General features: G+C 42.2%; 3 protein-coding genes across 5 annotated transcripts; 2 read left to right on the top strand and 1 right to left on the bottom strand.

The window, feature by feature from the left end:
* The first annotated feature begins 523,904 nt into the window (after positions 1-523,904).
* On the top strand, positions 523,905-1,009,084 carry LOC126162967 (coiled-coil domain-containing protein 39). 3 transcript variants are annotated; one of them, XM_049919811.1, is made up of 16 exons: positions 624,954-625,185; positions 625,311-625,430; positions 661,801-661,947; positions 702,871-703,029; positions 703,279-703,500; positions 714,317-714,508; positions 802,638-802,853; positions 826,530-826,745; positions 831,183-831,347; positions 889,391-889,645; positions 921,053-921,268; positions 932,224-932,383; positions 973,360-973,466; positions 978,501-978,695; positions 984,741-985,029; positions 1,008,641-1,009,084. In XM_049919811.1, the coding sequence occupies exons 1-16, from the start codon at positions 625,087-625,089 to the stop codon at positions 1,008,706-1,008,708; spliced, it is 2,826 nt and encodes a 941-aa protein (XP_049775768.1). In that variant the 5' UTR covers positions 624,954-625,086; the 3' UTR covers positions 1,008,709-1,009,084. The 3 variants fall into 3 exon arrangements, 2 of the variants coding, with proteins under 2 accessions (XP_049775769.1, XP_049775768.1); XM_049919812.1 differs by lacking the exons at positions 624,954-625,185; positions 625,311-625,430 and adding an exon at positions 523,905-524,018; XR_007535141.1 differs by lacking the exons at positions 984,741-985,029; positions 1,008,641-1,009,084 and adding an exon at positions 973,790-973,946 and having other exon boundaries at positions 978,501-978,628.
* LOC126162968 (isocitrate dehydrogenase [NADP] cytoplasmic) lies at positions 622,403-624,076 on the bottom strand. Its single transcript, XM_049919813.1, has one exon. The coding sequence runs from the start codon at positions 623,938-623,940 to the stop codon at positions 622,705-622,707; it is 1,236 nt and encodes a 411-aa protein (XP_049775770.1). The 5' UTR covers positions 623,941-624,076; the 3' UTR covers positions 622,403-622,704.
* A 66,029-nt stretch (positions 1,009,085-1,075,113) lies between the features above and the next one.
* LOC126160376 (ankyrin repeat domain-containing protein 50-like) lies at positions 1,075,114-1,076,193 on the top strand. The gene has a single exon (XM_049916903.1). It carries the CDS (start codon positions 1,075,114-1,075,116, stop codon positions 1,076,191-1,076,193), a length of 1,080 nt encoding a protein of 359 aa, XP_049772860.1.
* The last annotated feature ends 77,240 nt before the right edge of the window (positions 1,076,194-1,153,433 follow it).

The raw sequence follows: 1,153,433 nt of genomic DNA, 5'->3' as shown, positions 1-1,153,433 counted from the left end.
GTGAATGACCTCCCACTTAACGTTCAGCAAGTGGAACTAGTACTTTTTGCAGATGACATGAGTGTTATAATAAATCCCATTCCAGAAAAAGCAGCTGAAGATATTGTTAAGGATGTCTTTCAAAGAAATATTAAGTGGTTCTCAGAAGGACTCTCACTTAATTTTGAAAAAACTCACTATATCCAGTTCTGTACACCGAATAGAGTCATACTGCAAACTGATGTAGCATATGAATAGGGCTCAGTTAACAGGGTAGGTTTCTCCAAATTTTTGGGTGTTCACATTGATGACAACTTGAACTGGAAGAAGCATATTACTGAGCTTCTCAAACAACTACGTTCAGCTTCTTTCACTCTTCGTATAATCGCTAGTCTTGGTAATAAACAAATCAGCCTCCTAAAGTATTTTGCATATTTCCACTCAATAATGTCTTATGGAATAGTTTTCTGGGGTAACTCGTCACTTAGACATAAAGTATTGATTGCACAAAAGAGAGCAGTGAGAATAATTAGTGATGTTCACCCAAGGACGTCATGTAGGCACCTTTTCAAGGAGTTAGGTACTTTAACTGCACCATCAGATTACATATATTCGCTAATGAAATTCGTGACAAATAATCCATCTAAATTTGCGAAGAACAACGCTAGAGGGAAAAGTGACCTTTCCTATCTGTTATTGAAGCTGTCAGTTGCTCAAAAAGGAGTACATTATTCAGCAACAAAAATCTTTGATCATTTGCCCAACAACGTAAAGTGTCTGGCAGGTAGCAGATCAAGTTTTAAATCTATCTTAAAATCATTTCTTTTTGACAACTCCTTCTATCCAATGGACGAGTTTCTGTTTCAGAACTGGTAAAAAAATAAAATAAAAAAAATTGTACCTCTAAATGCAGTTGCATGTGTAGAACTAAAAATTTCAGTAAGCACTATTCAGTAAGCACTATTCATATATATATATATATATATATATATATATATATATATATATATATATATATATCTTTTAATCTGACTTGTTCCACATCATATCGATAAAACAATCAGGAAAATGATCTATGGAACATGACATAACAAAAAAATTAACTAATATGATTGATCAATTGCCCAACTGTGCCCCTTTTTTGTGGCTACACGATCTAATATAAATAACGCGAGATATCTGACATCATCTACATATCGAAAATTAGAAGACACTATTTTTCAAAGATGATCTACAGTGGTGTGCAACCTCAATGGAAATAAAAGTTACGTGATCACAGCTGTTTAGCTTTATAGTCCTAATAAGCAATTAACAATATCACCGTATGTAGTGCGTCCTGTGCGTCGGAGTGATGGTTCTCGTACATGTCTGCAACAAGGGAAGAACTCCAGGCACAAAATATAAAAGTTTGCAACAGTGCAGTGCCTAACTGTTCTAACTATAAAATCTCCTGAGAGGAAAGACAGCCAGTCAGTCTGCACCATCAAAAGCTGATACTAAGCGACTGTCAAACACAGGCGCTCAAAACGGAAGACCTCCTTCTCTCCATCGCTGGCTTCCCAGCAAAGCTCGGCTCCCCTCCCTCATAATTGCAGAAGGTGAATCATATTCTCGAAACCATGGAATATTCACCCTCTCCATAGATTCTTCCAAACGCTGACCAACCATATTTTACTCTTTTGTCGTCCAGCATGGAAAGTTTGCTAGGAAGAACCTATCCTCCTTAATTAGGAATACATACAATGGTACGCTTCTCAGAGTAAAGATCCTCGGAAATAACTCAGTCTGCATGATTTCCGAGGTAACGCTTCCTCATTCCTCTCTGCTGCGTCCAAGATTTTCAGAGTTTCTGAAGTATTATCCGGTTATCCTTCCCGCCCCGCTACAGGACCGGCCAACCACTGCTGTATTGCGCTTCACCACTCAGGTGCCCCGACCGTCTGTCTTCCTATTTCCTGTGTTAAGCAGGACCAACACACCTGTGCGGGCTTTTCCACCCAGGTCTTGAGTACACTCGCCGTTTCATTTCCACTGACGTTCCAACCTCTACTAGTACAGGCAGTATTCATTATGCCATTTTGATAATAAAGACACTCCATCACCTTTCATGCAAAAAGCATTAACAACTATTTACAAGGTGTACATGACAATGTCAAAAAAGGAAATGGTTCAAATGGCTCTGAGCACTATGGACTTAACATCTGAGGTCATCAGTCCCCTAGACTTAGAACTACTTAAACCTAACTAACCTAAGGACATTACACACATCCATGCCTGAGGCAGGATTCCAACCTGCGATCGTAGCAGCAGCAGTGAAAATGTCAGTCTTCTTTAAATTTTCCTATATACGATGTACAACCTATCAAATGATACCCAATTTCGTTTGTAAATCACGGCAAAGTATGTAGATGAGTGCTTGTAAGGTGCGAAATTATAGCCGCCTTACAAAGCTTTTAGTCTTGAATAGATCAACAAGTTGTGTGTGTGTGTGTGTGTGTGTGTGTGTGTGTGTGTGTGTGTGTGTGTGTTTGCACATGTGTGTGCATACGCTGTTTCAGTCCGGTACTCAATTCCACCACTCGCATGAAAACTGTGTATTGAGAAGGAAGCGTATTGAGACTGCTAGATAGACAACTCTCGGTATTCTAGCCGCTGAAACAATTCACAGATCGCCTCTATCCTCTACTTCAACTTTTGCATACTCCACCCTTTTTTCCACGTCTTGCGTTTTCCGTGTAAACAGATTGATGCTGAACATGAAGTATGAGCGGTATATCGGCATGAAGAAACAGGTTATTTTTTTTAATTTGCAGGTATATGTTTACAGTTCTGGTACAAAATGAAATCTCCGCCCCACACTACCGTAGAACACGACTAGAGGAAAGAAAACGAAGCTGCGCAGCCCATTGTTAAAGTGGCGTACCTTCTTGTAATTCGATTTCGACAGCAATGATGGTGGTGTTGATGGTGGTATATAAAGACGTCTCAACAGCGAATAATCGGCGCCCGTACTCAACTAACGGAAGACAGATATGGTTTTGCTTTGCGAAAAGTATGCAACAGATGGTAAAATACAGTGTGTCCCTCACAAAAACAGTACGCCTCTTGTACCGTTAATCATCTCTTGTTGGATTTCATGTAAAGTGAAAACACTATATCAAAGGTTGATGTAACTCGTACATCATATCACGTACTAAAAGATATGAAATTAAAAGCCTATCGTGTAAGTGTGGTGCAAGAGTTGGGCCGGCCGGTGTGGCCGAGCGGTTCTAGGCGCTTCAGTCTGGAACCGCGCGACCTCTATGGTCACAGGTTCGAATCCTGCCTCGGGCGTGGATGTGTGTGATGTCCTTAGGTTAGTTAGGTTTACATAGTTCTAAGTTCTAGGGGACTGATGACCTCAGGAGTTAAGTCCCATAGTACTCAGAGCCATTTGCAAGAGTTGGAATTTGAGGGTCAGGAAAAGAACAGTTCATTATTGTAACTGGCTGTTAAGACCAACTGATAACGGTTATTTGGACCCCAAGCTTTACTTTATGTCAAATAAGACCTGGTTTCATTTGTCAGTTTATGTAAACTCCAGAATTGGAGATACTGGTCGCAGGAGAACCCACATATTGCTCATGAAGAACCTCTCCACTCACATGTGCATTGTCCGGCATGCGCATTATTGACTGCATATTTTTCAATCACCCTTAAACAGTGCCAGATATCTACAGATCTTTGACTCTTTCTATGCACAATTAACAAATGCAGAGAACCTCTGCGTTCTGTGAAGACAGACTTGTCAGTAGAGGCCTCTGGTCCTGAGGTCCCCAGACTTTACATTGTGTGATTTTTATTTATGGGGCACACTATAAAGCAAAGTGTACGCTCACAATTCTCACACAATAAACGATCTTAAACAAAATATTACTAGATAAATTAACGACATCAGGCCTGCAGAATTACAGCGCGTTGCTACTAACGTCATCACACGAAGTCAGCAATGCCTGGATGTCCATGGCCACCACTTTCAGCATCTCTTATAAACAAGTAACTACATGTCTTTTATCGATACTATTATTTATTACTTTTTAGTTAGTTCGTTGTTCCATGAATCTCGCGTGTGAGGCGTGCTGGTTTTATGAGGGACCTCAGCCGCTCCGAGACGCTCTCTCTCTCACACACAGCAACAGTAACATCGCAACAGCTGCTACAATCCCACTGCTGCCGAAAACGATTTGCCACCAGTCACGGAACTTTGTCAGTGAGCTGCACGGTTTCGTTTAGGTTCCTCCAGCGGCGATCTGCTATGCTGTCGGCCGGGCATTTCAGTGTGTGCCAGTACTTCAGACAAGTACCCGCATACATACGATAAATTAATTATGTAATTATATTTTTATAGGCGATAATTATAACTTTCTGATTACCACTCGCAATAATATCCGACATTCATCAGGATAAGTCTGAAGATTCACTTAAGAAGGCGTACATAAATTCGTAGTATTTTGTTTTACTTTGAGGAAGAAGTAGTGGTAACACTGGAAGTGCTAAATTTCATGTCATAACTTGCTGATCATCGGGCCTTGACCATTTACTTGTTCAGCTCAGTCTTATATTAAACAGCAAAAGGAATGGAATAAGTTTATATGGTAACAAAAAACTTAGTTTGCTTACATCAGTTTCGAAGTACACGCTCAGAATACAAATAATAAAGCAAATGCTTTTAAGATGTAGTTAGCCGCTTGGTCAATATTACTCCAAGTGTTGCAAGGTTATACTTTACAAGTCACCTACTCCATCCACACTCGTAGCCACCAAATGTTATCAGGACTGGTATTTCTTTTTGTAAGTACTTTCGCGCTGTGCCCATTCAGTCATCTCAACAGTGAAATGCCAATTATGACGATACGAACGTAAGAACGACGCAACACCCAGTCCCCAAGCGGAGAAATCCTCCGACCCGGCCGGGGATCGAACACAAGCCCTTTTGTTTATTAATCCGCCATTCTAACCGCGCAGCTACCGGGCCGGGGTGGACTTCTATGAATCAGCCTAGCGACTTCTTTGACTGTCAGTTTGAACCCAAGATTTATTGTGGATAAGCGAGCTCATCTTCAGAATTTTAAAGAGGAACACCGGACAAGTCTCTGTTGTTGAAAAAAGGTCTCAAAATGATGTAATATTTCTCTAAAAAGATCTTTTTTTTGCCATTTCGGTGAACAGGAAAATCGTTCTTGAAAAAATAACTCTTTTTGTTGATCCTCTGGTATGCTGATACAGCCAGCTGAGACTTACAGCGCTGCCATTTCCACAGATTGCTACTTTATTTAAAACGCAAAGGTCATACATATTAACAATAACAATAAAACAAGCGTAATGTCCAAAAAGTCTCAATATTTTACGTTAACAGACACACAAACGCTTACACGTACACACAAACACACACATACACACACACACACACACACACACACACACACACACGTACGCACATACGCAAACTCGAAACGTTCTTGTTTCATTTCTACGAGCTCTGTAAGTAGCCTCTCCGATTGCTTTCAGTGTCTAGGGCAACCAAAGTATGTTTGGTCGCAATGTTTTGATGGTACGACATGAATTCTGTAGAGGTGTCGTCGATGGCGGCCGTGTTTGAATTTCAATCTGGCAGTTGCCATTACGTTCGCTTTGCCATTGAAGTTAAGTTTCATTTCCTACTTTACATAGCGCCGTTCTACCTCCGGTGTATGTGGATGGATTTCTCTGTGCCAGTTGCCCTTGTAAAGATCTTGGTGACATTCGTTACCCGTCTCCGTAGCCGATCTCGCCCAGTATGCCTTCGGCAGAGCAGCGAATCAGACGTCATTTTCACGTTCCTGTCGCGTCAGCGTGCTCGCGGTGTTGTGGTTTACAGACGTCTCCTTGCCGCTTCCTTCCTTGGGCACATCAAGAGATTTTCACTACGAAAGTCGACACTGAAGTTCAGTTTTACGACATTGTATGGGCGACGAAGATCATTGGAAACTGTACAATTTTTATGGGGTGATACTCACATAGATTATCACAAACAAATAGGGATTCAGCTGTCCATCGTGAGCAGCAGGGTCTACGTGAAACTGGTGAACGACGCGGCTTGTGAAGGGATTCTCAAAAAGATGAACGACCTTTAATTCAGACATCTGGATAGACACATGGGCCCTGTGAAAGAGGAACATGCAGGTGTCGGCCAGAGAATGGTCTGTGTGTTCGAGTTGCCGTTTGAGGCCTTCAATCTGTTCCAGCTGATCGTCGACTGTGGACAGAAGCGTTGCCTTCAGCCAACACTGAGAAGCTTCTGATGCAGCAGTAGGGCTCTACAGATGGACATTCTGCATTGCCAGAGTAGCCCCTGGCCTCGGTCTTGCCCTGCAGTAGAGGCTGGCCACAGCAGGTTTGGTGGTGATAACTGACGCTTTTGTCGTTAATGGCAACGATCCCCAGTCGTTGTCAGATACCGATACTCATATCCGAAAACAACGCGCTCCAAAGCAATAGAGGGAACGTCGACCGGCTCCATCTACTACCTGCAGGACGATGTCAACAGAAGACAAAGATTTCGATGGTGACGACCATCCCCAACAGGAAGATACGATCGTCGGTTCCCTTGCAGGATTGGATCAGCAACGGATTCGAAGGAGACCTCTCACAGTGCCATGCATCTTTATTAAGGGCAGTTGATGGATTGAATATCTGACCCTGTCGCAGACATGAGCCACCCCATTAATTTCGAGAGATGATCGCAGCACAAGTCTGACTGCGGCGTCTGGCGGCGTCGAGGAAGTCATAGCTGCTGCAGTAGTTAAACCGGTTCGCAGTTGCTTCACATCACAACAGTTAAATACCAGTGGACATGGGAGGGGACCCGTTGTTGACAGTGGGGCATTCTTTGGGTGTCACACTTTCACCTCTCCTAACAGGCGCCAACAGTACCACCTCCCCATTCCAGGCCTACCGCACTGGTACCATCACCCTCAATAACATCAGTTCTGAGCTCAAGCTACGAATGTTTCCTGACTTGTTGCAGGCATCAGATCTCGACGGCGCACTCCTCTGGGAAGCTACCCTCGACCAGTTCCTGTCTATTTATGGATACGACGTCTATAAAGTGCTGTGCACAGATAACGGCAGTGGTACGGCTATTCTTGTGACGGAAGGCATTGCGATCAAAGATGTGACCTAGCTACCATCAGTTCAAAGACTTGCTATCACATACCAGGCCGTCAGGATTGTGAATGTCTATGCCACCTCCAGTTCAGACAAGAGAAGGGATTGCTCAAGATTTTGTACAGAGGAGATCGCGCTCTTATTTGAAGGACACAACGATCATATCGTTTAGGAGGCGACTTCAATTGTGTCTCGTCACCACAAGATCAAATAGCACACTTTAACTCATGCAGGAAGCTGCAACACATGGTGCAAGACCTTCACTTCCTCGATACACGGAATAGTATTCATGGAAATAGACAGGGATGCACATACGTTACCAGACATTCGGCGAGTCGACTTGATCTGTTCTATGTCTCCCAGGGACTTATCGCAGAGACGCTTGAAGCTGAGATATGGTCAGTGCCTTTAGTGATCATGGTGCCTACATCTGCACCATTTTCCTCTCATGACAGATAGTATGACAGAGCAGGAGCACATGGAAAATAAATGTAAAGCTTTCTGAGGATCCAGAACGTCGGCAGAGGACAGTGGAGACCTAAAGGAACTGTGAGAGGCGGCACCCGACGTTCCCTTCCACAATCCAGTAGTGGCTCAAACCTGCGCTGCGGCGTGTGATGAACTGCGGTCCAGAGGCTGTGTGTTGGAAACGGCACATGGAATATCATTTTATGCTACTGCAGGAGATATCCGTCTACCGCCGTAGCCAGGACGTCAGGCTGAGGTCCGGTGATTGGAAGCAAAGATCACAACGCTTACACGACATTGTCTCGAGGGCACTCCTGTGCGCATCCTGGATATGCCGGACAGCCAGCACCTCACCGTCCAACAGGATATTACCAACGCCTTCTTAGATCATTACCGGCGTTCTACACCATGGAAGACCAGGATGCTACGACGATGGATGAAGTCCTCAGCTTGCTGCCTCGGACCCTCGATGGAGAGACAGTGGCTATCCTCATAGACGCCATAATGGCGGAGGACGTCGTCGACGCCCTCAGCAAAGGGGTGACCGAAAAATCCCCAGGCGTAGATGATCTCCACATAGAGTTTCATCATACGTTCGATGGCGTTTTAATGCCCCAGTGGGTTGCGATGTACCAAGAACTGATGAATCATGCAGTGCAGATGCCACCTGCCTTTGTCGATGGCATCCTTATATCCATCCCCAAACCAACTTCCTGAAGAGGAATTGACCATTACCAGTCTCTTACACTGCTCAACGGCGATTTCAAGATATTTACGAGAATTCTGGCTGCCCGCATTCGGAGTGTCCAGCACCAAGTCGTCTCTAAAGACCAGACGTGTCTCAGTGGTAACAGCAACATACAGACGCCACTCAGTGCTTACTGTGATGTGATAACACTAGTGGAGGCATGTCGCATGTGCAGAGCGTTAGTGTCATTGGACTTTGACCATGCTTTAATGGGGTATGCCACAGCTCTCTTGAGAAGACACTGTGGCAGCTGGATTTCCCGCCATCACACATGACCACCATCATACGCCTTCTGCATGGCGTGACTTAGAAGGTTATGATCAATGGACGTTTAGCAAGCAAGATCACTATCATCCACTCTATGAGGCAAGGTTGCCCCCTGTAGGCAGATGTCCAAAAATCTGTGGACTTGATTGCCCAGTACGGTACCATAACTAGAAGCCACTTGAAACTGGAGAAGACTGGAGCGATGGTCATGGGAAGACGCCTACCAGAAGGGAGCTTGGCCCCATACATACTCTGGGATAAGATTAAATGTTTAGGGATTATCTTTACACATGACAGTCGACAGACGGCACACCTTGCCTATACTTGTCTCCTACAAGGCGTATGTATGAGTGTCCATAGCAGGCAAAATGGTTCAAATGGCTCTGAGCACTATGGGACTCAACTGCTGTGGTCATAAGTCCCCTAGAACTTAGAACTACTTAAACCTAACTAACCTAAGGACATCACACACATCCATGCCCGAGGCAGGATTCGAACCTGCGACCGTAGCGGTCGTGCGGTTCCAGACTGTAGCGCCTTTAACCGCTCGGCCACTCCGGCCGGCCCATAGCAGGCAGTTGTGATCATTGAACACAGTCCAGCATGTGGCTTAGGTCTACATCTCTAAGGCATCCAGGACATCCTATCCGGCCAAGTTCATCGTCAGCAAGGTTGCAGTACATAGTTAAATGTACTAGATACTGCTCCCGCACGATGCGCCTCTGAAGCGTTTTCGAGAATTCGAGGTTTCATACGTCTGCCAGAATTCCAACAGCGTAGTCAGAGTGACAGCCAAGGCGGCACACCGGAAGGCTGTCCATGTTGCGTTCGAGTCTCGTCATTTTCTCCTGTCACGAAACACTTATCTTCACAACGAATGATTTTTCCTCGGAAAGGAACAATAATAATAGCAACAAGAAGACGAAGAAACTTATAGACTAGTCAACATCAAGAGAGCCATTTTCGAGAGGGACTAGTTGTTCCCACTGCTGTTCATCACTGCCTTGATTCCACTGTCAAGCCGGCCGCGATGGCCGAGCGCTTCTAGGCGCTTCAGTCCGGAACCGCGCGGCTGCTACGGTCGCAAGTTAGAATCCTGCCTCGGGCATGGATGTGTGTGATGTCCTTAGGTTAGTTAGGTTTAAGTAGTTTTAAGTCTAGGGGACTGATGACCTCAGATGTTAAGTCCAATAGTGCTTAGATCCATTTGAACCATTTTTCCACTGTCAACCACATTGCAGAAAACAATTTGGACGATCAAACAGCAGGATATTCTCGGATAATATCCCACCTGCTACGCATAGATGATCTGAACTCTACGGAAAAACTGAAATGTAAGTCCAATCTCTGACTATAAAGTCAGAATACTCAGCAATGATATCAGCACGGAATTCGGTTTCGACAAGTGCACCACAATAGCAGTAAAGAAGAGCAAAATTTCATAAAGTGAAGGCATCGAAATTTCAACTGGACAAACTATCAAGCGCCACCAACCAGAAGCCTGTAAACGCCTAGGTATTTTGCATTTGGTCAACATCAAGTATGAGCGTGTAAACAATGTGGTCAGCAGAGTACATCCAAAGGGTCGGCAAAATTTTGGAAAGCGAACTGAATGGCGGCAGTACCGTCAATGTATTCATACCTGGGCCGTACCCGTCATCAGATACATTGCAGTGGCTGTGAACTGGACACTAGTAGAACTGGATAATTTCGACAGGAAAACAAGAAAAGTCATAACAGTTCGCCATGCACTCCACCATCTCAGTGAGGTCGACAAGTTGTACTTACGCAGAAAAGCAGGCAGTAGAGGATTTTTGCAAGTGAGGCAGGCACTGAAAAAAACGAAATCTGTACTGGCAGGCTGTGTCGAGGATAGTAGGATAGTAAGGAATCAGCTCTGGTTTAAGTCGACAACAGGAAGCTTCTCAGTGTACAGCGGACCAAGAATCAATACCGCAAAGCCGTACTCCAACGCTGGACTGACAGCATGCGCAGCACAGTATTTCATGGGCAGCTGACGGAGACCACTGAAGGCAAAACAGATAAAGGAACGACCTGGTCTTTGTTATGGTGCACGAAGGGTATGCTCTGTCACTTTGCAAACTCTCCTCAGTGGTCAACACTCTCCGTATTGGTATATAAGAATAAGAGTAAGTCCTGAAATCGTACTGTTATGCGCAAAACAAGAAATATGAAGTAAGTCAGTTAACGCTTTATCAGTCTGCAAAGTACATCTCTTCATCCCAATACCGCTTAACGTTAAACGATCATATAAACACTCTAGTAACAACGCTTATGCAGAAGTTTCCAGCTCTGTGAATTCAGTACTAAGATTTCAAAAAAATGTTAGTACTATATAAATACAATGTTACCTTTTCCTTATACTGCTGTTGGTATTCTCATGTATTTCATTTAAGTTAATCGTGCAAATACACTCCTGGAAATAGAAAAAAGAACACATTGACACCGGTGTGTCAGACCCACCATACTTGCTCCGGACACTGCGAGAGGGCTGTACAAGCAATGATCACACGCACGGCACAGCGGACACACCAGGAACCGCGGTGTTGGCCGTCGAATGGCGCTAGCTGCGCAGCATTTGTGCACCGCCGCCGTCAGTGTCAGCCAGTTTGCCGTGGCATACGGAGCTCCATCGCAGTCTTTAACACTGGTAGCATGCCGCGACAGCGTGGACGTGAACCGTATGTGCAGTTGACGGACTTTGAGCGAGGGCGTATAGTGGGCATGCGGGAGGCCAGGTGGACGTACCGCCGAATTGCTCAACACGTGGGGCGTGAGGTCTCCACAGTACATCGATGTCGTCGCCAGTGGTCGGCGGAAGGTGCACGTGCCCGTCGACCTGGGACCGGACCGCAGCGACGCACGGATGCACGCCAAGACCGTAGGATCCTACGCAGTGCCGTAGGGGACCGCACCCCCACTTCCCAGCAAATTAGGGACACTGTTGCTCCTGGGGTATCGGCGAGGACCATTCGCAACCGTCTCCATGAAGCTGGGCTACGGCCCCGCACACCGTTAGGCCGTCTTCCGCTCACGCCCCAACATCGTGCAGCCCGCCTCCAGTGGTGTCGCGACAGGCGTGAATGGAGGGACGAATGGAGACGTGTCGTCTTCAGCGATGAGAGTCGCTTCTGCCTTGGTGCCAATGATGGTCGTATGCGTGTTTGGCGCCGTGCAGGTGAGCGCCACAATCAGGACTGCATACGACCGAGGCACACAGGGCCAACACCCGGCATCATGGTGTGCGGAGCGATCTCCTAGACTGGCCGTACACCACTGGTGATCGTCGAGGGGACACTGAATAGTGCACGGTACATCCAAACCGTCATCGAACCCATCGTTCTACCATTCCTAGACCGGCAAGGGAACTTGCTGTTCCAACAGGACAATGCACGTCCGCATGTATCCCGTGCCACCCAACGTGCTCTAGAAGGTGTAAGTCAGCTACCCTGGCCAGCAAGATCTCCGGATCTGTCCCCCATTGAGCATGTTTGGGACTGGATGAAGCGTCGCCTCACGCGGTCTGCACGTCCAGCACGAACGCTGGTCCAACTGAGGCGCCAGGTGGAAATGGCATGGCAAGCCGTTCCACAGGACTACATCCAGCATCTCTACGATCGTCTCCATGGGAGAATAGCAGCCTGCATTGCTGCGAAAGGTGGATATACACTGTACTAGTGCCGAAATTGTGCATGCTCTGTTGCCTGTGTCTATGTGCCTGTGGTTCTGTCAGTGTGATCATGTGATGTATCTGACCCCAGGAATGTGTCAATAAAGTTTCCCCTTTCTGGGACAATGAATTCACGGTGTTCTTATTTCAATTTCCAGGAGTGTATTATATTGCTCCGATAGGTACCTAGTATCTCAGGTATACTTATTTATCGCACTTAAAATTGCGTTTGTACCATCCTAAGGATTCCTTTTCGTTAAAATGATTAGAATTTTCTTACGCAAAAGAAAAGCAATTACTCAACTTCCTCTGCAGTACAGCCTTCCCGAACTATATTCATTAGTGATATCAGTACTAAGCCTTTCTTATTAAGTACTGTTGAGACTATTCCTCATATACTTTTATTATATTTCTTTTACTTTCTTTTTAATAACATCCTTCCACTACTTGCGTGTATATTAAAAATAGATAGTGAGATTAACTTAAATCTTTTCTTTCAATACTCTTTTTTGAGAAAATGAAGTCGATAATCTTTGATTTTCTTTTTATAAATAACACGTTTCTCATTTCTTTAAGTGCCAGTACAATCGATCGCCGACTTGCACGAGAGTCCGTGTGCCCTGAAATGACTACTCGGACTCTAGAGAACCACAAAAAGTCGCCAACCCCACTTTGGCCCTACATTTAACAACCGTAAGCAAAAATCTCAGCCTCTTCAGGCGTTGGCTGCTAACGTTCTCTCCATTTACCGTTATACGCTTCGGACATTCGCCATTGATTTTTCCTTTTAAGTTGCTAATAGCACTCTTCGTGGTTAGTCTAATGATGCCCTGACGGTACAAAAATACGCATTGAAATCAGGTGAGAATCTGTACACAATTTTTGGTTCAGTTATGCTGTACTGTAATTCAACAGCTCCGCAGTCGTAAAGAATAGTGCAATACTCTGTTATAAAACGCCAGTGAGTCGTCACTACGCACTCAATGCAATCTCCATTCAACCAGCTCCCACAATACAATCAGATACCACTCTTCAGCATGGGAGGGTTCGGGATCAGACCATTATTCCAAAATATCGGAACGCTGATTGTACTCACATTGATTAAATATTTCCACCGATCGAAAATCACAAAAAGACGATTAATTCGTCTTATATGCAGCCAATTCACGACGCAATCCCTGTGGATTCAATTAAATATCTGAGTCCTACTAATGACCAATGAGTTGTGCAAAATCTCTCCTTTGATTCAATACCAAGAAAAAACCGTAACTATGCGATACAATTTTACATTCGGAACCCGCGCTAAGCCTTGAGAAATTAACACCCAACCTCTCTACGACGTTCCATTAACATTCAGCACACTCGCTGACTTACCCTATGAACTTCGAGTTCCTGCGACGTAGACCTATGAGCAACTTGATCCAAGCCGTTCCCTTTCAAAACTGTGCTGCCCATTCAAACTATCAAAACCATTGAGGAACCAATGACAACGAATTATGGAACAGCGTTATTAGCAGTTTTAACAATTTCCAGTTGCGTAGTGAACCGGCGCGACTTCATATAGTAGCCACTGCGGCTTCTAATATCATCTTTGCCGTAGAGACTGATGCTTGGCTGGAAATCAAGGGCGCCTTTCCACCGCTCGTTCTTTGCTGCAACAACATGAACACAAGAGCACAAATATAGCCAAACAAACTGCAATGAAAACCTTCCTTTAGTATTAAATCGGCCTGTAAATGACACTGAAGAACCAAAGAAACTGTTACACCTGCCTAATATCGTGTAGGGCCGCCGGGAGCACACAGAAGTGTCGCAAGACGACGAGGCTTGGACTCGACTAATGTCTGAAGCAGTGCTGGAGGGAAATGTCACCGTGAATCCTGCAGGGCTGTCCGTAAATTCGTAAGAGTACGAGTGGGTGGAGATCTCTTCTGAACAGCACGTTGCAAGGCATCCCAAATATGCTCAATAATGTTCATGTCTGGGGACTATTGTGGCCAGCAAAAGTATTTAAACTCATAATCCTGGAATCACTCTGTAGCAATTCTGGATGCGATGGGTGTCTCATTGTCCTGCTGGAATTGTCCGAGTCCGTCGGAATGCACAATGTACGTGAATGGATGCAGGTGATCAGACAGGATGCCTACGTACATGTCATCTATCAGAGTCGTATCTAGACGTATTAGGGGTCCCATATCACTCCCACTGCAGACGCCCCACATCATTACAGAGCCTCCACCAGCTTGAACAGTCCCCTGCTGAGATGTAGGGTCCGTGGATTCATGAGGTTGTCTCGATACCCGTACATGTCCATCCACTCGATACAATTTGGAACGAGACTGGTCAGACCAGGCAACAGGTTTCCACTCTTCAACAGTTCAATGTCGGTGTTGACGGGCCCAGGTGAGGCGTAAAGCTTTGTGTCGTGCAGTCATCAAGGGTACACGAGTGGACCCGTGGCTCCGAAAGCCCATATCAATGATGTTTCGTTGAATGGTTCGCACGCTGACACTTATTGATGGATCCGCACTGAAATCAGCAGCAGTTTGCGGAAGGGTTGCACTTCTGTCACGTTGAACGATCCTCTTCAGTCGTCGATGGTCTTGTTGTTGGAGGATCTTTTTCAGACCACACCGATGTTGGAGATTTTATGTTTACGGGATTCCTGATATTCACGTTACACTCGTGAAATGGTCGTACGAGAAAACCCCACTCCATCGCTATCTCGGAGATGCTGTGTCCCATCGCTCGTACAGCGACTATAATACCAAGTTTAAACTCAACTGAAGTCTTGATAACTAGCCACGGTGGCAGCAGTAACCGATCTAACAACAGCGCCAGATACTTGTCTTATGTAGCGCCGTATTCTGCCTGTTTACGTATCTCTATATTTGAATACGCGTGCCTATACTGGCTTCTTTGGCGTTATATATATTTCCGAAAGTAGTTGAGGCGTCACGTTTGCCCGTAATGTCTACTACAGAATTAAGGCACGTGACATCTTGGCAGACCGACAGAACCCTAAAAAAAAAAAAAAAAAAAAAAATCCACTGGAAATTATTTCAGAATTACGATCTGTCGGTGGCAAGGAACTGAGACGCCCACAAGCTATCGAAAATGAACATGCCAAGTCATCACTGTGGGATTTCCGACGTCGTACAGATGGAATACTGATAGATTGTCCTCTGGCAACTAGAAAAAGTGACTGTACTGGGCTCTGCACGAATTATCTGTCGACATATCACGCAGTGCTATTCGCTTGGGAAGTGTTCAGCTAGTGATAAAAGGTGAAATGCAGCTCAGTGAACTCAAAAAAATGTTCAAATATGTGTGAAATCTTATGGGACTTGACTGCTTAGGTCATCAGTCCCTAAGCTTACACACTACTTAACCTAAATTATCCTAAGGACAAACACACACATCCATGCCCGAGGGAGAACTCGAACCTCCGCCGGGATCAGCCGCACAGTCCATGACTGCAATGGCTGAGACCGCTCAGCTAACCCCGCGCGGCTCAGTGAACTCATTTGTTATGTTTACTGACATAAACAATATGTATAATAATTACTAATATTATGATATCGCTGCATTCTTGTCGAGATGTGATGAGATACCGCGATGAAATTACGAGGGCAGTTCAATAAGTAATGCAACACATTTTTTTTCTCGGCCAATTTTGGTTGAAAAAACCGGAAATTTCTTGTGGAATATTTTCAAACATTCCCGCTTCGTCTCGTATAGTTTAATTGACTTCCGACAGGTGGCAGCGCTGTACGGAGCTGTTAAAATGGCGTCTGTAACGGATGTGCGTTGCAAACAACGGGCAGTGATCGAGTTTCTTTTGGCGGAAAACCAGGGCATCTCAGATATTCATAGGCGCTTGCAGAATGTCTACGGTGATCTGGCAGTGGACAAAAGCACGGTGAGTCGTTGGGCAAAGCGTGTGTCATCATCGCCGCAAGGTCAAGCAAGACTGTCTGATCTCCCGCGTGCGGGCCGGCCGTGCACAGCTGTGACTCCTGCAATGGCGGAGCGTGCGAACACACTCGTTCGAGATGATCGACGGATCACCATCAAACAACTCAGTGCTCAACTTGACATTTCTGTTGGTAGTGCTGTCACAATTGTTCACCAGTTGGGATATTCAAAGGTTTGTTCCCGCTGGGTCCCTCGTTGTCTAACCGAACACCATAAAGAGCAAAGGAGAACCATCTGTGCGGAATTGCTTGCTCGTCATGTGGCTGAGGGTGACAATTTCTTGTCAAAGATTGTTACAGGCGATGAAACATGGGTTCATCACTTCGAACCTGAAACAAAACGGCAATCAATGGAGTGGCGCCACACCCACTCCCCTACCAAGAAAAAGTTTAAAGTCATACCCTCAGCCGGTAAAGTCATGGTTACAGTCTTCTGGGACGCTGAAGGGGTTATTCTGTTCGATGTCCTTCCCCATGGTCAAACGATCAACTCTGAAGTGTATTGTGCTACTCTTCAGAAATTGAAGAAACGACTTCAGCGTGTTCGTAGGCACAAAAATCTGAACGAACTTCTACTTCTTCATGACAACGCAAGACCTCACACAAGTCTTCGCACCCGAGAGGAGCTCACAAAACTTCAGTGGACTGTTCTTCCTCATGCACCCTACAGCCCCGATCTCGCACCGTCGGATTTCCATATGTTTGGCCCAATGAAGGACGCAATCCGTGGGAGGCACTACGCGGATGATGAAGAAGTTATTGATGCAGTACGACGTTGGCTCCGACATCGACCAGTGGAATGGTACCGTGCAGGCATACAGGCCCTCATTTCAAGGTGGCGTAAGGCCGTAGCATTGAATGGAGATTACGTTGAAAAATGGTGTTGTGTAGCTAAAAGGTTGGGGAATAACCTGGTGTATTTCAATGCTGAATAAAACAACCCCTGTTTCAGAAAAAAAATGGGTTTGAATTACTTATTGAACTGCCCTCGTATTTATTTATCGTACATTCAGGCGAGTATTAAAAATTAGGGCGGTAAAGTTATTGCAGTTACAATTCTCCGTTGTCATTGGTAGGCCATATTCTGGGTTGGATGCATTATAAAAGTGCGAAAAACATGAAACAGATTTGCACCACGCATATTTGATGAATGTTATTGTCAGACATACGTAATTGATTGTTAATAGTGCTAGTAAAAAACATATCTCATTATCATTTTAAAAGAATGGCCGTTCAGACGTTTCTTACGCAAACACTTCGTACTTGAACACAGGCGCAAAGGTTGCAGCTGCCAACTGATTCAGTACTAGAAGGTGAGGAGAAAAAACTCTTCAGCAGATGATATTCCTCTCTGGCCTTGTATCAATGTAGATTTACTCGTAGAAGATGGCTTGTATATAAGCCGAAGCTGGTCAATAAAGAAATAATAATGCGATCTCGCCTGTTCATTTTAACGTAAATAGAACATTAGGTCGCGCTGCTCTCCATAGACTATTTCGTCAAAATTTATTAATTTTCAACCTCTTGGGGAAATTTTTCACTTGGCTATAAAAGTGTACATCGCAATCCCAAAATATATGATTCAGCAACACAAGATTTCGGTGGAAGATTAAATACAATGACGAGACCCGAAGGTAGTACGGGCAGACTGCTGGTTTTTCTCCTTAGACGGTTCCTCTAAAGCCGCTGCCGTCACGCGTGCCATTCAAAAGACTCGCTTAACTTTTGTAAGTAGTCTGCTTAGGTTTTTATGTTGGTAACGCCACGTAGCGCTGAGTATAAAAATCACTGAGTGTGCTGTGTGCAGTCTGTGGCTGGTTGGACTCATTGTTTGAATATTCGCGTGTGTACTGTTGGACTGTTGGATGTGAACAGCGCGTAGCGTTGTGCAGTTGGAGGTGAGCGACCAGCAGTGGTGGATGTGGGGAGAGAGATGCCAGAGTTTTGAGAGTGGACGATCTGGACGTGTATCTGTCAAAAAAAGGAAATCTGGAAGACTGGATGTCATGAACTGATATATATATTACGACTTTTGAACACTATTAAGGTAAATACATTGTTTGTCTTCTATCAAAATCTTTCATTTGCTAACTATGCCTATCAGTAGTTAGTGCCTTCAGTAGTTAGAATCTTTTATTTAACTGGCAGTATTGGCAGTAGTTCGAGTAACGAAGATTTTTGTGAGGTAAATGATTCATGAAAGGTAAAGGTTATTGTTCGTCAGGGCCATTCTTTTGTAGGGATTATTGAGAGTCAGATTGCGTTGCGCTAAAACACTGTGTGTCAGTTTAGTGATGATCAGAATAAGTAAAGAGAAAACTGTTTGAGTACGTTGAGTTTTGCTCAGCTGTCTGAAAATCATTCGTAATTTTTCTAAGGGGATGTTTCATACTTTGAACCACGAATTATCGAAAACTGTTGACAGTCGCGACTTACTACAGCAATGTTTGTTATGTCTACGAGTAGGTATGTACTTCACTCGTGAGAAAAATAAGCAAAGTCAGTGACATCTTGAACATATGTTGCCCTTGTTAGATGTTATGGGTAGATAGATGAAACGTACATACTCCTCATTGTATTCATTTAGGCCTAGACCAATAACGCGAAAGATGCCAATCGTTACTGATATTACTTCTAAAATGTTACAAAGGACTGGATAGCCAGTAACTAGTTTCCATTTCGGTTCGTACAAGCAGTCGTTTCTCCAACTGAAGGAAGCGCACTGGGCGAGCAGATGTGGTCGGGCCTCTTGTTTTTGAAAGCGGTAGGCGTCGTTGCGTGCGCGGCTTCCCCCGCCGCTACCCCCCCGTGCACCGGGCAGCACAACAAAACACGCGCTGCGTTCTTGACAGGGGAATGGAATGAAAACCAGGAACGTAGCGTAGGGGAAACCTTATACAAGGGCTGATTTGCTAAGAAGCCCTCCACGTCGCCTAAATACCGACAGGCCGCGTGCAACCCTAGAGGTTCTAACCCTCCCCTCCGCGGCTCGCGGGCGCGCCGTCAGCCAGCTCGGTAAACACCTCAGTGCAGACCGTAACCCGCGCGCAAGTTATGGCGCTCTCGTACAAAAATAACACAGCGTTTTACAGTTTCCACTTTTACATATACACCCACACTCCGGAATCAACTCACATTCCATCGCTGGATGCGTTACGCAAAAACTGTATTTTTATACTCAAAAAGATACATTGTAACTGCTCACGAATTTATTTATTTAACTTAGCTGTTTTCCCTAAACTTGAAACAGGTTTTTTTTTCTCGAGATACGATCTTTTACAACTGCCTGCAGCATAAAATAAAATCGGTTCAGCCCACTAACTTCTACCTTTGACCCCCGAAGAGTAAACACTGTTCCCGGGAAATAAATTTTTTAGTATTAACTATTTTTTGTAAAGCCATAAAGAGTGAAAAAAGCCAAAAATCGGACTCGAAGTTCGAGTTAGCACCATAGCGTTAAATTTAAGGTCATTTCATTGTGGTTAGGTATAAGCTTCCATAAATTTAATGTTGTATCGACTGATGTTATCCATTTTCTACTTCAGGTAACTCCTGATGGGCTGCACTCCACGCAGTCTGCGTACTTCAAACTCGCAGGCCCTTCATCACACCATAAATACGTGCACCATTTTTCTTTTTTTCTTTTTTTGTATTGAAAATCTGAAATAAAGTGAAAACATTATCAATTATATACCCCAACCATTCTATGTCTTTTCATTGTCTCATAAATAATTTCCAGACTTTGCCTGTTTTTTGTTCATTTGAATGAGAACGAATGTTGCAGGTGTAACGCACACAAGCATTTCACGGTTACCTCTAACCGTCCAGTGTTTTCGCTGCTCATTCCATGTTGAATTATATCACAATAGTAGAGATTCGGTAGAACGGGTGATTGCACGAGTTTGCGTTTCACATCGTGTGGAAATACGTTCCCATAGAGCCAACCGAAAGTCTTCCGGCATATGGCAGCAGGATTCGCTACCCAATTTGAATGCTCGTCCAAAATTACACCCAAGTTCTTTACTGCTTTTTGATATGGTATTGCGATGCTGTCAAGTCGAATGGGAGGCAACTGAAATTCTGGACACGTTAATTTCTGATGGGACACTAAGCCTGCTTGCGACTTCTTACATTTTTTAACCCCAGGTTCTTCGCGTATATGACCATTGAAGACAGATCATAATTCATCTGGGCAATCGCAATATTTGTACCTTCAGCTCCTTCTATCGCTCATGGGGAAAATCTTCTTCTGCGAGTAATACATTTGTTTCAAATAATTTGTGCTGCCATTTAACCACACCGAAGCCGTATAAATTCTACCAGTTGGTCGCAATAAAGTTTTCTTTTTTTTTCCTTTCGTGACTGACTACAAAAATGAATTTTAGAAAATTCTGTTATAGAATTCCCGTTTTAAAGGAACGAACTCCACGAAAAAGAAGAAGAAAAAGGTGCTGCTGACGATGATAAATAATGGAGGAAAGTTGAAAATTTTGTATATGTAGTACCTTACAGGAAAGAGCAGCGGTTACGGATTTAGTTAGCACAATTTGTACCGCACTGACGTGGATGAAAGCAAGACACATGAATTAAAGTAAACGTATCGTACGAAGAAGTTTCTTCTGGCCTGTTCCGCTTATGTTGCGCTTATTAGTTACTTTCTCCTTTTCTCCTAAAACAAAATGAATGAAAAACATTATTCTAAAACCTGATCGCTATTGCGTTTTACTTGTGCTTCTCATTCCACAGATTTATGAAGGCAGCAGAATCTCTCACTCTTTCGTGAACACTGCCAATTTTTGTTCGATAACTATGAAGTATCTCTCCCACGACTGTCAACAACTAGTCACTGGACATTTACGCGTCGTTCTCGCAATAGTTAAATGACATGGATAGGAAACGTATTAACAAAATTATTAATAAGTCCCTGAATTCATTAGTCATACTTTTGAAATTCAGTGCGCAGTAACCGTAAACAGTACAACAGCGTTCAAGGATGGGTAGCATGAGAGTATAGCCTCCTCCGTAGATTCGTTCCACCTTCCTAGATTTTTTTTTCCTTTTTTAATGGAAAACTTCCAAACTTAACCTACTGCCTGTAATCGTTACTTGCGTTTATCTGTGTTAAGAATAAGTTGGAACTGAGTCGAAATCGATAGAACTGTGTCCTACTTTGTCTCAACAGTTTTAAGGGACTTTCTATAAAATATCGTCAGTGAACAGTGAGGGAATACAGTTGAGGCTCTGCGATGAATCTTGCGAATTCATTGAGAACCAGACCGGTCATCTTGTCAGATATTTTGAAGCACGACTTACACTAAGGTGACAAAAGGCATCGGATAGCGATATGCACCTGTACACATTACGGTAGTATCGCGCACACTAGGTATACAATGGCAGCGCATTGGCTGAATTGTCATTTTAATCAGGCGATTCGTGTAAAAAAGTTTCCGACGCGATTTGCCCGCAAAACGGGAATTAACAGACTCTGGACGCGGGTATGGTAGTCGGAGTAAGGCAGATGGGACATTCCATTTCATAAATCGCTACGGAATTCAATAACACAAGATCCACAGTGTCAATAGTGTGCCGAGAATACAAAATTTCGGGTATTACCTCTCACCACGGACAACGCAGTGGCCGACGACCTTCACTTAACGACTGAAATTAGCGGTGTTGCCGTACAGTTGTCAGTGGTCACAGACAAGCAACACTTCATGAAATAATTGCAGAAATCAGTTTGGTACGTTGGACGAACGTAGCCGTTAGGAGAGTGTGGCAAAATTTGACGTTAATGTGCTATGGCAGCAGACGGCCGACGCGAGTGCCTTAGCTGACAGCACGACATCGCTTGCAGCGCCTCTCCTGGGCTCGTGACCATATCGGTTGAACCCTAGACGACTGGAAAACCGTGGCCTGGTCAGATGTGTCCCGATTTCAGTTGTAACAGCCGATGGTAGGGTTCGAGCGCGGTACAGACCCCACGAAGCCATGGAACTGTGCGAGCTGGCGGGTGCTCCGCAATAATGTGGGCTGTTGGTTGGTTGGTTGGTTTGGGGAAGGAGACCAGACAGCGTGGTCATCGGTCTCATCGGATTAGGGAAGGATTGGGGAGGAAGTCGGCCGTGCCCTTTCAGAGGAACCATCCCGGCATTTGCCTGGAGTGATTTAGGGAAATCACGGAAAATCTAAATCAGGATAGCCGGACGCGGGATTGAACCGTCGTCCTCCCGAATGCGAGTCCAGTGTCTAACCACTGCGCCACCCCGCTCGGTAATGTGGGCTGTCTTTACATGCAATAGGCTGGGTCCTTGGTCCAACCGAACCGATCATTGACTGGAAATGATTATGTTCGTCTTATTGGAGACCATTTTTAGTTCCCAAAAAACGATGCAATTTTTATGGATGACAATGCGCTATGTCACCGGACCACAAGTGGTCGCGATCGACTTGAACATTCTGCACATTTCGAGCGAATGATTTGACCACCCATATTACCCGACATTAATCCCATCGAACAGTTATTGTACATACTCGAACTGTCAGTCCGTGCACAGCATCCTAAAAATGGTTCAAATGGCTCTGAGCACTATGGGACTTAACATCTATGGTCATCAGTCCCCTAGAACTTACAACTACTTAAACCTAACTAACCTAAGGACATCACACGACACCCAGTCATCACGAGGCAGAGAAAATCCCTGACCCCACCGGGAATCGAACCCAGGAACCCGCGCGCGGGAAGCGAGAAGGCTACCGCACGACCACGAGCTGCGGACTCAGCATGTTACAACGGCAACAATTTCACAGTGAGGCGTAGCGCCGTATACCGATCCTGCCTTAGAGGCGGTTAAGTGGGAAATGTGTCTCAGAGCTGGATAGTGACAGATGGTGACGCGAGATTGGACGCGCACATAGTTTATGTATCAGCCGATAGAGGACAGTATTGGATAGGGAACTGTGATTTTAGTTTCGATTGTGTCCACTAGAGTGCACTAAAGTGATAAAATGTTTTTCTTAAACTGTTCTAGTACACTCCTGGAAATGGAAAAAAGAACACATTGACACCGGTGTGTCAGACCCACCATACTTGCTCCGGACACTGCGAGAGGGCTGTACAAGCAATGATCACACGCACGGCACAGCGGACACACCAGGAACCGCGGTGTTGGCCGTCGAATGGCGCTAGCTGCGCGGCATTTGTGCACCGCCGCCGTCAGTGTCAGCCAGTTTGCCGTGGCATACGGAGCTCCATCGCAGTCTTTAACACTGGTAGCATGCCGCGACAGCGTGGACGTGAACCGCATGTGCAGTTGACGGACTTTGAGCGAGGGCGTATAGTGGGCATGTGGGAGGCCGGGTGGACGTACCGCCGAATTGCTCAACACGTGGGGCGTGAGGTCTCCACAGTACATCGATGTTGTCGCCAGTGGTCGGCGGAAGGTGCACGTGCCCGTCGACCTGGGACCGGACCGCAGCGACGCACGGATGCACGCCAAGACCGTAGGATCCTACGCATTGCCGTAGGGGACCGCACCGCCACTTCCCAGCAAATTACGGACACTGTTGCTCCTGGGGTATCGGCGAGGACCATTCGCAACCGTCTCCATGAAGCTAGGCTACGGTCCCGCACACCGTTAGGCCGTCTTCCGCTCACGCCCCAACATCGTGCAGCCCGCCTCCAGTGGTGTCGCGACAGGCGTGAATGGAGGGACGAATGGAGACGTGTCGTCTTCAGCGATGAGAGTCGCTTCTGCCTTGGTGCCAATGATGGTCGTATGCGTGTTTGGCGCCGTGCAGGTGAGCGCCACAATCAGTACTGCATACGACCGAGGCACACAGGGCCAACACCCGGCATCATGGTGTGGGGAGGGATCTCCTACACTGGCCGTACACCACTGGTGATCGTCGAGAGGACACTGAATAGTGCACGGTACATCCAAACCGTCATCGAACCCATCGTTCTACCATTCCTAGACCGGCAAGGGAACTTGCTGTTCCAACAGGACAATGCACGTCCGTATGTATCCCGTGCCACCCAACGTGCTCTAGAAGGTGTAAGTCAACTACCCTGGCCAGCAAGATCTCCGGATCTGTCCCCCATTGAGCATGTTTGGGGCTGGATGAAGCGTCGTCTCACGCGGTCTGCACGTCCAGCACGAACGCTGGTCCAACTGAGACGCCAGGTGGAAATGGCATGGCAAGCCGTTCCACAGGACTACATCCAGCATCTCTACGATCGTCTCCATGGGAGAATAGCAGCCTGCATTGCTGCGAAAGGTGGATATACACTGTACTAGTGCCGACATTGTGCATGCTCTGTTGCCTGTGTCTATGTGCCTGCGGTTCTGTCAGTGTGATCATGTGATGTATCTGACCCCAGGAATGTGTCAATAAAGTTTCCCCTTCCTGGGACAATGAATTCACGGTGTTCTTATTTCAATTTCCAGGAGTGTATTTTCATAAAGTGTTATTATGTCTTTTTGTGTATGTAAAATGTTATAAATGTGTTTTAGCAGTATGAATGATGCGTGAGTGTGGTTTAAGGTTAATATGAAGATAATTGTTTAACGAGTTATGTAGCGGGATTTAGTGTGGGAACATTTCGAAGAAGTATGGATGTGGACAAAGGGGATTTTTGTAGAATAGATTTGTAAAGTAAGTTTATGGTAAATGGAAAATTAATTCAGGTATAAATAACAATAGTAAATAACTTTATGCATAAACAAAACTTCAGCATATTAGATAATTAAATTGGTAAAAAGAGCAGTCGTTATGTTTACTATTTTGCGATTGGTTATTGATGAAAAGCGCGGACTGACGCGGAAGAATGTTGTTTTGCTATTGGCTGTTGAGTAAACTGACCAATGGTAAAGCAATATTCTTCACGCGCCTTTCTCTGCTGGTAGAGAAGAGCTAGATTATTCTAGAGAGTAGTCGGAGCCTAGCCATGAAACAGTTCGGACGTGTGTAGTAGTAGTTCCGATGGAAATGATAAGTTGCCTGATCTAGCAGTGTTTCATACATCAAAAGTGTTGTAAAGTGACGGCATAATTATTCCGATGGGTGTGTAGAATTTTCGGAATTTTTAAGTGAATTTTGTGACGAGAAAAGACATAAATTCCGAGTGGTGTATTGAGCAGGTCGGTGGCTAAAAACTGTGACTGCATTAGGTACCGACAGACTTAATATTTGTCGAGCATTCTCAATCAAAAACAATCCATATTTTTGTAGCTATTACGTTTTCGGGACACGCAACACCATAAAGTTGCTAACGTGAGTGAAAGGGATTGTTTGTGACTGTGTTAAGACTAGCACAGGCTTGGCAGTGACACTTGTTCACCTAAGATTCAGAATATGTTAATTAACCGCGGTGCTCTAGCGGTTCTAGGCGCTCAGTCCGGAACCGCGCGACTGCTACGGTCGCAGGTTCGAATCCTGCCTCGGGCATGAATGTGTGTGATGTCCTTAGGTTAGTTAGGTTTAAGTAGTTCTAAGTTCTAGGGGACTGATGACCACAAATGTTAAGTCCCATAGTGCTCAGAGCCATTTTTATATTAATGAAGGACAAAATTTCCAACCTTTCATTTCGTGTGAAAACTTTCTCCCGAAACGTAGATTAGTGACTTTAATTGCAGCCTGGTTCACGTCGAAGTACAGTAGGTTTCGCTCGGCTTTCCTACTGATGATCTGCTGAGGCAATGTTCACAGGTAGGTGCAGTTTCATGTTAAAGGGACGGAAAGAACCGCCCCGCCGCAGCAGTTATGGACGGCCGCAAAAGCAGCATGGGTCAATATTTCTGCAGTGCACTGCCAACGACTTGTTGAGCCCATGCCAAGTCAAGCTGCTGCACCACGCCGCGCAAAACGAAGTCCGACACGATATTAGGAGGTACTCCGTAACTTTTAACACCTTCGTGAATAACACACGACGTAACGCTTCTAAAGACTCGCCGCCAACAAAACGCTGACCAGTTCTCCTACTAGGAATACCATTTCTTGACGAGTCAGTTTAACTACGACTGGTCTGCAGAATGCCAAAGCTAATTATCGTGCAGCGCTGTTCGTCATCACTGGTTGTGTAGCATTCTCGTGTAGTACTAAAGAAGAACTGTGAACATTGTTCATGTGTTAGTTTTTCATGCAGTTAGCTCAGAATGTTGGCGTTTTAACTTATCAAGGTTAAAAGGTAAGACAGTGCACCAATAAGAAGGCGTTATCGTGTCACTAATATTGTAAGTCTTCAGTTCTGCATGCATCGAAAGTGAGTAAAAAAATGGGGTTCCATCTCTGTTGTTGCAGAGTGAGTGTAGTAAAATGTCTGGAATAGTTAGGATGTGTCGTCTTCGTAATTTACCCAGGAGAGCTGCTGTTGAGTTCGGATTGTAGGAGCGAGGAACTGGCTGTACCAAAGCTGCGAAAGCAGTTGGTAAGTGGGCCAGTGACTGCCCGCGGAAACCAAAGGTCTCAACCAGGTGCGTCACACAACTTTAATCCACCAGGAAGTTTCAACTAAACCAAACTTTAATATTTTGTACTCCCTTTGCAATCTCCAATAATTAAGCAGAATAAAAACATTCTCATTATCTCTAATAACAGAGAAAGAGAGGGGGGGGGGGGGGGCGTTTTTGTACACACAAGTAACCACCGATCCCGGTCCGCTAATGAAAATCATGGTTCGTGCACTTTGGACCAATATTTGAAATGCTGCCCTCCTGAGTATGTCCCCAGTGTTCGATAAAAGTGTACAAAGTATCTCGCTTCTATCCAAATTCCACGACGAGGTTACTATGATAAAATAAATCACAGTGCTGAGACATTCGTGCAGTTACAGCCACCTGACACTGTGTGCCTCATACAATGGCTACGTAGTCTCGAATAACGAATGAGGTATGCAGCTGGGGACACACATTTTTGCGCTTCCCAAACCCGCCGTGGAAGACAGAAAACACTGCATTATTATGCAGGCTTGCCTGGGACATGTAAACACATTCGACGTAATGGGACTGTGAAAACCGGTTTCGGATAACCGACTCAGAAGAGAGCTCCCGCTGTAATGCTAGCGTAATTCGTTTTCCTCGGCCGCGACTTACTGCTAAAATGGTTACCGCTGACGTGTGATGTCACGAGGTTGCGTGGGAATGAAAGAAATGGAGGAAGAGCGCATGCCGCAATTTACTCACAGCGATATTTGTAGACATCAAACCTATTCTTTGATTTTTAGATCTGAATAAAAGGAAATAAAATACAGAGGAAGCGTAGCTGTAGAAAAGATTAACCCTCAATGCATGATTTTTTATTTCAAGCTGTAAAAATTACCACGTTTGGTTTATAGTGCCTACATTACGAAAAAAAATGAATTTTTTTTTATTAAGTTAACAAAGCATTATTGTTGACAATAGCTACAAACACAAAAACAGACCTAATTTCAAATCTGTCGTAAAGACACTCGAATTAACTGCCTCGCCATATGTACTTACGTTTTCAAAATAAAAAAAATATTTTCAAACCCACAAATCAGTGCACAAACACCAAAAAATCTTCTCTACTTTCCACCGAAACACACGCGCTGCAGTACATCCACACAGCTGCCTGTGGAACTGGTTCAGTTCATACTGCCATATACCATCGGTATGAAGAACTACTAGCAGCTGCAGTAGAGTGTATACATTTAACTACATAACGAATTTGTTACAAAATGTTGCCCAGTATAGGATACATCGAACAACTGAAGTCTGCAGCTGATCAGCTACACTATGCATTACAGGGTCTCAGAAAGACAAGAATACTTACGTAGCTTATGTTGACCGTGGAAAAGCTTTTCAAAGTGTCCATTGGATGTAACTTTTTAGAGTAACGAGAATTGAGAATATATTTTATAAGCATAGTAGAACTGTTAAGTGTCTCTATAAACAAGAAATTGCAGTGCTCAGATATGGACAACATCAACGGCACGCTGAAATTAGAATAGGAATGGTTGAAGGATATTCACTATTATCTGTGCTTTGAACTGTGTAGTTAAACTAAGATTAGACGAAGCAAGGACATGTTTGTTGGAAGCAGGTGTTAGTTACATGGTCAAGAAAAAGATAGGAGGGGCGTTCAATAAGAAATATAACACATTTTTCCTCGGCCAATTTCGGTTGAAAAAATGCAGAATTTGCTGTGGGACATTGTGGAATATTTTCGCTTCAGCCCCCGTCGTTTCATGAAGATAATGGTGTGTGAAACGGAGGTGCTTTTAAAGCGGAGAGCTGTCACTGAGTTCGTTTTGGTGGAAAACCAAAGCACCGCAGATATTCATACGCGCTTGCACGATGTCTACGGAGACCTGGCAGCGAACGAAAGCACGGTCCGTCGCTGGACGAGACGCGTGCCTCAGCGCAACAACGTGGCGCAAACCTGCCCGATCCCCAACGTGCCTGCCGGCCTCACACAGCTGCGACTCCTGCTGGTCATTAAAACTGCTACACCACGAAGATGACGTGCTACAGACGCGAAATTTAACCGACAGGAAGAAGATGCTGTGATATGCAAATGATTAGCTATTCAGAGCATTCACACAAGGTTGACGCCGGTGACGACACCTACAACGTGCTGACACGAGGAAAGTTTCCAACCGATTTCTCGTACACAAACAGCAGTTGACCGGCGTTGCCTGGTGATACGTTGTTGTGATGCCTCGTGTAAGGAGGAAATGCGTACTATCACGTTTACGACTTTGATAAAGGTCGGATTGTAGCCTATCGCGATTGCGGTTTATCGTATCGGGACATTGCTGCTCGCGTTGGTCGAGATCCAATGACTGTTAGCAGAATATGGAATCGGTGGGTTCAAGAGGGTAATGCGGGACGCCGTGCTGGATCCCAACGGCCTCGTATCACTAGCAATCGAGATGACAGGCTTCTTATCCACATGGCTGTAAAGGGTCGTGGAGCCACGTCTCGATCCCTGAGTCAACAGATGGGGACGTTTGCAAGACAACAACCATCTGCACCAACAGTTCGACGACGTTTGCAGCAGCATGGACTATCAGCTCGGTGACCGTGGCTGCGGTTAGCCTTGACGCTGCATCACAGACTGGAGCGCCTGCGATAGTGTACTCAACGACGAACCTGGGTGCACGAATGGCAAAACGTCATCTTTTCGGATGAATTCAGATTCTGTTTACAGCATCATGATTGTCGCATCCGGTGAACGCACATTGGAAGCCTGTATTCGTCATGCGGTATAGGGTGCCATTGGTTACACGTCTCGGTCACCTCTTGTTCGCATTGACGGCACTTTGAACAGTAGACGTTACATTTCAGATATGTTACGACCCGTGGCTCTACCCTTCATTCGCTCCCTGCGAAACCCTACATTTCAACAGGATAATGCACGACCGCATGTTGCAGGTCCTGTACGGGCCTTTCTGGATACAGAAAATGTTCGACTGCTGCCCTGGCCAGCACATTCTCCAGATCTCTCACCAATTGAAAACGTCTGGTCAATGGTGGCTGATCAACTGGCTCGTCAAAATACGCCAGTCACTACTCTTGATGAATTGTGTATCGTGTTGAAGTTGCATGGGCAGCTGTACCAGCACACTGCATCCAAGCTCTTTTTGACTCAATGCCCAGGCGTATCAAGGTCGTTATTACGGCCAGAGGTGGTTGTTCTGGGTACTGATTTCTCAGGATCTCTCCACCCAAATTGCGTGAAAATGTAATCACATGTCAGTTCTAGTATAATATATTTGTCCAATGAATACCTGCTTATCATCTGCATTTCTTCTTGGTGTAGCAATTGTAATGGCCAGTAGTGTATCTACTTCAATTTCGCGACAAGTTAAACTACTTCTGACAGCAACAAACACGCCACCGCCAACCGTGTTTAGCCTATCCTTTGGAAACACCGTTAGGTTCTTCGCAAAAATTTCGGCTGAGCTTACATCCGGCTTTAACCAGCTTTCAGTGCCTATAACGATTTGAGCACCAGTGCTATCTATTAGCGCTTGGAGCTCTGGTACTTTCCCAATACGCCTACGACAATTTACAGCTGTTGCACCAATGGTTCCTGTATGTACGTTCTTCCTGTGTTCGGCCTGCACGCTTTGTGACTGAAGCCCTTCTTGTGTTTTCCCGAGACCCTCTAACCTAAAAAAAAAAACCGCCCAGTCCACGCCACACAGCCCCTGCTACCGGTGTAGCCGCCTCCTGCGTGAACCTATTCAGCGGAACCTGAAACCCAACCACCCTTTGGCGCAAGTCGAGGAATCTGCAGCCTACACGGTCGCAGAACCGTCTGAGCCTCTGATTCAGACCCTCTAATCGGCTTTGCACCAGAGGTCCGCAATCGGTCCTGTCGACTATGCTGCAAATGGTCAACTCTGCTTTCATCTTGCAAGCAAGAATGGCAGCCTTTACCACTTCTGTTAGCCGCTCGAAACCAGAGAGAATCTCTTCTGATCCAAAGTGACATACATCAGAAATTACAACCACTGAGAATATTTTACGACTAAACTAAGGCTTTTGTTTCTATGGGCCACACTATTCTACTACGGAAGATGAATATTATGGAGTAGTAGGCACAGCAGGGTTATAGCTTTTATCTTATGTCAATGACAGAATCCAATGTATTACAATTCCATATAACTCACATGACGACAGGCACCCAGAATTTGAAGCAATTAGGTATCGCGTACAATCAGATTCGGTTTTGGATCGGCTGTTCTCCCGCTTGCAGTTTCAGAGGATGAAAACTTTGTACTTTTTGAAGATGATGCAAGTATAAGAATAAAAAAATAATAGGAGTCCCTTTACTTAAAAGGCAGGTAATAAAATATTTCAAAACATCAACAGATGGTTCAAGGCATATTAATTATCAATTAATTCCGACAAGACTCAATACAACCGATCCTGTAGTTCTCACAGATCTCCAAAAGCTATAAAAAATTAGTTTCTCAAATAATGAAATACAAGAAAGAGGAAGACTTAAGTTTTTGGGAGTACATACAGATCATGGTCTCAAATTTTTGCAGTACACATCGTTACTGCTATAAGAGATTTAAAAATGATTAGGCACATTTGCATTCACTAATATTTTATAGAACCGTGCTCTGGGGAAATTCAGGTTGTTGCTGTTTTTTTTTTTTTGGGGGGGGGGGGGAGGAGACCAGACAGCGATGTCATCGGTCTCATCAGATTAGGGAAGAACGGGGAAGGAAGTCGGCCGTTCCCTTTCAAAGGATTCATCCTCAGGTTGTAGTAATAATATTTTCAGAATACCGCTGTTAATTCAAAAACATCCAGCAGAGATCTCCCTAAAAAGGTGGGCATGTTGACAACCACCTCACAATTCACAATCCGAAACAACCTCTAAGAAGACTTTAAGGGATTAACATTAATAGACAAAAGGCGTCAGACATTTGGATATTCAACAAACTATCAGAACATTTTAAATGACACGTAGATATTATGGCAGGGCCTGACGCTGAATTAAAGATCTTTCTGTTGGGCAAACCTCCACATAAACTCTTACATTTAATGTTTTAGGTTCACTTACAGATAGAATTACCACTGCAATGAAGTACTGTTATGTTGTTTGACGTAAATTAAATTAAATGTTCATACGTGACTTCTTTCCACATCCCGCAGACTACAATCCGTGGAATCCATGGAATACGACTAATGTAATGTGAATCTAATGTAGCTAATAACGGAGCTCTGAAAAGTTACCATGTGCGTGTTTTGTTGCCAAAACGTGTAAGTTGCTAATACCTTGAAAAACTAAATATTCACTTACAACCATTTGTTCCTTGTCTCAAAGAACAGTAAACCGTTTAGGATCCTATATTATCGGTATAATTTTGACCAAAATATGTTAGGCAACCTGTATGTTTAAGAATATATGATTAACATAAGGCAGCAATAGGCTTTAAGCCTGGGACTTGAATTTTGATAAATAACTAGTTCACGTAAAAGTGGAGTTAGACTACAACTTTACAAGATCAAAAGCTTTTAGATGCGCCCAAATTTGCAAAGGGTCCTGTTATACACTCATTCATTCATTTCCGCGTCCGGTCAGCATTTCCAGAAGATTGCAACTCCGATGGCCTTGTTGGTTCCCTCGATCAGGTCCTGTGTTGTACAGGGTTGGTCAAGTGACAAATATCGTGGGATACCTCCTAACCAGTGTGCGATTTGCAGGGGGGGATGGGGGGGGGATTTCCCCCCCTCCGCATCAGACCATCCCGTCCTCTGGTTTTAGTTTATGCATCCCAACCTGGGATGTTTATTTCCCACGCACTGGAGTAAAACTTTATAAATAATTTAAATTTGTGGAGCCGAACACTGAAAATTTTTAATAAGTCTTACTATTAATATGTTTCAGTTTTCTATCATCAGAATAAGTACAATTTTTCACAAATGTGCCTCTACTTTTTGAATTCCCCTCGTATATCTGTACCCGTATGTAGATGATTTTGAAAATAAGATTTACCTATAATGTACTTTTAAAGATATAACATGGGAGGGCTTTTCTGATACTGCATACGCGTCAATGGTGAGTTTCGGCATTAACATCTATTTATAAATAGCTGTTTAACCATGCGTAACGCCACGGTCCAAGCTAGTAACATATATAATTCTACTAACCCCCTAAGACATCCCCCCCCCCCCCCCCCACTGGTAAAAGCACAAATCGCACCCTGCTCCTAACATGGTGTAGAACTTTGTTTTGCCTGGCGAAGTGCAGCAACTCGACGTCAGATGGATCCAACAAAACGTTGGAAGCATCCTGCAGAAATATTAAGCCGAGTTGCCCATATAGCAGTCCATAATTGCGAAAGTGTTGCCGGTGCAATATCTTGTGCACGAACTGACCTCAAGATTATTTCCCATAAATGTTCGCTTGGATTCACGTCGGGTGACCTGGAGGCCAAAACATTCGCTCCAACTGCCCAGAATCTTCTTCAAACCATTCGCGAACAATTGTGTCCCAGTGACATGGCGCGGTGTCATCCATAAAAACTCCGTTGCTGTTTGGGAACATGAAGTCAATGAATCACTGAAAATGGCCTTAAAGTAGGCGAACATAGCTGTTTCAAGTCAATGATCGGTCCAGCTGGATCAGAAGACTTACTCCATTCCATGTAAACACAGTCCACACCACTATGGAGCCACCACCAGCTTGCATAGTGCCTTGTTGACAATTTGGCTCCATGGCTTCGCAAGGTCTGCGCCACACTCGAATCCTACCGTGAGCTGTCACAACTGAAATCGGGACTCGTGTGACCAGACCGCGGTTTTCCAGTCGTCTGGCGTCAAACCGATATGGCCACGAACCCAGGACAGGGGCTGCAGGTGATGCCATGCTATTAGCAAAGGCACTCGCGTCGCTCGTCTGCTGCCATTACTCATTAACACCAAATTTCGCCGCACTGTCCTAACGGATACTTTCATCGTACGCCCCACATAGATTTCTGCGGTTATTTAACGCAGTGGTGCTTGTCTATCAGCACTGACAGCTCTACAAAAACGCCGCTGCTCTCGGTCGTTAAATGAAGGCCGTCAACCACTGCGTTGTCTGAGGTGAGAGGTAACGCCTGAAATTTGACATTTTTTGGCTGACGTTTGACACTGGGGATCTCGTTATTCTCTGACGATTTCTGAAATAGAATGTCCCATGCTCCTATCTCCAACTACCATCCCGCTTTCAAAGTCCTTTAATTCCCACTGTGCGGCCATAATCAAGTCGGAAACCCTTTCAAATGAATCACCTGAGTACAAATGACAGGTCAGCCAATGCACTGCGCTGTTATACCAAAATAAAGTGTGCACGATATTACCGCCATGTGTACAGGGTTATTACAAATGATTGAAGCGATTTCACAGCTCTACAATAACTTTATTATTTGAGATATTTTCACAATGCTTTGCACACACATACAAAAACTCAAAAAGTTTTTTTAGGCATTCACAAATGTTCGATATGTGCCCCTTTAGTGATTCGGCAGACATCAAGCCGATAATCAAGTTCCTCCCACACTCGGCGCAGCATGTCCCCATCAATGAGTTCGTTTCTTGGTAGAGGAGGTTTAAACACTGAATCTTTCACATAACCCCACAGAAAGAAATCGCATGGGGTTAAGTCGGGAGAGCGTGGAGGCCATGACATGAATTGCTGATCATGATCTCCACCGCGACCGATCCATCGGTTTTCCAATCTCCTGTTTAAGAAATGCCGAACATCATGATGGAAGTGCGGTGGAGCACCATCCTGTTGAAAGATGAAGCCGGCGCTGTCGGTCTCCAGTTGTGGCATGAGCCAATTTTCCAGCATGTCCAGATACACGTGTCCTGTAACGTTTTCTTCGCAGAAGAAAAAGGGGCCGTAAACTTTAAACCGTGAGATTGCACAAAACACGTTAACTTTTGGTGAATTGCGAATTTGCTGCACGAATGCGTGAGGATTCTCTACTGCCCAGATTCGCACATTGTGTCTGTTCACTTCACCATTAAGAAAAAATGTTGTTTCATCACTGAAAACAAGTTTCGCACTGAACGCATCCTCTTCCATGAGCTGTTGCAACCGCGCCGAAAATTCAAAGCGTTTGACTTTGTCATCGGGTGTCAGGGCTTGTAGCAATTGTAAACGGTAAGGCTTCTGCTTTAGACTTTTCCGTAAGATTTTCCAAACCGTCGGCTGTGGTACGTTTAGCTCCCTGCTTGCTTTATTCGTCGACTTCCGCGGGCTACGCGTGAAACTTGTCCGCACGCTTTCAACCGTTTCTTCGCTCACTGCAGGCCGACCCGTTGACTTCCCTTTACAGCAGCTCCTGTCGCTATTTTGTCTCACTGCGCTCTCGAGCGCTCTGGCGGCAGAAACCTGAAGTGCGGCTTCAGCCGAACAAAACTTTATGAGTTTTTCTACGTATCTGTAGTGTGTCGTGACCATATGTCAATGAATGGAGCTACAGTGAATTTATGAAATCGCTTCAATCATTTGTAGTAGCCCTGTATATGTGCATATCGCTATCCCACGATTTTTGTCGCCTCACGGTAGTTTACAGATAGTATCACTCAGATTATAATAAATGAAGTGTTTTGTGTTGACGACAGTGGCCAGTGATACCTCAAACCTCTAATTAACGCTCTGCCAGCAGCGCACAGAATATCTGAGGATGCTCGCGCTTGATGAGCGACGTTGGTTAAATAAAGTAAATAATACGCTAAGTGTAATGGCTTACCTCTACATTAATTGCAGTGGTCGCAAGTCCGTTGGGGGTGATTTGCTACGTAGGAATACCGGCACAGTATAAAAATTTTTATTTTCTTTAATTGAGTCTTTTCTCATCCATGCAGAAGTAGGAACCAGTGCATAGGCAGTAAGTGGTGCGTGGCACGCACAGGCCGTTATATGGTATCGTCAGCAAAACGCGCAGTGTTAGTTTTGTAGAAGAAACAGCTGGAAGCAGAAGCAGTTTGTGCTCGGTACTGTCTCCTGATCTGACGAAAGGACTAGATACGAGACTCACGCGACCATTTTTCTACGTGTAGTGTAGGACTGCGGAATGCGACATATAGCTAATTTCATGTGCTTTATAACGGACATGAATTTAATCATTTGAAATAATCAAACTAGGTTCGCCCAAAAAAAAATAGAAAAAATAAATTTTTAAAACAGTGCGGCATTTTGCCTCACCATCATGCATGTGCTTTTTGCCGACGAACCACAGCGTTCCACAGCTTTACCTTCAAGTTAATGGTTCAAATGGTTCAAATGGCTCTGAGTACTATGGGACTTAACATCTGAGGTCATCAGTCGCCTAGAACTTAGAACTACTTAAACCTAACTAACCTAAGGACATCACACACATCGATGCCCGAGGTAGAATTTGAACCTGCGACCGTAGTGGTCGCATGGTTCCAGACTGAAGCGCCTAGAACCGCTTGGCCACAACGGCCGGCTTCAAGTTAAGGCAAACGTAAGACACTATAGCGTAATCATGGGAACAACATTACCATTTGGTCGAAGGGAGATAATGAAACTATGATGTCGAAATAGTCTATAAAGGCGGAAACTTGCGCTGCCGGATTTAGACCAAAAGTTAAGCGTTAGACTTTACCAGATTTTATACTTTCTTTTTTCCAAGGAGAATGGTCTATCGCTGATACTCTCCCTGCAAAAAATATTCAAACCTTTGCAAAGTTTGGCGCTCATGCATGACGTTGCGCTTTAACCCGACAACGCAAGTTTTTGTCAAGATGGTGTTAACTGTCTAACGGCGCGCTATTCAAATGGCCTCACCAACAGCTCAAACATCCATGTATTTTTATCTGCAAAAAAGTCGTATCATTGAATTTGTCTAGTGCACATCTGCTGTTCTGGTATAAAAAGACCACAGTTCCCTTCAACACATTTTTGATGCCTGTCTCGCAGATTTATGAAGTACAGAAAACGCGTTGGTCTTTATGTCATGAGCTCCTGGTCACTTTGCATCTAGGTGAACGATTACAAGTATCGTTAACGAATGAAAAGTTATTTTAGGTGAAAAGTTGTCTATCTCACTATGTACATAATTGTCGCCACTTTATTTACTTAGTATACAACGAGGTGGCGCAATAGTAAGGCTCTTGTCTTCTCGTAAATACAGCGGTTCAAATCCCGACCCGACCACCCACGTTTAGGTTTTTCGTAATCTCCCTACATTGCTTAAGGCTAACGTGGGGATGGTTTGTTCTTGAATTGGAGTTAGAGCTGCGTCTCTAATAATTGTTTTCTATGGAACTTTAACCCCAAAATTCCTTTCTTCCTTAACGTATTCAACGCTTTCATGTTTCGAGAAACGTACGTTAGATTTAGGTTGAGTTTTGTCTTTCGGTGGGTAAGAATTTTAAATAAATACCTACAACTCTCTCTCTCTCTCTCTCTCACACACACACACACACACACACACACACACACAAACGCAATGCCAAAGACAATGCAGCCAGACAAAATACCGAGAGCTGCTCAGTGGAAGTACGTCAGAGAGTGAGCCCTACGCACCACTGGGGCGATACGGTATCTCTGGCCGATAGTGGGCGGATCCAATAGGATCTTAGTACACTCGAGAGGCAATAGATGGTGCTGTCATCTCGACTTGAGACCGCTGTTTCTCTCTCAACAAACAAGAAGACGTGACTCCAAAGTCCGGAGAGAAAGAGACAAACACCGCAGATAGGAAACGTGTTGCGTCACCGGCTGACACAACTCCATACTCTCGCCACATGTTCAGGGACAGAAACATCCACTTGCTTGAAACCCACGTCGGTTTTTATTATTTTTGTTATTAAATTCTTTCAGTGATTAACTTTTCTGTGTATCTACATCTGTCAAGTTAATTAAAAGCAAGTGGTCTTCAGCGAGATGTTGTCCCCATTCCTCACCAATACACTGAGCTGCAACATTAAGCGTTGACAAACAATCGATACTTGAAATACGACACTTTCTATAATAATTGTCTGTGATAATCTTGAGACAAAGCTGCAGAGACGCAACAAAAGCCAAACAATAGAAATAACCTCTGTTAGGAAATGTCTGGAAGGCTTAAGTATACGTGGGAGTGAAAACCACTCCCGAACAACCATTACGACAGTATACAGCCCTGCTACTGTTGTCGCCGATATGCACCGAAACGGCTCATTTCTCATCTTAACATTTCCCCTAAATTTCAATATCCTTGTGAAACACAAATTCTCGTTCTCTTATGAGTCTCTTGTTTTCCGTTTTTCCCCATAGCTCGCGATTCAGTTCCGTACAGTACTGTACTTCAGACGCACGTCTTCAAAAAATTTTCTCGAATCAAAAGTCTGTGTTTGATACAAGTATTCTTTTTTTTGGCGAGCTGTACTCTTTTTGCCAGTGTTCCTTCTTACGTACCTCATCCGTCGTATGCAATTTTGTTTTGAATTCCTTCACTTCGTCTACACTATATGCCCTTAATATTGATTCTTAAGTTTTTCACTAATCTCATTGTTGCTGCCCTTTAGTACTTCTGTTTTTCTTTAGTATATTCTCAGCCCATATTCTGTGCTCTGTAGATTGTTCATTCCATTAGTAAGATCCTATAACGTTTCCTCATAAAATCATCTTAAGGAAATCCTATGATTGATATCCTTTCACCCTGAATTCCAGTCCCAATCCTGAGCCTTCCTTTATTTCCAACATTCCTTCTTTAATGTGCAGATTGAACAATGAGAGGGAAAGACTGCATCCCTGCTTAGGCCTTCTTTACTCCGAACACATCTCTCATAATCTTTTATCCTTATTGTCCCAGAATGGTTCTTGTACACACTGCATTTTCTCATAGTTCCGTAGAGCTACATCTTTTTTCCTAGAGTTTTCAAACAAGTTAGTGATTACAATCAGAATTTTGTACGGAACATATTCAGAGATCACGATAGTTCATGTTGAGTGCGCTCCACGAGTATTTGGCCACTTGAGCTTATGAACTGGCAACTACCTTATAGTATTTATATGAATGTGTGATATCTGTGCTTTCGAACATGTCAGAAAGAACAGACTCCACACATTAATATAATTGATTCGCCTCAATGGGAACGAATCCACCTCTTCCAGTCCGGATGCACAGTTTCGTCTGACCTCCCGCGGGGATCAAGTAGCGAGCATGGAGGACATGGATTGCAGGTAGGTGGCGCTCGCTGTGAATGTGTGTCGGCCAAGAGACGTGCCGAGGTAGTCGGCGAAGTTGCGCAAACCACTGTGTTTGAGTGGCGCAGCGGTTAACGCAAGTGCCTACCAAGCAGGAGGTCCTGGGTTCGAATCCCGGACGAGCACACATGTTTACCTGTCGCCGTTGATTCCGCAGCTGATATCAATAGTCCCTTTCGTTTGTCCTCCCTGCACCTTCAATTTACATATAACCTTACAGTGTGTAAGTGAGGATCAATTGTGGCACCACCACCAGTTGCTCCTACATCTGTTTCACCCGCGAGTGGTGCCTGAGAGAAACAGTTGGCGGTAGCGCTCCAAACGAGCCCTGATTTTCTCGCTGCTGTCGTTTCGCGACGCTGTCGGAGAAAGTAAAATGTTACCTGACTGTTCTTGGAACGAGCACTCTCTGGATTTTAACAGCAAACCTCTCGGTGAAGCACAGCGCATCTCGTAGTATCCGCCATTGGAATGTGATGAGCATCTCAGCGACTCCTTAGTGCTTTCCGAGCGAAATCATTACGAAATGCTCTTCCTTTGATCATCTTCACTTTCGATATTAATCCTACACACCTGGAAACTCAAGCAGTATTTAATAATCGGTCGAACAATTGTTGTGAAGCCCATTTTCTTCATGGATGATATTCTTTTCCTTAGTATTGTTCCGACGAATCTCAGCCTGCCAACTATGTTTCCTAGAATTTGTTTTACGTCGTCGTTTCTCTCGTAGCCGTATTCGGAAGGTAAGGTTCGATCGGTCTCGAAATGAAAGCCACAGTGAAAATCAAAAATTTGTCATTCACGACAGTTAGCCACACCTTCCAGCTACCTCTCTAAATAGTTGCCACTCCGACTTAGACATTTGTCGTGGCATTGTACAAACTTTCCAGTACCCTCGTCACAGCCGGCCGGAGTGGCCGAGCGGTTATAGGCGCTACAGTCTGGAGCCGCGCGACCGCTGCGGTCGCAGATTCGAATCCTGCCTCGGGCATGGATGTGCGTGATGTTCTTAGGTTAGTTAGGTTTAAGTAGTTCTAAGTTCTAGGGGACTGATGACCACAGAAGTTAAGTCCCATGGTGCTCAGAGCCATTTGAAGCCTCGTCACAGAAATCAGCCGCCTATGCTTTCTGCCAATTCTCTACGCTAGTCTGCCTTTTGTTGTTTGTGCCAAAATGTTGTCTTCGTAGCCAGCGGTTTCTTGTGAGCAGAGATGAACAACGGAGGGAGGCAATTAAGGGCTGTATTGTGGGTGATCAAACACGTCCCATCGAAAACACTGCATGAGCGTCTTTATTGGCCCTGCAGAATACTGCTGAAAATTGTCTTGAAGAAAGAAACGCATGACATTTATGTTATGTGGGCTGCATAGCTTCAGGCGAAATCTCCAGATCCGCATACTTGGCGGGAGTCACTGCTGTTTTAGGCGTTTTTACGTGATCACTTTGGGCTCTGAACTGAAAAGAGCGACTTGAAACGATCGACAGGCACACTAAAGATACCGCCCAACACATCTGTGCAAAGTTCCATCGGGTTTTCACAGTGGTTTCCATTTCGCGCCTTATCGGATCTTACTTTCCGAATAAGCCTCGCATTTTACGTATGCCACTGTGTCTAGTAATTCATCGGCATACTAATTCGACTGTCTTGGATGTAAAATATCGTATTAATGCGAAGATGATATACAGATTAAGCTGAATAGATTTCGAAGTATATGCACAACAATTAATAAAACATTGAAGCATGGAACACGGAAAGAGATACGACTAGAACGTTACTAAGCAGTTGCATTGCTAACCCATTAAACTATGGGAATTAAAAGTTAACAAACGGAAAACCAAAGTAATAGTAGTATGAATAAATATGGGAGAGATTAAAACAAAGATAAAAATTGATATCAGAATTGATCATGAATCAGTTTTGTTATAATCACAGAGAACAATAAATTCTTAATCGAAGTGAAGGTTTGCATTACCAAAACAGGCATTTATGTCTAAGAAAACCATTTTAACCAGCAAACTCATGAATGCAGATGTCAGAAAATCCTTCGCGAAATCATTTGTATGGAGTACATTGCTTTATGCAAAGAAAGTTTGACTCTAGGTGGGCTGGAAAGGAAACGACTTGACCTGCTGAAATGTGTATATGGCCGAAAGTGACAAGAATGAGCTGTATGGAAAGAAAAACCAACCTGCAAGTCTTAAGAGAAGTAAACGAAGAGAGAAGATTATTAAATGAAATGGAAAAGAAAAATAAAATTTGTTGGACACGTTATCAAGCTCAACTCCTACATATTTAGTATTATTGAAGGGAAAGTGTTGGTAAAGAAAGGAAAAGCACAACCTAGGAAGAAGTTTTTGGGAGACATCGAGGAGAAAACAGGATGTGGCAATTACATGATGCTGGGACGAACAGACAATGACAGAAGAAAGAAGTTATATCGACAAAGCATTAACCGTTAGAATATGTGTGTATGTACTCTTAACGCTGCTAGGGCCTATATGGAAGTGGATTTTGGGTATTGAACAAAAGACAAGAAAAACAAATACAAGGAATAGAAATAATACTTTTTAGAGCGGTGAATCGGTAGATTGACTGCCGCGAATAATGAGTATAGTGGGAAGGGGTACTACAAATGTAGTGTGTGAACAGTCATTAGGAAATGTGGGTCTCACGGGGAGCATGCCAGAGATAAGTCCCTGCAGTCGCACTATCCTCTGTGTCCTCGATGGCTCAGTCAGGTATAGCGTCTGCCATGTAAGTAGGAGATCCCGGGTTTCAGTCCCGGTCGGGGCACACATTTTCAGCTGTCCCCGTTGATATTTATCAATACCCGTAAACAGCTAATGTTCTGGATTTGATTGTAATTTCATCCTCCGAGAGCTACAAGATCACCACTGGTATCTGTTCTTTCGGGCATACAAAAGAAAGTAGTTATATCGACAATGCATTACCCGTTTGAATATGTATGTATGTGCTCTTAACGTTGCTAGGGCCTATATGGAAGGGTATTTTGGATATGGAACAAAAGACAAGAGAAACAAATACAAGGAACAGAAATAATATTTCTTACAGCGGTGAAGCGATGTAACACTACACATATCAAAAAAAGTTTTGTATCACCTCGGTTCCGAGAATTTCGGAACCTGTACAGAAAATTGGAATAGAGATCAACATAAACATCATTTCCGACCTTTTTATTGCTCATGAAAACCACACATTGCATGTTGTGTCACCATACAGCAATACTTCCAGAGGCGGTGGTCCACATTGCGGTACACACTGGTACCTCTAATACACAGTAGCAAATCCTCTCGCATTGATGCATGCCTGTATTCATCATGGCATACTATCCACAAGTTCATCAAGGCACTGTTGGTCCAGATTGTCCCGCTCCTCAACGCCGATTTGACGTAGATCCCTCAGAGTGATTGGTGGGGCACGTCGTCCTTTTCAATTTATCCCAGGCATGTTCGACAGGTTTCATGTCTGGAGAGCATGCTGGCCACTCTAGTCGAGCGATGTCGTTATCCTGAAGGAAGTCATTCACAAGATTTGCACGTTGGGGGCGCGAATTGTCGTCCACGAAGACGAATGCCTCGCTAATATGAAGCCGATATGGTGGCACTATCGGTCGGAGGATGGGATTCACGTTTCGTACAGCCGTTACGGCGCCTTCCATGACAACCAGAGCCGTACGTCGACCCCACATAATGCCACACCAAAACAGCAGGGAACCTCCATCTTTCTGCACTCGCTGGACAGGGTGTCCAAGGCGTTCAGCCTGACCGGGTCGCCTCCAAACACGACGATTTTCTGGATGAAGGCATATGCGACACTTATCGGTGAAGAGAACGTGATGCCAATTCTGAGTGGTCCATTCGGCATGTTGTTGGGCCCGTCTGTACCGCGCTGCATGGTGTCGTGGTTGCGAAGATGAACCTTGCCATGGACGTCGCGAGTGAAGTTGCGCATCATGCAGCCTTCGAACAGTTTGAGTCGTAACACGACGTCCTGTGGCTGCACGAAAAGAATTATTCAACATTGTGGCGTTGCTGTAAGGGTTCCTTCGAGCCATAATCTGTAGGTAGCGGTCGTCCACTGCAGTAGTAGCCCTTGGGCGGCCTGGGCGAGGCATGTCAGCGACAGTTCCTGTCTCTGTGTATCCCTCCGTGTCCGAGCAACATCGCTTTGGTTCACTCTGAGACGCCTGGATACTTCTTTTGTAGAGAGCCCTTCCTGGCACAAAGTAACTATGCGGATGCGATCTAACCGCGGTATTAACCGTGTAGGCACGGTTGACCTACAGACAAGACGAGCCGTGTACCTCCTTCCTGGTGAAATGACTGGAACAGATCGCCTGTCGGACCCCCTCCGTCCAATAGGCGCTGCTCATGCGTGTTTGTTTACATCTTTCGGAGAGTTTAGTGAGATCTCTGAACAAAGGGACTGTGTCTGTGATACAATATCCACAGACAATGTCTATCTTCAGGAGTTCTCGGAACAGGGGTGATGCAAAACTTTTTTTGATTTGTGTGATGTGAAATTAAGATATTCGAAAGGAGACGAAAATCTGAGGTGTGGAAGAAAAGAGGATGAAAACAAAAAACAATGGAATAAATGGCTATGAAGGAAGGATCAAGAGAGACTACCACGTCAGATAAAGAAATTTAAACCAAATGGGAAAAGAGATCCTGGCAGACAGAGAAAAAGATGGGTACCATAACAGCCCTAACTGACCTAACACGTTAAGTGCAGTAGAAGGAGAAGAAGAGTAATCAGAGAGTAATGGGTCTCCGTATATTTCTGCGTGATAAGTTACATTTATTTACGTGAGGGGCAGCGCCAGTCCTTGCACCAACACCGATCTTCCTGCATTTTGCTAAAGTTTCCTAGAAGTCTAAACTTTCCTATATACGAGTACAACAGCATTATCTTCGTGCAGTCTCACGGAGCTTCCAACGTTGTGGATCACCTCATGATACACATGGTGGGCAGTAACGGCCCTACAGCAGTCCCTCGAGATACTACCGAAGTTATCGCAGTAGGTGGAACGGCGGCGTTGACACTAAACTCACAATTTATTATCCTTTATCGAGGTTTACTGTAAATTAGACAGTTGCGGGCAGAACGCTTCATAAAAAGAGGAAAAAGAGCGAGACGAGCTTCTAACGGAGCAGAAAGTAGCGGGCACTGTTCGGAGTGTCTGGGCGGTTTCTTAGGTAAGAGGGTATCGAGAAACCACAGAAGGGTGTCAGTCTAAAAGGGTGCCGGGCAAACAGATAACAAGAGTAGACCTAGCAACAATCGGTATTATACTAGTTGTACATTGTCGCAGCTGTCTAGGGAATAAAACCAGAGCCCCAAGCGCTAATAGAAAGCACTGGCGCTCAAACTATAGGTACTGAAAATTGTCTAACACCGGAGATAAGTTCAGCCGAAATTTTTACAAAGGACCTAACCGTGTTGAGAAAGGGTAGGTTCAATGCAGTTTGCGGTGGAGTGTTTATTGCATGTCAGAAATAGTTTACCGTGCAGAGAAATAGAAGTAGGTAGTTCCCACGAATTAGCGCGGCTAGAGGTTATACTTGACACCGGAATAAATTAATAATTGGTTCCTTTCACCTCCCCCCTCCCCCTGCCCCTTTGGCTGGTGTCCACCCGCTTAGCTGGAGGTTACGTGCTCGCCTCCCATACAAGCTGGCCCGGGTTCGATTCCCGGCCTGGTTGAAAATTTTCTCCGCTCGTGGGCTGGGTGTTGTGTTCTCGTCATCATCATTTCATCCTCATCACCGGCCCGCAAGTAGCCCAGTGTGGCGTCAACTGAAGTAAGATTTGCACTTGGCGGCCGAACTTCCCCGAGTAGGGGCCTCCCGGCAATGACGCCATACGCTAATTTCGTCTCATTTCATATCTGGTGGTGACTTAAATTTACCCTCGATATATCGGCGAAAATACATGTTTAAAGTCGGTGGTAGGCATAAGTGTCCTCGAAATCGTACTGAATGCTTTCTCCGATGATTATTTTGTGTAGTTAGTTCAGGTGCTCACTCAAAGTGTAAATGATCGTGAAAACATACTTGACCCCTCACCAACAAAACATTCTGAGCAAATTGGAAGCATCATGGCGGATACAGGAATCAGTGACCAGAAGGTCGTTGTAGCAAGACTCCGCACTGTAACATCCAAATCTACCATACATAAGCGCAAAATATATATTTTTAAAAAAGCAGATAAAAACTCACATGACGTCTTCCTCAGAGACAGTCTCTGCTCCTTCCAATCTCACTATGTAAGCGTAGACCAGATATGGCTTGAATTCGAAGAAGTAATGTCGACGGCATTTGACTGATACATAGACGCCATAATAAGATATGCTACACAAAACAGGTCACAACATTCGAAATAACACAATTTCAGACACTTTACTCTTCTCCTAAGTATATAATTTTATGTACGTAGACTGAAGTAGTAAGCGAAAATTTGTACCAAAACCGGGAACCGAATCCGCATCTCCTGTTTGCTCGGCAGGTGTGCTAGCCACTAAGCCACCTCGTCACATCACTTCACACAACTGCACGGATTGCCGTGGCACGCCTCCCTCTCGATCACTGCCACTCCAGTTTACTTTAAATTCCCCCTTACACACGAACAGAACTGTCGACGCTCTCCATATTCTGGAATAGCACCTCACCATCCAACCTAAATGGAGGATCCAGCCTGCAAACCCAGCTAGAGGTACTTATACAAGTGAAATGACACAATTTCAGAGACTTTACTGGAGTCATAGAGGCATGATTTTATGTATTGTGGAACAACCAGCGAAATAAGCACGCCAAATTTAAAAGAATGCAAAATCTTCAAGACTGGCAAAGTTTAACATAAGCTCGAAATTTAGCACGAACTTCAATTCGAGATGCTTTTAACAGTTTCCACAACGAAACTCTGTCTTGAAATCTGGCAAAAACTCGGTTATCCGAAATTCCTTCTCCGAAGAAGACGAAGCAAATATTCCAGAATCTGAATCAGGAACAACTGCCAATATGACTGACTTAAACGTAGATAAATCTCGATATAGCAAAGCAGCTTAAATCACTTAACAAAGACAAGGTCTTCAGTCCAGATTATATACCAATTAGGTTCCCTTCAGAACATGCTGATACAATGGCTCCCTACTTAGCAATCAGACACAACCGTCGCTCGTCAAAATACCCGCACCTAAAGACTGGAAAGTTACACAGGTTCCACGAGAACTCAAGAAAGGAAACAAGAGTCTTCCACTGAATTACGGACCCGCATCACTAAAGTCGTCATGGAGCAGGGTTTTGGAATGTATGGTGTGATGGAACATTGTGAATAACATCGAAGCAAACGATTTAGTGACAAACAGGGTACACGGATTCAGACAATATCGTTCTTGTGGAGCACAGCTAACTCTTTATTCTCACACGTAATAAGTGCTATCGACAGGGGATGTCAAATTGATTCCATATTTTTAGATTTCGAGAAGGCTTTTGAGACAGTTCCTCACAAGCAACTTCTAATCAAATTACATACCTATGGAGTATCGCCTCAGTTGTGCGACTGGATGAATAATTTCCTGTCGGAAAGGTCACAGTTCATACTAACTGACGGAATGTCATCGAATAAATCTGAAGTAATATCCAGCGTTCCCCAAGGAAGTGTTATAGGGCCACTACATACAGGTTGTCTGTATGCTGCAAAAAATGTCAGTTGACTCTAAATGAGGAAGAGTGTGAAGTCACCCACATGAGTACTAAAAATATCTACTAAATTTCGGTTACACGATATATCACTCAAATCTAAAGGCTGTGAATTCAACTAAATACGAGGGGATTAAAGTTACGAATAACTTAGCTTGGAACAATAACATGGATAATGTTGTGGCTAAAGAGATGTGTGATCCTGCGAACCATGGATAAAGAGCAGCAGTTGGACTCCATATTCCGAGATTTCCATAAAGCATTTGACACGATGCTATAATGCCGACTGTTAACGAAAATACTAGCATACAGAATAGGTTACCAGATATGTGAGTGGCTCGAACACTTCCTAAGTAACAGAACCAAGTATGTTGTCCTCGCCAGCGGGTGTTCATCAGAGACAAGAGTATCGTCGGGAGAGCCCTAGGGAAGTGTGACAGGACCGCTGTTATTTTCTACATACACTCCTGGAAATTGAAATAAGAACACCGTGAATTCATTGTCCCAGGAAGGGGAAACTTTATTGACACATTCCTGGGGTCAGATACATCACATGATCACACTGACAGAACCACAGGCACATAGACACAGGCAACAGAGCATGCACAATGTCGGCACTAGTACAGTGTATATCCACCTTTCGCAGCAATGCAGGCTGCTATTCTCCCATGGAGACGATCGTAGAGATGCTGGATGTAGTCCTGTGGAACGGCTTGCCATGCCATTTCCACCTGGCGCCTCAGTTGGACCAGCGTTCGTGCTGGACGTGCAGACCGCGTGAGACGACGCTTCATCCAGTCCCAAACATGCTCAATGAGGGACAGATCCGGAGATCTTGCTGGCCAGGGTAGTTGACTTACACCTTCTAGAGCACGTTGGGTGGCACGGGATACATGCGGACGTGCATTGTCCTGTTGGAACAGCAAGTTCCCTTGCCGGTCTAGGAATGGTAGAACGATGGGTTCGATGACGGTTTGGATGTACCGTGCACTATTCAGTGTCCCCTCGACGATCACCAGTGGTGTACGGCCAGTGTAGGAGATCGCTCCCCACACCATGATGCCGGGTGTTGGCCCTGTGTGCCTCAGTCGTATGCAGTCCTGATTGTGGCGCTCACCTACACGGCGCCAAACACGCATACGACCATCATTAGCACCAAGGCAGAAGCGACTCTCATCGCTGAAGACGACACGTCTCCATTCGTCCCTCCATTCACGCCTGTCGCGACACCACTGGAGGCGGGCTGCACGATGTTGGGGCGTGAGCGGAAGACGGCCTAACGGTGTGCGGGACCGTAGCCCAGCTTCATGGAGACGGTTGCGAATGGTCCTCGCCGATACCCCAGGAGCAACAGTGTCCTAATTTGCTGGGAAGTGGCGGTGCGGTCCCCTACGGCACTGCGTAGGATCCTACGGTCTTGGCGTGCATCCGTGCGTCGCTGCGGTCCGGTCCCAGGTCGACGGGCACGTGCACCTTCCGCCGACCACTGGCGACAATATCGATGTACTGTGGAGACCTCACGCCCCACGTGTTGAGCAATTCGGCGGTACGTCCACCCGGCCTCCCGCATGCCCACTATACGCCCTCGCTCAAAGTCCGTCAACTGCACATACGGTTCACGTCCACGCTGTCGCGGCATGCTACCAGTGTTAAAGACTGCGATGGAGCTCCGTATGCCACGGCAAACTGGCTGACACTGACGGCGGCGGTGCACAAATGCTGCGCAGCTAGCGCCATTCGACGGCCAACACCGCGGTTCCTGGTGTGTCCGCTGTGCCGTGCGTGTGATCATTGCTTGTACAGCCCTCCCGCAGTGTCCGGAGCAAGTATGGTGGGTCTGACACACCGGTGTCAATGTGTTCTTTTTTCCATTTCCAGGAGTGTACATAAGCGATCTGGTGGGCTGCGAAAGGAGTAGTCTGAGCCTGTTTGCCGATGACGCTGCGGTATATGGGAATGTGTCGCCGTTGACTGGCTGTAGAAGGGTGCAGAGATGCCTTAGATAAAATTTATAGTGGCTGTAATGAACGGCAGCCAGCTCTAAATGTAGAAAAATGTAAGGTAATGTATGGGAAAAATGAAAATGAAGTCCCATGACAGATAGTAGGGGAACGATGCGGGAGACTCGCACTGCCGTACAAAGCAAGGTCCTAATGGAGGTTTGCCGTTGCTTTTCTCCGACCGTAATGCAGATGAATGATGATAATGAAGACGACACAACAACACCCAGTCATCTCGGGGCAGGTCAAAATCCCTGACACTACTGGGAATCGAACCCGGGACCCCGCGCTCGGGAAGCGAGAACGCTATGGCGAGACCACGAGCTGAGGACAAGGTATGGGTGATAAAGATTGATTAGTCATGTAGACGTAATGTTGCAACGCAATATGAAATGGAATGACATGGAAGAATGGAAGTTCGTAAGGCGAATGGTGGACTTCATAAAGGAGACCATCTGTAGGACACTAGTGCAGGCCATTGTCGAGTACTGTTCAAGTGTTTGGGACCCGCAGTAGGTCGGATTAAAGGAAGACATCGAAGCAGTTCGGAGGCAGACTGCAATATTTGTTACCGGTGGGTTCCAACAACAGGCATGTATTACGGAGATCCTTCGGCATCTCAAATGGGGATCTCGGGAAGGAAGGCGACGTTCTTTTCGAGGAACGTTATTGAGAAAATTTAGAGAACAGGCAACGTATATTTCGCGTAAGGACCATGAAGAGCCGGCCGCTGTGGTCGAGAGGTTCTAGGCGCTTCAGTCCGGAACCGCGCTGCTGCTACGGTCGCAGGTTCGAATCCTGCCTCGGGCATGGATGTGTGTGATGTCCTTGGATTAGTTAGGTTTAAGTAGTTCTAAGTTCTAAGGGACTGATGACCTCAGATGTTAAGTCCCACAGTGCTTAGAGCCATTTGAACCAGTTTTGACCATGAAGGCAAGACCAGAGAGATTAAGTCTCGTACGGAGGTATATAGATAGTCGTTTTTCCCTCGCTGTATTAGTGAGTGGAACAGGAAAGGGCATGGCTAGTTGTGGCACAGGATACGTTCCACCTCGCAACGTACGGTGGCTTGCGGAGTACGTGTGAAGATGTAGATGTAGATCTACTCGTGAGATTTCTGTCACCAACTGTCTGCTTCGAATGCGAAGATATTTTGTAGGCGCCCACTTAGATAGGCAGAAACGATCATCATAATAAAATAAGAGAAATCGGAGGTCGCACGAAAAGATTTTTGTTCGTTTCTCCCGCGCGCTGTTGCAGAGTGGAAAGGTAGAGAAATATCTTGAAATTAATTCGACGAACTCTCTGCTACACGATTAATTTTCATCTACATACTGTCAGAAAAATACACTGCTTGACAAAACAAAAGCGAAGCATCCAGAAGGCAGGGTCGCATGTCAATGTAACTTCGTACAAGTAAACGATACAGTTCTCTCTCTGGCGGGGAGAAGAGCCACCAGAACACACTGGTGTTGTTCGAATTTAGTGTGGTTACCAGGCTCGGTCAGCAATCTTGAACTATTCCAAGACTGCTGACTACCATTGTAACGGTTTTGCGGACACAGGGTCATGTTGTAGTAGGTCTGTATTTCCTCTCAATTCACTTTTCTTCCTTGCCTTGTCTTCCACTTTTGACTGTTGTTATAGCTGTAGAATTGAGTTGTGGATTTTAATATTATATATATTCAAAGTCAAATCGAAATTATAGAATATAACGACCCGCATTCTAATCTCAAAACATCAATTAATAAATAAATTTCACCGGGCCTTTTAAAGTTTATAAAGATCGTGAACAACATCAGGTGTCGGGCGGTTTTCTGTGAAAGACACGGAGATACCGCGTTCTCTTGTGAGGCAGCATTATCAACACCTGACGGGGTCTGAAAGAGGCCGCACTGTGGGTGTCCATTTGGCCGGCTCGTCGAGTCGTGCAGTACCCACGTGTGTGGGGCGTTGGGGTCTGGCAGTCACCCTAAGCTAGGTTGCAGGGGTAGTTGAGGGCAGGCGTACTCATTATCAAGACTCCAATCCACCACGCCTGGCTACCACAAGGTAAGATCGCCATATTGTGCACCAAGCACATGGTAACCCCTTCACATCTGCGCCCGGTATTCGAGAAGAAGTAATAGACTCCCTGAAATATTCTGTGTCATCCCGCACCGTTGATCTGCCAGAATATGAGACTGCCGTCTCATGCTAGGGCAGTGGTAACACAACAGAAACGGCTGGGTTTGGAGAGGTGCCGTCACCGGGAAGCACAGATTGTGGATGAATAGTGTCGTATTTTCAGCGATGGATTGAAGTTCTGCAGTTGGGTGGATGAGCATCGACTGCGCTTCTACATCTACATCTGCATATACACTCCTGGAAATTGAAATACGAACGCCATGAATTCATTGTCTCAGGAAGGGGAAACTTTATTGACACATTCCTGGGGTCAGATACATCACATGATCACACTGACAGAACCACAGGCACATAGACACAGGCAACAGAGCATGCACAATGTCGGCACTAGTACAGTGTATATCCACCTTTCGCAGCAATGCAGGCTGCTATTCTCCCATGGAGACGATCGTAGAGATACTGGATGTAGTCCTGTGGAACGGCTTGCCATGCCATTTCCACCTGGCGCCTCAGTTGGACCAGCGTTCGTGCTGGACTTGCAGACCGCGTGAGACGACGCTTCATCCAGTCCCAAACATGCTCAATGGGGGACAGATCCGGAGATCTTGCTGGCCAGGGTAGTTGACTCACACCTTCTAGAGCACGTTCGGTGGCACGGGATACATGCGGACGTGCATTGTCCTGTTGGAACAGCAAGTTCCCTTGCCGGTCTAGGAATGGTAGAACGATGGGTTCGATGACGGTTTGGATGTACCGTGCACTATTCAGTGTCCCCTCGACGATCACCAGTGGTGTACGGCCAGTGTAGGAGATCGCTCCCCACACCATGATGCCGGGTGTTGGCCCTGTGTGCCTCGGTCGTATGCAGTCCTGATTGTGGCGCTCACCTACACGGCGCCAAACACGCATACGACCATCATTGGCACCAAGGCAGAAGCGACTCTCATCACTGAAGACGACACTTCTCCATTCGTCCCTCCATTCACGCCTGTCGCGACACCACTGGAGGCGGGCTGCACGATGTTGGGGCGTGAGCGGAAGACGGCCTAACGGTGTGCGGGACCGTAGCCCAGCTTCATGGAGACGGTTGCGAATGGTCCTCGCCGATACCCCAGGAGCAACAGTGTCCCTAATTTGCTGGGAAGTGGCGGTGCGGTCACCTACGGCACTGCGTAGGATCCTACGGTCTTGGCGTGCATCCGTGCGTCGCTGCGGTCCGGTCCCAGGTCGACGGGCACGTGCACCTTCCGCCGACCACTGGCGACAACATCGATATACTGTGGAGACCTCACGCCCCACGTGTTGAGCAATTCGGCGGTACGTCCACCCGGCCTCCCGCATGCCCACTATACGCCCTCGCTCAAAGTCCGTCAACTGCACATACGGTTCACGTCCACGCTGTCGCGGCATGCTACCAGTGTTAAAGACTGCGATGGAGCTCAGTATGCCACGGCAAACTGGCTGACACTGACGGCGGCGGTGCACAAATGCTGCGCAGCTAGCGCCATTCGACGGCCAACACCGCGGTTCCTGGTGTGTCCGCTGTGCCGTGCGTGTGATCATTGCTTGTACAGCCCTCTCGCAGTGTCCGGATCAAGTATGGTGGGTCTGACACACCGGTGTCAATGTGTTCTTTTTTCCATTTCCAGGAGTGTATACTCCGCTAGCCACCACGCGGTGTGTGGTGGAGGACCCAATTCGCGCCACAGTCATATTTCCCCTCCTCTTTTCCACACGCTGATCGTGCGAGGGAAAAACGACTGTCTGAACGCCTCAGAACGAGCTGTAATTTCCCTTATCTCTGAATGGTGATCACTGAGTGATTTCAAAGTTTGTGGTAATAATATATGCTCTACACCCTCGGCGAAGATCGGATTTCGGAATTTAGTGAACAGCCCGTTCCGTTTAGAACGCCGTCTATCTGCAAGTGTGTCCCACTTCAAACTTTCTATAACATTTGTAACGCTCTCGCCGATCCTCTTTGGACCTTCTCAATCTCTTGAATCAGTCCCAACTGGTAAGGGTCCGCACAGACGAACAATACTCTAAGACTGGACGAACAAACGTATTGTAAGCTATTTCCTTTGTTGAAGGACTGCATCGCTTCAGGGTTCTACCAATAAACCGCAATCTAGAGTTCGCCTTGCCCGTTATTTGTGTAATCTGATCATTAAAAAAAAATGTTCAAATGTGTGTGAAATCTTATGGGACTTAACTGCTATGGTCAGCAGTCCCTCAGCTTACACACTACTTAACCTAAATTATCCTAAGGACAAACACACACACCCATGCCCGAGGGAGGACTCGAACATCCGCCGGGACCAGCCGCACAGTCTGATCATTCCATTTGAGATCATTTCGAATAGTCACACCCAGATACTTGACGGATGTTACCGCTTCCAAAGACTGGGCATTTATTTCGTACTCGTACATTAATGGGGTGTTTCGCCTTGTTATACGCAGTAGGTTACACTTACTAATATTGAGGGATAACTGCCAGTCTTACACCACGCATTTATTTTCTGCAAATCCTCATCGATTTCTTCACAACTTTCGTGTGACACTACTTTCCTGTACATTACAGCATCATCGGCAAACAGTCCGATGCCGCTGTCAATACCATCAACCAAATCGTTTATGTAAATCGTAAAAAGCAGCGGACCTATTACGGTGCCCTGAGGCACACCTGAAGTTACGCTTGTTTTTGTTGAAGTCACCCCGTTCAGAACGACATACTGCTCCATGTCTGTTAGAAAACTTTCTATCCAACCGCATATGTCATCGGATAGAACGTAAGCGCGCACTTTTTGGAGCAAGCCACAGTGCGGAACTGAGTCGAACGCCATTCGAAAGTCGAGAAATATGGCATCAACCTGGGAGCCGACGGTATCTAGAGCCTGTTGTACATCATGCACAAAGGGGGCCAGCTGTGTCTCGCATGACCGCTGTTTCCTAAAACCGTGCTGGTTTCTGTAGATGAGCTTCTCAGTCTAGAAAGGTCATTATGTCTGAACACAAAATATGTTCCATGATTCTACAACAAATTGAGGTCAGTGAAATTGGCCGGTAATTATGTGCATGCGATTTTCTACGCTTTTTATAGATTACTATGACCTGGACCTTCTTCCAGTCCGGTGGAACTTTCAGCTGTTCCAATGATCTCTGACAGATGCTGGATGAGAATGGTGCTATATTTGTAGCACAGTCAACATATAATCTTACGGGGATACTGTCTGGGCCAGATGACTTCCTGGCGTCTAAGGATCTTAACTGCTTTACAATCCCAGATACACTAAACACTATGTCACTTGCGTTTGTTCTCTACCGTCAACGAGACCTGGGGAGAGGTCCCCTTCTCGCAATGTTTTGGAGATACACAGCGTGTCACCACCGGCATCATGGTGGTGGCAGACATCGAGTTTCACTTCAGTTCACGGCTCTTAATTATTGAGGGAACTATGCGGCAGAACGGTGCGCCACGACATCCTGTGTCCTCATATTTTACCTCTCATATGAAAGGATCGCGGTCTCTTTTTTCTACAGGACAATGTCTGTCCCCATACGGTATGCTTCTCTACGAGCTATCTGAGTAATGTTGAGCTACTCCCGTCGCAAGTAAGGTCACAAAATATTTCCCCATAAAACATATATGTGGAATGTGTCGGATGTCAGTTGCGTTCCAGTACAAAGCAGGATTTCAAGTACCATCTACGACAGTTGTGGACCAGCTTGCTCAGGGTAGGGTACAACGGCTGCATGACATATTTTCAACCGAATCACTGCATGCATCCAGGCCTGAGGGCGTGCAACGTCGCACTGATAACTGGGCTCATACTGCCAAGTCGTTGGTAAATATGACTGGACTTTGTAATCATTGAAATAACATAACATACCGTCTCAATCCGTGAAGTTTCATTTCCTGTCCTCCTCCCCTTCTGGATACCTAACTTCTTCTCTCAGGCAGTATATTTAAGCACCCCTACCACCCACAGACTCACTGACGTCGTTCACAGGGATGAGTTTAATCGATGATTGTTGTAGTCAATTGTGAGCAAACCTCCATTTCATGCCCTTAAATTTTTCATTGATTCCACCTGTTACCCTGGAGATTAGACAATCAATAGTCAATATGATTAGTTAGAAACATGTAAGCACCAGTTCCACAGATGTACAAGACGCCCAGTTAGGATTTGTTGTGAACATAGTATTGTGAGTGATCATTATTTGATAGTTGTGATTCTTATTCCACCCAGTATAAATATATTGCTGAAGTGCTACGACTTGATGCTTTTGATTGATACATCTGAGCTTCACACAATGGGTACCCAGCTCGCTTTGTATACGATATTCATGTCTGTATTAGGCGGCATTACCCTGATAGCTGATCAGAAATATACTCTCCTGTTTCTTTTCGCCAGGGCCTTAGCACGATAGGAGCTCGATTGTATACGAGATACCTGAAGGTGTACACCTGCCGTCGATAACAGTTGCTGCCTATGATCGTGTCCAAATCTCGGGATTGTCAGATAAGAACAAGATAACAGAAATATTGTGAAAACAGAAAGTTACTTTCCAAGTTGTCATCGCAAACACATGAAGAGGAGGTTAATGGTTCAGGAAAACAGGTAAATGATTTAGGAAAACAGCAAACGACCGATCAGTGCTAACAACGGGACTAAAATGACTGTAACTACAGAGAGTGAATCTGAAATTGTTCATTTACTTTGTTACTCGTATCTTCAAATCGCGTTCAGAGAAAATAATATCTCCATCGAAGACTGGAGAACGTAATATCATTAAGCATTGCAGAAGTAATATGTGCTTACTTGTGGAAGAAAAAAAAATGTTCAAATGTGTGTGAAATCCTAGGGGACTTAATTGCTAAGGTCATCAGTCCCTAAGCTTACACATACCTAACCGAAATTATCCTAAGGACAAACAAACACACCCATGCCCAAGGGAGGACTCGAACCTCCGCCGGAACCAACCGCACAGACATGTGGAAGAAACGAAAGATTCTGGTGACATTCAAACCTTTTGCATCTTGCCTAGTGTGCGACACAACCTTGCGAAATCGGTAAGGCTTCGATCATTCAGATCCGTTTTCTAATGGCTAAAAGAATGTATCCTGATCGATAGCATAACTACCGACCTCCCGTGTTGCTATTTATTGCTTGATGTTTCTTCGTACCATAGGAATGATGCTACTCATTAAAGAAGTAAGTATCAGACACACACACACACACACAAGAAACGGTACAAGAGCTGATTCTCCAATAGTCACCTACAGAGCATGATATGTCTGTAAAAATATAGTATTTTCTGTTTCAGTTTTTATCCTGTTTCATAACATGCAGCAATAAGGAAGTTGAGAGATCAGTAGTGTAGGCACTTGTGTATTTCTTTGTCATCCACGACAAAGAGCAAAGGCCACGTCTTATCCTCATCCACGAGGAAAGTGTCCGTTTTACATCGTTACTGGGCTGACTTATCCTGAGCCATCTAAAATAAAATACGTGCAATCCTGAAATAACGCATAAAACCACATCGAGTGAGAGTAATTCATGTGTTCTTTCCTGGATTTGCACGAAGTAAACCACTTTTCTGTATTAATCATGAGAAAGGAGAGCGCCAGGTATCAGATTTATTACATTTTTAATTTTCAGACGATGGTACGGGAACTGTATTATGAACTATCAGACTAATTTTAGTTGATGTTATTTGTTATTTGGCGAGGAAAATAACTTGCAATGACCGAGTTAGAGAGAATGAAAAATGCAGACTTGCAATAGTAAGAAAAGTGTTCCTGAGCATGAGAAATCTGGTACCATCGGATACAATTTAAGTATTAGGAAGTCTTTTCTTTGAACGAAAGTGAAACGTGGACGTCAGAAAGTTTAGACAATAGCAAAAGGGAACCTTTCGAAATGTTGTGCTAGAGAAGAAAGCTGATGATGCTGATTAGCTGATAGATCGGATAATTAATGAAGAGGTACTATATCCAAATGAGGAGAATGCCAAGGAACTGGCAGTATGGTTACAGAGGGAAGTGTGTGGGGTAAAAAATGGTAGATGCGGACTAAGGTTCGGCTACTGTTGAAATGGATGTAGGTTGCAGTGGTTTTGCACACATGAAGAGGCCTACACAGGATAGACTAGCGTCGAGAACTGCAGCAAACCAGTATCTGGACTGAAGACCACAACATTATCAACAGTTTTCCTTTTTCCGCTTCCAAAACCTTAATGGGTATCGAGCGAGGCGACGCTGAGCTTACAGAAATGGAAACGCATTCCGGAGGGCCGAAATACCTGCCTAACAATCCATACTTAGGTATTAGGTGATATTGGTAAATTGCTCAAAGAAACTGGGAAACGGAAGATTGAAAGAAACGTTTCTTTTGAATGTTGGTGAAAAGAGATATCTTGCATCGCTTGTTCCGTGCTTGTTTGGCTATCTGTAATGAATTCGACACAAATATACCACGCAGGGCGGGTTCAGTTCCCGGCAGGGGACTGGGTGTTGTGCGTCCGTCATCATCATTTTCATGATCATTCAATCGCAAGTCGCCGATGTGGCGTCACCTAAAAAGGACTTGCAATAAGGCGGCCGTACTCCACCGAAAGGGGCCTCCCGGCCAACAATGCCATACGATTATTTCATTTGATTCTTCATATTCGAAATGTTCTTGTAGTTCTCAAACTATCATAACGAAACTTGACATAACCTTCGAGAATTTCATCAGAACAAAATATTTTGCTAATATCGTATTTAACCATAGCTTTCACAACATTAGTTAACACGGTGACTTATTGTAGAAAACAGCAAAAGTTCAAGTCTCTTACACAAACTATGAAAGCACTGAACATAGTTTCAACTCATATACAGCATCCAAATCCAATCGGTAGCTTAGTGCATATCGCAATTTTGATACAAAAGAAATCAAAATATGTAGTTCATAAGAGTTGGTAATGTTTCAACCCAGTTAGATAGTGAATATGCGTGCATGACTACATGTGACGCTGACAGCAAATTGCGAAACGAGTCTGCTTTGAAACATTACCTCACTGTTGTTTTGTCTTCTACATCTACATCTACATCTACATCCATACTCCGCAAGCCACCTGACGGTGTGTGGCGGAGGGTACCTTCAGTACCTCTATCGGTTCTCCCTTCTATTCCAGTCTCGTATTGTTTGTGGAAAGAAGGATTGTCGGTATGCCTCTGTGTGGGCTCTAATCTCTCTGATTTTATCCTCATGGTCTCTTCGCGAGATATACGTAGGAGGGAGCAATATACTGCTTGACTCTTCGGTGAAGGTATGTTCTCGAAATTTTGACAAAAGCCCGTACCGAGCTACTGAGCGTCTCTCCTGCAGGGTCTTCCACTGGAGTTTATCTATCATCTCCGTAACGCTTTCGCGATTACTAAATGATCCTGTAACGAAGCGCGCTGCTCTCCGTTGGATCTTCTCTATGTTTTGTATCAACCCTGTTTGGTACGGATCCCACACTGCTGAGCAGTATTCAAGCAGTGGGCGAACAAGCGTACTGTAACCTACTTCCTTTGTTTTCGGATTGCATTTCCTTAGGATTCTTCCAATGAATCTCAGTCTGGCATCTGCTTTACCGACGATCAACATTATATGATCATTCCATTTTAAATCACTCCTAATGCGTACTCCCAGATAATTTATGGTATTAACTGCTTCCAGTTGCTGACCTGCTATTTTGTAGCTAAATGATAAAGGATCTATCTTTCTGTGTATTCGCAGCACATTACACTTGTCTACATTGAGATTCAATTGCCATTCCCTGCACCATGCGTCAATTCGCTGCAGATCCTCCTGCATTTCAGTACAATTTTCCATTGTTACAACCTCTCGATACACCACAGCATCATCTGCAAAAAGCCTCAGTGAACTTCCGATGTCATCCACCAGGTCATTTATGTATATTGTGAATAGCAACGGTCCTATGCCACTCCCCTGCGGCACACCTGAAATCACTCTTACTTCGGAAGACTTCTCTCCATTGAGAATAACATGCTGCGTCCTGTTATCTAGGAACTCCTCAATCCAATCACACAATTGGTCTGATAGTCCATATGCTCTTACTTTGTTCATTAAACGACTGTGGGGAACTGTATCGAACGCCTTTCGGAAGTCAAGAAACACGGCATCTACCTGTGAACCCGTGTCTATGGCCCTCTGAGTCTCGTGGACGAATAGCGCGAGCTGGGTTTCACATGACCGTCTTTTTCGAAACCCATGCTGATTCCTACAGAGTAGATTTCTAGTCTCCAGAAAAGTCATTATACTCGAACACAATACGTGTTCCAAAATTCTACAACTGATCGACGTTAGAGATATAGGTCTATAGTTCTGCACATCTGTTCGACGTCTCTTCTTGAAAACAGGGATGACCTGTGCCCTTTTCCAATCCTTTGGAACGCTACGCTCTTCTAGAGACCTACGGTACACCGCTGCAAGAAGGGGGGCAAGTTCCTTCGCGTACTCTGTGTAAAATTGATCTGGTATCCCATCAGGTCCAGAGGCCTTTCCTCTTTTGAGCGATTTTAATTGTTTCTCTATCCCTCTGTCGTCTATTTCGATATCTACCATTTTGTCATCCGTGCGACAATCTAGAGAAGGAACTACAGTGCAATCTTCCTCTGTGAAACAACTTTGGAAAAAGACATTTAGTATTTCGGCCTTTAGTCTGTCATCCTCTGTTTCAGTACCATTTTGGTCACAGAGTGTCTGGACATTTTGTTTTGATCCACCTACCGCTTTGACATAAGATCAAAATTTCTTAGGATTTTCTGCCAAGTCAGTACATAGAACTTTACTTTCGAATTCATTGAACGCCTCTCGCATAGCCCTCCTCACACTACATTTCGCTTCGCGTAATTTTTGTTTGTCTGCAAGGCTTTGGCTATGCTTATGTTTGCTGTGAAGTTCCCTTTGCTTCCGCAGCAATTTTCTAAGTCGGTTGTTGTACCACGGTGGCTCTTTTCCATCTCTTACGATCTTGCTTGGCACATACTCATCTAACGCATTATGTACGACGGTTTTGAACTTTGTCCACTGATCCTCAACACTATCTGTACTTGAGACAAAACTTTTGTGTTGAGCCAACAGGTACTCTGAAATCTGCTTTTTGTCACTTTTTCTAAACAGAAAAATCTTCCTACCCTTTTTAATATTCCTATTTACGGCTGAAATCATCGATGCCGTAACCGCTTTATGATCGCTGATTCCCTGTTCTGCGTTAACTTTTTCAAATAGTTCGGGTCTGTTTGTCACCAGAAGGTCTAATATGTTATCGCCACGAGTCGGTTCTCTGTTTAACTGCTCAAGGTAGTTTTCAGATAAAGCACTTAAAAAAATGTCACTGGATTCTTTGTCCCTGCCACCCGTTATGAACGTCTGAGTCTCCCAGTCTATATCCGGCAAATTAAAATCTCCACCCAGAACTATAACATGGTGGGGAAATCTACTCGAAATATTTTCCAAATTATCCTTCAGGTGCTCAGCCACAACAGCTGCTGAGCCAGGGGGCCTATAGAGACATCCAATTACCATGTCTGAGCCTGCTTTAACCGTGACCTTCACCCAAATCATTTCACATTTCGGATCTCCGTCAATTTCCTTCGATACTATTGCACTTCTTATCGCTATAAACACGCCTCCCCCTTCACTGTTCAGCCTGTCTCTGCGGTATACATTCCAATCTGAGTTTAGGATTTCATTACTGTTTACGTCTGATTTCAGCCAACTTTCTGTCCCTAGTACTATATGGGCGTTGTGACCGTTTATTAATGAGAGCAGTTCTGGGACCTTTCTATAGACGCTCCTGCAGTTTACTATTAGCACATTAATATTGTTATTCCCTGTTGCATTTTGCCTACTCCTACCTTGCCGCGTCTCAGGAGGCGTCTTGTCGGGCCTAGGGAGGGGATTCTCTAACCTAAAAAACCTCCATGTGCACTCCACACGTACTCCGCTACCCTTGTAGCCGCTTCCGGCGTGTAGTGCACGCCTGACCTATTCAGGGGGACCCTACATTTCTCCACCCGATAGCGGAGGTCGTGAAACACTGACGTTATCATCACATCTCTTATCGAAGATTCATTCCTTGGAGCGTGTTTTGCCTTGTATTTGATGGCGAACACTTTTCGAACGAATGGTATTTCATTTCCTTAATTATGAAATTTTTGAGATGTTTACGTATGAGAAGTTAACTTCCGCAATTCACAATGTATCTACTCTCTAGCACAAAACTTCAACCGGTACTTTGTTTTCTGTTATTCTTCAGTTTATCTCCTTACCTTTTTTTCCTTGTACTCCCGCTGTAATCTTTGTAACACATTTCATTGTTCGTGTAATTTATTAGTCTGTGTTTTTATGTAACTGTATTTGAATTTACGTTTTTTCGACAAGACATTTCGTTGCCCAACAGTAAAAAGAGAAAACAAATAATTAAAATACCTAGATCACGTGATTAGTGGACATCGATACTGTCTACTTCAGTAGATTATTCAGGAGTACATGAAACGCAAGTGAATTATAGGACAAAGAATGCGACATGCACACAGTACTTTATAGTTGAAACCCACTTGATGACATCCTACTTCGAAAGTACAAGGTGGAGAAAAAGATGATGCCGATTTTAACCCGTCGGATATTACGTGCTTACCACGAAATATTTTCCATATTAACATGTTGCATTTATATATCACTTTTTTTCTCATCTATCTTCTTACTTTCTAGTATTAGAGTCTCCCTATGTCAATATGTAAACTATCTAATCCTTCTAGGGACCGATGACCTCAGCAGTTTGGTCCCTTATGAGTTCCCACACATCTGAACATCTAATCCTTCGACTTCTCATCCTATATTTCCCAATAGAATTTCAATAACTACGTTCTGTTAATTATGTGCTGCTTCCTTGTCTTTGGGGACAGCTATATTTGTTTTATATTTCCACAGCACTGTTAGAAAAAAATATTTTTTTCTGACCATGAGACAATATCAACGGAAAACAAGCGAAAACTATCAGCGTTGTAATTTGTCAATGTGCTAAGAAACATTATCCAAAGTCAACGTATAGTAAAAGCATTAGCGATAGTAGTAATCAATTATAGTGCGACTGCTTTAGTATTCAAATGCAGTAACAGTCACGAGGAAATAATAAAATCTTAGGTAGAAATATATTTGTTAAGTTTTACTAGTATTGAGCACCCAGTTGCAGTTATTAATGCGATCTCTTGCTGTCAACACTGCACCCCGCCGTCAAGCTTACTTTTAATACAGCTAGTATTTATATGAACTACAACGTTACTATTGTTCTTCGATGTACTGTACACATGTGTTGAATGAGAGTATTGATACCGAATGTATGAAATATATTCAGCATTCCTGTCTACTGCCATGTCGTGTTATTCCTAACAGCATCAGATAAACTCTTCGTTTCCCTCGTGTGGAAATCGTACTTCAATTAGTAATTATTTTAACATCAGTTTACTTCTGGAGTGCATAACAGAACGAAACTTTCATCTAGGTTTAATTTCATAGGTTAAACATATCTATATTTAATACACAAACTAATGTAAGCCAGAAAATTAAGGACCAGATTTAATTTCATATTGTATCAAAAATGGACACAGCCACGAAACTACTTCAACCAAAGCTTTATTATTTGTAAAGCGTTCAATTGTCACCGGCGTTTCTAGAACACTATTTCAGATCTGAAAGTGGTGTTCTGCCAAAGATGATAATAATACATGTGTGTCAGAGAGATCGAGAACCGACTTTACAGAGGCACATTAAAGAACCCACAGCGTTGTCCTGTCTGTACGAGTGTGTCGCTGCTAATCTCAGGCACTAAAGTAGGGATTTGGATACGGTTGACACTAACAGACTCATTCACGAGGCAGGTTTGTGTGTATTACTGCACATTACAAAACAATTCGATCGGCCGTAGATACCCAACGCTACCATTGGGAAGCCGGCGCGTGTCGCTAGAGAACATATACATGTCCTGAGCCGTGAGTGGGCCGTCTTATGCACACAAAGAAATGCTGAAATGTGTTTAAATTTCGAGTTACTAGTATATGACTTCTTTCACCTCTTTTTATTTTCAACTTTTCTTGTTCCTTTTTACAATTGTTCTGCGTCTGTTTCATAATGTACTTGTACAGTGTATGTCAGGATGAAAAGTATATGATTTTAGGAGTGATATCGTTGGTGACCCCACCCTGAAATACCTTGGCCTCACCCTCGACCGACACCTCACCTGGACCCCTCATCTCCAGACTGTCCAGCAGAAAGCCCATTCCCGCCTCCGCCTTCTGAAACTCCTGTCTGGCCGGACATGGGGATTGCATCCTTCTACCATCCTCCACACCTACAAATCCCTCATCCGTCCTATCCTCTGTTATGCCAGCGTTGCCTGGATCTCCGCCCCGACCCGCTTTTACAAGGCCCTCCAAATCCTTGAACGCCATGCACTCCGCCTTGCCTTCCGTATCCGCCTTCCTTCCCCCACACAGCTCCTGTATGAATTGATCCCCTTCCCCCACCTCCTCCTGTTCCTCCAACATCTCCGCATCCTTTACATTGTCCGCAGGCTTGATCCCCCCCACCCGTTGGTTTCCTCCTTCCTCTCCACCCCACGCCCGTTGCCGCGCCTCTATCGCTGTATCCCTACCTCTCTTCACCTCCACACCCTCCATCTCCTTCATCAGGGCAATTTCCAACGCCTCCCCCTCCCGGATGACGAACTTCGCCGTGACATCTACCCTTCCTTCCAACTATAACCTCGCCTTGTTCCCCTCCCCCCTCCCCAGGGCCCCCTTTTTCCTCTTCCTTCCTTCTCCCAGAGCGGATTTTCCTCCATCCCCCCTCCCGTGAGACCCTGCACCCCATACTTGCCTCTTTCCTTCCCACATCCCTCCCTACCTGGCCCTCTTCAGCGCGCCCCCCGCTCATCTCCCCCATCTCTTCCCCTCCCTCCCTTCTTCAGGTCTCCCTCATCTCCTAGCACCTGGCAGATCCTCTGTATTGATCGTCATCAGTGTGCCACATCAGTGTTGTGTTTAGTGCTGTTTCTCCTGTGCGTCAAGAGGTGTGATTTTAATTGTGTACTGCCTGAGGTTCGCCGTCAGTGTTACGTTATGTGCTATGCCATCCATCGATACCTTTATGCTCCAGTCATACTGTGCCTTGTGTTATTTTAATCGTCGCAGTGTGTGGCTTTTTGTGTGTGCTACTTTTTACTTTTAAACAGTTTTTTTATCTCCTTTTCACAGTCACCCAGTTTTTTTGTCTATTGCCTTCCATGATGTTCCTCCTTTTTTATATCTATGTTCACCTTATTCTCTCCTTTGCTATCTTTAAATGTCTTCTACTGTTTTGTTCTATGTCTTTTGGCTGAAGAGCAGCGCATATGCTGCTGCCAGCCCGCCCCGATGGGGAATTGAAATACAATAAAGAAAAAAAAAATCGTTGGTGATTCTCAACAAAAAACTTCGTATAGCCTTATTCCCTACCCTGAATGATCTCCGAGATAGAATCCGTACTCAAGAGGTAGTGGTCTTGATTAGTAATCAAAACGAGTTCGGTCCCAGGTTCGAACCCCGTCATCCCTTAAATTCTGAACAAAAATCATCAGCAATAGCGGCCAAGCATAAGAAGTCACCCTCATTGTGCCAACGAGGACGGAGGAGCGGGTACAGATTTAGGACATTGTTTGCCCCTAGGGACGGAAACGGAAACTGCTCCTAAAGGCCGAAGAATCAGAAATGATCAACGGTATGAGGATGCAGAAGTCAATGGAACCACTGCATTAAAGACACATAATGTACAGTCACGGGGCAGGTGGCCTGTAATTTAAAAGTGTCATTATGATCTTTCTATTGGCAAAAGGTTCTGGAATAGTCCCCATTCGGATCTCCGGGAGGGGACTGCCAAGAGGGAGATGACCATGAGAAACAGACTGAATAACCATCGAAAGGATAACGTCCTACGTGTCGGGGCGAGTACTGTCAGAAGTATGGACGTAGTAGGGAGCTAGAAAATCTGAAAAGGGAATGCTAAGGTCTAAGGTCTAGATATCGTGGACATCAGTGAAGTGGAATGGAAGGAAGGCAAGGATTTCTGGTCAGATTAGTACAGGGTAATATCAACCGCAGCAGAAAATGTTATAATGGGAGGAGAATTCCTTGTGAATTCGAAGATAGGGCAGAGAGTGAGTTACTGTGAAAAGTTCATTGATAGTGATATTCTCATCAGAGTCGACAGCAAACCAACACCGACAACGATATTTCAAATGTCGCAAGCTGAAGATGAAGAGATAGATAAAGCTTATGAGGATATTCAACGGCTAGTTCGGTACGTAAAGGGGAGATGAAAATGTAATGGTCGTGGGCAATGGAATGCGGTTGTAGGGGAAGAGTAGAATAAGGACTTGGTAGCAGAATCAGATAGGAGAAAGAGTAACTGAGTTCTGTAATAAATTTCAGTAAATAATACCGAATAATCTGGCAAGAATCACAAGAGGAGGACGTATACTTGGAAAAGGCCGGGAGATACGGAAAGATTTCAGTTAGATTACATCATGGACAAAGGTTCCGAAATCAGATGCTGGATTGTAAGGCGTACCCAGGAGCAAACATAGATTGAGATCACAATTTAGTAGTGTTGAAGAGTAGGCTGCAGCTTAAGAGACTAGACTGGATGAATCAATACGCAAAGAAGTAGAATACGGAGTTAGTAAGAAATGAAGAGGTACGGTCGAAGCTCTCTAAGGCTATAGATACTGCGATAAGGAATAGCTCAGTAGGCAGTTCAGTTGAAGAGCAATGGACATTCCTAAAAAGGGCAATCACACAAGTTGGAATGAAAAAAAAGTACAAAGAAGGCACCTACCAAGACACCATGGGCAACAGATGAAATACTTCATTTGGTCGACGGAAGAAGAAAGTACAAAAATGTCCTGGGTAATTCAGGAGTACAGAAATACAAGTCACTTAGAAATGAAATAAATCGAATTTTTGGGGAAGCTAAGGTGAGGTGGGTGCGTGAAAAGTGTGAAGAAATCGGAAAAGTGATGATTGTCGGAAGGACTGAGTCGGCATAAGTCAAAACAACCTTCGATGAAATTAAAAGCAACAATGGTAACATTAAGAGTGCAGTAGGAATTCTACTTTTAAATAAGAGGAGAGAGAGGATAGGTGGAAAGAGTCTGTTAAAGGCCTCAATGGGGGGGGGGGGGGGGGACTAATCTGATGACGTGGTAGAACAAGAAACCGGAGTTGACAGCGAAGAGATAGAGGATTCAGCATTAGAATTAGAATTCAGAAGGGCTTTCCATCGGAATTTCTAAAATTGTTGGGAAAAGTGACAGCAAAACGATCCACATGACTGTGTAGAATGTATGAAATTGACGATATACCATCAGACTTCCGGAAAAACATCATCCTCATAGTTCCGAAGATATCAAGAGCCGACAAGTGCGACAACTAACGTATATTCAGCTTAACAGCTCACGCATCTAAGTGTCTTTCAACAGTTATGTACAGAAGAATGGAAAAGAAAACTGAGGATGTGTTACATGACAAACAGTTTGCCGTTAGGAACGTTAAGAGAGCTAGGGAGGCAGTTATTGCATTGCGATTGATAATGGAGTAAGACTGAAGAAAAGTCAAGTCGGTCCAGACGATTTATGGACCCGGAAAAAGCGTTCGACATTGTAAAATGATGCAAGCTGTTCGAAATTCTGATGATAATAGGGGAAAGCTATGGAGAGAGACGGGTAATATACAACATTTATAAGAGCCGAGGGAGAATAACAAGAGTGGAAGACCAAGAACGAAGTGCTCTAATTAAAAGGCGTGTAAGTCAAGGATGCAGTCATTCTTCCCCTATTGTTCAATTTATACTTCGTAGAAGCAATGATGGAAATAAAAGCAAGGTTCAGGAGTGGAATTAAAATTTAGTGTGAAAGGATATCAATGATGAGATTCGATTATGTCATTGCTATCGTCAGTGAATGTGAAGAAGAATTACACGATATGCTGAATGAAATGAACAGTCTAATGAATACAGAATATGGATTGAGAATAAATCGAAAAAGACGACAATAATGAGAAGTAATAGAAATGAGAACAGCGAGAAATTTAACATCAGTATTAATGGTCTCGAAGTAGATGAACTTAAGGGATTCGATTATCTAGGCAGCAAAACAACACATGACGGATGGAGCAAGGGGAACATCAAAAAAAGAAAAAACACTGGGAAAAAGGGAATTTCTGGCCAATAAAAGTCTGCCAGTATCAAACATAGGTCTTAATTTGAGGAAGAAACTTCTGAGAATGTACGTTTGGGGGGCAGCATAATATGGGAGTGAAACATGGACCTGGGAAAAACGAACCAAAAGAGAATCGAAGCATTTGAGTTGTTGTGTTACAGACGAATGTTGAAAATTGGGTGGACTGATAACGTAAGGAACCAGGAGGTTCTGGGCAGAATCGTAGAGGAAAACAGTAGGTGGAAAACGCTGACAAGAAGAGACACGATGATAGGACATCTGTTAAGACATGAGGGAAGGCAACGGCCTTGTCGCAGTGGATACAGTGAGATCACCGACGTTAAGCGCTGTCGGGCGTGGTCGGCACTTGGATGGGTGACCATCCAGGCCGCAATTCGCTGTTGCCATTTTTCGGGGTGCACTCAGCCTCGTGATGCCAATTGAAGAGCTACTCCACCGAATAGTAGCGACTTCGGTCAAGAATACCATCTTACGACCGGGAGAGCGGTGTGCTGACCCCACGTCCCTCCTATCCGCATCCTCCACCGGGGATGGTCCCGATAGGCCTGACGACGGAGTGCTTTTTTTTAGACATCAGGGAATATCTTCCATGGCACTAGAGGGAGCTGTAGAGAGTAAAAGGTGTAGAAGAAGACAGATACTGGGATGCATCCAGCAAGTAACTGAGGACGGATATTGAAGTGTTACTCTGAAATGAAAAGGTTGGCACAGGAGAGGAGTTCATGGCGGGTCGCATCAAACCTGTCAGAAGACCTATGAAAAAGAAATCACTTTTGTATATTTTTCTTGATTAACTCGAAAACTGTACCTCCAGCGAAATCATGTCCTAGCGCAAAAGTAACCTACACTAAATTTCCTACAAAAGAGGTACAATTTTTTTTTTCTCGAGGACTAAACACGAGAGCGCGAGAATATTACGAATCTCGCGCGACGCGCATCTGTTGTAGCTTAGGTAGTTTCTGTAAGCCAATGTGAGGTAGTTTCCCGACTTGATAGACCACGAGCGTCCTGAATCATTCCACCATTTGCCTCAGCTTCCTCTCCATTTCTGTGACACATATAAACTATGACAAGTGTTTGAATCATACAGCAAATAAAAAGCAATGTATATTACATGTGTTCTATCGCGGAAACCGTTCGGATAGGGCAAGTGTCCGTGAGAAGCTTTTTGTGCATAATACCTAACACTGTCACCTTTCCTCCTGACTTATCCTGTATTTACGTACATACAGCTCTGAACTCTGACATGAACGAATTAATAGTTTACTCGTAAAACCTGTCTGTGTGTGCGGCGGGAAGGGGGGTGACAACGGGTTCATTTTGGCCTCTTATCGGCAATCGAATGCCGATATCTCAAATGTGTAGTGCGCAGCTTCTGGCGCACACTCGAATTGATATCGTCTCAGTCCTAGCAGTAACAAGGGAATGATAATAACATGCAACACAATGTAAGTTTGTTTGCGTCAAAGGACGTGTGTGTGTGTGTGTGTGCCGGTGTGTGTGTGTGTGTGTGTGTGTGTGTGTGTGTGTGTGTGTGAATCGTAACTTGCGATTTGGAGTGTTCGCAAGAATATATAACATTCTTCGGTTCATTCTCTCATAGTTAGAGATCGCTAACCCTAAAACAGTAAAGGGGGAAAATGTTACGTTATTGGTAAATCATCATAAGTTTTTGCTGCCCCAAAAGAAGTCATAATTTATAGTTTATGGCCTAGTTAATTGAAATTACAATGGTACATCACATATAAAAAAGTACGAAATGTCTTTTTTTATGCCCTATACTGTCGATACCCGATAGCCGAGAGCCGCGAGTTGGTACCAACTGCAATCGTAATTTCACTATGGTTTAGAAATGTAGGGTTAAGGAAGATAGTGTCTAGGCACTGGATTCGTACGCTAATCGTTCTGATGATAAATGCAGGCTTGAAAACAAGTCATCTTCGGATGTTGTACCGGCAATACGCAAGATGACCAGAGCACGTTAGAAAAATGTGTCAGTAGTTAATTACAGGAACAAAATAAAGAATTAGCAAAATACAATTGTTGGGCTGACTTGCCGTTGTTTAGAACCGCCCGAAATACAAAGAAGAGTAACAGGAAGGACCGAAACCCTCGTTTTCAAGATATCCATATGCAGAACAGGTTGCTTGAAAAACTCTATGCTCTCCCAAGTAAAATCAGTTGCCGCTCACATTCTCTTGCGCTGACCTTCTCATAATACATCCACACTAATGCGACGAGGGTAAGCATCGCTGTCTAGCAGATCGCAGAATTTTGAGTTGTTGGCTTAACGGACGACGTAGCAGGCCGCGTGCGGCTCTCTATTAGCAAAAGTTGCAACTACCGGCCCTTGAATCGATATCAGCGCCCGAATCGATAACTTTTGGCTCGACTCCACTGCAGATAGCCGGTTCGCGCAGCAGCAGCAGCAGCTGCGAACGAGGCTGCCACCGCGGGAAACTTGAGTTATCGTCTGCACGGCGCGGAATGTTGTAGGAATTACATTCGCCGTCCGCTCTCTCCCAAGACGTCGCGTGTAGCTTCACAATATATTGGTTTCTCCAGTGCGTAGTCAACAGTCAACAGGGATGATACTTTCCCTGATTTCTCTGCGTTGTAGAAAACCACTGGAACTGTAAGAACCGAAAATGTCTGATTCAGTTCTCCCTCTTCATCCAAGCGATCCAGAAGGCAGAAGACGATGGCGCTCAAGTTTGTGACTAGTTCTCTGAGTTCTAGAAGATATTCGGTACAGCTTTGTACTATTGCCTAGTGAAGAAAATAGAATCTTACTGAATATCAGATTATTTTTGGGGCTGGGGGGGGATGTGAGCTTCCTAGCAAATAGAACACAACATTTCTCTTGTAAAGGGGAGACATTACCAGATGTAAACATACCTTCTGGCATTCTCCCACGGAGTATAGTATGGCCGTCATTGCCCACAATATACAGAATGAATTAGAACAATACTGACAAAAATTTGGGAGGTTGTTAAGGAACATTTTGGTGCAAGGGACTCGTGGTCTCCGATGTTTCATAGCAGAGTAATAATGTAATTATGATTTATTCGTTTTGTTGCCTTCGTTTCTGTGAAATTAACTTTACATCAGGGTGAAGACGTCTGTAATATACAATCACGAAAACTTACAAATGCACCAAGTACTATGATGTGGTTGGCGTCGTTAAGGGAACAGCTCAGCAGAACAATTTGTGACGCTTTTCCGTAACATTCGCTGCAACCATACACGAGGTGCGTCTCGTCTCTGACCAGTAAACCTGTAGCCCTGTGTACAACTAACACAATCTAAAGAACAAATCCGAGGCTTGAACAGGCACTACTGAATGCAAGCTTTAGAGCGAAGAGTACAGTAGGCTTTACTGTTTTAAACAACAAACATGGCTGAGTGAATGAAAACAAGTTTGTTTCCAAACAAGGCGTACAGCGTATATCGTCGACGTTTGCACTGTTCTCATCTACATCTACATGACTACTCTGCAATTCACATTTAAGTGACTGGCATAGGATTCTTCGAACCACCTTCAGACTATTTCATTACCGTTCCATTCTCTAACGGCGCGTGGAAAAAATCAACACTTAAATCTTATTGTACAATCTCTGATTTCTCTTATTTCATTATGATGATCATTTCTCCCTATGTAGTTGGAAACAATAAAATATTTTCACGTTTAGGGGAGAAAATTGGTGATCGACATTTCGTGAAAAGATCTCAGCGCAAGGAAAAACGTATTTGTTTTAATGAATGGCATCCAAACTCGTTTATCATAACGGTGACTCTCTCTCCCCTATTTAGCGATAATACAAAATGAGCTGCCCTTCTTTGAAATTTGTCGATGTCCTCCGTCAATTCTATCTGGTAAGAATCCCATGCAGCACAACAATACTCTAGCAAAGGACGAACAAGTGTAGTGTAGCCAGTCTCTCAAGAAGTCCTGCTGCATTTTCTAAGTGTTTTGCCAGTAGAACTTAGTTTTTGGTTTGCCTTCCCCACAACACTACAGTACCAAGTTAAGTTGCTCCTAATTGTAATTCCTTGGTATTTAGTCGAATTGATAGCCTTTAGATTTGTGTGATCTACCACCGTGTTACCGAAATTTAACGGATTTCTTTTTACACTCATGTGGATGACGTCACGGTTTTCCTTACTGAAAGAAATTTCCACTTTTCACACCATACAGATTTCGTATCTAAGTCATTTTGAAATTTGTTTTGATCTTCTAGTGACTCTACTATTCAGAAAACAACATCATCATCTGCAAACAACTTAAAGAGAGCTGTCATATTGTCTTCGAAATATTTTATGTCAATTAGGAACAGCTAAGGACCTACAACGCTTTCTTGAGGAATGCTGGATATTATTTCTGTTTTAAGCAACGATTTTACATCGATTACTACGTACTGTAACTTTTCTGAGAGGAAATCACAGATCCAGTCGCACAACTGTACAGGTATTTTCAGGGTAATACAGAAAGAAGAATTAAAACGAAATGCAATTACTGTGTAATGAGTCACTGGAAACTATAGGAACCTTGTACTAAAAGACGCAGTAAATATCCATGAACTACCTCCAAAATGTTTACTGTGGAGGTCGGGTTCACCATGTGTAAAAATCGCTGGGAACACCGAGAAGGTGTTCACTGATGATGCTGTTGTATAGGGAAAAGTTGCAAAGCTGTGATCTCTTGCAAAGGTTTGAAACTTTGTGCACAGACTGGCAGTTGACCATAGACATAAGCAGAAGTATAGGATGGCGCAAAAATTGATCGAAAGATCCGTTATTGTGCGGGAAACCAATTGGAGACGGAACACAAGAAAAATTAGGAATCGTAAAATACACTCGGAACAAAAAAAAAAAAAATACACACCACAAAGAAATTATCCGAATGGGGTGGGAATCGGTAGATGTACGAACAGGTACAGAGAAACAAGTGAATTCAATTTCAGAAAAATTGGGTGATTTGTTCAAGAGAAAGAGCTTCACAAAATGAGCCACTCAGTAATGCGTAGGTCCACCTCTGGTCTTTATGCAAGCAGTTATCTGACCTGGCATGTTACTGAATGTTTTCCTGAGGCATAACGTGCCAAATTCCGTCACATTGGCGTGTTAGATCGTCAAAACCCCTAGCTGTTTGAAGGGCCCTGCCATAATGCTCCAGACGTTTTCAATTGCGGAGAGATCCGGTTAGAAAAAAAAGTAGCTCTGAGCACTATGTGACTTAACATCTGAGGTCATCAGTCCCCTGGAACTTAGAATTACCTAAACCTAACTAACCTAACGACATCACACACATCCATGCCCGAGGCAGGATTCTAACCTGGGACCATAGCGGTCGCGTGGTTCCCGACTGAAGCACCTAGAACCGCTCGGCCACTCCAGCCAGGTGATCCAGTTAGCTTGCTGGTCAAAGAAGCAGCCATGAAGACAAGCAGTAGAAACACGCACCTTGTACTAGTGACCGTTATCTTACTAATCATCTAAGCTCAGGATGCTTTGCCGTAAAGGGGCAAAAAACGGTGCTTAGTGTATCATCAACATACCACTATGCTGTAATGAAGCCACAGATGACAACCAACAAGGTCCTGCTATGAAAAGAAATGGCAACCCAGACCATCACTCCTGTTGTTAGTATCCATCTGCTCATACCAAGGGAAAGGAGTGACTAACAGTGGTATTGCATACCCTCCATTATGCACTGCACAGTAACTTACAGAAAATGTAAGCAGATGTTGGTGTAGATTCCAGACATGTGCAGCGCATTTCATCACCTATTCATTTAATACATGCAAAAGCATTGCGACGATCTTCCTCCAAATCGAGTATGTGACTTTACAACAATATCGTCCTACATAACGAACAGATTAACTATAAAAATTCCCAGAGTGTGCTTACAACAAGAATAAGGCAACATATTACTCATGCCACCTATATCTCGCGAGATGAGCATGGCTAGAAAATATGAGATTGGGTTACTTAACACTAGATTTCATTTACCGTTCCTGACGAAATTTCCAAAAAAAATAAATCTAATATTCGTTGTTTTTTCATCATAAACAACGGTAATTTCTAGATACAAACAATCATTTAGATATTAAATATTTAACCAAAGAAAATATTTACTTAGAAATTCATTATTTAATGGGAAAATATCCAGTAAAAAATTCATTATTTACCAAAGACATATTAAGTTAAAAATTAGATATTTAGCAAAAAAATTATTCAGTGCAAAACTAAATAGTTAACTGAAGAAATATTCAATTACAAATTAAATATTCCATTGAACACATTTATACAGTTAAAAACTATTTATGAAACCAAATTTTTAAAACAATTAATTTCTACAGTTAAAATTCAAAATTTTACCAAATATATTTATTCAGTTAAAAATTATTTAACAGACCAAATTTTTTTAAAAAATTTATTCAGTTAAAAATTAGATAGTTGACAAGATATTAATTTGGTTTAAATTTTAAAAACATATAAAAACTTTCAAAATCAATCTCAAGAACGGAATAATCATTAATTTCATTTTTACCATGACATTTAAAGTTATAATTAATCATTTGTTTTAACTTTTTTTTCCAAAAAATTTCAGTATAATGTTTGAGAATAACGACTTTATATTTATTGTTTAAAACTAATAAAACCTTTTTACCAACTTTAGTTCAGCTTGTGAAATACAATATGATTTGCTTATGTTTAATTCTGATAATTTAATATATGTAACTGCACATCCTTTACTATAACTTTTAAGCTCATTAAACAGATCATTATTATTAATATGCATGATTGCTTTCTCACTTTTATTTGCATAAAATATCTAGTTTTTATTTTTTGTCAAAGTTTACATTTGAAATGTGTTTTGAGCTTTTTCAGCTTTGATTTATATGAAAAAATAGATTTTTTATTTTTTGAAAAAATGCTTTCAAGTACATGTAAGGAAGAAAACTGACTTACATTTTAACTGTAAATGTTTTAAAAAACAAAAATTTAAATTTTTTGTATGTAAATGAAAGTGAAAAAACTCAAAATACTTTTCAAATGCAAAAGTTTTCAAAAATAAAAATCTAAATTATTATATAAATAAAATGAAGAGACATTTAGGTATATTTTAACCATAAATGTTTCAGAAAATAGAAGTCTAACATTTTTACATATAAATAAAACTGAAAAAAATGAACAAACCAACAGACACTGTTTGATTACAAGACTTGCACAATTGTTGTACAGCTAATAACCAGAAAGGTTATTCAGAATTAAATTTGACTCGACTCAGAACGTTTATTAATAATTATAACCATAAAGATTCAGAGCATAAAACTATACAACAACTTCTAGAAATGTGTGAAGCAAAAAATCACAGAATTATTCTAAACTTAATAAACAACAATTAATCGATCTTACTGAACATGTTAAGACACAATATTGACAATGAATTTTAAATTAAACGGTAAAACAACTTCAAGAAATTTGTAACGCAAAAAATTTAGAGATTTATTCTAAACCTAATAAACAAAAGTTAGGGAATCCCATTGAAAATCCAAATGTTGATATTAATTACAATGATAACAAACTGAAAAATAAAAATTAAAACAAATTCATGAAGTTCATAGAACAAGAAATTTAAACAACATTTCTGTAATGGCTGTGACTGAGTGACCACAGTCTTTTAGATGTATTACAAAAACCAACAAATACCACACTCTGTGAACAAAGGAAAGAAAATGAATCTGCTTGTAGACTTAGAAATTTATATCCACAACTCTAACTCACCAGATCTTATCCTCAACGAACAAGTGGAGCTTGCAAACAAATCCTATCTTCACATATTTCATGAAATATTCAAAAACAGACACTAATTATCCTTTGATATAATAACAAAGTAATATTCTATGGAAATTCGATATAGCAGTCATACAACAGTCCAAGACTCATTATCATAATTTGTAACAGTCATATTGTAAACACAAGCTGTAACTGTAATTGTATAACATGTAATAGCTTTCAAAATTTCATGTATGTAACATTATTGTAACTCCTAGATCTGAGGTTTGTGACAACAGTGTAGCTCAAAACAGCTCTAGCTGTCATTTTTTAATTTGTAATAGCTTTTAGTAATTTCATATATATAACATTTCATAATGTGCATCAAAAACTTCGCAGTCTATAATAGCTTTTTAAGTTTTTATATATGCAACACTCTTGCACTTTCTATAGCTGAGTTGTTTTACCATAACCAACATGTTTCTGTATGAGCAACATCTTTACATCTCCTACGTCTAAGTTCTTTGACCACAGCCCACATGTTTGTATTTAAACATAGTGTATTTCATGAGTGCACAGCGTAATAGTGAAATATGAAGCTATACTTGATAAAACTGAAATATGGACGTGAAAATGATAAAATAAGCATGTAACTAAGTGGCAAACCTGTCAACACAGTGTAACTGTAATAATGGTGCTTCATCTTTATGTAAGTACAGATATATTTTCGTCAAATACTGCCTTGCCACTTACAATTGTCCCGCTTGTATCTGTTTAGTGACCAGCAAATAATTTTTTTTTGTATTTATACCGTGATCTCCAACAGTATAAACCTGTATATGAATGTATAAATACCTGAGCATGGGCGCAAGCCGGAAACTGGTCGTGTGACAAATAAATAACTTTTTATTGTGACTAATTGTGGATATTTTTCTACACCCTATAAAGAAAGTTATGTTTTATAATACAGAAATCTTCAACTGCATTTTAAATTTGCATTAAAATTAACTACAATTCACAGGGACGTGTCATTTGACAAACAGATTGGTTCGAAAAGTTCATTGATTTTTATACAGAAATGAGAAAAAAATGCAGCTAAAGCTGAGTTTTAAAAAGGTTTTTATAATCTAAAGTACAGTACAGTTTTTAGTAAAGCGAAGAAAAATATTAGTAAAAGACAAAATATTAAAATAATAACGACCAAAAGACATAGGAAACAAGTTTCAAAACGGAATTATGACCATACTATTGTATTTTCAGAATATGTAGCTGCAGTTCACATGAAGAAAAAATAAATTTCAATAAACCAAGTTGTGTTGGATTGAGTTTATTAGATATTTCGAAAGCAAAGTTGATTTCCATTATAATGTATTGGAGCAAAAATATGGTAAAAATATTGATTTATGTTATATCAATACAGATTCGTTTATTTATGATAAAAGAATTGATGGTTTTTATAAATATTTGAAATCTATGATAAACCAATTTGACACATGCTATTATCATAAATATAATATTTATGAAATTCCACAATTAAACAAAAAAGTTTAAGGAAAAGTGGAAATGAAAATATTGGCAAAATTATGATGGAACATATCAGTTTACAATCGAAAATATATGCTTATGAAGTAGTAGGTCCAAATGGGCATATAAAGAATATAAAAGCGTTAAAAAAACTGTTGTAGAAAATGAAACTGCTTTTGATGATTATAAAAAATGTTAGATTACAAAATAAAACAATATAGAAAAACGAATTTAATTAGACCATTTAAACATGAATTGTATACAGTTGAATGTAATAAAACTGTTTTAAGCTCTCATGATGCTAAATGATTTATATTACAAGATGGAGCAAATACTATTCCATATGGTCATTATAAATTAAACTCAAATTAAATGAGCATGGATCATGATGACGATGATGATGATGATGATGATATTGATTATGATGACGATTTCCTACAAGAATTAAACAATTCTGGTAAAGTTTTTTAAAACAATAATACATAATGATAAAGATGATGATTTATTAAAACTACCGATTGAGGTGGCACAATGGCTAGCACACTGGACTCGCATTTTGGAAGGTGACGATTCAATTCTGTGTCTGGCCACCCTGATTTAGGTTTTCTGTGATTTCCCTAAATCGCTCCAGAGATATGGTTCCTTTGAAAGGGAATGGCCGACTCCCTTCCCCATCCTTCCCTAATCTCATGAGACAGATGACTTTGCTGTCTGTTCTCCTTCCCCAAACTACCCAACCCATTTATTAAAACAGTTGTAGTAAAGACAGTAAAAAGTAAAATTGGTAATGTTGGTGATGAAAAGATGATGATTTATTACAAGATTTAAAAGATACAGATAACATTAAGAAATTATAAATTTAAAATTAATTAAACATCTATATTTGAGTCTCCCAATTGTTTTGGTGCATTACCTCCAAATGTATCAAAAACAAATTCTCTATTTCTTGAAGTAAAATAATAAATCCAGTGAGTTACAGCATGAGCATATGTATCTAAATTAACTATTTCACATTCAATTTTTTTAATATTTAGTAGGCAATTCGCTAATCATGAAACCACCACACAGATATTTAATTTTTAATAGTTTAACTATTTTATGTCAAAATTTGATAATGGATTATTATACTTTTCATAATTACTTTTTTCAGTCCCATACCAGCTTTTTTTCCATTGCTAGATAGGGTCTTTTTTGTTATTCTAATACTTTATCATTTTTTTAAATAATGAATTGATTTTGTGACTGCTTCTGCACTACTGAATAAAGAACCAACTGCATCCAATTTTATAAGTATAAATGGTAAAAATCCACCTTCATGTTTTGTTCCCTTCTTTTTTATTAAATATTCAGCAATTTGATCTATATCAGGAGTACCTAATGTAATAATTAAATTTCAACCAGTCTTTATCGGTTCGACACACTTTCATATTTGTGCAGAAGTTTAAAATTATCAATACTATTCAATTATTTAATGTACATTTAATTGAGTTTTGTTCTATTTTAGTATTTGGAAGATTAGTATAATCAATACTAAAACTGTTAATTTATGTTGATTAAAAATTAATGAAGAATTTCTTATAAGCCACAGTCCTTAACACCCAGTCCTAATTTTCGTTTTCCATACATTATTCCTCTAACTGCTGAAATTCCTAATTTTGGGCCTAATGAAGCATCATTAGAACACATTCTTTTGTTTCCCAAATAAATGAAGTTCCGTAGCCACTTCTTGTCATTTTTTCCAAATTTTTATTAAAACTATATGCAGTATCACATTTTTCACAAGCTTCATCAAATGGATTAACTCCTTAGTGTCCTGTAGCTAATCTTCCTCCTAATTTTGTTTCGGGGCTACAACAATTCTTTTCCATATTTTTCACTTTTCGAAAACATTATATTATTCAAAACCTAATTAAATAAGGAATTCCTTTTGATTATTAATAATCACAAAACTAAATTTATTTGTTATATTTCTATTCCAACTTTTTCATAATGGAATTTTTATTTGCAGCTATATCTTCTGCACAAATAACTCAAATTACTGCTCATCTATCAATTAAATCTCTAGTACCACTCATTCAATTATATCTCACTGTTTTTTGTGTATTTCTTAATTAAACCTTAACCAACTTGCCGAAATTATTTATTTAGATTTCTTTCTGAAAAAATAATCTTCAACAATTGTTTTCATCAAACTATTATATTTATTTTCTTTATTTGTTTTTATTTAATTTGGATTACTCTCATTATATAAAGCATTTGAGTTGAATAAATTGTAGCATAATTTTGTAAATCAAGAGAATCAAATTTTTCACATAACTCATATATAGTAGTTTGTTTTTTAGTTAAAAAATTTATTAATCCATCTGTACCTTCATATTCTGTTACACCAATTCTTATTTTATTAGCACTGAATTCCACTGGATATTTACCACTACATTTAAAACTACAAACCAGTCTTAATCCAAAAATTGTATTTTCAGGATGATCAAGGAATTCTTGCATTCTTTCATTCATATTTAGTTTTTAGGTTCTTTGCTTTTTAATTTTTTCTTTCACTTTTGTAATTCTTCAACAAATTATATATTTCTAATTCACTTGACATATAATCACATTCTGAAATTTCTTGTTGTTTGGTGGAATATAATTTGATTATTCTAAGTAATTTTGATTATAAGGAATCATCTGTTTTTCAACTTCTCTATTTTCTTCAATCACTTGTAACACATTAACATCTAATCCTTCGATTCACTGTTTTGCTTGCTTGATAGCGTCGATAACTGGTTCATCTTCTTTTTTATTTTTTCATATTGCATTCTTGGTTGCCTTTTCTATTTTTAAATTCTTCTCTCAAATTTTCTTTAATTTTTTTATTTTGCTGGCTGTTTTAGCAACCTCTGTGTTCTATTTTCTAAACACTTATTAAGAACAAAGACCAATAATCAAATACGTTTTTAACATTCAACATTTATGTTCAAAAAGAAGAGAGCTTCTGTAAAGTTTGGAAGGTAGGAGACGAGGTACTGGCAGAAGTAAAGCTGTGAGTACCGGGCGTGAGTCGTGCTTCGGTAGCTCAGTTGGTAGAGCACTTGCCCGCGAAAGGCAAGGGTCCCGAGTTCGAGTCTCGGTCGGGCGCACAGTTTTAATCTGCCAGGAAGTTTCATATCAGCGCACACTCCGCTGCAGAGTGAAAATCTCATTCTGGATTTATGTTCAACTTTTAAAAGGTTCTTAATCTTTTCTCTATGTTTACCACTTTTAATTTCTCTTGTCTTAACTATTGTAATAAAACCGAATTCATCTTTATTCCAATATTTACTACAGATTTCTCTTAAATCGTCAAAATTTTAAGTCACAGCCAACAAATTCGTGATAAATATGATTTAGATTTTTTCATTTTATCTGAAAATATTTTTAAAAAATGAAGTTTATCTCCAGCTAATTGTTTTGGTATTTCTAAATATATTTGAGTTAAATACAATCTATTCCTTTGTTTCTACCTCTAGTAAAATAATCTTGAACTACAGTATATCTTGAATTTCAAGAATGAATTTATCAAAATCTACTAGTGAATTATTTTCAGACTTATCTAACAGAATAACTACATAATTATTTTCAATAAAAGTAGTAATTTTCTAATTAATTGTACCTTCAATTATTTCACATCTTTTAATAATTCTAGATATTTTGGTTGACCTAAACTTTTAGAATAAATGTATAAATAATTACTTTCATTCTATTTAACTACCCCAGAGCAAGAATACAATTATCAAACAACAACATTCTTTTTCCCCAACTATTTGGGCCAATTGCTGAACATCAAATATAGTGTGGTAAATGTTTACCATTTTTATTTTTTTATTTTTTCTGTAATTCTTATTTTGGATCCCAATCATTCATTTACAAACATAAATTTTATTAATAATAAATGACTCACTTATCTATAGATCATCTGTTCTTTAAAAAAAGGTTAACTGTTCCAATAAGAAAAACTTGTAAAAATGGTATACCTATTAGTTGATTTTTATGCAACTTTTTTATTTCCAAATATTACATCAAACAATAAGAAATTGTGTTGTGTGTCAGAAAGAACAGAAATTTGTTGACAGTCAGTTTAGTTTAAAAAATTCAGGAAAAATTTATTCATTCAAGAGAACCCAGTATACACATTAAAGAAGATAAAATTTTAAACAGGTTTACTATTGAAACTGATTATAATTATATATGAATAAGGAAAACAAAATTTGGTCAAATTTTGGAATTTAATAATCAAATTATTGAAAATTGTAAAAAATTATTGCTAATGAAGTTCACAAAATTTTTCAATTTGAATTAATTATTATTAATTTTAATTTGGCTGATGGAATGTTTGTTAAATATTCTGATCATTTTCATACTGCAAATATTCTGATTTTTGATACTATTCAAAATTTAATAATTACTGTAACCGATTAAAATGACTTCAATTGTTCTTGTGTAGCAGTAATTTTAAAAATGACTAAATGAAAATTTTTCTTAAGAAATGATGGAAAAAATCTAGAGTAATCAGTTTTACCTATTTCCTATTAATGAGAAAACTTCATCCAGTCCCAAACATGCTCAATGGGGGACAGATCCGGAGATCTTGCTGGCCAGGGTAGTTGACTTACACCTTCTAGAGCACGTTGGGTGGCACGGGATACATGCGGACGTGCATTGTCCTGTTGGAACAGCAAGTTCCCTTGCCGGTCTAGGAATGGTAGAACGATGGGTTCGATGACGGTTTGGATGTACCGTGCACTATTCAGTGTCCCCTTGACGATCACCAGTGGTGTACGGCCAGTGTAGGAGATCGCTCCCCACACCATGATGCCGGGTGTTGGCCCTGTGTGCCTCGGTCGTATGCAGTCCTGATTGTGGCGCTCACCTGCACGGCGCCAAACATGCATACGACCATCATTGGCACCAAGGCAGAAGCGACTCTCATCGCTGAAGACGACACGTCTCCATTCGTCCCTCCATTCACGCCTGTCGCGACACCACTGGAGGCGGGCTGCACGATGTTGGGGCGTGAGCGGAAGACGGCCTAACGGTGTGCGGGACCGTAGCCTAACTTCATGGAGACGGTTGCGAATGGTCCTCGCCGATACCCCAGGAGCAACAGTGTCCCTAATTTGCTGGGAAGTGGCGGTGCGGTCCCCTACGGCACTGCGTAGGATCCTACGGTCTTGGCGTGCATCCGTGCGTCGCTGCGGTCCGGTCCCAGGTCGACGGGCACGTGCACCTTCCGCCGACCACTGGCGACAACATCGATGTACTGTGGAGACCTCACGCCCCACGTGTTGAGCGATTCGGCGGTACGTCCACCCGGCCTCCCGCATGCCCACTATATGCCCTCGCTCAAAGTCCGTCAACTGCACATACGGTTCACGTCCACGCTGTCGCGGCATGCTACCAGTGTTAAAGACTGCGATGGAGCTCCGTATGCCACGGCAAACTGGCTGACACTGACGGCGGCGGTGCACAAATGCTGCGCAGCTAGCGCCATTCGACGGCCAACACCGCGGTTCCTGGTGTGTCCGCTGTGCCGTTCGTGTGATCATTGCTTGTACAGCCCTCTCGCAGTGTCCGGAGCAAGTATGGTGGGTCTGACACACCGGTGTCAATGTGTTCTTTTTTCCATTTCCAGGAGTGTATAATGCTAAATTAAAATTTTCAACTAATTGATAATTACATGTTAAAATTGACTGATGTAATCACAATTAAGAAAGGAAACTATATTTTGACTGGCATAGAACCTCCCTTTATTTCTTCATCAGTTCTTATTTGATTAACTTTGTCTGTATCATGTGTGGTCATATTCTTAACATTGGTAAAATTAAAAACAAGCAAAGCGAAGTACTTTATCCTAGAGAATTACATGATGGATTTTTCATAGATTACAAAGAACTAATGTGGGAAGGAGTTTTGAGTGTAATTTTCACTTGGGTTCAAGTGCTGAAGATTCTGTTCTTAGATGATTTAGTAAAAATAATAATGGTGGTGATATTCCAGAATCATATCCAAAAGAAAGCAAATATGTTGTAACAAGTATGGAAATTTGTGTTCCAGTCATTAAATATGAATAAGAATAGTCACTTGCACTAGAAAAAGGAAGACTGAAAAATTGAAAAGTCCAATTTCGTTCTTTGAACTACAAATCACTTATTGCTGGATTAAATGGAAAAAGAAATTTGAACTATATATACTAATTATTATAATTCTGTTGAATTTGATAAGCCTTTATTTACTTTCGCTATTTTTCAGACTAAACTAAAAATTATCAGTTAATTGATTCTTCTTTATTTGATCATGTTGAATTACAAAATGAACTTTTTTCTCAAGAATTATGGCATCTTTATCCACTGAATAATTTTTTAAAAGCTTGTAATGCTTTTAGTGATCTTAAAATAACAAAACAAATAATGACATAAACGCAGGTCTATTCCATTTTATTCAAAATTATGATAATAAATATGTATAGAAGAATTACATTTATGCACAAAAAACAATAATAAAATTGTATACCTTTTTAAATGAAAACATACCAAATGATACACTTGCAAATATAATTAGGTATTGTAGGAAGAATGCCGGCGACTGTTGGCTGAGCGGTTCTAGGTGCTTCAGTTTAGAACCGTGCGACCGCTACGGTTGCAGGTTCGAATCCTGCCTCAGGCATGGATGTGTGTGATGTCCTTAGGTTGGTTAGGTTTAAGTAGTTCTAAGTTCTAGGGGACTTATGACCTCAGATGTTAAGTCCCATAGTGCTCGGAGCCATTTGAACAATTTTACTTGCAGGAAGAATTTAACATATGATTCACAACATATAATACTAACTGAAAAGTTTTAAACTTGGAAATTTAGTATCTAACATGTTAAATGATTTTATTCAAGGGGAAACTGCACTAGTGATGGCTCACAGACAAATCGTCTTTTAGCAGTAGTGTGGCTGTCATTCCACAATGTTACAATTGTAACCAGTCATCAGACCTTCATCACTCTAGGAGCTTACTTCATTATGGGATATTTGATCTCATTATAAAACATCACTGTAGACAAAAGATTTGTGAGTCTTTACTGTCATCCCTAACGCTGGTCAGCATTTTTTTTATCTGTGGGGCTGCATGGGGGTGGTCAGCCTCTTGAGAACCATGGCTATCTTATATCCTTGAGCTGCGATGCTGGTTTATGGAAGCCAACATTAGCAGCCATGGTAGCGACTGCACAGGCAGAAAGCCATTTCCGCAGGGTGATACAGCAGTTGAACGTTCGCGTCTCTCCATGAGGCATGATCGCAGCATTATTGTTTTATTTCAAGTGTGCAGTTCTTTATTTCATAATAATATGATGATTAGTTGAGTGCTGAAAATAAAGGCTGAACAGCTTGTGATAATGGTACTTAGTATGTCTCTGGAATTCAGAAACACTTAGTTGTCTCTGTGAAACCTGATTCCCAACAGAAATCTCTGCCACTGGCAAAGCTTAATCGTATTTAATTTGCATTTAAATGCAAATTATGGAATGTAACAGAATATAATTACAAGGAAAATCAAATACCTGCGCTACTGACGATTGGGTGATCGAAATCAGTGACAGTCACATCAGTCCAAAGCAATTAACTGACTAAGTTTGTACACAGATCTAACTTTCAGTTCTCTGACAGAACTGCATCATCAACAAACGTTAAAGGTTTTAGTTCTTTTCTTTGAATTTCAATTATTTCCCGATTTCTGCATAGTTCCTTATAATAATTACTATATAGAAAGATTTAAAACACTCTATTCTCAGTTAGTGCCTGTCCTTTATGTCCTCAGCCTCTTATAACTGCAGTATCGTTTGTGTACTAGTTGCAAATAATCTTTCGCTTCCTCTATTTTATCACACATAACTTCAGACCTCCAAACAGTGTATTTAGTCAACATTGTCAAAAGCTGCTGTACGTTGTTCTACAGTATAAGATCGTCAAAAAAATACACCAATATCCTCTACAAGGAAGTACATACATTTTGGGCTCACCAGGGTTGCCAGGGCATATGTACATTTATGTGGATCCCAGGGCTTTTACTTAAAGGAGGGCTCCGTCCTCTTCCTATATTTCTACTCCCAGGTCAACAAAACATCGCTCACAAATCGTCTCTCTCAGCCAGCCACCCCTTCTCTCCCCTAAAACACACACATGCACACACACACACACACACACACACACACACACACACACACACACACACACACTACATTCTACCATTCTGTGGTCATTCTATTCCCAGTTGAGTCAAGAAGTAAAGTAGGACTGACTTAAAAAGACAGTTTTATTTTATTTTAAATACTTTACGAAGCGAAATGTAATTTTAACTATTTTACCCTGACCTAATCATACTGGAAACAGCAATTCGTCCCAGCATCATTTCAAATAACGAATGTGACAGACTGCTCAAATTACTTGTTAATTAAATACAAAACCAAACTTTTTTATGAGAACCTGTATTTAACTAGTAGGACATGCAGAGAATAGACAGTTGGTGCAGGGAAAGACCGTTGACCCTGAACGTTAATAAGTGGAATGTATTTTGCATAAATAGGCGAGGAGCTCTATATCCACATATATTCTCTGCAAGCCAGCCTACAGTGCATGCCAGAAGGTATCCTGTACCACTAATAGTCATTTCCTTTCCTGTTCCACTCGCAAATAGAGTGAGGCAAAAACGACTATCTATATATCTCCATTTGACCCCTAATTTCTCGTTTCTTGTCTTCGTAGTCCTTACGTGAGGTGTATGTTGGCGGCAGTAGAACCATTCTGCAGTCAGCTTCAGATAAGGATTCTCTAAATAATAAGAATCCTCGTGAAGAACTTCGCCTCTTCTCCAGAGATTCCCATTTGAGTTCACTAAATATCTCCATAACACTTGCGTGCTGATCGCACCTTCCGGTAATAAATCTAGCAACACGCCTGTGAACTGCTTCGATGTGTTCGTTCAGTCTGACCTGGTGGAAATCCCGCACACTCAAACAGTACTCAAGAACAGGTCGCACTAGTGTTCTATATGCTGTCTCCAATACAGATGAGCTACACTTTCCTAATAAAACAAAGTCGACCATTGCTTGCTGCATTTCATATCGCCTTGCAAATATTTCATCGACATGATTGTGTCAAGCAGCACACTATTAATGTCGTATTCGAACATCACAGGTTTGTTTTTCCTACTCATCTGCATTAAGTTGCATTTTTCTACATTCAAAGCTAGCTGCCATTCACCATACTAACTGCAAATTTTGTCTAAGTCATCTTGTATCCCCCTGCAGTCACTCGACGACGATACCTACCCATACACCACAGCATCATAAGCAAAGAGCCGCAGACTGTTGCTCCCCTTGTCCGTCTAAACATTTATGTATAAAGAGATTAAGAGTAGACCCATCACACTTCCCTGTGGCACTCCTGATGATACCCTTGTCTCTGATAAACACCCGCCGTCGACGACAACGTACTGGGTTCTATTATTTAAGAAGTCTTCGAGCCAGTAACATATCTTTAATCCTTATCCGTATGCTCGGTCCTTCGTTACCAGTCTGCAATATGGCATGGTGCCATACACTTTCCGGAAATCTAGAGCTATGATATTTCCCGTTGCCCTTCATCCAAGGTTCGCAGGACGTCATCCAATAAAACGGCAAGCTGAATTTCACATTAGCGATGCTTTCTAAATCAGTGCTGCTTTGTGGACAGACGCTTTTCTGTCCCAAGGAAATTTATTATATTCTGGTTCAAAATATGTTGAAGAACTCTGCAGCAAACTGATGTTAAGGATATTGGTCTATAATTATGCGGGTCCGTTCTTTTACCATTCTTTTATGCGTGAGCCAACTGCGCTTTTCTCCAGTCGCTTGCGACTTTGCGCTGAACGAGGGATTCAAGATAAATGAAAGCTAAGCAGTGGGCTAATACTTCAGTGTTCCCTCTGAAAAACCCAATGGGTATCCCACCCAGACCTGGAGACTAACTTGTTTCCAACTCTTTCAGTTGATTCTCTGTGCCAGTGGTACCTATTGGTATTTCCTCCATACAGAAGTCTGTGCGACTGTTGTACTGTGGCGGCGTGTAAACATGAGTCCTATTTACGCTTAAGATGCTGCAATACAGCGAGCCATTGTACAATAAGTCTCACTGTATTCAACTCGCTTCCTGTTGCGATACTACTCAGGTATACCTGCCGTCCGGCACACCAGAAATCATACAGTGATTGTAATAGAAGATATTGTTAATCTTTACGCCTGACTTTTGAAGTTAGATTCCAGGGTTGTTGAGAGTGCTGACAATTTCCAAATAAAAGTTCTAAAGTAAGGATAACCATAAGACGCGATCCTACTCTCTTATAATGAATACATGTATATTGTTACTTTAAAGGAAGGGATATCTAGGCCCGAAATATATATATATATATATATATATATATATATATATATATATATATATATACAAATACGCTGTACTTTACAATATGCAGCAGCAACACAGGCTTCTACGACTTACGTCAACAACTTAACTATCACAAGTCCTACTCGAGACAAATGAACAGTTAACAAATCGGCTCAACTCAGACTAACATCAATAGGTACCACCTTCATAGCAGAACATTTACTTACGCACAAATCTTTGGAAAAACTCTTCCTAATGAAATGTGTAAAAATTGCTCTCTGTTGTTTACTGCAATAAATTCAATTGTGGCAAACAATGTGTAACTGAAGCGGTACGTGGGCACCAGCCCAGTATTCACCTAGCAGGATGTGGAAAACCGCCTAAAAACTACATCTAGGCTGCGCGGCACACCGGCTCTCGTCGTCAATCTGCTGGGCGGATTCGATCTGGGGCCGGCGCGCCTACCCGAGTCCAGGAAGCAGTGCGTTAGCGCTCTCGGGTACCCTGGCGGGTACGTGTGTAGCGGTCGCTAAACTGAGAATTCGTTAGTTGGGCTGACGTATCACAGTGATAGTACAACCACTGATTATCTGCGATCACTTTCAGTAACTACGGAAAAGAACCACTTAACAAATGTTCGCTTTCTTAACAAAACTCAAATCCCAATTATTAAAGTTCTTTTAACTATTTGTCTTTTTTATTTAGTTGTTAAGTACATAATTATCATTTTTTCTCTCCTTTAAGTACGACGACAGTAAATATATGACTAACTGACTTTTAACAGACCAAAACTATGAATAGTCTTTACTTGGCATTAACCAGTTCTAGTCAGTTACCTTTCCTATGGGGTTTCTCCACCGTTAAAGAAATTAACACATCAATAATGATGACTTAAGCTTTCCTAAGCAAAGGACAGTGTGGTGTCACCGCCAGACACCACACTTGCTAGGTGGTATCCTTTAAATCGGCCGCGGTCCGTTAGTATACGTCGGACCCGCGTGTCGCCACTATCAATGATTGCAGACCGAGCGCCGCCACACGGCAGGTCTAGAGAGACTTCCTAGCACTCGTCCCAGTTGTACAACCGACTTTGCTAGCGATGGTTCACTGACAAAATACGCTCTCATTTGCCGAGACGACAGTTTAGCATAGCCTTCAGCTACGTCATTTGCTACGACCTAGCAAGGCGCCATGTTCAGTTACTATTGATATTGTGAATAATGTACAGTCAAGAGTGACGTTCACTGTTTATGGATTAAAGTTAAGTATTCCACCAGCTACGTCCGTTTTTTCTAAAGGCTAATTTCCTTGTCCTCTTCCAGACCTCACGCCAGCCTGCGTGAGCTAAAACGCGTGCCTTTCGGCTTCCTCTAGTAACCCGGTGTTGGCTCTCCTGCCAACCCACAACAGACAGATTTGTATATGCCTTCTTCTTATAGTAAAATTAAGTTTACCTTATACGTAGTATCAAAATATTTCGATCAGTCACCAGAAATGTTACTATCTATTGAAATGAACAATACACACAAAGTGTTTATATTTGAACTTTAGATATTTCAATATAGTTAAACGTAGCTTGTGTGTGATTGATAGTAGCAGAACTAGTTATTTCCCCGAGAACAGTAAGGAAACACAAAAACAAATAAACAAAAATCCTATTTCCCGCCCCCTCTTTGGTCCCTGAAAATTTTTCAATTCAACGAAGCTACGCCTCTTCAGGCGTTGGCGATTCGCGAGCCACTACAGTTCCTGAAACGAAATTTGACCACTCATCTTTCATAGTCAATCTAGTATCAGTTTTGCTACATGCTGTTCGTTCGATGGTTCTTCTTTACTGGGTTTTACTTTAAAAACGGCCAGGGATAGGATCAACTCCAATTATTGTGGACAAAGTCAATATTAACAGGCCAAGTAATTCCAATCGCAATCTGCTAGTGCCTATACGCTCTCGAGTCAGTCAGGCACAACAAGACCACCCAGTTCTCACCGAAATAAGAGCAACTACACAGTTTCTCTTCTGTGAGCGCATTAAGATAACCAGCTGGACGATACGGGCAAAATTCGGATCATTTACTATACAATTACACTAATGACTACCACCAAAACGAAGTCTTGCCTACTACAGTCCCTTTCACGTTACACGTAAACGATTAATCGTTATTTCTTCCCACAAAATACTGTTAATTAATAAAGATCTCCCTTGCTAGCACTAAACAATTCGTAGGAGCGAATACTACCAGCGCAACCCATTCGAACAAAGTCAACCGCAAACCGAGGTTGGAAGAAAAAATGACGCAGCCACGCCAGTTAACGGTAGTCTCTTCAGAATTTTTTACTTATCGAACCCGTAAGTCTGGCCCCACCAGAGCGGTCGTCTTTTGACGAACTGACTGCTAAGAAGCTCGTATGTTGACTACCTGATCTTCTGAAGTAAAAGTCATTTGGAACGATCACTGCGAACAAACACTTAACGTCGTTTTCGCCAATGATTTCATTATCATCGTTGGCCTTCGACGAGCACGAGCGGTGGTCAGTGGCTGCCTCTCTACTTCGTGCATTAATCTCTTTTTGACTTCCAATGAACCTTGTGTCTAGAACATTGTTACAACAACACGTACACAATATACGATATAATACACATATTTTTACATAAACATACCTTCTTTCCAGACCCATATGCACTTGGACGTCGAACAAGAGTAAAGGCGAACTCAACACCGTGCCGACGACACAGCACACTGTCAAAAGACGGTATGTTTGTACCCGCCTCCTGCGTGAAGTATGTCTGAGGCGCGAAATTTAAAACTTCAGTTTTCCTTTTGGTGTCTGATATTGACACGCCAGGCTGATCGACCTGTGACTGGACAGCAGCCTTCGACCTGCTTAGTGATTTTACATGGGACCAGAGTTTTCTCGGGTTCTCGGCAATATCTTTCGCTAATGTATGATGGTAAATGGAAATGAGCGTTTGGTGTCATTGGCCGGGAGGCCCCTTGTGGGGCAGGTCCGGCCGCGTTGGTTCAGGTCTTATTACATTCGACGCCACATTTGGTGACCTGCGCGCCGGATGGGGATGAAATGATGATAAAGACAACGCCACACAAGGTCCCCGAGCGCAGAAAATCCCCGACCCAGCCGGGAATCGAACCCGGGCCCCTAGGACGGCAATCTGTCACGTTGACCACTCAGCTGTCGGGGCGGACATGTGGAATGGTGAGAGCTGTACGCTTAGCGCATCGATCTTCTAACAGACGAACGAATTTCTGCTCACTATTTTTGTCGTCATTTGCGCTTTCTTTTTTAAACTGGGACTGCACCAATATCTTCTTCTTCAGCATTTTCCCAATTTTATTATTAAACCATGGTGGAAGCTCCCTGTCCTTAATCAATTTACTCGGCACAAATTTATCCACAGCGGGATTTACAATCAGATAACTTGCCGATAAGTTCTCTACGTTCATCATCTTGGAACTAGATGTCAATCAAATAATCAACTGTCTAAGTGTGATACTAACAACTGCTGATCTGCATTTCTAGCATAAATATTCTCCTAGCGTTGTTGATGGATTTTTAACTTTAGTGACCATCGTCACTGTGGTGATGTAATGACCACTAATCTATATCTACATCTACATCCATACTCCGCAAGCCACCTGACGGTGTGTGGCGGAGGGTACCTTGAGTACCTCTATCGGTTCTCCCTTCTATTCCAGCCTCGTATTGTTCGTGGAAAAAAAAAGATTGTCGGTATGCCTCTGTGTGGGCTCTGATTTTATTCAGATGGTCTCTTCACGAGATATACGTAGGAGGGAGCAATATACTGCTTGACTCCTCGGTGAAGGTATGTTCTCGAAACTTCAACAAAAGCCGGTACCGAGCTACTGAGCGTCTCTCTTGCAGAGTCTTCCACTGGAGTTTATCTATCATCTCCGTAACGCTTTCGCGATGACTAAATGATCCTGCAACGAAGCGCGCTGCTATCCGTTGGATCTTCTCTATCTCTTCTATCAACCCTATCTGTTACGTATCCCACACCAGTGAGCAGTATTCAAGCAGTGGGCGAACAAGTGTACTTTAACCTACTTCCTTTGTTTTCGGATTGAATTTCCTTAGGATTCTTCTAATGAATATCAGTCTGGCATCTGCTTTACCGACATTAACTTTATATGGTCATTCCATTTTAAATCACTCCTAATGCCTACTCCCAGATAATTTATGGAATTAAGTGCTTCCAGTTGTTGACCTGATATATTGTAGCTAAATGATAAAGGATCTTTCTTTCTATGTATTCGCAGCACATTACACTTGTCTACACTCAGATTCAATTGACATTCCCTGCACCATGCATCAATTCGTTGCAGATCCTCCTCCAGTTCAGTACAATTTTCCATTGTTACAACTTCTCGATATACCACAGCATCATCCGCAAAAAGCCTCAGTGAACTTCCGATGTTATCCACAAGGTCATTTATATATATTGTGAATAGCAATCCCCTGCGGCACACCTGAAATCACCCTTACTTCGGAAGACTTCTCTCCATTGAGGATGACATGCTGCGTTCTGTTATCTACGAACTCTTCAATCCCTGACGTCGTATATAGTGCCAGGCCTGTTTGCAGTTACAAAGACTAAAATATTTCCATTGTGTATGGGTTGTCTGACTAGCTTTTCAAGACAGTTTTCTGGAAACTCTTTCAAAAATTCTTCACAAAACTATCTGTCCATACCCCCTGCAATGATTCCATAGGCGTCCACACTCGCTAGATTAAAGTCGCGACCAACTAATATTACATTAAACGGTTATTTCTGCGCTACTAAGTGTGGACTTTCTTTGAATGATTTACAGCTGCTACGGCGAAATCGGGAGCCGGCAGAAAGTGCGATAATTAACTTAACTTCACCTAGGCCTGCCACTCGCGTCCAGATAACTTCACAGTCAAATTCAATTTCGACCTCGATAGAGACAATATTTTGGTGACAGCAATGAACATTCGAGGCATTCACAGTCATTGTTTGCGTCCTTATTGATTTTCGTTTCATGTGCATTATATCGTGGTCCAAAAGATGTTTCTTATTCTGCGAATGCTGGAGATATCATCAGAAACTATAAGGACGCAGTAGCTTCAAAGTTAAACAAGCTCAGCAAACCGACTTGTTTGTAAGTATTCATGCAACGCTAAGGCCGTGACGTCGTCAGAACGCAGAGTCCCGCCTACGTTTGCTACGGAGTGTATAATGGGGAAGAACTGGTGCTGTTTGTTTTATTTAGTACTAAAATGGTTCAAATGGCTCTGAGCACTATGCGACTTAACTTCTGAGGTCATTAGTCGCCTAGAACTTAGAACTAATTAAACCTAACTAACCTAAGGACATCACACACATCCATATCCGAGGCAGGATTCGAACCTGCGACCGTAGCAGTCCCGCAGTTCCGGACTGCGCGCCTAGAACCACTAGACCACCGCGGCCGGCTTTAGTACTAAGGTCCACCACTTGTCTCATTTCGTTCCTTCCCATTTTCGTTAAAGTCATTTTTGTACTTTTGATAGATTCCCTTTTGTTAAATGATTTTTGTGCAGCTGAGGGATTAAAGTTAGGCAAGTTGTGGACCTCAGTACTAAATAAAGTAACAGCGCTAACTATTCCGTACTGTAATCTATAAAATAGCTCATCTTGCTAAGTTTGTTTAACTTTGAAACTGTTAGGTAAGTTTTATACCCTCTGATGATGTCTCCAGCACTACGAGATGAAACGTTAGTCACAGAAACATGCTTCTAATCCCCATAAAACAAAAATTATTTAAACGAACTTTTTCCTGTACTAGTATATGCAAAACGGTCCATTGTTTTATAAATATATTTCGTGATCTTTAGTTTACTACGTAACTTTCTTCTGCGTATCACTATAAATCTCGTGGGAGAGGGCACCTTTTACTGAACCATAAGTTGAGCTCTGCTCCTGTTCCATTTGCGGATGGAGCGTATGAAGAGTAAATGCTTCTATGATTCTGTGTGAACTTCATTTCGACTGTGCGATCTGTACGGGACAATTTGGTAGGTACGATATTGCAGTGCCCGTGTTATTTCGAATTACGATGCATGCATGCATGGCCGAAGGAACACTGCATCGTAATTCGGAATAATACAGGCACTGCAATATCGTATTTATCTGTCGACACCGGGCAAGCGACTTTCAAATAAACCATCTCCCCTGTACGGGAACACGCATAATGGATGTACGAGTACAGGTTGTAGACAAATGGTTGACGACATATGAAAGTTTGGGTGTGGCCGTGCGTCCTGCGCGGATAGCCAAATGGTAAGGCGGCTCGCGATAAGCGGGAAAACCGGGTTCGAGTCTGGCACATATTTTCACTGTCGTCATTCCATCATACAGATGATGGTTGTCCATATTTGCAAATGCGAATACATTCCTTGTAATTACGTAGGTGGTTGAACATTCGTGGTTTCTGGACAACATGGTTGTGAAGATGAAGCAGCGATTAGTATTATTAATCAATTATTCAAAAACAGTCTTAATCGCATTTATTATTATTATACCGCCAACCGGTTTCAACCCGACGTAGTGGTCATCTTCTCGGCGTTTACACCATTGTTCAAAAAATAGTTCAAATGGCTCTGAGCACTATGGGACTCAACTGCTGAGGTCATAAGTCCCCTAGAACTTAGAACTACTTAAACCTAACTAACCTAAGGACATCACACACATCCATGCCTGGGGCAGGATTCGAACCTGCGACCGTAGCGGTCGCGCGGTTCCAGACTGCAGCGCCTAGAACCGCTCGGCCACTCAAGCCGGCACACCATTGTTGGTGGTGTCACTCCTGTCTACATAACGGCACGAAACTAGTTTCCTGCCGTTATGTAGACAGGAGTGACACCACCAGCAGTCGACCAATGGTGTAAACGCCCAGAAGATGACCCCTACGTCGGGTTGAAACCGGTTGGCGGTATAATAATAATAAATGCGATTAAGACTGTTTTTGAATAATTGATTCGTGGTTTCGATATTGAAATATGGGTCTTGGAGTTTTCCAAGAATGCTCTTGAGAATTGTACTGCGCTTTGCTTAGAGGTCTGCCAGTTAATACTTTTCAACCTTTCTGTTAGAATGTCTCGCTGATCAAACGAGTCTATGATCATTCGCGCCACCCTTCTCCTATTGACAGTAGTGCTAAGTCGGATACCCATGTGTGACTTATTTTGGGATGTAAGTACTTTTTTTAAATATATGTTTAGCTTGGAAAACGAAAGCTCAGTTTTTCCAACAGCTGTAACTGTTGTTAGATACATTAGGACAGCTGTGAATACGTCAGGATAACTCGACACTTTTTTTTCTTTTTTGCGTTTGTTCTTTCATTAAAGTTATGATCTTCATTAGCTGTGCATGGAACAGAAGAGACATGTCACGAGAAAATGTCATGTGCAAGATCTTCGTCACTGGCGGTAGATACACTTTTACAAGTGTGTATCCCTGCTATGTATGTATCTATGACACATATCATTCCTGGAAACCAGATATTTAGTTTTGAGTAAATATCGTCAGTCGCTGCGTAAAAAAGTGTTACTTAAGTCCAGGTGCGAGCTCTGTTAGCCTCTCTCCTCGCTAAGATCATCGAAATGCTTCTCTACTGCATTAATTCGTTTGTTAGACAATTTACGCTCAGTAGCCCATTGTTTCACAGATGTTGAAAGTTCCGCCAAGTAGCCTGACGATTGCTATTTCTGGTAGCAACCGAGTGGTATGTCGCAGTGATGAGACATTCAAATCCCCATCCACCCAGCTATATGTGTTCTACGATTTCCAGCCGAATTCTTTGCCCATCCTTGCCCTCCCAGAGTCTGTGTTTCGTGTAATCCTCTTGTAATGACCTCGATGTGGACGGGATGGTAAACCCAAATCTTACGTCATTATTTCTGACAGCTCAGTTCCCAAGACGTCATATGCAGCTGGAACGTCCCTGGTCTTAAGTGCTGTATCAGTTCTTTCAAGTGGTTTATACTGAATCTGAAAAGGATAAGACCATGATTTTAAGACCAACACTCCTTTTGTTACGTTCCTTACTCTTACAGATTACATTTTTCATAGTCTTAAGAAATGTAGAGACTATGGTTTCTTATCTGCCATACCTAATGACTTACATTTGGTGTCTTTTGTGTTGCCTTGAAAGGACTCACTGAACAAATTTTTGATCTGTACCACCGCAGCAGGCTGTGACCAAAAAACTGTAGATATTATCAACTATTTTGAAATACGGGGCTGTTTCTTGATTAAGCTGTTAGTCTCTACGGTGCCTTTAAGGACTAAATTTATGTTGTAGTTTTATTCTTTTTGCACAGCATTGTAGACGCCATTCATGACAGATGCTCCGTCACAGACTTGACAGAAACAGTTGCTCACGTCCAGTCTCTTTCGTTCTACATATTCAGTGAACTAATGTACGTATCCCAATGCAAATTGATCTTCGACTGGGTAAAGGAGCTAAACGATATGGATATCTTTATATCAGAAAGATTTACAAAACAGTCTTCTATTATTTTAACATACACTACTGGAAATTGAAATAAGAACACCGTGAATTCATTGTCCCAGGAAGGGGAAACTTTATTGACACATTCCTGAGGTCAGATACATCACATGATCACACTGACAGAACCACAGGCACATAGACACAGGCAACAGAGCATGCACAATGTCGGCACTAGTAAAGTGTATATCCACCTTTCGCAGCAATGCAGGCTGCTATTCTCCCATGGAGACGATCGTAGAGATGCTGGAGGTAGTCCTGTGGAACGGCTTGCCATGCCATTTCCACCTGGCGCCTCAGTTGGACCAGCGTTCGTGCTGGACGTGCAGACCGCGTGAGACGACGCTTCATCCAGTCCCAAACATGCTCAATGGGGGACAGATCCGGAGATCTTGCTGGCCAGGGTAGTTGACTTACACCTTCTAGAGCACGTTGGGTGGCACGGGATACATGCGGACGTGCATTGTCCTGTTGGAACAGCAAGTTCCCTAGCCGGTCTAGGAATGGTAGAACGATGGGTTCGATGACGGTTTGGATGTACCGTGCACTATTCAGTGTTCCCTCGACGATCACCAGTGGTGTACGGCCAGTGTAGGAGATCGCTCCCCACACCATGATGCCGGGTGTTGGCCCTGTGTGCCTCGGTCGTATGCAGTCCTGATTGTGGCGCTCACCTGCACGGCGCCAAACACGCATACGACCATCATTGGCACCAAGGCAGAAGCGACTCTCATCCCTGAAGACGACACGTCTCCATTCGTCCCTCCATTCACGCCTGTCGCGACACCACTGGAGGCGGGCTGCGCGATGTTGGGGCGTGAGCGGAAGACGGCCTAACGGTGTGCGGGACCGTAGCCCAGCTTCATGGAGACGGTTGCGAATGGTCCTCGCCGATACCCCAGGAGCAACAGTGTCCCTAATTTGCTGGGAAGTGGCGGTGCGGTCCCCTACGGCACTGCGTAGGATCCTACGGTCTTGGCGTGCATCCGTGCGTCGCTGCGGTCCGGTCCCAGGTCGACGGGCACGTGCACCTTCCACCGACCACTGGCGACAACATCGATGTACTGTGGAGTCCTCACGCCCCACGTGTTGAGCAATTCGGCGGTACGTCCACCCGGCCTCCCGCATGCCCACTATACGCCCTCGCTCAAAGTCCGTCAACTGCACATACGGTTCACGTCCACGCTGTCGCGGCATGCTACCAGTGTTAAAGACTGCGATGGAGCTCCGTATGCCACGGCAAACTGGCTGACACTGACGGCGGCGGTGCACAAATGCTGCGCAGCTAGCGCCATTCGACGGCCAACACCGCGGTTCCTGGTGTGTCCGCTGTGCCGTGCGTGTGATCATTGCTTGTACAGCCCTCTTGCAATGTCCGGAGCAAGTATGGTGGGTCTGACACACCGGTGTCAATGTGTTCTTTTTTCCATTTCCGGGAGTGTAGTTAAAGAATTCTCTTAACTAATCTGGTTTTACTAGTTTTTCGCTGCTCCTTCCTATTTTAATTTTTCCTCATTTATTCCTATGTTCTACGTTCCAGAGACACATCATCGCCGGGAGCATTACCCCGACCAATTCATCCTAGTTAGTCGCCTGCTATTACCGCTGAGTAGTGGCCTTAAATGGGTAGATATTATTTTCTGCATATGCCTCTTAGGATAAAAAGCGTATCGCGACTTGACGCAGATCCAACAATACTGGGGCCAACGCCGTTGCTTAGCATCAGTCTGAGGCGAGGCTACTGGCGAGCTACATGGATGTGTCCGTCCACAGTCAGCAAAATCTTACGAAAAACGCGAAACGCAGTAAAAACACGGGCTAACGATAGCAGTCAGGAGGTAAGCCACCAACAAACGTTTGAGTTCAACCAACCCGCGGCGTCCAAAAAACCGCACCTTTCTGTGTAAACATAATGAAAGGGTCCTGTAGCCACCTTTCATTAGTCCGGTAGCCCATTTTCATTACCATTTCTGTTTCCTTCCTTGTTTCTCTTTTCCCATAATTATCATTGTGGTGTGATTGAATGAATGTGGTTGTGTGTGACGTTGCTATACGGTGGCGTAGTCTGCTGCAGAAAGTCTGCGATAGTCGTACAGATTCAGCAGCAGTGGTACAGAATAGCCAACTCTCGTAGTGGTCAAGTCGGCAAAGAGGTTTTCGCTACTTGTGAGAAATCCACCTGCGTTAGGTTGGTGTCGGAAATGGCATCTTTGGGTTTTCCGAGCCACGCGGAGAGTGGAAGACGCTGGAGAAGCGGGAAGCAGTCTGCCGCCGGTACGGGAAGCGTCCACAGCTGTGCTCCAGTCGAAGAAGGGTGAGTTAGACTGACCGCGTGGCGCGCTGTTACTTGGCGAGGGGAGAGCTGTTAGCTTTTGGTCTCGCTTTTCAAATCTGGAAGATTGCTTTGCCTTGTCGCAGCAAGGAATGCAAAACTTTGGCAGATTTTTCTTTTAGCAAATTTCTGTAGCAGACTTGGATCCACCGGAAGAGCGCCATACAAAGGTGTCGATAAGAAGTGAGCATTCGCTTCTGTATGAATGTCTGTTTGCCTTCAGCTGTGCCTGCATAAGCTTTCACCTTTCTAAATATTTAGAGCTTTGCCTTCTCGTAAATTTTCCTTGCTTTATGTGTCTTTCGTCCGTGGGGAGCCAACCACGTGGTAGAACATTATAGTTGTTGGGCTACCGGCATCACTAACTGTCCGATCGCATGTTTGTTTTCGATAATGTTAACATGATTGTGTGATGTGATATTGTTGGAATTTGGCACTATACCTAGAAATTGTGTCTCCACAAACCACGTGTTATCAGGAATCGTGTACATGCCTCACACCCTTATCTTAGGAATAAATGATTTTATCTACAATTTTCTCTTGTTTTCCGAGATTACGTTTTTGCACCTAAGCCACTCACCTCGTAGCTTTCCCGTTAGCACATCCAATGCATTTCCTTATGCACAGGTCCAGTGATTAGTCTCCCCTTGTATTTTATAACAAATGCTTTAGATTAAGTCTTATTTTCAGGTGTGTTGCTGGGAGCTGATCTTCTGCACAGTGTTCTTGCATGTGCTATTTTATTTTAAATGTTTGATTGTCGTAACGGTGCACGGGGAACACTATTAATTACATCATATCCCCTATGAGCGACTCACAACGTATGCATTTTTTTGAGTTTTGGTCTGTGATCAAATTAATTTATTTTCCGACTCGACCAAATCTTTGATTAGTTGTACGGTTAGAGTCGGTGGCGACCCTACTCTTCTCACGTTAATTTCATAAGCAATAAGTATTTCCATTCCCAATAATAAGGAATAACCCGTAGTAACAGGTTTGTTACAATAACACATTCTCACGCTTTAATGAACATGACGATCGGATAATTTGATTTTTCAAATCATTCATCTGGACTGTTTATCAAGGTTTGTCTGAGGCAGTTTGTGTTGGGAGAGCATTAGTTGTATGTTGTTGTTGTTGTTGTCTTCAGTCCGGAGACTGATTTGATACAGCTCTCCATGCTACTCTATCCTGTGCAAGCCTCTTCACCTCCGAATAACTACTGTAACCTACCTCCCTCTGAATCTCCTAACTGTATTCATCTCTCCGTCTCCCTCTACGACTTTTACTCCTCTGGCTTCCTTTCAGTGCTAAATTTGTGATCCGTTGATGCTGTAACGTTGCAAGTTATTACGAGATGACATTCGTTGCAGTAAGGCACTCAGCTGTTTGGTACGGTGGATGCAGGATGGCTACGTTTTTTTTTCCCCTTTATTCAGAGCGCAGCTGACGCTGCCTGCAGTAAGAACTGCGTAGCGTAACGGTCAGTCAATGCGAGGATTCATACCCTCCACGAATCTAAATAACCCATATTAGTTATTGTCCGATTTTGTTCAAATTTGGTACACAGCCTTTTGTTATTAATGGAATGATGCTGTCAAAATTTCAGATTTTTATTTATAATAGTTCCGGAGATGGAGAAAATTACCTAAAAAGTTCTAAAACCGAAGCTTGTTTTTTAAAACCACGTCAGGAATAAATACAGATTGACTTTCATTATCATTTGAAGCCATTACAAAGTCACCAGTGCATAAAAATCAATTAATTAGAATTTTCTTTTTTAACACTTTAGTCACTATGCATTAAATATAAAAATCGGTCAAAATTATTATTTGGTTATATTTTGTTCTGTGAGTGCGTCAGAATGACTGAGAGTGAGTATGTGGGACATACGTCAAAACTTAATATGTCATTTTTCATAAGACCTTGTACAAATAGACCGTCGGAAAGTTATAGTGCAACGATGATTCAGGTGACGTATGTCATTGTGTGCTTGCTTTTCTATAACAGCAGTCAGAATCAAAGTTAGAGACGGAATAAGTTTATTTATCAATTTGGAGAATAAGTCGTACTTCGCTTATTTAGATTAAACAGTATACTAGAAATTGAAGTTTTAATGACGTTAATTACTATCAGCTTATTGATTGTATACGGCAAGTTTTGCCACGAGAATGATCTGGAAGGAAAATTCTGATTAGTCGTTTAGATCAACAGCCAATCAGAATTAAGCTGTTCCTGCGCAAACATAATGGAGTGGGCAGTGAGTAGAATAGTTCGAGATAGTCGCTTGCTAACCGGCCTAAGGATAACACCATGTTAGATAGCTCCGTAAAAATACTCTGAAAAATGAAGAAATAGTGAGTTAACTGCTGTTCGAATACCTCGTGACTGTAGCGACTGGAGTTACGAACATTTTCATGAAAGTTTGGCCTTTCTAAATTAAATAGTTTGAAAGTTATGAGCGTGTGAACTGTCTGGTCGTAGTAACAATTCCGCGTGGCATGTTTCATGCTCTTTACGGAATACTTTGGCGAGCACTTCTTTCCAAGAAGACCACTGAAACGACCGAATGTTTAACTCGCGAATAGTTTTTGGTTGGTACCTGGTAGAACGTGAAAATTAGTTGGGTCGGACTTGCAAAAATTCTGGCTGCTTTTCGAGTGAAACTATGTCGTAAAGACAGTGAACTTTGAATGATAGAGCATTACCGTATTAATTACGGACTTGATAGCCATTTCATGTATTTCCATATGAATAAAAAGCAGATTCAATCTAATATTAAATGCATTCTGCAAGTAGACTGCATCCTCTGAACGCTCGATTTCTTAAATATGAACTTTCAGGAACTGACTTTTAACTGGAGTTACGCGGCCTCTGTGTGGTAAGTATTAAGTGGTGGTTTCATCAACGCTGCTTTACACTGCCTAGCACGTATCTGCTCCTACAGCGTGAAGGGACGTCGGAAAGAAGCATATGGAGGTAAGCGGACAATCGACAAGTGGAAGAGAGAATGCACACGACCGACCCCACCCCGCCGCAATGCCTCAAAATGTGTCCTATCAACCGATCCCTTCTTTCGTCACGATGCACCACAAATTTCTCTTCTTCCCAGTTCTATTCAGTACCTCATTAGTTACGTGATCTACCCATCTCAGCTTCAACATTCTTTAGAAGCACCACATTTCGAAAGCTTCTATTCTCTTCTCGTCTGAACTGTTTATCGTCCATGTTTCACTTCCATACATGGCTAAACTCCATACAAATGCTTTCAGAAACGACTTCCTCATACTTAAATCTATACTCGATGTTAACAAATTACTTTTCTTCACAAACGCTTTTCTTGCCATTGCCAGTCTAAATATTATTGCCTCCCTACTTCGACTATCGTCAGTTATTTTTCTTCCCAAATAGCAAAACTCATTTACTGCTTTAAGTGTCTCATTTCCTAATCTAATTCCCTCAGCATTACCTGATTTAATTCGACTACATTCCATTATCCTCGTTTTGCTTTTGTTGATGTTCGCCCGCATCTCGTGGTCGTGCGGTAGCGTTCTCGCTTCCCACGTCCGGGTTCCCGGGTTCGATTCCCGGCGGGGTCAGGGATTTTCTCTGCCTCGTGATGGCTGGGTGTTGTGTGCTGTCCTTAGGTTAGTTAGGTTTAAGTAGTTCAAAGTTCTAGGGGACTGATGACCATAGATGTTAAGTCCCATAGTGCTCAGAGCCATTTGCACCATTTGTTGATGTTCATCTTATATCCTCCTTTGAAGATACTAAGATACTGTCCAGTCCGAACAACTGCTCTTCAAGTCCTTTGCTGTCTAACAAAATTGCAATGCCATCAGTATATCTGAACTTTAATTCCTATCCTCTGTCTTACCATTATAGAATCGTGCCTTCAGGCCTCTTCCACATATACAACCTTCTTTCATGATTCAACTTTGATTAAGTTATTCTCTGTGCAAAATTCTAGCAGCCGGCTTCCTCTTTCATTTCTTACCCCCATTCCATATTCACCTACTACTTTTCCTTCTCTTCCTTTTCCTACTATCGTATTCCAGTCACCCATGACTATTAAATTTTCGTCTCCCTTCACTATCTGAATAATTTCCTTTATCTGATCATACATTTGTTCAATCTCTTTGTCATCTGCGGAGATAGTACTTGTACTATTGAGGTAGGCGTGGGCTTCGTATCTATCTTGGCCACAATAATGCGTTCACTATGCTGTTCGTAGTAGCTTACCCGAACTCCTATTCTTTTTATTCGTTATTAAACCTACGCCTGCATTACCCCTATTTGATTTTGTATTTATAACCCTGTATTCCCCCCCCCCCCCCCCCACAAGAACCATTGACTTTGCCGTTGGTGGGGAGGCTTGCGTGCCTCAGCAACACAGATAGCCGTACCGTAGGTGCAACCACAACGGAGGGGTATCTGTTGAGAGGCCAGACAAACGTGTGGTTCCTGAAGAGGGGCACCAGGCTTTTCAGTAGTTGCAGGGGCAACAGTCTGGATGATTGACTGATCTGGCCTTGTAACACTAACCAAAACGACCTTGCTGTGCTGGTACTGCGAACGGCTGAAAGCAAGGGGAAACTACGGCTGTAATTTTTCCCGAGAGCATGCAGCTTTACTGTATGGTTAAATGATGATGGCATCCTCTTGGGTAAAACATTCCGGAGGTAAAATAGTCCCCCATTTGGATCTCCGGGCGGGGACTACTCGAGAGGATGTCGTTATCAGGAGAAAGAAAACTGGCGTTCTACGGATCGGAGTGTGGAATGTCAGATCCCTTAATCGGGCAGGTAGGTTAGAAAATTTAAAAAGGGAAATGGATAGGTTAAAGTTAGATATAGTGGGAATTAGTGAAGTTCGGTGGCAGGAGGAACACGACTTTTGGTCAGGTGACTACAGGGTTAGAAATACAAAATCAAATAGGGGTAATGCAGGAGTCGGTTTCTTAATGAATAGAAAAATAGGAGTGCGGGTAAGCTACTACAAACAGCATAGTAAACGCATTATTGTGGCCAAGATAGACACGAAGCCCACACCTACTACAGTAGTACAAGTTTATATGCCAACTAGCTCTGCAGATGATGAAGAAGTTGAAGAAATGTATGATGAAATATAAGAAATTATTCAGATAGAGAAAGGAGACGAAAATTTAATAGTCATGGGTGACTGGAATTCGGTAGTAGGAAAAGGGAGAGAAATGGTTCAAATGGCTCTGAACACTATGCGACTTAACTTCTGAGGTCATCAGTCGCCTAGAACTTAGAACTAATTAAACCTAACTAACCTAAGGACATCACACACATCCATGGCCCGAGGCAGGATTCGAACCTGCGACCGTAGCGTTCACGCGGTTCCAGACTGAAGCGCCTTTAACCGCACGGCCACACCGGCCGGCAAAAAGGGAGAGAAGGAAACGTAGTAGGTGAATATGGATTGGGGGTAAGAAATGAAAGAGGAAGCCGCCTGATAGAATTCTGCACAGAGCACAATTTAATCATAGCTAACACTTGGATCAAGAATCATAAAAGAAGGTTGTATACATGGAAGGAGACTGGAGATACTGACACGTTTCAGATAGATTATATAATGGTAAGACGGAGATTTAGGAACCAGGTTTTAAATTGTAAGACATTTCCAGGGGCAGATGTGGACTCTGACCACAATCTATTGGTTATGAACTGTAGATTAAAACTGAAGAAACTGCAAAAAGTGGGAATTTAAGGAGATGGGACCTGGATAAACTGACTAAACCAGAGGTTTTACAGAGTTTCAGGGAGAGCATAAGGCAACAATTGACAGGAATGGGGGAAAGAAATACAGTAGAAGAAGAATGGGTAGCTTTGAGAGATGAAGTAGTGAAGGCAGCAGAAGATCTAGTAGGTAAAAAGACGAGGGCTAGTAGAAATCCTTGGGTAACAGAAGAAATATTGAATTTAATTGATGAAAGGAGAAAATATAAAAATGCAGTAAATGAAGCAGGCAAAAAGGAAAATAAACGTCTCGAAATTGAGATCGACAAAAAAGTGCAAAATGGCTAAGCAGGATTGGCTAGAGGACAAATGTAAGAATGTGGAGACTTTTCTCACTAGTGGTAAGATAGATACTGCCTACAGGAAAATTAAAGAGACCTTTGGAGAAAAAAGAACCACTTGTATGAATATCAAGAGCTCAGATGGAAACCCAGTTCTAAGCAACGAAGGGAAAGCAGAAAGGTGGAAGGAGTATATAGAGGGTCTATACAAGGGCGATGTACTTGAACACAGTGTTATGGAAATGGAAGAGGATGTAGATGAAGATGAAATGGGAGATACGATAGTGCGTGAAGAGTTTGACAGAGCACTGAGAGACCTGAGCCGAAACAAGGCCCCGGGAGTAGACAACATTACATTAGAACTACTGACAGCCTTGGGAGAGCCAGTCCTGACAAAACTCTGCCATCTGGTGAGTAAGGTGTATGAGACAGGCGAAATACCCTCAGACTTCAAGAAGAATATAATAATTCCAATCCCAAAGAAAGCAGGTGCTGACATATGTGAAAATGACCGAACTGTTAGTTTAATAAGTCACGGATGCAAAATACTAATTCTCTACAAGCGAATGGAAAAACTGGTAGAAGCCGACCTCGGGGAAGATCAGTTTGGGTTCCGTAGAAATATTGGAACACGTGAGGCAATACTGACTCTACGACTTATCTTAGAAGCTAGATTAAGGAAAGGCAAACCTGCATTTCTAGCATTTGTAGTCATAGAGAAAGCTTTTGGCAATGTTGACTGGAATATTCTTTTTCAAATTCTGAAGGTGGCAGGGGTAAAATACAGGGAGCGAAAGGCTATGTGCAATTTGTACAGAAACCAGATGGCAGTTATAAGAGTCGAGGGGCATGAAAGGGAAGCAGTGGTTGGGAAGGGAGTGAGACAGGGTTGTAGCCTATCCCCGATGTTGTTCAATCTGTATATTGAGCAAGCAGTAAAGGAAACAAAAGAAAAACTTGGAGTAGGTATTAAAATGCACGGAGAAGATATAAAAACTTTAAGGTTCGCCGATGACATTGTAATTCTGTCGGAGACAGCAAAGGACTTGGAAAAGCAGTTGAACGGAATGGATAGTGTCTTGAATGGAGGATTTAAGATGAACATCAACAAAAGCAAAACGAGGATAATGGAATGTAGTCGAATTAAGTCGGGTGATGCTGAGGGAATTAGATTATGAAATGAGACACTTAAAGTAGTAAAGGAGTTTTGCTATTTGGGGAGCAAAATAACTGATGATGGTCGATGTAGAGAGGATATCAAATCTAGACTGGCAATGGCAAGGAAAGCGTTTCTGAAGAAGAGACGTCTGTTAACATCGAGTATAGATTTAAGTGTGAGGAAGTCGTTTCTGAAAGTATTTGTATGGAGCGTAGCCATGTATGGAAGTGAAACATGGACGATAACTAGTTTGTACAAGAAGAGAATAGAAGCTTTCGAAATGTGGTGCTACAGAAGAATGCTGAACATTAGAAGGGTAGATCACATAACTAATGAGGAGGTATTGAATAGTATTGGGGAGAAGAGAAGTTTGTGGCACAGCTTGACTAGAAGAAGGGATCGATTGGTAGGACATGTTCTGAGACATCAAGGGATCACCAATTTAATATTGTAGGGCAGCGTGGAGGGTAAAAAAATGGTTCAAATGGCTCTGAGCACTATCGGACTTAACATCTGTGGTCATCAGTCCCCTAGAACTTAGAACTACTTAAACCTAACTAACCTAAGGACATCACACACATCCATGCCCGAGGCAGGATTCGAACCTGCGACCGTAGCAGTCGCGCGGTTCCGGACTGAGCGCCTAGAACCGTTAGACCACCGCCGCCGGCGGAGGGTAAAAATCGTAGAGGGAGACCAAGAGATGAACACACGAAACAGATTCAGAAGAATGTAGGTTGCAGTAGGTACTGGGAGATGAAGAAGCTTGCACAGGATAGAGTAGCATGGAGAGCTGCATCAAACCAGTCTTAGGACTGAAGACCACAACAACAAGAACCCTGTATTCACCAGACCAGAAGTCTTGCACCTCCTGCCCACCGAACTTCACTAATTCCCACTATATCTAACTTTAACCTATCCATTTCTGTTTAAATTTTCTAACCGACCTACCCGGTTAAGGGATCTGACATTCCACGCTCCGATCCGTAGAACGCCAGTTTTCTTTCTCCTGGTAACGATGTCCTCCTGAGTATTTCCCGCCCGGAGATCCGAATTGGGGATAATTTTACCTCCAGAATATTTTATCCAAGAGCATTCCATCATCATTTAACCAGACAGTAGAACTGCATGCCCTCTGGAAAAATTGCGGCTGTAGTTTCCCCTTGCTTTCAGCCGTTCGCAGTACCAGCACAGCATGGCCATTTTGGTTGACCCAGACTATTGCCCCTGTAACTACTGAAAAGGCTGCTGCCCCCCTTGAGGAACCACACGTCTGTCTAGCCTCTCAACATATACCCCTCCGTCGTTGTTGCACCTACGATACGGCTATCTGTATCGCTCAGGCACACCGACGACAAGGTCCATGGTTAATGGAAGCGATCAATTTATAAATAAAATTATAAATATTCTAATTACCGGAAAATCGGAGTACTACGATATATTCTTCTACGAAGTTTCCGTGTCTAGGTATCACTCTATTCGGTTGTACACACAGTGCTCGAGAAGTCGAGTGTGTCGCCGTGGTGTCTTGGAATACGTGTTTTCCTTTCGCATATCATAAGAAACAGTACAGTTTTATATCCACTGACAGTTATAGACAAATTTCTAACACTCAGCTATGTTTTATCAGAAAATTAATTTACCTTTTACATAATAGGTATCTTATAAATAGAATGAAAAACGATTTGAAATGAAATTGTAGGTCAGCTTGCGTCTTTGTGTCAGTGCAGTCGTATACTCAGTCTTAATTCATTGCGTCCAGATTCTCTTAGCTTCTCGCCTCCCTAGAACTGAATAGGTAGAGGTCGCTCGAATTCGAGTTGCTAATATATTGATTCTTCTCGCAGCCAAATTTGGCGATCAAATGACACTGGGCCGAATAGGCCTGGCAGTATGGTCATCACTGAAATCCGTGTTTAATTTATGTGATACGCAGTTTGCAGCAGTGTCATTTGCACATGACCTCTTGCGCCATTGTGTACCGAACCCCTTAATATGGCACAAGTATTGATCGTTCGCTATGAGAGGACTCAAGGGAGCTGTGGCTGATGGGTGTAGCTGTTCCGATAGTCTCGTTTATGGTCTCTATTCCGCGTAATTCTCAGTACTGTGCGCGAAGATTATCTTCATCGAATGTGTCAGTAAGTTTAAACCAATTGAAATTTAGTTACGTATAACAATTGCGACGTTCTCTGACTCGGCGTGTTACGTCTCATTTCGTTTACGAGTACATAGACGCACTGAAAACAGCATTGTCTGCTAGCTAAATTAGACTGAATGATTGTCATATACTTACTTCTAGATGACTTCCCAAACCTGATTTGATCGTGTTAATATAGGGAATGACTTCAGTTGACTGACTGGTTACTGTTTCTTCCGTTTTAATTTTTCCTTTTTTTTTGTTCTTTCTTCAGGGCGCCGGGGGGCCCTCCTCATGCACGGGGTTTCGGGGCTGCGCTCCAGTGCCGACAGCCTAGGTAGGCACCTGCTGGACTGTGGCGTGTTACAGCCGTCACTGTCGTCTTTCGCATCATTAACGGTCTGTTTCCAATATACGGACGAGTGCAATGCGAAACCGAGCACTGCATCTTAGCTTATAGTCGCCTAAGAAATACGAGAGGAGGAAAAAAGATAGGACATAACATCAAATGGCTCTGAGCACTATGGGACTTAACTTCTAAGGTCATTAGTCCCCTAGAACTTAGAACTACGTAAACCTAACTAACGTAAGGACATCACACACATCTATGCCCGAGGCAGGATTCGAACCTGCGAACATAGCGGTCGCCGGTTCCACTGACGCGCCTAGAACCGTTCGGCCACCCGGCCGGATGACATAACATCCTGTCGACAACGAGCCAGAGTCCAGGAACGTGTTGCGAAAGGATGTAGTCGTCAGTATCCTTTTCAAACGAACCATCTCAATATTCCCCTGAAGTGATTTCAGCAAATCACGGAAACCTAAATCTGGATCGCCAGATGCGGTATTAAATACTGCGTCTCCGTTTCATCTAGGCGTCATCAGCCATCATTTGTGTGAAACTCCTACCCAGTCCGAATCTACACCCAGTCTCTAATAACATCGCCACCGACGGAACGTCAAAGGCCTTAGGACCGTCCTCGAGACAGTCGTCATTTTAAAACCTCATAGTTTCAGTTCATGTGAATACCACTAAACAATAGAAACTATCATTCACTGTTTTTTTCATTACTAGTTCCTGAACCAGAGAACTCACAGTAATCTCACTGCATTACTTGACATCTGGTAAAGGTAGTTACGCAAGACCTGACATATACTGAGGTGAAAAAAGTCATGGGATACCAGTGGCGTAGCGTTGTAAAGGTTGGGGAGACTACATTTGTTATAGGTAGACAAAATAGTACAATAAACAATAATTTAAACAAATGAAACAAAATGCATCATATAAAACAACAACTACTACTACTACTACTACCACCACTACCGCCGCCACAAATAATAATAATAATAATAATAATCATAACTAACTTGTACAAGAAATTATGACAAATTTGTAGAACTCCGGCAGCAAGAGAAGAAGCACTTATATTTTCTTGTATACAAGTGCAATGCGCCTTTCTTTTCTTTCCACGAATGAGTCTATAACTCGGTCTACAAAGATCTGATCACTGGATAGCTCTCCAAGTAGTGCCTTTTCTATTGCTAACGTGCTCAAACATGACAACCGCGAGTTGCACATTCAATTCTTTAAATAATTATTCACTCGTTTAACAGTAATCATGCTACGTTCATTGCCTGCTGTAGTTGCAGGTAGGGTCAAAACCAAACGCAGGAACTTCGTTGTTTCTTCATAAATCATTGTTTGCAATGTACTTTAAGAGTATTCTTGGAGATAAATGTTTTTTCACATCAGCGAATATGTTACACAGTGCATTTTCAAGTTGTTCTTGTTTGAAAAATGGGTACTGTTCTAATAATACAGTAGAAGCAGTTTCAACATTGGAAATTCTTTTTAATAGTTCGGGAAACACTTTTCGTTCAAAAGTTCACAAAATGAATTTGGGGAAACTCTTGAAACCTTCTTTCCATCTGAACAATTTGCAAATCCAGTATCTCGTAAGTTAGTGCCCTGAGAGATGTCTTTTGACTGTCACAGAATGATAAGTTGCCATTCAAACACAAACTGCATTTAATGCATTCATCAACGAATGTTTCCGTTCTTAATTGCCGTAAGTTTCTGAAAACAGTTCTTATTTCGTCGTGGCAAGCAGTTATACTGACAGATTTTGACTGAAGAACATAAAAGAATTGAACAACATAAACAAAGCAGCCTCGGTAGAAACAAAACAAGTAGACAAACGTAGGATCATCCATCCGTCGTTTCATTCTCACAGCACAGCTCAAAGATTCTGGGTCCCACTGAGAGTCTATATCATCAATTGTATAATTAAAAACACTATATAGCTCTGAGAAATGACTAGATATTGCTCAAACTGCCCTGGAATAAAAGTTCCAGTGAGTGTTTCTTGCATGTGGCAGTTTAAATCCTTTCTCTTAGCAATACAGTTTATTTTGATGATTTGCTGAAAAACGAATGGAATGCAGTAAAATCACATACAAACATGCGTACTTGTCGTATGATTTTGGAGGCATGTAACAGTACCAAAATCAGTTGGTGCGCGTAACAATGAATAAACAGCGCATAGGGACAGAACTGCTTCACCAATTGTTGTAATCCTCTTTTTCTCTGCCCGCCATTACGGAAGCGCCATCATATGTTTGACTAACCACTTGTCTTTCCACATTCCATTCTTTCAATACTGCATGAATAATGTTTGACAAACCTTCAGCAGTTTTATCTCCAGAAACATCGTAATATCCAACGAATCTTTCGTCAATTTTGTCTGCAATACAGTATCTGAATATTATACTCATTGGACTCTTGCATGACGATGACACGCCTAATATTTCATCAGCTTGAATCGAAATGAGATTGCAGTTCTGAATTTCAGATCTTATTTTCTCATTAAGTACCAGAGTTATCATTTCTATTACATCATTCTGTATGTCTGGAGATGTTCCTTTAAAGGTTGAAGATGATAACAGATGGTCTTTGATTAACTGCTCTCCTTGAACTAGTAAATCCAGCAATTCCAGATAGTTATCTTTGTAGCTGGAGGATTCATCCTCTCAATGCCCGCAAAAGGCTAGTTCTTGTTTACAAAGAATTACAATTGCCTGAATAATACAAGCCAATACTCTCCTGTTGTATGCAACTTGTTCGTTGTATTTTATTGCTGTCAGACGAGCGGCTTCAGAAAGGGCGTGCTCATTTCTACTTTTGCCCAATAACTGAAATAATTCTCTGTTCTGCATGTGACGTTTTGATATCTGATGCTTTGGTGCTTTCCGGTCAAAGTTCTTTATTGTACAAATGCCCTCATTGCACCATTCCTTTTCACCACCAAACAGAAAACATATATAACAATATAATCTGTTATTAACTGCATTCGCAGTCAGCCAAGTATACTTTTCGTACCAGGCGGTCTGAAAAGCGAGTTTTTGTTTGGCTTCACTTAAAACTACAGTGAGTATAGGAGTAGGTCGTTTGTCCTTCAATTCGCACTTTTTTTCGTACTGTATGTTAATGTAGAAAAGGGCGTTTTTAATAAAAAATTCTATAAGGTGTTCAGTTCCTCGCTCACTCATGTTGGCGGCACTAAAATCTCACAAGAATGACTATGAACACAAACCGCGAGACTGTTCACTTCCATGGTAAAAGCCAGCACAGAAGCGGCAGAGACTTATCTCGACACCTGCTAGCAAGTGCAGCGCACCGGCCTTCGTGGAAGAGGGGAAGTGGAGGGGGCGCAAGCGCACGCAGCATGGTAAGGGAAGGGAGGCAGAGACTGAGAGCAGTCGAGTCTCAAACTCTCTAAGCCACATGTCTGTTGAACAAAGTTAGATATTAACAAGCTCAGCTCTACAATTATACTACTGGCCATTAAAATTGCTACACCAAAAAGAAATGCAGATGATAAACGCGTATTCATTGGACAAATATGTTATACTAGAACTGACATGTGATTACATTTTCACTCAATTTGGGTGCATAGATCCTGAGAAATCAGTATCCAGAACAACCACCTCTGGCCGTAATGACGGCCTTGATACGCCTGGGCATTGAGTCAAACAGAGATGGGATGGCGTGTACAGGTACAGCTGCCCACGCAGAGTAGAGACTGGCGTATTGTGACGAGCCAGTTGCTCGGCCACCATTGACCAGACGTTTTGAATTGGTGAGAGATCTGTAGAATGTGCTGGCCAGGGCAGCAGTCCAACATTTTGTTTATCCAGAAAGGCCCGTACACGGCCTGCAACATACGGTCGTGCGTTATCCTGCTAAAACTTAGGGTTTCGCAGGGCTCGAATGAAGGGTACAGCCACGGGTCGTAACACATCTTAAATGTAACGTCCACTGTTCAACCCCATACCATCATGCCGGGTGATGGCGATGACGAATACACGCTTCCAATGTGCGTTCTCCGCGATGTCGCCCAACAAGGATGCGACCATCATGATGCTGTAAACAGAACCTGGATTCACCCGAAAAAATGACGTTTTGCCATTCGTGCACCCAGGTTCGTCGTTGAGTACACCATCGCAGGCGTTCCTGTCTGTGATGCAGCGTCAGGGGTAATTGCAGCCATGGTCTCCGAGCTGATAGTCCATGCTGCTGCAAATGTCGTCGAACTGTTCGTGCAGATGTTTGTTGTCTTGCAAAAGTCCCCATCTATTGACTCGGGAATCGAGATGTGGCTGCACGATCCGTTACAGCCATGCGGATAAGATGCCTGTCATCTCGAATGCTAGTGATACGAGGCCGTTGGGATTCGGCACAGCGTTCCGTATTCCCCTCCTGAACCCACCGATTCCATATTCTGCTAACAGTCATTGGAATTCGACCAACGCGAGCAGCAATGTCGCGATACGATAAACGGCAATCGCGGTAGGCTACAATCCGCCCTTTATCAAAGTCGGAAACATGATGGTACGCATCACAACAACGTTTCACCAGGCAACGCCGGTCAACTGCTGTTTGTGTATGAGAAATCGGTTGGAAACTTTCCTCATGCCAGCACGTTGCAGGTGTCGCCACCGGCGCCAACCTTCAGTGAATGCTCTGAAAAGCTAATCATTTGCATATCACAGCATCTTCTTCCTGTCGGTTAAATTTCGCGTCTGTAGCACGTCATCGTCGTGGTGTAGCAGTTTTAATGGCCAGTAGTCTAAGAAGCTGAAGTGTTTATCTCTGAGACTGGAGTAACGTTTACTATGAGTGATGGCACATCAGACACTTCTTCCTCCCTTCCACACAACTGTTACCTCTGGCTGACACCCTGGTTACTGTGCTGGCGTCCTTGTAAGCCAGGAATAAATTCAATCTCGAAACGTTTTGCGCCGGCAGTGTACATATACATAGTCCACAACCCACTGTAAATTGTACCCTTGGAGCCTTTCGCTGTGGCATGCTACAATAAAACCTCAATTTAAAAGCCACGTCATTCCGAATAAAACACTCGAGTTTTTCGATAGCTGTCCTCGCTGTCATCATCAGGAGTTCAGATCGCTCACTGCCGGGACTGGCAGGTGTTTCCGCTTACATAGATGTAATAGCAGCGTCTGGAACCTTCCAGTGTTTGGCGGAGCGTAGCTCGTACCAATATTAGCTATTTTCTGTCCAATTATAATCGCTTGCTGAGCAGTATAAAATAAATACGCCTCGGTATGTGATCTCTCATCTTATTCCAATGACCTCTAAGCGAGATTTGCGAAGATAGAAGCGAAATTGTCTTTTTCAAATACAGGTTCTCTAAATTTAACAACCAAAGTTTAACGAGAGCAACGTGTTCTTTCTTCCCGTGATTCCCATGTAAGTCCAACGAATAGCTCTGTTAGACTTTCGTACGGGCTACAACGACATGTTTACGAACCTACTAGCGTCGCTGCTTTTAATTCGTTCGATCTTTGCTATCGTTGAGAACTCCAACCGCTGGAGCAGTACTCTAGAATTCAACGCACTATCGTCTTGTTTGATATTACTTTGCGGAGGCGCCCTCTTAAGTACAATCCTTCCAACAAAATTAAGTCTTTCATTTACCTTCCTTACTACTGGTTTCACGTATTCATTCCTTAGTATTACCATCCTCCCCCCCTCCCCCTCTCTAATCTACCCCGCCCACCAAACATCTGTACGCTGTGACGTGTTCCAGAAGTTCACCACTAATCCTGCAATCGGACACAGCCGATTCCTTTCTCTTTGTTGTAAGCAGCATCTTATATTTGCCAATATGTAGCTCCAAATTAAGGAGAAAATATAAAAATGCAGCAAATGAAGCAAACAAAAATAGAATACAGACGTCTGAAAATGAGAGTTAGGGAGTCCAAAATGGCGAGGCAGGAATGGTTAGATGACAAATGCAAGACTGTAGAGGCATGTATAACTAAGGGAAAGCTAAATATCTATATTATGTACATCAAGAGGTCCGATGGCAAGTCAGTAAAGAAGGGCAATGAACTTGAAGACAGTATTAAGGAAAGAACAGAGGAATAAGATGAAGATGAAGTGGCAGATAACTTCGAGAAGAATTTCAGAGAATCGAAACAAGACGACTGGGACGGACGATGTTCCTTCAGAGTTATCGAGGCACCTGATCTGCAAGACAGACGAGACAGACGAAATACTATCAGACATCAAGCAGAATACGGCAGTTCCAATTTCAACGAAACCAGTGGATGACAAGTGTGGATATTATCGAACTATCAGTTTAATAAGTGACGAATGCAAAATACTGGCACGAATTATTTACAGAAGAGGGGAAGAACTAATAGAAGGCGACTTCGGGGAAGATCCGTTTGGGTTCCGAAGAAATACAGAAACACACGAGGCAATACTGACCATGACTTACCTTATAAGGTAGGTTAAAGAAAGTTTAATCTACACTTACAGAATTTGTAAAATTGGAGAAAGCTTTTAATTTTGACTGGAATACGCTATTTGAAATTCTGAAGGTAGCAGGGGTAAAATATAGGGAGCAAAAGGCTTAATTTCGTTCATCATGTTAGATGTTTCAGGAAAGTCTGCAGTTGAGTCATTCATGATTTAAATAATGAAAACTGCACCAGTTACTCATGTTTTAATGCCTAGCACAACGCGTTTCGAGAATTAATTCTCAATTTCAAGTGCATTTGTGCATTTGTTTACATGAATATGTTTGGTGATGTTCGCACATATGATTTTCTGCCTCTCTTGCGTCGTTTTGCGGTTAGACTGCAACCGCAAAAAGACGCAAGTGAGGCAGAAAAATATTCAAGTAAACAAATGCACAAATGCACTTGAAAATGAGAAAAATTCTCGAAACGCGTTGTGCTAAGCATCAAAACATATGTAATTGGTGCAGTTTTCCTAGTTTAAATCATGAGCGAAAGGCTATTTATAACTTGTACAGAAACAAGACGCCAGTTATAAGAGTCAACAGACATGAAAAAAAGCAGTGATTGAGTAGGGAGTGAGACAGGGTTTTATCCTATTCCCGATGTTATTCAACCTGTACATTGAGCAAGCAGCAGTAAAAGAAACAAAGGAAAAAGTTGGAGAAGGAATTAAAGCTCAGGGAGAAGAAATAAAAACTTTTTGAGACTTGCCGATGACACTGTAATTCGGTCAAAGACAGCAAAGGACTTGGAAGAGCAGTTGAATGGATTGGACAGTATCTTGAAAGACTAATATAAGACGAACATCAACAACAACAAAAAACAAATATAATGGAATCTAGTCGAATTACGTCAGATGATGGTGAGGGAATCAGATTAGGAAACGAGGCACATAAAGTAGCAGAGAAGTTTTGCTGTTTGGGCAGTAAAATAACTGATGATAGCCGAAATAGAGGGGATACAAAATGTAGACTGGCAATGGCAAGAAAAGCATTTCTGAAGAAAAGAAATTTGTTAACGTCGAATGTAGATTTAAGTGTTACGAAGTTTTCTCTGAAAGTATTTGTACGGAGTGTAGCCATCGTATGGAAGTGAAACATGGTCGATAAACAGTTTAGATAAGAAGATAATAGAAGCTTTTGCAATGTGTTGCTATAGAAGAATGCTGAAGATTAGATGAGAAGGTACTGAATAAAATCGGCGAGAAAAGAAATTTGTGGCACAACCTAGATATAAGAAGGCATCGATTGGTAGGACACATTCTGAGACATCACGAATCACCAGTTTAGTATTGGAGGGAAGTGTGGGGGATAAAAATCGTAGAGGGAGACCAAGAGATGAATACAGTAAGCAGTTCCAGAAGGAGTTATTCGGAGATGTACAGACTTGCACATGATACACGCATTGATAGCTGCACCAAACTAGTCTCCGGACAGCAGACAAGAACAAGAACAACAGGAAAGGAAAGATATTGTCAGGAAACAGACTGCACTGGAAGAGAGAGAGTGTTCTCTGCTGAATTTCAAGAGATAGAAAGCCGAGGTGAGAACGTAATGGAAGGTGGGTAGACGACGGAAGTAGACACGTGGGAGCAACGTGGCCCCTTTTACCAGAATACCATAAGAGTTGGAAAAGTGTGTAGGAGACAAAGATCAAGTCTCAAATGGCTGAGAGTGTGGCAATGACCCCTGCGTCATGAGAACGCTGAAGATCACTGAATGCAATCTTTGCAAAATTAACCATCATCTCTAGCGATAACACGCAAGATGTTTGATGGGGCCCGCCACGAATTCCTCTACTGTGCCAACCTTTCATCTCAGAGTGGCACTTGCAACGTACATCCGCAATTATTTGCTGGATGTATTCCAATCTCTGTCTTCCTCTACAGTTTTCACGCTCTGCATCTCCCTCTAGTAGCATGTAAGTAATTCGCTGATGTCTTCACAGATGTCTTCTCTTCCTGTCCCTTCTCCTTACCAGTGTTTTCACATTTTCCTTTCCTCTCCGATTCTGCGCAGAACTTCCTCATTCCTTACCTTATCAGTCCACCTAATTTTCAACATTCGCCTGCAGCACAACATTTCAAATGCTTCGATTATCTTCTGTTCCAGATTGCCCACAGTCCGTGTTTCACTATCATACAATGCTCTGCTACATAGGTACATTCTCAGAAATTTCTTCCTCAAATTAAGTCACTTGTTTCATACTAGTAGACTTATCTTGACCAGGAATCAACTTTTTGCTATTGCTAGTGTGCTTTTGATGTCCTCCTTGCTCCATCCGTCACTGGTTATTTTGCTGCCTAGGTAGCAGAATTCCTTAACTTCATCTACTTCGTAACCATCAATCCTGATGTTAAGGTTCTCACTGTTCTCATTTCTGCCACTTCTAGTTACTTTCGTTTTCTTTTCGATTTACTCTCAATCCATATTCTGTACTGATTAGATTGTTCATTCCATTCAGCATATCATGTAATTGCCGGCCTTGGTGGCCGAGCGGTTCTAGGCGCTTCAGTTCGGAACCGCAAGACTGCTATGGTCGCAGGTTCGAATCCTGCCTCGGGCATGGATGCGTGTGGTGTCTTTAGGTTAGTTAGGTTTAAGTCTAGGGAACTGATGACCTCAGATGTTAAGTCCCATTGTGCTCACAGCCATTTGAACCATTTATCATGTAATTCTTCTTCACTTTCACTCAGAATAGCAATGTCATCAGGGAATCGCATCATTGATATCCTTTCACCTTGAATTTTAATTTCACTCCTGGACCTTTCTTTTATTTCCATCATTGCTTCTTCGATGTACATACTGAACAGTAGGGGGGAAAGACTATATCCCTGACTTACACCCTTTTTAATTCGGGCGCCTCGTTCTTGAACGTCCACTCTTATTTTTCCATCTTGGTTCTTGTACATACTGTATATTATCCGTCTCTCCCTGTAGCCTACCTCTATTTTTCTCAGAATTTCGAACCTCTTGCTCCATTTTACATTGTAGAACGCTTTTTCCAGGTCGACAAATCCTAAAACGCGTCTTGATTTTTCTTTAGTCTTACTTCCATTATCAAATGCAACGTCAGAATTGCCTTTCTGGTGCCTTTACCTTTTCTAAAGGCAAACTGATCGTCATCTAGCACGTTCTCAATTTTCTTCTCCATTCTTCTGTACATTATTCAAGTCAACAACTTGGATGTATAAGCTGTTAACCTGATTGCGCGATAATTCCCATACTTGTCAGCTCTTGCAGTCTTCAGAATTGTGTGGTGTAAGATGGCAAGAACTATGCCCCTTACATGAAGTCATTAAAGATCACCTAACTCACGTTGAGCGAACAGCAGGGCTGAACAAAAAATGACTGACAAGGCACAATGCATCTTGTAGAGGGTATAGTATGGACGTATTGGAATAATTAATGTCGGGTGATGGTTTTAAAGTAATTCACACGACATGAAAACTTTGTGGAAACGAGTCGATTTACTGGACGCTGGTTTACCCCAGGGAAGCATTTAGAGTGACCGTGGCCAGCTGGGGAACGGCGAAGGGAAGCGACAATAGGCAGCTTAGGGCGGCTCAAGCTCTGAGAAAGCGGTAACGCGGCGCGGCCTCCAGCCACCTTAAGATGAGTGACAGTGAGTGGGTGGTTGACCCTGATTCCATGCTGGTGTACCGAGAAACAGATGGAGAACTTGTACACCTGTTGATAAATGTCCATCGTCCTGTTTTCTGTGAAACATGTGACAAAGCCGCACAAAGCTACGGTGGAGCGGTCAACAGAGGTCAAAATATATGTGTTCATGACTACAGCAACTTCACGCTGAATTCATGGTCCACAGAGCCTGAAGTAAATCAGGTGAAGAGCAACAGCGTGAAATACGCCGGCCTCCGATGGGAACATAGGACCAAGGAATTTGAAGTACTCTCCTGGGAGTCAGAATTCCGGAAAACTTGGTGTTTGTGCAGACGCTAACTTTGATGGGTGGCCTGGGGGGAGCTAAATAGAAGAAGCTGAGAGGAAGGGGAAATTTTGTGTGAATTTGTTCACTTCCCAGAGCAGGCATTGGTCGGCCCTGGGAAGCAACGCATAATTAACATGACTTGCGCTGCAATTGGCGTAAGTGATTTTGCTGGAGGGGAAACCGAGGCGAAGAGCGGACTGGCAGAAGTCTCAGTAGAGGTCTTCCATTCCTAGCTTGCCTAGAGTGCGGACGTGGCATTCTTGACTGAGCTTTCCTGAGAAAGAGTGAGCATCTCTGCAGTTTAAGACTTAGCAAAGGGAACGATTGAGCTTGGAGATAGGAAGTTTTGGTTCAGCAATGTACTGAGCAAGATAGCTAGGAGTGAATAGACGAGCGCAGTCTTGCAGCACCATGAAGTCGGCCGACGGCCACACAACGACGCCGCTCTGCCACGCTGTATTCGGTGATATTGCGCCCGCTCTGGCCACTGATTAATTTGTTGGATCACGTCGGCAAAGTTACCACGAGCGTTTCATGGGCTGTGTATTGTAGAATTCATCTTGCACTTCTCATTACGCCTGGGTCAGTCGATAGGAATTACTTTTGAGTATCGCGCTTTACTCCACGCAAACGCAATTTATTACCACTGCCTGATAGGAGAGTCTTGTAATGTCATGATTGAAGGTCGTGAGTTAAAATAAATGTGTGCTAATCGACTGCATCTGTTTTCAATCAAGTAGTTGAAATCCCAAGTCACTTTCTTAATTAATTTTATGTTCCACATTTGCATCTGGTGTTCAATAGCTGAATAAAACATCAATGTACACCCCTTTTTAATTAAAAGTGATCCATTCTTAATAAATTAATGTCAACACTGCCTGCCACTGCAGTTCAATCAGGAGTCTCTGGGCCATATTACTTTTTTGCGTTATCCGATATTGCGGCAGTTTGCACTCTCTGTTGATCTGTTACTCAATTAGTTGGGGTGAACACACGCCAAAACCAGCTAAGTGACGGGTGGGGTGTTACAGTCGATGATGTTTTTCCGAAAGTCAGATGGTATGTCGCCAGATTCATACATTCTACACACCAACATGAATAATAGTTTCGTTGCCACTTCTCCCAATGACTTTAAAAATTCTGATGAAATGTTATGCATCCCTTGCATCTTATTTGACCTTAAGTCCTCCAGAGACCTCCTGAAACGTCCCCTTAGAAAAATTATACGTGACTGTGCTTAAACTGACACACGATATTTTTAGCGCAACGCAATCTGACTTTCAAAAATCCCTACAAAAGAATGGCCCTGACTAACATTAACCTATACCTTTCACAAATCACTTACCTCACAAAAATCTTCATTACTCGAACTACTGCAATACCGATGTGTAAAGTTGTATAAGCAAATAGCATATTAGCTAGAGCTCCTTGTGCTTGCCAAACACATGGTACACAAAGTAAGCATGTACCCCCCTGAGGATTAATGTAATTATACCCTCAGGTGTTACAGATTACAACAATGGAATGAAATGTATTACGGGAAACCTATGTATCATTGTACTTCAAACATCTTTAAAAATAAATGATTTAAGTACAAAATTAATCACTCAAATACGTGTACTGTAGCACTAAACTGTGCGTCTTGTTGTAAGATAATCTCTGTGGAAGTGTCGTAGTTATCGTCCTCCGAAAGCTAAGTTCTGCAGAAGCCAATGTACTTACCTCATGATAAACAAAAGTGAAATGCTTTGCATATAGATATCTTAGTTATTATGCTTATTGCCGTGATGAAGAAAGTACTGTGCTGTAACGTATTGTTGTGCTACGGAAAAGGCTGTCTCATTGTAGCTATACCACAAAAGTTACTACTAAAACATGTTTTACTTTCCAGAATAATTCAGAAAAACTGTGCGGATATAAAACAGAAACACCGCAAAAGCAACATTGTAAATTGTCACTCATTAGTAGTGTCGTGATAAAATCGTGTAGCTGTCACATAAACTAACCACTGTGTCATCTGGTATCTCACAGAAACTACTTTAAATCCAGAATGTATTTTCAAGTAAACCAAAATGTTGCATTAAAATCTCATTAGCAGTACTGGTAAATGTTCTAAGTCTGTGAAACTTATAGTCGTTATGTAATCGTGCAACTAACAAGCAAGAATGTACACACACAATTACACTGTGTTGTCTGTTCGCAATAACAATGCATCTGTAATTTCTGTTTAAATAAGTTCTCTTGGTTATTGACTGGATATTTAACTTCAAACATTGTTGCATGTTAACAGATTCTAAGTCTGACAAAGCATTCAAGAAATGTGAAGTGTGGTGCAATCCTTTACTCTTCCTAGTACGCAGAGTTTCAACTTCAAAGCAATTATCATGTTGTATACGTCGGTAAGGAATGCTAAAATTTGCTCAAGGTTAGTGTCTATGTTATTTTTCTCTGACCCAGCCGGCGCACATGGCTGCCTGCAGTGCGAGTCATTGTCTGTTTCTTTGTTGGCGCGCGTCGTTATTGGGATTAGGAGACCTAACTTCTACAAATTCACCTTGCCCAGAGGGCCCAGCCCTGTTTAAATCCCGCCAGTTCTGATGAAATTCAGGTCTGTCGTTATGATTATATCGTCTGTCGTCATGTCGGTAGTTCCTGTAGTTTCTTTCTTGTCGCTTAAGTGGTGGAGAATTTCTCCCTGAATTATCACTGCACGGTGGACCGTTGCATCTGAAGTTATTCTGTCTCCCGTGATAATAATAGTTCTGGTTGCCAAATTGTCTGTTTCTATGATTGTCTCTGTCATATTCATTACTACGGAAATGTGATCTTTCTCTGTAACTATTACTCTGCCAGTGGTTGTCATACGGGTGGTGTCTGTTTTGGTCACGATTTGTGTTGTGAGAATAGTCTTGCCGTGTCCAGTTATTATTTATTTCATCGCGGAATTGCGATGGATGTGACCTGTAATTGTTGTGTTCCTGTTTTCACGTTCCGTGATTGTGAGTGTCAATTTCTAATTCTTGTAAGAGCCCCTGAAAAGCTTCAATGTCGTCTTTGCATCGTCCTGCCAAAATAATATGTCGTAAATGTTCAGGCAATTTCATTAAACAAATGCGGATGAGTTCTGAAGGGCTGTATGGGTTTGAAAGATATTGATTCTTTTGCAACATGTCTTCAAAATATTTGACAAGACTGGAAAATTCAGATTGTTCAAAGTGTTTCATCATCATGATGCTATGTTTTACTCGGTCTTGTGTAGCTTGAGACCAATATGCTGAGAGGAAGGCATGATAAAAATCACCTTCACTGTGACAATCGTGAATGACCGATCGCATTATTACAGCTGGTTCATTCTCTAAATAGCCACACATAAATTCTAATCTGTGCTCTAATGACCAGTTGGGAGGAAAACAATGAGAGAATTGATGGAGCCACGCTTGTGGATGAATGTCGTTGCCAGAATTCTTAAATGTTTTAAATTTACATGTAGTAATGAACAGCTTATAGTCAAAATCATCATGACAGCGAGTCGCATATTGGTCACTGTTACGTCGTCTCGGCGGTTCCATTTCAGAATTCGGTGCACCTTGCCAATTTCTTTCATAATTTCCGAAATGCCCTGTGTTATTATTTTGTGGCTTTTCCGTATTTCTATGTCCCTCTTCCCATATTGGGGCGCGAGTGTCCTCTGAAATACGTAATTCTTGTATTACCTGTGTCAGCTGATCTTGTACTTCCCGGATTTCTCTTTGGTGTTGCGTATTTATTTGATTCTGATTTTGTTTGAATTTCCTAATTTGTTCGCACTCTTCTGTGTCATTAAAGACTACCGGTTTTGTGTCATTCAGATTATCATCTACCTTCGTAGATAAATTATTTAGCTGATCCGAAAGTTCAACTAATTTCTCTGATAATGAACTAATTTCCTCCATGTGTCTTTCTGAACCAATTTTCAGAGTATCTACTGTGTCCTTTAAGTTTTCCTGAGTTTTTGCAAGTTGCGTAACCAAATCGGTACATGCAACTGAGTCAATTTTAGTTTGCAAGGTCTCATGATTTTCATGAACAATAGTTTGCAGTTCTTTTATGGCTGCTTCGTGATTCTGTAATGCATTTTCATGACGCGAAAAAATAGGTTGGGAATGCTCACAAATTTGTGTTTTTACGTCATTACAGACTTTTTGACATTTCGATTCAATGTTATGTAACTCAGCAGTTAAATCTTCACGTGTTTGTTCGAGAGTTTGTTCCAATGAGTCTAACTTTTGAAGCTTTTGCTGTGTTTGTCTCTGATTTTGTTCCATTGTGTCTAACTGTTGCTGTGTTTGTCTCTGATTTTGTTCCATTGTGTCTAACTTTTGAAGCCTTTGCTGTGTTTGTCTCTCATTTTGTTCCATTTGTTGCATTAATTGCAATAATAATGTATTAGTGTCTGGAATCTGTTTCTCTATGCTTTTTGGCAGTGCATTTTCATTGGCAACATTCACATTTTGACAAGCAGAAAATGTGTCTTGACTCATTTGAGAAAACGGTGAGGACCCAAAACCTAAGTCTACAGTATTTGCAATATTGTGTTCTGTCATTTCGGATTCCTGAGGCGAGCTGTTGCCGACCGATCGATCGATAATGCTTCCTTGTTCACTACCTGTTTCACTGTCTACACCATTATTTGCCGCCCGCTCCATTTCCCTATGCACAATTACCAAATTACTACTTCGAATGTCTGTTAATTCACTACACAGTGGTGCTGACAAGCTACGCTCGTCGTCACTATTATTTCTCAGTTTACTTGGAAGCCTAGTGTTACGTTTTTCACACGCCATTATTGTCACAATATTTCACACGATAACACAGAAAAGCACAATTTGAAGAGCAAAAATAAGAGATCACATTAACATAGCACTGAAAATAATATCTCGTTAATTGCAAGCGCAGCTGCGAAATACTTGGTGCAAATCTACATGCATGCCACAACTGTTTTACTGTACAACAATGAAAGACTGCAACTACAAAGGAGATTCTCTCTAGAATTACGCGCAAGCAATAAACAATAGTTACACTAATTACGTAAACTACAAGAAAAAAATCAGAAGATTCCAGTGAGGTATCCTTGGCTAAGGGTCGACATATGAAACGTTCCCTTTGTACAATTATGCAGGATTGTGCTTAAACTGACACACAATATTTTTAGCGCAACGCAATCTGACTTTCAAAAATCCCTACAAAAGAATGGCCCTGACTAATATTAACCTATACCTTTCACAAATCACTTACCTCACAAAAATCTTCATTACTCGAACTACTGCAATACAGCGAGCGCCACTACTGCCAGCTAAATAAAAGAGTCAAACTACGGAAGGCACTAACTACTGATAGGCATAGTTAGCAATTGAAAGATTTTAATATAGAACAAACAATGTATTTACCTTAATAGTGTTCAAAAGTCATAATGTATATAGCAGTTCATGATATCCAGTATTACAAATTTCAAAACTCCGCCATTTCTCTCCTCACATCTACCACTGCTGGCAGCTCACCTCCAACTGCGCAACGCTACGCGCTGTTCACATCCAGCTGCCCAACACTACAATGGCAGACAACAATGCAAACTAGCCACAGCACAGCCAGTGATTTTCATACAGAGCGCTACGTGGCGTTACCAATAAGAAAACCTAAACAGCCTACTTAAACTCCTAAATTCTGATTCTAATACTGGATACCTTATCTCTTCTAAATCGACTCCTGTTTCAGCTTCTATCACATCAGAAAAATCTTCCACCTCATAGAGGCCTACAATCTACTGTTTCCACCTGCCCGCTCTCTCCTTTGTATTTAACAGTGGAATTCACACAGCACACTGAATGTTACCACCATTGCTTTTAATGTCATCGAAGTTTGTTTTGACTTTCCTGAGCGCTGAGTCAGTCCTTCCGACAATGATCTCTTTTTCTATTTCTTCGCATTTTTCATGCATCAATTTCGTCTTAGCTTCCCTGCATTTCCTATTTACTACGTTCCTCAGCGATTTGTATTTCTGTATTCCTGAATTTCCCTGAACATTTTTCTACTTCGTTCTTTCATCAATCAACTGAAGTATTTCTTCTGTTATCCATGGTTTCTTGGCAGTTACCTTCTTTGTACCGTTTTTTTTCCTTTCCAACTTCTGTGACTGCCGTTTTTAGAAATGTCCATTGCTCTTCAACTGAACTGCCTAATGAGCTATTCCTTACTGCTGTATCTATAGTCTTAGAGAACTTCAAGCGTATGTTGTCATCCCTTAGTACTTCTGTATCCCGTTACTTTTTGTATTGATTCTTCCTGACTAATCTCCTAAACTTAAGCCTACTACCCCATTGTGATATGAGTCTATATCTGCTCCTGGGTACGCCTTAAAATCCAGTATCTGATTTCTGAATCTCTGTCTGACCATGATGTAATCTAACTTCCCGTATCACCCGGTCTTTTCCAATTATACCTCTTCCTCTTGTGATTCTTGAACAGAGTATTCTCTGTTACTAGCTGAAATTTATTACAGGAGTCAATTGGTCTTTCTCCTCTCTCTTTACTTGTCCAAAGCCCATATTATCCTGTAACCTTTTCTTCTACCCGTTCCCATACAACTGCATTCCAGTCCCCTATAACTAGTAGATTTTCATCTCGCTTTATGTACTGTATTACCCTTTCAATATCCTCCTATAATTTATCTACCTCTTCATCTTCAGCTTGCGACGTCGGCATTTATACCAGAACTATCGTTGTCGGTGTTGGTTTGCTGTCGATTCTGACAAGAACAACCCTATCACTGAACAGTTCACTGTAACACACGCTTTGTCCTACCTTTTTGTTCATAACAAATCCTACTCCCGTTATACCATTTTCTGCTGCTTTTGATATTACCTTATATTCATCTGACAAGAAACTCTTTTCTTCTTTCCATTTCATTCTACTGGCCCCTACTACATGTAGATTGGACATTTGCAATTCCCTTTTCAGATTTTCTAGCTTCTGTACCACATTCAAACTTCTGACATTCCACGCCCCAGCTCGTAGAACGTTATCATTTATTTGATTATTGGATCTTTTTCTCGTGGTCACCTCCCTCTTGGCAGTTCCCTTCCGGAGATCCGGATGGGGGACTAATCCGAAGTCTTTTGCCAATGGTGATCACCATGACACTTTTCCGGTTATAAGCCCCATGTCCTGTGGAGACATGTTATGTGTGTTTAATGCATTAGTCTCCATTGCCTTCTGCAGCCTCGTGCCGTTGACCACTTCGGGTTCTTTCGGCTTTAGAAGCAGTTTGCCACCTCAAGGACAAGGGAGTGCCCTGAACCTCTGTCCGCTTCTCCGCCCTCCTTGACAAAACCGTTGGCAGAATAAGGGTGACTTCTGATGCCGAAAGTCTTCGGCCTCCAATGCAGATCATTAATCAAAATTCAAGCGGTGGCGGGTTTGAACCAGGGTCCAAAGACGTTTTGAGTACTAATTAAAGACGTAACCCCTATACCACGGGTTGCAATGACATAATTAGCGCGTCTTCCCTTTCTTCAGTGATCATGGTGCGCGACGAATTTAATGAAGGACGAGGAGAGTCAGAAATGTAAGTGATGTAGATTTGCAATCTGTACGTTCCCGGTCAATTCCGTGTAGTTTTAAATTACTTTTATCTACAAGCGCCTGAGAGTTTAGCGCTTCAGAATTTCCATAGGAATTATTTTAGATCAATTATCTACATCTACATCTACATCTACATTTATATTCCGCAAGCCACCCAACGGTGTGTGGCGGAGGGCACTTTACGTGCCACTGTCATTACCTCCCTTTCCTGTTCCAGTCGCGTATGGTTCGCGGGAAGAACGACTGTCTGAAAGCCTCTGTGCGCTCTCTAATCTCTCTGATTTTACATTCGTGATCTCTTCGGGAGGTATAAGTAGGGGGAAGCAATATATTCGATACCTCATCCAGAAACGCACCCTCTCGAAACCAGGACAGCAAGCTACACCGCGATGCAGAGCGCCTCTCTTGCAGAGTCTGCCACTTGAGTTTGCTATACATCTCCGTAACGCTATCACGATTACCAAATAACCCTGTGACGAAACGCGCCGCTCTTCTTTGGATCTTCTCTATCTCCTCCGTCAACCCGATCTGGTACGGATCTCACACTGATGAGCAATACTCAAGTATAGGTCGAACGAGTGTTTTGTAAGCCACCTCCTTTGTTGATGGACTACATTTTCTGAGGACTCTCCCAATGAATCTCAACCTGGTACCCGCCTTACCAACGATTAATTTTACATGATCATTCCACTTCAAATCGTTCCGCACGCATTACTCCCAGATATTTTACAGAAGTAACTGCTACCAGTGTTTGTTCCGCTATCATATAATCATGCAATAAAGGATCCTTCTTTCTACGCATTCGCAATACATTACATTTGCCTATGTTAAGGGTCAGTTGCCACTCCCTGCACCAAGTGCCTATCTGCTGCAGATCTTCCTGCATTTCGCTACAATTTTCTAATGCTGCAACTTCTCTGTATACTACAGCATCATCGGCGAAGAGCCGCATGGAACTTCCGACACTATCTACTAGGTCATTTATATATATTGTGAAAATCAATGGTCCCATAACACTCCCCTGTGGCACGCCAGAGGTTACTTTAACGTCTGTAGACGTCTCTCCATTGATAACAATATGCTGTGTTCTGTTTGCTAAAAACTCTTCAATCCAGCCACACAGCTGGTCTGATATTCCGTAGGCTCTTACTTTGTTTATCAGGCGACAGTGCGGAACTGTATCGAACGCCTTCCGGAATTCAAGGAAAATGGCATCTACCTGGGAGCCTGTATCTAATATTTTCTGGGTCTCATGAACAAATAAAGCGAGTTGGGTCTCACAAGATCGCTGGTTCCGGAATCCATGTTGATTTCTACAGAGTAGATTCTGGGTTTTCAAAACGACATGATACGGGAGCAAAAAACATGTTCTAAAATTCTACAACAGATCGACGTCAGAGATATAGGTTTATAGTTTTGCGCATCTACTCGACGACCCTTCTTGAAGACTGGGACTGTCTGTGCTCTTTTCCAATCATTTGGAACCTTCCGTTCCTCTAGAGACTTGCGGTTCACGGCTGTTAGAAGGGGGGCAAGTTCTTTCGCGTACTCTGTGTAGAATCGAATTGGTATCCCGTCAGGTCCAGTGGACATTCCTCTGTTGAGTGATTCCAGTTGCTGACGTCCTTAGATACCACGGAGATCAATTCTTCAGGTTTCAGTTCACGCTGTTGATCGACAGTTGTCCTCCAGACGTGCAAAGCCCCATAGATCTAGCTGAAGGTCGACACGGCGGTCTGGGGACACAACGCGCATAATGTACGCAAGCGGACAGCAGTCATTCCAATTGTACTGTGAGTGCCTCCTGCAGTTCTGTATTTTGCTGTTTTTGTCAGAAATACATTTATGTCTTGTTTGTGGGTCATTGGAGTTCATACTTCTTAGAGCTAAGCTGTGAAATTTCTTAGAATATGCGTACATTTACCATAAAGTAATTTGTTTTTAATCTTTTGCATCATTTTACTGATGATGAGGTTGAGCAATTTCAGATGCAGAGAACGGGAGTGAACAATTCACTAAAATATCGTCCTCAGGCTTATTGACAAATCAGTGACATACCCGTCTCCCCTTCCGACAACTTTGTCTGAACTGCGCACTTGCAGCGGCAGTGAATGCATCAACTCCAGACAGTTCGCAAGAATGTGGGACGACTTTTGACTATTGACTGTATGTTTGTCACGCGAACGGCATAAGCCACATTGAATACTTGTGCGAGGTAAATGAAAACTTCCGTAGTAAACGTAATTGTAAAAATCGGATGGTTCTTTAGGGATTAAAAACTTTGTAGTACTATGTGTAAATTACAATTAACGCCCAGTTTCTACCGCCATTCATGTAGAATATACGTGAGGAACCGCCAGGATCCATAGATATGACAGGAACGCTTATATGAAGCAACACATTTAATGTAGAATGAGATTTTCCCTCTGCAGCGGAGTATGCGCTGATATGAAACTTCCTGGCAGATTAAAACTGTGTGCCCGACCGAGACTCGAGCTCGGGAACTTTGCCTTTCGCGGGCAAGTGCTCTACCATCGGGGTACCGAAGCACGACTCACGCCCGGTACTCACAGCTTTACTTCTGCCAGTACCTCGTCTCCTACCTTCCAAACTTTACAGAAGCTCTCCTGCGAACCATGCAGAACTAGCACTCCTGAAAGAAAGGATATTGCGGAGACACGGCTTAGCCACAGCCTGGGGGATGTTTCCAGAATGAGATTTTACTCTGCAGCGGTGTGTGCGCTGATATGAAACTTCCTGGCAGATTAAAACTGTGTGCCCGACCGAGACTCGAACTCGGGACCTTTGCATTTCGCGGGCAAGTGCTCTACCATCTGAACTACCGAAGCACGACTCACGCCCGGTACTCACAGCTTTACTTCTGCTAGTATCTCGTCTCCTACCTTCCAAAGGTCCCGAGTTCGAGTCTCGGTCGGGCACACAGTTTTAATCTGCCAGGAAGTTTCACATTTAATGCACATTTGTTTTAGGGTACCGCATGAATGTCTCCTACCCACCCATCCTCTTTGATGTTTCCAGCCGATACTACCTCGTTGCTTTGAACTCCTTTATCCAGGATGTCTTTCTGCTATTCAACTAGCTAGTAGAACTCGCAGTTGTCCAACGTATCATGTGAGTGAATTAGTGCGCGTGATTGAGAGTGTATCAGACAGAAGCATCAGTTAACTGTGATTGTACACGCGGTGGATAAAATGCCACACACCTGCACTAATGAAACATATACAGATGTGGTGTATGTTTACGGCTCTTGCGATCCAATTGCTCCTCTTGCATCGGCGCTTTCGCACACGTCAAATTCCCGCTCGTAGAGTGGTTACCAGACCTTTCAGCATACTGTGCGAATCAGGTATTCTTCCAAGTTCCCATTTTTCTTCTGAACTTGTAATTCAACTAGCTGTGCGGGAACAGCAACACTTCGCTGAAGTAGTGCAGCGCAGACCTACAACGAGGACACGGCTACTTCCTCCTTGTATCAGAGTGCCGCGAACACGTATGCGTCGAAAATTACTTCGGGAACACTTGTACCCATTTCGCATACAGCGTGTCCGCGATCTTCACATTGACGACATTGCTACACAACTTGAATTTGGTCACTGGTTAAAGGACGATCGTCATTTGCTTCCATCAATACTATCCACTGCTGAAGCCGAGTAGAGTACAATATTTGAGAAGGGAGTGAGACAGTGTTGTACACTATCCCTGAAGAAGTTCCGTCCGTACACTGAGAGGGCATTATAGGAAAGCAAAGGAAAATTCTGCGAAGGAACTAAATTTCAGTAAGAATAAAAACTTTTGAGGACATTGTAATGCTTGAAAGAACATTTGAAAGGAATGGATAGTATTTTGAAAAAATATTGTGATATTAGAACCTAAAAGTCGTAGATAAGTTTTGCTATTTGGACAGCAACATAATTAATGGTGGCAGAATTAGGGAATGTAAAATACAGACGCTGACATTTAAATATAAAACACATAGTTTCTATTGTACCACAAAATTACCAGACTGACGTAGAAGGCTGAAACTAGCGTTGAACAAATAAAATTAATACAGCAAAAGTGGAAGATGACACTGTTAGTAATTAAATTCATTGCTGGAAGGAAAGTGTGGACGATAAGCAGTTCAGACAAGAAGAGAATAGAAGACTTTTAAATGTGATGCTATTCAAGAATGGTGAAGATTAGATGGGTTTATCGCGTAACTAATGAGGAGGTACTGAATAGCAGTTGGACATTTATGGCGCAGCTTGTCTAAAAGGAGGATTCGGTTGATAGAAGACGTTCTGAGGCATCAAGGAATTGTCCATTTCGTATTAGAGGGCAGTACGGGGGATAAATACTGTAGATGGATACATGGCATGAATACAGTAAGCAGATTCAAATGGAAATAGATTGAAGTAGTTATTCGGAGATGAAGAAGCTTGTACACTATGAACTAGCATATAGAGCTAAATCAAACTAGTCTTCGAACTGAATACCAAAACAATAACAACATCCTCCAATAGGATTACGCTAAGACATTACTGTGGCGTTCAGACTAACGTTCGGGTTGTGAGCTGTTATATTTTACCTCAGCCTCATGACCGTATTTTTGCAGATTAAAATACTAAATGTCAAGTACTTCGCTGAGAATCAGTTCTTATGAGTTGAAAAAATGTTGTGGAGCATCCATAACATTTATCTGATCTCGTAGAAAAGTATAGTTCGTTTTTTCACGCGTTGCATCAACTGGAACACTTCAGTCATCTTTAAGTATAGATTATATTAACTGTATATGTTGCAATGTTTCCGTCATAAATGTACTGAAATTTAAGTTACGTTTTCAGAACTCGTAAAGCAACAGCAAGGACAAGAAAACATAGACTAGTTATAATTTGAATATAATTTTAATTCCTCTACAATTATGACTCGAAAGACACATTGTAACAAGTTTTAAATTTGAAATGCTAGATTGGGGGGATTTCTTTTCCAATAAAAGTAATCGTGAGTTAGCAAGACGTATATCATTACAATCCTCTTTTTCATAGTGACAAACGCTGGAAATAGTACGTCGTTACAGTTAACAGAAAAAACCAAATATGTTTCGCCTTGCACTTTAATAATAACGTCACAAATGTTAACGGAAGGTACCACTTTTTGTGAATAACGGCCTTTTAAGTCTTTAGTCATTCATAGTTACGAGGTTTTTAACAACGCAGACATCCATTTCACGGTCCTTTCACCTATTGCATTTTGGACTAAATGGCATCACACAATATCTATCGCGCCAGAATTGACATCCCCCTTATGAATGTAAATGAAGTTAAACTCATCTTTTCTTCGACTACTCGAAAATTAGTAATAATCGTTCAACAGCACTTTCAAGTAAGCCAACTGCTGACAGAAACCACTTCTCTTTTTGTATCTTTATGTCTCCAGCAGTACTGTGTGTATTTCCCGTGGTCTGTAACCATTAATATTTTACGTTGTTGTCGTCTCTAAATACTGTATCAACATTCTTCAGTTACAGGCCCAGACGCTTATGTTGAAGGACCTGTCAGCAAAGAGAGGTGCGTCATCTTGTTCTTGGATTGCCCGCTTTTCTTACGTGACCTCAAACGAGTGCTCACAAGTTTCCTTGAACTGTGCTAAAAACCTAGTGTTTATTGTTTTGTTCTTTTGTGAGTATGCTGTCGACAGAAGTTAATTATTAACAGAAACAACAGGTCTTTCATAAAATGTTTGGGGAGGTGCACGGTCTGATGAGACCTGCACCACGCAGTGAGAGTTAACAACCGTGAGCCAACAAGCCGCGAGCCCATTGACGGATGTGATGTGATGTGTGGACGGTGTGTGTTGCAACAGGAAACATATGGCGCGGCGTCTGGCAGTATTTAAGGCACGCAGCGATATGCCACACGCTGCGCCGGAAGCGGCTTCCACGCCACACGCAAACACTCGCTCTCTTCCACGAGAGGCAATGTTTTATTACCTCTGCACGCTGAGCGGTGGTCTAAAGTGTGGACGCCAGTTAAAATCGCTATTATACACCCAGGGCCGGTTTAACACTAGAACCGCCGGAACTAGTACTATACTTAGAACCGCCTATGTGGTCAAAGTGACCACTTTCTTTATAAGTACATGCTGTGCTGTTTAATGTAAATATGAATGACCTTGATAACAATTTATCACTTGAATTACGTTTAATAACAGTATCATTGTATTTTAGAACAACAATGGGAACATAATATTACTAATATTAAAGAACATAGTTCACAGTATTTATCTGCAACCATACTAATTGTATTGCAGTAGTTTTAAAATTAATAGAAATTAATCTTACTGGAGAAACTAAGCACCCATGAATATGTTAAGAGAAAGACCAATCATAAAATATGACCATGTATAGTACCTAATCCTACTTACAAGCATTACAAACTACTGTCTTTATTACTTTATACGTAAACGGCCCACAAACATATCTCTTGCATTTACTGCACACTTCATTTGTCTTGTTTCTGCATTTCCTCGTTTGGCATAGTTTTCTTACTTTCTCAGGAATTTCCGCTTCTTCTCTTTCTTCATCACCAGCGTCCTTTTCTTCCTTTTCTTTTCCATCCCTTGGCATCCTTTCCTGATTTCTACGTAATTCTTCTGCTAGATTTAGGATGAAATTCCTCATACTTATTTTGATCCATGTCACTAGCTTGAAAATGATCCATGCGTTGATGGCTGCTAAATCAAGGATATTGTAAAATACGTGAGCAGGCCCTCGACGAGTACCAGAGCGGACAGAATATTTCCTCGTCATCTGGTCCAAGACATCTACAGCAAATTTTTTGCTATTGTGGAAGCTCACTGTTTCGGGAAGGTGTTTCGAATTATTTTGTATTTCAACATCTGTGTGCATGGTGCTATACAGAAGAACATATTTGTTCTTTCTCCCTTGGTAAACAGTCAGAGTACCACCTTCCCTTTTCAAGAGAACAGACGTATAAGGAGGAGTTTTCATTTTTTTTATAGTGTTCGGAATTTCTTTTCTTGCACGGTTGATAGTGCCGACAAGACTAGTTTTCTCTTTCTCCAGTCTCTCCCCAAGTGTGACCGTAGTGAAAAAATTATCAGTAGTCACATTTCGCCCCTTATTGCGATATGGAGCTACTAACTTCATTACCTCTTGTTCTGGAAGTTTCCCATTAGGTGCCCTCTGTTCGTTCTTTGCTACATAAGGAAACCCATTACAAAGATATTTTGTTTCTACATCCGCTAGAAGCCAGAATTTGATTCCGAATTTATCAGGCTTATTCGGCATATATTGCAAATACGGACACCTGGTTCTATTGGGGAAAAGTTGTTCGTCCACTGTGACATTTGATCCAGGTATGTAATTCAACTGACAGTATTCTATAAAATGGTTCAAAGTAGTTGATATAAGTGCAAGTTTGTCACTTTTCAAACGTTTTCATCAAAACGCAGATATTTCAAAATTTCTCGAAACCTGTTTCTGTTCATTGTCTCAGTGAAAAATGGGGCTCCCCACTTTTTCGACCACAACTCATCTACTTCAATACATCTGGCACCTAGTGCACCACGAACATATAATAAAGCAACAAATTCATCTAATTCTTCTAAATGCAAACTCCAGGAATCATTTCCAAGAAGCCGTTGTGCCTCTGCTTCTGTGCATTTCTTTATGTGTTTCAACATTGATTGATCAACTAAAAGGCGCCAGGCACTCGAAACATCATTTGAGACGTGCCGCTTTGCGTGTGGAGTATGTTCCCGTGTTTCTTTCAGTATATTCTGTTGACCTATCCTACCTGGAGTAGTAACACCGAAGTCTGCTTCAGTCCACTCCGTGATCCCGTCCTTCCCCAGGAGTTTTGAGCCAGGTTCTGGCAGTGAAGCCTCACTTCGTTCTCCTCTTCTACGTCGATTCTGTATTGGTTCACTTACAGGAGGTGCATTTCTTTTTTTACCCAGGGTAGGTCCTTCTGTAGCTTTGTTTATATTACTGCTTGGTCCTGGTTCAGCAACTGCGTGAGGAAAGAGACAATTAGAAAGCTACAACCCATCATAAAGATAATATACCACACAATAAAATAGCAGTAACAGAAGTAGCAGTAGAAATGTCAGCTCTATTATAATAGTGATCATTATTCATATAGTAACAATAATAATAATAACAATAATAATAATATAAGTGAATGTAAATTGCCTTCATCTTCAGTCTCGGAGCTGTCACTCTCCACATTAGCGACAGGTTGGTAATCTTCATCTGTAGAATCTTCCACAATGTCCTCAACTTCTGTATCTTTTCAGCATCCGATTTCTTCATCTGAAAGTGGCCGTGGCCGTGGTTTGTATCGATGTGACATCTGAGCCCTGTCTACTGCTCTGAAACCAGTACTCAAATAATCAGTCTTGCTTATGCGAAACCCAATAGCAAACAATAAATGACATATTGAATTGTTGAGCTTTTAAATTCAAACAATGCGAATAAACTTCAGTAACCGACATATTTAGTACATTGTTGACGAGTGCTAAGAATAAATCCGGGGAGTGACGCACAACAATCTTTAAATAATCTGTTATCAAATATACATGTAATGTGGTCAAAGCGACCACTCGGTGGCTTGAAGTATAAGTGGTCCTTCAAAGAAAACTAATGAAGATAAAATAAATATTGGACTATTTATATCATCGACATAAAGATTTAGGAAAAGTCGTTAACTCGCAACAGCATAGATTAGAAATATACCAAATAATAACATGTTAAAATGTTCAAATTAACCACTCGGCGGTCCTAGTGTTAAGGCCCAAACGACGCGAGCTGCCGCTTGTAGCGAAAAGATGAGAGGAGTTCCAGAGGCGGCCAAGTGCAACATTTGTATACCATGGTAGCGAAGACTCACAAAAATATACGATAATAGAAACGAAGTAAACGTGGATTCGCAAATGTAAAACGCCGTTTGCGAAATATTTGCCAATCTGTGGTTGTGAACCGTCACCGAATTCAGTACGATGTATTGTCTTTGATTATATAAATATACTTGAAATACAAGCTTTTCGATCGAGTGTCCTAACTGGATTCAAATTTCACCCAAGGTCTAACTTAAAAGAGAACTGCAACACTGCCTCAACACGTTAACATGTTACAATTTGCTGTACACTGAAGTCATGGGTTAGAGGAGTGCACATATAGAGATGGCGGTAGTATCGGGTACACAAGGTATAAAGGGCATTGTAGTGGCTGAGCTGTCATTTTGTACTCAATAGATTTATGTGAAAAGTCTTCCGACCTGATTAGGGCCGCACGAGGGAAATAGCAGACTTTGAACAAGGAATGGTAGTTGGAGCTAGACGCATGGCACAGTCCGTCTCGGAAATCGTTATGGAATTCAATATTTCGAAATCCGCAGTGTCAAGAGTGTTCGGAGAATACCAAATTTCAGACATCATCTCTAGCTATGGACAACGAAGTGGCATGACGGCGTTCTCTTAACGACGAAGAGCAGCGGCGCTTGTGTAGTGCTAGTAGACAAACGACACTGAGTGAAATAACCGCAGAAATCAATGTGGGACGAACGTGTCCGTTACGACAGTATGGTGAAATTTAGAGTTAATAGGCTATGACAGCAGCGAGAGCCCTTGCTAAAAGCATAACATCGCCTGCAGTGCTTCTCTTAGGTTCGCGACCATGTCGGTTGGATCCTAGACGAAAGGAAAACCATGACCCGGTCAGATGAGTTCCGATTTCAGTTGGTAAGAGCTGATGGTAGGGATCGAGTGGGACTCAAAGCCATGGAGCCATGCTGTCAACAAGGCACTGTGCAAGGTAGTGGTGGCTCCATAATGGTGTGGGCTGCGTCCTCTGGTCCAATTGAACCGATCATTGACTGGAAATTGTTACGTTCGGCTACTCGGAGACCATTTGCAGCCATTCATGGACTTCATGTTCCCAAACAATGGCGTCATGTCACATGGCGATAACTGTTCGCGATTGGTTGATAGAACGTTCTGCACAATGATTTGGACACGCAGATCGCCCGGCATGAAGCCCATCGAACGTTTATGGGACATAATCTAGAGAACATATCGTGAGCAACATGCTGCAAATACAGTACTTTCGCAACTGTGGACGGTTATGTATGGAAATGAGCGTTCAGCGTCAATGGCCGGGAGGCCCGTTGCGGGGCAGGTCCGGCCACCTTGGTGCAGGTCTTACTACATTCGACGCCACATTGGGCGACCTGCACGCCGGATGGGGATGAAATGATGACCAAGACAGCACGACACCTGCCCCTGAGCGGAGAAAATCCCCGACCCAGCCGGGAATCGAACCAGGCAATGCGTCACGTTCACCACTCAGCTATCGGAGCGGACGACGGTTACATAGGCAGCATGGCTCTGTATCTCCGCAGGGGACTTGCAACGACTTGTTGAGTCCATACCACGTGTAGGTGCTGCACTATGTAGGGCAAAAGAAGGTCTGACACGATACTAGGAGGTATCGCAAGACTTCTGCCACCTCAGTGTACATTCGTACCCGTTAAATGAGGTGACCCACGTGTCGTCCACGTATTTGGATCTGGTACTCCACTAGTATGTGCAGTGAGGTACGACTTTTTTAAACATCCCTCAATCATATGTAGAATCTTGACTAGACCGTACGACACGCTGCTACTGTTCCCCAAACGTATGAAGAGGAGTTTGATACCTTTCACTTTCAGGACGACTGCAGACGGAAAAATTTAGAGTATTTAGATCACGTGACCTTGGAGGCCACTCCTCAGGTCCTATTCGATCTATTCATCTTACATCATACTGGCGCGTTAGAGGTCTTCTTACGTCAGCATAAGAGTGTGCCTGCTTGTATCACATTCCACAAGGTTGCGAAAGGTATGACTGCCTTAGGCGAAATTTGAGACGAATTTGAAGGGGATTAAATCGAGAAGTGCACAAATCATGTATATTTATAGTAACCAGGACAATATTACGTAATGAAGTCAGTGGCAGCTCGCAACCAAACATCCGCTATTATCTCGCAAAAGGTTCGTTCGCGGGCCCTTGTGTACTGCGTTGTTTTCGTTTCTGCTATCACATATTTTCACACGTGTCAGTTTCCCCTATTAATTGTGATCCACCTCGTAAATAACAAACATTTGATTATAATGTTTATACTTCAGTAAATAACAAACCTCGTATGAGTCACATCTTGATACAATTGTTTCCATCTGAAGCCATGTCATTGACGGACGTTTGAGTTTAAACTGGTGCTGTCCCTAGTAATCGGAACCCAGCTCCACATGAAAATCGTGTACGCCATCTTTCAGCTACGGAGGAGGCAAGCATATTCATGACATTAGTAAAATGAGTAGGGCATGCATACACCTAGCTTCAATTTTAATCTGAGTTATTATTTCATTTAGTTATTTACACTGACGGAGATGGAAAGTACTACATTATGAGCCACCAGTTTGATATTTATTAAACTTTGTAAAGTTCTTCATCAGATAACGAGTATTAAGTGATTAAACTTTCATTGCATTCCGAAGTGAAGTTTATTATCAACGTCCGAATGAGTTTATACCCCCACAGACACGAATACACTCTTACATTCGTTGCAGCACGAAACTAAACGACTACCGAATGACATCCTGAGAAATTACTTGCCAAGTATGAAACACCTGTATCGTATCGTTTAGTTTGCTTGCCGGTATAGAGGTATACGTTTATACCAGTGCGTCTCAAAACACTTCATGGGTGACAAAAATTAAGAGCTCAGACATGCTCGTCTGTAATCCGTATGTTCCTCATTGACTGCGTCGTTCACCAACTTGTCACTAATGGCCGCAGAGTTCACAAGATCCACCTTGAATAAAATAAAATTCCTCAAGGCATTTATGATGTAAACTGCATTTGTTTGGCATTATCCTGCTGGAATATGTCACTTGGTGCCCTAGTCATGACAATAGAGTTTACCATTCTGGTACATACTGGCGAGTATTTAGCCCCCCATCGCTAATTACCAAATGAGTACTGTTGTGATATCGAATAGCTCTCAGTACCATCATCCCAGGAAGTGAAGACGTGTGGATCTCGAGAATCGCTGCTTGCTGTGGCTTCTCACTTGTCGTCTACAAACACGTTGATGTCGATCTGAGCACCATAGGCCACTAACAGAAGCGATGCTGGTCGCTGGGCATCACTCAGTGTCCCAGCTGACACTAGCCTTACATTATGCTAGTCTCTATTGCATCAGCGGTAGACGACGCAGCTCTGTAGCAAGAACAGCTGCTAACGTAAGTAACTTAGCAGCTTAAAACACTTAAGGAAGGCAAGGCTTCCGGTCCAGATTGTATATCAGTCAGGTTCCTTTCAGAGTATGCCGATACAATAGCTCCATATAGCAATCATATGCAACCGCTTGCGCGTAGAAAGATCCATACACAAAGACTGGAAAGCTACATAAGGTTTAAGTAGTTCTAAGTTCTAGGGGACTGATGACCTCAGAAGTTAAGTTCCATAGTGCTCAGAGCCATTTGAACCATTTTCTTTTATTTATCTACATTTTTTCACGTTTACATTTAGGAAACATGTACAAATGATAATTCTAGAAACTGAATGTTACAACAACAAAGGTGGCATTCAAATAGTAAACAAAAAAAATAAAAAATGTAAATCACTAATGCAATTCCAGCTAAAGAAAGTTCTTCGGTAAACGTAACTAGTTCCATTTCGTACTTCGCCATCATTATCTGATATCTCCAACAGCGCCTTTGAAGGGTATCTGCAACGCAGGTATTCTGCTTCACTAGTGCCTCAAGGAGAAAGCAATCCTTGAAGTAGCCTGTCTCTTCCTTCTCTCATCGCTGACAAGGCAGGACGGTCAGCCGTAAGTGTGATGCAGCACAGAACATTAATCGCAGCTTCGCTCTCCCCAACTGAGTGTGGTATTAACGAAAACACTGCGTAAATAATTTGAGAAGAGCGTACGGTATCTCGGCGTGCGTTCGAGGGCATTGTGAGCATTTTGTAGGAAGCCATCTGAGCTACCCAAGCACGACTCACGAGCCGTCCTCACAGCCTCAATTCCGCCAGTACCTAGTCCCCTAACTTCCAAACTTCACGAAAGCTCTCCTGCATACCTTGCAGAATTAGCACTCCTGGAAGAAAGGAGACGAGGTACTGGCGGAGTTGAAGCTGTGAGGACGGGTCGTGAGTCGTGCTTAGGTAGCTCAGATGGTAGAGCATTGCCCGCGAAAGGCAAAGGTCCCGAGTTCGATTCTCGGTCCGGGACGCGAAAAAACTTGCTCCCCTTCTAACAGCCGTGTACCGCAAGTCTCTAGAGGAACCGAAGGTTCCAAATGATTGGAAAAAGGCACAGGTAGCTCCAGCTTTCAAGAAGGGTCATCGAGCAGATGCGCAAAACCATAGGCCTATATCTCTGACATCGATCTTGTGTAGTATTTTAGAACATGGTTTTTGCTCGCGTATCATGTCATTTCTGGAAACCCAGAATCTACTCTGTAGGAATCAACATGGATTCCGGAAACAGCGATCGTGTGAGACCCAACTCGCTTTGTTTGCTCATGAGACCCAGAAAATGTTTGATACAGGCTCCCAGATAGATGCCACTTTCCTTGACTTCCGGAAGGCGTTCGATACAGTTCCGCACTATCCCCTGATAAAAAACAGTAAGAGCCTACGGAATATCAGACCAGCTGTATGGCTGGATTAAAAAGTTGTTAGCAAACAGAACACAGCATGTTGTTCTCAATGGAGAGACGTCTACAGACGTTAAAGTAACCTCTGACGTGCCACAGGGGAGTGTTATGGGACCATTGCTTTTCACAATATATATAAATGACCTAGTAGATGGTGTCGGAAGTTCCATGCGGCTCTTCGCGGATGATGCTGTAGTATACTGAGAAGTTGCAGCATTAGAAAATTGCAGTGAAATGCAGTATGATCTGCAGCGGATAGGCACTTGGTACAGGGAGTGGCAACTGACCCTTAACATAGACAAATGTAATGTATTGCGAATACATAGAAAGAAGGATCCTTTATTGTTTGATATATGATAGCGGAACAAACATTGGTAGCAGTTACTTCTGTAAAATATCTGGGAGTATGAGTACAGAGCGATTTGAAGCGGAATGATCATATGAAATTAACTGTTGGTAAGGCGGGTGCCAGGTTGAGATTCATTGGAAGAGTCCTCAGAAAATGTAGTCCATCAACAAAGAAGGTGGCTTACAAAACACTCGTTCGACCTACACTTGAGTATTGCTCGTCAGTGTGGGATCCGTACCAGGTCGGGTTGACAGAGGAGATAGAGAAGATCCAAAGAAGAGCGGCGCGTTTCGTCACAGGGTTATTTGGTAAGCGTGATAGCGTTACGGAGATGTTTAGCAAACTCAAGTGGCAGACTCTGCAAGAGAGGCGCTCCGCATCGCGGTGTAGCTTGCTGTCCTGGTTTCGAGAGGGTGCGCTTCTGGATGAGGTATCGAATATATTGCTTCCCCTACTTATACCTCCCGAGGAGATCACGAATGTAGAATTAGACAGATTCGAGCGGGCACGGAGGCTTTCCGGCAGTCGTTCTTCCCGCGAACCATACGCGACTGGAACAGGAAAGGGAGGTAATGACAGTTGCACGTAAAGTGCCCTCCGCCACACATCGTTGGGCGGCTTGCGGAGTATATATGTAGATGTAGATGTAGATGTAGACACAGCTTAAAGGTGAGTCGATGAGCCCTCTGCCAGGCACTTAATTGTGAACTGCAGAGTAATCATATTGTAGTAGATGTAGATATAGCGGCAGGTGAAGATGTAGAGCTTCCAGTAATCCTGCGACGAAGCTTCGAGATGACATTTTGATTGTAGCCTCTGCACGTATTTCAACAGTTTACATCCTTCTATCCGTCAGAGTCAATGGAACAATCGTCTGGTACTCATTGTCCCTAATAATGTTCTCCTCTTTTACTGTTATGCTCTATTAGCTAAGTTGAATACCTTAAGCATTCCCCACGCCCGTGCCTAAGCATTGTTATAATGACAGCTAACTGTATATAATGTACTCCAAATCATTTATGTAGTCAACAGAACATTATTGCAAGACATGAAAATGAAAATGATGTGTCTAACATTCTTTGTTGTTGTTGTTGTTGTGGTCTTCAGTCCTGAGACTGGTTTGATGCAGCTCTCCATGCTACTCTATCCTGTGCAAACTTCTTCGTCTCCCAGTACTTACTGCAACCTACATCCTTCTGGATGTGCTTAATGTATTCATCTCTTGGTCTCCCTCTACGATTTTTACCCTCCACGCTTCCTTCCAATGCTAATTTTGTGATCCCTTGATGCCTCAGAACATGTCCTACCAACCGGTCCCTTCTTCTGGTCAAATTGTGCCACAAACTCCTCTTCTCCCCAATTCTGTTCAATACCCCCTCATTAGTATGTGATCTAACCATCTTATCTTTAGCATTCTTCTGTAACACCACATTTCGAAAGCTTCTATTCTCTTCTTCCCAAACTATACTCGATGTTAACAAATTTCTCTTCTTCAGAAACGCTTTCCTTGCCATTGCCAGTCTACATTTTATATCCTCTCTACTTCGACCATCATCAGTTATATTGCTCCCCAAATAGCAAAACTCCTTTACTACTTTAAGTGTCTCATTTCCTAATCTAATTCCCTCAGCATCACCCGATTTAATTCGACTACATTCCTTTTTCTTCGTTTTGCTTTTGTTGATGTACAGTCGTGCTCAAAAGTATCCGAACGATCTGAATTGCATTTCTCCTGATTCGCATGCAACCCACATAACGCAGCTGTCTAGCAGGTCCTCTAATCGCTCCTTGGTACAGTCGTTTGACTATTGAAAATGGCTCCAACAAGTCAACCCTAGAAAACTCGGCTCTGTAACTCAATAACTCAAAATGTAAAGTAATACCACGATACTACAAATATCAGGGAACACCTTATCACAGATATGACTGTCCTTAAGGCTTGTAAGCTCACATTTATTGCAATAAATGACATACCTTAAATGTTACAACTCTCATTATTACGTCAGATAGGTAATGCACGTAGTAAGTTGGTCGTATTCATGATTTCTTCTTCAAAGTAACATACCGTACTTGTCATTTAACACAAAATGACATTAAAAACCGGCCGCGGTGGCCGTGCGGTTCTAGGCGCTACAGTCCGGAACCGCGGGACTACTACGGTCGCAGGTTCGAATCCTGCCTCGTGCATGGATGTGTGTGATGTCCTTAGGTTAGTTAGGTTTAAGTAGTTCTAAGTTCTAGGGGACTGATGACCTAAGATCTTAAGTCCCATAATGCTCAGAGCCATTTGGACCATTTTGACATTAAAAATATAAGTTATTCACGAGAAGCTAGTTGAGAATATGTATGAACTTCAAATGACACGACGAACCGTCTCGTTCTGCATATGGATTCAAACCCAGGTCATGCAGACTAATATTTCGTGACTGACGGAATCTAACAGTCATTCCTCACTAGGCATACAGAGAGTGATATACCTCGATTTTAGACAGTATCAGTTAGCAAATATCAACTTTAAATTACATAACGTAAACATTTTTAACGGACGCGAATTCCTACCCAGCATCTATTGTCCCTGTTAACGAACAACGAGAGATGTTAAATATTGCTTCTTTACAGGTAACTTACTTGAAATGCCGTGAGGTAAAGCTTTGTGTTGGAAAGGGATTCTAACCCTGAACCTAATCGGATTGTTATCGAAGCACAATCAAGTATGACATATCGGATTTTCTCGGCAGTAGCTAGATGTTTTAACTGAAATGACGAGACGAAACATTAATTTTTTGCTTCCCAGGACTCCTGGCTGTTATATTCTAGAGGGAACGAACGTTAAATATGGGTTTGTTACATCAGCAGCGACATGTGAGCATGTTTGAACTAGAAATAATATGACGAAGAGTTCAGTGCTGACTGGGAATCGAACCCCACACATACCGTTGTTGACTACACACAAAGAGACGTCAGCTACCGACTTTTTCTCCACCAGCAGCTCGGAAAAACATCCTTGAACTTACAGTGATCTTTCAAATAGTCCTTTGTCTCACTGGGAGTCAAAACCGTCAGATATCGTTAGTGTTGACAACGAATGAAAATGCATTAAAAATCAAAATTATTATCCACAAGCAGACAGGTGTTCTCATGCTAGAGCTTGATAATACATAATGAAAACTTTAATGCCAGGCCAGCATTCGAACCCATTCACGCGCAATATGTGGAGATGTTGAGCAATCTGAAGTTTTGAACAAAGAACAAATTGTAGTCGAGCTGTATTGTCACGAAGGGATCAAATTCCGCGTTAAGGGCGGTCTCAATTGCATTCCAAGTTCAGAACCAATTTTATCGACATACAGAAGCTCAAATAAAAGATGGAATAAGGGTCCTGTGACCCTACATACCGTTTGTTGCGTCACTAGAAATAAATAACTAGTATAAGAAAGGTTAATGGTGATAGAGTTCCCACATTTCGCCACTCCTGCCTTTATTGTATTTCAACCTTACGTCTACTTGGTAGAGAAGGAATATCATGTTTAATGTGAATTTCAGACCACAATGCCATTATACCTTCTTCACTTGGCGTATCCAGAAGAGATTAGAGTCTGTCTCTCCCTATTAAAAGTCATCGACAGAAGTTGGAATAGAACCCAGACCATCATCATAGGAACCTATCACCAATCCAACAGACCACCAACGCCTCTTCTGTATGACTCATTTTCTATCATAACACCGTTGCGCCACACTCGATAAGAATTCTGACACACAGGCTCCCTGTTGTGGTTTGTAGCATGTTCAGTACATTCACTTACTTGGTTGACCGAATCGCCATAAACTAGCTGCCTCGGCTACCCAGTGCATACATTCGACTCTATTTTGTAATCACCGAAATAAAATCACGTAACTGCCACCTACACAGAACTTCCAACAGTGTAGGATGCAGAAATTTAAATAGGAAGTGTTCCTTTCCAGTTAAGTTACTCTATTGCGCTATCTGTTTGTTGAAAACGTCATGTAGGGCAAAAGAAAAGCTGTAATGCGAAAGTTCTGGAGGAACTGTTGTCGACATCTGGAGACGCTTTAGCTAGACGACAGCTAGTAGCGTCACGGTAAGTACCGCGCACTGTTGATAAACGGTGAGAGTTCTATAACTTTCGCAGCAACATTTTTTAAAACGCAATTCTGCTGTCTGCTGAAGTTACCAATTTAATGGAACTTTGTACATAATTCCCTTCACTTCTCAACCCAAAATAGTCGCATGTGGAAAAAGGGCTAACTTCTGCGACATTTTGTTCTTTTCAGGTTTAATAGACGGCCTGGCAGCAGATGCATCTCGAAGCTTTTGTATTATGTATGGGGAGAGCGCATCGTGCCAAAATACTCAGAAACGTATTTTCTACATTAGCTGTCGTGTGGCAGTGGCATTTTATTCTTCATCAAACCTTGTTTGACAGCTTTAACTCAGAACAAGTTTTCTACATGCATGTAATCAATAAACTGCATCTGCATTGTCAGACTGTCAAAGATAGCATCAGGGAATTCCCATATATCGTTGATGATTAGTTTCTCTCTCATGTTTAGTATTGCTTTAACAACACTAAAAGAAATCTTACGAAAATTGTGCACTGCATTATAAGAAATGAAATAAAACTACCCACGATAACCTTACATAACCTTACGACGGAAGTCTCTCTGATAAAACTGAGCATCTGTACACAAGCGTGCATGTATCAGCACGAATTAGTAAAATACTACTCACTTAGATTTCGATTGGGTCTGTGTTTAATTGGTATGCTGTGTCATACTCGACAGGTATACAAATGTGGCATTTCAGAAATAAAGTTATGTATTCCTAGGGACCCAAACTTTGCTTGTCAGCAGCAGAACGAGGCGTTACCTGTTGTGCAGCATTGTAAGTTTTTCACCATTGCACTATGAGCTGCAAGTATTTTCTTGCGTTTTCCTTATCGATGTTTGATCTGACTGCTTGTCGCTCTTTCACTGAATGGATAAAAATGTTATATTCAGTGAGAATGGAACCAAGAACCATAACAGACGCTTTATCAGAGGTCAGCACGTCACCACAGAGCTAGCAAAGAGGTATATGTCGTGCGTTCCTCTTACGAGGCCAATAGTGGCTAAAACTCGTAAATCGCTATTTAAAGGACGAGTTTAGTTGCGATTTCCCCATGCAACGACTTTTCTGGGCTGAAAACCGTAAATTTACAATCTTTTGTTACAGCTCAAGCGATAATAACTCAGATTATTCAATGAAAATGACAGGAAAAATCAAGTGAACTTTGAGGCTTAATTCCGTGCACACCAGGAAGTAACTCGTCGATCACAGAGTTGCCAAATACACTTTGCCTTGTTGCCAAATTACAGTTACAGAACTAGCAGGAAGAAGACGAACAAATGTGATCCAACAGCGGGCTGGGAAGATGCAGCTGGGATGTCGGTGATGCAGGTAATAACATCTATCTATTTCTGTCGATTTAATACCATGACGACAGACAAATTGGCGTCTCACTGTATATTGATTGTAATTCGTTAGCCTTCTTGCGACCTCGTTTTAATACCTCGTGGGAGCAGGCATAATATTTTGGTTTTTGAACATCGAACAATAACACACAAAGATAGTAAATGGAAGGATACAAAGAAACAATGAGACTCATGGGTGTGGATCCACTTCATCACTAGAAGACTAAACAAATGGGAAACATTAAGAAAGCAACGAATACCCTGGTAAGTGTACATTATTTGTTTAGATCTGGAGATGAAAAACCGCAGATCTGCACAGTACCCGAATCTGCATTTTAGTTTCTGTCTTAAAGGGCATAATTTTTAGTTTTTTCTCTTCTGAATTTTCAAATGTATTGATTATTACGTGGTACAGAATAATTAGTTAACTGTGTTTCTTACAGCTTCCATTCGCACCAACATTTTTCTCCATTCTCGTGCAATTCATGAAATTCTACTTATATGATCACAAGACTGCACATAGATGCAATCGATTTCGAAGTGCAAAGTGTTTGTTATCTTACTTTTCGTGACAGATGGGCAAAGTTGATTTCCAAAGACTTTTTATTGTACTGAAATAATCTTTTGTCACAAAGTAACAAGGTAAGTGTTTTATTCGTATATATTTTTTGGGCAACTGTAATCGTGATGGAAGACTGCACATCTGAATGTAGGAGGTTCAAAATGGTTCAAATGGCTCTGAGCACTATGGGACTCAACATCTTAGGTCATAAGTCCCCTAGAACTTAGAACTACTTAAACCTAACTAACCTAAGGACATCACACACACCCATGCCCGAGGCAGGATTCGAACCTGCGACCGTAGCTGTCCCGTGGTTCCTAACTGCAGCGCCAGAACCGCTAGACCACCGCGGCCGGCCTAATGTAGGAGGAAACGCTGCATATTAACCAAACCCCGCGCCTCCTCTCCGTATCCTCCTATGACACGTGCACGGGATTCTCCTCCTATAACGCTACAGAGCTGTTCCTAGCACAGCTGAGAATTGGTAACTTCGTCACAAAATTTGGCAACACTGTGACATTGCAATCACTTCCGTGTATGGTAATGAATTGACTCGCTAAATTTACTTGATATTCCCTTTCCATTTGAATGACTCGTGCTATATAATCCTCATGTAATATAAGACACTAGACAGAAAATCCCATTTTTTGGCTAAATAAATGCTATTCTTCACATAAGTTACAACTTTTATCATCTTACACGATGCATTACGAGGCTGAGTGACCAACACCATGATAAGAGTGGCGTGCTGGCAGCAGTGTGTCTGTAGCCCCTTGCTACCGCCCATGTCTCGTGTCGCAACGGCTCAATGAGTCGTCAGTTCTAACCGTGGTCGGGGCCAGCGTGTGTGAGTTTTTTTTCTGATTTATTTTATGGGGCTGCGAATTTGCAGAAAAATTCTGTAACGAAATCAGGAGAAAACCTTTACATATCAAATCCTCTTGGTAGCTCGGCACAGTAAGTTGTATTACAGCATATTGATAATTTTTACTTATGGACCGTCTGACAGCAACTGAATAAAACACAATTTTAGTGCCATACGCGTTTCGCCTTTATTTTCTGCAGGGCATCATCAGTGGCCTGGAATGTGTACATATATTTGCTATTTAGTTTACATTTTTGTCACTGTACCTTTAGGTTATAAACAGTCCTGGTGGTTGGTATTTCCTATTAAGTAATAATGTTTTGAACTGCACTTACAGGTTGCGTGGACAATTTCTCACATATTACGCTCCTGTTGCATTTTTGGTGTTGTTCTTCTTCTTATGAATGCCAATTTGCGTTTTTTCCCCACATTCCACAGCACTATGAACTGAACGCTTGTTTCAATGCAATGCTTTGGTTTCTGTTGCCGACTGTCAAATGTTTTTGCCAAAGATCGAATGATATTGCCAAACTTTCGAGTGTGAAGTATCTGTGATCTGTTGTGTATGCATTTGTGTGTGTGTGTGTGTTTAGGTGTGATATAACTTTTTGTGCTGTGTGTGTGTGTGTGTGTGTATGTGTGCGTGTGTGTGTGTGTGTGTGTGTGTGTGTGTGTATGTTTTGGTGTGGTATATATATAATTTTTTGTGGGCTCTGTTTATGTTTATGTGTATGTGTATGTGTGTGTGTGTGTTTTGGTGTGATACAATTTTTTTTTGGCTGTGTGTGTGTGTGTGTGTGTGTGTGTGTGTGTGTGTGTGTGTGTGTACAGAAGGTGTGTGTCCAGAAGGTGAAGGGGGAAGAGTTTTTTTGTTTTATCTTATCATTTCCTTTATTAAGTGTAGTAGGGAGCCTGTGCTGATGTGTGTTTGTTCATTTATCACACGTTTGTTTTCTGCTATGGCTTTCTGGATGTGGAAGTTTTCTTGTATTTGTATAAGATGTTTGTCATGGTTGCTTATTCTCATTATTTTCATTTCTTGTTCCATGTTTGTAGGGTAAAGGTTATGGTGGTTAAAATGTTCTGCAAATGTGGAATGGTTTGTTTCATACTTCCAACATCTGATATTTTCTCTGTATCAGACGGTCCATAAGTAAAAATTATCAATATGCCGTAATATTACACACAACAGAGGAAAACAGGACTACAAAAGTTGAAGATGACAGTAAGTTGTGTTAATGATCATAGATCTCGCCTTTCTGACTGCCCCTTTGCTTCACAATACAAGCGTCTCTGAAGAAATTCGAATCGACTGTCAACGATTAGAAATTCAATATTGTTCTTCACTTAAGACTCACATGACAGGGCGATAAGTACGAAGGAAATGAACCTCTTGATTACTATGGGGCCTCTATGCTAAATTTCCACAGTAGAAATTAGGAACCCTCTGCAGACATTTGCTAACAGGCGGCTCTAGCAACTTACTTTTTCTCTGGGAAGCTTCAAATATGGGCAATTTTGTCGTCCTAAATCCAATTGAATATTTTAAATATCACTTTTGAACATCGTTCACTTCTCCATTATTTAATGTATGGACCTCAAAACAAGCAATTTGCCTTATTAGCTATAGAGCAGGTTCTGAAAGGTATTGACACAATGTTTCGCATCCATTTACCATAGGGAATCAAAGAAAGAAACCAAACACATTACATTACACTTACTCTCTGTGCCTTGACTAACACATATGAATCAATGGCAAAAATAAATTATTTGAAGAATCTCCTGTGAAAGATAAAAGAACAGGATGTGACGCTTTAATTATAGTGCATAGTATCAGACACAATGAAAATAATTCCATGCCACATTGATGTATTGCATACTAGTGTAATAAAATATTCATCAAATAAAAACGGTTTTGTGCCTCCAATGCTATCGAGTGTGAAACACAAATCGTAGACAAATTTTATGGGTCACCACTCAACAAACATTAAAACATTTTACCCCATCGAGAGTGAGGAGTGGAACAGATGTTGTCAGCAGAAGGCTAGCCAGTGCAGTGTCTCAGCCCCCGCCGGTAGGCAGCAAACGGGTCCCAGAGAACTCAGACGCATGCGGTGTTCAGAGGCAGATGGTTGGCCAAGAAATCTCTCGCTAAAATATTGCTGAACCAAACTGTTATTACCAATGTGACAGAAAGCGAAATATATTGTAGATTCGCTTGAATTTTACTCATAGCTTCAGCATTGAGAGAAAGGGGCGATAAAAATTTTGTCAACGTGTGCTTTTGGTTACCAGACGTCGTATTAGCTAGTCTCGCGTTTTACTTCAAGACTACAGTCGTAGACAAGAGTGATGAACTCTGACTGCAGTCAAGAGTTCCTTCGGGAAGTGTAGCAGTCTACAATGTTGCCAGGTCGAGAATATTGCAGAACATAGATTTCAGAGGGGAGAACGACTGTATTGTCCACCTTACGTGAACGACTCGGTTGTCAATTTTTTTGTCTAAGACTGTATCTACAACACATATTGCACGTATAAGAACCATAAGAATTGAAAAACAAAATTAGTTTATGAGAGCAACGTTAACGATAGCCTTCGAAGTATTCATTGTATTGTATACGTGTGAGTCAACACCTTCCAATGCCCACTCAGGGAAGACAAGGATACACAGTCTAGCTTCAATATTATAAATACGCCTCAGTGTGTGAATGAACTCAGTCTTAGGTTGACAATCATTTTGAATATTTAGCAGTGCTGTACTCACTGGTATTAAACTCGTTTTCAACCAATGATTCCCACAGCTACAGGAACACTACTTGTGATACCTCTTAGACAAAATACTTATGCAGTGCTATCAGATGAAAAGATCAACCTGATTCATTTGTTTTACAACCTTCGTACCTGGATAAAGAGCTTTTCCTATTTGAGATATCTGTGAACGTTGCTGCATAAGGCGATTTAAAAAGAAACTAAATTCCTTCAGCTACACCAATGTTTAAAGAAATCGTCTTAACGGCGCTAAATCGTGGTTTGTGAATCGATTACCGGCCGTAGTCTGCCGCATTTCACTGGTTGGAAGGAAAAAGGCTTATTGGCAAATTTCACACGAGGAAAAGGGGGACGAAATGTCTCCCACTGGAAGGTCATGTTGTTTCATTTAAATGATTACAAAGTCGGGTAAAACGAACAGTGAGGTTGTCAGTATAAGCACATTCCTCTTGTCAGTATGATGTTCCACCGCCCAGAGCCTATAATGATAAAGGGCCCGTTTAGGTCAAGCATGTTGTATACAGAACTGGAAGAGAGAGCACCAGTGAATTCTACAATCCATATGCATTGCATACACATGAAATTACTGTTACAGTATACTAATGGAGCCCAATGAGTGAATTGCGTATTTCCCGGTGAGAAAGAGCACTGGGAAACAGTTTTCGCTACATTAGGTTACTTAAACTGGTGTCACTCTGGGCTAGAATTTATGGTCAGCGACTAAGTGTAAGGACAATGAGTCGGATGTGGGTTTTCCAATTGTGAAATAATTTCCTATATTGTTGTTGTTGTTATGGTCTTCAGTCCTGAGACTGGTTTGATGCAGCTCTCCATGCTACTCTATCCTGTGCAAGATTCTTCATCTCCCAGTACCTACTGCAACCTACATCCTTCTGAATCTGCTTAGTGTATTCATCTCTAGGTCTCCCCCTACGATTTTTACCCTCCACACTGCCCTCCAATACTAAATTGGTGATCCCTTGATGCCTCAGAACATGTCCTACCAACCGATCTCTTCTTCTGGTCAAGTTGTCCCACAAACTTCTCTTCTCCCCAATCCTATTCAATACTTCCTCATTAGCTATGTGATCTACCCATCTAATCTTCAGCATTCTTCTGTAGCACCACATTTCGAAAGCTTCTATTCTCTTCTTATCCAAACTACTTACCGTCCATGTTTCACTTCCATACACGGCTACACTCCATACAAATACTTTCAGAAATGACTTCCTGACACTTAAATCTATACTCGATGTTAACAAATTTCTCTTCTTCAGAAACGCTTTCCTTGCCATTGCCAGTCTACATTTTATATCCTCTCTACTTCGACCATCATCAGTTATTTTGCTCCCCAAATAGCAAAACTCCTTTACTACTTTAAGTGTCTCATTTCCTAATCTAATACCCTCAACATCACCCGACTTAATTCGACTACATTCCATTATCCTCGTTTTGTTTTTGTTGATGTTCATCTTATATCCTCCCTTCAAGACACCATCCATTCCGTTCAACTGCTCTTCCAAGTCCTTTGCTGACTCTGACAGAATTACAATGTCATCGGCGAACCTCAACGTTTTTATTTCTTCTCCATGGATTTTAATACCTACTCCGAATTTTTCTTTTGTTTCCTTTACTGCTTGCTCAATATACAGATTGAATAACATCGGGGAGAGGCTACAAACCTGTCTTACTCCCTTCTTAACCACTGCTTCCCTTTCATGTCCCTCGACTCTTATAACTGCCATCTGGTTTCTGTACAAATTGTAAATAGCCTTTCGCTCCCTGTATTTTACCCCTGCCACCTTTAGAATTTGAAAGAGAGTATTCCAGTCAACATTGTCAAAAGCTTTCTCTAAGTCTACAAATGCTAGAAACGTAGGTTTGCCTTTCCTTAATCTTTCTTCTAAGATAAGTCGTAAGGTCAGTATTGCCTCACGTGTTCCAGTATTTCTACGGAATCCAAACTGATCTTCCCCGAGGTCGGCTTCTACTAGTTTTTCCATTCGTCTGTAAAGAATTCGTGTTAGTATTTTGCAGCTGTGGCTTATTAAACTGATTGTTCGGTAATTCTCACATCTGTCAACACCTGCTTTCTTTGGGATTGGAATTATTATATTCTTCTTGAAGTTTGAGGGTATTTCGGCTGTTTCATACATCTTGCTCACCAGATGGTAGAGTTTTGTCAGGACTGGGTCTCCCAAGGCCGCCAGTAGTTCCAATGGAATGTTGTCTACTCCGGGGGCCTTGTTTCGACTCAGGTCTTTCAGTGCTCTGTCAAACTCTTCACGCAGTATCGCATCTCCCATTTCATCTTCCTCTACATCCTCTTCCATTTCCATAATATTGTCCTCAAGTACATCGCCCTTGTATAGACCCTCTATATACTCCTTCCACCTTTCTGCTTTCCCTTCTTTGCTTAGAACTGGGTTTCCATCTGAGCTCTTGATGTTCATGCAAGTGGTTCTCTTTTCTCCAAAGGTGTCTTTAATTTTCCTGTAGGCGGTATCTATCTTACCCCTAGTGAGATAAGCCTCTACATCCTTACATTTGTCCTCTAGCCATCCCTGCTTAGCCATTTTGCACTTCCTGTAGATCTCATTCTTGAGACGTTTGTATTCCTTTTTGCCTGCTTCACTTACTGCATTTTTATATTTTCTCCTTTCATCAATTAAATTCAATATTTCTTCTGTTACCCAAGGATTTCTACTAGCCCTCGTCTTTTTACCTACTTGATCCTCTGCTGCCTTCACTACTTCATCCCTCAAAGCTACCCATTCTTCTTCTACTGTATTTCTTTCCCCCATTCCTGTCAATTGTTCCCTTATGCTCTCCCTGAGACTCTGTACAACCTCTGGTTGTTTCAGTTTATCCAGGTCCCATCTCCTTAAATTCCCACCTTTTTGCAGTTTCTTCAGTTTTAATCTACAGGTCATAACCAATAGATTGTGGTCAGAGTCCACATCTGCCCCTGGAAATGTCTTACAATTTAAAACCTGGTTCCTAAATCTCTGTCTTACCATTATATAATCTATCTGATACCTTTTAGTATCTCCAGGGTTCTTCCATGTATACTGCCTTCTTTTATGATTCTTGAACCAAGTGTTAGCTATGACGAAGTTGTGCTCTGTGCAAAATTCTACCAGGCGGCTCCCTCTTTCATTTCTTAGCCCCAATCCATATTCACCTACTACGTTTCCTTCTCTCCCTTTTCCTACACTCGAATTCCAGTCACCCATGACTATTAAATTTTCGTCTCTCTTCACTATCTGAATAATTTCTTTTATTTCATCATACATTTCTTCAATTTCTTCGTCATCTGCAGAGCTAGTTGGCATATAAACTTGTACTACTGTAGTAGGTGTGGGCTTCGTATCTATCTTGGCCACAATAATACGTTCACTATGCTGTTTGTAGTAGCTTACCCGCACTCCTATTTTTTTATTCATTATTAAACCCACTCCTGCATTACTCCTATTTGACTTTGTGTTTATAACCCTGTAGTCACCTGACCAGAAGTCTTGTTCCTCCTGCCACCGAACTTCACTAATTCCCACTGTATCTAACTTTAACCTATCCATTTCCCTTTTTAAATTTTCTAACCTACCTGCCCGATTAAGGGATCTGACATTCCACGCTCCGATCCGTAGAACGCCAGTTTTCTTTCTCCTGATAACGACATCCTCTTGAGTAGTCCCCGCCCGGAGATCCGAATGGGGGACTATTTTACCTCCGGAATATTTTACCCAAGAGGACGCCATCATCATTTAATCATACAGTAAAGCTGCATGCCCTCGGGAAAAATTACGGCCGTAGTTTCCCCTTGCTTTCAGCCGTTCGCAGTACCAGCACAGCAAGGCTGTTTTGGTTATTGTTACAAGGCCAGATCAGTCAATCATCCAGACTGTTGCCCTTGTAACTACTGAAAAGGCTGCTGCCCCTCTTCAGGAACCACACGTTTGTCTGGCCTCTCAACAGATACCCCTCCGTTGTGGTTGTACCTACGGTACAGCTGTCTGTATCGCTGAGGCACGCAAGTCTCCCCACCAACGGCAAGGTCCATGGTCCATGGGGGGGGGGGATTCTATATTATAGAAGCGAATATTAAATTTGAACTATAATGCGAAAATTTTGAACTTGGATAGCTTAGAATGAAAATCTTTCTGTTTATTGCAAAGGAAAACAATTGATTTTCTAAAACATACTCTGCCATACACAACTTTAAACAGGTCACGTCGACCAAATCATATGGAAGAACTGACAGCGACGTATATCGGAAGGCAGTAAAATCCCTTGGCTTTTGGTATGGCAGTATTCGACTGCGATTTCTAGGCGCAAGTAAATGAAGAAAGGCTTAGCGTTTTTGTTATCAAGTAACGTCTTCATCAATTATTTCAGTTTTAATGTAATCTACGAGTAATTGCTGATGTTTGATATTAACATGAAAAGGATTCAGTAGACAGGGAAAGAACCTGTTCTTGGGCAATTACCTCTATAATGACCAAAAGGCCTTAAATGATATTCAAGCACATGTGTTCCAGCAACGGAATGAAGAAAATCATAATAATAATGACGGTAATAATCGATTTATCCGGTAACTTCACACTTCACAGTGGATTTTCTCGAACTAAGAAATTTCCTGAAGTAGTGAAAATTTCCAAATGGCTTCACATCCAGGTTATGAGGCCTAGAAGAGTCTTTACATCCTGCTGGCATGAGAATAGCATAATCTCCACGTCAGAAGCTTGCTTCTACTTAACCATTTAATAGAGTCGCGTTTTTTTCCACCGTGACTAGTTTTGTAAGCTTAGAACATCATCCGTTGCAGCACACTCCTTGGGCTGGGAAATGTGGCCACAATGGTCTGGTGGAACGAACTATCACAAGTGCAATGCGTGGGTTCAGGCATTTACTTTTAAGAGGCACAAACAGGTTTACTATACCTCTGGTAACCTCGAGAAAGACGTTATAATCCAGAATCCGCATTAAACATCACGTTCCTTCATTCCCAACTGGACAGAGCCAGTTTGCTATAGGAAATGACATAAGCGGAGGTCATTGTAAACAGAAATACTGTCGCCAGTAAACTTACTTACATTACAAATTCTTATTTTATTTGATGAACCGATAGCCATTTAAAGGAACAGGGCTCTTATTTTACTGGTACTTGATTGAACTAGAAACGTTGAAAAATTTGGTACTGGACTGAGATTCGAATTCGTATCTCCCCCTTCGAGGATCTGATTCTCTCGGAACAGTATAGTTCAATCATTTCGTTCCTTTTTCCAAGACCGCAACCAACTCTTGGTCTCCTCCAAAGGTAAGTATGTAGTTCCGATTCCTGATCCAGTACAAAAATATTCATAATTTCATTTCAAGCCCTATCACGTGCACACCTGCCTGCTAGTGAAAATTAACGTGTATTTTTAATGTCTGTTCATGTGTTGCCAACAATTTCTGGTCAAACACGCACACACCTTACTGTTGGTGAGTAAGCAATGGATACTTAAGCTATATTCGTGGACGATAAAGAAGGAGTGCGGTTCGATTGTCGCTCAGGCACAAAAATTTGTATCCTCATTTTAGATTCAAACACCTAGCAGCTGGTAAGAAAAACCGATGCTTAACAATGGATTTTCTTAGTTAACGATCCGATAACGTGTTGGGTTCGTACCTCCGTCACAGAACTTCACATCATGCACTTCATCTTTACATGCATACACACTTTGTTACTTCTGAATGGAGCTATATCAGATATCTTTCGTGGTTAGTAAACAGGGATGAAAGGGTCTTGATAGGAGTCCCGGGTTATTACAAAAACTGTCGTCTTTTATTTTCAAGTTTAGATTTGGTTACTGATATTGGCGAAAATTTCGGCAATTCATTCAGCAATATGATATGATTAGATTAGATGAGATTAATAATTGTTCCATAGATCATGAATACGACATTTCGTAATGATGTGGATTGTGTTACTTTAACGAAAGATTTCTTTCCATACTGGTATTCAATTTCTTTACAAAATTATTTTACTGTCACTCTCATTTTTTTTTATCTTTATTTCTGTCTGTCCCTTTCCCTCTCTCTCTCTCTCTCTCTCTCTCTCTCTCTCTCTCTCTCTCACACACACACACACACACACACACACACACACACACACACATACTTCTTTTTTTATTTATTTGGTGTGCTCGACTATCGGCGAGGAACGAAAACGTCCGTGAATGTGTTTCTTAGTTTTGAGTACAGTTACGAAAGAAATATAAAAACAACTATGAGAGTTATTTATGACGCTTAGTTTGCAGTCAGTTCTGAGTATTATTAGCAACTACGCTCCAGTCCCTAAACCTGGCTACAGAAATGCGAATCAGACCCATTATGTATTCCAGGCTGTAGCAGCCGCGTGTTTGAGAGGCCAGCTATGGTCACTTCCCAGCCCACTATAGGATCACGTCGGTTCGTCTTCTTCCTGCTAGTACTGTAACTGAGATTTGGCAACAAGGCAAGGTATATCTGGCAACTTTGTGATCGACGAGTTACTTCCTGGTGTGCACGGAATTAAGTCTCAAAGTTCACTTGATATTTCCTGTCATTTCCATTGAATAGTCTGAGTTATTATCACTTGAGGTGCAACAAAAGATTGTAAATTTACGGTTTTCAGCCCAGGAAAGTCGTCGCATGTGGAATTCGGAACTAAACTCGTCCTTTAAATAGCGATTTACGAGTTTTAGCCACTATTGGCATCGTAAGAGGAACGCACAACATATACCTCTTAGCTAGCTACATGTAATGTTTTTATCCCTTCTGTGAAAGAGCTACAAGCAGTCAGATCAAACATCGATAAGGAAATCGCAAGAAAATACTTTCAGCTCATAGTGCAATGGTGAAAAACTTACAAGCTGCACAGCAGGTAACGCCTCGTTCTGCTGCTGACAAGCAAAGTTTGGGTCCCTAGGAATACATAACTTTATTTCTGAAATGCCACATTTGCATACCTGTTGAGTATGACACAGCATACCAATTAAACACAGGCCCAATCGAAATCTAAGTGAGTAGTATTTTACTAATTCGTGCTGATACATGCACGCTTGTGTACAGATGCTCAGTTTTATCAAAGAGACTTCCGTCGTAAGGTTATGTAAGGTTATCGTGGGTAGATTTATTTCATTTCCTATAATGCAGTGCACAATTTTCGTAAGATTTCTTTTAGTGTTGTTAAAACAATACTAAACATGAGAGAGAAACTAATCATCAACGATATATGCGAATTCCCTGATGTTATCTTTGACAGTCTGACAATGCAGATGCAGTTTATTGAGTACATGCATGTAGAAAACATGTTCTGAGTTAAAGCTGTCAAACAAGGTTTGATGAAGAATAAAATGCCACTGCCACACGACAGCTAATGTAGAAAATACTTTTCTGAGTATTTTGGCACGATGCGCTCTCCCCATACATAATACAAAAGCTTCGAGATGCATCTGCTGCCTGGCCGTCTATTAAACCTGAAAAGAACAAAATGTCGCAGAAGTTAGCCCTTTTTCCACATGCGACTATTTTGGGTTGAGAAGTGAAGGGAATTATGTACAAAGTTCCGTTAAATTGGTAACTTCAGCAGACAGCAGAATTGCGTTTTAAAAAATGTAGCTGCGAAAGCAATAGAACTATCACCGTTTCATCTACAGTGCGCGGTACTTACCGCGACGCTACTAGCTGTCGTCTAGCTAAAGCGTCTCCAGAAGTCGACAACAATTCCTCCAGAACTTCCGCATTACAGCTTTTCTTTTGCCCTACATGACGTTTTCAACAAACAGATAGCGCAATAGAGTAGCTCAACTGGAAAGGAACACTTCCTATTTAAATTTCTGCATCCTACACTGTTGGAAGTTCTGTGTAGGTGGCACTTACGTGATTTTATTTCGGTGATTACAAAATAGAGTCGAATGTATGCACTGGGTAGCCGAGGCAGCTAGTTCATGGCGATTCGGTCAACCAAGTAAGTGAATGTACTGAACATGCTGCAAACCACTACAGGGAGCCTGTGTGTCAGAATTCTTATCGAGTGTGGCGCAACGGTGTTATGATAGAAAATGAGTCATACAGAAGAGGCGTTGGTGGTCTGTTGGATTGGTGATAGGTTCCTATGATGATGGTCTGGGTTCTATTCCAATTTCTGTCGATGACTTTTAATAGGGAGAGACAGACCCCTATTTCTTCTGGCTACGACAAGTGAAGAAGGTATAATGGCATTGTGGTCTGAAATTCACATTAAACATGATATTCCTTCTCTACCAAGTAGACGTAAGGTTGAAACACAATAAAGTCAGGAGTGGCGAAATGTGGGAACTCTATCACCATTAACCTTTCTTATACTAGTTATTTATTGCTAGTGACGCAACAAACGGTATGTAGGGTCACAGGACCCTTATTCCATCTTTTATTTGAGCTTCTGTATGTCGATAAAATTGGTTCTGAACTTGGAATGCAACTGAGACCGCCCTTAACGCGGAATTTGATCCCTTCGTGACAATACAGCTCGACTACAATTTGTTCTTTGTTCAAAACTGTAGATTCCTCAACATCTCCACATATTGCGCGTGAATGGGTTCGAATGCTGGCCTGGCACTAATGTTTTCATTATGTATTATCAAGCTCTAGCATGAGAACACCTGTCTGCTGGTGGATAATAATTTTGATTTTTAATGCATTTTCATTCGTTGTCAACACTAACGATATCTGACGGTTTTGACTCCCAGTGAGACACAGGACTATTTGAAAGATCACTGTAAGTTCAAGGATGTTTTTCCGAGCTGCTGGTGGAGAAAAAGTCGGTAGCTGACGTCTCTTTGTGTGTAGTCAACAACGGTATGTGTGGGGTTCGATTCCCAGTCAGCACTGAACTCTTCGTCATATTATTTCTAGTTCAAACATGCTCACATGTCGCTGCAGATGTAACAAACCCATATTTAACGTTCGTTTCCTCTAGAATATAACAGCCAGGAGTCCTGGGAAGCAAAAAATTAATGTTTCGTCTCGTCATTTCAGTTAAAACATCTAGCTACTGCCGAGAAAATCCGATATGTCATGCTTGATTGTGCTTCGATAACAATCCGATTAGGTTCAGGGTTAGAATCCCTTTCCAGCACAAAGCTTTACCTCACGGCATTTCAAGTAAGTTACCTGTAAAGAAGCAATATTTAACATCTCTCGTAGTTCGTTAACAGGGACAATAGATGCTGGGTAGGAATTCGCGTCCGTTAAAAATGTTTACGTTATGTAATTTAAAGTTGATATTTGCTAACTGATACTGTCTAAAACCGAGGTATATCACTCTCTGTATGCCTAGTCAGGAATGACTGTTAGATTCCGTCAGTCACGAAATATTAGTCTGCATGACCTGGGTTTGAATCCATATGCAGAACGAGACGGTTCGTCGTGTCATTTGAAGTTCATACGTATTCTCAACTAGCTGCTCGTGAATAACTTATATTTTTAATGTCAAAATAACGCAACGTAACGTATGTTACGTTGAAGAAGAAATCATGAATACGACCAACTTACTAGGTGCATTACCTATCTGACGTAATAATGAGAGTGGTAACACTTAAAGTATGTCATTTATTGCAATAAATGTGAGCTTACAAGCCTTAAGGACAGTTATATCTGTGATAAGGTGTTCCCTGATATTTGTAGTATCGTGGTATCAGTTTACATTTTGAGCTATTGAGTTACAGAGCCGAGTTTTCTAGGGTTGACTTGTTGGAACCATCTTCAATAGTCAAACGACTGTACCAAGGAGCGATTAGAGGACCTGCTAGACAGCTGCGTTATGTGGGTTGCATGCGAATCAGGCGAAATGCAATTCAGATCGTTCGGATACTTTTGAACACGACTGTAAATCTTATATCCTCCTTTCAAGACACTATCCATTCCGTTCAACTGCTCTTCCAAGTCCTTTGCTGTCTCTGACAGAATTACAATGTCATTGGCGAACCTCAAAATTTTTATTTCTTCTCCATGGATTTTTAAAACCTACTCGGAATTTTTCTTTTGTTTCCTTCACTGCTTGCTCAATATACAGATTGAATAAGATCGGGAGAGACTACAACCCTGTCTCACTCCCTTCCAAAGCACTGCTTTACTTTCATGCCCCTCGACTCTTATAACTGCCGTCTGGTTTCTGTACAAATTGTAAATAGCCTTTCGCTCCCTGTATTTTACCCCTGCCACCTTCAGAATTTGAAAGAGAGTATTCCAGCCAACATTGTCGAAAGCTTTCTCTAAGCCTACAAATGCTAGAAACGTAGGTCTGCCTTTCCTTAATCTAGCTTCTAAGATAAGCCGTAAGGTCAGTATTGCCTCACGTGTTCCGATATTTCTACGGAATCCAAATTGATCTTCCCCGGACCCGGCTTCTAGTAGTTTTTCCATTCGTCTGTAAAGAATTCGCGTTTATATTTTGCAGCCGTGGCTTATTACACTGATAGCTCGGTAATTTTCACATCTGTCAACACCAGCTGTCTTTGGGATTGGAACATTGTTATTGATCTTCAATTTTATGGCTTACTGTGTTTCCCCCTCGATACAGAATATTTCCAGATGGGAGAAACTTCAAACCGTCCGAATCAGTTTTTCTTTGGAGTACAAATCCAGGCGCCAACCGGACGCGTGGTGGCCGCGACAGGTGGTGACATTGCGCCGCTGTTATCTGGCAGGGGGCGGCTGCCAGATAAGCCCGACACAGCAGGCCACCGCCGCTGCGGGCATTTTTCCGCCGGCGGATCGAGGCCGCCGAAAGTGCAAAGGGTAGTGAGCGTCAAAGCCGCCAAGGCCCGATTACGTAGTGGCCAAGCTTCTGCTGTACGGGCACGGTCAACGAGAATGGCGGGCACGATATTTACTCCAGTATTAAGTCCGGAACATTTTGCTCCTTTCAGACACACTAAAAAGGAGCATAAGAAAAATACCCTCTCTTACCATGGTTCAAATGTGTGTGAAATCTTATGGGACTTAACTGCTAAGGTCATCAGTCCCTAAGCTTACACACTACTTAACCTAAATTATCCTAAGGAAAAACACACACACCCATGCCCGAGGAAGGACTTGAACCTCCGCCGGGACCAGCCGCACAGTCCATGACTGCAGCACCTTAGACCGCTCGGCTAATCCCGCGCGGTTTACCATGGTTACATGAATCACTTGTGATTAGCACTCTTGGATGAAACGACCTCGTCTGTAGGCCAGTCTGACGTCGACTTTGACCCTGTGCAGGAATTTTTGTACGCCAGAGTTGTACCCAATGGATTTTGATCGATTTAACTGTACAGATTGTCAAAGGAGCACCGACTAGCATTGCACCGACAAACATTATTTCCTAGCTGATCACTCACCTTCGGATCTTCTGTTCCAGGCATTGGACTTCGTTCTTTACAGCAGGTGTTTCACCGCCTAATAAGAAATTTATTTGCCGCGCGGCATTAGCCGAGCGGTTTCAGGCGCTTCAGTCATGGACTGTGTGGCTGGTCCCGGCGGAGGTTCGAGTCCTCCCTCGGGCATGGGTGTGTGTGTTACTCCTTAGGATAATTTAGGTAAGTATTGTGTAAGCTTAGGGACTGATGACCTTATCAGTTAAGTCCCATAAGATTTCACACACATTTTTTGAACAAATAATTTATTTACATAAGGAGCAGTAGGGAAGCTATAGGCAGTGAAAGTGGGGATAAGCTGCAGAACCATGTACCCAAAAATGAACACACAAATGAGAGGTAACCCTGTTACAAATTTCAATAAATTATCCCCCACAGAGCGCAATAGGCTTGTTGTTTTAAAGCCAACTTGAAAGTACACAAGTTCACACAACAAAACCTTCGTCAAAATACAGACAAGTCCCCAGCGAGAGAACCGAAATGAAATGACAGATATCACTATAACAGAGGAAACTAACCATGAGTACGCTCACGATACCAGTAACAGGGGTCGGCCAAAACAGCTTACCACGCTACATGTCGATCTTCAGCGCCAGTATGTTACGGCGCAGATGTAGCGCTAGTACAGTCGCAACTACTGTAATTGCGATGTGCTTAGTAACTGCACTAGCTGCTTAATGGAGGTAACTGCCATAGGCTGAACCTCGCAATGTTGACACCTCTAGAAACGCCGGCCGGTGTGGCCGAGCGGTTCTAGGCGCTTCAGTCGGGAACCGCGCGACCGCTCCGGTCGCAGGTTCGAATCCTGCCTCGGGCATTGATGTGTGTGCTGTCCTTAGGTTAGTTAGGGTTAAGTAGTTCTAAGTGCTAGGGGACTGATGACCTTAGATGTTAAGTCCCATAGTGCTCAGAGCCATTTGAACCATTTTTGAACCTCTAGAAACAGCAACGGAATGCGGCGGAGGGCTGTTCCCCAGGTTCTTTAACGTCTCGGTCGATGAGCTATGGTGCCCCTTGGCACTGCTCAAGAAGCTCCTTGTAATCAACCTAACAGGGGTGAGAGCTGGGACCGTTCCTGCTGTCCCGGCCGCCTGGAGTGGCCGAGTACCGGCCCTCATGTTGGATGACCTGAACTGGTGCGAATTCTCAGAGCGCGGGAGAACTGTGGGTGCCTCCGGCACCGCGTGGCTTCAACGAAGATTCGAAATAACGGCCAGAAAAACAAGCTAGATTTCGCCATCCTGGGAGTTTTCTATGTAAATTAAACGTAGATTCTCAAATTTGTCCTGCCCCTTCCAGCCGACGGTCCTCTATGTAGACAATACCTCGGTAGCGTCTGGGGACTTGGGAAAATTAATTTAGTTGTATCAATTCAGCAATTAAGTTTGATGAATTGTTAATTAATTAATGAATCGACTGTTCTGAGTTAAGTATCAATTTACACGGAATTTTATTTGGAGTTCAAATCTGTGACTAAAATTAAAGGATTAATTTTATTACTACCTCTTCCTTTGGGGCGAGGACTGGTGTGGACAGATGCTATGGCCTTGCCACGTGCGTTTTGTGTTTCTCAAAGGCACTGCGTTACAGAATGTATACGGTACCTTCCTGAGCAAGATAGTGCATTGTTTTATGCATTCAACTTGGGGTTAGTGCCCAGATCTTTCTCTGGTTTTTATTACTTTTCTCAGAACATTTCAGATGAATGCTAATACAGTCCCTTTAAAGAGACCATAGTCACTTTCCTGCTCCATGCCTTCTCCAGTCTCTAATGACTTGAAACTGATCTAACGTTACAAAGATGATCTTTCTCCCTTGCTTCGGGTAGTCTTTCAAGGGCTGTTCTCTACCATTTAAGTCAGCCGACCACGTCTCATGTACAGACCTATGAACGCTACAAATAATTCAGTTACCTTCTCTTGCTGACAGTACGGGTAATGTAACTGCAACACCATTCCCCCTTTCATTTATCGAACAAACGCAAGGATGGCTGACATACTGTTTAGTGTCTCTGGGATTGTAAGACAGTTAAGATCCTTAGACGCCAGGAAGACATCTGGCCCAGACGGTATCCCCGTAAGATTATATGTTGACTATGCTACAAATATAGCACCATTCTTATCCATCATCTATCAGAGACCATTGGAACAACGGAAAGTTCCACGGGACTGGAAGAAGGTCCACGTTATAACAATCTATAAAAAGGGTAGTAAATCGGATGCACATAATTACCGGCCAATTTCACTGACACCGATTTGTTGTAGAATAATGAAACATATTTTGTGTTCAGACATAATGACCTTTCTAGACTCTGAGAAGCTCATCTGCAGAAACCAGCACGGTTTTAGGACTCAGCGGTCATGTGAGACACAGCTGGCCCTCTTTGTGCATGATATATAATAGGCTCTAGATACCGGCTCCCAGGTTGACGCCATATTTCTCGACTTTCTAAAAGCGTTCGACTCAGTTCCGCACTGTCGCTTGCTCCAAAAAGTGGACGCTTCCGGTCTATCCGATGACATATGCGGTTGGATAGAAAGTTTTCTAACAGACAGAGAGCAGTATGTCGTCCTGAATGGCACGACTTCAACAGAAACAAGCATAACTTCAGGTGTGCCCCAGGGCAGCGTAAAACGTCCGCTGCTTTTTACGATTTACATACGCGATCAGGTTGATGATATTGACAGCGGCATTAGACTGTTTGCCGATGATGCGTAAATCCCCATTAATGTACGAGTATAAAATAAATGCCCAGTCTTTGAAAGCGGTAACATCCTTAAGTATCTGGGTGTGACTATTCGAAATGATCTAAAATGGAATGATCACATTACACAAGTAACGGGCAAGGCGAACTCTAGATTGCGGTTTATTGGTAGAATCTAGAGGCGATGCAGTCCTTCAACAAAGGACATTGCTTACAATAAGTTAGTTCTTCCAGTCTTAGAGTATTGTTCGTCTGCATGGGACCCTTACCAGTTGGGTCTGATTCAAGAGATTGAGAAGGTCCAAAGGAGAGCGGCCAGATTCGTGACTGGTACACTTAGCCACGACTAGAGCGTTACAGATTTCATAGAAAGTATGAAGTGGGACACACTTGCAGGTAGACGGCGCTCTAAACGGAAGGGGCTGCTCACTAAATTCCGAAATTCGATCTTCACCGAGGATGTAGAGCATATATTATTACCACAAACTTTCCAATCGCGCAATGATCACCATTCAAAGATAAGGGAAATTAGAGCTCGTACTGAGGCGTTCAGACAGTCGTTTTTCTCTCGCGCGATCCGCGAGTGGAACAGAGGGTGGGAAATATGACTTTGGCGCGAATTGTGCTTAGTGGCTAGCGGAGTATATACGTAGATGTAGACCTTACGACGAACCTTTGTGAGCTTGGAAATCTCTAGAAAATTATTCCATTCTTTTCTGATTAGTGATAAACTTCTTCAATTATGAATTCCAGTTTTCCTAATATCCTCTATTACACCTTCCTCCCACTTTAGCTTTGATGTTTGAAACTTACTGGTTCTTTCAGGCGGAGCGTTTAATATCTTCCTGATAATACTGGCATCAGCGCTTACTAAATTTCCTGCCCATTCCAGCCTTTTATCTTACTGCAGCTGACTATTTCTGGATCTTTATATCATTCATATTGGAATCTCTTCCTCCAAATGCCATTTTCTTCCACTGGCCCAAGAATTTGTTTCAACAGCTTTCTTTCAGATAAACTAAGTTCCTTTTCATCGAATTTCGGCACTGTTCAGGTTTCAACAAAGTATGTCAACACCGGTGTCGCCAAAACTTTGTACATCATAGCCTTACGTTTCCTGAACAGTATCTTAGATTTCAAATGTATTCTGAGGCTATAGTTGCGCTTGTTCGCGCTCAGTGTCAGGACTGGTGTTGTTCTCGTTCAGCAGTTCGTTAAAGTTTGAGCCCATCTTTCACATAAGGCTTCATCACTGTTCACAACTGAGACGTATGTGTTTCTACACGAAGTCGTCCCAGGCTGAAAGGCGTTCCGGCTCTTATTAAACTGTTGACAAAAAGCTTTCACCTCTTTCTCCCTTTTAGCCGTTCCATTTCTTCACGTAGCTACTGATGTCTTCAGATTACCCACTGATTTCTCTCCATCTCTTGTCAACTCCACAGGTAATCTCCCACGATTCTGTGGGACTAGCAAGGCTGGAGTAACGCAGTTGACACTGCGCCACAGCTTTGACAATACAACAGTGAACTCTGTCAAGAGTGTAATACTCGCTCCACCATGAATGTCACAACAGATAACCTTTGCACCCAGATATCCGAAAGCCAGTACACGGTGCGTTTAAGAAGGTACTTTGGGACTGATGTTAACTGTTTTCGTTCCTATTCCGTTTTGGTTTGCTGTAAAAGAAATTGTGTTTGCCTCTGTACGCACTCCAGCCACGATAATCTGAAACTCGCATTTCCGAATCATCATAAACTATGGATACAGCAGAATGTTGAATATGGCCGCTCCTCCAGCATTTCTCATTCAACTTCTCTGAGCTCATGCGTTATAGTTTTTTACGCGTTATACCATATCTTACGATCGCTGCAAAGCGTCTCTGGATTCCTATGAATTGTGCTGTCAAACCATCTTGGTAAAGGCCTCTACTGTCGCAGTAATCTAGCACATGTCACCGTATCGCTTGTATGTGATTTCATCAGCGCATGCTCTTTCCTAGAATTTTCAAAAATGCCTCCCATTTGCCATCCATAGGCCTACACTCAATTTCATATTTTCGTTCCATTACATACATATTTGTACCATTACTCATCGTTCTTTAAAGGATGAGACTTGTCCAACTGTTCAGCACTGATTTCTAAGTAAAAGCTATCAGGGTCCATTTTTATGTTTACAGACATTTTTTTGTCTCTCTCCACATCGAAATAAGGCTCCCAGCCAGTTCACGAAGTAGATACCGCCCAAATCATTTTCTGTTTCTTCAGAATTATTCTTGTAAAGCACAACATCGTCAGCAAACAATCCAAATGTGCAGTTGATGTTAATTTCACTTAAATATTCACTATCCAATACCACCTACTTCGATCCGCCAGTCAAAAATTCATCAACCGAATCATAATAAATCTGAGGAATTAGTCGATACGATTGTATCTTGGTTATCCCTCGATACTGCAGTCTTCTTTTTTTTCCTTTGTTTGCGCCTTTCTCTAACATCAGTGCGCAGTCGGCATGGTTGTTAACGAGCTTGGGCGTGGTTAGTTTGAGGATGCCCGGATGCACTTCCTGTCGCCACCCTTTTACCTCCAGGACGGAAAATGTACATCCCAACTGTCAGCTATAATGTTATTCATGTGAAAGTGGGCAAACGTTTTCTAAATGTTTGCGAACCGTGTAACTAGGCGCGATCTGGATTGCAGCCCGGTATTCACCTTGCGGGGGAAAAAATCCAGGTTGGCCAGCACACCGACCTTCGTCGTTTATCCGCCGAACGGATTCGATCCGAGGCCAGCCTACCTCTTCGTCCCGAAAGCGGAGCTTTTAACACGCACTACTAATCGGGCGGGTATCGCTGAATATTGTAGGAAATGAAAAATGCCTTTTGAAAAGCTAGTTAGCCGGAATGAACATCGTCACCTGTGACTAATATCAGCATAACGTCGGAAGTGAAACATGTGCAGTGTTACGTGGCTTTATGCTTAATTACAGACTTACTATTTTATCAGTTGTTTTGTTTTCACCACTCAACGCCCGCTGTTTACGTCCTTCTTCGTTGCTGACCGATGTATCACTTTTCGTTCTAACGCCGCAACTCTTCCTTTCCTATATCTTTATTACTTTTTATCTATATAAATAATGAACTTTTGGTTTTGCCGTTTAACAACTTTTTAATAACTGTGGAAGTGTTCCAGGCATCGGGTCCCACCTAATGTGACACCCACCTATACGTTTTACATGAACCTTTCAAGACTCGATCGATCTGTTTACGAAGAGAAAGCAGAATATCTCTTCCTTTGACGTCGTCCAACAACGACCTAGGAAGCTCGACGCCCTCGCGGCCCGGGCTCTTCCATGGCTCGCGGTAGTTTGCAGCATTCGTTTTATTCCTTGCCCACTTGCCGCTACGTCGAGCTTTCGTGGTGATCGTTGGGCAATGTCTTCCACGTTATCTGCAGCATAAATAAACTTTCTTCCCACAGTGCCGGCCGCGGTGGTCTAGCGGTTCTGGCGCTGCAGTCCGGAACCGCGGGACTGCTACGGTCGCAGGTTCGAATCCTGCCTCGGGCATGGGTGTGTGTGATGTCCTTAGGTTAGTTAGGTTTAAGTAGTTCTATGTTCTAGGGGACTTATGACCTAAGATGTTGAGTCCCATAGTGCTCAGAGCCATTTGAACCATTTTGAACTTCCCACAGTATTTCTGAAAACCCAAAAACAAACTTAAAGAACATAATAATAATAACTGTTCTTACAGTTGCCGGCCGCGGTGGTCTAGCGGTTCTAGGCGCGCAGTCCGTAACCGCGCAACTGCTACGGTCGCAGGTTCGAATCCTGCCTCGGGCATGGATGTGTGTGATGTCCTTAGGTTAGTTAGGTTTAAGTAGTTCTAAGTTCTAGGAACTGATGACCACAGATGTTAAGTCCCATAGTGCTCAGAGCTATTTGAACCATTTTATTTTGTTCTTACAGTTATTCGTATAAGTCTTGGTCGATTTAATGAGGGGTGGGACAGGCCTAAGCCTTGTGACATCACACATGCGAACTATATTTCACACTGTTTTGCTCGAGGAATGGTATGTGCGGACTTAGAATATGTCCTCTTATAAAAAAACTGCTCGTTAGACGAGAGACCCTCGATTGTTGTTGTTGTTGTTGTTGTGGTCGTCTTCAGTCCGAAGACTGCTTTGGTGCAGCTCTCCATGTTACTCTGTCCTGTGCAAGCCTCTACATCTCTGAATATCTACTGCAGCCTACATTCTGCTGAATCTGCTTGCTGTGTTCATCTCTTGGTCTCCCTCCATATTTTTACCCCCCCCCCCCCCACACACTTCCCTCCAGTACTAAACTGGTGATCCCTTGATGTCTCAGAATGTGTTCTATCAACCAGTTCCTTCTTTTGGTCAACTTCTGCCACAAATCTCTTGTTTCATCAGTTCTATTCAGTACCCCCTCATTACTTATGTGATCTATCCATATAATCTTCAACATTCTTCTGTAGCACCACGTTTCGAAAGCTTCTGTTCCCTTCATCTCTGAACAGTTTATCGTTCATGCCTCACTTCATTACAGTCCGCCCCCAGTAGCTGAGTGAACTACCCTCTGTAATAGAAAACTGAGTGAACGGATCAACAAAGAACCTGAACAGCTGTTATCGGACGTCCGCCACGAATAAATTCATCGACCAATATAGAGCAAAATGAGATTAAAAAAAAAAGTGGTCAGCGCGATAGAATGTCAATCCTAACGGCGCGGATTCGATTCCCGGCTGGGTCGGAGATGTTTCTTCGCTGAGGGACTGGGTGTTGTGTTGGCCTAATCATCATCATTTCATCCCCATCGACGCGCAAGTCGCCGAAGTGGCGTCAAATCGAAAAACTTGCACCCATCGAACGGTCTACCCGACGGGAGGCCATAGTCACATGACATTTTTTACTTCCATTACATAGCTTAACTCCAGACAAATACTACCAGAAAATACTTCCTAAAATTTAAATCTATATTCGATGTTAATAAACTTCTCTTCTTCAGAAATACTTTTCTTGCCATTGCCAGTCTACATTTTATATCATCTCTACTTCGGCCACTTATTTTGCTGCCGAAATAGCAAAACCCATCTACTACTTTAAGTGCCTCGTTTCCTAATCTAGTCCTCTTAGCTTCCCCTGATTTAATTCGACTACATTCCATTATCCTCGTTTTGCTTCTGTTGATGTTCACCTTATGTCTTCCTTTCAAGACACTGTCCATTCCATTCAAGTGCCCTTCCAAGTCCTTAGCTGTCTCTGATAGAATTACAATGTCATCCGCAAACCTTGCAGTTTTTATTTCTAATCCCGGAACTTTAACTCACTTTTTTCTTTGGTTTCCTTTAGTGCTTGTTCAATGTAAAGATTGAATAACATTGAGGATAGACTACAGCCCTGTCTCACTCCCTTCTCAACCACTGCTTCCTTTCATGCCACTCGACTGTCATTAGTACCAATGACGTTTCAGTACAGGGTTTGTATATTTCCATATTACTGATCCATGTGTTCGTGTAGCAGCCAAACGGTAGTACGCCGGTAGTAATCCCTTACTCGAATGCCTTTTTTCCTGTCTCTTGGTTTGTATTTTCACACCGGACTGGTTTACGAGAAACTGGTTGGAAGGTTTTAATCCTATCACGTTTGTCATACTGAGCTAGTGGCTCAATTTGATGTCGTCGAAGTCGACGAGATATCAGTCACAGCTAAAACCAATAATGTGTCAAAATAGTGTTTTTGGTTTTAGTCACGAAACCACGACTTTTCATTCAAACTGAGTCGTGGAAGCCTATGCACATACAAAGAAGCGTTCATTCCTTTCCAGTAACGATCGCACGTGGACGAAAATATTCCTTAAACGAGATGTTCTTCCACGTTCATTTTGTATACAGGGTGTTACAAAAAGGTACGGCCAAAATTTCAGGAAACATTCCTCACACACAAATAAAGAAAATATGTTATATGGACATGTGTCCGGAAACGCTTAATTTCCATGTTAGAGCTCATTTTAGTTTCGTCAGTATGTACTGTACTTCGTCGATTCACCGCCAGTTGGCCCAATTGAAGGAAGGTAATGTTGACTGTGGTGCTTGTGTTGACATGCGATTCATTGCTCTACAGTACTAGCATCAAGCACATCAGTACGTAGCATCAACAGGTTAGTGTTCATCACGAACGTGGTTTTGCAGTCAGTGCAATGTTTACAAATGCGGAGTTGGCAGATGCCCATTTGATGTACAGTATGGATTAGCACGGGGCAATAGCCGTGGCGCGGTACGTTTGTATGGAGACAGACTTCCAGAACGAAGGTGTCCCGACAGGAGGACGTTCGAAGCAATTGATCGGCGCCTTAGGGAGCACGGAACATTCCAGCCTATGACTCGCGACTGGGGAAGACCTAGAACGACGAGGACACCTGCAATGGACGAGGAAATTTTTCGTGCAGTTGACGATAACCCTAATGTCAGCGTCAGAGAAGTTGCTGCTGTACAAGGTAACGTTGACCACGTCACTGTATGGAGAGTACTACGGGAGAACCAGTTGTTTCCGTACCATGTACAGCGTGTGCAGGCACTATCTGCAGCTGATTGGCCTCCACGGGTACACTTCTGCGGATGGTTCGTCCAACAATGTGTCAATCCTCATTTCAGTGCAAATGTTCTCTTTACGGATGAGGCTTCATTCCAACGTGATCAAATTGTAAATTTTCACAATCAACATGTGTGGGCTGACGAGAATCCGCACGCAATTGTGCAATCACGTCATCAACACAGATTTTCCGTGAACGTTTGGGCAGGCATTGTTGGTAATGTCTTTATTGGGCCCCATGTTCTTCCACCTACGCTCACTGGAGCACGTTATCAAGATTTCATACGGGATACTCTACCTGTGCTGCTAGAACATGTGCCTTTACAAGTACGACACAACATGTGGTTCATGCACGATGGAGCTCCTGCATATTTCAGTGTTCGTACGCTTCTCAAAAACAGATTCGGTGACCGATGGGTTGGTAGAGGCGGACCAATTCCATGGCCTCCACGATCTCCTGACCTCAACCCTCTTGACTTTCATTTATGGGGGCATTTGAAAGCTCTTGTCTACGCAACCCCGGTACCAAATGTAGAGACTCTTCGTGCTCGTATTGTGGACGGCTATGATACAATACGCCATTCTCCAGGGCTGCATCAGCGCATCAGGGATTCCATGCGACGGAGGGTGGATGCTTGTATCCTCGCTAACGGAGGACATTTTGAACATTTCCTGTAACAAAGTGTTTGAAGTCACGCTGATACGTTCTGTTGCTGTGTGTTTCCATTCCATGATTAATGTGATTTGAAGAGAAGTAATAAAATGAGCTCTAACACGGAAAGTAAGCGTTTCCGGACACATGTCCACATAACATATTTTCTTTCTTTGTGTGTGAGGAATGTTTCCTGAAAGTTTGGCCGTGCCTTTTTGTAACACCCTGTATAGTTGCGCGATAGACATATTCATAAAACCACAATAAAATGTAACGATTGATGTTTGCCAGTCTGACTGTTCGAACATATAAGTGAGCGTCTCGCGAACATGTGATGTGCTATACACTAAAGGCACTGTTCTTATCCTTTGCGTTTACACTATGTAATATCCCAGAGAGCTACAGAGTAGCACATAAAGAAAACTCTCATCTATATCTCTCTAAGCACGTGTACATATGGCGCTCAATAATCTGTAAGACTCACTGACAGGATACAACAAAACAAACATAAAAGTCCACACGCCTCACGTATCATTATTCGTGCCCTCGGAGCTATCTCACTACGAGAATGATTCAAAAATTACGCAAAGAGGTGGTCTCAGGGTTCACATTCTTACTGCAGGCTGCTCAGTCGATCACTGTGGTACAGAATGCCACTGGTACACGTTACTCGCAGTGACGTCATACAGCGCAGTCTCCATCCATGTCCAAACGGTTGTTACATTGACATCAGTGTCTGCATAAGAGAAATTTGCGACAAGCGTTTGCGTCTACGTAAAATGTTACGTCATACTGCAGCTGAACAATGTATCGGTTGTGAATTGCGTACGACTTAAGTGTGTCTTACGGGCTCCGAGGGCTTTTTATCTTTGCCTGATACATCATCACCAGTCAGTACCACCAGGAGCCGGTCATATCCCACGTAATGCATGAGATATCTTGTATTTCAGGAGCAACAAAATGAGTTTCAGGTACGTGACAAATTGACGTGAAACTTGTTGTTCTTTAGATATCCTATTCAATGTGCACAGTTGCAGCACAGTAACAGGTGCACATCTCTGAGTAATTAGAATAACATTTTATTTTATTAAAAAGACCGTAGCTTCTTAGAGACGACCTAGAATAAGTCTGATGTTAGTAAGTGTAACGCCTTCCGATACTGTAAGTCACACGTGACAAGGAATGCAGTGACTTATGTGATTCCGAAATCAAACTGCCATTCTGATTTAGGTTTTGTGTGAATTCCAGACTTCCTGCACGCAGACGCCGAAGTGGTTGCTCCATCAAGGCCACAGTCGATTCCCCTCGCAATTAATGTGTAATTTGAGCATGCGCTCCGTATCTAATGAACTCGTTGACCTTTAGCGCCAAAGAAAGAGGCCAACTAGGCGGTAAAATCCGAGATTAAAAAAAGAATAAGCTAGCATTCAAAACAGTCGTTTGTTCTGCTCTGTGCCGATCTATTGAAAAGCTATTATCAGTTTAGGAGTGGCTGTTGCTCTGATAGACGCATCTGTGCTTGGGTGGACTGCGCCAGGTCCACTCTGCAGATAGCCGGCCGGAGTGGCCGAGCGGTTAAAGGCGCTACAGTCTGGAACCGCACGACCGCTACGGTCCAGGTTCGAACCCTGCCTCGGGCATGGATGTGTGTGATGTCCTTAGGTTAGTTAGGTTTAAGTAGTTCTAAGTTCTAGGGGACTTATGACCACAGCAGTTGAGTCCCATAGTGCTCAGAGCCAACCAACCAACCACTCTGCAGATACGTATGTACTGCGAGCGACAACTGTTTGCATGGAAGGTACGATAAGGGTTAACACTGCCTGTTCCAGACAGTGATAACATTTGCGCGCCACACTTAACAGCTATTGTGTGTTCATGTAACGAGGACACGTGGACGGCAGAATGCCGCTGACGATAACTCGCTGGAGTGGTGCCTTCTATGTAGTATGAGGGTTTGTCTAGGTTTCTGAACATACTTAGTTTGTTTCCAGTAAAATCATTAAAACCGCAAAAACACAAGGCAACAGAACATTATGATATTGTGCGCAAAGGATTTTTCATTACGTCACTGAAGTTTAGCTACATAATGTAAGGCGTATTTAAATGTTTTAGAATATTATATCAGTATCTAGCACGTTATCGAAAGATTGGTTAGTAAAGTTGGCAGAGGAATTAAATAAAATCATATGAGATACAATAAGGTTATCAGAAGAGTGCTGAAAAAACCTAGACCAATCAGAATTAAAATTAAGATATACCTCTTTTTTAGCAGAGTAAAAGAGCAGGCAGGAAACCCAAATGCAATGAAAACATGTAACAGGGATTGAAGGTATCTCAGACAAAAGAGCAAGGCTTTTTTTCCACGCCAGTCTGTCGAGGGCGAGTCTTTTCATCTCCGAATAACTACCGTAACTTACGACACTTCGAACTTCCTACTGTATTCATCCTTGGTCTCTCTCTACAATTTTTATTCTTTACATTCCCCCCCCCCCCACCCATTACTAAAATGATGATTCCTTGAAGCCTTATGGTTTGCCCCTTCAATCGATCTCATCTTTTTGTAATGTAGTGCCATAAATTTCTTTCTTTTTTTTTCCCTATTGCGATTTAGTACGTCCTCACTTGTTACTCGATCTACCAGTCTCATCTCCACATTCTTCTGTAATATCGCATTTGAAAAGCTTTTATTTTCTTGTTGTATGAACTGCTTTCGTTGTCCATATTTCACTTCCACACAAGGCTACATTCCAGATAAATGCCTTCACGAAAAACTTTCTAGCACTTACATTTATTTCAGATGTTAACAAACTCCACTTTTTCAGAAATGCCTTCTTTGCAATAGCCTGTTTTCATTTTATTTCCTCTCTGCTTCGGCCACCATCAGTTTTTTGCTACCCAAATAGCAAAATTCAGCTAGTAATTTTAGTATCTGACAATCCCTAAAAGGTGAAAATAGGTGATTTTAATGCTAAACTGGGGCGAAAGCTAAATAATGATTTTTCATTGGGAAATTTAGAAAATGACAAATGGCAGAAGTCATACATTAGTAGAAATTACCGAGAAGGACATGCTTGTCCTTAATGCTTTCTTCCTGAAGAAGATAAATAGAAAATGTATCTGCAAGTTCCAAGTAGAACTAAAAATGAAACTGACTATGCGATCGTAGACACGTAAGATGCTGAGTAAGAATGGATACAAAGGTAGAAGGAATCAAACTCATTACGCCAGATGTCAGAAATGCAGACACGACAAACTTATTTAAGATTTGGGTGGAACGTGAAATTCAGTTCAGCAACAAGGAATAGCATGTTAGAAAATAAACTTACACAAAACAGCAAACGTTTTTGTAGGTACAAAGAAAGTAAAAAACAAAAAAAACTGAAATTGAACAAGGTTAGTTTTACACACAAGGTGACAGTTTCAAGCAATCATCCACAGGTACATGAAGAAAACACTGGAATTGAACTAAACTGTTCGAAAATTTACTCGGCATTATGTGAGAATATCCACACGAACCTTCAGAAAGATGAACACTCGTAGTCGAGCATTTACATTTTGTTGTACTTGCAAGGCTCTCTGTGTATGCAAAACTGGGAGAGACTTCCAGAAAATACCTTGTACCACAAGTAGTCATACCCTTTCCTATTCCACTCGCAAATCGAGCGAGAGAAAACAACGGTCTGTATGCCTCCGTATGAGTCTTAGTATCTCTCATCTTGTCTTTGCAGTCCTTACACGAAATGTGCGTTTGCAGCAATAGGGTCGATCGGCAGTCATCTGCAGATGCAGATTCTCTAAATTTTCTAAACAGTGTTTCGCAAAAGGAACATCTTCCCTCTAGAGATTCTCATTTCATTTCTCCTTAGTACAAATTTAGCAACGCGCCATTGATTTGCTTCAGTGCCTTCCTTCACTCCGACTTGGGGGATCCCAGACAAGTCGAGTGGCTCCCTAGTATGGGTCGCATTAGTGTTTTATACGCGATCTCCTTTATAGACGAGCTACACTGCCCTAAAATTCTCCCCATAAAGAGAAGTCTACCATTGAGCTTCCCCACTAACGGCCTCACGTGCCCATTCCATTTCATATCGCTGTGCGTCGTTATACTCAGATATTTAATCGTCAAGCAGCACATCACTAACACTGTATTCGAACTGTAAGGGTTCTTTCCTTGTTTTTTCTTAATCACCCGCTTTAACTTTCTTTATTTACATTTAGAGCAAGCTGCCATTCGTTATACCAAGTAGAAATCCTGTATAAGTCATCTTGTGTCCTACACTCACCCAACGACGACACTTCCCGAACACTATTGCAACATCAACAAACAACCATAGAGCTCTACTCACTCTATACGTTACGCTAATTACGTACAAAGATCTCTGATCTAGGAGCGGCGTGTTTGATTAGTAACCAAAACGTTCTCGATCCCGGTTTCAAATCATGTCACCGCTTAAATTTGTAAGTAGGCTGTTTAGGTTTTTTTTTATTGGCAACGCCACGTAGCGCTCTGTATGAAAATCACTGGCTGTGCTGTGTGCAGTCTATGGCTGGTTTGCATTGTTGTTGGCTATTGTGGTGTTGGGCAGCTGGATGTTAACAGCGCGTAGCGATGCGTAGTTGGAGGTGAGCCCCCAGAAGTTGTGGATGTGGGGAGTGAGATGGCGGAGTTTTGGACAGAGATAGTAAATTTGTAAGAATGGATGTCATGAACTGCTATATATATTATGACTATTAAGGTAAATACATTGTTTGTTCTCTATTAAAATCTTTCATTTGCTAACTATGCCTATCAGTAGTTAGTGCCTTCCGTAGTTTGAATATTTTATTTAGCTGGCAGTATTGGCGCTCGCTGTATTGCAGTAGTTCGAATAACGAAGATTTTTGTGAGGTAAGTGATTTGTGAAAGGTATAGGTTAATGTTAGTCAGGGCCATTCTTTTGTAGGGATTATTGAAAGTCAGATTGCGTTGCGCTAAAAAAATATTTTGTGTCAGTTTAGACACAGTCATGTACAATTTTTCTAAGGGGACGTTTCAAATTTTGAACAAAAATCATCAGCCATGGCGCTCGAAGACTTCCGGCATAAGCAGTCACCCTCATTTTGCCAATGGCACTCTCGAAGGGGGTTGAGGAGTGGACAGAGGTTCAGGGCACTTTCTTGCCCTTGAGGTGGGAAACTGCCCCTAAAGGCAAAAGAATCAGCGATGATAAACGATGTGAGGAAGCAGAAGACAATGGAAACCACTACATCAAAGACACGCAACGTGTATCCACAGCATATGTGTCCTGTAACTGAAAAGTGTCATGACGATCTCTCCATTGGCAAAAGATTCTGGAAGTCGTCCATTTGCATCTCAGTGAGGGGACTGCCAAAGGGGAGGCGATCGTGAGAAACGGACTGTAGAGTCAAAGAAAGGATAATGTTCTACGAGTCGGGGCGTCGAATGTTAGATTTCTGAGTGTGATAGCGAAGCTAGAAAATTTGGAAAGGGAAATGCTAAGGCTCAATTTAGATATAGAGGAGGTCGATTAAGTGATATGGAAAGAAGACAAGGATTTCTGTTCAGACAAGTAGAGAGTAATATCTACAGCAGCAGCAATTGGTGTAACGCGAGTAGTATTCATTACGAACAGGAAAATAGGGCAGAAAGTGAGTTCAGTTATAGCGTTGTTCTCATCAGAATCGACAGCTAACCCACACCGACAATAACAGTTTAACTACGCCGACTTCTCAAGTTGAAGAGGAAGAGTTAGGGACGTGTTAGAGGATAAAGAGCGGATAATTCTGTACGTAAAGTGAGAGGAAAATCTAATAGTCATAGGGAATTGGAAAGTGACTGTAGGGGAAGGAGTAGAAGAAAGGGTCGCAAGAGAACATGGGCTTCTTGGTAAAAATGGGAGAGGAGAAATACTTACTGAGTTCTGCAATAAATTTCAACTAGTAATATAAAATATTGTCGAAGGATAGCAAGAGGGGGAGGTATACTTGGAAAAGGTCAGGCGATACGGGAAGATTTCAGTTAAATTACATCATAGTCAGGTAGAGAATCCGAAATCGGTTATTGGAGTGTAAGGCCACCAAAGAGCAGCTATAGATTCAGATCACAATTTAGTAATGATGACGAGTAGGCTGAAGCGTGAGAGACTAGTCAGGAAGAATCAGTGAACGAAGATGTGGGATACAGAAGTAGTAAGGAATGAAGAGATAAGCTTGAAGTTGTCTGAGGCTATATATACTTGACAAGGAACAGCTCAGTAGTCAATTCAGTTGAAGAGAGATAGATATCTCTAAAAAGGGCAATCGCAAAGGTTGGAGAGAAAAACACAAGTACAAGAAAAGTAACGGCGAAGAAACCATGGATAATAGAAGAAATACTTCAGTTGATTGACGAAAGAAGGAAGTGCTAAAATCTTCAGGGAAACTCAGGAATATAGATACGCAAGTCACTTAGGAATTAAATAAATAGGTAGTGCAGGGAAGCTAAGATGAAATGGCTGCACGAAAAATGTTAACAAATCGAAAAAGAAGAGTAAAAACAACCATCGGTGAAATTAAAGCAAGGGCGTCAACATTAAGAGTGCAATGGGAACTCAACTGTTAAATGTAGAACAGGCAGCGGATAGGTGGAAAGAAAACGATGAAGGGCTCTATGAGGAAGAAGAGCTCTGGAAGACTTAAGATCAAGTACGACAGAAAGGATAGGTAACATACCGTCGGAATTTCTAAAGTCATTGGGGGAAGTTGCATCAAAATGACTATTCGCTTTGGTGGATAAAAAGTATGAGTCTGGCGATATACCTTCTGACTTTCGGACAAATATCATCCACGCAATTCCGAAGACTGCAAGAGCTGACAAGTGCGAGAATTATCGCACAATCAACTTAACAGCTCATGCATCGAAGCTGCTGACAAGAATAATATACAGGAGAATGGAAAAAATTGAAGATGTGTTAGTTGACAACCAGTTTGGCTTTAGGAAAGGTATAAGCAGCAGAGAGGCAGTTCTCACGTTGCGCCTAAATATGTAAGCAAGTCTAAAGAAAAATCAAGGCACTTTTGTAGGATTTGTCGACCTGGAAAAAGAGTTGGACAGTATAAAATGGTGCATATACGCTCATATTGTCTAAAAATCGAAGACACTTTGAGTGTCTGAAAAACTGACAATTGTCTGTCGACCACTGGAATCTTAGCGTTTTTATGCTAACACTAATTGTATATATCTTAGCAATGTTCCGAAGTATTTTTCCTACTTTTAATAGAAACAGAAAAGCCTGCAACTAAAATTCATTGACAATAATAAAATTTGAAGCGTGAAGACTTTTTTCACGATTTTTCGTTTGTTTTTAGGATATTTTGTCGAACAGGTTTTATGTCAGCAACATGTGAGATGACTTGAGGACTATTCAGAAATAAAAATCAAAGTACAAGGATAGAATATTCATTATAGGAAATTATTTAGTCTTCCACTTACAGTTACCAAGTGGGCCAGTAGTTCTTACGTTTCTTTTTCGTTTGAACACGAAGCAGCAAAATTTTAGTCTTTTCTTCATAGTTTCTTCGAGTCGTATCTTTGATGAAACCCTGACTGGATCTCTAATTGTTTATCAGTTAACCTGTGGCTGCATGAACTTTTCATGCAGCACTTTGGCGTCGTAAGCTGTCATCTTTAAACACTATATTTACATTGCCTGTTATTAAAAATTTCCGTTTTTGCCAATTCATGTTTCACTAATTAAGCGTATCCGTTATGGATGCGAAATAAACCCGTGATTGTAGATTAAATGAAATGTAAATACATATAGCTGCGATTGATCACTTACGATATAATTTTTTTGTCATTATCAACCAGTTTTCGAGCCTTTTAGGCTCATCTTCCGAAGTTTAGATATTCAAGTGTTTAGCACATGCATTGTGCGATGAAGCGACCTCCAATACACATGATCGTGATAAAGAAAAAAAAAACATGAGTATCTAATGTTACTATGAAGATCAGACTGAAAAGGCTCAAAAAATAATTCTTGTAAATAAACAAATTCTGTATTTGCATGTCTTGTTTCATTGTGTAGTAAGGGAAAACATGAGTGTGCAAGTTTGAAATCCGGTCAAACAAAAACACGCGCCCCAGACAACACTCGAACCAGCGACCTACGCTTTACAACGCGGCAGCGCTGCCGCGAGATGACGTAGTTCGGCTCATTAGAGACTCCAGTCTGTGAGCGCCAAGTGGCGATTTCCCTGTTACTCTGAGGCTCTTCCAGTAGCTCCTACGTCTGATCGAGTAACTGACGGAACGGACTAATGCTACCATCTACCGGCGCCCTGCGTAACTTGCTAGCTGCCACAGCCATTGTCGGCACCGGATGGGGCGGTACAGCGGAAAGGGGTTGTACTCCGTGTACGGCAGTAGTCTTTGTCTGAAGAAACGGAAGAATGCAGGGAAAACAACGAACCATACGCGTCTTGTTCGCGCTCTTGTGGTCAACGGACAGAGCTATTTAGAGCTCACAAGTCTACCACAAATATCACCCGGCTCAGAATGCAAGATCTCACTAATGAAAAACATAAAATGCCCTAATTTCTTTTGCAACGTTGGTACGATAATCGGTTACCACTCCCTTACCAGACTCCTATTAAAACTTCTCGACAGTTTTCTTCAGGATCGCAGATTATACGTTCGCATTGATGACAAGAATTCAACAACACGGCCTGTCTTTGAAGGACCGCCGGCCGCGGTGGTCTAGCGGTTCTAGGCGCTCAGTCCGGAACCGCGCGACTGCTACGGTCGCAGGTTCGAATCCTGCCTCGGGCATGGATGTGTGTGATGTCCTTAGGTTAGTTAGGTTTAAGTAGTCCTAAGTTCTAGGGGACTGATGACCACAGATGTTAAGTCCCATAGTGCTCAGAGCCATTTTTGAACCTTGAAGGACTTCCACAAGGATCGGTCATATCTCCACTGCTGTTTAATTTATAAATTAACGACCTCCCGAAGGTGCCATATGTTACTGCTAGTTTCTATGCCGACGACACAGCGCTCCTGACTGCAGGCACCAGAATGGACCACCTCAAAAAAATGGTTCAAATGGCTCTGAACACTATGGGACTTAATATCTTAGGTCATCAGTCCCCTAGTAGAACTTCGAACTACTTAAACCTAACTAACCTAAGGACATCACACGCGTCCATGTCCGAGGCAGGATTCGAACCTGCGACCGTAGCAGTCCCGCGGTTCCGGACTGTAGCGCCTAAAACTGCACGGCCACCATGGCCACTTCATCACACGGATGCAGCGCCAACTACATTTAGTGGACCACAGGACCCACAGGAACAAAATAACGGTCAATGCAGAGAAAACCAAAGTTATTGTCTTCACACGTCGGAGACCCATCGTCAATGAACGCCTACGGATATCAGACTAGCCACTCCCCTGGGCAACAACTGTAAAATACCTCGGAGTGCATCTGGACGCCAAACTGGTGTATAGTCATCACATTATGGAGAAGAAGACGTCTGGCCTCAAAATGCTGGGAGCTCTCCTCCCATTTTCGAAGAGCTCGTACCGCATCCAACGCACGAAACTCCAGTTGTACCACGCCACAGTCGAACCATCTATTTTGTATGGATCGACCTCTTGGGGTACTACGTGTGCCACTAACTACAAGAAGTTACAGGTTGTACAAAGCAGATGCCTACGATGGATCACTGGAGCCCAGTGGTGGAACCGGAATCATGATATTCATCGAGCCTTAAGCGAATCTTACCTCTCAGACAAGGTCAAGGAGTAGGCACGAACCTTATTTCGGAAGTTGGACACGATACGCGACAGTACACCACAAGTCACCACAGTAGGTACGGCAGAACCCTTACGCAACCACTAATATAAAATACCGAAGGCGATAGTATGTGAGCCTCCGTAAATGTTATCGCTACGTAATTCTCCATAATTTAAGGACATAAAGTCCTTTAGCACTTCTACACACATGTTTTCAAACGCACACCAAAAGCAGTGAGTTAAAGGACCCTTCTGTGTGCCCAAACTAAAGCTGGAAGGAGAAGAAATAAATAAAGCGAAAATTTTTACCGTTTCCATTCCCTACAGAAGTAGAAATCAATGAAGTTGATCGGACTTCAGCACCACCACCACAAAAAAAAAAGAAAAAAAAGATAATCGGAAGCCCAGAATGTTTTCGGGGGCTGAAACGGTATGATTGGCGTAGCGGTATACCGTAGTTCTCTAGAAGAGCGTAGCGTTCCAAAGGATTGGAAAAGGGCACAGGTCATCCCCGTTTTCAAGAAGGGACGTCGAACAGATGTGCAGAACTATAGACCTATATCTCTAACGTCGATCAGCTGTAAAATTTTGGAACACGTATTATGTTCGAGTATAATGACTTTTCTGGAGACTAGAAATCTACTCTTTAGGAATTAGCACGGGTTTCCAAAAAGACGGTCGTGTGAAACCCAGCTCGCGCTATTCGTCCACGAGACTCAGAGGGCCATAGACACGGGTTCACAGGTAGATGCCGTGTTTCTTGACTTCCGCAAGGCGCTCGATACAGTTCCCCACTGTCGTTTAATGAACAAAGTAAGAGCATATGGACTATTAGACCAACTGTGTGATTGGATTGAAGAGTTCCTAGATAACAGAACGCAGCATGTCATTCTCAATGGAGAGAAGTCTTCCGAAGTAAGAGTGATTTCAGGTGTGCCGCAGGGGAGTGTCGTAGGACCGTTGCTATTCACAATATACATAAATGACCTTGTGGATGACATCGGAAGTTCACTGAGGCTTTTTGGGGGTGATGCTGTGGTATATCGAGAGGTTGTAACAATGGAAAATTGTACTGAAATGCAGGAGGATCTACAGCGAGTTGACGCATGGTGCAGGGAATGGCAATTGAATCTCAATGTAGACAAGTGTAATGTGCTGCGAATACATAGAAAGATACATCCCTTATCATTTAGCTACAATATAGTAGTTCAGGAACTGGGAGCAGTTAATGCCGTAAATGATCTCGGAATACGCATTAGGAGTGATTTAAAATGGAATGATCTTATAAAGTTGATCGTCGGTAAAGCAGATGCCAGACTGAGATTCATTGGAAGAATCCTAAGGAAATGCAGTCCGAAAACAAAGGAAGTAGGTTACAGTACGCTTGTTCGCCCGCTGCTTGAATACTGCTCAGCAGTGTGGGATCCGTACCAGATAGGGTTGATAGAAGAGATAGAGAAGATCCAACGGAGAGCAGCGCGCTTCGTTACAGGAACATTTAGTAATCGCGAAAGCGTTACGGAGTTGATAGATAAACTCCAGTGGAAGACTCTGCAGGAGAGACGCTCAGTAGCTCGGTACGGGCTTTTGTTGAAGTTTCGAGAACATACCTTCACCGAAGAGTTAAGCAGCATATTGGTCCGTCCTACGTATATCTCGCGAAGAGACCGTGAGGATAAAATCAGAGAGATTAGAACCCACACAGAGGCATACCGACAATCCTTCTTTCCACGAACAATACGAGACTGGAACAGAAGGGAGAACTGATAGACGTACTCAAGGTACCCTCCGCCACACACCGCCAGGTGGCTTGCGGAGTATGGATGTAGGTGTAGATGTAGAACTGATCGAGTGATCACAATAAGCGCTCCAGAATTTCGGAAAGAGTTTGTTACCCTCTTGCTGCACTTTGAGGCCGTGGAGGAGATTAACAGGAATGTTGTGAGACGTTTCACGTTCGAAGGGATCGCTGCTCTTACTAAAAGTGTGGAAGTGGTGCGGCGAGGGCGGCGCGGCGGCTCGGTCGCGGTGGCGGCGCGGCAGCAGCGCACCCCAGCGCGTGCCTCCGGCTCTGCTCGGAGGGCGGCCGGGCAGGGCGTTGACCCGGCAGGGGTTAGGGGGCGGTCAAGGACAGGGAGGCGGTGGCTGGCCACGCACAGCGGCCCACCAAACGCTGGACGGCGGGCGCGTCGCGCGCTACTGCACGGCCGCCGGCAGGCGCTCCGTACTCGCGGGAGGAGCGCCGTGGTCCTGTGGTTTTCGTGAGCAACTGGGGAACTAGAGGTCCTTGGTTCAAGTCTTCCCTCGACTGAAAAGTTTAATTTTTTATTTTCAGGCAATTATTATCCGTCCGTCCGTCCGTCCGATGCGATCACTTTTTTGGGAGTGATTGTCACATCCACAAGAAAACCTAAATCGGGCAAGGTAGAAGAATTTTTTTACCCATTCGCCAAGTGTACAAGTTCGGTGGGTCGACAACATATTCCTGTCATGTGACGCACATGCCGTCACCAGTGTCGTATAGAATACATCAGTCGTGTTTTCCTGTGGAGGAATCTGTTGACCTATGACCCTGCGATGAAATGTTTTCGGCTCCCATTGGAGAGCCACGCCATTTCGTCTACTAATCGCACGGTTTTGCGGTGCGGTCGCAAAACACAGACACTAAACTTATTACAGTGAACAGAGACGTCAATGAACGAACGCACACATCATAACTTTGCGAAAATAAAGAAAGAAAGATTTTTCACTGAGGGGAAGACTTGAACCAAGGACTTCTCGTATTGCAGTTGCTCACGCTATCCACGGGACCACGGCGCTTCTAAGCTCACACCTTCCTGTGATGTTACATATCTTGCAGATGGACTACTCAGCTTGTATATTTTGCTTATTTTTTTCATAGTTCCACACAACTTCTTCCTGTTTTCTCGATTGATCTGTGTTCAGTTTTTCAAGGCCTATCCACTGTGCCAACTTATAACTAAATCTGAGGGGGGTGCGAGGGGAGGTTCCCTTGTCAGTGTCAGACTGGCACCAAGCTATCCGCGTCACCTTAAAGCCTCTTTTGCTCGGTCTGACTACTCGAGACAAGTGAGTCTACTTGCAGCAGCCCTGGTGTTTTATTCCTTTATTGAGTCTGTTACAGAGGAATGCAATGAAGCTGGCCCTGAAGATGAACATTAAATGTGAGTACTTGGCGGTTAGAATGGGAAAAGTAAATAATGTGGCGACAGATGGTGTGGAAAAGGCAAAAATCTTCGGGTATTATGTAATAAACACGGCACAGACAATGACGAAATCACTAGTAGAATTAGTAAAGGACGAGCTGTAACAAGAGCAACGACCACTGTTCTGTGGAATAAAAAGGTGACAAGAACGACGAAGACGATAATTTATAAGACTATACAGGGTGATCCATTGATAGTGACAGGGCCAAATATCTCACGAAATAAGCATCAAACGAAAAAACTACAAAGAACGAAACTCGTCTAGCTTCAACGGGAAAACCAGATGGCGCTATGGTTGGCCCGCTAGATGGTGCTGCCATAGATCAAACGGATATCAACTGCGTTTTTTTTTAATAGGATCCCCCATCTTTTATTACATATTCGTGTAGCACGTAAAGAAATATTAGCTGGACCACTTTTTTTTCTTTGTGATAGATGGCGCTGTAATAGTCACAAACGTATAAGTACGTGGTATCACGTAACATTCCGCCAGTGCGGACGGTATTTGCATCGTGATACATTACCCGTGTTAAAATGGACCGTTTACCTATTGCGGAAAAGGTCGATATCGTGTTGACGTATAGCTATTGTGATGAGAATGCCCAACGGGCGTGTGCTATGTATGCTGCTCGATATCCTAGACGACATCATCCAAGTGTCCGGACCGTTCACCGGATAGTTACGTTATTTAAGGAAACAGGAAGTGTTCAGCCACATGTGAAATGTCAGCCACGACCTGCAATAAATGATGATGCCCAAGTAGGTGTTTTAGCTGCTGTCGCGGCTAATCTGCACATCAGTAGCAGACAAATTGCGCGAGAATCGGGAATCTCAAAAATGTCGGTGTTGAGAATGCTACATCGACATCGATTCCACCCGTACCGTATTTCCATGCACCAGGAATTGCATGGCGACGACTTTCAACGTCGTGTACAGTTCTGCCACTGGGCACAAGAGAAATTACTGGACGATGACAGATTTTTTGCACGCGTTGTATTTAGCGACTAAGCGTCATTCACCAACAGAGGTAACGTAAACCGGCATAATATGCACTATTGGACAACGGAATATCCACGATGGCTGCGACAAGTTGAACATCAGCGACCTTGGCGGGTTAATGTTTGGTGCGGCATTATGGGAGGAAGGATAATTGGCCTCCATTTTATCAATGGTAATCTAAATAGTGCAGTGTATGCTGATTTCCTGCGTAATGTTCTACCGATGTTACTACAAGACGTTTCACTGCATGACAGAATGGCGATGTACTTCCAACATGATGGAGTCCGGCACATAGTTCGCGTGCGGTTGAAGCGGTATTGATTAGCATATTTCATGACAGGTGGATTGGTCGTCGAAGCACCATACCGTGGCCCGCACGTTCACCGGATCTGAGGTCACCGGATTTCTTTCTGTGGGGAAAGTTGAAGGATATTTGCTATCGTGATCCACCAACAACGCCTGACAACATGCGTCAGCTCATTGTCATGCATGTGCGAACATTACGGAAGGCGAACTACTCGCTGTTGAAAGGAATGTCGTTACACGTATTCGCAAATGCATTTTGGTTGAAGGACATCATTTTGAGCATTTATTGCATTAATGTGGTATTTACAGGTAATCACGCTGTAACAGTATGCGTTCTCAGAAATGATAAGTTCACAAAGGTACATGTATCACATTGGAACAACCGAAATAAAATGTTCAAACGTACCTACGTTCTGTATTTTAATTTAAAAAACCTAGCTGTTGCCAACTGTTCGTCTAAAATTGTGAGCCATATGTTTGTGACTATTACAGAGCCATCTATAACAAAGCGAAAAAAGTGTTCCAGCTAAAACATTCATATTTATTTACGTACTACACGAATATGTAATAAAAAATTGGGGGTTCCTATTTTAAAAAACGCAGTTGATATCCGTTTGACCTATGGTAGCGCCATCTAGCGGGCCAACCATAGCGCCATCTGGTTTCCCCTTCAGGCTAGACAAGTTTCGTTCTTTGTAGTTTTATCGTTTGACGCTTATTTCGTGAGATATTTCACCCGGTCTCGATCAATGGACCACCCTGTATAGTCCAGAGTGCAGTTCTGTACGAAGCACAAGCTTCGGACCTTAGTAAAAAGAAAAAAAAGATACTGCTTGCCACTGAGATGGATTAAATAAGACGAAGCTCAAGCTGTACTAAGACGGATACCATAAGAGATGAGGTAATCCGACAAAGGATGAAAATGGATAGGGATATCTCTTTATCTCTGACGATATCCAACAAAAACAGCTGATGTAGTTTGGCCATATGAGTAGGATGAATGGAGACTGGATACGAAATAGGATACTACGATAATACCATCCCAGCGGAAGAAAATGTGTAGCGCATGATGCGACTGGCAAAATGATATGGAGGAAGTAATGCCATCAAGGAATATGAATGTTAAGGAAGTTAAGTCAGAAGAAGATTGCGACTAGCGGCGGAGAAGAGGTGCCAGCCGTAGACAACGCGCAAGAAAAGAAAAGGAAAAAAAAAACTGAGTCCTATCTGTTTCGAGTGGTCATTTTAGTTTTCACGTCAGCGCCAAAATTGCGTTTGTTGTGAGAGCTGTCTGCTCTGCAGTTTGGCATCTGAAAGTCCAGAGTGAGGTTATGAGAAAGTATCCTTTTTACAAAAAAGAAAAAAGTCGAAATATACCAGGTGGTTATAACTGAAGAGCAGTTATTCACGGAGCTCGATTGTGGGCTCTAATCATTGTCGGACAGCGGAATTTGGTAGATTTTCTATTGCACTAATGTGCAACGGATTTACTCTGGAAAAAAATTAATTCCAGTTTTGGCCACCAGGTGCAAATCTGACCCTGTTCACCACTGTATCGGCGTCTCCGACGCTCATATTGAACAAATTATGAAAGCGGCAGCTGTTAATAAAATCAACATCACACCTTTCTCACTTGTCTGATACTTCTGACACATGCATCCCATTCCTAATCCATTACATATGGAAATATTGCTATACGTATTTCTAGCATTCACAGTGCCAGATTTGCACCTAGTAGCCAAAACTGGAACTAAATTTTTTCAACGTAAATCGGTCGTGCATTAACGCATTAGAATGTGTACTAAATTTCGCTACCATACGATAATTACAGCTCTGAGAGTAGGTGCACTTTAAATGCAAACACCTGGTAGTAACAAAATGTAGGAACAACTAGTGATAACAGAGTTTACTAATAACCAAAGCAGAATTCACGGTAGAAGTTCTTGTTAAAGCTCGTGTGATAAATTCACCACACTCCTGAGAATTGAAAGAATAGGAAAAGTGTCATTCAAACATGTCGGAGCATGTACATTAATTTGCTCGAGAAAACATGTAGCGGTATTTGCAAATACGTCACACAATGTCTAGAACGCAAGAAACATCGCCTTTGTGCTATATCCCTTGAATCTTGTTTTCTTGCTGAATCCCAAGTAACAATGCAGATTATTTTTCTCGTCAAATAATTCTGACTTTTGCCAGTCGTTGGACCACTTTGATATCTTATCAGGATCTGAATATTAGAGTAGTTTTTTTTTTCAGACATTACTTGACATATAGACAACAGTATCATTTGAATAAGTCTAAGGTTAGTGTTAATATTGTCTGCGAGGTTACTAATGTTCGATGTGAACTTCAACAGGTCTGGAGTCCCTCTTCAGGGAGTCAAAATTATTAGATCGAGTAGGATACAGGAGCACTGAAGGCCCTTATTGACAAAAGAAGCAATAATGTTTTCATACATTATGTATCTTTGTGCCTCCTTCATGTTAAGGAAGACGTGGATTCCTTCAGCAAGAGGCATGAGATACACGATCACAACACCCACAACAAAGAGAAAATAAACGTACTAACCATCTGACTGTCCAAGACAAGAGACAGCTTTCCGACGATTGTCCTGATAATTTTCACATCACAGCCATGGAACTATAGGTCCTGCCACTATAGAGGGGAACATAGAAAAAAAAATTCAAGATACTTACAACTACGTTAGTTATACTCTTTCCAGAAATTTTGTTACAGTGAGGAAAGTTTCATTGCTTGGTTGAGGGGAGGGAGGGAACCAAACAGTGAAGTCATCGGTAAGGATGGGGAAGGAAATCGGCCGTGCACTTTCAAAGGAACCATCTTGGCATTTGCCTGAAGCGATTTAGGCAAATCACGGAAAACCTAAATCAGCATGACCGAACACGTGTTTGAACCATCGTCCTCCCGAATGCAAGTCCAGTGTGCTAACCACTGCGCCTCCTGTCTCGGTGAGGAAAGTTTACTGAATATCTTCAAAACTAGTAAATCTGTCAGAGAACTAAACTGCTTAAGCTGTTCTAATTTTTAGTAATATTACGTATAATTTATGTTGTAATATAGCATGTTTTTTTCATTTTTGATGCAGTGTATCCAGCCATGACCGCTGAGTGACACATACTTGGTAATAAAAGGTAATGCGCTTCCCTGGGGCATGCCTAGAGTTTCTTCTACTACAGTCGATGACGCTCCATCCAAGATGACATACTGCGTCCTTCTTACCCGGAACTCCTTAAAACCAGTCACAAACGTCTTATATTACCCCATATTTGCGTGCTTTCGTTAATACGCATTGTTGTTGTACTGAATTAAATGCTGTTGGGAAGAGACGAATGCTACATCAACCTGACTGCCTCGCTCCATGGATTTCAGCATGTGAGAAAAGCGCGAATTGGACTTCACACGACGGATGTCCTCGAGATCCATTCCACTTGTCATGTCACAGAGCAGAAAGTAATAGCTTAGCGGGTGAGAGTGGGTGCTTTTGTTTCAGTTCCATTGGGATTCCAGAATTTCGAAAAATGTTCAAAATTGCTTTAATAAATTCACGATTTGCGAAGACACGCGACTTGTACACAGTACATACGTGACATGTTGTAATCCAGAGGTTATGTAATATGTGCCGCAAAATAATGTCCTGGTTTTATTTGTGTTTATGCCTGTACATGTCGACGGACCTATAAGATTATCGTGTATGTAATACGAGGGGCGTTTGAAAAGTCCGTGCAAAGTCCGAAGAGGGCACCACCGGCGCGTATCGAGGTCATGTTTAGTTAGTAGCATCTTTGGAAAGAACGCACACCAAGTTTCAGCCATATTGGTCCATTTCTTTGTGTTTAGCATTCGTGTGAATCAAGGAGATCGAGTGATTGTCAAAAAGTGGACGAAAAAGAATTTCGTGTGGTGATTAAACATTACTTTATGAAAATCAAAACGCCTCAGGAGACTAAAGAGAAGCTTGATAAACATTACGGTGACCCTGCACCTCCGTTTAGAACAGTTTATAAGCGGTTTCAAAATTTTCGGAGTGGCCATATGGGCATAAGTGATGCTGAACGTTCTGGACGCCCTGTGGAGGTTCCGACTCTAGAAATCATTGATAAAATCCATGATATGGTGATGGATGGCAGAAGAGTTAAGGTGCATGAGATTGCTAGTGCTGTGGGCATCTCGAATGAATGGGCACATAATATTTTCCATAAAAATTTGGACATGAGGAGGCTATCCGCAAGATGGGTTCTGCGATTGCTCGCGCTTGATCAAAACCGGAATCGTGTGAAGTGTTGCAAGGATGGTTTGCAGCTGTTCAGGAAGAATCCGCAGGACTTTAAGCGTCGTTTCGTCACTGTGGATGAAACATGGAAACATTACTATACTCCTGAGACCAAACAACAATCTAAACAATGGGTTACCATGGGATAATCTGCACCAAAGAAGGCGAAGACCAGTCCTTCGGCCGGAAAGGTTACGGCGACTGTCTTTTGGGATTCGCAAGGGATAATCCTCATCGACTATTTGGAAAAGGGTAAAACTATTACAGGTGCATATTATTCATCGTTACTGGACCGTTTCAAAACCGAGCTAGAAGAAAACCGCCGGTGATTGGACCGCAAAAAAATCCTTTTCCATCACGACAATACACCAGCACACGCCTCAACAGTTGTAGTCGCAAAATTAATGGAAACAGTATTCCAAGTCGTTTCACATTTCCCCTGTTCTCCAGACTTGGACTACTATTTGTTCCCCAATTGAAAGAAATGGCTGGCGGGACAAAGATTTTATTCAAATGAGGTGGTGATTGCAGCATCTAATAGCTATTTTACAGACTTGGACAATTTCTATTATTCGGAAGGGATCAACAAATTAGAACAGCGTTGGACGAAGTGTATAAGTCTAAAAGGAGACTGTGTCGAAAAATAAAAAAGGTTTACCCCAAACACGTAAGTAGTTTTTATTTTTGCACGGACTTTTCAAACGCCCCTCGTAGGTTGTTTAACTCTTTCTAACTGCTGATGCTCTCCGTGGCCGAGGTCGTTAACGAAATCTGATGCGGTGCTGCTCGACCTGGCGGTGAGCCGGTTCGAGTGCTGGTACTGGAAAAAATTTTCACTTTCAGTATTTGGCCGGCAAGGGGAGGAGAGGTGGCGGCGTAAAGTTCCTGATCGCCAGATTTTGCTCCTTGTCCTGGTTTAAATACCAGACCTCTCCGCAGTGTCTGATGAAGTGAGGGCATGTGACGCTGTTGATCGTGATTCGTGCGTACAACGGTGACGTTAAGCTTGACAGCCCCATTTGTGCGATTCGCCGGGAGTAGGCTATGTGAGGGCACCGGGTTTCACCCTCTTTCTGTCACATCATCATCAGCAGCAGCATTATACAACACAAATTTTACATTATACAACACAAACCTTACACTACACTCCACACACAACATGCTCACACACACACATAATAAATACATGTAATATCACAAACACAATACGTATTGTAATGGAGCATGTTGCAAATAGATTAAAAAGCTGTTACGCTAGACAATGGAGTCTGTAAATTTCCTTCCCAGACGTGACCTGTCTGAGATTCTGCTTCATCTCTAGGACCTCGTCGTCGACAGGATAGCTAACCCCTGTCATTCTTGCTTCAGTACGCAGGTAACGGTGATTTACGAGAGGTGGATAAACGTACCAGACGTCTGCCTAATGGAAAACGGAAGAGAGAAAGATACATTAGCCATGCAATGTCGGGCAACCATCAATGGCTTTGTTGTAAGAACTGAGTTAACGCTAGCCAAAGTGATTTAGAAAAGTTGAATTCAGTGATTCGTTAAATAACTGAGTTCGCCTGATTTCGTAATATTTCTGGGGCTGTCGTTTTTCCATATCGCCCGCATCTCGTGGTCGTGCGGTAGCGTTCTCGCTTCCCACGCTCGGGTTCCCGGGTTCGATTCCCGGCGGGGTCAGGGATTTTCTCTGCCTCGTGATGGCTGGGTGTTGTGTGCTGTCCTTAGGTTAGTTAGGTTTAAGTAGTTCTAAGTTCTAGGGGACTTATGACCACAGCAGTTGAGTCCCATAGTGCTCAGAGCCATTTTTCCATATCGTACTTCTGTTTCATGTTGCTGAATATTCGATAATATATAGCGAGCGATATTAATTTCTTCAGCTACACTCCGCAAGTAGAGTGTAATTCTTATACTAGTATCTTTTCGACTCTTCTCTGTTTGATTCACGAAAGATACGTGGGAAAACAACTGTCGATAAACCTCCATATGAGTTCTAATTTCTCTGATTTTTCTCGCCGTGGTAATCTCAAGAGACATATGGTAGGAGGAAGTAATACATTGCACGAAACATCCTGGAACTTGAGCTGCAAACCTCCCTGTGATGTACAACATCTCTCTTGCAGTGTCTATACCAGCAGATTTTTGAGCACTTCTGTAACATTCTCGCGCCGAGAAAGGCGCGGCTCTTCGTTGGGTCTCTGCTACCTCTTCTACTAATTATACATGGAAAAAGTCGCAGACACATGAACAATACTCGAGATCCTGTAATTCCATCTTGTGTAAATGGAGTGGGACTGCGGCTGGTCGAAGACTTGAAGAAAGCTGCTACCAACAGATGTAATTTTGTTTAGTAATCTAATAATTTTATTTAGCGACCATGTTCGGTGCCTTATTAGCACCATCTTCAGGCCCCTATTCACGTAGCTTAGGTAAGTCATCCAAACCCTGTTTTTAGTTTCTTTTTATTTTATTGCCAACATTGGTCCACTTTATTCAGTATTATTAATAAGGTTCTTCTGTTTTTTGTTGGCGCAATATTTTTTCATTCTTTCAGATCGTGCCCTTCTCGCCTCATCAGAAATCTCCCTTCCCATTCTCTGTTTGTTAATTTTTATTGGCAGTGTAATTTGTTCGTCCTGAAGTATCTTGAGCGGGTCTGTCTTGCTTTTCAAAGCGTCCTTCATAATCTGTAATTTCATCATGTCCTCCTTGATCTCTTCGAGCCAACTTATGCCGCTCTTATTATTCCATGATTGTCAATTATTATTCTGAAAATTTTATTTTCTGTTGTCCTCAACGAATGTCCTAGGAAAGAGACCCGTATCTTTCTCATTGTACTTGTCACTGGTTCTACTTCTTAATAAATTGTTTCATTTGAAGCTATTCTACAAACTCCATCTTTTTGGTGTTTTTTATTTATGCATGTTCTGACTATCCTTCTTTCTATTTTGAGTAATCTGTCTATTGCTACAGTGTTGGTTATTTTAAACATAGTTTCGCTAGGTTATGTTATTTGCGGTTGTGTAACTATTTTGTGGTCTTTTAATTTTGTGGCTATTGAGAGGCATTTTTGTTATTCTTGTTCATGGTAACATAATGTGTTTTAATCAGTTCGCTTATTCTACTATGCCATAATGGCTTCTCATTCAGATTGTGTATTATTATTTCTCCAAAGTATTTACACTTTTCAAGAATTTTTATGTCGTGTTCTCCAATTCTAATTTTGTTTTCCAGTGACTGTTCTCTCTCTCTCTCTCTCTCTCTCTATTCGTTTAGTCGGTTCCGACTCTTCGTGACCCCATGAACCAAATCACGCCACTTTTTCCCGTCTTGCACTTTCTCCCGTAGACCTTCTAGGTTGGAACACATTGCTTCTGTGATGCCATCGATCCATCTCATCCTCTGACGTCCTCTTCTTCTAGTTCCTTCAATCTTCCCCAGCATTAATGTTTTTTTCCAGCGAGGCATGCCTTCGCATTGTGTGTCCAAAGTAGGTCAGCTTTTGTTTTAACATTAGACCTTCCAGGGAGAAATCTGGTTTAATTTGCTCCAATATTGATCTGTTGGTTCTCTTTGCAGTCCATGGAACTTTAGGAAGTTTCCTCCAACACAACAATTCGAAGGAGTCAATTCTTCGCCGTTCAGCCTTTCTAATGGTCCAGATCTCACAACCATACATCACAACTGGAAAGACCATAGCCCTCACAATACGGATCTTTGTTGTTAGTGTTGTATCTCTGGACCTTATAACCTTGTCAAGGTTTGACATCGCCTGTCTACCGAGCAACAGGCGTCTCCGGATTTCATGGCTGCAGTCGCCGTCAGCAGAGATCTGGGAACCGAGATAACTGAATGTGGTCACTACCTCCATGATTTCTCCTGCTATATCCCACGAATTGGTAGGTGTAGTTGCCATAATTTTCGTTTTCTTCACATTAAGCATAAGACCGGCCTTTTCACTTTCGTCTTTCACCTTCAGTAAGGGTGTTCTCAATTCTTCTTCACTTTCTGCCAACAGGATCGTATCATCCGCGTACCTGAGGTTGTTTACATTTAATCCAGCTATTTTAATTCCTGTTTCTCCTTCATCTAGCCTCGCATTCCTCATAACATGTTCTGCATACAGATTGAATAAGTACGGTAACAGTATGCAGCCTTGCCGGACCCCTTTCTGACTCATTATCCATTTCGTTGTTCCATACATAGTTCTCACCGTGGCTTCTTGGTCAAGGTATAAACTCCGTATCAGATGAATGAGGTGATCTGGTACACCCATGTTTTTCAGTACGTTCCATAATTTGCTGTGATCGACGCAGTCAAAGGCTTTGGCGTAGTCAAAAAAGCAGAGGTACACATCTTTCTGGAATTGTCTCGCTTTTTCCATAATCCACCGAATGTTAGCAATTTGATCTCTAGTTCCTCTTCCTTTCCTAAATCCAGCTTGTTCTTCTGGTAGCTCTCGATCTAGATATTGGCGAAGTCTATTTTGTAAGATTTTCAACATAACTTTGCTAGCATGTGAAATAAGTGCGATTGTTCGGTAATCTGAGCATTATTTAGAACTTTTCTTCTTTAGAATGGGGATGAATACTGATCTTTTCCAGTCTTCTGGCCACTGCTGCGTGATCCATATTTTTTGACATATTGAGTGCAGCACTTTCACTGCATCCTTTCCAGTGACTTTAAACAATTCTGCTGGTATTTCATCATGTCCACTAGTTTTGTTATCAGCCATATTTTCAAGGGCCCACTGGATTTCGCTCTCCAAAATATCTGGCTCTAGTTCTAAATTAACATTAACATCAGCAGTAGGAGCCCTGTCATGATGCAGATCGTTCTTGTATAGGTCTTCTACATATTCTGCCCATCTTTCCTTAACATCCTCTGCTTCACTCAGATCTTTCCCGTTTCTATCTTTTATCATTCCAATTTTTGCCTGGAATTTTCCTTTAATTTCTCTAATTTTCTTATAAAGATTTCTTGTCTTCCCCATTCCGTTACTATCTTCAACTTCCTTGCACTGTTCATTAAAGAATATATTTTTATCTCTTCTAGCTAATTTCTGAAAATCTTTATTTAATTCAAACATAGCTGATCTATCTCCCTTGATTTTGCTTTCCTTCGTTCTTCTGCAACTTGCAGTGCCTCAACTGATAGCCATCTAGCCTTCTTATTGTTCCTTTTCTTGGGAATGTGTTTCACTGCGGCCTCCTTGACAGTATTAGCTACTTCTGTCCACATCTCTTGCGAGCTTTTGTCCTCCAGCTGTAATACATTAAATCTGTTTTGTACCTCTACAGCATAGTCGGAGGGTATAGAGTTAAGGTCGTATCTGCAAGTTGGGATACTTTTTGCTACATTCTGAAGTTTCAGCCGAAATTTTGCAATCAGGAGCTCATGATCTGATCCGCAGTCAGCCCCAGGTCTTGTTGTAGCTAACTGAACCGCGCTCTTCCACCTCTGATTACAAAGTATGTAATCAATTTGGTTCCGGTGTTGGCAATCTGGCGAAGTCCAAGTATATAGGCGTCGTTTTGGTAGTTGAAACAGTGTATTAGTAATTATCAATGAATTTTCTTGGCAGAATTCTAGGAGTCTCTGTCTAGCTTCATTTGTTGTACCAAGAACATATTTCCCTGTTATACCTTCTACAGCTTTATTTCCCACTTTTACATTCCAATCTCCAACTATGAAGACGATATCCTTTTTTGGTGTTGACAGTAGTAATTCTTGTAAATCTCCATAGAACTGGTCAATAATTTCCTTTTCAGCATCGGTTGTTGGTGCATAAACTTGAATTACTGTGATGTTGAGGGGCTGACCTTGAAGTCTGATGGACATCATTCTATCATTTTTATATTTGCATCCCATTACAGCTTTTCTCACTTTATCACTAACTATGAAGGCTACTCCATTACTTCTGTTGTTATCGTGCCCAGAATAATACACCATATGGCCATCCGAAGCAAATTCTCCCATGCCAGTCCACCTCATTTCACTTATTCCCAATATGTCGATGTTAATTTTCTCCATTTCTCTTTTCACTATGTCTAGTTTTCCTTGATACATGGATCTTACATTCCATGTTTCTATGCAGTGCTTCTCTTTGCACCATCTTACTCTTCGTGAAGCTCCACTCAACCTGGTTCCCCCCGGAGATCCGATCGGGGAACTTGAAACTCCGGAACATTTTGAGCTGAGCGAAGCCATGGGGTTTTCTTGGGATAGTTCAGTGGTGGTTTCCCGTTGCCTTCCACTGTCCTCCAACTCCTATCCGCTCACCGACTCAGTTTCCCGCTGAGGTTGGTTACCCAACCTTCCGCTGAGTTGCTCGGCTTAACAGGGGCACCACGTGTAGGTAAGAAGTTGGAGAATTGAGGTGACAGAGGGTGTGAGAACTCTCTTGCTGAGTTCTTGTAATCGCGTATCACCCCCATTTTATGCCAGAGTCTCATGATGTCTGCAGAGACACCCCCCCCCCCCCCCAGGTCATTTCCTGGGCCCAGTGACTGTTACGTTAGCATTATTCCTGTTTTTTCAAAAGATATTTCAAGCCTCTGAGATCGACTGTATTTGTTGTTTGGTTCCTTGAACGTTGTTCGCGAGAAGATCAAGGTCATCAGCAAATCCTAAACAGTTCAACTTTATGTCATCTTTTTCTGTTCCAACCTTAATGTTCTTTGGATTGTCCTTGTACCATACCCTCATTATGTATTGAAGAGCGTAATTAAAAAGAAATGGTGACAGGCCGTCTCCCTGCCATAAACCAGTTTTTACCAAGAACGATTCAGAAAGTTCCCCACTGAACTTAATTTTCGAATTTGAATTTGTTAAGTTCTATCAGTTTAATTAATTTTCGGTGGAGTCCGAAGTGTCTCAAAATTTTTAACAGTGTGGATCTATGGATAAAATCATATGCTTTCTTAAAATCTATAAATGCAACTAAGAGAGACTTGTTTCGTTTGCAGTAACAAGCCATGGTTAATTGCAGAGCAATTATAAGTTCATCACAGTTTCTCCAACGTCTCACGCCTCCTGGTATTTCCCCAGTTCCTTATCCAGTTGTTCCTTGATCCTATTGTGTAAAATCTTGGAAAAACTCTTGTATGTACAGTGCAAGAGCGAGATTCCTCTGTAATTGTCTGGATCACTTTTGTCTCCGTTCTTATGAAGTGTGTTAATTATGGCTGTGAGCCATTCTTCTGTGAATTTTTCTGTTGCCTAAATTTTTGTTAAATAATGTGAGTTGTTTTACCAGCATACTTACACATTTCCGGAAACGCTTGATTTTTGCCACAAGCTTTGTAATTTCTTATTTCTTTAAGTGCAATTTCTACTTCTTGCACTGTAGGTGGCTTATATTTTCTGGGTTGTTTTTTACAGGGGTGCTTATGTCTATTGTTAACAGCTTTTCAGGTTCATCACTGTTCAAGAGCTTGTTGAATGCTTCTGCCATGATTTTTGCGTTTTCCATGTTATTTTGGGCTATTCTTACATCTCTATTTCTCATCAATAGCGTGAAAGCGTTGTAATTACGTACTTGTTTATCAAAGGCTTTTAAATAATCTCTGGAATTGGTTTTATAGTAGTTTACTTCAATGGAACTAAGCAGAGCGTTTTGACATTCCCGCTTTGTTTTTCTGATAATTTGAGAGAATTTTTCTCTGATGTTTTTGAGCTTAGTTTCATTTTTTCTGTTTTGTGAGTTTCAAATTTTTTTCCAAGCTTGATATATTTCATCATGTATTTCATCACATTCCGTAGTCCACCATGCATGTTTTTTACGTCAATTTACTGGGCACTATTCTTCAGCATGTTGTTCTAAAATTGGTATTAGTTCCCCAAATTATCCGTTACTATCGTATTTTGTGTGTTTTTCTGATACTTGTCATTATTTATTATTTTATGTGGGTCATAACTTTCTTTTATATCCGATTGCTCTTTGTCTATTTTTCCTCAATGGGAGGAATTTGATTTTGATTTTGACCAAATAATGATGTGAGACTGTGTCTCTTCCGCTCAGTACTTTAACATTTCGAGTTTCTTTATAAACGAACTTGTCCATGCAGACATGGTCCAGCTGCCACTCTCCTGTTGTCCAATCAGGATCTTTCCATGTCATAAATTTGCTTGGTTTTCTTTTAAAATACGTAGATTTAGAGAGGAGCCCATGTGTTCTGCAAATTTCAACGAGTCTTTGTCAGTTTCTATTAGTTTGTGTGGAGCCCGTTTCCGAATTACATCTCTGTACTTCTTTTCCTGTCCCATTTGGGCATTACATCCCCTATTAAGATCTTTTGTATTTATATTGACATTATTTATTGTCTGATCTATTAAAAGATACCAGAATTTTTCTATTTCTACCACAGGTCTTGTTAGGCAATTTTTCTCATTGGTAGGGGGCAGGGCGTTTATGATAGTATAGATCTTGTTTGTGGTTTTCAGAGATAAATTTGCGATTCGTGGAGAAATAGCTTTAAAATCAGTTATCATTTCCAGATTTAGTATAAATTCTGATCCAAATTGTGGGCACTGTTTCATAACTCTTTGTCCCGGTTTTAGATTCTAAATTGTATAACCGTGAGAGTCAAATGGATCTTCTGTTGTGTTTCTCATTTGTTGGAGCCCTACTATTATGATGTTTTGTCTGTCCTATTCAACTGTGAAGTTTTTGAGCTTTCCAGAATTCAGTAAAGAGTTTATGTTATGTGTTGCAATGTAGTTAACGTGTGTATGTTTTATTTTGGCACTATGCGCTTGATGAGAGTTGAGTGATTTTACATGCTCCGATTCATTTGAGTCTTCCAGTTGGCTACCCAATGAATCCGATGTAGCATTTTCCTCCCCTACTGTATTGGACGGCGGAAATTTTTCTCTAGAAGATTTTTTTCATGTTTAACTGTTGGAGGCTATCAGCATCGAGTAGAGCCAGCTCCGTGTTACAACTGTGGTTGTTAACCACAGAGGATATTAATCAGTCGCTACTAACACGTGGAACAGACACTATTCGGGTACTGCCACTGACGTTTGGAACCGTCGTGCCCTTGGTACTAGTTTTGGTCCACCTCATGTATTTTATTTCCCCGGTACCCATCATATCTGGTGAGCATCCCCCTATCGGCCACCTGTGGAGGCGCTCGGTAGGATACTAGCAACTCCCCCGAGCATCTAAACGTTTGTGCTATTATAGTCGTCGTTAGAGTTGTGAAGGGTCCATGTCTACCGAGAAAAAGTATACGGAAACCAGTTATATATAATGGGTCCTATAATAGCACAAACATTTGGATGACTTATCTCAGAACCTGAAGATGGTGCCAATAAGGCACAGAAACTAGTCGCTAAATAAAATTATTAAATAAAGTTTCGGCTGTTGGTATGCACTTTCTTCAAATGCATTTGATATCAGTGGAACAAGCGTCTTGCAGGCCACCTCTACCGTGGATGAATTACAGGCTGGTTTGTATGCTCGAAAGCCCTTTAAATGCTTCCCCCTTCAACCAGGCCATCGTCGAGAGAGAGTTCGTTGGCGTAGGCAGAGGGTTGGTTGGAGTCAGCAACAGTGGTTCAGAGTAATGCTCACCGACCAATCCCGCTTCACTGAGCCAAGTGATTCCGGCCACCAGTTGGTGTGGGAGGAGAGGATAAGACGTTACACACCACAGAATGCTCATAAACGTCGTCGCTAAGGCCTAAGCGGTATGGTGTGAGCAGGCATTGTGCACAGTAGCTGAACACCGCTGCATATTTTTGCGCGAGGTACCGTTACAGCACAGCTATATCGCAGGAAGATTATTCTGGATCATATCCGTCTGTTCAGGAACACCCGCATAGGACCGCTGAGGCGTCATACACACTGGAAAGTGAAGAAATTCGACGTATGGAATGGCTTACATACACCACTGGACCTAAGCCTGTAGATTATGCCAGGGGTGCTCTTGGCAGTAGTGTTTCTCAACGAAAACCCCCTCCCAGACTGTGCAATAACATAAAACCGCCTGGAGAGAGGAATCTCCAACGAGTACTCAACAGTTTGGTAGCCAGCATGAATAACAGGTGCAAAATGTTTCTCAATGCCCGAGGAGGGCATATTAGTTACTGAGAGTCCGATATCGACCTTTACGTTGGAAGACTGACCTGCGTCAAACGTGAACGTTATAATCCTATTTTCCCATGTGGTGAAATTTGTACTACTTTTCGTTGTAAATATACCACTCCACCTTTTTACGCATGTACTGTGTTTCACGTCATCTATCATTCCCTGCGATTATTCTTGTCCAACAATATCTGTGTTCCTCAGCAACTGACAAGCAGTGTATTTGCTGTATGAGATTAGCATACTTGTAACGCAGCCAAAACCATGCAGATTTCCTTCTGCTCACTGCAGGAGTAGACATCAACCCAGGTCGATTGCTGAACATTTTAGTGAACAAAACACTAGCATCAGATCTGTAACTCGATTCAGGACCTCCTTGCAGACAGAAATCGCCGGCCGGTGTGGCCGTGCGGTTCTAGCCACTTCAGTCTGGAACCGCGTGACCGCTACGGTCGCAGGTTCGAATCCTGCCTCGGGCATGGATGTGTGTGATGTCCTTAGGTTATTTAGATTTAAGTAGTTCTAAGTTCTAGGGGACTGATGACCACAGATGTTAAGTCACATAGTGCTCAGAGCCATTTGAACCAGACAGAACCCTTAACGGAACAAAATCGACAGATGTGAATTTCAGGAGTAACCCAAGGGAATGTTATCAACCTACACTGAATTTATGTGAATCATCTAGTGCTTAACGTCGGAGACTCAGTGCGGTTGTTTAAGGACGAAGCTGTGGCGTTTAGGAAGGTAACACCAGGCTGCAGCGAAAGATAAGAAGACGAGCAGTGGATGCATCGTTCGTGCAGGGACTGGTGGTTGAAGCAGAACATAAATAAATGTAAAGCATTCCGCATAAATGGGTGACGAGATCCACTACTGCAAGATTGCACTGTTGGCGATAAATCACGCGACGAAGTAAAATGCCCGGGAGCATTCATTCGGAGCGACCTACAGCGGAATGATCACATAAAACCTCATGCAGAATGATCGCCGTGAAATGGTTGTGCCAGAGACACGTGTAACGGCCGAGCTTGCAAGATCTGTAGCGATCTTCTTAGGAGTGAGATATCTGTTCTTTTTCGCCACTAGGGGTACGTATCGATCCTCTTGCAGTGCGGTGGTCCATCTACAGCCACCGACATGCTTTCGCACAGCATTTCCACCTTCAGCGGTCTTTTTTTATCGCGAGATGACACTTTTTGACACACCCGTTACTGTGGCCACGTTAGTGACACATTGATCGGCTTCGAGGCGCCCATCTGCTAGACCACGATCGTAAGCACTCAAATGATGTCTTGCAGACATGTTGCCGTACCACACGGAATTTTGCGCTAATCGGTTCCACAACAGCCTGCGTCAGATATCATGCTGCATGACCTGTGGAATGCATGCAGGCTTTACTGCAGTTAATACGTCCCGCCCTCTACATTTCCTTTTACTACCGCCGGTAGGTTGTTCCGCAGCAAATGTCAGTTGCTCTTTAACAAGTGTCAGTCGTTCCTCGGCAATTGTCAGGCAGTGTGTTTAATGGTCGGTGGGAACGGCAGATGGCAGTGCTATAGCGTACGTCCCCGGCAGGCGCCAGCGTCTGCCTCTGCGGCTGGGAGCGGCGGCAGGCGGCTGGCGGAGGCGTTGACCCTGGGGACGCCATAAAAACGCGCCACCCGTGCCGGGGTGGAGCGGCGTGCGTCGACCCCACGCACCCAGCCGCCACTGCGCGCTTCCTATAGCGCCTCGCCGGCTCTGCGCTTCGAAGCCAGGTGCTCGGGAAGACACTGCTGCCGGTGACAAGCCTCTAATGCGAACAGGCAGACGGAAGCGACTCGGTGAAAAAAAAAGTTTCAGCTTACAATGTGGCCAAAGGTCAAATTTAACCCGCCTCGAATGTACTGGATATGTGAGCGGGCGTTCCACTGGCAACAAATGAATCACATCACCCCCATTAGAGGTGTTCATTTTATGACAGAGCATCCAATACCGGCACAGAAATGAAAAAGGTCCGCAGCTCGTGGTCTAGTGACTAGCGTTGCTGCCTCTGGATCACGGGCTCCCAGGTTCGATTCCCGGCCGGGTTGGCGATTTTCTCCGCCCGGGGACTGGGTGTTAGGATTGTCCTCACCATTTCATCATCATTCACGAAAGTGGCGAGATTGGACCGAGTAAAGTTTGGGAATTTGAACTGGCGCTGATAACCGCGCAGTAAACCAAACATCATCATCATCAGAAATGAAAAAAAAAATCACCATTGTGTGACCGTGCCGCTTTACTATCCCCGAAACATGTGGTGTTCACATTTACTCTTGAAGTGGAAGCTAGATGACACGAAACCCCTCGTGCTGAAAAGCTGCGAGACAGTTATATTTACGTTACTGATCCTTGTATCAAACAACATACCTGGGAACAACTGAGGATGATCTACACAAGTTACAAGCAGCCAACTGGATACGTATCATAATTAGCGGCTGCACCCACCAAGGGGTTTTCGTGCTTAAGTGTTCCGCTATTCCCACGTTCCTAATCTATTGGCGGCATGATCGGTGAGAAAACCAGGGAAGGCGCTGGGCATCGTTAGCAATGACTATCCTCACAAAGATCTAGAGATTCCAGAAGACAGAAAATGTATTTACAGCTGTGCTAAAAGTTTCTTTTAATTCTGATGAGAAACTCATAAGCAGCACTGTAACTTAACCGCCTGTCTGCCTCTATCTGAGTGAATTTTCCTAAAACTGTCCACCAAAGCTTCTCAAAAACGATTACCAAATAAGCTATTTCCTAAGTTGAACTTGTGTACTGTGCAAAGCTCTGACTATATTGAATTATACAATGACTTAATATGATTTGCTCAACGCTGTCTACAAACTGAAGCTATCTCTTTCTGTAAAAATGCAGCGCTATCCTGAATGTAACATGACTTCTGAAATAAATGCGCAACTGAACTTACAAAGAAATTCCTGGACCTAAACTGTATTTTGACTTACCTCGTGTCTTGACGAACATTTTTTTGCATATTTGTCGGAACAGCGCACAGCATACGGCACCAAACCAACATTAAAAACTACGGCTGAAAACTCCGTACCAAAAAGTGCAATGTGCACACGAAAATAATAAATTGAATGAGGGGAATTTTAAGTGGTAAGAAACGACCTCTGACGCTTTAAAAATCAGTTGAATGTTCAGAAAAGTATTTACATAACATGCGTTTAAGAAATAGCTTTAAGAAAGGGAAAACTCATCTTCCTGTCACAGCAATCTACATAACAACCCCCAACAATCTGAATTTCGTTCCTACCCTCTTAATAACATAAACCAATCCTACTCATTAACAATCTCCTTAGCTTCTCTCGTCATAATTGCATCAAACATATTCACACTCCAGTTTCATCAAACTCATACCACACTTATAAAGAAAATTTCCTTGGCGTTCTTCAAAACACATCTGCTACTCAACAATGTTCAACTTATAATGCGTGTAAGTTTGTTAGCGCTCTCAGGCACAGGCGGTGTAGCAATAATATTCAAAGATTACTCAGCTACATGGTTTTGCTCTGTGTGAGCTACACATATCTATATTTACGTAAGAAACAAAATTTACACAGTGACCAAAATAACATTTAACTGACGTCTGTGAAGTTAAAGGCAGTATACATCTCTTACTCATACAATCAGAAGTTACATTCGAGATACATTGTCCATTCTGGTACTTGCTGAACATTGCGTATACCATGTAAATACTGGATAATTCGCGCAAGAACGGCGGTTACATATGATGAAATTTCAGTTAGGGAGACTCTACAATGAAATTTGAAGCTTAAATACCTTTAACTGTACGAACAGCAATAAAACTTTTGCCTCTGCCCGTCGATGTGAACGGTGTAACATACCTTGAACAAACGCCAGAAAACATTTCTGTAATTTTATTATCTACGAAGTAAATTATGTACTTGTTATTGGAGAAATTCATGTTACCACCATAAACTGCTTTCAGTGTCAAGCTCCTTTATTGACGACTAGTTTCATTACGAAATATCATTTTCATGTCTACCATAAAAATACATTACAATAAAAACTGTTGGTAGAATAACATAACACGTAAAACCTGATATCCAAGTTGATAGTTGTCTTGCTCAAGAAAGTTTACGATAAAACTTTTCTGAACTTTTGATACGTTTGAGCTTCTTCCTGTGACATGCAAGTGTAGTACGTTGTGCCTGGCTTGGCTAAGTCCAAAAGATGTTTTTGTAAAACGTATTCCACATCTCTATCAGATTTGAAGCAATTTGTGGCACTACCCTAATTTCTTCAGACATACAAGTTTCATACACAATGTTTTGAACTTTGCTGTACTTACATACCAGAGAAAAATGCTGACACTCATCGAATGTACAGGAAGCGTCAGGTTTCATTGTAAATTTTCTCGAGCAGAGAACTGTTAACTTGAACATGACTTTTTACTTATTAACCTGACCTACCAAGTACTTGTTATTGACTTCTATCCAACTTGAGATAATATAGTTGGTTTCCCTCTAGGGAATGTCTTGAGGCCTGTGACGGAATTAATAAGCCACGGTACGTTCTAGAGTGATGGCCACTAGTATCTCGCTTCAGAGCATTAAAAATATATATTACACTCATGTTCAGAAAAAAAACAGAACACCTTGAAGGAATAGAGATAGAATGTTCGTATTCACAGGACATGTACATTAGTTTGTTCTGCAGAATGATTAGCATTTCTGTCATCTCAGTTCAGCATGTGTCCTGTTGCCTAGAAGGCACAGGGTCCGCAATGGGCCCTGATGACTTGTTCCGTGGGTGATGACATCGACGCGTATAAGGCGCGAATGGCGTCCTGTGGTATAGTCATCCATGCTGCATTCACCTGGTTCCAAACTTCATCTGTGGTGGATGGTACTGGGTCACAGCGCTGCACCCGTCGTTTCACCATATCCCACACATTTTCGAGTGGCGACAAGTCTGATGATCAGGCGGGTCACGAGCCAGGGTCTTCGTAGAGCAACATGTAGTCGTGCATTGTCTTGCTGAAATATGGCGTCTGGGGTGATGTTCAGAAAGGGTGCGGCTACGGGTCGCAGGATATCATTCACGTAGGTCACACTGGTCACAGTGCACTGGACACGCACCAGCTGTGATTTGTGGTTGTACCCAATAGCACCTCACACTATAAGGCCTTGAGTTGACGCTGCACGTCTTGTGCAAATGCAGTCACCGTGATGCCGCTCCCCCTGTCTGAAGAACAAAAATGTAGCCATCATTTTCAAACAAAGAGAACCTAGATTCTTCCGAAAGCACTATCTGAAACCATTCCTGTCCCTAGTGACTTCGTTCCGTACACCGTTGCCGTCCAGCATGTTTTTGCATATTCGTCAAAGCTAGGCGAAAAAGCGGACGACGCGCACATAATCCATGCCGTAATAAACGGCGATGTACTGTCGCCTCTGATAGTGTACGGTGTGTTAAACTGTTCCACTGTTGCGCCTTAACCGAGGAGGACGCAGATCTGTCCTCCAATGTCATTCGGATAAGGTGTCGAACTTCTCGGGGGGTGGTCTGGGCAGCGCGACCGACCCGTGTCACCATGTTCTACGGCCTTCCGTGAACCATTCTGCACACACTCGATGCACTACCGACATACTTCGTCCCACACGGGCAGCAATTTCCCGGATGGAAATTATTCAAGAGAATAATGCGCCCTCTTTCAAACCACTGATTTGACGGTGCCGTCCACTCATAAGTCTGCGAGGTATCCACCACGTCACACTGATCCGTTACCTCCGGTTTATAACGACAACGTCAGCCGCACACGCATTTTACCGGTAGGTGGTTTCGAGCCGCAATATCGATGTTGACCTTTAACCCGAGGGCCGACATGGTTAAAATGTTAATCATTTCTGCGAACATACTAATGTACATATCCTGTGAATATGAAAGTCCTATCTCTAGTTGTTCAAGCTCTTTTTTTCCGACCATGAGGGCACATGTGCACGTTCCTGGACTGTTGTTTCATAGCAAAATCTGCGGAGTCTATCGTACTTCCGTTCCACAGTCTTCCATGTCGATATGATTTTTAACGCGTCTCTCCGCTACGAAAGAAAGATCACATTGACTTCCTCGGCAGTTATGTGTGCTATCTTGCTTGCTTCCGGAAAGGAATTATCATTCTGCAACTTTGTAGGCGCCATGTGCATTCGCGGAAAAAAAAGACAGAAAACTACGTTCGAAAGGATACTAAGCAAAATTTGTGCACTGTTCATGATAGTGAATACGACTTGAAATAGAAACTCATTGGCTTGCCATCCAGGCCCGAATAAGTCACCTCGTTCGACTGCCCTACATAATTAGTGACGTCGGAATGGGTCTCAAAAATAAAAAAAAGCTGGTATATATATTGCTCAGCGTTAAATGGCGAGGAAATATCGCGTAAGACCAACTCAGATGCCGTTTAAAAAAAAACTGTCCAGATGCAAGTAGGACTGGCGCACTGAGATATCCGTAAATACTTATTTATGCACGTAGACAGTTCAATTCCGGGAATCGAGAATCTCGGAGATTTTGACCTGTTACCGACATTGATACTGGCAACATATCGGTCTCAGGGATTCCAGAACTTGTAAGATTTCTTTAATTCCAAGTCTGAAGTTGTAAAAGTAATAGTTTTTTGTGTGATATAATTACAAATTAACAATTTTCAGATTTTTTTTCCTTTGCTTGACCGTAAAACCCTACTTCTTGCCAAACTTCATGATTACACGTCTACGAGAAGTAACCCATAGGTTTTAATGAGTGAGTTTGCGAGTATCAAAATATGTGACATAAATGGGCGTACCGTTCGAGTGTATTGACCCAGAAGCTAACGTTTATTATACCGCCAAGGGACCATAGACCTTAGTATGTGACATAACATTTCAACTTGTTGCGTTTACCCGCTCCTGCGGTAAAGGAGACTTAACAGGCAACGGTGCAGACAGACAGTCAGGCAACAAATGACAAAAAGTTTTTCGTGTGGTGTAATAACACATGCACATTTTCGAATTTGTTCCGTTACTTTTACAGTAAAATCTTGCTGCTTGCCAAATTTTATGACTCTAGATCAACGACAAGTACTCTACAGGTTTTGATGAGTGAATTTGGGAGTTCAAAATGTGTGTCACAGTGGTCGTATCTTTTGATTACAATGACATAGAAACCTCAATGTTTACACCGCCACGGTATTGTAGACCGTAGCATGTGGCATAAATTTCAACCTGATACGTCTACTTGTTCCTGAGGAAAAAAGTTTTTAACAGTGAGACAGACAGACGGCAATAAAGTGATTTTATGGGGGTTTCGTTTTTACTGACAGAAGCACAGAACACTAAAAATTATGAAAATTTAAGTCATTAACTTCTAATCATAGATGAACTGTGCATACATCACATCCGCAGCCCCAAAAATTCTCTTCGTTTTCTTGGTGAACTGCTTTTGTCTAGGTAATGATTAAAACCCCACTCCAGCAGAACGAGATGAAGTAGCTACAGATAATGTGACTGTCGGTGCTCTCATATTGCACTGTACGTTTCCACAAGCTGACGTCAGTGTGCATCGTGAAGCAGCAGTACGCGCCTCAGCTTCCCAGGCCACAAGTAACGTCTTTAGTCGAGCCTGGATAGCCGACTGTTATTTCACTGATGAATAAGCAGATCAGTAGTTCTGCTTCAGATGATCTGCCACAGTCTCTGCTCCTTTAAATTATGCAAACCAGTAAAAAGTGGAAAGATCTTTGCTGCTGTTGAGCCACAAGATTAACACTTACTGGATGGCAGTGATACCGTAGTGAAGAAGAGAAAAAGAAGAGCGGCACGGTTCACCTCGGGATCGTACAAAAAGTGTGAGAGTCTTACGAAGATGTTCTGGGAACTAATTACATGTGGGGTCCCACAAGGTTCCATGTTGGGACCCTTACTTTTTCTTGTGTACATCAATGATCTTTCATCAGTAACATTACAAGATGCCAAGTTCGTTTTGTTTGCCGATGATACAAACATTACAATAAATAGCAAATCAAGTGTAGTCTTAGAAAGATCGGCTAGTAAAATATTTTTGGACATTAATCACTGGTTCCTAGCCAATTCTTTGTCACTAAACTTTGAAAAAACACACTACATGTAGTTCAGAATTTGTAAAGGGTGTCCTACGAGTATATGCCTAACATACGATGACAAGCAGATAGAAGAAGTGGACAGTGTTAAATTCTTGGGATTACAGCTTGATAAATTCAACTAGGAGGAGCACACCACAGAACTGCTGAAGAGTCTTAACAAATCTCTATTTGCAATGCGAATTGTGTCAGACATAGGGGATATAAAAATGAAAAAGCTGGTATACTATGCTTACTTTCATTCCATAATGTCATATGGGATTATTTTTTGGAGTAATTCATCAAGCCAAGCTAAAATTTTCCGGGCACAAAAACGTGCAGTAAGAGTTATATGTGGTGTGAACTCACGAACATCCTGCAGAAGTCTGTTTAGGGAACTAGGAATACTAACTACTGCTTCCCAATATATTTATTCATTAATGAAATTTGTCATTAAAAACATATCACTTTTTCAAACCAACAGCTCAATTCATGGAATCAATACTAGAAATAACAATAATCTTCACAAGGATTTAAAGTCACTTAGTCTTGTACAAAAAGGTGTACATTATTCAGGAACACACATTTTCAATAACTTGCCAGCAGCCATAAAAAACTCAACAACCAAAGAAATTCAGTTTAAGAGAATTTTAAAGGATTTATTGGTGGCCAACTCCTTCTACTCCATTGATGAACTTCTCAGTAAGTACAATATAACTTCTGCATAATTTCAGTGCAGTAATGTGTTCATTATATATATATATATATATATATATATATATATATATATGTGTGTGTGTGTGTGTGTGTGTGTGTGTGTAAGTATAATCTAACTTCTGCACTATCTCAGTACAGTAATGTGTACATTGTAAATAAGTATTATAGAAGTTGTATTACCTTATAAATAAATAAAAAACTTTTTTATTTCAAATTCAGTGCATTAGTATTTGTAAAATGACTCTTTCATATAGTGTTCATTAAAAAATGACGATCATTCCACTTGGGACCTGTGGAATGGTACATTAGCTTATTTGTTTTAGTTGTTAATATTTGTCATGTATTGTTGTTTTTCTGACATGTTCTACATCCTGGAGGACCTCCTCATAAGGGATCAATTGGAATGAAACTAAATCTAATCTATTCTAATCAAGAAACTCCAGTGGCACACGTTACAAGAGAGTGTTTGGAACATGGATTACTGTGATAATGAGAGTGTACATTCTCACAGGTCAAGCAACACGTTAATTCTCACGTATGGAGACAATTGTTATTTCTACGCATCACTCACATATGGAACGGTGAGGGAAGGGGAGAGGGGGAGGAATAATAGTGGTACCAGTAGTACCCTAAGGTGGCTTACGGAGATAAATGCAGGTGTAGAGGAAATGTAGCGTCCTCGCCCCCTAGCTGCCGCTGCACGAGGCGAGTTACAGCCACAGTTCCGCCCAGTCCCTGGGGTCCAGCAACGTTGTTTTGTGTCGCACACACACACACACAGACGCTTGCTGTTGCACATCATCACGTGGATCGCGCGTGCTGGTGAGCCTGGCCGGAAAGGGAGGGGGTGCGGCGTAGCAGGGGAGGGTGCTGGCGGGGTGGTGGGGGCAGCAGGCCATCCACCAATTAACAGCTGACACTCGCTCATAGAGGGCTCGCGTTGCAGGAAACGGCCGACTGGCGCAGCTCCAACCGCTCGCGCTGTGCCGCACTGTGGAACGGCTTTACGGTGGACCACCTACAACGCCGAAGCACATTTATCTCTTGTTATTTTGTCCAACATTTTACTTTAGAGACAGGGATTCCACAACTGTCTGCAATACTTTTAATGAAGCTCAGCGCCAGTTGCACTAAAATTTTACAATTGGACAAAATGCTCCTGTGTCAGTTGGAGTACACCACGCACAATTTCTTCCACACTATCAGCACGAATAGAATAATTTCCTCTCGCCAGCCTCACTTTCACAACTTGCTAAGCGCGAAGGGCCAGCGATCTAATTCACGAGACGTTCCCCGGCAGCACTCACTCCCGTTGTTGCATAGTCATGGCCGTAGTTAGCTACTACTTCCCACGCAAAAAGTCTCCAGAGTGCAAATACTGGTAACTAGTTGTACATTTACAGATACATGAATTAAGAGTGTATTAGTCTTTTACACTACTGGCCATTAAAATTGCTACACCAAGAAGAAATGCAGATGATAAACGGGTATTCCATGGATAAATATATTATACTAGAACTGATATGTGATTACATTTTCACGCAATTTGGGTGCATAGATCCTAAGAAATCAGTACCCAGAACAACCACCTCTGGCCGTAATAATGGCCTTGATATGCCTGGGCATTGAGTTAAACAGAGCTTGGATGGCGTGTACAGGTACAGCTGCCCATGCAGCTTCAACACGATACCACAGTTCATCAAGAGTAGTGACTGGCATCTTGTGACGAGCCAGTTGCTCGGCCACCATTGACCAGACGTTTTGAATTGGTGAGAGATCTGGAGAATGTACTGGCCAGGGCAGCAGTCGAACATTTTCTGTATCCAGAAAGGCCCGTACAGGACCAACAACATGCGGTCGTGTATTATCCTGCTGAAATGTAGGGTTTCGCAGGGATCGAATGTAGGGTAGAGCTACGGGTCGTAACACATCTGAAATGCAACGTTCACTGTTCAAAGTGCCGCCAATGCGAACAAGAGGTGACCGAGACGTGTAACCAATGGCACCCCATACCATCACGCCGGGTGATACGCCGGTATGACGATTACGAATACACACTTCCAATGTGCGTTCACAGCGATGTCGCTAAACACGGATGCGACCATCGTGATGCTGTAAACAGAACCTGGATTCATCCGAAAAAATGACGTTTTGCCATTTGTGCTCCCAGGTTCGTCGTTGAGTACACCATCGCAGGCGCTCCTGTCTGTGATTCAGCGTCAAGGGTAACCGCAGCCATGGTCTCCGAGCTGACAGTCCTTGCTGCTGCAAATGTCGTCGAACTGTTCGTGCAGATGGTTGTTGTCTTGCAAACGTCCCGATCTCTTGACTCAGGGATCGAGACGTGGCTGCACGATCCGTTACAGCCATGCGGATAAGATGGCTATCATCTCGACTGCTAGTGATACGAGGCCGTTGGGATCCAGCACGGCGTTCCGTATTACCCTCCTGAACCCACCGATTCCGTATTCTGCTAACAGTCATTGGATCTCGACAGACGAGAGCAGCAATGTCGCGATACGATAAACCGCAATCGCGATAGGCTACAATCCGACCTTTATCAAAGTCGGAAACGTGATGGTACGCATTTCTCCTCCTCTTACGAGGCATCACAGCAACGTTTCACCATGCAACGCCGGTCAACTGCTGTTTGTGTATGAGAAATTGGTTGGAAACTTTCCTCATGTCAGCACGTTGTAGGTGTCGCCACCGGCGCCAGCTTTGTGTGAATGCTTTGAAAAGCTAATCATTTGCATATCACAGCATCTTCTTCCTATAGGTTAAATTTCGCGTCTGTAGTACGTCGTCTTCGTGGTGTAGCAATTTTAATGGCCAGTAGTGTAACTTACGCTACTGATGAATCTTGAGTCAGTAATGACACACAGGTGAATGACAATGGCAATCGACATCTACTTATGTGTTGAGATCAAACAGAACGATGACATGCGTCCACTTGTAGGCAAATAAATGACAGTTAATCTATTTTTATAAGAAATTTCTTAATCTACACTGATGGCCATTAAAACTGCACCACCTTGAAGATCTACATCTACATCCATACAATAGAAACCAATGTGAAACGTATGGCAGACAGTACGCCCCATTGCACCAGTTAGTACGGTTTCTTCCCGTTCTATATGGAGCATAGGAAGAATTAATGTTTAAAGGCCTCTGTGCTCTCTGTAATTTGTCCAATGTATTCCTCGTGACCCCTACGGGAGGGATTTGTAGGGAGTTGTGTGGTCCTAGATTCGCCATTTAAAGCTGGTTCCTAAGACGTCGTACGCAGGATTTCTAGGATTCGTTTGCCTGTATCTTTAAGCGTTAACCAGTTCTTTTTCTTCAGCATCTCCGTGACGCTCTCCCACGGACCAAATAAACCTGTGACCATTCTTGCTGTCCTTCTCTGTACACGTTGAATATCCCCAGTTTGGTACGGATCCCACACACTTGAGCAGTATTCTAGAGTGGATGGTACGAGTGATTTCTAAGCAATCTTCTTTGCAAACTGATTGTATTTCCCCCGTATTCTGCCAATAAACTGAAGTCTATCATTTGGTTTACCCATGACTGAGCCTCTGTGATCATTCCATACGTACAAAGTGTTGCACCAAGGTATTTGTATGAGTTGGCCGATTCTAACTGTGATTCATTGGTATTGTAGTCACCGGACACTAGGTTTTTTCGTTTTGTGAAGTACCCAATTTTAGACTTCTGGACATTTAAAGCAAAAAAATGGTTCAAATGGCTCTGAGCACTATGGGACTTAACATCTATGGTCATCAGTCCCCTAGAACTTAGACCTGCTTAAACCTAACTTACCTAAGGACATCACACAACACCCAGTCATCACGAGGCAGAGAAAATCCCTGACCCGCCGGGAATCGAACGCGGGAACCCCGGCGTGGGGAGCGAGAACGCTACCGCATGACCACGAGCTGCGGACCCATTTAAAGCAAATTGCCACTCTTTGCACCACTTTGAAATCTTGGTAAGATCTGACTGAATATTATGCAGCTTCTTTCACACATAACTTCGTTATAGGTAACAGCATCATCAGCAAACAGTCTAAGCTTACTGTCAATATTGCTTGCCAGATCATAAATGTACAACATGAACACAAAGGTCCCATTACATTCCTCTGGGGCACACCAGAAATTAGTTCTACAGCCATCGATGAGTCTCCACATAAGAAAAATGCTGCGTTCTCCACGCCAAGACACTCTCAATCCAGTCACATTTTTCCTTTGATACGCCATACCACCGTTCTTTCGATAATAAGCGCACTCTGTTCGAGACACGTTAATGACGTCTGAGCTCAGAATATTTTCTAAGATTCTACAACAAATAGATGTTGAGGGTATTGGACAGTAGTTTCGTGGATCACTTCTGCTATCCTTCTTGTGGACGGCTGTGACCTGCACTTTCTTTCAACTACTGGACACGATTTTTTTCGAGGGATATATGGTAGGTTATGATTAAAACAGGGTCTGACTCATCCGCAAATGTATAAAGTGTATGATCAACTATTCTTGTAAACCTGAGCCACAGTTCTTCTACATCCTCCTTTTCAGAGCTCAAAGTTTCGCTACACTTAAGGAAATGCGGCACTGTTGTCTGTTCATCTATTTTACTGCACACATAAATCCTTCTACTTCTTTTAGTCGCTCTTTGTACGTTGGAAATCATTGTTGTTACACGTGGATCATGGTCACTGATACCAGTTTCATTGTGAATATCCTCAAAGAAAAAGGAATGAAGATTAGGGTTCAACATCCCGTCAACATAAAGACCATTAGAGACGCAGCAAAAACTCGGAATGTTTGAAAGATGAGGAAGGGAATCGTTCGTGTCCTTTCAAACGGGGTGGCCGAGAAGTTCTAGGCGTTACAGTCTGGAACCGCGCGACTGTTACACTCGCAGGTTCGAATCCTGCCTCGGGCCTGGATGTGTGTGATGTCCTTAGGTTAGTTAGGTTTAAGTAGTTCTAAGTTCTAGGGGACTGATGACCTCAGAAGTTAAGTCCCATAGTCCTCAGAGCCATTTGAACGTTTCAAACAAACCGTCACAGCATTTGCCCCGAGTGATTTAGGAAAATCTCGGAAAACCTAAACCTGGTTGATTGGACAGGGATTTTAACAGTCGTCCTGTGAGACGCGACTCCAATGTGTTGAACACTGCGTCACCTCGCTCGGTATCCTCAAAGAGATCAAGTTTGTTTGTTGCTATTAGATCCAATACTTTTGCATCATGAGTGGGTTTCTGCACTATCTATTCTGGATAGTTCTCAGAGAAGGCATTTGGCAACGTTTCGCAGGACGCCTTATCACGCTCACCACATACAAAAATGATGCAATTTTTCGAATTGATTGTTGGATGATTAAAATCTTCTCTGATGATGCCAGTTTGAAGGGAGAAGTTACGTACTAAAGAGCTTATACAGTATTTCCTCTAATGTTTTTACTTACATCTGGAGGTGAATCGGGTGGTTGACAGGTTATACGTTTATGCCCGTTTTTGGTACTGAGTCTTGCTCTAATAATCTGGCATCCAGCTTTAATTTCTGTCTCAGTGGATCTGAATTTGTTGTGCAACGAGATCAAAATAGCTCTTAGTGTAGTACATACAGGGTCGTACCGAGGGAGCAGGCACAGGTGTGGGTCAAAACTGACTGGGGAATGAAAACCATGAAAGGAAGACCGTTTAAGAATCAACCGGGGAAAGTATGTTGGTTCTCTAAGCCGTCGTGTTCCTGTTCTGCCATTGGGAAGTCTTTTCCTCGGCCCACGACAATAAACCCACGTTGTTGTCACAGTGCTATTTCTAGCGTCATTTCTTCCAAGTGGCGTATTAAAGCAGGACTGCTGCCGAATGGGTGTCTAACGCTAACGTGGTTTTGTGACAACACTGCTGCCTACACATTTTGCTCGGCTTCAACAATTGAGTTTCTACTGCTCCGCGGCGCCATTGTAGGACCTCGAAGGTCAACGAGGTTGTGATGAAGAAACTGTGCTAGTTTGCTTCGCTCAAAGAAAGGAAATTCCAGTAGTATTATAATAAAAAATTTCGTCTTTGTTACAGTACCTTTTCTTTTATTTCTAATGAATACTTTATGGACTACTAGCGAACCTGGCAGTGCTTCGCAACTGCTAAATATGTCTGGGAACTGGATGTGCGTCCTGATCTCTGCCCCCCCCCCCCCTTGTCAGTTTCTCTGTACATCTCCTGCTCCCTCCTCTCTTGTCCATCTCCTCCTCCTCCCCCCTGCATCTGTCCACAGCCTCCCCCTCCCCCTCTCCGCCAATCTATTCCTCCACCCTCTCTCTGTCCATCTCCTCCCCCCCCTTTTCTACCTTCACTTCCTCCCTTCTCTCTGTCCAACTCCTGCTTCCCTCCTCTCTCTGAAACTGAGAATTGTTTATTGGCGCTGCAAACGAAACCTTGACTTGGAACTGAAGTCGCTTAAAATGAATGGGTAAATCGGCTGGGATCATCGGTATACACTGAGTGAGAGAGACGTCTCCTGCTTCTGGGTCTGTGAGGACAGTAGCTTCAGCGACAGTATCTTGCATGTAAGAGTGGAAAGTCTCGAGGAGGCAGCACTGATTAAAAAATTCTCGGGTTTCCAGTGCGTTAAGTGATTAAAATTACACGAACTTTCGACCAAGCCCTCCTTGGGCACTTTCACGTGGTACAAGGCGCGTACCACCAGCTTACTGGCGGTCGTACCGCTTGAAAATGACCAAAGAGTGCGTGGCCGAAAAGTCGTATAATTTTAATCACTCGACGCGGCTGGAAGCCCGAGAATTTATTCAGTATTTTGCATTGTTTTATTCTGAGAACGGATAGGATTACGAAGTTTCGGACGATTCAGATTCCGTAGTAGTACTCTACTCACACGCCGATAAGAAACAAATACAACAATTTTCTGTTAAAACCGACTGCGAGGAATAAAACGAAAGAGCACATTGTTGTACACGCAAATTCTATTTAAAATTATATATAAGGAGAAAGAATATACAGGGCTATTACAAATGATTGAAGCGATTTCATAAATTCACTGTAGCTCCATTCATTGACATATGGTCACGACACACTACAGATACGTAGAAAAACTCAAAGTTTTGTTCGGCTGAAGCCGCACTTCAGGTTTCTGCCGCCAGAGCGCTCGAGAGCGCAGTGAGACAAAATAGCGACAGGAGCCGAGAAAGCGTATGTCGTGCTTGAAATGCACTCACATCAGTCAGTCATAACAGTGCAACGACACTTCAGGACGAACTTCAATAAAGATCCACCAACTGCTAACTCCATTCGGCGATGGTATGCACAGTTTAAAGCTTCTGGATGCCTCTGTAAGGGGAAATCAACGGGTCGGCCTGCAGTGAGCGAAAAAACGGTTGAACGCCTGCGGGCAAGTTTCACGCGTAGCCCGCGGAAAATTGGCTCATGTCACAACTGGAGACCTACAGCGCCGACTTCATCTTTCAACAGGATGGTGCTCCACTGCACTTCCATCATGATGTTCGGCATTTCTTAAACAGGAGATTGGAAAACCGATGGATCGGTCGTGGTGGAGATCATGATCAGCAATTCATGTCATGGCCTCCACGCTCTCCCGACTTAATCCCATGCGATTTCTTTCTGTGGGGTTATGTGAAAGATTCAGTGTTTAAACCTCCTCTACCAAGAAACGTGCCAGAACTGCGAGCTCGCATCAACGATGCTTTCGAACTCATTGATGGGGACATGCTGCGCCGAGTGTGGGAGGAACTTGATTATCGGCTTGATGTCTGCCGAATCACTAAAGGGGCACATATCGAACATTTGTGAACGCCTAAAAAAACTTTTTGAGTTTTTGTATGTGTGTGCACAGCATTGTGAAAATATCTCAAATAATAAAGTTATTGTAGAGCTGTGAAATCGCTTCAATCATTTGTAATAACCCTGTATACAGGGGAAACAATCTGACTAATGCCCTATGTCATGGTTAAAATTGACTGAGAGGAAGAAAACTGTACCACATATTCTCATAGCACAGCATTTTTTTTTTTTTTTGCAGTCGGTTTTAAAAGAAAACCTGCACAATGTTGTTTAAAAATATGTAGCCTGTGCCCTGCTGAATGTTTATTAGAGTATTGTGCAAAAATTTGAAGTAAATCTATCAAGAAGTTTTCGAGATATTTGCCAACAACATTTCACAATTGCACTGTATATACTATACATATTTCAAAAATATATAGCCTATGGCTGTCCAAATTTTATTAGAGCAGCATGTGAAAATTTGAAGTAAATAAGTAAAGAACTTTTCGAGACTTTTGCTAACAACTTTCCTTAGCTTCTTTCCGTCTGTACGTTCGGTAAAGTGCCATGTAAATATCTGAAGTTAATCGACAACGAACTTTTCGAGATTCTTTTTGTAACAAACATGCCTTATCTTCATATAGTAGTATAGATAAATATTAATTGCAGAACTGTGTAAAAATTTGAAGTTAACTGGTCAAGAACTTCACTAAAATGTTTCCCAGTTATATAACATATACAGCAGATATATTTAACTTGTACATAAAACTGTAGTCTACATCTGTCCAAATATTCATTAGAGTGTTACTTAAAAATTTGAAGTAATTTAGTCAAGAACTTTCTGAGATTTTTGAGAACAACGTCTCTCTTTTGTGTAGCATACAGATCACCGCAGCGTTTATTCTAATATCATGTAAAAATATGAAGTAAACCGGTCAAGAATCTTTCGTGATTTTTGGTAACAACATTAAACTACAACTTATCGTTCACTTAATCATATATATATATATATATATATATATATATATATATATATACTCCTGGAAATTGAAATAAGAACACCGTGAATTCATTGTCCCAGGAAGGGGAAACTTTATTGACACATTCCTGGGGTCAGATACATCACATGATCACACTGACAGAACCACAGGCACATAGACACAGGCAACAGAGCATGCACAATGTCGGCACTAGTACAGTGTATATCCACCTTTCGCAGCAATGCAGGCTGCTATTCTCCCATGGAGACGATCGTAGAGATGCTGGATGTAGTCCTGTGGAACGGCTTGCCATGCCATTTCCACCTGGCGCCTCAGTTGGACCAGCGTTCGTGCTGGACGTGCAGACCGCGTGAGACGACGCTTCATCCAGTCCCAAACATGCTCAATGGGGGACAGATCCGGAGATCTTGCTGGCCAGGGTAGTTGACTTACACCTTCTAGAGCACGTTGGGTGGCACGGGATACATGCGGACGTGCATTGTCCTGTTGGAACAGCAAGTTCCCTTGCCGGTCTAGGAATGGTAGAACGATGGGTTCGATGACGGTTTGGATGTACCGTGCACTATTCAGTGTCCCCTCGACGATCACCAGTGGTGTACGGCCAGTGTGGGAGATCGCTCCCCACACCATGATGCCGGGTGTTGGCCCTGTGTGCCTCGGTCGTATGCAGTCCTGATTGTGGCGCTCACCTGCACGGCGCCAAACACGCATACGACCATCATTGGCACCAAGGCAGAAGCCACTCTCATCGCTGAAGACGACACGTCTCCATTCGTCCCTCCATTCACGCCTGTCGCGACACCACTGGAGGCGGGCTGCACGATGTTGAGGCGTGAGCGGAAGACGGCCTAACGGTGTGCGGGACCGTAGCCCAGCTTCATGGAGACGGTTGCGAATGGTCCTCGCCGATACCCCAGGAGCAACAGTGTCCCTAATTTGCTGGGAAGTGGCGGTGCGGTCCCCTACGGCACTGCGTAGGATCCTACGGTCTTGGCGTGCATCCGTGCGTCGCTGCGGTCCGGTCCCAGGTCGACGGGCACGTGCACCTTCCACCGACCACTGGCGACAACATCGATGTACTGTGGAGACCTCACGCGCCACGTGTTGAGCAATTCGGCGGTACGTCCACCCGGCCTCCCGCATGCCCACTATACGCCCTCGCTCAAAGTCCGTCAACTGCACATACGGTTCACGTCCACGCTGTCGCGGCATGCTACCAGTGTTAAAGACTGCGATGGAGCTCCGTATGCCACGGCAAACTGGCTGACACTGACGGCGGCGGTGCACAAATGCTGCGCAGCTAGCGCCATTCGACGGCCAACACCGCGGTTCCTGGTGTGTCCGCTGTGCCGTGCGTGTGATCATTGCTTGTACAGCCCTCTCGCAGTGTCCGGAGCAAGTATGGTGGGTCTGACACACCGGTGTCAATGTGTTCTTTTTTCCATTTCCAGGAGTATATATATATATATATATGACGCAACAGTGAGCTGATTACCGTGAGAACATGCATTGAAAAAACCGAAAATCCCAAAAACGTGGTTTCCGGTTTTTTCAACGTATATTCTCGTGGTAAACGGCTCCTTGTTGTCTCAAAGCGGCGTATTTCTGTCTTTTATCCTTGCGAGAATAAGGTGCTGCGTATCTCCTAGTTGCGAGGTTAGTTTAGAGACAGAAAGAAGACGTTCTTCTGTCTCGAGTGACTGATCTCAATTTTCGGATCAGCAAAACGTTTCGGCTCTTACGGTTCTTCTGACTGATCACTTCATGAAGTAAATTTGCAAATACGTTTTAACCCACAGGGACCATTAACTGCTTATTTTGAATAATATAATTTTGCTGTATTTGTGCGCTGCTTTCCTGTGCGCTGAAAGAGAAGTATGTGTTGTCTAGCAGCTAATAACAAAGCTTGCGGCGGTAAGTGGAAACATCGTATCACGTCTCATTCCTGAATCATTCGTCTGTTCATCAATTCTAAAAATACTGTATGTGCGAGGTTTCAGGCTATTGCACTTCCCTTGCAAGAATCAGTTAGTGAAGAAACGCTAAATAGTGCGTGCCCTTTGTAAGCACTGTCAACGCAGACACATTGCTTTCATTGTCAAGCCACATTTTGTTTAGTTCGTAACACATGTACTCTGAAGAGGTTACTGTTAGTGCGCGATCTCTATTAAATAAAAAGTGACTTCAGGAGGAAGGAGCACGCTTGAGCCAGCGATACAAAATTAGGCTAATGAAATGAATTCAACATCCAATGAACGTAAGACGAATTGCATTTATTTTATCTACGAGATTGTCATCCAAGGAGTGCAGATCGCTAGTTTGATTTACTTGGTTCCCGTTCATCGTTTGTATGTTTTAGAAATTACAGGAGCAGAAGAAAAGAATGGTGAAATCTCGTCTGTAACACAAAACAGTTTCTATAGGGGTTTTCCTTAGCACTTTTAATGAATCAGAAACATTTGTGCGGTACATACAGAAGAAAAGAGACAGCAGCAACATGATTCTGAATGCTGATAAGAAGAGTCGTCAATATCCAGGTATAAGGAGATCCGACGAGGCAAGCGAGAGAATAAGGAATCATATAAAATCATTTCCTACTGTTCCATGGCATTACTGCCGATAGAGCACTGTGCGACAACTCTTACCAGATCTGAAGATAGGAATAATGCACCAAATATATCAGAAACGTTGCGAAGAGGACCAAGTTACTGGTGAAAAATATTGGCTCTACAGAGAAATATTCACTACAGAGTCGGTTAGACTGTCAGTGAGAGAGCACCTCGAGTTTCTGCAGCTAATAAGCCGAGTACACCATTCGTTTGTTACATATTTTTATGAGCTTCAAACAGGAGCGACTTCAGTAATGGATAGGAACTGTGATTGCTGTGTACAGATGCGAGCTGAGTTGTGGACCCTTCACTCACAGCTCCAGGCGGTGTTGGCTTCAGTCACACAGCTTGAGGCTGCTGCCAGGAGGCATCACTGTGGGAGGTCGGGTGCAGGGATGTGAGGGACATCGAGCATGTCCCACATACCCACCGATCCGTCCACTCTTGTGGCCGCCCCAGGTACTGTCTGCACTGAGGTTGACCCCTCACCTGTGGTCGAGTGGCAGATCATTCCAAACTCTGGCAAGCAGTGAAAGACTTTCCGAGGGGCCGATCGTAGGGCCTCCCTGTTCGCTTGACGAAAAGGTATCGGGCATTATCTGTGGCTGACGAAGTCTCTAAGCTGGATGCAGTCATCCACCCTGTTCTAGAGGAAGCTTCTCGGCCCCCAAGGTCTGGTTATTGATAGAGGGTGGGTTTACTGGTAACTGCGAGCTCCAACGTTAGGCGCATAATAGAGCCTCATAGGAATGTGGCTGCCAGGGAGGGGAAGGAAGCCAGTGTGCACTCCATGTGCATACCAGGAGGAATCATCCCGCATGTGGAAAGGGTGCTTCCGGATGCCATGAAGAGTACAGGGTGCAGTCAACTGCAGGTGGTGGCTCATATCGTTACCAATGACTTGTGTCGCTTTGGATCAGAGGAGATTCTCTCTGATTTCGGGCGGCTAGCGGAAATAGTAAAATCTGCCAGTCTTGCTTGCGATTAATCTCGGCGGAGCTCACCATCTGCAGCATCGTCGATATAAGCGACTGTGGTTCTTTGGTGCAGAGCCGAGTGGAGGGTCCGAACCAGAGGCTCAGGCGGTTCTGTGACCGTGTAGGCTGCAGATTCCTTCACTTGCGTCATCGGGTGATGGGTTTCCGGGTTCCGCGTAATATACAACACACAGGAAGTGGCTACACGGGTAGTGGGGGCTGTGTGGAAGGTACTGGGCGGTTTTTTAGTTTAGAGGGTCTCAGGAAACTACAGAAAGGGCGTCCGTCTAAGACGGGGCAGGTAAAACACAGTAAGGTAGTTGTAGCAAAAATCGGCGTTGTAGTGTAAATTGTTGTAGCTGTACTGGGAAAGAATCAGAGCTCCAAGCCCTAATAGAATGCACTGAAGCTCAAATAGTTACAGGTACGAAAAGTTGGCTAAGGCCGGAAATAAGTTCAGCCGAAATTTTTTCAGATGGTCTAACAGTGTTCAGAAAGAATAGATTAAATGCAGTTGGTGGTGGAGTATTTTTTGCAGTCAGTAGTAGTTTACCTCGTAGTGATACTGAAGTAGATAGTTCCTACGAAATAGTAGGGGTAGAGGTTATCCTTGACAATCGGACTAAACTATTAATTGGATCGTTTTATCGCCCCCCCCCCCCCCCCGACTTAGAAGATATAGTTGCTGAACAGTTCGAAGAAAATTTATGTCTCATTTCAAGTAGGTACCCCACTCATACAATTGCAGCCGGTGATGACTTCAATCTACCCTCAAATGCTGGAAAAATTATACGTTTAAAGCCGGCGGCAGGCATAAAATGTCATCCGAAATTGTACTGAATGCTTTCTCAGAAAATTATTTTGAACAATTAGTTCATGAGCTCAATCGAAGCGTAAATGGTTGCGAAAGCATACCTGACCTGTTAGCAACAAATAATCCTGGAAAAATAGGAAGTATCATGATGGATACAGGATTAACGACCACAAGACAGTTGCTGCTAGGCTGAATACCGTAACACCCATAACCATCAAAAAGAAACGCAAAGTATATCAATTTAAAAAGCTGATAAAAATGCTTTTAAAACCTTTTTAAGAGACAGTCTCCTCTCCTTCCGATCTGATAATGTAAGCGTAGAAAAGATGTGGAATGATTTCAGAGAGAGAGTATCGACGGCAGTTGAAGGATATATACCACATAAATTAATAAGTAATGGTACTGATCCCCCATGGTACACAAAACGGGTCAGATCGCTGTTGCAGAAACAACGAGAAAAGCATGCAAAAATTAAAAGAACGCAAAATCCCCAAGATTGGCAAAGTTTTGCAGATGTTTTTAAAATTAAAAGAACGCAAAATCCCCAAGATTGGCAAAGTTTTGCAGATGTTTTTAATAGCTTCCACAACGAAACTCTGTCTCGGAATCTGGCAGAAAACCCAAAGAGATTCTGGTCTTACATAAAGCACACCAGTGGCAAGACACAATCAATACCTTCACTGCGCGAAGTCACTTTGCAGTGAAGTCACAGATGACAGAGCCACTAAAGCAGAGTTATTAAACACGGTATTCCGGAACTCCTTCACCAAAGAAGAGGAAGTAAATATTCGTGAATTCCAATCAAGAACAACTGCCAACAAGAGGAACCTATAAGTAGATATCCTCGGTGTAGCAAAGGAGCTTAAATCACTTGATAAAGGCAAGGCCTCGGGTCCAGACTGTATACCGGTCAGGTTCCTTTCAGAGTATTAGTAAATAAATTACAAATTGTATAAACTTAAAAAAGAAATTAAAGTAAACAAATTATTTGTCTTACTGTTTATGGCAGTCGTTGTACACTGAACAAATTTTATTTTCTTCTCGTAAATCGCTAATGTATGCTACTATACAATGACAAGTCTTAGATTCGATATTTTTGGTAATAACGTTACACAATTTGTAATTTATTTACTACAAAGATATATTTAATTTTATGTGTGTAACATTTATCATTAGCATAGTTGATTTAAGCAAGGTTTTTCGACAAGAGCCCCCGTATCTGGGGCCAAGGGGAGGGGGACGTGGCACATCCCCTCCGCCCCTAGCTCCTGGGGAACCGGAAAGACAGCGCAGTCTGGTGTTTTGTTCTGGTTTTTTTTTTATTTTTTCAAGAAATTGATCTAAAAATCGTTAATTACAAATCGCCATTCCTCTTCATGAATATGAAAAATATTCCATACCCTCAGGTCTTATTTCCCCATCCCCCGTAGAAACCATCGTATGGGCGCCCTTGTTTTTCGATAATGATTCACTCTTACTAATTACAAAATTCTTATATTTGCTAATTCTGCGTAGAAAAAAACTACAGAAAAGTGGTTTTACTGGGCGCAGGAAGGGGGTGCAGCATCGCCGTTTCAGTTTTGGGCGCAGATTCGCCTCGGTACAGTTCTGACTACAAAATTCGATATGCTTTCTGCGCAGCCGCATGAAGCAGGTAGGAGTAAGGGCAACTGCTTTCTGAATGAAAGGCAAGTTACGCAGCGGGCTCCTCATTCAGAAATGGCATTCGAATGTTGATTGTTTGCGAGAAGATTCCGCGATGCTTCTTGCAAGAAGGAGAACAGGCCACTAGCACGTGTCGGAATTCGACTGCGTCAGGATCGCGGCCTAGCGAGACTGCGGCTTGTCGTTTCATAGTAGTATTGTTCGCGCTGGTCCGGATCCCACGACCATCTTGCACACATGGAATCGATGGGTTTAGAAGGGACACACTCACCACCGCCTGAGAGGATAACAGTATTGTTCGCTCGGCAGTAGAAGATTGTACCCCTATATCACATACCTTGAGTGGGCTTGTTTGTGATAAGGCAAGTAACGACACGGCATGTCAGTACGGTGATTACTATGACGGATTCCGTGACACTGTAGCAAAGGAACAGGCGCTGGCAGTAGTGTGACAGCAGTGGATACAGAGAGGCACCACGCCGTCTTTCCAGATAAGTTCCAGTTCTTCCTGCAGCGTCAAGATGGAAGTACTCGTATGCAGAGGTTGCGAGAAGAAAGAAAATTGTCAGACAACATTCTTCATTGGCCTATGGGGCCAGCACTTGGCATGATGATGTCGTGCGCCAGTAGGTACAAAAACTGTCACATCTGGTATGTGTTGTCGGTAATTTGGACTGCAGCCGTTACATTTTTATTTTTGAGGTCTCTGTGATGTTATATTTCAACAGGATAACGCAAGACCGTACGTTCCCGTGCTGTCCTGATCGATCTCTATCCGGAGCGTGTTCAACTGTTGCCCTGCCCAGCATTTTCCCTACCCATCCAGAACATCTGGTCATGGATTGCCGAGAGACTTAGATGTTACCACTCCATAGCCACTATCATAGATTAACTCTGCCACGAAGTTGATACAGCCGAATTGACATCCCCGCATCTGTCTTCCATGTCCATCTCGATGCCCAACTGGATCAGAGGTTTTGTTGCTGTCAGAGCTGGTAGTTCTGTGTACTGAATCTTGTACTCTGTACACTCCCAGATCACCTAGATATTTAGGCACGTGGTTTTTGTATTACGCTGTAGACGCTAAAATGAATAAGAACGCTGTATTTGCTATCCTTCCTGGTGTGTCAGTTTTAAAGGTCAGCATTGTGTACTGCCTAAATCAGATCGGATTAAAAGGAGACATGGGGCATGGATAATCATAAGTTCGACATTTCAAAGAATGGAACAGAAACATAGAAAACTCAGATCCTCTGTAACATAACGAGCCAGCAGATAGGAGTGTTCGCAAGAGCGGGAAACCGATTTAATTTTTAAATGGACAGTGATGGAAATTGAGTCCACGTCTGATTCGATAAGCAGTCACGCCAAAGCGACATAATTTTTACTATTAGCGATGCAACGCCCGGCATCTGGCGCAGTTTCCGCAAGCTTCATTCGGCGACTGGACTTACAGTCGCTAGATTTTTTGACAGATCATTTATTTCTGGAGTTTGGTTTTGTAAACTGGCCCCAATATCATTGTTTAATAGGTTTAATATTGTTAAAGAGCTATTATTGAATGAAACGAGCTCATTTATTGTGCTGCATTATTCCTGTGACAGCTGATTGTTGATGACAAACTGTCAGTTCAGAACAACACGAGCTAACGTGTTTGAAGAGTGAGTGGATTATCAACTTGTCCATTAACCATGGACCTTGTCGTTGGTGGGGAGGCTTCCGTGCCTCGGCAATACAGATAGCCGTACCACAGGTGCAACCACAACGGAGGGGTATCTGTTGAGAGGCCAGACAAACGTGTGGTTCCTGAAGAGGGACACCAGCCTTTTCAGTAGTTGCAGGGGCAACAGTCTGGATGATTGACTGATCTGGCCTTGTAACACTAACCAAAACGGCCTTGCTGTGCTGGTACTGCGAACGGCTGAAAGCAATGGGAAACCACAACCGTAATTTTTCCCGAGGGCATGCAGCTGTACTGTATGGTTAAATGATGGCTTCCTCTTGGATAAAATATTCCGGAGGTAAAATATTTCTCCATTTGGATCTCCGGGCGGGGACTACTCAGGAGGACGTCGTTATCGGGAGAAAGAAAACTGGCAATCTACTGATCGGAGCGTGGAATATCAGATCCCTTAATCGGGCAGGTAGGTTAGAAAATTTAAAAAGGGAAATGAATAGGTTATAGTTAGATGTAGGGGAATTAGTGCAGTTCGGTAGCAGGAGTAACAAGACATCTCGTCAGGTGAATACAGTGTTATAAATACAAAATCAAATATGGGTAATGCAGGAGTAGGTTTAGGAAAGAATAAAAAAAATAGGAGCGCGGGCAAGCTACTACGAACAGCATAGTGAAAGCATTATTATAGCCAACATGGACACGAAGCCCACCCCTACCACAGTAGTACAAGCTTATATGCCAACTAGCTCCACAGACGACGAAGAGATTGAAGAAATGTATGACGAGATAAAAGAAATTATTCAGATGAGAAGGGAGACGAAAGTTTAATAGTCATGGGGAACTGGAATTCGATAGTAGGAAAAGGAAGAGAAGGAAATGTTGTAGGTGAATATGGATTGGGGGTAAGAAATGAAAGAGGAAAGCGTCTGGTAGAAGTTTGCACAGAGCATAACTTAATCATAGCTAACACTTGGTTCAAGAATCATGAAATAACACAAACGTGGAAGAGGCCTGGAGACAACAGAAGGTTTTAGATAGACTATTTAATGGTAAGACAGAGATTTAGGAATCAGGTTTTAAATTGTAAGACATTTCCGGGGGCAGATGTGGACTCTGACCACAGTTAATTGGTTATGAGGTGTAGATTAAAACTGAAGAAACTGCAAAAAGGTAGGAATTTAAGGGCATGTGACCTGGATTAGCTGAAAGAATTAGAGGTTGTACAGTGTTTCAGAGAGAGCATTAGGGAACGATTGACAAGAACAGGGAAGAAATACAGTAGAAGAAGAATGGGTAGATTTGAGAGATAAAATACCGAAAGCAGCAGAGGATCAAGAAGGTAAAAAAACGTGGGCTAGCAGAAATCCATGGGTAACAGAAGAGATACTTAATTTAATTGATGAAAGGAGAAACTGTAAAAATGCAGTTAATAAAGCAGGAGAAAATGAGTACAAACGTCTCAAAAATGAGATCGACAGGAAGTGCAAAATGGCTAAGCAGGGATGGCTAGAGAAAAATATAAGGATGTAGAGGCATATATCACTAGGGATAAGACAGATACTGCCCACAGGAAAATTAAAGACCTTTCGAGAAAAGAGAACCACCTGTATGAATATCAAGAGCTCAGGTGGAAAAACAATCGAAACAATGAAAGCAGAAAGGTGGATGGAGTATATAGAGGGTCTATACAAGGGTGATGTACTTGAAGGCAATATTATGGAAATGAAAGGGTGCGTAAGTGAAGATGAGATGGGAGGTATAATACTGCATGAAGAATCTGACAGAGCACTGAAAGACCTAAGTCGGAAAAGGGCACCGGACGTAGACAACATTCCATTGGAACTACTGATAGGAGAGCCAGCCGTGACAAAACTCTACCATCTCGTGAGCAAGATATATGAGACAGGAGAAATACTCTCAGATATCAAGAAGAATGTAGTAATTCCAATACCAAAGAAATCAGGTGTTGATAGGTGTGAAAATCATCGAACTATCAGTTTAACAAGACATGGTTGCAAAATACTAACACGAATTCTTTACAGACGAATTGAAAAACAGGTAGTAGTCGACCTCGGAGCAGATCAGTTCGGATTCCGTAGAAATGTTGGAACACGCGAGGCAATACTGATCCTACGACTTATTTTAGAAGATAGATTAAGGAAAGGCAAACCTATGTTTCTAGTATTTGTAGACTTAGAGAAAGCTTTTGAGAATGTTGACTGGAACACTCTCTTTCAAATTTTGAAAGTGGCAGGGGTAAAATACAGGGAGCGAAAGGCTATCTACAATTTGTACAGAAACCAGATGACAGCTGTAAGAATCGAGGGGCATTAAACGGAAGCTGTATTTGAGAAGGGAATGAGACAGGGTTGTCGCCAATCCCTGATGTTATTCAATCTGTATATTGAGCAAACAGGGAAGGAAACAAAAGAAAAATTTGGAGTAGGAATTAACATCCATGAAGAAGAAATAAAAACTTTAAGGTTTGCTGACGATTGTAATTCTGTGAGAGGACAAAGGACCTGGAAGAGCAGTTGAACAGAATGGACAGTGTCTTGAAAGGAGGATATAAGATGAACATCGACAAAAGCAAAACGAGGATAATGGAATGTAGTCGAATTAAATCAGGTGATACTGAGGCAGTTAGATTAGGAAATGAGACACTTAAAGTAATAAATGAGTTTTGCTATTTGTGGAGGAAAATAACTGATGATGGTCGAAATAGAGAGGATATAAAACGTAGACTGGCTATGGCAAGGAAACCGTCTGTGAACAGTTGTATGGAGTGTAGCCATGTATGGGAGTGAAATATGGACGATAAATAGTTTAGACAAGAAGAGAATAGAAGGTTTCCAAATGTTGTGCTACAGAAGAATGCTGAAGATTCGTTGGGTAGATCACGTTACTAATGAGGAGGTACTGAATAGAATTGGGGAGAAGAGGATTTTGTGGCACAACTTGGCTAGAAGAAGGGATCGGTTGGCAGAACGCATACTGAGGCATCAAGGGATCACCAATATAGTATAGGAGGGAAGTGTGGAGGGTAAAAATCGTAGAGAGACCAAGAGATGAATACACTAAGCAGGTTCAGAAGGATGTAGGTTGCAGTAGGTACTCGGAGAGGAAGAAGCTGGCACAGGATAGAGTAGTGTCTTTGTTACCTTGGCCAGTACATTCGCCCGCATCAATCCAATTGAAAATATTTGGGAGCTGGTTAAAAGGAAAGTGGCAAAGGAACCAATCACCATAAAAATTCGTTTTATTGAAAAGATTATAAAAGTCTGGTATCATTAGCAGCAGATGCAGGACATTGTGCAATCCTGTATTAACAATATGGCAATGCGAATTGAAGCATTAATAGCTGCTAAAGGTGGCGTGACAAAGTTTTAAGAATTTAGGCATAGTTCTGCCTATTGGGCACTTTTTAAAAGCAACAAAAATTAATATTATACCAGTTATTAATAATCTGTATAGTTTAAAGATACTAAATGACTTCATTTACACTGTTCAATGTAATATTTGCCACTTTTGAACGTCCTAAACTCTTATTATGTTTAAAACTGAAGAATGTTCGTCTACTAATGTGAGCAGGGACTCTAATTGGTTGGTTTTCCCAAATCTGCCTAAATCAGCTGTAGGGGAGATTCACAGTACTTACTAAATATTAGTTTCCCAGTTTGTTAGGCTGGCGTTAGAGCTAGAATATTCCCGAAGTCATCAAGTACTACTTCTGTTTCAAATGGCATTTTTTAAAGAGCTCTCTCAGCTATTAATCACCCGTTAGGGGTTCAGGTATCTCCGTTGCACCATTGGCCTCCAAGGGTGCCTAATGTGAATGAATGTGTGTTTTTTTGTGGGTGATTGTGTAAGTCTTCATGCATGAACTTTTCTTTCCAACGAATCTGTGTGAACTGCAATGGCGGATAGCAAAAGCAGTGAGCGCAGTATCCCTAAATAATATCGCAAAACTGTGGGACGACTTTGACTAATATCTGCGTGCTTGTCGTGCGACTGGTGCACGCCACATCAAACACAGGTGACAGGTAAATGAAAACTTCGCTCCTAAATATAGTTGTAAAAAATATCCCGAGATTGGATGTGGATGCATTTGAAAATAAGTTAAAAAGTTAAAATATATATATGGGTGTGTGTGTGTGTGTCTGTACTCTGTATTTAGTCATGAATAAGGATGTGGAATGTCCTTAGGACACAGCACTGCTCATTGAAGTGCTATCAACGGGAGAAAAGGATCACAACGAGAAGGCCTGAATTCGTCTCCTCTCTCCACTGTCCTATAGGTGTAGGAGGCAAGTAGTGAATGCTCTGAGGAAGACGTGCTGTTTTACGAGGTGCATTCAAGTTCTAAGGCCTCCGATTTTTTTTCAAATTAACTACTCGCCCGAAATCGATGAAACTGGCGTTACTTCTCCACGTAATCGCCCTGCAGACGTACACATTTTTCACAACGCTGACGCCATGATTCCATGGCAGCGGCGAAGGCTTCTTTAGGAGTCTGTTTTGATCACTAGAAAATCTCTAAGGCAATAGCAGCACGGCTGGTGAATGTGCGGCCACGGAGAGTGTCTTTCATTGTTGGAAAAAGCCAAAAGTCACTAGGAGCCAGGTCAGGTGAGTAGGGAGCATGAGGAATCACTTCAAAGTTGTTATCACGAAGAAACTGTTGCGTAACGTTAGCTCGATGTGCGGGTGCGTTGTCTTGGTGAAACAGCACACGCGCAGCTCTTCCCGGACGTTTTTGTTGCAGTGGAGGAAGGAATTTGTTCTTCAAAACATTTTCGTAGGATGCACCTGTTACCGTAGTGCCCTTTGGAACGCAATGGGTAAGGATTACGCCCTCGCTGTCCCAGAACATGGACACCATCATTTTTTCAGCACTGGTGGTTACCCGAAATTTTTTTGGTGGCGGTGAATCTGTGTGCTTCCATTGAGCTGACTGGCGCTTTGTTTCTGGATTGAAAAATGGCATCCACGTCTCATCCATTGTCACAACCGACGAAAAGAAAGTCCCATTCATGCTGTCGTTGCGCATCAACATTGCTTGCCAACATGCCACACGGGCAGCCGTGTGGTCGTCCATCAGCATTCGTGGCACCCACCTGGATGACACTTTTCGCATTTTCAGGTCGTCATGCAGGATTGTGTGCACAGAACCCACAGAAATGCCAACTCTGGAGGCGATCTGTTCAACAGTCATTCGGCGATCCCCCAAAACAATTCTCTCCACTTTCTCGATCGTGTCGTCAGACCGCCTTGTGCGAGCCCGAGGTTGTTTCGGTTTGTTGTCACACGATGTTCTGCCTTCATTAAACTGTCGCACCCACGAACGCACTTTCGACACATCCATAACTCCGTCACCACATGTCTCCTTCAACTGTCAATGAATTTCAATTGGTTTCACACCACGCAAATTCAGAAAACGAATTATTGCACGCTGTTCAAGTAAGGAAAACGTCGCCATTTTAAGTATTTAAAAGAGTTCTCATTCTCGCCGCTGGCGGTAAAATTCCATCTGCCGTACGGTGCTGTCATCTCTGGGACGTATTGACAATGAACGCGGCCTCGTTTTAAAACAATGCGCATGTTTCTATCTCTTTTCAGTCCAGAGAAAAAAAATCGGAGGCCTTAGAAATTGAATGCACCTCGCACAGCGTTACTCATTTCTGAAGTCGGGAGTTAGCCATCCATATTGATCGATAAAGTTAATGCATTCCTTTCTGCAAGCATGGATTTGCAATAACTTTTCCAGTTTTTTGTAGGCTGGAGTTGTATCTCAGGCAGGGCTAAGGTGTCTGGTAAGCCAGTGCCTCCTATTAGACTGCAGAACTACTGCATAGCTGGAGGTGACTTTTCCAAGAGATACGAAGCTTAACTAAAGTTAATAAACCGCATCCGCATCGGTGGATACTAGAAGTGCCTTAGTGTGCGTCCTGACCTTCGTTACTTTGATCTATTGCCTTTTTTTCTTTTTTTTGTGAAGATTTTTGCGAAAGTTGAAAGGAGCTAGTTCGAGAGGACATACTGACTTTCAGCGCTGTGTGTAACCACTCTAGTGGTCAGATGTCGGGATCTTGCTGAATGCTGTACATTTCTGCGTGGTGGATTTAACTGATATAGAACCGATGAGTATTTTATCCTTACCTCAGGATCAAAGTGAGGGTGGAGATCTTTATTACTACTGTTTGAGAATTGTAGTAGTGTCGATATTAGCTTCGAGTCCGCTGACGAACGTTTTCCTTGCTAATCAGTGGTGCACCACGTCGCATAAGTCAGCACACTCATACCATATACCAAGCAGCACTAGGATTGCTCAACAGATGTGTGTGAAACTTCGTACCATGGCACAGATTTGTGCAGGGCCAAGTCACGGAGAGCTTGAATGTGAAGAAAAAAGGTCTAATATTTCGAGTATATCTGCATATAAATTTCTGAGAAGTGGTTTTCATGTTTCATCTAGTTATCGCCACTTATATCGAAGAAAAAGTAGAAGAAACGAAAATAAATTTCAGAAGACAAATTAATACACGGTGAACACATACTAATGGTCTATTGTTCGCAGACAACGAAAACCCTTGACGCCAAAAGTAAGGTAAAAGAGCTGTTGAAAGGTGCGATCCGTATGATTAGCACAGAATATTCCCAGAATGAGATTTTCACTCTATAGCAGAGTGTGCGCTGATATGAAACTTTCTGGCAGATTGAAACTGTGTGCCGGACCAAGATTCGAACTCGAGACCTTTGCCTTTCGCGGGCAAGTGCTCTACCAACTGAGCTACCCAAGCACGACTCACGTCCCGTCCTCACAGCTTTACTTCTGCCAGTACCTCGTCTCCTACCTCCCAAACTTTACAGAAGCTCTCCTGCGAGCCTTGCAGAACTAGCACTCCTCAAAGAAAGGATATTGCGGAGACATGGCTTAGCCACAGCTTGGGGGATGTTTCCAGAATGAGATTTTCACTCTGCAACCATGTCTTCCAGGAGTACTGGTTCTGCAAGGTTCGCAGGAGAGCTTCTGTGAAGTTTGGAAGGTAGGAGACGAGGTACTGACAGAATTGAAGCTGTGAGGACGGGGGGTGAGTCATGCTTGGGTAGCTTGCCGACGAAAGGCAAAGGTCCCGAGTTCGAGTCTCGGTCCGGCACAAAGTTTTAATCTGCCAGGAAGTCTGAGCACAGAATATTGATTACAGGACGAACAAAGTCAATACTTAAGTAATGAATGATTGTAGAAACGGGAAAAGTAAATTGGGAACCACGCAGACAACAGAACAAGTGAACGAATGCCTATATCTGGGAAGCAACATTTCACAGGATGGGCAAAGCAGAGAAGATATCAGAGCAAATTAGTGCAGTCGAAGAACAACCTCTTCACAAAAGAGTTCTAGTGACATTAAATACTGAAGAAGAATTAAGTAAGACATCTTTTGTAGTGTACATCTAGAGCTCATTACGGTGTGGTGATGAAACTTGGGGCGTTGTAATTCCATACAAAACTAAAATATGCTAAAAACTCTTAAAATGGAAGCATTTAAAAGAAGGTACAATAAAGAACAGCAAAACTCAAATGTGTAGATCGGTTGCGGAAAGAATAAGTACTAAAAGCAAAGGGCGCTAAAAGAAGTCTGTGGGAAACGCGTAACAGAAGGAAAGGGAGTCTACTGGGCTACTTGCTGCGGAGCGGAGTAGCTAAAAATGGCTCTGAGCACTATGGGACTTAACAGCTGGGGCATCAGTCCCCTAGACTTAGAACTACTTAAACCTAACTAACCTAAGGACTTCACACACATCCATGTCCGAGGCGGGATTCGAACCTGCGACCGTAGCAGCAGCGCGGTTCCGGACTGAAGCGTCTAGAACCGCTCGGCCACAGCGGCTAGCAGCGGAGTAGCGATACAACGTCACAGAGCCAGGAAAATACTGAAGTACACAAAACAGTCTATGAACATGGAGGTTGTATTAGATTTGCAGGACTGAAGTGGTTAGCAGAAGATGGGAAGATGTGGATGAAACCGATGGAAAGACATTTTTGTTTTTTATTTGTATTGCTCACCACCAATTCTAATTGGCACCTCTTCGAGTGATTGCGTGTGTCAGGCGGTGACAGTTATAATGTATCAGTTATAACTCTGATAAGTGTTGACGATGGTGATTAGAGAACGCTGAGGGTGAAACCCATTGTTGGCATAAATAGCGTTCTCCACTCGATTAGGACTTACATCAATCGCTTTACGGGATCACACTTCTGAAATCTCTCAATCAACAAAGGTTGGTCAACAAGAACTTTATGTCAGCATCTCTCCTCCTTTTGTCACCTAAGCATAACAGTGAAAAAGTATTCAGACCAACTTCTTCTTAGTGCAACACCTTGTAATGGTACTTGAATTACGTAACCATTACGGCACCTCACCTCAACCTCTCGATACCAGCAATATTCTACTGTGTTTCTGTAAAGTAGTTAACATATTTCTGAGACAACATTCAGATTTGATTTCATTAATGTAGAGGTACTTTGATACGTCGATATGTTGATATTACAATGATATTATTCTTATGTGTATTCTTTCTTTTGTCACTATGATCTTTGTCGTACTTGTAACTCTGATTTTTGGGCGCGTAAGCGGTTATTAGAGAGTCAAGTCTTGGTCGTCATGTTGAAACGACGCAAATTGTAGTCAGTTTATGAAGTGTGAACTTTAACAGTGAGGAAGATATTTTCAAGTATGTTTTATATTGTGAAGTGAGGTTTTGTGAGTTACGTAATATTGCAACAAAAGTGATGAAAAAGAAGTGTAACTTAAATTTGGAGTGTTGAGTACTTTTTTGCATCACCATTGTGCTAACTTGCAAAAGTTTAATCTTCAAGAATGGTTTATGAAACACATCTATAAAACTTTTGAATATCGCAGAATAACACCTAGGCCTCTTTGCATCCGAGCTTGGAATCATCACTACCTAGATTTTCGACGATTGAGCCATGATTTCACAACGTGACTAGCGTGGGAAACACGAAAAGATGAGTGCCTAGTTTATCCATTATTTCATGAAATGACTTCATTAACTGTGCTCTGATGACACCTGCCACATAATATAACTTGGCTGTTGCCCGAAAATGCAATATTTAGCAGCGTGAGCAACACTACAAATCATAATTAATTTTTGACCGTTGTTGTGGTAGGGTTGCTAGAACCTCTACACGTTCGTTCGAAGCGACCGCTGCCACGAAAGAGTCAATAAATCGCCTACAGCTAAAACCCGGAGTAAGTTATGACAGCAATAACTGATTCGCTAAAAAAACCTTTTTTTTTTGTACACGATGAACACTAACAAAACCGCCAAACAATAGCAACGGCTTCTTAACTGTAACATGTGTAAATGAACATGTGTCCAGAAACGCATCGTTGCTACGATAGACGGCGGTGACGTGCCTGTGTTTCTTCCGTGCTGCAGGCTGTGTAACTGAAGCAGAATGGTCCGGTATTCATGTCGGGAACAAGCTGAGATGGTGTCTGTGTCTGGTCAAGCAGATGGAAACGGTCGAGGGACAGCACGGCTAAACCAAAACAAGAACCCTCACAGACACCAACAACATCACATAACATTTCAAACCTTTTTACGGCTTTTGTGTGACCATTGGTCCTTTGAGACAGACAAACTTACAGGGAGGCGGTGGGATGTGCTTACACCAGATCTGCCGGCCGGAGTGGCCGAGCAGCTCTAGGCGCATCAGTCTGGAAGCGTGCGACCGCTAAGGTCGCAAGTTCGAATCCTGCCTCGGGCATGGATGTGTGTGGTGTCCTTAGGTTAGTTAGTTTTTAGCAGTTCTAAGTTCTACGGGACTGATGACCTCAGATGTTTACTCCCATAGTGCTCAGAGCCATTTGAACCATACACCAGATCTGGAGGACCGGGTTCTACAGGATACCACTACACGCAACAAGCGGCTACACGGGTAGCAGGGGTTGTGTGGCGTGGGCTGGGCGGTTTTTTAGGTTAGATGGCCTTGGGCAAGTACAGAAAGGGCAACAGCCTCAACGGGTGCGGGGCAAAGTCAGGACATGCAGGGACCAAGCAGCAATCGGTATTGTAATTGTAAACTGTCGAAGCTGCGTTGGTAAAGTACTGGAACTTCAAGCGCTGATAGAAAGCACCGAAGCTGAAATCGTTATAGGTACAGAAAGCTGGCTGAAGCCAGAGATAAATTCTGCCGAAATTTTTACAAAGGTACAGACGGTGTTTAGAAAGGATAGATTGCATGCAACCGGTGGTGGAGTATTCGTCGCTGTTAGTAGTGGTTTATCCTGTAGTGAAGTAGAAGTGGATAGTTCCTGTGAATTATTATGGGTGGAGGTTACACTCAACAACCGAGCTAGGTTAATAATTGGCTCCTTTTACCGACCTCCCGACTCAGCAGCTTTAGTGGCAGAACAACTGAGAGAAAATTTGGAATACATTTCACATAAATTTTCTCAGCATGTTATAGTCTTAGGTGGAGATTTCAATTTACCAGATGTAGACTGGGACACTCAGATGTTTAGGACGGGTGGTAGGGACAGAGCATCGAGTGACATTATACTGAGTGCACTATCCGAAAATTACCTCGAGCAATTAAACAGAGAACCGACTCGTGGAGATAACATCTTGGACCTACTGATAACAAACAGACCCGAACTTTTCGACTCTGTAAGCGCAGAACAGGGAATCAGTGATCATAAGGCCGTTGCAGCATCCCTGAATATGGAAGTAAATAGGAATATAAAAAAAGGGAGGAAGGTTTATCTGTTTAGCAAGAGTAATAGAAGGCAGATTTCAGACTACCTAACAGATCAAAACGAACATTTCTGTTCCGACACACAATGTTGAGTGTTTATGGAAAAAGTTCAAGGCAATCGTAAAACGCGTTTTAGACAGGTACGTGCCGAATAAAACTGTGAGGGACGAGAAAAACCCACCGTGGTACAACAACAAAGTTAGGAAACTACTACGAAAGCAAAGAGAGCTTTACTGCAAGTTTAAACGCAGCCAAAACCTCTCAGACAAACAGAAGCTAAACGATGTCAAAGTTACCGTAAGGAGGGCTATGCGTGAAGCGTTCAGTGAATTCGAAAGTAAAATTCTATGTACCGACTTGACAGAAAATCCTAGGAAGTTCTGGTCTTACGTTAAATCAGTAAGTGGATCGAAACAGCATATCCAGACACTCCGGGATGATGAAGGTATTGAAACAGAGGATGACACGCGTAAAGCTGAAATACTAAACACCTTTTTCCAAAGCTGTTTCACAGAGGAAGACCGCACTGCAGTTCCTTCTCTAAATCCTCGCACAAACGAAAAAATGGCTGACATCGAAATAAGTGTCCAAGGAATAGAAAAGCAACTGGAATCACTCAACAGAGGAAAGTCCACAGGGCCTGACGGGATACCAATTCGATTCTACACAGAGTACGCGAAAGAACTTGCCCCCCTTCTAACAGCCGTGTACCGCAAGTCTCTAGAGGAACGGAAGATTCCAAATGATTGGAAAAGAGCACAGGTAGTCCCAGTCTTCAAGAAGGGTCGTCGAGCAGATGCGCAAAACTATAGACCTATATCTCTGACGTCGATCTGTTGTAGAATTGTTTTTTGCTCGAGTATCATGTCGTTTTTGAAAACCCAGAATCTACTATGTAGGAATCAACATGGATTCCGGAAACAGCGATCCTGTGAGACCCAACTCGCTTTATTTGCTCATGAGACCCAGAAAATATTAGATACAGGCTCCCAGATAGATGCTATTTTCCTTGACTTCCGGAAGGCGTTCGATACAGTTCCGCACTGTCGCCTGATAAACAAAGTAAGAGCCTACGGAATATCAGACCAGCTGTGTGGCTGGATTGAAGAGTTTTTAGCAAACAGAACACAGCATGTTGTTATCAATGGAGAGACGTCTACAGACGTTAAGGTAACCTCTGGCGTGCCACAGGGGAGTGTTATGGGACCATTGCTTTTCACAATATATATAAATGACCTAGTAGATAGTGTCGGAAGTTCCATGCGGCTTTTCGCGGATGATGCTGTAATATACAGAGAAGTTGCAGCATTAGAAAATTGTAGCGAAATGCAGGAAGATCTGCAGCGGATAGGCACTTGGTGCAGGGAGTGGCAACTGACCCTTAACATAGACAAATGTAATGTATTGCGAATACATAGAAAGAAGGATCCTTTATTGTATGATTATATGATAGCAGAACAAACGCTGGTAGCAGTTACTTCTGTAAAATATCTGGGAGTATGCGTGCGGAACGATATGAAGTGGAATGATCATATAAAATTAATTGTTGGTAAGGCGGGTACCAGGTTGAGATTCATTGGGAGAGTCCTTAGAAAATGTAGTCCATCAACAAAGGAGGTGGCTTACAAAACACTCGTTCGACCTATACTTGAGTATTGCGCATCAGTGTGGGATCCGTACCAGATCGGGTTGACGGAGGAGATAGAGAAGATCCAAAGAAGAGCGGCGAGTTTCGTCACAGGGTTACTTGGTAACCGTGATAGCGTTACGGAGATGTTTAACAAACTCAAGTGGCAGACTCTGCAAGAGAGGCGCTGTGCATCGCGGTGTAGCTTGCTCGCCAGGTTTCGAGAGGGTGCGTTTCTGGATGAGGTATCGAATATATTGCTTCCCCCTACTTATACCTCCCGAGGAGATCACGAATGTAAAATTAGAGAGATTAGAGCGCGCACGGAGGCTTTCAGACAGTCGTTCTTCCCGCGAACCATACGCGACTGGAACAGGAAAGGGAGGTAATGACAATGGCACGTAAAGTGCCTTCCGCCACACACCGTTGGGTGGCTTGCAGAGTATAAATGTAGATGTAGATGTAGATACTGAAACGAACCCTAGTACAGCCTCTAGGCAAGTGGTCTGCCAACATGGTATAAGACAAAGTACGGTTACTTGTATTCTGCGTGAAAACCACTACTACCCTTATCATCTGCTATCCCGTCTGTTGTGACGTGAATGCGATGCAGCTCTGAACTGCGTTCCGGGACGATTTGTTGTCGTTGCACGTACCGTCCATTTCCGGACACATGTTCATAGAAACTTTTTTTCATCAATTTCCAGTCAGGAATCCGTCCCTGAAGTTTGTCGGTTTTATTAATGTTCACTCTGTTTAGGGTGTCCAATATCTTAAGGGCAAAATTATACAGTAGTTGGTACAGAATGCTAAACTCAGTATTTTGGGATAAGAACTTATGGTTGGAAATTAATATCTGCATTTGTATCGACATAAACATCATTGCATCTTTTCAGAGTGACTGTGGCCCTCGAATGAACGTGAAGAGATCTTTGTTCAGGATGCCGGATCTGTACTGGAACGGCGCAAAAATTAATCACGGCCGATCAGTTAGGAAGCAGAGTGTCGAGCGCTTAGGAAAGAATGTTACGATCGTGAAACGCAGAAATCGTGTAAACATGTTTTGAGTCACATTGACGTCATGGGCGGCGGCAGCTCTCGCTCGCGAGACACCCAAACAAGAAACAACTTTCATCGAAGGGTTTACTGACATTCACGGACAAACTCGGTTTACGTAACGAGACGTATTCGAATAGTCAGCGCTCTGTTGTCGGTACTTCATGTTAGCTGTTGAGAACAATGCTTCTCGTAGGCAGCGCCTCCTGGTGAGTCTCTACGAAGCCACAGATGTCAACGTTTCGATTCAGAAGTTGTTTGCCCCCGCCAGTTTCGAAATGCGTGCTATAATTCGATTTCCCGCTTCCAAAAGAATCTAAGCTGCTCAGATTCGCCAGGAGTTATGTCTAATATTGGCCTACAGTAATGACTCAAGGAAAGGTCAGACAATGGTGTCGATACTTTAAAAATACCTATACAGATGTGCATGATAAACGCGCAGTGGCAAACCCAATGTCTAGATCGATGAAGTCGTGCAAGTGGAGCAAAAATTGCGATCTGATGAATAATGACGATTGGTGATTTGGCTGACCAATTTTCAGTTTTTGGACGCATCGCTGTTTTACACGATGGGCACAGAAAAACTCGAGCATCGCAGTGCAAAGAATGTTAAGCGAACGAACGTTTTTGGAAAGCCATCGAAATGATTTGTTTCCCCACATTTTACGGAAAATATTATCATCTATAGCATTGAAGACGTTAACCAAGTTACAGTACACTGTTATCACGATAAATTTTTTTAGCCCCATTAGAAGTGTATTTGTGAGATTATATGTATCCGAGTGCGAATGTTGAAGTCGTAAAACGAGTTGAAAAACGTGCTAATGTTACCGTCTGTAGAGTTCAAAAATTCTTCGGGTATGTTTCTCTTGAAACACCTTTCAGTTGTGCATTTTCTGAACCCATTAGAATGTACGTATTTTTTTCAGATTAATACTTATTATGTGAAGCAATATAACTTTTAAATATAATCACCATATCAGTTTCCACCAAAAATGGTTCAAATGGCTTTAAGCACTATGGGACTTAACAAGGGAGGTCATTAGTCCCCTAGACTTAGAACTACTTAAACCTAACTATCCTAAGGACATAACACATATTCATGCCCGAGGCAGGATTCGAACCTGCGACCGTAGCAGCAGAGCGGTTCCAAACTGAAGGGCCTAGAACCGCTCGGTCACAGCGGCCGGCGTTTCCACCATCTACCATCAGATTACTTGCTGTTACAGAGCAAGTGAAAAACGACTGTCTGCATGCCTTGGTTCAAAAAATGGTTCAAATGACTCTGAGCACCATGCGACTTAACTGCTGAGGTCATCAGTCGCCTAGAACTTAGAACTAATTAAACCTAACTAACCTAAGGACATCACACACATCCATGCCCGAGGCAGGATTCGAACCTGCGACCGTAGCGGTCGCTCGGCTCCAGACTGTAGCGCCTAGAACCGCACGGCCACTCCGGCCGCATGCCTTGATACAAGCCCTAATTTCTCGGATCTTAACTACGTATCCCTTACACGAAAAGGACGTCTGAGGCAGCAGAATCGTTCTGCAGTCACCTTCAAATGATAATTCTTGATTTTCTCAGTAGTGTTCCTCGGAAAGAATATCACCTTCTTTCCTGGGATTCCATTTTGAGTTCCCATAGTATCTCATCTGTATGTTGTTCGAACCTGCTGGGGTGCCGGCCGTTGTGACCTTGCGGCTCTAGGCGCTTCAGTCTGGAACTGCGCGACCGCTACCGTCGCACGTTCGAATCCTACCTCGGGCAAGGATGTGTGTGATGGCCTTAGGTTAGTTAGTTTTAAGTAGTTCTAAGTTCTAGGGGGCTGATGACCTCGGATGTTAAGTCTAATAGTGCTCAGAGCCATTTGAACCATTTTTGCGAACCTACTGGTAACAAACCTAGCATGCCCATCTCTGAATTGCTTCGATGTCTTCCTTTAATCCGATCTGGTGGGCAACCCAAGTACTCGAGCAGTACTCAGTAATGTATCGCACTAGTATTTTACAAGTGGTCTCCTTTACAGATGAACCACACAATGTTCGACCATTCGCCTAACCCTACCAGAATCTTTACATACTCGTTCCATTTCATATCGCTTTACAACATTTACCTTAGATATTTAATCGACGTCACTGTGATATAATCGAAGATTTAGGGTTTTTTTCGCACTCAGCCGCATCAATTTACATTTTTCTACATTGAAGAAAATTCTACTGCCATTCTTCACACCAACTACAAATTTTGTCTATCTCATCTTGTATCCTCCTACAGTAACTCAACGACGACACTTCCCCGTAGACTGCATGATCATCAGGAAACAGCCGCAGATTTCTGTTCGCCTTGTCTGCCAGATCACTTACGTATATGGAAAATAACAGCGGTCCTATTTCACTTCCCTGGGGCACTCCTGACGATGTCCTTCACTCGGACGAAGACTTGCCGTCGAGGACACGTACTGGGTTCTGTTGCTTAAGCAATCTTCGAGCCGCTCAAATATCTGGGAACCTATTCCGTACGCTCATTCCCTCATTAACAGTTTACTGTGGGGCGCCGTGACAGCCGCTTTTCGGAAATCCAGTAATATGGAATCTGCCTATTGCCCTTCGTCTATAGTTCGCAGAATATCTTGTGAGAAAAGGCAAAGTTAATTTTCACAAGGGTGATGTTTTCTAAAACCACGCTCATTCGTGGACAGAAGCTTTCCTGCAGAACGTATGATCTAAAGAACCACTGAAAAATACAGTACGATACAAGATGGACGACGAGACTCGTATTTCTTAGTATCAAAACACCAGTCAATATAGTGACGCCATTCAACTTCGCCAAAATTTAAAAAAAAATCGCAAGTAATCTCCTTACTCAAAAGTCGAAAAATGACGTTACCGTTTTCTGGGACTTGTTCATTTGCTTGATTTCATGAAATGCAGGTAACAGTTACTGTTAAGATGTGTACTGAAAAACCAGATTGAAACGTACAGCCCAAAAGAGACGGGGCGGGTATTTGTCGTCCGGGAAAGTTTTACTGCACCACCCTTTACATACCACTAACTCGTAGGAGATATACTGTACGAACAGGCTCTAACAGCACTGAAATACGTAGGTGAAAAGTAACGTCGGACAATGTAGCTCACTCTCGTAATACCACAATAAATTGTACTGACAAGACCTTGGCTACCATCAACGTCGTAATCCGTGTGACTTAAACAATTTTCTGTACCAACACAACGAAGTCACGTAAGATTTTATATTCACCTTCTGACGCTATAAATCACACTACTGCTCGCTACGACGTTACTATGTACGAAAGGAGGACCCAATAACACTTTTCGTCGTATAATGGGGTCAGTGGTAGCTATCTGAATATTAATTACAACAACGCACCTGACTATCACGGTTCACTAAGTTCGAACGATAAACTGCCACCAAAGCTAGTATTAATCATCAGAAAAATACTAAATGCGAGAGTCTACAGGGAGCAGGAATGATGCATTTACTTTTCCAATAACAGCAACCTACAGCGAAGCTTACTCTGACTACACAACTGAACACTTTCTCAACAACGTAGGTACCAGAAATGACGGCTTTCGTACATAACTAATGAATACGTCATATAGATCCGTTGCCTCTTTTAGTTTCCCCTCTTTTAAAGCTTCAAAGAATAATCGCATATACAAGAAAGTAGTGTGAACGTTATAAATTTTTACATGAATTAGAGAATACGTTCAAAGGCAAAGATATTATTTAATATTGTTTATCTTTCGTGGCCAATCAAGGATAACCTCTGTAAGTAACGCCTTGCTGCAACAATATCTTTGACTCTATTGAAATTTTATCATATTAAACTGTTTCGTCAGTTTCAACCTTTCAGAATTAAATGGAATAACTTTTAATTTATAGTCAACCACTTTTCAATAAAATGTAAACTTGCTTTGCCTGTATAAATAATGATTAATTATATTTCTTTTCGTTGCAAGTTATTAAGTGAAAAATATTATTCCTTCCCTTTAGGGTTTTAATTTATTTGAATGTTGCTTTTACCAGTATGCTAATCTTTTACTTTATTGGCCTTTGGATTTACTTTGATACGAAAAGATATATTCGAGATATTAGTATTGTAATAGTTTAGGGATAAGTGACAAGTCGGGTACCGACTTTTTTAGTTTAAACAGTTAATTCCTTATTTCTGCCAGTAATTCGTTTACCGGTACAAGTCAGGATTTTACTATTCAAAGCCCCACTAAGTGGAAATGTAATAAAAAATATATAAAACATGAGTGTCACTGCCACTTTTCAACTATACATATGAACTTTAAATACTCAAACAAAGCTCAACCACTTCAGGTATTGACTTCCACGACCAACTAATATTTTAAACTCAAAATACAGCACTCGATGATCTCTTTTAGAGAGAATTATCGTACTCTCTTAAAAATTGTTCTTGATATGTCGTTTAGGAACAAGGAGAAAAGCTGTCAAATTTGTCAAATTCTCAATAAACTTCCCATTGCTTCCCAGTAAATATCTATTACGTAGGACGACGGATCTTTTTAATATAGTGCATCCAACGAGATTTCCGGAATTTACTGTATTACGACGTTCACGCCGGAGTCACACAATAAATCCTAACCAAATATCGCTAAGTCACTATTCCTCAGTGCTTGCGTACGCCTGCGGAACCACATTAATGCAATGCAACGCTACTATTCCTTAGTGCGTGCTTTAATCCTCAATCACAAATAACTACACGACTTCGAGTGAACATATCTGTACACATACACCATCCAACGGAAAATCTCCCAAAAATGTTGAAACACGGTTCGCCTACAAACTTTTGGCTATTAAGAAAAACAACGCACCATTAATCACAAGTAGGGGAAACTAATGTCACACTTCAATAAATCGGAGCTTTTCCAATTCCTGACGTGTCTACACTCTGCCAACAAAAATGGTTCAAATGGCTCTGAGCACTATGGGACTTAACTTCTAAGGTCATCTGTCCCCTAGTAGAACTTAGAACTACTTAAACCTAACTAACCTAAGGACATCACACACATCCATGCCCGAGGCAGGATTCGAACCTGCGACCGTAGCGGTCACGCGGTTCCAGACTGTACTCTGCCAACATTGGCGGAATAATCGCTTTCTTCACAAGCCGATGATCTCTTCAAAATATTTTTCTAAACGGCTTAGAACTGCCTTGAATACACTGGAGTTATATCCCCGTTGCAGACTAATTCACGTATCGTACGTGTGAGGCGATCTCATCACACTCTTGAGATAATCTCTCTCGAGGCACTGGAATACTAAACTGTACTTTTAAAAAGACAGTCCAAGAACCATTCTCTGCGAACAATCGTATCACGCTAGTTCTCTCTTTAACAATAAGCGTTTCTTCTTAGCAGTAGCCAGGAAACATTCGCAGTGGCCAGTTACACCGAAGTTATCTTCGCGCACGCCGCGATTTAGCATTAGGCTGGGCGTAGCAAACTCGCTGACTTGACAGGGCACAGCTTTTATCGAACATTGTGTGTCACATATGTATAACATTTTAACACAAAACATAAGAAAACTTTACAAACCTCTTAAGAGGCTGTTCATTCACTCAAAACATTAAAGTCGATAATAAGTGAAGCGCTCTTTGGAGCTGATGGGGTTTGGTGCATTGCAGTTCTCCTCCATCATTGCGCGCTGCCCAGATCCTGGATAAGATACAATATTTCCGTTCTGATGTTTTCAACCACAGTCCCGCCATTGCAGTCATTGACCGTGGATCTCCTTGCACGTGAAACAATGGCTCGGTAGATAACGATTTGGAGATGATGAGGAATTGAAGACCGGCGTTAACTAGTGCAGTTCCCAGACGGTGAGATCCTAAAACGGAAGGATTAAATAAGTTAGTACAGCGTTACAGAAAATCTTGGAAGTGAACGGCGGTTGCGTGGAAAAGTGAAGTAAGCTTGTAACAAACCAAAACTGCCAATAAAGGCTTCTTCCAAAGAATATTTTTTTATGACCGAAAAGCCCTTACTTTTTGAATACGCCTCAGTTCGAAGGTGGGTAGACGGCAAGGACCTACCAGACCTACAGTACGACCATTCTAGACCAGCACTGCGAAACGCAAACAAACTTTCCGGTTGAGCACACTTTACCTTACCGTAAAATGGAAAATTGTCCAGCATAAATTTCATTGCTGCCAAATCACGATCTGCATAAAAGGGCAAACCAATAAGTAGAGGAAGAAAGGGAAGGAGGAGTGTACGTAGCATGCCTCCGGTAGAGGCTACTGCCTTTCCCTACGCGGTGATACCCAGCACAAAATGTATCTTAACGTACAACTTGTCAAGGTCCAGTATTCAAGTAATATTCTTAAAGAAAGATAATGAATATTAAACGGTTGCTGGGTGATGGGGAAAGGGCGACAAGTGGTGGAGGGACATTTATTGTTTTGTACGAGGCTCATTCAGTAAATACACAGCTCATAGGATAGCGATATGCATATTTACGGACGACGGTACTATCTCGTGCACAAGATATAAAAGCACAGTGCATAGGCGGAGCTGTCATTTGTACCCAGTTGATTCATGTGAAAAAAAATTCCTGACTTTATTATAACGGCACGATGGGAAGTAACAGACAACGATGTGATGTTTGATTTGTGGGGCGCTCGACTGCGCGGTCATCAGCGCCCATACAAAGTCCCAATTGTTAAACAGTCCAGTTTTTTTTCAGTACAATCTAGCTACTGTCACAAGTGATGATGAAGATGATGGTGAAATGATGAGGACAACACAGACACAAGTAACAGACAATGAACCGAGAATGCTAGGTGAAGCTAGACTCAGGGGACATTTCATTTCGGGAATCGTCAGGGAATTCAGTATTCCGAGATCCACAGTGTCAAGAGTGTGCCGAGAATAGCGACTTTCAGGCATTACCTCTCACCACAGAGAACGCAGTGGCCGACGGCCTTCGCTTCACGATGACAGCAGCGCCGTTTGCGTAGAGTTGTCAGTGCTAACAGACAAGTACGTGCGAAAAACGTATCCACTAGAACAGTGGGGCGAAATTTGGCATTAATGTGCTGTGGCAGCAGGCGACCGATGCGACTGTCTTTGCTAACTGCAGGACATCGCCTGCAGCGCCTCTTCTGGTCTTGAGTAACTCCATGGTGCCGGCACGATAGCTCAAGCCGGCACGGTAGCTCAGCGTGTTCGGCCAGAGAGCCGGTTGGCCTCTGTAATAAAAAACTGAGTGGAAGGATCAACCACCGAACTTGAACAGGATGTCTTGCGACGTCCGCAACGACCAAACACAACGATCTTAAAAAAAAAAAAAAAAAGTATTCAAGGGGGCGATGGTTCGCACCTCAACACTCCAAAAATAAGAAAAACAATCGGTTGCTGAGCGCCGAGTGGTATGAGGCGTCTGTAGAAATTACTGTTTGTGTAGTGTGTATAAACCACTTTATTGTTATTATCCAACCCATCAAAAGGTTTAGGTGACTAAAATGTCATACCAGCTTTATAGGAATACAACATTAGGGAATACGTTGCAAGAAAGTCTGGACGAACTGATACAGTATGGACAAATATCTCCACAGTTTGCCGTTAAGGTGATGCTTCAGTTCGACAAATCAATCAACAATGCGTTAGCAACAAGAGTGAAATCAAGGCTAACTTTCAAGGCTGGGAAATTAAATACATATCGTTTTTGTGACAATGTATGGACGTTTATGCTGAACGATGTGGAATTTCGTGAGGTGCAAGATCTTGCAAAAGCTGACAAAGTGAAAATTGTGGCTTGTGATGGTAAAAATCGCAGTAATGACTAGCATCAGAAATCTCCAGAAGAATCATGATCTTTGTCTACATTGCTCTGGTTTTGTTTTGTGTAATTTTTGCTTAATAAGACTGTTTTGTTACGGCTCTAAAACTGTGACACTTCCTTTCATGAAAAACTTTTAAGTGATAGTAATTTTGTTTGTAATGAACATATACAGAGTTCCAAACAAATACAATTTGTTGAAGCACAATCCAACATTACCAGTAGAATGTGTTTCCCACCTGTAACCCATGTTTGTTTGTATCTTGGAGTTTGTAAATGTTGTGTAATGTTAAAAAATAAAAATAAACTAATCTCTGTTACAGTATTGTATATTTTGTTTACGTTTTGTCAGTAACTGAAAATTACAAGATTTAAATATATTTATATAATTATGTAAAAAAAAAAAAAAAAGCGTGTTCGGTCAGAGAGCCGGTTGCCTCTGTAATAGAAAATTGAGTGGAAGGATCAACCACCGAACCTGAACAGGATGTCTTGCGACGTCCGCAACGACCAAACACAACGATCAATAACGAACAAAATACAAAAAAGAAAGAAAAAAAAATGATGTGGTGGTTATGATACTAAACTGTTCAGTCAAGGGTCGTGAGTTCAAATCTGACCTAGACTGTAAAATTTTAATTTCTATTTTCGGTTAGAGTACATTCTGGAAGTATCCAAAAATATCAAGAATCATTGTACTGGAATGTTCTGTAGCTGTATATATACTGTATGTGGTCTGGCCGGGAGCAGTTCGCTCCGCGCTCTTGTATGTGCAATGTGAATGTATGTGAATAAACCTTCGTTAAGTGAAGTTAGTGCTCGTCATTCATCCAATTACACCTTCTTCTACGCGGCAATATAGGTTCGACTCTAGGCCATTAGGAAACAGTGGTCTGGCCAGGTTAAGTCCAAATTTCCGTTGTTAAGAATTGATTCGAGTGTGGCGCGGACCCGATGAAGCCATTGATCTAAGTCGTCAACAAGACACTGTACAAGCTGGTGGTGACTCCATAATGATGTGGGCTGTGTTTAGGTGGAATGGGCTGTGCCCTATAGTCCAACTAAACCGATCATTGACTGAAAAAGTTTACGTTCGGCTACTTGAAGGTCATTTGCAGCCATTTCTGTATCGGTATTCGTATTTCTTCCTACTATAGCAATGTCATCAGCGTATGCACATATCTGGCTAGTTTTCATAAATACGGTGCCTCTTTTGTTGATTTTATTTACTACGCTATGCAGGGCTATATTGAATAAGACAGTGGAGAGACTATCCCCTTGCTTCACACCTTTATTAAAGTCAAAGCTTTCACTTGTTCTGCTAAGGACCTTTACTTTTGCTCGTGTCTCCAACTACCGTACCACGTTCAATATCTGTTAATTCCCATTGTGCGGCCATAATCACTCCCGAAGCCTTTTCACATGGATCACCTGAGTACAAATGAAGCTCCGCTGATGCACGGCCCTTTTACACCTTGTGCACGCGGTACTACCACCACCCACATGTGCATATCGCTAGTCCATAACTTTTGTCACTTCGGTGTATTCGTACAGACTGGTGCATCACAACTCGGCAACTGGCTCTACAGCTATCGGAGAACATTGAAAGTGCTTGTGAAGCGACTGTGACTCTTGGATTTTCCAACGGATGTTCAGGATCGGATCCGTGAAAGCTCACAACAGACCACCAGATTCAAATAAAAGCCATTCCTTCTGAACTGTTAGAGCAGATTGATACCGACGAGAGGCCTTTTCTGTCTCGAATCAAATGGTTCAAATGGCTCTGAGCACTACGGGACTTAACATCTGAGGTCATCAGTCCCCTAGAACTTAGAACTACCTAAACCTAACAAACCTAAGGACATCACACACATCCTTGTCCGAGGCAGGATTCGAACCTGCGACCGTAGCGGTCGCGCGGTTCCAGACTGTAGCGCCTAGAACCGCTCGGACACTCCGGCCGGCTGTCTCGAATCATTACGGGTGAAGAGATCTTGTTGCGCATCACTCAGTGCCAGTAAGAGAATGACAGTCTATAGAGTAGCGTCCAGAGCAATCACATAAATAAGCAATTCAATTGCAGCTGTCTCTGCTGGCAAATTCGTGGTGATAGTTTTTTGGGTTAGTGAAAGTGTAATTCTTGTGCACGTGTTGCCAAAAGAGTCAACCTTTAATTTAGAGGCGTCTGTGAAGACAACGACCGTTTACAACTTGTTCAACCTGACAAGAATCCAAACTCAGTCGTGCTCCAGCACGACACTGCACGTTCTCAGAGTTTGGGAACACATCGCAAAACGGGCTTGGACATTATTTGCTTATCCACACTATAGTCCAGACATGGCGCCCTTGGATTTCCATCTGTTTGGGCCACTTCAGTATTCTCTACTTGGGGCACAATGTGAAGATACTGAGATATTAATTCCTGTAGCGGAAACGTAGCTGCGAGCAGAGGAGAGTTTTTATCCATCAGCGAGTGAGTCCTCTTACGCGACGCTGGCGTAAGGCCATGGAACGTGCTGGAGACTACACAGAGAAATAGTACACGTAAAACAAATGCTGACTGACGTCGTTGTTGTGTTTCATTCCAAAGACTGGTTTGATGTAGCTCTCCACGTAGTTCATCCTGTGCAAGCCTCTTCATCTGCGAATAAAGATTGCAACTTACATCCTTCTGAATCTGCTTACTTATACATCTATTGGTTTCCCTCTCTGATTTTTACTCCACACACTTCCCTCCAGTACTAAACTGGTGATACTTTATGTCTCAGAATGTGTCCTATCAACCAATCCCTTCTTATAGTCAAGTTGTGTCTCAAATTGTTTTCTCCCTTATTTTATTCAGTACATCCTCATTAATTACATGATCTACTCATCTAATCTTCAGCATTCTTCTGTAGCACCACATTTCAAAAGCTTCTTTTCTCTTCTTGTCTGAACTGTTTATTGTCCACGTTTCACTTCCATACAAGCCTACACTCCCGACAAATATTTTTAGGAGAGATTTATTAACATTAAAATTTGTGTTCTCTTCTTCCGAAACCTGTCGTGTTCCATTGCCAGTCTACATTTTATATCCTCTTTACTTCGACCGTCATCAGTTATTTTACTACCCAAGTAGCAAAACGCATCTGCTACTTTTAGTATCTTCTTTCCCTAGGCTGGCTTCTACTAGTTTTTCGGTTCTTCTGTAAACAAATCGTATTGGTATTTTGCAACCACGACTTATTAAACTGACTGTTTGGTAATGGTCACACCTTTAGCACCTGGTTTCCTTGGAACCTGAATTATTGCATTCTTCTTCAAGTGCGAGGATATTTTGCCAGTCTCATACATCTTGCGCAACAGATGGAATAGTTTTGTCACGGCTGACTTTCCCAAGGATATCAGTAGTTATGACGAAATGTCGTCAACACAGGGACTTGGTTTCGACTTAAACACAGGGACTTGGTTTCGACTTAGGTCTCTCGATGCACTATCAAATTCCTCTAGCAGTATATCTCCTGTCACATCTTCATCTACGTCCTCTTCCCTTCCGGTTATACTGCCCTCAATTTCATTTCCTCCCTGTTTTCTCTTCTTTGTTAATACTGGTTTTCCATCTGAGCCCTTGATATTAATTAAGCTGTTCCTATTTTCTCCAGAGGCATCTTTAATTTTCCTATAAGCGGAATCTCTCTATCTCTCTTTCAGTTAGTTATATTTGTATATCTTTACATGTGTACTCCAGTCATTCGTACTTAACCATTTTGCACTTGCTATAAATCTCATTTTTCAGATATTGGTTTCCCCTTTCGTCTGTTTCATTTGTTACATTACTATATTTTCTTCTACCAGCAATTAAATTCAATATCTCCTGTGATATCCAAGGATCTGTACGACACCTTGTGTTTTTACCTATTTGATCCTCTGCTGCACTCACTATTTCATCTCTCAAAGTTACCCATTTGTCTTGTGTTGCATTCTTTTCCCCCGTTTCACTCAATCATTGCCTAATGCTCGCTCTGGAACTCTCAACAATTTCAAATTCTTACGATCTTTCCAGGTCCCATCTCCTTAATTTCGTATCTTTTGCAGTTCCTTCATTTTTAATCTACAGTTCACAACCAATAATTTGTGGTCAGAGTCTATATCTGCGCATGTATATGTCTTACAATTTAAAACCTGGTTCCGACATCCCTGTCTTACCATTATATAATCAGTCTGAAACCTTCCGGTGTCTACAGGTCTCTTCCACGTATAACATTTCTTTCATGATTCATAAGCCAAGTTTTAGCGATTAATAAATTGTTTCCTGTGCAAAATTCTACCAGGCTCTTTCTCTTTCATTTGCTTCCCACAATCCATATTCACTTAGGGTTTTGCTTCTCTTCCTTCTCCCTACTATCGAATTCCAGTCGCCCATCCTCAATCAAATTTTCATCTCTCTTAACTACATGAATAATTTGTTTTTATCTCATACATTTCTTCAGTTCAGTTTCTTCATCATCTGCGGAGCTAACTGGCATAGGGTGTGGGCTTGGTGTCCATCTTAACTATGCTATTCATAACAGGTTACACGCATTCCTGTTTTCTTGTCGACTATTAAGCCAACTCCTGCATTACACCTATTTCATTTTGTATTTATAGCCCCGTATTCACCTGACCATAAGTCCTGTTCCTCCTGCCACCGAACTTCGCTAATTTCTACTATATCTAAATTCAGCTTTCCATTTCCCCTTTTAAAATTTTCAACTTATCTGACAGAGTAAGGGATCTAATATTCCACTCTCCGACCAGTAAAATGTCAGTTTTTTCCCTTTAACGACATCCTTCTGAGTAGTTCTCGCCCAGAATCCAGAGATCCGAATGGGGGATTATTTACCTCCGGAACATACACTGACGGGTAAAAAAATTATGACCACTGCCCACAGCCGCCCGGTGGCGTTCTGGGCACGTGGTAACAAAAGTATGTAAGCGGAGAGACACGGGCGGGGGATCACCTTAGAGAAGATATGGTCTGCATATGGGGAAATCCATTGAGATAAGCGTCTTTGACAAAGGGCAGATTATTATTATGCAGAGCATGTGAACGAGTATCTCGAAAACAGCGAAGCCGGTCGAATGTTCACGTGCTACTGTCGTGAGCATCTACAGAAAGAGGTAGAAGGACAGTGAAAATACAACTAGGCTCTAAATGGTTGGACGTCCACGACTCTTTACAGAACGTGGTCTTCGGAGGTTTGTCTGCTCTGTAAAGTCGGATAGACAGTGATCTGCGGCATCTCTGCCGAAAGAGCACAATGCTGGTGCACATACTAATGTTTCAGAGCACACGGTCCATCGGACGTTGTTGAGCATGGAGCTCCGTAGTAGACCACCGCTACGTGTTCACATGTCGACCAGCGACATCGACGGTTACGATTGCAGTGGACACGAGACCATTGGGATTCGACCGCCGATCAATCGAAACGTGTTGGGTCTTCGGGTCAATCACGTTTTTGCTACACCAGGTCGCTGGTCGTCTCCACAAACGCCGTTATCGAGGTTAATTGTGGTTCGAAAGGTGCTGTGCTCCACGGACACAGGCTGGTAGAGCAGTATTATGCTGTGGAAGACATTCTCCTGCGCTCGTATGAAACCTGTGGTAGTAATTGAAGACAAACTGACAGCTGCGAACCAACTGCATCCCTTCATGCTTGATTGTCTTCCCCGACGGTGAGGACATCTTTCAGCAGCATAATTGCTCATGTCTCAGAGCCAGAACGATATTACAGACATTTGAGGAGCTTAATAATGAACTCAGGCTGATGTTTCGGTGACCAAAGTCGCTTGATGTAAATCCTATGGACTCCATCTGGCTCACTTCAGGTGCCATCACTTCGTAGGCAAATCAGCGGCCCGTCATTTACGCGAAGTGCATGACCTGTGCGTAGACACGTAATGCCACATACCTCTACAAACCTACTAACAAACTGTCGGATTCCTGATACACAGAATCAGTGATGCATTTCGTCCCAAAGACGGACAAACAAGCTGTTACGCAGGTGGTCATAATGTACTGGATCATCAGTGTTGCCAGATTCTAACTCTTAAGAATAAATGTGTTTTGAGTATCAGAATTGTGGGAATTATTTGTTGACCTACCCTCGCAAAATTCTGTTGCATGTCTGCCGCAAAGGAAGTCCGAGCCGCCATTCAGCTTCGGTTTCCGGGAAGCCGAGTACCTGACAGGCTGGTGTGAATGCGGTGAAGCCCGAAACAATGGTCTAAAAACAAGAGGCACATCATCCACAGCCAACACTGTTTTCTCAAAATAAATACGACATTGTAACGTAGACAGGCACTGCATTATATTCCTTTTGGACTGAAATCTTTGTCGGTGAACGAGGCCAGGGTTATTGCAGTCCTCTACATCAACATCTACATCTACATAAATACTAGGTAAGCCAGTGTTTGGTGCGTGGTAGAGGATACCTTATCAGTGATTTTTTTAACAGCTATTAGGAGTTTAATACTAGACGCAGTTCTTGTAATTCTATTGGGAGAATACATTGTGTTTTTACTGAGTGATCAATTATTTACATTATAAAATAAACTGATGTGAAAGTGTAGTCAATTTATACCGCAATAAGTTTGCTGAGTTTGCAGAATTTAAATCGTGCACTGAGTTACAATCATTTATTCCTTGGAGTAATTTATTGTTCAACTGCTTCAACTGCTTCGTTATCGGCGCCATTAGCGGGAGAACCTTTTACTGCAGTCAGATTCTAAATCTAGGGACGAGTTATGACTTTTATACCGGTAACTTAAATCTCCTAGGGGATTTTTATTTAGGCCGCCCATTGCGGTGGTTAACCCGAGAAAAATTATAAAACGAACATACTTTTAGGTTGAACTGGGGTTCGCAGTGTTGGAGTCGGTCTAATAACTTTTAAATAAATTCCTCTTTCTTTTAAGAAACTCGACAAACATCACGTATTTCTGTCTTCATGAATTCGCTACACTATGAATTCATCATTTTACAATATAATCACGTTTTAGATTTTAGTATAAAGGAATGACTTCTTTCACTTTACATTTGGTTGATACGTTGAAGATATGATAATATTTCTTAAGTTAAAGTAATCACAGGGGGTTTAGAAAATGATGACCTGTGTATTTTGTACCCAAAATATCGACTTTATTTCTACAAATGGCACTATGCTGTTTTCTCGTTTTATCGTTGCTCCTCTTGATGAAACAGATTCAGGAATGCAATTATTTAGTAAGTCTTGTAAGAAATTAGCGAGTAAAAATTTACTTACAATATTTCTGTTTTTCTTGTAGCGTGTTGAGTAGCTATTCAGTTTGATGTGGATGGCAGAACTCTGTGTCGAGATGGGACATATGTGACCACTTCTACTTTGCCCTTCAGTGGCTTTCACCGAAATGAGTGGATACACTGACCACATAAATAAGTTTTGTTGCTTATTTACAGCACGTTGGTTTTGCACAATACCCAAGTGTTACACATTCGTAAACTACGAATTAAACCTAAAACCATCTAAATGTCCACCATAGGTTGTCAGAATTATTTTTATAGATAAGCTTTACTGCGTCTTGTGAAGAAGACAGATATCGATTTTACACGCCTGCCTGTGGGAACAGGTATCAGTTCGTATGGAGCACTAAACTATTTTTAAGTGAGACACTTATTTCAACAATGCAACTGCAATTTAAAATGACAAAGGCCGAAACTCTCCAATAATGTAATACGTGACGCAATGAAGTTTATAAATATGAAAGAAATTTGTGACACCCTATTGTGGAGGTTTAAAATGGTTTTAGCATTCTGAAATTGCGTCGATGTTGTGGACCCACAAATGAATCTGACAGTAAATTACTTCTCGCTCTGCACTGATGAATCATTGATTGGCATGGTTGGCATGGTATTAACGTATGGATTATAGCACTAAAAGGTATCAAGAGCTGCAGAATGGAATGCAGGCGGTTTCCATAAAAACTGTGCAACTCGTCCTGCCTCTGTAAAAACTTTGGAAAGGCTTCGTGGATTTGAAACTTTCGCCTTCACAAGAAGTATTATTAGTGGAAATGCTACCAATGAAGCATCAGTAGCAGTTCTGGAAAATCCCAGGAGAAACTGGAAGCATTTGAAATGAGCTGCTATCGAACAGTTCGGAGATTGAAGTAGCCAGACAAAATACGAAATGAAAGAGTATTTTAACAAATGAATGTGAATAGAAATCTGTGGAATATACTTATCGCAGGAAGGTGCTTGTTATTGGGACGTGTGCTACAGCGCTGGGTAAAACTTAACTTGGCGTTGCACGGCGAGGCAGAGAGGAAAGCAGCAGAGGCAAACCAAGAATAGAATACGCTAAGGTACCTAAAGCGAGTGTTGGATGCAACGGCTATATAGAGACGTAAAGATCAGCACAAAACAGGAAACGGTGGACGAAAGCGTCAAATCACTCAACAGACTGATGACTTTGTTGTTGTTGTGGTCTTCAGTCCTGAGACTGGTTTGATGCAGCTCTCCATGCTACTCTGTCCTGTGCAAGCTTCTTCATCTCCCAGTACCTACTGCAACCTACATCCTTCTGAATCTGCTTAGTATATTAATCTCTAGGTCTCCCTCTACGGTTTTTACCCTCCACACTGCCCTCCAGTACTAAATTGGTGATCCCTTGATGCCTCAGAACATGTCCTACCAACCGATCCCTTCCTCTGGTCAAGTTGTGCCACAAATTTCTTTTCTCCCCAATTCTATTCAATACCTCATCATTAGTTATGTGATCTATACATCTAATCTTCAGCATTCTTCTGTAGCACCACATTTAGAAAGCTCCTATTCTCTTCTTGTCCAAACTATTTATCGTCCATGATTCACTTCCATACATGGCTACACTCCACACAAATACTTTCAGAATCGACTTCCTGACCCTTAAATCTATACTCGATGTTAACAAATTTCTCTTCTTCAAAAATGCTTTCCTTGCCATTGCCAGTCTACATTTTATATCCTCTGTAATTCGACCATCATCACTTATTTTGCTCCCCAAATGAAGTGTCTCATTTCCTAATCTAATTCCCTCAGCATCACCCGAATTAATTCGACTACATTCCATCATCCTCGTTTTGCTTTAGTTGATGTTCATCTTATATCCTCCTTTCAAGAGACTGTCCATTCCGTTTAACTGCTCTTCCAAGTCATTTGCTGTCTCTGACAGAATTAAAATATCATCAGCGAACCTCAAAGTTTTTATTTCTTCTCCATGGATTTTAATACCTACTCCGAATTTTTCTTTTCTTTCCTTTACTGCTTGCTCAATATACAGGTTGAATAACATCTGGGATAGGCTACAACCCTGTCTCACTCCCTTCCCAACCACTGCTTCCCTTCCATGCCCCTCGACTCTTATAGCAGCCATCTGGTTTCTGCACAAATTGTAAATAGCCTTTCGCTCCCTGTATTATACCTATACCCCTTTATTATACCTATACTCCTGCCACCTTTCTGTAAGTCTACAAATGCTAGAAATGTTGGTTTGCCTTTCACCTATCTTCTAAGATAAGTCGTAGGGTCGGTATTGCCTCAAGTGTTCCAACATTTCTACGGAATCCAAACTGATCTTCCCCGAGCTCAGCTTCTACCAGCTTTTCCATTCGCCTGTAAAGAATTCCCGTTAGTATTTTGCAGCCGTGACTTATTAAACTGATAGTTCGGTATTTTTCACATCTGTTAGCACCTGCTTTCTTTGGGATTGGATTTATCATATTCTTCTTGAAGTCTGAGGGTATTTCGGCTGTCTCATACATCTTGCTCACCGGATGTTGGAGTTTTGCCAGGGCTGGCTATCCAAAGGCTGTCAGTAGTTCTCCCGGGGCCTTGTTTCGACTTAGGTCTTTTAGTGCTCTGTCAAACTCCTCACGCAGTATCATATCTCCCATTTCAACTTCCATTTCCATAATATTGTCCTCAAGTACATCGCCTTTGTATATACCCTCTACATACTCCTTCCACCTTTCTGACTTCCCTTCTTTGCTTAGAACTGGGTTTCCATCTGACCTCTTGATATCCATACAAGTGGTTCTCTTTTCTCCAAAGGTCTCATTAATTTTTCTGTTGGCAGTATCTATCTTACCCCTAGTGAGATATGCTCTACATCCTTACATTTGTACTCTAGCCATCCATGCTTAGCCATTTTGCACTTCCTGTCGATCTCATTTTTGAGACGTTTGTATTCATTTTTGCCAGCTTCATTTACTGCATTTTTGTATTTTCTCCTTTCATCAATTAAATTCAACATTCCTTCTGTTACCCAAGGATTTCTACTAGCCCTCGTCTTTTTACATACTTGATCCTCTGCTGCCTTCACTATTTCATCCCTCAAAGCTACCCATTCTTCTGCTCTCCCTGAATCTCTCTACAACCTCTGGATCTGTCAGTTTATCCAGGTCCAATCTCCTTAAATTCCTACCTTTTTGCAGTTTCTTCATTTTTAATCTACAGTTCATAACCAATAGATTGTGGTCAGAGTTCACATCTGCCCCTGGAAATGTCTATCAATTTAAAACCTGGTTCCTAAATCTCTGTCTTACCATTATATAATCTATCTGAAACCTTCCAGTATCTCCAGGACTCTTCCATGTATACAACCATCTTTCATGATTCTTGAACCTAGTATTAGCTATGATTGAGTTATGCTCTGTGCAAAATTCTACAAGGCGGTTTCCTCTTTCATTTCTTACCCCCATTCCATATTCACCTACTACGTTTCCTTCTCTTCCTTTTCCTACTACCTAATTCCAATCACCCATGACTATTAAATTTTCGTCTCCCTTCACTATCTGAACAATTTCTTTTAACCCATCATACATTTCATCAATCTCTTCATCATCTGCGGAGCTAGTTGGTATATAAACTTGTACTACTGTGATAGGAGTGGTCTTAGTGTCTATCTTGGTGACAGTAATGTGTTCACTATGCTGTTTGTAGTAGCTTACCCGCACTCCTGTTTTTTATTGATTATGAAACCTACTCCTGCATTACCCCTATTTGATTTTGTATTTATAACCCTGTAATCACCTGACCAGAAGTCTTGTTCCTCCTGCCACCGAACTTCACTAATTCCCACTATATCTAACTTTAACCTATCCATTTCCCTTTTTAAATTTTCTAACCTACTTACCCGATTAAGTGATCTGAAAGTCCACGCTCCGATCCATAGAATGCCAGTGCTCTTTTCCCTGATAACGACGTTCTCCTGAGTAGTCTCCGCCCGGAGATCCAAATGGCGGACTATTTCACCTCCAGAATATTTTACCCAAAAGGACGCCATCATCGTTTAACCATACAGGAAAGCTGCATGCCCTCGGGAAAAATTACGGCTGTAGTTTCCCCTTGCTTTCAGCCGTTCACAGTACCAGCATGGCAAGGCCGGCTTGGTTAGTGTTACAGGGCCAGATCAGTCAATCATCCAGACTGTTGCCCCTGCAACTACTGAAAAGGCTGCTGCCCCTCTTCAGGAACCCCAAGTTTGTCTGGCCTCTCAACAGGTACCCCTCCGTTGTGGTTGCACCTACGGTACGGCCATCTGTATCGCTGAGGCACGCAAGCCTCCCCACCAACGGCAATGTCCATTGTTTATAGGGGGTGGGGTGGGGGGGGGGCTTTAAATAAAAGAAAAACAGAAAAAGGAAGGTGGCAAGTAACAGTAATGACGAATTGCTGACACTACCCATAGAAATCCTGTAAAGGGAAATAAAGTTGCCATCCATATTTTGTACTGGGAAAGTAATTATAAAACTCGTTGCGTATCATAGTAGAAATCGCATTTTGTTCACGGAAGACGCAGGTTGATAACTAACTTACTTTCCGTTGTTGTTGTTTCGGTTGGCCGTCATATTTACATCTACATCTATACTCTATGAACGACTGTGAAGTGCATGACAGATGTCCTGTACCAGTTACTAGGACTTTTTCCCACTCCAAGGGAAAAAGCTCTAATAACCGATGCAGAGGAATGTACCCTCTGTCATGCACATCACAGTGATTCGCAGAATGTAGTTGTAGATGTACATGTAGATACACTGTGTGTAACACCCCACCCGTCACTTATCTGGTTTTGGCGTGTGTTCACCCTAGCTAATTGACTAACAGATCAACAGAGAGTGCAAAACTGCCGCAATATCGGATAACGCAAAGAAAGTAATAAGTCCCTGTGACTCCTGATTGAACTGCGGTGGCAGTGTTGACATTAATTGATTCAGAATTGATCACTTTTAATTAAAAAGGGGTGCACATTGATGTTATATGCAGCTATTGAACACCAGATGCAAATGTAGAACATAAAATTAATTAAGAAAGTGACTTGGGATTTCAACTACTTGATTGAAAACAGATGCAGTCGATTATCACAAATTTATTTTAACTCACGACCTTCAATCATCACATTACATTACTCTCCTACCAGGTAATGGTAATAAATTGCGTTTGCGTGGAGTAAAGCTCGATAACTCAAAAGTAATTCCTATCGACTGACCCAGGCTTAATGCGAAGTGCGAGAAGAATTCTACAGTACACAGCCCATGAAACCCTCGTAGAAACTTTGCCGATGTGATCCAACAAATTAATCAGTGGCCAGAGCGGGCGCAATATCACCGAATATAGCGTGGCGGACTGGCGTCGTTGTGTGGACGTCTGCCGACCTCGTGGTGCTGCAAGGCTGTGCTCGTCTATTCACTCCTAGCTATCTTGCTCAGTACATAGCTGAACCAAAACTTTCTATCTCCAAGCTCAATCGTTCCATTTGCTAAGTCCTAAACTGCAGAGATGCTCACTCTTTCTCAGGCAAGCTGAGCAAAGAACGCCACGTCCGCACTCTAGGCAAGCTGGAAACGGAAGGCGTCTACGGAGACTTCTACCAGTCCGCTCTCACCTCGGTTTCCCCTCCAGCAAAATCACTTACGCCAATTGCAGCGCAAGTCGCGTTAATTATGCGTCGCTTCCCAGGGCCGACCAATGCCTGCTCTGGGAAGTGAACAAATTCCCACAAAATTTCCCTTCCTCTCAACTTCTTCTATTTTAGCTCCCCCCAGGCCACCCATCAAGGTTAGCGTCTGCACAAACACCAAGTTTTCCGGAATTCTGACTCCCAGGAGCATACTTCAAATTCCTTGGTCCTACGTTCCCATCGGAGGCCGGCATATTTCATGCTGTCGCTCTTCAACTGATTTGCTTCAGACTCAGCGGACCGTGAATTAAGCATGAAGTTGCTATAGTCACGAACACACATATTTTGACCTCTGTTGACCGCTCCACCGTAGCTTGCGCGGCTTTGTCGCATGTTTCACAGAAAATGGGACAATGGACATTTATCAAGAGGCGTAGAAGTTCTCCGTCTGTTTCTCGGAACACCAGCATGGAGTCAGGCTCAACCACCCCCTCACTGTCACTCATCTTAAGGCAGCTGGAGGCCACGCACCGTTACCGCTTTCTCAAGAGTTTGAGCCATCATAAGCTGCCTATTGTCGCTTCCCTTCGCCACTCCCCCGCCAGCCACGGTGGTCAACTCGAATACTTCCCTGGGGTAAACTAGCCTCCAGTAAATCGACACGTTTCCACAAAGTTTTCATGTCGTGTGAATTACTTTAAAACCATCACCCGACATTAATTATTCCACTACATCCATACTATACCCTCTACAAGATGCATTGTGCCTCGTCAGTCACTTTGTTCAGCCCTACTGTTCGCTCAACGTGAGTTAGGTGATCTTTAATGACTTCATGTAAGGGGCATAGTTCTTGCCATCTTACATGTGTGATCAAAAGTATCTGGACACCGTCAAAAACATACGTTTTCAATATTAGCTGCATTGTGCTGCCACCTACTGCCAGGTACTCCATATCAGTGACCTCAGTAGTCATTAGACATCGTGAGGGGGCAGAATCGGGCGGTTCGCGGAACTCACGGACTTCGAATGTGGTCAAGTGATTGAGTGTCACTTGTGTCATACGTCTGTACGTGAGATTTTCACACTCCTAAACATCCCTATGTGCACTGTTTCCGATGTGATAGTGAAGTGGAAACGTGAAGGGACATGTACAGCACAAAACTGTACAGGCCACGTAATGTGCAATAGGCAGACATCTATCCAGACCACCACACAGGAATTGCAAACTGCATCAGGATCCACTGCATGTACTATGACAGGCAGGAGGTGAGAAAACTTGGATTTCATGGCCGTGCGGCTGCTCATAAGCCACACATCACGCCGATTAATGCCAAACGACGTCTCACTTGGTGTAAGGAGCATAAACATTGGACGATTGAACAGTGGGGAAAAAATTGTGTAGAGTGACGAATAACGGTACACAATGTGGCGATCTGATGGCAGGGTGTAGGTATGTCGAATGCCCAGTGAACGTCATCTGCCAGCATGTGTAGTGCCAACAGCGGTGGTGTTATGGTGTAGTCGTGTTTTTCATGGAGGGGGCTTCCGCCCCTTGTTGCTTTAAGTGCCGTATCACAGCACAGGCCTACATTGATGTTTAAGCACCTTCTTGCTTCCAACTGTTCAAGAGCAATTCGGGGATGGCGACTGCATCTTTCAACACGATCGAGCACCTGTTCATAATGCACGCCTGTGGCGGAGTGGTTACACGACAATAACATCCCTGTAATGGACTAGCCTGCACAGAATACTGACGAGAATCCTATAGAACACCTTCAGGATGGTTTGGAACGCCTACTTCGTTCTAGGTCTCACCGACCGACATTAATACGCCCCCTCAGTGCAGCACTCCATGAAGAAAGGGCTGCCTTTCCCCAAGAAATCTTCGAGCACCTGATTGAAGAGAGTGGAAACTGTCATCAAGGCTAAGGTTTGGCCAACACCATACTGAATTGCAGCATTATAGATGGAAGGCGCCACCAACCTTAAGTCATTTTCAGCCATGTGTCCAGATACTTTTGATCACATAGTGTATGACTTGCAACTGAAACAACAACAACCGGAAGTAAGTTAGTTATCTACGTGCATCCTGCGTGGGTCATAACTGTGATCTTGACTATCATATGGAACGTGTTTTACAATTTCACTGAAGTGACAGAAGCCGTGGGGTAGCCATATGCTTGTATACAGAGGGCGGTAGTGTCGTGTACACAAGGTATGAAAGGGCAGTGCATTGGCGGAACTGTCATTTGTACTCAGGTGATTCACGTGAAAGGTTTCCGACATGATTGTGGCCGCACGACGGGAATTAACAGACTTTGATCGCGGAATGGTAGTTGGAGCTGGAAGCATGGGACATTCTATTCCGGAAATCATTAGGGACTTCAATATCCTGAGGTCCACAGTGTTAAGACAGTGCCAAGAATACCAAATTTGAGGCACTACGTTTCACTGTCGACAACGCGCTGACGGACGGCCTTCACTTAACGACCGAGAACAGTGGCGTCTGCGTAGAGTTGTCAGTGCTAGTAGACAAGCAACACTTCGTGAAACAACCACAGAAATCAACGTGGGACGTACGATGAATGTATCGGTTAGGACAGTGCGGCGAAATTTGGCGTTAATGAGCTGTGAGAGCAGAAAACCGCGGCGAATGCCTTTGCCAAAGCACGAAATCGCCTGGACCTCCTCTACTGGGCTCTGGCCATTTCGGTTGGACTCTAGACGTTTGGAAAGCCGTGGCCTGGTCAGATGAGTCCCAATTTCAGTTGATAAGGGCTGATGGTAGGGTTCGGGCGTGGCGCAGACCTCACGTAGGCACGACCCATGTTGTCAACAAGGAACTGTGCAAGCTGGCGGTGGCTCCATAACGGTGTGAGCTGTGTTTTACAAGGAATGGACTGGCCCTCTGGTCCAATTGAACCTATCATTGACTGAAAATGGTTATGTTCGGCTCCTTAGAGATCATTTGCAACCTTTTGTGGACGTCACGTTCCCAAAGAACGATAGAACTTTTATACACTCCTGGAAATTGAAATAAGAACACCGTGAATTCATTGTCCCAGGAAGGGGAAACTTTATTGACACATTCCTGGGGTCAGATACATCACATGATCACACTGACAGAACCACAGGCACATAGACACAGGCAACAGAGCATGCACAATGTCGGCACTAGTACAGTGTATATCCACCTTTCGCAGCAATGCAGGCTGCTATTCTCCCATGGAGACGATCGTAGAGATGCTGGATGTAGTCCTGTGGAACGGCTTGCCATGCCATTTCCACCTGGCGCCTCAGTTGGACCAGCGATCGTGCTGGACGTGCAGACCGCGTGAGACGACGCTTCATCCAGTCCCAAACATGCTCAATGGGGGACAGATCCGGAGATCTTGCTGGCCAGGGTAGTTGACTTACACCTTCTAGAGCACGTTGGGTGGCACGGGATACATGCGGACGTGCATTGTCCTGTTGGAACAGCAAGTTCCCTTGCCGGTCTAGGAATGGTAGAACGATGGGTTCGATGACGGTTTGGATATACCGTGCACTATTCAGTGTCCCCTCGACGATCACCAGTGGTGTACGGCCAGTGTAGGAGCTCGCTCCCCACACCATGATGCCGGGTGTTGGCCCTGTGTGCCTCAGTCGTATGCAGTCCTGATTGTGGCGCTCACCTGCACGGCGCCAAACACGCATACGACCATCATTGGCACCAAGGCAGAAGCGACTCTCATCGCTGAAGACGACACGTCTCCATTCGTCCCTCCATTCACGCCTGTCGCGACACCACTGGAGGCGGGCTGCACAATGTTGGGGCGTGAGCGGAAGACGGCCTAACGGTGTGCGGGACCGTAGCCCAGCTTCATGGAGACGGTTGCGAATGGTCCTCGCCGATACCCCAGGAGCAACAGTGTCCCTAATTTGCTGGGAAGTGGCGGTGCGGTCCCCTACGGCACTGCGCAGGATCCTACGGTCTTGGCGTGCATCCGTGCGTCGCTGCGGTCCGGTCCCAGGTCGACGGGCACGTGCACCTTCCGCCGACCACTGGCGACAACATCGATGTACTGTGGAGACCTCACGCCCCACGTGTTGAGCAATTCGGCGGTACGTCCACCCGGCCTCCCGCATGCCCACTATACGCCCTCGCTCAAAGTCCGTCAACTGCACATACGGTTCACGTCCACGCTGTCGCGGCATGCTACCAGTGTTAAAGACTGCGATGGAGCTCCGTATGCCACGGCAAACTGGCTGACACTGACGGCGGCGGTGCACAAATGCTGCGCAGCTAGCCCCATTCGACGGCCAACACCGCGGTTCCTGGTGTGTCCGCTGTGCCGTGCGTGTGATCATTGCTTGTACAGCCCTCTCGCAGTGTCCGGAGCAAGTATGGTGGGTCTGACACACCGGTGTCAATGTGTTCTTTTTTCCATTTCCAGGAGTGTAGATGAAATGTGCCATGTCAGCAGGCCACAATTGTTCGCTATTGGTCTGAAGAACACTCTGGACAGTTCGAGCGAATGATTTGGCCACCCAAATCGCCCAACACGAATCCCAACGAAACTTTATAGGAAAAAATCGAGAGGTCATTTCGCGCACAAAATCCTGCAGCGGAATGGCTCAATATTTCTGCAAGGACTTGTTGAGTCAATGCCACGCCGAGTTGCTACACAAAGCCTGGGAGGAGGGGGCCCGACACGATTTTAGGACTTTTGTCATCTCAGTGTATTCTCTCAGCAGAAAATATGGATGGAAATATTATTACCATTTACAGGATTTCTTAGGTTTTTTCCATGCATATAAAAAACACACAAACACATACATACACACCCACGCACATCAATCATTCCACACAATGAGAAATTCTTGTATGGAGTAAAAAAAAGTGTGAAGCACACATGTTTTCACTTTCTGTTTCAAGTTAATTTTATTTCCCACCAAAATTATTTTAATCAGTGAGTGGGTGGTGAAAACTGTTTGTGACTTAATACTTTACTCCTTTTCGTGACATACAAAGATTGAGTTATGGGTGATGTAAATCGTTTCTCGTTCTAGTATTGTATTTATGAGTCTCACTGTCGTTTTCACACTGTGATTGACTGTTGAGAAGAAACTGCATAAATGATTGAAGGACTGTGAGGCTGTTGTTTTGTACGTCCTACTGTCTACAAAAGGTTCTAAAGTCGACACTTCACAATATCCTCATCGTTGTTGTTGTTGTGGTCTTCAGTCCTGAGACTGGTTAGATGCAGCTCTCCATGCTACTCTATCCTGTGCAAGTTCCTTCATCTCCCAGTACCTACTGCACCCTACATCCTTCTGAATCTGCTTAGTGTATTCATCTCTTGGTCTCCCTCTACGATTTTTACCCTCCACGCTGCCCTCCAATACTAAATTGGTGATCCCTTGATGCCTCAGAGCATGTCCTACCAACCGATCCCTTCTTCTGGTCAAGTTGTGCCACAAACTTCTCTTCTCCCCAATCCTATTCAATACTTCCTCATTAGTTATGTGATCTACCCATCTAATCTTCAGCATTCTTCTGTAGCACCACATTTCGAAAGCTTATATTCTCTTCTTGTCCAAACTACACTTCTGGAAATGGAAAAAAGAACACATTGACACCGGTGTGTCAGACCCACCATACTTGCTCCGGACACTGCGAGAGGGCTGTACAAGCAATGATCACACGCACGGCACAGCGGACACACCAGGAACCGCGGTGTTGGCCGTCGAATGGCGCTAGCTGCGCAGCATTTGTGCACCGCCGCCGTCAGTGTCAGCCAGTTTGCCGTGGCATACGGAGCTCCATCGCAGTCTTTAACACTGGTAGCATGCCGCGACAGCGTGGACGTGAACCGTATGTGCAGTTGACGAACTTTGAGCGAGGGCGTATAGTGGGCATGCGGGAGGCCCGGTGGACGTACCGCCAAATTGCTCAACACGTGGGGCGTGAGGTCTCCACAGTACATCGATGTTGTCGCCAGTGGTCGGCGGAAGGTGCACGTGCCCGTCGACCTGGGACCGGACCGCAGCGACGCACGGATGCACGCCAAGACCGTAGGATCCTACGCAGTGCCGTAGGGGACCGCACCGCCACTTCCCAGCAAATTAGGGACACTGTTGCTCCTGGGGTATCGGCGAGGACCATTCGCAACCGTCTCCATGAAGCTGGGCTACGGTCCCGCACACCGTTAGGCCGTCTTCCGCTCACGCCCCAACATCGTGCAGCCCGCCTCCAGTGGTGTCGCGACAGGCGTGAATGGAGGGACGAATGGAGACGTGTCGTCTTCAGCGATGAGAGTCGCTTCTACCTTGGTGCCAATGATGGTCGTATGCGTGTTTGGCGCCGTGCAGGTGAGCGCCACAATCAGGACTGCATACGACCAAGGCACACAGGGCCAACACCCGGCATCATGGTGTGGGGAGCGATCTCCTACACTGGCCGTACACCACTGGTGATCTTCGAGGGGACACTGAATAGTGCACGGTACATCCAAACCGTCATCGAACCCATCGTTCTACCATTCCTAGACCGGCAAGGGAACTTGCTGTTCCAACAGGACAATGCACGTCCGCATGTATCCCGTGCCACCCAACGTGCTCTAGAAGGTGTAAGTCAACTACCCTGGCCAGCAAGATCTCCGGATCTGTCCCCCATTGAGCATGTTTGGGACTGGATGAAGCGTCGTCTCACGCGGTCTGCACGTCCAGCACGAACGCTGGTCCAACTGAGGCGCCAGGTGGAAATGGCATGGCAAGCCGTTCCACAGGACTACATCCAGCATCTCTACGATCGTCCCCATGGGAGAATAGCAGCCTGCATTGCTGCGAAAGGTGGATATACACTGTACTAGTGCCGACATTGTGCATGCTCTGTTGCCTGTGTCTATGTGCCTGTGGTTCTGTCAGTGTGATCATGTGATGTATCTGACCCCAGGAATGTGTCAATAAAGTTTCCCCTTCCTGGGACAATGAATTCACGGTGTTCTTATTTCAATTTCCAGGAGTGTAGTTATCGTCCATGTTTCACTTCCATACATGGTTACACTCCATACAAATACTTTCAGAAATGACTTCCTGACACTTAAATCTATACCTGATGTTAACAAATTTCTCTTCTTCAGAAACGCTTTCCTTGCCATTGCCAGTCTACATTTTATATCCTCTCTACTTGGACCATCGTCAGTTATTTTGCTCCCCAAATAGCAAAACTCCTTTACTACTTTAAGTGTCTCATTTCCCAATCTAATTCCCTCAGCATCACCCGACTTAATTCGCCTACATTCCATTATCCTCGTTTTGCCTTTGTTGATGTTCATCTTATATCCTCCTTTCAAGACACTGTCCATTACATTCAACTGCTTTTCCAAGTCCTTTGCTGTCTCTGACAGTATTACAATGTCATCGGCGAACCTCAACGTTTTTATTTCTTCTCCATGGATTTTAATACCTACTCCAAATTTTTCTTTTGTTTCCTTTACTGCTTGCTCAATATAGAGATTGAATAACATCGGGGAGAGGCTACAACCCTGTCTCACTCCCTTCCCAACCACTGCTTCCCTTTCATGTACCTCAACTCTTATAACTGCCGTCTGGTTTCTGTGCAAATTGTAAATAGCCTTTCTCTCCCTGTATTTTACCCCTGCCTCCTTTAGAATTTGAAAGTGAGTATTCCACTCAACATTGTCAAAAGCTTTCTCTAAGTCTACAAATGCTAGAAACGTAGGTTTGCCTTTCCTTAATCTTTCTTCTAAGATAAGTCGTAAGGTCAGCATTGCCTCACGTGTTCCAGTGTTTCTACGGAATCCAAACTGATCTTCCCCGAGGTCGGCTTCTACTAGTTTTTCCATTCGTCTGTAAAGAATTCGTGTTAGTATTTTGCAGCTGTGGCTTATTAAACTGATTGTTCGGTTATTTTCACATCTGTCAACACCTGCTTTCTTTGGGATTGGAATTATTATATTCTTCTTGAAGTCTGAGGGTATTTCGCCTGTTTCATACATCTTGCTCACCAGATGGTAGAGTTTTGACAGGAGTGGCTCTCCCAAGGCCGTCAGTAGTTCCAATGGAATGTTGTCTACTCCGGGGGCCTTGTTTCGGCTCAGGTCTTTCAGTGCTCTGTCAAACTCTTCACGCAGTATCATATCTCCCATTTCATCTTCATCTACATCCTCCCCCATTTCCATAATATTGTCCTCAAGTACATCGCCCTTGTATAAACCCTCTATATACTCCTTCCTCCTTTCTGCTTTCCCTTCTTTGCTTAGAACTGGGTTTCCATCTGGGCTCTTGATGTTCATACAAGTGGTTCTCTTATCTCCAAAGGTCTCTTTAATTTTCCTGTAGGCAGTATCTATCTTACCCCTAGTGACATATTGTCTCTACATCCTTACATTTGTCCTCTAGCCATCCCTGCTTAGCCATTTTGCACTTCCTGTCGATCTCATTTTTGAGACGTTTGTATTCCTTTTTGCCTGCTTCATTTACTGCATTTTTATATTTTCTCCTTTCATCAATTAAATTCAATATTTCTTCTGTTACCCAAGGATTTCTACTAGCCCTCGTCTTTTTACCTACTTGATCCTCTGCTGCCTTCACTACTTCATCCCTCAAACCTACCCATTCTTCTTCTACTGTATTTCTTTCCCCCATTCCTGTCAATTGTTCCCTTATGCTCTCCCGGAAACTCTGTACAACCTCTGGTTCTTTCAGTTTATCCAGGTCCCATCTCCTTAAATACCCACCTTTTTGCAGTTTCTTCAGTTTTAATCTACAGGTCATAACCAATACATTGTGGTCAGAGTTCACATCTGCCCCTGGAAATGTCTTACAATTTAAAACCTGGTTCCTAAATCTCTGTCTTACCATTATATAATCTATCTGATACCTTTTAGTATCTCCAGGGTTCTTCCATGTATACAACCTTCGTTCATGATTCTTAAACCAAGTGTTAGCTATGATTATGTTACGCTCTGTGCAAAATTCTACCAGGCGGCTTCCTATTTTCCTATTCATTATTAAACCTACTCCTGCATTACCCCTATTTGATTTTGTATTTATAACCCTGTAATCACCTGACCAGAAGTCTTGTTCCTCCTGCCACCGAACTTCACTAATTCCCACTATATCTAACTTTAACCTATCCATTTCCCTTTTTAAATATTCTAACCAACCTGCCCGATTAAGGGATCTGACATTCCACGCTCCGATCCGTAAAACGCCAGTTTTCTTTCTCCTGATAACGACATCCTCTTGAGTAGTCCCCGCCCGGAGATCCGAATGGGGGACTATTTTACCTCCGGAATATTTTACCCAAGAGGACGCCATCATCATTTAATCATACAGTAAAGCTGCATGCCCTCGGGAAAAATTACGGCTGTAGTTTCCCCTTGCTTTCAGCCGTTCGGAGTACCAGCACAGCAAGGCCGTTTTGGTTATTGTTACAAGGCCAAATCAGTCAATCATCCAGACTGTTGCCCCTGCAACTACTGAAAAGGCTGCTGCCCCTCTTCAGGAACCACACGTTTGTCTGGCCTCTCAACAGATACCTCTCCGTTGAGGTTATACCTACGGTACGGCTATCTGTATCGCTGAGGCACGCAAGCCTCCCCACCAACGGCAAGGTCCATGGTTCCTCATTATAGTTTTTTTTTTCAATCGCTATATATCATGCCATAACACATTAGCGAATAAAAATAGGAAAAATAAGTCGACTTTTTGACAGTTTCATTTCCGAAGTCTGATACTATCCAGAACACAGAAGTCGCGGAACTGAGACGTTGAAGAGGATCTCTGATGTGTGACGTCCAGGCGGGTTCGATTCCCGACTGGGTTAGAGATTTTCTCTGCTCTGGGACTGGGTGTTTGTGTCGTCTTCATCCTCATCATTTCATCCTCATCGACACGCAAAACGATGAAGTGGCGTTACCTCAAAGGACTTGCATCAGCCGATCGCGTCTACCCGCCGGGAGGCCCTAGCTACACGTCATTTCATTTCATTTCACCTTCTTCCAAACGCGGATTCACTTACGTGTTTAATGTTATTGTGCTATTTGTACGTACAAATGGTGTATTACATTTACATTTTCACTCTTCTACCACTTGTTAACCTACTACTACTCGACACGTGAAATGATGGATATGATGTTCTTCTGTGGCTTAGCAAATGGACGTAGCCTGCAAGCCCGTGCCCCCTACGCTGAAAAATATAAAAATGTTCAAACGTGTGTGAAATCTTATGGGACTTAACTGCTAAGGTCATCAGTCCCTAAGCTTACACACTACTTAACCTAAATTATCCTATGGACGCACACACACACCCATGCCCGAGGGAGGACTCGGACCTCCGCCGGGACCAGACGCACAGTCCATGACTGCAGCCCCTAGACCGCTCGGCTAGTCCCGAGAGGCTGAAAAATATCCACAGCGCAGAGTGCCCTCTGAAAAGCTATTCGGCAGACTTTTGTGGTGTCTAAGGAACACAGGAACGTTGCACCTCGGAAGACTGACAGTGGAAGGCCACGCACAGTCCGCACGCTTGACACGGAGGAGCATGTGTTACGTTCGGTGGACGAAACCCTTGGAGCCGGCGTGCCGCGATGAGCACCAGCAGAAGGCGTGCCTCAGTCTTTCATCTAATGGGTACTTCATGAACAATTGCTGTACCCACATCAACCACACCGCGTTCAGGCCCTAAGGCCACAGGATCATCGTGGCAGACGGTGGTTCTGTCAATGGCTGTTGCAGAAGAGTGCCGCAGATCCACTGGTCACACGCAAGATTTTATTTACCGATGAGGCAGGGTTCAAAAGAGATGGTGCTGTGAAATTCCATAATCAGCACGTATGGGCAGATGTAAATCCCCAAGCCATTCAGAAAAGAGGTCATCAACAACGATTCTCAATCAACGTATGGGCAGGCGATTAATAGGGTCACACGTCCTACCACGATTGTTAACTAGGGCACATTATCAGGACTTTCTCATTAACGTATTGCCTATCTTGCTGAGGGCTGTGCCACTGCAGCAACGAATGCAAATGTGGTTGATGCATTGTGGCGTACCGCTACACTTCCGCCACAATGTGCGCGAACACCTGACGCAGACATTTCAGGGTCGCTGGGTTGGTCGGGAGGGCCCCACGCTTTCACCTGCACGTTACCCAGACCTCAACGCCCTAGACTTACAGTTTTGGGGGCACATGAAGAAATTGGTCTGCACCACGGCAATGAACGATGTGCGGGCACCAAACAGGCTCTCGTCTTCAGTACCTGCCAGGAGATACAACAACAACCGAGTGTAGTTCAAAAGATGTCACTCCTTGCGCCGGAGGGCAGAGGGTGCATTGTCATGAATGGATGCCTCATTGAACACCTCTTGTAAACACGTGTTTATTGCAGAAAATAAGCATTTCCGGACTCATGTTTGTTGAACTTATCTCAGAAAGTATACATTTCCGGACCCATGCTTGTTGGACTTATTTTTCATGTCTCAATGAATACTACCAACTCTCATAGTATTTGACACTTTTTTTTGAGCACTCTGTATATATGGGAACGGCGGACACAATATCGATCCTTGTGCCACATTTATAGAGACAATTCCCCATTTTGAAGATGCTGTTTCACTGTGTACACTCCCTGAGATTCTTCATGCAGTACTCTGCATCATTTTTGTTAGACAGTGTGAAAAGCAACTACCAGAAAGTTCTCGCATACCATGATATTTGAGCTTCTCTCGAAGAATGCTGTGAACTGCACTGTGAAATGTCATAGAAAATACAAGTTCTGCTTCTACATTTACTTACATACTAAGCAAGACATCGTACGGCGTGTGGCGGGGGATTCCTTGTGCCTCTACTAGTTATTTCCTTTCCTGTGAAACCTTCCCGTCTCCTCTATATCTCTTTTGTTACGCAACCTTCCCTTCTACAATAATCTACACTCCTGGAAATTGAAATAAGAACACCGTGAATTCATTGTCCCAGGAAGGGGAAACTTTATTGACACATTCCTGGGGTCAGATACATCACATGATCACATTGACAGAACCACAGGCACATAGACACAGGCAACAGAGCATGCACAATGTCGGCACTAGTACAGTGTATATCCACCTTTCGCAGCAATGCAGGCTGCTATTCTCCCATGGAGACGATCGTAGAGATGCTGGATGTAGTTCTGTGGAACGGCTTGCCATGCCATTTCCACCTGGCGCCTCAGTTGGACCAGCGTTCGTGCTGGACGTGCAGACCGCGTGAGACGACGCTTCATACAGTCCCAAACATGCTCAATGGGGGACAGATCCGGAGATCTTGCTGGCCAGGGTAGTTGACTTACACCTTCTAGAGCACGTTGGGTGGCACGGGATACATGCGGACGTGCATTGTCCTGTTGGAACAGCAAGTTCCCTTGCCGGTCTAGGAATGGTAGAACGATGGGTTCGATGACGGTTTAGATGTACCGTGCACTATTCAGTGTCCCCTCGACGATCACCAGTCGTGTACGGCCAGTGTAGGAGATCGCTCCCCACACCATGATGCCGGGTGTTGGCCCTGTGTGCCTCGGTCGTATGCAGTCCTGATTGTGGCGCTCACCTGCACGGCGCCAAACACGCATACAACCATCATTGGCACCAAGGCAGAAGCGACTCTCATCGCTGAAGACGACACGTCTCCATTCGTCCCTCCATTCACGCCTGTCGCGACACCACTGGAGGCGGGCTGCACGATGTTGGGGCGTGAGCGGAAGACGGCCTAACGGTGTGCGGGACCGTAGCCCAGCTTCATGGAGACGGTTGCGAATGGTCCTCGCCGATACCCCAGGAGCAACAGTGTCCCTAATTTGCTGGGAAGTGGCGGTGCGGTCCCCTACGGCACTGCGTAGGATCCTACGGTCTTGGCGTGCATCCGTGCGTCGCTGCGGTCCGGTCCCAGGTCGACGGGCACGTGCACCTTCCGCCGACCACTGGCGACAACATCGATGTACTGTGGAGACCTCACGCCCCACGTGTTGAGCAATTCGGCGGTACGTCCACCCGGCCTCCCGCTTGCCCACTATACGCCCTCGCTCAAAGTCCGTCAACTGCACATACGGTTCACGTCCACGCTGTCGCGGCATGCTACCAGTGTTAAAGACTGCGATGGAGCTCCGTATGCCACGGCAAACTGGCTTACACTGACGGCGGCGGTGCACAAATGCTGCGCAGCTAGCGCCATTCGACGGCCAACACCGCGGTTCCTGGTGTGTCCGCTGTGCCGTGCGTGTGATCATTGCTTGTACAGCCCTCTCGCAGTGTCCGGAGCAAGTATGGTGGGTCTGACACACCTGTGTCAATGTGTTCTTTTTTCCATTTCCAGGAGTGTATGAAACCTTCCCTTAGGATTTCTATCTCTTCCTTCATAATAACAAATGAAATCTTCTCTTTGAAATTAACTCTCTTTCTCAGTAATAATAAGTGCAATCTTCGCATACATATTTAAATGCTGCTTATTAAAAGTGATTTGCTGATCATTTCGACGAAACATAGAATGTGTCGTCGTCGTGGCCCTCAGTCGTTACCTGCAATAGCCCAAAACTGTTCCTTACCTTTTTTACTGTTACTGGATCGCCAACTGACTGGTACATCGAACTGCGACATGAATATACTTACTCTGTTTTACTATAGTCTATTAGCTGCTGTTGGGCTGTCATAATAAGTGGCTGTATTTATTACCAAAGCTGACGTTATTCTTTAATTAATTTGACTGAAGTTACGTAATTCATAGTTAAACTTTTTCTTGGCAACAATAAAATTTTGCAAAGTTTTACGCTGATGGTTTTTGGGATGAATTATAATCAGTAATGCATTATTGCTGGCAAAAATTAATTATATTCTGAGTGAAATGATTTTACAAACGTTCAAATGGGACTGACTTTTTACAATAATCTTACAACTAGCATTGCGCAAACATACCTTCAGTAGTCTTGAGTTTCTCAAAAAAAAAAAAAATTCAATAATATTAGTTCCTCTTGTGATAATAGTTAGCTGATGTCTCTGTACATCCGTTTATAATCTCTTGTAAATCATAGCTGGTGGCTGGCAGGCACACCGCTCCTCTCAACCTCTCGCTTCAGACCTGCTACCGACTCACTTCACATCTCGCTCACTACTGACTTCCTACGAACGCTAAAGTGCGGTCTCTCCCGCCAACAATACTTTCTGGTGCAGACAATCCGTGCTACTATTAAAAAATGTATGAATGCGCGGTCTTTCCCGCTCTTTTCTTAAAATGTATCCATACGCGGTCTCTCCCGCCCTTTTTAAAATTATATCAATGTGCGGTCTCTCCTGCCAACAATACTTTGGTGCAGACATTCTCTACTACCACAATTATTTCCAAAATGACAAATATTAATTATTCCTACTTAATCCTATTAATAAAATATAAACATCTTTCATAAATTGTGATTTGACAATAGACAATAGAAACACGTCTTATAACTGTTCCATTCGCAAATAGAGCGAGGAAAAAACAGTTGTCTATGTGTCTCCGTACGAGCCCTAATTTCTCTCATTTCGTGGTTCTTACGCGAAATGTGCGTTGGTGGCAGTATGCTCATGCTGCAGTCAGGATCAAATGTCGGTTGTCTAAATTTTCTCAGTAGTGTTGCGCGAAAAGAACGTCGCCTGCCCTCCAGGGATTCCCACTTCAATTCACGAAGCATCTCCGTAATACTGGCGTGCTGACTGAGCGTAACGGTAACAAATGTGGGAGCCCGTGTGTGAATTGGTTAGATGTCTTCATTTAATGCGACCTGGTGGAGATCCAAGTTGGCAGTATTTTGTCATTTACATTTTGTATAATCTGATTTGTGAAGTGAAAAATGGCGTGATCTATGGACAGACCCCTTTGAAACAAAAATTGAGGTTGACTAAGCGCTTTATTTTGAGACAGGTGTATTACGATTCTTGTACACATAATTTTTTTCCAGTACCTTCGACAAGGAGGTAAGTACTGAGACTGATGGTAATTATTACTCGTAATACCTGTCTCACTCTCTTTTTGTAGAGTGGCTCGACAATCGCATATTTGAGTCTGTCTGCAAATATTCTCTTTGATAGGGATACGTTGCATGTGTGACAGAATACGGTACACTGCTTATGTGTGAAGACGGCAGCTGTCGGTGCCAGACACGTGTCCGCACTTAGAGAATGTAAGCGCGGAGCTGAGTAGCCGTGGGGCAGCTCGGGCGGGTTTCCGCCGCGTGACGGATCGCCGTGGCGGGCGCGCGGGGTTATTTCGGTGAGCCAAACCCCCGCGGGATGCTTTGGGAGCGAGCCAGCCGCCGGCCGATGGTCGGCGCAGCCCTCCGCCGCCACCCAGGGCCTTCCTATACGTACGTCGCTGGGCCGCGTACCGCCGCCTGTCGCGAACTGGAAGACGAAGTGAGCTTCACGTACATCGCGTCTGCTTACATCACTATAGTTCAATTCATAATCATCTTGTGGTGCAGTTCTTCTTGTTGTCTCCGTGCTTGCTAAGAAAATGGGATGAGAAGTTCCGCCTTATGCAATACACCTTATTTCTTTTGTTTCACCCATACATGTTTCAGCACTTTTGTGCTATCATCAGTGGGTTCTATTTATTTTTAACTGTAAATTTGTTGTTAACATATTAATATTTTCGTCGTTTACAACATTATGTAAAAGTTGCATTTATAACTTAATTGGCGAAAAGTAACATACCTTACATTATATTATTGTCCTCTTGTTTTGGTAGCTGTTATGCTACACAATATACAACATGTCATCTGCAAAGAGCAAAACGTAATTTATTTTCTATTTGTTATGTATTTACGAACGGAAATAAGACTGTATCACGTTTTCTTTCTGTAACTTACAGTTTTGAAGTTGTGGTAGGTTTTCCTGTTTTGTTGGCGAAGTAAATGGGCTTACTTCTTTGCCTGTGTTCGTGTGGCAATGCAGTTTATCGATTATTCAAAACATAGGCGGAGTTTTCGCTGCCATTACGTGTTGTTGTGGTTGTGTGGCGTTCATTTGTTTCGTAGCGCGTTCTGTTGGCTGAGGCGCGCGAGTTTGAGTTGTATTTGGTGTCAGTTGTGTGTGGTTTATGTGGGTTTGTCTGTGTGTGATGAGTACTGGGGCAGAGAGGGAGTGTGCGTGTGTGTGTGTGTGTGAGAGAGAGAGAGAGAAAGAGAGAGAGAGAGAGAGAGAGAGAGAGAAGGAGAGAGAAAGAAAGAAAGAAAGAAAGAAAGAAAAGAGAGAGGATTTATGTGTGTGTGTGTGTGTGTGTGTGTGTTTTACTTGTACAGTTCTTCTATTGTGGTGAAGAGAGTTTTGTTGCACAGTGATGTGTATTCATTGAGTACTTTCTTTCCTTGGGCTATTGATTTTTGGATATGGTAGTTTTCTTCTATAGTTAATTTTTGGTATAGGCTGCTGCTGGTTTTTAGGATGTGAAGGTCAGTTTCAATGTTTGTTGGGTGGTGGTTGTGTGCTACCAGGTGGTCTGCAAATGTTGAGTGTGTGCTATTGCTTTTCAGTGCTCTGAGGTGTTCATTATATCTGGTTCTGAAGGTCCTGCATGTTTGGCCCCCATATACAGATTGACAGCAGTTGCAAGTAAGTTGGTAGATGCCAGACTGGCTGTATTTGTCAGTGTTGGTGGTAATTCTTCCAAATCTGCTCTGTATTGTGTTGTTGGTTCTGTATGCTATGTTGAGTCCTTGTTTCTTTAGTATATTAGCCACCCTGTGTGTGACTTTGTTGTTGTAAGTCATTATGTGCCATTTGTTGCTTACTGTCTGCCGATTTGTTGTGTGATGAGTTGTGTTTGTATGTATGTGTGTTTCATGGTTATGTGCTGTTTGTTTTTGTATTTTGTGGTTTATTTTGTCTATTCTCTTTGCATCATATCCATTCTCCTGTGCAATTTGTTTTATTGTGTTCAGTTCTTGTGTGTAGTCATGCTTATTCATGGGTATTTTGTTCAGCCTGTGAAGTAAATATCTGAAGCTGGCTTCTTTGTGGGTTATGGGGTGATTGGATTGGTTATGAATAATGGTGCTGGTGAGTGTGGGTTTTCTGTAGATTGTGAATTCATGTTTGTTGTTTCTCTTGTGTATAGTGAGATCTAAGAAGTTAAGTTTTTCATCTGTTTGTGTTTCTATGGTGAATTGTATTTGTGGGTGGATGGAGTTTATGTTATCATGAAGTTCTTTTATGCGGGACAGTGGTTCGTCTATTAAGCAAATTATGTCATCTACGTATCTGTACCAATATATTATTTTGTACTGTTTTGGTATTACTATTTTGTCAAAGATTTGTTTTTCTATTTGGTTGAGGAAAATGTCAGCTAGGAGGCCACTGATTGGGGATCCCATGGGTAGTCCATCTTGTTGAGAGTAAAATCTGTTGTTGAATGTGAAGTAGTTCTGTTCTGTGATGAGCCTGAGTATGGCTAATATTTCTTGTATGTTTGTTGTGGGTATGTTTCCTTGCAGTTGGAGGTTTCTTTCTATTATGTTGATGGTTTCTTCTGTTGAGATGTGTGTGTACATTGAAATTATATCAAATGAAACCAATGTTGCTGTGTTTGGTATGTTTTCATTTTTTATTTTTTCTATTAAGTCACTTGAGTTCTTTAGACTTCTGTTGTCAGTGTATTTGTATATTGTCTGTAGCAGAGTGTGTGTGTGTTTGGCTAAGTGGTATGTTGGTGCTTTGGTGAAGTTAATTAATGGACGTATGGGTATTCCGGGTTTGTGAACTTTAGGCAATGATTTTAGGGTGGGGGCCTTGGGATTTTTCTGTATAATTTTTTTAATCTGTGTTTCTGTGAAAATTGTTTCTATGTTTCTCAGGGTTTTCTGTAACTTGCTTTGGTATCGGTTTGTTGGGTCACTTGTTAATTCTGTGATGTTGTTGCTTTGGATGAATTCTAATGTTTTGTGAATGTATTCCTGTTTGTTTACGACTACTATTGAATTACCTTTGTCAGATTTTGTGATGATGGCATTTTCTTGTGTTATTTTATTCTGTAGTTTTCTGTAGGTTTTTTCTTCAGGAGTCGTGTTTTCTTTTATGGTGGTTTTGTTCTCTTTGATTATATTTCTTATTTCCTCAGCAACTAGTTCTCTTGTTAGGTTTGCATTAAATTCAGGTGTGTTTAGTGTTTCTTGTTGCTTTATGATGTTTTCAGTTTCTGTTATGATATTTTCTACTGTCCTATGTGACACCAATGTGTTAATGTTATGTTTGGGACCCTTTTCAAGTAGGCTGCTTTCTTGTTCAGATAATTTTATGTCTGTTAGATTAATCACTCTTTTGTGAAAGGTGTGTTGGTTGTATTGGTGGTGGGATTGGTGGGTGTTTGTGTGATTTAACATTTTTGTGAGTTTCTTTTGTTGGATTGTCTGTTTTCTCCCTATTATGGTCTCAGTGTATGTTCTAACCCTGTATATTAGTTCGTCAAAAAATGGTGGGTATGTTATGTGGTTGGCTAATTCTAAAGGCAATCTGTATAATTCAATATTCAGAGTCTGTTTTTTGGAATACAAAGACCGGATTTCTTGCTTTATCCACATGATTTCTGCCTTACGTTTTGTCTGCTGAGCTGCTAGTGACATGTTGTTTACAGTTATTGTTACATAGTTAGGTACAATTTTATATGCCAAACATAGTTTATTGAACTTAATGTTGAGTATGGTTTTATGAAGTCTGATGGTTGTGTTCTGATATTTGTTGAAGAGCTGCGATGGAAATACATGGCTTGGTGTAGAAAGATGATTATTTCTACACCAAGCCAGGTATTTCCATCGCAGCTCTTCAACAAATATCAGAACACAACCATCAGACTTCATAAAACCATACTCAACATTAAGTTCAATAAACTATGTTTGGCATATAAAATTGTACCTAACTATGTAACAATAACTGTAAACAACATGTCACTAGCAGCTCAGCAGACAAAACGTAAGGCAGAAATCATGTGGATAAAGCAAGAAATCCGGTCTTTGTATTCCAAAAAACAGACTCTGAATATTGAATTATACAGATTGCATTTAGAATTAGCCAACCACATAACATACCCACCATTTTTTGACGAACTAATATACAGGGTTAGAACATACACTGAGACCATAATAGGGAGAAAACAGACAATCCAACAAAAGAAACTCACAAAAATGTTAAATCACACAAACACCCACCAATCCCACCACCAATACAACCAACACACCTTTCACAAAAGAGTGATTAATCTAACAGACATAAAATTATCTGAACAAGAAAGCAGCCTACTTGAAAAGGGTCCCAAACATAACATTAACACATTGGTGTCACATAGGACAGTAGAAAATATCATAACAGAAACTGAAAACATCATAAAGCAACAAGAAACACTAAACACACCTGAATTTAATGCAAACCTAACAAGAGAACTAGTTGCTGAGGAAATAAGAAATATAATCAAAGAGAACAAAACCACCATAAAAGAAAACACTAGGACTCCTGAAGAAAAAACCTACAGAAAACTACAGAATAAAATAACACAAGAAAATGCCATCATCACAAAATCTGACAAAGGTAATTCAATAGTAGTCATAAACAAACAGGAATACATTCACAAAACATTAGAATTCATCCAAAGCAACAACATCACAGAATTAACAAGTGACCCAACAAACCGATACCAAAGCAAGTTACAGAAAACCCTGAGAAACATAGAAACAATTTTCACAGAAACACAGATTAAAAAAATTATACAGAAAAATCCCAAGGCCCCCAACCTAAAATCATTGCCTAAAGTTCACAAACCCGGAATACCCATACGTCCATTAATTAACTTCACCAAAGCACCAACATACCACTTAGCCAAACACACACACACTCTGCTACAGACAATATACAAATACACTGACAACAGAAGTCTAAAGAACTCAAGTGACTTAATAGAAAAAATAAAAAATGAAAACATACCAAACACAGCAACATTGGTTTCATTTGATATAATTTCAATGTACACACACATCCCAACAGAAGAAACCATCAACATAATAGAAAGAAACCTCCAACTGCAAGGAAACATACCCACAACAAACATACAAGAAATATTAGCCATACTCAGGCTCATCACAGAACAGAACTACTTCACATTCAACAACAGATTTTACTCTCAACAAGATGGACTACCCATGGGATCCCCAATCAGTGGCCTCCTAGCTGACATTTTCCTCAACCAAATAGAAAAACAAATCTTTGACAAAATAGTAATACCAAAACAGTACAAAATAATATATTGGTACAGATACGTAGATGACATAATTTGCTTAATAGACGAACCACTGTCCCGCATAAAAGAACTTCATGATAACATAAACTCCATCCACCCACAAATACAATTCACCATAGAAACACAAACAGATGAAAAACTTAACTTCTTAGATCTCACTATACACAAGAGAAACAACAAACATGAATTCACAATCTACAGAAAACCCACACTCACCAGCACCATTATTCATAACCAATCCAATCACCCCATAACCCACAAAGAAGCCAGCTTCAGATATTTACTTCACAGGCTGAACAAAATACCCATGAATAAGCATGACTACACACAAGAACTGAACACAATAAAACAAATTGCACAGGAGAATGGATATGATGCAAAGAGAATAGACAAAATAAACCACAAAATACAAAAACAAACAGCACATAACCATGAAACACACATACATACAAACACAACTTATCACACAACAAATCGGCAGACAGTAAGCAACAAATGGCACATAATGACTTACAACAACAAAGTCACACACAGGGTGGCTAATATACTAAAGAAACAAGGACTCAACATAGCATACAGAACCAACAACACAATACAGAGCAGATTTGGAAGAATTACCACCAACACTGACAAATACAGCCAGTCTGGCATCTACCAACTTACTTGCAACTGCTGTCAATCTGTATATGGGGGCCAAACATGCAGGACCTTCAGAACCAGATATAATGAACACCTCAGAGCACTGAAAAGCAATAGCACACACTCAACATTTGCAGACCACCTGGTAGCACACAACCACCACCCAACAAACATTGAAACTGACCTTCACATCCTAAAAACCAGCAGCAGCCTATACCAAAAATTAACTATAGAAGAAAACTACCACATCCAAAAATCAATAGCCCAAGGAAAGAAAGTACTCAATGAATACACATCACTGTGCAACAAAACTCTCTTCACCACAATAGAAGAACTGTACAAGTAAAACACACACATACACACACACACACACACACACACACACACACACACATAAATCCTCTCTCTTTTCTTTCTTTCTTTCTTTCTCTCTCCTTCTCTCTCTCTCTCTCTCTCTCTCTCTCTCTCTCTCTCTCTCTCTCTCTCACACACACACACACACACACGCACACTCCCTCTCTGCCCCAGTACTCATCACACACAGACAAACCCACATAAACCACACACAACTGACACCAAATACAACTCAAACTCGCGCGCCTCAGCCAACAGAACATGCTACGAAACAAATGAACGCCACACAACCACAACAACACGTAATGGCAGCGAAAACTCCGCCTATGTTTTGAATAATCGATAAACTGCATTGCCACACGAACACAGGCAAAGAAGTAAGCACATTTACTTCGCCAACAAAACAGGAAAACCTACCACAACTTCAAAACTGTAAGTTACAGAAAGAAAACGTGATACAGTCTTATTTCCGTTCGTAAATACATAACAAATAGAAAATAAATTACGTTTTGCTCTTTGCAGATGACATGTTGTATATTGTGTAGCATAACAGCTACCAAAACAAGAGGACAATAATATAATGTAAGGTATGTTACTTTTCGCCAATTAAGTTATAAATGCAACTTTTACATAATGTTGTAAACGACGAAAATATTAATATGTTAACAACAAATTTACAGTTAAAAATAAATAAAACCCACTGATGATAGCACAAAAGTGCTGAAACATGTATAAGGCGGAACTTGCATAAGGCGGAACTTCTCATCCCATAGTTCAATTCTTTTATCTTGGCGGCTCGAGCATGCCCGCCCAGACGCGAGAGATTGCTGCGTTGCCAGTTGCACGCGCCAAGAGAAGCAGCGGCATAGTATAGTGTTGTTGTTGTTGTGGTCTTCAGTCCTGAGACTGGTTTCATGCAGCTCTTCATGCTACTCTATCCTGTGCAAGCTTCTTCATCTCCCAGTACGTACTGCAGCCTACATCCCTCTGACTCTGCTTAGTGTATTCATCTCTTGGTCTCCCTCTACGATTTTTACCCTCCACGCTGCCCTCCAATACTAAACTGGTGATCCCTTGATGCCTCAGAACATGTCCTACCAACCGATCCCTTCTTCTAGTCAAGTTGTACCACAAACTCCTCTTCTCCCCAATCCTATTCAGTACCTCCTCATTAGTTATGTGATCTACCCATCTAATCTTCAGCATTCTTCTGTAGCACCACATTTCGAAAGCTTCTATCCTCTTCTTGACCAAACTAGTTGTCCTCCATGTTTCACTTCCATACATGGCCACACTCCATACAAATACTTTCAGAAACGACTTCCTGACACTTAAATCTATACTCGATGTTAACAAATTTATCTTCTTCAGAAATCCTTTCCTTGCCATTGCCAGTCGACATTTTATATCCTGCTCTTCCAAGTCCTTTGCTGTATCTGACAGAATTACAATGTCATCTACATCTACATTCTACATTTATACTCCGCAAGCCACCCAACGGTGTGTGGCGGAGGGCACTTTACGTGCCACTGTCATTATCTCCCTTTCCTGTTCCAGTCGCGTATAGTTCGCGGGAAGAACGACTGTCTGAAAGCCTCTGTGCGCGCTCTGATCTCTCTAATTTTACATTCGTGATCTCCTCGGGAGGTATAAGTAGGGGGAAGCAATATATTCGATACCTCATCCAGAATCGCACCCTCTGGAAACCTGGCGAGCAAGCTACACCGCGATGCAGAGCGCCTCTCTTGCAGCGTCTGCCACTTGAGTTTGTTAAACATCTCCGTAATGCTATCACGGTTACCAAATATCCCTGTGACGAAACGCGCCGCTCTTCTTTGGATCTTCTCTATCTCCTCCGTCAACCCGATCTGGTACGGATCCCACACTGATGAGCAATACGCAAGTATAGGTCGAACGAGTGTTTTGTAAGCCACTTCCTTTGTTGATGGACTACATTTTCTAAGGACTCTCCCAATGAATCTCAACCTGGTACCCGCCTTACCAACAATTAATTTTATATGATCATTCCACTTCAAATCGTTCCGCACGCATACTCCCAGATATTTTACAGAAGTAACTGCTACCAGTGTTTGTTCCGCTATCATATAATCATGCAATAAAGGATCCTTCTTTCTATGTATTCGCAATACATTACATTTGTCTATGTTAAGGGTCAGTTGCCACTCCCTGCACCAAGTGCCTATCCGCTGCAGATCTTCCTGCATTTCGCTACAATTTTCTAATGCTGCAACTTCTCTGTATACTACAGCATCATCCGCGAAAAGCCGCATGGAACTTCCGACACTATCTACTAGGTCATCGGCGAACCTCAAAGTTTTTATTTCTTCTCCATGGATTTTAATTCCTACTCCAAATTTTTATTTTGTTTCCTTTACCGCTTGCTCAATATACAGATTGAATAACGTCGGGGAGAGGCTCCCAACCACTGCTTCCCTTTCATGCCCCTCGTCTCTTGTAACTGCCATCTGGTTTCTGTACAAATTATAAATAGCCTTTCACTCCCTGTATTTTACCCCTGCCACCTTCAGAATTTGAAAGAGAGTATTCCAGTCAACATTGTCAAAAGCTTACTCTAAGTCTACAAATGCTAGAAACGTAGGTTTGCCTTTCCTTAATCTATTTTCTAAGATACGTAGGAGGGTCAGTATTGCCTCACGTGTTCTACAGTAGTTCTATAGGAAAGTAGTATCACACGAAAATTGTGAACAAATCAATGAGGATTTGCAGAAAATAAATGGGTGGTGCAATGACTGCCAATTATCTCTCAATATTAGTAAGTGTAACCTACTGCGCATAACAAGGCGAAAATCCCCATGAATGGACGAGTACAAAATAAATACCCAGTCTTTGGAAGCGGTAACGTCCGTCAAGTATCTGGGTGTGACTATTCGAAATGATCTCAAATGGAATGATCAGATTACACAAGTAACGGGTAAGGCGAACTTTATATTGCGGTTTATTGGTAGAATTCTGAAGCGATGCCGTCCTTCAACAAAGGAAATAGCTTACAATACGTTAGAGTTCGTCCAGTTTTGGAGTATTGTTCGTCTGTATGGGACCCTTACCAGTTGGGTCTGATTTAAGAGAGTGATGTGGTCCAAAGAAGAGCGGCAAGATTCGTGACTGATACATTTAGCCATCGCGAGAGCGTTACAAATCTCATAGAAAGTTTGAAGTGGGAGACTTGCAGGTAGACGACGCACTAAACGGAAGGGGCTGCTCACTAACTTCCGAAATCCGATCTTCACCGAGATTGTAGAGCATATATTATTACCACCAACTTTCAAATCGCGCAATGATCACCATTCAAAGATAAGGGAAATAAGAGCTCGTACTGAGACGTTCAGACAGCCGTTTTTCTCCTCGCGCGATCCGCGAGTGGAACAGAAGGGGGGAAATGTGCCCTCCGCCACACACCGCTTGATGGCTAGCGGAGTATGTATGTAGATGTAGATGTAGATGCAGAAGATCGCACCGAGAATACCCAATTTCAGTCATTACCTAGCCTGGTCACATGAGTCTCGATTTCCGTTGGTAAGAGCTGATAGTAGGGTTCGAGTGTTGTGAAGTCGCCATGAAGGCTTGGACTCAGGTTGTTAACAAGGCACTGCGCAAACTGATAGTGGCTGCATAATGGTGTGGGCTGTGTTTACATGGAATGTACTGCGTTCTCAGGTCCAACTGAACCGATCACTGACTGGAAATGGTTATGATAGGCTACTTGGAGACCATTTCCGGCCGTTCAAGCTGAAACTTTTATTGATGACAACGCGCCATGTCACCGAACCACTAATTTTCGCGACTAGTTTGAAGAACATTCTGAACAGTTTGAGCGAATGGTTTGGCCACCCAGATCGCCCGATATGAGTCGCATCGAACGCTTATGGGACGTAATCTGGAGGTCAGTTCGTGCACAAAATCTTGCACCGGCAACATTTTCGCAATTATGGACAGCAATAGAGACAGTATTTTTGTAGGGAATTTGCAACGACTTCTTGAGTCCATGGCACTCCAAGGCGCTCGACTCTGCAGGTAAATAGAGGTCCGACATGATATTAGCAGGTAAACGATGACTTTCGTCACCTCACTATATAGACTCCGTAAACAACCTGAACTGCATGTCCTTAGATACTTTCGACATAGCATTCGCGAATGAAGTGCGGGAAGAATGGCTGCTCAGACCTGATTAGTCTTATATTGTCTTCGCAATCGCTCCGGGAATGATACGTAACGAGCTGCAATACATTACTCACTTTTAGCTGGTTCTTTAAAACCTTGTAACTAGGCATTCAATAGCTTGCTTTCGTCTTCAAACGTTTCGTAAGTAACATGAGGGGACCAATTTGTTCTCAGTTATAAGATTTAAGCCGTCGGCATGCGAACCGTGTTTTAGAACGTAAACATTGAGCTTATCTGGCTTGTAGATAACACTGTTTACGAAATAGACGGGCGTAAAATTCCTACGTTATCTCCATTAAAACACGCATTTTCCCCCTTGTCCATATGCTAGCCATGTTGTTGTTCTGTAGTATACGTAAATAGAATATTCAACATCCATGAGCGTGTTTTAAGGCAAAAAGGGAAGTATCATAGCCAGTCAACAAGGACATCGGCTTCATTACAAGTATTTCTCCGTATAAGACAAAAATTATTTCATCATTTCCACTTTTGAGTTGTAAGTAGGCTGTTTAGGTTTTTATGTTGGTAACGGAGCGTAGCGCTCTGTATGAAAATAACTGGCTATGCTGTGTGCAGTCTGTGGCTCGTTTGCATTGTTGGAATATTCACTATTGTAGTGTTGGGCAGTTGGATGTGAACAACACGTAGCGTTGCGCAGTTGGAGGTGAGCCCCCAGCAGTGGTGGATGTGGGGAGAGAGATGGCAGAGTTTTGAGAGCGGACGATCTGGACGTGTGACCATCAGAAAAAGGAAATTTGTAGGACTGGATGTCATGAACTGATATATTACAAATGATTGAAGCGATTTCACAGCTCTACAATAACTTTATTATTTGAGATATTTTCACAATGCTTTTTTGCACACACATACAAAAACTCAAAAAGTTTTTTTAGGCATTCACAAATGTTCGATATGTGCCCCTTTAGTGATTCGGCAGACATCAAGCCGATAATCACGTTCCTCCCACACTCGGCGCAGCATGTCCCCATCAGTGAGTTCAAAAGCTTCGTTGATGCGAGCTCGCAGTTCAGGCACGTTTCTTGGTAGAGGAGGTTTAAACGCTGAATCTTTCACATAACCCCACAGAAAGAAATCGCATGGGGTTAAGTTGGGAGAGCGTGGAGGCCATGACATGAATTGCTGATCATGATCTCCACCACGACCGATCCATCGGTTTTCCAATCTCCTGTTTAAGAAATGCCGAACAACATGATGGAAGTGCGGTGGAGCACCATCCTGTTGAAAGATGAAGTCGGCGCTGTCGGTCTCCAGTTGTGGCATGAGCCAATTTTCCAGCATGTCCAGATACACGTGTCCTGTAACGTTTTTTTTCGCAGAAGAAAAAGGGGCCGTAAACTTTAAACCGTGAGATTGCACAAAACACGTTAACTTTTGGTGAATTGCGAATTTGCTGCACGAATGCGTGAGGATTCTCTATCGCCCAGATTCACAAATTGTGTCTGTTCACTTCACCATTAAGAAAACATGTTGCTTCATCACTGAAAACAAGTTTCGCACTGAACGCATCCTCTTCCATGAGCTGTTGCAACCGCGCCGAAAATTAAAAGCGTTTGACTTTGTCATCGGGTGTCAGGGCTTGTAGCAATTGTAAACGGTAAGGCTTCTGCTTTAGCCTTTTCCGTAAGATTTTCCAAACCGTCAGCTGTGGTACGTTTAGCTCCCTGCTTGCTTTATTCGTCGACTTCCGCGGGCTACGCGTGAAACTTGCCCGCACGCGTTCAACCGTTTCTTCGCTCAGTGCTGGCCGACCCGTTGATTTCCCCTTACAGAGGCATCCAGAAGCTTTAAACTGCGCATACCATCGCCGAATGGAGTTAGCAGTTGGTGGATCTTTGTTGAACTTCGTCCTGAAGTGTCGTTGCACTGTTATGACTGACTGATGTGAGTGCATTTCAAGCACGACATACGCTTTCTCAGCTCCTGTCGCCATTTAGTCTCACTGCGCTCTCGAGCGCTCTGGCGGCAGAAACCTGAAGTGCGGCTTCAGCCGAACAAAACTTGCTATATATATATATATATATATATATATATATATATATATATATATATATATATATATATATGACTTTTGAACACTATTAAGGTAAATACATTGTTTGTTCTCCATCAAAATCTTTCATTTGCTAACTATATGCCTATCAGTAGTTAGTGCCTTCAGTAGTTAGAATCTTTTATTTAGCTGTCAGTATTGGCGCTCGTTGTATTGCAGTAGTTCGAGTAGCGAAGATATTTGTGAGGTAAGTGATTCACGAAAGGTATAGGTTATTGTTAGTCAGGGCCATTCTTTTGTAGGGATTATTGAAAGTCAGATTGCGTTGCGCTAAAAATATTGTGCGTCAGTTTAGTGTTGATCAGAATAAGTAAAGAGAGAAATGTCTGAGTACGTTCAGTTTTCCTCAGCTGTTTGAAAATCAAATAACGTAAGATGTTTACCAGCACAGTCATTCATAATTTTTCTAAGCGGACGTCTCACAGTATAACCACAAGGTCATCATTTCTTGATCACTGTTTCCTTTCAATAGCAGAAACTTTACAAAATGTGAATGCAAAACTTCAAACAAGAAAGTGCATAATATCTTACGGCAGGAAGTGCAAGCTGTCTTCTATACAAAGCCAGTCGAATAAACTCAGACCTCTGAGAGAATGCATTTATATTTACATCACATCGAATATTATAGAACTTACGTCTATTAAACCAATAAGAAAGTTTCAGAATCTATAAAAAAAAAACCGAAGGTTAGTAAAGAAATATTGGGATTCAGGCAAACACGAACCAGCATCAAATCACTTGAGAACTTACAATTCTACGACTCTTGTCATTGCACAACACCCACGGTGAATACTCTCCATCTTATCACCGTCTGAGAGCTTTAATCGTAGATATGTGCTTTTGATGGATCCTCAATGAGCCGTTGACTTGAAATAGCATACTTTCACAACACGCAAGTTACAATAATACTTTAACCACCAATACGACATTTCCCTTCATTTTGCCGGCCGGGGTGACCGAGCGGTTCTAGGCGCTACAGTCTGGATCCGTGTGACCGCTACGGTCGGATGTTCGAATCCTGCCACGGGCATGGATGTGTGTGATGTCCTTAGGTTAGTTAGGTTTAAGTAGTTCTAAGTTCTGGGGGAGTGATGACCTCAGAAGTTAACTCCCATAGTGCTCAGAGCCATTTGAACCATTTTAACAATTCATTTTATTGCAATAAATCATACAATTAACGTCCTATTTTCGAGTGATCCTCGATTTGCTGGTGCTTAGAAACGGCAAATCTTTATATACGTGTTGTTGTTGTTGTGGTCTTCAGTCCTGAGACTGGTTTGATGCAGCTCTCCATGCTACTCTACCCTGTGAAAGCTTCTTCATCTCCCAGTACCTACTGCGACCTACATCCTTCTGAATCTGCTTAGTGCATTCATCTCTTGGTCTCCCTCTACGATTTTTACCTTCCACGCAGCCCTCCAATACTAAATTGGTGATCCCTTGATACCTCAGAACATGTCCTACCAACCAATCCCTTCTTCTAGTCAAGTTGTGCCACAAACTCCTCTTCTCCCCAATCCTATTCAATACCTCCTCATTAGTTATGTGATCTACCCATCTAATCTTCAGCATTCTTCTGTAGCACCACATTTCGAAAGCTTCTATTCTCTTCTTGTCCAAACTATTTATCGTCCACGATTCACTTCCATACATGGATACACTCCATACAAATACTTTCAGAAACGACTTCCTGACACTTAAATCTATACTTGATGTTAAAAAATTTCTCTTCTTCAGAAACACTTTCCTTGCCATTGCAAGTCTACATTTTATATCCTCTCTACTTCGACCATCATCAGTTATTTTGCTCCCGAATTAGCAAAACTCCTTTACTACTTTAAGTGCCTCATTTCCTAATCTAACTCCCTCAGCATCACACGACGTAATTCGACTACATTCCATTATCCTCGTTTTGCTTTTGTTGATGTTCATCTTATACCCTCCATTCAAGGCACTGTCCATTCCGTCCAACTGCTCTTCCAAGTCCTTTCCTGTCTCTGACAGAATTACTATCTCATCGGCGAACCTCAAAGTTTTTATTTCTTCTCCATGGATTTTAATACCTACACCGAATTTTTCTTTTGTTTCCTTTACTGCTTGCTCAATATACAGATTGAATAACATTGGGGAGAGGCTACAACCCTGTCTCACTCCCTTCCCAACCACTGCTTCCCTTTCATGTCCCTCGACACTTATAACTGCCGTCTGGTTTCTGTACAAATTGTAAATAGCCTTTCGCTCCTTGTATTTTACCCCTGCCACCTTCAGAATTTGAAATAGAATATTCCAGTCAACATTATCAAAAGCTTTCTCTAAGTCTACAAATGCTAGAAACGTAGGTTTGCCTTTTCTTAATCTAGCTTCTAAGGTACGTTATAGGGTCAGTATTGCCTCACGTGTTCCAATATTTCTACGGAATCCAAACTGATCTTCCCCGAGGTTCGCTTCCACCAGTTTTTCCATTCGTCTGTAAAGAATTCACGTTATATACGTATAGGCCTAAAGTGAAAGCGAATATGGTGTCTCGCGCCTTTTTACCGTAGATGGCGTCATGAGACTTAGGTGGAGTTTATCGATCTAGTTGGTCTACGCTCAAACGCACGTTCAGATTATTTGATATGCTAGAAATTGCTCTGCACTTTCGGAAAGATCCCCCCCCCCCTCTCCTATTTGCTTTTTCAACCTTACGTCAAAAACTCGGCACACTCATCGCTCAACGTTCGCATGCAAAGTCCGTGTGCATTAGCAGGCTAGCGCCTAGTGGAACGGGGAGTCGGCCCGCAGACGGTGCTCTGCAGTCTGCACTGCTCCCTGTTCTCTCTGGTTCAGTCGGTCGGTCGGCGCGCCGTGACCGCGGCCCGCGTGACGTCACGCGCGGCCACTGGGTGAGCTGCGGCACGCCGCGCCGCGCCGCCACACACTGCGCATGCGCCGCGCTGCTCCATTCAGGACCGCTGGAGGTCGCAGACGGCCACTTGCACTTCAGAGAAAGTGTTCCGTGCCTCGCCGCGCTGCCCAGACACCACTTTCTCGTCCCGCCTGCTATTAAGCTAAATGTCTGGCGGAGTGACTCTTGCACCGAAACACGTACGGGAACCATTTTCGCTTCAGCGGCGAATATAATGGGTGATCAAAAAGTCAGTATAAATTTGAAAACTGAATAAATCACGGAATAATGTAGATATAGAGGTACAAATTGACACATATGCTTGGAATGACATGGGGTTTTATTAGAACCAAAAAAAATTCAAATGTTCAAAAAGTGTCCGACATATGGCGCTTCATCTGATCAGAATAGCAATAATTAGCATAACAAAGTAAGACAAAGCAAATATGATGTTCTTTACGGGAAATGCTCAATATGTCCACCATCATTCCTCAAAAATAGCTGTAGTCGAGCAATAATGTTGTAAACAGCACTGTAAAGCATGTCCGGAGTTATGGTGAGGCATTGGCGTCAGATGTTGTCTTTCAGCATCCATAGAGATGTCGGTCGATCACGATACACTTGCGATTTCAGGTAACCCCAAAAGCCAATAATCACACGGACTGAGGGATGGGGACCTGGGAGACCAAGCATGACGGATGTGGGGGCTGAGCACACGATCATCACCAAACGACGCGCGCAAGAGATCTTTCACGCGTCTAGCAATATGGGCTGGAGCGCCATCCTACATAAACATCGTACGTTCCAGCAGGTGTTTATCAGCCAGGCTGGGGATGATGTGATTCTGTAACATATCACCGTACCTCTCACCCGTCACAGTAGCAGTTACAAAACCAGAATCACGGATTTCCTCGAAGGAAAAAGGCCCAATAACGGTAGATGTGGTAAATCCAGACTATACTGAGACTTTCTCGTCGTGCAGTGGAGTTTCCACGACAGTTCTAGGGTTTTCGGTAGCCCACATTCTGCAGTTGTGGGCGTTGACAGACCCTCGGAGCGTGAAATGAGCTTCGTCGGTCCACAACACATTACTCAACCAATCGTCATCTTCCGCCATCTTTTGAAACGCCCACACCGCAAATGCCATCCGCTTCACTAAATCGCCTGGTAACAGTTCATGATGCCGATGGATTTTGTACGGATAGCATCGGAGGGTACGCCTAAGTGCCAACCAAACAGTAGTGTATGGAATGCCAGTGCGACGTGCGACTGCACGAGCGCTGACTTCCCCGTGCATAGACGAACCCGCTACAGTCTCCATTTCTTCCTGAACTGTCTCGGCAGCATTACGCCTTGTGCTCGGTCGGCCACTACGGGGTCTATCGTCTAAACAACCCGTGGCTTCGAACTTCGAAAATATTCTCGCCACAGCTGCATTTGTCAACGGACCTTTACCCGTTCGAATCCCCTTCCTATGGCGATAGGATCGTAACGCTGAACTAGCACATTCCCCATTCTGGTGATACAGCTTCACTAAAAGCGCCTTTTTCAGGTAACGTCAACATGCTGCGACTGCTGGCGCATCTGATTCTCTCTCTCATTACAGCTCCTTTTATACACGATTGTCATGCGCAGTCGCTGACGTTTTGCTGTCCAGCGCCATCTGTCGGACAATTTGTGAACTTTGTTTTTTTCGCTCTAATAAAACCCCATGTCATTCAAGCATGTGTGTCAATTTTTACCTCTCTATCTACATTATTCCGTGGTTTATTAAGTTTTCAAATTTATACTGACTTTTTGATCACCCGCTATATTCAATTCCGCCAAAAAGATTCTCCATATTCGTCAGTCACCAGAATCCAAATCTCACTACCTGTTCCCACATTCCAAACATACGCGTTCAGCCAGTCTGCCATTTCTACGGTCGAGGCACGGCGTTTCTTCCAACAGGAACAATTTTAGAAAGCTTTTATAATTTAGGTATATTTTTGTCTGACCCACAAATATTTTACTGAAATTTGTCCTTGTTATAGGTATATTATTTGAGGGCTACAACTGTAGTGTAAGATTTTTATGAAATAATGTATACTGCAACAGTCACTTGTTACTAATATTTATTAGCACGACGCGTTTCGGCAGTATGATGCTATCATCAGGCGCCTTTACAGTTACTTTTACATTGTAATTTATTTGAAGTGAGGTTAGTTTCCTCTGTTGTGTGTGCCAGTCGGGGTTACGTGTCGCAAAAGACGCCTTGTCAGGAAGATAAATATATTACAGTACGTAAATTACGATCTAGTCAAGCTCACCACAAAATGTACACATTATAACATATTTATCTTCCTGAACACGCGTATTTTTCGTCACATAACCTCATTGGCACACACAGCAAAGGAAACTAACCTCACATCATATAAACTACAATGCGAAAGTAACTGTAAATGTTCCTGATGCCGGCCGAGGTGGCCGAGCGGTTCTAGGCGCTTCGGTCCGGAGCCGCGCGACTGCTACGGTCGCAGGTTCGAATCCTGCCTCGGGCATGGATGCATGTGATGTCCTTAGATTAGTTAGGTTTAAGTAGTTCTAAGTTCTAGGGGAGTGATGACCTCAGATGTTAAGTACCATAGTGCTCAGAGCCATTTGAACCATGTTCCTGATGACGGTAGCGTGCAGTCAAGACGCGTCGTGCTAATAAAATGTTAGTAACAAGTGCCTGTTGCATTATACATTATTTTATAAAAATATTTTGCTCACTTCAGAACTACTTGAAGTACAGTGATGCAAAATATCTCGTCAGTGTTGACGGCTCAAACAGATTAACGCAAAGTATCTCGTCAATGTTAATTTACCGACAGTATTGACGAGATATTCTGCATCAATTTCAAGTTCTCTGAAGATAACGGCCGAAATAAGTCAGGACATTTATAAAAATTTTACGTCCAGATAAAAGTATGATTTAATTATATAAGTGCAACGATGTCAGCTGCATATAATTTGCTGGTCATTCAATATAGTTCCAACTTTGGTAAGTAGTGTGTCCAATACTCCTGCAAAATTATCTGTTGTACTGTACCACCAGCTCACCTACATTCTTTAGAGAAGTCACACTGTTTAAATAAATTAGAATACATTAATTCAGCTTTGAGAATTGTCCTTGCAGTTGACGTCGTCAAAGTTTGAGTGCGATTAAAATTACAGTAATAATGTACGTTTACAGACAACGTCCGCGGCTCGTGGTCTTGCGGTAGCGTTCTCTCTTCCCGCGCACGGGGTCCCGGGTTCGATTCCCGGCGGGGCCAGGGATTTTCTCTGCCACGAGATGACTGGGTGCTGTGTGTCTTTCATCATCATTTCACCCGTAGTGGCGTTAAAGAACTTGTGGAGCGGCGGCCGAACCGCGCAGCGAGGGGTCTCCCGGTCACCAAAATTTATCTGAAGGGCACTCAGTGAATAAAAGTGTTGTAACTCGACCAAAAGACTACTAAAAGAACAATCAGAACAGAAAACGAGAAAATGAATATCACCGTACAAATCAAGCACACCATTTCATGTAAAGATCTGTAATTGTTAAAAATTGTAAATAAAAGTTTATATACGTTACAAAAAATGCCATACGCTCATTATTATTATTTACATACAACGTTATCTGCCTAATACCAACATCATATTTCTAGTAAGTTGTAACCCGCTAGTTCAAGTACCCCATGACCATGTTTTCAGCAGCCTATTAACTGAGGCACTACTTGATGTGTAGTGGTACATTGCTCCATTTATGTCATTTAATACCAGACACGTGATATGTGGTGTCACCGCCAGACACCACACTTGCTAGGTGGTAGCCTTTAAATCGGCCGCGGTCCGTTAGTATACGTCGGACCCGTGTGTCGCCACTATCTGCGATTGAAGACCGAGCGCCCCCACACGGCAGGTCTAGAGAGACTTCCTAGCACTCGCCCCAGTGGTACAGCCGACTTTGCTAGCGATGGTTCACTGACAAAATACGCTCTCATTTGCCGAGACGACAGTTTAGCATAGCCTTCAGCTACGTCATTTGCTACGACCTAGCAAGGCGCCATTACCAGTTACTATTGATGCTGTAAAACATACCTCACGCCAGCCTGCGTGAGCTAAAATGCGTGCCTTTCGGCTTCCTCTAGTATACCGGGTTGGCTCTCTTGCCAACCCACAACATGGTACATTAACATTTTTGATACTATAAAAAAAGTCCGTCCGAACTGGCCTCGGAATGCCCGGCAGTACTGACCGGCCGCCGTGTCATCCTCAGCCGATGTGTGTCATTAGATGCGCATATGGAGGGGCATGTGGTCAACACACCGCTCTCCCGGCCGTTATCGGTTTTCGTAACCGAAGCCGCCACTTGTTAATCAAGTAACTCCTCAAGGGCTGAATACACGCCGCTTACAGACAGCGCACGGCAGACCCAGATGGTCATCTTCCAAGTGCTACCAAAACTGGTAGCGCTTAATTTCGATTATCGGACAGAAACCGGTGTTACCACTGCGGCATGGCCCTCGGCATATTTGACAGTATGTATAGTATAATACAAAAACATATTATTTTAAATAACTGTTTCAAGAAGTATGTCCTCCTTTACACTGTCTTGGAATTCTTCCACTTTATGGTATATTTCAGTTTTAATGGAGTTCTCTAGCTTACTTTTGAATGTATTCAAAGACGCTGTATGACCCGTCTGTGGATTAGTCAGGTATATAGCACACAATTCTACGCGTATTTCTTGAGATAGACGGATTTCCCAAGGTTAAAATGATTTAGATAAGATTCAATACAGGCCAAGCAGTTATGAACGTAATTATATACTAGATATCGACATAGCATTAAGTTCCTTAAAGTAATTCCTACAAGATTCTTGTGTGCAAGCCCCCAAATACACGTAATCGCCTTTTTTGTCATTAGAACATCTTTTATGCACCACTGGAATTCCTGCGTACTAGTATTCCACAATTCAGATAACACTGTAAGAAGGTAAAGTGTATTTAGAGGTAATGCTAATGTATTAAATGGGACTGAATCGTAAAATTAAGATTAGGAAAAATTGTTTTCAAGCAGGCTCGATTCCAGACATCGCACAAACGCAGAGACGAGTAGAAAGACCGCAACAGGTTTATATACCAGGTATTTATAATTATACTTTCCCTATTTTACACATTATAACACGGAAACTAATTACGATACGAGTACCAAACTTGGTAGCATTAACGTCCAGAGTATCGGGTGCCACCATCCACTTCCTACTACGGCCACCGGGCGCCGTGATCAGCCACTGTGATTCTTAGTCTCACACACGTGACCAGTCGCAGTGACTTGTTGATGTGTCAACATGAGCTTGGACAAAAGGAGCAGGGCATTATTAATGAAGCTCTTTTATCTAAACAACAGTAATGCTGCAATGCACTTCGAGAATATTGTCAGCTGAAAGGATTATGGAAGGGTGCTCTTTCTCCACCTGCTATGTGCGGCATGAGGAAGAAGTTCGAATCAACTGGAGAACTGGGCTTCGCTCCGTGAAGAGGCCGACAACCGGTTGCACCACAGGTGGTTGATGGAATTGCTGTTGCTATGGCAGACCACGCTGCGCGCAATTCCCGATCGTCAGGCAGTGCGCGTGCTGTGTCACGACAGTTGAAAATCCCCGTGGTGCACCGTACGGAAGCTGCGTCGAACCATTCTCAAATGGTATCCGTACAAGATCCGTATCGTACAGCAGCTTGCACCACTGGACGCACAACGACGTGTTGACTTCTCTCTCCAGTTTCTCGCAAAGACTCAAGTTGGCGAGGGCCGGCCCAGGACCATCCTATGGTCAGACGAAGCTCAATTTTCTATGACGGGTGAGGTTGAAACATCTTTATTTAAATGAGTGTGTCCGTACTTAAATTGTAGAATGACTGAGAAGATGAAACTTCTACATTATCTGATTCCGAAACAGCCGAGTAAAACTGAACGTACGGAGGCTACTTTCTCTTTACCTTTTCTTATCTTGTCAACACTTACCTACAATATTCTAGCACAACGCAATCTGACTGCTCAAAAAAATTACAACCTGACTTCAAATAATTAATTCAAAATAATGGCCCTGACTAAAAACAAATCTTAACATTAACCTATACATTTCATTAATCATTTACCTCACAAAAATCTTCATTGCGTTTCGTTACGTGTGTGAAATCTTATGGGACTGAACTGCTAAGGTCATCAGTCCCTAAGCTTACACACTACTTAACCTAAATTATCCTCAGGACAAACACACACACGTATGCCCGAGGGAGGACTCGAACCTCCGCCGGGACTAGCCGCACAGTCCATGACTGCAGCGCCTAAGACCGCTCGGCTGATCCCGCGCGGCTCTTCATTACGCGAACTACTGCAATACAGCCTGCGTCAATACTGCCAGCTATATAAAAGATTCTAACTACTAAAGCCACTAACTACTAATAAGCATGTGGTTAGCAAACGAAAGATTTTGTTGCAAACCAAATAATCCTTAATAATGGGAGATTCATTTCAAACACGAATATAAATAGTCATTGACATCTAGTACAAAGGTATATAATCAGGAATAATATTCAATCTCCAAGTCGAACATGTACTGATCGATAGCCTACGCTAACACTTCAGACCTCTACCTTCCATTAATGCTAACTTCTCACATCTAACATCCATCACTGCTGGCTATTCACCTCCAACTGCCCAACAGTACTTCCATCACTGCTGACGACTAACTTCCAAATGCCAAACACTACTGGCGATTAACTTCGAGCAACGAGACCAACCAGCCACGGAGCCTCTTTCAAAGAAAGCGCAGAGATCCAATGCAAAGCGCTACACAGCGCCACCAACACAGAAGCAGCCCACTTAGATGATGAATACACATAATTGCCGATTCTGGGTATCTCCACCTCCAGACACTGTGCATCAAGGCTACGTTCATCATTGGCCCATTCTTTTTTGAACAGGTTGGCGCTCAAGGACCAAAGCCGTGCAGTGTGACTGGCCAGAGTTACTGCGATATGCTTCGCCAGTATGTCAGGAGAGAGACGCACTGAATTCAACAGTTGTCATGCAAGATGGGACCCGACTGCTCATCGCTCGGGAAGTTCACCTCCTTCTCCGAAAGATATTTGAAACGATCGACTTATCAGCCGATCGTTTCCAAATGTTTGGCCGGCACCATCACCTGATCTCATTCCCTGTGATTTCTGGTTGTGGGGCAACCCGAAGGACACGGTTTACCATGGGAACATTTTATACATGTGCTGATCTGAAGGGCAGCCTATCAACAGAGGTAGACGATATACCTAAGGATATGCTTCGTTCTGCTGTGCAGAATGCAGTCTCTTCTGGACTCTCATGCGCGCCTTTAGTAGCAGTAATGGTACCGGTATGTAATGGTATGATGTACCGTAGCAGCACATTAAAAGTGTTTCAATGGGACTGATTCTGCTTTATTTACCTTCCGCATGTCCTTGACATTAATGGTAGCAAATTTGGTCCTTGTATGGTAATTAGTGTTATAATGTGTTACATAGGGAAAGTTTAATTATAACCACACGGTAGCTTAGACAAAGGAGCGGCGGACGTGTACGGGAAACTCAAATGGATTCTCTGGAACAAAGGCACGTGGTTCTCACGATAGCCTCTTGATAACCTATATTCGAAGAAGACTATGCGGCTATACTGCCGTCACCATCGTATCTCGCGTGGAATTAAGACAATAAACATTAGATCGCGGTCAGGGGCATGTAGAGACACATTTTTCCTAGCTCTGTTTGAGAATGGAACCGGACAGAATATCGCGAAGGCCCCTCCACCACACAGTTCAAGTGGCTTGCGCAGTGTGAGTTATGTGTGGATGTATTTCAGCCCATCGTCATCAGTCAATTTTCTAGTCACTCCCGGCATTTAAGTCAGATATCACGTTACGTGTCCGACAGAACGCAGCTGGTCAATGTGACCGTCGCCAGTGCTCTGAAATTAAACGAAACACTTTCGTTCATGATAAAAAGATATTGATACTCTGCAAAACACATCGTGATAATGATACTTTCTATTCAAACATTGATCTTTGGGCGTAAAGTCATAAAAACAAACATGAGTATTTTAGTGTTGGAAACTACAGTGATTTTAACAGAACAAGGTGAAGTCATTCACACAAAGAGTCCGAAAGACCTTGAGAGGTGGCATGAGCCCCCTCTCATATTTCTATCTTACGATTCTCCTCTCTAATTGCATGCGGTGGAAAGTTGCTATTCCTTCACACGCGGACTTCCCACGCAGCGTCTCTCGTCACCCGGGTGGTCCAGTGACAGGCGAGCTCTGACTTTGAAAGGGTAAGCCGACAGGTGTGAGGGAGTCGAGTGAATGCTTTCCAGACGCCGACACTGTCAAGAGGCACGCCCACAGGGCCTGAAGTAGCGGCTGGACTAGAGGTTCCGTTACTTCGCAGAAACTTAGCGAAAACACTTTCTGGCGGGCTACCAGCGAGGCGTGGGAATGACTTGTGTACCCAGGCAGCTGTGGCGGGAAAATTCCAGCGCTTTTTGCAAAATAGTAACTGTGATTGGCTTGCTCAGGGCATAGCTCCGTGACGTAGCAAGATCGGCGCAGAAATTGGCGCCAAGAATCTCCATTGGTGGAATGGTAGTGTTCCGGTAATGGAGTGGAATTTTCCGCCGGTTTTCGAGTTGCTGATTGGAACGTTTAACCACGGCCACTGTCGTGGGGGCGGGAATGTTCTGTGTTCGGTTTTGTACGGGTGCTCTTGTGAGTAGTCGGGTCTCGCCTTTCGGTCGAGGATGTCGAAGCAACCAGCCAACGGCTGCGGTACGCCAGATCGTGTCCTGGCAGTCAAGAAGACAGTTTGGTAATGTATGTCCGCAGCACCGGCAGATAGGGATTTTCCTAGGTGATAATCAGAGCTCAGCAGAGTGCGCCTGTTTGTCTTTTTTCTAACTTTGTTCTGTCTTGGGTAGCAGCAATTAATGTTGGGTTGGCTATGTGTTTTCTCTAAGATTTGAGTTGCAAGGAATTGGCTGCACATACCACTTCGTCATAATCCTCACAATCTAGTTTAGGGACAACTTCACATTCACAGCGTTTGTTTGAGTATCCAATTTGAGCCAATTTGATGTATTGTAAATGTTTCATGTGTTTTTGTTTATTATTTTGTATTTAGTCTTAATAAATCATATTGTTATTTTGGACAGAACTTTCATTCTGTTAATCGGTAGAGCAACCCCATCATTCCTCACTATGTTAATGAAACCTTCGTTTATTTAACTTATTTATCAAATTAAATTATTGCAGGTGCCAAACTCTCTTCTACTCCACTGGCAGGGTTGATTAGAGTCAGTTCGCGTATTTTTTTTATCCTTGTGCAACAGCAAAAGTTGGAGTTAGAATGGGGGGGCTTAGAGCATCATGTACATATGTAGATTCTAGAAGAATTGAGTGTTAAATACACTGCTAGCCCCGGCACCTCGCATAAAATGGCGACCCTTAGCCTCGGATCTTTCCTGGAATCTTCTGATAAGCAGGTATTATTAGTGGTAGGGACACTCAGAATTTTTTTGCTTAATTTTTTTATTGATTAATACCCAAGTTTTTTTCTGGTAGTTCCGCGTTTAGTTTTAAGTAGTGGCACATGATTACAGTTTTTGTTTTCAGTGTATATATTCTTTTGTTCATTGTTTTTGTGTTCCTTTGATGGTGTGTCCGTATCACATCACACTTTGTCGGGTTTGTGTGCGGTTTCTGTACCACAACAAATCGTGCGTATAATTACAGCTTTGGAGCGGCGTTGTTGAAACTTTATGTCTATGTATAAAAATATATGGAGTAGATTAATTTTATTGTGCATTTTAGATAAATTTGTTTTTCATGAATGATAACGAGAAGTAAGGCACGACTATTATCGAGCGACGCTAAAATAAAAGAGGATAGCATAATGGATAAGGGGCAGTTTACCGACGGGAATAGGTTTGGAGATGAGATGGGCACATTTTTAGCAGGACAGGACGCCAGGGTCATTGATCAGGAAGGTGATTTGGACGCGATCTTAGAGCAGCGTTGCGGCCGTGATTATGATAGTGAGGTAGAGGATGAAACAGAGACAGGCACACAGGTCGAGACGGTAGCAGAAGTTTATAATCAAACGAACGAGAGCAGACAGGGGCCAGCTCGGCCACGTCAGAGCTCTAGCGCCCAGGAGTCCAGAGTTACATCACCCATGTGTGACGAGGATCAAAATGATGACATTAACCCAATACTGAGCTTCCTACGATCAATGAAAGAAGAAGCTGACGAACAATGTAAGAAGGAGAAGGAAGAAGATGAGAAACAACGTAAGAGGGAGAAGGAAGAAGAGGAGAAACAACGTAAGAAAGAGAAGGAAGAAGCTGATGAACGGCGTAAGAAGGAGAAGGAAGAAGAAGAGAAACAACGTAAGAGGGAGAAGGAAGAAGAGGAAAAACACCGTAAGAAGGAGAAGGAAGAAGCTGACGAACAGCGTAAGAAGGACACTGAGGCAATAATTTCGCGTATAGGGGAAATTCGTGGGGAATTACAAACAATAAAGAAAGAATGTGGAGAAGCAAAACAAATGTCAATGGTAGCACAAAAAGTAGCAGGCCTAGCCAAAACGGCAGCAACAGGGGCAATGAAAATCGCAAAAGTAACTTCTCAACTCGCAGGGCGCTTGCGACGTGCGACACAAGCACACTCAAAATCCCTCAAGGTAATATTGTGGTTACGAACATCACGAAACGAATGAAAGAAGTAGAGAGTCGGATAGCAAAACTAGAGCGAAACGGGCACACGAGCACTGCGCGTTCGGATACCAATGATGGAGTTCACGGAATTGTGTCTCCGAGGAAAAGCCCGCCGTGCTCTAGCCCAGTGACAGAGTGCGGAACTAACAATGCACACGCAGAAACAGAGAGTAATAGCTCCAATAATTGCAGCCCACTTAGAAGAGTGAATGCTGAATGCCACGTCCACTGTGATACAGAGGTAGCAAATCACAGTTATCAGCAAGACAGATCAGGACACTCAGCAGACGTGCAAGTATCGGAAACGAGTGACAACAGAAGTGCGAGGATCGGACAGGATTTTGATCACAATCACTTCCTGTCGATACTAAAATTCCAGAAGTTCAAAGATAATGGAGGGTCGATGCATCCGAAAAGCTGGGTGATGCAGTTTACAAATTCATTACCGTCGTCATGGCCAACTCAGGCAAAATTAGAATTCATGTGTGGACACATCGAAGGCCAAGCTGCGGAAAAGATGCGGGGCGTGGCAGCGACGTGTCGGACTTATCAGGAATTTGTTGGTGCATTCCTGCGGACCTACTGGTCAAAGGAAACGCAAGACAGGATTAAAGAGGAAATAATATTTTGTCCTGAACTGGAAGTGTCCGGGCATAGAAGGGCAACCAAATTTTTTGATGATTTACTCAAGAAGAATCAGTTTTTAGATAGTCCATATAGCAACGGAGAAATCATTAAATTTTGCTTTTCCAAATTGCCAGTTAGGTATCAACAGACACTTGTCGGGAAGTGTGGATCTGACATAGATGCATTCAAGAGTCTAATGCGCGAACTCGAAGTAGTCTTCGATAAACAAGACGCAAAGGACAGGAAGAAGGCGCAAAATAACAAATACCATGGGCCAGCAAGGGAAGACGACAACAGATCGCATAATCGCACTGGTCAGTTAGGAAACCAGGGTTACGGAAGTCAAGGTTACGCTATTCAAGGTTAAGGATACCAGAGACACGGAAACCAGAACGTCAGGAAACAGGGTCAATCTAGACAAGCAATCTGGGACAGGAGGAATGACGAACGGCAGAGCGACCGTAATTGGAGAGAGCGAAATCAAGGACAACAGGAGAACCAGGAGATTGAAATTAGACCTGCAAATCCTAATGCACGTCAGAGGAGAGGGAGTCTAACAAGGGATTGGCGCTAGTCCATAGGATTCCACCACATCTCTCACACAAAGAAGTTCGTGGAATAATAGTAGTTTAAGTGGTGTACATAGTAGAATAGGCAAATATATGAACCTTTCTTCGGGGAACAATAATCGTTGCATTAATAGATTAAGATTGTTAAAATATTAACACGCTGCGTTTTCTCGCATAAGAATTTACTGCTGTTAATTTTTTTGTCTATGTTCGGGATCTCCTCTGTCATTGCGATAAGAGGCACTACCTTTCCATGAGCAATGTTTGTGTCCTTTCCTATCTGGTGTCCCTGTTAAGGGGTAAAGATGAGTGACGAGATGTCGCACAAACGGGCGCATACAAGAACGTGCTCTTAGAAGCGTTCTGAGAAGTGATACGCTCCATAGCGGCCTCAACCAGTTCGTGAGACGTTCATACCAATGCTAGCAGACACGCGTCAGTGCACTGCAAGATTGTGGTATATTGCGTGATTTCGAAGATGAATATGGGCAGTATAGTTTCTGCAGAGCTGCGCCAGCATCGTTGTCTTGCAAGTCGGGGTGAACCTGTGAGCGTTTGACTCCAATGGTGCCCTAGACGATAGAAATGCGGGCATAAAGCCTACCATGCCAATGTGCTGGTTGGGGATTTAGCGTGCTGCTCATGACTGTCACAGATGAATAACCAAGGAATTATACTTGGAGATTCGTGACATACTCTGTAGCTGGCGTGTGTTGGGCGACGGAATCCTCAACAGGAACCAGTCCTGGCTTGGTCATATTACATTGCCTCTGGAAAGGTGTGCTTTGATCTCGAAAACCGCATCACATAGAGAAGGAAGTTGCAACTATAAATTTATTGTCATGTATGGCCATGGCTAACCCAGTCTCTGGAGTTTCAGTGAGGTGTAGTGAGAACTCGGAGGCCATGTCGTACGGCGCGCACATCACTGTCGTCAATAGCGGCGTGCAGCGAGACATCTCAGTGGAACAGGAATTATGTAAGAGTGTTGTATAAGGTAAAAAAGAAAAAAAAAGTAGTAATAATAGAGAGAGTACCATATACTAGGATAAATTAAACTTTAGGATTTTACAATAACTAGATCCTTAATAGTGTGGCGGTTTTCTACCACTAGTGTTTAGCAGAGCGCGCCTGTTGAGATGCTATTTTTCAGGTCACCAAACCACAGACCCGAGATGGAGGGACGACCGGTGAGCGAAAGTAGCATAGTTGCATGTTCTTTATAGCACAGTAAAACTTAGACCTGCTTAACAACATAATTTAATTAAAAGACATAGAATGTAGATCGTTGGCAAATGGTAGTTAATTCTTGAGCATGTCTACTGTCAATCTATATAATTAATAGTAATATTAGTGCGGGCCCGCACATTTAGCTGTTCATCCAGTATAGCGTCACACACCGTGTACAGTAGTGAGACCGGTCTCTATTTTGTTATAATGATAGCCATAGATTAATAACTATAAAAGTAAAATAAGAGTGTCTGAAATGACAGACCATCAATGTGTCATTATGTAAATTTATTATAACATAGAAGGTCATGGGAAAAAGTTAGGCATAAGATTTTTGTCAGAACTGTGCAGATGACGGGTATCGTGGCAATGCAGAGGCCAGCCAGTGCAAAAACAAGAGGTCTTCGGCCACCTGACGCGAAGGGCGCGAGAGCATCCGGTTCTACAAGCTGACAGTCACCGGGCCGTATACCTGAGGGATTAGGCGGCAGACAGCCCTCGCCGGGCCACAAGCGAAAGTGAGGCTGGCCGTTGACACTGACATGCGACCCACACGCGACAGCCAGCTAGCTCTCCAGACGCGGCAGCCGTTTGGAGGGATTCCCTGCGGCAGACCACGTTGTCGTGAGTACAGAAGAAGATCACATATGGTGTCATAACCGGCGTCTCATGTGCCTCAGGACAGAAAGGGACGCTATATACTCACCTGTTTGGGTTTTTACAACTCACTAGCATTGGACGATCTGCATACACAAAGCAGTATCGTGCCACACTAACAAATGTATGGTCCCATTTCTAACTTCTCCTCTCTATTAGAGAGCAGTTTTAGCAATCGTCGCTCCTAGTTCAATCCTGTATGGATGACCTCACACACTTGTGGAGTCACTCCACGTGCCATCATCCCTCGTCGAACTGCAATATTGGGAAAATTAAAGTACTGTCCAGCGAGAGAAGAGACCTAGACTAGTGATGTATCCCAACAAGTAGACCTCAGAGACAATTAATCGACGTGAGGAGAGCCTATCACTGTGTCTTCCTACCGTACTGCCATGATCATATGCGTAGGTCTTGGTGCAATCTCAGCAGAGTACTGCAGATGCTCCAGCACACCCTATTGCCATTGCAACAACGTAGCAACAACACCCGACGTTTAGCCCTATGTGATGTCAGTACTGTGGAATTTGTGAAGTGCTTCGAATATTTCTAACAATGTGATTTAGTGCCTCATTCTCAGCACAGTCGTGAACTTTGTGCAATATGCACGCACAACTTGATGCCCCATGAACCTTGTTTTTTTTTTCTTAAATTTCTTTCTTTAGTGTTGTTTTTGTAATGTATGTTATACCTTGTATGTGTTTGTGTTTTACACTGTAATTCTTATTACAAATTACTGTATTGTTCTCCACACCATGATTTTTTTTTGTATTTTGAATTTATTGTTGTGTGTATGCAAACAGTGTGCCTGAAGTCCCCATAACCCGAAGCAGATACCACCACTGTCATTGTGAATGGACCATCAGTTCAGGGAACATTTTGTAAAGGTTATTCTTGCTGCAGGGAGACAGAATGAATCGGAGGTTGTAATTAGATTCTGAAAGCTCACAAAGAGATTGTTAACTTAAATAGTATCATGTGTGAGTGAGTTCAGGTTAGTTTAATGATTAAAATTCTTGTAACATATTAGGCATTTAATTGTGGAGCACTCCAACTCTGATTGTAAAGAATAAATTGCTCCATATTTGGCTCACATGCCCGGGCCATATTTAGAGAGTGAATGTCTGTGTGAATCGTTGTTTGGAAGGGGCTCCCTGGGTATGGATGTGTGATGTGAGTGTTAGTGTTCCATATTAAGACGGTGAAGTTGGCTACATCATAAATAATCCTCCCTCTATGAGCTGCATTTTTCAGTTGCAGTGATTTTCTTTATAAAGTGCGGCATGTGCAGCCAGTTTGCGAGATTGTTCTTGGGCGATTGACTCACTACCTTGCTCCTAAGTGAGCCAACCGCTCACCAATTACAATCTAAAATAGCGTAGGGGCTATGAGAGGTGGCATGAACCCCCTCTCATATTTCTATCTTACGATTCTCCTCGCTAATTGCATGCAGTGGAAAGTTGCTATTCCTTCACACGCGGACTTCCCACGCAGCGTCTCTCGTCACCCGGGTGGTCCAGTGACTTTGAAAGGGTAAGCCGACAGGTGTGAGGGAGTCGAGTGAATGCTTTCCAGACGCCGACATTGTCAAGAGGCACGCCCGCAGGGCCTGAAGTAGCGGCTGGACTAGAGGTTCCGTTACTTCGCAGAAACTTAGCGAAAACACTTTCTGGCGGGCTACCAGCGAGGCGTGGGAATGACTTGTGTACCCAGGCAGCTGTGGCGGGAAAATTCCCGCGCTTTCTGCAAAATAGTAACTGTGATTGGCTTGCTCAGGGCATAGCTCCGTGACGTAGCAAGATCGGCGCAGAAATTGGCGCCAAGAATCTCCATTGGTGGAATGGTAGTGTTCCGGTAATGGAGTGGAATTTTCCGCCGGTTTTCGAGTTGCTGATTGGAACGTTTAACCACGGCCACTGTCGTGGGGGCGGGAATGTTCTGTGTTCGGTTTTGTACGGGTGCTCTTGTGAGTAGTCGGGTCTCGCCTTTCGGTCGAGGACGTCGAAGCAACCAGCCAACGGCTGCGGTACGCCAGATCGTGTCCTGGCAGTCAAGAAGACAGTTTGGTAATGTATGTCCGCAGCACCGGCAGATAGGGATTTTCCTAGGTGATAATCAGAGCTCAGCAGAGTGCGCCTGTTTGTCTTTTTTCTAACTTTGTTCTGTCTTGGGTAGCAGCAATTAATGTTGGGTTGGCTATGTGTTTTCTCTAAGATTTGAGTTGCAAGGAATTGGCTGCACATACCACTTCGTCATAATCCTCACAATCTAGTTTAGGGACAACTTCACATTCACAGCGTTTGTTTGAGTATTCAATTTGAGCCAATTTGATGTATTGTAAATGTTTCATGTGTTTTTGTTTATTATTTTGTGTTTAGTCTTAATAAATCATATTGTTATTTTGGACAGAACTTTCATTCTGTTAATCGGTAGAGCAACCCCATCATTCCTCACTATGTTAATGAAACCTTCGTTTATTTAACTTATTTATCAAATTAAATTATTGCAGGTGCCAAACTCTCTTCTACTCCACTGGCAGGGTTGATTAGAGTCAGTTCGCGTATTTTTTTTATCCTTGTGCAACAGCAAAAGTTGGAGTTAGAATAGGGGAGGCTTAGAGCATCATGCACATATGTAGATTCTAGAAGAATTGAGTGTTAAATACACTGCTAGCCCCGGCACCTCGCAACCTGTCAAGTATGTCTAACCATTAACAGTTGCTTGTTACCCACCTTGTTCCATTATGGTCTGGAGCGAGGTGAAAAATGACATCCAGCTAGAGCCCATACACATCTCAGCATTGTGTATCGGTGTAGGTCTCATGCAAAATGTAAGATGCAGGCAGTAGAACGGTTTTTTGGTTGACTCTAAAACACTGATTTCCAAAAAACAACAGCATACCACAAAAAGGACATCTCCTCTCTTCCTAGTTAAATTCTCTGCAAATTTTCACTACACTTTCCAGTTCTATATGCTAAGAGCCCTTACAACTTCCGCAATACGTCCCTTTGTTTATTCTAAGTACCCATTCAGAGTTCCCATGTTTCCAAAAGACAAGGGCAATCGTATCACTCGCCCAAAACGCTCGAGAGATGTCGTGCTAAAGTGAGTCCATGCGTCCGACTGCAGCGTATCTTCGCTCCGTAGTGACAAGACTGCTCAACACATGCCGTGGATGTGGTGCAAATGTTTACTGCAAAACGCATTGAATTCGGATACGAGGAAACAATTTAGATACATGGTCTAGCGCAGTGAACACGCCACGACAAACTGGTTTCAAATAATCATACGTCATGGTTCCTAAACAAAGGACACAGCCCATTAACATGTGTTGATTACATATGACAATCTGGTGAATTTTCCGCCTTATCTTTAAGAAAAAATACGGTTATTTGATTCAAAGCTAAGTTGGAAAAGAAAGCTATGAGATGTGGCGTTATCACTCCGACGGCCATACCTGACAAGCTAGGGGAATACAAGGAACACACTAAAATTTATTTTCAGTTAATTTTTATGCAAAGCTCTATACGTTTTTCGTTTTGTAAGTCTTCTGTCGAGCAGTTATTTGTAACTGTTTATTCGAGCAGCTATAATCCGAAAATATATTATATACACTCCTGGAAATTGAAATAAGAACACCGTGAATTCATTGTCCCAGGAAGGGGAAACTTTATTGACACATTCCTGGGGTCAGATACATCACATGATCTCACTGACAGAACCACAGGCACATAGACACAGGCAACAGAGCATGCACAATGTCGGCACTAGTACAGTGTATATCCACCTTTCGCAGCAATGCAGGCTGCTATTCTCCCATGGAGACGATCGTAGAGATGCTGGATGTAGTCCTGTGGAACGGCTTGCCATGCCATTTCCACCTGGCGCCTCAGTTGGACCAGCGTTCGTGCTGGACGTGCAGACCGCGTGAGACGACGCTTCATCCAGTCCCAAACATGCTCAATGGGGGACAGATCCGGAGATCTTGCTGGCCAGGGTAGTTGACTTACACCTTCTAGAGCACGTTGGGTGGCACGGGATACATGCGGACGTGCATTGTCCTGTTGGAACAGCAAGTTCCCTTGCCGGTCTAGGAATGGTAGAACGATGGGTTCGATGACGGTTTGGATGTACCGTGCACTATTCAGTGTCCCCTCGACGATCACCAGTGGTGTACGGCCAGTGTAGGAGATCGCTCCCCACACCATGATGCCGGGTGTTGGCCCTGTGTGCCTCGGTCGTATACAGTCCTGATTGTGGCGCTCACCTGCACGGCGCCAAACGCGCATACGACCATCATTGGCACCAAGGCAGAAGCGACTCTCATCGCTGAAGACGACACGTCTCCATTCGTCCCTCCATTCACGCCTGTCGCGACACCACTGGAGGCGGGCTGCACGATGTTGGGGCGTGAGCGGAAGACGGCCTAACGGTGTGCGGGACCGTAGCCCAGCTTCATGGAGACGGTTGCGAATGGTCCTCGCCGATACCCCAGGGGCAACAGTGTCCCTAATTTGCTGGGAAGTGGCGGTGCGGTCCCCTACGGCACTGCGTAGGATCCTACGGTCTTGGCGTGCATCCGTGCGTCGCTGCGGTCCGGTCCCAGGTCGACGGGCACGTGCACCTTCCGCCGACCACTGGCGACAACATCGATGTACTGTGGAGACCTCACGCCCCACGTGTTGAGCAATTCGGCGGTACGTCCACCCGGCCTCCCGCATGCCCACTATACGCCCTCGCTCAAAGTCCGTCAACTGCACATACGGTTCACGTCCACGCTGTCGCGGCATGCTACCAGTGTTAAAGACTGCGATGGAGCTCCGTATGCCACGGCAAACTGGCTGACACTGACGGCGGCGGTGCACAAATGCTGCGCAGCTAGCGCCATTCGACGGCCAACACCGCGGTTCCTGGTGTGTCCGCTGTGCCGTGCGTGTGATCATTGCTTGTACAGCCCTCTCGCAGTGTCCGGAGCAAGTATGGTGGGTCCGACACACCGGTGTCAATGTGTTCTTTTTTCCATTTCCAGGAGTGTATATTAACTAGAAAGTAGGTGAGACGCTGCTATACAATTTGTACGCCTTTCTTCTTCTGTCTCTTTTCAATACCTTTTTACACTCGTCTGTGATTTGTAATGAGAAGCTCCCTTGTTGTTGTTACTGTTGTGCTCTTCAGTCCATAGACTGGTTTGATGCAGCTCTCCATGCTACTCTATCCTGTGCAAGCTTCTTCATCTCCCAGTACCTATTGCAACCTACAACCTTCTGAATCTGCTTAGTGTATTCATCTCTCGGTCTCCCTCTACGATTTTTACCCTCCATACTGCCCTCCAATACTAAATTGGTGAAAACTTGAAGCCTCAGAATATGTCCTACCAACCGATCCCTTCTTCTAGTCAAGTTGTACCACATCCAAATCTATTCAATACCTCCTCATTAGTTATGTGATCTACCCATCTAATTTTCACCATTCTTCTGTAGCACCACATTTCGATAGCTTCTATTCTCTTCTTGTCCAAACTATTTATCGTCCATGTCACACTTCCATACATGGCTACACTCCATACAAATACTTTCAGAAACGACGCCCTGACTCTTAAATCTGTACTCGATGTTAACAAATTTCTCTTCTTCAGAAACGCTTTCCTTGTCATTGCCAGTCTACAGTCTCTACTTCGACCATCATCAGTTATTTTGCTCCCCAAATGGCAAAACTCACCTACTACTTTAAGTGTCTCATTTCCTAATTTAATTCCCTCAGCATCAACCGACTTAATTCGAGTACATTCCATTATCGTCGTTTTGCTTTTGTTGATGTTCATCTTGTATCCTCCTTTCAAGACACCGTTCATTCCGTTCAACTCCTCTTCCAGGTCCTTTGCTGTCTCTGACAGAATTACAACGTCATCGGCGAACCTCAAATTTCTTATTTCTTCTCCATAGATTTTAATTCCTACTCCGAATTTTTCTTTCATTTCCTTTATTACTTGCTCAATATACAGATTGAATAACATCGGGGATAAGCTACAATCCTATCTCACTCCCTTCCCAACCAGTGCTTCCCTTTCATGCTCCTCGACTCTTTATAACTGCCATCTGTTTTCTGTTCAAATTGTAAATAGCCTTTCGCTCCCTCTATTTTACCCCTGCCACCTTCAGAATTTGAAAGAGTGTATTTCAGTCAACATTGTGAAAAGCTTTCTCTAAGTCTACAAATGCTAGAAATGTAGGTTTGCCTTTCCTTAATCTGTCTTCTAAGATAAGCCGTAGGTCGGCTTCTACCAGTTTTTCGATTCGTCTATAAAGAATTCGCGTCAGTATTTTGCAGCTGTGACTTATTAAGCTGATATTTCGGTGATTTTCACGTCTTTCAGCACCTGCTTTCTTTTTGGATTGGAATTATTATATTCTTCTTGACGTCTGAGGGTATTTCGCTTGTTTCATACATCTTTCTCACCAGATGGTTGAATTTTCTCAGGGCTGGCTCTCCCAAGGCTATCAGTAGTTCTAATGGAATGTTGTCTACTCCCGGGGCCTTGTTTCGACTTAGGTCTTTCAGTGCTCTGTCAAACTCTTCACACAGTATCATATATCCCATTTCATCTTAATCTACGTCCTCTTCCATTTCCATAATATTGTCCTCGAGTACATCACCCTTGTACAGACCCTCTACATAGTCCTTCCACCTTTCTGCTTTCTCTTCTTTGCTTAGATCTGGGTTTCCATCTGAGCTCCTTATATTCATACAAGTGGTTCTCTTTTCTCCATAAGTCTCTTTAATTTTTCTGTAGGCAGTATCTATCTTACCCCTAGCGATATATTGTCTCTACATCCTTACATTTGTCCTCTAGCCATCCCTGCTTAGCCGTTTTGCACTTCCTATCGATCTCATTTTTGACACATTTGTATTTCTTTTCCCTGCTTCATTTACTGCATTTTTATATTTTCTCCTTTCATCAATTAAATTCAATATTTCTTCTGTTACCCAAGGATTTCTACTAACCCTTGTCTTTTTACATACTTGATCCTCTGTTGCCTTCACTACTTCATCCCTCAAAGCTACCCATTCTTCTTCTACAGTATTTCTTTCCCCCATTCCTGTCAATCGCTCCCTAAAATGCTCTCCCTGAAGCTCTCTACAACCACCGGTTCTTTCAGTTTATCCAGGTCCCATCTCCTTAAATTCCCACCTTTTTCCAGTTTTTTCAGTTTTAATCTACAGTTCATAACCAATACATTGTTGTCAGAGTCCACATCTGCCCCTGGAAATGTCTTACAATTTAAAATTGGTTCCTAAATCTCTATCTTACCATTATATAATCTATCTGAAACCTGTCAGTATCTCCAGGCTTCTTCCTTGTATACAACCTTCTTTTATGATTCTTGAACCAAGTGTTAGCTATGATTAAATTGTGCTCTGTGCAAAATTCTACCAGGCGGCTTCCTCTTTCATTTCTTACCCCCAACCCATATTCACCTACGACGTTTCCTTCTCTCCCTTTTGCTACTGCCGAATTCCAGTCACCCATGACTATTAAATTTTCGTCTCCCTTCACTATCTGAATAATTTCTTTTATTTTATCATACATTTCTTCAATTTCTTCGTCATCTGCAGAGCTAGTTGGCATATAAACTTGTACTACTGTAGTCGGCGTGGGCTTCGTGTCTATCTTGGTCGCAATAATGCGTTCACTATGCTGTTTGTAGTAACTTACCCGCACTCCTATTTTTTTATTCATTAGTAAATCTACTCCTGCATTACCCCTATTTGATTTTGTATTTATAACCCTGTATTCGCCTGACCAAAAGTCTTGTTCCTCCTGCCACCGAACTTCACTAATTCCCACTATATCTAACTTTAACCTATCCATTTCCCTTTTAAAATTTTCTAACCTACCTGCCCGATTAAGGGATCTGACATTCCACGCTCCGATCCGCAGAACGCCAGTTTTCTTTCTCCTGTTAACGAAATCCTCTTGAGTAGTCCCCGCCCGGAGATCCGAATGGGGGACTATCTTACATCCGGAATATTTTACGCAAGAGGACAGCAGTTTTTTGGAGAACATATATCCCGCAAAAGGTAATGTCTGTTACTGCGTGAAAATAGCGTATACCTTCCCTCCCAATAAAAAGACGACCAAATAAAGTACATGTGAATGTTTTCTCAACCAGTTCATGCAATGTGCCAGCCACGTCTCAGGGAACACATTCTTTTCTTTGTGCATCAGCAGACGGGAAGATAAAGTACGCATCCCAGAATGTAGAAGGTACATTTTCAGGCTGACGCGGTGGCTAGCTAGAGAAGATTTTACTCCAACTTAACAATGTTTCATATCAGTAAGCACGTAGAAATTCTGCAGGGTAATGAACAGAAGGATAACAGAATGTTTCAACTCAAACAACATAAACACGAAGCGTCTCAGTCTACCAGTTATGTGTTTTCAATTACGGAATGGAGTCGTTACAAAATCGAACAGAGTGCCTTTTGTTGTTTTCTGGTTAACATGGCCCAGCTATAACTGTCACATTGCATCAAAGCCAACTTTCAGGAATTTCCTTGGCTGGTACGCCGTTGTGGGGCTTAACTATATAAGCGTGATTTTTAGATCCGAGTTATCATCAGCTTTAATCATGAAACCTTTGCCTTAGGGATAGTTTCGTAATAAGAAATCAGTAAAGTTAACATTAAACCAACAATGAATTTTCTGGAAATTGATATTATTCGGCGGATAGCTCAATTTCGGTAACTTTTAAGCACATTAAAACTGCAGCTAAATATATAAATCCATAGAAATCTAACGAAACTGCACATTAGTGTCGATTGTTAGTCTGTCTAACATGGCCGTAAAATTATAATTATGCTTCAGTTTTTGCCTAGCGTGACTACGAAAACCTGAGAAAACCAGAAAACATGAGAAATATAATTATTTGTCGATTAAGCAAAACTGAAAAATTTGTTTTTCTTGCATCAAAGACGCTAACAAAAATTGAGTTGGGAAAATTCAATGCAAAATGGAAGACACGAACTCATATTTTTTAAAATATTTATGTTGTGATAATAACTAGAGACCATTTTTTGCTTGAAACGATCATTCCTCAGCAACTCCGTTACGAGATTGTGGGATTTACAGTAGAGGGAAGGTTATAAAATAACGGAAAGGTAGTTAAAGACTAAATACAAGCTCCGAAAGAATAAGGATGGGGAATAAAACTGTTCTTGCAGTCTTCAAATGAATCTTCCAGCATTTTCCTTAAGCGATTTATGTAAACCACGGAAAAACCTAAATATGAATGCCAAGACGAAGATTTGAAACGCGCCTCTGTCATATGGAAGTCGATTCTTTTACCCGCTATATCATTTCTCTCTGTATTTACAGCAGAACATTCGATTACAGTGTAAACGATATATAGCTCATCGCTGTAGTGACTCTAATGAAAGAAGATTTAACCTCTATAATAGCGAACATGTAAAAAGTATCGCGTTGATTGCCGTTTCTTTTACAGTAATATATGCCATACAGACAGAGGCGGCCCTCAGATGTCTGAAAAGGGGTGCATGTATTACTTTGGGGCCGCCAGCTAATGTTCAGGTTTGGTTGATTAGCTAATCCAGCCCTAGTATTCAAAAATTTATTGATCTGTTGATTTCGGTTCAGGTTTCACATAGAAACACATTTTGTAGAATCTTCATTTTATATCTCTAGTACAACAGAAAGCCATGTCAGTCAGTTTTAAAATTAACGAATATATGTACAGAAGATCTACTTTCCGTGTTTTTGGTATTGGCAAAATCCTTGGTAGTTTCAATTCAATTTATAGGAGAGCCCAATTAAACATGTAACTCACAAGTGTTTGGAAGCCTGTCCGTCAAGCAACTAATCTTTATCTGCAAGTCTGTTTGTGTACCCATCACATAATAATTACTGAATCGATTTTAATGGTGTTTTTTTATGTTGCATCTTATGGATGTTTAGGCAACAACTATGCTTTGTTTAATCGCAATATATTAACGCGAATACAAGATAGGCTTATTTGAATTTTATGCATTGTCTAGCACATCGTTTACTACTGAAACACAACAGATGGCTCTGAGTGTTATCTTCGAGTCACTGGTGGCTGCTATATCGCCAGTATTGACGCTTCAAAATATGTTAGTTCATTCTGCAGGTCAAGAGATGGTGCTGCATGTTTCTAAACACATAAGCGAATGAGATAATTGAAAATACTGACGAAACAATGCGTTTCAATTTTGACACTAAAAATGTTTCCTTTCCCGTCATCCAAATAACAAACTAAACAAGCTCAGAAATACTGACTGCATTTACAAGTGATCTGTTTTGGGATACGAATATTTGCTGCTGAGAAGTTTTGGTTGTTCACATATTTCATTAACTTGGAGATAGGATTTTAATTGGTTGTATTTGATCATTTTGGGTACTGAAATCCGAATATACGTAAACTTTTCTTTGAGACTGGGCAGTTTGTCTTAGAGATTTTTTTTTTTTTTAACAATGTCTTCAAAGACGGGACCCTGTCTTCCTAGCCAAGTGAGTAATTCTCATATAAGCAGCGAGATTCGAACTGAAGAGTCGGTGAGACTGGCCGAAACCCTCCAACAGGGCATTCTCGCTCAGCAGTGTAAAGCATTTTACTGCATTTGCGATGGTACCAACAGCTTACACTGTAAATATATAGGACTGATTAGAACTCAATCGTTTGGAGAATATTGTGGCAATTTGTACCATATACTTTGATGCATTTGTTTAACAACCTCCACACTTCCATCCTGCCAAGAAAACTGAAATCTGTTAGTCGATTTTTGCTAAATATGAGTTCAAAGGCGAGTTTATGGTTTCACAACGGAACATGAGACGGATTCATTGTGTCATGTTTTCATACCGCGAAATCTATTCATTTCAACAACATCTGTATTAGAAACATATGGTTTTCAGTAATCATTGAACTTGTTATTATTATTATTATTATTAATCTGATATTTCATAAACCGCATGAACGAACACTGTTTTTTATTACCTGAACTTAGGTGTTAGGAAATCAATTCCATGTTCCATTCCCACATTTCAGTTGTGTGATTGCGTAACTTCATCCCTAAAGATATTATCACAAATACCTAAAAAAAAATTGTAATAACATTCATTATTGCTTCGCGCAGTTTTACTTTCGTATTCCATAGTAAATGAAATATGTTTACAGCTGCACAGTCTAAAGAAATTCGTATAAAGTTCCTTCTGAAGTTTTTAATTTCCTCACATATAGAGAGTCTCAATATTTTACGAGTGCGCATTCGTTGCTGAGTGCTCATGTGATTACGAAGTGGAAAATTTGAAGTTCGCTCCGAGGGTGGTCACGGCTTTCCCTTTTCTGGTTTGTAATGAGTTTCATCTCTACTTTAAGTGTACGAAAAATCAAGCTGACATATACAGGGCTGCTATAAATAATTCACCTGCTTTCAAAGCTCTGTATTTTCAAACGCACGGCATTTAGAAATATGATTGTTGCATGAATAGAACCCTTAACTCGCGAGTTTGCATTGTGCCCACGTGTTGGCGTTACGAGTGCCCTGCCTTGACAAAATGGCGACAAAGCAGAAAAGGAGTTTTCTGTGTGTTGGAATATGCGAAATGTTTATCTGTTAGAACAGTGCAGTGTGCATTCAGAAGGAATGTGGGAAAAACAGCAATGTAAACAGAGCCTTGTCTGTTGGTACCCACAGTTAAGGGAGTGAGGGGGGGGGGGGCGCACTTTTGTCTGTATAAACAGACAAGTACCGGTCGACCAAATGTGCCAGATGCAAATCGTTAATCGGGTGAGAATAAGTTTCGTACACGGCCCTAAGAAATCACGGTCTGTGCAAGCTACGAACTTCGAATACCGCAGCAAACTGGGTGGAAGATTTTGCGGTGGCGCTCACATTTCAGACCGTACCGTGTACGGAAACCGAGGGGGGTAGGTCAGTGGTTAGCACACTGGACTCGCATTCGGTAGGACGATGGTTCGGACCCGCGTCCGGCCATCCTGATTTAGGTCTTCGTTGATTTCCCTAAACCGGTTGAGGCAAATGCCGGCATGGTTCCTTCGAAAAGGGCATGGTTCGCTTTTTTCTCCATCCTTTCCTAATCCGAGCTTGTGCTCCCTCTCTAATGACATCATTGCCGACGGGACGTTAAACACTAATCTCCTCGTCCTCCGTCCGTAGCTCAGGCAACAATTAGAACTGGTGAACTGTGACTGACGCTTTCACTTTTGCATCACAATGCAGGAAGCACTTCAAGATGAAAATTTCGCCTCCAAGCTGATAATGAAGGGCGAAGCAACCTTCCATCTATCTGGAAAGGTTCAAAATGGTTCAAATGGCTCTAAGCACTATGGGACTTCGTCTGAGGTCATCAGTCCCCTAGAACTACTTAAACCTAACTAACCTAAGGACATCACACACATCCATGCCCGAGGCAGGACTTGAACTTGCGACCGTAGCAGCAGCGCGGTTCCGGACTGAAGCGCCTAGAACCGCTCGGCCACAACGGCCGGCTTCTGGAAAGGTTAATCGCGACAATGTGAGAGTGTGGGGCACTGAAAATCATTATTAAATTGTAGCGCACGAGAGACATTCGCCGAAAGTTAAGGTTTTCTATTCAGTGTTACAAACGAAGCTGTATGTGGCCGGTTTTCTTCTGTGAGGTGACATTTGTAGACAGCAAAATGCGTACTTGGTGAGTTTAAGGTTTTATTCATGTATGAATCATTTTTGTACATCTAATAGTTTGGAAAATAATGGAGCTTCGAAAACGAATGAACCATTTATGGTAGCTCTGTATTTTAGTTTCCATGCTTAACTTTAAGTAATCCTCTAACTAACCTAGTAAGCCAGTTGTCAGTTCGTAGAAATCTAAGACAATATCTCTTTCAATGAAAGTAGGCTAAATGTATCACTGCAGTGTTTACACCAGCTTTTGGATTGGAGATAACGTTTGGTTCAAATGGTTCAAATGGCTCTGAGCACTATGGGACTCAACATCTTAGGTCATAAGTCCCCTAGAACTTAGAACTACTTAAACCTAACCAACCTAAGGACATCACACACACCCATGCCCGAGGCAGGATTCGAACCTGCGACCGTAGCAGTCCCGCGGTTCCGGACTGCAGCGCCAGAACCGCTAGACCACCGCAGCCGGCGGAGATAACGTTTGTATAATGCGTACCTTCAAAACATAAAATTTAAAGAAAGAGGTTTGAGACTCATTCACCTGCTTTGTGACACGGGATGAAGTGCAAAGTTTAGTGATGTTCAAAAATAAAACAGAAGAATATTCAGATCTTCGCGGAGTAATTTGTAACGATAACGGACAGAAAACAAGGAGCGCCAACGTGTTACAGGTAGTGCAGAGGATCGATACATTTGATCCGTGATGGAAGTAAAAAAAAGAAAAAAGAAACAGTCGAGCAAGTGCAGAATTATGTACTGTCATAATTTTATGTTTGCGATAGTGAGAAACAATTAACTGTATGTCGTTTTCAACAGATAAGACACAAGAAAAATATCACATGGAAAAGCAAACAGAGGCGTCTTCGTCAAATAGAACTTTTAATCTTGCCCTCGAGAGTAAGAAAGATTAACCTGATGAATCCGTTATTTACCAGTGTTCCGACACTTGAGAGAACTGATAGCATGAACACTCACTTAGGAAAACAGAATGACTGTTATTTTCGTCGTTGCTAGTTATCAGGAAAGAACTTTGCTCTGTTCTTGCTCATCGTCTTGCTCATAAGTGCCAAAGATTAATGCAGTGTACTCGATGGACTTGGTTCAGCGTAACAGATAAGGACTGGGAGACGGCAGCAATTCAGTAGGAACATTGTCCTTTCTTGACGCCGAAACCTACACTTCAGTCGAAAGAAGATCGACGCTCGTAAGAGTTGAATTGTGAAGCAGTCACTCCGTCAGATCACAGTCCATATCGCGACACATATGTAACGTCGCGATACGCGCGATGTCCTTTACGCCGCTGCCATATAAACGACCTGTTTCGTAACAATAGGCGAAACAACGTGCATAAACTTGGACGGGATGCATGATGCCCTATAGCTCCCATATTTTCCAAGGTTTCCGGCTCTGAGCACTAAGGAACTTTACATCTGAGGTCATCAGTCCCCTAGAACTCAGAACTACTTAATCCTAACTAACCTAAGGACATCACACACATCCATGCCCGAGGCAGGATTCGAACCTGCGGTCGCCGCGGTTCCAGACTGAAGCGCCTAGAACCGCTCGGCTACAAAGGCTGGCCCCAAGGTTTCCCTTCCACACACACATCATTTTTGCCTGCAGTAATATACACCATTTATCATTCTAATTTGCAAGTCTAATTATAGATAGTCAGGTACAGCATTCTACCTCAGATGCAAACACGGCGTGCGCGGGTAGTTGTTCCACCATTTCTACGATCAAGAACTTCCTTCCTTATGTTCATTCTACGTCCTACGTCGTCTACAGACCTTCGCTCCATGTGTCGTCGCGAATTACGTACGTATGAGACGTCAAACGTTATTAGTGCTTAACTTGAACAGGAAGAAATCGTCGACAAATGTTATCTTAGACTTCGTAACCCAACTTTTTAAATAACTGAACTACCAAGGAGCTGGAGATGGAGAATCAGAACTTGGTACAAATCAGATGTGGAAAAGATGCAGTACAGGAAATGAAGAAATGTAGGGCTGCTGTCTTCAATAGTTTGCACATAAGATATTGTGCTCCTTGAAACATTGAATAGCTTCGAAATTTCGAAAACATCGCTTTAATTAAGCTGCTATAGCAACCTGACCCCACATCACATCTCGTGAAATCATGGCGTAGAATCCGGGCATGGCCTAGTGCAAATGAACATTTGAAATACTGCTCGTGGAGCAACGTATTTGATGGCTTGAAAGCAAAAGCGAGTGACAGAAACAGGTGGACTGGCCCGCTGCAGTGGCGTGACATGGGTATCGAGCAATGTATGAGGAGATTATCTGCTTTGTTTACGTAGCACTTGACCACACACACACATAACGTAACTGCTGATAACGCCTTCATAACATGGAGCTCGGATTACATCCTACTGGATAGTGTGGGGGAACCCAGACCACCGCACTACCACAACGTTCAAAATTTAGTTTCCAGCGGTTAGTACAGGAAAGTTTTCAGCAAAAAAATACGTAAATAATGTGTTCCTATGTAGCGTTCGAATTTTCAAAAGTTACTATGTCTCAACTAAAATTTAATTTCATCAATTAACTCTTTGATTTAAATTTTTATTCTGCTAGTCAGCAATGAGTTTTCACGTTCTTATGGTAATACCAGAAGTTACGAGTCATAAATAAAAATGAGCAGGAATATCTCTGCGAAGTTAGGACAGCAAGAGCACCTCTAGTAGGACAGCTATAAAGTCTCGCTGTTCAATCGAATGACTGCATTATCTTTCAGTCAGTTCCCTAAAGGCTATAGCTTATCGAAACAGTCTTTCGACTATGCCATTCGTTACTCTTTTTTACCTCCTCCTCCCACAACTTATACATCTTAATCTGCTCACGATGCCCTCCTGTATGTGCAACAATCACTCTGTAAATATGAAGTTGTGCGCTACTACGTATGGCCCCTTTGGAGGTAGCATGCCCTTGCTTTTTCCTCCAGCCTGTATCTACAGCATATCACATGCAATTCGTCTTCAGTGCCGAATTCGATTCCTTTCATTTTTTCTTTCATTGTTTGTATGTCCTGTCAAATGTATTTATTGAACAGGCAAAGTATAATCCTGTCTTCCATTTTTCCGATTTCAGCCTTCTTTCCTATACCGTTTATGTTCATTCCTGTGCACTGATTTTGTCCATTTCTAGTCTTCTTTCCAGAAGCTGACATAAGCCTGAAAGTCTTTCTCTTAGTTTTTTGCTGTTGTAAACCCAAACTAATATGCTCTTCGAATTTTCGTTAGCTTGGTTTTTTTGCTGTATTGCGGAGTACGTTGAAGGCATGGGATGAAATAGTGTCCCGTAACTTCTGCAGTTAGCTGCCTTCACTATTTTTGTTGTAGCTGTTGGGCTGCTTTTTATGAAGCCGTTTGGTAAGCTTCATTTCTCGTAGTATTCATTAATAACGTAGACCAGTTTTCCGGCATTTCGTTTCCTACATTTCTCACAAACTGTGCAGTGGTGTCAACAGTATCTACAACTTTTCAGTACTTAAATGTGTCAAATTAACGTTTCATCGTTGGAGAATCGCACTCTTCTTACACATTTTCACTCTTATACCTTACAAATTACTTCTTGTTCTTTTATATTTGGCGACTACTAGACTCCTCTATGTATTTTTTCCACCAAGGTGCCATTTCATCGTTATTCGCCAACTGCCTTTATAATTATGACACACGGTGTCGTCAGTTTGTATTGAAGAGCTCAAATTTTCTTGTAGGTTGTGTCTCGACTTCCTGTTTCCTAATCTTTATACGCCCCAACGACAGTTTATCTTCCATTTCTTGCATGTAATTAGTTGTCGTTTTATTTTTAATTCTTTTGTACCTTTCAATATTTTGTCTTATCTGAAAACTATTTCTTCAAATATTATAAGCTCACATTACGAGGAAAAAGATAAATTTCCTCGATCATCTGCCACCTGAGATTTTTCAGTATTTCTGTCCAGCAACCTGTGTTCACTCACGCTGCCATTTCAACTATAAGCTCGCTGTCTCATCTAAATTAAATCTTACACTAATCTACATCTATATATACAGGGTGTTACAAAAAGGTACGGCCAAACTTTCAGGAAACATTCCTCACGCACAAATAAAGAAAAGATGTTATGTGGACATGTGTCCGGAAACGCTTTATTTCCATGTTATAGCTCAATTTAGTTTCGTCAGTATGTACTGTACTTCCTCGATTCTCCGCCAGTTGGCCCAATTGAAGGAAGGTAATGTTGACTTCGGTGCTTGTGTTAACATGCGACTCATTGCTCTACAGTACTGGCATCAAGCACATCAGTACGTGGCATACTGGCCTGATACGATATTTGGGAAAGCATTCCATGCAGAGCGTAACATTAAACTTCTCACAATACGTTCTCGGCTTTCCTTTGAAGTTCTCATACTGTCATTGTCTTCGCTTTGCACGCTTCTGGATGACGTGCAGTTTCTGGTCGTACAGTATATCTGGTACATTACTCCTGGAAGGGGTGATGATTTTTGACGAAATAAATATCGGCTGAACAGCCTGGTATGAGAGTGCATAGGACACAGTATTTCGGCAATCGACCACGTTGCCATCATCAGGTGCGCTGATGTACTGACCGGCGGTGTTTTTTTTTTTTTTTTTTCACTTTTCATTCTCTGCCCTGAGGGGACAGAGCGGGCTGTTTTAGGGCTTGCTATTTGCCCTTTTCAGCCATAGGTTTTAACACTTTATTTTTAAACAATTATTACATTTCTCTTGCTACATAGTGCAAGTTTTCTTTACGTCAATAACAATTACAATGATATTTTTAGGTAATATTACAATACAGCTTTTTTTCTTCAATTAATCTTACAATGCAATTCGTTCTTTACCATTTATAGTTCATAATTATAGATATTTTATAATGCAGGTAATTTCTTATGTTACTATAAATATACATATATTTTACAGTACTTTTTTTAATTTTTTAATTAACATTGGAAGCTATGTGGAGAGCATAACATGGGGAACTGATGTCATCAATAGCAATAGTAATAACAATGATAGTAATAAGAGTACTTTTTTCCCATTTTGTTAATTAGAGGGCAGAGCGAGGGAGGGGGAGTAGAGGGAGTCGGGATTTAATTTGGTATGTTTTGGTGGATCTTTTGTGGGCCATGTTCTTGTGTGCATAGTAGTGTTTGTGTTTTATTCTTGTGTTCTTTCGTCTAGGTGTGGGAGGATGGTGGTATTTTTGTTGTTAGTGGTGATAGGGTGGGGGCGAGATCGGGGTATGTCCTTGCTGTGTTCTGTGCGATTGTGTGGGAGGGTGTTGTGTAATTGAATTTAGGTTGCCTGTCTTTGGTTGACTGTGATAATGTCCTCCATGTCCGGTCTTTTGTTTAGGATGTGATTTCCGTGTGTGGCTCTCATTTTGGCTAATCTGGTTTGTAGTGGCTCCATTCTGGTTGCCTCATAGACTTCGTTGCTGGGTGTTATATGGGGTAGCCTTGCGATGCTTCGTAGGAGTCTGCGTTCCGTGCTAAACAGTCTTTTCGCGATCGGTGCATGTATACCTCCCAGGGGGGTTGGTGCATACTCTAAAACTGGACGAATGAAGGTTTTGTATGTATGTATTGCGGTTTGAGTGTTGCAGCCATGGAAGCGTCCCTGCACCTGTCGCCTTAGGTTTTGTATAAGTCGGATTTTGTTAAGGAGGTGGGTCTTCCAGTTGAGATGTTTGTCTAAGTACATTCCAAGGTATGTGGCTGTGTCGTTTAGTTGTAGGGGGCTATTCCAGAGTGTTAGTCGGATGTCATGTTTGTTCTGTTGTTTCTTTTTTGTTCAGTGTCTGTGTCTGAAGAGGACTGTCTGTGTCTTGGTTGGGTTAGGTCGTATCCTTCATTTTGCCATCCAGGTTTCTAGACGGTGGAGGTATGTGAACGTTTTTCGTTGCAGTGTCGTTGTACGTAATTCCGTGCACCAGTAAACCGTATCGTCTGCATATAGTCCAATTTCTTCGTGGGGAGTCGTTACGGTAGGTATGTCAGCAGTGTAAAGTGAATACAGTAGTGGGGACAAGATGCCACCTTGGGGGACACCAGCTTGTGGGCTAAAGGCTTCTGACACTTGACTGGCGACGTGCACCCTGCAGGTCCGGTTGGTGATATATGTTTTGATTAGCCTTACTACACTACTTTGGTTGGGATGCCCATGCTGATTAGTGTGAACAGCAGGCCCTGGTGCCATAGTTTGTCGAAGGCCCGTTCTATGTCCAGGAACACTGCGAGTGTGCAGTGTCCCTGGTGGAACCCTTTGGTGATAATGTCTGTCAGTTTGAGGAGGGGGTCGTTAGTCGAGTGGTTGTGTCTGAATCCTGCTTGTGAGGGGAAGTAGGTTTTTCGTCTCGACGTAAGTCCTTATGCGGTCAGTCATTATTCGTTCGTATGTTTTTCCTATCACGTCCAGTAGGGATACGGGTCTGTATGATTTTGGGTCTGTCCTAGGTTTGTCTGGTTTAGGGATCATGATAGTCTTGCTTGTCTTCCAGTTTGTTGGTATTGTCTCATTGTGTAGGCAATAGTTAAAGATAAGGGATAGGATGGGGATTATGATGTGGAGGGGGGCTTTTTGTAGGTGAATGCGTCTGATTTCATTCTGTCCTGGGGCGGAGTTGCGTCCTGAGAAGATTGCGTCTTCTATTTCAACGTCTGTGAGCCTTTGGTGAGGGCCTGCTGTTCTTCGGTTTCAATTGTAGGGGAGCTTATCAGGGTTTCTAGTTGCATGTCTACGTGTTGCCTGAATGTGTCGACGAATCTGTTGTTATTTGGGAATCAGCATACAGCTTGTAATGTTTCTTTGAAGGCTGTCGTTTGCTCAAGGGGGTCTGTTGAAGGTACATTGTTTACTATTAGGGTGTTGGCGTGTGTCTGGCGTTGCCCTGTGAGTGTTTTGAATCTGTTCCAGAACTTGCCCCCATTCCTGTAGTCCAGTTTGCTGCATGTGTCGTCCCACTGTCGTTGTCTGTGTTGAGATATTAGTCTTTTGATTCTAGCATTTATTCTGTTCCATTGTCTCTTTAAGTCTGGATTGTCATCTCGTCTCATCTGTCGCTGTAGTCGTTTCTACTGTCGTATTAGTTCTAGTGCTGCTTCTGGGATGGTGGGTTTCCCGTTTTCTACCACTTTGTTGGGGACTGCTACCTGTACTGCTTTGGTGACAGCTGTTTCAAGTTTGTTGGTGACAAATGAAGGTCGTCTTCGTCAGTAATTGTTACGGGAATGGATAGTTCGTGGTTGAGTGTATCCTGATATCTTTCCCAATCTGCTCTGTTGTATCGGGATATTATTCTTCTGTGTGGGTGGGGCGGAGGGGGGAGGTTGGCGGATGTGGAAAAGAGGATGGGTAGGTGGTCGCTGGTAATGGAGTCTCCGATTCGAGGTAGGTGGAGTGAATTGTGTAAGTCGGGGTTGGGTAGGATGTGGTCTGGGGCTAAGGTACCTTGATGTCCTATGAAAGTAGGTTCATTTAATGGGAGTCGGAGGATCGGGTCTGTGGTCAGGAGGTCAAATATTCTGCGTCCGTTTCCGTTGTCTACTCTGGCGCCAAGCCTATGGTGTCTGGCATTAAAATCTCCTACTAGGATCGGTCGGGGAAATGAGGTGAAGTACTGAATGAATTGGTCCTGCAGCGCTGTCCCTGGGGGGTTATACAAGCACGCTATTTTGAGAGTTCGTGTGTTGCTGTCTTTTATTTCGACCGCGATGGCTTCTGTGTTGACAAAGGCAGCGGGAAGGGTGACCTCTCTCGCAGCAATTGTGTTGCTGACGTAGATAGCCACCCCTACTCTGCCGTCCTGCCTGTCTTTCCTGTATGTATTGTATTTGGGGAGGTCGCATTTGGCTCCGTCTTTGAGCCATGTTTCGGCGAAAGCAGCGACGTGTATTTTTTCTTGGTAGAGCATGTGCATCAGTAGGGGGCGCTTGGTTTTTATTCCTTTCGCGTTTGCGAAAGGAGGTTCAGGTAATTTGTTTCTCTGGCTTCGTCCGTGTTAGGGGGGGGAGAGGGGTGGGTGTGTGGGTGGGGTGTACTTTCCTACTTACGTGTGTGTGTTTGTGTTTCGCGTTGGGTGTGGTGTCGTGGGTCTTGTGGTGGGGTGGTAGAGGGGGAGCGGGTTCGTGGTGTGTGATCGCGTTGTGAGTGCCATTGTGTTTGTATTTCTGGGTCCTAACGGTCTATTACTGTGACATGGAGTGAATTTGTCACTAGTGTGGCGAACATGCCCTTTTGGAGGAATCGTCTGGATGCTCTGTCAATTGATTTCTTTACGTCCTCACGGCGGTCTTGAAATAAATCTATCAAGAGCGTTATGAGGAGGACAGTCCCCCTCCCTCTCCTCCTCCCCCAGGTGCTTCCTATGAGTCGGTGCGGTCCGCGCCCCTCGCGCGGTCCAGGTACAGCGTCCATTCTCCCGCCGTCTGGGCGCTGCGTCCTAGTTCTTCTCGTTCAGGGAGGTCTGCCGGCACCGCTCTCGTTATTCTTCCGACTCTGGGAAATATCCATTTTCTACTTAACCTGGGTGATCGCGGGTTCCCACGCCTTGCTAAGGATGTAACAGCTGTCACGATTTAGTTGTGGCTCCCTTACTCTAATCTCTATGGCTTCTTTGATGACACAGTCCCAGTATTTGGAAGTCTGTGTCAGGACTTCGGTTTGGTAGCAATCCATGCTGTGGAGTTCCGACGGGCAATGTTCAGCGATTGCCGACTTACTGGGCTATTGCAGTCTAGTGTGCCGTTAATGTTCTCGGCATCGGTCCTCAATGGTACAAATGGTCTGACCTATGTATACACTCCCCTGATTTACGTAGACCAAGGTTGTCCTTGACACTACCAAGAAGGCTCTTGGTTTTGCTTGGAGGATGGAAGATGGTTTTCACTTGGTGTTTACGTAAAATGCGTCCAATTTTTCCGGATAAGGCCCCACAAAACGGAATAATAGCCAAGGCTGCCTCCTCCTGAGGTTCATCCTCAGTTTCCGCCGGTGCTGCAGGTGTGGGATGTAGAGCCTTCCGAATTTGCCCTTCCTTGTAACCGTTCCTCCGAAATACGGTCTTCAAATGGTCCAATTCTTGTTGGAGACTGTCCCTGTCGGAGATGGTGTTGTAAGTAGGCTGTTTATGTTTTCTTTATGTAAGTTTGATGTTTATGTTTTCTTATTGGCAACGTTACGTAGCGCTCTCTGTATGAAAATCACTGGCTGTGCTGTGTGCAGTATGTGGCTAGTTTGCATTGTTGCCTGCCATTGTTGTCATGAACTGCTATAGCTGGATGTGAACAGCAGATTGCGTTGGGCAGTTGGAGGTGAGCCGCCAGCAGTGGTGGACGTGGGGAGAGACATGGCGGAGTTTTGATAATCTGTAAGAATGAATGTCAATTATGAATATTAAGGTAAATACATTGTTTGTTCTCTATTAATATCTTTCATTTGCTAACTATCCCTATCAGTAGTTAGTACCTTCAGTGGTTTGAATCTTTTATTTAGCTGGCAGTAGTGGCGCTCGCTGTTTTGCAGTAGCTTGAGTAGCGAAGATTTTTGTGAGGTAAGTGATTTGTAAAAGGTATAGGTTAAAGTTAGTCAGGGCCATTCTTTTGCAGGGATTTTTGATAGTCAGATTGCGTTGCGCTAAAAATTATTGTGTGCCAGGTTAAGCACAGTCATATGTACAATTGTTCTAAGTGGACATTTCATATGTACAATTGTTCTAAGGGGACGTTTCATATCAAATCATTATTGGCCACTGGCCAAAAACATTTGTAAAATTTTTTGTGGGGAGCATGGGGGCTATGTAAGTAGGCTGTTTATGTTTTCTTTATGTAAGTTTGATGTTTATGTTTTCTTATTGGCAACGTTACGTAGCGCTCTCTGTATGAAAATCACTGGCTGTGCTGTGTGCAGTATGTGGCTAGTTTGCATTGTTGCCTGCCATTGTTGTCATGAACTGCTATAGCTGGATGTGAACAGCAGATTGCGTTGGGCAGTTGGAGGTGAGCCGCCAGCAGTGGTGGACGTGGGGAGAGACATGGCGGAGTTTTGATAATCTGTAAGAATGAATGTCAATTATGAATATTAAGGTAAATACATTGTTTGTTCTCTATTAATATCTTTCATTTGCTAACTATCCCTATCAGTAGTTAGTACCTTCAGTGGTTTGAATCTTTTATTTAGCTGGCAGTAGTGGCGCTCGCTGTTTTGCAGTAGCTTGAGTAGCGAAGATTTTTGTGAGGTAAGTGATTTGTAAAAGGTATAGGTTAAAGTTAGTCAGGGCCATTCTTTTGCAGGGATTTTTGATAGTCAGATTGCGTTGCGCTAAAAATTATTGTGTGCCAGGTTAAGCACAGTCATATGTACAATTGTTCTAAGTGGACATTTCATATGTACAATTGTTCTAAGGGGACGTTTCAGTGTGAGCTCTGTGTACAAGAGTTTTGAGCACGCCATTCTTCTGTGCCAGGTGGTGGCAGCTATCCGCATGTAGGTACAAAACAGTGTGCGTCTTCTTCCTATATACGCTGTGGCCCAAACTGCCGTCAGCTCGTCTTCTATTCAAAACATCTAGGAAAGGGAGCATCCCATCTGTTTTGATCTCCATGGTGAACTTAATATTCTCGTGTCTGCAGTTGAGATGTGTGAGGAAGTCTGCCAGTTTATCTCTTCCATGTGGCCAGATGACGAAAGCATCATCCACATATCTAAAGAAACAGATGGATTTTAGATGTGCTGATTCAAGGGCTTCCTCCTCGAAATGCTCCATGTATATATTTACGACAACGGGTGAGAGTGGACTCCCCATGGCTACTCCTTCTGTCTGCTCGTAGTATTCACCGTCAAAGAAGAAGAAAGTAGATGTCAGAACATATCTGAAAAGGATGGTGGTCTCTTCGTCAAATTTCTGGCTGATGAGTTCCAAGGATTCTTGTAACGGAACTCTATTCAGAGATGCCACGTCGAAGCTCACCAGTATGTCAGATTCCTTAAGCGTAAGGTTGTTGATGCGTCCCAGGAAATCCACGGAGTTACGGATGTGGTGTGTACATCTCCCAACGTAAGGGCTAAGTAGTTGTTTGAGGTGCTTGGCGAGAAGGTACGTTGGGGTACCAATATTGCTGACAGTGGGACGTAACGGAATCGATTCCTTGTGCACCTTCGGCAGTCCGTAAAGTCTAGGAGGAACAGCAGCCCTCGGGTGTATCTTCTTGGTAATCTCTTCAGAGAAGCCAGAATCCTTGAGAAGCGCCAGAATCTTCCTCTCGACCCTCTTGGTAGGATCGGTGTCAATCTTGCGGTATGCGCTGTCACCAAGTAGGCCTAGCATCTTCTCAGCATAATCCTGTCGGGATAGGATCACTGTTGCGTTGCCCTTGCCTGTAGGTAATATTACTATGTCTGGATCTTCCCTTAGTTCCCGTATGGTGACAGCGCATACAAGGTCGCGCAAATCAGTCCGGTCTCTCGCGAGCGGCTGGCGCACGCAGGTGTAACTCCTGCAAAGTTGGACCGTTCGGACACTCTTGCCGTTCGAGGTGATCGACGGAACACAATCAAACACCTCGCCGCACATTTCGACGTCTCTCTTGGTAGTGCCGACACACTCGTCCAGCAGTTGGGGTACTAGACGTTTACCAGCTGTGTTCCTTGAAGCCTAACACAAGACCATTAAGAGCAGCGGAGGACTATCGATACTGAATTGATCGTGACGATTTTTTGTCGAATATCACCACAGGCGATGAAACGTGGTTTCACCATCTCGAACCGGAAACAGAGCTGCAATCCATGAAGTGGCGTCGCACAACCTCCCCTCCGAAAAAAAAAGGTCAACGCCGCTCCCTCAGACAGTAAAGCCGTGGCGACGTTTTCATGGGACTCTGCAGGGGTTATTCTTTTTGATATCCCCCGTCATGGTGCAACGCACAACTCGGAAATGTATTGTGCTGCACTCATGAAACTGAAGAAACGATTTCAGAGTGCTCGTCGCCACAAAAATGGAAACGAACTTCTCTTTCTTCATGACGATGCAAGGCCCCAAACAAGTCTGTGCACCCGAGAGGAACTCACGAAACTCCATTGGACTGTTCTTCCTCATCCGTCCTACAGCCCGGATCTCACACCTTCCAACTTCATGTGTTTGGCCCAATGAAATATGTACTCAACGAAAAACAGTACGTGGGAGATGGGAAAGTTATTGACGCAGCGAGACGTTGGTTCCGAGGTGGACCATGGGGCAGCACCATGAGAGTACAAAGGCCCTCCCAGTCAAGTGGCGTAGGGCCGTCGCATTGAACGAAGATTATGTTCAAAAATAGGATTTTGTAGCCAGAAGAGTGGAGAATAATACGGTGTACTGGAATCCTGAATTAAAGCAAGATTTCAGAAAAAATGTGGTGCATTAGTTGCTGAATGCTACTCGTACAATTTTCCAAGTACTCCTCTTGATTATGGCTAAACGGCCGAAAATTCGATAGTGGATTGCATCAATAAATCATTTTTACAGCGATCATATTGGCTTTTTAAAACAAAATTTATCTTATTTTGACGACACTGCCTCTAATCTTTCGCAGCAAAAGACAGTGGCTTAAGATTGCGTCCATCTTTTTATGGGACTGTATAACGTCCCCATTGAAATAATACGAAAAGACTTAAAAACAGTATTTATAAAGAAGAGACATTGAAAAATTGAATAATATACATTTTTATCATGTACCCGTATTATAATAATTTCTCTGTGTAAGTTTCGAGGGCAAAGAAATATAACAAAATGATCTAAGGAGACGACAAGATACGCTCTTTTGTTAATTTTTTAGTCGTCTTCACTTCTTCTCTTGTCTTGGTTGCGTGTAGACGGACATCTTGCGAGTTTTGGCAAATGTAAGCATATTTGTACCAATTAAGCAGATAATATATTGATTTAATATTATTGTTCACTTTTAATTTGTAAGGTGATCCCGATTTCATGTCCGCCTTCCTAAATTAACCTGCATTCGAGTAATTTACAGTATAACAATCTCAGCGGCCGATGCAGCCAACGACGCCATTACGTGGCGATATTAACTTATAAAAAATTAGCGGAAGCGAAAAACTCGCCCGCTATTAACATAATATACATTTTTCTCCACAGCCGCCCGCCGTTGCAGAAAATACGTAGCTTTAAGATTCTTATTTTCAGTACAACAGCCGAGAGCCAGAGGCAGGACTCCGACTACAATGCAATGGTTAACGGAGGTAAGAAGAAATACTCTCTCGCGTGTGTGGGCCGCAATTGTAATTGATAACTAAAGATTTTTTGCTTTAAAGTGAACTGACTAGCCGAGGAAATTAATACGAATAGTTTATGTAGTGGACTGACAAGACAGCCAGTCCACAGTGACAGGTAACCGAAAGGCACGCGTTTACACACGCCGGCTGGCGTTAGGTCTGTAATGAATGCTATAAAGAAAAGTACGTAGCTGCTGGAATACTTAACTTTAATCCATCATTTGTATACAGCATTCTGGATGATACAAGTGAGACTCTCTCTAGAAATGGTTAATGGCGCCTTGCTAGGTCGTAGCCATGGACTTAGCTGAAGGCTATTCTAACTATCTCTCGGCAAATGAGAGAAAGGCTTCGTCAGTGTAGTCGCTAGCAAAGTCGTCCGTACAACTGGGGCGAGTGCTAGTACGTCTCTCTAGACCTGCAGTGTGGTGGCGCTCGGTCTGCAATTACTGACAGTGGCGACACGCGAGTCCGACATGTACTAATGGACCGCGGCCGATTTAAAGGCTACCACCTAGCAAGTGTGGTGTCTGGCGGTGACACCACAGTTTATTCCATTGTTCAACTTATATGCTCACGTTTTAAGATTCAGCGAGTCTTTCATTAACGTAACAAATAATTAGAGATTAATATTGTTAAGAAGCAGAACTTCACAAAAGCATTTAATTGTAAATCAAAATTGAATGAAATATTTTTATTAAGGCCCGCCACCTAAGTCGGCAACAATAAACATTACCAATAAATAATAAATTAAATTACGACGGCCGACGGAAGCGAGAACTGCTTCATTAGTTGCTGCGATATGGAACAGCAAGCGTGAACAGAATACCAAATATCTTGTCTTGCAAGGAAACACTTTACCCATTTCCAATATTTAAAATCCACTACTGCGACAAAGAAACAGTAGTTTACTGCTCATACAGGTATTAAGTAAACCTATTTCACGGACCTGAAGTCAAGGCACCGTAGTGAGACACCTTTTGTTTCGGGAAGTGCAACGATGCATTCCAACAGACAGGTTTCAGACAGACACTTGAGGATGGAGAAAGCATCCCGTCCCGCGTGAGCGCGGACACGCGGCACTCCCCGAGCTCCTGACGCGACACTGCCTGCTGATGGCCTTTGGGTGCCGAGCCAACCCAGGCGGGGCAGTGCTGCAGCCCCTGCGTGCATCAGGCTGTACTGCCTGCTGTCGGGAACAATTTACTTCTGATAGATTTAAAAAATGTCTGGATAAGGCCGGAGTGAAACATCTGAAAATATCTGCGTATTCCCCCCAAGTAAATATGAGTGAACGTATTATGAGAGAATTGAATAGGCTTTGCAGGACTTACTGTGCTCGGAAACACTCAAGTTGGGCAGAGCACATGAAGTATTTTGAGAATGTAATTAACAACTTAAGGCATCATGCAACTGGTTTTGCGCCTTGCGAATTGATGTTTGGCCAAGAACCGCACAATGTGATTGCAGATATGGTAGAATTCCCTATTCTAACGCAAATATCCACAGACGAAAAGAAGTTAAGGGCTAGGGAAAATATAAGGAAAAGAACATTAGAAAGAAAGAAGCGTCATGACGCAAAAGCTGTACCCACCAGTTTTGAAATAGGTCAGTTAGTCCTTGTCAAAACCAAGGAAAAATCAAAGAAAATAAATGCAGAAACAAAGAAATTCATGTTCGTATACCAAGGACCTTTCAGGATCATACGAAAACCACATGCCAATGCATATAGGCTAGAGTACCCTAAGAGTAAAAAGCTATTCGGTCTCAGGAACGTGATCGACCTAAAGAAGTTCATAGGTAGTGAATGAATTCTGTAGGGAGGAGGTTGTTCTGTAACCTCTACACAGTGTGGCAGCTGTGCAGTCCCAGCTGTGTGAGATCTTCTTTCCTTTTCAGGTCTCACTCATTCTTCATCTTTCTTATATACCAAAGTTTCGACGCCTTCTTTGCAATACTAAAATTTTCTGTCATGGCTATGAAGCCATCAGTTCTGTAACCATTCTATCCACCGATTAGTGAAGAAAATACCTAATGTGACAAACCTAACAGTGACATAAACAATAGAGAAGTATGACGTAATTAAGATACAAATGAATTTGAGTAACAAGTATATATAGAACCCTGGTAATATTGTAAGTACAAAGTGTTGTTTTATTGGAAATGGTCCCACAATAATATTTTAAAAAAGATATACAAGTTCTTTTATAAGCAGGATCTGAAGTGGCAATGAGACCTAGTGTATGCATTAGAGCTAACTAATGAATAGTAAGAGAAAGTGCTTAGTGTTATGAAAAATAGACAGATAAGTTGTAAAAATGAACTCACCTTGTGTAGCAAGGAATGGCAGTGTAATAGAATTGAGTAGTGTTTGTGGTTGAGACGTGAAGGACACGTCCCTGAAGTATTTATAAGGTTGGAGCTGGGCATTATTTTGGTGTTGGGTGTGCGGTGACACCTACATGTATTGAGGTTATGAGTTGGAGGCGTGAATGCGACCATAGGTACCCTTATGTTAGATGAGACAGAGCAGCTCATGGTGTCCTATGGGTTTAAGGAATTTAGCATTACGCTCGTCCATAATTACTTAATGCCCTTTAGTGGTAGGTCGAGAGAGACTACCTGTGGTTTCAGCGTCCGATGGAGTAGAAATGGATTGCCACGTGAGCAAACTGATCAGCTGCAATACACTATAGATATGAAATAAATGTGCTATCCTATGCTTTAAATTTTAATGGAGTGAGTATTACTTAAGTTCATACACTAGCAAAGTAAGTAAGTACATAATTGCAGATGTGGAACTGACACAGCAGCAGAAGACCAATAAGTGGATTTTGTAGTCAACTAAACGTAGTGTGTTTTGAACACTTACCACAAGTTACTCACATGTACAAAGAGGCTGAGAAGACAACTGCTAATCAAATATACTCATACTATCTCTAAGAATAAGGTAATCGAAGATGAGTCAGTTAAGTAAATAAAATACAGCTTTGTCAGGAATGTACCGAGCATTGGTTCAGAGTTCCGGCCCAGAAATAATAAATTGCGATTAAATAGGATTTATGAGTGTATGCCTTGAGCATAAATTTTCTCTAGTACGTGACTAACGGCGTTTTGAGCCATTTGTTTACCGATTTTATGACAGTTAGGTAACTGCGAGAGTAAAATTGAAAAAGTTCTGTTAACTTTGTTCCAGTAACATATTGTAAGATAAAATGTATATATTTCCCCATTTCATTGTGACCCACCCTTAGATTTTAAATGAACAGAGTCTGAGGCACTCTTTTTGTTTGTTCTACAGGACAAACCAGATAATGGTAGCCTGATAGTTGCGTGAAAGCGTGGAGTGACTTGGACACCACTCATAGTGACCCCTCCCCTTTCCCCATGTAAGTTAGAGTGGACGTGAAGGACGCACACCATAGCAACTTCCCCTCCTCTACCCTTGTGAATGGAAGTGTAGAACGCCAGCCAAAGCGGCTACAACCAAGTGTGTAAAAATGAAATTGTCATGATTTGTGAAATTTTCTTTCGGGTTTAGAAAAGACTGCTAAGATATAATTATCTGTTTATGCATCACGAATAACTCTGTTATTTTCTTTGAATTTGTGTATGTAAAAATATTTACAGACAATTTAATGAATTTAAGATTTTCATAATTTTACACATTTTTATGTGTTTGTCTGTCTAAGGCAATAGGTATGCCAAAGTGTTTCATTGATTTTGCTTAAATTTTGAGTGATAATGTTTTGCTTAAGAGGCAGTGAACATGCCAGCATTTTAAATAATTGAAGTAGGTAATAAGTTTTCTTTTAATATTTCTATATGTTTACATTTCAATTTTAATTTTCATACAGAGTTAAGCTGTACCCTTGCATCCCTTTTTGTAATTAATTTTATTTCATTTACATTCAAAAAAATTAAGTAGAGGGTGATGTAGGGAAGCAGCATACTCACGCCTTATAAAATTCACATCAGTCTTTCCATTGTGTGCCAGCCTAGTCCGCTGTAACTAGCTCTGACGTCATAAATGTTGCGCAATACTTTAAAATGAAGTAAATAACCTGAAACGTTTCTAGCATGTCAGGAGTAATACAAAATCAATATGTGTTGGATATCAGTTCAATAACTTTAACCATTTTCGAAATTTGGATGTTTTTCTGTAAAAATCATTGGCGCAACAGAAAAGAGCTAGAAACTTAAAAATGTGTATTTAGATTCCCTTTGCATAATAATTTAGTAGAAACGTATTCTAGATCTCACAAATTAAAATTTTAGTTGAAATTCATGATTTTCTGGTTTTTGTCTTAGAAATTAAGGAAGCAAGATAGATTAAGTAGGCGAATAAATAAAGCTAGGATGTTTAAATTTAAGTAGAAGGGAGATCCGCTATAATCATAAAAATGTGAGAAGTTTCAACAGAATAACTATAAAATTATAGCTGTAGCGTATCTCCAAAGAGCAAGTTCAGAGCTCGTCTACTGCGTGTAGTGTAATTAAATTAATTATCTCGCCCAAAATATTTGACTTAGCCACGTCAGACTTTTATTATGATTACTTACTTGTGTGCTGATTGCACAATTAAATTGAAAGCTTTATCGGCCATCAGCAAAGGAAGCAATGATTTATTCGATAACTTAAAGTGGTGCATTACTAGCTCAGCAGCTAGTCGGGAGAGCAGATTTGATCAGGCGTTCCCTTAGCCGTCCGCACCGTGGCTTTATATGTAAGAACGCTGCGCGAGAAGAAGGAAGGAAGGCCCCAGTTCTCTCCAGACGCTGATTTAGCGCACCATCTGTGCTTGAAGTTGCGTCGCGTCGGTATCGTTGATATAAACAGCCTCGGATGCAGTAATAAGTTACTCGGGATACGTGTAACCATGAAATCGCTTTCGAGTGAAGTGTTAATTTTGGGATGACGTTAATGATCTATCTTTAGTATGCGTATGTCGTATTTTCACGTGCCGCCGCAGGACAGACATTCTACCATTATTAGCGTGGCGTTTGATGAACATTATCATCAAATTATGGCGAGCATTCACTTAAAGACTTAATTTGAACAGTTACAGTGGCATCAGCGCATTAGACTCTGAACTGCTCTGGTAGTTGGATTGTGTGGATGCTTTTTGGTCTGTGACTTTCAGAATATAGGGAACATTTTAGAGAGAATGGTTTTTGATTATGAATCCCGGACAATCTCCTAATTCGTCAGAGCTATAAGCTGTAGCTATAAATGTATTTCTCAGATGAAGTGGGCACTAGGAATTCTAATTACAGGCTTCACGTTTTGCTAATCACTTTCTGGTTGCCAATATTGTAGTTAGAGAGCCAGTGTTGAGAACGGCAAACAACAGCATTAAATAAATAAAAGGAACATTAACAATTATGCAACCCGCCGCCCCACAGTGTCAGAAAGGGATGTTGTCTTCCGCCTCTATTGTTCAATCAATAAATCGAAGAAGCAGTGATGGAAATAAAAGAAAGGTGCAAGAGCGGAATTAAAATTCAAAGTGAAAAAATAGCAATGATTAGATTCGCTGATGGCATTGTCATTCTCAGTGGAAGTGAAGAATAATTACAGGATCTGATGACGGGAATGAACAGTCTTATGTGTACAGAATATGGGTTGAGAGTGAACCGAAGAAGGACGAAAGTAATGAGGAGTATCAGAAATGAGAAAAGCGAGAAACTTAACATCAGGATTGATAATAAGGAAGCAGACGAAGTTAAGGAATTCTGATACGTTGGAAGCAACGTAACCTTTGACGGACGGCAATGACCACATAAAAAGCAGGCTAGCATTGCCAAAAAGGGCATTCCTCGCCAACAAAAATCTTCTAGTATCAAACATAGGCCCTAATTTCAGGAAGAAATTTCTGAGAATGTACGTTTGGAGCACAGCATTTAATGGTAGTGAAATATGGACTGTGGGGAAACCAGAAAAAAAGAGGATCGAAGCATTTGAGACGTGATGCAACAGAAGAACGTTGAAAATTAGATGGACTGAGCATGTAAGGAATGAGCAGGTTCTGCGTAGAATCGGGGAGGAATGGAATATATCGAAAACACTGCCAAGAAGAAGGGTGATAGACATATCTTAAGACACATGGGAATAAATTCTGTGGTACTAGAGGGAGCTGTAGAGGGTGAAAACTATAGAGGAAGACAGAGATTGGAATATATGCAGCAAATAACTGGGATCGTAGGTTGCAAGTGCTACACTGCGATGAAGAGGTTGGGACAGGAGAGGAATTCGAGGCGGCCGCCTCAAGCTACTCAGAGGACTGATGATTCAAAAAAATTGTAGGGAGAGGAGGCTATAGAAGAAGAACCGTATATTTCCTCCATAATAAATAGCTCTTTGGTTTTACGATAGACAGTTTACGACGTATATAAAGTTGTGGTGGTCTTCAGTCCAGAGACTGGTTTGATGCAGCTCTCCATGCTACTCTATCCTGTGCAAGATTCTTCATCTCCCAGTACCTACTGCAACCTACATCCTTCTGAATCTGTGTAGTGTATTCATCTCTTGGTCTCCCTCTACGATTTTTACCCTCCACGCTGCCCTCCAATACTAAATTGGTGATCCCTTGATGCCTCGGAATATTCCCTACCAAACGATCCCTTCTTCTAGTCAAGTTGTGCCACAAATTTCTCTTCTCTCCAATTCTATTCAGTACCTCATCATTAGTTATGTGATCTACCCATCTAATCTTCAGCATTCTTCTGTAGCACCATATTTCGAAAGCTTCTATTCTCTTCTTGTCTAAACTATTTATCGTCCACATTTCACTTCCATACATGGCTACACTTCACACAAATACTTTCGGAAACGACTTCCTGACACTTAAATCTATACTCGATGTTAACAAATTTATCTTCTTCAGAAATCCTTTCCTTGCCATTGCCAGTCGACATTTTATATCCTGCTCTTCCAAGTCCTTTGCTGTATCTGACAGAATTACAATGTCATCGGCGAACCTCAAAGTTTTTATTTCTTCTCCTTGGATTTTAATTCTTACTCCAAATTTTTATTTTGTTTCCTTTACTGGTTGCTCAATACACAGATTGAATAACGTCGGGGAGAGGCTCCCAACCACTGCTTCCCTTTCATGCCCCTCGTCTCTTATAACTGCCATCTGGTTTCTGTACAAATTATAAATAGCCTTTCACTCCCTGTATTTTACCCCTGCCACCTTCAGAATTTGAAAGAGAGTATTCCAGTCAACATTGTCAAAAGCTTACTCTAAGTCTACAAATGCTAGAAACGTAGGTTTGCCTTTCCTTAATCCATTTTCTAAGATACGTAGTAGGGTCAGTATTGCCTCACGTGTTCCAACATTTCTACCGAATCCAAACTGATCTTCCCCGAGGTCGGCTTCGACCAGTTTTTCCATTCGTATGTAAAGAATACGTGTTATTATTTTGCAGCAGTGGCTTATTAAACTGATAGTTCGGTAATTTTCACATATGTCAACACCTGCTTCCTTTGTGATTGGAATTACACTCCTGGAAATGGAAAAAAGAACACATTGACACCGGTGTGTCAGACCCACCATACTTGCTCCGGACACTGCGAGAGGGCTGTACAAGCAATGATCACACGCACGGCACAGCGGACACACCAGGAACCGTGGTGTTGGCCGTCGAATGGCGCTAGCTGCGCAGCATTTGTGCACCGCCGCCGTCAGTGTCAGCCAGTTTGCCGTGGCATACGGAGCTCCATCGCAGTCTTTAACACTGGTAGCATGCCGTGACAGCGTGGACGTGAACCGTATGTGCAGTTGACGGACTTTGAGCGAGGGCGTATAGTGGGCATGCGGGAGGCCGGGTGGACGTACCGCCGAATTGCTCAACACGTGGGGCGTGAGGTCTCCACAGTACATCGATGTTGTCGCCAGTGGTCGGCGGAAGGTGCACGTGCCCGTCGACCTGGGACCGGACCGCAGCGACGCACGGATGCACGCCAAGACCGTAGGATCATACGCAGTGCCGTAGGAGACCGCACCGCCACTTCCCAGCAAATTAGGGACACTGTTGCTACTGGGGTATCGGCGAGGACCATTCGCAACCGTCTCCATGAAGCTGGGCTACGGTCCCGCACACCGTTAGGCCGTCTACCGCTCACTCTCCAACATCGTGCAGCCCGCCTCCAGTGGTGTCGCGACAGGCGTGAATGGAGGGACGAATGGAGACGTGTCGTCTTCAGCGATGAAAGTCGCTTCTGCCTTGGTGCCAATGATGGTCGTATGCGTGTTTGGCGCCGTGCAGGTGAGCGCCACAATCAGGACTGCATACGACCGAGGCACACAGGGCCAACACCTGGCATCATGGTGTGGGGAGCGATCTCCTACACTGGCCGTACACCACTGGTGATCGTCGAGGGGACACTGAATAGTGCACGGTACATCCAAACCGTCATCGAACCCATCGTTCTACCATTCCTAGACCGGCAAGGGAACTTGCTGTTCCAACAGGACAATGCACGTCCGCATGTATCCCGTGCCACCCAACGTGCTCTAGAAGGTGTAAGTCAACTACCCTGGCCAGCAAGATCTCCGGATCTGTCCCCCATTGAGCATGTTTGGGACTGGATGAAGCGTCGTCTCACGCGGTCTGCACGTCCAGCACGAACGCTGGTCCAACTGAGGCGCCAGGTGGAAATGGCATGGCAAGCCGTTCCACAGGACTACATCCAGCATCTCTACGATCGTCTCCATGGGAGAATAGCAGCCTGCATTGCTGCGAAAGGTGGATATACACTGTACTAGTGCCGACATTGTGCATGCTCTGTTGCCTGTGTCTATGTGCCTGTGGTTCTGTAAGTGTGATCATGTGATGTATCTGACCCCAGGAATGTGTCAATAGTTTCCCCTTCCTGGGACAATGAATTCACGGTGTTCTTATTTCAATTTCCAGGAGTGTATTTTATTGTTGTCTAAAGATTTGAGGAGCGTTCACGTTGAACCGAAACTGGTCATTTCAAAAACAAAATTAATGCAGTCTAGACATAATAAACCTGTTTTGAAACCAGCGATTGCCGATTTTATCACCATGGACATTATGTCAATTTTTGCACCAGTTGCTCTTTATTTTTCTTTTAAATGCCACGACCAGTTTCGCCGCCCAAGGCTAGTCTCCAGTAGCCAAATAAACAATATTGGCAAATATGGTACAGCGGAATAAGCTGTGTGACAAGGAAAGAACAACAAACACTGTCAAAGAACAAACCTAGAAAATAAATAATGTCCATAAACGTCATAAAAACAGCATAATGAAACGCATAGCGTTACTTATTAAATTACACTGTTTTGACTATGTGAAATAGGTAAACAGCATAATGAAATACATAACGTTACTTATTTAACTGTACTGTTTTGACTATGTGAAATAAATAATGCAGTATAACAATAAACAATATTACTTATTTAACTACGTTGTTTATAGACGAGCTGTCGATACAACATTATTTTCTAATTTTTGTTCTTTGACTTGGTTGTTGTTAGTATCTTTGGCATACAATTTATTCCATTGCTTTTTGTCTGCGAATTTTGTTTGGTTAGTCATCGCAAAAATGGGTTCAGGAGATGAAACTGGACGTGACATTTAAAAGAAAAAAAGTATGATGCTACTAGTGCATTTACTCGATTACAAAATTTGTTAAAGTCCTTGTAGGAAGCTGGCCCAGAGAAGTGCTATAAGTGGACGCAGTAGAAGGCAAATGAAAATGCGAGGAATCTGTTCTTGTTTCTGGTTGGCAAGGAGGGAAAATGATAAATAATTTCGTGGAACGGTTTGGAGCTCGTGAAATCGGGGGTTGGCCGGCAGTCCACGTGTGATGTGCATCTACATCTGCATCTACATCTGCATTCCGCAAGCCACTTGACAGTGTGTGTGTGTGGGGGGGGGGGGGGTACTTCCAGTACCACTAACTGCTCACCCCCCGATCCCCCCCCTCCACCCTTTCTTGTTCCATTCGCGAATGCCGCTCGGAAAGAATGATTGTCGGTGAGCCCCCGTATAGGTCTAATTTATCGAAGCAGAAGTCGTGCGCCCTCTAGGGTGCGGGATGTGTTTCGTAGCGTATTGCGGAAGTCAGGACCAACTAAGTTACCTCGTGCCTTACGAAAAATCGGGTGATTCCGAAAGCGTGTTTCCGTGTGGGGGTGTGGATTTCGGGTCGGACCACTCTGGTTTTCAAGCCGATGCCGTTTGTGAGTCTGCAGACGCTCAGTAGTTACAGAATCCAAATTAGGCTGTAGAACCAAGTACCTAGCTGGATAGATCATATTCGTTCCCGTAGAAATTTGAGTGTGGTGTATCTGTGTGACTTTTTCCATATTGTCTTTGAACTGTAATTCCGTTTTGTTGTTGTGGAGATTATCGGTGGAAGCTGCTAGGGTCCATATGGAGGCGATATGTGAACTGTTAGCAGTGTATATCTCAGTGGTCAGAACTCAGAATCCCTCTGAAAGTGGCTGGATGCTGCAGGGCTTTTAATGAGTGACTTTGGAGTCGAGAGTTTACACTGCCTCGCGCGGATCTGGCGAGCCTTACTTACACTGACTGGCTAGTGTGGCAGCGCAGAAAATTAGCCCGTGTCCGCCGATAAACGTTTTAGATCTAATCTGCTGAGCAGCTCGTCGTGTAATTTGTCTCGCGTGCCGCACATTGCGTGACTTAAGGCCGCAACCGTGAATGGGAATTCCGGCGACGCAACGGAAGCTCAGACATAGGAACGAAAGGAACGTTTCAAGGAGATCTGCACTGGATAATTAACAGAAAATATGGAAAGATGGGAAAGGCGTTAACGAACAATAGACAGCGTGTTAAGAAGAAGAAGGGGGGGGGGGCGAGCACAGGGCCACAGGAATTATCATTCCAGTACCGTGACCTCATTCGATAAACGTTGGACTACGACAGCGTTCTTTATTGCAAGACAAGAAATGTATCATTGACGAAATCGGTATCTTATGATACCTGGCTATTCAAATAATTCTCCAAAGTCTACTAGTGCAGCAGTTCACACTCTGCAAAGCAACAGTATCACCACATCCTCTACTACAGCGACTTCGCTCGTTCTGTGACCGTAACGGCTCCACGGAAGTACCACGATGCAGAAAAACTAACTTAAGTTGCTAGATCCAAAAGTTTCAGTCTACCATCCCACTCAATGCGATCTTCATTTATACAGATGGCTCTAAGACCAGTGACGGTGTCTGGTGTTCTTTTATTGTCGTGGCACACAGTTTCAAATACCGGCTCCATGGCCATTGTTTGGTCTTCACAGCTGAGCTATTTGCCCTCTATCAGGCTGTTCTTTACATCCGCCGCCACCGACATTCTGCTTATGTCATCTGCTCTGATTCCCTGCGCGCCATCCAGAGCCTCAGTGATCCGTATCTGGTTCACCCTTTCGTGCACCGGATCCAACGCTCTCTTCAGCAGCTGGCGGACGACGGTTCTCCGGTTACCTTTATGTGGGTTCCTGGCCATGTCGGTAACCTGGGAACGAAGCTGCAGATGCCGCGGCCAAGGCTGCGGTCCTCCAGCATCGGACAGCTTCTTGTTGTGTGCCTTCATCTGATTTTAGCAGGGTCATTTGTCAACGCATTTTATCGCTGTGGCATGCCGATTGGTCTACACTTACTGCAAACAAGCATCGGGCCTCGAAACCTCTCCCCACGGCTTGGACGACCTCTTCACGCCCTTCTCGGCGGGAGGAGGTCATTTTGGCCCGGTTACGGATTGGACACTGCCGGTTCAGCCACCGCCATCTGCTGACGGCTGCGCCGGCGCCGTTCTGCCCGTGAGGGCAGTTGCTGATGGTACGCCACATTTTAACGTCCTGTCCAAATTTTAATACGCTGCGCGTTGATCTTGGCCTGCCATGTACTCTGGATGCCATTTTAGCGGATGACCCAGGAGCAGCTGCTCGCGTTCTTCTTTTTATCCGCTTCACAAACCTGTCTAAGGACATTCGATTATGCTGTTTTCTTCTAATCCCTTGCCTGTTAATGTGCCTTTTATAGTGTTGCCCTTTTTAGTTGCTGTTTTAACATTGTGCCTCGCAGTGCATTCATAATTTAGTCTGGGCGCTAATGACCACTGTAGTTGTGCGCCCTAAAACCACAAAAAAAAAAATCATACTGAATAACTAAGTAACTCCAATGTTTCAACTGGGCTATGCTACTCTTGTTGACAAACCAGGTGCTCAATATCAGAAACGTTACCGCTCTCTTCTCTCATGGAGAAATTAAACGTTATCCGGTGCATACTTAAATAGCAGTCAGTCCCAACACACTAGGAACGATCAATAAGTAATGTGACACTTTTTTTTCTCGGCCAATTTCGATTGAAATTTGCTGTGGAACATCGTGCAATATTCCCGTTCCAGCTCGTACAGTTTCATGGGATTCCGATAGGACGTCTAAATGGAGGTGCGTTCCAAGCAGACAGCTGTCACTGAGTTTCTTTTGGTGTAAAACCGGAGCATCGCAGGTGTTCACAAGTACTTGCAGAATGTCTACGGAAATTTGACAGGGAACAAAAGCACGGTGAGTCGTTGAGTGAGCCGTCTGTCATCATCGCAATAAGGTTGCGCGAACCTGTCCGATCTCGTGCCTGCCGGACGCACACACCCTCAGGAAATCGAAGAAACGACTGCAGCGTGTTCATCGCCACAAAAATGCAAACGGATTCCTCCTTCTCCAAGACAACGCAAGACACCCCCACAACTCTGTGCACCCGAGAAGAGCTCACAGAATTTCATTGGACTGTTCTTCCTCATCCACGCTACAGCCGGGATCTCGCACCTTCCGACTTCCTCCGTGGGAAGCAGTAGATGGATGGCGAGGACGTTGTTAATGCAGCAAGATGTTGTCTCTGACTTCGATCAGTAGAGTTGTGCTATGCGGGCATACAGGTTCTCCCAGTAAGGTGGCGTAGGGCCGTCGCATTGAACGGAGATTATGTTTAAAAATAGGATTTCGCAGCCAAACGAGTGAGAATAATATAGTGTATTGGAATCCTGATTAAAACTACCTGCTTTCAGAAAAGAAATGCGCTGCATTACTTACTGAACGCCCCTCGTAGAAGCACGGGTCGAAATCGGAACGTCAAGGACTGGCATACTAATCCCGCAGGATCGTTTTCGGAGCCATATGCAAGCTCCTCCCAAAGGTGATCCCCTAGCTATCGGTCAAGCTGAGAAGTGTGTCTTGCGTAAGTGATAAATTGATCATAAAGAGTCGTGAATGATACTAGAAAAACTCGAACATAAAAATGGCTGCAACGAGAAATCAGTACCTATCTGATATAAAGGACGGGAAAAATAAGACTGGCGCAGGAAATGTTTAAAAGACTCGCCCGAAATTGATCTTTGTTAATGAATATCACAGAAGATGCTGGAAAATCCCATCGTATCGCGCCATTTTGCCAAAAGATCTGCGTTGCAGACTTTGCTGGATGTTTTGTCAAAACAGTTCCAAATCAAATGTTCAAATGTGTGTGAAATCTTATGGGACTTAACTGCTAAGGTCATCAGTCCCTAAGCTTAAACAGTACTTAACCTAAATTATCCTCAGAACAAACACACACACGCATGTCCGAGGGAGGAATCGAACCTCCGCCGGGATCAGCCGCACAGTCCATGACTGAAACAGTTACAGTTCCACGCATGTTTTACAAGAATTTTGCTCCACATAATACTGTTTCAACGTGAGCACCATTTTGTGTTGCATTCAACTGGTCACTAAACACGTCTGCACTTCTCTTTCTCTCAAGCATAATGGCAAACCGAACTACTCGGAAGAGAAAATGCGGCAGATGTGCATGCGCAGACACGTAACAGCAACCCATTGGAGCACGGAATTCACGGTTTCCAGCACTTTCCGTTACGGGCAGTTCCGTTCGTTAACGAAGGTCCATTCCTCGTTACTGTATAAATATCTCCCGCGCCAGTTTTATTCTGATCATCCTGGACAAGAGTGCTACCGTCGATCAAAATACATTGTGGGATTATTCACAATGACGTAGTGATCGAATCAGCAAAGATCACCGTCGTGGAAGGTAGCCTTTTGTGTTAGCAGAAGAGCCAACACCGTGTTACGAGTGGAGGCCGAAATGCACGCGTTTTAGCTCACGCAGGCTGGCGTGAGGAGGGAAGAACTATACTGACGTGAGGTCTGGAAATTGACAAGGAATGAGAATTCAGAAAGTGGACGTAATTAGTTTGATACTTAACTTTAATTCATTAATGATGAACGTCACTCTTGACGGTACGTGATTCACAATATTATCTGTTCAGAATACATTCTTGAAGATAGTAATTGTAGTAACTGAATATGGCCCCTTGCTAGGTCGTAGCAAATGACGTAGCTGAAGGCTATGCTAAACTGTCGTCTCTGCAAATGATAGCGTATGTAGACAGTGAACCATCGCTAGCAAAGTCGGCTGTATAACTGGGGCGAGTGCTAGAGAGTCTCTCTAGACTAGACCTGCCGTGTGGCGGCGCTCGGTCTGCAATCACTGATAGTGGCGACACGCGGGTGCGACGTATACTAACGGACCGCGGCCGATTTAAAGGCTACCACCTAGCAAGTGTGGTGTCTGGCAGTGACACCACATAGCCTCTATCTAATCCGACTTGAACACATAAGTTTCGAAGCCTTAGGTAACAAAATGGGCGTTTGACTAACGGCCTTGAAGAGGAAACCAGAAGTGGAGACAACACTTTGCTAGAATGCAGCCATACAGTCCGACTGGAGCCTGGTTTTCATACAGTTAACTTTTCCGCGACCATACAACATCAACACTCAGCATGAGAAATGGCCACAGTTGCCACGCCCAAACAGCACATCTCTACATCCTATTCGGCTGTTACCGTTACGCCAAGCCACAGAATAATACACTCCTGGAAATTGAAATAAGAACACCATGAATTCATTGTCCCAGGAAGGGGAAACTTTATTGACACATTCCTGGGGTCAGATACATCACATGATCACACTGACAGAACCACAGGCACATAGACACAGGCAACAGAGCATGCACAATGTCGGCACTAGTACAGTGTATATCCACCTTTCGCAGCAATGCAGGCTGCTATTCTCCCATGGAGACGATCGTAGAGATGCTGGATGTAGTCCTGTGGAACGGCTTGCCATGCCATTTCCACCTGGCGCCTCAGTTGGACCAGCGTTCATGCTGGACGTGCAGACCGCGTGAGACGACGCTGCATCCAGTCCCAAACATGCTCAATGGGGGACAGATCCGGAGATCTTGCTGGCCAGGGTAGTTGACGTACACCTTCTACAGCATGTTGGGTGGCACGGGATACATGCGGACGTGCATTGTCCTGTTGGAACAGCAAGTTCCCTTGCCGGTCTAGGAATGGTAGAACGATGGGTTCGATGACGGTTTGGATGTACCGTGCACTATTCAGTGTCCCCTCGACGATCACCAGTGGTGTACGGCCAGTGTAGGAGATCGCTCCCCACACCATGATGCCGGGTGTTGGCCCTGTGTGCCTCGGTCATATGCAGTCCTGATTGTGGCGCTCACCTGCACGGCGCCGAACACGCATACGACCATCATTGGCACCAAGGCAGAAGCGACTCTCATCGCTGAAGACGACACGTCTCCATTCGTCCCTCCATTCACGCCTGTCGCGACACCACTGGAGGCGGGCTGCACGATGTTGGGGCATGAGCGGAAGACGGCCTAACGGTGTGCGGGACCGTAGCCCAGCTTCATGGAGACGGTTGCGAATGGTCCTCGCCGATACCCCAGGAGCAACAGTGTCCCTAATTTGCTGGGAAGTGGCGGTGCGGTCCCCTACGGCACTGCGTAGGATCCTACGGTCTCGGCGTGCATCCGTGCATTGCTGCGGTCCGGTCCCAGGTCGACGGGCACGTGCACCTTCCGCCGACCACTGGCGACAACATCGATGTACTGTGGAGACCTCACGCCCCACGTGTTGAGCAATTCGGCGGTACGTCCACCCAGCCTCCCGCATGCCCACTATACGCCCTCGCTCAAAGTCCGTCAACTGCACATACGGTTCACGTCCACGCTGTCGCGGCATGCTACCAGTGTTAAAGACTGCGATGGAGCTCCGTATACCACGGCAAACTGGCTGACACTGACGGCGGCGGTGCACAAATGCTGCGCAGCTAGCGCCATTCGACGGCCAACACCGCGGTTCCTGGTGTGTCCGCTGTGCCGTGCATGTGATCATTGCTTGTACAGCCCTCTCGCAGTGTCCGGAGCAAGTATGGTGGGTCTGACACACCGGTGTCAATGTGTTCTTTTTTCCGTTTCCAGGAGTGTATTTAAAATGTAACCATCACAGACGTCATACCGCCACCCACGAGCGTTACAGACCTTGTACGCCGTCCTAGAATGTATACATCATAGCATACTTCCAATAAGCAGATATCCGCATATAGTCCTTAAGACGGGGGACACCTCTCCAAGAAGGCCAGAAGCAAGTCTCCTGGGTAGGGGATATGGGAAAAAGGCTGCCACAAGAACCTACCGCTAGCAGAGGCTACGGGAGAAGACATTTTTGTGTTTTGCATCGGAATAAAAGTTCAGCCTGTTCTAATGTTTAGTATTGCCATCCTGTTTCTTCATGACATACTAAACGTAGTTACAACGAAATGTCTGTTCTAACAGGGAACCCTTCGTGTAATCAATAGGGTCAAGTTGTAAATACTTGGTCAGACGAAGGTTCAAATGGTTCAAATGGCTCTGAGCACTAAGGAACTTAACATCTGAGGTCATCAGTCCCCTATAACTTAGAACTACTTAAACCTAACTAACCTAAGGACATCACAAACATTCATGCTCGAGGCAGGATTCGAACCTGCGACCGTAGCGGTGACGTGGTTCCGGACTGAAGGGCCTAGAACCGCTCGGTCACACCGGCCGGCTCAGACGAAGATCTCAAATAAAATAAAGAACACTTCTTCATGGTAATTGAACGCAAGCTTAGTGCTTCGAGCCTTTTATGCACGTGGATAGCGCAATCATCCATTGCTGTGTGTATTAATTCACTCGCTCACTGTGATACCGAGGAGTTTCCGAACTCACCAGGAAAGGTGAAATAATGCAGAGTGCTACTAGCAGACTTCTATCTATAGCAAGTGTGCGCATTTCCCGGAATGTCAGCAGCAGGGAGAACGAATGCAGAGTTATTACCGACGCCGGCGTCGAAAGCACGGCAGTGATCGCTTCTTACCCTGCTAGCGGGCATTCCTGTGATTCGTCCATTACTCAGGCGAGCGTGCGCGGAATCCAGTAACGAGGAGACTGAGTCACGCTGATCTTACTGCGCCAGCGGAGAATCTTAACGAGGCCACGGGAGCGGCCGCAGACGTCATCCATTCACCGCGACCTGTTCACGGCTGCCTGACGTACATAGCCTGGCGCCCAAGGTTCCCTTTCTCGGTAGCTCTTCCAAGTGAGACGCGTGGAACGAATTAGCTAACGTGTAGGTCACCCGTCCAACTTCGGAAACTTATAACGCACGCAATAACTTTCCTGTTTTCGGGTATCACAGTCATGTGGCATTATATAAAAGATAGATCTATCGCCATACGTTCTTTTACTTCAATTTAGACTTTACTGGAGTTGCGGCTCTGTAGACATTTTAAAGTGTTTCGTCACTATCCTACGGTAATTATTAACATGGCACATACCGAGAACATCGCATACAGCGAGACCTGAGTTTCTTCTGGCGTATACAACTTTCAAATAACTTCCGGGAATTCAGCCAGGTAACACTCTCAGCGACCGCCGATACTTCGGCGGGAGAACACCCCGCCATTTTCAAGGTAAACTGCAACGGATGGGCGAAGTACATGCATCGAAATGAAGCAGGAAAGATAACACACACACTGAACACTAGTGCCACCAAAGATGACCAAAGTCAGAGATATCGATAGTGAGACTACGAACTCGCAGGTGAGGTAGCATTGACTCTGTCCCTCTATTTTTTGACAAGGGATAGAGCCGGATTCCAAACAGAGTTTAAACAAAAACCTCCATCCCTATTAACGAGGTTGCTCGGTAATTTAATCTCAACTGCCTCCTTAATAACACTATCCCAATAGCTCGGCGCTATTATACGGGGTGGTCCATTGATAGTGACCGGGCCAAATACCTCACGAAATAAGCATCAAACGAAAAAACTACAAAGAACGAAACTCGTCAAGCTTGAAGGGGGAAATCAGATGGCGCTATGATTGGCCCGCTAGATGGCGCTGCCATAGGTCAAACGGCTATACACTGCGTTTTTTTAAAAATAGGAACCCCATTTTTTATTACATATTCGTGCAGCACGTAAAGAAATACGGATGTTTTAGTTGGACCGCTTTTTTCGCTTTGTGATAGATTGCGATGTAATAGTCACAAACGTATAAGTACGTGGTATCACGTAACATTCCGTCAGTGCGGACGGTATATGCTTCGTGATACATTACCCGTGTTAAAATAGACCGTTTACCAATTGCGGAAAAGGTCGATATCGTGTTGATGTATGGCTATTGTGATCAAAATGCCCAACGGGCGTGAGCTATTTATGCTGCTCGGTATCCTGGACGACATCATCCAAGTATCCGGACCGTTCGCCGGATAGTTACGTTATTTAAAAAAACAGGAAGTGTTCAGCCACATGTGAAACGCCAACCACGACCTGCAACAAATGATGATGTCCAAGTAGGTGTTTTAGCTGCTGTCGCGGCTAATCCGCACATCAGTAGAAGAAAAATTGCGCGAGAATCGGGAATCTCAAAAACGTCGGTGTTGAGAATGCTACATCAACATCGATTGCACTCGTACCATATTTCTATGGGCCAGGAATTGCATGGCGATGACTTTGAACGTCGTACACAGTTCTGCCGCTGGGCACAAGAGAAATTACGGGACGATGACAGATTTTTTTGCTCGCGTTCTATTTAGCGACTAAGCGTCTTTCACCAACAGCGGTAACGTAAACCGGCATAATATGCACCATTGGGTAACGGAAAATCCACGATGGCTGCGACAAGTGGAACAACAGCGACCTTGGCGGGTTAATGTATGGTGCGGCATTATGGGAGGAAGGATAATTGGCCCCCATTTTAACGATGGCAATCCAAATGGTGCAATGTATGCTGATTTCCTACGTAATGTCTACCGATGTTACTACAAGATGTTTCACTGCATGACAGAATGGCAATGTACTTCCAACATGATGGATGTCCGGCACATAGCTCGAGTGCGGTTGAAGCGGTATTGAATAGCATATTTTATGACACATGGATTGGTCGTCGAAGCACCTTCACCGGATCTGACGTACCCGGATTTCTTTCTGTGGGGAAAGATGAAGGATATCTGCTATCGTGATCCGCCGACAATGCCTGACAACATGCGTCAGCGCATTGTCAATGCATGTGCAGACATTACGGAAGGCGAACTACTTGCTGTTGAGAGGAATGTCGTTACACGTATTGCCAAATGCATTGAGGTTGACGGACATCATTTTGAGCATTTATTGCATTAATGTGGTATTTACAGGTAATCACGCTGTAACAGCATGCGTTCTCAGAAATGATAAGTTCACAATGGTACATGTATCACATTGGAACAACCGAAATAAAATGTTCAAACGTATTTACGTTCTGTATTTTACTGTAAAAAACCTACCTGTTACCAACTGTTCGACTAAAATTGTGAGCCATATGTTTGTGACTATTACAGTACAGTGCCATCTATCACAAAGCGAAAAAAGTGGTCCAACGAAAACTTTATATTTCTTTACGTACTACTCCAATATGTAATAAAAAATGGGGGTTCCTTTTTTAAAAGAAAAAACGCAGTTGATGTCAGTTTGACCTATGGCAGCGCCATCTAGCGGGCGAACCATAGCGCCATCTGGTTTCCCCCTTCAAGCTGGACGAGTTTCGTTCTTTGTAGTTTTTTCGTTTGACGTGAGATATTTGGCCCGGTCACGATCAATGGACCACCCTGTATAACATGGGGTGACCAGTATCAAAGCAATGTTCGGCAATAGCAGATCTACTTGGCTGCTTTAATCGTGTGTGTCGTTTATTCTTTTTAGATATGTTACGATACCTTTGTTGTTTGGCCTCATGGTAGGGAGAATTTGAATGCCTTTCTAGAACATCTGAACTCGATCCACCGAACATTGGTTTTACGACGGAGGTGGAAGAGGATGGTTGCCTTCCCTTTCTTGACGTGTTGGTTAGGAGGAAGGATGATGGATCATTGGGACATGCAGTCTACAGGAAACGTGATCACACCGACTTGTACTTACGGGCTAAAAGTTGTCACCATCCGGCTCAGGGCACATATCGTTTCCTACGCTGAGACTTTGCCAACTGAGCTGTCCCATTTTGAAGTCCCGTTTCGTCAAAATGGTTATAGTGATAGACCGATTGAACGTGTGCTGCGCCATCGATCGGGTGACAGATGATAATTCTGAGTCGACACATAAGTCTATTGCCTTTTTGCCTCACGTAGAAAACACTTCCAACAACATCGTACGTATTTTACGGAAATACGATGTGAAATGTGTTTTCCGACCTCCATCTAAAATTAGAGTGCTTTTGAGTTCCGTTAAGGATGATCTTGGTCTGCGTAAGGCGAGTGTATATCACATTCCTTCTAGCTGCGGCATGGTATATATTGGTCAAACTGTCAGGACCGTGGAGGACCGATGTACTGAGCATAAACGGCACACACGATTACAGCAGCCAAGTAGATCTGCTATTGCCGAACATTGCTTGGATACTGGTCACCCATGTCATATAATAACACCGAGATATTGGCATGCACGTCCAGCTATTGGGACAGTGTTATTAAGGAGGCAGTTGAGATAAAATTAGCGAGCAACCTCGTTAACAGGGATGGAGGTTTTTGTTTAAACTCTGTTTGGAATCCGGCTCTCTCCCTTGTCAAAAAACAGAGGGACAGAGTCAATGCTATGTCACCTGCGAGTTCGTAGTCTCACTATCGATATCTCTGACTTTGCATCTTTGGTGGCACTAGTGTTCAGAGTGTGTGTTACCTTTTCTGCATCATTCCGAGAACCGAGGCTTTAAATCTGCATGTACATCGCCTGCCCGTTGCAGTTTGCTTTGAAAATGGCGGGGTGTTCTCCCGCCGAAATATCGGCGGTCGCTGAAAGTGTTACGTGACTGAATTCCCGGAAGTTATTTGATCGCATACAGCATCTGAACATATTGCGAGCACCATGTCAGTGCCGCATACATGCATACATGGGATGTGAAAGCAGCATCCGCTCCCAGTTCAAAGCCAGTCCAACGCACAGCTTAACGCCTGGCACCTGGTATCGCTACGGACATACAAGGCCTGACAAAAAAGGAAAAGCACCCAGACAGGAAGAAAGAAACGAAATGAAACTTCACAGGTTGAGAGGTTATGTGATTTTATTCAGTGTTTATAAAATGGAGCCATATTGACAGAGAACTTGGTAGGGTGAAGCCACTTATTAGTATGACGTTGGGCCCCCTCTGTCCATGATCCATGCACTGATTCGACTGGATAGGGTGTGATAAAACGGTCGTGTCCTCTTCTCAGGCAATCTGGCCCACAACTGTTATAACTGATCCTTGATATCTGGATAGTGACACTGGGACAGAGTTAACGTTCGAGCTGGTCCCACACATCTTTGCTGGCTACAGGAGTACCTTGAGCCTTGTCCTGTTGAAAAATGACACCATGATACTTTGGCGCGTGAGGCAACACGTAAGAACACAGAATGTCCGTAGCGTGGCATCGTCCCATCAGAGTTCTCTCAGTCACTGCCAGCCGTGACATCATGCCGCCAGGAGTACCACCGCTGTGGCTCTCCAAAACATTGAAAGAATTGGAAACCTCCCTAGGTCGTCACTACAGGCGCCATTGACGGTCATCCCGGGGAGTGCAGAACCTCGATTCATCGCTGAACACAATGCGACGGTATTCATCACTAGCCCATGATTTCTGGTGGCGGCACCACCCCAGATGTGGCCGTTTGTGTGATAGTGTTAAAGGCAGCCTGCATACGGGACGGTAATTCCCTAGTCTGGCTGCTGTTAGTCTCCGACTAACGGCACGGTATGAAAAAGAATGCCGAAGAGAGTCCATTACTTGTCCTCAGATGGCAGGTGCAAATGTGGAGGGCTTAAATGTGCTTGGTGCACAATACGGCAATCCTTCCTTTTGGTGGTCAGAGGTTGTCGACCAGTACCTTAACGAGTAGGACTGCCCTCACATTCCAATGCAGTCCATCATCAAGCCAAAGTCACACGTGAATACCCACAAATGTGGAAGCTGCACGTCCTTGGCATTCTGCACCATTCAGGCCGCACACGAAGGACAGGCCATACATTGTTCGCTCGGTTTAGCCCGAGACAAAAACATAACCTCTGCCCAGAATGCCAGTTCCCAGGACATCGTGCAGCACAGTGAATTCTAAACGTTAAAAGACATTGGGTGTGTGATGGCTACTACCTGTGGGCCTATTTCTCTGTTGTCGTGTTCTGGAGACTGGCCCCCGGCCCTGAGCCTTTAATGTTTTCTGAGGCTGAATATCCATGCTGCCTAAAAGTGGACCTATTTATACACCTATGGTTTTCATTATAAGATTAACTACTTTATTTCTACCCCTTCCTTGATAACTCGTTCAGTTTTATTATTGTGTTTTCTAACCTTACAGTATGTTTTTTTCGTTTTTTACGTTTGAAATGAGATGGATAACAATTTATGTTGTCCTTCTATGAATTTTAATAGTTTATTTGTATTTGACCAACTAGAGTACCATATATCTTTTCTCACATGATAGAGAGAGCCATGATCTGATACTTCTATTAACTGATTCTCCTCTATAGGATCCGCTAAATATTTGGGTCTTGTCAAGTACCACTCAATATACTTGTTACAGCTACTACACATTCTGTTACATTACCTACTTCTAGTAATTCAAGTGCTGAATTTCTTTGAGCACTTGACAAGCAATACTTCTTTTTAAATTTATTTTGAAAATCATTCCAAGAACATTTTCTTCCAAATGGGCTGCTCCCCACACTACATCATCCCTTATAAATAACTGAAGACAAATTCAGTTTTGATTAACTTCTCATGGTTGGGAATCACAGTCATATAATATTTCTTAAAAGACATCATAGTCGCCGTTGACTGTATAAAATATTTATTGTTACTATTGCAATCTCGGAATAAGGCCATTTTCAAGTAACGAAAATGGCCACAAGGCCGAAATTGCAATAGTAACAATAAATATTTTATACAGTCAACGGCGACTATAATGTCTTTTAAGAAATATTCAGTTTTCTTGACGTCACCTCAATTCCTAGGCAATGATTTGTAAAACGCCATTAAGAAATAAGCAGAATGAACACCCCTTGCAGTTTAAATGTAGAGAACAGCATACATAAATTTATCTCACTTTCTCAATGCAACTCCTTCATTAATTCAAATTGTAACCCACAATTATTATTATGTCAATTCTTATTAACCTGATAGTTCATTTTAGCTAATTCATCCCAGATTTTTTATAATTCTGCCGCCGTTCCATATGTCTCAGCTAATGAATAAGGTGTAATGACGTATGATCCAAGTTTTCTCTGTTCCTTTTGTTCAAGTGGTTCAAATGACTCTGAGCACTATGGGACATCTGTGGTCATCAGTCCCCTTGACTTAGAACTACTTAAACCTAACTAACCTAAGGACATCACACACATTCATGCCCGAGGCAGATTTCGAACCTGCGACTGTAGCAGCAGCGCGGCTCCGGACTGAAGCGCCTAGAACCGATCGGTCACAAGGGCCGGCCTCCTTTTCTTCAATAAAATCACTAAGTACTCCAAAGTTGCAACAGTAGAAGCTGATATTGAGGTTATATCTGAATCTTTATTCTACTGTAATAGGTTTAATCTGATTGTAGTGTCTAACATCTGCTGTTATGCACTCACTAATTCCTGTTCAACAAAATCTTTGACTGCGTTCAAATCTTTGTTTGCGTCACTAAATTGTTCATCAACCTCATTCCACACAAAGTCACATGTCAGAATGTAACTTCTTTCTTGAAGTAGGCTTTATAGCTTGTAACTGAGATATTCTATTATTTACTTCTAACTTTTCATTGTGAGACTCTGTGATAGTACGAGGTGCATTCAAGTTCTAAGGCCTCTGATTTTTTTTCTCCGGACTGGAAAGAGATAGAAACATGCGCATTGTTTTAAAATGAGGCCGCGTTCATTGTCAATACGTCCCAGAGATGGCAGCACCGTACGGCAGATTTTACTGACAGCGGCGAGAATGAGAACTGTTTTAAATACTTAAAATGGCGACGTTTTCCTTACTTGAACACCGTGCAATCATTCGTTTTCTGAATTTGCATGGTGTGAAACCAACTGAAATTCATCGACAGTTGAAGGAGACATGTGGTGATGGAGTTATGGATGTGTCGAAAGTGCGTTCGTGGGTGCGACAGTTTAATGAAGGCATAACATCGTGTGACAACAAACCAAAACAACCTCGGGCTCTCACAAGCCGGTCTGACGACATGATCGAGAAAGTGGAGAGAATTGTTTTGGGGGATCGCCGAATGACTGTTGAACAGATCACCTCCAGAGTTGGCATTTCTGTGGGTTCTGTGCACACAATCCTGCATGACGACCTGAAAATGCGAAAAGTGTCATCCAGGTGGGTGCCACGAATGCTGACGGACGACCACATGGCTGCCCGTGTAGCATGTTGCCAAGCAATGTTGACGCGCAACGACAGCATGAATGGGACTTTCTTTTCGTCGGTTGTGACAATGGATGAGATGTGGATGCCATTTTTAAATCCAGAAAAAAAGCGCCAGTCAGCTCAATGGAAGCACACAGATTCACCGCCACCAAAAAAATTTCGGGTAACCGCCAGTGCTGAAAAAATGATGGTGTCCATGTTCTGGGACAGCGAGGGCGTAATCCTTACCCATTGCGTTCCAAAGGGCACTACGGTAACAGGTGCATCCTACGAAAATGTTTTGAAGAACAAATTCCGTCCTGCACTGCAACAAAAACGTCCGGGAAGGGCTGCGCGTGTGCTGTTTCACCAAGACAACGCACCCGCACATCGAGCTAACGTTACGCAACAGATTCTTCGTGATAACAACTTTGAAGTGATTCCTCACGCTCCCTACTCACCTGACCTGGCCTAGTGACTTTTGGCTTTTTCCAACAATGAAAGACACTCTCCGTGCTGCTATTGCCTCAGCGATTTTTCAGTGGTCAAAACAGACTCCTAAAGAAGCCTTCACCGCTGCCATGGACTCATGGCGTCAGCGTTGTGAAAAATGTGTACGTTTGCGGGGCGATTACGTGGAGAAGTAACGCCAGTTTCATCGATTTCGGGTAGAGTAGTTAATTAGAAAAAAAATCGGAGGCCTTAGAACTTGAATGCACCTCGTAGTGTGTAAGTCTAGAGACCGATGACCTCAGCAGTTTGGTCCCTTATGAATTCACACACACACAAAACTGCTTATCTATTTTCTGCTTTAATCGGCACAAGTGATCTCTACTCTACCATTAACATTAGTGATCGTCTGTTCATTTGTCTCCGCAAAAACCTTTCCGAATGTAATACGTTGAGCGTCTGTGTCACTCCCAAATCAATATTTAACTTTCCTGTTTTAGCGTTTATCTCAGTTATGGCTTTAACCATTTCCTTCAACTTTTGGGTCAGTACAGGCAGTTCAGTTAAGTAATATTCGGTTTAAAATTATTTGATATTCTCTTACCAACGACTGTCATAGTGGAAAGGTAACTTCTTTGAAAATCTTCTAAATATTAATGCTCTTTTAACACTTCAAAACACACTACTTTACAAAAGAAACTAAATTTAATTTTGTAGCAAGGGCCCGCCGAGCTTAATGTCCACGTTGGATGTGCCGATTACCAACAGCAGTGGCACATGCCCTCACTTCATGAGGCACTGCGGAGGGGTTTGGAATTCAGCCCAGGACATTTGAAGCAAAGGCTGGTGATGAGGAACTTTACGCCACCACCTCTTCTCCTGACGCCTGCCTCATACTGGCAATGAAAGTTTTCCATCGCCAGGACTCAACCGGTTTACTTCCGAGTCGAGCGTCACAGCACAGGCGTGCGTCAGCGATCTCGGCTACGGAGCCTCCTTTGATATCCACATATTTTATTTAAAAAATGGATAAAAATGGATGTACGTGCATATGTATGGGACACATATCAAACACTGCTGGGAGATCACCACTGTAAGGGTAAGATCCACCTACCGTACAAAGGAGCAGGGGTGGGGCGAAAAAGCAGTGTAGTCGACGACGCACGAATATCCATACTTCAGTCATCCAATTTATTGGAGAATGAGACTTTGCATCAGACTCAACACGTAATTTCAAACCTTTACGAAACTTTTTCTTGCTGACACCCATCACAAAATGATAAAAGGAAAATCGCTTATCGCTTACTACATCTTCGTTGTTCGTGCTGTGAAACTGCCGTATGAAGCGCGAAATTTTGATTTATTTCTTCTTTACCACTGGCTGTATTCGCAACAAATTTTGCAACCTGTATTCACTTATACCACCGAATAAACCAGCAACATTATATTTTCAAATGGTTCAAATGGCTCTGAGCACTATGCGACTTAACTTCTGAGGTCATCAGTCGCCTAGAACTTAGAACTAATTAAACCTAACTAACCTAAGGACATCACACACAACCATGCCCGAGGCAGGATTCGAACCTGCGACCGTAGCGGTCGCTCGGTTCCAGACTGCAGCGCCTAGAACCACACGGCCACTCCGGCCGGCATTATATTTTCGTACGACACATAGTTCAGAAGATATGGTGCCAAAGACTGCGAAGCTAGAAAAACTGCCGCACCGTATATGACGTTCTAATTTATTACTTCTTTGCTGCTAACTCTATTCACTATATATTTCACAGGCAGTAACTACATATAACACTCGATGTACCTGCAAAATTGTAAGACATCAAGTTCAAGAGATACGTCATGAACATTGAGGTGTGTGAAAATGAAACTGCAGGGCGAATTTCGCTAGAGATACAGGTGAAATATGTCTACAAATACCTGTGAAGTATGGCAAAAATTCGTATGCGAGCAAAGGGTCAGCTAAAAAACTCATCCTAAACCTCTGCAACGATTTCAACCTAATAGCCACATAGCTGTGGTGTCGTCCGGAAAACGAGGTACCGTGGCAAGGTTGGTATCTGGCGACGAAATCACAAGCAGGCATAGTCGCTGTCAGACGTAACGACGAATAAGCGGAGTCCGTGTAGACATGCCCAGAAGAGTTTTTACTTGCTTACTCGCTTACGTCTGAGCGCACTGCCACTCAGCCCAGTCTGCAATAATCCCTGGAGACGACAGCGCCATCTCTGTACCGAGAAAGCAAGCTGTGCGACAGTTGTATTGGACAGACCTCCGCATAAGTGTTGATCGTCAGTTATACTCTGAGAGAAGAGACTAGTATCTTCTTCAGCATCAAGTCATACGCTTGTGTTCGGTGACAGTAATAAATAAGAGGGTGGTTTGGTAAGTCCGGTAAGAAAAGCAAGAAAAAAATGTTTGTTTCACAAACAGTTACCATTACCTCTCGACATAGTCTCGTTTGAGGGATATACATTTGGTCTATCGATCCTCCAGATTTTTCATCCCATCTGAAAAATAGCTTCTGTCAAACTCTGCAAAATACTCGTTGACTGCAACTGCCACTTCCTCATTTGATGAAAGTTTCTTCCCAGCAAGCCAAAGTTTCAAGTTAGGGAACAGAGAGAAGTCACTTAGGGCTAAGTCTGGTCAGTAGGGGGGCTGGGGAAACAATTGAAGCCCAGTTCATGCACTTTCGCCATTGTTATCGCTGATGCGTAGAAAGTGCATTATCCTGGAGAGAGAGCACTTATTTTGCATGTCACACTTGGTCTTTTTACAGCAGACGCAAGTTTCAAAAGATCCAACAACAAAGCATAGTAGGGTCCAGTTATGGTTCCGCCTTTTTCCAAGTAATCCATCAGGATTATTCCTTGGGAATCACATGAAACAGTGGCCATCACCATACCAGCTGGCGAAACAGTCTTTGACTTCTTCAGTGCATTCTCATCAGCCTTTGTTCATTGTTTTGACTGACGCTTTAATTCTGGCGCGTAATGATGGATCTTGGTTTCATTAACAGCCACAAATCGGCGGAAAAACTCTTGTGGATTGCGAAGAACATCGCCAGACATTGAGAGCAGGCGCGGGACCTATCTCACAGCTTCTTACTTGTTGCAGTATCAGCTTGGCTTCCTTCAGGAGTAAAGCTAAGAATCACCCACTGTACTAACTAGCGTTACTTCGTCCGCTACAACAAATACTGTGGGGGTAAGAAGCACCAGCCTCCTCTTGGGGGGGGGGGGGGATGATAATGTGGAGAGAGAAGGGGAAGGAGGAGATAGACAGAGGGGGGAGGAGGAGATGGAGAAAGAGAGGAACGAGGAGGAGATGAGATAGGGGAGAGGAGCAGATAGAGGGGAAAGGGGGAAGAAGCAGAGGAACAAAATGGTAGGAGGAGATGGTCAAAGAGAGGGGCAGGAGGAGATGCAGAGGAAGAGTATAAGGACAGAAGGAGGGGAAGGAGGAGATGGACTAATAAAATGAAACAGCATGGTTCCAGAGAATGTTTGAAGTCTCAAACATCTATACTGTACATACGCAGACTGAAGCGACGAAACAGAATTAGTACCAAGGGAGGGATTCGAACGTGGGTCTCCTGTTCAGTAGGCAAATGCGCTAACAACTACGCCACCTTGACACAGTGGCTTTGCAGAACTGCACAGACTGCCCTAACATGCCTCCCTCCTCGGCAATGCTGTTCAATGCTGTTCAAGTGGGCCGAGGCATGAATGGAAATTTATCTCGAGGAGAAGGCGTGCTAGGGCCACACAACTGTGGAAAGCCACTGTGCCAGGGTGATGTAGTTGTTATGCATATGCCTAATGACAAGGAGACCCGGGTTCGAATCCCAGCATCGGTACAAATATTCATATGTCGCTTCAGTCTGCTTACTATTCGCGCTAACAAAGTTGAGACACGGCGCGGTGGTTCATGGGAGCGACCGTAAAGGCATTTACAGTCGCTCCCATCAGCCACCGCACGGGGTGTCAACTTTGTTTGCGCGAATATTATATACACCACGAACTAGTAGAAGATTGGAATAAATACACAGGGTGGTCCATTGATAGTGACCGGGCGAAATATCTCACGAAATAAGCGTCAAACGAAAAAACTACAAAGAACGAAAGTTGTCTTGTTTGAAGGGGGGAAACCAGATGGCGCTATGGTTGGCCCGCTAGATGGCGCTGCCACGGGTCAAACGGATGTCAACTGCGCTTTGTTAAATAGGAACCTCCATTTTTATTACATATTCGTGTAGTACGTAAAGAAATATGAATGTTCTACTTGGACCACTTTTTTCGCATTGTGATAGATGGTGCTGTAATAGTCACAAAGGTATACGTACGTCGTATCACGTAACATTCTGCCAGTGCGGACGGCATTTGTTTCGTGATACATCACCTCTGTTAAAATGGACCGTTTACCAATTGCGGAGAAGGCCGATATCGTGTTGATGTATGGCTATTGTGATCAAAATGCCCAACGTGCGTGTGCTGTGTATGTATGTATTCTGCTCGGTATCCTGGAAGACATCATCCAAGTGTCCGGACCGTTCGCCTGATAGTTAGGTTGTTTAAGGAAACAGGAAGTGTTCAGCCACATGTGAAACGTCAACCACGACTTGCAACAAATGATGATGCCCAAGTAGCTGCTGTCGCGGCTAATCCGCACATCAGTAGCAGACAAATTGCGCGAGAATCGGGAATCTCAAAAACGTCGGTGTTGAGAATGCTACATCGACATCGATTGCACCCGTATCGTATTTCTATGCAACAGGAATTCCATGGCGACGACTTTGAACGTCGTGTACAGTTCTGCCACTGGGCACAAGAGAAATTACGGGACGATGACAGATTTATTGCACGCGTTCTATTTAGCGACGAAGTGTTATTCACCAACAGCCGTAACGCAAACCGGCATAAGATGCTCTGCTGGGCAACGGAAAATCCACGATGGCTGCGACAAGTGGAACATCAGCGACCTTGACGGGTTAATGTATGATGCGGCATTATGGGAGGAAGGATAATTGGTCCCCATTTTATCGATGGCAATCTAAATGGTGCAATGTATGCTGATTTCCTACGTAATGTCTACCGATGTTACTACAAGATGTTTCACTGCATGACAGAATGGCAATGTACTTCCAATATGATGGATGACGGCACATAGCTCGTGTACGGTTGAAGCAGTATTGAATAGCATATTTCACGACAGGTGGATTGGTCGTCGAAGCACCATACCATGGCCCACACATTCACCGGACCTGACGTACCCGGATTTCTTTCTGTGGGGAAAGTTGGAGGATATTTGCTATCGTGATCCACCGACAACGCCTGACAACATGCGTCAGCGCATTGACAGTGCATGTGCGAACATTACGGAAGGCGAACTACTCGCTGTTGAGAGGAATGTCATTACACGTATTGCCAAATGCATTGAGGTTGACGGACATCATTTTGAACATTTATTGCATTAATGTGGTATTTACAGGTAATCACGCTGTAACAGCATGCGTTCGCAAAGGTACATGTATCACACTGGAACAATCGAAGTTAAATGTTCAAACGTACGTACGTTCTGTATTTTAATTTAAAAACCCTACCTGTTACCAACTGTTCGTCTAAAAATTGTGAGCCATATGTTTATGACTATTACAGCGCCGTCTATCACAAAGCGAAAAACGCACTACACGAATATGTAATAAAAATGGGGGTTCCTATTTTTAAAAAACTCAGTTGATATCCTTTTGACCTATGGCAGCGCCAGCTAGCGGGCCAACCATAGCGCCATCTGGTTTCCCACTTCAAGTAAGACAAGTTTCGTTCTTTGTAGATTTTTCGTTTGACGCTTATTTCGTGAGATATTTGGCCCGGTGACGATCAATGGACCACCCTGTATACTCGGGTAATACTGAGGACTCAGCTAGTACTGTAATGTAATAAGTATGACTGTGTATCTGTTTTCAGATGTTTCCATTAGATTAACTAAATTACTTGAGCGAGCTGCTGCTTTCGAACTTCAGGGGGAGAACATGTGGTAACCGTGAGAGCAAAGCAACGGCGACGCGGCAGCAGAAAAAGAGCATCGCTGGGCTGGGCTGTTACGTGCGGCGCGGCCGGCCGGCTTATGTCAATAGGCGGACGAGCAGGCAGAGCCGGTGGGCAGCACTTCCTAGGCGGCGGCGGCGGCGGCGGTCAAGGTCGGCTCTCGCACGCGCCGAGCGACTGAGAGGCTGTCCCGGCGCCGTCCACGCAGCCGTTATCGCGACGTGTGAGCCAAGAACAGCACAACACGTGTCCCATTTCTCAACCTGCCAAACTCTTCAGGTACCTTTGCACCATCCCCAAACCAACATTAAACCGACGGCACTCGGATCACACATTAGAACACTGACAAGGGAACCTCCCCATCGCACCCCCCTCAGATTTAGTTATAAGTTGGCACAGTGGATAGGCCTTGAAAAACTGAACACAGATCAATTGAGAAAACAGGAAGAAGCTGTGTGGAACTGTGAAAAAATAAGCAAAATATACAAACTGAATAGTCAATGGGCAACATAGGCAACACCATGGATAGTGTGAGCTCAGGAGCGCCGTGGTCCCGTGGTAGCGTGAGCAGCTGCAGAACGAGAGGTATTTGGTTCAAGTCTTCCCTCGAGTGAAAAGTTTACTTTCTTTATTTTTGCATAGTTATTATCTGTCCGTTCGTTCATTGACGTCTCTGTTCACTGTAATAAGTTTAGTGTCTGTGTTTTGCAACCGCATCGCAAAACCTTGCGATTAGTAGACGAAAGGACGTGCCTCTCCAATGGGAACCGAAAACATTTGATCGCAAGGTCATAGGTCAACCGATTCCTCCACAGGAAAATACATCTGATATATTCTATACGACACTGGTGACGGCATGTGCGTCACATGACAGGAACATGTTGTCGACCCACCTAACTTGTACACTTGGCGAATGGGTAAAAAGATTCTTCTCCCTTGCCCGATTTAGATTTTCTTGTGGACGTGATAATAACTCCCAAAAAAGTGATGAAAACATAAGAGTTTGTCACATAAACTGAAAAAAAATCTTAAACTTTTCACTCGACTCACGTTACCACGGGACCACGGCGCTCCTGAGCTCACAGTGTCCTTGATGTTGCTTATGTTGCCCATGGACTACTCAGTTTGTATATTTTGCTTATTTTTTCACAGTTCCACACAACTTCTTCTTGTTTTCTCAATTCATCTGTGTTCAGTTTTTCAAGGCCTATCCACTGTGCCAACTTATAACTAAATCTGAGGGGGGTGCGATGGGGAGGTTCCCTTGTGAGCGTTGAGCGTGCCGAGTTTCTGACGTCATAGCGTGGAAAAAGCACTTTGGCGAGTCTTCCCGAACGTGCGGAGTAATATCTGGCGTGCAGGATATTCTGAACATGCGTTTGAACGTGGAGCAATGAGATAGGAGAACGCTACCTACGTCATACGTCGCCATCTCTCTTCGGTACATGGTCATATTGGCTTTCAGTTGAAGCTCATATGTACCGGGTGATCAAAAAGTCAGTATAAATTTGAAAACTTAATAAACCACGGAATAATGTAGACAGAGAGGTAAAAATTGACACACATGCTTGGAATAATATGGAGTTTTATTAGAACCAAAAAAAAAACAAAGTTCACAAAATGTCCGACAGGTGGCGCTGGACAGCAAAACGTCAGTGACAGCGCATGACAATCGTGTATAAAAGGAGCTGTAATGAGAGAGAGAATCAGATGCGCCAGCAGTCGCAGCATGTCGACGTTACCTGAAAAAGGCGCTTTTAGTGAAGCTGTATTACCAGAATGGGGAATGTGCTAGTTCAGCGTTACGATCCTATCGCCATAGGAAGGGGATTCGAACGGGTAAAGGTCCGTTGACAAATGCAGCTGTGGCGAGAATGATTTCGAAGTTCGAAGCCACGGGTTGTTTAGACGATAGACCCCGTAGTGGCCGACCGAGCACAAGGCGTAATGCTGCTGAGACAGTTCAGGAGGAAATGGAGACTGTAGCGGGTTCGTCTATGCACGGGGAAGTCAGCGCTCGTGCAGTCGCACGTCGCACCGGCATTCCATACACTACTGTTTGGTTGGCATTTAGGCGTACCCTCCGATGCTATCCGTACAAAATCCATCGGCATCATGAAATGTTACCTGGCGATTTAGTGAAGCGAAGGGCATTTGCGGTCTGGGAGTTTCAAAAGATGGCGGAAGATGACGATTGGTTGAGTAAAGTGTTGTGGACCGACGAAGCTCATTTCACGCTCCGAGGGTCTGTCAACGCCCACAACTGCAGAATTTGGACTACCGAAAATCCTAGAACTGTCGTGGAAACTCCACTACACGACGAGAAAGTCACAGTATGGTTTGGATTTACCACATCTACCGTTATCGGGCCTTTTTTCTTCGAGGAAATGCGTGTTTCTGGTTTTGTAACTGCTACCGTGACGGGTGAGAGGTACGGTGATATGTTACAGAATCGCATCATCCCCAGCCTGGCTGATAAACACCTGCTGGAACGTACGACGTTTATGCAGGATGGTGCTCCAGCCCATATTGCTAGACGCGTGGTAGATCTCTTGCGCGCGTCGTTTGGTGATGATCGTGTGCTCAGCCGCCACTTTTGTCATGCTTGGCCTCCCAGATCCCCAGACCTCAGTCCGTGCGATTATTGGCTTTGGGGTTACCTGAAGTCGCAAGTGTATCGTGATCGACCGACATCTCTAGGGATGCTGAAAGACAACAACCGACACCAATACCTCACCATAACTCCGGACATGCTTTACAGTGCTGTTCACAACATTATTCTTCGACTACAGCTATTGTTGAGGAATGATGGTGGGCATATTGAGCATTTCCTGTAAAGAACATCATCTTTGCTTTGTCTTACTTTGTTATGCTAATTATTGCTATTCTGATCAGATGAAGCCCCATCTGTCGGGCATTTTTTGAATGTTTGTATTTTTTTGGTTCTAATAAAACCCCGTGTCATTCCAAGCATGTGTGTCAATTTGTACCTCTCTATCTACATTACTCCGTGATTTATTCAGTTTTCAAATTTATACTGACTTTTTGATCACCTGGTATACAGATCTATGCTGTGTCTAAGCACCAGCACATTGAGGATCTCTCGTAAATCTCTCGTTAATTGTACGATTTGTTGTAATAAAATGACGGGAAACGTCATATTGGTGGTTAAAGAATTATTGTAACTCGTGTATTATGAAAGTATGCCGTTTCAACGCAACGGCACATTGAGGATAGATAAAAAATAACCGTTATAATAAATTAAATGACAGTTAATAACGTATCTACAAGTGAAGCTTTCAGGAGATGGTAATATGGAAAGTATGGCTAGAACTTATTCATACTCGGTGTGGCGTAACGACTTCCTGTAAAGAACATCATCTTTGCTTTGTCTTACTTTGTTACGCTAATTATTGCTATTCTGATCAGATGAAGCGCCATCTGTCGGACATTTTTTGAACGTTTGTATTTTTTGGTTCTAATAAAACCCCATGTCATTCCAAGCATGTGTGTCAATTTGTACCTCTCTATCTACATTATTCCGTGATTTATTCTGTTTTCAAATTTATACTGACTTTTTGATCACCCGGTATACAGATCTATGCTGTGTCTAAGCACCAGCAAATTGAGGATCTCTCGAAAATCTCTCATTAATTGTACGATTTGTTGTAATAAAATGACGGGAAACGTCATATTGGTGGTTAAAGAATTATTGTAACTCGTGTATTATGAAAGTATGCCGTATCAAGGCAACGGCACATTGAGGATATATCAGAAACAACCGTTATAATTAATTAAATGACAGTCAATAACGTATCTACAAGTGAAGCTTTCAGGAGATGGTAATATGTAAAGTATGGTCACAGCTTATTCTTGCTCGGTGTAGCGTAGCGAGTGAATACGCAGAATTGGAAATAAACAGCGGTTGTCTTGCTGGTTCGAGTCTCACTTTTTTCCCTAACCTTCGAGTTTACTTATAGATTCTGATACTTTATTATTAGTTCAGAACAGGGCAAAGCGCATAAGCGATGATATAAGATACACGTTCACATGCCATCCCCATTGTAACAGTTCTTGATATACAGGACATAAAATCCCGTCTGAGGCCTGCGATCATTTTTAGGTCACTAATTCGCTACCAATGCTGTATAATCGCAATGAAGTCATGAGATGTTCAATTGACTCTTTTATTAGAACATGTTGCGCGTTTCGGGATTACATCCATCTTCAGATATCACAAACTTCAACTCCTTCCTAATCAACCAGGCGTACAGCCTCTGTACGCATGGTTGGTTAAGAAGGAGTTGAAGTTGGTAATGTCTGAAGATGGGTGTAAAATGTTCAAATGTGTGAAATCTCATGGGAATTAACTGCTAAGGTCATCAGTCCCTAAACTTAACATACATTATCCTAAGGACAGCCGGCCGTAGTGGCCGAGCGGTTCTAGGCGCTACAGTCTGGAAACGCGTGACCGCTGCGGTCGCAGGTTCGAATCCTGCCTCGGGCATGAATGTGTTGGATGTCCGTGGGTTAATTAGGTTTAAGTAGTTCTAAGTTCTAGGGGACTGATGACCTGAGAAGTTAAGTCCCATAGTGCTCAGAGCCATTTGAACCATTTATCCTAAGGACAAACACACACACCCATGCCCGAGGGAGGACTCGAACCTCCGCCGGGACCAGCCGCACGCTCCATGACTGCAGCGCCTAGACCGCTCGGCTAATTCCGTGCGGCAATATGGGTGTAATCCCGAAACGCGTAACATGTACTAAAAAAAGAGTCAATTGAACATCTCATGACTTTATTGAGATTGTACAGCATTGGTGGCCAATTATTTTTTTAACAGATTTTTTAACAGTAGTTTCAGACTACTGTCAGTTAGGTAATTTCAGTCATATTTCAAATGTACATATTTCACTTATTTCAAACGTACATATTTCATCCTTGACGACGAGTAGGCGTGGTCCTACGTTCCCACGCAATCCAACATTAGGCCATTCTCAAATCCGATTGCCCCAAAATGGTTCAAATGGATCTGAGCACTATGCGACTTAACTTCTGAGTTCATCAGTCGCCTAGAACTTAGAACTAATTAAACCTAACCAACCTAAGGACATCACACACATCCATGCCCGAGGCAGGATTAGAACCTGCGACCGCAGCGGTCGCGCGTTTCCAGACTGTAGCGCCTAGAACCGCTCGGCCACTCCGGCTGGCGATTGCCCCACAAAGCTAGATATTGCACGAATGGACCAGCAACTCACATGGAGACTCACCGTCAGGCCCATTTCAAGTTCTGTCAGGTACTGCTAAAACTGTCTCAGACGAGTATGTGGCATCTCTGTTTCCTTTACAGTGATCACTCACCATCTGACGCTGTTCACACTCATTATATACCCTACCAGGCCTGTTCAAACGCTAAACATAATGGACTCTGGTGGCCGTTCTGCCTGTTGCACACAACTCCACCTAAGTCATTTACATACCCGTCGATGATGTGTTCGTGTACGAAGTTACATTGACTTTCGACCATGTCTTCTAAATGGAGGAAAGAAAGGAAGATTAGGTATAGCGTCCCGTCGACATACAGGTCATCAGAGACGGGGCATAAACTCGGATTGTGTCAAGGATGGGGAAGGAAATCGGCCGTACCCTTTCAAAGGAGCCATCCCGGCATTTGCATAGAGCGATATCTGGAAATCATAGAAAACCTAAATCTGGACGACCAGACGAGGGTTTGAATCGCCGTCCTCCAGTCCACGGCGCCACCTCACCCAGTGACCATGTCTTATGGCTGCTTGACATTCTTTTTCAGGCAGTATATGTTCAAAACGATGTGCAACATGTCTACACTCCGCGTACAAGAGCTGACTTGAATTTCGAAGTGTTAATATTGTACGATGTTTACTTATAACAAAATTGTGCCATGTAGACTTCACACATCTTATGCATTATATACATCTACATGATTACTCTTCAATTCATACTCTAATTAATGTTTAGCACAAGGCCAATAGATCCATTTCCAGACTATTTACCCACCGGCTCAAACAACATGTGGGAAAAATGAACACGTAAATGTTTCTGTGCTCGTCCTGTTTTTTCTTATTACTACGATCATTTCTTTTATAAAGTACCTTTCGTAACTTACACCAAACGCTACCCTGTTCTCAGTTGGCTGGGTGCTCTTATCTCGCTCCCATGTCTGCCAGTATAATTAGAAGCTTTATAAAAACACGTCTTACATGAAATAAAGATGTGGGTGCACCCTGATATACGGTTTCCTTCGCTTTCTTTTATGAGGCCTGGGAATACAGCCGCAAAGCCTACCTCTCCGTCGCGCCCCCACTGCCATCCTTCATGCCACCCGCGAGATTCTTTTGCCTTCTGCCGGACTTCGTTGTCGGCCTCCGCACTAAAGGCTCACACGCTCCGTTCGTAACTCCCTTCCCATTAAGCGCCACAATGGATCAAATGAAAACGTGAAGAACCTAAAGAGCGCTCCCTGGAAGTGCATTCCTTACACTCTCTTGCGTGGCTTCATGTTGACGTTTTCCTCAGAGTTCTCTAGACGCATTGTCATTTTTTATTCAACTTAATATTTTCTGTTACAACCTACTGAAGAAGGAACGCATAAATATTACGCTTCGGCGCCTCCACTGTCCCATAGTAATTTCAGACAAATTGTAACAATAATTACAACTACGGCCTTATACTGAACTTGAAATGGTTTTCAGAGACTTTCGATATAACTCCAGCCATCCTCTCGTTTACAGTATTAAACTGCCGACATGTACACGGCAGATACAACTTCCACCAAGAAAAGATGCGAATATTATCGACGACTAGCTGTTGTCTGGTTTTATGTAAGAGACTCATTGTTGCCGATGATTCGAAAATAATTAAATGAGTTTATTCAACACGTGATGAAGAGTGATATTTGACTTCACAAATTAAAAATATGTCAGTGAACAATTTACTACGTTCTTACAGTTATAGCGTAGAGGATCGGATAACCATAACTTACAAGATCTAAATTAGCCTTTGACATTAGGAATGTACAACTGCAAAATTTGTAGTAATAGTATGCCATTTCTGTTATAGTGCACATATCGACCACTGTAGTCTGTCGAGACAGACTATAGCGATGCATTTCGTTATATGGCGTGCATTTGCAACAGCTGTGATAAGGCTATGTTTATTTGAATGTTGCCTGGATACTCGTAAATGTCACATGATGCCAGAAGAATCTGCATCATATCTGGTGATCGAATTGATTACAGAATAGTGTCCGGATAAAAGGTGTAGTTAGATATTTCAATCTACCTCCACGCATATCTGCAGAAGTAACGGAGAAGTAAAGATGAAATCTCAATACTTATATTTCCGAGTTATGCCATAATATTGTAGTTAGAAGAGATTTTAACCAGATTGTAATACACGAGGAAATTTACTATTTCATTAGTGGTGGACGAGACGAGACTCCATACGAAACTATCCTAAAGGCTTTTTGTACAAGTTACCTAAACTATGTAATTCGTAATCGTGAAATACATTGAGCTTGTTGTCAATTTACAAATCAGACTTTTTCGAGGACGTTTAGATAGTGACTGCGATGAGTGGTCATGATGAAACTGTAGCAACAATGGTCACGAAGATACAAAGGAGTACAAGAAAGGCAGAAAACTCTATATGTTCAGTAAAGTGGATAAGTGGGAAATTGCATGCTTCCTCTGACAGAAGACAGATGCTGAGAGAAAATCTGTCTCTAGAGAAACATGCACCTGGCACAATAATTATAGATAACCGAACCGCCTAGGTACACAATGGGAGGAAGCTGTATATAAGTCAGCGCCTGCTGAACGAACGCTACAAAGCAAAGCGTAAAACCAGACATCGGCCGTCGTTAATTGAAAAGCGTTGAGCGCTGCGTGAAGGGAAGACGCAGTCTCACCCAAAACTCGAACAATTTTTGACAGTGTTAAGATTTTTAGTGGCAAAAAGGTTAGTATTTAGACAACTGTTGTTTCAACAGAAACCAAAATAGATAATAGCAAAACAAAATGTTAATATTGAACATGGACTTCAAATATTCCTTCACAAAAGGAAATCCAGTACTGCAACCACCGTTCAATTGGCGTAGATGGCCTCTGCAAAGATTACAGGTTTGGTAATCGGTACCAACAGTATTGCAAAACAAATTAAATTCTAATTCTTAAAGAGGTCTCTAGGCTTCACGAACTCTCATACTTTACACAGAATTCGCAAGTAAATTAGCTCCTGTTTTGGCCAAAATTTGTCATATATCCCTTCACGAGAGAACTGTTCGCAATATGAAAACTGCTCAATTTAAGTGTGTTCTTCTAAAAAGTAGTGTAATACTGATCCCAATATCACTGACCTTTATACTGATTCTGAAATATATTGTGAGTTCAAACAATGATCTACGTGGAACAAAATAAAACTTTCCATGCAAAACAACATTGCTTTCGAAAGCCGTACATAATCCAGCTAGCGCTATTCACTCTCAAATTGCTCGTATGAAGTATCTAGCCATATCTGAAACTGGGTTGGAAGGTCAAGAAAGGTAAAAGCAAAACATCGTTCTGAATGGTGGGTCATCGACCTACACAAATGTAATAAATGTGTTTCCTACACCAGACAAGTGTAAAAAGGCAGTTACTGTTTATGTTACACATTAAGGACATAGGTAACCTGCAAGTTCAATCTTCTCGCCAGAGAATGACTTATCTATGATTGTTATTGAATAAAATATTTCAGTACCCATTTTTTAACAAAAATGAGCTTGGAGCAAAGTCTGGCAGTAAGTTCGTGATGTGGAGAAAAATATAGCTATTAATTTCCAAACGTACCAATGCAGATAGCTATTAACTTCCAAACGTACCAATGCAGCCTTTCACTAAACATGCGAGAGTGGGTGAGTCATTTAAATAACCGAGTGTTAAAAAGTGAGGAGATGTGAAGAGGAACGTTCACAAGACCTCGCTTATGGCTGAGGTGAATGACAGGCTATGATTTGTTGGTATGGAACTGGGAAGCGAAATCCGTTTGTTAAAAAGATTGCTCACGTAACATTTGGCGAAAGGAAGGAAGATTAGACTTTAACGCCACATTGGCAACAAGGTCATTGGAGACAGAACATAAGCTCGGACGAGCATGGAAATCGTGCCCTTTCAAAGGTACCATCCCGGAATCTTCCTAAGGCGATTTAGGGAAATCACGGAAAATGCAAATCTGGATGGCAAGATGAAGATTCTAACCGTTGTCCTCCCAAAAGCGAGTCTGTTGTGCTACCTGCGTCATCTCCCTCGGTCATGTATACGCGTCACACGGAAATGCTGTTAAGGTGCGGTCTATATTAGGTCGGATTAATGTGCAAAAAAGAACGTATACGAAGAAAGATAGCGTGGATTTGCATTTGTTTATTTGACTAACGAGACGCTATAGCAAGAGAAAGCAGTTATTGAAATATATGAAATAAAATGGTCATAACTTGTGAACGGTTTGCGTTAGGACGTTAAAACTTCACGGTTGGCAGCGAGGCATGATGAAAATTGGTGTGGTCAGTATGGTTTGGTATACCGACGAGCCTACTTTCATTTAGGTGGGCTCTTCAATAAGCAAAACTAGCGCATTTGGGGACTGAGAATCCGCATTTCGCAGCCGAGAAGTCTCTTCACCCTCAACGGTTGAGCCATGTCCAGTCACTGAATAATCGATGCGATGTTCCTTGACGGCACGGTGACTACCGAATGGTACGTGAAGGTTTTGGAAGATGATTTCAACCCCATTATTCAAAGTGACGCTGATTTCGACAAGATGTGGTTCATGCAAGACGGAGCTCGACCCCATCGAAGCAGGAGAGTGTTTGATGTCCTGGATGAGCACTTTCGGGACCGCATTCTGGCTCTGTGGTATCCTGAGGCCACTGGCATGGGCCTCGATTGGCCGCTATACTCTCGGGACGTGAACACATGCGACTCCTTTTTGTGCGGCTATATTAAAGACGAGGTGTACAGCAATAACCCCAAAACCACTGCTGACCTTAAAACAGTCATTCATGAGGTCATCGACAGCGTTGTTTACCATCTTAACTGTATTTGCGGAATGTCTAAACTTTTTGGAGCGTGATGGGCAAAAGCTAGTTTCATAACTCTAATCGGCACTCCTGTTTATATTAGAGTGACAAGCTGATAAAAGATTATAAATTATGCTTTGTTGTAGTAATGATGGAGGTACATACACGTATATACGAGAACACACAAGTTTCCTTCATTTGGTTACTACTTTCGAAAAAAAAAGAAATTTAAAAAAATCATCGTTTCACTTTCAGTTTTGTCAAACAAATTATTTTTTTCAAATATTAAGGTCCTCATATAAAACTGATTATTATTTAAACTGATGATTTGAAATTGTATCTATGTGACTGACAGTTTTTCTTGTGTTGCAGTTGCTTAATAGAAAAATTTTACGGACATTCTCTGCTTGGTGGAGTTAATAGATACGTTTTTTTAGTAAATTTTACTGCTTTCTAAGAAATTTTGCCTAGTCAATTGAATATTTTAAATTTTACAGTGGAAATGTTTTGACGCAGTGATAGTATAAAAGTAATAATGAAAGAGATAATAAAATAATTATCCGAATTAGAAAGTCACAAAAAGGAAGCAAGTATTTCGATTTCACTCATGAGATATCTTTCAAGTTCCACACTGGTGATGCTTGTCCATTAATGGCATTCGCAGGCGCTGCGTCATTGTGGTTGGGTTGTAACGTTCTTTTAAAAATGAAATAACTTTATGATTAAGTCGAATGAATGTCTGAACCGTGGAATGGGTAACATAACTCGAATAACCGTGTAGCGTGTGGGAACTGCAAGTGGTGTGCTTACTGTGTGTTATTGTTGGCAAAACTTTATACGAATCGATTGGCCAGTGCAACTCCCAATACCAGTAAAGAAATACAGTCACTGCAAAATACATTCAACACCTTAGGGACTGAATCCTGTGGCCCTGTTCAAAACTAATAAAATTGGTCCCGGTCCACATAACAATTAAATTAAATTGTCTTACCTCTAAAGCAACGGAGTAACGCAGTATATTCTGATCTCTCATGAAAAACAAAAATATACTAGCTGCAGGCTCTGCACTGTGCAGTGCTGACCATAATACTTGAAATGCACATGAAATTCTTTTGGCTGATAAACGAGAACATTTAAGAAAATCCAACTACCTTAAGAAATATATGACTTGGACAGGAAGGCGGTACTGATTATGGTGAATTACTAACACTGAGTTTCTTTAGCAAAATTATACTGCAAGTTAAGTTTGTCTTTTCGAAAACATCTGACGGTTGAAGTTACATTACTCACAACTGATTCTCAAACAATGAGACTGAAACAGCAACTATTATCTAACCTCACAAATCCAACATAAATGCAAATCATCAAATACACATAGCTTTGTTAACAAATCTTAATAACAGTACCAAAATATCTAACTAACCTTCTTATCAAAACGGTTTACGTACGTTCTGGGGCTACTCAACAATAACAAATTATCAGGCAACTCATCTATACTAACGCGCTGGCAAAAACAAAAATCATAATTATTTAACATCTTTACCTTGCTTGGATGAAGACTTCTGCTTCTGTGTTCCACAATACTGACATACCTAAATTAATCTAACATTCGGTGGCTCCACACAGTATACCACACAGTATACCACAAGAACTGCCTACTCCATCGTCTTTCCCTCACAGACTGCTACCTACAGCGTGCGCCAAGCGGTCTCTTACTCCAACACTATAATAATCTCAGACCAGAAGCAGTATCTCTGGGTATGCGGTCTTACACAGTCAGCGATATGAAGCCTGTCGAAGAGATACATCATTTATACAATCATATTCGGGTGCCACATACAAATGTTCCCCAGGAGACTGCTTGAGTAGACTCCTTTCAGGGTTTTCCTGCGAAGCCGACTCCTTGTAGAGGGATAACTCGATAAATAATTTTTCGGTTGTGCTCGGCACTTTGATAATATTTTACCACCAACGGAGAGCTCATATCAGAATGACTAACTGGCAAGAACGTTAAGACTTGTACTGGGAGAACAATGGACTCACAGGTGACCTAGTTCCATGTAAAATGCGTTAATAGCCACAGAGAGCAGAATACGCATTTCGAAACTTAAGTAATTAGAGCATTTACCCGTGCTGTAAAGTTCTAGCCAAACTGAAGACAGGAAATGTACCATCTTTTCCAAAATTTGTCAGCATACAGAATGAAGAAAATTAATACAGAAACACCAAAGCCAGTCAAATGGAACACAATTTCCCTTGCAGTACTCCGATCAAATTACTCGTGTTGCCTTAAGCTGTGTTACAATAGTTCGTAACATAGAACTTTTAACACAGGAAGTACTCTCCACGATATCTCAGTAAAGTTCCTTATCTTAGATGGTAAATGTTAAGAAATGTATAATTACGAAACTGAGAATGTTCTTTGCTAAGTTTTCTTCAGCCGAGTCCGGCACTTAACACTCTAAGCGCCAAGCCCGTAAAATTTACGGGCCTGGGATCGCGCGAAAATCACCAAGCCCGTAAAATTTACGGGCCGCTACATTTAATTTCATTCAAAACACTGCAACGTTATTTCTACGGGTTTGGCCAGCGCTATACGTTTTTCAGATGTTTATTAACAAAATGCGTCCATAGATGTCACGGCAGCGCTGTAATTCATGTTAAAACTTATCTTTGCGTTCTCAGTCTGTATATCATTCAGTTGTTTGTCATCATGTTTCGGCGCGGTTTATCAGACGCAGAAATTGCGGATTTGATCAATCATAGCGACACTCTGGATAATGTAGAGAGTGATTCAGACGATTCTGAATGCAATGGTGTGTTTGAAGGTACGTATTTCCGAATTTTCCACGTAATTGTGCAGTACGCACATATCTGTTGAACATGTGTAAACGATGTATGTAGTTACACATAATGTGATATTCTTTTTAGAAGACGAGATTGATGACAGTTTGTCTTCAGATGAAGACGAGAATGATGTTGAAGGTGTTGCTTCAAATCCAGCAGCTGTGCCGTATCCGAAAGACAGTGAGTGGACTGCAGTTGACACCTACCGACCTCTGCCTGTCAACACGACACCCAGGCAGATACTAGTGGATATTGATGAGTCGAGTTCTGTACTGGATTGCAGTAAAGTGTTCCTTACTGACAGTGACGTAAATGAACTCAAGAGACAGACAAATTTGTATGCATCACAGACAATACAGAAGAAAAGAAGAGGAAATAATCTGAAGCCCCATTCAGTTTTGAGTTCGTGGAAGCCAGTGACTATAAGTGAGATGAGGCGTTTCTTGGGTATTATTTTCCACATGTGTGTTTCGAAAAAGCCCAAAATTGCGGACCATTGGAGCACTAATCCTGTTCTTAGTTGTAACTTTTGTCCCCATGTCATGAGCCGTTTGCGTTTCACTCAGATACTGTCATGCTTGCATCTTGTTGACAATTCAAATCAGAAAAAACCAGGCGAAGATGGATTTCATCCACTTTACAAAGTTTTGCCATATTATAATAATTTGAAGGAGCGATGTATCCAGGCATATCGTCCCTCAGAAAAAGTGACAATTGATGAAGGAATTTGCCCATTTCGAGGTCGTGTGAGTTTCCGTGTTTACATGCAAAATAAGCCTCATAAGTATGGACTGAAAGTATATGCTGTTGCTGAAGCCAGTAGTGGCTATGTTGTAAATTTTGAAGTTTATGCTGGTAAGCATATTGTTGACAATTCTTCGTCTGCGGTTATTTTGCGATTGTTGTCTGACAGCAGCTTGCTGAACAAAGGCCACACTGTGTATTTAGATCGATTTTATTCCAGTCCAGAGCTATTTCAGCAACTGGCAGAGAAAGGCACTGGAGCTGTTGGTACTGTGAACAAATCCAGGAAAGGATTGCCTAAAGATTTAGTATCTGCTAAGCTGAAAAAGGGCGAAATGTCTTTTCGGCGTAAAGATAATGTATTGGCAATGAAGTGGAAAGATAAGAGAGATGTGTATACATTGTCTACAAGGCATCAAGCAACATTTGGTACGCATACTAAGAGAAATGGGTCTGTAGTATTGAAACCACTTCAGGTACTTGATTACAACCTCAATAAAATTGGAGTGGATATTGGAGACCAACGCCTGCAGTACAATCCGTTCCAGCACAGAACTGTGAAATGGTGGCGAAAATTATATTTCCATTTGCTGCTTATGGGAGTATCAAATGCATTTTGGCTGTACAATGCAGTGCACAGGAAGAAAATTACAATAACAGACTTTATAACAGTGCTTGCAGTTCAGCTTGTTGAAGACGACACACTTGAATTCATTCCAAGAAATGAAGGAACTGTAGGTCGGCTAACAAAGAGACATTTTTTGCAGCACATACCTGCAACTACTAAGAAGTATGCTGCTCGTGTGTGTCACGTGTGCAGTTCCAGGAGCAAGAAACAGAGTGGCAAGGCTTCTCGCAAAGAGACACGATACGAATGTGAACAGTGTGGCGTTGCACTCTGCCTGGAACCTTGCTTTAAAATTTTCCACACTAAAAAACAATATGATTCTGTGTGAAATTTATATGTAATACTGTATACTATCAGAAACATGTAATGTAGTGCCACAATTTTGGTTAAAAATAAATCACAATTGTATTCCCTTATTCGTATGACTTTTTCTAAATTCTTAAAACATCTAAGTGATTTCTATAACTGTACCTTAAAGCTGTGCATTGTAAAGTAGTTTCTTTCACTCAGAATTAAAGTAGAAATGTGCAGCTTCAAGATGGTACCAAATTTGCCACAATCCAAACAGTAGATTTGATGCAGTAATTTTTTTAATATTGGTAAAATTGCCCGGTTTCTAGGGACGGGTGCATAAAATAGGCCTGGTACAGAGAGTGTTAAATGACAGCTAAACTGAACAGTTTCATGCTTTAGGCTTAAATGTATAATGACTTAAGAAAGTAAGCTGCAGATGTAGTCCCAAGCTAAGACCAGTATGCATAAGAGTGGCGCATTGTCAGAAGAGACTACAGTGTTTTGGGTGTCCTGCACACACAGTTCTGCTGCGATACGAATAACAGGTGCATAACAGTGTGGCAGTGAAATGGCGCAGGTTCAGGGAACCTACTATATAACTGAAGTACACTGGACAGTATGATTCTTGTGCATAAAAGTTTCAAATTTTATACGCATCCGCCGTACAATTCTGGCCGTATATGGGCCAAAGACAATATTGCGTCCAGCCATACTGAAATGGTGCCAGCAATTTCATCACGGCCGCACACATGTCCAGATCTTTGAGCATGCATTTTCCACCCTTTCGGCAAGCTAAAAGAACATCGAGCGCAAAAAGATTTCCCCGCTGTTCACATAGCGGTTCTCCAATAGTTCCACGACTAAGGATCAGATTTGTGTCGTCCAGGAGCTGAATGGCTGGTAGAACGTCGCGACCGTCGTTTCCAGAGACTTCGTGACTATGCTGAAAAACAGCTTCACTTTGAAGTGAGGTGCAGCATTCGGTAAAAGTTAACTGGCCTGCCACGATAATGTGTAACTTAGTTTTTGAAGTCCCCTCGTACGACACAATTCTGTTAAGAACCCTGTCAGACCAGGCCTAGGGAGGCCCAGCGGAACCGACCAAACACCGTGTCATCCTCAGCCGATATGCGGATGCGGGGTACGGAGGGGCACGTGGTCAGCACAGCACTCTCACGGCGGTTGTCAGTTTTCGTGACCGGAGCCGCTACTTGTCAACCAAGTACACTACTGGCCATTAAAATTGCTACACCAAGAAGAAATGCAGGTGATAAACGGGTATTCATTGGACAAATATATTATACTAGAACTGACATGTGATTACATTTTCACGCAATTTGGGTGCATAGATCCTGAGAAATCAGTACCCAGAACAACCACATCTGGCCGTAATAACGGCCTTGATACGCCTGGGCATTGAGTCAAACAGAGCTTGGATGGCGTGTACAGGTACAGCTGCCCATGCAACTTCAACACGATACCACAGTTCATCAAGAGTAGTGACTGGCGTATTGTGACGAGCCAGTTTCTCAGCCACCATTGACCAGACGTTTTCAATTGGTGAGAGATCTGGAGAATGTGCTGGCCAGGGCAGCAGTCGAACATTTTCTGTATCCAGAAAGGCCCGTATAGGACCTGCAACATGCGGTCGTGCATTATCCTGCTGAAATGTAGGGTTTCACAGGGATCGAATGAAGGGTAGATCCACGGGTCGTAACATACCTGAAATGTAACGTTCACTCTTCAAAGTGCCGATAATGCGAACTAGAGGTGACCGAGACGTGTAACCGATGGCACCCCATACCATCACGCCGGATGATACGCCAGTATCGCGATGACGAATACACGCATCTAACGTGTGTTCATCGCGATGTCGCAAACACGGATGCGACCATCACGATGCTGTAAACAGAACCTGGATTCATCCGAAAAAATGACGTTTTGCCATTCGTGCACCCAGGTTCGTCGTTGAGTACACCATCGCAGGCGCTCCTGTCTGTGATGCAGCGTCAAGGGTAGCAGCAGCCATGGTCTCCGAGCTGATAGTCCATGCTGCTGCTAACGTCGTCCAACTGTTCGTGCAGATGGTTGTTGTCTTGCAAACGTCCCCATCTGTTGACTCAGGGATCGAGACGTGGCTGCACGATCCGTTACAGCCATGCAGATAAGATGTCTGTCATCTCGACTGCTAGTGATACGAGGCCGTTGGGATCCAGCACGGCGTTCCGTATTACCCTCCTGAACCCACCGATTCCATATTCTGCTAACAGTCATTGGATCTCGACCAACGCGAGTAGCAATGTCGCGATACGATAAACCGCAAACACGATAGGCTACAATCTGTCCTTTATCAAAGTCGGAAACGTGATGGTACGCATTTCTCCTTCTTACACGAGGCATCACAACAACGTTTCCCAGGCAACGCCGGTCAGCTGCTGTTTGTGTATGAGAAATCGGTTGGAAACTTTCCTCATCTCAGCACGTTGTATGTGTCGCGACCGGCGCCAACCTTGTGTGAATGCTCTGAAAAGCTAATCATTTGCATATCACAGTATCTTCTTCCTGTTGGTTAAATTTCGCGTCTGTAGCACGTCATCTTCGTGGTGTAGCAATTTTAATGGCCAGTAGTGTCACTCCGCTCCTCAACTGGCCTCACAAGGGCAAAACGAGGTTGGCGACCGTCGTTTGCACTGACTTTATTAGCTTAGTAGCGCAAAGGATTCATCAGTGTCCGCCAATAAACGTTTCCGCGTAATGTGTCTCCGAACTAGTGCGTCACGTAATTTGTCTTGCACGCCACGCTTCGCTAACAGAGGATGTAAATTCTGCCAATGACCACAAATACGACTATGCACGACGCCACAGAAGCTCCGGGGATGAGACGACATTACCCAATCTTATCCAGCAACACTAGAGTCGTCTGAATTTGTTAAATATTTCTCTTTTTTTATGTGCTTGGAACACACATTGCTACTCACAGTCATCCTCTGCCGACTATTGCTGCATAGTCATAAACTTCGCGAGAACAATGGGTCTCTCTTCCAACTGAGTTCCTAAGAGCCAATGTATCTGCTGAACTGCTGCTCGGGATTGTCAAGTACCTAGTACAACACCAAAGTATCAGATCTATTTTGTACCTTTCAGCAAGTTTTATCTTCTTTTCCTTCGTCTTTTCCCATTCATGTGGGATCGTTGTTCTTGGCAAGTCTTCTTCATTTCCCTCGGTTCCACACAATCCTTTCCGTAGATATTTCACCCTAAAGACCTCGCTTGCACATACTATTCATCTTCTTGGTATTCCTCTTGTTATGCAACCGTTTTTAACAAACTGTTCTGTAACTTACGTAAAAAAGAGCGAAATCAAATCGGGATAAGTTAAAGCCCACAGTATAATGAAATGTGAATCAGCGTCAGTGATTGACAATACTGAAATACACTCCTGGAAATGGAAAAAAGAACACATTGACACCGGTGTGTCAGACCCACCATACTTGCTCCGGACACTGCGAGAGGGCTGTACAAGCAATGATCACACGCACGGCACAGCGGACACACCAGGAACCGCGGTGTTGGCCGTCGAATGGCGCTAGCTGCGCAGCATTTGTGCACCGCCGCCGTCAGTGTCAGCCAGTTTGCCGTGGCATACGGAGCTCCATCGCAGTCTTTAACACTGGTAGCATGCCGCGACAGCGTGCACGTGAACCATATGTGCAGTTGACCGACTTTGAGCGAGGGCGTATAGTGGGCATGCGGGAGGCCGGGTGGACGTACCGCCGAATTGCTCAACACGTGGGGCGTAAGGTCTCCACAGTACATCGATGTTGTCGCCAGTGGTCGGCGGAAGGTGCACGTGCCCGTCGACCTGGGACCGGACCGCAGCGACGCACGGATGCACGCCAAGACCGTAGGATCCTACGCAGTGCCGTAGGGGACCGCACCGCCACTTCCCAGCAAATTAGGGACACTGTTGCTCCTGGGGTATCCGAGGACCATTCGCAACCGTCTCCATGAAGCTGGGCTATGGTCCCGCACACCGTTAGGCCGTCTTCCGCTCACGCCCCAACATCGTGCAGCCCGCCTCCAGTGGTGTCGCGACAGGCGTGAATGGAGGGACGAATGGAGACGTGTCGTCTTCAGCGATGAGAGTCGCTTCTGCCTTGGTGCCAATGATGGTCGTATGCGTGTTTGGCGCCGTGCAGGTGAGCGCCACAATCAGGACTGCATACGACCGAGGCACACAGGGCCAACACCCGGCATCATGGTGTGGGGAGCGATCTCCTACACTGGCCGTACACCACTGGTGATCGTCGAGGGGGCACTGAATAGTGCACGGTACATCCAAACCGTCATCGAACCCATCGTTCTACCATTCCTAGACCGGCAAGGGAACTTGCTGTTCCAACAGGACAATGCACGTCCGCATGTATCCCGTGCCACCCAACGTGCTCTAGAAGGTGTAAGTCAACTACCCTGGCCAGCAAGATCTCCGGATTTGTCCCCCATTGAGCATGTTTGGGACTGGATGAAGCGTCGTCTCACGCGGTCTGCACGTCCAGCACGAACGCTGGTCCAACTGAGGCGCCAGTTGGAAATGGCATGGCAAGCCGTTCCACAGGACTACATCCAGCATCTCTACGATCGTCTCCATGGGAGAATAGCAGCCTGCATTGCTGCGAAAGGTGGATATACACTGTACTAGTGCCGACATTGTGCATGCTCTGTTGCCTGTGTCTATGTGCCTGTGGTTCTGTCAGTGTGATCATGTGATGTATCTGACCCCAGGAATGTGTCAATAAAGTTTCCCCTTCCTGGGACAATGAATTCACGGTGTTCTTATTTCAATTTCCAGGAGTTTAGTTAGATTACACTTTTCCTACGTTAAACTGCATGCATAGCTAAATGACAAGCGACTGTGAAAGCATGTTGAACTGTTTAGAGAACAGGAGGGGGTCAGCTCCCATCCCTACTTGTAGAATCGCCAATTGCCCCCATGCAACAGGAAAAGCTAGGTAGGTATAGTGTTGCGTTGGGCAGTGTTCTCTAAGAAAGCCGCTTCCATGCCAAGAGTCTGAAGCCGTACAATGTAGATTACATCTCCAGGCCGTGCAGAGTCTGTTTTTCGTGAATTGTGTGGTCACGGGATGTGTGTCGTTGAGCACCAGAGTAAGGAGCGCGATTGTGCTTACAGAGACTCAACCGTACTGGCCAGCGCACGAGAGTAGGCAGAGAGAGGGAATAAATCAGACATATTTTGGAGCACGAAGGCTAACAAGTTTTTTAGTGGTTATTCACTTGAAATGCAAGGAAGAAAGGGAGGCTATCGTCTCGTAAGATAAATTCTTACTGGTTGGCACTCACAAGAATTAGTATTCAACCAATCAAGAATTACGCGACGCCCCAAAACACAGAGTCTTGCTTGTCGGAAGCACTCTGCAGACAGTTACTTCTCAGGCTTGCTCTTCACAGGCAGACTTTACTTTCAGGCTTCTTCACGGGCAGATTTCACATCTAGACGACATTTCAATGCTTGTCTGGGACGAGAGCCTTTCATCCGGCTGAGGTGAACTTGGACGAAGACAGAGAGGAATTTTTGATATAGAGCCAATGACTGATTTTGCAGCCGCTTCAGCCACCACCTGCAGATTACGAATATGACGTGATCCAGCCGTAGCATCCTAATTCTGAAGACTTATTTGCAGTTAGAAGTTCAACATGATTTTAACTCTGGCAATGGATGCATACACACGTCCTGTAGTATTTTCTATCTCTATGCACTAATCTTCGGCAATTGCAGTAAAAATCCCACTAATTTAAGTTTTTTATCCATATGCACATTCACTTGAAGTATATTTCCAAATCTCCTATCCAGGTCTGCCAAGGCTTTAGTTAAAGTCATTGTTCAACCATTTCTTATGAACTGAATTATGTACGTATAATAAACTGAGTTCATTGAGATCTTTGTCTAATTTCGTAGTCAGATGAATCCCTTTATCACTGTTTTGATACGTGACGATTAACTTATGTCAATATACAGAGCGAAATTAATATATTTAAGTTAAGATGACACTATCAACATTTTTATTAATTCACAATTATTGTCATTATTATTATTATTATTCTTTCTTTCTTTTCTGAGACGTTATGTCTGGTCAAAAATGGAAAGTGACGCGGACCTTGATCAAGCGTGACTTCCTTTTAACTGTACGGCATATGTTATATTGCATTTAGGAACTTTCGGGTGATTGAACATGTATCAATAATCACGGATTTCTGTAGTTGTATATATAAGTTCGGATGTAGCTGTATTGCGTTGATGTACTGGTGAATATTGTGAGATATGACTCCTGTAGTTGATAGTATAATTGGGATAATGTCGACTTTATCCTGATGCCACATGTCCTTGACTTCCTCAGCCAGTTGGATGTATTTTTCAATTTTTTCTCCTGTTTTCTTCTGTATATTTGTTGTGTTGGGTATGGATATTTCAATTAGTTGTGTTAATTTCTTCTTTTTATTGGTGAGTATGATGTCAGGTTTGTTATGTGGTGTTGTTTTATCTGTTATAATCGTTCTGTTCCAGTATAATTTGTATTCATCATTCTCCAGTACATTTTGTGGTGTGTACTTGTATGTGGGAACGTGTTGTTTTATTAGTTTATGTTTTATGGCAAGTTGTTGATGTATTATTTTTGCTACATTGTCATGTCTTCTGGGGTATTCTGTATTTGCTAATATTGTACATCCGCTTGTGATGTGATCTACTGTTTCTATTTGTTGTTTGCAAAGTCTGCATTTATCTGTTGTGGTATTGGGATCTTTAATAATATGCTTGCTGTAATATCTGGTGTTTATTGTTTGATCCTGTATTGCGATCATGAATCCTTCCGTCTCACTGTATATATTGCCGTTTCTTAGCCATGTGTTGGATGCGTCTTGATCTATGTGTGGCTGTGTTAGATGATACGGGTGTTTGCCATGTAGTGTTTTCTTTTTCCAATTTACTTTCTTCGTATCTGTTGACGTTATGTGATCTAAAGGGTTGTAGAAGTGGTTATGAAATTGCAGTGGTGTAGCCGATGTATTTATATGAGTGATTGCTTTGTGTATTTTGCTAGTTTCTGCTCGTTCTATAAAGAATTTTCTTAAATTTTCTACCTGTCCATAATGTAGGTTTTTATGTCGATAAATCTCCTTCCTCCTTCCTTTCTGCTTAATGTGAATCTTTCTGTTGCTGAATGTATGTGATGTATTCTATATTTGTGGCATTGTGAACGTGTAAGTGTATTGAGTGCTTCTAGGTCTGTGTTACTCCATTTCACTACTCCAAATGAGTAGGTTAATATTGGTATAGCATAAGTATTTATAGCTTTTGTCTTGTTTCTTGCTGTCATTTCTGTTTCCAGTATTTTTGTTAGTCATTATCTATATTTTTCTTTTAGTTCTTCTTTAATATTTGTATTATCTATTCCTATTTTTTGTCTGTATCCTAGATATTTATAGGCATCTGTTTTTTCCATCGCTTCTATGCAGTCGCTGTAGTTATCCAATATATAATCTTCTTGTTTAGTGTGTTTTCCCTTGACTATGCTATTTTTCGTACAATTGTCTGTTCCAAAAGCCATATTTATATCATTGCTGAATACTTCTGTTATCTTTAGTAATTGGTTGACTTGTTGATTGGTTGCTGCCAGTAGTTTTAGATCATCCATGTATAGCAAATGTGTGATTTTGTGTGGGTATGTTCCAGTAATATTGTATCCATAATTTGTATTACTTAGCATGTTGGATAGTGGGTTCAGAGCAAGGCAGAACCAGAAAGGACTTAATGAGTCTCTTTGGTATATTCCACGCTTAATCTGTATTGGCTGTGATGTGATATTACTTGAATTTGTGTGGATATTAAGTGTGGTTCTCCAATTTTTCATTACTATGTTTAGGAACTGTATCAATTTAGGATCTACTTTGTATATTTCCAATATTTGCAGTAACCATGAGTAGGGTACACTATCAAAAGCTTTTTGGTAATTAATGTATGTGTAGTGTAGCGACCTTTGTTTAGTTTTAGCTTGATATGTCACCTCTGCATCTATTATCAAGTGCTCTTTACATTCTCATGCTCCTTTGCAACAGCCTTTTTGTTCTTCATTTATAATTTTGTTCTGTGTTGTATGTCTCATTAATTTCTGTGTAATGACTGAAGTTAATATTTTGTATATTGTTGGTAGGCATGTTATGGGGCGATATTTAGCTGGGTTTGCTGTGTCTGGTTGATCTTTAGGTTTCAGATAAGTTATTCCATGTGTAAGTGTATCAAGGAATGTGTATGGGTCTGCAATGTAACTGTTAAATAATTTAGTTAGATGTGAATGTGTTGAGGTGAACTTCTTTAGCCAGAAATTCGCTATTTTATCTTTTCCAGGGGCTTTCCAATTGTGAGTAGAATTAATTGCTTGGGTGACTTCATGTTGCAAAATTATCACTTCAGGCATTTGTGGTATCATCTTGTATCTGTCTGTTTCTGCTTGTATCCACCGTGCATGCCTGTTACGTTGTACCGGGTTTGACCATATGTTGTTCCAGAAGTGTTCCATGTTTGTTATGTTTGGTGGATTGTCTATTTTAACGTGTGTGTTATCTATTGTCTGGTAAAATTTCTTTTGGTTTGTGTTGAATGTTTGGTTTTGTTGTGCTTCTTTTCATCTAATTGTTCTATCGCTTCTTGTGAGATTTTACCTAACCTTTTTCGTTTTTATTGTATCTTCTCTGCCTAGTGTGTATATTTAGTGTAGTGAGTGCTCCTACATAAACCAGTAGTTGTAACTCTTCCATAGTTGTATTTTCATTTATTTTGTTGTGTATGATTGTGTTGATAGTTGTTATTGTTGTTTCGACTTGTGAGTTATTTGGTGGTCTATGCAAGAATGGTCTAATGTCTGTATTTGTGTCTTTGTATTCTATATATGTCAGCTGAAATTTTTCTTCTATATCTAACATGTGTGTCACTTCGTGTTCTATTTGTGCTTGTTTTGGTGGCTGTCTTAAGATTTCGTTTTCCTCTGATTGTTTAATTGACGCGTTTTGTTCTTTGTTTGTTTTCTCTGGGATGTTTGAACCCATTACTGTATTTTCTTCTTCTTCTAATAGCACATTATTTTGTTCCAGTATTTGTTGTACTTGTTGTTTGCTGTTTTCTAATTCTGACTGGGGTATCCTGTTATTTTTTATTATTACACGGATCTGATCAGCTACTCGTTGTTCTGTTAAAAATTTTAATTCCGGGTATCTGGTAATAAATGATGTGTATACTTGTGATATGTATCCAGTTGTGTTGGTTCCTAGGTTTGTTGCTTGGTAATAACAGAAAATGAGGTGTCGATTAACTTCATCTGACCATCTCATCCTCTGTCTTTGTTTCCCTTCTAGGGTGGTTGCAGGAAGCACATCCTGCAAAACACCTCTATTTGGATTCAAATCATTTTCCAGTTGGCTAGCAGTGTCGTTACCATTGTGGGCGGGCATAGGGTTCAAGCGTCGTCCCCGACCATGACGGCGCTTGTCCGAGACTTCTTTAGTTCTGTCCTGAACCAAGTAGTTCACAGTCAGTATAATTTACTCATTCCACTTCAGACACTAAAATCACTTTAATACAGGTTGTCATATTAGAACTGTTAATTCTTAGGTAACTATGATGTGGTCGATATTATACATGTGAAACTCTGGTCCGATGTAAGAGAGGGTCTGGTAGCCGTAATCAGATCAGATTGAACAAATAAATAAATAAATAAAAATAAATAAATAAAGGTACTCCAAATATTCGTAAGGCAATGTAAACTTACACTCTGTCATCTTCCGCTGCCATTTCTACCGTTCTATTGCCAACATAGTTGTCATCCCTTCTATTGACGTCTCCCCACCACCGCAGTCTTCTCTTCTGAACTTTTTTACTTTAACGTTGCTTCTTATTCTCTCGGTTTCTGATGCAATCTGTTCTGGTGAGTCACAAATCCTTATCTAATGAGAATTTCACCAACACCCATTACTTATAATGTGCCTTAGTCGGTGCCCATTATTCTGCTCCGTACAGCATCGTGGGGAACCCACTACAGACTTATACACCATTCATTTAGTATTGAGATTTATTCTTCTGTAGTACAATGCACGTGACGAAATTTTCCAATTCATCCAACGCATTTGCACTCTATGTGCTACTGTCATATCCGAATTTTCAGAACTAGACACTCTTGCCCCAAAGTAGTTACAGCTATCGACTTTCTTCAAGTTTTGTCCATTCAGTTGGCTAGTTTCTTCCCCTTTCCCTCCTCTGCTCAGTTACTCTATACTCTTCTATTGATTTTTCATCCCTCTGTCTTCAAAAGTTTTTTCTCCGACTTTCTAATCTCATTTACAGCTCATCCTAGTTGGCGCTACATGACACTATGTCATCTGTAAACATGGTACATCACGGAATTTGCTCTGCAACACCTTCTGATAATACAGCGATGACCAGACTGAGCCGGCCGCTGTGGTTGAGCTGTTCTAGGCGCTTTAGCCCGGAACCGCGGGACTGCTACGGTCGCAGGTTCGAATCCTGCCTCGGGCATGGATGTGTGTGATGGCCTTAGGTTAGTTAGGTTTAAGTAGTTCTAAGTCTATGGGACTGATGACCTCAGAAGTTAAGTCCCATAGTGCTTAGAGCCATTTGAACCATTTGAACCAGACTGAAATCGTATGGGCTCAAAGTATATCCGTGATATAACCCAAATTTAGCCGGTATCCAGTCTTGTGGACCCAGTCTTTTGCCAAGTAGCTCTTCTGCTACTTTCCAAATGGCACCACAATTTGTTTCCTTCATCTTTTGTCCTGCTCTCATTGACAACACCTCTTGCAGAACTTTCATTTTGATCATGCTTCTTAACCCCGTGTCATTCAACCGGCATCACTTGATTTTTGGTACTGTTCATTTTGATCTTGTTCTATTTTTGCAGCTGTACTCCCAGTCTAGTACTAACAGTCTACGTTATGTGGTTATATTTTCTCACATTATAACTTCGCAGTTGTGAATAATACAGCTGAGAATAAAGACGTAGAATGTTAATAACGTTTGGTTTATTTCAAAAGCTTCAAGAGTTTTCACATTCTAGGCATTACTTTCCTGCGCGCTCTAGTAGATACCAAGATAGATGGGAAAAAATATACGAACGTAATTTATCTTTAATTGATGCTTTGTGCACGTTGGGAAATCACTCACTCACACTTTCTGTAGCACCTTGTGCCTCTCACTTTTCTCGAAAAAGATGATGCACATCGTTAAGTCAAATGCCGAAGCAAAATTCACTAGTCTCTTCCCTTCTCCATTTCCTCCACTGTGACCGCAATTACCATACAATCTCCTCAACAAACCTTCTGCTTTACCGATACGATCATTCAGGTTACTTCTTAGAAACATTCTTTCCCAGCCTGGTAAACTGACGAATTCCTGCTCAAGGTCGACCCAAAAAGAATTCTTCTATTCATCGGCAAATACTATTTGGGAAGCTTAGAAAGTTATGATGCTTACAATTTCATCCAGACATAGTTTGCCATTCATTATCCGGTCATTTCTATTACTTATACTTACTAGACTCAACTACAGCTTATTCTACGGAGTAATATCCACGATGTTTCTGCCTACACCATTAGCTCCACTGCACAACAACTTATAGCCACGTCTCTTGTTCACATTGCAATCTTCCTGCTCTCTATCATGTCGACGACCTCTCTTCCTCTTCCAGTCACTAATCCACGAACAATGTACCTACACTCTTTTGGACTTTCTTCTTTAACCGAACCCGTCCCCGACTAGGTAGCCTTTGCACTTTTCTCACAAAGGGCAGGCGTGACCTTTGAGCGACGCCTACAGAAACGCCCTAGCATATCCTGAAACCTAGCTTAAAGAACTTTGCTTTTGGCGGACATCTTTTATTGCTTGATACCAACCTTTATTAATCACATTAATCACATAAATTGCCAGTTTAAAATTAGGCGCTCCTAACACGGAGTCGGACGCCATTTGTAGCCGCTACTTCGACGCAGTACCGAAGTCGACTTTCCCCGTCCCAGGTGCTGTTGAGATCTTCACCGTAACCCTAGTATGGGGTGATATGGCAGCGTGTTATCATCTGGTGTCAGACGAGCCCTTTGTTCCTCCCACTCCTCCTTCCTCATCGCTTGCGAGATGAGGCCCCGGGTTTGCAATTGGTAACAGCGGATGAAGTTACGTTTCTAGCGTGTTAATTCGAAAGTTAATTCTTGGTTGGAGAATTATATTTTTATTTTACATTTGTGTTGTTTCCTGAGCTACATTTATATTGTTCAATGTTACTTATAATCCGTGTAGATTGCAAAATGTTTATTCACATGACCGGTTTCGGATCCTACAGTACCATCTTCAGACCTGAAACAATAATGATACTGATTTACTATTTCACAAATGCAAAACTTTTTTCATCCTATCCGACCAACATCAAATGTATCAGAACGTACCTGCAATATCGGTTACAGGAGTAACCCGTCCACACACAGCAACCTTCACATGCTGCGTCACATAAAATTGGTTGGCAGAATGCACGTCATTTACACTCCTGGAAATGGAAAAAAGAACACATTGACACCGGTGTGTCAGACCCACCATACTTGCTCCGGACACTGCGAGAGGGCTGTACAAGCAATGATCACACGCACGGCACAGCGGACACACTAGGAACCGCGGTGTTGGCCGTCGAATGGCGCTAGCTGCGCAGCATTTGTGCACCGCCGCCGTCAGTGTCAGCCAGTTTGCCGTGGCATACGGAGCTCCATCGCAGTCTTTAACACTGGTAGCATGCCGCGACAGCGTGGACGTGAACCATATGTGCAGTTGACGGACTTTGAGCGAGGGCATATAGTGGGCATGGGGGAGGCCGGGTGGACGTACCGCCGAATTGCTCAACACGTGGGTCGTGAGGTCTCCACAGTACATCGATGTTGTCGCCAGTGGTCGGCGGAAGGTGCACGTGCCTGTCGACCTGGGACCGGACCGCAGCGACACACGGATGCACGCCAAGACCGTAGGATTCTACGCAGTGCCGTAGGGGACCGCACCGCCACTTCCCAGCAAATTAGGGACGCTGTTGCTCCTGGGGTATCGGCGAGGACCATTCGCAACCGTCTCCATGAAGCTGGGCTACGGTCCCGCACACCGTTAGGCCGTCTTCCGCTCACGCCCCAACATCGTGCAGCCCGCCTCCAGTGGTGTCGCGACAGGCGTGAATGGAGGGACGAATGGAGACGTGTCGTCTTCAGCGATGAGAGTCGCTTCTGCCTTGGTGCCAATGATGGTCGTATGCGTGTTTGGCGCCGTGCAGGTGAGCGCCACAATCAGGACTGCATACGACCGAGGCACACAGGGCCAACACCCGGCATCATGGTGTGGGGAGCGATCTCCTACACTGGCCGTACACCACTGGTGATCGTCGAGGGGACACTGAATAGTGCACGGTACATCCAAACCGTCATCGAACCCATCGTTCTACCATTCCTAGACCGGCAAGGGAACTTGCTGTTCCAACAGGACAATGCACGTCCGCATGTATCCCGTGCCGCCCAACGTGCTCTAGAAGGTGTAAGTCAACTACCCTGGCCAGCAAGATCTCCGGATTTGTCCCCCATTGAGCATGTTTGGGACTGGATGAAGCGTCGTCTCACGCGGTCTGCACGTCCAGCACGAACGCTGGTCCAACTGAGGCGCCAGGTGGAAATGGCATGGCAAGCCGTTCCGCAGGACTACATCCAGCATCTCTACGATCGTCTCCATGGGAGAATAGCAGCCTGCATTGCTGCGAAAAGTGGATATACACTGTACTAGTGCCGACATTGTGCATGCTCTGTTGCCTGTGTCTATGTGCCTGTGGTTCTGTCAGTGTGATCATGTGATGTATCTGACCCCAGGAATGTGTCAATAAAGTTTCCCCTTCCTGGGACAATTAATTCACGGTGTTCTTATTTCAATTTCCAGGGGTGTATATTAATTATAATACTATTACCGACAGGTGGCGTCTGGTACATTTATTACATTACATATGCACATACTGTATGAAGTAAACTTTCGTAATTTACTTTTATCTCTAAAAATACTTAATTAAAATCTGTAGATGTCAAGGTTAAAATCCGTACTTGTCAAAATTAAAATACACAATATAATTAACATTTTTGTGCGGTATAAAACAAAGGGCGATTTCTATATTCATGGCGCTGGTGTAGACTTGTTTTCCTCCATGGTCTGCTTCCGTGGTTCCCGCTATTTCGGTGTTGTGCTGCGAGCCGTTCAGTCGTCTGATGTCCATCGCCGTGGGTAAGAGGGCCATGCAGGTCCACCCCGTCAACGACCTTAGGCGCTGCACGCATCTTCCAGCTTTTTCACCGTGCACCATTTCTCATTCTTCCGCTTGTACTTCCATACGCAGCAGTGATCATCTCATTAAGTCGTCATAAATACTAAAATAGGCGTTATGATTGAACTCGCTTTGTTCGTTGAGGATTAAATCCGGATCTTTCTTTTTGTGGTTGTATATTTCAACTTCTTCCAAAATGTTAAGAAACCGTCCCTTGTGAGTTGTATGTAGGATGTCTAAATTTTGTTCAGTGTTCGTGACTGAGTGCTTTAAGGTAGCCATATGCGCCCCAAACGCTATATTGTTTTGAGAGTAGGTGTGTTCCCTGAATCTGGTTTTAAAGTTCCTACCAGTCTTCCCTATATTTTGTTTACAGCAGTCATCACATTTGATCTTATACACACCTGAATCCTGAAATTTATCCCTACTATTGCATATTTTGTGCCGGAACTTCAATTTTAGCGTGTTATTTGTTTGGAACCCTATTTTAACGTCGGATTTACGAAAGTAAATTTCAATCTTATCTGTAATTCTTCCACTGTAAGTGAAAGCCACGTCTTTTTTCTTGTTGTTCCTCTTAACTGCTACTTTATTTCCTTCTATTTGTTTCATTTGCCTCTTCTTTACCTTATTATAAATATTCATCACCTCCTTAGACGTATATCCGTTCGCTACGGCCACTTGTTTTAAAATATTTAGTTATTTTTTCTACTTCCTGTTGGCTTAGTGGCAATCTTAGTAGCCTGTATACCATCGAAGTAAAATATGCCCATTTGTATCGCGGTGGGTGACAAGATTTAGTTATTAATGAGCGGTATTTCATCAGACATTATGTCTGTTTTTCAAAATTTATATTGTTGCCTGTGTTATAATTGACAACGGCCTTGTTGCAGCCAGCCGGTGTTGCCGAGCGGTTCTAGGCGCTTCAGTCTGGAACCGCGCGACCGCTACGGTCGCAGGTTCGAATCCTGCCTCGGGCATGGATGTGTGTGATGTCCTTAGGTTAGTTAGGTTTAACTAGTTCAAAGTTCTAGGGGACTGATGACCTCAGGTGTTAAGTCACATAGTGCTCAGAGCCATTTGACCCTTGTTTTGCAGTAGTGACACCGGTTCCCGTCAGATCACAGATGTTAAACGCTGTCAGGATTGGCGAGCATAGCTACTTGATTGAAGCAGCAGCTCCGGTCACGAAAATTGACAAGGTCTGGGAGAGTGTTGTGGTGACCAATGACCCTCCACATCCGCATCCAGTGACGCCTACCGGTTTAGCATGACAAGGCGGTCGGTCGGTACCGTTGGGCCTTCCGAGGCCTCTTGGGACGGAGAGAGTCGTGTGTTCTATTTATGTTGTGCCCTGTGTTCTTAATTTTGGAAAAGTATCGTTCAATGCGTTTTCATTATTTTGTAATTTTTTCCTTTATATACGGTTATGTAGCGACCGTAGCACTATCCTGAGAGTGATGCATAATATTTCCTTGTCCCAGGCAAATATTCGTGGCATATTATCCCTCTCCTTAGAATCGCTCGTCACGAGTGGTCATTTGTGTTTAAACGTCGGCCCTAATATTGCTTGCGTTCTGAGTACTTTTCGTTATGATGTTTAATGTTTGAAAGATGAGAATAAAGTTTATAAGGGACGGGCCTTCTTACAAAAGCCGAAATATAGCAACAGCATTAAGGGACTAGCAATTATAGAGTTTATCAATGACCAAAACAAAATTCATACTTGATGTTCATGGTAAGTATTGTATGGTGAGTTCTCTAAACTGCTGAGAACTGAGGGAATAGGAAAAGCGTTACACATAAAATTTAAATCAATATTTATTTACTCATGAAAATATATGCATACAAACACAAACAAACAATATTTATAAGGCAGAACATAGCTCCTTTTTATTCTATTCTTTGTGTTCTATTTTCTTTCTGTCAAATAACATTGAAAATAAGGTTTCTTCCTAAACTCTATTAAAGAACAAAAACAGTTTTATTAAAGAACATTTTCCATCTACTTACATTCTTATTTATACACAATGTATGCCTCTTCTTTGTACAGATATAGTAAAACCTAAATCATTTTTTTATTTCCAGCTTTTTGGTCTCTCCAGTGAGAGCACACTCCTAGGAACAATGTTACGCTTTCGTGCAAGGTTTTCAATGTGTCCCCAAAACAGAGCAATCACAAAGATAAAGATTACTACAACATGAGTGAGCGTAGCGAGAACTGCTTAAATTCCGATGTTAGCATATGATGCCAACTTCCCCATCATCTGAGCATGCGCAGTCTTCAGCATAATCTGCATTTTTATACTCTCCACAGTCAAATGACCAAAGACAGCACCATCAGCCCGGTTGGTGGGTTATTTACACGCTGGCATTGCGCACCTTCGACGAATAAGCGGTTTAAATACGAGTACCTAGGTCATGTGTGTCAAACAGGCGTAAAGCATGCGGTGACCAGGAAGCCGCCTTCGGCAAGTTGAGAGAATGCACCGAAGAACGCAAAGCTTCCGCCACATGTTCTTGGAACTAATATAGTGCCAACGGCACAGAAGCGTGTTCGCCGAAAGTAGCTGGTCTCTTGGCGCGATCTACTGCCTGGAGAAGGGTACCAGCCTGCGAGAGAAAAAAGAACAGTTCACGAATTCCACAGAAAAGGTAAGGGTGAAGACACAAGGAATGAGCGTGGAAGCTGGAAACCTGCGAGCAGAGATGAGACGGCAGCTGGAGTTACATAATATTGTTTGACTGCAGGATGCTGGTATTTCTTCTGAGAAGCCACAACGCTGTACAGGTACGTACGCATGCGGTAACTTGGAACAAACCACAGCCATTAACTGGTAAAAAAATTAAAAGAAATAAGAAAACACGTAAATTTCGCGGCTATTGCTAACACGGTTTGTTCTATTCAACCAAGGCTGTGATTTAGTGTATTAAACAGTCTGGCATCTCTCAAATACATAGGACTTGTCATTAATATAAAAAAACACTCTTTATCGTACATGAAACTGCAATTACTCTCGTTGAGCTATCACAAAACTTGCTGGCTGACATTACGCAACAAGAGCTGCAGCAAGGGCAGACCATTCCAGACATGACAAAGAAGCTAAAACTGTGCGAAAAAATTAGTCAGACATACAATTTATAGTTAGTATCGAATACAAACACAGCATTACGTATTTCACAATTCTGCGTGTCCGAGCGGTTCTAGGCGCTACAGTCTGGAACCGCGCGACCGCTACGGTCGCAGGTTCGAATTCTGCCTCGGGCATTGATGTGTGTGATGTCCTTAGCTTAGTTAGGTTTAAGTAGTTCTAAGTTCTAGGGGACTGATGACCTGGTTGGCCACACCAGATCAGTCAGAACACTGATGAGCTTTCTTACTTTCGTTAATAAGTTGAGTTACTGAGCCAAACGCTTTTCAGATCTCAAGAATTCCAGCTTATACCGGATTGCTTTGATCCATGGCTTCCGTTCTTGGCATGAGTGACTAGTTCGGATTTCGATCTGCAGCTAACCTCTCTTCTAAGAAAGCAGTGTGCTCTACAGAATTTCTATTTCCTTAGCTGTAGAAATATAAGAAATGAAACTAAACAGGAAGCAATTTTATCCCTTCGTCTCGTCAAGGCCATGGGGTGTTACTTTGATATTTACTAACTTGTGCCAGTATTTCTTCTCTTTCGCTCTATGGCGATAGATGTTCGCCGGCTACAGTCAGTAAGTCCCCATTTTCCGCATTTATTAGAGGTATGCTCTATCCGGAATGAAGTCCCAGGCTGTATGCTCAGCACTGGGTAATACAAACATGCTTTCCAGCTAATAATTTCTAAGTCGATTATACCATAAGCAAATTTTAGATTTTCCATAATAGGTAGGGTATAATCTCGGATGCACCAGCGTCTCTTTCTAGTAACAATGTTCCAACGATTCCGTAGACGACGGTTTGTTTTTCATAGGCTCTTTCTTCGTTTGTGCACTAAAATCTCATTTTTGGTGCTTCCATCGTAAAATTCCACAAAGTAAATGAAGTTCTCACCATCTGCTATACGAAAATTTTTAGGAAAACTTCCCAACTTCGGCTGTTACAAATTCGAAAAATAATGACTGCACATTTTGGTCATTTCTGTTATATGTACAGGGTGTTTCAAAAATGACCGGTATATTTGAAACGGCAATAAAAACTAAACGAGCAGCGATAGAAATACACCGTTTGTTGCAATATGCTTGGGACAACAGTACATTTTCAGGCGGACAAACTTTCGAAATTACAATAGTTACAATTTTCAACAACAGATGGCGCTGCAAGTGATGTGAAAGATATAGAAGACAACACAGTCTGTGGGTGCGCCATTCTGTACGTCGTCTTTCTGCTGTAAGCGTGTGGTGTTCACAACGTGCAAGTGTGCTATAGACAACATTGTTTATTCCTTAGAACAGAGGATTTTTCTGGTGTTGGAATTCCACCGCCTAGAACACAGTGTTGTTGCAACAAGACGAAGTTTTCAACGTAGGTTTAATGTAACCAAAGGATACAATACAAAGCGATACAATAAAGGATCTGTTTGAAAAAGTTCAACGGCCTGGGAACATGACGGATGAACATGCTGGAAAGGTAGGGCGACCGCGTACGGCAACCACAGAGGGCAACGCGCAGCTAGTGCAGCAGGTGATCCAACAGCGGCCTCGGGTTTCCGTTCGCCGTGTTGCAGCTGCGGTCCAAATGACGACAACGTCCACGTATCGTCTCATGCGCCAGAGTTTACACTTCTATCCATACAAAATTCAAACGCGGCAACCCCTCAGCGCCGCTACCATTGCTGCACGAGAGACATTCGCTAACGATATAGTGCACAGGATTGATGACGGCGATATGCATGTGGGCAGCATTTGGTTTACTGACGAAGCTTATTTTTACCTGGACGGCTTCGTCAATAAACAGAACTGGCGCATATGGGGAACCGAAAAGCCCCATGTTGCAGTCCCATCGTCCCTGCATCCTCAAAAAGTACTGGTCTGGGCCGCCATTTCTTCCAAAGGAATCATTGGCCCATTTTTCAGATCCGAAACGATTACTGCATCACGCTATCTGGACATTCTTCGTGAATTTGTGGCGGTACAAACTGCCTTAGACGACACTGCGAACACCTCGTGGTTTATGCAAGATGGTGCCCGGCCACATCGCACGGCCGACGTCTTTAATTTCCTGAATGAATATTTCGATGATCGTGTGATTGCTTTGGGCTATCCGAAACATACAGGAGGCGGCGTGGATTGGCCTCCCTATTCGCCAGACATGAACCCCTGTGACTTCTTTCTGTGGGGACACTTGAAAGACCAGGTGTCCCGCCAGAATCCAGAAACAATTGAACAGCTGAAGCAGTACATCTCATCTGCATGTGAAGCCATTCCGCCAGACACGTTGTCAAAGGTTTCGGGTAATTTCATTCAGAAACTACGCCATATTATTGCTACGCGTGGTGGATATGTGGAAAATATCGTACTATAGAGTTTCCCAGACCGCAGCGCCATCTGTTGTTGAAAATTGTAACTACTGTAATTTCGAAAGTTTGTCTGCCTGAAAATGTACTGTTGTCCCAAGCATATTGCAACAAACGGTGTATTTCTATCGCTGCTCGTTTAGTTTTTATTGCCGTTTCAAATATACCGGTCATTTTTGAAACACCCTGTAAGAAACGTACGTGGAAATGCTTGTCTCAGATCATACCACACTAGTAATGTAGTAAGTTAAATACACTGAGGGAAAAAAAAAATTGTCGCGCCAAGTTGTGTGACGTAAACAAAAACTGGCATGTTTCTACGTCTGAAAGATGACGTCTATTCAGATTTCTCGCCAGTCGCGTAAGAGTGACACTAGTAGCGTCACTATGACGATGCTAATTATGTTTGCTCGAAATATACTCTGTAACGGTCGAGAGCGTGGTCACGAGAATGTAGTCACCAGAAGAAGACCGGGCTCCGGACGGTCACGTGACACTGCCGAGAGGGAGGACCATCATGTTCGGCGTATGACTCTGGCGCATCGTACTGCACCTGCAGCAGCAGTTTGAGCAGCATTTGGCACAATGAACTGTTACAAAGCGATTACTTCAAGGGCAGCTACGCGCCAGTCGCCCTGTAGCAAGCGTTCCGCCAAACCATAAACCATCGCCATTTGCGACTTCAGTGTTGTCAAGAGAGAGCTCTTTGGAGGGCAGGGTGGTGGTCTTTATCTTTTCTGATGAAATCCGGTTCTACCTCAGAGACAGTGATGGCCATATGTTGGTTAAAAGGAGACCAGTTGAGGACCTGCAAGAAATCTACCTGCGTGCTAGACACACTGGACATACACCTGGTGTTACGGTATGTGATGCGATCTCGTGTGACAGCTGGAGCACTCTAGTGGTTATCCCACACACCATGACTACAAAACTGTCCGTCTCTCTAGTAATGCGACCTGCTGTGTTGCCATTCATGAACAGCATTCTAGGGTCTGTTTTCCAACAGGATAATGCTCGCCCACATACCCAACATGCTCTGCATAGTGTCGACATGTTCCTTGGCCTGCTCGATCATCAGATCTGTCTCCAGTCGAGTACATATGGGACATCATCGGACGACAACTCCAGCGTTATCCACAAACAGCATTAACTGTCACTGTACTGAGCGGTCAAGTCGAACAGATATGCAAGTCTGTCGCACAAACTGACATCCAGCAGCTATACAACACAATGCATGTATGTTTGCTTGCTTGCATTCAACCTTCTCGTAGTTAAACCGGTTATTAATGTATCAGCATTACACATTTGCAATGGCTTATCCCATGCTTCCATCAACCTGTGATCATGCAATGTTAATCACTTAAATATGTTACCTAGAGATGTGTATCCCTGAAATTTCGTTACTGTACATTAACTATTTCCTGGTGCTGCGATATTTGCGTCAGTGTACTGGAGACCATTTTTTCATCAACATACACTGAAGAGCCATAGAAACTGCCTGCCTAATATCGGGTAGGGCCCTCGCGAGCACGCAGACGTGCCGCAATGCGACGTGACATGGGCTCGATTAATATCTGAAGTAGTGCTGGACGGAACTGACACCATGGATCCAGCAAAGCTGTCCATAAATCCGTAAGAGCACGATGGGGTGGAGAACTCTTCTGAACAGCACGTTGCATGTCATTACAGATATGCTCAATAATGTTCATGTCTGGGGAGTTTGGTGGCCAGCGGAAGTGTTTAAACTCAGAAGAGTGTTACTGGAGCCATTCTGTAGCAATTCTGAACGTACGGGGTGTCGCATTGTCCTGCTGGAATTGCACAAGTCTGTCGGAATCCACAATGGACATTAAATTGAAGTGATATCAGGTGTTCCCCAGGGAAGCGTCCTGGGACCTCTGCTGTTCCTGATCTATGTAAATGACCTGGGTGACAATCTGAGCAGTTCTCTTAGGTTGTTTGCAGATGATGCTGAAATTTACCGTCTAGTAAGGTCATCTGAAGACCAGTATCAGTTGCAAAGCGATTTAGAAAAGATTGCTGTATGGTGTGGCAGGTGGCAGTTGACGCTAAATAACGAAAAGTGTGAGGTGATCCACATGAGTTCCAAAAGAAATCCGTTGGAATTCGATTACTCGATAAATAGTACAATTCTCAAGGGTGTCAATTCAACAAGTACCTGGGTGTTAAAATTACGAACAACTTCAGTTGGAAAGACCACATATATAATATTGTGGGGAAGGCGAGTCAACGGTTGCGTTTCATTTGCAGGACACTTACAAGAAGCAACAAGTCCACTAAAGAGACAGCTTACACTACACTCGTTTGTCCTCTGTTAGAATATTGCTGTGTGGGATCCTTACCAGGTGGGATTGACGGAGGACATCGAAAGGGTGCAAAAAAGGGCAGCTCGTTTTGTATTATCAAGTAATAGGGGAGAGAGTGTGGCAGATATGATACGCGAGTTGGGATGGAAGTCAATAAAGCAAGACGTTTTTCGTCGCGACGAGATCTATTTACGAAATTTTAGTCACCAACTTTCTCTTCCGAATGCGGAAATATTTTGTTGAGCCCAACCTACATAGGTAGGAATGATCATCAAAATAAAATAAGAGAAATCAGAACTCGAACAGAAAGGTTTAGATGTTCGTTTTTCCCGCGCGCTGTTCGGGAGTGGAATGGTAGAGAGATAGTATGATTGTGGTGCGATGAACCCTCTGCCAAGGACTTAAATGTGAATTGCAGAGTAATCATGTAGATGTAGATGTAGATGTAGAATGGATGCAGGTGATCAGACAGGATGCTTACGTTCGTGTCATCTGTCAGAGACGCATATCACTGCAACTACACGCGCCCCACACTACTACAGACTTCCTCCAGCTTGAACAGTCCCCTGCTGACACGCAGAGTCCATGAACTCATGAGCTTCTCTCTATACCCGTACAGCCCATGCGCTCGATACAATCTGAAACGAAACTCGTCGGACCAGGCAACATGTTTCCAGTCATTAACAGTCCAATGCCGGTGTTGATGGGCCCAGGCGAGGCGTAAAGCTTTATAAGTGTAATCATTAAGGGTGAAAGAGTGGACTTTCGGCTCCGAAAGCCCATATCGTTGATAATTCAATGAACGGTTCGCACATTGACACTTATTGATGGCCCAACATTGAAATCTGCAGAAATTTGCGCAAGGGTTGCACTCATGTCACGTTGAACAATTCTCTTCAGTCGTCGTTGGTCCCGTTCTTGCAGGATCTTTTTCCGGTCGCTGCAATGTCGGATATTTGATGTTTTATGGGATTACTGATATTCACAGAACACTCGTGAAATAGTCGTACGGGAAAATATCGCTACCTCGGAGATGCTGTGTCCCATCGCTCGTGCGCCGACTATAACACCACGTTCAAACTCATTTAAATCTTGATAACCTGCGATTGTAGCAGCAGTAACCGATCTAACAAATGCGCCAGACACATGTTGTCTTATATAGGCGTTGCTGACCGCAGCGCCGTATTCTGCCTGTTTACATATCTCTGTATTTGAATACGCATACCCATACCAGTTTCTTTGGCGCTTCAGTGTAAATGCAATCGTTACTGCACTTCGAGATTTTTCCTTTTCTCTTCGTACATCCATAGTTAAAAAGGAGGACAGTGGGACGTCAGCTGGTATAAATTCATATTAAAAATGAAGAACTTCCACAAGCTGTATTTAAGGTGTCGATTTTATTTTGGCAGCTACTTTCCACGTTGTAACAACGTCATTTTCAGGCCCATACACTTGTTGACGTCAAACTGCGTGCGGCTGATATTTGAAATCAGTGGTGACATATGGACGTGCTCCGTGTGAAAGATGGGTAGTAGTAGTACTAGTACTAGTTATTACCCACCTTCCACACGGAGCACGTCCATATCTCACCACTGACTTCTAGTATCAGCCGCACGCAGTTTGACGTCAGCAAGTGTATGGGCTGAAGATGACGTTACAACCTTGAAACTAGTTGCCAAAATAAAATCGACACCTTAAATACAGCTGGAGAAAGTTCTTCATGGCCGGCCGCGGTGGCCGAGCGGTTCCATGCTCTTCAGTTCGGAACCGCGCGACTGCTACGGTCGCAGGTTCGAATCCTGCCAGGGGCATGGATGTGTGTGATGTCCTTAGGTTAGGTTTAAGTAGTTCTAAGTTATAGGGGACTGATGACCTCAGATGTTAAGTCCCATAGTGCTCAGAGCCATTTGAGCCAAGTTCTTCATTTTTAATGTAAATTTGCCTTTTGTGTTCCATCATGACTAACACAGAATGCGTGCTTCTTTAGCTCTGCGTGAGATTTCTTGACTTGTAACTATGTTCAACATTAGATAAATAATTCCTACTTCGCAAGTAAATTTCTTATATTTCGGATGCAGATATCGAGTCTCGCATTAGATCGAGAACAGGCTACTAGCAGAGCATGTAGCAGTGCGTCGGTACGAAGCCTAAACCGTGGCAATCCGGCTGTCCCCACTTGCACCAGTTATGCAGCCCCAGGACGGCGCCTGTCGCCGTATAACGTCTAGTTACTGGGTTGGCTGGGCGACGGGCCCTCCTCCTTGACCTCTCGACACGTCCGGCGACCCCCCGCTGTCTGTCCTTTGTAGTCCGCTGGGGGCCAGGGACCGCGCGCCACGATAACTCGCCGATAGCGTCGTTTGTGGCACTCGTAACCGTGCTTTCAGCGGAGAGTGAAGTGCTAATTACCGAGTACATCGAAATCAACAACGCAAACAGCAGAGTTTACTACCTCGTCTGACTACAGTCATCAAAAGAAAGAGTCCCTCACGTAATAAGGAACATGTAATTCTCCTCGTACTGAACTGCCACATGTAACCATCAGGAGCTGAAATATGAGTCTTCAGATATCCGGGCACATACTATCTATTTAAGTTAAAAAAAATGTTCAAATGTGTGTGCAATCTTATGGGACTTAACTGCTAAGGTCATCAGTCCCTAAGCTTACACACTACTTAACCTAAATTATCCTAAGGACAAACACATACACCCATGCCCGACGGAGGACTCGAACCTCCGCACAGTCCATTCTATTTGAGTAACTACCTGTGTTGGTCTGAAAAATGGCGTAATTAACATTTTGAGATATTTATCGATTTTATCATATTTTATTAGATTATCTTTCTGGAGATTACACATGCTTGTACAATCACACCTTATTCTGTATTCTACAAGCCACCGCTGGATTAGTTTGCGACGGAATGCCCCTTTTCATGTGTCTAAAGAAATTTGCAATTCTAAAATTTATTGCCAACCTTGCCATACGAAGGGTCCATGTAAATGAAGAAAAATATCGTAAAATTACTAGGCAAAACTGATAGTCATCGCCACAACTTCTGTGTCAAAATTAAAGACTGTTGCAGAACAGTGGCCTACCATATCGTTAATCCCGCCTCTTTGTAGACCTACAATTTCTAATGAGTTTGCTATAGTACTGGTCGTGGGCAGGACAAACCATCTAAGCGACAGGCAGCCATGCAATGCATCTTTCATCTCAGATATACCGTTCTGCTCACCGGGTTCCGCGCCCGTGTCTTTTACGCGCAGCGCCTTAACAATCCCTGTTTAAGCAGCAATACTTGATCAAATGTACAGATATTATATATTCATACGGTAGTATAACGGATATTAAAATAAAAACTTCAATGACGAAACAAGCATTCGGAAATAAGTGTAATTTATTAACAAACAACCACTGTAATATAGAAACAAGAAAGAAATTCATCAAGACATGTATTAGATTGGCCCATTAGTTCGTGGCGTTTATGTTTTGCTCATTAGTATTCCAAGTTCTATGGATTTATTTATCAATTGTCATATTTTATTTGTAGTTCACTGCTGCTATTTGAGTTTACATGTCGTCATTTTGTCACTTGGAGATAGTAGAGTTGTAGACGCTAGAAAATGGAGTGGCAAGTGGGAAAATGGAAACATTTCCGACGTATTCTTCTGTTTGAGTTCAGTAAAGGGGTGACAGCAGTGGAGGCAGCCAGGAAAATTTGAGCTCTGTATGGGGATAGTGCCACTGGACAGAGCACGGCAAAGAAATGGTTTTCTAGCTTTAAGGAGGATCGTTTTAACATTAGAGACTCTCCACGTTCAGAAACTTTTGGGGTTTGATGAAGATCGTTTAAGCGCATTGATCTACAACGATCCATGTCACTGTACTGGAGAACTGGTAAACGTGATAAACTGACATCATTCTGCCATCGTGCGACATTTGCGTGCAATGGGGAAGATTCAAAAAATCGGGTGTGTGCCAAAATCATGAAAATCAGCGGGTGGCCGTATGAGCATCTCTGCTTGCTCGTCATCAACTCGTGAACAACACCGACCGATCCTATACTGGATCGTTGTTGTTGTTGTGGTCTTCAGTCCTGAGACTGGTTTGATGCAGCTCTCCATGCAACTCTATCTCCCAGTACCTACTGCAACGTACATCCTTCTGAATCTGCTTAGTGTATTCATCTCTTGGTCTCCCTCTACGATTTTTACCCTCCACACCGCCTTCCAATGCTAAATTTGTGATCCCTTGATGCCTCAGAACATGTCCTACCAACCGATCCCTTCTTCTAGTCAAGTTGTGCCACAAACTTCTCTTTTCCCCAATCCTATTCAATACCTCCTCATTAGTTACGTGATCTACCCACCTAATCTTCAACATTCTTCTGTAGCACCACATTTCGAAAGCTTCTATTCTCTTCTTGTCCAAACTATTTATCGTCCATGTTTCACTTCCATACATGGCTACAGTCCATACAAATACTTTCAGAAACGACTTCCTGACACTTAAATCTATACTCGAGGTTAACAAATTTCTCTTCTTCAGAAACGCTTTCCTTGCCATTGCCAGTCTACATTTTATATCCTCTCTACTTCGACCATCATCAGTTATTTTGCTCCCCAAATAGCAAAACTCCTTTACTACTTTAAGAGTCTCATTTCCTAATCTAATTCCCTCAGCATCGCCCGACTTAATTCGACTACATTCCATTATCCTCGACTTGCTTTACTGATGTTCATCTTATATCCTCCTTTCAAGACACTGTCCATTCCGTTCAACTGCTCTTCCAAGTCCTTTGCTGTCTCTGACAGACTTACAATGTCATCGGCGAATCTCAAAGTTTTTATTTCTTCTCCCTAGATTTTAATACCTACTCCGAATTTTTCTTTTGTTTCCTTTACTGCTTGCTAAATATACAGATTGAATAACATCGGGGAGAGGCTACAACCCTGTCTCACTCCCTTCCCAACCACTGCTTCCCTTTCTTGCCCCTCAACTCTTATAACTGCCATCTGGTTTCTGTACAAATTGTGAATATTCTTTCGCTCCCTGTATTTTACCCCTGCCACCTTTAGAATTTGAAAGAGAGTATTCCAGTCAACATTGTCAAAAGCTTTCTCTAAGTCTACAAATGCTAGAAACGTAGGTTTACCTTTACTTAATCTTTCTTCTAAGATAAGTCGTAAGGTCAGTATTGCCTCACGTGTTCCAACATTTCTACGGAATCGAAACTGATCTTCCCCAAGGTCGCCTTCTACCAGTTTTTCCATTCGTCTGTAAGGAATTCGTGTTAGTATTTTGCAGCTGTGGCTTATTAAACTGATAGTTCGGTAATTTTCACATCTGTCAACACCTGCTTTCCTTGGGATTGGAATTATTACATTCTTCTTGAAGTCTGTGGGTATTTCGCCTGTCTCGTACATCTTGCTCATCAGATGGTAGAGTTTTGTCAGGACTGGCTCTCCCAAGGCCGTGTATGGGGATAGTGCCACTGGACGGAGCACGGGAAAAAAAATGGTTTCTTAGCTTTAAGGAGGATCGTTTTGACATCAGAGACTCTCCACGTTAAGAAAATTTTGGGGTTTAATGCAGATGCAGATCGTTTACACTCATTAAGCTACAGCGATTTACGTCTCTGTACTGGAGAACTGGTAAATGTAATGAACTGTCATCATTCAGCCATCGTGCGACATTAGCGTACAATGGGGAAGATTCAAAAATCGGGTGCATGCCAAAATTACAAAAATTAGCGGGTGGCCGTATGAGCATCTCTGCTTGCTCGTCATCAACTCGTGAACAACACCGACCATTCCTATTCTGTATTGTTACTGGTGACGAAAAATTTTATCTTTACACTAACACAAGGAAATGAAAGGAATTGTTGAGCCCAAACAAATCAGCAACTCCCCCTTCAAAGACCTGCGAGCATCCACAAAAGAAAATGTTGTATATCTGGTGGAACAGCGACGATGTGGTGTACTACGAATTGCTTTCCCGAGGTGCCGGCATTCATGGTCAACAACTGAGACTGCTTACGGACGCAATCCAAGAATAACGACCAAGAAGCCCGCATGAAGTGGTTCTACTCCACGATAACGAACGCCCGCATTCTGGCAGACTTATAAAACACACTGTGCAGGGGTTGGTACGGGAAGTCGTTTTCACCCACCTTACTCACCTGATCTTGCGCCCTCAGATTTTCAGCCTTTCGGCTCTCTATCGAACAGCTTTCAAGAGACTTCCTTTCCGGATGAAAATGCGCCCCGAACCTGGCTCGACGAGTTCTTCGCCTCAAAACCACGTTATTTTTACAGTCGCAGAATCGGAAAGTTACCGCAGCATTGACGGATTTGTAAATAGTGAAGCAGGATATATTACTGATGACTAAATTCACTGTTATGTATATCTGTTGCGTTCATTAAACTTATGGAAGAACGTTATGAACGTATGCACCAACCCAATATTTGGAGCGTTTAAAGTTGTCGTTGTGAAGGGTGGAATGTGTGGAAACAAGAAATGAAGAGCCACAAGAACATCTAGGTCTGTAAGAAAATGTAATGAACAAGTGGGAAGAGAGATTGAACAGATGAGGACATTAACGTGATAAAAAAGAAAAACTAAATTAATTGGACGCCTAATTTGACATAACCACTTCATAAAAAAATATCCTGAGGAAAAAAGAGGCAGGTCTAGAACATCCACAACACGAAATGTTATCAGAGGAAGGAACTGCAGAATTATAACTAAATTGTGAAAGTGGCGAGAGAGAAAGATGGCTACATGTACGTGGCACAGTGTTACTCTTACTGTCTGATAAAGGTGCTTATATACTGTTCAGTTTTATTACAGTTTAGATTATTAACATTTATGAGGTCAAAACTGATAGTTAACTACCACAATTAACAATAATTGGCAATCAAATGAAAACGAGACAGATGGAAGAAATTAAGTTAATTGTTTTATTTCAAGAGTACCGTAATCGCCGTAACTATTAATTTATTTTCCCACTGTGAGATAGGACTGTCACACCTTAACGGAAAAATGTTTGCCATTGCCTAAGCAACTACGATTTTACCCAGTGGTATGCTCCTTCGTCTGAAACAGATTGACGGCCATGAAAGTCTTTTTTCAAGGCACCAACAATACGGAAATCACATGGGGAAGGATATGAACTGTATTGAGGATGAGTAGGTGCTTCCCATAGAAACTTCTGCAGTGTACTCGAAGAAACACATGGGCCCTTCTATAAGAAAATTAGAGACACCCCTGGAGAAAAGAGAATCGACTATACATAGGGTATTGCAGAAGTGTTACCACAAACTTCGAAGGGTTGTAGAGGGTGTCTTGAGGAACATATCGAGGACAAGAATCCATGTCCGGAAGCGTCATCTAACGACATTACAGAGCATCGAAGTTATAGGTTCTGGCACCTGTCCCTGGGCCACCCATTCAACAGCAAACATGACTTTATACGCGTGGGCGGAGCGTCTCGCAATGTTGTTTGTTGTTAAGTGAGACGACTGATTGCTACGATAGCCAATGGGAGAAGAGGGAGGAAGCTGCTGCATAGGCAAGCCTTGTCTCCTATGAACACGATCCTCTGTACCCTTGGTGAATGACAGTTTTCAACATGGTTTCCATCTGTCGTTTATTTTTCTCATGTGTACCGAAAAACACTGGACGTTTTGGAGGGTTTCAGGGGAAAAAAAGTCTGCGAATAGAACCCTGTGTCCAAAGCCATCACCCAACAGGGAAAAACACAGCATAGTGGTGGATGTGGGGAGAGAGATGGCAGAGTTTTGAAATTTGTAATACTGGATATTATGAACTGCTATGTATATTATGATTTTTCAACACTATTAAGGTAAATACATTGTTTGTTCTCTATCAAAATCTTTCATTTGCTAACTATGCCTATCAGTAGTTAGTGCTTTCCGTAGTTTGAATCTTTTATTTAGCTGGCAGTAGTGGCGCTTGCTGTATTGCAGTAGTTCGAGTAACCCAGATTTTTGTGAGGTAAGCGATTTGTGAAACGCATAGGTTAATGTTAGTCAGGGCCATTCTTTTGTAGGGATTTCTGAAAGTCAGATTGCGTTGCGCTAAAAATATTGTGTGTCAGTTTAAGGACAGTCTTGTATAATTTTTCTAAGGGGACGTTTCATAGGAGACGAGGCATTTCTACAAAGCAGCTGGCTCCATCTTCTGCACTGGTGAGCGTGGCAATCAGTCGTGACTACCGAATAACAAACAACATTGCGAGACGCTCTGCCTACAGTCCATCAGCGTACAAAGTCACTTTTGCTGCCAAAGGGGTGGCCTAGTGGAGGCGCAGGAGCCTATTACTTCGAGGCTCTGTAGCATCGTTGGATGACGTTTCCAGACGCGGTTCCTACCATTGATCTGTTCCCCAAGACACCTTACACAACCTCTCAAAGTATGTCGCAATATTTTTGGGAGATATGGTACCGCAAAAAAAAAAATTGACAGAGTGCTGTAGGATCTAAGCCTAAACAAGACCTCCGGAGTAGACGACATGGCCTCAAATTATTGGAATCCTTGGGAGAGCCAGTCGTGACAAAGTTATTCCACCTGGTGTATAGGATTTATGAAACAGGCGAATAAGAATGTAATAAATCCAATCCCAAAGAAAGCAGGTACTGACAGATGTAAATATTACCAAACTATCAGTTTAATAAGTCATGGTTGCCAAATACTGAAGCAAATTATTTACTGGAGAATGGAAAAATTGGTAGAGAGTGACTTTGGGAAAGATCAATTTGGGTTGCAGGGAAATGTAGGAACACGAGGGATTACTAACCCTACCACTTGTCTTAGAATATAAGTTAAAGAAAGGTAAACCTAGCCGACCGGGGTGGCCGAGCGGTTCTAGGCGCTACAGTCTGGAACCACACGACTGCTACGGTCGCAGGTTCGAATCCTGCCTCGGGCATGGATGTGTGTGATGTCCTTAGGTTACTTAGGTTTAAGTAGTTCTAAGTTCTAGGGGACTGATGACCTCAGAAGTTAAGTCCCATAGTGCTGAGAGCCATATGAACCATATGGTAAACCTATGTTTGCAGCATACAGAAAGCTTTTGACAATGTTGACCGGAAAACATTCCCCGAAATTCTGTTTATAGCAGGGATAAAATACAGGTAGCGAAAGGTTATAAACAGCTTGTACAGAAACCAGATTGCAGCTCTGAGAGATGAAGACCATGACAGGAGTAGTAGTATAGTGGGGTTCTCAGCACACTTTTGATATCAAATTGATATACAAATTAATTAAATTGATCAATAAATCACCCCTGGCCCGGCCACCCCCCACCCACCCCAAGATGACGTCACATATTTCTCTCAGCTGCATGTGTGCCCCAGCTCCCAGCTCCCCCTCCAGCACCCCCGCCCACACACCAACCCACCCTATTGGCGGGAATTTGGAATTTTGGTGGGAATTTCGAATTTTGTTGGGAATTTCTTTGTCCTAGGGCTGTGATGACAACCCACCCCACCCCCCACCCTGGAATTGACGGGAATTTAATATTGGCAATACCCTTTCTGGGACTCGAACCCTGGTCCTCCTGGGTGGAAAGCCCAAGTGTACCCCCCCAACACAATTAAACCACCAGAGGCAGTTGGAATTGACAGGAAATTAAAAATGGCTGTGATCTTTCTGGGACTCGAACCCTGATTCAACTGGATGGAAAGCCCAAATGCACCCCCTAACACATGGAAACTGCCCAGATGCTGGAGAGAAAGGTTAGGTTAGTGTAATTTTTTATTTTGGTTGGGAAACTGACGCAAATATCGATCCTAATCACGTAATTAATCACAAATATCGAGCCTAATTACACAACTATATGCATAGCGCTACACAAGGATGGCATAACAGCGAAATGCAGGTCAAAAACTGACAATACCATACAACTCGCGTTATGCTGCTGGAAAAAAAAAAAATTGGCAATACCACTCCAAACTAGTGGCAGACACACTCAAACTTTACCCTACGACTACAAGCTGGGAGAAAAAAGGCAGGGGTGTAAAGTGCTATCTTTATTCTTTTTGGTGGGAAATATGTTCAATTGACAAGATGCTGCTGTTGGACAGAGAGGAGTTTAAAAAGTGTAACCCAGGTAATCAAATCCAATACACACTACCACAACCGATGGAAGAAAATGCTTCGCAGTTCTAATTACACTTCGAAATTGTCGTGAAAAACCTGCACTCTTAATGAACGGGTCATAATGCAGCACATGTACTGGGGGAAAATCGTCGTTCTAAAAGAGTTCAGACGGGGTTGTAGTTGAACGTGCGTTCTTCTTTATGTACAATCACAAACTGGAGGAAACAAAGGACTTCTCACTTCCCCTCACGCCTCCCCTTCCCTCCTTCTACGATGCTCTGCCGAGCGTCTCGCGCCCCCGCTACCACCCTCTAAGGCCGCCGCCTGCACTCGGCTTTCCACCATCTGGACGCCGCCTGAAGGCGACGCTGCTACACCAACACAGTAGCGTGTATAGTCAACTAAACAGTACCAGATAAAAGGACGACCGCCTCAAGTGCAACTTGTTCGTCTAAAATATAGTGAGAGAACCCCCAAACGCCCCCCCCCCCTCCGGCCAGAGAGCAGCTGTGTCCAGCGGCCACCACAACATACACGCCCCCCCTCCCCCACACCGGCAGTATCCCGCCGTTCGGCAATGGAGAGCAATTATATTTGACGTCAACGCATCTACAATCAAGCATCTATTCAAAACAGCAAAACACATTTGCAACCACAAGAAATGTCCTCTTTCCACAAAAATAGGTACAGTACATTTTCTTTTAGTTTTATGAGCAAAATCAGCATAGTTTTTATGTTCGACTGCAGTCGCATCTCATTATTTTGTAACGTCCAGCGAAGCGTACCGCCATCGATCACAAATGAGCAACAGAAACCATCCTGCATAAAATCAGGAAAAAGAAAACTTTGACTCTTTTGATGCGATAACTACCGATCACCGCAGAATGTCCTCGTTATTTCGAAACTGGCATCGGAGAAAAGAAAAAGCAAGAATTTAAACTATAAACAAAAAATCTATATTAAGCAATTTCTTCCAGTTTGTTGGACAAATTACACGACCTGAGAGCGTCTCTCGCATTCAGTGTCTGTAAATTGTCTCTCATGCAAGTGTGTATTACAAACATTTCAGGCAATCTTTCATGCCATTGGCACACATGTTGAAAAAAAAACCACATTCATTAAACCCTTTGACAACAAGAAGCTATAATTAAAGAGAATGTAGCTGTTTTGTACACTATGACAGGCACCCTTTTACGAAAGCAATGCTTTATCATACTAGCGTCTCCAACGACTTGTAGTATAGTTTGTGGGATATGGTCCTCCTCCTACACTACAGGCGCTGCAACTTCACACTGGTCTGTGCAATGGATCAATGCCCATATATACCGGCGTTGCAACTTTACACTGGTCTGTGCAATGGATCAATGCCCGTATATTTAATAGGATCGTCACATGTGCTCAATGCTGGCATGCAGACGGTATTTGTTTTCGATATATGGGAGGAGAGAGATGCAGTAAAAATCTTATGGAGTTTGTAACGCCAGAAATGCATATCCTCTTATTTCCATCTATCGTACCATAATTTTTTTTCTTTATTTTGTTACCTGAAGATATGACATTTTTGTGTCTTTATATATTGTAATTGTTTTACAATCTGTATATATACAGGGCTATTACAAATGATTGAAGCGATTTCATAAATTCACTGTAGCTCCATTCATTGACATATGGTCACGACGCACTACAGATACGTAGAAAAACTAATAAAGTTTTGTTCGGCTGAAGCTGCACTTCAGGTTTCTGCCGCCAGAGCGCTCGAGAGCGCAGTGAGACAAAATGGCGACAGGAGGCGAGAAAGCGTATGTCGTGCTTGAAATGCACTCACATCAGTCAGTCATAACAGTGCAACGACACTTCAGGACGAAGTTCAACAAAGATCCACCAACTGATAACTCCATTCGGCGATGGTATGCGCAGTTTAAAGCTTCTGGATGCCTCTGTAAGGGGAAATCAACGGGTCGGCCTGCAGTGAGCAAAGAAACGGTTGAACGCGTGCGGGCAAGTTTCACGAGTAGCCCGCGGAAGTCGACGAATAAAGCAAGCAGGGAGCTAAACGTACCACAGCCGACGGTTTGGAAAATCTTACGGAAAAGGCTAAAGCAGAAGCCTTACCGTTTACAATTGCTACAAGCCCTGACACCAGATGACAAAGCCAAACGCTTTGAATTTTCGGCGCGGTTGCAACAGCTCATGGAAGAGGATGCGTTCAGTGCAAAACTTGTTTTCAGTGATGAAGCAACATTTTTTCTTAATGGTGAAGTGAACAGACACAATGTGCCAATCTGGGCGGTAGAGAATCCTCACGCATTCGTGCAGCAAATTCGCAATTCACCAAAAGTTAACGTGTTTTGTGCAATCTCACGGTTTAAAGTTTACGGCCCCTTTTTCTTCTGCGAAGAAAACGTTACAGGACACGTGTATCTGGACATGCTGGAAAATTGGCTCATGCCACAACTGGAGACCGACAGCGCCGACTTCATCTTTCAACAGGATGGTGCTCCACCGCACTTCCATCACGATGTTCGGCATTTCTTAAACAGGAGATTGGAAAACCGACGGATCGGTCGTGGTGGAGATCATGATCAGCAATTCATGTCATGGCCTCCACGCTCTCCTGACTTAAGCCCATGCGATTTCTTTCTGTAGGGTTATGTGAAAGATTCAGTGTTTAAACCTCCTCTACCAAGAAACGTGCCAGAACTGCGAGCTCGCATCAACGATGCTTTCGAACTCATTGATGGGGACATGCTGCGCCGAGTGTGGGAGCAGCTTGATTATCGGCTTGATGTCTGCCGAATCACTAAAGGGGCACATATCGAAAATTTGTGAATGCCTAAAAAAACTTTTTGAGTTTTTGTATGTGTGTGCAAAGCACTCCGAAAATATCTCAAATAATAAAGTTATTGTAGAGCTGTGAAATCGCTTCAATCATTTGTAATAACCCTGTATATACATATATATATATGTCGATGTATAATTGGTTTGTTTCTATTTTTACGCTGGGTCTTGCCTAGGGAAAACTATGCTATCGAACGATTACATTGATAGGTCGTGTGGAGAACCAAATTGTTTAGGATCTTGGGTAGTGTTAACTCTGTCGCGTGGAGCGCGGGCAGAGGGGAGTCTGGCTGGAGGAGTGCGGTGGAGCAGGTGGGTTGTGTGACGCTCCCGCGAGTTGCCGCGCTTTCAGGGTTTGGCAGCATGTAATTGCGCTCGACTTGCTATGATAGTTCCTGACACGGTGTCGCGGACGGGAAGCATGAGCTGGCGCACATCAAGAGCCCGTTTCGCCTGGTGACCCTGTCGAGAAGAAGGCGCGCCAACATCCAGCTTCTGCAACAGTGACGGCCGACAATGAGTGACTGTCGCCACCTCCTCGATCGACGACTTCAAACCTTCAATCAACCAACAAGAAAGACTGGAAGCACGTAAAGTTTTAGAACTGTATGGCAGACCTCAGCTTTTCAAACTGTCCAATTTCTCTCACAAATTACAGCAATGTAGCATGAACCTTTGTTGCTCATTGCCCCAATTGCGTTACCAAGCAGGGTCCCTTCCTTTTCCGAAATGAACTCGAGTGTCGTTGAAATTCAAACGCCAGCATTAAAGTAATATCATTCGATTTCACTGCTTTAATTTTAAAGTTCAGTTAAGGTATTCATAGCTGGCTACAATATTTAGATTACACAAGCACAAATTAAGAGTGCGAGTTTTGTTACCGTATTTTAGCTTATCTGTGACTGTAGCTCAGTTTGGTACATACTAAATTTTACTATTGTTAATTGTTCAAAAAACGGTTCAAACGGCTCTGAGCTCTATGGGACTTACCTTCTGAGGTCATCAGTCTCCTAGAACTTAGAACTACTTAAACCTAACTAACCTAAGGACATCACACATATCCATGCCCGAGGCAGGATTCGAACCTGCGACCGTAGCACCAGCGCGGTTCCAGACTGAAGCGCCTAGAACCGCCGGCTGTTAATTGTTCAGAATCATTTAGTTCAAGTTCAGAGTTAAATCTCTTATTTCTAAATTGCGTAGATTCAAGTAGCTTTTGAAATGATTGTTGAGGTAGCCCAAGACTAACCTTATTTTACTGAATTTCGTAGTGCTTCAGAAACAAAGTTCACTATTAATTTCAGTCACTAAATTAACTTTCAGTTTTGTTAATTGTTTTGCTGAATTGTAGCGAAATTGATTACTTCTGACAAACATTCAGTTTTCACACAACACGTGTCAACCTACAGTTGCCATGGTTTTAGTGCTAATTATATGTGCAACAACCTTTCTTTTTCATTTATTATAGTAGTTGTCCATAGGACTGGCGACTGTAATTTTCCCCAAATCTCAAATATCTAATTAACGCCAGTTAATTGTTAATGTAACGATCGCACATTTCCTTTCTTTATTAATTTTACCCCTTTTCAAAATTAATTTCCACCAGTTTCATTTGCATTTTTCCTTTCATTTATACGGGTTGCAGAAGGTGGTGGATGTAGCTCTCTCCGACTTCTGCTCAGTTCCTACAAATTGGAACGATCACATGCACAAAGCTGCAGAAATGGCAGCAGTTGCAAGAGGCATAGGGATTTTACTGTAGCAGATAGGTTCGAAAAAAGTGACTCATTTCGAGATGTGAGAGCACCAGAAATATGAATCACTAGTGACTGTAATCATTGAATGACTTCTCCATCGGATACAAAGCATGTATGTGGTTGAATAGGAAGTCTGGATTCCAAATCATTGACATCATTACTACCAGAGAGCATAGCACTAGAGATCTGTAAAGCTAGTGTACATTTCCTACGACCTCAATCAGCACACCATCTACTGTTTGTGACCCTTCTCAATCAACCATCGGCTATAACCCAGGCGATATATCACTGAACCTCTGACGTGGCATCGAGATAGAATGCGTTACAAATACTGGAGAAATACCCAGTGGCGGCATGGGAGAGTTCCAAATAACAGTTTCATATCACGTTCCATAGCCGAATCAATTTCTAAATTCTGTAATTTTATTACGTGGTTGCACCGTCGGCTACGTGTAACCACGCTGTTGGTCCGATAATATACATTCTGGAGATCACTGTCTATAATCAGTGTCATGGTATTTGGAAAACAACTTCATTTGGAGGTGATGCCATACCACGATTTATAGAGCCAGCATAGGTTTTAACATGGATACTTGTGTGCACCTGTAGAACCAAGACTGCTTGTGACAGTAACCTATAGTAGTAGCTGCGATCGTGTTTTTCAACATCTGGCAGTTTGTAAGAAGATTACGCCTCCCATTTTAAGACACAGTGGTACCACATGCAAGAAAAACTCATGAGATAAATCCACCCATCGCTGATTTTCGGTCGGTATCATTTCGTACCACCAGCAATCAGTTATTGGCGAAGTGTTATACTTAGTAGTAAGGGATATGTGATAGGTTCGCCTTGAGCATCAGGCTTGTAAAGTATGTGTTTGCGTTCTGACATGTGCAAAGGAGATGACTATGTCCAGTTGTAAGGAAAGTGTGAATTTGACATGGAATACTGTGATAGCAAAGGGAAGAGTATGTCAAGCCATAAGATTGGCACAAATGTATCTATTTCCAGAGGCACAGCCGTCAGCAGGGTGTATTTCCGATACGTTTCCTAGGAGGAGTCTGTCTAGGAGTGCGTGGCGCGCCAGCTGAGGCCTGAGGCAGGAATGATACACATTTCCCACTAACGGCAGGAGCCCCGCGAATGGTAAGGCCTGTTGGGATGCAGGAATGTATCCGACTTATTCGTGTCGTCCTCTAGATGGCAGAATAGTGAACTAATACCTAGTATGTGTTGGACAGCTTTCGTGATCACGTGGAAATTTGAGAAGATTCAGGATGGACATGTGATTGTGTTGAATCATTACTCCCACCCATGTAAATTTTCCGATTGACTGCTTCTTCACATTTCCTATCTTTATTTGGTTGAGAGATCATCGATTGTGGTGTGTGTTGAGTGCATCTAGCTGGTGACAGTTTTTTTTTTTTTTTTTTTTTTTTTTTTTTTTTTTTTTTTTTTTTTTTTTAAAGTTTCCGCATAGAGGTCTTTGCAGATGGGATAAGTTTCCAGTTACTCAGTTGCTTACAGCAGACTTCACCTCGCTGAAGTTGGCAGCTCTGTAGAGTGTGCAATGCATTATTTCGGTGATTATGAGTTGTTTGCATGTCTGTACATCAGTGTACTGCATTACTTCGATCATTTACGAATAGTTTGCACGTCTGTAGGCTATGTAGCGTGACTGTAAGCATGTCAGGGCGAGTGTTTTGTGTCGGTGTAATAAAAAAATAGGTGAAATCCTTCCCTAAATAAATTGTTCGAAAATAAACAAAGTACACCTCTTCCTCTCTCCCCAGCAGCTGGACATAGGCTGTGTCCTTTTCCCGCCATTTTCCCCTCAGACCGCCATGCGACAGCAGCACCCTCTGGTGACAGTACTGTGTACTCGGTCAGTTGGACTAAGGACCTCATGGTTAACACACTAGATGTAGCTACTGTCTCAATTTTTTTTAAAGTATACGTTCCATGCAAAATAAAGACTTATGTCCATCCTGTCCAGCAGCCTAGCATAGGCTGAGTCCTTTTCCCACCAATTCGAAGGAAGAGGTGGCGGTCGGATGACTTAAGTTAGTGGAGGTAGCCCAAGTGACCTATTTTCCCACCTCTCTTAGGTTAGTGGAGGTACCCCAACTGACCTCCTTTCAGCCAAAATTTGAACTTCCCGCCATTTTCTGGAGGAGGGGGGGAAAAGGGGAGGGAAGAGTGTTAGGTTAGTGGAGGTAGCACAATTGACCTATTTTCGTGCCAAAATTTGAAATTCCCGCCATGACGTCATTGCGACATTGCCACATCTATCGCCGCCATCTTGGATACGCCATCTTGAATAATTGTGGCAACAATGCAACGTGGGGCCGTTCGAACTTTGTCCTAGTACTGTGGAACACATTTAGCCACAAAATCATCCGCAATTATCTTATTTGCACAAGGTGGTATGCATAGAAGTAGAACTTGTGCCTCTTCCCAGAGCTCAAATTTTTCATCATTTGTACATCCTGTTTGAAGGGAGTCAATAGACATTGTATTTAAACGGCGGCAGTTGTCAAGAACGAGTTTTGCCAGAATTTTCCGGTCACTACGTCTATCCACGAACATCATGCTTTGTGTCAGTTTTTCGTCGAGGGTTATGCCTATCTCATTTCTGTTATTTGTGGAGCCATACTTTATTAGCTGTTAATCCTTTGTTTTCTCGCTGGACTTTGACCGATTCGAGTTTATTTGTTGCTTACAACACGTACTGATGTTGCGTCTATGTAGTACTTCTGGCAGTGCTTGGCTGTGTCCTGTCAAGGAATCGATATTCGCTGTTTCTAATCCTTATTGGCAGTGTTCAGTGTTCCATCTATTATCGTCGCTTGGGGTGCGTGTCGAGGGTTGCGGGGGGGGGGGGGAGGGGGCTCCCCTATTACGAGACTGGAGGGGTGACCTGATATTTACGGCTCTCGTCCACTGTCGTACTTTCATGACTAGAAAGGCTTTCAATTTTTATGTCTCGTTAACACCTGTCGACAAGTATGTCATCTTACCAAGCTTGGTGAATGCCGCCATTGTCCCACTGAGCTCTTATCCACCATTGCTTCTTCTGAGTAGTCTAAGCATATAGTCCACCCCCAACTCAAGCTCCAAATGGTCGTATGTGAGAGAAGCGTGCCAATGACATTTTATTATCTGCCAGATTGGTTCGCTGGAAGTATTTTATTTTCTTCAAGCCGTCCCAGATACACACATGTAAGACCCTAGGCAGGGACTCCCTATCCCAATGGTGTCGAACTCTCCCGTTTTTCCTGGTATATCCCATATTACAGCAATTTTTTTAATCCTCCCAACTCCCTTATCGACAGCCTCTTTCTCCTATATAGTTTGCCAGTGATCACTATTATAAATATTAATCCTGAGAAATACTACAAATAGTTCAAAATCCCTGACCAACAAATCTCGAAACATTGTCCTGTAATAATCCATACCATTTTCAGGTACAGCCTTTTTTCTGTTTGCGCTTCTACGGAAATAAGATGCTTTGGCTCAAGGGAAATCGAGGACCGGGGAAAGAATGCAATAGCCTAAACATATGGAGGGTTCGTGAGAGGGGGATTGGTTACTTGTTTCTCGGTCAGTACTGGCAACCAATGGACACACTCGTCTTGTACCGATCAGGAGCTACGGCATAAATAAGGCGCAAAAGTAACAGGGACTCACCAAAACGGATTCATTCACGTCTAAACACACTCGTTTACTTCTCAACTGACTGAGACAAGCTTATTGTGCGCTGTGTAAGCGTGACTTCAGCATCTCTCATAGGGGTATTGCCGATTGCAGTCAACATTCATTTATAGATGTTCATAATCGGAATTCAAAAGAAGTGATGGCGTCCTCAAATTTACTCACATATTTCGGTAATGGCAGCGAGGTAATTAAAAACGTTGCAGCTAGCAATAGTTTCTCATATTGTCTAGCATAATACGAACTACATAAATATGGATTGTGGTAATAAATTATCGAAGAACGTTGCTTACAATTCTAATTTGGTTGCGATGGTGACATGTGGTCAAGCTAAGGCAGAAGCAATCCTGAAAAAGGTTTTGCCTCCAAAAAGTGTTCAGCACTTCACTCATGTTTTGATAGACCCAGTGCTCTATTGCACCTGATGCCTGCAACCACAAAAATAGACAGATGTTCCATCCAGTTCAAGATATTTTCATCCTCAAAAGGTAAAAAGAAACAGACTTATGGATTTAATAGAACAGACTGATGAGACAAGTAATGGTATTCACAGTCTGATCAAGTCTTCACTGAATTTTCATAATTTAGATGTAAAGAACATCGCTGCATTCTGTGGACATCATGCAAATGTGATTTATGGGAAGTGTAATTCTGTGTTTAAACTGCTTCAAGAGACAGCAAGCATTTGGTAAAATAATGCAACAAAATATGCATGTGATGCATCGGATGTAGATACTCAAATGCTTCTCTTCAAAATTTATGAACATTTGTCTTTATCATCAATTCCAAGAAATTGCGACTAATTGAAATGTATTGCGATTGAATCTTCCTTAATCCTCCCTTAAAATCATGTCAGATTTTTGACGTATCCTTTAAAACCATGATCAAATGTTGGCCGCCCTGCACTATCCACCATCTGGAGATGGGCTCTCGAAGATACAGATCTCACCAAGAGCATACGCACATACAATGATTTTTATAAATATGATTAGCTTCTTGCTCCTGATCGTCAAAGTTGCAGGAAAAATGAATTTCTTAAATGTGCCTCGAGCGATTCTGTGCAGAGGGTTGTGTAAATGGAAGACAGGGAAAAACCACCCTGAATAAAGATATTGTTATCAAATAAATAAAACACGTAGTGAAAGCACTGCTTGACAGAACCCTAGCTCTTGTGTCATCCGTCGGTAGATAAGTTAATCTGAGACTACTATCAGTAGCAAAGATTGAACATAATGAGTTCCTTATCTGTCAACCGTTACATTTCAGATTTATATTTACTGTTTCTCAGATATACGAACTACTTTTAATTTAATTTTGATATATTTTGGCGTAACGTGTGTAGAGTTGAAAAATAGTTATTGATGCCAAGAGCTTCTAGCTGCTGAAAATAATAATCTTCGCTAGTGCAAAATACATATTTCCTTTCCATGAAGTTGACGTCTTTCCATCTACTAGCTTTTTTCGTGGAAAAAATGTTGCAAACGACGTATGAGCTTTTTTCGTGGAAAAAATGTTGCAAACGACGCCCGATAGGGTCAGACCTGCAATACACTTAAAAAAGATTGTTTAGCATCCAGAATTTTACTCTCTTTGGTGTAATCTGGTTATGAACAAATGTAGAGCTGATAGAGCAACTTGCAAAGACCTATTCCGCTTAACGGTCATTTGGCTTTATTCCCCTCTACACGTTTGTCCTTTTTTAAGCGGACAGTAACTCAGAGGACTATGTGTTTGTGTGGTGAATACGAATAAGTAAATGCAGTATGTGTATACATAAATGTATTAATTAAATAAATCATGCTGTATATCAGAACATCACTAAATGCACTCATCTCCACATAGAATGCACTCTCAGTCTCTTGCTAGGCAGGCACGATTTCTGAGACACGTAATGCGACGGTTAAGAGTTGTCCCGCTGAAAATATTTTTCGTGTACGTGATTTGTTTATACATATACTCTCAACAACCAAGGCTAGGAATTATTTCTTTCACACTAGGGATGTCAGGGTACAACAAATGCGGTTTCTCTCTTCTTGTTACCAACATAATTTCTGATAGTTTTCACATCCACAAAATTTATTCATTAAATAAACTGAATACTTCTGGAGAAAATGAGGCTGAGGCCAATGTGATACAAGGTGTTTCAACAAGACTCATCGGATTTCACAAGACTTTACCTTCATTATCATATTGGAGTTTAGAGCGCATTTCACGTGCTTGCAGAAAAATAAAAATGAATTAAAGATGGGCCTGCATTTTTGCGAGTACACAAATTGTTGTTTTGTTTTTAACATCCAGACATATTTTACCATAGTTGTGGCGTCTTCAGTGGTTTTTTCCTTTTATTTTTCTGAAATACATTCAAACAGATTATGTTTAGGTTAGGAAATATGTTACATCGGATTTTGTTGTTATCTAAATTATGTATGCACTTTAGCTTTTATTTTACATTCTATTTGTCCTGTGTGTGTCAATCGAAATCAGCCACAGATCTAAATTAGTACATCACACCGTCTTCAAACATAATTGATGTTAGGTATTGTCATCAGCGAACTTTTGTTTATAATCTGATCTGTTGTGTCTTGTTGTACTGTATCGACATCGATGCACTCATATCTTTGGATCTTAAATGTTGCCCAGCGAGCGCAGCTCCCTCTGGCGTGACCTGAGGAGAAATCTTGCTGCGATCGCAAAACAGAGTAGTGGGGCAAAGGTATACATGGATATCAAATTGATATCAAATCAGTTAACCTGATCACTTAATTACCCTCCCAGAGGATGCAGAGAGACAGCAAATGTCCCTTCCCCATCGCCTCTCCTTTCCTCCTCCCCTCCCCTTCCACACCCCTGGAAATGGCGGAATATTGAAATTTTGGATAGAAATGCAAAAAATGGTGCGAAATTTAAATTTCTTGCTGGGAATATCAAATTTTGTGTGTTCATCTTGAGGTTCGTAGACCAAGTGGCCTAGTTCACAACAGCACTACCAGAGGGCACTGTTGGCCCTCCTCCACTCCACACTCTGCTTCCCCCTCCTCCATCTGGAAATTGGCAGGAGAAGGACTAAGTCTGTGCTGGGCTGCTGGATAGGTCAGTGCAGTGTACTGTTTATTTAAACAATTTGAGTTGACACTGATTGACCGCTAGACAGTAGCTCATCCAGTTTCATCAATAAATGCCACATGTGAAGTGGATATTTCCACTGTTAGTCTAGCACTGGAGAGTTGCAGCAGCCAATCTAGCATATAGCCCTTTATGGGAAGGTGTGGGAAGGATGAATGATGATACAGGGGAGTTTTCCCCTGCCAATCTACAAGTGAATAGCTGCTGCTGCTGGAAGGAACATAAGGATAGGTAATGATAATATTAGAACAACAACCCACTGTGCTTTTTCTTTTCTTTATTGTAATTTCATTCCCCAGTCCCACATGGGCAGGGGAAGGCTGTCAGTGGCACAGTCCACCACTCTTCATATGGCTACTATGGGACGTAACATCTGAGATCATCAGTCCCCTAGAACTTAGAACTACTTAAACCTAACTAACCTAAGTACATCACACACGCCCATGCCCAAGGCAGGATTCGAACCTGCGACCGTAGCGGTCATGCAGTTCCAGACTGAAGCACCTAGAATCACTCAGCCACAATGGTCGGCCCACTGCTCTTCAGCTGAGTGACAGCACAAATAAGAAGATGAAATGAGATACATGAAAGGTGATAAAAAAGGGACACATAAGAACATTGAAGGGGAAACAGTGGGTGTTACAATAGACATTTGCACAGGAACTTTCACTGTGAGGCAGCTTAAAAAGCCCACATAAAGATAAAAACACAGTTGGCGATTTGTGGATCATGTAAAATACGCTGAAGTCACATGCAGAATTTAAAAGCTTGCCACAGTATTAAAACACACCAGAACGACACTTTGAAACCAGTGCACAAGATGGAGCACGCACCAAGAAGAATAAAAACTACCGGTAGGGACCTGCTGAGGAAGGAGAGGTCTGAGAGGAGGGAAAGGAGAGGAGAGGAGGGGGCAGTGAGGGAGGGGGTGGGATGAGAAGAGAGGGGGTCAGGTGGGTGCATTAAGGGGCAGGAGATGGGAGGGGTGGGAAAGTGAGAGGGAGAAGGAAGTCAGGAGGGAGCACAGAGATGCAGAAGGTTGCATAAGAAAGGGAGGGGGTGGAGGAAGGAGGAAAAAACCACTCAGGAGAAGGGGAGGGAGCCCTGAGGAAGAGAAGAGGTAAGGTAGGTTTAGAGTTGGTAGGTGGGGTAGATATAAGAGCAAAGCTCATCATCCAAGAGGGGTAGACACTGGAAGTTGCATTGAGAAAGGAGGTTGAGGATGTGAAGAGGAAGAGAGTGCAGGACATGACAGTAAAGGTATGGCAGTGGGCTGGGGGTAGAGAAGATAGAAGACACCAGGGGGTGAGGGGGATCGAGTGTGCAAACTATGTACAGGGTGTGGATGTGTTTGAGAAAAAGGAGATGATGTGGAAAGGGGTTGAGGTCATAGAGGATCCATGTGGGGGACAGGAGGCAGATAAGGAAGGCGAGGTGGAGTGCATGGTATTCAAGGATTTGGAGCGCTTTATAGAAACTAGGTGGGCAGAGATCCGGGCAGCACAGGCATATCAAAGGATGGAGCGAATAAAGGATTTATAGGTACAAAGGATGGTGGAAGGATGCAGTCCTCATGTCTGGCCAGACAGGAGTTTCAGGAGGCAGAGTCTATTGTGGGCTTTGTGTTGGATCATAAGCAGAGAGGGAGTCCAGTAGAGGTGACAATCAAGGGTGAGGCTAAGGTATTTCAGGGTAGTACTGAGGAGTATACAATGACCATAAATGCTGAGATAAAAATCATGGAGCCAGAAGAAGTGGGTGGTATGACCTATGATGATTGACTGGGTCTTGGAAGGGTTGATGCGAAGGAGCCACTGGTTACACCAGGTGGTGAATTGGTCGAGGTGTGTTTGAAGGGTATGTTGGGACTGTTGAAGGGTAGGCTAAAGGGCCAGAAAGGTGGTGTCATCAGCAAATTGGAGGAAGTGGACAGGTGGGGGAGGTTTGGGCATATCTGCAGTATATAGAAGATAGAGAAGAGGGAAAAAGACAGAGCCTTGGGGCACCCTGGGGGTGGGACAGAAGGTACGGGAATTGGTATTGTGGATAGTGACATAGGAGGGATGAAGGGAGAGGAAGGAAGCAACGAGATGGACGAAACTGATGGGAAGAGAGTAGATCTGGAGTTTAAAGAGGAGCCTGGGATTCCAGACTGGAGGTTGAGGGAAACAAAGATAGTGGAGCGACAGGAGTTAAGTTGGATGGAAAGAAGATTGCCAAGGTTCAGGAGTGTCATTAGCTAAGAAGGAGGACTGGAAGTCCCACTAGGTAAGGGAAGGAGGTGGTGCTGCTGAAGGTGGTGATGAATATGGCAGGAGAGCATAGACTCAAAGACCTTACTGAACACAGATGTGAGGCAGATGGGACGATAGGAAGAGGTGTCAGAGGGGGTTTGTTGGGTTTAGGGAACAGCAGGAAATGGTTTGTCTTCCAAAGATCAGGGTAAAAGCCTATGGAGAGGAGGACATTATACAGGGTAGCAAGGACAGCCAGAAAGGAGGGGGAGGAATTCCCCGAGGCACCATCATGATGAGGGGCCTTGTTGTGTTTGGAGCAGAGGATGAGTTTGATGTCATATATGGTCATGGGACTGTTTATGTCTGAGAGTGGTAACTGATCAAAGTACCAGAAACTGGGGGCCAGTGGCACGACAGATGTATTGGAGTGTTCAAGTATCATGGGGAAGAGGGAGTAATCAAGTGAGAATCGTCAGGAATGGAGAATACCTCAGGTGGGAAGCAAAATGGTTAGCCTTACTGGGATTGGCATGGAAGGAGCGGACGTCATGGAGAAGGGGATAATCTGGGGTGGAATGGCTACCAGTAAGGCGGTGGAAAGTAGACCAGTACTTGTAGGAGTCGACAGGGAGGGAGGAGTTGAGGCATGTACATGTCTGGCACCAGTCCCAGCGTTTCTTTGGTGTTAGGAGGTTTTGGATGTGTCATTGTAATTGCCAGCAACAGATAAGTGTCCTGGTCATGGGGGGAGGGGGGGAGGAGCGGTACAGCCTATGTGATTCACAGAGAAGGACAGTCTGTGGAGGAAGAGTAGAATGGCGAGGTTGGATAAGTTTGGTAGGAAAGTCGGCCCCCACAGCGTCAATGATGGTCTCCTGAAGGAAGGGAGAAGCATGGGTGACGCCAGCAGGATGGTGAAAGGTAAGTGGGTGGCTTTTGATCTATGAAGCTATGGATTCCTGGTAGGCATCCCAGTCGGCGCCCTGGTAGTCATGGATGGACTTCGGAGGGGCAGTAGGGTGGGGGGGGGGCAGTAGGGGTGTGATGAGCAGAGGAGATGGTGAGAAGGACTGGGAGGCGGTCGCTCCCAATGGGATCGAGGATGTCTGCAGCAATATGACCAAGGAGATTGGGGGAAGTGAGGTTGACATCTGGGATGGAGATACTTTAGGGACAGGTATGCTGTGGGAGTCGAACAAGGTCACTGTGGGGGTGGCGAGGAACTGATGCCACCGACGAAGGGTGGCAGGGTCATAGCTGTGGATGTTGAGGTCTGCGGCGATCACGTAGGTGGAGAAGATATGGTCAACATGGGAGATGAAGTTGTAGGGAAGAGGAGCTGCAGGACAGACATAGATAGTGGCACAGGTGATGGTGAGGGAGGGAAAAAGGACACCCAATGTGCCTTTTTTTTCTTTATTGTAATTTCATTCCCCTGACCCATATGGGAAGGGGAGTGCTGGCAGCGGCACAATCCGGCGATCTTCAGCATAGTGACATTACATTGAAATGAAAAGAGGAAACCACACATAAAAAAGGTGGAAAAAGTGGGCCATAAAAACATAATAAATGGAGACAATGGGAGTTGAAATATACACTGACATGTTGACGCTCATTGTGGGACAGTTAAAAAAGCTTGACATAAATTTAATACAACACAGTTGGAGAGTCACTGAGCATGTATAAAAGACACTGGAGTTACACGCATAAGTTAAAAGGTGGCCACAGTACAAAAACACACAGAACGAGAGACACTTAGAAACCCACTGTAAGCGATGGAGCACACACGAAGAATAAAACCTGCCAGGAGGGACTGTGCCATTGACAACCCTCCCCTCCCCATATGGAGCTGGAAAATGAAATTACAATAAAACAAAAAAGGGCACTGTGGGATGCTGGATCATTGTTCTAACATTATTATTATCCACCCTTATATTTCTCCTAGGAGCAGCTATTCACTTGTAGATCGGCAGGAGGCTAACCTGTTCTTAAGTCATAGCTTGCTGTCCTATCATTATTTCCCACACAGGGCTATTGCCTATAATTACTGGACCAACCCTCTAGTGAGCTGGACCAACTTTCTAGTGGTGGACTAACAGCGAAAATATCCTCTCCACATACAGCAGGTATTTACACATACACTCCTGGAAATTGAAATAAGAACACCGTGAATTCATTGTCCCAGGAAGGGGAAACTTTATTGACACATTCCTGGGGTCAGATACATCACATGATCACACTGACAGAACCACAGGCACATAGACACAGGCAACAGAGCATGCACAATGACGGCACTAGTACAGTGTATATCCACCTTTCGCAGCAATGCAGGCTGCTATTCTCCCATGGAGACGATCGTAGAGATGCTGGATGTAGTCCTGTGGAACGGCTTGCCATACCATTTCCACCTGGCGCCTCAGTTGGACCAGCGTTCGTGCTGGACGTGCAGACCGCGTGAGACGACGCTTCATCCAGTCCCAAACATGCTCAATGGGGGACAGATCCGGAGATCTTGCTGGCCAGGGTAGTTGACTTACACCTTCTAGAGCACGTTGGGTGGCACGGGATACATGCGGACGTGCATTGTCCTGTTGGAACAGCAAGTTCCCTTGCCGGTCTAGGAATGGTAGAACGATGGGTTCGATGACGGTTTGGATGTACCGTGCACTATTCACTGTCCCCTCGACGATCACCAGTGGTGTACGGCCAGTGTAGGAGATCGCTCCCCACACCATGATGCCGGGTGTTGGCCCTGTGTGCCTCGGTCGTATGCAGTCCTGATTGTGGCGCTCACCTGCACGGCGCCAAACACGCATACGACCATCATTGGCACCAAGGCAGAAGCGACTCTCATCGCTGAAGACGACACGTCTCCATTCGTCCCTCCATTCACGCCTGTCGCGACACCACTGGAGGCGGGCTGCACGATGTTGGGGCGTGAGCGAAAGACGGCCTAACGGTGTGCGGGACCGTAGCCCAGCTTCATGGAGACGGTTGCGAATGGTCCTCACCGATACCCCAGGAGCAACAGTGTCCCTAATTTGCTGGGAAGTGGCGGTGCGGTCTCCTACGGCACTGCGTAGGATCCTACGGTCTTGGCGTGCATCCGTGCGTCGCTGCGGTCCGGTCCCAGGTCGACGGGCACGTGCACCTTCCGCCGACCACTGGCGACAACATCGATGTACTGTGGAGACCTCACGCCCCACGTGTTGAGCAATTCGGCGGTACGTCCACCCGGCCTCCCGCATGCCCACTATACGCCCTCGCTCAAAGTCCGTCAACTGCACATACGGTTCACGTCCACGCTGTCGCGGCATGCTACCAGTGTTAAAGACTGCGATGGAGCTCCGTATGCCACGGCAAACTGGCTGACACTGACGGCGGCGGTGCACAAATGCTGCGCAGCTAGCGCCATTCGACGGCCAACACCGCGGTTCCTGGTGTGTCCGCTGTGCCGTGCGTGTGATCATTGCTTGTACAGCCCTCTCGCAGTGTCCGGAGCAAGTATGGTGGGTCTGACACACCGGTGTCAATGTGTTCTTTTTTCCATTTCCAGGAGTGTAGATCAGTAGTAGGCTACTTCCATATACAGACGTGTTCAAATTTTTAGACTAAAGACATTTTTTCCAAAATTTTACATTTATTACAGATTTATGTCCACATACAGATTATATTTGTACATTCAATATTTAGTATAGGTGCCTTTTTTCTTAATCAACATTTTAATCCTTTTTGGCATAGTTTTTCTTAACTTTTCACATGACATTTTGATATCATTGTCAAGGTTCCAGATTTCCTCTAATTTCTCCCTGAGATCTTGTTTGGTGGTTATTGTAAATTTCCTTATCCTCTGTTTCACAATAGCCCATAAATATTCAATTGGGTGATATCAAGGTTCTTCCCTGACCAGGGCAACACTTTCAGTTCCTTTTCTTCCGAGTACTTGGAAACACTTTTGGCTTTGTGGCAAGGGGCCCCATCATGGATAAAACTGGCATCTTTATTAGGAAACCACTCATTTATTTGGGGGAAAAGTTCCTTTTCAAGGATTTCTTTATATTGTTCTTGCCTCATCGTCCCTTCAACGATGTGTAATCTGCCAGGACCTTTCATGGACATCACTCTCCATACAATAAAGGAAGTTGGATGCTTCACACATTGCTGCTTACACTCAGCTTTGAACTGTTCTCAAGGTCTGTGACGAACATACTGGCTGCTTTCTTCCATCACAGTGAACACAGATTCATCACTGAAGCATAAGTGAAGCATGTGTACAAAATTTCAATTTAGAAAAGTTAGGAATATTGGCATAGGAGACCTCAAAAGTTCCAAAATTCAAATACACATTTCTTCAGTATCAATAAAACATCACAATTTCAAGCCAAAACTCCTAACTTTAGAGATCAGGCCCACATAATTTATCATAGCATTGCACAACCCTTAGTCCAGTCCTCACTTGCCCACTCCTGAAGTTGTTTAGCCCACTGCAATCTTTTGGTTTTCATGGAAGGTGTAATTTTCTGTTTTTTTCTTGGTCGGCATGCCTTTAAACCACATTCAAACAGCCTGCTCCTCACTGTCACTGGTGAAACTTCAATACCCAAACCTTTCAACTGATGGCTCATGTCTGTAGAAGTAAGTTTATGGTTCATTGTTGCCATGTTTGTGACTCTTCTCATTGTTCTACGACTGATTTTTCTTTTATGTCCACATTTTCCTTTCCTGTTAGGCTTGTATTCACCACTTTCTGCACTGAAAGTTTGAATCTTCTGACAGTTTTCTGTGATATTCTCATTCTGTCAGCAATTTCTTGATGTGTAAAACGATTATCAGCAAGAAGTGCTACCACAGCCGAAACTTTCCAAGGGGAAACATCTTTTGTCTTCCCATAACATCACTTTCTTTGGAAACTCAACGATTTATTCCTATAGTTAAAAACATGCAAGTTCACAAACTATATAATGTTTTGTTAATGTAGTAAGAAGTTGATAGAATAAACAACAAGCTGAAGCACAACACAGAAACATAACACATTACTGTAAACACAGTTTCAAAGAATGGAATTTGGAAATTTGTGGTAAGGTATTACGGGACCAAACTGCTGAGGTCATCGGTCCCTAAGTCTACACACTACTTAATCTAAATGAAACTAACTTATGCTATGGACAACACACACACCCATGCCCAAGGGAGGACTCGAACCTCTGATGGGAGGAGCCACACGAACCGTGTGGCAAGGCGTCTTAGACCGCATGGCTACCTCGTGCGGCTTCAAAGCATGTACACAGACAACTAACACCAACATGATTTGGAGGAAAAATGACAACTGTGAAAAGTTCAATGATCTGTAAATTGCTTGGAAGGGAAATTTTGGGGTATCAATCAAACCATTAAAACAAATCAATTATTACAGTTTTCTCCTATTTTTACACCATAAAACTTAAGTGTGTCAAAAACAATCGTTTAGTCTAATAATTTGAACAAGTGCATACTTCAGTGATAGCTTGCTGTCCGCCCATCCTTCCCATATAGGGCTGGTTAGAATGCTACCTACCACACATACTGTCTAATACAACATTAGGAATAATTATGGTAATCATCAAAATAGCTAATTATTTTATATACACTCTTAGAATAGAAAACCTTATTAGAATACAATCAATGTCAGTCATGTCTCAGTCAACAACTCATGCTACTGGAGCAAAAATCTTAGGTGTAACATCATTTTAGCGTTTGTCAGATTCACTGGTATTATTACAACTTGAAAACTTGTCATTCGTGGTGATAAAAGAGTAACAGGTTAATTATATTTTCATTAAAAAGGTGCAAGATACCGAAAGTTCAAAGATCAGGTGTTAACCACAAAGTAGTTCTATTATCTGTTGAGTGAATTCTTCATAAAGACATACATACAGAGCACAGTTCTGGAAGAAAAAAGTTCATATTAAATGTATTTTGGTTCTTGTTCCCACTGCTACACATTTGTGTACCCTTAAATTTAATGTTAAACCAACATACAATATCATTACTGAGACAAAAATTTTGTTTACCCCTCATTGGCCACCTGAAATAATAATCCATAAAAACATCCAGATACATCATCGTTAGTGAAATGACATCATTTTGTACTCCTCATTGGCTTTCAGAAATATTTCTTTTTAAAATCATCTCTTCACTTAGATACACATCATAATTCAATCAATATTATTCCTCCATTACTACTCAGCATAAGTGCCAATTACTACTTACATTACTGCATAGTATCAACATATTTCATCACACTGATACAACTTCATCATAAGCACATCGTTTCTTACCTTTCGGTCTCAGTATTTTCTTTTTTACATAAATGTCATACTTTACCCTTCCTCTACCATTCTCTACAATGAGTTCAGCTTCTCAGAATATCCATATTGAGCTGGAACTTGTCATTCATATCTCTGTATTACCAGTAGTCAATAGCTGAGGACTGTTAGCTCCATATAACTATTTTCGAACATCTCAAAAATCACTTGTTAGGAAAATAATTTATTGTAGTGGAATGTCAAACAGCCTCAAAATTATTTCACTATACTTACCCTAGGACAGAATGAGTCTTTTACACTTATTACCTACAGGGTGTTTAAAAAATGACCGGTATATTTGAAACGGCAATAAAAACTAAACGAGCAGCGATAGAAATACACCGTTTGTTGCAATATGCTTGGGACAACAGTACATTTTCAGGCGGACAAACTTTCGAAATTACAGTAGTTACAATTTTCAACAACAGATGGCGCTGCAAGTGATGTGAAAGATATAGAAGACAACGCAGTCTGTGGGTGCGCCATTCTGTACATCGTCTTTCTGCTGTAAGCGTGTGCTGTTCACAACGTGCAAGTGTGCTGTAGACAACATGGTTTATTCCTTAGAACAGAGGATTTTTCTGGTGTTGGAATTCCACCGCCTAGAACACAGTGTTGTTGCAACAAGACGAAGTTTTCAACGGAGGTTTAATGTAACCAAAGGACCGAAAAGCGATACAATAAAGGATCTGTTTGAAAAATTTCAATGGACTGGGAATGTGACGGATGAACGTGCTGGAAAGGTAGGGCGACCGCGTACAGCAACCTCAGAGGGCAACGCGCAGCTAGTGCATCAGGTGATCCAACAGCAGCCTCGGGTTTCCGTTCACCGTGTTGCAGCTGCGGTCCAAATGACGCCAACGTCCACGTATCGTCTCATGCGCCAGAGTTTACACCTCTATCCATACAAAATTCAAACGCGGCAACCCCTCAGCACCGCTACAATTGCTGCACAAGAGACATTCGCTAACGATATAGTGCACAGGATTGATGACGGCGATATGCATGTGGGCAGCATTTGGTTTACTGACGAAGCTTATTTTTACCTGGACGGCTTCGTCAATAAACAGAACTGGCGCATATGGGGAACCGAAAAGCCCCATGTTGCAGTCCCATCGTCCCTGCATCCTCGAAAAGTACTGGTCTGGGCCGCCATTTCTTCCAAAGGAATCATTGGCCCATTTTTCAGATCCGACATTCTTCGTGAATTTGTGGCGGTACAAACTGCCTTAGACGACACTGCGAACACCTCGTGGTTTATGCAAGATGGTGCCCGGCCACATCGCACGGCCGACGTCTTTAATTTCCTGAATGAATATTTCGATGATCGTGTGATTGCTTTGGGCTATCCGAAACACACAGGAAGCGGCGTGGATTGGCCTCCCTATTCGCCAGACATGAACCCCTGTGACTTCTTTCTGTGGGGACACTTGAAAGACCAGGTGTACCGCCAGAATCCAGAAACAATTGAACAGCTGAAGCAGTACATCTCACCTGCATATGAAGCCATTCCGCCAGACACGTTGTCAAAGGTTTCGGGTAATTTCATTCAGAGACTACGCCATATTATTGCTACGCATGGTGGATATGTGGAAAATATCGTACTATAGAGTTTCCCAGACCGCAGCGCCATCTGTTGTTGAAAATTGTAACTACTGTAATTTCGAAAGTTTGTCTGCCTGAAAATGTATTGTTGTTCCAAGCATATTGCAACAAACGGTGTATTTCTATCGCTGCTCGTTTAGTTTTTATTGCCGTTTCAAATATACCGGTCATTTTTGAAACACCCTGTAAATAGGATAGTAAAAGAAGGAATAGTGACACACAGCTCGAGTAGGCATCAGTCACCAGCTGATCTACCCATCATAGAGAGTTTGATCTTCTAACTGCTTTGGAGCTCATTCTTTCCTCTTTCCCTATATACCAATGGAATAGCATAACATGGAGCAAAAAACTTCTTATGTTCCTTGACTTTAAATTCAAACAGAAAATTTCGTATAGTACCAGGTATGTTGAGAAATACTTCAGAATGTGACTGTAAGATACTGAATAACTATTACCTATTTACTACAGAAGCATCCTCTACACTGTCTACTTTTCGCGTATAATTTCAGAGATACCAAAAGAATGTTCAATGTTCTTTGAAATATTTGATTTATGAGCAATAGCTTCAATGGAAAGATGTGATTTTGAGGAAGATAAAAATTTCAAACAGTTGATGTCTTCTTCTTCCTTCGAAATCCAATCCTCGAATAGCAAACACACTAACGTACCTCCGACTTCAGCTTTCACCCTGGTATCATTAAAATATAGATTAGCCTTATATTCAGCCAAGAAATCAGCACCTAGTATCATTTGTGTAGTAAGAAGAGGCACAATTAAGAAGTTGGTAGAAAACGGATACCTTGGCGAACGAAATCCAAACGTGTTTGGTTTCGGTAATCAAACCCTAATTTTGGTTCGTTGCAGTGGAAATGTTGGACAAACAGTTAATTACTGACATTTACCGAAAGCTGCCTCACTGATAACCGATATAGGTCTACCTGATTCTAATACGGCTGATAAAGATACCTGCCCAACGCCAACTGACACTATAGAATGGATTAAGGTGTTCTGACCGTCGGCCTCTTTCAACGGGATACCTCTAATATCATCAAACTGGACAAAATTTATTTGTCTCTTCTCTGAATCAATGTCATAAAATGTTTTTCCTAAGAAAGCGTTACCAAAATCCACTACTATATCATTAGATACGTTCCCTAATGTTTGTGGATGTGCATCTCTTTCACATTCACTATCATCATGTGACCAAGGCATGTAATTGGTTACCCAGTCAAAAACACTGATTTCCCATAAGTTTAGTGCTTGGTCCTCAAAAGTCTCTATATTAACAAGATTATGATCGGTTTCACCTAACATCTGTTCTTCATTTGGGTTACTAACAGGCTCACACTGTTCATTTCAGTCATTAATGGGCTCACAATGTATGATTTTTATGGTATGCATGGAGGAATTCTCTACATCGACAAACGAATCGTTTGCCGCATGTGCCATCTGTCATCTCTAACATTATCAACAGGAATGGATGGTCTAATATCAACTACTTCAGTACGTCATTCAGGACTAAAGTTTCCACTATCGTGTCTCTACTGATTATATCTTACTTAATAACTGTTACGATCACTCGAACTATCTGGTGTTTGATTGTAGTGATAGTCATGTGATCCGAAATCAGTGTTCTCAGTTTCTCGATCTGAATTAAAGTTTCTTCTTTCACGCCAGTTACTGTTATTTCTCTCATTATACTTATTTCTGTTGGACTCACCATTATTGCTGTAACTTCTTTGGTACCTAAAACCATGACCTCTCCTCCTACCTCTGAAGTTTCGGCGGTTGTTCTACGAATAATTGTGATCACGACTATTAGAAAACTGATTATTTTGTTCAAAGTTTTTGTTAAAATTTGCAGAATACCCATCATCTGATCTGCATCGTTGTGACTGTAAATTTTTCCTGTTACCGTCACTATATCTATTTCGCGACTAAAATTCCTCACCGTCAACTACAAGTTCTTGCAGTAAATATTAAAAAGCCTCAATGTCATTTTTACAGAGTCCTGCCAAAATAATGTGTCGCAAGCGAGTCCATAATTTAATTAAACAAATTCTTAACAATTCAGAGGGACTATACGGATTCGATAAGAAGTGATTCTTACGTATCATGTCCTGAAAATAATCTGCTGGGCTAGAAAAGTATGACTGTTTAGAATTCTTTAGAATAATGATACTGTTTTCGATTCTGTCTTATGTTGCTTCAGACCAGTATGCTGACAAGAATGTGTGGTAAAGTTCACCTTCCGTTTGAAATTGTGCAGCTGCTCCCATTCTTGTGGCTGGTTCAGATTCTAAATAGCCACACATACATAAGTTTATGAACAATTGAGCATGAAGGTAGAAGACAACAATGGATTTCTTGTGGCCACTCTCTGGGGTGCATGTCGTTTGAGAATTTTGATAAACCTTAAACTTTCGAACCGTCAGGAAATATTTCTAGTCAACTGAATCATTCCAGTGAGAATGGAAATTACTTTTCGTCCATGTAATGTATCTGCACTGTCTTGTCTGCGTAACGCACTGTGTTCGTGTATCAGTTGACCTACATGCTACGAATAGTTCTACAGTAAATTTCAACCATACAAAATGTTCCAACAATAAAAAATTACACACTTACAAATATATATGAAAAAACTAAATAACCTTAAAATACCCCCTTTCAACATTCTGCTACTGATATAGTCTCGTTTTCTTTCCTGTTCTTACATGTTAGTACAGCACCCTTCTTAAATAATGATGCCTCCACTACACAGCAGGCCAGCTTCCGTCCTTCTCGAAACAAGGACATAGCCAGAGTGACCAATACACAGTAAATACTGCTAGTCTCTGGCTTACTCTATCATCTTTGGTCATCTCAAAACACAAAATAACAAAGAATATGATGATATAGATGCTACAGATATTGAGTAGATTTATCAGATTCGCAACTTCATTCAGAATTACGGCCAAAACTTCTTGAAAATCGACATGGCAAATAGGATAGTCCCCTTCCAACATAAGCTTGCACTTATTGGAATTTATTTGTGCTGCAGAGAATTTTTTAAGGGGAGATGGAATCGGATTTTGGGTTAAAAAATCGATTTTCGTTTTATTGGCGTATTATATACCGCCAAGTTTCCTCTTTAAAGTGACATATCATACATAGCTCTACTAGAATTATAACTATTTTATTTTTGTAGATTTGTGAGATCGGGTATTGTGCTTTAGTTATACACGTCTCTCATGACTGACCATAAACTTTTTGGCAGTACATTTATGTGACATGAATTCAAATATCCCGCTTTACAGCGACTCTTTATACACTATCTGCCCGAAAATGTTTCCTTCTGGTTGCCTCAAGTTAATCTTTGACTTTGTGACGGGATTGTTTGTAAACAGTGTGCTATATGAAAGTTGTTGTTGTCGAGTTATTTCGTATTTAGTGCTTCATTTTTCGTACTGAAAATGCCTAGAGCTAGAGCAAAAGTGTTTAAAAAGCGTGTGAACTGGCAAAAGAAAAGAAATGATGATTCATCAGCAAAGCAAAACAGTTCTTCATTATCACTGTTGAAAAATGTGAGTCAACTTACTACTGATTTGCCGAACGAACTTACTCCAAATGAAAACAGTGCTTCTCATAAAAAACTAAGAGATCTGAAGAAAAATATAATTTACTTGATAAAGGGAAAGAAGTTTTTGAACTCGTTGATACGAGTATATTGTCCGAAGCTCTTGAAAACAGTGTGTGCTCCAAAAAATGTCAAGGAAACGTTTCTCTGAAAGTAGAATCCCATGTTGGCCTGGCTGCCCAGTTTAATTTAATATGCAGTGTTTGTAAGTACAGCTGTAAGTTTCCAAGTTCTGTTTCAGTAGCTGTAAGTAATGTATACAAGAAAACTGGACTTCATAGTGTAAATATTAGGTTACTTTATGGATAGCGGGCAATTGGTAAGGGCAAATCAGTTGGTGATATGCTATGTGGTGTTCCAAATCTTCCAAGTATACCTTCAAGTTTTGATACTTACAACTATATACTAGGATCTGCAGTTGAAGATGTAGCACAGAAATCAATGCAGGTAGCTGTGGAACAAGCAGTGAAAGAAAATGATGGCAGTCGTCACCTCACAGTAGCTTTTGATGGCACGTGGCAAAAAAGGGGTCACACCTCCAACAGTGGTGTTGTAACAGCAACTAGTGTTGACACTGGCAAGGTTCTTGATGTTGAAAAAATGTCTGAATACTGTAGATGCATAGACAGGCTGAAAAATGAACATGGTGATGACTGTGTTGCTAATTAATTGGTAGTAGTGTTGGCAAGGAAGTTGCTGGAGTGAAAAAAAAAATTTCATCGCTCTTCAGAGTGGTATAATGTTCGCTATGTCAAGTGTCTGGGAGATGGTGACTCTAAAGCATTCAAAGAAGTTTTGGAAAGCAAACTATATCGGAACAGTGTAAATATAAGCAAACTTGAATGTATAGGACGTGTGCAGAAGGGAATGGGTGCCAGGCTGAGAAGGTTAAAATCAGTTATGAAAGGGAAAAAACTAGATGAAGGGAAAACCTTGCAAGGCAAAATAAAATTGACTGATTCCATAATAGACCACATTCAGAATTGCTATGGCCTTGCAATCAGGCAAAATACAGGCAATCTTGAATAAATGAGGAAAGCTATATAGGCTTTGTATTTCCACACCACAACCACAGATGAGCATCCAGGACATGGTTTGTGCCCCAAAGGTGAAAAGAGCTGGTGTAAACACAATGGGGACTAACAAGTGGAGAGAAATACATTCACCACCACAGTCTACCATTAGCCATCATGGAAGAAGTAAAGCCCATTTTCAGAGATCTGGCTGACAGAAGTCTTCTGATGAAATGTCTTCATGGAAAAGTGCAGAACCCCAGCGAGTGCTTGAACAGTATGTATGGATTCGTCTCCCAAAAACAGAGTTTGTCGGAATTAATACACTACATGTTGGTGTGTATGATGCTGTGAAAATCTCCAATCTTGGGAATGTAACTAAATACCAGGTCCTTCAAAAGTTGGGTTTGCGTGTTGGTTCCGGCATAGCAAGTGCTACGTTGACTTTAGATGTGTTAGTTCTACCACAGTTCGCCGTCTGTCCTGTTTTACCAGTCTGCCCAGCCTATGACGTCCGACATCTGTAATGAGGGGTGGCCGCCCAACACCAATACGTCTGGACCTTTGTTTCGCCACGTGTTAAAAGAAACTTACCACAGCACTTCTCGAACACCCGATAAGTCGTGCAGTTTCAGAAATGCTCATGCCGAACCTCCGGGCCATCATAATCTAAATTCGATCAAACTCAGATAGATAGCGTGCCTTCCCCATTCTCACGCGGACAGCACGCTCACTGATACTACATGAACCGTGCTTGTGTCGAACTAGCACTCACTCGTCGCCAGGTGACCCTGGTATCGACTAGAAGGGTTTATATCGATAGGAGGTCGGTGATCGTAAAGTTCTGGCTGACCAGTGTAACTTAAACGTAACAAAGCCTGATGGAACATCTATTTGGTTCAGTGTTAATTTTACAAATAAGTTAGCTCCGCTCTTAAAAATGATTTAGCACAGATCTCTTTATTAGGCAATTGTTCTTCACACATACTGGGAGAGGGGAGGGGCATGTAACGAGCACCAAAAAAAATTATAGATATATAATGATAATCAAAATGCAGTGATGAAGATAGTTATTTCAATGAATAAATAAAGGTGATGAAAAGCTTTATATCTTCAACTGTGTATTCTCAGGATCTCTGACTACCAAACATCCAGTTATTTTGCGAGGATGGAAATATTTGAGTAGTAATTACGTACTTTCTCTCACAGTAGCATAACACTTTGCTTTCGCGGTACGTCATATTCTAAATACACCTTTCGTGAATAACATTTGATCACAAAAAAGATAAATACAATGATTGAATAAAAGTATTCCACTAAAATGAATGTTCGTCGAGTTGATAATTTACCTTGCTTAATCAGTCTTCTCAAGATTCACAATGAGACATGAGTCAGTAATTCAGCACAAAATAATGCATTTTTGCACTTCAGATGTAGTATAGGAGAGCCGAAATTCGCGTCCAGCTCGTACGTAGATTTAGACCAGAGAAACTGAATACTGAATGCGAAATAGTTGTGCATCGGTAAAAGACAAACGCTATATGACGGACTCTCATCAGCGATATAATATTTACAGCATTTGCTTTGGATCGTCATCGATCAATTGTTGTTGTTGTGGTCTTCAGTCCTGAGACTGGTTTGATGCAGCTCTCCATGCTACTCTATCCTGTGCAAGCTTCTTCATCTCCCAGTACCTACTGCAACCTACATCCTTCTGAATCTGCTTAGTGTATTCATCTCTTGGTCTCCCCCTATGATTTTTACCCTGCACGCTGCCCTCCAATACTAAATTGGTGATCCCTTGATGCCTCAGAACATGACCTACCAACCGATCCCTTCTTCTGGTCAAGGTGTGCCACAAACTTCTCTTCTCCCCAATCCTATTCAATACTTCCTCATTAGTTATGTGATCTATCCATCTAATCTTCAGCATTCTTCTGTAGCACCACATTTCGAAAGCTTCTATTCTCTTCTTGTCCAAACTATTTACCGTCCATGTTTCACTTCCATACATGGCTACACTCCATACAAATACTTTCAGAAATGACTTCCTGACACTTAAATCTATACTCGATGTTAACAAATTTCTCTTCTTCAGAAACGCTTTCCTTGCCATTGCCAGTCTACATTTTATATCCTCTCTACTTCGACCATCATCAGTTATTTTGCTCCCCAAATAGCAAAACTCCTTTACTACTTTAAGTGTCTCATTTCCTAATCTAATTCCCTCAGCATCACCCGACTTAATTCGACTACATTCCATTATCCTCGTTTTGCTTTTGTTGATGTTCATCTTATATCCTCCTTTCAAGACACTGTCCATTCCGTTCAACTGCTCTTCCAGGTCCTTTGCTGTCTCTGACAGAATTACAATGTCATCGGCAAACCTCAAAGTTTTTATTTCTTCTCCATGGATTTTAATACCTACTCCGAATTTTTCTTTTGTTTCCTTTACTGCTTGCTCAATATACAGATTGAATAACATCGGGGAGAGGCTACAACCCTGTCTTACTCCCTTCCCAACCACTGCTTCCCTTTCATGTCCCTCGACTCTTATAACTGCCATCTGGTTTCTGTACAAATTGTAAATAGCCTTTCGCTCCCTGTATTTTACCCCTGCCACCTTTAGAATTTGAAAGAGAGTATTCCAGTCAACATTGTCAAAAGCTTTCTCCAAGTCTACAAATGCTAGAAACGTAGGTTTGCCTTTCCTTAATCTTTCTTCTAAGATAAGTCGTAAGGTCAGTATTGCCTCACGTGTTCCAGTATTTCTACGGAATCCAAACTGATCTTCCCCGAGGTCGGCTTCTACTAGTTTTTCCATTCGTCTGTAAAGAATTCGTGTTAGTATTTTGCAGCTGTGGCTTATTAAACTGATTGTTCGGTAATTTTCACATCTGTCAACACCTGCTTTCTTTGGGATTGGAATTATTATATTCAAAACATCGCCTGCTTAAAAGAAGTCTATGGGCGCGAAACTGGCGCCCAATAGCGTCCCAGATATTGTCCACCAGGCTCAGGTCAGGATAACATGACATCAACATGAGATCACTGTCATGTTCCTCAAACCTCTGTAGCTCGATTCTGGTCGTGTGACACACACAATTGCCGGCCGCTGTGGCCGAGCGGTTCTAGGCGCTACTGTCTGGAACCGCGCGACCGCTCCGGTCGCAGGTTCGAATCCTGCCTCGGGCATGGATGTGTGTGATGTCCTTAGGTTTAAGTGGTTCTAAGTTCTAGGGGACTGATGACCTTAGAAGTTAAGTCCCATAGTGCTCAGAGCCATATGAACCATTTTGACACACACAATTATCCTGCTGGAAGATGCGTCATCGTTGGGGAAGTCATGATGCATGAATGGATGCAGGTGGTCCACAATAACGTGCACATAGTCCACGGCTGTTATAGTGTCTTCGATTACTACCATTGGCCCCATGGAGACCCAGATGTATGTCTCTCACAGCACAATACTGCCCCTGCCGGCACTCGTCAATGGCACAGGGTGTGTTTCGAGCAGCCGTTCGCCTAGGTGATGGGGTAGTCCACACATGCCCGTCGAACTGGTGTAATAAGAAACGCGATTCATCTGACCAGGTGACACATTTCTATTGCTCCACGGTCCAGTCTCAATAATCCCGTGCCCACTGCAATAGTAATTGAAGATATCGTTAGGTCAACATGGGAATCCCCATGTTCAACAACGTGTGTTGGGCACGGTGTTCCGAAACACTTGCACCTCCACCATTATTCTACTTTGTCATCAGAATTGCCACACATCGCGGCCTGTACTTCCTTACAGAGCAGTCAAGCTTACGACCTACAAGTTCTATGTGGAAGTGTAGAAGACCAACGCTTTATCGCCTACCTGTGGTTTCATCGCCCTGCCGCCAGGTTCTATAGATGCTCATGACAATAGCGCACGGACAACCGACCAGCTTCACCGTTTCCGAGACGCTCGTTCAAAGGTCAAAGACGATTAACATAGGATTCCCTCGTTTCCTGCCGTATTGTCCACAGAACGAGATCCGTTCGTCTCTACTCCACTTATACACTGAGGTGACAAGTCATGGGATACCTCCTAATATCGCATGGGACCTCCTTTTTCCAAGCGTAGTGCAGCACCTTGACGCGGCATGGACTCAACAAGTCGTTGGAAAGTGTCAGTGCAGCACTCTATACATAACTGATCTCTCAGCTATGTGCCACAAATGTTCTATGGCATCCATGTTGGACGATCTGGGTGGCCAAATCATTCGCTCAAATCGTCCAGAATGTTCTTTAAACTGTGGCACAGTGCCATGACGTTATTGTTTGGGAATATGAAGTCCGTGAATGTCTGCAGATAGTCTCTAAATAGTCGAACATAACCATTTACAGTCATTGCTCGGTTCAGTTGGACCGGAGGACCCAGTCCATTCCATTTATTTATTTAGCGTATGGCTATACATGCAACATTAATACATCAAGTGTTAGACATTAAAATCTTATAACAATCATGAATATAATTTATATTTATATTGGTCAGTTAAAAGGTTATATCGAGGTTTGAGATCCATTCTAGCGCCGATGGGGATGCCTCCAGGAAGTCGGACCAGTTCCCTGCATATGCTCGCAAGGAGCATTCACCATGGATGTGTTGGATCGTCTGTCTAGGGCCACCGCAGTCGCATTCTGGTGACATTGCTCTTCCCCATTTGTGTAGTGAATCCGCACACCTGCCATGTCCAGTACGTATTCGATTTAATGTGGACCATGTTTTCCGTGTTAGTTCCATTCCAGAGATGTTGCAGTTATAGCTCTCAAACCAGGTCTGTAGTTGGTCATTTGTCTTTTGGTTCCAATCTAGTCTCCATTGTTTCATGTGGTCATAGTTATTATTTTAAAGCTGCTCAGCTGTGCGTATGGGTGGCTTTTTTGATTTCAATCGAGTGTGTCGCAGTTGTGAGAATTCTTCTTTAATTGGTAGTTCTGGTTTTGTCTCAATCTTTCTGAATTCGTGCACTAGGGCCGCTTTTCTACACAGGTCACGTGGGCGTTGATTTAACGGTTCCAGAAATCAACCTCATTGTGTTATTTAATTGCCTGTCAATAAGTTTGGTGTGACAGCTATTAATCCAGACTGGAGCGCAGTACTCAGCCACAGAGAACACTAAGGCGATAGATGAGGTGCGTAATGTTTTTGCGTTAGCTCCCCAAGTAGTACCGCTAAGTTTTTGAATGATGTTATTCCGTGTTCCAATTTTTGCAGTGGTTTTCTCCAGATGTTTTCGGTAAGAAAGAGTGCGATCCAATGTTATACCTAAGTACTTTGGAAACTTATTATGTTTGAGGTTGGTGTTTCCGAGTTTTATGTTAATAATTTCATTTGCCATTTTGTTATTAAGATGGAATGTAGATACTTCAGTTTTGTTAGGGTTTGGCTTGAGTCTCCATTTCTTGAAATAATTGTATAGTATTTCGACGTCATTATTAATGACTTCCTCTGTATTGAAGAGATACTTGTCTCTGGTAGCCAGTGCTACGTCATCCGCATAGCAAAATTTTCTTGGCTTTGTGTTTGGGAGATCTGCTATATAGAGGTTAAACAGAAGAGGGGCCAATACGGAACGTTGCGGAAGCCCGTTGTTAATAAGTTTTGTTTTGCTTGTCTTTCCGTTTAGGGAGACCTGGAAGGTTCTGTTACTCAGCATATTATGTATTAAGGATGTTAAAATCTGGCAAGGAATCACTCTTAAGAGTTTGTAAATTATTCCATCTCTCCAAACAGTATCATATGCAGATGTTAAGTCTAGAAATACAGCACTTGTTTTCAATTTCTGTTGAAAGCCAGCCTCTATGTAGGATGTTAATGCCAGAACTTGGTCACAGCAACTACGGCCAGGTCTGAAGCCTGCCTGTTCTATAGGTAAGTTCTCCATAATGATGCCGCTAATTCGATTATGGACAAGTCGTTCGAGAAGTTTGTATGTACAGCTAAGAAGTGCTATTGGTCTGTAGCTTAGCGGTTGGTCTGCTGGTTTCCCTAGTTTCAGCAAAGCTATTATTCTTGCCTTTTTGAATTCTGTAGGGAGATGGTTTGTAGTCAAAACGTTCGAAAAGAGATTTGCCAGCCATTTAACTACGTTCTTTCCAGCGTAGGTTAGAAATTCTGGATGTATGTTGTCAAAACCTGGGGCTTTGCCCGGTTTCATATCCTTGAGGGCAGTAATGACATCATCCTCAGTGAATGGTCTGGAAAGCTCTGATATATTTGGAGTATTCTTTTTTAGTGTTCTGAGTTCGCGCTTAATCATCCTGGTATGTGGTTTGTCTCTCGGAGCTCTTGACATTTCGACAATGTTATTTGCAATTTTCTCTGGTGTTATGGTTGGATTTTTCTGGGCTGGTCTTGTCGTACCTTCGAGTTTACGTAACAAACTCCATGCCTTCCTGCTTGATTGAGTGAAATTCATTCTTTCAGTTGCTTCAGTCCATCGTTGTCTTCTTGCAGAATCTAGATTGTGGAGGAGGTCATCAGCTATTTCTTGGTCACCACTACTAGTAAAATCCTCATATAGCTGATGGCATTTTGCATCCCATCCTGGGATGTATTCTTTTCGAAACCCCCTAGAAATGTGTTTTTTAGCTGTGGTAATTATAGCTTTCCTGAAACGATCGAAGCATTTAGGTAGTGACGGTATAAACCGGATGCATTTATCAAGGTCCGCTGAATACTTCTCCCAGTCAGCTTTTTGGAAATTCCATTTAGGTCGAGGTAAGGACCGTATCAGGGGTATAGTGACACCGATGTCTAAAATAACAGGCCTGTGCTCGCTGTGTGGGAAATCTGTGGCAACCCTTCTATGTATAGGCACTGGTTTTTCCTCGTTATCGGTAGTTACAAAGCAGAGGTCCGGATTGTAGTCCCTGCGCCAGGCGGCCGAGTGGAATGTGCCCCTCTCCTTGGCATCGAATATAAGATGTAGATTGTTCTCGTCGGCCCATTCCACCAGCGCTTCTCCGTGTTCATTATTTTGGGTGTATCGCCACATTTTATGATGGCTATTAAAATCACCGGCATATATCGTTGGGTGTTCATGTGCGGGTAGTACAATACTTGGCCAGATTTGGTTTGGTGGTTTGTAGACATTTATAAGTCTTATGTTGTCTACTTTTATATCAACAACATGGATGTTGTTTTCTGTGCTTGTGGACAGCAGGTGTGCATGTTCAATATCGGATCGGGCATATGTAGCGGTGCCATAGGCGTGATGATATGTTTTGTTGGAAGCCTTGAATACGTCCTCTTCTTTGTAAGTCTTCCTGCGAGTCGGTATGTGTTTCCTGAAGGAGTATCACATCGATGCTATTGTCCAATAGAAACTTTGAAAGATATTCAGATTTGGATCGGCTAATTCCCTCAATATTTAGCTGGCAGATCCGGACTTGTGGTCCCAGTCTTCTAGTCGGATGGTTCCCAAAGGAATCGTTCGTTTGGTCGCTTCGTTGCATGTTTGAATTACCAGGAGATCTCAAAGGATAGTCTGGTAGCCAAGTTTGTAGACTATTTAGCCGTGATATAATCACGTTGCCCGGGGTGCACCACGAGGAGGCTAGTCTACTACGCACCCCAGTCCATTCCATACAAACACAGCTCACAACACCATTATTGGGTCGCCAACACTTTGGACAGTGCCTTGTTGACAACTTGGTCCATGGGTTCGTGCGGCTCAACGCCACACTCGAATCCTACCATCAGCTCTTACCAACTGAAACTGCGACTCATCTAACCAGGCCACGGTTTTCCGGTCATCTAGGGTCCAATCGATATGATCAAGAGCCCAAAAGAGGCGCTGCAGGTGATGTGGTGCTATTAGCAAAGGCACTCCCGTCACTCGTCTGCTGACTTAGCACATTAACGCCAGATTTCGTCGAACCGTCCCACACTTATTTCTGTAGTAACATCACGGAGAATTGCTTGTCTGTTAGCACTGACAACTCTACGCAAAACGCCGCTGCTCTCGGTCGTTAAGTGAAGGCTGGTGGCCACTGCGTCGTCCGTAACGAGACGTAATGCCTGAAATTTGGTATTCTCGGGATACTCTTGATACTGTATATCTCGGAATACTGAACTCCCTAACGGTTTCCGAAATGGAACGTTCAGTGCGTCTAGCTCCAACTACCATTCCGCATTCAAAGCTTGTTACTTCCCGTCATGCCATCGTAATCATGACGGAAACATTTTCACGTGAATCATCTGAGTACAAATGACAGCTCCGCCAATCACTGCCCTTTTACAGCTTGTGGACTCAATCCTACAGCCATCTCCATCTGTGAATGTGCTTATCCCTATACCATGACCTTTGTCACCTGAGTGTATAGTTTCCTTGCCGCACAACGTCCCGCAGTGGCTTGATATGAGGCAGCATTCCATTTTGGGGCCGGCAGTGGTCATAAACTTCTAACTGATAAGCACTGATGCAAAAAAGAAATAAGTAGTAGACCTCTATACATCGAAGCACATTATGAATTCACTAATAAAGGAAATGAAATCCCTAAATGAGTCTGCAAAAATGGTTTCTTTGAGTTGAAATATTTATTTATTTATTGCAACGTTTCGGTTAATACCGTCATCAGATCAGAACTTAGAATTGGTAAATCAAAGTTCACCGTCAGTTACAATAAAAGAAAGCAAAACAAAAAATAAAAAATACAAAAAGGAAAAATCTGAAAAGCTCAAGCTGTTAGCAGCATTTTAAATGTTATGCCACAAGAAGAACTAAATGAAAGCATTACATAGGAAACCTAAGGAAAGCAAAGTATCGAAGAAGCTTACACGAAGAAACCACAGGTTGAATAAATATAAGTTAAGGCAGTCTCAAACAGTTAATCTTTCAATGGAGCTAAGCAGAAGAAGGGAACAACTTAAGCGATGTCAAAACTGCAGCGTTAAGTGCAAACCACCGAAGTTATAGGGAGTAGCAAGTACACCAGTATCAAAAAAGCTACACTGAGTAGAAGCAGTTTAGGAAATGGAGACCACAGAGCTCCGCAGCCTAGTCATCCATAAAAAGCAGAATAAGCTCGTTCACCGTGAACATCAAGTAAAGCTGTTTTTAACCTAGAATTATATCTGGAGCTCATGCTGTCAGCCTAGAAGTTCTCATGATTTAATTAGTGTGTCCAATTGCAATTCGTTTAAACAGTGCATGAACAATATTCAAACCCAACATAGTTCACTACTTTTCACGTTGTTTCGTGGTGGGATACGACACGGTCATAAATACGCATTTTCCTGTACAACATTGGAAAAGTGCTTCCTACTGAGTGTTTTAACGAAATTGTACAACAATAAAGGAAAAATGTACGAGCAAGGGACGCATCACGTCGTATACCACAGTTCATAAGATGGCACTCAGCCAAGGTCCCGTTTCTGTTTCTTTTGTTGGCTTTTTGACTGGTTTAATCAACAGTTACCGCTTTTTCCGTTTAGAATGCTGCGCACCACACGTTAATTGAGGGAAATGCTAGAGTCAGTGTCGAATTATCTATGCAAAAGAGGTTTTAATTGTATCTGCCAAACGAATTTTACAGTAAATACCGGTCTCCCAAGAGCCCATTTAGATAGTATAACGCTAAGGCTGTGGTCGAGTTGCTATTGCACCGTGAAGAAGCCAGTGCTTTCTGTTGCCTATCTTACTGGGACGTTGGGTAAGTTAGCACCATGGCCCCAGCGAGCAAAGAAATTCGCGCGATAAAGCGGCTGCTGCAGTCCTCGATTAAGTTGTAAAAATACGAGACAACATACGGAGCAAAAGGAAAAGAAAACTCCTGAAGCCTGTCACACTGCTTACAAGTTGGGCGATACGTGACCCACTCCGCTGTTAGTAACATCAGCTTACAGCCTAGGTCATCGAAGTTAAACCATCGTGTGACATTTTCAGGAATCTGCCTGCGAGACACCTAAAGAAATTAAAGTAGAATATCTATGATGGTGTTCGTTAGGAGAATTCTCAACATGACGCAGTGACATATTTTCCTTTAAATGTCCATTTTTTCACTTGTTTGATTTTTCTGTCACTTTTTGCCACTTTTGGTTTCACTAGTTTATTCTCTTGTTTGGCTGCATACCATTTCTGTCTTACCCAGAGATACTAGTGTTTTTACATCCTGTAATTTTATTTTTATTTATCCAAAGAAATATAACTGTAACAGTAATCCATATTAGGCATCACTTCGGATAATAAAAAACTAATTTTGACTCTTATTTCTGAAATTAATAACTGTTGTTTTCTTCTATAAACTGAAAATTCTATGAAAATTCTATCTGCCCATTCGTAGAAGAATCTTTAAGATGAAAAACTATATTTCAAGTTGACGCTAACTTTGGTGGCAGTCAAAAGAAAAGTCATAGCTATAGATTTTAAGTCATCACAGGATCTCAGAGATATTGTTGGATGTCCCATTAGCTCTAGTATTAAAACTGGTTTCTCTTTGTTGAGTTTCTTCTCAGTTGATAAATCTTCATAAGCATGTCAGAAATGCATTAGATTTCCATAAATAATTTCGTTCTCCAAGAAAATAAGGTTGAAATCAATCACTTAAGACTTCATCATTCACACATTCCTCGTGGCTGTTTAAATTTGTAAACATCGGTGATATAATTTTACATCATATGTAATAAAAAAACGGTACCTATTTTCTCATGAAATACTAGCAAAAAATTGACTTAAATCGAACTGACATTTAAAATTCTCTTTTTTTTCATCTGTACTATAATTTCAAAGTGCACACAGGCATGGGCAACCATTGGTGACCCGTTTGCCTGATTCATGTACTTAATTAAGCTTGCAGGCCACCTCGTTCCGTGACGCAACAGCAGCACCCCTAGCGCATTATGTCAAAACTAAAGCTCCGTGAAGTTAGTGCTTGCGGAGCAACGCATCAATATGAATGACACCGCTTTGTCGACACGCCAAGACAACAACTTATGCCTCCAACACATGTTTTTGACAGTACATTTATTTCATGTTCACCTGGAAAACAGTAAAATTGATACTGAGAAGAAAGCGAAAATCTGAGAAATACTGCGAGATCTCGTAATTCTAACATGGCGGTCGCTATGAACTCAGCGAAGAGCCAATAGGAGTGACTTGCTAGCAGCACCCCTACCGAGAGGAAATTAAATCAATGTTTTACAACAATGTTTTTTAATTTAAGACCAAAGACCCTCCACACCTCGTACCGATTACCTGATCTACCGGTACAGATAAGGAATACGGCAACCAACGTTGGTTATCGTACCCTTCATCTGTGCCACACCCAGGTAATCGAAACTACTTCGGGAGATCTTTTTATTTTAAAATGAAAAGTACGAAGGCCGTAAAATAGTGTACTCATTTCTAAGTGTAAAAATCTAAATTGCTTAAATTTAGGATACATCGGCTGTATTGCACGGAAGACAAACTGGCAATACTTATCCTTACATGCTCATTACGTATTGGTAACACTGAGAATATTTTGATCGGTATCCACAATGTTCGTCTGTATCTCTAGTACTGACAATAAGACAATCCTCGCCTTCAGATGGTCGTGACATTGACGTACTGACAATAACACTGACGTGAGTGGGGCACCTTGACTTCCTTGTGACATTTCTACCATTGCAAATGATAGGCACGAATAGTATGTTGTTGGCACTGCACGAAACCGCCGGTTGTAACACAATGCGAACGTCTAGCTCTCTAATCCACGAATCTGTTCCGGAGGCCGGACTGAAATCAATGGCGGGCCGCCGGTTGCCCACCTGTGATTTAATATTGGGCTGGTGCATAAATTCGTAGCGTTTTATCATAATTTAATAAACACAACAAATGCACATAACAGAGACTTTAGTTATCAATAATTTATTCTCCTTCACTATTTACAACAATCTGCCAAAGCTGGGGTAAATTTTCGCTTCCGCGACTGTAGAAATCACGTGGTTTTGAGGCGAAGAACTCGTCAAGTTCGGAGCGCATTTTCATCCGAAAAGGAAGTTCCTTGATGGTTGTTCGACAGAGAGTGGTAAAGTAGATCATATGAATAAGGTGGATACGGGATGACTTGCCTATCAAACTCCTGTATAGAGTTTGTCAGTCTAGCAGAATGCGGACGGGCGTTATCGTGGGGTAGTACCACTTCACGCATTCTTCTTGGTCGTTGTTCAAGGACTGCGGCTGCAAGACGTGTCAGATGTTGACAGTAAATGTCAGCAGTGATGGTTACACCTCGGGGAAGCAATTCGTAGTACACCAAACCGTCGCTATTTCATCAGACGCGTAACATTGTCTTTTGGTCTCAACCGCTCCTTTCTTTTCCTTATGTTAGCATAAAGGCACCATTTCTCGTCACCAGTAAGGATACGGGGTTGAATGGTCGGTGTTGTTCATGAGGCAATTGATGACGAACAAGCGGAAATGCAATTATGACCACTTGCAGATTTTTATGATTTTGGCTTAGAGCATGCGGCCCCCATGCACCCGATCCCATCGCTTGGAAACGTCGCACATCCGTGTAATCACATCACATCACATCTGCCATTTCTCGAGTACCGTGGCATGGATCATTGTGGATTAATGCGTTTAAAGGAAGCATCATCAAACCCCGAACGTCTTCCTCAGCGTGGAGAGTCACTAACGACAAAACGATGCTCCTTAAATCGAGATGACCATTTTCTTGCCGTACTCTGTCCAGTGGCATTGTCCCCAAACACGGTGCAGATATTTCTGGCTCCCTCCGCTGCTGCCATCCTTCTATTGAACTCAAACAGAGGAATATGTCGGAAATGTTCCGATTTCTGCACTTGGCACTCCATTTTCTAGCGTCCACAGCTTCGTTCATTGTCCCCAAATCGACAATATGCAAACTCAAATAGCAACAGTGAACTGCAAGTGAAAAATGACAGTCGATAAATAAACGCATAGCAACCTGAATGCCAACATGTGAAACAAAATGGCTACAAAATTATGCACCAAATTAATACAACTAGTGCGGAGGTCTGTAAACACCGACGGCCTCTGTGACCAAGCGGTTCTAGGCGCTTCATTCCGGAACCACGCGGCTGCTACGGTCGCAGGTTCGAATCCTGCCTCAGGCATGGTTGTGTGTGATGTCCTTAGGTTAATTAGGTTTAAGTAGTTCTAAGTCTACGGGACTGATGACCTCAGATGTTAGTCCCATAGTGCTCAGAGCCATTTTTCTCTAAACAGCGAACAGCGGAATGTTCTCGTGACTGTCTTCATAACGAAGAATATGCACTACGTTTTATTAACTCTTCTAGCCTGCTGTAACTTACACGGAAAGTTTAGCTTCGAGAAAGACTCAATTCTTGTCAGACTACACACTGCAGTTGTTTCTTTTAAATAATTATTCTTTACGTTTTTGTCCGAAGGAAACCAAAATTGTCTATCAGTTGGGTTTTCCATGGCGTCTTTCTTCGATTTATTTAGCATATTATTTGCGCTGCTTTCCCCAGTATGATCAGCTTTCTGCTTGTTATATTTTTCCTTTTCTCTTGCCTGCAAAGTTTTTACGTTTGCGCGATTGTGTCCCTCGCTCCTTACGCCGCTGATCTCTTGTGTCCTCTTTTTTACTGCAGCCTGTGCGTTCCCCTGGTTAGGTAGGTAGCTCTCTCATTTTAGAACTGTACTTATTGTGATATGTTGTCTGTTCTCTAGACATCAAAAAATTCACCGACAATATCTGTCTCACTTTCGGGATCTTCCATTTCTTGAAGGAGAGTCCGTCTCAGCAGAGAGGTGAAATCCGCAAGCGTTGCTTGGTCTGACACCAGTAGGATTATTTTCGTTCCTCTTCAAATGTGCATAACTGGCGCATAATCCTGGAACAAGGAGATACTGAATAAAAAATGTAATTTGCATTTGCCTGAAGCGATTTAAGGAAATCACGGAAAACTTAAATCCGGATGGCCAGGTGCAGATTTGAACCATCGTCCTCCAGAATGCAAGTCCAATGTGCTATCCACTGCGCCATATCGCTCGGCCATCTTTCAACCTTGACCTGCTCGGTGTCAACGTAGTGTAATAGGTGTCACGTTAGCTTTCGACAGTACAGTGTCGTTTCCGCTCGCGCAAAGTCTGTATATGAACCAAAACGCCGAATTCCTGTTATGCACGCCAGAAAAGCTTTTGCCAGAGCGTAGGTAATTCTATGTTATATTCAGGGTTTTTTCCACGCATCTTATGATCAAGATGAATCACTCATAATATCGACTGCATACCTGCATATGTCAAACGAAAATGCACGGGCCCTTGTGTATTATTTATGCACTAGGCTACGTAATTCGGTTTTCTGTTTCTATTGAAAAAATTGTAACAAAAATGACTGTATAAGATCGAGATATTGAAAAAAAAAATTGTGGGACTGAAAAAAACAGTCACAAAAATGGCTGTAAAAGACCGTGATATTCAACATCAGCTTGCAGTTATTCTACCTTTGAGGCAGGAGAAGGTTTTGTCAAAAAGGAATGCTGTATATTTCTTCTGGAGTCAGCAGATCCTAGCTAACGCAGTAAGAGATATATTAAATCGTTTCTACCTCTAACTAGAAGAAGAGACGGAAATGAAAGTTCGCTTTTTGAGAGTTTATGTGGTTTCATATTAGTGATTACAAAATCAAGTCAAATAAACTACGAAGTTTGCATGACGAGCACACTGCTGGCTCATTGCCCGTAGGATATTGGGCCCCTTTGCTCTTGGATGCAAGAAATGAGTCGCATGGGATGGGCGTCACACAGTTACATATCCTCTGATGAGGAAAGTAGGTCCACAACTGTCGTAACCAGCCCTGTAAGTCATGGGATATCGGCAATGAGATGGAGCTGACATCCGAGCTTCTCCCACAGATTTTCTATACGGACAGAGCGGAAGATCTTGCAGGCTCAGTATAACGCAGACAGTTGACAGAGGTATGTGCCATCCATGGACGAGCATTATTCTGTTAAAAGACGGAAGAAAGACGCTGTCTCATGAAAACATGAAGATGCAGGATGTCTGTGATGTACCGCTCAGTGCTCGGAGTTCCCTGAATCACTACACGGGTGACGTGAAACGAAAGGAAGATTAGATTTAAACCCTGTCGAGAGCGCGGCCATTGGAGACGGAGCACAAACTCGTATTACGAAAGGATGGGGGAGGAAATCGGCCGTGTCTTTTTCAAAGAAACCGTCCTGTCATTTACCTGGAGCTGCTTAGCGAAATCACAGAAAACCTAAGCCTTGATTAACGGGCGTGGATTTGAACATTTGTCCTCCCGAATGACGAGTCCAGCTAACCGCTGCGCCACCTCGCTAGGTAAGTTACCTGAAGTCATAGCTGATGGCATGACGCTAACACAGATGTTTCTCTCCATACTGCTTCCAAGGGGACGTCACGACTACAAACGCAGCCGTCTGTGTTTTGGTGTAAACGATATCCTAAGCATTGTACGGCGATTCACGGTTAAATGCAGTTGCACAATAACGCCCCCTCTCAAACTCTGCAAGTGCCGGTAACGCTCACACCAGCACGCGAGATTTTGCGTGGTCCTTCAAATCAAATGGTTCAAATGGCTCTGAGCACTATGGGACTTAACATCTGAGGTCATCAGTCCCCTAGAACTTAGAACTACTTAAACCTAACCACCCTAAGGACATCACACATATCCATGCCCGAGACAGGATTCGAACCTGCGACCGTAGCAGTCGCGCGGGTCCGGACTGAAGCGCCTAGAACCGCTCGGCCACCGCGGCCGGCTATAGTTCTGTCACAGACAGCAAAGGACTTAGACGAGCAGTTCAACGGAATGGATAGTGTCTTAAAAGAGAATATAAGGTGAACATCAGCAAAAGCAAAACGTGTATAATGGAATGTAGTCGAACAGAATCCGGTGATGCTGAGGGAATTACATTAGGAAAAGAGCCACTTGAAGTAGTAAATGAGTTTTGCTGTTTGGGAAGCAATCTGATCATCGTCGAAGACGGCAAGAAAAGCGTTTCTGAAGAAGGGAAATTTGTTAACGACGAATATGGATCTGAGTGTCAGGATGTCCTTTCTGAAACTATTTGTGTGGAGTGGAGCCATGTATGGATGTGAAACATGGACGATAAACAGTTTAGACAAGAAGAGAATAGAAATTTTTGAAATGTGTTGCTACAGAAGAATGCTGAAGATTATATGGGTAGATCACGTAACTAATGAGGAGGTACTGAATAGAATTGGGTAAAAGAGAAATTTGTGGTACAACCTGATTAGAAGAAGGGATCGGTTGGTAGGACATGTTCTCAGACGTGGTCCTTCACAGCGCTCGCTAACCGTCTGACTCAGTGTACGCCCCTTATAAACTCCCGTCAAACCGATAAAATCGTCACACAGTGACAACGCTAATGGACTCTTTGTGACTGTTCTAGCCGTCACAAATCTTTCAACTCTAACCTTTTACATACCAGCTGATGGTATCTACGTGTGCGAAATTTCGTCTACATCAGACAGTTCCTTCTAGGTGCTTAACCGCTTTGTCAGTGACTGTGCATTCCTTCCCTAGATTTTTGGACAGATGGTTGGGATTGTAAATCACGGTCATATTGTTCGCAGATGTAATTGGTGAAGTCTCATGATCATTTAAATGGATACAATTAGCTCTTCCTTCCGTGATTTTCAATCGTTAACAAATTGGAGGGCAGCGTGGAGGATAAAATATCGTAGAGGGAGACCAAGAGATGAATAAACTAAGCAGATTCTGAAGGATGTAGGTTGCAGTAGGTACTGGGAGATGAAGAAGCTTGCACATGATAGTGTAGCATGGAGAGCTGCATCAAACCAATCTCTGGACTGAAGACCGCAACAATAACAACAAATAAAAGACGCATAAGTTTCTTATCCTCTCTCGAATGCGTTTGAAGAACTTAAGTAATGAGTTCCCATTCCTTTTTCCTTATTTTTAAGAAGAACCGCATGACCGTTTTGACTTTAGAATGAGAAATACCACATAAAGTTCAGAACTTGCCTGAAGTCGTACTGGTGTGTGTCATAGATAGTGCCACTGAAGAAGACATTTTATCTCAAGAGAAGTGTTTTAAGATTAACACAGAAGTACTCCGATAAAGCCTTGCTGTAAACAAGTTATTATTTACAGAAAGTTTATTTTGATAAAACTATAGCTGATTAGGTAGTTCCTTAGAGCGCGAGATTTTGAGCGAGGAAAGTGTCCGTTTGTTAGAGAAAGAGGTTTTCACGGCTAATTGAGGGAAACTGCATTTCCCAGTACAGTGGACGAAATAAAAAATTCCTGCAGTATGTTTTCCTCACTTTCTGGCAGATATGTCATTGCCCTATAGCACATGGAATGATCGATTAGTAGTCATGCGCAATGCACGTAGCTTACATGGTCCCAGAAGGTATTTCGGATTCTGGCAATCATTGAAGTGTTCACCAGCATGTCGCCGATACCGGTCGGCTAGCTGTGCCACAAGTTTGATCTCCTTTGAGAAGCAAAAGATTTAAAATTGCGTAGGAAGTGGTTTTCCGTATTGTGAACAAATGTCGTACTTTCATGGTGACATTATTTCCAGGTTTGCAGGGGGACCTTAGGGACTTATTTTACATTCAAATGATATATTTCCACGCATGGGTCCCTTTACAGATGTCTGTAATAGGAATTGTGAAACACCTCATGGTTTAGCGTAAAATAACAAGGTACTATTTTTATGTATGTTTTAGAAAGTATTGGCAGAGATGATAGTCGCTTTATTTTAGTGCCACAAAAATTGCTGGGAAGAACAGCGAGGTTAGTATCGCCACTCTAGTCAAGGCGAGCAAACATTAAACACTGGATCACTAAAGTATTTAAGATACATGCCAGATCGCTGTGTTCTTATATAATCATCACATACTTCAACTTAGTCACGCGCTATACACACTAACGAACCATAACATTATAACGGAAAGATCCCCTTTCCGCGCTGGAGTTGAAGACGATCATTCGGAAATTCGAAGCAACTGGCGACGTGACAATTGCTCCTGGGAGGGGCCGACGGCTAATTGCGCCTCAAATTGTTGAAGAAATCATTGTTGCCATGGCTGAGAATGCTGGACGCTAACCGTGATCTTCAAGAAGTGCACTAGTTGTGTCACGGCAGCGGAATATTCCATGGTCCACAATTGGAAAAGTGTGAAATGGTATCCGTACAAACTTCACAATATTCACCAACTTTTGCCTCGTGACGTTTGTAAGCTGCAACGTAAACAGGGTACGCAATTCACAATTAATGTTACCCCTCGTGTGGTAATTGTACTGTGTCTCTTTCAAAGGTTTATGCGTTATTTCGTGGGTGTGGAAGTTTACAACCACCGTTTACTTATACATGCCACGACTTGTTTCCGGAATTATGTGGCTCAACGACGAAGCTGATAAAACTACATAACCTTTCAGATCAGCGTACCTTCTGCCAGTTGCCAAGTACCTCAATGTTACTATAAGTCTTTCAAAAGCGCTTATCGATTTGCTCATTATAGTGTCACTTCTCCTTACATATTACGTAATTCACTGCAACAATACAAAGAATGCCTCTTCGTCCTCGGTAGTTTAAACCAGTCCTCTTTTTCAGTATTTATCTCCTTCGAAAGATTAACATTCGAAAGCATTACGCGCTTTAGAAGCCATTGTCTGTCCATCTTGGACCGTGCGTCAACAGAAACGTGTCCTGGCCGGATGCATCACGTTCCTTATTATTCCAGGTCGATGGTCGGATGCGGTTACGTCGTCATACAGACGAACTGGTGTTCGAGACATGAACTGTGCCACGGGCGCAGGCTATGAGCGACTTTCATCTGGGGACCATGGGACCTGTAGTAGTAACTAAAGACACCACGACAGCTGTAGTCTATGTGAACACTACTGCAAATACCTTCCAACTCTTCATGCTTGATATCTTCCCCGACGACAATGTCATCTTCCAGCTGGATAAGTCTCCGTGTCACAAGGCCAAAATGGTGCTACAGTGGTTTGAAGAACATGATAGTGAACTCAAGTTGCTGTCTTGAGCACAAACAGCCTGATCTGAGTCTGTTAGGCGCTCAGAAGCACGCTATTAAGCAAATGACTAGAATGTTTCGGCTCAAATGGCTCTGAGCACTATGGGACTCAACTGCTGTGGTCATCAGTCCCCTAGAACTTAGAACTACTTAAACCTAACTAACCTAAGGACATCACACACAACCATGCCCGAGGCAGGATTCGAACCTGCGACCGTAGCAGCAGCGCGGCTCCGGACTGGAGCGCCTAGAAAACCGCACGGAGAATGTTTTGGCTCATCAACGTATGTTCCTATTTCTTTCCGTAGACTGTGCAAAGTAAATGTTTTACTCAAAACAGTACACTTTTTACTTGCTACCTGTGTGTGTGTGTGTGTGTGTGTGTGTGTGTGTGTTCAAGCATTCCTCTGGAACAACTTGAGCAACTTCAACCAAACGTGGCAGCTGGTAGTTAGCTCTCGGTCCTATTCCTGGTCACTTCCCTGCATTCGTGCTGACAGGCGTAGAACTTTCGATTTCCAACAGGTAGTAAGCACGCGTAGACCTCTGGAATCCTACGGACTGCCAGCAATGAATGGGTCCGCAGCTCTTGGTCTAGTGGTGAACGTTGCTGCCTCTGGATCACGCGGTCTTGTCACTCTTCGTGACAAGATATTGCATTTTCTTTCGTTCATTCCGAAGGTGAAATTCCCATTTCATAGTAATCCACTGTGGTTTGTTTAAGTTATTTCTTTTACACGTTATTGCTTTCTGAAAATGATGAATAAGGATTAATATCTTGCATTTAAATCATATACTCATTAAATAAAAACTTGTTTCTAGTGATATAATTAAGCATACAGCACAGCATGACAGAAAACGTATTATGTCAAAAACATAGACAGTTTTCAAGTGCAAAAAAAATGTACACAGAGTATCATAATGTAGTAGCAAAAACAAATGTAAAATATTCACGATGTTGAGACATCATAAGGGAAAATGTCAAAGTCAACTGGTGTTTGTTATATCTTAAAGATTTCGTAGTGCATACAAACAAAACAGGAAAACAATCATACATACACGAAAAATGGAAAATGTGCACGGTCTGATATATAACGACAAGAAAAGCGAGCTGCTAATCTTACCTTGCCGGCCACTTGCCAAGAAAAAATATGATAATCATCGGTAAGTAATCACACAGATAGAATTGCATAATTGGTCATAAAATATGTAAGTTTATCTGGAAAAATGTGCACGGTCTGATGTGTAACGACAAGAAAAGCGACCTGCTAACGTTACCTTGCTGGGCACTTGCCAAGAAAAAATATGATAATCATCAGTTAGTAATCACATAGATAGAATTGCATAATTGGTCATAAAATATGTAAGTTTATCTGGAAAAATGTGCACGGTCTGATGTGTAACGACAAGAAAAGCGACCTGCTAACCTTACCTTGCCGGGCACTTGCCAAGAAAAAATATGATAATCATCAGTAAGTGTTCATATAAATATAATTGCATAAGTCGTCATATAAAAAATCAGGAAATGGCATTACAGTGTGATAAATCATAAAATATGTTCATTCAATAAAGGGTTTAATATTGGAGACATGGTGATTGCCCTTGCTTTTTCTGGTTCTCAAAGTTTCAACGTGTACTACATTGGGGTCAGGAATGCTGCGAATTCGATATGGACCTGCGTATAGAAGCTCAAATTTACTGCATCTACTTTTCCCTCTGCTGGATAAATAGTGTGTACGTACTAATATCTTCTGTCCAATGTGAAAGTCACGGCGTGTACAAACCTGTTTTTGCTGTCTTCTCCGGCGCTCTGTGGCACGTTTGATGTTGTTGAGTGCAATGTCAATTATTTCATGGTGGCGTAGTCGACGCGATGTAGGAAAGGATACTAATTCTTTAATTTTTTAGGTGGTTCAACATTTTTCAATATAACAGTCGGAGATAGCATAATAGTTTCATTTGGTATCGAGTTAATTACATCCTGGAATGAGAGTATGTGTGTGTCCCAATCAATATGTCTTTTATGGCTGTATATTCTACACAGTTTACCAATTTCTTTCATTAGACGTTCACAAGGGTTCGAAGAAGCGTGATACTTGGATATATAGATCGGAGAAGTGTTTCTTGCTCGTAACATACGTGTCCATATAGCAGATCGAAACTGTGGTCCTTTGTCGGAAATTACTTTCAATACATGCCCTACATGAAATAGAAAATGTTTTACAAATGCTTTCGAAACAGATATAGCAGTAGCTTTGCGTAACGGAGTGAAGGTAACAAATTTCGAAGTGAGTTCAACAGCGACAAAGATGTAGCAAAAACCTCTATTAGTTCTGGTAATCGGACCAAAAATGTCTACAGAGGCCATGTGTCTCAATTTAACGGGCACAATGGGATGTAACGGAGGAATATGTGAAGTCGTCTCTGACTTAGCTTTCTGGCAGATTTTACATGACGCTAAAACTCGTCGAATACGTTTCTCCATGTTGGCAAAATAACAGTTCTGTCTCAGTATAAGAAAACATTTTCTGGCTCCGTAATGTGCGTAACTTAAATTAGTATACCAAATTAATTTGTTAATATGTTCGTCAGGAATGCATAGTAACCAGTTGTTGCTGTCAGGGTGAGAGCGGCGAAACAGAATGTTACTGCGTACAGTGTAATGGTTTCTAATGGTAACATTATTCTTATCTTGCCAAAGGTGTTTAAATTCTTTCGCTACGTTGTCTTTACTCTGCTCTTGTGCTATGTCTCGTAATGACGCCGAAATGAAATTTTCAAATACAACTTGTTGAATATACATGACGCTAAAATTTACTTGGCAGAAGTTGGTTGCGATGTCTTACTGATTGTTGCTGAGAGAACGGGACAGTGCGTCTGCTACAATATTTTGCGTACCGGGAATATTAACAATTGTAAAATTAAATTCCTGTAAATAAAGTTTCCATCTTCTTAATCTGTCGTGTGTAAATTTAGCGGAAAGTAAAAACTGGATAGCTCTATGATCTGTGTAAACGGTCGTATGTCTTCCATAAAGAAAATGCCTAAATCTCGTAAATGCCCATACAACACATAATGTTTCAAGTTCTGTAAGAGAATAATTGCGCTCAGCAGGTGACAGAATGCGACTCGCAAAGGCGATGTTTTTAATTACTGTAGTATTGTCTTCTTCAATTTCCTGAAAAATATGTACGCTTAAAGCGGTGTTAGAACTGTCGATGGCAATGGAAAAATTTGTAGTAAGATCTGGGTGTGATAAAAGAGCTGCATTCAACAAGGCATGTTTCAAATTAACAAACTCAGACTGCGCTTGGCTATCCCAGGACCAAATAGTGTTTTTACCCGTCAATTGGCATAATCTAGGGGGTGTCTAAAGCAGAGTAATGAATAAATTTACGGAAAAAGTTAATTAATCCCAGAAAGCTGCGTAGTTGTTTCTTCGTCGTTGGAACAGTAATGTCACGTAAAGCTTGAAGTTTTTCCGGGTCAGGCGCAATACCTTCTGCTGAAATTACATGTCCAAGAAATTTTATAGAAGTTTTGCCAAAGTGCGATTTGCTAAGATTAACTGTGAGTCCTTGTGCACGAAAAGTTTGCAACAGTTGTTCAAGAACCAGATTGTGATCAGACCAGTTAGCTTCTGCAATAAGAATGTCGTCTACATCGTTGTGATTCTGTCTTTAAGTTCTGTCGGAAGTATAGTATTCAAACCGCGAATAAACGCTGCTGAAGAAATAGTTAAACCGAACGGTAATTTACAAAATTGATAATAGTCACCAAAACAGAGAAAAGATGTGTACTTTCTGCAGTTAGGATGGAGCTGAATTTGCCAAAATCCCGATTTCAAATCTAACGTGGAATAAATAGCAGTACCATGAAATTTCTGCAGAAGTTCTTCTAGTGTTTGAGGGCGATCCGTTTCATTAATAATAATGTCATTGATGTGGCGCGAATCAAGTACGAGACGAAGTGATCCATCCTTTTTCTTAACAATATGGAGCGGGTTTATGTACGGACTAACTGCCGGTTCAATAATACCTTGGTCAAGCACAGCTTGCAATTCTTTCTTAACTTGTTCTCTGTGAATATACGGAATGGGATAATGTTTGGCTTTAAATGTATCGTGCTGTTTAACTTGAAATCCATACATAAAACTGGACATAGTACCAGGGATGTTGTCAAAAACTGGAGCTTGCTGTAAAAGAATTTTGCGTAGCTATGTACGTTCGTCGTCTGTATTTGCACTGCTTTGCTTTACTTTCTCAGAAATAATTTGCATAATGCCATAGTCGGCTTCGTCTGGTGTATTGTAGTTGTGTATGTACGTATCTGTGAACAATGTGGAATGACAGTCTATATTACGCGATGTCGAAATGACCTCTGTACGATTAATTGTTTGTTCTTCTGCAGATAAAGAGTGCTGAAATTTTAATGCCAGTTCTACATTTTCATCCTTTAACATTAAATACGAATTTCGAAAGTCAATAATTGCGTCGTGTTGTATCAGAAAATTCGTACCTAAAATAACGTCTGTTGTCAATAAGGGAACAATCCAAAACTTTGAGTGAAACGTATGACCTGCAATACAAAATGATAAGTGTGTCTGTAATTTTACATCTACTCCTTTACCAGATACTGCACCTTTTACTTTAGTTTTGCCTAATGGTAACGTAGGATGGTATTCTCTTTGTTACATTCGTTGAAAGTTTCCTCATTTATAACTGACATAGGTGATCCAGAATCTATTACTGCTGAAAATTTGGATGATCCAATCTTTACTTCAATGACAGGGTGGGAAATGATTTTTTGAATAACTGATTTTTTCTGCAAAAGAGTGTCTCGGATGTCGTCAAAAGTAATAACATTTTCGTCAACAAGATTCTCTGTGTCAAAAGTATTGCTTGCGTTGCTGGAATATTCATTCTGCACTGTATCTAGTCAAATTCTTTCTGACGTACTGTTATTTTCGGGAGGATGCTGTGGCATTTCAACTATTTGTACTGTTCTGTTATTTCTTCCTGACGTATTACGTTCGGGATGATACCGACTGTCTGGTTCATTCATGATAATCTGTTGTTGTGGTTGATTTTGCTGCTGGTAAGACCGACTATTATTAAACGTACGCTGAAAATTGTGCTCATTACTTCTACGCCTGTCATGATAGTCACCACTATACGGCGCGTTGCGGTACGAGTTAAAATGATGTGTTTTCTGTACGCAGTGATTTCCTTGTTGTTGTGCGTTACTATTTGGTGTGGCCGACGCTATACGTGCAGGCGGCGAAACATTAAAGCTTGGTTGACCTTGCAAACCACATTGTTGGTTAGGTATGCTAGCCGGGTGGTTTTGTTGTTGTTGTGGGGAAAAACACTCTATTGTTGCCAAAATGCGTCTGCGATAGCTGAAAATTTTGTGCATACTGATGATTACACTTCTGTCATTCATTAAAATTACGCTTGTAGTTCTGGAGTGTGTAATGAAATTGTCACTTTCGGTAAAACTTGTCATATTGGGTTTTCTTTACACGTTTCTAATCCTAGATAGATCGATAGTTGAAGAGCTGTTTTGATAGATATAAAGGATAGTAGGAGAGAAGGCAGCAGTGCAGAAAACTAAAGATGAAGTAGCACTATTACGGCTCGGGGACCTGTGCACGTTACGGCACATATTCATCGAAGTGTAATGAATCCCCTGAGGTCTCTTACGCGCTGCAAATAAATTTTAGTTTCTGCGTTACAGGCAATGCCGGTGAAAATTCAAAAGCAAATTGTTGTATCCAATCCAAGGGGTTAATCTGTGTTCTGTCATTATTAAGCACTTTAAATTTCCTAACAGATAGAAAGTGTTTGTAATAAAAATTATCGTCTCTGTATGTCTGAGTAGGTTCAGTATTGCACGAGAATCTGTTTGTCTGTGTCTCTTCCGATTCTAAGTCACGTAGTCTCTGCAAATTACCTAAATTATACTGGCTGTGTGAGCCTGACAAATGTTCGGAAAGTGGCGTATGCTGTGATGTGTTAAAGGCTGAAATATTTTTCATTTCTGTCACTTCTTGCTGTAAAGACGACACTTTTCTACGCAATGTATTATTAGACGAACTTATCTCACTGATTGTCTGCTGTAAATTTTGGAATTCGGGTGTTTGATTAAGCGAAACTGGTGACGTATCGTCTGATTTGGTGTCATTATTACTTTCGATAACGTCAATACGACTGGCCAATTCATTATATTTTTCAGTCAGTGCTTTTACCCGATCATCGTTTTTAGTATCACAAGCATTAATTTGTTTTTGTATTTTACGTGTGGTTTTGTTCAATTTTTTAACGTCTGCTTTGATGGCATCGGGATCCTGTATTAGTTCCAACTTTTCAAGTCTGTTGGTCATTGTCTGAAAGTCTAATGTGTGTGTGACTGTTTTGGTTTTAAGATCGGAGATTTCATCATGCAGTTCGGTGTTCAACTGTTTGATTTCGTCTGATACTGTAGCAATATTGTTGTCTACGTATGTTTTTGCTTTCGTAAACAATTTACGCTTATCTTCCTGTCTCTGTGCAGTAATTGTTACCATGACTTGTTGCTTTACTTTATTCTGTTCCTGTATAAATTTGCTGTAACGTGTTTCACTGTTTTGTAGGTGGTGATTAAAACGTTCGTCAATTTGGCTGTTCTGTTGGTCAAATTTCGCGTCTACTTTCGAATCCAGTGTGCGTGAACGTTCTGTTGACATTAATTTAAACTCGTCGCGTAACTGTGTTGCGTTTTCAGAACATTGTTTAGCGACTGCTCTAATTTCATCTCGAAGTAATTTCGTTGTGGCTGCATATGTATTACTTAATTCTTGTGCCACAGATCTAATTTCTTCACTACTGTTCCTAGCACAAGCCTTAATTTTCTCACGTAATTGTTCTTTAGTATCATGACATTGCACAGCAACGGCTGTAATCTGTTCGCTAAGCTGTTTGAAATTGTCTTGTTTTTCATTCAACTGTTTAGAATTGTTGTCTAGTTTTTCATTAAGTTCTTTGGTCGATTCGTTAAGGTTGTCGTATTTTTCATTAATTTGTTGTTTGAGATTGTCATTAAGTTGTAGCAATAATGCCATAAATCGATCCATGGCAAAATTAGCTGCTGTATTCTCTGTGCTGTGTGATGGTGTATCTGCATATGTCACGTTTTGTGTACCGGTAACCATTTGGTCATTTTCTGATTCTTGAAAAGGCTCGCCAATTGGATGTGCACTGTTAGTCATTACCTCGGAATCAAAATCTGACGTACTTTGAGTACAATGTTCACCTTCGTTAGAAACAATTATCTGTTCGCTAAGTAAATTTTGCAAATTAGGCGTGTCAAACTGGACAGCGTTCATCGTAACGGAACGTGCCGCGTCATCAATTGTCGTTGAATTAACAGAGGCCGCTATTGAATTTGTTTGCTCATCATTAGCATTAAAATCATTACTAGTGATCGGCACGCACTGATTAACTGTAATTAGAGGATTATCGCTATTACACTGAGTGTCGCAAGTATTATCGGTCAAATTATTTGAGTCGGCTATTTCTCTCATTGCACTTCGCGATGTACTGTTAATAGTTTTTCGCGGCATTTTTCACAAATCAAAATTAAGCACAAAAATTAAACAAAGACGAAGCAAAAATAGAACAAACAATTACAACAAAGAGCAATAAATTGCCGATGATCTGTGAAAGAAAGAGTGACAAATTAGTAAATGCGTTGCGCCAGATGCAAACTACATTTAAGTAAATAAGAGCAGATATATGACTACTTTTCAGAAATTCACAAAGAAAATACGATCCTGGCCGGTTGTCGCCAAGTGTAAACTCCCCACAAAATTCATTCTCTCACATTTGTAACCTCCCCACAAAATTCTTTGCCATTTTTACCTCCCCACAAAATTTCGTTACCATTTTAGTGTAACCTCAAAACAGAAAAATTCCTAAACCTCTCAATTAAATTGTCGCTCACTTATAACTTTTCAATAATTGACTGTGAATTTAACCTGGTAAATTTTGGACGTCAGCAGTGCTGCGTCATGGCCCTGAAAGATCATTCTGAATAAAAAGAGAAAAATTCTTACCTCAATGAAGTCGCCGGATAACGCATATATATCTGCTCTTACAATAATTTTTTTTTTTTTTTTAGCACAGCCCTGTGCAATGCTGGTCGATAGATTTGTCATTTATGAAAGGAACCAACTGATTTTTTTTTGCAACAATCCGAATGATCATGGATTGGAGAAATTAGTAAATTCTTTAAATTGAAATGAATGCTTGTTAAAAATTACTTTATATGAGAAAGATTATTATTAGGACATTTTTAAAACATTTACATGGGAGTTCAGATAACATTACTAGATATGCGCGAGGCTGCTTTTTACCTTATACAATAATACTCAGGCTCCGGCATCGCTGCACCGCGACCGGCCAGCCAACACGATACACCATACCAGACCAGAGCAGACTACAGACTAGCCACTAGCAACAACTTACTGCTACAGCTACACAGTTCCTACTCAGTCAACACTGCTCTCTGGTCAGCGATTCTCTTATACCTTGCATATCGCAGGCAGCGCATGAGCAATACATCGAAATTACATCTTCAAAATGGCTCTGAGCACTATGGGACTTAACATCTATGGTCATCAGTCCCCTAGAACTTAGAACTACTTAAACCTAACTAACCTAAGGACAGCACACAACACCCAGCCATCACGAGGCAGAGAAAATCCCTGACCCCGCCGGGAATCGAACCCGGGAACCCGGGCGTGGGAAGCGAGAACGCTACCGCACGACCACGAGATGCGGGCGAAATTACATCTGATCGGACCTCTTACAACATGTTCTGAGACATCGCGGGATCACCAATTTCGTATTGGAGGGAAGCGTGGAGGGTAAAATTCGTAGAGGGGGACCAAGAGATAAATACACTAAACAGATTCAGAAGGACGTAGGGTGCAGTAAGTACTGGGAGATGAAGAAGCTTGCACAGGATAGAGTAGCATGGAGAGCTGCATCAAATCAGTCTCAGGACTGAAGACCACAACAACAACATCCTATTCGTCGTACGTCTCACACTGATTTCTGGGGTTATTTCACGCTGCGATGCTTGTTTGTTAGCACTGACAACTCTACGCAAACGCCGCTGCTCGCAGTCGTTGAGTGAAGGACGCCGGCCACTACGTTGTGCGTGGTGAGAGGTAATACCTGAAATTTGGTGTCTTCAGCACACTCTTGACACTGTGGATAGCGAAATAATGAATTCCCTAACGATTTCCGAAATGGAGTGCCCAATGTGTCTGGCTCCAACTACGATTCCGCATTCAAAGTCTGTTAATTCTCATCGTCCAGACGCAGTCACATCGAAAACCTTTTCGCCGCGCGGGATTAGGTGAGCGGTCTGGGACGCTGCAGTCATGGACTGTGCGGCTTGTCCCTGCGGAGGTTCGAGTCCTCCCTCGGGCATGGGTGTGTGTGTGTTTGTCCTTAGGATAATTTAGGTTAAGTAGTGCGTAAGCTTAAGGACTGTTGACCTTAGCAGTTAAGTCCCACAAGACTTCACACACATTTGAACATTTTTTTTTTAACCTTTTCACATGACTCACAAGAGTAGAAATGACTGCTCCGCCAATGCACTGCCCTTTTATATACCTTGTTTACGCGATACTACCGCCTTCTGCATATCGCTATCCCATGACTTTTGTCAACTCAGTGTAAAGTTGCGGCTCAGTTGCTGGGAGTCGCTGTTGTCGGACACATTACGAAACGAGCAGATAGGCGGCCTTAGGCTGCACGTGGCTAACCTCCACGTCCCGCGGCCGCTTTCCTCCTAGCGGAGGAGGCCGGCAGCCAACATAGCTCGCCGCGGAATTTGACGTCTCCAGATCTGGGGCAGCAGTTACGCACTCAAGGACTGTTTACGTGTTCGCGGGCAACGCGTTTTGCAGTCAACTGTGCAATGAGGCGTTCGTTGCGTCTTATCCAGAGAACTGGTTTAGTGCATCTAATAAGCCTCTTCTTATTCTTTTCCTTAGCATTTATTCTGTCCGGTGAGTTGTTGGTTTTTCATGATTTGGCATGTTGTTGTTGTTGAGGTCTTCAGTCCTGAGACTGGTTTGATGCAGTTCTCCATCCTACTGTATCCTGCGCGAGCTTCTTCATCTCCCAGTACCTACTGCACCCTACATCCTTCTGAATCTACGATTTTTACCCTCCATGCTGCCCTCCAATACTAAATTGGTGATCCCTCGATGTCTCAGAACATGTCCTACCAACCGATCCCTTCTTCTAGTCAAGTTGTGCCACAAGCTCCTCTTCTCCCCGATTCTATTCAATACCTCCTCATTAGTTATGTGATCTACCCATCTTATCTTCAGCATTCTTCTGTAGCACCACATTTCGAAAGCTTCTTTTCTCTTCTTGTCCAAACTATTTATCGTCCATGTTTCACTTCCATACATGGCTACACTCCATACAAATACTTTCAGAAGTGACTTCCTGACATTTAAATCTATACTCGATGTTAACAAATTTTTCTTCTTCAGAAACGCTTTCCTTGCCATTGCCAGTCTACATTTTATATCCTCTCTACTTCGACCATCATCAGTTATTTTGCTCCCCAAATAGCAAAACTCCTTCACTACTTTAAGTGTCTCATTTCCTAATCTAATTCCCTCAGCATCACCCGACTTAATTCGGCTACATTCCATTATCTTCGTTTTGCTTTTGTTGATGTTCATCTTATACCCTCCTTTCAAGACACTGTCCATTCTCTTCAACTGCTCTTCCAAGTCCTTTGCTGTATCTGACAGAATTACAATGTCATCGGCGAACCTCAAAGTTCTTATTTCTTCTCCATGGATTTTAATTCCTACTCCGAACTTTTCTTTTGTTTCCTTTATTGCTTTCTCAGTATACAGATTGAATATCATAGGCGAGAGGCTACAACCCTGTCTCACTCCCTTCCCAACCACTGCTTCCCTTTCATGCCGCTCGACTCTTATAACTGCCATATGCTTTCTGTACAAATTGTAAATAGCCTTTCGCTCCCTGTATTTTACCCCTGCCACCTTCAGAATTTGAAAGAGAGTATTCCGGTCAACATTGTCAAAAGCTTTCTCTAAGTCTACAAATGCTAGAAACGTAGGTTTACCTTTCTTTAATCTTTCTTCTAAGATAAGTCGTAGGGTCAGTATTGCCTCACGTGTTCCAACATTTCTACGGAATCCAAACTGATGTTCCCCGAGGTCGGCTTCTATCAGTTTTTCCATTCGTCCGTAAAGAATTCGCGTTAGTGTTTAGCAGCTGTGACTTATTAAACTGATAGTTCGGTAATTTTCACATCTGTCAACACCTGCTTTCTTTGGGATTGGAATTATTATATTCTTCTTGAAGTCTGTGGGTATTTCGCCTGTCTCATACATCTTACTCACCATATGGTAGAGTTTTGTAAGGACTGGCTCTCCCAAGGCTGTATGATTTGGCATACTTAATTTTATTAAACTATCAGGCCGGATAACCTTCCTCACACCACCCTGTTTAAGGTAATCTAAGGGACGGAGGTCATGTGTGCCACCTCCCTGTAAATCGCTTAAACTTGTTCCGTGTAAGCTCACCAGAGAAAAAATTAGGCATCTCAGAGAGGACACAGATGTGCCGTTAAGCCTTTACAGATGGCGCAGCGGTCGAGTCACGTGCTTACCGTCTGTATGTGAGACGGCAGCGATCAGTGAGACATTTATGGTCTAGGCGAACATTGTACGAACACATGAGTAAATTAAGGACTGGCAGAGTGGCAGAAAGAGACAACAGTGTTTGGCCGTGCCAGTGACCATACGATGTCTGAATTTGCTGGATTTGTTGGTATTCGTGGCGGACTGTTGAAGTGTCTACAAGCAGTGGACCACGAAAAACAACGTCATAACTGTCTTCGTACATCCATATTTAAACTGGATTAAGTTGGGACACAGCTGGTACACTCTTTATTAAAAATTAAATTCCTCCAGTTGTACTTAAGATTTTATATTTACTTCGCTACTAGTTTCGACGTTGCGTCAACACCATCTTCAGGCCCGCACACTTTGATGAAATCAGTTGTTTGTGGCTCAGTCTAGCAGTCTGCGGTGAGACCAACACGTGCTCCACATGGATGGCGGGCAGTAACTAGTGTCAACTAGTGTGGAGCACGTGTTGGTCTCACCGCGGACTGCTAGAGTGAGCCACAAACAACTGATTTCATCAAAGTGTGCGGGCCTGAAGATGGTGTTGACGCAACGTCGAAACTAGTAGCGAAGTAAATATAAAATCTTAAGTACAACTGGAGGAAATTTCATTTTTAATAAAAAGTCATAACTGTGGTCGGGAAAAGATCCTGACATAGAGGAACCGGAGACGCATTTCACGGCTTGTCAGTAAAAATCGCTTCCAAACCCGACAGGAATTGCTGCAGGCAAACTGTTAGCGAGAGAACACTGCGGCGGTGTTGCATGCAGTGAACATTAATTGGAGTCGGTCATCTTGCAAGAGATCATTGCTCACACGGGCACATAAAATCGTCAGCAGGGAAGTTCATCGAGCTGCAAGAATATGTAACTGGTTTTCGGAGCACACCTCCACCCTATCACATCTCTACTGGCCTGCAAAATCACCTGACGTATACCCCACAGAAAATCTGTGGGAAATTTTGGAACAGCTAGCGAAACGCCGACGTCAGCATTCCGGCAACTTAGTCGAATTGCCTAATAAAATGGTCAAAGACAGACTTAACCTGGATCCGACGTACCTTCACAAACTTGTAGTCTCACTTCCCAACGAAATCCAGGTGGTTATCGAGACCAGGGACCAGAATTACGCGCTATTAAATGGATGGATGGATGATTTGGGGGAGCGATCTAAGAGTGAGGTCATTGGTCCCATCGGATTAGGGAAGGATGGGGAAGGAAGTCGGCCGTGCCCTTTCAAAGGAACCATCCCGATATTTGCCTGAAGCGATTTAGGGAAATCACAGAAAAGGATTACTGGACGCGGGTTTGAAGCGTCGTCCACCCGAATGCGAGTCCAGTGTGCTAAGCACTGCGCCACCCCGTTCGGTGCTATTAAATGGTGATTGTAATGATTTATCTAGGGATGACTATTGTCCGGTGAGCTTATTTTAAATCTTTGTACATAGCGCCGCGTGGAGTGGCCGCGCGGTCTGGGCGCCATTTCACGGATTGCGCGGCCCGTCCCGTAGGAGGTTCGTGTCCTCCCTCGGGCATAGGTGCGTGTGTGTTGTTCTTACAAGGGAACCTCCCCATCGCACCCCCCTCAGATTTAGTTATAAGTTGGCACAGTGAATAGACCTTGAAAAACTGAACACAGATCAATCGAGAAAACAGGAAGAAGTTGTGTGGAACTATGAAAAAAATAAGCAAAATATACAAACTGAGTAGTCCATGCGCAAGATAAGCAATATCAAGGACAGTATGAGCTCAGGAGCGCCGTGGTCCCGTGGCTAGCCCGAGCAGCTACGGAATGAGAGATCCTTGGTTCAAGTCTTCCTTCGAGTGAAAAGTTTACTTTCTTTATTTTCGCAAAGTTATGATCTGTCCGTTCGTTCATTGACGTCTCTGTTCACTGTGATGAGTTTAGTGTCCGTGTTTTGCGACCGCACCGCAAATCCGTGCGATTAGTAGACGAAAGGACGTGCCTCTCCAATGGGAACCGAAAACATTTGATCGCAAGGTCATAGGTCAACCGATTCCTCCACAGGAAAACACGTCTGATATATTCTATACGACACTGGCGACGGCATGTGCGTCACATGACAGGAATATGTTGTCGACCTACCTAACTTGTACACTTGGCGAATGGGTAAAAAGATTCTTCTACCTTGCCCGATTTAGGTTTTCTTGTGGACGTGATAATCACTCCCAATAAAATGATGAAAACATAAGAGTTTGTCACATAAACTGCAACAAATGAATGCAACAGTTTCACAGTCGCACAGTTTTCCCTGTGCTCTGTCAAAACACATGTTTTTAACGTTTTCAAATTTTTCCCTGTGTAGACCGTCAAATCCTGCATATGTCCAAGCAAATCTGAACATGTCCTGGAATTCTGGAGAGCGAAGTTGATTATGTGTGAGTGCTTGAACTTTGATAATTGTCTGAAAATAAAAAATTAAACTTTGCACTCGAGGGAAGACTTGAACCAAGGACCTCTCGTTCCGTAGCTGCTCACGCTAACCACGGGACTACGGCACTCGTGTGCTCACACTGTCCTTGATGTTGCTTATCTTGCGCATGGACTACTCAATTTGTATATTTTGCTTATTTTTTTATAGTTCCACACAACTTCTTCCTGTTTTCTCGATTGATCGGTGTTCAGTTTTTCAAGGCCTATCCACTGTGCCAACTTATAACTAATTCTGAGGGGGGTGCGAAGGGGGAGTTCCCTTGTTAGCATAAGTTAGTTTAAATTAGCTTAGGTAGTGTGTAAGTCTAGGGGCCGATCACCTCAGCAGTTTGATCCCTTGGGAATTCACACAAATCTTTGTATATCGTATTCTCTGTGGCGGAATTTGAGGACCAGTCCGTCATGTGTCTAAACAAGCTTGGGGAACCGCCTAATAACCACATTCAGTCTAGCTGGTTTACCAGCCAAAGATCCTAAATCGGCCGTGCGGTTTCGATCCGAGTCTGGCAGAGCATCCCGTAAGCCAACCGGGCAAAATATTACCCATCCCCTTAACTGAGCTCAGTTACCCATTTGGACCAGTGCAGACGGTGTGGAACTGGTACCAAGCGGTCACCAGTGACGTAAGTCACGGCAGTGGAAGGGTGTGTCTGCGCCTGTCGGTTGTCTGGAGTCACTGCAGTAAGGTAGCTAGACCTGGAAACGTGGCAGACTGACTAAAAGGATCTATCGAGTTTGAACACATGCATGACCACACAGTGCCCAGTCGATTGGTGTGTCAACACCAACTGTCCACCTTGTGTACAGGTAATGCATACCACTCGCAACCATGTAAAATGATGTAATTACAGTAGTCGTACAAAGATCATAATCGACGGTGATCGGAGGCGAGTGTCACGCCTCCTCAATAACAATCAGCTTCAAACCCGACAGGAACTGCTGCTGACAGTGAATGCCGATCCATCTCAACCAATTTGTGAGCGAACATTGCGAATAGCACTGCGTGTAATGGACATCGGAGTTGGGTACCACGCAAAAAGCCATTGCTCACAGCGGTGCGTAACGCTGTGCGCCTTCAACGGGCCAAACAAGACAGCAACTTGACGGTAGCTTACTAGTGGAATGTAGTGAAGGCCCAATGAGGCGTTTGACAGTCAGTGTGAGGAGGGTATGAATCAAGCAACAGGTGGTTCTGTGATGTTGTGAGGTTGTTTTCGTGTCATGACTTGGGCCTGTTTATTCAGTTTTCCGTAAACATGTTTATTTCAACACTGTCGGTGGCCAAGAATTTCTAAATGGCTCTGAGCACTATGGGACTTAAAATTTGAGGTCATCAGTCCCCTAGAACTTAGAACTACTTAAACCTAACTAACCGAAGGACATCACACACATTCATGCCCGAGGCAGGATTCGAACTTGCGACCGTAGCGGTCGCTCGGTTCCAGACTGAAGCGCCTAGAACCGCTCGGCCACACCGACCGGCTTTACCATTTCTACTGTGATTTATGATGAATATGCTGTGGACAGTCCTGTCTTTCAAGACGACAAGAGCCGTCTTCACATGGTTGCGCATACGTTCCTAATTCGACCAAAACTCAGGTAATCACAACTCCAATGAGTCGCTAAACACCACAGAAACTGTCTGTGTCTCTTTGGAACAAAGGGTAAAAAGTCCTGTGGGTCCTAATCAGCTTCAACTGGATGCAGCATACCTCTCGCTTCCAGTCCTAATTGAGGCTATTATCAAAGCTAGAGGCGGTTTTACACGGTATTACCTTGATGTTCCTGGAGAGTAGCTAGTTTTTTTGTTCGGTGTGCTTATGAGACGAAGAGCACAGGGCACTTAGGCGGGTACTGTAGTGTCCGCCAAGCACTACGCTTGTGCTGGCATTAAATATCATGGTCACATACGAGTATGTTGGAGTCCTTCGGTTATAGTCATCCTTAGCGAATCATTGTCAGTTTGCAAGTGGATAAACTGGCAAAGCGACAGTCCGATATGTGTATCTAGAATGAATATTTCACTCTTCAGGGGAGTGTATATTGTTTCGAAACTTCCTGGCAGATCCGACCGAGACACGAGATTCGAACTTTATTTTTGCGGGGCATTGCTCTTACCGGTCCGGCACACAGCTATAATTTGGCAGGGAGTTGGGAAACACTCATATGTTCTCTACTGGGAGGACGAAGTGTTCAGCGCGCGTGGAGTACGGCAACGTGGGGTGTGTGGCGCTGTTGTCGAATAACAGCTGAGCGGTTCTGTACGTCATGCATTGCTACCAGAGGATTCCTCATGTCTACGCATAAAACAGTGAAGCACTGTTTAAAAACACCTTACTAAAAGAAAATTGATGAATCGTGGGGAAATGTCTAGAAGCTCACGATATAGCTATTATTATTTCCATGGTCTTCTTTCGCTGAAAAATGCCTTTTTTCAGATTTGCGGCGATGGAAACCAGCAACATGATAGCGTCGTCAGACAGTTACCGCATTGGCTTCCTACTACAGTAGCTGATACGAATTGTGCAATTTGCATGAAAATACTGTGAGACGACGCGGACATTTGGATGCACTTTTAATAACTTTTCTTATGTCTTGATCGCACTTTTATTTTTCCAACAACCTTGCGCGTTTAGAGTTTCCGTTGTTTTCAAGGGCGGCGTTACGACAGTCATATAAAATTGTTCATTAGATATATTGTATCTCGTCAACATTCTGGATCACGAGACAAGTGCAAAAGTGTGGTCAAGACATAAGAAAAGATAAAAAGTGCTACGAATGGGTTACCGATGTTGATACGTAGTAGTCGCTTTAGGCCTTCCCATGGTATGGCGAGACCCTCTTTGTGCACCTCTTCATACCTTCTGATTCACATTTTCGCAGCTACTTCTAAGCTCTTTTTACAATAAGAGGGATCGGATTACCGCAATCCCACTTATCGACGATGTTGGTTACCACAAAAACTAACACACGGTGAGAAGTATCTGTGTCAAGTTACTGTGTCACCTTTCACCGCCCGGGCACAGAATCAGTTAACGCAGCAGCGTGAAGGGGAGTTTACGATATGATCGCTGGTGCCATAGACTCATCTATGCTCCTTTTCATTGAGCTGCAGAAGCAATGTGGGCAACGCGAGAAGGAACGCGAAATGCATGCGAGGCACGAACTCTCTGGGCAGATTGACGGGCACTCCTTAACGGGATCCCGAACCGAAATTAGGTAGTTGCGCGTGAGGTAGTGCCAGAGATCACTTCCCAACACTGTTTCATTTATAGGGTCATAGTTAGTGATAGGCTATGGCTATAAAAGAGGTATTAATATTCAATGACGTAATTTCATTTCTGGTTTGACTGCGTAACTTCTCTGAATATATTTATGTTAGTTGCACCATCTAGTCAAGCGTGTAGGCGTACATTCATAAATAAAAGCACTTCGCATATGAATCACCGAGTTCCGGCGTACTTTCGATTCCCTCCTCACTACTTTTCTGGATGATTGTTTAGTTCATTTTCATGTATGTGTAGAAATCAGATTCACGCAAGTATATATACAGATCATTGAAGACACGAGGTAAGTGCACTTCATGCAACGTATTTCAGTTCTTTTTTTATACTCGGGAAAACTACCGCTGCAGAGGGTAAGGTAATGAACACTCTGATCGCGAGTTTCCTGACAAATAAGTGGATCAATCTTAACGTATAATGATTAAAGCGCACTCAGACTCAAATATTTTCTGCGTGTAACATCACAAGCACTATGCTTAAAATATAATTTAGCCCGTAGATAACAAGAGTAATTTACACATAACTTTCTTTAGACCGACTACCTAATCAGTAAGAACAAGTGTACCATCCCTACACTCATGGCAAAAGTGAAGTTTGGTTTAACTGAAACATGACCCACGTTTCCAATCTAAACAATTGGCGGCAACAAAACTATCAGGACAGAAATGTCTACCATTGTTAGTTGCAGTGCTGTGGAACAAAAAGGAAAAATTCTATGTATTCATACATCTACATCGAAACATGTGCGAATGCGCTGCAACACAAAATTATGTGTGAGGATAAACTTTGCTCGAAACTGGGAACGGTCAGAGAAAATTTAATTTGAAGAAGCTCGTTCCACTCATGAGTATATTTTGCAAACAATTGTCTGCTGAGCGGGAACACATTAGACCCAATAGTTGGTGACAAAGTTTCCCAGTAGAGGAAAAGGTGTTACCATTACTGATAAGACCGGATTCTACGTCTTTTCTTCATCTACTCTGTCTGACACGTTTAAGAAAAACACACGATTCGAGCAACCTTGGACGGGGAAGTAAGATAACAGCAGTCTAGAAATAGATAACTGCTTGTTACGTCACCAGTTTTTCAGTTACATGGAATTACAGAAACGTAATAAGGAGTCCCTGTAGTAGATCCAGTTTCGAAAAATAATTTTCTCATGTTACATTGTTAGTTAGTTTTTCCCCTCGTTCGTTGTATTATTTATAAACGACTGAGAGGACGGCGTCTCCTAAGTAGTTGCCACTGTTAATAGACAGAGGGAAAAAGGGCAAATTAGAGGTTAATTCCTCTAATTGTGGCATAGTGATCATTAAGTGAGGTGTTAATAATAATTGTTATTACTATGTATTTAACAACATGCTCTCGGAACGATGTAAGTCTCTCCGTGTTAGTTGTCTTTATTGCCTTACACCGCAGTTTGTTGAGCAATTTTTGCGCTGACTAAGCAGATTCGTGAGAGATCGTGCAGCTTTTCTGTCAGCCTTTCCATCACTTCCTTTTAATATAACTTCTTTGGGTCTCAGACTTACGAACAGTACTCAAGAGTTGCTCCGCCGAGGTTTTTATATGCAATTTCTCGACATGCTTATGAAAACTTTCATGTTCTCCCAAAAAATCCGGACAACGAAACCCCATTGCACGGTGGTTTCGTAAGTAACGGAAGATGACTTCAGTATGCCGCTGCAATCCGAGTTGTTCATGGGTACGTATTACTCCTTGTCGAAGTTGATCCTGATCATCTAACTCGGGTAGTGTCACATAGAAACAAAGAATATCTTCGTGGGAGGTATCCGCAAACTATAACAATTTGCGCACAAGCAGCGACGGTCAACAACAGAAACCTGTTGTTAGTTTCCAAAGTACAATAAGAGTATTATGGGGCCACGTGATGCTGTAAAATCAAAAGCAAAAATACAGAACAATGCAAAATACAAAGAATTAAATACAGTGTATTTCAAGCTGCCTGCTTGCTGTACCTTATACAGTGCGTGTCGGGAGGAAAGGCACAGGTTCAAAAATGGTTCAAATGGCTCTGAGCACTACGCGGCTTAACTTCTGAGGTCATCAGTCGCCTAGAATTATAACTACTTAAACCTAACTAACCTAAGGACAGCACACACATCCATGTCCGAGGCAGGATTCGAACCTACGACCGTAGCGGTCGCTCGGCTCCAGACTGTAGCGCCTAGAACCGCACGGTCACTACGGCCGGCCAAAGGCACAGGCTTTGGAGGGTGATGATGATTCTGAACAAAAGAACGTCATATGGACATGTCCCTTTTTCCGAATTATTTGCGAGATAGACTATAAAGTTGATATTTATTTTCTGTATTATTCAGACATTGTCATTCCTTACAATGTACCACAGCAGTCCAGTCTCAGCAGTGTAGAGGAACCTGAGATGAACAGTTTGAGACAGGTCACTTATGGTCTCTGAAGTCTGGAAACTACCTCAAATTGGCCTACAAAAACTACCTAAGCTGCAGTGTATGCGCGTCACGCGAAATTTGCAATATTCTCGCGCTCTCTTTGCGCAAACTATTAATCCCAGAAAAAATGAATACACCTTTTTGTAGGAAATTTAATTTGGTTTTAAATTTGTACTGTCACACATTTCCGCTGGAGGGGCGGTTTTCGAATTATTCAAGAAATACATAAAAAAATGATGACATAAAAAACTGATACTAAATGTGCTCTATCTCGAAACCACTCGGAATATGGCAGATGTCCGCATGAAGCTTTTTTTTTTTAGAATCACTATTATCCCTTACAGCACCACTACGTTTGAAACCAGAGCGGTACAGTTACTCTGCTGCCTCTGCAGCCTCCACAGCCAACTCCAGTCATGAGTGTCATATGTTACGAATACTAAGCTCTCAGGCTCGCCGAGGAAGCTGGCTCGCCACATCACAGCTGAAGTCCTCCGAGATACTGACACCAAGTCACCAAAAGTCAGGGCGACAATTATTGAACTCTACAAAATAAAATCGTCATAACTTCTCAACGGTTTGCGTTAGGGACGTTCAAACTGCACGGTTGGTGGCGGGGCATGACGGGAATTGGTATGGTTAGTATGGTTCGATTTAGCGACGAAGCCCACTTTAATTTGGATGGGTTCGTCAATACGCAAGACTGGGGCATTTGGCCGACTGAGAATCCGCATTTCTGGATCGAGAAGTCTCTTCACCCTCAACGGGTGACTGTGTGGTGTGCAGTGTCCAGTCACGAAATAATCGGTGCAATACTCCTTGATGGCACGGTGACTACCGAACGGTACGTGAAGGTTTTGGAAGATGATTTCATCCCCGTTGTCCAAAGTGACGCTGATTTCGACAAGACGTGGTTCATGTTGGACGGTGCTCGACCCCAACCAAGCAGGAGAGCACTTTCGAGACCGCATTCTGCCTCTGGGGTACCCAGAGGCCACTAGCATCGGTCTCGATTGGCCGCCATATTCTCCGGATCTGAACAAATGCTACTCCTTTTTGTGGAACTGTATTAAAGGCAAGGTGTACAGCAATAATCCCAAAATCATTGCTGAGCTGGAAACAGCCATTCAGGAGGTCATCGACAGCATCAATGTTTCAACACTTCAGCGGGTCACGCAGAATTTCGCTATTCATCTCCGCCACATCATCGCCAATGATGGCAGGCATACCGAACATGTCATAACCTAAATCCGAATATCTGTAGTGACGTTTACATGTTGAATAATGTGTGTTCAAACCGTAATTTGAAACTAATTTACGTTTTTTATCATATAGTTCAATAATTGTCATCCTGTACTTCTGTGGCATCACCTGAACATCAGAGTAGGAGAAAACTCAAATAACGTTTTAATTAATTGTCTTTCTACAAAGAGTAACAGATGAGCATAAAACACAAAATACGTAGTTTTATATTACGTGATTTTCACAGCATACGTTTTTAGATACCAATTTGCTCACGTCATTATCACGGTACCCCAGTTTACTAGATATTATCAGCTTGATATTAATCGTTGTTGTCATTATCATCATCATACCGTTTTCTCATTCCTGAAGAACATGAAGTAGGAGATCGTTGTGCCCCCCTTCCTATGCAAGCGATACTGCGGCGGTCGCGTTGCCATTAAAGGTGATACTTCAGAAATATAGGAAAGATAGCAGATAAGTGGAAAGAGAAGGTAACTAGGTTACTACATGGGAGACTAACTGTCTGATAACAAGATACAAGAAGAAATGGGTGTCGATTTGAAAGACACCGGGGATCCAGTATTAGTATCAGAGTTTAACAGAGCTTTGGAAGACTTGTGATAAAAAAAAGACAACAGATAACTTTTCTTCAGAGTTTCAAAATCATGGGGGAAGTGACAACCAAACGATTATTCGAGTTAGTGTGTAGAATCTTGGAGACTGGACACCACCGTCGTACTTTCGGAAGTATATCGGCTTACAAACTCGAGATAAACGCGAACTGTCAAACAATTAGCTTGACGGCTCATGCATCCAAGTTTCTGTCGAGAATAATACACACAAGAATGGAAAATAAAACTGATGATATCTTATATGACTATCATTTCGGCTTTAGGGAAGGTAAGGGCACCGGCGAGGCAGTCCTGACGTTGCGATTGATAATGAAAGCAAGACTTGAGAAAAATCGAGACACCTTGATAGGATTTGTCGGTCAAGAAAAAGCGTTCGACAATGTAAAATGGTGTAAGATATTCAAAATTCCAAGGATAATAGGTCTAAGCTATAGAGAACGACAACTGATATACAACATACGCAAGAACAAAGAAGGAAATATAAGAATGGAAGATCGAGAACTAAGTGCTCCGATTAGAAAAGTCGTAAGACACGGGCGTAGTCTTTCGCCCCTACTGTGCGATCTGTACATCGAAGAAGCAGTGACAGAAATAAAAGACAGGTTCAGGAGTAGGATTAAAATTCGGGTGTAAATGTATCAGTGATAAGAGGCGCTGATGACGTTACTGTCCTCAGTAAAAGTTAGGAAGAATTACAGAACCTGTTGGATGTAATGTTCTAATGAGCACAAAATTTGGACTGAAAATAAGCCAAAGGGAGATAAAAGTAATGAGAAGTAGAAATAAGACAAGTAATCCACAATGGGGACCACGAAGTAGACGTAGGAGAGGAATTCTGCTTCCTTGGAAGTAAAACAACGTATGATGGACGAACCAGGGAGGGTTTCTTAATTTGAAGAAAACATTTATGAGAATGTACGTTTTGATCATACTATTATATGGAAGTAACTCATGGACTGTGGGGAAACAGGAAGAGATGAGAATTGAAGCATTAGGGTGTGATGCTATAGAATGATGCTGAAAATTAGATAGGTAGATAAGATGAGAAGTTAGGAGTTTCATCTCAAAATCGGCGAAGAAAGCAATATGTGGTAAAGCTCTGCCAAAAAGAAGGGATAAGATGATAGGACCCGTTTTAAGACACCAGAGAATAATACGCTTTACACTAGAGAAGTGCTTCACTGAGATGGAGGGGATGGTGCAGGAAAGGTAGTCGTATCTCAATATTTCCTCCCCCTTCCTCTTCCAGCCAAAAAACTCTCGATTATGTGTGACTTGTTAAAATTGTAAGGTCATCCGGGAATTGAATCTGGATACTTGCTTTTCAGTGCCAGCATCCTACACTTCTGTCTGCCAGAGCACACTTCAGTGATGGTCTCAGCGAGTTCGATTTGGATTGACGGTCCAAATGAACCGGAGCTCTGTTTCTGTTTCATTCATTTTTGGCTACTATTTCATGGTTACGTTTGTGGGCATTGGAAGAGTAGAACTGTAGAGGAATCTTCGCAGTATGGTTTCAAGTTTCCTTTGTCGGCAGAGGACAGTCTGTGAATCTCGTCACGTCAACACGCCTCTCCGGAGCGTTAAACAAACTTCACGGAAGGCAAACTGTGGCCTGCTCCACTGCTTTTGTGTAAATACAGTTGGCGCCTGCCCATGGGCTATCCCCTTGAGATAATTTGATATTTTTATCTTTCTGGGCTAATTTCAAACATATTGCGCACAAGTAGGAAAAGAAATCCACTATCGTACCGCTACGCCGGCCTTTGTGGCCGAGCGGTTCTAGGCGCTTCAGTCTGCAACCGCGCGACCGCTACGGTCGCAGATTCGCATCCTGCCTCGGGCATGGATGTGTGTGATGTCCTTAGGTTAGTTAGGTTTAAGAAGTTCTAAGTTCTAGGGGACTGATGACCTCAGATGTTAAGTCCTGTAGTGCTCAGAGCCATTTGAACCATTTTCACAGCTACACTATCGACGACAAACAGCTGGAGACAGCGTCTGCCGTAAAATATCTAGGCGTAACTATTCAGAGCGACCTTAAGTGGAATGACCATATAAAACAGATAGTTGGAAAAGCAGACACAACATTCAGATTCATTGGAAGAATCGTAAGGAAATGTAGCTCACCCACGAAAGAAGTGGCTTATAAGGCGCTTGTTCGCCCGATTCTTGAGCATTGTTCATCTATCTGGGATAGCTATCAGGTAGGACTGATAGAGGAGGTAGAGAAGATCCAAATAAGAGCGGCGCGTTTCATCACGGGATCGTTGAGTTGGCGACAGAGCGTTACGGAGATGCTAAACAAACTCCACTGGCAGACGTTACAAGAGAGACGTTGTCCATCACGTAGAGATTTACTATTGAAATTTCGGGACAGCACTTTTCAGGAGGAGTCAGACAACATATTACTTCCCCTCTCCCCCCCCCCCCCCACCCCCCCCGCCTTCCCCAACTCATTCATCTCGCGTATTGACCACGAGGAGAAAATTCGAGAAATTAGAGCCAATACAGAGGCTTACCGACAATCGTTTTTCCCACGCACTATTCGCGAGTGGAACAGGGTTGGAGGGATCAGATAGTGATACCGTAAGTACCCTCCGCCACATACCATTAGGTGAATTGCGGAGTATGATATAGATGTAGAATCCGACGTCACAGTGCCGCTCGGCTAGTCTGGGCGCATCGGTTCCGTTTCCCTCAAAAAAATAGTTTATCCAGTGAAATTGCGTTTTGCCACCTAGTACATGGCATGCACACACCAGCCAATCAAGGTAAGCCTGCTTTACCCAGGGTCAACCTCACGATGGTAAAATGTGCGCCTTGTGTGCTAAAAGTGGGAAATTTGCTGTTCTATCTCGAATTTTCGTAAATTTTCTTACATTTCTCATCCATCACATTGGTAACAGCTTGGAGCCGTCTCTTCACGCTAAATTTTTGAAAGATTGGAAGCTGCGCAGGAGGAATTAATTTGTTGGGTATTCGGGGATGCAGCGTCAGAGTAAGAAGAGCTGACTGTTTTCTGGGGCTGTTAGGTGCGCTTTGTTGATCTTGATGTGATATATGTTTTGCAAGCTGTGGTAGCGCAATCCATAATCTGTACACCTCACTTTCAACATGTTTCGGGGATGCAACTTGAGCTGCTGATTTAATTCAAATATTTATTTTATTTATTTCTCTTTTTTGTGCAAGCTGCACAGATCTGGATAGCTTGGTACTTCATTGTTCAGGTAGTCTTCCTTTCATTTGCCACCTCCCACAACACTAGCGTTACTTTTGCAAACGCAATTCGTAAGTCAGTTATTCTTGTTCTTTTATAACTTTTGGTTAACCTTTGTGAAACTTATGACTAACTAAAATTCTGTTAAGAGGTAGAATTGACCTCTATTTCGATATCCTTAACCTGTCCTACAAGTTTCCTGGTTAGGCGGTACATTTAAAAAATACATATAACCAGGCATACTACCAAGTTGTGCTTTACTATGTTGGCATTCTCCTTTGCATACTATTAGACCTTAGGTTATTAGTTATTTCGTATTTAAATGGTCTTGTGTGAGGCAAAATTCGCACTTTTTTAATTAAAGACTTACAACTGAATTTGCTGTTATTGTTCCTGACAGTACAACAGGTGCAACTAGGATATCTTTTAAATCTACCGTGCATGTTTCGCGAAGAGAGTAATATTCGAGAAACATGAAATATGTGAAACTATGAAACAAAATATCGATCACTAGATCTATCGAACAAATCAGCTGATATTGACCATATATACGAAATTGTGGCTGGTCGTATTGATCTTTGCGCAGGTGACTCCCTACTCCACCCCGGTCGACGCCAGATGAATGCTGCAGGTAAAAACGCATGTTTAAGAAAAATGCGAAGTTGGACGGAAGCCATCAAAGTGTTATGATACTTGAGTGCGAGGTCGTGGTACATTGCTAGTAATAGCAAAACGCGAAATAGATAACTACATACAGCTGCAAGTACCCGCTGTATGACGCCATTTTATTCTCCAGCTAGTTACCTGTAGCTGTCAGCTGGCGTATATCTACGTGAGCTAGGGAGTGATTTGCCCAGGAAATCAGTTCAAAGAACCCCAACATCCTATGCAAGATTAATATTAGTTAATTTGTTTGACAGATCCGGTGATCGATACTTTTTTTCGTGTATTTCGTGTTTCTCGAATACTATTCTCTTGTTGATAGGCGCTCAGTACACTTGAAAAAAATATTCAGGTTGTACTTGTTGCACTGTCAGGAACAATAACGGCAATTTCAGCTGTAAGCTTTCAGTCAAAGAAAGTGCGGGTTTGGCCTCACACAGTCCATTTAAGGTCGCATTAAGTACAAGTGGTGATGTTGTACAATTGATTAATTATGTAGATGATGTCACCTGAAATTAGTCACGTTTTATTTCAACAAAATAGTAGAACTTATGTATCTATTACTGCCACGAATTATCTACATTCGTGGAAGTACCCACCCAACCAATGCAGAAATTAATCAATAGTGCGCCTTTCCAGACAATATGGGTCGATTTTGCATTTAACCCTAGAACGCTATAGGGGTAAACCTGTTACTTTACCACTAATCGTAAAGTTTGCTACTCCACAACTATTTTCAGAGGAAGTGATATTTATAGGTTACGCATTATTCAGTTGCAATTATTATATCTCCAATAGTACGTTATATACTAAACGAAGTACAAAAGTCCTGTTTTATAGCCTACTACCATCGTAAAATTTACGTGGGTTTAGTAATCTAGAGATAAGGGACTACATACAATACACGTGGCGTTATGCCACTTGAAAATGGCTTTACATGTTGCAAAAACCTGCAGTGTTTTAAAATAAAAAAATATCTTTCATCTGCAGCAGCTGTCACTGTCACCAGTTATCTACAGTTGTGGAGCTGGTCGCCTTCCTCGTGGAGAGAGTAGTTCAATCTGCTACAGTAATTCCGGGGAGTAAGTTATATAGTAACAAGTATATTAATATTTCTGTTCATAGTAGCTACCCACTAATACTACTGACATTGTCGTGAATATTCCAAGAGACAGACACACAAACTGCCAATAACTAGAGGAACAGAGATGACACAGCAAGTAGAATATAATTAAAATAAGTATGTTCGCCATAACCGTATTCAGTGACATTAGTAACGTATGTTAACGTAATGACGAGACTTGTACTATGAAATGATAATTAAATCAAGACACTAAGCTGTCGACATGCGTTGATATACATCAACGGGGACAGTTGAAAATGTGTGCCCCGACCGGGACTCGAACCCAGGATCTCCTGCTTACATGGCAGACGTACTATCCATCTTTTTTATTTCTTTATTTTTGTTCGGTATTGTTAGGTTCGTTTGGTCTGAGCAGACGTCACATGACATCCGTTCAAGTTGATCGTCGATTGTTTTACTCAGTTTTTTTTTTTTTTTTTTTTTTTTTTTTTTTTTTTTTTTTTTTTTTTTTTTATAGAGGACAATCGGCCCTCTGACGGAACACGCTGAGCTACCGACTAGCGCGACTGCAGGTTCTTATTCCTTGCACGCTCCCCGGGAGACCCACATTCCCAACTTAATGTCCACACACTACATTCGTAGTGCCCCCGCCCATTACACTCATTACACGCGCCAGACAATCATAGAGTCCCGTAAGAGTTCGGGCAATGCGTGTGCATCCAGCACAGAAGAAGAAGGTCAATGTCCGGTTAGCCTTAACTATTTGAAGATGGTGTCTGTTCTTACGGACATTTCCAAAAGAACAGATACGATCTTCATATCGACTCGTACTAGGCGGTGGCCACAAATCTCCATTAGACAACACATTTCCTTGCGATGCCCCATGTTTGTATTTCACATCTTGTCAAATTCTCCGTAGTTTGAAATTCACTGCATTTCAAGATCAAATAATAATACAAAGATTTCTGATTCCGTGCCGCACATTGCGTTCTTCTCCCTATGCGGAGAAGCTGAGAAGTTCTTTCGTTCAGCGAGCGCGTGGGGACCAACTGCTAAGCGTAGCCCGCTTTGATAAATTAATGACTGCCAGAAGCGAAGCCAGATGTTGCGCAGCGCGTGAGTCACTCAGTCAAAAAACATCACGGGGAGCTGAGTACACTTCCTGTGGCTGTGGTGAAGTCGCATGTGCTGCGGCTAAATTAGAAGCGAAATTGCCTAGGATTAGTAAAAGAAAGAGTTTTGGCTGCGACTTTAGGTACTAGAGAGTTACAAGAAGCTCGACCACGAAGTTTCATTGGCTGCTCAGACGTATTAGAATTATTTGCCGCTTATTAATGCCGCCATCTGTGACGGATGTTACCAAAGACACTATGAAAGCTATACTTTTCCGGAGTAGCAATTGTATTTCACACGCGGCAAAACTGTCTACCAAACTGGGACTCAAATGTGGACCGTTGCTTTCGCAGTCTACAACCCTTCCCCTGCCCCTCCTCCCTCCCTCCAACCGCAGATGAGGTTGCTAACTCTTGCCGGTGCTATGTCGCTCGATCCGGAGGTGGCCAGTTCGAATACTGGTAGTAGAAGAAATTTTCACCGCCAGATTTTGGTCACCTAGGGGAGGTGGGGTGATGTAAAGTTCCCGCTCATCGGGCTTTGCGGCCATGACCTGAACTAGATTCTAAACCTCTCTTCATTGTGTCATGGAGTGAGAGCAGGTGATCCGTCCACCTAGGCTTTAGGCCGGTATTGCACTATCAAATTTCTTTGTCAAATATCTTTGTCAAAGATACTTGATGGTGTAATAGGGAACTTTGTCAAATGTAGTCCAATATTTGATCAAATCTAGGGCCTCGCTGTAGATTTGATCAAAGAAGTCGCTTGACTTCTGTTCACTGCAATGTGACGTGTTACCACGTGGAGCGCTAGCATCGCTGCAGCGTTCTGTCGTCTGTAGTGTTTTTGTAAACACTGCCGGTAAATACAATTGGTGTCCGCCGACAACTACAAAATTAATAGAGATGTATGAAGCTGATGAGGCGCTTTGCAACGTGAGGCGCCCCGAATACAAAAAAAAGATTAAGGAGATTGGAGACCTAACCTAACCTAACCTAACTCTATCCTGTAGCAAGGAATCGGAATGTTACCGTGAGCCTATCTTCCGCAGATGTAGCAGTTCTTAAGTGAATATTGTGCTTTGTGATATGAGGATACACTTCACTGAGCACATACAGAAATGTATGCTCATCCATTCGTGAGTAATTGATGTACAACTTGACGTCCTCCACTATAAGCCCATGTAACAAGTTTTGTTGAATGGTCCCGGCGGAGGTTCGAGTCCTCCCTCGGGCATGGGTGTGTGTGTGTGTGTTTGTCCTTAGAATAATTTAGGTTAAGTAGTGTGTAAGCTTAGGGACTGATGACCTTAGCAGTTAAGTCCTATAAGATTTCACACACATTTGAACATTTTTTTGTTGAATGCTTTTATCGTGTCGTCCTAAAACCCACGGCTTCACCTAGGTATGTTTCCATTTTTTCCCCCGCATCTCTTCCGCATGTGCACACAGTGCAATTGTGGTAGATGCAACTCCTGCTGTTAATAACAAGTTTTGTTGTCAGCCATCCTGAACTTTGACGAAAAATATAATGACAGTGTAACATCCCTTCTAGCGCCACGTCAAAGATCTTCGTCAAATATATTTGACGGAATATTTGATCACATCTTTGATCAAATCTTTGACAAAAAAATTTGAGAGTGTAATTACAGGCCTTGGGCACGGCGGCCCTCTTGGTGCTGTTTGAGAGGAGTAGGCTCTGTGGCAGTACCGGGTTTCACTCTCTCACTTCTTTCATCGTACGACACGAACATGACACCACGCTGTACACACACACTACAGTCGGCTACACTCAGCAGATACGCGTAGCGCACAGCTCTCACATACCGCGAGGAAAAGGGCCACTGTGCGTGAAATAACGAAACCCTTTCCGATTTGGCATCTTAATCCAACCCTCGGAATCTCGCAGCCAATAAAGCGATACGACTCTTACGGTCCACATGCTACCAACAAAAAGCGTCGACTCGCTACATATTTCTTCCCATTTCTAGTATGAAAAAGTAGGCAGACTGACGAACATAGGTTTTCATTTCCAAACTAGCAGAAAATTAGGGAAGTTAAGTAAATAACAAACGAAACTTCATACAGGGTGAAAATTATTTAAACCGACACATTCTGGGAGGTTGCAAGGCACACCAGAGCAAACATTTTTCTCCAATGTCGTAATTGCCTGTGAGCACTTTTTAATCCGGTAGAAGGCGTAATCGCTCTCAGCATTCGTGCGAAGACACGGGGGCCGGCCGGAGTGGCCGAGCGGTTCTAGGCGCTACAGTCTGGAACCGCGCGACCGCTACGGTCGCAAGTTCGAATCCTGCCTCGGGCATGGATGTGTGTGATGTCCTTAGGTTAGTTAGGTTTAAGTAGTTCTAAGTTCTAGGGGACTGATGACCTCAGAAGTTAAGTCCCATAGTGCTCAGAGCCATTTGAACCATTTTTGAAGACACGGGGAAGAATACGAATATCAGAAACGTCTTCCATGAGCAGCTGTTAATCCGTTTCACGTACAGCGTGCGGACAATCTGGAAACAGATTATTATCCACTTCGTAGTGGTACCTGGAATAGTGTCAAATGCATCCTACAATTCCGTCCTTTTTACTGTTTATAGATGAATCAACGTTCAGACGTGATGGGATCTTCAACACCCATTACAAGTGTAATGTGCTGCGAATACAAAGAAAGAAAAACCCTTTATCATTTAGCTACAGTGTAGCAGGTCAGCAACTGGAAGCAGTTAATTCCATAAATTATCTGGGAGTAGGCATTAGGAGTGATTTAAAATGGAATTACCGTATAAAATTAATCGTCGGTAAAGCAGATGCCAGACTGAGATTCGTTGGAAGAATCCTAAGAAAATGCAGTCCGAAAACAAAGGAAGTAGGTTACAGTACAATTCTTCGCCCACTGCTTGAATCTTGCTCACCAGTGTGGGATCCGTACCAGATAGGGTTGATAGAAGAGATAGAGAAGATCCAACGGAAAGCAGCGCGCTTCGTTACAGGATCATTTAGTAATCGCGAAAGCGTTGCGGAGATGATAGATAAACTCCAGTGGAAGACTCTGCAAGAGAGACGCTCAGTAGCTCCGTACGGGGAAGTTTCGAGAACATACCTTCACCGAGTAGTCAAGCAGTATATTGCTCCCCCCTACGTATATCTCGCGAAGAGACCATGAGGATAAAATCAGAGAGATTAGAGCCCACACAGAGACATACCGACAATCTTTCTTTCCACGAACAGTACGAGACTGGAACAGAAGAGAAAACCGATAGAGGTACTCAAGGTACCCTCCGCCACACACCGTCAGGTGGCTTGCGGAGTATGGATGTAGATGTAGATTCGCGTATTTTGAGCGAGGATAATCGACGTGTCACATTTACTGGCTCTCATCAAGTGCGGTACTACGTGAGTATGTGGGCAGCTGTAGCTGGTGACTTTAAATGATCCACATCACCTACCTACGGTATTAAACGACAGCACTGTTACAATTTCCTCGCTAGAGCATTGCCGGGGTGCTTGATGATGTGCGACTTGCTACAGGACACAGCATGTGGCTCCAGCACTTTGTAGTCGTCCTGTACGTCGATTCTTGAACCGACGGTTTCCACAACAGTGCTTTGGCGGTGGTGGTCCTGTACCATGGCCTTCTCAATCCCCTGATTTCACCTCTCTGGTCTCTTTTGTGTGAGGAAAGGATGTACAACCTTGTTTACAAAACACCTCTTGTATAAGAGGATGGCCGCGTCACTCCGATAATAGCAGCAGCAGCAGAAAAACCCTTTCCCTGCTGTGGGCGTGTATGCACGTCCGGCTACGCCGTTCCTAAGGTGTTGTGGACGTATACATGCGCAGTGCTATCGGATCTCACTGCTGCGGGCGAGTTACCTCCATGTCACGGTGAATAAAAAATTTTTTGGTGGTTATCAAAAACGTATGAGCCTCATTGCGTCTTATCAATTACAAATAACAATCTCTTTTCGATATCTTGAATCGTTTGTGAGATATGACGATTGTGATGACCACATGATTCACGATGCGCAAGGACGTAAATGGGCGCGTCCCGGGCGACCGACTTTCGAAAATAAAACACATAACTCAAGAACGAAATGTGATATCATTCTGCTCTCAGTTTTAAATAAAACTTCGATGTCTTATGTACATTTCATTCACTGCAAAGCATGAGCTAAAATCAACCATTCGCAAAAGTTTACAAAACGCCTTTTTACCTCTGCGAGCTCTGAAATTTCGTGTACAGTTTTATTTAATTTGATACAACACAGTAACTATAGCATATAACGAAAAGAAATTCAGTCCATCATCTAGCGATGATATGTAACTATAACATGTACAAAAATCAAATTTTTTCACCTAACAGTTTTCTGAAAAACAAATGATAAGTATTTCACAGCAGGCGGTAAGTCCCCATAGACGGAACTGGGCGCGTCGCAGGCGACCATGTGTCGGATATGAAACCCAATAATTCGAGAGCGAAATGAGATATCGTTCTGCTCTCAATTTTAAATAAAATATCAATATCTTATCTGTACTTCAACTAGATAGAATCAACCATGCGCAAAGTTTACGCAACGCGTTTTTACCTCCGCGAACACTAATATTTCGTGCAATGTTTTACTTAATTTGATGCAGCACGGTAAGTAGGAAAGAGAACGAAAAGAGATTCAATTCTTTATCGAGTGAAGATGTGAAAAAATTTTTTCACCCAATAGTTTTCGAAAAATTGGATGAATAGTACTTCATATCAGCCGGAGCGCCGTCTCTTAGCGCAGAAACCAGCATTTTGCGAGCACGGAATGCAGAGCTCGTCTGTACCAGCGAAAGGCTTAAGGACATTCCTTCAGCCTTTGACAGTGCTAGACAGAACATAACCCACTGGTGTAACCTCCTTATACAAGTCGATGGAGGCACTTTTGAACCTGCTGTAAATGAAGTAATTGTGTTGTGTTAATGTTGTTGTATCTTGGTAGTAAAGAATTGGTTGGCTGGTTTGCGGGGGGTGGGGGTGGGGGGGTGGGAGGGAACCAAACAGCGAGGTTATCAGTCCCATCTGATTAGGGAAGGACGGGGAAGGAAATCGGCCGTACCCTTTCAAAGGAACCATCCCGGCGTTTGCCTTAATCAGGGGAAATCAGGGAAAACCAAATCAAGATAACTGGACGCGGGTTTGAATCGTCGTCCTCCCGAATGCGAGTCCATAGTGCTAACCATTGCGTCACCTCCCTCGGTAGTAAAGAATTGGTTCAAATGGCTCTGAGCACTATGGGACTTAACTTCAGAGGTCATCAGTGCCCCAGAACTTGTACCTACTTAAACCTAACTAACCTAAGGACATCACACACATCAATGCCCGAGGCAGGATCCGAACCTGCGACCTTTGTTGCCACAGGAAAACACATTAGAAATTGTGTTTTCATTGTCTCATGCAAACGCCCAGGGTTTCTTAGATCAATTAATTTCATCCAGAGAAAACTCTCTCTACCGGTTTAAAAAATCCTCACGGGAAAGTATGACATATGAGAAAAATATTTGTTTCGATGTCCCGTGCAACCTTCCAGAGTTTGTCAGTTTAAACGATTTCGACCCTGTAGAGCTAGTTTCGAACAAGTTTGTAGTAAACGATTATGTGTGTGATTTACGTTTCGTTCGTCTTTCAGAGCGTACAGATCTAAGTTTCGTCCGTCTTTCAGAGCGTCAGGGGCGCCAGGAATAGAAACGTGAGTCAGTGAATGTGCATCGCCTTGTGAAAAGCGGAGGCAAACTATTGCGCTAATGGCTCCACGGCACGGCCGGTGTCGTTAGCGGACGTCACCGCCGTAACAAACAACACTGCGGACCCCGTCCATGGTCACTGTTCTCTGCGCCGCTGGGCCGCGCACCTGCCAGGTAACAAGCTGTTTCTGCTACTTTGTTTTCTGGTAGTACAAGGAGGACGATATACACTACTGGCCATTAAAATTGCTACACCACGAAGATGACGTGCTACAGACGTGAAATTTAACCGACAGGAAAAAGGTGCTGTGATATGCAAATGATTAGCTTTTCAGAGCATTCACACAAGTTTGGCGCCGGTGGCGACACCTACAACGTGCTGACATGAAGAAAGTTTCCAACCGATTTTTCATACACAAACAGCAGTTGATCGGCGTTGCCTGGTGAAACGTTGTTGTGATGCCTCGTGTAAGGACGAGAAATGCCTACCATCACGTTTCATAAAGGTCGGATTGTAGCCTATGGCGATTGCGGTTTATCGTATCGCGACATTGCTGCTCACGTTGGTCGAGATCCAATGACTGTTAGCAGAATACGGAATCGGTGGGTTCAGGAGGGTAATATGGAACGCCGTGCTGGATCCCAACGGCCTCGTATCACTAGCAGTCGAGATGACAGGCATCTTATCCGCATGGCTATAACGGATCGTGCAGCCACGTTCGATCCCTGAGTCAACAGATGGGGACGTTTGCAAGACAACAACCATCTGCACGAACAGTTGGACGACGTTAGCAGCAGCATGGACTATCAGCTCGAAGATCATGGCTGCGGTTACCCTTGATGCTGCATCACAGACAGGAGCCCTGTGATGGTGTACTCAACGACGAACCTGGGTGCACGAATGGCAAAACATCATTTTTTCGGATGAATCCAGCATCATGATGGTCGCATCCGAGTTTGGCGACATCGCGGTGAACGCACATTGGAAGCGTGTATTCGTCATCGCCATACTGGCGTATCACCCGGCGTGATGGTATGGGGTGCCATTGGTTACACGTCTCGGTCACCTCTTGTTCGCATTGACGGCACTTTGAACAGTGGACGTTGTTGTTGTTGTTGTTGTGGTCTTCAGTCCTGCGACTGGTTTGATGCAGCTCTCCATGCTACCCTATCCTGTGCAAGCTTCTTCATCTCCCAGTACCTACTGCAACCTACATCCTTCTGAATCTGCTTAGTGTATTCATCTTTTGGTCTCCCTCTACGATTTTTACCCTCCACGCAGCCCTCCAATGCTAAATTTGTGATCCCTTGATGCCTCAGAACACGTCCTACCAACCGGTCCCTTCTTCTTGTCAAGTTGTGCCACAAACTCCTCTTCTCCCCAATTCTGTTCAATACTTCATCATTAGTTATGTGATCCACCCATCTAATCTTCAGCATTCTTCTGTAGCACCAAATTTCGAAAGCTTCTATTCTCTTCTTGTCCAAACTATTTACCGTCCACGTTTCACTTCCATACATGGCTACACTCCATAGAAATATTTTCAGAAACGACTTCCTGACACTTAAATTTATACTCAATATTAACAAATTTTTCTTCTTCAGAAACGCTTTCCTTGCCATTGCCAGTCTACATTTTATATCTTCTCTACTTCGACCATCATCAGTTATTTTGCTCCCCAAATAACAAAACTCACTACTTTAAGTATCTCATTTCCTAATCTAATTCCCTCAGCATCACCCGACTTAATTCGACCACATTCCATTATCCTCGTTTTGCTTTTGATGATGTTGATCTTATATCCTCCTTTCAAGACACTGTCCATTCCGTTCAACTGCTCTTCCAAGTCCTTTGCTGTCTCTGTTTGAATTACAATGTCATCGGCGAACCTGAAAGTTTTTATTTCTTCTCCATGGATTTTAATACCTACTCCGAATTTTTCTTTTGTTTCCTTTACTGCTTGCTCAATATACAGATTCAATAACATCGGGGAGAGGCTGCAACCCTGTCTCGCTCCCTTCCCAATGAGTGCTACGCTTTCATGTCCCTCGACTGTTATAACTGCCATCTGGTTTCTGTACAAATTGTAAATAGCCTTTCGCTCCCTGTATTTTACCCCTGCCACCTTCAGAATTTGAAAGAGAGTGTTCCAATCAACATTGTCAAAAGCTTTCTCTAAGTCTACAAATGCTAGAAATGTAGGTTTGCCTTTCCTTAATCTTTCTTCTAAGATATGTCGTAAGGTCAGTATTGCCTCACGTGTTCCAACATTTCTACGGAATCCAAACTGATCTTCCCTGAGGTCAGCTTCTACCAGTTTTTCCATTCGTCTGTAAAGAATTCGCGTTAGTATTTTGCAGCTGTGACTTATTAAACTGATAGTTCGGTAATTTTCACATCTGTCAACACCTGCTTTCTTTGGGATTGGAATTATTATATTCTTCTTGTAGTCTGAGGGTATTTCGCCTGTCTCATACATCTTGCTCACCAGATGGTAGAGTTTTGTCAGGACTGGCTCTCCCAAGGCCGTCAGTAGTTCTAATGGAATATTGTCTACTCCCGGGGCCTTGTTTCGACTCAGGTCTTTCAGTGCTCTGTCAAACTCTTCACGCAGTATCGTATCTCCTACTTCATCTTCATCTACATCCTCTTCCATTAATATTGTCCTCAAGTACATCGCCCTTGTATAGACCCTCTATATACTCCTTCCTCCTTTCTGCTTTCCCTTCTTTGCTTAGAACTGGGTTTCCATCTGAGCTCTTGATATTCGTACAAGTGGTTCTCTTTTCTCCAAAGGTCTCTTTAATTTTCCTATAGGCAGTATCTATCTTACCTCTAGTGAGATAAGCCTCTACATCCTTACATTTGTCCTCTAGCCATCCCTGCTTAGCCATTTTGCACTTCCTGTAGATCTCATTTTTGAGACGTCTGTATTCCTTTTTGCCTGCTTCATTTACTGCATTTTTATATTTTCTCCTTTCATCAATTAAGTTCAATATTTTTTTCTGTTACCCAAGGCGTTCTACTAGCCCTCGTCTTTTTACCTACTTGATCCTCTGCGGCCTTCACTACTTCATCCCTCAGAGCTACCCATTCTTTTTCTACTGTACTTCTTTCCCTCATTCCTGTCAATTGTTCCCTTATGCTCTCCCTGAAACTCTGTACAATGTCTGGTTCTTTCAGTTTATCCAGGTCCCATCTCCTTAAATTCCCACCTTTTTGCAGTTTCTTCAGTTTTAATCTACAGTTCATAACCAATAGATTGTGGTCAGAGTCCACATCTGCCCCTGGAAATGTCTTACAATTTAAAACCTGGTTCCTAAATCTCTGTCTTACCATTATATAATCTATCTGATACCTTCTAGTATCTCCAGGGTTCTTCCATGTATACAACCTTCTTTCATGATTCTTGAATCAAGTGTTAGCTATGATGTAAGAGGTATACGATGTATGCGCTGCCTGCAACAGGCAAGACTTAGGAGAGTCTCTGACCAGAGAGCAGTATTTAGTTAGTTGTCGCTAGTCGGCATTAGTCGACAGTAGTCTGCGTGTGTCGGCAGTAGTCGGCACGTGTCTGCGCGTGTCGGCAGTCTGCTCTGGTCGGGACTCTGGAGGATGAGTATTATTGTAGAAGGTAAAGAAGCAGCCTTGCGCATATCTAGTAATGTATGTTAACTGTCATCCAATTTCTTTCAAAAAATGCCCCAATAATAATTTTTATAATATAAAGTAATTTTTTTAAAAAAAGGCATTCATTTCAATTTAAAGATTTTATCCAATGAATAATTAATTCCTTTCACGAGTCACAAAGCATAGGCCAGCATTGCACGGAGCTGTGCCGAAAATTTTTTAGTTAAGAGCAGATATATTCGCACTTTTTATTGAGGTAAGAATTTTTGCTTTTTTTATTCAGAATACAGGGCCGTAGCGCAGTGCTGCTGTCGTCATAAAATTTACCAGGTTACTGAATTTTCCTTTTTTATTATTTTTGGGTTTAGGACTTTTTCTGTTTCGAACTTAACATTAAATGAGAAAAGAATTTTGTGGGAACATTAAATGTGAACGCATTTCTGCACAGAGATTATAAATGGGAGCCAATTTTGTTCCGAGGTTACAATATTTAAAATTCATTTAATTCTTATTTCCGAGGGGAGGTTACACCTGGTTCATGGTTCATTTTCATTTTTTTATTATGATTTTCGTGGGGAGGTTACACTTGGCGACATCCGGCCAGGATCGTATTTCTTTGTGAATCTCTGAGAAGTAGTCACATATCTGCTCTTATTTACTTAAATGAAGTTTGCATCTTGCGCAACGCATTTACTAATTTGTCACTTTTTCTTTCACAGATCATCGGCAATTTATTGCTCTTTGTTGTAATTGTGTTCGTTCCATTTTTGCCTTGTCGTTGTTTCATTTTTGTGCTTAATTTTGATTTGTGAAAAATGCTGCGAAAAACTGTTAACAGTACATCGCGATGTGCAATGAGTGAAATAGCCGACTCGAATAATTTGACCGATCATACTTGCGACACTCAGTGTAATGATGACAATCCTCCATTTACAGACCATCAGTGCCTACCGACCACTAGTAATGATTTTGATCCTAACGATGAACAAATAAATTCAATTGTGTCCTCTGTTAATTTAACGACAATTGATAACGCGGCACGTTCCATTACAATGAACACTGTCCAGTTTGACACACCTGATTTGCAAAATTAACACAGTGAACAGATAATTGTTTCTAACGAAGGTGAACAATGTACTCAAAATACGTTAGATTTATTTGATTCCGAGGTAGTGACCCACAGTGCACACCCGATCGGCAAACCTTTTCGAGAATCACAGAATGACCAAATGGTTACACAAAACGTGACAATTGCAGGTACACCATCACACACCATAGAAAAGAGAGTCGCTAATTTTGGCTTGGATCAAATTATGGCAGTATTGCTACAGTCTAAGAAAGAACAAGACGACAATTTCAAACGGCTTAATGAATCGAACAAACAACTTAATGAAAAACTAGACAACAATTACAAACAGTTGAATGAAAAACAAGACAACCTTAATGAAAATTTCAAACAGTTGAATGAAAAACACGACCACCTAAATGAAAAGAACAAACAACTTAGTGAACAGATTACAGCCGTTGCCGCGCAATGTCATGATACTAAAGAACAATTACGTGAAGAAATTAAGGCTTGTGCTAGTAAAAGTAGTGAAGAAATTAGATCTGTTGCACAAGAATGAAGTAATACACAAGCAGCCACAACAGAATCACTTAGAAACGAAATTAGGGCAGTCGCTAAACAATGCTCTGAAAACACAACACAGTTACGCGAGGAATTTAAATTAATGTCAGCAGAACTTTCACGCACATTGGATGCAAAAGTAGACGCGAAATTTGACCAACAGAACAGTCAAATTGACGAACGTTTTTATCTCCACCTACAAAACAGTGAAACGCGTTACCGTAAATTTATACAGGAACAGAATAAAGTAAAGCGACAAGTGATGGAAACAATTACTGCACAGAGACAGGAAGATAAGCGTAAATTGTTTACGAAAGCAAAAACATACGTAGACAACAACAGTGCTACAGTATCAGACGAAATTAATGCTATCAAACAGTTGAACACCGAATTACATGATGAAATCTCTGATCTTAAAACAAAAACAGACACACACGCAATAGACTTTCAGACAGTGACCGACAGACTCGAACAATTAGAGCTAATTCAGGATCCCGATGCCATCAAAGCAGACGTTAAAATGTTGAACGAAACCACACGTAAAATACAAAAACAAATTAATGCTTGTGATAATAAAAACGATGATCAGGTAAAAATACTGACTGAAAAATATGATGAATTGGCCAGTCGTATTGACGTTATCGAAAGTAATAATGACACCAAATCAGACGATACGTCACCAGTTTCGTTTAATCAAACACCCGAATTCCAAAATTTACAGCAGACGATCAGTGAGATAGATTCGTCCAATAATACATTACGTAGAAAATTGTCAACTTTACAGCAAGAAATGACAGAGATGAAAAATGTTTCAGTCAATAACACGTCACAGCATACGGCACATTCCGAACATTTGTCGCACCCACACAGCCAGTATAATTCAAGTAATTTATAGAGAGTATGTGACTTAGACTCTGAACAGTCTCACACAAACAGATTGTTACACAATCTTGAACCAGTTCACACATTCAGAGACGATAACGTTGATTATAAGCAATTTTTATCCGTAAAAAAATCTAAGGTATTTAAAAATGACAGAGCACAGGTACACGCTTTGGACTGGATACGACAATTTCCTTTTGTATTTTCATCAGTTTGACGTGTAACGCAGAAACTAGAATTGGATTGGATACAACAACTTGCTTTTGAATTTTCACCGGCATTGCCTGTAACGCAGAAACTGAAATTTATTTGCAGCGCGTAATTGACCTCAGGGGATTCATTACGCTTTGATGAATATGTGCCGTAGCGTGCACAGGGCCCCGAGCCGTAGTAGTGCTATTTCATCTTTAGTTTTCTGCACTGCTGCTTTCTCTTCTACTATCCTTTATATCTATCAAAACAACTCTTTAACTATCGATCTATCTAGTATTAAGAATGAGTAAAGAAAATCTGATATGACGAGTTTTACCGAAAGTGACAGTTTTCATTAGACGCTCCAGAAATGACAACCACGAGAACTTCAATACCAGACAAAATTTTAATCGTCAATATCGTCAAAATTATCAGCAACAGGAACCACATTCTGGTAACAATAACGTTTTTCACCGCAACAGCATGAAAACCAGCCGGTTAGCATACCTAACCAACAATGCAGTCTGCAAGGTCAACTAAGCTTTAATGTTTCGCCGCGTACGCGTATAGCGTCGGCCCCAACAAATAGTAACGCACAGCAGCAAGGGAATCAGTACGTACAGAAAACACACTATTTCAATTCCTATCGCAATGCACCGTATAGAAATGACTATCATGACAGACGTAAAACTAATGAGCACAATTTTCAGCGTACGTTTAATAACAGTCGGCCTTAACCAGCAGCAAGATCATCCGCAACAACAGGTTATCATGAATGAACCAGACAGTGGATATCATCCCGAACGTGGTACATGCAAATAGTGGAAATGCCACAGCATCGTCCCGAAAATAATAGCACGTCAGATAGAATTTGACTAGATACAGTACAGGCTGCATCTTACAGTAACGCAAGCAATACTTTTGACACGCAGAAACTTGTTCACGAAAATGTTATTACTTTTGACGACATCTGAGACATACTTTTACATGAAAAACCAATAGTCTGAATTAGTCAATCTAAAAGAAGCTTTGTTGAATGCACCACTTTTATCACATCCAGATCTTACTAGAAATTTTTCCATTGCCACAGACAGTTCTAACACCGCTTTAGGCGTACACATTTTTCAAGAAATTGAAGAAGATGGCACTACAGTAATTAAAAACATCGCCTTTGCAAGTCGCGTTCTGTCACCTGCTGAACGCAATTATTCTGTTACAGAACTTGAAACATTATGTGTTGTTTGGGCATTTACGAGATTTCGGCATTTACTTTATGGAAGACACACTACCGTTTACACAGATCATAGAGCTATACAGTTTTTACTTTCCGCAAAATTTACACACGACAGATTAAGCAGATGGAAACTTTATTTACAGGAATTTAATTTTACAATTGTTCACATTCCCGGTACACAAAATATTGTAGCAGACGCACTATCCCGTTCTCTCAGCAACAATCAGCAAGACATCGCAACCAACTTCTGCAAAGCAAATTTCAGCGTCATGTACATTCAACAAGTTGCATTTGAAAATTTCATTTCGTCGTCATTACGAGACATAGTTTTCCTTTTTTCTTTCACATACTTTGGTCAGCTGCGCTTCTGTCCGTCAGCTGTGTTGTCTTGTACTGTCACTACCAATTTACGAGACTCACAAAACACAAACAAATGTTTTTCAGCAAATGATTAATTTTGACACGTGCAAACTATTACGGATACTAACAAAGTAAAATCGGAACACAAAAGAACATGTCCGACCTCACTACCAGGTTTTTGCTACATCTCTGTCGCTGTTGAACTCACTTCAAAATTTGTTACCTTCACCCCGTTACGCAAAGCTACTGATAAAACTGTTTCGAAAGCATTTGTAAAACATTGTCTATTTCATGTAGGGCATGTATTGAAAGTAATTTCCGACAATGGACCACAGTTTCGATCTGCTATATGGACACGTATGTTACGAGCTAGAAACATTTCCCCGATCTATATATCCAGGTACCATGCTTCTTCGAACCCTTGTGAACGATTAATGAAAGAAATTGGTAAACTGTGTAGAATATACTGCCATAAAAAACATATTGATTGGGACACACACATACTCTCATTCCAGGATGTAATTAATTCCATACCAAATGAATCTACTATGATATCTCCGTCTGTTATACTGAAAAATGTTGAACCACCTAACAAAATTAAAGAATTAGTAACCTTTCCTACATCTCGTCGACTACGACACCATGAAATAATTGACATTGAGCTGAACAACATCAAACGTGCCGCAGAGCGCCGGAGAAGACAGCAAAAACAGGTTTGTACACGCCGTGACTTTCACATTGGACAGAAGATATTAGTACACACACATTATTTATCTAATAGAGGAAAAAGTAGATGTAGTAAATTTGAGCTTCTATATGCAGGTCCATATCGAATTCGCAGCATTCCTCACCCCAATGTAGTACACGTCGAAACTTTGAGAAACTGAACAACCAAAGGGAATCACCATATCTCCAACATCAAACCCTTTATTGAATGAACATACTTTATGATTTATCACACTGTAATGCCATTTCCTGATTTTTTATGACCACTTATGCAATTATATTCACATGAACACTTACTTATGATTATCGTATATTTTCTTGGCAAGTGCCCGGCAAGGTAAGGTTACCAGGTCGCTTTTCTTGTCGTTACACATCAGACCGTGCTCATTTTTCCAGATGAACTTACACTTTTTATGAACACTTATGCAATTATATTTATGTGACTACTTACTGATGGTTATCATATTTTTTCTTGGCAAATGCCCGGCAAGGTAAGGTTAGCAGGTCGCTTTTCTTGTCATTACACATCAGACCGTGCACATTTTTCCAGATAAACTTACATATTTTATGACCAATTATGTGAGTCTATCTAGTGACATATTAATTTTATCAAATTCTTTCTCCATTAAAGTCTTCAACTCTCGCATCTATCAACTACACAACATACAAGCTGAACAAAGAGAGGCATTTCTTATTGTTACACATTAGACCGTGCACATTTTCCATTTTTCATGTATGTATGATTGTTTTACTGTTTTGTTTGTACGCACTATGAAATATTTAAGATATAACAAACACCAATTGACTTTGACATTTTGCCTTATGATATCTCAACATCGTGACTATTTTACATATTTTTGCTACTACATTGTGATACTCTGTGTACATTTTTGCACCTGAACACTGCCTATGTTTTTTGACATATTACGTTTTGTGTCATGCTATGCTGTATGCTTAATTATATCACTAGAAACCAGCTTTTATTTAATGGGTATATGATTTAAATGCAAGACATTAATCATTGTTCATCATTTTCAGAAAGAAATAACGTGTAAAAGAAATAAATTATGGGAATTTCACTTTCGGAATGAACGAAAGACAATACAATACCTCGTCACGAAGAGTAAATGGATGAGAATTAACAAGCATTAACAAGAATATACTATACACATCGTATAATAGCAGTCTTAACTAATTTTTTCTTTCAGAATACGAGACGATTGATGCAGACTGTGAGACAGAACTACACGTCTTAGTTTTAATGATGAAATATGCTAGAAATAAGGAACCCTATACTATGAATGGTTGTATAATGAATAATGAAGTGACTTTTTTGCAGATGATAATGAACGATGATGAATAGTGATGCAGAATATTCTAATATGGATAATGAAGTTTTTCTTTACAGGTGATGATAATAATGGAGTTATGATGATATGGATAATGAAGTTTTTCTTTGCAGATGAAAATAATGATGAAGTTTATATATTTACTGTTAGTTAAGAAATGCTATGTAGTTATTTAGGTATTTGTTGCAGTTCATTTTGACAGTATATCTTATGTTGCATGGTATGATGACTGAAGGTTTTGGAAAGGACAGCTAGAGAACATATATATTTAATACACATTTCATTACCTGTTAATTCGAAGTTCACTACTTTTTAGCATAATATGCGTTTCTTCTTTCAGCTTAATAATCCATTTTGTATTTTTTTTGCAGGAGAAATTATTCATGAAATTAACGTGCTATAAGCAGTTGGTCATTAAACTTGCATTTTTTTTTTACCCATTTGTGTGTGTCATTCATGAATGTGATCACATATACGCTATTTGTTTCATAACCTTGCTACAGCTGACTCATGACGAATGACATTACCCATCTTCATTTGCAGCAGTAAGTCAAATGCAAATATTGTTATGCCTCAGCAATTAATTATCGATCCCAACGCAATGCAGTGCGAGCACAAAAAAAAATGTATTACCAGTCCCAAATATTGCTCCTAGTTTAAAAGAGTTATGAGTATTACTGAATGACGTTTTCTAATCACAGACTTTGAGTAATAGTTACAGAGTGTTACATTTTTAAATATGTCATATGTCACTTGAATGATGAAAAATGTTTTGTAATATTCAATACTTGCTGGCCAATGAATGCCACAGTTTTTTATATTTTAAATTTATATTATGTCACTTACATGCTATATATATGAATACCAGTAGCTTGATGCTACACTCGTTGACTCCTGTTTTCAATGACGACTTCTGATGGTTTGTAACTGGTCAATGAGTGCCAATAATTATTTTTAAATATGTCATATGTCACCTGAATGATGAAAAATGTTTTGTAATACTCAATACTTGCTGGCCAACGAATGCCACTGTTTCTTATATTTTAAATTTGTATTATGTCACTTACATGCTATATATATGAATACTAGTAGCTTGATGCTACACTCATTAGCTCCTGTTTTGAATGATGACTTCTGATGGTTTGTAACTGGTCAATGAGTGCCAATGTTCTCTGTAAATAGATAACTTATGAACATTATTCTGTAATACTTCATACATGGTACAGAAATGTTCAGTAACTGGGCGATGAGTGCCTCCAATTAATCAAATCAGTTGATAGACTAGTAATTATCAATGATGACTGGCATAAGACTTAATGTCCTTCACCTTCTGACCTAATTACCAGAAATTACTGCAATATCCGTTTGTCCTGTCTATCCTCATGCTCATGGAGCACTATTTTTGGTTTTTGCACTAATTCTACATTGGTGTACCTTACAAGAACGTGGTGTTGACACGACATGCTGTCCACCACCTTGAGCGATAGAGATGTTATTATGGTCCCACTGTTTGGTGTACCTAATGTACTACCAAAATGATAACATGTAATATTACTACGACATTTCAGTGTCTTGGCTACACTGATTAATACTTCAAGGAAAAGAACTTCAGATTGTCTCACTTGGTGTTGTGCTTTTGTAGAAAGATATGGACTTTCAGTGCAGCTGCGTGCAACCTAATGTGCTACAACCATGATGCAATACTTCCCTTTCCTATCCTAGTTCTTGTAAAATAGTAAAAAAAAACTACAGTGCGTGTGCACTTTATGTCATTTGTTAATATGATTTATACTCATTGCGTATACTTTTTGTGATTTCCTGATATTCTGCAGTACAGTGCGTGTGCACTTATGTCATTTGTTAATATGATTTGTATTCATTGCGTATATATTTTGTGATTTGCTGATATATTCTGAACTACAGTGGGTGTGCACTTTATGTTATTTGTTAATATGATTTGTACTCATTGCCTATACATTTTGTGATTTCCTGATATGTTCTGTACTACAGTGCATGTGCACTTTTGCCATTTGTTAATATGTTTTGTACTCATTGTGTATACATTTTGTCATTGCTTGATATGTTCTGTACTCAGTGCATGTGCACTATATTTTATTTCATGTTCTGCACTTATATATATGTATATATTCTGTGATTGTAAACTTAGTTAATTAAGAAAAATTTGTTGCTCATGGCAAGTCCAATTGACACACCATCGCTACCAAATTTTTGCCCCCCCAATGGAGGGTTATGTAAGAGGTATGCGATGTATGCACTGCCTGCAACAGGCAAGACTTAGGAGAGTCTCTGACCAGAGAGCAGTATGTAGTTAGTTGTCGCTAGTCGACAGTAGTCGGCAGTAGTCGGCAGTAGTCTGCGTGAGTCGACAGTAGTCGACAGTAGTCTGCGTGTGTCGGCAGTCTGCTCTGGTCGGGACTCTGGAGGATGAGTATTATTGTAGAAGGTAAAGAAGCAGCCTTGCGCATATCTAGTAATGTATGTTAACTGTCATCCAATTTCTTTCAAAAAATGCCGCAATAATAATTTTTATAATATAAAGTAATTTTTTTTAAAAAAAGCATTCATTTCAATTTAAAGATTTTATCCAATGAATAATTAATTCCTTTCACGAGTCACAAAGCATAGGCCAGCATTGCACGGAGCTGTGCCGAAAATTTTTTAGTTAAGAGCAGATATATTCGCACTTTTTATTGAGGTAAGAATTTTTGCTTTTTTTATTCAGAATACAGGGCCGTGGCGCAGTGCTGCTGTCGTCATAAAATTTACCAGGTTACTGAATTTTCCTTTTTTATTATTTTTGGGTTTAGGACTTTTTCTGTTTCGAACTTAACATTAAATGAGAAAAGAATTTTGTGGGAACATTAAATGTGAATGCATTTCTGCACAGAGATTATAAATGGGAGCCAATTTTGTTCCGAGGTTACAATATTTAAAATTCATTTAATTCTTATTTCCGAGGGGAGGTTACACCTGGTTCATGGTTCATTTTCATTTTTTATTACGATTTTTGTGGGGAGGTTACAGTGATTAAGTTATGCTCTGTGCAAACTCTACCAGACGGCTTCCTCTTTCATTTCTTAGCCCCAATCCATATTCACCTAATATGTTTCCTTCTCTCTCTTTTCCTACTCTCGAATTCCAGTCACCCATTACTATTAAATTTTCGTCTCCTTTCACTACCTGAATAATTTCTTTTATCTCATCGTACATTTCTTCAATTTCTTCATCATCTGCAGAGCTAGTTGGCATATAAAGTTGTACTACTGTAGCAGGCGTGGACTTCGTGTCTGTCTTGGCCACAATAATGCGTTCACTATACTGTTTGTAGTAGCTTACCCGCACTCCTATTTTTTTATTCATTATTAAATCTACTCCTGCATTACCCCTATTTGATTTTGTATTTATAACCCTGTATTCGCCTGACCAAAAGTCTTGTTCCTCCTGCCACTGAACTTCACTAATTCCCACTATATCTAACTTTAACCTATCCATTTCCCTTTTTAAATTTTCTGATCTACCTGCCCGATTAAGTGATCTGACGTTCCACGCTCCGATCCGTAGAACGCCAGTTTTCTTTCTCCTGATAACGACGTCCTCTTGAGTAGTCCCCGCCCGGAGAACCGAATGGGGGACTATTTTACCTCCGAAATATTTCACCCAAGAGGACGCCATCATCATTTATCCATACAGTAAAGCTGTATGCCCTCGGGAAAAATTACGGCCGAAGTTCGCAGTACTAGCACAGCAAGGCCGTTTTGGTTAACGTTGCAAGACCAGGTCAGTCAATCATCCAGACTGTTGCCCCTGCAACTACTGAAAAGGCTGCTGCCCCTCTTCAGGAACCACACGTTTGTCTGGCCTCTCAACAGATACCCCTCTGTTGTGGTTGCACCTACGGTACGGCCATCTGATCGCTGAGGCCCGAAAGCCTCCCCACCAACGGCAAGTTCCATGGTTCATGGGGAAGGAGTGGACGTTACATTTCAGATATGTTACGACCCGTGGCTCTACCCTTCATTCGATCCCTGCAAAACTCTACATTTCAGCAGGATAATGCACGACCGCATGTTGCAGGTCCTGTAGGGGCCTTTCTGGATACAGAAAATGTTCGACTGCTGCCCTGGCCAGCACATTCTCCAGATCTCTCACCAATTGAAAATGTGTGGTCAATGGTGGCCGAGCAACTGGCTCGTCACAATACGCCAGTCACTACTCTTGATGAACTGTCGTATCGTGTTGAAGCTGCATGGGCAGCTGTACCTGTACACGCCATCCAAGCTCTGTTTGATTCAATGTCCAGGCGTATCAAGGCCGTTATTACGGCCAGAGGTGGTTGTTCTGGGTACTGGTTTCTCAGGATCTATGCACCAAAGTTGCGTGAAAATGTAATCACATGCCAGTTGTAGTATAATATATTTGTCCAATGAATACCCGATTATCATCTGCTTTTCTTCTTGGTGTATCAGTTTTAATGGCCAGTAGTGTCTATATTTCCTTTTTGAGTTATATTCGTTTCATTTAAGATTCCTTTGAAAAAATAAACTAAGCACGTGTGTGTGACAGTGAGTTATATTTTTGAGACAGACTTATCTCTTTTGGGCGTGAAAAAAAGACTTCTCACAGTTCATTTCGTCTCTTTTACCTGCGGACAGCTTCTTTAACGTCATCCTTTCTCTAAGATCAAACTGAAAATTACCAAGTTAATTATCAACAAAACACTTGGTTTATCTCAAATTTCCGTTACCAGATTTACTTCAGACGGAATGAATATATCGATCTATCGGTGACTCCTTTGCATGGTCATAACACGGCTTAACAAGTACAGTGACTCAGAAAAGTATTCGACCACCAGTGTTATGTTTTATTTTTAGCTCATAATATATAGGCATCACATATTACAGGAGAAGTCTCCGCACAAAATGGTATAGGACTATGTAATAAATAACATTTTCTTAATCGCAAACTTAACTCAAACAACATAAACAATAATACATAAAGAAACATGCCCACTAACATAGCCACAAATGTTTTCGGGCGGCAAGTATAACAATCACCACCTTGAAAATTTTAATGCTTTGTATGCAGTGCTTTTTGCTTAATCACTTGTTCCAAGCGTTTATGCAAGCTGTGAACGAGCTTTCACGTATAATAGGGACTTATTTGACGCCATTTTCCAGTATTCGTTCCTTTAAAGCTTGTTTTGATGTCACTGGTGTTTGTCGTTTCGCTTCAATTCACTCCAGAAATTTCCTGTTGGGTTCAAGTCTGGATTCTGATGAGGGGTATCCAAAACCTAAGGGCAATTATACAGCGTCCATAGTCTCACAATATCCGCTTTATGCTTCAGATCATTATCTTGGTACAATTTGAACGTCCTCGAAATCCCGAAACTTGTAGCACTTTTCGGTAAGTTCTCTTTTAGAATGTTCAGATACTTATGCTTGTCCATTGTACCTTCTATGAAAGCTAAATCGACTACCCCAGATGACACGGAACCCCAAATCATGACTCCTCCACCACCGTGTTTAACTGTGGATTGCAAATGCTTCGATTGAAATTCTCCAAGTCATAGGTCTTCCGTTTGAGGAGAACATTTGCACTTGACACTGACACTTTTATTTAAGTGCTGCTTCGCGAAGTTCAGTCGTTTTTTTTCCTATTCCTTTCATTTATCGTAGGCTTCTTCCTGCTTACTCGACCATTATATCCCTCCCGTCTGACAATTCGTCGGACTGTTTCAGGGTGCGCACCCTTCCCATATTCCTGCTGCACTGCGGCAGCAATTTTCGCTGCCGTCAACCTTGCATGTGTTTTAATTTTTCTTATTACTCCGGTTTCCTCTCTTCTACTCAGCGTCTTTGGTAGCCCTGTTTTTGGTTTGTCTTCAGTTCTATCTTCTCTGTTGAATCGTCGTTAATGTACCTACAGTACTCTTACTCATTTGTAACAATGCGGCAATCTGCCTTTCGGAACGTCCTTTAGCGTGATGAAAAATAACAAGTTGTCTCTTTTCAAATGAAGTATTGTTTCCTTTCCAGCCCCATAGTACTGTGCACCATGCGTGTTAACAACACGGAAACGCAAAACAGAATGAGCCTGCTCGGTCTACAGCTAGCGCCACCGCCGCCTATACGACATGTTCTCGAATAACAAAGTGACTGCATCTTGTGGTGTCTTACAATGCAAATAAACATTGCACGTAATTAATTATATTATACAGCGACCTGCTTGTGGTACATTGTCAGACAATATTCACACTACAGAATGGACCGGCAATTGCTTCTCGTGGGCCTCAAATGTTCGAAGAGATCTTCACATTTCAAGAACAATGAGGGTGGTCGAATACTACTGTGATGCACTGTATGTTTGAATCAAACTCCTTTCCTCCTTCTTGTACAGAGATTTTCTATCGGTAACGAGAAACTAAGATTTTGTGTTCCTTCGGATCACAAGCAACAGTCCTCAAGGTCACGTATTTGAATGGGCATGCTCAGATATTTCGCTTTAGATGACTTATTGGGAAGTACCGAAGTATGGTTGGAGCCTTATGATGCCTGTGGCACCTTATATTTAAAAAAATAATGTCATCAATTCATCGGATACTTTGGTGAGATCTTACACATCATCCCGTCTTCTAGTCTCTGTATGCTTCTCATTCCAGTTACGGGATAGCCATAGTAAAATGTAAACTTGAATGGCCAGAAATGTCACACTGAATATTTCGGGCTGTTATGCCGTGGTCGGACGAATTTCTTAAAGAGCCCCAACGTTTTGTCCATATCTTCGGAGGTCATCTTAAAAGGTGTTTGTAGCTTTTTTGAAGATTCGAAACACAGCCTGGCTCGCAGTTGACTACTTGCCAAGTCAGCAGCGAACCAGGGCGTGTTTCGAACCTTCAAAAAGCCACAACGCCACTTTAAGACGTCCTCCGCAGATGGGGACGAAACGTTGGGTTTCATTAAGAAGCTGATGCAACCACGGCATAACAACCGGAATATTTTAAAAAGTGACGTTGACTACTTCTGGATGTGTTGGCAATGGGTTCACATTTTATGCTGGACGTTTTTACTGTGGCTTATCCTCGTCTGTTGTTTTTAATGTCTTCGCCTTTCGTATTTCTTTCTGTACATTTAATTTTTATCCTCCTTCCCCAATGGACATTTCGACTACCTCCACTTTTTCTTAGCGGTTTTTGTTTCATTAATAGAAACCTGCGTTGCAGTTTCAGGCCTCCTTTTAATGTGTCAGAAGTTCTAAATACTCTGCCGAGCAGCACACAGTTAACAGTTCACAGCCAACTGTTACATGAAAAAAGAAAATAGACGAACGTGATGCCGCCCTGACTCGCGACTGCCGCCCTCGTCGGCGAACGGCCATTAAACCCCAAGGCGCCTTCGTTCCTTCCCTTTGTGAAAACGATCTGTAAATAAATGAATATACGCACAGACACACACTACTGATATCTGTGACAGCTGATTTAAAAAAGGAAGACAAGATCGCCGAGAAGCAGCAATATCTTTCTCTTTCCTAGCAATTTTTCCCGTCTCAGTCCAGTCCTCTATTTTTCCGAGTTGGCAGATTTGCTTTATTTCAGTTGTGCGGCCAGATACCGTTCCTATCGAAAGAGTCGACAGTTAATCTGTGGGAAGGGAGTCGTGTGACCCATTAATCTGAGAACTGTGTAAACCGTGTTGTGTGTGATCGTATTTGACCTTTTATGTACCGCATTTTCTGAGATGGAGATTGGGGATCAGCCCAGCACGTGCCTCAACTAGAGTGGAAAACCACCTAAAAGTGACAATCTCGATGGCCGACGCATCTGACCAACTGTCCTTAATGTGATACACTGATTCGATCGGGCTCTTGCTCATCTCCCAGTATAGTAAGCTGTTCGAACAGGTACACCAGTAAGCTGCACTATGACTATATTTATTCCATCTATTCAGTGACTAATTTCGCTGGTATTCTCGTCTTTTCGTCGACGCTATTGAACCAGTCGCCGAATAAATAAAATATTGCATTTTCATGGAGGCCACTTCTTCCTTTCCCAGATACCAAATGCTGTGGAGCGTTAATCCACCGAAAAATGGTTTTTTATTTTTACCTTCCTTTTTCTTTAATTTATTGGCTCTCGGAGCGTGCCCATACAGCCATCTCCATAAAGGAAATGTTGTACTACAATTCGTCTGGCGATACAGACTACACGTTAGTTTAAGTCGTACCCTGGTACGAAATTACCTAGGCTTAACGAAGGACAGATTCCAACATAACACAAATTTCACATCCACATTATACTGAAACGAGTAAACAAGACGAAAATGTAGCACAGTATACACAGAAATAGTATGCTATAAAAAGCCTACTGGTAACACAATAGGAAATCATAAATCGCTTTTGGTGCACATTTGAGATATTCCCAATTCAATCCATATTAATGACTATGCATCTAAATTAGTAATAAAATGTTATTTTGTATGTCCTATAAGAATTGTTTCAGTAGCTACGGATAGAGAAATGAATATTTGTGCAGGTTTAAAAAGTACCATCTAGGTAGAATATGAGAACAGTATACAAGAACCAAATTTGAGTATTGCAACCATACGTGTAGAAACAGTGATACTGAGACGCATACATGTAAGTGGTACTTAGTGACATACATTTATTGGTTGAGCGTTCCATGTCATGCTGATTAGCACGTGGGAATATAGTCTGTTGATTGTGCTTTCGGCTTCTCCTGGCCTTTTAATCACCAAGGGCATCAGTTTAGCAGTGCAGGCAGCTATATCAGGACGTTGGCACTGTTGAGCAATTCGTACAGTATTCTATACGTTGATAAGCCAAAACATTATGACCACTGCCCATCGCGAGGTTGAATACCGCCTGGTGGCGTTCCGGACTTGTGACGCGCTATGAAATGTAAGTAATTGCAGCAGAGAGGGATGACGATCACCCTAGCGAAGATATAGGCTGCAAATGGGGAAATCCACTGAGATAAGCGACTTTGTCAAAGAACAGATTATTGTTATTACGCAAAGCCTTTGAACGAGTATCCCGAAAGCGGCGAAGCTGGTCGAATGTTCACGTGCTACTGTCGTGACCATCTACGGAAAGACGCAGAAGGACAGTGAAACTACCACTAGGCACTAAATGGTTGGACGTCCACGACTGTACACAGAACGTGGGGAGACTTGTATGCTATGTAAAGTACACTCCTGGAAATGGAAAAAAGAACACATTGACACCGGTGTGTCAGACCCACCATACTTGCTCCGGACACTGCGAGAGGGCTGTACAAGCAATGATCACACGCACGGCACAGCGGACACACCAGGAACCGCGGTGTTGGCCGTCGAATGGCGCTAGCTGCGCAGCATTTGTGCACCGTCGCCGTCAGTGTCAGCCAGTTTGCCGTGGCATACGGAGCTCCATCGCAGTCTTTAACACTGGTAGCATGCCGCGACAGCGTGGACGTGAACCGTATGTGCAGTTGACGGACTTTGAGCGAGGGCGTATAGTGGGCATGCGGGAGGCCGGGTGGACGTACCGCCGAATTGCTCAACACGTGGGGCGTGAGGTCTCCACAGTACATCGATGTTGTCGCCAGTGGTCGGCGGAAGGTGCACGTGCCCGTCGACCTGGGACCGGACCGCAGCGACGCACGGATGCACGCCAAGACCGTAGGATCCTACGCAGTGCCGTAGGGGACCGCACCGCCACTTCCCAGCAAATTAGGGACACTGTTGCTCCTGGGGTATCGGCGAGGACCATTCGCAACCGTCTCCACGAAGCTGGGCTACGGTCCCGCACACCGTTAGGCCGTCTTCCGCTCACGCCCCAACATCGTGCAGCCCGCCTCCAGTGGTGTCGCGACAGGCGTGAATGGAGGGACGAATGGAGACGTGTCGTCTTCAGCGATGAGAGTCGCTTCTGCCTTGGTGCCAATGATGGTCGTATGCGTGTTTGGCGCCGTGCAGGTGAGCGCCACAATCAGGACTGCATACGACCGAGGCACACAGGGCCAACACCCGGCATCATGGTGTGGGGAGCGATCTCCTACACTGGCCGTACACCACTGGTGATCGTCGAGGGGACACTGAATAGTGCACGGTACATCCAAACCGTCATCGAACCCATCGTTCTACCATTCCTAGACCGGCAAGGGAACTTGCTGTTCCAACAGGACAATGCACGTCCGCATGTATCCCGTGCCACCCAACGTGCTCTAGAAGGTGTAAGTCAACTACCCTGGCCAGCAAGATCTCCGGATCTGTCCCCCATTGAGCATGTTTGGGACTGGATGAAGCGTCGTCTCACGCGGTCTGCACGTCCAGCACGAACGCTGGTCCAACTGAGGCGCCAGGTGGAAATGGCATGGCAAGCCGTTCCACAGGACTACATCCAGCATCTCTACGATCGTCTCCATGGGAGAATAGCAGCCTGCATTGCTGCGAAAGGTGGATATACACTGTACTAGTGCCGACATTGTGCATGCTCTGTTGCCTGTGTCTATGTGCCTGTGGTTCTGTCAGTGTGATCATGTGATGTATCTGACCCCAGGAATGTGTCAATAAAGTTTCCCCTTCCTGGGACAATGAATTCACGGTGTTCTTATTTCAATTTCGAGGAGTGTAGATCAGATGGTGATCTGTGGCATTTCGGCCAAAAGAGCACAAGTGTTTCGGAGCACAGTGTTCAACGCACAGTGTTTAACATGGAGCTCCGCAGCAGACCATCCCTTAGTGTTCACATGTTGACCCAATGACATCGTCAGTTGCGATTGCAGTGGGCACGGGCACATCGGCATTCGACCGTCGGTCAATGCAAACGTGTCGGCTCTTCGGGTGAACCACATCTTTGCTACCTTAGGCCCCTGGTCGTCTCCACAGACGCCGTCATCGAGGTGTACGGCAGCTCGAAACGTACAGCGCGCCTCGGACGCAGGGTGGTGGGAGCAGTATTATGCTATGGGAGACATTCTCCTGCGCTTGAAAAGGGACCTGTGGAAGTAATCGAAGACACGCCGACAACTGCGAACCACCCTCATCCTTTTATGCTTACTGTCTTCCCCGACCGCGATGTCATATTTCAGCAGTAGTATAACTATCCATGTCTCGGAGCCAGACCCGTACTACAGTGGTTTGAGGAGCAATATAGTGAACTCACGTTGATGTCTCGACGAACAAATTCACCTGATGTAAACCGTATAGAACCCATCTGGGCAGCTATTGGGCGCCATAAACGCGTACCAAATCAGTGTCCTGGTGTTTACGAGAGTTACATGACCTGTGGGTAGACATCTAGTGCCAGATATCTCCAACAAGCCGTCGGATCCGTGATACGCAGAATCAGTGATGTATTTCGTTCGAAAGACGTACTGACAAGCTAGTAAGGAGGTGGTCATAATGCTTTGGCTCATCATTGTATGTTACTATACCACTGGATGCTAACAACGTTTGGAGACTGCTGGGAAAATGATGACCAAGAGCCTGAAGATTACTTACAAGTACGTTTATGTATTCTAGTTCTGAGGACACTGTAGGAACACGTGGTTTGGGCGAAAAATGTTGGTTCTATGCTGCAACAAGAATCTGTGTTGAGGCTCGGACACCTCACTGAGTGTGGAGTAGCATCAAATGTCTTACATGTTAGAATATTCTTATCCCCACTATCGTATTCTAGTAAACATTTGAATCATACATAAAGATCCAGAATTTAGTGAAATCAGATACTTGGTTATTTGCTCCAGTGCTAGGGGCATATCGGACAACGTGTTTCCCCAGCGAACTCCATCAGCTGCTAGTTTTCACCTTCCTCCCAGTTCATGTGCTGCACTGAAGATCCTTTGCAAAAGTTCGTTTCCAGGTGTTAGATGTCTTCGTGTACTTCTGTATCCATCCGTTTGTTTCCACAACAGTGCTGATTTGTGGATGCTTCCATTTTTGAAGCGTAGAACATGCCCCGCAAGCATCGGTCTCTTTCAGCAAAGGTTTTACGCAGGCTGCGTAGATCACTCTCCTCAGTACTTTATCATGCCGCGCGGGATTAGCAGAGCGGTCTGAGCGCTGCAGTCATGGACTGTGCGGCTGCTCCCGGCGGAGGTTCGAGTCATCCCTCGGGCATGGGTGAGTGTGTTTGTCCTTAGGATAATTTAGGTTAAGTAGTGTGTAAGCTTAGCGACTGGTGACCTTAGCAGTTAAGTCCCATAGGATTTCACACACATTTGAACATACTTTATCATTTGAAACGTGGTCACGATGGCTGACCTTCAAAATTCCCTTCGAGCGTCATTGGTGAAAAACATTGAGCTTGTGTGCTGATTTTGTTGGAATTTTCCAAGGCTGGGGGGGTGGGGGGCAAACTGGGGTATCTGCCTTGGGCGGAAGGTTCAGTGGGCGCCAAATTCATATTCAAGAATTAAAAAAACCTTGTTTCACAAAGCGCTGGTTTATCGATTATTCATGTGATTTTGAGATGCAGCCCTACTGGTTTTTGAACGTTTGTGAAGACATTACAAGTTGATTTCTGAACGAATCATTAGTTGATTTTTAATGCGTGCATAGTGTACATGATTTCTCTGCCAGGGGAATCACCATCGCATCTAGATATACAAAACTTCCCCGCAGACAAAAAGGGACAGGCTATACGAGCTGAGCCGAATAAACCGGAACGGGTGAAGGCTCAAAAATGGTTCAAATGGGTCTGAGCACTATGGGACTTAACATCTGAGGTTATCAGTCCCCTAGAACTTAGAACTACTTAAACCTAACTAACCTAAGGACATCACACACATCCATGCCCGAGGCAGGATTCGAACCTGCGGTCGTAGCGGTCGCGCGGTTCTAGACTGAAGCGCCTAGAACCGCTCAGTCACCACGGCCGGCTCGGGTTAAGGCCAATCGCTGTTTGTTAATGTGGTTGACTGGGTGTGTGAATGATAAGCATTGTTATTGTTATAGCTGAAATCCATAGATTCAGACTACCAGAGTGGAAATAAACAATTAACAGGAACAACAGGAAAAAAAGACTACATATTATCTTCTCGGTGTGTCCAAGAAAATGAAATTTTGACAGAAAATATTTGCCACATGGCTGGCTACACTTTTAAGGACCAATTGTACAGTCCCCGTTTAGCAGCCGTCTAAGCTCTATTGTCAGAATAGCGCGAAAAACACGTTGTACGAACACGTAAAACGCCTAACCGAAGAATAAATGCGGGATAACTGAACCGGTGATTCTGGCTGGGCTAGCGATGTTAACCGGAGAATACATTTTAACACTGGCAGGAACAATTACAGAATTAGTAATGACGAGATTGTTTGTTAGAAAGGGGAAGAAGAAGAAACGGGGACATGACACAAATGAAATGGAAGAATATGATGATTCCAAATTCATTTAAAAATTTCATACCACTTCTATTCGGCCTCATGCTTGAGAAACTGGAGCATATGAATGCAATGTGAAACTGTTTTCTAACATAAGACTTTTTGCTAATAATAGGCCTAACAGGCATTTGATATTGGTACTTCGTGAATTATATTCCGTCGTGTTATTTAAGTAAATAGGTAGATAAAAATGACCATTTGTGCCAAAACAGTATCGCTTATTTGGCGTGTGTTACAACTGCTGCAATATTAGAAAGCCCTGTTTCGTTTTATCTAGCAAAATGGTTCAAATGGCTCTGAGCACTATGGGACTTAATAGCTGTGGTCATCAGTCCCCTAGAACTTAGAACTTCTTAAACCTAACTAACCTAAGAACATCACACACACCCATGCCCGAGGCAGGATTCGAAGCTGCGACCGCAGCAGTCTTTTATCTAGCAGACAGTGACAAAATAGACGTAATCAAATCGAGAAACCACACTACTGTTGGGTACTATTCGTATTAATAGCTTTTTTAGTCTCAGACAACGACATTTTGACTTTTCATGTAGCAAAACGTTTGACGAACTTTGATGAGGTAACAGATTTTTTCGCAGAAAGGAAAGCTTGCCGTATAAAGCTGAAGCAAGAGTAGAGAGAAAAAAATTCTGGGACCTAAGGATTGGAAAGTGTGTACTGTCTTGCTTGTCTCTTGCCATTCCTGGTTTTGTGTTTCCTGTATTTAATTTCATTTCATACAGAAGAGAAACTTATTAACTAATAGACAATCAATAGTGCAAATTTTCTGAAGAGGTCTCATTCTCCGGGTCAGAAATAATCCTACCCAGTATTAAATGTGAGTTTTTTAAGGAGGATAGGACGTAAAACCGGCCGACTGGGGAGTAGAAGAGGCACCACTGTCCTGAATGTAGGTTTGATGGCTTCCGCTAAAAATTATACACATTTGAGTTTCACAGAGCGAAATGCAATGATGTGCGATAAAAGAATGCTGTGTGAAGAGGTGTACCACTGCAGTTTGGCACACTTCAGATCAAATAACATGTCTTACATTTGCTCGACCATATATACACATCAAAAAAAGTTTTGCATCACTTCGGTTCCGAGAGTTCCGGAACCTTTACATGACAATGGAATAGAGATCAACATGAACATCAATTCCACCCTTTTTATTGCTCATGAAAACCACACATTGCGTGTTGTACCACCATGCAACGAGACCTTCAGAGGTGGTGGTCCAGGTTGCTGTACACACCGGTACCTCTAACACCCAGTAGCACGTCCTCTTGCATTGATGCAGGCCTGTATTCATCGTGGCATACTATCCACAAGTTCATCAACGCACTGTTGGTTCAGGTTGTCCCGCCGATTCGGCGTAGATCCCTCAGAGTGGTTGGTGGTTCACATCGTCCATAAACAACCCTTTTCAGTCTATCTCTGGCATGTTCAATAGGGTTCATGTCTGGAGAACATGCTGGCCACTCTAGTCGATCGATGTCGTTATTCTGAAGGAAGTCAATCACAAGATGTGCACGATGAAGGCGCGAATTGTCGTCCATGAGGACGAATGCCTCGCCAATATGCTGCCGACATGGTTGCACCATCGGTCGGGGGATGACATTCACGTATCGTACAGCTGTTACGGCACCTTCCATGACCACCAGCGGCGTACAGCTAATAAAAACTCGTTTACTATCCCTACTGGTTTCGGAGCATTGTAGCGCCATTTTCAGTGTAAACTAATCATTTGGAAAGATAAGACCGCTTTCAATGCAATTCCTTTATTTATGAGCACGACCGCTTTCGCAGCATTTTAGTTGCATCATCAGGTATAATAACGTCAAGACATGCTCAAATCGAAAAAAGAGAATGGGATGACCCGGAGTTCAAATCAGCAAATTTTCACTACGTAGCGAACGTCAGAAAATAAAATCATATAGAAAGCTACCGTGCTATCACCAGATACCATGGTATTACGGGAGCGTTCTATATGATTTTATTTTTGAAGTCCGCTAGAGTGGTTCATGGTGTGGATTCCTGTTGTCATGTCTTAGTTCATGAACCACGGGCAACGTATGAGTGGCCAAGTAAGTGGTCCTGACAGTCGGGCTACCAGTTACTTTGGAATAAGGCTGGGCATCTCGGACATATTCTGAGTCGTGGTCACCTTTGTGCTCAGACGGCAAAGTCTACCAAATCCACCGGTTAGTCCCTCAACCGTTAGGGGTAAAACTCAATGGGACCCGGAGCAAGTAAGGCTAGCAACCTGCTTCCCTGGTACTTTAAATATGATGCTGGCAACAATCAGAGCAAAATGCCTCGGACCTTTGGAGGTGACGGAGTCCCACCTCTAATTGACAAACCAGGGACTTCTAAGATACGACTCGGCAAACGAATGGTAACGAGATGGGGAGCTATTAATATCAATGGGGGCTACTCTGGGAAGAAGGTAGAGCTGGCAGAGGCTGCAAGTAAGATGGGATTGGACGTTTTAGCTGTTAGTGACATTCGGGTAAGGGGTGAGAAAGAAGAAGAAGTGGGAGAATACAAGGTCTACCTGTCAGGAGTCAAAGCAGGAATAGCACAATGGGGTGTAGGGCTTAACATCAGGAAAGAAATGGAACCCAGCGTAGTTGCAATAAGGTGTGTAAACGAACGACTGATGTGGATAGATTTGACAGTGTCTAGCAAGAAAATTAGGATTGTGTCAGCATATTCGCATTGTGAAAGGACAGATCAAGATAAGAGGGATAGTTTTTATGACGCACTCAGTGATGTAGTTCTTAGAGTAAAGGACAAGGACAGTGTTCTGCTCATGGGTGATTTTAATGCCAGGATTGGAAATCGAACAGAAGGATATGAAAAGGTTTTGGGTAAATTTGGAGAGGATATGGAGGCCAACAGGAACGGGAAATAACTCTTGGATTTCTGTGCCAGTATGGGCTTAGTAATCACAAACTACTTTTTTAAACATAAGAACATTCACCGGTATACTTGGGAAGGCAGGGCAACCAGATCTGTCATGGACTACATAATAACAGATCAGGAATTCAGGTAGGCCGTGAGGGACACACATGTATTCAGGGGATTTTTTGATGACACTGATCACTATTTAATCTGCAGTGAAATTGGTATTGTGAGACCGAAAGTGCAGGAGGTCAGGTCCATATGTAGGAGGATAAGAGTGGAGAATGGCTAAAGAATGTCTTGGAACAGTAGTGTGTAAAGGTAGGATGAAGCAAACAGCTTGGTGGAATGACACAGTCAAGGCAGCCTGTAAAAGGAAAAAGAAGGCGTATCAAAAATGGCTACATATTAGAACCCAGGTAGACAGAAAAAGTTACGTTGAAGAAAGAAACCAAGCCAAAGAGATAATTGCAGCATCCAAGAAGAAATCTTGGGAAGACTTTGGAAACAGGTTGGAGACTTTGGATCAAGCTGCTGGAAAACCATTCTGGAGTGTAATTAGCAGTCTTCGAAAGGGAGGTAAGAAGGAAATGACAAGTATTTTGGACAGGTCAGGAAAACTGCTGGTGAATGCTGTTGATGCCTTGGGCAGATGGAGGAAATATTTTGAAGAGTTGCTCAGTGTAGGTGAAAATACGATCAGTGATGTTTCAGATTTCGATGTACAATGGGATAGGAATTATGATGGAAATAGGATCATATTTGAGGAAGTGGAGAAAATGGTCAATAGATTGCAGTGCAATAAAGCGGCTGGGGTGGATGAAATTAAGTCGGAACTCATCAAATACAGTGGAATGTCAGGTCTTCAATGGCTACACAGGACAATTGAAATGGCGTGGGAGTCGGGACAGGTTCCATCAGACTGGACGAAAGCAGTAATCACACCAATCTTTAAACATGGAAACAGAAAAGATTGTAACAACTACAGAGGTATCTCTTTAATCAGCGTTGTGGGTAAAATCTTATCAGGTATTGTTGAAAGGAAAGTGCGAGTATTAGTTGAGGACAAACTGCATGAAAATCAGTGTGGGTTTAGGCCTCTTAGAGGTTGTCAGGACCAGATCTTTAGCTTACGGTAAATAATGGAGAAGTGTTAGGAGTGGAACAGGGAATTGTATCTACGCTTTATAGATCTAGAAAAGGCATATGACCGGGTTCCTAGGAGGAAGTTATTGTCTGTTCTACGAGATTATGTAATAGGAGGCAAACTTTTACAAGCAATTAAAGGCGCTTACGTAGATAGTCAGGCAGCAGTTTAGGTTGACAGTAAATTGAGTTCATGGTTCAGAGTAGTTTCAGGGGTAAGACAAGGCTGCAACCTGTCTCCACTGTTGTTCATATTATTTATGGATCATATTTGAAAACAATAGACTGGCTGGGTGAGATTAAGATATGTGAACACAAAATAAGCAGTCTCGCATATGCGGATGACTTAGTTGTGATGGCAGATTCGATTGAAAGTTTGCAAAGGAATATTTCAGAGCTAGATCAGAAATGTAAGGACTATGACATGAAGATTAGCATCTCCAAAACGAAAGTAATGTCAGTGGGAAAGAGATATAAACGAATTGAATGTCAAATAGGAGGAACAAAGTTAGAGCAGGTGGACGGTTTCAAGTGCTTAGGATGCATATTCTCGCAGGATGGCAACATGGTGAAAGAACTGGAAGCGAGGTGTAGCAAAGCTAATGCAATGAGAGCTCAGCTACGATCTACTCTCTTCTGCAAGAAGAAAGTCATTACCAAGACTAAGTTATCTCTGCACCGTTCAATCTTTCGACCAACATTATTGGATGGGAGCGAAAGCTGGGTGGATTCAGGTTACCTTATCAATAAGGTTGAGGATACGGATATGAAAGTAGCTAGGGTGATTGCAGATACTAGTAGATGGGAACAATGGCAGGAGGGTGTCCACAATGAAGAAATCAAAGAAAAACTGGGAATGAACCCTATAGATGTAGCAGTCAGGGCGAACAGGCTTAGATGGTGGGGTCATGTTACACGCATGGGAGAAGCAAGGTTACCCAAGAGACTCATGGGTTCAGCAGTAGAGGGTAGGAGGAGTCGGGGTAGACCAAGGAGAAGGTATCTGGATTAGGTTAAGAATGATTTTGAAGTACTAGGCTTAACATCAGAAGAGGCACCAATGTTAGCACTGAATAGGGGATCATGGAGGAATTTTGTAAGGGGGACTATGCTCCAGACTGAACGCTGAAAGGCATAATCAGCCTTAAATGATGATGATGAGTCCGCTACATAGTGAAAATTTACTGATTACGAACACTGGATCATCTCATTCTCTTTTATCGATCTGAACGTGACTTGACCTTATTGCAGTTAATAATGCAGCTAAAATGCTGCGAAACCGGCCGTGCCTGCAAATATAGGTATTAGAGCTACAGCGGTCTTATCTTTCCAAATGAATAGTTTACAAAATGGTTGAAATGGCTCTGAGCACTATGGGACTTAACTTCTGAGGTCATCAGTCCCCTAGAACGTAGAACTACTTAAACCTAACTAACCTAAGGGCATCACACACATTCATGCCCGAGGCAGGATTCGAACCTGCGGCCGTAGCAGTCGCGCGGTTCCGGACTGAAGCGCCTAGAACCCCTCAGCCACAGCGGCCGGCAATAGTTTACACAGCAAATGGTGCTACAATGCTCCGAAAGCAGTATGAATAGTAAACGAGTTTTTATTAGCTGTATAGCGCATTCCATTACAGTGTAGAAAAGCCTCAAGAGGAACATTCAAGCAACTAGCTCCCCTCTGCTTACATGGAGCTGACTGTAGGTCATTTGAAGACCGTTCTCCTCCGTAAGAATCCAGATTTAGTTTGTACTGTGCTAGCACATGTATTTTCAAAAAGCATTAAGCCCTAACCAGTTATCACCCTTGAAACATCAAAATACGAGATAACGTGAAGCGAGTTAGCGCCTAAGTGAAGGGTGGGCGCGGGGGGGGGGGGGGGGGGGGGTAGAAATTTATTTCGCTATGTGCAGAATGTTGCACTGCTTCAGTGCACGTGAAACTAAAAGTGTAAATTAGATAAAAAGAGCTACAAATGACAGAATAAAAGGCAGCTGCAGGGTTCAAAATGCTTTCTAAAAAACGTCGTGGTGATGAAAATTAAATGTACTAGCGAAAGCGGCAATGCTTCGCAGTTTCTAAGTACGTACGGGAATTGGTTCTACGTCCTGAACTCCTTCTCTGTTTTCTCTGCCCTTCTCCTCCTACACCTGTCTTTGTCCATTACCTTCTCCTCTGCTTCTCTCTTTCTGCACTATCATCTCAACCTCTCTCCGTTTCCTCCTCCCCCCCCTCTGTGTCCACCTTCCCCCCCCCCCCCCCATTCTCCCTCTATCGTCTTACCCTATCTCTTACGTTGACCCTTGTTTACTGTACTGCAAATGAAAACTTCAATAGGATTTAGAAGTCGCTTGAAATCAACGAGTAAATCGGATGGGATCATTGGTGTATGGGACATGAGAAAGACCTCTCCAGCTGCTGAATCTTCTAAGGATAGTTGCTTCAACGACAGTATTTCGTATGGTTTTAATCTGTGAATGGGTAGGATTATAAAACTCTGGCAATTCAGATTCCATAGTAGTATTTTAACAGTAAACCGATAAACCGTAAATAAACCTTTCCTGTCTTCTGTACAACCAATGGCAAGGAAGTAAATAACACATTACATTGTTGTGTATACAATTCTTGTTTGAAATTGTATCAAAGGAGAACGAATGTATGTGTGAGAGAAAGTTTGTCCAATGGCTTCCATGTCTCGCTATCGTAGTTGAAATTGACCGAAAAAACGCATATTTTTCGGAATAGGACAGCATTTCTCTTTCTGACAGTTGGTTTTAACAGAAATCCTCTACGTTGTCGTTAAAAATCTATAGCTTACGTCAGTCTGAATGTTTCTTAATGTATAGTGCAAAAATTTTAACTAAACCTCTCAGGAACTTTTCCAGAGTTTTGGTAATAATATTTCTCCTGTATATTTTATATTTGTATTTACGTATTATATACATTAAAATTATGTAGCCTACTTCCGTCCGCATTTTCACTAGGATGTCGTGTAAAAATTGGAAGCAAATCGGTCAAGAAAATTTTGAGATTTTTGGTAACAACATTACCGTTTTACATATAACATATATTTATATATTGTACATGTTAAAAACATATTAGTTATGTCCATCAAAATGTTCTTTAAAGTATAATTTGAAAACCTGAAGTATATCGGTAAAGAACTTCTCAAGATTTCTCGTTCATATATTATAGGGCTATATACACACATCAAGAAATGTTTTGCATCACCCCGGTTCCCTGAACTCCTAAAGATAGACATTGACTGTGGATATTATATCACAGACACAATCTCTTTGACTTTTCAGAGATGTCACTAAACCCTTCCAAAGATGTAAACAACCATGCATGAGCGGCGCCTATTAGATGGAGGGGCTCTGACAGCCGATCAGTTCCAGTCATTCCACCAGGAAGGAGGCACACGGCTCGTGCTGTCTGTAGTTACACCATGCCTAGACTATCAATACCGCGCGGTTCGAAAGCGTCCGCGTTGTTACTTGGTGCCAGGAAGGGCTCTCAACAAGGGAAGTGCGTCTCGGAGCGAACCAAAGCGATGTTGTTCGGGCATGGAGGAGATACAGAGAGACAGGAACTGTCGATGACATGCCTCGCTCAGTCTGCCCAATGGCTACTACTGCAGTGGATGACCGCTAACTACGGATTAGGGCTCGGAGGAACCCTGACAGCAACGCCACCATGTCGAATAATGCTTTTCGTGCAACCACAGGACGTCGTGTTATGTCTCAAACTGTGCGCAATAGGCTGCATGATGCGCAACTTCACTCCCGACGTCCATGGCGAGGTCCATCTTTGCAACCACGACACCATGCAGCGCGGTATAGATGGGCCCAACAACATGCCGAATGGACCGCTCAGGATTGGCATCACGTTCTCTTCAGCGATGAGTTTCGCATATGCGTTCAACCAGAAAATCGTCGGAGACGTGTTTGGAGGCAACCCGGTCAGGCTGAACGCCTTAGACACACTGTCCAGCGAATGCCTCAAGGTGGAGGTTCCCTGCTGTTTTGGGGTGGCATTGTGTGGGGCCGACGTACGCCGCTGGTGGTCATGCAAGGCGACGTAATGAGTGTACGATACGTGTCATCCTCCGACCGATAGTGCAAGCACATCGGCAACATATTGGCGAGGCATTTGTGTTCATGGACGACAATTCGCGCCCCATTGTGCACATCTTGTGAATGACTTCCTTCAGAATAACGACTTCGCTCGACTAGAGTGGTTAGCGTATTCTCCAGACATGAACCATATCGAACATGCCTGGGATAGATTGAAAAGGGCTGTTTATGGACAACATGACCACCAACCGCTCTGAGGTTCAAAATGGTTCAAATGGCTCTCACATTGGGACCTAAATTCTGTGCTCATCAGTCCCCTAGAACTTAGAACTACTTAAGCCCAACTAACCTAAGGACATCACACACATCCATACCCGAGGCAGGATTCGAACCTGCGACCACAGCGGTCGCGCGGTTCCAGACTGTAGCGCCTAGAACCGCTCGGCCACTCCGGCCGGCCCGCTCTGAGGAATCAGCGTTGAGGAGTGGAACAATCTGGACCAACAGTGCCTTGATGAACTCGTGGATAGTATGCCACGACGAATACAGGCCTGCATCAATGTAAGAGGACGTACTACTGGGTATTAGAAGTACCGGTGTGTACAGCAATCTGGACCACCACCTCTGAAGGTCTCGATGTATGATGGTACAACATGCAATGTGTGGTTTTCATGAGCAGTAAAAAGGGCGCAAATGATGTTTATGTTGATCTCTATTCCAATTTTCTGTACATGTTCCGGAACTCTCGGAACCGACGTGGTGCACACTTTTTTTGATGTGTGTATATTACATGTATGAAAAATATATAGCCCATGTCCGCCCAGATGTTAATTAGAGTACCGTGTACAAATCTGTAGTAAATCGGTCAGGAATTTACCGAAGATTTTTAGCAACAACTTTATCCGTTTATGTTGTGTAGTTCTGGTCTTCAATCCAAAGAGTGGTTTCATGCAATTCTCCATGCTACTTTATCCTGTGCAAGCCTCCTCATCTTCGAGTGACTACTGCAACCTACATCCTTTCGAATCTGCTTACTGTCTCTTGGTGTCCCGCTACGATTTTTAGCCCCCACGCTTCCCTCCAGTACTAAATTGGTGTTCCCTTGATGCCTGAGAATGTGTCCTACCAACCGATCCCTTCTTCTAATCAGATTTTACCACAAATTTCTCTTTTACCCAATTCTGTTCAATACCTCTTCATTAGTTACGTGATCTACCCATCTAATCTTCAGTATTCTCCTGTGGCAACACTTTTCAAAAGCTTCTATTCTCTTCTTGTCTAAACTGTTTATCGTCCATGTTTCACTTCCATACATGGCTACACTCCACACAAATACTTTGAGAAAGGACTTCCTGACACTCAAATCCTCACTCGACGTTAACAAATTTCCCTTCTTCAGAAACGTTTTTCTTGCCGACTTCGACGATCATCAGATTGCGTCCCAAATAGCAAAACTCATCTACTACTTTAAGTGGCTCTTTTCCTAATCTAATTCCCTCAGCATCACCTGATTCAGTTCAACTGCATTCCATTGTCTTCGTATTGCTTTTGCTGATGTTTATCTTATATTCTCTTTTCAAGACACTATCCATTCCGTTCAACTGCTCTTCAAAGTCCTTTGCTGTCTGAGACAGAACTGCAATGTCATCGGCAAACTTCAGAGTTTTTATTTCTTCTCTTTGAACTTTAATTCCTACTCCAAATTTTTCTTTTGTTTCGTTTATTACTTGCTCAAAATACAGATTGAATATCATTGAGGATTGGCTGCAATCATGTCTCACTCCCTTGTCAACCACTGATTCCCTTTCGTGCCATCTGGTTTCTGTACAAATTGTAAATAGCCCTTCGCTTCCTGTATTTTCCCTGTCACCTTTAGAATGTGAAAGGGAGTGTTCTAGTTAACGTTGTCAAAAGTTTTTTTCAAGTCTACAAATGCTATAAACTAGGTTTGACTTTCCTTAACCTGTCTTCTATGAGAAGTCTTAGACTCAGTATTGCCTCACGTGTTCCAACATGGAATCCAAACTGATCTTCCCCGAGGTCGGCTTCTACCAGTTTTTCCATTCATCTGTAAAGAATTCGCCTTAGTATTTTGCAGCCGTGACTTATTAAACTGATAGTTGGTCATTTTCCTATCTGTCAACACATGCTTTCTTTGGAATTAGAATTATTATTTTCTTCTTTAAGTCTGAGGATATTTCGCCTATCTGATACATCTTGCTCACCAGATGGAAGAGTTTTGTAATGGCTAGCTGTCCCAAAGCTATCATTAGCTCTAACAGAATGTTGTGTACTCCCAGGGCCTTGTTTCGACTTAAGTCTTTCAGTGCTTTGTCAAATTTGTCACGCAGTATCATAAGTCCGTTCTCATCTTCATCTACGTCCTCTTCCATTCCTATAATATTGTCCTCAAGTGCATCTCCCTTGTATAGATCCTCTGTATACTCCTTCTACGTTTCTGCTTTCTCTTCTTTGCTTAGGACTGATTTTCCAACTAACCTCTTGATATTCATACAGGTGGTTTTCTTTTCTCCAAAGATCTCTTTAATTTTCCTGTTGGCAGCATCTATCTTACCCTAGTGATATATGCTTCTGCATCCTTACATTTGTCCTCTAGCCAGTGCTGCTTAGCCATTTTGCAGTTCCTGTCGATCTCATTTTTCAGACGTTTGTATTGCCTTTCGCTGGCTTCACTTATTGCATTTTTTATATTTTCTCCTTTCATCGACTGAATTCAATATCTCTTGTGTTACCGAACGATTTCTGCTAGCCCTCGTCTTTTTAGCTACTTGATCCTCTGATGCCTTCACTATTTCATCTCTGAAAGCTACCCATTCTTCGTCTACTGTGTGCCTTTCTCCTGTTCTTACCAATCGTTCACTAATGCTCCCTTTGATCTGCTCTTCAACCTCTGGTTGTTTCAGTTTATCCATTTCCCAGATCTTAAAATCCCGCCTTTTTGCAGTTTCTTCAGTTTTAATGTACAGTTCATAACCGATAACCAGAAGTCTTGTTGCTCCCGCCTCCGAACTTCATTTACTGACACTATATCTAACTTTAAGCTATCCATTTCCGTTTTTAAATTTTCCATGCTCCGATCCGTAGAAGGCCAGTTATGTTTCTGCTGATAACGACGTCCTCTTGAGTAGTCCGGCCGGCCCTAGTGGCCGTGTGGTTCTAGGCGCTGCAGTCTGGAACTGAGCGACCGCTACGGTCGCAGGTTCGAATCCTGCCTCGGGCATGGATGTGTGTGATGCCCTTAGGTTAGTTAGGTTTAATTAGTTCTAAGTTCTAGGCGACTGATGACCTCAGAAGTTAAGTCGCATAGCGCTCAGAGCCATTTGAACCTTTTTTTCTGTTTGGAGTAGTCCGCCTCCATTCCCACCCCCTCCCCTACACCACGGCGCTCGGAGATCCGAATGGGGGACTATTTTACTTCCGGAATATTTTACCCAATAGGACGGCATCATCATTTAACTATACAGTTGAGGTGCATGCCCTCGCAAAAAATTACAGCTGTAGATTCCCCTTAATTTCTGCCGTTCACAGTAGGAGCACAGCAAGGCCGTTTTGGTTGTGATACAAGCCTACATCAGTCAACCATCAAGACTGTTGCACGCGCAAGTACTGAAAATCTGCTGCGCCTCTTCAGGAATCACACGTTTGTCTGGCCTCTCAACTGATACCCCTCCGTTGTGGCTGCACCTACGGTACGGCCATCTGTATCGCTGAGGCACGCAAGTCTCCCCACCTACGGGCAGATCAGTGGTTCATTGGGGAGGGGGGGGGGAGGGGCTTCCCATTTGCATGTTAATATTGGATATATTAAAAAATATATAGCCTAACACTTTGAAAGGTCTCTGTTGGATTCCTTTCATGTTTGATTTCTTAAATCTGTTGTCATTTACGGCATAAATTCCTCTTCTAAATTTACTGTGGCGTTTCTATCTGGGAGGAGACTGAGTAGTGGAACGTGTTACTTTTACACATAAACAAGAACGATCTGTCACACTACTACACTTTAAAACACAGTTTATATGTAATACATGTCACACAGTCTCATACGGAACCTACATCCGCTTTCTTTTATATACTGTATATGATAAGATACTGTCATCCCCCTTCCCTTCTGTGTGAGAGGATGGATGAGCAAATGTATTTCTAGTTGCATGCTTGAGGGTAGCAGACAAGCCTGTCTGCTAGAGAACAGTAGGACCAACGTCGGAACAGGTAGCAACGCTTTCTAAAAGCAAAGAGGTTTCTATCCTTAGTATGGTCCTGTCCGTCTCTTGTCATGTTGGTATAGGAAGCTGCCCCTCTGGCCACTTCCGTTTGTATTTGTGAGCCACCCTCAGAAAGGGACCAGGTCAGTCGGTCCGTGGCGAGCGTCTGAAGTGGTAAGATCTCCGGCTAAGCGCGTCTCTGCTAAGTCCCTAGGATAATGGATTTCTTAAGTTCAGCCTAACTGAAAATTTAATCACCTTTATTTCAGGTTTAGCTCTAAAATATCTAATGTTATCTTAAATTGCAACGCAGTGTGATTCGAGTGTACAGTTCAGAATATATTCCGGTAGTTGCTTTGTCACTACTTTGTGAGTAAAGTGGAACCACGTGTTGATCAGTAACTCTAACTAGCATCATCAATCTTCAATGCGAATGTGCGTGAGATTATAACGTCTTGTCTTGACAATATTTTTCAATATAGGAACTTTTCTTTATGTTCAACCCACGTGGGGTGTACTTTGTGAGACCAATACCACGTACTTATACAATTGTTTGACCCATCAGGTTAATAGTAAGACGATAGTAACCAGTTCGAGGTTTTTCTTTTGTAAATTGCTTTTCGATCTAATTTATTTTAATTATCAAAATTATTGTGGAGTTAGACTCTTTGTGTAAACCAAGTTGACCACGTGAAGCATGTGGTGTAATCATCAAAGTAGCCCTCAGCTATTCTTTTCGGGAAGATTTCACAGAGAGTTAGTATGAATTTAGTATACCAGTGTGTGGTAATTACACGACGGACAGGATTGTGCTACGAATGTAACTTCTTTGGGTGAAAATTGAATCGGTTGGTTGTGGTTAATTTTCTCTTGCATATGTTTCAACGTTCTTCGTGTGTTATTTTATGAATGCAGTGTTGTACGCAGTCTCCCAATCTTGGCTCCCTATTTGATGTGTTCCGTAAGATTACAAACTCACATTTTCACAATCCTAAATAAGGCACCAGCTTAGTTATGACTCACGTTTAATATGCTGAAATTTCAATGATCAATGTTAAAATAAATTTACAAATATAAACTGATTTATTTCTTTTTGTTTAAATTCTCTTTTTATACATATATATCACTCGGTGTCGTATAACTATTAAAAGATTATAATTAATGTTAGTCTGGTTGGGAATTTGGTAAGCTAGACTGGATACCTGGTGAAACAGTTGCGCAGTAATGCAAGGTTAACTTCCCCAGACAGCTCACAGCTTTTAACCCGCTTTTATTGTCTATCAGTACCGCTTTCATAAGAAAATTAAAGCAACAACATTAAAACTTTCCGATAATAACCAACGGCTTGTTTTGAAACAGAGGTATAGAGTATGCTACCGGAAGACGGGTGATAGCCTAAAGGCCACATAGCGTAAATGAAACTATCCGAAAAGTGGCCTGTTGTTATTTCCTCAAATATCAAAATCCAGAACGATTCCAGAGCGAGCGATCGTGTGCGTCTGTACCACTGGCCACAGGCAGAGGAAGGGGCTGACGCTGACGCAAGAGTCTCGCGACAGTGCGGAAGCTGCGACCGTGCGAATGGCACGACGCTCTCGCGCCAGCCGACCGACGCGTCGGGTTTCGCGTGCCAGGCGCGGCCGGCGCTCCGCGCGGCCCAGTGCGAGCCGAGCGGCGGAGGGCTGCTTGCGTCCGTAGACCACGGCGGCCGGCAGGTGAGGCGCCGCTGCAGCGGGTGCGTCTTCCCGTCGTTGCGCCACAGCCAGTGGGTCAGTCCTCGGGAAGAGTAGGTCTCCCGCGTAGGAGGTAAGCTTAAAAACTCGCTCGAACGATACTTGATTATTGCCTCCTACCCTGTGACTATCACTATTGAACTAGCCATCACTCAATTCAACATCAGGAAGGTCAAATAACAAAAATTTACTTTCAGTATGTCGACAGTATACAATGAGATGGCAAAAATCATGGGATACCTCCTAATATCGTATCGGACCTCCTTTTGTTCCGTCTTGTTGTAGTTGGCAGAAGAGCCAACACCGTGTTATTAGAGGAGGCCGAAACGCACGCATTTTAGCTCACGCAGGCTGGCGTGACAAGGGAAGAACTATACTGACGTGGGGTCTGGAACGTGACAAGCAATTAGAATTCAGAAAGTGGACGTAATTAGTTTGATACTTAACTTTCATCCATTAATGATGAACGTCGCTCTTGACAGTACATGAGTCACAATATTATCTGTTCAGGAAACAGAGTAACTGAATATGGCGCCTTGCTAGGTCGTAGCAAATGACGTAGCCGAAGGCTATGCTAAACTGTCGTCTCGGCAAATGAGAATGTATGTAGTCAGTGAACCATAGCTAGCAAAGTCGGCTGTACAACTGGGGCGAGTGCTAGGGAGTCTCTCTAGACTAGACCTGCCGTGTGGCGGCGCTCGGTCTGCAATCACTGATAGTGGCGACACGCGGGTCCGACGTATACTAACGGACCGCGGCCGGTTTAAAGGCTACCACCTAACAAGGGTGGGGTCTGGCGGTGACACCACAGGTCTAGTGCTGCCACCCGACGTGGCATGGGCTCAACAACTCTTTGTAAGTTCCCTGCAGAAATACTGAGTCACGCTGCGTCCAAGCCATCCATAAATGCGGAAGTGTTGCCGATGCAAGATTTTCTGCACAAACTGAACTCTCGATTATGTTCCACATATATTCGATGGAATTCGTGGTGGGAGGGAACCTAGGTCGACAGATCGATCACTTGATCACTTGAGTTGTCCAGAATGGTCTAACCAATCGCGAACAATTGTGGTCCGGTGACATGGCGCATTGTCATCCATAAAAATTCCATCATCGTTTGCTGCAAATGATTTGCAAGTAGCTAAACATAACATTTCCAGTCTATGATTGGTTCAGTTGGACCAGAGAGGACAGTGCGTTCCACGTAAACACGGCCCACACCGTTATGGTGCCACCACCAGCCTGCACAGTGCCCTGTTGACAACCTGGTACCATGGCTTAGTGGGGTCTGTGCCACACTCGAACCTCCCATCAGCTTCCACCAACTGAAATCGGGATTCGTCTGACCACGCCAAAGCGTCATCTAGGGTCCGACCGATGTGGTCACGAGCCCGGCAGAGGCGTTATAGGCAATTTCGTGCTGTTATCAAAACCACTCGCGTCGCTCGTCTGCTACCACAGCCTATTATCGCCAAATTTCGCTTTACTGTCCTAACAGATACGTTCGTCATACGTTCCACACTAATTTCTGCTGTGTTGGTTGTCTGTTAGCACTGACAAATGCATCACACAGTGACGGTAGGTAATACCCATATGCTCACTATACAAGTCAGAATGAAACTCTAATTTTAGATGGCTGTGAATCAAATTCTAGTTTGATTCTGACTTCTGTAGTGAGCGTATGGATATTGTGACGTTTACCTACCGACATTGCGTCATGCAACGTATCGCCAATTTTAGATGGTCGTCGTTAAGAAAATGGTCTTTGAGTGCAGCCTCAGAAGGTCAGGTCAAAATACAATCGCCAAAATATATGTACTTCGACCATTACAGATTTCTAATAAACACTTCACCAATATTTGCCACTTAAGTTTTCATAAACACACTTTATAGATCGCTTTACTCGTACTTGGCTGAAAGTGGCGTTGTCAATCAGTCTCTGGTTTACTTTTGAAAACTCGTCCACGAAATCCACAGAGCCGTACAGAAAGAATCCCAGGTTGACACCGTGTCCGAAAAACATTGAATATAATTTCGACTGCCTAGTTACGAGTTTACCGAATATCGGACCAGATACGTGTCTTCGTTCAGCACTTAAAAAAAAAGCACGTAAAACTAAAAAAAAAAAGGTTCAAATGGCTCTGAGCACTATGGGACTTAACATCTGAGGTCATCAGTCCCCTAGAACTTAGAACTACTTAAACCCAACGACATCACACACAGCCATGCCCAAGGCAGGATTCGAACCTGCGACCGTAGCAGTCGCGCGCTTCCGGACTGAAGCACCTAGAACCGCTCGGCCACCGCGGCCGTTGGTAAAACTCAACAAGCGTTCTTAACATTTCGAAATCGACAGATGTAAATGTAATCTATGGAGAACCCCAAGACACTGTAATAGGGTCATTAGTATACGACGTAGTGCTTAACGGCGGAATCTCCATGGGGCTGTTCGCAGGTGATGCTGTTGTCAGATAGGAACGACTGCAGCCTAGGAGTTACCGTCCGGAAGGACCTAACGTGCAACGACCACGTAAAACTAACAGTACAAAAAAGCAGATTCACTGGAAGAATCTTGTTGTTGTAGTTGTGGTTTTCAGTCCAGAGACTGGTCTGATGCAGCTCTCCATGCTACTCTATCCTATGCAAGCTTCTTCATTTCCCAGTACCTACTGCAGCCTACATCCTTCTGAATCTGTTTAGTGTATTCATCAGAATCTTAAAGAAGCATAATTCACTCATCAACGAAGCGGATTACGAACCGCGGGCGCTAACCGCTGTTGATTGCTGCGCATGAGTTATGGATCTTTACGAGACTAGATTATAGAAGAGTTAGAAAAGAGCCAACGAAAAGCGGCAGGTTTCATCACGTGGTCGCTTAATAAGCGCGACAGCATTACGGAAATGCTAAGCAAACTGCAGTGGCAGAAGTCACAAGGGAAGCGTTGTGTTTCACGGCGAGGTCTGTGGCTTAAGTTCCAAGAAGAGCCGGGCAAGGTATTACTTCGTAGTACATACGCCTCGCGAAATGACCAGCAAGAGAAAATCAGAGAAATTAGAGATCATACAGAGGTTTATCGACTCTCAGCCACCCTTGCCGTATGTAAGAGTGACGGGGGGAGGGGGGGGGCGACAGCGAGGGATGGGGCGGGGGCGGGGGGGGGGGGGAATGAGAGTGTATCAGAAGTAGCCTCTATCACACACCTTAACGGAGCATGCGAGGTACTGATGTAGAAGTAAATGAGAAATTCCGTAGAGCCCCTCCACACCCACAGCAACGTGGTGACCATCTCAGAAGATCTACTGTTACCGCCGTATTTTTCGTTACTAACCGAGGACTCCACGAGGTGGTGGGGCCGTGATGCTACCCGTATGTCTGAAAAGGGTTACCCACTAATGCGGTCGCATAAAGGAGACAGATTGTGGAAGAAAGGCGAGCGAAGAGTAGCGGTTTCAAGGGCACAGGGGAAAGAGTGTCACGGCAAGCGCCAAGGGAAAAATCCTCTGCGATGGCCTGGTCAGGTAGTAAGAGCAGTAGCGGTTTTCTTTCTGTTTGCAACAATGCAAGGATAAGGTTGTTGTTAGTTTTGGGCCGGCCGCGATGGCCGAGCGGTTCTAGGCGTTTCAGTCTGGAACCGCGCGACTGCTACGGTCGTAGGTTCGAATCCTGCCTCGGGTATGGATGTGTGTGATGTTCTTCGGTTACTTAAGTTTAAGTACTTCTAAGTTCTAAGGAACTGATGACTTCAGATGCTAAGTCCCATTGTGCTCAGAGCCATTTGAACCATTTGTTAGTTTTGGATATCGTGCAATACTCAGTATCGTTGTCATAGCTTAGGCCATCATAAAGACTATTATTCTTTCGGAAGATGAATACTGCTGGGCTGGGCACCTGTGAGTCTCCTGGGCCAGCTGCAGCGTCTGTACCTATCCTGCAACAAGCCAGGGTCGTTATATGAGTGCCCGATTGGTACTAAATCGATCGTAGTGTGTAAGCGTTTTGGTTGGGTCTTTTTGCGTTCTGGGTGCTATACGGATTCCCTGCCGTATTGCACACTAAACGCAAACAAACCCAACCAATGCGACTGATTTACGATCAATCGACCGTTCACATAACGACCTTGGCTTGTTACAGGTACAGACACTAGACGAATGAACAACATATTGCTTCATCCAACATATATCTCGTGAAAAGATTCTGAACGTACGAGTTGTTGTTGTTGTTGTTGTTGTTGTTGTTGTTTTTGTGGTCTTCGGTCCTGAGATGCAGCTCTCCATGCTACTCTATCCTGTGCAAGCTTCTTCGTCTCCCAGTACTTACTGCAACTACATCCTTCTGAATCTGCTTAGTGTATTCATATCTTGGTCTCCCTCTACGATTTTTACACTCCACGCTGCCCTCCAATGCTAAATTTGTGTTCCCTTGATGCCTCAGAACATGTCCTACCAACCGGTCCCTTCTTCTGGTCAAGTTGTGCCACAAACTCCTCTTCTCCCCTTTTCTGTTCAATACTTCCTCATTAGTTATGTGATCTACCCGTCTAATCTTCAGCATTCTTCTGTAGCACAAGATTTCGAAAACTTCTATTCTCTTCTTGTCCAAACTATTTATGGTCCATGTTTCACTTACATACATGGCTACACTCCATACAAATACTTTCAGAAACGACTTCCTGATATTTAAATCTACACTCGATGTTAACCAATTTTTCTTCTTCAGAAACGCTTTCCTTGCCATTGCCAGTCTACATTTTATATCCTCTCTACTTCGACCATCATCTGTTATTTTGCTCCCCAAATGGCAAAACTGCTTTACTACTTTACGTGTCTCATTTCCTAGTCTAATTCCCTTAGCATCACCCGAGTTAACTCGACTACATTCCATTATCCTCGTTTTGCTTTTGTTGATGTTCATCTTATATCCTCCTTTCAAGACACTGTCCATTCCGTTCAACTGCTCTTCCAGGTCCTTTGCTGTCTCTGACGGAATTACAATGTCATCGGCGAACCTCAAAGTTTTTATTTCTTCTCCATCTGGTTTCTGTACAAATTGTAAATAGCCTTTCGCTCCCTGCATTTTACCCCTGACACCTTTAGAATTTGAAAGAGAGTATTCCAGTCAACATTGTCAAAAGCATTCTCTAAGTCTACAAATGCTAGAAACGTAGGTCTGCCTTTCCTTAATCTTTCTTCTAAGATAAGTCGTGAGGATCCTGAAAAGTTATGCCTCAGATTTTTTTATGTCAGTACTCATATGCTGTTATTAACATTCTACACCTTTGTTCTTCATGTCTACGTATTTGCAGCCCTCTGCCGCTAGAGGGCTCCGAATTATATCGTGTACCGTAGCGGCGTATAAAATAAATATGTCTGTGCGTGAGAAACAGCATGCTGTAATCGACTTTCGAATTCGAAGAGTTCGTCCATGCATGGAGCGCGCTCTCCTTCAAAATGACGATGCCAGACCACACACGAGCGCTGCGACATCTGCAACAATCTGACATCTTTGGTTCACAGTCATCGATCACCCTTCCTTACATTCCCGACTTGTCCCCATCCGATTTTCATCTGTTTGCAAAACTTAAAGAACACACTTCACTTCGGTAGTGATGAAACGCAAGGAGAGATGGGGCTGAGGTTCCATCAACAAAGTTAAACATTCTACAGCGACGATGTGAACGAACTGGCCGGGTTGACCATGTTGAGAAATAAATACGTAAACATGAACAATAAAGATGTAGAATACTAACACTGTTTGTTTTATTTGAAAATCTTTAAAAGTCTTCACCTAAAAAATTTATAGTCATTACTTTTAACCTCGCCCTCGTAAAATTAGAAATATGCAGGCTTAACAACAGGCGTTGTTCCAGCACGTCGTACGCGACTGGAACAGGGTAGCATGTAAAGAGAGATGGAGAGGGTGGATTGGTATACAAAAATTGAGAGAGAATTAAAATTCATAAAATAAGACAAATGTTCAGTCATTTGCTGCAGTTCTGTTGTAGAAAGGTAAACATCTAAAAATAAGTAAAAATAAAAAAAACATTCAAACAAGCCTATGTAAAATTTTCATAGCCAGTCTTAAAACAGGACAAAATTTGAAGTGACTTAATTGCCAAAACGCTCGGAAAATTTACGGCTAAAGTATTTGTGGTTGAAAACGCCAATTACGTCACGGGTTGCAAAGTCCATGGTCGGGAAGCGCACAACACCGCGTCCTTGCGCAGGAAAGAAGTGAATATCAGCGGCTGGTGTTGTCAACTGTACGCCTTCACTAAGTTACCCGCCGGCAAGGAAGGATAAAACTTTAACCTATCAATCACATGTTCTGAAAACGTCGGGAAAAGGAACAACCGTCGGCAGAAGAACTGCAGAAGGGCAACTGGCAGCACATCAGTAAGGTGGCCACGAAAGTCTCAACAACATCTTACTGCGGAACAGTTGAGCGTTTTGTCGGCAGAGAGGTCATTTGATGCGGATAACTTATTTATTTCGACGACAATGGGAAATGGATAATGACCAACGCCATTCAAGCGAAAAATCCCGGCATTGGATTGAAGTAATTCAGGGGAGCGAGTGTTAGACATCATAAGCATCGGGAATCCGTCTCCATGACTGAGTTCTGTGCAGTGCAGTTTTATGTTCATGTTGCTACTGACGCGTGTGTGTTGAAAAGAAGAAGATGAAATAGTGTAGTGTCTTAGCCTGCTTCTCTGACTGAACAAAAGCGTCGCTGTGTCCAGAAAAACATTCCACCGAACTGTTCACGAATAACGGCGCCACGTGCTCTCACGCCATGGAACACTTCGGAGAAGTTTTATATTTTAACCCAGCATACCGAACAACAGTCTCTAGTTCGGAAAGTGCATGCCACTTACTCTCTGCCTGTTTCCGAGTATAGTCGAGGGAAGCTAGTTCTGACACCAGAATTCGAGGTGGCTCCCCTGACTCAGACCACACGCACTACTTCTGTAAACAGGAAAACCACACAAGACATAAATCAGGAAAGCGGAACGCGGATTTGAGTCCCATCCTGTCCAAATGAGTTTTCTCACTGATAGCAAAAAACGAATAATTAAAAGAAGGAACATTCGGGTTTAACATCCTTTAGAGGGCCAGGTCATCAAAAACAGAGCGCTGGCATGGATTGCACACATGTAGAAGAGGAAACCAGATGGGACCGGTTGAGGGTAACCGTGACAGTATTGCCTGTGGTCTTAGGAAAAATGCGGAAATTTGAATCTCCGCAAAGGTCCCAAGTTCGAGTCTCGGTCCGGCACACAGTTTTAATCTGCCAGGAAGTTTCTTGAATCTCCGTGCCCGTATGTGAGTTTGAATCCATAATGCGAGTACAGAGCGACTATCGGGAGTTACTGTTCGTTTGCGCTACGTGCGAAAAGTTTAGTCTATGTAGCGACGTCTCGTACTAGAGCCTGACACTTGCAGATAGAGCCCACAGTCGCAATGAGAGAATGCCGGTATCCAGAATTGCTACATGTATTGAAATAACGGACTTACAAGATTAGTAACTGATTGAATGACACCGTGTGACAGGTCAGAGCAGCAAGCTACAGTTTCCCTGAAGATACCCAGTTTGTTGTTCCTTTCTTAACAGTGAACTGGAAATACGATGAAGTGCCGGTAACTCAAACCGATCCTCGACTCCAAAACTGTGTTGTCTGGATATCACCGAATGATTAAAACATCGTTCCAGTAAATCAACGTCTGTACCTTCACTTCAGAAGACTCTACACTGTGACGATATCTTCTGCTACAATCGTGAGAGTTCACTACACTGGGAAAAATAGAGATGGGTCCCCTCCACGCCCGCACCAACGTGGTAACCAGACCAAAAGTTCTACTGTCACCTCCGTCAACATGTTAGTTATCTAATAGGTGGATGACAGGATGCTGGGCTGTGATGTTATCCGTGCGTCTGGGTAAGACTACGCATTAACACGTAGTGGACGGAACGCTAATGAGGGTAGCAATTTGAAGAGCAGAGGGAAAAAAGTGCCAAGGCTCGTGCCGTGAGAAAAAAACCACTGCGACAGTGGGATGGGTAGTAAGAGCAGTAGTGGCTTACTAGCTGCGATAGTTCATGCAAGGTTGGGTTTGTTAGTATGGGTATCATGCATCACTACCGTGGCAAGCGTTGGCGATGTATCCCAGTTTCCTGCAGCCGCTGTATTCCTGGAACAATCAAGATCGTTATACAGTAGTGGGAGATCGGCCATAGATCATCTCACTGTGTGGGGGGTGTGTGAAGCTTGTTTGCATGCAGTGTACGGTACGGCTTCCCTGCGTGGTGCCAGTTATTCGGCAAGTGTGTTCCAGCTGGATATCCAGTAATGGCATCTGATTAACCGGGGCTCACCTGTACCGTTGTGTTTGCGTGTACTTGGCCATAGATGTTAGGTCCTTACAAGTATGTCTTTTGGTCTTTTATGTTTCCATCTATGGTTGTGGTCGTAGTTCCCCAGATTCAGAATAAATGGGTTCTGCGAATGTCTGGAGTTTCTGTATAGTCTTGTGGTGAGTTTGTGGATTACCTCCGTGTGAGTCTCAAGTCGGTATTCCCGGTGAAGGTCCGCGGTGCGTGTGTATCGTGGAGCATTGCTTATGATTTTGAGTACTTTGTTTTGTATGATCTGCAGACGGCGCAGGCGTGTGGGCGCAGCGTATCCCCAGACAGGAGCTGCGTACGTCATCAGGGGTCGAATAAGTGTCATGTACATGGAACTCGACACCCTTCTGTTCAGAGTGCTACACCTGTGGAGCATAGGGTAGAGCTGTTTGAGCCTCGCGCTTGCTCGGTGGGTCATGTGTTGTATGTGGTCCCCCCCAGAGTAATTTCCAGTCCAGCCAGACACCGAGGTGTTTGACTTTGTCACGGAAACGTATTGGGCGTGCATGTAGAGTTATTGGTCTGCAGTACCGGTGTTTGCGCAGTTGCTTCGGTCTTCTAGTGAACAGAACGGCTTCGCACTTGTCAACGTTTACTCTAACACGCCATTTCTCCAACCAAGGCTCAGCCGCTCTGAGTGCAGTCTGTAAGCGTGACATAATGTTTGATGGTTTCCAATCTTGCGCGAGGATGGCGTAGATTGCCATCGTTGTGTTGTGTGGTTGGGAGAGTGAAACTTTCTACGGTCGAGTAGCTGTTTAAGCGCCACGCTTCATGCTGAAGAATCCTAGACGCTGGTGTACGGAACCATGCTGGGATGTTCAACGACGCTACAGAGCTTTGGATCAGAGGGATGACATATCACGCAGTGAAATGAGATGATCGTATGACATTACTGGTCGGAGACACCATCTTGGGTTGAAAATTCCTGGCAGATTAAAACTGTGTGTCGGACCGAGACTCGAGACCTCTGCCTCTCACGGGCAAGTGCTCTATCGACTGAGCTACCCCCTCACAACTCACGACCCGCCCCCACAGCTTTACTTCCGCCAGTACCTCGTCTCCTACCTTACAAGCTTCACAGAAAGTCTCCTGCGAAACATGGCAGGACTAGCACTCATGGAAGACAGGATATTAGCCACAGCCTGGGGAATGTTTCCAGAATGAAATTTTCACCCTGCAGCGGAGACTGCGCTGATGTGCAACATCCTGGCAAATTAAAACTGTGTGCCCGACCGCGACCTGAAATCGGGACCTTTGCCATTCGCAGGAGAGTGCTCTATCGACTGACCTATCCAAGCACCGCTCACGACCTGTCCTCACAGCCACGTCACCGCAGTATCCTTTCTTCCAGGAGCGGAAGTCCTGCAAGTTTCACAGGGGATCTTCTGAAGTTAGGAAGGTAGGAGAAGAGGTACCTGCCTCGAGATGACTGGGTGTTTGTGTTGTCCTCATCATTTCATCATCATCCAGGAAAGTGGCGAAATTGGACTGAGCAAAGGATGGGAAATTGTACGGGCGCTGACAACCACGCAGTTCAGCGCCCCACAAACCAAACATCATCATCATCATCATCATCATCAGGAGAAGAGGTACTGGCGGAAGTAAAGCTGTGAGGACCGGTTGTGAGTCGTGTTTGGTTAGCTCCGTCATGCCAACACGGTAGCTCAGCTTGTTCGGTCAGAGGACCGGCTGCTCTCTGTAATAAAAACATTGAGTGAAGGAAATTTAAATTAAAATAAAACCTTCTTTCTTAAGAACAAACCGAAATTTCTACTTGGAAAGTGAAAAGTCGTCTTCAGTGACAAAACCGCCAGACTAAGTTGCGATAAACCTTCTCAAAATAGTTAATATGGATGGAGAGATGAGAGCTGACGAATTAATGAAAGATAAAAGAACGTTCGCCCACTACATTACGTTGCGTCTTCTCCAGGTGGACAGCAGTTTCCCTTCTGTTCCTGAGTCGTAGGCTTAATATATATTGTATGTTATGATTAAATTAAGGTGAAGGAAGAAAGGAAATCCATTTGCAAGTAGAGTGAAGTTTCGTCACTTTATGACTCTCTTCATGACTGTCTCGTTATATTTAGTTTTTGAGTTCTTAAGAAAATTGTAGGATAATTGCCATAAACGTCAATTTCCATATAAACTCAAAACCATCAGAGCACGAGCTGTTGACGTATCACATCTTAATAAATCACTATGCATGCTATGAGGTTCCTATGGGAACGGCTGGCGAACTGCATTTACCGGCCTGCATGGTGTTTGGAGGAAACCTGCACATATGAAAATCAAATTTCGATCCTGTTTCTTGTGGAAAAGGTCTCGGGCTCTTGCTACGTCATATGCCAGTAATCACGGGTACAAGGGTATCTGACCGCTTATGGACGTTGGTCGTCGAAGATTACGAGGTGCATTCAAGTTCTACGGCCTCCGATTTTTTTTCTCCGGACTGGAAAGAGATAGAAACATGCGCATTGTTTTAAAATGAGGCCGCGTTCATTGTCAATACGTCCCAGAGATGGCAGCATCGTACGGCAGATGGAATTTTACCGCCAGCGACGAGAATGAGAACTGTTTTAAATACTTAAAATGGCGACGTTTTCCTTCCTTGAACAGCGTGCAATCATTCATTTTCTGAATTTGCGTGGTGTGAAATCAATTGAAATTCATCAACAGTTGAAGGAGACATATGGTGATGGAGTTATGGATGTGTCGAAAGTGCGTTCGTGGGTGCGACATTTTAATGAAGGCAGAACATCGTGTGACAACAAACCAAAACAACCTTGGGCTCGCACAAGCCAGTCTGACGACATGATCCAGAAAGTAGAGAGAATTGTTTTGGGGGATCGCCGAATGACTGTTGAACAGATCGCCTCCAGAGTTGGCATTTCTGTGGGTTCTGTGCACACAATCCTGCATGACGACCTGAAAATGCGAAAAGTGTCATCCAGATGGGTGCCACGAATGCTGACGGACGTGTGGCATGTTGCCGAGCAATGTTGACGCGCAACGACAGCAGGAATGGGACTTTCTTTTCGTCGGTTGTGACAATGGATGAGACGTGGATGCCATTTTTCAATCCAGAAACAAAGCGCCAGTCAGCTCAATGGAAGCACACAAATTCACCGCCACGAAAAAAATTTCGGGTAACCGCCAGTGGTGAAAAAATGATGGTGTCCATGTTCTGGGACAGCGAGGGCGTAATCCTTACCCATTGCGTTCCAAAGGGCACTACGGTAACAGGTGCATCCTACGAAAATGTTTTGAAGAACAAATTCCTTCCTGCACTGCAACAAAAACGTCCGGGAAGGGCTGCGCGTGTGCTGTTTCACCAAGACGACGCACCCGCACATCGAGCTAACGTTACGCAACAGTTTCTTCGTGATAACAACTTTGAAGTGATTGCCGGCCAGAGTGGCCGAGCGGTTAAAGGCGCTACAGTCTGGAACCGCACGACCGCTACGGTCGCAGGTTCGAATCCTGCCTCGGGCTTGGATGTGTGTGATGTCCTTAGGTTAGTTAGGTTTAAGTAGTTCCAAGTTCTAGGGGACTTATGACCACAGCAGTTGAGTCCCATAGTGCTCAGAGCCATTTTTTTTTTGAAGTGATTCCTCATGCTCCCTACTCACCTGACCTGGCTCCTAGTGACTTTTGGCTTTTTCCAACAATGAAAGACACTCTCCGTGGCCGCACATTCACCAGCCGTGCTGCTATTGCCTCAGTGATTTTCCAGTGGTCAAAATAGACTCTTAAAGAAGCCTTCGCCGCTGCCATGGAATCATGGCGTCAGCGTTGTGAAAAATGTGTACGTCTGCAGGGCGATTACGTCGAGAAGTAACGCCAGTTTCATCGATTTCGGCTGAGTAGTTAATTAGAAAAAAAATCGGAGGCCTTGAATGCACCTCGTATTTCCGCGTAGGGCGTAGCGCTTGTTGTTAAGAAATGATTTGAAAGGGATTCTTTCATGACAGGAAGAGAACTGCTTATGAACTAGCTTGCTCAAAATACGGCTTACAGAAAAAATGCTGGCGCATTAGAAAGTGCTTTACAAACTCCTTCTCTTTTTAAGCGCTTTCTGATACCGTTGGAAAAAGTACGTTTCTGTTGTATAAAAGTAATACGTAGTTCAATATTTTTGTATATACAAAATCTATGAATATTAACAATAAAGCTAAACTCGTCCCTTTGCGTACTATCTACCGAAAACCTTTTTTCGACACACAACTGTTTCCTATACAGTGAATAAGGTGAGTTCATGTATTTTGAGGCAGTGACACGTTCTGCGCCGGCGCGTGATTGCACTGTTAGCGACAAACACTACTGCCTCCCTGTGTGGGCTATCAATCAGAGATGGCGCCTGCTTTTAGCGCCTACTTGCTGATTCAGTAACACCTCGGCCTACCGATCTACACCAAACGGATCATTCGCAGCCTTCACTACGCGGGTGCTGCAAAACCGTAAATGCATCTCTGAACAACAATGTCATCGACTACATGCGACATAATTGTTAATACACTATGTCCAGTATGGAAACGGCCCACTGTCAATAATACGCACTTTCGAGGCATAGAAAAATATTATTTTGTCTAAAATCAGAAAATGCTATTAAAAGTTATAATTCATTGCAAATGATCGCCCTGCACCTTTATGCCTTTTTGTGCCCTGTGGGGTTCCTTTCGATTGCTTGCACCGGGAGAGAATGAGCTACCTGCCATTTACGAGATGTTGCGTAATTCGTACCACAGGCATTCAGCACTGTACAGTTCTGAAGATAATATTTCGTCAGTTTGCAGGTTCTAGCTTCACGATCTATCGTCGAGGACTTAAGTTTTTTTTATTATTAATAGCACTTGTAATGTCAAAGGCCTTGCTGTAGTGGTAACACCAGTTCCCGTCATATCACAGAAGTTAAGCGCGGTTGGGCTGGGGCAGCAGTAAGATGGGTGACAATTCGGGTCTCCCGAGCGCTGTTGCGAAGCATTGTGCACTCAGCCATGTGAGGCCAATTGAGAAGCTACTTGACTGAAAACTACACTACGTGATCAGAAGTATCCGGACACCCCCAAAAACATACGCTCTTCATATTAGGTGCACTTTGCTGGCGCCTACTGCCAGGTACTCCATATCAACGACCTCAGCAGTTATTAGACATCGTGAGAGAGCAGAATGGGGCGCTCCGCGGAACTCACGGACTTCTAACGTGATCAGGTGATTGGGTGTCACTTGCGTCATAAGTCTGTAGGCGAGATTTCCACGCTCCTAAACATCCCTAGGTCCTCTGTTCCCGATGTGACGATGTGACAGAGACCGCCGACAGTTGAAGAGGGTCGTAATGTGTAATAGGCAGACGTCTATCCAGGCCACCACACAGGAATTACAAACTGCATCAGGTCCACTGCAAGTACTATGACAGTTAGGGGGAAGGTGAGAAAACTTGGATTTCACGGTCGAGCGGTTGCTCATAAGCCACACATCATGTCGGTAAATGCCAAACGGCAACTCGCTTGGTATAAGGAGTGTAAACACTGGACGATTGAACAGTGGAAAAACTTTGTGTGGAGTGACGAATCACGATACACAACGTGGCGATCCGATGGCAGGGTATGGGTATGGCAAATGCCCGGTGAACGTCATCTGACAGCGTGTGTAGTGCCAACAGAAAAATTCGTAGACGGTGGTGTTATGGTGTGGTCGTGTTTTTCATGGAGGGGGCTTGCATCCCTTGTTGTTTTGCGTGGCACTATCACAGCACAGAGATACATTGATGTTTTAAGCACCTTCTTGCTTCGCACTGTTGAAGAGCAATTCGGCGATGGCGATTTCATCTTTCAACACGATTTAGCTCCTGCTCATAATGCACGGCCTGTGGCGGAGTGGTTACACGACAGTAACATCCCTGTCATGGACTGTCCTGCACAGAACCCTGACCTGAATCCTATAGAACACGTTTGGCATGTTTTGGAACGCTGACTTCGTGCCAGGCCTCACCGACCGACGTCAATATCTCTCCTCAGTGCAGCACTCCGTGAAGAACGGGCTACCATTGCCCAAGAAACCTTCCAGCACCTGATTGAACGTAAGCCTACGAGAGTGGAAGCTGCCATCAAGGCTAAGGGTGGGCCAACACCGTATTGAATTCCAGCATTACTGATGGAGGGCGCCACGAACTTGTAAGTCATTTTCAACCAGGTGTCCAGACACTTTTGACCACATAGTGTAGCAGCTGCGGTCAGCGAGACTCGTGTGCTGACCACATGCCCATCTATATCTGCGGCCAGTGACACCTACCGGTTGAGAATAACACGGCGGTCGGTCGGTACCGTTGGACCTATAGAGACCTGTTCGAATGCAATTTATTTTAGTTTTAGCAATTTTAATATTTGAGGTATGAAAATTGTCTAGTCACGGTATTGTTAGGTCCTTGGGCAGTAACTTGGGTTATTATTTCATGCGAACGGCACCGCGTGAAAATAGTCAATTCACGGTATTGTGTAGTTCGTTCGTATTGCAACTAACGGATAATTATTTAAAGCGAAAGTATTTAGCTTTGAAATAATGGGTAATTAATCCTAGCAGCATTATAACCATGAACCAACTCTATCAGTCTTAGTGAATGCTTTGGCTTCTAAATATTATCGGAGTTCTTTAATGAGTACGTTGTCTTTCCACTTAAATATTGTGCTCAGCGTAACTTATAACATCTAGTGATACTAGTATTGTTGCTGGCATAAATTTCGCTTTCGTTGTAAAAGTTATCCCTGTCTCATTATTACGAACTGTCACTGGAAGGATTATTTCTCAGCTAACTTTATATTTCTTCTGATTTCTTCTCTCTAGAAGGATACAACGTTCGTTTAGCCTTGAAAAGATCGCCATCAAATCACTTTCATTCTAACTGACGCGAAATAAAGTCCACAAAAACCGCAATATCGTAATCTCAGTAGTCCAGAGATCTCCCTATCTCGTGTCATATCTTCATATGCGAAATAACTGAAAGTTCAACACCAAGAATATACAATTTGACTTAAACAGACGCCGGTCGATGTGGCCGAGCGGTTCTAGCCGCTTCAATCCGGAACCGCGCGACCGCTACGGTCACAGGCTCGAATCCTGCCTCGGGCATGGATGTGTGTGACGTCCTTAGGTTTAAGTAGTTCTATGTTCTAGGGGACTGATGACCTCAGATGTTAAGTCCCATAGTGCTCAGAGCCTTTGAACCATTTGAACTTAAACAGAACTTTCCTCCCAAATCAGTCACTCATAAAATCCGTCTTCAAATATTTCCAAAAATCTTCAGAATTGTTTACGTTCTTCTTTTAACAATTTTATTACAATAGTTATTGTACTTAGTTAATAAAGCCACTTGTCAAACAATAATAGCGTATCTCAACAGATCACAACTGCCCGTGGCTAAATCTGGACAAGAACTGAATACATATTTCAATTCATTATAATTCAAAATTACGCATTTCAGTTCTCTTCATTATTAAGGTGGGTTGGGCGAGTCCCTTCGGGATGTCTTCTTTGCAAAACAGTCGTAGCTTTTACGCCAATGTTGACCAGTAAGGAAGGTTGGCAGGCCTGGTCCTTCTGTCATTACCACGCCCCACGCTCGTAGCGAGTGACATAAGAAGAAACAAACATGCCCTACAATACAATATTGCAATACAAAATATACAAATTTTTTTCGTTTTCAATAACCTTATAAAATGTTCAATTGCTAACTGTCCACAACTTGAGTGACGGAAACTGATCGGTGGTACAGCCTACCAATCACTGTAACATCACAGCTCGTGATATCATATTCAAACCCATTTTATGCAAAACTGTAGCATCGTTTATTTCGTACTACGTTGTATGTTTCTCTTCAGCTGGTCTACCGCTTTAGGGTCACTGCCGCGCACTTTTTATTTTACACTAATGGCCATTAAAATTGCTACACCAAGAAGAAATGCAGATGATAAACGGGTATTCATTGGACAAATATATTTTACTGGAACTGACATGTGATTACATTTTCACGCAATTTGGGTGCATAGATCCTGAGAAATCAGTACGCAGAACAACCACATCTGGCCGTAATAATGGCCTTGATACGCCTGGGCATTGAGTTCAACAGAGCTTGTATGGCGTGTACAGGTACAGCTGCCCATGCAGCTTCAACACGATACCACAGTTCATCGAGAGTAGTGACTGGCGTATTGTGATGATGATGATGATGTTTGGTTTGTGGGGCGCTCAACTGCGTGGTTATCAGCGCCCGTACAATTACCCAATCTTTGCTCAGTCCAATTTCGCCACTTTCCTGGATGATGATGAAATGATGAGGACAACACAAACACCCAGTCATCTCGAGGCAGGGAAAATCCCCGACCCCGCCGGGAATCGAACCCGGGACCCCGTGCTCGGGAAGCGAGAACGCTACCGCGAGACCACGAGCGGCGGACAGGCGTATTGTGACGAGCCAGTTCCTCGGCCACCGTTGACCAGACGTTTTCAGATGGTGAGAGATCTGGAGAATGTGCTGGCCAGGGCAGCAGTCGAACATTTTCTGTATCCAGAAAGGCCCGTACAGGACCTGCAACATGCGGTCGTGCATTATCCTGCTGAAATGTATGGTTTCACAGGGATCGAATGAAGGGTAGAGCCACGGGTCGTAACACATCTGAAATGTAACGTCCACTGTTCAAAGTGCTGTCAATGCGAACAAGAGGTGACCGAGACGTGTCCCAAAGGCACCCCATACCATCACGCCGGGTGATACGCCAGTATGGCAACGACGAATACACGCTACCAATGTGCTTTCACCGCGATGTCGCCAAACACGGATGTGACCATCATGATGCCGTAAACAGAACCTGGATTCATCCGAAAAAATGACGTTTTGCCATTCGCGCACCCAGGTTCGTCGTTGAGTACACCATCGCAGGCGCTCCTGTCTGTGATGCAGCGTCAAGGGTAACCGCACCCTTGGTCTCCGAGCTGATAGCCCCTGCTGCTGCAAACGTCGTCGAACTGTTCGTGCAGATAGTTGATGTCTTGCAAACGTCCCCATCTGTTGACTCAGGGATCGAGATGTGGCTGCACGATCCATTGCAGCCATGCGGATAAGATGCCTGTCATCTCGACTGCTAGTGATACGAGGCCGTTGGGATCCAGCACGGCGTTCCGTATTACCCTCCTGAACCCACCGATTCTATATTCTGCTAACAGTCATTAGATCTTGACCAACGCGAGCAGTAATGTCGCGATACGATAAACCGCAATCACGATAGGCTACAATCCGAGCTTTATCAAAGTCGGAAACGTGATGGTGCGCATTTCTCCTCCTTACACAAGGCAACACAATAACGTTTTACCAGGCAACGCCGGTAAACTGCTGTTTGTGTATGAGAAATCGGTTGGAAACTTTCCTCATGTCAGTACGTTGTAGGTGTCGCCACCGGTGCCAACATTGTGTGAATGCTCCAAAAAGCATCTTCCGGCAGTGAGCATCTTACCGGTCAGCCATCACTCCAGGGTGAATGGCGGACAGTGGTGGGCTCGCGCGTGCCTGGCCGAAAGGCGAAGGTGGGATCTGGCCGCGTGGCAGCTGCCTTACCCCTTTCCAACAGGTACGGGGTGCTTCCTAGTGGTGATGACATCGTTTCCGAGCCACCACAGGATGCCTCGCCTGTTGGGCCAGTGGCCGATTCTCCGGCAAGGTCCCGACAGTCACAGAGGGCGGGCCTATTAGTTATAGGGAGCTCCAACGTTAGGCGGGTTATGGAGCCCCTCAGGAAAATAGCGGGTAGGTCGGGGAAGAATGCCAGTGTGCACTCGGTGTGCTTGCCGGGGGGTCTCGTCCGTAATGTGGAGGAGGCCCTTCCGGCAGCTATTGAACGCACTGGGTGTGACCGGCTGCAGATAGTAGCACATGTCGGAACGAATGACGCCTGCCGCTTGGGTTCTGAGGCCATCCTTGGTTCCTTCCGGCGGCTGGCTGATTTGGTGAAGACAACCAGCATCGCACGCGGAGTGCAAGCTGAGCTTAATATCTGCAGCATAGTGCCCAGAGTCGATCGCGGTCCTCTGGTTTGGAGCCGTGTGGAGGGTCTAAACCAGAGGCTCAGACGACTCTGCGACTATAATGGTTGCAAATTCATCGACCTCCGTTATTGGGTGGAGAACTGTAGGGCCCCCCTAGACAGGTCAGGCGTGCACTACACACCGGAAGCAGCTACTAGGGTAGCAGAGTACGTGTGGCGTGCACACGGGGGTTTTTTTAGGTTAGAGGGACCCCCCCTTGGGCGAAACGATAAAGTACCTGACGGCTTACCAGAGAGGACATTATCATCGTTGATAAAGAACGTCCGTCCTCAGAGACCAAAAACAGGAAAAGTTAACGTAATATTGGTAAACTGCAGGAGTATCCAGGGCAAGGTTCCTGAATTAGTATCTCTTATTGAAGGAAATAGTGCGCATATAGTATTAGGAACGGAAAGTTGGTTAAAACCGGAAGTGAACAGTAACGAAATCCTAGACACAGAATGGAATATATACCGCAAGGATAGGATAAACGCCAATGGTGGAGGAGTATTTATAGCAGTAAATAATTCAATAATATCCAGTGAAGTTATTAGCGAATGCGAATGTGAAATAATCTGGGTTAAGCTAAGTATCAAAGGTGGGTCAGATATGATAGTCGGATGCTTCTATAGACCACCTGCATCAGCAACCGTAGTAGTTGAGCGCCTCAGAGAGAACCTGCAGAACGTCGTGAAGAAGTTTCGTGATCATACTATTGTAATAGGGGGAGACTTCAATCTACCAGGTATAGAATGGGATAGTCACACAATCAGAACTGGAGCCAGGGACAGAGACTCTTGTGACATTATCCTGACTGCCTTGTCCGAGAATTACTTCGAGCAGATAGTTAGAGAACCAACTCGTGAAGCTAACGTTTTAGACCTCATAGCAACAAATAGACCGGAACTTTTCGACTCCGTGAATGTAGAAGAGGGTATCAGTGATCATAAGTCAGTGGTTGCATCAATGACTACAAGTGTAATAAGAAATGCCAAGAAAGGAAGGAAAATATATTTGCTTAACAAGAGTGATAGGGCACAAATCGCAGAATATCTGAGTGACCACCATCAAACGTTCATTTCTGAGGAAGGGGATGTGGAACAAAAATGGAAAAAATTCAGAAACATCGTCCAGTACGCCTTAGATAAGTTCGTACCGACTAAGGTCCAAAGCGAGGGGAAAGATCCACCGTGGTATAACAATCATGTACGAAAGGTACTACGGAAACAAAGAAAGCTTCATCATAGGTTTAAGAGTAGTCGAATCATAGCTGATAAGGAAAAGCTGAACGAAGCGAAAAAGAGAGCAATGAGAGAAGCATTCAACGAATTCGAACATAAAACATTGGCAAACAATCTAAACAAGAACCCTAAAAAGTTTTGGTCATATGTAAAATCGGTAAGCGGATCTAAATCCCCTATTCAGTCACTCGTTGACCACGATGGCACCGAAACAGAGGACGACCGAAGAAAGGCAGAAATACTGAATTCAGTGTTCCGAAACTGTTTCACTGCGGAAAATCGTAACACGGTCCCTGACTTCAGCCGTCGCACGGACGCCAAAATGGAAAATATTGAAATAAACGATATCGGAATTGAAAAACAACTGCTATCACTTAGTAGCGGAAAAGCATCCGGACCAGACGAGATACCCTTAAGATTCTACAGTGATTATGCTAAAGAACTTGCCCCCTTTCTATCAGCAATTTATCGTAGATCGCTGGAAGAACGTAAAGTACCTAGCGACTGGAAGAAAGCGCAGGTCGTTCCCATTTTCAAGAAGGGTCATAAATCAGATGCGAATAATTATAGGCCTATTTCGCTTACGTCAATCTGTTGTAGAATAATGGAACATGTTTTGTGTTCTCGTATTATGACGTTCTTAGATAATACAAATCTCCTTCATCATAACCAACATGGATTCCGCAAACAGAGATCATGTGAAACTCAGCTCGCCCTATTTGCCCAAGAAATTCACAGTGCCGTAGACACTGGCGAGCAGATTGATGCCGTATTCCTGGACTTCAGGAAGGCATTTGATACGGTTCCGCACTTACGTTTAGTGAAAAAAATACGAGCTTACGGAATATCGGACCAGGTTTGTGATTGGATTCAGGATTTCCTAGAAGAAAGAACACAACATGTCATTCTTAACGGTTCAAAATCTGCAGATGTAGAGGTAATTTCGGGAGTACCGCAAGGAAGCGTGATAGGACCTTTATTGTTTACAATATACATAAATGACTTAGTTGACAACATCGGTAGCTCCGTGAGGCTATTTGCAGATGACACGGTTGTCTACAAGAAAGTAGCAACATCAGAAGACTCGTACGTACTCCAGGAAGACCTGCAGAGGATTAATGCATGGTGCGACAGCTGGCAGCTTTCCCTAAACGTAGATAAATGTAATATAATGCGCATACATAGGGGCAGAAATCCATTCCAGTAAATCATTGGAAGCGGTAACGACCGTAAAATACTTAGGAGTTACTATCCGGAGCGATCTGAAGTGGAATGATCACATAAAACAAATAGTGGGAAAAGCAGGCGCCAGGTTGAGATTCATAGGAAGAATTCTAAGAAAATGTGACTCATCGACGAAAGAAGTAGCTTACAAAACGCTTGTTCGTCCGATTCTTGAGTATTGCTCATCAGTATGGGACCCTTACCAGGTTGGATTAATAGAAGAGATAGACATGATCCAGCGAAAAGCAGCGCGATTCGTCATGGGGACATTTAGTCAGCGCGAGAGCGTTACGGAGATGCTGAACAAGCTCCAGTGGCGGACACTTCAAGAAAGGCGTTACGCAATACGGAGAGGTTTATTATCGAAATTACGAGAGAGCACATTCCGGGAAGAGATGGGCAACATATTACTACCGCCCACATATATCTCGCGTAATGATCACAACGAAAAGATCCGAGAAATTAGAGCAATAACGGAGACTTACAAGCAGTCGTTCTTCCCACGCACAATTCGTGAATGGAACAGGGAAGGGGGGATCAGATAGTGGTACAATAAGTACCCTCCGCCACACACCGTAAGGTGGCTCGCGGAGTATAGATGTAGATGTAGATGTAGATGTAGATTTGCATATCACAGCATCTTCTTCCTGTCGGTTAAATTTCGCGTTTGTAGCACGTCATCTTCGTGGTGTAGCAATTTTAATGACCAGTAGTGTAAATGTCCCCATAGGTGAAAATGACAAGTAGGTAAGTCGGGCGAACGAGGCGGTCACAGAACTTTGCTTACCGTTCTCTTGTGAAGATTTCTGAAAGTGAGACTTTGAAATTTTGCTCACCGCCTGTTTGTCATTCGTTAGCCTTCCCTCCTCCCGTCCTCCCCCCTTCCCCTCCATGATTGTCTTTGTAATGCGAATTCATGAACCCGTGTTACCTACCTGTGTAGTTTTCGCTGCTGCTGGTGATAGGTACGAGGCGCTTAAGTCCGTGAGCTGTCAGCACTGAAAGACAAACAAGAAAACATTCACCCTCTCACGTCTTCGCACTCCGGAATGCAACGCTGCTTTCCCTCTGAGATAATCCATCAACTTTTCGCGCGCTGTTATGTAAGGCAGAGAGCAATAGAGGGCCACAAAATACATAATATAAACATATATTTTGATGACCGGAGGGGGGGGGACGCGAAGAAAATTATGATTGAAAGGTGGATCACGAATACTGAAAGAACGAGGAACGCTGGTGTGGGCGGCACCTGTGTGAACCAAACAACTGTTACTGCATAAACAATGGTAGCGATAGAGATCTGTTTGGTAACAGTCGTCTCTTTATGTTGCTACTTGGACGGAATGACACAGACAACAACGTGCGTTTGCAGGCACAGGGGAAAGTTTTTCTCGTAACCAGAAGATAGGAACACGAGGGGTAGGAGAACTCCCGTACGGCTCGTGATTAAATCTCAAACCGTCTATTACTCCCACAAACGAAGTTGACACTCGGCGCGGTGGCCGATTGGAGCGGCTGTAAATGGAAAATGCCTTTACAGTCGCTCCCATCAGCCACCGCGCAGAGTGTCAACTTTGTTTGCGCGTGTAATACTCTCCTTGTTCTTTTTATGGTCAGTTTTGCGCCTCCTCTGTGACCGCACCATGTCGGGCACTCTCGGTACGGCTCTGGCTTAGGCCCGAATTACACTGTAACTATCTTTGACTAGGATCTTAAATCAAATATCTTTGGTTAGTTAGTTAGCTAGTTGCGTGTTCCATTGATCAGTCTCACGGTAACCGTTAAGATGTGGAACGTGTTAAGTGCATAAGAAATGCATACATGAATCAAGGTCTTTTTTCCCTTAAATGACACAAAATGCATATATTATACCTACAGATTTATTTTTTCTTATTCAAGAATTCACCTGTGATATAGAAACAGTTGTCAAGGAGATATGATTTCAAATTATTTTTGAAACTATTACTGCTGTCTGTCAGACATTTTATTTCATCTGGTAATTTATTGAAAAGTTTCATAGCAGCATATTTTACCCCTTTCTGTGCCAAAGATAGGTTAATTAGAGTATAGTGTACGTACGTCCCTTTTTCTCGTATTTAACTGGTCAATGTTGTTCAGAACAAATTTCATTACTGACTTAGGCTGTTGTAAGAACTCCTAACCTTTTAAACAGATGCCTACAAGATGTGCGTCTATGAGCCCCACACATTATTCAAACCACTTTCTTTTGAACAGTGAATACTTTTTGCCTAACTGTTGAGTTACCCCAAAATATTATTCCGTATGGCATCAGAGAGTGAAAGTATGCAAAGTATGTCACCTTGCTAATTTCTATATTATTAAAATTAGCAATTGTTCTGATTGCAAAAGTTGCTGAACCTAGTCGCTTTAGAAGATCCAAAATAAGAATTTTCCAATTAAGATTATCCTGTAAATGTACACCCAAAAACTTTGTATGCTCTACCCTGGCTACTGACTTCTGTTGATGTGTTATATTTATTGAAGGAACTGCACTCCTTGAAGTAGAAAATTGGATGTACTGTGTTTTTCCAAAGTTCAGAGCAAGCCCATTCGCAGAAAACCAATCAATAACTTTTCCAGAGACGTTATTTGTATCATTGTCTATTGGAGTTTCTTTTACTGGATTAATAATGATACTTGAATCATCAGCAAATAGTGTCACTTTAGCTTCTTGTTTCAGATAAGAAGGGGGGACATACATCATGAACAGAAGGGGACCCATGATCGAACCCTGTGGAACACCTAATGTAATTTCACCCCAGTTAGATGAAGTGAGAAACTTCCTTAAATCACTTAAATCATAACAGAGGTATTTTGCGTTGTATTTGTATATGTGTTGTTCTGCATTGACAGTGTGCTAGGTAGCTTTTATCAGATATCTTTCATCGAAGACCTCTGATGAAAGTTAGAGCGAGAGCTTAGCTTTGATCAAAGTTCGCTATTGTAAACGTAATGCTTCCCTTGCTTTCATGGTTTTAAGCCATAAAATGACGTCGAAGTACGTTTGGCGCGTGGCTAGCACCACAATGATAGTTGCAAAGTGAGAAGAATACGAAATCCTACAAAACACGAGGTGCGCTGACTAACATAATCACAATAAGCGCTTACAATCTTATAAGGGAATAGCTCGAGCAATCAGCTGCTTTAGAAGTGGCTGATATTAAGCTTTCATATAGAAAGAGAGGATGTGGAAAGATATGGAGATTTGGAAAGCCAAGTGTTGCCAAATTCCACATAAGTGGTGTAAATGTATTTTTTTTTTGTGCTGTAAATAGCCTTACCTCATTTTCATACATTCCTCCGTAAGTTATTTATATATTGGTTCACATGTTTCTGAAAAAATACTTGAAATGGTACATTGTGGGATTCGAGTGCTATGTTACAATCTGGAATAGCTTCCGCCTGTTGCTAAAAATCTTAACCTAACCATGAGACCATCCTTAGCAAAAATCACAAACTCTACACCTGCTACGTGTTTTTTCACGCATAGCACGATGCTTTCCGAGAATGCATTCTCATTAACAGGGGCAAATATTTACATAGGTATGTTATGTAATGTTTCGGAAAATGGAAGAAAAGAAACCTGTGCAACTGCAGTAAACCATTTGAACACAACGCAGGGCAAGAGAGGCAGAACAACACACATACAAATACAACACAAAATACCTACGTAAATATTTGCTGCTGGTAATGACAGCAAATTCTCGAAACATGCGATATTAACCACGACAAGTGTTTTGTTACTTAAGTTGTGAATAACACAGCTGCAGGCTTACTGAAAACGTCGATTAAGACGAACGAATTTAAAAACTGGCACTTCTTAAATGAGTCTCTTGTATGCAAATATGAGGAGCTACTTTCATGAGAACAAAATGATATCTTTGTTTGCCCTTTCTCAAATAATTTTCATTGTTCTTTATGTCCCTTCGGTGTAGCTCATGAAGCAAATTCTTGTGAACATTTCGAGGTCCCCTTCTCATTACCAACGGTTTCATCCAAATGCACTGGCCACCAGCATATCACAGCCCGGCGAGAACGTTGACACAACTCGAAACTTCAGTACTTCAGAAAAATCGACTTAAAGATTCTATAAAATTTATGCTGAAATTTTATGTTTAAATTTCAAGTAAGTATTTTTCTCAGTAAATTGCATTGTACTCTATACAACAATAATACGGAATGTTGTTCTGTTCTGGTCGAATATTACCAGGTAATTCCCGTATTAGAAAAATAGAAAAGGCAAAATTATTTATAAAAATTAGTGAAATTTAGTAAACAACATTAATTAGGTACAATGTCAGGAACAGAAATTTCGAATTCATAAATGGGCTCATATTCTATATTAACTTTCTTTATAGCAGTAATTGCCATTTTTTCTTGTATTCTGCAAATTTCGTAGTACTTACAACAGCTGAAATCGTCAGAACAGTGTTTCTGTCTTCAAACATACATGCATGTCTGAGGGGCATTGTCGCTTAAGATACAGACACTGCACAAACACAGATATTGTAATATTGAATAACGATATAAAAATTACATTCAACGTACCTTATAAATGAAAAGAGTCAGAACTCAGAATGTGCCGCTCTTCCTGAATTACCCACGCACACTTGCCAATAGCAATGCTAAAGCGACAATGTTCTTGCCGTGGCAAATCACGAAGCCTAAAAAAAAAAATAAAAATAAATTAAAAGAAAACTATCCCGAAGTGGACAAAATGGGAGATAGAGGCGTTTTTGTGCACGTTTGGGCACTTCTCACGTACAGCAGAGTCCCGCTAATCCGAACCCCGGTAATCCGAACGTTCGGTTCATCCGAAGATGAAAAATGTTAGTCTAAGTATGGAAAACTGTGCGGTGAACTGCTGTACATACACACTGTTTTCATTTACACAGTACAGTAAACATGTATTAGAAAAATTGGCAAGAAAACATTAGGTTTTAACAATGCATAACAATGAAAGAAAAGCTGTCATACTTACTAAAATACAGCGGACATTTATCCCTACTTTTTAGATGACAAAAGTTCAGTCCTGTTTTTTGGCGTAATGAAGACAGTCTGTTATATGGCGCACAGTTGGCGCCATCGTCTCATAAACATCAAACCAGCAGGTGTAGCAGCAGGCTGTTGCTCCAAACAACGTACCGCGAGGTCAAGGGCTTGTGCAGCGTCGCTGTGGGGCACCAGCTCTCCTTTGTCGCTTTCAGGCTCATTGTCACTTCCGTCACAGCAGTCCACTTCTTCCTGGTCTTGAGTCACAGCAGCAGTTAAATCAGCGTCTGTAAGGTTCTTCACACATGCCCCATCCGCTGCCATCCGCTCATCTACGTCTCCTTCACTAGCTTCTTCACATCCAGGGATTGTCTGTATCATTTGTCTTCATTTTCAACTAAATTGTCCTGAAATTCAAGATATGTTCACAGAGTTCTCCACGATTTTCTCAGAGTATTTTCTGAAAATTTTCTCAGCGGCCCAATAAACAATTTCCTTCACATTGGTCTTTTTTGTTTTGTCCACTTAAGGAATGCTATCAGCTCGGATCATCATTCTTAAAAATTGTTTTCTGTACATCAGTTTTAATGTTTGCCATACGCCCTGGTCCATTGGCTGTAGAAGTGGTGTAACATTCGGCGGCAAAAAAATTCGCTACAATTTCTCCATCACATAATTCCTCAGTGCTGGGGTGAGATGGCGCGTTATCAATCAAAAGGAATGCAGAGGGAGACAAATGATTTTTCTTAGAGAACCGTCGAACAGAGAGAACAAACTGCCTGTGAAACCATTCTTTGAACAGCTTACCATCCATCCATTCTTTTTTCTAGTTGCTATAATAGAGGGTGTTTCAAAAATGATCGGTATATTGGAAACGGCAATAAAAACTAAACGAGCAGCGATAGAAATACACCGTTTGTTGCAATATGCTTGGGACAACAGTACATTTTCAGGCAGACAAACTTTCGAAATTACAGTAGTTACAATTTTCAACAACATACGGCGCTGCGGTCTGGGAAACTCTATAGTACGATATTTTCCACATATCCACCATGCGTAGCAATAATATGGCGTAGTCTCTGAATGAAATTACCCGAAACCTTTGACAACGTGTCTGGCGGAATGGCTTCACATGCAGATGAGATGTACTGCTTCAGCTGTTCAATTGTTTCTGGATTCTGGCGGTACACCTGGTCTTTCAAGTGTCCCCACAGAAAGAAGTCACGGGGGTTCATGTCTGGCGAATAGGGAGGCCAATCCACGCCGCCTCCTGTATGTTTCAGATAGCCCAAAGCAATCACATGATCATCGAAATATTCATTCAGGAAATTAAAGACGTCGGCCGTGCGATGTGGCCGGGCACCATCTTGCATAAACCACGAGGTGTTCGCAGTGTCGTCTAAGGCAGTTTGTACCGCCACAAATTCACGAAGAATGTCCAGATAGCGTGATGCAGTAATCGTTTCGGATCTGAAAAATGGGCCAATGATTCCTTTGGAAGAAATGGCGGCCCAGACCAGTACTTTTTGAGGATGCAGGGACGATGGGACTGCAACATGGGGCTTTTCGGTTTCCCATATGGGCCAGTTCTGTTTATTGACGAAGCCGTCCAGGTAAAAATAAGCTTCGTCAGTAAACCAAATGCTGCCCACATGCATATCGCCGTCATCAATCCTGTGCACTATATCGTTAGCGAATGTCTCTCGTGCAGCAATGGTAGTGGCGCTGAGGGGTTGCCGCGTTTGAATTTTGTATGGATAGAGGTGTAAACTCTGGCGCATGAGACGATACGTGGACGTTGGCGTCACTTGGACCGCAGCTGCAACACGGCGAACGGAAACCCGAGGCCGCTGTTGGATCACCTGCTGCACTAGCTGCGCGTTGCCCTCTGTGGTTGCCGTACGCGGTCGCCCTACCTTTCCAGCACGTTCATCCGTCACGTTCCCAGTCCGTTGAAATTTTTCAAACAGATCCTTTATTGTATCGCTTTTCGGTCCTTTGGTTACATTAAACCTCCGTTGAAAACTTCGTCTTGTTGCAACAACACTATGATCTAGGCGGTGGAATTCCAACACCAGAAAAATCCTCTGTTCTAAGGAATAAACCATGTTGTCTACAGCACACTTGCACGTTGTGAACAGCACACGCTTACAGCAGAAAGACGACGTACAGAATGGCGCACCCACAGACTGCGTTGTCTTCTATATCTTTCACATCACTTGCAGCGCCATCTGTTGTTGAAAATTGTAACTACTGTAATTTCGAAAGTTTGTCCGCCTGAAAATGTACTGTTGTCCCAAGCATATTGCAACAAACGGTGTATTTCTATCGCTGCTCGTTTAGTTTTTATTGCCGTTTCAAATATACCGGTCATTTTTGAAACACCCTGTATAAGGGCAGGGACTTCATGTTGCAGTTTTTAAAAGCTCTGGGCCTAGCAGATTTGCCGATCAGCATTAAAGGCAGCTTGTGATTACCAGCAGCGTTGCTGCACGCTGATAATGTCATACGATCTTTGCACATTTTAAAACCAGGAGCATGGTGTTCTGCTTTTGATGCCAGACGTTTTGTTGGTAATGCCCTGAAATCAAGGCCAGTCTCGTAAGTGTTATAAATTTGTTGGGGAGAATACTTTCCCTCTCTTATTTTTTCAAACTCAGCCAAGTATTCCTTCGCTGCATCACAGTCAGAAGAAAGCTTCTCTCCAGTAATTGATAGCTGACGGATTCCATGACGTTTTTTGAATCTGTCCAACCAACCCGTACTGGCACTAAAAGACTCATCACAATTCATCAACCAGCCTCCTCCTCAACCAGTGCTCCACTCAAAGGCTTTCCCCTTTCTCTTTCCTGAGTAAACCAGAGGAAAGGAGCTTCATCTACTTTATCGTAGTGGGACTGTTTCAAAGTCTGCCGAATTTCGAGTGTTTTTCCCGAAGACGTTGTACAGGACAGTTCAAGATTCACTCGGTTCTTCATCCAATCACAAAGGGTTGCTTTACCAACACCTAGTTCCGCTGCCAGTTTAGATACTTTCTCACCATTGTCTATCCGCTTCAAAGCATTCAGTTTTTCTTTGAGAGTTAACGTTGTATGTTTCCGTTTACTCATGACGAAAATACGTACACCACTACACCTAAACGAATACAGTAGAGCAGTTACGCGTGCCAGCGATGGATAACAAACTTAACCAAGCGCTTTGCGAGCCAACTGGCAGTGCGCTGACCTCTAAGGTCTCATAAATGCACAACAACAAGGGCAGGGAGTGAGAGTGAGCCATTGTTCCCACACTTGTTCCCATTTGTTACCATGGTGTACCTACTTATCTGTTTGGTATACTTCGTTCTAGAAACTCGTCACCGTAATTCCGGCTAATCCGAACAAATCGGTAATCCGAACAAGGTCCGGTCCTAATTAGTTCGGATTTACGGGACTCTACTGTATTTTTTAGCATCATCAACTAAAAATTGCTGTTTTTTGAAAAATGGCTCTGAGCACTGTTGTTGTTGTTGTGGTCTTCAGTCCTGAGACTGGTTTGATGCAGCTCTCCATGCTACTCTATCCTGTGCAAGTTTCTTCATCTCCCAGTACCTACTGCAACCTACATCCTTCTGAATCTGCTTAGTGTATTCATCTCTTGGTCTCCCCCTACGATTTTTACCCTCCACGCTGCCCTCCAATACTAAATTGGTGATCCCTTGATGTCTCAGAACATGTCCTACCAACCGATCCCTTCTTCTGGTCAAGTTTTGCCACAAACTTCTCTTCTCCCCAATCCTACTCAATACTTCCTCATTAGTTATGTGATCAACCCATCTAATCTTCAGCATTCCTCTGTAGCACCACATTTCGAAAGCTTCTATTCTCTTCTTGTCCAAACTATTTACCGTCCATGTTTCACTTCCATACATGGCTACACTCCATACAAATACTTTCAGAAATGACTTCCTGACACTTAAATCTATACTCGATGTTAACAAATTTCTCTTCTTCAGAAACGCTTTCCTTGCCATTGCCAGTCTACATTTTATATCCTCTCTACTTCGACCATCATCAGTTATTTTGCTCCCCAAATAGCAAAACTCCTTTACTACTTTAAGTGTCTCATTTCATAATCTAATACCCTCAACATCACCCGACTTAATTCGACTACATTCCATTATCCTCGTTTTGCTTTTGTTGATGTTCATCTTATATCCTCCTTTCAAGACACCATCCATTCCGTTCAACTGCTCTTCCAAGTCCTTTGCTGTCTCTGACAGAATTACAATGTCATCGGCGAACCTCAAAGTTTTTATTTCTTCTCCATGGATTTTAATACCTACTCCGAATTTTTCTTTTGTTTCCTTTACTGCTTGCTCAATATACAGATTGAATAACATCGGGGAGAGGCTACAACCCTGTCTTACTCCCTTCCCAACCACTGCTTCTCTTACATGTCCCTCGACTCTTATAACTGCCATCTGGTTTCTGTACAAATTGTAAATAGCCTTTCGCTCCCTGTATTTTACCCCTGCCACCTTTAGAATTTGAAAGCCTTCTCCAAGTCTACAAATGCTAGAAACGTAGGTTTGCCTTTCCTTAATCTTTCTTCTAAGATAAGTCGTAAGGTCAGTATTGCCTCACGTGTTCCCATTTTTCTACGGAATCCAAACTGATCTTCCCCGAGGTCGGCTTCTACTAGTTTTTCCATTCGTCTGTAAAGAATTCGTGTTAGTATTTTGCAGCTTTGGCTTATTAAACTGATTGTTCGGTAATTTTCACATCTGTCAACACCCGCTTTCTTTGGGATTGGAATTATTATATTCTTCCTGAAGTCTGAGGGTACCTCGCCTGTTTCATACATCTTACTCACCAGATGGTAGAGTTTTGTCAGGACTGGCTCTCCCAAGGCCGTCAGTAGTTCCAATGGAATGTTGTCTACTCCGGGGGCCTTGTTTCGACTCAGGTCTTTCAGTGCTCTGTCAAACTCTTCACGCAGTATCGTATCTCCCATTTCATCTTCATCTACATCCTCTTCCATTTCCATAATATTGTCCTCAAGTACATCACCCTTGTATAGACCCTCTATATACTCCTTCCACCTTTCTGCTTTCCCTTCTTTGCTTAGAACTGGGTTTCCATCTGAGCTCTTGATGTTCTTGCAAGTGGTTCTCTTATCTCCAAAGGTCCCTTTAATTTTCCTGTAGGCAGTATCTATCTTACCTCTAGTGAGATAAGCCTCTACATCCTTACATTTGTCCTCTAGCCATCCCTGCTTAGCCATTTTGCACTTCCTGTCGATCTCATTTTTGAGACGTTTGTATTCCTTTTTGCCTGCTTCATTTACTGCATTTTTATATTTTCTCCTTTCATCAATTAAATTCAATATTTCTTCTGTTACCCAAGAATTTCTACTAGCCCTCGTCTTTTTACCTACTTGAACCTCTGCTGCCTTCACTACTTCATCCCTCAAAGCTACCCATTCTTCTTCTACTGTATTTCTTTCCCCCATTCCTGTCAATTGTTCCCTTATGCTCTCCCTGAAACTCTGTACAACCTCTGGTTCTTTCAGTTTATCCAGGTTCCATCTCCTTAAATTCCCACCTTTTTGCAGTTTCTTCAGTTTTAATCTACAGGTCATAACCAATAGATTGTGGTCAGAGGCCACATCTGCCCCTGGAAATGTCTTACAATTTAAAACCTGGTTCCTAAATCTCTGTCTTACCATTATATAATCTATCTGATACCTTTTAGTATCTCCAGGGTTCTTCCATGTATACAACCTTCTATCGTGATTCTTAAACCAAGTGTTAGCTATGATTAAGTTGTGCTCTGTGCAAAATTCTACCAGGCGGCTTCCTCTTTCATTTCTTAGCCCCAATCCATATTCACCTACTACGTTTCCTTCTCTCCCTTTTGCTACACTCGAATTCCAGTCACCCATGACTATTAAATTTTCGTCTCCCTTCACTATCTGAATAATTTCTTTTATTTCATCATACATTTCTTCAATTTCTTCGTCATCTGCAGAGCTAGTTGGCATATAAACTTGTACTACTGTAGTAGGTGTGGGCTTCGTATCTATCTTGGCCACAATAATGCGTTCACTATGCTGTTTTTAGTAGCTTACCCGCATTCCTATTTTCCTATTCATTATTAAACCTACTCCTGCATTACCCCTATTTGACTTTGTATTTATAACCCTGTATTCGCCTGACCAGAAGTCTTGTTCCTCCTGCCACCGAACTTCACTAATTCCCACTATATCTAACTTTAACCTATCCATTTCCCTTTTTAAATGTTCTAACCTACCTGCCCGATTAAGTGATCGGACATTCCACGCTCCGATCCGTAGAACGCCAGTTTTCTTTCTCCTGATAACGACGTCCTCCTGAGTTGGTTCGAGAACTGTGCCCGCCGCCTTTCTCGGTGAGGTATTGTGGGATAAGGATAAAGTATGAGATGACATGCACTCAGCAAAACGAATAAATAAACCTATGAAAAGCGAGACCTTAGTGGGACATATTATAATACAGAGTGTACATTAAGTCCGGGAACACCTTCAATTATTTATTGCACAAGAACTAAACATTGTACAGATATCATACATGTTACATTTTGAAGAGAATCTCTGAAAGTTTTTTTTTTTTTTACAAACATTCGATATGCGAACCTTGAGTGACCCGGCAGACGTTAATAAGGTAATCGAATTCTTGGCATACCCGTCCTAGCACTACATTTTGGAAGCCGCTCCCGAAAACGCTCTTGACTTGTGGGTCCACCTGACAACGACTCATGAGGCGTTCCGCCACCATGCATTGTACTGCACACGACTATCAAACTATTTAGGCGCATTATTCGAGGATCCTCCTGCCCACTGGGGCGTTCCGAGTACTAGAAGGCATACTTAATAATGATTCACGGCACACGACTGATCCTCAGAGCAGACGGTTTAAAGGGAGTCCCCCTTACGAATTTGATCCAATAAATTTCTCTAGATCCTAAAAAACAGTCCCCACAGAAAAACGTCACACGGAGTGAGATCTGGTGATCAGGGTGGCCATTTCATGAAACAGCTCGCTCCGCACCCGAACTCGCCATGTTTTCGACTAGCGCTGACTATCGGCAAATTATCAAACTACGCTGTGGCCGTATAGATGAAAAAAAAAAACTTTCAGGGTTTCTCTTCAAAAAACATATGTATGATATCTGTACAATGTTTCGCTCTTGTACAATAAATAATCGAAAGTGTTCCCGGACTTTATGTGCACCCTGCATATGTACAACATCTTAATTCGACACTGGACAGCCAAACAAAAGTGATAAATGATTTTAGGCGACAAGTATTGGGACCTGTGCGTATCAAATACCAGGTATTCATTGATGAAAAAGCTGTACAGAAACCTATGAAAAGCGAGACCTTAGTGGGACATATTATAATATAGAGTGTACATTAAGTCCGGGAACACTTCCAATTATTTATTGCACAAGAACTAAACATTGTACCGATATCATACATGTTACATTTTGAAGAGAAACTCTGAAAGTTTTTTTTTTTTTTTACAAACATTCGATATGCAAACCTTGAGTGACCCGGCAGACGTTAATAAGGTAATCGAATTCTTGGCATACCCGTCCTAGCACTACATTTTGCAAGCCGCTCCCGAAAACGCTCTTGACTTGTGGGTCCACCTGACAACGACTCATGAGGCGTTCCGCCACCATGCATTGTACTGCACACGACTATCAAACTATTTAGGCGCATTATTCGAGGATCCTCCTGCCCACTGGGGCGTTCCGAGTACTAGAAGGCACACTTAATAATGATTCACGGCACACGACTGATCCTCAGAGCAGACGGTTTAAAGGGAGTCCCCCTTACGAATTTGATCCAATAAATTTCTCTAGATCCTAAAAAACAGTCCCCGTAGAAAAACGTCACACGGAGTGAGATCTGGCGATCAGGGTGGCCAGTTCATGAAACAGCTCGCTCCGCACCCGAACTCGCCATGTTTTCGACTAGCGCTGACTATCGGCAAATTATCAAACTACGCTGTGGCGGTATAGATGAAAAAAAACTTTCAGGCTTTTTCTTCAAAAAACATATGTCTGATATCTGTACAATGTTTCGCTCTTGTACAATAAATAATCGAAAGTGTTCCCGGACTTTATGTGCACCCTGCATATGTACAACATCTTAATTCGACACTGGACAGCCAAACAAAAGTGATAAATGATTTTAGGCGACAAGTATTGGGACCTGTGCGTATCAAATACCAGGTATTCATTGATGAAAAAGCTGTACAGAAACCTATGAAAAGCGAGACCTTAGTGGGACATATTATAATATAGAGTGTACATTAAGTCCGGGAACACTTCCAATTATTTATTGCACAAGAACTAAACATTGTACCGATATCATACATGTTACATTTTGAAGAGAAACTCTGAAAGTTTTTTTTTTTTTTTTTACAAACATTCGATATGCAAACCTTGAGTGACCCGGCAGACGTTAATAAGGTAATCGAATTCTTGGCATACCCGTCCTAGCACTACATTTTGCAAGCCGCTCCCGAAAACGCTCTTGACTTGTGGGTCCACCTGACAACGACTCATGAGGCGTTCCACCACCATGCATTGTACTGCACACGACTATCAAACTATTTAGGCGCATTATTCGAGGATCCTCCTGCCCACTGGGGCGTTCCGAGTACTAGAAGGCACACTTAATAATGATTCACGGCACACGACTGATCCTCAGAGCAGACGGTTTAAAGGGAGTCCCCCTTACGAATTTGATCCAATAAATTTCTCTAGATCCTAAAAAACAGTCCCCGTAGAAAAACGTCACACGGAGTGAGATCTGGCGATCAGGGTGGCCAGTTCATGAAACAGCTCGCTCCGCACCCGAACTCGCCATGTTTTCGACTAGCGCTGACTATCGGCAAATTATCAAACTACGCTGTGGCGGTATAGATGAAAAAAAACTTTCAGGCTTTTTCTTCAAAAAACATATGTCTGATATCTGTACAATGTTTCGCTCTTGTACAATAAATAATCGAAAGTGTTCCCGGACTTTATGTGCACCCTGCATATGTACAACATCTTAATTCGACACTGGACAGCCAAACAAAAGTGATAAATGATTTTAGGCGACAAGTATTGGGACCTGTGCGTATCAAATACCAGGTATTCATTGATGAAAAAGCTGTACAGAAACCTATGAAAAGCGAGACCTTAGTGGGACATATTATAATATAGAGTGTACATTAAGTCCGGGAACACTTCCAATTATTTATTGCACAAGAACTAAACATTGTACCGATATCATACATGTTACATTTTGAAGAGAAACTCTGAAAGTTTTTTTTTTTTTTTTACAAACATTCGATATGCAAACCTTGAGTGACCCGGCAGACGTTAATAAGGTAATCGAATTCTTGGCATACCCGTCCTAGCACTACATTTTGCAAGCCGCTCCCGAAAACGCTCTTGACTTGTGGGTCCACCTGACAACGACTCATGAGGCGTTCCGCCACCATGCATTGTACTGCACACGACTATCAAACTATTTAGGCGCATTATTCGAGGATCCTCCTGCCCACTGGGGCGTTCCGAGTACTAGAAGGCACACTTAATAATGATTCACGGCACACGACTGATCCTCAGAGCAGACGGTTTAAAGGGAGTCCCCCTTACGAATTTGATCCAATAAATTTCTTAAATTTCTCTAGATCCTAAAAAAACAGTCCCCACAGAAACGTCACACGGAGTGAGATCTGGTGATCAGGGTGGCCATTTCATGAAACAGCTCGCTCCGTACCCGAACTCGCCATGTTTTCGACTAGCGCTGACTATCGGAAAATTATCAAACTACGCTGTGGCGGTATAGATGAAAAAAAAAGCTTTCAGGGTTTCTCTTCAAAAAACATACGTATGATATCTGTACAATGTTTGGCTCTTGTACAATAAATAATTGAAAGTGTTCCCGGACTTTATGTGCACCCTGCATATGCAGGACATCTTAATTCGACACTGGACAGCCAAACAAAAGTGATAAATCATTTTAGTCGACAAGTATTGGGACCTGTGCGTATCAAATACCAGGTATTCATTGATGAAAAAGCTGTACAGAATAAAAAAATTTAAATGACATAAATAAACAAGAGAACGCTCTATATAGGTTAAGTTTATATAATATTCTGTAAGAAGAATGTATGGAGCAAAAAACACGAAACTTTACGAGAAACAATAAAAACTACAAAATCAAAATTAAAATGCAAGGCAGAAATAGCAGCTTTCTGACTCTTTAGTTTCTCCCGATGTAATGGATGACAAAATAATTCACGGGTGTGCCGGTGCGGTTGCATTTCGTTCTCTAACGGACACAATATTTTGGCAACGAAGTGCACTGTCGTAGGGGCTCTACTCTGTCTCAAACTTCCGTCGCCAGTGTTGTTTCCAGGTATGATTTCCGATCACTGCTAGGAGAGGTTCTCCCACGGTGTACGTAGGAATAATGTCAACTGGAGACGGAGGGGGGGGGGGGGGGGGACTCACCGAGGTAGAGGAATATTTCCATTGCAGTCAACTGCGATTGAAAACGAAACGAGACTTGTGTAGCAGGTTTTCCATCGACTCGGACCTCTCCCCCGCTGTTGTGCCATTCGCTACAAACGGCGTGGGGAAACCTCTGGTAGGACTGATCGGAAATCGTAGGTGGAAACATCAGGGACAATGGAAGTTTGAGTAAGGCCTCAAGGTGTGCTAAATCAGTTTTCAGTACCAGCCTGGCACAAATTTCTAACTGTACCGACATATCGCTGTTAATGTCCTATGACTCTTAGAACTGCAGTCTGGATTCTGTGGAGGTAGTCGGTAAATACTGTCGCTTCCCCTTTCCCTGCTCCAGTCGTGAATGGTGTGAGAGAAAACCACTGTTGGGATGTCTCGGTCTGACCTCTTATTTTTGTAGTTCTTTCGCGACATGTATGTGGGAAGAACCAATAGATCGGTTAACTCTTCTTGCAATTTATGCTCTCGGTATTTGAACAGTTAACTCATACTGCGATGCACAAGCCTCTCTTGTAGTGTCTGCCACTGAAGTAGGGTGGACGTCTCTGTGAAACTTTCGTACATACTAGACGAACCCGTAACGAAACGCGTTAGTATTCTTTGAATTTTCTCCATTTCTTAGGTCAGTCCCTCCTAATAAGGGAGGTGCATTGAGGAGCAATATTCGAGTATAGACCGAATGAGGATTTTGTAATCTACCTCCTTCGTAGATGGGCTATACTTCCTGAGGATTCTTCCAATAAATCCTCAGTCTGGCATTTCCATTTCCTACTATTAGTTTTATGTAGTCGTTCTACTTTATATCGCTCTTTGCACAGAATTCCACGCATTTAATGGGTGTGGATGTTTCCAGTGACTGTTTGTCAGTCGCGTAATCATACAGTAATGAGTATTTCCACCTGTTTATGAACAGTACAGTATTTATGTATATTCGGGGCCAAATGTCAAATAATGGTTCAAATGAGTCTGAGCACTATGGAACTTAACATCTGAGGTCATCAGTCCCCTAGAACTTAGAACTACTTCAACCTAACTAACCTAGGGACATCACACACATCCATGCCCGAGGCAGGATTCGAACCTGCGACCGTAGCGCCTAGAACCGCTCGACCACAGAGGCCGGCGGGCCAAATGTCAATTCTGTCACCAACTGTCGAGCCTCTGCATGTCCTCAACTTCGCAAAAATTTTCTAGCAGTACGACTTCTCTATTCACAACAGCATCAACTGCGAACAGCACCAAGCAGTTTCCACGTTATCCATTAGGTCATTTATATATACCGTATTTTGAGCAGTAGTTGTACAACACTCCAGTAATGTGCTTTGCATCTGTCGACTTTGTTACGTTAAGAACACGTACTTCAAGCATTAACAATGACGTGCTATGATCTGTTTACTGGTAAATATTCAACCCAGTCAGGAAAGTGGTATCATATGCCGCAAGCTCGTATTTTCTTCAGTACAGGTCACTGCAAAAGTCAAGGAACACAGCAAGAAGGAGTCGTGCGACGGAAACGAAAGTTGGTAAACGTGTTTCTACATCTGAAAGAGGACGTCTATTAAAATTTCGCTCCGGTGGCGTAAGAGTGCCGCTAGCAGTGCCACTACGAAGATGTTAATCGAGTTTGCTTTAAATACACGCTGTAACGGTCGTGAGCGTTAGTTACCTTTGAGACTGGACGCGGTGAATTGATGTTAGTCAAGAATGCCTTTACGGCGACAAAGACGCCATTATCAACACCTCACTGAGTTTGAACGGGACCGTGTAACAGGGCTACGAGAAGCTGCATGTTCCTTCTGCAATAGTGCAGAAAGACTTGGCAGGAACGTAGCCACTGAAGCCTACATGACTGCTGGCAGCGGTGGTCATGGGAATGTACGGTCGCAAGAACGGGCTCCGGACGGCTACCTTGCGTTACCGAGAGGGAAGCCCGTCGTGCTCGACGTATGGCTCTGGCATACCGCACTGCACCTGCAGCAGCAATGTGAGCAGCAGCTAGCACTACAGTGACACAACGAACTATTACAAACCGGTTACTTCGAGGCCAGCTCACAGCCAGACGCCCTGTAGCGAGCATTCCACAGACCCCAAACCACCGCCATTTGCAACTTCAGTGGAGTCAAGCGACAGCCCATTAGAGGGCACGATCGAGGTCTGCTGCGTTTTCTTATGAAAGCTAGTTCTGCATCGGTGTCAATGTTACCCGTGTGTTACACTACTGGCCATTAAAATTGCTACACCAAGAAGAAATGCAGATAATAAACGGGTATTCATTAGACAAATATATTATACTAGGACTGACATGTGATTACATTTTCACGCAACTTGGGTGCATAGATCCTGGGAAATCAGTACCCAGAACAACCACCTCTGGCCGTAATAACGGCCTTGATACGCCTGGGCATTGAGTCAAACAGAGCTTGGATGGCGTGTACAGGTACAGCTGCCCATGCAGCTTCAACACGATACCACAGTTCATCAAGAGTAGTGACTGGCGTATTGAGACGAGCCAGTTGTTCGGCCTCCATTGACCAAACGTTTTCAATTGGTGAGAGATCTGGAGAATGTGCTGGCCAGGGCAGCTGTCGAACATTTTCTGTATCCAGAAAGGCCCGCACAGGACCTGCAACATGCGGTCGTGCATTGTCCTGCTTAAATGTAGGGTTTCGCAGGGATCGACTGAAGGGTAGAGCCACGGGTCGTAACACCTGAAATGTAACGTCCACTGTTCAAAGTTCCGTCAATGCGAACAAGAGGTGACCGAGACGTGTAACCAATGGCACCCCATACCATCACGCCGGGTGATACGCCAGTATGGCGACGACGAATAAACGGTTCCAATGTGCGTTCACCCCGATGTCGCCAAACACGGATGCGACCATCATGACGCTGTAAACAGAACCTGGATTCATCCGAAAAAATGACGTTTTGCCATTCTTGCACCCAGGTTCGTCGTTGAGTACGCCATCGCAGGCGGTCCTGTCTGTGATGCAGCGTCAAGGGTAACCGCAGCCATGGTCTCCGAGCTCATAGTCCATGGTGCCGCAAACGTCCTCGAACTGTTCGTGCAGATGGTTGTTATCTTGCAAACGTCCCCATCTGTTGACTCAGGGATCGAGACGTGGCTGCACGATCCGTTACAGCCACGCGGGTAAGATGCCTGTCATCTCGGCTGCTAGTGATACGAGGCTGTTGGGATCCAGCACGGCGTTCCGTACTACCCTCGTGAACCCACCGATTCCATGTTCTGCTAACAGTCATTGGATCTCGATCATTTCTCCTCCTTACACGAGGCATCCAAACAACGTTTCACGAGGCAACGCCGGTCAGCTGCTGTTTGTGTATGAGAAATCGGTTGGAAACTTTCCTCATGTCAGCACATTGTAGGTCTTGCCACCGGCGCCAACCTTGTGTGAATGCTGTGAAAAACTAATCATTTGCATATCACAGCATCTTCTTCCTGTCGGTTAAATTTCGCGTCTGTAGCACGTCATCTTCGTGGTGTAGCAATTTTAATGGCTAGTAGTGTTGTTAGTTGAGGGCCTGCTACCAAGCTGGAGTTATGGTCTGGGATGTGATTTGATATGAGAGCAGGAGCACTCTCGTTATTATCCCACGCACCTTGACCGCAAATTTGTATATCAATCTGGTGATTCGACTCGTCGTGCTGCCATTCATGAACAGCGTTCCAGGGTTTTTTTCCAACAAGATAACGCTCAGCCACATACCTCTATTGGAACCCAACATGTTCTACAGAGTGTCGACGTGTTGCCTTGGACCACTCGATCACCAGATCTGTATCCAGTCGAGCACGTATAAGACATCATCGAACGACTACTCAAGTTTCATCGACAAACAACATCAACCGTCCCTGTATTGACCAAGTGCATCAGACATGGAACTCCATCCCACAAACTGACATCTGGCACTATCCAACATCATGCATGCACGTTTTACATGCTTGCAGTCAACATTCTACGAGGTGCAGTCAAGTTCTAAGGCCTCCGATTTTTTTTTCTCCGGACTGGAAAGAGATAGAAACATGCGCATTGTTTTAAAATGAGGCCACGCTCATTGTCAATACGTCCCAGACATAGCAGCATCGAACGGCAGATGGAATTTTACCGCCAGCGACGAGAATGAGAACTGTTTTAAATACTTAAAATGGCGACGTTTTCCTTCTTTGAACAGCGTGCAATCATTCGTTTTCTGAATTTGCGTGGTGTGAAACCAATTGAAATTCGTCGACAGTTGAAGGAGACACGTGGTGATGGAGTTATGGATGTGTCGAAAGTGCGTTCGTGGGTGCGACAGTTTAATGAAGGCAGAACATCGTGTGACAACAAACCGAAACAACCTCGGGCTCGCACAAGCCGGTCTGACGACATAATCTAGAAAGTGGAGAGAATTGTTTTGGGGGATCGCCGAATGACTGTTGAACAGATCGCCTCCAGAGTTGGCATTTCTGTGGGTTCTGTGCACACAATCCTGCATGACGACCTGAAAATGCGAAAAGTGTAATCCAGGTGGGTGCCACGAATGCTGATGGACGACCACATGGCTGCCCGTGTGGCATGTTGCCAAGCAATGTTGACGCGCAACGACAGCATGAATGGGACTTTCTTTTCGTCGGTTGTGACAATGGATGAGATGTGGATGCCATTTTTCAATCCAGAAACAAAGCGCCAGTCAGCTCAATGGAAGCACACAGATTCACCGCCACCAAAAAAATTTCGGGTAACCGCCAGTGGTGAAAAAATGATGGTGTCCATGTTCTGGGACAGTGAGGGCGTAATCCTTACCCATTGCGTTCCAAAGGGCACTACGGTAACAGGTGCATCCTACGAAAATGTTTTGAAGAACAAATTCCTTCCTGCACTGCAACAAAAACGTCCGGGAAGGGCTGCGCGTGTGCTGTTTCACCGAGACAACGCACCCGCACATCGAGCTAACGTTACGCAACAGTTTCTTCGTGATAACAACTTTGAAGTGTTTCCTCATGCTCCCTACTCACCTGACCTGGCTCCTAGTGACTTTTGGCTTTTTCCAACAATGAAAGACACTCTCCGTGGCCGCACATTCACCAGCCGTGCTGCTATTGCCTCAGCGATTTTCCAGTGGTCAAAACAGACTCCTAAAGAAGCCTTCGCCGCTGCCATGGAATCATGGCATCAGCGTTGTGAAAAATGTGTACGTCTGCAGGGCGATTACGTCGAGAAGTAACGCCAGTTTCATCGATTTCGGCTGAGTAGTTAATTAGAAAAAAATCGGAGGCCTTAGAACTTGAATGCACCTCGTATCGCTTTCACCGTGCTTGTACCAGCATTTCACATTTGGAATACACTCAGTCGCAAAAGTATTCGGACAGTGGGAAGTTTCACAATGAGTACTCGAGAAACACTATGAAACCCAAACATATTTATTAGCAACATAAATGCGTAACAACATTAATTACAAAAGAATTATTGTATTATTTCGTTTCTAAAACATAAATAACAGAAAAATTAACAACAAAAATGAAACATCCTGCACGCCCTGCTGCTACAAATGTATTCGGACACTGTCCAATAAATGTTCGTAAGTTGTACGACGAAAATATCAATACCTTGTGGGTCCATCTTTCACTTTCAATACCTCCTCCAATGTACTAGGCATACTTTCCACGAGTTTTTTCGTGAAATCTGGGCCTATATTTGCCCATTCTTGGCGCAGTTTCTCTTTCAAGGTGTCCTTCGTATAGATGTCCGCGCGGAGGGTCCGTTTCAATTTATCCTACAAATATTCGATTGGGTTAATGTCTGGTGATTGGTGAGGGGGGTGCAATACTTTCGGGCAATTGAAGAGCAACCACATTTGTACAATATGCGCGGTATGCTTGGGATCATTATCCTGATAAAAATGAAAGTTGTTCGCAATACCTAGATGTCGTGCACTCTACTTCAAATGTCCTCGCAGTATATTCAAATACGCTTCCTTGTTCATCGTATCATCAATGAACACTAAATCTCCCACACCATTGCCGGACATGCATCCCCACACCATGATGCTCCCACCTCCAAACTTTACTGTTGGTTTGAGGTTCCTGAGATTCAGCTCTTCGTTGGTTTTTTGCCACACGTTTACCGTTCCGTCGCTTTGCCATAATGTAAAGTTACATTCGTCGCAAAATATCACCTGATTCCACCAAGCCTGATCGTATTCGGCGTATTCGTTCGAAAACTGCATACGTTTCTTCTGGTTCACTGCATTTATGAATGGCTTTCGCCGTGCCACTCGACCATGGTACTGCGATCGTCGTAGTACTCTCCACACGGTTTCGGGATGAACTTTTATACCAAGGTCTCCCTCCACCTCACTTGCAATTCGTGTGGCAGATATTTTCGGATTCTGTCGTACCTTTCGCACAATCACACATTCATCTCTCTGTGAAAATGTCCGTGGCCGTCCTGCACTGCAACGGAGTTCCAATCGGTCTTCTTTCTCGAACCGTTTTATAATGTCGTGAACTGTACTTTTCTTCATGTTCACTACTGCGGCAATTTCCCTGTAGGTTTTCCCCTTCGCGTGATGATAAACGACAAGCTGCCTTTGCTCGGACGTAGAACACTTCCCTCTGCGTCCCATCGTCGACCTGCACAGGCCCGCGATACGTGTTTACTAGCATCGCTATCGTCTCGGGGAAATGTCGGACACAATGCAGTCGCTTCACCCTCTGTGCGTCTCGGAATGAACTATTCTCTCTCGTTGTCCACCTTTGTCCGAATACTTTTGTTGCACCTTCCCATGCCGTTTTCAGGGAATATTACGTAACAGACACATGTCCAACAACAATTCTTCGTATTTGACGAGTGTTTCACTTTGCGACATCGTACCCAGAGTCTCAAATACATTACAAAATGCAATTTCTGTATTTGCTCATGCGGCAAACTGTAACCTTATGCGCCGTTACGTGCTGTCCGAATACTTTCGCGACTGAGTGTAGCTTACATTAACTTGTGATAGTGCAATGTTAATCACGTAAAATGTCAGCTAGACAAATGTATTCCAGAAATTTCATTACTCCACATTAATAACTCTTTGGTGTCGTGAATTTTTTCTGTCAGTACAGTAAGAATAAAGATGGAGTTTGAAGCACAAGCAGACAGCGCCCTCGCGTCGCTTTTTTTCCTCGGAAGGCCGGGCGAAGTAGGCGCGCGCGTAGACAGTGTAACCGGAAGGCGAGCGGCCCGAGCGGTGGGAACTGGGAAGGGCGCAGCGGTCGTTCAACTCTGTCTGCGGCCGAGGGCGCCGCGCCCGCTTTGGCGGGAAACGAGGCCGTGGGCAACAGGTGGCAACAGGGGTGGTCCGCGCGCAGGCGCACACTGCACGCAGTCTAGGTGGTAGCTGCGGGGACTTTAGCCGGCGCACAGGCGTGTGGCAAGCATTAGGGGAGGGAGCTCATGTCGTCTTAACAGCCCCACCCCCCTTTACTCAAAAAACGTTTTACATAATTCTATCAATTTCCAATATTTTCAGCAAACTTTCAGACAATAATTTTCTCGTTGTGGTCTTCAGTCCGAATGCTCGTTCGATGCAGCTCTCTGAAAAATAACTAAAAAATGGTTCAAATGGCTCTGAGCACTATGGGACTTAACATCTATGGTCAACAGTCCCCTAGAACTTAGAACTACTTAAACCTAACTAACCTAAGGACAGCACACAAAACCCAGCCATCACGATGCAGAGAAAATCCTTGACCCCGCCGGGAATCGAACCCGGGAACCCGGGCGTGGGAAGCGAGAACGCTACCGCACGACCACGAGATGCGGGCTGAAAAATAACTGCAACCTATATCCATTTGAATATGCTTATTGCATCAAGACTTGATCACCCTCAATCACACTTCTCCTTCCACTACCAAACTGTGAAGATTCATTGATGCCTCACAATGAGGCATAGCAACCTATTCCTTCTTTTAGTCAGGTTGTGCACTTTTTTTTTTGTCAATGCGATTCAGTACTTTGGCATTAGATATCCATATACGCCTCCAATCTTTGTTCTACACCACAACACTTCGAAAACTTCTGTTCTCTTCTCGTCTGAACCGTCCACGTTTCACTTGCGCCCGAATTATGTGATTGACCCGAAAGCTTCTTAAGTAACAGAACCCAGTATGTTGTCCTCTACGGCGAATGTCCATCAGGTTCAAGGGTATCGTCAGGAGTGCCCCAGAGAAAAGTGATAGGATCACTATTACTTTCTATGTAGTTAAATGATTTGGCGAACACGGTGGGCAGCAGTCTGCGGGTTTTTTACTGATGATGCTTTGATGTACGGGAAGGTGTCGAAGTTGAGGTGACTTACACAGCCTGGGGGATGTTTCCAAAATGATATTTTCACTCTGCAGCGGATTTTGGAAGGTAGGAGACGAGGTACTGCCAGAAGTGAGGCTGTGAGGACGGGGCGTGAGTCGTGCTTGGGTAGCTCAGTTGGTAGAAAACTTGTCCCCGAAAGGCAAAGGTCCCGAGTTCGAGTCTCGATCCGGCACACAGTTTTAATCTGCCAGGAAGTTTCACTATAGCTGTTGTTTTCATAAAACAGCTTTAGGAGTACAGTCCTCTTCACCTTGTCCAAGACTGTTGACTGCCTGCAACTGTAATGCGCACTGATGCACGTGTTTCAACCCTTCGTCGCCGAACCAGTATCTGCGCTTAACAGCAAGTCGTGACACTTGACACTATTAAAGACGCAAATCTTGCAGCATAGTCTGAACATCATACCTATATAAGTTGCGTATCCATACAGGAGATAGTTTCCCATCTACACTGCGTCGAGTACCGAAAGTTTAATGAAAACCACCAAATATTACTCTTAGTGTCGCATTTTGTAAACTAATTTCCTCTGCATCGCCTAATTTAATTCGACTACATTTCACTACCCTTGTTTTGCTTCAGTTGGTGCTCATCTTATAATTTTTTCTTTCGATATTACTCCTTCCGTTCAACCGCTGTTACAAGTCCTAACAGAATTAGAGTGTCACTGGAAAATCTCAAAGTTTGTTTTTTCTTCTCCCTGGACATTAATTCACTTTCCAGTTTCTTCTTGTGTTCTTTTACTCTTTGCTCACAGTTGAGATTGAACAGCATTAGGGATATGCTACAACCTTGTCTCACTTACTTCTCAACTACTGCTTCTCTGTTACGTCCTGTACTTATAACTGTAGTCTCATTTCTGAACGAGTTGTATATAACATTTCGCCTCCTGTGTTTTATCCCCGTTACCCTCAGAATATCAAAGCGTGTTTTCCTAGAAACATTGTCAAAAGCTTTTTCTAAATCGACAACTGTGGGTTTGTCTTTCAGAAACTTCAGAGCCTCAAAAACGACTATAAATTCTGGAATACTGCAGTCTATGTTTTACACAGGAAACTTTCTTTTGCTAGTGGGTGTGCTTGTGAAACTCTACAAAGACATTGCAGCCCATTCAGAATCTGATAGTACTTGCAGCCAACAATAGGCAACACGGGAAGTTGAATACAGCAAGATAGAAAGGGAAGACCCTCCACTAAGAAAAAAACAAATAGAAAAACTGACTTTCTGAAACGGAAGCGGAAACGCCTGAAAGAAACACCATACGCTCACATAGCTATAGTCTGCACAGCTGTGTTCACAATCGCAATGCTAAGTGAAATACTCGTTATGGTGAGTACACACTTCGATTTTATGTATTGTAAATTGTAAAGTAGTAAAGGAGTTTTGCTATTTGGGGAGCAAAATAACTGATGATGGTCGAAGTAGAGAGGATATAAAATGTAGACTGGCAATGGCAAGGAAAGCGTTTCTGAAGAAGAGAAATTTATTAACATCGAGTATAGATTTAAGTGTCAGGAAGTCGTTTCTGAAAGTATTCGTATGGAGTGTAGCCATGTATGGAAGTGAAACGTGGACGATAAATAGTTTAGACAAGAAGAGAATATAAGCTTTTGAAATGGGGTGCTACAGAAGAATGCTGAAGATTAGATGGGTAGATCACATAACTAATGAGGAGGTATTGAATAGAATTAGGAAGAACAGAAATTTGTGGCACAACTTGACTAGAAGAAGGGATCGGTTGGTAGGACATGTTCTGAGACATCGAGGGATCACCAATTTAGTATTGGAGGGCAGCGTGGAGGGTAAAAATCGTAGAGGGAGACCAAGATATGAATACACTAAGCAGATTCAGAAGGATGTAGGTTGCAGTAAGTACTGGGAGATGAAGAAGCTTGCACAGGATAGAGTAGCATGGAGAGCTGCATCAAACCAGTCTCAGGACTGAAGACCACAACAACAACAAGAATTGTGAGAATGGCAAAGTTGTGTGAGTTTGTTGCTATTACCGTCCATAGATCTACATCTACATACACACTCCGAAGGCATCGTGTAGTGTGTGGTGGAGGGTACCTCGTGCCACTACTTTTTTTTTAGTCGTTTCTTTCCTGTTCCACTCGCAAATGGAGAGAGGGAGAAACGACTGCCTATGTCTCCATAAAAGTCCTAATTACTCTTATATTTTCATGGCGTTCCTTACATGAAATGTACGTTGGAGGCAGTAGAATCGTTCCACAGTCAGCTGCAAACGTGAGTTCTCCAAATTTTCTCAATAGCGTTCCGAAAAGATGTCGTCTTGCCTTCAGGAAATCCCATTTGAGTTCTCGAAGCATCTTCTCAACACTCGCCATGTTGATCTAACCTACCGCTAACAAGTCTAGCAGCACGCCTCTCAACTGCTTCCATGTCTTCCTTTATGTATTCCTTTAAGCCGATCGCCGGCCGCGGTGGCTGTGCGGTTCTAGGCGCTCCAGTCCGGAGCCGCGCTGCTGCTACGGTCGCAGATTCGAATCTTGCTTCGGGCGTGGGTGTGTGTGATGTCCTTAGGTTAGTTAGGTTTAAGTAGTTCTAAGTTCTAGGGGACTGATGACCCCATAGTGCTCAGAACCATTTGAACCATTTTCTTTTTAAGCCGATCACGTGGGGATGCCAAACGTTCGAGCATTACCAAGAGTGGGTCGCACAAGTCTTCTATATGATGTCTCCGTTTCTAAAAAGTCGATCATTGGTCTTCCCTGCTACCATCCTTACGTGCTCGTTACGCATACTTATTAAATTTCCGGACGAATGTTTTTAAAATCATGTGATTTTCTGAACTGCAACATCTTGCAAGTTATAAAACAGAATGAACTGGGCACAAATGTGAATAAATTATTAATTTACAGCGAGGTGACAAACGTCGTGGGACAGCGATATGCACACATACAGATGGCGGTAGTATCGCATGCACAAGGTAGTACATTGGCAGAGATGTCATTTGTTCTCAGGCGACTCATGTGGAGAGGTTTCCGACGTGATTATGGCCGCATGATGGGCATTAATAGACTTTGAACACGGATTGGTAGTTAGAGCTACAGACATGGGACATACCATTTCGGAAATCGTTAGGAATTGAATATCCGAGATTCATACATTCAAGTGTGCAAGGAATATAAAATTTCAGGCATTACCTCTCACCACGGATAACACAGTGGCCGGGGCCTTCACTTAACGGCCGGGAGCAGCGGCGTTTGTGTAGAGTTGTCAGTGATAACAGACAAGGGACACTGCGTAAAATATCCGCAGAAATCAATGTGGGGCGTACAACGAAGGTATCCATTAGGTCAGTGCGGTGAAATTTGCTGTTACTGGGCTATGGTAGCACACGACCGACGTGAGTGCCTTTGCTGACAGCTCGACATCGCCTGCACCGCCTCTCCTGGGCTCGCGACCACATCGGCTGGGTTCTAAACGACTGCAAAATCGTACCCCGGTCAGAGGAGTCCAGATTTCAGATGGTAACATCTTAGGGTAGGGTTCGAGTGCGGTGCAGACTCCACATTGTCAATAAGACACTGTGCACGCTGGTGGTGGCTCCATAATGGTGTTGACTGTGTTTACATGGAATGGAGTAAGTCCTCTGATCCAACTGGACCGATCATTGATGGAAATGGTCTGTGTACGGCTACATGGAGACCATTTGCAGCCATTCATATACTTAAAGTTTCCAGACAACGGCGGAATTTTTGTGGATGACAATGCGCCATATCATCTGGCCACAATTGGTTTGAAGAACATTCTGGACAATTCGAGCGAATGAAATGGCTGCCCATCGAACATTTATAGGACACAATCGAGAGGTCAGTTTGTGCGGAAAATCCTGCACCAGCAATACTTCCGCGATTACGGATGGCTATAGAGGCACCATGTCTCATTGTTTCTGCAGGGGACTTGCAACGACCTGTTGAGTCCATGCCACGTCGAACTGCTGCACTTCACCGGGAAAAAGGAGGTTCGACACGATATTAGGAGGTATCCCATGACTTTTGTCACCTCAGTGTATTAAAATATCGTATGTACTTTATTGTCATTATTGTTAATTACCGAACAATCAGTTTAATAAGTCACAGCTGCAAAATACTAACGCGAATTCTGTACAGACGAATGGAAAAACTGGTAGAAGCCGACCTCGGGGAAGATCAGTTTGGATTCCGTAGAAATGTTGGAACACGTGAGGCAATACTGACCTTACGACTTATCTTAGAAGAAAGATTAAGAAAAGGCAAACCTACGTTTCTAGCATTTGTAGACTTAGAGAAAGCTTTTGACAATGTTAACTGGAATACTCTCTTTCAAATTCTAAAGGTGTCAGGGGTAAAATACAGGGAGCGAAAGGCTATTTACAGTTTGTACAGAAACCAGATGGCAGTTATAAGAGTCGAGGGGCATGAAAGGGATGCAGTGGTTGGGAAAGGAGTAAGACAGGGTTGTAGCCTCTCCCCGATGTTATTCAATCTGTATATTGAGCAAGCAGTAAAGGAAACAAAAGAAAAATTCCGAGTAGGTATTAAAATCCATGGAGAAGAAATAAAAACTTTGAGGTTCGCCGATGACATTGTAATTCTGTCAGAGACAGCAAAGGACTTGGAAGAGCAGTTGAACGGAATGGACAGTGTCTTGAAAGGAGGATATAAGATGAACATCAACAAAAGCAAAACGAGGATAATGGAATGTAGTCGAATTAAGTCGGGTGATGTTGAGGGTATTAGATTAGGAAATGAGACACTTAAAGTAGTAAAGGAGTTTTGCTATTTGGAGAGCAAAATAACTGATGATGGTCGAAGTAGAGAAGATATAAAATGTAGACTGGCAATGGCAAGGAAAGCGTTTCTGAAGAAGAGAAATTTGTTAACATCGAGTATAGATTTAAGTGTCAGAAAGTCGTTTCTGAAAGTATTTGTATGGAGTGTAGCCATGTATGGAAGTGAAACATGGACGATAACTAGTTTGGAAAGGAAGAGAATAGAAGCTTTCGAAATGTGGTGCTACAGAAGAATGCTGAAGATAAGGTGGGTAGATCACGTAACTAATGAGGAGGTATTGAATAGGATTGGGGAGAAGAGAAGTTTGTGGCACAACTTGACTAGAAGAAGGGATCGGTTGGTAGGACATGTTTTGAGGCATCAACGGATCGCAAATTTAGCACTGGAGGGCAGTGTGGAGGGTAAAAATCGTAGAGGGAGACCAAGAGATGACTACACTAAGCAGATTCAGAAGGATGTAGGTTGCAGTAGATACTGGGAGATGAAGAAGCTTGCACAGGATAGTGTAGCATGGAGAGCTGCATCAAACCAGTCTCAGGACTGAAGACCACAACAACAACAAACAATTGTTAAAATCCAGGCATCTGTGGCATGTTAAAATTAGAGGTGACAGAAAGTTATACGAGGGTCGCTCCAAAAGAAATGCACACAACTTTTTTTTTAAATCCACCTTTTATTCTACATGTTTGAAAGTTTTACAGTGCGTAGATACATCCCTTAGGAACAATATTTTCATTCCTCCACATAATTTACATCCCTCTCAACTGCCTTACGCCATCTTGGAACCAGCTCCTGTATACCCGCACGGTAAAATTCTGGACCAACCTGTTGGAGCCACTGTTTGGCAGCGTGCACAAGCGAGTCATCATCGTCAAACCTTGTTCCACGAAGAGAGTCTTTCAGTTTCCCAAAGAGATGATAGTCACGTGGAGCCAGGTCAGGACTGTAAGGCGGGTGTTTCAGTGTTGTCCATCTAAGTTTTGTGATTGCTTCCATGGTTTTCTGACTGACATGCGGCTGTGCATTGTCGTGCAACATCAAAACATCCTGCTTCTGCCGATGTGGTCGAACACGACTCAGTCGAGCTTGAAGGTTCTTCAGTGTCGTCACATATGCATCAGAATTTATGGTGGTTCCACTTGGCTTGATGTCCACAAGCAAGAGTCCTTCGGAATCGAAAAACACCGTAGCTCAATATTGCTGTGCCCACTTTCATCACGTAACCTGCCTGCCCACCGACTAACTGTACTGCGATTGACAGCAGCATCTCCATACACGTTTTTCAACCTCTTGTGGATGTTTCCCACTGTCTCGTTTTCACAGCACAGGAATTCTATGACAGCACGTTGATTCTGACGAACGTCAAGTGTAGCAGCCATCTTGAAGACATGCTGTGACGGCACCACTCACGGGAACAGGTTGAACTAAGTTTGAAAACAAGCGGGAAGGATGTATCTACACACTGTAAAAGTTTCACACATGCAGAATGAAAACTGTATTTTTACAAAAATAGTGTGCATTTCTTTTGGAGTGACCGTCGTATTTAGGGGAGGGGAGTAACAAACTGTGAGCCCAAACACAGTCTGCAACCCTGCGTATCCACCTGCAAACAATGCGTGTACATTCTCACTCCTTAAATACCCTGTGCGTGCTATGATTAGTCTAATCTCCTCCTTATGTTCTTATGGGAGTATATTGCCAGGTTTTACGACTGATACTAGTTCTTGGAACTACACTCCTGGAAAATGAAATAAGAACACCGTGAATTCATTGTCCCAGGAAGGGGAAACTTTATTGACACATTCCTGGGGTCAGATACATCACATGATCACACTGACAGAACCACAGGCACATAGACACAGGCAACAGAGCATGCACAATGTCGGCACTAGTACAGTGTATATCCACCTTTCGCAGCAATGCAGGCTGCTATTCTCCCATGGAGACGATCGTAGAGATGCTGGATGTAGTCCTGTGGAACGGCTTGCCATGCCATTTCCACCTGGCGCCTCAGTTGGACCAGCGTTCGTGCTGGACGTGCAGACCGCGTGAGACGACGCTTCATCCAGTCCCAAACATGCTCAATGGGGGACAGATCCGGAGATCTTGCTGGCCAGGGTAGTTGACTTACACCTTCTAGAGCACGTTGGGTGGCACGGGATACATGCGGACGTGCGTTGTCCTGTTGGAACAGCAAGTTCCCTTGCCGGTCTAGGAATGGTAGAACGATGGGTTCGATGACGGTTTGGATGTACCGTGCACTATTCAGTGTCCCCTCGACGATCAGCAGTGGTGTACGGCCAGTGTAGGAGATCGCTCCCCACACCATGATGCCGGGTGTTGGCCCTGTGTGCCTCGGTCGTATGCAGTCCTGATTGTGGCGCTCACCTGCACGGCGCCAAACACGCATACGACCATCATTGGCACCGAGGCAGAAGCGACTCTCATCGCTGAAGACGACACGTCTCCATTCGTCCCTCCATTCACGCCTGTCGCGACACCACTGGAGGCGGGCTGCACGATGTTGGGGCGTGAGCGGAAGACGGCCTAACGGTGTGCGGGACCGTAGCCCAGCTTCATGGAGACGGTTGCGAATGGTCCTCGCCGATACCCCAGGAGCAACAGTGTCCCTAATTTGCTGGGAAGTGGCGGTGCGGTCCCCTACGGCACTGCGTAGGATCCTACGGTCTTGGCGTGCATCCGTGCGTCACTGCGGTCCGGTCCCAGGTCGACGGGCACGTGCGCCTTCCGCCGACCACTGGCGACAACATCGATGTACTGTGGAGACCTCACGCCCCACGTGTTGAGCAATTCGGCGGTACGTCCACCCGGCCTCCCGCATGCCCACTATACGCCCTCGCTCAAAGTCCGTCAACTGCACATACGGTTCACGTCCACGCTGTCGCGGCATGCTACCAGTGTTAAAGACTGCGATGGAGCTCCGTATGCCACGGCAAACTGGCTGACACTGACGGCGGCGGTGCACAAATGCTGCGCAGCTAGCGCCATTCGACGGCCAACACCGCGGTTCCTGGTGTGTCCGCTGTGCCGTGCGTGTGATCATTGCTTGTACAGCCCTCTCGCAGTGTCCGGAGCAAGTTTGGTGGGTCTGACACACCGGTGTCAATGTGTTCTTTTTTCCATTTCCAGGAGTGTATTTTTTGTGGGCAGCTCTGCTTAGCTTCAATATACAAGGTGGTTGTAGTTGAACTTTCAGTGCCTGAGCCAGAGTAGACGGAAAACCATTAACCGTATGGTTACCCAACTTTATAGGAATGATATTCGGACTGTCTGCAGCAGGATTTGCGTTGTTAGTAGTGTTACTGCCTCGACTCGTCGATAGGCGCCGGTGCTGGTATGACGATATAGAATCGAATTACAGCTGCAGACAGCCAACTTGGTCAAGGTGAGCAGGACTTCATTTGCAAAGCTGTTTTATCAAAACAACAGCAATAGTGCCGCTGCTTTTCGCGACGGAGAGGTCCTCTTTCCGCTCCGGGGTTGAAGGACCTAATTCGGAAGTTCGAATTAGCTGGCGATTTGGGAATTACTCCCACGAGAGGACGACGGCCACCTGCGCCACAAATTTTTGAAGAACTTACTGTTGCCGTGGCTGAGAATGCTGGACGTGGAGCGCGATCTTAAAGCAGCGCACGAGCTGTGGCACGACGTCTGAACGTTCCGTGATCCACTGTTCGAAAAGTGCAGCAAACAGCTGTCAAATGGTATTCGTACAGCCTTCACATTACTGACGTTTGCTCCATTTTTCTTTGTGGATCTCGGACCCCGAGAGCCAAGAACAAGCAGCGTGAACGTCACACGTTACTGTGATCTGCTTCGCTAATATGTGATCCCTGCTCTGTCGGAGAGAGGTGCCTTGAACTGTTTTGATGCACGATGGTCTCCATTTCACGTTGTTCGTGAGATAATTCAGTTACTCTGTAGCTCATTTGGAGAAAACTGAATCACTGGCCGATCGTTCTAAATTATGTGGGCACAAAGATCACCTGATTTGAACCAGCGTAATTTCTAGCTGTGTGGTTACCGTAAGAACAAGGTTTATCAGAAGGACACATGCGGCTACAGATGAGCATAGCGAGGAAGGTAGCCAACATCTCACCTGAGATGTTTCGGGCAGCAGTAGAGCAATCTGTAGTGCAGTTCCAGGCCGTCGTGGAAGCAGATGGTCGTCATATTGAGTAACTTGGTAACCTGGACCTTAAACAAGGTACACAGTTAACAAATGTTACCACCTCATGTGGAAATTAAAAAGCGTTTCTTTCAATCATTTATTCATTATTTCTCCTTCGCATGTCCTTATAAATGTTCCCACAACTTTTCGTTGTCCTAAGATCAGTCGTTTCTCATGGGGGCCTTCTCAAGTACCGAAAGTTTAATTATAACCACCCTGTATTTAAACGACAACGGCCTTGCTGCAGTAGTAACACCGGCTCCCGTCCGATCACCGAAGTTCAGCGCTGTTGGGTTCGGCTAGACCATATGGGTCTGCCGAGCACTGTTGGCAAGTTGGGTGCACTTAGTCCTTGCGAGACCAGCTGAGGAGCTACTCGATGGTCCATCAGGGGCTCCGGCAACGACAACTGACAACGAACGGGAGAGCGGAGTGCTGCCGCATGACCCTCCATATCGGCATATAGTGATGACTGTCTGGAGAGGGTGACACGGCGGTCGGTCGGTATTGTTGGGCCTTCCGAGGCCTGTTCGCACGGAAAGTTGTATTTAAAGGTTGGCCTTGCGCTATCACCAACGGTTGCAGTGTATATTTACAGGTTAGCTGTTTTCGGTCAGGTGTATTAATATGCTAATACCGTTTAAGGACGTTTCCTTAGCGTTCTCGTAAATAATTAGAAATATGAACATTTTGTGACTCGATCGCAAACTGTTTTCTATTAATATCCGACATGGTTTCAGTACCTTATTAATCTTGCCCACCAGGCTAGTCGCGCGGTCTAGCGCAGTGCTTCCAGAGCGGGAAGGTGTGCCAGTCTCCGGTACGAATCTGCCCGGCAGATTAGTGCCGAGCCAGCCCGTGGAAGGTTTTTAAGGCGGTTTTCCATCTGTTGTTGTTGTTGTGGTCTTCAGTCCTGAGACTGGTTTGATGCAGCTCTCCACGCTACTCTATCCTGTGCAAGCTTCTTCATCTCCCAGTACCTACTGCAGCCTACATCCAGATCGGGTTGACGGAGGAGATGGAGAAGATCCAAAGAAGAGCGGCGCGTTTCGTCACAGGGTTATTTGGTAACCGTGATAGCGTTACGGAGATGTTTAGCAAACTCAAGTGGCAGACTCTGCAAGAGAGGCGCTCTGCATCGCGGTATAGCTTGCTCGCCAGGTTTCAAGAGGGTGCGTTTCTGGATGAGGTATCGAATATATTGCTTCCCCCTACTTATACCTCCCGAGGAGATCACGAATGTAAAATTAGAGAGATTCGAGCGCGCACGGAGGCTTTCGGACAGTCGTTCTTCCCGAGAACCATACGCAACTGGAACAGAAAATGGAGGTAATGACAGTGGCACGTAAAGTGCCCTCCGCCATACACCGTTGGGTGGCTTGCGGAGTATAAATGTAGATGTAGAATCTGTTTATTGTATTCATCTCTTGGTCTCCCTCTACGATTTTTACCCTCCACGCTGCCCTCCAGTACTAAATTCGTGATCCCTTGAAGCCTCAGAACATGTCCTACCAACAGCTCCCTTCTAGTCAAGTTGTGCCACAAACTCCTCTTCTCCGCAATTCTATTCAACACCTCCTCATTAGTTATGTGATCTACCCATCTATTCTTCAGCATTCTTCTGTAGCACCACATTTCGAAAGCTTCTATTCTCTTCTTGTGTAAACTATTTATCGTCCACGTTTCACTTTCATACATGGCTACACTCCATAAAAATACTTTCAGAAGCGACTTCCTGACACTTAAATCAATACTCGATGTTAACAAATTTCTCTTCTTCAGAAACGCTTTCCTTGCCATTGCCAGTCTACATTTTATATCCTCTCTACTTCGACCATCATCAGTTATTTTGCTCCCCAAATAGCAAAACTCCTTCACTACTTTAAGTGTCTCATTTCCTAATCTAATTCCCTCAGCATCACCCGACTTAATTCGCCTACAGTCCATTATCCTCGTTTTGCTTTTGTTGATGTTCATCTTATACCCTCCCTTCAAGACACCGTCCATTCCGTTCAACTGCTCTTCCAAGTCCTTTGCTGTCTCTGACAGAATTACAATGTCATTGGCGAACCTCAAAGTTTTTATTTCTTCTCCATGGGTTTTAATACCTACTCTGAATTTTTCTTTTGTTTGCTTTACTGCTTGCTCAATATACAGATTGAAAAGTATCAGGGAGAGGCTACAACCCTGTCTCACTCCCTTCCCAACCACTGCTTCCCTTTCATGTCCCTCGACTCTTATAACTGCCATCTGCTTTCTGTACAAATTGTAAATAGCCTTTCGCTCCCCTGCCACCTCCAGAATTTGAAAGAGATATTCCAGTCAACATTGTCAAAAGCTTTCTCTAAGTCTACAAATGCTAGAAACGTAGGTTTGCCTTTCCCTAATCTTTCTTCTAAGACAAGTTGTAGGGTCAGTATTGCCTCACGTGTTCCAACATTTCTACGGAAACCAAACTGATCTTCCCCGAGGTCGGCTTCTACCAGTTTTTCCATTCGTCTGTAAAGAATTCGCGTTAGTATTTTGCAGCTGTGACTTATTAAACTGATAGTTCGGTTTCCATCTACCTCGGCGAATACAGGCTGGTTCCCCTTATTCCGCCTCAGTTACACTATGTCGGCGATTGCTGCGCAGGTACTGTCTCCACGTACGCGTACACCATAATTACTCTACAACACAAACATTTGGGGTTACACTCGTCTAGTATGAGACGTTCCCTGGAGGGGGGTGGGGGGAGGGGACCCACTGGGGGCCGAACCGCACAAAAACTCTGGGTTCGGCGTGTGGCGGAGGTAAGGTGGGTGACTGCTGTGGTCTGTTGTTGGGTTGTGAACCACTCAGGGCTAGGGCGGGACGAAGCTTCTCCGTCGTTTCTAGGTCCCCAGTTCAATACACAATACACACCTTATCAACCTTCATCAAGTACGAAACGCTTGGCTACGAACAGCACGTCAATGAGTTGGCTGATTCCAGTTGCGTCTGATTAATACTTCAGCAATGGGGCGTCCGCAATGGATGGAAGAAGGTGCCGGGGACTGGGGAGGGGTGAGGGAGGAGAGTGGCAATTGCTCCACCCTGGAATTTGGGGAATTTTTACTCATAATTCTGGCGCATTTCGAGGAATAACTGAGACTCCAAGAAACTGCCGATTTAGCGTAACCGAGCGCGACAGGAAATACTCTGGCCGTAGAAATCGCTACTTAACTTGTACTTGGTTGGTTTCAAGCTGTTGACGAGAAATCATGTAGTTTGCTTGACAGAGAGGCTGTCCTGTAGTTAGGGCGTATGTGAACCTTTACAGAACTGAGCCCAAGGAATCCTCAAACTTTCCCAGTCGCTTGCTCGTACAGCTCTCGTCAAGCTGCACAGAAACACTGGTTCGACACCCAACGCAGAGTACGATGCCAGTTGACAAGATACAGTCTCCTTTCTCACCAGCGGTACATCAACTTCGTTGTTACATTGTATAAGGCTGGCCTCCGTCCCCATTCCCAAGAGCACAATAGTATTTTACTCCTTGTCCCATGGCGAACAAAAGCTGTGATCGCTTGCACAGACTAAATTCAATTTCACATGGCAGAACGATTGGCGTGGACCCTAAAGCAAATAGTCAACTCATATTGTAAATGTGAGTATTTATGCTTAACATGTGGATCTAAATCGAACAGTCATAATAACAAACATGCCATTTTTTGTGCGAGACAAGAGGAAAAGCCTGAAATTTCAAGCTCAAAAAGATATCCTCTCCAGAAGTTGGAACCATATCGATCTCTGTGGGAAGCAACCGAACAGAGAATTCTATAAGCAACTTAGCATCGTTACTTAATGTGTCAGTGTGAGAGAGAGAGAGAGAGAGAGAGAGAGAGAGAGAGAGAGAGAGAGAGAGTGTGTGTGTGTGAGAGAGAGAGAGAGAGAGAGAGAGAGAGAGAAGGTGAGGAGAGGGGGGGTGAGGGGGGCTGAAGAGTCTAGATTTAATCACAGGTTGTTAAGTGTCGAACCTACCGGTCAATTAGATGGTGGTTTAGGCAGATTTACCACATTTATCTTGTCGAATGTTGGGAGTGGGATACAATGTACTTTGTACAAAGAGAAAAAATACTATTCTATTTCTATAACATACATGGTGCAAAACTTTACTCATGCCAGCTGATATTAAAAATATAAGGCACGAAAATAATTCAAGAAATTCGTTAATGTTGTGAGATGTGAAGCTATGTAAGCAAAAATATTGCCCATGGTTGAAAAGTGGAGTTTTGTTATTTCGTGTTTGTCTGAGAAGTATTAATGATATAGTATTCTAGATTTTCTTATTGATATCCCATTGGCTGTCGTCAGATATTCTGGTTCGTTTTCCTCTTTCAGTTTTCTAATTTCAGGGTCGACTCAGATTATTGTTATATGAGTAAAAATAACTTTTTTTAATGTTCTCTTCCTTTATATCCTAAATCGTTGGATGGCCTGCATTTTATTATATAGAAATGTAATTTCGCACCCTTAACTTAGGAAATCTACACTGCAGAGCGAAAGAAACTGGTACACCGGCCTAATATCGTGTAGGGCCCCCTACGAGCAGGCAGAAGTGCCACAACACGACATGGCATGGACTCTACTAATGACTGAAGGGAATTGACAGCATGAATCCTGCAGCGCTGTCCGTAAATGCGTAAGAGTACAAGGGGGTGGAGATCTCTTCTGAACAGGACGTTGCAAGGCATCCCGGATATGCTCATTAATGTTCATGTCTGGGGAGTTTGGTGGCCAGCGGAGGTGGTTAAACTCAGAAGAGTGTGCAGGAGCCACTCTGTAGCAATTCTGGGGGATGTCGCATTGTCCTGCTGGAATTGCTGAAGTCCGTCGGAATGCACAATGAACATGAATGGATGCGGGTGATCATACAGGATACTTACGTACGTGTCATCTATCAGAGTCGTATCCAGACGTATCGGGAGTCCCATATCACACCAACTGCACGCGCCCCACACCATTACAGAGCCTCCACCAGCTTGAACAGTCCCCTGCTGACATGCAGGGTCAATGGATTCATGAGATTATCTCCATACCCGTACACGTCCATCCGCTCGATACAATTTGAAGCGAGACTCGTCCGACCAGGCAGCATGTTTCCAGTTATCAACAGTCCAATGTCGGTGTTGACGAGCCAGAGGAGACGTAAAGCTTTGTTTTGTGCAGTTATCATGGATACATGAGTGGGCCTTCGGCACCGAAAGCCCATATCAATAATGTTTTGTTGAATGGCTCCGTGGCTCGGACGCTGACAGTTGTTGATGGCCGACCACTGAAATTGGCAACAATCTGCGGAAGGGTTGCGCTTCTGTCACGATGAACGATTATCTTCAATCATCGTTGGTCACGTTCTTGCAGGACCTTTTTCCGGCCGCAGCGATGTCGCGGATTTGATGTTTTACTCGGTTACTGATATTGGTTCAAATGGCTCTGAGCACTATGCGACTTAACTTCTGAGGTCATCAGTCGCCTAGAACTTAGAACTAATGAAACCTAACTAACCTAAGGACGTCACACACATCCATGCCCGAGGCAGGATTCGAACCTGCGACCGTAGCAGTCGCTCGGCTCCAGACTGTAGCACCTAGAACCGCACGGCCACTCCGGCCGGCGATTACTGATATTCATGGTACACTCGTGAAATGATCGTACGAGAAAATCCCCACTTCATCGCTACCTCGGAGATGCTGTGTCCCATCGCTCGTGCGCCGAATATAACACCACGTTCAAACTCACTTACATCTTGATAAGCTGCCATTGCAGCAGCAGTTACCTATATAACGGCGCCGGTCACTTGTCTTATATAGGCGTTGCCGACCGCAGCGCCGTATTATGCCTGTTTACATATCTCTGTATTTGTTATACTAGTTTCTTTAGCGCAGTCAGAAGTGAGCGTGTTTTGTACAACATAGCAATGTTATTTTCTGGATTTTTTAATCATTAAGATGTAAATTACTCAAACCTGTTCCTCCTCACACGTCACCTTACTCTAGAAATACCAGTGTCATCAAAGGCAGACCAGTGGTGTTTCGTGTTTCCATGATGGAGCTTGTGTAACCCATAAATAAATTAATTCCCAAAAAATGACAACTCGTTTTCCATCATATTTAAATTTTTTCTCTTCCCTGTTTCATAAAGATTACTCTGGAACATTGTGTCTTCCATGCCACTAAACAAAAATAAAGACACATGTAGCTGAGAGGCAATTTGAAATAATTCGTGAGGTGTGTACCGTCTATGCAACTAATTGAAGGCAGTTTCTTTATTGCTATACGCGTTTCGCTTCTTCTATTTGGGAAGCATCATCAGCGGCGATTCCCAGAGCAGTTAACCCATTTGTGTGATCCTGGAGATGTATTCGTTAGTTTTCATGCTCCAGCTGGCCGATTTCTGGCGTTCTTTCATCCACATTTGTGACATCGCATATACCACTCGCACTTTCCATTTTGTGATCAACACAAAAGTGGCTGAAAGAACTCCAGAAATCGGCCAGTTGGAGCATGAAAACTAACGAATACATCTCCAGGATCACACACACGAGTTAAGAGCGCTGGAAATCGCCACTGATGATGCTGCCCGAATAAAAGAATCGAAACGCGTATGACAATAAACAAACTGGCTTCAATTAGTTGCATAGAGGGTACACACCTCCACGAATTCAAAGAAACTAAGGAAAAGACGGAAAACAGACAAAAATAACGATCTGAAATAATTTTTCTACAAGACCTGCAATAATAAAACATGAACTGAAATATTACTACAGTTGTCATAGTCGGAACTGGCTTGTAGCCTAATCCATGAATTGAAGAAGAATAAGCCCGCATAGACTGAAAAAAGCTTTACGACCAGGAAAGTGAAAAAATGTACCTTCACTCTATCTGTACTCAGAGTTCCTTGCTTCAGTGCAATTGTTTTTCCACTCTGTATCAAAGTTAGGGTGATTTGCACGTTGAAGTGGTAGGTGCAGACGGCGCAATACTCAGAGGCATCTTTATATGAACCGGTAAGTTTATTTAACAATCTGCTTCTTGCAAATTGCACGAAAAAGCTTTGTCAAAACTTAACACTGGCGTCATCTTCATCTTTGACGTCAGTGATTTATGAAGTAAACTCCTGGAAATGGAAAAAAGAACACATTGACACCGGTGTGTCAGACCCACCATACTTGCTCCGGACACTGCGAGAGGGCTGTACAAGCAATGATTACACGCACGGCACAGCGGACACACCAGGAACCGCGGTGTTGGCCGTCGAATGGCGCTAGCTGCGCAGCATTTGTGCACCGCCGCCGTCAGTGTCAGCCAGTTTGCCGTGGCATACGGAGCTCCATCGCAGTCTTTAACACTGGTAGCATGCCGCGACAGCGTGGACGTGAACCGTATGTGCAGTTGACGGACTTTGAGCGAGGGCGTATAGTGGGCATGCGGGAGGCCGGGTGAACGTACCGCTGAATTGCTCAACACGTGGGGCGTGAGGTCTCCACAGTACATCGATGTTGTCGCCAGTGGTCGGCGGAAGGTGCACGTGCCCGTCGACCTGGGACCGGACCGCATCGACGCACGGATGCACGCCAAGACCGTAGGATCCTACGCAGTGCCGTAGGGGACCGCACCGCCACTTCCCAGCAAATTAGGGACACTGTTGCTCCTGGGGTATCGGCGAGGACCATTCGCAACCGTCTCCATGAAGCTGGGCTACGGTCCCGCACACCGTTAGGCCGTCTTCCGCTCACGCCCCAACATCGTGCAGCCCGCCTCCAGTGGTGTCGCGACAGGCGTGAATGGAGGGACGAATGGAGACGTGTCGTCTTCAGCGATGAGAGTCGCTTCTGCCTTGGTGCCAATGATGGTCGTATGCGTGTTTGGCGCCGTGCAGGTGAGCGCCACAATCAGGACTGCATACGACCGAGGCACACAGGGCCAACACCCGGCATCATGGTGTGGGGAGCGATCTCCTACACTGGCCGTACACCACTGGTGATCGTCGAGGGGACACTGAATAGTGCACGGTACATCCAAACCGTCATCGAACCCATCGTTCTACCATTCCTAGACCGGCAAGGGAACTTGCTGTTCCAACAGGACAATGCACGTCCGCATGTATCCCGTGCCACCCAACGTGCTCTAGAAGGTGTAAGTCAACTACCCTGGCCAGCAAGATCTCCGGATCTGTCCCCCATTGAGCATGTTTGGGACTGGATGAAACGTCGTCTCACGCGGTCTGCACGTCCAGCACGAACGCTGGTCCAACTGAGGCGCCAGGTGGAAATGGCATGGCAAGCCGTTCCACAGGACTACATCCAGCATCTCTACGATCGTCTCCATGGGAGAATAGCAGCCTGCATTGCTGCGAAAGGTGGATATACACTGTACTAGTGCCGACATTGTGCATGCTCTGTTGCCTGTGTCTATGTGCCTGTGGTTCTGTCAGTGTGATCATGTGATGTATCTGACCCCAGGAATGTGTCAATAAAGTTTCCCCTTCCTGGGACAATGAATTCACGGTGTTCTTATTTCAATTTCCAGGAGTGTATAATTGGGAATGACCTCATACGAAAGTTCAATTTCTGCACCAATCAAAGGTCGAAATTAACCACTAGTATCACGATTTTTTTCCAGCTGAGTGAGGTAAAGTAGATAGAACATGAAAGAGATTATATTATGCTGCTACAATAAAGCGTTCGCACAGCCTGACGGTACTCACAGGTCCACTTTCTATTTTCTGTTGCATGTCATTTACTTATAACGTAGTGCTCCAAACTATCGTTAAAAACCAAAGAGAGTAACTGCTTACAATAGATCATTGGACAGAAGCTTCAATAAACTGCACTCAAAGCTAGGCAACACTGTGAAACCAAGCACGTGCAGTCTTCTGTTTTCGCAGCAGTGTGCGAGGAAGGGTTTCCGCGCTCTGGAAAGCAGAGGTCTACCTACTACGAAGTAACATATTTAAAACTGTAGAGCGGCGATACAGTAACGTACCGATTGGGTCTCTGTATATAAAACTGAACTGTGAGACAATTATGCGAGTAAGAACTTACTGGTACTTCTGAGTACCGTCAGGCAAAAATAAAACGTGAACAGTGAGGATCCTGACACACTTCCCTGTGGCACACCTTAACTTACCTCCGTATTTATTGAAGACTCTCCATCCAAGACACCATTCTGCGTCTTCTCTGACAAGAAATCCGCGGTCCAGTCACAATTTTAGTTTGATACCTCATACTTTCGTTAGTGAGATGGGGTGTGACTCTGATTCTAAGTCTCAACACTTTTCAGAAGTCAAGAAATACTGCCTCTACTTCAATCTATAGCTTTCAGTTTATCATCATTTTGTGGCAGGCTAGTAACATCAGATAACGTAGCATCATCAGAAGAGAATGACATTTCGCATGGAAATAATGTCTTCACCTCATCCTTCGTCCTATATGTGCAAGACTAGACGTACAGGCGAAGTAACGCTCTGAGGACTGGCTGCGAGTCAAAACATGGATAGCTCATTTGGTCAGAGTACTGCTCGGCATAGGGAAGTTTATGGAATCGAGTCCTGGTCCGGAGCACACACATTTAATCCAAAACAGCGCACACTCAGCTGCAGAGAAAAAGATTCATTCTAGATCCATTCACTTACATGCACCACACAGAGACGGTTTATCCATATAGCACACGCCATGGGCTCCTCGCTGTCAGGGAACCGGCAGACTTGGGGAAAGTGGAGTATTAGCAGCTTTGACTTGAAATTAATTTAGATTTTCCGTGGTTTTCCTACATTACTTCAGCCAAATGCCAGGACGGGTCCTACCTTAACTCTACAGCCGACTGCCTGTCCCATCCTTGTCGAACTAGACCTTTAGGCACAAGTACGAAAGTGCCTGTATATATGAATTACGTTATTGTTAACACGTTTTTAGTAAGTCACTTTCTTGTCTGTTTATCTGTTCGGTACACATTTTGCAATTGATTTAAATCTACCTTCTCCATGAACTACAGCCTTGAAATTTCCAACAAACCTGAAAAGTGGATGACAATGCAATATTAACTCGCTTTCTTGTCTGGTGCATGGACGAGGGCACTTTGTTTCTCTGTCTGAAAGTGGTCAAACTTTTGCAATTGAATTAAAACTAACTTCTCGATGAGCTAGAGACTTGAAATATTGTACGTAGCTCAGAAACTGGATGATAATGTAAAATTAATTCGCTTCCTCGCCTAGTGTGTGGCGAAGGGTATTATGTGTGCCGTTGCTATTTCCCACCTCCTGTTCCCGTTGTGGAATATTGTTTGATAATAACGATTGCTTGTAAACCTCTGTGTAGTTAGGATCTCACTAATTTTTATTCTCACAGTCTTTTCGCGAGCTATACGTAAGAGGAAGCAATATATCAGTTGACTCAGTGAAAGAGAAACCGAAATAAATGAGAAATGTACCACATGCCTTGTATTCTCATCAATATATTTCATATCGATTGAAAAATTTCACACACATACAAGATTAAAAACCAGAAAATATTTTTAAAATCATTTTTTAATGTAACACGTTTTGAAAAAGTAGTGCAAATATAAAAGTAATAATTCGTCCTAGTCCCACACATTTTCCTAACCCCACGCAGATAGTCTTGAAAATGTTTGCTAATAAGTTTTTTGTAGTTATGACAATACTCTCGTAAAATTTACATCGAAAACGTGGGGCGCATGCAATAGCTAGTAGTAAGGAGTGTAGAGAGTAGCTATCGTAGAGATAATTCGTAGGGCAGTTCACAGCATTTGCAGAGCAATACTGTCAGTGACTTAGCTGAACTACTCATGCATATTGCCACAGCTATTAAAAACTCACAAGCACAAATTTTCAGTACTACCTGCAAAGGGTTAGGAATCTCTATGGGACCAGGAGAAATTATTTTATATTTTTAAGCCCGTTTTAATAGTGTTATATTTAAAATACTGTTTTTTAAACTGTCTTAAATTTTAATACCAAAGTATGTCCAATTTCTTACAAAAAGTGATCTATAAATGAATAAAAATTGTGTTATGCAGACATTCCACTTGTCCCACGCTAAAACCATTGCGCAATACGATGGTGCATTATCAGAAGAGTGTACATGTTCTGAGCTTCTGATGTGGTGGGGATAACTAGCGCTGATGCGCGTGCGGAAGTGAAATGGCCCGGCAACTGTAAACGTACTCCAAAGTTGAAGTACTTGGGGTGGTATGATTTTTGTGGGCTCAACGTTTAAAGTACACACAGAATCACCGTGAAATTATGGCGGTTTGGACCAAATGCAATGTTGCATCTAGCAGTAGTGAATTTGGTGTCAATTATTAACTGTGGAGCTATCAAGTGTGCGTTACTGCCGTTGTGTCAAGGAAACGCATGTAATATGGATTGTGTTAAGACAAACTTTTATGATAGTAATGCATATTCTCCATTTGGTTGGCTCATATTTGATGAATTTTTTTATCCATTACTGCTCAAGATACGGCTAGGAGGAGGAGATATTTCAAGGTCTGAATAGACTCAAACTGTCAAAAGGAATGCATCGCAAAATCAGAATCATGTATAACAAGTGCCTGATTTGTGTTATAACAAACTGCAAAAAAAAAAATCATAATGGTTCAGAACAGATAGTGGGGTTCGAGATAGAGGAATTCAGCAAAGAAGTGTGCCCTCACCACTGCCCTTCAGTGTACACTATGTGGTCAAAAGTATCCGGACACCTGTCTGAAAATGACTTACAAGTTTGTGGCGCCCTCCATTGGTAATGCTGGAATTCAATACGGTGTTGGCCTACCCTTAGCCTTGATGACAGCTTCCACTCTCGCAGGCATACGTTCAATATGGTGCTGGAAGGTTTCTTGGGGAAGGGCAGCCCCTTCTTCACAGAGTGCTGCACTGAGGAGATGTATTGATGTCAGTCGGTGAGGCCTGGCACAAAGTCGGTGTTCCAAAACGTCCCAATGTGTTCTATAGGATCCAGGTCAGGGCTATGTGCAGGCCAGTCCATTACAGGGATGTTATTGTCGTGTGACCACTGGGCCACAGGCCGTGGGTTATGAACAGGCGCTCGATAATGTTGAAAGATGCAATCGCCATTCCCAAATTGCTCTTCAACAGTGGGAAGCAAGAATGTGCTTAAAATATTATTGTAGGCCTATGCTGTGATAGTGCCATGCAAAACAACAAGGGGTGCAAGACCCCTCCATGACAAACACTAACACACCATAACACCACCACCTCAGAATTTTACTGTTGGCACTACACACTGTAGCGGCACCACCATTTAGGATAGGGAAAGTTAGTTTTGTGTGATATTCTGAGCCCAAGTTACAGCCAGGTGCGGGCTGGATTGGTGAGAGTTACGCATAGCAGCGGTTGCAAAGGAGAATAGTGGACACAGGGCGGTCAAACCGCTGAAAAGAGTAAGTGCTGCAGTTCGCATGTCGCACGATACAGGCAGAAGGGGCCCACTGGCGCAACCCAGGTGTTGTGAGTATGTGACTCGGAGCTGTGCATTAGCAAAACAGAAGTGCACAGCCACATATAAATAGGTGCTGTTTTCTAATGAGAATCATTCAAGTGTGGCAGCTTTCCTGGATGGCAGGGGGTATCACACCGTTGGGCTACATGCAGCAACAGATGGGGCGCCAGCGTCCCAGGCCACGGCGGGTCATTGGTTCGACCCTCTGAGGCCAATGCGGGGTCTGCAGCCAGCCAGCGGCGGGCCACACTTCGGCTCGCTACTGCAGGCAGTCGTCTCGGCTCCTGACACATGCCGGAGACATCCCGAGGCGAGGGCTGTAGATTTGGATACCGGATCACAAGCGCTTGTTTGTCACCGCGATCTCAGCCACGCTGGCGAGAAGAAGGACGCAGCTGGCCGCCCGCGGCTCACACCGATCAGTGTCGAGTTGGCAGGGACGCAGACTGCTGAGCCAACTCCTGGCATCCTTCCAACGCCGCACTCCGCTGGCGTACAAGGCCGACACACAGCACATTGCACTGGGTCGCTGGGAAGGTGGCCTCAGCATTGTGGGACCCTGTGATGCGGACTGAGGTGAACGGGGCGCTGCAGTTTCAAACAATAAATCATTTGGAAAGCTTGGACAAGTTTTAATACAGCACCTCCTGGCACCCATCCACTACATTTGGTGTCAGAATAGCGGACGTTTGAGCCCACCACCTGCTGTACAGTCAGAAGATCTGGTGAGGGCTGGCAAAATTGTTCTTTTTGAGTGTTGGTCGCTTTCGTTTTGTTCTTTCGAGTATGGCTCCTGGCAAGTCACATTTTTAGACGTTTTGCTTGGGCATATTATTTTGTTGTCAGAGTAAGTGTTAGTATGTTTAGGGAGTAACATTGTTTTTATGGCATTTAATCACTTTTGTATTGGTTTGAGTATGGTGTTACCGAGTACGATGATACTGAGGTGTAGGAAGTCTGGTTATTCTTAATTGTTTTTTTCTTTTTTTGGGACTAACTGGAAACGAAAGCAACACAATGGCAGAGTCAAGGACGCAAGGTGTGTCGGAACCAGAAGCGGTGGATTTTGATAGAAAAGGTAGCACAATTGACAGCAGACAATACGCAGTTGAGAAATGAATTAACATCTAGAAGTGAGTGCGAAACTGCATCTGATCAGTTGTTGTTGCCTAGGGAGCAGGAGATCGATCCAGCCGCCGTGAGTTTGTTTATTCCGTTTTCTGTCAAGGCATCTGAGGATGTGCACTCGTTTGTGGAGGACTTGGAAATTTCAGCTGTCATGAATGGTTGGTCTGATGAACAGTTGTTACATGTAGCCAAGATTAGATTAACGGGTGAAGCGAAGACGTATGTAAGGTGTTGTGAGGCCTTAAGGAGGGCAGGACAGTTTAAGCAGTTGAAGGAGGGGCTTTCACAAAGGTACAAGAAACAGAATAGCGCTCGGTACTTTAGGGAGAGGTTGAGTACAATGACAAAGAGACAGGGGGAGATGGTAGAGAAATTTGCAGACAGGATAAGAGAAATTAACGAGTACACTTACGAGCTGGGTCAGAGCGATGAAGCGAATAGTGTTCTGTTGCAGGAGGCCGAGAAAAGAGCACTTGATGTATTTCTGAGAGGGTTACAGGCGCATATGTCACGGAAAGTGCGTGATGGTACTCCGAAATAGGCTATTTGTATTCGGCCATTCAGCTGGCAATTCAATGTGAGGAAATAGACGTGGGAACAGGGGTACACGAGAGGCAAACAGTGTTTACAACGGGTATAAAATGCTATAAGTATTGTTGTACAGGACATGTGCAGAGGCAATGTACCCAGTCACCGAGGAATAGAGGAAGGGGTGGAAATCATCAGTGTGGAGGATGGAGAAATGGAGATAGGAGAGGTGGACAATCGTTAAACGGCAGAGGGGGCCCCAAGACCCACCTAAGGGAGCTCCCGTTTAATTTCAGTGCTACGAATATGTATGCAGAGGTGGAATGTTCAGTGGCTGGATCCATAGGAACTAAAAAGTTTAAGATTTTGTTGGACACAGGAGCGCAAGGAATATAATGGGACGAAGGGAGCTAGATCCACCACGTTATAGGTTGCGTGGAATGGGGGATAAGGAGGTCACGCCTTTGGGGTAGGTGACAGTTGACTTTCGAATAGAGACAGTCCGATTTAATGCATTCATGGAGAAAGTACCATGGGTAAGCGAGGGCTGTGACATGACCCTAGGAGTAGATTTCTTGCATCAACATCATGCCAAAATTGACCTTGTACAACGAACTGTGGAACTTGGTTGAATGTTATTTCCGCTACGGGAAACTGTTGTCAATGCAGAGCTGTTGCGAGGGGCGTTCAACGTGATGAACAAACCAATTAAGCATTAAGGCTTAATTCGCATGAGTGTGTGTCTAGTGGCACCGGGAAATCGCTTTGGGTAAGTGTGGAGTCGAATCTACCTGTGGGTACAGTTTGTGTTGCTGAACCATTGGAGGATAATGAAGATTTGGGTTCACTGGGTTGTTTTGTGAAAAATATTGTTGTACTCGTACAGGAGAGGACGACGGGCGAGTAGTTCCCGTGAACGTGGATAATTTTAGCGCTGTAGACGCGAATTTGAGAAAAGGAGTTTTAGTAGCAAATTTGGATGTGCCAGATGACGAAGACTGGTGTTCGAGAGGTAGGCGAAGCGATCAACCACTAACTGCCGATAGAACTGCATTGCGTGACAAAATTAAGCATTTGAAAGGAGGAGAAAGAGAGCATATGGAAGAATTATTGTGGTAATTTAAGGATTTGTTTTTTCCACAAGGGCCGTTACCAGCAACTCCATTAGTTCAACGTAGGATACCAACAGGGAATAAGCACCTGTTTACCGTAAACCATACAGAATACCGAGGTATTTGAGCCGATTGTGGAGGATTTCATTGATCAGAAGCTTGCGGACGGTATTATAGAGCATAGTAATAGTTGCTGGGGAGCAGGCATTGTCGTGGCGCCTAAAAGATCTGCGGATCGAACTAAGAAATACAGGTTCCGTTGTGACTACCGATACCTCAATAATAAGACAGTAACGGACGCATACCCCATTCCAAACATATCGGAGACTTTGGATCACTTAGAACAGTGCCAGTACTTTTCTACAATGGATTTGACAAGTGGTTATCATCAGTTAGAGGTGGCTCCAGAGGATCGTCCAAAAACTGCTTTCTCTACACCTGGAGGACATTACCAGTACATCAGAATGTCATTCGGTTTGAAAAACACTATGACAACGTTTCATAGATTGCTAGACAGTGTCTTGAGGGGTTTGAAACCACGGCAGTGTCTGGTCTATTTGGATGACATTATAGCGTTTTCAAGTAGTATGGCGCAACATAGACAGCAGTTAAGGGAAGTCTTTATTAGGTTAAGAGCAGCTCGTTTGACGTTGAGCCTGGAGAAGTGTCATTTTGCATTAGAAGAAGTAAAATATTTGGGTCACATTATCAGTAAGAACGGAGTGTGAACGGATCCAAGGTTGGTACAAGCTGTAAGGGATTTTCGGGAACCGAAAACAGTTAATGAAGTGCAGTCATTCATCGGAATCTGCAATTTCTATCGAAAGTTCGTGAAGGGTTTTGCAGATTTAGCACAGCCTTTGACGCGATTGTTACGGAATGGTGTGGAATTTGGACAGAAGAGTGCCAGAAAGCGTTTGAAAAACTGAAAGAAGTGTTAACATCAAGTGCGGTTCTTGTGTTTCCAGATTTTGAAAAGGAATTTATACTACCTTGCGATGCATCGAATCAAGCATTGGGATGTGTTCTTAGTCAGGAAATTGATGGGAAAGAACATCCTGTAGCCCATGCATCTAGGAAGTTGAATGCAGCAAAGAGGAATTACTCAACAAAAGAGAGGGAGATGCTTAGCGTTATCTATTGAATCACATATTTTAAATGTCATTTATATCGGAGAAGATTTCGGGTAGTGACAGATCATGCTGCGCTGAAGTGGTTGTTGGGGTTGAAGGATCCGGCCACTAGACACGCTCGATGGACTGTGAAGCTTAGTGAATTCGACTATAAGGTGGTGCACAAGCCTGGGAAGAAGCACGGTAATGCGGATGCACTAAGTAGGAAGGTGGCAAAAGTAGAAGTCATAGGTTATGACCTAGTGGTATAGCAAAAATTACAGGACGCAGATAACGATTGTAAATTGTATGGGACACAGCCACAATTTAATTTGTACGACGGTCTTCTGTGCAGGGAAACGAAGTTAGGGTCAAGGGTAGTAGTGCCAGCGAAGCTGAGGGATGAGGTTTTAAAGGAAGCACATAATCACGTGTTATCTGGTCATGGAGGGTGCAGAGCGACGAATAGGTCAGTGGCGGAGAGATAGGTAGGTAGGTAGGTAGGTAGGTAGGTAGGTAGGTAGGTAGGTTGGTTGGTTGGTTTAGATGCGGGAGAAGGGACCAAACTACGAGGTCATCGGTCGCTTGTTCCTAATAAAACTATGCCACAAGTGTGAGAACAAAACGGACGAAACATAACAAAACGGACGAAACATAACAAAACGGAAAAAAGGAAAAGCCACAAGAACGAAGGGAAGGCAACGAACACTAAAAGGAACAAAAGAGGACAAGGAAATAACAGATACACGCTAGAAACAGAAGACAGTAAAACATGAAAGTACATTATAGTGGCTGGACAACCACGAGAATAAAGAGGGAAAGCCAGTCACTCTGCAACACATTAAAACCTCCACCCTAAAAGCACTAGCGTGGAGGACGCAGAGGGACGAAGGACATGTGCTACAAGCTACATCGAAGTACAAAACCCACTCTCTCGGATAAAACGTAAAACTAAAGCTGCTGTAGAGGCATCTTCACCCAACACCGAAGGCAGGGTGCTGGGAAAGTTAAAAGTCTGCCGCAGAGCGGCTAAAAGTGGGCAGTCCAGCAAGAGGTGGACGACTGTCATTTGGGAGACACAGCGACACTGAGGGGGTCCTCGCGATGGAGTAGGTAACCATGCTTTACCCACGTATGGCCAATGCGGAGCTGGCAGAGAACAACTGATTCCCTGTGAGAGGTCTGTATGGAAGACTTCCACACATTCATAGTCACCTTAATGACACGCAGTTTGCTGTGCGTGCTGTTGTGCTATTCCATCTCCCAAAGCCGGAAAACCCTGCAGTGTAAGACAGAACGCAGGTCAGCTTCTGAGATGCCTATCTCCAGAAGCGGTTTCCATGCCGCTTGTTTGGCCAGCCTGTCGGCAAGTTAGTTGCCGGCGATTCTGACGTGTCCTGGGGTTCACACAAACACCACGGAATGACGGGATTGTTCCAGGGCATAGATGGACTCCTGAATGGACGCTACCAGAGGGTGGCGAGGGTAGCACTGGTAGATAGCTTTTAGGCTGCTCATTGAGTCAGTACACAGGAGAAATGACTGGCCAGGGCATGAGTGGATGTGCTCAAGAGCACGAGAAATGGCCGCCAGCTCTGCAGTGAAAACACTGCAGCCAACTGGCAAGGAGTGCTGCTCAATATGTCCTCCATGAACATATGCGAAGCCTACGTGACCAACAGCCATTGAGCCGTCGGTGTAAACCACTTCAGAGCCCCGGAACACGCCAAGAGTCGAGAGGAAGTGACAGCAGAGAGCGGAGGGGTTAACGGAGTCCTTAGGGCCATGCAAAAGGTCCAGACGAAGCTGTGGCCGAGGCATACGCCATGGAGGCGTACGTGAACGGACCACAAGTAGAAGTGGAGAGAAGGGACCGCAAGTGAACCGCAGTCCTTAGCCTCGATCTGCGCCGCCGATGCGGGAGATGGACCACAGCGGGCGGGAAAAGGGGACGGTAATTCGGATGCTCAGGGTAACTATGAATGTGTGCTGCATAGCTGGCGAGCACTTACGCACGTCTGATCTGCAGTGGAGGGACACCAGCCTCCATCAGTTCGCTGGTCACCAGACTCGTCCAAAAAACCTCCTGTCGCTAATCAAACCCCACAGTGGTGCACAGGGTCGAGTAAATGCAATGCTGAAGGCGCTGCCGAACCATAAACCAGACTCCCATAGTCAATTCGGGATTGGACAAGGGCTCTGTAGAGCTGCAGCAATGTACATCGATCTGCACCCCAATTGGTGTTGCTCAGGCAATGGAGGGCATTGAGGTGCTGCCAGTAGTTCTGCTTAAGCTGACGAAGATGAGGGAGCCAAGTCAATCGAGCGTCGAAAACCAGTTCTAGGAACTGATATGTCTCCACTACAGTGAGTGCTTCGTCAGTAAAGTAAAGTGCGGGTTCCGGATGAACGGTACAACGCCGACAGAAGTGCATGACGCACGACTTTGCAGCTGAAAACTGAAAGTCGTGGGCTAGAGCCCATGACTGCGCCTTGTGGGTGGCTCCCTGGAGGCGCCGCTCACCAACTACAGTACTGGAGCAGCAGTATGAAATGCAGAAGTCGTCTGCATACAGAGAAGGTGAGATGGAGGGCCCAATAGCTGCTGCTAGACCGTTAATGGCAACTAAAAATAGGGAGACACTCAATACAGAGTCCTGCGGGACTCCATTCTCCTGGATATGGATGAAACTATGGAAGTCACCAACCTGGACATGGAAAGTACAGAGTGACAAGAAGTTTTGGATAAAAATCGGGAGTGGTCCTCAGAGGCCCCACTCATAGGATATGATGTCGCCAAGTCGTGTTGTATGCTTTACATAAGTCAAAAAAGACGACAATCAGGTGCTGCCGTCTGGAAAAGGCTGTTCAGATGGAAGACTCGATGGGCACAAGATTATCAGTGGCAGAGCGACACTGGCGGAAGCCGCCCTCACATGGAGCCAGCAAGCCACGTTACTCCAGGACCCAACCCAACTGCCGACATACCATACGTTCCAGCAGCTTACAAAGAACGTTGGTGAGGCTGATGGGCCGATAGCTATCCACATCAAGCGGGTTTTTACCGGGTTTGAGCACCGGAATAATTGTGCTCTTCCGCCATTGCGATGGAAAGACGCCATCGCACCAGAGCCAGTTCAACAAGTCGAGATGTTGTCGCTTGTAGTCAGATGAGAGATCTAGTTGTGGGTATGACCAGGCCCAGGAGCTGTGTCGGGGCAATGTGCAAGGGCACTGAGGAGCTCCCACTCTGTAAATGGGGCCATTATAGGATTCACTGCAGCATGTAGTGAATGAGAGGATGTTCCCTTCCAGCCGCCGTTTGAGTGTGCGAAAGGTTGGGGGGTAATTCTCCGATGCAGAAGCTCGGGCAAAGTGCTCGGCAAAGTGCTCGGCAAAGTGCTCGGCAAAGTGCTCGGCAAAGTGCTCGGCAAAGTGCTCGGCAAAGTGCTCGGCAAAGTGCTCGGCAAAGTGCTCGGCAAAGTGCTCGGCAAAGTGCTCGGCAAAGTGCTCGGCAAAGTGCTCGGCAAAGTGCTCGGCAAAGTGCTCGGCAAAGTGCTCGGCAAAGTGCTCGGCAAAGTGCTCGGCAAAGTGCTCGGCAAAGTGCTCGGCAAAGTGCTCGGCAAAGTGCTCGGCAAAGTGCTCGGCAAAGTGCTCGGCAAAGTGCTCGGCAAAGTGCTCGGCAAAGTGCTCGGCAAAGTGCTCGGCAAAGTGCTCGGCAAAGTGCTCGGCAAAGTGCTCGGCAAAGTGCTCGGCAAAGTGCTCGGCAAAGTGCTCGGCAATCGCGATTGCGCCGCTACATAACTCGCCATTTATGGTAACAACAAGGACAGCTTTTGGGGCCTGGTACCCAAAAAAACATTTGATCTCTGCCCAGACTTGGGAAGGTAACGTGTGGCACCCAATGGTGGAGACTTATCTCTCCCAACACTCCTTCTTCCGTTGACTGATAAGATAGCGAACACGGGCACGGAGCCAGTTAAAGGCTATGAGGTGCTCCAGGCAAGGGTGCCACTCATGCCACTGTAGAGCTTGCCGACGCTCCTTAATTGCTTCAGCGATTTTCGGCGACCACCAAGGGAGTGCCTTACACCTCAAACACCCTAAAGAGCGAGGGATCGCGTTTTCAGCTGCAGAAACAATTATGATGGTCACCTGCTCAACCGTCACATCGATGTTACCATCTGGGGGAGATTCAGCAGTGACAGCAGAGGTGAAAGTTCCCCAGTCTGCCTTGTTCAAAGCCCATCTGGGCAGGCGTCCGTGTCCCTGACGCTGGGGCAGTGACAGGAAGATGGGGAAGTGGTCACTACCACACAGGTCGTCATGTGCTCTCCAGTGGATAGATGGGAGAATTCTGGGCTGCAAATTGATAAATCAATGGCCGAGTAACTACCAAGAGCCACACTGAAATGTGTGGCGGCCCCAGTATTTAAGATGCAGAGGTCGAATTGCGACAATAAAGTTTCGAAATCTCTGCCTCGGACAGTAAGCAATGTACCACCCCACAAGGGGTTACGGGCATTAAAATCTCCCAGAAGTAGGAAAGGTTTAGGTAGTTGATCAATCAATGCATCAAATACATTCAGGAGTACTGCACCATCTGGAGGAATATATACATTGCAAACAGTTATTTCCTGCGTCTTTCTTATTCTGACGGCCACAGCTTCAAGAGGGTTTTGAAGGGGCACACGTTCACTACAGACCAAGTTTAGGACACGAACGCAAACTCCACCTGACACTCGATTATAGTCGCTACAGTTCCTGTAATATCCCTTATAGCCGCAGAGGGCAGAGGTCCGCATTGCTGGGAACCGGGTTTCCTGGAGGGCAATGCAGATAGCAAGCTTAGCAGTTGCCGTAGCTAAGACACGCGGTGGAAAAAACCACCGCAGTTCCACTGGATGATGACATCGTGGGACTGGCAAGGCATGGAACATTCAATGAGGCAGTTTACGCCTCAGAGGCACCTGCTGCCACCGATTTATTGCCTGAGCAGTCTATATCCGTTGTGTGAGTGTCTGGCGAGATCTACGTCCTCAGCCGACGCCGAAATCTCCACCTGATCCTCAGATGCAGAGGTCGTAGGTAGTGGTGGTGTGGGTGCCACCGCAATTTCCTTGATCTTCGGAGTTTTCTTTTTGGATTTCTCTCGCTGCTCCTTGGGTTTCCCTGGCTGGGAGGACTTCACTGGCTCGATCTCCGGGACTGAGGATGGGTGTGAAACCCTATGACCAGCTGCTTTTGGGCTCTTCAGACACTGGCGGGTGTCATCTTTCCCACTAGAAGAAACCTGGGAAGGGAGTGACCCAAAGGACCCCTTCCTAGCGAGAGAAGCTGAAGAAGACTTAGGCTTCTCTGGCTTAAAAGTGGGGACGGATGTCCCCGATGGTTGGGGAGGTGTTGCTCCCAAAGTAGGTGGTGCAGGAGCAACAGGGAGGGAGTTGCCCCCACCATCAAGGGGGCAGGTGTAGTCTTCTGGCTCTGAGAGGTAACCTGGGTTTGGGAGCTGATGGCACCAGAACTGTTGTAGTGGTGGCATAAGACGATGTCATACACCCGGGATGCAGGCATTCAAATTTTCTCTTTGCCTCAGTGTAGGTCAGTCGGTCCAGGTTCTTGTACTCCATGATTTTCCTTTCTTTCTGGAGAATCCTGCAGTCAGGTGGGCAAGGCAAATGGTGATCTCCGCAGTTGACACAGATGAGGGGCAGGGCACATGGAGTATTGGGATATGATGGACACCCGCAATCTCGGCGTGTGATGCTGGAAGTACAGCAGGAAGACATAAGGCCAAACTTCCAGCACTTAAAGCACCGCATATGGGGAGGGATATAGGGCTTTACGTCACAATGGTAGACCATCACCTTGACCTTCTTGGGCAATGTATCACCCTCAAAGGCCAAGACGAAGGCACCAGTGGCAACCTGATTATCCTTTGGACCCCAGTGGACACGCCGGACAAAATGTACACCTTGCCACTCTAAATTGGCATGTAGCTCATCATCGGATTGCAAAAGAAGGTCTCTGTGAAATATTATACCCTGGACCATATTTAAGCGCTTATGGGGTGTGATGGTTACAGACACATCCCCTAGCTTGTCACAAGCGAGTAACCCCCATGACTGGGCAGAGGATGCTGTTTTGATCAAGACTGACCCAGATCTCTTTTTGGACAAGCCCTCCACCTCCCTGCACTTGTCCTCTAACTGCTCAACAAAAAACTGAGGCTTCATCGTCATGAAAGATTTCCCATCAGCTCTCGAACATACAATATCAGAGTGAATAAGATCCGCTGCCATCCTTAGCCTGACATTCCTCCCATGGTGTGGGCAGGGAGGGGAACGATTTGGGGTCGTACTTCTCTGCATTGACTTGAGCTCATGATTGCTTAGAGACTGCTGGTGTTTCACCACCAGAAGAAATGATGGACTGCGCTTCAGCACGTTTTATCCGCCCTGATGCCACCCACTCCAACCAGGGGCCCTCTCCAGCGCCCCCCCCCCCCCCCCCAGCCGCAGCAAAGGCCACCTGGCAGGATGGCCATTGCTGGGATTCCCGATGACCCAGGGGCATGGGCATCTACCTCTTGGCATACGTGGGGAGTTAATGGTGCAGGCATCAGCAGAGCGATCCCTGTGTGGTCAGGGGGCTACAACCAACAGGGTACATGGCGGCCCCACCACAATGGACTGGCTACTGTACTGGATATCAGGTGCAAAGAAGTCCATGTTCATCGTCGACACAGAAATCGACACTGCATATTGCATGATGGAAAACGCACCCAGGAAGGTGTACTCACCCAAGAGATGGAGAATAGGCAGAACTACAATGTGATGATGAGAAAGTGGGCTAAAGATCTCAATGTATGATGGACACAATGCACCTTGTAAGGCACCCTTCCCCAATTGGCTCGCTCTTCGCGAAAATTTTGAAGAATGGACGTCAAACCCTACAGGGGACCATCACATAAAGGCCAAAACGTGTGAAACTCCTTTTAGTAGCCTTGTACGACAGGCAGGAATACCTCAGGCCTATTTTAACGCCAGACGCGAAGGGGGCGGAGAGGTATTGGTGGAGAGGTAGAAAATTATATGTGGATCAGTATGTCAAGAATTGTGTACCATGTGGGCAGAGAACAGATTTGAGTCAGAAACAGATACAGCTACAACAATTATCAGAAGCAAATGTCCATTCTCTTTGCTGGGGATTTATGTCTTAGGACCTTTTAGGCGAACACCATCGTGGAACAAATTCATTCTCACAATAATAGATCATTTTTCGTGGTACATGGAGATGGTGGCTATGCCAAATCAACAGGCAGCAATGGTCGCGCAAGCGTTAATAAACAACTGGATTTTGAAGTTTGGTGTACCAGAGACAATAATTACTGACCAAGAGACCAACTTCATGTTGGATTTAATGAAGGAACTGTGTAAATTGTTTAACGTAAAGAGGTTGAGGACGAGCGCGTTGCATCCACAGGCCAACGGATGAACAGAACGGGTACGCAGAACAATCGGGAAGATGCCGAGTTTTTATGTGGATTCTCATCACCATCACTGGGATGAGTATTTGAAGCATATTCTATGCACATACAATGCAAAAGTCCATACAAATACCGGTCTGTCTCCATATGAGGTAGTGTATGAACGAAAAATGCCGTCGCCATTTGATTTAGTGAAGCACAGAAAGGAAGGACGGGTGAATCTGTACGTCAATTCGCAAGCACAATGCAGGATGTTTGGAAATGGGTACAAATGGCGAATACAAAGGCTCTGGAAAGGCAGAAAGACACAGTGAAGCGGAAAGGAAGTTTCCCGCAGTATAGATTGGGGCAATGGGTAATGCTGTCCAGCCCCTAAACGCAAAAAGTGAAAACGAAGAAGTTCCTCACGAGGTATCAAGGGCCATACCAAGTTGTTGAAACCACATCTCTCACTAATGTTAAGCTTCAGCTGCCAACTAGAATAACGATAGTACACATTGGGCGGTTACGGATGTGATTCCAGGCGTGTCACAGGAAGGAAAGAGGAAGAAAGAGAGAGTGAAGAGAGGTGCTAAGCACAGAGAAAACCAGGAAGATAGAGTGCAGCATTAAGTACCGTATGCTTTGCGATCGAGACAGTAGTAGAGTATTTGTAGTTTTTTTGTTTTTTTGTCATGTATCATTGGGTTTACATAGATTAATTAGGCATTGTATTTTATATGTGTTGTCGAGTATTGTGAGTCTGATGCGACAGCAATCCTTTTGAAGAGGGAGGAAGGATGAATGTGATCCCTATCCTAAGGTCACTGAAAAGGGAAGTGTATCGTCTGACATATGTGGAGTGTTGTGGGAGGAGAAATCAAACGCAGTTCTGGAGAAATAAGTACATCAGAGTAAATTTTGCGGCAAAGCCGTAATAAACATGTGTTGAACAATGTCAGAGTCGCACAATTTCCTGTTTAAATTTTTAGTTATCGACAGTGCTCGGTCAGGAAAGTCGTGTTTATTGCACCAGTTCATATAATGTAAATTTAAGGATGAAAGTAGCCACACAATCGGTGTTGAGTTTGGATCAAGAATAGTGAATGTTGGAGGAAAATCTGTGAAGCTACAAATATGGGACACATGCACGGTGCAGTTATTTTTGGCCAGGGGGGGGGGGGGGGGAAGGAATGGACTGTCCAAGGGACGTCGTGGAAGCAAAATTGAGCTTGCAACAGGTTGGGATGCATTGGATCTCCTCCACCTATGAGAATTTGATAGTAGTAGCAAGTTGTTCTGAGATGGGATTATTTTCAGAAGCGAAACGTATAGAGCTCGAGGGTAGCAGAATTTTAATCAATGGAACTAAGTGTAGCATAATAGGACCAACCTTCCACCTGCCAGCGTCAATTTCAGGAGTCACATAATTGAATGTTACGCAGCCACAGCTGTACTGGCCAGAAACCACTTTAGAGTTTTGCCAAGGCAGAATCTGACTTTGTTAAATCAAATTCTGAGGCCAGATCTGTTGAGATCCATGAACCAGTTCATTTTAGAGTAGGAGGGACGCGTATCAGCCAAACAGCTTGTGCAATATGTCGCTCAGTATAGGGAAAGGCATCAGCAAATAACGATCATTTTGAGAACCTCTGTGCCAAGTTTCATAGCAGTCTTAACTATGTTGTGTGTTGTTTTCTTTCTGATCGGGCAGAGAGCTAATTCCAAGAGCGAACCAAGGGTAGTCCAAGTCCCAGTAGATTGGATACCGAGGGTGTGAGATGAGTAGGTAAGGGGTTGATCGAGCAGTGGTCATCCAGTAAGGAATTTTTACGTTTTGTTTCACGTCATGGTTTTAAGAGGGAACTAGACCACATTAAGTTTTCTAGTAGTAAGGAAATATGCCATAGGTGCCGACCCGAACAAGTCAAGGGTTACTTAAAGGTCGACCTGGAACCGGGTCTTTCCAAAGAGGGGAATAATGTAGCGGTACCGTTTAGCATAGGGAAAGTTAGTTTTGTGCGATGTTCTGAGCACAAGTTACAGCCAGGTGTGGGCCAGATTGCAGTGAGTTATGCATACCAGCAGTTGCAAAGTAGAACGGAGGACATAGGGCCATCGAACTGCTGAAAAGAATAAATGCAGCAGTTTGCATGTCGCAAGTTACAGGCAGAAGGGGCCCACTGGCGCAACCAAGGTGTTGTGAGTATGTGACTCTGAGCAGCGCATTAGCAGGAAAGAGGCGCACAGCCACATATAAATATGTGCCTTTTCTAACGATTCATTCAAGTGTGGCAGCTCTCCTGGACGGTGGGGCATATCACACCACTGGGCTACATGCAGCAACAGATGGGGCGCCAGCATCCCAGTCCATGGTGGGTCATTGGTTCGACCCTCTGAGGCCGACACGGGGTTCGCAGCCAGCCAGTGGCGGGCCACTCTTTGGCTCACTACCGCGAGCAGTGCTCTCGGCTCCCGACACATGCCGGAGACTTCCCGAGGCAAGGGCCACAGATTCGGACACTAGATCACAGGCACTTGTTCGTCACCACAATCTCAGCCACACCGGCGAGAAGGACGCAGCTGGCCACCCGCGGCTCATACCGAGCAGCACTGAGTCGGCAGGGACACAGACCACTGAGCCAATACCTGGCATCCTTCCGACGCTCCACTCTGCTGGCGTACAAGGCCGACACACAGCACATTGCACTGGGTCGCTGGGGCGGTGGCCTCAGCATTGCAGGACCCTGTGACACTGACTGAGTTGAACGGGGCGCTGTAACTCCAAACAATAAATCAAGGAAGAGTTTTAATGCGGCACCTCCTGGCACCCATCCACTACATTTGGTGTCTTTCCGCTTGATTTGGTCATCCTGATACATTCAGTGGCAGGTGACATTCACCGGGCATTCGCCATACCCACACCCTGCCATCGGATCATCACTTTGTGTATCATGATTCGTCACTCCACACAACGTTTTTCAACTGTTCAATCATCCAATGTTTTTGCTCCTTAATTCAAGCGAGGCGTCATTTGGCATTTACTGGAATGATGTGTGGTTTATGGGCAGCCGCTAGACCATAATATGCAAGTTTTCTCACCTCACGTCTAACATTCATAGTACTTGTAGTATATCCTGATGCAGTTTGAAATTCCAGTGTGATGGTCTGGATAGATGTCTGCCTATTACACATTACAAACCTCTTTAACTGTCTGCGACCTCTGTCAGGGAACAGACGAGGTCGGCCTGTATGCTTTTGTGCTGTACGTGTCCCTTCATGTTTCCACTTCACTATCACATCGCAAGCAGTGGACCTAGGGACGTTTACGAGTGTTGAAATCACGCTTACAGACGTATGGCAAGTGACACTAATCACCTGACCACGTTCGAAGTCCGCGAGTTCTGCAGAGTGCCCCTTTCTGCTCTCACACAATGCCAAATGACTACTGAAGTCGCTGTATGGATTACCTGGCGGTAGGTGGCAGCACAATGTACCTAATATGAAAAACGTATGTTTTGGGGGTGTCCAGATACTTTTGATCACATAGTGTAATTTGTGACTGGATTGAGGGTATCTTGGTAGGGAGGACGTAGCATTCATGGAGAGTCATCGACAGAAGTAGAGGTAACTTCAGGTGTTTGCAGGGCAGTGTAGTGGGTCTTTTTCTGTTTGTTTTGTATATTAATGATCTTGCTGTCATTATTAATTGTAACCCCAGGCTTTTTGCAAATGATGCAGTTTTCTATAATGAAAAACTGCACAAATATCGATTCAGATGTCGATAAGGTTTCAAAGTGGTGCAAAGATTGGTAACTTGCCTTTAATGATCAGAAATTTAAAACTCTACACTTCATAAAACGCAAATAAGTAATATCCTATAAATACCAAGGAGTCACATTGGAATCACTTGATTCAAACAGTTATCTGGATGTAATAGTCTATGGACTTACAAAATGGAATGATCAAGCAGGCTCAGTCAAAAGTGAATCAGTTGTTAGATTTTGGTTAATTGGTATGAAACAGAACTGCGGAAATGAATTCAATCTACCAAGCAACCTGCATACAAAATACTCATGCTACTCTTTCTAGAATAGGGATAAAATGTGTGGAACTCATGCTAAATAGAAATAACACGAGATATTGAGCATACACATAGAATAGCAGCATCCATTTCTCCTACTGAGTTTTTGCACGTTTTTCTCTAAATCCACGCTGTTACTTTTACTTTATTACAACAGTTATTGTACACACCTAATACCGAGCGAGGTGGCACAGTGGTTTGCACACTGGACTCGCATTCAGGACAACGATGGTTCAATCCCACGTCCAGCCATCCTGATTTAGGTTTTCTGTGATTTCCCTAAATCGCTTCAGGCAAATGGTTCCTTTGAAAGGGCACAGCTGACTTCCTTCCGCATCCTTCCCTAATCTGATGAGACCGATGACCTCACAAAATTAGCCCAACCCACGCCTATTATTGCTATGACTCTCTTATGACAAAAGTACTTTTAATGTGCATGTAGACGTTTAGTATGAAAATAGTTCTTTTTTGATAAGATGTTGGGAAAGCTCTTGTAGGACAGCAAGATGTGCAGCACTAGGCTTTTGCTTAGAAATACACTCTTGGAAATGGAAAAAAGAACACATTGACACCGGTGTGTCAGACCCACCATACTTGCTCCGGACACTGCGAGAGGGCTGTACAAGCAATGATCACACGCACGGCACAGCGGACACACCAGGAACCGCGGTGTTGGCCGTCGAATGGCGCTAGCTGCACAGCATTTGTGCACCGCCGCCGACAGTGTCAGCCAGTTTGCCGTGGCATACGGAGCTCCATCGCAGTCTTTAACACTGGTACAATGCCGCGACAGCGTGGACGTGAACCGTATGTGCAGTTGACGGACTTTGAGCGAGGGCGTATAGTGGGCATGCGGGAGGCCGGGTGGACGTACCGCCGAATTGCTCAACACGTGGGGCGTGAGGTCTCCACAGTACATCGATGTTGTCGCCAGTGGGCGGCGGAAGGTGCACGTGCCCGTCGACCTGGGACCGGACCGCAGCGACGCACGGATGCACGCCAAGACCGTAGGATCCTACGCAGTGCCGTAGGGGACCGCACCGCCACTTCCCAGCAAATTAGGGACACTGTTGCTCCTGGGGTATCGGCGAGGACCATTCGCAACCGTCTCCATGAAGCTGGGCTACGGTCCCGCACACCGTTAGGCCGTCTTCCGCTCACGCCCCAACATCGTGCAGCCCGCCTCCAGTGGTGTCGCGACAGGCGTGAATGGAGGGACGAATGGAGACGTGTCGTCTTCAGCGATGAGAGTCGCTTCTGCCTTGGTGCCAATGATGGTCGTATGCGTGTTTGGCGCCGTGCAGGTGAGCGCCACAATCAGGACTGCATACGACCGAGGCACACAGGGCCAACACCCGGCATCATGGTGTGGGGAGCGATCTCCTACACTGGCCGTACACCACTGGTGATCGCCGAGGGGACACTGAATAGTGCACAGTACATCCAAACCGTCATCGAACCCATCGTTCTACCATTCCTAGACCGGCAAGGGAACTTGCTGTTCCAACAGGACAATGCACGTCCGCATGTATCCCGTGCCACCCAACGTGCTCTAGAAGGTGTAAGTCAACTACCCTGGCCAGCAAGATCTCCGGATCTGTCCCCCATTGAGCATGTTTGGGACTGGATGAAGCGTCGTCTCACGCGGTCTGCACGTCCAGCACGAACGCTGGTCCAACTGAGGCGCCAGGTGGAAATGGCATGGCAAGCCGTTCCACAGGACTACATCCAGCATCTCTACGATCGTCTCCATGGGAGAATAGTAGCCTGCATTGCTGCGAAAGGTGGATATACACTGTACTTGTGCCGACATTGTGCATGCTCTGTTGCCTGTGTCTATGTGCCTGTGGTTCTGTCAGTGTGATCATGTGATGTATCTGACCTCAGGAATGTGTCAATAAAGTTTCCCCTTCCTGGGACAATGAATTCACGGTGTTCTTATTTCAATTTCCAGGAGTGTAAATACTCTTCTACGATATTGGCCAGGAGAGTACATTGCTAAAAATATAAGCTTTTAAATTCACTTTTGTCAAAAGCAGAAGCAGAAGCTTGTAACTCGTTGAAAATCGTCCAATCAACCAAGGCGTGTTCTTTTTTTCCATGACAGGTTATTGCACCTAGCTGAAAACATTAAAATTAGCATTTTCTGGAACATTGTTATGAAGAAATAAACTGTGATGTTTCTTGATCACATTCAAATAATATTATCAGATCCTAAGCACCAAGAGGAAGCCATTGTTCTGTGAACAACTACCCAACAGGTTTTCGTGGAATGGTTGGATACCACACTTCCCCTACTGCAAACACAAAAACATTACGCTATCATGAAATGCCTGCTCCTAGATTAACAAAATTGATTCGAATATTTAAGTTAAAGTTAGATTTCTCTGCACTTTAGTGAGCTAGTTCACTCTCTTGACTGATAATACATCTTTCGTAATGGATGAAACGCCAGGGAAACCTTGAAATCTCTGCTAACAGTGATTTTGATGATATTTTCAAATGGTTTAACTGGAGTGGACTCTTATTCAATGTCAATAAAACTCGTTATGTACAATTCCATGTGCACAGAAAGAAGAGGATATAAAGTGTAAGGACAACATATACAGCAAGCGAACTCTAAAGTTTTTTGAATGTGTACCTAGACAGCAAATTAAAATGGTCTAACCATACGTCAGATTAGAATGGGGGGGGGAGGGGGGGGGAGGGGGAGAAAAAGAAACAGCATTTTGCTCCTTTTGCTTTACACGTAATTGCATCAGCTACACATAAGGATGGCCGTCAGAGTTGATTACTTTGGATATTGCCATGCACTGGAAAAAAAATTAACTGTTCAGAAGAGAACTATACGGATCATAAGCGGTGTGTATCCGAGCACTTGTGCAGGAATCTGTTCAGAAACAATGTTTTTGCAAGGACATCTCAGTATATCTTCTCTCTTGCCTGTTTCATTAACACATTCTCTTCAAAGCCAATAGTGAATATCATAGCAACAATAAAAGTTCAAAAGAGGACTTACATGGTAACCAGTCAAGCTTTACCCTTTTATAGAAAGAAGGAAACTATTCAGGCTACAAAGTTTACTATGCTCTACCTAGAAACATGAAAAGTCTTGCTTGAAACACCTAAATTCAAGATCAAATTGAAGGGGTACCTGACACAAAATTCATTCTGTTCAATTAATGATATTTTTTAGTGCAAATGAGCAAGCATTTTTGTGTAGTTGAGTGAGTTATTTAATGCTAGCATAAATGTAGACTATTTTTAATATGAATGACATTCAATGTGTGTATAAAAATTATTTCTGTTCATGTATTATGATGTAGCATTAGTTGCTATTATTTTATCATGAGTGAACCACATTGTGCTCTACTGTATTGTAAATATTGTGATAATACTGACATTCCATATCCTAGCAAAGCAACTCTTTGCTATTGGGGTCAATGGAACTTGCAATAAATAATTAATAAAAAGCTCCTGTACAAATTGTACCGTTATTGTACTGTGAGGTGCCACTTATGGAATGTCCGGCATTGTTGTCAGCATGAAACTCCATATCGCAAAATTCGATATTTGCTCAGAAAACTGTCTGGTAATATAATGTGGTCTTGGAAAGTTAAATGAATATCAGACTCCGGTAGACTTCATGATTTGGGCCAGTTTGAAGTCACTTGGGAACTTAATGCTGAGTGTTCAACAATATGTAGTCCCACTTACATTTATTTGACTACATTAAGCACTAAAAGTTGCTACACACTTTGATTTTTTAATCATTATTTGACTGACACAGTAAAGCATACACATTAGTCAAAACACAAACAGCATGTCACAACTGACTTATTAGTTGCATTCATGTAACAATGGAAAATAATTGTTTAGAAAAGTAAATAATTAAACCCTATTCCATGTTCTGTCTTTTTCTAGGAGTGTTAAGATTGTCACACATTTGAGGCAACTGCTGCCTCCATTCATTCAAGCCGAAGTGTTACGAGTTGATGCTACTAGTCAGCCTCAATGTAGTTTCCAAATGGCTACCAGCATTCGTCTGGCCACTGGTAGACTGGAAATGTGCTTGACACTTTATACACTGACTTACATAGAGCAAAATGCCAGTAAGGCCTATGGATTTTGAAAGCTAGAAAAATCTTTAAGCCTTTCACAACTGAAGTAATAATTTCCAGATCCTTATACCTACATCAAAGGTTTCCACAATTCTTTACAGGTGACTTAACATTCATCAAAATATTCTGTTGTTTTTGATGCTCCGTAAGAATGATTACTTTTTTAAGTATCTTAAGTTCACAGAACATCATTTATTGATTTGGTTAAACAGCTCCACATACAAGGCATATGTTTCATCTCTATGCCACATAAAATCCTTTTGCAAATATATTATTCAAACTGAAGAAAGCAATCTGAAAACATTACACATGCATCAAGACAATTACACTCTGATTAATGAAAATTTGTGCCATACACAGGTTTCAACAAAGATACCTTGCTTTAAGCGAGTGATCATTTTTACCATTTCCTCAGTTCAACAACATTCCATGCTCAAAAATGTGATTTTGTATGATAAGACTAATGGTTATTCCATACATATTTCAATCACTTCTTCATGTCAAACTTGATCATATAGGTCACCATTTCCTTTCTTACTGATGGTGACTGGTGTACAAATTTCTCTGCCTGGTAGCAAGTTATTTAAACTATCAACATCATATATTAGACTACCTTAGGAGTCCTAATACCACCTTCTTCGAAGTTTGTAATCTATATTGGTGGTGTGTGAAATTCATATCATGCTAGACTAACAGGGGACACATGGTACAAAATTATGCATAGGAATGCATTGCATATTGTTACTGGCCTGTTCAGATTTAAGGTACCGGTACCGTAACATGAATCTTTAAATGCTGCAGTCACACAGACTGAAGGAAAGGCTCGATATATCACAAAAACATACATACAGAATTTGAAGAACCAGTTTTGAGAGTCCTTATGCATCCTAGATATGACTTTCAGGACTTACGATTAATAACAGTGGACAAAGAGCTTGCAGTAACTTTTTCCCCAACTGTGTACTTTGAGTGTAACAGTAAGATACCTTAATATATGCTTCAACAAAATAATTTATCACACAGCTGTCAGAATATTTTACTTACTAGAAACAAGTAATCATGTAGTCATCTTTTTACAATTTCAGTAGATTTTTTATGTTTGTTTAACTTGTCACATCACATTTAATTGTGCCCGCACTTAGAGTGTTTGATTTATAACTTTTGCCTTGACTGAAACAGAACACCTAGCAAAACTATCTTCACATTCCTTTTCATTCCTCTAATTCTCTCTCAGCAAAGATAATTACTGATTGTTCCAATGACTGGTTCAGGCTGAAAATTTTTAATCATATAAGGGAGTATTATTATTTTCAAAATGGTACTTAAAGACAATGGTACTTCCATATCTTGTTCACAAACAAATGGCATTCACGTTGCTCAAAATGAAGTTTAAACCAATGCAGATCACTCACTCATAAATTAATAATATGTAGTTTTTAATTTTCAGTGCCCCTGTAGACACCCAGATCCTTAAAAGATGCAAGGTCACTACATTTCTTACCAGTAAAAAGATTCATGAGGCCTGAACATGGAGGTAGGGGGGGGGGGGGGGCAGGGGGCAGGAGGAGAGAATGAAATAATAGGTCCTATGCGAATGGTACAATTTACTGATGACATTGATATCCCTAGTGGAAGTGAGAAAGAAATGCAAAACCTATTCAATGGAATGAGCAGTCTAATGAGCACATAGTATGAGTTGACAGTAAAATAAAGAAAGATAAAAATAAAGAGATCAAAACAGATGAGATTACCGATAAACTTAACAGAAAAACTGGATAGTTGAAGTGTAGGACTTATGGTGCCATGAAAGCAATGCATGATGCACTAAGTGAAGAGGAGATAAGAAGCAGACCACCACAGGCAAAGAGGGCTTTGTTACTGGCAATTCTTATGGGTTGTATGGGTGTGATACAAGAAACTTTTTGGTTCCTGAAATTTTGTCCAGAGCTGTGATGGACATCTGCAGAGGTGCTCATGGCACCTACAAATACGTCCAGTACAACTCTGTACAAAATGTCAGGAACCAAAAGTTTCTTGGACCACTGCCATACAACCTGGAGGACTCGTCAAAATAACTAAGCCATCTGGATGGGAAAGCCTTCATTGCATGGAAAGCAAGCTTTCCTTGCTAAAAAGAGGTCTACTAGCATTATACATAAACATTAACTCAAGGAAAAAGTTTCTGAGAATGTATGTTTGGTGGAATACATCATTATACAGAAGTGAATCATAGACTATGGGAAAGCAGAAAAAGAAAAAGAGTCAAAGATTTTGAGATGTGGTGTTACAAAACAGTGGGAAATATAAGATTTCATTAGTAAGAGAGAAATTGTGGCTTATGAAGTATACAATGATCACTAAGGCATGTCTAATAGTTCAAGTTGAACAAGGTCATTAAAAAAAAAATAAAAAAATAAAAAAAAGGGGGGTCTCTCCTAAAAGGACACCCACCTGTAATACAATTACAAAAGCTAAATAATTTTTTTAAGAAAAAGGAGGGATGGGTGTATGATTATACACAGAGTGCTTGTGTTTTATTTAGGCAATGAAAATAAAAGTAGGCTCAGGAAACATAAACCAAAAAGTTCAAACATTTACGCAACTGATTGACTATTTTATGTACCTTTACATTAATTAAAAAACTAAAGAAATACATCAGCAATAGAAAATGAAATTTATATGTACAGATAAAAAAAAAATCTACATGCTACACCATGGTAGGAGAAAACACATAAAAGAGTGTAAACTCTCAGAGCCGATGGCTCCTCCTGCTGGTGGAGAGGCTGGAAGGGAAAGGAAGAAGGATGGAGGAAAATAACTGGTGAGGTTTAGAAAATGGTTTGAGTTATGGAAAAGCCACCCAGAACCTCAAGTCAGAGGAATGAGATGGAAAGACTGAAGGTAGTTGAGCCACCCCGAACCCAGGGTTCTGGACAACTTTTCAATAGCTCTTCCCATTTCCTAGACCTCACCAGCCCTTTTCCTACACCTCTCTTTCCTTTCTGACAGAAAACACCACTGACTCTGAAAGCTCCAGAGATCCTCCTACCACCGCTTGGTGAGTAGATTTATTTTTGGATATTATATTTTCGAACACTGAACTATGGAAAATCGAAGATGGAAATTAACAATATTATGAAAAGGGTAGTAGCTACTCCATCCCTTTCATAATATTGTTAGAACTCCTTAAAGCAGCACAGTCAAAACTCCGAGATATTGGTAGTGATTTTTGACAAATTTGTACTTTGTGGCAACTAGTCAAGGAGTATTTTAGAGAATTGGTTTAAAAAGTTTATTTCAAAGACCCAGTCAAATCTTCACAAGTTCTCTCCCAGAGTAACTTACTCTGTGCCTACGTGACACAGGCTGTCTGTCTTTCAAAACTGAGGCAGTTCTGTACAGTTAAAGCTGCTGACAAGAGACACCCTGAAACCTCTGCTGAAACTGCTAGTGAATTCACTCCATTGGTTTTAGCCAATAGCGTGCATGGGATACAGGTCACATGTGTGGACACTGGAGTGTTCTGTGGTGAGGAACACAGTTACCTACCTACCTACCTACCTCTCCCCCCTCCCTCTCTCTCTCCCTCCCTCCCTCTCCCTCCCCCTCCCCCTCTTGTAATCCAGACCTCGAGCAGAATGGATGTCTTTTCGGAAGGTAGAGCCTCTGGCTCTGCTTTTCACGACTGGCCACCAACGTAAGTTAATATGAACCGCTTCCCCTTCCGTTGCCCATTCCAATTAATTGTTCAACCTCCTAGACTGGTCTAAACCTGCTAACTTCCAACCCTAGGTGCGCCCCTTGTACACCATACATTGAAATATATCCTCCTTATTGTACCTAATTTCCTGTTTTGTCATTTAACGGCAACCCTGGATGGCCCACTCTCAAGTCCTGACCACTCAACCTCCTGCACACTGTCGTCACAAGGCATATATAACAACCTCCTCCCCCTTCCCTGCTCGTATACATTAACAAATGCCTTAGAGGTGACAAAGCCCTAAAGGGGTGGAAAAAGGCAACAATTACATCAATATTTAAGAAGGGCAACAGGAGAAATTGTGCAAACTATTGTGATGCCATCCGTGGTGAGAGTCTATGGCCGTAACCTAAAAAAGAGGATAGAAGAAGAAATAACTGAATCTAAAGAACAAAATGAATTCAGATCTGGTCGCTCCTGTACTGATGGAGTATTTACCCTCAAAAACCTAGTGGAGGAAAGGGCAGCAAGGGGCCTTACGAACCACCTCATCTTTGTAGACCTCCAGAAAGCTTATGACACAGTTCCACAGAACAAGCTATGGACAAATCTAATTGATAATGGCGTGTCACCGAGCTATGTGAAAGCTGTCACTCTCCTCAATCAAGGTTGCACGGCAATGGTAAAAGTGAGAAATCAACTATCTCAAGAGTCTGAAGTGACAAAGGGACTACGCTAGGGATGCACACTCAAGCCTACACTCTAAGATCTACCATGGGGAGGCACTAAAATCCTGGGACAGGAAATGTGGAGGAATGGGTATCCCCATAGACAATGAACCATTGTTCACTTCATTTTTTGCTGACGACCAAGCATTAGTAGCTGGAGATGAGGAAGATGCAAATTACACATTCCGCCAATTAAAAGAATAATATGAAAAATGGGGTCATGTCATAAACGTATCTAAAACAGAATATCTAAAAGTGGGAGAAAATGCTGTTAATGATTTACAACTCAGTACTAATACTGTTAAAGGGTGTCATAATTTTAAGTGCCTGGGAGTGACACTGTCATCCAATGGTAGAAGTATGGATGATATAAACAATAAAATTGGCCAGGGCAAGCGAGTCATAAAACAACTAAATGGTATTATCTAGAACAAAAACATAACACGCAGAACAAAACATACCATCTACCACACAATTATTGAAAGTATCACAACATATGGTGCAGAGTTGTGGGAACTAACTCAGAGGCTGAAAGATGGCCTGCTGGCTGTCTAGACAGATTTGTGGATATTCCAGGCTTGATCATATTAGAAATGATAGGATCTGTGAGATTGTGAATGTTGAAAGCACAATCCTAGACAACATAGAAAGGAAGCACCTACTTTGGTATTGTCACTTACAGCATATGCCAGACACAAGATGGCCAAAACGTGTACGGCAATGGACTCCACATCAAAGAAGAAAGCATGGTAGACCTGCGAGATTCTGGAAAGATGAAGTCAGCGAAGCGATGGTAGTGAATGCTTTGGGTTCGAACACTTTAAATGTTGCATAGCTAATAATAACAATGCTGCACTTGTCACTGTGACACCTATGATGGTCTGCCATGTACTATCAGTTTGTTTGTTTGTTGAAAAGTCATTAGCAGATGTTGGGCCCATTATGGATACAAGCTGTGACTCTTTGAATGTCTTACTTTTGTATGTCACTGCTACTTTCATACCAGTACCCACTAAAGAAACAAGTATAGTTGAAGCACTTTATGAGTGAGATGACAATAATTCCCCATGCATTGCTCCCCTCCGTGTGGTATTCTGTGTATTGGATGAAGTTTCTATTTTGAGCCCATTTCTGTTAGTCATTAAGATAACAGACAAATAGCAACCTAAAGCTTAAAAAATAATGATGAAGTACTAAAGTATGTGGCACATTAATTTGTTGGAATTAAAAATAAACACAAAGTAGTGGGTTGTACAATCACATGAACAAGGCACAGGAAACAGATCTGTTTCCAGTTATTGCACTTTATTCCTGTTCTACCAAAAAGAAGTACACACACACAATAAAAATAGCTTCACAGCATGTTCAATCTTTACTGGGTATGATTTTAGTTTATGTTTTATGACACCCTATATTAAACTGTGGATCATTTCACCACCACTTGATACGTATGGGAAAACCATAGAAGACAGAGTAAGATGAAAAGTTGTGGGTTTGAATCCCATACCTTCACACAGCTTCACTGGTTCTACATAAAATCTTTCACCCTTTAATCATGTACGAGTATAAGATTACTTCTCATAACTATTCTGACACAGTTCTGAGAACAAAGCTTCAAACACATCACATTCAGTATGGCACACAATTCTTTTAAATGCAAATGCAGCATGTGTTGTTCTGCCTATTTGTTTCTTTCCTATATGCTGGGTAATGCTTTTAGTACCACTCATGACCAAATGAATTACGCACCTGCCTAGACGTGTGTAGCATTTGTTTACACTTGGTGACGGCAATATCATGTGGAACATGGAATCCAAAAAATGCCAAAAGTATTTGGAAGCCATCCTGATCCATGACATTCAACTGCTACCAAAACTCTGAGGATCAGGTCCTGTGTCCAAATTATGCACACCTAATTCTCTGCAGCACACAGTACAAACCCATTCTAGCAATTCATAAATGATACACTAGTGTATTGTCCTACAGATGGTACAGGTCACCAGTGCAGTACCGTAGGTGAACAAACAGATGCCCATGATCAGACAATAAATTCTTTTTTGTTTGCTAATGAGATGCATCATGCCAATCTTATGAAAACACTGCCATATGGGAATACCTCCACTGTCTGCCAGTAAAATGCCCTGTTGCAAAAGGGGGTACATTGGTGCAGTAGTTTTGAAATACCCACACTCTATAGTTAGCATGTATCAACATGTACTGCAAATCATCGGTGTAGCCAACTTTTTCAAGCTTTTAGTAGCAATGTGCTGTTCATATGGCCACATGTAGGGCACTGCTTTCTGCACTCCAATGGCTAGCTGGGTCTCTGGACACTAGAGAAGCTCATCAATTGCTGCTGTGCTGCATTCAGCTAGGAAGCAGTTTGTTGAACAATCTCCCTACGCAATCCTTCCCCCTGCCCCAAACTGCTGTTGCACTCCAGGACAGTAAATGGCAACTGCTGCTATCAGTATGTCATTGTCTCAGGGTAACTGTTTATGGTCAAATTTAATTAATCATACTATGCCATTCACACATCAACAACCAAGTTCCTGCATTACATCAGATGTCAGGTGTCTCGTGCATCATGCACTCAAGTTTTACTGTAATGAAACACTCATATATGCCATACTGCCCTAATACGCTTAATTATGATGCTTCTGGACAGAAAAAGGTCCAATGACACTCCAGCCCTATGGCAGTCTTAACTACTCTAGTTGGCGTAGTGACAGGAGCTCACTCTCTCCACAATACAGTACCTACCTCTAATGTTCTTATGGCTGTATGTTTTTGGTTAATTATGGATGGTATGTTGATTATAAAGAAAATGGGAATTCAAATCCTTGAGTAAGATGTACAGTTCTTTACTTGAAGCCTATTTAACTTTCTTTTTATGCAATTTCTTCTTATCAGTTCAAAATCCTCTTTTGATGTCTCTTTCCCTAAGTGCTTATAAGGGCAGTATCTAATTCATTGTAATAAATGTCTTTCCTCTGTCATGTACTTCTCATTTTTTCTGCATTCACCTTGAAAGAAAAACTAATTCATTCAATAATATTATTGTTCAGCATTGTCTTTCGCATATTGCTGTTACTTATACCGTGCCTGTAAAATTCTTAAGCAAGTATCCAGTCCTGAAATTTTCATAAAATATAAAGCCTGAAAGTAAGGAAACGCCAGCCCATAACATACCCATCATGATAATATTACCTCTTTAAATTTTATACATCTACATATCTACTCTGCAAAGCACCTTGAGGTGCATGGCAGAGGGTACGTCCCGTTGTACCAGTTATCAGGATTTCTTCCTGTTCCATTCACATATGGAGTGTGGGAAAAATGATTGACTGAATGCTTCTGTGTGAGCAGTAGTTACTCTAATCTTATCCTCATAATCCCTGTTTGAGCAATATGTAGGGGGTTATAGTATATCCCTACAGTAATCATTTAAAGCCAGCTCATGGAACTTTGTTAATAGACTTTCTCGGGATAGTTTCCTCCAGTATCTGTGTGATGGATGCTCTCCCATGAATTAAGCGAATCTGACAATTCATGCTGCCTTTCTCTGTATATGTTCAACATCCCCTATTAGTGCTATCTGGTACGGGTCCCACACACTTGAGCAATATACTAGGATGGGTCGCATAGGTGATTTGTAAGCAATCTCTTTTGTAGACACTTCCTCCGTATTCTGCCAATAAAACTTTCTGCATATATTGGAGAGCATCTAATGAATTCAAGTATTAGAAAGTAACCATTAGGATAAGTACAAGTACACTGGCAAGATTCTTAATGTACAGATGTTGACGTTTAATTTTTATGATGCAGGAAATGCTTGCAGCAAAATTCTGTGAGTAACAGTGGGGTGGGGGAGAATGATAGGTCCAGTACAAAATGCTTGTGGAAAATATCCTCAGTTAAATAACTGAATGTACAACTCAATTATCAAATACAATGAAAGCACAGTTACAGAAATGTAAGTCAAGGGAAGTTTTATATGGGATTTAACCCCTTTTCTAACATCAGGAGGCATGGTGTCCAGCTTCAGGTTTAATGACAATAGGGAATGTACACCCTTTGGTCCTTTTAAAGCAATCATTTTGCCATTCAGAGTCTTTTCAATAAACATAGATGTCTGATTTGGGGTGGAAATCTAACAAGCACCACATTACTCTGTCACAAAGGGAATGTTATGATCTCTGTCAGTCCTTGAGAGGCAAATACTGATGGCATCATACATAAATCACAACAGTTATTGTCATACTAATGAAGAAAATGCAATAATGCACAGAAATCATGTATGTTTTGACATGTGCATTTGTAGTAATATTTGTTAATTCAGAAAGACAGTAAAAGAGCCTGAAACAGTGAAAGGCATGTACAACAAATATTTGAATCAAAAACATTAATTACATGACAAATCAAAGAAATCTTAGGAGAATCTGTATATTATGAAAAGTTGCTGTAAAAACTGAACAAGTGGTTGCCGAGACATGAAAACATTAACAAAGAAGAATTAATATCACTAAATGCAAAACAGGATAAGAAACCTCTAATTGATATATAGTCTATGGGAGCAATAATAATTATCAGAGAAGAATGTTATGTACATTAGTTAGAAACTGAACTGCTACAACAAACTCAGCAGATCATTAATCAAAACTGAGTAATGAACTGTTACTATGACTACTTAAGATTAGCATATAATTTGACACTTCTATGAGTTCTATGAGAAGTTCTTATTCATGTGAATTATTTATTTTGAGTTCCATAGATCCATATGTGAACAGATCAGTGGATATAGGAGAAGTCAATTTTTACAGATTGTAAGTACACTGAACATATAACAGTTCAGAATATAAGTATAAATTTGATTACACTGTACATAAACAACAGCTGACAAATCAACTATGTAGGAAAAAAAACCACAGGTTTAAGCATACTAAGGATGTGATATGCAGTGTGGCTAAGAATGTCATCTATACTACCAAAAAGTCCCTCTAGAAGGAAGTGCCTTTGTTTTTCTTTACACTTGGGCAGTCTCCCAACAAGATCTTTCATTTATGATGGGAGGGCATTAAAAATTAAGGTACCACGGTATGGAATTCCTTCTGGACTAGGATCTTCTTTTTAGAGAATAGTAAATATTCAATTTCTCCATATGTTCTAATTGTTATGAACTATTGATTTTCAGTAGGTTGCTATTTTTAGTAGCAAGCACATCAGGGACAAAAAACTGAGCAGTTGTTAAGCTTTGAAGTTCTTTAAACGAGTACCTAGAATGCGCTTCCTGCACAATTCTTACAGCTCACTTCTGTACCCACAACACTTTTTTTAGCTAGTGGTTGACCTCAACAGAATATTATACCATAGACTACAAGCGGATGAAAATAGTATAATTTGGCTATTTATGTTGTGTTCATTTACCTACTGTCAGGTAAGATTCTTAAAGAAAACCTTGCTGCGCTTAACATTTTTTCATAGATCTTGAATGTGATAGCGCCACTTTAGCTTGCTGTCTATACACAGACACAAAATCTTTGGATGACGCAGCCTGTAAACTCTCATGCTTACGCTTGTTTAGATTATTTCAGCTGTAACACGATTATTGGAATGTCACAATATTTAGTGGCTAAAGTTATGTATTGCCCCCTAACCCTCTGCATTTTTCAATATGGCACAAGTGAAAACATTAGGCTTCACTACTGCTTTCTTTGTTACCAGAACCACATTTTCTGCTTTCACATTCATTAGCTTTGCCAATTCACAACCAAACTGTCACCTTCCAACTTATGCTACACCTCTGGCTGTACCACAGACCAGGTAAGTAGTGGAGATTTAACTGACAAAGAACACACATTTTACATGAACCTAGTAAGGACACTGGCATTGTATTAGTGATGTAAGAAAATTAAAAATTTACACATAATATAGTTCTAAAGAAAACTGCCACATCCACCCCAACAGGTTCAACCACTATGCTTTGGCAAGTAAAAATATGGATTACATTTTTTTTTAAATATCTAAGTTTCAGACTTAATAATGCCATCTCAATAATGTTACTGCTTTGAAAGTAATACTTCATATTTTTCTAGGCTATAACAACAACCTGTTATCTTAAGTGGAAAATGCTTCCCGAATCATCAACAGTCATTGACCACTGACTGAACGTATATTTATTCTTGGTTATAAGTCAGTAGGTGTTCAGCTTTTAAATATTAGTGCACTTCTATGTACTAGTACAGTTATATGTATTGTCTTCTTTGATCAGAGAGGAATTCACTTACCAGCAATTCTTGCACAGCTTTCAATGTACTGGTGCTCTATTAACATCTAGTGATCACGTCACCTCCGACTAGATATACATGATCATGCACTGTATATATTCCGTGATGATCCACTTGTGCTTTCAAACTTTAATTTATTTTTTATTACCTATTTCAGTCAGAAATGGAGCTCAGCATTTTCCAAATAGCTTATCAAGACCAGTTGTCTTTACCAACGGGTGACTGTTTCCTGTTTCTGTGTTGGAAACAATACTTGGAATATCATGCTTTATGAGCTGGTAATGTGTTAAAATGTAGTTTTCCATTAACACAATGTGTTGTCTTTGACAGACACTGGCATCCTGAAGACATGATGTTACAGCAAAAAAGGTCAAGAAGTACCATAGCAAATTAAAGCTTTGGAAGAGTAAAGAAAGAGGCAGAAAGGGGGGGGGGGGGGGTACTTGGCCCGTTACAAACCGTAACAACCACTTCAACGAAAAATACTCGATTGCAATAGCTACATCAGACTATACTTTACACATAGGCCAATCAAGTTTTATCCTAAGCAGTATACTAACCTTTTTTTTTAACTTAATGTCCTTGTAGCCATTAAATCTTGTTTTACTTCATGGCATGTCATTCTACAACTACTGGAAATACTACTATCATTCCATACAACTCAGCATGTACTGGAAATAATACTATCATTCTGTACAACTCAGCATGTTCTGGAAATACTGCAATGTCACAAGGTGTTTACACACATACTCAACAAATCACTGTGCCATAGGAAAGCAATGTTATGCCAACTGACATCCTGATTCACAATTTCTCAAAACAATGGACCCAAACTGTTACACACACTTTTAACACATTACTGTACAGATACTGACAGCATGAAGTTTCCTCACAAAATGGTAATGTTAATATACACAATCAACAGTGCAACTTTATTAAAATCCCCCCTCCCCCTACCATGTCAAATACTATATATTCCATAAAGTGGCTGTATCAATTACTAAATCTCCAAAGCCACCAGTGCCGTAACACGTTGGCTGCCACAAGGCTGCAGCAAAGCCTCACGCCTAACATTATGCACCCAGCCTAGTGGTTAAACAGCCATCACTATGCGTGCAGCAATCAAATTGTTTAACTCTGATTTACATACAATTTTATGAGTATTAAGACTATTAATGTCTTTTCTTTAACCCCCTCTATGTTATAGCATTTGTTTTCTCTAGTGCAATGGCAGTGGGAAGCCTATTCAGACTTTTGCTGTAAAATTTTCAACATCCTGTCCAGTCCTGTGAAAAATTACTAGACATACACAAATATATATTCATATTAATATATTTTAGTGATAGTCTATTTATGGTGCAGTTGAAAGCAAAGTACTATCACAAGCTCTTTACTTAACTATCCTGCATCACTGTTAGCCCGTCTAATGCACATCACAATTTACAATTATTAATGACTAATAAACTGAAAGGCTGGAATATATTCACTGTGGAGGGTGCCTGGTTCACTGAAAAGGCTGCTATTTGCTTTCAGGAAAAAGTTTTGCTACTCTTTTGAAGAATATATGGATGGCAGTTCCACAGTTTGAACAATGCAATTATTTAAGTGTGTGTGTTTTGGATACCCATTTTTGTAGACTGAGTATTGTGCAGCCTATATCAGAAGAGCCTAATGTATGTAACAATGTAAAACTCTGGACTTACTCTTGTTAAAATTTCATAGTAAACCCTGTACAACGAATTAAAATTATCTGAATATCATATGAACTGACAAGAATAAACCACATTTCACAGGAAGTTACACACAGCCATATCATTTACATATGAACCCAAAAACATCATCTGCAAAGGATATACAATACAAGAATGTACTGTAATATTTATTCATCTCTAAATCAGTCTTTAAACACACACAATGACTTTTTAAAAAAGCTGACAAGCTTAGAACCAATGCCATGTCCACTTAGAATACAAAATAAACAATAGTACATAAACAAAATACAGGACATAAAAAATGCAGCAACTCAAGCACCTGAGATAACCCCATTTAAATAAATGCTGTTGGGATAAAAACATCAACATACATATGATGGACTTATAACCAATGCACTGATATAAAATGCGAATTTACAGTTTATTATAGAGTCATAATGCAACTTTCTTCTTCAGATTTTCCGCCAGCTTGTCCATGAATTCAAATGTGTCCAAATAATCAGATCTCTTGACATTCGCCATACCTTTTATACATATAGCCAGATCCTTTGTCATGAATCCTGATTCAATTGTTTCTATACAAACCTCTTCAAGGGTTTGAGCAAAGTTCTTCAAGGCCTCATTGTTATCTAGTTTGGCACGATGAATGAGACCACGGGTCCATGCAAATATTGATGCAATTGGGTTGGTAGAAGTTTCTTTGCCTTGTTGATAGAAACGGAAATGTCTTGTTACTGTACCATGGGCTGCCTCAGCTTCAACCGTTTTTCCGTCAGGGCAAATGAGCACTGATGTCATTAGTCCCAGGGAACCATAGCCCTGTGCTACAGAATCTGACTGCACATCACCATCATAGTTCTTGCAAGCCCAAACAAAGCCACCTTCTGATTTCATTGCATATGCAACCATATCATCAATAAGTCTATGTTCGTACCAAATACCTTTGGCTTCAAATTTTGATTTGTATTCCTTGTCATATATTTCCTGGAAGATATCTTTGAACCGTCCATCATACTTCTTCAGTATAGTATTCTTTGTACTTAAATACAGAGGGTATCCACGATCCAGCGCATACTTGAAAGAGGAATGAGCGAAAGCTATAATTGATTCGTCGGTGTTAAACATACCTAACGCAACGCCGGCGCCTTTAAAATCATGCACAACATGGGTTATTGTATTGTCACCTTCTCCAGAGCTCGGAACCCACTTCAGTTCGAGCTTTCCTGGACCGGGGACGACAAAGTCTGTTGCTTTGTACTGATCTGCATGGGCATGACGCCCAATAATTATTGGTTTCTCCCAGCCGGTAACAAGGCGCGGAATGTTCTTGCAAATTATGGCCTCACGGAAAACAGTACCACCCAGAATATTTCGAATTGTTCCATTAGGGGATTTCCACATTTTCTTTAGCTTGAATTCTTCTACCCGCTTTTCATCCGGTGTGATGGTTGCACACTTAATACCTACATTATATTTTTTAATTGCATTAGCACAGTCAACTGTCACTTGGTCGTTCGTCTTGTCACGATTTTCAATACCAAGATCGTACGTATGCAGTTCAATATCTAGGAAAGGGAGAATGAGTTTGTCTTTTATAAGGTCCCAAATGATCCTCGTCATTTCATCGCCCAGGATGTCAACTACTGGCCCGGCTGGTATCTTACCCATTGTCACTGTTACTGGAACACTCACAATTAAACTCTACACAACACTTCACACAGCCCACAAACTGACTACAACTTCGCTTTCTGCTACTCAGCAGACAAGGTGCCCAATACGTCAGTACATGACGTGAACCAAAGACTATAGCATCACATATCTTGTACCTTGTACCCACTGTACGACAGACATAAAAATAAATGTAAGCTGCTTAATAAACTATTTGGTAATACTGTAACCTTTATACTAGCACGATATAAACTGAAAAATTAAATTTTAATACACATTACTGCATTCCTGAAAAGGGAAGACACTGTGGTTCCTAAGCTCTTCTTCAACGAACGATGTATAAATAGATCCCAGTCATAGGTTGAAATTCAGCATTAAAGTTATCCGGCAACATTATCATTGGCTACTAAAATTTAATTGTAACATAAAGTAAAAACATTTAAGGAATCACAAAAATTGACCACCAAAGTGGGCTTTAAAAAAGGTTTATTTTTTTATATATGTTAAAATTTGTGTGAAACTTCTAGCTGATGAGCGGTTTTATCCGCCACCAACCTACTCTTTCGTGGGCAATTGAAACGAAGGGTGAATATCCGATGACTTGAAGCAAAAACTGATTAGAAAAGACGTGGTACGCAAGAATAATGTTGGTATATAAAATTCAAAGCGTTGCATTTGTATATCTTATTGGATATTTGTTACAATAACAGCTGAAATAATGTAAAAAATACAAGAAATATTCGGTACTTGTTACACGATCGAAACTCACATTAACACCTGTAGCTCAGTCAACCATATTCTTCCGACGTTTATCACATTTTTTTTTATCGTTTTTACCACTTTTATGGTAGTAAAGTTGCTACTATTGGCTCCAATTGCCAGTAGATATTTTATTTAGCATTGTAGTAAAGCGTCGGATTGTTGGTAGCCTTTTCTTTTCTTTTTTTTTTTTTAAAAAAAGGAGGAAGCAGCTCTAAGTTCAGCGATATGAAATTCAAGGAATGTGTTACTGCTATAGCAGTAATTGTTTTCAACTTTTCAAAGATAATTTATTTGGTAGATACAATGGTATTGTTTATCGTTGCCATGGCGCCCATATGAAACTGTGCGCAAGCAGAAGCTGGGTATATGTATTTGCGTTAAACCATGGTGAAACATATTGATGACATTTTAGCACAGATTGGATGGGCTGAAGGATTTAGAGTACCAGGAGCAAATGAAGAGAATAAAGCTCTCGAAGAGGAGGTCAGCATTTCAAATTAATAACTAAGTCTTCGTAGAACTGGCACAGTCGGCTGCTCATCACAGTTTATTTTAACAGTGGCCTACATTTCAGAAATGAATGTTAGTGATATATCATATTTTTACAGGTTGAAAAGAAGCTAAAGGAAAAAGCTAAGCTTTCAGCCTGCTCTGATGAACTGAACGACAAAATAAACTCTTTGAAGAAACAGGTCCAAACACTAAATGACGCTTATAATCAGAATCAGGTAGGCCCATATGTAGAGAGTACTGCCACACATTCATATACACGGAACTCAGTGACAGTATTGTCGTTCATATTCCTTCCCAAGATTTAAAGCTGTTAATGGGGTAAAGGAAACTATTTGTATAATAAGGACATTGATATCTGATGCCTTAATTTCATGAAATTGCAAGTACTTAGTTTAAATTATGTTTTAGTGTTAGTTTTGGATAACACTACATCAATTGCAAAAGATACAGCCTGAAATTATTATAACTTAATGTAGAATTAGCAGTAGATATATGTGTCACACTGTTTAATATGAATGCATTATATGCTAATGATTAAAAAACTGAAAACCTATTGTTTAGTTTAGAAGCCCCAAACAGTACAATAAATCAGTGGCCCTTTTGGGCTTCCATACTGACCAAATACATTGGTTATTCAGTCAACTTCAGACTATGAGGGTCAGTTTGAGAACCTGTTTTCCACACAAGCAATGTAAAATTTGCCTTTCCATTTTCCCAAAGACATTAACTGTCATAACTTTGTATAAATCTAATTGCAAATCACTGATTTCATATTACAATAAATATTATACAGACATTTATCAGAAAATAATTTGATTCTTATTCTAGTGCTAAATATTATAAGAAGAAACAATGCATTTATTCCTGAGATCTTCAAAAGCTTTTAGTAACAACAGAACGAACCATCAACCGGAGTGATTCTGACCCTCTGGTGGTAACATTGACCCTCTCGTCAGTTTCATCCTTTTCTTCCCAGTTCTGGATAAGCTAATATATCTTCTTGAAATTAAAAATTACTTTGTAATGTAGTGGAATTTGTTGATTTGAATTCACATACTTTAAAATAAAATTTAAAAAATATTGTAGATGAAAAAAATTAAGCGTGCCCTACATATCTGCTTGTAAATTCAGTTGGGGAAAACTGTCTTGGCTCATGAACCATGGACCTTGCCATTGGTGGGTGGGCTTGCATGCCTCATGATACAGGTAGCTGTAGGTCCTACCATAGGTGCAGTCACAATGGAGGGGCTATCTGTTGAGAGGCTAGACAAATGTGTGGTTCTTGAAGAGGGGCAGTAGCCTTTCCAGTGGTCGCAAGGGCAACAGTCTCTATGGTTGACTGATCTAGCCTTGTAACATCGACCAAAACGGCCTTGCTGTGTTGATACTGTGAACAACTGAAAGCGAGGGGAAATCACAGCCATCATTTTTCCTGAGGGCATGCAGTCTGCTGTATGGTTAAATGATGATGGCATCCTCTTGGGAAAATTATTCCAGAGGTACAAAAGTCCCCCATTCAGATCTCCATGTGGGGAGGATGTCGTTACCTGGAGAGACAAAACTGTCATTCCACGGATTGGAGTGTGGAATGTCAGATCCCTTAATAGAGCAGGTAGGTTAGAAAATTTAAAAAGAGAGATGGATACGTCAAAGTTAGATGTAGTGGGAATTAGTGAAGTTCTGTGGCAGGTGGAACAGGACTTCTGGTCAGGAGAATACAGGGTTATAAAAATATAAATCAAGTAGGCTTAATAATGAATAAAAAATAGGAATATGGCTAAGCTACTATGAACAGCATAGTGAATGCATTATTGTAGCCAAGATAGACACTAATTCCACACCCACCACAGTAGTACGAGGTGCATTCAAGTTCTAAGGCCTCCGATTTTTTTTCTAATTAACTACTCACCCGAAATCGGAAACTGGCGTTACTTCTCAATGCAATCGCCCTGCAGACGTACACATTTTTCACAACACTGACGCCATGATTCCATGGCAGCGGCGAAGGCTTCTTTAGGAGTTTGTTTTGACCACTGGAAAATCGCTGAGACAATAGCAGCACGGCTGGTGAATGTGTGGCCACGGAGAGTGTCTTTCATTGTTGGAAAAAGCCAAAAGTCACTAGGAGCCAGGTCAGGTGAGTAGGGAGCATGAGGAATCACTTCAAAGTTGTTATCACGAAGAAACTGTTGCGTAACGTTAGCTTGATGTGAGGGTGTGTTGTCTTTGTGAAACAGCACACGCGCAGCCCTTCCCGGACGTTTTTGTTGCAGTGCAGGAAGGAATTTGTTCTTCAAAACATTTTCGTAGGATGCACCTGTTACCGTAGTGCCCTTTGGAACGCAATGGGTAAGGATTACACCCTCGCTGTCCCAGAACATGGACACCATCATTTTTTCAGCACTGGCAGTTACCCGAAATTTTTTTGGTGGAGGTGAATCTGTGTGCTTCCATTGAGCTGACTGGCATTTTGTTTCTGGATTGAAAAATGGCATCCACATCTCATCCATTGTCACAACCGACTAAAAGAAAGTCCCATTCATGCTGTCATTGCGTGTCAACATTGCTTGGCAACATGCCACACAGGCAGCCATGTGGTCGTCCGTCAGCATTCGTGGCACCCACCTGGATGACACTTTTCGCATTTTCAGGTCGTCATGCAGGATTGTGTGCACAGAACCCACAGAAATGCCAACTCTGGAGGCGATCTGTTCAACAGTCATTCGGCGATCCCCCAAAACAATTCTCTCCACTTTCTGGATCATGTCGTCAGACCGGCTTGTGCGAGCCCGATGTTGTTTCGGTTTGTTGTCACACGATGTTCTGCCTTCATTAAAATGTCGCACCCACGAACGCAGTTTCGACACATCCATAACTCCATCACCACATGTCTCCTTCAACTGTCGATGAATTTCAATTGGTTTCACACCATGCAAATTCAGAAAACAAATGATTGCACGTTGTTCAAGTAAGGAAAACGTCGCCTTTTAAGTATTTAAAACAGTTCTCATTCTTGCCGCTGGCGGTAAAATTCCATCTGCCGTACGGTGCTGCCATCTCTGGGACATATTGACAATGAACGCGGCCTCATTTTAAAACAATGCACATGTTTCTATCTCTTTCCAGTCCGGAGAAAAAAAATTGGAGGCCTTAGAACTTGAATGCACCTCGTACAAGTTGATATGCCAACTAGCTTCACAGATGAGAAAGCGATTGAAGAAATGTATGATGAGATAGAAGAAATTATTCAGATAGATGAGACAAGGTTGTTCGTGTGGAAGAGACCTGGAGACATCAGAAGGTTTCAGTTTCATTATATAATGGTATGACAGAGATATTGGAACCGGGTTTTATATAGCAAGACATTTCCAGGGACAAATGTAAACTCTAACCCCAATTTATTGCTTATGAACTGTAGGTTAAAGCTGAAGAAACAGCAAAACGGTAGGAATTTAAGGAGATATCACCTGGATAAACTGAAAGAATCAGAGGTTGTAGAGAGGTTTTAGAGACAAGAACAGTGGAAAGGAATATAGTAGAAGAAGAATGGATAGCTTTGAGAGATGAAATAGTCAAGGTAGCAGAGGATCAAGAATTTGATTGATGGAGGGAGAAAGTATAAAAAAATGCAGTGAAAGAAGCATGTGAAAGGGAATACAAACATCTAAAAAATGAGATCAACAGAAAGTGCGAAATGTCTAAGCAGAAATGGCTAGTGCTCAAAATGTAAGGATGTAGAAAGTGTATATGACTAGGGGTAAGATAGATGCCACCTGCAGGAAAATTAGACACCTTTGGAGTAAAGAGATTTACCTGTATGAATATTAAAAGTTTGGATTCCATAGAAATGTATGAACACGCAAGGCAATACTGATCCTATGATTTCTCATAGAAGATAGGTTAAGGAAAGGCAAAACTACATTTTAGCATTTATAGATTTAGAGAAAGGTTTTAACAACCTTGACTGAAATACTCTCTTTCAAATTCTAAATGTGGCAGGGCTAAAATACAGGGAGTGAAAAGCTATGTACAATTTGTACAGAAAGCAGATGGCAGTTACAAGAGTTGAGGGGCATGAAGGGGAAGCAGTGGTTGAGAAGAGAGTGAGGCATGTTGTAGCCTGTCCCTGAAGTTATTCTGTCTGTATCTTGACCAAGCAGTAAAGGACACAAAACAAAAATTTGGAGTAGGAATTAAAGTCCAGGGAGAAGAAATATTAGGTTCACCATGACATTGTAATCATGTCACAGACAAAAAAGAACTTGGAAGAGCAGTTGAACGGAATGGACAGTGTCATGAAAGGCAGATATAAGTTGAACATTAACAAAAAGCAAAACAAGGATAATGGAACGTAGTTGAATTAAATCAGGTGATGCTGGGGGAATTAGATTAGGAAATGAGACACTTAAAGTAGTACATGAGTTTTGCCATTTTGGCAGCAAAATAACTTATGATGATGATGGTCGAAGTAGGGAAGAGCTTCTGTGAACTTTGGAAAGTAGGAGACGAGGTACTGGCAGAACTGAAGCTGAGAGGACGGGTTGTGAGTCATGCTCGGGTAGCTCAGTTGGTAAAACTCTTGCCCGCAAAAGCAAAGGTCCTGAGTTCAAGTCTCAGTCCAGCACACAGTTTTAACCTGCCAGGAAGTTTCATATCAGCACCCACTCTGCTGCACAGTGAAAATTTCATTGTGGAATGATCCCCCAGGCTGTGGCTAAGTCATGTCTCCGCAATATCCTTTCCTCCAGGAATGCTAGTTCTGCAAGGTTCACAGGAGACCTTTTCTGAAGTTTGGAAGGTAGGAGATGAGGTACTGGCAGAATTGAACCTGTGAGGATGGGTCATGAGTCATGCTTGGGTAGCTCAGTTGGTAGAGCACTTGCCCACAAAAGGCAAAGGTCTCAAGTTTGAGCATCAGTCCGTCACACAGTTATAATTTGCCAGGAAGTTTCATCAAGGGATCACCAACATAGTATTGGAGGGACATGTGGAGGATAAAAATCATAGAGGAAGACCAAGAGATGAATATAGTAAGCAGATTCTTAAAGATGTAGGTTGCAGTAAGTACTCAGAGACAAAGGGGCTTGCACAGGACAGAGTAACATGGAGAGCTGCATCAAACCAGTCTTTAGACTGAAGACCATAACAACAATAACATCTTGGTGTAGCAGAAATTATTAACCCTATCATCGTCATTCTTATATGTTGAAATTTGCCCATTTTAATGGAGTTGTCTGACTGTGTTAACAGTACAAACAATTAAAATTCACATATTATAAGAAAGGTAACATTGACCCATAACTTTTTTCTCTCAGAGGTAACATTGATCCTCTAAATATTATCACCAGAGTTTGCCTAAATATAGTGTAAAACAAAACTGCAGTTTATAATCACTGTTTACAAATGAAGATTCCCTGTTATTACAAGTGTTCTGTTTACTGCAGAAGTTTTAGATTGAGATTCATGTTCTGTTTTAACTGTAAAGAATGGGTGCAGTAGGTTATAAATGCAATGTCTAGAATTTACCAAAGGTCTCCAGGTGAAAGATGGTACCTAGATGTGGATAAGGAAGAAGTGAGCTTATTAATTAAAGTGACGTTGTACTCTCTAAACTTCCAGGTGAACAGCATAGGAAGAGAAAAAGGAAGCTGCTGAATATCTGGTTCCTTATTTAAAGTCTCTATGTGAAAAAAGGAAACCAATAGCCCTTCCAAATACAAAAAGAAATAAAATTTATGTGAGCCCTGGGAAAGTTGTTTTACCTGTTCATTCATTGAACACTCAGGTCCAAAATCATTTAAAAGGTCATCAAATGAAATTGTGTCTGCACTACATAAAAAGTTCAGGTTGTGTTGTGACTCGCCGATCTTTCAAAGTGCCACCGCGCAGTTACGCACATCCTCTACATGCGGCGCTGTCTGCCAGCCATGCAGCAGCCGCGCCACCTAAGTGGCCAGCCAGCCAGCGGCCGCTAGACTCGGACTCAGTGCTGATTTGACTGTTACCGTGTACACACGTCTTACTTTGTTTACTTGATCTGTGACTTACATGTATTGTGTCATCCTTGAAATATATGTGTTCAACTTGATGTCATAACAGATTGTCTGCAGGTACTAATGATACAAACTATCATCAGTCTAGTTGTTCCAAGTCATCCACAGTTAATGAAGAACTCTTAAACGCCAAGAAAAATCTGTTCAGAAGTGTGATAATTCTTTGTCAGAAGGCGAGCTTGATGTAATGAAATTGTCGGAGACCCTGGAAAATGATGAAAGTAATTTTGATCAGTCAGACAGCCCTGTTGTTGAAGATTTGCTGCTCACTAAGTGAGAGTGTAATGACCTTTTTCAGAAAAACTTTGTTTTGGCGAAAGTAGTTGCAGGTAGAAGGGGAAAGCAAACTTTTCACTATGTTTTATTATTTGAAAAGTTGTAACAAAGGAAGTTGAAGTAATGGGGCTTCACTGACCCAATGAAAACTACATTTGTTGCAAAATAACATGATATATTCACTGCCCCATTCTGTTAAATGATTGGCAGGCTGCCTTTACCAGAGCTACAGGCTATTCGAGGGAGGATTTTAGTAAAATGAGTTTAATGTTTTTTGTCAGTAAAAATTTTTTTTAGTGTGTTTAGTGTGTTTCACCTATACCTAACTTATCAACATTTTACAAAAATCCATTTTTCATTGGGGATCGTTGAGATCTTTTTACAGGGTCAGAAACATATTGCACTACACTAACTTTAATCCCAGGACCATTGTGCATATGTTTATGATTAAACAGATTTGAGGGGTCAGTGTAATCCCATGTCATAGGGTAACATTGACCACTTTCAGTTATTTTTTTCCTACTAACCTATGAAAAATGTAACACACACAGTGCACTATGGGTGTTTGTATAGAAATAATGAACAATAATAGAAATCACTATGAACAAAAATTGATATATGCAAGAGATATTGTACAAAAATATCAAAAGAAGGGGCCAGTCTTACCCTAGGTGATGGAAAACTAGGTCATTAGTATTGTTCTAGCTTCAGTAAAATGTGCTGTAGATTAAAATGGGTGGATAGAATAACAATATAAAAATTTTTGTTTAGTAATGGAACTTTTTAATTCTGTAATTTATAAATTATTTCACTTTCATTTCCAAAAAGTGGGCTGGAAATACTAAAAAAATATCATATAATTTTGTGTTGACATGTGAAACACACGCTGTTTAATTATGTAAGTTGTATGTTACATGTAAGGAAAACTCACCAATAAATTCAATTTTAAGAACTTTGCTGTGAAAGCAGTCTACAATTGATAAACAAGATCAAATTTTTGGATGAAGAGCATATCCAATACGAGTCGTTGGCTTTAATCAGTGACAGAGGAAACATGCGACAAACACCATAACAGCGTGCTGAAACATGGTATCAGTGGCAATTTTTTTCAAATTGTCTAAGCTACAGACCAGTCTGCCACCATAACCAGGTTATTTTAGTTTCAGCTGGGTTAGTTTCACATTCATTGGCTTCACCAACTCACAATATTGTACATGTACATGTACTGGTTAACCCAAGATCAAATAAATATATTTTTTCCTCAAGGGTACGTTGTTGCAGACATGATGTGTAGAAAACAGTCAAAGAATGATAGGGTTGAAATTTTTTTTGTGATTTTAGCTTATAAAAGGTACACACAGAGGGGCAAATCATAAAGACATTTCTGAATATGCTAAGATCAGTGGATCTATATTGTAGAAGTAACTGTGCTACATGTAAGAATGCCTGCACAGTTAATATTATTGTGAATTTCAATAGGGAAAATTTTACAGACAGATTTGCTGGAGGAGGCCTGGCAGATCATGAGCCTTTACTCCGTACACTATATATGAGGCAACAAATTAAAACTGAAGAACCTAAAGTGATGCTGATAAGAGGGCAAAAGGAATAGACATTAGTGTGTTTATCGATAGACTAGATAGTGCAAATTAGGACTTTGTATGTAACTGTCAATCGGGCTAATGTGGAGCTGAAAAGGCTTTTGATAACTTAAAAAAATACAGATTTATGGTATTTTTATTCACCAGTAAACAAAAATTAGACCTTCAAGTGCACTGAAAAATAAATGGCTGAACTTGTTCTCTGAAGAAATTAGACAACATTCTCATACCATACCAGACACATAAGCTTGCCTATACCCCAAGGACACAGCAGAGAAAAAATATTTATAGGTCATATCTTAAATGCAAAAAGTTCCACAAAGCTGGCAAAAAGCTAGCAATGGAAAACTCTATAGAAAGGACTCCCAATACTTGCAAGACAGCATGGCAAATAATAAAACAAGGTGACAGAACAAAATGCACATGAACAACTGTGCTCAATCCTGAGGCATTAAATCATTGCTTTCTAAATGTGGTTAAAGAAATAGGAAACAGTATTAAAGCAAAAAGCTCATCTGGAATAGACCTGATTGGAGCCTCACTGTCAGGTGACAAAGCATTTCAACAGATTACTATCACATCTACTGATATTACAAAAGCTATTTCCAAAGTTTCAAATTCTAAGAGCATGGACAGCTATTGGTTGTCAGATTTGTTGTTAAAAAGACAAACACTCAGTCTCTATACTATTAGCTTTAATTTATCATAAATGTGTAGAATTTGGAGCTTTTGCAGATTCACTCAACATGTCAAAGTTATCCACGTTTTCAAAAAAGGAATAAACAACTTCCTCAGATCTACAGAGGAGTCTCAGTTGTACCATTATTTTCAAAGATATTTATGGCCCTGCTACAAACACAAATTAACAGCTACTTTAAAAACCACACTCTTCTGTGTAACAGTCAGTTTGATTTCTGCAGGAGGATAAACACAACGGTGGCTTTTTTGAAAATTATGGATCAGACTTTAACAGCTCTTAAAGACATAAACATGGTATCAGTTATTGTGTGAGCTGTAGTGAAACATTTGATTACATTCTTGTTGACATTCTACCAAAGAAACTGGTGTTTTATGCGGTGCGTGGGAACATATACGCTGTGATGAGTTCTCATTTAACCAACAGAAAACAATTTCTATTGGTCAAAAATGTAAATTCCTCCTTAATGGAAATTTGATGTTCTTGAGCCCTTCTTCATTACAGCGGTCAATGATTTGACTAATAACATATCTCATTCTATCATATGTTTTGCTGATGATACAATACTACTTACCAAACATCACAGAATTTCAGATCTGAGTAGGATAACAAAATAAATTCTTGATACACCCTTGGACTGGTTTGAAGCTAATAAACTCATGTGGGAACCCAAGAATGCCTAAGGGCAGTGTCAAATGAAGTAGAAACAAGTCACTAAAACTTTTAGATATTCACATTGACACCAAACTCTGCAGAGATGAACATATCAATCACATATGTGAAAAAATATCTTGAGTGTCATTTGCCATTTTGAAACTTAGAGATGTAAGGAACTTGGATTACGTTAGGGTGACATACTTTGGATTATTCCAGTCATAAATCTTGCAGGTCGTATGACGTATTGGAGAGTCCAGGTTGTAATAAGAACAACTGAAAGGATAGACTGCTACTTACCATAAAGATGACATGTTGAGTTGCAGACGGGCACAACAGTAGGAACGTTACACATTAAACTTTTGGCCAATGTCTTCATCAGATAACACACACACACACACACAAAAAGCAAGTACACCTCAGACACGCATGACCACAATGTCTGTTCAGGCTTGGGGCAATGCCATTTGCTTTCTTTCTGTTTTTTTTTCAGGCTAAGAATGGTCAAAATTATAAATATATGCATAATGTGTCTGTGCTCTATGTTAATAATATTATTTCAGAATATTCTACTAGGGAAGAAATTCATGAACACAACACCAGCCCTAAGGCTAATTTAGATAGGCATAGGTTAGCAAGGAGTGGAAATTCCCACAAAGTGAACCTCTCAGAATTTTCAACAAATTGTCAATCTCTGTTTGTTATAGGGATTTAAACATTTTTAAAATTAAGTGGCACATCTGGCTATCAGATAATCCATTTTATCATATTAAAGAATTCTTTGACATGCCTGAGGAGAATATTGCTATTTAACAAATTTTCCTATAGTTTATTGTATTATTATTATGTGCTGTGGTTATGTGTTGTATAATTATGTCCTACATACTGTATCCAGTTATTATGCACAGGGTTTACACAATATTATATTATAGTACAGCTTATTGACACTAGCTCTTAGAAATTTTCCTGTGGTGCATTTTATTATTGCTGTGCTTAATATGCATGCTATAATTTATTGACATTACTTATTTTATTATTATGTATGTATCACTATGTCCTCCATTATATTCCAATCACAAAACTTAGTTCATTGTAAAATGATCGGTGGTCAATAAAAATTCTAGATTCTTATAACCTAGACTCGAGCAAAGCTACAGATCAGTCTTTTCACCACAACCAGTTTTTTTTTATTTTCACAGTCATTGTATCTGCCAACCCACAACCAAACTGTAATCTACCAAGCTTACCGAGACCTCGGGCTAAACTGCAGGACTGTCTGTCACTACAATCATGTCTATTTACTTTCACATTCATTGACTTTGCCAGCTAACAACAAAACTGTGAATATACACACCAAATGGTGATGTTACACCAGTCATTAGCATTACATCAGTGGTCAAGGCTGAGGACTTGTATCGAATATTCCTCTTGACCTAAATATTGTATGTATGTAGCTGCAAAGGGTAACACCACTTAATGGTGATACAAAAGATAAATAGTGCAGTGGAGTTCACTACTGATGACATTGTTAATGTAAACCATCATGCCCAACACTGAAATGATGTGAGATAAAAATATTTGTCCCTATTTCTGAGCCACACAAGATTTGTTATATATTGATCTATTACGAGTTTTATTATTGAGTAAAATAAGGGAATGGCAACCTCTCACCTATAGGGGAACAATGTGTGAATCATAGAGACATATAACAGAAAGCAGCATCCACACCAGCTTTCAAGCTCTTGTCCTTTTCCTAGCAAAAGTACAAACATTTCTGTGGCCACAGGAGAACATGCTTGAGTGTCTGTGTGGTTCTGTGTGAGAATGGGTGTTCTTTTCCTAGGAAAAGAGAAAGTGCTTGAACAATAATGTGTATTTTGTTCCCTGTTAGTGTCTCTGTGCTCCTCGCATCAGTGTGCTGTAGGTGAGTGGTTGCCTTCGTCTTATTTTACGTATTGCTCCATTCAGAAATTTCCATTAGTGTTATATTGTTTAATTGTTATATATACAGGATGGATCAGACTCGATAGTGAAAACTCACATGTGTGAAAGTCTATGATTACAAAAGCATAAACATTCCAGTAAACATAGCTCTGGAAACAAATCATTTGTTACATACCATTGAATTAAGTATAAAATATTGTACTAGCCAGTATAAATGTATTCGAAATGTAAACTATTCTGTTAAGTCTCTAACTGGACTCAAATTCCAACTAGTACAATGTTTGATGCTGAAGTCAATGGCAATTTGTAACAACACATTCACAGTTATCTCACATAGGGGTCATTTGCAATTCCAGTTGCTCAGAACGTGTGTCATTTTCACTGCTAATTCTGACATCCTGTATAGATATTTTGCACTTGGCATTTCTGGTGACCCTCACAGCCTGGTTCCTCAAAGTAACCACTCGTGTTGCTTGGACTTTAAGGAGCTCTGATTAATAAATTTATTGTAAATATAAGAAGGCCCTATTACTACTAGCACCCCTCTGATTTTTATACAGCACATAACTAGGCCTACTGTTACAAATACTAATACCTCTACTATGTTTACTTGTAAGAAAATTGGGGTTGCTGACCCTCGCAGCACAGTTAATTAGTATATCTACCTACACACGCACACACAATGATATTATTGGTAGGCTCTGCTGTCAGGGCCCAGCAATATCTCGCTGGTTCCAGACCACATGGTAATGAATCAGTATGCATCACTTATCTTTAACTGGTTCTTCCCGTTTTTCTTAGGTATGCTTTTACCCACCTTCCTTCACTGTCCCATTACTGTGCCAAGTGACCATAGAGTTATTGGGTGTGGTTCTTGTTCACTAGGCTCATTTACTGGCCTTATTTGTCTCTACTGTGGTGTCGGTTGACCATGTTTACACCTTACTTTTTTCTGAGACATCAATGGTTAGAAGATTTAGAATATCAAAGTCCTCTTTAATTATGTTATGAACAGCTTTATCTCTTAAGGCATGCTTAGCAGTCCTTGATAAATATTCAACTAGGGGAAGTTCCCAATGGACATAACCTGTTGTGCTGAATTCACCAGTCACAGCTAGTAACTACCCTGTAAGTGCTGCTGTCAATCACATCATCCAGGATGTGAAATCTATTCCTCCTCCTCCACCTCCTCTTCCCTTTCATATGACCCTCTGTGACTGTTTTTATATGCCTCTCATTTGTCAGTCCCCGACTTGGCTCAAAATGTGCTAGCTGAAGCCTTTCTTTTGCCTCAGGAAGAAACTGAAAAATTCTCATTTGGGTATTGCATCTTTGTTGCTCCTCTGTAAATATTGAATTATTTGTTACTTATGGATATATTCCTGGTTCCCTAAGAATTTCATATATATATTCGATATTTTTTCTCTTCACCTAATAAATGACAGTCATTTTTGTTATTTTTACACCCAAAAAGCACATGCCCATTACCATAGGTAAGGCGTCTTAGATGTGATGCTGAAGGCTATGCAGCAGCTGAGCAAAATTCTTCACTATACTTTTCTCACCACAGTAGCAGGTTTGACCAGCCATAACCTGTGTCCTCCTGCGTTGGCACCATAGCCCACAATTGTGGTTAAGGTAGACTTCTGGTACAGTCTAATTGCATTCAGGGGCAAACAAAAACTCAATATTACCATATTAATAATTTTATTTGTTATACAACTACCTTTCCTTCCTGCATATTCTGTGTGTACCAGGGATGTTGAGTGTTCATTTACGTTAAGTCTAACTTGTGAGCACCATTCACGCAAAATTTCAAGAAGTTTGCTACAATTATTTTCTTGAAGATCTTGACTATTGTCATGTGCTAATAGTAGCAATTCATAAGTGTACACTACAACTAACAATTACTGACTGTATTGTGACCTATCCAGAAATGTTTCTAAGTTAACATCCCAGAACTCAGCACTGCAAACATATCCCTGAGGACATCCTTCCATAATACAATTGGTAATTGTTGATATAGGATATAGGTCTCAACTCTGTCCATTAGACAATAGTATAACATTCTTGGACATCCCTTTTTCTTTGATCTTCCAAAGATTATAGGTTACTATAAATTATCAAATGCCCCCAGAATTATCTGTCATCATATTACCTAATTTTATTCAGTAGCATATTTTCTGACCTTATTAATTGTGTCTCAGTACATTTACCCTTCCTGAATCCAAGTTGCTGTTGTCATTGTGGTCTCCAGGTTCAAGAATGGTTTGCTGCAGCTCTCCTCGCTAGTGCGTTGTGTACAAATCTCTTCATCTTTGCATTTTATATCTTCATGATTTTGACCCTCATTAGTTATTTTTCTGTTCAAATAACAAAAGTCATCTACTACTCTTAGTGTCTCATATTCTAATCTAATTCCCTTAGCATTGTCTGATTTAATTTAACTGCATTCCATTACTCTTGTTTTACGTTTATTATTGTTCATATTACAATCTCTTTTCGAGACACCGTCCATTCCATTCAGCTGCTCTTTCAAGTCCCTAGCCATCTCTGACAGAACTGCAATGACATCAGCAAACTGCAAAGGTCTTATTTCTTCTCCCTGAACTTCAATTCCCTTTCCAAATTTCTTCTTGGTTTCCTTCACAGCCTGCTCAGTGTACAGAGTGGAATAACACTGAGGACAGGCAACAGCACTGTCTTGCTTCCTTATCAACTATGGCTTCTCTTTCAGGTCCCTTGATCCTCATATCTGCAGTTTGGTTTCTGTAAAAGCTGTACATAACCTTTCAGGCACTGTATTTTATCCCTGATATCTTCAAAATTTCAAAGAATGTTCTCCAGTCAGCATTGTCAAAAGCTTTATCTAAATCTACTGCTGCCATACACATAGGTTTTCCCCTTTCTTCAGCCTGTCTTCCCAGACAAGTCATAAGTTACTAATGTCTCACTAGTTTTTGCATTTCTCTGGAATCCAGACTGATCTTTCCCCGACTGACAGCTTTTACCAGTTTTACATTCTTCTGTAAATAAGTAGTGTAAGTATTTTAAATGTCTTATTAAACTGATTGTTCAGTAGTATTCCCATCTATTAGCACCTGCCTTCTTTGGAATTGGAATTATTACTTCTTCTTGAAGTCTGATGATATTTCATTTGTTGTTGTTGTTGTCGTGGTCTTCAGTCCTGAGACTGGTTTGATGCAGCTCTCCATGCTAATCTATCCTGTGCAAGCTCCTTCATCTCCCAGTACCTACTGCAACCTACATCCTTCTGAATCTGCTTAGTGTATTCATCTCTTGGTCTCCCTCTACGATTTTTACCCTCCACGCTGCCCTCCAATGCTAAATTTGTGATCCTTTGATGCCTCAGGACATGTCCTACCAACCGATCCCTTCTTCTAGTCAAATTGTGCCACAAACTCCTCTTCTCCCCAATCCTATTCAATACCTCCTCATTCGTTACGTGACCTACCCACCTAATCTTCAACATTCTTCTGTAGCACCACATTTCGAAAGCTTCTATTCTCTTCTTGTCCAAACTATTTATTGTCCATGTTTCACTTCCATACACGGCTGCACTCCATACAAATACTTTCAGAAAGGACTTCCTGACACTTAAATCTATACTCGATGTTAACAAATTTCTCTCCTTCAGAAACGCTTTCCTTGCCATTGCCAGTCTACATTTTGTATCCTCTCTACTTCGACCATCATCAGTTATTTTGCTCCCCAAATAGCAAAACTCCTTTACTACTTTAAGTGTCTCATTTCCTAATCTAATTCCCTCAGCATCACCCGACTTAATTCGACTACATTCCATTATCCTCATTTTGCTTTTGTTGATGTTCATCTTATATCCTCCTTTCAAGACACTGTCCATTCTGTTCAACTGCTCTTCCAAGTCCTTTGCTGCCTCTGACAGAATTACAATGTCATCGGCGAACCTCAAAGTTTTTATTTCTTCTCCATGGATTTTAATTCCTACTCCGAACTTTTCTTTTGTTTCCTTTACTGCTTGCTCAATATACAGTTTGAATAAAATTGGGGAGAGGCTACAACCCTGTCTCACTCCCTTCCCAACCACTGCTTCCCTTTCATGCCCCTCAACTCTTATAACTGCCATCCGGTTTCTGTACAAATTGTAAATAGCCTTTCGCTCCCTGTATTTTACCCCTGCCACCTTTAGAATTTGAAAGAGAGTATTCCAGTCAACATTGTCAAAAGCTTTCTCTAAGTCTACAAATGCTAGAAACGTAGGTTTGCCTTTCCTTAATCTTTCTTCTAAGATAAGTCGTAAGGTCAGTATTGCCTCACGTGTTCCAACATATCTACGGAATCCAAACTGATCTTCCCCGAGATCGACTTCTACCAGTTTTTCCATTCATCTGTAAATAATTCGCGTTAGTATTTTGCAGCTGTGACTTATTAAACTGATAGTTCGGTAATTTTCACATCCGTCAACACCTGCTTTCTTTGGGATTGGAATTATTATATTCTTCTTGAAGTCTGAGGATATTTCACCTGTCTCGTACATCTTGCTCACCAGATGATAGAGTTTTGTCAGGACAGTCTCTCCCAAGGCCGTCAATAATTCTAATGGAATGTTGTCTACTCCCGGGGCCTTGTTTCAACTCAGGTCTTTCAGTGCTCTGTCAAACTCTTCATGCAGTATCGCATCTCCCATTCATCTTCATCTACATCCTCTTCCATTTCCATAATATTGTCCTCGAGTACATCGCCCTTGTATAGACCCTCTATATACTCCTTCCACCTTTCTGCTTTCCCCTCTTTGCTTAGAACTGGGTTTCCATCTGAGATCTTGATATTCATACAAGTGGCTCTCTTTTCTCCAAAGGTCTCTTTAATTTTCCTGTAGGCAGTATCTATCTTACCCCTAGTGAGATAAGCCTCTACATTCTTACATTTGTCCTCTAGCCATGCCTGCTTAGCCATTTTGCACTTCCTGTCGATCTCATTTTTGAGACGTTTGTATTCGTTTTTGCCTGCTTTGTTTACTGCATTTTTATATTTTCTCCTTTCATCAATTAAATTCAATATTTCTTCTGTTACCCAAGGATTTCTACTAGCCCTCGTCTTTTTACCTACTTGATCCTCTACTGCCTTCACTACTTCATCCCTCAGAGCTACCCATTCATCTTCTACTGTATTTCTTTCCCCCAGTCCTGTCAATTGTTCCTTTACGCTGTTCCTGAAACTCTGTACAACCTCTGGTTTAGTCAGTTTATCCAGGTCCCATCTCCTTAAATTCCCACCTTTTTGCAGTTTCTTCAGTTTCAATCTACAGTTCATAACCAATAGATTGTGGTCAGAGTCCACATCTGCCTCTGGAAATGTCCTACAATTTAAAACCTGGTTCCTAAATCTCTGTCTTACCATTATATAATCTATTTGATACCTTTTAGTATCTGCAGGATTCTTTCATGTATACAACCTTCTTTTATGATTCTTGAACCAAGTGTTAGCTATGATTAAGTTATACTCTGTGCAAAATTCTAACAGACGGCATCCTCTTTCATTTCTTAGCCCCAATCCATATTCACCTACTATGTTTCCTTCTCTCCCTTTTCCTACTGTCGAATTCCAGTCACCCATGACTATTAAATTTTCATCTCCCTTCACTACCTGAATAATTTCTTTTATCTCATCATACATTTCTTCAATTTCTTCGTCATCTGCAGAGCTAGTTGGCATATAAACTTGTACTACTGTAGTAGGCATGGGCTTCGTGTCCATCTTGGCCACTATAATACGTTCATTATGCTGTTTGTAGTAGCTTACCCGCACTCCCATTTTTTTATTCATTATTAAACCTACACCTGCATTACCCCTATTTGATTTTGTATTTATAACCCTGTATTCACCTGACCAGAAGTCTTGTTCCTCCTGTCACCGAACTTCACTAATTCCCACTATATCTAACTTTAACCTATCCATTTCCCTTTTTAAATTTTCTAACCTACCTGCCCGATTAAGGGATCTGACATTCCATGCTGTGATCCGTAGAATGCCAGTTTTCTTTCTCCTGATAACGACGTCCTCTTGAGTAGTCTCCGCCCGGAGATCTGAATGGGGACTATTTTACCTCCGGAATATTTTACTCAAGAGGACGCCATCATCATTTAACCATACAGTAAAGCTGCATGCCCTCGGGAAAAATTACGGCTGTAGTTTCCCCTTGCTTTCAGCCGTTCGCAGTACCACAACAGCAAGGCCGTTTTGGTTAATTTTACAAGGCCAGATCAGTCAATCATCCAGACTGTTGCCCCTGCAACTACTGAAAAGGCTGCTGCCCCTCTTCAGGAACCACACGTTTGTCTGGCCTCTCAACAGATACCCCTCCGTTGTGGTTGCACCTACGGTACGGCTATCTGTATCGTTGAGGCACGCAAGCCTCCCCACCAACGGCAAAGTCCATGGTTCATGGGGGGAGGATATTTCATTTATCTTGTATAAATTGTGCACCAGGTGGAATAATTTTGTTGTGGCTCCCCCAAAGTTCCCAATAATGCTAAGGGAATGTTGTGTACTCCAGTGGCCTTGTTTCTGTTTATGCCATTCAGTGCTCTATCAGATTCTTCTCAAAGTATCATATCTCCCATCTCATCATTACTCACTGCTTTGTCTCTTTCTATAATATTATCATCTTTCCACTTTTCAGCTTTCCCTGTAATACTAGCTTACCATCTGCGCTATTGCTATTCCTACCATTGCTTCTATTTTTGTGGAAAGTCTCTTAATTTTCCTGTAGGTGCATCTGTCTTTCCCCTAGTTATGTATGCTTCTGCTGATGTACATTTGTCCTTTAGCCACTCCCACTTACTTAACTTCATTAATCATAATCAATGCTTTTGAAAGCCTGCAACCATGTCATTAATGATTTAAATAATTATTTAATTGGATAGAAAATATACACACCAAGTGGCAGCAGAACACACACGCACACACACACATAAAACCGTTGTGATTGGCAAGCTTTTGAAGCCAGTGGCTTCTTCTTCAGGCAGATGGGTTGAAGGCGAAGGAAGAAGGGTGAAGGAAAAGGACTGGAGAGGTATAGGAAAAGGAATAGATTTTGGGAAGGTCACCCAGAACTGCGGGTAGTAATCTCTGCCTTCCATATTACCCTGTCTTCCAACTTTAAGCTCTCAGGTTTTCAAATCTCCTCTGATGCAGTCCCCAACAATCAGTCTTTCCTTCTCTTCCTATATGGTAAATCTCCCCTGACCCACAGTTCTGGGTGACTTTTCCAAAATCTACCCCTTTTCCTAGACCTGTCCAGTCCTTTTCCTTTGCCCTTCTTCCATCGTGTTCAACCGTTCTGCCTGAAGAAGGAGCCACTGGCTCTGAAAGATTGCCAGTCACAATAGCTTTGTGTGTGTGTGTGTGTGTGTGTGTGTGTGTGTGTGTGTGTGTGTGTTCTGCCGCTGCTTGGTCAGTAGACTTTATATCGCCAATCACAATAGCTTTTTATATGTGTGTGTGTGTGTGTGTGTGTGTGTGTGTGTGTGTGCGTGTGTGTGTGTGTGTGTGTGTGTGTGTGTGTGTTTTCTGCCACTGCTTGGTCAGTAGATTTTATATCTATCCAATTAAATCTCCCGGGATTGGAAGGACTCCTTACTCCTTACCCTCTCCCTTAAAACCCACGTCCTTTTGTCTTTCCTTCTCCTTCCCTCTTTCCTGACGAAGCAAGTGTTGGTTGCGAAAGCTTGAATTTTGTGTGTGTGTTTGTGTTTGTTTGTGTGTGTATCAACATGCCAACGCTTTCGTTTGGTAAGTTACATCATCTTTGTTTTTAGATATATTTTTCCCACTTGGAATGTTTCCTTCTATTATATTCATACAATTAAATAATTTTATCAGTAATTGTCTGTTTTCATCGTTATGGTTTAAATAATGAAACACAGCACGAGTTATGTATTCTTTCATGCTTATCACAATGCATATCATGAATTTATTCTCTTTGACAAGTACAAATATTTACATAAGTATTTTTTTTTCTCTGTAGCAATCTTTTTGAGGTTGCACTGCATAAAAAAACCAAACAAAAATAAATCTTTGGATATTTTTTACGTGTTAATGATAGAAACAGAATTTTTGTCTGTCACAACAGACAAAAAGCATCGTTGAGGCACGTATGCCACACCAATTCAGCAAGGTCCATGGTTTATGGGGTCCTGAATCCATTACGTCCTCAGTTTATATTAGGTATTGTTTAGCCCTTTAGAATCGTCTGATATTTTAATCTATTGATTCGTATTTTTCTAAAACCTTACCGAGTACATTTTTTTGTCAGATAGCTATGTATGATTTGGTGACTATGGGATCTGTATTTTTTTATAATGGCTAGTTACACCATTTTCTGACATTTTGGAAAACTTTTCTGGATCATGTATTCATCAATAAATCTGCCCATATAAAGAAGTACGTATGAACTTACTGATTGTACCACTTCCTCTGATATGCTATCAGGACCTGGAGCTCCATTCTTTTTCATTTTGAACATTATTTCAGCGACCATATAGGACTAATGTGGAGTATTGAGAGTGTCACAAAATGGTGAAAAACCTGAACTTGAAGATACTATCCTGCGAAAAACTACAAAATTTAAATATGAGAAGGAAAGTTGCTACTCACCATATAGTGGAGATGCTGAGTCGCAGATAGGCACAAAAAAAAGACTCTCACAATTAAAGCTTTCAGCCATTAAAGCCTTCATCAACAAAACACACACACACACACACACACACACACACACACACACACACACACACACACACACGCGCGCGCGCCCGTAATCGCAATCGCAACTCACACACATGAGTGCAGTTTCACGTAACTGAAATCACAGGTTTCCTTCTCATATTGTTACATTCGACCCTGTATTTTCCATTGCTTGAATACAGGAATATATTATAGTCCCCTACCTGTCACTCCAGTATGGACCATGAAACAAGAGTAGACTAACTGCATCATGCACAGAGGTGTTTAAGCAAATGAAATGGGAAGAAACCCTTGTATGTGGTACTTTAGGAAGTATCCTCTCCCATGCATTTCCCAGTGGTTTACAGAATGTGGATGTAGATGTAGGTATATTTATAGCTGCTTAGCCTACACTAAAAAAAAATTAAATAACTTTAAACTTGGAAAGTCAGTACATCACCATAACACAATAAATCCACATGCAGTTGGCATGCTATATACAAGATTACCAAAGTTCTACCATAGCTATTAACATCACGGCCTCATGTTTCTGAACAGGCTCTTATCAAGTGCTCAATTAGAACCTATAAATAAATTCTACAGTAACCTTAATAAACTGATCAAAAGCACATCCTTAGAAATTCCTTTCTTGTCTGTGCTAGTCTGTTTTGTACGGCCTCCTTACATTGTCCCTCATGTGCTATTTTGCTTCCAAGGCAGCAGAATTTCTTCACCTCGTTTACTCGAGTGGTATCCAGTTTTGACGTTAAGTGTATAGCTAATGTAATTTGTGCTGCTCCTCACTGCTAGCTTTCTTTGGTATTCTCTTTATATGTGTCCTGTGCTCTGTAGACTTTTCGTTACATTCAACAATTCAACAGGTTCTTTAGTTCTTCCTAACTTTTACAGAGGACAGCAGTGTCATCAGCATACCAAATCATTGATATCCTCTTACCCTGAGTTTTAATCCCACTTCTGAACATTTCCTTCAGTATATCCTTCAGTGCTTCTTTGATATATAGTTTGAACAGTAGAGGGAAAATTCACTCCTACATTATAATCTTTTTAATCTGAGCTCTTCTCCACTGCCATGTGCTGTTGCCATTTTTCGGGGTGCACTCAGCCTCGTGATGCCAATTAAGGAGCTACTCGACCGAATAGTGGCTGCTCCGGTCAAAGAAAACCATCATAACGACCGGGAGAGCGGTGTGCTGACCACATGCCCCTCCTATCCGCATCCTCATCTGAGGATGACACGGCGGTCGGATGGTCCCGATGGGCCACTTGTGGCCTGAAGATGGAGTGCCTTTCTTCTCCACTCATTTGTTCCTCCTTAATCTGAGCTCTCCTCCACTCATTTTTTTCTCCTTGGTTGTTGTATGTATTGTACATTTTCTGGGTACCCTTCTTTGCTCAGGGAGCAGGGTAGTTGGAATAAAAGGATAAACTTTAAAGTCCAAGAGGTAAAAATTTTTTACTAAAACATATTCTAACTATTTACAATATTTGTTTATAAACAACAGTTCTCATTTTGTTATCTGGGGTATATATTTAGAAATTTTTGGATTTCCCACTCAAGAACAAGCTACGTATGGTTTGACTGTGAGAGAAGCAGGAGTCTTTGAGATTGTATTGTATATTGTATTTTATTGGTCCTGTTGTCTATATAGCAGCTTATGCATAAGACATTGGACAAGTCAAGTTATAAATATACAGGCTGAAAGTAATTTCAAGTCATACATATTTAAGCTTATAATAATACACTTTACACGTAAGTATTTGTATAACACATTTCATAAATTTAAATATTCTTCAATGGAGTAAAAGCAGTGATGCTGTAAATATGACTTTAGAGATTTTCCAAATGTATTGACCTCAGTGATAGCTTTTATGTTTTCAGGAAGTTTGTTATAAAGCTTAACTCCCATGTGAAAAGTACCTTTTTGGCACAGTGCTGTGCTGATTTGAGTCATATGTAAGTTTTTGTTTTGTCTGGTAAAGTGCTCATGTAAATTATTATTATTATTATTATTATTATTATATTTTTTTTTTGTCTCTGGTCCTTGCCTATTACATTTAATTTAAAGAACAAAAGGGTTTCCATAATGTATACACACGGTAATGGGGGAATACCAGATTTCTTAAACAGGGGTTTACAAGAGTCTCTAGGCTTGCACCCAAACAAGATTCTAATGGCCCTTTTTTGTAGTTTAAAAGTGCTATTAGCTATTTTAGAGTTTCCCCAGAAGGTGACCCCATATCTAAGACGAGAATGAAAGTACGCATGATATGCATTCAATACTGTTTTCTCACTACAGCATGATTTTAATGAACAAAGAAGATGACATGTTTTGCTCAGTTCTGCATTCAAATATTCAATATGCTTATTCCATCTGATGTTACTCTGCAGCCAAAGTCCTAAGAATTTGGTTTCAGTACTGTTACCAACTGGTTCGTCATTGATATAGACTGATGGGATAAACATGTCCTTGTTAGGAACATTGTGGAATTTTAGAGCAACGGTTTTCTTACTGTTTATTACAAGCTGATTACTCTGTGCCCAGCTGCTAAGTTGTTTCGTGACCGTGTTTACTGTCTGCTGTAACTGTTCATCGTCGTCTCCTTTTAGTAGAATCGTGGTGTCATCTGCAAATATGATTGTTTTGTGTGCTTCAATATTTATGCTTAGATCATTTATGTACAGAAGAAACAGAAGGGGTCCCAATACGGATCATTGGGGTACACCACATTTTATTTGTTTATAGTCAGATAAGTGATTAGATACAGTTTTTAGTTCAATATTTGTGTGCTTCACGCACACTGCCTCCATACGATTTGTCAGGAAGGAACTGATCCACTTGTTGGACAGACGTCGAATACCATATCTTTCTAGCTTTGATAGCAGAATTTTATGGTCCACCATGTCAAAAGCTTTTGACAAGTCAATAAAGACTCCTATTGTTTCCTGTTTTTTGTCCATCAGGTTTAGGATGGAATTGATGCACTCATAGACAGCAGTTGTCGTTGACATCTTATTTCTGAATCCATGTTGTTCATTACATAGGATGTTGTTTTTATTTATAAATTTCATAAGTTTCTCATACATAACTTTTTCCAGTACTTTAGAGATGCAGGAGGAAATTGTGATGGGTCTGTAGTATTTACATTGTCTTTATCCCCTTTTTTATATACAGGAATAACTTTTGATGCTGCTGTATTTTAAAGTTTGTCCTTGTGCTGTGTTAATTGTAAAACTGTAGGCCAATTTGATTGGAAATTGCAGTCTTTTAAATTGGAATGGAAGTTCAGTAGAGATCAGTGGTATTCTGATGATAAATAGTGTGTGTCCTTTATACTTCCCAGTCATAAGTTCGATAGCTGTTTGACGATTATCCTTGTTCCATTGCATAGTTTTGATGAGTTGATAGAACCAATTTTAAGTTGAAGGCAATGATGGCATTCCTGGTACTTGCAAAGAGTTTAGAAATTCTGTAGGTAAGTTCACCCTTTCTTCAACATTTACCATCACGTCAATCGATTTGTATATTCTCTCTTCATAGGGAATTTTCTTTTGAATATTAAAGTTGGTATTGTCGGCAATATTGTTTTTGGTTGCCAAAATTGCCGTTTCAAATTGCCATTCCAGATTGGTATAATTGTGAACAATGTTTGGATAAATTTGGTTGATGAGTTCAATTTCCTCAGTGGCTGTGTTGCAGAAATCACTGTTGAGTTTAATGAGACCTGTTGTCTGGTCAGTAGGACATGTGCCTTCACCTGTATGTAAAAGTTGTTGAGCAAAATGTGCTATTGTTTTGTCTTTTGACAGTTCAACTCCCATATGTTTTGTTAGTTGCAGTATTTGTATGTGTGGCCAGAGATGTTATTTTTGTAAGCAGGCATTGATCTCATCTGCTGGTGTTGACTTGGGGATAACTGGAAGTGTTTGTCAAAAATCTCCTGAGAGTATGAGTAGAGCTCCTCCCATAACTTCAGAGTTTCCTCGCAAGTCTTGTAATGATCTATCCATGGCTTTGAGTGGCTTTTTAACGTGAAATTGTGCATTCGCTCCAGATGACAATTTTAGATTCCTTTAGAAGTTCACCCCATCCAGATGCTCTTGAGATTTTACATCCCAGGAATTGGCCTTGGGCTATATTTAACGGTAGTTGTAGGGCAGAATGGACAGTTTGTTCTCCTTCTAAAAATGTGGCTACAAGTGCGATGTGTTGTTTAGCATATATTTCTGCCAGCAATAGATTTATTAGAAACATTTTCTTGGTTCCACCTGGTGCATCCAAGTAAATAATTTTGTGTGTTGTTGTCGATCTGGTCCACGATAACACTGTAAATTTATTTTTGATTGTCATTGTGGAGTGGTTTGTTGTGAGCAATGCATTGAAGTAGTTCAATTATGTAGCTTTTTTACTTTGTAGTTTCAAAGTTTAGCACACTGATACATCTTTTTGTGGTGATTGCATCCCAAGTTGTACTAAGGTCTGGTTGTTTATTGCTAAACTTTTATCTTCTAGGCAAATGAGTGTTTCATTGAAGATGTCGTCGTTGAACTTGATGGTCAGTTCAGGATAGCTTGCCAGATTTGGTACAGTATGTCATCACTCATACTTTCTTTGAAGGAGTCCCATAGCTGTTTTGGATTTGATGGGTTAAATGTTGTTAGAATTATGGCGAATAAGTCTCTCATTTGTTCAGCTAAGGCCATGAGTGAGGCTTCTTGTAGTGTTAATTCCCAGTGGTTGTTGTTTTCCAGTAGTTCAAGTGTTGGCATGCTTCGCTCTCCGCCTGGCATAGGTAACCATCAACAGTCTTGAGATTTCTGAAACTTGTTGGTCCCCGTATTTCATGTAGCAACATCCAGAGATAGAAACGTTTGGTGTTGTTTGGTGTGTACTTGGTCTAGTGCACCAGTTTTCATGATTCCTGGATAATCTTCTAATGGAATTCCTTGTTTTCATTGTTGGAAGATTCTCCTTGTTGTGTTCCACATATAATAAGTAGGGATGTAGACATTTGGGAGGTTCGATTGCAGTTTTTCCTCATTCTCTGTCCATTCTCCAAATGTACTGCTAGATGTTGCACAGTTGGTTCCAGTTCATATCTGGAAAAACTGAAAATCTCCCATACTGCTTCGTTACTGTTGATGTATCTTCACATTTGGTACATGAGGATCTTGTCATTTCTGTTTTGTTGTTTGCTGTCTTTTGCTATTTGAAATACTGCTATGTCACTGTGTTTGTTCACATACAGGCATATTTTATGGATCTCACCGGATTGCAGTATTATACGTTTATATGTGCTTGGAACATTTTGGAAAGTAGTGTGTTTTGTATGCTACTACCCGTTAATTATCTGTTCCCAGTTCATTGCTGGCTCGTGTATGTATTGTTACTGTGAAGCCACCATTTTTATATGATCATCTTCTGTATTTAGGATAGTGGATGAATTCTGTTGTGCAGCCATATCAGATTGTGTGTGTGTGTGTGTGTGTGTGTGTGTGTGTGTGTGTGTGTGTGTGTGTGTGTGTGCGCGCGCGCGCGCGTGTGTGTGTGTGCAGTCCTTGTTTTTCCATTTGATTGTTTGTGCATCCAGCATCTAATGGTTCCAAAGATGTGGTATTTTCTACATCTACATCTACATTTATACTCCGCAAGCCACCCAACGGTGTGTGGCGGAGGGCACTTTACGTGCCTCTGTCATTACCTCCCTTTCCTGTTCCAGTCGTGTATGGTTTGTGGGAAGAATGACTGCCGGAAAACCTCCGTGCGTGCTTGAATCTCTCTAATTTTACGTTTGTGATCTCCTCAGGAGGTATAAGTAGGGGGAAGCAATATATTCGATACCTCATCGAGAAATGCACCCTCTCAAAACCTGGACAGGAAGATACACCGTGATGCAGAGTGCCTCTCTTGCAGAGTCTGCCACCTGAGTTTGCTAAACATCTCTGTGATGCTATCACGCTTACCAAATAACCGTGTGACAAAACACGCCGCTCTTCTTTGGATCTCCTCTGTCAACCCGACCTGGTACGGATCCCACACTGATGAGCAATACTCAAGTATAGATCGAATGAGTGTTTTTTAAGCCACCTCCTTTGTTGATGGACTACATTTTCTAAGGCCTCTCCCAATGAATCTCAACCTGGCACCCACCTTACCAACAATTAATTTTATATGATCATTCCACTTGCGATGACTTCAATAAATCCCATTGTTTTTGTTGGAAAACTTGGGCTATAATGTTGTGTCAGTGCTTGGGGACTTGTCCATATCATAATTGTTCTTTGATTTCTGGCCATGGCGAGCTGCATGTGAATGTTATGAAGAGATTAGTCATTCATATTTTCTTATGTGGGTCGTGGCATCTTGAATGTATTTGTGCATGTATCACAGACTTCCTGTGTATGATGAGGGTAAGATTACCATTGTTCCAATGTTGTCAATGTTTCCATCATTTATGATTATCTCTCAAAGGTGAATATATTTCTCTGTGCATAGTTTCTTCTGATTCAGTCTTATGCAAAGCATCTGTTCCATTTCTGTTTTTGCACACCTATCTACTAGGAATTGTTGGAATAAAGGGCAGGTGTTGATAATGTGAATGTATGTTTCTTTGTCTCTGATAATTAAGCAGTTAGCATAGAACTCCTTGGAAATGACATTTTTGTTTCTACACTTGTTTGAGGTTGGATTTGTTTTGTGTCAAAGTGATATCCATCCTCTCTGTGCAGAAATATTAATGGATGCAGCCATATCAGTGTGTCTTTGCAATATGCTGTAGTCCTTTTCTTCTTTGCTGTACAGTTATGTCACAGCTTGCATTTTCATTGTCCACAATTATGATGGCAACTTAGTCTACCTGAGGTGCATTAAATCTATGTTCATGTTCTCCATATGGTCTTTCATTGGCTTGAATTATAACTTTATAGTCATCAGAAATCATTGGGTCTAGTGCTGTTTCGAATATGTGAATCGGTTGACTATATTCATGTTAGATTCACCATACATCTCGGACTACTTCTCATCTCAATCCACCGATATTTGTGCAACATTGATCAATTTCTCTTTCTTCATTTTCGATGAAGTATACTTGCAGAAATTTATGGTCTTCATTGGGTAATGGTAGTAACGATCACATGTTGTAATTGATTTGGCCTTCAGTTGGGGGGGGGGGGGGGCGGGGCAAAATCAATTTCATCTCTATTAGTGTTGACTGAACTGACATCAAAAGAAGTAATTTGGAAACGGGCGTTGTATACTTTTATATTTTGAAGAAAGTGTTTTGATTCTGAAGTTTCTCCAGTCATGTAATGTAAAAATTTGCAGAGGTGCTTTCACTGGTGATAAAAGGATTTTTCCATTCATGCTCCAAGATCCTGAATTTGTTTGTGTTACAAAATTGGCAGATGTTATCCATTTTTCCGATCACAACATGTTTTTGTTTGTGTTATATATTCCTTTGTCGGGTCATGGTGGAATGCTCCACTTGTTAGGTTGTACTGTTTACTTGTCCTCATCTGTACTTCTTGTAGGGTGATATTTTCGTGGCTGCTTGAGTTTGCAATCTTTTATTATAAGATTGTGTCACAATTACTGATTCTTCAAGCCATTCATTTCGTTTTTCTTCAGTTTCTCTGCTTCTCATGTGCTCATTGTTGTTCGTGGGGAACTTAAACGTGCTTTGTGCTCTTCTTCTGTTTCATTTTTTGACTGTTCTTTCTGTTTCTGCAATTTTGTTTCAAAACGGCAAGATCTTTTACGTTTGGGCCTTGTCTAAAACATAAATCAAATCAACTTTTTATTAACAAATATACTAAGTATACTTTACACATTTTATATTCAATTTATACTCAGTCACTGTATCACTTTGACTACTCACACTTCACTGTTTGTTTTATTCACTCACTGCACTACTTTTTCAGCTCCTCACTTGTCACTGATAAGAAACTGAGATTCAAACCCATGATGTACCCCTACCAAAGAGTAGGCCCACCAGTGGCGAATTCCAGAACATACCAAAAAGGCTTCGAATGGTCCACAACATTCCAGAACATTCCACAGCATTTGAGAGTGTTCTTGAATGTTCCACAATGATCTAGGATGTTCCAGAACATTCTGGAATCTTCCCCGATGTTCCAGACCATTCCCAAGCATTCCAGAACATTCTGAATCATTGTGGAACACTCTGGAATGCTCTAGAAAGCTCTAGAAATTTCTAGAGGGTGAAACTTCCCAGTCCTCATATCTCCAAACACGTGCCCTTAATATAAAAATGGGAACCGTGTTCATGGATAGGGGATAGAGAGCTACTATACCATACAACTCCTGTGATCATACTGGGACTCATTTCTAAGTTTTTGTGGCGCACACAGTGTACACTTACTTTTATAATTGATTACCCATCTTACTGTATAGCATATACTTGTGCTTCAAAGAATTTCAATGTCATGCACCACTTCAAATCCTATGAAAGTTTCTTAATTTTCCTAAAGTTTTGCTTCCAGTGTCAAATGCAATCTTGGAAATGTCTCTGGTGCCCTTATGTTTCCTACAATTGAATTAATCATCATCTAAAAGATCCAGGTTTTCCTTTTCCACATGTTATTGTGGTCATTGCCTTGGATGAAGAAATGTATATGATGAGAGAAAAGCAATTATTTAGAGAGTTAATGGAGAGGAAAACTTAATAGTCATGGGGGACTGGAATTCAATAGTAGGAACAGGAAGGCCAGGAAGCATATGAGGTGGATAAGGACTGGGGGAAAGGAATGAAAGAGGAAGCCACCTTGTAGAATTTTGCAAAGTGCATAATTTAATAAAAGCTAAAACTTGGTTTAAGAATCATGAGACAAGGTTGTATACATGGAAGAGACCTGGAGACACCATAAGGTTTCAGATTGATTATATAATGGTAAGACAGAGATTTCAAAACCAAGTTTTAAATTGAGAGACATTTCAGGGGCAGATGTGGACCCTGACCAAAATTTATTAGTTATGAACTGTAGATTAAAATTGAAAAAACTGCAAAAAGGTAGGGATTCAAGGAGACAGGACCTGGATAAACTGAAAGAACCAGAGGTTGTAGAGACTTTCAGAGGTAGCATTAGGGAGCATTTACAAGAACCGAGGAAAGGAATGGGTAGCTTTGAGAGATGAAATAGTGAAGGCAACGTAGGATCAAGAGAGTTAGTAGAAACGCTTGGGTAACATAAGAGATATTGAATTTAACTTATGAAAGGAGAAAGCATAAAAATGAAGTGAATGAAACAGGTAAAAAATGTTGTGTGACTGGGGCCTACCATCGGGTAGACCGTTTGCCGGGTGCAAGTTTTTTGATTTGACACCACTTCGGCAACTTACGCATCGATGGGGATGAAGTGATGATGATTAGGACAACACAACACCCAGTCCCTGAGCAGAGAAAATCTCTGACCCAGCTGGAAATCGAACCCGGTCTCTTAGGACTGACATTCTGTCATGAAACAGGTGAAAGAGAATACAAACGTCTAAAAAATGAGATTGACAGGAAGTGCAAAATGGCTAAGCAGGAATGGCTAGAGCACAAATATAAGGATGTAGAAGCATATATGATTAGGGATAAGGTAGATGCCGCCTGCAGGAAAATTAGAGAGGCCTTTGGAGAAATATCAAGAACTCAGATGGAAAACCAATCCTAAGCAAAGAAGGGAAAGCAGGAAGGGGAAAGGAGTACATAGAGGCTCTATACAAGGAAGATGTACTTGAGGGCAGTACTGTGGAAATGGAAGAGGATGCACATGAAGATTAGATAGGAAATATGATAGTGCATGAAGACTGATAGAGCAGTAAAAGACCTAAGTCAAAACAAGGTCCCAGGAGTAGACAACATTCCATTAGAACTACTGATAGCCTTGGGAGTGCCAGCCATGACAGAACTCTTCCATCCGATGAACAAGATGTATGAGACAGGCAAAATACGCTCAGGCTTAAAGAAGAATATAATAATTCCAATTCCAAAGAAAGCATATGCTGACAGGTGTGAAAATTACCAAACTATCAGTTTAATAAGCCACAGCTGCAAAATACTAACACGAATTCTTTACAGATGAATGGAAAAACTGGTGTAAGCTGACCTTGAGGAAGATCAGTTTGGGTTCCGTAGAAATGTTGGAATATGTGAGGCAATCTGACCCTACAATTTCTCATAGAAGGTAGGTTAAGGAAATGCAAAACTACGTTTATAGCATTTGTAGATTTAGAGAAAGGTTTTGACAGTGTCGACTGAAATACTCTCTTTGAAATTCTAAAGGTGGCAGGGGTAAAATACAGGGAGCGAAAGGCTATTTACAATTCGTACAGAAAGCAGATGGCAGTTACAAGAGTTGAGGGGTATGAAAGGGAAGCAGTGGTTGAGAAGAGAGAGAGGCAGGTTGTAGCCTATCCCTGATGTTATTCTGTCTGTCTCTTGACCAAGCAGTAAAGGAAACAAACAAAAATTTGGAGTAGGAATTGAAGTCCAGGGAGAAGAAATATTAGGTTCGCCGATGACATTGTAATTCTATCAGAGAGAGCAAAGGACTTGAAGAGCAGTTGAACCGAATGGACACTGCCTTGAAGGGAGGATATCAACAAAAGTAAAATGAGAATAATGGAATTTAGTGGAATTGAATAGGTGATGCCGAAGGAATTAGATTAGGAAATCAGTAGATGGTTTTGCTATTTTGACAGCAGAATAACTGATAATGGTTGAAGAAGAGAGGATATAAAATACAGACTGGCAATGGAGGTGTTTCTGAGGAAGAGAAATTTGTTAACATCAAGTATAGATTTAAGTGTCAGGAAGTCTTTTCTGAAAGTATTTGTGTGGAATGTAGCCATGTATGAACGTGAAACATAGTTGGTAAACAGTTTAGACAAAAAGAGAATAGAAGCTTTTGAAATGTGGTGCTACAGAAGAATGCTGGAGATTAGATGGGTAGATCATGTAACTAATGAGGAGGTACTGTTTGTTTGTTTTGTTTGATTTTAGGGTGAAAAAACAACTACAGTCATACGCGCCCATATCAAAACTGTAGAACACAAAAACAAAGAGAGGAGTTAAAAACGACTATGCGTCAACCCCTCAAGAGAAGACAACTAAAAACAAAGACTAGGAGGAAGATCTATAAAATACACCATTGAGAAACAGAGGTCATGAACTAAAAATTAAATAGCCTCCATGGTCGACAGCCCACATGTTGTTCACTAAAACAGCCAATAACTCAGATGGCAAACACAAACAGGAATGTAAGCAGTTAGAAAAGGGCACTCCATCAGGAAATGACAGACAGTCAGAAGTTGGGCGCAATGTGCACAAAGTGGTGGGGGAGCACCACTTAACATATGGTGATGGCTAAAGAGACAGTGCCCAATATGCAACCTAGTTAAAATGATCTCCTCGTGGTGAGAGGGCCAAGAGAAGGTCGTCCAAGCTGCTGGGAGAGGCTTAATAACCAGGAGCTTGTTCCCATGAAGGGAGGACCAGTGATGATGCCAAAGTGACACCACCTGTTGACAGATGGCAACACATATCAGCGGAGGGAATATAAGACTAGCAGGTTGAGGTACGAGGACTGCAGCCTTGGCAGCTGCATCAGCTGCCTCATTTCCTGTTACAACGACGTGACCAGGAACCCTCATAAACATCACTGTGGCTCCATCAAGAGTGAGCAAGTGACGGCTTTCCTGGACCCACTGCACTAAGGGATGGATGATGTGCAGCATACAGAGGCTTTAAAGGGAGCTTCCTGAGTGAGTCTGAGCAGATGCTGCAATTGAAAAGCCTGTGTCACCAGATGTACTGTGAAGCCTGATACAGGATGAAGAGCTCTGCTGTAAATATTGAGCTGTGTTCCAGAAGCCAATACCAAAACAGATTGGTGCCAATGATGAAGGCTTACTTGACACCACGGACAGTCTGAGAGCCATCAGTGTACACAAAGATACTATCGTGAAATTCCGTGCAAGGTCATGAAACTAAAGGCAATAGAGAGGCTGGAGTAGTATCCTTAGGAAGTGAGTGAAGGGCAAGGTGCCACATGAAGTGAAGGTGGTGAAAGGATTCACACTCACTGGGAAAGTTGCAGGTGGCATGAAGTTAAGCTACCAGAGCAAGAGTGAACTCCAGGAGGTAACAGAGAAGAGGGATGTGCCCCATACTGGCGATCAAAGGAGTCATCAAAGAAGGAGGCATAGGATGTGTGGTCATGCATGGCAGACAGATGACATGCATATCTGCTGAGGAGAAAGTCACGGCGGTAGGACAGTGACCGGGAAGAAATACGAGAGCTCAAAGTGGTCGTGAGGATGCAATTTTGTTTCCTGAAGGCAGAGAACAAGTTTATGCTGTGATTCTAAGAGCAGCCAGAAATCCTCTTTGTTGGATAAAAGTCCTCGAGTGTTCCATTGGAAGAGAGTCATGACGAGGAAAAAATGAAGGGATGCCACCTCGGCAGATGCCAAGTGCCAGCCCTTGAAGACCCATTGCTACAGGGCGCAGAGGCAGGAGTATCCTGCTCCATGAGGTCTACAAAAGTGTCAGCATTCTTCTGCTGTCGGCCTGTGGGGTCCAGGGCAAGAAACAGTTCGTGGTGTGCACTGGTGACATGGAGGTCGGCCGGGCGATGGTATTACGTGGTGACACTGTCGAAGAGGATGCCTTTGACTTCTTCGAGCCTGTCCAGTTAGCAGGGGAAGACTCAGGTGTTGGTTAACTGGAGGGGCGTAAGAAGTCTTCATGGGAGTATTCCTTCTGTCCTTTCCGTCCTGCAGGTTGTGTATCTGGTGGCTTCGCCCCTGAGATGTGTGTTTGGTGGTGTGTTGCACAGCTGAAGGAGGAGACAGGGACACTACCATAATGCTGGGTGATTTCACAAACACAGTGCTAAATTTGAGGTCACATGTCTGCGTAGCCATGTCCTTCATGGAGTGAGATGTAACAAGAACAATACTGTAGGTGCCAGATGGTAGAACACAAGGTTTCCGACATGCCAACAGCTCGCAAACAACCAGGTAAGGCACTTTTTTCTTTCACACAGATATCATGGACAGCCTGCTCATAGAGATGCATGGGACAATCACAGGAGGAGGCGGCATGGTTGTCATTGCAGTTGATGCAGTGGGGAGAAGGAGGCAGACAATTACCCTTGTGAGCATCCCTACCACAGGACTCTTTGAGTGTGGTTATAATGATGACACTGGTAGCAGCACACTGGGTTCAGAATATACCGTCTGACTGTGATAATTTCATAACACGCTTTGATCTTTGATGGTAGAACCATACTATCAAAACTGAGAAAGAGTGTGCGTGGGGGTACTAAGAAGGCATCTACTTTTTTCATCACTTGATGGACAGCAATAACCCCCTTGTCAGAGAGGAACGTTTGGATTCCTGCTTTGGTCAGACCATTGAGCATCCTCGTGTAAACAACACCACAGGAATAATTCAGCGTTTAATGGGCCTCAATGCAAACAGGATAGCCATCAAGGAGTGAAGCTGCAAGCAATTGTTGTCCTTGAAAATCAGACGTAGTCTCCAAAAGCAAAGTGCCATTGCATAAACAAGAGCAAGATTGCACAGGGCCAGCAATTGAATCAACACCTATCTGAATAGGTTTGTAGTTGAGGACTGACCACTGTCTTTGTTATGTTAAACTACGAGGAACCTTGGTGCAGCTGGGAAGGTCTTTGAATCATTAACCTCATTCTGTTTACGTTTTGTAGCCATTGGCTGTGAAGCTGATTGGCTCATTGTGAGAAAATCCCCCATGAATGCCAGCATCTCCGATGGCGCGTTCCTCCAAACTGGGGACCCCTTCCGAAAGTGGCGCACCTGCCTTAGGTAATGGTTCACACCTCAGGTCAGACCTCCTGAATTCCTGACTGGGACCAATAGGTAATTTGGGAAGGTAGCAGCTTGAGGAATCAACCCTCCCTGGGACTGGCCTGTACCAGGGGTGCATGTGAACCCTACTTGTCGACCTGGGGTTGGGAATTACGTGTTACCCAGTCACCTGTTACTTGTCAGATGCATAGGCTGGCCTTCAGGAGCACACAGGAGGAAGAAAAAGAGGAACCTCAAACACTGAAGCAGAGGAAGGATAAGAGAAAGCGAATGAAGAAAGAAAAAAGGCACAGTGGGGAGTATTCTGATATTGACTACAAAAAAAGCAGAACACATTTCCAAAAACAACCCAGACATGTTCCCCAAGGGAGGGAAAAAGCCAAAGAGTGGCAAGCCCCCTGGGATGGGAAGAGGTACTGAATAGAATAGCGGAGAAGAGGGATTTGTGGCACAACCTGACTAGAAAAAGGGATCAGTTGGTAGAACTCATTCTGAGGCCCAAGGGATCACCAATTTAGTATTGGAGGGAAGTGTGGTGGGTAAAAATTTTAGAGGCAGACTAAGAAATGAATACAGTAAGGAGATTCAGAGGGATGTAGGTTTCAGTAGTTACTCAGAGATGAAGAGGCTTGCAGAGGATAGAGTAGCATGGAGAGCTGCATCAAACCGGTCTTTGGACTGAAGACAACAACAACAACAACATCAAAATCAAGCAGTTTGTCGCACTCACAGAAGTCCTCAGTGTAGTCTCTCCAGCTATTCGCTCTCTCCTCTACATTTTGACTTTGCTAACTGCTGTCTATATGTATTTCAATTTGAAGCACCACAGGGCTCTGCCTGCCTGACTTCTAGCATAGCTAAATGAGTGATTGAGGTTAGCTTTATTTTTTTGTCGAAGTGATTGTTTGTATACATGACTGGTATGTCTGTATCTGTTATTCCCTAAATGGTCTGGTTATTGTGGATATTGGTCTATTATTTGAAGTGTTGGGATATTGTGTGCCTAGCTGGTGAATTAGTTGGTAGGGCAAAGTTGAAGTCTTTTAATATAAAGTTATGTTAGTGTGGATGGTTCATCTAATAATTCTTTGATGTGTGTGTTGGGTGTATATCTATTGGCATCTGCTGTGGTATGGAGGATACGGTTTGGAGATTTTGAAGTTTGTGCAGATGGGTGTCTGGCGCCATTGACCAAACTTCTGATCCATATAATATAGTAGGGAGGATAACAGCTCTGCACAGTCGCAGCTTCATTTCTACTGTCAGCCCCCCCCCCCCCCCCCCGCACCCTTTAGGAGTGGGTACAGGCAATTAAATGCTGTACTGCCTTTGTTATGAGCCCTTTTTATTTGTTTTCCAAATATCAGCTTTTTATCTGACTCTAATTCTAGGTAGGTTGCCGAGCCGCTCCAGTCGATGTCTCTGCCTGCAACCGAAACCTGCATGCTTGGGTGGGGGGTAACTTTCTGATGATGAATATTATTGCTTTGACATTGGAATGCCTTTTGCACTTTTAATGTTGACACTTATTCTTTTAATTTGACTGAAAATTATTGTAACATTCCTGTATGCTGGGTCATCCTTGTGCCATTTTGCATCAGCTTCCTTCCATTTCCTAGTGATTTTATTTCTAAGTGTTATCCTGTTGTAGTATTCATTTCTTTTTCTGAACATTTTGTGTTTCTTCCGTCACCCAAGGATTCCTCGCAGTTACTTTCCCCTTACCTATATTTGTGTGTCCATCTTCTGTGATTTCCCTTTTTGGGTACATCAGTTTCTCTGCAACTGAATTGCCTACAGTGCTATTTACTATCGTGATCCCTAAGGCCCCAGAAAACCTTAAATGTAAATATCCTCAATACTTAAGTATTTCCTTTCCTTATTTGTTGATTCTTCCTGGTGAGAAATAAACTTTGGCTTACTCTTCATCATTACTGAACTGTGAACTGAGTTTGCTCCTAGGTATGACTTACAATCTTGTTTCTGGTTTATGAATCTGTGTCACATTGATGTAATCCTTTTGGAAATTTCTTTTCTCTTTTATGAATTTCTAACTTTCTTGTCACATTTGACTTCTGACAGTCCACATGTCAACTTGTGGAATGTTATCCTATTATTCATCTTCAATCTCTTTCTCATAGTCACTACTCCTCTGGCAGTCCTCCAGTCTGCGATGACTCACCTGAAGATGACTGGCAGGTGCCCAGTTGAAATATCGTGCAAAGTATTGAACGACGACCGGCTACAAGCCCGAAATTTGCTTGAACAGTCAATTCGCTGAGAAAATTTTAAAATTCACATCAGTCCTCCTGTAAGTTCAGAGAGGGACTAATCCAAAACACTGGTACTTTTTCAATGCCTGTCCGCAAGTCCTGTGGATACACAACGTGTCTTACTGAAGTATTATGATTGTTGATAAGTATATATGTGCAACATCATTTTGCTAAGCTGCTATTTGAAATTGTTGTAGAGCCTTAAACAGTATTTTATATGTTAGTTATTGTCAATGTGCATCTGTAATAGTACAAGGCAACAGAAGTATGAATTTAGAATTATGTCATATTGTAAGATTACCTGAGTTTTGTAGAATGTTTAATGGATGAAATATTTTATGAAATTGTTATGCATTGTTTCCAAATAAATTTCGCTGCAATGTATAAGATTATGATAAGACATTTAATTCTTGTAACTATATTTTCTGTTTTTATTAATTTGAGTATTTAGTTTTTATTCATTCTAAAATATGAACGATTTTCAGGCTCTTATAACAGCGAATCAAAGACAGTTACAGACAGAAGAAGACTTATATAGGCTAGCAAAATCAGAAGATGAGAGACTGCAACTTTTGATGAAGGACATTAACAAAAACCTCGAGGATTTAGAAGATCGTATAAATTCTATGCAAGTAAGTTTGTCCTTGTTTCTTTGGCAAAATGAGATGCAAACCCCATCAGAGAAACGGATAAGATACGTTGCTCTGCCATTTATTATGTGCTCATATGAAATATTTGAGATGATTTGTTCGTCTGCTTCAGTCTTTTAAGAAAATTCTTTATGGAGATCTCAGTATTTTGTAGTTTCGTTGATAACTGTTCAGAAATATGTGTGGCTGGACACACTTTTTCAGATATTATGACTCTAAATGAAAATTTCTTACAGAACTAATATAGTGACATGAACAAGACAATACTACAACTTGATATTTTGAGTCGCAGCAAGTTAGTACACATTCAGTTGGAAGATTAATTTTATGTCACTTTCGTGACAAGGCTTACAGAGATGAGATTGCATGTGAAGTCCTTTAATAGAAGCAATATTAGTTCACATTATTTAGTTAGATTTTGTTGTACCAGTCATAATTTACAGAATTTATTACACTATTACCAGTCACTTTGTTAATAATTTACATTGTTGAATTATATAGTTCTTCTCAATGTTTCTCAGCTTGAGATCCTGCCAGCCACACTTCCTGGATGAAAGATTGTAGGGTTTTCTTCATGTGCATGATTTTAATTAGACTGACTGAAACTATTGTAAAAGTGCATTAATTGCTCAGTGCATCCTTTCTCCAGAAAAACTGAACTTCTGCAAAATTAAATCATGCTCAGTTCTTTTGATTATAATCAATAATTAAATTGGGATATAATAATTCATTTCATTTTGTTTTTTTATTTAGATTCCATGTACGAAATTCAGTGAAGTTTAACTGATGCAATGTACTATCTGTGGCATAAAACCTGACTCAACGCAGAATCTTCAGTATAAGTTGTTCACTTAAGTTACCAATAAAATTGGCCTTCCCTCATATTTCTTGAGTCCAGCCAGCTGAATGATTTGGCAACAAAGTACAATATGGAGGTTTCTTCAGGAAGTATTGTCTTCTGCTGAAGCTGGTAAAATACTGTATCTTCTCTTGGTACAGCCATAAATGTCACACAATGTGGACACTAAGTCACAAGTTCGAGTCTATTCCTTCCTTACTTTTTTTAAACCACATTCCGTCAGTCTTCTGAAGGTATTAATACGGAACCTCAAAGACAATTTACTTTACCGTCTAACCCTCTAGTAATAGCAGAACTTTCCAGAAACATTCCTGCAAAAGAGCTCATGAGTTTGTCACAACCAGAACAGTTTTTGCTTGAGAGTTTCCTTGCCGTGCAGCAGGCACCTGCTGCCAGCAACTGGCTGCCTGACACCAGCGGGCCCTGCTCAAGTGATCGCGACATGGCCCACCTTGGGCACGTATCTACTTTGGCATTGGCAAGCATAAAACTGTTTATTTATTTATTTTATTTAGCTTTATTTACCCAAGGATCATCTCACAATGATATAGGATCTGTCAAGGTAATACGGTGCAAATCAATAGGCCAAAATATGCAACACACTATGTACATAACATACCTTAATAGAATAGAACGGGTAGCCTATGAGGACTGGACAGGTGGTCCGCTGTGTCCTTGGTTAAGGAACAGTTCCAGTATATGCAATGGCAGTCTAAGAAAACCACAGAAAAACAAAATCAAGATAGCTGGACAGAGCAGCTCCATCCTCCTGAATGTACAGTCAGTGTCTTAACAGTTGCTTTGGCACACTTATTGTAGTTTGATTTTCCACAAAAAAATGACTGTCTGGTAGTCTGAACTGTTGAGACAAGCAGCATCAAGTTGGAACTCATTCTGACTTGTCAGTGAGCATCGAGATATGCTAGAGTGAGGTGGTGTTTACCATGTCTGTTGCACATCAAGGATTTTGAACAAACTGTGAACATTAAGTTCTGTTTCAAGTTACAAAAACGTGCCAAAAGAAACTTATGAAATGTTGAAATTAGTATGATGGTAACATAACTCTGAAGACTGTTTACAAGTGGTATGAGCAATTTAAATGTGGAAGTGATTTGGTAGAAGACATGCAACATTTGAGACACCCATTAACCTCAGAAACAGAAGAAGACATGCAAAAAGTGGCAAAAATTGCTTGTTCAAACAGGTGAGTAACTATTCAAGAGCTTACTGAAGTACTTGGCATCTTGTATGGGTCTGTGCAAAGCATTTTAAATGATAACTTGTAAGTGAGACAAGTGAGTGCAAAATTTGTTCGCAGATGAAGGAAAATCATGTGTCCGTTTGCGTGGAGTTGAAGGATCATCTTCATTCAGATCCAGACTTTGTATCCAAAAGTGTAACTGGAGGTGAAACTTGGGTCTATGGGTATGACCCTGAGATGAATTTTCAGATTTCCCAATAGAAAACCAGTGAATCTCCTCACCATAAAAAGGCATATCAGTCAAAATCAAATATCAAAGTCAAGCTCATTGTTCCCATCCCCCCCCCCTCTGCCAATGTTGAGGGCATATTGTGATCAGCGTTCATTGCAAGGGAAACAACTGCAAATACTGAATTTCACAAGGATGTACTGCAACATTTGTGAAATGGTGTACAAAGAAAGAGACCAGGAAAATGGAGCAGTGGCTTCCTTCTTCATCATGACAATGTGTCGTGCCATACCTCACTTTTGGTTAGTGAGTTTTTGGCCAGACAAAGTGTTCCTGTCTGTCCACATCTGCCTTACTCACCAGAGTTTAATAACATGCAACTTCTGGTTCTTCTGAAAAATGAAAGTAGTGCTTAAAGGGAAACATTTTGACACCATTTCTGATACTGGGAGAGCCATGACAGAACAGCAGAATGTCCTTCCAAAAGAAATTTTCCAGAAATGCTTACAGCCATTGGACTGACATTGCCAGCCAAGGACAATACTTTGAAGGAGATCGTATCAAATTCCGTGTAAGCTTATTACTTTGTTTTTAATAAAATTGTTCATTGTATTTTTTGATCACACCTTGTATGCATTGGATTTTGCATACTTGTATCTTACGAATGGTGTTAAAGTGTTATAAAGAAAGGTCTAATATTTGTGGCCCACTGTTTGCTTTGGGTTTAAGAGGAGGGTCAAGATACAGGAGGACAAGTGACATCAGACATTCAAGAGAGAAAAAGATTTTCTTGTTCCAAGGAAGACCATTCTGGCATAAATGATTTTCCACATTCAGGAAGTCTTGATAATTGATATACACTCCCGGAAATGGAAAAAAGAACACATTGACACCGGTGTGTCAGACCCACCATACTTGCTCCGGGCACTGCGAGAGGGCTGTACAAGCAATGATCACACGCACGGCACAGCGGACACACCAGGAACCGTGGTGTTGGCCGTCGAATGGCGCTAGCTGCGCAGCATTTGTGCACCGCCGCCGTCAGTGTCAGCCAGTTTGCCGTGGCATACGGAGCTCCATTGCAGTCTTTAACACTGGTAGCATGCCGCGACAGCGTGGACGTGAACCGTATGTGCAGTTGACGGACTTTGAGCGAGGGCGTATAGTGGGCATGCGGGAGGCCGGGTGGACGTACCGCCGAATTGCTCAACACGTGGGGCGTGAGGTCTCCACAGTACATCGATGTCGTCGCCAGTGGTCGGTGGAAGGTGCATGTGCCCATCGACCTGGGACCGGACCGCAGCGACGCACGGATGCACGCCAAGACCGTAGGATCCTACGCAGTGCCGTAGGGGACCGCACCGCCACTTCCCAGCAAATTAGGGACACTGTTGCTCCTGGGGTATCGGCGAGGACCATTCGCAACCGTCTCCATGAATCTGGGCTACGGTCCCGCACACCGTTAGGCCGTCTTCCGCTCACGCCCCAATATCGTGCAGCCCGCCTCCAGTGGTGTCGCGACAGGCGTGAATGGAGGGACGAATGGAGACTTGTCGTCTTCAGCGATGAGAGTCGCATCTGCCTTGGTGCCAATGATGGTCGTATGCGTGTTTGGCGCCGTGCAGGTGAGCGCCACAATCAGGACTGCATACGACCGAGGCACACAGGGCCAACACCCGGCATCATGGTGTGGGGAGCGATCTCCTACACTGGCCGTACACCACTGGTGATCGTGGAGGGGACACTGAATAGTGCACGGTACATCCAAACCGTCATCGAACCCGTCGTTCTACCATTCCTAGACCGGCAAGGGAACTTGCTGTTCCAACAAGACAATGCATGTCCGCATGTATCCCGTGCCACCCAACGTGCTTTAGAAGGTGTAAGTCAACTACCCTGGCCAGCAAGATCTCCGGATCTGTCCCCCATTGAGCATGTTTGGGACTGGATGAAGCGTCGTCTCACGCGGTCTGCACGTCCAGCACGAACGCTGGTCCAACTGAGGCGCCAGGTGGAAATGGCATGGCAAGCCGTTCCACAGGACTACATCCAGCATCTCTACGATCGTCTCCATGGGAGAATAGCAGCCTGCATTGCTGCGAAAGGTGGATATACACTGTACTAGTGCCGACATTGTGCATGCTCTGTTGCCTGTGTCTATGTGCCTGTGGTTCTGTCAGTGTGATCATGTGATGTATCTGACCCCAGGAATGTGTCAATAAAGTTTCCCCTTCCTGGGACAATGAATTCACGGTGTTCTTATTTCAATTTCCAGGAGTGTATGTGATGAATTGCGACTATTTAACCTTGTGTAACATTTGCATTCAACAGGCAAGGTTCAGAAGTCAGGTGTAGGAGTACTTCATATTCTAATTTGAAGCAACAAATATCAAAGTAGTTGCTGTTACTGCATTTTTGCTTGAAGATCCTCAGTTCATTCGTTGAGCATTCTTATGCAATATTGTTGCTGGTGACAAGTTTCTATGCCTGTATATTATGAGACCTAACAAAACACGTCTCCTTGAGCAAAGAGGAGAGTGAACAGATAATTGTTTGCATCGCCCCAGGGGTATGTCCATTGAAGCTGGCATTTGTTGCAAACAGCTGAGATGCTTTTTCGTTGCAGAGTAGGAAAAATGACCAACAAAACTGTGTCAAGATTTGCTTCTGCATGATAACATCTTCTGCACTCTGCTGATTTTACAAGAAAAGCCATTCATTAGTTTGGTGTGGCAGTCATCTGTCACACACTCATTCTTCTGATCTTGCGCCCTTTCCCATTCTTATTCAACAACTGTCAAGAAAATTCCTTTCCACATGAAAATTCACTTCAAACCTGGCTTGACTATAAACCATAAGATTTCTGCATGTGCTGAATCAATATGAGACTGAACATCATCGGACTGTTTTAAATAACATAAGAGAATATATTGTTAGTGATTAACTTAACTACTCCACAGACACCAGTATAAACATTGTGTGAAGCCTAAAACATGTTTGCTACATAGCTGCTTCTGGTCTGAATTAATAAATCTTTGTAGGATTCTCAATAAATACTGAAGACCTCCTTTAGCTTGAGATTTTCTATGTTAGTCAACACTGCACTATCGAGTAGTTTTAATTTTTCCTTTGCTTCAATGACATCATTATTTATTCAGATACTTTTGTTTATATTTTTTGTTTGTTTAACTTTTGTGGCTCAACAGGGCATGTGACATCAAAACAGTACTAGAAGTCAGTAGCAAAGTTATCATAGTGAAAACTATTATTCTCAAACCATAGTATGTGTGCTAACATGCAGTTCAGTCACTTGATGTTATCATTATGCATAATTCTTGTGCTTACATAGTTTCTTTTTAGTGACAAGAGGCATCTCATTTGCCCCCAACTGAAGTTGTACTGCATGGTGATCAGAGATGGCTCGTCTTAGAACAGATGTACTGTAGGAAAGATGGGTCATGTTTGTTATTGTGTTATCCAGATATGTTTTGCTGTTGCCAGTTTCTTAGTTGGCTCATGGATAAGTGGGGTCAATTCATTTAGCAGGAGGTGTAGCTTTTTGGAGAATGTGGCATCATTGGTTAATAAGTCTATATTTATACCACTGTTATTACAATATTTTTATGAAAAAATCAGCACAAAGGTATCTCTTTAATCAGCGTTGAGGGTAAAATCTTCTCAGGTATTGTTGAAAGGAAAGTGCGAGTATTAGTTGAGGACCAATTGGATGAAAATCAGTGTGAGTTTAGGCCTCTTAGAGGTTGTCAGGACCAGATCTTTAGCTTACGGCAAATAATGGAGAAGTGTTATGAGTGGAACAGGGAATTGTATCTATGCTTTATAGATCTAGAAAAGGCATATGACCGGGTTCCTAGGAGAAAGTTATTGTCTGTTCAACAAGATTATGGAATAGGAGGCAAACTTTTGCAAGCAATTAAATGTCTTTACATGGATAGTCAGGCAGCAGTTAGAGTTGACGGTAAATTGAGTTCATGGTTCAGAGTAGTTTCAGGGGTAAGACAAGACTGCAACCTGTCTCCACTGTTGTTCATATTATTTATGGATCATATGTTGAAAACAATGGACTGGCTGGGTGAGATTAAGATATGTGAACACAAAATAAGCAGTCTTGCATATGCGGATGACTTAGTTGTGATGGCAGATTCGATTGAAAGTTTGCAAAGTAATATTTCAGAGCTAGATCAGAAATGTAAGGACTATGGTATGAAGATTAGCATCTCCAAAACGAAAGTAATGTCAGTGGGAAAGAAATATAAACGGATTGAGTGCCAAATAGGAGGAACAAAGTTAGAACAGGTGGACGGTTTCAAGTACTTAGGATGCATATTCTCACAGGATGGCAACATAGTGAAAGAACTGGAAGCGAGGTGTAGCAAAGCTAATGCAGTGAGTGCTCAGCTACGATCTACTCTCTTCTGCAAGAAGGAAGTCAGTACCAAGACCAAGTTATCTGTGCACCGTTCAATCTTTCGACCAACTTTGTTGTATGGGAGCGAAAGCTGGGTGGATTCAGGTTACCTTATCAACAAGGTTGAGGTTACGGATTTGAAAGTAGCTAGGATGATTGCAGGTACTAGTAGATGGGAACAATGGCAGGAGGGTGTCCACAATGAGGAAATCAAAGAAAAACTGGGAATGAACTCTATAGATGTAGCAGTCAGGGTGAACAGGCTTAGATGGTGGGGTCATGTTACGCGCATGGGAGAAGCAAGGTTACCCAAGAGACTCATGGATTCAGCAGTAGAGGGTAGGGGGAGTCGGGGCAGACGGAGGAGAAGGTACCTGGATTTGGTTAAGAATGATTTTGAAGTAATAGGTTTAACATCAGAAGAGGCACCAATGTTAGCACTGAATAGGGGATCATGGAGGAACTGTATAAGGGGGGCTATGCTCCAGACTGAACGCTGAAAGGCATAATCAGTCTTAAATGATGATGATGATGATGATGATGATGATGATGATGATGATGATGATCAGCAAGTCAGATAGATTTTTGAAAAAGGTATCAATACATACCCATAGTGGCCTGTACTCACCAATAATTGCTATGATTTTTTTACCCTATTTTAGATTTACCACAACAAATTCTGTGACCCCTTCTATGCAATAACACTGACATCACTTGCTGTAGCAGTGAAGATTGATACACTGCCGTCCAGTCTTGTTTTTCCTTCTAAAGGTGGAACAAAATTTCATGGAGACTAATGTTAATTATGTTTTCAGTATACCAATGCTCTGTTATGACTAAGATGTCAGGTCTATCAACACATGTAAAGATATCCAGAGCATTGTGCTTAGTTTTAAAGACTACCAGACTTCTGATGTGTTACATTAAATCTGACTTTCACCTGCTGGGCCATACAAGTTAGCAAGCTTTACAAGTTTTCCTGGTTTGCCTGCAGTGGCTGTTCGTGTGGCAGATCCTGATTTTGTGGATCGTGCCATTCCATGGCAATGCAGTTACATACACTGCTTTGTAGAGAAGTTGACCTAATTTCCTCGGCAGTTAATTTACTGATAGTCTTTTTGCCTCTATTATTCGTGTACATACCACAAGCTGTGTGCAGGTTCTTTTCTTCAGTAGAGGAAGCTTTCAATGACAAACATAATAACCTGCAGTGTAATGTAAAGGCAATCCACATGATCATAGCATATATCTAGGTCCCACAAACTGCAAAGAAGTGATGGACATCATTAGCTCTTTAAAATCTTCCTGTTCTGCAAGGCATGGAGACCTCAGTAGTAATGTACTACAAGTGTGTGGACAAAATGTGTCTGTAGCAGTAAATAATATAGGCCTAATGGAATCAGGCATGGAGAGCTACATCAAACCAGTCTCAGGACTGAAGACCACAACAACAACAACAACAACAACAACAACAACAACAGAATCAGGCACCTTCCAGACAGACTAAAAATAGCCCAGGTAACATCGATCCTTAAAAAAAGTGACAAATAGAAAACTGAAAAATACAGACCAATCTCAATACCTCCTATCTTTTCCAGTTGAAAAAGTCATATATAACAGAATTATCAACTTTCTCAACAAGCGTAACCTAATGTTTTTAAAATCAAAATGGATTCTTAAAATCTAAATCAACTAGCACAGCAGCTGCTCAGTTAACTGAAGAAGTAATAAGTGGCATTGGGAACAAGCAACATCTTGCAGGTATATACCTCAACCTTGAGAAAGCTTTGGAATATTGCCATCAGAGGCACTGATTGTGACCTAATAAAGTCTTACATGAGTAACTGAGAACAGTTTGTACTGCTTAAAACTGAATGTGGTGTGCACAAATATGGAATCACTAATATGAAATATGAAGTGCCCCAAGGACTGGAATTGGGTCTTCTTCTGATTTCCATTTATGTAAATTGCATAAAATATTGCTCCGAAAGTTTGAATGTAGTTCTGTACAGGGGTGATAAGTCCATCATGTGTAAAAAGAAATCATTTAATGAACTAGAGACCAGTTGTAATAATGTGACAAAAGAAATTGTTCAGTACTTTAATGAAAGCCACTTAAATGTAAGCACCAGTAAAATGTGTCTCTTCAACAACAGTAGTTTTAATGATGAAATTAAACTATACATAGGCAGTGAATTAGGAAAAAAAAAAAGAGTTTAGTGTACAGTTCCTCGGTTTAACAATTCAAAGGAATATACAAGGGCTATGCTGAAAGTTTTTATCAGAATGTGTGAAAAAAAATTTATTTGCAAAAAAACATTTACAACTTTTCAAAAAACTCTCCATTAGCATGTATGCATTTTTTTCCATTATCTGAAACCACTTAGAAAATGTGTCAGTCCGAGCTTCTTTTGGGATGTCACTTAGTGCACCCTCGTACGCTGCAATGGCCTCTTCATCTGATGAAAACCGCTGCCCTCGAAATTTTTCCTTAGTCTTATGGAACAGAAATAAGTCACGGGGGCCAGATCAGGTGAATAGGGGGGATGAGGTAACACTCACACTTTTTCCTTCTCCAGAAAGTCCATCGTTCTGGCAGCCCTGTGCGCAAATGCATTGTCATGATGCATCAGAAGGTGCCCACTCTTGGACTTTGGATGCTGTGACTTCCATGTGGCGATGACGTTTGGAAGACAATCGTTCACGTACCATTCAGCATTAACTGTACGACGTGTGTCCAATGTCACAGAGGTGAGATGCCCGATCTTTGTGAAAAAGTTGCTACCACCTTTTCATCTTTTTTCCAGAGCTCCGACTTTGTCGAACTTTTGTGGGTGGTTCCTCCCCTGTAAAGCACCGCACAGAAGACTGTCTCTTTGTTTCAGGTTCAAAATGGTATACCCACGTTTCATCACCTGTGATGATATTGTAGGTGTCTTGGGACTTCCCTCAATTGAATTTTTCGAGCATGAAACAACAGCAGTCCACTCTCGTCTCCTTTTGGCTTTCTGTCAGGGAATGTGGCACCCAACGGGCACATCTCTTACTAAGGCCTAAGTGACTATGAATGATGGTCTGTGCTGCTGTTGATCCAATATTTAGGGTCCCTTCAATGTCGCAAAATGTAAGATGTGGATCTTCTTTGATCATTTTCCTCACAGCATCAATGTTTTCAGGAGTCACAGCTGTTGCCAGCCGACCGGGACGAGGTTCATCTTCAATTTACTGCAGACCCCTCGAAAACTCGCGAAACCAATTTTCAACTGTGGCCCTATAAGGGGAAGCCTCACCAAAAATACGCAGCGAAGAAGAATGGCATTCTTCGGCACTTAAACCATTTTTGTAATCTTAAAAAATCATGGCGCGAAAGTCGCGGCGCGACAGCTCCATCCTGCACCGTCTCTGACTCAGCACTGCCTGTGCTTTCTTACCGCACTGTGGGGGGATCACTGCTAGCCAGGGGCTGCGCGCACACGTCCCAAGGTAAAAAAGCATCGCTCTTTCGAATGAAAACAACCCCATTGTCCTCCGCCTTATGGTTTACCGGCTGCTAAAAACTTTCGGCATAGTCGTTGTAAAGTGGGTCACATACATTGACATTCTAACATGTAAGTTGTCTAACAATATATGAGGTGAAGTCAAAAAGTAAAGAGATTTCTGTAATTTCTTGCCATAGGGCTAGGTAACGCTGCTAGTATCCAGGGCTGAAGTATACTCATCTGCAACAATTCTGTACAACATGTCACTTTTATTCCCGTGTTAGTCGTCGTATTGTAACAAACCATGAAGCAAGGCAGCTGCACAAAGGAGGAAATGAGGACAGTGATTTGCTTTCTGTTTGCGGAAATTATTTGTCGAATGGAAGTGCTGTATGGTGATAGCTGTTTATCCTGAAATAAGATCTAAGAATGGATAGAGTACTTCAAACATGAAGAACTTCTTTATGTGACAAGGAAAGATTGGGCAGGTCATTGATGGCAACAACTGAGGACAATATGGGAGTCATTGAGGGTATGGTGATGAAAAACAGGTGAATCACAGTGGACAAAATCACCAATACTTGTGTATAAGTCATGGTTCAGTTTATTCCATCTTAACAGGCTAAATTTTTGGAAAATATGTGCAAGGTGGGTACCAAAAGAATTACCAGCCCAGAAAAGGCACAATGGATGGACATTTCTCATAAACATTTCACCTGTTATCATCGTGAGGCAGGATTTCTTTCTTCTTCTTCTTCTTCTTCTTCTTCCCTTTCTCTTTTTTTTGAATCATTACTGTAGACGAAACATGGGTGCATCATCATGAACCACAAAGTAAGGCTGCGAGCATAGTTTGGAAACCCCCATCATCATCACAAGTTAAGAAATTTAAACATCAACCGTCAGCTGTAAGATTATACTAACACTATTCTGGGACGTAGAAGGTCTAGTAGTTATTCATCTCACCGCAAGAGTCGAAACTGTGAACAGTGAGGGCTATTGTGATGTGTTGCTAACTAAACTGAAACCTGCAATCAGATGCAGACATTGATGGCTGAAATAATAAAGGAGTTGGGATTTGAATTGTTGGCAGACCTGCCACACAGTCCAGACCTGGCTCCTAATGATTTCCGTATGGTCCAAACATTTGCAGGAGGTGCTCAGAAGAAGAAGATTTGCAGCTGAAGCAGAAGTCATTGACGCCGTGCAAAATTGGTTACAGGTGCAACTAAAAACTTCTCTGACAGAATCAAAAAACTTGTGAAATTATTGGAAAAAGTGTGTTGAAGCTGTAATCTTTCTCTGCCACAAATCACTATTAAAATTTCTTAGTCTGTTCATTATTTTCAAAAGCTTCGAGAGGTGTAAGATATACAAAAGAAAACTTTTACTTATCTTCATTATCTCATAGTTGTTGGCTCCAAGTCTTGCGTCTAGGGTACATTCTTGAGGCTGTAATTTATATAACATTGCGGGTTCTTGTTGAACTGAATAACTGATGAAGAGTTTCCTGTTGCTATGAATATCTTTTTATTTTATTCCATTCTTTTATATCACACCGACTTAATGAGTCAACATATCCATAACTACTATGGTTTATGTGGCTGACTGATTCCTACTTCTGGTCTGTTCTCGCCGTTGTGAGTTTTTCAAGTCGGCTAACTTGTCGCACACTTAGGCTATGAAATTTTTTCTCTTCTCTTTTGAAGACTTTGAAGGTTTGACTGTATAGATCTTAACTTAAAATTTTGTAATTCTAGTAATTTACCTCATCTTTGTAATTATTTCTATAGCTTAGTGGTGTAATGTTATAGTTTTGATTTTGTATTATTTGTCCTGTGATAGTATGTTCCACAGATCTGAAAATTTGAATGCCATATCCTGATATATGTATAGTTAGCTGGTATGCGATTAAACATGATTTCAAATGGTGAAAAACCTGTTGAAGAATGTTGTAAACTGTTCATAATATCCTCAAAATCACTGACATAATCTATCAAACTGGTATCATTCTTACTACAGTATGTTCTACCAATCTGTCTCATATATCTTTCTGCACGATGGTACACCGATGTTAGAATATGCCTTATTTTTGCATTATCAACAAAATCTTCCCAAGCTTGTGATGTAAACTGAAAACCATCATCAGATAAAATTGTTTTAGGAATACCCACCTGATGAAAATATGTGTTTTCAAACTTAGAGATTATTGAACTTTGAAAATACATCAACCAACACAAAAACATAACAAACTACATTCTTTGACTTTAGGTAAAGGTCCTTAAACATCCACAGACACGAGATCTAGGTTACTATTAGGCAATATGTTTTGTATTTGGCCTCTATTTGTTTGACTACTTACCATCGCTCTTTGACATCTGTCACAGTTGGCAATCTTCTCCTTGACTCTTCTCCCTATGTTGTGAAAATATATGCTTTCCTGAATCTTTTGTGTGCATTTTGTTGATCTCATGTGTATAAGTAATTAAAGTATCAGTACACTGTTCTGACCAACCAACATAATTTCCAGTTTTCTGAGTCAGTCTTATGTCTCCTGAATACCATACCCTTGTGTGGGCTTATAATACTGTTCTGTCTTTTCTCCTCCTTTCTTACCCAACATGCTCTTAACCAATTTCCAATTTTGATCATGATTTTGATACATGCGGATGTCTTTGCAAATTTTCAAGATCTCTTTTTCCTCTTTCACATCTCTCAAGTACATAATTTTAAACTCTTTTCTCTTTCTGTAAAGTTGTTAGATGATTCATTTCCTAAAGGCAGCCTAGGCAAAGCATCAGAAACTACATTGCCTGTGCCCTTAATCTATCTGATTTCATAATTGCACTGCTGTAAAAACAAGGCCCTATGAGTAATTCTGTTATGGTACAGCTTACACACCTGAAGATAACATAATGCTTTGTGATCAGTATAGATGATGACTTTGTGACCTCATAAATAGTTTTTAAATTTGTTGAAGGCTCAATGTACAGCCAAAAGTTCTTTCTCAGTTACAGTGTATATCTTTTCATGTTTCTGCAATACTCTACTGACAAATGCAATAGATTTATGTTCAATAACACAATCAACTTCATCCTCCTGAAATAAATGAGCACCCAAACCAATATCACTTCTATCTGTCATAATACAAAAAGGAAGAGACAAATCTGGTCTGAAAAATATCTGACTGACACAACTGTAATTTGCTCTCATTGAAAGCGTCCTGACACACCTGATTCCAATCCCAAATGGTATTCTTCTTCAAAAGTCCACACCAGCACGCAGCATTCAAAGCTTGGCTGCTACAAAATTTTCTATAATATCCAGTTAATCTAAAAAATGATTTAAGCTCTTTTTTGTTACAAGGATTAAGAAAATTAGCAATAGCATCAAGTTTCTGTTTATCAGGTGCAATTCCTTTTTCAGATGTAACATGTCCTAAAAATTTATCTTCTTCCACACCAAATTTACACTTGCCTATTTTCAAAGTCATGCCTCCTGATTCTAATTTTGAAAACACATCTCTTAACAGATTTAAATATTGTTCCCAAGTCTTTTCAGTGACCAGAATGTCATCAACATACACAATTAATTTTGAACTCACCTCACTTCCTAAGACAGAATCCAGAGCTCTTATGAATTCAGCTACTGATACATTTAGCCCAAATTGCACCAAACAATATTGAAAACACTTACCTCCATACAAAAATGCTGTATACTTTCTAGAATTAATTTCAAGTGGATTCCGGTGAAATCCAGAGGTCAAGTCCAAACTACTCTTGTATTTTACATAACCAGATTTGTTTAACAGCTTGTCCATGTTCTCAGGGTGATCATTGTCTTACTTACCTCAACTAAAGGATTAATGTAAGCAACCCTACTTCTCTCAACTACACCCCATGTTTCAATTTTCTGAATTTATTTCTCTACATTTTTCCTTTTTGTAAATAGTATATTATATGGCTTGAGAAAAAAAGGTTGATGATCGAAGTTAAAGTATGCACTGATAGCCTTTCACTTTCCCTGGTTTTTCACTAAACACGTTTCTAAACTCTAATAACAAATTTCTAAGTTGAAACTTTCTGGCAGATTAAAACTGTGTGCCAGACAGAGACTCAAACTCGGGACCTTTGCCTTTCGCGGGCAAGTGCTCTACCAACTGAGCTACTCAAGCACGACTCACGCCCCGTCCTCACAGCTTTACTTCTACCAGTACCTCGTCTCCTACCTTCCAAACTTTACAGAAGCTCTCCTGCGAATTTCTAAGTTGTTTCTATACTACGTCGTTAAGAGTCATAGCTTCCCTTACTTTACAGTCTGCTAAACTTTTAAAATCTTGATGTTCAATATCACCAATATCTGTATCATCATCAAACACCTGGTACTCACCTTGGTTCACAATGTTTTGCAAATAGTTACAGCTTTTCCCACAGTTTAAAATACAGAAATTAGTTTTCACATAAGTATTACTTGTAGGTTCCCAAATTAAACAATTTTTTAGCATTCCATCCAAATCAAGCCCCAACTTTCACTATCCAATCCATACCGAGAATTCTATTCTCTTCCAGACTAGGGATCGCTAAGCATCCATGTTCAAAGGTCTTGCCTTCTATACTAAATGTTAAAATTACCTAAGATTTTACCAATTTGCTTTACTTACCTGTAGCTCCTCTTATATTTACACCTACAATGGGCATTTCCACAAAATTCTTACTATACTTAATCTTGTCTCTAAATTGTACAGATATACCACAAATCGGGCTACCTGTATCAGTCAAACAGTTTGTGGTGTCAATAGGTCACATCGACCATGTAAAGCATGATCTTTGAACTCTAACTGCTGTGACGAACTGCTATGTTAATGTTCCAGTCAGCCTTTGTACCTTGTACAATGTACACATGTATCTTTCTATGTGCTGAATTATACGTACGTATAAACATTTATGGGGAAAGTTTGTTGCGCATACACTTATCCATATTCCCATTTCCCATACTGGTGACCCCGAAGTTTCTACGTCTTCCGCGACTTCCGTGCCGGCTGTGTGGAATCAACAGGTTATATGTTCGACGCCATGGCTGCCTCACCCAATGTTTTATACAGGGATTTGGAGGCTCAGCTACTACTACCAGGCCACTCCAATCCCCTGCCAGTGGTTGTTTTGTCACTAACGGACAGTGATTCGCGATCTCCAACGAAGTTAACCTCAAACTTTGCACCTCTACAATGGCTGAGTGTCACGCCGTTACCTCAAACAATGGACTCAGGTCTCTTGTCACCAGACTGTGCACGCCAACATGTGAAAAGTGAAGTGAAAGATTTCCAGAATCGTGTAATGATCGATCACTCGTGTAGTGTTCAAAGGGGCTCAAATTTGCACACGTGCTTTGATCCTCTATGCGCCACAATGTCAGATGCAGCCGTCCATGTGCAACGCCGCCATTTGTGCAAAACGCACACTCGGTCAACTGCTATCAAGCTATGCCAGTTTTGCCTTTCTCGCATTTTAATAATGGACATTTTTATACATCAAGTTCACCAGGCTCAACAACCAGATCTGTTGCCCAGTTTCTCGAGCACGTGGGTTCGAGCACACCTGATGGCACTTCGCCATCCAGGAACATTGTACCATGACAATGTGACCGCAAGCAGGTTTCACCAGTGATTTATGGTCGTACCACAGAGGGTGCATTTCCGATGTGCACAGAAAACTCTCGCTGTTGCCACACCAAGTACCAAACCACCCCACCCCCTCACTCACGGGTTGCCCCGATACCGACCATACAGTCGCCCCCTTCCTTCCGCAGTACCGTTTGTGCCTGCTGCACCGGCCTTCCGCATCATTTCTGAGGTGGACAATTTATGTACTGTGCCTTTAACCTCCGGTCCAGTTTACGGGCCTACCTCACACGCCACTCATCTGTTCATTACCACGGTACCAACCGTGCCTGCCCTGTCATGCTTACATGACTCATCAGGGACATTGCAACTGGCCGTTGTTCGGGATGTGTTTGCTAGTAACACGCTCACGCCAGTAGTGTTGGGTTAGAGGACAGCCTATCCTACCACGGGACAGCAGGCCTTCCAAGATGTGCCGAAGCCACCCCGTCCCACCCACCCCCTGGCTTTCTGCTGAAGCTATCTCCTATATACAAGGAACACCCTTCCTAGTAACATCAGGTGACCAACGACAACTCTAAATTTCTATGTTTCGCCATGCACCTCCATGACCTCTCAGATTTAATTTGTACCTCCTCCTTTCACCACCACCTCCACCAAAATATGAGTTCACCAAGAAGACAATATTGGGTTGCCACAGGAATTAATAATCAAGATCCTGTATGAGGAACACCTGGTGGCCCGCACTTCGTCACAACTCTGGCACTGCCTTCGGCTACTTGTGAGTGAACACACAATGTGGTCTGCCAAGTTACCTACCGACCTGCAGATACACCTGCTACCACACTCTTTTGAGTCTATCGGCTCTTGCCTTCACATTGTAGATCAGCTGTATGCACTACTGCGACAAAAACAACCAGCACACCTCTCACCGCTGGCTGGCACTAAGCCGCCTGTGTACCAGCCGTCTGCGGGCAGAGGCTGGGCTCGTTCCACCTCCACACCATCTACACCATCGGGTAGTACTTGTTCGCTCTCTCCTTTTTCTGAGCACTCAAGAATCGCACACGCACCATACGTCCCGGTTTACATTCCAGAAGAGATCATCGAGGACAAACCTCCTCCACTGTCACAATCACCCCCACCACCCCATCTGGCTCATCCGTACTGTTGGTACCACAAGATTTTCGGGGATGAGGCCAAGAAGTGCAGATTACCTTGCCAGCACCCAAACACCGACTGCAGGATCTAAAAGACGTCAAGTCCTGCGGGGAACTTCACAGGCGTCGTCAAACATTGCACTCCGTCCACTCGTCCTAGTGGTCGTTTATACGTGACTGACATTTCATCATTCCCCCTCTCTCGCGCACCAACCACGTGATTCGGCGACCATCACCGTTCCTTGTGCGACTCCAGCACCTCTCTCACCCGCGCCAGTTACTCAAGGCAAAGCTAACAACAGACAGAACTTCTGGAGGCAGGCATTCTACAGCCATCAGACAGCAATTGGTCTTCACCGATTCACCTCGTTACCAAACATGATGGTTCTTTTCAAATGTGTGGTGATTAGAGACACTTAAATGCTCATACTGTCATGGATAATTACTCAGTGCCAAACATAAACAATTTCTCCCATATGTTATTGGGCGCCACAATTTCAATCTGATTGACTGTAAACATGCCTATCACCAGATTCCAATAGTGCTGGAGGACATTCCAAAGACTGCTATCATCACACCGCTCAGTTTGTTCCAATATAACTTCATGCCATTTGGCTTAAAGAATGTGGCACAAACGTGACAACGTTTCATTGACTCAGTCTTATGACAGTTCGAGTTCTGCTTTGCATACCTCGATGACATCCTCATTTTCAGCAAGTCGACTGAGGGCCATGAAGTTCATTTATCCCAGGTCCTCCGGACCGTGAACTCCAACGGTGTCGAGATCAACAAAGATAAATTCGAATTGCACCAGTCTTCTGTGACATTTTTGGGTTACTCCGTCTCCACAGACAGAATACAGCCTCCCAAATCCCACGTGCAGGCTATCACGTCATTGCCACCCCTGGCTACATACAAAGAACTCTGATGTTTCCTGGATACTATAAATTACTACCGCCGACATCTACCTTCTGCCACCGCCATGCCGGCCCCGCTGATGGACTCGCTGTCTGGCAAACAGACTTCGGGCCTTAAGCCAGTCCGTTGGACTGAACCTATGCTAGAGGCCTTCAGGGCTCTAAAGACAGAATTAGTCACGCCATCGTACTCGCTCACCCCGATCCTTCTGGTGAGTTGTTCATCACTACGAACGCCAGGGACATCGTGGTCGGGGCAGTATTACAGCAACGCAAAGGCGACACGGTTTCACCCCCTCATTTCTTCTCTAAAAATCTGTCTACAGCACACAAGAAATATTCTGCTTTTGATAGAGAACTTCTGGCAGTCTAGGAAGCCGTCAAACACTTTTGCCCTGACATCAAGGGCCGTTCTTTCTTCATCCTTACTAACCACAAACCACTGCCTTCTGCAACCCTCCTGCGGACCCAGCCCATCGGCGTTTCCGTCACTTCAACCTGGTGTCTCAATTTACTATGGACGTATGTTACATCAAAGGCATGGAAAACATCCCCGCTGATTTCTTTTCGCGGATCAATACTGTCTCACACATCTTTGATTTATCCGACCTCGTCGCTCTCTAGGCCTCTGACGAGAAATCTCAAGCTCTCCTCATGGATCCTCAGACATCGCTTGTGTTTACCAAAGCCAAGTTCCCCGGCATTTGAGACAAAGTGTGGTGCAACTCCCCTACCGACACTCTGTGGCTGTTGCTCCCTCCCACGTTGTGCCGACAAGCCTTCGACACCTTGTATAACCTCACCCACCCTGGTGTCCGCGCCACCACATGCCTTGTCACTGAGTGTTTTCTTTGGAAAAATGTTAAGCAGGACTGTCAAATCTGGGCATACAGCTGCATTTCCTGCCAACGCAACAAAATCGGATGCCACACCTCTCTCTCCCTTGGCAAGTTTGGCATTCCTCAAGGATGTTTTCGTCATGTACATATCTGCCACTGTCAGAGGGCCACAGATATATCCTCTCCACAATCAACTGCATGTCTCGTTGGATGGAAGCTGTTCCTTTACCGAACATCATAGCAGAAACCGTGGCAAAGGGATTTGTCTCATCATGGATCACTAGGTTCGGATGCCCGTCCACCATCACCACTGACCCGGGTCGACTTTTCGAGTCTGCACTTTTCATGATTCTGTGTAACCTTTGTGGTATTAAAAAAATTCATACAACAGTGTACCACCTGCAAAGCAACGGTTTAGTGGAACGATGGCACTGCACCCTTAAAACAGCACTCAGGTGCCATGACTGCCTCTGGTCTGAGGCGCTTCCTTGGGTGTTACGGTCTCTGTTCGACCTTTTAACATGATTTACGTGGCACCATCTCTGAATTTGTTTTCAGTGAGAACCCGGTTCTACCTGGGGAACTAGTACCCGAGGACTTCCCCACCTCCCCAGACTTTATTAGTAGAATGCCCACCCACTTTAGACATGCATGGCTACACCCGCCTTTCAATCATTCCCCGCCAAACACTTACATGCCAACCGCACTCAACACATGTTCCCATGTTATGCTCAGGGATGATTCTGTTAGACAACCCCTGCAACCCCCGTACCTCGGCCCCTTTGAAGTACTGTCGTCGTAACTGCCGTCTGTGTCACGTCTGCTGTGCAGCGAGCTACGTTAATTCAAGTATTAACTGTATTTTTCTTACTTGTCGCTTCTTCTTCCGTGTGTTTTTGCTTTTAGGAAGCTTTAATTGTCGAGTGCTAGTAATAGTGTTCCATATATTTCGTGTTTGTTTTGAATACAGTCAGAGAGAGTCCCTTTAGTCAGCCATAGTGCCAGTAGTGTTAGGGTTTGTTTTGAATACAGTCCAGAGACAGGTAGTGCTATTTTCATTGTTTTCTACAAGAAGTGTCTAGTAACCACAGTTTAGTCAACTATCAGCCGCCTTTAGTGAATTAGCAGTCTAGTTAAAAGTTGATTAACTCTCTACAGTAAATTGACTTCTTAGGATGGATAGGATGTGTGACTGCTGTGTACGGACGCAGGAGGAGCTGGCCACTGTTCGCGGACAGCTGAACGTGTTGATGGCCGCGGTCAGCCGTTTTCAGGCTGCTGCCTCGGAGTGTAGCAGCAGTGGGGAGTCTGGTGTGTCGCGTGGTACACCCCAGGTGTTACATGCTTCACCCACTGTCCCTGCTGTTGAGACATCTTCGTGGGTACCGGGCGCGGTTGGGCCACCCTCTCCCAAAGGGGAGTGGCAGGTTCAGCGGAATTCGCGGCGCACGAGGCGGAGGGTCAGTGTGGAGGCTGGCAGTGTGGCATCGCCCGCTCTGCCTGTGAGTGGACATGTGGCCGCTCCTTCAGCAAGATCCGAGCAGGCACACGGGGGAGGGGTTTATTAGTTATTGGGAGCTCCAACGTTAGGCGGGTGATGGAGCCCCTTAGGGAAATAGCGGAAAGGTTGGGGAAGAAGGCCAATGTTGACTCTGTCTGCTTGCTGGGGGGGGGGGGGGGGGTCTCATCTGAGATGTGGAGGAAGCCCTGCCAGCGGCGATAGAGAGCACTGGGTGTACCCGACTGGAGATTGTTGCTCATGTCGGCACCAATGACTCCTGCTGTCTGGGTTCAGAGGTCATCCTCAGTTCATACAGGCGGTTGGTGAAGGCGGAAAGCCTCGCTCGCGGGGTGGAATCTGAGCTAACTATTTGTAGTATCGTTCCCAGAACCAATAACCGATCGTGGTCCTCTGGTTTGGACCCGAGTGGAAGGCTTAAACCTGAGGCTCAGACGATTCTGTGGAGATCTGGGGTGCAAATTTCTCCACCTCCGCTTTTGGGTGGAGAAGTCCAGTTTTTTCGGTTAGAGAATTCCCTCCCTAGGCCCGACAAGACGCCTCCTGAGATGCGGCAAGGTAGGAGTAGGCAAAATGCAACAGGGAATAACAATATTAATGTGCTAATAGTAAACTGCAAGAGTGTCTTTCTATAGGTCCCAGAACTACTCCCATTAATAAACGGTCACAATGGGCACATAGTACTAGGGACAGAAAGTTGGCTGAAACCAGATGTAAACAGTAATGAAATTCTAAACTTGGATTGGAATGTATGCCACAGAGACAGGCTGGACAGTGAGGGGGGAGGCATGTTTATAGCAATAAGAAATGGAATAGTATTGAAGGAAATTGACGGAGATCCGAAATGTGAAATAATTTGGGTGAAGGTTACAGTTAAAGCAGGCTCAGACATGGTAATTGGATGTCTCTATAGGCCCCCTGGCTGAGCAGCTGTTGTGGCTGAGCACCTGAAGGATAATTTGGAAAATATTTCGAGTAGATTTCCCCACCATGTTATAGTTCTGGGTGGAGATTTTAATTTGCTGGATGTAGACTGGGAGACTCAAATGTTCATAACTGGTGGCAGGGACAAAGAATCCAGTGAAATTGTTTTAAGTGCTTTATCTGAAAACTACCTTGAGCAGTTAGGCAGAGAACCGACTTGTGGCGATAACGTATTAGATCTTCTGGTGACAAACAGACCCGAACTATTTGAAACAGTTAACGCAGAACAGGGAATCAGCGATCATAAAGCAGTCACTGCATCGATGGTTTCAGTCGTAAATAGGAATATTAAAAAAGGTAGGAAGATTTTTCTGTTTAGCAAGTGACCAAAAGCATATTTCAGAGTACCTGACGGCTCAACACAAAAGTTTTGTCTCAAGTACAGATAGTGTTGAGGATCAGCGGACAAAGTTCAGAACCATCATACAATATGCATTAGATGAGTATATGCCAAGAAAGATCGTAAGAGATGGAAAAGAGCCACCGTGGTACAACAACCGAGATAGAAAACTGCTGCAGAAGCAAGGGGAACTTCACACAAACATAAATATAGCCAAAGCCTTGCGGACAAACAAAAATTACGCGAAGCGAAATGTAGTGTGAGGAGGGCTATGCGAGAGGCGTTCAATGAATTCGAAAGTAAAGTTCTATGTACTGACTTGGCAGAAAATCCTAAGAAATTTTGGTCTTATGTCAAAGCGGTAGGTACTGAAATAGAGGATGGCAGACTAAAGGCCGAAATACTAAATGTCTTTTCCCAAAGCTGTTTCACAGAGGAAGACTGCACTGTAGTTCCTTCTCTAGATTGTCACACAGATGACAAAATGGTAGATATCGAAATAGACGGCAAAGGGATAGAGAAACAATTAAAATAGCTCAAAAGAAGAAAGGCCGCTGGGCCTGATGGGATACCAGTTCGATTTTACACAGAGTGCACGAAGGAACTTGCCCCCTTCTTGCAGTGGTGTACCGTAGGTCTCTAGAAGAGAGTAGCGTTCCAAAGGATTGGAAAAGGCCACAGGTCATCCCCGTTTTGAAGAAAGGACGTCGAACAGATGTGCAGAACTATAGACCTATATCTCTAACGTCGATCAGTTGTCGAATTTTGGAACACTTATTATGTTCGAGTATAATGACTTTTCTGGAGACTAGAAATCTACTCTGTAGGAATCAGCATGGGTTTCGAAAAAGACGATTGTGTGAAACCCAGCTTCCGCTATTCGGCCACGGGACTCAGAGGGCCATAGACATGGGTTCCCAGGTAGATGCCGTGTTTCTTGACTTCCACAAGGTGTTCGATACAGTTCCCCATAGTCGTTTAATGAACAAAGTAAGAGCATATGGACTATCAGACCAATTGTGTGATTGGATTGAAGAGTTCCTAGATAACAGAATGCAGCATGTCATTCTCAATGGAGAGAAGTCTTCCGAAGTAAGAGTGATTTCAGGTGTGCCACAGGGGAGTGACGTAGGACCGTTGCTATTCACAGTATACATGAATGACCTTGTGCCATCGGAAGTTCACTGAGGCTTTTTGCGGATGATGCTGTGGTATATCAAGAGGTTGTAACAATGGAAAATTGTACTGAAATGCAGGAGAATCTGCAGCGAATTGATGCATGGCGCAGGGAATGGCAATTGAGTCTCAATGTAGACAAGTGTAATGTGCTGCGAATACATAGAAATAAAGATCCCTTACCTTTTAGCTACAATATAGCAGGTCAGCAACTGGAAGCAGTTAATTCCATATATTATCTGGGAGTATGCATTAGGAGTGATTTAAAATGGAATGATCTTATAAAGTTGATCGTCGGTAAAGCAGATGCCAGACTAAGATTCATTGGAAGAATCCTAAGTAAATGCAATCTGAAAACAGAGGAAGTATGTTACAGTACGCTTGTTCGCCCACTGCTTGAATACTGCTCAGCAGTGTGGGATCCGTACCAGATAGGGTTGATAGAAGAGATAGAGAAGATCCAACGGAGAGCAGCGCGCTTCGTTACTGGATCATTTAGTAATTGCGAAAGCATTATGGAGATGATGGATAAACTCCAGTGGAACACTCTACAGGAGTGACGCTCAGTAGCTCAGTACGGGCTTTTGTTGAAGTTTTGAGAACATACCTTCACTAAGGAGTCAAGCAGTATATTGCTCCCTCCTACGTGTATCTCGCGAAGAGGCCATGAGGATAAAATCAGAGAGATTAGAGCCCACACAGAGGCATACCGACAATCCTTCTTTCCACGAACAATACGAGACTGGAATAGAAGGGAGAACTGATAGAGGTACTCAAGGTACCCTCCACCACACACCCTCAGGTGGCTTGCGGAGTATGGATGTAGATGTAGATGTACTCTGGAGGGGCGAGACGACATTCGACATTATGATTAAAGATTGCCTGCAGACCGTTTTGCTACACAGGCTCAAGCCTGCTTTTGTGGACTGTGACACCCCTCTGCCGTCCCTGTCGGACCATCCGGACGAGTGTTCCATTGCCGAGCCCAATATTGAGTCAGCTCATCCCATGGTAGTGTCTTCTCTTTCTGATGATTCATCACCGCAGTTTGTGGGTTTCCCAAACATGTTGTCATCAACCCCATGCGTTGGTTTTGATGACATTTCATCTACTGGAGAGACTTGCTCCCCGACTTTCAACTTGCGCTGCAATGTACCACCTAACCACGTCGACAACATGTCGATTATTGCTTTTGACGACCGTGTGCTTGTGTTCCTTACAGACACTGCAGACTGCAGACTCGACACTCAGCGAGGAACTAGATGACAAGATAGTGCGTAGCCTGTCCCTCCACCAAGAGTTCATGCGTTCATCTCCTCGGACGGCTTGATCTGCATTAGGGGCAGGCACGCTCGCACGCCGCACCCCTCTCCATACCTCTAGTCCCGGGCTGGCCGACGCATCATCTGCGCCTGCTGGCTGTCTGATTATCTGGTTATGATTTGGACCTGCAGCCCATCACTATGCCTTCGCACATCGCCCTGACTGAGATAGAGCTTCCAGTCGTGTGCCTGCCGCCTTGCACTACTCACTCCGACGCCGATGCCCACACGACCTCCGTGCAGGCCTTACAGGCCGTACTGCAAGGGGGAGGGGGGGGGGGGGGGGGGGTGTAGCGTCGATAGGTCACAATGACCACTTAAACCATGATCTTTGAACTCTAACTGCTCTGACAAGCCACCATGTTAATGTTCCAGTCAGCCTTTGTATCTTGTACAGTGTATCTTTCTTTGTGCTGAAATATATGTATGTATAAACATTTATGGGAAAAGTTTGTTGCATATACAGTTATCTGTATTCCCGTTTCCCGTAAGTTCCTTCCCACTGATCAATTGTAATCTTGATGTAAGGACATCCAAAATCTGAATCATTGTCTCTGTTCTTAGACACTTCACGTAGGATATCACTTTCAATTTCATCAAATGCCACATCTACACAATTCTTACAGGGTTTTATCAACTTTACTGGTATCATAGCATTACTTTGGTTACACATGTTGCAGGTAAAGATTGAACACCCTGAATGGATTCCATACCACTACAACCATCAATTATTATGGAGGGAACCCAAAATACCTTACTGTCAAAATTACATTTCTGACTTAGGTCTCCTTTCACTTCATTCCACCAATTTGGATAAAAATTTTAATTAGCCACAGCTAACTTATTCCACAATGCACATTTATCTGTGTTATCATCAATCTGGTCCCGAACGTATTTCAAAAGGTTTTTCACCTTTATTCTGTGAGCTTACAGATAACTCACCTTTACTGTTTGGATCATTACACAGCGTGACATTAATGAAAAACTGCTTTGACTGGACTGGTATTCCATGAATCTCACTAACATCATCACATACATCACTTACCTTACCTGTATTTGCAAATAACTCTGAAACTTCATTATTCTTCAACTCCATGAAAACTTGATAATCATCACCACCACCATCGTCATCATATTCTTCCAAAATTACTTCATCAACAAACATCATTATCAACACAAGTGTCACCTCCCTCCAACTCAAACATCTCAGCTACATTCATTTGCAATGACCTACCGTCTCAGACTTAACCATCCTCAGTCATTTCACAGCTCTCATTCACATCTATATAAAAAATACCACCTAATTCAGATCCAATACAGTCATCACCTGTTTTACATATATCAATAACACTGTTTTCTGACTAAGAGAAGAAATCATTAGTACACACTAAACAAAATTCCCGTTACTCTCACATTCTGGTTGATAAAAACTTTTGATCAAAACATAAATGAGAAATCTGATGTTCCTTCTGTTCAACTTCAAATACCTGTGCCACATTATTAATACTGTTATTATTGTCTAATTGTAAGTGTAAATTGGGGGTCCTGTACTTGTTGCGTTTCCTCGCCCAAAAACTGTGGACCTTCATTGAGGCGAACCGCCGTTTCCCAAGTAGTTGCCTCTCTGATTATTTTTCCTATTATATTGCCCATAGTTATCCCCATTGTTCCTATTCTGCTGATGTTCATAATTTCTGTCTCCATTACCATTTTGACCCTGATTGAAGTTACCACTATCTCTGTTTATGTAGTTGTTACCAATGTGATCTCTATCATTATGATTATTATGGTACATGGTTCTTTCTACTGCCCTATCCAGCCTGTCAACATTTGCTAAAAATTGTTCAAAGCAATCGTCAGGTCCGTGTACTAAACCCCACTGCAACCTTCCTGGTAATCTCCTTTTGAGTGCATCAATCAATGTCATTTTGTCAAATGGCCTGTCAAGGTGTGCTGATCCTTTAAGCTGATTCTTACAAATCTCTTTCAGTGTGCCATCCCTATTCCTATAATCTGGACCATTCAGAAATTCACTTTTAATTCTCCCCTGTTCAGCTTCCGACCAAAATTTATTTAAAAAACTTTTTTCGAAACTTTGTTATGTCTCCCACTGACGTAAATTTAGATTTACCCAAGACAGAGCTTCACCTTCAAGACATCTTTTAACAAATTTAATCTTTTGGTCATCACTCATGCCCGACACAAAACTATCTCTACAGTGGTATAGAAGATTAACTGTTTGTAAATTGTCTGATGGAAAACTTTTGATTCGAATTTTAGACCGTGCAATACCATTGTTTGAATACAGATTGTTGTGAATGCAATTCCTGAACTACTGACATTTTTTTATCTAAACCATTTACATTAGGTAGCATACTGTTTTCAGTATTTAAAATTTTTTGATCTAAACTACTAAAGTTCTGTTCCATTTTTTCTGCTACAGCTTTCTGTTCAACTCTGATATCATCAACATTCTTCGCTTGTTGTGCAAATTGGGCCATAAACTCATTTTCAAAAACAATAAATTTATTTTTGAATACATTGACTTTTTCATTCACACTTTTTAATCCATCTGACAACCCATGTTTTAGTTCCAAAACCTGATTACTATTTGGTATTGTACCCTGTCCATTTTATCATTGTTTTCAGGCTGTTCTGTTTTTATTTCTGTTAAGTGATCATTGACTGCACTAAATTTGCTATTTTAACTGTTTTTATTTCTATTGACTGATCCTTAACTGCATTCAGTTTTGCCAAAATCAACTGCATAATATCGGTTTTCACTGTCTCTTTGCTTCCTGCACTTTCACTTGATTAAAAAATGTTTAGGATACGTCCTACAGCTTTCACTTCATCACCACTACCCTAGTCTCTATTTATTTTCCTAGTGATTACGGGAGTCCACCAAGAAAATTTGATTTCACAAATGGTTTGTACTTATCTTTTCTAATGTCCTTCGTCGTAGTTGTCAAGTCTGTTTTCAATTCATTCGGTCCGTCATAGTTAATATCATATGAAATTCTCGTCACTGTTGATACGACTTTCTTGGGTAGTTCTCTGGTCTTCTTTCGTTGAGTGATTGGAGCTTCCGTATGTGTATAAAAACTGGAAATGATAAAAAGCCCTGTCTTTCTTCTTCTGCGACTGATAAGACATTGTTATCAGTCAACAGATCACGGCTGACTCCCACACTTGTAATCTTATCCTCCCACGCATTGCTATTCAAATTCTCTGTTCATTATTTTCAAAAGCTTCAAGAGGCATAAGATATACAAAAGAAACTCTTTTTACTTATATTCATTATCTCACAGTTGTTGGCTCCAAGTCTGGCATCTAGGGTACGTTCTTGAGGCTGTAATTTTTATAATGTTGCAGGTTCTTGTTGAACTGAATAACTGAAGATGATTTACTTGTTGCTGTGAATATCTTTTTATTTTATCCCATTCTTTTATGTCACACCGACTTTACAATTTCACTTCAGAACATGAATTCACATTGTTGTTGACAAACTTAGAAAAACATCTACTTCCATCAGAGGCATGCCCACCACTACTTACATTATGCGGTATTCACAATATTCCAAAGAGCTTACAAACTATCTCAACAAAAGAAAAATCATCACTAAGGTATAATACTATTTTGTAAATGAGTCCAGAAATAAATTTAAGGCACTGTTATCTTAAAGAATGCTTGCCATGCCCTATTTTCCTCTGATCTGAATTATGGAATACAAATTTGGGGAGCAACAACAAAAGCAAATGTAAATAAGCTATTGCTACTATATAAAAGGACAATAAGAATTATCTGTGGAGAAAAATATAAGGAATCATGCCGTGGCTTGTTTCCAAAAGCTGGTGCACTAAACATAGTAAACATGTGTATTCTGAAAGCCATATTACTTGTTAAAAGATTATTGCCCAACATTTGTTCTGGTTTGCATCAGTATCAGAATAATACAAGAATAAAACAAATTTTTCATCAGCAGCCACAGAACAGTACTCTATTGAAAAGGGTCCACAATATGCAGGTTTAAAATTAGCAAATGCACTGTCCTGCGTAGTTATGACCCTTTCCACAATGAAGCTTGAATTTCAGATAAAGAAATTCCTGTTACAAAATCCCTTTTACACATTGTAGAATATCATATTTCCATGCAGAATAAGAAGCCCTTTGAAAAAAAATGTAAATAGTTTAAGCAAACCATTTTCTTCTTAATCTAATCATTTTGTGAATCAATGACATTTTCAAAAAAAAAAATTATTGTTATGTATTAGGAATTGCAATCTGTTTTTGTGCATATGCAATATATCATTCAATGTTGAATAAAGTATAATAACAATAATAATTATTATTATTGTGTTCAGTAAACTAATTGAAAAATGCTATTTAACTCTGAACTGCACTAATACAAATGAATTAAATTGTACCACAATTGTTTTCTAATAAAATGTATTGAAATAAAATGCAAGATATCTATAACATGAGAGTATGCCTGACTTGACATGAATTACTAAAATATTACTCACTGAATTACTAAAATATTACTCACATTGGACTTAGAAACAATGTGTGTTTACGTGCTGTCCTTTGCCATACTCAAGTAGTATGAAAAAGTGGCAGCTGGAGTACATGCATAAAAGAAACCCATGTTATTAACTACTCATTGCCACAATTCCATAAGCAAAATTGTGTGTTCACAAAAACCAAAAATTATATCTACCGACGCAGGAAATGACATTATCAAATGTGTAGAATTGTAATATTTTCGTCCTTAAACTATGGAGTACTGAAACTATCAGGAATATAGAACAGAACACATAGTTTGGAACTCCACTCATGATGGAGATAAATTGGATCTAATGACAACAAATAGACGTGACCTCTTTGAGGATGTCCACATCAAAACAGGTTTCAGTGACCATGAGATGGGTGTGGCAACAATGATTACCAAAGTACAAAGGACAACTAAAACAAGAGAAAGATGTATATGTTCAGTAAACTAAATAAAAAAAATTAGTAGTGACTTATCTCAGTGAGGAACTTGGAACTTTCAGCACAGGGTAGGAGCATGTAGAGAAGGTTAAAGTTTAGAAGAAAAATTGACCATGCACTGGATAGACATGTTACCCAGTAGAATATCTTATAATCAGAGAGACCCTCCATGGTATAGTCACTGTAAATAAACTTCTAAAGAAACAGAGAAGACTGCCTAATAGGTGTACAACAAAGCATTAAGTGTACAGGGAACACAATGCAAATTTAAAATTTAACCTATTTCATGATACCTTTGTGAGTATATTTGAAAACAGTTTCCCTAAGAAAACAGTGAAATATAATTGAAAGAAACCATGTAAAAAGCCATGGCTTACTAAAGGCATAAAAATATCTTGTAAACAGAAAAGGGAAATGTATCTTCTAGCTGAGTAATGATCCCGAAACAGTGAAAAAAAACTACTGCACTGTATTAAGAAAAATTATTAAAAAGTCCAGAAGTATGTGCTTTATGTCTGAGATTAGCACATATGATAGTAAAGTTAAAACAATTTGGAATATTGTGAAAAGGGAAACAGAGCAATCGAGAGCACAGAAAGACTGTATTTCTATCAAACACAATGAAAAGTTTGTTAACACGAAGTCAGAAGTAGAAAACATTTTTAATAATCATTTTTTAAGTGTTGTAGAGAAAATAGGATCCAGCTATTCATTAGAAAATGCAAAGCAGTATATGGAAGAGGCAGTATCTATGCAATTTGATAAAATTAAAATTCAACCCACCTCTTCTTCTGAAATTAGGAAAATAATAAATTCACTCAAAAGTAAAAGTTCACAACAGAGTACTAAAAGCTTGTTCCCAGCAAATAAGTAGGATTCTCAGCCACATGTGTAGTAGCTCAGATAGACTGAAATACACTAAAAGGCTTTTCAACAGAAAATGCTATGTATGCTTTCACTGATCAAATATTAAATTCATTGAATAACTGAACATCACCCATTCAGATATTTTGTGATCTCTCAAAGGCTTTTGATTGTGTGAATCATGAAATTCTTCTAGATAAGCTTAAGTTTTGTGGTATGAGTGGGACAGTGCACAAATGATTTAATTCATACTGGAAGAATGCAGAAGGCTGAAATTAACAGTACAGATAGTCTGCAAAAACGAGTAGAGTTTTCTAATTGGGAATGTATCAAGAATGGTGTCCCACAGGGTTCATTCTTGGGTCCCTTATTGTTCTTAATATGTATTAAAGACTTGCCGCTCTGTATTCATGAAGGTGCAAAGCTAGTTCTTTTTGCTGATGATGCAAGTATAGTAATCACACCCAATAAGCAAGAATCAGCTGAGGAAATTGCAACTAATGTCTTTCAGAAAATTATTAATTGGTTCTCTGCAAATGGACTCTCACTAAATTTTGAGAAAACACAGTTTATACAATTATGTACAGTAAATGGCATAACACCATTGATAAATATAGATTATGAATGGACGTCTGTTGCTAAGGCAGAATACTCAAAATTTCTGGGTGTGTGCATTTATGATAAATTCAATTGGAAGAAACACATCAATGATGTGCTGAAACGGTTAGGTTCAGCTAATTATGCAATTAGGGTTATTGCAAATTTTGGTGATTAACATATCAGTAAATTAGCCCACTATGCCTATTTTCATTCACTGCTTTCATATGGCATCACATTTTGGGGCAATTCGTCATTAAGAGAGAAAGTTTTCATTGCACAAAAGCATGTAATCAGATTAATAGCTGGAGCCCACCCAAGATCACCTTGCAGACTTTTATGTAAGGAGCTCAGGATATTCACAGTACCTTCGCAATACATATATTCACTTATGAAATTTGTCATCCCAATTCAAAAATAACAATGCAGTGAATAACTACAACTCTAGAAGAAAGAATAATATTCACTATTCCGGATTAAATCTCACTTTGACATAGAAAGGAGTGAATTATGCTGCTACAGAAATCTTTGGTCATTTGCCAAATAGTATTAAAAGTCTGACAGATAGCCAACCAACTTTTAAAAGCAAATTAAAAGAATTTCTGAATGACAACTCCTACTCAGTAGACGAATTCTTAGATATGAATTAGTAACTGTAAAAAAAAATAATAACTAATTAATTATTTTGTCTAAAGAAAACTTATGTTAAGGTGACACATTCCACATCATTACAAAATGTCATGTTCATGATCTATGGAACAAGGATTAATGCATGTATGTATGTAGAGCTGAATAAAATGCTTTTGGCTGCCAAGAGAGTAATGCATGAAGCTTTCAATGACTACCACCAAATGATCTTTCACAAAACCCAAAGAAATCCTGGTTGTATGCAAAGGTTATTATTTATTAGTATACAGTCCCTAGCAAATGAGACACAAACTGAAATTGATGTTAGCAAGGCAAAAGCTGATAAGCGTAATTCTGTTTTCAAATGTACAAGGGTAATCCCCAAAGTAAGGTCTCCTATTTTTTTATAAGTACAGAACTCTGTTTGTGTGGCAGTTGGTCACATTGTTATGAAGAGTGCTTCAAACACTCTGTGTAAATGTACGCACGCTGCGCTGAGGCGCTCAGTCTTGGCTTGGCAGCCGTTGAGATGGAGCTCCCGTTGGATGTTACCGTAAAGTGCAAATTATGCACAGTTATTCAGTTTTTGAATGCAAAGGGCACTGCCCCGATTGAAATCCATCACCAATTGATGAAAGTGTATGGTGAGTCGTGCATGGGTGACAAAAATGTTCGTAAGTGGTGTAGGGAGTTTGCAGCTGGTCAGACCGAAGTTCACGACGAACAAAGGAACAGGAGACCATCAATTTCTGAGGAGACAGTGTTGAAGGTTGAGGAAAGCATGTGTGAAGATCGGCGGATCACCCTGGATGATCTCTGCATGTTGGTTCCTGAGGTTTCCCAAAGCACCGCTCACAGAATTTTAATGAAAACATTGAACTACCGAAAGGTGTGCGCAAGATGGGTGCCACGCATACTGACTGAGGACCACATGCAGCAACAAGTTGATGCTTCCCATGCATTTCTTCACTGCCTTGTAGCCAAACAGGACAACTTTCTGGACTTAATTGCCATGGGTGACAAAACCTAGGCATACCATTTTACACCTGAGACCAAGCAACAATCACGCCAGTTCATAACTTTCTGAACAGCATGGCAGCGAGCTGGTATGACATAGGCATACAAAAACTACCGCAGCATCAACAAAAATGCATCGACAGAAATGGTGATTATGTTGAAAAATAGCTAAATGTTCAAGCTGTAAACTGATGTAAAGCATTGTAGAAATAAACAGGTCTATGTACTTGTAAAAAAATAGGAGACCTTACTTTTGGGTTTACCCTTGTACTTTACATAGGGTAACACAGGAGAGCTGCCCCAAACTGATCATTGTACCACTGAAAGCATGAGAAAAATCAATATTGGCATGACAAATGTTAAGAAACAGCTGAAATCATTAAAACTGAACAAAGCTCCAGGGCTTGAAGGTATCCCTGTCAGATTCTGTACTGTATTTGTGGCTGAATTTGCCCCTCTTTTAACTACACTCTGTTGTAGATCACCTGAACAAAAAACCATACCCAGTTCTTGGAAAACAGCACAGGTTACACCCATCTACAAGAAGGGTAGTGGAAGTGAACCACAAAATTACTGTCCAATATCAAAGACATTGATTTGGTGTAGAAACTTAAAACATATTCTGAGCTCAAACATAATGAGTTATCTCAAACAAAATTACCTTCTCCATGCCAACAAGCATGGATTCTGAAAACATCAATCATGTGAAACCCAACTTGCACTTTTCTCACGTGACTTGCTAAAAGCTTTGGATCAAGGCAGTCAGGTAGATGCAGTATTTTTTTGATTTCCAAAAAGCATTTGACTCAGTACCACACCTATGCTTATTGCCAAAAGTACGATAATATGGAGTATGAAGTGAAAATTGGACTGTATTCAGGACTTTTTGGTAAGGAGGATGCAGCATGTTATCTTGGATCTAGAGTCATCATCAAATGTAGAAGTAATTCGTGTGTGCCCTTGCTGTTCGCTTTGTACATTAATGACCTTGTAGACAATGTTAATAGTAACCTCAGGCTTTTTGCAGATGATTCAATTATCTATAATGATGTACTCACTGAAAGAAGGCGCATAAATATTCAGTCAGATCTTGAAAAGATTTCAAAGTGATGCAAAGATTGTTAACTTGCTTTAAATGTTCAGAAATGTAAAATTGTGCACTTCACAAAACGAAAAAATATAGTATCCCTTGACTATAATATCAATGAGTCACTGCTGGAATCGGCCAACTCATACAAATACCTGGGTGTAACAGTATGTGAAATACAATGATCACATAGGCTAAGTCATGGGTAAAGCTCGTGGTGGACTTGATTTTATTGGTAGAATGCTAGGGAAGCACAATCAGACACTAAGGAGATTGCTTAGAAATCACTCGTGCAACGGGTTGTAGAATATTGCTCAAGCATGTGGGACCGGTACCAAATAGGACTAACAGGGGATATTGAGCATATAGAGACAAGGGATGCTTGAATTGTCACGGGTTCGTTTGATCTGTGGGAAAGTGTCACAGTGATACTGAAGCAACTGAACTGGCACACTCTTGAAGAAAGATATACACCATCCCAAGAAAGCCTATTAACAAAGTTTCGAGAACTAGACTTAAATGATGAATCTAGGAATATACTGCAACATCATACATGTCACTGACAAACGGATTATGAGGATAAGATTAAAATGATTATAGTATGCATAGAGGCATTCAGACAGTCATTCTTTCTCTGCTCCATAGGTGAATAGGAAGAATAGGAAGAAACCCTAATAACTTGTACAGTGGGACGTCACTTCATTGGTGGTTTGTAAAGTATGGATGTAGATGTAGAACAACTATGATTGAGAAGTTTTCTTAAGATTTCCTTACTGATATTTGATGTTGCTGCTTGTAACTCAGCCGCAGAGTAAGTAAAAGCTGGTCTGCATTGAGATTAGAACCGAAAGCCCAATCTTAACTTTATAGCGCAATCCCACTACATCACAGCTAGTGAACAGATATGGGATTCATCACTACCCGTTGCTGCAGTGTTGGCAAGGACAGATAAACCACAATGTAAAGGAGGAGATTAGTTCCAGGCCCTGTATGGAAGGATCTTTGTGGACTGAAAAGAAAACCATAGACTGATAACCAGATATCACAGCTCAAATGAAAATCACTCACAAGGAAAGGTCCTCAGGGCTGTAATCGACTCTTTGAAACCACCTATATGGTTGTGTGCGTTAGTAACCATGTGTGATCAAAAGTATCCGGACACCCCCAAACACATATGTTATTCATATTAGGAGCATTGTGCTGCCACACACTGCCAGGTACTCCATATCAGCGACCTCAGTAGTCATTAGGCATCATGAGAGAACAGAATGGGGCAGTCCACGGAACTCACAGACTTTGAATGTGGTATGGTGATTGGGTGTCACTTGTGTCATACGTCTGTACACGAGATTTCCTCACTCCTAAACATTCCTAGGTCCACTGTTTCCAATGTGATAGTGAAGTGGAAACGTGAAGAGACACTTACCAGCACAAAAGCCTACAGGCCAACCTCATCTGTTGACTGACAGAGACCGCCGACAGTTGAAGAGGGTCGTAATGTGTAATAGGCAGACATCTATCCAGACCATCACACAGGAATTCCAGACTGCATCAGGATCCACTGCAAGTACTATGACAGTTAGGCGGGAGGTGAGGAAACCTGGATTTCATGGTCAAGCAGCTGCTCATGAGCCACATATCACACTGGTAAATGCCAAACGATGCCTTGCTTGGTGTAAGGAGCATAAACATTGGATGATTGAACAGTAGAAAAATGTTGTGTGGAGTGAAGAATCACGATACACAATGTGGCAATCTGATGGCAGGGTTTGGGTATGGCAAATGCCTGGTGAACGTCATCTGCCAGCGTGTGTAGTGCCAACAGTAAAATTCAGAAGCAGTGAGCTCATGTTTTTCATGGAGGGGGCTTGCAACACTTGTTGTTTTGCGTGGCACTATCACAGCACAGGCCTACATTATTGTTTGAAGCACCTTCTGTCTTCCCACTGTTGAAGAGCAATATGAGGATGACAATTGCATCTTCGAACACCATCGAGCACCTGTTCATAATGCTTGGCCTGTGGCAGAGTGGTTACATGACAATAACATCCCTGTAATGGACTGACCTTCACGGAGTCCTGACCTGAATCCTGTAGAACACCTTTGGCATGTTTCGGAATGCCAACTTCGTGCAAGGCCTCACCGACCGACATTGATACCTCTCCTCAGTGCAGCACTCTGCGAAGAATGGGCTGCCATTCCCCAAGAAACCTTCCAGCACCTGGTTGACCATATGCCTGCAAGAGTGGAAGCTGCCATCAAGGCTAATGGTGGGCCAACACCATATTGAACTCCAGCATTACCGATGGAAGGGGGCCACTGTATATATCACACCCTGGTTATAGAAATCCACTAGTCTTAAAAATAACAGTTTAATTTTTCAGAGTGGCACTATAGCCTATGTTATACTGATATACTGAAGATTTTGAGTCAAGCTGAAGTATATGCCATATATATTTTTTTTCTTTATGAACATGACTATGTTCAGTGGTGCATTTACTTTTTTTTTTTGGGGGGGGGGGGTGGATGCTATGCTTTTCATTTTACAAAAGCTCAAATTGAAAATTAATTGTAGTCTAGACCTATGTTGATTTACTTTGACGTGTATCATATCTGCTTTTGTCTGATACTTTAATACACATAAATAGAACAAATGATTAAACCATTTACTAGAAATTTAAAATACTAAAGGAAGATGATGGGCTCTTTGTTTTCACTTATCACAGTTTGGACACCAATCTGTTCTTCTCACTGAATTGTCATCAAGTCAAGCCCATTCAAAGGTGTCTTGGTAGTTGTATTGCTTAGGTATGTCTTAATTCTCTTAAGGGTGGAGAAACTCTGCTCATTTATGGCCATTGTAACTGGTAGAGTTGCCAAGAGCTGTATAAACTGAAACACATTAGAATAGATCTGATGGTCGCAGACAGACATAGCTTCCATTGCATTTTGAGGCTGGGTTCTCTCCCCTTTTTTTCCTTACGTTTTGCGTGCTTTTTGCAACATTTTGTTTCCCTTTTTCTTGTGTCTTCTTCTCCTGGTGTTGACCCCATTGTGTTGTGATCATTGTATGGTGTGGGGATCAGGATGGGTTAGTGGTAGTGCTGGTGCCCCAATGCGCGTAGCGTTTCTGGGGTACACCTATTCTCGCTGCTCCCCCCTTTCCTGTTCTTTCCTCTTCATGCTGTCCCAACACTCCTTTTACCACTTTGTTTGCCCGTTTTCCTTTCTCCTTGACTGGACTGTCATGTTTGTGTTGTTCCTCCCTTGGTTTCTGTCACCTTAGATCTTGGGACCAATGACCTCACTCACTGTTTGGTCTCCTCCCCCAATCCATCAATCAAACAACCAACCAATTCTTTTACATGTATGAAAGTTCCTCCATGTTTTGACTCCATTCTACATGAGCAGCTCACAAGGTTAAAATCTAATATTTTTGAATGATGAAAATACTCATTTTGTAACTAGTGTTTGCAAAAACATAAAACTGAAACTTCTTTCATTCACTGTTAAGGAGTATGTGTATTTTATCAACTTGGTTTGTTAATGACTGTACATTTTGGTGTACAATCTTTAGTATGTATTTGTATTTTAGTTCTGCAACACATTTTTTGTGATACAGTTTACTTCCATGAAAAATATCATTCACTCTTTTTATAAGACATCACATCCTTCTTTATAATCCATTTGTACAAAGTACTTTGAACTGCTTCTATATTATGCCTCTTGTGACTCAACTTTACTAAAAGACAGATTTCTTCAACCAAAACCTGTTCCCCACCATAATTTAAAAGGGGGCCATGGCTGGTATGCATGGATGTGTCTAATGTGCTTACATTTATTAGGTTCACATACAGAAATTGTCTGCATACTTCATTTATCTCCTTGTTTACTCTTTCCTGTTAATTTATTTACACGTGACCAAGGAGGTAGGTCATATCTGTGTGGATGATTTACAACAGCTACATTTGTATTGCCTGATTCGAGTAGCACACTTTCAAGAAATGTGATGAGTTCATTGTCTTTATCTCAGGCAACATCAATTGCACTGCACAAATTACAAAACAGTTTTTTGAGAGAAGGTTTTTGCATTATTTTACAAATGTTTTTTCACATCTTCAACACCTGATCCTGGCTTGACAAAGAACTGGACACTTAAGTTAGTTTGCACATCTGACATATTTTCTGATATCTGACATCCATGATTATCAGCAAAACTTGAAACTTTTCAATATTTTTTGCGCACTTCGGACAGTTCAACTGATTTTTTAGTCATATTTCATTGTTTATTAAGTGAAATGCGCAAAAAATTGAGAGTGCTTGGCTTCTGCTGTTTGCAATTATTTTTTGGACTCATATGTTTCTGAGTGACATTGTTCGTAGAATGACTTTTGTAATTATAGGTATGTGTTGTTCTTCTGTTCATATTTCTCAAGTTTTGTGTTGGTTTTCACTGTGGTTCTTGCTTTGTTTAAGTCACTGGTAACTGATATTTCTTTGATGTTCAGTCGATTATCTGTTTGTTGAGTTTTACAATCAAGATTTTGCAACTACTTCTCCAATAATGCTACAGTCCTTTTAAGTTCATCAATTTGATGTTTTTTGTAGTTAAAATGAGATGAAAATTGTGACAGTGTTGATATATGGATGTCGCTGAACTTGCACTTGCTACAGTTTTTTCCCTCAATTGGTTTCATTTGCATTTTTTACTTTAACTTCACAGTTTTCCAAGTCAAACCATTACACTTTTTTGCACTGAATACATAAAGATTCAGTCTTTGTTATATTTTTCATGGAACTTGATTTTTGTGTAAGCTGAGTAAATTAGCTTACCACGCCTATTTTCATTCTCTGCTTTCATATGGCATCATATTCTGGGGTAACTCATCATTGAGTAAAAGAGTGTTCATTGCTCTAAAGCATGTAATCAGAATAATTGCTGGAACTCATCCAAGATCATCCTGCAGACACTAATTTAAAGAACTAGAAATCTTCACTGTACCCTCACAATATATATATTCGCTTATGAAATTTGTTATTAACAATCCGAACAAATTCAAAAGTAATAGCAGTGTACATGGCTACAACACTAGGAGAAAGGATGATCTTCACTACTCAAGGTTAAATCTAACTTTGGCTCAGAAGGGGGTAAATTATGCTGCCACAAAAGTCTTTGGTCACTTACCTAATAGCATCAAAAGTCTGACAGATAGCCATATAGCATTTAAAAGGAAATTAAAAGAATTTCTTAATGGCAACTCCTCCTATCATTTGATGAATTTTTGGATATAGTGAGTGAGTAATTTCCCAACCTCCACAAAAAAAAAAAAAAAATAAAAAAAAAAAAAAAATAAAATAAAAAAAAAAAAAAATAAAAAAAAAAAACATTATTGAGTGTCATGTAATATTTTGTCTAATGTAATATCTTGTATAGACACCTTTTATTAACCTGACACGTTCCACACCTTTACGAAGTGTCGTATTCATGATCTATGGAACAAGTACTAATCTAATCTAATCTTTTTTCACCACCTCCTTGTCTTTTTGGTGTGTGTGTCTGCGTTTCAACATCTCTGCTGTATGGTGAGTAGCAGTCTATCCTTTTCATAGTATTGTTGCAAATAGACGAGTAAATAATGGCAATTGTAAAATGTCTAGAGTATGTACTCAGTGCAGCCTAAAATGGAATAACCTTGCAAAACTAGTACTTGGAAGAACAGACACCAGATTCATTGGAGAAATCGTACCTACGAAAAAGGTAACTTCGTCTGTCTAGAGAGTATTGGTTTCCAGTCTGGTATGATTACCATGTAGGGTTAATAGACAAGACAGAGAATGTCTAAAAAGGAGCTGTATGTTTCATTGTGTTCATTTAGGAAGCACAAAAGCATCAGAGGGCGCTTATGAAACACCAACAGCAGATGCTGTAAGAGAGACATTTTCATGGAATGGTTTATAGTTGAAATACTGAATATGTACATTGCAAGATGAGTTATGCAACATACAGCTTCACCCAACAAACATCTCATGACATGACCTATATGATAAAATTGTAGAAGTTTGAACTCGTACAGAGACTTACTGATGGGCATTCTTCATGCACACTGATCACGAATGTAACAACGAAAGGAGAAACTGGTAATGATACTAGAATTACATGCTGCCACACATTGTAAGGTACCTTACAGAGTACAGATATAGATGAAAAACTTTGAACATAGCTGCTAAGGTTCAGTGACCGTGTCAGAATTATATTGGAACAAATAAGCCCTCGGTCACAAATATTAAGTCAAAATTGACCTGATTTCGACGCTACTATGAGCATCGTCTTCAGAATTAGACTCACTGTTCTAAAACCTATTAGGTATATAGTACATTAATAAAATTAATGTTTGTACTGGCTGGAAAAGATGCAGTACTTACAAGTCACATATTAAAAAAGACCTGAGCCAGAAAGGCGATGTTATGAACAGTTGTGAGATGGCGAGCCGCTAACCCTTGTTGCAACCCTTGTTCACAGTACGAGCAGCCCTTAGCGGCTCGCCATCTCACAACTGTTCATGATGTCGCCTTTCTGGCTCAGATATTTTTTAATATGTGACTTGTAAGTACTGCATCTTTTCCAGTCAGTACAAACTTTAATTTTATTAATGTACTGTATACCTAATATGTTTTAGAACAGTTAGTCTAATTCTGAAGACGACGCTCATAGTAGCGTTGAAACCAGGTCAATTTTGACTTAATATTTGTGACCAAGGGCTTATTTGTTCCAATATAGATATAGATGATTTTCCTTTGGTTTTGGACCGCAGTCATAATATACTTTTACATGAAATAATTGCCACAATTTGACTAAGTTTTTATTATTTATCTATTTTTATTCCAATTTCAGCTGAGCCATTTTCAAGGGCAAAGGTGAAATAAAAGTTAGTAAATATCAGACTTGTCTAAATGACATATCATTTTTTAAATATTACAAAACTTTTGTGGACATATATACCTGTCATCTCATTATAAGACCTGAGTGTGAATTAAAAACAGGGATTACATTTAACATTATGCACGGCAGACTCACTTTAACTTACTGTGCTATGGTAAGAAGGAACAATGTCCAAACATGAAATAACATTTACATATGTACAAATAAACAACAAACTCCATCCAAAAAGCCCTTAAAGGCCCAGTGGTACTGACTGGCCACCGTTTCATCCTCAGCCCGTAGGCTCCACCGGATGCAGATACAGCGCCGTGTACACATATGTTTTGTAATATTGCTATGATGATAACATGTCAGTTAGATATGTCTGATATTTAATGATTTTTTCCCTCACCTTCACACTTAAAATGGCTCTGCAGTGGAAATCAAGACACTGAAATAAATAAATAATAATAACATACAGCCAAATGGTGGCAATAATTACATTTAAAAATAGATGTAGGTGTTAGTGTGTCTCAGTTACTGTTTTCAGTTACTTTTAGGTTAATAAGTCTAATTGTTCATTAAATATGATAGTGGTCAAATATAAATATTAATATTAATGGTAAATATGGTTTATAGTAGATATTCAGCGAAAAGCCAAACTTAACTTGATTTAATCTTATTGCTGCAATGATTTTGTATGTTGTGAACTTTGATTTCTTTTTTTCTAGAATGACATTGTTCGCAACACAGATAAACTTGAAAAACTCAAATCAAATATTAAGTGGGATAAAGAATCTCTCACAGCATGGGAAGAACATGTGGCAAGAAAAGAGGAAGACAATATCATGCTCAGCAGATATACTATTGAAGATGAAAGTAAAGCAAAGGTATGTTCATGACTTCTTAGCCAACACTGGTTTGCAGAATGAATTTCACCCTGCAGCAAAGTGTGCAATGATTTGAAACTTACTGTCAGATCAAAACTGTGTGCCAGACCAGGACTTGAATTTGTGGTTCCAAGTCCCAGTCTGGCACAGTGTAATCTGCCAAGAAGCCAAGAAGTTTACACACTGATTTGGATTATGAAACTGTGGAAGTTAACACAAACAGTTGTTCACTAATTTACTAAATTTCAGGAAATGGAGTTAAAGCGACAAAATCTACGAATGGAAGTAGAAGAAAAGAAAAAGATGGTAATTGCAGCAGTAAATGATGTTGGATCATTGGAAAAGAGTGTGGAAAGAACAGCTGAATTGTTTCGAAAGTTGCACCAGGAAAGACAAGAGCTTATTGACCAGTGGGAAGCATCTGTCCGCATCCTTCACCAGCGTGATCATGACATCAGCCGAGTAATGGAGGTACGCTGTTTACTAAACCATTCTGATGAATGGTGTAAATAAATGTAGTAATACTTTTGAGCTGCTTCTACTGCTTTAAATGTCTTGGAAGACAGCCTTCAAAATATTATTACTCGATTGGCTGACTATTTTAAGTTACAGTGGGTATTTAGTCCTCATCAGCCAATGATCACATTTACTGGTGCTCATTCTTCTTTACTTTCTTGCTCTGTTTTCCCTCACTGCACCCCGTCCCCTCCCAACCCCTGGCCCCCCCCCCTCCCCCTCATTACACCAAACCAACGAACACACTGATTTCTAATTGGTAACTGGTATACATAAGGATTATGTGACTGCTCACAAAGTAGGAGAACCATTGAGCTGTGGACAGACACAAGGGAGTTTTATAGCACCCAAGTGGAATTTGTTCTAACAGTTAAAGATGACAGAAATACATGTTAACAAGCACAGTGTAATAACGTAATAGGACACACCCACGAGGATGACAATAAGGTTAGAACTTTAACAAGTATAGCCACTACCCCTTAACTTAATGATTTTTTTTTTTTCAAATTATATTCCAAGGAATAATATTTTTTACTAATGAAAAACATCTTATAATGAATGCCATTGCACGTAGACAAATAAAGATTGCTTTTAAAGCTCAAAATAATGAGTTACAATATTTTGAAAATCACCAATAATAAAATCTTGAGTATACTTGTGCGCTGGACTTTGATGAAGATATCCTGAAACTTGAAGTCATTCTTTAGTTTCTGTGTAGCTTTGGAGTCTAACCATGTATTTCACAATGGTTACCTGTTAACATAATGGAGCACAATGAATGTATTTATCTCATAACATTGGCGACCACTTGTTGCTCAGCGACAAACCGTCGTCACTTTCAGTCTCTAATGAAATAACATCAAATTCTTCTTCATTTTCTGAGCTGCTATATTCAACGTCAAACTCATGATCACTATATTAATCCTTTTTTGTAAGCAGTACCTAATTAAAAATATAGGAGAGAGTCCAAAAGCAAGTGTTTTGTTGTTGAGTTTCCAAATTGCACACAGTAAAGGTGATATCTAGTGGCAACCGTCTCAACAAAAACATGACAGTCAGGCTGCAAATGTAGTACCAGAAGCTCCCTAGCAGCCAAAAACATAACTATCAGTGTTGAAATGGACGTAAGTGGAGTTTTATTTTACAAAGGTCTCTTCTTAAGTTGGTCAAGTATACTAAGGATTTTAAATTTCTGTCAAAATAGTAAAAATGAGATAGCTTGGGGTTTTATGTTAGGGGGTTAAAGGGCTACATATCAGCTGAAATCTTGAAATTTTCAATTTTTTTATCATGTGTCTTAACCTATGGAATTTCCCATTTCCAGTGTTATATAATATAAATATAATACTGCCATATTTCTGATTTATTCATTCATTTAAACAAAATGCAGTGTGGGCATGATCAGGTTCCAAGAATCTGAACAGTTGAAGAAGGTAAGATTCTCATCAGTTATTTAGGTTGATGGGGGTTCAAAAGCTTTCAAAGCAGTTGAGGAAGAGAAGCCATATGGAGAAAAGAAAATATAGCTATCACTAAACTGGAGTGCGTAGGTCATGTACAAAAGAAAATGGGTACGAGAGTGCGACGACCGAAAACTCCATACAAGGGAAAAATATTGGAAGACAACAGAGAATTAGATGGTAAGAACAGACTCAACGAATCTGTCATAAATAAAATCCAAAATTATTATGCCATGGCCATCAGACAGGATGTAAGTAATGTAGAAGATATGAGAAAAGCTCTATGGGCAGTTTTTTTCCCCCACATGTCTTTAACAGGTGATAGACCCATTCATGGCCTATGCCATCCAGGAAGTGAATTAATGGTGCAAAGACAACAGAGCACAGCAAAATAGTTAGAAATTTATTCAGAAACCAGCTATACCTTTCAGTGGAGGTCTTAAAAGAATTTTTGAGAGATTTGTTAGATGTGAGACTATTGAAAAATGTCTTCATGGCCTCACCCAGATTCCTGATGAACCTGTCAACAGCTTAATTTGGGACAGAATTCCCAAGACATTGCTTGTGTCGATTAGTACCCTGCATTTTGGTGTCTTTGATGCAGTGGCGACATTCAGTGAAGGAAACGATGCAAAGTGTGAAGTTCTGAAAAGCCTGCTATAAATTGTTCATCATTTTGCAGTGAAGCAAGTATTAAATTCAGATAAAGACAGAGTCAGGGCACCAGAGAGAGCTATTGGAGACCTTGAAGCAAGGGCAGGACATTACAGACAGGCAGGAAAAAGGGAATTGTGAGATGAGAGGGAAGGGGATGCAGATAGTAAATCTTATGGAGCTGGCATGCATTGACAACTTTAATGACTGTTTCCCATGAGCTGTATTTTTTAAGAATAAAGTATACTTGTTTTCAGCTTCTATGTGTCAGAATTTGTTCAAAATTAATGGATACACTAATCTGAATATTGTGCATATTTTAGCGCAGAAGTTTTCCTTTTTTGTAAATCTCAAAGAAGTTGGAGCCTTACATACATAGAGAAGAGCAGACAGTTTTTATTTCAGTTTCCATTTTTTACAAGAATAATTATTATCTTAAAGCTAATAAATATTTTTAGATATCCTTCTGTTAAAGTGGTTAGAAATGTGTAACCTACAAGCCATAATTTTTACAAATTTTTATTCCCTATACTTTCAGAGAAAAGGTACCTTTTATACAAATAAATGTTACATTATTTAAGATAGGGATTACCAACCTGCCCCAGACCCCCTGAAGGGAAACACTGGCAGGAAACACAGCAGCAATGTTAGAATTGTCACGGAGCCAGTGAATTGTCGGTAATTTAACACTAGTCAGGTGTGGTAATGTGGCTGAAACAATTAGCAACTAACAAATATATGTCCAGAAAGACCACATAGATTGTATTATAGTTCACAACAATGACGAAAGGTACTGCAAGCAAGAACGAAGCAAGCTAGGCCTCCAGTTCTCACTCTAGGGCATAGCACAAATGGTGGGTATTCCTAGGCAGAGGAAGATGGTATCACCGGGAGTGAGGCCATGCTTACTTGTTAGCAAACATTCTGTTCGATACCATGATATGCTTTATGTATTCTATGAATCTGACTTGAACACTGAAGAATGGATGATTAATAGCTTAGCACTTGGACACATTCTTTCCTCGACTAACACACACACACACACACACACACACACACACACACACACACACACACACACACAGCTGGAAAGTAGAAATTTGTTTTTATGCTTCCTGCACATAAGATTTTTTCCCATTTCTTTCACTTTCTTCATCACCTATTTTCTTTGCATTTTTGCAACTTATATTGCCTTGTTTTGTTTGTGGTCTATACTCTTCTGTTTGTGTCTTCTATGACTTTTATGTTTATTTTAATTACATTTCTTTTCTGACCTGTGTAACGGAACGTATTAAAGGCTTTACTTTACCGAAGTATGCGATACCCTCCAAATTCAACCAGTTTAACGAGTATTTATGATTATAGCAAAGGTATGGTGTATGTTAACAATGATTGCATAACATGTCTGCAGAAACAGTCAACCCATTAAATTATACTGAGTAACTGACCCACACAAAAGTTTATATCACTTGATCACTGATACAGCAAGTGTCATCATGTAAAAACACTAAGTTCATCTTAAATAATTAATATGACGTACGAAAAATAGTGGCCAACTTAGGTATTTTGGATCTCTTTAAATAAAAATCACCCAGTGAAACCTATTTGTTCACTAGGAGCGTTTTCACTCAGTATTCACGAAATCAATCCTATTTTAGACGAAAACCAATGTAATTCTTAATAATTCATGTTATTTACTTATTTATGCAAATTAGAGAAGTCAATTGACAAACTTCTAAAAAACGGCCTTTTTGTAACAAAGAATTATTCTGTCAAGTCAACAAATCTGTCTGTCATTTTAATAACATGTTAAATTATGTCACTCGATGCAAATTAATAACTTTTCTGCACAAATTATGATAACAGATGTACATGTGACTTGTAAACTATATCTCTTTGTAGTAGTTCTTTGACAATGTTATAAATACAAGCAGCAAGAACGGTCGGGAAGGCAGTCGGAATGTCACTTTGGTAAAGTGTGTTTGTGTTATTGTTTGAGGTGGATAAACAATGCAAAGAACATGTAAAGGAAATACTACTTTGTGTTGTGTCATGGTCTTTGGTGGACAGTGGAATTAAGATGGCCACGAGAGTAATAAATATTTGAAGTTTACATATTTGTTGGTTTAGCTCGTTCTTTATCATAAAAACACGGGACCTCATGTTTTTAACCCTAGACAACCAGATTTAGAGCCAGCATCAGCATCGAGAGACAGCAGCAATCCAGCAAGTAGCAGCGATTACCACAACACAATGCATTTTAATGGTGCCAACCTAACATCAAGTGCTAACAAGCTCCGTAAATGGGAGTGAAATAGTGCGATTATAGCAATTAGCAATATCTACGACCAGGCGACCATTACACCTGTCAATCACAATCTCCACCACAACTTATTTCACCTTTCTTTTCCAAATCTTTTGTGCTTTAGTCATTTTAATTTACAAGTATAAAGTTTTTGTATAATTGTACATTGCTGATTATTTCTTACTGCTCAGCTTCAGGAATTGTGCATATTTAAAACCATTCTGGCCCTATACTAAATTTTTGCGTGAAGTATTATTTACTACATTATTCCAAACCCTTTTCAGTGAATGGCTTGTGTCTATCCATCTTTTTATCTATTCTGCTGTTGCTTTATTTTTATCACATTAATTACTCTTTGTAATCTCTCACTTGACTGCTAATTTTAATTAAGTGGTCATCTTTTTTGTGTTGATGTAAAGCACAGGTTCCCAGCCTGAGGGTAATTAAAATTTCCTAGAGGTAGAAACAAGTGTTTAATTGTGTTTCAGTCATGAAACTAAATTCTTTCTGAAAGGTCATTACTATTAGTTGTATTTTGTAAGTTAGTACTATTTTGTTAAGTTACCAATGATTATATATATTTTTTTCAATTATTGCCATTAATGTGTGACACAGTGCATTGGAGGTTACAGCTTGTGAAATGAATGTATGACTATCATCTTCCTCACATAGTCCACACACTACTCAGTAATACATTGTACTTTGTACCCAGCATCTTTGTAGTAACACTGAGACATATACATTACATATTAGTTCGCTGAGTTGTAGGCAATTCCTGCAATAGACACTTCACAACAGTAAATAAATGAACTGACAGCTCAACACAACAGTAATTACCTAATGGCTACTACCCTGCTGTAGGGATTACAGTTTGCTATTATCGTTATTATTCTTATTATTAATAGTGGCAGTGGTCAGACACAAAGTACAGGCAGCCTGAAGTCTTCCAGTTTCTGTCAGTTGAGAAGTAAAGAGTCCAGCAATAAAGTGATTTACAAAAGTAGTTCTAAGTAAGTTTCATATGTTTTAACTTGGTTGATTTTCAATAGGGAGAGGAGTGTTTCATGAGAAGCATGCTTTGTAACAAGTGTCTCCCCGCAATGTGGATGGATAGTTCGGTATCTATATCTGCCAATAATGCCACGGCAATGAAGGGTGTGGAACCAACAAAATTGGCAGCCAGTGAACTGGGTATGATGGTTGTTAACATGGGATGCCCACAGTGTGTGTACTGGAGGGAGCCTCTGGTTTCTGAGACACCAAGTTAAAGTGGCTGCTGACTCAAGTCAGTTGTGTGTGTACTGACTTAGCAGGTAATGGGCATGGTCCAGCAGATTTCCTGCATGGACAAAGGCCACATTCAGTGTTGGATCTCTTGTGGCGTACACACCACTCCCAGCAGCCACATTCCTGGAAGCGTGCATTGGTTTGAGTACGCACATTTGGTTGTGGACTGGGATGGACAGAAGGGGTGATAGTCCAGCACAGGGGTCAACAGTTTTCTGAGGTCATGGTTAGAGATGATAGGTGCACAAGACACAGAAACCAATTATGACTGTGGCAAGAGCATAGTCAGCCATCACCTCCAGGGTCTTCGCCCTGTACACACGACGTCAGTTTTCCCCCAGCATGTGAGGCAATGGGACTTGCTACCCCTGCAACATGATTATGACTAATGACTGGAGGTCATTGCGGCGTTCCTCTTCCACAGCATTGGGGGGGGGGGGGGGGGGGGGAGCAACTGATGGATGCTGAGGCACTCCCTGTGATGCCACCTGTGCAGCCCATTGAACATTATGAAGAATAGTTGTCATATTTTGAATCGCCGGCCTCCTCCCTCTCCCCTCCCCAAACATTGACATACACCTGGCCACTTTCACCCTTACATGCCCACTAAAAGTGTGTCCATGTCTGCCAATAATGCCATGGCAATGGAGGACTCAGAACCAACAATGTTGGCAGCCAGTGTACTGGGTACGATCAACAGGTGGTCAAGGGAGTATGGTAAACTCATCCTGGTGCTCTTTGAACTGCACTCCTATGCTGCGAGCTTTGTGACATGTTGCACCGTCCTGCTGGTAGATGTTATCATGCTGAGGAAAATCACCTGGCATGCAGGGGTTGACGGAAATTACCTGGCATGTGGGGATGATAAAGTCCACAAGGATAGATGCATAGTTGTGTTGATCTATTGTGCCTTCCAAAGTGACAAGATTACCCAGGGAATGCTATGAGAGCATTCCTGAGGCCATAATCCTCCCTTCTCCAGCATGGACATATCTGGTGATTGTTGCAGCATCTTTGCTTTTAGATATTTCACACCACACATTAAAACACCCTTTTGCCTAGTGTAGCATAAAATGTGATTCATCTGAAAAAGCATACTGTTGCCACTCTGTGGACATCCAGTTGTGTGCAAATTCCAGCCCTTGTCACCAATGAACAGCAGGCAGCTTGGGTGCTTGAACCAAATGTGTGCTGTGGAGGCCCATATGCAGCAACGGTTGCTGAACAGTCATTCAGGAGAGACTGGTAGTAGCCCCTCGATTCATCTGGGTGGTCAGTTGCTCAACAGTTGCACATCTATGTGGCCTTACACATCTCTGTAGCTGTCATTCTCCCCTGTCATCTGTCGCCCTTGGTGCACCACACTTGCCTCAGCACCACTTTGCCAGGCACAGTGTACTTTAACCTCGGAGGTATGCAAGCAGTTTACAAACTTAGCTGCTTAGGAGATGCTTCTACCCCTGACCCAAAAGCCAATGATCATGCTCACCTGGACATCAAATAAATCACTCTGTTTCTGCATTATGAGAATGACTGCACCATTTTCTGCTCCTCCCCCGCCCCCTCTCCCCCAACACACTTTATATACCCTCCACTGCTAGTGCTGCCACCTGTCACCTGGGTCACCTGGGATGGTTATTGCATATTGATGTTAAATTTAGACAGTGTTCACAGTATTGTGACCGGACCATGCCAAAAATATACCAAAATGATCGTATGTAGAGTGTTTACATAGGAAAGTATGAGGCATCTCTGGAAAGTGATTACCATTTTGGAAAAAAATCATTAAACATTTTTTCAAACTGACGCTTTTCTTTTTACAAAAAAGAGCATTTCTTAAACTATTTTTTACATAGTTGCCACCATTGTCCAGATGTTTGTCTTTTCAATCCCTTCTTCATAGGAAGATGCTGCCAGTGAAGACAGCCACTGCTGAACATCATTTTTTGCATTGTTATCACTGTCAAAGTGACTTCCTCTAAAATTCTGCTTCAGTTTCAAAAACAAGTAGTAGTCAGAAAGCGGGCTGTATGGCAGGTGATCAGACTGCTCCCAACCAGGCTGTTGCATAAGATTTTGGAATAACCAGCAGAATGGGGACTGCACTGTCATGAAACAACACAATGCCTTGGCCAAAATTTCCATGCTTTTTGTTTTGAACTGTGTACCAAAGTTTCAATTCCTACAAGTTGATGATGAATTTCAGTTGGCATATTCTTTATGTTCGAAAGCCATATCGCAGAATGCACTTCACAAACAGTGGGCTCAGAGACTGTCTTAAACATTTTGAATGATCACTAACAAATGTGAACGCAACACTATCTGGCTGTAATGGTGTCAGTGGAAAGACAGTGAATGAGAGAGATGAGTGCGAATATGCGTAACTGTGACTCTTGTGCTGCAGTGGTGTTAGAACAAAACAGTAGTTACTTTTCAGACTCACCTTGTATCACATTTGTTGATAGTTCTGTTAAATAAAAAATAAATGAACTCTTTTATGTGGAGATATGGTTAACAACCACTGAAAAATGAAAATGAATTTACAATTTCAATGTAATATTTCTAATTAAAATCTAGTTTAGTAAGGAGAAAAAGGAATTTGTGTTTGGTTGTTTAGCAACATGCTTATATTTGCTGATTTCCAGTAGGACCATCTTTCTGCTTTTCTTAACAGAGTGTAAAACTTCACATACTATGTCATATGAACAGTTTTCTGTAAAAAGATGATCGGTAAAAGTTGAATCTATCTCTCTTAATCTCCAGCTTCTATTGTGCTCAAGTAAGCTAATTGCCACAGCTCTACCTGTCTGATCACTATATATTTTTCCATATTATTTGCATGTGATTTTATATATTCCATCCTGCACCAAGGATTGCATTTTGTCTTTACTATTGACTAAAATTTTGGCATTCTGTTACTGTAACTCCTCCTGTTCTGTTTCAAATTAATCACGATGTAACATAACCAATGAGAGATTACATACTGATTATCTATATGATTATCTATAACTCGCCATTGCTGAGACTTGTCCCTCCCCCTCTCCCCTCCTCCTCCTCCTCCTCCTCCTCCTCCTCCTCTCTCTCTCTCTCTCTCTCTCTCTCTCTCTCTCTCTCTCTCTCTCTCTCTCTCCCCCCCCCTCCCTCCCTCCCTCCCCCTCCTCCCTCCTCCCTCTTCTGGTTGAACACCCTGTGGACCAGAAAAATATTACTAAATCCTTTACCTCCCATGCTTTACTCTGTGGTCCTTATTTTCCAAATAGTAAGCTATTTCTCAGTGCATTTGATTAAGATCACATGTGCATGTGGCGACTATTCGGAGGTGTGGCAGACGGATGGTGTGTCGGGAGGCACTCTCTCAGTTTGCCACTTGCGTGTTCCCCAGGGAAGAGGAGGTGGTTGTGACCTATGTATGCCGGTGGGTGCAGTGAAAGAACAGTGACTTTTAACCCTTTATTTCTGCCAATACATCTCTCCTTTAGCGATGCTACGGCAGTCTTCTGCCGTTGTTTGTCCAGGTGTGCTGTGAGCACCGAGCAGCTACTCAGGAAGTGGGTGCTGCACCTACACCATCCACACTCGAAGAAGATGGCACGTGTGTATGTGGCTTACACACGCCGGCCTAATAGGTCCTAGATCCCCTCCCGCAACTGTGGCTCATCTCTGCTCTCTGAACTGCGATGATGGTTGTCGTGTGGTTGAGAAGTGCACTGACCCTGGCCTGCCATGCAGGTAGGCCCCATGGTTCCCCTGAAGTGTCAGGAATGCTGATGTCCTGACCCTAGTCGACATGGAAGACCCCCAGCATTGGAAGCTGTCAGCAGTGCCGAACTTGTGACTGGGGCTTACGAAGGGGAAGACATCTCTCCAGAAGCTGTTGGCAGTGTTGGGTACGAGCAGGAAATCTACAACAGACTTATACCCAGCATTAATACTATGTCAGGGAATCAAGTAAGCACATCCTGTGCACCATCAATCCTTCTGACCAACTCCCTTCTGAACTCAAATGCTGGAGTATTTACTGTGTGAAATATTGGTTGGTGTTGGCGCAATGTCACTTGTAATGACCACATAGGCTTTCCTAATATGAATGTATTAGCGATTCATATCGTGCCCTATTTGCTCAACCCTTTTTTTTACACCAACAGACTGGTCCGTAACAACATTCAGTATGCCTTCTTGCATCAGTGTCACGGCCCCTTACTTCACATAACAAGGTGATGTGATACCTCTCATTCGTATTGCTTTACTAAGCTTCTGCTGCTGCTAGCTACCCAGTTCATGCAAAGCACTGATGTCCTGCTTTCCGCCTGACCTGCTAACGTGGTGAAATGCTGCCATTTTTTTCATGCTTGTTGACACCCCCGCAAGGAACACAAAGTGAATGAGGTCTCGCAGTCAGGAAATTCTGTGTCCAGTTGCATGATACAGGGTTGGTACGTAACACATGTTAAGATGACAGTGTCCGACTGGAAACACTACACTTACGAGATTAGAAAAGTTAGCAATGTCTACTGTCAGGTGGTCACTCTCAGCATAACTTCACATGGTCTATAACACTGCAACTGACACTGCGAAGTTTTGTTATGCTGTGGGCAATGCGAATGACAAGTAGTGACATTCCATGTCCACATGCTTTCTGCTCTGTTTGAACTACCATGCCTAATACATGAGCTTCATCAGTGTGTCCGTTTGTCATGTAACTGCCATTTCTCGGACATTCTGCTTTTGTGAACCCCACTAATGGCTAATGGGTCACAGGGTGCTTTTGTGAATACTTTCTGCAAAAATTTGTTGTAACCATCTTAGACTTATGCTATGTTGCTGCAGATATGTATTGAATATTGGAACTTAATTTAATATTAGCGAACTAGCTGTGTTTTATAGGTACAATGTATGCGCAATTACCAATGATCATTTACAATAGTGTTGGGTTGTGTGATTTTCATTTTTTCTTCTCTTCAGTATCTGCTAATGGGGTATTTATCATATATAATACATTACTGAATTACAGCACATTGACATAGAAAGTAATAATTTATATAGTTTCACATGTTTTTGTCTTCAGGAAATGAATCTAATGCGAATAGAAGGAAGAGAAAAGTTATCACTTCTAGAAGAACAAAAAAATTTTTTTGAGAATGAAGTGAGCAATAACAAAGAACTGGAGCACCAAATATCTCTTGTTAATCAAAAATTGTCCATACGTAGAGATGAGAGTGCGAAGCTTGCACAGGCACTTGAGGATTTGATGGGTGAGGTATGTAATACATAGGAGATGATACTGTGTAAGTAATTCTTTATTTTGAATTTATAATATTTTAGGCTAAAATAATTTTACAGTGACAGTTATAGAGCTATTTAAAGCTATTTTGAGATACATAATTAGAGTACACAAGCATCAGTCTCAAATTAATTTAGGTACTGGGACACCAGGATAACATACCTAATAAATACACAATATTCTTGTAGATCTAATAAAATGTACACTTGACAGCACAAATATTATTGGTAGAAAATCACAGTCACATTCAAATTCTGTAACGGCGCTGCTGCAAGTGAAGTACAACATGCTTTTCTTCTGGATTACATTGAGAACACACAGAAGAGGAATTATTATTTATGCACAAATGGACCTGTCTGTATTCTACACCTATTCCAAGAAGACACAAAAGATTTTCTGCAAATAAAATTCACTTTTATTAACTAAGATGAAATACAGGGACCCATTGACATTGTCTTTTTGATGTTCTTCATCCCATGTTTTCATGGGATCACCATCTTAATTATTGCATTCGGGAGTCGTAGCATGTGGCTGGATCCCATCTCTGACACCACCCCTTTCCTACTTGGGATAAAATTAGTGCATCCCAATTGTCTGTGTCTAGTTTTAGCTCCTTTGAAAGTGTGTGAATTTTTCTAAAGAATGGAAGTCATGTAACTGAGGTGAAACATGGGTACCAGCCTAGACTGACATTTACCTAGTCAGATGTAAGAAACAGGCTAAAGACCACATGCAGGCTGACTAGGACACTGCCCCTCATCGTTAATCTACCAGGTGGATTTGATCTGAAGTGGGTGCACCTCCACGAATCCTGCAAGTAGTATGCTAATATGCACAGCTATGCGAGTGGAACTACATAGACGCTTGAGAGGGAAATTTTTGTTGGTCTTCACTGTAAGTGGATGATTAACTAGTAGGTTATATGTGTAAAGAGGCAGATGTTTGATCCGATGTGAAGTTGCAACAGATTTTTCTGTTTCTTCCGTGCTGTTAGACACACACATTACAGTATACGAAAAACATGCCTTTATTCTGATGATGTACAGTTAATTTTCCGCAATATATGTAAAGTTTTTGGGCTGTAAATCAGTGAGAATCTCTTGTGGTGGCAAATATAACAGATGGCAACATTTGCTGCTAGCCCACCTGTATTGAATGTCTCTGTCTTCTGCAAATGTATAATAAGAAAAATAAAGAGGTTATGGAGGTATCAGACTTTTGGGAAAATATCATCCACACAGTCACAAAGAAAGCAATGGCAGATAAATGTGAAAACTATCTTATAATTAGATTAACAGCTTACGCCTCAAAAAAAAGATACACTGTCCAGTCACATTAATGTAACCACCTCTCAGAAGCCTGAATAACCACCTTTTAAAGTGTGAACCACTGTGAGACATGCAGGAAGAGAATCAGTGAGCTTCTAGAAGGTACCGACAGGGATGTGGAGTTGAGCTGACTTTAGTGCCATGGCCAGTTGCACTAGGTTTCTCAGTTGAGGATACCATGATGTGAACAGTCCATTTGATGTGATCCCACAGATTCTCATTTGGGTTTAAATCCAGAGAGTTTAGTGGTCAGGGGAGTATAGTAAATGCATACTGGTGCTCTTCAGATCACGCACATACACTGCGAACTGTATGACATGTTTCTCTATCCTGCTGGTAGATGTCATTGCACAGAAGAAGAGCACACTGCATGCCAAGGTAGATATGATCGGAAAAGTAGACGCATAGTTGTACTGATCCACAATTGCGATATAACCCGGCGAATGCCAAAAACATTCTCAAGACCATAATGCTCCCTCCACCGGCCTGGATCCATCCAAGAATTGTTTCAGAGTGATTGTTGTGTGTCTGATGGAGCTTAGCAGTCATTCATCTGAAAAGGCCACCTGTTGCCACTCAGTTTAAATGGGTGCATGAACCAGGCACCTGCCGTGGAGGCCCATATGCAGCAGTGTTTGCTTGATGGTCATTGAGAAGACACTGTTGGTAGCTCCTTGTTTTATTTTTACTAATGCCTGATGACCTAAAAACTGCATGGACACATTTTGAGAGACTACATTGTATAACTTCCTTGAGCAATTTATCATGTCAGATGTTATCCCTGCATGTGGTGGCAGTATCCTGTTCCACTGACTGTTCTGCAGTGACTGTTAGTTAAGGTAGCAAGTTATGTCTATCATCACATCATTCATTGTAGGGGATGATAGCCAGTACATAATTCAAGGTTGATATCTGAACCACTTCCCTTAGACTCCAGCCACATATTACAGCTTGCTTTCAAGTTTCATTTACTAACCACTTAGTGCCTATCAGAGTTGACATAAAACTGGGCAAATTGTCCTTTATAATACCATATTCATTTTATCCACAATTATTACATGATTCACATTATAGGAATCAAGTTCAGCTATTACTGTTCTTCAGCTGAAGCTACATTACATCTCAAGCACAAGCAATCACTGAAATGAAGAACATTGTGTTGGGCAGTGTGCTCAGAAACTGGGTGGCCCAGCTTTTCTAGGCCACACTTTGTCGGTGACCATTCATGTAGACAGACAGCTTGTTGACTGTCATACGCATGTACAATGCAACACGTGGTTGCTGCTTAGCTTATAGATCATGTAACTGATTTCACAGGAAACTTTGCCTTTTATGGGTTTGGTGATACTTGTGATCAAACTGGAGTAGGTGGTGGTGAGAGGATGTATGGCACAGGTCTTTCTTCTAGGTCTACAGAGACACAAGTCATGAGGCAAGAGGTTGGGAGCAGGGGTTGATAGAGATGGATGAGGATAGTGTGTAGGTTTGGTGGGTGGTGGAATACCACTGAGAGGTTTGGGAGGGATACTGTGTAGGACAGTCCTCATTTCAAGGCATGGTGAGAAGTAGTCAAAACCCTGGCAGAGAATGTGTTTCAGTTGCTCCAGTCCGGAGTGGTATTGAGCCATGACGGAATGGTCCTCTGTGGCCAGATGATGGGATTTTGGGAGGTGATGGGTGACTAGAGAGATAAGGCATGGGAGATGTGTTCCTGTAAAAGGTTTGGAGGGTAATTAAGGCCTGTGAAGATCCCAGTGAGACCCTTGGTATATTTCAAGAAGGACTGCTCGTCATTATAGATGAGACAGCCATGAGTGGCTATGCTGTGTGGAAGGGACTTCTTGGTATGGAATATGTGGTAGCTGTCGAAGTGGAGGTATTGTGGATGCTTGATAGGTTTTATATGGACAGAGGTACTACTAATCTAGTCATCTTTGAGATGGAGGTCAACATTGAGAAATGTGGCTTGTTGGGTCGGGGAGGTAAGGTGAAGAGAATGGGGGAGAAGGTATTGAGGTTCTGGAGAAATGTGGATTGGGAGTCCTCACCCTCGAGCCAGACCAGGAAGATGTTATCAGTGAATATGAGCCAGGTGAGGGGTTTGGGATTTTGGGTAGTTAGGAAGGATTCTTCCAGATGGCCATGAATAGTTTAGCGTAGGACAGTGGCATGTGGGTGCCAATTGCCATACCCAGATTTGTTTGTAGATGATGCCTTTAAAGGAGAAGTAATTGTAAGTGAGGATATAGTTGACCAGGAAGGAGGAGGTTGTAGGGGGCATTAGGGATGTTAGTGTAAAGGAACATGGCATCAATAGTAATGAGCAGGGTACTGTGTGGTTAAGAATAGGGACTGTGGAGGAAATGGTTGATATCTTTTATATAGGAGGGTGGGGTGCAGATAATAGGCTTAAGGTATTGGTCCACAAGAGCAGAGATTCTCTCAGTGGAGGCACAGTAACCAGCTCCAATGGAGTGTCCTGGGTGGTTTGGTGTATGGACTTTAGGAAGCATGTAGAAGGTGGAATGCATGGTGTGGTAGGGGTGAGGAGAGAGATAGACTCAGGGGAGAGGTTCTCAGATGGGCCTCATGTTTTGAGGAGAGACTGGAGATCATGCTGGATTTCTGGAATGGGGTCACTGTGACAGGCTTTATAGGCGGATGAATGTGACAGCTGGCAGAGTCCTTCTGCCAGATAATCCTTACATTTCAAAACAGCTGTGATGGAACCTTTTTCAGCAGGTGAGATCAGTTTTCAGTTGGTGAATTGTGGTTATTTCTGCATATATAAGATTAGCTTGAAGGTTGATGGAATTGGAAAATGATAGGAGGCTAGTTCAATGTTAAGAAATTCTAGAAAATTAACAGGGAGTGATTTGGGGACAGTGAGAGTGGATCACAATTGGATGGAGGAGTGAGCTGAGTCAGTCAGGGTTCTACATTGGTCTCGGGTTGAGTCTGAGTGGTAGGGTTGGCCATGAAAAAGTGTTCCCACTATAGGAACTGGAAGAAGGAGAGAAGGTCTTTAACAAGTCCAGCATGTTTGAATTTGGTAGTGGGGCAAAAGATAAGACATTTGGAAAGGACTGATACTTTTGTGGGGCTAAGGCTTTTAGAGGAAATGTTCATAACTGTGTTTTGGGTCTGTTTAGGTTCTGGACTTTTTATGGTGGTGGGAGGGAGTTTTTGAGGAGAGGGTAAATGTAGTAGGTCTGCGAGGCATGGTTTGTCAGCTATGGGTGGAACTGGAGGTGGTTTTGGAGGCTGCTGTAGTGGTGGTGGATAATGGTAGTCCAACGCAGGTGTAGGAAGTTGGAGAGTTTTTTGAGGTGGCATTGTGCATGGTACTCTAATTCCTGGAGGGCAAGGGGTTCAATGTGTTAGATGGAATCCAGGAATTCAGGATTGCACAGCAGGAGAACTTTATAGATGGAGAGGAGGTATTGCAAGGTGGTTTGGGCCTGATTGACATGGTTTTGTAGGACTACATTTGTGAAGGTTAATGGCTAGGAGAATTGGAACAGTTGGAAATCATTGTGGAAGGAGGAGTTGCAGTCTGAGATGGGTAATTTGATTGTAAGGCCATATGGGGCAATACCATGAGCCTTGTTACTTGGCATCTGTATCTGCTCATGTTGCTGCTGCAGCAGCTTCTTCTGTAGGCGCAACTGTTTGTGCCACCATTTCATAAATGCCAGGCCAATGGCAGCCCAAAATTAACACGATGAAAAGAGGAGGGGAAAAAAATAGAAGCATCAGACACATAAGAAAGTCTTCTGTTGCAACTTTACTCTACACAATTCTGTTGGCACAAGGCAGTGTTCAGGCCAATAGTGGCTTGACAACAAGCTGGGAAACAGAATCCTGCTAGAGGAAATGAAAACTCAACCTGTGAGTCAATCTGCAGATAAGAGAAAGTCCAAAACCACATAGAGAACTACACAGGGACAAACACAACATTAGTTAGACACGTTTGGCTGATGATTGAACACACTGAAATGAAATGGCACAGTGCACGAATTGCTAGGCGAGGTCTGCGATTGTTGAACTCAGCACTAGAACTGCCCTGCACGGTTTACTGCGCAGGTAAACAATTCTGTCAGTGGATCTGCCATACCATTTGTTGCATGCGCTGCCCATGGCAGTTTTTTGCACTTTTCAATCGTGGTAACCGTGCCAGCTCATCTGCTTCCATTACAGTGTCCACTGGCTGGGATACTAAACATGTTTTTGTGGTGTTATTTTATTTTTGAATCAAATAATCATCTCGCCCCAATAAAAACAGTCCCATTAATTGAATCAGTTCTGTTAATGTCATTAAGACTGCATCTCAGGTTCTAGTGTTCAGCGTCCTTATTTCCATATCGCAGGGTCGTGGGTTTGATTCCTGGTCGGGTCGGAGATTTTATTCAGTCAGGGGCTGAGCATTATACTGTTCACATCATTTCATTTTCATCGACACACAAGTGGCATCAAATAAAAATACTTGCATCAGCTAGGTGAACAGCCTCAGATGGAATCTCCCAGTCAATAATGCCATACTATCATTTCACTTCAGTGTCATTTATTATGGGGGAAGTTACTTGGACATTGCTCCAAAGTAGTTGCTCATGTAATCTGAACTGAAATTCCCTAAATATGGCAAAACCAAAAATTAATCTACCACAATATACTTGTACACTCCTTTGATTCAGCTGTACATGTGGCCATTCTTAAATTCTTTAGATACAGGAAAATGGGAATAATCTTCATTACCCATACTGTAGTGAAGCTAGCCACCATTGTACATGTTTGTTAACTTATCCACTAACCATCTGTAGCAAATTATTTAAGTCCCATCATATTATCATTCTGTACACTCAGAACACTACAAATTCCTTTCGCACAAGACCCTAAAATTATTATTATCACCCAATGGGAAACTATACAGATCTTCACTAGATTTCGTCATTTAGTCAATTAGACACACAAAGCCCCTTTGAAAAATTTCTCTAAATTACACTCCATAAAATCTTCATAAACAAAATCATTAATTTAGAATAACTGCCTTAACCTAAAACTTGTTAGAGGATCAAAACCATCTTTTAACTAGAGCATATCTCTAACAGTTGCATATCTCAATAGTTGAAGATTCCTGAAGGATATTCTGTTTACTCAAGCATTTCAGTATTTTCTGGTGGAGCCTTCCATCTGACCTACATTTCAGCCAGGAAACTGGCACTTTTCTGTAGCAGGAGAAAAATATTACTTGCCTGCATAGAGGACAAAGGGCAACAAGACCACAGTAATTATTGGTAAACTCTCCATGAGTTCCCACTCCTTCAAATTACTTCAATACACACTGAATAGGCACTGTCCCCTTAAAAGGTAAAAGAAAATGACTCTTAGCCCAAAATACTAATTAACCATTTCAGTGCTGTGGATGTGGATGTGTATGTGTGTACACATCCTACTACACCATTCCCAGGTGATGTGGACATATATATGCACACCGCTTGGGTTTTCATACAGTGCTATGGACGTTTGTGTTTGTCGTGAGCCACTGACTTCTAACTGCTGTGGATGAGCTACTTTCATATCTCTTTGAGTAAAAAATTTTCGAGCATTTATCATACAACATATGTGCCTCATTGTGTGTGTCATTTATAGAAAACCTCATTTCGATATTATGAATTATTTATAAAATGTTTGTTATGATCACATGATTTGCAGCACGCAAGGATGTGAATAGTGCGTCATGCGTGACTGTCCATCAGAGATAGAAACCAATAACTTGAGAATGAAATGAGATAGTGTTCTTCCCTTAATTTTAAATAAAATTTCATTGTCTCATCTACACTTCATTCACTGCAATGTATGAACTAATATCAACCATACGTAAAGTTTACACAGTGCTTTCTTAACTGTGCAAATGCTTTCCAATTTCATGCCAGATTTTACTTAATTTGATCTAGCGCAGTAAGTATGATGAATAACAAAAGGAAATTAAGTTCTTTGTCTAATGAAGATGTCAGATTTTTTCACATAATAGTTTTTGTAAAATTAGATAAGTATTTCATATAGAAACTGTTAAGGCTTTTGTGGCCACTTGTTGACAAACTGCCTATTGGCTTCTGTCTCAGGTTCTTCGGCCAACATTTGTCTGATGATTTTACTGATGTTTTGCCAGCACGAGTGGCTGGCGTTGTCAAAGCATTACCCTCCATTGCTGGTGGTGAACTCAAGCCAAGCTTGTGGCCGCAGACCATATACCTGGTGTGCCAACGTCCGAGGGCTTCTCCACGATCATTTCCAGTGCAGTTCTCCTCTTGCCACCTGTGATGGTTGTATGCTGCAGTACGGGAAGCCAGGATCCGTTTACCTTAAGGCTTTCTTCTTTCTTGCTGAAGCTATTCCCGTGTTTTTGTATTCCTACAGCATCTCTGAACAAGCAAGAATGTATGGCAGAAAGGCTGTACCCGACATTTCTTTTTCTGATTTCTTATGTCACCAATTGTTTGACTCTGTTACACTTCTAATATAATTTGTGGAGTACCCATTGCTCCTCAGAACACTTTCCAGGTGTTGCATTTTGCATCTGAGGTTTTGCGGCTCATATATTTGTCCAGCTCGCATTACGAGCATATTAATCATGCCTCTTTTCTGGCTGGGGTGCTGGTTTGATAGTTTATGCAGGTATCGGTCCATGTGTGTTGGTTTTTGGTACACGTTATGTCCCAGGTTTTCGCCATCCCTTGTGACCAGCACTTCTAGAAATGGTAGTTTTTTGTCCTTTTCTACTTCCATGGTAAATTTTGTGTTGGCACAGAGGCTGTTCTAGTGTCTTAGGAAGTCACCGAGCTGTTCTTCACCATGGCTCCACACAATGCCCATAGTATCATCGATGTATCTGTACCACACCTTAGGTTGACAAGTTGCCAAGTCCAGTGCCTGTGCTTTGAAATGTTCCATGAATAAGTTGGCTACCACTGGACTAAGAGGATTGCCCATGGTGATGCCTTCCAGCTGTTTGTAGAAAATGCCATTCCACGTGAAATAATTCACGGCGAGACATACATGAAAGAGCTTTGTGATGTCTTGTGGGAAAATGGAACCGATGTGCTCCAGAGCATCACTGAGTGGCACTTTTGTAAACAAAGAAACAATATCAAAGCTGACCAGGATGTCATTTGGTACAAGTTTTAGTTTCTTCAGTTTCTCAGTGACATGTCCTGAGTCGTTTATGAGTGTGTCGGTCTTCCACACATGTGGCTGGAGCAGAGAGGCCAAGTGCTTTTCCAGTTTATAGGTCGATGAGCCAGGAGCGTTAACAATTGGTTTTAGTGGAACATGGTTCTTATGGATCGTAGGTAATCCATACAGCTGAGGTGGTAGGGCTTCTGTGTTGCCCAGTTTTCTCTATACATCCACTGGCAGAGAAGACGCCGTAATGAACTGATTCGTAATCCATGTGATATGCGGCATTGGATGTGCACTTAGTTTTCGGTGTGTCGTCCAATCTAATAGGTCTCTGATGTTTTGCTCATAATCTTCTGTCTTCATTACGACGGTCGCATTCCACTTATCGGCAGGCAGTACCAATATACTCTTGTCTGTGTTAAGATTCTTAATAGCTTGTACATCTTCTTTCTTCAGATTGCAAGCTGGTGGCTTTGCTCGGCGCAGTATCCTGGCTGTTGCAGTGCATATTTCCTTTGCCCTATCACAAGGAATGGTCCAAACAGCTGTTTCGATGTTAGCTATGATGTGCTCTGTAGGTATTGTTCTTGGGATGACAGCGAAATTCCCTCGTTTTTGAAGAACAGACACTTCTTCTTTGGTCAATGGAAAATGTTCTGAGGAGCAATGGGTACTCCACAAATTATATTAGAAGTGTAACGGAGCCAAACATTCGGTGAAGTAGTAAATCAGAAAAAGAAATGTTGGGTACAGCCTTTCTGCCATATGTTCCCAGAGTGACGGATAGAATTGGCCATATATTGCGCAAACACGGCACAAAGACGATGTTCAAACTGACACAGAAGATCAAAGAGTGTCTTAGATCAGCAAAGGAGAAAAGGGAACCACTTGCAATGTTGGGAATATACCGTATACCATGCACATGTGGAAAAGTTTATGTTGGAATGACTGGACAATCAGTCAACACCAGGATCAAAGAACATAAGTGACATTGCAGGTTGGAGTAGGTGGAGAAATCGGCTGTGGCAGAGCATGCGTTGAATGAGACTGACCATGTAATAAAATTCGCCGACACAGAAGTAGAGAAGCACTATCACACCCACTTGTTCAGAGAAGCTGTAGAAATACAAAAACACGGGAATAGCTTCAACAAGAAAGAAAAAAGCCTTAAGGTAAACAGATCCTAGCATCCTGTACTGCAGCGAACGACCATCACAAGTAGCAAGAGGAGAACCACACTATAAATGACCACATGGAAGTCCTTGGACATTGACACGCCAGGTACTTATAATCTGCGGCCGCGAGCTCGACTCCAGTTCACCACCGGCAATGGAGGGTGAAGCTTTGACAATGCCAGCAACTGGCGAAACGTCAGTAAAATCATCATATGAACGTAGGCCAAAGAACCCGAGACAGAAGCCAGAAGGCAGTTATCAACAAGTGACCACGAAAGCCTTAACAATTTTGTGTTACGCATCTATGGGGAGGACATTTTTCAGTCATTACCTATGCCTTGACCAACGACGGAAAAAGAAAGTGCAATTGATGTCCTCTCTCGCCTTTCTGTTGCAGTGCTGAGATGAAGGTGCTACACTGAAGTTCATGAAACTTAAGCACCTATTCACCATTGCCCATGCACATCGGATTTATGATAGTTTGGAACGAACTTTTCTTCGTGTGTGAATTCATACAACATGGAGAGACTTGGCAAGAATGGATTAGGAACTTTTGGACATTTTCTATCAAGTAAGTAGCAGAATTCATCGAGACGACTGGGTCAAGATCAACAGCATCACTCACAGGAGCATGCAGAATGGACTTGAGCGCTGCACTAAGCAGCACAAGAAAAAGTTTGAAAGATGCTGGAAGCAGACTGACAAGGCGGTTCCTGACATGTCACGCACTGTGGTCAACCTCATTGAACAACAATTGGCCGAAGAGGAAGTGTCTGTTCTTTGAAAAGGAGCTAATTTTGCTGTCATCCAAAGAACTATACCTATGGAGGACATCATAGCTAACACCGAAGTGGCCATTTTGACTCTTCCTTATGAAAGGGCACTGAAACAGCCAGTATACCGCGCTGAGCAAAGGCACCAGCTTGCAATTTGAAGAAAGAAGAGGTACAAGCTATTAAGAATCTTAACACCGACAAGAGTATATTGGTACTGCCAGCCAATAAAGGAAGTTCGATCATCGTAATGAAGACAGAAGATTATGAGCAAAATATCCGAGGTCTATTAAATCTGAAGACGTGCTGAAAATTAAGCACAGATCTGACTCAGTGTATCACACGGAAGGGGCTTTCCTGGGATCCATAAGCCTTCAGCCCCTGGTTTGGTTTAGATACATTCATGACATCTTTGCTGTATGGACTCATGGTGAGGCTGACTTATTAAAATTCCTGGAATTTCTGAATACATTCTCCCAATTAAATTTAATATGATCCTATTCCAGATCCCATGCCACTTTCCTTAAAGTTGATTTCATCCTCACCGAAGGCCAGCTACATAATTCTGTCCACATTAAACTACAAACAAACAACAGTACTTACATTTTGACAGTTGCCATGCTTTCCATGTCAAACATTCCCTCCCTAACAGCCTTGGCATTTGAGGCGAACATAGTTGTTCGGATGCAGACGTTTTACAGCAATACACCACTATTCTCACCCCAACCTGCACTGGACATAATTACCCCACCCACCTAGTCCAAAAGCAGATTTCCCGGGCCATCACATCCAATCCTGGTACTGCTGATCCCTCAAAAAAACAACTTCGGAGCACGCCACTTGTCACCCAGTATTACCCTGATCAGGAATGTGTTAATCAGCTACTTTGACAGGCTCATGACTTCCTAAAATCATACCCTGAAATGAGATTCATTCTGTCTGAGATTTTGCCCACCACACCTAGAATACCTTTTTGTCGCCCTCCCAATCTTCGCAGCATCCTATGCTCCTTCTGCACCCATCTCCCTACCTTACGGCTCCTATCCCTGTGACCATCCCAACTGCGAGACTTGCCCTATGCACCCTCCTACCACCACTTATATGAGGCCTGCAACTGGCAAAACATATACTATCACAGGGAGAGCCACCTGTGAAATGACATGTCATATACCAACTGTTAGGTAAACATTATTTGGCCTTTTACATCAGCATAGCTACCAACAAGTTACCTGTTAGAATGAATGGGCATAAGCAGAGAGTGCATACTGGCAACACACAATATCCTGTTGCAGAGCATACTCTACAACATAACAGTCATGGCCTTGGTGCATATTTTACCACGTGTGCCATCTCGATCCTTCCCCAGACACCAGTTTCTCAGAACTCTGTAGGTGGGATCTAGTGCTACAACATGTCCTTCATTCTCGCCACCCACCTGGCCTTAATTCATGTTTATTTCTTCCGTCTCAGAATTTCTTCACGGTAACTACTCCTTTCTTCACTCTGTTTTAGTTTTCTACTTCTTTCATTTTCTGACCTGTCTGTTTTTTGCCGTCCCTCTCCCAACTCTGTTACGTACAATGCACAAAGCTTTTCACTCTTATTAACTTGGGCACGATCTTTCTGCAGTAATCTTGTACTGCATATTACCCTGTCTCATACCTTTAAGCTCTCAGGTTGTCAACACACATGTCTTTCCCTCTCACCCCATCCTTTAAGTCTCACCTGACCCGCGGTTCTGGGTGATTTTTCTGAAATTGACCCATTTTCCTAAATGTCTCCAGTCCTTTTCCTTCATCCCATTTCCTTCTGACCTTCTGCCGGAAAAGCTTGCAAAGTGTAACTTTCTTATACACGTGTGTTTTCCTGCCACCGCTTTGTGAGTAGATTTATATCCATACCATTAAATTTTTGCCAATCACATGAAAGTGGTGCTAGTAGTGCCACTATGAGGACGCAAAGAGGGTTTGCTTTAAATAAATGCTGTAACTGTTGTGAGTGTTAGTTACCTTTGAGACTGGAAATGGTGAGTTGATGTTAGTCAACAATGCCTTTAAGGCGTCATTGTCAGCATGTCACTGAGTTTGAACAAGGTCATGTAATAGGGCTATGAGAAGCTGGATGTTCCTTCTCCAATCCTGCAGAAAGACGTGGCAGGAACATAGCCACTGTACATGATTACTGACAGTGGTGGAAGACTGGGCTCCAGATGGCCACATGGCACTACCGATAGAGAAGATTGTTGTGTTCGGCGTATGGCTCTGGCACATCATACTGCATCCGTAGCAGCAATTTGAGCAGCAGTTGGCATCACAGTGATGCAAAGAACTGTTAAAAATTGGTTACTTCAAGGACAGCTCTGAGCCAGAGTCCCTGTAGTGTGCATTTCACTGATCCTGAACCGCTGCCATTTTTGACTTAAGTGGTGCCATGCGAGAGCGAATTGAAGGGCAGGGTGGAGATCTTTTGTGTTTTCTGATGAAAGCTGGTTCTGCTTCTATGGTAGTGATGACCGTGTGTTGGCAAAGAGGCCAGTTGAGGGCCTGCAACCAACCTGTCTGCATGCTAGACATGCTGGGCCTAAACCTGGAGTTATGGTCTAGGTTGTGACTTCGTATGACAGCAGGAGCAGAGTACACTCATGGTTATCCTAGGCACCTTTGGGAGGGTGGGGGATATTCCCGAGAATACCATATATTTCCAGGGTAAGTATTACAAATTTTCAGGTGAATATATTCATTTCTTTCTCATATATCATCATGATCATCATTACAGAAGTTAATAAGTAATGGTCCTCGCTTAGAAGGGAATGGAACTTTATAGCATAAAATAATATGTGAGGTGAAGTGTTGTATATATCTATAGTTTAGGGAAAAACAATACTATTATTGGAGGCTTACAATGAAGTGGTTAAAAATTGCTGATAAAAGGCTACCCACTACAAAACCAAAAATATTAAATTGATGAAATCTATTTACAAATTATCAGGCTTATACAAACATAATACAGTTTTCCACAAAAACAGAAAAAAAAACTTTAAACACTATTTCGAATAACAAATAATCTGTCAATACAGCAAATAATGTGTCAATACAGCTATGTCAAGCATTCCCTGTCAACGTGTACAACAGGTTCAAGGAAATACATCTGAGACTCCATAAGACGATACAGCATATAAAATTCAACAAAACATGCAAAAAGAACGATTTAATTCCAAGTTACATTAATGTAAAGGTTAAAAACAGTTCTACAGTGGCACAAAAGTCGAAATCATTTGCAGAACGATATTGGTTACTACATGAAATTAAGATGCTCTATTCAAAAAAACAGCACCTAAACATGATGCTCTATGAGACTCATCTATAATTGGCAAAAAACGTAGGAAACGCCGCAGTTTTCATGGCACTAGTAGAAAAAACTGAACACAACACAAACACACAATGAAACATTTACAAACCAAACATAAACAGAAGATAATGAAACTAACAGTAAAAAAGACGCAAAAACACATTTACATTTTAAATGTGAAACCACATGAACACCAACACACATTCCATCCACGCTTAGTTAACCTAACAGAGACAGAACTACACGAAAATGAAAAAATGCTCTTGGAAAAAGGTTTGAAACACTGCACCAATAGCAAAGTGAACAATCAATACATAGAAAATCTCATAGTAGAAACCGAACACATCCTTACACGTGAAGAACAACAAAATAATTGTGAAATAAACATAGGACTGACAAGAGAACTGGTAAAAGAAGAAATAAAAGGCATAATAAAACAAACACAGCAGACACACAATAAGAACAACCAAACAGAAGCAGCTACTATGAAAAGATTAAAACAAAAGTTAACAGACAATAACTTATTAATAACAAGAGCAGAGAAGGGAAATGTAACAATACTCATGGATAAAGAGCAATACATCACAAAAACCAAGGAATACATAAACACCAACGCCATACAAAAACTGAAGTCAGATCCAACTATACGATTCCAGGCAAATGTGAAACGAACACTGAAAAACATTGAACACACACTCACAGACAAACAGAAATACTACTTAACACAGAAAAACCCACAAGCACCAACACTCCGCAGTCAACCGAAAGTACATAAAGATGGAATGCCAGTGAGAGCTGTTATCAACTTCAAGAAAGCCCCGACATACCGCATAGCCAAACAACTCCAAAAGTTAGTTACAAAACACTATAAAGTAGAAAACAACAGAACAGTGATAAACACAGGAAACCTAATAGAAAACATACAGAACATACAGGTACCACACACAGCATCACTGGTTTCATTCGATATAGAAAATATGTATACCTCCATCCCTATCACAGAAACAATAGAAATCATAGAACAAAATCTCTCATCCCACAGCAACCTCACCACAGACGCAATAAAAGAAATAACAGATATGCTCAGACTGACAACTGAACAAAACTACTTTCAGTTTGAGAAAGAATATTATCTACAAACTGATGGACTGCCCATGGGATCCCCAATATCAGGAACACTAGCAAACATTTTCATCAGTCACCTAGAAAATCAGATATTTGATAAGATAACCACAAATGAAAGTTTCAAAATCATATATTGGTACAGGTACGTGGATGACATTATTTGTCTGGTAGATGAGCCAAGTGAAAAAATAGATGAACTCCATTAAGAAATAAACAAAGCTCATCAGAACATAAAATTCACACTTGAAAAAGAAAAAGAAAATCAAATAAATTTTCTTGACATTACAATTAAAAAAGAAAATGGTAAACATACATTTAACATCTTTAGAAAACCAACAGCCACAGACACAATAATACATTCCACATTCAACCACCCCCACAGCCAAAAACTTGCAGCACTAAGACAAATGTTACATAGATTAAACAGAATCCCACTCAGCAAGAGAAACTATGAGCAAGAAATGAGTACAATCATACAAATAGCTAGGAACAATGGGTATGACACACATGTGGTACACAAACTCAATCAAAAAATAAAAACACAAATAAAAAACAAACACAACAGTTCCACAATAGAAAAGAACTCACAAGCTGAAAACTTACAAACACACTCAACAAACACACACAATGACAACACCACACAGAAAAGAACCAGATGGTACACCATGACCTACACACATAAACTAACACACAGAGTTGCAAACATCCTAAAGAGACAGGGCTTCAAAATAGCATATAAGCCTGGGCAAACCCTTCAATCACACCTAAGCCAGCCAGCTACCAAGAGAGACAAATTCCAACAATCAGGAATATATAAACTTGAATGTCAAAGTTGTGATGCTGTATACATAGGCATGACATGCAGGAATTTTCAAACAAGATACAAAGAACATAACAGATGTTGGAAGATGAAACAAACCATTCCACATTTGTAGAGCATTTAAAACACTACAACCATCATCCTACAAACATGGAAAAAGAAATGAAAATAATGAGAATAAGCAACCATGACAAACATCTTATACAAATGCAAGAAAACTTCCACATCCAGAAAGCCATAGCAGAAAACAAACATGTGATAAATGAACAAACACACATCAGCACAGTCTCCCTACTACACTTAGTAAAGGAAATGATAACATAAATCAAAAAATAATAATAATAATAAAAAGAAAACTCTTCCCCACATCATCTGGAGACACACACACACACACACACACACACACACACACACACACCACACACACACTCACACAGCAAAAAAAGAAATATATATATATATATATATATATATATAAAATAGAGGGAAACATTCCACGTGGGAAAAATATATTTAAAAAGAAATATGATGAGACTTACCAAACAAAAGCGATGGCAGGTCGTTAGACACACAAACATACACACAAAATTCTAGCTTTCGCAACCAACGGTTGCCTCGTCAGGAAAGAGGGAAGGAGAAGGAAAGACAAAAGGATATGGGTTTTAAGGGAGAGGGTAAGGAGTCATTCCAATCCCGGGAGCGGAAAGACTTACCTTAGGGGGAAAAAAGGACAGGTATACACTAGCACACACACACATATCCATCCGCATATACACAGACACAAGCAGACATTTGTAAAGGCAAAGAGTTTGGGCAGAGATGTCAGTCGGGACGGAAGTACAGAGGCAAAGATGATGTTGAAAGACAGGTGAGGTATGAGCGGCGGCAGATTGAAATTAGAAATTAGCGGAGATTGAGGCCTGGCGGATAGCGAGAAGAGAGGATATGCTGAAGGGCAAGTTCCCATCTCCGGAGTTCTGACAGGTTGGTGTTAGTGGGAAGTGTCCAGATAACCCGGACGGTGTAACACTGTGCCAAGATGTGCTGGCCGTGCACCAAGGCATGTTTAGCCACAGGGTGATCCTCATTACCAACAAACACTGTCTGCCTGTGTCCATTCATGCGAATGGACAGTTTGTTGCTGGTCATTCCCACATAGAACGCTTCACAGTGCAGGCAGGTCAGTTGGTAAATCACGTGGGTGCTTTCACACGTGGCTCTGCCTTTGATCGTGTACACCTTCAGGGTTACAGGACTGGAATAGGTGGTGGTGGGAGGGTGCATGGGACAGGTTTTACACCGGGGGCGGTTACAGGGGTAGGAGCCAGAGGGTAGGGAAGGTGGTTTGGGGATTTCATAGGGATGAACTAAGAGGTTACGAAGGTTAGGTGGACGGCGGAAAGACACTCTTGGTGGAGTGGGGAGGATTTCATGAAGGATGGATCTCATTTCAGGGCAGGATTTGAGGAAGTCATATCCCTGCTGGAGAGCCACATTCAGAATCTGATCCGGTCCTGGAAAGTATCCTGTCACAAGTGGGGCACTTTTGGGGTTCTTCTGTGGAAGGTTCCGGGTTTGAGGAGATGAGGAAGTGGCTCTGGTTATTTGCTTCTGTACCAGGTCGGGAGGGTAGTTACGGGATGCAAAAGCTGTTTTCAGGTTGTTGGTGTAATGGTTCAAGGATTCCGGACTGGAGCAGATTCGTTTGCCACGAAGACCTAGGCTGTAGGGAAGGGACCGTTTGATGTGGAATGGGTGGCAGCTGTCATAATGGAGGTACTGTTGCTTGTTGGTGGGTTTGAAGTGGATGGACGTGTGAAGCTGGCCATTGGACAGGTGGAGGTCAACGTCAAGGAAAGTGGCATGGGATTTAGAGTAGGACCAGGTGAATCTGATGGAACCAAAGGAGTTGAGGTTGGAGAGGAAATTCTGGAGTTCTTCTTCACTGTGAGTCCAGATCATGAAAATGTCATCAATAAATCTGTACCATACTTTGGGTTGGCAGGCCTGGATAACCTAGAAGGCTTCCTCTAAGCGACCCATGAATAGGTTGGCGTACGAGGGGGCCATCCTGGTACCCATGGCTGTTCCCTTTAATTGTTGGTATGTCTGGCCTTCAAAAGTGAAGAAGTTGTGGGTCAGGATGAAGCTGGCTAAGGTAATGAGGAAAGAGGTTTTAGGTAGGGCGGCAGGTGATCGGCGTGAAAGGAAGTGCTCCATCGCAGCGAGGCCCTGGACATGCGGAATATTGATCGGCGTGAAGGAAGTGCTCCATCGCAGCGAGGCCCTGGACATGCGGAATATTGATCGGCGTGAATGGAAGTGCTCCATCGCAGCGAGGCCCTGGACATGCGGAATATTGATCGGCGTGAAAGGAAGTGCTCCATCGCAGCGAGGCCCTGGACATGCGGAATATTGATCGGCGTCAAAGGAAGTGCTCCATCGCAGCGAGGCCCTGGACATGCGGTATATTGATCGGCGTAAAAGGAAGTGCTCCATCGCAGCGAGGCCCTGGACATGCGGAATATTGATCGGCGTGAAAGGAAGTGCTCCATCGCAGCGAGGCCCTGGACATGCGGAATATTGATCGGCGTGAAATATTCCGCATGTCCAGGGCCTCGCTGCGATGGAGCACTTCCTTTCACGCCGATCACCTGCCGCCCTACCTAAAACCTCTTTCCTCATTACCTTAGCCAGCTTCATCCTGACCCACAACTTCTTCACTTTTGAAAGCCAGACATACCAACAATTAAAGGGAACAGCCATGGGTACCAGGATGGCCCCCTTGTACGCCAACCTATTCATGGGTCGCTTAGAGGAAGCCTTCTTGGTTATCCAGGCCTGCCAACCCAAAGTATGGTACAGATTTATTGATGACATTTTCGTGATCTGGACTCACAGTGAAGAAGAACTCCAGAATTTCCTCTCCAACCTCAACTCCTTTGGTTCCATCAGATTCACCTGGTTCTACTCTAAATCCCATGCCACTTTTCTTGACGTTGACCTCCACCTGTCCAATGGCCAGCTTCACACGTCCGTCCACTTCAAACCCACCAACAAGCAACAGTACCTCCATTATGACAGCTGCCACCCATTCCACATCAAACGGTCCCTTCCCTACAGCCTAGGTCTTCGTGGCAAACGAATCTGCTCCAGTCCGGAATCCTTGAACCATTACACCAACAACCTGAAAACAGCTTTTGCATCCCGTAACTACCCTCCCGACCTGGTACAGAAGCAAATAACCAGAGCCACTTCCTCATCTCCTCAAACCCGGAACCTTCCACAGAAGAACCCCAAAAGTGCCCCACTTGTGACAGGATACTTTCTGGGACTGGATCAGATTCTGAATGTGGCTCTCCAGCAGGGATATGACTTCCTCAAATCCTGCCCTGAAATGAGATCCATCCTTCATGAAATCCTCCCCACTCCACCAAGAGTGTCTTTCCGCCGTCCACCTAACCTTCGTAACCTCTTAGTTCATCCCTATGAAATCCCCAAACCACCTTCCCTACCCTCTGGCTCCTACCCCTGTAACCGCCCCCGGTGTAAAACCTGTCCCATGCACCCTCCCACCACCACCTATTCCAGTCCTGTAACCCGGAAGGTGTACACGATCAAAGGCAGAGCCACGTGTGAAAGCACCCACGTGATTTACCAACTGACCTGCCTACACTGTGAAGCGTTCTATGTGGGAATGACCAGCAACAAACTGTCCATTCGCATGAATGGACACAGGCAGACAGTGTTTGTTGGTAATGAGGATCACCCTGTGGCTAAACATGCCTTGGTGCACGGCCAGCACATCTTGGCACAGTGTTACACCGTCCGGGTTATCTGGATACTTCCCACGAACACCAACCTGTCAGAACTCTGGAGATGGGAACTTGCCCTTCAGCATCTCCTCTCTTCTTGCTATCCGCCAGGCCTCAATCTCCGCTAATTTCTAATTTCAATCTGCCGCCGCTCATACCTCACCTGTCTTTCAACATCATCTTTGCCTCTGTACTTCCGTCCCGACTGACATCTCTGCCCAAACTCTTTGCCTTTACAAATGTCTGCTTGTGTCTGTGTATATGCGGATGGATATGTGTGTGTGTGCTAGTGTATACCTGTCCTTTTTTCCCCCTAAGGTAAGTCTTTCCGCTCCCGGGATTGGAATGACTCCTTACCCTCTCCCTTAAAACCCATATCCTTTTGTCTTTCCTTCTCCTTCCCTCTTTCCTGACGAGGCAACCGTTGGTTGCGAAAGCTAGAATTTTGTGTGTATGTTTGTGTTTGTTTGTGTGTCTATCGACCTGCCAGCACTTTTGTTTGGTAAGTCTCATCATCTTTCTTTATATATATATATATATATATATATATATATAGGGGGAAACATTCCACGTGGGAAAAATATATCTAAAAACAAAGATGATGAGACTTACCAAACAAAAGCACTGGCAGGTCGATAGACACACAAACTAACACAAACATACACACAAAATTCAAGCTTTCGCAACAAACGGTTGCTTCGTCAGGAAAGAGGGAAGGAGAGGGAAAGACGAAAGGATGTGGTTTTAAAGGAGAGGGTAAGGAGTCATTCCAATCCCGGGAACGGAAAGACTTACCTTAGGGGGAAATATATATATAACACCAAAATACACATACACATACAGCACAAAAAAATATATATGACACCAAAAAACACTCGCGCGCGTGCGCGCACACACACACACACACACACAAACAAATGCATACACGAACAGACCACAGATACTTCAATAGTTACACTCATAAGTTTGGCAATAACATTCGATCTTTGGCAAAAACATTTGACAGTCGGTAACAGAGACCAAAACATTGCTTTAAAACAAGTGTTCAGTGCATAGTGTTGTGGAATGGGGGGGAAAAGAAAAAAACGCAGATTGGCGTTCATAAGAAGAAGAACAACACTAAAAATGCAACAGGAGCGTAAATTGTAGGAAATTGTCCATGCAGCCTGTAAGTACAGTTCTAAACATTACTACTTAATAGCAAATACCAACCACCAGAACTGTTTATAACCTATAGGCACAATGACAAAAATGTAAATAAAATAGCTAACATATGTACATATTCGAGGCCACTGATGATGCCTTGCAGAAAATAAAGGCGAAACGCGTATGGCACTAAAATTGTGTTTTATTCAGTTGCTGTCAGTCGGTCCATAAGTAAAAATTATTAATATACCGTAACTAATAATGTGTACTTACACAGATTTCTAATTTAAATGCTACATTTGTGCTGGTCCAAGGGTTTCTTGAAACATTCAACACCCAACTCAAAACACTCAAAATGTCTACTTAGAAATTTGCTAGAGGAGCAAAATTTTGAATTTTTCAGATAATTTTACTATTTGTATTTTGCATACAATACAATTTTGTAAAGCCTTTATTTGTTCTTCAAATGCAAGCACTTCTTTTGTAGCACTTTCAAAAACTTTTCAAATGCTTTGTTTCCAATTCTGTCACTTCCAAGTCTTTTTTTTCTATTTTCTAAAATATTCTTTGAGATATTCTACATAACATAAGTATGGATTCCTTATGCTGTGAATAAGAAATTTTGGAATATCCAAGCTGTCATTGCCTCCTATATTGGACACAGCATCCTATATTTGCCTATGTGTAACAGCTGATTTCTCCCTTGTGTTTTCAAAGAGGCATTCTCCATTAACCGAAATGCCTCTTTCAATGTTAGCATTTCCATGGGAAAGACCACAAAATAAATTCCATGACAACCATCAAATTTTGGTATTTATCACTAAGGAAATCCCGCCAGAAATGATCAATTCTATTTTTTCAGACTGGCTGTATTCCTTTAAAAAATTGATAATATGTGGTAGAGAAGCCAGGTCCTTGAATTCATGCATTACATTATCTTTTTGTAGTTTCACTTAGGTGATTACTTTCTGTGAGAGCACAAAGAAGCTTATCAAGACATGATTTTGCCGAATTGACGTTTGACACAATCAAATGTGGGTCAAGTGTCAGTGTGTGGTTTAAGGGTCACCTGTTATTAAGTTTCATGGCAAGTGTTTGAAGACTTGTCTTAAATTCTTGTCAACAGTTCTTGCATCCAAACTGGTTTTATTTCATTCTTTTCTGTTATCAAAACCTGGAATTATGTTTTCTGCAAGTAACAATTTTTTTCCTTCCTTGGCATCAGCTAATTTGGTTAATGTGCTTTTTTCTAATGTCTCTGCCTTCATAAAATATCCTTATATTGTATTTACTGTAGATACGAAAGCTGTGTGGAGAAATGGAGTTAATGGAGCACTTGTCTGGAAAGATGCAATATTGCAGGCTAATGGCTTGTACAAAACAAGTTTGGCACACAGCAATGGATCATTAATAAACTTACCAACATGAAACTTTCACTCTTTGGTTCGTTCTTATCATTCTTCACATCCTCAGGAAATTTATTCATGTTTGGTGTGATATCGATTGCTCTTGCAGCAACTGAGGAATTCTCCAGCCATCTGATATACAACAATTTTTTTTGGAAAAACAGTGGAGCCTGAATACTGAGTATATAATGCTCTCCTTGCTGGGATATTGTTGAACAAATTATTAAAGTCTCTCAAAAATAATGCAGTGCACCAAAGTGTTGTCTTGATTGCATCTTTGGAAGCGTTACGCGTGTAATTAAGCCCACAGCTACCAATATCTAGCAGTTTCAACTCTCCTGAATATGCTTTATATTCTTTTAGAAACAACTAATTCACATTTGGCCCATCCAGTGAACTCTTGGAGAACCTTTATCTTCGGTATGTCTTTTGTTACATCAATGAAAGAAGATAAAAGATCAGTAGCTCTGGAACGACCAAGAAAACAGGAAGTAAGCCATCTTATTGTCCTCTCTTTCTTATCTTCATCTAAAAATGTTGTATTTACATCCATTTGCATGTGTCTTACAATTTTTTTCAGTGATTCGTCAAAACCGAGAACAAGATAATGAGCTATCATCAGCAACCTGAGCAACTGTTGATTAAAATAAGGCACAGTTCCGAACAAAAGAATGTATCCTACCTTACCTCGCTTAAGTTGGATCTTGCTGGCTATATCACTGTCTTTACACATTCTTGAGTTACAGCAACATCCTTTCAGCCTCACAAAGTGGTTTGTATGTCATAACTATTTCAACACATCAGAGAATTTCTGCCATTGTTACATCTGCTTTCAATACAAATTCTGTAAGTCTGTATGGATGATTTGCTGTCGAAGATAGCAGAGATACTTAAGATTCTGAAGATGATGATACTGAAATGTGTGACTCAGAAGTACTAGGTGACAGAATAGCAGTTGACTTTTTTGGCTGAAAAAACACTTTGATTTGAGACAATGTTCTCTTACTTAAATGACGTTGTGTATGCTATTTCCCCTTCATGTGGCTAAAAAACACCTGATGTCTCATATTACTTAATGATATTTGGCTACAGCAGTAACTGCAATAGGCTAAACTTGGTTGACTGGGCACAGGCCAGTCTTTTAAATTTGTGTGACTTTCCAAATAACTTGATAAAATGTCTTTAAATTAGATGTTGTAACACTATTAATCTGTTAAAGAAGAACAAAATACTTACACCATTTTAAGTCTCTCTCTCTCTCTCTCTCTCTCTCTCTCTCTCTCTCTCTCCCTCTCCCTCCCTCCCCCCTCCCCCCCCCCCCTTCATTACCGTGTTTAAGCTGTGTACACACTGTCACAGGAAATATGTTAGTGCTCAAGATATGTTTCCTGTGGCATTTTGTGACATGTTTCCATCTTTGTTTCTAGTTTCTATCCAAACAGGTGGCAATGATTTGTTGCAGTGCACCATATTTACTCGAATCTAAGCCGCACTTGAATCTAAGCCACACATGAAAAATGACACTCGAAATCAAGGAATAAAAATTTTCCCGGATCTAAGCCGCACCTGAAATTTGAGACTCGAAATTCAAGGGGAGATCAAAGTTTTAGACCCCACCTCCAAATCGAAACAAAGTTGGTCCATTGTAATATGAGAGACAATTTAGGTCGAATGAATGATGATACAGCTACAGTAGTTTGGTTCGAGTCGTAAGCTTAGCAGTTAAGCCTTACCAGGTAGCCATTGCTATGCGTCAAGCGCTCCGTCTGTATTTATACCGGTACCCTGCCTTTTTCACGTGCTTCGTCTAGTTTGAATTGATTGCTTATTTTTCTTTGATCTGATAAGTGCCGTTCTCTTTGTTATAGGTGTTTACGCCACTCTAAGCTGAAAATGCTACTGTACAGTGTCATGCATTGTTTGTCGCATTGTGATGATGAGTGTTTACAACCTGTTGCTGCTCGCGGCATGGCTTGCTTTTGTGCGCGCAACCGCCGCTTACAATAAAAAAAGAAAGGAATCGTCTCATTAGCGAAACAATGGCAAGAGACTGCTATTTGTTGTTACTTACACTGATGCTTTCTTTGATAATGATCAACAAGAACTAAATAATAGACTGTGTATGATAGACAATGTTCTGAATGAGAGTTCAGCAAAAGTTTTTCTCCGTTTGAAAATCTTTGCAGACGCCTCTTTAGTTCATTACATTCTGCACAGAAATTAGAGTCATCTTAGATTTAAAAATCTAGTCAACTGCCGTGCTTCATTTCTGACTGTATCACTATTACAGGGTTATTAGAAATGATTGAAGCGATTTCACAGCTCTACAATAACTTTATTATTTGAGATATTTTCAAAATGCTTTGCACACACATACAAAAACTCAAAAAGTTTTTTTAGGCATTCACAAATGTTCGATATGTGCCCCTTTAGTGATTCGGCAGACATCAAACCGATAATCAAGTTCCTCCCACACTCGGCGCAGCATGTCCCCATCAATGAGTTCGAAAGCATCGTTGATGCGAGCTCGCAGTTCTGGCACGTTTCTTGGTAGAGGAGGTTTAAACACTGAATCTTTCACATAACTCCACAGAAAGAAATCGCATGGGGTTAAGTCAGGAGAGTGTGGAGGCCATGACAGGAATTGCTGATCATGATCTCCACCACGACCGATCCATCGGTTTTCCAATCTCCTGTTTAAGAAATGCCGAACATCATGATGAAAGTGCTGTGGAGCACCATCCTGTTAAAAGATGAAGTCGGTGCTGTCGGTCTCCAGTTGTGGCATGAGCCAATTTTCCGTGGGCTACACGTGAAACTTGCCCACACGCGTTCAACCGTTTCTTCGCTCACTGCAGGTCGACCCGTTGATTTCCCCTTACAGAGGCATCCAGAAGCTTTAAACTGCGCATTCCATCGCCGAATGGATTTAGCAGTAGGTGGATCTTTGTTGAACTTCGTCCAGAAGTGTCGTTGCACTGTTATGACTGACTGATGTGAGTGCATTTCAAGCACGACATACGCTTTCTCGGCTCCTGTCGCCATTTTGTCTCGCTGCGCTCTCGAGCGCTCTGACGGCAGAAACCTGAAGTGCGGCTTCAGCCGAACAAAACTTTATGAGTTTTTCTACGTATCTGTAGTGTGTCGTGACCATATGTCAATGAATGGAGCTACAGTGAATTTATGAAATCGCTTCAATCATTTGTAATAGCCCTGTAGGTATAAGAATAATACGAAAATAAATATGACATGATATGTATATTCTTCAGCGTTTGCTGTTGTCTCACTCATGGTTTATTAGGCAGACAGGATTTAAATAAGATAGCAGCAAACATGAAAGAATACATGACACACGGGGCGAGGGGTTTATTAGTTATTGGGAGCTCCAACGTTAGGCGGGTGATGGAGCCCTTTAGGGAAATAGCGAGAAGGTCGGGGAAGAAGGCCAGTGTTCACTCTGTCTGCTTGCCGGGGGGTCTCATCCGAGATGTGGAGGAGGCCCTACCGGCGGCGATAGAGAGCACTGGGTGCACCCGACTGCAAATTGTTGCTCATGTCGGCACCAATGACTCCTGCCGTCTGGGTTCAGAGGTCATCCTCAGTTCGTACAGGCGGTTGGCGGAATTGGTGAAGGCGGAAAGCCTCGCTCGCGGGGTGGAATCAGAGCTAACTATTTGTAGTATCGTTCCCAGAACCGATCGCGGTCCTCTGGTTTGGAGCCGGGTGGAAGGCTTAAACCAGAGGCTCAGACGATTCTGCGGAGATCTGGGGTGCAAATTTCTCGACCTCCGCTATCGGGTGGAGAAATGTAGGGTCCCCCTGAATAGGTCAGGCGTGCACTACACGCCGGAAGCGGCTACAAGGGTAGCGGAGTACGTGTGGAGTGCACATGGGGGTTTTTTTAGGTTAGAGAATCCCCTCCCTAGGCCCGACAAGACGCATCCTGAGACGCGGCAAGATAGGAGTAGGCAAAATGCAACAGGGAATAACAATATTAATGTGCTAATAGTAAACTGCAGGAGCGTCTATAGAAAGGTCCCAGAACTGCTCTCATTAATAAACGATCACAACGCCCATATAGTACTAGGGACAGAAAGTTGGCTGAAACCAGACGTAAACAGTAACGAAATCCTAAACTCAGATTGGAATGTATACCGCAGAGACAGGCTGAACAGTGAAGGGGGAGGCGTGTTTATAGCGGTAAGAAGTGCAATAGTATCGAAGGAAATTGACGGAGATCCGAAATGTGAAATGATTTGGGTGAAGGTCGCGGTTAAAGCAGGCTCAGACATGGTAATTGGATGTCTCTATAGGCCCCCTGGCTCAGCAGCTGTTGTGGCTGAGCACCTGAAGGATAATTTGGAAAATATTTCGAGTAGATTTCCCCACCATGTTATAGTTCTGGGTGGAGATTTTAATTTGCCGGATATAGACTGGGAGACTCAGACGTTCATAACGGGTGGCAGGGACAAAGAATCCAGTGAAATTTTTTTAAGTTCTTTATCTGAAAACTACCTTGAGCAGTTAAACAGAGAACCGACTCGTGGCGATAACATATTAGACCTTCTGGTGACAAACAGACCCGAACTAAGTTAACCCGAAGTTAACGCAGAACAGGGAATCAGTGATCATAAAGCGGTTACGGCATCGATGATTTCAGCCATAAATAGGAATATTAAAAAGGGTAGGAAGATTTTTCTGTTTAGAAAAAGTGACAAAAAGCAGATTTCAGAGTACCTGTTGGCTCAACACAAAAGTTTTGTCTCAAGTACTGATAGTGTTGAGGATCAGTGGACAAAGTTCAAAACCATCGTACAATATGCGTTAGATGAGTATGTGCCAAGCAAGATCGTAAGAGACGGAAAAGAGCCACCGTGGTTCAACAACCGAGTTAGAAAACTGCTGCGGAAGCAAAGGGAACTTCACAGCAAACATAAACATAGCGAAAGCCTTGCAGACAAACAAAAATTACGCGAAGCGAAATGTAGTGTGAAGAGAGCTATGCGAGAGGCGTTCAATGAATTCGAAAGTAAAATTCTATGTACTGACTTGGCAGAAAATCCTAAGAAATTTTGGTCTTATGTCAAAGCGGTAGGTGGATCAGAACAAAATGTCCAGACACTCTGTGACCAAAATGGTACTGAAACAGAAGATGACAGACTAAAGGCCGAGATACTAAATGTCTTTTTCCAAAGTTGTTTCACAGAGGAAGATTGCACTGTAGTTCCTTCTCTAGATTGTCGCACAGATGACAAAATGGTAGATATCAAAATAGACGACAGAGGGATAGAGAAACAATTAAAATCGCTCAAAAGAGGAAAGGCCTCTGGACCTGATGGGATACCAGTTCAATTTTACACAGAGTATGCGAAGGAACTTGCCCCCCTTCTTGCAGCGGTGTACCGTAGGTCTCTAGAAGAGCGTAGCGTTCCAAAGGATTGGAAAAGGGCACAGGTCATCCCCGTTTTCAAGAAGGGACGTCGAACAGATGTGCAGAACTATAGACCTATATCTCTAACGTCGATCAGTTGTAGAATTTTGGAACACGTATTGTGTTCGAGTATAATGACTTTTCTGGAGACTAGAAATCTACTCTGTAGGAATCAGCATGGGTTTCGAAAAAGACGGTCATGTGAAACCCAGCTCGCGCTATTCGTCCACGAGACTCAGAGGGCCATAGACACGGGTTCACAGGTAGATGCCGTGTTTCTTGACTTCCGCAAGGCGTTCGATACAGTTCCCCACAGTCGTTTATTGAACAAAGTAAGAGCATATGGACTATCAGACCAATTGTGTGATTGGATTGAGGAGTTCCTAGATAACAGGACGCAGCATGTTATTCTCAATGGAGAGAAGTCTTCCGAAGTAAGAGTAATTTCAGGTGTGTCGCAGGGGAGTGTCATAGGACCGTTGCTATTCACAATATACATAAATGACCTGGTGGATGACATCGGAAGTTCACTGAGGCTTTTTGCAGATGATGCTGTGGTGTATCGAGAGGTTGTAACAATGGAAAATTGTACTGAAATGCAGGAGGATCTGCAGCGAATTGACGCATGGTGCAGGGAATGGCAACTGAATCTCAATGTAGACAAGTGTAATGTGCTGCGAATACACAGAAAGATAGATCCTTTATCATTTAGCTACAAAATAGCAGGTCAGCAACTGGAAGCAGTTAATACCATAAATTATCTGGAAGTACGCATTAGGAGTGATTTAAAATGGAATGATCATATAATGTTGATTGTCGGTAAAGCAGATGCCAGACTGAGATTCATTGGAAGAATCCTAAGGAAATGCAATCCGAAAACAAAGGAAGTAGGTTACAGTATGCTTGTTCGCCCACTGCTTGAATACTGCTCAGCAGTGTGGGATCCGTACCAGATAGGGTTGATACAAGACATAGAGAAGATCCAACGGAGAGCAGCGCGCTTCATTACAGGATCATTTAGTAATCGCGAAAGCGTTACGGAGATGATAGATAAACTCCAGTGGAAGACTCTGCAGGAGAGACGCTCAGTAGCTCGGTACGGGCTTTTGTCAAAGTTTCGAGAACATACCTTCACCGAAGAGTCAAGCAGTATATTGCTCCCTCCTACGTATATCTCGCGAAGAGACCATGAGGATAAAATCAGAGAGATTAGAGCCCACACAGAGGCATACCGACAATCCATCTTTCCACGAACAATACGAGACTGGAATAGAAGGGAGAACCGATAGAGGTACTGAAGGTACCCTCCGCCACACACCGTCAGGTGGCTTGCGGAGTATGGATGTAGATGTAGATGTAGACAAAATGTTTATATTCATATTACTCTTATGGTGAAGAGAATACTGCATGTGATTCACAATTCATAATATTTCCTATTAGCAACCATCTCTTCTCACAGGTAGGAAAAAATTCAGAACGAAGAGTTGGCCATATTGACACACATCCCAAACAGTCTTGCCAGTCAGATTTTCGTAGTACACTGAAATGCTGCTACATTCGAAGATGAACAATACGGAATTTGTATTTACTTCATTGGATAACGTATGAAAATGCAGTGGTCGAAACTTGGGGCGGAGAAAAAAGCTCGTCTTCCACCTCTCTCTCTCTTTTTTTTTTTTTTTTTTTTTTTTTTTTTTTTTTTTTTTTTTTACTGACGCAGAGGTTTTTGCGCCAGTATATATCTTTGTGCCTGCAAAGCATGCCTGTGTAGCACTACATATATTCGACGGCAGAAGTTAGTTGTGGCGGCACCTACCAACATTTTTCAGAACTTCCACTTACTTTGCACTCAATTCTAAGCCACAGGCGGTTTTTTGGATTACAAAAACCAGAAAAAAAGTGCAGCTTAGATTCGAGTAAATACGGTATACCCTTCATCTGTAACACTGTTTGTCATATAGTTTTTGTATCATCTGGTACATTATGTCTAATTATGAGGAAACTGTAATGATACTTGGTGCTGAACTATTAATACTCTAAGAAAGTTCACACAAATAAAATAAAAGGCCTTGTCATTGTTGGTGGACAAAAGCATGGTAGACAAGAACAGGTGGTAATAACTTGCCACAGGAGCCAGCTCTGGTTTTCGTTAGCTTCACTTTGATGTCATCCACTGATTTTGAATTCCAAATAGTACCTGAAATTAGGAGGGCATTGGTGGAAGTCCTGAAGGTTTGTACAATGGTAACTAAATGAAAAACAGTGTTAAATATGCATATTATAAAAATTTTATTCAGTTGGCATGATTCCGCATAAATCATCAAAAATTATTTCCTCAAAAGTGTCGTTACTTTCCGGGTTGCTTATGAATGTGGCAGGAGAATGAACGTAGCAGCAGTTCACTACCGAGGGCCTTTTTTGTGCTGTTCTTTTACTGCTTGCTCCAAACATTCAACAAGCAGACCTCAGCGATATGTAATAACTCGACTATCTTCTGCATTGACCACTCAGTTTTTTTTTTTTTTTTTTTTCCCCCTCGGAAAAACTCTCTGCAACAAGCAGACAAACAACACGAATCAACTCTGTACACCAGATACATTCCAACATATGTTGTTGTTGTTGCTGTTGTGGTCTTCAGTCCTGAGACTGGTTTGATGCAGCTCTCCATGTTACTCTATCCTGTGCAAGCTTCTTCATCTCCCAGTACTTACTGCAACCTACATCCTTCTGAATCTGCTTAGTGTATTCATCTCTTGGTCTCCCTCTATGATTTTTACCCTCCACGCTGCCCTCCAACGCCAAATTTGTAATCCCTTGATGCCTCAGAACATGTCCTACCAACCGGCCCTTCTTCTTGTCAAGTTGTGCCACAAACTCCTCTTCTCCTCAATTTTATTCAATATCTCCTCATTAGTTATATGATCTACCCACCTAATCTTCAGCATTCTTCTGAAGCACCACATTTCGAAAGCTTCTATTCTCTTCTTGTCCAAACTATTTATCATCCGTGTTTCACTTCCATACATAGCTACACTCCATACAAATACTTTCAGAAACGACTTCCTGACACTTAAATCTATACTCGATGTTAAAAAATTTCTCTTCTTCAGAAACGCTTTCCTTGCCATTGCCAGTCTACATTTTATATCCTCTCTACTTCGACCATCATCAGTTATTTTGCTCCCCAAATAGCAAAACTCCCTTACTACTTTAAGCGTCTCATTTCCTAACCTAATTCCCGCAGCATCACCCGATTTAATTCGAGTATGTTCCATTATCCTCGTTTTGCTTTTGTTGATGTTCATCTTATATCCTCCTTTCAAGACACCGCCCATTCCATTCAACTGCTCTTCCAAGGCCGTCAGTAGTTCTAATGGAATGTTGTCTTCTCCCGGGGCCTTGTTTCGACTCAGGTCTTTCAGTGCTCTGTCAAACTCATCACGCAGTAATCCTATCTCCCATTTCATATTCATCTACATCCTCTTCCATTTCCATAATACTGTCCACAAGTACATCGCCCTTGTATAGACCCTCTATATACCCCTTCCACTATTCTGCTTTCCCTTCTTTGCTTAGAACTGGGTTTCCATCTGAGCTCTTGATACTGATACAAGTCCCTGATTAGCCATTTTGCACTTCCAGTCGATCTCATTTTTGAGACGTTTGTATGCCTTTTTACCTGCTTCATTTACTGCATTTTTATATTTTCTCCTTTCATCAATTAAATTCAATATTTCTTCTGTTACCCAAGGATTTCTACTAGCCCTCGTCTTTTTACCTACTTGATCATCTGCTGCCTTCACTACTTCATCCCTCAGATCTACCCATTCTTCTTCTACTGTATTTCTTTCCCCCATTCATGTCAATTGTTCCCATATGCTCTTGCTGAAACTCTGTACAACCTCTGGTTTTGTCAGTTTATCCAGGTCCCATCTCCTTAAATTCCCACCTTTTTGCAGTTTCTTCAGTTTCAATCTACAGTTCATAACCAATAGATTGTGGTCAGAGTCCACATCTGCCCCTGGAAATGTCTTACAATTTAAAACGTGGTTCCTAAATCTCTTGTCTTACCATTATATAATCTGTCTGATACCTTCTAGTATCTCCAGGATTCTTCCATGTATACAACCTTCTTTTGTGATTCTTGAACCAAGTGTTAGCTATGATTAAGTTATGCTCTGTGCAAAATTCTACCAGACAGATTTCTCTTTCATTTCTTACCCCCAATCCATATTCACCTAATATGTTTCCTTCTCTCCCTTTTCCTACTCTCGAATTCCAGTCACTCATGACTATTAAATTTTCATCTCCCTTCACTACCTGAATAATTTCTTTTATCTCATCATACATTTCATCAATTTCTTCATCATCTGCAGAGCTAGTTGGCATATAAACTTGGCATATAAACTTGTACTACTGTAGTAGGCATTGGCTTCGTGTCTATCTTGGCCACAATAATGCATTCACTATGCTGTTTGTAGTAGCTTACCCGCACTCCTATTTTTTTATTCACTATTAATCCTACTCCTGCATTACCCCTATTTGATTTTGTATTTATAACCCTGTATTCACCTGACCAAAAGTCTTGTTCCTCCTGCCACCGAACTTTACTAATTCCCACTATATCTAACTTTAACCTATCCATTTCCCTTTTTAAATTTTCTAACCTACCTGCCCGATTAAGGGATCTGACATTCCACGCTCCGATCCGTAGAATGCCAGTTTTCTTTCTCCTGATAACGACGTCATCTTGAGTAGTCCCCGCCCAGAGATCCGAATGGGGAACTATTTTACCTCCGGAATATTTTACCCAAGAGGACGCCATCATCATTTAACCATACAGTAAAGCTGCATGCCCTCGGGAAAAATTACGGCTGTAGTTTCACCTTGCTGTCAGCCGTTCACAGTACCAGCACAGCAAGGCTGTTTTGGTTAGTGTTACAAGGCCAGATCAGTCAATCATCCAGACTGTTGCCCCTGCAACTACTGAAAAGGCTGCTGCCCCTCTTCAGGAACCACACGTTTGTCTGGCCTCTCAACAGATACCCCTCTGTTGTGGTTGCACCTACAGTACAGCCATCTGTATCGCTGAGGCATGCAAGCCTCCCCAGCAACGGGGGGGAGGGGGGGGGGGGGGGGGGTCCAACATATAAACATGCACTAATGCTGTGCAGCAGTGAGCAGATGACATGTATTAGCCACCTGGAAAATTGTTTCCTTTTATCCATACTGGCATCCCTATGGATACTTTTTTCCATATTTCAAAACAGGTTTCAAAATGGAGTCCACAAGTAGCAAACGGAAATATGTTTTGAAAACATGTTTCAAGTTCAGTATATACACAGCTTAAGAACTCGTAATGACGTTGAACCTATCTACTTCCCTTTCATTAAAGCAGATTAATAATTATCTTTTAACATCAACAAATTAAACAAATTTTTCCAAAAACATGAACATTTAACTACAAACAGAGAATGTGCTAGGGCATTAGAAACTAAACACTTCAAAAAAGAAAAAGTGTAAGATATGTTCAAATTAGCATGAGTAAGATTTAAATTTGTGTGCTGAGATATCATGTGAACATGGATCTAGCTAGTTTATATACTGTAACCTGGTTTATCAATTTTTTTTTTTTTTTTTTTTACATAAGATGTGTAATGCATTTTACATTGACTTCAGATAATATGTTGAAAATGCATATGTGCTAAAGTTAGATGTGAAAACTCATTGTAAACACATAGTAAATGTTATACTGAAAACAATATTTTAACCTCACCTTTCTTGTAATGATTAAAATTTGAGAATAAAATTTAATCACTGGAGCATATTAACTTTAAGAAAACCATATTTCACAAAACACTTGTTATGTGTCAAACAATGTTGTAACGCAAGTCTCTGTTCCCTTCAACTGCACATTGGTGCCAACATTGGCCGATATTTACAGTGTGACACTGACACATTCAAGACAACTTTAAATTTAACTCATACACATCCAACGTAAACAACATATACATGATTCAAGGCCAGTGCAATTGCATTTCTGAGTGAAAATAATTATATTTTGTCCTTGCAAAACAAAAAAAGGGAAACACATAAAAGATATTGGTGGGCTGTGAAACTTCACATATTTTGAAATTAGTAAGTTTTAAATAAGGTATAAAATTGTACACAGATATATCCATAAATGTATTTCATGCCAGTAAAGTTCCATAAGTTCAAGAACTCCAATATTCCTGAGACGGTGATTTGAAGAATCCTACCGGGAAGTACAGGGGACATACAGCCAACCTCTGGTTTCGAAACGAGAACCAAAACTATGTTGGTGATAATGTGTGATCTCCTTATCGATACTTGCTACAGTGCCCTTTGATATTTGGTTGGAACATCAACAAGAAATGGAGCTGTACCAAGATAAGGGCCATTAAATTACAATGCTTTGTTAAAAATGCAGAATTCCCTGAGATTTTATGACATTTCTGAAATTCCCTGAGATTTCCCTGATTTTTCAAGGTAAAATGTAATTCCCTAAGAATTCCAGGTTTTCCTGAAGAATCGCCAGCCTGCTATTGTGCTGCTATTCATGAATGGGATTCTAGGGGGTGGTTTCCAACTTGATAACACAACATGCTCTACAGAGTGTTGACATGTTGCCTTAGCCTGCTCGATCACCAGATCTGCCTCCAATTGATCATATACAGGACGTTATTGGACAACAACTTGAATGTCATCCACAACCAGTTCTATCCATCCCTGTATTGACTGACCAAGTGCAACAGGAATGGAACTCCATCCCACAGACAGAAATCCAGCACCTGTATAACACAATGTTCATATTTAACATTCTGGTGGTTACACAAGTAATTAATGTACCAACATTTCAGATTTACAATGGCTTATCTCACACTCACATTAACCTGTGATCTTGCAATGTTAATCACTTACATATATTACCTATACAAATGTATTCCTAAAATTTCATTACTCTGCATTAATTATTTCTTGGTGTTGTGGTTTTTCCCCCCTTCATTATATACTGGTATTTCTATTTTGATTGAAATGAGAACCAAAATCATGTAGTTTATCATTAAAGCTAGAAAATCTGTTATCCATCTTCTGGTATAAGGTGCCACAGAGGTTAAATTCCAGCCAGAAGAGATGGATGTAGATAGCTGTTAGGGGACAGACACTGCAGCTGTAGTGCATTGTGCTCGCAAGATGAGAGCAACACCATTTCACCATGTGAGTACTGCAGCCAGTAGCTTTTCATGTGGACAGTATATAGTCAGCGTCCAGTGTACTGCTGGTCACTTCAGTGCTCGTGCCTGATACTTTTGGATCTATCTTCACTGTACTAGGTCTGTTTGATAACTACCTAGCTTGACACCCAGTTATTCTCTTTGGTCATGGCTTGGATATGTCTCTCCACTGGTCTTGGCCCTGTTGTCATGTTGTGGTGACAGCTTTGCATAGTTTGGGTTACTCTTCTGCAGGCTGCCTCTCCCACCTAGTGGGTTCCTCCATTTCTCCATTTCTTCCAGAACTCCGATGTGCACACCAATATCTGCTACCTGCAGATATAGCACATCTGATCAAACTTTTAGTTCATTTGAGAAAATCTGTCGACAGTTTGAACCAATCATTGTATATTCAATCGAATTCTTTGTTCATTTGATTTCTCAGGTTTGGAACAGCTTGCATAATTGTTTCTGAAGCCATTTTACCTCTAAGAGAGCCATTATGTGAATCCACAAACAAATATTAGTACAAATAGTCCAAAAATTGGCGTTGTGTTGTTACTAAGAGAATATTAGCTACAAATGAGATATTTTATTTGTTTATCTATTGCAGTAATGAACTAAAGTCCTTCTGTATGATCTTTATCAACATTGACTATTGTTTGACACCTCAATCATATATCTTACCTGGTAGGGTGGACTCTACTAGGTTGTTACACACGAAGCATTGACTGCGTCTTGTCATCTACTACTGCTGTGCTTACACGCCTGTTGTGGTTGGTTGCTTGCAGCATTGCCTGGCCACATTGTGTAGTACTGGGTATTGGTCAATATCTGCACTGCCAGCTGCATCATGTAGAAGCTGTCAATTGTAACCACAGGCTGCCTATTCACAGTTACTAAAATGTTCTGGTCTATTGTGCCACGATTGAATGGATTTCACATTTAAACCCAACATTTCATCCCCATCTGCGGAGCGCATTTTCAAGATGAATCATAGCTTCTTTGAGTGTCTGATTCACACCCTAGCTCACTACTGACTGCAGCAAAATTCTGTTTATGCATGCTTCCGCACAATGGTATGATGTCACATGTTTTGAACACATGAGCATAGTTGGTCGTTGTCGATTGCTATCATCCACTGTTGCTATAAATCGATAGTGGAAGGCTGGAATACATCATCTTCAGCATCAGAATCTTGATTTCATTCAATTTCATGCCCTTCTCCTTCCTATTGAAATTCCTGGGGTGTTTTTCAATCTCTATTGCCTCTCTGTATAGCCTTTCATGGTATCTGCTTGTGGCTCCCAGTACTTGAGTCCTATCAAAATGAATGTGGTGGTCTCCTGGCTGCCACAGATGATCTGTCAATCTCCCCTCTTCTGCAATTGTCCTTGTGCTCCTGTAGTCATTTTTTGGCCATTCTTTTTGTAGTACCCACTTACACCTCCCCACAAGTACCTGGAATTCCATAAAATCATGCTTTTTCCAGTGGTTGACAAGCATCCTTAGCCAATTTTAAGTGATCTTCCGGGTGGGTTTGTAGATTACCACAATGTTCCATTTTTTTCAAGATTTTTCCCATGCTATCAGTAATGTCGTTAATGAAAGGCAAGAAAACTTTCGATTTCACAGGCACTTGTGCATTGTTATGATCTGCTAAGTGGTCTTAATGCTCCTTTTACCTCAGTGGATGAAGAGGAGAGATTGACAAATCAGCGGAACATGCTTTGCAGCCAGGAAACCACCACATTCATTTTACTAGGACTCAAGTAATGGCAGCAACAAGTACAGAGGCCACAGAGATTGTAAAACAGCCGAGGAATTTCAGTAGGAAGGGGGGGGGGGGGGGGCACGATTGAATGATATCTGGATTCTGGTGTTCAAGAAGATGGGTACCAGTTTTCCACGTTGGGGTGATAGCAACAGCGGACAATGGCAATCGACAACAGCCAACTGGATGTGAATCAGATACTCAAAGAAGTTACAATCCCCCTTGAAAATGTCCTCCATAGATGGGGGCGAAATATTAGGTTTCAAAGTGAAATTGATTCAACCACGGCACAATAGCCTGGAAAATTTTATTGATTGTAATACTTCCAGCCTTGAAAATTTAGATTTTACAGTTAGACTGTCTATTGTTGTTAAACTGGTGGATCATATCTACTGCTCACTCTGTTGACCTTTCTTGAAGTAATCTTCCTGCAGACTGAGCCTACTCTCAATAAACATGTAACGGATGTGAATCTTCAGTATTTGTTTTTTACAAGCAACTTTTGGTTAACTTTAGGTGATTTTTAAATGTGTTGATTTTCTAGTCAATGGGTTGTTTATTAGTATTGCCAAGAAAAAAAAAACTTTTATTTCTTCTTTGCAAATGATAATGAATGTTTTAAAATTGTTTTGTGTTCAAATATCTGCTACTTAAAGACGTTTTGATATAATAAACTTTTACACTGTTTATCCAAGTTTAAGATGATGCCCCCTTTCTTCAAGAGGCTCCATGAAAAAATCAAAACTACAAATTGTTTTACTGATATAAAGTAATTGTGCTGAAAAGATAACGTTATACGTATTTCAAACTTACACCATTTAATGCTTGTCTACATATTGATAATATAAGGAGAAATAAAATAAACAAAAAGAAATGGTGAGAACTCAGTATTGCACACAGCTGTATTACTCCAAAAATTATTATTAAACAACCAGTTTCAGTCATTTAACAGACCATCTTCTGTGGCTAGATATAATAAAAAACTAAACTAAGGCACAATATGTCATCGCCAAAATAATCATGAATAAAGTAAACAACTTACACAGTGTATTGGGAACTTATATTTTTACATTGTAATCAGATGTGATGCAAGTTATAATCATCATAAATCATCATGACATAAGCCAACATCTCCATAAAAATTAAATACAAAAGCAAAAATAACATTTTGTAATTTTCATTCTGAAAAACTAGACAGAACTGAATTCGTGAGCAGCATTTGGTACAGAACACATCTTGAAAGATGTTGGCAAGTAGGAAGAGATCCTACACCATGCCAAAGAGCAGGAACATGTTGTCAAAGCTCAGATAAGCATCCATATATGACACGTTAATATTATTGATACAGCGACAAAGTGTGAAGAATAAGTGGAAAAACATGAAAATAAACATTTTAGATTTGACTCAAGTCGTAACATATTAAAAATTGTTTACAGTGACAGATCACCATATAATATATACAATAGAGCAAGTGGAAACATGAGAAAACAATTTTCTCCAGAAATCGTCAAACATCCAAAGTTGTCAAAATATGTTAACAAATAATTTCCCTTACAAACATTATCATGGAGGAGGTACAACATGGATATGTGCTCCAGCAACAGGCAGCCATCATGCTACACTTTGAGTATTCAACCAATGGCTTCTGCATGGGCCAGCTACCACAGGCCGCTTTCAGTGGTTCACATGAATTGTGCACACGGCATAGCAGATGCTGGTCTGTCTACCAGATCCCTCCTCTTTATAAGCACAGTGCAGCAGGCACTCGCCCTCGTATCTTGTTCATGCTTATTGTCAGCAGCTGCTTGTATCAGTACCTGGATTGTTTGTCTGTTGTTTGTGTCTATGTTGTCAACTGTTGTTTGCTTGTTTGTGGAAGAAGAGCAAACTTTGGTTGTATCTTGCAGTATGATTCAGTTCACTACGAGTGTGGCTTTCATCTGTGGGTGCTTAGTCTATTTAGTTGTTTCTTTGGTTCTTCTGTCCATGTAGGCAGTGCTCCAGTCTGCCCTCAAGCAACAGCAGGCTCTAAAAGTTGCTATCTTGAACTTGTCGGCCACATTGACTACACAGGCTTCAATTCTGTTGATGTCCCCCCCCCCCCCCTGCCCCTTCCTCTCCTTTCCTCCTTACAATGATGTGACTGAAGACTGGGAAACTTATGAGAATCAGCTTCGGCAACACTTCCTTGCTTTTGGTGTCACTTATGCAAACATGTGTAAGGCCTTGTTCCTTTCTTGGATTTCTCCTTGGATCTGTGAGTGCGTGTGTGGGATCACCATGAAGACATGAATACCATTGCTTCTCTTCCATTTACTTCTCTTTCAGTGGTAAGCTCCATATTGTGGTGCAGAAGAGTAAACTGATTATGTCGTTCATCTATTTCACCATCTCTTCCATTTATTAAGATGATGGTGTTGTCAGCATACCTACTGTAGTACACTATCTCATTAACTAATTGCTGTTGCTCAAAAAAGGATTTATTCTCAATATTTCATGAATTTGTAGGCCAAAGATCCAGCAAGACCCCATTGTTAACCCATTTACTTGATTGTAATAGTTACCTCTGAAACAGAAGTAATTTTTGAAAAGTGCCATAGTAGGAATAATTTTAGTAAGCTCCAGTTTCCTGTAATTTAGGTGGGTATTCCTCACAAGGTCTGTGGTTTCTTGTACAGGTGCATTAGTGTACAAATTTGCCACACTCAGAGAAATAAACTTAGCCCTACTAGGATGTCTACATATTTAATAATTCAAACAATGGAAAATCCAGGATGGAATGTAATAATACGAGAGAAGGAAAGTTGCTACTCACCTTATAGCGAAGATGCTGAGCCGTGATAGGCACAATAAAAAGATTCACACAAACATAGCATTCGGCCATTAAGGCCTCTGTCAGCAGTAGACCCACATACACACACGCACACACACACTCACGCAAGCGCAACTAGCACACACATCTACAGTCTCAGAGAGCTGAAACTACACTGCGAGCAGCAGCATTAGTGCATGATGGGAGTGGCGACTGGGTGGGGGGGTAAGGAGGAGGCTGGGGCGGGGAGGGGGAGGGATAGTATGGTGGGAGTGGCGGACAGTGAAGTGTTGCAGTTTAGATGGAGGGCGAGAAAGAAGGTGCGGAGGGGGGAGGGGGTAAGTAGCGGAAAGGAGAGAAATAAAAATAAAAGAAATTAAAAGACTGGGTGTGGCGGTGAAATGACAGCTGTGTAGTGCTGGAATGGGAACACGGAGGGGGCTGGATGGTTGAGGACAGTGACTAACGAAGGTGGAGGCCAGGAGGGTTATGGGAGCGTAGGATGTATTCCAGGGAAAGTTCCCACCTGCACAATTCAGAAAAGCTGGTGTTGGTGGGAAGGCTATATGGCACAGGCCGTGATGCAGTCATTGAGATGAGGGGTATCATGTTTGGTAGCGTGTTCAGCTACAGGGTGGTCCACTTGCTTTTTGGCCACAGTTTGTCGGTGGCCATTCGTACTGACAGACAACTTGTTGGTTGTCATGCCTACATAGAATGCAGCACAGTGGTTGCAGCTTAGCTTGTAGATCACATGACTGGTTTCACAGGTAGCCCTACCTTTGATGTGATAGGTAATGTTAGTGACCGGACTGGAGTAGGTGGTGGTAGGAGGATGTATGGGATGAATCTTGCATCTAGGTCTATTACAGGGGCATGAGCCATGAGGTAAGGGATTGGGAGCAGGGGTTGTGTAAGGATGGACGAGTATATTGTGTAGGTTTGGTGGACGGCGGAATACCACAGTAGGAGTGGTGGGAAGGATAGTGGGTAGGACATTTCTCATTTCAGGACACGACGAGTGGTAATTGAAACCCTGGCGGAGAATGTAATTCAGTTTCTCCAGTCTTGGATGGTACTGACCTTACGAGGGGAATGCTCCTCTGAGGCCGGACTGTGGGACTTTGGGAGGTGGTGGGAGACTGGAAAGATAAGGTACGGGAAATTTGTTTTTGTACAAGGATGGGAGGATAATTACGGTCAGCGAAGGCTTCATTATATTTAGAGAGGGACTGCTCGTCACTATAGATGCGACGACCACAGGTGGCTAGGCTGTACGGAAGGGACTTCTTGGTATGAGACGGGTGGCAGCTGTGTCGAAGTGGAGGTATTGCTGGTGGTTGGTAGATTTGATATGGACGGAGGTACTGATGTAGCCATCTCTGAGGCAGAGGTCAACATCTAGGAAGGTGGCTTGTTGGGTTAATAAGGACCAGGTGAAGCAAATGGGGGAGAAGTTGTTGAGGTTCTGGAGGAAAGTGAATAAGGTGTCCTCACCTCCAATCCAGGTTACAAAGATGCCATCAATGAATCTGAACCAGGTGAGGGGTTTAGGATTCTGAGTTTTTGGGAAGGATTCCTCTAGATGGCCCATGAATAGGTTAGCATAGGATAGTGCCATGTGGGTGCCCATATCTGTACCACAGATTTGTTTGTAGGTAATGTCTTCAAAGGAGAAGCAATTGTGGGTGAGGATATATTTGGTCATGGAGACTAGGAAGGAGGTTGTTGGTTTGGAATCCGTAGGGCATCTGGAAAGGTAGTGTTCAATAGCAGTAAGGCCATGGACATTAGGAATGTTAGTGTACAGGGAGGTGGCATCAATAGTGATGAGCAAGGCATCGTGTGGTAAAGGGAGAGGAACTGTAGAGAGTCGGTTGAGGAAATGGTTGGTATCTTTTATACAGGAGGATAGGTTCCGGGTAATAGGTTGAAGATGTTGGTCTACGAGAGCAGAGATTCTCTCAGCGGGGACACAGTAATTGGCCACAATTGGGTGTCCTGGGTGGTTGGGTTTATGGACTTTAGGAAGCATGTATAAGGTGGGAGTGCGGGGAGTGGTGATGGTAAGTAGAGAGATGGACTCTGGGGAGAGGTTCTGGAATGGGCCTAAGGATTTGAGTAGTGACTGTAGATCCTGCTGGATTGCTGGAATGGGATCACTGTGGCATGGTTTGTAGGTGGAAGTATCTGACAGCTAACGGAGTCCTTCTGCCATGTAATCCTTGCAGTTCAAAACTACGGTGGTGGAGCCTTTGTCTGCTGGTAGGATTATAAGATTGGGATCAGTTTTTAGATGGTGGACTGTGGTTCTTTCTGCGGATGTAAGGTTAGTATGCATGTTGGGGGATTTGGGGAATAATGGCGAGGTAAGGTTTGAGGATAAGAAATTCTGGAATGTTAATCGGGGGTGGTAAGGAGGCAGTGAGGATGGATCGTGGTTGGCTGGAGGAGTGAATTTAGTTAGGCAATGTTCAGTGATGGTCTTTGCTTGAGTCTGATTGGTCGGGTTGGTGGTGAAAAAGTGTTTCCACTGTAGGGACCGGGAGAAGGAGAGAAGGTCTTTAACTAGTCCTGCATGGTCGAATTTGGGAGTGGGGCAAAAGGTGAGGCCTTTGGAAAGGACAGATATTTCTGTGGAACTAAGGCTTCTGGAGGAAAGGTTCATGACTGTGTTGCGGTTCTGTTTAGGATTTGAGTTCTGTGTGGCGGTGGGAGGGAGTTTTGGAGGGTGGGGTAAGTGTAGTAGGTCTGTCAGCTATAAGGGGGTGTGGGGGAGGTTTGGAGGTTGTTGTTGAAGTGGTGGACAGTGGTACTCTGAGGCGGGAGTAGGAAGTGAGCAGGGTGGAAAGCTTCTTGAGGTGGCATTGTGCATGTTGCTCAAGTTCCTGCAGGGCAAGTGTTTCAATGTGTGTTATGGGTTCCAGGAATCTGGGGTTACATAGCAGGAGAATTTTGTGGATGGAGAGAAGGTACTGCAAGGAGGATTGGGCTCGGTTGATATGGTTTTGCAGGACTATGTTGGTGAGGGCTAAGGATTGGCAGAATCTGAACAGATGGAGGTCATTGTGGAAGGAGGGGCGGCAACCAGAGATGGGTAATTTGATAGTAAGGCCATTAGGGTGGATTTCATGAGCCAAGCAACAACGCAGGACAGAATGTGGGAATGGGATCTGGCTAGGGATAAGGAAACTTTTCTGTGTTGACGCAGATGGAAGGAGCAAGGATCCATGGTGGTGCAAAAATGCGAAAAAATACGTAAGAAAGTAGAATTACGTCCGAAAAATACACCCAAATGCAGGTGAAAAGTACGAAATGGATGCACAGGGGGAAAAAGAGAGATGAAATCTGAGGAAGACAACGATAATGGAAGGTGAAAACGCTCTAAAATTGGTGAGAAGTCACAAAGGTCAAAATAGAGAATAACTAATAATTAATAAATATAAGTGTATTACTGTGGGTAGCAGGTTTGAGGGCAGATAAGCGTAGAGAAGGGGGACAGCAGATGTGACTGGATGAGGTGGATATAGTGGGTGCAAACATGGATAGAACAGAGAAAGTGTGGGGGGTGGGGAGGGGTTTGTAGTTAGAGATGTAAGATCGTGTGGCACCAGAAAAGTGCGGGAGATAAAACGCAAAAATACGAGAACTGACACAGGAAGCCTGATCAGTTTGAAGGTATAGGCTGAATTATATCGGCGGGAGTAATGTGGGACATAAGATGCTGCACCAACAATCAGCGTGTTCTTGACGCCGTCTGTTGCGTGCGGTTCGTAAGGCAACAACAGAAACACAGGAAAGGAAAGAAAGAAGATGGACATTGAGTATAGCGGCGCAAAAGAAAGTAGTTACAAAGGAAAACAGCACAGGGTTAGGATCGAAGAAAAGCCATCAGGCAAAAATCAAACAATGGAAAATCCAGGATGGAATGTAACAGTACGAGAGAAGGAAAGTTGCTACTCACCATATACTAGAGATGCTGAGCCGCGATAGGCGCAATAAAAAGATTCACACAAACATAGCTTTCGGCCATTAAGGCCTTTCTCAGCAGTAGACACACATACACATATGCACACACACTCTCACGCAAGCGCAACTAGCACACACATCTGCAATCTCAGAGAGCTGAAACTACACTGCGAGCAGCAGCACCAGTGCATGATGGGAGTGGCGACTGGTTGGGGGTAAAGAGTAGGCTGGGGCAGGTAGTGCGAGGGATAGTAAGGTGGTAGTGGCGGACAGTGAAGTGTTGCAGTTTAGACGAAGGGGGTGGGGGGTGGGAGGGAGAGAAGGTGAGGAGGGGGAAGGGGGTAAGTAGCAGAAAGGAGGGAAATAAAAATAAAAGAAATTAAAAGACTGGGTGTGGCGGTGAAATGACAGCTGTGTAGTGCTGGAATGGGAACACGGAGGGGGCTGGATGGTTGAGGACAGTGACTAACGAAGGTGGAGGCCAGGAGGGTTATGGGAGCGTAGGATGTATTCCAGGGAAAGTTCCCACCTGCACAATTCAGAAAAGCTGGTGTTGGTGGGAAGGATGCATATGGCACAGGCTGTAAAGCAGTCATTGAGATGAGGGATATCATGTTTGGCAGCGTTTTCAGCTACAGGGTGGTCCACTTGTTTTTTGGCTACAGTTTGTCGGTGGCCATTCATGCTTGTTGGTTGTCATGCGTACATAGAATGCAGCACAGTGGTTGCAGTTTAGCTTGTAAATCACATGACTGGTCTCATAGGTAGCCCTGCCTTTGATGTGATAGGTAATGTTAGTGACCGGACTGGAGTAGGTGGTGGTAGAAGGATGTATGGGACAGGTCTTGCATCTAGGTCTATTACAGGGGTATGAGCCATGAGGTAGGGGATTGGGAGCAGGGGTTGTGTAAGGATGGACAAGTATAGTGTGTAGGTTTGGTGGACAGCAGAATACCACGGTAGGGGTGGTGGGAAGAATAGTGGGTAGGACATTTCTGATTTCAGGGCACGACGAGTGGTAATCAAAACCCTGGCAGAGAATGTAATTCACTTGCTCCAGTCCCGGATGGTACTGAGTTACAAGGGGAATGCTCTTCTGTGGCCGGACTGTGGGACTTTGGGAGGTGGTGGGAGACTGGAAAGATAAGGCACGGGAGATTTGTTTTTGTGCAAGGATGGGAGGATAATTACGGTCAGTGAAGGCTTCAGTGAGACCGTCGGTATATTTAGAGAGGGACTGCTCATCACTGCAGATGTGATGACCACAGGTGGCTAGGCTGTACGGAACTGACTTCTTGGTATGAAATGGGTGGCAGCTGTCGAAGTGGAGGTAATGCTGGTGGTTAGTAGGTCTGATATGGATGGAGGTACTGATGTAGCCATCTCTGAGGCAGAGGTCAACATCTAGGAACGTGGCTTGTTGGGTTGAGTAGGACCAGGTGAAGCAAATGGGGGAGAAGTTGTTATTATTTTTTTGTGTTGGGAACTCAACAGTGGCTCTCGTTTTTTCTAAATCTGGTAATATACTTTTTTCAGTAATATAATGTCCCCAAAATTTCAGTTCATTAAGCACAGATTTAAATTTTTCCATTTTTAACATCATTCCACATGGTCTCAATGTCTCCAACACTGGTTTTAGTAACAATGCTGTTTGTTCGTCCCAACTCTGACTGCGAGGCAAAATATTGTGAGCAGATATAATTAATTTAAATCATTCCTGATCTAACACTTGATCCAAAGCTCTCGTGAACTCATCTACTGATACATTTGAACCAAATTATACAACACAATACTGATAGAATTTATCGTTGTACAAAAATGTTGTACATTTCGAAGATTCTGGAGCAAATGGAACTTGATGGAATCCAGAAGTTAAATATAAACTATCATCAGTTTAATACACTTAAACTTATGCAGTAACTTGTTTTATGTTCTCAGGATGGCCATTTTTCTCTATGTATAAATATTTCCAAAAGCCCTGAGTCTAAAACAAGTCAGCCACCTCCATCATATTTTGTTACAGTTACCAAAGGATTATTAAAACTACTACTACTCCTCTCAGTTATACCACACCTTTCCATCTTTTGCAGCTTATTTTTCAACAGCTGATGTCTTTGTAGCTGGTAGAACATATGACTTGGTAAAGAATGGCTCCTGAAATTTCAGTTTTAGTATACAATCATACTTCCAAACCTTTGATGTCACTTTTTTGTTCATCATTCAACCCCATAGTTTCAGATACCTGTTCCTCAATTATTTTAATTAATGCCTTTTCTTTAACTTCTAGTTCCAAATTGTCCTCAGTTGTAGAACTTTCCTTGTTCACTAATTCTAATCTGTTCATGTTTTCACAATCATCTCCCTTTTCCACTTCCATGTATTTTGTTTTGATTATGTTCTCTTTCTTGTCTGTCACTTATAAAGTTTTTTTATCTCTATTCAAGAGCTGAAGTAACTTTGTGTAACCAGTCTGTTCCCAACATGAATTCTTTATTGTTAAGCAGCCCTGTTCAAATTCTACACCTTCAGTTTCAAAAGTCAGTAAAAACTTATATCTCACCAATGTACTGTGACTATGAGGATAGCCCCTCTAGTCCTAACTGCAATCACTAGCGTTTCAATATAATTTTTATTGTGTCTAATTTCATTACTTAAATCTTGTAATATCCCAAAAAATTCTGCTGCCTTAATCAAGTAATCCTTTCCCTTCTCAATTTTTTCTGTTTTCCTTTGGCGTATGAGTTTCCTGTTTCGTCACTGGTCTTTGTATCAATATCTTCTTGTAACAAACCTTTTTCAGCTTCACTTGTCTCCATATCTTTACTCTTTTCAGTGGTTTTACACCTGTTCCTAGTTAAATCACTTATCTCGTTCATCCAGTTAATGTTTATGTCAGTGTCATCATTGCTACACATTTCACAGTAGTCATTACTTAAGTTTGCCAAAAACACAGTTAAATCCTCACTTATCCCTAACTTTCCTCTACATGAAGGCATGTCAGGTCGCAGAGAGGCACAATTAAAAGACACTTCATATAGCTTTGGGCCACAGCCTTCATCAGTAAAAGAGACACACACGTCATTCACACACATAAGCAAGCATACGTCATGCTCACATGACCACCAACTCCAGCATCCCATGCTGGAATGCAACATTACATAGGATGCAAGCAGCAATCTGGAGGGGGAGTGGAAAGGGAAGGGGTAGTGTGTAGGCGGGGAGAGAGAGAGATGAATGCTGTCTGTTGAAGTGTGCAGGGAGGTGCAGCATCAGAAGGCTGTGGAGCAGGGAGGTGGGGTAAAAAAGGAGCAAAAGAGGAGAGGAGTGGGGAAAGACAGATGGATGCATTGGTAGAGGACTGCAAATTAACAGAGTGGGAGATGAGAATGGGGATAGAGGGAGTGGAAACTGGTGCATGGTGGGTATGGGGACAGTATGTTACTGTAGGTTGAGGTCAGGATAATTAAGGATCGGAAAATATGTTGTAAAGATAAGTCCCATCTCCACAGTTCAGGAAAGCTGGTGGTGGAGAGAAGGATCCAGATGGCTCGGCTAACAAAGCAGCCATTGAAATCACGTGTCTTGTGTTCAGCTGCATGTTATGCGACAGGGTGGTGTACTTTGCTCTTGGCCACAGTTTGATGGTGGCTGTTCATCCTGGACAGCTGGTTGGTGGTCATACCAATATAAAAAGCTGTGAAATGATTGCTGCAGAGCTGGTAAATGACATGCCTGTCTGCAATTTGATGTGTCTTCTTTGTGTAAGTAGCAATCTGTCCTTCCCTACATTGTTAATATTCCTATGTGGAGTTTCCATTGTTTGTCTTCCTTTACATGATCCATAAATTTTATTACATGTTTCTTCCCATCAATCATGCCAAATTCTTTTGCACAAAATTACTAACTTTTTCCTAAGTGTGTCACTGAATAACTTTTCCCCAACATTTATCCAAATTGTGCACAGAAAACTTTCATTACCAACTTCAGGATTTAGGACTGAAGACTGATTAGACATTTTACAAAGTTATGAGAATCAATATTTGTGCATGTAACAGATTAAGACACTTCATTTGCAAATTCATTTACATTTCTACTCGCCTTTGTCAACTTAATGACATCATGGAGGCCCCTTCCTCCTCCTCCTAAGTCATCATTAAATGTAACAAAATAAGCTATATCTTCATTTTCATTATTCATAATTTCTCCCGCATCAGTAGCATCAATTACCGTTTGCATTCAGTAGTTGCATCTTCACCTCCAGATGTTTCCCACACTGCTCATGTTCCACTACATCGTTACATTCAGAAAAGAGCTCAAAAATATTTAAGCTATTGTCACCAGTGTCATTCAGATTTTCTCCTACATTAACATTGTAAAATTTTTCTAAAAGCTCTTCCATGTAACTCATAGTTGATTTTTTCATTAAAGTTATTTTTCATTCTTTAAACTTGTGGGTTTTCTGGCTATAGTAACTGGCTGCGCACAGAAAACTCCAACTTACTATGATCAGGCACTTTTATTAAGGTTCGCATAATTACACAAAAGACAAGAAAAACCATACAGAAACTCACAACACACACATCGTAACCTCAGTCCACGAGACCAAACCAAAGAACCATGAGTCCCCAAAGACCATTTACTCTGCACTTCGTAGGTGGCAGTTACTGGCAGTCAATGGTCGCCAAGAGCCCCCTCCCCCCCCCCCCCCCCCCCCCCCCCCCCCTCTGGGAGCGCAAAGTGCTGAGGGAAGGATGTGAGCATCTTCCTGTGTTGAGGTGTTGTGGGATGCTTGCTGGTTGATAGAGGCATGTGCGAAGAGTCCGTGCTGTTGGTGCAGGGTGGACTAGGGCTGGTATAGTCCACCATCCAGTGAGGGGGACAGACTGGTCGACCTGCACACATGAACTGAACTGGCATGTAAGATGTCAGTGTTGCAGTACAGGCGGAGAGGGGATGCGAATCTTTAGCATCCCGTCAGTGCTGAACGTTGCAACTATGCCAGCCATATCAACCCCGTCTGGGAAGGGGACAGTGCAGAGGATGGTGATTGGTGATATGTGACGTGGGAGTGGACTCGCTCGGAGTGTCCCCTGTGCTGAAGACGAAAATGGATCCTTCATGGAGCTGCAAGGAAAGCTCATCCGTGTGGGCACTCAGAGGCGTTGATCAAGATGGAAATTTTGTTGACAGTGAACATAGGGGGCTCTAGGGGAGGTGGTGGGGAAAAATAACGTAGTTCAGGAAAAACACTGGAACACTCTGTGGGAGCATTGGGTGCCACCATTTGCGATGGGATAATGTCACACGCAACATTTGGTTGGGCCTGAGGTTGTGGATTGTCACATGCAGTTCCTGAGTGAAACAAGGGTAGAGTATCATCACACACAACAACTGAGCTACCCACAGGTGTAGGGTCAGTGCACATATGATCATGGTGGGGCGCAGGGGAGTAGGCAGCCTGTGTGAGATCAGAGTCGTCACCTGACGGAGGAACACTTGACTCGAGAGGGTGTGGTAAAGATTCCTTGATCATCCAGGTTGGTTTCTCGCGTTGAAGGGAAATTGTCTGCTGACGGCCACTGACAAGAATGTCCATAGTATTGTCCATGCGAGCCATTACTAGATGCAGGCCAGAGTAACGTGGCTGTAATGTCAGTTTGACTGTGTCATCCCGTAACATAACGAACTTGCAAGAGTCCAGTGCCGAATGCAGAAAGACCCGATGACGGGTGTGTGGTTCTCGAGGGGGCGTGCAGATTGCAGCTATGTGTGTCTGGACACGCTCAACTAGAGCAGGGAGGTTGGACAGGTCAACGATTGCTTTGTTGTTGATGAACTCTCCGGGGAGGACTAGGGTCTCACCATACAGGAGCTCTGCAAGTGAAGCCTGGGGATCTGTCTTGTAAGCCGTGCGTATTCCTACCATAACCCAGGGAAGGGTGTCGGACCACTCACTGCCGTGGCACATGAGGGCCACTTTCAGAGTCCTGTGCCACCACTCGACCAGTCCATTACTCTGTGGGTGGTAAGCCGTAGTGCGGAATCTATCCGCCCCACAGACTATGCAGAGTTTGTTAAACAGCAGGGATTCAAACTGTGTTCCCTGGTCAGTGGTGATATATGTAGGGCAGCTGAATCAAGCTATCCAGGAGGGTATTAATGTGCCTGCTTTGGTAACCACTGTGATGTCCTGCAGGGGTATTGCCTCCACCCAACGTGTAACACGGTCGATGACAGACAAGATATACCTGAAACCATCAGGCATGGGTAACGGTCCTAAGAGGTCCAAATGCACTTGTTGGAAGCGGCCGTTCAGGATGTCAAATTTACCTAGACGGGGTAGTGTGTGCCTGCTGACTTTGCTGCGCTGGCACTGTAAACAAGCACAATCCCAAGTGTGACAATCCCTCTTCACACCCCGCCACACAAAGCATTCTGTAACAAGGTGCATAGTAGCCTCGGCAGCAGGATGTGAAAGGTTGTGTAACGTAGGGAATACTTGGTGACACAGCACAGGGGGAACAATAGGCTGTGCGGTGCCCATGGATGTATCGCACCACAGTGGCCTGACTGAGCCCGGTAGGTTGCAGGACATGATATGGAGGGAAGTATCTGGGTCCTGTCAGAGGTTGTGCTATTTGGTATCATTGTCCTGTAAGTGGGCCAATTTGTCGAAATTAATGGGGGATGAAATTGCAGTGATACGTGATAGGTAGTTGACCACCACATTTTCTGAACCTCGGATGTACCGGATGTCTGTTGTGTACTGGCAAATTAAGTCCATCTGCCAAAACCTACGTGAGGGAAGGTCAACAGCGGGGTTACGGATAGCCTCCACGAGGGTGCGGTGGTCTGTGAAAATTGTTATGTTCCTTCCTTCAATGTCTGTGCAGAAATATTTTACAGCTTCATAAACCGCAAGCAATTCTCTGTTGAATGCTGACCATTTACATTGAGCTGTAGATAGTTTTTTGGAAAAGAAACAGAATGGTTGTATCGTGTCACTAACGTGCTGTTGGAGGACTGTACCGATTGCAAAATCAGTTGCATCTGCTGTAATAGAGATGCAGGCATCTGGCTAAGGGTGGGCGAGAGTGACACCACGTGCAAAGCTGACTTAAGGTCTTTGAAAGCTCTCACCATGTTGTCAGACCACTGTACTCGGCAATTGCCCGAGATTTGTTTCCCGGCCAGTGCATCGGTCAAAGAGGCTTGAATTGCTGCCGTCATTGGTAGGTTACGATGGTAGAAATTGATGGTTCCTAAAATCCGGCATAATTCATGGAACGACACTGGGAGAGGTAGATCACAAATGCAGTTAACCCGCTCTTGAGGGGGGGGGGGGGGGGGGGGGAGGGGTGTATACCTTCCGAGGAGACGATGTACCCCGGAAAGTAGACAGTGGTGCAGCGGAGTTGTGACTTGTTGTTATTGATCTCGACTCAGTTATGTGTTAATAGGCCCTGTATCATGGCCAGGTGGTGTTCGTGTTCTCTGTCAGAGGAGGAAAAAAATGAGTATGTCGTCGAGGTAAGCGTAACAATATGTGCAGTTACACAGAAGTGAGTCTATAAAATGTTGCCAAGTTTGGGCCACATTTTAGAGACCATAAGGTATGTAACAAATTTCATAGAGGCTGAAAGGTGTGTGCAATGCTGTCTTTAGTATGTCATTCTGTGCCATGGGTATCTGTAAATATGCCTTGCGGCAGTCCAAGACACTGAAGATGTGTGCCCCGCAAAGTACTTGCGCGAAGTCTTGTATATGCGGTATCAGATAATTGTCTAATACGGTCCGCGTGTTAGGCGAAGACCAGTTACTGTCCAATGGACGGACAACACCTGCACGCAGAAGTTCCTCCAATGCAGCCTTAGCGAAGCATAGTTTATGTAGCGGCAGTCGGCACACTTTATGATGCACTGGTGGCCCATCTGTTGTTACAATTTTGTGTGTTGTGCCATTTGTGATAGCGTTCAGCTGGGCTGGCAAACTCACTCGGGGGCTGACACAAACAGGAATCGGTAGCACATGAGAGTCACTAACCTGATGTGCCAGGGAGGCTGTCCGTGCGGCGACAAAGTTCCACGAGGTATGTCTCCAGTGTCGGGGGGCAGCGGCGTCAAAGTCCCACGTGTGCATACCGGTGTCGGAGGGTGGCAGTGTTGACAGGCATTGTATGAGGCATTGTGGCTCGGCAAGGCCATGCGTAGCCTATGATATGGCACGGTTCAGCTCGGTGTTGCGAGTGCGGAGATCTTCGACTGCAGAGTGCTCGGACTGAAGCTAGGCAATGGAAGTTGGAGTTGTGAAGAGCACTCGATGAGGGCCATGTCGAAATTGTCAGGAAGCTGAGAGAGAGGGAGAGCCGGGAAGGCAACTGAACACGTGATGTGAGTGGACGAGGAGCAGTGCAATAATGCGGTTGACCCAGAGGTCTGGAGGCAATCTGAAATGAAAAAAGAAGTTGATGCGTAATACTGGATCTTCTATGTCAACCATGTAGAAGGACCAAATGAACCGTTTGCCAGGTATGAGTTCAGTAGGTAACTCTGCCAAACTGTAGACATGGAGTGGCGATTTAATTGCTGCTCGAAGGAACAGTTTGGCTGGTGTTGTGCCCTTTGTGGCAAATATGGGATGTATGACACTAATATCTGCTCCGGTATCGACGAGAAAATACCAGCGCGAACCGAAATCCAAAGTGTACAGACGTCCTCATGAGGTGGGGGATCTGACAGAATGCAATGTCTGTGAGTGCCATTGCATGTATCCGTGAGCCGTGGTGCCTATTGCGGCTCGCGGTAGGCATTTGGGAATGGGCGGAGCAGACAACAGTTGCGAGCAGCGTCCTTGTAAGTGGAAGGGAACCAGCATATGTGTGAGTCAGCCGTACTTGTCCCACCAGCTGAAGTGACAGGCGAGGGGAAGGCGGGGCATGCAGGCACTAGCCCAGTTGTGGTGGGGAGAGGTGGTGCCAGCCCACTCATGATTCCCGATCTTGGCCGCTAGATGGCTGCTGTTCCATGTGTTGTCTGCGATATTCACGTGCCCGGCCTCTACCACCCGACAGTGGAGGTATATTCACAGGATTACCAACCGCGGTGGTATTAAGCACTGTGCTGCATGGAGGGAGATGGCAGTGCCGAATAATGGCATATACCTGGTCTGCCAGCCGTAGTTTATTCTCGAGTGACACTGCGGTATGTGGGAGCAAATGTAATTGTAGTTCTTGTGGCAACATCACCAACAACAATGCCGAGAGCACAAGTTCGGCAAGATCTCAGTAATGACCTGCGCATGCAAGTGTTGCCACAGCTGTGAGGGGGTCCTGTCGCCTAAAGTCTCATCATAAATAATGTGAATCATATCAGCTGGTTGACGAGAAAGGCGTTCAATGAGTAATGTACGGGCAGAGGCATATTTGTTGCTCTTGGGTGTGCTCAGCAACAAGTCACTGATGAGATCAGGGTGGTCATGCAAGTGGTTCACTAAATACACAAAACGAGTGCTGTCATCCGCAATACTGTGTATGTCTAACATGTTGTCCACCAAGGTAAACCACTTCACTGGGTTGTCTGGTTGTAATGGCGGCAGCTGCAGAAGGTGACCGGGGACCAGTGCTTGTGGGGGTATAGGGCAGGCACAAATCATACGGGGATTCTGCACGGTGTTCACTGATGCAAACTGTGCCTCAGTAGCAGGTGATGTGTTGTGTTGAATGTCTGTTAGCTCTGCAGGTGAGATACGAACATTCCTGGTGTATTAGTAGCACACGGGGTAAAGCACTGAGCTTCACAGTCGAATGTCCATTCTGCGGTCACGGCGTCCTGCACTGCCAGAAAAACTGGAGGTTGTGAAGTTGTCTATAGGTGTGAAACTGGTGGTACACAGCGAGTGAATGCAAAATATTTTTGAGACTCGGGGTCACAAATTTGGGTTTTCTGGCTATAGTGACTGGCTGCGCACAGAAAACTCCAACTTACTACGATCAGGCACTTTTATAAAGGTTCGCATAATTACAGAAAACACAAGAAAAACAATACAGCAACTCCCAGCACACACATCGTAACCTCAGTCCACGAGACTGAACCAAAGAACCACGAGCCCCCAAAGACCATTTACTCTGCACTTTGTAGGTTGCAGTTACTGGCGGTCGATGGTCGCCACAAACCTATCTTGCCATGTATCACGCCAAAACTCTTGATCCAGTCCTATTTTGTTAACTTGGAATTCTTGTGTAATTACCCCCCTGTTGTAGCAGTTTGTTTGTTTAGGAATTCTGTTACAATTAGTAGTCAGTGCATTGAACTTAACATCCTTTGCCTTCATATTGTGGACCTCCAACAAAGCAATCCTTAATTTATATGTTTACTAATTTTAGCATCCTGATTGAAATGTCAGGGTGGGAGTTGATTGTGACTCCAGTTTCTGTTACTTTTTCATATTCCTTATTGCAGCATCACCATCTGTCATCGAAATCTGTTCGTTGTCCACTTCCTACATTTCTGTGATTACTATTATCATTCTCCCATGATAATTGTTGTTTCCTCAAATGGTTCAAATGGCTCTGAGCACTATGGGACTCAACTTCTGAGGTCATTAGTCCCCTAGAACTTAGAACTAGTTAAACCGAACTAACCTAAGGACATCACAAACATCCATGCCCGAGGCAGGATTCGAACCTGCGACCATAGAGGTCTTGCGGTTCCAGATTGCAGCGCCTTTAACCGCGCGGCCACTTTGGCCGGCTGTTGTTTCCTCAATTTCTATTGTAATGATTTGACCCAAAATCTTATTGTTATTTATTTCAGATGCTCTGTCCAACTTATCTGCAAATTTAAGGAAATCTGAAACTGATTCATCAGGCCCCTACGTTCAATCCAGGTAACCTTCTCTTTAAAGTTTCAATTTGTGTCTACTCAATAGAAGGCTGGTTTTATGAACAAGTTTCATTAATCGATTCCTACAAAATTCTTTCATGACCCTTTTGTGTCCTCTTTACCTTGGCCCATTGAGAAATTCACTTTTAATTCTAGCTTGTTTTGACTGTGACCAAAACTTGTTAAGAAAATTATTTTCAAACTCACGATAATGGAACCATTGTGTAGAAATGTGATTTACCCAAGATAATACTTCACCACCTAAACATCATTGACAAATTTAGTTTTAATATTATTAGTACATTTTGGAATTAAGTTGTCTTTACAATGTCACAAGAAATCAAAAGGATGCACACTACCATCTTCCAGAAAAACATTTTGCTGCCATACTAGAATTTTTTATTTCCATTCATTATCTTTTTCATTATTTACATTACATTCTAAATTTCACCTCTCAAATTTACTTCCACATCAATTACATTCTGATTAACAATCTGAACATTGGATTCTGTGTTTGTCACTCTGTCATTTAATACAGTGATTTTAGAATTTACAATTTTGACTTGGCCACTTGAATCATTTCTAATGATTTGACTACTTAGTTCATCCCAGAATATCAAAATCTATTTCCTAACTCCACTTCCTTTGAGAAATCTTATTTTCGAACTCATTTTTCAAATTTTAGTTATTGGGTTGCCTAGAGCTTCACTGTTCTCTGAAATTATGTTGCATACAGCATCACTAATCTAAGAAATTCTATCATTCATTTCAAACAATGGAATATCAACAGTTTAAGGAAAAGACGGATTGATTCCTACTGTAAAGATGATACATTAAGTTGCAGACAGGCCCAACTAAAAGACACTTACACATTAGTTGTCAGCCACAGCCTTTGTCAGAAAAAGGAACCCACACACATTCATCCACACAAGGAGGCACATCTCATGCACATATGACTGCCAAAAAGCAACTAATACATAGAATGGAAGCAGCAATCTGGAGGGGGCAGGGAAGGGAAAGGGATACCAGTGTATTGTTGGGGGTACAGAAGAGCACTGTCTGGCATTGTGTGCAAGGACTAGACTGCCAACAAGCACAGTATCATGAGGCTCTGGGGTGAGGTGGGGGGTCAGGGAGTGAAAAAATAGAGGAGTGAGGAAAAATGGGCTGGAAAGTTGGAAGACAGCTCTACACAAAGAGGGTGGAAGACAGGGACAAAGAGGGTGTGATAGGACAGAGGGGTTGGGAACTGTTGGATGCAGGTAGTGGGCACAGTGTGTTACTGTAAGTTGAGGCTGGGATGATTCTGGGAGCAGAGAATGTGTTGTAAGGAGAACACCCATTTGCTCAGTTCAGAAAAGCTGATGGCAGAGAGATGGATCCAGATGGCCCAGTTAGTGAAGCAGTCATTAAAGTCAAGCATGCTATGTATCACTGCATACTGTGCTACAATATGGTCTATTTTGCTCTTGGCTGAAGTCTGGTGGTGGCCATTCATCTGGTAGACAACTGGTCGGTTGTTGTACCAATATAAAAAGCTGTGCAGTGATTGCAGCAGAACTTTATATGATGTGGCTGCTTTTGCAGATGGCCTGATGGGCTAGGATAAGCCTGTGACAAGAATGGAATAGGAACCACTGGGTGGGTGGATAGGGCAGGTCTTACACCTGGGTCTTCCACAGGGATATGATCCTTGTGGCTAGGGGTTGGGACTGGGAATGGCATAATGTCAGAAATCTGTTTGCATACTAGGTCTGGGGGATAGTGCCTGTCTGTGAAGGCCATAGAGAGATGCTCAGCAAACTGGCCAAGGGAGTCCTTGTCGCTCCAGATATGCTGTCTCCAGGTGGTCAGGCTCTGTGGGAGAGATTTTTTATCATGAAAAGGATGACAGCTGTCAAAATGCAGGTACTATTGGTGGTTGTTGGGTTTGATGTACACAGAGGTATGAATGGAGCCATCAGAGAAGAACAGGGCAACATCCAGGAAGGTGGCAAGCTGGGTTGAGGAGGACCAGGTGAAGTGGATGGGAGAGAAAATGTTGAAGTTGTAAAGGAATAAAGACAGAGTGGCCTTTAGTCCATATCATCTCACTGATGAACCTGAATCAGACTGTTGGTTTAGCATTTTGGGAGGCTAGGAAGGTCTCCTTTCGATGGCCCATAGACTTGTTGGGATAGAAGGGTTGCTGTGTGGATGCCCATTGCTATTGACTGTTTACCTTCCCTTCAAAGGAGAAGAGGAGAAGTAATTGTGAGTTAGGATTAAGTTAGTTAGGTGTATGAGGAGTGAGGTAGTGAGTTTGGAATCTGAAGGATTTTGGGAAAGGTAGTGTTCTATAGTGGTCTGACCATGGGCATTGAGGATATTGGTGTGTAGGAAGGTGGCATCAACTGTGACAAGTTGGAATCCAGGAGGTAAATGGGTAGGGTTGGTGGAGAGTTGGTGAAGAAGTGGTTGGTATCTTTGACATGGGAGGCTAGATTATGGACAATTGATTGGAGATGTTGGTCAGTGAGGGCCGAAATTCTTTCAGTGGTGTGTAATTACCATCCCAATGGGGTGTCCATAATTGTTTGGTTTGTGGATTTTGGGGAGTGTGTAGACTGTGAGTGTGCTGGGTGTCATATGGGTGAGAAGGGAAATGGCTACAGGGGAGAGGTCTTGGGAAGGGCCTGAGGCTTTAAGCAGGGATTGGAGGTTGTGTTGGACTTGTGGGATGGGATCATCCTGGCAGAGTTTATAGATAATTGGCAGAGGCCTTCTGCCAGGTAGTAACTGTAATTCATAACAACAGTGATGAAACCTTTGTCTGCAGCTGCAGCTAGGATGATTAGGTCAGGATTTGTTTTGAGGTAGTGGACTGCTGCCATTTCTTTTGCTGAAAGGGTGGTGTTCTGAGGAAGGGATATGGGGAAGAATGGTGAGACCAAGTTGGAAGTAAGGAATTCCTGGAAGAAAGCCAGTGGGAGGGAGTGGGGGGGGGGGAGGGGGGGGGGCGAGGATCACAGTTGGTTGAATGGTGGTATGAAATGGGAGAGGTTCAACATTGGAATTCGGTTGCCTTTGGCTGGAGGGATTGGTGGCAAAAAAAATGCTTCCATTTCAGGGATCAGGAGGAGGAGAGTAGATCTATAACAAGTCCAGCATGGTTAAATTTCGGTGCTGGCCCAGAGATCAGGCTTTTGGATAGGACTAAAACTTCTGTGGGGCTGATGGCTTTGTTGGAAAGGTTAACAGAAGTGTTAAGGGAATGTTTTAGCTCTAGATTAGGTGGAATATTGGTAGGGAGATTTGGGGGATGTGACAAGTTGAAAAGCTCAGCTAGGCAGGTTTGGGTGCTATGAGCGGTTGATGTGGTGGAACACTGTGGGTAGGATACGGGTTGGATGGTAGTGGTCCTTGTTGGCAGTAGGATGTCAGCAGGTTGCATAAAGTATGGATATGGTGTCTGGAATGTTCCTCCAGATGCTGGCAAATAAAAGTGAGAATGCTACTCATCATAAAGATGACACATTAAGTTGCAGACAGGCACAACTAAAATAATTTCACGGCTTTTTATATAGGTATGAAAACCAACTAGCTGTCCACCACATGAATGGCCATTGCCAAACTGTGGCCAAAACAAGGTAGACCACTCTATGGCACAACATGCAGCTGGACAAAATGTGCTTGCTTTCAATGGCTGCTTCACTACCAGAGCCGTCTGGTTCCTCTTCTCCACTATCTACATTTCTGAACTGTGCAGATGGTAATTATCCTTAGAACCCATTCTCTGCTCCCACAATTTTTCTGGCCTCAGCCTACAGCAATATCCTGTCCCCACACCCTCCACCCAACAGTCTTACACCTCTGTCCTATCACCTTCTCTTTATTCTCATGTGAGCCATCCTCTGCCAATGCATCCACCTATGTTTCCCCACTCCTCTCCTTTTCCACTCCCCCACCACCACCACAGACACCTCTCTGCCACAGAGCCCCCCCGACATTGTGCCTGTGCGGCAGTCTGGTCCCTGCGCACCCTGTCAAACAGTGCTCTTCTGTCCTAAATCCATACACTGGTATCCCTTATCCTTCCCCTCCTCCTCCAGATTGCTGCTTCTATTCTGTGTGACTGCTGAATTCCGATCCAAGCAGCTGGAGATGATGATCATTGGTGCATGAGGTGTATGCTTGCTTATGTGTATGTGTGTGTGTATTTTCCTATTGCTGATGAAGGCTGTGGCCAAAAACAAATGTTTAAGTGTCTTTTAGTTTTGCTTGTCTGCAACTTAATGTGCCACCTTTATGGTAAGTAGCAATCTGTCTTTTCTTTACATTATCATTTGGTTCAGTAATTAGTTTGCCTGGAGTGTCACAGTTTCTTGTTAAAAAGTCTTATAGCTATAATTATTTATCTCATAAACTGTTGTAATGATGGTTTGTTTTCTGAATCTAGGGAGCCTTCCATACTCTGATTCCGAAGTTGTACCCCTGAATTGTCTTTCTCATGAATGTCCTGAAGTTAGGAACCTTTATCTTTCTTAAGAGGCATTTTGAAAATTTGACTTACAGTGTGTTTTAACAAAATTGTTTTGTACACGAAAAAACCAATGTCACATGTAATAACTTTTCTGTAACTGTTCTTTCTCTAATGAGATAACTAAAGAAGTAAGCTAGAATTATGTCCTTATTTTCTGTTGCTGTGTGTCCATTATGTCATTTTTCTTCTCCAGCTGTGCTGTTCATATGTCTTGATTATCTTTACATTTTGTTTTTGTTTCACAGCCTTTTGCATTCATCATAAATCTTAGTTTTCTTTCACATTTAATATTTCTCATTACAATGTAATTATCCAAGATGACACACCCAAGTGTAATGAGGTCTTCAGTGCTTAATGCGCAATGATCTGTCTTCAAAACAGACATTGATAATTTATTTTAAATGACTTCTGTTAAATCCATCATCCACAACGAGAGTTATAAAATATTGCTTATTTTGTTATTTCGTCGGTGACCTCATTGTCTTCTGTGGAATGTGATGCTGGTCAGGGATTCTATTTCTGATAAGAACAAACATTAACAGGTTAAAGGATAGTGTTACACATGTGGCTTACAGTCATAGCTCAATGAAATAAAGTTTTTGAAACATCTAAATGCACTGATTTTTGCGCACACTGAACCATTAACAAAAGATACTTCTGCCTTCAGCAGTATTACAAAAACACATTACCTCCATTTATTCCTCCAACACTGTACATTTCACATCACATTGTCACCAAGACTGGTTACAGTGAAGAAGAAGAGAGAGGAAATATAAAATGAAAGATGTAACAACTTTATGGATAATAATCACTGATACATCTATGGGAACGGGATCGGTAATTGGGATATAGAAAACTTAATTTCCATGTATGTTGTAGCTCGTATATATTTACACTTGACACTGTGTCTGTACAGAATGAAGTATTTCTTCCGCCCTCCTTACATCTAGGTCCTGTCAACCTTCCGTTTTCAGACGTCGCTAAATTCTTGGGTCTTATGTTTGACAGAAAACTATGCTGGTCCTCCCACATTTCGTATCTTTCGGCTTGCTGTCTGCGATCCCTCAACACCCTCCGTGTCCTGAATGGTACCTCCTGGGGAGCGGACCGAGTGGTCCTTCTCCGCCTCTATCGCGCCTTAGTGCGCTCGAAATTGGACTATGGAAGCATAGTCTACTCCTCTGCTCGGCCGTCTATTCTTCGGCATCTCGACTCTATCCACCACCGTGGATTACGTTTAGTGTCTGGAGCTTTTTACACCAGCCCTGTGGAAAGCCTTTATGCTGAGACTGCTGAACCTCCGCTGTCCAATCGGCGAGCAGTCCTTCTGAGCCGTTATGCCAGCCATCTGTCTTCCATGCCTGCTAATCCAGCCCATGACATATTTTTCGACGCCTCCTTTGATGTAGGGTATGCAGGCCGCCCCTCCTCCCTACTACCACCGGGAGTCCGCTTCCGTCAACTGCTCCATTCTCTTTCCTTCCGCTTTCCTAAAACCTTCTTGAAAACTTGGGGTACAGCACCGCCTTGGCTCCGTCCCCGGATCTGCCTGCTCCGTGACCTTTGTCGATTTCCCAAGGATGGTACCCCTTCACTTGTTTATCGTCGGCCATTTGCTGCTCTATGTGCACAAATGACGGAAGCCACATTTATTTACACCGATGGCTCGAAAACATCGTTAGGTGTAGGGAGTGCCTATGTTGTTGGCGACACCCGAAATCACTTTCGGCTTCCCGACCAGTGTTCGGTCTATACTGCGGAGCTTTACGCTGTTCTCCAGGCTGTCCACTACATCCGCCGCCATCAGCGGATACAGTACGTTATCTGCTCCGATTCTCTCAGCTCTCTCCTCAGTCTCCAAGCTCTTTACCCTGTGCACCCTCTGGTCCACCGGATTCAGGACTGTCTGCGCTTGCTCCACCTGGGGGGCGTCTCGGTGGCGTTCCCCTGGCTCCCTGGACACGTTGGTATCTGTGGAAATGAGGCGGCCGATATTGCAGCCAAGGCTGCAGTCTCTCTTCTTCGGCCAGCTATTCCATCGATTCCCGTCGCCGATCTACGGAACGTTTTATGTCGTCGTGTTGTTCATTTATGGCACACGCACTGGTCGACACTTCCCCAAAATAAATTGCGGGACGTGAAAACTCTTCCTTGTGCTTGGACCTCTTCCTCCCGAACGCGTCGTCGGGAGGAGGTAATTTTAACTAGACTCCGGATAGGGCACTGTCTTTTTAGCCATCGACATCTTTTAAGCGGCGATCCTCCCCCACTCTGTCCCCACTGCTCTCAGTTGTGGACGGTAAGACACCTTTTAATTGAGTGCCCCTATTTTACTCCGTTACACGCCCGTCTACAGCTGTCGCCTGATATATCGTCAATTTTAGCAGATGACACGCGATCGGCCAATCGCGTTCTAGAGTTCATTTGTGCCAGTGAAATGACGTCAGTCATTTGAAGTTTTTTTTGGGACAACCAACCCCCTTCTGTAGTGAATTTTTAAGCCTTCCTTCTGCTTTTAGTTTCTCCAATTTTATGACTTTCGTTCCCATTGCTGCTGGTTTCCTTTTTCGGTTTTTTACTGCTTCCTAAGTCACAGACCGGGCGCTAATGACCTTAGCAGTTTTGCGCCCTAAAACCAAAACAAAAAAAAAAAGAATGAAGTATAATAAAGAACTGACTAAAGTAAAGTTAAGATGGAGGGTCAAAAGAGCACTTAGAGTTCAGAGATATTAAGTTTCATGGTCGATAAGAATTATTGATGCCACACAGGTCACCTCCCTCCCCTCCCCCCCCCCCCCCCCCCCCCCCCCCTCCAGCAGTACGGAGTTCTACAGATGTCCAAGGGTGAGGACATGCAGGCGTTGACATCGGTGGAAATTGTGCATGTAGGCAGGTGCACCACAGGTACTTCCATCTCGAACGAGGTGGGTTGTGCAGGCAGAGCAGCGAGAGGCAGGTTCACTTCGTAGTCAGTCAGCCACCGTGGCCGGGTGAGGCGGCTGGCCCGGGAGTAAGTGGGCAGGGTTGCCGACAGCGTGGCGAAGGCGTGTGTGGCCCTTAAGTGGATCGAGCCATCCGTAGAAATGAAAGCACGTAGAGATCCTCAATCACACTTGCGCGGGAGTGTGAGGTTGTGAGCAATGTTGACATGTAAGGGACCGTCTAATGGCAGGACCTCGGTATCTGTCAAAAGAATGAGCACTCGGTCATCGAACGTCACTATACAAACGTCGTTCACTCCGTGCAGCGGCATGCTGCAGGACAAACTGATAGTATGTGTGTGTGTCTCCGACGTTGGAGGTGAGGGCACGAAACCTGCGCAGTATGAAATGAGGCGAGGTCGGGAAACCAGCGAATGTTGTGAACAGTTGCAGCGGAAGAGGTGTGCGGTGAGGTTGATGGGAGCACGTCTTCGTTATCGATCAAGGATGGATCGTCTGCAGAGTCCAACTGCCGCGGTGTGAGACCATCAGGGTCGACAAAGCTGGTTTCAGGCGATGGGGAGAAACTGTCTTTAATCATGATATCAAAAGTCGTGTCCCCCTGCCACAGGACTTTGTAGCGGCCAAGATAAGGAAGTTGAAGAGGCTGCCTAACCACATAATCATGTAGCATGACGTGGGAGCAGTCGGAGAGTGTGGTGGGAACATAAAGTCTCGGGCGGTGAGTGACTGATGGGCGGGTGCAAACGCGTTTGTTGAAAATGCATGCACATCCGGCTAATGAAATCTGGTGAGGGGGAAAAGATCGTTGCTAAACTGGGGAAGAGTAAGTTCCCCTGGTAGGACCAGATTCTTGCTGAAAACAAATTCAAATATAGTCCCTTGTAGGTCAGGTTTATAGATTGAGCGTAGACCAAGTAGCACCCATGGAAGAGCTTCCGACCAGAGACAATCATGGTATCGAAGGGCCATCTTGAGGGCGCGGTGCCATCTCTCCACCAACCCATTGCTTTGTGGGTGGTAGGTGGTAGTGTGTATTTTTTTAATACCGCAGGTATTGCAGAAGATGGTGAAATGGGAGGATTCGAACTGTCAATCCTGATCAGTGGTGATAGTGATTGGGCATCCAAAACGAGTGATCCATGAGCCAATGAAATCTTGGCTAATGTCTTGGCAGTAATGTTAGGAAGAGGGACAGCCTCGACCCAGTGAGACAAACGGTCGATAGTTGATAAGATATATCTATTGTAGTGGTTAATAAAAAAAGAAAAGAGAGAATAAAAGAAAAAAGGTTGATAATTTGGGAAGAAATGGTGAATAAAAAAGGGGTTTTAAAATCGTAAATGACCGCGAAAAAAGGAAAGAATGAAATGCAAATCGGACTTCGTATTACAGAAAAGCTATAGTTGGGGTGGTCCTTGTGGCGTTTTTGAGCAAAAGTTAAACCAATTTCCACTACAAAACTTACTGAAAAGAAACAGAGAATAACAGAATGTAACTGACAGGGGGAAGTGGCGTAGATGAGAGATCATCCTTTACCAGGTTAACTTGTCTTCTTTCGGGCGGCGTCCAAGTCTTCAAAAATCTACTTCATTTCTGCGTGAAAAGTCTGGTGCGAAATCTTGCAATAGTCCAGGAATCACTAATTTATAACAATTAAAATCATCTTGATACTGTATGCAATTTAATTTACTTTGCTACTTCCATCCTCCGAATTTCTTAACAACTTCCACAACATGCCTACACATTAAAATCAGATCAAGACAAGCTAATAAGTTTTTTTAACGTCTTCATCAGATCACGTCTGCCTTAAGCTCCAGCTATCAAGAGACAAAAAAAAAAACGAATAGAAAACAAAAAAAACTTACAATTTTAGTAGTTTCTCTGCCGTCGAGCGCTCATACCGCTGCGACGGGATATTTTTTATCTGAGGGAACGAGTGTAGCGCGGCGAAATTCAAAGTCCCGCTACATCGCCCCCTCGACTGTCACGCTAAAACATTTAGCGTGGCAGGCTAGCAAACCTAAAAGTCAATATATGCATATTTTCATTGGAAAGGCCACGTGCATCCATAGGGCATAATCTTTCCCAACACTTACTTTCTAAACCTATATACTAAATACAATTACTACAGTTTGGATCCTTTGTACACAATTAATATATGTATTTACATATAGTTTGTTTGAAAAAGCTGCTCGCCAGCGCAGTGAATGTTGTGTGCTCCCAGTGTTGGTTTCCCAATGCATCTCTGGCAGCACGTGGTCTTTGCGCACGCGCAGTAGCATCACTGAATTTCGCGTGCGGCAGTTTCAAAATCGCTGTGTTATGACAGTCTTGAACAGTATTCACTTTCACATAGTGTTGATTACAATTTGTTATTCCAGCATAAATTGCGTGTTAAGTCCGATGACACCATAAGATTGAGCGTGTGCGTGATCTGAAGCAACGTCCATGTCTTCTGTTACGACACAACACTCCAGGTCCTTGTGCGTTTTCATGACTATTGTTCCCGGGGCATATATGGTCGATGTAGTTTTTAGCCTCCACATCGCCTACGACAGGTGCTGAGTTTATTGTCTCCAAAGCATCTGAAGGCCGGCCAGGAACAACGGCGTCGATGTTCGCAAAGGTAGGTGTTTCACCACATTGTTTACACTTGCCAACAAACTATCATTTGCAGTGTGAAAATACTCATTATCGTCGAAGTAAATTGCAGTAAAAAGTATATCGATTTACAAACAGTTATTTGGTTTATGCACCATAAGTTTCACAAAAAACATAAAATTCGTCGTTTATAACGTTCGCAGTTTGCAACACTTTTTGCCGTATTTACATTTTAACAAGTTCACTTTGTCCAAGCATGTTTACATCGTTAATTCTGAAAGCTTACATTTCGAGGTCACATTTCAAAATAAGTTGACAATATGCAAAGTTTTTATACATATACAAACACATATAAATTTACAAGAATATGCATGTGAAATATTTACACAAAAAAATTATACTAGGTCCCATTGGCTTTCTTTTATTGGGGTATTAATTTTTTATTCAGGTTTGGGCGTGCCAAGGGATATAAGACTTAATGTTTAAAAGCGCGGGCTTTCCTTCATTTATTATTTCTTTCTTTCTTTTGATTCATATCTTGGCTGGCTAGTGGTTGACCAGGCTTGTAATGCCATCAATATTCAGTTTTCTTCATGTCTTTTTATTCATACCTGAAAGTTTACTGTCACACAGTATATTCTTACATTCCATAAACAAACAATACTCAGCTGCAGTAGGTGGTAGGACAATGAAGAAAGAAAGGAAGAAACTATTCACTACCTAAAAACTGCCAAATCTTACAGATAATACATATAAAAAGAGAACATAATACATTATAACGTTTGCATCACCTTCAAGGGGTGTGTGAAAGGAGGTGCTTACAATTTACCAAATCATGGGTAAATGTAAGTGTCCGGAAATACAGAAGCGTCCGATCTTACCCGTCGGCTTTGACCCATGACGTCACAAATACCGCGGAAACGACTATAAACAATTCCAATATGGCGGATATAAAAACATCGCATACGTATTGTAAACACTGAAATACACAAGTTTCACAAAAAGCCTAATGACTGTAACGGGACAAGCGTGGGAAATTAGGGGTTTTTGGGTGCGGAGAAACTAAATATACAGAAATGTAGCCACCGACCGCCATTCAAAACCACGCAAAACAACGAAATAAATCAACATCACAAAACTGACCAAATACCAAAAAACACATTCCTATCCATAATCGGACACTTCCCTTAACCTATATAGCTCAACAGAACCTACCGATCACATCCCCCAATAGAAAACTAAGAAACGAAAGCTTCCCTTACACCTACATACATCGGCACTTATGCAGTTTAGCAGGTACGGAAAAAATTTTTCATTTTTTTTCAAAATTTTATCATCATGTGTCGTTATGCGGTGGGGGGAGTCTGCAGTGCCCCCCCATCCCCCCACAGGCTTCATTAGTGTCAAATCAATATTTTCGAATCATAGGCGGCCGCTGCCGCGGCCGCATTCCAAAAAAAAACTCCCAACCTAACCTCAAGTGGGCTACGCTACAGATCAATATGTTCATCAAATTGCTTCATATTACGTATACATGTTCATTAGTGTCAAATCAATATTTTCGAATCATAGGCGGCCGCTGCCGCGGCCGCATTCCAAAAAAAAACTCCCAACCTAACCTCGTATTCAGGGCTACGCTACAGATCAACCGAACCACAACCAAATACACTCAATAACAAACTCACCCGACGTACAGCAATGAGCATTAAATTAACCATTAACTCACTAATAGAAATTCCGCTTCAAATCCAACACCTGAGCAACAGAAAACTGACCCCACCACACGAAACAAACGAAACAAACGAAAACCATGAACACACCACCAGAGAGCACGACAAACAAAAACAAGACATCTACAAACACGCCACAATCGCAAATCAAACTCCGCGCCGTAATGACGTCACACACCACAACACGCTTACGTCACGGGTCAAAGCCGACGGGTAAGATCGGACGCTTGTGTTGACCCAAGTGTCCTTACGTCAAGTCTGTGTAGTGTAACATCATGACAGATTCTCTGTTTGTGTTGTGATTTTTCATATGACTTAGTGTATTATACCTTAACAAATCCTTGCATGAGTGAATCGCATATCTGCTCAGTACTTCCTCAATATCTCCACTTCTTGTGGATACCGTCTATACAAATGGAAAATGTATCTCAGAGATTGTCTCTCTCATAATGTGTATTGTATGATAACATATCAGATTTCCTCTCAAGAGTTCAACCATGAACTTTCTTCTACTTTAGTGAAGGTTAAACATCATGTATGTGGTGTATATATATCATTTCTTTGTGTATATATATCATTTCTTTCTATAAATCATAAATAAAGAACATAGTATTATAATTGACAGTAAAATGTCTCTTTCTCAGTGTCTGTTGCTCGACGTCGGCTGCACGGATGGTCACTGCTCCTTTGCATTTACCTTGCATAGCCTGAAAAGTCAAATGTCTTCATCATAGATGTAATTTTGTCATCTGTTTGCTTAAGTGGAGGTGTTGTACGAATCGCAAAACAGCCTTAATAACTCTCCTATCTTTTGCTTCCTCAGGGTTTCCTGTCATGTGTAAGTATAATAAAGGCTAACATGAGGGATGTGTAAAAACTATATTTCAACTTAAGTTCCTTAAAATATCATTCTCCTGTCAGAACACAAACCTATAAATGTTTTCTTCCACACAGTGGCTTAACAAAACTTAACGAAAGGTTACTATGTTACACTTCTGAAATAAATTAAAGCTAATGTGTTTCCAAGTTACATTCTTATTACACTTCTTTCAACAGCTGTAATCATCATTATGTTCACTCTGCTTTTCTTGCATTCGTTCATCTTCAAGTGCACTGAAAATAGATTCACCTTTAACGCCTTGTACTCACGTGTTTTAACTCATCACAAATGTTTTCTCTCAAACTGAAATTCTTATGTAATCTTAAAGATGTAGACTGTTTACTCACTTCTCTATGTAGCACAATATTACCGAACATTCTCACTCATTCCTTACTCACATATTCATCACAATATATATATCCTTATACATTAAACATATTCCTCATTAATATATCACATACATGGGGCACTTCCATTCCCATAAACTTCCAATAATATTTTCCTCAAATAATCTCTTGTCACCATCAACTACTTCACAGTAACTTACCTTCTTTTATTAACCTAAATATTAACTCATTCCTACTGATCATTCATTCTTACGTCCTCATTCATTCTGTTACATACATATGTCATTACTGATCTCAATAGCTATTATTTCCTCTCATTGTAGTGCCTTGAAACAACTAACTAGTTGTTGATTCACCTTACAATTTACAATTAACAACCACTGTAAATAAACTTGCTTAAAAGCAAAAACTCACAAGGAATTGATGGCATTTCCAGCAAAATACTAAAAGCTTGTTCTCAACAGATAAGTAAGATTCTCAGCCACCTGTGTAATAGCTCTCTGGAACAGGGCATTTTCCCTGATAGACTGAAATATGCTATTGTTATACCTTTGCATAAAAAGGGGGATAGATCTGATGTCAACAATTACCGCCCAATCTCCCTTCTAACAGCTTTATCCAAAATTTTTGAGAAAGTAATGTATTCAAGAGTAGCTTCACATATCTGTAAAAATGAAGTACTAACAAAATGTCAGTTTGGTTTCCAGAAAGGTTTTTCAACAGAAAATGCCATATATGCTTTCACCAATCAAATTTTGAATGATCTGAATAACCGAAAACCACCCATTGGGATTTTTTGTGATCTCTCAAAGGCTTTTGATTGTGTAAATCATGAAATTCTGCTAGACAAGCTCAAGTATTGTGGCATGAGTGGGACAGTGCACAAATGGTTTAATTCGTACCTAACTGGAAGAGTGCAGAAAGTTGAAATAAGTAGTTCTCGTAACATGCAAAGATCAGCACATTCCTCAAACTGGGGAACTATCAAGAATGGGGTTCCACAAGGGTCAGTCTTGGGTCCTTTGTTGTTCTTATTATATATTAATGACTTGCCATTCTATATTCATGAAGAGGCAAAGTTAGTTCTCTTTGCTGATGATACAAGTATAGTAATCACACCTGAGAAACAAGAATTATCTGATGAAATTGTCAATACTGTCTTTCAGAAAATTACTAAGTGGTTCCTTGTAAACGGACTCTCACTGAATTTTGATAAGACACAGTACATACAGTTCCGTACAGTGAATGGTATGACGCCACTAATAAATATAGACCTTAATCAGAAGCATATAGCTAAGGTAGAATATTCCAAATGTTTAGGTATGTCCATTGACGAGAGATTAAATTGGAAGAAACACATTGATGATCTGCTGAAACGTTTGAGTTCCCTTACTTATGCAATAAGGGTCATTGCAAATTTTGGTGATAAACATCTTAGTAAATTAGCTTGCTACGCCTATTTTCACTCATTGCTTTCATATGGCATCATATTTTGGGGTAATTCATCACTGAGGAATAAAGTATTTATTGCACAAAAGCGTGTAATCAGAATAATAGCTGGAGTCCACCCAAGATCATCCTGCAGACATTTATTTAAGGATCTAGGGATATTCACAGTAGCTTCTCAGTATATATACTCTCTTATGAAATTTGTTATCAACAACCAAACCCAATTCAAAAGTAATAGCAGTGTGCATAACTACAATACTAGGAGAAAGGACGATCTTCACTATTCAAGATTAAATCTAACTTTGGCACAGAAAGGGGTGAATTATACTGGCACTAAAGTCTTTGGTCACTTACCAAATAGTATCAAAAGTCTGACAGATAACCAACAAGTATTTAAGAAGAAATTAAAAGAATTTCTGAATGACAACTCCTTCTACTCCATAGAGGAATTTTTAGATATAAATTAAGAAAAAAAATTATTTAAAAAATTTAAAAAAAAAATAAATAAATAAAAATAAAAAAACACAAAAAAATAAAGTTGTTATATTAACTTAAGTATGTTGTTAAATTAACCTAATTATGTCATGTATTGGAAAATTCGACTCGTTCCACATCATTACGAAATATCGTATTCATGATCCATGGAACTAGTATTAATCTAATCTAATCTAATCTAATCTAATCCTGCGTAGGTCTCATTCCTATATGAATATCTTTTCTCATTCAGTAAGTGTACTCACCTGGGTTTACCTTCTCTTCATAATTATGTGTACAAGTGTAACTGCAGTATGTAATTTCTTGCTCATGTTCAGCTTAGTTATCATTATATTTTGTTGTTTTAGTGCACAAAGGGTTTCAAACGTCTGTGGGGATGCAGCCCTCTCGGCTTGTGAGATAACGGGTATTCTAGGGAGTAACAACCTGGGTGAGGTATGCTTGCTATTCTGAAAGGACCTGAATATAATAGCTGTCATTTTCGTTCAGTTGTTTTAATGTTGTAGACTTGGGACGTGAACGCAAAAGAACAAGGTCATCAACCTGATAGGTTTCTTAATTCCTGATTTGCTGTCATTTTGTCATCGTACCTGAGGAAACAAACCGTCTCAGCCGTTGCGCTCTTACAACACCTCACGACCGAAGCACGAGCGCTTAGCTCGGTCGTCGACTGTTTTCCGTCGTCTGCTGTGTTTGGCCGGGTTCATTGACCACCTCCACTATGTTTACATTCAGGCCGGTTGGCGCCCACGTGTCAGCTGATAGCGCGCTGCAATTGTTATTGCTACTTCGTGGCGGGGAGTGCATAACTGTACTGGGGAACGGGGGCGGATTCCGTGGAGGGTTATGATTTGTCATGCGTGAATTTTGTGTGTTCCACATATTCTGTCGGTGATTGTTGGGATTGTTATTGTTTTGGTGGTAATTATGTCTGTTATATGTCATGTTCCTGTGAAAGTAGCCCGGGTTGTACCGGTTATTCTCACGTCTCCTATTGTTGTTGTTGTTGTACTGTCTGTAATTTTCATTTTGCTTGTAGTTACCATTTTGATATGGGTGATAACTATTATTATTATTATTCCACGAATTTCTGCGGTTGTTCCAACTGTCATACACGTTTCCATTTGAATATGTTTCGCGCGCAGGCATCGTATTGTGTCGCGGCGCGGTGGATGGTTCCACCAACCACCGTCACTACGGTTCCTTTGGGGTGGGTGCTGATTTTGGTTACTAATATGAGTAAAATTTGAATGGCGTGCATCGCCTCTGTAAACTACGTCCATTTGATCTAAGAAGTTTAAGAAAGTCTTAACGTCATTCTCCGGTACTCCTATTAATCTGTCTCAATATGGAATGGGTAAGTGGCTCTTTAAAGTGTCAATTATCGCTGGCAAGTCGGCTGGTTTGGACCAGTACAGTGTCTTGTCTAGGTACCTCTCAAAGTATTGTCTTAATGTCTCTTTTTTAGGGTTATAGGTCTCGGGGCTGCACACTTCTCTCCTTAGACTCTGTTGCTCATTCTCGGACCAGAATTCGTCCAAGAAGGCTTGTTCGAACTGTTCAAACGTAAGGCACCGCCGTTTCATAGCGGCACCCCACTTAGCTGCTCGTCCTCTCATGAGATTGGTGACGTATCTGATTTTATCGACTTGTGACCAACTACGTGGAAAAACACCGTCAAATGATCTAATAAACACAATAGGGTGGACTTTGTGCTTGTCCTCACTGGAAAATGTCTGGAAATGCCCATGTCTTACAAACGTGTCATCGGCCATGCCGGTTGGCATAACTGTATTGACGTAGTTTGTGTCACTTGCTACTCTAGGTGTCGTACCGTAATATTGCTCGTTTGGTGGAAAAGAAAGCTTCACATTGTAATTTTGATTGGAAATAGGTGATTTCACAATAGGTGTTCTGTCTGTGTCATTAGCCATGGTTTTAGCTGTTTTGTCGTTTCCTAGCGATGCGTTTGCACCAATCGCCAAACACGGCGCAACATTGTCTCGTAATTGTGTCACTTCGTCTTCTATGTGTTTTGTCTCGTCTTTAACATGTGTCTTTGTTTTTGAAAGTATGTCCTGTGTAATTGTTTCAAGTTTTTTGTCCAGATAGTCGTCACACAATTTACATTCATGTACTATTCTTTCGGCCATGTTGGTGTCGTTGTTTAGTGACGCGAGGTCCGCTCAATCTTCTAATTTTTCTATCTTTTCTTTGAGGTGGGTTTGTTCAAGAACTACCATTGTGAGTTGTTGGGTAATATTTCCCACTTCTTCAGTCAGCTTTTCTTGGGTGGAGCTAGCTGAAGTGTGGGCCTGAGCTAACTCTTCCACACGAGTGTTCGCTTCCTGCTGCACATTAACTATTTGAGTTAACTGATTCTCACATCGGGTGATATTGTTTTTTTGTTTCGTGTGTGAATGTAACCAAAGTTTTTTCCTGTTTAGTGACTCGATCGGACAATGTCTCAAATCGCTGGCTGAGCTGTTGAGTGGTGTTATTTAATTCTGTCATCTGTTTTGTCGTCTGTTCAAAATTTTCGGTCATAGTATGGTTTAATATGTCAATTTTCTGACTAACGTCTCGTTTCATGTCTGCAAATAACTCTAATAGTCGGTCCAGTTTGTCAGTTTCCGGTGTCCTATTTATGTCACACTGCTGAATTTGTCTCATATTCGGTTCTGACATTGATGTTAACAATGGCGCTGACGGTCTAGTCTCGCGTCCATTCCACATTTCGTCATTTAAAGTCGCCATCTGTGTATTATCACAAATGTTGCGAGTTTGAGGCAAAATCATTGCATTGATCTGGGAACTCGTCCATGGAGGGAAACGCGGACTTTCTTGTTGGTTGAAAGATGAATCTACTTCACTTAACTCATCTGCCGAAACTATCTCTACCTTACTGTGTTCCATTGTAATAGGATGTATAATAGTAAGTCAAAAAGGGAATAACATAAGTCTGATTAATAAAGATTTGACTCAAATTTAGGTTGAAATATTTTCTTGTCAATGTAAATGATTGCTCTATTGCAAACAATGATTGAGAAAGATGCAGCAGGGCGGACAAAATTTTTCGTAACAAATGACTGTTTGGCGGTCAAATTCACGATCTCCATATGCTACAACAGTACTATAATTACCACAAACTACAATAGAGATAGATAATTTTGGAAAAATCTAGAAGAAAACTACAGGATGCGTGGAAAGGGAAAAATGGATTCTGCAGTTGGCTATTGAATGTTTGCATGAAACATAATTGTGTGACTCACCATTAAATTTTCTGTCCTGCAGCGGCTGGTCAAACACTTCTGCGTAAATCGTATTCGTCAAAATATGGATTTTCTTAATACATCTCCATCGGATAATCACCAAAAGGTCTCAAAATAACAGTTTTGCATCAATATATTCCATGAAAAGAAAACAGATTGAATTAGTTGCAAAAATTCTTTACAATATTGTTGTATGATCATTTGCTTAGGTACAATAAAGTTGGTGTTTTCGTTACCCTTTAAACTTCGGGATTTTTGGTTATTCTCTGTTGGGAAAAAATACAAATTAAAGTTTCAAATTTGCTCAAAAACGACACATCCGACAATTGCGTCCTGTCACGGTCGCCAGTTGTAGTGGTTAATAAAAAAATAAAAGAGAGAATAAAAGAAAAAGAAAAAAGGTTGAAAATATGGGAAGAAATGGTGAATAAAAAGGGGGTTTGAAAATCGTAAATGACCGCGAAAAAAGGAAAGAATGAAATGCAAATCGGACTTCGTATTACAGAAACGCTATAGTTGGGGTGGTCCTTGTGGCGTTTTCGAGCAAAAGTTAAACCAATTTCCACTACAAAACTTACTGAAAAGAAACAGAGAATAACAGAATGTAACTGACAGGGGGAAGTGGCGTAGATGAGAGATCATCCTTTACCAGGTTAACTTGTCTTCTTTCGGGCGGCGTCCAGGTCTTCAAAAATCTACTTCATTTCTGCGTGAAAAGTCTGGTCCGAAATCTTGCAATAGTCTAGGAATCACTAATTTATAACAATTAAAATCATCTTGATACTGTATGCAATTTAATTTACTTTGCTACTTCCATCCTCCGAATTTCTTAACAACTTCCACAACATGCCTACACATTAAAATCAGATCAAGACAAGCTAATAAGTTTTTTTAACGTCTTCATCAGATCACGTCTGCCTTAAGCCCTGGCTATCAAGAGACAAAAAAAAACGAATAGAAAACAAAAAAAAAAGTTACAATTTTAGTAGTTTCTGCCGTCGAGCGCTCATACCGCTGCGACGTGATATTTTTTATCTGAGGGAACGAGTGTAGCGCGGCGAAATTCAAAGTCCCGCAACACTATGGCCCTCCGAAGGAGGAAGGGGCATGATCAGATCAATATGTATGTGACGGAATCGTCCTGCAGGAATGTCGAACTTGCCCAGAGATGGGGAGGTGTGGCAGCTGATCTTGTTGCACTGGCAAGCGACACAGCTGCATGTCCAGCTTTGACAGTACCGTTTGATATTCTTGCAAAAAAAATGTTGTGATATGAGATGTGTGGTGGCTCGAATGCCCTGGTGGGCTAGGTTATGCTGGGCGTCGAAATCCTGTCGGCGCAGCCCGGGTGGGAGCAAAGGACGTAGGGTGCTGGTCGAAGAATCACACTACACCTTGTCAGAAACACGAGGAAATTTAGCCTTTGTGAAAACAAGTGATACTTGTGGGTTTCGTAGGAGAGCCGGAGAATCTTCGTCGGAAGCTTGGAGGGAGGCCAGATCGGAAAGATCACCGATGCGGCAAACAGCACTGATCTGCGAGAAGAAATCCACAGCAACGTTATCTGCACCTTTGATGGAACAGACGTCCATTGTAAATTGAGAAACCAGGTCAAAAGTGATGGTAACGTCGAGGGGGTGGGTCCTCAGGTGGGTTGCAGAACGCTTCTGCCAATGGTTTGTGATCAGTTAGGACGAAAAACGAACATCCCTCGTCATCAGGGTGGAAATGTTAGATTGCCTCGTAAACAGCAAGCAGCTCTCTATCGAATGCAGAATATTTTCTCTGAGCAGTAGATAGTTTCTTGGAGAAGAAATGAAGGGGAGAAACGGCGTCGCCCTTGCAGTGCTGCAACACTGCCCCCACCACGATATCGCTGGCATCTGTAGTGATGAATAACTTGGCCGAGGGGTCGGCTTGGGCGAGTGTCACCGCGTGAGCTAACGAAGTCTTCAGAGCCTTGAAGGCCTCCAACATCGGAACAGTCCAAGAGACAGGTTTGATACCGGAAGTTTGTTTGCCTGGTAGTGCATCCGTCAGGGGTGCCTGAACAGCGGCGGCGGAAGGCAGATGGCGACGAGTAGCTCTTTGCAATTACCCGGGGGCAGCAGATACGTGATAGCCTGCATACGAGATTTAGGAGGCCGTATTCCATCAGTGGAGACGGTGTAACTTAGGAAAGAGACTGATGCCTGGCGCAACTGAAACTTGTCTTTGTTGACCTCGACACTGTTGGAGTTCAAGGTCTGGAGGACCGTAGACAGATGATTTTCATGTTCATCTGCTGAGCTGCTGAAAACGAGAATGTCGTCCAGATAAGCAAAGCAAAACTCGAACTGTTGCAACATAGAGTCAATGAAACGTTGCCAAGTTTGTGCTGCGTTCTTTCGGCCAAATGGAATGAAGTGGTATTGGAATAAACCGAGCAGCATGATAATAGCCATCTTAGGAATGTCTTCTGGCACCATGGAGGTAGACGCCTTTACAGCCAATAACACTGAAAATTGTGACGCCAGATAACACGAGTGAAGTCATTGATGTTTGACACTGGGTAATTGTCCATGACAGTATGAGCATTTAAGCATCTGTAACCGCCGCACATTCGAAAAGATTCTTTGTGTTTGGGGACGAAGTGGATTGGTGAAGACCAGTTGCTGTCTGAAGGCTGCAGAATACCTGCTGCCAAAAGTTCATTAATTTGCTGCTGGGCCGCGCATCTTGATAGCGTTGAGGCATCGGACGTTATGCCTACTGGGAGGACCAGCAGTGGTGTGTCGTTCCAGCAGTGATGGAAGAAATTGAGAACTGCACATAATATTGGTTAACGTCCTGGCGCCGAGTCCACGGACGAGAAGGGCACGATGAGGCATAGCCATTAGCGTGAGTGGGGAAAGGTAGCAGGAAAGTCACATGTCTCTTACGGGAGCACAGCGTGTGCTTGTGTGGAGGGGGTGGGTGCTCACACAACACCGAACAAAGGAGAATGGGTGGCGACTGTCCGCTGTTAACCCTGCACTGGACAACCGGTGCGGGGGAGAGCAGCGCTGGCGTCGCATATGGGGCCACAATGGACTCTGGGTCATGTGGCCAGTGAATGAGAGAGGGGGAATGGTTTATAAACATGCACGGTAGCTGTCCAAGAGGTGGGCGCGGTTGCAACACGCGTGTGACTGTCACTAGCAGCACTGTTTGAAACACATGGCACTAGATGAGGTGAGTGCGACAGGGGGGGGGGGGTTGGAACTTCACACGCAATACAAGTTTTTGGACTAACCTGGTGAGAGTTTGAGTTAGGCTCGGCCAAGCAATCTTGTTTAGGTGGCAGTGCCGTGGACTGCAGTTGCAGAAGCGAGGTATGAGCCGCGATGAGCTCGCTGTAAGTGGATGCGATGCATTGTTTCAGCTTCTCGTTGTCCTGGCGGAGTTGTGTCGCCGAGTCGTATTCTGACAGTAGGTTGGTAATGCAGACACAATGTTGCCCACAAGGGTGAAGCCCTCGCGTACGATATCGTATGTTACGGTGGAAACAGCGTTGGACATAGGTGTGGGTGCGTGGTATGTGAGTGTTTGTAGGAGCACTGAACCCTGTATGACGTTCGGAAATAGTTCATAATGAGAGAAAAAATCCATACCGAGGATTGGTTCATCGATGTTAGCAATGTAGAACGTCCACGGAAAACGTAGAGAAGGAGATGGGGTCACCGTAACCTTTACCGAGCCTGAGGTAGTTAATGTCGACGCGTTGACAGGTCGCAAAAGTAACTTTGTCTGTGAATAAGCGGCTGGAGCCACCGAAGTAGGTTTGATCGACATGTCAGCACCAGTGTTGACCAGAAAAGCTAGACCTGGTGCAATGTCAGTCACATAGAGACGACCACTCGGCCGGGTGGATGAGTGAATGGACTATAATGTAAGAGGACACCTTTTAGGTTCCCCACAGGACTTGGCACCTCTTAGTTCCTGCGGTCGACATTTGGGTGTTGGCATGGCAACCTGCACTTCTTGGCGTCGTTGCCAAATACTTTGTGGCACCAGCAGAAAGGTTGAGCAGGGTCAGGAGGTGGTGAAGACTGCGATACCGTGGGCGGCTTGTCCTAGTTGATTTGCTCTGGTAAATAGAGCAGTACATAAGGTGTGTGGGTGATCCTGGAGTGCTCAGACAGCGAAGAGTGTGAGTCAACGCTGCCAGGAGAAGTAGACGAGGTGATGGCGGAGCAAGCCCTGCCTCTGCTGGCCGAAGGTCGGTATACGGGGGTTCCTGTGCCAACGAACGGTGTGGAATGAACTGGCTGATGTTGCCGCAGCAGCGAATACAATTGGTCATCGATGCATAGGCGGGAGCCAATGTACTTGAATGAATGTGTTAACAGATGTATCTGTAGATTGCTAGGTAGTTTGGCAGACCACACAGCCCATAGTGTGGCATCAGGCATGGTAGGCTCATTCACGAGCAATCGAAGGCAGTGCCAGAGTTGTGAGGGTGTGTGTTCCACCAGGTGCTCCTTGTAGAGAATCTTGATTATTAACTTTGTGGTGAGCAGGCAGTTCTTTCCATTATAGTCTTGTTTGCAAACTAGTGTTTTGGTGCAGGCCGCGGCGAAAGGACCAGGTCACAAATCAAAACCGAGCAGTCGTGGAGGTGTGTGATGATTCAGAGAAACTTTGAGTTGTCATCAGACACATGTTGTAACTCAAACAGATGCTAAACGAGCACGAACCACGGTGCTGGGTTGTCCTCGTATAAGTGTGGTAGCTTTGGCAGGCGGCCAGGAGGGGCTGACGACAGCGGCTTCGGTGTCTCCTGGGGTAGCGGCTGAACTGAGGTTATGTCAGAGGCTAGCACGATAGGCCCGGATTTAAACCAGGTGAGTGAACCCGTAGTAGTGGCAGCTGGCATAGTTGACTGTGTGTCATGAAAACATGGCGCGGCAGGCACAGATGGTACTGTAGAAATGGGAGGATGGACGGCACACGAGTGATGAGAGCTGGATGGAAACATCCCGCTTCAGGAACAGGGAGAGAGAGCAGCTGTGGGAGTGGCACACGGTTGAGCAACTGGAAATAGGGACCCCCGCAAGTGAGGGAGGGGGGGTGAGGGGCGGGGGTTTAGAACACCACCTGCGTGGAAACTATCTGATGCATAACATGCCTGTAGTGCATGTGGCGGGCCACTGAGGTGAGGTAAGGGGTTCGTGTTATGCGAAACACTGATTGTGCATGTAAATTAGACACAGCTGGAACACCACGTGTGCAGAACAGATCCAGTGCAGTTTGTAGTAACGGCAACGTTCACATGGCCCGACAGTAACTGATGTAGCATGCCGGTGGGTGGCTAAACACGTGTTCGAATGGAGATCACTTTGTTCATGAAACACTCGATTTGAAGAGAGACAATTTGAAATATTGTTCAGCTCACATTTCCTTGTCGGATATGCATTATCTGGTGACACAAAACCTGAGTCCATTGTTCGCTCTGACGGCGTAGTTGTCGACGGTTGAAAACTAATGAGGATAGCACATGACATTGGTTGAGATCGTGAATCACTGTGCGTAAATGATGAATACGCCGTTAGTGAAGGAACGACGGAACTCAGTGAGCGGAGTTGTGCTTCCACATCTTTGAACAAGGCATTGTTTGGCGTGGTCATTGCGTAGTGCATACAACTTGTTGCATAAACACTGGTGCGGAAGACTCGAAACACGAACAAACTGCAGGGTCACCACTATGGGAACAGGATTGGTAATTGTGATATAGAAAACTTAATACCCATATATGTCGTATCTCATATATATTTAAACTTGACACTACGTCCATACAGAATGAAGTATAACAAAGAACTGACTAAAGTAAGGTTAAGATGGAGGCTCGACAGAGCACTTAGAGTTCACAGATATTAAGTTTTGTGGCAACTATCGATGCCACACATCTTTGAAACAATTAATAAAATGAAATTTAATAAAATTCTTCAAAATTAATTCAGATACATATAAAGTGAATATTTAAATATTAAACAATTGATTTTTTTATGAATGTATGTATATACAATGTTATTTATGTCCAGCTGTAGATATCGGTAAATTTTTTATTTTGTTCTTGACTTGATTACATTATAACATTTACTCATTTACAGAGGACAAGAGCACAGAGAACTTTGCACTTCTGATTCTTAAGGGAAAAATCCTGAACTTAATTCTGAAAAAGTTCTGTTCTCTCACAGTGTATAATAATTTATTTAGATCTGTTTAATGCCAGAAAAGTGTCATTGACATGCTAGTCATTTGATGGCTAGACTGGTGACACAGCCTGGTTAATTTCTTGTGTAATAAAGTCCCATGCATGCATAGGGCAGTTGTTTTATTATATTACACAACTCATTTATTGTGTTCTCATTACATGTGATAAACTCAACTGCACTTATTTTTTAACTGTATGTAAAGAAACATCTTCTCGGGAAATATTCCTATCTTAGCCAAAATTTCTGTCTTTTGTAACAGGCTGCTGTCAGAGTTTTATTACTTACTTATCGCGAATGGACCCAGAAGGATCACGCAAAGCTTTCTGACGTCGTTTCTTCCATACTTCTTTCATTCGTTCTCCATGTTTTCTTTTTCTTTCTTCTGTCCATTTTGTTCCTGGTCTCTTTAGTGCTTCCTTCTCCGACAATACAATCCACTTTTCCACCTTATTTCTAAAAGTTTTTCTATCTTTGACATCTTTAAGTTCAATTTTTGCTTTTTGTAAATCTAATTTTACTTGGCTAATCCATGGTGTTGTTGATTTGACTTTTTCTATGTAAGTGAGAATTCTGTTGGTGAGTCGTGTGGGGGGAAGTCTAGTGACATGTCCATAAAATTTTAATCTTCGCCTTCTTATGTCTGCTGCCAGGTTTGATATAGTTTCTGTGGTTCTTCTTGATTGTATCCGGTATCCTTCTTCTGTTAATTTTGGACCTAAAATCTTTCTCATAATTTTGCGTTCTTCTTTTAGTATTTTTTCTAAGTCACATTTTGTGTGGAGTGTGAGCGTTTCACTAGCATATAGTGCTGCTGGCTTAATTACTGCGCAGTAGTGTCTGATTTTTTTGTGTTCGAGGAGATGCATTTTTTATTGTATATTTCATGTGTCATACCATATGCTCTCTTCATTTTCTGTTGTCTGATCTTCTGTGCAACTTTCTCTCCTCCGGTTGGCTCCAAAATTTCACCTAGGTATTTAAAATGTTTTACTCTATTTATTTTTCCATATTTTGTGTTCAAACTGTGTATATGGAATTTCGTACAGAAAAATTCTGTCTTTTGAAACGAAATTTGTAAACCTACTTTATCCGCGCATTCCTTAAGGATCTCTATTTGTTTGGTGGCGATTTCTTCATCATCTGCAAGTATGGCCAAGTCGTCCGCGAATGCTAAACAAGATACCTCCACGTTGTCTTTGGTTCTACCAAGATGGATTGGTTTCCAGTAGGATTGATTTTTTAATTCTTTTTCCCATTCCTTAATGACTTTATCCAGGACTATATTAAACAGAAGTGGAGATAGCCCGTCACCTTGACGTACTCCAGTTTTTATGAGAAAAGGTTCAGAGATTTCTCCCCTGAATTTAACTTTAGATACAGTGTCTGTCAGTGATTCTTTGATAAGCCTTAGTGTTTTGGAGTCAAGTCCAAGTTCCTCTAAAATGTTAAACAAAGATTGCCGGTCAATTGAGTCATAGGCTTTCTTAAAATCTACAAATGTACAAATTATGGGGGCATTTCTAATTGCTTTGTGTTTTAATATTGTCTTTAAATTAAATATTTGTTCTATGCATGAGCGACCGGGGCGGAAGCCTGCTTGATAATCACCAATTTGGCGTTCCAGCTGCTCTTGTGTTCTTTTCAGCAGGCATGTTGAGAGAATTTTGTAGGTGACTTGTAAAAGTGAGATTCCCCTGTAGTTATTGACATTTGTTCTGTCTCCTTTTTTATGTAACGGGTGAATAAGGGCACATTTCCAATCCTCTGGTAATTTTTCTGTTTCCCATATTTTTGTTATTATTTTTGTGAGCTCTTGCAATGTCTTTGGTCCTAGGTTTTTTAATAGCTCTGCAACAATGCCATCTTCGCCAGATGTTCTATTATTTTTTAAGTTTTTAATGTGACATTTGATTTCTTCCTGTGTTGGTGGTAATGAAGAGTTTTATTTATTTATGTATTTATTTTTTTTTTTTTTTAAGGTTTGAAGGTTAGCCCATTTTTCTGCACATCTTCAAATTAAGGAGATGGGTCCTGAATAAGTTGAAAGAACAAGCGGTTACCAAGAGTTTTCCAAAGGTTGCATTTGGCAACTACTGAATGAAACAGGAGAAAGGGATATAATAGGAGTCTAATGGATAGCTTTGATAGATGAAATAGAGAAGGCAGTAGAAGAACAACTAGACAAAAAGACAAGGTTCAGTAGAAATCCTTGGAAAACACAGGAGAGGTTAAATTTAATTGATGAAAGGAAAAAATATAAAAAAGCAGCAAGTGAAGTAGGCAACAGGGGCTACAGATATTTGTAAAATGAGAATGACAGGAAATACAAAATAGCAAAGCAAGAATGGCAAAGCTGTAAAAATATGCACACCGATGGGAGTGATAGACACCACTTATAGGGAAGTTGGAGAAAAGAAAAAGAGCTGTATGAATATCAAGAGACCAGGTGGCAAGACAGTATTAAGCAAAACAGGGAAGACTGAAATGTCAAAGGACTATACAAAGAGTTATAATGAATGAAATAAATTTGAAGATAATGTTTTGGACAGGGAAGAGGAGGCAGATAAAGATGAGATGGGAGATGTGATATTGCAAGAACAACTTGACAGTGCACTGAAAGACCTGAGCCAAAACACAGGACCTGTAGTAGACAATATTCCCTCATAGTTAATAAGATCTATGGCATAATCAACCCTGAAAAAATATTGCACCTGGTATACAACATACAATGGCAGTCGAAATAATAGAGCCACCTCTATTGACGAGATTAAGAACTAGGATATCTATTAGTACGCGAAATCGCCACGAGTGCCGTGTTGTCAGTCCCTTGTAGACAACATCAGGGAAGACATTGCTGCTATCTTTAGTCGTCCGAAAGGAAGCGTTTGAGCTACACGTGTGACAAGAGGCATAAAGGTAAGAATCTTATGGGTCAAAATAATAGAGCCGCTTTACACATGTGCCTTTAAATTGATTTTTATGCAGTTGTTTTGTATGTAAATTGACGTGTGGTTTTGTTTACATTCGTCTAGATGGGCAGAGCAAAGCATACCAGTGAAGATGAGCGTATAGTAATGTTCCGGATGTTCAAAAGTGGGATGTCCATGAATAAAATAGCCAATGTCTTGCACATTTCGCGAAAACGAGTCCAGAACGCCATGAGACGGTCAAAACAAACAAAGCCGCAGGTGGAGAACAGGGGGCGACCTCGTGTAACTGCTCCTCGCGTAGACAGACTCATCACTAGGGAAGTGAAGAAAGACCCATTTTTGTCAACACCACGACTGAAAGCCATTTTGTTTAGCGACGAACATGATGTTCAACCATCAACCTCAATGATTCAAAGACGACTGAGATCTGCAAAATTGAATGGGTGCATTGCAAGAAAGAAGCCACATGTTTCACAAGCTAATGTTCGGAAAAGGTTAGCCTTTGCCCGGAGAAATGAACAAAAACCTAATACTTGGTGGAGGAACATCCTTTGGTCCGATGAATCCAAGTTTAATAGGTTTGCCTCAGACGGAAAAGTCTATGTGCGCCGCCCACCAAACCAGGAATTTAATCCCAAGTACACTTTAAAAACTGTGAAATACGGTGGCGGAAGTGTTATGGTATGGGGATGTTTTTCGTGGTACGGCATTGGTCCAATACACCGTATCAACGGCATAATGAACGCAGAAATGTACAAAGACATCTTGGCAAATGTGATGCTGCCTTATGCTGAAAAGGAAATGCCGCTGAAATGGAAATTTCAGCACGATAATGATCCAAAGCATACTGCAAGGATCATAAGGCAGTTTGTTCAAGAGCACAATATCGAAGTATTAGAGTGGCCACCTCAGTCCCCTGACGCATCACCCATTGAGAACTTATGGGAGATCTTAGACAAGAGAATCGACCGCTCAAAAGCTACATCTTCAGAAAAACTGTGGGAAGAAATCCAGAGAGCCTGGTATGCGATCAGTAGTGATGAATGCAGGCGTTTAGTAGACTCTATGGGTAAGAGGTGCAGGGCAATCCTCAAAAATAAGGGTTACCCCACGAAGTACTAATGCAGTCCTATGCAAAAAAGACTGTTCCTGTACGTTTCATAAGACTGAGATCAAGTACAATATATTTGTTTCAATTGGCTCTATTTTTTTGACCCTGTGGTCTGGTATTCTTTTGAATATTATTGATTATTACTGATTATTTTGTGTTGTGTTATCGATATAACTGACTATAGTACAATGTGACTCGGTTGTAATGGTTTCCATCATAGTTCAAACATGTCTAGTAATAAATGTGCACTTTATTCCAAACCTTTGCCAGGTGGCTCTATTATTTTGACCGCCACTTTATATGAGGTAACCAAAATTCCCTTAAACACAAACAAAAATTTAATAATCCCAATTCTGAAGAAGGCACGTATTGACAGGTGTGAATATTGGCAAACCATTGTTATGGCTGCAAAATACTAACATGAATTATTTAAAGAAGAATGGAAAAACTGGTAGAGGAGAACTTGAAGAAATGTGTGAACACATTATGCAATATTTAGCCCATGAATTAGATCAGAAGGTAGATTTAGAGAAACCTTTTGATAATGTTGACTGGAATACACTCGTTACTGAAATACAATCCTTAAGGTAGCAGAAATATAAGACAGGCCGTGAAAGGTTATCTAAAACCTGTACTGAAACAAAATTGCAGTTAAAAAGAGCCGAAGGACGTGATAGGAAGCAGTAAGTTGAGAAAGGGTGAGACAAGTTGTATGTAACCAATCTCTGATGTGATTCCATATGTACATACAGGGCTAGTTTAAAGCTCAAATGACACAAGCCACAGCTGGTTGTGCCAAGCTGAGAGGGGCACAAGAGGCACCACAACAGGAAAATTTCTATGTTGGGAGAATCACAATTAGTAAATGCCACTTGGGGTGCCAAGCTGAGAGAGGTGGCCTATTTCAAGATTTGTGTATGCAGTCAGTAGTGAAAACTGACCCAGGTGAAAGTGTATAAGGGAAGGAGGAAGGGAGAAGGGCACCAATTGATAATTTGTTTGTGTGGAAAAATGTTTTCGAACTGGCCCTGTGTACATTAACCAAATAGGAAAGGGGATTAAAGTTCAGAGAGAAGAAATAGAAATTTTTGGATTTAGCAATGACATTGTAACTACGTCAGCAAAGGTAAAGGACTTGGAAGGACAGTTGAACAGAATGGATGGTGTCCTGAAAAAAAAAAAGATAAAACGAACATGTACAAAAGTTGTTGTTGTGGACTTCAGTCCGAAGTATAGTTTGATGCAGCTCTCCATGCTACTCTATCCAGTATGAGCCTTCTAATCTCCGAATAACTACTGCAACCTACACGCTTCTGAATTTGCTTAGTGTATTCATCTCTTGGTCTCCCTCTACGATTTTTACCCTCCACTCTTCCCTCCAATACTAAATTGGTGATCCCTTGATGCCTCAGAATGTGTCCTACCAACTGATCCCTTCTCCTAGTCAAGCTGTGCCACAAATTCCTCTTCTCTCCAGGTCTATTCAGTACCACCTCATTAATTACCTGATCCACCCATCTAATCTTCAACATTCTTCTGTAGCACCACATTTTAAAAGCTTCTATTCTCTTCTTGTCTACCCTGTTTATTGTCCGTGCTTCACTTCCAGACATGGCTACATTCCGTACAAATACTTTCAGAAAAGACTTCCTGACACTTAAATCTATTCTCAATGTTAACAAATTTCTCTTCCTCAGAAATATTTTCCTTGCCATAGCCAGTCAACATTTTGTATCCTCTCTACTTCGACCATTGTCAGTTATTTTGCTCCCCAAATAGCAAATCTCATTTACTACTTTAATGTCATATTTGCTAATCTAATTCCTTCAGCATCACCTGATTTAATTTGACTACATTCCATTATCCTCATTTTGCTTTTGTTGATGTTCATCTTATATCCTCCTTTCAAGACACTGTTCATTCAATTCAGCTGCTCTTCCAGGTTCTTTGATGTGTCTGACAGAATTGCAACAGAATTGGCAAACCTCAAACTTTTTATTTCTTTTTCCTGAACTTCGATTCCTACTCCAGATTTTTCTTTGATTTCCTTTACTGCTTATTCAGTGTACAGATTGAATAACATGGGGATAGGCTAAACCTCCCGTCTCACTCCCTTCTCAACTGCTGCTTCCATTTCATACCACTTGACCCTTGTAACTGCTGTCTGATTTTTGTACAAGTTGTAAATAGCCTTTCACTCCCTGTGTTTTACCACTGCTACCTTCAGAATTTCAAAGAAAGTACTCCAGCAACATTGTCAGAAGTTTTCTCTAAGTCAACAAATGCTGTAAACAATGGCTTGCCTTTCCTTAATCTATATTTTAAGATAAGTCGTAGAGTCAGTGTTGCCTCATGTGTTCCTACATTTCTCTGGAATCCAAACAGATCTTTTCCAGTATCAGATCCTACCAGTTTATTCTTCTGTAAAGAATTCTTATTAGTATTTTGCAAATATGACTTATTAAACTGATAGTTCAGTAATTTTCACACTTGGAAGTTAGTGCTTTCTTTGGAATTGGAATTATAACATTCTTCTTGAATTGCCAAAACTCATGGTGAAAATAATAATACTTATCAATTTGCATGGCTGTTTGGCAAATTTCTTTGTTAAAAAATTGTTTTTGAAGTCTGATGGTAATTCACCTATTTCATACATCTTGCCCACCAGATGGAAGAGTTTTGTCATTGCTGGCTCTCCCAAGGCTGTCAGCAGTTCTGATGAAATATCGTCTACTCCTGGGGCATTGTTTCAACTTAGATCTTTCAGAGCTCTGTCAAATTCTTTCTTGCATGATCATATCCCCATTTCATCTACATCTACTTCCCTTTCTGTTATATTGCATTCAAGTTTGTCTCACTCGTATAGACCCTCTGTATACTCCTTCCACCTTTTAGCTTTCCCTTCTTTGCTTCGGACTGGTTTTCCATGTGAACTCTTGATATTCAAGTAGCTGATTCTCATTTCCCTGAAGGTATCTTTAATTTTCCTGTAGACAGTATCTATTTTTCCCCCACTGAAATATGTTTCTAAAGCCTTACACTTGTCCTCTAGCCATTCTGCTCTTCCTGTCAGTCTCATTTTTAAAATATTTGTATTCCCTTTCACTTGCTTCATTTGCTGCATTTTTATATTTTCTCCTTTCATCAGTTATATTCTTGTGTTACCCAAGGATTTCTACTAGGCCTTGTTTTTTTACCTATTTGATCCTCTGCTGCCTTAGCTATTTCATCTCCTAAAACTACCCATTCATCTTCTGCTGTACTCCTTTCTCCTGTTCTAGTCAGCGGTTGCCTAATGCAACCTCTGGTTTTTTCAGCTTATCCAGGTCCCATCTCCTAAGTTTCCACTTTTTTCCTAAATCTCTGTCTTCCCGATATATAATCAATCTGAAACCTTCTGGTGTCTCCAGGTCTTTTCCAAGTATACAGTCTTCTTTTATGATTCTTAAACCAAATGTTAGCAATGATTAAATTATGCTCTGTGCAAAATTCTACCAGGTGGCTTTCCTCTTTCATTTCCTTCCCTCTCTTCATATACACCTACTATTTTTCCTTCCCTTCTGTTTTCTACTATCAAATTCCAGTCCTGCATCACATTTAAATTTTTGTCTCCTTTAAGTATCTGAATAATTTCTTTTGTCTCATCATATATTTCTTCAATCTCTTCATCATTGGCAGAGCTAGCTGGCATATAAACTTGTACTACTGTGGTAGGCATGGGCTTCTTGTTTATCATGGCTACAGTAATATGTTCACAAAGCTGTTCATGGTAGCTTATCCAGATTCCTATTTTCTTATTCATTATTGAACCTGTTCCTGAATTACCCCTATTTGATTTTGTATTTGTAACCATGTATTCAGCTTACCAGAAGTCCTGTTCCTCCTGCATCCAAACTTCACTAATTCCCACTATATCTAACTTCAACCTGTTCATTTCGCTTTTTAAAAATTCTGACCTACCTGACTGATTAAGAGATCTAACACTTTACACTCCAATCCGTACCACCAGTTTTGTTCCTGCTGATGATGACATCCTACAAAAGTAAACCAAGTGTAATGTAGTCAAATCAAGTATGGTGATACTGAGGGAATCAGGTTAGGAAATACAACACTGTGAAGTAGTAGAAAACATTTTTATCTGGGTAGAAAAATAAATGCTGGTAACAGATGTAAAGTGGCTATAAAATGCAAAGATGCAACACAGGAAAAACGTTTCAGAAAAGGGGAAATATGTTAACATCTAATATTGGGAAGTCTTTTCTAAAAATATTTACCTGGAGTGCAGCCTCATATGGAAGTGAAATGTTGAAATAGGGATGAAAAACAGAAGGGAACAAAAGTTTTTGGAATGGGTGCTACAGAAGTATGCTAAATGTCGGATAGGTAGATGAGGTAACTGATGAAGAGATGCAGAATCTAAACAGTGAGAAACGAAATTTATCTCATGATTTGATTAAAAGAAGGGATCAATTTATAGGATAAAAGGAAGACATAAATGCAATTCGGAGATGTGCTGCTAGATTTCTTACCAGAAATGTCAATGAACACACAGGTGTTACTGAGGTGCCTTGTGAACTCAAATGGAAATTTCTGGAGGGAAGACAATGTTCATTTCACAAAACACTATTGAGAAAAATTAGAAAACAAGCATTTACAGCTGACTGCAGAATGATTCTACTGCCATCAACCTACATTTTATGTAAGGACTGCAAAGACAAGAGAAAAAAGGACTTTTATGGAGGAGTATAGACAGTCACTTTTCTCTCACTCAATTTATGAATGGAACAGGAAAGGAAATGATTATTTATTGATGGTACAAGGTACTGTCCACAATGCACCATACTGTTGCTTCCTGAGTGTATATGTGGATGTAGATGTACATTCTGAAGCATCGAGGAATAGTTAATTTTGTAATGTAAAGAACTGTGGGAGTAAAATTTGAATAGCTAGACCAAGGCTTGACTGCAGCAAGCAGGTCACATGGATGTTGGATGCAGTAATTACATGGATATGAAAAGACTTGCACAGGATAGACTAGTATGGACAGTTAAAACAAATTGTTCTTTGGAATCAGCTTTAAGATAAAGTTGTGGGATATTTGTATATTAACAGAATCTTCTGTTGGTTCTTGGTAGAACAACATTATAATAAATGAAAAGCACCAGTTTGCTTTTGTTCTACAATATTGTAGAACAAAAGCAAACTGGGTATTTGTATATTTACATCTATTTTCTTACCCTCACTTGCTACATTTCAATGTTATCTTGAGCTGGGAAAGAATTATGAGCACTTTTTAACTTATTTTTCAAAATCATTTTCCTCTTTTTCGTTGCGTTATAACACTATGACTAAAGCTGAATTTAATTTTCAGTGTCTTATCGTACGAAGGACTCTGTCGGCAACAGGAACACAACTGGATAATCAGAGATCAAGGAATACTCAGCTTTGCCTTGAAAAGGAATCAAAGCAAAATCGCATTGATGAACTGAGGCTTGTTACTTCGCAGCTCAAGAAGCGATTGGAAAAGGCAACTGATCGCACCACAACTGCAACGGAACAAGCTAAGAGCCTGGAGGAAATGATTGAGGTAAAAAGAATATAATTCTGATGTAAGCCTTTATAATTGGTTATATTTAGAAAATAAAACACTTTAACAACTCCAAATATGTGTGCGTATGCATAAATTTAATGTAAAAATACTCATGGTGTAATAACATAGTAAATATAAATTGAGGATTTGAAGTCATGTAGGCCTAGTGGGGTTGAAGGATATTTATAAGGATAATTCTCATGCATACAATTCAGGTAAGCTGACTCAAGATTGCCCAGGTTATGCAGCAGCTACTGAAGTTGATCATGTTGTACTAAGTAGCATGCTCTGCTACTAAGTGGCTCTAATACAGTTTGGCAGCATTCATTTATTCAGGAAGACAGCTGATTGGTTGCAATAACCCCACAAAAGAATTTGTGGAAGTAGCAGTGAAACTGATGTATGGCATAGCTGTTTACTCAGATTGTTCCGCCTCCATTAAGGTAGAATAAACCTGTGTCAGGACAGCAGTAGGATGTACTGGATGGGTGCATGGATCTCATGTTATTTATAACATCTTGAAGAGTCAGACTGGGAGCATAGAAACAAACACTTTGTTGGTCATGGCACACTTGCCTCGCATCAGACATTTGCTTATTCTGAATTTTAGGAGATAATGCAGTAGGGAAAGTCTATTTGTGTGAATTTAAGTGACAGTGTCATTCCATCTGGCAATAGTGTGGATGGCATGCTATTACAAGAGTGGAATGATCTTTTCTTAGTTAGACCAGCAAATGATAAAGTAAAATAGTCTTCCCATTTATGCGTCAGCACTGACATGAACATTGATAAGGCATTTATCATACCAATGCACCAACACAGAAGGCAGTTCACGTGATTTGTTTGACTGATATTATTTGCTTGACTTTGGTGTTCATAAGTGACACATTATGCCAACAATGTATGGATTGTAGTTTTGTTTCTGGTGTGGTATGCAACATCCATGTTTTGACCTCAGTGACAATATAACTGAAAAACTGATCACCCTGTCTCATGCTCCTGGAAGAATGTCACAGTTTTGTGTTCTTATGGCAGCTGCTTTGGCACTCAACTGGCGCACAGTTTGTGAAAATCAAGCCTCAACAGTGCTTGAGAGATCTGTGAAAAGGGGTGGTAGAGTTCTGAAATAGTGAGGCATTGATTCTGAGAGCAGTCATCCATTTCACTCTTTGTCACACACTTCCCTTCAACCTTCAGTGAATACCTGATCAATTGTCTTGAGTCATTTCCCCTCTCTTCTCTGCTGCAGAGCAACATTTACACTCGACATCCTGAACTTTTTTATTTTTTAAAGATGTATTCGAATCTGTCTTTGCGAGCAGTACTGTGGATATTATTCACTGATATATTCACGTGTCCTGTCATCTTGTCCTTCCTTCTTTTAGTTAATTTCTTCTACTTACTCCTTTTCTCAGAGTCCACAGAGAACCTCCCTATTTCTTTTTTTTTTTCCCCCGTGCACTCAATTTTCAGAAACATTCTGTAATCTCCATCACAAACCTTTAGTTCTCTTCATTTTCAGTTTTCCCACAGTGTGTGACATACAGTGTTGTGATCTGCATGCATATCCTCAGCAGTTCCCATCTCATATTAATGTTTACGATAATAATAGACTTAGTGTTCTCGTTCGTTTTTCCATTCTGCTTCTTTTGACCTCCTTCCTTTGTCCATCATTTGTTATTTTGCTTGCAAGGTAACAGAATTCCATCACATTGTCTGTGATGTAGTCACCTATTCTGACATCAAGTTTCTCTCAATCAGATTTGTACTACTCCTCAATACTTAAGTCCTTATGTAGTTTACTCTCAGTTCATATACTATGCTTAGTAGACTATTCACTCTATTCATAAGTCCAGAGGCTAGCAATGTTATCAATGAAGCTTTATCTGTATCTTGTCACCTTGAATGTTAATCTCACATCTTTCTCTTATTTCCGCCATTGCTTCTTTATGTCTAGGTTGCACAGTAGGGCAGAAAGATAACATCCCTGTCTTACACTGTTTTTTAACCCCGAGTACTTCTTTCTTTGTCTTCTGTTCCATCTTGATTATCATACAGATTGTATATTATCCCTCTTTCCCCATAGTTTATACCAATTTTTCTGAAAATTTCAAACATTTTGCGTCATTTTATATTGTTCAACCCTTTTTATGGATTGACAGTTTGAATGAAGATAAATTAATTTTTCTTAAGCTTAATTCTATTATCAAGTTGTGATGCTACAATACGATAGCTGGAGGCAGCCAGCGCAAGCCATCTAGTGGCAAAAAGGTGACACCAAGCGGTGTCAACATAATTTTGGGAGCCGATTGGATGAACGACAACCATATAATTAAAGAATGTGATCCAGTGCAGATGATAGTTAAAAATGCAAATGAAGAGAAAAGAGTTAAATTCGTAGGACAAGTGATAAGTGAAAGTGACCAATTAGGCTCTCTACAAATAGTAGAGTTACCCTATGGAACCTATTATGATGAAGTAAATGCTGAGAACTTTTGGTTAGAGGATGATCGAGAGATAATAAATAAGCGAGAACAGATGAGGAAGAAAGTAGAAAGTATTCAGACTATTAATGAAGAAAAGAAAGGAGAATTATACCAGATATTAGTCAATAATGAGAGAACTTTTTTCAAAAGAACTGGGAAGAATAGAACATTTTGAATGTAGGTTGCATGTGAAAACACATGAACCATTTTATAAGAAACAGTTCAAGATACCGCTAGCTAAGAGAGCAGCAGTCGCTGAGGAACTAGAGAGAATGGAGAAGTTAGGAGTCATTTAAAGAAGTGATAGTAACTATAATAACCCAATTATGTGTGTGGAGAAAAAAGATGGAGGTATTCGAGTAGTACTCGATGCGCGAAAATTGAATACTATAATTGAAAGAGAATGCGATAAGCCAGATTGTTTAGATGAGATAATACAAAATTTTAACGGGATACAGTATTTGAGTAGTCTTGATTTAACAGCTGGGTATTGGCAGGTACCATTAGCTGCTGAACATAGAAAATATACAGCGTTTTTATTTGGAGGTAAATGTTACCAATATTGTGTGGTACCATTTGGACTCAACATATCAGTGTCAATTTTTATAAGAGCACTGGATAAAGTCTTAGGGAAAGAATTGAGTAAGAAAGTAACTGTATATGTAGACGACATTTTAATTGCGACAGAGAGTTGGATGAAACATTGTGAAATTTTAAATGAAGTATGTCGGGCGATACAGAAAGGAGGAATGACACTGAGGTTGAAGAAGTCAGAGTTTGTGAAAGGAGAAAGCATGTTTGTGGTATACCTCATTAGTAGTCAAGGAATTAGGAAAGACCCAGCAAAAATGCAAGCAATAAAAGAATTCACAGTTCCCACATGTAGGAAGCATGTGAAGTCGTTTTTGGGGTGTTGTGGATTTTATAGAAAATTTGTACCAGATCAGGCTTTTAATAATCCAGCACTAAATGAGTTGTTGAAAATGGGTAAGATATTTATTTGGACGAAAGAGTGTCAAGAGGCGTTTGAAGTTTTGAAAGCTAAATTGAGTGAAGATAATGTATTGAGTCACCCAGATTTGAAATTGCCTTTTTGTTTAGAGAGAGAGAGCAGTGCATATGGGTGAGGCACCCATTTGTTTCAAGTAGAAAATAGTAATGGAAAGGAAGAAAGGAAATCCATTGTGTTTGCTAGTGGAACTTTAAACACAAGTGAAAAGAATTATTCGATAGCGGAGAAGGAAGCATTGGCTATAATATGGGCTCATAAGAAGTTTTACTATTTTCTATGGGGACATACCCCCCCCCCCCCCCCCCCCCCCTCACCCGCCCCATGAACCATGGACCTTGCCATTGCGGGGGAGGCTTGCGTGCCTCAGTGATACAGATGGTCGTACCATACGTGCAACCACAACAGAAGGGTATCTGTTGAGAGGCCAGACAAACGTGTGGTTCGTGAAGAGGGGCAGCAGCCTTTTAGTAGTTGCAGGGGCAACAGTCTGGATGATTGACTGATCTGATCTGACCTTGTAACACTAACCAAAACGGCCTTGCTGTGCTTGTACTGCGAATGTCTGAAAGCAAGGGGAAACTACAGCCATAATTTTTCCCGAGGGCATGCAGCTTTACTGTATGGTTAAATGATGATGGCGTCCTCTTGGGGAAAATATTCGGGAGGTAAAATAGTCCACCATTCAGATCTCCGGGCGGGGACTACTCAAGAGGACGTCGTTATCAGGAGAAAGAAAACTGGAGTTCTACGGATCGGAGTGTGGAATGTCAGATCCCTTAATCGGGCAGGTAGGTTAGAAAATTTAAAAAGGGACATGGATAGGTTAAAGTTAAATATAGTGGGAATTAGTGAAGTTTGGTGGCAGGAGGAACAAGAATTTGGTCAGGTGAATACAGGGTTTTAAATACAAAATGAAATAGGAGTAATGCAGGAGTAGGTTTAATAATGAATAAAAAAATAGGAATGCAGGTAAGCTACTACAAACAGCATAGTGAACGCATTATTGCGGCCATGGTAAGACAGGAAGCCCACACCTACTACAGTAGTACAAGTTTATATGCCAACTAGCTCTGCAGATGATGAAGAAATTGATGAAATGTATGATGAGATAAAAGAAATTATTGAGGTAGTGAAGGGAGACGAAAATTTAATAGTCATGGGTGACTGGAATTCGAGAGTAGGAAAAAGGAGAGAAAGAAACATATTAGGTGAATATGGATTGGGGGTAAGAAATGAAAGAGAAAGCCATCTGGTAGAATTTTGCACAGAGCACAACTTAATCATAGCTAACACTTGGTTCAAGAATCATAAGAGAAGGTTGTATACATGGAAGAATCCTGGAGATACTAGAAGGTATCAGATAGATTATATAATGGTAAGACAGAGATTTAGGAACCAGGTTTTAAATTATAAGACATTTCCAGGGGCAGATGTGAACTCTGACCACAATCTATTGGTTATGAATTGTAGATGAAAACTGAAGAAACTGCAAAAAGTTGGGAATTTAAGGAGATGGGACCTGGATAACTGACAGAACCAGAGGTTGTACAGATTTTCAGGGAGAGCATTAGGGAACGATTGATAGGAATGGGGGAAAGAAATACAATAGAAGAAGAATGGGTAGCTTTGAGGGATGAAATAGTGAAGGCAGCAGAGGATCAAGTAGGTAAAAAGACGAGGGCTAGTAGAAATCCTTGGGTAACAGAAGAAATATTGAATTTAATTGATGAAAGGAGAGAATATAAAAATGCAGTAAATGAAGCAGGCAAAAAGGAATACAAACATATCAAAAATGAGATCCACAGGAAGTGCAAAATGGCTAAGCAGGGACGGGTAGAGGACAAATGTAAGGATGTAGAGGCTTATCTCACTAGGGTAAGATAGATACTGCCTACAGGAAAATTAAAGACACCATTGAAGAAAAGAGAACTACTTGTATGAATATCAAGAGCTCAGATGCAAACCCAGTTCTAAGCAAAGAAGGGAAAGCAGAAAAGTGGAAGGAGTATATAGAGGGTCTACACAGTGGCGATGTTCTTGAAGACAATATTATGGAAATGGAAGAGGAGGTAGATAAAATGGGAGATATGATACTGTGTGAAGAGTTTGACAGAGCACTGAAAGACCTAAGTCGAAACAAGGCCCCGGGAGTATACAACATTCCATTAGAACTACTGACAGCCTTGGGAGAGCCAGTCCTGACAAAACTCTACCATCTGGTGAGCAAGATGTATGAGACAGGCGAAATTCACTCAGACTTTGAGAAGAATATAATAATTCCAATCCCAAAGAAAGCAGGTGTTGACAGATGTGAAAATTACCGAATTATCAGTTTAATAAGTCACAGCTGCAAAATACTAATGTGAATTCTTTACATACGAATGGAAAAACTGGTAGAAGCCAACCTCGGGGAAGATCAGTTTGGATTCTGTAGAAATGTTGGAACATGTGAGGCAATACTGACCCTACGACTTATCTTAGAAGAAAGATTAAGGAAAGGCAAACCTACGTTTCTAGCATTGACAATGTTGACTCGAATACACTCTTCCAAAAACTGCAGATGGCAGGGGTAAAATACAGGGAGCGAAAGGCTATTTATGATTTGTACAGAAACCAGATGGCAGTTATACGAGTTGAGGGGCACGAAAGGGAAGCAGTGGTTGGGAAGGGAGTGAGACAGGGTTGTAGCCTCTCCCCGATGTTATTCAATCTGTATATTGAGCAAGCAGTAAAGGAAACAAAAGAAAAATTCAGAGTAGGTATTAAAATCCACGGAGAAGAAATAAAAACTTTGAGGTTCGCCGATGACATTGTATTTCTGTCAGAGACAGCAAAGGACTTGGAAGAGCAGTTGAACAGAATGGACAGGGTCTTGAAAGGTGGATATAAGATGAACATCAACAAAAGCAAAACAAGGATAATGGAATGTAGTCGAATTAAGTCAGGTGATGCTAAGGGAATCAGATTAGGAAATGAGACACTTAAAGTAGTAAAGGAGTTTTGCTGTTTGGGGAGCAAAATAACTGATGATGGTCGAAGTAGAGAGGATATAAAATGTTGCCTGGCAATGGCAAGGAAAGCGTTTCTGAAGAAGAGAAATTTGTTAACATCGAGTATAGATTTAAGTGTCAGGAAGTCGTTTCTGAAAGTAGTTTTATGGAGTGTAGCCATGTATGGAAGTGAAACGTGGACGATAAATAGTTTAGACAAGAAGATAATAGAAGGTTTCGAAATGTGGTGCTACAGAAGAATGCTGAAGATTAGATGGGTAGATCTCATAACTAATGAGGAGGTATTGAATAGGATTGGGGAGAAGAGGAGTTTGTGGCACAACTTGACAAGAAGAAGAGACTGATTGGTAGGACATGTTCTGAGGCACTAAGGGATCACAAATTTAGTATTGGAGGGCAGTGTGGAGGGTAAAAATCGTAGAGGGAGACCAAGAGATGAATACACTAAGCAGATTCAGAAGGATGTAGGTTGCAGTAAGTACTGGGAGATGAAGAAGCTTGCACAGGACAGGGTAGCATGAAGAGCTGCATCAAACCAGTCTTATGACTGAAGACCACAACAACAACAACATGGGGACATAAGGTGATAATTTACAGTGATCATCAGGCATTGACATTTTTGACGAAATGCAAACTGTCACATAGTCGATTGACTAGGTGTATCCTGTATTTACAACAATTTGACTTTGAATTTAACAATACAAGAGAAGCTAAATTGCTACTCACCATATAGCGGAGATGGCATACACAAACGCACACACACACTCACGCAAACACAACTTGCACGCACGTCTGCAGTCTCAGAGAGCTGAAACTACACTCTGAGACTGCAGACATGCGTGCAAATTGCGTTTGCGTGAATGCGTGTGTGCGTGTGTGTATGTGCGTCTACTGGTGACAAAGGCCCTAATGGCCGAAAGCTATGATTGTGTGAATCTTTTTATTGTGCCTACCACGACTCAGAATCTCCGCTATATGGTAAGTGGCAACTTTCCTTCTCTGGTATTGTTACTTTCCATCCTGGATTTTCTATTGTTTGATTTTGAAATTAAGTACATAAAAGGAGAACAGAATGTAGTGGCAGATGCATTATCAAGATTGCCAATTGCTATGATAGCCACAGGTAACGATACAGAAGTAGAGGGTTGTAAAAGAATTTACCGTATTAAAGGGGTAAGATATCAAAAGGAAGTTAAGAATATATATAAAAACATGAGGAGAGAACAGAATGATGATCAGTTTTGGGCAATGGTAAAGCACAAATTTAGACAGAAGAATAACACAAAATTCACAAAGTATTACTGTATATATAAAGGAGTATTATATAGGAGAAGGGAAGAAACGTCTAATGTATGGGGAGTGTGTTGGCCAGAGAAGTACGTAATAACTCTAACTGACTAAGTACATTTAAGTTATGGACATTTTGGACCAAAGAAGTGTTTAGAGAGATTGAATGAATCTGTGTATTTTAATAATATGGCAAGACAAATTCAAGATAGGATAAAGATATGTGATCTGTGCCAAAAAGCTTAAGTGTCCAATCAGAAGAGTAGAGGTCCTATGCAGTCAATTTTCCCTAACGATGTATTAGAAATAGTGGCTTTAGTTTTTTATGGTCCATTACCCAGAACCACAGGGTTTTTTTGTTACATATTTGTCGCCTTAGATATTTTCTCCAGATTTATAAAATTATACCCAATGAGAAAAGCAGCGGCAAAATTCGAGTGTGACAAAATGATCAAAGACTCTTTTTTGAAAGTTGGGAAGCCTAAGAGTGTATTAACAGACAATGGGCCCCAATTTATATAAAAAAAGTGGAGAAATAGTATGGTGTTACAAGGAGTCGAAGTTAAGTATATAACAGCGTACCATGCTGCAGGTAATCCAGTGGAACGAAGTATGCGTGAAATAGGGAGACTATGTCGTACATATGCCTATGATAAACATTGCAATTGGGGAAGGTATGTGCAGGACATAGAAAATGTTATGAACAATGTGGGACATGAGAGTACAGGTTTTACACCTAATGAAATTTTAGAGGGAATTAGGGAAAAGAACTTGGTGGAGGAGTGTATGGACTATCCACCCAGAAAAGAAGTAGACATAAAGGAAAAGAAATGCTTAGTGAGAGAACAGTTAGAAAAGAAAAGTAATGCACGGAGGAAACAACATGAAAAAAGAGGGAAATTTACAAAAATTGAAATAGGGGATTTAGTATTCGTAAAAACCCACATTAAATCAAAATAAATAAATTCAGGAAATTCAAAATTCTTTCATATATATAAAGGTCCATATTGAGGTAGCTGACATTCTGTATACCAATGTATTTTACTTGATCTTCCCAGAATCGAAAAAGAAATATGACACTCGAAATATTGTTGAGCTGAAATTGTATAGAAAAAGAGATACCAAGAGCTGTCATAAATAAAGACCAGGGATCTAGAAAAGAAGTTGAGTAATATTAAGCGTTTCACAAAAGGAATGAACACTGATGTGGTAGGTTGAGGATTAAATGAGAGAGGTGAATAAAAAGATGCATAGACAATATAAGTAACAGAAAACACTGTGAAAAGTAAGTATAAAAGCTGTGGTGAATCTTAAATGACTACAAAGTCATGGTAAACATTTATCATATAAAAAAGTGTTAATGTTATTGTGTGTTAGGGGCAGTGACAATAATGTAAAAAGAATTGTAAAAGTGTGTTTGTCTAGCTGTTGATAAAGTATAGAAATGTTTGAAAGAGTGTAATTTAGAGAATAAGGAAATCAGATTATTTAGTTGTCTATAAGATATTTATGACAATGGTAACACGTAGAAAAAAGTAATAGCTGAGTGTCACATGACTTAGGCATTTCACCTCGTGGTAATTTAATACCTCACGATGAAATGGAGAGGGACGTGTGATGCTACAATACGTTAGCTGGAGGCAGCCAGCACAAGCCATCAAGTGGCAAAAAGGTGATGCTAAGCGGTAGTATTATTATAAAGTAACGTCGAGAGAGGGCAGCAGGGAATGGAGACAGCCAGCGAGAGGCATCTAGCGCCTTAAAAGAGAAACGGTACTGCTAGCCTTACCCGTGGACAGTACTCCCCTTTGAAAATGTAAATAGTGTGTAAAGAAAATAGATAATAAGTAAATGAGTAAAAATAATAATTAAGCTGTACTGATGGAAGAAGAATAGGTAAAAGTAAATAGACTATAAATAAATGAACCAGTAATATTACAAGAATAATAAGGGAGAGTCCCCTCCCCCCCCCCCCCCCCCCCAAAGGTTACGTGGATGGAACAGCGTAGTCAGCAAACAAGAAAAAGAACAGTGGTCTGGAGTCAAGTCAAGGTGGCTCACGGCAGAAGACTTTTCGCACGTGAGCTGGCAAGGCCTAAGTACGCAGCACATTAACTTTTGTTAATTATTATAAAAGACAGTGCCGAAACGATGTTGTGTGGAGGGGAGCAGTGGCACATACATGTTAAAAGGGTTGCAGAATGAGGAGAAGTATATTTCACTGAAAAGGACATTATTGTGCAATACGGCAATGATGATGGCAATCAGGTATACTCTGGCTTTAGACTCCACTATGGGATATACAGAGGCAATGGTAAAGAAGAAAGCTGTTAAGTGCACTGTGTTGGGCCAAGCTCGTGAATATAAGACGGTCACAGCACCGTGAGCGATTGTAAGTGCAAAGCCGCGCTGTAGAACAAAGACCAAAAACAAACAAAAAAACTATTTCTTTTTCAATTGTAAAAGAAGTATTTGTATATATATCAATTGTGCCATGAGTGAAAGAGTATTAAATCAATGTTTACCCCAAATAGTGCTCCCAGTGAACGTTATTTGAGAGTTAACCTGAGTCCTTCACCACCTGGTACATGGCTTGGGTACAAGTCATGGGGTACACAAGAGGTCGACAGGAGCATCGGCAGTTGTATTGAGGCAGAGAATTTTGCTGGTGGTAGTTACTCAGAATTGACAACTGTGGATGTCAATGAGCTGGAGGGATTAGAAGACACTACAAGGTGCTGTACTTGCAAGTTTCGGATGCTGTGCTGTGGGTGAAAATGAGTGAGCAGAGTAACTGCGTGAAAGTTTCAAGTGATTCAAATTGCAGTATTAAGGATAATTGCTGTGATTAAATCCAGAAAGATCACCACAGCTTAGTAGCGTTATCAGTAGTTACTCTAAAGATATTAGCAGATTAGTAGATTAATATTCTAGTAATAACCCTTGTATTGTGTAGGGGAAAGGCATGTGACGGAATAGAAATCGAGGGTCCTTACTAAAGGATATGTGTGTCTGGATAAGGAAAGATTAAATAAAACAGGGAACCAACCCAAGAGTTACTGCATGAAGTGTTGCTGATTATTCCCCATTATAAAATTCTTGTATAATATAAACAGAGCATGAGGATTGTCAACTACAGTCGCCACGAAGTGGGTCGTGGAGGGCAATCTGTCAGGCAGGTGTGCAGTCACGCCAAACAAAGTCTGATGGAATCCTGGGGAGGGCACGACCACCACAAAGTGAAACATCGAAACTGCCTCTCTTGTCCCTTTAGCTTTCATAAAACCAAACTTATTGCCATCTAACATATCCTCAACTTTCTTTTCAATTCTTTTGTATATAATTCTATATCCTATAAAAATATCCTAAGAAAAAACTGAGTACATAGAACACACACATAATACAGAAAAGTTTATGAAAACAAAGTATGGAAAATTTAAGAGTTGATAGATTCAAATACCTGGGGGAGTGGATGCAAGCCAATGGACTGGATAACACAACAAATAAAGAAAGAATAAAAGGTTAGAATTTGCATATAAATTAACACAAAACTACTACAATAAGAAATCAATACCCATACAAGCGAAGATTAAACATTATAATTCAGTTATTAGGATACAAGCGAAGATTAAACATTATAATTCAGTTATTAGGATACAAGCAACGTATGGATCAGAGTGCCTAACATTGAGTAAGAAAGATGAATTAAGAGAACTAGAAAAAAGAGAGAGAAAAATACTAAGAAAAATTCTAGGTCCTGAGAAAAACAAGGAAAATAGGTGGATTAAAAGGAGAAATGAAGACCTATACAAAAATACAAAACATATCACAGATACAATGAGGAAGAGACAGCTAAAATTTTATGGACATTTAAAAAGAATGGAAGAAACAAGGATTACAAAGAAATTTTTTAAATTATGTTAGTAAGCTGAAAAAAACTGTAGGATGTATAGAAGCAGTAAAGAAAGACGCCAACAAAATAGGTGTTACAGAAGAAATAATACATGACAGGAATCACTTTAGGCTACTTATAGAAAACGCAAACTATGAATAAGATGAGCCAAAACCTCGACCCAAGAGAGTGTGGACAGATGAGCAGAGACGAGTAGTTGGCGAGAAAATGAAGGAAGTACTGGGAAGAACGGAAGAAAAAGAAACTCCATAAGTCTTAAGTTGTATGCGGTCCATAGCTGGCCAAATTCATAAATAAAATTTAAAAAAAATTCTTGTCAGCAACTTGGATATGTGAGCTATTAAGCTAACTGTGTGATAGTTCTCACACTTATCTGCCATTACCATCTTCCGGATTGTATGGTTGATATTTTTCTGATAGTCTAATGATACGTTTCCAGTTTCATAAATTCTACACACTAATTTTGATATTTACTTGCCACTTTCCCTAATGATTTTAGAAAGTCAAAAAAAAAAAAAGTTATCTGTTCCTTCTGCTTTGTTTGATCGCAACTGTTCCGAAGCCCTGTCAAAGTCTAATGCTGGATCCTCTATGTCTTCTAATTCGATACCTTTTTGTTTTTTAATCACATCAGCAGACTGCTCTTCCTCCATCATAGGGATCCCCAGTGTGCTCTTTCCAGCTATCCACTCTCTCCTCTGCATTTGACAGTGGAATTCCTATTGCACATGCAATGCTGATGACTCTTTTTAATTTACCAAATGAATTTTAAATTTTTCTATATACTGAATCTACCCTATTTCCTTTTCAATTTCGTCACTTTTTCCTGTAGCCATTTTGCTTAAGCTTCACTACACATCCTATTGATTTCATTTCTAAGTGACTTGTATTGAGGTATTCCTTTGCACTTCCCTCTTTTATCACTCAGCTAAAGTATTTCTTCCATTATCAAAGTTTCTTCACAGTTTCATTCCTTGTACGTATATTTGTCTGTACAGTTTCTGTTTCTGGCCTTCAGTGGAATATGTCATATCTGCTGACAATATGCCTGTTTTACAGAAATGTGTGCCCCATGCATGTGATCAAATTCTAGGCCAGCCACATGTGTCTGCCAAAGTTTGTAGTTCTTTAAAAAGAACTATTGAGGGATGTGTAAGAATACATGCTTACTCTGTGAATGCATCCTGTGACGTCAACTGACAGAGCACTATCATAGGGCAGAATGGCCCATATTGCGACAAGTATTTGTTTCTGAGCTTTTGTTTATCTGGTATTTTCTCTAATTTTTACCCTGGAAGAATATGGGACACTGTTTTAAACATCAACGTGTGCCACAATTGACATGAACAAATACTCTGTCCCTCTGCTTAGTGAGTCTTCTATAGACAACAACAAATTTCAAAGTACATGGCAATATTCATATTAGTGTGAGGAGTGTTCTTAGAGATATGCTTTGATGTCTTCATCTGTGTATTTGAGGTTGTTGCATGTATCCCCAATTATTATTAAACATGATGTTTCCCAAGGAGTTTAACTCATAACACAAAAGTTAAATGGTTGAACTCTTCACTCGGCTTACAGATAATAGTTACTTGATAATCACTACTATCTAATTCTGTACTACTTCTGACACTGCCATACCATGACTGCTCTCTAGCTGTATGCCTCATAATATCCATAACCCTATTTATTTTATAACTTACATTGCATTTTAAATGTTGGTTGGTTTCAGTATTTCATTTTGGTACTCGGATTTGTCCCAAATGATCTGAGAAATGACACTTTGTCATCTGTTGAGACCATAATTTGTTCTAACATGATCTGTTGAACTATTGAGTTGATTAATGGTTCAATACAAACAACTTCAACTTCACCATTAGTTTCACAGGTGATGATGCAGGCCCATAAAACCTTTTCATTCCCAACATTCATGCATAACGTATTAACATGAAGATCTCTAAGTATGAGAATGTGTGTATGCCGGTATCAAACTATTCTACGTACAACAATTTCAAAATTTTTGTCATCACATGATTACACACCTGGGACATTATTTCTACGTTGTTAATAAATTTACTTTTGTTTTTGTGCTAATACCAGTACATTACAAATGCATGGTAGATATTCCAGGGAAGTGGATAAGACACAAATAGAGATATGTGCAGGGCAACACAGTCATTATACGCTACAAGGAATTTGGTGTAGGAATGTTCCAACAAAGGCCATCCATAGTACAAGTTCCAAATGCTATCATTGCTAGTAAATGCCCAAAGTGCAGCCCAAGAGGAAACAAGTCTGTAGCAATGATCTGATAACTGGTGCAGTGAGAAGGTATAAATAGCTACCACAATAAACACAGCACTGACTGTACACTTCAGAGCTGATCCCTTTATGTACAGATCTTTGTTAGGGATGTTGCCTAAATCCTGTTCTTTACATAAAAGCAGTTATTCAGCCTCATATACAGATATCAAGGGGAAAATTCCCAGTCAGACTGAAATATTCTGTTGACAATACCCTTTACAAGAAAGGTATTAAGAAAAATGTCAGTAATGACTGAACAATTCCTCCACTTAACTCCTCCTTGAAGGTAGAAAAAATAAGTGTTCAAGAACCATAGCACACTTCTCTCAAAATAAGGTACATAGTTAGTCTAAATATGGATTTCAAAAGCATCTCACCAGCAAACATGCTGTCTTTCAATTAAAAAATTGGAGCATACAAAATTTAAATTTTAAAATATTGCCAACTGTTTTTATGTGACTTGCCAAATGTCTTTTATTCTGCAGTTGACAGCACTTTCCTACAGAAGGTCAAATATTTTGGTATCAGAGATCTTGCTGGTAACTAGTTTTCATTCTACATGTCTAAAAGGATATGGATTGCTGCAGTAATAAACCCATGGAGGGTATGCAAGAAACAGCATCTTCAGAATGGGGAATAATCAGTACAGGGATCAATATTGGGTCTGCTGCAGTTCTTGTTTTCTGTAAATTATCTTCAGTCGTGTATCTAAAAGTCATAAATAAATCTCTTCACTGACAGTGTATTATAATCATCACTGGAAAATGTAATTAATGTTTTTGTAAAAATTAATAACTAGTTCTCTACCAGTGAACTGTCACACACTGAAATTATACCTGCCTGACAACTCCTAGTCCATAGAAGAATTTCTGAACGTGTAATAGTACGATCGTGTGTGTGTGTGTGTGTGTGTGTGTGTGTGTGTGTGTGTGTGTGTGTGTGTGTGAGTGTGTGTGTTTTAGAGAGGGGGAAGGGGTGTGGCAGTGATATTTTTCATGTCTAGTGTAGTGCAAAGTGATATCAAAAGTACGCGAGAGTTTTTTTTCTGGTCATGTGTTGTTTTTTTATCTTTGCCGTAAGACTATAGAGTCTCCTAGTTTTTGTTACGTCTTTGTTGTTTTTTTAAGTTTCTTCTCATTGTGAGTTTTTGTGAATAAATATTTTTTCGTTAACACATTATACCGGTCGGCTATGCAATTATTTGTTGTAGGCAAGTCACCTACATAATTGGTGACCTCCGATTAAGGAACTTTAACCCTTTCATTAGCTGCGTTGAACATTAACTGCAAAAGCAATGAACGACTACGGCAAATGATACGGTTCTATAACGGAAGAAATTCATAGGTTTCAGAATGAGATATTAACTTTACAGTTGCATATTTCAAAGATATGAATGTCAAGCATATACCGGACCAAAGGAATGATGTTGGTTCAACAACCATGGCACACACCAGCAAGGCAACATCATCGGAAACTGGGACTACTGCAGCACAACCACAGCAAGTAACAGCAATGGAACTACCCGCTGGTTTCAGCACTTCACCAACTCAACGGTTGCAATTACGAGCGCACCCATTCATGCCTTAAATGATTAATGGAAAATCTCATATAGAGATGTGAAACAAATACTAACAAAGAGATAGAGGGGCTGGCCAGTACTTACCTCAGCTCAGTACAGCCGATAGATACACATAAAACAAAACCGAAAATTTATGTTCCTAGCTTTCGGAACAAATGTTCCTTTATCAGGGAGGAGAGAGGGGAAAGAAAGGGAAGAAGGGAAAGGAGATTCAGTTACTCACAACCCAGGTTATGAAGCAACAGGGAAAGGAAAATAGGGAAGGTAGCAAGGATGGAGGCATGGTTGTCAGAAGGAAGCCAAAGATATTCTACTGTAAGTACTGTGCCAGGTTCAGACCAAAGAGGATGCATACAGAAGTAAAGAGGTATATAGTATAAAGATAAACGCAACTATGCAGGATGAAAAGATGCGTGAATGGCTAAGAGGAAAGGGAAAGAGGAGAAGACTGAAGAGTAAATGGGAGTGAGGTTGTTTAACGTAGGGTCAGTCCAGGGGGATGGCGGGATGAAAGGATGTAATGGAGTGCAAGTTCCCATCTCCGCAGTTCAGAGGGACTGGTGTTGGGTGGTAGAAGCCAAATGGCACATACGATGTAGCAGGTTCCTAGGTCCCTAGAATTATGCTGGAGGGCATGCTCCGCTACTGGGTATTGGGCATCTCCTAGGCGGACAGTTCGTCTGTGTCCGTTCATGCGCTCAGCCAGTTTAGTTGTTGTCATGCCGATGTAAAAGGCTGTGCAGTGCAGGCATGTCAGTTGATAAATGACATGTGTAGTTTCACATGTGGCCCTGCCTTGAATTGTGTACGTTTTACCAATAGCGGGGCTGGAGTAAGTGGTTGTGGGGGGGATGCATGGGGCAGGTTTTGCAGCGGGGTCGGTTACAGGGGTAGGAACCGCTGGGTAGAGAAGGTAGTCTGGGAATATTGTAGGGTTTAACAAGGATGTTATGGAGGTTAGGGGGCCGACGAAAGGAAACTCTGGGTGGTGTGGGGAGAATTTTGTCAAGGGGTGATCTCATTTCAGGGGTTGACTTGAGAAAATCATATCCTTGGCGGAGTAATTTGTTGATGTTTTCGAGGCCAGGATAATATTGGGTGACAAGGGGGATGCTTCTGTGTGGTCTGGGGGTAGGAACATTGTTGTTGGACGGGGAGGAATGTATTGCTCGAGTGATCTGTTTGTGGACAAGGTCTGCAGGATAGTTGCGGGAGAGGAAAGCACTGGTCAGGTTATTGGTGTAATTGTTGAGGGATTCGTCACTGGAGCAGATATGTTTGCTACGAATACCTAGGCTGTAGGGAAGGGAGCGTTTGATGTGGAATTGATTGCAGCTATCAAAGTGCAGGTACTGTTGTTTGTTTGTGGGTTCGATATGGACGGACGTGTGGATGTGAGTTTCAACAAGATGAAGGTCAACATCCAGGAAGGTGGCTTGGGTTTTGGAGAAGGACCAGGTGAAATTCAGATTCGAAAAGGAGTTGAGGTTATGGAGGAAATTGAGGAGTCCAGACCACAAAGATGTCATCTATAAACCTATACCAGGCCAGGGGAAGCAGCTGTTGGGTCTTCAGGAAAGCCTCCTCCATGCGGCCCATGAAGAGGTTGGCATAGGACGGAGCCATCCTGGTTCCCATGGCCGTTCCCCTGATTTGTTTGTAGGTCTGGCCTTCAAAAGTGAAGTAATTATGGGTGAGGATGAAGTTGGTAAGTGTGATAAGGAACGAGGTTTTTGGAAGATCTTCGGGTGGGCGTTGGGAGAGGTTGTGCTCAAGGGCAGAGAGACCATGGGTATGTGGGATGTTTGTGTAAAGGGATGTAGCATCTATGGTGACAAGAAAGGTTTCAGGTGGGAGAGGAGTGGGAATGGATTTGAGGCGTTCTAGGAAGTGGTTTGTGTCTTTGATGTAGGATGGGAGTCTGCGGGTGATAGGTTGGACACATGTCATTTATCAACTGACATGCCTGCACTGCACAGCCTTTTACATCGGAATGACAACAACTAAACTGGCTGAGCGCATGAACGGACACAGACGAACTGTCCGCCGAGGAGATGCCCAATACCCAGTAGCGGAGCATGCCCTCCAGCATAATTCTAGGGACCTAGGAACCTGCTACACCGTATGTGCCATTTGGCTTCTCCCACCCAACACCAGTCCCTCTGAACTGCGGAGATGGGAACTTGCACTCCAACACATCCTTTCATCCCGCCATCCCCCTGGACTGAACCTACGTTAAACAACCTCACTCCCATTTACTCTTCAGTCTTCTCCTCTTTCCCTTTCCTCTTAGCCATTCACGCATCTTTTCATCCTGCATAGTTGTGTTTATCTTTATACTATATACCTCTTTACTTCTGTATGCATCCTCTTTGGTTTGAAGCTGGCACAGTACTTACAGTAGAATATCTTTGGCTTCCCTCTGACAACCATGCCTCCATCCTTGCTACCCCCCTATTTTCCTTTCCCTGTTGCTTCATAACTTGGGTTGTGAGTAACTGAATCTCCTTTCCCTTCTTCCCTTTTTTTCCCCTCTCTCCTCCCTGATGAAGGAACATTTGTTCCAAAAGCTAGGAACATAAATTTTCGGTTTTGTTTTATGTGTATCTATCGGCTGTACTGAGCTGAGGTAAGTACTGGCCAGCCCCTCTATCTCTTTGTTAGTACCCATTCATGCCTTCTCAGCCACACACATGGTTCGCAGTAATGGAAAATATATTTCTACAATAAAGAATAGTCAGTGATCATGAGAAGTTCACCTTGGTGATAAGTAATTTGGACCATCAGACCTCGGCTTTGATATCTGACATTACAGTGAACCCGCCTACAGAAGGAGCATACTGTAGACTGAAAGAAGAATTAATATCTTGGTGTGTGAAGTCAGTTGACATCAGAGTCAAACAAGTACTGTACCAAGACAAACGGGGAGATAGGATCCCATCAGAATACTGGCATCATTTACGCAGCCTGGTAGATAGTTCGACAGTCTCTGATAGACTGTTACTCCGCTTATGGCAACAACAGCTACCAACACAAGTGAGAACTACACTAGCTATATACGACGAAAGATCAGTTCACAAACTGCTGCTCGCTGCAGACAGAATCTACGAGATGCACGAGCCTATTGCAACAGTCATAATGACATCAACAGATGCCACGTACAATAACTACCATTACCAGCGAGACCAAACTGGCGATATAACAGTAAACTGTGCCGCAGTCGCAACGTGACAGGCAACAAAAAGTTCAAACGAAATCAGAGATTTAAAAACTGCAATAGAGGATTTGCGAATGCAGCTACGTATGCTACAGCGACCACAAGTTATCTTTAAGTGCAAGAGGGACCGGGCTGGGCGTGAAACACGAAGTCAACAAGAGGACGAGCGTAAGGTGTTTTGGTACCATAAAAGTTTCGGGAGAGATGCTACAAGATGTACATCACTATGCGCCTACTCAGACAACAGAGGTATGTATGAAAACTGTGCAATGTTTTCATGTCAGTGACAGCAATCGTCAATACATATGCCTCCTGCTTCGAAAAGATTGTATGTATCAGACGTACTTACGGGTACAAGGTTTTTGGTGGATACCGGGTCAGACATTAGTTCGCTTCCTGTCAGCCATGCGCCACACAACGAAAAAGACATACAGCCACGTTTGAAGGCAGTGAATAACTCTGTGATTAACACGTACGGATGTAAAGTGTGCAAGATTGATGTGGGTTTTTCCAAACAGTTTACCTGGTCTTTTGTGTTAGCTGGTATATTAGAACCTATTTTGGGCACTGATTTTCTGGCACATTTCGATTTGGCGGTCGACTTACAGGGTAAACGTTTGTTAAATCTGACAGACAACATTGCAATATCAAGCACTAAAGGGCATACAACTTGTGAGAAGCTACAGGCGATTGGCAACTCTGTAGCCGAAGAGCTACATGACGAAGAGAAGAATCGGAGATGTTCTGACAGACAGACAAAAGAAGTTAAACATTGTACGGTTCACTATATTCGTACCATGCCAGGACAACCAGTTTCACGACGAGCACATAGAACGCACCAGAGAGATTGACAGAAACAAAGGCGATATTCGAGGAAATGTTACAGTTGGGAATAATTCGCTGGTCAGACAGTCCGAGGTCTTCACCCCTACACTTAGTACGTAAGAAATATGGATAATGGAGACCGTGTTGGGATTACCAAGCATTAAACTCAAGAACCATTCCAGATAGATACGCAGTACCTAATATACAGGACTTCACATGTGCTTTGGCCAGCGCGAAAATTTTTAGAGTCCTCGATTGCAAGAAAGCATACAACAAGATACCGGTGGCTCCAAGAGATGCGCAGGAGACAGCAGTGATTACACCATTTGGATTACTCGAGTTTTTATTTATGCCTTTTGGCCTTAAGAATGCAGCACAGACTTGGCAGCATTTTATCGACGAAGTGATAAAGGGATTAACATTTTGCTTTGCTTATCTTGATGACATCTTGGTTTTCTCTCCGGATAGTCAAACACATGAACAGCATCTGTGTCAACTTCGCAAGCGTCTATCTGACTACAGAGTCATTTTAAATGAAAATAAATGCGTCATGCACAAGAGCCAAGTCACTTTCCTCGGCCATACTGTGTCATCAGAAGGTATATTGCCTGTGCCAGAGAAGATCGTGGCGATACAGGCCCTTCCGAAACCGACAAACTACCAAGAGCTACGACGATACATGGGAGTAATAAATTTTTATTGACGTCATCTGCCAGCAACGGCTATAGTGCAAGTACCACTCACTGATGCACTCAAGGGATATGACGCCAAAGGTCGACGAATAATTAAGTGGACACAAAAAATGGACAAAGTATTTAATTATCTTCAAGCAAGCCTCAGCAAAGCAATGTTGCTCGCTCACCCAGTTCACTACGCACAGCTAGCTATTCTTGTAGATGCAAGCCAGTCGGCAATAGGGGCGGCGCTACACCAGCGTGTAGAAGGGCAATGGCAACCACTACGGTTTTTCTCTAAAAAGTTACAGACTGCACAACAGAAGTGGAGCGCGTATGACAGAGAATTGTTTGCGATATATGAAGCAATTCAATACTTCCACCCACAAATAGAGGCTAGACCAGTGACTGTATTTACAGACCACGAACCCGTAACATCGGCTTTTAAAAACACCAGTGATAAGTGCTCACCAAGACAGTTCCATTATATTGAGTTCATAAGTCAGTTCACGACAGATATACGCCATTTAAGAGGCACAGAAAATTTAGTGGCTGACTATTTTTCACATATTTGCGGGATTTCAAAAATTATAGACTATGATAAACTTGCAGTGGAACAGACCAAGGATGCAGAGCTACGACAGCTGTTAAACGACCCGTCTACAGGTCTGAAGTTCGAGCAAATTCTGGTACCTAACTCCAAGCTGAAGCTGTGGTGTGACTTTTCTCAAGGCAGACCAAGAACATTGATTTCAGAAATATCGCGCAAGACGGCATTCGACAGTGTCCACACACTATTGCATCCAGGAGCCAATGCTACAATCAAGCTGCTGATAGACTGCTATGTGTGGCTTTCTATGAAAAGAGACGCATCTTTTGGGTACGTTCCTGCATTCCTTGTCAACAAAGTAAAGTTGGACGACATGGGCGTGCTGATATTGGAGATTTTCAAGGTACCTCTGCTAGATTCGCACACGTTCACGTGGACCTGGTTGGACCTCTCCCACAGTCAGAGGGTTATAGATATTTGTTTACGGCCATAGATAGGTGCACAAGATGAGCAGAAGCAACTCCAATAGTTGACATTTCAGCCGAAACTGCTGCAAAGACGTTTCTGTGTATGTGGGTTGCCCGTTTTGGATGCCCCCTTCATGTCACAACTGACCAAGGATGTCAGTTCGACTCTACATTGTTCCTCGAGCTATCCAAAATGTGCGGTTTCCAACGCCACCACACGACTACCTATCACTCTGCCAGTAATGATATGGTCGAACGATGTTACAGAACACTCAAAGCAGCATTGATGTGTCATCAAGAGAGATGGACGGAAATATTACCATTAGTGTTGTTAGGCCTGCGGACAGCTCACAAACCTGATATTGGTGCATCGGTTGCCGAGATGGTTTACGGCGAGCCGCTACGGATTCCTGCAGATTATTTAGTACCAACCTCATTACCTGGATCAGAGGGCCTCACACACTGGGTGCAGCAGCTAAAACATCACTGCACAAATATACATTGCCCGCCACCTTTTCGCCATGGCAACCGTAAGGTGTTTGTACACAAAGACTTATACGATTGCTCTCACATAATGTTGCGAACAGACTCAGTCAAATCGCCTTTACAACCACCATATACGGGCCCATTTCAGGTGCTGAGTAGAAATAAGCATACCGCGGACATAATGTACAATGATGTTCCGAGAAAGGTATCGATTGAACGTGTCAAACCAGCATGAGTTTTACCCTCTCCAACCTCTGACTGAAACACCGCTCAGTACATCGTCCGAGACAGGTGAAACACCACCACAAACGACGACGTCACCGCCCCTGAGACACCTGACACACACCAGAGCTGGACGTTGAATAAAATTCAAGTATCAAGATATCCCTGGAGCTCCGCACTTTAAGGGGGGGGGGGTCCTTGTGTGGCAGTGATATTTTTCATGTCTGGTGCAAAGTGATATCAAAAGTGCACGAGAGTTTTTTTCTGGTCATGTGTTGTTTTTTTATCTTTGCCGTAAGACTATAGAGTCTCCTAGTTTTTGTTACTTCTCTGTTGTTTTTTTAAGTTTCTTCTCATTGTGAGTTTTTGTGAATAAATATTTTTTCGTTAACACATTATACTGGACGGCTATGCAATTATTTTTTCACCTACAGGGGAAAAGACATATTGAACATTTCGTAATTAAGCATAACTCGCTGTATGTATGTGTTTAAATAAAAAAAAAAAACTAAGAAATCATGTCAGTGGTCAGCATTTTGCTATATTTTCTGCTGAGATGTACTAAAACTGACTCACTCTACATCATTGTGAGAGGTTGCAGTTCTAATCCATGGAACATGCAAATAACTAACTCACTGAATTTATATAAAACACAATACATGATACAGTTCAGTCTGCACAAAGTCTGATTACACCATTACAAATAATGTATGAGGGTAAATCAGTTAATGAACCAGAATATTCTATATTCTTAGGTGTTTCTATTGATAATAACCTGAACTGGGAGTGACATGTTACAGATTCTCTTAAACATATAATCTCTGCAACTTTTGCATTATGTATAATGTCAGATTCTGACAACAAAAATATCAGAAAGTTGGCTTATTTATCTTATTTTCATTTGCTTATGTCTTATAGCATCATACTCTCGGGTAACTTGCCACTGAAGAAAAAGTGTTTCTTTCTCAGAATTATGTAATGGGGTGTTACGCATCCACTTTAGAACCTCTTGTAAACAGCTCTGTAAACAGTTGGGCATACTGAATTTTTTTTTTCCTAGCTTTTGTCTTCTTCTTATGATACTTTTATAAGTTATTTCAAGTTTATTATTATTATTATTATTATTATTATTATTATTTGATGGTGTTTCCTTCAGTGTGAATGTTGCTCTATCCTCCCAAGAGTTTTAATATTCTGGTTTTAATGAAGGAATTTCAAACAGAGCACTATAAGCAGCTTCGCGTGGCTAGTGCGGGTCTTAATGTTGCTAATGTTACTGTCCCAGATTCTGTTCATGTTTCATAAGAATTTACAGTTATTTAACTCTAGTTCTTCCCAGTTTGACATTTCACCAAAGCTCATCAGATCTATCAACCATCCTCTCTTGGTGAAGCATATTTGAATTTTGGCAATTAGAAAACACCAGGTATCTTGTTACAGAATTTTAAGTGCAGAAAGCTTAGAAAAATTTAATAACTTATCAGAAGTTTCAGAGACGCTTTTTCTGACAAAGGGCTTAGCTAATTCTCTATATTTTTTCAGTATATGTAATATACATATAGTTTGTGATGTTTTTTTATCAGTTTCATTAACATAAAACAGAAATATCAGAGATCTTAAATGTCTGTGAACATTTGCAGGCTGAAGAACGAGCATTACATGCTATGGAACGAGAAAATGCTCGTGCACGAGATGTTTTGTTTCGTGTACGATACAGAATAAATGACCTTGCACAACGTAAAGAGCTACAGGAATCAGAAATAAAGTGTGTGCAGTCTTCTAAAGCCCAAATACACCAACAGACTCAAAATTTGGAAAAGGAAGCTATTCGCCAGGAAGAAATACTGTATGGTTTGGTGAGTATGTTCTATTAAATGTTGAAGTCTGATAATATAAGCTACTGAAATGAAGATATTACATTAGAAAATATTTAGAGCTACATTTTAAAATGAACTTCAGACAAATATTACTTTTATTCCATAATTAGTGTGTTATGGGTTGGAGCTGATTAAACTTTATGGATAAGCAATTGAGCAATCATTCTTTCCTTCTCACCTTTTCTGACAAGTCCCCCCCTGACTGATTGTTCTGTGTGACTTTTCTGAAATCTACCACTTTTGTTAGAACTCTCCAGTCATTTTCCTTTGTCCTTCTTCCTTTGTCTTCAACCTTTCTCCTGGAAGAAGGAGCCACTGGCTTTGAAAATTTGCCTGATTGTAACCTTCTTTTATGTGCGTGTTCTACTGCCGCTTGGTGAGTAAATTTTTTATCTATGCAATTACATTATTTATGCATACTCAGTAGTTTAATCTTTTACATGACTCAGGTTAATACGAATCCTAATTTGTGTGTTCTGAACTTTTGATTATTGTGGCTCACATTAGCAAATGTGTCTCTTGTTTGACGGTAAGGGTGTGGATACAAATTTAAACATTTTGTGAGATGTCCTCTGTCAATTGATAGAAGGAAGACCTTGGTGGATCCATGAAGTCTTGGCAGTACAGGTCCTTGTGGTGGCAGTCTCCTTTATGGACTCCCCAAGGTCCACAAAAATGGGGTACCATTATGCCGCATTGTCAGTAACATCAGGGCTCCTAGGTATTTGCTGTCAAAATACCTGATGGAGGTACTAAGTCCTTACGTGGGTAAATGCACTTTGAGAAACCGGCCCTGATGTCATCCAAATGGAAGCACATCTGCTTTTTCTATTATTTGAATGACATGTTCATCATCTGGTCCCATGGGAGTGACAAACTCCTTGAATCCTTGTACATCTGAATATACATTCCAACATCAGATTTGCTATGGAAACTGAAGAAGAAGGAAGGCTACCATTCCTGGGCTTCATGGTCAAGAGAAGATCTAATGGCAACCTGAGCTATGGTGTGTATGAGAAGAAAACACACTCTGACCTTCATTTACACAGAAATAGCTGCCACCATCCTGCACAGAGGAATGAGGTATTAAATGTACTTGTACACATGTTGCACACCACCTTAGATGCAGGGAGTCTGCCCCAGGAACAGGACACTTCATAACTCTGTTTCGAAATATGGGTACTCAGAATGAAAGATTAAGCATGCTCTTTGCCCCACCACTATAGGACAACCTGTGGAGATGAAAGAAATCACGGAGGAAGAGGTAGCCACAGCCTTTATGCCATAACCGGCATGCTATCAGGAAAAATCAGGTGCATACTGAAAAAGTGCTGCATAAGAACTGTCTTTTGTCGTTTCAATAAAACATGGGCATTATTGGAGAGTGTCAAAGATAACCTCATTTTGCAGATGGCCATGGTCTTGGGACAGTTCAGTATCTGCATCTGCAGACATGGATGAAGTAATACACTTTCATTCCCACCATTAATCCAACTATGAAATAAGTTGATAAATGAAAGTTGCAGTGACTACCTGGTGGAAGGCTTCAGCTAATTAACTGATGTCTCCACCTATTAAATCTGCCAGAGTGATCCAATCCCAGATGTCCAACATAACTGTCAATATCTGCTTAAAGCCTAAGACCCTTCCCACAACCTCTCCCCTCAATCCATTTCCCTCCTCAATCCAATGACACCCTGCATGCCCACCTTCAACATGCTCCTCAAAATCCACAAACCCTATAATCCTGGACACGCCATTGCAGCTGGTTATTGTACCGCCACTGAAAGAATTTCTGGTCTCATTGACCAATACCTCCAACCAACTGCCTGTAATCTAGCCTCCCACATAAAAGAGACCAGCCACTTCCTTCACTGACTCTCTAGCACCCCACCCCTTTACCTCCAGTATCCCTACTTGCCACTGTTGATGCTACCTGCCTATACACCAACATGTCTCATGCCCTTGGTGTTACCCCTATTGAACACTACCTTTCCCAACATCCTTCAGACTCCAACCCACTATCTCTTTCCTTTTACACTTTACTAACTATATCCTAACACACAACTACTTCTGCTTGGAAGGGAAGGTATAAAACAAATCCACAGCACAGCCATGTGCACTTGCGTAGTACCCTCATATACCAACCCTTATGGGCTTTATGGGCCTTCTAGAGGAGACTTCCTAATTTCCAGAACCACACATCATCTATTCTGGTTCAGGTTCAGTGATTAGATCTTTTTAATTTGGACTCAGTACCAAGACACCCTATTTCATTCCTGCACAACCCCAACAGCTCTCCCATCCGCTTCACCTGGTCTTCCTCTACCTAGCTTGCCACCTTCCTGGACATTACCTCCTCCTCACTGATGGTTTTATCCACAGTTTTGTCCACATTAAATCCACTACTACTAACAGTACCTGTATTTTGACAGTTGTCATTGCTTCCACACCAAAAAGTCCTTCCCACTCAGTCTGGCCACCCAGGTGTGGCATATCTACAGTAACAAGAACTTCCTTGCTCAGTGTGCTGAGATCTTCACAAACAGGTATTCTCCACAGACCTAGTACGCAAATAGATCTCCCATGCCATTTCATGTCACATCCCAATCCTCCCACCAACTCCAAGTACTATTTACAAAGGAGTGTCCCATTTGTCACCCAGTACCAACACGGACTGGAACAACTGAACCACATGATTTATGAGGGCTTTTATTACCTATCATCATGCCCTGAAATGAAGGACATCCTATCCAAGAACCCACCTCTCCTAAAATGGTATACCATTGACACCAGGCACCACAACATCCTATTCCATCCTTGCTCTACTCCAATCCCAACCCCTTGCCACAGGGATTGTATGCCTGTGGAAGACACATGTGCAAGACCCTTTCAATCCCTCTACCCTGTGCTTCCTACTGCAGTCCAGTCACATACTTATGCTACCCAATCAAAAACCGGGCCACCTTTAAAAGCAGCCATGTCATATATTAGCTCTGTTGCAATCACAGACACAGACTTTTATATTCGTATGACTACCAACCAGCTATCTGCCAGAATGAATGGCCCCTGCCAAATTGTGGTCAAGAGCAAATCAGACCACCCTGTAGCACAGCATGCACCTAAACATAACATGCTTGATTTCAATGGCTGCTTCACTACCCAAACCATACGGATCCTCCCATTCACCTCCAGCTTATCTTAACTGTGCAGATGGAAATTATCCTTACAACACATTCTCCACACCCATAATTATACCGGACTCAACTTATGGTAACCTACTGTCCCACACCCTCCACCCAACAGTATCCATCCCCTCTGTTCTATCACCTCCTCCCTATTCTCATTTCCCAACCTTTTTGTGTGCCACCATCTGTCAATGCACCCAGTCATATTTCCCCTTCCCTGCTCCTCTACTTTCTCACTCCCTGTGTCCCTGCCCAATAGCTTCCTGACCCTGCTCTTGTTAGCTGCCTAGTCCCCGCATGCTGTATCAGACAGCACTCTCTCCCTCGCCCTCCACACACACATACATATTGTTTCTTACATTCTAAATAACAATTACATTCTAGTCTGATTTGCAGGAGACGGCAGCCATGTGTGCATGACATGTGTTTGCTCATTGTTTGCTCATGTGAATGAATGTGTGTTTATTTCTTTTTCTGAAAAAGAATTTGGCTGAAAGCTAATGTGCAGTGTCTCTTCGTTGTGCCTGTCTGCAACTTAACATATCATGTTTACTTAAGTAGAATTTACCTTTTCCTTATAATTTGATATTCCAACCTGGAGTTTCCTGTGTTTAAGAATACATTGAATAATGCTGGGAAAGAATGCTGCAATGTTGTGATTGGATTCTAAGTTTTATTTTGTTTTAAACCACAACTGCAAACCTAGTTTCAGAAAAACTTAAGTTTTCAAGTGTTACACACCTGTTAATGCAATCACATATAGATAATTAATTTTTTCACAATGAAATTTAAGTCTAAAGTAAAACCTACAAAGGAAACTTTCATGAAACAGGGGGCAGTTAAAACAGTTTCAACAAGAGCCATACATGTAATCATGTTTTTACATTCATTGCAGAGAACAGTTCTCTCTACAATACAAATAATACGAAAGTAAGATATGCACATATTCATTGTTTTTGTTTTTATAATTGTGTACAAAGACTGACTTTGTAAGTATCACTTTTGATATTACTTTGAAAATGCAATACTAAGTTAGATGTTTATGCTTCCATTAATAAGTGCCCTTCACTTGAAAATGGATGCTTGTTATTTCTGCCTGCACTCAAAACTGACAAATTATATTTATGTTGAAGACTGTTGGCACTGTCAGTATAATTCAGATTGAGGAACCACCTACCATTACAGGCCAGGCTGTAATTTATTGCTATATCCTTTATTATTCTTGTAGGACTATGAAGTGCAGCGGCTAGAATCCCGAATAGCACGAATGAAAGGCAAGACTGACGAAGAGTCCAGAGCTGCTGAGGATGAAAAACTTAATGAAATGCGCAAGATTTTGGATGAGAAGACAGAGAAAGTGACTGTGCTGACTGCAGAGGTCCAGAGAGTTGATGTAAGCATGTGTAGATAACTATAAATAATTTTTCTGTCTTTTGTTTTAAATTAATATTGTGATGCTTGCGAATTTAGGCTATTGTATTCTGCCATGTAACAACTATATATGTCTTTCTCAGTTTATGCTATTTACCTGACATTGTAGTTAACATCTTACATTGTTGTTTTTGGTTATCAGGAGTGAGTGATGGTGTATATCACAAACACACTAGATAATTAAAGATATGTAATGATCATAATTGTGGAATCAGATGTTCAGTGGGTAGCTCTACACTCATCATAACTACAGCAAAAGTGAAGAGATTGACATAGTCGTTAATACATGATGTCTAGTTTATCAAACATAACATAGAATTAATTTTGTCAGTATTTTGTTGGCCTTTTCCAAAGCTTAACCAGAAAAAGTAAAATGTGTGACGGCAGTGGTTTGGCAAGTTATGGTAAAGGAAACAAACTTAGGTGCAATTAGGGTTACAAAAAATATTAATGATTTTTCATTTAACCTGAGTTATTTTCATAGAATTCTTTGTAACAGTGCAATCTGAGACTCCCAAATGTGAGAACCATTTCTGGCAGAATAACAGTAACTACCGTATTTACTCGAATCTAAGCTGCACTTTTTTTCCAGTTTTTGTTATCCAAAAAACCGCCTGCGGCTTAGAATCGAGTGCAAAATAAGCGCAAGTTCTGAAAAATGGTAGTAGGTTCCGCCACAACTAACTTCTGCCGTCGAAGAATATATGTAGCGCTACACAGGCATGCTTTGCAGGCACAAAGATAAATACTGGTGCCAAAACCTCTGAGTCAGTAAATAAATTTAAAAAAAGGTGGAAGACGAGCTTTTTTCTCCGCCCCGAGTTTCGACCACTGCATTTTCATACATTATCCAACGAAGTAAATACAAATTCCGTATTGTTCATCTGCGAATGTAGCAACATTTCAACGTACTATGAAAATCCGACTGGCAAGACTGTTTGGGATGTTTGTCAATATGGCCAACTCAACGTTCTGAATTTTTTCCTACCTGTGAGAAGAGATGGTTGTTAATAAGAACTTTTAAGAATTGAGAATCACATGCAGTATTCTCTTCACCATAAGAATAATACGAATATAAACATTTTGCCATGTATTCTTTCGTGTTTGCTGCTATCTCATTTAAATCCTGTCTGCCTAATAAACTTCAAAACTAGTCTGAGACAACAACAAACACGGAAGAATATACATATCATGTCATGTTTATATTCGTATTATTCTTATGCCTAATAGTGATACAGTCACAAATGAAGCACGGCAATTGACTAGATTTTTAAATCTAAGATGACTCTAATTTCTGTGCAGAATGTAATGTACAAAAGAGGCGTCTGCAAAGATTTTCAAACGGCGAAAAATTTTAGCTAAACTCTCGTTCATAACATCTATCATACGCAGTCTATTATTTGGTTCTTGTTGAATATTACCAAAGAAAGCAGCAGTGTAAGTAACAACAAATAGCAGTCTCTTGCCATTGTTTCGCTAACGAGACAATTCCTCTCTCTCTCTCTCTCTCTCTCTCTCTCTCTCTCTCTCTCTCTCTCTCTCTCTCTCTCTTTTTTTCATAAGCAGCAGTAGCACGCACAAAAGCAAGCCATGCCGCGAGCAGCAACAGGTCGTACACACTCATTATCAGAATGCGACAAACAATGCATGACACAGTACAACAACACATTTTCAGCTTAGAGTGACGTTAACACCTATAACGAAGAGAACAGCAATTATCAGATCAAAGAAAAATAAGCAATCGATTCGAAACAGACGAAGCACGTGAGAAAGGAAGGGTACCCGTATAAATACGGGCCTGACGCATAGCAATGGCTACCTGGTAAAGCTTAACTGCTAAGCCTACGACTCGAACCAAATTACTGTAGCTGTATCGTCATTCATTCGATCTAAATTGTGTCTCATATTACAATGGACCAACTTTGTTTCAATTTGGAAGTGTGGCCTAAAACTTTTCTCTCCCTTGAATTTTGAGTCTCAAATTTCTGGTGCGGCTTAGATTCGGGAAATTTTTTTTTTCCTTGATTTCGAGTCTCATTTTTCAGGTGCGGCTTAGATTAGAGTGCGGCTTAGATTCGAGTAAATACGGTATGCTTGGAGTGCAAAAAGCAGTTTCAAAGCTTATGACAATTAAAATGAAATTTATTATTGTGATCTAACATTTGAATAACAGAAACTTAATTTAATAGAAAGGGAAAAAAGAAGTAGTGCTTGGCTGTTTAAAACTAAGCTGGTATTTTGTTATCATGATCATCATCATTTTTTGTGGCAGACTCCTTTAACATATTCTCAGTTTGAATATAAAAAATTTTTATGCGAGGGAAAATCTTCTGTCCACAAATCATCTCTGTTTTACAAATCTTCATTCATGCAAAACTCATCTTGCCCTTTTCTCATATGAGATCCAGTGAACCATGGATAAAGGCCAACAGGTGGATTCCATATTCCTAGATTTCCATAAAGCATGGTGCCACACAGCTGACTGCTAACAAAAGTACAAGCATATGGAATAGATTCCCACATATGTAAGCGGCTTGAAGAATTCGTAGGTAACAGAATTCAGTATGCTGTTCTCGATCGCAAGTGTTCATCAGAAACGAGGGTATAATCAGGAATGCCACAGGGAAGTGTGATAGGACTGCTGTTATACTAAATAATCTGGTGGACAGGATAAACAGCAGTCTGTGGCTGTTTGTTGATGATGCTATTGTGTATGGAAAAGGGTGATCATTCAGTGACTGTAGGAGGATACATGATGATTTAGAGCAAATTTGTAGTTGGTGTGATGAATGCTAGCTATATCTATATGTAGAAAAGTGTAAGTTAATTTGGATGAGTAGGAAAAACAAACCCATAATGTTTGAATACGGTATTAGAGGTGTGCTGCTTGACAAAGTCAGTCGATTAAATTCCTGGACATAGTGCTGCAGAGCAGTATAAAAAGGAATGGCATGTAAGGACTGTAATAGGGAAGGTGAATGCTCGACTTCGGTTTATTGGGAGAATTTTAGGAATGTGTGGTTCATCTGCAAAGGAGACCACATGTAGGACACTAGTGCAACCCATTACTTAGTACTGTTTGAGTGTTTGGAATCTGCTCCAGATCAGATTAAAGGAAGACATCAAAGCAGTTCAGAGGTGGACTGCTAAATTTGTTTCCGATCAGTTGAACAATGTGCAAGTAATGTGAAAATGCTTCAGGAACTTCAAGAAGCACTATTGAGAAAATTTAGAGAACCAGTATTTGCGGTATTTGAGACTAACTGTAGGGTGATTCTACTGCCGCCAATGTACATCTCGTGTAAGGATCATGAAGATAAGATTAGAGAGATGAGGGCTCATACAGATGCATATAGACAATCATTTTTTCCTCACTCTGTTTGTGAGTCGAACAGAAAAGGAAATGACTAGTAGTAGTACAGGGTACCAATTATTTATTTGTTAAGTATCCATTCATCAAATATTTTATGTGGGATGTAGCTTACTTTGTACATTAGTACACAATTTCAAATACATGTTACAAAACAGTAACATTGATTCAATAACCTAAATAGTATAAGCACATGATAGAGTACAGTAAATCATTGAAATATAATACATTAATATAAAGTAAAACCACCACAACATAATTTATAGTACTAAATTATTTAATTTAATAGATAAACAGCCTATTTTCCACCAAGCAGCTGCAGTACACACACACATAAAAACTGTTGTAATTGGCAAGCTTCCAGAGCCAGTGGCTCCTTCTTCAGGCAGAAGGGTTGAATGGGAAAGAAGAAGGGTGAAGGAAAAGGACTGGAGAGATCTAGGAAAAGGGGTAGGTTTTGGGAAAGTCACCCAGAACCGTGGGTCAGGGGAGACTTGCTGTACGGGATGAGAAGGAATTAATCTAGGAAAAGGGGTAGGTTTTGGGAAAGTCTCCCCTGACCTGTGGTTCTGGGAGACTTTCCTGAAATCTACCCTTTTTGCTAGACCTTTCCAGTCCTTTTCTTTCACCCTTCTTCCTTCCCCTTCAACCCTTCTTCCTGAAGAACTAGCCACTGGCTTCGAAAGCTTACCAATTACAACGGTCTTTTACGTGTGTGTTCTGCCACCGCTTGGTGTGTAGCTTTTTATCTATCCAATTAAATAATTTATGATAGTGACAATAACAAACGTAATTGTTGGGTTCAAATTAATGATTGATGATTGTTTTTAGATACAATTAAATAATTTAGTCAATAATTGATTGTTTTCATTCTAATATATAGTACATTTAAAAAGAAAGATGATGAGACTTACCCAACAAAAGCGCTGGCAGGTCGATAGACACACAAATAAACACAAACATACACACAAAACTCTAGCTTTCGCAACCAACGGTTGCCTCGTCAGGAAAGAGGGAAGGAGAAGGAAAGACAAAAGGATTGGGTTTTAAGGGAGAGGGTAAGGAGTCATTCCAATACCGGGAGCGGAAAGACTTACCTTAGGGGGAAAAAAGGACAGGTTTACACTCGCACACACACACATATCCATCCACACATACACAGACACAAGCAGACATTTGTAAAGGCAAAGAGTTTGGGCAGAGATGTCAGTCGGGACGGAAATACAGAGGCAAAGATGATGTTGAAAGACAGGTGAGGTATGAGCGGCGGCAGATTGAAATTAGCGGAGATTGAGGCCTGGCGGATAGCGAGAAGAGAGGATATGCTGAAGGGCAAGTTCCCATCTCCGGAGTTCTGACAGGTTGGTGTTAGTGGGAAGTATCCAGATAACCCGGACGGTGTAACACTGTGCCAAGATGTGCTGGCCGTGCACCAAGGCATGTTTAGCCACAGGGTGATCCTCATTACCAACAAACACTGTCTGCCTGTGTCCATTCATGCGAATGGACAGTTTGTTGCTGGTCATTCCCACATAGAACGCTTCACAGTGTAGGCAGGTCAGTTGGTAAATCACGTGGGTGCTTTCACACGTGGCTCTGCCTTTGATCGTGTACACCTTCCAGGTTACAGGACTGGAATAGGTGGTGGTGGGAGGGTGCATGGGACAGGTTTTACACCGGGGGCGGTTACAGGGGTAGGAGCCAGAGGGTAGGGAAGGTGGTTTGGGGATTTCATAGGGATGAACTAAGAGGTTACGAAGGTTAGGTGGACGGCGGAAAGACACTCTTGGTGGAGTGGGGAGGATTTCATGAAGGATGGATCTCATTTCAGGGCAGGATTTGAGGAAGTCATATCCCTGCTGGAGAGCCACATTCAGAATCTGATCCAGTCCCGGAAAGTATCCTGTCACAAGTGGGGCACTTTTGGGGTTCTTCTGTGGAAGGTTCCGGGTTTGAGGAGATGAGGAAGTGGCTCTGGTTATTTGCTTCTGTACCAGGTCGGGAGGATAGTTACGGGATGCAAAAGCTGTTTTCAGGTTGTTGGTGTAATGGTTCAAGGATTCCGGACTGGAGCAGATTCGTTTGCTACGAAGACCTAGGCTGTAGGGAAGGGACCGTTTGATGTAGAATGGGTGGCAGCTGTCATAATGGAGGTACTGTTGCTTGTTGGTGGGTTTGATGTGGACGGACGTGTGAAGCTGGCCGTTGGACAGGTGGAGGTCAGCGTCAAGGAAAGTGGCATGGGATTTAGAGTAGGACCAGGTGAATCTGATGGAACCAAAGGAGTTGAGGTTGGAGAGGAAATTCTGGAGTTCTTCTTCACTGTGAGTCCAGATCATGAAAATGTCATCAATAAATCTGTACCAGACTTTGGGTTGGCAGGCCTGGGTAACCAAGAAGGCTTCCTCTAAGCGACCCATGAATAGGTTGGCATACGAGGGGGCCATCCTGGTACCCATGGCTGTTCCCTTTAATTCTTGGTATGTCTGGCCTTCAAAAGTGAAGAAGTTGTGGGTCAGGATGAAGCTGGCTAAGGTAATGAGGAAAGAGGTTTTAGGTAGAGCGGCAGGTGATCGGCGTGAAAGGAAGTGCTCCATCGCAGCGAGGCCCTGGACATGCGGAATATTTGTGTATAAGGAAGTGGCATCAATGGTTACAAGGATGGTTTCCGGGGGTAACAGACTGGGTAGGGATTCCAGGCGTTCGAGAAAGTGGTTGGTGTCTTTGATGAAGGATGGGAGACTGCATGTAATGGGTTGAAGGTGTTGATCTACGTAGGCAGAGATGCGTTCTGTGGGGGCTTGGTAACCAGCTACAGTGGGACGGCCGGGATGATTGGGTTTGTGAATTTTGGGAAGAAGGTAGAAGGTGGGGGTGCGGGGTGTTGGTGGGGTCAGGAGGTTGATGGAGTCAGGTGAAAGGTTTTGTAGGGGGCCTAAGGTTCTGAGGATTCCTTGAAGCTCCGCCTGGACATCAGGAATGGGATTACCATGGCAAACTTTGTAAGTAGTGTTGTCTGAAAGCTGACGAAGTCCCTCAGCCACATACTCCCGACGATCAAGTACCACAGTCGTGGAACCCTTGTCCGCCGGAAGAATGACGATGGATTGGTCAGCCTTCAGATCACGGATAGCCTGGGCTTCAGCAGTGGTGATGTTGGGAGTAGGATTAAGGTTTTTTAAGAAGGATTGAGAGGCAAGGCTGGAAGTCAGAAATTCCTGGAAGGTTAGGAGAGGGTGATTTTGAGGAAGAGGAGGTGGGTCCCGCTGTGACGGAGGACGGAACTGTTCCAGGCATGGTTCAATTTGGATAGTATCTTGGGGAGTTGGATCATTGGGAGTAGGATTAGGATCATTTTTCTTCGTGGCAAAGTGATATTTCCAGCAGAGAGTACGGCTGTAGGACAGTAAATCTTTGACAAGGGCTGTTTGGTTAAATCTGGGAGTGGGGATGAAGGTGAGGCCTTTGGATAGGACAGAGGTTTCGGATTGGGAGAGAGGTTTGGAGGAGAGGTTAACTACTGAATTGGGGTGTTGTGGTTCCAGATTGTGTTGATTGGAGTTTTGAGGTTTTGGAGGGAGTGGAGCTGGAAGTGGGAGATTGAGTAGATGGGAGAGACTGGGTTTGTGTGCAATGAGAGGAGGTTGAGGTTTGCTGGAAAGGTTGTGAAGGGTGAGTGAGTTGCCTTTCCGGAGGTGGGAAATCAGGAGATTGCATAGTTTTTTAAGGTGGAGGGTGGCATGCTGTTCTAATTTGCGGTTGGCCTGTAGGAGGATGCTCTGAACAACTGGTGTGGATGTGGGAGAGGAAAGATTGAGGACTTTTATTAGGGACAGGAGTTGATGGGTGTGTTGATTGGCTGAGTGGATGTGTAGGTGAAGGATTAGGTGGGTGAGGGCAATGGATTGTTCGGTTTGGAACTGGTATATATAGTACAATAGATAAGAAAAGTATTTCAGACACATAATGCAAGAAAAAAATAATTTAACTTTATGTCAACAGATATTCATTTACCAAAGGAAATAATTTAAATTTATGTTGACAGATATTCATTTACAGTATAATAGCACATGTCCTGTAAATATGTTTTCAAAGCCACTTCGACTTTTTGTGTTTCTTTTATTTCCTTGGTGTAGTGGGGAAGTTTATTGTAAGGTTTTTTGCCTGTTTGCAGTGGTCCATTTTGTCTGAGTGTTGTGCTTGCATGTTTGCTGTTGAAGTCTAATTTTTGCCTTGTGTCATGTGCATGGACTGCTTGATTTGTACATACTATGTTGTTTTTAGTTTCTGAAATTTTTTGTGTATGTAATTATCTCAAGACTGTACAAGCATGGTAGCGGTAGTATTTGGAGTGTTTTAAAAAGGCATTTGCAAGAATTTCTGGGTGTGGCATTTTCAGTTGCCCTAATGATCCTCCTCTGTGCTACGAAGCAGCTTTTGCTTATTGTCAAATTCCCCCCAAAAATTTGCAGCAGTGATTCCACTTGGGCATAATACACATTTTTTAGTATTTCTTTTGTTGTACAGGTAGCAAATATTTTTATACCATAGCATATTGTACTAAGTTTTTGGCTGATGTATTTGTGTGTGTGTGTGTGTGTGTGTGTGTGTGTGTGTGTGTGTCCCACTTCATGTTGTCCTGAATCCATAATTCCAGAAATTTTGTTTAGTTTACAGTTTTCAATTTTTTATTAAATAGATTTATGGTGGGGGTTAATGGATGTTTATTGTGTGTTGTCTGGAGGTGCATTGCAACAGTTTTCTCTGTGTTTACCATAAAATTGTTTGTAGTGAACCATTTTATTGTGTGTTTGGTGCAATTTTGTACTTCCTATTGTAGTTCTGCAGCATTTTTGCCTATTATCAATACATTGAGTCATCCGCGAATTTTATGTATTTTTAGGAATCACTAGATGATTCTAGGTCATTGATAAATATTAAGAACAACACTGGGCCCAAGATAGAACCTTGGGGAACACCATACTTAATTTCTTTTCTTTTCAGTTGGTGGGGGTGCATAATGTTTTCTTCCTGATTCATGATTTCAACTGTATGCTCTCTGATTGTTAAGCATGATGTCACCCACTCATGTGCCAGGCCCCTAATTCCTACATACTGCAATTTTTTTAAGTAGTAAATTGTGGTCTATCACATCAAAAGCTTTCATGAGGTCCAGAAATATTGCTCATACATGTTCTTTCTGGTCTATTGCAGTCAAGACTTGGTTAACAAAGTCAAAAATGGCACTTTCTTACGATCTGACTTTCCTGAACACGTGTTTGGTATTTGATACAAAATTATTTTTTTCTATGAATGAAATCAGTCTTTTATATTAAAAAAAATCTTTATTCCAGTATTTCAGAAAAACCAGATAGCAGAGATATTGGTCTGTAGTTCTTTTCATTTGTCTTATCTTCCTTCTTGAAAAGAGATCTCACCTTGGCCATTTTTAGTTTCTCTTGGAAAATACTGCTGCACAATGAAGAGCTGCAAAGATGACTTAGAGGCTTAGTCAATACTGCTGCACATTTTTTAATGCTGTTTTTACACCAATGTGTTTGCTATTTCTGTGAAATATACATTAAATGCATCAGCTACTCTGTGTGGGTCAGAAATTTTGTCTCTATTTTGAAGAAGATTAAAGTTACTGTGTTTTTCCTGTGTTTCGCCATTTTCTCTCCTAACAAAGGCCGACACTGCTTTCATTTTATTTGTAGCTTTTTCAAGGTAGTTGTCATTTATTAACTTTTTTGACCTTCTGGTATCTTTATTTAGGATCTGTTTGTATATTTCCCTCCCCCCATGAACCATGGACCTTGCCATTGGTGGGGAGGCTTGCGTGCCTCAACGATACAGATAGCCGTACCGTAGGTGCAACCACAACGGAGGGGTATCTGTTGAGAGGCCAGACAAACGTGTGGTTCCTGAAGAGGGGCAGCAGCCTTTTCAGTAGTTGCAGGGGCAACAGTCTGGATGATTGACTGATCTGGCCTTGTAACACTAACCAAAATGGCCTTGCTGTTGTGGTACTGCGAATGGCTGAAAGCAAGGGGAAACTACAGCTGTAATTTTTCCCGAGGGCATGCAGCTTTACTGTATGGTTAAATGATGATGGCGTCCTCTTGGGTAAAATATTCCGGAGGTAAAATAGTCCCCCATTCAGATCTCCGGGCGGGGACTACTCAAGAGGACGTCATTATCAGGAGAAAGAAAACTGGCATTCTGCGGATTGGAGCGTGGAATGTCAGATCCCTTGATCGCGCAGGTAAGTTAGAAAATTTAAAAAGGGAAATGGATAGGTTAAAGTTAGATATAGTGGAAATTAGTGAAGTTTGGTGGCAGGAGGAACAAGACTTCTGGTCAGGTGAGTACAGGGTTATAAATACAAAATCAAATAGGGGTAATGCAGGAGTAGGATTAATAATGAATAAAAAAATAGGAGTGCGCGTAAGCTACTACAAACAGCATAGTGAACGTATTATAGTGGCCAAGATAGACATGAAGCCCATGCCATCTACAGTAGTACAAATTTATGTGCCAACTAGCTCTGCAGATGATGAAGAAATTAAAGAAATGTATGATGAGATAAAAGAAATTATTGAGGTAGTGAAGGGAGATGAAAATTTAATAGTCATGGGTGACTGGAATTCGAGAGTAGGAAAAGGGAGAGAAGGAAACGTAGTAGGTGAATATGTATTGGGGCTAAGAAATGAAAGAGGAAGCCGCCTGATAGAATTTTGCACAGAGCACAACTTAATCATAGCTAACACTTGGTTCAAGAATCATGAAAGAAGGTTGTATACATGGAAGAATCCTGGAGATACTAAAAGGTATCAGGTAGATTATATAATGGTAAGACAGAGATTTAGGAACCAGGTTTTAAATTGTAGGACATTTCCAGGTACAGATGTGGACTCTGACCACAATCTATTGGTTATGAACTGTAGATTAAAACTGAAGAAATTGCAAAAAGGTGGGAATTTAAGGAGATGGGAGCTAATAAATGCAGAAACACAGTAGTTGCCACACTTCCTCATAGGCATGATCTGTTTTATAGTTTGTGTGTAAACAAAGAAATTTGGAAAACAAACATTAAAATAAGGAAACTGTGTTCTCAATACGCTAAGTGCGATGTACTGGATATAAGCAAGCTGCATTGAAATCTGCACACGAAGCATGGAATGCATTTGAACTATGAAGTGAAAAGGTTTGTTTGTGATCGTGTTAGTGAAATAATTAAAGAAAGACTTGTAAGGGATAGAACAATCTATCAGCTTCCTGAACATCCTTCCAACAACAGCAAGGAAAACAAAATAAACAAGAAAGAAGAACGAAAATACAACACTGCTGACGTTCCTAATTTAAACTAGAGGTATGTGATGCTGTAAATATGATTCCCAATTACCAAATCATGAATACGCCCGAACTAAAAATTTATCAGCATAATGTGCAATCCCTGCATAATAAGATCGATGAAATTAACATACTATTAACACGTGAACTTAATGATATCTCAGTGTTATGCAGTTCTGAGCACTGGCTTAACCTAGAATTAATCCAGAATACGAAAATAAACAAATTTGTCTTGGCTGCTTACTACTGCAGGAAAAACGGCAAGCAGGGTGGGGTAGCAATTTACGCAAAGGATAATGTAGATTTTATTACACTACCTGACTTAACTAGGGCAAATGTCAAAAAGGGTTATGAAATTGCAGCTATAAAAATTACTCGGTTCAACCTGGTTACTGCTACAGTTTACCGATCACCATCCAGGAATTTTGAACTTTTCTTAAACAAAATTGAGTCATTGCTAAATAAAGTAAATAAAATGGATTGTGAATTGATAATCTGTGGTGACTTCAATATTGACTTCCTCACGAATAGTGGAAATAGGGAGACTATTTTGAACCTTGCAACGTCCTACAATTTAAAGGCTGAAGTAAAAGCAGCTACCCGAGTTTCAGAAGTTTGCCAAACAGCTCTTGATCAGTTTCTAATCAAGAAGAGTTTACACAACAACCCACTAAAAATTTTCAATGCTGGTTTTAGTGATCATCTTGCTCAAATATTAAGCATAAAAGTACAAGGTAGTATTATTAACAACATGTCTTTCAGAACAGCATATCGAAGTAATAATCAGCATAATGTGAACTACTTCAACAACTTTTTATAGAAAGAAAAATGGCTAGTAGTGTACAAAATGAACGATATAAATGAAAAATTCAACACTTTCATTGATTCATTTAGCCATTTCTTTGAACTTGCATTCCAACTGAAAACATGAACCATACGGGGGAACTCTAGAACAAACAGCTGGATCACAAAGGGAATAAGGGTTTCATGCCAGAAGAAAAGACTACTTCATGAAATATGTAACTCAAAAAATTCCTCACCTATAGTACACACATGCTATAAAAATACTCCAAAATATTAAGAAAAGAAGTTAAAGCAGCAAAAATAATGCATAATGATGAAATCATTTATAATTCAGCTAATAAATCAAAGGCTATGTGGAGTGCTATAAAAAAAGAATGTGGAGAATACAGACAACCTTGCAAAAATATAACACTATCACATAAAAATAAAAAAGTAACAAACCCCTTAGAAGTAGCCAACACATTTAACAACCTTTTCACAGGTGTTGCTGAAAATATGTTACAATCAAACTTTAAGAGCACCCAGGCAAATGAATATAAAATAAGTGCATTTAGAGGATCAATGTACATCAGTTCTGTTTCACAAGATGAAGTAGCTAAAGCAATAAAAGGACTAAAAAATTCCAAATCGGCAGGTATTGATGGTATACCTGCAACAATGTTAAAGAAGAGCGCATCAAACCTAATTGAAGTACTCACACACTTATGCGACTGCTCACTTCAGGCAGGCACTTTCCCTGATGTGTTGAAAACATCAAAAGTTATTCTTGTATATAAAAAAGGGGATAAAGACAATGTAAATAACTACACACCCATCACAATTTCCTCCTGCATCTCTAAAGTACTGGAAAAAGTTATCTATGAAAAACTTATGAAATTTATAAATAAAAACAGCATCCTATGTAATGAACAACATGTATTCAGAAATAAGAGGTCAACGACAACTGCTGTCTATGAGTGCATCAATTCCATCCTAAACCTGATGGACAAAAAACAGGAAACTATAGGAGTCTTTATTGACTTGTCAAAAGCTTTTGACATGGTGGACCATAAAATTCTGCTATCAAAGCTAGAAAGATATGGTATTTGAGGTCTGTCCAACAAGTGGATCAGTTCCTTCCTGACTAATCGTATGCAGGCAGTGTGCGTCAAGCACACAAATATTGAACTAAAAACTGTATCTAATCACTTATCTGACTATAAACAAATAAAATGTGGTGTACCCCAAGGATCAGTATTGGGACCCACTTCTGTTTCTTCTGTACATAAATGATCTAAGCTTAAATGTTGATGCATGCAAAACAATCATATTTGCAGATGACGCCACGATTCTACTAAAAGGAGACGACGATGAACAGTTACAGCAGACAGTAAACACGGTCACGAAACAACTTAGCAGCTGGGCACAGAGTAATCAGCTTGTAATAAACAGTAAGAAAACCAATGCTCTAAAATCCCACAATGTTCCTAGCAAGGACATGTTTATTCCATCAGTGTCTATCAATGACGAACCAGTTGGTAACAGTACTGAAACCAAATTCTTAGGACTTTGGCTGCAGAGTAACATCAGATGGAATAAGCATATTGAATATCTCAATGCAGTACTGAGCAAAACATGTTACCTTCTTTGTTCATTAAAATCATGCTGTAGTGAGAAAACAGTATTGAATGCATATCATGCATACTTTCATTCTCGTCTTAGATATGGGGTCACCTTGTGGGGAAACTCTAAAACAGCTAATAGCACTTTTAAACTACAAAAAAAGGTCATTAGAATCTTGTTTGGGTGCAAGCCTAGAGACACTTGTAAACCCTGTTTAAGAAATCTGGTATTCCTCCATTGCCATGTGTATACATTATGGAAACCCTTTTGTTCTTTAAATTAAATGTAATAGGCAAAGACTGGAGACTGCAAAAAAACTATGATTTACATGAGCACTTTACCAGACAAAACAGAAACTTACATATGACTCAAATCAGCACAGCACTGTGCCAAAAAGGTACTTTTCACATAGGAGTTAAGCTTTATAATAAACTTCCTGTAAACATAAAAGCCATCACTGAAGTCAATACATTTGGAAAATCTCTAAAGTCATATTTTCAACATCACTGCTTTTACTCCATTGAAGAATATTTAAATTCATGAAATGTGTTATATAAATACTTACGTGTAAAGTGTATTATTGTAAGCTTAAATATGTATGCCTTGAAATGACTTTCAGCCTGTATATTTATAACTTGACTTGTCCAATGTCTTATGCATAAGCTGCTACATTCCTGGAAATTGAAATAAGAACACCGTGAATTCATTGTCCCAGGAAGCGGAAACTTTATTGACACATTCCTGGGGTCAGATACATCACATGATCACACTGACAGAACCACAGGCACATAGACACAGGCAACAGAGCATGCACAATGTCGGCACTAGTACAGTGTATATCCACCTTTCGCAGCAATGCAGGCTGCTATTCTCCCATGGAGACGATCGTAGAGATGCTGGATGTAGTCCTGTGGAACGGCTTGCCATGCCATTTCCACCTGGCGCCTCAGTTGGACCAGCGTTCGTGCTGGACGTGCAGACCGCGTGAGACGACGCTTCATCCAGTCCCAAACATGCTCAATGGGGGACAGATCCGGAGATCTTGCTGGCCAGGGAGTTGACTTACACCTTCTAGAGCACGTTGGGTGGCACGGGATACATGCGGACGTGCGTTGTCCTGTTGGAACAGCAAGTTCCCTTGCCGGTCTAGGAATGGTAGAACGATGGGTTCGATGACGATTTGGATGTACCGTGCACTATTCAGTGTCCCCTCGACGATCACCAGTGGTGTACGGCCAGTGTAGGAGATCGCTCCCCACACCATGATGCCGGGTGTTGGCCCTGTGTGCCTCGGTCGTATGCAGTCCTGATTGTGGCGCTCACCTGCACAGCGCCAAACACGCATACGACCATCATTGGCAGCAAGGCAGAAGCGACTCTCATCGCTGAAGACGACACGTCTCCATTCGTCCCTCCATTCACGCCTGTCGCGACACCACTGGAGGCGGGCTGCACGATGTTGGGGCGTGAGCGGAAGACGGCCTAACGGTGTGCGGGACCGTAGCCCAGCTTCATGGAGACGGTTGCGAATGGTCCTCGCCGATACCCCAGGAGCAACAGTGTCCCTAATTTGCTGGGAAGTGGCGGTGCGGTCCCCTACGGCACTGCGTAGGATCCTACGGTCTTGGCGTGCATCCGTGCGTCGCTGCGGTCCGGTCCCAGGTCGACGGGCACGTGCACCTTCCGCCGACCACTGGCGACAACATCGATGCACTGTGGAGACCTCACGCCCCACGTGTTGAGCAATTCAGCGGTACGTCCACCCGGCCTCCCGCATGCCCACTATACGCCTTCACTCAAAGTCCGTCAACTGCACATACGGTTCACGTCCACGCTGTCGCGGCATGCTACCAGTGTTAAAGACTGCGATGGAGCTCCGTATGCCACAGCAAACTGGCTGACACTGACGGCGGCGGTGCACAAATGCTGCGCAGCTAGCGCCATTCGACGGCCAACACCGCGGTTCCTGGTGTGTCCGCTGTGCCGTGCGTGTGATCATTGCTTGTACAGCCCTCTCGCAGTGTCCGGAGCAAGTATGGTGGGTCTGACACACCGGTGTCAATGTGTTCTTTTTTCCATTTCCAGGAGTGTATGTAGACAACAGGACCAATAAAATCAATCTACAATCCTTCCGTAGGGTTTTCTAACTGGAAAAATACATTTACACATAAAGAAGGTGTTCCGAAACTAAATCGTATCACTAACTGAATTGTGGCCTCCCAATTGAATGAATAGTTAGTGATATGAAGAAAGGCCGTTTAACTCTTGAGACAATTTTTACTACCATGCAATTTCTATGCTGACAAGGAGTAGCTATTAGAGGGCATGGAGATGTAAACTCAAATATTTTTCAGTTGTTGGAACTCCAAAAGAATGACATACCTGAGTTTAAAGATTGCTTAGGGCGATTGGGGTATAAATGGATGTCCCACGATATTCAAAATTAGATCATTGACCTACTAGGGAAGTCTGTTGAGAAAGGTATTGGCTTCAGTCAAGAAGACTGAACATTTTTCTTTTATGTTTGACAAAACAAGTGATTCTTCGATTCATGAACAAGTGTCATTTTGTATTTGTACAGTCGATGATTCCTTAATCATCAACTAAGACTTTATTGGCTTATACGAGACCCCCAACACTGAATCACAAACTCTGTTTAGTATTTTAAAAGACTTTTTGCTTGTCTTGATTTGTCAATGGATAACTTAAGAGGACAGTGCAATAATGGTGCCTCGAATATGAGAGTTAAGTTCAAAGGACTAAAAAAGTTAGTTTTGGATATACAACTAAAAGCATGTTATGTGCACTGCACTGCTCACAGTTTAGACTTGGCAGTTGTAGACAGTCTCCACCATCTTACATATGTGAGAGATCTTATGGCTTTAGCCAAGGACTTAATAAAAACCGTAAAGGAATCCAACAAAAGGGTGGGACTTTTCGGAAGCATACACTGTGAGAGTGCCAACAACCAAACTGGTCTATGACCCCTTTACCCGACTTGATGGACTATGTGAGCTTCTTGTATCTTGAGAATATTGAATAACTTTGAAGATAGAGTTTTTTGAAACATTTTCTGCAGAGGACAAAACAGAGGCGGGTTACCAATGTGCAGGCTACTTTGAGTCACTGTTACAATTCAAGACTTATTTCTTTTTACATCTTTATTGCTATGCAGTGAAACCAGTAGAGGATGTCAATGGAAAAAATTCAATGCCCTCATCTAAGTGTCACTGATCTGGAAAAAATATATGAGCACTTGATTTGTATATTGAATGGAAGGTGTGATAGTTTTGAACACTTTTGGTAATTGTGTTTAAAAGAAAAACCTCCAGAAGTTGATGATCCTTCACTTCCTCGGAATCGAAATATACCAGAGAAGTATGAAAACAATGAAGCCAGCTCACTGCACACTTTCAAAACCCCAAGGAACACTGCAAAGCTATTTACATTAATGTTTGTGAAATGGTGCGGTTTTGCATTACTGAGCAGTTTGCTTCAACTGGACTCACACAGGTCATCGCAGTTGAACAAGAGTGATTGCTTTTAGTAAACAGAGGTGAAAGAAACAAATTTGGAAAAATGAACCGAGTTTTTCAAAAATGATTTAGACATTGAGAGACTGCACTTACACTTGAATACATTAGCCGATATCGCTAATAAAAAACAGCTGGTCTTAAAAAACATGTGTGATGTAAGAAAATACATTACACAAGAGCCTGCAGTTGGAGAAATGTTATGTGAAGTAGCGAAGTGCATTAAGCTTCTCCAAGTAGTTCCAATCATGACAGCAACAGTAGAGTGGTCATTTAGCACCCTTAGATGTCTGAAGTCATATCTCCGATCAACGATGGGACAGAAGCGATTGAACAACTTGGCTGTTCTTCATGCCCACCAAGATATTTTGCATGAATTGGATATCCAACCAGTCATCAACAACTTTACATTCAGTAATCTAGTCAGACGGTCAACATTTGCACCTTTCTAAAGACACTCTAGCCCTAATAATGGCATTTAGAGCAATATTTAAAATCTTTATAAAATAGAGAATTAAGTACATACATAATGTTTTTTCAGTTTAGAAATATTAGTACTAGTTTAGTACTGTATTAGTTTTTTTTCAAATACTTAAATATTTTTAGGGTGTAAGACCCGATTAAAACCCACTATTTTCATACTTTTTGACTGAAGGTATTAGGCATACTGCATTAACTTTATTAACTGTATTAAAGCATTAACTTTGAAATATTGTTTTTATTTAATTAACCCTGAGCCTCATTCAAAATAAGCTTAAATTAGCTATTTCATTTATTAATCAAGGTGCTATTACTGTGTGACAGCAATATTTTATGTTTTGTTCTTTTAAAGATAGTTTAGGGTTTACTTAAATATAATTTCAGTCTTTTGAGAGCTATATATTCACTGCTCAGTAATTTTCTATATGCATGATTATTACTGTAAATTAAATTAGCATTTTAAGAAAATACTGTGCACGTTTGGGTTTGTTCCTTTTTTCGCAACCAAAAAATGTGTCAGGCTTGTCGAGTTTCCCAGAGTGTCGAGTTATCGAGAGTCCAGTTTTGGGGGGTTCTAATGTTGATCATATGATTCCAAAATGCTTAAAAAACTTCAAATTCACTATTTTTCATCTAAAATGTAGAAAATTTCCCGGGGCAAGACCCCTCAGTATGCCCCTCCCCCAATATTTTTTATAAGTCGGCACCCCTGAACATATAGAAGCATGTGCATGTGAATTTAAACTAAATAATGGCACTTTTATCATTGTAGCCATGTATAGGTCCCCATTGGGAAATTAGCATTTATTTTTGGAAAAACTTGGATTCTTTGTTCTGCTATCTGTCAGACAAAGGGAAACAAATTAGGATTTCAGTGTAGATTTTCTGAAAGAGCCCGATAGAAAGCTTGACCTTGAAGTATTACTTGGTTCTTTCACTTTGACACCAGTTACTGATTTTCCTACTCGGGTGGTACAGAAAATCAGCACAATGATAGATAACACTTTCATAGACCAAGAGAAATTTTATCAAATAAAAACTTTTCCCGTTGTGATTACGATGCACAGCTAGTTACAGTATATGATATACCTCCACACAGTAATGCAAAACAGTCCTTCAAAGTAGTGCATTCAATTAACAATTTAACAATTCAAAATTTTAGGGAAAGTTTGCAACAGTTAGACTGGGATGAGGTGTACAGGGAACATGATGCTGATTTAAAATTTAACCTATTTCATGATACCTTTGTGAGTATATTTGAAAACAGTTTCCCTAAGAAAACAGTGAAATATAATTGTAAGAAACCATGTAAAAAGCCATGGCTTACTAAAGGCATAAAAATATCTTGTAAACAGCAAAGGGAAATGCATCTTATAGCTAGGAGGAGTAATGATCCCAAAATACTGAAACATTATAAAAAATACTGCACTGTATTAAGAAAAGTTATTAAAAAGTCCAGAAGTATGTGCATTATGTCTGAGATTAGCACATCTGATAATAAAATTAAAACAATATAGAATATTGTGAAAAGGGAAGCAAGGCAACTGAGAGCACAGGAAGACTGTTAGAGGTCCAACACTGACAATGTATCCTCGAGTAGACTGCGTACCTCTTGGACAGTCTGTTGTGCTTCAGCATGTTGAGCAAAGTCAGTTGAGTGTGAGATGCTGCTAACATAGAAAAGGCTGTAATGTTTCAATCCCAGAAATGTGTCTAACATTCACGCTGAGCTGGGCTATGTAGACATCGATTGTACTGCTGAGGCAAATAGTTGATTCTATTTTGGCAGAAAGTGTACATAAGTGGCTTATGATTAGTAAAAATAGTAAGCTCCCTGGTTTTCAGTTGTGGTTGGAACTATTTAATAGCCTCATAGATAGCCAGAAGGTCTCTGACATATGCGCTCCATTTCATTGCGATTGTGACATGTGGAAGAGTAAAGCTAGGGTTACCACGCACCATCACACAGTAGTTATAATGCCGCACCAGTTGCTGTGTGGCTAACACCATGTTATCCATCCACAAAACTGGTGAGTTACCTTTGCCCTTTGGGCCAATGAGTGTAGCTTTAGCGGTTCTTGCAACTCAGATGCATGTGCCAGTTGTCAGCAATAGAAATTAAGCACAACAAGGAACCAACATAATTCTTTAAAGGTACTTGGTAATGCAATTTGCAAGTTGGCAGGTAAAGTTAGTGAACCTGGTGATGAGATCTTATAGGTCAGGAAATTAACCTGTGTCTGGTTGAAAACACATTTGACAATGTTCAAAACTATGCCATACTGCTCAAACCATTCAAATGTATCAGTTAGATGCTGCTGGTGTTGTTCTGGTGAAGCTGAGAAAACCAGAATATCATCTAGATACATAAAGCAAAAGGCACAGATCTTGTAATACAGAGCCTATGAACCTTTGCTAAATTTGTACGGTGTTTTGGAGGCTGAACATCATGAAATGACCCTCAAGTAGACCAAAGAATGTGATTATGGCTATCTTCGATATGTCTGCATCTCTTACTGCCATTTGAGTGAGTCTATGCCTTTGCACAATCTAGAACTCTGAGTAAGGTCACACCACTTAACTCGTGGTTATAGTCTTGTAGCAAGGGTACAGATTATCGGTCTGGTACAGTTCTCCCATTGAGGACTCAGCAATCCCTGTGTGGACACCATGCACCACACTTCTTAGACACTAACTGAAGTGGGTATGACCAAGGACTACTCAACACTGTTGAATTCTGCTTTTGCTTTGACTATGTGTTCTGGGGCCAAACATCAGAGTCGACAGCATTCCAGGGGGCCATCAGTAGTTTCAATGTGACTCACTGTTTCATGATGTACCTCATTCAGAGGTCCAGGAGGTTGTGTCAGGGCTGAGAATCTCTGCAGTAAGTCCATGTGCTCTCTGCTTGTGGCCTGTATGAGTTTTGCTGCGCGCATTGCTGCATTTTGTCGAAAACCTGAAGTTGTTAAGCTGGTGATGTTGCCAACAAGCTGCAGATTTGCAGTGTCTGGTAACAGATGGTAATATGCTTGAAAGTTCACTCCTATTACGAGTTCTGTCACAAATTCAATTGTAAAGTCCCATGCTAGGTCATGCCACAGCCCAAGATTCAGCTTTACCTGCAGTGTACCATTTGTCATTGTGGTGGAATTGTTAGCTGTGTTGGGGCAGAAAGTGGTTAGTGCATAACTGCATGCACAGAAATACACATAGGTATGACACAGTGCCAACTAGATATTGTCAACATGAATTGTGTTCACTTATGAATAGGCTCTGCAACATAGTCCAGCAATCCATTGATGCGCCTACTACCAACTGCTGCTGGCATTTTGGTTGGTTCAAAGCACAGTACATTTATGTGCCTGGTCTCCAAATCTTCTGTGGTACCAATGTTGGCCTATCCCACAAAATGAAGAGGTAGCTGATGAGAGACTTGTCTACCTCTGGTGGTAACAATCTGTCTTTGCTCCAATCCCCAATGAGCTAGTAACTCACCAATCAGTTTAGTCAACAAATCAACCTTGGCAGTCAGAACGACATAATCAGTATGTGCAACCATGGGTGTTAACAAGCTGTTGCATGACACCATCACTGCATTTAATGGTGTGGGCATTATTATCAGCCAATTAAGCCACTGTGTTCATTGCCATTTTGGTTTGAGATGCTATAATAGCCTTCACTTGAGGTGGCAGGCAGCTTCTCCACAATGTGCACAGAATACTATGAGGCACATTACTAGTGTCAACCATACTATGTAAGCATCTCAAGTTTTACAACTGTCTCCTGTTGCCAATGTCTTCTTACATCAAAATTCCTCTTATGATGCAGACACCCTGTGAATCAGTTAGGTGTTTAGTTTCTGGTAAGTGCCAGTTATCGCTGGAGCAATGACCACATCTTCAATCTCCAGGGCATATTTACAGTCCAGATGCCTTACATAATATGTATACCCAGTACTTAGGTATGAACTGTCCAAATTCTTGTACAACACAGTAAGAGCAATTTATTCATTTTCGCTTGTCATGTTTCCTATGCTTCCCTGCATTTTACACATTTTTGCGTTCTACACTTTTTGGACAGTCTGCTGAAAAGTGAAAAAACGGGTTTTACCACGTTCTGGCCAGAATTAGGGATGTAAAAGAAGGGAACTAGCTTTTTAACTTATCCGGTATCTTCACAGACATTTAAATCAAAACATGTGGACAATTTCACACTTTTTGATGAGCTCAGTGAGCTTACTTAGCTGCTGCATGTTAGCAATTCATAGGATAAAGTCCCAGATCCTTAAAATTTGCTTACATAAGATGGGAAAGGAAAAGGACACGTGGAAGGACAGACCCACGACAATCACATCATTTTTGCTTTGACAGTTCACATTTATTTGTGCAACACATTACACTAACAAACAGAATACAATATTAACCCTGTCAGATAATGAGCAACAAGACTTTGTTTACAAGTAATAAGTTTAAGCCATTGATCAAAGGCCCAAGCCAGAAGCAAGAAATCATTAAAAATACAAAATTGCAAGATAATAAGGTAAGACATTGACATGTGGAGTAATCGGGTCTACTGCCAGATGTTTGTGTTGCTCTGGCACAATATTTCTGCCACGTAACTCGTTGCCTTCTTCAGGTGCTACTTGAGACTGCCGTATTGGAGGATCTTGTCCAGTATTTATGCCCAGAGGGCGCTGGCTTTAAAAAAAATTAAATTAATTTCAGTGTTAATCAGACGAGCCTTTGAAAGAAACATCTGCAGCTGCAATTACTAATTATCAGATATCACAAGTTCAAGCATTCAATTTTCAGAACAGACAAACCATGAAAGTTAAGTTAAGTGCCAACAGTTACAATCGAGCAAGATTTTCTTTTACATGCATGGAAAGAGTGCAATACAGAAGTGATGGCATAGTAATTAGAAAAACATCTCAAATGTTGACAACAAGAGAAATTAAGCTCAAAGTTTCAAAATATTAATGCAATAGGTACAGGCAGAAATAATCTGATTTAGAAAAATTTGAAGGTTAATCATAAATCAGATAATATTACTCATTTCAGGAGAAATGTAAAATGTTTGGCAGGAAATATTAATATAAAAGCTTGTAAAGAAGCTTGTAAGCTAAACAAACTAAATAAACACATTGCTAGTGCAAACAGCTTGACTAAGGTAATGTCAGGTGGCCACAAACACTCCCAAGAAACACCATGCCAGTGCATATCAGCAACAGGTCTTGCATCCAAGCACCGCCCCAAAAAGTGGACCTGCGTCTTGTAAAACTAAGAACTGTTAACAAACACCACTCAGGTGAAACATGAGTTAAAAGATACAAGTTAAAATAATGTAATCCACCCACTTCTTTATAACTTAATGGCACAAAACCTTCAAATCTCCCATAATAATCGAACATAACAACAAAAAGATTAATTATTGTAATATAATATAAATGGATAGATACAAAATCTGTTCACCAAGTGGCAGCAGGGGAACACACGTAAAACAATTTAAATTTACAACCGTTCGGAGCCAGTGGCTCCTTCTTCTGGCAGAAGATTTGAAGGGGGAGGAAGAGGGGTGAAGGAAAATGACTGGAGAGGTTTTCGTTGTTATATTAGCCCTTGTGGCCATCATTCCTGCTTATATAATCCTGTTGTCACCCTTTGTTATCATCTGTCTTGTTGAAACTATCATCTGTTTTCTACCTTTTGTGCTAGTATTCCAATCTTTTATTTACCTGTACCACCCAGATTAATCAACATTTTGCCCCTACATCTTTTGTAATACTGGTTTTCATGTATGTACACAGGCCCATTGTTATTTGCAAATTTGCATATAATGATTCCATCATTATTTACAAATTTTCCAACAGTTCACTGCACTGCAAGGCATTCTCCCAATCATCTCCAACCTCCACTTACCCTGTTTATATGCAATTCTTTCACTTTTTTGTGTGTTTGTTTTTTCGCCAAACCCCTCTGATCGACTTTTACTGCCATCTTGTACATTACTTTATTTCCCTAGCGAAGTAGTTGACATTATTTCCTGTGAATATCTCTTTCCATCTGGCCTCTTTTTTTCCAATAATTTTTTCAGCCCACATAGACCACTCTAGTGGCGAGAAGTTCTTGCCCACTTGTTGCCTCTTGTCAAGCATTGTCTGTTCTCATGATTTTTGTGCAAATTTTTCTGATTTTTTTCCCTGTTTTTCTGCCGTTTTTCTATCTTTATCCACCCTCTGCCTCGTTTGCCACTCCCACCATTTCTAACACTCCAAAACATCCTCTCTTGCCATGATGAATCCCATCAAATATACATCTGTTCTTTTTGAATCCATGCTTTCGCACTATCAAAATTAAAGTCCCACATTTTGTTTCTTGAAACCTGCTAGTCCCTTGGAATTACTCCCAAAGTCCTAAAATTGAAAGTCCGTGTTTCTGGATGTAATCCTACTCTACACCAGCCTCTTTTACAGTTTCAAGTACAGCAGTCTCTTGCACTTACCCAACTAATCTGTGACCTATATGCCTCATCTGCCAGTTTCCATTCCACCAGATTTCTCTCCTTCTACAAAATCCTGGAGTTAGCTGCCCCTCATGGTATCATCGACTAAGCCAACTTCAGAGTGCAACACCATGCCAGACTTCACCTCAAAAAGCTATCCCACCTTCTCCTAAACTACCTCAACAGTGGTGTTTCCCCACCTGTCCCTCAGCAGCTCACCAAACAACCACACCATCAACCACCACTCCTCTCCCACAAACCGAGCTTGGCCAACCTTCTTAACATCCCACAGCCTTCACCGTTGTCTCCCAGACCTGCAATACCAGTAATAACTCATAATCATAAGAACCAGTCACGACAGTACAGTGTTCTCAAACTTTCATCTAAAGCACTGCCCCTCCTCCCCCCAAATTTTCTGTATTAACCAAGGGTCTCACTTTCAGTCTTAAACCTGCATAGTTCTGACCATGATCGCAAACTTGATCCACCACCACTACTTCCAAGAATCCTTCACATCCAACATTACTTCACAATCTCTTATCACATCCCTGCAACATGATCCTAACATTTCCTCTACTGAACTCCAGGCTCTAAGTTCCCTAAAGAGCTGATGACTTCATCATTATCCTCCCACCAGATAAAATGTTAGTGAAACTCTACACCAGCTGTATGACATCTTACTCCCACCAGACAAAATGTTAGTGAAACTCTACGCCAGCTGTATGACATCTTTACTTACAGCATCTGCCATCAAGATCTCATCCTTGTGATTAAAACTGACCTGCAGTTCCTCTTAAAAACCTCAGGCCTCTCACAAAGGCTTACACCTCAATCCACAGAACTTCTTACCCCACCCAAAACACACACACCCACCTTTTACCTTCTTCCTAAGGTCCAAAAATCTAACCATCCTGGCCATCCTATAGTTGCTGGCTTCAAAGCACCTACCAAATGTATATCTGCCTTAGTTGATCAACACCTGCAACCCATAGTACAAAGACGTCCCTCCTATATTAAAGATACTAACCATTTCATAGATTGTCTGAAATCCATACATGTCCCACTCCAATCACACATCTTGCTTGTCACCATTGACATCATCTCTTTCTATACCAACATCCCCCACGTACATGGTCTGTCAATGGTCGCCTGATTCCAAGCTTGCAACATCCTTCTTGCTCACCTTAATCAACTTTATACTCAGCAACAATTACTTACCTTTGAGGGGCAGACATACAAACAGATCAGGGGTACGGCCATGGGAACCAGGTTGGCTCCTACTTATGCCAGCTTTTTCAGGGGCCCTCTGGAGTTCTGGGATCCATAAGCCTTCTCAGCCCCTGGTTTGGTTTAGATACATTGATGACATCTTTGCTGTATGTTGCTGTATGGGCTCATAGGGAGGCTGACCTGTTAAAATTCCTGTAATCTCTAAATACCTTTGTTATAACCTTTAATTCACTAATAAATTGCGTGGATATACAAACGTAGAAACAATAGTGGGTTTATGCTACCAACTCCGTATCTGTCACTAAACTGCCGTGCCGTGACATGCGGCCGGCGCCGTTCATAGCTAGGTGGCACTCCCGCGCTCAGCCGAGCTGCGGAGCGCCTCTATCGCTGTGTTTGCGTACTGACGTAGCGGCACTTTTAAATCTCATGGCACTGTCACAACACTTTGCCCCCCTTGGAAAAAAAAAAAGACACTCACTTCCTTGGAGACACGGACAGTGCGGAGACATCCATGGCCTCTTGGGAGACCCCGAGAAGATCCCGCGGAGAAACACGAGAATATGGTCGAAAATGTCCAGGACGGAAGCTTGTGTGCGGAACGTGCCTCTTGGACGAGATGATGGGTGAAAACTCCGGAGCAGCATCCATAGGTGTCGTGGACCTGGGGGTGTGCTCCAGCGAGATGGGTCCCGGAGAAGGCGGCGTCGCGACTGGGGCCGGTTCCGGCGTACTCGGAAGCGGCAGCGACGTTGGCTGCAGCGACACGCACGGGAGATCGGCAGCAGCGACAGGACTGGCTTCTCGGGCTGGCGGAGGCGAAAGAAGGGGCGGTGGCACCGGCGTGGCCACCACTCGTGGGCGCATCTGGTTGTAATGGCGAACAACCATGCCGTCGTCCGTACGTATTTCACAAAGCCGGCGGCCGCGAAAAGCCTTGACCACCCCTGGAATCCATTTAGGGCGAGATCCATACCCTTGTGCCCACACGTCGGCACCCACCGAGTATTTTCCCACACTAGGGGACACAGTACTAGGCCTGACAGGGTGAAGCAGGTGCAGTAGAGTGTGCGGTTGGCGGCCATGCAAGAGTTCAGCAGGACTGCGATCACCCAGAGGCGTGAAGCGATAAGAACTCAGAAATTGCAACAGAGCATCATCGGTAGAAAAATCAGTAAGGAATTTTTTCATCTGGCTTTTGAAAGTGCGGACAAGGCGCTCGACCTCCCCATTCAATTGGGGGTGGAAGGGCGGTGCTGTAACATGATGAATCCCTTGTCCAGTACAAAAATCACGGAAGGCCTGCGAAGAGAACTGAGGGCCGTTGTCCGTGACAATCGTGGATGGAAGACCTTCTAGTGCAAAGATTTTGGACAAAGCCAGCGTCGTCGCCGCAGTGGTGGGCGACGGACATCGAACCACAAACAGAAACTTCGAGAAGGCGTCAAACAACAGTAGCCAATAAGTGCCGAGGAAGGGGCCGGCAAAATCAGCGTGCACCCATTCCCATGGCTGCACCAGATCAGGCCACGGAGAGGGCATTGTACGGGGCGCAGCCAGTTGTTGAGCACACTGACCACACGCAGCGACCATGTGGGAGATGTCCGAATCAATACCGGGCCAGGGACTTAGTCCGAGAAATCCCCCAATGGCCTTCATGCAATAGTTTGAGAACATCTTTGCGAAGAGAAGCTGGCAGCACGACCCGTGGAGATGCGCCATCCGTGGCCAGAAGAACAACACCCTCACAAACAGACAGACGAAGGCGCAAGGCATGGTAGTTGCGAAGGGGATCCGATGCCCGGCCCTTGGTCCTGTCCGGCCAACCCCGTTGAACAAAACTGATCACCTGACGCAGGACCGCGTCCCGCGCAGTAGCCGACGCGACCTGCGAACCTGTAAGCGGAAAACCCTCGACCGCACGACGTTCTTCCTCATCAATGTGGAAACAGAGTAGTTCATCTCGATCGAAAACCGGGTCGGGGCCCATCGGCAAACGCGACAACGTGTCAGCATTGGCGTGCTGGGCCGTGGGGCGATAGTGAATCTCATAGTGAAAACGAGACTAGTATAAGGCCCAACGTTGCAGGCGGTGAGCTGCCTTATCCAGAAGCGACGCCGAGGGGCTGAACAGAGAGACCAGCGGCTTGTGGTCGGTGATGAGGTGAAACTTAGAACCATACGAAAACACGCTGAACTTTTTTAGAGCATAAATGATAGCGAGCGCCTCCTTTTCGATTTGAGAGTAACGCCGTTGGGCATCGTTGAGGGTCTTGGAAGCATAGGCGATGGGTCGTTCCGACCCATCCTCATACCGATGGGCGAGAACAGCCCCTAGGCCATACTGTGATGCGTCAGTCGCCAGAACCAAGTGCTGACCCGGACGGAATGTGGCAAGACAAGGCGCCGACTGCAAATGAGCCTTCAGGCGGACAAAAGCCTGCTCACACTCGTCGGACCAACAGAAAGGAACGTTTTTGCGTAACAGCTGATGCAGAGGATGAGGCACCGCCGCCGCGGATGGAATGAATTTGTGATAATAAGCAATCTTGCCTAGAAACGCCTGAAGTTCTTTGACCGTAGACGGCCGGGGGAGAGCGGTAATGGCCACAACGTGCTGACGTAGAGGACGTATACCTTCACGGGACAAGTGGAAACCAAGATACACAATGGAGGGTTGGAAGAACTGTGACTTGTCCAGATTGCACTTCAACCCAGCCGAATGCAGAACCCAAAATAATGAATGCAAATTGCGAAGGTGCTCCTCAGTGGAGGCCCCCGTGACAACAGTGTCATCCAGGTAGTTGATGCAGCCAGGAACGGAAGCCGTGAGCTGTTCCAAAAACCGCTGAAAAATGGCCGGCGCGCTAGCGACACCAAATGGTAACCGCTGGTACTGATACAACCCACAAGGAGTGTTGATGACAAGAAATTCCTTGGAAGACACATCCAACGGCAACTGATGGTACGCCTCCGATAAGTCAAGTTTGGAAAAGAACTGGCCCCCAGTGAGCTTGGTAAATAACTCCTCAGGACGGGGAAGAGGATAAGTGTCAATGAGGCTCTGAGTGTTGACCGTGGCTTTAAAATCGCCACACAATCGCAGACTCTCGTTTGGTTTGGAAACCACCATGATTGGCGATGCCCATTCGCTGGAGGTAACAGGAAGGAGAATCCCTGAAGCTGTTAACCTGTCTATCTCAGCCTTGACAGGTGCACGCAACGCCATCGGAATAGGGCGTGCCCGCAAAAACTTAGGGCGAGCTGTAGGTTTAAGAGTAATGTGGGCTTCAAAATCCTTGGCACGACCCAGACCAGCAGAGAACACGGACAAGAATTCAGAACACAATCCATCCAGCTGTTGATACGGAATATCCTCAGATGTGAGGTGCACATCATCATCAATGGAGAACCCAAACAACTGGAAAGCATCATAATCGAACAGATTTTCAGTGCCCGCATGATCCACCACATAAAACGTGAGGGGCCGAACAACAGACTTGTAGGCAGTGGAAGCATCAAACTGGCCAACGATAGGAATTTTCTGTTTATTGTAAGTTCTCAGATCTCGCATAACTGGAGACAAGGGAGGGGAGCCCAACTCCAAATACGTGCGAGAATTAATGAGAGTTACTGCAGAGCCAGTATCCACTTGCATGCGAATGTCTTTATTCAGAACACGAACAGTAACAAACAACTTATTTGTTTGAGAAAGCACACAGTTAACATCCATGTCCAATGCCTCATCCTCGTCGACAGGAACTTTAGGGGACTGACACACAGAAGCAATGTGGCCTTTTTTCCTACATGAATTACACGTGGCCCAACGTTTTGGACACGTGGCCCTGTCATGCTGTACGAAACAACGTGGACAAGAAGGAAGGGCGGAACGAACCTGTTTCTGTGGTTGCTGTTTTCACTGCGAGCGTTGCGGCCCAACGCGACATTGTTTACGCGAGTGAACCGCCGCCACATCTTTGTTCTCCTGGGAAACAGGCAAATTGTCCGTGTCGAAAGTTGACTGTACAGCGCCTACATCACACCACGCGTCTATTTGCGTGCCAGCAGCGTGAGACACTTCAAAGGATTGAGCGATGCTTAGAACTTCCGACAATGACGGGTTTGGCAGTTGTAGGGCACGTTGCCGAACTTCTTTATCAGGAGCAAGCCGTAGAATAGCATCCCTAACCATTGAATCAGCATAAGACTCATGATGAGTGTCCGTGACAAACTGACATTTCCTACTCAGACCGCACAAGCCCGGTAAGATTGATGGGGCTGTTTACGACACCAGTAGAACGCCACACGGGCGGCAACGACGTGGGTGTTTTTTCGGTAATAGTTAGACAATAAGTCACACATTTCTTGGAAGGACAGAGAGGCAGGTTCCCGCAGAGGGGCTAACTGAGATAGTAGCTGATAGATCCGTGGGGAAATCCAAGATAAAAATAATGACTTACACATCGGAGCGTCGACAATGCCGAAAGCCAAGAAGTGTTGCCGCAAATGCTTCTCATAATCCTCCCAGTCTTCAGCGGCCTCGTCGTAAGGAGGGAACGGAGGCGGGGAGGAGGACGACAGACGATGAGTAAGCAACGTCGACAATGCCTGAATAGCAGCCGTCAGCTGTGTTTGTTGTTCAATGAGCGCTTGCAGAAGCTGTTCCATGTCTGCCCAGACACGAACGCACAATACTCCAACGCTGGAAAAAAAATATCCGACCTCGTCGCCAAAAAGTGTTATAACCTTTAATTCACTAATAAATTGCGTGGATATACAAACGTAGAAATAATAGTGGGTTTCATGCCACCAACTCCGTATCTGTCACTAAACTGCCGTGCCGTGACATGCGGCCGGCGCCGTTCATAGCTAGGTGGCGCTCCCGTGCTCAGCCGAGCTGCGGAGCGCCTCTATCGCTGTGTTTGCGTACTGACGTAGCGGCACTTTTAAATCTCATGGCACTGTCACAACAACCTTCTCCCAATTAAATTTCGCATGGTCCTATTCCAAGCCCAATACCACTTTCCTTGATGTTGCTCTCATCCTCACTGAAGGCCAGCTGCACACGTCTGTCCACATCAAACCTACTAAAAAACAACAGTACTTACATTTTTAAATAATGGAAAATCCAGGATGAGATGTAACAATATTATGAAACGGAAAGTAGCTACTCACCATATAGCAGAGATGCTGAGTCGCAGATAGGCACAACAAAAAACTGTCACAATATAAGCTCTCAGCCATCAAGACCTATGTCGAAAATAGACAACACTCGCACACGCACATGCACGCGCGCGCGCGCACACACACACACACACACACACACACACACACACACACTGATGACTGCAGCCCCTGGCAGCTGAAACCATACTTACGTTCTGACAATTGCCAACCTTTCCATGTCAAATGTTCCCTCCCATACAGCCTTGGCATTCGAGGCAAACGTATTTGTTCAGAAGCAGACTCTCAACAGCAATAAATCACCATTCTCACTTCAGCCTTCACTGGAGGTAATTATCCCAACAGCTTAGTTCAAAAGCAGATTTCCTAGGTCATCACATCCAATCCTGGTACTGCTGATCTCTCCAAAAAACAACTTCAGAGCACACCACTTGTCACCCAATATTACTCCGATCTTGAATGTATGAATCAGCCACTTCAACAAGGCCATGGCTTCCTAAAATCAAGCCATGAAATGAGATCTGTTCTGTCTGAGATTCATCCCATCACACTTATAATAGCTCTCCGCTGCAAGACTTGCCCTATGCAATCTTGTACCACCACCTATTCCAGCCCTGTAACTGGCAAAACATATACTGTCAAAGGGAGAGCCACTTGTGAAACAACACGTCATGTACCAGCTGTTATGTAAACACTGTTTGGCCTTTTACATCGGCTTGATTACCACCCAGTTATCAGCCACGATGAATGGGCATAAACAGTAGGTATATACAGGCAAACACAATATCCTGTTGCAGAGCATGCTGTACAACATGACAGTCGTGACCTTGGTGCCTGTTCCACCACACACATCATCTGGGTTCTTCCCCCAGACACCAGTTTCTCAGAACTCTGCAGGTGGGAACTAGCGCTACAGCATGCCCTTGGTTCTCAACATCCACCTGGCGTTAATTTGCATTAATTCCTTCCATGACTGCTCCTTTCTTCACTCCATTTTAGTTACCTACATCTTTCATTTTCTGACTTGTCTATTTTTTGCTGTCCCCCCTCCCACCTCAGTTGCATACAATGCACTTTAACTCATGCATGATGTTTTTGCACTAATCTCTGTCTTGCATATTACCATGTCTTCCATCTTTAACCTCTCAGGTTTTCAAATCTTGTCCAGTGCAGTCCCCAACAATAAGTCTTCACTTCTCATTCGGTCCTGTAAGTCTCCCCTGACCTGGTGTTCTGGGTGACTTTTCTGAACTGTACTCCATTCTGTAAACCTCTCCAGTCCTTTTTCTTCGCTCCTCTTCATTCCCCTTCAACTCTTCCGCCATAAAAAGAACCCACAGGCTCGAAAAGCTTATAAAAGTTAAGTCCTTTTGTGTGTGTGTTCCCCTGTCACCACTTGGTGAGTAGGTTTTTTTATCTATCCATTTATGTAATAATCAAACAGTAACATTACTCAAAATTGCACAGAGTAAAAAACGCTTAATAACATAAAATAGTAAAATGATAGCATGATAAATGTCTCCCTCAAAACAACTCAACTGAGTATTATTAATCTCAGGAAGTTACTTTAAATAGAAAAGCAGTCTATAAGTCACCTAGGCTACACTGCCATAGAGTTATTTGCAACATACTGAAATTTTTACGAGAAATAGGAGTGTTCCTCCTGGAGGTGGTATTTAATCACTAGCATTTAAAAGTAAGGCTCTCTTCAATGGCACTTAGGTTTCAGAACTTTCTGAAACATAATTTGAGCAGCATACATTAGTTTGACAAATTTCCTTAAAATAATTAAAAGATTAAATAATAAGTCCAAGAAAATATCCCAACACATTAAAAACAAACACTTAACAAATGAGATTTACCACAGAGCTTATGAGCAATTTAATGGCACCCAGTTTCTTTAAACACTAACAACAAACAGCCTGATGGGTTACAGGAAAATAACACTTATTTGAAACCCACCAGATTTAAACTACCAGACAGCTTGTGGCATAGGTGATATCAGATCTCTGTAGAAAGCTTTGATTCTGGAGCAAACAGACTAAAAATGGCAATTGTTTGTTCCATACAGATTGGCTTTTTTTGGGGTTGTGAAATACAGAGCATAAACATGTAACAGTAAGGTGAAATTTCAAGTATCACTTATAGTGGCAAGCAGCCACCATTAAACGCGTGAAATAAGCATTAACCAGTAAATGGGTCAGACTCAAGCAGAGCAGTTGTGGTTAATAATAATTACAATGGTTGAAAATTTTTTTTGAGATTGATGAAACAAGAGCCATAGAGGTGGGCATATCACAGCCCAAGTGATATCAACCATTGCTTCATCAAGAAGTTGTTATTCCATAATTTCAGCTCAATCCAAAATGCCAACATCTATAAGTGCACAGCGTGGACATAGGGGAAGACAGTTCAGCTGAAGTACACTGAAGGGCAAGGTGAATACTCTGATGCAGCCACTTACAATACACTTGTAACTAATCAGTCTCTGCACAAATAGAGTACCGAGCAAAGCGGTGCAGCGGTTAGCACACTAGACTCACACTCAGGAGGACAATGGTTCAAACCTGTGTCCAGCCTCCTGATTTAGATTTTCCATGATTTCTGCAAATCGCTTCAGGCAAACACCGGGATGGTTCCTTTGAAAGGGCCTGCTAAACTTCCTTTCCTAACCCGATGGGACTGATGGCCTCGCTGTTTGGTCCTCTCCCCCAAATCAACCATCCAACCAACAAATAGAGCCAATGGCCCACACAGCCAGTAGGCCGACCACTGTCCGTGCTGCCCTCTCGCTTTGTGCCCAGACCCTGCCCAAGACTCTGTGACAGCAGTGAGCTAAGGAATTCATGCCACCTAATGGGGTGCCAGGAAATGAAGGGAGAAAAAAGATGAAATGAGGCTGACATGGCTCAGTCCTGTGCCCAAAATCCAGGAGATTCGCCAGCCTTAATAACAATATATAATAAGGCTGAAGGCCATACAAGTAACAGCTAAAAAAGTTTTTCTAGCGAAATAAAATTTCTGTGGGTGGATGCATTATATTACATGACATGGATACTAATACTAACAAGTAAAAAAACCTGAATATGTCAAGATGTTTTGATTCAGATGTCTTTTAAGCTGCCAGATAAGTCGAAAAGCTATTTCCCTTCTTTTAAATTCCTAACTCCGCCCAGGGCATACTCATCATTTTTGTGCTATGATAGGAACATTTTTCATTCTGATAGTTGTTTTGTTTTACAGTTGACATATTTTGTATGAAAGCCCAAAATTTCTTAATTCTAAAGAACATCTTATCTTCCCTGAAAACAGTGTAATTAAAAAGTAATTTTTGTTGAAAATCATTATTTTTCAGAATGTTTGAATATTAAAATGTAATCCTTTCAAATCTCCAATGTTACTCAATTACTGCCTTGGAGCCCAAATTTTTCTGTTTCCAAAAAGTGTAATTATACCTGATTAATCTGTTAATTAATGAAATATTTCCATTACTAGATTTGAGTTTCTAGAAAATTCATGATGAGCTTTTCTACATCCTAGGGATACCAGTGCACTGCCAAACTTCCACTACACAAAAAACCGCCTACCATTTATATCACCTGAAGGATATTTAGTCAATTGTTAATTGACATAACTTCACTGCTTAATGTGTATATGTACTCTCCTGCCTTTTATTTTGTTATTTAATATATAATAACTGTGTATTTTATTATTTGTAACTGTATTTGTGTATGTTTTTTCTTGCCTTTTGTTTTGTTATTTGAAGTATAATAACTGTGTATTTTATTATTTATAAAAATGGTATTATACACATTTTAAGTGTGAGGCAGACCATGGCCAATCTTCAGAGAGTACTATAGTAAATTGCAATCAAATGTATGTAATTAATCATAAGTGTACTCAAAGTAACTGCAGTGGATGGTGACTTAGGGAGGCTTGTGCAAAGTTTGAATCAAACCATTTATTGAATATGGACAATGAATTATTGGCACTTTATAAAATTTGTTTATAGTCTATGACAATTTACTGATCTGTCAATGTAAAAGTATGAAGACAATGAAAATATGTATACATAAACTCAAAAATCTATTTTGATGGTGTTTGAAACATTCTTTAAAATTTACTCAGAGCACCAAGAAGTAATTAACTGGACAATGAGACAAGAAAATAATGTGTGAACACTGTAATGCAGCAATCACTGGTACTATGCTATTTTGTTATAACACTCCTGTTGGTAATATTAGTGCCATTTGAATTCTTCCTACCAACACCAGCTTTTCTGAAGTGGGTAGGGCACATCACCAGTAGATTTTCAGTCTCTTCATAATAATTAACTTCTCTTAATAAGCTTTGAGAGGTGTAAGATTTACAAATAAACTTTTGTACTTACCTTCATTTTCTCGTTGTTGGCTGCAGTTCATCACATCTAGGGGTAGATTCTTGAGGCTGAAATTTTTGAACTTGTGGGTTCCAGATGACTCGATAACTGTTAAGTAAGTCTGCTGCATTATTTCTGTTTCTATGACTTTTTTATTTTATCCCATTTTTCTATGTCACACTGTCTTTACAATCTCCACATTAAAACAGAAATTAACATAGTTATTGCCAGACATAAAAACATGCCCAATAACATCTGTGGTTATTCCTGATGTGCGGAGCGGCGGCGATCATTAAATAACACACTAACATGCGCTAATACAACTTTATTATGCGAGAATATTTACAACGTCTTATACAGTCGGCAGTACACAACAGAATGGCAAGCAATATGGCGGCGCACAATAAGTCCACATGGGTCAGAGAGCCTGCTATGGCGGAGATATCTCACTCGTAGAGTCGATAGTCGCCACAGAGCCCCCCCCTTGCAGTGCGGAGCACGGTGGTGCGCCAAGTCCTGTGCCGGTCCAGCGGGGGTGGGGCATTTGATGGTCACAAAAGCACTTGTCCCTGGTGAAATCACACGCACAACACTTGGAGGTAAGTGTAGCAAGCTCGACTGAAGCTAGGACATAATCCCTGTGCCAACGGGGTGGAACCACAGGTTGTCCGGCCCGTGATGTAGGCTGCAAGGGGGGAGGAAGGGGGGGAGGGGTGGTGGGCCCGTCCAAATCATGATGGGGTTCCTGGGAAGGAGGGCAGGCATCGTGTACATCGGTGTCACTTGCAGAGTGCTCTTGCAAGGTCCACGCAGGTTTCACCCGGTGGAGTGAAACAGTTACTTGTTTGCCATTGATAAGTATTGAGAATGTGGAAGGGCCTCGGGACAGGACTTTAAACGGACCAGTGTAGGGAGGCTGCAGGGTTGTCCGTACTGTGTCGTCACGTAACATGATAAATTCACATGTGGCCAGTTCCTTATGCACGAACACACGAGGCCTACAGTGGGCAGATGGTAAGGGCGGTTTGATGAGCGCAATGTGCCCTCGGACGCTCTCGACGAGTGCTGGGAGCTCGGAAGAGCTTGGTAGCGGTGTATCCTCAACGAATTCGGCTGGTAAAACCAGAGGCTCCCCGTAAAGGATCTCGGCGAGGGAGGCTTGCAAGTCCTCTTTGTATGCGGTGCGGAGGCCTAGCAAAACCCAGGGGAGAGATTCAGACCACTGGCCACCGTGGCACATAAGTGCGGCCTTAAGCGTGCGGTGCCAGCGTTCCACAAGTCCATTGGCCTGGGGGTGGTAAGCATTTGTGTGAAACTTTGCGACGCCACAGTATGAACAGAGGGAGGCGAACAGCTGTGATTCAAACTGCCTACCTTGGTCGGTGGTCAGTGAGGTAGGGCTTCCGAATCGGGAAATCCAAGTGGCAATGAAGGCCCGAGCCACAGACTCAGCTGAAATATCTTCCAAAGGGACTGCCTCGACCCATCTAGTGACCCTATCAATAACGGACAGGATATATCGAAAGCCCTTGGAAGGAGGGAGGGGACCTACAAAATCAATATGGGCATGTCGCAGACGTCCTTTAGGTATGTCGAAAGTGCCTGGCGGAGGAAGTGCATGGCGGCCCACTTTAGCTCTCTGACATGGTATGCAGGCGCGAGCCCACATCCTACAATCATGTTTAACACCGGGCCAGACGTACCTTTCCGTGACCAATCTGGTGGACGCTTTGATGCCTGGGTGAGCTAGGTTGTGGAGTGCATCAAAAACAGGGTGGCGGAGAGCTGCGGGTACGAGAGGGCGGGGGCTACCAGTGGAAACATCGCACCAGACTAGTTCTGTGGTGCCGGGGAATGCACGTTGTTCCAGTTTGAGGGAAGAGGTAGTGTCTTGTTGCAAGGCACGAATATCGGGGTCTTCAGTTTGCCAGCGGGGCAGGTCAGTAAGGTCAAGTGGGGTAGTGATGATGTTGACGCGAGACAGGTAGTCAGCGACTACATTGTCAGCGCCTCGGATATATTGTGCATCAGTGGAATATTGGGATATGAAATCCATATGGCGGAAGCGTCGTGGGGGGAGATCGCGTGAGGGGTTACGGATTGCATCTGCCAAGGGTCTGTGATCCGTATAAATCGTGAACGGGCGACCCTCTACATCGGCTCTGAAATATTTGACCGCCTCGTACAAGGCGAGGAGTTCACGGTCGAAAGCGGACCATTTGGACTGGGATTTGGTTAATTTCTTGGAGAAGAAACGGAGGAGTTGGGGGGTATCCAATACATGTTGCTGAAGGACCGCACCAATTGCAGTGTCACTCGCATCAGCTGTAATAGAAATTGGTGCGTCGGGAGCGGGGTGAGCGAGTGTGACAGCTTTAGAAAGGGCGGTTTTGAGATTTTTGAATGAATCGGCCATCTCCAGTGTCCAGACGAGTTTGCGTTTGCCTTTAGTATCCTTACCCGCCAGAGCGTCGGTCAGAGGGATCTGGATAGATGCAGCATGGGGCAGGTGGCGCCTGTAGAAGTTCACCATGCCTAGAAAACGGCGAAGTTCAGCGAAGTCCTCTGGGGAAGGGAGGCTAAGTATGAGTTCAACCCGAGTGGAGGTAGGGCAGACACCCTCGGCCGTGACTGTGTGACCTAAGAAGGTGACCTCCGGACTGCTAAGCTGAGACTTCTCGTGGTTGATCTCCACTCCATTAGCAGCGAGCAGTGCAAGCACTCTGGAAAGATGGAGAGTGTGTTCCTCAGGTGAGGGAGAGAAAATCAAAATATCGTCTAAGTAGGCATAGGCGAAAGGGAGGTCAAACAACAGAGCGTCGATGAAGCATTGCCATGTCTGTGCGGCGTTTTTGAGACCATATGGCATGGAACAGTACTCAAAGAGGCCAAATGGAGTGATTATGGCTGTCTTGGGGATGTCGTCGGGGAACATGGGAATCTGATGATATGCTTTGCTACAATCGAGAACGGAGAAGATCTGGGAACCATGCAACATCTGGGTGAAATCTTGAATGTGGGGGATAGGGTAGTTATCAATAGTAGTGCGTGCGTTAAGAGCACGGTAGTCACCACAGAGGCGGAAAGTACCGTCCTTCTTTGGCACGAGATGGATTGGTGACGACCAGTTACTATCAGATTGACGGAGAATGTTGGAATCCAAAAGATCTTTAACAATGTCTTTAGCACGGCGAAGTTTCTGCGTGTTTAGGCGGCGCGCCTTATGCCGCACAGGGGGTCCTTCAGTTGTGTTTATTCTGTGGCACGTGCCATTGGCAATTGCACGCAAAAATGTGGGAGAAGCAGGGGCGGTAGGGGCAGGGGGGTAGGGGCAGGGGGGGGTAAGGGCAGGGGCTGGCCGAACCGTTAATGGGATCACAGCTGCGGCACAATGACCCGGCTGCTGAGGCTTGTCCACGATTGCAAGAGAGGGTGTACGGAGTTGTAGAAGCTGCTCTTGTGTCTGCAACAGTTGTGCATGGACTTCGTCAATGCGAACACGCAGGTCGACATTCTGAGTACGCAATGCATCGACGTCTGAAGGCTCACGCAAGAAAGCTGAGAGAGCAGAAGAAAGGTTTGCAGCAAGTGACATACACTCTGAAAGGGCAGTGTGTGAACAGTCAGTAGGAACTTCGGGCTGAGGGGAGGAATGTTGTGACACACCAGGAACACTCAAACCGGAGACGTGAGTCAGACAGCCGGCTTGCAGATTAGGGGAGAGGGCATAGTGATGAAGAAAATCGAGGCCCAGTACAGGTGCATCAACTTCCGCAACGTAAAATGTCCAGGCGAAAACCTGATCTGGGGCAAATTTAAGCAGGAGATGTGAGGAACCTAGCACCGGAATTGGGGAATTGTTAGCAGCTATCAGTGGCGGTGCACATAAGGGATCTATGTTAGGAGCGAGGGAGGGTGGGATAACACTAATGTCGGCTCCAGTGTCCACTAGAAAACGGAGTTCGGTGTTGATGTCCTCGACGAAGAGGCGCAAAGCAGAAGACAGAGCAGCAGGAGTTGGACGAGATGCCGGTAGGCGCCGTGAGGCAGCGCGGCGGGACATGGCGCCTAGACGTGCCCGCCATAAGCGTTTGGGAAAGCGCACAGGGGCTTGCAGTTGCGAGCCGCATCACCGAATTTAGCGTGGAACCAGCAATAAGGAGAGCCAGCTTGCGGTGCAGGAGCATGGCTGGGCGGTGAGGCGGCCAGAGTGTACTCCGGTGCTCGCTCGGCCGTCTCCAGTGACCTTTGGGGCGGCAACGTAAAAGTAGGTGGTGCAGTCGGGCGACGACGGGGTGGCGGGGCCGTTGATTGCGCTGACAGCGTGGTGCGTGTCCTGCTGCGGCCAGGCTTGGCTTCTGTTACTGCATAATGCGTGGGGGCGGCGGATGCCGGACTCGAATGCTGGAGGTACCGGTGTTGAATGATACTATAGACACGGTCAGCAATGCGCAGGCGTGCTTCGAGGGGCTCAGAGACATGGGACAATAACTGCAGTTGTAGCTCAGAAGGGAGTTTAAGCAGCCAAATTGTCCAAAGTGCGACGTCTGGTAGAAAGTCTGTGTCCACCAGGGCGCGTAAGTGGCGCCACAGCTGTGATGGGGTACGGTCGTCGATGTGTTCCTCATGGATGATGCGTTGGATCGACTCAGCAGGGGGATGGGATAAGCGTTCAATGATACAAGCTTTAGCAAATTCATACTTATTCTGCATGGGAGGCGAAAGCAGCAGGTCACTAATAAGATCTGTGTGATCGTGCAGGTGACTAAGAAGGCACAGAAATCGGGCTCCGTCGTCTAGCACGCTGTGAATGTCCAACATTTTATCCACTAATGCAAACCATGTCTTAGGGTTCTCTGTTTGTAGGGCTGGCAGTTTTGGGAATCTGCTAGGCGCGAGGTTCTGAGGAACGGTTGGTGCAGACGGTGTAGCAGTGTAGAGTGGTGCCAAATCGAGATTGTAGGCACCAGGGGACTGGCACACAGTAGCTGTACTAATCTGGTTATTAGGGACAAAACCACATGATTTACAAGCAGCAGGAGTGCAAGAAGAGAGTTCAGTCTTGACATGTGAGTTCGGTTGCATAGTGTAGGCAGGTACAGTTGCTGGGGCCCCGGCTGGTGGGGGCACAGTTGGGTGTGGAAAACCCTCCAGTACCGTGGAAACAGGTGCAGTTTGGACTGGTGAGCACGCAACCGGTGTTTGCCACATGAAAGAACCCGGCGCGGAAGTCAATAAAACGTTGTGGACCGGCGCGGGTGGGGCGGCCGGTGCCGCCGCGGGCGCGGCCGGTGCCGCCGCGGGCGCGGGCGGTAGGCATGCCGGAGCTGTTAACAACGGGTTCGGGAGTGTAGCGGGCGCGGTTGAAACCGACGCGGCAGAGACAGACGAAACCGTCGGGAAAACGTGCGGAAGACAAACAGGAGCCGGGATGGCGCGCGGCGCGGGAGACGCGGCTGCATCATACCTGAGAGGTTGTAAGATGTCCGTGGAGAGTCGCGTAGTTTGCGGCTGTGGAGCAGGCGTCCTGTGTGGTTGCAGCAGATGAGCAGGAACGGCAGGTGCTGGCAGTGCTGGGGCGTCAATAAGCAGAATGCAGTCCGACGGTCGTGAGGCAGCCGTAGGCGCGGGAACATGCTGCGGCGCCCAAGCGGGAACCGTAGAGTTTATCTCGGGGCCACGTAGGTAAAAATCCGGTTGACAGCGGAGTTCACTTTGGCACTGAAACTGCGGCGTGATTTCCGGAATGGATTCATTTTCCGCTTTGAAAAACTGCGTCTGAGAAGTCGCATCACAGGGACTGAACGGTTGTTGAAACATTGTTCGTAGCACAAAACAAATCACTGTTAATAGCACTCGCGAATTGAACTAAAACAGATCGGGGTCACCAATGTGGTTATTCCTGATGTGCGGAGCGGCAGCGATCATTAAATAACACACTAACATGCGCTAATACAACTTTATTATGCGAGAATATTTACAATGTCTTATACAGTCGGCAGTACACAACAGAATGGCAAGCAATATGGCGGCGCACAATAAGTCCACATGGGTCAGAGAGCCTGCTATGGCGGAGATATCTCACTCGTAGAGTCGATAGTCGCCACACATCAAAGGCATGCTCACTACTACTAACTCATTCTGCAGTACTAACAATATTCCAAAGAGTTTACAAAATGAAAAAACTTTACAAACTTTCTTGACAAAAGAAGAATCTTCACCAAGTTACATCATTATTTTATAAATGAGTCCAGAAATGAATTTAACAAATATTGTCAGATTGTGCAATTAGTAATATGAATTTTAAATATGCCAGATATTTCATAATTTCAAATGTTCCTAAAAGAAGAGTAATTATTTACTGTACGTAGAAAGTTAATTCATATTGATTGTAATGCAGTAATTTATTTTCATACATTTTAGCCTGAAATACAATACATCCTATACAAAATCATATGAAATTCATTTAGTTAAGCAGCTGAGATAGTGTTCACCTATACAAGATTCAAAAATATTCCTGGTATTGACTATTTCTGTTAAAGAAAGGTAATGCTAGAGGATGGTGTCGCTTTACAGCACCTAGCAGCCCTATACTGTCCCCACCACATTCTTGCACGATCTCACAGCCAGCACAACACCTTTCCCCACCCCAACCCAGCCATTCCTCCCCCTCCCTGACCCATGACTTCTCCTTACTCCATATTCACTCCATGTGGCTGTCCATGTCAGACACAGTTGCTATCTGCGTTCAAGCAACAGTGGCCATTTCTGCAATATACACATTAATAAATAGGCCTCACACAGACAGCCCCAGTGAGTCAATGGCCAGTAGTTAAAAAGTGAGTATATATCACAGTCAGTCAAACTTCTAAGTCAGTTCTGTGTGAAATTTGTATCAAACCACTCATATTATATGTGTATTTCTCCAGATTTACTCAGTTTATGCACAACAAACCTGACAAATATGGACTGAAGAATGTACTAGGACACTGTAAAATTAACAGAACATCTGAAAAATACTAGTATGAAGGCTTACAAATAAAATATAGGATTGGTGATGAACATCATTTGCTCATACTGGTCTAATAAATTAAAAAATACGAAAGACAAGGAGCCTTGTCTTTATATCTATATAAATAAAAAAGTAAATATCTATTTGTTCAAAATCTTAAATCTCCCAAAGTTCATCACTGAATAGTATGAAATTTTGACACAACACTGCATGTGAATACACACATGCTTCTATATTTATTTTTACTGGAGCACCAACTGCTGACTGTGTGTGCGCGTGTGAGAGAGAGAGAGAACATTGTTAACAAAAACCTTGAAAAGCTCTTGACTGGTTTACTTCAGATTTTTACATGATACTGTAATATCATTATCTATATTGAGCAAGCAGTAAAGGAAACGAAAGAAAAATTTGGAGTAAGAATTAAAATCCATGGAGAAGAATTAAAAACTTTGAGGTTTGCTGACAACATTGTAATTCTGTCAGAGACAGAAAAGGACCTGGAAGAGCAGCTGAACGAAATGGACAGTTGTCTTGAAAGGAGGATGTAAGATGAACGATAACAAAAGCAAAATGATGATAATGGAATGTAGTCGAATTAACTCAGGTGATTAGATTAGCAAATGAGACATGAAAGTAGTAAATGAGATTAGCTATTTGGGGAGCAAAATAACTGAGGATGGTCGAAGTAGAGAGTATATAAAATGTAGCCTGGCTATGGCAAGAAAAGCATTTCTGAAGAAAATAAATTTGTTAATAGCGAGTATAAAGTCTTTTCTGAAAGTATTTGTATGGAGTGTAGCCTTGTATGGAAGTGAAACATGGATGATGAACAGTTTAGACAGAAGAGAATAGAAGCTTTCAGAATGTGGTGCTACAAAAGTATGCTGAAGATTAGATGGTTAGATCACGTAAATAACAAGGAGGTGCTGAATAGAATTGGGGAGAAGAGGAATTTGTGGCACAACTTGATTGGAAGAAGTGATCAATTGGTAAGACATATTCTGAGGCATTAAGGGACCACCAATTTAGTTTTGGAGGACAGTGTGGAGGGTAAAAATCATAGAGGGAGATCAAGAGATGAACACACTAAGCAGATTCTGAAGGATGTAGGTTGTAGAAGTTATTTGGAGATGAAGAGGGATGCACAGGATAGAGTAGCATGGAGAGCTGCATCAAACCAGTCTCTGAAGACCACAAACAACAATATCTCTAATAAGCAAAAATCTCAAATAGTTCGTGACTAATTTACTTCAAAGTTTTACACACTACTCTGATAAACGTTTATACAGACATATGCTACATAATTCTTAATGTAACCATGAATGAGTTAGTCAAATTGGATGGAAATCAGTAGGTGTGATGTACATTTACAGACAAACAAGTGATTACAATATCTGGCAAATTGGATGATTTATTTCAAGAGCAAGAGCTTCACAAATTGAGCAGTAATGCGTTCGTCCACTTCTGGCCCAGTTCAAGTAGTTATTTGGCATGACATCGATTGATAGAGTTGTTGGATGCCTTCCTGAGGGATATAGTGTCAGATTTTGTCCAGTTGGTACCTTCGACAATCAAAATCCATAGCTGGTTGGAGGGCCCTTCCTATAGTGCTCCAAACATTCTCAATTGGGGAGAGATCCATTGACCTTGAGGCCAAGGTAGGATTTGGCAAGCATGAAGACCAGCAGTAAAAACTCTTGCCGTGAGCAGGTGGGCATTATCATGCTGAAATGTAAACCCAGGGTGGCTTGCCTTGAAGGGCAACAAAATGGGGAGTAGACTATCATTGACATATCACTATGCTGTAGGGGTGTTGTGGATGACAATCAAAGGGGTCCTGTTGTGAAATGAAATGGAACCCTAGAGCATTACTTCCAGTAGTTGGATCGTACGCTGGTTGACAGTCAGGTCTGTACCTCACCGCTGTGCAGGGTCTGTCCAGATACATCTTCACTGGTTGGTGGGGCCAGTTCAGAGCAGATTCAGATTCTTTATTTGCCATTGACCACATGCACTGAAATAGGCTTTACAATTGTGTCAAGATACATAAGAAATTACTACATTAGTTAGTGTTTAGCAGGACTCGTCAGTAAAGACAATTTTATTCCAGTCAGTGAGATACCAGGACGAATGTATCCAACACCATTGCAAATGGCCTTGTTCAATTACAGAGGTCAAGATAGTCATGATAATGACGAATCCGGTGCTCTGAGTGCCACACTGATGCTTGCTGGGTCCTCATGTTCTGTCATGTCTCTAGGTCATCCGCTTACTTCCTGACACTGTGGTCACCCATGGTTCACCCCTTCTCCCAACATCACTGACTGGTGGCATCGCTTCTAATCAAATGTTGAGCAATTCACCCATTACTCCAACCAGCTCCTTTGAGCCCAACAAGGAATGAAATTCCCAAAGATTTTACGCCCTGGTATTAACATGTCTCCTGTTTACTATCCTTGTCATTTGTGCAGTGAAATTGTGCTGCAGTGACACACATTCATCCATTGGATGCCAAAGTGTACAATTTTGCATTTTCTGTTGATTTTTGTGCGAATATTAGTTTGTGACTAGTTTGCATAACTCCTGGTGGTGCATCATCTTCTTGTCAAAAAATGTGTGTGTGTGTTTGTGTTTCAGGAAACATAGCAAAAAATCCTGAAGTTCTTGACTGATTCACTTAAAATTTTTACATAATACTGTAATAAATATTTGGCCATACACACACACACACACACACACACAGATATATATAATAGAGGGAAACATTCCACGTGGGAAAAATATATCTAAAAACAAAGATTCTGTAACTTACCTAACAAAAGCGTTGGTATGTTGATAGACACGCAAACAAACACACACACAAAATTCGAGCGTTCGCAACCTAAGGTTGCTTCATTAGGAAAGAGGGAAGGAGGGGAAAAACGAGAGGATGTGTGTTTTAAGGGAGAGGGTAAGGAGTCATCCCAATCCCGGGAGCGGAAAGACTTACCTTAGGGGGAGAAAAGGACAGGTATACACTCGCACACTCACACATATCCATCCGCACACATACAGACACAAGCAGACATATCTGTATATGTGTGGATGGATATGTGTGAGTGTGCGAGTGTATACCTGTCCTTTTCTCCCCCTAAGGTAAGTCTTTCCGCTCCCGGGATTGGGATGACTCCTTACCCTCTCCCTTAAAACACACATCCTCTCGTTTTTCCCCTCCTTCCCTCTTTCCTAATGAAGCAACCTTAGGTTGCAACGCTCGAATTTTGTGTGTGTGTTTGTTTGCGTGTCTATCAACATACCAACGCTTTTGTTTGGTAAGTAACATCATCTTTGTGTTTAGATATATTTTTCCCATGTGGAATGTTTCCCTCTATTATATTCAGATATATTACAAGGTGGAGATAGTCATATCAGATAACAAAATGAAGATAATATGGGATATAGTGAAGGAGGAGACTGGTAGAACCAGACATGAAGAGGGACAAATAGCATTAAGAGTAAATGATACATTGGTGACAGATGTGTATAGTGTTGCAGAACTTTTTAACAAACATTTCATAACTGTTACTGAAAAGATGAAATTGTCAGGTTCTGTAGATGCTGCTATGGAATACCTCAGACCAGACATTTCAAGTTAGTTCCACAATATAATGGAATAATGAATTTGACCCTCACTACCCCAGCAGAAATAATGTCCATCATAAAATCTTTAAAATCAAAAACATCTAGTGGATGTGATGAAATATCAACAAAGCTAATTAAAGAATGTGATTCTGAGTCAAGTAACGTATTAAGCTCTCTGTGTAACTAGTCGTTTATCAGTGGAATATATCCTGAATGGTTAAAATAGGCTGAAGTTAAGCCACTGTTTAAGAAGGGAGATAAAGAAATAGCATCAAATTTCCGTCCAATTTCACTTTTGCCAGGATTCTCAAAAATTGTAGAAAAAGTAATGTACAATCGGCTTTATAACCATCTTATCTCAAATAACATACTGTCAAAGTCACAATTTGGATTTCTAAAGGGTTCTGATATTGAGAAGGCTATCTACACTTACAGTGAAAATGTGCTTCATTCATTAGATAAAAAATTGCAGGCAACTGGTATATTTTGTGATCTGTCAAATGCATTTGACTGTGTAAATCACAATATCCTTTTAAGTAAATTAGAATATTATAGTGTAACAGGAAATGCTGCAAAATGGTTCAAATCAAGTGTAGTCGTAGAAAGATCAGCTAATAAAATATTTCTGGACATTAATCACTGGTTCCCAGCCAATTCTGTGTCACTAGACTTTGAAAAAACACTACATGCCGTTCAGGATTTGTAAGGGGTGTCCCACGAGTAAATGCCTAACATATGATGACAAGCAGATAGAAGAAGTGGCCAGTGTTAAATTCTTGGGATTACAGCTTGATAATAAATTCAACTGGGAAAAGCACACCACAGAACTGCTGAAGCGTCTTAACAAATCTCTATTTTCAATACGAATTGCGTTAGACACAGGGGATATAAAAATGAAAAAGCTGGCATACTATGCTTACTTTCATTCAATAATGTCATATGGGATTATTTTTTGGGGTAATTCATCAAGCCAAGTTAAAGTTTTCTGGGCACAAAAATGTGGAGTAAGAGTTGTACGTGGTGTGAACTCAAGAACATCATGCAGAAGCCTGTTTAGGGAACTAGGGATACTGACTACTGCTTCGCAATATATTTATTCTTTAATGAAATTTGTCATTAAAAATATATCACTTTTCCAAACCAACAGCTCAATTCATGGAATCAATACTAGAAATAAGAATAATCTTCACAAGGATTTAAAGTCACTTAGCCTTGTACAGGAACACACATTTTCAATAACTTGCCAGCAGCCATAAAAAGCTTAACAACCAATTAAATTCAGTTTGAGAAGCCTAAAGGATTTATTGGTGGCCAACTCCTTCTACTCCATTGATGAATTTCTCAGTAGAATCAACTGGTGTGTGTGTGTGTGTGTGTGTGTGTGTACAGGGTGATTCAAAAAGAATACCAAAACTTTAGGAATTTAAAACTCTGCAACGACAAAAGGCAGAGCTAAGCACTATCTGTCGGCGAATTAAGGGAGCTATAAAGTTTCATTTAGTTGTACATTTGTTCGCTTGAGGCGCTGTTGACTAGGCGTCAGCGTCAGTTGATGCTAAGATGGTGACCGCTCAACAGAAAGCTTTTTGTGTTATTGAGTACGGCAGAAGTGAATCGACGACAGTTGTTCAGCGTGCATTTCGAACGAAGTATGGTGTTAAACCTCCTGATAGGTGGTGTATTAAACGTTGGTATAAACAGTTTACAGAGAATGGGTGTTTGTGCAAAGGGAAAAGTTCTGGATGGCCGAGAACGAGTGATGAAAATGTAGCACGCATCCAGCAAGCATTTGTTCGCAGCCCAGGAAAATCGACTCGCAGAGCTAGCAGAGAGCTGCAAATTCCACAATCAACTGTATGGAGAGTCCTACGCAAAAGGTTAGTTGTGAAACCTTATCGTCTGAAATTGGTTCAAGCACTGTCTGCAGCTGATAAGATTAAAAGAATCGATTTCTGTGATTTTATCCTTGCTCAAATGGAAACAGATGAATCTTTTGTTTCAAAGATTGTGTTTAGTGATGAAGCAACTTTCCACACTAATGGGAAAGTCAACCGTCACAATGTCTGTATATGGGGCACTGAGAATCCGCGGGAAACAACTCAGTATGAACGTGACTCGCCATTTCAGCCAATAAAGTTTTTGGTCCCTTTTTCTTCGAAGGTGCTACTGTAACTGGAATACAGTATCTGGAGATGTTAGAGAATTGGCTGTTCCCTCAGCTCGAACAAGAAGCACAACAATTCATATTTCAGCAGGATGGAGCGCCACCACATTGGCACTTATCTGTCCGTAACTACCTGAACGTCAACTACCCGAGGCGATGGATCGGCCGCCAGGCAGCCCGTGTCAGAGCACTTCATCACTGGCCTCCAAGAAGCCCTGATCTTACCCCCTGCGATTTTTTCTTATGGGGGTATGTTAAGGATATGGTGTTTCGGCCACCTCTCCCAGCCACCGTTGATGATTTGAAATGAGAAATAACAGCAGCTATCCAAACTGTTACGCCTGATATGCTACAGAGAGTGTGGAACGAGTTGGAGTATCGGGTTGATAGTGCTCGAGTGTCTGGAGGGGGCCATATTGAACATCTCTGAACTTGTTTTTGAGTGAAAAAAAAACTTTTTAAATACTCTTTGTAATGATGTATAACAGTAGGTTATATTATGTTTCTTTCATTAAATACACATTTTTAAAGGTATTCTTTTTGAATCACCCTGTGTGTGTGTGTGTGTTTATATATATATATATATATATATATATATATATATATATATATATATATATATATATATATATATATATATATATTTTACCTTATAAATAAATAAATAAAACTTTTATATTAAAAACAAAGATTCCATGACTTACCAAACGGGAAAGCGCTGGTAGATAGGCACAATAAAAAAACACACGAACACACACACAAAATTTCGAGCTTTCGCAACCCCCGGTTGCTTCGTCTGGAAAGAGGGAAGGAGAGGGAAAGATGAAAGGATGTGGGTTTTAAGGGAGAGGGTAAGGAGTCATTCCAATCCCGGGAGCGGAAAGACTTACCTTAGGGGGAAAAAAGGACAGGTATACACTCGCACACACACACATATCCCAGCCGAGTGTATACCTGTCCTTTTTCCCCCTAAGGTAAGTCTTTCCGCTCCCGGGATTGGAATGACTCCTTACCCTCTCCCTTAAAACCCACATCCTTTGATCTTTCCCCCTGTTTCCCTCTTTCCAGACGAAGCAACCGGGGGTTGCGAAAGCTCGAAATTTTGTGTGTGTGTTTTTTTTATTGTACCTATCTACCAGCGCTTTCCCGTTTGGTAAGTCATGGAATCTTTGTTTTTAATATATTTTCCCATGTGGAATGTTTCTTTCTATTTTATTTATATCATTAAAAAAACTTTTTTTTATTTTAAATTCAGTGCATTAGTATTTTTAAAATAATTCTTTCATATAGTGTTCATTAAAAAATGACAATCATTCCACTTGGGACCTGTGGAATGGTACATTAGCTTATTTGTTTGAGTTGTAAATATTTGTCATGTATTGTTGTTTTCCTGACATGTTCCACATCCTGGAGGACCACCTCACTACGGATCAATTGGAATGAAAGTAAATCTATTCTAACCTCAGTGAGAAAGAAAATGCTGTTGAAATGTGCAGTTTTTCGCCCAGTCACATTTAACCACAAAAGCAGTGATTTCATTTTGAGCAACTTCAATTCCCAGTCAAGATTTCATTTGCAACGGCTGTAAACAAGGGTCAGAGTCTGAGGGAGTCGGGGGGAAGAGGATATGGACATAGAGAGGAGGTAGGAAGAGATAGATAGGAAGAGGGAGAGGAGGAGGAGGAGTGAGACAGGGTATAACAGTTCATGGACATTGAGAGGGGCAAGGAGGCGATGGACAGAGAGAGGGAAGGAGAGAGAGAGAGAGAGATGGAGAGAGAGAACATATATCCAGTTCCTATACATATTTAGCAATTGTGAAGCATTGCTAGTATAGAAATAAAAATGTCATTAATCAGTTATATTAAAGCTGAAAGACGCCTAGAATACAAAAAATAACTTCTTAGTATCTCTCACACTTCCCAAGAAACTTCAACAAGAGAGAACTTTGTTAGTAGTGACAATTAATAAGATTTTTCACCTGCATGAACAATTTTACCTTAAATTTCACTATCATCATGAAAGAGACTAATGAAGTTAGAGTGCTCCCTGATAGAGTACCAAGGGAAGAAGAACAAGAATGTCAACATTCTCAGCACATTACATCCTAAAATAGCAGTGATCAAAGAAGGAAAGAAGTGCCCAGAAACTGTTACCTCTATAATGGCACAAAGTGTGGTGTGGACATCATTGATCAAATGATTCATAAATATTCAATTACCAGTGCATATCTTTTGCAATGTTGTAGACATGGTAGCAGTAAATTTGTGAATCATCTACAATGAAACACCAAACCTAACTTAAACAAGAAGGCATTCATTCTACGGCTGATTAAAAAAACTTACATCAAAGGGCAGGACAAGAACAAGAATGTCAACTGAATGAAGAGCTGGCTGTAGTACTGTACAGGAAAAAAAATGCAAAAGAGATGTCAAATTGGAATGTACCAAGGAAACAAGACCAATGACATTAATTGTGAGAATTGAGGAAAAGCTGATATGTGAAATGCGTACAAAAAGCTCCAATAATCTCCTCAAAGTATGATTTCAATGTTCAGAAACAAACAGGTGAAATAAATGAAGAAATCATAGGAACTTTAGAAATAAGTCGCATTCTTGGTAGACATGTAACATTTTGTGTCGGAAAGTTGCTGCTGTGATGCCTTGTCCTAGAGAACAGATTGCTAATACTGCTCCATACTGTTTCTAAACAGCTAGTTGTAATTTCTCCTGTCATGCCATTGATTCCTGCCTGAAGTTAGGCAGAGATATAGATTTGGGGGCAACCGTACCATAGAATCCCATGGATGGCAGTGCACCAGTATTCCCTGCCAGCACAGATTTTACCGTTGGGCCAACTTGTGGCAATGGTGCAGCACGCATGGATCCAAAAGAGACAAAGTGAAAGCCACTGCAAGCTAGACCTTCATGCCACATGGATGTTGATGCTGTTTACAGATTCTGTGAGTGGAGACCTTGTGGGTTGAGTACAAAGTCCAGTCCCCACCGACCTGTCCACGAGTTTCAGCAGACATCAATCACTCACTCTGTCCTCCCATGTCCACAAATTATACGACAGCCAATGAGACGAGAGGTAATTTATGTATTCGGCCCTCCGCAGCCAAGATATCATACTATGTATTTGATCACTGAGGTGTGTCGCACCCTCTGGGGTCAGTGATCAAGCTATTTACCACATTCACTCAACTGCGGCAAGTGAAGATTTCAGACTATACCTCTAAGTTTTTCATGTACCAGCCAATGCCAACAAATGTATTATTATGTAATCATGTATTTGATGAATTACCATCACCTGAGCCCATGAGCTGAACTTAGTGCATAGGCATGGCAGTAAAACCTGACTCACAGCACAACGGACTTGACACTGGTGAAAATAACCCATTTCCAACTTGACAGGTGACCCCAACTTGATCTATAGGCAAGCACTTGGTGACAGACTTCATTGGCAGAAAAGACGCGGAACCACGAGCAAACTCCCACACAAATGTTTCTATGGTGACCTGTAGCCACACGCACGTAGTTTGAACATTGAATGTTTATTCTTTTTGTATATGTGTGTTTCTTCACGTGTGTTGTGTTACCCTCAGTGTGTGAGAACTTGGCTATTGCATTATACAACTACGGAGGAACTCCAAAAGGCAATAGAAGAACTGTTGGCATGCAAACAGCTCCTAGAGAATGAGCTACAGACACGACCCTGATGCACGGACCCAGACCACCTGGAGCTGGCTCACGAAAATTTCCATGCACGAAACAGCGCCACATCAACTCCACCGTCACTGGAATGATGGCTAGCACAGGACACATGTTGGTTAGGCTGCCTGTCGTTTGGCCCCACAACCCTTTAATGTGGTTTAGACAAGTTTCAAGATGTAGCAAAGATGTTACTTGCAAGCTCACCAAATTTGGGGATGTAGCGACCCAGCTCGATCAAAACTACATGGCAAAAGTGTGGAACAATCATGGCCCCACTGATGCATTCCTTTTGTAAACGTCTGAAGGAGCAGTTAATCTGATGGATTTTGTCTTCTGATGAACAATGGGTGCACCAATTGCAGCACCAAGAGGAATGTGACAATTGAAGACCTTATTATTTCCTGCACCAACTGTGGGGCCTCGTGCAATCTGATATGGTTCTGGACTGGCTCTTGCGCACTATCTGTGTGCACAGTCTCCACACACAGGTGTAATCAGTAATAGCTGCACAGACAGGTATGCGGTTGGATGCTATTACAAACTTCGCCGATCCCGTGCGTGATGCGATCGCAACAGCATCTGAGTATGATGGCCATAGTAGAATATGACACTGTACCCCAACCTCCGGGTTGGCACACACCTCCCGTGTCCACTGCCTGAGACTCAGTTGGCGCACTCATGGCCAGAGGGCAGCAAGCATTGCACCTGCAACAGATCTGACTACAGGTGACACAGCTCGTGCAATCAGCAGTGCAGCAACAGCTGTTTTAATGGTACCCTGCCGACAGCTGAACATCTTCTGAGTGGTTACTGTTGGTACCATGATCGTTTTGGCAATGGAGCGACCGAGTGTTGTTCACCACGCTTACACCTAAATGCCAGCTGCGACCAGGCCTAGATGCAACTGGCTGCAGTGCAGTATCAAACTGTCTGTTTGTAGTGGAATGGGGTGGGGGTGTGGGTTATCTCGTCGACACTGGTTTGGATTTGCCCATTTTGTCTCAGACAATGTTAAGAGGCCATAGAAAGGCTGAATCTCTGTGTCTTATGGCGGCAGTTTGCCACCCATTGGCTCCTTCCTTTCTGTGATGCACTGCTTCGCACATGTCCACACAGACAATGTCAGCATGTTTCCTCTGTTCCAAAGCAAGAGATGACTACTGACAAGGCGGACTATTTCACGCACTGGCCAGAGGCAACACCAGTACCAGATATCACAGCCAAGACCATCACTACTGCCTTTGTTGACACCAAGATGGCTCACTTCAGCTGCCTCAGTCATGTAATAACAACAGATTGCAGCCGCCAGTTCAACAGCGCACTGTTTACGTGTGTCACCTGATTGTGTGTTGTGTGGCTATCGCTCAATGTCTAATGGGTTGGTTGAATGGCTCCATCGAACACTGAAAGTGTTCCTGAGGTGTCATGATGTCACCTGGACAGAGGCACTTCCAATCATACTCATCAGCCTCCGAGTAACACTGAAGGATGAGATTGCCGTTACACTTGCAGTCTCATCTATGGTCAATCGCTCACCATCCCTGTTGAATTCTTGTAGGAGGTACCACTGAACTGTGGTTCATGGTGTGGGTTCCTGTAGTCATGTCCTAGTTCATGAACCATGGGCAACATATGAGTGGCCAAGTAAGTGGTCCCGACAGTTGGGATACCAGTTACTTTGGAATAAGGCTGGGCATCTCGGACATATTCCGAGTCGTGGTCACCTTTGTGCTCATACAGCAAAGACTACCAAATCCACCAGTTAGTCCCTCAACCATTACGGGTAAAACTCAGTGGGACTCGGAGCAAGTAAGGCTAGCAACCTGCTTCCCTGGTACTTAAAATATGATGCTGGTAACAATCAGAGCAAAATGCCTCGGACCTTTGGAGGTGACGGAGTCCCACCTCTAACTGACAAACCAGGGACTCCTAAGATACAACTTGGCAAACAAATGGTAATGAGATGGGGAGCTATTAATACCAATGCGGGCTACTCTGGGAAGAAGGTAGAACTGGCAGAGGCTGCAAGTAAGTTGGAGCTGGACGTTTTAGCTGTTAGTGACATTCCGGTAAGGGGTGAGAAAGAAGAGGAAGTGGGAGAATAGAAGGTGTACCTGTCAGGAGTCAAAGCAGGAATAGCACAATGGGGTGTAGGGCTTTACATCAGGAAAGAAATGGAACCCAGCGTAGTTGCAATAAGGTATGTAAACGAACGAATGATGTGGATAGATTTGACAGTGTCTAACAAGAAAATTAGGATTGTGTCAGTATATTCGCATTGTGAAGGGACAGATCAAGATAAGATGGATAGTTTTTATGAGGCACTCAGTGATGTAGTTGTTAGAGTAAAGGACAAGGACAGTGTTCTGCTCATGGGTGATTTTAATGCCAGGATTGGAAATAAAACAGAAGGGTATGAAAAGGTTATGGGTAAATTTGGAGAGGATATGGAGGCCAACAGGAACGGGAAACAACTCTTGGATTTCTGTGCCAGTATGGGCTTAGTAATCACAAACTCCTTTTTTAAACATAGAACATTCACCGGTATACTTGGGAAGGCAGGGGAACCAGATCTGTCATTGACTATATAATAACAGATCAGGAATTCAGGAAGGCTGTGAGGGACACACGTGTATTTAGGGGATTCTTTGATGACACTGATCATTATTTAATCTGCAGTGAAATTGAGATTGTGAAGCCGAAAGTGCAGGAGGTCAGGTCCATATGTAGGAGGATAAGAGTGGAGAAACTTCAGGATAAGGAAATCAGGCACAAGTACTTAACAGTGATCTCAGAAAGGTACCAGGTAGTTGAATGTAGTCAATTACAGTCATTGGAAAAGGAATGGACAAGGTACAGGGACACAGTAGTAGAAGTGGCTAAGGAATGTCTTGGAACAGTAGTGTGTAAAAGTAGGACGAAGCAAACAGCTTGGTGGAATGACACAGTCAAGGCAGCCTGTAAAAGGAAAAAGAAGGCATATCAAAAATGGCTACATACTAGAACTCAGGTAGACAGAGAAAGTTATGTTGAAGAAAGAAACAAAGCCAAACAGATAATTGCAGCATCCAAGAAGAAATCTTTGGAAGACTTTGGAAACAGGTTGGAGACTATAGGTCAAGCTGCTGGAAAACCATTCTTGAGTGTAATTAGCAGTCTTCAAAAGGGAGGTAAGAAGGAAATGACAAGTATTTTGGACAGGTCAGGAAAACTGCTGGTGAATCCTGTGGATTCCTTGGACAGGTGGAGGGAATATTTTGAAGAGTTGCTCAATGTAGGTGAAAATACAATCAGTAATGTTTCATATTTCGAGGTACAATAGGATAGGAATGACGATGGAAATAGGATCACATTTGAGTAAGTGGAGAAAATGGTCAGTAGATTGCAGTGCAATAAAGCAGCTGGGGTGGATGAAATTAAGTCGGAACTCATCAAATACAGTGAATGTCAGGTCTTAAATGGCTACACAGGATAATTGAAATGGCTTGGGAGTCAGGACAGGTTACATCAGACTGGACAAAAGCAGTGATCACACCATTCTTTAAACATGGAAACAGAAAAGATTGTAACAACTACAGAGGTATCTCTTTAATCAGCGATGTGGGTAAAATCTTCTCAGGTATTGTTGAAAGGAAAGTGCAAGTATTAGTTGAGAACCAACTGGATGAAAATCAGTGTGGGTTTAGGCCTCTTAGAGGTTGTCAGGACCAGATCTTTAGATTACGGCAAATAATGGAGAAGTGTTATGAGTGTAACAGGGCATTGTATCTATGCTTTATAGATCTAGAAAAGGCATATGACCAGGTTCCTAGGAGGAAGTTATTGTCTGTTGTTTGAGATTATGGAATAGGAGGCAAACTTTTGCAAGCAATTAAAGGTCTTTACATGGATAGTCAGGCAGCAGTTAGAGTTGACGGTAAATTGAGTTCATGGTTCAGAGTAGTTTCAGGGGTAAGACAAGGCTGCAACCTGTCTCCACTGTTGTTCATATTATTTATGGATCATATGTTGAAAACAATAGACTGGCTGGGTGAGATTAAGATATGTGAACACAAAATAAGCAGTTTTGCATATGCAGATGACTTAGTTGTGATGGCAGATTCGATTGAAAGTTTGAAAAGTAATATTTCAGAGCTAGATCAGAAATGTAAGGACTATGATATGAAGATTAGCATCTCCAAAACGAAAGTAATGTTAGTGGAAAAGAGATATAAACGGATTGAGTGCCAAATAGGAGGAACAAAGTTAGAACAGGTGGACGTTTTCAAGTACTTAGGATGCATATTCTCACAGGATGGCAACATAGTGAAAGAACTGGAAGCGAGGTGTAGCAAAGCTAATGCAGTGAGCGCTCAGCTACGATCTACTCTCTTCTGCAAGAAGGAAGTCAGTACCAAGACCAAGTTATCTGTGCACCGTTCAATCTTTCGACCAACTTTGTTGTATGGGAGCGAAAGCTGGGTGGATTCAGGTTACCTTATCAACAAGGTTGTGGTTACGGATATGAAAGTAGCTACGCTGATTGCAGGTACTAGTAGATGGGAACAATGGCAGGAGGGTGTCCACAATGAGGAAATCAAAGAAAAACTGGGAATGAACTCTATAGATGTAGCAGTCAGGGCGAACAGGCTTAGATGTTGGGGTCATGTTACACACATGAGAGAAGCAAGGTTACCCCGGAGACTCATGGGTTCAGCAGTAGAGGGTAGGAGGAGTCAGGGCAGACCAAGGAGAAGGTACCTGGATTCGGTTAAGAATGATTTTGAAGTAATAGGTTTAGCATCAGAAGAGGCACCAATGTTAGCACTGAATGGGGGATCATGGAGGAATTTTATAAGGGGGCTATGCTCCAGACTGAACACTGAAAGGCATAATCAGTCTTAAATGATGATGATGATGATGATGGTACCACTGTCACATGATGCCTCATTCCCACCACTAGTAGAATGTGTGCATGGTCAGATGGCTGGTCCCCGACCACAGTCGATGACGTGGCATAGCTCTGGCAGAGTATCTGTTCATGCTGATTTACAGTGCATAGGCACAGTATAGCCACCTTTTAGCTTGTGCTTCTCAGGACCACTATGAGAAAACTCTGCAGATCAAATGCTATGGCAAGCCAACTAAAGTTGCCATTGACAAAGTCAAGCCAGCTTACGTTCTGACTGTTCTAACTGACATCCACTTCTTTCACCAAGTGGAGGACCTGACAACTGGTCAGGCAGAGCCCAGTCACGTAGCTACCGGTGACTCACCGACTCTGCCAACCGCCAACTAGAAGCCATGTACACCTCAGCCTACCCCACCCCACCCAGACAGATGCTTGGACCATGACATTCACAGGTGCGCTCACTGCCCCTGCCACAGCAGCCAGCGGACTAGTTCATGCAAGATGGCTGCCGTGGGTGTTTCAAACACCCATGCTGCATTATAATGACATCATACTGCATGAAGCAGCTAGCACGCAACCCGCCTGCTGCCTGCCATTTAGGCACTGTCTCCATCGGGCCGCCTTATCAGCTGTGATCTCTTCTCCAGTTGAGCTCAGGACTTCACTTCCCGTCTCACCAGCTGTTTGTCTGTTGCAGCTCCTGGATGTGCTGTCACGTGTCACAGAATGTGACTGCATCAGGCATTGAGGCCGCATTGACTCCCACATCAGTCTCTGCATTGTGTTCCCATCAACCTCCAGACACCACCCTGCACATCTCCAGGCTTGTCTATTGCAGTTTCCGAAATTGCATTCAAGTCCCAACAAATCTGTGTTTGCACAAGCCTAGACTCTCCATAGTCTCCACGCCCCCAGTGTCACGCAGTGTCATGCGTCGAGGGCCACACTGTGTTTCCGCGTTGGATGTGTCAGGAACTCATTGCCTTTTGAACAACGCATCCATGTAAATGATGTATTCATATCTTTTATTCATGTTAGCCAGACTTTGTTCATGTACCAGTGTCCTCCATGCCATCCAGTCACCATTAACTGGCCTACCGTCATCACACTTGCGCTGATGTCAGCACAAAGCATGCAAGGCCCAAACACCTGTGTGCTGCAGATCTATTGCTTTTGCTCTCTGCTCGCCAAGTGTGGATCTGTGAGGCAGCCTTATCACAGAGTTTCAAGGATGGCAGCACACTAGTATTTGTCCATGAATGCAAATTTTACCATTAGGCCAACCTGTGATAGTGGTGCAGTGCACATCTTGCTGTGCCCACAGGTGCAGAAGGCACAAAGCAAAAGCCAGTGTGCTCTATACCTCTGTAGTGTGTGAATGTTCACACCAATCGTGGACTCTGTCAGCTGCCTACCACATGGCTCGAGTACAATGTGCACTCCCCACCAACGGTTTCGCAAATCTGAACACGCGCCGATCATTCACTCCATTCTGTTGCATCCACAAATTAAATGGCACCCTGCAAGACAGGAAGTAATTGGTGTGTTTAGCCAAATCTGTGTCCTTTGTCTTCCCACAGCTGTGAGATCTTACTACTCCCTTAATCACTGAGTAACATGCATCCTTTGAGATCAGTGGTCATTCTATTTACGGCAGTCACTCGACCACAGCGTGTGAACATTTCAGTCATTACCTCTAAGTCCTTAATGTACCAACTGATGCCAAGAAATTTATTATTATGTAATCATGTGTTTGATCAATTACGATTATCTGAGCCTACACCCTGAACTTAGAGCTTGGGTGTGGTAGTAAAAGCTGGCTCACCACATAACTTACTTAAAAGGAGTGAAAATAACCCGTTTCTCACTTCACTTTTATTTTATGGTCATTGACAGTGTTTGCAATGTGACCAATTGTGTAGCAGTTGCTATATGTATAAGTACATGTTCCAGTTACTTGACAGAAAAAGTTTAAACTAACCTTCAAGAAACGTATAATTAATATAAGGCCTACCTTGTTACTATTTTACATTTTTCATAAATGATGATAAATTTTAAATACCCATTATTACCATTATCCTTAGCACATGTCATCACAGCTATTGATTATTCATGCAAATATTCAGTTGTCCCTTGATTAATAATTTGTATAAAACTTTACAGAAGAGTGTTCATGGACTGACAACTGAGGTTACCAAGCATACTGCAGAACTAGAAAGGTTACAGGGAAGGCGAAGGGATGCAGCACATCTTGCAGAGGGTGGTCAGCGCCAGCTGATGGTATTGAAGGAACGTTCCCAGGAACGACAACTAGAAGTAAATATGTTGCAGTTCCGTGTCAGTCAAGCAGAGAGGGCATTAGCCAATGAAGACAACCATGTGTTCTCACTTGAAAGACAACAGCTTGAATTACAAAGGGTAATAATTTTAAACTTACCATTCTGAAAAATAAATGAAACAAATAGAATATTAACTTATCAATATTGAACATTCATGTAAACTCAGAATTTTTTTTTCACTAAGCAGTAATTCAGCTGCTTATTGTATTCACAGAAAACTTAAGTGCTTGCCGTCACCATGCTGTTAGTTATGAATTTAACTTTACCGCTGTACAGGGTGAGGAAACTAATTTAATCACCTAACTCTTCTCTTATTAAACACTTTTATAATATTCTTTCACTTGGAATAGTGACCAGAAGCTCAAGAAACAAAGAACAATCTATTTTTCTTATTTATTTTTTGGTCACTATTTGTCTGGTGAAGAAATTTTACAGGTACTGTTTCTTTAATAAGTCAAAAGCTCCTTGCAGTGATACATATAGGTGCTTCAACCTGGTTATTAGTTCCTCTTAGATAGAAATGAGGTTAGAATTTATTTATTTATCCATTTATTTCTCCTGATAAGATTAGAGCCTTCAGATCCCTTCTTACATCTAACCAGACATCATTTAACAAGACAATATTGCAATTTATATTGCACATGAAAAGGATAGGTCATAATGATAATAATAATTATTATAATACTAACATTATGTGTAATACTGAGTATATATGAAATTTAAGAAAAGCCAGCAACTTCCTCATTATATTCTTGTTGAATGTGAGTAGCAACATCTACCAGTACAGGAGGAATCAATGTGGAGAAGAAGATGATTGGTCAGAAGAAGAAAGAGGAACAATTGAGTAAGATTAGCAGATGATACAGAAGGAAAGAACATAAATAGAAAGGCTCGAGGAAAATATAGGGATTTACACTGTGACAGACATCCTGGTTCCTTGTAGGATAGACAGAAGACAGTTGGGTTTTGCCTAGAGGGGAACCTGTAGTAATGATAGCAGATAAGGCTTTAATCTTCTCTTGAATTCAGAGTGATTTAGAATAAGATGTAGGTTACAGGGTAATTGTTCCACACATGTGGCTGAAATGGAGAAGGAGATTTAGTGTTACACAAGATGTTGGACATATTCGATTTGGTGATGCAGCTATGGAAAAACGATGGTTATCTGATATGTGAGGAGAGGTGCTGAGGGACACCGGTGACTAAGAAACTGATGAAGTAAACAAAACATGTGAATATGGCTCAACCTATCTGGTTGCAGCCAACCTAACTGAATACAGGAAGGACTGATAGATAAAACAACCTAAATGTTGCACGCATAACTTACACAAGTATTCATAGCTAACTTGAATCGTTTGGACTTTTCACTATTTTTGTTGTGTTGATGTATATGACACTATTAAAGGTTTGAACTTAACTAATTTTTGTTTTATTTCAGGTGGAAGTATTTTTGTAAGTTTTTGTGTTGCATAAAGGCATTTAAGGTCTTTATCTGTTCTTTTTTCATACAAGAATTGGACACTGCTAAGATGTTTTGAAGAAACTGTTTCAAGAAGATGTCCAATGTTCAACTTTCGGTGTGACGTGATGTTGAACTGTGACTTCAGGGGATCTAGTATAAAATCCAGGTTTTGTGTCCATCGTGATACTGAAAAAAGATTATCATTCATATCTGATACAGTAGTTTAATATCCCACTAGCAGAGGCATCTTTAAGATGAAGAACTGTCTCAGATTTTCTGCATGGTGGACAAAATTTGCTCTAGGTGTGTTAAAAGAACCATCCTGAAATTTGTCTTAAGTGACATATGGAAGCCACAAAATATCTGAGTCACAATGAACCACCTGAATACGAGTTATTTTTCTTAAAATCTGACTTCCAATTCATTTTAAAAATGTTGTGCTTTACATGTTGAAGTTTTGAACTTATTATGGAGGAAAATAATTTCATTCTAATGATGAACTTGTGTTAACCAGTTTGATGTAGAAAACAACCGAAGTTGCAAAATTCAGTTTTTTTTATTTAATTGATGATTGGTTTTGTGTACTAGAACCATTCTCAAGTCATCTAAACAGGAAAAATGGTGTATTACATCATAGCGCAACCTGTGTATGTTTGTCCTGCCAATGGCACTGAGAAACTTGACTTAGACACAAGCATGTACAATATTAACATGTTTTGTGTGCTGTTTTCTGCATCAATTTGAAGACTTCTTGCTGTTGTAGTCATCAATCCAGTTCTGGTTGATACAGCTCTCCTCACTAGTCTATCCAATGCAAACCTTTTCATTCCTGCGTAATTATTGCAGCCAACATCCACTTGAATCTGCTTACTGCAGCTGCAGTCAGGTCTTCGTTTCTCTCTACAGGCCCCCCTTCTTCACACTCTTCGTTCCATTACCAAACTTATATTGCTTGATGCCCCACTCTGTGTCATGTCAAATGATCCTTTCTTTTAATCGGGCTGTAAAATTTTTCTTTGTGATTCGATTCTGTAACTCTTCATTAATTATCCCATCTAACCATATAAACTTCAGCAATCTTCTCGTGTAGTGCACATTTTTAGAGCTTCTGTTCTCTTCATGTCTCTATTGATTATCACCCCTGTTTCACTTTTGTGCAAGGGTACACTCATCACAAATACCTCCACAGAACACTTCCTCACACTTAACTTTATATTTCTTGTTAATAAATTTCTCATTTTTCAGAAATGAATTTCTCACTAATGCAATCTATATTTATTTCCTCTTTACTTCTGCCATCATCAGATATTTTGCGCCAAAAATAACACAATTCATCTCCTATTTTCACTGTCTGATTTCCAAATTTAATTGTCTCAGCATCATCACCTGTTTCAGCTTGAGAACACTACATTACCCTTGTTTTATTTGTGGTCAGCTTATGATCTCTTTCCAAGATAGTAGCCATTCTCTTCAATTGCCCTTCCAAGTTTTTGCCATCTGTGATAGAATTACAGTATCATCAACAAGTGATCAGTTTTAATTTCTTCCTCATGAACTTCAATTCCTTTTCCAATTCCAAATTTTTTCCTGGTTTCCTTTATTACTTACTCAAACTACAGATTGAATAAGACCCTATTCTCATTCCATTCCGAATTTCTGCCTTCCTTTCATCTCCTTTGACTCTTATTGCTGCAATCTGGTGACTACACAAGTTGAATTTTATCCTACCTTGATAATTTCAGGGAGTGTCCTCCAGACAATATTATGAAATGCTTTCTATAAATCTACAAATGATATAAATGAAAGTTCGATTTTTTTCCAATCTATATTCTAAGAGAAGTCATGGGTCATTGTTACATTGTAACTAATCTTCCCTGAGGTTGGGCTCTGCTAGTCTTTCTGTTTGTGTGTGAATAATTTTTGGGATTATTACATTCTTCTTTAAGTCTAAGGGTATATTGTCTGTACATATATTTCATACCAAATGGAATAGTTATGTCATTTTTGCTTCTCACAAAGATCTTAATAATTTAGAGAGAATATTTCTGTTGGTCTCTGGTTGCAACTTACGTCTTCTCGTGCTCTGTCAAATTATTCTCATAGTATCATATATTCCTCCCTGTCTTCACGTACTTCCTTTTCCCTATCCTACTTTCAAGTTTCTTTCCCTTGCATAGATATTCTACATATTCCTTCCACCTTTCAGTTTTCCAGTGTCTCACCATCTGAGCTCCTGATATTCATAGAGTTACTTTTTATCAGGAGACTTCTTTAATCTTTCTATGTATCACATCTAATGTAAATGGATGCATAAAAAGTATACTCACCAAATGGCAGCAGGAGAAAATATATATAAAGGTATTGAAATATACAAGCTTTTGTAGCCAGTGGCTCCTATTTCAGACAGAAGGGTTGAAGGGGAAGGAAGAGGGGCAGGAAATAGGTAGAGTTCAGAAAACTCGCCGAGAGCCCCAGGTTAGCAAACTTACCGGACAGGATGTGAAGGAAAGACTGATTATTAGGGACTGCACCATAAGAGATTTTAAAACCTGAGAGCCTAAAGTTGGAAGAAAGGGTAAAATGAAAAACAGTGATTACTGACAAAACAATGTGCATGAATTAATAAGAGCAGAAAGCTAAATGCGTTGTATGTGGTAGAGGTTGGGGGCTGAGAAGAACAGACATCTCAGAAAATAAAAGATATCAAAAACAAAAAGGGAGTGAGGAAAGGAATCATTACTGAGAAGAAATGCTGAGACATAGGAAATTAACATGGATTGAGACCAGGTGGGTGGTGAGAAACAAGGACATCTTGTATGACAGTTCCCACCTGCGGAGTTCTGGGTCACTGGTGTCTGGCGGAAGAAACCAGATGACATGTGAGATAAAACGGGCACTGAGGCCATGACTGTCATGTTGTAGACCATCCTCAGCAAGAGAATACTGTGTGTTATCAGTATATAGCCTATAACTTTGTGGTAGTCCTGCCAACATAAAAGGCTGAACAGTGCTTACATGACAGCTGGTACACGACATGTCATTTTGCAGGTGGCTCTCCCTTTGATAGTACATGTTTTGCCAATTACAGGGCTAGTGTAGGTGATGGTGGTAGGAGGTTGCATAGGCAAGTTTTACAGTTGCGATTGTCACAGGTGTAGGAGATGTATGGTGCAGATTGACATAGCAAGGAGCCGTCCCGGTGCCCACGGCCATGCCTCTGATCTGTCTGTAGGTCTGCCCCTCAAAGGTAAAGTAGTTGTTAGTACATATAAAGCTGATTAAGGAGAGCAAGAATCAGGTCTGGAATCTTGTGAGCACTGATTAAAGAAATGTTCAGCAGCAGCCAGATCATGTCATGTGAGATGTGGGTATAGAGGGAGGTGGCATTAATAGTGACAAGCAAGTTATGTAGTGGGACTGACAAGGACACTGCAGAGATTGGGAGAGCAACAAAAAGCTATTCTAGGTGTGGTGGACAATATCTCAGACTTAATGGATATCATTTCAGGGCATGATTTTAGGAAGCCATGACCTTGTCAAAGTAGCTGATTAATACATTCAAGACCAGGATAATACTGAGTGATGGGAGGTGAGCTCCTCAGTTGTTTTTTGAAGGGATGAGCAGTACCAGGATTGGGTGTGATGGCCGAGGAAATCTACTTTTGAACCAAACTGGTGGTGTAATTGTGTCCAGTGAAGGCTGCGGTGAGAATGATGGTGTGTTGGGGTAAAGAATCTATATCTGAATAAATATGTTTGCTTTGAATGCCAACACTGTTTGGGAGGGATGTTTGACATGGAAAGGAGGGCAACTGTGAGAATGTAAGTATTGTTGTTTGTTAGTAGGTTTAATGTGATGAACAGAAGTGTGTAGATGACCCTTGGTGATGATGAGGTTAACATCAAGGAAAGTGGCATGGGATTTCAAATAGGATCATGTGAAATTTAATTGGCAGAATGTATTTAGAGATTCCAAAAATTTTAACAGGTCAGTCTCTCGATACTTCCGTATGGCAAAAATGTCATCATATCCAAAACAAACCAGAGGCTGAAGATTTATGGATTCCAGAAAATCACTCTTCAAGTGATCCATGAGAAGGCTGGCATAAGGAAGAGCCAACTTGGTTCCCATGGCCATGCCCCTGACCTGTTTGTGTGCCCATCCCTCAAAGGTAAAGCAGTTGTTGGTTAATATAAAGTTGATTAAGGTGAGCACCAAGGACATCATAGACTAAGCACTGATCGAGGAAATGTTCAGCAGCAGGCAAACCAGTTACATATGTGAGGTGTTGGTATAGAGGGAGGTGACATTAACGGTGATAAATGAAGTATGTGCTGGAAGCGGAAGGGGCGCAGATTGCAGACGATCTACGAAATGATTGGTGCCTTTATTATAGGAGGTAAGTTTTTGTACTATAGATTACAGGTGCAAATCAACTAAGGCAGTTTTTTTGTTCGGTGGGTGCTTTGAAGCCAGCAACTATGGGATGAGCCGGTTGATTGGGTTTGTTGATCTTTGGAAGAAGATGCATGGTTTGGGTGAGGTAAGAAGTTCTATGGATTGAGGTGTTAGTCCTTGTGAGGCCCAGAGGTTTCAAGGAGGGATTTTAGGTCAATCTGAGCAATGCTGGATGTTAGAAATTCTTGGAAGGCTTATAAGAGATGATTTTGTGGTAGTGGTGGTGTATCAAGTTGAGATCGTGATCAGAATGGCTCAGGGCAGAGTCCAGTGTCAGGTTTGCTGTGTTTGGGATTGGGCTGCAAAGTGATATTTCCTGTTGACATTGTGTGTGAAGGAAAGTATGTCCTCCACCAGAGCAGCGTGATGAAAAATAGGTTTAGGGCTGAAAATTAGACCCTTAGATAATATAGATAATTCATGAGGGGAGAATGCCTTCATTGATAGGTTGAGAACACTGCAAGATTGTACTGGTTCCTGTGATCATGAGTTCTCATACTCTTATTTAAGGCACTCATCCCTCCTGAATTATCTGAGGGTCTCACTTTCAGTCCTAAACCTGTTTTGCTTTTGTGACATAATGTCAACTGGAAATACCACTTCACAGCCCAATCCCAAAATATTTCAAACAGCAAACCTGACATTGAACCCTGCCTTTGAACAGTTCCAACTGCACCCCAATTTGATCCACCTCCACTATCTTGAAATCATCTCTTCAAGCCTTCCAAGAATTCCTCACACCCACCATTGCTTCACAACTCTTCCTCATGTCGATACAACATGACCCTAATATGTCCTCTGGATTCTGTGCTCCCTAAAAGCTAATGACTCTATTGTTATCCTTCCAGCAGACAAAGGATCTACCACTGCGATACTTGGCCGAAAGGAGTATGTTAGTGAAGGTCAATGCCAGCTGTCTGACACCTCTACATACACCATCTGCCATCAAGATCCCATCTCTGTGATTTAAACTGACCTGCAGTCCCTCCTTAAATCCTCAGTCCCCCCCCCACACACACAAGGACTAACACCTCAATACACAGAAACCCAATCATCCTCACTATCCTATAGTTGCAGGCTTCAAAGCATTCGCAAAACGTATATCCACCTTAGTTGATCAGCACTTGCAACCCATAGTACAAGACTTCCCTCCTATGTTAAAGACGCCAACCACTTCCTGGATCACATGAAATCTGTGCCCCTCCCATTCCCACCACATAACTTGCTTGTCATTATTAATGCCACCTCCTTCTATACCCACATGTCACATTACATGATCTGTCTGCTGCTGAACATTTCTTAAATCAGTGCCCACCAGATTCCAGACCTGATTCATGCTCACTTTAATCAGCTTTATACGTACCAACAACTACTTTACCTTTGAGGGGCAGACCTACAGACAGATCAGAGGCATGGCCGTGGGCCCCGGGATGGCTCCTTGCTATGTCAGTCTTTTCATGGGTCACTTGGAGGGGGCTTTCTGTGATTCATAAGCCTTCAGCCCATGGTTTGGTTTAGATACAATGCTGACATCTCTGTCATATGGACTTATGGGAAGGCTGACCTGTTAAAATTCACGGAATCTACAAGTACAATCTCCCAATTAAATTTCGAATGGTCCTGTTCTTAATCCCATTCCACTTTTCTTGATGTTGATCTCATCTTTACCGAAAGTCAGTGTTGGACTTCAAAGGAAACACATTTGTTCAGATGTACATTCTTAACAGCAATACACCACCATTTTCATCCTAGCTGTCACTGCTACCACCCTAGTTCAAAAGCAGATGTCCTGGACTATCACATCCAATCCTGCTACTGCTGATCCCTCCAAAAAACAACTTGGGAGTACACTTCTGGTCACTCAGTATTATTGTTTTGGTCTTGAATGTATTCATCAGCTACTTTGAGAGGGCTATGACTTCCTGTAATCTTGCTCATCTAACATTTTGTCTACTATACCTAGCATAGCTTTTTGTCTCCCTCCGTATTTTCTTAGTATCCTTGTCAGATCTAAGCTCATTCTGCACCCATTTCCCTGTCCCTGTGACCACATCCGCTGTAAGACTTGCCCTACGCAACCTCCTACCACCAGCTTTACCAGCCCTATAACTGGCAAAAATATACTATTAATGAAAGAGGCACCGGTGAAATGACACATGTTATGTACGAGCTGTTATGCAAACACTATCTGGCCTTTTACATTGGCATGGCTACCAGCGAGTTATCAGTTACAATGAATGGTGATAAGCAGCAGGTGTACATTGGCAATGCATAATATCCTGTTGCTTAGCATGCTCTACACCATGACAGCCATGATCTCTGCAGTAGCCACCAGAAAGATCGCGGGAGGCGCACATTGGCACGGCGCGTCACGGACGGTAGTTGCCGCAAGTAGAGTCCCGTCCACCAGAGGGCACGCGAGACTTCAGACGCGACCTCTGCCGGCATAACAACAACAACAACAACAACTCTGGCAGCACGGGCTGTGCCCAGTCACTTAACATCGGGCATGCCTAGGACAGTCCCGGTCTACGCTAAGTGAAGTGCGACGTAAACGTGAACAGTGTTACTACACAATTGGCGACGAGTAGGGTCGTTCTTTCGCGTGTTGCGTCGTTGTTCCGGTTTCGCAGCTTCTCCATGGCATTGAGGATTTGGTGTGGGTTTTGATTGTGCAGCAGATGGATCTCATGGCCACCATGAAACAAGTGCTTCCGGCGTTGCTCTCCACGCCGTCTGCTCCAGTGCCGTTCCCTCCTCCCTTTCCCCCGTATGACGAGACGGCGGAGGATTGGGACGCATATGAACATTGCCTTCGGCAGCATTTCCGGGCGTTTCATGTGGCTGATGCGGAGGTATGTCGTGCTCTCTTCTTGTCTTGGATATCTCTCTCACTGTATCAAGTTTTGCGGCAGCTAGCGCCGTTGCAGGAACCCTCGTCCTTGTCTTTTGACGCATTGTGTTTATTGCTGTCTTCATATTATCGCCGCCGCACGCATGTTGTGGCGGCTAGGGTCGAGTTCTATCAATGCAAGAAACAGCCCCATCAGTCTTACCGGGCGTGGGCCGCTACCCTGCACGGTCTTAGTCGCAAGTGTCATTTTGTCACGGAGCAGTCGCGAGAGTCGTATGCCCACGTTATGGTACGCGACGTCATTGTTCGTTCGGCCCCTGATAGGGAGATCCGGCAACGGGCCCTACAGTTAGAAGACCCTTCCCTCGAGGAAGTCCTGTCCATTGCTCAATCGTATGAAGTCTCTCACGCAGCAGGTCAACAGCTGGAAGCATGGTGCGACATCGCGGCGGTTCAGGGCGGCGCAGCCGCGTCCACTGTGTCCGGGGTGAACGACGTGCGAGCGGTACAATCCGGCCATTACGGCTGCTCCTGCACGGTGCGTAAACAGAATTCCGGCCACCGGCCCCTGTTCCCGTCCTGTGCGTCGTGCTATATACATTATGATTGGTCAGAGTGCCCCCAGCGTTGGGCCGTTTGTCGTAAATGTAATAAAAAAGGTCACATTGCTAAAGTTTGCCGCTCAGCCTCAAAAGAATCGAAGGAAGCAGATACAGAGGACATGGACGTTGACATTCAGGAAGTTTCATCGGGCCGGGCTCCCGACGCATCGGCACCCAAACTCTTTATCGAGGTGTCGGTTCGGTCGCGCCGGTTACAACTGCAAGTAGATACAGGCGCGGCGGTTTCGTTGTTGAATGCACAAACTTATTCCGACCTTGGATCGCCCCCATTGGCGCCAGTTTACCGGCGTCTACGCGGTTATGGTAAACAGTTCATTCCCCTACTGGGTCAATTCACTACCAACGTGACTTACAAATCAGTCACTCGGCCTATTACTTTTATTGTTGTCAGTGATGCGAGCTCCGCTAACCTTTTTGGCCTGGATGCCTTTCAAGCTTTCGGTTTTTCTATCGCTGACACCATACAGTTGGTCTTCGAAGACGTTCCCTATCAATCATTGGAATCTTTGATCTCAGACTTTCCAGATATTTTTGAGGAGGGCCTGGGGTGTGTTTCAGATTTTGAAGCTCATTTAATGTTGAAGGCGTTGGCTCGCCCGCATTTTCTACGCGCGAGGCAGATCCCCTTGGCTCTCCGCCCTCAGGTAAAGGAAGAGCTAGACCGGCTGACAGCCCTAGGGGACGTTCTTCCCATTTATTCCAGTGAGTGGGCTTCGCCCCTCGTTATTGTAAGGAAGCCCTCGGGAAAATTACGTCTTTGTGGCGATTTCAAGGCCACCATTAATTCCCAATTGGTGGTGGACACCTATCCTTTGCCTTGTGCTGATGAATTGTTCTCCGCCGTGGTGGGAGGCCAATATTTTTCGAAAATCGATCTGTCGGAGGCTTATCATCAGATACCACTTGATGAGGACTCCAAACGGCTGGCGGTCGTCAACACCCCGTTTGGCCTTTACCAATACCAGCGGTTGGCCTTTGGAATATCCATTGCCCCGGCGATATTCCAGCGTTATCTTGAGCATGTCACGTCGACAATCCCTCATTGTATTAATTACGTGGATGACATAATTGTCACAGGCCGCAGCACGAAGGAACACTTGCACAACCTTCGCACCCTCTTTCTCAAATTCAGGTCTGTGAGCTTGCGTTGCAACCTGCATAAGTCAACCTTCTTCCAGCCGTCCATTGAGTATGTGGGCTACACCATCTCTCGGCACGGCATCCAGCCACTAGGAAGTTTGGTTCAAGGTATCGTCAACCTTCCTCGGCCCGCTTCGCTGAAAGAGTTACAAGCATTTTTTAGGCGAGATAGCCTATTACCACCGGTTCATTCCCAGGGCTTCCACTATAGCCCACCCCCTGTACTGCCTTCTGCGCAAGGGTGTTCCTTTTGATTGGTCGCCTGCATGCGAGCGAGCGTTCACCTCGTTGAAGGGCCTCCTCACGTCAGCCCCTTGTTTGGCTACTTTTGATCCCCATAAGCCGTTGGTCCTGGCTATAGATGCTTCGCAGTATGGGGTGGGGCGGTCCTGGCCCATCGCAATGCAGATGGTTCCGAGCAACCACTGGCGTTTGCGTCTAAAACGCTTAGTCCCACGCAGGCTCATTACTCCCAGGTGGAAAAAGAGGCTTTGGCCATTGTCTACGCTGTTACCAAGTTTCACCCTTTCTTGTATGGCACGAAGTTTCAGTTAATCACTGACCATAAGCCATTAATATCGTTATTTGGCCCCGCCTCTCAGATTCCGGATAGGGCAGCCCACAGACTACAGTGCTGGGCCTTGTTCCTCTCTAAGTACCATTATGACATTCATTTTTGCCCTACGGGACAGCATGCCAACGCCAACGCTCTTTCCCGTCTTCCGGTGGGCCCGGATCCTATGTTCTATCGAGTGGAGATTATGTGTTTTCATTTGGATGTGGCGTCCCACAAAGCGGTTGATGGCTTCCCAATCACTAGTTCTCGAGTCGCCAGGGAAACGGCAGCTGACCCGGTTCTCCGGCAAGTAGTTCGCCTCATTCAGCAGGGGTGGTCATCCCGCCCTCCGGGCCGGGCCTCGGACCCTCTTCGTAATTATTTTCTTCTACGAGACCGACTCTCGGTCTTGGAAGGAGTTCTCCTTCTGGCTACCGATGATACAGCTCCTCGCATGGTTGTTCCTGCAAGTTTACGAAGGGAGGTCCTCACGTTATTACATGCGGGGCACTGGGGTGTTTCCCGTACTAAAACCTTGGCTCGCAGACATGTGTACTGGCCCGGTATTGACAGAGAAATTGAGCATTTGGTGGCCACCTGTTCCCAGTGTGCGAGCCAACAAGCATCTCCCAGGGCAGTGTTCTCTTCATGGCCGCCGGCAACCCAAGCATGGGAACATGTTCACATCGATTTTGCGGGCCCGTTTCTCAATGGCTTTTGGCTCATTGTCATTGATGCTTATTCCCGATTCCCATATGTGGTTCGCTGCTCCTCAAGCACTTCAGAAGTTGCAATCCAGGCACTAGCAAAAATCTTTTCTGTGGAAGGTCTGCCAATCACCCTGGTCTCGGACAATGGACCGCAGTTTATTTCGCAGACCTTCCAGGATTTTTGTAGGCGCTTAGGTATTCGGCACGTTTGCTCTCCCCCCTTCCATCCACAATCGAATGGGGAAGCCAAGCGTATGGTGCGTACATTTAAGACGCAGATGAAAAAGTATGTGCACGAATTTCCTGCGGAGGAAGCATTGACGTTTTTCTTGACGGCATACCGGACCACACCAATGTGAGAACGCAGCCCCGCAGAGCTCCTCCATGGGTGTCAACCTAGGACTCTGCTGCACCTCCTCCGGCCTGGTCCTCGCCAGTCTTCACAAAACGGAGTACCTGGCTTTCCACTGGGTATGTCAGTCTGGGCCCGTGGGTTTGGTCGCAATCCACGTTGGATACCAGCGGTGGTCCTGCGCCGAAATGGCCGCTGGCTCTATACCTTGCAGGCGGGGGACCGGGTGGTATGTCGTCACCAAAATCAGCTACGTCCACGTTCGGGCACCCACCCTCCGACCTCTCGGACACCGGCTTCCCCATTGCCGGCACCTGTGTTGGTTTCGCAGGGGACGTTACCTTCTCTCCCCGCTGTGACTCTGCCGCACTGCGATGGTTCTCAGCCTTGGCAGCCTCCAGTAGCTCCAGCACCGGCATCGCCATCGTTCGAGATGCCCCAGCGAGAGCCGGCCCCCCTAGCAGGCCCGGTTTCTCAGGAGGCTGGTTCACCTGTGGTCGTCCCTTCCCCATCGTCCCCGCCACTGGGTCTTGCCCCTCCCGAGGTGGAACAGGATCCGGAGTTTGACAGCTTGTCGCCCGTTCTGTCCCGGGCTCCAGTTGTGGGACGACGGGGGCCTCTTCATGAGGGTCACTTCCAGCCGTATTTGAAGGTTCCGGCTCGAGGGTTGGCAGATACCCTCGACTCCGGCCTTCCAATGGATGTGGAGGTCATCGCTCCTGCCCGACGCTCCACCTTCCGACGCAGTGGATCACAGTGGCTTCACCCCCCGAAGGAGGAGGAGTGCAGTAGCCACCAGAAAGATCGCGGGAGGCGCACATTGGCACGGTGTGTCACGGACGGTAGTTGCCGCAAGTAGAGTCCCGTACACCAGAGGGCACGCGAGAATTCGGATGCGACCTCTGCCGGCATAACAACAACTCTGGCAGCACGGGCCGTGCCCAGTCAGTTAACATCGGGCATGCCTTGGACAGTCCCGGTCTATGCTAAGTGAAGTGCGACGTAAACGTGAACAGTGTTACTACAATCTCATTTCTTGTTTCACCATACATGCCATCTGGATTCTTCCCCCAGACACAAGTTTCGCAGAACTATGCATGGGTGAACTGGCATTACAATTTGTCCTTGGTTCTCGTCACATATCTGGTCTTCACCTACATTATTTCTTCTGTCTCAGCATTGCTTCTCAGTAACAGTTCCTTCTTCACTCCAGTTTTGTTCTCAATATCTTTTATTTTCTGACTTGTGTATTTTTTTTATTTTCTGACCTTTCTTCCCCCTCCTCCCCCCGTCCCCTTTCTCCCCTTTCTCCTCTACAACATGCAATGTACTTAACTTTTCACTCTAAGTAACTCAAACACATTGTTTTGTCAGTAATCTCTGTCTTGTTTATTACCATATCTTCCACCTTTAAACTCTAAGGTTTCAAGTATAGACCACTGCAGTCTCCAACAATCAGTCTTTCCTTCCTATCCTGTCCAATAAATCTGAGCAAGTTTTCTGAACTCTCTCCATTTCCTAAACCTCACCAGTCCTTTTCTTCCACCCCTCTTCCTTCCCCTTCAACCCTTGTACCAGAAGAAGGAGCCACTGGCTCCAAAAGCTTGCAGTTTTCAATATCTTTATATGTGTTTTATCGTGTTGCCACTGTGTGAGTAGATTGTTTATCAATCCAATTATGTTAAATTTTCAAAAATTGATTATTATTGTTAGCATACATCACATTTGTCTTTTCCATAATCATGCAAGCTTCTAAAGCTTTTCATGTCTCTTTTAATGAATCCTGCTTTGCCTTTTGCCCTACTTGTCAATTTCATTTGACAGACTATATCTAAAAATAAAGATGATGTAACTTACCAAACGAAAGCGTTGGTATTTTGATAGAGACACTAACAAACACAAACACACACACAAAATTCAAGCTTTCGCAACCCACGGTTGCTTCATCAGAAAAGAGAGAAGGAGATGGAAAGACGAAAGGATGTGGGTTTTAAGGGAGAGGGTAAGGAGTCATTCCAATCCTGGGAGCGGTAAGACTTACCTTAGGGGGAAAAAGGGACAGGTATACACTCGCGCACACACACACACACACACATATCCATCCACACATATACAGACACCGGTGTAGGATTCCAGAAGTGTTACTCAACTGAAAATGCTATTTATACATCATCATACCATCAGATAGTACAAGCTTTAAATAATAAATAAAATATCACCAGTTGGTATTTTTTTGTGATCTCTCTAAGGCCTTCAGTGTTGTAAATCATGATACTCTCTTAGACAAACTCAAGTTTTATGGCATTGATGACTTTACACAAAGCTGGTTTGAATCATACTTGACAATCAGAATGCAATAAGTTATGCTGAATAATTTACGCAATGTTACACAGGTAGAAACTTTTAGTGACTGGCATAAAAATCCCATAGAGTGTCCCATAGTATTAAATTTTGTGTCCATTCATATTGCTTATGTATGAGAACGACCTACCACTAAACATTCAACAAGCAAAATTGGTACTTTCTGCATAAGTCCCAATAGAGAGATAGCAACAGAAGAGTTAGTAAGTGATATTTTCCAATGAGTTATGAGGTGGTTCTCTGAAAATGAACTCACCCTAAATTTATAAAAAAGCATACGTTCAGTTCTGTACAATGATCAAGAGTCATACCAACAATTGATGTAGCACGTGAGCAGGAGTCAGTAAGTAGAATAGAATGCTTCAAATTTCTGAGTGTGCATATTGATGAAAACAAGAACTGGAAGAAGCATATCACTGAGCTTCTCAAACAATTAAGTTCAACTACTTTTGCTCTGCATATAATTTCTAATCGTGGAAACAAACATATCACCCTGCTGACACATTTTGCATATTTCCACTCAATATTGTCGTACAGGATAATTTCTGGGGTAACTTATCACTTAGAAACAAAGTATTGATAGCACAAAAGCAAGCAGTATGAGTAATATGTAGCGTTCACCCATGGATGTCATGTTGGTATCTCTTCAAGGAACTAGTCACTTTAATTATACCACCACAATACATATTTTCTATAGTAAAATTCATCATAAATAATACATCACAGTTTAAGAAGAACAGTGATGCACATGCCCACAACACTAGAGGGAAAAACAACCTTTACTACCCATTGTTAAAGCTCTCAGTGGCTCAGACAGGTGTTCAATATGCAGCAATAAACATTTTTGGTTCTTTGCCCAATCACATAAAATGTCCGACAGGTAGCAAAGCAAAGTTTAAAATCTAATTTAAAACCATTTCTTTTCGGCAACTCCTTCTATTCCACTGATACATTTCTAAAAGTGTTCATTAATGCTAACATTAGTCATAAAACATTGAAATGATTTACAGAACATGTAATCAACTAACCATTTAGAATAATAATTCACTGCATTTGATGTGATAGTTACCTTTTGTTTTCTGTTCTGCAAGTATGATGTGTAAGTCATTTCAGAGCATTGCTCTTAATCCCACATTTATTTAATTTGTAGATAAGTAAGGCATGGTTTACAGAGTTAAAGTCTTTTGTCAGATAACAGAGATACTACAATGTTAATTCTCTGATCCAATGGTTTGCGTATCTTTTCAATAAAGTTATTCACTGCATCCAAGGGGGTCTTATCCTGGTTGGACTCCAAATTGGTTACTTACAAGAATATCATTTTTACAGCAAAATTTTTAATGTGTTTGCAGCTACTTTCTTTTAACACTTTTAAATTGATTGGTAAACGAGAAGTATGGCAATAGTTTCCCATGTCATCCCTCGATCCAGTCTTGAACAGAGGTCTGAGTTTGGCATACTTCAACACTTCAGGAAAGCATCCTTGTTCAACAGATGAGTTGATTATTTCGGTTAGTGGAGGTGCTATTTTATTGACACTTTTTTTATAAAACTCTGTGAGGTACTCGACTTCTTTGTGGAGTCCAAAGGAATTTACTTTACTTATATATTCCGATACATCATTATCTGACTTTGCTTCATCATCATCATCATCATTTAAGACTGATTATGCCTTTCAGCATTCAATCTGGAGCACAGTCCCCCTTATAAAATTCCTCCCTGATCCCCTACTCAGTGCTAACATTGGTGCCTCTTCTGATGTTAAGTCTATTACTTCAAAATCATTCTTAACCGAATCCAGGTATCTTCTCCTTGGTCTACCTCGACTCTTCCTACCCTCTACTGCTGAACCCATGAGTCTCTTGGGTAACCTTGCTTCTCCCATGTGTGTAACATGACCCCACCATCTGAGCCTGTTCGTCCTGACTGCTACATCTATAGAGTTCATTCCCAGTTTTTCTTTGATTTCCTCATTGTGGACACCCTCCTGCCATTGTTCCCATCTACTAGTACCTGCAATCATCCTAGCTTCTTTCATATCCGTAACCTCAACCTTATTGATAAGGTAACCTGAATCCACCCAGCTTTCGCTCCCATATAACAAAGTTGGTCGAAAGATTGAACGGTGCACAGATAATTTAGTCTTGGTACTGACTTCCTTCTAGCGGAAGGGAGTAGATCATAGCTGAGCGCTCACTGCATTAGCTTTGCTACACCTCGCTTCCAGTTCTTTCACTATGTTGCCATCCTGTGAGAATATGCATCCTAAGTACTTGAAAACGTCCACCTGTTCTAACTTTGTTCCTCCTATTTGGCACTCAGTCCGTTTATATATCTTTCCCACTGACATTACTTTCGTTTTGGAGGTGCTAATCTTCATACCATAGTCCTTACATTTCTGATCTAGCTCTGAAATATTACTTTGCAAACTTTCAATCGAATCTGCCATCACAACTAAGTCATCTGCATATGCGAGACTGCTTATTTTGTGTTCACATATCTTAATCCCACCCAGCCAGTCTATTGTTTTCAACATATGATCCATAAATAATATGAACAACAGTGGAGACAGGTTGCAGCCTTGTCTTACCCCTGAAACTACTCTGAACCATGAACTCAATTTACCGTCAACTCTATCTGTTACCTGACTATCTATGTAAAGACCTTTAATTGCTTGCAAAAGTTTGCCTCCTATTCCATAATCTTGTTGAACAGACAATAACTTCCTCCTGGGAACCCGGTCATATGCCTTTTCTAGATCTATAAAGCATAGATACAATGCCCTGTTCCACTCATAACACTTCTCCATTATTTGCTGTAAGCTAAAGATTTGGTCCTGACAACCTCTAAGAGGCCTAAACTCTCACTGATTTTCATCCAATTTGTACTCAACTAATACTCACACTTTCCTTTCAACAATACCTGAGAAGAGTTTACCCACAACGCTGATTAAAGAGATACCTCTGTAGTTGTTACAATCTTTTCTGCTTCCATGTTTAAAGATTGGTGTGATTACTGCTTTCATCCAGTCTGATGGAACCTGTCCCAGCTCCCACGCCATTTCAATTATCCTGTGTAGCCATTTAGACCTGACATTCCACTGTATTTGATGAGTTCCGACTTAATTTCATCCACCCCAGCCGCTTTATTGCACTGCAATCTATTGACCATTTCTCCACTTCCTCAAATGTGATCCTATTTCCATCATCATTCCTATCCCATTGTACATCGAAATCTGAAACATTACTGATCGTATTTTCACCTACATTGAGTAACTCTTCAAAATATTCCCTCCATCTGCCCAAGGCATCAACAGGATTCACCAGCAGTTTTCCTGACCTGTCCAAAATACTTGTCATTTCCTTCTTACCTCCCTTTCAAAGACTGCTAATTACACTCCAGAATGGTTTTTCCAGCAGCTTGACCCAAAGTCTCCAACCTGTTTCCAAAGTCTTCCAAAGATTTCTTCTTGGATGCTGCAATTATCTGTTTGGCTTTGTTTCTTTCTTCAACATAACTTTCTCTGTCTACCTGAGTTCTAGTATGTAGCCATTTTTGATATGCCTTCTTTTTCCTTTTACAGGCTGCCTTGACTGTGTCATTCCACCAAGCTGTTTGCTTCATCCTACCTTTACACACTACTGTTCCAAGATATTCTTTAGTCACTTCTAGTACTGTGTCCCTGTACCTTGTCCATTCCTTTTCCAATGACTGTAATTGACTACATTCAACTAACTGATACCTTTCTGAGATCACTGTTAAGTACTTGTGCCTGATTTCCTTATCCTGAAGTTTCTCCACTCTTATCCTCCTACATATGGACCTGACCTCCTGCACTTTCGGCCTCACAATACCAATTTCACTGCAGATTAAATTGTGATCAGTGTCATCAAAGAATCCCCTGAATACGCGTGTGTCCCTCACAGCCTTCCTGAGTCCCTGATCTGTTATTATATATTCAATGACTGATCTGGTTGCCCTGCCTTCTCAAGTATACCGGTGAATGTTCTTATGTTTAAAAAATCGGAGCAAAATGCCTCGGACATTGCTTCATTTATGAAGAATTCATTTAAACACTCTGATATTTGAGCTGGATTTATAGTAAAGCTATGATCTACTGGAATCCTAGACATTTCACTATTATTAACTAACTCTGATTTGACAACAGACCAGGCTGCCTTTGTCTTACTTTTATGTTGTGAAATGAATTGATTGTGTGCCATTTTTTTTTGGCCTTCACAGCCTTTTTAAATGTAGCTTTATAAAGTCTAACGTACTCAGCAAAGTGTCTGTTTTCATTATATTTCAGTTCATTGTGGAGTTGCCTCTTCCTGGCACTAGAATTTTTTTATATCCAGAACTATCCATTTAATATACTAGTCAATTTGTCATCTATGATTCTAAGTGGATATCTCATTAAATGTTTCAAGAAAGCTACTTAAAATTTTTTCAAAGGTACTACTACATGAAAAACAGCTGTCATAGGGCTGTTCATTCTCTCTTAACATATTACTAAAAATAGTTGAATTTTTTCACTGAAGTTTTTCATATGACCATTGTTATGTGAAATTTCTTTGTTAATATTTGATAGTTCAATGAATATTTGATAGTTCAATGAATCAAATAGGGGTAATGCAGGAGTAGGTTTAATAATGAATAAAAAAATAGGAGTGTGGGTAATCTACTACAAACAGCATAGTGAACACATTATTGTGGCCAAGATAGACACGAAGCCAATGCCTACCACAGTAGTACAAGTTTATATGCCAACTAGCTCTGCTGATGACAAAGAAATTGATGAAATGTATGATGAGATAAAAGAAATTATTCAGATAGTGAAGGGAGATGAAAATTTAATAGTCATGGGTGACTGGAATTCGATAGTAGGAGAAGGAAGAGAAGGCAATATAGTAGGTGAATATGGAATTGGGGTAAGAAATGAAAGAGAAATCTGCCTGGTAGAATTTTGCACAGAGTATAACTTAATCATAGCTAACACTTGGTTCAAGAATCATGAAATAAGGCTGTATACATGGAAGAGGCCTGGAGATACTGGAAGGTTTCAGATAGATTATATAATGGTAAGACAGAGATTTAGGAACCAGTTTTTAAATTGTAAGACATTTCCAGGGGCAGATGTGGACTCTTACCACAATCTGTTGGTTATGAACTGTAAATTGAAACTGAAGAAACTGCCAAAAGGTGGGAATTTAAGGAGATGGGACCTGGATAACTGACAGAACCAGAGGTTGTAGAGAGTTTCAGGGAGAGCATTAGGAATGGGGGAAAGAAATACAGTAGAAGAAGAATGGGTAGCTCTGAGGGATGAAATAGTGAAGGCAGCAGAGGATAAAGTAAGTAAAAAAGATAAGGGCTAGTAGAAATCCTTGGGTAACAGAAGATATATTGACTTTAATTGATGAAAGAAGAAAATACACTCCTGGAAATTGAAATAAGAACACTGTGAATTCATTGTCCCAGGAAGGGGAAACTTTATTGACACATTCCTGGGGTCAGATACATCACATGATCACACTGACAGAACCACAGGCACATAGACACAGGCAACAGAGCATGCACAATGTCGGCACTAGTACAGTGTATATCCACCTTTCGCAGCAATGCAGGCTGCTATTCTCCCATGGAGATGATCGTAGAGATGCTGGATGTAGTCCTGTGGAACGGCTTGCCATGCCATTTCCACCTGGCGCCTCAGTTGGACCAGCGTTCGTGCTGGACGTGCAGACCGCGTGTGACGACGCTTCATCCAGTCCCAAACATGCTCAATGGGCGACAGATCCGGAGATCTTGCTGGCCAGGGTAGTTGACTTACACCTTCTAGAACACGTTGGGTGGTACGGGATACATGCGGACGTGCATTGTCCTGTTGGAACAGCAAGTTCCCTTGCCGGTCTAGGAATGGTAGAACGATGGGTTCGATGATGGTTTGGATGTACCGTGCACTATTCAGTGTCCCCTCGACGATCACCAGTGGTGTACGGCCAGTGTAGGAGATCGCTCCCCACACCATGATGCCGGGTGTTGGCCCTGTGTGCTCGGTCGTATGCAGTCCTGATTGTGGCGCTCACCTGCACGGCGCCAAACACGCATACGACCATCATTGGCACCAAGGCAGAAGCAACTCTCATCGCTGAAGACGACACGTCTCCATTCGTCCCTCCATTCACGCCTGTCACGACACCACTGGAGGCGGGCTGCACGATGTTGGGGCGTGAGCGGAAGACGGCCTAATGGTGTGCGGGACCGTAGCCCAGCTTCATGGAGACGGTTGCGAATGGTCCTCGCCGATACCCCAGGAGCAACAGTGTCCCTAATTTGCTGGGAAGTGGCGGTGCGATCCCCTACGGCACTGCGTGGGATCCTACAGTCTTGGCGTGCATCCGTGCGTCGCTGCGGTCCGGTCCCAGGTCGACGGGCACGTGCACCTTCCGCCGACCACTGGCGACAACATCGATGTACTGTAGAGACCTCACGCCCCACGTGTTGAGCAATTCGGCGGTACATCCACCCGGCCTCCCGCATGCCCACTATACGCCCTTGCTCAAAGTCCGTCAACTGCATATACGGTTCACGTCCACGCTGTCACGGCATGCTACCAGTGTTAAAGACTGCGATGGAGCTCCGTATGGCACGGCAAACTGGCTGACACTGACGGCGGCGGTGCACAAATGCTGCGCAGCTAGCGCCATTCGACGGCCAACACCGCGGTTCCTGGTGTGTCCGCTGTGCCGTGCATGTGATCATTGCTTGTACAGCCCTCTCGCAGTGTCCGGAGCAAGTATGGTGGGTCTGACACACCGGTGTCAATGTGTTCTTTTTTCCATTTCCAGGAGTGTATAAAAATGCAGTAAATGAAGCAGGCAAAAAGGAATACAAACGTCTCAAAAATGAGGTAGACAGGAAGTGCAAAATGGCTAAGCAGGGGTGGATAGAGGACAAATGTAAGGATGTTGAGGCATATCTCACTAGGGGTAAGATAAATACTGCCTACAGGAAAATTAAAGAGACCTTTGGAGAAAAAAGAACCCGTTGTATGAATATCAAGGGCTCAGATGGAAACCCAGTTCTAAGTAAAGAAGGGAAAGCAGAAAGGTGGAAGAAGTATATAGAGGGTCTATACAAGGGCTATGTACTTGAGGACAATATTATGGAAATGGAAGAGGATGTAGATCAGGGCTTCACAACATACGTGCTCGCGGAGCAAGCTGTGAGCAGCAAGGCGCGAGCACGGAGCAGCGCGAGCACGCTACCCCCACTACCGGACCAGAGCGGATAGTGAGGAAAGTCACGTGGGGCACACAACAGCTGCCGCCAGTCAATGTAAATCCGCGGCCACCTGCAGGGATATCACTCACGAATTATTACTGTGACAAATGAAACAAATAGAGGAGAATGTACACATGCCACATAATTTTATTAGCTTAGTGTATGCCTCTACATTCGCATTAATTTGTGAACTGTTGCACAATAAAAGGTGTCACTGAAGTGTGGGATTCTCGGTTATCTTGTACTTTTTGCCCTTTACAATTGTGTCTATGTTCGGAGTAATTGTTCTTGTGCATTTTAGGCGCAGCGTGCAGTTTAAATTTCGATCAGACAATGCGTTTCTCATGCGCGTCTTGTTACATTTCATTGCAGAGAACAGTTGTTCACAAACATACGTGGAACCAAACATTGATATTATTGTAGCCGCCAGTTTGTGCAAACGAGGAAATCTATCCTGAGGGAAGTGTCTGTAGAATTCCAAAATGTTTTTCTTGTTCTGAAATTTGTCTCTGTATTCTCTGTCACACTGCAGGTCAATAATTTCTTGCTGCAGCTCAGGACGAATCTCTTAAATATTCGCTGAATATGGAGAGAACAGATCAAAATCACTTTCTAGTACTGTCAGATATTGAAAGTGCTGATCAACTAAACTATGTGAATAACGTTCACAGTCTTTGTGAACATCTTCCATGGATGATAATTTAGGAAAATGAATTAGGTTTCTTGTTTCCAGCTGACTCACCCAAAGTGTCAATTTCATTTTAAAAACTCGTATTCGATCTATGAAATGAGTAATTAGCAGATCTTTACCTTGTAGTAAAATTTTCAAAGCATTCAGATGGCTAGTTAAATCTGCTAAGAATGCGAGATCACATTCAAACGTGCGCGCGCATTTCCCCTTCCTCGCTACTCCGCGACCTTGCACTTGCTCGCGAGCACGTGCCTGAGCAGACGCAAGTACTCGCACTAAAAACTGGCCAGTTGTTAAGCCCTGATGTAGATGAAGATGAAATGGAAGATATGATACTGCGTGAAGCGTTTGACAGAGCACTGAAAGACCTAAGTCAAAACAAGGCTCCGGGAGTACACAACATTCCATTAGAACTACTGACAGCCTTTGGAGAACCAGCCCTGACAAAACTCTACCATCTGGTGAGCAAGATGTATGAGACAGGCAAAATACCCTCAGACTCCAAGAAGAATATAATAATTCCAATCCCAAAGAAAGCAGGTGTTGACAGATGTGAAAATTGCTGAACTATCAGTTTAATAAGTCACGGTTGCAAAATACTAATGCGAATTCTTTACAGAACTGGTAGATCCCAACCTCGGGGAAGATAAGTTTGGATTCTGTAGACATGTTGGAACATGTGAGGCAATACTGACTAGAAGGAAAGGCAAACCTACATTTCTAGCATTTGTAGACTTAGAGAAAGCTTTTGACAATGTTGACTGGAATACTCTCTTTCAAATTCTAAAGGTGGCAGGGGTAGAATACAGGGAGTGAATGGCTATTTACAGTTTGTACAGAAACCATATGGCAGTTATAAGAGTCGAAGGGCATGAAACGGAAGCAGTGGTTGGGAAGGGAGTGAGACAGGGTTGTATCCTATCCCTGATGATATTTAATCTGTATATTGAGCAAGCAGTAAAGGAAACAAAAGAAAAATTCGGAGTAGGAATTAAAATCCATGGAGAAGAAATAAAAACTTTGAGGTTCGCCGATGACATTGTAATTCTGTCAGAGACAGCAAATGACGTGGAAGAGCAGTTGAACAGAATGGACAGTGTCTTGAAAGGAGGATATAAGATGAACATCAACAAAAGCAAAACGAGGATAATGGAATGTGGTCGAGTTAACTTGGGTGATGCTGAGGGAATTAGATTAGGAAATGAGACACTTAAAGTAGTAAAGGAGTTTTGCTATTTGGGGAGCAAAATAACTGATTATGGTTGAAATAGAGAGGATATAAAATGTAGATTGGCTATGGGAAGGAAAGCATTTCTGAAGAAGAGAAATTTGTTAAGATCGAGTATAGATTTAAGTGCCAGGAAGTCGTTTCTTGAAGTATTTATATGAGTGTAGCCATGTATGGAAGTGAAACATGGACAATAAATAGTTTGGACAAGAAGAGAATAGAAGCTTTCGAAATGTTGTGCTACAGAAGAATGCTGAAGATTAGATGGGTAGATCACATAACTAATGAGGAGGTATTAAATAGAACTGGGGAGAAGAGAAATTTGTGGCACAACTTGACTAGAAGAAGGGATCAGTTGGTAAGGACATATTCTGAGGCATAAAGGGATCACCAATTTAGTATTGGAGGGCAGTGTGGAGGGTAAAAATCATAGAGAGAGACCAAGAGTCAAATACACTAAGCAGATTCAGAAGGATGTAGGTTGCAGTAGGTACTGGGAGATAATGAAGCTTGCACAGGATAGAGTAGCATGGAGAGCTGTATCAAACCAGTCTCTGGACTGAAGACCACAACAACAACAGTTCAATGAATAATGCAGGGTGTTCAGAAAGTCCCAAATCTAAGCAAAAAGTATGAATATCTTCAAACAGATAATTTGTTAAAATATTATCAATACAGGTCACCGATAGTGCATTTAATGTAGTGGCTTGCATGATTTACTTTGGAGTCATAGCTTTTTTTATTATGTCAGTAAATTTGGACACTTAATTGCTTTCAACTATGATGTTGATATGGAAGTGAGCACATATTACAATCTTTTTCCTTTTTTCTTTATTGAGATTTTCAAGCAGCAAATGAGATTTGACCAAAACAGCTTCAAATGTAGCTTTCTCTGCTAGTCTCAATCAAATAATTAAAATAGTCTCCTATTTCATATTTTATATCAGAATGAGAAGATATGCAAGAGCCTCCCATTGATTTCTCTCATCCAAAAAAGCTGTTGGCTACTTCAAAATTTTTGATTTTATGACGACTTTCAATATTCTCAAATGTTTGCCAGTGTTCATTGAGGCTAGTAATTTTGATATTTTTGCAGTCCAAAAGAATAATTTGTAATTTGTCAACTTTATGACTTTCATTTGTAAATCCAATACTTAGAAAATTTTTATTCCAGGGCAGTGTGTAGAGACAATCTTTCTTATTTATGGGTTCAGGTAAAGCCTGTTGATCTTGATTTTTGGTTACCAAACATTGTTTCTCACTGAATAGTGGTATATGTGAGTGGGAAAATAATGGAAACTGATTAATAATTGCTGTTTGAATAATTTTAAAAAAATTGAATGCGAAGAATAGTTGAAACAAATTGGAAGGTAATTTATAAATCTGCACAAACATCCTGGGTGAACTTTAACTGGTACCAGTATCAACAGACCTTCAATGCCAATACATTTAAGATCAATATTCATAATTTGAGTTATGTACTTCTTCACATTAATTTCATTGTGAGTAGTCCTGATTGTAACAGTGCCAATGCAGGATCGCTCCTCCAAAATTCATCTTGTCTGCTCCGAACCTCCTGATGCAGGATCTTGGCACGGGCAAAATGATGAACAGATAAGTGTGGTCAACACGAATGTACGAGTAAACTTTGATTTCCTAATAACTTTTTATAACTCATTTTAATGTACATAAAAACAAAGATGATGTGACTTACCAAATGAAAGTGCTGGCAGGTCGACAGACACACAAACGAACACAAACATACACACAAAATTCAAGCTTTCACTACAAACTGTTGCCTCATCAGGAAAGAGGGAAGGAGAGGGAAAGATGAAAGGATGTGGGTTTTAAGGGAGAGGGTAAGGAGTCATTCCAGTCCCGGGAGTGGAAAGACTTACCTTAGGGGGAAAAAAGGGACGGGTATACACTCGTACACACACACATATCCATCCACACATACACAGACACAAGCAGACATATTTAAAGACAAAGAGTTTGGGCAGAGATGTCAGTCGAGGCAGAAGAGCAGAGGCAAAGATGTTGTTGAATGACAGGTGAGGTATGAGTGGCGGCAACTTGAAATTAGCGGAGATTGAGGCCTGGTGGATAACGGGAAGAGAGGATATATTGAAGAGCAAGTTCCCTTCTCCGGAGTTCGGATAGGTTGGTGTTAGTGGGAAGTATCCAGATAACCCGGACGGTGTAACACTGCGCCAAGATGTGCTGGCCGTGCACCAAGGCATGTTTAGCCACAGGGTGATCCTCATTACCAACAAACACTGTCTGCCTGTGTCCATTCATGCGAATGGACAGTTTGTTGCTGGTCATTCCCACATAGAATGCATCACAGTGTAGGCAGGTCAGTTGGTAGATCACGTGGGTGCTTTCACACGTGGCTCTGCCTTTGATTGTGTACATCTTCCGGGTTACAGGACTGGAGTAGGTGGTGGTGGGAGGGTGCATGGGACAGGTTTTACACCGGGGGCTGTTACAAGGGTAGGAGCCAGAGGGTAGGGAAGGTGGTTTGGGGATTTCATAGGGATGAACTAAGAGGTTACGAAGGTTAGGTGGATGGCGGAAAGACACTCTTGGTGGAGTGGGGAGGATTTCATGAAGGATGGATCTCATTTCAGGGCAGGATTTGAGGAAGTCATATCCCTGCTGGAGAGCCACATTCAGAATCTGATCCAGTCCTGGAAAGTATCCTGTCACAAGTGGGGCACTTTTGTTGTTCTTCTGTGGGAGGTTCTGGGTTTGAGAGGATGAGGAAGTAGTCTGGTTATTTGCTTCTGTACCAGGTCGGGAGGGTAGTTGCGGGATGCGAAAGCTGTTGTCAGGTTGTTGGTGTAATGTTTCAGGGATTCCGGATTGGAGCAGATTCGTTTGCCACGAAGACCTAGGCTGTAGGGAAGGGACTGTTTGATGTGGAATGGGTGGCAGCTGTCGTAATGGAGGTACTGTTGCTTGTTGGTGGGTTTGATGTGGACGGATGTGTGAAGCTGGCCATTGGTCAGGTGAAGGTCAACATCAAGGAAAGTGGCATGGGATTTGGAGTAGGACCAGGTGAATCTGATGGAACCAAAGGAGTTGAGGTTGGAGAGTAAATTCTGGAGTTCTTCTTCACTGTGAGTTCAGATCATGAAGTTGTCATCAATAAATCTGTACCAAACTTTGAGTTGGCAGGCCTGGGTAACCAAGAAGGCTTCCTCTAAGCGACCCATGAATAGGTTGGCGTACGAAGGGGCCATCCTGGTACCCATGGCTGTTCCCTTTAATTGTTGGTATGTCTGGTCTTCAAAAGTGAAGAAGTTGTGGGTCAGGATGAAGCTGGCTAAGGTAATGAGGAAAGATCGGTGTGATCGGCGTGAAAGGAAGTGCTCCATCGCAGCGAGGCCCTGGATGTGCGGGATATTTGTGTATAAGGAAGTGGCATCAATGGTTACAAGGATGGTTTCTGGGGGTAACGGATTGGGTAAGGATTCCAGGCGTTCGAGAAAGTGGTTGATGTCTTTGATGAAGGATGGGAGACTGCATGTAATGGGTTGAAGGTGTTGATCTACGTAGGCAGAGATACGTTCTGTGGGGGCTTGGTAACCAGCTACAATGGGGCGGCCGGGATGATTGGGTTTGTGAATTTTAGGAAGAAGGTAGAAGGTAGGGGTGTGGGGTGTCGGTGGGGTCAGGAGGTTGATGAAGTCAGGTGAAAGGTTTTGTAGGGGGCCTAAGGTTCTGGGGATTCCTTGAAGCTCTGCCTGGACATCAGGAATGGGATTACCTTGGCAAACTTTGTATGTGGTGTTGTCCGAAAGCTGACGCAGTCCCTCAGCCACATACTCCCGACGATCAAGTACCACGGTCGTGGAACCCTTGTCCGCCGGAAGAATGACGATGGACCGGTCAGCCTTCAGATCACGGATAGCCTGGGCTTCAGCAGTGGTGATGGTGGGAGTAGGATTAAGGTTTTTTAAGAAGGATTGAGAGGCAAGGCTGGAAGTCAGAAATTCCTGTCCAATGGCCAGCTTCATACGTCCGTCCACATCAAACCCACCAACAAGCAACAGTACCTCCATTACGACAGCTGCCACCCATTCCACATCAAACGGTCCCTTCCCTACAGCCTAGGTCTTCGTGGCAAACGAATCTGCTCCAATCCGGAATCCCTGAAACATTACACCAACAACCTGACAACAGCTTTCGCATCCCGCAACTACCCTCCCGACCTGGTACAGAAGCAAATAACCAGAGCCACTTCCTCATCCTCTCAAACCCAGAACCTCCCACAGAAGAACCACAAAAGTGCCCCACTTGTGACAGGATACTTTCCGGGACTGGATCAGATTCTGATTGTGGCTCTCCAGCAGGGATACGACTTCCTCAAATCCTGCCCTGAAATGAGATCCATCCTTCATGAAATCCTCCCCACTCCACCAAGAGTGTCTTTCCGCCATCCACCTAACCTTCGTAACCTCTTAGTTCATCCCTATGAAATCCCCAAACCACCTTCCCTACGCTCTGGCTCCTACCCTTGTAACCGCCCCCGGTGTAAAACCTGTCCCATGCACCCTCCCACCACCACATACTCCAGTCCTGTAACCCGGAAGGTGTACACAATCAAAGGCAGAGCCACGTGTGAAAGCACCCACGTGATCTACCAACTGACCTGCCTACACTGTGATGCATTCTATGTGGGAATGACCAGCAACAAACTGTCCATTCGCATGAATGGACACAGGCAGACAGTGTTTGTTGGTAATGAGGATCACCCTGTGGCTAAACATGCCTTGGTGCACGGCCAGCACATCTTGGCGCAGTGTTACACCGTCCAGGTTATCTGGATACTTCCCACTAACACCAACCTATCCGAACTCCGGAGATGGGAACTTGCTCTTCAATATAACCTCTCTTCCCGTTATCCACCAGGCCTCAATCTCCGCTAATTTCAAGTTGCCGCCACTCATACCTCACCTGTCATTCAACAACATCTTTGCCTCTGCACTTCTGCCTCGACTGACATCTCTGCCCAAACTCTTTGTCTTTAAATATGTCTGTGTATGTGTGGATGGATATGTGTGTGTGTACGAGTGTATACCCGTCCCCTTTTTCCCCCTAAGGTAAGTCTTTCCACTCCTGGGACTGGAGTGACTCCTTACCCTCTCCCTTAAAACCCACATCCTTTCATCTTTCCCTCTCCTTCCCTCTTTCCTGATGAGGCAACAGTTTGTAGTGAAAGCTTGAATTTTGTGTGTATGTTTGTGTTCGTTTGTGTGTCTGTCGACCTGCCAGCACTTTCATTTGGTAAGTCACATCATCTTTGTTTTTAGGTATATTTTTCCTACGTGGAATGTTTCCTTCTATTATAATCATTTTAATGTACAGTTGAAATACAAATTTTAAACAATACTGGTGTGATGGATCTAATCATACATTCACCCTCTACCACTTACAGAAACAAGCAGGTGACGATACAGGAGTTGATAAATTGAAGAGCACATTTCTTCCATTTTTCTGCAGATGAATCAAAACAATATCTTTGCCACAAAACAGCTCGTTAATTTACCTTAGGCGTTGTGTATGTATAGCCTACATGTATAAGTAGAAACTAATGAAAAATTAATACGATTCAACATATCACCCTACTCATTTGTTACATTTCCCATATTACTCAGAATTTTACAGCTGTCAGTGAATTTCGGATCGTAACCTATTTAAATGAAGACTGTGTTTACCCTTATTCAGATTTACAACCACAATTCATAGATTGTTATGGTTTTTGTTTATATCATAATTTATTCTCTCTATGTATCAATCATTGACAGATCTTCGGAAGACCATGCTACTCACTACAATTTTAGACATTTTGTACAGATTACTGGCACATTAAATTAACTGTTTTGTTTCACTAACAATTTTCTCCTAGTGTTGTTTCTAAGTGAATTTGTACTTACTTGAATGAAGACTCCTTTGTAATTCTTTTGAGATGCCTTTCCTGAACCATTCTGCAAGCTATATATGTTGCTAAAGTGTTTCTTCAACTGGTGGGTCTCGATTCCTGTACGAACATCTATTGTGGAATTTGGCACTGCCACATTTTTGAGCAAAGAATCAGCTATAATACAGATTTTTTTTTTAATTGATAAAACTTTAAATTATTTTTACCTACTGCGTGTTACATTTGTCCACTTATATTTATTATCAGTTTTCAAGACTTTTGTGTGTGTTTCTTCTGTAGGTGCATCAGACTTGTTGTTTGAGTGAACAGATGCATCATTCTGCCTGTTTTTGATGTTATTTTTGTCTACTGCCTCAGCTATTTTCCAAAAAAAGAAAAAAAAACAATTTTTCCCATATTTCAGGTCACAGTTTTCTTGCTTCTGCAGTGATAATGCTGCACTTAAAGTAATAATGTCTTTCTGTGAGCTCACAGTGGAAGTCAGCATGACCAGTGAATATTCTCACTAACAAATTTTAACCTTACTTTTGCACATTTTTCATGCAGCCAGATGTTGACTTCACTCACAGAATTTCTTTTGTAACCTGTTTCTGAGACTTTTTACATGATTCACTATTAAACTTTTACCATTTTACAAGCAAAGTGTCTCTGCGTTTTTCAATAGGTGCCATCTCAATTCTGTGTCTCATCTCCTGCTTGTCATTTGGTAGTGGCGGAATGTAGTAACAAACTTTTATAAAACCCCAAAAGAAAAAAATTACATGATATGAAGTCAGCTGTACAGGGAGACTAATGGACAAGAGCTCTGTCATATTGACCATTACCACCAATACAACACTCAGGGGCTTCGACATACAACCACTTTTGTACAAAGAGATGCCAGGGGGGAGGGTCTCCATCTGGTTGCCGAATAAAGTTTTCAGGTTTGTCTTCTAATTAGGGAAAGAACCTTTCTCCCAACATATCCAGATACGCTAACACTGTTATAGCAGCTTCAGCAGAAAAGGTCCATATGCTTGACATTGTGACACAGTCCAGAAGTATTATTTTAGGGACTCTCTTTGATATTGTACAAATTCATTAGGATGTTCAGATTCCCAGATGCAAACATTATGGGTATTTACCTTACCACTTAGATGTAAAGTTGCCTCATCACTGGACACCATATAAGTTATCTTCCCATTGCAACTTCACTTGCAGAGTTATAATGTACACCATAGTTAATTAGCTTTAAAGCATGTTCCAACTGTAACCAGTATGGACACATGTGTAAACATTTTCTTAAAACCATCCACTCATGTTTGGCAACTGAAGAGCAAGACTTACTTTCCCAAGAGACTTCGTACATCTACGAAGGTAAGATGCTCTGGTATTGTCAACATCCTCTGCAGACACTTTTGATCATCTCGTGCTTTTCTCTGTACACACACAAGTGGTCATTTTGAACTGTCAACTGTCGGTATGCTTCATCAAGTATATTAGTTGATTACACCTGTTAGTTCATGACATTAATGTCAAAATAGATCATTTATAGGTCACCTTATCTTGTTAGATTCACACTTACTGTTGATTAGTGTCATTTTCAATACATACGAGCTTGTTTCTGTAGATGTATAGGATAATTAAGCTTCAGAAGTGCATTTGGAAATTATCAGAACTAATTTCATAACATTGTACAAAATCTTTGAAAAAATGGTTTCAAGTTAGGTATGAATATGGATAGGGTTCCATTCTGTATGATTGCTTTTAAATTAATTTATCACCATTTTTATGTTAATGAGAAGTTTATTCTCATTCTTCTATGTTCTTTCAGGCAATGAGAGATCGCCAGGAAGAAATCAACATGCAGCAGGAATTGTTAAAAATAAAGAAGCGGGTTCTGGAAGAAGAGAAGTCTAAGTTAATACTAGAAATACAAGGACGAAAGCTTAAAACAGCACAGCTTCAGTCAAAATATGAAATAGCAATGATGTCACTTGGTAGAGCAGAAGAAGGAGAGGAGGTGTCAATAGCAACTATAAAACTCAAGGTATTTATTTTACCATTTTTCATAGCTCTTGTCTTCCCCACTTTCTCTCTATTCACGTTGGAATCACTTAATTTAAATGACACTATAGTAAATGTTGAATTCACAGTCAGGAACACCCTAAATGAGCTATTGTTATTTAAGTTTTCAAAATTCTGTTTTACTGGATAATACCTGTTAGGAAGCTCCAAAATTAAATATTCTTCTTTTTCAAACTGTTCATGCATTACAGGGTTAGCACAATTGCATTACAGGTTTGGCACAATATATATGTGTTCTAACTAGGAACATGGGGAAACAAATGGTCATAAAAGACATGCAATTTATTGGGTCACAGAGTGACATCAACAAGAATACAATAAAAGTAGTTTACACATCTTGAACACATTTAACAGATGAGGGCTTGGAGACGCATGCACCTTCTTACAAAGATGCCGTCCACATTAGGTGTCGCTGGTATTGTGCTGCGTGAGCATTGCAGATCTGGTGACTGTGATCGATGACCAGGCTGCACCTGACAGCCACCTCGGAGAGTTGCAAGTGTGTCATTTAAATGTCAGTGCTCACTATGCTTGCTGTAGTGGCCCGACATACGTCCACTGTGAGCCGTAGGTGTAGTAACTGATGAGTTACTACAAAAGCATGTGAGAGGAGGCATCCCACCACCCATGAACCCTGGGGTGATCAATGGATAGGACCACGATGGGGGCAGAAGCCATCTGGGAGATTGAGTCCATGTCAAGGGGCTCTGACATGGGCAGTGACGATGGTGGGGGCCATCTTGGACCATCACCATTCAGATTGCTCTGAACAACATATTGTCTTTGTATCATAAACATTTAATTCGGCTCAGAAAAATTATTATCTCAGGAAAAATAAGCTCTTGTTATTGCCTATGCCTGTAAAAAATTTCGTGTGTTCTTGTACAGTGCAACTTTTCATTTAATTACCAACCATAAGCCCTTAGTTTCATTGTTTAGCCTGTCAGTGCCCTTGCTGGACAAAACTGCTCTTTGTCTTCCACGTTGGTCTCTGTACTTGTGCCAGTTAACTTTTTGTTATATGGACAGAAAATAAATGAATAAATAAAAATAAACAAATTAGATCTATTTTTGTTCCATGTTGCAACATGCAAATGCAGATGCTCTGTCCTGGCTCCCCATGGTTCCTGAAGCCTTGTTTGACCAGAAGGAACATATTTGTTTTCATTTGGACGGAGGTGACGGCTTTCCTGTCACCAGTCCCCATATGGTCTCTGCAGTAGTGTTGGATGCAGTTCTCCAGCAGGTCATATACATGATACGACATTGGTGGCCCAACCATCTGCCTGGCTGACCCACTTCAGAATTGTTATGCATTGCGCCATTGCCTCTCCCTCTTGGTTGGTGTTATTCTCCTAATGGAAGCATTTACTCCCTATATCATGGTTCTAGCAGCTCTGTGGAGGGAGTCCTCTGCTTATTAAACCAGGGTCATTGGGGGATTTCTCACACAAAACTGTTAGCATGTTACAATGTGCTTTGGCCAGATATCTATTGGGAAGTGAAACATCTCCTTACAGCCTGCCACAAGTGTTCAGGCAAGCAGATGACACCATGCACTGTTTTTTTTCACCATAGCTGACTCCTACAAATCCTTGGGAAAGAGTTCACTTTGATTTCTGGTTATTGGTGATTGATGATTTTTCTCATTTTCCTTATGTCATTTTTTGTCAGTCTGTGACAGCAGACATGAATGCAAGGCCCTGTTGAAAATATCCTCCATAGAAGGCTTTCCTTGCACACTGGTTGTGGGACAATGGTCCTCACTTTGTTGCACAATCTTTCAAGGACTTCTGAACACATAATGTTATTCACCATTTCAGGCCTCTCCCTTCCAACTGCAGTCAAATGGTGAGGCAGAATACCTTGTCTGAACATGTATGACACAGATGCACAACTGTGTAGAAGATTTCCCAGCCAAAAAGGCTCTCACATCTTTTTAAGCTCTTGCAGAATAATGCCTATTGGGACCATGAGTCTCACAAAGCACATTTATGGCCGTCAGCTGCAGATGCTGCTCACCTCTCGCTGCTGGGCAGGCATCACCCAGCGACGCCAGTTTTGTTGATATTCACTCCCCGAAAATCAGTTTGGACCAGGGTGTTTGGACAGTGCCCTCATTGGATTCCAGTTATCAATGCAGTTAAAATGCCTTCATAGTTTGCATTGAAGATCAACTTGTGGCACGCTACTGGAACCACTCACGGAGCTGAACAGGCCTGGTCATGCCCACCTCCCCTGGCATCAGGGCTTTGTCAGCACCAACAGCAGGTTACTTCCTGCCTCCCATTCTGTTGAGCATGCACCACCGCCATCAGGAATGGGCACTGGGTCCCCATTGCCAGAGCCTCACCTCTCCTGGGACACGATCTGTGGCCAGGACCAGATACTCGCTGGGCTTAAACTTCGCAAGACATGATGCAAGTGAGAGCTGTACTTAAGTTGCACAAAAGCACCCTCACAGGCTGCAGATCAAACAAAGGGGGAACTTTTCCAAAGCAACAGCTGCAAGGGCTGGGCAGTAATAGCCATTCTAGAAATAAACTTGTGATAAAATGTCTGCCAAGAAATACACAGTGAAAGGCTGGAAAATTGAGACTTAGCTAGATTGCATTAGAAGCCTGCAGCCTGTACAACAGTAAACAAAGAACAGGGACTATGTTGATGATCCTCCATGGTAGCACTGTCATGATGATATCCTCAAGATAGTTAATGCAATGAAAGACAACCTTCTAAAAACCTTTGAAAAATGGCAGGCCCACTAGTGACCCAAAGCATTAGCCATTCATTCTTATAGAAGTTGAAGGGCATGTTAACCCAAGTGACGGTTTTGATGCCTCGTCCAATGGAATCTGAAGGTAGACTTTGGCCAAGTCATTTGTCAGAAAGAATAATTGTCCCCCAGCCAACTTTGTGAGCAATTCCTCTGGGCGAGACGAGGGGTAAGTGTCTATGATTGCCTGTGGATTAATAATGACATAAAAGTTACCACAGAGAGGAAACTGGACAGGTTCTTTACCAGCACTAAACGTGTAACCCATTCACCTGAGGAAATTGGTCTGATCAGTCCCCATGATGTTAAACACTCCAGATCTGTCTTAACATGGTTAGCTATTGGCACAGGCAATGCCTGAAAAAACAGAGCCAGGTGGAGGGTTTGAATATGTCATGAAATTGTTTGCACACCCTACTTCTGGGACAAACAGAGCCAAAAACTCATAACACAAGGAATACAATTCATGATAAAGCACTTGGTCTGACACCAGGTGTGTCACATTCACAACAGAAAAACCAAAAGTAGTAAAGGCACCTAACCTGTCCCAGTTTTCAATACTCACATTGTTGTCTGCCAAGTACATAATGGAATGGTAAACTGCATTGGCAGTGAATTGACCAAGTATAGTAATCTGCTGTTTGTTATAGTGTACCAACTGACTCTTGATGCATGCCAATGGTGGGGATCCTAGCCTGGCAGATGTCTGTGATTTGAGTGGGGACAGGGCAGCTCCTGTGTTGACTTGAGGATTAATGGCTTATCCATTACCCATACTTCAATGAAAAATTTGTTCTTGCTTGCAGATAATTTTTTACATTTATGGTAAGAGGTCCACTATGTTGGGCAGGCTGCCTACTCACACTGTACAAAACAAGAGGGGCACCAAGAAAGTGGTATTCTGTGTTCCTGCTGCTAACAACATGTTCATCCGCATCGGTCCAGTTGGCTTGTTTGTACAGTGGCTACCTCCTCTTCCCGCAGTGCACTAGGCTCCATGTGCTGGGGCAATATGTGAAACCTCTTCTGATGTGGCTCCTCAACTGAAGAACACATGATGCTCTTCTTATCTGGGGCCAAATTAATTATCAATATCTCGGACTGTGGTGTCTGAATAAGATTCCTGAGACTTAACTGTGATGAACTGACACTTACAACTTAGGCTGTGGAGCTCAGCTGCCCAAGCTAGAGATGGTTGTGGCAGATGTTTGTGATATTGGTAGAATTCAGGATGTGCACTGACCACATGCAGATACTTGTGATGCGAGGAGGACTACAAATTACACGTACATACACTGAGATGACAAAAGTCATGGGTTACCTCCTAATATTGTGTCGGACTCTCTTTTGCCAGGTACAGTGCAGCATCTCAATGTGGCATGGACTCAACAAGCTGCTGGAAGTCCCCTGCAGAAAAAATGAGCCATGCTGCCTGTATAGTCATCCATAATTGTGAAAGTGTTGCTGGTGCACAATTTTGTGCACAAACTGACTTCTTGATTACTTCCCATAAATATTCAAAGGCCGACAAAATCATTCATTCGAATTGTCCAGAATGTTCTCCAAACCAATCACATGAAATACATGGCTGCAAATGGTTTCCAAGTAGTCAAACATGACCATTTCCAGCCATTGATCAGTTCATTTGGATCAGAGGACCCAGTCCATTCCATGTAAACACAGCCCACACCATTATGGAGCCATCACCAGGTTGTACAGTGCATTGTTGACAACTTGGGTCATGGCTTCATGGTGTCTGTACTACAATCAAACCCTCCCATCAGCTCTTACCAACTGATATCAGGATACATCTGACTAGGCCACAGTTTTCCAGTAATGTAGGATCCAACCAATACGGTCACGAGCGTAGGAGCGGTGCTGCAGGCGTTGTTATACTGTTAGCAAAGGCACTCGCATCAAGTGTCTTCTGTCATAGCCCATTAATACCAAATTTTTCCATGCTGTCCTAATGGATACATTGATGGTACGTCCCACATTGATTTCTGCAGTTATGTCACCCACTGTTGTTTGTATATTAGCACTGACAACTCTATGCAAACGCTTCTTGGTCATTATGTGAAGGTCATTGGCCACTGCATCCTGTGTAGTGAGAGGTAATACCTGTAATCTGATATTCTCGGCACACTCTTGACCCTGTGGATCTCAGAATATTGAATTCCTTAATGATTTCTGAAATGGAATGTCCCATGCATCTATTTCCAACTATCATTTCATGTTCAATTCATTTCCCATGACTAGGCCATAATCATATTGGAAACCTTTTCACGTAAAACACCTGACTACAAATGACAGCTCCACCAATTCACTGCCCCTTTATACCTTTTTTATATGATACTTCTGCCATCTGTATATGTGAACATCACCATTCTATTACTTTTGTCACCTCAGTGCATCATCAAAATGATGTGATGCTGGTGCTTACATAGCAGCTAACTGGCTCAGTAAGTAATACACACAGAGGGGTATCCATTATAAGAAAGAGCCTTATAGAGCTCTGTGTTGACCACCCAGAATGCCATGAAATGTTGATGAAGCCATTTCTCATGAGTGTCCCAATCTTCAGCAGATACATCCGGGGGGAGGGGGGGGGGGGGGAGTGGTGAGTGAACAATTGGCAGCTGAGCCTGGGTCAACATAGCCAACAACTGTTACAATACAGCTGTATGCACCTACTGTTGTTGCAGAAGTGACTGGTGTAAAGCCTTCATGGAAGAGGAAGAGGCGAATGGCAGAAGAACCACAGAATCCAAAACACACAATAATTTGACCATCAATGTCACCACTTATGTTCTAATTCGGAACACAAGAAACACACAGCAATAAAAGAGATACCATTTATTGGGCCATGGAGTGGCATCTACAAGAATACAATGAAAATTGTTTACAGATCTTGAACACATTTGACAATTGAGAGCCTGGAAGCCTATGCATCCCCTTATAATGACACTATCCACATCAGGTGTCACTGAGTTGTGCTGCATGTGGACAGTGGATCTGGTGATGGTGGTCAGTGCAGTCACTTCGTTTAGTTACGGGTGCTCCATTTGAATGCTTGTGAACACTGTGCTTGCCATAGTGGCCAAATGGATGTTCATTGTGGGCGATAGGTGTAGTAATCAACAGGTTTTTACAGTATAAATATTTAAGTGTTATTGAAATTTGGTAGTTTATTTATTATGTTTGATCCTGTGCCATGTAGCAGTGAGTATTTATATCAAGTGTCTCACCTAATAATTTCCAGGTGCATTTCCTTTGGTGTTTCAGCAGATATTTGGAATTTAGTTTCTGCAATGTGTAGCTGGAATCAGTCCAAACAAGTGCTGCTCCTCACATCTTTCCTGCAGCATGCACAGTGTTGATGGAAAGCATTGGTTTGTTTCCCATTATGAACAAAATTGGTTTTAAAACAAAATTTTATGTGCCCATTCAGTAGAGCAATTCCTAATCAGTCTGGTGGGATATTTGTTCTATTGATATGTATGAACAGGAGCATTAAAACATGAAGAATATCCAGAACTCCAGTAGCAACTCATGTGCAGCCCTGGTCTGTGCTGACTACTACTGCCATGCAGTAACAAAGCTGACATTCAAGTTATTCTTCTTGTTTTAATGTCACTGTTAATACACATTGATAAAACAAATCTCCCACTTGACTAATTTGGGACCACTCAATCAAAAGGCCACATAAAACTCTTCTTTAAAAATTGTTTTGTTTGTAATGGGAAACAAACCAATGCTTTCCATTGACACTGGGCATCACATGAAAGATGTGATGACCAGTATTTGTTTGGGCTGACTACAGCTGCATATCACAAAAATAAAATTCAAAATACCTACCGAAACACCAGAGAAAATGCACCCAGTGGCTTTTAGGAGAGATACCCTTGCTTACAGGAGTGTAAATATGACATATGCAGCAACATTATGCACCTAAGGTTTGGAACTACACGGCCAAAATAATAGTAAAAGGGGTGTACAGCTGTGAAAATGGCATCCTTTTTCATATGGTGTGGTACTCGTGGTAGGCTTACAGACCACAAGTGACAAATGTAATCATGGCACTGTAAATAAACTGATGGTACCCAAGATTCCACTTGACATGTTTGATTGCATTTGATTTAATTTAAATAATGTTACTGTTAGTTTGCCACAGATGCATAGGAAACTACTTGCAGAATTATGTGAAAGTACAGTCAGTGACCAGCTGAAAGTTGTGCGCATTGCCAAAACATGTTCTTGCACATACAGTGTACTGAAATGGAATGATTGTATGGTGTTAATGGCCAGGAAACCCTGCCTGGGGTAGTTTGGTTGTCTAGTGTAAGTCTTCTATTTGACATCACTTTGGTGACTTGCGCATCGATGATGATTATGATGATGAAGAAATGAAATGATGAGGACAACTTATATGTGAAGGCCCCAAGTGGAAAAAATCCACAACTGGCTGAGAGTCAAATACGGGACCTCAGGATCTAGATGCAGCAACACTTAACAGTGGACCATGAGTGCAGATGACAGTACGCTGAGCAGTGTGATTAAGAATCAATAAGCAGTTTCATCATTCGATATGCCATTAACTACAATTCTTTATATTCCATAATAATACTTGAATCTCTTACCATTTAGGAATACAGTAAGGATGTTACACTAACAAGATAAAACTTGCCTGGAAATATGTTACAGTGTCTCACACCTTGATAACACAAGATTACAAAGGCGGTTAGGACATCTAAGAGATAACATAAAATTGCTAAAGTACTGTTATATATTACTTCTCCACATAGTCACTACAGTTCTCTAAGTATTTTCCATGTGTAAACCAATCTATTAAAACATGTCTAGGAGCTCCAGAATGTCAGCATGGGTTCTGAAGTTGTAACCAGCCAGATGCTTCTTTAATGGCCCAAGTAGAGGAAGATCACTTGATATAAGATCAGTCCATTGGAAACGTCAGATCAAGCAACACGTAACGAAGCCAGTATGTTCTTGGGCAGTGTCACAAAACAACGCAACACCTTTCAAAGGCTTGGTTATTTCCCCCAAATCATCTTCTGCAACCATTCCAGTACAACAGAATATATGTTCTCTCCATACACGAGTACACCTTTCATTGCCCAAAAGACTGTGGTTATAACTTCGTTTACAGATATTGTTGTTATGAATTTGTTATGTACAAGAAATAAGGGTTGTCCCTATTCCGATGATATTTTCTTCATCTTAGGTGTCACATGATAAATTTGTTATGTACAGGAAATGAGGGTACCCCCATTCCATTGATATTTTCTTCATCTCCAGTGTCACATGATGTACCTATGTTCCATCCACTGTGACAGTACTGTGCAGGAATGGAACCCCCTTCACCTACCATCACATTAAATGCTGGAGAGACAACAACATTTGCTTAACTTTGTTCTTGTCTGAGCGTTGCTGCAGCACTCAGTGAGAGCATATCTTCCAGTTGTCCTTATATTGTGCATCATATTCACTACTTTGACAATAGAGATGTTGTGTTTGTGTGCAATATGTCTCACATGAATGTGAGTGTCAATTTGAATCAACACTGTGACATGGCACAGATTTTCATCTCACCCACTCTGCAAATGTCCACTAGTTCATTATGATTTGCAGCTGAGAACATTTTCTTAAATCCAAAACCCTTATTACACTTTGTTCTTCAGTCTTCAACAGAGTATCTGTCAATGCTGCCATCTTGAAACTATATTTTAAAGCACAACCATCATCATCTGTCAGTGACGTTTCAAAGCTTTGCCATCTCTTCTATCCAGACAGGAATGTAATTTGTGCTTATGAGTGTATAAATACTTGCATGACAAGTGTTATTACCTTACTTATAGAATAACTTTGTATGTAAGAATTGTCAATATTTTGTTCTGCAAGCAGTTACATGACGGATCTTTCTTGTGAGTCATCATGCTACGTTAATGGCATTTTTATTTTCTTGATGTTCATTCGATAATGATACGGCACAGCCTATGACTCTAGAAGAATAGTGGATAGCTCTTTTTGTATACTTGTGTAGCTGATTATTAGTGTATGGTGTCAGTTATATATATAACTCATACAGACATTCCTACCATGGCTCTGCCCTCACTGTTGAGCTACGGGTTTAGGGGACCTAGTATCTACGTGGAAGAATTTTTCAGAAGAGGATCTAGTTGTGATGATGGGAGGCAGGAAAAAGTATTGACGGGTATTAGTATTATGGCATTGAGAATGAACTAGTAAAGACAGTGCCACATCAAATCATACAAATAAGGAGTTTGTTCATGTTTTGAAGTATTATAATAAACTCTGTGAAGATGGTCAATATGCATTTAGTTCTTCTGCATCTTTCAGTTACAGTAGGCTGTTCCAGTTTACATGCCTGCTGTTGGGCAATCGGGTGCCCACGGGGACGGGTTGGCAGGGATATGCAGACAGCTGTACAAAGGCAGTCAAACAAAGCAATAGCCTACGTGGTCCTACTGCACCAACTGAGAGCACATGGACAGGAATGGCCATTTGCCTTGTTCATGTGCAAAATGCATGCAGTTGAGCTGTTTGGTGGGGAACCTATACTAGCTGCGCCAGTCTGTGAACATTCTGAGGTGCACCCAGGTATAGCCATACCCTATGGGACAGTATTAAAATAATGTGAGTTACAAGGTTAAATGTAAAACTGATTTCTGTTGATGCCATCAGCAGATGGGGTCTTACCAAACTATGGTCCATGTCTCAGTAGATTAGGCAAAGGGAACTTTCGTAGGTTGATAGAAAAATCTATAAGGGTTAACATTGTCACTGATGAGGAAGCATCCCTGAAGTTACTGGTGTTACTGATTTAGGGTAAATTCAGATTTGAAACTATCAGCATAAAAATTACAGTGTTTTGGAGCTAGTCTAGAATACTTCAGGAGGAGGCCAAGAAGATACTACAATACACAGACAGATGATTAGTAACTTATTAAAACTTGAGCTTGGTAAATACTTAACTTTGGAAACAGTTATTGTCCTTACACATGACATTTGTTTGATGCTGTCATTGACACTTATAACATTTAGCACTTCATTCATTGCAGAATGATAGTTTCACATCAGAGTACAATTGTCTACAACTTTACATAAAGTTCTGAATAACTGTTCTATTACCATCCAGTTAGCATGCAGCCCGATCTGTGCTAAGATGACACTTTCATCATAAGTGGTGATTACAAGTGACTACTAATTATAGAGATTGGGCTTAGTGGTACTGTGCTCGGACATAAATAACTTTCCAACTGTGGCAGCATAAGGAAACACATGGAGCATGTCTACATCAATGTCCTTAATTCGTTGATGTGCTTGGTAGCAACTGTTTTTACTTGTGATGCCATCATGAGATATCAACAATTATTTGAGACCTCATTCTGCAGACAACATCCTCCACCCCACCACTTGAACCTCTGCACCTCGTTGTTGATGGGACACAAAACACTAACATTGCTTCCTAGTTTTCTTTTTCTTTATTTATTTGGTTATTTTAATTTAATTAAACCTATTTATAGAATTCTTGTGGTGGCTTTTCTTTTCACTTTTAAATGTTATCTGTGTGCCCCCCTACAATTTGGGTATTTTTTCTGTGCAGTCATGACGTCTCTGAAATTTGAACTGATGATATGTAAACTGTCCATAAACAAAAATACATTAAATAAATGTAGACCTTTTTATGTTGATACAACAGACCCATACTAATACTTGGGCAATGCATTCCTGGTACCATGCCCAAGCAGCAAACAATGAAACTAATGAGGAACTCACAGCTTGTTATGTACTTATACCACTTCTATAACCGCTTATCAAAGTATTTATCTCTTAGAACTGGAGTGAGCTATATTGTATGTCATCAGATATGAGATATGGAAATGCTGTACAGATATCCTTTAAATTATAGCCAAGGTAATTGCAGCACAAAAATAAGTTGCATTTCTGGGAACTTTGGTTCCATAAAACTTGTTTACCTTTCAACAATGACAGCGATTCAGTCCTATATCCTCTTTTTCCTTTGTTTCTGTTTTACTAGTATGCAACAAGAAATGAAAACCTATTTACTTTTTAAAGTGTATTGCAGCTATTTTATATTTCAGGCAGCACAGGAGAAATATGAGTTGCAAGAGCAGGGCGATGAACTAGATGCCAAAATTCGCAAGGCCGAAAAAGAAATTCTTGCAATGGAAAACACTCTGAAATTGGTTAATGCTTCAAATGACACTTACAAGAAGAGCTTATCATCCATTGACACAGAAAGTAAGCAAGCTATCACTCTAATTTTATGCCACCACTTTACTGCTTCCATAGCTCCTGCTCATCTTCACTCCAAGCCTCGTTGCAGTATGATTTCAGAAGTGAGTGAGTTCTGTATTCACTTCTTCTCCTCTTCTAATGTGTAGTGTTGAAGACATTTAATTATTTGTTTATAGTGTCTGGTGACTTATAGTTATGAGGCTTGCCAAATATTTGTAAGCCATAAATAAGTGAAACATTTGAAAGAAATCACAAAGACAGAGGTTCTAAATGTACAGAAGGAAAATTAGTAGTCAGCATCTCAGTTAATTGCAGCATCAAGTAGTAACATAAATACATTATGCACTATAATACTTCTGCTGATCCAGTTTAAATTGTAACAAATAAAATTATTGGAATGTGAATTGGTATTAAACATTTCTGAGTAACATTTCAGTTACAGAAATGATAACACACTGCTCAATTTCAATTAAACTCATGAATTAATTTGAATTTATTAATCACAAATACTTTACAGTACGGCATACATGAGCACCTGTATATACACCTGTATACCTCTTTCAGTTCTCCTCAATCAGTGACCACAGTATGAGGAGTGAGAGTTTAATCATGGCCATAATTGCTTGTCTAATTCTTCAGAATGCAGTTAGTGATAGAAGAAGGGCAATAAAGATTTAAAATTCATGTGCATTGCATCCTCTGGGTTCATACATTACCATGAGCATAGATTACTATAAGTGCAGATTATGAAGCTCTTATTATGTAAACATATCTGTTGCTATTCTGGTTTCACTCGCTTCAGTATTCAGTTTTACGGTTCAAGTTATCTCCATACCAAGTTTTATCCAAATCGATTCAGGAGTTTATTCATGAAAATGTAACAGACAGAGCTACTTTTGTATTTCATAATGTTATTACAATCTCATTGGCGAACCTCAAAGTTTTTATTTCTTCTCCATAGATTTTAATGCCTATTCCGAACTTTTCTTTTGTTTCCTTTACTGCTTGCTCAATATACAGATTGAATAGCATCGGGGAGAGGCTACAACCGTCTCACTCACCCAGGACTGAAGACCACAACAACAACAATGTTATTACAGAAGTATGGATGAAACACGTTGAGGATTGTATAAGCATTGTATTCATTATGTTGAATTGTATTGTGTAGAACATATTGATCAGCAAAAGCTTTTTCATAAATACGATACTATTCAAACATTAAAGAGTTACCAGCTTTATCAAAGAATAATTATGTTTCCCTATGTCACGTTATATTCTTTAAATGAGATAAAACATTAATTTACAATATTTTTTCTGTGATCCAATTTTGAAGAAGTTGTAGTGACTGACACACACTGACACAGCAGTCAGTGCATGCGATAGTCACTCCCATTGAAGTTTGTGTGCGAGTGAAAAATGAAGACAGAAGAATGCTGTCCTTATACTCAGTGTTTTTGCCGCTAGGAGTATAGTGGTTTGCCTGCAATGATACGCCACATTCTCTCTTAGAATAGCAGAGCGACTGCCGATTTTTACTCTTTGTTTTTTGTAGAGATTCTGTGAATCTTGTTGATATAGTAACACTTGTACACAACTGCGAATGTGGAGAGTTAATAAATCTGTTTGAAGTTCTATCTCGTCTTTGATTGTATGGAAGTTCAAGTGCGGGATTTTCTCACATAGTTAACCTCTCGTCAGTGGTGACTCCGACATGATTTTGCTGTATGGAATTAGGAAATATCAATGTAACCATCTACTGTATCACACCTGACAGTGTGCCTACCGCCCTTTTGGCCCCACAGTCCCATATTGTGGTTTGCTCAGGTGGAGGCAAACTTTTCCTAAGCCAGAATAACTGCCGATATCACAAAATTTTCTTTGGTTGTAAGCCAGCTCAACCAGTGATTTGCTATGGAGGTCCAAGACATAATAACAGCTCCTGCGATGGAAAATGCCTATGACAGATCAAAAGCAGAGCTCATACATCGTATAGCGGCTTCACAGGATGATCGAATTCCCCAATATTGACTCAAGAAGAAATGGGCGACAGGAAACCCTTCGCCATCTTGCAACAAAGTGAACATCAGCACCATTCCTGACAACCTCCTGCATGCTATTTGGAGGAACCATCTGCTAGCCCAGTTAAAAGCCATCATTGCTATGCAGTCGGGCATATCACTGGACATGGTCACAGAACTTGTTGACCATATTCAAGATGCCATCACGCCGTGCTTGGAGGTCAGTACAGTAACTGTTCCTTCCAGTGTTGCGTCCATAACCCCTATGATGTCGAATGCCGATTACGATGCCCTGGATGCCAAGGTGGTTCTTTGCTTTGCTTTGCAGCTTTGCTTACACGCAGTAATATGAACCGCCATTGCGTTCTGGTAACACCACAGATACAGCAAGCAGGCAGAGATGTGTTCAAGCCCATGCACATTTCCAAATGAGAACGGCTGTTGTCAGTAGGTGCCACCAACTGCCACATTACTTTTCAGTGCCTGTTTATAATGGATCGGACCTCAAGGAAATATGAAATTGATACTGGATCTGATCTGAGTATTCCACCGAGGAAGTCACTCTGCTGCTGCAGGCCATCCACGGCAGTCAACTTAGCATCTGATAACAATACAGAGATCCCAATGTACGGTACACATCATGAGGATGTGAAACTAGGCCTTCGTAGACAATATACATGGAATTTCACAGTAGCGAATGTGGCTGAAGCAATAATAGGCACTGATTTCTTAGCATATTTCAAACTTTTGCCTGATATATCTAATTCCTACCTTGTTGACAGCCTTACTGGTCTGACAACCACCAGATATCACCACTATAATAGAAACAGTGTCATCAAGGTTGTGCAAGTAGCAGATGAAGAGTACCACACAATTTTGCAAGATATTCCATTCTTAACTAGACCACCGGGAGTGCCACAACAGGTGTTGCATGTTACTGTCCTCCACATCAAAACTACTGACGGACTACCTGTGTCATGTTGCCCACGCAGATTAGCCCACAGATGCCTCGCAACAGCAAAGACAGAGTTTGGTCTTATGTTGAAGGAGGGAATCATTCACCCATCATCCAATCCGTGGGCATCAGCATTACACCTAGTACCTAAAAAAGGTGGAGCCTGGTGTCCGTGCGGCGATTATTGAGTGCTGAATGCCAGGACTATTCTTGACCGCTACTTGGTACCATTATTACATTACTACAATCACGCTCTTCATGCCTCAACAATATTTGGCATCACTGATTGTGCGAAGGCCTACATGCAGATTCCGGTCGCGCCAGAGGACATTCCCAAGACGACTATAATTAGACCCTTTGGATTGTTCAAGTTGAAGTTTATGACATTCGGGTTGCAGAACGTTACACAGACCTGGCAGCAGTTTATAGATTCAATAGTGCGTGGGCTACCTTTCTGCTTCACATATCTGGACAATGTGTTGGTCTATTCAGAAACCAGAGAACAGCACAACAATCACTTATGTGAGGTTTTTAAATGACTGGAAAAGTACAACATAGTTTTAAACACTGTGAAATGTGTTTATGGCCAGCCTGAAGTTCAATTTCTGGGCCACCACATAACATCCTCTGGTTCCGCACCACTACCAGAAAAAGTAGAGGCCATCTTTCAACTGCCAAAGCCTATCACCATAAAAGAGCTAAGCAGATACTCAGATACTTCGGGATGCTGAATTTTTATGGCATCACTTACCACGTACAACTAGCAACAAGCGCTGTTAAATGAAGCACTACCAGGTGCAAAGGTATGAGGTAACACTCCCATGCAATGGAATGAGAGTTTACAAGCAAATTCACTACGGGCTTGCGGCACATTTCCGGATTGACCAAAGTGGTGGTCAACTGCTTATCCAAAGTATCTGGTGTTTCACAATCATTGAACATGACAGAGCTAGCAGTCATGCAGCATGAAGGCCCTGAACTACAAGCAATATTAAGCGATGACAAAACTTCACTAAAATTGCAACTGGTCGACATTCCGGGCAAAACTGGCAAGATCTACTGGAACATACTGCATGAAAGATCACAACCATATGTACTGACCGCATTCCACCGGTCAGTGTTCAATAACCTCCATAACCTGTGTCACCCTGGAGTGTGTGCGAAGGTTAAGGTGGTTTCAAAGAGGTTTATATGGCCAGGCATGGACAGATTAGATTAGATTCAGTTTTTGTTCCATAGACCCAAAAAATGAGATGATTCTCGTGGGTGTGGAACATGTTAAAAAGTATGACGTAAAACATTTGAATATAATACTTACTACCCTGATCATTTGTCAGGAGATAATTGGAAATAAGTTAATACGATGCAATAAACTGGGACAGCTAATATTTACAAAATTAACACCCTGTCAAAATGAAACACTGTTATGCACTATTAATAAATTTATCATACGCAAAATACCTAATCTTGACTGTTGTGACCAAGTGTTGTCAAAACTGAAATCTAACAGATATTTTTACTTAAGCTGACTTAACAGTCTCTGTTAAGATATTTATCTATGGAGTAGAAGGATTTGCCTATCAAGAAGTCTTTCAAACTCTGTTTAAACCGTGCTTTATCTGAAACCAAGTTTTTAATAGTTGCTGGCAATTTATTAAAAATGTGTGTTCCTGACTATTGGACCTCTGTTTGGACCAAGGTAAGTGATTTTAGGCCTTTATGTAGATTCTTCTTATTCCTAGTATTGATACTGTGTACTGAGCTATTGGTTGGAAATAGAGATGTATTACTTGCAACAAATTTCATTAAGGAATAATTATACTGAGAAGCAGTGGTTAGAATACAAAGTTCCTTGAACAGGTTTCTACAAGATGTTCTCGAATTTACACCACAAATGATTCTTGTCACACGCTTTTGCACCCTAAAACCTTTTGCTCGGTTTGATAAGTTGCCCCAGAATATGATCCCATATGACATAATAGAATGAAAGTAAGCAAATTATGCAAGTTTTTATATTTATATCTCCTACATCTGACATCATTGTCACGGCAAATACAGAGTATGCCCTTCCCAAATGAATTTATTATCGAGTTGTAATCCCAGAAATTTAACACTGTCAACCTCTTCGATCTGCATGTCTTCATATGTTATACTCATGCTGGAAGGAAATCTCTTACAGGTTCTGAACTGCATATAGTGGGTCTTCTCAAACTTTAATGACAAAGAATTAGCTTTAAACCACTTATTTAATGTCAGTGAAAATTTGATTAGCAGATATTCCAAAATCTGTGCTTGACTTGCTACTTATTGCAATGTTTGTATCATCTGCAAACAAAACAAACTTAGTATCTGGCAATGTAACACCTGAAAGGTCATTAATATACGCAAGAAAAAGCAATGGACCCAAAATGGAACCTTGAGGAACACCACATGTAATTAATTCCCAGTCAGATGAAGACTGACTGCTTACTGCACAGGTATTTCACAACGACGCCCTTTGTTTCCTGTTAGATAGATAAGACTCAAACCATTTCGCAGCATTGCCAGTGACACCATAATACTCTAATTTACTTAGGAGAATGCTGTGGGTCACAAAAAATGCCAGTAGCCTGTAATTTATTATCTAATGAATTAAGTACATTCTCACTGCAAGTGTAAGTAGCTTTCTCTATATCAGAACCCTTCAGAAATCCAAACTGTGACTTGGACAATATATTATTTGCAGTCAGATGCTTAAGGAGACACTTGAACACAACCTTTTTAAATATTTTTGAGAAGACCTGCAAAAGTGAAATTGGTCGATAATTTGATGGTATCTCTTTGTCCCCCTTCTTGTAAAGAGGCTTAACTTCAGCATATTTTAGCCAGTCTGGATATGTTCCGCTGATCAGAGATTGATTACACAAATAACTTAAGATAGAACTTAACTTGCATGAGCACTCTTTGATTAACTTTGTTGATATGTTATCATACCCCCTGGAATACTTAGATCTTAAGAATTTTATGATGGATGCTACTTCTTTGGAAGATGTGAGTGTCATTTCCATTTTACTGAAGTTATTTTTAAAGACTGGTCTCAGATACTCCATTGCACTGTTCACCGAACCGGATAACACCAAGCTGTCAGTAACAGAAATGAAGTAGTTGTTACCAAAGTTTCATTTATTTTTAGAGCTATCTGTTCCTCTTCCTTTTTGACCCCACCTGTCTCTGTCTTCACACAGTTTTTATGTTGTTACCTGATGTAATTATCTTTTTCTCATAGTAAAGTTGTTTCGATGTCTGGATTGCTTGCTTCAATATTGTACAGTATTCTTTGTAATGCATTACAATTCTAACCTCAGAGCTGTTCCTAGATAGTAGATAGAGTCTCCTTTTGTCCCACATGATATCTTTATTCCTAGTGTAATCCATGGTTTATTTTTTGACTTGTGTGTGAGTTGAGTTACCTTTAGGGGAAAGAATTCTCAAAAGTGGAGGCAACTTTATTATTGAATGCTTTGTATTTTCCATTTGAGTCAGATGTATTGTAAACAACTATCCAGTCCATGTCTTTGAGCAATTTCCTGAATTTATCAATTTTTGCTCTATTTATTTCTCTTCTGTACTCAATTTAATAGAGTTTTTTATCGTGACAAGTTTCAACATTTAAAACAAGATTCTGCATGTCATGATCCAATAGCCCATTTACTATTGGTTTCTTGGTATGACTTTTTTTGCTAGAGTTGTCTACAAAGATATTATCAACAGCAGTCTTAGAGCATTTACATATCCTAGTAACAAAGTTCACAGTAGGTACTAAATTGAATGATAGTGTTACTAAGTGCAATAATTGTTCACTGACAGAGCTTTTCAATGAATCCACATTAAAATCCCCAGCAACCACTATTTCCTTGTTTTTTGCTATGAGATGGGACAGCAGAGCTTCCAGATTTTTTATGAACATTTAAAATTTCCTGAAGGAGATCTGTATATGCCTCTTGTTATAAAGGACTTATTATGAAATACTACTTCTGTGCACAAGCTTCTAAGTGCTGCTCTGAGCAAAATTTATTAATATAAATATTCTTGAAATCAAAACAGTTTCTGACAGATATAGAAAGTCCACCTTTTTCCATATTTCCTCTACAGAAATAAGAAGCTAAGTTGAATCCTGTAACATTTAACATATCTATACCAGTGGTCATATGATGTTCAGAGAGGCGGATCATATCAACTGGTTTGCTCAACTCTGATTCTTCAACACAAATAAGCAACTCATTAAGCTTACCCCTTAGTACTCGGATATTCTGATGCAATAGTGATAGCTGATTTTGTGCACTGGCTGAATTACAACTGGATGAACCTAATTTTCCTGCCAATTTTTGAGTATCTTTAGTTTCAATCGGAGGCTCTCTCCGTGAATTGTGTACATTAAAATTTTCTTTCTGGCAGCCTGTTTTATCAATGTGAATGTTGTCATCAGTGGACTAGAGCTTTCCCACACTCCCAATTATGCTAAGTTGCCAGCCACATGCACGCTCCAATAGGGTAATTCCCGGATGTCAGCATGCGCCTTGCTCAAATTCACATAGACATGGTAGGACCACTGACTCCCTGAGACAGCTGTCGCTGTTTAATGACAATGATCAACAGGTACACGTGTTGGCCAGAAGCAGTACCTACTGACGACATTTCAGCAGAAACACTAGCAGCAGCTTTCACGTCAACATGGCTCACCAGATTTGGTTGCCCTTTCCATATAACAACTGACAAGGGGAGGCCATTCGAGTCTGAATTGTTCACACAGCTAGCCAAGTTCTCTGGATCTCGCACCATAAGACCGCTGCCTACCACCCAGCTAGTAATGGCATGCCGGAAAGATGGCACCACACTTTGAAGGCAGCACTTATGTGCCACTAGACCACATGGACTTCAGCACTGCCCATTGTCCTACTTGCTCTGAGGATTGCATTCAAACCAGACATTGAGGCTTCACCAGCATAGATTGTGTACAGAGAGTCACTGCATCGATGCCACAAAGATATGCGACATTAACGATCAAGTGCAATTCCTACGTACTTTACGTGAGACTGTGGACTGCATGAAACCAGTGAAAGTCACTAGGCATGGACACAACACGACGTTCATGCGTAAGGATCTTCGCACGGACGTCGTCAAACCATGACTGCAACCACCCTACACTGGACCACACTGTGTGCTGCACAGGAGTTTACATACCATGGATATTCTCGTTAATGGCAAACAAGCTTCAGTTTCACTGAGTATAATTAGGCCAGCCTACATGTTCAAAGAGGAAGGAAGGGCTACAATCTACCCTCTCATTCCACCAGCGACTCAACCACATCAAGACAAAGCAAAACACATGACTCGCTCAGGAAGACACATTCATTTTCCTGCCAGGTACAGAGAAGACTCAGCATGCTCTGCTCTCGTCAATGGGGCTCCTGTAGCGACTGCTACACGTTGACACCACAGTCGGTGCGTGTGATAGTCACTCGCATCGAAGTTCGTGCACAAGTGCAAAATGGAGACAGAAGAATGCCATCCTTATGCCGAGCGTTTTCGCTGCTAGGGGTGTGGTGATTCGCCTGCAGTGACACTCCACATTTGCTCTTAGAATAGCAGAGCAACTACCGATTTTTACTCTTTGTTTTTTGTTGAGATCCTGTGACTCTTGTTGATATAGTAATGCTTGTGCACAACTGCGAACATGAAGAGTTAATAAATCTGTTTGAAGTTCCATCTCGTCTATGATTGTACGGAAGTTCAAGTGCAGGATTTTCTCACATAGTTATACCTCTCGTCAGAATAAAGCCTATATGTTGCCACAAGCTGTGCTTGAGTTACCTGTGAAAATCCCTTAAAAATTCTTCTAGCAGTTTTGGAGACACATCTATTTTACAGTTTTAGTATTAATATAGGTTGTGAAGATGCTTAACACACAGTTCAACACTGATAATACTCTCTGGAAAGTTGGCTTGTTGCTGTAGTGGCAATTGTCCAGGAATAATTCATATTTGTTACTTTTCACATGTGCTCTTCATGACACACTGGGATTTTTGTGCTAATAAGTAGTCTTCCCTTCATCACACAGAACAGAAGTTCTCATCTTTTGACTCAGAGCTGCTGCTTGAAGATAAGTGTTATTCAGAGTTTTAAGCACTTGTAACTGCAGTTTATTGTCTGTCACTCATATTCTGTTATCAGTTTATCCACGAGTGACTCACTCAGTCGAAGTTTGTATGTTCATTTTGCCAGTCTGTGGATACAGATTGATTAAGCATGTATTGCATGCTCACAATACAACATTGAAGACTGCCGTCCAAAACTGCACCCAATTTCAGAATATATATATGGTTAAATAAACTTAATGAACTAACATTAATAATTTAATTGCTTTTCAAATGTGAATGAATAAAATTTGCACCTCTGCTTCTTAACTGTCTTACGAACATCCTTCTCTGGAAATTTACACATAGGCAGTTGTTCTGTACAAAGCATAGACAGCAGAGTGTGCCTGATCTTTTTATCATTCTGTACTATCAGTACATGCACCAAGGCTCAGTAAAACTATCAGATAACCTCAAGACTAACAAAAGCAATGAGATAATGAGATGTACAATAGAGGACTAACTCTCAATCAAAAAATACATCTAATTTATATTAACCTGCCCAATTTAGAACTTATTCAAAATCCAGCAAAAATTCTGACTTATCTTTAATTTAGTAACTGGTGAGCAACATCGTTCATATGACTTTTATGTTCATTTACTTTATCAGTAAATAACCATATTAATAATTTCATTTTTTTCTGATCATTTAAGCAGTATGAGTAACTCATGCTAACAGCACAAAAAATATCTTTGTCATTTGTGGAGCTTAAAATTCTGCCATATATTAAATCACAGATGACACTCTTAACGTCAAACACATAATAATGATTCTCCTTCGGTCAGTAATTGTTCTTGTACAAACAGGGTGTGATTCAAAAGTTTCAAGACTTAACTCAGAACTAGAAATTTATTTGACATTTAAGTACAGTGGACTAAAATTCTTCAAAATATGATCCTTCAGCATCAGAACAGTGCTGCCAGCTCGTCTTCCACTGCTCTTAGCCCTTCTGGAAGGCCTCGGGCGTCGTGCTGTCAAGTGCTCTCATCGAAGCCTGCTGGGCGGCACCGATGGAGTCAAATTGCTTCCCTTTTAGGCATGTATTGATTCAGAGGAAGAGGAAAAAGTTACTTGGAGCCAAGTCGGGGCTGTAGGGTGGCTACGGCAGTGCTGTCACGTTGAAGCGCGACATGTGAGCGGGCGCATTGTCGTGGTTGAGAATCCTTGATCGCCAGGCAGACGCGGTGAACTTGATCCCTCAAGCGGCGGAGCACTCACACTAAGACAATGGTCATTGTTTAAAAGTTCGCGCACTCACTCCACATTTTGATCTGTTCGGCTAGATGATGGCCTCCCAGAGTGTTCGTCGACTTCAACTTTCCCACGGTCATCTTTGAAATGTTTGTGCCATATGAAAACAATTGCATGAAACATGGCTTCTTCCTTAAAACCCTCTTGAATCATACCAAGAGCCTCCATGGCGATTTTGTTCAGTCGCACGCAAAACTTAATCGCATAACGCTGCTCCAAGTGCTGTTCCATTTCTGCCTCTCCCACTTCTCCACCAAGGTCAATGGCACACACTCATGCTGCAAGGAATGCGCACTCTCCAGGGTTCCGGAGGCAACTGCTACAGTGTCAGTTCGTTCCCTGAGACCCCCAACTACTTCCCCCACCCGGTGGAACCGGTCCGCACGCGCTCCCCTTCTCAGAAATGAATCAGCCTTGAAACTTCTGAATCACACCTTGTATTTACATCCAAGTATCTTCTGATTTCAGACTGTCCTCCAGGATGAAAAATGTCCTTAACTACTCAAACTCATCAATATGTAAATAGAACAGTCCACTAAATAACTAAGAGGCCTGATGAATTTTAATAATTGGAAATCATTATAAATTATATTGGAAGAAGTGTTATCACATACAAACACTTCATTTTATGTATGCCTAAAATTTTTATTGTGAGCATGCATCAGAGTAAAGTATTTCATTTCTAATGCCTATTTTTTGATGCTGCATGTAAAATGTTGAGCAATATAGATTCTCTCTGTAGTAAATGTAGTCCACACTTGCATAAATGGTTGTCCAGACAGATAACTACAAAACACTACTGGAAGCAGCTTTACAGGTCCTGGTGAGAGTGAAGTCCCTTGATTGTGTTAGTTCCAGGACAGACAAGTAAACAGGCTCCAGCATGTGGTATACTGGATCAGTGTATAACTGTAATTTCTTACCCTTTTTATACCTCAGGCTGATCTGATGGAGTTGGCAGCCATGTGTGCATGAGGCGTGCTTGCCTGTGTGTATGAATGGTGTTTGTTTCTCTTTTGCTCCTGAAAGCTGTGGCTGAAAGTTTTATGTAAGTGTCTTTCAATTGTGTCTGTCTATGTCTTCTGGTTTGATGTGGCCCAGCACAAATTCCTCTCCTGTGCCAACCTTTTCATCTCAGAATAGCAATTGCAACCTACATTCTCAATTATTTGGTGAATGTATTCCAATCTCTGTCTTCCCTGATGTCTTAACAGATGTCCTATCAACCTGCCCATTCTTTATGAGTCCTCTTAATTTTCTACATTTGTCTATAGCACCACATCTCAGTGGCATTGGTTCCCTTCTGTTCTGGTTTTCCCTCTCACTACCATACAATGCTGTGTTCCAAATGCGCATTCTCAGAAATTTCTTTCTCCGATTAACACCTATGTTTGATACTAGCAGATTTCTCTTGGTCAGGATGACCTTTTCTCCAGTGCTAGCCTGCTTTTTGTGTCCTCCTTGCTTCATCCACTGTGGGTTATTTTGCTGCCTAGGTAGCAGAATTTCTTAACTTTGTCTGCTTTGTGGTTCCCAATTCTGATGTTATGTTTGTCATTGTTCTCATTACTGCTACTTCTCTCTGTACTTGCATCTTTCTTCACTATACTCTCAGTTCGTATTCTGTGTTCATTAGACTGTTCATTCCATTCATCAGATGCTGTAATTCTTGTTCATTTTCACTGAGGATAGCAATTTCATCAATGAATCTTATTATTGATGTATTTTCACCCTGAATTTTAACCCAACTCTTGAACTTACCTTTATTTCCGTCATTGCTTATTCGCTATATGGACTGAATAGTAGAGACAAAAGAAAAAGACTACACCCCTGCCTTGCACCCTTTTTAATCCAAGCACTTTGTTCTTGGTCTTCCAGTTTTACTGTTTCCTCTTGGTTCTTGCACATATCATTTATTATCCATCATTGCCTATAGTTTACTACTAATTTTCTCAGAATTTTTAACATGTTTCATCATTTTGCATTGTTGAGTGCTTTTTCCAGGTCCACAAATCTAATGAACATGTTTCAATTTTTCTTCAATCTTGCTTCCATTGTCTACCACAACATCGCTCCATACGGTCTTGGCATTCGAGGCAAATGTATTGGTTCGGATGCAGACTCGTTACAGCAATCCACCACCATTCTCACCTCAGCCTTCACAGGATGTAATTACTCCACCAGCCTAGTTCAAAAGGACATTTCCCTGGCCTCCACATCCAATCCTAGTACTGCTGATCCCTCCAAAAAACAACTTTGGAGCACACCACTGGTCACTCAGTATTATCCTGATCTGGAATGTATTAATCAGCTACTTTGCCAAGGCCGTGACTTCCTAAAATCATGCCCTGAAATGAGATACATTCCATCTGAGATTTTGCCCACCATACCTAGCGTTTCTGAAGAAGAGAAATTTGTTAACATCAAGTATAGATTTAAGTGTCAGGAAGTCATTTCTGAAAGTATTTGTATGGAGTGTAGCCATGTATGGAAGCGAAACATGGACGGTAAATAGTTTGGACAAGAAGAGAATAGAAGCTTTCGAAATGTGGTGCTACAGAAGAATGCTGAAGATTAGATGGGTAGATCACATAACTAATGAGGAAGTATTGAATAGGATTGGGGAGAAGAGAAGTTTGTGGCACAACTTGACCAGAAGAAGGGATCGGTTGGTAGGACATGTTCTGAGGCATCAAGGGATCACCAATTTAGTATTGGAGGGCAGCGTGGAGGGTAAAAATCGTAGAGGGAGACCAAGAGATGAATACACTAAGCAGATTCAGAAAGATGTAGGTTGCAGTAGGTACTGGGAGATGAAGAAGCTTGCACAGGATAGAGTAGCATGGAGAGCTGCATCAAACCAGTCTCAAGACTGAAGACCACAACAACAACAACAACCTAGAATAGCTTTTCATCACCCTCCCAATGTCCTCAGTATACTTGACAGACACTACGCTCCTTCTGCACCCATCTTCCAACATAGTCCTAACTCTATGATCATCCTCACTGCAAGACTTGTCCTGTGCACTGTCCTACCACCACCTATACCACCAGCCTTATAACTGGCAAAACATATACTGTCAAAGGGAGAGCCATCTGTGAAACGACATGTCATATACTAACTGTTATGTAAACACTGTCTGACATTTTACATCAGCATGACTACCACCAAGTTATCAGGTAGGATGAATGGGCATAGGCAGAGGGTGTATACTGGCAGCATGCAATATCCTGTTGCAGAGCATGCCCTACAACATGACAATCATGAGCTCATGCCTGTTTCACCGTTCGCACCACTAGAATCCTTCCCCCATACACCAGTTTCTCGGAACTCTGCAGGTAGGAGCTAGCACTTTTTGCCCTTGTTTCTTGCCACCCACCTGGTCTTAATTTACATTAATTTTTTCTGCCTCAGTATTTATTCACAGTAACTACTCCTTTCTTCACTCCGTTTTAGTTTTCTGCATCTTACCTGTCTATTTTTTGCTGCCCCCTCCCACCTCTGTTACATGCAATGTGCTTAGCTGTTCACTCTTATTAACTCATGCACAATGTTTAAACAGTAATCTCTGTCTTGCATATTACCCTGTCTTCCACCTTTAAACCCTCAGGTTTTCAAATCTCATCCGGTGCAGTCCCCAATAGTCAGTCTTTCCTTCTCAACCGTTCCAGTAAGTCACCCCTGACCTGCAGTTCTGGGTACTTTCCTAAAATCTACACGTTTTCCTAGACCTCTCCATTCCTTTTCCTTCACCTTTCTTCCTTCCCCTTCAACCCTTCTGCCTTCCCCTCTAACCCTTCTGCGTGAAGAAGGAGCCACCGGCTCCGAAAGCTCGCCTAATTATAATCTTCTTTTGTGTGTGTGTTCTGCTGCCTCTTGGTGAGTAGATTTTTTATCTTCCCAATTACCTTATTTTGGTAACATCAGAACTGCCTCCCTCGTGCCTTTACCTTTCCTGAAGCCAAACTAATTGTCATCTAACAGCTCCTCAATTTTCTGTTCCATTCTTTGGTATATTATTCTTGTCTGCAACTTGGATGCATGAGGTATTAAGCTAATTGTGCGATAATTCTCACACTTGTTGGCTCTTGGTGTGTTCTGAATTGTGTGGGTGATGGTTTTTGGAAAGCCTGATGCTATATTACCGGTGTAATACATTGTACACATTGACTTGAATAGTCGTTTTGTTGCCACTTCCCGCAATGATTTTAGAAATTCCAATGGAGTGTTATCTATTGCTTCTGCCTTATTTAATCATAAGTCTTCCAAAGCTCTTTTAAATTCTGATTCTAATAATTGATTCCCTATCTCTTCCCTGTTGATTCCTGTTTCTTCTTCTTGTCACGTCATCAGACAAGTCCTCCCTCATAGCAGCCATCAACATGCTCTTTCCACCTGTCCGCTTTCTCCTCTGAATTTAACAATGCAATTCCCATTCCACTCTTAATGTTACCATCCTTGCTTTTAATTTCACCAAAAGTTGTTTGACTTTTCTATATTATGAGTCCATTCTTCCAATAATAATTTTTTTTTTTTTTTTTTTTTTTTTTTTTTTTTTTTTTTTTTTCGTGCAGCCATTTTGCCTTTGCTTCCCTGATCTTCCTAAGTTACTTGTATTTTTGTATTTCTGTTTTCCTGAATTTCCCTGAACATTTTTGTACTTCTTTCGTTTGTTGGTCAGCCAAAGTATGTCATCTGTTAACCATGGTTTGTTCGCAGTTGCCTTCCTTCTACCAACGGTTTTCCATCCAGCTTCTGTGATTGACCTTTCTAGAGGTGTCCATTCCTCTTCAACTAAACTGCCTACTGAGCCTTTCATTATCATACTTTCTTTTGTTGATCAGCTAAAGTATGTCATCTGTTAACCATGGTTTGTTCGCAGTTGCCTTCCTTCTACCAACAGTTTTGTGTCCAGCTTTGTGATTGCCCTTTCTAGAGGTGTCCATTCCTCTTCAACTAAACTGCCTACTGAGCCTTTCATTATCATAGTACCTATAGCCGCAGAGAACTTCAAACATATTTCTCCATTCTTTAGTGCTTCCACATTCCACTTCTTTGTGCATTGATTTTTCCTAACTAGTTTCTTAAACTTCAACCTACTCTTCATCATTACTAAATTATGATCTGAGTTTAGATTCCTCCTGGGTATGCCTTACAGTCCAGTATCTGATTTCAGAATCTCTGTCTGTCCTTGATGTAATCTAACTGAAATATTATTATGAAAAAGAAAGTTGCTACCCACTACATAGCAGAGATGCTGAATCGCATATGATGAGTAGCAGCTTTCCTTTTCATAATACTGTTACATTCCATCCTGGGTTTTCCATTGTTTGACTAACTGAAATCTTCCCACACATCATGACCTTTTCAATATATACCACCACCTCTTGTGATTCTTGAACAGAGTATTCATTATTACTAGCTGAAATTTATTGCAGAACTTAATTAGTCTTTCTCTTCTCTCAGTTTTACTACCAAGCCCATATTTTCCTGTAACCCTTTCTTTTCTCCTTTCCCTACAACCACATTCCAATCCCCTATCATTAGATTTTCATCTCCCTTTACATTATGAATCACTGACTCAGTATTCTCATGTACTTTCTCTGTCTTTTCATCCTTGACTTGTGATCCTACTCCCATTATAACATTTTGTGCTGCTATTGCTACCCTTTTGTTGGTCATTCTATCCTTTTCTCATGGTCACCTCCCCTTTGGCAGTCTGCCCCGGGAGATCTGAATGAGGAACTAGTCTGGAATCTTTTATGGATATACCATCATAACACTCTGTAATTGCAGGGTACATGCCCTGTGGATGCACATTGTGTGTCTTTAATGCAGTGGTTTCCACTGCCTTCTGCAGGTCATGTATTGATCATTGCTGATTCTCCTGCCTTTTAGGGGCAGTTACCCACCCCAAGGACAAAAGAGTGCCCTGAACCTCTGTCTGCTTGTCTGCCCTCTTTCACAAGGCTACAAGACAGAGCAAGGGTGACTTCTTATGCTGGAAGTCGTCAACTGCCATTGCTGATGATTTTTATTCAGAATACAAGAAATGGTAAGGTTTGAACCCAGGACCGAGGACGTTTAGTTAACTCAGATTCTGTTTATTTGAATAGTTAATCTTATTGCTGATTTTTGTTCTTAAGATTTGGCCGGGCGCTGATAACCTCGCTGTTGTGCGCCCTAAAACACCAATCATCATCATCATCTTAAGATTTGGCAACATTTATGATCAATATCAGTGTTCAGCAGATCCACACATACTTCATTGCCATCAACTACAAGGTGTCATTTCCTGGAGGGAAGGTTAATCTCCATTTCCCTTTGCTGAAGATAACCATCCCTAAAATATAGTCCACTTTAATATAAAGGGGTCATTTTTTTGCAGAATTTTAATTTTTATGTAACTGGCAATGTATTAAGTTTACAGAGTTGATGGTTAGCACTGTTATTTAGTTTATCTCTTATGTTCTAATGTCAAATAATCATTCCAAAAATTGCCATCTCTAATTTTGCTTCACCATAAACTCACCAAACTATAGCCACACAACGTAATAAATAATTCACACAAAATACTGAATATTTTTGAAATGATAAAGGATTTTCAATTTATGATAATAAAAGATAATTTTGTAAACAATTCTCACCGGATTTTGAATCTATTTATTTCTATACATTTTCACAAAATCTCATCTTTACAACAATAGATCCTCACTCTTTATGAATGTAAGCCAATGTCTCTCTATCAAAGTCTGATACAGAGTGAATAATAATTCATATTTCATTGCAAGAAATAGCAAAACAATTGAAATTGGGCAGCATGAAATATGTGCACTCTGCACCTTTGACTACTACCTATGTACAACAGATGCTCTGGCAATTCACATGGAGTGACAAATACAGGGTGAAGCAAATAAAAGTGGCCCAGAGAACAGAGTTCCAAGGTACAAAGGAATACAGCAAAGGAAAGGAAATACAGTACTAATCTGACTATAGCAGAGGTTGAAAGTGACCACCATTCATCTCTTGGCACTTTTGTGCCGTGGACAGCAAGTTGCTAAAAGTGGATTGAAGCTGGACTGCTGGAACAGCTGCACTCTCATCCAAAATGTTCTGCTGCACTTCTGGAAGACTATCAAGGTTTTTGTGATGTACCTTAGACTCAAAGGCTTCCCATACAAAGTAGTCATACACTGACAGATCAGGTGACCTGGATGGCCAGCTAGGGCTGCAACAAGACTGACCTTTACTCACAACTGTTTCAAGTGTGAAGATTGTGTAAATCTGCTCCAAGGTTCGGCTAGCTGTATGGGCAGTTGCCCCACCATTTTGAAAGGAACTTTAAGTCTTTTCCTCCTCCGTTAATGTTGCCTCTCATCCAGGCCTGTTTTATGTGCACCACCCTGTATAATTTGAGATATTACAAAGTGCTTGGTGGCAGCATACCGCTTTAGTTATTAAATATGGCTGCTTGCATACACCTCCCCCAACCCCTGATGGCTGTTTTCATTATTCAGTTTTTTAAATTTATCTTTGGTAATGGAGGAGGAGATTAGTGTTTAACTTCTATTTTTGGTGATATTGTTTTCTCCTTCTTAGTTGGGAAGGACAAGGATTGTTGTTTTTCCTAGTAACATTTTCACACAAAATTTTGGTAAAACTCATCAATACAGATACATAAAACAATTGAGTGTCCCATGTACACATAATAAAATATTTGGTCAGATTTAATGTTTTTATTTTGAAATAGACAATGGTAAGATCGAGGTCTCCCTCTTATAAAAGTGGTCAGCACCACTGAGTATTACCTACATACAACAGACACTGTGACAATTCACATAAACTGACAAATATAATTTGAGATACACTGCTACCGTCACCACCACCAAAGAATTATCGACTAGGAATGTGTGTCCTATTGCTGCATTTCCGAGCTTAATTGGCAACCAGATCTCTAATTGTGTCTTACAAGATCTGGTGCCTACAGCTCCCAGAATCTTGCAGTTATTCATGAGAAACGTTGGTACCTTTACACTCTCATGTACACTCTTGAACAAATCAGTGGAGACCACGTAAACAGCAGAGCCTGTATCTAACATTATTATGATTTCAGTGTTGCCCGTATATGCAGGAATTGCTAATTATAATACAGTAGAACATTGACCATTAAAATGATCTACATCTGAGTAAAATTCTTCTCCGATGTCATTCCCATTACACAATTTATCAAGTTAATTGGTCTATTACTGCCCCTACACCACTCCATGACATCCATTTCAGCACATAATGAGATCACAATTGGTTTTCCTATACAAATGTGGATCAGCTATTGCTTTTGTGGTCCAGAGGTTTGATTATGCCAGTTTAACTCAGTTTGATGGTTTTGTTGTTGGTTTTGCCACTGACAATGACTGTTATTTTTTGCATAACGAGGACTGTACCCATTATCTTGTCATATATGTTTATACTTGTTACAATGTTTATGGTGATTGTTATTATTATTATTATTATTATTATTATTATTATTATTGTTATTATTCCACTGCTTTCCTGGATCATCATGTTGCTCGGTATGATTTGCTTGATGATTTGTACTGGAATAATCAGTAGATCTGTTGTGACTATTGCTACTGCTAATTTTTACAGTGTTTGCCCCTGCTATAGTGTCCTTGTGACTCAGATCAATGGAATAACATACCACAGGGAGCCAGTAGGATACGATTATGCACCTTCTGGCCCTGCAGAACACTTGACCACTTTCTTCTTGTAAATGTAGATGTATTGGTACCAATGTCACTCAAGTGTATTACAATGAGTGACCTAGAACTTTCATAAAACAAACAGGTTTATTGTTGTATTTTAGATACATAGATCTTTTCAATGTAAGAGCTTTCATACAATTGACTTCCTCTTCTGGTTGTAACATATTCCTTTTTTATGTATCATTGTTAACATTTAATGGAGGAATGCCTCTGCATGAGGTATGCCGTGGAATGACATACAGCTGCGCTTATGCTGCTGCCAGAGCCTCTATCACTGTATCCACAACTCTGCACGAAGCCCAATGAATACATCAAACAGAAATTATGTAACACAAGCAGAAACATAATCTCATACATGTCACCCAAATAAGTCATTGTTTATCAAAGTCGTAACTTTATAAAATGCTTATTCATATTACATCAAACTTAACAATATATAAAGTCTAGTAATTCATATTTAATACTGAGAGTATAGAAATTTTCACTCAAAGAAGACATTCATTGGAATCTTCTCAAACCAAAATTTCTGTACTCTCACACATACCATCCCTATGAATGAGGAACTGCAATTACTATATGCTATATGACTGGAGATAGAGAAACTTTATTTTATATACTACTTTTTTCTTTCAGATTCAAAAAACACAAAGGTTTCAATAAATAATTTTGTTAATTGAATCAGTCATGTTAATGGAATAATATCTATACATAGAAATCATCTGTTGTAGTGCGCTTCAAATATTTATTCATTATTACTCCAGTTTTGTTATGTAATTTTGCAGTATACTAATGATCCTCCTTTGAGGTACTTGTTTCATTTATGTCATTGTAGTTTTATACCGGGTGATCAAAAAGTTGGTATAAATTTGAAAACTTAATAAACCATGGAATAATGTAGATGGAGTGGTAAAAATTGACACACATGCTTGGAATGACATGGGGTTTTATTAGAACAAAAAAACAAAACAAAGTTCACAAAATGTCTGACAGATGGCGCTGGACAGCAAAACGTCAGTGAATGCGAATGACAATCGTGTACAAAAGGAGCTGTAATGAGAGAGAGAATCAGATGCGCCAGCAGTCGCAGCATATTGATGTTACCTAAAAAGGCGCTTTTAGTGAAGCTGTATTATCAGAATGGGGAATGTGCTAGTTCAACGTTACGATCTTATCGCCATAGGAAGGGGATTCAAATGGGTAAAGGTCCGTTGACAAATGCAGCTGTGGCGAGAATGATTTCGAAGTTCGAAGCCATGGGTTGTTTAGACGATAGACCCCGTAGTGGCCGACCGAGCACAAGGCGTAATGCTGCTGAGACAGTTCAGGAAGAAATGGAGACTGTAGTGGGTTCGTCTATGCATGGGGAAGTCAGCGCTCGTGCAGTTGCAGGTCGCACCAGCATTCCATACACTACTGTTTGGTTGGCACTTAGGCATACCCTCTAATGCTATCCGTACAAAATCCTTCAGCATCATGAACAACTACCTGGCGATTTAGTGAAGCGGAGGGCATTTGCGGTGTGGGCATTTCAAAAGATGGCAGAAGATGACGATTGGTTGAGTAACGTGTTGTGGACCAACGAAGCTCATTTCACACTCTGAGGGTATGTCAACGCCCACAACTGCAGAATTTGGGCTACCGAAAATCCTAAAACTGTCATGGATAACTCCATTGCACGATGAGAAAGTCATGGTATGGGTTGGATTTACCACATCTACCGTTATTGGGCCTTTTTTCTTCGAGGAAATGCGTGATTCTGGTTTTGTAGCTGCTACCGTGACGGATGAGAGGTATGCCGATATGTTACAGAATCGCATCATCCCCAGCCCGGCTGTAAACACCTGCTGGAATGTACGATGTTTATGCAGGATGGCACTCCATCCCATATTGCTAAACGCATGAAAGATATCTTGCATGCGTCGTTTGGTGATGATTGTGTGCTCAGCCGCCACTTTCGTCATGCTTGGCCTCTCAGGTCCCCAGACCTCAGTCCGTGCGATTATTGGCTTTGGGGTTACCTGAAGTCGCAAGTGTATCGTGATCGACCGACATCTCTAGGAATACTGAAAGACAACATCTGACACCAGTACCTCACCATAACTCTGGATATGCTTTACAGTGCTGTTCACAACATTATTCCTCGACTACAGCTATTGTTGAGGAATGATGGTGGACATATTGAGCATTTCTTGTAAAGAACATCATCTTTGGATTGTCTTACTTTGTTATGCTAATTATTGCTATTCTGATCAGATGAAGCGCCATCTGTCGGACATTTTTTGAACTTTTGTTTTTTTTTGGGGTTCTAATAAAACCCCATGTCATTCCAAGCATGTGTGTCAATTTGTACCTCTCTATCTACATTATTGCGTGATTTATTCAGTTTTCAAATTTATACTGACTTTTTGATCACCCACTACTATTCATGATTATATAGTCCATTAATACAGTGTACAGATACACATGGGACTTGGGTATCATCCTTACTATAATAGAAAAACTGTACGTGGTAGTCCCTCAGACTTTGTTACCACTCAGGTTATCCTGCAAAAACAGCTTTTAAAATGAATATTAAAGAACACTTTATGAGATTGAACTACCAAATATGAATTTTACATGGAAGATATTTATAGGCTAATACTGCTTGGTCTATCTTGTGTGAACAATGTGCGAGTGCGGGTAAGAGGAGGGTTCATGCAATGGAACTACTGAATGTGGAAAGAGGGAGGAGAGAATGGTACCACAGAAGGGGAATGAAGAATGGAAAGGATAGGCTAGGAATGTTAAAATGGAAGAAATATAGAAGATAGACCCCCAAAGAAGGATATGTTTCCCATCCTCCACCCCAGGATCCCTCCCTGGGGGATACTTCATTGGTGAGCCACAAGAAGAAATTTTTCACCAATCCTACAGAACTGACACCACCATCTTCACCAGGCCCCAGTAATTGGATCTAACACGCCGCTATGAAAAATCTGTGGATTGAGAGTGTGACAAACGTTGCAACTTCCACCTTACAAGTATACTCAGTTATGATAGAAAGGGCTTAGATATTAGCAATTGTCACTTAATCTAAGTCTAATTAAGTTGAGCTTGCATGTGCAATTATCTCACTAGCTCAAACTAAGCGAAGTAAGCCTCCCTTTAAAAATATTGTCAGAAGAAACCCAACCATGTTTATCGAAGTTTCACATGAAATTACAAAAAAATATTTTTGGTCTAAGAACTTAACTATAACTGATACCGTAATTACTCGAATCTAAGCCGCACTCGAATCTAAGCCGCACCTGAAAAATTTGACTCGAAATAAAGGGAAAAAAAATTTCCCAAATCTAAGCCGCACCTGAAATTTGAGACTCGAAATTCAAGGGGAGAGAAAAGTTTTAGGCCGCACCTCCAAATCGAAACAAAGTTGGTCCATTGTAATATGAGACACAATTTAGGTCGAATGAATGACGATACAGCTACAGTAGTTTGGTTCCAGTCGTAAGCTTAGCAGTTAAGCTTTACCATGTAGCCATTGCTATGCGTCAGGCGCTCCGTCTGTATTTACCCTTCCTTTTTCACGTGCTTCGTCTGGTTTGAATCGATTGCTTATTTTGCTTTGATCTGATAAATGCCGTTTTCTTTGTTATAGGTGTTTGCGTCACTCTTAAGCTGAAAATGCATTACTGCACTGTGTCATGCATTGTATATCGCATTCTGATAGTGCGTGTTTACGGCCTGTCGCGGCTCGCGGCATGGCTTGCTTTTGTGCGCGCTACCGCCACGTACAATAAAAAGAAGAGAGAGGAATCGTCTCATAAGCGAAACAATGACAAGACTGCTATTTGTTGTTACTTACACTGCTGCTTTCTTTGATAATGATCAACAAGAATCAAATAATAGACTGCGTATGATAGAAGATGTTCTGAACGAGAGTTAGGTGAAAATTTTTCTCCGTTTGAAAATCTTTGCTGCCGCTTCTTCATTACATCAAATTCTGCACAGAAATTAGAGTCATCTTAGATTTAAAAATCTAAGTCACTTGCCGTGCTTCATTTCTGGCTGTATCACTATTAGGCATAAGAATAATACGAATATAAACATGAGACGATACTTATATTCTTCCGCGTTTGCTGTTGTCTCACTCTAGTTTCGTGGTTTATTAGGCAGACAGGATTTAAATGAGATAGCAGCAAACATGAAAGAATACATGGCAAAATGTTTATATTCGTATTATTCTTATGGTGAAGAGAATACTGTATGTGATTCAAATTTCATCAGGTTCCTATTAGCAACCATCTCTTCTCACAGATAGGAAAAAATTCAGAACGTAGAGTTGGCCATATTGACAAACATCCCAAACAGTCTTGCCAGTCAGATTTTCGTAGTACACTGAAATTGTGCTACATTCGAAGATGAACAATACGGAATTTGTATTTAATTCGTTGTATGAAAATGCAGTGGTCGAAACTCGCGGCGGAGAAAAAAACCTCGTCTTCCACTTTTTTTAAAAAAAATTATTTACTGACGCAGAGGTTTTGGCGCCAGTAATTATCTTTGTGCCTACAAAGCATGCCTGCGTAGCGCTACATTTATTCGACGGCAGAAGTTAGTTGTGGCGGCACGTACCAACATTTTTCATAACTTCCGCTTGCTTTGCACTCGATTCTAAGCCGCAGGTGGTTTTTTGGATTACAAAAACCGGAAAAAAAGTGCGGCTTAGATTCTACTCTCTAAAAAATTACAAAACCCAACCAGGTGTGACTGCTTGTTAAAATTTGCCCTATGAAATTTACCACACTAATGTAGAAAACTTAACTTATAATTGTAAATACAATTTTTCTTAATATTGTTTAATCCATAAGATCTTTCCTTTAGGCATTCCATTTTCGTTAATTAGACCATTCAAGTTTTATTATTGTTTGGAGATGGACATTGTTGTCCAAGGAACAGGGCTGTCATAGTGGAGTTATGTATGAAGGGCTTATGCTCTCTGCTACCAGAAAGGCACTATCATCATTACTTGCTCTGATAGCTCCTACTGTCAGATTAGATTAGATTAGATTAGTCTGGATTAATACTAGTTCCATGGGTCATGAATACGATATTTCGTAATGATGTGGAACGAGTCAAATTTTCCAATACATGACATAATTAAGTTAATTTAACAACATAATGAAGTTAATATAATTATCTTTTTTTATTTTTGGGTTTATTTATTTTTTTAATAATTTTTTTGTTTGGTTTTTATTCTTATGTTTCTTAATTTATATCTAAAAATTCCTCTATGGAGTAGAAAGAGTTGTCATTCAGAAATTCTTTTAATTTCTTCTTAAATACTTGCTGGTTATCTGTCAAACTTTTGATACTATTTGGTAAGTGACCACAGACTTTAGTGGCAGTATAATTCACCCCTTTCTGTGCCAAAGTTAGATTTAATCTTGAATTGTGAAGATCATCCTTTTTCATAGTATTGTAGTTATGCACACTGCTATTACTTTTGAATTGGGTTTGGTTGTTAATAACAAATTTCATAAGAGAGTATATATACTGAGAAGCTACTGTGAATATCACTAGATCCTTAAATAAATATCTGCAGGATGATCTTGGGTGGACTCCAGCTATTATTCTGATTACACGCTTTTGTGCAATAAATACTTTATTCCTCAGTGATGAATTACCCCAAAATATGATGCCATATGCAAGCAATGAGTGAAAATAGGCACAGCAAGCTAATTTACTAAGATGTTTATCACCAAAATTTGCAATGACCCTTATTGCATAAGTAGCTGAACTCAAACGTTTCAGCAGATCAGCAATGTGTTTCTTCCAATTTAATCTCTCATCAATGGACACACCTAAAAATTTTGAATATTCTACCTTAGCTATATGCTTCTGATTAAGGTCCATATTTATTAATGGCGTCACATCATTTACTGTACGGAACTGTATGTACTGTGTCCTATCAAAATTCAGTGAGAGTCCGTTTACAAGGAACCACTTAGTAATTTTCTGAAAGACATTATTGACAATTTCATCAGTTAATTCATGTTTGTCAGGTGTGATTACTATACTTGTATCATCAGCAAAGAGAATTAACTTTGCCTCTTCATGAATATACACTCCTGGAAATGGAAAAAAGAACACATTGACACCGGTGTGTCAGACCCACCATACTTGCTCCGGACACTGCGAGAGGGCTGTACAAGCAATGATCACACGCACGGCACAGCGGACACACCAGGAACCGCGGTGTTGGCCGTCGAATGGCGCTAGCTGCGCAGCATTTGTGCACCGCCACCGTCAGTGTCAGCCAGTTTGCCGTGGCATACGGAGCTCCATCGCAGTCTTTAACACTGGTAGCATGCCGCGACAGCGTGGACGTGAACCGTATGTGCAGTTGACGGACTTTGAGCGAGGGCGTATAGTGGGCATGCGGGAGGCCGGGTGGACGTACCACCGAATTGCTCAACACGTGGGGCGTGAGGTCTCCACAGTACATCGATGTTGTTGCCAGTGGTCGGCGGAAGGTGCACGTGCCCGTCGACCTGGGACCGGACCGCAGCGACGCACGGATGCACGCCAAGACCGTAGGATCCTACGCAGTGCCGTAGGGGACCGCACCGCCACTTCCCAGCAAATTAGGGACACTGTTGCTCCTGGGGTATCGGCGAGGACCATTCGCAACCGTCTCCATGAAGCTGAGCTACGGTCCCGCACACCGTTAGGCCGTCTTCCGCTCACGCCCCAACATCGTGCAGCCCGCCTCCAGTGGTGTCGCGACAGGCGTGAATGGAGGGACGAATGGAGACGTGTCGTCTTCAGCGATGAGAGTCGCTTCTGCCTTGGTGCCAATGATGGTCGTATGCGTGTTTGGCGCCGTGCAGGTGAGCGCCACAATCAGGACTGGATACGACCGAGGCACACAGGGCCAACACCCGGCATCATGGTGTGGGGAGCGATCTCCTATACTGGCCGTACACCACTGGTGATCGTCGAGGGGACACTGAATAGTGCACGGTACATCCAAACCGTCATCGAACCCATCGTTCTACCATTCCTAGACCGGCAAGGGAACTTGCTGTTCCAACAGGACAATGCACGTCCGCATGTATCCCGTGCCACCCAACGTGCTCTAGAAGGTGTAAGTCAACTACCCTGGCCAGCAAGATCTCCGGATCTGTCCCCCATTGAGCATGTTTGGGACTGGATGAAGCGTCGTCTCACACGGTCTGCACGTCCAGCATGAACGCTGGTCCAACTGAGGCGCCAGATGGAAATGGCAAGCCGTTCCTGAGGACTACATCCAGCATCTCTATGATCGTCTCCATGGGAGAATAGCAGCCTGCATTGCTGCGAAAGGTGGATATACACTGTACTAGTGCCGACATTGTGCATGCTCTGTTGCCTGTGTCTATGTGCCTGTGGTTCTGTCAGTGTGATCATGTGATGTATCTGACCCCAGGAATGTGTCAATAAAGTTTCCCCTTCCTGGGACAATGAATTCACGGTGTTCTTATTTCAATTTCCAGGAGTGTAGAATGGCAAGTCATTAATATATATTAAGAACAACAAAGGGCCCAAGACCGACCCTTGTGGAACCCCATTCTTGATAGTTCCCCAGTTTGAGGAATGTGCTGATCTTTGCATATTATGATAACTGCTTATTTCAACTTTCTGCACTCTTCCAGTTAGGTACAAATTAAACCGTTTGTGCACTATCCCACTCATGCCACAATACTTGAGCTTGTCTAGCAGAATTTCATGATTTACACAACCAAAAGCCTTTGAGAGATCACAAAAAATCCCAATGGGTGGTGTTTGGTTATTCAGATCATTCAAAATTTGATTGGTGAAAGCATATATGGCATTTTCTGTTGAAAAACCTTTCTGGAAACCAAACTGACATTTTGTTAGTACTTCATTTTTACAGATATGTGAAGCTACTCTTGAATACATTACTTTATCAAAAAAATTGGATAAAGCTGTTAGAAGGGAGATTGGACGGTAATTGTTGACATCAGATCTATCCCCTTTTTTATGCAAAGGTTAAACAATAGCATATCTCAGTCTATCAGGGAAAATGCCCTGTTCCAGAGAGCTATTACACAGGTGGCTGAGAATCTTGCTTATCTGTTGAGAACAAGCTTTTAGTATTTTGCTGGAAGTGCCATCAATTCCATGTGAGTTTTTGCTTTTAAGCATGTTTATTATTTTCCTAATTTCAGAGGGAGAAGTGGGTGAGATCCAATTGTATCGAATTGCATAGGTATGGCCTCTTCCATTAACAGCCTAGCATCTTCTAATGAACACCTGGATCCTACTGTATCCACAACATTTAGAAAATGATTATTAAAAATATTTTCAACTTCTGACTTTTTGTTCGTAAAGTTTTCATTCAATTTGATGGTAATACTGTCTTCCTGTGCTCTTGGTTGACCTGTTTCTCTTTTAATAATATTCCAAATTGTTTTAATTTTATTATCAGAGTTGTCAGAGTACTTGTGTACCAAAACACATGTACCCTGCCATGAGGGATACTGTAATTGTCTTATGCAAGTATGAATGGTGCACCTGACCTTAGAAATGGGATGAGTCCTCTCAAAACAGCCATATCTCCAGAACTGTAACACAGAAACTGACAAAACACCACCATCAATGCAGAATCCCATGTAGGGTAGATAAAAATGGTTCATGGACCTTTATAGTCTTCTATGTTAAGACTACTGTTAAGTCTTAACATGAATCAACATTTCATTATGCTATTTCTAATGCTGCCCCTCAGCTCATGTACGTCTACATATACATGATTCTTCAGCAATTCACAATTAAGTGCCTTCGCAGAGAGTGCATTGAACCATCTTCAAGCTATTTCTCTACCGTGTCTTTCTGTGCAAGCTCTGTTTCACCTTAATTTACAATTCTGATTGTTCCTCCGTATGTAGATGTGAGCCAACAAAATATTTTTACACTCTCAAGAAAGGTGGTGGCTGAAATTTCATGGGAAGATCCTGCCGCAATGACAAAGTCTTTGTTTTGATGACTGCCACCCCAGATTGCATATCATATCTTCACCACTCTCTCCACCATTTCACAACAGTACAAAATGAGCTGCAATTTTCTGAACTTTTTTGATGTCCTTTGTCGATCCTATCTCTTGTGGATCCCACATTGTACAGCAGTACTCCAGAAGAAGGTGCACAAGCATAGTTTAGGCAGTCTCTTCTATAGAGCTGTTGCATTTTATGTGTTCTGCCAATAAATCATAGTCTTGATTTACTATCTATGTGATCATACCAACCTAAGTTATTCATTATTGTAATTCCTTAGTATTTAACTGAATTTACAGCCTTTAGATTTGTGTGATTTATCATGTAACAAAAATTTTATTGATTCCTTTTAGTAATCATGTGGATGACTTCACACTTTTCATTATTTAGAGTTAGTTGCCACTTATTGGCCATACAGACATCTTGTCTAAACCATTTTGTAGTTGGTTTTGATGATCTGATGACTTTATAAGATGGTAAATGACAGCATCATCCACAAACAATCTAAGAGGGTTACTCATATTTGTCTTCTAAATCATTTATGTAGATCAGGAACAGCAGAGGACCTATAACATTTTCTTGGGGAATACCAGATATCATGTATGTTTTACTTGATGACTTTGTGTCAGTTACTACAATCTGTGACCTTCCTGACAGGAAATCACAAATCCTGCCGCACAACTGAGATGATACTCCATGGGCATGCAATTTAATTAGAAGTTGCTTGAGAGGTTTGTTGTCAAAAACCTTCTGGAAATCTAAAAATATGAAATCAATCTGACATCCCCTGTCAATAGCACTCATTACTTTATGTGAGAATAAACAGCTAGCTGTGTTTAACAAGAGTGAGTCATCATGTTTGAGCACAGTATGTGTTCCAAAATTCTATAACAAATCAATGTTAGTGATATCCATCTGTAATTCAGCAGATTACTTCAATTTCTTTTCTTTATTATTGGTGTGACTTGTGCAACATTACAGTCATTAGGTATAGATCTTTCTATAAGCAAGTGATTGTATATACTCAACATACTCTGAGAGAAATCTGACTGGAATACCATCAGGACCAAAGGCTTTGCCCTTTATTAACTGATTTAAGCTAAAACTGTGTACCAGATCAAGAACCGAACTCGGGACCTTTGCCTTTCGCGGGCAAGTGCTCTACCATCTGAGCTACCCAAGCACGACTCACGACGCATCCTCACAGCTTTAATTCTGCCAGTACCTCGTCTTCTACCTTCCAAACTTCACAAAAGCTCTCCTGTGAACCTTGCAGAACTAGCACTCCTGGAAGAAAGGAGAGCTTTTGTGAAGTTTGGAAGGTAGGAGATGAGGTACTGGCAGAATTGAAACTGTGAGGACAGGTCGTGAGTCGTGCTTGGGTAGCTTAGAGGGTAGAGCACTTGGGGGTAGCTCAGAGAGTACAGCACTTGCCCGTGAAAGGCAAAGGTCCCAAGTTCGAGTCTCGGTCCGGCACACAGATTTAATCTGCCTAGAAGTTTCACATCAGTGCACACTCCACTGCAGAGTGAAAATCTCGTTCTGATTTAAGCTACTTTGCTACACCGAGGAAATCTACATCTAAGTTATTCGTGTTGGTGTTTGTTCTTGGTTCAAATTCTGGAATATTTATTTTATCTTCTTTGGTAAAGGAATTTCAGAAAATTATCTTTTGTAATTATCCTTTAGTAGCAGTGTCATCAGTAGCATCAACAATGTTATTATGCAGTGAAAGTATTGATCATGTGTTTCCACTGGTTTACTTTACATGTGACCAGAACTTCTTTGGATTTTCTGCCAGATTTCAAGACAAAGTTTTGATGTGGAAAGTGTTAAAAGCATCTTGCATTGAAGTTTGTGCTAAATTTGAAGTTTCTGTAAAACTTCACCAATCCTGGGGTTTTTGGATTCTTTTAAATTTGGCATGTTTTATGTTTATTTTTTTTATCTCTCTCTCTCTCTCTCTCTCTCTCTCTCTCTCTCTCTCTCTCTCACACACTCTCTCACTCTCACTCTCTTTTTTTGGCATTATTGTGACCTGTTTTGTGTACCATGGGGGTTCAGTAGCATGCCTTATTAATTTATTTGAAGTATGTCTCTCAATAGCAGTTGATTCTATTTCTTTGAATTTAAGCCATATCTGGTCTACACTTTCAGACAGTATTCAGATTGGAAAGAGTGGAGACTGTCTCTTAGGATGGCCTCAAGCGAAGTTTTATCTGCTTTTTTAAATAGATGTATTTTACGTTTACTTTTGGTGAGTTTGGATGTTACGGTATTCAGTCTCACTACAACAACCTTGTGGTCACTAATCCCTGTATCCATCACAATGCTCCTTATTTGCTCAGGATTATTTATTGTTAAGAGGTCTAGTAGTTTTGCCAATCATTTACTAATTCTTTGAGAATGATTTTGGTCGATGTTTTATGCCTACCTCCAACTTATTGAGGGTAGATTGAAGTCATGACCAACTATAATTGTATGGGAGGGGTAGCTACTTGAAATGAGACTCAAAGTGTCTTTGAACTGTTCAGCAACTGTATTATGTAAGTCAGTGGGTGGGGATGCAGTCCCTCTGGAAGGGCTACTTTCTCACAGAGTCATAGATGTTGTTCATCCTGAACATTATCTTGGGTTCTTTATATTCTGGTATGGCATAGATGATTTACTGCATTTGGGCTCTTTGGCACATTCTTGGAATTCATTTTATGCATATGACATAAATATGCCTATATTCAGTTTTCAGCTTAGCATTTTATAACTTTGTTGTGACATGCAGATATATTTATACTGTCATTTTGCTAGCTTTACTTAAATTGACACTAAGATCTTGTTGATGCTGTCCTTGTGCAATGACTACTTGCACATAGATGCATATTCCTTTGGTTTACTTATTTCTAATGTTAATAATCAAGAATTCTTGTTAATAGAGCTTTTTGTTTCTCAAATGACTCACATTGTTTTGCATGAACAGCATCATCGATTGTTTCACATTTCTGCAGTCTCATTTCAAAGTATTTCCAGTTCAGTTTTCATATGCTTCAACATGATGATAACTTTTCTCATGTTGAAGTATTCTTGGGGTTTAGCTTTTTCATGTTTTAAAATCATATGGCTGTATACAAGAACTTCTCCCTGTATTATAATTTAAAAAAAAAAGCATGCAAGGAAAGCATATATAGCACATTTCACAGGAAAATACAACAACCATGTCCTTAAAGCTCACAAGCCATTTTCTAACTCCTTATCAAACCACTCCTTAGAAAATGATCTGCTACTGTTATATGTTGAAATAAATGCATGTTTATTCTGTAGTCCTGATGTCCCTCTCTTAGTAAGTTCATTTTTCAAAGTCTCAGTTATATTTTCTGCCAATAACTAGTATCAGTGAAAACTTTCAAATGAATCTGCTCTGAAAGAGTGAATGTCTGTGCAGTTGGCCCTACTTCTGCTGTAGAGAGTGAGCAGCTTAAAGATTCTGGATCACAGGAACATGTAAATTCTTGTGAAATTACACACTAGGTGTTATCAGCAGTTTTTACAGTAAGTCTGTCAAGACTTCCGGCTAGTTCAGAAAGCTGTTCCTGTTCTGTTTTTTCACCTTTTCCTGTTTTGGGCACCAGATTCCTTTCTTAAAGACATTAAGGGTGAGATAAATTCTGAAAAACATTAAATAATTGTAATTTTAGTTGACATACTGATGCTACTGAAGGCAAGAAGGCAACCGAGGCTACAATAGGTAGCAGTACACAAGACATGCACAATAAATGACTGTTACGAGGAATGCTGAGTGGGGTATTCGTGCTACCACAGCTAATTTCCTTAGATTATTTATTTTTCTGGTCTCCATTACATTTTTAAAAAATTGTCTCTTAACAGATGTTGTAATGGACAAATACATAAAATGTCCATTATTTGCAAAAACAAATAAATTAAGTCCAACCTCAACAGCTATTGTTTCCTAAGGGAAACTCACTAAAACTATTTTGGGTACAGCAGGTTTCTCATTGCCAAGCATTGGCAAAAAAAGGCTGCTATTCCCACAATTCAGAAACACAGATTTATCAATAAATAAACTTATTTATGTACCACTCTGTAATACAAGATGAGCCAAAAGCCACTACCCATCATAACCAAATTGTTCTCTGTGTACCAATAGGTGCAATTGTGTCTGTTAATGCCTAATTATTCTCTGTGTACCAATAGGTGTAGTTGTGTCTGTTAATGTGGCCTGATAATTTGAAAGTTGGCTCATCACTCCAAGTTATCTTAGAAAACAACTCATTATCATATTCTCTTAATTCTACATCTGGTTCTACATCTATATATACATACTCTGCAAACCAGTATGAGGTGCATGACAGAGGGTATGTCCCATTGCACCAGTTATTAGGGTTTCTTCCTGTTCCATTCAAGAATGTAGCACAGGAAGAATGATTGTTTGAATGCCCCTGTGCATGCAGTAATTATTCTAATCTTATCCTCACAATCCCTATGTAAGCGATACATAAGGGGTTGTTGTATATCCCTAGCATAATCATTTAAAGTCAGTTCTTGAAACTTTGTTAATAGACTTTCTTGGCATAGCCTACATCTGTCTTCAGGAGTCTTCCAGTTCAGTTCCTTCAGTATCTCTGTGACTGCCTCGCACGGATTAACCAAACCTGTGACAATTCATCCTGTTCTTCTCTGTATACATTCAATATCCTCTGTTAATCCTATCTGGTACAAGTGCCACACACTTGAGCAATATTCTAGAAGAATTTGCGTGAGTGATTTGTAAGCTATCTCTTTTGTAGACTGATTTCACTTCCCCAGTGTTATACCAATAAAGTGAAGTCTACCACCTGCTTTACACGTCACTGAACCCATGTGATCATTCCATTTCATAACTCTACAAGATGTCAGACAAACAACGGTGTATCAACCAGGTGGGCAGGAGGGGCAGTCACTCTTCAGCTATTTGTATGAGTTGGCCAATTCTGACTGTGATTCATTGATATTATAGTCAAAGGATACTATGGTTTTTTTTTTCATTTTATGAAGTGCAAGATTTTACATTTCTGAATATTTAGAGCAAGTTGCCAATCACAGCTCCATGTTGAAATCTTATCAAGATCTGACTGAATATTTATACTGCTTATTTCAGATAGTACTTAATTATAGATAACTGCATCATCCACAAAAAGCCTGATTTTATTATTAATGTTGTCTTCAAGATCATTAATATACAAAATGAACAACAAGGGTCCCAACACACTTCCCTGGGCACACCTGAAGTTACTTCTACATCTGAAGATGACTGTCCATTCGAGATAACATGCTGTGTCCTCCCTACCCAAAAGTCCCCATTCTAGTTACAAATTTCACTTGATGTCCCATATGATCATACTTTTGACAATAAGTGTAGGTGTGGTCCTGAGTCAAATGCTTTTTAGAAATCAGGAAACACTGCATCTGACTGTTTTCCTGGATCCACAACTTTTAACGTTGTCTCACAAAACTGAAGCCTACCACATTCAACTTCCAGTAGCCCATGTATGAGATAAACAATTTAGGAAAAGATAGAGTGCTACTTACCGTAAAGAAGACATGTCATGTTGCAGACAGGCACAATTAAAGAACTCTTACAAAAAGCTTTTGGCCATAGTCTTCATCAGTAAAAGAGGGACACTCACCATTCACACACACAAGCAAGCACACCTCATGCACACATGACTGCCAACTCCTGCATCCCAGGTAGGAATGCACCTATCATGTAGGATCTAAGCAGCAATCTGGAGGAGGCAGGGAAGGGGAAGGTATAGTTGTGTATGGGTGGGGAGAGATACAAAAGTTGTCTGGTGAAGTGTGCAGGGACTAGAATGCCAACAGATGCCATGTCAGGAGGTTGTGGGGCAGAGAGGTGGGGAAAAGAAGAGCAAAAATGGAGAGAAGCAGGGAAAGACGGGTGGATGTGTTGGGAGAGGCTGCAAATAAAGAGGGTGGGAGATGAGAATAGGAAGGAGATGATAGAACAGTGGGGGTGGAAACTGTTGGGTGAAGGGTGTTGGGACAGTATGTTACTGAAGGTTGAGGCTGGGATAGTTACAGGAGCAGTGAATGTGATGTAAGGATAACTCCAATTTGCACAGTTCAGAAAAGCTGTTGCTGGAGGGGAGGATCCAGATGGCTCAGGTAGTGAAGAACCCATTGAAATTGAGAGTGTTACATTCAGCTGCATGTTATGCCACAAGGTGGTCTATCTTGCTCTTGGCCCCAGTTTAGCAGAGGCCATTTATCTGATGGACAGCTGGTTGGTAGTCATACTAATGTAAAAAGTTTTGTAATGATTAAAGCAGAGCTGGTAAATGACAAAGCTGCTTTCACAGAAGGGCCAGCACCTGATGAGATAGGATAGACTCATAACAGGACTGAAAGAATTCCAACCCTCATTGACCAACACCTGCAACCAATTGCCATTATCTAGCTTCCCACTTCAAAGACACCAACCACTTCCTTCACCAACTCTCCACCATCCCCACCCCTTTACCTTCTGGATCCTTACTCATCACTGTTGATGTCACCTCACTGTACACCAACATCCTTTATGCCATGGTCTTACCAGTATTGAAAACTACCTTCACCAATGTCCTTCAGATTCCAAGCCCATTACCTCATTCCTCAAACATCTTATTGACTTTATGCTAACACACAAGTACTTTTGTCTGCAGCTCGTGGTCTCACGGTCACGTCCTTGCTTCCCAAGCATGGGGTCCTGGGTTCAATTCCTTGCAGGGTCAGGGATATTAACCCTTCCCTGAGATGACTGGGTATTTGCGTTGTCCTCATCATTTCATCAACCTTCATGAAAATGGCGAAATTGGACTGAGCAATGGTTGGGAATTTGTACGGGCACTGATAACCATGCAGTTGAGTGCCCCACAAACCAAACATCATACATAAACAAAGATACATAAACAAATCCATGGTGCAACCAACCTTTTTATGGGCTATCTAGAGGAGACTTTCTTAGCCTCCCAAAACACAAAATCTCTAGTCTCATTCATGATCTGAACTCAGGGCCAAGACACCCTATCATAATTCCTTCGCAACCTCAACACCTTCTCTCCCATCCATTCGTGGTCTTCCTCAACCCAGAGTGCCACCTTCCTAGATGGTGACCCCCTCCTCTCTGATGGCTCCATCCGCACCTCCGTCCACATTAAACCCACCAACCACCAACAGTACCTGCATTTTGACAGCTGTCATCTCTTTCTCACCAAAAGTCCCTCCCATACAGCCTGGCTACCCAGGGATAGCATATCTGCAGTGACAAAAACTCCCTTGATCAGTATGCTGAGGGTTTCACCATGGCTTCACAGTCAGGCACTATCCCCCAGATCTAGTCCACACACAGATCTCCTGTGTAATTTTCCCTCACACATCCAATCCTCCCACCACCCCCAAGAACCAGCCACAGAGGAATATCCCCTTCGTCACCCAGCACTACTCTGGATTAGAACAACTGAACCACAACCTTCACCAGGGCTTTGATTACCTATCATCATGCCCTGAAATGAGGGACATCCTACCTGAGATATTTCCCACCCTTTCCTAAAGTGGTGTTCCATCATGCACCCAACCTCCACAACATCCTAGTCTACCCACACGCCACTCACAGTCTCAACCCTTTGCCACAAGGATCATATCCCTGTGGAAGACTGAGGTGCAAAACCTCCCCAATCCACCAACCCATAACTTCCTATTCCAGTCCTGTCTCAGGTTTATCCTACCTCATCAGGGGCCAGGCTACCCGTGATAGCAGCCATGTCATTTACCATCTCTGCTGCAATTATTGCACAGCTTTTCATATTGGTATGAGTATCAACCAGCTGTCCACCAGGATGAATGGCCACTGCCAAACTGCGGCCAAGTGCAATGTAGACCACCATGTGGTACAACATACAGTTGAACGTAACACACTTGATTTTAATGGCTGCTTCAGTGCCTGCTAGCCATCTGGATCCTTCCCTCCACCACCAGCTTTTCTGAATTGTGCAGATAGCAATTAGCCTTACAACACAGTCTCCGCTTCTGTAATTATGTTAGCCCAACCTTCAGTAACATACTGTCCCCTCACCCTCCACCCAACAGTTTCCACCCCCTCTGTCCTATCATCTACTTCTCATTCTCATGTCCCACTCTGTTTATTTGCAGCCTTCTGCCAATGCATCCCAGTTCCTCTCCATTTTTGCTTCATTTTTCCCCACCTCCCTGCTCCAGAATCTTCTGACACTGCATGGGTCGGTATTCTAGTCCCTGAACACACCAGCAGGGACAGCGTTCATCTCTCCCCACCCATACATTACCATCCCTTTTCCCTTCCATGCCAACTCCAGATTGTTGCTTGCATCCCACGTGACAGTTGCATTCTGACGTGAATCTTCAGGTTTTCGCGGCGCAAAGACTGCTCCATTAAGTTTCGGGAATGCAGCCGCATGAATTCTGCTTCTTCTTCTAATATTTCGGCTGTATACCTTTCAGCCATCTTCAGAGAGAGCCGTACGACTGACGCTCCAGTGCTCGCTCCATCCTTTTAAACAGAATTCATGCGGCTGCATTCCCGAAACTTAATGGAGCAGTTGCATTCTGGCCCGAGATGCTGGAGTTGCGGTTTTGTGTGTGTGTGTGTGTGTGTGTGTGTGTGTGTGTGTGTGTGAGTGTGAGTGTGAGTGAGGTGTGCTTGCTTGTGTGTCTGGATGATGTGTGTTTCTCTTTTAATGATGAAGGCTATGGCCAAAAGCTTTATGTAAGTGTCTGTAAGTAGCAATGTATCTTTTCCTACATTGTTGATATTCCTAGCTGGAGTTTCCATGTATGAGATGAGATGTGTAATGTTTTAATTTGGCCTTATGTAAAACTCTTTGCACAGAATCTTTAGAAATATCCCATTTGAGAGATAATGTACGAGTAGACTTCTCAGGGTTCTGATAACCATAACTTAGTACACAGTATCAATATGCTTAGCACACAGTATCAATACTAGGAGTAAGAATAATATACATAAAGATTTAAAATCACTTACTCTTGCCCAGAAAGGAGTCCAGTATTCAGCAACGCATATTTTCAATAAGTTACCAGCAACAATTAAAAGTTTAGTTTCAAACAAGGCACAATTTAAACATAATTTAAAAGAATTCTTGGTGGCCAACTCCTCCTATTCCATCCATAAGTTTCTCAACAAGTGCAGTAGACCATTTTAATGAAAATTTATTATACTTTAATTTTTGACAATACTTGGTTGTAACAGCCAAGTAACTACCTACTGTGTGAATGATGGATGTATGGAAAGCAGATGTATGTCCTAAGTCTGTAAATAGTGGAAGTTTAACTTTAAATCTTGTACATAATCTGACTGTTCTTAACTGAGGATCACTGAAATGAATAATTTACTTTATTTTTTGTCAATACCTGTTTGTAATAGCCAAGAAACTAGCAAATGTCTGAATGTTGATTTAATGAAAGCAGATGCAAATTTTAAACCTGTAAATATTAGAAGTTTAAATTTAATTCATGTACATAATTTTACTGTTTATTGACTGAGGATCATTAAAATTAATGAAACTCAAGTTTTTCTAAATACATTTTTGTAATGTGGTTATCTGACATGTTCCACACCCAGGAGGATTCCCTCTTTTATGGGTCTATGGAATGAATAATTAATCTAATTTAAAATTATAAGCTTTGTTCCACCACTTATTGATGGCCTACCTGACCTGTGGAAATCCACTACAGGTCCATTTTCTACAAACATTTCCATAAATAGTAAAGCATTCCTTGCACTTGAAACAGTTTTGAAATTTATAATCCACTAATTTATTATTAGATTATAAACACATTTGTGTCATGTTTTTAAAGCAAAAACCCTTTCCTCATTAGAAAACATCTCCCCAACAGTTTAGAATAAAAAATGAACATTGTGAGAGATGTTTGTTTTAATAACAGTGCACTCTGATGTTTCTGTCAATAATTATCTGAAAAAGTATAGCTGTACACATTGGTGTTTATACCTGTAATTATAAAAAACAAACAAACAAGATTATCTTAATGTTTTCAGTGGGTTACGATGGATAATGACTTCTGGCCCACCCCATATAGAAATATTATTTCCCCATGTGTTATGTCTAAAGGCTACTTTTTCCTGATGTATTTTCAGGTCTGATATAGGCTAAAATGGGCCACTTCAACCAATTGGTGACCTCACATTTTGCCTTTTAGAGGATGGGGACAACCTCGTGTCCCACAACCAAACATGTAAAATAATTGTTGTTGAAAAAACATTAACTTCAGGCATCAATTACAGTGCAGACTACATACAAGCCCTGGAATACCATATTTTATTTTATAATAAAAATTGTATCTTATAATTTTTTTTCCATGCCCAAAATGCAGTACGCCACTGGTGAGCAAACTTGTGCCTATTCCCCTCACCACTCCCCTACCACCCCTTCCCTGAGAATTTTTCAGGATGTGAATAAATAGTGTTCTGAAGCAGTGGGTACTCAAAGCAATTGTTACATTCAAAATTATCAATGCATAGGGAAGAAGTTGACACTGACATAGAAAAAAAAAATCGAAGAATTGCTTATGTGCCTTTGCTGACCCAATCTCCAGAAATATTGGCTGACTGTTACAGAAACACGGCATACATAGTATTTTGCTCTTGTCAATAAAGATTTAAAAAGTTATTTGCAATGTTAACATAGTTCTAGGTCACTGAAAGCTTGGTGCATACAGCATTCAATTCAAATGTGGCATATCTTATGTGGGGTGGACTATTAGAACAGTTGAGGAGAGGTGCAGTAAACATCACTGACACACCTGCCTGAAACAGCCAGGCAAAACAGCTGTCACTGAGCACTGTCTTGAGTATAACGATTGAATGAAACTTGATGAGTCCAGTACTGGGATGCAAACATTAAGTTTCTGGGATAGTACAATTAAGGAGTCTACCAAAAGAAAGATGATGTGAAACCTGATAAACAAGGATGGAGCTTCCAAGGGTTCTTATTTGTCATTAATTTGTTAAAATCTTAATGGCCATTTCATCCATTGGACTTGTTAAATGCTGAGAGAATGTGGCTTTCATGGAATAACAGTGTGAGCACTGAAATATAGAGAAGCATCAAGTGGACGTAACATGTATTCAGAGACAAACTCAGCTACAAATACTGATGCAACTCCAAAATATTTCATGGTCTGGTTGGAGTCCGGGCACTGAGTACACATAACAACACGGCTCACTGTGCCTGAAGAAAGCTATTGGACTTGCGCTCAAAATATTATGCTTAAAAATAGTAATAACAACTCAGCTGAATCCCTGAAAGTACACTATTAATTAATCATTCCAAGAGGACCTCACCCAGGATTCAGCATCTTGCCACTACCAAGTAGCTATGGAAGGGAATGCATTGAATTTCAGATCCAGCAATTTTGAGTCATGTAATGCTCTTCTCCATGTGAGGTGGAAACAGCATCATTTCAAATCAGGTACATTAAAACTATGATTAGAATGGTTAAAATCAATTTTTTTGTGTTAAGTCAATCCATCTTCTGATTATCTTTTGTGAAGCCACAGTACAACTAAATTATAATGTCAGGCATGGATAATATGATACACCAGCTGTCAAGTTTTTGATGATTGACACCATTCTCTATTTTAAAGATTTCTGGGCCTCATGTTTGATATAAAACTGTCATGATTACAGGCACTGAATGTCTTGAAGTGCCTTAGCCACAGATCTTAGAAACAGAAGGAGCATTTCTGCTACAGTTTTATAAAGCTTTCATGAGAGTCTGTCTAGGTTATAAGTGCCATCTGTATTAGTCAGAAAACATGTTCCAAATTGATTACCATAACAAACTGTTGCTCATCTTCTATGGAACAAGTATTTCAAATGGGAGAAGTACCGACCCAAACCCAAGATCAGAACTGACTGCCACCATTACTGCTGAAGAGGCCCTGTTTAATTTTAGATGTAATGAGGTACTGGAGGGAGTGCACTCCAGCATGTCTTTTCAGTTCATTGTTTAATTAAATAACTGTACTTTTGGATGGGTCACTCTTGCCTGTTCTGTGGTTTTTCCTGGAACATGATCCTTTGATCTTTCTACTTAAGGAATTTAATTTATATGATTCAGTATAACATACAATGTAGGGGACATTGGATCAGATGAGACATATTTTAGCTGCAGATCAGAAAGTGCCACGTTTCATTTGAGTGGGTTTTACAAGGAGCAAATGCTAATTTACTGCAGATCTGCCCTATAAGATTTTGTCAAATATCTTCACTTGCTCCCTAAAATACAAGTTTTAGGGAGAAGCATTCAATGTGCAGTCTTACATCCTTCTGTCTTATAGTATCCATGTTTTAAAAAGTTTTATGGTGTTTGACCAAATGTACAGTTTTACACCGTGTGTGATAGAGTTAATGGGTAAGTGAACCTGAGCAAGTTAGGGAGAGGGGGAGAGATTTAATGTAGTTTTAAGTGATTTTTTTTCCAACACTTTTTTTCTTGTTATAAGTATCTTAATCACATTTCTCTCTCTAATTATTTTAGCAATGATACACTGTAGGTGAGAGCCATTAAACTACAGATCACACATATTATCTAACTTGCCTCAGAGAAATTGTATTATTATTTTTTATACATTTGTTACCCAATATATTTCAAAATTAATTTCACACTCTTATTATAGATTTTTTGCCATTGAAGAATAATGGATTTATCTGGGTTTAGGTCCAGAGTATCAAGAGAAAAGAGAATTAGAGGCTCAGTATTACACTGCAGTTGATTGCCTTAGACGCAGACAAGCTGAAATCTCAGAGATAAACAAGGACATTGAGGTAAAAGCATATGTTTACATACCAGTGTTTATATTCAGTTTATTGACCAAAATTGTAGTTTTCTGTAGCATCAAATATCTAAAGATAGGACTTAAATCAGCTACTGAATATGTAGGTAAGGTAATCCTCTTATTATAGTATCTGTCATTCTTAGTTTAAATTGTAATAATGTTCATAATTTCTGATATATTTTCTATCAACAAACGCCCTTATGTTTCACTCTTGCATTAAAGTTTATGATCTTAGTTCATTAGAAGTGAGCAGACATTCATTGTGTCCTGGAGGTATATGATGATACATACATATAAAACTCTCTCTTTCAGTGGTGATTATCTGATTAATTTTGAAGAAATGATTAATGTAATCATTTACATTGTTATAACAGAAATACAAAGATAGAAACAGCAAACAAAAATGATGACAGGCAACCATTCACCTACAGATGAAATGAGATGCCACACAGTCACACATAAAAAGCAGGTAATTGCTCTATGACTACAGAAGTGAGATCCAGGTGTAACAGTCATGACTGATGACTTCACACATAATGTCTGAAGCAATTCCAGTGATTCAAAGTTTTCAAGTGTTTTTTAAGACAAAGTGGAAATTGCATTTTTTTCTTTAATATTGGTCATTTTCAACTTAATTAAAGCATCACCTGATGCTTTCCTTATAAATATGTGCAACATTTGATGAAATACTTATCAAAAACTGCAGTTTCTGTTCATATTCTACAGGGATTTCTCGTTATACAAAAAGTTATTTATGCTGCTGCTAGGGTATATTATACGCAAATTTAATAAATTTCAGTTTGACGAATGACCTACATGGGTATAGAATATATCAGTGATGCTTGTGAGTGGCAGATATAACATATCTGTATATGCTATGTTAATTATGAATTATACTTGATGAAATGGTATGATACATATAAAATGCCTATATATGCTGTGTTAATTATCAGGCAGTATTAATTATACTGGAAGAATTTGTGTCTATATTAAAACCTGATTTATAGTAAATAACTAATTTATTTTACAGACTTACAAAACACAACTCTCTCTCTCACACACACACACACACACACACACACACACACACATGGATACATTGTCCCAAAACTTCATCCTGGTCTTGTTTGTTAGCTTGTTAGCCCAGAGGAAGAGATTGTGTGAAAACTGGTTTACGTGTTTGTATACTGCTCAATGCTTCAATTAAGTGGTTAATGGCTACATTTATTCCAATATTGTATTAATATATTTTATGGGCAGAGAATTCCTGTCTTCAAATAGGCTGATCCTTCTCATAATATTATTACATTCCATCCTGGATTTTCCACTGTTTGACACTTTTCCAATTACACTATTCAAACTGCATTTATGCACAAATTGAAACTTCCACTTAAAACAAGTAGTATCATGTATTTAACTATATTAACACGATCTTCTATGTTTGTTTGTAGAATTTTTGTGTTTACCTTTCTCTGTACTTAGCAGGATGAGGCTGTCAGGATAACTAGTAAAATCCGGGAACTATTTTTAATTTAAAAAATAGCACATTAAAACACAATGCTACAGGCAACAACCGACCTTATTTATTTTAAATAGCAACCAACTCATATTACCAACAATGCATACCAATTGCATCCATATGTTAACACAGACATATTACTTTTGTTTACTGTGATCTTTTTCTATAAATCTCAACGCACACTCTTAAACAAAACAATACGTTATTATCTCACAAAACGTGACATGTGGCATGTCTCCAAAATATATCTGATAAACAAACAAAAAATTTTAATTTCATTTAAACATCAACTTTTAAGAGGTTTAGTTAGAATGTTAGCAAGTTTTCCTTGAGTTTGTCAGTACTGTATGTTGAACCAGCTATGATTCAGTCCATCATTGATGAAATAATAATTCACGTCAATGTGCTTGTTTCTTCTTGACATTTGGCATGATTTTATCATTGGTGCCACACTTTGGTGTTCCAAACAATTTGTCATTTTCATATTTCAATCAAAAAATTCTTCTATGAAAGTCTTCAAAATCTTCATTTCTTGACAATCTTGAGTAACAGAGATGTACACACATCAAAAAAAATTTTGCATCACCCCGGTTCCCAGAACTCCTGAAGATAGACATTGACTGTGAATATTGTATCACAGACACAGTCCCTTTGACTGTTCAGAGATGTCACTAAACCCACCCAAAGATGTAAACAACCATGCATGAGCAGCACCTATTAGATGGAGGGGGTCAGACAGCCGATCAGTTCCAGTCATTCCACCAGGAAGGAGTACACAGCTCTTGTTGTCTGTAGTTCAACCAAGCCTAGATGGTCAATACTGTGGTTTGATTGTGTCCTCATTGTTACTTTGTGCCAGGAAGGGCTCTCAACAAGGGAAGTGTCCAGGCATCTCGGAGTGAACCAAAGCGTTGTTGTTCAGATATGGAGGAGATACAGAGAGATGAACTGTCGATAACATGCCTCGCTCAGGCTGCCCAAGGGCTACTACTGCAGTGGATGACTGCTACCTACGGATTAGTGCTCAGAGGAACCCTGACAGCAACACCACCATGTTGAATAATGCTTTTCGTGCAGCCACAGGATGTCATATTACGACTCAAACTGTGCACAATAGGCTGCATGATGTGCAACTTCACTCCTGACGTCCATGGCGAGGTCCATCTTTGCAACCACAACACCATGCAGATGGGCCAAATAACATGCTGAATGGACCACTCAGGAATGGCATCACTTTCTCTTCACTGATGAGTGTTGCATATGCCTACAACCAGACAATCGTCGGAGACGTGTTTGGAGGCAACCCAGTGAGGCTGAACACCTTACACACACTGTCCAGTGAGTGCAGCAAGGTGGAGGTTCCCTGCTGTTTTGGGGTGGCATTATGTGGAGCCGTCGTATGCGGCTGGTGGTCATGGAAGGCACCATAATGGCTGTATGATACATGAATGCCATCCTCCAACCGATAGTGCAACCATATCGGCAGCATATTGGTGAGGCATTCACCTTCATGGATGACAATTCGCACCCCCATCGTGTACATCTTGTGAATGACTTCCTTCAGGATAACGACATCGCTCAACTAGAGTGGCCCGCATGTTCTCCAGACATGAACCCTATCGAACGTGCCTGGGATGGATTGTAAAGGGCTGCTTATGGATGACATGGCCCACCAACCACTCTGAGGGATCTAGGCTGAATCGACATTGAGGAGTGGGACAATCTGGGCCAACAGTGCCTTGATGAACTTGTGGATAGTATGCCATGATGAATACAGGCATGCATCAACACAAGAGGATGTACTGCTGGGTATTAGAGGTAATGGTGTGTACAGCAATCTGGACCACCAACTCTGAAGGTCTCACCATATGGTGGTACACAACATGCAATGTGTGGTTTTCATGAGCAATAAAAAGGGCGGGAATGATGTTTATGTTGATCTCTATTCCAATTTTCTGTACAGGTTCTGGAACTCTCAGAACCGAGGTGATGCAAAACTTTTTTTGATAATACTCAAACGAATGTGGTTAAAGTTTTAGAGTTCTGTGACTTGTCCAATATTTTTACCAAGATTTTAGGGAGAGAGTCTTAATTTGTTCACAGGATGACTGGCTCACCCATATTTTATGTAAGTGGCCAGGCAGTGACAATTTCCTGTGGCATCCTTGATGCTCCTTTCTCATTTTCTTTACATTTTATTTTCTTATACAGAGTTTTCCATCTTTGCCCGCTTTCTTTGCATGTATGTTTCCATTTTACTAAATTTGTCCACATTCGTTTCTTTTAATGTGTGTCAGTGTGCTGATGACCTCGACGTTGAGCACTCATAAGCCCCAACACACACACACACACACACACACACACACACACACACACTCACACACACTTGTCCTCAGATTTTTTTTCCCCCCATTCTAAGGTTTTTTGATATTGGCAGTAATGTAACTGCCAAGTCCCTTTGCCATGAATATAGCATTTATTTACAAGTCCCATAATGGAAAACATGCAGCATCTCTTAATTCTGGAACACTGTTTAATATTACATTTTCTGCCTGTGAAGCCATATTTCGACATATGATACACAAATCTTCTTACAAAAAAGGCACAGTCTTTTTACACTCACAAAGTCATGGTGGTTCAGTCATCAGTGGACACCACAAGATCCTGAAGAATATCCCAGCAGAGGGGTCAAAATGTTGATGACATAGAAGAAATATGACACAGCCTAATAACCAAGAAGATTTTACCTTTGGGGCTTATTGTCTATCTGCTGTTCATTCATTCTGTACCCTCAGAAAATGTGTCGTGATTGTGCATAACATCATGAAAGGGCACTCAGTCATACTGCATTGTTTGCAGGAGAGTGATTCGATGTCCTGAACTGTCCCAGATATTTGTCTTCTTCAAGGAAGAATTTCTGTTTTCCTCAAAATGTTTCATCACATAATCAACGACATGTTAGTGAGAATTGGGGCTGTTATCTGCTAATAGATTCTGAGTAATTCTTATTCTAGAAATCATCACTCTTATTTACAGAATCATATATATATATGGATATATATATGGATATGCGGATGGATATGTGTGTGTGTGCGAGTGTATACCTGTCCTTTTTTCCCCCTAAGGTAAGTCTTTCCGCTCCCGGGATTGGAATGACTCCTTACCCTCTCCCTTAAAACCCATATCCTTTTGTCTTCCCTTCTCCTTCCCTCTTTCCTGACGAGGCAACCGTTGGTTGCGAAAGCTAGATTTTTGTGTGTATGTTTGTGTTTATTTGTGTGTCTATCGACCTGCCAGCGCTTTTGTTTGGTAAGTCTCATCATCTTTCTTTTTAAATATATTTTTCCCACGTGGAATGTTTCCCTCTATTATATTCATATATATATATATATATATATATATATATATATATATATATATATATATATATATATATATATATATATATTTTTTCCCCTTTTCGTTGTTAGTCTGTATGTGTGAAATGGCTAACATATGTTGCAGTTGATGGAGCAAACACTGCAGGAATTATTACGAGCTGAAGACGAGATACGCTACACGTGGCGAGATAAAGACCATGAAGCAGCTGAATTAGACAGGGAATTATCTGACCAGCAAGCTAAGTTGATACGTGCTGAAGAACAGTTGCATCGACAACAAAGGCTAATACGTGGTTCCACAAGACGCTCCATTGAGGAGGTAAACATTGTCATTTAATAGCCACAGTGGACATCTTTCAATTAAAACACTATTTGTTGCAAAGTAAGTGCTCTATTTTCTAGCAAAAGTTTTTGAGTCTAATGTAATTAATTTTTCCTGACTGACTCTAAGATTACTCAGTGGACCTTGCTGATTGGCAGTGACTTCATATATTTGTTAATCCTCTATAATATAAAAAGTATGAAGCCTTCTCTACTTTTTATTTAAGAGAAGACCAATTTAGAATGTAGAATTCACAATTTAACATTGTTGTTGTTTTCCAAAGTAAGGGTGAGTGATAAGATGAAGTGTTAAACAAAATCAGCTCTGATCAAGCGCTATTGTCATCAGTGGCAGAACAACAAGTGGTAAGTGGGGAACTACCAGTGCTCGAATAGTCAGGATACTGACATATTATGGCAGAGCACAAAGACGAGAATTCAGTCAAGTTCAGTGAATTGTGTTTCTATGGGAAAGAACATATATATTTAATGTGGAGAGGACAGATGGTCAGTTTTGGTCTTGTTGAAGCAACCATCAGTGTGTTTTCCTGAAATGATTTAGATAAACGATGGAAGACCTAAATCACAATGATCAGACAGAGCACGGACTTTCATCGTCTCAAATCTGAGGTCAGGACCTGAATTAGTTCATTCAGTTATATCTAATGTACAATTCTCTTATATTTGTTCTTATTCGGAACAATTTAGCTTAAATGGCATGGAAAATGTCTCTACACTGTTCATTCCCCTTTTCGTTGTTAGTCTCTCCACACTATAAATTTCTTGCCATATTTGAAATGTATGAGAAAGGAGAAACAATGCATTACCACAAGAGAACAATCATGAGCAGCAGTATGGCAATAAAGACATGTATTCAACTCCCAACATCATATGGTAAACCTTGTTTTCACTAATCAGATTCCTGTATTGTTTACTGTATTCACCTTACATCCTATGATTAGTTTCAACGGATGCAAATGCTTCTTTATGAACGATGCAATGGTTTCGCACTAAATTTGGAGTTAAGTTTTGTAAAAGAGTCTGTAATTCTCCATAGCAGCAGAACATCAAATGATCACTGTCAGTACAAACATCAGTGCACTTTGTCCATTCTGAATTATTTTTAAATATAAGTATATTCAGTATATCAACTAAGTCTTCAACATTTGTCCATGCAGTGATACATTTACAAAGGCTAAGTTATTCCACATTGTAGTTACTATCAAGAAACCACACATAATAAATTAAGTGTGCCTCCTCATTAATGTCCATTGCATTACTGAGCTTTTAGTTTTTCAATTAATTGTATACTGATATCCTCTGCTATGTGCTGATTCTGCAAATGGTGGAATGTTAGATGAAAGACACATTTGAAATTGGATACCCACTGATTCACCAGTAATAATATTCACAAAATCCATATAAACTGGTAGTTGTTCTGTAGTGTTGCAGGACTTCTTACATTTTGTAACTCCATATGCAACTTAGTATGATGCTGTGTTAGTATGATGCTGTGTTAGCAGACACAATTAAGTATACATAGAATAACCAAACTATTTTATGAGAACACCAATCATAAGTTCCATACAAAGTCCATGTACATGGCTAGGCTGAGTACAAACAAATAACAAGCATCCAGAGAGTGGAATTGAGTGAACACACGAATGAACCGTAATGGACAAGATAGAGAGCCCTCCACTCCGGGATTATAATAGATGTTTTGCTAGTCCAAATTGTGATGTGGTGCTGCCATCAGCTGTGTGTGGTGAACTTGATGCAATGCTGATGTTGCTGTTTGATCGTGTTGTTGCCTGGTAGCAGACCCCTGCCACTAGGTGCCAGTGAAGTAATCAGCCTGCGGTACACTGGTGCAGTAGGTGTGGTAACATGAGGTTACCACAGTCCTCTCCCCTTGATGGGGTGACTGTGTCCCTCCCCTGCAGCAAAGGGATGGTGTGCAGCACCCATGAAACTTATGTCCAGAGCACTGTTGATGAGTGCCCTCAGCAGACCCAGAGGTTCCCTCTTGGCTAGAAATGACCCTGGCTGTGGTGGCTTCACCACAGATCCACAGATGGATGCCCGCTGGTTTGACACTAGTTAAAGGGCAGTCCCAGTGCCAGAGCTGAATCTATGGGGCACTTGGGGGAGGGGGGGAGCAGGAACTGACTGGTATGTTACCTGCTGATCATCCGATGCTTTTAGTCATTGCTGAAGCTCATCCATATCCAGTCCCTGATGCTCATGTGGAAGGCTAGAAGAAATGAGGAGCAAGAGTGTGTCTGGTGGAGGAGGTAGAGGGAGAAACAGAGAAGCGGGCTCCAGGGATTGTGCAGAAGGAGAGGACAAGGATCTCTGGAGGGAGGAAGAACCATATGTTGAGTGTGAGGGCAGAAGGGCATGGTCCCTCACCTGTGGGAGGAGTTGGTTTCGATGGCAGGTCACCAGTCTGTCCTCCATGTGCAGCGTGAAAATTCTCCAACCTTACTGGCCATGGAAGACCTCTGGGATCCAGTGCTCATGGTGACCAAAAGCATGAAACCAGATTGGGATCCCTGATGTGTATCTGGGTGATGGAAGCACCTGAGGAGGGTGCGAGGCATGCAGCAGGAGGTACAGAACCATGTGCAGGTGGCACCTGTGCAGCAGTTCTGCCAGGCTCCTCTCACTGTTAGGTGTGGACTTGGAACAAATGAGAAAGTGTGTTAGCATATCTTCTGCCAGGGCCGTTGACAATGTACTTCTTCATTTGCATCTTGAAATTTTGTTCAAGGCACTCTGCATCACTGTTCAACTGAGGGTGGAATAGAGCACCTTTACTTGGTGGATGTCATATTGTGCACAAAAATCTTGGAGAGTCTGTGAGATAAAAACTGAAACATATATTAGTCATTTCACATATACAGACTAACAATGAAAAGCAGTATTGGTGCCTGTATTGTCTACATCAGTGTGATCAACGTTTAAGGAAATTATGGGCAGATGCACCATACAACTAACAACAGAATTTTTAAAAACAAAGATGATGTGACTTACCAAACGAAAGTGCTGGCAGGTTGATAGACACACAAACAAACACACAAAATTCAAGCTTTTGCAACCAACGGTTGCTTCATCAGGAAAGAGGGAAGGAGAGGGAAAGACGAAAGGATGTGGGTTTTAAGGGAGAGGGTAAGGAGTCAATCCAATCCCGGGAGTGGAAAAACTTACCTTAGGGGGAAAAAAAGGACAGGTATACACTTGCACACACACACATATCCATCCGCACATACACAGACACAAGCAGACATTTGTAAAGGCAAAGAGTTTGGGCAGAGATGTCAGTCGAGGCGGAAGTACAGGGGCAAAGATGTTGTCGAAAGACAGGTGAGGTATGAGCAGTGGCAACTTGAAATTAGCAGAGGTTGAGGCCTGGTGGATAATGAGCAGAGAGGATATACTGAAGGGCAAGTTCCCATCTCCGGAGTTCTGACAGGTCGGTGTTAGTGGGAAGTATCCAGATAACCCGGACTGTGCCAAGATGTGCTGGCCGTGCACCAAGGCATGTTTAGCCACAGGGTGATCCTCATTACCAACAAACACTGTCTGCCTGTGTCCATTCATGCGAATGGACAGTTTGTTGCTGGTCATTCCCACATAGAAAGCTTCACAGTGTAGGCAGATCAGTTGGTAAATCACGTGGGTGCTTTCACACGTGGCTCTGCCTTTGATTGTGTACACCTTCCGGGTTACAGGACTGGAGTAGGTGGTGGTTGGAGGGTGCATGGGACAGGTTTTACACCGGGGGCGGTTACAAGGGTAGGAGCCAGAGGGTAGGGAAGGTGGTTTGGGGATTTCATAGGGATGAACTAAGAGGTTACGAAGGTTAGGTGGACGGCGGAAAGACACTCTTGGTGGAGTGGGGAGGATTTCATGAAGGATGGATCTCATTTCAGGGCAGGATTTGAGAAAGTCGTATCCCTGCTGGAGAGCCACATTCAGAGTCCGATCCAGTCCCAGAAAGTATCCTGTTACAAGTGGGGCACTTTTGGGGTTCTTCTGTGGGAGGTTCTGGGTTTGAGGGGATGAGGAAGTGGCTCTGGTTATTTGCTTCTGTACCAGGTCAGGAGGGTAGTTGCAGGATGCGAAAGCTGTTTTCAGGATGTTGGTGTAATGGTTCAGGGATTCCGGACTGGAGCAGATTCGTTTGCCACGAAGACCTAGGCTGTAGGGAAGGGACCGTTTGATGTGGAATGGGTGGCAGCTGTAATAATGGAAGTACTGTTGCTTGTTGGAGGGTTTGATGTGGACGGACATGTGAAGCTGGCCATTGGACAGATGGAGGTCAACGTCAAGGAAAGTGGCATGGGATTTGGAGTAGGACCAGGTGAATCTGATGGAACCAAAGGAGTTGAGGTTGGAAGGAAGCTCTGGAGTTCTTCTTCACTGTGAGTCCAGATCATGAAGATGTCATCAATAAATCTGTACCAAACTTTGGGTTGGCAGGCCTGGGTAACCAAGAAGTCTTCCTTTAAGCGACCCATGAATAGGTTGGCGTATGAGGGGGCCATACTGGTACCCATGGCTGTTCCCTTTAATTGTTGGTATGTCTGGCCTTCGAAAGTGAAGAAGTTGTGGATCAGGATGAAGCTGGCTAAGGTAATGAGGAAAGAGATTTTAGGTAGGGTGGCAGGTGATCGGCGTGAAAGGAAGTGCTCCATCACAGCGAGGCCCTGGGCGTGCAGAATATTTGTGTATAAGGAAATGGCATCAATGGTTACAAGGATGGTTTCCTGGGGTAACAGATTGGGTAAGGATTCCAGGCATTCGAGAAAGTGGTTGGTGTCTTTGATGACATATACAGACACAAGCAGGCATATGTAAAGGCAAAGAATTTGGGCAGAGATGTCAGTCGAGGCGGAAGTACAGAGGCAAAGATGTTGTTGAGTGACAAGTGATGTACCAGGGGCGGCAACTTGAAATTAGCAGAGGTTGAGGCCAGGTAGGTAACAGGAAGAGAGGATATATTGAAGGGCAAGTTCCCATCTCCGGAGTTCTGATAGGTTGGTGTCCGTGGGAAGTATCCAGATAACCCGGATGGTGTAACACTGTGCCAAGATGTGCTGGCCGTGCACCAAAGCATGTTTAGCCACAGGGTGATCCTCATTACCAACAAACACTGTCTGCCTGTGTCCGTTCATGCGAATGGAGAGTTTGTTGCTGGTCATTCCCACATAGAAGGCTTCATAGTGTAGGCAGGTCAGTTGGTAAATCACGTGGGTGCTTTCACACGTGGCTCTGCCTTTGATCGTGTACACCTTCCGGGTTACAGGACTGGAGTAGGTGGTGGTGGGAGGGTGCATGGGACAGATTTTACACCGGGGGCGGTTACAAGGGTAGGAGCCAGAGGGTAGGGAAGGGGGTTTGGGGATTTCATAGGGATGAACCAAGAGGTTACAAAGGTTAGGTGGACGGCGGAAAGACACTCTTGGTGGAGTGGGGAGGATTTAATGAAGGATGGATCTCATTTCAGGGCAGGATCTCATTTCAGGGCAGGATTTGAGGAAGTCGTATCCCCGCTGGAGAGCCACGTTCAGAGTCTGATCCAATCCCGGAAAGTATCCTGTCACAAGTGGGGCACTTTTGGGGTTCTTCTGTGAGAGGTTCTGGGTTTGAGGGGCAAACTAATCTGCTCCAGTTCTGAATCCCTGAACCATTACACCAACAACCTGAAAACAGCTTTCGCATCCCGCAACTACCCTCCCGACCTGGTACAGAAGCAAATAACCAGAGCCACTTCCTCATCCCCTCAAACCTTGTTTCAACAATATGATATCACGGAAATTATTTTCTACTTTCAGCTAGCTAAGACATTTTTATGGTGGCTGTGGAAAAAAATTTTTTTTGTGCTCTTTATGTTCTCAGGAATCAGACTGATGTAGCAATTAGACAATGACATCAGTACCATTAGCTCTGTGGTTGACTGCATAATGTAAGTACTTCCAATAATGTGTGGCTCTCCTGCTTCTTTCTATATTTGTGTTTTCTATGTTTTTGTTTACAGAAAGACATAAAAACACGAGAACTACAGGAACAGAATATGAGTGCACTGCAACAACTAGCTGAACTTGTTGCACGACATGTGGAGACTGGTCCTGTTGTCAGTCGCTATCTAGTTGAGAAAGGTCTTGAGTTACCTATTACAGCACGTACCCAGTCTTCTCGCTCACTTGCAGCGACATCTGTCTCCTCTGCTGATGAAAAAAGTGACAAGTGTGATGTTTCAACACCTAGCAGTGACCGCTCCTCGCGCACTCCCACAAGCCCGTCTGTTGTCACTCTTGACCTACCAGGTACGTTACTAATATTCCTAATGCAGTACCCTGAATTTTTTAAATAATGCATCTAAGTATTAAAGTGTAAATTTAATGCTCTTATCTGTTCTATTTTCATCAATATTCATGTTATCCCCTTCAAAGTAATCGCCCTCAGTTACAATACACTTGTGCCAACACTTCTTCCAATTCTTGAAGCGCTTCTCATAAGCACTTTTTGGTACTTCCAGTGATGCAGCTTTTATTTCCTCAAATCTTCGTCCTTTCATAGGTCTCTTCAGTTTTGGGAACAGGAAAAAGTCACAAGAGGTCAAATCTGGTGAAAATGGTGGTTGAGGCATGATTGTAGTGTTGTTTTTGGCCAAAAAATCTCTTACAAGCACAATGAATGAGCAGGTGAATTGTCGTGATGCAAAACCCATGAATTGTTTTTCCACAATTCCAGATGTCTTTTGCATATTGCTTCTCGCAAACTGCGCATAACATCAAGGTAATACTCCTTATTGACCATATGATCTCGAGACAAAAATTCATGATGCACTACACCATGGTAATAATAATAATAATAATAATAAAAACAGTGAGCAAAACTGTGACATTTAATTGGACTTGGTGTGCTTTTTTCAGTCTTGGCTCTCCAGAGCAGAATGCTTCCATTGGGACCATTGGGCTTTGGTTTTGATGTTATGACCATAAACAATGTTTCGTCACCAGTTGTGACCGTTTTGAGCAAATGAGGATCATCAATCATTGATGTCATTCAAGAACTCCTGAGCAATGCTCATGCAGCAGTCCGTCTGATATATACTGAAAAGTTTTGGAACAAACTTCGCTGACATACGTCTCCTGCCGATAAAATTGCATGACATGAGCCAACCGATATGCCAACATCCTAAGCAACTTCCCTTACGGTAATTCGATGATTTTCCAAAACAATTTTCTTCACAGCTTCGACAATATCATCTTTTGTTGATGGGCAGGATCATCCAGAGCGAGGTTCATCATTGGCATCTTCTCAGCCATCTTGGAAGAGCTTGAACCACTTGTAAACATTTCTTTTACTTAAAGCAGACTCACCGTATGCCACTGTTAACATTTCAAGTGTTATAGAGCACTTTATTCCATTTTTCACATAAAATTTGATGCAAATTCTTTGCTCCTTTTTTTTACAATAATCGAAAGGCGCGGAGCAAACTAAAACACATCTAACCTTTCTATATGTCAAAAACAAACGAAGTACGCAGTATGCTTGAAAATGTGAACATATGTTCAGGACATGTATACCAATATAAAAAAAAAAAGACTGAGAATCAAATGTACATTGCCCGTGCAGTTTGAAAAGTTGCCTTACTCTTTGAACAGCCATCGTATTATGTTGAGTGAATCTTTTGTAGGTGGTCCCAAGCAATAGTTGTTAACTCATGCAAAGCTGTAGATACTAGAGTGAAGAAAAGACACCATATACTTCAATGCTTGTGCAGACCCTGAATCACTTTTTATGTTGAAAGTATCTACGTCTTCTGCCAGATGTCGGGTTGTGCTGTATCTCTGATCATGATGCACATTTATTTAAGATAAATGAGATATTGCCTTACAATGTAGATATTCCTCAGGGTAAATCAGTTATAATAAATCCAGAACAAATGTTTTTAAGAATAGTTTACAAGAGATGATCTGGGATGAAATTTATAATGAACCAAAAGCTGCCATAAAATTTAATGTATTCCATGATAAATTCATGTCATTATTTTTAAATAGCCTTACAAATAAGCTAATCTGAAAGGACATTAAACAGCCATGTAAAAACCCATTGATCTTCAGAAGGATTAAAGTATCTTGTAAAAGGAAAAGGGAATTGTTTGTGTTGACAGTAACAATTAAAGATCCAGCAGTGGTTGCAGACTACAAAAGCTACTGAAAACTACTAAAAAAATTTACTAAAAAATAAAGGAATATGCACATTATGTCCAACAACAGACTTAAGGCTATATAAAATGCAGTGCAACAAGAGACAGGACAACTGGCGAGAGAACAGGATAACTATTGGCTTAAATGGAAGAGCTATAACTGATAAGTCACAGGTAACAACTGTGTTTAATTATCATTTCTTACATCACTTAAAAGTTCCAGGCTAAGAGGCCATAGCTGATGTAAAAAAAGTTTTATCCATCAACCACGCCCTGTAACCCAGAATTTTTAAGTGATGTCAGTGCCAACCATGAAAGCTGACATTGTATGATCATTCATTTCTTAAATACGAGGGCTAGCCACAAAATACATTATGTTTTGGAATTAAAAATAAATAAAGTATTGGAAATTTTTTTAATTATATACAGATGAAAGCAACACTTAAATACTACTTTTCTTCATAGTTGCCATTTAAGTTAAGGCACTTGTCGTAGTGATGGACGAGCTTGGAAATTCCTTCGTCGTAAAATTCGGCCGCCTGCGCCTTCAACCACGCGGTTACCTCTTCTTGAAGCTGTGCATCATCAACAAAACGCTGCATAGCCAACCACTTCTTCATTGCTGGGAATAAGTGGAAGTCGCTCAGTGCCAGGTTGGGACTGTACGGCGGATGAGGAAACAACTCCCACTTAAAAGATTCGAGAACTTCATGAGTGGCATTTTCCCATGTGGGCCCGGGCGTTGTCGTGAATCAGTAAGATCTTTGAGCCCAACTTTCCCCTGCGCTTGTTTTGTATTGCCCTTCTGACGTTGTGCAGAGTTTGGCAATACCTTTGAGAGTTTATTGTAGTGCCTCTTTCCAGGAAATCCACAAAAATCACACCTTTTCTGTCCCAAAAGACAGTCGCCATCACCTTCCTTGCCAACATTGTCTGCATGCATTTCTTGGGTTTTTGGGGGGAATTTGTGTGCCCCTACTGCATTAACTGCAATTTTGTCTCGCAGTTCACATGCTTAAGGGGAGTTGGAATGCCGGAAAATGGAAAAAATTCACATTTTCAGTTTTTAACCTTATAACTTAATTTGAAATTTTCTGCTTAAAATGGTGCAAAATTTGTTAAGAAATTCCAATTGGAAGTATTTTTATTTAATTTTTCAAAATTACATGTGCGCCCAGCAAAGTTACCCATCTTGTGATTTGTACACATTTAAATCTTCGCATTTCCGAAAACATTACATATAGAAGGCTGTGGATTTCACTCTTCAGTTGTAGAATCTTTGATCCTTCCATAGGTACCATTGTTTTTACGACTAGCTGTGTTTATTGTTCAGTTTTTGATCTGTGAGTGTTTGTTTTGAGCCTCGAGTTTAGTTTGTCGCTCATTTGGAGTTTGTTATCTGTCTTGTTTTGACTTTCAGTGGTGAGTGCGTAGTTTCTACGATGCCTAGGAGTGCATCATTATTTAAAAAGCGAAAGTTTCGCGGTAATAGATTTACAAATAACGTTTGTTCAAGTGATTCTGCTTCAGCACCTGTTGATGCTGGTGAAAGTTCTGACGTTTGTACAGCTGAGATGTGTGAAGGAGACACGCCCACCAGTGCATCAAAAAAGAAGTTATCAAACTGTGCAAGTGAAATTACAGATGAAGCTTCTAATGAACAATATGTTTTAGTCGACTTTCCTGTTTTTACTGAGTTTATGAAGAAATGTTTGTGTTGTAATCTTTGTGGAGGTTCTTTTGATATGAACATAACAAAATCTATAGGACTTTCCTGCAAAATTGCTATAGTTTGTGCCAGTTGTGAAAATGAGACCTGTTTTTGGAGCTCTAAAACATGCAGTAGCAATTTGTTTGAGAGTAATATCAGGCTAATGTATGCAATGAGAGCAATTGGTAAAGGACATACTGCTGCTCAAACATTTTGTGCCATAATGAATCTTCCACCTCCACCTGCTAAAATTGACAATTACACTGAAGTGATAGGAGATGCTGTTCAGTCTGTAGCAGATTTATCAATGAAAGCTGCTGCCAGTGAAGCAAAATATATAAATGAAGGAAACCCAGATATCCCTGTTGCTTTTGATGGAACCTGGCAGAAAAGGGGTCACACATCCAAAAATGCTGTTGCTACTGTTACTAGTGTGGACAGCGGTAAAGTTTTGGACTATGAAGTGCTCACTAAACATTGTTACCATTGTGCATCTGGTAAGATAGAAGCAGCTCACATATGTAGCAAGAATTATGAAGGTACGAGTGGAGGCATGGAGGCTGCCGCTGCTGTGAAAATGTTTAGCAGATCAGAAAAAGAACGGGGAGTATTTGACACAAAATTCCTTGGAGATGGGGACTCCAAGGCATACAAAAGTGTTACAGAATCCATGCCATATGTCAATAAGACAATAACTAAACTAGAATGTGTCGGTCATGTTCAGAAACGAATGGGCACTCGTCTAAGGAAACTGAAACAGAATCTGAAGGACAAAATTTTGTCAGATGGTAAAACCATTAGAGGTCGCCTGTCAGATAAAATTATAAATGAATTACAACAATACTATGGTATGGCAATAAGAAATAATGCAAATAATTTGCAGGAAATGAGACAAGCTGTATGGGCCACATATTTACATCGATCATCAACTGATGATAATCCTCAACATTTTGCTTGTCCAGATGGTCCTCAGTCATGGTGCAATTATAGAAAATCTCAAGCTACTGGGGATCCTTATCACCATAAAAATTATATTCCATTGGCTGTTATGGAAGTAATTAAACCAATATATAGAGACTTGGGGCATCCTGATCTTCTGCGAAAATGTCTTCATGGTTGTACCCAGAATCAAAACGAGTCGTTCAACAACCTCATTTGGACTCGTGTACCTAAGAATGTATTTGTTGGGATAAAAACATTGAAATGGGGAGTCAGTGATGCTGTTATTTCATTCAATGATGGTCATATGGGTAGGCTAAAGGTCATGGCAAGGCTCGGCATTGCTCCTGGTATCAACACCATCAGAGGTCTTCAGCTTCTGGACAGCGTGCGAGTAAGGAAGGCTCAGTATGCAGCTGAATTTAATACAAAAAAAGCAAGGGCAGCAAGGAGAAGAAAGCTTCTAGGTGAAGAAGAAGAACTAGAAGATGACCCTGATTACTCTGCTGGACACTTTTGATAATAGAATAAAAGGTATTTGTGAATTTTCATAATAAATTACTTTAATCGCATTTTCTGGCATTTGACATTTTTAGTGTTACATGTACCTTTATCTCATAAACCACTCAACCAACAACATTCAAATTTTCAGAAATGCTGCAAAACAGTTCAAAGAGGCCACTGAACTAGAATCATGACAAGAACTGGCTTATTCTCTGAACTAGGGAAGTTTATGTTATACTTTTTCCAATAAAAAATGGCTTAATGGTAAAAAATTCATAAATACTATACCAACAAAAAGAAAACATTGGTTCTAGTTCAGTGGGCTCACAATATATGCTGAAAACCTCTGCCAGAATTTCAAAGTTCTGAAGATAATAGTTCCAAAGAAAAAGGTACACAAAGTTAGCAAATTTAACATTGGCGAGATAGGGCATTCCAACTCCCCTTAACCCATGTTTCGTCACCAGTAACGATGCGATCGAGTAATGAGTCGCCATCTTTCTCGTAAGCGTCCAAAAATGTTAATGCTGCAGCCATTCGCTGATTTTTGTGAATCTCTGTCAAGATGTTTGGTATCCATATTGCACAAAACTTGTGGGAACCCAACTTTTCGGTAATGATTTCGTGCAACAAACTTCGTGAAATTTGTGGAAAACTCATAGAGAGTTCTGTTATTGTGAAATTACGGTTTTCACGGACCACGGCATCGACTTTTTCGACAAGTTCGGCAGTCACTATGCTGGATCTTCCACTTCGCTCTTTGTCGTGAACGTTAGTTTGGCCATTTTTAAATTTTATGACCCATTGACGCACTCCACCTTCAGTGATTATGTTGTCCCCATACACTTCACAAAGCTGCCGATAGATTTCTATCGGTGTACAGTTTTTTGCAGTCAGAAACCTTATTACAGCACGCACTTCACACTTCGTGGCATTTTCAATTAGTGCTGACATTTCAAACTGTCACAGTAACTCAACGGAGTACAGCACGAACCTCTCACAAGCATGGCAGGATGCCGAAAGAGCGGCGGAATGCCATGACACCAAGGTGGCCGCACTAGCCCCGCCCCTAATGGACACAAACAAAAACGTAATGTACTTTGTGGATAGCCCTCGTATATATGGGGAAAACAGTTCAAGAGAAAAGTGCAGCAGTATGGTGAAAAAGTAACTCATAAAATTCAAACAATGGAAAATCCAGGATGGAATGTAACAATACGAGAGAAGGAAAGTTGCCACTCACCATATAGCGGAGATGCTGAGCCGCGATAGCTTTCGGCCATTAAGGCCTTTGTCAGCAGTAGACATACACGCACGCGCGCGCGCGCACACACACACACACACACACACACACACACACACACACACACAGACATGCAAGCACAACTATTTAAATTATACAAATGACTCTAACCATTTCATATAAGGCCTACTTACATAACTGGCACTGAATTATATATTTTAAAAGTCTTTTCCTCCTGCTGCTACACAAACTTAGTGATTCTACACACTTAAAATTTAGTTACAAAACAGTTTTTTTACTGCCCAAATAACAAAAATTATCTGTTACTTTTATTGTCATATTTTGCAGCCTAACTCCCTCAGCATTGCCTGATTTATTTTAACTACTTTGCACTCCCCTTGTTCTACTTTTATTTATGGTCTTCTTGTAATCTCTTTTCAAGACACTGTCCATTCCATTCAATTGCTCTTCCAAGTCCTCAGCAGATTTATAATGTCATCGGTAAAACACAAAGTGTTTATTTCTTCTTCATGAGCATTAATTCTCTTTCCAAATATCCCCTTGGTTTCCTTAACAGTTTGCTCAGTGTGCAAACTTAATAACAATGGGGATAGACTACACCTCTTTCTCATTCCATTCTCAAATATGGTTCGTATTTCATGCCCCTCAACTCTTATAGTGTGGTTTCTGTACAAGTTATAAATAATCTTTCATTCCCTTTATTTTATCTCTGCCACCTTCAAAATTTCAAAGAGTGTATGGGATTCTGGATAAGGATCGTAATATACATAATAACCAGTTCCCAATATACATATATATTTTACCATAAAGACTGATACACCTGAACGCTGCATGAAGTACAAAGGCAGACTGAATTAAAAATCGAAGTTCGCCAGAGCAGTTAATGTCCCACAGATTGTAATTTGTGTGGTTTATGTGGCCTATCAACTGCACACAGCCCCCCCTCCTCCCCCCCCCCCCCCCCCCCTCTCGCAGTATGGAGTACGGCCTATGAGCCCTGAGGAGGGGTTGTGTGGGTGTCAGCGTCGGCGTGAGTGGCACGAGGCAGCAGGCGCACAAGCAGAAGCTCCATCTCCATTTGGTCGGCGTGCAAAGATGCAGGGGTGGCCGCCGGTCCAACTCGTAATCCGAAAACCAGCAGGGGGAAATGATGCATCGGCCAACTCGGAAGTAGCGGTATGGGAGAGGAGGCGGCATGTGAGTGTGCCTTTCCCGAATGCATACTGAGCCGTCCGAAGAAATGAAAGCCCGAACACATGATGGGTCACACTCTTGTGGGAGGGACAAGCTGTGCACTATCTTGACGTTGAGTTACTCAGTGAGGGTTGGGTCTGTGCTGTTGGTGAACAGTATGAGCACACGATTATCTAACACCATAATCGACATGTTATTGATGCGGTCAGGTGGTACATTGCAGCACAAAACAAAGGACAGGGCATCCGCGTCTCTAGTACCTGAAATGTCTTCAAAACCTGTGAATGGGGATGGTGATGACATGCCTGAGGAACCCGTGAACTGCAGTGGTGACTCGTTGGACGGAGAAAACCCAGCCGTAGGTTGAACGGACTCGTTAGTGGTTCATCAAAAGAACTTGTGCTTGGGCAGTCCTACTGGGACAGCAGAGGGGTGTCGGAGTCTATGAAGGCAGGCTCGAGCCTGTGTAGAGAAACAGTTTGCGGGCGATATTTTATCATAATTTCAAACTTCATCTCGCCCCTCTGGAGTACTTTGAAGGGGCCAAGGTAAGGGGGTTGTAAGGGTTGTCTGACAAAGTCGTCCCTCAGCGTGACATGTGAGCAAGTGCTGAGTGCAGTCGACACATTAGCGTCAGGTGATGAATAGCTGACAGGTGGGTGTAGCCGGGTGATTCTAAGTGTGCATGCATCCTTCCGATAAAGTCTTGGAAGGAGGGGGAATGACTCGGATCTTGAAGGAGAATTAGTTCCCCAGGTAGACTGGGTTTTCACCAAAATCGAATTCGGAAATCATTCCATGTAAATCTGTTTTAATGTAGCACGTAGGCCCAGAAACACCCAAGGAATGCCTTGGAACAGAGACAGTCGTGGCACCTGAGTGCAGTTTTAAGGGTGCGGTGCCATCGTTCCACCAACCCATTGCTTTGCGGGTGGTAGGCCATCGTATGGATCTTTTTAATACTGCAAAGATTACAGAGAATCATAAAAAGCTTGATGATCACACTCTTTGGAATGTCTTCCGACGCTACGGGAATCTGGTGATAAGCACACTTGCAGTCAATCACACTGAAGATTGTGGCGCCCGATAACATACGAGTGAAATCGTTTGTTTGGCTTGGGGTAATTGTCCATGACAGTGCAAGCATTTAAACATCATTAATCACCACACATTCGAAAAGAACTGTCGTGTTTGGTGACAAGGTGAATTGGTGAAGACCAATTGCTGTCCAATGGCTGTAGGATGCCTGCCTCCAGAAGTTTGTTAATTTGCTGCCGGGCCACGCGCAACTTAATGGGGTTGAGGCATCTAACCTTGTGTCTAATAGGAGGGCTGGCAGTGGTAATTATCTTGTGTGTCGTTTCGTCAGTGATGGAAGAGACTGAGAACAGCACACGAGGCTGGGTAACATTCTGATGTGGAGTTTTGGGATGAGTGGGGCGCAGTGAGGCGTAGCCATTAGCATGAGTGGGAAAAGGCAGCACGAAAGTCACATGCCTACTACATGAACGTGACGTGCACCTATTTGTAGAAGTCGGCTGTGCATGCAGCATGGAGCGGAGTGGGGTGTGCAGCGACTATCTGTTGTAAACTTTGCCTTGGGCAACCAATGCGGACCAGAGAGGCGCTGGCGTCGCACAAGGGACAGCGATGGCTGCTGAGTTGCTTGGCTGGTGCGCGGGAAAGGAGGAATGTTTATCAACAAGCAGAGCGGCTGCCTGCATAGTGGGTATGGCTGTACTGCGCGAGCGACTGTTTTTAGAGACACTGTTTGAAGCACGAGGCACTGTGCATAGTGGGCGCTTGGGCGATGCGGAGGTCACTGAACGTGAATTGTCACACGCAATGAATGTTTTTGAACTAACATGATGATTGTTTGAACTGATGCTTGGCGGTGAAGTTCGATCCGGTGAAGGAACTGCAGATTGCAGTTTCAACAGCGAGGTGCGAGCCGCAGCGATCTCGTTGTAAGTGTGAGCAATGCGTTGTTTCAGCTCATCGTTCTCCTAGTGGAGGTGCACTGCTGTGTCGTATTCCTAAAGTACTTTAGTGACGCAGGTCACAATTTTGCTTGCGAGGGCAGAACACTCACGAATTAAATCCCATGTTGTGGCAGAAACGGAACAAGGAGTATGGGTGCCGGATCATGGTATCTGAGTGTTAGACAGGTGGTGTAACACTGAACACTGGACTACATTCGGGGAGAGCTTGTAATGGGACAAAAAATCCATACCGAGAATAGGTTCAGCGATGTAGAAGGTCCATGTGAAACACAGAGAAGGGGATAGGTGCACCATCACTTTAACAGGACTGACAGTTTGTAACATTGATGCATTGACAGCTCATAGGAGAGACTTCCTTGGTGAAAAGTCAGTAGGAGCCAACAATCGAGGTATGATAGACACGTCAGTGCCAGTGTCAATTTGGTAGACAAACTGCGATGAAGTGTCTGTCATGTATAAACGACCGCCGCTCAGCCAAGGGGACGAGTGGACGGAGTGCAATGTTAGGGGACACCTGCGAAGGTCCCCGCAGGACTCAGCGTCACTTAGTTCCTGCGGTCGGCATTTGGGTGTTGGCAAGGTAGCCTGCACTTCTTGGCCTCAGCCCCAAAAATCTTGTGGTACCAACAGTACGGATGAGCCGGTGGCGGTGACTGTGATAGTGGGGGAGGCTTGTTCTCATTGATCCGTTCTGGGATGTAAACCAGGACGTATGGAGCGTGGGCGAGTCTTGGGTGCTCAGAAAGAGGAGAGAGCTAACGAGTACTGCCTGGCGGCGTAGAAGGCGTGGAAGTGGAATGAGCCCTGCCCCTGCCTGCAGACGGCTGGTAAACAGGAGGTGTAGTGTCACACAGCGATTGGGGAAGAGCTGGGTGTTTTTGGTGCAGGAGCGCATACAGCTGATCTGCGATGCGTAGGTGAGAACCGACAGCCTCGAAAGAGTGCGGCAGTAGGTGTATCTGTAGGTCGGTAGGTAACTTGGCAGACCATACCGCCCACAGAGTGATGTCTGTCATCATGTGTTCACTCACGAGTAACCTGAGGCAGCGCCAAAGTTGTGGCGGAGTGCGGTCCCCAAGGTGCTCCTCATACATAATCTTGATTATCAATTCCTGTGGCTATTAGGCAAGTCGGTCCAATATTGTTTTCTTGGCAAACTCGTACTTCGGTGGCGATGAAGGCGAAAGTAGGAGATCACAAATTAAATCAGAGTGGTTGTGAAAGTGTGTGACCAAACATAAGCACTTGGAGTTGTCATTAGTCACTTGATTCAGCTCGAAGAGGTGCTTCACCAGTGCAAACCATGAAACTGGATTGTCCTCGGATATGGGAGGTAGCTTGGGTAGGCGGCCTGGAGGTGGAGACGAAGGTGGCTTTGGCGTGTCTTACAAGGCCTGCGGTCCTGCTGCACAAGAGATCACGCTGGGATCCAGCATCACTGGGACAGAAATGTTACTAGCACACACATTTGGAACAATGGCTGGCTGTAATGTCTCTGAAGAAGCCCGAAAACACGATGCGGCAGGCACGGTCGGTACCATGGAAGTGAACGGGCGAGAGGGCCCATAAACTGGACCAGAAAATGCAGGAATAGCACTGACATTGTCCAACTCAGAAATGACATGGAAGGCCAGCGCGGCAGATGCAGACGGTACTGCGGAAGGAGCGAGCAGTTGTATGGTCGGAATCGAGGCCCCCTGTGGGGGTAGGGAGGGGGGATAAGGTGACCTGGAGCTTAAAGTGGCAACACCAAGAGTTTTCCGAGCACACTGGCCATGCACCCTTTGTGGTAGGACAATAAAACACTGGAGAAACCTGTTGGCAGTCGCACTGTCGTAGTACGACATTGCTGGGTGAAGAGGCTATGTTGAGTGCACTTGTACCCACGTGGTCGTGAAACTGGGCCGCCGGTCCGGTGGTTTGTTCTGGTGAACTGGATGCATAAAAATGTCTGTTACTGATTTGTGAGGAAGGCAAGGCTGGCACAGCTTGGCATTTTCCAAAAATGGCGGCGTTGCACACGGCACTACTGTAACCAACGTCGTGGCGTGTGGAGGATCAAAGCACGTGTGTGAGTTTCGGTCCCTTTGAACTTCGTATGAGTGATCGATCATCACATTATCTAGTCGATCATCGACCTCACTTTTTCACTTGTTGTTGTGCATAATCCAGTGAAACAAAGCCTGAGTGCATTGTTTGAGGTAACTGCGTAACACTTGGTCATTGTGGAGTTGCTAAAGTTGAGGTTATCCTCATTGAAGATCATAGATCATTGTCTGTTAGCTGCGAAATAACTGGCGGCGGAAGATTGTGTTGGCCTGGTCGTAAGAGCTGAACCTCCAAATCTTCGTAAAGAATGTTCCGTGATGTAGTCATGGTGTCGGACGTGAAACTTGTTGATTCTATACGACCGGCGTGCAAGACATAGAACTTTTTTGTCTGGGGTCACTAATATGGGATTCTGGATAAGGATCGTAATATAAATAATAAACAGTTCCCAATATACACATATATTTTACCATAAAGACTGATACACCTGAACACTGCATGAAGTACAAAGGCAGACTGAATTAAACATGGCAGCTCGTCAGAGCAGTTAGTGTTCCAAAGATTGTAATTTATGTGGTTGATGTGACCTATCGACACCACAAGTGTATTCCAGACAACATAGTCAAAAGCTTGCTCTAAATCTACAAGTGCTATAAATGTAGGTTTTCCTTTACTCAATCTATCTAAATTGATGAATTATGAGTCAGCATTGCTTAATGTTATCCTACATTCCTCCAGAACCAAACTGATCTTCTCTGTGGTTGCTTGTACCAGTTTTTCAATTCTTCTGTAAATAATAAAAGTCAGTATTTTGTAACCATGACTTATTAAACTGATGGTTCAATGGTATTCGCATCTGTCAGCACCTGCCTTCTTTGGAACTGGAATTGTTACATTCTTCCTGAAGTTTGAGGGTATTTTGGCTGTAGTAAGTACTACATGAAATCAATCCAAGTAACACAAATATTGATTCATAAATCTCCGAACAATAATAGAAATAAGCCTCTCATGAGTCCACATGTAACAAGACAAAAGAATCACATAGAAGGTGCAACATAAATGATACACAGAACAACTGATGTGCTGGTACAAACTACAAGAACATAGGGAGCATAAGCCAGTGCTGCTTCGCATGTATATGGGCACGAATCAGCAGAAGACAGTGCAAGAGAGACAGCGGCATGTGTGCGCTTTCTACAGGCGGCCTCTAGTGGCTGACCAGCACTGATACAGTTGGTTGATTAAAATAAACACACACGGCAACACTACACTCATTGCACTCACACTCACATGCACTTGTGTCAGGATACAGTACACCTCTCCCTCATGCGAAGATGGTGCCCAGGCAGTGGAGGAAATGCTGGCGACCTGAGACACACATCCATCACATGTGGAGTAGCAGCAGCTGTTGCCGATGGTGGGGGTGGGATGATGCAGACAGCAGAGCATAGGGCCAGATCATGTGGAGACGTGGGCACACCTGAAGGCAGTGGACCCATGCAGCACCTGACGACATTGCCAGGGAGTACGGTGCCTTCACCATCTCTGGGTCATCATCAGCAGGCAATTCCTAATGCAGAGGAGATGGGGCTGGATCCACCAGCGATGCTGGCTGAGACGATGATGACGAGGGGTCTGGTGGAGGCAGCCTCTCCGGAACATCAGACTGCGGCAATGGACTCGAGGCCAGAGATGGACAGGCATCTGGCGCTGGGAAGCTGGAACACCAGGGCACCGAATATGGAAGAAACAGCAAATAGGATGGGGGCATCTCCACAGCAGATGACAACAGGCTCGAGGATGGAGGACAGTGGATGGGCTGTGGCATTGGGAGCCGCATCCACGAACTGGTAGCAAGTGGAGCACTACCAGCTGTCAGCATTATGAACATCACAAAGATGGCATCCCTGGCGGCAGACATTGGTGGCCGACATCCATCTGGGCTGGCAACCTATCCCCTGTACCCACACCAGCAATCCCAGTGCGACTTGGCCATATGAACCTGACTGCAGCAGGTGCTGCACAGGCCGCAGAAGATGGAGGAGTGCGCATGGCTCCTAACAATGAGGCAACTCAGCCAGGCTCTGCTCCCCCATATGCGATAAGCAATACGTGCTCAGAAAACAGAGAAGGGCAGCATGTGGCGAAGAATCCATGACAAACTTTTTCATTTCGGACTTGAACGTATGCAATAGTTGTTCCACCTCATCTTTTGATTGAGGATGGGGTGGTGAAGCCATAACATGATGAATGCCTTGATGGAAACAAAACAATTGAAAGGTGTGAGAAACCAAATGGGGATCATTATTGGAAACTAAGGTACAAGGCAACCCCTCAATAGAAAAATCCTTAAAAGCATTCAAATTGAGACCCCAGAAAATGTTGACATACACCGGAGAATGTAAGGGAACTAGGAAAATCCATCCAAAACCATGAGCCAATAGAAATTCAAGAAGGGACCTGCAAAGTCTATATTAGTGCTTTCCCATGGCTAGCGTGTAGCAGGCCAGGGGGACAGAGATGTCATATTGTTGGGCACACTGCTCACAAGCCATAACAATCTCTGGCCAAACATGTCTTGTAGCTAAAAGTTTGGTGTGCGAAACTCCCAATGGCCATGGTAGAGGAGGCGTAGAATCTTGCGCCATAACATGACTCTGGGAGAGAGGTCTTCCATGGACAACAGCAAAATATCAATCATCAAAAATAGAGAGGCGATACTTTAAGGAAAAATAGTCGCACAGGTGGTCAGAAGTCTGACCCAACTGTTTATCTGGCTAGCCCTTTTGAACAAACCGCACCACCTGGTGCAGAACTGGGTCAGTGGCAATGGCAGCTGCTATGAATGAGCTCGTACTTGTGAAACCATCAACTATGGCTTGCATTTCAGTATCAAGAGGCAATTCCTTATGATCAAAGTCAGGATCAGTACCCACAGGAAGCCACAACAAGCGTCCACATTGCCAAGACATGTTTGGCCAGAGATTGTTATGGCTTGTGAGCAGTGTGCCCAACAATATGACATCTCTGTCCCCCTGGCCTGCTCCACGCTAGCCATGGGAAAGCACTAATATAGACTTTGCAAGTCCCTTCTTGAATTTCTATTGGCTCATGGTTTTGGATGGATTTTCCTAGTTCCCTTACATTCTCCGGTGTATGTCAACATTTTCTGGGGTCACAATTTGAATGCTTTTAAGGATTTTTTTCTATTGAGGGGTTGCCTTGTACCTTAGATGTAGGTCGAAAATGGATTTCGTAATTGTAGCGAGACAAGAACAGTGCCCAGCACTGTAGGTGGTGTGCTGTCTTGTCAGGCATGGAATTGTGATGGTTAAATAAGGAAACCATTAGGTGGTGTGCTGTCTTGTCAGGCATGGAATTGTGATGGTTAAATAAGGAAACCACGGGTTTATGGTCAGTAATAAGGTGAAACTTGGTGCCATACAAAAAGACGTGAAATATCTGGAGAGTATAGATTATGGCAAGAGCCTCTTTTTCCACTTGAGAGTAACACTGTTGGGCCAGAGTGAGAGACTTAGAGGTAAAAGCAACAAAATGTTCAGGGCTGGTGACTTATTGGTGCGCTAGCATCATACCAAGGCCGTACTGTGAGGTGTCAGTTGCCAAAACTACGTGCTGGTCCAGAGAGAATGAAGTTAAACATGGTGACGAGAATAGTTTGGTTTTCAACATTTCAGAAGCATATTCGCAATCCAGGCTCCAGCAAAAAGGTACATTCTTGCATAGCAAGGCATGCAATGGTTTGAGCAATGTGGCCACCCTGGGCAGGAATTTATGGTAGTAGACTATCTTCCCTAGGAAGACCTGAACCTCCTTTGTGGATGAGGGGCAAGTATAGACGTAACAATGGAGATATGGTCTGGCATAGGGTGAACCCTATCCCACGAGACCTCTAATGCAAATAAACAATAGAAAATTGAAAATACTGAGATTTTGCAAGGTTACCCCATAAGCCTGTGTACTGTAAGAAAGAAAGCCAGGTGTACAATTTTTTTCAAATGATCAGCTGTGGAGGAGCCTGTGACAACATCTAGATAGTTAATGCAACCTGGGACAGGCATAGCCAATTACTCCAAAAATCATTGGCAAATAGCAGGGGCACTAGCCACACCAAAAGGAAGGCACAAATATTGTTAAAGACAGAAAGAAGTATTCAAAACCAGAACTGGCCAAGACTCTTTGTCCACAGGTACCTGCAGATACACTTCAGACAAATCAATTTTGGAAAAGTCCTGGCCACCTGATGTTTTCACCAACAGTTCCTCCTGGAGTGGGAGAAGATATGTATGCATGATAGACTGCGCATTGACAGTAGTACTCAAGTCACATTGACAGTAGTACTCAAGTTGCCACTGAGGCGAAGTTACCCCAACTGCTTCTGAACTACAACCATCAGATGACCATTCACTAGCAATAATAGGTTGCACCACCAGTAGAGATGGAAGTCTGTCCAATTCTCCTTTCACTTGATCTTGCAGGACAATAGGAATAGGAAGCACATGACAAAAAATGAGGCTGAGCCATGGATTTCAAAGAAATACGAGCAGAAAGATTCGTAGCATACCCTATACCTTGCGAAAACAAGTCCAAAAACTCCTCACATACTGTTTCCATTTGAGAACATTGTACCTGATTGGACACAAGGTGAACTGTGTTGGTGACAGAAAATCCAAATGCCTGAAATGCACCCATCCCGAACAAGTTCTCAACACCAGTGTCAGCAACCACCAAAAATGTAATAGAATGAACCACTGACTTGTAAAAGGCAGATGCTGCAAATTGTCCCAACACCACAATGCTCTGTTTGTTGTAACTGACCAGCTTCTGTTTGAGCAGTGTCAATCGGAGTGAGCCTAAAGTCACATAGGTTTGAGGATTCAATAACGTTGCTACAGCACCTGTGTCAACCTGTAGCCAGAGCACATAGTGAAAAACACTTAACTCGATAAACAACTTTGGAGAAATCACAAGCCTTGGAGTCACACAGTTTACATCCACATTCATATCCTGAGCAACCTTTGGTGAATGACACACATAGGCAATATGACCTTAATTCTGTTAAGCATTCCAAGCAACCCAGTGCTTAGGGCATGCCAAACGTTCATGCTTGCACAAAATGCAAAGGACAAGATGGAAACAGAAAACACTGATGCTCGCACTGTGGTGGTCACAGCTACCTGGGCCAGCATTAGTCTGCTCAATACTAGGCCTGCATGTTTACTGCTGCCACTACTGCTTCCTTGTGCAAGCTGTCTGCCATCCTAGGGAGCACATCTTATGACACTACTGCCACATTGCCACACACTACAATTTGGTCACCCATTGCCCAAGAAACTTCAGAAGATTGTGCTTGTTGCAAAACTCCTGCCATTCAGGGGGTATTCACAGAGTAAAGCCTTCTGGCATACTTCCTTGCCTGGAGCTAAATTGATATTTTTTCCGCCGCACACCAGAGAGTCTGCATTAGAGCCATTATGGTCATCAGTAATGAACGGACACTTGCAGCTAAGGCCATGAAGTTTGGCTGCCCAGGTCCTGTATGACTGGTTTGATTTCTTGCACCATCTATAGAATTCAACAAGCACCTCTATCACATGCATTCATTTGCGATGGTAGTTAGGCAATAAACTGCACGTGTCATCAAAAACTAGTGCTGCCAGTTCTTGTAAAGGGGCAAGCTGACACAGTAATTGATACACCTTAGGTGGAATCCACAAGAGAATAAGGCTTTGGACAAATTCGAATCTGTGACATAAAAAGTCAAAAAATTCTGTTGAGTCTTTTTTTGTAAGCTTCTCAATCCTTGGCTGAATTATCATTTGGAGGAAAAGTGAGTGGATAGAATGGTCACTGCCAAAGTAAGCTGTTCAATCAGGGATGGTAGCACAGCATGCATAAAGACTAAACTAGATGAAATGGCACTTAAAGACTGCACACATGGAAAACATTCCAAACTCATCACCAGTCATTTAGTAACCATGTAATACGAGAAACCAATCCAAATATCACAAATATGGCTTTATTCATAAAACTCTGAACAATAACGGAAATAAGCCTCTCATAACTCTATATGTGACAAGACAAAAGAATCATTAAGAAGGTGCAACATAAGTGATACACAGGACAACTGGTGTGAGCAGTAAAAATTAAAAGAATATAGTGAATGTGAGTCAGCACTGCTCTGTGCATGTATAGGTATGAGTCACCAGTAGTCAGTGCGATGGAGATGGTACCGCGTGCATGCTTCCTACAGGTGGCCTCTAGTGGCCAGTCTGTGCTGATCTCATATATCTTGCACACCAGGTGGAATAATTTCGTCATGGCTGGCCCGCCACAGGATCTCAGTCATTCTGAGGAACTGTTGTCTACTCCAGGGAGTGTGTTTCCTCTTAGGTCTTTCAGTCCTCTCTCATATTTTTCTCATGGTATTGTATCTCCCATCTCATCTTTATCTTCTTCTTCTTCCCTTTCTATAATATTGGCCTCAAGTTTGTTCTCCCTACATATATCCTCTTCACAATCCTTCCATGTTTCAGCTTCTTCTTTACTTAGTATGTGCTTGCCATCTGAGCTCTTGATATTCATATGGTTGTTGCCCTTTTCTCTGAAGATCTCTTTAAATTTCCTATGCCTCTATCTTCCCACTAATTAAGCATTCTTTTACAGCATTGGATTTGTCATCTAGCTATTCCTGCTTGGCGATTTTGCACTTTCTTTCAGCCTCATTTTTTAGACATGAGTATTCTCTTCTGCTTGCTCTGACTGTTGCCTTTTCATATTTTCTTCTTTCATCCGCTAAATTAAGTATATTTTGCGTTATCCAAGAATTTCTATTAGGCATTGTCTTTTTGCTTATGTGTTCCGCCATAGTATTCTCTATTTCATCTCTCAAAGTTACTCTTTCATTTTTTTGCAGGAGTATAAGCTTGTTACTTTATCCTACACCGAGGCTCATCAAAAACGTGACTATCTTCACCCTGTGTCTATGACATCTACCTTTACCTCTGTACTGTCCTTTCCCCTTCCTCCTCCTCCTCTTCCCTCCTCCTCAGTCAAGTCCCATACCCCTCTCCTTACCCCCTCCTCTGTGGTCCCCCCCCTCTCTGGATGTTGTCCCTCAAACCAGCCAGAGAAATGTTCCCCTTCTTCGACATCTGCCTGTGATGGCCCCCCCTTCCAGAAACCCAACCCCTAGTGTCTTTCAGCCTGGCGGCCTACTGTCTCTTGTTGACTGAGGGGCGCACAGCCTGTGCAACCCAAGGTCACCAGCTCTCTCTCTCTCTCTCTCTCTCTCTCTCTCTCTCGCCCCCCCCCCCCCCCCAATCTGCTCTTCTCTCCAGGCCCTAGCCTTCTCGATATACGAAGGAGGAGGAGAAGAAGAAATGTAAATCCTGGGACAAGGCCTGTCTGCTGCACTAGAGGTGCCACTCTCCCTTCACAATCCACAGTCCAAGCCTGACGTCTTGTCAATAAATGTCGCCCAAGCCTTATTGGTGATGGATGGTGACCCAGTGGCATGACTGGCTTCAGCCTGTTTGCCTCCTGTTTGGATCCCTGTTTTCTGCTCATTCAATGGAATTGTAATCAATACTACCATCACCTTCCATTACAGTCTCTTTATTTCCCTTGTGGGGCATTGCTTTTTCACCTAGTCAGTAGCTGCTGCTTTTCCTGTGTTTTTTTCTGGTCTTTTGTGCCATTTTGTTCCCTCTTTTCTTGCGTGTTTTTCCCCTGGTGTGGTCCTCACTGTGTGTCAACCGTGGTGTGGTGTGAGGTCAGTATTGGCCGGCTGCAGTGCCAATGCTCTGTCACTCATAGTGTGTTTGGGCATCCCCTGCTCTTGCCCATCCTCATCTCCCCCCTCCTCCCCCCACACCCCACTGACCTGTTCTTTACTACTCCTGCTGCCCCAACATTCCTTATGCTTCTCTGTTTCTAATTACATGCCAATAATAACTTTCCAAAGACCTTACATCAGAACTTATATTAATTTAAGAAACAACTTCCAATTACTTGTAACAAGACCTTGTGTATCAATATTAACTGAAAAAATAACTTTCCAAACAACTGCATTATGCTAGCATAATTTCTCAAGTCATAAAGTATAGATTGTAAACCTAATTAATGCCTTTTTGGGCATTCTGTAAATTAAATATGCAGGTTTCTTTTGTTTTAATTGTGAATGTGTGTGTGTGTGGGGGGGGGGGGGGGCACACATTCACTTACCATTAATGGTGCATAAGCACTTGCAGACTCAACTGCTAATGAGCCACTCACAAGCCTATTGCTCACTAGGGAATGGCTCACAAGCTACTTGGTATGAGCCACCTCCAGTCACTTTTTCTGGGAAGCACAAAATGGTGCTCAAGCTCAATGAGAGCAGCACTGTTGGATGCTCATAGGTGTTGGTGATAGAATGTTCAGGTAAGGTTTGCTGTTTCAGTTTTTTACTCTGAGAGGCTTATGAGCTGCACATAAGAATGTTTTTTGGTAATGTATGTGCACTTGTAACAAGTTTTCCTACTTGAAATCATATTGTACCATCATTGGTTGCTTTGAAGAACATGTGTTATAGATGACTACGAAGTCTTTCGCGATGGAGTCCTTGCATAAAAAGTTCTCGGTTTACTTGCCACGTCAAATTTGGATAAAATCCCGAACTTTTGATGACTACCTCCGTCGTCTTCGTCAGGGATAAAACTGACTGTCGTGGACCGGTGAGGCTTCCGCTTTTATAAGCAGTGGATGGCTTCTCATTGGCTGGATGACGTCACTATGTCCATAGATTTTGTTTGCGCACTTTATCCAGCGTTGCTTGCAGTGCCATCCATCACAGCAGGTGGAGAACTGTGAGGAATGTAAGAAGTCTGCGCTCTTTCTTTATCAATTGCGCACTTCCATGCATTGCTGAGTGCACATCCGGAGTCTCTGTTGAAATTATTTTCACATAGTCTAATTTCAACTGCTTCCCTGATGACAGAGTCCCAATAGTTTGAACCGTGAGCAAGTATTCTTGTTTATCGAATAGAGTTAGTTGTGCTAACAGCCGACAGTTATCCTCAATGCCACCGATTATCATAAGAAAGTGGCCCTATTATTGGAAGATACCACGTACCGGATTCTTAAACGGGATCCCACAGCGGCACTTAGCAGGAAGACAGGGGAGTTACTGAAGAACTCTGGCCTCCCAGAGAACTAGTCAAGAATCTACAACCAAGAGCACCGAGGCCACCCAGGTTATATGGTCTACTCAAGGTCCATAAGGATGGGGTCCCATTGAGACCTATTGTTAGTGCTATTGGGTCTCCTACAAATTGGTTGGCAAAATACTTAACCAAAGTATTAGCACCTATAGTCGGCCACTGTAGCCATCATATTAACAACTTAAACATGTTTATTGACATCATAAAGCAGAGGAGGATAGGTCCGAATGACATCATGATCAGCCTAGGCATGGTCTCTTCGTTTACAAAGGTACCGGTGGAAGATATGTTAAAACTGTTGGCTACTCATTTCTCTCCTGAAATACTGAAGTTATTTCGACACACGTTGATGCCCACCTACTTTTTGTATGGTGGAAAATATGAAATGACTGATGGAACAGCCATGGGTTCGCCAATGTCACCAGCCATAGCTAACTTTTTCATGCTCCCTTATGTCCATCCTGCTTCTTCAGGTATCTTAATGATACATTTTTAATCTGGCCACATGGCAATGAGGCACTGCAGCAGTTTGTTGATAATTTGAATGGTATACACCTGAACATAAGATTTACAATGGAGGTGGAGGAGGCTGGGAAGTTACCCTTCTTAGATGTGCTGGTGGAGCAAAAATCAGATGGACGTCTTGGACATTCTGTGTACAGAAAACTGACACATACAGATTTATATCTAAATGCACATAGTTTTCACCATCCAGCTCAGAAGAGAGCTATGGTGAATACCTTGGTACACAGAGCAAGGACTATTTCGGACAAGGATCATCTCAGCTCTGAGATTAACCATCTGACAATGGTATTCAGAAAAAAATGGATATTCTGATCATGATATCACAGCTACTCTGGTGAAGAAACCTAGGAAGGACGCTGTTCGAACAGATCAAGAGAACCAACACATCGCGCGGCTACCGTTCTGTGGTGCAACGACCAGTAAGTTCGGTAGAGTCCTGAGCCAGCAGGGAATCAGATCAGACCAGTCTTCCAGTCACCCAGGAAGATTAAGGAAATTTTGCGACCTGTGAAAGATAATCTCGGCCTGAGAGCTCCGGGAATTTACAGCATTCCTTGCGAGTGTGGCAAAAATTATGTGGGCCAGTCTATAAGAACTGTTGCTGATCACTGTGTGGAACATCAGTGTCATCTGAAACACAGGTATCTAGAAAAATCAGTGGTGGCTGGGCACAGTTTCTTAAATAAACATAAGATTCTATTCGATGAAACAAGAAAACTTGCTCACGCTTCAGACTATTGGGACTCTGTCATCAGAGAAGCAGTTGAAATTAGACTATGTGAAAATAATTTCAACAGAGACTTCAGATATGCACTCAGCAATGCATGGAAGTGCGCAGTTGATAAAGAAAGAGTGCAGAGGGAGACTTCTTACATTCCTCGCAGTTCTCTGCCTGTTGTGATGGATGGCACTGCAAGCAACACTGGATAAAATGCGCAAAACAAAGTCGATGGACATAGAGGGCACCACCTCCGTACGCGCCATTTTCACCGCGACATCATCCAGCCAATGAGAAGTTGTCCACTGCTTATAAAAGCAGATGCCTCATCGGTCCATGACAGTCAGTTTTACCCCTGACAAAGATGACAGAGGTAGTCATCGAAAGCTCGGGATTTTATCCAAATTTGAAGTGGCAAGTAAACCGAGAACTTTTTATGTATGTGTTATAGATACCAGTTTTGACTATCAACAATGATAAGTTCAGGGTGGAATAACAGTAGTATTATGAAAGGAGTAGATTGCTGCTCACCACGTAGAAGGGGTATTGAGTTGCAGATTGGTGAAAAGACAGCTATACATTTAAGCTTTGGGATAAAAATGTTCTACTTCAGGAATGGAAAACATTCACATAAGCACAACTCCCATACACATGGCCACTGTCTCCAGCCTCAGTTTTGTCTCTGTTGTTAGTTACTGTGCCATCTGACAGGTGAAACGTAGTGCTTACCCAAAGTAAGTTTCTGTTTAGTTTTCTTTATACACTTATTGTTTCCCTTAATAAATATTAGTTGTCTCTTCACAAGAAACATATTAAAGATATTTTCAAATACTTTTATTTAATTTACTGTTGTCTCTCCTTGCCTCCTCCCCACACACCCTCTATCACTATCTGGCAGAGCTCCTTTTGCTGGAGATTACAGTAATGCTAGTAATAATTCAAACATGAAATGTTATAACTACATTGACAGTAATACTGTGGATGTTATGTATCTTTAGCAACATTTGTTGATTTAGGAATAACTACTAAATTCTTGAAATAAAACCATGTTTCAGATGTATGCAAACATAAGTGATATTTTCATCGGTGAGTATGTTGCGCATACATTTTAAACTGTTTATGTGATTGTTGTCTTTGAAATATAATGATACTCTCCAGAAATACACATTATGTAAAGTGGCAATACATACAGTACACAAACATTAAATCTCCTACAATTTTGTAGTAACATGAAGCATGTTCCAAGGTGGCACCATAACAACATTTATCATTTTAAGACTGGTCCAAGAGATATACACTACCCTTTGTATGCAATTTGGAATATGTACCTTGCTTAATCACATCATAAAATAAGAGAAAGACCCATAGACTGTTTTTCTTGTCTTGTAAAGTGCACCAAGTGAGTTGCAGTTGCATTACAAATTTCTCTTAGAGCTTAAATTTCTATATTATTAAGTTTTTCCAGTATTTGTGATTTAGACTTAATGTATTTTAATGAACACCACTAGTAGCAGATCACTTCACCGCAGTAGTTCCCAATTTTGCACATTACGATTTATTTATTTATTTAGTTTTGTTTATTTATTTTCAGTCCAGAGATTGGAACGGACACCCAGATCCTCAACACAACAAAAGAGGCACAAGAAGTTCTCTCACTAAACTTGAGGAAAAGTTTCCAATAATGATAGTAATTTTTTTAGTGTAATTTTCTGTTGAGCAACTCTCCTTCAGTTTCAGTGTTTTCCATACATAAGTTCATAAGTATTAGAAGTTACACTTTTGGACAAATTTAAAGTACTGTTACATTTTCTGATTGGCTTATGCTCTATATTACACTAGTAATGGAAGCCACCTTATCCTTATGAATATGTCATGTTATTGCACAAGACAGTTATTTTCATGTAAATTGATCATTTGTTCTGCACAGAAACTCTCAGAAAATGTCTATTTTTTTAAGTTATTAGTTATAAATTATGAATCATGTCTGTCACACTATATATCTTTTAATGAATAGTATTCTGCAAGACACCAAGTTGTAACCATCATTGTATATATTTATAAAAAATATGCCAAAATTTCTAAAGAAGTTTATCAGAATATTTTTCAAATATTACAGTATATCATGCAGAAGTAATCCTGACAGTCCTTCAAATTCTCTACATTACAGTCCATACATATTACAAGAACAGATATGTGTGTGTTTGTGTGTGCGTGTTTTCCACATCGCCTCCTAAACCCATGGACCGAGTTCAACCAGACTTGGTACACATATCTCTTACTGTTAGGCAACAGTCGCTGTGGGGCTGAGAACCACCTACCTAGTTCAGGGGACATGACATCATAAACAGAGAGATACATGAAAAGCATCCGCATCATGCATGACACTTAAGTGATTACTTCTGTGCTACTAACTGTATTCCTAATAATATTCACCATATAGTGGAGATGCTGAGTTGCAGATAGGAACAACAAAAAGTCTGTCCAAATTTCTTTTTGTTGTGTCTTTCTGCAACTCAGCATTTCCGCTATACAGTGAATGGTGACTTTCCTTTTCAAACATTGTTACATTCCAATCTGGATTTTCTATTGTTTGATTTTATTCCTAATAAATTTTGTATGCAGTATCCACATATGCCACCAAATGCACGTGCAAAAGTGTATAATGGTACCACACATAATTCAACAGATATGGCATCATAACCACTGAGGTAAATAACAACTGCCACATTGTGAATGATGTTTAGAGCTATTACTTCTTTGTTGCTAACTCTGTTCACAACATATTTTGCTAACAGTATCCACATATACTGCTGAATGTACCTACGCAAATATGTCATTGTACAGCACATAGTTCAAGAGGTGTGGTATCATAAACACTGAGATACACGAAAAAAATGTCACATCTTGCACAATGTTTTAATACATTATTCTTTACTACAAAGACACTTCTGCAGTAAAGTCAACTTAAGGAAATTCCTGACACTTGTCAGCACTTTTGACAGCTTTTAACTGCAAAGCACAAAAGGCTGTAGGCGAAAACGATAGCCATCTATAGAGCTATGAAGAGGCATTCCAATTGAGACATTTACAAAATAGCATTGTAGATGTGCAAATCAGTTTCATCCAGTGTACAGAGACTGTTTAGGATCATGTTTCTTAATTTGGCTACTGTAATTACACATTTGCACATTATGCCTATTTCTTTCTACAAATATTTCATAATTTGAAATGTATTTTTATGAATGGATAGAAAGAAAATTTTTTCAGTACTTCACTACAAACACAGTTCTTTTTTTCCATTTCTGGTAGAAAATTGGTAAAATAAATACCCCAGGCAATGCTGAGTTTGTCAGCATGTAGTATATAAAATTAAACCCATGTAAATAATTAAAAAAGTTTTTATACATTTATTTATGTAATGGTCCTGTAAATCTAGTGTTGTAAAACAGACATTGGACCAGCTCATAAGTAATATGAACATTGCTTACAGTAAAACACACTAATTTTTCAAGTACAAATAATTCTACATAATGTTATTTTATTAAGGCTATTTAAAAAAAAAAATGGCATCAGAAAGTGATACAGCTTCCTTTTCCTAGATACTTTTTGACAGAATAGAAGCTGAATCAACCAAGTAATCTTTTACTAATGATTTGAATTTATTTTTGTCCATTGTTATTTTTATGCATCTCAGTGATGCATTATACACTTTGATACTAGGATGAAGTATGCATTTCCTGAATAGAGGTTTATTTGTCTGTTGAACACATAAATCATTTACAAGTAATAGAGCACAGCAATCAGTTGTCCTTTTTTTGCAAGTTTTATTTGGCAAATCTAGATTTTGCCTAGCGTCTAGCCATTATCAATGCATTGATAGTATGAAGTAATGCATTGATAATGGCTAGGCACTAGCTGAAATCTAGATTTGACAAATAAAACCTGCAAAAACGGACAACTGATTGCTGTGCTCTACCATTTTTAAATCATAAAAAAGTCGCTGAGCGCACCCACATTCCTAATGGAAGGTAACCTTACATATATCATTCACTTGTCAGCTCATTCCATAGTTTTTTATGCAAAACTTGTGTGAGAGGAGTCAGACCCCACATTTATTCATTATGTGTAACTATACTAAATTTGTATTTTTTTAATTTTTAATCAGTATAGTAGTTTAATGGCTGACAGCCACAGTGAATCAGGCAGTCATTGTTGAGTTTTCTTACACCAATGCATTTACCTCGAGAAAGGTAGTGTATGCTTAAAATCTCCAAAAGTGTTTCCATGTTGCATCTCATTCCCGCATCACTCCTCTCCCTGTCTCTATATTTCCCCACTCCATCCACTCCTTATTCTCCTATTTTTCTCCATCCCTCCTCCATTTTCAGAATGAAATTTTCACTCTGCAGCGGAGTGTGCGCTGATATGAAACTTCCTGGCAGATTAAAACTGTGTGCCAGACCGAGACTCGAACTCGGGACCTTTACCTTTCGCAGGCAAGTGCTCTCCCAACAGAGCTCTCCAATCATGACTCACACCCCTTACTCACAGCTTTACTTCCACCAGTACCTCGTCTCCTACTTTCCAAACTTCACAGAAGCTCTCCTGCGAACCTTGCAGAACTCCGCTGCAGAGTGAAACTTTCATTCTGGAAACATCCCCCAGGCTGTCGCTAAGCCATGTCTCCGCAATATCCTTTCTTCCAGGAGTGCTAGTTCATGCAAGGTTCATAGGAGATCTTCTGTGAAGTTTGGGAAGTAGGAGACAAGGTACTGGCAGAAGTAAAGCAGTGAGGATGGGGCATGAGTCATGCTTGGGTAGCTCAGTTGGTAGAGCACTTGCCTGCAAAAGGCAAAGGTCCCAAGTTCGAGTGTCAGTCCAGCACACAGTTTTAATGTGCCAGGAAGTTCCTCCTCCATTTTGCACTCCTTCATCCTTCCTCAAAATCTACAGCTCTCCTCCTCCTCAATTGTATTTTTATTACAATCACTTTCTTTTATGACCTTTTTCTGCTGTTCTTTATTATCCACTGTTGTTACCCCTTGTCCTTCTTGATTCCCTGTTTTGAAATATGCTCAAAAAATTAATTATGTAAAGAAGATTCCAACATTAAGGTGTAATTTTCCAGTAACAATTGAAGGTATAGCATTTGTTCACTTTTAGCTCTGGCTTCCATAGCTTAGAAGTGATGGCAGTCCCAGGTCTTTGGACAAACATAGCATATGCTTCATGTTTTGTCATTCTTTATGATTAAACAATGTTGCAGTATCTGCATAGTGCTATTATTGTTGTTTTCTCCTTTTTATTTGTAGTGTTATATAAATTCTGAGGCATACTTTGTAAAAGAATCAGTACTGAAGATAAAATCTCTCTCATTTTCAAATATGAAATTGATTTCCTTTATAATAATAATTTGTGTGATTATTAATATGAAATACGTGACAGTAAATAACTTTTGTAAGAGGAACTGTCAAAGACTTGAAAGACAAATCAATCATAAAACTAGATATGAAAGTAGCATCAATGCACCACATACCAGGAGCAGCCAGAAGACAGCAGTGAGAGTGAATGGAGAAATTTTCCGCAGTGTGTGGTGTGAGTATGTGAAGCAGTTGCTGAGACAACTGTCATGATCCTGTTTCATTACATTGTTGGCACTTCATCTCGACTCGGTGTCATTAGACAAAACATCTGACAAGCGTGCGACACATATATGAGCAGTCTTTGTCACGCCTGCATACCATCTGCATCAGGTTGCACAAGGTCAGCTAAGAGGTTCCAAAAAGTAAGTAAATAAAACATATAAAGGCTGATTCCATGATGATGTTACAGGAGTCCAGGGATGAAGGAGAAGTTCGAGTGTATCAATTTCAGGCAACAAACCCTTGTCCGGAAACAACCAAGTCGGAAGTTAAGAGCTAAAATCATTCTGATACCTCTGAATGTGGACTTCTTCTATTGCAAGCTCTTTGCTTTCCATATTTTGGGAGAAAGTAGCATGGAACAAATAAGACAAAAAATGTCCAGTAAACGAGGATTCCCAAGTGCATACCTAAAGAACTTTGAGTACTTGTTCATCTTTTCTTCGGTGAAGCACATCTCTTCTGCTGAGCAAGTGCTCATAGCTGTTAAGTTATGTGTTTTAGAGCCCATGTTTGTTAGACAGTTTTCCTTGTTTGGGTTCATATTACATCCTCCCAAAATATGGAAAGCAAAGATCTTGCAGTAGAAGAGGTCCTCCATCAGAGGTATCAGAACAATTTTTGCTTATAACTTTTGACTCAGTCATTTCCATACCAGGGTTGTTAAGCTTTTTATGGTTGCTGGCAAGTTATTGAAAATGTGTGTTCCTGAATAATGCACACCTTTTTGTATAAGACTAAGTGACTTTAAATCCTTGTGAAGATTGTTGTTATTTCTAGTATTGATTCCATGAATTGAGCTGTTGGTTTGAAAAAGTGATATATTTTTAACGACAAATTTCATTAAGGAATAAATATATTGGGAAGCAGTAGTTAGTATCCCTAGTTCCCTAAACAGGCTTCTGCAGGATGTTATTGAGTTCACACCACATATAACTCTTACTGCATGTTTTTGTGCCCAGAAAACTTTAGCTTGGCTTGATGAATTACTCCAAAAAATAATCCCTTATGACATTATGGAATGAAAGTAAGCATAGTATCCCAGCTTTTTCATTTTTATATCCCCTATGTCTGACACAATTCGCATTGCAAATAGAGATTTGTTAAGACGCTTCAGCAGTTCTGTGGTGTGCTCCTCCCAGATGAATTTATTATCAAGCTGTAATCCCAAGACTTCAACACTGTCCACTATCTATCGTATGTAAGGCATATTCTCTTGGGACACATCTTACAAGTTCTGAACTGCATGTAGTGTGTTTTTTCAAAGTTTAGTGACAAAGAATTGGCTAGGAACCAGTGATTAATTTCCACAAATATTTTATTGGCTGACCTTTCTAAGACTACACTTGATTTGCTATTTATTGCAATGTTTGTATCATCGGCAAACAAAATGAACTTGGCTTCTGGTAATGTTACTGATGAAAGGTCATTGATACACACAAGAAAAAGTAAGGGCCCTAAATGGAACTTTGTGGGACCCACATATAATTAGTTCCCAGTTGGACGATGCCTGATAGGTTGATACATGTCTCTTTCCTAATAACACCCTTTGTTTCCTGCCAGAGATATAAGATTTAAACCATTATGCAGCATTTCCTGTTGCACTATAATATTCCAATTTACTTAAAAGAATATTGTGATTTACACAGTCAAATGCCTTTGACAGATCACAAAATATACCAGTTGCCTGCAATTTTTTATTTAATGAATTAAGCACATTTTCACTGTAAGTGTAGATAGCCTTCTCAATATCAGAACCCTTTAGAAATCCGAACTGTGACTTTGACAGTATGTTATTTGAGATAAGATGGTTATAAAGCCAATTGTACATTACTTTTTCTAAAATTTTTGAAAATGCTGGCAAAAGTGAAATTGGACGGAAATTTGATGCTATTTCTTTATCTCTCTTCTTAAACAGTGACTTAACTTCAGCATATTTCAACCATTCAGGAAATATTCTACTGATAAATGACTGATTACACAGATAGCTTAATATTTTACTTAACTCAGAATCACATTCTTTAATTAACTTTGTTGATATTTCATCATACCCACTAGATGTTTTTGATTTTAAAGATTTTATGATGGATATTATTTCTGCTGGGATAGTGAGGGTCAAATTCATATTATGGAAGTTACTTGAAATGTCTGGTCTGAGGTATTCCATAGCAGCATCTACAGAAGCTGACAACCCCATCTTGTCAGCAACAGTTATAAAATGTTTGTTAAAAAGTTCTGCAACACTATACACATCTGTCACCAATGTATCATTTACTCTTAATGCTATTTGTCCCTCTTCATGTCTGGTTCTACCGGTCTCCTCCTTCACTATATCCCATATAGTTTTTATTTTGTTATCTGATATGACTATCTTTTCCTTGCAATATATTTGCTTTGATGTCCTTATTATAGTCTTTAATATTTTGCAGTATTTCTTGTAATGTGCTATAGCATCAACATCGGAACTGTTTCGGATTGACAGATACAGTTTTCTTTTTGTTTTACAAGATACCCCTATTCCTTGAGTAATCCATGGCTTCTTTGTAGACTTTGCTCTAACCGTGGTAAGTTTTGGGGGAAAACAGTGTTCGAATGAGGTAAGCACTTTATTAGCAAAAGTGTTATATTTTTCATTCATGTCATGAGCACTGTAAACATCAGACCAGTGACTGTCTCTGAGGAGTGTCCTAAAAGAATCAATTTTTGGCTTATTGATTACTCTCTTGAGCTCAGATTTAACAGATTTTATATCCTGTTCAGTATTAATATTTAACAGAAGGAACTGCATGTCATGGTCTGAGAGGTCATTGACTATTGGTTTTGTAATATAATTTTGTTCATTGGACTTTCCTATAAAGATATTATCAATGGCTGTTTGTGAGCAATTGGCTACCTTAGTGGGGAACTTTACAGTGGGAATTAAGTTGAATGATAGTGTTACTAACTCAAATAGGTTCTTATTGGGAGAGTCTTTAAGGAAATCTACATTGAAATCACCAGCAACTACTATTTCTTTGTTTTTGGTTGTTAAATGGGCCAGTACAGCTTCAAGGTGGTTTACGAACAGATTAAAATTACCTGCAGGTGCTCGATATTCACTTAATATTATGAAGGACTTTTTGTGAAATTCTACTTCTGTTGCACATGCTTCCATATGCTGTTCTAGGCAAAATTTATGAATGTCTATGTTCTTAAATTTATGACAGTTCCTGATGAATGTGGCAACTTCTCCTTTTTTCCTCTTGAGTAGGAGAGTGCATTGTTTTCTTGCTCAGTTTTCTCATCTGTAGGACTCTGGCACAAATTCCAGTATCTTTTGAAACATGTGACCCAACCGTGCAATTCACACTGGTGCTGAGACTTGCGGCACCTGTGCAGTGTGACGTACAGCCCGGGAGCTGGGACTGCTGGCTCACACTATTGGCAGTGCTGGTGGGTTGACACAGGTAGGTGAATAAGTCGTGGCATGTCCAGAAGATTCTAACCCTGCTGTTGTTTGAATTTCAGCCACGCGGGGTAGCCGCACGGTCTGAGGCGTCTTGTGACGGTCTGCGCAGCTCCCCTTTCGAAGGTTCAAGTCCTCCCTAGGGCATGGGTGTGTGTGTTGTCCTTAGTGTAAGTTAGATTAAGTATTGCATAAGCTTAGGGACCGATGACCTCAGCAGTTTGGTCCCATAAGACCTTACCACACATTTCCGTTTTGAATTTCCCTCAGTGTTTGTGAGACATTCTAGACAGGATTTTGTTTACAAAGAACTGTTTGGTTTCAACAGATATTACCTCTCTCTCTCTCTCTGCTAGAAAGGTTTTAGCATTAATGGCAGAATGCTCTGGAAATAGGTGTATTATTGGAGGCTGCTGTTGAAAGTTTTGATAATGGGAAAGTTAGAGTTAGGAAGGACTTTGTCTGGGAAAATGATGACAGAGTCCATTATTCAGGAACAGAGAGGCCACTGACCACATAAAACACACACACACACACACACACACACACACACACACACACACATGCACGCACACATGTTGTGAAAGTATGCTAGTAATTAGACCAGTGAAGGCTTCTGTTTGCTCTCGTTCATCTATACATGTGAGGCTGAGTGCATATTTGTTTTTGGATCCCACAGAATGAATCATGTCACTCTTGTCAAATCATAACAGGACCCCACACACCGTGTCACCCAGGAGCCACTTCGAGTGCTGCGCTCTAGTTCCACCAGCAGCAGTCTGGTAACAGGGAGTTGGCAGCGTGCACAGCAGTGCACACGGCAGCTCTGCTACAGGTCACAGTCGCTGGCAGAGTGTTGAGGAAGCCACATACCCACCCTAACATGATGCATCACCTCCTCCAGCAGCCTGGGGCCACCTGCTGCGTCACGCTGTGTGTTAATACATGATTACGAGTGTTGTGTGTAGTAGTAGATTTTAACCTCCACTGCAGTAGCACCCGATAACTTACAAAGCTTTTCCGATTTTTGTTCCTATATCCAGTAGCATATGGCTGTAATTTACATACAATGTGGTTTTACCCTTTGCACAGTCATTTTTAGAATGGCGTTATTATAAGTAACGGGCGTGTGTAGTCTGATTTCTTAAGGTCACTGCAGTTCTCATTTCTCTGTAATTTCTATGCATATACCAGTTTAGGGCATTGTTTCAGTTATCATTTTAGAGTCTTCCCCCCCCCCCCCTCCCCCCCAATTCACAACTGGAGCAGACAGATTTATTTCAGCTTGTAGGTGAACGGTGCTTCATATGTAGAATTACTACTACGAGGGTTGTAACTTAAATAGTGGCAACTGTTTATTCACTACCAATACAAAAGAGTTACATGTTTGCACCTGTTACTGTCCTTCAAAGTAGTCACCAGCGTTGTGTAGAACCTGTCGCCAGTGATGTGGAAGGCATAATATACCATTAGCAGAGCCTGTTCTGTTGATGGCGAGAATGGAGCAATCTACTGCCTGTCGAATCTCTGGAAAAATTCTGAAGCGAATGCCATAAAGTGGTTTCTTCATCCTTGGAATCAAATCAAAGTCACAAGGACTTAAGGCCAGGGAGTATTGTGGATGGTACAGTACTTCCCAGTTCCATCGACCAAACAGAGCAGCCACAGCTTGCGCTGTATGCACCCGTGCATTGTCATGCAAAATGATGTGTGGGTCGTGCAGAAACTTTCGCCACTTCTTTTGCAAAGCTGGTCACAGGTGATGCTCCAAAAATGAACAGTAATACTGTGAATTTACAGTTTGCCATGGAGGAACGTAATGCATTAGGATAACACCATCACACTTGTACATGAGAATCACCATAACTTTCGCCATACTGGGGCTCTGACGCACTTCGACTTTCGTGGCGACCCATAATGACGCCATTCATTGGATTAGTGTTTCAGTTTTGGCTCATACAATGTGGCCAATGTCTCACCCAGTGTTACGATACGGCATAAGAAAGCCTCTCCTTTGCGTTCATAGTGCTCCAAGTGCGTCTGAGCAGCATTGTAACACATCCATTTCTGCATTTCTGTCAGTTCCTGTGGAACCCATCGTGATGAAATTTTTCACATGCCCAGGCATTCCTTCAGGATGTGAAGCACAGTTGTATCCGCTAATCTGGTTTCGTGGGTGAGATCATGATTCGTATGGCATTGATCACTGTCCACTAACACGGCAACAGCATGCACTTCTTCTTCAGAGACGCTAGGACGACCTGCCTGCTACTTGTCTGCCTCAGTTTGCCAACCTTCATTGAAGGCTTTTACCCAACATGCCCCCACACGCCTCTTGAAGACCTTGGTGACACTGTCATGCTGATTCAATCTTGATCCAACTCCGTTGTTCTTTTTTTGAAAACATGGTGACACCGTTACATTAGACTGCTCGCTCTCAAGTGACTGTGTTACCCTCGATTGTGCGCATGCTGGTGACATGGGACGGGCAAGTCCATTTGCTCAGAGGTAAGGTCGCTTTGTCAACAACATGTGCTATCAGCGACAATAGTAGATTCATTGCGTTGTGTCTCCACAGCAGTGTTGCCACTATTTAAGTTCCAACGTACATACATTAATCTAACCTTCCTCTCAAGCAGCTGGACAGACTGACAGCTTCCCACCATTTCCGGGGATGACTTCATAGGAGTGGGGGGAGGGGGAGAGCTAGGTTAGTGGAGGTACCCCAATTACCCTATTTCCTGCCAAAAATTTTCCCCAATTTCGAGCATTGGACAGGAGTGTGACTTCATAGTGGGGTGGGGAAAACCCAGCCACCATTTTGAATTAATTTTTTCTCTCTGTACTCCCATTGTACCATTGCTATCCATTCATATTCCACTGGAGTATAGGAGACATTTCAGTTATGTGGTTTTTATTCACCCCTACCCTTGCGTGAATGAAGGGGCATTTTTAGAGCAGTAGAGGGGGGAGGGGGGTGCCTGGGTCTGGTGATGAGGTATCAAAATCCATGATGTCCTCATCATCATTCAGATGTGGTAAAATGATATCTGATGGCATGGGGGACAGCTTTTGACTCAATTGCTAAACCCTTTCTGTGCTCTCTCTCTCTTCAAGGTTGAGGGGGTGTTGAAAGGCACTCTACTCTGAGGAAAGTATGTGTTGAGAGTCACTCTGCTTCTAGGGTGCCTTCATCGTGATCACTGCAAACACATTACTGGTCTCTTCTCTTGTAGCTGCCTAGATTGCTATGTCTTTACTAACTTTGCTTTCACATGTGCCAGTGCAAGTACAGTGGTGGAGTGGTATGTTTGACGTTGTTTGCATCAAAGCGTCGACCTTGGGAACAGGTTTCTGAACCGTACAAGCATAAGAAGTGGCAAAGATAGGGATTTCATCGCCTTGTATTCGTTTTGTTTTCTAACGTAGGGAATCCAGTTGGTCACTTTTATTTTCTGAATTTTGCGTTCCTCAGCAAAAACAGGGCAGTCTCAGCTCCGGACTGGGTGGCTCCCAGCACTTTTAATGCAGACTGATAGAGATGGACAGTCAGTCCCAGCTTCATGGGCTGCCTTTCCACACTTCTCAAGGTCGCTTCTCCTACACAACTCTAGAGTTGTGTGGCCAAAACGCTGGCATTTGTACCACTGCAAAGGTTTAGATACATAAGGACTAACCCTAAGTCGGAGGAACCTCACCGTGATGTGTTCACACAGCGTTGGAGAACACGTCCTTTGCTCCACATCCACTATTGTCCGTGATGCCCATTCTTGTTTCAGCTGTGTTACTTGCATGTCCATAATGTCATGGTGTGTGACCATAACCTTCCTGGTGTTAAGAGAGTTAGGCAACTCAAGAATTATATCAAATTCACCCAATTTGTTGTGACTTCCTAAGTAGTTCCACCTGCTTTGCCCTGTTAGTCTCGACCAGTAAAGAACCATTTCAGAACTGCATGATGGCTTTTAAGTTACCAGCAAGCCCTCTCAGTCGCTATAAAACATTCTTGTTTATGAAACCTGTGAGCCCTGTTACTAAAGACAAGCTGATCATCAGGAGGACCATCCGCCTTCATTCGTCTGGATGAGTGGATGTGAGTACTCCCAGTAGTACACCCATCATATTGGGAGGAGAAGAAGAAGATTTCGAGGGTTCCATCTCAATCTGTCAAGCAGCTAGAAAAATAAGGGTCCACTCAGACAGAGCCTCACTTGCCTGCCTGAGTAAGCTTTATACAACTGAGGTCTGGCACTTTCCTTGGAGATTGCCTGCTAACGACTTTTCCATGTTAGCAGGCATGTGTCTCATAAGCATGTAGCACACCTTGAGAGTAAGGGGTATTTTATAGAGGTTCGTTCCTTTCTCACGATATGGTTACTCAAGCCAAGATTCCCACTCCATGTGGCACACCACATTCCAGCACCGCAGCACACAGTGGACGGTGGAGCATGCCCAGAGCTTACAGTGCCAGAGAACAGGTGGCGCTTACCAATGCCCAGCTCAGAAACCCCAGGGTCACCAAGCCTGTACTGAGGAAACGAATGCTGAGTCCCTGAGGGCAGACCTCTTCAAGTCTCAGACATCTATGATGTATATATGCAAACAGAAGTGACGAATAAAAATTTGCATCAAGGCCTGGATTTGAACCCGGGTCCCCTGCTCCCTAGGCAGGTGTGCTAATCACTACACCACGCTGGTACAGTGGCATTGCACAACTGCATGGACTACCATCACATAGTTCCCGCATCAGTCCAAATTCCCAATGCTGTTCGTGTCTAGGGGGAATACCAAGTGGGCTGACGTGTGAATGGGAGTTTGGACTGAGGAGAAAGGCATGCTAGGATAGTCCATGCAGTTGTACAAAGCTCCTGATATGGGATGGTGTAATGGTTAGAGGCTGCCTAGTGAGCAGGAGACCCTGATTCAAATCCTGGCCTTGGTTCAAATTTTCATTCTTCACTTCAGTCTGCATATATACATCATAGACATGAGACTTTGAAAGGCCTTGAGAACCTTGTAGTTTCATTTGATTCTTTTCTTTTTAGATTGGTTTATTGATAACCTGACAGATTATTTTTTTGTCATTCTCCCTCATTCTTAGATTCCTTTTTTCTGTTCCCAGTCATTCCTACACATTCTTCTTGTTCATGCAGAGTTGCATGCAGCTCGCTGAGATTTGAATGTGAATGGCTTATTCTTCAAAAAAAGTATTAATCTTCTCTCCCTTTTGTAGAATGACTTATCTGTGTCCTAGATTTGGTATTTGCCCTAGTACTGAGGAAGTGCACGTAAGTAATTAAATCATTCGATAGCGTAGGGGCCGGCCGGTGTGGCCGAGCGGTTCTAGGTGCTTCAGTCTGGAACCACGCTACCGCTACGGTCGCAGGTTCGAATCCTGCCTCGGGCATGGATGTGTGTGATGTCCTTAGGTTAGTTAGGTTTAAGTAGTTCTAAGTTCTAGGGGACTGATGTTCTCAGAAGTCAAGTCCCATAGTGCTCAGAGCCACTTGAACCATTTGATAGCATAGGGACCACTAGGAAATTTCCTGTGAGCATGTGTCCTTGGCAGACCAGTTAGCCTCTCTTATTGGTTTACTTCCATAACATTTCCCAACATGGTTCCTTTTATTCTTGTCTTTTTTAATGTTAATACTGGACAATTGAAGTTTTCTGTACACTTGTCTAAAGGTATCTCAGCTATCACTGAAATCTGGCTTCTGCCTTCGAGAATCCCTTGCAGTTATATTTCTCCTATTGTGACTTTAATTACATTGTGGATGTCCTTAGTCATTGTACTCTCCTACTCTCATAACAGTGCATCTGAAATGTCACTTTTTTATAACATTTATGTGGGTGGTTCTAATTTGCATGGTGGGCATAAAGTCAGCCTCTCCCGCGTCTTCTCCTAGTCAGTGCCATGATGGGCTGTTTCTGTGCTGGCCATTACTTGGATTTGGTGCCCTTATTTCAATTATCTCCTCTCGGTCACTGATCCTGTCTCCTGCCATGTCATTCTGCACAAACTGTTGCCTATTATTGTTGTTCCTGTTCTGTGGTGTTGTGGTTGTTCCAGCCCCCTTTCTGTGGTCCATGATTGTTCCTCCTCTGGATGTTGCAGCCCCCACTCTGCAAACCATGATGGCACACATAATCTCCTCCTCCTGACACACTGTGGAAATGATTGCCTCTGCCCAAAGGTCCGTTCCTGGTATTGTAATTTTTATTGTTCTAGCTTTGCGTTGAAGTGGCTCCCATGATATTGTGTTGTTTCCCTGATACCCTCCTCAGTGAACGCAAATTCCATTTCATTCAGTGTATTAAAAAACATACTTATGTTTTCCTTGCAAAACCATCGTACAATATGCGTTAGATGAGTATGTGCCAAGAAAGATCGTAAGAGATGGAAAAGAGCCACCGTGGTTCAACAACCGAGTTAGAAAACTGCTGCGGAAGCAAAGGGAACTCCACAGCAAACATAAACATAGCCAAAGCCTTGCAGACAAACAAAAATTACGCGAAGCGAAATGTAGTGTGAAGAGAGCTATGCGAGAGGCGTTCAATGAATTCGAAAGTAAAGTTCTATGTACTGACTTGGCAGAAAATCCTAAGAAATTTTGGTCTTATGTCAAAGCGGTAGGCGGATCAAAACAAAATGTCCAGACACTCTGTGACCAAAATGGTACTGAAACAGAGGATGACAGACTAAAGGCCGAGATACTAAATGTCTTTTTCCAAAGTTGTTTCACAGAGGAAGATTGCACTGTAGTTCCTTCTCTAGATTGTCGCACAGATGACAAAATGGTAGATATCGAAATAGACGACAGAGGGATAGAGAAGCAATTAAAATCGCTCAAAAGAGGAAAGGCCTCTGGACCTGATGGGATACCAGTTCAATTTTACACAGAGTACGCGAAGGAACTTGCCCCCCTTCTTGCAGCGGTGTACCGTAGGTCTCTAGAAGAGCGTAGCTTTCCAAAGGATTGGAAAAGGGCACAGGTCATCCCCGTTTTCAAGAAGGGTCGTCGAACAGATGTGTAGAACTATAGACCTATATCTCTAACGTCGATCAGTTGTAGAATTTTGGAACACGTATTGTGTTCGAGTATAATGACTTTTCTGGAGACTAGAAATCTACTCTGTAGGAATCAGCATGGGTTTCGAAAAAGACGGTCATGTGAAACCCAGCTCGCGCTATTCGTCCACGAGACTCAGAGGGCCATAGACACGGGTTCACAGGTAGATGCCGTGTTTCTTGACTTCCGCAAGGCGTTCGATACAGTTCCCCACAGTCGTTTATTGAACAAAGTAAGAGCATATGGACTATCAGACCAATTGTGTGATTGGATTGAGGAGTTCCTAGATAACAGGACGCAGCATGTTATTCTCAATGGAGAGAAGTCTTCCGAAGTAAGAGTAATTTCAGGTGTGCCGCAGGGGAGTGTCATAGGACCGTTGCTGTTCACAATATACATAAATGACCTGGTGGATGACATCGGAAGTTCACTGAGGCTTTTTGCAGATGATGCTGTGGTGTATCGAGAGGTTGTAACAATGGAAAATTGTACTGAAATGCAGGAGGATCTGCAGCGAATTGACGCATGGTGCAGGGAATGGCAACTGAATCTCAATGTAGACAAGTGTAATGTGCTGCGGATACACAGAAAGATAGATCCTTTATCATTTAGCTACAAAATAGCAGGTCAGCAACTGGAAGCAGTTAATACCATAAATTATCTGGGAGTACGCATTAGGAGTGATTTAAAATGGAATGATCATATAATGTTGATTGTCGGTAAAGCAGATGCCAGACTGAGATTCATTGGAAGAATCCTAAGGAAATGCAATCCGAAAACAAAGGAAGTAGGTTACAGTACGCTTGTTCGCCCACTGCTTGAATACTGCTCAGCAGTGTGGGATCCGTACCAGATAGGGTTGATACAAGACATAGAGAAGATCCAACGGAGAGCAGCGCGCTTCGTTACAGGATCATTTAGTAATCGCGAAAGCGTTACGGAGATGATAGATAAACTCCAGTGGAAGACTCTGCAGGAGAGACGCTCAGTAGCTCGGTACGGGCTTTTGTCAAAGTTTCGAGAACATACCTTCACCAAAGAGTCAAGCAGTATATTGCTCCCTCCTACGTATATCTCGCGAAGAGACCATGAGGATAAAATCAGAGAGATTAGAGCCCACACAGAGGCATACCGACAATCCTTCTTTCCACGAACAATACGAGACTGGAATAGAAGGGAGAACCGATAGAGGTACTGAAGGTACCCTCCACCACACACCGTCAGGTGGCTTGCGGAGTATGGATGTAGATGTAGATGTAAATGTAGCTGCTATACCTCTCAACTTTTCTGCTACCATTATTTCAAGATTTCCACTCACAAATTCTGGTTTGTATATCATTGGGCATGACAGAGGCATTAATAAATGAAACTGTGAAATTCAATTTTTGGGGTGACGCATATTTCCCTCGTCTTCATAATTTTGGTACTTCAATATTTGCATGAAATGCTTGTAATCAAATAACATCTCCCCAGTTACACTTATCCTGACTCTTGTTTCTATTCTTCTTACTTCTTCTTGTCCAGGTTCTCTGTGAGAGTTCTCACCATTGCTAAGTACATAGTTCACTCACATGCAACACGAGCATGTCTGTCATTTAGTGGCACACATTTGTGTGTTTCACTCAAGCCTGATTCCTCTCCTACCATGGCTCTGACCTGTCACAGCTCACTGTGATTTTCCATGTGTCTCCTCGATTCTCTTCTGATGCTACATATTTATACTTTCTTGCTGGTTCTTGAATCTGAGAAGCATCTGTTCTTCTTTGGTTTCTGCAGTTGGTACTGGGGTCGTCGTATTAGATCCTGCACCAAGTTTCCAAATTTTACTTTCAATTTTCTCATGACTCTGATTTGCTAGCTGATTTGTTGCATCTTCTGTTGATAGACCCTTCCGTCTTCTCAACTCGATTCTCTATCTTTTCTTGCCACATCTCCATGTTCTTGAATGTATTGCATATAGGCTCTATCACCTCACTGCTATTCTTATCTGTTTTTTTACTATCTTCTTTCACTTCCTTTGCTACTCTCTTGGCTTCCTGTGCATCGTTCTTCACCTCCTGAGCAATTTCCTTCGTTCTTCTGCCAATTTCTTTCATCTCTTCCTTTATTCCCTGAATTTCGTTTTGTATCATTTCCCTTAAGTCCCTTCCTGCGCTACTTCCCCATACGAGGCTAAAATTATCATCTCTGGTCTTACTACATCTTCTGACGAAGGTGTATATGAACTGGAGTAACATCTCTCATTAGCTTGTTCAATCTCTCGCTCTCTTCTCTCTAATTCTTACGAATTATTACCGCTGCTTCTATATGCTGTGATATGACCTCACCTTCATCTTCATGGGTACTGTAGTTCGCTATATTGTCCTCATTTTCTATCGATGTGCTATCTGTTACACTATCTTCGTTATCACTACTGATTGGGCTTGACTGTTATGTGGGATAAATTGTCTGTTTCTCTCTGACTCATGAACACCTGTGACTGTACCTTGTTTCATTATGCTATCTGTTTTATTTTTGCACTGACCTAATTAAAGTCACATTTTACTTCATGTCCACATCCAAAATTGAATACTGACTAAGATATGAAAGCAATTTAATAGAACCTCTTTACAAATAATTCTGTTCTCAGCATTACCTTTCAGAAATCCTGTCAACATAAATCACACAACACTGGCTGGCAACACTGATAAACACTCAGATATTGAACAAAATCCATGAAACCATGAGCATGAAGCTGAAAATCAAATTACATGTGTCTCCCACCAATTTTTACTCACACAAGGTGCCTGACCACCATGTGACTGGTGTCAGATTGCCTTGTGTATCACCTCGGGTTTGTGGTTAGGACAGGAGTTCCCCTGTTTGGCCTTGAATGTACTACATACAACTGCCTAAGGTGCATGGTGATCCCCCATGGAGAGGGGAGTTGGGTCTGCTCTTTAGTATAACTAGCCCAATCCCCTCAACACGTAAGCTGATATTGAATTATACTAAGGTCAAGATCGTCTTGAGCCTGACTTGCTTATCTGCTACTTGTCAGCTACAGTGTTGTCTCATCACTGGGAGGCATACGTCACCTGATGTATATCTGTCTTTGAATGCCCACTATTATCATACCCTGACTTTTATTCTTCTGACGTGTCACTTTGCTAAGTGATTGATTTTGTGACGGTTCTTATGTAACTGGTGGGGTAGCCATTGTTTGTCAGAGAACTACGACCAACTGGAGCTTTGGAGGGGTGGTTGTGATGCAGGATGGCAGGTGATTGACACTTGAGATGGAACTAAAAGTCAATGAAGGCTCAGAGAGATTCAGTTGTCCAAACTAACTCCCTATTTTACTTGTACATTCGTGCTACATCAGTGCTGGTTAGTGACCATGCCTCCACTCCACATGAGAACAGAGCTTGGTGACTGCGGAGATGACAACCAGCCAGCTGCACACTTGCATGCAGCTTTGCTTTTGTCTGTGCTCTGTGCTTTACTTTGCTTATACTACCACAGCACTGGCAGGTTTTGCCAAGTGAGCCTTGCCTGTTTCATAATAATTCAACAGCTCAGTTGCTATAACCAAACCGACAACACCTTGCAGTCATCATCTACCAGCAGCTATTGCAAATACTCCACCATACATTCCCACAGATTCGGTACCTGCACTACACTAGCCTCCTCCACAGTAAAACCTAGTGGCCTGGTTCTCACTTAAGACTGATCTAGAACAACAGATGACATTAGCAGAACAAGTTTCTGCCATAAGAGTGTCTGACAGCTTAACCTGGAAGATTCAGAAACAACATTTAACCTTTAACCTTACTAGACTTCCTCTTATGTTGTTAAATTGTTGCTACTAACTCCCTTAGTAGTCCATTAGTTCCCATGGAATACACGTCACATCATGCCGTTGTACTTTCATGTGTTCTTGAAAATCCTCTTTACAAATGCTCATGGCTCATTCCATAGTCTCATATCCTCTTAAGCTGTAGGGAACATATTTCTCATGAACATTCACACAGCGGTATTCTACGTTCACCCATTTTCATGCTCTGGGAATCCAGTTTATCAGAATATATACCACTGGTGGATCAGCTTCATGGAAGGCTCTCTGCGTAAGATACATGAAGGTTATGCACAGGATGCACAGCGGAGTTAGAGCCACTATGGCAGTAGGTATCGTGTCACTCAAGGACACAGTCACTCGTCATTGCCTTCCCTAAATTGTTCAACATGCTGTATCAGCTGTACTGCTGAAATCCACCCATTTGGGTGTTTATTATTGGTTCAGGGAATGGATCAGGTCCAGTTTCAGTGTATTATTCGAGAAGGGGAGTACCTCTAGCAGTTTTCTGGTCAGTACAACTGTAACTGTGTCATGCTCAACTGGGTAAATCCTGTATCCAAGCTGGTGGATGGAAAGTTGGCTGAGTGATATTACATGTTGTCCCATTGGTCAACAACCCACTAGCTCATCACGAGCCTTCGTTGTTCATAGTAACTCACACAACCACAACTTTTTGTACACAAAATTAATCCTCTGCAATCCCGCTTGCTGGATATATAGTCTAGGTTCCACTATACCTGTGTAATAATCTCTTCGACATGTTCTGCTGAAGAACAGCTTCCTCCCATCCTCCACATTGGTGTACATCAACCTGACGACGGGGATTACCATCATCTCCCTCTACCTTCAGAAGGCCACTAGCAAACTCAGCAATGTCATACCAAGAAAATTCAAAGAACCCTTACTTTAACACAAAAACTTATTCATTTGCCCCTAATATATTACACCCTAACACCTTGTGCATAATTACTGATAAACACGAAAAAATACCTCTCTCACTTCCTCGACCTCAATGCATATGGTACCTCCTCAAAGGGTCCATCCATATTCACATGTCCACTCCTCCACATATTCCTCTTTACTTCCCCCTCAGGCTCTGCTCTTAACACTCCTCAAATCAACTCTGGAGCACCTTGGAGCAGTCATAGGGTCCAGCATGCATTACTGTCGATCTCATTGGCAACTGTAGCCTAACATTGACTAGCGACAAAGGTTCAACCCTTTGATACCTTGTGACGAATTTCTTAGCCCTGCCCTTCATCATGTGAGGCTGGATAACATTAGCCACTGCCGTACTCCATAATATGGCAAGCTCCCTGTGCATTTCAAAGCTTCCTCCTGTCTCTCCAATGCCTTTGTCTTTGCCTCCTGCCCCTGTTTCCACACATCTCCCACTGTCCATGCGAAATCACAGACTGGCTCTCAATCCTTGCCTTAATCACAGTAAATGATATTTTCCAAGCACAAGCTACCTCATGCAGAGACCCTAACATGACAATATGTGTCCCAATCTTTGTGATGTGATTTCACATAGGAACTTGGTCCTTCAAGTCATGTGATGCAGTCATTCCATCATACTATTTGTTTGTAGGTGGAATAGACTAGTTCTCAGGTTCTTCACATGTCACAAATGATACAATTCCTTTGTCAAGTCTGACATAAAATTTGTGCCTTGGTCTGCAATCATCATCTCCAGCACCTCAAACTTAAGTATCCAATTGTTGACCTTTGCTTGTGCAACTGCTGGTTCGACATATCAGTCATCTCCACATACTGAGAAAAATGATCCATTACTATCAAAACAAAATAGTTCCCTGCTTGAGTCTGGTTAAACGGTCCTAACATATCCAACCCCATAATTTCAAACAGCTGCAACACATTTGGCACTCTCTGTAATGGTATTTGTTTATGACTCAAGTTCACACACTGGACACAAAATCTCACATACTGAGCCACATCTCCCTTTCTTCACTTCTAGCAATATCTCTCAGCTATGCTTCAGTTTGTTGCTTTGCACACTCCCAGTTTCTCACATACTGAGCCATATCTCCCTATCTTCACTTCTACCAATATCTCTCAGCTATACTTCAGCTTGTTGCTCTGCACACTCCCATTTGATCATGCAACTCTCTCAGGACTTTCTCCTACAACTTAGCTGACACCACTACCTGCAACCCTAACCTACACTACTGGCCATTAAAATTGCTACACCAAGAAGAAATGCAGATGATAAACGGGTATTCATTGGACAAATATATTATACTAGAACTGACATGTGATTACATTTTCATGAAATTTGGGTGCATAGATCCTGAGAAATCAGTACCCAGGACAACCACCTCTGACCATAATAATGGCCTTGATATGCCTGGACATTGAGTCAAACAGAGCTTGGATGGCGTGTACAGGTACAGCTGCCCATGTAGCTTCAACACGATACCACAGTTCATCAAGAGTAGTGATTGCCGTATTGTGACGAGCCAGTTGCTCGGCCACCATTAACCAGACATTTTCAGTTGGTGAGAGGTCTGGAGAAAGTACTGGCCAGGGCAGCAGTCGAACATTTTCTGTATCCAGAAAGGCCCATACAGGACCTGCAACATGCGATCATGCATTATCCTGCTGAAATGTAGCGTTTCACAGTGGTCGAATGAAGGGTAGAGCCACAGGTTGTAACACATCTGAAATATAATGTCCACTGTACAAAGTGCCGTCAATGCGAACAAGAGGTGACCGAGACGTGTAACCAATGGCACCCCATACCATCATGCTGGGTGATACACCAGTATGGCAATGACGAATACACACTTCCAATGTTCGTTAACCGCGATGTCGCCAAACACGGATGTGACCATCATGATGCTGTAAACAGAACCTGGATTCATCTGACAAAATGACGTTTTGCCATTCGTGCACCCAGTATCATCGTTGAGTACACCATCGCAGGCACTCCTGTCTGTGATGCAGCGTCAAGGGTAACCGCAGCCATGGTCTCCGAGCTGATAGTCCATGCTGCTGCAAATGTCGTCGAACTGTTCATGCAGATGGTTGTTGTCTTGCAAACGTCCCCATCTGTTGACAGGGAATGAGACGTGGCTGCACAATCCGTTACAGCCATGCGGATAAGATACCTGTCATCTCAACTGCTAGTGATATGATGCTGCTGGGAACCAGCACGGCATTCCGTATTACCCTCCTGAACCCACCGATTCCATATTCTGCTAACAGTCATTGCATCTCAATGAACACGAGCAGCAGTGTCGCGATACGATAAACCGCAATCGCGATAGGCTACAATCCGACCTTTATCAAAGTCGGAAACGTGACGGTACGCATTTCTCCTCTTTACATGAGGCATCACAACAACATTTCACCAGGCAATGCCAGTCAACTGCTGTTTGTGTGTGAGAAATCGGTTGGAAACTTTCCTCATGTCAGCACGTTGTAGGTGTCGCCACCAGTGCCAACCTTGTGTGAATGCTCTGAAAACCTAATCATTTGCATATCACAGCATCTTCTTCCTGTCGGTTCAATTTTGCGTCTGTAGCATGTCATCTTCGTGGTGTAGCAATTTTAATGGCCAGTAGTGTAGTTACCTTACATAACAGCCCATCAAGCACATTGAACTGCAGTTCCTTTTTTTATAGTTTGCGGTCACTGTCAGTATTCTGTGTTGCTTGACATTCATCAAGACAATGACCAAGTACTTGTGTTATTGTTCCCTTTCTGCTCAAATCATCTTCAATTCCATGTTTCTCTCCTGGCTTGTACACCACTTCATAGTCTAACTCACTGTATCTTAATACCCACTTTTTTAGACTGCTTGATAGATCTTTTAACCCCAATAACCATGTCAGAATAGCATGGTCAGTCACTGCTTTAAATTTTTTCCCATGAAGGTAACACAGAAAATAACTGATTCCATATATGAAGCTAAGCATCTCTTTCACTGTGGTAGAATAGTTTTTCTGTGCATTATTACGTTTCCCCCATATGTAAGTCATGGAACGCTCCTCACCGTTGGTGTCCTGACTCAGCACACATCCCAAAATGTACGTAAATGTGCTGCATGATAACATATACAGGGCATTCAAAAAGAAACAAGCTAGAGTCTGGAATGCACAAACTGGTGACAGGAGGGTAATATCGTGGCGTGTGCAACAAGGTGTGGATCCAACCAGAGCGTGGAAGTTCACAGCCCGTTGCTAGAGGGCACACATGCATGTCACATGACTATACGGAGCTAGCAGCAGCATGCATCAATCATCCAACACTGCCAGTCGCATTGCAAACAGTGATGTGGAGGTGTCAAAAGAAGAGCAAAGAGGTTTTGTTCATTTTCTGACAGTGGAAGGAGTTGGAGAAATGGACATTTATCGATGAATGTCACAAGTGTTTGGTGAACACTGCATGACCCTTGCAAGGGTCAAGGCATGGCACAAGCACTTCAGGGAAGGACGTGTTTCGTTAGCTGATAATGCACAGTCTGGAGCATCACATTGCATTACCAATGATATCGGCCAGCTGGTGGATGTACTCATTACCCAGGACTGCCGAGTGACAGTGAAAGCCAAAGTCCCCTTAAAAAGGCTCTGAGGGGCAAATGATTCACCTCAGACAACGACATCCAGCTGTACGTGCGGAACTGTTTAACATCGCAGCCCCGGGAATTTTATGAGACAGCCATCCACTGCCTTGTGTCACAATGGGACAAGTGTCTCAACAGCCAGGGTCAATACTTCAACATATAGGTAATGGTTTCTGTAATTATGCCTCTGACTCATTTCGTTTTGAACACTCCTTATAAATGATAAATTCCTTTTGAAAATTCGAAAAAATTAAAATTGGGCTTGATGTTAACATGCTTATCAGTTCTTCAAAAACGCCCAAACATTCCTCCAGCCACACGAATTCTGCACGTTTTTTTCAACAGCTGCGTGAGTGGTTGCATCACATCAGTGAACCCCCTTACAATCCGTCCTCACCCCACCTTTGCCAATCACATGGCCCAATTAACATACTTCCTCCAATGCAAAATGACACTTTTTTGTTCTTAATGTTAGATGTGCATCTCACAGCATCTTAAATACTTTTCTCAATTACTCCATGTTTCTCCATGTTTTTCGTGAACACAGTTACACTGTCCAGGTAAAGAGACACTAGGGAGACTTCAGCTCTCTCATTACTCCGTCCAGTTATCACCAACACGTTGCAGGGCCATTCTTTAGCCTGAATGGCATCTTCCAATACTGATAATGCCCCCAACATAAAGAGAAATTTGTTTTTGGTCACTCCTCTGGAACCATTTCCAACTGATGGTATCCACTGCTCAAATACATAGCAGAGAAATTTAGTCTCTGCCCCAACTTGTCAATGGTCTCCTTGATATTGAGTGTGGGGTAAGCATCTGTTACTGTCTTACTATTAATATGACAATAATCACAGCAGAATCTATACTTCTTACAACCATCCAGAGGCTTCTTGGGCATGATTACAATTCTTGCCACTATTGGATTATTATTCAGTTTCATTATCCCAACATCTAACTCCTATTTGATAAACTACTCCATATTTATTTATTTATTTAGCCATCCATGTACATTTTAAAATGTATGGATGTTGTCAGTTGTGTACATTCATATAATTATACAGTTTGTTGTTACTTGTAGTTAAACATTGTGACATATAAGTTATTTACAGTCATTTTTGCTCCTTCTCAAAATATGAAACAAAAGCTATTTACAATCATTTTGTACTAAGGAACTCACTTATAGTGTAAAAACAGTGTTCCTGCAAAAACAATGTAAGATTTTTCCTAAAGCAGTAAATGTTATCTGCTTCTTTTATTTTCTGTGGCAGTTTATTACACAGTTTTACACCTTCATACAAGAAGCTATTTTGAGCCTTATGTTTATTCTTCCTGTCTAGGTGAAGACAGTGACTTGTTCTTGTACTATAGTTATGAAAACTGCTATTTGTGCTATAATTTTCTGTATTTTTCTTGATGTACACTATGGTTTGGAATATAAATTCACAAGGAACAGTTAGAATTTCTAACATTTTGAAAAGTTCTCTGCAGTGGGCCCGCTTACTGCTTTTTGTTATAATTCTTACTGCTCTCTTTTGCATTTTAAATACTGTTTGTAAATTCTGAGCACTGTTTCCCCAGAAAATAATACCATAACTGATTACTGAATGAACATAACTAAAGTATACAGTTCTCAAACATTCACTATGCATGCGGATACAAGGACTCTTAAGTGCATAACATGTTGTGGATATCTTTTTCGAGAGTTTCATAGCATGTTCATTCCACTTCATTTGGCTGTCAATGTGCAACCCTAAGAATTTTGTTGTATGTACATCATCTATTGAGATGTTATCTAGTTTTAAATTTAAGAGACCCTGTTTTCTGTTCATTCTAAAGGATATTGTATGTTTTTTTTTTGCGTTGAGAGTTGCTTTGTTTTCCTGAGACCATTTGTGAACATCCCTCAGCATTTGTGCTGGTGTCTTACTCGTGATTACTGTGTTGCTGTCATCCGCAAACAATATCTTCTCTCCATGGCTGATATGTTGCTGGAAATCATTTATATACACCAGAAATAATACAGGGCCTAGTACACTTCCTTGTGGGATCCCAGTATTGATATATTGTGGATCAGATATATGTTTCTCAATGTACTTTGATCCACTGGAGACGTGTGATCTCTACTGATTGTACTCTTTTTTCTAGATATGAACGAAACCCCTTACTCCTAGTGCCTCTAATTTATGCGACAGCTTCTGGTGGTCAGTTGTATCAAATGCCTTAGACAGGTCTAGGAAAAGGCCAGTTACATAGCTGTTCTCATCTAGTGCTTCTAAAACTGTTTTTGTAAATTGTGCTATTGCAGATTCTGTACCTCTACCAGGTCTGAAATCATGCTGGTCATTGCATAGGAGGTTGAATTTATGTAGAGAGCTCAAAAGCCTGTTTTTCATTATTGTTTATATCACTTTGGAAAAGCATGACAATAGGGCTATTGGTCTGTAGTTCTCAACGCTTTCTACATCACCTTTCTTGCGAACTGGTAAAATTTTGGCATGCTTCAGATAGTCAGGGAAGCAACCAGTTTTGAAGGATTCATTTATGATTTCTGTTAGTGTAGCTTTGATACTGTTTATGCATTTTTTCAGCACACACATTGGGATTTCATCCAAACCTGCCGAGTTTTTGTTCTTTAATTGCCTTACAACATTGCATACTTCCTCCTCAGTAGTTGGAAGCAATACCATTGAGTTTGCTGTATGCTTCTGTATTGGTTGATAAGCACCTTTTGGAAAAATTTTCTGTAAGTTCATTGCAATGCTGCTAAAGTTGGTATTCACGTAATTTGCTAATTCTTTTGGGCTACATTCTAAGTTTTCCTTGTTCCTGATTTGTGTGTTTGTACCTCTGCTTCACAGTTCCTGTTTCTTGTTTCACTAAAGCCCATAATCATATGCAAACAGACACTAGGGAGACTAAGATTTCTTGTTCACCCCCAGGGTGTATAAGTGGACCAGGAAAAAAAAATCCCGCATTTCACGGTTAAAAATACACTTTCTCCCAGGCGAAAGTGACAGGTGACAGTATACTCTTCCTTGACACTGTAAAACTCATCAATCCTTTGAATGTTTATGGTTTTATATACCGACGTAGAATTTCCTGGCACTTTAGAAAACGAAATTCGGGGGGGGGGGGGGGGGGGGGGGGAATACGTTTTGAAAGACCTTTGATGTGCAGCGACATATACGCTGCATATTTTCGTATTATGAAGGTATAAATTTGAATGCCAACAAACACCGCATGTCACTTTCCGAAGCATTGAAATCGAAATTGTGATGCGCTTTTGTAAGCGTCATAGCTCATGTCACATGATATCGTCACCTGATGACAGCATAAAGCCTAGTTTACACGACAACACTAGGTTGCAGGCAACTGCGCTACCGGCCACTGCGCATGCACGCCGTGCATTTACGCAACTCGTCCGTGAAACTAAACAGTTTCGGCGTGTTCCAACTTTGGCGACACTAGTTGCATGGATTTTGAGGTTATGTGTGGTCGTAGAGTGTAGACAATCAGAAATATGAAGTGGGAAACGGAGAAAAATCTTCGCTTTTTGAATATCTATGTTTTGCATAGGTGTTTCTGGGATTTCAGTGATGCTGATTACAAAAATAAGCAACATATTGGTGCTTCTGAGATCGTCACGTGCGATCAGACAACGCCACCTAGGTGGCGTTGGATCAGATCAGATAGTTTGACAATATCTGAGCTGCTGGGCAAAATTTATTGAATTAATAGCACATATACAGCTGAATTAAGAAAAATACAAGCAAATGTAGTTCTAGCTGTACAGATCAAGAAGCTACATTCTTTATTCAATATTCATCTATTTAAATGTCGTAGCATGTCTCCCCATTCACATATGTTTGAGTTTTGAAGTATTGTCACTGTACAGATCTATCTTTAAGACAGTAGTTTACAAACCATTCTCTTCTTAATGCAGCCTGCTTCGAGTAATTACTGCTGTTAATGTTAATAATTGTTATTGTTAATAATTATTGGTGTTAATGAAAAAGCGTCATCACCAACTAAAACCGAATCATATATCATGCTGAGTGTTCTCAATTATAATGCATGCAATGTGATATGTAATTTTAGTTTTGGCAACAGTGCTTCATGCAGTACCATATCTTTATTCCTTATCACATAATTAACTTTATTTAGAAGAAACATTAACAGTTCTGGTGACAATCTAAGATAATTAAAAGAACTTCTTGGGTCTTCCATTACAAATTATTTCAGCTAGGGTGCTGAGCAACTGAGCTGACGCCTTTTCTTCATCCAGTCACGAATCAAAAGACGTTTCTTATTTTTTTCTTATGCAGCAATTCCACGCAACAAGCTTTAATTCCATCACAACTCGTGTGATGTGCAGCTGCCAAAACTTTCATTTCAGACACGACTCAGGAAACCACAAAACGACGAAACTTGAGTATATACTGGTTTCGCCGTGCCGCAGTCAAATATGAAACCAGTTGCGTGCAACTCATTCCATGCAACGAGTGGCGCAACCCAATGTCGTCGTGTAAACTAGGCTTAAGACACGTGATACAGTCAGTCAATAGTAAGATCACTCTTAAGTAGCGCGAACACACAAATAAGGAAAGTTAATGGTATAAATTAATATACATAGCATTCACATAAGAAGATTAATAACCTGGAAGAGAAGCTTAGCTTCCACATATAAAGTTGATCTCTTTTGCACATGTTACACTTTAAGATCCATCACACAAATGTGCCAGTAAATTTTTAATAACGATGTAAGTGTCTAATCTTCTGGGCTCGAAAATCTTCTAAATGATCGTCCTCAAAAAGCTGATTTTTTAAATGAGAGTCAAACGCTTTGTGATTTGAGAAATTCATCATACATTCTCACACGTAGTTCGTCTTGCGTAGACGGAAATTTACTTTGAATGTAACGCTTTTCAAACCACCAACCGCAACATTTTCATGCGACCTGTTAAAAATAGGTTCTTTTCAGCAGTTGCCAGAGAGCGCCAGATAACAGGCGTCACCGCGTTTGCGCAGATACAATGACGCAGGAAACCCGATGTTCCTACGTGTAAAACGTTAAAAGACCTTACATTATGACGTAAAAGAAACAAGACATCAAAGGATACTTCAAGAGCATCGGAATTTCGTGAACCATACTAAAATGCATAATTCGGCTTAAAGTGCATATTCGTATGTCCAGATTCAGATGCAAATTTTCTTGGAGTACCAGTAATGTATTTTCTCATGTTTGGTTCTTTATTTTGGCATAATGCCATACGTGCACTTGAAATGCATCAAACAGTTGAAACTAGCCAACAGTGTGAAATTAAACACTTTGTTTCAAATAAATTGACTGCCTCAGCGGAATAGATTTAATAAAAGCCAAATCTCTTTAGCAAACTGACAAAAATAACTTCATTGTTCTACAAGGCGATTAATGCTTGACTGTCAGTAAGGTGGAAATAAAATCTGAAACTAATAACACATTTTAGCCTTCTGTAATTATGCAAACGTATTTTAATTCATTTGCTAGCTCCCGGCCACAAAAATCAGTTTTGTTTTCATTTAACGTGAGAGCAATAAACAAAGAGTAAACAACAAAATCACTGAAAGTAAACACAGGTCCCCACCAAACCTCACACTGCTCTGTGCATCAGCCCCGGATCTACGATATTTCCGAACTGGGGCAATACTAGATAGTGGTACCACAGTGGTGGCACCCAGCCACACTTCTGTAACCAGAAGCAACTGTGCACGCCCAAGAGCCCGCCCACAACTGCTCAGACGAATCTAATTTAAACAGTCACGCTCATCGGAGGTAATTTGTTGTTATGAAGCATTGCATAGTCTTTCTAAAGCCTATGACACACTTTGCTGTTGGTAGACGCTCGTCTGAGCACTGTGTTTTGTTGTATATGGCGCATTTCCTTTACAACTTAAGTTTCATTTCCGTTTATTCTGCAGTAGTGGGATACAGTAATATCCTTTGTTAGAGTATCGGTTCTTACCAGTCAAAATCACAAAAATTTAACTGAAAACTAAAACAATGAAAAACTCCCTGAATTCTAAACAATTCTCGGGTTTTCCCCTGTTTTCTCCCGGATGAAAAAATTCCTGGGGTTTTCCCTGATCTCCCGGTTGTCCCTGGTCGTATACACCCTGGCCCTTTGTGGAGAACCAAGCACTTATCAGTATGTCCAGTGTGCTGAGGTGGATATTGATTTTTCTCTTTCACTTGTCTGAAGTCAAGACAGAGCATGCCATGAACAAAATGAACAAAGAGATTTCTTAATAATCATGTGAAATTATACTTTTCAATCTTGTTACAAAACCTGGCTAGATTATGTAAAACCAAGCTAATGTCAAAGGTTTCAAGTCTCCCTTTGATCTGATAATTAGTTTTTTTAGAACTTTTAAGTTTTACAAAATTTTATTAATGCACAATATTAAAGTTAGAGAGTTCTAACTCTGGAATTAGTTTCAGTTCATCACAGAAATATATGGTAGAAGCTACCTCCTTTACTTTTCTTAACTATTAAATAAAACACAATTTCATACCAAAATATATAAAAACGAATCAGATTAAACTACCTTAGTAACAGTATATAAGATACAAAGCTAAAGTTCTGGAGATTAAAGTTTAAAAGTTAATGGACTGAGAATTTTATACAGCTTAAATCGATTATGGATATACTTAGAAAAAATTGGGATTTTTGTAGGTCTTAAACTAAGAACTAAGAATGGTATAAATAACTGTGTAGTTTCGGAGTGAGTGGTTCCTTCACCATCCGCACTGAGAATGTATAAAGACCAAAATGTCTGCACTGATGAGGGTGTTCGATTGCCATCAGTCATAATTAAAGTGTTATGCTCCGCTACAGAATGTGCTGTGTCCATGTCTGCTAGTATTTGATCGCGTTAATGATAACTGACATGATCATTTCCTGGTCGAAAAATATCGCATATATTTTGTTCAAATGGCTCTGAGCACTATGCGACTTAATTTCTGAGGTCATCAGTCGCCTAGAACTTAGAACTAATTAAACCTAACTAACCTAAGGACATCACACACATCCATGCCCGAGGCAGGATTCGAACCTGCGACCGTAGCGGTCGGTCGGTTCCAGACTGTAGCGCCTAGAACCACATGGCCACTCCGGCCGGCATATATTTTCTGAAACTGTGTTATAGTGAATTGGTTTGGCTTAATAATTTTACTGGAAAGCCCATGTTTCGTTTTTGATGTTCTGTTTCGTTTGTCGCCTGCTGTATTACACAAAACAGCATGACACATCTCTCAGATCATTTTCCACTTTTAAGGCAACAAAGTAACTTTATATAATTAGGAACCAAGAACAGAAATCGTCTCTGAACTATGTTAAATGCTGAGTAAAATAGAACAAGCTTTAATGATTTTCCAAACTAATTCTTGTGTGTGTGAACTTTACTTTTATTTATCCTCATGGTTCCTGACTCCTCTGTCTTATTCTTTAAGAGATAGAATATTTTATTTCAGTTCTGGCAAGGTGAATGGTGAACCTGTGGACTGAAGATTATGAAAAGTACGTTCTCCATCGCTTTCTGGCTGTGGTATCCCAAACCAGAAAAAGAGTACTAAACATTTCAACTTAAGAACACATAAAAATAACGAACATATCAAATAATTTTATCCACCATCCCACATACAGTGCATATCAGTCTGGAAAAGTGAACAGTGAAAGTGATCACTATGAAAAGTGAACTTACTATTAGGCACAAGTAGGATACAGAAACAGAGTATATAGAAGCAGAACAGTACCATCTGCAAGTGTATAGCCTGAATGGTGTACGGTGTCCATAGCTACCTTGAAAGTGACAGGAGAAAGCAAGACTGTGTCATGCTGTAGCCACAACAGGCACTGAGTACAGAAAGCAAAACTGAGTTTGACATCTCTAAAACAAAATAAAATCTTGTAATGCAAGATTCTTATTTTAAACCAGTAGTAGTACAAAGTGATAATGTCAGGATGCCAGATTGGATACAATTACTGTTTTCCAAAAAATAAAGGAATGAACAATGAAATGGAATCCAGTAGTTATGAATTAACGAATTGTTTAAATAATCAGTTGAAATCTGGTAGTCATGTATTGAAGAGACCTTAAAATTGATTTTTTGATTCAAATCATGAAGTGAAATTCAAATTAGGGCAACAGTTAACGAAATTTCACAGCATTTTCACAAACTACAGTGTTGAAGTTCGTGATGAATTAAAAAAAGACAATAAACAACTAGAAAAGAAGTTAACAGAAAGGTTAGGTGAGGAATTCGAACTTTGCTCTAATTAGTTTTAAGAAATTAGTCCCAAAGTAAACACCTATCAAATAGAATCAAAGCAGTAAAAAGTGATTGTAAAAAGGTTTCTGAAAAAGTTGAAGCAGTGGAGTTCCAAGTAGAAGATTTAAATTCTAGCATTGCTAACACAGAAAATGAGTAACTTCTGGTAGTTTATGTAACACTCATATACAAAATGTTGCTTCTGTTGACTTTTTTTTTTTTTTATTGGATATCCACAATTTCAGTGCACACAAGCAAATAAACTGGTTACAGTTTTGGAACGATTTTGAAAACGTGTTGCCAAAAGGTTGGCCTGAGCGTGAGAAAAATCTCCTTCACTAGAAATCACTTGCTCGGAGATGCTTTGCGTTGGTCAACTGTGTGTCATAATATGGTGTAAAGCACTTTCTGAGTTCAAATCTGATTTCTTGGCCGAATACTGGTCACATAATAAACAAACTGAAGCCTTAAAAAGGAATTTTGGAGTGATAAAAGGCCGCAGCTGATCGTGAATCTATTAAAGCAGGGGTGGTCAAGATTTCGGCTCGCGAGCCACGCCCGGGCATGAGTGCCAAATAGTGGTGGGCAGGAAATCGCGTATCTGTTAGAAATCACAGCGACTGAGAAGTCACAGATATCAGAGTAGCAACGTTACAGTATCTAACTGCGATTTCAGTCACAGTTATCAGTCGCAATTAGTATTTCATATTCAAAGACGTGAGCCATCTATTGGTCGAATTTAGCACTGCTTTCTGCGATTTCAGTGACAAGTCGCAACTAAGAGTCGCAAGTAGCAACTAAAAAGCGCGGTTAACAGTGGCATCTGTTGGCCAAAGTTCGTACTACGTCCATCTCTGCGGTACGCTATGGAGTCCAACTGCGATTTCCGTGACAAGTCGCAACTAAGAGTCGCAAGTAGCAACTAAAAAGCGCAGTTAACAGTGCCATCTGTGGGTCAAAGTTCGTACTACGCCCATCTCTGCGATACACTATTGAGTCCAACTCTTCGACCATAGATATTAGTAGACTGGCCTTGCTGTGCAGAAGCTATGGGGCTAGTGTGGCTCCAACATAAACCACGTGACTGTTGGCAAAACGTGGCGGGATTTCAAATCAGCGGTCTGCCATCCTATGTTTGTATCGGATTTTCCCCACATTTCTCAATTGACTGCCAAACGCTTCCAACAAAAACTACTTTTTTATTTGTGAAAAATTATGCCAGAACTACATTTGACCTGGATTTGTTCAAAGTACCATTTATAAAATCTAACAAATACATCGAATGCCACTCTGGTGGGCAGCGGGACGAAATTACTATAAACTATCAATTATAGTAAAATGTCGTTAAAATTCTTTTAAACAGTAAGAGTGGGCTCGTGTCAAAACTTTAAACATTGTATTCGCCATGTTTCGAGCTCTAGTCACTTATAAAAGAAAATGGGCTATGGGAATTATGTCAGCTATAGGTGTCAAAATTGTTTACTTTAGGAGCAGGTCCATTTTAGAGTATCAATTTTAGGTGCACTTCAAAGGTTCAGTTCCCACTATTTTTACAGAAGTTTAAACTATCAGTTTAAAAAAAAATGATATTTTAGATGAAAGGTGAGACTTTGCAGTTTCAGAAAATAATTTTGGAGCCTAGGTTTAAAAATGACAGACACTGTAAATACAAATTATAGATATACATTGTAAATAATAACGAACCTATCAAAACACTTCTCCGCAAAGTGCTTCAAGCAAGGCGCATATGTGCAGGGCCTGTATTCAAAGCTGCCTTCGGTTTTCATCCTTACGGAACCTATGAGTAGGGACGTTAAACGATTATACTTACTTCTGTAACCGAATTATCACAGATACTTTCCAAAATGTAATATGAGTCTGACTTTACAGGCATCACTTTCAACACTTTAATTTACGTGATACTCTATTTCAAGTGTAAAAAACATATAAAAGTCACTTCAGCAGATTTCAATAAACGCATCTGCACTATCATAGAAACACTTACACGTGAAATGTAATGCCATTTCCCCGACAAAACGCTGAGTACAGCCACAAGCGCAACACGAAACAACCATGTTTTGCCAACATTCACGTGACTTCAGCCCAGGGATGTTGGAGCCACGAAAATGACGTCAGGGCCAGTCTATTATATTTATGGTCGAAGGTCCAACTGCGATTTCCGTGACAAGTTGCAACTAAGAGTCGCAAGTAGCAACTAAAAAGCGCAGTTAGCACAGCCATCTGTTGAGCAAAGTTCATACTAAGCTATTCGCTACCGAGTCAAACTGCGATTTCTGTGACAAATCGCAACTAAGAGTCGCAAGTAGCAACAAAAAAGCGCAGTTAACATACTTTTCCTAGTGTCATCTGTTGACCGACGTACGTACTTCGTTATGAGAGCCTTGTGCCTCACGAGATCGATGTGCTGTGTGTGCATATGAAGGGCTTATTTCAATAGTGGTACAAGTCCATTTTTGTTCATTTTGAGATACAGAGTCGTAAAGTTAAATGAGCGCTGACAAATCTGCATTTGAGATACCAGAAATATTCAAGCATATGGCTTCTTGCTAGAGATGAACCTTTATTTATGTTTGTTTGAATCACTAATTTCAGAAGCATTAGAGACAGAAAAAGTGGAGGTAATGGACTTGTACCACTATTGAAATAAGCCCTTCATATTATATGACGACATGCACATTCAGCATCAGTTATGGTTGGTCAAATACTGCTGTGACTCTGAATGTATTATATTAATAAGAAGCAACATTGCCTTTTTCTCCTGAAAATATCAAGTAACGTAACAAATGTGTTTGATTCTGCTTCCAATATGACAGTTTTGGTTAATACTCCACATGCCTACAGGACTTTGCAATGTTAACACAGCAGAACTCAGACATCTGTATAAGTGTAGAGAAATGAAAACAGTCATATGAATGCCTCACTTTTGTTCCGACACAGCTCAAGACTCGGGAGAAAAGTTTTACACCTGGTGTTCTACATGGCAACTTCACACACAAGAACTTTTTGCCGACACTACTACCACCTACATAAGTAAGCTTTTCCTGTGTTACTTTCAAGTAATGCATTTAAGCTATTCCTGATTTAACTGGAAGATCTGTACTTCCCACTTTCATATCAACAGCCTCAAAATGCATATTGTAGACTTCGGGATATGTTACAGGTCAGTGTCACACCAAGATTGTGGAGAAAGGGGGGGGGGGGTGGCGGCATGTCACTCTCCAACAAGTGTTTACCAATAAGTAAGTGGCGGAAAATTATGGGTATAGGACGTCTTAAACATGTGGAAAATGAGATTTTTATTATTCACTCACTGTATTTGACATTTATTATTCCTTTAAAATCGCACAACAACTTCAATAAAACACAGTTTAATCATTCACACACTTATTTCACTTTTAAACTGCAAATCCTCTAAGAGCTGTCTTGAATCTTCACGACTCTCTCTCAAAAACAGCCTTGATGTGGATAGATACGTACAGCAACCAGTAATCAGAGTCAGAACTGTGTTTGCAAAAACACAAGGATTATTAAACAATTTTTGCTGTCATTAATTACTAGCAATATAATTGACAGAGTAGATTGTTAATATTTGCTATAATGAATATCACATTTGCAAGAACGATCTCACTGAAGTAATTAAGTCCATCGAAACGCTTAGAAACTAACCTCTCGTCTGACGAAAACGGTCTAAAGACGCAGTGGCAATTTCTTCAGATCTGTTGACAATGATATTTTGAGTTATCACTTTACTGAGTGACTGAAATGTAGTTCAGGTACCTGTGAACATAACAATATGTTAGAATTCATTTTCTAAATACGAACTATTACAGTACTGTACGGCTACTTACATATTAATTACACTATTAATATTTTCACAGTTTTTCTTTAATACAAAATTAAAGCCAACGGAAGAAAAAACGAAAAACATACTTGCCAATGACAGGTTTGTTGAGATGCAACTTTCTGTGTTGACAGATGTGACGTTTTCATACGGTGGTAAGTCGCAGAAATCGCAGGAATCACAGAAATCGCAGAAGTAGCAGAAGTCACAGAAATCGCAGAAGTAGCAGAAATCGCGGAAGTAGCAGAAATCGCAGAAATAGCAGTGGCGGAGGGATACACGACCTATGTTCCTTAACTGTGACTCTTAACTGCGACAAATCACAGTTAAGAATAACAGATACTGAAAAGTAGCATTCACAGAAATCACTGATATCGGAAAATCGCAGTTTAGCCCATCACTAGTGCCAAAGTGCTCAGCACTGCTTCACATTTACCCCACCGCCACGCCACGCTGCCTGAGTGTGAGGATGAGGAAGAGAGGAAAACTGCGAATGAGCCGCATTTCAACGGCAGTGCTCACACTTCTCAACAACGTGGGTTGCAAACAGAATAAATTTCTAGTATTATTTAATTATTTTTCGGGCGCTGTAGAAGTAACATAATTTTTACCTGGTACAAACTATTGGCATACGGGCAGACGCAGACAATTTCACAGAGTTTCGCACTCAAGTTACCATGTAACCGTGACATATTTAGTTTCATAGGTGAAAAAAGTTCTTTCAAACAAATATGTCGATCGACATATTGTAGCACGTTTGCAACCTCATTATAGAGAATTGAAACTCTACATGAAGAAACAAATGTAGACGTCCTGGCTAGTTTTAACATAAAAAGATTTGTCATTAGAACTGGAATTACCTTGCAGGTCAGTCAGTTACATCTGCACTTGCGCAGAGGCACATGCAACTGAAATGGCAATCAATTTCGGAAACGGCTCAGAAACAGATGTACGATTGACATAGCCTCAAAATCTTTATAGAAGTACCCTTATGATTCTTTCAATGCCACAATGAATTTTTCCGACCTCGCGTTTCCTTTAACGTCAGTGAGCTTAGGGAACTGGACTATCTCTGTCACAGTGTATCCCTTTCACAACGCGATTTTCTTTTTAAACGCATCCCTATCAAATCATACGAAGTTACCTTGCAGAGTCTTACTGTGGGCAGTGTGTAGTCAAGTCCACTTAACATTTGAATCCTGCAATCTGCTGGATATTCTAATTTTCGTTCCTGAACTCCTTTTCCCTTCATAAATTTAACAACAGCTAGTTTTAAATCGAAAAATCTTTCCAGGCATGCCCCCTGACTTAACCAACGCACTTTGGAGTAACATACGAAGTCTCCAAATTCTTTGTTCATTTCCACTGAAAACTGTTGCAACTGACAATGGAATAATGCGTGCGAATTCAGAAATTTTACTGTTTGTGCCACTTATTTCTTCACATACTCCAGGCATGCTAATTTAGTACAAAGTGCTTCTTGGTGTACAGAACAATGAGTCCTGTCTGTCAAGGTTTGGGTTGATTTTGGGGAGAAGACCAAATAGCGAGATTCAAAATGGTTCAAATGGCTCTGAGCACTATGGGACTTAACATCTGAGGTCATCAGTCCCCTAGAACTTAGAACTACTTAAACCTAACTAACCTAAGGACATCACACACATCCATGCCCGAGGCAGGATTCGAACCTGCGACCGTAGCGGTCGCGCGGATCCAGACTGAAGCACCTAGAACCGCTCGGCCACACTGGCCGGCCAAATAGCGAGGTCATCGGCCTCATGGGATTAGGAAAGGATGGGGAAGGAAGTCGGCCGTGCCCTTGCAAAAGAATCATCTGTGCATTTGCCTGAAGCTATTTAGGGAAATCACGGAAAACCTAAATCAGGATGGCCGGTTGCGGGATTGAACGCTCGTCCTGAATGCGAGTCCAGTATGCTAACCACTGCGCCACCTCGCAAGGTCCTGTCTGTCGATGGTTGTAATTTTTTACTCTTTCATTGTGAACTAAATCTTTAAATTCTTCCTGCATGGTAATGTAATGTCGTTTCGTAGCAAACATGCAGTACTTGCCACTTAAGCGAATTGAGAAAGCTCATCCCTGTCTTCTGTCATCCTCATTCATTTTAAAGGATTGCGACGATAGGTCACTAGACTGCCTCTCTTTGGGCAAACAGCCGCTTGATCTGTGAACGTCCTTAATACCACGGACAAATGCTGAAGGTTAAACAGTGCTAACAACGATTCTGCCAAACTCCGAGAGTTGGCCGATAGAAAAATGCCGCACCGTAATGCCAAATGAAATGTCGCGCTGTTCCACGTACTTCCGAGAAGGACTGAGCAAAGTCGAGTGACAGGCCGAGACTTGGCCCACACGCAGCCACACATGCTGCACACGTGAAGTTTGGCATGCTGTGGCTGGCCCTGTATTAAAGAATTCCCTAGGAAATGGGTTTTTCATCCATCGCATTTGACAGAAAACATGAAATTAGGAATGATAATTGTGGAATCAGAAGGTAAATTGCCTTGGTATTGGCAGAAAAGAAACATTCCCTCGCCTAGAGATAATCTGGAGAGACTGACAGAGTACTTAGAAAGGGTAGAGACAGTGACTGCTAATGAGGAAAAGGTGCATTATAATAATGATGGTAAAATAATAGCCATAGGCTCCCTGATAGAAATGTATATTCGAAACGATAAGACTGGAAACGCAAATTTGCGAAGTTTAGTAGTTTGGAATACCAACTCTAACTATTGTGGACAAGGTAGAAGAAAAGAAAGAAGACAGCCTCTTCATGTTAAAATCTGTGATATAAATCGATGTGTAGAGAATGTAGGCTACAGTTGAAACGGTACAGAGAGTAAAATGTGTTCTGATGAAAGTAATAGGCTACATCTAACAGAAAACCGACGCTTATCAGATAGAGACGATAACTCAACCAGTAACTGTCAAGCAGACCAACGTAAAGCAACATGCATAAACTGATAAATGGAATGAGGTTTAAGTAAGAACTACCAGTACTGATAATTTGTTCAAACATCCTGTTTATCTAATAGAAAACGTTTTAGGCGCACTAGGGAAGGGGATAATCTTGAAAAGGAAAACAGTAAAAATAATAGGGTAAAGTGAACTACTTCTTTTGTAACACGTAGGGACGAAGATGGAGTAAGTGCCTATATTTCTGATAATGATGGGAGTCTGTAGAATACCGGCCATGGACGCCGAGCGGTTCTAGGCGGTTCAGTCCGGAACCTCGCGACTGCTACGGTCGCAGGTTCGAATCCTACCTCAGGCATAGATCTGTGTGATGTCCTTAGGTTAGTTGGGTTTAACTAGTTCTAAGTTATAGGGGACTAATGACCTCAGATGTCAAGTCCCAAAGTGCTCAGAGCCATTTGAACCATTTTTTTAGTCTGTAGAATAATATTCCTCTGGAGAAAGTAGATTCAGTATTGCAAAACACTTAATAGGTGAAGGGGGTAGCAAATGTAATAAGGTCAACGAATCTTTGAGCAGTAATAATTTGTCAAAAGATGTGGAAATATCGATACCGGTAATTTATGTAGCAATTATACACTCCTGGAAATTGAAATAAGAACATCGTGAATTCATTGTCCCAGGAAGGGGAAACTTTATTGACACATTCCTGGGGTCAGATACATCACATGATCACACTGACAGAACCACAGGCACATAGACACAGGCAACAGAGCATGCACAATGTCGGCACTAGTACAGTGTATATCCACCTTTCGCAGCAATGCAGGCTGCTATTCTCCCATGGAGACGATCGTAGAGATGCTGGATGTAGTCCTGTGGAACGGCTTGCCATGCCATTTCCACCTGGCGCCTCAGTTGGACCAGCGTTCGTGCTGGACGTGCAGACCGCGTGAGACGACGCTTCATCCAGTCCCAAACATGCTCAATGGGGGACAGATCCGGAGATCTTGCTGGCCAGGGTAGTTGACTTACACCTTCTAGAGCACGTTGGGTGGCACGGGATACATGCGGACGTGCATTGTCCTGTTGGAACAGCAAGTTCCCTTGCCGGCCTAGGAATGGTAGAACGATGGGTTCGATGACGGTTTGGATGTACCGTGCACTATTCAGTGTCCCCTCGACGATCACCAGTGGTGTACGGCCAGTGTAGGAGATCGCTCCCCACACTATGATGCCGGGTGTTGGCCCTGTGTGCCTCGGTCGTATGCAGTCCTGATTGTGGCGCTCACCTGCACGGCGCCAAACACACATACGACCCATCATTGGCACCAAGGCAGAAGCGACTCTCATCGCTGAAGACGACACGTCTCCATTCGTCCCTCCATTCATGCCTGTCGCGACACCACTGGAGGCGGGCTGCACGATGTTGGGGCGTGAGCGGAAGACGGCCTAACGGTGTGCGGGACCGTAGCCCAGCTTCATGGAGACGGTTGCGAATGGTCCTCGCTGATACCTCAGGAGCAACAGTGTCCCTAATTTGCTGGGAAGTGGCGGTGCGGTCCCCTACGGCACTGCGTAGGATCCTACGGTCTTGGCGTGCATCCGTGCGTCGCTGCGGTCCGGTCCCAGGTCGACGGGCACGTGCACCTTCAACATCGATGTACTGTGGAGACCTCACGCCCCACATGTTGAGCAATTCGGCAGTACGTCCACCCGGCCTCCCGCATGCCCACTATACGCCCTTGCTCAAAGTCCGTCAACTGCACATACGGTTCACGTCCACACTGTCGCGGCATGCTACCAGTGTTAAAGACTGCGATGGAGCTCCGTATGCCACGGCAAACTGGCTGACACTGACGGCGGCGGTGCACAAATGCTGCGCAGCTAGCGCCATTCGACGGCCAACACCACGGTTCCTGGTGTGTCCGCTGTGCCGTGCGTGTGATCATTGCTTGTACAGCCCTCTCGCAGTGTCCGGAGCAAGTATGGTGGGTCTGACACACCGGTGTCAATGTGTTCTTTTTTCCATTTCCAGGAGTGTACATAAGAAAGCAGTTGCTCAAATTGTTTAGCTGATGTGCAGCAAACAAATATAGATGAGGTCGTCAGATGCTTTTGATGTGAGACTGGTGGACAGGTTAGAAAAGGCAGCTGAAAATGTGATTATTGATGACCCCTGTTATTCGTGAGGCAGACTGAAAAATATTTTCTTCACAGACTTCGTGAGGCACCTGGACAAAGTAGAATAAGACACCCTATTATAGAATTAAATATTTCAGGTATAATGGTGCACTGTTTTCTACACAGTGGCAGTGAAGCAAGTGTGTTGTCCCAAGCTTTCCTTGATTCTATTCCTAACAAGAGTAATTTAAATGCAATGAGATTATCTAGTTTAAGAATAGTAGATGATACTGGAAAAATTTCTAGACCAGTGAAGCAAGAAGCATCGATACCCACATGTATGAGAGAGGTAATTATAGATCATCTTTGGTTTAGGAATGGATATGTTGACGGGTACTAATTTTTTATCAAACAACCAAGGAAATATTGACTTTGATCGGTGCCAAGTAATACTAACTTTGCAAATTTGGAAAGCATATTGTTAATGGGAGCTGCACATTATGGTAATGAAAAATAAGGTGTACTGAGGGGAAGATACTGAATTCAATAGAAATATGCAGGATGGTGATGAGGAAGCAGAATGTATCCTGGAAGAAACACAGGCTAAAATACAATCATTGTAATGGATTTGCTGTGAGAAGAGGTCGGAATTACGAAAAGTGTTAACCAAGTATCAGAACATATTTTCAAATAAGCCATGTGTATCGTAAAGTGTTATGAGTGTAGTTTAAATATAAACCCTGGGCAAGAATTATTCAAAACACCTCACTATATACATGTGGCTAAGAAGGAAGCAGCCAAGAAAGAAATTCAGCGTATGTTAAATTGTGTTTTGTGGGTTGTGGGGAAGGGGGAGGTGACTGAACAGGTTAGTGGTTTTAATAATGCCCATGCTCTGGTACCTAAACATGATGGAAGCATAAGATTGGTATTGGAGGCCTGCTGGTTAATTGAAATCGCAGTGGGAGAGAATGAGCATCCCCAAAATAAGACAAATCACTGCAAAAATTCCGAAGGGTTAAGTGTCTCGCTTGAATGGATACATGTGTAAATACTGTAGTTTGTCTTTGGCAAAAGAATCTCGTAAATATACGGCCTTTTTATATGAGAGGGTGTGCTGCCAATATAAAGTAGTCCATTAGGGATTTAATATTTCTGTATGTGCTTTTGAAACAGAAAAGGCTCATGTATTGAGGAAAGAACTTTTAGAGTAGCTGACAGTTTATGTAGATGATGTACTGTTGGCTAATCCCAATATGGGAAGAGTGTGTTAGTCTACAAGATAGGGTGCTGGAAGCAATCGAAAAGGGAGCCATGAAGTTAAAACTGCAAAAGACTGAGTGCATTAAAACACAAATTAAATTTCTTGGACCATGACATTAGCAGAGAAGGTATTTTACCAGGTCCTTCCAAGCTGGTAGTTATTGAAAAGTTTGAAGCACCTAAGAACAAAAAGCAACTTAGATCCATGTTTGGATTGGCTGGGTTCACCTGATGGGTTGTAGATATTCAATCATTTATGCACCTTACCTACACTACTCACTGAAAAAAGATACCCCTTGGGTTTGAACTAAAGAATGCCAGTGCGCTTTTGAAGAACTGAAAAACTGTTTAAGAAATAGTTCAATGCTGCATCACCTAGATTTTGGAAAGCCCTTTTTTATGACAACTGATGCAAGTGAGTGCAGAATGGTAATAGAAGTATTTCAGATTGGAACAGAGAAAGATAATTTTACATAAAATGATTGTGTTTGCTAGTCGTTCACTGCAACCTGCAGAGCATAACTATGGCACCTTGGAATCAGAGGCTGTTCCCATAGTATTTGGTATACAGAAGTTTTAACATTGCTTGTTAGGTCTCACAGTGACGATAAGTATATAGCAATCACAATTATTTTACATTCTTAAAAACTAGTAAGTTAAGGCATGGATGACTAATGAGGTGGGCCGTATATGTTCAACATTTCGACCCTGAAATTAATCATGCAGCTAAAGCTAGTGAACAGTCATTTAGGGAACCCCAGTTACCCTAAGGTAGCCCAGGATTCCTGCATAATGGAATTTTGTTCTGAAGACGAAAACTAGTTTCAGCAGAATGGAAGCTATGTTTCTCATCTCAGTATGTGCACTTAGTGATATATCGTGTGCAGTTACTATATGGACATTATGGAACCAAGAAATGCAGTCATTATGGAACTAAGAAATGCATCACTAAATTAACTGGAAAAAGGTGATTTTTGTGAATATATATTGTAGAGTAGCAAAGAGGGTGGCTTCCTGTGATATATGTCGGAAGATATGGGTATGTAGAACCAAAACATTTTCCAAAGCTCACTGACCGCAAAGATAGAGCATTCCTCGTCCTATACTCATCAGCAATCGTGGTCGGCACAGAGCTCCCCCCCCCCCTCCCCACCAGCTGGTCTCCCAGGAGTGCAGTGTACAGGGGAGAGAAAATGGATGTTGTCAAGTACAAGGGTAGCAAGTGTTGGTTGATTGTGCAAGGTTGCATGACCACCCATGCCATGGCTGGTCTGGATGGATGACATGTGTGGACCGTTTCGCAAGGAGTCAGGGAGGTCCATGCAGAGTAGACTAGAGAAGGTATAGTCCGCCATCCAGTAAAGAGACGGACTGGTCGCCCTGCGTGTGTGAAGTGGAGTAGTATAGGAGATGGCTGTGTCAGAGGAGCAACAAACATTGGGATACATATGTTGGGCATCCCATTGGTGCCAAGTGTTGATGTTATTCCAACTGTATCCATCTCGTCTGGAACAGGGACAATGCACAGGATGGTGACATATGAAATGGATGTGGCCTCATGTGAAGTGAACCTGATATGAAAGCGGAAAAATGATTCATCTTGGAGATGTAGGGAAAGCTCATCATGTGGGCACCCAGAAGTATTGATAGAAAAACAAATCTCTTCGATGGTAGTCATAGGGGGCACTGTAGGAGACAGTGGAGAAAAAAATTGTAGCTCAGGAGAAACACTAGAACACACTGGGGGAGGCCGGCCGCTGTGGCCAAGCGGTTCTAAGCGCTTCAGTCTGGAACCACGCAGCTGCTACAGTTGCAGGTTCGAATCCTGCCTTGGGCATGGATGTGTGTGATGTCCTTATAGTAGTTAGGTTTAAGTAGTGCTAAGTCTAGGGGATGTTAAGTCCCATAGTGCTTAGAGCCATTTTTGAACACTGGGGGTACAATGGGTGACAGCACTTGCAACGATGCAGTGTAAAATGCAATGTATGGTTGAACCTGAGGCAACAGATCATCACATACAGATTATTAGTGAGGCAAGGGAAGGGGATCATCACATGCAACCACTGAGCAACAGAAAGGGATAGGCTCAACTCACACAAGGTCTGGTTAATGCACAGGCAGAGGAGTGGTATGTGGTGGTTTGGGGCCATAGCACAATGGTGAAGAACTTGACTCGAGATGTTGTGGAGAGACGGATCCTCGATCATCCAAGCTGTTTAACTGAAGTAAAACTGTCTGACACTGGCTGTTGATGAGGATGTGCATGGTAATAGCCATGTATGCCAATACATGATGCAGGACAGAGTAATGCAGGTTTAGTGTTCGTGTCACTGTGTCATCTCATAACATAATAAACTCACGTGAATCCAAGGGTGGGATGCAAGAAAATCAGGGGACAGGTATATGGTTGTGGAGGAGGCATACAGAGAACAGGTATGTGTGACTGAAAAATTCTTGACAACAGCGGAGCCTCAGATTGGATGATGGTTGCAGCATCATCAATGAACTCAGCTGGGAGGACTAAAGTCTCACCACACAGGACCTCAGCAAGTGACACGTGGAGGTCCATCTTATAAGCCATGCAAATTCCTAACATGATCCAGGGAAGAGCATTGAAGCGCTCACAACTGTGGCACATGAGGGCCATCGTTGGAGTCCTGTGCCAATGCTCGACGAGCCCCTATCTGAGGATGTTACAATGCATTGCGAAATGTATCCACACCACAGAGCATGTGGAGTTTGTTAAATAAAAGTTATTTGAACTGCCTACCCTTATCGGTGGTGATGGATGAAGGGCACACGAATCTAGCTATCCAGAAAGATACAAATATTCATGCTACAGAATCCATCACAATGTCCACAAGAGGCATTGCCTCCACCAGCCACGTAACATGGTCAATGATAGACAAGATATATCTGTAACCATCAGACATGGGTAACAGCCCGACGACGTCTAGGTGCATGTGTCAGATTATGAAGCGGATCCTGCATATATCTGCTAACTTCGCTGCACTGACATGGCATACAGGCGTTAGCTTTCAAAAACTCGTTTACAGTAGAGGACTGCTGCACCATTATCTCTTTCAATTATCGAACAAACGCAAGGATGGCTGACATAGTGTTCAGTGTATCTGGGATTATTAAACAATTAAGGTCCTTAGACGCCAGGAAGCCATCTGGCCCAGATGGTATCCCCATAAGATTTTATGTTGACTGTGCTACAAATATAGCACCATTCTTATCCATCATTTAGCGGAGATCATTGGAACAGCGGAAAGTTCCACAGGACTGGAAGAAGTCCCAGGTCATAGCAATCTATAAAAAGGGTAGAAAATGGGATGCACATAATTACCAGCCAATTTCACTGACATTGATTTGTTGTAGAATCATGGAACATATTTTGTGTTCAGACATAATGACCATCTAGACTCTGACAAGCTTATCTGTAGAAACCAGCACGGTTTTAGGAAACAGCGGTCATGCCAGGCACTGCTGGCCCTCTTTGTGTAAGATATGCAACAGGTTCTAGATACTAGCTCTCAGGTTATGCCATATTCCTCGACTTTCGAAAGGCGTTCGACTCAGTTCCGCACTGTCGCTTGCTCCAAAAAGTGCTCGCTTACGGCCTATCCGATGACATAAGCGGTTGGATAGAAAGTTTTCTAACAGACAGAGAGCAGTATGTCGTCCTGAATGGGAGACTTCAACAGAAACAAGCGTAACATCAGGCATGCCCCAGGGTAGCGTAATAGGTCCGCTGCTTTTTACGATTTACATAAACGATCTGGTTGATGGTATCGACAGCGGCATTAGACTGTTTTCCGATGATGCTGTAGTCTACACGAAAGTAGTATTACACGAAAGTTGTGAACAAATCAATGAGGATTTGCAGAAAATAAATGTGTGGTGTAATGACTGTCAGTTATCTCTCAACATTAGTAAGTGTAACCTACTGCATATAACAAGGCGAAAATCCCCATTAATGTACGAGTACAAAATAAATACCCAGTCTTTGGAAGTGGTAACATCCGTCAATTATCTGGACGTGACTATTGGAAATGACCTCAAATGGAACGATTAGATTACACAAGTAACGGGTAAGGCAAACTCTAGATTGCAGTGCGGTTTATCGCCTGAAGCGATGCAGTCCTTCAACAAAGAAAATTGCTTACAATACTTATGGTAATCGTCCCGTCTTAGAGTATTGTTTGTCTGTATGGGGCCCATACCCGTTGGGTCTGATTCAAGAGATTGAGAAGGTCCAAAGAAGAGCGGCAAGATTCGTGACTGGTACATTTAGTCATCACGAGAGCTTTACAAATCTCATAGAAAGTTTGAAGTGGGACACACTTGCATATAGACGACGCGCGAAACGGAAGGGGCTGCTTACTAAATTCCAAGATCCGATCTTCACCGAGGATGTAGAGCATATATCATTACCACTAACTTTCAAATCGCGCAATGATCACCATTCAAAAGTGGAACAGAGGGTGCATAGGGGGGGAATACGACTTAAGCACGAATAGTGCCCTCCGCCACACACCCCTTGGTGGCTAGCGGAGTACATATGTTGATATGTACAAGGGAGTCCTTCTTAATACCTGGCCACACAAAGCATTCCATGATGAGGTGCGTAATAGCCTTAGCTCCAGGGTGTGAAAGATTGTCTAAGGCAGCAAAAATTTAGCGACGTAAATCAGCCGCGACAACAGGCAAAGCAACACCAATGGATGTACCACACCATAATAACCTGACTGAGCTCAGCAGGTTACAAGAAACTATTTGTAGGAAAGTGAAAGAGGCCTGAAGTAGGTTCTGAGCAAGGTATCAATGTCCTGCAAGTGCGCCAGTTCGTCGAAATTAACGGGAGACGAAAGAGCATTGACATGTTGTAACCTCCCCCTCACTTATCGACCTTAATGACAGTGAAAAAATTAAACCGCGTGTACCTAATGGAAATTTGGGAAAAGCAATCGTCACCGAAGTTAATTTGTCGGTAAAGAGGGAGGAAAGGATTACATCTAAATGAAAGGAAAAATGCTAATGAAACTGGTGGAAATTAATTTTGAAAAGGGGTAAAGTTAATAAAGAAAGTAAATGTGCGGCCGTTACGTTAACAATCAACTAGCGGTACTTAGATATTTGAGATTTGGGGGAAATTACGGTCGCCAGTCCTAAGGACAATTACTATAGTAACTGAAAAAGAAAGATTATTACACATATAATTAGCACTAGAAGCGTGGCAACTGAAGATTGACAAGTGTAGTGTGAGAACTGGAAGTTTGTCAGAAGTAATAAATTTCGCTACACTCTGACTTAATTTAGCAAAAGAATTAATAAAACCGGAAAATCGAAAGTTAATTTAGTGACTGAAGTTAATAGTGAGCTTTCTTTCTGAAGAACATCGAAATTCAGTAAAATACGGTTAGTCTTGGACTACCTCAACAATCATTTCAAAAGCTATTTGAATCTACGCAATTTAGAAATAAGAGATTTAACTTTGAACTTGAATTAAATGATTCTGAGCAATTAACAATAGTAAAATTTAGTACATACCAAGCTGAGCTGCAGTCACAGGTAAGCTAAAATATGGTAACAAAACTCGCACTCTTAATTTGTGCTTGTGTAATCTAAGTATTGTAGCCAGCTATGAATACTTTAACTGAACTTTGAAATTAAAGTAGTGAAATGGAATGATTGTACTTTAATGCTGGCGTCTGAATTTGAACGACACTCGGGTCCATTCCGGAAAAGGAAGGGACCCTGCTTGGTAATGCAATTGGGACAATGAGCAACAAAGGTTCATGCTAAGTAGCTGTAATTTTGTGATGCAACAATTTTAAAAGTTTGAAAAGCTGAGGTCTGCCATACAGTTCTAAAACTTTACGTGCTTCCAGTCTTCCTTGTTGGTTGATTGAAGGTTTGAAGCCGCCGATCGAGGAGGTGGCGACAGTCACTCATTGTCGGCCGTCGCTGTTGCAGAAGCTGGATGTTGGCGCGCCTTCTTCTCAACACGGTCACCAGACGAAACGGGCTCTTGATGTGCGCCAGCTAATGCTTCCCGTCCGCGACACCATGTCAGAAACTATCATCGCAAGTCGAGCGCAATTACATACTGCCAAACCCCGAAAGCGCGGCAACTCGCGGGAGCTTCACACAACACACCTACTCCACTCGCTACTCCAGCCAGACTCTCTCTGCCCGCGCTCCACGCGACCGAGTTAACACTACCAAAGATCCTAAACACTTTGGTTCTCCACACGATCTATCGATGTATTCGTTCGATAGCATAGTTTTTCCTAGGCAAGACCCAGCGTAAAAATAGAAATAATATTCACACAACAAACCAATTATACATCGACATAAATGCATATATATATACAAATAGTAAAACAATTACAATATACAAAGACACAGAAATGTCATATATTCAGGTAACAAAAATAAGGATAACAAATTTAAAGTACAATAGATGGAAATAGGAGGATATGCATTTCCGGCGTTACAATGTGACAGATAATCAGCCACCATATTTTCTCAGCTACTGATATATTGGATGTCCATTATGTACTGAGGGGTGAAATCTACATGTCGAAACCTGCGTGGAGGAAGGTAGGATTGTGAATAGTGTCTGCGAGCGGATAATGATCCTTGGAAATTGTTACGTTCCTTCCTTTGACGTTTGAGCACTGCAAAAAGTTCCCTGTCGAAAGCCGGCCACTTATGTTGAGTGTTATAGTTATAATGTTTTGAAAAAAAGAAAAAAAGATAACAAAACGGAGTGGCCGTGTTCTGTCACACATATGTTGTTGAAGACTCGCACCTCTTGCGAAATCGCTTGCATCCAACATACGAGAGATTTGCGCGTCTGACAAGGGGTGAGCAAGCGTGATAACATGTTCTAAAGCTGGTTCAAGATCCTCAAAAGCTTTCATCATATCGTCAGACCACTGTAACTTCGCGATTACCAGAACTTTCTTTGCTAGCTAATGCATCAGTAAGAGGGCCTTGAATAGCTGCCGCCATCAGCGGGCTGTATCTACAAAAATTGATGATTCCCAAAAACCGGCGCAGTTCGCGATAAGTCACTGGGACTGGTAGATCGAGAATGCAGTCGACCCAATCTCGTGGACGACGTACACCCTCTCAGGAGACGGTCTACGGAAGAAAGGGAACAGAGGTGCGTCGAAGTTGTGGTTTATCATGATTAATGTTGACTTCATTACACGCCGGCAAGTCCTGTGCCATGGCCAGATGTAGCTCATCTTCTTCGTCAGACGACGAGAAAATGAGAATGTCGTCTAGGTATATGTAGCAGTAACAGCAGGTAAAGAAAAGTGAGTCTATGAAACGTTGCCAAGTTTGAGGCCATAAGGCAAGTAACAAAATTCGTAAGGGCCAAAAGAGGGGATCATAGCTGTTTTTGGTACGTCACTCTGTTCCGCAGGTATTTGTAAATATGCCTTGCGGCAGTCCAAAGCACTGAAAATGCATACTCCACTAAGTAGTTGGGAGAAGTCTTGAATATGTGAGATCAGATAATTGGCTATTACAGTGCACACAATGAGACGATGATAGTCACTGCAGAGGCACACTGAGCTGTCCTTCTTGGGAACTAAGTGTGTGGGGGAAGACCAGTTACTGTCTGACGCTTGAACAATGCCTGCTCACAGAAGTTCATCCACTGCAGTCTTAGCAGGGCGTAGTTTGTGGGGGGGGGGGGGGGGCAGGCAGCGTATTTTATGACGCACTGGAGGGCCGTCTGCTGTGACAATTTATGTGTAGTATCATTCATAATCACATTCATTTGAACCAACAAACACAACAAGGGGATGTCTTGAGTAGGAGTTTGTAGCACACCCGAGTCACTAACATGAGATGCTGTTGGTGCAGGTGAGGGCCGGCATCCTGGAGTCATAAGAGGAGCTATCACTGGTGTCGAGATACGGTGGCGTACACAGTTGGTGTATGAGGTTTTGCGCATAAACGAGGGCCTGCTTAGCCATCGAGATAGTGCGGTTCAGCTCTGCGCTGTGAGTGTGAGTCATCGACCACAGAGCCCTCAGATTGAGGCCGAGCGACAGAAGTGATGAGGCAGTTCACCAGAGAAGAGTACTCGGTGAGAGCTGCGTCAGTATCATCAGAGGGCTGAGAGGGAGATGGAGTTGAGGGAGCGAGTGAATGTGCAATATGTGTACCTGAAGCACTGTACGATAAAGCAAATGACAGGAAGTCAGGCGACAGGACGACGTGAACCACAAAATCAACTCCAAGTACTTGGTCTTCGACATCGATCACAGGGAAGGACCACATAAGCGGTATGCCAGGGATGACTTAACAGGTAACACGACGATGTCGTCGATGTGAAGCGTCGATTTATTGGCCGGTCAAAGTGAAAGTTTGGTTGGTATCACATCCGCTACAGTGAATGAGAGTGGTACAATGCTAACATCAGCTCCAGTATCGACAAGAAATTGACGAGGTGACAATACATCCAAGGCATACAAATGGCATCATGGAGTAGAAGATTGCACAGAATGCAATGTCTGTAGGCGCCGTTCGTCATCCTCATGAGCGATGACACCTACTGTAGCCCGCATAAACCATTTGGGAATGCACAGGGCAGTCAATGGTTGCGAGTGGCGTCCCTGAAAGTGCGAGCGGCGTCCTCGAAAGTTGTGTGGTTCCAGCATAGCGGGTATACCCCGGGGGGAGGGGGGGGGGGGGAGGGGGGCTGCGCATTAGTCAGCAGGAACGACCACGCCTCCCACGACAGCAGGAGAGGAGAGCAGTGGGAGTGCCATGATGACTCGGCTAAAGTCGGTGAAATTCGGCGAGATGCGGCTGGTGGTTCCCATTGACGGCTACTTGGTGCCTGCGGTTTGTTGCGTTGCTCAAGGTGGGATCCTCCCTAACCTCTGCCAGCTGACAGAGGAAGTATAGGTGCTTGCATACCGACCTCAGTAGCAGACACTGCAGCTGTGGTGGAAGTATACCTTGTCAGCCAACCATTGTTTATCCCCACATCATGAGGAGGTATGAGGAAGCAATTTTAGTTGTAATTCCTGTGGCAGTTTTACTAATCACAATGCTCAGAGCGCGAGGCCTGGCATGACCTCTGTGGTGACCTGAGCATGGAGGTGTCACCACAGCTGGGAAGGGGTCCTGTCACCTAAACTCTCTTTGTAAATGGTGCCTTGGATTGCATCTACTGGCATACATGAAAGATGCTTGATGAGGAGTGCATGAGTAGAAGTATATTTATTATGTTTGTGTGAGGTTAGCAACAACTCACTTCTAAGATCAGGTTGGTCATGAAAATGGTTCACCAAATAAACAAAACAAGTGCCATCGTCTGTGATACTGTGAATGTCCAACAAGTTGTTCACCAATGTAAACCATATCATGGGGTTGTCTATTTGTATGAGCAGCAACTTTGGGAAATGATCCCAGGTAGAGCTTGCAACAGAATAGGGAGAGCGTGGACCAAGTGAGGGTTTGGAGAAGAAGCATCCAGTGGCATCAACTGTGCAATGGTGACAGGCGCGGTGTTCTGATGAAAGTTCAGCACTTGTGTTGGTGCAATATGATGCCCAACACTCACAGGTTGTGTGGAGGAGGGGCCTGTATAGCCACACAATGGACACAGAATGGCCGGCACAAAAGAATCATAAAGCAAGACAGGCAAAACAAAAGCAGTGGTGCCGAAGTGTGCTGCTGATAATCTGTGGACTCTATGGGATGAGGCCACACATGACCACAAGCGAAACCCAATGTGGAAGCATTAGTGATCAATGTGGATGGTTTCCCAAAAGAAGGTGCGAAATCGTGATGCAGTGCTGAGTGGGGGATGGGGGTGAAACCATGGCTGGTACGTTGCACAAGGTCTCCCCAATATGGCAGGTGGAGTAGATGCAGGGGTACCCTCAAAGTTTGACTGAAGTGTTCCATTGGCCAGTGCGGAAGTCGGCACATTAAATGACATAGTGCAATTGGCGAGAAAGTCAGCATGAAGGGTGGAGATTGAGTCATTGTTTGAGCTGGCACAAAACTGGTAATAAGTGATGCACATACTGAAACGTTTTCATGGGGTGACCAATGTGGGTTTTCTATCGACATTGATCAGCCTCCAGATAGAATAACTGCCAATTACAATCAAACACTTTATTCACGCACAGTCACACGAAAATATAGCACAGCATGAGAAAACCACCAAAGACCAAACGTTTTCGGAAGCTCACTGCTCCCAGAGACAGAGCACTCATCATTCTAAAATCATTGGTAATCGATGGTCGCCATAGACTATTTTGTAAACATTGGCAAGCCTAGAAGTCTCTTATCAACTAACGGTCAACAATTTGTATCAGATCGTTTCAGAACATCTTTATGTGTGTGTCACATAAATTCATTTCGAAAACTTGGGCACAAAAACCTGACGTAAAATTTAAACGTGTTCTATAAAATGTCAACGTTTTTGTGCTGTTTTTATCAAAATTTCGGTGGATGTCATGATATATTGTGTATTGTTAAATTGTCAGTTGTAAACATAACCCGTGCTTTTCAGGAACGTGATTTATTGCGTAGTAGTATATCATCAGCTGAAAATTGGACTGTACTTTTCAGAATCTTTGGCCCAGTATTCTCATTCACAACTAACTGTTGCATAGTTTCATTGTAGCCTATATTTACTTGAAAAAGATATGTTTTTGAGAAGTTTCAGATATTGCAAACATTTTCATAATATACGAGTGTTTTGCATGACCTGCATCGTAATAAATTGGTGTTAGTGATATACAGTTACTATAAATGAGTAACATATATTATGGTGTCACATTAGTTATCTCTTTTAATAGGAGTGTATATTGCCAGCATTTATCATAAATGAACACTATTGTCGAATTTTTTTAGTGAACATATCCTGGAAAGCTCTTCAGAGAAACAGTAAATCTTTCACCAAGTTTTGCATTGCTGAAATAAATACTAGTATATTGTCTTCCTGTAAAATATTGCACCATACATAGTGCAGCCCCACTGTATTTGCTGTTCTTGGACAGGAGACGAGTTGGATGCAATTTGTAAGCAGCTGAAAATCGCCCTTGCTACTGTCAAGCGATTAGAAGCTGCTGTTTATGGGTGTGTTGGGTAGTCTATCGGAGTTGTGTGCCAGAAGTACCAAAGATACCTCAAGTACTATTCAGTTGGGTAGATATTTTCTGTCCTGTGGGAAATACAACCCCATCATTATTCGTCCACCTGACAGTGAGTGGTGAGTCAACGGTGGGTTTAGGCGTCCTGTACAGGTGAGACAGAGTTCATAGAGAACTCAGGATGTTGCACCCAACCAACTAACCAACAGGTTTGAGGTGCTGTTTTCCACTGAAACCGAAACTGAGCCAGTGCGACTCGCTTCATCTACACTCCTGGAAATTGAAATAAGAACACCGTGAATTCATTGTCCCAGGAAGGGGAAACTTTATTGACACATTCCTGGGGTCAGATACATCACATGATCCCACTGACAGAACCACAAGCACATAGACACAGGCAACAGAGCATGCACAATGTCGGCACTAGTACAGTGTATATCCACCTTTCGCAGCAATGCAGGCTGCTATTTTCCCATGGAGACGATCGTAGAGATGCTGGATGTAGTCCTGTGGAACGGCTTGCCATGCCATTTCCACCTGGCGCCTCAGTTGGACCAGCGTACGTGCTGGACGTGCAGACCGCGTGAGACGACGCTTCATCCAGTCCCAAACATGCTCAATGGGGGACAGATCTGGAGATCTTGCTGGCCAGGGTAGTTGACTTACACCTTCTAGAGCACGTTGGGTGGCACGGGATACATGCGGACGTGCATTGTCCTGTTGGAACAGCACGTTCCCTTGCCGGTCTAGGAATGGTAGAACGATGGGTTCGATGACGGTTTGGATGTACCGTGCACTATTCAGTGTCCCCTCGACGATCACCAGTGGTGTACGGCCAGTGTAGGAGATCGCTCCCCACACCATGATGCCGGGTGTTGGCTCTGTGTGCCTCGGTCTATTGCAGACCTGATTGTGGCGCTCACCTGCACGGCGCCAAACACGCATACGACCCATCTTTGGCACCAAGGCAGAAGCGACTCTCATCGCTGAAGACGACACGTCTCCATTCGTCCCTCCATTCACGCCTGTCGCGACACCACTGGAGGCGGGCTGCACGATGTTGGGGCGTGAGCGGAAGACGGCCTAACGGTGTGCGGGACCGTAGCCCAGCTTCATGGAGACGGTTGCGAATGGTCCTCGCCGATACCCCAGGAGCAACAGTGTCCCTAATTTGCTGGGAAGTGGCGGTGCGGTCCCCTACGGCACTGCGTAGGATCCTACGGTCTTGGCGTGCATCCGTGCGTCGCTGCGGTCCGGTCCCAGGTCGACGGGCACGTGCACCTTCCGCCGACCACTGGCGACAACATCGATGTACTGTGAAGACCTCACGCCCCACGTGTTGAGCAATTCGGCGGTACGTCCACCCGGCCTCCCGCATGCCCACTATACGCCCTCGCTCAAAGTCCGTCAACTGCACATACGGTTCACGTCCACGCTGTCGCGGCATGCTACCAGTGTTAAAGACTGCGATGGAGCTCCGTATGCCACGGCAAACAGGCTGACACTGACGGCGGCGGTGCACAAATGCTGCGCAGCTAGCGCCATTCGACGGCCAACACCGCGGTTCCTGGTGTGTCCGCTGTGCCGTGCGTGTGATCATTGCTTGTACAGCCCTCTCGCAGTGTCCGGAGCAAGTATGGTGGGTCTGACACACCGGTGTCAATGTGTTCTTTTTTCCATTTCCAGGAGTGTATTTGGAAGCCTGCTGTGTCTTGTGTCAAGGGGCAGTGAAAGCGAAGGGTTAGGGATCTATTAGTCGTTAGCAGTTCAATCGTATGGCGAATAATGGTACTCATTAGGAAAATGGCAACAAGGGATGGAAAGGAACACTAGGTGCATTCAGTGTGTATGCATGGAAGCCTCATTCAGGATGTCGAAGAAGCTATTCTTGCATCAATTGAGGGAGCAGGGTGCAACCAACTACAGATTGTGGTACATACTGGAACAAACGATACCTATCGCCTGGCCTCTGAGCTGATACTTGAATACTTCCAGCGACTAGAGGGAGGGTTGAGAAGACTAGCCTTGATCACAGAGTTTCAACAAAACTCACAGTCTGCAGCATTGTCTGCAGAACAGAGTTTGGTCCTCTAGTTCTGAGACTAGTGGAAAGTTTGAACCAGAGACTTTGAAGGTTTCACAACAAGCTAGACTGGGACTTCCAAGACTTGTGCCATAGGAATGAGAGTTGTTGGGTCCCCCTAAAGTGTAAAGTGCGCACTATATTTCAGAAGCAGCTACTCAAGTAGCTGACTGTGTGTGGGGGTCACACAAGGGTTTTTCAGATTAGGTGACTCTCCATCCAATCCACATAACGATATCTACTGGAAACCCAGTAGTATCTGTGTAAGACCCACAGAATAACCCCCATAGGTGAGAGTATTAAACTCATAGTAGTTAACAGCTGAAGCATTTGCAACAAAGTGCATAGTTCAAAGCGGTCCTGAAAAGCGGTGAAGCTCACATAATACTGTGTACAGAAAGCTACTTAAAACCTGAAGTTGACAGTAATAAGATGTGATGATGATGATGAGTCCCATACTTCTTTACAGAGCGTAGGGGAGCGACGCGGGAGAACCGCGCCGCCTTACTAGGCAAGGTCCTAGTGGAGGTGGTTTGCCATTGCCTTCCTCCGACCGTTAATCACCCAACGATCGATTGGTATAATTAACGTTTGCTACTGGTGGGAATGACAAGACATCTTGTGAAACGTTACTAAATGCCTTCTCTGAAAACAACCCAGAACAAATAATTCACAACCCCAGTGATGAGGTAGCTATAACAGCAGTGAATACCAAAGTGCAAAGGGCAAATAAGACAAACAGAAAGACTTATATGTTCAGCAAACTAGATAGAGAAGCAATTGTGTCATATTGCAATGAGGAACGTGAAACTATTCGCTTAGGACAAGGGAATGTAGAAGAACTATGGCTCATATTTAAAAGAATAGTTGACTATGCACTGGATAAATATGTACCCAGTAGGACAGTTCATAGTGGGAGAGATACTCTATGGTATACAGTCACTACAAAGAACCTTTGAAAGAAACAGAAACTGTGTTAATAGGTGTAAAACGAAGTATATGGATACAGATAGAGATATGGTAAATAAAACACGGTCGGCAGTCAAGACACCAATGTGTGAAGATTTCAGTGACTACAATAGCAGAATATTGTCGAAAGATTTTTGACAAAACTCAAAGAAATTCTGATTCTATCGAAAGGTTGTCAGTGGCACCAAAGTTGGTGACTAGTCACTCATGGACAAGGCAGCAAATGGAATTAAAACCCAGCAGTATTACCCCAATTTAACTCTCGTAGCACAGAAAAGATGAGTGAAATCGATATCAGCGTCACTGGCGTTGAGAAACAGCTGATATCTCAGGTCTCAACGCAATCCCTATCAAATTCTACACACAATTTTCAGCTGAGTTAGCCCCTCTTGACCTATAATCTGTCATAGATCCCTCGAACAAAAAGCTGTACCCAGTAAAAGGAAGAAAGCACAGGCCACGCCTGTGTACAGGAAGGGTAGCAGAAATGATCCACAACACTACTGTACAAAATCCTTGACATCGATTTGTTGTAGAATATTAGAATACATTCTGAACTCAAACATAATGAGGTATCTCAGACAGAACGATCTCCTCCATGAGAACCAGCATGGATTTACGAAATATAGATCATGTGAAACCCAACACGCACTTTTCTCAGATGCAATATCTCTCGATTTCCGAAGTGCATTTGAATCAGTTCCACACCTGCACCTACAGTCAAAGACAATTCTCATTTATTCTTCTGTCTCATTTGCACATTTTTAATTACATTACGTGTTTCGATCACTCTAGATCGTCTTCAAATGTAAATAGTTGCGTCAGCAATCCGTCTTGTCCACTCAGGACCATATATCAGATGCTGTCCTCTACAACTGAAATGGAACAATAAATGAGAATTATCTTAAGTTGCTGAATCTCTCAAGATGTTTATGTCGACAATTCTACTATCAAACATACGATCTACGATCAATGGAATATGAAAATAAATTTGTGACTGAACTGAGGATTTCTTGTAAGGGAGGATGCAGCATTTTGTATTGGATGGAAAGTCATCGAAAGACGTCGAAGTAACTTTGGGTGTAACGCAGGGAAGTTTGTAGGGTCTCTTGCTGCTCTTATTGTAAACTTATGGACGATATTAATAGTAACCTCAGACGTTTTGCTGATGATGCATTTCCCACAACGGTGCAGTCTGACTGGAGCTCTTCAAATATTCAGTAAGACCTTGATAAGATTTCAAATTGGTGCAATGACCGGCAGCTTACTTTAAATGCTCAAAAATGTAAAATCGTGCACTTCATAGAACGAAAAACATAGTATCCAACGAATATAACATTAGTGAGTCACAGTTGGAGTCTGTAGGCTTGTGGCAGTGATATTTTTCATGTCTAGTGCAAAGTGAGATCAAAAGTGCGCGAGAGTTTTTTTTAGTCATGTGTTGTTTTTTATCTTTGCCGTAAGACTATAGAATCTCCTAGTTTTTGTTACTTCTCTGTTGTTTTTAGTTTTCTTCTCAGTGTGAGTTTTTCACGAATAAATTGTACTCCGTTAACTCATTATACCGGACGGCTATGCAATTATTTGTTGTAGGCTAGTCGCCTACATAATTGGTGACCCCGACGTGATCTGAACACGCTACCTTCTGATCTGGAGTCAGTCTAGTGCAAAGTGAGATCAAAAGTGCGCGAGAGTTTTTTTTAGTCATGTGTTGTTTTTTATCTTTGCCGTAAGACTATAGAATCTCCTAGTTTTTGTTACTTCTCTGTTGTTTTTAGTTTTCTTCTCAGTGTGAGTTTCTCACGAATAAATTGTACTCCGTTAACTCATTATACCGGACGGCTATGCAATTATTTGTTGTAGGCTAGTCGCCTACATAATTGGTGACCCCGACGTGAACAAGAGGACGAGCGTAAGGTGTGTTGGTACCATATACGTTTTGGGAGAAATGCTACAAGATGTACATCACCATGCGCCTACTCAGACAACCAAGGTATGTACAGAAACAGTGCAGTGTTTTCATGTCAGTGACAACAGTCGTCAATACATATGCCTCCTGCTTCGAAAAGATTGTATGTATCAGACGTACTTACGGGTACAAGGTTTTTGGTGGATACCGGGTCACACATTAGTTCGCTTCCTGTCAGCCATGCGCCACACAACGAAAAAGACATACAGCCACGTTTGAAGGCAGTGAATAACTCGGTGATTAACACGTACGGATGTAAAGTGTGCAAGATTGATGTGGGTTTTTCCAAACAGTTTATCTGGTCTTTTGTGATAGCTGGTATATCAGAACCTATTTTGGGCGCTGATTTTCTGGCACATTTCGAGTTGGCGGTCGACTTACAAGGAAAACGTTTGTTAAATCTGACGGACAACAGTGCAATATCAAGCACTAAAGGGCATACAACTTGTGAGAAGCTACAGGCGATTGGCAACTCTGTAGTCGAAGAGCTACATGACGAAGAAAAGATTCGGAGATGTTCTGACGGACAGACAAAAGAAGTTAAACATAGCACGGTTCACTATATTCGTACCACGCCAGGACAGCCAGTTTCACAACGAGCACGTAGAATCGCACCAGAGAGAGTGACAGAAACAAAGGCGATATTCGAGGAAATGTTACAGGCGGGAATAATTCGCCGGTCAGACAGTCCGTGGTCTTCACCCCTACACTTAGTACGTAAGAAAGATGGATCATGGAGACCGTGTGGGGATTACCGAGCATTAAACTCAAGAACCATTCCAGATAGATACCCAGTACCTAATATACAGGACTTCACATGTGCTTTGGCCGGCGCGAAAATTTTTAGCGTCCTCGATTGCAAGAAAGCATACAACCAGATACCAGTGGCTCCAAGAGATGTTCAGAAGACAGCAGTGATTACACCATTTGGATTATTCGAGTTTTTATTTATGCCTTTTGGCCTTAAGAACGCAGCACAGACTTGGCAGCGATTTATCGACGAGGTGATAAAGGGATTAACATTTTGCTTTGCTTATCTTGATGACATTTTGGTTTTCTCTCCGGATAGTCAAACACATGAACAGCATCTGTGTCAACTTCGCAAGCGTCTATCTCACTACGGAGTCGTTTTAAATGAAAATAAATGCGTCATGCACAAGAACCAAGTCACTTTCCTCGGCCATACTGTGTCATCAGAAGGTATATTGCCTCTGCCAGAGAAGATCGCGGCGATACAGGCCCTTCCGAAACCGACAACCTACCAAGAGCTACGACGATACATGGGATTAATAAATTTTTATAGACGTCACCTACCAGCAACGGCTGCGGTGCAAGCACCACTCACTGATGCACTCAAGGGACACGACGCCAAAGGTCGACGAATAGTTAAGTGGACACAAGAAATGGACAAAGCATTTAATGATCTTCAAGCAAGCCTCAGCAAAGCAGTGTTGCTCGCTCACCCAGTTCACTACGCACAATTAGCTATTGTTGTAGACGCGAGCCAGTCAGCAATAGGGGCGGCGCTGCACCAGCGGGTAGAACGGCAATGGCAACCACTACGGTTTTTCTCTAAAAAGTTACAGACTGCACAACAGAAGTGGAGCGCGTATGACAGAGAATTGTTCGCGATCTACGAAGCAATTCGATACTTCCGCCCACAAATAGAGGCTAGACCGGTGACTGTGTTTACAGACCACAAACCCATAACATCGGCTTTTAAAAACACCAGTGATAAATGCTCACCAAGACAGTTCCGTTATATTGAGTTCATAAGTCAGTTCACGACAGATATACGCCATTTAAGAGGCGCAGAAAATTTAGTGGCTGACTATTTTTCACGTATTTGCGGGATTTCAGAAATTATAGACTATGATAAACTTGCAGTGGAACAGACCAAGGATGCAGAGCTACGACAGCTGTTAAACGACCCGTCTACAGGTCTGAAGTTCGAGCAAATTCTGGTGCCTAACTCCAAGCGGAAGCTGTGGTGCGACTTTTCTCAGGGCAGACCAAGACCATTCATTTCAGAAATATTGCGCAAGACGGCATTCAACAGTGTCCACACACTATCGCACCCAGGAGCCAACGCTACAATAAAGCTGCTGACAGACCGCTATGTGTGGCCTATGAAAAGAGACGCGCGCCTTTGGGTACGTTCCTGCATTCTTTGTCAACAGAGTAAAGTAGGACGACATGTGCGTGCTGATATTGGAGATTTTAAAGGTGCACCAATATCGGGTTTGTGAGCTGTCCGCAGGCCTAACAACACTAATGGTAATGCTTCCGTCCATCTCTCTTGATGACACATCAATGCTGCTTTGAGTGTTCTGTGCCATCGTTCGACCATACCATTACTGGCAGGGTGATAGGCAGTCGTGTGGTGGCGTTGGAAACCGCACATTTTGGATAGCTCGAGGAACAACGTAGATTCGAACTGACGTCCTTGGTCAGTTGTGACGTGAAGGGGGCATCCAAAACGGGCAACCCACGTACACAGAAACGTCTTAGCAGTAGTTTCGGCTGAAATATCGACTATTGGAGTTGCTTCTGCCCATCTTGTGCACCTATCTATGGCCGTAAACAAATATCTGTAACCCTCTGACTGTGGGAGAGGTCCAACCAGGTCTACGTGAATGTGTGCGAATCTAGCAGAGGTACCTTTAAAATCTCCAATATCGGCACGCACATGTCGTCCTACTTTACTCTGTTGACAAGGAATGCAGGAACGTACCCAAAGGCGCGCGTCTCTTTTCATAGAAGGCCACACATAGCGGTCTGTCAGCAGCTTTATTGTAGCGTTGGCTCCTGGGTGCGATAGTGTGTGGACACTGTTGAATGCCGTCTTGCGCAATATTTCTGAAATGAATGGTCTTGGTCTGCCCTGAGAAAAGTCGCACCACAGCTTCCGCTTGGAGTTAGGCACCAGAATTTGCTCGAACTTCAGACCTGTAGACGGGTCGTTTAACAGCTGTCGTAGCTCTGCATCCTTGGTCTGTTCCACTGCAAGTTTATCATAGTCTATAATTTCTGAAATCCCGCAAATACGTGAAAAATAGTCAGCCACTAAATTTTCTGCGCCTCTTAAATGGCGTATATCTGTCGTGAACTGACTTATGAACTCAATATAACGGAACTGTCTTGGTGAGCATTTATCACTGGTGTTTTTAAAAGCCGATGTTATGGGTTTGTGGTCTGTAAACACAGTCACCGGTCTAGCCTCTATTTGTGGGCGGAAGTATCGAATTGCTTCGTAGATCGCGAACAATTCTCTGTCATACGCGCTCCACTTCTGTTGTGCAGTCTGTAACTTTTTAGAGAAAAACCGTAGTGGTTGCCATTGCCGTTCTACCCGCTGGTGCAGCGCCGCCCCTATTGCTGACTGGCTCGCGTCTACAACAATAGCTAATTGTGCGTAGTGAACTGGGTGAGCGAGCAACACTGCTTTGCTGAGGCTTGCTTGAAGATCATTAAATGCTTTGTCCATTTCTTGTGTCCACTTAACTATTCGTCGACCTTTGGCGTCGTGTCCCTTGAGTGCATCAGTGAGTGGTGCTTGCACCGCAGCCGTTGCTGGTAGGTGACGTCTATAAAAATTTATTAATCCCATGTATCGTCGTAGCTCTTGGTAGGTTGTCGGTTTCGGAAGGGCCTGTATCGCCGCGATCTTCTCTGGCAGAGGCAATATACCTTCTGATGACACAGTATGGCCGAGGAAAGTGACTTGGTTCTTGTGCATGACGCATTTATTTTCAAAAATGGTTCAAATGGCTCTGAGCACTATGGGACTCAACTGCTGTGGTCATAAGTCCCCTAGAACTTAGAACTACTTAAACCTAACTAACCTAAGGACAGCACACAACACCCAGCCATCACGAGGCAGAGAAAATCCCTGACCCCGCCGGGAATCGAACCCGGGAACCCGGGCGTGGGAAGCGAGAACGCAACCGCACGACCACGAGATGCGGGCATTTATTTTCATTTAAAACGACTCCGTAGTGAGATAGACGCTTGCGAAGTTGACACAGATGCTGTTCATGTGTTTGACTATCCGGAGAGAAAACCAAAATGTCATCAAGATAAGCAAAGCAAAATGTTAATCCCTTTATCACCTCGTCGATAAATCGCTGCCAAGTCTGTGCTGCGTTCTTAAGGCCAAAAGGCATAAATAAAAACTCGAATAATCCAAATGGTGTAATCACTGCTGTCTTCTGAACATCTCTTGGAGCCACTGGTATCTGGTTGTATGCTTTCTTGCAATCGAGGACGCTAAAAATTTTCGCGCCGGCCAAAGCACATGTGAAGTCCTGTATATTAGGTACTGGGTATCTATCTGGAATGGTTCTTGAGTTTAATGCTCGGTAATCCCCACACGGTCTCCATGATCCATCTTTCTTACGTACTAAGTGTAGGGGTGAAGACCACGGACTGTCTGACCGGCGAATTATTCCCGCCTGTAACATTTCCTCGAATATCGCCTTTGTTTCTGTCACTCTCTCTGGTGCGATTCTTCGTGCTCGTTGTGAAACTGGCTGTCCTGGCGTGGTACGAATATAGTGAACCGTGCTATGTTTAACTTCTTTTGTCTGTCCGTCAGAACATCTCCGAATCTTTTCTTCGTCATGTAGCTCTTCGACTACAGAGTTGCCAATCGCCTGTAGCTTCTCACAAGTTGTATGCCCTTTAGTGCTTGATATTGCACTGTTGTCCGTCAGATTTAACAAACGTTTTCCTTGTAAGTCGACCGCCAACTCGAAATGTGCCAGAAAATCAGCGCCCAAAATAGGTTCTGATATACCAGCTATCACAAAAGACCAGATAAACTGTTTGGAAAAACCCACATCAATCTTGCACACTTTACATCCGTACGTGTTAATCACCGAGTTATTCACTGCCTTCAAACGTGGCTGTATGTCTTTTTCGTTGTGTGGCGCATGGCTGACAGGAAGCGAACTAATGTGTGACCCGGTATCCACCAAAAACCTTGTACCCGTAAGTACGTCTGATACATACAATCTTTTCGAAGCAGGAGGCATATGTATTGACGACTGTTGTCGCTGACATGAAAACACTGCACTGTTTCTGTACATACCTTGGTTGTCTGAGTAGGCGCATGGTGATGTACATCTTGTAGCATTTCTCCCAAAACGTATATGGTACCAACACACCTTACGCTCGTCCTCTTGTTGACTTCGTGTTTCACGCCCAGCCCGGTCTCTCTTGCGCTTAAAGATAATTTGTGGTCGTTGTAGCGTGCTTAGTTGCGCTCGCAAATCATCTATTGCAGTTTTTAAATCTCTAATTTCGTTTGAACTTTTTGCTGTTTGTCGCGTTGCGACCGCGGCACAGTTTACTGTTATATCGTCAGTTTGGTCTTGCTGGTAATGGTAGTTACCGTACGTGGCATCTGTCGACGTCATTGCGACTGTTGCAGTAGGCTCGTGCGTCTCGTAGATTCTGTCTGCAGCGAGCAGCAGCTTGTCAACTGATCTTTCGTCGTATATAGCTAGTGTAGTTCTTACTTGCACTGGTAGCTGTTGTTGCCATACGTGGAGTAACAGTCTATCAGAGACTGTCGATCTATCTACCAGGCTGCGTAAATGACGCCAGTATTCTGACGGGGTCCTATCACCCCGTTTCTCTTGGTACAGTACTTGTTTGACTCTGATGTCGACTGACTTCACACACCGAGAAATTAATTCTTCTTTCAGTAGGCGGGTTCACTATAATGTCAGTTACCAAAACCGAGGTCTGATGGTCCAAATTACTTATCACCAAGGTGAACTTCTCGTGATCACTGAATATTCTTTGTTGTAGAAATATATTTTCCATTACCGCGAACCATGTGTGTGGCTGAGAAGGCATGAATGGGGGCGTTCGTAATTGCAACCGTTGAGTTGGTGAAGCGTTGAAAGCAACGGGTACTTCCGTTGCTGTTACTTGCTGTGGTTGTGCTGCCATGGTTGTTGAACCAACGTCATTCCTTTGGTCCGGTATATGCTTTAAGTTCATATCTTTCGAAATATGCAACTGTAAAGTTTCTATCTCATTCTGAAGCCTATGAATTTCTTCCGTTATCGAACCGTATCGTTTGCCGTCGTCGGTCATTGCTTCTGCAGTTAATGTTCGACGTAGCTAACGAAAGATTTAAAGTTCCTTAATCGGAGGTCACCAATTATGTAGGCGAGTAGCCTACAACAAATAATTGCATAGCCGTCCGGTATAATGAGTTAACGGAGTACAATTTATTCGTGAAAAACACACACTGAGAAGAAAACTAAAAACAACAGAGAAGTAACAAAAACTAGGAGATTCTATAGTCTTACGGCAAAGATAAAAAACAACACATGACTAAAAAAAACTCTCGCGCACTTTTGATCTCACTTTGCACTAGACATGAAAAATATTACTGCCACACAGCCCCCGACGAGGTGATAAAGGGATTAACATTTTGCTTTGCTTATCTTGATGACATTTTGGTTTTCTCTCCGGATAGTCAAACACATGAACAGCATCTGTGTCAACTTCGCAAGCGTCTATCTCACTACGGAGTCGTTTTAAATGAAAATAAATGCGTCATGCACAAGAACCAAGTCACTTTCCTCGGCCATACTGTGTCATCAGAAGGTATATTGCCTCTGCCAGAGAAGATCGCGGCGATACAGGCCCTTCCGAAACCGACAACCTACCAAGAGCTACGACGATACATGGGATTAATAAATTTTTATAGACGTCACCTACCAGCAACGGCTGCGGTGCAAGCACCACTCACTGATGCACTCAAGGGACACGACGCCAAAGGTCGACGAATAGTTAAGTGGACACAAGAAATGGACAAAGCATTTAATGATCTTCAAGCAAGCCTCAGCAAAGCAGTGTTGCTCGCTCACCCAGTTCACTACGCACAATTAGCTATTGTTGTAGACGCGAGCCAGTCAGCAATAGGGGCGGCGCTGCACCAGCGGGTAGAACGGCAATGGCAACCACTACGGTTTTTCTCTAAAAAGTTACAGACTGCACAACAGAAGTGGAGCGCGTATGACAGAGAATTGTTCGCGATCTACGAAGCAATTCGATACTTCCGCCCACAAATAGAGGCTAGACCGGTGACTGTGTTTACAGACCACAAACCCATAACATCGGCTTTTAAAAACACCAGTGATAAATGCTCACCAAGACAGTTCCGTTATATTGAGTTCATAAGTCAGTTCACGACAGATATACGCCATTTAAGAGGCGCAGAAAATTTAGTGGCTGACTATTTTTCACGTATTTGCGGGATTTCAGAAATTATAGACTATGATAAACTTGCAGTGGAACAGACCAAGGATGCAGAGCTACGACAGCTGTTAAACGACCCGTCTACAGGTCTGAAGTTCGAGCAAATTCTGGTGCCTAACTCCAAGCGGAAGCTGTGGTGCGACTTTTCTCAGGGCAGACCAAGACCATTCATTTCAGAAATATTGCGCAAGACGGCATTCAACAGTGTCCACACACTATCGCACCCAGGAGCCAACGCTACAATAAAGCTGCTGACAGACCGCTATGTGTGGCCTTCTATGAAAAGAGACGCGCGCCTTTGGGTACGTTCCTGCATTCCTTGTCAACAGAGTAAAGTAGGACGACATGTGCGTGCCGATATTGGAGATTTTAAAGGTACCTCTGCTAGATTCGCACACATTCACGTAGACCTGGTTGGACCTCTCCCACAGTCAGAGGGTTACAGATATTTGTTTACGGCCATAGATAGGTGCACAAGATGGGCAGAAGCAACTCCAATAGTCGATATTTCAGCCGAAACTACTGCTAAGACGTTTCTGTGTACGTGGGTTGCCCGTTTTGGATGCCCCCTTCACGTCGCAACTGACCAAGGACGTCAGTTCGAATCTATGTTGTTCCTCGAGCTATCCAAAATGTGCGGTTTCCAACGCCGCCACACGACTGCCTATCACCCTGCCAGTAATGGTATGGTCGAACGATGGCACAGAGCACTCAAAGCAGCATTGATGTGTCATCAAGAGAGATGGACGGAAGCATTACCATTAGTGTTGTTAGGCCTGCGGACAGCTCACAAACCCGATATTGGTGCATCAGTTGCCGAGATGGTTTACGGCGAGCCGCTACGGATTCCTGCAGATTATTTAGTACCAACCTTACTACCTGGATCAGAGGGCCTCACACACTGGGTGCAACAGCTAAAACGTCACTGCACAAATATACGTTGCCCGCCACCTTCTCGCCATGGTAACCGTAACGTGTTTGTACACAAAGACTTGTACAATTGCTCTCACGTAATGTTGCGAACAGACTCAGTCAAATCGCCTTTACAACCACCATATATGGGCCCATTTCAGGTGCTGAGTAGAAATAAGCATACCGTGGACATAATGTACAATGGTGTTCCGACAAAGGTATCGATTGAACGTGTCAAGCCAGCATGGGTTTTACCCTCTCCGACCTCTGACACCACGCCTGTGCATCAACACCTGATGGACGCAGAGCATACCCAAACACCGCTCAGTACATCGTCTGAGACAGGTGAATCACCACCACAAACAACAACGTCACCGCCCCCGAGACATCCGACGCACACCAGAGCTGGACGTCAAATAAAATTCAAGTATCAAGATATCCCTGGGGCTCCGCACTTTAAGGGGGGGGCTGTGTTGACTGTGCAGACTCAGACCAGAGGACAGCACTGCGAGCTGCTGCATGGGGAGGACACGAGGACATCGTCCTGGTCCTGCTTCGACACGGTGCTGACGTAAATCGAACAGATGACGAGGGGCGAACGGCTTTGATTGCTGCAGCGTATATGGGTCATTCTGAGATAGTTGAGCATTTGCTAGACTTTGGAGCAGAGATCAACCACGAAGATGCTGATTGTCGAACAGCACTGTCTGTAGCAGCTCTCTGTGTCCCTGCAAATGAAGGATATGTGAAGGTAGTAAATATCCTCCTTGAACGTGGAGATGCTGTGGACCACCAGGACAAAGATGGAATGACCCCACTGCTTGTTGCTGCCTTTGAAGGTCACAGGGATGTTTGTGAATTACTTCTGGAGTACGAGGCTGATGTTGACCACGCAGATCGAGCAGGTCGCACTCCACTGTGGGCTGCGTCATCGATGGGGCATTCATCGGTAGTGGAGCTGCTTCTGTTCTGGGGCTGTTATGTTGATAGCATTGATCCCGAAGGGCGTACTGTGCTGAGTGTTGCTGCTGCACAAGGTGGCACCGATGTTGTCCGGCAGCTGCTCGACAGGGGGTTAGATGAACAGCATCGAGATAATTCTGGATGGACTCCATTGCATTATGCAGCATTTGAAGGTCATAAGGATGTGTGTGAAGCTCTCCTGGAGGCAGGAGCGAGGGTGGATGAAGCGGACAATGATGGGAAAGGCCCGCTGCTGCTGGCCGCCCAGGAAGGGCACTCGCTACTAGTGGCGATGCTGCTTTCAGAGCATGCTGCCCCTCCTGACCAGCGTGCACACGATGGGAAAACTGCCCTCAGGTTAGCAGCAGTGGAAGGTCACAGTGATGTTGTGATTAGCCTTCTGGCCCACGGTGCTGATGTTAATGTATTAGATGCAGACGGACGGAGCACTCTCTATGTTCTTGCTCTGGAGAACAGATTGGCCATGGCAAGGCTGTTATTAGAGGAGGGGAATGCAGATGTTGAAACAAGAGATTCTGAGGGTCGTACTCCGTTGCACGTAAGTGCATGGCAGGGACATGCAGAAATGGTGGCACTACTGCTGACTGTTGGAGGTGCAGACGTTGATGCCACAGACAATGAGAACACGAGAAATGAATATGGCCTCCATGTTGCTGTAAACAATGTTTTTGACTTTTTAGGCGTTTATAGTACGTGCTTTTCAAATCGTTCTGCTTGAAGGATTTGTAAGTGTTCGTGAGTTTCGAAGAACATCATTACTGACGCATGCATACGAAGTCAGATGTCCGCATTAACTACTCATTCTGTACCAGACTTGCCCTGAATACGTGAAAAATAGTCAGCCACTAAATTTAATGCGCCTCTTAAATGGCGTATATCTGTCGTGAACTGACTTATGAACTCAATATAACGGAACTGTCTTGGTGAGCATTTATCACTGGTGTTTTTAAAAGCCGATGTTATGGGTTTGTGGTCTGTAAACACAGTCACCGGTCTAGCCTCTATTTGTGCTTAAAGATAATTTGTGGTCGTTGTAGCGTGCTTAGTTGCGCTCGCAAATCATCTATTGCAGTTTTTAAATCTCTAATTTCGTTTGAACTTTTTGCTGTTTGTCGCGTTGCGACCGCGGCACAGTTTACTGTTATATCGTCAGTTTGGTCTTGCTGGTAATGGTAGTTACCGTACGTGGCATCTGTCGACGTCATTGCGACTGTTGCAGTAGGCTCGTGCGTCTCGTAGATTCTGTCTGCAGCGAGCAGCAGCTTGTCAACTGATCTTTCGTCGTATATAGCTAGTGTAGTTCTTACTTGCACTGGTAGCTGTTGTTGCCATACGTGGAGTAACAGTCTATCAGAGCCTGTCGATCTATCTACCAGTGCAAGTAAGAACTACACCACGCCTGTGCATCAACACCTGATGGACGCAGACCATACCCAAACACCGCTCAGTACATCGTCTGAGACAGGTGAATCACCACCACAAACAACAACGTCACCGCCCCCGAGACATCCGACGCACACCAGAGCTGGACGTCAAATAAAATTCAAGTATCAAGATATCCCTGGGGCTCCGCACTTTAAGGGGGGGGCTGTGTGGCAGTGATATTTTTCATGTCTAGTGCAAAGTGAGATCAAAAGTGCGCGAGAGTTTTTTTTAGTCATGTGTTGTTTTTTATCTTTGCCGTAAGACTATAGAATCTCCTAGTTTTTGTTACTTCTCTGTTGTTTTTAGTTTTCTTCTCAGTGTGAGTTTTTCACGAATAAATTGTACTCCATAACATCGGCTTTTAAAAACACCAGTGATAAATGCTCACCAAGACAGTTCCGTTATATTGAGTTCATAAGTCAGTTCACGACAGATATACGCCATTTAAGAGGCGCAGAAAATTTAGTGGCTGACTATTTTTCACGTATTTGCGGGATTTCAGAAATTATAGACTATGATAAACTTGCAGTGGAACAGACCAAGGATGCAGAGCTACGACAGCTGTTAAACGACCCGTCTACAGGTCTGAAGTTCGAGCAAATTCTGGTGCCTAACTCCAAGCGGAAGCTGTGGTGCGACTTTTCTCAGGGCAGACCAAGACCATTCATTTCAGAAATATTGCGCAAGACGGCATTCAACAGTGTCCACACACTATCGCACCCAGGAGCCAACGCTACAATAAAGCTGCTGACAGACCGCTATGTGTGGCCTTCTATGAAAAGAGACGCGCGCCTTTGGGTACGTTCCTGCATTCCTTGTCAACAGAGTAAAGTAGGACGACATGTGCGTGCCGATATTGGAGATTTTAAAGGTACCTCTGCTAGATTCGCACACATTCACGTAGACCTGGTTGGACCTCTCCCACAGTCAGAGGGTTACAGATATTTGTTTACGGCCATAGATAGGTGCACAAGATGGGCAGAAGCAACTCCAATAGTCGATATTTCAGCCGAAACTACTGCTAAGACGTTTCTGTGTACGTGGGTTGCCCGTTTTGGATGCCCCCTTCACGTCACAACTGACCAAGGACGTCAGTTCGAATCTACGTTGTTCCTCGAGCTATCCAAAATGTGCGGTTTCCAACGCCACCACACGACTGCCTATCACCCTGCCAGTAATGGTATGGTCGAACGATGGCACAGAACACTCAAAGCAGCATTGATGTGTCATCAAGAGAGATGGACGGAAGCATTACCATTAGTGTTGTTAGGCCTGCGGACAGCTCACAAACCTGATATTGGTGCATCAGTTGCCGAGATGGTTTACGGCGAGCCGCTACGGATTCCTGCAGATTATTTAGTACCAACCTTACTACCTGGATCAGAGGGCCTCACACACTGGGTGCAGCAGCTAAAACGTCACTGCACAAATATACGTTGCCCGCCACCTTCTCGCCATGGTAACCGTAACGTGTTTGTACACAAAGACTTGTACGCTTGTTCTCACGTAATGTTGCGAACAGACTCAGTCAAATCGCCTTTACAACCACCATATACGGGCCCATTTCAGGTGCTGAGTAGAAATAAGCATACCGTGGACATAATGTACAATGGTGTTCCGACAAAGGTATCGATTGAACGTGTCAAGCCAGCATGGGTTTTACCCTCTCCGACCTCTGACACCACGCCTGTGCATCAACACCTGATGGACGCAGAGCATACCCAAACACCGCTCAGTACATCGTCTGAGACAGGTGAAATACCACCACAAACAACAACGTCACCGCCCCCGAGACATCCGACGCACACCAGAGCTGGACGTCAAATAAAATTCAAGTATCAAGATATCCCTGGGGCTCCGCACTTTAAGGGGGGGGCTGTGTGGCAGTGATATTTTTCATGTCTAGTGCAAAGTGAGATCAAAAGTGCGCGAGAGTTTTTTTTAGTCATGTGTTGTTTTTTATCTTTGCCGTAAGACTATAGAATCTCCTAGTTTTTGTTACTTCTCTGTTGTTTTTAGTTTTCTTCTCAGTGTGAGTTTTTCACGAATAAATTGTACTCCATAACATCGGCTTTTAAAAACACCAGTGATAAATGCTCACCAAGACAGTTCCGTTATATTGAGTTCATAAGTCAGTTCACGACAGATATACGCCATTTAAGAGGCGCAGAAAATTTAGTGGCTGACTATTTTTCACGTATTTGCGGGATTTCAGAAATTATAGACTATGATAAACTTGCAGTGGAACAGACCAAGGATGCAGAGCTACGACAGCTGTTAAACGACCCGTCTACAGGTCTGAAGTTCGAGCAAATTCTGGTGCCTAACTCCAAGCGGAAGCTGTGGTGCGACTTTTCTCAGGGCAGACCAAGACCATTCATTTCAGAAATATTGCGCAAGACGGCATTCAACAGTGTCCACACACTATCGCACCCAGGAGCCAACGCTACAATAAAGCTGCTGACAGACCGCTATGTGTGGCCTTCTATGAAAAGAGACGCGCGCCTTTGGGTACGTTCCTGCATTCCTTGTCAACAGAGTAAAGTAGGACGACATGTGCGTGCCGATATTGGAGATTTTAAAGGTACCTCTGCTAGATTCGCACACATTCACGTAGACCTGGTTGGACCTCTCCCACAGTCAGAGGGTTACAGATATTTGTTTACGGCCATAGATAGGTGCACAAGATGGGCAGAAGCAACTCCAATAGTCGATATTTCAGCCGAAACTACTGCTAAGACGTTTCTGTGTACGTGGGTTGCCCGTTTTGGATGCCCCCTTCACGTCACAACTGACCAAGGACGTCAGTTCGAATCTACGTTGTTCCTCAAGCTATCCAAAATGTGCGGTTTCCAACGCCACCACACGACTGCCTATCACCCTGCCAGTAATGGTATGGTCGAACGATGGCACAGAACACTCAAAGCAGCATTGATGTGTCATCAAGAGAGATGGACGGAAGCATTACCACTAGTGTTGTTAGGCCTGCGGACAGCTCACAAACCTGATATTGGTGCATCAGTTGCCGAGATGGTTTACGGCGAGCCGCTACGGATTCCTGCAGATTATTTAGTACCAACCTTACTACCTGGATCAGAGGGCCTCACACACTGGGTGCAGCAGCTAAAACGTCACTGCACAAATATACGTTGCCCGCCACCTTCTCGCCATGGTAACCGTAACGTGTTTGTACACAAAGACTTGTACGCTTGTTCTCACGTAATGTTGCGAACAGACTCAGTCAAATCGCCTTTACAACCACCATATACGGGCCCATTTCAGGTGCTGAGTAGAAATAAGCATACCGTGGACATAATGTACAATGGTGTTCCGACAAAGGTATCGATTGAACGTGTCAAGCCAGCATGGGTTTTACCCTCTCCGACCTCTGACACCACGCCTGTGCATCAACACCTGATGGACGCAGAGCATACCCAAACACCGCTCAGTACATCGTCTGAGACAGGTGAATCACCACCACAAACAACAACGTCACCGCCCCCGAGACATCCGACGCACACCAGAGCTGGACGTCAAATAAAATTCAAGTATCAAGATATCCCTGGGGCTCCGCACTTTAAGGGGGGGGCTGTGTGGCAGTGATATTTTTCATGTCTAGTGCAAAGTGAGATCAAAAGTGCGCGAGAGTTTTTTTTAGTCATGTGTTGTTTTTTATCTTTGCCGTAAGACTATAGAATCTCCTAGTTTTTGTTACTTCTCTGTTGTTTTTAGTTTTCTTCTCAGTGTGAGTTTTTCACGAATAAATTGTACTCCGTTAACTCATTATACCGGACGGCTATGCAATTATTTGTAGTAGGCTAGTCGCCTACAGACTAATACAAACAGTTGAGTCTAACATTTAGTAGGACTCAGTCATGGGAATATCAGGTTGCAGAGTTCGATTTATTGGTAGAATACTAAGAAAATGCAATCAGTCTACAAAGGAGATTGATTACACTAGCCAACAGCCATTTTGCATCTGGAATGTGATACATCAACTAGTATGTATTTTGGTGTTTCAAAATGTTCTAGCACATACCGTTTTTGAGTTTTTAAGGGTTTTTTATTTTTCATATTCAGTATTTCGGCTTTTTCTGTTCTTCTGTTTTGATGTTTAAATGTTTGTTTTTGATTTTCAGTGGAGAGCTCAAAGATCTACAGATGGTCAGTAAATGGTTGGTGTGGCTATGCAGTGGTGTGAGAGAGATCCTCAGTGAGTGTTTCCTGTAAAAGGCAGTGCAAACTTTTTGTGTTTAAAACTTACACTAAGAAGAATGGCAACTAGTAAATCTCGTTGCTGTCCAAACCATCCCGACAACTTTTGTTATGTTTGTGAGAAATTCACTCCAGAAGCCCAAAGAAAACCAATCACTGATTTGGTTAAGAAGGTATGTAAATTGTATTTTGATTGTAGTGTTGGTGATCAAGATAAAAATTTTGCACCTCATATTGCCTGCATAACCTGTACTACAACTTTAACCGAGTGGTTGAAAGGAAAACGCCGAGCCATGCCATTCACTGTTCCGAAGGTGTGTTGGGAGCCTATTGACCATTATTCAGACTGTTACTTCACTCTTACAAATATTTCGGAACATTCAAGCAAAACTAGACATAAAATAAAGTATCCAAATGTATCTTCAGTGCATTTGCCTGTGCCCCATCATGAGGGGTTGTCTGTTCCTGCCTGTAACTTGAAAGCCACGGAACCAGACACCATGTCAAGTGAATCAGAAAATATTGAACATGTAGAAGAGTACTCCCCTCAATATCATGACACTTCATTCAGCTCTTTAATCAAAAGGAATTGAATCAGCTCTTTAATCAAAAGGAATTGAACGATTTGGTTCGCGATCTAAAACTTTCGAAACAGAAAGCTGAACTCTTGGGGTCGAGACTACAACGGAATCTTCTAGGTACAGGGACAAGAGTTTCCTGGATGAGATCTTCACTCTGCAGCGGAGTGTACGCCGATATGAAAATTCCTGACAGATTAAAACTGTGTGCCGGACCGAGACATCGCCGAAGAGCTTCTGTGAAGTTTGGAAGGTAGGAGACGAGGTACTGGCAGAATTAAAGCTGTGAGGACGGGTCGTAAGTCGTGCTTGGGTAGCTCAGATGGTAGAGCACTTGCCCGCGAAAGGCAAAGTTCCCGAGTTCGTGTCTCGGTCCGGCACACAGTTTTAATCTGCCAGGAAGTTTAAAAATTCCATTCACTGTTCCGAAGGTGTGTTGGGAGCCTATTGACCATTATTCAGACTGTTACTTCACTCTTACAAATATTTCGGAACATTCAAGCAAAACTAGACATAAAATAAAGTATCCAAATGTATCTTCAGTGCATTTGCCTGTGCCCCATCATGAGGGGTTGTCTGTTCCTGCCTGTAACTTGAAAGCCACGGAACCAGACACCATGTCAAGTGAATCAGAAAATATTGAACATGTAGAAGAGTACTCCCCTCAATATCATGACACTTCGTTTCAGCTCTTTAATCAAAAGGAATTGAATCAGCTCTTTAATCAAAAGGAATTGAACGATTTGGTTCGCGATCTAAAACTTTCGAAACAGAAAGCTGAACTCTTGGGGTCGAGACTACAACGGAATCTTCTAGGTACAGGGACAAGAGTTTCCTGGATGAGATCTTCACTCTGCAGCGGAGTGTACGCCGATATGAAAATTCCTGACAGATTAAAACTGTGTGCCGGACCGAGACATCGCCGAAGAGCTTCTGTGAAGTTTGGAAGGTAGGAGACGAGGTACTGGCAGAATTAAAGCTGTGAGGACGGGTCGTAAGTCGTGCTTGGGTAGCTCAGATGGTAGAGCACTTTCCCGCGAAAGGCAAAGTTCCCGAGTTCGTGTCTCGGTCCGGCACACAGTTTTAATCTGCCAGGAAGTTTAAAAAAAATCCTGTTTCAGATTAAGAGGTGCTTCCCTCGCTCAATATTTCGATATGCAAAATTCAATGTGTGTATGTAGAGATGTCAATGGTCGGATGATGCAATTAAGTGTACAATGTAATCCACAGGAGTAACCACTATTTATTGACTTTAGTAAAACCAGCTTGAAATCAGTACTACTGCATAATGGCAGTCCATTTCCATCGGTACCTTTGGCTTACGCAGTAGACATGAAAGAAACTTATGAAACCATGGCTTTGCTGCTAGAGGCAATCAAATATAAGGATCATGAATGGGAGCTTTGCTGTGACTTAAAAGTTGTTGCACTCCTTACAGGTTTACAGGCTGGAGTCACGAAATACTGCAGCTTTTCGTGCCTTTGGGACAGCCGTGACAGCAAGAACCACTATACAGTCAAGGAATGGCCTACAAGGAATCATATGTTCCTGGAAATGTAAATGTGAACAATACCCCATTGTTTGAGCCTGATAAAATCATTTTACCTGCCCTTCCTATCAAGTTGTGCCTTATCAAGAACGTTGTAAAAGCTCTGGATAAAGAAGGTGAGGCCTTAAATCACTTAAAAGAAAAGTTTCCCAAATAAAGTGAGGCAAAGCTGAAAGAGGGTGTATTTGTTGGGCCACAAATAAGAAAATTGCTGAAACATCCAACCTTTGATACCAAACTCACAGATATACAATTAGCTGCTTGATCTTCTTTTAAAGCAATTGTGAAGGGCTTTTTGTGTAACAGAAATGACAAGAACTATGTTGCCATAGTGAATGATCTGTTGGACAACTGTAAGAACATGTGGTGTAGAATGTCCCTTAAAATTCACTTTTTACATTCTCACCTTGATTTCTTCCCAGAAAATTTGGGATCCGTAAGCGATGAACATGGTGAACACTTTCACCAAGACATTATCACCATGGAACACCGTTACCAAGGCCATTGGAACCTTTCAATGATGGGTGACTACTGCTGGGGTCTTGTTAGGGAGAGTGATGAAACAGCAAACAAAAGAAGAGCTCTGTCGTCGCATTTTTCGAAAGCCAAAGACGCTTAAAAGTGAAAATATCTTCCGATTTAATTTGGACCTTTTATTGGCATCGTGCCCATATACAAACAAAACAGTATTGATTTCAAACGTTCTGAATGTGTATTTTTGTTTGACTTAATTGTGTCAATTTTCACTATTAGCATTTTTTATTCTGCTGTTTATCTAGGAAATGTGACGTCATAGAGAAAAACTGATTTTACCATTGTATTCACCGCCCCAAAATTAGGTAAATCCACCCATTTACAAACCAGATGCAGAAAAGACGTTTAAATTTGTTAACTAGTGTTATAATCCCTTGTGCGACCAATTCTAGAATATTGCTCAAATGTTTGGGACGCATACCAAATAGGATTAACAGGGGACATTGAGCGTATGTGGAGAAGGACTGCACGAATGGTCACAGGTTTGTTTGAACCATGGGATAGTGTCACATAACTGCTGATAGAACTGAACTGGCAGACTCTTGAAAACAGATGAAGCTATGCTAAAAAAGTCTACTACTGTAACAAAGTTTCAAGAACCGGCTTTAAATGACTATTTTTAGGAAAATACCACAACAGATTTGTTTGATTCTTGAGAGAGTGTCACAGAACTGCCGAAAGAACTGAACTGGCAGACTCTTGAAGATAGACGGGAGCTATGCCACGAAAGTCTAATACTGTGACAAAGTTTCAAGAACCAGCTTTAAATGATGATTTTAGGAATATACCACAACCTCTACATATTGATTCCATAGAGATCGTGACGATAAGATTAAATTATTTTCAACATGCACAGAAGCATTTCAACAATCATTCTTCCATGAGGAAGGCTTCTCAGATTGTCTGCCATGTCAAGGTGCCATTCTGCAGCAACATTTCAATAAATTTCCTACTACTCATCTTCAGGCAAAGTGTTGAGTTCATGTCCATTGTGTGTCTTTATAGCTGCTGGACCGCAGGCTCCTCTGCCTCGTCTTCAACGGCTGTTCCAATCACGCGCCTCTACAAGGGCTGTGCAGACGGTGGGGGGAGAGCCTAGAACGGTAGTGGAGGGGAACAAACAGCGCACTGGATGGTCCACTTGTGGCATCCTGGCACTGCTTGTGTATTCTGTCTGCCGCCTCCATCGCCTTCACATCAGAGCGCTCTTGGCGTATTCTTGCAACCACCACACCCTTCGTGGAGCTCAGCTGGAAACCACTATCCCAGGTAATAAGATCATCATGGACCCATATCTCCAAAGCCTCTTTGATGATCAAATCCCATTCGCCCAGCATGGAACCCTGGTCCATTCAAGGTTAGCCATATGAATTTCGTTGAGGCTGTGCTCTGAGGTTGCAGATTTGTCCACTTGGCCGAGGAGACCACTTTTCACATGGTCTGAGCGCTGATGCAAAACACCAGGTGTCTGTAGTCCTCGTTGCGTTTCATTGAGCAGAGCATATTTTTGATTTTCGCTGGTGAATGGAAAATGGTACTGATGTAATTATTCTCCAGAAACCTAGCAATTTCGGCCATGGGTGGTCCAGTGTACAGAAGAAACGACAGAGGCTTTTGTTTCTTCTTCCAGGTAATTTTCTTTCTTCGTCTTGCTCGACTGGAGATCGCGTCTTTTGTGTTTCTCTTAGTAGCTGTTCCTGTGAAACATTTCCTGCAGATGTTGCAGCTCATTGGGTAGTCTCTCATGGGCTTTGTACTGGATGTTGGCAACTAATGGCATTCAGGTACAAGTCTGGGAGCGTCTTTTTTCTGTAGACAAAATATTCCAGTCTGACATCACTTTTATTCTTTACAAGGATATCGAGGAAAGATTGGCACCCATTTCTTCCGCCTCCAAAGCGAACTTTATACTGGCATGCATGGTGTTAAGGTGGTCAAGAATTTTTTGCAGGTTTCCTTCACTATGTGTCGACACCACGAATATGTTGTCCAATTATCGGTAGAGTGCCTTAGGCGCATGGTTTCAAGAGACAGTTCCTCAAAGTGCTATATATATATATATATATATATATATATATATATATATATATATATATATATATATATATATATATATATAGGTTTTTGATGCCTGGTGCTAGGGGGGATCCTATGGCGACTCCGTCTGTTGGTAGAATTTTCCGCCACATTGGAAGCAAGTGGTAGTGAGGGCGTGGCGGAACAATTCCACGGTGTCTTCGTTGAAGTGGCTCCCTAGTAACTAGCAGTACATGTGTTAAAAGCAATAGGAAATCACAACTGACCAGAAGATCACCCTTGTCCAGAAACATTTCCTGAAGCACCTTCACTAACTCAGTTAATTTTTTTTGACATGGTGTGTACAGTGATCCACACGAGGCTTTAGTAGCTGCATCAAGTGTTCAGCTTTCCCATATGTTCGTGAATTGACCTTGTGCGCTATTGGATGTAGTGGAACTCCCTCTTTGTGTATCTTTGGAGGTATTGGTGCTCTTGAGTAGAGTCTTCTGATCATATCCTTGTCCATTCATATGTTGTTTAGGAGTGAAATGGTCTTCCCTGTCGCTTTTGATATAGGAGGATCGTTTTCTACTTGCTTGTAGGCTGGGTGTTTTAATTGCATCTTAATGTTCTCCCAATGGTTAACTGTCACGTGGCCTTTTTAGCTGCTAGGACGACTTTGTCTTGATATTCTCGGTATTGATGTATATCTCTGTGTTCTGCCACAGAGAAGTTAGTTTTGAGCTTTTTTTGCTTTGTCAAGGACTCAGTAGTCTCACTCCTCACCTCCTTGGTAGTATCAGAGGGAAGTCGTTAAGTATCTTGCTTGACACTTCTGGTGATTTTCCATTTGGGTATTGTGTGAGCTGCTGGAAGTTGGTGGAACTTGTATTGCCTCAACATAGCTTTGCGCTTGCAGAAATCACTACTTGCAAAGGTGTTTCTATCACACACATAACACCAACACTAAGGACTCGAAGACCGTCATCAATTTTAGTGGAAAGGAATTAGACAAGGCGACAACAATCGTGCTGTCAAAAGGACTAAATTTTGCTCCTGTTCCTAACGCACAGCCTAAATGGGAAATCAGCAGCAGCATCGAACAGGCCATTTGGGGACTTCTCTCTAATACCGCTGAAGAGGTGAGGAGAGAGACCTGTAGGGTCCTTGACAAAGAAAAAAAGCTCAAAACTAACATCTCTGCGGCAGAATGCAGAGCGACACGTGACTTCCGAGAAGATGAAGACATAGTCGTCCTAGCAGCTGATAAAGGCAATGTGACGATACTGCTACGATCAGTTGACTACTGAAAGGAGATTCAGATGCTATTACAAACCCAACCTACAAGCAAGTAAGAAATAATCCTATACCAACAGCGACAGGGAAGATCATTTCGCTCCTAAACAACACAGGAATGGACAAAGATATGGTCAGAAGGCTGTATCTAAGAGCACCAATACCACCATGGTTCTATGGCCTCCCAAAGTTACACAGAGAGGGAGTTCTGCTATGTCCAATAGTGTACAAGATAAATTCACCACCACATGGGAAAGCTAAACCCTTGAAACGTCTGTAAAAGCCTCTCGTGGGTCACTGTACATACCATGTCAAAAAATCTGCGGAGTTTGTGATGGTAGTTCAGGAAATGTATCTCTCTTAAATCAGCTCCAATGTCACATTGCTTTTCACGTGGGAACCGCTAGAGGACTCCTTGACATCACTAGGGAGCTGCTTCAACCAAGACACAGTGGAATTGTTCTGCCAAGTACTCACTATCACCTACTTCCAATGTGGTGGAAATTTCTACCAACAGTTAAGAGTCAACAAAGGATATCCCTAGTGCCATGCATCGCAAACCTGCGCACAGAGCACTTCAAGGAAACGGCTTTTGAAACTGTGTGCCTGAAATCAAAGGTGCCCTGCTGATATGTGGATGGTTCATTCGTAGTGTGGCCCCATGGTGCAGAAAACCTGTAAGAATTTCTTCATCACCTTAACAGCATACACGACGATATAAAGTTCACTACGTAGGTAGAAGAAAACGGATGTGTACCTTTCCTTGATATCCTGTTAAAGAAGAAAACTGATAGCACACTGTGAAATTCTGTCTACAGAAAAAAGATGCACACGGACCTGTACCAAAATGTCAGTAACTGCTGCCATCCAGCACAACAGAGATCCGTGCTCACCACCTTGGTATGCAGAGCATAAGACATCTGTGACTAGGAGAGTCTACCCAGCATCTGCGTTACAGCATCTGCGGAAAATTTTTCACAGGAAGGGCTACTCGGGAGACACATAAGACGCGCTTTCTAGCCAAGCAAGAAGAAAACAGAAGACAATGTGGAAGAAGTCACAAAATGCCGAGCATTCCTTCCATATTCTGAACCACCCACAGCCAGGACTGCCAGTATTCTGGAGAAAAATAACATCAGTACCAGTTTCCATTGATTAGTGAAAGTCAAAAATATGCTCGGCTCAATGAAACACAAATTATGACTATGGACACCTGTAGTCTATAGACTCAGTTGGGAATGTGGCAAACAGTACGTTGCCCAGACGCAGCAGTGTATTTCACGGCACCATCCAGACCAGTTGAGAAGCATTTGCCTAGGCCAAACGGACAAATCTGCACCCTCAACATAGGTCATATGTTTTACTTTGAAGAGACCAGGGTGCTGTGTTGGACGAGCAGGTTTTGGAAGGTGATCATCAAAGAGGCAGTGGAGATACACGTTCATAGTGGTCATGTCAAGTGTGATAATGGCATGTGGCGGTTCCAATATTACGCCAAGAGTGTTATGTGAAGGCGACGAGGGCAGCAGTTGGAACAGACGCTCCAGGACGCGATGCCTGGACCCTCCAGCGCGTCGTGAGTTGCCGCTCACTGCCGTCCGCAGCTCCCCCCGCCCCCCACCGTTCGCGACATCCCTTCGAAAAGCGCTGGTAGACGTAGGCGTTGCAGAAGAGCCTGCAGTGGCTATAAAGATATGCAATGGACATGAATCCAACACTTCTCCCAAAGAGAATGAAACTTGTCTTAAACGTTGCCACAGAACGATGCCTTGACTCAGATGATAAACCGAGAAGACTTCGTCACCAAAATTTGCCGCAAAAGCCTGCATTCCCATATATGATTTTTCCAATGCCTCATACTTGAATGGAACGGTAAAAAGCCCTAATAACTTGTACAGTGGGACATACCCTCTGCCATGATCTTCACAGTGGTTCACATGTGGACATGGGTGTTTGGAGACAACAGGGATTAGATAAGCAGAAACGTCAGACGAAGCTATTGTACAAGAAATTATTCTTCGTAGATCAACTATACAGGGTGAGTCACTAACTATTGCCACCAAGAATAACTCCGAAAGTATGATAGGAGCAGAAAAGCATGTGAGACAAAAGTTACATGGGACAACAGGGGCCATAATATGACACTGGTTTTTTGTTGTTAGGTGGGGTCGCTTCAGAGATATGAAGGTCAACTGTGTTTTTTAAAAATGGGATGATATAGCTTAGTACTTATTTTCTGGTAGCGGCTATCTTGATCAATAAAAATATTATCTATCAGTGTGCTGCTTTCCTGTACCACCCAAGCAAGAAAATCAGTTAACTGATGTCAGACTGATAGAACCAAGTAATACTTCAAGATGAAGCTTTCTATCTGATTCTTACAGAAAATCTACACTGAAATCCCCAAAAACTATAACTTGCTTCCCTCTGTGTGACAGACAGCCCAACAAAGAATTCAAGTTTTTCAAAAATAGCTGAAAATTTCCCAATGGTGACCTATACATGGCAACTACACTCCTGGAAATGGAAAAAAGAACACATTGACACCGGTGTGTCAGACCCACCCACTGCGAGAGGGCTGTACAAGCAATGATCACACGCACGGCACAGCGGACACACCAGGAACCGCGGTGTTGGCCGTCGAACGGCGCTAACTGCGCAGCATTTGTGCACCGCCGCCGTCAGCGTCAGCCAGTTTGCCGTGGCATACGGAGCTCCATCGCAGTCTTTAACACTGGTAGCATGCCGCGACAGCGTGGACGTGAACCGTATGTGCAGTTGACGGACTTTGAGCGAGGGCGTATAGTGGGCATGCGGGAGGCTGGGTGGACGTACCGCCGAATTGCTCAACACGTGGGGCGTGAGGTCTCCACAGTACATCGATGTTGTCGCCAGTGGTCGGCGGAAGGTGCACGTGCCCGTCGACCTGGGACCGGACCGCAGCGACGCACGGATGCACGCCAAGACCGTAGGATCCTACGCAGTGCCGTAGGGGACCGCACCGCCACTTCCCAGCAAATTAGGGACACTGTTGCTCCTGGGGTATCGGCGAGGACCATTCGCAACCGACTCCATGAAGCTGGCCTACGGTCCCGCACACCGTTAGGCCGTCTTCCGCTCACGCCCCAACATCGTGCAGCCCGCCTCCAGTGGTGTCGCGACAGGCGTGAATGGAGGGACGAATGGAGACGTGTCGTCTTCAGCGATGAGAGTCGCTTCTGCCTTGGTGCCAATGATGGTCGTATGCGTGTTTGGCGCCGTGCAGGTGAGCGCCACAATCAGGACTGCATACGACCGAGGCACACAGGGCCAACACCCGGCATCATGGTGTGGGGAGCGATCTCCTACACTGGCCGTACACCACTGGTGATCGTCGAGGGGACACTGAATAGTACACGGTACATCCAAACCGTCATCGAACCCATCGTTCTACCATTCCTAGACCGGCAAGGGAACGTGCTGTTCCAACAGGACAATGCACGTCCGCATGTATCCCGTGCCACCCAACGTGCTCTAGAAGGTGTAAGTCAACTACCCTGGCCAGCAAGATCTCCGGATCTGTCCCCCATTGAGCATGTTTGCGACTGGATGAAGCATCGTCTCACGCGGTCTGCACGTCCAGCACGAACGCTGGTCCAACTGAGGCGCCAGGTGGAAATGGCATGGCAAGCCATTCCACAGGACTACATCCAGCATCTCTACGATCGTCTCCATGGGAGAATAGCAGCCTGCATTGCTGCGAAAGGTGGATATACGCTGTACTAGTGCCGACATTGTGCATGCTCTGTTGCCTGTGTCTATGTGCCTGTGGTTCTGTCAGTGTGATCATGTGATGTATCTGACCCCAGGAATGTGTCAATAAAGTTTCCCCTTCCTGGGACAATGAATTCACGGTGTTCTTATTTCAATTTCCAGGAGTGTATTATAAAAGTACCATTATTTAGTTTAAGCTCATATGCACATGCTTTTATATGTTGCTCTAAACAAAATTTTCCAGTTTCCAGATTTTTCACACTATGACAGATTTTAACATATATGGCAACCCCTCCTCTCTCCACAGTGTCTCTAGCTACATGTTCTGAAAGTTTATGTCAATCTACATTTACCATTTCCATACCTGTGACTATATGATGTTCAGACAGCCATAGTACATCTATTCTGCCTTTAGTTTTTAAATCTTCTAAACACACAAGAAACTCATACACTTTATTTTTTAATTCCATGATATTCTGATGCAAATATACTAACGTTATTTTTCAAAGTGCTTTAATGAGAATCTTGTGATATTTTAACATCTCAAGTACCTGCCTGTCTGAGCTTCTCATTAAGCTTGATTTCAATCAATTTTGCATGATTGGACACTGATCTTAGCCTGTAAATGCATGTAATAATTGCTTGATTTGTGTTTTGATGTGTATACACAACTGTTCTCATACATCTACTAATAAGTAAAGTTTGGTAGTGACAGATGTTCGTTGAGATCTAAGTTAAATAGTTGCTTCCAACATACGATTTTTTTCTTAAAATATTGTCACAAGCTGGCCACGGTGGTCGTGCAGTTCTAGGCACTCCAGTCCAGAGCCGCGCTGCTGCTATGGTTGCTGCTACGGCTGCCTCGGGCATGGATGTGTGTGATGTCCTTAGGTTAGTTAGGTTTAAGTAGTTATAAGTTTAGGAGACTGATGACCTTAGCTGTTAAGTCCCATAGTGCTTAGAGCCATTTTTTGTTGTCACAAAATAAAAAGGAGTTATATGGATATATCTAGTGCGATGAGCAAAATATTGATTTTTATTCGTCATTTGGCAAAGGTTGAGATGACAGTGCTTAAAGCATGCTGTGAACAGAGCAAACAAAGAGATTACATAATAATAGTGTGTTTAAATATTGTTACAATACTTGACCAGATTATGTAAAACTAAGCCAGTGTCAAAGGTTCCGAGTCTCTGCATGATCTGATAATTATTATTTTTTTAATTAATTACTTTAACTCTTTATGTGGAGCATGGGGCTGCCATCGTGATCTGTCTTCTGCTATTATTTACATTTCTTCCCATCCTATTCCTTACTGTTGACCTTCTGCTTCAACTGATCGTCTTCACGTCATTTTGGGCCTCCCTCATTTCTGTCGTCTGCTAATTAGCTTCTTCACATTTCCAAATTGTACGAGATTTTAAAACTGTGTAATATTAAACCTAGAAAGTTGTTCTTTTTGAATTAGGTTCCGTTGGTTATAAAAATATTCTGTAGAGGATTTCACGAAGTCAACTTCTATTACTTTTTGAATTATTCCACATTTTTCAAAATACTGAAAATACATAATATTAAAGTTATAAATTACTACCTTTGAAATTAGGTTCAGTTTATCATAAAAACATATTCTAGAAGTTTAAATGAAGCTACCTCATTATTTTTTGAATTATTAAGTAAAAGTTAATTTTTGTGCCAAAACCTACAAAAACGAGTTATATTACCTTACCTTAGTTTATAACATACAATTACAGCGCTACACAAATTTCACTAGGTTACTGTAATTCAATAAAGGTACAGAAATAAGTAGAGAGACAGTGCAGAGGACACTATCTACCCTTGGTTCCGTTTGAAAAATTCTAAATTTAAAAGTTATCAGCCTGAGAATTTTGTACAATATCAGCACACTATAGATTTATTTACAGAAAATGGGATTGATGTAGATTTCAGCTAACAACAGTATAAATCATTGGTTAGTCAAAAAGGGTGCACCGAGAATATAAGACTGAAGCGTGCGTGCAGAAGAGATTATATGATCTCCACCAGTTCTAAGGATAATTATTTTTCAGTCGAATAAGATATCGTGTATACTAGTGAAACTGTGTTAAAGTGAACTTACTTGGATTAGTAATTTAACTGGGAAGTCCACGTTTCTTTTCCAATGTTCTGTTTCGTGTGTCCTGCGCTATATTATAGAGAACACTGTGATAAGTCTCTGAGGTAATTCTCCAGTTTTTAGGCGAGCAAGTAACTTTACATAATTAAGAGAGGAATCGTCTCTGAAATATGTCAAGTGCTGAGACAGAACAATCTTTAATGATTTTCGAAACTAACCTTTATGCATGTGTTCTTTTGTCAGAATATAGTGCTCAGTTAAATAACAATAGACTTTTAGTTTTCGTTTTGATTTCTGCCTCCTCTGCCTTACTCTTAGAGAGTTAGAACATTGTATCTCAGTTTGAGTGAGTTGAATGGTGGGTCTGTGGACTAAAGACTACACTGTCTAGTCACATTAATGTGACCAACTGTCGAAAGCCAGTATATGGTCCCCAAGGTTACATACATACCTGAGTTGATCCATCGTGCTTTCGAGAATGAAGGCACATACCATAACGCTCCCTCCTCTGGCCTGGACCCTTCCGACGGTTGTTGCCTTTCAGAGGATTCACGCCTTACACGCCAGCAGCCATCTATCCGACGGAGTATAAAAAGTGATTCACCTGCAAAGGCCAAATGTTGTCACTCAGTGGACGTGCGTTTGCGGTACTAGTGTGCAGATTCCAGCCTTCATCACCGATGAACTGCAGTCAACATGAGTGCATGAACCAGGAACTTGCTGCAAAGACTCAATCTGCTGCAACGTCCGCTGAACAATCATTGAGAGACGCTGTTGGTAGCCGCTTGATTCATCTGGGTGGTCAGCATCTCAATAGTTGCACCTCTATGCGCCCATGCTGTAACGGAATGACTGCTCCACCCACACAAACGAGTTTTTTTTAAATCGCTTTTAATACTAATATCGATCGATTGTTCTTCGAATAAGATACAGAGGTTAGCAATAGAGATATCTCAGTAAAATTGTAATATGTATTACTTTTTATATGTGCATTTGGAAGTAATGTGTATAAACATAAAGTCGTATTTCTAAGTATCTGGTTGGTATCTGTGGAAAGTATAAAACTTATTTTGATATTGGAATATGTAAATCTCAGTGCAGGGCAACAGAACTGTGTTAAAAATTTAATTTTGAATCGGAAATATGTGTAGTTCGCGCTACATGATGCAGAATCCAGACCAACCGGTACATTAGGCAATTTATCTGTGAGAAAGCTATCCGTTTTCAATAAAATTTACATATGCCACCTGACTGCAAAACAAATGGCTCCAATTAAAATGTTTGCCCTGATTACAGTTTGTCTTAATTTTTTAAAGAATCACTGTACCAGAACTGTTACTGTAATTACAGAGCAAATGAAAACAAAACTTAACACATATGACCTCCTGAAAAAAAACTTTGCCACACTTTACTGAAATCTTCTACTGATATTAAGCCTTTGAACTGATATGGTATTACTTTCACAAATACACTCTGACAATCACTATGATCACTATGACTTACAATGGAGATGAACCTAGATGGTAACTAAATTTGTTGGCCTACCTGTGCACACAGAGTGTTCATCTAGTCTGCAGCATGTCACTATTAGGATTATACTGACACTGTCAAAAATCAAATTTCATTTGCTGTACTTTCGATGTGCAGTGCAAGATGGCATCTTTCCACTTTTCATAAAATGCTTCTTGTGGTTAGCAATGAGAGTATGCAGATGACTATCTGACTATGACTATGACTATGAAAGTAAATGAAAATATGGAACTAATCTGAACAGCTCATAAAAGAGAACAAACACTCTTAAGTTTAACTATGCTTCATTACATCTTCACAACAATACAACTTTTCATAAAGTTCTCGCACCTAGACAAGTTAGCAAAATACTTCTTAATAAGCAAACGACCTTCTTTCAACACCTACAGATAGAACAACGTATCACAGACAATGTAGTAAAAGTAATCCAAATTTTGCATATAATACCTAAATGTCGCTTACTCAGTATTGTGGAAGAAATCTACACACATGCACACAAATATCCACAACAAATACTCAACGAGCAATTAGATCTAAAACATAAACACTGTATAGAAAACTTTATTCAAATCATCGATCATGAAAACGGATAAACAACCAAAAACATAAGCTAAGCCAAACCAATAACACATGCACAGATAAAAATAAACAACGTGGTATCTAAGGTAAATCGATTAGTAACTGCTCTAATGTAAACTAATAACATCGTTGGTTAAACGTCAAACAAAAAATTGACACACACAACAAATAAAGTTCTTATAACTTCCAACAAATATTGCCTGTGAAAGCTACACCATAAAATAACTTTAAAAGACGTAAGAATTACGCGTGAGTGACTAACCAGCGATATTATAGGCAAGTTAAGAATTCCACAAATGTGTAGCTGTCAATCTCATATATAACAAGTAGGCTACCATGTGCCCCAGAAAATAGTATATAATAAAACCATTGCTTTCAGATCGTCTGATGATGGCAATAGTGCTGAAACAGGCCTGTCGTGATTAAATAAACATCTTAAAATAGAACCAGCTTTTTGGACTTGACTCATAATACTTCTTAATAATTTTCTTGTTTATAATTACCTTTCTTTACATTTACTTTAACTGTCAGATGAGTCCATGTGCTTCACTATAAAATTTCTACACCAAACTTTAACCATACACAATGTTCTAACAACAAGAAACTACACAACTACATATATAAAAAGCCTGGATTACTTTAAAATTGACTTTTCTCGTTCTTCCATTCGTATCATTTCCTCAGAATTGTTTCTCAAAGCTTATTGTTACGAAATCCTTTTAATATAATGTTGCCTACACTACATAGCAGGCCAGCTTCCATCCTTTTCAAACCAAGTACATAGTCAAACTGTCTAACACACACTACTTGCTACCCTCTTCAAAAGAAGTAACCACTCTAACGAACATCTGTGGTCTCAAGAACAGACTTACAAGAACTACAGTTATATCGATAATATGGAGATTAAGTACATTTATCAAATTCGCAAATTCGGTCACATTTAGAGACAAAACTTCTTGAAAATTCTCATGGTACATATTACAGTTCCCTTCCATGTTATTTAAAATTGATGAAAAGATGTAATATCAAATTTATCAAACGGCAGCGATTCACTACCCCAGGAGGTTTAATTGATGTTTTGAGTAAGAAAAAAATTAATACCGCAAAAATCTATTAACCGTATCGAACGATTGGCTTGGCGCATGCGGTGGTGCCGTGTACAACCTCACCTGAACGAGAAATGGTGGCGAAATGTTGTATGGTGGCAACCGTCGTCGATGGCTGCGGATGTAAAATTCCTGTTGTGCTAAAAATGCGTCGAGTCTTCTTCAAATTGATATGGCATTTTACTTACTCGCTATTAAGTCGTCTCTGCAATCATCCGTTCATGGACTTCTAACGCTGTGAATTATCGTGAGCTGTGGCTGCCGCTGGAGCAATGGCACTGAGGCACGTCGCGTTGCTTGGCGTGCATTACGTTAACAGAGACGCGAAGAAGCTGTATGAAATCGTTGCCAACCACGGCTTTGACGATGCACCCACAGTCACACTTCCATTGGCGCAAACCACGACAAGGCAAGACTTACAATTTGTTCAGTAGCATAATGTAAGTAGTACCAGTAATTTTATGTTAAAGTGGAACAATAATTATATAGAATATCATAGTTTATCAGCAACAGTGGTTAGACTTTTATTTGATACTAGCTGTACCCGGTTGCGTTGCAGTGCCACAGAGAGGAGAAAAGTGTTTCGTTTTATAATCTGTTTATTGAAGTGCTTTTGGATACAGTATATTTTTGGTTTTTCATTCTGGCGCGTACACGACTATTGTTCGTACAAACAAAGTCGACACTCGGCGAGGTGAGTGATGGGAGCGACTGTAAATGGGAAAAGCCTTTACGGTCGCTCCCATCAGCCATTGCGCCGAGTGTCAACTTTGTTTGCTCGTGTAGTAGGTCAGACGGTTTTCCGACGCGTGAGCAAGTCACATACCATTGTCCATGCGAGAAGTAGTAAGCGATAACATATCTCCCCTTCGTCATTTTTTGGGGGCTGTCAAGGAGAAAAATAATTCGTAGAGGTTTGAAATTATGTGTAAAGTTTGTTACAGGTCACCATGTGCTCTCATTCTCAAATAGTGGATACATAAATCTGTACCAATTCTACCAATATCTCTCAGCTATACTTCAGCTTGTTGCTCTGCACACTCCCATTTGATCATGCAACTCTCTCAGGACTTTCTCCTGCAACTTAGCTGGCACTACTACATGCGACTCTAACCTACACTACTGGCCATTAAAATTGCTACACCAAGAAGAAATGCAGATGATAAACGGGTATTCATTGGACAAATATATTATACTAGAACTGACATGTGATTACATTTTCATGCAATTTGGGTGCATAGATCCTGAGTAATGAGTACCCAGGACAGCCATTCTCTGGCCGTAATAACGGTCTTGGTACACCTGGGCGTTGAGTCAAACAGAGCTTGGATGGCGTGTACAGGTACGTGTAGCTTCAACACGATACCACAGTTCATCAACAGTAGCGACTGGCGTATTGTGACGAGCCAGTTGCTCGGTCACCATTGACTAGACGTTTTCAATTGGTGAGAGATCTGGAGAATGTGCTGACCAGGGCAGCAGTCGAACATTTTCTGTATCCAGAAAGGCCTGTACAGGACCTGCAACATATGGTCGTGCATTAACCTGCTGAAATGTAGGGTTTCGCAGGAATCGAATGAAGAGTAGAGGCACGGGTTGTAACACATGTGAAATGTAACGTCCACTGTACAAAGTGCTGTCAATGCGAACAAGAGGTGATCGAGACGTGTAACCAATGGCACCCCATACCATCACGCTGGGTGATACACCAGTATGGCGATGACGAATACACGCTTGCAATGTGCGTTCACTGCAATGTTGCCAAACACGGATGCGATCATCATGATGCTGTAAACAGAACCTGGATTCATCCGAAAAAATGACGTTTAGCCATTCGTGCACCCAGGTTCATCGTTGAGTACACCTTCACAGGCACTCCTGTCTGTGATGCAGCTTCAAGTGTAACCGCAGCCATGGTCTCTGAGCTGATAGTCCATGCTGCTGCAAACGTCATCGAACTGTTCGTGCAGATGGTTGTTGTCTTGCAAACGTCCCCATCTGTTGATAGGGAATTAGATGTGGCTGCATGATCCGTTACAGCCATGCGGCCAGCCGGTGTGGCCTTGCAGTTCTAGTGCTTCAGTTCTAGTGCTTTCAGTCTACTGATATTAAGCCTTTGAACTGATATGGTATTACTTTCACAAATACACTCTGACAATCACTATGATCACTATGACTTACAATGGAGATGAACCTAGATGGTAACTAAATTTGTTGGCCTACCTGTGCACACAGAGTGTTCATCTAGTCTGCAGCATGTCACTATTAGGATTATACTGAGGCTGTCAAAAATCAAATTTCATTTGCTGTACTTTCGATGTGCAGTGCAAGATGGCATCTTTCCACTTTTCATAAAATGCTTCTCGTGGTTAGCAATGAGAGTATGCAGATGACTATCTGACTATGACTATGACTATGAAAGTAAATGGAAATATGGAACTAATCTGAAGAGCTCATAAAAGAGATTAAAGACTCTTAAGTTTAACTATGCTTCATTACATCTTCACAACAATACAACTTTTCATAAAGTTCTCGCACCTAGACAAGTTAGCAAAATACTTCTTAATAAGCAAACGACCTTCTTTCAACACCTACAGATAGAACAACGTATCACAGACAATGTAGAAAAAGTAATCCAAATTTTGCATATAATACCTAAAGGTCGATTACTCAGTATTGTGGAAGAAATCTACACACATGCACACAAATATCCACAACAAATACTCAACGAGCAATTAGATCTAAAACATAAACACTGTATAGAAAACTTTATTCAAATCATCGATCATGAAAACGGATAAACAACCAAAAACATAAGCTAAGCCAAACCAATAACATATTCACAGATAAAAATAAACAACACGGTATCTAAGGTAAATCGATTAGTAACTGCTCTAATGTAAACTAATAACATCGTTGGTTAAACGTCAAACAAAAAATTGACACACACAACAAATAAAGTTCTTATAACTTCCAACAAATATTGCCTGTGAAAGCTACACCATAAAATAACTTTAAAAGTCGTAAGAATTACGCGTGAGTGACTAACCAGCGATATTATAGGCAAGTTAAGAATTCCACAAATGTGTAGCTGTCAATCTCATATATAACAAGTAGGCTACCATGTGCCCCAGAAAATAGTATATAATAAAACCATTGCTTTCAGATCGCCTGATGATGGCAATAGTGCTGAAACAGGCCTGTCGTGATTAAATAAACATCTTAAAATAGAACCAGCTTTTTGGACTTGACTCATAATACTTCTTAATAATTTTCTTGTTTATAATTACCTTTCTTTACATTTACTTTAACTGTCAGATGAGTCCATGTGCTTCACTATAAAATTTCTACACCAAACTTTAACCATACACAATGTTCTAACAACAAGAAACTACACAACTACATATATAAAAAGCCTGGATTACCTTAAAATTGACTTTTCTCGTTCTTCCATTCGTATCATTTCTTCAGAATTGTTTCTCAAAGCTTATTGTTACGAAATCCTTTTAAAATAATGTTGCCTCCACTACATAGCAGGCCAGCTTCCATCCTTTTCAAACCAAGTACATAGTCAAACTGTCTAACACACACTACTTGCTACCCTCTTCAAAAGAAGTAACCACTCTAACGAACATCTGTGGTCTCAAGAACAGACTTACAAGAACTACAGTTATATCGATAATATGGAGATTAAGTACATTTATCAAATTCGCAAATTCGGTCACATTTAGAGACAAAACTTCTTGAAAATTGTCATGGTACATATTACAGTTCCCTTCCATGTTATTTAAAATTGATGAAAAGATGTAATATCCAATTTATCAAACGGCAGTGATTCACTACCCCAGGAGGTTTAATTGATGTTTTGAGTAAGAAAAAAATTAATACCGCAAAAATCTATTAACCGTATCGAACGATTGGCTTGGCGCATGCGGTGGTGCCGTGTACAACCTCACCTGAACGAGAAATGGTGGCGAAATGTTGTATGGTGGCAGCCGTCGTCGATGGCTGTGGATGTAAAATTCCTGTTGTGCTAAAAATGCGTCGAGTCTTCTTCAAATTGATATGGCATTTTACTTACTCGCTATTAAGTCGTCTCTGCAATCATCCGTTCATGGACTTCTAACGCTGTGAATTATCGTGAGCTGTGGCTGCCGCTGGAGCAATGGCACTGAGGCACGTCGCGTTGCTTGGCGTGCATTACGTTAACAGAGACGCGAAGAAGCTGTATGAAATCGTTGCCAACCACGGCTTTGACGATGCACCCACAGTCACACTTCCATTGGCGCAAACCACGACAAGGCAAGACTTACAATTTGTTCAGTAGCATAATGTAAGTAGTACCAGTAATTTTATGTTAAAGTGGAACAATAATTATATAGAATATCATAGTTTATCAGCAACAGTGGTTAGACTTTTATTTGATACTAGCTGTACCCGGTTGCGTTGCAGTGCCACAGTGAGGAGAAAAGTGTTTCGTTTTATAATCTGTTTATTGAAGTGCTTTTGGATACAGTATATTTTTGGTTTTTCATTCTGGCGCGTACACGACTATTGTTCGTACAAACAAAGTCGACACTCGGCGAGGTGACTGATGGGAGCGACTGTAAATGGGAAAAGCCTTTACGGTCGCTCCCATCAGCCATTGCGCCGAGTGTCAACTTTGTTTGCTCGTGTAGTAGGTCAGACGGTTTTCCGACGCGTGAGCAAGTCACATACCATTGTCCATGCGAGAAGTACAAATTTTTCAAATATAGTCCACACACGTGTATGATTGCCCCTGAAACTTGGATAGTCATTGCAAATGCAAGTCACATCGGAAGCTAGAAGCGTCTGAACTCGAATGGAATATCTGTTGGAATTATTGGTATCCATGGTTACAGTATTGTAGCTTCGGTGATGTTCCTCATCTTTTTCACTGAAAGTCTGGCACCACTACAAAGCCGTACTGGACTGGTATCTCTGAGAAGAATGAGAGGCACGTCAATTTTTAATATCAACACGTGCGGCGACATGCCCAGAATTTTTTTTCCTGAAGCAAATCTCGCAAAGATCTTGACCGATTGATTTGAAATCTTGACACAAGTTACATTAGTATACGACCGTGGTTTTATATACTTTTCAAAATACGTTTGCGAAATGATTTGTGAATAACTTTAGTATAAAAGAAGTAATAAAACAAAACCTCATTGCTGCCCAGAATTTTTTTTTCCTGTAGCAAATCTCGCAAAGTTCTTGACCGATTGTTTTGAAATCTTGAGACAAGTTACATTAGTATACGACTGTGGTTTTATATACTTTTTAAAATACGTTTGCGAAATGATTTGTGAATAACTTTAGTATTAAAGAAGTAATAAAACAAAACGTCATTGCTGCGGCAGTTTTTCACGTACCTCATTGTTTATGACGTCACACTTCCTGAACTATGTGTCTCACAGCGATATAAATTTGCCTGCTAATTTAGTGATTTATATGGATACTGTACGTTGTGAATAGAGTTTGTAGTAGTGACGTAATACAACGTCATACATCATGTGACAATTTTATGGTCTGTACAGCGAAAAAGTAGTAAGCGATAACATATCTCCCCTTCGTCATTTTTTGGGGGCTGTCAAGGAGAAAAATAATTCGTAGAGGTTTGAAATTATGTGTAAAGTTTGTTACAGGTCACCATGTGCTCTCATTCTCAAATAGTGGATACATAAATCTGTACCAATTCTACCAATATCTCTCAGCTATACTTCAGCTTGTTGCTCTGCACACTCCCATTTGATCATGCAACTCTCTCAGGACTTTCTCCTGCAACTTAGCTGGCACCACTACATGCGACTCTAACCTACACTACTGGCCATTAAAATTGCTACACCAAGAAGAAATGCAGATGATAAACGGGTATTCATTGGACAAATATATTATACTAGAACTGGCATGTGGTTACATTTTCATGCAATTTGGGTGCATAGATCCTGAGTAATGAGTACCCAGGACAGCCATTCTCTGGCCGTAATAACGGTCTTGGTACACCTGGGCGTTGAGTCAAACAGAGCTTGGATGGCGTGTACAGGTACGTGTAGCTTCAACACGATACCACAGTTCATCAACAGTAGCGACTGGCGTATTGTGACGAGCCAGTTGCTCGGCCACCATTGACTAGACGTTTTCAATTGGTGAGAGATCTGGAGAATGTGCTGACCAGGGCAGCAGTCGAACATTTTCTGTATCCAGAAAGGCCTGTACAGGACCTGCAACATATGGTCGTGCATTAACCTGCTGAAATGTAGGGTTTCGCAGGAATCGAATGAAGAGTAGAGGCACGGGTTGTAACACATGTGAAATGTAACGTCCACTGTACAAAGTGCTGTCAATGCGAACAAGAGGTGATCGAGACGTGTAACCAATGGCACCCCATACCATCACGCTGGGTGATACACCAGTATGGCGATGACGAATACACGCTTGCAATGTGCGTTCACTGCAATGTTGCCAAACACGGATGTGACCATCATGATGCTGTAAACAGAACCTGGATTCATCCGAAAAAATGACGTTTAGCCATTCGTGCACCTAGGTTCATCGTTGAGTACACCTTCACAGGCACTCCTGTCTGTGATGCAGCTTCAAGGGTAACCGCAGCCATGGTCTCTGAGCTGATAGTCCATGCTGCTGCAAACGTCATCGAACTGTTCGTGCAGATGGTTGTTGTCTTGCAAACGTCCCCATCTGTTGACAGGGAATTAGATGTGGCTGCATGATCCGTTACAGCCATGCGGCCGGCCGGTGTGGCCTTGCGGTTCTAGTGCTTCAGTTCTAGTGCTTTCAGTCTACTGATATTAAGCCTTTGAACTGATTTGGTATTACTTTCACAAATACACTCTGACAATCACTATGATCACTATGACTTACAATGGAGATGAACCTAGATGGTAACTAAATTTGTTGGCCTACCTGTGCACACAGAGTGTTCATCTAGTCTGCAGCATGTCACTATTAGGATTATACTGACACTGTCAAAAATCAAATTTCATTTGCTGTACTTTCGATGTGCAGTGCAAGATGGCATCTTTCCACTTTTCATAAAATGCTTCTCGTGGTTAGCAATGAGAGTATGCAGATGACTATCTGACTATGACTATGGCTATGAAAGTAAATGAAAATATGGAACTAATCTGAACAGCTCATAAAAGAGAACAAACACTCTTAAGTTTAACTATGCTTCATTACATCTTCACAACAATACAACTTTTCATAAAGTTCTCGCACCTAGACAAGTTAGCAAAATACTTCTTAATAAGCAAACGACCTTCTTTCAACACCTACAGATAGAACAACGTATCACAGACAATGTAGAAAAAGTAATCCAAATTTTGCATATAATACCTAAATGTCGCTTACTCAGTATTGTGGAAGAAATCTACACACATGCACACAAATATCCACAACAAATACTCAACGAGCAATTAGATCTAAAACATAAACACTGTATAGAAAACTTTATTCAAATCATCGATCATGAAAACGGATAAACAACCAAAAACATAAGCTAAGCCAAACCAATAACATATTCACAGATAAAAATAAACAACGTGGTATCTAAGGTAAATCGATTAGTAACTGCTCTAATGTAAACTAATAACATCGTTGGTTAAACGTCAAACAAAAAATTGACACACACAACAAATAAAGTTCTTATAACTTCCAACAAATATTGCCTGTGAAAGCTACACCATAAAATAACTTTAAAAGACGTAAGAATTACGCGTGAGTGACTAACCAGCGATATTATAGGCAAGTTAAGAATTCCACAAATGTGTAGCTGTCAATCTCATATATAACAAGTAGGCTACCATGTGCCCCAGAAAATAGTATATAATAAAACCATTGCTTTCAGATCGCCTGATGATGGCAATAGCGCTGAAACAGGCCTGTCGTGATTAAATAAACATCTTAAAATAGAACCAGCTTTTTGGACTTGACTCATAATACTTCTTAATAATTTTCTTGTTTATAATTACCTTTCTTTACATTTACTTTAACTGTCAGATGAGTCCATGTGCTTCACTATAACATTTCTACACCAAACTTTAACCATACACAATGTTCTAACAACATGAAACTACACAACTACATATATAAAAAGCCTGGATTACTTTAAAATTGACTTTTCTCGTTCTTCCATTCGTATCATTTCCTCAGAATTGTTTCTCAAAGCTTATTGTTACGAAATCCTTTTAAAATAATGTTGCCTCCACTACATAGCAGGCCAGCTTCCATCCTTTTCAAACCAAGTACATAGTCAAACTGTCTAACACACACTACTTGCTACCCTCTTCAAAAGAAGTAACCACTCTAACGAACATCTGTGGTCTCAAGAACAGACTTACAAGAACTACAGTTATATCGATAATATGGAGATTAAGTACATTTATCAAATTCGCAAATTCGGTCACATTTAGAGACAAAACTTCTTGAAAATTGTCATGGTACATATTACAGTTCCCTTCCATGTTATTTAAAATTGATGAAAAGATGTAATATCCAATTTATCAAACGGCAGTGATTCACTACCCCAGGAGGTTTAATTGATGTTTTGAGTAAGAAAAAAATTAATACCGCAAAAATCTATTAACCGTATCGAACGATTGGCTTGGCGCATGCGGTGGTGCCGTGTACAACCTCACCTGAACGAGAAATGGTGGCGAAATGTTGTATGGTGGCAGCCGTCGTCGATGGCTGTGGATGTAAAATTCCTGTTGTGCTAAAAATGCGTCGAGTCTTCTTCAAATTGATATGGCATTTTACTTACTCGCTATTAAGTCGTCTCTGCAATCATCCGTTCATGGACTTCTAACGCTGTGAATTATCGTGAGCTGTGGCTGCCGCTGGAGCAATGGCACTGAGGCACGTCGCGTTGCTTGGCGTGCATTACGTTAACAGAGACGCGAAGAAGCTGTATGAAATCGTTGCCAACCACGGCTTTGACGATGCACCCACAGTCACACTTCCATTGGCGCAAACCACGACAAGGCAAGACTTACAATTTGTTCAGTAGCATAATGTAAGTAGTACCAGTAATTTTATGTTAAAGTGGAACAATAATTATATAGAATATCATAGTTTATCAGCAACAGTGGTTAGACTTTTATTTGATACTAGCTGTACCCGGTTGCGTTGCAGTGCCACAGTGAGGAAAAAAGTGTTTCGTTTTATAATCTGTTTATTGAAGTGCTTTTGGATACAGTATATTTTTGGTTTTTCATTCTGGCGCGTACACGACTATTGTTCGTACAAACAAAGTCGACACTCGGCGAGGTGACTGATGGGAGCGACTGTAAATGGGAAAAGCCTTTACGGTCGCTCCCATCAGCCATTGCGCCGAGTGTCAACTTTGTTTGCTCGTGTAGTAGGTCAGACGGTTTTCCGACGCGTGAGCAAGTCACATACCATTGTCCATGCGAGAAGTACAAATTTTTCAAATATAGTCCACACACGTGTATGATTGCCCCTGAAACTTGGATAGTCATTGCAAATGCAAGTCACATCGGAAGCTAGAAGCGTCTGAACTCGAATGGAATATCTGTTGGAATTATTGGTATCCATGGTTACAGTATTGTAGCTTCGGTGATGTTCCTCATCTTTTTCACTGAAAGTCTGGCACCACTACAAAGCCGTACTGGACTGGTATCTCTGAGAAGAATGAGAGGCATGTCAATTTTTAATATCAACACGTGCGGCGACATGCCCAGAATTTTTTTTCCTGTAGCAAATCTCGCAAAGTTCTTGACCGATTGATTTGAAATCTTGACACAAGTTACATTAGTATACGACCGTGGTTTTATATACTTTTTAAAATACGTTTGCGAAATGATTTGTGAATAACTTTAGTATTAAAGAAGTAATAAAACAAAACCTCATTGCTGCCCAGAATTTTTTTTCCTGTAGCAAATCTCGCAAAGTTCTTGACCGATTGTTTTGAAATCTTGAGACAAGTTACATTAGTATACGACTGTGGTTTTATATACTTTTTAAAATACGTTTGCGAAATGATTTGTGAATAACTTTAGTATTAAAGAAGTAATAAAACAAAACGTCATTGCTGCGGCAGTTTTTCACGTACCTCATTGTTTATGACGTCACACTTCCTGAACTATGTGTCTCACAGCGATATAAATTTGCCTGCTAATTTAGTGATTTATATGGATACTGTACGTTGTGAATAGAGTTTGTAGTAGTGACGTAATACAACGTCATACATCATGTGACAATTTTATGGTCTGTACAGTGAAAAAGTAGTAAGCGATAACATATCTCCCCTTCGTCATTTTTTGGGGGCTGTCAAGGAGAAAAATAATTCGTAGAGGTTTGAAATTATGTGTAAAGTTTGTTACAGGTCACCATGTGCTCTCATTCTCAAATAGTGGATACATAAATCTGTACCAATTCTACCAATATCTCTCAGCTATACTTCAGCTTGTTGCTCTGCACACTCCCATTTGATCATGCAACTCTCTCAGGACTTTCTCCTGCAACTTAGCTGGCACCACTACATGCGACTCTAACCTACACTACTGGCCATTAAAATTGCTACACCAAGAAGAAATGCAGATGATAAACGGGTATTCATTGGACAAATATATTATACTAGAACTGACATGTGATTACATTTTCATGCAATTTGGGTGCATAGATCCTGAGTAATGAGTACCCAGGACAGCCATTCTCTGGCCGTAATAACGGTCTTGGTACACCTGGGCGTTGAGTCAAACAGAGCTTGGATGGCGTGTACAGGTACGTGTAGCTTCGACACGATACCACAGTTCATCAACAGTAGCGACTGGCGTATTGTGACGAGCCAGTTGCTCGGCCACCATTGACTAGACGTTTTCAATTGGTGAGAGATCTGGAGAATGTGCTGACCAGGGCAGCAGTTGAACATTTTCTGTATCCAGAAAGGCCTGTACAGGACCTGCAACATATGGTCGTGCATTAACCTGCTGAAATGTAGGGTTTCGCAGGAATCGAATGAAGAGTAGAGGCACGGGTTGTAACACATGTGAAATGTAACGTCCACTGTACAAAGTGCTGTCAATGCGAACAAGAGGTGATCGAGACGTGTAACCAATGGCACCCCATACCATCACGCTGGGTGATACACCAGTATGGCGATGACGAATACACGCTTCCAATGTGCGTTCACTGCAATGTTGCCAAACACGGATGCGACCATCATGATGCTGTAAACAGAACCTGGATTCATCCAAAAAAATGACGTTTAGCCATTCGTGCACCCAGGTTCATCGTTGAGTACACCTTCACAGGCACTCCTGTCTGTGATGCAGCTTCAAGGGTAACCGCAGCCATGGTCTCTGAGCTGATAGTCCATGCTGCTGCAAACGTCATCGAACTGTTAGTGCAGATGGTTGTTGTCTTGCAAACGTCCCCATCTGTTGACAGGGAATTAGATGTGGCTGCATGATCCGTTACAGCCATGCGGCCGGCCGGTGTGGCCTTGCGGTTCTAGTGCTTCAGTTTGGAACCGCGTGACCGCTACGGTCGCAGGTTCGAATCCTGCCTCGGGCATGGATGTGTGTGATGTTCTTAGGTTAGTTAGGTTTAATTAGTTCTAAGTTCTAGGCGACTGATGACCTCAGCAGTTAAGTCGCATAGTGCTCAGAGCCATTTGATCCATTTTGAACAGCCATGCGGATGAGATACCTGTCATCTCGACTGCTAGTGATACGAGGCCGCTGGGATCCAGCACGGCGTTCCGCATTACCCTGCTGAACCCACCGATTCCATTTTCTGCTAACAGTCATTGCATCTCGACGAACGCGAGCAGCAGTGTCGCGATACGATAAACCGCAATCGCGATAGGCTACAATCCGACCTTTATCAAAGTCGGAAACGTGATGGTACGCATTTCTTCTCGTTACACGAGGCATCACAACAACATTTCACCGGGCAACGCCGGTCAGCTGCTGTTTGTGTGTGAGAAATCGGTTGGAAATTTTCCTCATGTCAGCACGTTGTAGGTGTCGCCACCAGCGCCAACCTTGTGTGAATGCTCTGAAAACTGTGGAATCTCGTTGTTTATGACGTCGTATATCCTGAACTATGTGTGTCATACACTTTTTTTGGGAGGGAAGGGGGGACTAAGAACCTTTGTGGATGTACAGTAAACAACTCATCAAAGTTTCGGTTTAGGAATACATAGAGACATACAAAGTAACTTTCATTGTTACTTCTATAGAAATCCATAACTGTACTATTCTTAATTCTTTTTTATTTTGTTTAAAATAATAACTTTAATTAAATTTACGATCTTTAAAATCATAATAATATTTTCAGAATATAATATTTCAAAATACAACGTTAATAATGCAGTTTGTTTAACAGAGATTTTAATTTTCCATTCATTGGTCGCTGTTGTTTATCCCTGTACTGAAATAAAATCTAATGACTGAAAATTCTCAATACAGTAAATAATTTTCAGTAATTAATTACATAACATACTTTGAAGATGGCTGCCAGAACACGAACTTAAAATCATTTTGACTTGCTTCCATGTTAGAATTTTGCTTTTATATTCACAGTAAATTTCAAAAGCTGTTAATATCAAATTAGCTCCTTCAGACCTTGGCGACTGAGATATAATATTTCTTTCAGTGGGTTTAATAAGGTAAGACACAATCATCAGCAGCTGTAACTTAAGCTGTTCAGCAGATGGATATATTCACAGTTTCAAAACGATACTTAAAGTAGGCAGTGCTATGATTGAGGCAGTGTTTATGTATTAGGAAGTGAATCTGACGATCAAGCCCCTAGATCCATAATTTACTTCAGAATTAGTACTCGATCACCTTAACTGTTTAACAACATTCCAGTTAGTACACACACGGTTCAGTTCAGTTAATAACAATATCGTTTGTTGCCTGCATAAACGCAATGCAAATATGCCAGTGAGTGATAGGGCAAATCTTTGGTGTTCACTAATAATTGTTGCAAAGGCTAAAAATTACAATCTATACTGCAGCCAAGACCGCATGCCACCACTACTCAGGTGGCAGCTACAGCACCTGATTTCCGGCGCAGTGGCTGGTGATATGACACAATAGCTTTCGTTATTCAGTATTAAATTTTTGACCATACGTGATGCATTTAGATGATTTTATCTTACGCAACAATAATTATAAGACCAAATGGTCGTAAAACATCAGTTTTACAAAAGCTGTTAAATGAGAAGGTTGAAGTGACTGTATGCAATTTGTCACCTCTTAAAATAATAGATTTAGTTTATGTAAAATCGAGAGGGCTTGGTCACAGTAGACATCTCGGCAGTTGTCATTCACCCCTGTCATCTAAGGCCTGTGGTGCATTACAGGTGCTTGGCGCCAGTTTAGGATAGTGCTGTTTTGCCATGGACCCATTTCGGAAATAGTTCCACCCTTGGCCCGAAAGCCAATGGTCATGCTTCTTACGGCGTTAAGTCAGTGCCGGCACACAGTCAGGAACAACAGAGAAGAGAAGGCTGTGAGAAGAGTTCACTAAATCACACACTGACCTCCCTCCCTCCAGGACGATATTGCGACAGCTTCGACCCCTAGGTGAAGACGACATAAGCGCCATGCCTGACTGGTGGCAGCCCACTTCGAAAGCAGATTCAACGTCAACCACTTTGTTAGCCAACGCATCATAGCCCCTTCATTAGCAATCTCTATGTAGTATAGTTAGAGATCTGCAGTCACTGCAGTTCAGTTGGCAGACTCTTGTTAGTAATGGATGCTAGGACCAGAAGTGTTACTTGTGCTTGTCTGTTGTGAAGAAGACTGATTATTTTGTATGTCGCCCTTTACTTGCGATACATCTGTGTAATTGCACTTGTGGATGATCATGTATAAAGAACTACAAGAATTCTCAGACCAAAATTAAGTATTTGTACTTGTCTTGTTGTAATAGAAATCATTAATACAAGTTGTTTGATTGTTTGTCTAGTGAACCGAGTATGCAGGATTCCTAGACACAACAATGCCATTTTGAATGTCAGATACATCGCTCCAGTTCCGCTTTATGACATTGGCTGCATTGTTTTCCACATCCCCAGATATGCTTTATATACCCTCAACTGCTAGTGTTGCCACCTGCTGTCTGTGGGTGGTTATTGCACACTGACATCAAACGTAGGTGGTGGTGACATTAATGTGACTGGACCATCTATGTGCAGTAGATTCTCTATCACTTTCTGGCTGTTCACATAAATAGTATTCAAGCTGTGGTATACAAAAATCGCACAAGACTACTACACATGTCAACTTACAGAATGAATAAAAAACAAAAAATTGTTGTGGAACATACTTCACTGGCAATGGACCCTGAGGAAAAAAAACAAGTCTTCAAAGTCTAACAATAATTCCTCTATTCGCATTCTCTCTATTCCATTTAGATGGTCTGTCTTGCTATGTAACACAGTCTTAGCGGCGGCATGTGAGTGCTCATTGCTTACATCCTTCATGCCCCAATCCCCCTTGTCCAGGATGTCCAAACTTGGTACTAACATACTCTTTCTCAACTTCACTTTGTAGGTATCAAAATTATCTAGGTTCATGGGTACTACCTTCCTGCCATCTCTCTCCTGTATGCGTCCAATATTTCTTTTAACAAAATAACTCACTGAATCCAGCACCCCATTCCCGTCCAATGGCTCTATTACGTACATCGACAGGTAAGACTCGCTCAACACTCACCCAAAGCGATATCCCAGTGCTACCTGGCATACACGCACGCGTATCAAGCCTTAATATACTTGTATGCAGTTTAACTGGATTGCCTCATACAATAGAAGCACCTCGTGACAGTTGTACATTGGTGACAGCTTCCCTTAGCTGAAATGTTTTTCCTGTGTGTTCCACCACATGTCTCCAAAGGTCAGTTTTTGCATGATGTTAACACGAAAAGTCTAACCGTAAGACCATGCTGTAACACTTGCTTACATGAGGCGCTGCCACACACTGATTAAACTATCGCCTCCACCTGAAAATCTGTCTTCACTGACCCCAGTAGCCTTACAACATTATCTCCCACCCACACAACCTGTAATGTGGTGGGTCCATCGCCTCCAGCCCACCAAGCCTTTACTAGCTGCTCACACATGCGCCTCTGTGTCAAACAAAATCTTATACTTTGTGCTATTTACAATATCTATTATTGCACATTCTGCCTCTGCATACATACTTGCTGCACATAAGTCTAACAGGAATGCATTTCGTGGACTTCAGCTTTCCTCTTCTGCCAGCATAGCTTGTGGTTTTCATACAGGGGAAGGCTATGACATTTATCAATCGGAACTAACCTAGAAATTCTGGCATTGCTACAGATCAGTCTGTCACAACAACCAAGATTTCAGGAGGAGGGACGGGGGTTGGCAATATCACACTCTAGCCAAACATCTCCATACTGTATCTTCTTTCTGTCTCATAATAAACTACTAAATAATATCAAAAGCTTACTGCAAGATAAAATCTGTAAGCAGCTTATTTATCCCCCAAGGTCACATTTCCCGATAGTTTACCACAACAAATCATACTAAAAGACGCCTTTTGGAGAGATCTTTAATGTGGTGTATGATAGTTTCGCTGCTTCCTTAACGCTTTTGGTATTTTCATTTCTAAATTTCAGATGTTTCGTGTTCTGTGCGCTCAAACCGTGGAGTTTATGAGTTCGCGTGACGAAACAGTGATGTTTCCATGATGTCACAGATATTGTGCTATGACTGGCTAACATGAGCATCCCAAACAACTGCCATAGTAATTTACACACTCTATTTGTCATATTTATACTTTTGTATTAGAAAAATATGCATTTTTAGTAATGAAGTACACACATCTACTCACCATCATTGTACATTGCTCTGTTAAAATTACGTTTTGACTCTTGTCTGGACTTGCACGGTTTGTGTTCTTGATTCATGTTTACAGCGGGTCTGGGCGCACCAAGTTCCTTTACTTTCCTCCTAAGCACATGTTCCAATATTTCACCTGATAAATTGCGCACGTAATTCATATTGTGTTGTTTCCAAACTTGTGGTATGCTGCTTGCAAGAACTTAAAACTCACTAAATCCATGTGTAATACACTCACAAAAGGAAACTCTCTAATTACGCACATTACTTGAGTTGGCAATCAACGAAACTAATGTAATGGAGTGTATTTCGTTCACAGGATATATTTCGCGTGCTTTTCCTCTAATTATTAGAGAAACTCTGGCTAGGTGTTGTTACTTATGTTATCGTATTCTAGTGCACTCTGGCATGACATCTGTAATCTTATTCCAACATTGGATAGAATAGTCAGTGGCAGAATCAAAAGAACTGTCTAAAACACTATAAAGATAATAATATTAATCGTTGATTATTAACACAATTAAGTATACTAGAGATACAGAGAGACCGGGATTCGATAGTGAAGTTTCTGCAACTCTGTTCATTCCCTTTTGTTGTGAGCATTGGAACATGAAAATTGTGTGCAGGTTGGTAGGGCAGCCTTAAGCTGAAACACCAGAGCCTTCAGTATGCCCATAAAAGCTCTACTCTGAGGAAGCCACGCCCCCAAACCTCTGCTGCACAGAGCTAAACGGCATTTCAAGCACAGTCTTAACATATTACCTATTCGAAAAACATCACTTGACATCACATATCAAAAGTTCCAAGAATGTTGACTACCATTAATTAAATCTCTGTGGGAAATATGCGAAATGAGTTCTGAGAATTTAAACTCTATAATACTTTATTGAGAATTTGTTTTAAATACATATTTTATGGCGGCTCTTTCTAAGAGCTTTTAATTATGAGCCTCATCTGCTCTTGTGTTGAATGCTGCATATTTCCTCCCTGTCCACATCTATTACCATCACAAAAATTTCGTTACTTATACATATTATCCTCTATTCCAATGTGGCTGGCCACACTGAACGTATCCTGTCTGTCCACACCTATAACACCTTACATATGTGGAGAACACTCCACAGTTCTTACATATGCCTGTTGACATAGCAATCTCCTCACACTCCATTGTTAGCCTAAATGTAAAATAGAGATCTTTTGGTGCACCTGTGCATACCATTATTGACACATCATTTGGAAGTTCCATGGTATTCCTGAAGTAACATTCTCCCGCATCTCATATGTATGCACATTCGCCTTTCTTTTTCTAATGGCAAAATTCTTTAAGACTTCTCCATGCCTCTTTGTAACAGTACTCAATCGCTTCTGAAAGAACCTTGCATGGTTCTGTTTCTTTTATGTTGCAGGAGCCCCTGCTTCAGCTGATTAGACATATCTGCTTTCCTTAATGCCTCTGCACACCTTACAAAGGTTTTCGCCTCTCCTAGTAGGCGTAATTTTGCCACCCATAGGAACTGACTATTGGACTAACCACCATACTCATCGACGTCATCAGGTTCCCAACAAACGATACTGCATTCTCAGAAGCCTTTCCAAAATGGGGAATGATCAGGCTAGTGGCATCTGGATCTACTTCATGGTATGTTGACTGGAGCTATGCTATTTGCTCATCCTTAACTGCAATTTGCCCTGCAACTCTGTATTATCTGTTTATAGCTGTTCTACTTTTTCTGTCAGCAAATTAACTGCCCTGGCTCCGAAATGTCTCTGGTCTTTGACTGCCGTTGCAACGCCTTTACCCCTCATTCACACACAATACAAATACGCAACAATTTACAGTCTGTCAGTTTTCAACCAATTACATTTAACGCATTATCATTAATCATCTATACTTCCTGCATTGTTTAGTAACATAACCATAATGATGGCACGTAAAACAAGTTAAAGATAGTGCCTGCACATGGCACATTGTTCCCTATTACAGGGGTGGACAAAAGGGTGTTAGACAGTTTACTGGAAATTGTCTTAAATGGTTGATTACGTCATTTTATGCTCCTAACGTGATTTTTTTCCTTTTGAAACTCAGTATTCTTTTCTAACGGAAATGAAATTAAAACGGAAATGAAATCCAGGTAATTTGAATGCTCGCTAAAACGCTCCATTCGAGCCACTGATGCCTGTAACATCACTGGCTAGCTCGCTGCTTCTGCTGTCAGAATGCTAATTCACAGAGATGTCTTGTTTTGGTTAAAAACGGTTCAAATGGCCCTAAGCATTATGGGACTTAAAATCTGAGGTCATCAGTCCCCTAGACTTAGAACTACTTAAACCTAACTAACCTAAGGACACCACACACATTCATGCCTGAGGCTGTAGCAGCAGCGCGGTTCCAGACTCAAGTGCCTAAAATCACTCGGCCACAACGACCGCCTCTTGTTTTGGAATATACTGTTCGGAAAATGGGTTAAAGGTGGTGTATGGTTCCATATGGCACAAATACAGCTACAAAAACTCCTGAAAAGTTGTTTTTGAGTGTTGCAGAGAATGACAAGATGTGTAAAATGTGGTTGCACTGTACTGGAAAATTGGCACCATGTCGACACACAAGTTTACTACATTAAAAATGTGTTGCACTGTAAAGTCACCATTAACTTATCTCCCCAGAGATATGCTCTGCGCCTGCCGCAGTGGTCTAGCGGTTCTAGGCGCTCAGTCCGGAACCGCGCGACTGCTACAGTCACAGGTTCGAATCCTGCCTCGGGCATGGATGTGTGTGTTGTCCTTAGGTTGGTTAGGTTTAAGTAGTTCTACGTTCTAGTGGACTGATGACCACAGATGTTAAGTCCCATAGTGCTCAGAGCCATTTGAACCATTTTTTGATATGCTCTGCTATGTTACAACGAAGGGTACCGTCATTCAACGAAATTAAATTCCTAGTGAAAATTGCCGTTTTACCTAACTACATCTCAATTATTCAGTAGCGCAGATGTTAGAGTTATAAAATGTTGAATTTTATAAGACGATGTCCATAGATTGCTGGTTCTAATCTAAACCAAACGAACATTTTAACTTATTTTGTAAAACGACTCGACAATCCTCTCATATGAAAACCAAATCACAATTACAAAACTTCAACACACCGATAAGGAACAGAATATTATTGTTTTCCTTGATTTTTACCTGCCTTTAATTTGTATGATCCTCACTGCTTAACCCACAAACATCACAGCCCTTGGAGTTGTGTTACCTGAATGTTGTATGTGTTTTGTACCTCTCTGTGTAACCCCATCGTCCTACACCTCGTTATACTGTGGATGTATGGTTATATCTTCACTACTAGCAATGCTTTGCAAAAAACCGAATTGTTTGTTCGCAAAGTAAATGCATTTATCCCCTGTTGTCTGTCTCTCAGGCTAAGACTAATGTGAAGCTATGTATAAGACATGCCACAATCGAAACAACTTCTACAATCAATTCTTGATAACACTGTTTTCGTATTTCGTGTAAAACTTTTAAAAATATATAACTCTCCCAGAATTCGAACATGTAATCTCATACATCACAGTCGAATACTCTGTCCATTGCGCCACGGATCGCCTAACAAGTGCAGCATCTCTGCTGAGTGGCTTCTACACAGGAAATCAGCACTAAATTTCACCAAGAATAATTAATGTTTTGAGTCGTAGCTTATGACTGATAGTCCACAATCTAGTTATAACATACAGACTCATTTGCAAAAGTTCTACAATTCCTTAGTTTTGAGCAAGTTTAATGATGTTCCAGAGAGAACAGAAAAGAATATCTATCATTGCAAATATCGCTGACCTAAATGGTATCTGTCATTGCAAATATCGCTGACCTAAATGGGGGGGAGCATAAATATATCAAATTTCGCAAGGCTACCACTATCCCCACAAAATTCCTTTCTGTTGTTACTTAAAAGCTGCAATTGCGTTTTCCATCACTAAATAACTAAACTATTTGCAATAAAAGTATGTAAAAACCTCGTAACTTCGGCTAACGCTACAATAACACAAGCAAAGCTTTGTCTTATTCCTAGCCTGTGACGTCACCAGAGCCTCAGTCAATATCACAGCATTTCCGATCACATTACCAATCTTGATATTTAATGATTTTTAACCTTTAATTACATAAAAATAATATTTTGTGACAATATTTTTTGATTGATTTCTTTATTAATCCATGTAACAATTTACATTGTGTGGATTTCGTCAGCAAAATCATATACAATACAATATACCTACAATTATACATATAAAATTTGTATTTACACACATTTTTGAGGTATCTTAAATTAGTTTTATATCCTTGTGTAATTTGTAATTTTCTTATAGTACTGTACAATTTTGATTTCATATTATAATTATTTCCTCGTGTATTACAATGCAGGCTACTTTAATTACACTACATGTTTTAATTCAGATAGTCCATTACTGCGTAATAACTTTTATTTAATAAAAAAAAAATTTAGTTTTGTTTTGAACTGTCTGATTGTGTCAATATCTTTTATTTGTTGAGGTAATTTATTATATAATTTAACAGCATTGTACAACAAGCTCTACTGAGTTTTAACTTTATTTTTCCTCTCTAGATGCAGATTGTATTGGTTTCTAGTTTCATAGCTGTGTACTAAAGAATTTTTCATATAGCAGTCAATATTTTTTTTTACATACATAACACTTTGAAAAATGTATTCACAGGGGACAGTAAGGATTTCCAGCTTTTGGAAATGTTCAAGGCAGTGAGCCCTACTGCCACTCTTGGTTATTATACGGATTGCTCTTTTCTGTAATTTGAAAACTATTTGAATATTTTTACTGTTGACTCCCCAAAATATTATTCCATAGGTAATAACAGATTGGATATAAGAAAAATATACAGATCTGACACATGTAGTATCACAAACTGCAGTCAGAAATCTCAGAGCATAGCATGCTGTAGCGATTCTGTTACTAAGTATTTTAATATGTTCTTCCCACTTTAACTGACTGTCAACATGCATACCAAGAAATTTTGTGTAGTCTACACATTCTATAGTTTCATTGTTTAACTTAAAGTTGTTATAGTGTGGTTTTTTGCAGACATAGAAGTTAACAGCATTTGTTTTTTAAGATTTAGTGTTAGTTTATTATTGGATGCCCACTCACATACACTGTTTAGTGTTTGTTTGGCTTTTTCTTTTAGTGCTTCTGGTGATTTGTCACTGATTAGAACATTTGAGTCATCTGCAAACTATATTGTTTGTCCATGCTTGATGCTCTGTGGGAAGTCGTTTATGTAAATGAAGAATAGTACTGGGCCAAGGACACTACCCTGTGGGACACCTATATTTACATAATTTGGGTCTGAAGTATACTTTAAATATAGTTTGAGCAACCTGAAATATGTGAGATTTCAGTTATCTATCTTCTATTTTTTAGGTGTGACTGGAACCATTTGTTCACAAGTCCCCTTATTCCAAGTTCATCTAACTTATTTAACAATATGTTGTGGTCTACTGTATCAAACGCTTTAGTTAGATCAAGAAATATACCAGTTGTGTAGTTTCCTTTATCTAATGCTTCTAGAATGTGTTTTGTGAGGTGTGCTGTTGCTGATTCTGTGCTTTTCCCTGATCGAAATCCAAACTGGTCAACAGACAGTAAGTTGTATTTATTTAAATAATTCATTAGCCTATCTTTCATAATAGTTTCTAATATTTTTGCAAAGCATGATAGTAGAGAAATTGGCCTATAATTTTTAATTATTCCTGCATCACCTTTTTTGAAGAGAGGTAGTAATTTCGCATATTTTAAATATTCTGGAAAGTAGCCCTGCTTGAAAGATTGATTTATAATATCAACTAAAGGTGGAAGTAGGCTCTTGATACAGTCCTTAATTATAAAAATGGGGACTTCATCCAGACCAGCTGAGTTTTTGTTTCTCAGTTTGCTGACTGCTTTATAGACTTCTTCCTGTGTTGTAGGGAATAACACCACTGAGTGTGATACACCATTATTTGGCTTTTTGACCTGAGGGGCTGTTAGAAAATTTTCCTGTAATTTTATTCCTATGCCACTAAAATAATCATTTATATAGTTTGCCAAATATATTGGGTCTTTTATTAGAGTCCCTTCCTCTTTGATTTTCAAGTTTGACAGATTCAATTTCCTGGTACCAGTTTCCTGCTTCACAATCTTCCATACTGCCTTATTTTTGTTTTCAGCAGAGTGCACTATTTTGGAGTTATGAGCTCTCTTTGCTGCAAGCAGTATTTTCCTATATGTTTTCCTATATCTTTTATAAAAGAGTGAGAAAGCAGGATTAGTTTGGCTGTGTTTAGTAGAGCTCAGGTACTTTAGTGTTTCAGATGATTTTTTGATTCCTTTTGTGACCCACTTGCTTTTTCCTGCTGTTGATAATGGACATAATACTTTAGGAAATGTTTCTTCAAAATTTAATTTGAACAATGTCATGAAATTTTTGAATTTTTCATTTGCATCTACCTCTGAGTATACTGAGTCCCATTTTTGTCCTGCTATCTGTTTGGCAAACTCATGTCTCTTTTTTTTAGAAAAAATTCGTCTGTAAATATGCATTTTCTTTGTTTCTTCTGGAGCCACTTTTATATTAATGATTTGAGCTGAGTGATCAGATAATCCTAGCTCTGCTACCACCACCTCACAGTTATCTTTGCCTAAATCTGTTAATACCTGATCAACAGCTGTCTTTGAGTATTTTGTTATTCTGGTTGCACTGTTAACCATTGGAACTAAATTGAAACTTTGAGCAAGACTTTGTAATGAGTCCCATGTAGAATCAGGATTTAGTTTATCCACATTTAGGTCTCCACATATGAGAATGTGGTTCTTTGGAGTGGATATCTTGTTAAGAACATGATTAAGTTTGGAGTAAAAGATATTGAAGTCTCCACTAGGAGATCTGTATATACATAAGATAATCAAATTCCTACACCTGTATTGGTCCCTGATTTCAACTGCTGCCAGTTCAAAATGTTGCTCTTCACTGATTACACATAAATCGCTTCTGGTCTTATACTGATAATTTTGTTTTACATAAATACAACACCCTCCACACTTCATAGAAGTCCTACAGTATGCACACGCTAAATTATAAGACTGCAAGACTAACTGATTAATTTCAGCCTCATTGCACCAATGCTCAGTGAGACAAACAACTGAGCACTCTGTAGACTCCAGCTCCACTTCTAGCTGTTGGGTCTTATTTGCTAGGGAACATATATTTTGGTGAACAACTGTTAAGTAACTTTTTCCGCCACTATTTGCATTCCCACTTTTTTTCGTTTTAATGTCGTTCTGTTTTGGTTCAACTGCTTCCTTATTATGATTACACTCACGTTTTTTGTTTGCATATGGTATTCTTGGATAGTCACCCCCTGCAGACCGTATTAGTTTCCCTTATTTTTTATAATTTTACATAAATCCAGGAGCATTTTACTGAAAGTCATTGCACCTAGCCTGTTTAGGTGCAGGCCATCCCTACCCAGACATTTGTCGTCGAGAAATTTATTTGGGTCAACAAATACAACACCAAGTTCGTCGCACTGTTCCCTAATGCCAGTGTTTATTTTGTTTGTATACGCGTTACTCACCGATCTTCTTTGTAGAATTCTGTTGATAACAATTCTGGAGCTTGTAAACAAACCTTTGGCTGACCGAATTACATTACGAATATCATTTATGATTTCTTCTTGTCTGCTGCTTCTAATAGAGTTTGTCCCTACGTGAATTATCACGCCTTTAAAATTTGTGTTGGAATCATTGTTGTTTTGGTTGGATTTTTCCGTGTTCCTAATGTTGTTGAAATGTTTCACAATCTGCTGTGGTCGGATTCCAGGGCGAACATCGACTTTACAGTTCGGAACCACTACATTTTTTAATATGGAATCGCCGATGACAAAGGAATCACTTTTGTCGATCTGTTTTGCTTGATTTCTTTCACATTTATCTTTTTTCTTATACGCCACAGTTTTCCACTTATATTTGCTTACAGATTTACCGCACAAATCGTTTTCCGCCACTGTTTTCACTGGGATTTGCATATGCGAGTTTACATAGGTTTGTTTACTTCCCAATAACGGAGTTTGCACGCGGGAGTTTATTGAATTTCCACATGTTTCGCTTTCTGCCACTGTTTTTGCCGGAATATGCACATGTAAGTTTTCACGGTTTTGTTTTTTGCTCGCGAACGGAGTTTGCACAAAAGAGTCCTCACATTTGTTTGTTTTGTTCTGTAATGGGTTTCCACATACGCAGCTTGCTGGTTCACTTTTTAGCTTTGCGTTTTCTTCTTTCAGAGACTGAATCTCTTTTTTGAGAGTTCCGATATCACTTTGTAGCACTTTAATTATTTCTTCTTTTGACTTTATGGTACTTACAAGTTCTGATGTTTCCCACTGCAAACAGTCGGTGCATGTCCACGGAACTTCGTCACTAATGAATTTCAGGTTCACTTTTGCGCACTTCTCATGGAGCCAAAAATTGCACTTTACGCATAAGATTCCTTTTATCACACGTTTTCTGCATTGCTTACATGTAGAACCGTTGATTTTTTCCTTTTTGGTAGAGACAGACGTGTCGTTACACTTTTCATTCGGCGCCATGTATTATTTAAATGTTATAATCAATCAGAGTAACAACAATCTGAGCCATATCTTTAACATTGGAAAATAGCCTATTGTTTTGGCTCAGGGGCCACTTTGTGGTATCGAAGGTTAGCGGAGAGCCACACCATTTAAAATGTTTGTATTCATTAGGTAACTTTGCATTTCAGAAAAGATACCAATTGTATCATGAAAATCAATAAATATAAATAAAATAGTCGCAGTGTATTTTACTAATTTCATGTAATCTACCTCGGCAAGAACATTTAATTTTAGAACCAGTTTAATTAGACAAACGGCTAATCACTCTTTTGTATAATTTTCTTGAAATCAAAGGTGAGATTGCTTGTTGTGATTATTATTAGAGTTTGCAAGTTAATGTCTGTGAAAGAGAATTTGATATTTACTTTGCTTGATCTTAAAGCAAAAAAAACTTTGCTTCCAAATAAATGTAGACCCAAATATGAAGAACATTTTCTCAGAAAATTTCTTAATTCATAGAAATTTTTCATATGCCAAAGTTTTGTAAAAGTCAACTAATGTGATGGCATTAAGCATTTCTCCAACTGTGTGACCTGACTGCACATCAATAAGTTCAGGCTGCAGCTCCTCAGATGTGTTGTGTTAATATCAGCAATGATGGGATAGGATTGCAAATTAAGTTGAGGCTCTCTTTTCTTAAGGGCCTGAAATCTTTTTATGAACTCGTCCTCCAAACTCTGCAGATGATTCCCATACTTAGAAGAAACACTTTCAGGCATTTTCTGTTTTGATAATAGAGAGAAACGAAAGAAATCGCATTCACCTGCTTGTCTTGCAAGTAGACCTACTTCTGCTTTGAATGATTTTATGTCCAAATTTCATGTGCAAATAGCCCCTTTCCCTTCAATGCCACATTGAGTTCATTCAGTTTCACAGATATACCATGTGCAAACGTCACCTTATATCTCCATTCCTTACATCCTATATTTGTAACAACATCATGAGATATTTCCTTCTTGTCCAGAAATAAGGAGAATTTATTCTGCAATGCCCAGACTCTTCTTAACAATGTGCCGAGGCACAACCATTTCACACTCTTGTGGCAAATTACTCTGCCCCCACACCCTCAAGAATAGATTTTCACTGTTGATGGTGGAGTGCTCTTGCTCTGTCTGTGTTCACAACACCAACCACAGAATCTAACACATGCGTTAAGCCCAGTGTAGCTTTACAATGGCTCTCTTGATGCAGAATGCAATGAAGAGACGAGATATCACTGTCTGTGTCTTGTGCTTGCAACTGGTTTTTAAAAATTTTAACAGACCTACATTTCTTCCAATGAAAGTTCTAGCCCAATCTGTTGTAATGTTCGCAATTTAGTTCCAGGGCAAGTCACTTTTCTCCACACAATTCATAGCACACTCAAGGAAGTCCTCACCTGTGGTTCTGCCTTTCATTGATTTTAGACCACATAATTCCTAAATATTAATGAAATTTTCTTAATTTCGTGCATAAAGACGAGTTGTTGTGCAATGTCTTCATTATCTTTGCTCTCATCCATTGCCAAGGAAAAGGAAACAATATCTTTGCTTACAGCCTTCACATGTTCTCTGAGTTTGTCACTAATTATGTCAATGAGTGATTTGCTTTAAAATTTGCTTCTAACATTTTGGAACACTCTACCATACACATACACTGCTTAATGAATTAGGCATCTGAAAAAAGGCTTTTGCTTTTAACGATTTTATATGTTGTTGTGAAACTTGCTTCTGTAGCCCTATTAGGAAGAGTTGATTGCTTTATAAATGATGTATGTTGCCTCTTCAGCCTTTTCATGCACTCCACAGCTTTCAGTTTGCCTTCTTCCATGGAAAGTTTGCAGCCAAATTGTGTATATTTTGTTTTGCAATATCATTTCAGATGCTGGTTATCACTGTTAGCATTCAACTGCGATTCTTATACATGTATTTCAACAACGCGTTTCAAGAGACAATGCTCCCATCATTGGGTTGTAAAATCTATGTCATGAAATTAAACGAACTAAAAAGACAAAATACCATCACAAATAGTTGGGAAGTCCATAGAGTAAAACAGAATTAAAAGTATATTGGACTGTGGGTCCTTGTCTTACATTGAAGTTGTTGACACAAGTCGATGGCCGTACCATAGCTACCAAATATGCTGTCGCACTGTGCCGGCTCGGGAGCTGTTGTGGACTGACGTGCCTAGGTGTAGTGGCGTGGTTACAGCCGTGTGCTTGACGGTAACGCTATGCTATTAGGCGCCTGATTTCCTTACAGCATTGGTCTGCCATCGTTAGTCTCTCGCAGCTCCGTCAGTGACATGCTACAAGTTTAAAATCGCATATCTACCCTAAAATAATTCTAAAATCCCGCTAAAAAATCTCATTTCTTTAAAATTATCTTGTGCATTTAGAATATTGCTTTGTTTCTTTTCATGGATAGCTCAGGCGCCCAATAGCATAGCGTTACCGTCAAGCACACGGCTGTAACCACGCCACTACACCTAGGCACGTCAGTCCACAACAGCTCCCGAGCCGGCACAGTGCGACAGCATATTTGGTAGCTATGGTACGGCCATCGACTTGTGTCAACAACTTCAATGTAAGACAAGGACCCACAGTCCAATATACTTTTAATTCTGTTTTACTCTATGGACTTCCCAACTATTTGTGATGGTATTTTGTCTTTTTAGGCCGTTTAATTTCATGACATAGATTTTACAACCCGATGATGGGAGCATTGTCTCTTGAAACGCGTTGTTAAAATACATATATAAGAATCGCAGTTGAATGCTAACAGTGATAACCAGTATAACGACAACTGCTACCTCGACTCCATAATGGATTATATTAAATTTCAGATGCTATTCTTTAAACACAGCTTTCGTTTTATGACACAATACACACACTGCTTTATTCTCTTGTTTCAACAAATATGTTTTTGTGCATTCTTCACTAAAACACACGATATTCGTTACTAATTTCACATTTCCTTGGAGGGTTCAAGGTTTCACCATAGTTGTAAATTGATATAGTTACTGTTACACAGACAAAGTGGAAATAAACCAGACCAACTGGAAAAGCAATTTGCGTTGTACTGTTCACCCAAATCTACGTCAACATCAACATCTATACTCTGCATACCACCGTGAGGTGCAAAGCAGAGGAAATGTCTCACTGTACCAATTATTAGAGTTTCTTCCTGTTCCATTCATGTATGGAGGGCAGGAAGAATGATTGTTTGAAGGCCTCTGTATGTGCAGTAATTATTCTAATTTTATCCTCATGATCACTAGGGCATTGTAGTATACCCCTAGAGTAATCATTTAAGGCCCGTTTTTGAAACTTTGTTGATAGACTTTCTGAGGATGGTTTACATCTGTCTTCAAGAGAGTGCCAGTTCAGTTCCCTCAGTATCTCTGTGACACTCTTCCCCTGCAACTATTTGTGCTGCTCTTCTCTGTATATGTTCAATATCCCCTGTTAATCCTATCTGGTACAGGTCCCACGCATATGAACAATATTCTAGGATTGGTTGCATGAGTGATTTGTAAGCAATCTCTTTTATAGGCTGATTGCACTTGCCCAGCATTCTACCAATAAACCAAAGTCTACCATCTGCTTTACCCATGACTGAACCTATGTGATCATTCTGTTTCATATCACTACAAAGTATTACACCTATGTATGTGTTTCATTGGACAATTCCAACAGTGACTCATTGACATTATAACTATAGGATATTACACTGTTTCGTTTCATGAAGTGCAAATTTTTACATTTCTGAACATTTAAAGCAAGTTGCCACTCTCTGCACCATGTTGAAATTTTATCAAGATCTGAATGAATGTTTATGCAACCTCTCTCAGATAGTACTGCATTATAGATATCTGCATCACCTGGAATAAGCCTGATTTTACTATTAATATTGTCTGCAAGGTCATTAATATACAACATGAACAGCAAGGGTCCCATCACACACCCCTGGGGCATACCTGAAGTCACTTCTACATCTGAAGATGGCGCTCCATCCAAGATAACATGCTGTGTCCTCCCTACCAAAAGGTCCTCAATCCAGACAAAAATTTCATTTGATACCTCAAATGATGAAACTTTTGGCAATAAGCATAGGTGCAGTACTGAGTCAAATGTTTCTCGGAAATCAAGAAACACTACATCTACCTGCTTACCTTGATCCAAAGCTTGTAAGGTGGCTATAATTTCGCACCTTACAAGAACTCATCCACATACTTTGTCGTGAGCTACAAATACAATTAGGTATCATGTGATAGGGTGTACATCGTATATATGAATATATATAAAGGAGAGTGACATTGTCACATACGCCTTGTAAATAATTGTTAACGCTTATTGTATGAAAGGTGACAGAGTGTCTTTATTATCATACTAGTAGAGGTTGGAACGACATTGGAAATGAAATGGCAGGTGGAACTCAAGCCCTGGGTGGAAGGCCCACAGATGTGTGCTGGTCCTGCTTAAACACAGGAAGTATCAAGACGGAAGTTGTGACACCTGAATGCTGGGGTACAATAGAGTCGTGACCAGCCAGTATTGTAGCTGGGCGGGAAGGATTATACTTCGGAAACTACGAAAATCTTGGACAAGGAAGCGTCACCTCAGAAACCATGCAGGCTGGGTTATTTCCAAGGATTTTTACTCAGAAGCGTACCATTGTACGAGTATAGGTTTTTCCTTGCAAACTATACGCGCTGGATGACAAAAGGCTAAAATATGGTTGGTCGGCGTTCAGAAGAATCTGTAGAGAGGGAGAATATTCCTTGGTTTCGGGAATATGATTCGTTTTCGGGATTACGATGGTGGGGAGCCGAGCCTTGCTGGGAAGACAACAGTGGAGAGACGTGATCTTCGTTGTGAGTGCCCGTGTGTGATGGTCGCTCGATATCAGCTTTTGTTGGTACAGACAGACTTGCTGTCTTTGCTCTCAGTAGAGTTTATAGTTAGAATAGTTAGAACTGTACTGTTGCAAACCTATACGATTCTGGACTTCACCTCTGGGTTGGAAGTCGTCTTTGAGTGTGCAGCGTTCAGTAATTGAGATCACTTCCTCTGCCTATACTTACATTGAGACTTCATCTGAACTGCGTCCTTGTGGTTGGGAGTTCGCGTTTCTCGTCTGTTGAACACAGAGAGGAGAAGACAGGATTAGAGTATATTAGTCAGAGGATCGCCTTCTGCCGTCATAGTGTTTGAAGAGTTTATTTGTGGCTGGTGTTCTTCCATCGTCGTAGACGAGTACGAGAACCATCAGTTCAACGCACCGGACGCAGTACATACGGTGATATCTCAATTTGCATCGACTTACTAGGGCTATAAAAGCTAAACAGCTGTGATCACGTTAGTTTATTTCCACTGAGGTTCCACACCATAATAGATCATCTTTGAAAGTAGTGTCTTCTAGTGTTTGGTACGTAGACGATGTCAGTCATTCCGCGTTATAGATATTAGACCGCACAGTCATAATAAGGGGCAGAGTTGAGCAACTGATCAGTAATTTTACTTGTTGTTGTGGTCTTCAGTCCTGAGACTGGTTTGATGCAGCTCTCCATGCTACTCTATCCTGTGCAAGCTTCTTCATCTCCCAGTAACTACTGCAACCTACATCCTTCTGAATCTGCTTAGTGTATTCATCTCTTCGTCTCCCTCTACGATTTTTACCCTCCACACTGCCCTCCAATGCTAAATTTGTGATTCCTTGATGCCTCAAAACATGTCCTACCAACCGATCCCTTCTTCTAGTCAAGTTGTGCCACAAACTTCTCTTCTCCCCAATCCTATTCAATACCTCCTCATTAGTTACGTGATCTACCCACCTTATCTTCAGCATTCTTCTGTAGCACCACATTTCGAAAGCTTCTATTCTCTTCTTGTCCAAACTAGTTATCGTCCATGTTTCACTTCCATACATGGCTACACTCCATGCAAATACTTTCAGAAACGACTTCCTGACACTTAAATCTATACTCGATGTTAACAAATTCCTCTTCTTGAGAAACGCTTTCCTTGCCATTGCCAGTCTACATTTTATATCCTCTCTACTTCGACCATCATCGGTTATTTTACTCCCCAAATAGCAAAACTCATTTACTACTTTAAGTGTCTCATTTCCTAATCTAATTCCCTCAGCATCACCCGACTTAATTTGACTACATTCCATTATCCTCGTTTTGCTTTTGTTGATGTTCATCTTATATCCTCCTTTCAAGACACTGTCCATTCCGTTCAACTGCTCTTCCAAGTCCTTTGCTGTCTCTGACAGAATTACAATGTCATCGGCGAACCTCAAAGTTTTTACTTCTTCTCCATGAATTTTAATACCTACTCCGAATTTTTCTTTTGTTTCCTTTACTGCTTGCTCAATATACAGATTGAATAACATCGGGGAGAGGCTACAACCCTGTCTTACTCCTTTCCCAACCACTGCTTCCCCTTCATGCCCCTCGATTCTTATAACTGCCATCTGGTTTCTGTACAAACTGTAAATAGCCTTTCACTCCCTGTATTTTACCCCTGCCACCTTCAGAATTTGAAAGAGAGTATTCCAGTTAACATTGTCAAAAGCTTTCTCTAAGTCTACAAATGCTAGAAACGTAGGTTTGCCTTTTCTTAATCTTTCTTCTAAGATAAGTCGTAAGGTCAGTATTGCCTCACGTGTTCCAACATTTCTACAGAATCCAAACTGATCTTCCCTGAGGTCGGCTTCTACCAGTTTTTCCATTCGTCTATAAAGAATTCGCGTTAGTATTTTGCAGCTGTGACTTATTAAACTGATAGTTTGGTAATTTTCACATCTGTCAACACCAGCTTTCTTTGGGATTGGAATTATTATATTCTTCTTGAAGTCTGAGGGTATTTCGCCTGTCTCATACATCGTGCTCACCAGATGGTAGAGTTTTGTCATGACTGGCTCTCCCGAGGCCATCAGTAGTTCAAATGGGATGTTGTCTACTCCCGGGGCCTTGTTTCGACTCAGGTCTTTCAGTGCTCTGTCAAACTCTTCACGCAGTATCTTATCTCCCATTTCGTCTTCATCTACATCCTCTTCCATTTCCATAATATTGTCCTCAAGTACATCTCCCTTGTATAAACCCTCTATATACTCCTTCCACCTTTCTGCCTTCCCTTCTTTGCTTAGAACTGGGTTGCCTTCTGAGCTCTTGATATTCATACAAGTGGTTCTCTTCTCTCCAAAGGTCTCTTTAATTTTCCTGTAGGCAGTATCTATCTTACCCCTAGTGAGATAAGCCTCTACATCCTTACATTTGTCCTCTAGCCATCCCTGCTTAGCCATTTTGCACTTCCTGTTGATCTCATTTTTGAGACGTTTGTATTCCTTTTTGCCTGCTTCATTTACTGCATTTTTATATTTTCTCCTTTCATAAATTAAATTCAATATTTCTTCTGTTACCCAAGGATTTCTAAGAGCCCTGGGCTTTTTACCTACTTGATCCTCTGCTGCCTTCACTACTTCATCCCTCAAAGCTACCCATTCTTCTTCTACTGTATTTCTTTCCCCCATTCCTGTCAATTGTTCCCTTATGCTCTCCCTGAAACTCTGTACAACCTCTGGTTCTTTCAGTTTATCCAGGTCCCATCTCCTTAAATTCCCACCTTCTTGCAGTTTCTTCAGTTTCAATCTGCAGTTCATAACCAATAGATTGTGGTCAGAATCCACATCTGCCCCAGGAAATGTCTTACAATTTAAAACCTGGTTCCTAAATCTCTGTCTTACCATTATATAATCTATCTGATACCTGTTAGTATCTCCAGGATTCTTCCAGGTATACAACCTTCTTTTATGATTCTTGAACCAAGTGTTGGCTATGATTAAGTTATGCTCTGTGCAAAATTCTACAAGGCGGCTTCCTCTTTCATTCCTTCCCCCCAATCCATATTCACCTACTATGTTTCCTTCTCTCCCTTTTCCTACTGACGAATTCCAGTCACCCATGACTATTAAATTTTCATCTCCCTTCACTACCTGAATAATTTCTTTTATCTCGTCATACATTTCATCTATTTCTTCATCATCTGCAGAGGTAGTTGGCATATAAACTTGTACTACTGTAGTAGGCATGGGCTTTGTGTCTATCTTGGCCACAATAATGCGTTCACTATGCTGTTTGTAGTAGCTAACCCGCACTCCTATTTTTTTATTCATTATTAAACCTACTCCTGCATTACCCCTATTTGATTTTGTATTTATAACCCTGTAATCACCTGACCAAAAGTCTTGTTCCTCCTGCCACCGAACTTCACTAATTCCCACTATATCTAACTTTAACCTATCCATCTCCCTTTTTAAATTTTCTAACCTACCTGCCCGATTAAGTGATCTGACATTCCACGCTCCGATCCGTAGAACGCCAGTTTTCTTTCTCCTGATAACGACGTCCTCTTGAGTAGTCCCCGCCCGGAGATCCGAATGGGGGACTATTTTACCTCCGGAATATTTTACCCAAGAGGACGCCATCATCATTTAATCATACAGTAGAGCTGCATGTCCTCGGGAAAAATTACGGCTGTAGTTTCCCCTTGCTTTCAGCCGTTCGCAGTACCAGCACAGCAAGGCCGTTTTGGTTAATGTTACAAGGCCAGATCAGTCAATCATCCAGACTGTTGCCCCTGCAACTACTGAAAAGGCTGCTGCCCCTCTTCAGGAACCACATGTTTGTCTGGCCTCTCAACAGATACCCCTCCGTTGTGGTTGCACCTACGGTACGGCCATCTGTATCGCTGAGGCACGCAAGCCTCCCCACCAACGGCAAGGTCCATGGTTCAAATGTAAACTTTGTAATATAAAATTTTTATAATCTACAATAAATATATAAGCAGGAACAAAGTTTATCATTTAGTAGGATTAGTTGCCTTCATCATTCATTTATGTTTAGATTGTAATTTATAGAATTAAGAGATCCTCAGATCAGGGGGTAGTCAGACAGGGCCAAATCTTCATTTTAGCGTTTATTATTTTCCGTTGCGCACATTCATTTTACATCTGCCTGGAGTAGCTTCCTGGAAGCTTGCAGTACATCAAGCGAGAAATGTGCGAGTTGAGTTTCACATGATCGATGTTTTCGAAATCCATGCTAGTTGGCATTGAGGAGGTCATTCTGTTCAAGATACCTCAATATGTTTGAGCTCAGAATATGTTCTAAGATTCTATAACAAATCGATGTCAGGGATATTGGACGGTAGTTTTGTGGATCACTTCTACTGCCCTTCCTGTAGACGAGTGTGGCCTGTGCTTTTTTCAAGAACTGGGTACAATTTTTTGTTTGAGGGATCTAAGATTGTAGTTAGAAGAGGGGCTAACTAATCAGAAAATTCAGTATAGAATCTGACAGGCTTGGAGCTTTGTTGAGTTTTAATTTATTTCAGCTGTTTCTCAACACCACTGATATTAATATTTACTTCATTCATCTTTTCAGTGGTAAAAGGATTAAATTGAGTCTCTTCTCTTGGGCTTTCCTTTGAGAAGAAACATTTGGAAATGGAGTTAAGCATTTCGGCTTTTGCTTTGCTACCCTCGATTTAAGTTCCTGTCTCATTAACTGGGGACTGGACACTAACTTTTGGTGTCTTTATGTATGACCAAAATTTCTTTGGATTTTGTGAGATCTCATTTGACTATATCTGCTATGGTAGTCATTGAAGGCATCATGCATTGGTCATTTGACATCCAAATGCGTTTCATTCAGCATTTCTCTATCTGTAGCCCTAAGCTTTCTTTGACACCTATTATGCAGTAGTGTCTGTTTTCTTAGAAGTTTCATTACAGTGACTGTATACCATAGAAGATCCCTCTCATTATAAAATATTCTACTGGGTAAATATCTGTCCAGTTCATGGTCAACTATCCTTTTAAACTTGAGCAAGAGTCTCTATAAATGCTGCTGACCTGTTTTGAAAATTTCAAGTTCATCACTGAGATAGGACATTACAAATTATTTATCTAGTTTACTGAACACATACGTCTTTCTGCTTGTTTTAATTGTCTTTACTTTGGTAATCCTTGTGGTCGCAATCACATCATGGTCACTGGCACCAATTTCTATGCGGACATCCTCATAGAGATCGGGTCTATTTGTTGCCATTAGGTCCAATATATTTTCATCGTGAGTGGTGTTCCTAAGTAGTTATATATAGTTTTCAGAGAAGGCATTTAGTAAAGTTTCACAGTATCTCTTGTCATGCTCACAGCTAACAAAAGTATAATTTTCCCAATTAATGTTTAAAGTCTTCGCCAGTGATTATAGTAAGAGTGTGAAACTTACATACAAATGAACTGAGGCTTTCTCTAAAGTTTTCAGTTACATGAGGAGATGAGTCTGGTGGGCAATAGAAGGATCCACTGAGTATTACCCAAACAGTCTCACATGCATCTTCAATTTCTATTTTGGTGGATCTGAGTTTCTTGTCTGCTGCAATAAATACATAACCTCCCATCAAGTTGATACTCAGCACATGGTTTATGGGAATGTTTCCAACAGCTACCATGCCTAGCATAAATTTGGTTTCTGCAAACAGCATCTCGACTACGCATGCGTACTGACATGGCCATCCTAGTGGAAATCTTCTGCCTAGCATGGGAAGGACATCTTGGTTCAAGGCAGATTTTTCTGAATGTCTTGGTGAGCCACACAAAAAAAAATTAGCGGTCTGCATGTGGCCAATGGGGCTCTATTTCCCCACACTGGGCCTAGCAGATTACACTGCGAAAATATAATACTGTTCCCTGTAGTTACCCCGAAATTCAGAAACGTTAGCCAATACCTCTGGCCTAAAAAATTAATTTTTAAATTATGGTGGTATACCTGCCAAGTTCCCATGCCTCTCATACACACCAAGAAAACCGATAGCTCTCTCACTTATCACTATGTGCCAGCCGGAGTGGCCGTGCGGTTCTAGGCGCTGCAGTCTGGAACCGAGCGACCGCTACGGTCGCAAGTTCGAATCCTGCCTCGGGCATGGATGTGTGTGATGTCCTTAGGTTAGTTAGGTTTAATTAGTTCTAAGTTCTAGGGGACTGATGACCTCAGAAGTTAAGTCGCATAGTGCTCAGAGCCATTTGAACCATTTATCACTATGTGATGACACTGCAGCCAATGGTACAGGCATCGTGCTGTGTGGATGACAAACCACCTTCTGCCCTGTAAAGGTGACACCACCACTTCTTACACCAACTATAGCTGACAATGGGGATGCAAGGGTGGCTCCAATCCAGGATGGTAAGTGGTAGAGAGTTGAGATGAGAATGTAGGTCAATGAAGGGCCACAGAGACTCATCTATTCAAATTAACAGTTTATTTTACTCTCACGTTTGTGCTAAATCGCTATTTACCAACCATGTCCCCACTCTACCTGAGCGAATTAGTTTAGCCCTATTCAGCCTCCCAGAGGGGTTGAATTTCCAAAATCCATGAAACACATATTTTTTTATTTCTTACTGAGAAGCCAAATGCCAGTTTTAATAGATTTAACTTTTAAAAAACTTTCACAGTGAAATATTTTCATAAAATGTTTCACCTCCTATTTCACCCCCTTAAGGGGTTGAATTTCGAAAAATAGTGAAATACATATTTTTTGTTTGTCACAGAGAAGTCAAATACAAATTTTCAAAGATTTAGCTTTAAAATGCTTTCACAATTTATTATTTTCATAAACCATTTCACCCCAATAGGGATTGAATTTCCAAAAACAGTGGATCACGGACTTTTTTTATTACTAGCTAAAAAGCCAAATTCAGATTTTCATAGATTAAGCTTTAAAATGCTTTCAGAAAGAAATAGTTTCATAAAACATTTCATCCTCTGTTCCATCCCTTTTAAGTGTTGAATTTCCATAGCCACTGAAACATGTATTTTCTTATTTGTATCTGAGAAGTCAAATAGCAATTTTCGTATATGTAACTTTAAAACTACTTTAGTAATTCTTCAGTAACATTTTATTTAAAATAAACTTTCGTCCACTATTACTCCTGCACTGGGATTAAATTTCCAAAAAGTGCTAATACATATATTTCTTTATTTCTGACTGAGAAATTAAATACCAATTTTTGTAGGTCTAGCTTCAAAAGTGCATTATTAGCGACATTTTTCAAAAAACCTTTCATCCCCTATTTCACCCAATTAGGAGTGGAATTTTGAAAAATCACTTCTTAAACAATGCCTACAATATAAGATCAACATACTTTCCAAATTTCAGGCTCCTGTCCTTAGTGGTTAGGACTGGATGACGATAAGTCAGTGAGTCAATCAATTGGGACATGCATTTTGTATACAGTGATTGCTGAGATCATTCACAGTATAACTTTTTTGTTACCAATAAAGCAAGACAGTTGAATGACGGTCGACACCATAGAATCTTTGAGAATTCTTTTAAAATATGATGGTGTGTGTAAATATTGTACATCAACAGAAATATTACATCAATGTACTTAACAATATAGACAAGTTCACAAAATCATCTGCCTCCAATCAGTCTGAGATGGGAGGGCAGAACAATCGTCTGTACATTGACATGAAAATTCAGATGCTCAATAACAGTTCTAAACGTCATAACTACAAGACTGCAACTAATCAACGAAAGTATCAAAGGACTAAATACTTATTCTCAAACCATTCTATTCAGTGAGTTAACTGCAGGGTTGATTTAACTGAAAAGAAGACAAGCAGTTAAGTGCACAGCTTCAATGGACTCAAAAGGAGACAAATGGGTGTGTATATAATTCGTATAGTGTTCCAAAGTCTGCTTAGTATGCGACAACATGTTAACAAAACATAAAGACATTGAAGCACTTAAGACTATCTGAGAGGAACTGCGAATGCTGAAATTAACACATCTGGAAAAAGATCAGTCGCTCAGAGGCACATTTAGTCCCATCACAAAATCTCTCAAACAACTCTCAGATTGATATAACTTACAGAATAAGCAATCGAAAACCATGTGGCTGGGTCCTCAACCTGTAATGTTTAACCAAGAACACAAATTAGGTCGGTGGCAGAGAGTTCGAAAGAACACCCGGCTTACTGACCCCAATATTCTTAAAAACTACAAAGCTAGACAGATAATCACTGAAAGATATTGTAAATTATGGCCAAATGTTATGTACAGTGGAGGTATATAAGAAAGCCGTAGGAGAATGAGCAAAATACACAAACAGCTCGAAATGCAAAGATGCTGTTAAATGTACATTGGAACACATAACTGGGAATGGCACTATCGACGTTCACAATAAGAAAATTGTCATCATATCTCCCCAGTAGGGGCTACATGTATAACAAAGATCCTAACAAAATAGTTGAACGACTACGACTACTCACAGAATCGTATTCACCTGTGAATACTGCACATTTGGATGAAATCATTTCTATAGTTTCAGAACATAGAAAAAAATTTATCATCTAATAATTATTGAGACAGCTGTTCGACATTCCTATCAACCAGCACACAATACATAGATATGAGGCAACATTTACAGGAGAATAAAGGTTTCAAATACATTTTAATGGTCACTGATACATAACCGAAATTTGCATGGCATCTAGCTGTGAAAACAATTGCAGGAAAGGCACAGATGTCTGTACAATTGCTGGAGACACAACCAGTCCCACGCAGTCTACAAACGTGTCACAGTGGCGATTTTGTAACAGATATTTCAAGGTAGTAATGGAACAATATGGAATACATCACTACTCGATGTTCTCTCCGATGAAATCATGCATTGTGAAGCATTTGAACTGGATGATAAAAGCACCAATGTAGGTACATTTTTACCTTCATGGTTCTTATGAATGAACTGATATCCTCCCAAAACAATTACATGTACAACCACTCTGTCCACAGGACAATAGAAATCAGGCCAATTCATGTATATGATAATGAGCTTGTAAGTGCTGTTAATAGTCTTATCAAAACTAGTTTATCCTGTGGTCAGAATCTGAGCAATAGAGTTTATAAAGTAACACCCAACTCAGTTTCCTTCAGATATAAATAACCGGAATTTAATCATGTGCAGATTCTTAGCTCTTACCTGGACACTAATGAAATTTTTAGGTATTACCCATATGCTATGAGAAAAGTGGTTGGTAACGCTGCAGAAGAAGTATGAGAGAATGAAAGACACAAACAAAGGAAATAAATGCTTTATTCTACAATTTAGCAAGACTCAGTATAAATAAAATGTTTAGTAAATATTCTTCCAATATTTGCTAAATATCCTAGCTCACTATTTTCACAAACATGAAATTTCAAACCATCGATAGAATGGACAATACTTGTTGTTATATATAACTACCCTGATGTCTTAATAAAATCCCAACTTTTTCGAATGTTGGTCCTTGTGACTCGTTAACGGTAATAACAAATGCAGGAATAATTCCGAATCGTGTTCTATGAAACTGAAAAGTTACAATAGTACCTGAATAAGCTATACATACAGAATAAAATTCGCATATTTCGTGTGATTCCAGTTAAAACTTGGCAGTGAACAGCATTATTACATAAACATTTGACATGCATCTGATTCCATTAAGTAATACTTCTTTTGTGTTTATACTTCTAATAAGAAGTTAATTCTTAATTGTAATTTGTATAGTGGTAAATCACTTACAGAAACAGAATTTAAAACTCTACTGGATAGAAACTATTAATTACAAATTATTTTGTCATAGCTATGATAAATTTTTGTGTCCCCTGGGGTAGCATTGAGTATATCGTTATTTACTAGGGCATAAATTTCATTTTTTTGTGCTAGAATAACTTAATTTAATACAGAAGGGGGTAAAATGTTTTTTTGCAAAATTGCCATTAATATCGTTAATGATATTATTTTGATTGTAAACTAATGGCTGTGGTATTTCAATAATATTGTCACCAAACTGTGGAAATTTCCTTGCTTGGTCGTTACCAATTTGTTTCAAAAAATCCACAAACTATACTTCATGTGGCAGAGCCCTCATATTTTGAGTTAAGGTAACATGATGGAATTTATGAAACTCATTCCAATTTGTAATGCAATTTTCAAGTAAAATGGACACAGGTAAACACAGGTAAAATTTGTCGAAAATAGCCACACAAAAAAGTTTTACTTCCAAAAGTCTTACGTTTAATACATTCTTCTGTAGAGAAATCTCTAAATAATCTGTGTAGTAGTTTTAATACTTGGAATGGACGTATGGAAACTTCATCAATAAGAATCAGTGAACATGAATTAATGTGTATTGTTGTTGTGGTCTTCAGTCCTGAGACTGGTTTGATGCAGCTCTCCAGGCTACCCTATCCTGTGCAAGCTTCTTCATCTGCCAGTACTTACTGCAACCTACATCCTTCTGAATCTGCTTAGTGTATTCATCTCTTGGTCTCCCTCTACGATTTTTACCCTCCATGTTGCCCTCCAATGCTAAATTGGTGATCCCTTGATGTCTCAGAACAGCTCCTAATAACCAGTCCCTTCTTTTTGTCAAGTTGTGCCACAAACTCCCCTTCTCCCCAATTCTAATCAATACTTCATCATTAGTTATGTGATCTACCCATCTAATCTTCAGCATTCTTCTGTAGCACCACATTTCGAAAGCTTCTATTCTCTTCTTGTCCAAACTATTTATCGTCCATGTTTCACTTCCATACATGGCTACACTCCATACAAACACTTTCAGAAACGACTTCATGACACTTAAATTTATACTCGATGTTAACAAATTTCTCTTCTTCAGCAACGCTTTCCTTACCATTGCCAGTCTACATTTTATATCTTCTCTACATCGGCCATCATCAGTTATTTTGCTCTCAAAATAGCAAAACTCCTTTACTAATTTAAGTGTCTCATTTCCTAATCTAATTCCCTCAGCATCACCTGACTTAATTCGACTACACTTCATTATCCTCGTTTTGCTTTTGTTGATGTTCATCTTATATCCTCCTTTCAAGACACTGTCCATTCAATTCAACTGCTCTTCCAAATCCTTTGCTGTCTCTGACAGAATTACAATGTCATCGGTGAACCTCAAAAGTTTTTATTTCGTCTCCATGTATTTCAATACCTACTCCGAATTTTTCTTTTGTTTCCTTTACTGCTTGCTCAATATACAGATTGAATAGCATCGGGGAGAGGCTACAACCCTGTCTTACTCCCTTCCCAACCACTGCTTCCCTTTCATGCCCCTCGACTCTTACAACTGCCATCTGGTTTCTGTACAAACTGTAAATAGCCTTTCACTCCCTGTATTTTACCCCTGCCACCTTCAGAATTTGAAAGAGAGTATTCCAGTCAACATTGTCAAAAGCTTTCTCTAAGTCCACAAATGCTAGAAACGTAGGTTTGCCTTTCCTTCATCTTTCTTACAAGATAAGTCGTAAGGTCAGTATTGCCTCACGTGTTCCAATATTTCTACGGAATCCAAATTGATCTTCCCAGAGGTCGGCTTCTACCAATTTTTCCATTCGTCTGTAAAGAATTCGTGTTAGTATTTTGCAGACGTGAATAATTAAACTGGTGGTTTGGTAATTTTCATATCTGTCAACACCTGCTTTCTTTGGGATTGGAATTATTATATTCTTCTTGAAGTCTGAGGGTATTTCGCCTGTCTCATACATCTTGCTCACCAGATGGTAGAGTTTTATCAGGACTGGCTCTCCCAAGGCTGTCAGTAGTTCTAATGGAATGTTGTCTACTCCGGGGGCCTTGTTTCGACTCAGGTGTTTCAGTGCTCTGTCAGACTCTTCACGCAGTATCGTATCTCCCATTTCATCTTCATCTACATCCTCTTCCATTTCCATAATATTGTCCTCAAGTACATCGCCCTTGTATAGACGCTCTATATACTCCTTCCACCTTTCTGCTTTCCCTTCTTTGCTTAGAACTGGGTTTCCATCTGAGGTCTTGATATTCATACAAGTGGTTCTTTTTTCTCCAAAGGTCTCTCTAATTTTTCTGTGGGCAGTATCTATCTTATCCCTAGTGAGATAAGCCTCTACATCCTTACATTTGTCCTCTAGCCATGCCTCCTTAGCCACTTTGCACTTCCTGTCGATCTCATTTTTGAGACATTTGTATTCCTTTTTGCCTGCTTCATTTACTGCATTTTTATATTTTCTCCTTTCATCAATTAAATTCAATATTTCTTATGTTACCCAAGGATTTCTAAGAGCCCTGGGCTTTTTACCTACTTGACCCTCTGATGCCTTCACTACTGCATCCCTCAGAGCTACCCATTCTTCTTCTACTGTTCTTCTTTCCTCCATTCCAGTCAATTGTTCCCTTATGCTCTCCCTGAAACTCTGTACAACCTCTGGTTTAGCCAGTTTATGCAGGTCCCATCACCTTAAATTCCCACCTTTTTGCAGTTTCTTCAGTTTTAATCTACAGTTCATAACCAATACATTGTGGTCAGAGTCCACAACTGTCCCTGGAAATGTCTTACAATTTAAAACCTGGTTCCTAAATCTCTGTCTTGCCATTATATAATCTATCTCATACCTTCTAGTATCTCCAGGATTCTTCCATGTATACAACCTTCTTTCATGATTCTTGAACCAAGTGTTAGCTATGATTAAGTTATGCTCTGTGCAAAACTCTACCAGGCAGCTTCCTCTTTCATTTCTTAGCCCCAATCCATATTCACCTACTATGTTTCCTTCTTTACCTTTTCCTACTCTCGAATTCCAGTCACCCATGACTATTAAATTTTTGTCTCCCTTCACTACCTGAATTATTTCTTTTATCTCATCATACATTTCATCAATTCCTTATCATCTGCTGAGATAGTTGACATATAAACTTTTACTACTGTAGTAGTTATGGGCTTCGTGTCTATCTTGGCCACAATAATGCATTCACTATGCTGTTTGTAGTAGCTTACACAAACTCCTATTTTTTATTCATTATTAAACCTACTCCTGCATTACTCCTATTTGATTTTGTATTTATAACCCTGTATTCTCCTGACCAGAAGTCTTGTTCCTGCTGCCACCGATCTTCACTAATTCCCACTATATCTAACTTTAACCTATCCATTTCCCTTTTCAAATTTTCTAACCTACCTGCCCGATTAAGGGATCTGACATTCCACGCTCCGATCCGTAGGACGCCAGTTTTCTTTCTCCTGATAATGACGTCCTCTTGAGTAGTCCCCAACCGGAGATCTGAATGGGGGACTATTTTACCTCTGGAATATTTTACCCAAGAGGACGCCATCATCATATAACCATACAGTAAAGTTGCATGCCCTCAGGAAAAATGATACCTGTAGTTTCCCCTTGCTTTCAGCCGTTCGCAGTACCAGCACAGCAAGGCTGTTTTGGTTAGTGTTACAGGGCCAGATCCGTCAATCATCCAGACTGTTGCTCCTGCAGCTACTGAAAAGGCTGCTACCCCTATTCAGGAACCACAAGTTTGTCTGGCCTCTCAACAGATACCCTTCCATTGTGGTTTGCACCTACGGTATGGCCATCTGTATCGCTGAGGCACACAAGCTTCCCCACCAACGGCAAGGTCCATGGTTCATGGGACCATAATTACTGATTGATGTTACATTGGACACTGAATTTTCCAATACTGGATTGGATTTAAATACATTGTTCAAGGGTCTTCGTCCCATTAGCAGAGTTGAAGCTATGCCACTAAAGGCTATTTCAATGCAACAAAGGTTCAGTGAATTTAATTTATGAATAATTGCAGTTTGTGTGAATGGTTTACCACAATCTGTTGAGCCGTTAAGCAAAACACAGTTGTGCCAATGTCATGGCACTGAACTTCACGAATAACATTTTCAATTATGGTATCCTGTTCACGGCTGTTTCATGAAGTTCATTAAATTGTATCCCTTCGTGGATTGGATCTAAAATATCTAAGTCAGGCAATTCTAGAATTAAGGCTGGAGTAGGTAACTGAAATGTTAAATTGTGACCATTTGAAATATCATCAATTTCTAATAGTACTCTGTTGTAAGAAATTTCTTTATTGTATTCCTTTAAGAGATCTTCCCAAAGAAATGTTCTAAATTCAAGCCGCAGTACTAAGGCATTTGTTACTATATTCAGTGCACAAATTACACCATTTAAGTGCCACATTTTCTTTGGCGAATTCAGTTCCTTTGCTTTGTTCAAACATTCCTGCCATTCATTTTCAATTGAACCAATACCATGTGTGTGACATGTTTCAGTAAATATATTGTAAACAGTTCCATTATATGTTCTAATGCCTTCAAATGTGAAGGATCTGTTTCATTTAATGTGAAGAATGATAATTTTTCCACATTTTCAGCTGCATGATATTCTTGTGCTACTCTGAAGCAAAGCTTTATATATGTGGTAAATGAATATCAAACCTAATGATAGTGTGCAACTGAAAATACATTGCAAATTCACAAATATACCACACCACTTCAGCTGATTCAACATAATGGCCATTCACAAAATTACTCGCTTCATCAATCTAATCTTCTTCAGTCTCATGTGATCTTTCATTGTGTACTTCTATAGTTACACTATCATATCCTTTAATTAAGTATTTGTAAGTTTATTTAACACTTTTAACTGTAGTGCAAACTTCAACATTTATATGGCAACCGAATTTAGCAAGTGAATGTGGTTTCAATGGTACAACATAACGATTGTGAAATGACTGTCCTCAAATATTAACGGTAACACCATTATCACATTGTCCATACAGTGGGTATCTATTAACTGATTGATGTGTGATTTCACAGAAGTCTTTAGGGAACTTCTTTTTGCATTTTACATCTCTCAAACACCCATCATTTTCATAAAGTGCACCATGTGGTCCATGCATCATATGTTTTGCAACATATTCTTATAGTTTACAGAGTGTTCGAATATCCTGAATTTCTACACATGTGACTTTATCAGTATCCTAGAAGTCTACTATTTTATCGATTTCACCCAAAGTGATTAAAAAATGGGCATGTGCCAACACACTTTTTTAAAATTCAGTTGTGTAAATGATTGCCTGAACCTTCCCAAAAATGTATTTCATTACTACTGCATCAATTAATTCTTTTAATTTAGCTTTCAATATTTGCAAGATAATTTCTGGACAGAAATTAGCAGATTCAAGTTGATCAATGTTATTAATAATTTCTGACCACATAGTACTGGAAGTCATTGTAATGAATAATGAATGTTTACCAAAATGTTGAATAACAGACATTGCATCCAAATAGTTTTGATACATATTTCTCAGAGAACCATTTAATGAAGAAGGCAAAATATTTGGTTCTTCCAATAATTACAGTGTCATTCAGGTATAGCTGAGAATGATCACAAAAGTTATTATAAATTTCTGACGTTAAAATAAACTGATTCTGCCTTCTGAAATAGAGTCTCATGGCTTCAATATGTACATACAATTCAGTGCAAAAATAATTTTTGTGAATGACATAAAAGGCTGAAATCATACCTGACTGCAAGATGACGTATTTGATGTATTATGGAATGAAGTAGCATGTCACCCAGTGTCTCCATTAGGAAGTAATAATGGATATGCTAAATGGATCCAGTGAAGAACCTAAAACTGTGATGTTTTTGACTTTAGCAGTGTTTAAAAAACGCACCATATTTCTTTTGAATGGTAAAAATAGCAGCCACATGAGTTTAAACTGCATCACTGTAAAGGTTGAAGTCCATATTTTCTTTAACCATAATAGCCATACAAATTTCTCTATTTTCATATTCTACTCTTGCATAATAATATTTCACCACAGTGAAAGAACATGAAAAACGATTAATGCATCTAATTGAGTAGCAACTTCATGCATTCCATTGTTATTAGTATTACATGATTGATTTGATTGTTCTTACAGTCCATAGCGAACTACAGTGTCTATGTCATAAAAATGTTATTGTGTATAACATGGTGAAAGACCATACATAGAAGCTGAAATTTTGGCTTCAGAACTGACCATAGCTTATGCTGCATTGTAGCTGTGAATATTATAGAAATGGTTCCTTGACTTCTCTAGAATTCTTAGATCATTTGAAGTGAATCCTTGATAAAGTACATTGAAAAATAAATTTGTTTTAACTCCAGAAAATTAACTTTTCCCTTATGAAAACATAACATGAATGCCATTGTATTGCATACAGTAACCTCTGATGCAAAATGCTTTTGTTGTAACTGCGACCGTTCCAGGTGGCCGAGAAACAGCGGTAGGACCAAACAAAGAGTGGCCCAAGAGAACAAACAAACGAATGGAAAGAGCGGACACGAAACAACGACGGATGATCGAGAGAGACCTTACAACGACAACACGCAAGAAGCAACGGGGTGACAGGGACAACCAAACGAATTCAAGACGTCCACTAGTTATGAAAACAAAGAATGGTAAACTCGCTGTCTGTTGCCGAGGCGATTTGTCAACGATTAGACTCACTGGCTGCGCGAGAGGCAGGCGCTTAAATACACAATCGGGGGAGCCGCTATTGGCCGCTCGGACCACACGTTCCACTGTGGCGCCGTCACACTAAATGTGGGCCAGGCACGATGGTGCAGTGACCTCTGGAGGTCTCTGACGTCTATGACGTCTTGCGTGGATTCAAATTCCGCAGCGTGCGGCACCAGAGTTTTGCGTTACAAAATCTGCATCGCAAATTCAACGAATTGCAGTTGTAACTTTCAAAATTATGTGAAATTTGTTTCAGTGCACCTTTCAATGTATCAGTCAATAAAACAGTTGCATTATCATTGTGAATGTCCACATTCGTGTTATTTTTTCTATGCAAGAATTGGGTCTGCCTATCTCTGCATCTATCATTCCAACTTGTTAGCATTCTCCTTCTAGGCATATTCTAATACAAATGTAGTTTCCATATAATAGGAGAAGTCGGAAATCTTAGTTATTCTAAATGGAGGAGTCCGCAGTTCGTGGTCTCGCTGTCGCGTTCTCGCTTCCTCAGCACGGGATCCCGGGTTCGGTTCCCGCTGGGGTGAGGGATTTTCACCTACCTCGAGATAACTGGGTGTTTGTGCTGTCCTCATCAGTTCATCAGAATTCATCAAAGTGGCGAGATTGGGCTGAGCAAAGGTTGGGAATTTGTATGGGCGCTGATGACTGCGCAGTTGAGCGCCCCACAAAACAAACATCATCATCATTATCGAAATGGAGGAATTAAAAATTAGGAACTTATTTCAAATTTTCTAGTAATGGCGGCAAATGACTATAAAGGTGCTCTTACAGAAAAGTAAGTGAAATAATGACGCCAATACGCACTTAATTTACGATATTTTAATTTCCACTGCTGACAACATCATCGACCTAGCAGTTGACGATTCATAGCACCACAGTATGCGTACTTTCATGTGTCATTTCTACCATAGCAAATGATTGGTGCTTAGTGACAAAGTTGGTAGCATTTAAATTTCTACGTTCACGTATTGGAGATTTTAATGCATGATGGAGAAGGTATTACAAAAGTTATGAGTATATGAAAGCATCTATATTTACTACTCTTAACAGCTATGTACACATATTATTTTTTTTCTTTGTGCACAGCTATAGCTAAGTACCTTTCGTGTTATATAAGATTAACTGAGCTCCATGTGTATTTAATATTAAAAATCGGTACTTCAACTTTCGTGTTCACATATTAATATTATGATATGGTGGTACATCCATGCAGACAGAGATTTAATGTAAGTGATTTCGCACTTGCCAGTGACCTTGCCGCAGATCATCGAAATTAAGTGCTGTTGGGCTGGGCTATCACTTGGATGGGTGATCATCCGGTCTGCCGAGCACTATTGGCAAGTAGAGTGCACTCAGCCCTCATGAGGCAAAGTGAGGAGCTACTTGACTGAGAAGTAGAGACTCAGGTCTTGTAAACTGACATACTGCCAGTGGAGTGGTGTGCTGACCACATGCCCCTCCATATCAGCATCCAGTTAAGCCTGTGGACTGAGGATGACATAGTGGCCGGTCAGTACCAATGGGCCTTGATGGCCTGTTCAGGTGTAGTTTAGTTTTTAGTTTAGTTTGATTTTGTACTTACTTCAAAACACAAGACAGCATTTGAAAAATCATACCTCCCATACCGGTCAGCAGCGATATTTACAGTTTGCAAGCTGCAATGTACAAACCCAGAAACTTAAATCTTAAAAGGCAGCAGTGGTACTGAAATTGTCGGTAGTTTTAATACAGAAGAATTACAAAGAGGCAGTGGACCAAATATCTTCCTTGAACTATGCATCATAAGGCGAATGGTGAAGAATCTCTTGTTAAATGATCAGGATTCCCTTCATAGCATAATAGTTAGGTGAATGACACTGATTTGCTGTATCACAAGGCCCACAAACCAACACGTTACCATAACATGCATGATAGGAAAAACATCAGTAGAGGTAGCGGTATCTTCGACAATCTGCCTTTTGAGCTTCATATTCTTACATATAACTTCTGTGCAGCTGGGAATATACTTGACAAATGACTCATGCGTTGTGACAAGGTGATCTTCCAGACGAGGCCTTCAGACTTCACGATATAGCATACATGGAAAATAATGATCTCCCAGGACATCATGTTGCAGATAGAGTAGTAGCTGACTGAAAATATGTTCAAAAATGGATATCGGTATTGGTCAGCGTACCCCCGCTTTTTAGCAGATAAAGCAATGTGCAAAAAACTAAAATAGGGTATGGGGCGAAATTTCAGTCGGGTTGTGAACGCCGCTCAGCGGCTAATGACGAATATAAAGAAGAATAAGTAGAAGAGGGGCACGTCAGCATGTTAAAAAGAAGTGTCCAGTTATTATTGGCGGCACCTAAAAGGACCTCAAAAGGAAACAGATTAAAACGCCTAGTGTCTTGCCACTGTGAAGCACATTGGGTGGAATCCTTCTGATCTTAATTGTACCGTTAGTGGGGCTTTCAGCAGTTGGTTCACTAGTCAACAGTGTGGCAGCTACAGCCACAACAGATAAAAACATGGAAAACGCACAGCAGCAGCTTGATGAAGCCAAAAGACATAGTAAATTCATGGAATCTGTGGCTACTGGGAATGGACTGTATTTAAAACTGCATAGAAAAGGGGTTGGATTGTTCATTTAAAAAAATCGCACCTATACTGTCTGACAGATCACTTACAAGTATTGATCTGCTTAATTTCATTAAAAAGTTCTCTATCCCAAGATTTTGTGGAGTGTCCATGCAGAATACAATATTTTGTGGAGTATCCATGCAGATACAATTTAGAAATCGAATGAATGTGGAATTCTGAATTTAGACGTTGCAGGAAGACCTAGAACTCACTGGGTGGTGTATGTCAGAAGAGGAACCATAAATGGTGTTTACTACTTTGACTCGTTCAGCGGTTTACAACCTTTCGCTTCGTATGCTCTTTTCTATTATTTACTTTGTTTTGTTTTACTATTATTATTATTATTTGCATAACAACGCATATATGAAAAGAGCCACGAAATACCTTTTAGTAATGCTGTGCTATGAATTTCTTTATAATCATTAATTTTCAACAAAACAGAATATATTGGGTTCTTATTGTTCTGTATCTGGCTTCCTATTACAGGAACATTTTTCGTTACTGTAACTCACTCTAAAAGTCAACATATCTTCCCTACTTTACAGTTATTGAAAATGAAAATTACTTTGTTATGAATACTGCTGTTACAGTTCGCATGATTGTTCAACAACAAAATTTTGCAGTGGATTTTGGTTATCAGTAAAACACCATTCAGTACCACGACTAGCACAAGAACATGAGACTATTATCGGAGAAAAATACGTTTTCACTACAAGGTTTGCCAGACCAGAACCAAGCACAGCAAGATTCCTATTATATTACGAAGGTAAATTATCTTTTTGTACTGTTAGTTATATATATTATCAGCAGCCCGCGTCAACCTGCAACACATCATAAAATCTGCTGCTCTGCTCTGCAAGTCCGGAAGCTGAAAGAAATAATTTTATTTCACTATTACCTTCCCACTTCTTTGCGGTATGATAGATTTCATTTAATGTAGTTTGAATACGCCGCGGCAGTGGCTCGTTCGTCCGTAGCGCAGCTTGGCACCACGGATAATATTTAAATAACTGAAAATGTCTCAAAAGTATGGGATAATATGCCAAGCAAGCTATTACAAATAATAATGCAAGGTTTCATTTAAATAACTCTATTCAAAACATTTAAATATGTTAACTATTACACACCTTTAAAATGAGTACGTAATGGCGTACATCTCTCAGTCTTGACAAATGAAGGCTACGCTAGTGTACAATACAACGTCACAGGCTATCCTACTCGCTTAACTCCAAGAAGAAGACAGAGAAATTAATGTTCGCTCTGTATTATTTATACTAGTTGCACATTCTCATCTTTGTTTGATATTTATCGTCTGTGGCGGTTTCAGTACTCGCCAACACAGCTATTATCTAAAATAAATAATAAAAAAATACATAATTTTATACAATAACAAAATATGATACACAAGGTTTTCTCGTTACTACATAATATGTCTTTTGCTAATAGACGTTACAAACCTTCAGAAGAATTATGTGACCACTTTTCTGGTAACCGTATATTTTAGTTTTCCACTCCACTAAAAGTATAATCATGCACACCATTTCGTCACCTGAGCTTGGGAAGCGATATCATACATTAGAACCACAACTGGTTCACTTGTTACCCACTTTTTAATTCTGTCGTATGTCGCTCTTTTTCGTTATTGCCTAGAATGCTAAATTTCTGACTTTTAATGAAATAAGGTAATTAGCGATTGTACTTAATTTTACGTTTTATGGGGAAACTTTGAAAGATAAATATGAAGATTCACCTAGAACTGTGGACAGGTCAGGTCTAACACTTCTGTTGCTGCCTTTATAAAAATCGCATTTTTCCTGTAGCTTCATGTTTATTGTTACACTGCCTTCGGTCACCCTTTTATCTCATGGCCTGATGACGTTGCTGTTTTCCAGCAAGGGAGAAATGGAGGTTGCAATATATCTGACCATGTATGCAAGTATAGCACACTGTTTTAGTAGTGCATTCCAACTGTGTAAATAAAATAGAAATTTATTATGGTGAAACATCAGTGAACAGAAGAGGACATAATAAGTGTGCTAAATGAAACTTCAGATAATGAATCTGAGGGCCAGCTACTGGAGTCTTCATCTGAGGAAAAATAACCATCACCTGTAGTTCCAAATTTTTCATCAGATGATGATGTTACTCAGCAGGATGTTCTACTGAATATTGATGAGAAAGGTGTACATGTTGATGCGTTTGTTTTCATAATAATTATTGTTGTGCATAGACACAGATTTTAGTTGCAACACATACATTTGTGTGTTGATGCTTTCTTGAGTTTTTACAAGTCTTACATTACATTTATGAAGGTGGGTTATTTGTTCTAATATTCCACAATATATTGAATACCATTACTATTATAGGAACACCTCCAAAAAGGCTAAGTTAACTTGTGGCCGTGGACATTCTGCAATGGTGGACAATGAAATGACCAAGGTTGTGGACTATTTCAGTTACCTTCAGGTACAGATATTTTAGCACCAGATGGAGTGGCCTGGAAAGTGGGAATTATATGTGACTGTTCAGCTGACAGATATAGCCAACAGAATATTTTCACATACCATGGAGGACCATTTCTGCATGCAAAACGAAACATGAATGAGACGTACTAAAGTGCTTGGTATCTTATGATAACGTCTTGGATGTAATAACAACAAAATTTTGAACCACATAGTAAAATGCACTGTGACCAATTCACATCATGTGTTGGATTCATATGATTGGACTATGAATGTTGAAGAAATGGAAGCTGTTATTACTATATTGCACTTCCATGACACTATAGGTGTGAAGAGCTTAGAACTAGACACATTGTTATTAGTGGAGTGGGTAAATAATTTTGTGCAGCCAACAATGGCTCGTGACTGATTCAGAGAGAAAATGCATTACAGAATGAGATTTTCACTCTGCAGCGGAGTGTGCACTGATATGAAATTACCTGGCGGATTAAAACTGTGTACCGGACCGAGACTCGTACTCGGGACCTTTGCCTTTCGCGGGCAAGTGCTCTACCAGCCGAGCTACCCAAGCACGACTCACGCCCTGTCCTCACAGCATTACTTCTGCCAGTACCTCGTCTCCTACCGTGAAAGGCAAAGGTCCTGAGTTCGAGTCTCGGTCCGGTACACAGTTTTAATCTGCCAGGAAGTTTCATATCAGCGCACACTCAGCTGCAGAGTAAAAATCTCGTTCTGGAAACATCCCCCAGGCTGTGGCTAAGCCATGTTTCCGCAATATCCTTTCTTTCAGGTGTGCTAGTTCTGCAAGGTTCGCAGGAGAGCTTCTGTAAAGTTTGGAATGTAGGAGACGAGGTACTGGCAGAAGTAAAGCCGTGAGGATGGGGCGTGAGTCGTGCTTGGGTAGCTCAGCTGGTAGAGCGCTTGCCCGCAAAACGCAAAGGTACCGAGTTCGAGTCTCGGTCCGGCACACAGTTTTAATCTGCCAGGAAGTTTCAGAAAATGCATTATCTAAGATTTGACGTTAGATCCACAAGATCAGAACGACTGAAATAAGAGAAGTTTGCTTTGGTATCAGAAATATGGTATGAGTTGAGTGTGAATGCACAATGTAGCTACATACTGGGTCCATAGATAACAATCGACTTACAGCTTTTTCCTTCAAAGTGCCTTTAAGATTCACCCAGTACATGGTCTCAAAACCAGACAAATATGGGCAAAAATATTGAATGGCAACGGAGAGATTCCAAATATATTGTGAATGCATTCCATTATCTAGGAAAGGATGACACTAGGTTAAGTTGATGCAAGGTGAAAAGTCGATGCAACCTTACCTCAATAAAGGAAGAAATGTCACATGTGGCAATTTTTTCATCTCCTTTGCTCTCTCTGAAGCCTTGAATGCAAATGCTGTAAATCTAGTGGGTAATATAAACTGATCTCACATGGAAATTCCAGGCAAAGGAAGTGTTATACAATACAGTAATGTTGAAGAAGAATGATAACACACTGACAATTCATGGGGAAAGAGCAATAAGAACGTCCTGATTCTCAGCGCTAAGTATCCATGCGCCAAAACTGAAGTTGGTTTAAAAAGGAAGTCAGATACAGTTACATTTTATAATAGCTCTGAATTGGAGTGGACGTGGTAGACCAAATTGCTCACAAATACTCTGCCAAAGCACCATCGAGACGTTGGACTGTTCACACATTTTACTACCTGCTGGATTTGGCTGGGATAAATTCCTGGGTATTGTACAACGCTCTAAACGTGAAAAATTTGAAACGCAGAGACCTCATACTGCAGCTGGGGGGAGGATCTTGCTGATGTAAGTAGGCTGTTTATGTTTTCTCTATGTAAGTAGGCTGTTTATGTTTTCTTTATGTAAGTAGGCTGTTTATGTTTTCTTTTTGGCAACGTTACGTAGCGCTCTATATGAAAATCACTAGCTGTGCTGTGTGCAGTCTGTGGCTAGTTTGCATTGTTGTCTGCCATTGTAGTGTTGGGCAGCGGCAGATGGATGTGAACAGCGCGTAGCGTTGCGCAGTTGGAGGTGAGCCGCCAGCAGTGGTGGATGTGGGGAGAGAGATGGCGGAAGTTTTGAAATTGAACTGCTATATGTATTATGATTATTAAGGTAAATACAGTGTTTGTTCTCTATTAAAATCTTTCATTTGCTAACTATCCCTATCAATAGTTAGTGACTTCCGTAGTTTGAATCTTTTATTTAGCTGGCAGTAGTGGCGCTCGCTGTATTGCAGTAGTTCGAGTAATGAAGATTTTTGTGAGGTAAGTTATTTGTGAAAGGTATAGTTTAATGTTACTCAGGGCCATTCTTTTGCAGGGATCTTTGATAGTCAGATTGCGTTGCGCTAAGAATATTGTGTGTCAGGTTAAGCACAGTCGTGTATAAATTGTTCTAAGGGAACGTTTCATATGTCGACCCTGCCAGGATACCTCACTGGAATCTTCTGATTTTTTCTTGTAGTTTGTGTATTTAGTGTAGCTTTTGTTTATTGCTAGCGCGTAATTGTAGAGAGAATCTCCTTTGTAGTTGCAGTCTTTCATTGTTGTACTGTAAAACAGTTGTGGCATGCATGTAGATTTGCACCAAGTATTTCGCAGCTACGCTTGCAATTAACTACATATTATTTTCAGTGCTATGTTAATGTGTTCTCTTATTTTTGCTATTCAAATTGTGCTTTTCTGTGTTATCGTGTGAAATATTGTGACAATAATGGCGTGTGAAAAACGTAACACTAGGCTCCAAAGTAAACTGAGAAATAATAGTGACGACGAGCGTAGCTTATCAGCACCACTGGGTAGTGAATTAACAGACATTCGAAGTAGTAATTTGGTAATTGTGCATAGGGAAATGGAGCGGGCGGCAAACAATGGCGTAGACGGTGAAACAATTAGTGAACAGGGAAGCATTATCGATCGATCGGTCGGCAACAGCTCGCCCCAGGAATCCGAAATGACAGAACACAATATTGCAAATACTGTAGACTTAGGTTTTGGGTCCTCACCGTTTTCTCAAATGAGTCAAGACACATTTTCTGCTTGTCAAAATGTGAATGTTGCCGGTGATAATGCACTGCCAAAAATCATAGAGAAACAGATTCCAGACACTAATACATTATTATTGCAATTAATGCAAAAAATGGAACAAAATCAGAGACAAACACAGCAAAAGCTGCAAAAGTTAGACACAATGGAACATAATCTTCAAAAGTTATACACAATGGAACAAAATCTTCGGAAGTTAGACACCACACTTGAACAAACACGTGAAGATTTAACTACTGAGTTACATAACATTGAATCGAAATGTCAAAAAGTCTGTAATGACGTAAAAACACAAATTTGTGAGCATTTTCAGCCTATTTTTTCGCGGCATGAAAATGCATTACAGAATCACGAAGCAGCCATAAAAGAGCTGCAAACCATTGTTCATGAAAATCATGAGACCTTGTGGGCTAAAATTGACTCAGTTGCATCTACCGATTCGGTTACGCAACTGGCAAAAACTCAGGAAAACTTAAAGAACACAGTAGATTCGATTTCAACACAAATGGACACTCTGAAACTTGGTTCAGAAAAACACACTGAGGAAATGTGTTCACTATCTGAGAAAGTAGTTGAACTTACGGATCAGCTAAATAATTTATCTACGAAGGTAGATGATAATCTGAATGACACAAAGCCGGTAGTCTTTAATAACACAGAAGAGTGCGAACAAATTAGGAAACTGAAACAAAATCAAAATCAAATCAATACACAGTACAAAAGAGAAATCCGGGAAGTACAAGATCAGCTGACACAGGTAATACAAGAATTACGTATTTCAGAGGACACTCGCGCCCCAATACGGGAAGAGGAACTTAGAAATACGGAAAAGCCACAAAATAATAACACAGGGCATTTCGGAAATTATGAAAGGAATTGGCAAGGTGCACCGAATTTTGAGAGGGAACCGCCGACACGACGTAACAATGACCGAAATGCTACTCGCCGACAAGATTATTTTGACTATAAGCTGTTCATTACTACACGTAAATTCAAAACGTTGAAGAATTCTGCCAATGACATTCATCCACAAGCGTGGCTCCATCAATTCTCTCATTGTTTTCCTCCCAACTGGTCATTAGAGCACAGATTAGAATTTATGTGTGGCTATTTAGAGAATGAACCAGCTGTAAGAATGCGATCGGTCATTCACGATTGCCACAGTGAAGGAGAATTTTACCATGCCTTCCTCTCAGCATATTGGTCACAAGCTACACAAGACCGAGCAAAACATACCATCATAATGATGAAACATTTCGAACAACCTGAATTTTCCAGTCTTGTGAAATATTTTGAAGACATGTTGCACAAGAATCAGTACCTGTCAAACCCATACAGCCCCTCAGAACTCATCCGCATTTGCTTAATCAAACTGCCTGAACATTTACGACACATATTATTTTAGCAGGACGTTGCAAAGACGACATTGAAGCTTTTCAGGGACTGTGACAAGAATTAGAAATTGACACAGACAGTCGCGGGGTGCGAAAACAGGAAAACAATCACTACAGGTCACATCCGTCACAATTCCGTGACGACAGAAACGATAACTGGACACGACAAGGCTATTCTCACCACACAACTCGTGACCAAAACAGACACCACCCGTATGACAACCGTTGGCAGAGTAGTAATAATTACAGGGAAAGATCACCTCTCCACGGTAATGACTATCACAGAGACAATCAGAGAAACAGACAATATGGGAACCAAAATAATTATTATCAAGGGAGACAGAATAACTTTAGACGCAATGGTCCAGCGCGCAGTTACGATTCAGGGAGAAATTCTCCACTACGTGACCGACAAGAAAGAAACTATCGAATCTACCGACATGACGACAGACGATATGATCGAAACGACAGACCTGAATTGCATCAGAACTGGCGAGATTCAAACAGAGCAGAGTACTCTCGTCACGATGAATTTGTAGAAGTTAGGTCTCCAAATCCCAATAACGACGCGCGCCAACAAAGAGACAATAGGCAATGACACACCGCTGGCAGCCACAAAACGTACCTATGAAACTGACGACACAGCTGCCGTAGCTAGTAATTACGTAAAAATGGAAGACATTAGGGACATCTTACTCCAGGAACACGACGTAACACGTAACAACATTGCATATCCTGTGATTCACATTACTGTAAATGACGTAAAATTTATGGCAGTACTTGACTCTGGCAGTCCCATTTCAGTAATTAGTGAAACAGCTTTTAGCAAATGCAACAAATCGAACGATTGCCCCACACTTCCGTTACGTAAGATTAAATTACAAGGTGCAATCTTTGGAAAAAGTGTAGATGTACGCCAACAAACCCATTTAGAATTCTTTTGCCAAAGCCACAGCTTCTCTATGAACTTTCTTATTGTTCCATTATTGTCGACGGAAATTATACTGGGAGTAGACTTTTTGAATGAATATAAAGCAATCTTAAGCTTTCACGATGCTGAAATAAGTTTAGAGAAAGAAGGTAAGTCAATAGCTTTGAAATTTGAAGATTGGCTCTCAAACTATGACGAGGAAATTAATCGGCTTTTCCTTCTGTTAGACAACAGTTCGGAATTTTCTATGGAACTAGACACTAACAATCACTCTGCAAGTACTGACAGGAATGATATCGACGGCATATTTGAAACTAATGAGTTAATTCAGAATATAATTCAAACAATTGAGAATTGTAATGACACTGATAGGCAGGACCTTTTTGAGGTTTTACAAGCACATTCCACAGTTTTTACTCACAAAACAGGAACAATCAAGGGATTTCAATACCAATTTCGTGTTCGTGAGCATACTAAATTTTGTGTTAGACCATACGTAATTCCAGCACATTATAGGGACCGTGTTAGAACAGAAATACAATCTATGCTTGATGAGGGCATTATTGAGCCTGCAGTAAGCTCATACAATAATCCATTACATGTTGTTGAGAAGAAAAATGGATCGATCAGGCTTGTCTTAGATTCGAGACAAATCAATACTATCATTATTCCTGAAACAGACAGGCCGCAAACGTTGGAAGAACTTCTTCAAAATTTTAATGGTGTAGAAGTGTTGTCTTCCATTGATCTCAGATCCAGCTTTTATCAGATCGAACTTCA

Source organism: Schistocerca cancellata, chromosome 2 (assembly GCF_023864275.1).
Source record: "Schistocerca cancellata isolate TAMUIC-IGC-003103 chromosome 2, iqSchCanc2.1, whole genome shotgun sequence".
Lineage (NCBI taxonomy): Eukaryota > Metazoa > Arthropoda > Insecta > Orthoptera > Acrididae > Schistocerca > Schistocerca cancellata.
Note: the sequence above shows the minus strand (reverse complement) of the source record. Positions and strands in the feature narration are given on the sequence as shown.

Coding starts and splice junctions, on each gene's coding strand:
- LOC126162968 (XM_049919813.1), bottom strand. CDS start 623,940: ATGGGTAAGATACCAGCCGGGCCAGTAGTTGACATCCTGGGCGATGAA.
- LOC126162967 (XM_049919811.1), top strand. CDS start 625,087: ATGGTGAAACATATTGATGACATTTTAGCACAGATTGGATGGGCTGAA. Junction 921,269..932,223: donor TAGCAACTATAAAACTCAAG/GTATTTATTTTA, acceptor TTTATATTTCAG/GCAGCACAGGAGAAATATGA. Junction 985,030..1,008,640: donor TGTCACTCTTGACCTACCAG/GTACGTTACTAA, acceptor ATTTATTTTCAG/TCCAGAGATTGGAACGGACA.
- LOC126160376 (XM_049916903.1), top strand. CDS start 1,075,114: ATGGGTCATTCTGAGATAGTTGAGCATTTGCTAGACTTTGGAGCAGAG.